This window comes from Gorilla gorilla, chromosome 3 (genome assembly GCF_029281585.2).
Source record: "Gorilla gorilla gorilla isolate KB3781 chromosome 3, NHGRI_mGorGor1-v2.1_pri, whole genome shotgun sequence".
Taxonomy (NCBI): Eukaryota; Metazoa; Chordata; class Mammalia; order Primates; family Hominidae; genus Gorilla; species Gorilla gorilla.
Window position 1 is genome coordinate 115,056,812 of NC_073227.2, and position 1,153,433 is coordinate 116,210,244.

Below are 1,153,433 nucleotides of genomic sequence, written 5' to 3' on the forward strand. Positions count from 1 at the left end.
CAAAGGCTGGCAGGTGGGGGGATTGGATAAATGTTTGTTGATGCGTACAAAATTTCAATTAGACAGAATAAATTATTTCAAGATATCTATTGTACAATATGGTGACCATAGTTAATAACAATGTATTGTATCTTTAAAAATTACTACTAGAGGCTGGGCGCGGTGGCTCACACCTATAATCCCAACACTTTGGGAGGCCGAGGCGGGCGGGTCATGAGGTCAGGAGATCGAGACCATCTTGGCCAACACGGTGAAACCCTGTCTCTATTAAAAATACAAAAATTAGCTGGGCATGGTGGCACGTGCCTGTACTCCCAACTACTTGGGAGGCTGAGGCAGAAGAATCGCTTGAACCTGGGAGGCTGAGGTTGCAGTGAGCCAAGATCGTGCCACTGCACTCCAGCCTGGTGACAGAGTGAAACTCTGTCTCAAAAAAAAAAAAAATTACTACTAAAATAGGTTGTTATTATTCTCACCACAAAAATAAGAGAAGGATGTGAGGTAATGCATACGCTAATTAGTTTGATTTAATTATTCCACAACGTATACTCATAGCAAAACATCATGTTGTACGCCATAAAAATATACAATTATTATTTTTCTATTTAAAAAATCTGCCCTCATTGTCATAAACTTTTTGGTTGATTGCTTTCTCTTCAAAAAAAGCACTGTAACTAGGGCAGAATAAGGCAGCAACTTTATTAATGAGTGTTCAAAGGCAAAAGTAGCTTTTCTCCAAGTGGATTTTTCAGTGTCCAGAGAATGTTCATCATGCTTGTTCAGTGTCCTTGGCTTATTAGCACCATTCAAAACACTGTCTCTAGTTTCTGTATCATGTGCACAGTAGACTATTGTCACTGGGCACCAGGCTTCTTGTCGGCTTTGAGAATTCTCTCTTGCAAAGTTAATACTGGAGGTGAGAAGGCTTATGTATTTCTATTTGAGAATTCATATTAAAGTATCAGCGTGGTTTTTTATTTATTCTTTAATTCTGACCTATATGTCCTCAATATAGATAGTATGATCTGTCTATTCACTGGGCATGTATGTAATGCTGGTAAATGTGCTACAGAGTGTGCTAAATGCTAGGAACAAACATGCAAAGATATAGTCCCAACCTCAAGAAGTTTAGCAACTAGTAGAGGAGAAAGGGACACGGAGAGAGGAACAACACACACTGGGGCCTTTTGGAAGGTGGAAGGTGGGAGGAGGGAGAGGTGCAGGAAAAATAACTAGTGGGTACTAGGCTTAATACCTGGGTGATGAAATAATCTGTACAACAAACCCCCATAACACAAGTTTACCTATGTAACAAACCTGCACTGTACCCCTGAATTTAAAATAAAAGTTAAAAAATAAATGACTGGGCATGGTGGCTCGTGTCTGTAATCCCAGCACTTTGGGAGGCTGAGGCAGGTGGATCACTTGAGGTCAGGAGTTTGAGACCAGCCTGGCCAGCATGGTGAAACCCCGTCTCTACTAAAAATACAAAAAACTAGCTGGGCATGGTGGCGTGCGCCTGTTTTCCCAGCTACTTGGGAAGTTGAGGCAGGAGAATTGCTTGAACCTGGGAGGTGGAAGTTGCAGTGAGCCGAGATTGTGCCACTGCACTCCAGCCTGGGCGACAGCGAGACTCTGTCTCACACACACACACACACACACACACACACTATATATATATATATATATACACACACATATGTGTGTGTGTGTGTGTGTGTAAAATAAAACTTAAGAGTAATTTAGCATGAAACAATTCAGTATAATTTCAATGCTTTAAAACCTTCGACAGAAGGAAAGACAGATGCCAAGTTGTGTTTCCTCACTTCTTCTTAATGTTGGAATTTCAACCTAGCATAAAAATTGTATCTTTAACATCAGATGATATTAAAAGTCCTCTATGATACCTGCATGATAGCTTTGTCATTAGCATTTTATGATCTGTGTGTGACATCATGTCCGCAGGTAAAAGCAGTGAAGTAACTGTAAGGCAATGAAACATTATAAAATACCTTCAAGCATTAATGGTTTATCTCTTTTGTTTCACAATAACACAATGTTTGAAGGTAAGTCCATAGTTCTAGAAACATCTATCACTAACAGGAAAAAGAACAAAATGATCCATTTAGAAGCACCTCAGTCCATCCATGGATTAGCTTGCACTTCAAACTATAGATAAGTGTGTGTCTATATTCAGAAAGTCTAAGGGGGTGTTCTAGTTAAGAATGTGAGATATACATCCTAAAAATCCTGGCTTTAAATATCTACTCCATCACATACTGCTCTGAGACCTTGGAAAGTTACTTAGTTTATCAAAACCTCATTTTCTTCATCTGTAAAATGATGGTATTAGTAATATCCGTGATTAAATGAGATAACAAAAGAAGTGCTACAGTACCTGGCACATAGTAAGCAATGAACAAATAATGGCCATTCTTTTAACTGTATTATTATTGTTCTTGTTATTTCGGTTCACTCCAAATTTTATTTGGTCAGTAATAGGACTGTGTGTGTAAGAAGAATCAATTCTGTCCTTATTCTGCTATAATAGCATTTGGTGGGTGAAATAGTAATGCCAGAAATTGATGTACATTGTTATGTTATTCATCCAGTCTTCATATGTTTATGAAATCTGTAATATATGCTAGGTGTCAGATTACTAATTCTGTGTTTCTGTACTCAAGGGGCTTTCATTTGCATCAAACAACATCTTGGGATACTCTCTGTTCAGGTAAGAATGCTCGGAATGTAAGAATGCTCACACATGCTCAGCAATGTGATTTTTTTGTTTGTTTGAGAGGTTTGCTCTGTCGCACAGGCTGGAGTGCAGTGGCGCGATCTTGGCTCACTGCAACCTCTACCTCCCAGGTCAAGTGATTCTCCTGCCTCAGCCTCCCAATTAGCTGGGACTACAGGTGCAAGCAACCACACCCGGTTAGTTTTTGTATTTTCACCATGTTGGCTAGACAGTCTTGAACTCCTGACCTCAAGTGATCCACCTGCCTTGGCCTCCCAAAGTGCTGGGATTACAGGTGTGAGCCACCATGCCTGGCCAGCAATATGATGATGATTTGATGTCTGTTTTCTACCTGTTGAAGATGATAGTCTTTGAATTCCTCAGCCAGGAATAAAGAAATTTTACCATCATGCCCACCTCGCCCCCAGATAGCAACTCCCATGATTAACTAGACTTCCATCATCTGGGCCCTTCCCATCTCATACCTCATTCAAATTTCTACTCAGGTCACACTGGTGCCATTTTGCACCACTCTACTGCTTGCCCTAGCCTTGCAGTAAATAAACTTGTGTAGGTTTTTATCCTGTGTTTAAAAAAATTAATTTAAAATATTTATAAACTGGAAACAAAACCCTATATACTTGCTGCCTACACAGCCCATTTATAGGATGCTAATCTTTGTTTCAAAAGATCTTTTTTGGGGTGGCCAATATAGTTGGGAGTCTATAGATGTTCTAAGATTCGGCTTCACGGTTTTTTAAGTCAACTGTGAGGTTTTGTTGTCATTCAATAGCCAAGGTATGTTGAGCACCTATTATATGCCAGGAACACTACTGTGTGTTAAGAATGTGCTAAGAGGCCAGGCGCGGTGGCTCACGCCTGTAATCCCAGCACTTTGGGAGGCCAAGGCAGGCCGATCACCTGAGATCAGGAGTTCAAGACCAGCCTGGCCAACACAGTGAACCCCTGTCTCTACTTAAAGTACAAAAATTAGCCAGGTGTGGTGGTGGGCGCCTGTAATCCCAGCTACTCAGGAGGTTGAGGCAGGAGAATAGCTTGAACCCGGGAGGCAGAGGTTGCAGTGAGCTGAGATCATGCCACTGCACTCCAGCCTGGGCAACAAGGGCGAGACTCAGTCTCAAAAAAAAAAAAAAAAAAGAAATAAAAAGAATATGCAAAGGTATAAAATACACGACAGTGATAATGTAGAAGTGTGAGAAACAGTTAACAATACTCTTAGAGAAAGAAATATTTTATGAGTGAAAAGACACTTGACTAGGGTCTAGAAGGTGAAGGCCAGATGATGAAAAGGGTCTAGAAGGTGAAGGCCAGATGATGAAAAGGGCCAGACAGTGTAACAGGCAGGAGAAATGGTGGGAGGTGTAAAAATAGTTGGCAAGCAGTCTGTGGGGCTAGAATATTTGGGAGAAGACATGTCTGGAAAAAAAATGCTGAGACCAGATCAGTATGGGCTCTGAAAGTCCTTCCAGAATGTTATGGGTTTATTCTGTAGGCAAATGAGAACTTTTACAGTTTTTAAGCAGGTGAGTTACAATCAGATCTTCAATACTTCATGCTATTCTGACTTACTATGTAAATATCTAGCTTGTGTTAATGAATAGTGCTACTTAACAAAATCACAAGTTTGACCTTGTGTGTTAAAACAAAATTCTGCCACTAGAAAAAAAGATGTATTTTAGAATGTGATTTCCTCTTTGATCTTTTTTTCCTTCATTCCTATTTTTGTTGTTGTTGTTACTTAGAGGACTCATTTTCTCTCTTTTTTGTCTTTCCTCCTTTGACTTTGGTTCTGTCATTTTCCTTTCCATTAAAAGTAACATGAAACTTCCAAGTTTCCTTGAATATTGCCAAAGAGGTTGGGGCTTCATCCTGCAGTATGTCCTGGACATCATTGTCTTCGTGGTTTTGTAGGATGGAAATCTGTATAGCTTTCCATGAGTATCTTCACAGTCTATATTTCAATGCAGACATTAGTCTTACAATTAGGAATATCAAAAAGGAATTCCTACAATGTCTTATAGTTAATGTGGTAATATTCAATATTATTTCTGATATTAACACCATGTTAAAAGCTTTATGAATTTAAACAAGGCACAGTCTCTAAAATTATGGAATAGAATTTAAATTTCTTTTCTCTACTAGCCTTAAATAATTATATCAATTTAAGAGAGTCTGATGGAAAGAATAGGTTTTTAGTTAATAAGTTTTTAGTAAACTCATCCTTTTCAGGTAGTTTAATCAGAAAATTGCTCTTCATCTGTTTTTGTTACCTAACTTTTCTGTGTTTTTTTCTAGTACAGAAGGAAATAGTTGCTGTATATTTCTTCCTGAGGCACACACTGTAAATATACTGTGAGTCAGGGAAAACACTGAAAAGTTCCAAGGTTGGCAAATCATTTTAGAAGGAAAAAGTCATCAGGAACATGAGACTCTAAAGAAACAGATGTAGGAATTATTTTTATAAGTTTTGTTACAGAATTTTTTCCTTATTTTCTAGTTTTAGGAATCATGTAGCTGTATGGATTAGGATGGTTCAGAATAAAAGATGCTCTAGCTTTAGAAATGTTTGAAAATTCAAAAAAAATATTAATGTGACATTGTATTCAAATGTGACTTCAAAGAGATTAATTTATTATCAAGCTCTGCGTAATTTGGCAGCATATAAACATGTGGGTATGATATCCGCTTTTATTAAGAAAAGTTGGAACAATGTTGACAGCAAAAAAAAAGTAAAATCATTTTAACATTTCTACTTCAGTTTTTTTTTTTTTTTCTTTTTTGAGACGGAGTCTCTCTCTATCACCCAGGCTGGAGTGCAGTGGCACCATCTCAGCTCACTGCAAGCTCCGCCTCCTGGGTTCACACCATTCTCCTGCCTCAGCCTCCCAAGTAGCTGGGACTACAGGCACCCGCCACCATGCCAGGCTAATTTTTTGTAATTTGTTTAGTAGAGATGGGGTTTCACTATGTTAGCCAGGATGGTCTCGATCTCCTGACCTCGTGATCTGCCCATCTCGACCTCCCAAAGTGCTGGGATTATAGGTGTGAGCCACTGTGCCCAGCCTTCTTTTTTTTTTTTTTTTTTTTTAAGTGAGACATGTCTTGTTCTGTTGCCCAGGCAGTGGATTGATCATTGCTCAGTGCAGCCTCAAACTCCTGGTGTCAATCAGTCCTCCTTCCTCAGTCTTCTGAGTAGCTAGGACTACAAGCATGTGCCACCACACCCAACTGTTTTTAAAATTTTTTTTTAGAGACGGGATCTCCCTATGTTGCCCAGGCTGGTCTCAAACTCCTGGCCTCCAGGGATCCTCCCATCTTGGCCTACCAAAGATATTTTTTTCTTTTTAAAAACAGAACCAGTAGCTTAACTACTTCAGATGTTTTCATAGTTTATGGCTTGTTTCTGTTTCAATTGAGGAGTTCCGTTTTTCTTTAACTTACATATTAGACAAAATTAAATTGCTACAGAACTAGAATTTCTGTGTTATTTCTTCCCATATATAATCACAGTTGTTTTATATAAAACCAAATAAAATGATCAGCAGAAAATATAGTAGATATGAGAGTAATTTGATGTGTATTTTAATTGTGAGGTTATCACTGACATATTATATACCAGAATCAGAAAATATATTAATATATTTAGAAATATATTAATTCAGGCTGGGTACAGTGACTCACCCATGTAATCCCAGCACTTTGGGAGGCCAAGGTGAGTGGATCACTTGAGGTCAGTAGTTTGAGACCAGCCTGGCCAACATGATCAAACTCCGTCTCTACTAAAAATACAAAAATTATCTGGGCGTGGTGGCACATGCCTGTAATTCCAGCTACTTCAGAGACTGAGGCACAAGAATTGCTTGAACCCAGGAGGTGGAGGTTGCTGTGAGCTGACATCTTGCCACTGCACTCCAGCCTCGGTGACAGAGTGAGGCTCTGTCTCAAACAAACAAACAAGAAATATATTAATTCATATTAAATAATTCACAATAAATAATATGTATTAATGTGAATTAATATCCATATTCACATGACTAACAGTATTTATATAAATTATATAAAATTATATTTGTATTGATATTTGTGTTAATATTGAAATTATTCATAATATGTTAAACACAGAATCATAAAGTAGAAAGGAGTCTTAGAGAATTTTAGAGCTTGTCCTTCAACCCATTGTAGGCACGATCTCCTTCCACAATATCCCATCTCTACCTGTGCTAAATGCTTCTGTGAGGGAAGTCTTGCTACCTTATGATGCAATCCACAGCACAACATGCAAAAATCTGCTTTTGAGCTAAAAGCACCCATTTCTAGCTAGGAAAAGCGGGGGAGAGTAGTAAAAGACAGGGAAAAGATCCTAAAGAAGCTTACAACTTGGCAAAAGGCCTAGGCAAGGTGATTAAGCACTGACCCAGAGAGGAGAGTTTTAAAAGCCACAGACCTCATTGCTTCCCAGGTCTCTGCTATCACCAGCTTCTTCCCCCAGCAGCTAGCTTTCAGAACCGCAGAAATGCATTTAATGAAATATGGAGGACTCAAGTACCCTGCTTTTCCATATGTTCTAAGATCAAACGCACACATTATCTTAGATTCAAGATCTTCACGTATTTTTGTACAGTGTCTGTTCAATGTCTACTTAAAAAATTCTCGGCTGGGTGCAGCGGCTCATGCCTGTAATCCCAGAATTTTGGGAGGCCGAGGTGGGCAGATGGCCTGAGGTCAGGAGTTCGAGACCAGCCTGGCCAAAAGTGGTGAAACTTTGTCTCTACTTAAAATACAAAAATGAACTGGGTGTGGTGGTGCACACCTGTAATCCCAGTTACTTGGGAGGCTGAGGCAGGAGAATTGCTTGAAACTTGGGAGGCAAAGATTGCAATGAGCCGAGATCACACCACTGCACTCCAGTCTGGGCAACAGAGTGAGACTCCATCTCAAAAAACAAAAACCAAAAAACATTCTCAGTGCTATAGAAGCAGTTTAGTGCACTGGTTAAGACTGAGATGCTGCAGCCAGACAATTCATGTTTAAATCCTGCCTCTTCCAATTTCTAGCATGGCCGTGGGAATGTTATCTAACTTCTCTGTGCCTTGCTTTCCTCAGTTGTAAAATGGAAATAAAATAATACCTTATTATGAGGCCTCAGGTTGATAATAAATGTGAGCTACTTAGTAGTGTGCCTGTATCATGGTAACCACTCCATAAATGTGGCTTTTATTATGGAAGGTACACATTTCACCAAGTTATTATATTAACAAGCAAAAATTTAAATACTCTGTTGAGAGGCTTAACCACTTATTTTGTATATGTAGAGTCAACATGTAGCAGTGGACAATAAGACAACCACAGCAGTAGGAACAGAAGAGCAAGAAAAAGATCTCTTTCTTACACTGAAAAATATTTCCTTCACCTGATTCTTAAAATACCATACCTCAAAAGAGGCAGACTTTTATTCCACAATTAGAGAGAAATAGTTTAAAAGCACATGTTCTAGAATGTTACTTAGCATTGTATGCCTTGATTTATGACAATATATTAATGGTGGTCAAATCCTTTACCTTCAGTTTTGAGAGAAGAGGGGGGTGGAAAAGGAAAGTGGTAGGAGTGAGGATATCCATGAAGAGGAAGGAGAAGGGGAGGCTGACAGCATAGAAGCAAGCTGTGTCCCCAGGTCTGTCCTATTTCTCTACTTATAAATTCCCCAAATAGTTCAATTCCAGTGGGCCTGGGCAAATGTCTTTCTTGATGGGAAATATGCCTGCAAGTGTTTGAAAGTCCTATATACACTGCCCTGGTTTCCTTATCTAGAAGCAGAGGGGAAAAAAATCTTGCTTTTGCTAAAATTTGTCATGCACCCAATGAAGCCCCTCCTTTCTATTCTTCTCCCCCCAGTGGTCTCTATTTACTTACTTATTTATTTAGAGATGGTGTGGGCATGTGGGGTCTCACTATGTTGCTCAGGCTGGTCTTGAACTCAAGGGATCCTCCCACCTCTGCCTCTGAGTATCTGTGACTACATGCATATGCCACCACATCTGGCTCCTATGGCCTTTAAAGGCACCAAAATCCAAGGCTACAGTTAGCAATATATGAAGTGTCTTTCGAGTCTGCTGTCTTGGTAGTTACACCATTGTCTTGGTTCAAGTTTTCCTTCTTTCAATGACAGACTCTTAATTAGTTTTGTGCTTTCATTTCTCCCTCTCCAGGTACCTCTAAATGATCTCCTGAAAATCCCAGTCCACCATTTGACTCCGTGGCTTACAAATCTCCAGTGCTTCTCCATTGACTAATAAGGAAAAAATCAATTTCATTAGTATGTTTGAGAAGGTTATTTCTGAACCCTGCTTAGCCTAAGAGAGTCATCTGCTGCACCTTCTCCTCATCACTTGGATAGCAGCACTGAGATACCAGCTGTTCCCTAAACATGCCATGCTTTTTCATAGGGTTCTCCTTGCTTAGGATGTTTATTCTCTTTCTAGCCCCGCTTTGATCTCTAAAGATCCTTCAGGACCCTTATGAAATGTGACTACTCTAGGAAGGTTTTCCTGAGATTTCTAGGCAGAATAGTTCATTTTTCTATGCTCCAATAATTGTGTGTTCATGCATTAATGTACTTCTCATAGAAAGTTCTATATATTTTTTAAGTATCTTGTTTCTTCTGTATTATGAGTTTCAAGAAGGAATGGACAGAGTTTGCCTCTCAAATACCAGGACTTGGTTTGTCATAGGCACTCAAAAATGTTGATTTTTGAATAGCTTCTTTCCAAGGCTCCCCATTCCTGCTTACAGAAATGTTACCATCTAAGGCCCACCTCAAACACAATCTCCCCTGTACCCCATTTTCTCCCACCTGGAGTGCTTTTTTTTTTTCATCCCAAAGACCTACAGGAATTTCCTTTGTTCTCTGATTTGGAATTTTAAAAAATATATTTAAACAAGGTATTTAAAAAAATCTATCTCCTTGTCTGTAAGTTGATTGAAGTGGAATCTGTGTCTTCTCTATCCAGAGATGCCTGTAATCCCTGAATCAGTATCTTATACCCAGCAGATTCTCTGAAGGGTATTTGCTGAATGGAGGAGTTAAGCCAAGGAAAGATAATCCTTAGTGCAACTTCTGAAAAGATACAGGTGACAATACCACTAGCTCCAAAACATTCTGCATAATGTCTGCTTTATTTCACCGCAGTTTATGAGTGCTCCAATTCTAAGGGAGATTAAACAGCTGTCAAATACAAATTATCAGTAATTCACATAGTAGAAAGGATAGATTCAATCAGGTTTCTTTCCTCTTTAAACTTGCTTAATGTTGATGAGAATATTGACAATGATCAACACATTACATTTTTAGTTCTATGGATTTCCAGTAAATTCTCTAAGCTTTTCTATGTATACAATCATAAGCTCTGTAATGAATTATAATTTGGTATCTTATTTTCAATGTTTAAAACTCATATTTCTAAACTCACATTTCATTTTCGATAATTTATTATTTTTAGTTAATTACATAATAGCTCATAATTCCTTGCTTTGTCTTTTATTTTAATGGTGTAGAAGTTATAATTTCAGTGTCTTCAAGCCCCCTTCTCCCCCCAAAACACTTAGTTAATATGAGGATGGAGATGATGAAAAATTGGATTCAGGACCAGGTAGAAGGTAATTTAGGTAGTCATATGCTTTATTGTTTTGAAAGAAAGGAGGTGGAAAAGGGAAGGGGTGGGAGTGAGGGTATCGGAGAAGAATTGGGATGAGAGTAAAATGAATGGATTCTATCTTGGAATTCTTGGGGCAAGAGGATGAGTACTGGTACTGGGGACTGGAACAGTGGTTGAATAAGGAAGGTCAGATGATGCCAATGACTAATTTCACCTGTTTTGGAAATTTTCTTTCAGATACCTTTCTTCTTCCAGTTTGGCATTAGAAATCACAATGCAGATATATCATGGGGCAAAAAGACCTTTGTGGAGACTCTAACATTGCTTTTATAGAAAAAACATGAGCACATTTTCATACACTCAATAAACACTGGGGGCACCGCCTGCTTTAAGTGCAAGCTGCATAAAATAAATTGATACACAAATGAATTTTTTATTGATAAGTGCAAAAAGATTACATTTAATGTTTAAAAAAGATTTAATAGAAACAATTTAAGAAAAGGGAGGAGTTGAAAGAAAATAGTAGGCTAAGAATTGAATATAGAAATAGATATGAAGAAAATTGGAAGAAAGTTACTTCAGGGTGAAAAAGTGTTAAAAAAAAATGACTTAGATCACACACTTGGTGGTGACCAGAGACGGTTTGTCAATATTTTGGAAGAAAAAAATTTTACAGAAGGAGAAAATAAGTAATGCTGGAGAGTGGGAAGCTGAAAGGTATTGAAAGGAAAAGAGTATTTGGAAGTCACGAGATATCTCCTTGGGAAATAGAGTTGGCAAAATGGCTGATTTTAAAGAGGTTAACTATTCTCCCCAAATCTTCTGACTGTGAACTAGCTTACTTTGTATTTACCCACTTAGAAAGTGTTTCAACACTTAAAGACTTAGCAAGGAGACCACAAAGTATAAGACGTTACATACTTTTCCAAAAGAAACACGACTAACTGTAAACTGTCATCAAATACAAATGGAATGGGTTTTCTCTTTTGGGTTTTATTTTTTTATTTTTAATTTTTTGGTTGTTGTTTTCGTTTAACGGTTTCAAAAAATATATAGAAGGGAAATATTTCATTTCCCTTGGACGCTCAACTGTATATATTTCAAGATTCTTAAAACCCCCACCTCAAACTGCAGGCTTAATTTTAATGTGTTCATTTTTTACGAGGTGTGTCAACGTTTTATCAATTTCTGAAAAGTGTCTATGGCCCCGAAAAGTTGAAATCCACGACCTTATATCATCTCTTCGAGCCCTTTCCAGCTCTCAAGGTACAATAATTCCACGAATCTTTGTTCTTCAAACCAGGAGGTTTTCTGGAAACCTTCTTAAACAACCAAGACAGGACCCATGAGGGAAATCTTGGGGATGCTCTGAGCAGCGGACGGGGCTTGGGAAGCGCACCCCTGTACCCGGGCTGCCTCCGGCCCGCACCCCGCCGCTCCCCCAGTCGGCTCCGCACTCCGCACACAGGCGGCGGCGCTGGGGCCGCTCCAAGTGCGTTGAGAAGTGTAATCCCTCCGCTAAGTACTTGGCTCTCAGTCTCCAATCACTAGTGGGAGCTGGAGAGGGCAAGTGAAAAAAAAAAATTCCAGAGGCAGCCGAGGAGCGAGAGGGGGAAAAAAAAAAAAAAAGTCCCGCGGTGGCGGCGGCGGCGGCGAAGCGGCCACGGCGGCCAGAAGTTGACGGCGCGGCCGGGCGCGGGGCGCGGAGTCGGCGGGGCCTCGCGGGACGCCGGGCAGTGCGGAGACCGCGGCGCTGAGGACGCGGGAGACGGGAGCGCAGCCGCGGGTAAGGCGCGCGCGGCGGGGCCCCGTCCCCTGCGGGTGGCCGAGTTCCCGAGCGCGCGGGAGGCGGCCGAGTCGGCGAGAGCCGGGCAGAGCGAGGGGCGGCGCGGGACGGGCAGCGGCTGGGTGCGGAGCTGGGCGGCGGTCGCCCTGGGCAGGACGGAGCGCGCGAGGGAGAGGGCGAGAGCGAGGGCGGGCTGCGCGGCCGTGGGGCGGTGGCGGCGGCGGCGGCGGGGAGGGGGTCAGGCGGTGGCCGCCTCGGCTTTGTGCGCGGGCGGCTCTGCCGGGACCCCGAGGCCTCGTGCCTGCGCAGGCGAGGAGTCGGGGCAGCGGCGGCGGCGGGCGGGACACGTGCTTCGGGCTGGAGGGACGCCCCAAGGCAGGGAGTCAGACCTGCGAGCGGAGGGATGGGGCGGGAGGGCGAGCTGAGGGCAGTCGCGGAATCCGGGAAATGGGAGGGAGCCCGGCTGGGCGGCGGGGCGGGGGCCCAGGGCCAGCCCAGGCGGGACCCGCAGGCACCCACCTGCCCGGGACGCATCCCGAGACCCAGCCTTGCCGTGGGGGAAAGTGCGCAGCGGGCTGGTCCCGGCGCCTTGGACTGGGCTCCGTCTCTGCTTCAGTTGCCTGTCTCTTCTCCTCTCTCTCCTGCTTCTCTCTCTCTCTCTCTCTCTCTCTCTCTCTCTCTGTGCCTCTCTCTCAAGTTCTGGGTCTTTCATTCTCTCCCTCTTCTTCCTTTCTCCCTTCCTCTCCTTGTTGCTATCCTTTGCCTCTCCCCCCCGGTCTCTCTTCCGTGCGTCTGTCTCCCTCTCCCCACCGCCTGCTCTGGCTCTCCCAGTGTGTCCCTCCTCTGTGCCTTCATCCTCTTCGCTCTGTCACTCTCGCACAATCTTTTGGTCTCTCTCTTTCTTAAGAGGCTTTCGCTCCCGGTCTTCCTGGCTCCCCTGTCTCTTGCTCTCTGCGCCCATCTCTCTGCTCGTCCCTCTTTCTGTCCAGGCTCCGCGTTTCCGCCTGTGTTTGGCGGTGTTGAAGAAGAGCCTCTGGAAGTTGTCCGCTGCGGTGCGGGTCTTACTTCTTCAGAGCTGCACCCCTCCAGCTGGGTCCTGCTGTTTGTTCTGAATGGAAACGCTGCAGTTCCCTTGAGTTATTAGGAACTGCTCTTTTCTTAGCCACTTTTCCACCAAGGTGAGGTCAGTGACTACGAGCGGCCACAAAGGTGCCAGGAAGAGAGCCGTTTCACTACCTCCAACAGATAAAGAGAATGTGTTAATACCAAACTTACCTGCAGCAAAGCAGAGCCACCTGAGAAAAGGTTCTTGAGTTCTGCAAAGAAACATAAAAGGCTCCACTGGAAATGAGAGGGTTCAGCTAAAAAGTGTTTGCAAATAATTTGAAAAAGCACTTAATGGAAATCTCTTGCTGTGCTAAATTGATGCCAACGAATCTCTGTTTTCTTACCTATATTTTTAGGATTCCAGTGACAACTCTCCTAATTATTGTTTTGGGCAAGTTATGGGAAATGTCCTGTGTCAACTGGGACGTTAGTATTTAAGAAAATATTCAGTCTTTGTACTTTATACCCCTTTACACTCTAGTGATCAAGAAGAATTATTTCTAACTGTAAAGAAAATAGTAAAGGATTCGTCAGTAATTTTAAAACATGAGACATTCCGGTGATCAATAATGTTTTTGGAAAACTTTCATTATAAGGATGTTTTGAAGGATATTACATCTTAGTGAAATATGTAAGTTATTACACACTTAGATCATTGTGCAATGCAAAAAAGTTTGTGTTATAAGCGGATCATAGTAGTGATGTCTTTTTATGGGAAACATAGCTGGGAAATTAATTGCTCTGATTTTCACTGTTTTCTTTAGTCATGCATAATGTACCTTTGTGTTTAGCAAAATATGGCCTAGAGCTACAAAACTTGATACAGTGTGTTATTTGTCCAATCTGAATTACCATTTAGAAAACCACCTTTTCCTTTTAGTTACATGATATAAGTTGATATGATCTCATTACTCATGTGGTAGAGGCAGCTGATGAATTTTAATGGCACTGATTTGTGTTTTTAAATCAAAATGTTAGTTTTTGGTGAGTTAAAATCTTGATTTATGTCATGTTAGTGAATCATCACTATTTATAGGGGCTTTGCCACCTTGTCTGCCAGGTGCTGCCCAGCATTTAGTCTAGGCTAGGTTGTCTGAAATTCCCTGTTAGATTATTGTCCCTGAGTGACGTGCTGCCACGGCCTGCTTATGTATGTTTCTCAAAATGTTCCAGTCGTTAAATAATATTTATTAAAAGGAAATTGACTTAAATTTTTCCTCATAAGCTTTGGGAACTGTGTGAGATGGCCTGATAAAGTATTATTACAGTAAATGCTGATTTATTATTATTTGTTTAAAAGTATAAGGCAGTTTAAAATGTGCTTATCTTTTGCCACATATAGCACCTCCTACAGCTCTTTCTGAGCACTCAACTCGTATTTATCATCAAAATCTAAAGTCAGTTGTCACCTACTCCAATCTAGCAGAGCCTTCCTGATTTTCAGAAGCTCCCTCACCACTGCCTCTGCCTCTCAGGCTTCTGAGTGCCCCTCTTTCAGTGTCCACCTCTGTGCTATATGGTTACTTGCTTGGCGCTTCCTTGTTGGACTGTTATCTCATTGAGGTGAGATAGTGTCCCTTGTTTCTTTTTCTCTGAATTTCAGATGCCCAGCACAGTACCTGGTATGTGATAGATAAGAAATCCTTGTAGGACGATTGGTTCTTTTCCAAATTACCTCTAACTTGTGATACTGATTCTTTGTGGATGCAGTAGCTCAAGAAAAATACTTAAGAATAGTGTAATAGCAGATCATAGACTTAGGATTGAAAGAGTCTTAGCATGTCATCACACACATTAATAATATTAAAGATGAAGAGGATGAGGCCCAGAGAGTTTGAAAAACCATGCTCAGAAATAGAAAGTGAGGCTAGGATGGCTATGGCTATGGAATTGAGACTTTACTTTTTTCACGGTGCCACAGTTTTCACTGGACTCATGTTTGACTTCTTTCACTAGAAGCGGATAAATATGTCTATAATTAGAAGCTGTAAGTTTTACTCTAAACTCTGAAGATTTCATGTCATCCAGTAAAAGCCATGCATGAAATGTATCGCTTTGCAATAACTGATAATCATTTCTGATGCATGTAAGCATGGAAGTAACACCGATCTTTAAGAACCTTGACTCCTAAATTGTTTCTATGTGGTAGGCATTGTTCTGGGTGATAACTGTGTTGGGCAGAATTACTATTTCTTACCTGCAAAGAAGATTTAAGCTCTCTGGACTTACATTTTCCGCTGTATAATTCTGTGTGTGTGTGTGTGTGTATGTGTGTGTGTTGAAGGGGGTTAGGGAGAAGAAAAAGGAAGTTTGGACCAGATTAGTGGTTCTTTTTGAAGTTTTCTTCAGAGACTACCAGTTTAACTCCCAGAACAACTGCAAATTCATCTGTTTTACATATCAGACTTTCTGGTAAGCTTTTGTTTTAAAAAAGGCTAACACAGCTTTAAAAAAACTTGAAGACCACTTTACTTGTTGTCCTCCAGTCCCTCTTCCAGTTCTTGAATTTCATAATCAAGATCATTTCTAGCTTTTAAATATGGGTATTCAGAGGATGGTTGGTAAAAGTATTAAAGACAGAAGGAAAAACTGATTTTGCCTTAGAGATACTATTAATAATTTGAGGTTTCCATGTGCTGAATTTTATATGATGGCAGAAACTGAAGTAGAATTGTTGAGATATGTATAGGCAGGCCAGAATTCAGGGAAAGGAGGGGTTGCGGCTAGAAAGGTAGATTAAAAAGTCGCTTATATGACTTAATAACTTAAATTGAGTGAAAATAAAATTTTTTAGGGATAGAGTACAGAGAGAAGCCAAGATTTAGGAGTAGACAAAAAGGCCATTTTGTTATGTTATTTCTGGGTATTTTTAAAGCCCATCACAGTAGTAAGAAGGGATAATGTATAATTTACATCAGGCAATAATTTGTTTTCATGATGTTCAGGACATCCAGTTACATGCCAATATTCTAATTATATTCATTTTTACTTAAATGTTTGAATGCCTACTCTGTGTGTGGCACTGTTATACACTGTGGGGACACTGTGACTATGAGAGACACAGGATCCTTGCTGTCATTGAACTTGTAGAGAGTGAAAACACAATCAGCTATCAACAAACACATGAATAAGATTATTTCCAATAGTGAAATTTGCCATTAGGAAAACAAGACAGGGTGATAAGACAGCATGTGACTGGGCTATTTTATATGAGGTGGTCAAGGAAGGCCTCTGTAAGGATATTCTTGAGTAACAAGAAAGAGCCAACCCCTTGAAGATCTGAAAGAACTTCCTATCAGAGGACGCACTAGGGTTGTCTCTAAAAGTAGCAAGCTAGGCACTCACTGGCCAGGGAGGCTGGACTCAGGCAATTAGAGGAAGTGATAGGAATGAGGTCAGAGAGGTGGCGAGGTTCATAGTATAAAGTATGTATTTTATTCAAAGTACATTCTGTTGAACACCGTGGAGGATTTTAAACAGAGAAGTGAACAAATATGATTTAGCATGTCTGTATATAGTGTGAGCAAGAGTGCCTGAATAAGGCCATGTGGGTGGCTATGAAAATGATGTAGCTGAGAGTTTGTTGGCTTGGCCAAGGGTGGAACCTTGAGAGATTGATCAGACATTGTTCTTATCGTGGAATAGAAGAATCATGGAGTTGAATCATCAGTTTTTGTTTTTTGTTTTTTTTTTTTTTTTTGCGGGGATGGGGGCTGGGGGTGTGCCAGGATCTACATTGCAGCAATTCACTGGTTCAAGAGTTACTTTTACTTTTGAATTTCACACCTCAGCACCTTCTTAGAGTTCCCAGGTACCACTTCTTTACTTCACCTCAAATATCTCATGGGCTGCAAGCTTCTTCCACGTGAGAGCCTATAGTATGTCCTAGGAAGTGTTGCAGTAAGGTTCTTAGTGCTAGAGATGTTTCCTGGACTACACTGAGACGCTTGGTTCTTTCTGAAAAGCAGAGTGGTGAGCATCCTTGAATGAGCATCTCTTCACTTCATTTTCAGTAAAGTGTGTCAGTATAAAAAAAGGGAAGTGAGGCAGAATTCCTCTAATCAGGTCTGAGTGTCATTTTCCTCTAACCCTCAGCTTTGGAAACTTTGGATGCTTCTTGAAAGAATTCATTGTAAAGTCTGCATTGTTAGATCTGGATGTTACACATCATTGTACTCCAGCCCCTTGCAAAGTGCTAGGACATAGTAGGCATTCAGTAAATAGTTGTGCAGTGCTGTTGGATGCACTCTTTTAGAGGCCAGTAGTTTTGATTCAGCTAATTTTATTTTTTCCTGTCTTTCAACAAGGATATGGCTGCATGTGGCGTCAGCTTTGGAAGATATTAAGTAGCACGTTTGGAAATGAATTTTCTGGAGATTGTATTTACTTATCGGCTAAAGGAAAAAAAAGATACAATCCAGTATATCTGTTTATAACGTTTCTTGCCTGGCTGTCTTGAGATAAACATTTTAGTCATTTTTATAGCAGTTAGATAGATATGAACTTAAACAAGTACAGACACATCTGTCACTAGTTAATTTGATGATTTACGAATGTAAAATGTTTCCAAGGAAGTCTGTAATGATGTTGCCTTTGTCTAAATTAATCTCTTGATAGAAATCAGTGAATTTTATCTAACTAGTACACTTTACGACCATCTATAAAATGTATTAAATTATCATCAATTCTTTTTTCTGAAACAAGCTACTTTTCTGTTTTCCAATACACATTTAGCCATGATAGTCCGCATAATGGAGGATTATCCTGAAATCCTTCCCTTTATTATGGAACGTGGTGCAGTGCTCAGATGGGCTTGCAGACAGTTGTGGCATCATTTCATTTTTATGTATCTAGTAATTTTCTTCCACTGTTTCTTTTGATCTTCTTCAATTTGTCAAGAGTTTCTTCTGTATCTGAATATTCTGTTTTGCCCCATTTTGCCAAAACTGTTCTTATTACCATTGGCTTCTATGTCAGATATATTTTGGTTGCCACTCCAGAACCACTCTCAGCCCTTCTGCCTCACGCTGTCTGCGGGGAAAATAATCTGGATGAACAACTTTGACTTCCAAAAAACGTAGGTCACTGGGGAGCCACAGCAGAGAGTAGATGGAGGGTGTGGAGTGAGGGTATTTATTTCCTTGGCTCCCTTTTTGTGAGATCAGTTTGGGCTGCCTGTATTCCTGCGCTGAAAGTCATTGCTTTTCCCAAGGTATTCTCTATATAACTCTCTCTTTCCAGATTCTGGTAATCTCGAATAACTTCCCTGCTTTTGCTAACCTGGATTTACTGCAATACCCTTGGGGTTCTTTTCCACTACTGCCCACACCCTGTTACATTGTCTGTTTATAAATAAATTCCCTCAGCTTATCAGGAGCTGTGTCGATTAAAGTCCTATTTTCTGTTGATTCAGCTTCTGAAAGCCTCCTCTTTGGAGTCTTCTTGGATTGATAAGAACAGTCGTACTCCCTTACCTGTTTTGGACATCTGCTTTCCACCCCAAATTATATGCTTCTGTCCATGAAACCTAAATTCTTATATAAATACTGTCATTCAGTTTATTGGAACATCTCGTGACTTGATAGTCTGTATACCTTCTATCCATGTGCTTTGTTTCCTTCACTCTTTCACAAATGCAGTGCATCTTTATAGATTCACTGTTTAGGACCAGGCACTGTACTAGGCATTGTGGATACAAAAAGGTGGATGTTTGCCACTATTTGGGAGGACTGGGAAAGGGGCAGGAAATAAACAACTATACATAATAGTTACAATTTAGGTTTGTGATTAGGTTTATTTAAAAAAATAAACGGTACAGCAGTAGAGAGTAATGGGGGGACTATAATTTACTGAAGATCACAAGCAACTGAAAGGCAGGGCATGTCTAAGTGGCTCTTGTTAACCTGCATATATTATTCAGGCTCTTAATATTTGAATATTAAAAGCTTTTCCCAATGATGACACAAACAATAAATCTTGGCAGGAAAATTAGAAATTTCATATAAACCTTAAGAAAATAAAGTGCTTTATACTATTACCTAAAATTAATAGTTTTGTATATATGTGTGTGTGTGTGTATCCCTTAAGAATTTTCTTATGCATTACTATGTATTTTTAAATGAAAATAAGATCATCTATATCATTTTGTGACTTTCGTTTTGAATTTAATCATGCATCAGTAACCCCATCTACATCAATGTATGCATTCTGAAACATATTTAATGTGTAATCTGATAGTTAAAGATCACAGAGTTCCTCATCTCCCTGCTCGTTATATTTCTTAGACTATTTTAAAAGTTTGATAGACATGAAGAAGAAAAGTGGGCCACACAAAATCTTGCCACACAAAAACCTCTAGAAATTAAGAGGCACTTGAGAATATATCTGTTTGAATTGTGATGCCTAATAAAATTAAATGACAACAGAGAGGGGACATAATTTAATCAAATCTCTCATTTAATAATTACATTCTAGAATTTTTTTGAGGTCTAACACCGTTATTTCTACTTTGTCACATAGTAAATGAAAAATTGGGGTTTGAGGTAATATGAGCTATTCGACTAATCCAGATAAGGAATTTGCATATAACAGTATGTTTTACCTGATTGCATTTGTTTTCCCAGTGTGTTTCATGGAACAGTGGTTTCGTGGAATGTTAGGTGTGCAGCCCAAGAGGGATCTTATGGATGGCAGCATAGCCTCCTGGTTAACTGTGGGAGTTTGTCTAGGTTTGAATCGTGGCTGTATCATTTCCTAGTTGTGAGACCTTGGGCAAGTTCCTGCACCTTCTGTGTTTTTGTTTCATCATCTGTAAAATGTCAATGACAATAATAGTATTTACATCATAGGGATGTTTGAGAATTAGAATTTTGATTTTTAAAGTGTTTAGAACAGTGATAGGTACATAGTAAACACAAGTGTTTGATAAGCAAGTAAATAATGAGATCTGGCAATTTCTGATGTTTTTAAGTTGCAACCCTTTCTGAGCCTTTGTTGTATTAACATGCATTAATATTGACAGTCCCCAAAAGTGGTATTTGATCATGGGACTTGTATTTTTCCCTGTGTGTATCATTGGATTTATGTTCCTCAGAACTATGGGAAAAAAATTGATACAAACAATTGGCTGAACATTTTCATCAGTTTATTATCTCCTGAAATGAAGGGATCATTCTTACTGCCAGGAGTTGTTCCTACAATTATCTCACCCATCATAGAACAGGAAACCGGCTCCTGTCTTTTTTTTTTTTTTTAAACTCTTTTTCTTTTTAAAGATAAAAATGAATGCTTTCCTTCACTACCCAGAAAACGACTTCCAGCCCTATACCTGTGAGTATATACTGGGCCTCTGCAGGTCACTGAGCATGAGATTTACAGTGTATAATGTTTTCTAAAAAGTTACTTATTGTTATTTTTCTAATTGTAAAGAATGTTCATTGAAGTGAACTTGGGAAACATAGGGAACTCAAACAAATAAAATCAGTCACTCTTTTTTAAATTTTATTATTATTATTATTTTTTACCACACAGAAGTAGCCACCATTAGCATTTTGGGTCTTTTTTTCTTTACTGAATTGAGAGCATAATATACTGTGGTTTTGTGTCCTTCCTTTCTTTTTCACTTGACTTTATTTATATAATATTCTCAATCCAAGACATGCAGTGATTTCTGGCCTTCAGATGATTGGTAATCTACATTTCAAAAGAGCTTCCTTCCTTACCAAGTTCTGTGGCCAGAGACAATATGAAAATAAAATGGTGTATCTAGAATGAGTTTCTCCCTTATTTTAAGTATTCTCGGAAATTGGAACCACCTGGTAAGCAGTTGGCAATTCTGTTTAAAAGACCTGGAGTAGGTGACCTCAGGTTGCTTCATTTTTATGAGTCATTCCAGTCTTCTAGCCAGAAGCCAGATGGACTCAGAAGAACCCACGACCAGGCTGTTTTGGAGGCATTACTTACTCATCCTGAGTGACTGTGAATGAATTTATATAATGTTGAGATGAACGTGGAAAAATTGTCCAGGGAAACCTAAATTATTCCAAAATAAATTTAGCTTAACTACTATTTAAATTTTAAATTGTAAATCTTTTCCCACCATTGCATGTTTGAGGTAGGATTCTAATGATGTACTAATATGTAGGAGCAAACATTGTCTCTAAATATTTTATCTTGTCTTATAATTTTGAGTAGGAATTAATATTGAATTTATACGACAGGACATAGTGTAAACAAACATGCTGTTTGTTAGGAGCTTTACTTTGTGTACTTCATACATAATGGATGCTCTAGTGGTTAGAATAAATGTGTCAGTAAGTTGTTTTCATTCAAAAGTCCTTATTCAACAGCTTTGAATCTGCATCTCAAGATTAAATCAATCACTCCTTTAAATACTTATCGTTAACATCTGTAGCAAATGAAAATATTTAAACCCTCTCTGAAGAGAAAAACCATACTACACTGTTTAATTGAATTAAATTAGCTTTTCATGGTAACCTAGGAGCTATTTCTGGAACCAATTTGGAAAATGATCTTTGTATGCTGTGGCATTTATGTTTGATTATGTTTTTCTTAGTAATTCTCAGTGGACCCGATTCACTCCTTGCTTCAGTCATCAAACTTTTGTGATTTTTGTAGGCAAATTATGTATTTCCTGCTCCATAATTATGCATATTTATGGATACTATATTCTTCCTCCTCAAATATAGAAGTTGTAAAAAATTCGTAATTCGATAACATAATAAAATTATTTAAATTTTATCATTTCACCATTCTGTGAAGTATAAGACTGAGATAAACAGCCATATATAAATGAACTTCTTCCAAAAAATGTTTCATACGATTTGGCTTTTGACACTTACTAAAAAAAAACAGGTATTTATAAAAATGGCAGATAATCCAAAACTTCTTATAAATACATTGTCTTGAAATACAGAATATTTCAAGGCACATTAAAGATTTTGTGTACATTTTCTTCTAATTGCAGTCTCTTGATTTACAGAGCCATAAAGACATTGAAAATTGCTTTGAGTAACTCAATTTTCAAGTTTTTTGGCTGTTGAAGTTTATTCTTTGTGATCAGCATGGGATATATTTTATATGCTTGGTACAAGGACTGTAACTTAATGTCTTTATTTCTTGAATACCTCAGACTTAACAGTTTAAAGAGAAAACTTACCTTCTCCTTAAAAAACAACAACAACAAAAAACCTCTGCTTTATTTACCACAATCCGACTATCAGAATTGCAGCGATTTTCCCCCTAAATCCTAACAATATAGGAATGCTCATTTGCATTCTCTTTTACTCTTCACCTTCTCATTTTTCCCTCCCCTTTCATTTTTATCTTCCTCACTTTTGCACTTAATCAAAAAACACTATTTTATGTGACTGCTTTTTCTCTGAGCCAAAAAAATTAAAATACACTCATTTCTATTGTGAATATCAACAGTTTCTTTACTAACTCCATCATTCTCTGATTGGAAGTTACTAAGTTAGAGTAAGTGGAATGATGATTTGGTGTTTTGTAGGCATAGTCTTAATATATTTTAGTAATATTATAAACTAATAAGAGCAAGATACATTTCTATTTTGTTATGAAATCACTTATTTGATTATGTAGTTTCACTTAAAATGTTTTGTGAAATGTTTATATTTTGAACAAAGGAATGTATTTCCATAGCAAAAATAGCTAAAAATGGCACAGACATGTATTATATAAAATATATTGCAGATATAACTTAGATCTAGACTTTTTATTCCTTTATATAATCTCTTTGATATACAAAAATCTATAATTATACAGGTTTTCATCAACACCTTTCTAGCTTTTATTTGAAATTTCATGTGTTTATACTTGTGGTTTGAAAGCTGTTATGCATTCTTAAACATTTTTCTTCAAACATACTTGCATGCACCCTGACTTACTCTAATTCCTTTTCTAAATTCCTTTTCTGGCTCATCTGTCCTAAACCTGGAAGGTGTAATGTAGTTTAACAATAATATTTTACATCTGTAGTTTGTGAATAATGTCTTTCTTACAAATGGAATTATTAAATATTTATGCAACATGAATGATTTTGATGCCATATTGTAAAGTGTGTCAAAGAGATGATCTAGTCCTGCTCTAAAGAGAAAGATGTTTAAATTCACAGTTGAGGCCGGGCGCGGTGGCTCACGCCTGTAATCCTAGCACTTTGGGAGGCCGAGGTGGGTGGATCACTTGAGGTCAGGAGTTTGAGACCAGCCTGACCAACATGGTGAAACCCCGTCTCTACTAAAAATACAGAATTAGCCAGGCGTGGTGGCACATGCCTGTAATGCCAGCTACCTGGAGGGCTGAGGCAGGAGAATCACTTCAACCCAGGAGGCAGAGGTTGCAGTGAGCCAAGATTGCGCCACTGCACTCCAGCCTGGGCAACAAGAGTGAAACACCGTCTCAAAAAAAAAAAAAAAAAAATTGACAGATGATACACTACCAAAAAATAATTCAGAGCACAAATAGACTGAATGTGGGAAAGACAAAATGAGAAGTTGGTGGGAACATTTATGAAATGTGAAGTTGATTCAGTCTGTTATTCTGTCTTTAGGTGATGCCATCAGGGAATATCTTAGGGAAGACTAGAATTGGTGTTTTACGATTTTACTTTTAAAATTTGGTATCAAGTCCTCCAGATATCTTAGTTATCCTCAGTCTAAACCACAGTGCTCAGCCATTAGTGAAACTGCTATATTTGGAAAGTGATTAGATTTTAGCTTCTTTTCTTCACTTCATATTTCTCCTCAACCAAAGTGGGTATTCTAGCTGAAGTATGGCAGCATTTCCTTAGCACTCTGCTTTGTCCATGCTGTCCATCATTTATGGGGTATGTAGAGTCTTCACATCTATAATGTTTCCTTGCAGCCCTCACCTTTCTAGACAGAGAATGCTGATCTTTGTTGTTTTTCTTTATATGACCATCCTGTCGTTCAACTGATCATTTGTTTTTATTTGTTCGAATTGTCCTTAGTTTCTGTTTTTTTTGTTGTTTTTTTTTGTTTTTTTTTTGGCAAAAGCAAGGTTATAGATTTTTTATTCAGCAGCAGATATTTTTGGAGAGCTAGTCTAAGATAGACCAGAACTGCATGTAGTATTTCAAGTAAAGATGAACTCTGGTGTTAAATGAGATGAGAACCATATTTTCTATTCTCTAGTGATGTCTGTGCCATTGTTAGCTTTTTTGGCTGCAGGAACTTATTAATGCATTATCCCAGAGGTGACTTCTAGCTCCTTTTTATGATAACTAAGGCCCTTATCCTGAGAAGTATAGTAACCCTATAGTTTTCCAATTTGAATCTTATTTGATGTTTTTCCCCCTAGTAACTCATAAAGTTTTGGAAATCTTGTAGGTTAGCCCACTGACTTGGCATTTCACATGCTGGAAAAACTTAGTATCTTTTGCAGACCTGGAAAATTTAATCTATATTTCCTCTTTTACATCATTTGTAAAAATGTTAAGGCTACTTCCAGCACCTTCCCTGTTTATGGTTTTCCTGCCAAAATAATTCCTTTTTTCACTGTCTTTGTTTCTCCAGTAAAAATTCATCAAATCCTATGATGACTCAGTTCATTATAATAACTTTTGTGGTAGTACCTTGTCAAGGGCTTTTAAAAAAAATCCAGTGGATTATATTGACTGGTTTCTCCCTTGAGGCTCTACACAAGTTTTAACTTACCGAGACATGATTACCCCTGCAAAAAAAAAAAAAAAAAAAAAAAAAATGAAAAGCTAGACCCCCTCCCATGATTATATGTGTTAAATTCTTCCATGACCTTATACTTTAGCATACACAGACCTTAGAAATTTGTCAAATTGCTAAGAAGTAATTATAACACGAAATTAGGGAAACGTGAGGGGCTGTGGATAAAAGAGGTGACATTTAGACTTAATGTAGATGGTTGAAATGCAAGTACATACAAGTAGCAGCAGAAAGAAAAAGCAGATACACACACACACAAACCCCGAGAGGCTACAGTGGTTTTCTTTTATATGTTCTAGGCAGTGCGTAGGCCTGTCACATTGAAGATAGTAGTTACTGTCAACCCATTTTACAGATGAAGGATTTTAATGCACAGTGAGGTTCAGCCAGTGGTAGTGCTGGATTCTAGTGTAGGACCCTCAGCTTCTAAATCCATACTCAAATGTTGGAGGTCTGTTAGAACCAGATATTATACTGGTTATTGATGAAACAAAGATGACTGACAGTCAGCCCTGGTGGTTCATGAGCTTGAAAGACCCCTGAGACAAGGAGACATGTGTGACAACTGTATGAGATGATAATTGCATGTGGAAGGTGCTGTTAGAGCACAGAGAAAGGTTGATAATTAAAGAGCCTTCGAGATAAAGACTTGGGTTATCAATCATATCCTGAGGAGAGAGGTAGATAAAGAGAGACAGTGTTTAAAATATATGGAAAAATATATTTTGAACTTTAAATGATGTAATCTCTCTTATTCTACCCTTTCAGTTAATATAACATTTCTATACAGAGAGTACTGGCAGTGTATTTTAAGAGCAAAGTTACCACATATTTACTAATATTGACTTTTCTGTTTGATCCTTATATTGTCTAACTACAGTGACATTTTAGTGAATGTGAGGAACTAGATAGCCCAGGTAACTTGCTAACGGTAGAGGGATGCAAGATGAAGAAAAAGACTCATTTGAAATCAATTGATAATGTCTGAAATGATATTTTTAAACTTAAAAATTATTTTGAAGGAAGCACTGTGACATAACACTCATTGTATGGCTTGATGGAGGATTGATGTTAAATTATAGGGAGGACCAGAAAGTATGTACTAAAAACCACAGTAAAAACCTTCAAGAAGAGTTTCATCTTGTAACTCCTGTAATTAAATTTTCTCTAACATTTTAGTGACTCTAGGTCATCATCTGTAATAGAGATATTACCTATATTTTATCCTTCTGATTTGATTCATCAGAATGCACCAGAGTGGATGGCAATGAAATGACTGCAGCAGTTTTCCAGGCTGGTTTGCAGCCTGCCGATACTGTCATCGTCTGCCAGCCAGCCAGTGGGCTTCATATCTTCACACACTTTTTCCAGAAAGGACCTCCCCTTTGTCTTCAGCATGTTTTTGTTATTTTTTTTGGCATAGCAAAATGCAGAAGGGCCTATTGGCTGTGGCAGTGGAGTTCAGCTGAGGCAGAGTTACTGTAAAAAAAGAAATCTTTAGTTTCCAAAATAACCAGATTAAACACATATTTTACATAAAGCCAAGGAGTTATGAGGAAAGCAAGGTTTAAAATGATGTTAAAAGTAAAATAGCAAATTTGCTTTTTAAAATACTTAATATTTAAAATATCTGATATTAAAGGTACTATCTGTGTGTTAAATGAGCACATTTTTGCTAATCCAGTAGTCACCACTTGATTTTCCAAAGGAATATAAATATTGCAAAAATGTAATAAGATATAGTATAATTTGTAACAAATAGAAAGCTTCCTTAGTGACTCCTTAGATTCCAAAATATAATTTTTCCATTATGGAAAATTATATTTATGTTGAACATAAATAATCAGATGTTTGCTTCACTAATGATCCAGCTTATTTTAAAATTATGTTACTGGATTTAACGACGCGACCTCTGTTCTGCGACTTTGTGTATTCTGGAGGCTTGTTATGCATGTCAAGGGTATTTCCTTTTATTTGTTTTAATTTTACCTGCCATTTAAATCATTGAATGACCCTTCATAATTGTATTATGAAACCATATAATAAGGAAGGACTAGTTGATTATTTTTTACTTTAACTTTCTTAATCTCATATAATTCAAATCTTCTTTGTGTTCTCATTTCTCAGGTCAAATAATTTTTCGTTTGTAATTTTTCATCACAGTAATGGATGGGATAGAGTAATATGTTTCAATACATTTATTGTTCTTATTTTAGCATTTTACATCTGTTCTCTTTTTCGGGAGAGGAAGTCAAGTAGTATGTTGAAAAGAGCATACGATTGAGAGACAGGAAAGGTCATAATCTAGAATCTGGACTGATCACTTAAATTGGAATATTGGCCAAGTGGAATGGGAAAATCTTATCTTGGTTAATAATAGTAGCATATATCATTAGTTCCTTTAGAGCAAGGTACCATAACTGTTTCATCTTTGTATCTTTTTTCTTCTGGTGTTTTTGGAATTTCAGAGACAAAAGAGAATGTTTATGACTTAAGTCCCTTCTAAACCTTTCAGCTCTAAGATTTTATAATTCTTTATATGAGACTGATACGTACAAATCTAATAATTATACAGAGTACCATTTACACAATTTTATGAATAAACTCATTACTTGGGAGTTGCAAATTATTTAGGTTAGTAGAAAATAATTCTGCCACAATAAATACTGTATTCTTTTCTTAGAATTATTTGCTAAGAACTTTTAAGGCAGTTGTTGAAATGATTTTGTTCAGAAGTCAGATGCAGTTTCATGTTTGACTGTATTAGATTATAATGGCTAATTTTACCAGAGATAAAAAATACGCAGAGGTTGCCAGCAACATGATAAATTAGTTTCTGTGATTACAAATTTTCAGTAATCAATAAGGGATAATTGCCCTGTGTACCTCATTGGTTATCTTTGTTTCTTTGACTCCCACAGGAAGTCTCTTTTAAAAACTCTGTAATATGAAAACAAAAACTGAACCAGGTTGAAGTGTTATGCAGTTGAACTGGTTCCCTCTTTGAGAAGTTAATGCCTGTTGTATTCTTTTCCTAAAATATTATGTAGTCACACTGTTCTATGATTGTTTAAATGTTAAGATTTCTTGAAAATGTCTGGGAAACCTGATACGTGCTTATTATTTTCAGGTTGATTAGTAATTTCCTTTTAAGACACTATATTTTCATACAGCAGTCAACTCTATTATTTTTATATGTGTGGGGATTTCAGAGGTATTTTCTAGATAACCCATACCAAATTTTTAATCTCATCATGCTTCTGTGCAACCTCCCCTATGACACGTCAGTATTTGCTAACTGGAAAATTATATTTATCAAGCTAACTAAAATACAATTGAGAGGACAGATAATCAAAGCCCCTGGAAATTCATCCTGGAGCATTTGCTCTTAGTATAAAATAGGAAGCCTCCACTAAAAACTACAGAGTTGCTTGTTTTACATGAATTGTTTGCTCTTAAGGAAAAAATTTGAGGTTCTTAAGAAATAGAAAAAATGTTCTTGTCCATAGTGAATGGATTAGGGTTCATGATGATAAAATCTTTTAATCAGAAATGAGAAAGAATGTGAAACAGTGTAAGGCAAGTCCCCTTTATGTGGACTCTTTTCTTAGAAGTTGGATTAAAAATGAAAAAAAAATTGGATAACCTTTATACCCAACATGTATAAGTTTATTTATGAATTTTTTCTTCTTGTGCTTTTCTGTCTCTTTGGAACCTGATTCATAATTCACTTTGGGAAAATATTCTGTTAATCTCATTCCTGTTGACTCAGTCCCTCTCTTTCTCTGCCTGCACTATCTTCCATTCTTATGTACTCTGCACTGTATCAATTTGTAATTACTGATTTCCTGAATTGTTAGTGTACTTCTATCCTCACAGTTTTAACTGTATGAAATGTCAAAACCTGTCTTCTGTTTCTCTCTCTATATTTTACAATATGGAGTATAGAACCCAAAAGATGCTTGGTCAGTGTTGATTAACTGACTTTCTTTTGTATGGTTCTGATCTTTATTTTTTCATAATGGCGGAAATTTTCATTTTTAAAGTACATGAGGAACCTTAGAATTTTTTAAATGTATAATTTGTTGCATTTGTTTTAAAAATGCATTCTGGGACACGAAAAAGGAAAAAAATTCTCTATTTTGACTAAAACTAGTGTAGAAGGTTCTATACTGAACTTGCGAGGCAGATATCTGAGTTTGTATTCCAGCTTTCCCACTCACTGTCCTCATCTGTAGAATGAAGATAATAAGAATACCAGTTCAGTAAGGATCATGTGGGAATTACAAGAAATACCTGGCACATAATAGTTGTTCAATAAATGTTCACTCTTGTTCTTTATTTTTAGACGTCTTAAATGGCATTGGCACTCAGCCTACTTTACCAGGTTACTATATGAGATTCTCCTACTAAAACAGAATGAGGAAAATGTACAGTTAATTGATCAATTTTAAGGAGAAACTATTTTCTTGTAAAATGTTTCTAAGCCCAAAAATTATTTGATCGCAAAATGTTCGTATTGAAATATAAGTGCCTAATTTCAAAAAAGAAGCTCTTTAGCAACAAAGTTGTTTCCTTTTTTTCCAATTTAAGATATTTCCATCTCTATTTCAAATGCTTGCTTCTAAAAAAAAGTTTATGTAGTGAAATAAGAGGATAAATTTTATGTTTTTATTAATTTGAATGACATTTTCCCTTGGATGAATTATGAAATGTCTGGTTAACTTTAGCATCAGTGAAGCTTGAATAGATTTTAATATTAAGCAAGTGTTTAGTTGCTTGACATGATCAGTTTACACTATTGCAGAGACTTAATTAAAGTTTTATTAAACTGTGTAAACCGTGATCCAGTTTGGATTTGAAAGTAGATAGACATCTGTTTCAAATATTATTACTACGGTTAGAAATTAATAGCCTTTGGCCGGATGCAGTGGCTCACGCCTGTAATCCCAGCACGCTGGGAGGCCGAGGCGGGCAGATCGTGAGGACAGGAGATCGAGAGCGTCCTGGCTAACACGGTGAAACCCCGTCTCTACTAAAAGTATAAAAAATTAGCTGGGTGTGGTGGTGGTCGCCTGTAGTCCCAGCTACTCGGGAGACTGAGGCAGGAGAATGGCATGAACCTGGGAGGTGGGGCTTGCGGTGAGCTGAGATGGTGCCACTGCACTCTAGCCTGGGCGACGGAGCAAGACTCGTCTCAAAAAAAGAAAAAAAAAAAAAAGAAATTAATAGCCTTTTTTCTTGGAAAGTCTTAAGGTTTCTCTTTTGAAATTTTTGTCATTGTTTCCTCACTATTTCCTCTGTATTAAAATAATTTTGAGGTATAAGTTATTTTAAAAATCACTCTAATAATGTTTATATTATCTATACAAAAGAAAAGCAAGGAAATATTTGGGAGTATTTTATCAAAGAACAGTAAAACAAGACTGTTTTCTGTTGAAAGCAGATTTTATGGTGATGCATCATAAGCATTTAAGACAGCTTTCTTGATTGGCGACCATTGTGCCTTCCTTCCTCCCTGGCTTTTTTCTTTATGAAGTGAAGATTAATTCTAAGTAAATTTTGGTATCATTTTGCTCACTTACATAATAAACACGAAGTACTCTTATTCTCTTTTTTTCTTTCTTCACCTCAGTGGCATTAGAAAATTCTTCAGCAAATGCAATTATTTAGCTACTTGTATATGCGTTTTAGTTGTGGTAAGGAATCTTGATGTATTTCAAGCAGAATTATTTAATGCTGTCTAGAGAACAACATCAGAATTTAAACTTTCTATTAAACTGTGCTTATTAAAATGGTAGAAAACAAAACTTGTAATACCCCAGAGTCAGAATCCATTCAGTTACTACATTGCTATGTCTTGGTTCTGCAAGACTTGATTATTAAATGAATACGTGTTCAATGGAAACGTTATAACATACAGGAAAAGGCCAGAAAGGAAAAAGAAAATCACCTGAAACTGCACCACTTAGAGCCTGTTATTTGTTACCATTTTGATATATTTCCTTTATTCTTTCTCCTGAATTATTTTTAGATATGCTAACAAAAGTGTGAATTACCATCTTAATTTTGTATTTTATTTTTGCTTGAATGATTTATGAATTTTTCCTTATATCATTACATATTTTTCAAAATACTGTTTTAATGACTGGAAATATTCATTTGTATCTATTTTCCTTATTTTTATCATAAATAACAGTACAGTGAACATCTTTATGAATAGGTACTTTAATATTTATATGAAAGCTTTTATATGTATCACCAGTTGCTTTCCAGTCATCATTCTAATTTACAATTCTACCAGCAGAGTATCTATTTAATTTCTCTCATATTTTAAGAGAAGTGTGTTAATATTTCAGTTATCTCCATGAAATCTCCATAAGGCTCAGAAAAAGAAAACAAAATTTGAAGGACCCCAAAATGAAAGTAGTTTTGAATAGGTGAGAACCTGCTTCATGTTATTTTTATTTAAAAAAAGGAAAAGAAAGATAAACAGGAGTTTTTACTGCTTACAAATACTGGCCATTACCTTTGATATATAATTTTATTACATTATAAAAGAAATGCAAATTAACCCTAATCATTTTTCTGTTATTATGGTTCTGAGTTTTACTTAGTAACTATAGGAATGATTTAAAGGAAAAAAGCTATTAATTCATACAGAAATCCTTGTAGTCAATGGCAGAAGTGACCTTAAAAAATCTAATTGAAACCCTTTTTTGATATGCAAAGTGAGATTTAAGATGGTTCTGTGTTTTGTGAAAAGGCCCTTGTATTGTAGCAGAGATTGGGCCAGAAAACAGGTTGTCTGATTCCTGCTCTTTTCTTACTTTTAAAAAATATAGAAGTTTTGGCCGGGCATGGTGTCTCACGTCTGTAATCCCAGCACTTTGGGAGGCTGAGGTGGATGGATCACCTGAGGTCAGGAGTTCAAAACCAGCCTGGCCGACATGATGAAACCCCGTCTCTACTAACAATACAAAAATTAGCTGGGCGTGGTGGCAGGCGCCTGTAATCCCAGCTACTGGAGAGGCTGAGACAGGAGAATCACTTGAACCTGGGAGGCGGAGGTTGCAGTGAGTTGAGATTGCGGCATTGCACTCCAGCCTGGGCGACAAGAGCAAAACTCCATCTCAAAAAAAAAAAAAAGTGTATATATATACGTATATATATATATATGTATATGTACATGTGTATATATATGTGTATATGTTTTTAAATGAAATAATTCTTCTCTTAAAGGATATATAATAATAATAGAGTAAATGCTTGTACATCCAATAGTCAGCTTGTGAAACAAAGTAATACCAATAACTTGTAAGCCTCTTATGCATTCCTCAGTTGCATTTGGCATCTTTCCTTCCCATCTGAGTAAACACTAACCTGAGTTTTATGTTTATTATTCACTGCTTTTCAAAAAATAATTTTATCATATATGTGTGTATACCTAACCAGCATGTTTTTGAGCTTTATAAAAATACCACTCTTTAGGTAGTGTCCTGTGTTTTACTTTTCCCTTCAAATTTATGTTTTTGAAATTCATCCATTTTGCTTGAAGATGTATTTCACTTTCTTTCATTGCTTTGTGATATACTGTTGGGGGAATAGATCACAATTTATTTTTCCATTTACTTCCTGATAGGGTATTTCTATATATTTGCTATTATAAAGAATGATGTTATGGGCTTCTTGTATTAACTCTTGGTGCACCAGTAACAAGGTGCTCTTTTTTAAATGTATAAAATGGTGCTATATTGTTTTCCAAAGTAGTCCACATTCCCACCAGCAGCATGTGGATAATTCCTATTCGTACCTCATCCTAGTCCATACTTAATATTTTCAAATTTATTAAATACTTGCTAATATCCAGGTTTAAAATTTCTTAGTGGGGTCATAACTGATGTTTTCATGATTGTTAATGATGATGAGCCATATTTTCATGCATTTTGTCCATTTGTTCTTTTCCTCTGCCAACTTTGTGAAGTGCCTGTTCATATCTTTTGCTGATTTCGTATTAGATTGGCTGTTCTTTTCTTAGTGACTTTTAGGGATTTTTTTTTGTTTATTATGAATGCTAATTTTTAGTTAAATGCATTGCAGACATCTTTTTATGACTTAGGGTTTCTCTATTTTACCTTTTTATGTAGCTTTAGTGACAGAAGTTCTCAATTTTAATGTAGTCAAATTTTTCATTCTTTTAATTTATGGTTTATAATTTTTGTGCCTTGTTTAAATCATCTTTGTCCACCCCAACATCATAATGATATTCTCTTAATAGTCTTAATCTATCTGTAATTGAATTTTTTTCTTGAGGTGTGAGTTAAGGTCCAATTCTATTTTTTTCCATATAAATATGTGTAACCTATTTATGTATAACCTATTGTCCAAATGCAATTTATTGAATGTATCTATCCTTTCATTCTAGAGTAATTGTCCATTAATGTCAGCTCTGTTGTATATCAAATTTCTCTACACACATGTGAGGGCCTGTTTCTGAGCTTTTAAATTTTGCTCCATAGGTCTGGTTTTTATTCTTGTGGTAATATTACATTGCCTTAACTAGAATATAATATAGAATAGAAATAGTGATAATGATCATATTTTTCTTTTTCTTGTAGGGTCTAAATCTAACATCACTATTAAGAATGATAATTGATCTAGATTTTATACATACATTTATCATGTTGAGGTTGTTCTTGGACGGGTGCGGTGGCTCATGCCTGTAATCCCAGCACTTCGGGAGGCAAAGGCCAGTGGATCATCTGAGATAAGGAGTTCGAGATTAGCCTGGCCAACATGGTGAAACCCTGTCTTTACTAAAAATACAAGAAATTAGCCCGGTGTGGTGGCATGTGCCTGTAGTCTGAGCTACTCAGGAGGCTGAGGCAAGAGAATTGCTTGAATCTGGGAGGTGGAGGTTGCAGTGAGCCGAGATCGTGCCACCTCACTCCTGCCTGGGTGACAGAGTGAGACTCCATCTTAAAAAACATTAAAAAAAAAAAAAAAAAGGATGTTCTCTTATATTCCTAATATACTGTTTTATTTTATATTCATAGTAAGTGGATATTAAGCTGTATCAAATTATTCTGTATCTTTGAGATCGTAAAAGTTTCCCCCCTTCCCTTAATCTCTATGTTACATTTGTTGGGTTACATTTGTTGATTTCATAATGTTAAATTGCTCTTATTTTCTAGGATAGACTCAATTTGATCATGACATGTAATTAATAATCTTTTTAATTGACTGCTAGATTTGGTTTGCTAATGTCTCATTTAGGATTCTTGCATGTGTTCATTAATGAGATTACCTTTTTTTATGTCACTTTAATATTACTCCCAACCGCACTAGCCCTCTCAGTAGCCACTAATCTAGTTTCTGTCTCTATAAACTTGTCTATTTTAGACATTCCGTAAAATGGAATGATACAATATGAGATCTCTGGTGACTGGCTTTCTTCACTTAGCATATTATTTTCGAGGTTCATCCATATTGTAGCATGTGTCACTACTTAATTCATTTTCATTGCCAGATAATATCCCATTGCATAGATACACTACATATTTATACATTCATTAGTTGATGGACATTTGTGTTGTTTATACTTTTTGGTTAATATTAATAATATTGCTATAAACATGTATGCCCAAGGTTTTATGTGGACATATATTTCATTTTTCCTGGGTATATACCTAGGAGTGGAGTTGGTGGGTCATATGATAACTCTGTGTTTAACATTTTGAGGAACATCCAGGTTGTTTTCTAAAGTGCCTATAGCAGTATATATCCTAGTATATGAGGTGTCAGTTTCTCTACATCCTCATCAACATGTATTATTATCTTTTTTTTTTTTTTTTGAGACAGAGTCTCGCTCTGTCGCCCAGGCTGGAGTGCAGTGGTGCCATTTCAGCTCACTGCAAGCTCCGCCTCCTGGGTTCATGCCATTCTCCTGCCTCAGCCTCCTGAGTAGCTGGGACTATAGGTGCCCGCCACCATGTCCGGCTAATTTTTTGTATTTTTAGTAGAGATGGGGTTTCACCGTGTTAGCCAGGATGGTCTCGATCTCCTGACCTTGTGATCCGCCCACCTCGGCCTCCCAAAGTTCTGGGATAACAGGTGTGAGTCACCGTAGCCGGCCTATTATCTGTCTTTTTGATAATAGCTATTCTAGTCAGAATGAAGTACTGTGTCATTGTGGCATTGATTTGCATCTTTCTGATGGCTAATGATATCAAGCATGTTTTCATGTGCTTATTGGCCATTTGTATGTCTTATTTGGAGAAATGTATAGTCAGATTCTTAGTCCATTTCAAGAAATTGAGTTATTTACCTTTTTGTTATGGAGTTGTAAGTGTTCTTTAGGTTTTCTAAATATAAGTCTCATATCAGATATACGATTTGCAAATATTTCCTCTCATTCTTAAGATTGTCTTTTCACTTACCAGATGGTGTCCATGGAAACAAAAATATTTTCAACTTTTATAATGTCCAATTTATCTATTTTTTCTTTTGTTTTTACGCTTTGGTATCATATTAACCATTGCCTAATCTAAGATAATAATTTTTTATTTTTATTTTTTTGAGATGAAGTCTTGCTCTGTCACCCAGGCCAGAGTGCGGTGGCGCCATCTTGGCTGACTGCAACCTCCACCTCCCAGATTCTAGCGATTCTCCTGCCTCAGCCTCCCGAGTAGCTGGGATTACAGGTGCCCACCATGCACCTGGCTAGTTTTTGTATTTTTAGTAGAAATGGGGTTTCACCATCTTGGCCAGGCTGATCTCAAACTCCTGGCCTCGTGATCCACCCACCTCAGCCTCCCAAAGTGCTGGGGTTATAGGCGTGAGCCACTCTGCCCCGCCAATAACAAATATTTATACCTATATTTTCACCTTCATTTTCGAAAGATAGTTTTAGTGGACATAAGACTCATGGTTGATGGTTTTTTTCTTTTAGCACTTTGAACATTATTTTCCTGGTGCCTTTGAGCCTCCATTTTTTTCTGTGTTACCTGTTAACCTCATTGCAGTTTCCTTGTATGCAAAGAGTCATATTTATTTATATGCTCTCAAAATACTCTCTTTTTGTTTTGTAGTATTTTTACTATTATGCAACCCAGTGTGGATCTCTTTGTGTTTATTCTGCTTGGAATTTGTGGAGCTTCCCGGATTATTGTTTTTAATTAATGTTTCATTAAACTGGGAGTTTTCAGCTCTTCTTAAAATGAATTTGTTTTGCTGCTTTTTTTTTTCTCCTCTTTTTGGTAGCCCCCTTACATATATATGTGCTTAATGGTGTCCTACATTTCTCTGAGGTTCTGCTTATTTTTCTTCGTTTCTAAAAACCTGTTCTTCAGGTTGTGCTATCTCCATTGACCTATCTTCTTTGTTTATTCCTTCTTCTGGCAGTTGAAAGATACAGATACTTCCTTCTACTCAGTTTTGCGTATCAGTTATTATACTTTTAATTTTTTAATGTTAATTTTTTTTTGTCACCCAGGCTGGAGTGCAGTGGTGCAATCTTGGCTCACTGCAGCCTCAACCTCCCAGGCTCAAGTGATCATCCCACCTCAGCCTCCCTAGTAGCTGGACCATAGGTGCATGTGACCATACCTGGCTAATTTTTGTATTTGTTTGTAGAGCTGAGGTTTCGCCATGTTGCCCAGGCTGGTCTTGAACTCCTGAGCTCAAGTGATCTAATCACCTTGGCCTCCCAAAGTGCTGGGATTACAGGTGTGAACTGTCACACCTGGTCAGTTACTATACTTTTTATCTCCAGAATTCAATTTGAAAAATTTTTATCTCTTTATTGATATTTTCCATTTGATGAGACATTATCATCACATCATCTTTTATTTCTTTAAGCATGGTTTCCTTTATTTCTTTGAGCATATTTATAGTGGCTACTTTGAAAGCTTTGTTTGTCAGATCTAACATCTGGGCTCTCTCACAGGTAGTTTCTGGTGCCTGCTTTAATTCCCTGTATATTGGTCTCATTTCCGTGTTTCTTTGTATGTCTTGTAATTTTCTGTTGAGAACTGGACATTTTAGGCAATATATTGTAACACTGGAATCTGCTTCCCTCCACTCCTAATGCTTGTTTTTGTTATTTGCTTGTTTGTTTAGTGACCTGGCTGGACTATTTTACTGCTAGGGGAAGTCTTTGATATTACCTCTCTAATGGTGGGTGCAACCTTGGGCATGTCCACAGTTACCTTTGGATGAAAGGGTTTCTGTCTCTGACAGTCTCTTTCCCTTATATCTTTGTCAAGCTGCTCACCTCTGTTGTTATCACGCCAGCTATTAGGATCCACTGATTGCTGGCCGATTGTTCTATTGTTGTGACAGTGCTCCAGTCATAACTTGCTTCATAGTCTGATCTAATTAGTTTCAGGCCACTCTGCTGGGGTAGTTTTTGAGGCCAGTGTTTGAGGTTTGTTCTGATTCCAGGAGGACTCTTAACTCTTTTCCTAGTTCTCTATGGTAAACTATCTGGCTTATTATATAGTTTATGTCTCTCATGGATCTACTAGCTTCCTCTTAATTGCTTACCACCAAAATCTTTATTGTTTCTAGAGTACCCTTAGGCTTGAACTTCCCTTATACTCTGCTGTTTCAGTTAAAGTTAGTCCCTTTAAGTGAGAATTTTGAAGCTCTCTGTTCTTACGAAGTGTCTCTTCCTCTGGGCAAAATCTCTGAGCCATTGATCTGGAGCCAGTGATCTGGAGGGTGTAGTAGCCTGTTTCTCTTGGAGTGACACCATGATTTTTCTAGCAGGATGCTGGGCTGAGATGGTAGCCTCTGGTCTCCTTATCTTACCTCTCCTGGTATGGAAACTTTGCACTATGAATGTGCTAAGGTGAAGGCCTTTAGGGCACCAGTATTCTCTGCCTGCTGTTGCTGGGTGTAGAGCGTTTACCCTGTGAGTAGGGACTGGTGGAGGAAGGAAGCTCTGACCACTTGGCCATGCTCACCAGGAATGTAGCTGTTGTAGTTTAGAGCTGGGGGGATGAGAAGTGCTGGTGGCCCCTCCCTCCTGGTGAGAGAGTTTATCCTTTGACTTGGAGCCCCATTTTCTTGGCCATATCCACAGGGAGTGGAGTTTCTCTCGTATCGAGCTGGAGGTAGGGAAGGAGGGGATATGTTATGCTCAGAGATCATAGACTCTCAACCTTCTTACCAAGATTTAGTATGCTTCCTTGAATTAATGTTTCTTGATCTGCTTCTTGCTCTTAAGACAATTTCCAGAGACTTTAAGTGTTTTCTTAGTTTTTTAATTTAAAATTTTACTTATATGGTTGTTTTGGCTGGAGAGGGTAGGTCTGTGGAGCTCCTCATACTGCCATTCTAGAAGTGGATTATTGTGAGATTAGCTTTTAATTTTATTTCCTATTGTCAATAAGAGACTTAGGAATCAAGGTATAGTAACCTAATGGAATGAGGTTGGGAATGTAAGTAATTTTTCTGTTTTTTGGATGAACTTGTGTAATATTAGGTTTTGTTCCTTGAAAGTTTGATAGAACTTTGTAAAATTATCTGAACTTACGAGATTACTTTTAAACTACTTAGATTTCTTATTTGTTATGAGTTTTCAGGTCTCCTGTTTCTATTTGAATAGTTTTTCAAAATTATATTTACATTTTCTCTTTTGTGTAAACTTTTTAAAATTTTTTCTTTTTTTTGTTTGGTAGAGATGAGGTCTTGCTATGTGGAACAGACTAGTCTTATACTCCTGGCCTCAAGTGATCTTCCTGCCTTGGCCTCTCAAAGTGCTGGGATTACAGGTGTGAGCCACTGCACGCAGCCTAAATGTTAACATACATTGGCATAAAATTTATACTGGGCCCAGTTGATTTCTCTGCCCAGATTCATTTGGCTCCCTTCTCAAACCTCAGTTGCTTGTCCTACTTCCTTTTTAGAGTGGCCACAGTAGCAGCTCATGTCATTCTTGTGGTTGTAAAGCCCTGGCCATTTTCATTGTAACCTCATCTTTGGTACCATACAGGTCATCTTAGCCTCCTCTTTGGTACAGCCTTCCTGTGACCTTTAGGGTGAGAGTCATAACAAATTCAAGGCATGATGTGCTGCATCTGGACGTACAAAGCCTCAAGCTTCACCAGCAGCTGCTTGGAGGGGTCAGGCCTCAAAATATTAATACAAGAAAGTTATGCTATGGAGCAAACACTGACCCATGAGTGGTGGGAGATAGAAAGGAGCTGAGACAAATGGTCTCCATTTAGCCTCTGTGGAGATATGCCTGTGACTTGTAGCTTACCGTGATTTCTTGCAAGGCCATAGCCAGTTTGTTAATGTACCACCTTATAGTTGTTTTCCCTCCTGTCCTGCCTCATTTCCCCTTTTCCCCTACTCTTCCTTCCCTGTGCTCACCAAAGAATTATTGACATGTAAACTTGGCCTCAAACTCTGATTTCTAAAGAATTCAGGCAAAACTAATTATAATCAGTGGTGCTCCTAGCACATAGGTACTTAGGAGGGGTTAAATTAGATTGCTTCCCTCTTTGAAGGCCTTAAGGACTGCTAGTCATCAGGGAGCTGACAATGACCTTGGCATGCAGTGGCATCACAGTGACCACAGCTTTCAGTGATGATAATTTTGCATAAGATATGGGTGAAAAGAAAGACATGTAGCTGTTGCCTTTGATGGGCGTGGGGGTGGGGCATGGAGAACTGTAAGGATTTTGGTGTTTTGGCAGCATTAAAGACTTTAGAAAAGAAAAAGATGGGCCCCAGGTAGCTCACAGCCAGCTTAAGGCACACTATGAAAGCCAGAGAACTGCTATAATTTCTTTAAGAGAGATCTCATTCCACATTCACAGAGAATATTGTGTTGAAAATTAACCCCAAGATATAATTATAAGAGTGGCAAGGCTGCAGTATAAGACTGAACATACAGTGTTGACAGATCACCTGTCAAAGCCAGGGCTTTGATAGAGAAATAGTAGGATGCTGACACCTGGAAATGAGACCTCTGGGTATATGTGCTGAACAATATTGAATCCTTAATTTTTTCCAAGTCATTTTAGCCAGGAGAAAATAGCCCTACTTTCTCTGGATTCCATATAGTGACCTTTCCTGAAGTTAGTTCTATGTATGATTATGCTTATTCTCCTCAAGATCTGGCCACATCATCACTCACTACTTCTAGGCTGAATTGCTTGAGTAGCATCTTAGCATAGGCTAAGTGGGCAATTATGATCCCTGCTCTGTGAAGAATATAGTATATGTTAAAATAATGTGCCATAATAATTCGGGTATTGTGGAAACATTTGTGGAATAGATCTTGAGGACATGGAAAGATGAGAGGGCATGGAATGTAAGGTTCTGCTGGATGAAGATGTATTATCATGCGGGTACTTACCCCTGTGTGATTTGGAATTACATGTTCTAGCAAGGGCATATGGAAATGTCAGAGCTTCTTTGGCATGTTATTGAGAAAGGGGTGAAAATTCATAGTGGGCAGAAATATTAGAAATATACTTTGTAAGACTTGAGAATTCACCACCTTTTTTTTTTTTTTTTTTTAAAGAGAGTCTCATTCTGTCACCCAAGCTAGAGTGTGGTGGCATGACCTTGGCTTACTGCAGCTTCAAACCCTTGGGCTCAAGTGACCTTTCCACCTCCCAAATAGCTAGGATTATGGGCATGCGCCACCACACTTAGCTAATTTTTATTTATTTATTTATTTATTTATTTATTTATTTATTTTTTTGAGACGGAGTCTCGCTCTGTTGCCCAGGCTGGAATGCAGTGGTGCGATCTCAGCTCACTGCAAGCTCCGCCTCCTGGATTCACGCCATTCTCCTGCCTCAGCCTCCAAAGTAGCTGGGACTACAGGCACCCGCCACCATGCCTGGTTAATTTTTTGTATTTTTTTTTTAGTAGAGACGGGGTTTCACCGTGTTAGCCAGGATAGTCTCGATCTCCTGACCTCGTGATCCACCCGCCTTTGCCTCCCAAAGTGCTGGGATTACAGGCGTGAGCCATCATGCCCAGCCCACTTAGCTAATTTTTAATTTTTTTTGTAGAGGTAGGGTTATGCTGTGTTGCCTAGGCTGGTTTTGAACTCCTGGCCTCAAGTGATCCTCCTGCCTCAGTGTGCCTAAGTGCTGGGATTACAGGTGTGAGCCGCTGCATCTGGCCGTAAACGTAACCACTTTTATTCCCCAGGACATTTTTTGTTTTACCAGGGCGACAAGGAATGAATTATTGACCCTATGGCTGAATGCCCAACCCGGAATCAATACCAAGCCCTTGATATGTAGGAGACCAGCTGCCAGCTAGTCTGATGGCAGATGGGTCATCTTGGAGGTCTTGGACCTTAAAAGAAGTACTAAAGCATCCTTACCAGAATTGACATATACTCCACGTAGAGGTTTTTTATGCCCCTGCAGGCAGAGATCCTGCCAGTATCACCATGTGAATGTTCAGTCCATTGACTCAGGGCCTAATATGTTGATGGGGTTCAGGACAAGCTACTGAAACATGGCACCTTGGCTTATTAAATATTTTAAGCTAAAGGAATTTAAGAAATGGCATCTCCGGTTCTCCCCTGAAGCGGGTTATAAGGCCCTCATGTGACAGGTACCCTCCCTGTATCCAGAGGAAAGAAGTATTCTTATCTCTGAAGATTGGAAGGACAGTGAGAGGAGTCGAAGTGAACAGGCCTTGCTAAGTTTCCCCAGTTTATTACACTTAGCTCAGCCTCTTTGTCCTTTCATATATTTCCACAGCTCTTCATCAAATGAAACACGAAAACGCTCAGGTTTAACCACAAAAATGAAGGTTTAACCACGTCTTTGGTTCTTCATTTGCTTTAAGAATGGCTCCCATGTTATGTAAAACTTATATTAAATACATTTGTATGCTTTTCTTTTGATAACCTTTTGTTACAGGGGCTCTAGGTGAGAACTTAGATGGGTAGAAAGAAAAGATATTTTTTCTTTCTTGCAATATCAATGTGGTAACCCACACAGTATTTCCTTTGACCAAGGGACCTATTTTATACTGGAACTCATGATCACAAGATTCACTGGAGTTAGTATGTTTCTAATACCCAGAAGCATTTGGATAGGAGGTTTGAGTGGCCTGTGGAATGGAATAAATATTCAGTAAAAGCAGCAACTTGTGGACAACTCCGTGGGGTTCAATGTGGTATATATGGGGCTGAGTTGGTAATAGAAAAAGAGAGTCTGACAATCAAAGGGTGGAAGTTGGATTTACCTTCTGCCATCAGTTACAGTGACCCACTTGTAGATTTTGTGCTTCTTGTCCCTGCAGTCGTAAGCTCTCCCAGGTAAGAGGTCCTGATTCATGGAGGATGGGGTGAGGAACACTTTAGCCACAGGACACAGTAAGAATTCTCTTGACTGGAAGCTGCGACCACAATATATTCACTTTGAGCTTATGACAGGCACCAGCAGGCATAAAGAAGCATTGGTAGACCAATGAACTGTGAACACCAGGAGGAGTTAAGGTTATTGCTACATAGTGGGGACAGGGAGGAGTATCTCTGGCCCAGGGGATTCCCTGGGCTGTCTTCTGGTCTTTTGCTGCCTAGTGGCAACTGTGAATGGACATTTTGAACAGCCATAGCCTGACAAAAGCAAGGAAACTATAGGCCCAAGCCTTTTGGGAATAAAAGTCTGGGCCACCCCATAAGGCAAAAACCAGACCACCCAGAGCACTGGCTATGGGTGAAGGGAATCTGACGTAGGAGGTGCAGGAGGGAGATGATAAACACAGATTTACAGGACCAGCTGCAAAAGGCACAAATCATACCTTGGTTTACTAAATCTCTTTCTAGGCAAGTGCAAGTGCAATTCTTCACAACCATGAAGAACTGGACTTGTACCTCTTCTCTTGGAGAAGAGATGAGGGCATCTTTTAGATCTGCCTTTCATAAGAGAGTGCAAATTAATCTGAGCGACAGAAGGAGAGGATTGCACCAGATCCAGTTTATCTGCCTCTCAAATCTTGTGCATCACGCCTGCCCAAGCCTGAGCAACTTGCTCTTCTTCCTCTTCGGCATGGCCCCAGGATATTCCCTGGCATAACTGTGATTGTCTGCTTGCTTCTGCCATCACCTCACCTTCTATCACATCTATCCCAGCCTCCCCTGAGGTGATGAGGGCCTGGCCTTTGCCCATTCGCTATCACTTGCACTGGGACAGGAGTTTCAGTAGCTCCAGTGCCCAGGTACCCCTGGATGGATTGGCTGTGTCTTAGAAGCTTTGCAGAGTGGCAGGAAGCACAACCTGGAAGTAAGAGGAGGTTAACACATGCATATTAAAGTCCAATTTTCGTTGCACATCACAATCCGATTGAGAAATGGTTCAGTGTTCTTGCATAGAATAAGAGAAGATGACACTTCAGCTCATGAGGCACCCACTTACCGAGTTTTTTCACCTTTACAATTTGCTTTAAATGCTGAACGACTGTGGAATGGTCAACGTTGAGTGCTTTGTCAACTTCTAGTATAGTTTTAAGAGGATCAGCTTCAATGATTGCTCTCAGTTGGTCATTGTCAACTTCGAGTGGTTTGGCCACTATGCTCCTCATCTTCAAGGTTCTCATCTCCTTTGAAAAGTGTCTTGAACCACCACTGCACTGTACGTTCATTAGCAGTTCCTGGGCTAAAGGCGTTGTTGATGTTGTGAGTTGTCTCCACTGCTTTATGACCCATTTGAACTTGAATAAAAAAATCACTTGAGTTTACTTTTTGTCTAACATCATTTCCATAGTCTAAAATAAACATAAAATAAATAAGTAATAAGTCATTAGCAAAAAACCATAAAGCAAGAAATGCCCATTAAACTGATGTATAATATAACCACATTTATCTGAGAGTGTATGGCAGTATCAAACAGCAAATTCCAACAATGCAAAAACCACAATTTACTTTTGCACTCACCTAATATATATATCTTAGTACAGTAAATCATATATATAGCTTATAAAAAATATACATTTGACCCTGGAACAACATGAGTTTAAACTGGATGGGTTCACTGATATGTGGATTTTCTGCCTCTGTCACCCCTGAGACAGCAAATAGAGGATTTGCTCCTCTACCTCCTCCTCCTCAGCCTACTCAACATGAAGACGATGAGGATGAAGACCTTGATGATGATCCACTTCCACTTAATGAGTAGTAAATACATTTTCTCTTCCTTACGATTTTCTTAATAACATTTTCTTTTCTCTAGCTTACTTTGTTTTAAGAATACGGTATGTAATACATATACCATATAAAGTATGTGTCAGTTGACTGTATTGGTAAGGTTTCTGGTCAGCAGTAGGCTTTTAGTTGTTAAGATTTGAGAGATTCAAAAGTTACACATGGACTTTCAGCTGCACAGAGATTGGTGCCTCTAACCCCCGCATTGTTAAAGAGTCAGTTGTACATATATTAAGGGATATACTTAATAATTTTTGACTGAAGGAAAGGTATAATAAAATATTTGGTATAAGCTAAAGTTAACCAGTGTGAGTTATTACTGTTGTTGTTGTAACATGGTGGACTAACATGATCAGATTATCAGTTTTACAAAAATAAGTACTGAGTTTGGGGGATACCTTGCTGGGTGGGGTGTTGGGGTTCTGGAGGCAGGAAGGCCAATTAGGAGGTCTGTGATTTTTCAGTGCTGAGGATCCATTCTTGCTGCCTTCTCCCTTTTCCCTGGCGTTCTCAGCCCCGCCTAGATCTTTCTAACTTTCTGCAGAGGAGTTCATAAAGTAGATGTGTTACAATCTAGGGGACATCGATGGCTTTCCATTGTTTGCATTTAAGCTCTACAATTTCAGTTTGTTTAATCCAGAGTTCTTGCTATATCTTCCTACAGTTAATTGAGAAAGAAAGAATTTCTCTTTTATCTTGGTAACTTAAAAGAAAAACTTTATTTTTTAGAGCAGTTTTAGGTTTATTCTTGGTAACTTTTAAATGAAAAGACAGCACACATTTTAGTTTTTTACCTCTTGTTATTTTTATCACCATGAGTGGCTCCTTCGTAGTTTGCATGGCATCCTGTTTTATAGTTCTAAGTAGTGTTTCTTAATTGATATTCTTACGTTGCCTTTGGTAGCTTTTTTGATAGTTTTATTATGAAGTTGTCAAGAATAATTTTGAAATTAACCTTACCAAGTAGTTCTTTTTGTTTGTTTGTTTTTCTGAGTTGGAGTCTTGCTCTGTTACCTAGGCTAGAGTGCAGTGGTGTGATCTCAGCCCACTGCAACCTCTGCCTCCCGGGTCCAACAAGCGATTCTCCTGCCTTAGTCTCCCAAGTTGCTGGGATTACAGGCGTACCACCACGCCCACCTAATTTTTGTATTTTTAGTAAAGATGGGGTTTCACCGTGTTGGCCAGGCTGGTCTCGAACTCCTGATCTCAAGTGATCCACCTGCCTTGGCCTCCCAAAGTGCTGGGATTACAGGTGTGAGCCAACCCGCCTAGCCACCAAGTAGGTCTTTTATTATTCAATATCATCATGATGATTCTATTTGGGGTAGAGCTAGGATTTTTATTTCCATGGAGCCTGGAGATGGTCACTGTTCCATGTTCTTTTAATAGTGTTTTAACTTTCTAGAAATAGCTGAAAAGTATTTATAGAATATTTAAATACATAAGGAAAAGTTATGTCTCAGTTATGCTCTTGGGAAATTTTGAAATATTTTAATGACATTTAAAAATATTCTAATCACTTGCAAAGATACTTATCTAAATTAATTTTTATTTACTTGACTATTTTTTAAAATTTACTTAAAATATGGATTGATACACAGGCAAATAAGTGGACATAAAATGGATTTAATTCTGTACCCTCTTTTCTTAGTGGCCACTGGTTTAATATTGTAAAATATGTTTATCCCAAAGTAAATGTGTTAGGAAAAACTAACCAAAATCGACCAGAAAGAAATCTCTTGTTTAAATAGATAAATTCTTGAACATTTAACCTTTCCCTCTTTCTTCCTTACGCTCCCTCTCCTGCCACCCCCACCCCACCCTAATTCCTCCCACTCCCACGTCTCTACTCCCTATTCATTTTCTGAAATGAATAGAGCATTCTTTATTTCCTAACCGCATCTTTGCTGGTTGCTTTAAAAACTCTTCTTTCTTCCTTTGATCAGTGGCCTAAGTTTTTCATTACTTGGCACTGGTTGATTTCTAATATATTTTGAAAAGATGTATAAATGCTTAAGACACTAAGCTAAGTAGTTCCTCATTTATCTGGCATATTTGAATAATGCATTATTCAAATTAAGAGAAATTTTTCAGATAACTAAGTTTTACCTTTCTGACGATGAAAACATTTTAATTATCACTGATAAGCAACTTTAAAAATGCATGCTTTCTTGCCTTCTAAAAATAGATTATATTGAACATAATTTAATCTCTTGATTATTCTCATTATTAACATACTTTAAAAAACTCTTCTTTCTTAAGGATTACTGATTTTAATGGGGCTGTTTGTCCCTTCTCTAAGTGTTCTCAGGGCTGATTTCTTCAATCTGTTTTTGGCCTCTGATTTTTGTCAGTTATTAGATGGCTGCAGTATTTTTGTCTCTAGTGGGCTCATGCCAAGTCCCCTTCTCTCCTCCTTCTATTCCCTTTCTCATCACCCTTTTTTTCCAGATTACAACATAACACACACACATACACACACACACACTTTTTGCTTTTTTTAGTACTTTGATTGCTTGAAAAATGAGAATTATGCCCAAAATGCCACAAAATAGGGCTTTAATCTGAAGTCAAGAGACTACTTTGAGTAAAATATCTAAAACTAATTGTATTTATTGTCTGGTATCCTTGTTACTGGTCTGTGGTCTTGTTTTATTTGCTTTACTTGACGATGCTAGAGAGATGACTTTTTAAATTGTGACTTTATGTTAGTTGAGATGCTACTGTAAAATTATAACATTTAGATAGTTACATAAGAATTTTGAAGCAGAATTAATTATGGAGAAAATACAACTGTCTCCTTTACATAGTGTTCACCAAACACCCTTAGATATACAAAAGTTACCTGAAAAATTTCCAAAGCAACATAAAGGAATTCTGCTTTTACTTTTTAGAAAATTACTGTCTCAAAGTAACGGCAGTGTTTAGATAGTCAGAAAAGAGGAAAAATATGGTATAATGATTTCCCAATAGAAGGATCTATAGAAAACTTCTTTTTTTTTCTTTTTTTTATTATTATTATACTTTTAAGTTTTAGGGTACATGTGCACATTGTGCAGGTTAGTTACATATGTATACATGTGCCATGCTGGTGCGCTGCACCCACTAACTCGTCATCTAGCATTAGGTATATCTCCCAATGCTATCCCTCCCCCCTCCCCCCACCCCACAACAGTCCCCAGAGTGTGATGTTCCCCTTCCTGTGTCCATGTGATCTCATTGTTCAATTCCCACCTATGAGTGAGAATATGCGGTGTTTGGTTTTTTGTTCTTGCGATAGTTTACTGAGAATGATGATTTCCAATTTCATCCATGTCCCTACAAAGGACACGAACTCATCATTTTTTATGGCTGCATAGTATTCCATGGTGTATATGTGCCACATTTTCTTAATCCAGTCTATCATTGTTGCACATTTGGGTTGGTTCCAAATCTTTGCTATCGTGAATAATGCCGCAATAAACATACGTGTGCATGTGTCTTTATAGCAGCATGATTTATAGTCCTTTGGGTATATACCCAGTAATGGGATGGCTGGGTCAAATGATATTTCCAGTTCTAGATCCCTGATGAATCGCCACACTGACTTCCGCAATGGTTGAACTAGTTTACAGTCCCACCAACAGTGTAAAAGTGTTCCTATTTCTCCGCATCCTCTCCAGCACCTGTTGTTTCCTGACTTTTTAATGATTGCCATTCTAACTGGTGTGAGACGGTATCTCATTGTGGTTTTGATTTGCATTTCTCTGATGGCCAGTGATGATGAGCATTTTTTCATGTGTTTTTTGGCTGCATAAATGTCTTCTTTTGAGAAGTGTCTGTTCATGTCCTTGGCCCACTTTTCGATGGGGTTGTTTGTTTTTTTATTGTAAATTTGTTTGAGTTCATTGTAGATTCTGGATATTAGCCCTTTGTCAGATGAGTAGGTTGTGAAAATTTTCTCCCATTTTGTAGGTTGCCTGTTCACTCTGATGGTAGTTTCTTTTGCTGTGCAGAAGCTCTTTAGTTTAATGAGATCCCATTTGTCAATTTTGGCTTTTGTTGCCATTGCTTTTTGTGTTTTAGACATGAAGTCCTTGCCCATGCCTATGTCCTGAATGATACTGCCTAGGTTTTCTTCTAGGGTTTTTATGGTTTTAGGTCTAACATTTAAGTCTTTAATCCATCTTGAATTGATTTTTGCATAAGGTGTAAGGAAGGGATCCAGTTTAAGCTTTCTGCATATGGCTAGCCATTTTTCCCAGCACCATTTATTAAATAGGGAATCCTTTCCCCATTGCTTGTTTTTCTCAGGTTTGTCAAAGATCAGATAGGTGCAGATATGCGGCATTATTTCTGAGGGCTCTGTTCTGTTCCATTGATCTATATCTCTGTTTTGGTACCAGTACCATGCTGTTTTGGTTACTGTAGCCTTGTAGTGTAGTTTGAAGTCTGGTAATGTGATGCCTCCAGCTTTGTTCTTTTGGCTTAGGATTGACTTGGCGATGCGGGCTCTTTTTTGGTTCCATATGAACTTTAAAGTAGTTTTTTCCAATTCTGTGAAGAAAGTCATTGGTAGCTTGATGGGGATGGCACTGAATCTGTAAATTACCTTGGGCAGTATGGCCATTTTCACGATATTGATTCTTCCTACCCACGAGCATGGAATGTTCTTCCATTTGTTTGTATCCTCTTTTATTTCCTTGAGCAGTGGTTTGTAGTTCTCCTTGAAGAGGTCCTTCATATCCCTTGTAAGTTTGATTCCTAGGTATTTTATTCTCTTTGAAGCAATTGTGAATGGGAGTTCACTCATGATTTGGCTCTCTGTTTGTCTGTTGTTGGTGTATAAGAATGCTTGTGATTTTTGTACATTGATTTTGTATCCTGAGACTTTGCTGAAGTTGCTTATCAGCTTAAGGAGATTTTGGGCTGAGACAGTGGGGTTTTCTAGATATACAATCGTGTCGTCTGCAAAGAGGGACAATTTGACTTCCTCTTTTCCTAATTGAATATCCTTTATTTCCTTCTCCTGCCTAATTGCCCTGGCCAGAACTTCCAACACTATGTTGAATAGGAGTGGTGAGAGAGGGCATCCCTGTCTTGTGCCAGTTTTCAAAGGGAATGCTTCCAGTTTTTGCCCATTCAGTATGATATTGGCTGTGGGTTTGTCATAGATAGCTCTTATTATTTTGAAATACGTCCCATCAATACCTAATTTATTGAGAGTTTTTAGCATGAAGGGTTGTTGAATTTTGTCAAAGGCTTTTTCTGCATCTATTGAGATAATCATGTGGTTTTTGTCTTTGGCTCTGTTTATATGCTGGATTACATTTATTGATTTGCATATATTGAACCAGCCTTGCATCCCAGGGATGAAGCCCACTTGATCATGGTGGATAAGCTTTTTGATGTGCTGCTGGATTCAGAAAACTTCTTATTGAAACATTTTTTTTTTCAAAACTAGTTTGGCTCTGGATTATTATTATTTTTTGAGATGGAGTCTCACTCTGTTGCTCAGGTTGGAGTGCAGTGGCGTGATCTCGGCTCACTGCAACCTCTGCCTTCGGGTTCAAGCGATTCTCCTGCCTCAGCCTCCTGAGTGGCTGGGATTATAGGTGTGTACCACCACATGTGGCTAATTTTTGTATTTTTAGTAGAGACGGGGTTTCACCATATTGGCCAGGCTGGTCTCGAACTCCTGCCCTCAAGTGATCCACCCACCTTGGCCTCCCACAGTGCTGGGATTACAGGTGTGAGCCACCCGTCCAGCCTGGATTAATGTTTAAAAGAAGTAAATACAATACCACTCCTGAGTACACTAAAATGGAGAGTTAGATGACAACAAACAAGCAGCCTCGGACTTTACTGTTTGAATTCTATATTTGGTAGATTCATACTGCATTTGTAAAAGTGATATTTGGCATAGAGATGGTCAGCAAATTCAGTCAGGCCAAGTTTACGTAAGCTTTTTTTTAACTTTTTTTTTTTTTTTTTGAGATGGAGTCTCCCTCTGTCTCCCAGACTGGAGTGCAATGATGCAATCTCGGCTTACTGCAACCTCTACCTCCTGGGTTCAAGCGATTCTACTGCCTCAGCCTCCTGAGTAGCTGGGATTACAGGTATGCCGCACCACGCCCAGCTACTTTTTGTATTTTCACTAGAGATGGGGTTTCACCATGTTGGCCAGGCTGACCTCGGACTCCTGACCTCAAGTGATCTGTCCGCCTCAGCCTCCCAAAATGCTGGGATTACAAGTGTAAGTCACCATGCCTGGCCTAGGTTTACATAAGCTTTAAAAAATACTATCTGATTCTGCAGATGTGTCATGTACTTAGTAGTGTTTAGGTGAAGTCATATTTGTAGGTTTAGCTCCATCTATCAAATGGTAGACTTTGTAAAATCACAGAGTTGTGACAGATGTTTGTGGCATCAAGATGTTTCTGAATAGCGTGGACAATTAGTGTTAATATTGAACGAAATCTATTCTAAGCCTTTCTCAGATCATCTACAAAGAGGAAATTATTTAAACATTTGAAAAGAGGTTCTTAATTTTTTTTTTTAAGTTTGAGGTTGAGTCAGGATCAGGACTGAATGAATGGAATAAGAGAAATTATTTAAGTATTTCTTTTATTTTTTTAACCTCATTAAAGACAGAAATTTCCCCATGAGGTGTTTTGTGTGTGTGTGTATGTGTGTGCTTTCAGTTCTTGTATGTTGCCTGTGTGTCTTTGTTGAGCTTCCTCAAGTTTCTAGTGACTGTATATTTCCAAAGATTATTTTCCAATGTCATTCAAAATTGTTGTGGGTGCTAAGGAGGCAACAACAAAATAACCTCGAAGATAATTTTTGTGTATTTTTGGTTTATCTTTGATTTGTAATTATAGTCAGGTATAATAGAGTTTACTTGTTTATTTAAATATTAAATGTAATATGGCAGGGTATAGTTTGGCCTCTGTTGGAGTACTCAGAATTCAAGAGATACATATGTGTATTAGTCTGTTTTCATGCTGCTGATAAAGACATACCTAAGACTGGGAAGAAAAAGAGGTTTAATTGGACTTACAGTTCCACATGGCTGGGGAGACCTCAGAATCATGTAGAGGGTGAAGGGTACTTTTTACATGGCAGAAGCAAGACAGAATTAGGACGAAGCAAAAGGGGAAACCCCTGATAAACCCATCAAATCTCGTGAGACTTATTCACTATTATGAGAATAGCAGGGGAAAGACTGGCCCCCATGGTTCAATTACCTCTCCCTGGGTCCCTCCCACAATATGGGGGAATTCTGGGAGATAGAATTCAATTTGAGATTTGGGTGGGGACAGAGCCAAACCATATCAATGTGTAAGACTTGATAAATATAACTTAGTTCAAATAATTATTTCTTTATTTCCAGAATAGGGATTTATCTTAGATGTGCTAAGGGAATTTTAAAAGAAACATATATATTGCTGAAGTGTCTATTCTATAAACTGAGGTAATGTGATTGCGAAGGTGTTGTAGAAAAAACGATTTAACGAAATATTAAATATGACTTTGAAAAGTGCTGGGAATTTTTGAGGCAAATATTGTCTCAAAAATTTGGGCCTGGAGATTAAGAGTTCAGTATATTCACGTTGTCCTGGGTTGGACTATGTAGTGTTCCCCAAATTTACCTAAATAACAAGGCTGCCCTGAGTGGTGGAATTTGCGTGTGTGTTTATGATTGTGAAAACACATTTCGGACCTTTGCTGAAGAAATTCTTGTGGAGTAAGGTTGGGGTGGAGCCCATGAATTTGTATTTTTAGCAAGTACTCTAGATGATTCTTATTATTAAACACATTTGGGAAACACTCTCATGGGCTAAAGAATTAGATTGTCAAATAGCTTCAGACCCCAAAATTATTGACTGCAGCTGTCAGACAATACTCAGACTATTTGATGAGGACTGTTTGCCATAGTAGTTAGTGGATGAGTTTATAACATGGATCCTGGGAAATAGCTTACGGCATGTAATGCATTGTTTCTTCATCATAGTAGTATTTATTTAATATTTAAGATCTACCATTGTGTTTACCACTTACAGCATTTGTGATTATTATTTTGTTTGCCTCATCTAATTTTAATCTTATTTATAGATGAAGTTGTGACTCAACTAGGATCAAATTTAATGAGTGGTAGAGGTAAGATTTAAACCCAGAGAGTCTGTTGTCAGAATAAGCATTCTTAACCAAAATATTGATATATTATGCGCTTGGATTCTCACTTCCTTTGATAAGCATTTGCAGTCCTAAGGTCCTCAACTCCAGCATCTCTGTAATCGGAAAGCAATTCTGGTAAAAGTTGGTGCTGACTGTTGGAATTTGTATGAAGGGACTGCTACCACTCCCAGTATTAAATGTGTCCCACAGCTCTCAAAGAATTCATCAGCATGAAGAGAAACATAAAGTAGCCTGATGTGGTGCTAGTGTATCCCTTACTCTCAGTTACAGTTCTCCAGTTAACTGAGTTTCACTTAAGACCACCACATCATCACCACCCAAAGAAATCTGATCACATCCAGCCTCTTACAACCATTTCCTTGCTCCCACGGACGTTTACTCAGAAGCCAGGCAGCATCGTCCTTCATATGTGTTTTTACTACTGACAGACCTTCAGCAGGTTGAGCTGCCTTAGTCTTAGGTGATAACATTTATGGTGACATCTGCCAGTTAGGCAGAGGTGCAGAAAGGAGAGTTTAATCAGGGCACTGATAAACTGAGGTGTTGACAGTGGGAGAGATTGAGAGTTGCGGAATGTTATTTACCCCTTGAGTCTTCAGGATTATAAATCCTGAAGGCTTCTTTTCTCTTCTTCTTTACTCTCCCCTCCCTGCAGTGTTTTAAAGCAGGTTCATTAGTCTTAGTCTTGAGAATCTGTTTACCTGTGTTGCTCTTTCAGAAAGCAGCATCCAGAGAACAAAATAGAAGACAGGCAGTCTCCTCAGCAAGATACTTGGCTAAATATGAGTCAGCGTGGTTGCTAACCCAAACCTTCCTGTTGAGAATCCCAGGAGTGCGTTAGTGTGTGTTTCTTGGATGACCCCCATAAAGGTTTTCTCTCTAACCCAGTGAAGCAAATGAAAAACAATGGCTAGCCCTCATAGTATACTTCTGGAATGTAATTTTTCAATGCAGCCTCCCCCTCACTCATACTAGATGAGAACTTATTCTCTGTGTTGCTCTCTTGATGCAGAAAAGACCTTATCTTTGAGATGCCGGGCTGCGTAGAATTCACAGTGACTTCATTGGATAGTAGCACTGACTTGTCCTTCTGTCTGTCTGTGGGTGACTGTTTTTTTTTTTTTTTTCCTGGAGACACAGTCTTGCTGTGTCGCCCAGTCTGCAGTGCAGTGGTGCAATCTCGGCTCACTGCAACCTCCGCCTCCCGGGTTCAAGCGATTCCTCTGTCTCAGCCTCCCAAGTAGCTGAGACTACAGGCGCGCACCACCATGCCCAGCTAAGTTTTTGTATTTTAGTAGAGACAGGGTTTCACCATGTTGGCCAGGATGGTCTCGATCTCCTGACCTCATGATCTGCCCATCTCAGCCTCTCAAAGTGCTGGGATTACAGGCATGAGCCACTGCGCCCAGCCAACTGTGTTTTTAATTCATGATTTTTTTCCCTCTTTTGTTTTGAGTGCATGTGATTCAATGGGTGTCACTTTTTAGTTGTTTTGTTTTTGTTTTTGTTTTTGTTCTGAGACAGAGTCTCACTCTGTCACCCAGGCTGGAGTGCAGTGGCGCAATTTCGGCTCACTGCAACCTGTGCCTCCTGGGTTCAAGTGATTCTCCTGCCTCAGCCTCCCGAGTAGCTGGGATTACAGGTGTGTACCACCACACCCGGCTAATTTTTGTGTTTTTAGTAGAGATGGAGTTTCACCATGTTGGCCAGGCTGGTCTCAAACTCATGGCCTCAAGTGATAACTTGCCCCAGCCTCCCAAAGTGGTGAGGTTACAGGCATGAGCCACTGTGCCCAGCTTCAATGGGTGTCACTTTTAAAAATTATGATTCAATCAGAATAGTGTAGTATTTTTGATTGGGGCAAGCTTTCTCTATTTATGTAGAACTACAGGGTGATCCCCAGTTTTTCTTGTCATTTGCCTCTGTCTTTTTCAGCAAAAGACATTCTTTCATTACTGTGTCTACAGAAAGAAATTCTGTTTTCAGTGCCTCATTGGCTAAATTAAGCCAAGATTTACTGTTTTAGAAAGATTTACGAATACATAAGTCAAGATCATTTGTGCAGGAAGAGCTTTTGGATTCAGATGTGAGATTTCGTATTTGTTTAGAGTTTATAGTTGAATGTGTAGGGGATGATTTATGCCATTTCAAGGATTGGTAAAACAGGGATTGGTAAATTGCCAAGTGTAGAAATTTGTGTAAGAATTATTTAGATATTTACTTATGGTAGGAAGCAAAATATTTTAGGGTCTTTACTATTTTTTTTTTTTTTTTTTGGTCAGCAAGTGGCCTTTTAGTGAAAAAGACAAGGACTGTTAAGCACCTAATATGAGTCCAGCACTCTTGTGGACTAGGTGGGCAGCTGTGAAGGATGAGGTTGGCATGCCTGCCTTGTCTGGCTTGCCCCTGCATTTCTTTATCTGTGTGACCTCAGGCCAGTCTTTTGCCATCTTTGGACTTTGGTGTCCTCAGCAGTAAAATGGAATCCATTATGTCATGAACACTTTGCCTTCCTCTTTGGATTGTTTGGAGGGTCAAGAGAACCTGTATCTTTTAAAACTATAAAACAATTATCTAAAAATTATTTGGTGATATTATTACTCATGATTTTTGATTTAGCCACTGTCCTCAAGGAACTTTTGATTTGTGTGACCAAGGTTTATGTAAAAACAAATGTTTAGAAAGCAATGTAAAATAGGATACAACCCATTGTGGTCCTTTCTTAAGAGTTATGCATTTTATAGGAAATCAGGAAAAGAATAGATGGGTATAGGTAGATTAGTCAGAGGAGGATTACAGGATAAGGTGGGATTTGAGCTAAATTTTTAAGCATGCTTAGGACAGAGGGTGTGAACAGAGACCTAGACTTAGAGCAGAGAATGATTTCACCCAAGTGCCGTGGAATTGAAAATTGTCTGCCTTCATATGTCCTGTGGTTCCTGGGACTCACCACCCCTTCCTGCCTTCTTGCCCTTTGCACATAATAGTTCTTCTTCATGGAATTCTCCCCGACTCCCACTTCTCTTTCCAATCCAGTGTCATATGCCTTATGACAGATCATCACCCTGGTGGTAAGAAACTACTACAACTAAATACAAAACAGTTCTTGTCCCCAGGGAAACTATTCCTCTCAGCTAAAAATAAACAAAATAACCCTACCCATTTGATCAATGCCTTAGTATACATTCAACCCCTTACTGGGCAGGGTTGTGGCCATGCCAGTTAGAGCCGACAACCAAAGAGAAATCACCCTCACTGCACAATTAAGCCTGCCCTCCTCTATCTTCCCTACCATATCTTCTGGAAGATTCCATCACTTATCACACTTAACATTAGCTGCTGTTAGATAAGGTGCTAGTGGTTTAAATGTGTCATTTCATTTTGTCGTAACAACTTCATGACTACTATCTATAGGACTATTATTCCTATTTTGTAAATAATAATAAAACCCCTGACACTTTGGAAATTTAATTTGTCCAGGGTTCTGCAACTAATAACAGTTACTGGAGCTTGAACTAACCCTTAAACTAAAACTAAGTTTTTTTGCATACAAATATAAAAAAGTAAGACAAACGTGGGCTTAGGAAACTTTCCTCATTCTTTCTTCCCTGGATTTTGCTGAGCGATAGATAAAATGAAGTTTACGATTAAATAAATAAAGAGTAAATAATTTGAGAGAGTTAACAGTTAATTAACAGTTAATTGCCTCAAGTTTTCAAGAATATATTTTCTCTTTCCACTGTGTTTATACTGTGTAAACAAAAGAATTATTTATTCAAAGGATTCTGTTATTTCACTTTATATTTTATAAATGAGTTGAATGTATATTAAGGTGTTGATTAGGGTTATTTTGTTTATTTTTAGCTGAGAGGAATAGTTTCCCTGGGGCCAAGAAGTGTTTTGTATTTAGTTGTAGTAGTTTCTTACCACCGTTGTGGTGAAAGACAAGTGCTGTAGACATGGCATTTACTGGGTGTTTGACTGCTTGCTTTCTCCAGGTCATGGGTTCTAGCTGAAATCTAAGCACTTGTGTTGAGAGGAGTCTGGCGTAGGGCTGTGACAGCAGCACTGTTCCCATTGACAGCAGGGCTTCCGAGAGGCCTGGGTAGGCTCCAAGAGCTTCCACATCCACCGGGAGCTAAGCAAACTGCTCTGCCTCTGGGAAACTCCTCAATGTTTGTTTTGTTTTTTAGGGATCTTTGTCATCCCAGGAGTCCAGGCTAGCTTAAAATTATCTTTGTCCAGGGAGGTCAATGAAGAGGAGATGAATAAGGTAAAAATAGAAAAGGCGTTGTGGTGAATGTGGCATTTCTGCTGAACTTTAAGGGATGGTAGGATTTACTTAAGTACATTGCATGGAGGACATAAGCAAAGACTTAGAAGTGATACCATATGGAGGATCTTAGTGGAAGTTTTGATAGAATTAGAGGAAAATGTTTCATGGGGTCACAAAATTCACTTAGGTTACAATTTAGATGCACAGAGAAAAGTGTATTATTTTGTGTATAAGTGATCTGGACTTTCTAATAAGGCTCATTTATTCATTGCTTCCTAGGGATAAAAAGTCGCTGTTAAATCAGTCTGGATTAAAAGTAGACTGAGTCTATAATTTAAATAATCTCTTCAGGTAATAATTCTTCTCTCTAGGGAATGTTGCTCATCTCTCAGTTATCTCATGCTTTTTTGTAGCTCTTCTCCAAAATGGGGAGGTATGTGGGATAGTGGGCAGGACAGAGGTGTGGAGTGCAGAGTATTGACCTTGTGCTCACTGTTCCTCACCCTTCTCTCTGGGGCATCGTTTCTTGTTCTCCTAGTTGCTGCATGCCGTATTGACCTCCAGTGCTCATGGTTGCAAGTGATGAACTCATGGTCAATTCTTCTTCATTTCTCTCATTGAGTACCCCCTGGCTGATTCCAAGCCTGTCTTTGGCTGTTGCGCGACCATAGAAACCTTGAACATCTGGCTGTGACTCCCATTTGGTATTGGCCTGAACATTCCACCTTGCAAACCTTATTCTAAAGCTACCTCAATTTATGGCAGTGATTTCCCTCTGAGAAGCTTCCTGGCAAGATTTTTAGTTAGATCTGGGTTGGTTCTACCCTGCACAGTAATCTGGCACTGTTCAGGAATGCTAAAACTCTGTATCTCCTCTGCCTGACCACATTGTGGTTTACATTGATGTGACTCCACCCCCGGTGTTAGTGGTAGCCTAAGACTCTCCAATGGAAAATGGAGCTCCGGTGAGTAGGGTGGGACTGTTGAGAAGTGGAGAGTTGACACGTGTCTATTTATGTTTCTTTCCTTTCTTCTCTTTTATTTTCCTCACAACTATTCTAATATGAAAAATGGGCAGAATGCTCTTCTTCTTTCTCCTAGGTCGTCTTTATGTATAACTAATAAAATTTAGCTCGGCAGAGATGGGAAAGAGAGGATAAAGGGGTAAAAGTTTTATGCAATCTGTTCTCAACATAATTTGATTTGCAGAGCTCTTGTTTTGATGCAGTATCTTATTTTCCAAATGTCAGAAGTTGAATATTTCTTCTTTCTTGGTCTTTGCATATGCATTTCTTCTAGATAAATCTTAATCTCCCCAAAGTAGAAGCTTGGGCCATATTTGGGGAAAGGTCATGTGCTCAAAAAGTAAAAAGAAAAAAAAACACATTATTTTATTTATTTATGTATTTTTTTTGAGATAGAGTCTCGCTCTGTTGCCTAGGCTGGAGTGCAGTGGCGGGATCTTGGCTCACAGCAAGATCCGCCTCCTGGGTTCACACCATTCTCCTGCCTCAGCCTCCCGAGTGGCTGGGACTACAGGCACCCGCCACCACGCCCGGCTAATTTTTTGCATTTTTAGTAGAGATGGGGTTTCTCTCTGTTAGCCAGGATGGTCTCAATCTCCTGACCTTGTGATCCACCTGCCTCGGCCTCCCAAAGTGCTGGGATTACAGGCGTGAGCCACCACACCTAGCTAGCACATTAACATTTTATAATATATTACAAGTAATAAAGAAGTGACAGATAACATTGACCCAGTTCCTTTGAACCATACTTTTCAAACTGTATCTCGTAGGATTGATGAATAGGAAATTTAAAATTATTCATTTTAAAATGGGATATCTGCCTCTTGGAGAATCACAACAAATACTTGTTTATTAAAGATTCTGAGAAATTGTGCGGTAGGAAAAGAGGATCTGTTAAATCTTGACTGTGAAGCTTGTAAAAAAATGGTTAAATATCTATTGATTTCTAATAGAAAATAGTTTTTAACTATGGCTGTACCTATCTTACTGGGCAGAGTTGTGGCCATGCCAGTTAGAGCCTACAACCAAAGAGAAATCAGACAGATATTTGAATAACTTTTCATATAACTTTCTTTGTAATACTTTTTTTTTTTTTTTTTGCCAAGGACCATTACCAGGCTGTAATGAAGGTATTTTTCAAAGTAAGTGTGTAGTTCAAACCTGTTCATCCAGTATTTACTTTGAACTGAACACCAGGTAAAAATCATTTTCTTTGGGAACTATTTTTTGGTAAAGTAGTTTATGTGATGTGGAAACTATTTTGTAACACGTATGCCTAAGCAGTCGGCCTTTTGTTAGATCCAATTAGAGTTTTCTCTTCTGATTAAATGTGAGACTGAAATGTTTCGCTTGGCTGCAGGCAGACTAAATCACTTGGGACCTCTTCTGCGTCAGCTTTCTGCAGATGGAGAGTATAATATTAATACTATTTATGTTTACATAATTCTGGAATTCATTATAGACAGAAATAGCCAGGATGTACACTTTTCTGGAGTAATGTAATAACTAATAGAACTTATTTTAGAGTTCTTCTATGATCTACAAAATGAAGAAATAGCCATCTTGTGCCTGTAAGTATAGTAAGACTTAGAATTATGTAATTGAAGAAGCACAGAATTTTGGAGCTTGGAGAAGCTCAGCCAGTGTCTATATATACCATATTTAGAAGCAGAGGAGGCCAGAGAAGTTAAATAACAGTTTTAGGATCACGTAGTGAGCGCTAGAATATAATTTTATCTTTATTGGTAAACTGAACAATAAGAGCTAATTAACTTTGTTTTTGGTCAAAAGATTACACTGACACTGAGGGAATCTGATTCCTTTTAAGATCTTAAACCAAATGCTCATTATAGATGTTAAATTCCATTGTCTTTATAAAATTTCATTTGCTGAAAGGAAGTGTATTTGCAAAATTTATAAATATGTGAAGAAACACCCTTGACTTTTCCTTTGTAATGAAAATAAGAGTGTTTTGTGACTAAAGATAAAAGAGAGCTGCAGCTTTGTTTCAGAAGACTTTTTCCCCTAATCAAACTGGTGTGTGTTTATGAGCTACAATGAAATGAATTTATAACGCATTTATAAGCTACACTTACATTATTATTCCCAAAAGTTCAAATGGGCTTTAAATAGAAAAGTCACAGCATAATTATATTTTTCTGATGGGGATAGGGGAATTACTAGGGGGTATAGTGTAAAAGGAGGGAAAGCAGTGTGAATGTAGATGGAGATTCTGGCAAAATCCTGGCTTTTAACCTACAAAGACTGGGAATGAATAAATCTGTTATATTTTGTCCTAGACTTTTTATTCTTTATGTTGAAATTTCAATATCCTAACACATAGTAGCAGCTGAAAAGTTATATATAGAATGAAGAAAATGAATGAATGAATAAATATGGATCTAGAAAATTGTAGCCAGTAATAACAGTATTACAGGAGAAGATTTTCCATACAATCTAGAAACTCCCAATTTCCTTAAAATACATTTGTCTGATATTTTCATTACCTGGATATTAGCAGCAAACCATATATATTGGAATCCAGTGCAATATCAACAAATATTTTTCCAAGTTAAGACATTTTGTGGGAGAACTTGTAAGTGTGGTTCGATTTAGCTTTAATTCAAGACAGCTAGTCTCTTATTATCTAAATGGGATACTGTACTCATGGTGTGAAGTTGATTGTAATGGGGTATATGAAAAGCTCATCTCAGGCTGAGTCTACAGTATTTAGTGAATTCAGTTTTGACAGTAAGTTTTCTACATGTCAGGCCCAGAATTCCCATGCTTTTCCACCAAAACTGGGAGTTTGAAGAGAATTATATACATACTTGGCCCAGTGATTCACTTTAACTGCCTCATTGTTTTAGCAGATTATTAAACTAAACAGTCTGCTATTTAAACAAGTTTAAAGTTCAGCTTTAAATTTTTTGAAGATAGCTTTTTGAAGACTATTTCCTCAATGAGTTAAATGAGAGCAATACCTATCTCAGAGGGTTTTGGTGAGGATGAAATAGATCATTTGGTATGTCAGCTGCTGAGCGCAGTTCCTGAGGAGGCTGTTGCACCAGTAACTAGTAATTCCTTCCCTACTTTCCCTTTTATTGTGTTACTGTGTTATAGGTCAAAATGTAAATAACTGCGTCAATTCTGCTCTCAGTGCTTTAATACTCCCTTCATTATGTTCATTGCTTCCAGATAAAATACTGGCCATCCGGTTAAATTTAATCTCAGATAAATAGCAAATCATTTTTAGTGTAGCGTTGTCCCAAATATTGTATGGGACATACTTATTTTAAATAATTATATGCTGTTTATTTGAAATTCAAATTTAACTGAGCTTCTTGTGTTTTTTTGGCAAATCTGGGGACCGAATTACTATATGCTATATTTTACATTATTAGCAGTTGATTTCTTTTTCTTATTAAAGATATTTTATTAAATAAGTTCATAATAGATAATAAATAGTAGATTGTTGCCAGTTATTTGTGCATTAAAATAATTATATTTTATAATGAAAGACATCTGTATTAAAATAATCAGATTTGATATAAAAAATTGGTATAATTTTTATTATAAATGCTTGTGTCCCAGTTATTCTTTTTTAGAGACAGAGTCTCACTCTGTCACTCATGTTGGAGTGCAGTGGTGTGATCTCTGCTCACTGCAGTCTCTGCCTCCCAGGCTCAAGCGATCCTCCCACCTCAGCCTCCCTGGTAGCTGGGACCACAGATGCCCACTACCATGCCCAACTAATTTTTGCAGTTTTTAGTACAGATGGGATTTCACCATGTTGTCCAGGCTGCCAAACTCCTGAGCTCAAGCAATCTGCCCACCTTGGCTTCCTAAATTGCTGGGATTGCAGGTGTGAGCCAAAGAACCAGCTGTGTGTCCTAATTCTTGAATGAAAAAACTGGGGTTTGGGGGAGAGGTGTGTGAGAAAGATGGTGAATGTACTTTTTGCTGTAAATCAATTTACTGATAAATAATGTTTAGTAATTAATAATAATTTTAACTTTAAGTAGTGAAATGTGGTTATAGCAAATCACTTGAATGTTTCAGCCACACCCGAAACATTGTAACTGGAGAGAATATAAGTTTTGTAAACTGTGGAGAATAGAAAGTTAATTCAATCTAGGTCCAGCAATATGTTTAATTGAGCTTTGTTTTATATTGCTTCAGCATCTATTTACTTTTTATTGAGACAGAGTCTCATTCTGTCACCCAGGCTGGAGTGCAGTGGCACAGTGTTGGCTCACTGCAACCTCTTCCTCCTGGGTTTAAGAGATTTTTGTGCCTCAGCCTCCCAAGTAGCTGGGATTACAGGTGCCTGCCACCATGCCTGGCCAATTTTTGTTCTTTTAGTAGAGGCGAGGTTTTTCCATGTTGGCCAGGCTGGTGGTCTCAGACTCCTAGCCTCAAGTGATCCACCTGCCTGGACCTCACAAAGTTCTGGGATTACAGGGGTGAGCCACCATACTGGCCTGCTTCAGCATTTAAAATAATAATGAAAACTTTTTTTTTTTCCAGTGCGACATTGTACTTAAAATATTTATAAATTGTAAATCTCTATTTTGCTATTATGTGTACTTGTTACTTTGTAGCCTTTTAAAGCTTAAATGGATACCGGATTTGTTTTGAATGCTATTTTAAATGTTTTTGCATTTTCTTTCATATACTTAATACTTTTTTCTAATTAACAGATGTTAGATACTCAATATAGAAAATGTGGGATTTATGGAAAATTAGACAGAAGAAAAATTACCCATGGCCCCATTACCTAAAGAAAACAACTGGTAGTTTTTAGGTATTTTAGTCTATACCTTTTTCTCTATACATATTTTAGATTGGTCATAATTATTATATTACTATTTTATAATATAGCAACATTACATAATTTTAATTTTAATGGCTACTTAATGTTAGATCCTGCTTAATACAATAAATTACTCAGCCACTCCCACACTGTGAGATGTTTAATTTGGTTGCAGTTTTTTATTTGAAGTAATACTGAAATGAGCAATTTTGGACATACAGCTTTTTGTATGGTTATGGTTTTGCTTTAGGCTAGTTGCCAGAAGTGAATTTTAATGGTTCAAAGAAGTATCTACATTATGAGATTCCAGATATGCACTTTCAAAACTAGAATCTGAAAGGATTATGCTTATTTTTGTCAACACTAGCTTGGTATAAGTTTCTGTTTTATTTCGCCATTGGCCTTTCTTACATTTCCAAAAGTTTTTGTTAATATACTAATAATTAAGAAAGTTTTACAGGCTGGGCGCAGTGGCTCACACCTGTAATCTCAGCACTTTGGGAGGACAAGGCGGGTGGATCATAAAGTCAGGAGTTCGAGACCAGCTCGGCCAACATGGTGAAACTCCATCTCTACTAAAAATACAAAAATTAGCCAGGTGTGGTGGGGGGTGCCTGTAGTTCCAGCTACTTGGGAGGCTGAGGCGGGAGAATTGCTTGTACCTGGAAGCTGGAGGTTGCAGTGAGCCAAGATTGCACCACTGCACTCCAGCCTGGGCGATAGAGCAAGACTCTGTATCAAGAAAAAGATAATAATAATTGTACAGTTCTTTGATTATTATTACGGTTGGACCTTTATAAATGTGTTTGGTCACTGACATGTTTGTGGTCACTTTTACGGTATTTTAATCAAAATTTTAGAGTCACGCTGGGCTGTAGGCACATGAAGAGGGCATGATAGATACTTGTTGCTTGAGTATTTGAATGTAGGTAGAACATGTAAAATTGTTATCATTGAACAGTTTCTTGTTTCATCCCCTTTATACTACAATTTTAAAATACTTTTAATCATCAAACTATGCTGTACTTAGAATACTCCGTTATTTCTTACATTTAAACAAAATTGTTTAGCCACAATAAAATGAACACAAGGTCAGTTAGAAACAAGGTTACTATTACTCTGCGAAATGTGAAGCCAATTCCTTTTTCCATGTATAAGCTTCAGATTATATCACTTTCAGATATCTGAGGATTATGCCAACTGTTGATCAGAGAGTACACACAACAAATACTCACTACAGCTGCTTTCTTCTTTAGTACTAAATATTCTCGTTAAGTGTTTTTTTCCTATTCACTTATCTCCCTCTTTCTTTTGTGTACATTGTACTGCTCCACCCCACCAAAGTGTAGAAAAGAGAAACAATCCTTTTTCTAAAACACATTTGTTTCACTCTTCAGAAACAATGGACAAGAATTTGAAGGATTCAGCATACCAGTTAGCTTTCTACAGCTTGCTCCCATAGGGAACAAATTTTTGCACAAAGCAAAACATCTATCTGGCCTCGGCCAGTATCCCAAGTTTTGAGGCAAAAGTAGTAGAGTCCAGCATTTACCCTGAGGAGAGGCCTTAGATGGCAGTTGTGATTTCACTCTAGAATCTGAATTCTTAGAAAAAAGAAAGTATACAGTTCAGTGTCACCTCTTAGTTGTTGCATAGTTGTCTAAAACTATAGTGCAGTAGATGAATTTACAGTTTTTTTGACCCTAAATGGGTTGGCAATTGACAAAGATCCAAATGGCACAGTCCTTTTTGTTTCATATTTACTCTCAAGGAGCAAGGAGAGAGAATTATGTAGGCTGTTGCTATCTATCCACTCTCAAGAAATACAGCTTTTTGAGCATATTCCCTTAGCATTCCACATATTGGCATTATTTGCTTTCAAGCCTGTCAAAGTATTTTTACTGTTTTTTGTTAGAGACGTGCTACAATTGGTTTAACATTTATTGGCTATATCCTGTCTTTGGTGAGTGCCATATTAATCTACTCAAAATACTAAGCAATATGTGGAAATTTGAAAACAACTTACAACACTATAAATATGTATGTAACCACATATTACCAATGGTTGAATAGATCATTTTTGTTTCTATTTCTTGGGGGAGTATATAATGATTTTCTGGAATTAAAAAATCGGTGCATGGGGAGAAAGTGTAAATTTGATGTGGGAATGGAAACTTACAGTAACTTGTGTTGTTGCCCAGAGGACAAGAATACAGCAAGATTGGGATGTGAGCTTACATGAAACATTTCATCACACAGACAAAGCAAATGCAATTTGATTTATATTTTATGTGGCAGGTAGAGCCAAGTTAAATGAAAAAGTATGGTCTCAAAACATCCAAAATACACTTCATATTTAAGTCTTTTCTGCTATAAAGACAAACTAAATGGTGTTTCTTGAAGCAAGAGAAGAAATAAGCCAAGTATAAAATCATGCTGTGGTGCATTGTGTCCTTTTCACCCTTTGGTGTTGAGTGGCTACCTCAGTGTCAGGCACATATTAGAGAGTTAGTTAATACTGATTAGATTAGTTTGGCATGATTCTTTAAAGAAGGGATCAAGCGTCTTCATCAGTTGTGTGTGCGTGTGTGCATGTTTATGTGTGTAGTGCACAACACAGTGTTAGACTGGGTAGAAAATGTACTGGTTATAAGTTATGATGTTTATATGATTCCCTGTGAAATGGAACTGAGAAAAACATAGCACAATAAAGAATGATGAATTAGTGTTCTCATGTTAATTTTCTGATTCAGTGACTATATTTGGTCATGATAACAAGAATATCATGTTGCATAGCAGGTATATCTCAAAATGTGTAGTGCTCAATTAACCGTTAGGAGAAATAGAAGTTTATTTCTCATTGACATAAAGTCCAAAACAGGTTTTCTGACCAATAGCTGGCTGGCTGATTAGCAATTCAAGGACCCAGGCTAATTTCATTTTATGGTTCCACCATCTTTCATGTATGGCTTCCATTGTACTTATGTGCATGAAACCTACTGAAGGCAAAGAAAGAGCAGGGAATTTGCGCTTTGGAGGCTCTCATGGGCCAGGCCTGGAGGAGTTGCATGTATTTTTGCCCACATCTCGTTAGGTAGAGCTGAGGCATAGGTCATCACCTAACTGCAAAAGACTAAGAATGTAGTCCTGCTGTTTGCTCGAATAGCTGTAATCAGCTGCAGTTCAGTCTTCTTAAATCACTATTTCTTTGCATTTGTGAATAAAATGACTTCAATATAATTATTATACTCTGATCTAGGATGATTATTAAGAGAATTGATGGCCCTTTAAAAAATCAGGCTTCTACAAATGCTTGAGTACAAAATTCCGGAGTTTAAGTTCTAAGTTTTAAAGAACTGCTAAGCTTCGATACCTTGGTCATGACAACTTTCTCAAATGCCAGGGAGGGAACCTTTGAATCCAAATATTTTCTCTGTATGAAAGGCCCACCCACAATGACATTCATTTGCAGAAGGAAATGATTTATTGCTCCCTGTGAGTGAGTGCCAAAAAAAGTTTTCTCCTGAAATATCGTGCCAGTACTTCCATATAAACATAATTTTACCATATTCTGAGATGTGGAAATTTATTTTTCATAGAATTTATAGGTTTTGAGATGTAAAGGGTCCCCATAAAGTTGTTTTGCAGCTTGAAAACGTGAAAATATTTAACTTTTATAGTTCAAAAATTTTATGTTGTAGAAATGATAGAAACAATATCTAGAGAATGTTTGAAGACTTTTTCTTCCAGGTTATGTGGTCTGCCTGCCAGAGGACATTGTTTTATATTCTTATTCATTAAACAAGCACTTATTGAGCATTAACTATGTGCTATGTGATTAATTCACTTAGTACCTAGTCCTCCAAAATTTAAAGTCAGTTAGAGGAGAAGCTTCATACTGTTATAGAAGAAGCAGGGAAGGAGCAACAGCCTAGTATGTTTTAAGAGGCTTTGTGAAGTTTTAAGAGAAAATATAACATATCCACTTGGCCTTGAAAAAATCAATGGGTATTTGCCTGGAATGGAAAGGGGTTAGAGTATTCAAGACAAAGAACAGCATGAGCAGAGCAGTGAAAGCTTTGAAAGCTCATGACTTGGTTTGGATGCTGGAATTCCAAAAAGGTAGACATTTTGTGATTTATGGAGGAATTATGGGATGTGCACCTGTCCCAGTTGATCAGACTAGCGTGACAGACCATACTGAGACCCTTTTGCTTTTTTCTGTAGGCACTGGGAAGCTATTCAAGGTTTTATATCTCATTATATCAATGAGATAATCAGATCTCTAATTTTAGAAAGATAACCCTGTTAGCCCTGCAAATGATGTGTAAATGTTGAAAAGGCTAGAGACGGAGGAAAGAGGGTGAGGGCAGTCCCTGGGAGGGGGAGCACGGAATGGACAGGAGAGAGAGTTCACAGGTGGAATTGCTAGAATTGGGGGGTTAGTTGGTTTTTGAAAGTGATTTTTTTGGTTTGTCATTAGAAATTCAAAGGATAACAGCGTATACAATTGAGTAGCATATTTGACCAAAACTTTAATAAATTTATTTTAAATACAGTTTATAGACCGCATCATTTACCAAATCTAGGACAACATATAAAAGTTAAAATGCACACAAAATTAAGACAATCTTTATTTTCTTATTGTGACAACATAAGGTGTTTGATAGTTTAAGCTTTTTTTTTTCTGGCTTCATCTTCCATAGGGTTTTTAACCATTGTTCTAATTTTATTAACCAATTGGTTTATTAATTAAGCAGATATTTACAGAGCACCTATTTATGCTCAGAAATGATCTAGGTCATGAAGACAAATTACAAAACCACTGGCCACATGGAGTTTATATTTGATTAAGGGAAACAGACAATGTATGAAATAAATTAGAAAATATATATAGCGGCAGGTGGTGATAAAAGAGCTGTGGGAAAAAAAAGGCAGGGTGAAAGATATGTGACACTTGAGGGTTCTTCTGTTTTAAAGAAGGTGATAAAAAAATCGAGAAGGGCCACTCGGATTAAGTGATGCGATGAGAGATCTGAAGATAGTGAGGAAACCAGCTGTGTGGATTCCTAGGGGAAGGAAGTAGAGGAACAGCAGGTGCCAGGACTTAGGTGGAAACCTGACTGGCCTGACATGTGAGGAGCAGCAGGAATGGTGACATGGCTGGGAGAATTTGGTGAGGGGAGCCTGGAAAGAGATGAGGTCTGAGAGGGAGATGGAGGGCCTATCACTGGAATCGTGCAGGCTGTTGTCAGGATCGATCTTGGCATTTTCTCTGAATTAAACAAGATGAAGAGTTTTGAGTAGAAATGTGACATCATCTAAGTTGTAAAAGGTTAGGTTGAGCCGCTGTGTTGAGAGTAGTCTGCAGTGGTCCCAGGTTAGAGGCAGTGAAAAGGCTATCTCAGTAGTCCAGTTGAGAGAGAAATGATGGCTTAGACTGGGGTGATAGTGGTGGGGGTGCTGAGAAGTGGTCACATTCAGACTGTGTGTCCTGATGGATTGGTGGATATGTGGCATGAAAAGGAGGAGTCATAGGTGACACTAGGATTTTTGGTCTGTACAGCTGGAAGAAGGAAACAGTATCAAAGCAAGGGAAAACAAGAATGTGAGATGGAAATATCAGGAGTTCAGTTTTGAGCATCTTAAGTTGCTATGCCTATGAGATATGCAGGTGGGACTGCCAAGTAGGCAGCTGTATATACAAGTCCGAATCAGATCAGGGGAGATGTTTGAATATGTTGTGATTATATTTGAGAAAAATAGGATTAATTTAAAACGGGTTGCAAATGACTCAAATCCGATCGGTTCAGGATTAAATACTTAAAAAGATTATAACACTTTAGCATGAAAAAGGAATTGTTTTCATAAAAATGTGTTTCTCTATGACCACTTTGTTTTATTCATATTATCTCAAGATTATTTTTTAACAGATTCTCATTTTTATAAATTCAGAACTTGGAAAGGAAAACTTAAAAGATGTTTAACTTGAGGTTCAGAAACTAAGGTTTCCTAAATGCGTGACATGTTACTGCCTGACATAAACATTATGCTTACTAATTGTTGACCTATCCTCCTTCTGCTTTTCAGTAATAAGTTTCTGACAGGCTCATACAGTGAGTGCCAAAGAGAATACTTGCTTGGTGGTTAGAGTGTGGGTTGTGGAACACATCCTGGTTCTGCAATCATTGGTTGGCTGAACTTAGGCACATTACTTACCATTCTTGTGCCTCATTTTCCTTATTAGTTAACTAGAGATAAGTATTGTAATACAATACCCTTATTTAATTGTTGTGAGAATTAAATAAGTTAATGCATAAAGAGTGCTTAAAACTGTGCTGGACGCATAGCTAATGCATAAATGTTGGTGTATTTTTATCTGCCATTAAACGTTTGCTATGTGTCAAAACATACTGGGTACTTCGTATATATTATTGTACTGTATAATTTCAAACTATGTTTTTTCCACAGGATATATTTACCACACAAAATAACAGGATTAATAGGAAACTAAATTTTAAAAAAGGTATTTGAACTCTACCACCTCAAATTAATGAGGCGTTTTCATTTATTTCTTTTCCTTTTTTTTTTTTTTTTGAGAAGGAATTTCGCTCTTGTTGCCTAGGCTGGAGTGCAATGGCGCCATCTTGGCTCACTGCAACCCCCACCTCCTAGGTTCAAGCCATTCTCCTACCTCAGCCTCCTGAGTAGCTGGGATTACAGGCACCTGCCACCATGCCCGGCTAATTTTTTGTATTTTTAGTAGAGATGGGGTTTCACCATGTTGGTCAGGCTGGTCTCAAACTCGTAACCTCAGGTGATCCACCCGCCTCGGCCTCCCAGTGTGCTGGTATTACAGGAGTGAGCTACTATGCCTGGCCTTATTTCTTTTATAGTCCTTAGACCTGTTCACTTGCACATTGTATGTCTTTTTGTCATTTTTCCATGTTGCAATATAGTTGTAATGATTATACATTTTAATGTAACCAAAATTTTTTGGTCGTATCCTTGTTGATGGATATTTAGACTGTTATAAACAGTGCTTTTGTATACTATTATGAATTATGTATTTTCCAGCAAATAACTCTCCTTTAATTTTACTTATTTCTTGAAGTTAAAGTTTTAAAAGTGGAATTACTAGGAAAAGGATATGCTTTTTGTTCTGGAAACATCTTACCAAATTTCTTTCACAACGTGCCACATATGTTCTTATTAGTGATGTACAGTCAATATTGGCAATATTGTTTTTTATTTTGCTAATTTGAGTAGACATTGTGGTAAATAACATGGTGCTGGAATTAGACTGACTGGATTCAGATTCCAGAATCACACGTGGCTAGATGTGTTAGCTTGGAAAAGTTACTTTTACCTACTCTAAGCATTGGATTCCTGATCTGCAAAGTGTGATTTATGCCATAGCCTATGTACTTTGGTTATTATAAGGACTAAATAAGATGATACATTTAAAAATGGCATAGCATCTGACATTTTATAAGGTTATTACTGTTATACCCAATTTTTCTCTTTCTGCACTTTTGGCAATTAGTGTGATCTGTTCTATCAGTTTTGATGCTTGTTTACATTTTTATTACTTTTGTGTGAATTTTCGTTTCAGAGATCTTATATATTATCCTAAAAAATGAATATGTTTTTCATAGACTGTAGTCTATGTGATGTTGACATTTTATCTGTTATCTTGGCTTTGTGTAGTTTCCCTGGTTTGTTGTTTTCTCTTTTACTTATATTTTATTTTAAAAGTATATGATTCATTACAATCCCTTTTCATATATCTGAAAATGGTTCTGTTTTATGCTAGTGTTTTTATTTATTTATTTTTGAGATGGAGTCTTGCTCTGTCAACTAGGCTGGAGTGCAGTGGCACGATCTCAGCTGACTGCAACCTCTGCCTTCCAGGTTCAAGTGATTCTCCTGCCTCAGCCTCCCGAGTACCTGGGACTGCAGGTGCACGCCACCAGGCCCGGCTAGTTTTCTTTTCTTTTCTTTTCTTTTTTGTATTTTTAGTAGAGATGGAGTTTCACTATGTTGGCCAGGCTGGTCTCGAACTCCTGACCTCGTGATCCCCCCTTGGGCCTTGCAAAGTGCTAGGATTACAGGCATGAGCCACTGCACCCGGCCTTATGCTAGTATTTATATGATTTAAACTGTTTTAATGTAACTCTTCACTCTGTTTGGAATTTGGCACAAAATGTGAAGTACGGATCTAAATTAGTATTTCTGCATTATTGACCATTCTTCATTTTGCCATCATTTTTCAATAGCTAAGGCCATTTTTCTATAGAAATTAATACAAAATGAATATGTGAAATACTTCTTAATTAAAAAAATCTAGCTACTGCATTGTTTACTACTTGGTTTATCTTCTAAAAAGTGAATTTTACAGAAGCTACAGTAACATAACTTAGAAGGCAGTACTATGGAAGAAAACGAAATGGTCCAGGTTCATCCAGTTCTTATTCGTAAAACCTTATTTGGAAAAGAAAGGCACAAGTAATTTTCTTTCCTTATATGTCTGTTTGTGTAAAGATAGGTAATGCCATGGTCTGAATGTGGCCCCCAAAATTCATGTGTTCAAACTCAATTAATGTGATTATATTAAGATGTGGGGCCTTTAGGAGGTGATTAAGTCATGAAGGAAGAATCCTCATGAATGGGATTAGGGCCCTTAGAAAAAGACTTGAGAGACTTGATTCACTTTCTTCTGATATTCTGCCACGTGCGGGACACATCGTTCCTCCCCTCCAGAGGATGCAGAAACAAGGCTCCATCTTGAAGCCAAGAGCAGCTCTCATCAGCCCTTGACCCTGCCAGCTCCTTGATCTTAGACTTCCCAGCTTCCGGAACTGTGAGAAATAAATTTCTGTTTACAAATTATCCAGTCTCAGGTATTTTGTTATAGCAGCATAAATGGACTGAGGCAAATAGTAATTTCATACCTGTAAAGTCCTTTGAGAATTCTTGGCTGGTATAGAAGACAGCAGTTTAATTCTGAGAAGAATATGCCATAAAATCTCTAGAAAATTTGTTTTGGGGAACTGAACTTTTAAATAATACGTTATATCAGTTTTATAGTTTCAGAAATTTCTACTTTTCCTGCTTTGATGAGTTCAAATTCTGGCTCTGCTGTTTTCTAGGTACATGGCCTTTGGCGTATTAGCCTTAGAGCCTCCTTTTTTTTTTCTTGGTCTGCGAAATGGGAATTTTCCTAATGTCTCCCTCGTAGGTGGGACTGATAATTAGCCATATGCTTCTGTTGTTCTATTGCATTCAGCTGGTGTCATTGATGGACCTGTGCCTGTGTCAAATTGGTTGCTAAGTATATTTAAAACTTTTCCTGCTCCCATGATTATTGTGAGGGTGAGAGAGAGTGTCTGCCCTATGCTTCAGGGTCAGGGTGTGGGAAGGGCGATGGTTTCCCCTAAGAAAAGGTATCAGGATCTTCAGAGAAAGATAACCTTTTCTGATGGCACCACACTTTTCTCCTTTTCCAACTACTTTCATGGGAGTTTCTTATTCTGATGGAATGTTTTATGTGCCTCAAACTCATGTTGAGGTGGCAAAAACCAGAAACCATCACTCTAAGGAGGTGGTTCTTAACTAGTGCCTCACAGTAGGATCACCTGGGGAACTTTCAAAATTAAATCAATTAAATCAGAAACTCTGAAGGTGGGGTCAAGGCATTAGTTTTTCAGAAGCTCTGCAGAGGATTCCATTGTTAACCCAGGTTTGAGGGCCAGTATTCTGGATTATTTTTTCAGTAATAAAAAAGCACTGCTGTTCTTTGTATTCTGTCTCTTTTTTATTACTTTTTTAAAGGACTATTTTATACAAGCCTCTGTGGTTAAATTGTGCTTTTAGTTATACTTTTATTATTTTAGTTTAGTATTCTAGGATGTTATTTATTCAACAAATAATACTTAGAGTTATATACTGCTAAATTTGTGTCAGGGGCTCTTCTAAGTATCTTATATATCTAATTCATCTAAGTTTAATGACAACTATTTAGAATAGGTACTATTATCATCCCATTTTATACAGAAGGAAGCTGAGGTACAAAGAGGCTAAGTATCTTTCTGAGGGTTACACAACTGGTTTGAGGCAGAGCTGCATCTTGCTGGTATAGTTTTAGCTGTTAGATTCTATGCTATGCTGTCTCTATTCAAGCTCCTACTATGTGCCAGAGAGTATTGTAGGTGCTTAGATTAAAGCAGTGACCAGAACAGCCAGAAATCCTCCTCTTGTGGAGCACACAGTCTGGTAGAAATTCTACAGATTTTATTTTAAAATGCTCCTGAATTGTAGTCAAGATTTAGTATCTCAGCAAATATTCTACTATGAAGCGATTTCCTCATCCCATGTAATTACTTATAATTGTGCATGATTGAACCTGCATAGTATCCTCACTTGAAGAAATGTTTTATTAGTCTAGACTGATTTTGGGGGAGGGGAGATGAATTAGTGGATGTATAGAAAAGAATATCAAGCCTGTTTAATTTTCTCTTATAGGCTAGGTGTGATGGCTCATGCCTGTAATCTCAGCACTTTGGGAGGCTGAGGTGGGAGGATTGCTTGAGTCTAGGAGTCTGAGACTAGCCTGAGCAATATGGCAAGATCCCAACTCTAGAAAAAAAAAATTTTAAAATTAATTGGGTGTGGTGGCATGCACCTGTAGTCCCAGCTACTCAGGAGGCTGGGGTGGGAGGATCACTTAAGTCCAGGAAATCAAGGCTGCAGTGAGCCACGTTTGTGCTACTGCACTCCAGCCAGGGTGACAGAGTGAGACCCTATCTCAAAAAAAAAAAATTTTTTTTTCTCTTACAGGCTGAGCTTTGGGTCAGAGCATACAGATTTATAGTTAGAACTTTCTCAGTCCTCTCAGAGTCAAGGGCCATAATATATTTCTCCCTCTTTTTTCCTAAAGCGAGAGAGCTCCAAGTTTTGGGGTTTTATTAACTCTTATCGCTACAACTTCTCTTTGTGGCATCCGATTCTCTCAAAGTGCTGTTATACCAATATAAGCAGCTCATGAACTGAACTAATTTGAGCTAAAATGTTACTGGTTGGTAATAGTTTAGGGAGCTGCCCTTTCTGATACCGGGTGCATTTTCACAGGAGTTTTGATGGGAGTGTCCAGGAAGGAGCTGTGTGGGAATTCAGACACTGTGGCACAGCCAGTGGAAGTATTTTTAGCCTGGGGTTCTTTCATCAGCCCTCTAGTCACACCACTTAAACAGCTGTTTACTCTGTGTGTGTGTAAACAAGTTCTTCTCCCTTCTCCCCGAGGACCTAGATTTGAGACCCTTATTCAGTCCTTCACACATATAACATTGGTTGTGACCTTGTACTCTAATCTGAACACTCTTGAGATTTTCAAGTACATGCTGACAGGGATTTTGTGAGAATATGTAAGTATCTGCTTAATGGTAAGAAATGAACCTTTTAACAAGGAGCTCACCCAGTACTGTACATTTGAACAAAGTTGGTAGTACCTTCGTAGTGGAACAAAATTCACCTAATGAAATATTTTTTTGAAACGTTGGCTTGAAAACATTTAATTCAGTTGTAGTTACAGGACTGCTTTCCTGCCAAAATGAACAGCTCCTAAAACAGTCTGTCATCCTGAGATTTCTCCCCTGCTTTTTCTTCTTAGCCCTATCCAGCTTGCGTCATAATTAATGAGTAGCTGAATGAATTGAATTTGCCTGAATTTATTATCAGTCTCAACTACAAAACTAAGATTCTTGAAGCCTGGGAGTGCATAATGTTCAGTGTATTATTCCTGTACCTCACACAGTGAGGCCCATCAAGACCCCCATTATGTACCTGTGGAAGGGAAGAGAGAAAGAATTTTCTAGGGTGCCAGACCTTGAATGTATGGAGCAGAAATTTTAATTCAGATGGTCTGATGCCAAAGTTCATGGTTTATCTTCCCCCCAGAATCAGTTATTATTAAATGAACTAAAAAGCCATTGGCGTAAAAGTCACCCACAAAAAACATTTGTTTCTTTGGAGAACCTTATATAACTCAAGATTCCTGAGCAATTTGCCAGTTGAAGTAACCGGACTGCTTGCCTGTCTTCCCAGTGGGACTGTAAACTCTGGGAGGGCAGGGAGTGTGCTTTGTTCATTGTTTATTCCCAGGTCTATGCAGAGTGTTCCATGAATAAGTATTTTAAACTACATAATACTGTATGATTAAAACATGTTTTTCTCATAAAGATATGGTAATGATTTGCAGCAACAGAAGCCTTTTCTCTGAGGACTTGAAAGAGATCAGAACTTTGAAGGATACGAATTTATTCAAAGAGCAGTTAGTTGTACGTAGTCTCAGATTGTAAAATAAAAATAACAAAGTCAGAAATGTAGATATATTTTCAATTCTTACAGGTGTTCACAAAATCATGTAGACACTTTATACTAAAAACTTCATGAATTAGAAGACATGTAAATTTTAAACTGGTTAGAAAGGAGAACCAATTCATTCTCTACTTTTGGCGCTAACTTCAACCATATAACATATGTTGCTAAAATTAGAGTTTTCAGAAATATGGTATTCATAATAATTAGAATAATGGATTCTAAGAGAGATCATTAGAGTGCATAGTGTGCTTTAACTCTTACCAGCTGTGACAGGGCATGCCATTGCTGTTCCTTAGATTTTGCCTAGAAGCTTTAAAAGAATCTGTTTATAAACTGGAACCAGTACTTAAGTGTCACTGGATTAACACTTCAGAATTTCATGTTTACACATATATTTCACAACTCTCTTTAATATGCTTTAAAGCTGGCTGAGACTTATTTATGTGTTACACAGCTATACTTGGTTCCATAATCTATAGCTACTTTCTTTTGAAATTAAATTTATTGCCACAGAAAATTGTGGTGAAAATAAAGCCAAAAGGTGTTGCAGCCTACTAATTGAAAACATGTATTTGGTAACTAGTAAGCATTAGTAAGCACTTAAGGGGTAAGTTTTATTTAATTTCTTGAAGTTTAATACTAACAAAAAGTGTTTAATAATCTTAGCGAAGTTTTCTCAGAAAATAATTTTTGCTAGAATTTAGCTAGAGCATATATAGATATGATATATGCATATATTCTATAAATATTTTTTAAAATTTTAATTTTTTTACTTAAACTCTAATCTCAAAATTCATACAAAAGAGTTAGGTTTGGCTTAAGATAGTGTTGGAAATGGTTCCTGCCTCTAAGGATCTTAAACCAATCAATTAAGAGTTCAGTAAAACAGCAGTACACATAAAACATTGAATTAAATTCGATAAAATATTTATTGAATACCTCCTATTTGCTAGGCATTGTATTAGGTAATGGGGATATGGGAGCGAATGAGACACAAATGTTAAATTCGATGGATTTAATTATACATGTAATAAGGATAAGGCTTATAAATGCTTTCTTGTTGAAGTCTGGATGGTACTGTGTGCCAATAGCTAGTATTTAAAAAAGTTGGCTTGATTTCAGTAAATTCATGTCTTGTGTGTCTGTTCACCTCACAGGTAAGTGAAGTGAATCTTCAACTCCTCTTTCTCCCCAGTTAATGAAACACCCCTTTCTGTGTGCTATGCATAGCTCTGTGGTAACACTCATTGACTTATTCTGTTTTGGTGATTGTTTATATTCTTAGTCTGTTTTGCTCTGCTATAACAGAATACCTGAGACTGGGTAATTTATAATGAGAAGATACTTATTTCTCACAGTTCTGGAGGCAGAGAGAAGTCTGAGATCAAAATGCTGGGATTTGGCAAGGGCCATCTTGCTGTGTCATCTCATGGTGGAAGGTGGATGGGCAAAGAGACAAAAGGAGGCCAGATAAGCTCTTCTGTAAAGACATTAATCCCACCAATGAATATGGAGCCTTTATGGCCCCATCACCTCCTAAAGGTCCCACCTCCCAACACCACCACAATGGCAACCAAATTTCAACATGAATTTTGGAGGAGATAGACATTCAGACCATGACATTTATTATATCTGAGTTTTTACTTAGACCATGAGCCCCTAGAAGGCAGAGACCACTTGAATGTTTACAGTCCAGAGCTTCTCGACACATTGGACATATTTCGTGATGGTTGGGTAGATGGGTAAATTAATAAATTGAAAGGAAAGGGGGATATTGCAAAATAGAGAATAAAGAATGAGGAGCAAAATGGATACGGTAGAAGAGGAAGAGAGGAGGAAATACAGGAGATGGATGGCCAACTCCCTTCTCCCTTCTCTTAAGATGAGACTTGATGTGCTCTCAAGTCCCTGGACTGGGTGCTCCCTATCAGTGATACTAGGGGGCTGTAATGGATGTGGCTTCAAGAGAGTCTCTAGCATGGCTTATTCAAAGTCACTGCCATAGACTTAGCACCCAGTTGACTACTTTGGGTGCATTCCAGGAATGCACTCTGACTTAGGCATCTGAGCGATCTGTTTGCCCCTACTTAGTCTCTGAAATAGCAAGGTTACCTCATATCTGCCAAGCCAATGGGAAGGATACAAAGGCTTTTTTGGGGTAATAATGTTTTTCCACACTGCATTGGTGACTTTTTTGTCAGCTAAGCTTTGAGTCTTGATTGCATTTGAATGGGAAATGATATTCCTAAAATGTGTGCCTTAGATATTGTTATATTTTTGACTCCTGGTTAAAAAGTATTAATGTCAAAAAATAAATTTTTTCAAGTTAACTTTTGGTATCTATGCTTGGCAAACATTTCCACAGGCAGCCACTGTATCCTACACTATAAGCTTTCCTGTTAACCAGGAACTCTTTTAATTGCTTAGTTGAAATATATTGAAATCATTTGTTAATGAGCTTGAGGTGCTCTTTCTCACCTCATATTCTAAATTAAACCCACCAAAGAGCAACAGAAGGTGTAAAAGAGTTCTGAGATAAAACTGCTTTCCAAAATTTTGGTTAAAGCTAGAATAGAGTGGGCAGAGAAGGGCTCCTTTGCTTTTGAGGGGTCAGTGGGAGAACGGATGTGGTAGAAAGTTAGCTTGGTTCACTACCATGCTTCTCTCCTGGTGGGCTGCCACATTTCTGTGGGTGGATATGTATGAGTTATGAGAAAAGGCTGGGGGCAAAGCTGGTGTTCAGATCTATGTTTTGGGGAGCTGTGCCCTCATTTTGGAGGAGCCAGTGTCTGGAAAGTGATTCTGAGAGACAACTAGCAGAGGAGAAGGAATTAATGGTCACAGTTTATGAAGAAAAATAACCAGGATTGCATACTGAGCCCTCTAGTGCACACACAGACTAACGTCTCTATAAGGCAAAGATGTAACCATATATATATTTACCAGGGCTGTTTTCTGACTGAGATATGGAATAGAGAAAAGGTTAGATATGCCTGTCTGAGCAGCCTACAGATCGAAGAGTAGTTTTTAGTATCCTTTTGGTTTTTTTTTTTTTATTTGAGACGGAGTCTCGCTCTGTCGCCCAGGCTGGAGTGCAGTGGCACGATTTCGGCTCACTGCAAGCTCCGTCTCCTTGGTTCACACCACTCTCCTGCCTCAGCCTCCCAAGTAGCTGGGACTACAGGTGCCTGCCACCATGCCCGGCTAATTTTTGTATTTTTAGTAGAGACGGGGTTTCACTGTGTTAGCCAGGATGGTCTCAATCTCCTGACCTTGCGATCCACCTGCCTTGGCCTCCCAAAGTGCTGGGATTACAGGCATGAGCCACCGTGCCCAGCCACTATCCTTTTAGTTTTTAGAGTTTAAAGCCTTATTTGGTGTATAAATTTCTTTCAGAATTATAATGAAGTAAAATGAAATGTTTAATTGATCTAATTCAAGCATTTAAAGATACTAACATTTTTGTCTGAGTTTTGATGCATGAATTTACCGCTTAATTCTAATTAGCCTGATCATTGCCAGCACTTTCCCATGCATCTATTCAGGAGGAAGCTAAGGAAACCTTCCCCACCGTAACTTTTTCCTTCTCCATGAATTCACCTGTTAATCAGATGCTTCTTTCTTTGTGCTGGTACACAGTTCTGTGGTAGCACTTATTATATGGTTCTTGTCTCTTCAGTGTCTCATTTATTTACTGCACTGTGAGCATGTGAACAGAGCAAGTATCTTAATCACTTATGGAGCTTCCAAACTTGAACCACTTCATGGTTTAGCCCCAAATGCAGACACTAAGGTAGTGATTTGAACTGATCTGTTTTTAAACATTCTGGTTATTTTCTAAAAAGCTCATTTGAATAAAGAAATTATAAAATGAGAACTCATTTTTACTGTCTATATGACATTTAGAGAATTAATTTTGTCTGAGAGAATGAAAACATTTACTTGTGAAATAAGGCAAATAAGAATTTTATTTAAAAGATTTGATTCACACAGAAAAATTTCTGTTTAATTGATCTTGGGGAAAAATGGGGAAAATTTGGTATGCTTTTGAGTAAAAACTTTTATATTGGGTAAATTTTTATTTTATAAAAAAAGTAATAAAAGTTATATATAGTGTTCAAATTATTGTCTAGTTTCTGTGTTTTACAAAATTTTAGTTACTGAAATTTGTAACATGGACTCCTTGATCAGTTAACTAATTTAAATGGACATTTTGTTACATTGGTGCATTAAGTAGAACAATGTTGGATGCAAACAGAAAATTTCAATACGAGCTTACTTGAAAAAAAAGGACGTTTAGAATCTCTTTTAAGTGGATGTTCATGTAGTTTTGATGCCAGAGGTGATTGATACAGACTAGAGGCTCAATAATGTCATTCCAGACTCATGTTAACTGTTCTTTTTGTGGACGGGAGTTCCTCGCTAGTCTCTGACATTCTGTGGTGGCCCCATCCTCTGGCTGTTAGCAGCAGATACCACTTTCAGCTATAAGGATAGTACTACTGGGTGTGGTAGCTCATGCCTGTAATCCCAGCTACTCAGGAGGCTGAGGCAGGAGGATCTATTGAGCCCAGGAGTTTGAGACCAGCCTGGGCAAGAAAGTGAGAGGTCATCTTTATGAAAAATTTTTAAAAATTAGCTGAGCAGTGTGGCATATACCTGTAGTCCCAGCTACTCAGGAGGCAGAGGTGAGAGGATCCCTTGAGCCCAGGAATTCAAGGCTGCAGTGAGCTATGATCATGCCACTGCACTGCAGTCTGGGTGATAGAGTGAGACCCTGTCTCAAAAGTAAAAACAAAACAAAACAAAACAAAATAGTACCATCTTTTTTTTAAGATGGGAAAAAACCTTTCCCAGAAATCTTGTAGCAGACTTGTCTTCTCATTGGCAAGAATTGGGACACTTTGATTTTCCTAAACCACCATTGACAAAATACATGGGTGACAGTGCCTGGTTGCAATAGTTTTGGGGAGTAAAGCAGAGTACTATTGTAATGGGTAAATCCAGACTGCCTTTATACAAATATCAAAATGCTTTGCAGAATGTGGAAAGAAAATGGATTGCATTGCAGTCTATTTTTCTGAATGGAAATAGTTTTATTAATATAAGAAAATAAAAACAAATTTTATAAGTACACATTACATTTGTAGAGAATTAAAATACCACAACAAAGGATATTTTTTCTGTTTTTCTAAACTTTGGAGCCAGGCATATGGTAACATTTCTTTTTTATTTTAGGCTTTTGCATTACAGATATTACTTTTTCCCCAGTGCCATTGGTTATTGGAACAGGATCTAAAGGTTTATTTTTATTTGTGGAAAAAAATAATTTGAAAATCATTTCCTCACAAATATTAATTCATATTTTTATTTGTTTATTTGATAAGGGCCAGTCAATAGATAGATAAACTGACAGAATGGTACTTAATGTAGAATTAGATTTTCAAAGATAATGTGAAGCATAAGTGAAACATTAGTTCCTTAAATAGGGACTGCCTAGAGATCTTACCTGAGCCTTCAGCTGTGGTCTGTTGGTGGTAGAGTTGATAACTGGTGAAGAATATTAAGGTTTAGAAAAGGTCTCGGGGATATTGCAGATGTTATTTCTCTGTCAAATGTAGTCATTTGCACACCTGCAGCACTGGGGTCTTCTTTCACCATGTTTTAAAGCTCACTCGGGCTGGACTGCTTCCAGGTTCACTTCCTGCTCCCTTTGTTCTCTTTTGCACTGTGCTTTTCTGCTGTGTCCCTGCTCTCACTTGTTTAAGTCATTTTCAGAGGAGAATTTGTTCTTGCAGATTTTAGATTCTCTTATAAAAAATGTGGAATCGTTGAAATTCCTTTTAAAAGACTTTTTTTTTTTTTTTCAATTACTTTACCATTTTTAAGGTAGGGAGAATCTCAGGAATACCAAGCAAGGAGGAACATCTGGAATGTTCTATACATTAATAAAAATGGAAACAGATGCATAATTGCTACCCTGCTGAAGTCTCTGTTATTAGTAATTTAGGAAACATTTTATTCTGCTTACCCAAAAGGAAAGGTAAATATATGCTTATAATATTAAATTGTTGAAACTGAAATCAATAGTTTTATATTAGTCATATAGATTTCAGTGAAAAACCCTACCTTTCCAAGAGAAACAGTTTTGCCAATAAAATATAGGAATTAAAATATAGTAACTTTGCCAAACAGATGTAAATTCTTTAATTAAAATAATTTATTTGAGTAAAACTTGCAGCATAATACTACTTTCAAATGATATAATTACAAAAATAAGCCCAAAATACTGAATTCTAAAAAATCTGTAGGTTTTTAAGGAAGTAATTTTCCTAATATGAAATATAATCTAATTTGGCTCATTAGGGGAATACTGTTTCCAAAATGGCATTTTATGTAATAAGCGTTCCCTTTTCCTCATTCCTCATCCCCTTCTGTGTCTCTCTGGTTGAGTTAGTTGAGGCTTCAATAGCAAAAGCACTTCCTTTTGCAAGTTTAGAGTTTTAAGCAGTAGTTCCTCTGTCTTTGGCTTGAGACAGTATGATTATGTTATATAAAGTTCATAATGCCTTTTGAAAATCTATTTAATAAATAACCCTTTAAAAATAAAGTGTGTATACACTTTATGTTTATAAAAAGTGTATATAAACTTTATATGTTTCTCAAATATATGTTTCTCAAATATATGTATATAAAGTGTATATAAACTTTATATGTTTCTCAAATATATTATTTATGGTTTTGTGCTGTTTGCAAATTACTGCCTCTTGATACAGGTTCAACAAATAAGTGTGGAATATCTCTAGTTTGCCAGACACTGAGTTAGGCATGTGAGCAGACAAAAATGTCTTTCCTTAGAGAGCTTACTTTAAAAAATTCCATTAAATATTCACCGATGCCTTTGTTCAGCATTTTTCCCTTCTTTTTCTTCTCCTAATGATTCATTCTTGCTGTTTTTGTGGCAGCCAGCAGTGCCTAGCTTCCCATGTAGCAGTATTTGAAAGTATCTGTCTATCCTATGATGTGAAAGATTTTAAATATGCATTTATTTTCACATGCAGTTTTTGTGATTAAAAGGGAGGAGAAAGAGAAAAGTAGTCAGATAAAATCAACGGGATGAGTATAAAAGTTTTCATTGAAGCCGCACAGTGTCATGGAGAGATGACTGGAATGTGAGTCAAAAGACATGTCATCACCTAGTTCCATAATTGGTGACTCACTTGCTTTTCCTTTTCTCAGTTAACCAACTCATGCTAACACAGAGAGAAAAATGCCTGCCATATCAGTTTCACACAAGGTGTTTGTAAACAGCAGATAAGATCATGTGTGAGAAAATGTTTTCACTTGAATATACGTAAGGTGTTTCATTCAATGCCTTACACATTTTATTCGTAAATGTGAACAAATAAAGGTGAATTTGTGGCTTTCATTAATTCAAATTTAAAATAGTGTTAAATTGTACCTAGTTTCTAATTATAATAGGATTAATAACTAAAACATTGTGTGATCTTGATATTTACCTCACACCGAGAACTATAAAAAGTAGCACTGCAAGAAATGAGATACATGATTGAGTGAACAGTGCCTGATCTGAAGTTGAGATGCTTTTATTTTATTTGGACAGGAATCATACATGGTAATAATTTGGGTTATTTCCAATAACAGAATTTTTTCTGCTGAAATATATTTTAAAGAAAACACTTTTAAAGAGTCCAATGTAGATTTTTCCACAGTGTATTCTACAGAGCATATTAAGATGTTAATTACTGCTCTTTGATTACAGGATTCCAGGGTCAAATAATTTTGTTTGATAAACAGTATAAAACATATTAATTTACTGCAGAACTTTCAGAGCTTTCAGTATGTGAATGTGTATACTGAAATGTTAAGAGGGCATATAGAATATGCAGCATTTTCCAGAATTATTTGAGAATGGATATTTTTTTTTCCCTTAGAGAACATCTATTAACAAGCACCCTTGGATTCTTATCCTCAAAGTGAGGTCCCAGCACTATGAGCATCACCATCATCTGGACCCCCACCCCAAACCTATTGAATTAGATCCGATGGTGGGGCCTAGATGTCTGTGTTTTAACAAGCCTTCCAGATGATTCTGATACATGTGAGAACCACTGCACTAGGGTTTCCTGGAACATAGTTTAAAAAATAAAGAGCTAATCATTTAAAAATATGTATGCTTTTAAAAGAAGGCCCTTCTATTCTGAGTAGTGATATTTAGGTGTCAAGTTTTTATGCTTAGGGTGTGTGTGTGAGAGAAGTCATTAAAAAAAAAAAAAGATAATGCATTCTTGCCAAGTAGAAAATAGGTGTGGTAGAATGAAAAAGGTGTTGAAAGTTTATGATTCAGGATTTAGTAAAAGTAGAGTTGGATTAACTGTAGATTAAATATCTGACCTCACATACCACACCCTGACTGTACCTTAAGTTTATGCTTCTGTAAGTTGAAGAAGTGCAAGTAGAATTCCTGAGGAATTTAGTTTTCACAGGGAGGCATGCTTTTATCCTTTTCTTTAAGCTTTCTCTCTCAATTTATTCCAATAGGGCATAATTTCTTTATGATGTTGCTCTTAGGAAATTCTTTCAACAATTATTTTATTTTACTTTTTTTTTTTTGAGACACTGCAGCTTCGACCTCCTGAGCTAACAGATCCTCCCACCTCAGCCTCCTGAGTAGCTGGGATTACAGGCACACGCCACTATGCCTGGATGATTTTTGTAGAAACAGGGTTTTGCTACATTGCCCTGACTGGTCTTGAACTCCTGGGCTCAAGCGATCTTGTCACCTCAGCCTCCCAAGGTGCCAAGATTATAGGCATGAGCCATGGCACCTGGCCTTCAACAGTTATTTATTGGGTCCTTAGTAGGGGCTTCATGGGCACTGTGCTAGGTGCTGGATGCACACCGGTAGATAAAAGGAGCACAGTGCTGATCCTCACAGAATTTAGAGTGCATAGAAACGGAGAGGAAAGGAAACAGCCTTTCCTAAAGAATGAAGTGCTCTGGTAAGGAAGTCCAAGGTGCTAAGGGAAAAGGAGGGATGATACCTGTTATAATCCCCAAGGTCAGGATTATGTGACATGAGAGATGTAGTTTATTATGTTTTCCAGTGATTGGCTTGAAAAATAGTGCAGAAAATTTGTAACACATTTCTAAATTTGGGAAGGATAAACAGTAGCTTGGAAGCATCTCTTTGAGCAGTGGGCAGTTTTATGTAGATAAAATTCAGTGCATCTATCTTTTGTAGGAAGAGTTTGAGAAAAAATAATTATTCCGAATTTAAAAATATTAGAAATGAGACATTATGTAAGTATATGACATGGAGTTTTCATGATAGTTATCAGCTAGTTCTGATAAGTAATATATTTAGGTCATCATAGGAAGTATGTTTATATTAAATAACTCTTGCATATGTTTGTTACAGTAAATTTTCTTAGAGATGAATAATAAACTATTTTTTGGACAGCTTCAAAAGGGAAAATTCAAAATTTAGAAAAAACATTAGAAATGTTAATATGGGATATTTTTGACTTAAGACATTCAGAAAAGTTAATGTTTTAACAAGATACGTGATTATAGAATTCTATTCATATATGTGTTCACATTTATACATTTTGCTATACTTTGTATTTATAAATATAATTCTGTTAGATAAATAAGTGATTCATATTTTGTCAAAACTATTAATTTTAAAATTTCAATGTTTAAAATATTTTTGAATCACTGGTTTTCGTTAAGTGGCATCATAGATGAGATTTGATTCCATGTAGCATATAATTTTAGATTGTTCCTCTCTCACCCCTTTTAAACTCCTTCAAGCATTGCTATTACTGGGGTTGCCTTTGGGAAAACTTACTTCTAGATACTGCCATATATCTGAAATAGTAGAGGTGGATGTTAATAAAATTCATAAAATAATCATGTATTACTTTTTTTTGATTTACCACTGGAAGGAAATACAGTCATGTGCAATATAATGACGTTTTGGTCATTGAGACCCACATGTGTGACAGTGGTCCCATAAGGATGTTGCTGAAAAATTCCTGTTGCTGCCTAGTGACATTGTAGCCATCGTAACGCCATAGCACAACACGTTACTCACCTGTTCATGGTGATGCTGGTGTAAACAAACCTGTGCTGCCAGTCATACAAAAGTATAGCACAATGACAATTATGTAGTTTATCATAATTCTTGATAATAAATGACTATGTTACAGGTTTATGTATTGATTCCACTTTTTGTCATTATTTTAGAATGTACTCCTACTAATTATAAAAAAGAAAAGGTTAACTGTAAAACAGCCTCAGGCAGGTCCTTTAGGAGGCATTCCAGAAGAAGACATTGTTATCATAGGAGATGACAGCTCTATGTGTGTTATTGCCCCTGAAGACCTTCTAGTGGGACAGGATATGGAGGTGAAAGACAGTGACATTGGTGATCCTGACCCTGTGTAGGCCTAGGCTAATGTGTGTGTGTCCTCGTTTTTAACAAGAAAGTTTAAAAAGTAAAAAAAAAAAAAAAAAAAAAAAAAAAAAAATAGAAGAAAGCTTATAGAATAAGGATATAATGAAAAAATATTTTTGTATAGCTGTACAATGTGTTTGTGTTTTAAGCTAAATGTTCCTGCAAAAGTGTCAGAAAGTTACAAAATTATGAAGTAAAAAAGTTATAGTGAGCTAAGGTTAATTATTAAAGAAAAATATTTATAAAATAGATTAGTTAAACCTAAGTATACAATGTTTATAAAGTCTGCATTAGTGTACAGTAATGTCCTAGGATTCCTCATTCACGTACCACTCACCCAGAGAAACTTTCAGTCCTGTAAGCTCCATTCATGGTAAGTGCCCTGTACAAGTGTACCATTTTTTATGGTACAGTTTTTGCCTTTATATTTATTTTTACTGTACCTTTTGTATGTTTGGATATGTTAAAATACACAAATACGATTATGTTATAGTTGCCTACAGCAGGGATCCCCAGCCCCCAGTCTGGGGCCTGTAAGGAACGGGGCCACACAGCAGGAGATGAGCAGCAGGGAAGCTAGCTAAGCTTCACCTGTATTTATAGCCACTTCCCATCACTCACATTACTGCCTGAGCTCTGTCTTCTGTCAGATAAGCTGTGGCAATTGATTCTCATAGGATTGCGAACCCTATTGTGAACAGCACATATGAGGGATCTAGGTTGTGAGCTTCTTATGAGAATATACTACCTGATAATCTGTCACTGTCTCCCATCACTCCCGGGTGGGATTGTCTAGTTGCAGGAAAACAAGCTCAGGGCTCCCACTGATTCTACATTATGGTGAGTTGTACAATTATTTCATTATGTATTACAATGTAATATTAATAATAATAAAGTGCACAATAAATGTAATACACTTGAATCATCCCCAAACCATCCCCCTACACTCCCACCCTGGTCTATGGGAAAACTGTCTTCCATGAAACTGGTCCCTAGTGTCAAAAAGGTTGGGAACCGCTGGCCTACAGTATTTAGTACAGAGAAATGGTGTACAGGTTTGTAGCCTAGGAGCAATAGGCTATACCATTTAAGTTTGTGTAAGTACACTCTATGGTGTTCATGTAAGGAAATAATGACACATTTCTCAAAACATGTTTCTGTCATTAAGTGATGTATTACTGTTTATTATTTACTCCTGACACTATTATTACTGAAGTTAACTAGAGTCCCCAGTGGTTAATAGAGGAAAGTTTATTTGTACCATGGGGCAGCTGATTTTACATGTTTGATCAGATTGGTCTCATGTAGAAAGGTAGTGTAGCAGCCGAGCATGGTCGCTCATGCCTGTAATCCCAGGACTTTGGGAGGCTGAGGTGGGTGGATCACTTGAGGTCAGGAATTCAAGACCAGCTTGGCCAAACATGGTAAAACGCCATCTCTACTAAAAATACAAAAATCAGCCAGACCTGGTGGTGTACGCCTGTAATCCCAGCTACTCAGGAGGCTGAGGCAGGAGAATTCCTTGAACCCAGGAAGCAGAGGTTGCAGTGAGCTGATATCGTGCCACTGCACTACAGCCTGGGCAACAGAGTAATGCTCCGTCTCAAAAAAAAAAAATAAAAATAAAAATAAGGAAAGGTAGTGTAGTGTATTGGGAACATAAATGCTAAAGTCACGCTGCGTGGGTCAAAGAAATCCCAACTCTGCACTTGAGCAGGTCATGTCTGTGAGTTGTTTCCTTATCTTTAAAATGCAGGGATAGGCCGGGAGCGGTGGCCCATGAGGCTGGGGCGGGGGGATCCCTTGAGGTCAGGAGTTCGAGACCAGCCTGGGCAACATAGTGAGACTGTCTCTACAAAATATTAAAACAAAAATTAGCCATGCCTGGTGGCACATGCCTGTATTCTCATTTACTCGGGAGGCTGAGGTGGAAGGATCACTTGAACCCACAAGTTCGAGTCTACAGTGAGCTGTGATAGTGCCACTGTACTCCATCCTGGATGAGAGAGGCAGAGACTCTTTCTCAAAAAAAAAAAAAAAAATGCAGGTATAAATAAGTACCTACTTCATAGGGTTGTTAGTATTAAAAAGATTAATTAATACAAAGTGCCTACCATAGTCACTGGCACATAGTAGATAATCAGTAAATATTAGCAGTTATCATTTTTCATTTGACCTTCAATAGCCTTTCATTATTCTTAGGGTAAAGACCTATATCCTTAACAAGACCCATAAAGTAACCCCATTATCTGGCCACTACTTGTTTTCCACACTTTTTTCTTTTCCTGATTCATTAAGCTCCTTTTATTTTATTATCTCTCATGAAATGCTTATTATTAGATCTCAGTGCTCTCTTACTCATCTTCCCTTGGCCAACTGATTGTTTTCTCATGCTTCAGATTTGACTTCAGAGGTAACATTCTTAGCCAAATCTTTCCTGATGTTCCCATCAGCCCCCAACACCTCCTTCCCCTGCCTAAGTTCAATGCTGTTGTTGGCTGTGTTCCTTATAGAATTTTAAAAGGATGATAATACAACTGGGTTATTTGTTTTCTTTCCACACCAGAGCATATTATAGACCCAGAATTGTTCTTAGCACATAGTAGGCAAAGGATAAATATTTCGTGGGTGTGTGAGGTAGTGAGTGAATTAGGAATGAATGAACTGATCTATGCACACTTGGGTATTACACATATTAGGGTATTATAAGTACAGGTACCAGGTAATCCTGATACATGAGATTAGGCATTTTTTGTTGTTCTTGAAACTTGAGAAAATAAATGCTTCATTGTATGCAGGTGTACTTGAGAGCTACCCATACGTAGTGTGATGTTTGGTTTTGTTGATTAATTGTAGTTTTAAAATATGTTTAAATTATCTTAAACAGATTAGATGTATTATTCTGCTTGAAATATGCAAATGTCTGAACATTGCCAGTCATTTCCCATTATACCTGAGGACTTACATATTGTTGGCTTGAGCTGCTTTCCAAGGCTGTAGAAGGCACAGTTCTGCCTGTCTGCGGTGAGTATCAGCAGGTGATCATCCTGAGGCAGTTGCCTGTAGGAAGCCACTGAGATTTAGGACAAGTTGGAAGCCAAGGCTTCTGTAAGAGCTTTACAAGTGTAGAGTTGTTTGAGGGTACAGATCACTTCCATTAGTTCTTTCATGATATGCTTATCTTCCTTATCTTCCTGCCATCTCTTACACTGTCCCATTTTCTTCCCTATCCTTTGAGTGTTTTGTCTTACTTTTTCCCTCCTCCTCCAGCTTTGCATACTTGAAAACCCTTCTTTTTTCCTCTCCACCTCCCCTTAATTTTGAAAAGCCAAGGAAGGATTTTTTTTTTCCTTCCAAACTCTTCAAGATTTTTTCTGGGAAGCCTTCTCTACAACTTTGACATAGGCAGTGAATAAACTGATTGATATTAAACCCATTGAAAGACATTAAACTCCTGTTTCTCTAGGAGATTGAGGATTGGTGTAGAAAATGAAATTCTGTAGTTTAGAACCTTATGAACTGGAACCAATAAAACGGTTCACCAGAATGGGAGTGTTTTACACTTTCTGGATCACTGATTATCCAGTACAGAAAGTTCAGCATCACCAGCACTCAACAGTAGCAGCTCTTCCATATCTTACTCTGAAATGGAAATGGCAGTGCCTACTTTAGGTATTTTAATAACAATAAATAAATATATTTAATAAGTTATTTCCTACTTCTTGAACCAAATAGTTCTTAAGAATGAGGTTGTCATTAAAACTTCAGAGATATCTGCAGTTTGTTTCTTTGTTTTTTTTTTTTTTTTAATTTTGAAAATATCCTTCAAAGATAGGGAGTAGTCTTTTCACTTTGACGGGGCATTTGACAACCATTAATTTCTGCAGCTTCTGGGCTCTTTTAGGAAGAAATGCAGATTTTATTGGTTATAGGAGTTATCTTTGGTTGTACAGAAAGGTGTAAAGATCTTTCTATAAGGTGTTAAAATTTTCCAAAGAATAGTGTGGGTTATCTTTACAGCAATTTAAAATAAGTTAATATTTACTGATTTATTTTTAATTAAAAAACATTTTCAAAGGTGGGGTTAAGTAGCCCAGGCTGGCTTGAACTCTCGAGCTCAAGGGATCCTCCTGTCTCAGCCTTCCGAATAGCTGGGATTACAAGCATGTACCACCATGCCTGGCTTTAAGAGAATTTTTTAAAATATAAGATATGATGATTTGTTGACTGTTTTCTGGCAGCAGTGTGCACACAGTCTTCAGCTACAAAGTAGTTCTCTATATATGCTAGCATTTTGTCTGAAATTTTCTTAAAGGAATCCATTTTTAAAATTGAGTGACCCTGTAATAAGCTTAACAAGTGTTCAGGATCGCAATAAATTATATCAGTTGGCAAAACTTTCTACACTGCAGTGACAGTCTCTTTGGTAACAACCAAATGTGGTGTGAAAGATACAATAATATATTTTTAGATTCAAATTTAAATAGAAAATATTTATTAAGTATAAGTTTTGTAAAACTCTACAATTTAAAGATTCTGTTTTCTAAGACCGCACTAATTTGTATTCAAATGTAAGATCTCCAGCCATTTAGGAGTTATCTAAATAAATTTTCTCTTTTTTTTTTTCTTTTATTATTATACTTTAAGTTCTAGGGTACATGTGCACATTGTGCAGGTTAGTTACATATGTATACATGTGCCATGCTGGTGCGCTGCACCCACTAACTTGTCATCTAGCATTAGGTGTATCTCCCAATGCTATCCCTCCCCTCCCCCCACCCCACAACAGTCCCCAGAGTGTGATGTTCCCCTTCCTGTGTCCATGTGATCTCATTGTTCAATTCCCACCTATGAGTGAGAATATACGGCGTTTGGTTTTTTGTTCTTGAGATAGTTTACTGAGAATGATGATTTCCAATTTCATCCATGTCCCTAAAAAGGACATGAAGTCATCATTTTTTATGGCTGCATAGTATTCCATGGTGTATATGTGCCACAGTTTCTTAATCCAGTCTATCATTGTTGGACATTTGGGTTGGTTCCAAGTCTTTGCTATTGTGAATAGTGCCGCAATAAACATACGTGTGCATGTGTCTTTATAGCAGCATGATTTATAGTCCTTTGGGTATATACCCAGTAATGGGATGGCTGGGTCAAATGGTATTTCCAGTTCTAGATCCCTGAGGAATCACCACACTGACTTCCACAATGGTTGAACTAGTTTACAGTCCCACCAACAGTGTCAAAGTGTTCCTATTTCTCCACATCCTCTCCAGCACCTGTTGTTTCCTGACTTTTGAATGATTGCCATTCTAACTGGTGTGAGATGGTATCTCATTGTGGTTTTGATTTGCATTTCTCTGATGGCCAGTGATGATGAGCATTTTTTCATGTGTTTTTGGCTGCATAAATGTCTTCTTTTGAGAAGTGTCTGTTCATGTCCTTTGCCCACTTTTTGATGGGGTTGTTTGCTTTTTCTTGTAAATTTGTTTGAGTTCATTGTAGATTCTGGATATTAGCCCTTTGTCAGATGAGTAGGTTGTGAAAATTTTCTCCCATTTTGTAGTTTGCCTGTTCACTCTGATGGTAGTTTCTTTTGCTGTGCAGAAGCTCTTTAGTTTAATTAGATCCCATTTGTCAATTTTGTCTTCTGTTGCCATTGCTTTTGGTGTTTTAGACATGAGGTCCTTGCCCATGCCTATGTCCTGAATGGTATTGCCTAGGTTTTCTTCTAGGGTTTTTATGGTTTTAGATCTGACGTTTAAGTCTTTAATCCATCTTGAATTGATTTTTGCATAAGGTGTAAGGAAGGCATCCAGTTTCAGCTTTCTGCATATGGCTAGCCAGTTTTCCCAGCACCATTTATTAAATAGGGAATCCTTTCCCCATTGCTTGTTTTTCTCAGGTTTGTCAAAGATCAGATAGTTGTAGATATGCGGCGTTATTTCTGAGGGCTCTGTTCTGTTCCATTGATCTATATCTCTGTTTTGGTACCAGTACCATGCTGTTTTGGTTACTGTGGCCTTGTAGTATAGTTTGAAGTCAGGTAGTGTGATGCCTCCAGCTTTGTTCTTTTGGCTTAGGATTGACTTGGCGATGCGGGCTGTTTTTTGGTTCCATATGAACTTTAAAGTAGTTTTTTCCAATTGTGTGAAGAAAGTCATTGGTAGCTTGATGGGGATGGCACTGAATCTGTAAATTACCTTGGGCAGTATGGCCATTTTCACGATATTGATTCTTCCTACCCACGAGCATGGAATGTTCTTCCATTTGTTTGTATCCTCTTTTATTTCCTTGAGCAGTGGTTTGTAGTTCTCCTTGAAGAGGTCCTTCACATCCCTTGTAAGTTGGATTCCTGGGTATTTTATTCTCTTTGAAGCAATTGTGAATGGGAGTTCACTCATGATTTGGCTCTCTGTTTGTCTGTTGTTGGTCTATAAGAATGCTTGTGATTTTTGTACATTGATTTTGTATCCTGAGACTTCGCTGAAGTTGCATATCAGCTTAAGGAGATTTTGGGCTGAGAGAATGGGGTTTTCTAGATATACAATCATGTAGTCTGCAAAGAGGGACAATTTCACTTCCTCTTTTCCTACTTGAATACCCTTTATTTCCTTCTGCCTAATTGCCCTGGCCAGAACTTCCAACACTATGTTGAATAGGAGTGGTGAGAGAGGGCATCCCTGTCTTGTGCCAGTTTTCAAAGGGAATGCTTCCAGTTTTTGCTCATTGAGTATGATATTGGCTGTGGGTTTGTCATAGATAGCTCTTATTATTTTGAAATATGTACCATCAATACCTAATTTATTGAGAGTTTTTAGCATGAAGGGTTGTTGAATTTTGTCAAAGGCCTTTTCTGCATCTATTGAGATAATCATGTGGTTTTTGTCTTTGGCTCTGTTTATATGCTGGATTACATTTATTGATTTGCGTATATTGAACCAGCCTTGCATCCCAGGGATGAAGCCCACTTGATCATGGTGGATAAGCTTTTTGATGTGCTGCTGGATTCGTTTTGCCAGTATTTTATTGAGGATTTTTGCATCAATGTTCATCAAAGATATTGGTGTAAAATTCTCTTTTTTTGGTTGTGTCTCTGCCAGGCTTTGGTATCAGGATGATGCTGGCCTCATAAAATGAGTTAGGGAGGATTGCCTCTTTTTCTATTGATTGGAATAGTTTCAGAAGGAATGGTACCAGTTCCTCCTTGTACCTCTGGTAGAATTCAGCTGTGAGTCCATCTGGTCCTGGACTCTTTTTGGTTGGTAAGCTATTGATTATTGCCACAATTTCAGCTCCTGTTATTGGTCTATTCAGAGATTCAACTTCTTCCTGGTTTAGTCTTGGGAGAGTGTATGTGTCGAGGAATTTATCCATTTCTTCTAGATTTTCTAGTTTATTTGCGTAGAGGTGTTTGTAGTATTCTCTGATGGTAGTTTGTATTTCTGTGGGATCGGTGGTGATATTCCCTTTATTATTTTTTATTGCATCTATTTGATTCTTCTCTCTTTTTTTCTTTATTAGTCTTGCTAGTGGTCTATCAATTTTGTTGATCCTTTCAAAAAACCAGCTCCTGGATTCATTAATTTTTTGAAGGGTTTTTTTGTGTCTCTATTTCCTTCAGTTCTGCTCTGATTTTAGTTATTTCTTGCCTTCTGCTAGCTTTTGAATGTGTTTGCTCTTGCTTTTCTAGTTCTTTTAATTGTGATGTTAGGGTGTCAATTTTGGATCTTTCCTGCTTTCTCTTGTGGGCATTTAGTGCTATCAGTTTCCCTCTACACACTGCTTTGAATGTGTCCCAGAGATTCTGGTATGTTGTGTCTTTGTTCTCGTTGGTTTCAAAGAACATCTTTATTTCTGCCTTCATTTCGTTATGTACCCAGTAGTCATTCAGGAGCAGGTTGTTCAGTTTCCATGTAGTTGAGCAGTTTTGAGTGAGATTCTTAATCCTGAGTTCTAGTTTGATTGCACTGTGGTCTGAGAGATAGTTTGTTATAATTTCTGTTCTTTTACATTTGCTGAGGAGAGCTTTACTTCCAAGTATGTGGTCAGTTTTGGAATAGGTGTGGTGTGGTGCTGAAAAAAATGTATATTCTGTTGATTTGGGGTGGAGAGTTCTATAGATGTCTATTAGGTCCACTTGGTGCAGAGCTGAGTTCAATTCCTGGGTATCCTTGTTGACTTTCTGTCTCGTGGATCTGTCTAATGTTGACAGTGGGGTGTTAAAGTCTCCCATTATTAATGTGTGGGAGTCTAAGTCTCTTTGTAGGTCACTCAGGACTTGCTTTATGAATCTGGGTGCTCCTGTATTGGGTGCATATATATTTAGGATAGTTAGCTCTTCTTGCTGAATTGATCCCTTTACCATTATGTAATGGCCTTCTTTGTCTCTTTTGATCTTTGTTGGTTTAAAGTCTGTTTTATCAGAGACTAGGATTGCAACCCCTGCCTTTTTTTGTTTTCCATTTGCTTGGTAGATCTTCCTCTATCCTTTTATTTTGAGCCTATGTGTGTCTCTGCACGTGAGATGGGTTTCCTGAATACAGCACACTGATGGGTCTTGACTCTTTATCCAATTTGCCAGTCTGTGTCTTTTAATTGGAGCATTTAGTCCATTTACATTTAAAGTTAATATTGTTATGTGTGAATTTGATCCTGTCGTTGATGTTAGCTGGTGATTTTGCTCGTTAGTTGATGCAGTTTCTTCCTAGTCTCGATGGTCTTTACATTTTGGTATGATTTTGCAGCGGCTGGTACAGGTTGTTCCTTTCCATGTTTAGCGCTTCCTTCAGGAGCTCTTTTAGGGCAGGCCTGGTGGTGACAAAATCTCTCAGCATTTGCTTGTCTGTAAAGGATTTTATTTCTCCTTCAGTTATGAAGCTTAGTTTGGCTGGATATGAAATTCTGGGTTGAAAATTCTTTTCTTTAAGAATGTTGAATATCAGCCCCCACTCTCTTCTGGCTTGTAGGGTTTCTGCCGAGAGATCCGCTGTTAGTCTGATGGGCTTCCCTTTGTGGGTAACCCGACCTTTCTCTCTGGCTGCCCTTAACATTTTTTCCTTCATTTCAACTTTGGTGAATCTGACAGTTAATGTGTCTTGGAGTTGCTCTTCTCGAGGAGTAGCTTTGTGGCGTTCTCTGTATTTCCTGAATGTGAATGTTGGCCTGCCTTGCTAGATTGGGGAAGTTCTCCTGGACAATATCCTGCAGAGTGTTTTCCAACTTGGTTCCATTCTCCCCATCACTTTCAGGTACACCAATCAGACGTAGATTCGGTCTTTTCACATAGTCCCATATTTCTTGGAGGCTTTGCTGATTTCTTTTTATTCTTTTTTCTCTAAACTTCCCTTCTCGCTTCATTTCATTCATTTCATCTTCCATTGCTGATACCCTTTCTTCCAGTTGATCTCATCGGCTCCTGAGGCTTCTGCATTCTTCACGTAGTTCTCGAGCCTTGGTTTTCAGCTCCATCAGCTCCTTTAAGCACTTCTCTGTATTGGTTATTGTAGTTATACATTCTTCTAAATTTTTTTCAAAGTTTTCAACTTCTTTGCCTTTGGTTTGAATGTCCTCCTGTAGCTCAGAGTAATTTGATCGTCTGAAGCCTTCCTCTCTCAGCTCGTCAAAGTCGTTCTCCGTCCAGCTTTGTTCCGTTGCTGGTGAGGAACTGCGTTCCTTTGGAGGAGGAGAGGCGCTCTGCTTTTTAGAGTTTCCAGTTTTTCTGTTCTGTTTTTCCCCATCTTTCTGGTTTTATCTGCTTTTGGTCTTTGATGATGGTGATGTACAGATGGGTGTTTGGTGTGGATGTCCTTTCTGTTTGTTAGTTTTCCTTCTAACAGGCAGGACCCTCAGCTGCAGGTCTGTTGGAGTACCCTGCCCTGTGAGTTGTCAGTGTGCCCCTGCTGGGGGGTGCCTCCCAGTTAGGCTGCTCGGGGGTCAGGGGTCAGGGACCCACTTGAGGAGGCAGTCTGCCTGTTCTCAGATCTCCAGCTGCGTACTGGGAGAGCCACTGCTCTCTTCAAAGCTGTCTGACAGGGACATTTAAGTCTGCAGAGGTTACTGCTGTCTTTTTGTTTGTCTGTGCCTTGCCCCCAGAGGTGGAGCCTACAGAGGCAGGCAGGCCTCCTTGAGCTGTGGTGGGCTCCACCCAGTTCGAGCTTCCTGGCTGCTTTGTTTACCTAAGCAAGCCTGGGCAATGGCGGGCGCCCCTCCCCCAGCCTCGCTGCTGCCTTGCAGTTTGATCTCAGACTGCTGTGCTAGCAATCAGCGAGACTCCGTGGGCGTAGGACCCTCTGAACCAGGTGCTGGATATAATCTTGTGCTGCGCCGTTTTTTAAGCCCGTCGGAAAAGCGCAGTATTCGGGTGGGAGTGACCCGATTTTCCAGGTGCCGTCCGTCACCCCTTTCTTTGAATAGGAAAGGGAACTCCCTGACCCCTTGCGCTTCCCGAGTGAGGCAATGCCTCACCCTGCTTCGGCTCGTGCACAGTGCGCGCACCCACTGACCTGCGCCCACTGTCTGGCATTCCCTAGTGAGATGAACCCGGTACCTCAGATGGAAATGCAGAAATCACCCGTCTTCTGCGTCGCTCATGCTGGGAGCTGTAGACCGGAGCTGTTCCTATTCGGCCATCTTGGCTCCTCCCCCAATAAATTTTTTCTATTGATAGTTAGTCTGGTAATAATGAAAATGAAAATATCTGTGAATAAAGTGGTTTTCAGTAATATTTCTTTGTGTGCATTCTAATCTTACTTTAGGAGAAATCTTCCTTAGGGAACTACTTAAACAGACTGACTGCTGGACAAGTGGAAGGACATTATGACAATAATAACGCGGATCCCCAGTGGAAACCAGGGCTGGTTAGGAAGTGAGAGGACAGAGATGCTGATGATACACTCAGGAGTTCCGTCACAGTACAGATGGGAAGGGAGAGTGAACACACACCCCAGGGTGCTTGGACAAGTAGCCTGAAGCACAAATTATTTTTTACATGTTTTGTTTTATTTGTAATATTAATTATAACTTTATATTTCCTAATATACTTTAGTATGAAGCAAGAATTTCTTTTAAATCTTTGGAGTAAAATGAATGATCCAAAGCTTGTTTAAACGGTGACTTCAAACACCTCTTTATACCAGGAGATAAGTATAAACAAGTCTTAAAAAAATCTTAACCTACTGGGGTTTTTATGAAAACTAACACATATGTGATCTATAAAATAGGTAGAACACTGAAAACTATTTGTTAAATACCACATCCTAGATAGATTTTCTAGAAAACCATGGTTTTCATAAAATATTTTCCACTTTAAAGGTAAGTTATCCCTGATTCACTTTTATTTACAAGTACATACAGTCTTTGGGATTAACCAGTTCTTGGATATTGATAATCATAGTAAAAACATCTGAGGATACTTTTTTTTTTCCTGAGACAGAGTCTCACTCTATTGCCCAGGCTGGAGTGCAGTGGCCCAATCTCAGCTCACTGCAACCTCCAGAGGATACTTATTTTTTAACATGCTTTGTACCCAAGGCCATTACTTTTAGTCTGTGAATGTGTTTATTAGCTGTAATTGAGCTGCAGGACAATTTGAAAACTAGAATTGAACTCTTAACCTCAGGTTTCCTCTGTGATAATTATAGGATGAAAAATAGCCAAGAGAAAACAAATATATTTATGTTCATTAATGAAAATGCTTCACAGTACTGTTTATTACTTTTAAAATATGATATTTTCATTTTGCATATACCTACACATACACACTGTGTGTATGCATGTATGTATGTATGCATGTTTTGTTGAAATTGAATTAGCTGTTTAATACCCAGATTTCATGAAACAGGGATCATAAAAACTCTTAGTTATTTTCAAGTCATAATAGGACATACTCTCTGCCAGGCACTGTTTTAATGTTTAAAACATATAATTGCATTTAATACTTACATTAACTCTGAAAAAAATCAAGATCCAGCATGATTAAATAACTTGCCCCAAATCACATAGTTAGTAAATACTCAAGCTGGTGAACCCAGGCAGCCTGACTCTGACATCCATGATCTTAACTACACATGGTATGGATGCCTACTTATTTTTATTAATAAAAAGGAAGCCTTTGCCAGGTAAATTTGTGGAAGTTTATTATCAAAACAATTTGTGGTGATACTGTTCATAGATTCTCCTGGTTTGAAAGTGAACAGCCAGCCCTATGTTTGAGCTCTGGCATGGGAGCAGGCTGCTTCCCAGAACCTCACATCTGTGCTGTACCTTTTGAAGTCATGCTTCACTGGGTCTTTGATGTGTTTCTTCTGTCTTGGTTCCTTTCAGGTGTCTAACTTCAAATGAATGGTAATGGTTCCATTCTTCAGTGATAATAGAACTGGAGTTCTTTTATTCTTGTTATATTGGTCATAATATGCTGCATTTTTAGAGACGTTTATTTTAATTAATCAAGGTATTGAGTTTCAAGATTGATCTTTTGGTTATTATTGTATGTGTTTAGTCTATTCAATGACAAATTAAATTTGAAACTTTAAAAGGTTTTGGAAATACTGCTCTATTCAAAAGAGGTGTGGTAAATGAATTTTATTTTTATTTTGATAAGCAATAATGGGGTGAAAAGCCTTACGAGCCGTTTCCTCTGTTCTCATTGAGGTGCAGCTTACCTTTGCCTCCTTGATTTTGGGTACTCACCTCCTGCTCTGGTCAGTTTCCTAGTGCACTTCCAGTTTTGTAGGAATAATGAAGGATGACCTGGGGCTGCAGCTCTAAACCAGAAACTTCTAAGACATATGAAATGTAAGCATAACCTTTCTAAGTTTAGAGAAACAAAGAGTAGAATGGTGGGCCCCAGGGGCTGGGGTATGGGGGGAAATGGGGAGATGTTGGTTAAAGGGTACGAGCTTTCAGTTAGAAGATGAGTAAGTTCTAGAGATCTCATGTGCAGCATGGGGACCATAGCTGATAATAATGTATTGCATACTTGAAATTTGCTAAAAGAATTGATCTTAATTGTTTTCATCACAAAAAAAGGTTAAAAAAGAAACTAATATAGCCATTCTATTCTGAATCATCTTTGTGTGTGTGTGTGTGTGTGTGTGAATCTTCTAGTTCGACTCTTCTTCCTCTGTGGCTTGCTCTTTCTGTGCGCAGCTCCCTCTGTTACAGATACAAGAAACAGAAACTAATCTTAAGGAAAGTGAATTAGTTGAGAGGATTCAGAGTGGCTCAAAGGAAGAGTTAAACAATGAGGCCTTAGGATTAGAGCCAGTTGCCTGTTTACCTGAGTGTCTAGAGATCCTACAAGTGAATGACTTACCTCTGGTCAGCTTCTCTGCTCAAGATTACATTATCTAGGAGAAAGTGTGGGAGGATCCAAGTCATTCCCCACCTGCCCTATTACCATGCCAGAGGGATGGGTACTATGTAGAGGAGCTTGAAGCAGAAGACTGGAGAGAGGATACTGGCCAGGTCTCTTGCTCTCTGCTGTCTTCTTTATGTCTGCCTGACTTCCCCCGCTGCCCCGCTCCCCGCCCCAGATTGTTTCACATACAATATGGGCCATAGGCAGTTTAGTTTCACTGGCTTTTGCTCTGGGAAAGAAAGACTTGCTGAAAAAAGAAATAAGTAGTGGCTCTGGATTTCGAATCAATTTCATATTGATCACTGGATAATTGTCAGTGAATCATGTTTTTCACTAATCAGGAGTGCAAATTGATGAGATTAATGAATGTGACTGAGAAGATAATAGTGGGCCAGGCCCTAGCAGCCAAATATTTTCACCTGGGTCCTTCTTCAAGGAAAATCCAGAGAGTAAAGAGGAAAAATTAAATTAGTAATACTGCTGGTTCTTCTGGTTTAGCTTCTTGTAAGCATTTCTCTGCTGTTATCCAATATGAAGGGAGCAAAATAGAGTATCAACACTAAAAGATGAAAAAAATCACAAAATGATGATTAGAATTTTATAAAATAAATATAGATGAAATATTTCATAGAGGTTTTAATTATATAATTTAAAGAGTAAATAATAGGGTAGAAAGTTACATAAGGGACTATTTTTAAAACTACATTTGTACTTTTAAAAATTTCAGTTCAATATCAGGCAGTTGTTGAACTTTAAGGCAGTTCAGAATAAATGGTTAGGTTAGAAAAGATGAGACTGACAATAACCAAGGAAATTCTTTTTTTTTTTTTTTTTTTTTTTTTTTAAGATGGAGTCTCACTCTGTCGCCCAGGCTGGAGTGCAGTGGCGCGATCTTGGCTCACTGCAAGCTCCGTCTCCCGGGTTCACGCCATTCTCTTGCCTCAGCCTCCCGAGTAGCTGGGACTACAGGTGCCCGCCACCATGCCTGGCTAATTTTTTGTATTTTTAGTAGAGATGGGGTTTCACCGTGTTAGCCAGGATGGTCTCGATCTCCTGACCTTGTGAGCCACTTGCCTGGGCCTCCCAAAGTGCTGGGATTACAGGCGTGAGCCATGGTGCCTGGCCAACCAAGGAAATTCTTAAGTTAAGAATGGTCACTTTCAAAACTTGTAAAGAAATATCTATTTCTTTCAGTCACAAGCTAAAGTTTTTATCTCTTATTTATATCTTTTGTTTAAAGTTTGCACAACCAGTTTTTAATTGAAATTCTAAATATAAGCAAAATATTAGTATCTAGTCTATTTATATGTATCCTTTAAGAAGAAATAGCCAGAAAGTGTTATTATTTTGGCATAATAGAGGATCAGCCTATTTAGGGAAGGAATTTGGAAGAATTATTTCTTCCCTAGTAATCTGTGTTAATATTTGTTACCTCATACCTTTTTGTATATTAAAAGGTGTTTAGAAAATTTCAGTGGAACAGAATAGTCAAAACCATCCTGAGCAAAAAGAACAAAACTGGAGGAATCACATTACCTGACTTCAAGTTATGCTGCAGAGCTATAGTAATCAAAACAGCATGGCACTGGCATAAAAACAGATACATGTTACCAGTCAAACAGAATAGAGAACCCAGAAGTAAATCCATACATCTACAGTGAACTCGTTTTTGACAGGGGTGCCAAGAACACACATTGGGGAAAAGCCAGTCTCTTCAAGAAATGGTGCTGGGAAAACTGGATATCTCTATGCAGAAGAATGAAACAAGATTCCTATCTCTCATCATATATATGATGGTTAGTTAATACTGAGTGTCAACTTGATTGGATTGAAGGATACAAGGTATTGATCCTGGGTGTGTCTGTGAGGGTATTGCTAAAGGAGATTAACATTTGAGTCAATGGGCTGGGAAAGGCAGACCCACCCTTAATCTGGGTGGGCACAATCTAATCAACTGCCAGTGCAGCTAGAATGTAAGCAGGCAGAAAAATGTGAAAAGGGAGACTGGCCTAGCCTCCTAGCCTGTATCTTTCTCCCATGCTGGATGCTTCCTGCCCTTGAACATCGGACTCCAAGTTCTTCAGTTTTGGGACTCAGACTGGCTCTCCTTGCACCTCAGCCTGCAGACAACCTATTGTGGGACCTTGTGATCATGTGAGTTAATACTTAATGAACTCCCCTTTATATGTATATGTATATGTATATCTATATCTATATATCCATTCCATTAGTTCTGTCCTTCTAGGGAACCCTAATACAGTATACGAACATCAAATCAAAATAGATTTAAAGACAAATCTGACACCCCAAACTGTGAAACTACTCAAAAAAAACATTGGGGAAACTCTCTAGGACATAGGACTAGGCAAAAATTTCTTGAGTAATACTCCACAGGCACAGGCAACCAAAGCAAAAATTGACAAATGGCATTATATCAAGTTACAAAGCTTCTGTACGGTAAAAGAAAGTCAACAAAGTGAAGAGACAAACCACAGAATGGGAGAAAATACTTGTAACTACCCATCTGACAAGGAATAAATAACCAGAAAATATAAGGGGCTCAAACATTGAATGGGAAAAAATCTGATCAAAATGGGCAGAAAATATGAAGAAACATTTCTCAAAAGACATACAAATGGCAAACAGGTATATAAAAAGGTGCTAGACATCACTGATCAACAGAGCAATGCAAATTAAAACTACAATGAGATATAATCTCACTCCAGTTAAAATGGCTTTTATCCAAAAAACAGGCAGTAACAAATGCTGTTGAGGATGTAGAGATAGGGGAATCCTTGTACACTGTTCGTGTATGTGTAAATTAGCACAGCCACTATGGAAAACAGTGTGAAGATTCCTGACAAAAGTAAAAACAGGACTACCATATGATCCAGCCATTCCACTGCTAGGTATTTACCCAAAAGAAAGGAAATCAGTGTATCAAATAGATACTTGCACTCCCATGTTTATTGCAGCACTGTTCACAATAATCAAGATTTGGAAGCAACCAGAGGTGTCCATTACCAGATGAATGGATAAGGAAAATATGGTACACATACACAATGGAGTACTATTCAGCCATAAAAAACAATGAGACTGTGTCGTTTGCAGCAACATAGGTGGAACTGGAGGACATTATGTTAAATGAAATGAGCCAGGCAGAGAAAGACAAACTTTGCATGTTCTTGTTCATTTGTGGGAGCTAAAATTTAAACAACTGAACTTGTGGAGATAGAGAGTAGAATGATGTTTACTAGTGGCTGACAAGGGTAGTGGGGTGGGATTGGGAGTGGCAAGTAAGGATGGGTAAAGGCTACAAAAATATACAGAATGAATAAGATCTATTTGATAGCAGCCAACAATGATTTATTGTACATTAAAAAAACTAAAAGAGTATAATTGGATTTTTTGTAACACGAAGAAGTGATAAATGCTTAAGGTATTGGTTACCTCATTTACCCTGATGTGATTATTATGTATTGAGTGCCTGCATCAAAATATTTCATGTACTCCATAAATGTATACACCTAATATGTGCCTACAAAAATTAAAAATTAAAAAAATTCAAGGAAGTAAGCATAAGAAATATCCAGTTTAATACAGGTGTAGTATTGGTAAGTAAATGCAATTCTAGCCTATTATAATCTTAGGATTTTATTAGGAATTAGAAGAAAAGGGAAGCTAGATATCAGTTAAGCTCTTTCAATGTGTGAAAGCCATTTGTAGAGAATTAAAATTCATTGAACTGCTCTATGTAATAGTTCTTCATCATTAAACCCCCAACATGCCCAATTTACAGAACTGCAAATGGGGGATAAATGGTTATTTTAAGGAATTAATCACTGCTTTGACTTTAATGAATTAGGAGTGAGGTACAATTCGTTTTATATTGGGGGAAGACAATCCTGGTGAACAGCAAGTGCGGATGACCCAAGGCAGCAATGTGCCCAATGCGCTTGAAGACCAGCAACGAGGCCAGCATACTTGGAGTGGAACGATCTAAGAGGAAACTAGTAAGAGGGAGATCAGAGAGGTAACAGGCACCAAGATCATGATTGGTCTTATAGACAGTCTTAAGAACTTTAGTTTTTATTTTTAGTGACATGGAAAGTCATTGGAATGTTTTGATCAAATGGATAATATGAACTATCATTGATGATTCTGGCTGCTGCATGGATAGGAATGTTAGGACAAAGGGTGGGAGTGAGAGGACCTGCTAGAGGCTACTGAAGCGGTTCCAGGTGGGCCAGAGTGGCAGGGGTGGAGCTGATGAGAAAAGGTAAAATTCAGGGTGTATTTAAAGGACAAATAGAAAGGATTTTATTTAGATGTAGTAGATAAATGAGAGGGAGGCATCAAGAACAATTCCAAGGATTTTTCCAGATGACATGATGGAGTTCCCATTCATAAGGCTGAGAGGGACTGAGAGGTGAAGACATGGGTGAAACCAGAAATTCATTTTTAGATACACTGAGATGTCAATTAAAATGGATATGCAAGGCTGGAGTTCAGGCTGGCTCCAGATAAAAGTTTGAGTTTTGTTAGTATATAGGTTTTACCTAAAGCCACTAAGTGGTACAAGACCATGTAGGGAGTGAATGTAGATAGAAAGCAGTATGAGGACTGAGCCCAGAGCACTCCAAGGTTTGGAAGTTGGGGAAATAAATGAGCAAAGGAGAATGAGAAAAAGCAAGGTGTAGGGAAATCAGGAGTGCATATGTGTCCTGGCAGCCATGTGATGAAAGTATTTGAAAGAGAAGGAATTGATAACCTCAGTTAAGTCCTGTTTAAAGTTTAGCAACTTGGAGAGTCAACGGGTGCCCTTGACAAAAGCAAGTTGGAGTGTTGAGGGACGCCTGATTGGGTTGGTTTCAGTAGAGGTCAAGGCGGGGAAACGAAGTATAGGCAGCAGATTTAGACCGTTCTCTTTAGGAAAAAGGGAGCTGAGAAATGAGTGGCAGCTGGAATAGGAAATGAGGTCAAGAGAGTTTTCTTTGTTGTTGTTTTTGATTTTGTTTTTTAAAATGAAAGTAAATACATCATGGGAATGATGTAGTAGAGAGAGAAAAGAGAGAAGGGGGAACTGCTGTAGTGCTGTGCTTGAGTTGGCCAGAGAAGATGGGATCTCATGCAAAAACAGGGACATGGGGATGGGCTCAGGTAGGTACACAGCCTGTTTATCCAGTTAGGGGGAAAGCAGAGAGTGCATCTGGCCACAGATGCAGGTTGGTAATTAGATGTGATGGGGCATAATAAGGTAGGAGGGGTTTTTTGGTGTGTGTGTGTATGTGTGTGTGTGTGTGTTTTAGTTTCTGTGGGAACAAGAAGTAAGGAAGGGCTAGGAGAGAAGGTGCGCTTAGAAACCAAGTGCAAGGCTAGTGCTCAGTGATTTTCGTAGACCAGCTGTTGCCTGTGCTAGGATCTACTGTATTCTCTCTCCATTTGTTCCAGCCCTTTATTAGAAACCTACAGTGCTTACAGGATTGCCTCAGACTTGCTTTTTTCCCTTCCTCCCAGTTCTTGTTGATGCCATTCCTTCAGCCTCCCACAGCACCATGGACATGGGGCTCTTGTGTGCAGTGGGCTTTGACTAAAGAGTTGAGACAATGGAGGGAGATTACAACATAATCCTTCCTGACTTTATTTTTTTAATCCTTTTCCTCATGCTTCAGAGCAGGGGCTCTTCCTTTTTTGTGCCATGGATCCCTTTGGCAGTCTAGGGAAACCTAGGACTGCCTCTTCAAGGTAATTTTTAAATGAAAAAAAAAAAATGTATAGCATTGCAAAGGAAATTAATGAATAGAATACAGTTTTCAAAAATATAAAAAGCACAATTGTGCTATAATGCATGTGTCTTTATGATGTGTGAAACAAACTCTAGTGGCAGGTAGCGTGACTGCCTTATTTTCAAAGTAGTAATGTAAACAATCTTTCAAGATATCTGTAACAGCTGAGATATGGTGTGAAAATGTTTGTGATTTCTACCAGTGGCAAGGTCACAGGTATTGGTAATCGTACTGTGATTTGTTGCCTATGTTCATAAAGAAATGCTAGATCTTAGTTAAAAGTCCATAAAAATAGAAAATCTTTTTCCCATTGAATTTCTATCCTTCATCCTGTGCGTGAATCTTTTGGGCATCTGTGGTCTTCAGGTTAATGACCCCTGCCTCAGTGGTACCTCTGAGCGTACCGCTCTTGTCCAAGGCTGGATCCTACTACCTGTGGTCTAGCCTCCTATGCCCTCCTCACCAGCCCCATTTTCTTCGAAACTTACTCCAAACAGATATCCCAGATTGTTCTTGTATCTTAAATCTCTCTCTCCATGGGTTCTTTTCGTTTCTTCTTGGAATATGCTTGCATTTATGTTCTTTCTTCCATTTCCCATGAGGGCAATAAATAGACTTACTTGTGTGGCTGTGGCTAGTGCAATGACTGGCATGTGCCCTGTAAATGTTTACTACTTGTATAAGGTAATCACTAAACGTTTATTAGATAAATAAACAGATACTTCTATTTCCACTGGGAATTCTCAGGTTTTTTTTTCTTCCAAATTAGAGAATGTTACAAATGTCTTCCTACTGGAAAGGGGAAAATGCTTATAAGAATTATTTAGCATCATGCAAGCCCCTTTGGTAAACACAGTAGAGTCTGCAAATTTCATCAGTCAGACCAAAAAAGTTAACGTCCTTGTAGAGGGGTATGCTGGATTTCCAAATGTAAGTAATTTTGATAGGAAAACTGAGAGTGACTCTTTGTCAAACCAGTTCATTGGTTTCTATGAAAGTCTGGTGACAAAAATAATTTTGAGTGAGTTATAACTTGCTGGACTTTGGAATTAAAAATATAGTTAATCTCTATTTAAGTGACATGTTAAGAAATACAGTTCTGATTTGAATTTTGCAGTAGATACTAAGTAGACACATGTATCTTAGAGTAAAAGGATAGGATTCAGTGACCTATTCCTAACTTCCAAGAAGTTAGTTTTGGAGAAGTGTTGGCTATTAGCATTAGAACATGTTTTTATCCTTGATATGAATTTACTTTTAGTCTATAATAATTTTAAAAATTATTTACTTTCCTCATACTCCAGTAACTGATATTCTTTGAACACATACCTCTAATTTATACAGCTGTTAATCATATTTTATCTTATAATATTTATTATTTTCTGTTCTTTATTGAATGATCACTTGAAATTTTATATTTATATATTTATGTAAACATAAAGGAGTCAGTTGAGATCATTATAAAGCGTATAGGTTAATGCTTGGCAGATAGTAAACACTATGCAAATAAAATAAGGAACCACAAGCATACATATACACAAATTTTTATTCTTTCCAACTAGATTTAAACCTGTCTGTAAACTCTACGAGTATGAAGACCTTGTTTGTCCTGTACATCTTCGTACACTCAGTGCCTGGCATAATGTAGGCTCATAGTGTGTTATCAGTAAGTGTTTGTTGCATGAATGTAAGCCACTGCTCTTACATTGTGTAGATTGGAAATAAAGATGGTGAAAGGCAAACGCATTTTCCCTTACCTGTTTGTATTCATTGCAGTTATTATTTCTTACAAATACAAAATGAGTGTAGTTACTACAAGTGGATTAGGTGTAAGGAGGTACAGTATTCAGCTGGGATACACTAGCATGGCTCTCTTGGTTCTTTATGGCCAGCCTCCATTCTTCTTAGATGTGTACAGGCCATATCCATTAAACAACATTTTGAATATAATCTGTGATTTTAAGTGAATATTTGGAAGAAAAGTTATTTAAACTGCATAGATAGGAAAAAATATATGTATACACACATATGGACATTACTGTGTCTAATTTTGAGGAATGATAGAAATTTTAGCATATAATTAACCAGTCATTTATAGATTAAAGAATCTAAATTGATAAGCTATATTTTAATATTACTAAAATATGATACTTTTACAATTAAGATGTTGCTTTTTCTAGTTCCAAATGGTTGTCATGGTAACAAAAGTACATTATTGGTTTTCTTACATTTATGTCCTTGCCCATTCATTATGGGATTTAGCTGTTTTACAGGGTCATGAAAATTGATCAGTAGCATTTTCTTCTTGTAATGGCGAGCACCCACATTAAAATTATTGCGTTCCATGTAACTTATCTTTTGATATCACTGTCTTATTTCTCCTCCTTAAAAAAAAGCCAGAGCAACTACTAGACTATATATAAAGTAATTTTATACTTGCCAATTGATCTTCCCTTGGGAGCTACTGTAGTTTTTATAAATAGCTTGCTGACTTCGAAGAAACATATTTCTGTTCTTAGGAACTCATCTGGAAAGAACATTTCTTTGGGGGATATGGAGACCATGTGTGGAATTCCAGCTACAAGAAAAATTCTGGGATTTAGACAAAGAAATATTAGGTGGTTTAAAATTGAAAGTCTTATTGTGAAAAATTGGTTTGCTCTTAATAGCCATATTTTATGTTCTTAGAACCTAATATATTGTGGATTCGTGGTCCCCAGCCTGGAGTTTCCAGACTCCGGGGACCTGCAAACCCAGATTGGTATCACTGATTACATTATCTTGGTCAGAGTACTAATTTGAAATTGTATGTGTTTATTAAAAATGAGCAAATGTTTATTACTTAAAAAAGCAACTTGTTTATTTACTAAATTTTTCATAGCATGGAGTTCATGAAGTAAAAATGAAAAGTTTCTTTGGGAAAGACTCATGTCAGTTTGAAGCTTGACCTTTATGTGTGATTGCTACCTCTAGAGATTTTAATTTATTGAAATACTGTGTCCAATTGTAAAGCTAAGAATAGAAACCACTTAAGTGAATTTTACTTTACAGTGAATATCAAAGATTGAACTACTTTTTATCCCAAATTAAAATTTTTGATCAAAGATGCAGGTGGTTTTATGGTAGTTCATAAAATATATTCTCTCCATGAGGATAATATGTATGGAGGCTGTATCTTATAGATAGTATTATCTTTAATGTAATGAATGATACTGAATTCATAAGTAAGGTAACTTTTATTGTTTTTGGTTTAAGAGATATTCAAAATAAGCTTTGTTGTTTTCAAGGCTAGCGTTATTTTTGTTTCTTTTTAAAAGTTATTTAGGGGGAGGGGAGGAAGAGGAGGTCATGGTCAGACTAGCAGCACATGCCGCCATCAGACTTCAGACACTCTCTGAAGGTGTTTCACACCTCACCCTCCATTTCTCCAAATCACTGCAAAAGCGCTAAACCTGAAGATTGAATTCTGTATGAATTCAACATTTGGAAATTTAAAAATAAACAAATGAATAATTATAGAATTGCTCCAATTTTCAGTCCAGTTTGATTTTTAAGAAAACTTTACTTATCTCATTCTTAAATGGCTTAGAAATGTTGATCAGAAATTTCTCAGTCATTCCAGTGATTTTACAGCCTTTTTCTTCAGGATGGTAATCAGAGTACTTAACCTACATTCCTCTTATTGCAAATTTAACTTATTTCCTGTTCAATCTGTAGTTGAAGGAAAGTAACTGTTTGAATTATTTGCATTTCCCCTGGGCTATCTTCATATATTTGAGGACTACTGTGAAGCTCTCTATTCCTTCTAGCAAGCCCCAAGATGCCTCATCTATTGAATAAGTCCTTTCGTATCCTGAAATGATAAAAAATGGACATGATGCTCTACTGTAATTGTACCCTAATATAAAGGAGAAATTATATGAAAATAATTTTATAAAAACATTTAAGAGGTGCATTTTCAAAAATAATGAATTTGAATATGGAAATATGTGGACATGACTATAATAAGAATAATGAAGTAGATAGATTCTTGTACTTATATGTAGCATCACTATGAACACCACATTTACAAATGAAGGCTGAAAAAGTTTTGTTGTATCAGTGACTCAGAAAAAACAAGGGGTATTGAGATTGTGGATGCAAGTTTTTGATAACGGTGACAAGGCTCTGAACAACACAAATCTCTTGATTTACGTAGTTGTTGCCTTCTTGGAATTCAGTATGTATTTAAAATCTTTGATAAATACTATGCATTTATATGTAAAATGCAGTAAGGTTCTAGACTGAGATAATTAAACATATTTTTCACTCTCATGAGTCTCCAGCCATTCATTCAAGAGTCTTGAGGGACCCATGAAAACTCTTTGGGACAGTCTCCTGTATTGCAGTAAACCTAGCAAGCCTATTCTTGGCCCATGAAAAGAAAGACATGCTCCCTAGTCATTGTGCAAGCCAAAAATGTGATAACTTATTTTCCAAAAAGCTACTCTTTACGTGATCCCCTTGAGAACCTCTGCTCTAGGGTAGTAAGCTTTTAAACTTGAGGGCTATTTTCTAAAGCATCAGTATTTTTCTTTTTTCCTTCTTTGTAGTCTTATTCAATTATCATCTCTTATACTGAAATATAATCAATAAGGACAAAGGATTCACATTCCTTTATTCCAGAATATGCCTAACATATATTGGATGGCACCAACCATAATAATCTAGGTGCAAAAAAATTGTAAAAAATTATCGGTTGCTAACAAACCACTGTGGATGATTATTAAAAAGATCCTTTAGTCTTCTTTAAAGGATCCTTCTTTAAAGGAATTCTGGTTCATATTGAGATTATTTTATTTTATAATATGTGGGGGGATAAGAACACCAAACATTTATAGAGCACTTATCTGACAGTTATTATGTTACTTGCCTTCTGTCTCATTTTAAGTCTCATAACCATCTGATGAAGCAAGCATTATTAATATCTTCATTTGATAGAAAAGAAATCAGAGCCATAGAGAGGTTAATTATCTTGCTCAAGGTCACACAGCTATTAAATAGTAGAGCCTGGATTTAAACTCAGGTTTCTCAGACTCTACAGCATTTGCTCTAAATTGCACTGGTGTGCCGATGACTCTTTTCAGATGTTTTTCATCACTATGAAAATGCGTCTAACATAGACCTTCAGAAAAGCTCTTCCTATCTCTTTTAAAATAACATAACATGTACGTAACAAAAATACGGGATAATTAAAACTCTGAAGACAGAGGATAGTGCTTATTTTTTGTTAATCACCTTCAACTTCAACTAAAGGGAAAGCCTGTTTCTAAGTCTTCTGGTTCCAGTTACCACTGAAGAAAAGGAATGTGCATTGCTGCCACTGGCGATATTTGTGACTTCTAGATAAACAGTGCCTTCTAGTCTCCTGTGTATTATTCTTTTCAGCATTAATAAATTTATTTAAAATTAAGTTATTTGAGTTAATCAAATTAGTTCTTGTGCTTGGAAGTGAAATAATCAGATTTTAACTTACATTTAAATTTTAGAGAGGTCTGAATTGATTATTTAAATCTCAAAAATTTATTGAAACATCACTGTGTGCCCCATAAATGTGTACAGTTAGTATTTGTCAAATGAAAATAAAATAAAACTTAGAATAACTTTGCAGTTGTTAACACAGCCTCTTCCAGTTTTCTGCTAAAAGACCAGTGAAGGCCCAGGGGGAAAACAACAACAAAAAAGACTGACAATTGCTAGAAATTTTGATGCATTTCTTTCACCTATAAGGAGCTGGCCTGGGGAAAAAAACAGATTGTCTCATGAAAAAGAAAACCCAGCTATCCAAAGTAAGAAATGTAGAGGTAGTTTTTGTTGTTGTTGTTTTTGATAACATCTGCTGCTTGCTCAGAGACCCATGATCTTTTAACAGCTAGAAAACTGGGCAGCCCTCCATCTGCTGCAGGGGTGCCGTTTTTCTGAGGATGCTGTAGCATTACCATCACTCATGCCGCCTCCTGACCTCCTGTTCCATATGTCTCCATTCTCTTCTTATGTCTTTCTCCAGCCAGCTAGCAGCGTAAGTCACAGAAAACAGCAAGAACCTGGGAGAGGGGGAGCAGCTGACTACTGCATCCTGAAATGAGGGGGTTTCCTCCTGTAAAGGGCTCAAGGTGGGGACAGAGAACTCAATGGTAGGCATTTTAGTTTTCAAGTGCTCCTTTTGCTGATTAACAATATGTAACAAGAAGGTCCTGCTGCAGTCCAGAAGACCAGCTTTAAATGAATGTTTCACAGTCACTGAGAACTGGGCTTCTAACTCTTCATATCTTTCTACGTTCTTGCTATAGCATTGGAAAGGGATGTCTATAATCAACTAAGGGCATAATGGACAGGCCAAACTGTTTCGTGGTAGATGCTGTCATCATTACAGAAAGGCAGTAGAAAGGTGGCAAACAACTTGGGACCTAATTTAGAAAACTATGCCAGGTGAGGGCCTATCATCCTGAAGATGCAAGAGGAAAGCACATTTTTTGAAATATTTGTAATGACTAGAACACTTAGAAAACAGTTTAGCATAACAGAAGGTAGAAGATATGATATTTATGAAACTTCCGCAAAGAGCTCTAAGGAGAACAGACTGCTTCTCTAAAGGTTTGGGAAGATTGCAAGGAACACTAAAACAGGGTTGGACACACATCTGCAGAGGGGGCAAGAAAGAATTCATGATTTTAAAAACTGAAGTAAAGAGTATGCTTCAGGAACTCTTTCGGATTTCAAGAGAAGGATCAAGAAATGAAAAGAATGAAATCAAAAAGTATGGAGGAGAGAGAACTGAAATCCAGTCTGAGAAAGATAAATGCAAATGTCTGATAAAATATGAAAAAAAGGCCTTACTCTTATGCAAATAAATGCAAATTAAAATAAATTAACAAATATTTAAGAACATGTGCCAAATTAACAAATATTTAAGCAAATGACAACATACTTTTGATACAAGTTCAGTGAAAATGTGCTATGTGAAATATGTAGCCGTTTAGGCAGTTTTGTACCATTTTCTGTAGAAGGTTAGCACTTTATCTTCAATGAATAGTTACACACATATAGTAAGATCTATATAAAATGACAACAGAATTTGGAAAAAATCTAGTGGACTATAAGATATTTAGATGTAATAATTTATGGCCTTAAAATCATGGTTTAAAAAATTTTAGTTTAAAAAATTTTATATAAGAATATCCTTCCAATATAATGTACTTTATACATTTCCCAAGCTAGAAGCTAACAGATGAACAAGGAAAATAAATATATTAAGTAGGAAATAAATTAGGGAAGCTGCTTGCTACCCAGATTTATTATGACTTACTTCCCAGGTCATTTATTATTACTTGAAAAAGCCTAATAAGTGTTAGCTCATTATAGGCTCTGAGATGTCCTCAAAAAGACATTTGTTAAATTTGCTTAAACCTATTTTAAACAATAGAACACTTTTTTTAGTGGAATAGATACTAATATCTCCCAGAATGTTCTTTAAATATCAGTTTAGAAAACAATGTGTTAATGAAAAAAATATATTTTTGAAAAACATATGTTTATGTAAAATGGAAGTAAATACACCAAATTATTTACTTTTTATTTTTATTTTTTATTTTTTTGAGACGGAGTCTCGCTCTGTCGCCCAGGCTGGAGTGCAGTGGCGCGATCTTGGCTCACTGCAAGGTCTGCCTGCAGGGTTCACGCCATTCTCCTGCCTCAGTCTCCTGAGTAGCTGGGAGTACAGGTGCCTGCCACCACGCCTGGCTAATTTTTTTTTTTGTATTTTTAGTAGAGACAGGGTTTCACCATGTTAGCCAGGATGGTCTCGATCTCCTGACCTCGTGATCTGCCCTCTTCGGCCTCCCAAAATGCTGGGATTACAGGCGTGAGCCACCGTGCCTGGCCAATACACCAAATAATTTAAAATGATCAATGAATAGAATTGTTTTATGCTTGTATGTAACTCCTGAATTTTTCTCAACAAGAATTTCAATAGAAATGCAATGCTTTTATTATAAAAATATATAGCAAGTAAAAAATATAGAAAATAAATTCGGCTATAAAACTTAGTCATTAGAAGACATAAAATGGAACCATCCTTCTGATGGAATTCATGCCATAATTTTTTTCTATTACAGAATTTTGGTTTAGGCATTTATTTTAAGATGTGGCAAGAGATATTTTGACCAAATTTTTAGTGATATACGTGAGTTAGTTTCTCCTGAACTGTAAATTAGTTCAAATAGACCAAAAAATGGAAAGACTTTTCTTGAGTCAAAGAAGAGTGAAAATAGTTGTTTTCTGTTCATTTTGTTTTAATTAAAGTTTGAATACAACTCTTGTTATTTGTATTAACTCCAATCAAATGAAAAATGGGGCAAGTAGGCTAGTTGCTGTTGATGGTTGAAGGGTATGGGTGTGTGCATGTGTATGTGTGTTTAAACTTTGTAACTTCTACTTCATTTTTAATACATCAAAGTGAAAGACACTGTAATCCTATCTCCTCAGTCTTTCTCCACCCCTTCCAAATCCACTTAAATTCTTCTAATTATTCACAGATGAGATTAAGTCCAAAAGAATTTTTGTTTACATTGTTGTTCTATTTTCTCTTTTTCTTTAGAGATGACTACCTTTGTTTTTGCAATTATGTTAATAGATAAGCATGTCAACATAATTTACAATTGCCATAATTATTTTATTAATGCAAGACTTTTACACTATCAGAGGCAGATCTGGAAGTGATTTAGATGCTTGCCTTTTTTGAAGAATTTGAACTGTTGTCCCATCAGACTGTCTAGAGCCAATTAAATTGGGAGATGAGAGAATTGAGCTTCAAGAGGCCACTCTTTATGTTAGAATGGGTAGTATTCACTGTAAGTTGTAAAGTGAAGTTGAAAGAAATGCACGTTCTAGTTAATAATTTTTTAAAAAAAGAATTACTTTTTAACAGGATTTTAAAAAAACTTCCGTCTTTTAAATTTTAAAACGCTTTCCATCTTTTCAATTATCCAAGTTAATTTTTCATGACTTAAACTGAAGATTACAGCACGCAATACCCTTCTCACGAGGGAGGCTTTTAATAGTGGAGTCAAGAAACCAGTTTTATTTTGTTTACTATAGTGTGTATAACGGGAATATAGTATTCCCCCAATCCCCACATTAATTTACTAGTTAAGACATTATTTCAGAAGATCTTGTGCATATGTATTTTTAGAATAAAGATAGAAAGCACTGGAATCCTTATATGGTCAACTGCTGCATTTTTGATTTGTTGAAGACTTTGATCAGTGTAGGGTGGCGGTTTTGTGGCCAGATCTTAAACCAGGTAGCATAAAGATGATGAATCTTAAAATACTCTGTGACAAGACTTAAGAAAAAAGAGTTACTATGCAGTGATAATGAAGTATTTAATATTTGAGAAATCCATGAAAATAGCAAAATATTTTTGTAATATTTTGGCTCAGACCATGAGATTACTTAATTGCATATAAATTACTAAAGGGTGGCATGGTTAAAATTTCAAAAGTAAAATATTTTCATTTTATCCAGTTAAAAAAAATCTTCCTTTTCCTGGGTCTCCAGGAGCCCAGTTAAGGATTTGCATTGTCATCAGCATCGTTTTGGAGATTTTCATCAGTGACTTATTAAAACTTGTCGATTTGATTAGAAATTCTCTTTCCTCAGTGAAACTCTCCTACTGGAGTAAGAGAAGCAAAATTTGCTGCCCCCATTCTCTCTTCACAGATTATTCCTTAACACTTCCCTAAACTGGGTGGAATTACTACAGATGATGTGAGGGATTGTAGGTTGAAAGAATTTAACAAATTAATGATACTGTTATTTTATTTTATATAGAGATTCTTTCACTAATGGGAAAACCTTTGGTCCTCCTTTAGGTAGGTCTGAAAATTGGATGATATATGCTACAAACTTGAAGAGCAAAAACCGACTATTTAGAAGCACTTAGAGATCCAGAAACATCAGTAAGATGTTGAGTAAATACTGTTTTCAAAATAGTCATCAGGTGTTACAGAATCATGTATATGTAATCTTACAGAAGACATTTCTTGATGATAAGGATTGCTTCTTACTGAATTTTTTATTCCTACATCTAGAAAAGCAGTTTTTATGTAATAAGGTTGCTTAAATATCCATCAAGAAAATTTTTAAAAACTGAGGCCGAAGGATTCAATTTATGGACTTTGATTGAACCTGTTTGTAACTATTGGTCTCTATAGCCAGGCATATTCCTTTTTTTAAGATTGTCTATTTATAAAAAACTTTTATTTTTTAGTTTTTGTAGGAGTTTGCTTCCCCTGTCAATAAGCATTGAGATTGTAGTATAGTAAATACTGTTTTATAATGTTAAAACCTGTTTTGGAGCTTGGCAGAGCTGAGTCTTCTTATGTAGGCATTTCTGGTGCCAGTGCATCCTACAAGAGGTTCTTGGACAAAGTCCATGTAAAAGTTAGCTTTTATATGTCTTTCTCTTTCACGAGATCCCATCCCATTCCATTTTCTTTCATTTTATTCTGTATTCCTTCATATATGTGTATATCTCTTTTGCCTGGGTCTTGAGAGTTATAGTCTTGAGGTAGTATAGTGCTGTGATTAAGATAAAGGATGCTGCTGCTAAGGTGGCTTCAAATCCCAGTCCTGCTGCTTGCTAGCTGGGTGACTGAGGGTAAGTTATTTAATCCCTCTGTGTCTCAGTTTTCTGATGTGCAAAATTGGGGTAATAATATCACTTGCTTACCTCTCACAGGTGTTATGAGGATTAAATTGATAATACATGTAAAGTACTTAGGACAACGTGTGGTGCATATCTACATTCATTGTCAAGTATTTGAAGGCTGATTAGAATTTGCTATTACTGGTTTCATCAGAGAGTATTTTCTGACTCAGTATGATGTTTGTATTTGGCCAAGAATGGAGTCTTCCTTTGGTGTATTCCATCCATCCTCTGCAAGATTCTAGAATACCTGTGCTCAGACCCTGTGCTCAGCTACCTAAATACTATTAGCGAAGATTCAGGTCAAGCCTCCTATGTTATCTTTCTCTTATGGTGAGAGCAAAGACATGGTCCCTGAACACACAAAACATATACATATATGACCAAACTAGATTGCGAACTTCTTGAGGTTAGAGAAATTAGGCTTTATGATATTTTTTATCATAGAACTGAGAAAAAAGAGATTACCCAATAAACACATGGTGATTTTAAAATTATGGTTATAGCTAATCCATTTTCCAAAAGAGAAATTTAGAAATGATGATATAGGTCAGAGTAGATTGATGGTATTTTCAGTTTCAGTTGTGCATTTAGTTAATAGAATGGAAGTAATCAGAGATTGTTTTACATTGTGTATTCTCTGAACTTTGTTTGAATGAAATATTACCATCCCAAGTCTGAGTTTTATTCAGGTGGTGAATAATTTGTATTTACTGCTTATTTGACTTTAGTTGTAAGGAAACTATAGATTTCAGTAGAAATAATAATAGTAGCAGCTAACATTACATAGTGCTTACTATACGCCACACAGTACCTGTCAACCAACACCTAATCTTGACTTTGAAAAGCCTTTAAAAAAAAAAAAAGACACAGTGACTTGGGAGATTCCAAATTATTACTGTTTTTTTTTTGTTTGTTTTTTTGAAATGGAGTCTTACTGTGTCACCCAGGCTGGAGTACAGTGGCACGATCTTGGCTCACTGCAGTCGCATCTCCCAGGTTCAAGCAATTCTCCTGCCTCAGCCTCCTGAGTAGCTGGCACTACAGGCATGCGCCACCATGCCCGGCTAATTTTTTGTATTTTTAGCAGAGGCGGGGTTTCACCATGTTGGCCAGGCTTGTCTCGAACTCCTGACCTCAGGTGAGCCACCTGCTTCCACCTCCCAAAGTGCTGGGATTACAGGCATGAGCCACTGCACCCAGCCCCAAATTTAAGTATAAATTTTGGAAACATATTAATGAAAAATTTTCAGTTTAAAAGGTTTGTGTTTAGGCCAGGCATGGTGGCTCATGCCTGTAATCCTAGCACTTTGGGAGGCCAGAGGAGATGGATCACCTGAGGTCAGGAGTTTGAGACCAGCCTGGCCAACATGATAAAACACCGTCTCCAATAAAAATATAAGAAAATTAGCTGGGCCGGGCGTGGTGGCTCACGCCTGTAATCCTAGCACTTTGGGAGGCCGAGACGGGTGGATCATGAGGTCAGGAGATCGAGACCATCCTGGCTAACACGGTGAAACCCCGTCTCTACTAAAAATACAAAAAATTAGCCGGGCGTGGTTGTCGGCACCTGTAGTCCCAGCTACGCGGGAGGCTGAGGCAGGAGAATGGCGTCAACCCGGGAGGTGGAGCTTGCAGTGAGCCGAGATCGCGCCACTGCACTCCAGCCTGGGGGACAGAGCGAGACTCCGTCTCAAAAAAAAAAAAAAAAAAAAAAATATTAGCTGGGCATGGTGGTGGGCGCCTGTAATCCCAGGTACTTGAGAGGCTGAGGCGGAAGAATCGCTTGACCTGGAGGCAGAGGTTGCAGTGAGCCGAGATCGCGCCACTGCACTCCAGCCTGGGCAACAAGAGTGAGACTTGTCTCAAAAAAACGGTTTGTGTTTAATTGAATGCTCATGGACATAAGGAAGGGAACAAGAGACACCGGGGCCTACTTGATGGTGGAGGGCAGGAGGAGTGTGAGGGTCAAAAAACTACCTATGCTTATTACCTGGGTGATGAAATAAAATGTACACCAAACCCTACGACAAACAATTTATCTATAGAACAAACCTGCACGTGTACCCCTGAAACTAAAATAAAAGTTAAAAGGAAGTTTGTGTTTAATAGAAATAGTGCTTCTAGCCATTTCACCAGCCTGGAAATGGTTCTTGAGTATATCAGTCGAGGGTAGTCACCACCAGAGGTAAAGTGGGATAGTGAACACTGCTCTTGGCAACAGAGTGGTGAATAACAGTGCTAGGATTTTCTTTTCTACCAGGCTGTTCAAAGTGAAAGGTGAAGAAAATAGCCCTCTGTATTTAGTTTGCAGTTGCTATTTGGTTTCTAATTTAGGTTGTGTATTTTCCTTTAATGTTTCATTTTGACATAATATATTTTAAAATGGACTTTTCTTGTGGACACAATTTTATGATATGATTTTTCTTAAGTTCTAGGCGGCAATGTGGCTGCGTTTTATTTACTTGAATCGTATGTGATGGGAACCAGACTCAAACTTATTTCAGAAATAGTGTTAATTATACAAATGAAAGAGGCAGATATCTTTTGGTTCATCTACACATTTCAGAGTTGCTCCTGTGGTGCATTCCTGAAACCGTATCTGAATAAGCACAACATCTTCTAATGCCAGTAGATATTTTATACTTGCCTGTTGGAAGTTACAGTTCATTAAATGATTACACAATAATGTGTGATTGTCAGAACAGCATTCAGTACACAGGTAGCTAGTATCTGGTAATGGGGTTAAAAGTAATGGAAGATTCCAATAGACATGATGAATTTTAAATTGTTCCTTTATTATACATTTTAGCTGATATACTATTATTTATAAAACAAAAGAAAACAAAAAGTGGTCTATTAGGTTATGTCTCCAGATAGCAGAGTTTTGAGTGGGAAAAATCAAGGGATATATATTGTAAAGAAACAGTGGTCTCTGGCTTGAGCTTCGACCAGTATAATTACTGGGATTCAGTCTTCAGAAGACCCTTCGTCTGTGCCAGAACCCCAGAATGGATTTTAACTTGTCCCGTTTGAGATTGTCTTCATGGTGGGTGGGAGATAATGGTAGCAGGAGAGAGATGTCAGCATAAAGATTAGGATTAAAAAAACCCCAAACTCCAATTACTAAAAAGTTGACATCAAGACAGTATTTAGAAGATTCTTTAAGGAGGGAAAGGTGGAGGTAGAACAAGGAAGGATTGGGAAGTCATTTTGGATATTAGAGTGACCTGAATTCCATATGAAGGAAATGTTTGTTAGCTGCTGTTTCTAAGCCATATAGTTCTGTATTTTTTTATGAATAGATCTTTTGATAAGGGCCAAGTACTTATTAAAAAACAAATTGTAAGTTGATAACTTCTTAGAATTTCTTGTCTGTAGATTAGGGATTCAACTTGGTGATATGAGGTCATTGCAGTTGAAAAAGAGGCACAAGCTTAAGGTAAAAACTTTTAATACCCAATACAATGCAAATGTTATGTAAATAGTTATACTATATTGCTTAGGGAATAATGACAAGGGAAAAAAGTCTGTACATGTTCAGCGCAGACACAGCCATCCCTTTAAAAAAAATTTTCAATCTGTTGTTGGTAAAACCCATAGATAGAGAGGGCTAACAGTATGTATTTTTGCATTACACATGAAAAAACATTTTAATAGTTTAGTGGTTAAATGAGGTTTGCTTTATAATTTAGAAATGATACACCTGAATGCAATGATATATAGATTTTTAATAATCTTCAAGTTTTTCTCTCTTTTTTTTTTTTCTGAGATGGAGTCTCACTCTGTCACCCAGGCTGAAGTGCCATGGTGTGATCTCGGCTCACTGCAACCTCTGCCTCCTGGGTTCAAGCAATTCTCCTGCCTCAGCCTCCCGAGTAGCTGGGACTACAGGCATGTGCCACCGTGCCTGACTAATTTTGTATTTTTAGTAGAGATGGAGTTACACTGTGTTGGCCAGGCTGGTCTCGAACTGCCGACCTTGTGGTCTGCCCACTTTGGCCTCCCAAATAATCTTCAAGTTTTATGGATATATTTTAGATTAATTCAGAAAAAATAAATGTATACTTTAATCTATTAAATATAAGAATATAGAACATAGTTCTAAACACAAACCTGTTCATGCTGGTTTTTTTTTTTTTTTAATTTTTTTGAAAAGGAGTCTCGCTTTGTCACCCGGGCTGGAGTACAGTGGTTCCATATCAGCTCACTGCAACCTCCACCTCCCAGGTTCAAGCGATTGTCCTGCCTCAGCCTCCCGAGTAGCTGGAATTACAGGCGCTCGCCGCCACCCCTGGCTAATTTTTTTTAATTTTTAGTAGAGATGGGGTTTCACTATATTGGCCAGGCTGGTCTTGAACTCCTGATCTCGTGATCCACCTGCCTCAACCTCCCAAAGTGCTGGGATTACAGGCGTGAGCCACTGCTCCCAGCTGCTGTTTTCTACTTTAAAAATCCTTCAATGGTTCCCATTGCCTCTGGGTGAAATCCAACATTTCTAGCAACGAATCCTCATTTTCAGTTTTTATTTGCTAAGAGGAAAGAACAACAACATGCATTACATAACAGACTCATTGAAAAACACTTTTTTTTCGAGATGATGGTGGCATAGGATAATGGTCTTATCAAATATGTTAAGTGGATTTTTCTGATTTGTGTCAGGAGTTTTCAGATGCATAGCATAATTTTAGAATATACTACTTACTGAGTACCCCCCAAGACAAACAAACAAGTACATGTCATAAAGTCTGTGCTTATGCCTAAACCTTTGGCATAGAGGTGAATGCATGGATTGTTTGACAACTTTGTGTATTGGTGACGCTATAAATTCATAGTCCCTAGCTTTCTAGGTGCTGATTGTTGCTGAGTAAAAATTCTGTTTATCCCATATGTTATCTTTCTCATTCCTACTTAGGAGTTATGTCACCATCCATCTTCTCAAGCTCTCTCCATCAATATATTCCAATCCTTTTTCAGAGGATTAACTTTTTTCTTCTCCGACCAAGGAAATAGAGGTCATCGGAGACATGCACCAGTTTCTGCCTTGTGTCAACATCCACTTGTATTTCCGTATATTGATACTGCCTTTCTTCCTTTCACAGTGTAAGGATCTTCCCCCCTCCACCCTGAAACAAGACTCTTTTCCAGTCATATTATCTGTCTTCTCTCTTTCTTCTCTTTTTCATCCCTGCTAAACTCCTCCTTTAGCATCTCTTTTCCTGTCCAAAATCCTTCCCTGGTCCAGTGTCAGCCTCTACCTGCTGCCGTAACTCCCTTTGGAAAAAGGCTGTCTGTGTTCCTTACCACCAATTCTTTGCTTTTTTGTTTTTGTTTGTATGTTTGTATTTGAGTCGGAGTCTCGCTGTGTCGCCAGGCTGGAGTGCAGTGGCATGATCTCGGCTTACTGCAACCTCTGACTCCCTGGTTCAAGTGATTCTCCTGCTTCAGCCTCCCAAGTAGCTGGATTACAGGCATGCGCCACCATGCCTGGCTAATTTTTGTGTTTTTAGTAGAGATGGGGTTTCACCATGTTGGCCAGGATGGTCTCGATCTCCTCACCTCATGATCCACCCACTTGGGCCTCCCAAAGTGCTGGGATTACAGGCGTGAGCCACTGTGTCCGGCCTCATTCATTGTTTATTTCACTATAGTCTGTAGCTGGAAATGCTTTCACCAAGTCATTGATGACCAGTGATTTCTCAGATCCATGGACACTTGTTTCAGGCCCTGGCCTGTCTCCTGTATCCAGTAGGGCCCCATATTGAGCACACAATAATATTAGTTAAATGAATAACATTTTTCACTTATCTTCTCCTCTTATTTATATGACTTTCCCTTCTCTGGGGTCTTTTACTGGCTCTTACCTGCCTCTTAAACATTTGTGTTCTAAAGGTTCCAAGAAACCACTGTCTCTCATTCTAGCATGGTTAACTTTTCTCTGGATAGACACCCCATTCTCAAGCATGCCTCCAGAAGATGCATATATAGCAAGTCTTTCACCTTAAGTCTTGACCCTTATTAAAAGGGGTCAACATGTTTGTGTGTTCCATAGACACCTCAAACTCAATATATCCAATTTTACACTCATTTTCAATCTCATCAAGCTTGGTTCTTTCAGTTTATTACCGATAAGAGGCATCTTTCTGAGTGATGTCACCAGATACACAGATGCTTAAACTAGAAATCTAGCAATAGATCATTAATTCTTGTTACATCTACTGTCTTAATTCTGAGTTCTTCTACTCCTCTTTATTCCTCCTACATCTTAGGGCCTCAGTTAATACCATCTCAGTTTTCACCTTGGAATAGCCTTAGTTTAGTTTCCCTGCCTGTCTCTTTAATTTTGATTCTCTCTGTTTTGTGAGCTTTCTTCTCTTTTTCACTTCATTTCACCTAAAGAAAACATTTTAGAGTTTCCCTGGGATGTATGGAACTTTTTACAATTTCTGGAGCAAATTGAAAATACTGGTCTTTGAACCCTTGGGAAAACATAAGTTTTCATAACCTTCAAAATGTGATTGACACATTGCCCAATAAATGTTTATTCTTGTGTAATTACTGTATTAAGATTAGTTTTAGTTGCATATTAAGATCACCGTTTCTTTTTTTTTTGGAGACAGAGTCTCACTTCCATCACCCACCCAGGCTGGAATGCAGTGGTGCAGTCACAATTCACTCAGCCCCCTGGGCCCCAGGTGATTCTCCTGCCTCAGCCTCCCAAGTACATGGGACTATAGGCGTGTGCCACCGTGCCTGTGCCCCGCTAATTTTTTTTTTTTTTTGTATTTTCAGTAGAGATGGGGTTTCACCATGTTGCCCAGTCTAATCTAGAAGTTTTGGGCTCAAGCAGTTCTCTTGCCTCAGCCTCCCAAAGTGCTGGGATTACAGGTGTGAGCCACCATACCCAGCCTTACTTCTTCTTTTTTTTTCTTTTGAGACAGGGTCTCACTCAGTCACCCAGACTGGAGTGCAGTGGGGTGATCTTAGTTCACCTCTACCTCTGCCTCCCAGGCTCAAGTGATTCTCCTGCCTCAGCCTCCCAGGTAGCTGAGATTACAGGTGTGCACCAGTACCACCCAGCTAATTTTTGTATTTTTTTAGTAGAGACGGGATTTCACCATATCGACAGGCTGGTCTTGAACTCCTGACCTCAAATGATCCACCCACCTCGCCCTCCCAAAGTGCTGAGATTACAGACATGAACCTGTTACAGAGGTATTACGTGTCTGAATGCCTTACTTTTTTATTCAGCAAAAAAGGGGACTCCCCACTGTCATTGGAGTTGAGTGTGGGGAGACCAAATGAAATCCTATTTCCTTGGAAGGGACCAATAAGTGTCCTTTGTTTCCAGTGTTGAATGATGAGCAGGTTTGGACAGTTGGATCTGAGGGAAGGGCCATCCCAGGCAAAGGGAAGGCAAATGCCAGTGCTTGAGGCTGTGAACAACAGAGTGAAAATATTCCTAGATCATGAAAATAAGTGTTTGAATTTAGCATAACGCATTTGACTTATTATTAGTCAAAGGTGTTGCACAGGATGAGTATTTATGTTCACCTAATCACTTTATAACATATATTTCATCTCAGGTATTCCCAGTTTGGTAGACTACAGCATGAAGGCTTGAATGTTGTAGCTTAATTTCTTCTGTAACTGCTAGTTTCTTCTATGGCACTGCTTATTTGCATGGTAGTGTGTGTCTCCATAGAGTCCTCATTCAACAGTTAAATGTTAGAGTGCTCTGAGGACAGGGCTTAAACAGTCAAAAACTATTTCTTAAATTTCTCTAGAACCTCTTTTTTAAAATTAAACTCCATGATTTGTTTGAATTAAATTTTACTATCACACACACACACACACACACACACACACACACTTTGCTTTAAAGGAAGAATAACAATTTGTATTTCTACTTGTCAGATAATTTCTGATTTTTGTTTTACTCTTTCTGAAATGTCAAAGATAAAACTTCCAAGAGGTTTTTAGAATCTAGAATCATCATTCATATATTGTATGAAAACAATTTTACACTTCTTTTTCTTTAAACCTTTTTCCGTTATTTTACTAAGCACCAGAAGAAAGTCAGATATTTCCTGTGATGCTAAAATTTCTTCCAGATCACATGCTGAAATACCTTTTTTCTTTTTTCTTTGAGGGTTCTCTTAAATGATCAAATGTAGTCTCTTAAGTGTATATGGCCAGCTCTTTCATCTGAGCTACTTTGTCTAAATATTTATGCTATTCAGATAACATGTATCTTCAATATTCAGCTTTGCATATGGGCTATACTTCAACCCAATAGTATTTCTTTTTCTTCTTTTAGGTTTGAATGAATTAGAGGTATGTTCCATCCATGTTAAATGGGTTCAAAAGGCCTACTTGAATTTGAAATACTCCTGTTCATTATAAAATAAAATGTGACTGTGTTTCTAAGTATGCATAGTTTTTATAATCTATAACATTTTAATTTGTTATTTTTCCTGAGATCATGTAAGCATTTCTTTTAAAAATTTAGTTTTTATAAAATGGCTCATGTTTTATGTAAGTTTGACCCTTATTTTTTCTAAAGATGCAAAGCATAATGGTTGTAAGGAACAGAGGCACCACTTTCCCCCTTGAGGCCTGGTCGATATTTGAATACTTGTGTACAGCATAACAAGTATCTTTTAGACTGAATACATTATTAGTAGTACTTTCAAGGGATATTTAGCAAACTTTATGGGTAATAGGGTTGAAAATCTATGTAGTCAGTAGATTTACAAAGTTATATTAGAGAAGAAGTTGCAAAGAAAGGTTTTAAGGAAAATTTATCTTTATGTTCTAAATGGCCTTTTAAAATTCTATTTTTATAAACTCTGATCAGTCTTAACTAAATTTTGCGTTTAAACTTTTGGATAAAAGTCATGTTACAGGGGTTCTTGCAATGTGAACTTCATGCCGTATTTGGGCTTGTTTTTATGGTTTTCTTGCACTAAACTTGGAATGCACTCTTGAGGAATAGGTTTTTGGCTCTCAAGGACCTTCGTAGTCATACACTAGCTCTAATTCACTGTGTCTGTGGAGTGTCTTGCTGGTTGGAGCTCTCAGTGGATTGACTTCCCTTTCTCTCTACTTCCTGCCAAGATTTTTTGAAATGTTTTAATGAAAGAGAGAGAAAGAGAGAGAGAAAGAGAGAGAGGAGAGAGAGAGAGAGAGAGAGTTTTACCACTTGTGGTAGAGAACATCTTTACTTGGTTATGCTATTTGCCATGTGATGGTTATGAAGTTACTGCTATAAAAGAAACTGTCAGCTCTAAGTTATCAGTGCAAGTTTTGGATTAATAGCATCCTTAGCTTTTATTTCCCTCAGTCCTCTTGCTCATTTCATTATGCCTTAGAGAATGGAGAATTGGGAATAATAATAAATGATTTAGTGTTCTACTGTTTAATTTGACTTTTCTTGAGTATGTTAGACTTAACCTGAAAGTTTTGGTTGTGATGGGTTTACATTCTCTGTGGGTTTGGTAGTCTTCAGCAAAAATTAGCCTCTATTAGCACAATGAATTGATAATTGCCCAGCATTTCATCTTGCGTTGGATTCTGACTTCACTCTGGAAGCAAAGATGTTACAAAGAAGGGTACCCTGCCTCAGAGTTTGGAGTTTCCCACATTAACGTTGGAAGGTGTCTTTTGGTAGGCTCTTAAACAATTATGGAACTGTGGAAATAGCCTTAGGTGAGGAGCTGAACATCCCAAGTTCTCAAGTGCAGTCTGTTTATTGAATTACAGACACTTATCTGTAAATGATGATGATTTTTTCGGCGGGGGGGGGGTGGGGCGGGTAAGAGGTACTTTGTTAAATGCTTTGTGTGCATTATGTTATTTAATTCATGTAGTAAATTGGAGGCAGGCATTATCCCAGTTTTACAGATGAGAAAACCAGGGGTTAGAGAAGTTAAGCAGCTTGCCCGATGTCACACAGCCAGTAAACATAAAGCTAGGATTCATACCCAAGGACTGCCTGACTCCAAGACCTGTTTCTTTGCTGCTCTGCTTTCTGCTATATGTAAAGTACTGTGTGCTTATTATGAGGATTAAATAAGCTAATGAGTACATCCTTTGTAAAGTAAGATATTAGTCTTGGTATGGTAAAAATATGGACATGTTTGGAACATAGAACTGTTACTAATCTTTTCTGCTATTTTAAGGCTTCACATGCATTTCATAATTTTATATATAAGTATTTTACACCTTCAAGATTGTTAATATGTTGTGAATGTCATGTTTCTTGATTTATGAAGTACTCATGTTATTCTTTAAAAACCCTTTCTAAGAAGGAAGGAAATCTATATCCCCTCCCCCCACATATTCCATGGATTTTTGTTTTGAAAAGAAAAAACTTAATTTTATATCAGAATCTTTAGAATTTTTTGGACTCCAGAATTTAATAATTAGTTATATTGTTCACTTACAATTTCATACTAGAGAATAAGATCTTCGATATTACATTATTTTAAAAGATAATACAAGGTAAACACATACAGAAAAGTTTTGATTGCTCCAGTAAGGATACTGAATAGTCAAACAATTTTCAACAACTTAGTTTACTACCTGTATATACAAGCTATTTTGAGTGTTGATGCATTACTGAAATACTTTAAGGCCTTCCTTAGTCTGTATGCATTGCTGAAATACCCCAAGGTTTGATTCTAGAATGCTTGAAAAATTTTAAATTGCAAAAGGAAAACAAATGGATGCTTACTCATGTTGTAACACTTTTCTGTAATTTACCTCAATTTCTAAGGTTGTACCTTTTATTCAGGTTAGGAATAGGTTTTAAGTACTCTTGATTCCAAGTAATTTGTTTAATTGTCTTAATGCTATCTTTATAATCATTTTAAGCTGTGGTGCTCTTGTGAGCGAGTGCCCAGGAGCTGGAAAATTGACATCCAGGCAGTGAGGTCTGCTTTCTCTTACCGGCACCCTGGCATTCTCTGTGACCTCACAAGGCACTTTTAAAATCTTTTAGCTTCTATAGCTTTGAAGGCAAAGCCCTAGAGTATGGCTTGGAAATTCAGAAAAAAATGATAATTTAAATAAAGATAAATGTAAATATTTGTAGACAAAGCTTTCAAGTGCAAACTGGTTTTAAATACCCTCTAAACATATAAAAATATTTTCAAAGTCACTTTTTAAACCCAGAAGCAATAGAGTATAAAAGCCCCTATCAATAGCACGTTTAGTGATGATTGCAAGTATTTGTTTGAAATATAAATTTTGAAATTCTAACTTTTGATTAAAGTAGAAGTATGAATTTTTAAACCTTTTCAGATGAGAAATTAGAAATTTTGTCTTCATATTTTATAAGAATTGATGAATCTGCTGGGTTTTTGTGATATTTAAGATTTTTCTTTTATTATCAAAGAAAAATGCTGGATGCCAGTGGAGCATGCCTGTAGTCCCAGCTACTTTGGAGGCTGAGGTGGCAGGATCACTTGAGCCTGTGCCACTGCACGCCAGCCTGGGTGACTGAGCTAGTCCCTGTCTCAAAAATAAACAATAACCAATTTCAAGTGTTTAATATATCCCCATGTAAATATTCAGCAGTAAAAGATGATTATCTGTTTTGCAATTACTTACATAATGCTTTCTGTGAGTATAAAACTGAACTTTAGATGTGAAAGTTGTACGAGGCAGTTTCTGCACCTAAGAAGTTTTAGAGTGAAGAAATTTCAGTATGATACAATTTAAAGGTAATGTAATCATACTGGGTTTGAAGGTTTTCTAGGATATGTCTTTATGGGAAACCCAACTGATTCAGCTGCCTGTAGGGCCCCCAAGTACAACTTCACATTTACCTGATGTGCCGTACTATATCTAGAAATAATCTATATGATTTTTTTTTTTTTTGGCCATAAGCCAGACTTCCTGGGTCAGCATTGAGCAAAACTTGTAACAGGTGTCTGACTACTTCCTCTCACCTCCGGTCCATATGATCAGAGCTTTACTTGTTCTGTCACTTCGGATACTCTCCCTTAAGTACCGACCACCTTACTGAACGACCCTCAATTTGCCTTTCTAGTTTTATTTGAGTTACTCTTCTATTAGGTGGTTGTTTACCTGAATTTTTGCTTTTTTTCCTTCATCGTTTGGAGATGACTTTTTGCAGATTGAATCTTGTACCAGGATTTTCCATCTCTATTTCTGCTTTGACAAATCTTACCCATACTTCAAGGCTATGAATTCTTTTTTTTTTTTTTTGAGACGGAGTTTCGCTCTGTCACCAGGCTGGAATGCAGTGGCGTGATCTCGGCTCACTGCAACTTCTGTCTCCTGGGTTCAAGCGATTCCCCTGCCACAGCCTCCCAAGTAGCTGGGACTACAGGCGTGTGCCACCATGCCCAGCTAATATTTTGTATTTCTTTAGTAGAGATGGGGTTTCACCATGTTGGCCAAGATGGTCTCGATCTCCTGACCTTGTGATCTGCCCACCTCGTCCTCCCAAAGTGCTGGGATTACAGGCGTGAGCTGCCGTGCCCGGCCCGACCATGAATTCTTACTTCTATCTTCCTGTGTGTTATGTGTCTTATTGCGTTTAAAAAATTAATGTAAAATACATGTAACATAAAATTTACTATCTTAACCATTTTTAAGTGCAGTTCAGCTGTGTTAAGTATATTCACGTTACTGTGCAACAGATTTCCAGAACTTTTTCATCTTGCAGACCTGAAACTCTGGATTAAGCCACAAGCCCCATTTTCTTTTCTTCACGTCTCTGGCAGCCACCATTCTACCTTCTTTCTGTTTGTTTGAGCTTGAGTACTTTAGATACCTCATGTAAGTGGAATCATACAGTGTTTGTCTTGTAGTGACTGGCTTATTTTACTTAGCATGATGTCTTCAAGGTTCATCCATCTTGTAGCATGTGACAGGATTTCCTTCTTAAGGCTAAATATTTTATATATATATGTGTGTATATATATGTGTATGTGTGTATATATATATACATACCACATTTTGTTTTATCCATTCATCTTTCAGTGGACATTTGGGTTGTTTTCAGCTTTTGACTATTGTGAATAATACTGCAGTGAACATGGGTGTGCAAATATCTCTTTGAGATTCTGCTTTCAATTCTTTGGATTATATATCCAACAGTGGAATTGCTGGGTCATATAGTAATTCTATTTTTAGAATGGAAAGTGTTGCTATAGTCTAACTTTTGACCTTAATTTGACTACCACAGCCATACTGCTCTCAGTCTTCTCCTTTAAACTTGTGTCTCTTTTTGTTTATGTTTTGGAAAATATGGAAATCATGGAGCATATGTAAATATAGAAAACTATATTTTATATCTAATTAAAATCTAATTGTGATTTATACATTTTAGTAGAAGAGGGTATTGGTGATGTGAATACTAACAAAAGGCTATAGAAATCTGATTATCTTTTGCTTTCTATTTTTTAGTAAGTAAACTTCATTAGAAAAATGTTATAGATCAAAGTCAGTTTATATATTTACTCTTAAAATCTGTGGCTATTGGCCAGGTGCGGTGGCTCCTGCCTGTCTGTAATCCCAGGACTTTGGGAGGCCGAGGCGGGTAGATCACTTGAGGTCAGGAGTTCGAGACCAGCCTGACCAATATGGTGAAATGCCGTCTCTACTAAAAATACAAAAAATTAGCTGGGCGTGGTGGCGGGTGTCTGTAGTCCCAGCTACTCTGGAGGCTGAGGCAGGAGAATGGCGTGAACCCGGGAGGCAGAGCTTGCAGTGAGCCGAGATCGCGCCACTGCAGTCCAGCCTGGGCAACAGAGCGAGACGCCATCTCAAATAAATAAATAAATAAATAAATAAATAAATAAATAAATCTGTGGCTAGCATTTAAGTATCAAAATCCTTGCACTAAGTAACATCCCAAAACTGTAAGTCTAGTAAGACTTAGTATTTGCTTCTTTTTGGAAAGATACCAGAGAAACATCATATGGTGTCTGTAATTCTATTATATGGAATATTATGTTTTCTCTTATTCATAAGCTAGGAGCTCAAACATTAGAACTTTGAGGTGCTATAGTAAAAAGTTAGAACTTTGTTAAAAATTACACCAAAAGTTAGAACTTTGAGGTGTTCTTGATCCCTACTACAGTGCTATAGTGAAAACCTGTAATACTGTTTTAACAATTTGAACTGGTTCACAATAATCATGGGAAGATGTGCTTTATTTTTAGTACATCTTTTCTATTAATAATAACAAATGAGGCTGGACGTGGTGGCTCACGCTTGTAATCCCAGCACTTTGGGAGGCCGAGGTGGGCGGATCACGAGGTCAGGAGATCGAGACCATCCTGGCTAACACGGTGAAACCCCGTCTCTACTAAAAATACAAAAAATTAGCCATGCGTAGTGGCGTGCACCTGCAGTCCCAGCTACTTGGGAGGCTGAGGCAGGAGAATGACGTGAACCCGGGAGGCGGAGCTTGCAGTGAGCCAAGATCGCGCCACTGCACTCCAGCCTGGGCGATGGAGCGAGACTCCACCTCAAAAGAAAAAAACGGAAGAACTGTACTTCCCCCCCCATCCCCCAATTCCATTACGTATTACCATGATTCTGCATTTGAACTGGTAAATAATAATAAACCTTTCTCAAGCCACAAATAGCAATTCAGTTTTTGTCTCTTTGTTGGCAGGGTGGAGTTCAGCCTACTCTTTCTTAGATGTGAAAGGAAAGGAAGGTCATTTCATGCCTTGTTGATAAAGGTAAGTTCATAGTAATTATTAAATAATTTGAGATGTTTGGTAGGCATCGTTACTGCTTTTTGACATTCCGACTTTGTGGTATGCTGAAGTTAACAGAAAGATAATACATTTTATAAGATGAATGGAATATACATTGTTCCTTTAGTTATCAGTAAAAACACATAAGATAGGGAAACTGATGTAAATCAACATGACAAGGTGGTTGTGGATTTGTTCTATAATGAGAAAGTAACTTGTGCTTTTCATTTGAAATGTTGGCCTACACACTTAGTCTGTTCCTCAAACATTTACACACTTGGTAATAACCTTTTACCAACCATTGCTGATATCATCACGATAACATGTTTCAGGTTAATACAAACTAGATTACAACATTATGCCATTTTAAAGCAAATCCATCCATTATACTTTTCATGCTGATAGTTCTAGTTGGTGTCACTCATTTTAGAGGGCAAATGTGAAACAGGTGGTGTGGACTTCAGAGGCCCTACCTCTGACCCATGTATGTTAGTGAACGTTAACTTGGAGACTCTTTTCTAAGCATTTGCTCCTATTATAGCTATTTTTATAGTGTGCTACAGTGTTCAAATGCTATTACGAATGCTTTAAATGAATTCAATTTGTTCTTCACAAGTCTGTGAAAACTGTTCTGTTAATATTCCCATTTTATAGATGTTAAAACTGAAGCATTGGAAAATTAAGAAAATTGCCCAGGATTATGTAGATAGTTAAGTGGTAGAGTTGGAATTACATTGAGACCTCCTGATCTTTACTTCAGTGCTATACTGAAAACCTATAATACTATTTGAACAATTTGAACTGGCTCATAATAATGATGGGAGGATGTGCTTTACTTTTGATATATCTTTTCTAATAGCACATGAACAAATGTAGGATGAATACATGTTACACTTCTTAATGGGTTTGACTTTACTCCAGTGAACTATATCAGAAATTTTTTATGCTTTAAATCCTTATAAATCTACTCGGTAAAGTTTTCAGAAACTTACTTTTGCATATTTATAAAATATTTCATTGCTTGCTTAAAAATAACCATATTAAAAGATGGTAGCATAATTTTAATTAAGAAAGCAGAAATAATGTACTTTACAAGTATTGGTATTACTCCTTTCGGGGCTATAAACACAATATATATGTTTTTCCCCTGGCTAAGTGTTGTGAGGTTAAATTTTCAGCATAGTAAGTTTCAGTTGGGCCACATATTATGCCACTGTGCATAAAAACTCACATTGATTCAAGTATCAGAATCATAGAATTTTCTTCATGGAGAGAGATGGTTGGGGAGTAAGCCAGAAATAATTGGTCTTGATTTGGGTTGCTGTCTCTTTCCAAAGGTTAGCATCTGAAGTGTGGGGCTGGGCATCAGGAACCTTCCTACCAGGGTGAGGGGTTTGGAAAAGGTTTTGTTCATTTTTGAGTCATGCTTCCAGTTGTTGATGGGATCAGAAATTAACCCCAGAGGAAAGGGGCCTTTTACCAGGAGTTGGGATGGGGTTAGAGAACCAATCAGATGGATTGGCCTTAGGGTTGGCATTTCCTGTTAGTGAACTGAAGTAAATCGGTAAGCAGAGAAAACCACTGCCTGTGCACTAGGCTCTGCAAAGAGAGAACGAGCGGGTGCCTATAGGCACCTTTCTCTAGAAATACGTTTTAGGATTAATTTAGATTAATCTAGATCCTACATCCCCTACCCCCAGTAGGAATTATAATGTCTGTTTTTTTGAAGATTTGCCAGAACAGTGGGAATGGCTCAGTAGGTAAATTAAGTTTTTAAACTATAAGAAAGTGAGGCCAAGGAAAGTAGAAACTGAAATGCAAACATATTTTTCCAGAGATATCAACTATCAAATACATTGAGATACATTTTATATATGTATAGAAGTGTAATATTTATTAATAATAGAATAATTAAAACAGTATTTTTATTAGTGAAAATAATCTATGCTTATTAGACAAATTTGGTAGCAAAAGGTAAATTACACCACTTCAATATCAGCACTTTTATATTTCCTGTGTTTGTGTGCATGCACATGTATGCGTGTGTGTGTGTGTATGCATTTACATTGGAATGATTTCGCCTATATTGATGAATGGTCTTATAAAAAAAATTTTAATGGCTCTACCATCTTGTATCATCTTATATTTTATTATTTCAGGTTTTATTTCTAGGATATATTCCTGACAGTGGAATAATTAGATCAAGGAATGAGAACATTTTTAAAGGCTCTTTAAGCATATTGCAAAGTTGCTTTCAGGAATGCTGTATGACTAATATTTGTTTCAGGAGCATAGAGGGGACTGGTTTCCACTGTTTTAATATGCTATTTTTTAATTCCTTCTAAGGTTTGTTAAAAACCAAAATTGCAACAAATTTAGTTTAAAGATACTAGGTTTTTATTAGCAATTCATGAATCAGTAGCATCTCATCTAAACATTTAGAAAAGGTGCTCCCATGAGCTGAGCAGAGGACGTTATTTTTATAGCCCAGAAAGGGCTGAAGAAAGCAGAAACAGGAAATGAAAAGTGAATTGGTCATTTCAAAGTAACTTTCCTTATAGAATTAAAACAGAGAGGACTTTCTTGTTACACTGGCCCAGGTAAACTAGGCTCCTCCTCATTGGCTGCTGTGCGTCTCCTAATTTTTTTACTGAAAACAGGCCCATTTCAAAGTTCAGTTTGATTATGTGGCTCCCAGCCAGATAATAACTGCATTCTGAGTGACTCCATTTTGGTCTTGTCTGGTATATAGGGCCTAGTGCAGAAGCTCAGTCCAAACCAGTGGCCTCCCATACATTTCATTTAACAGGTTCTGCTTTTTTTTTTTTTTTTTTTTTTACTTCTGATATGCTTGGTAGGCATTTGTATTTCATCTTCTGTGAGTTCCCAGTTCATGTGTTTTCTAGTTTGTCTATTACAGTTTTAGTTTATTACTAATTTGTGTGACCTCCTTATGTAATTAAGATGATCAGCTCTTTGACTGTCATTTATATCAAATATTTCTACCATTTATTTACCCTCTATTTTAATGAATTTATTGAAGTATAGCAGTTTCACATTGCATATTCAGGCAGGTTTAATAGATTTTTTATTTTTTTATTATTATACTTTAAGTTTTAGGGTACATGTGCACAATGTGCAGGTTTGTTACATATGTATACATGTGCCATGTTGGTGTGCTGCACCCATTAACTCGTCATTTAGCATTAGGTATATCTCCTATTATAATTTCTTCTCATTTCCAGATTTAGAAAAATGACAATTTAAATAGCAAAAATAGATGAATTATGTGGTATGTTTCTGGATCTATTTTGTCATTCACTCTTCCTAACAGTCTTAGGTAGTGATTGTAAATGAGGAATCTAAGGCAAGGCAAGATTGAGTGACCTATGTAAGATAATCCAGCAAGTAAATGGTAGAGCTGGTATTTGAACTGGTCATATGATTGTAAATCCTATGCTCTTTAGCAGTACCTTATACTTCCTGGTAGAATAGAAAAGAACAAGGGACTCTTAAAATGTTTAAGGTGTTAATGAAAAGTGTCAAGTAAAACATTTGGATTTATTTGAGTGTTTACATTTGATTCTTTGGGAGGTCAAGGCAGGAGGATTGCTAGAGCCCACAAGTTTGAAACCAGCCTAGGCAACATGGCTAGACCTGGTGTCTATAAAAAATTTTTTAAAAATTAGCCAGGTGTGCTAGGGTGTGCCTGTTGTCCCAGCTACTCCAGGAGGCTGAGGCAGGAGGATCACTTGAGCTCAGAGGTTGAGGCTACGGTGAGCTGTGTTAGCACCACTGTACTCCAGCTTGGATGACAGAGCGAGACCCTGTCTCAAAAGTAAATAAAAATAAAAATAAATAAAATACATTTGGTTCTTATTTTTCTAGTATCCAGTGATTTTTCTTTTCCTGTTGTTTCGTCCAGGAGATCTTTAAATTTTTTTCCCCATTATTATAGAACTAGAAGTAGAAAAATATTTTGTTTAATAACTATATCTCATGATATATTTCTGTCATTAAATTGGTGTGCATATGGGCAAGACTATACTACACAGTGAAAATCAGTTTTTAATACAAAGTTTGATACTTTAAAAGAAAAAAAAATGTATATTGAAAATACTGTGGTTAAACCAACCATATGGATCGTTTGGAATTCCTAGACTAAATTTGAATTTAATTAGTTATAGATTTGTTATTTGTGGTATTCATCCGGTATCTAAGAGAAATGATTATCATAACAAAATATTTTTATGGAACATCTTATATAAAATGACAATACAAATTATTATTATTTTATTCATAATTTTTGACTTTTTAAAAAACATGCAACATGCTGTTAAGTATATGTGTGTTTCTCGTTTACTAAAAAATAGAATTTTCCTAGCAGGATGGCCCTAGAGCTGAAGCATTATATGTCTTTGGTTGGTTCTCATTCAAGAATTGGCAGAGTTTCAGAGTACTGTACTTCTAACTTGTCTCCATAAATTCAAGGCAGAACAGCAAATATGCCCTAAAAACAATGCATTAAAATGATATATTTTTATTTTTACTTTTTATTTACTTAATTTGAGACAAAGTCTCCCTTTGATGCCAAGGCTGGAGTACAATGGCACGATCATAGCTCACTGCAGCCTCAACCTCCTGGGCAGCAATCCTCCCACCTCAGCCTCCTGAGTAGCAGGGACTACAAGCACACACCACCACCTTGGAGTAATTTTGTTTTGTTTTTCTGTAGAGATGGGATTGTACGGTGTTGCCCAGGCTGGTCTCGAACTTCTCAGCTCAAGCAGTCCTCCTGCCTTGGCCTCCTGAAGTATTGGGATTAGAGGCGTGAATCACTGCGCCTGACCATTAAAATGAATTTTTTTTTTTTTTTTTTTTTTTTGAGACAGAGTTTCACTCTGTCACCCAGGCTGGAGTGCAGTGATGCAATCATGGCTCACTACAACTTCCACCTCCCAGGTTCAAGCGATTCTATGCCTCAGCCTCCCAAGTAGCTGAGATTACAGGCGTGCCACCACGCCCAGCTAATTTTTATATTTTTAGTAGAGATGGGGTTTCACCATTTTAGCCAGACTGGTCTTGAGCTTCTGATCTCAAGTGATTGGCCCTCCTTGGCCTCCCAAAGTGCTGAGATTATAGGACTGAGCCACTGGGTCCAGCCCTAAAATATTTTAATCAACTTTTAAAGTCAGAAAATTCTTGTGTGTGGAAAAGATGCAACATCATAATTCTGAAGTTTTACCTTGCATAATATTGCCATTTTTTATTGTGGCAAAATGTGTATACCATAAAATGGACAATTTTAACCATTTTCAAGTATGTGGTTCTGTGGCATTCAGTATGTTTACATTCTTGTACCATTACCATCATCCATCTCCAGAACATTTTCATCTTTTGCAACTGAAACTGTACCTTCTAACTCTGTTTTCCAGCCCTCAGTCCCTGGCAACCCCCATTATGCTTACTGTCTCTGTGAATTTGGCTGTAACGTTACTATTGTTGAAGGATATAAGGCCTCTCCCCCGCAAACACATGCGTATTTAGAAGAATGTTTCTTGGTTTTGGTTTTGGTGTTTCCTCATGAATAGATTCAGGTCATGTGTCCTCGGCAAGTTACTGCATAGGTGATCTTCAGCAGAAGAATTTGGCAATGAGAGGAGCTGGGTTCAAGTTCTAGGCTGGGGCAAGTGTAATATTTCAACTTTTTTTTTTTTTGCAATCCACTCTGTCACCCAGGCTGGATTGCAGTGGTGTGATTTCAGCTCACTGCAACCTTCACCTCCCAGGTTCAAGCGATTCTCCTGCCTCAGCCTCCTGAGTAGCTGGGAGTACAGGTGTGCACCACCACACCCAGCTAATTTTTGTATTTTTAGTAGAGACAGGATTTCATCACATTGGCCAGGCTGGTCTTGGACTCCTGACCTTGGTGATTCTCCCGCCTTGGTCTCTCTAAGTGCTGGGATTACAGGCATGAGCCACTGCACCTGGCCTAATATTTCGACCTTTCTAGGCCTTTTTTTCTTCAGCATAAAATGAGGCTATTGGTTTCACCTCATCTGATGGCTAAGCTGCCTTTTAGCTCTAAAAATAATCTTTGTTAAATAGGCTGAGATATCCTATAGTGGTTTATAAGTGAAAGGAAAGACTTAGGGATAAGACAGTGTCTCAACCCTGGCTATGCACCTGACTAAATTAATGAGGCTTTGGAAAATACCCGATTCTCATCTCTAAAAGATTGTGATTCTGGATTTCCAACTCAAGAATGTGTGAAAAGCTGTGTAGGGAATCTAATGGACAGCCAGTTTGGAAATACTGGCATGAAAAAGGTTCCTATGCTACTGTCCCCCTCACTCTTTTTTTTTTTTTTTCCATGGAAGGATAGAGGAGGATGACATCTTTCCATGGATTTTTTAATTAAAAAAGTTATTTCCCCTTCCATAGAGGAATATTTTCTTCATAGCATGCAGAGGGAATATGATAGTCTTTTGTGTTTTTTCTCTTCTAGGATGCAAGAACAATTCTTTCACTAAATATATTTTATGTTTTCATATGGGAACAAGTATAGCTTTGCCTTAATCTTGGAAACAAGAAACTTTTTCTCTTCATCAAAGTTTAGCTTGAGAGTGGGGAACAGGAGTAGAAATAACATAAATATTTAGCTGAAAATTGTGATTTTGCCTTTCACCTTTGGTGGTGGTGTTTGGTATAGCTGCCTTCTACTGTGCTAAGCACTCAGCATATGTTGTTTCATCTTATCTTGTCAATAACTCTTTAAAGCAGAGGAGATTTTATAATCCTCTTTTTGCAGATGAAGAAAATCAGAATCAGAGACTTTACTTACCTGAGAACAGGTTAACCCAGCTAGAATTGGTAGGGTGGAGATTTGAATTTAAGTCAGTCTGACTTACAGTACTTTTGAAAGATACAGTGTTTGTGATTTTCATAGGGAGGGTCTTCAGATCTCCTTCTGCACCATGGGATAGAAGTAGAATTAATTGTTTTTTGTAAAGATTGTTTATCAGTTTTCATGGTTTCAAATGTGGGAATTCATGGTTTACAACATTATCATTGCTCTGATTTGGTTGGCAGTGCAAACTGAATCACCTTCAGAATGCTTAGAGGTAGGATCAGAGCTAGCCCCAGGCTGAATTATCAAAAAGGGTGACCTTTTCTTTCCTGTGTGTGTGTGCGTGTGTGTGTATGTGTGTGTGTGTGTGTGTGTGTTTCCTTCCCTGAATTCCCTTGTGTTTTTAGCCTGCACCCAATTCTCAGTGCAGGGTTCTTTCTACTCATCTGCCTTTGCAGGCGTCATCCCAGAGAGCCTTGAAAATAGACTTCGAAAAGTGACTGAGCTCACCTCCCTTCTTCCACTGATGAGAGAACTGTATCAGCTGGATTCTAGTCCAGAGCTGTTTGTTTATTATAAAGTGATGTGCATCTGAGGGAGAGAGTGTCTTGAACTCTCTGAAACTACATGCCAGATTTCTGTGTGTGTACATTTTCTAGCCCATAGCTTTATCAGAGTCTCAAAGGAGTCTCTTTTCAAACAAGACAAAGCAGTTTTTGCATCCTATCATGTTAACATTATAGATGGCCTTATCTTATATTCTCTCTCTGCTACTAATCAGATACTACTGTGATAGCTTATTCTCCAAGGATCTCATATTCATTACTCATCCACATGCTCATTTCTTTGTTGTTTACACCCTTTCTCTATTTTACAAAATATTTGAGATTGTTTATGTAAAAAAACAAGCAGCTCATTAATAACTTAATTTGTTTTTTATCTAAAGAGAATGTATTTTATAATTATATATATTAAGGAATATATTATAAATGTATTAAGGAATATATTCTGTAATACATATTAATGTGCTAATAATTATTTAGTCCCTTTGAAGTATTAAAGATATGTCAATAAATTGGATCAATTTGCAGTTAAGCTATTGTTAGACTAAGGGTAAAGCAGATGATTTTTCAGTAATCCTTTGAGGAACATGTGATTTTTTTGATTCATGTCTCTATTCTTCATTAAGCTCAAAGTTTCACAAGTAGATGGACTGTTGATTCCCTAGAACCTACCAGAGTATTTGGCACTTAGTAATTGTGTTGAATACCCATTTAACAGAATACTCACTTCCACCCCTAGCTAGCCCTCAAATTTTGTCAACTTTTAGTCATTTTTACTGTCAGTACCTTGATCCTAGGGCACTATCATCTTTTGCTTTAAACTACTGTATAACTTACAGCCTGCTAAAAGAATATTTTTCTGACTCTAATCTGCTTCATGCCAATCTAAGGTCCCCCTTGAAGTCAGAGTGGTCTTCCAAGGTTTCAAAAGTAATGATCTAACTTCCTCAATTGAAAGCCTTTAATAGATTTTCAGTGCCCTTTGGAGTAAACGTCTTAACTAACTGCCTATTGTTCCAGTTTCATATAAAAAACTGACCTCGGCTGGGCGCGGTGGCTCATGCCTGTAATCCCAGCACTTTGGGAGGCTGAGATGAGTGGATCACTTGAGGTTAGGAGTTCGAAACCAGCCTGGCCAACATGGTGAAACCCCATCTGTCCTTAAAATACAAAAATTAGCTGGGTGTGGTGGCAGGAGCCTGTAATTCCAGCTGCTTGGGAGGCTGAGGCAGGAGAGTCACTTGAACTCAGGAGGCTGAGGTTGCAGTGAGCCAAGATGGTGCCATTGCACTCCAGCCTGGGAGACAGAGCGAGACTCTGTCTCAAAAAAAACAAAAAGCTGACCTCAAGTCAGTTAAATGAAGGATACTTTCAAATTGGATAGGAGTTATAACCACCCTAGGGAGGTTCTTGAGTTTCTCATAACCTTATTTAGGTGTTAATAAAATTTTCAGACATGAATAAGATGGCATCTTATGAAATATCAACTGCAAACATACATTTTATACTTACAGATTATGATTGAGTAAATGCAGCAATGCCCCCAAACTTCCCTTCTCCATGTGTCTAACACTCTTTGCAGTAAGACTTCGTAGTTGTTCCTATTAAGAAGTGAAGTCTGTTTTCCCAGCTCTTGAATGTGGGCTGGTCTTGTGATTTGCTTTAGCCAATAGAGCACAGCAGAAGTAATGGTGTACCAATTCCCAGCCTGGGCCTTAAGAGGTCTTGCTTGCTTCTGTTCCCTTTAGAACTCTGTCACTGCTGTGAGCACACAAACAGGCTCACTTGGTGGAAGGGGAGCAGCTAAATGGAGCAGAGCCAAGTCATTTTACTTGAGTCTGGCCCTCTCAGACCAGCCGTCAGCCAGCTGACCAAAAATGTGTTAAGACAGAACAGCCAACATCAGCAGAGCCACCTACCTAACCTGTACCTGACCACACATGCTTGAGGGAACCCAGCTGAGACCTGAAGATCCTTCCATCTTGATCCGTAGACTCATGAGCAATTAATGTTTGGAGCCACTGAGTTTTAGGGTAGCTTATTTTTGCAGCAGTAGTAAACAGATAAACAGATATTAGTGCCTTTTCCACCTAGTCACTGAGAAGATGACTAAGTAAAAAGGAGCAAGCTGAAGATGTTGCTTCTTTATTTAGCACATCATTATTATTGCGGTTTAGAAAGATTTGACAAATGCATTTGCCTGTTTCTAAGAATTTGCATAGAATGGTAGAGTTTGGACATTTTCCTATTCTGATTTGTTTTAAAAACCATTATAAGAGAATACAAAATATCTTTGTTTTTTAACTGCAGCCATTGGTGCTAACATATTTATCACCAGGGAAGAAACTTTATTTTTCAAACTTCAGGGAAGAAAAGACATTTTGCCAAAATGCCTGACCACTTTGTGGTTTTTGAAGGAAATGTTAAGTTTATATAGAAAAAGGACATGACTTCCATTTCTGGCATTATGGCAGAACAAATATTTGGAAAAAAATCATCTAGGATTTAAAAATATATGTAATCTAAAGAGCTCAATCTAATTATTTAATATAATTGTAAAACATATTGCTGACCTGGAAAGATACTAAGCTAAATCTTCAGAAGAAGAAATAAGAAAACATGAATCCAGAAAAATACTGGATCTGACCAAGCCCTGGTCACACAATCCTGGAAATGTGGCATTCACAGTGAAAGGATGTACTTGGAACAAAACTTTCCCTTCAGAAGGAAGGTTAGTAAATGTGGAAAAAATGAAGAACACAAAGTAAGATGATAGAAATAAATTCAAATATATCTTTAGTTACAATAAATGTAAAGGTACTGCACTTTTTAGTTCCAAGACAAAGATTGTTAACACTGCATTTCCAAAAATCCAGGTATATGCAGTTTGTAAGTGCTATGCCTAAGTTACAAATTTAAAAATGGTTAAAAATAACAAGTGAAAAATAATATATCAGCCAAGTAATAATCAAAAGTAAGCTTGGATAGATATAGTAAGAAATAACACTTTAAGAATGAAAAGCATTGCTACAGATTAAAAAGACTATTACAATTTGATAAAAGATTAAAATATTCTGAAAGATACAGTTTCTAATTTATATCTGAAGTCTGGTTTAAATTTTTTTATAAAGCTAAAATTAACTGAATTATAAGGGGCAGTTAACAAATTTTCAGTAGGAGATTTGAGCATAATGTTCTCTGTTAATGATTGACCAAGCAGGTCTTAAATCTGTAAGCATGTTGGAAAGTTGAGCTCTAGAAATACTGCACTTGATATAACGGCTTTATGTTGTATATTATGCTACAAAATTGTTGAATACACATTCTTTTAAAAGTCATGGGACATGTTTTAAAAAATGACCACCTACCTTCCAGATAACTGAAGACAGTGGAGAGTTGGTAATACAGTAACCTCTTCAAATCTCCTCCCCAATGGATATGAAATTAATTTACCACTAATAAATTTCTATGCAAAAATATACACTCAACATCACTTGAAGGCAGAGAATGACATGACTGCAAAATAACTGTAAGTTCTGCAGTCCTTCATACTCCTGCCCCTTTCCTGTCATGCTGCAGTGCTTTGTGGTATACACACAGAAACTGGGAATCACTTAGGGAGGAAGAAGAGGGACACTGGCAAGGGAACTTAAGGAACAGTTGGAGAGACCACTGTATAGGTCAGATATACCTCAAATCTGAAAATACTGAAAAAGAAACTGGGAAGATGGGATGAAGATTGTGGGAAAAGGTTTCAAAGTATGTGCTATTTAAAGGGTCAAATTAACAATTTTATGGGACAGTCCTCCAATTGCATTGCTTTTCAGGGAGGGGATAAAAGGTAAAAAGGAACGAAGAGCGATTCTTTGGCAATGAATGGGAAAGGAGAAAAGAAGGAAAAGGGTTAAATTAGGGTTCTGTAAAACAAAGGAGAACCACAAACTTGGAGGACTCATAACTCTTCTCCCCTACTACTAAAACAAATAAACGTATAAAAGAAATAATTTTGCTGACACCTGGAATTTGCCAGATTGACAAAAAAAAAAGGTGCCTTTAAACTAGGAATTGTGTAAAATATCCTCACATCACAAAATAAAAAAAGGAAAATAAAAAATCATACAAATCTATTGAAAAAGATCAGATAGTGAATTTTCATACAAATCAATGGAGGGAAATACCACCTCCACCCCCACCCCCCGCCAAAAAAAAAAAAAAAAACAAAAAACAACAAGCGGGAAGCAGAAGAAAACTGTGTCTACATTCTAAACATTTAAATATACTCAGACATTTAGGTGTAAGAAAAATACCTTTAATCAGAAATTTAAAAATTAAAAACATAGAAAAAGCAGGGAGAGATGAAAAACTACTGTATTGAACTTGGTAAATAAATACAAGAAAATGACAAAATTATCTCAAAAATGAAGATAAATTACAGAACACCCAAGAGAGAATAGATTCAAATGAAAATTAATAAGCGGCATCAAAGAAAAACAGGAAAAAGACCAAGAGGATACAAATGACACGAAGCAAAATGGGTCATAGAGAAAGTGGTGGAAATGGAAGACTGGCAATAAAGGGATAATACTTGTATTACTTGACTTTCTGAAGAAGAAAAACAATAATTCACAAAACCATTATTTAAAACTATAATCCAAGAAAATTTTTCAGAAATAGAAAAAAAATCGGAATCCCTATATATTGAAAGAGCTTACATGGGCAAATTAACCCCAAACAATAAACTTGGAGATTTAGCCTGTTTCAACAATGATCATAAAATCCTAAGGGCTAACAGGCAAAAAGAGTGTGTCATCTACCAAAGGAAAATAATTAGACTAGCATTAGCTATTGAAAACCAATATTCAATACAAGGAAACAATGGAACAGTTTTGTTACTGTTATTATTTTTTATTTTACTCAGTGAAATAAAGTGGCAATCAAGAATTTTGTATCCAAAATATTTTTCAATTTACAAGGCTTTAGAAAAGTAGTTTTCAACACGTAAGAGTTTATGGAATTTTCTATCAATTCTTCCTGAGGAATCTATTAGAGTGTGAGCTGTATCCATCCAAATCATGACTAGGAAAACAGTAAAATGACTGATGGTGAGTATTTAAAAATAAATAAATATGCATTATAAGACTAAAAAGTAGAGCTGAGATATGCCAATTAAATCAGAGAAGAGGGGAAAAGAAATGAAAATAGAAAAAGATCTTTGTTGTGTAGGCAATATTCTACTGTAGGCAGATGTTAAAGGACCATATGATTTTTCATAATAGCATGAATAATAACAATGATAATAATGATACAAAGCACTTACTATGCACCAGGCACTGTTTTAAACACCTTCTAAACATTATTTAATTTTTTCACAATTATAAGAGGTGGGTGCTGATATTGATCATTTTACAGATAAGGAAACTAAAGCAGAGAGAGATTAAATAGTACCTTGGTCCAAAGCTGGTAAGTGATGAAGCTGGGATTGAGGCAAAGGAAGGCTGACTGTAAATTTTTGCTTGCACCCATAAACTAAGTGACCCAGTAACCTGACTTTTCTAGGCTAGTCCCAATTTCAGATATTTTGTTGTATGATTATTTACATGGTAGGAAATTATTTTATCAATTTTATTGTTAGAAATGCTATTAATGATATATTTCTAATATATCATGATATATCATAATGATATATCTCCAAGGAAATCATATCTCTAAGGAAACCATTGTTTCTTACACTGGAAAAGCAAGACACTATAAAACATTCTAAAATTTGTAATACATAATATAAAATTTCAATAGTTTTTATAAATGAAATACAGGTTTTAAGAGTCTTATTTTTTCTTATTTTAAATGTATACTGGAGCCTCAAAGAACCAGAAAGAAATTTATAATAAAGAGGAATAGGATGTCAGTACCAGGAGCCTCTTGCTGGGGATCCAAGAGAGGCCTCCTAATTAATTTTTATTGTAAATTTTAACAATGGTGATGTTTCAAATGTGTTATCTAAAAGGGAACTTAATAGAGTTTTAATAGTGATATATTTTTTGTCTTCCTATATTTTTATCGTAATTTGCCTGTGATTAACATTTTTTCCAGTAATAATACTGTAAAATAAAATATCTAGAACTAATCTTGTATATGATAAGCATTTTCTGAGCCAAACATTTCTAGGCCCTGCGTCAACTCTGTAGTATCTCTATTTTTCAGATAAAGAAACGGATGCTCTAATTGACAAAGTGAAAACAAGTTAAGATTGAAATTGGGGTTTGTACAACTCCAGAGCTCATGCATGTTCTCTCTGTACTGCTGTAGTTTTAATTCTTTCTCAAAAGGTGTTTATCAAAAACAAATAAAAGGTGTTGTGCTTTGTTTTGTTATGAGCGGAAGGGCTCATTAGTTCTGTGCCTCCTTCCTTTTTTCATTGCTCCTGCTGTCCTGCAGAGAACTTTCCCATGCAGAATAGCCATAATGTACCACAGCCTTCATGTTCCAAAAAGGGAAACCTGAGAAGGAGCCACAGTCTTCCTGTAGGCAACAGATGGTTACTGTTTAAATGAGGGTAAACTCTGGATCTCATCTGTGAAGTGACTCTAGGTTTTTTGGGTGGGTGGTTTGGGGAGTTAGGTCAAAGGAACAAGCTAGTAACAAGATTTAGGAGGAGGAGGAAGAAGAAGTAAACACACCAAATTTGTCTGTAGCTTTTTTTGCCCTTATATACTCTTTAATCATAGTCACATGGCAGGTTGTATTTTTCTGACCCCTCCTCTACCCCAAATAGAGGGAGAGGAATGAAGGGAGGGCATGTGGCAGGCTGTTGAAATTTGTAGTGTGTTGGCATCTAGCAAGTGCGTTTTGCTGTGGGGTAAGTTCTGTGGCTTGTTTTCCGTCTTCGTGAATAGAGCCTTTCCAACTTTGCCAAGCCTACAGTTAATGTGGTCAAGGGATTTATTATGAAATGTACTAAATCTTGGCATGGAGCTAATTGCATATAACAAGAAGCCTGCTAGAGGCTTGGACCTGAGAAGTGACACATGCAAAAAGCATTCTCTTTCTGATGCTGCTGAAAGAGGTTTTGTGTAGGGGAATGTCTGCATGTCTGCACTTATTGCTAATGAGGTAACCCCCTCTCCCCCAAAGCTTATTTCTGAGTTACTTGTTAAATAAATGTAAAATTCTCTCTCTCTTTCCTTCTTCCCACTTTTATGAACAATTGGCAATTGAAGAATTGATATTTATTTACTAACTCCACTTCTAAACCTCTTAATATTATAAAAATACATTTGTGGCAGTAAATTACATGAGTGTAATTATGACCTAGAGTAATTCTAATGTAAAAGTATAAAAGTCAATCAGAGAAGTTGTACTAGTCTTCTTGGGCTGCCGTAACAAAATACTTTAGAGTGGGTGGCTTAAACAACAGAAGTTTATTTTTTTCCACAGTTCTGGAAGCTGAACGTTTAAAATCAGGATGCCAACATGGTTGGATTCTGGTGAGGTCTCTCTTTCTAGCTTACAGACTGCCACCCTCTTACAGCGTCCTTACGTGGTGAAGAGAGACAGTGCATGCTCTCTGGTGTCTCTTCTTGTAAGGGCACTAATCCCATCATGAGGGCCCCATCCTCATGATCTCATGTAAACCTAGTTACCTCCCAAAGGCTCCGTTTCTGAGTACCGTCACATTGGGGGTTAGGACTTTGGAATATGAATTGGGGATGACACAATTCAGTCCATAGCAGAAGTGGTTAAAGGAAAGGACCAATATTGCATTTTTTTTAGTTCAGCATGTGCCCCTAAAACTTAATTTATTTTAAAATGTAGTTGGAAAATAGTAATTGAAAAACAGTTTTTTAACCTTTTCTATTGTTGCAGTTTTGTTGTCTGTATCTTCTCATAGCTTTATTGAGATATTATCTTTATATTTCTCACAATATCCTAATATGTGCATTGTACATAGTAAGTGGCTAATATTTGTGTGGTACATTAAACACTTAATAGCTTGTTTGGTAACTTAAACACTTTCCCACTATACATTCCACTTATATCTTATTGCTGAAATGTACAGAGATAAAGCAATAAAACTTGGTTCTATGAAACAATCACATCCTCTTTTGAATATTATGAGAAATAATTTTTTTTTTTTTTTTTTTTGAGACGGAGTCTTGCTTTGTCGCCCAGGCTGGAGTGCAGTGGCACGATCTCGGCTCACTGCAAGCTCCACCTCCCGGGTTCACGCCATTCTCCTGCCTCAGCCTCCCGAGTAGCTGGGACTACAGGCGCCCACTACCACGCCCGGCTAATTTTTTGTATTTTTAGTAGAGACAGGGTTTCACCGTGTTAGCCAGGATGGTCTCGATCTCCTGACCTCGTGATCCGCCCACCTCGGCCTCCCAAAGTGCTGGGATTACAGGCGTGAGCCACCGCGCCCGGCCGAGAAATAATTTTCTGCAGATAAATACTCTTGGATTCTGATAACAAAAGCCTATTAACAGATACATATATGAAAAATAAATGTGAAGTTTTATTCGTATCTTCTAGTAGTTTTTGTACATGTAAAATTAAGACTTTGAAACTTAAAAGGTAAATGATACTTAAAAGTAAAAACTTAAGAAGTATTATAGTGACTTTCATCATACGGTTAACAGTGATCTTTTCGGTACTAGTGGTTTTTGAAGTGGCAGTAATCCTGAGCTTAAAACAGTAGTGGCCACACATTTTAATCCTGGCACAGCAAAAAGGAAATGTTGGAATGGCAGTGTATGTAGAATTAGGAAAAACTAAACAAAAGGTAACATTCAAAAATGGAATAGCATAGGGATTGTATGACTCCTAGAACATTGCAGATTTATTAATATCTAGGGCTTACCAGATCAGTTAAAATTTTGATCAAGTGCCTCAAATTGGCATTGATGAGGATAAAAACTTCATGCTTTACAGAGAAAGAATGGTTTGCCTGTTTGTTTATTCATTCATTCAGCATTTATATATTGAGGCTCTCTTGTGTTTGAGGCACCATGCCAAGCCCTGTGCCAAAGAGACAAATCAGTGATAGTTTTTACCCTCAAGTACTTAATTTTTTAATTTACTTTAATATTAAATTGAGTCCCTCTGACATATAAAGCACTGTCTTGGGGCTGTACTTGCAAACTTCATTAAGAGTGGTCCTTTTCAAAAAAACTCATGTCTCATTTAGGGAAATTCACATAAACTCGTAATTGCTCGTAGTTTTTAAGTTTAATAAGTTGAGGTTTGGTGCCAGGTCTAAATGGAGGTTAACATCCCAGAGGAACATACGGCTTTCTAAACAATTCACCAAGTCTGGAATGTGTTGTCCCAGTAGATTACGTTCTTGCTACCCACAGGGTGGTTGGTCTGGGAACCAACAGCAGTGCCACCAGCTGCGAGCTTACTGGAAATGCGCGTTTCACCCCAGACCCACTGAATCTGAATCTACCTTTTAATAAGATCTCCACGCGATTTATATACGTGTTAAAGTTAGAGGAGCTTTAATACAAGATTTAACTTGTAGTTATAATTATGTGAGATGAGATTTTATCTGATCTCATAGTTGAGCTGTTGTTTGTTCATGTATACTTTTAACAAGCATTTATTGAACACAAGGATTTATTTAACAAGTATGATGTACTGTACCGGGAGCTGAAGACCAAAAAAAGGGTAATATTTAGTCATGTTTAATCATTAAATAAATTCTGTAACCCAGTAAAGAAGTAATTCTATTGGTATGGAGAGTAAGGAGACTTTACAGAAGATGTGATACTTGAACTGGACCCTTAAAGACCCACAAGCATTTGTTTAGTGAGAGATGGAGAAATATCCCAGATCATTTTCTCAGGTTTCATTTAACTATCAGCTTTTGAGTAGGTGAATTAGTAGAGGTGTAGTTTGTTGAAAATCTTTTACAATTTATTAGGTAAGCTTCCAACTCAAGTTTTGTATATTTTAATGCATTTTGTCAATGGTAGGTGAATGTACTATTTCCTGAGGAAATGTGGGATAACGAACTTTGGAGTTCAGTTTGGGTAATTTTATATTCTGAGCTTCAGTTTGTTCATCTGTAAAGTGGGGATATCAGTCCTGCAGGGTTTTCATGAAGATTACAGGAGCAAAAAATCTAGCATTATGAAGTTCAGTACATTTAAATTGTTATTAATGATTATAAGAACAATTTTAGGTTTTTTTTGGTATAATGTCACTAATTTGTATTAGCAAAAGGAAAATATAATGTGAAATATGCTTAAAATAAAAATCTTCCTTTATAATATAAATGAATATAAAACATGAAAAGATTAAAAAATGAAAAATAATGAGTCATAACATCTGAAATAATATTTTCTCCTTCTGGAAGAGGCAAACTTGCAAACCTAACATTCTCCTTTGGCTCTAGACTTTGCACTTAGTGTTTATAGTCCATCCCAGGAAAGGCCTTCTCTGTCTGTAGTAAGGGACCATTTCCGTCTTTCTTAATGAGGCTTTACCTCAATGCCTTTTAAATATTAGAAAGCAAATTTGTGTGAAGTGGACTCTTCCCCATGTTGTGTATGGGCTTCCCAAGAAGAAATACGTGCTTATGTTCTTAGAGAAAATATGACTTCTCTTGTTCTTTTTTTTAAAAATTTCACAAATTTGGGACACACATTTTAGTACCATGCTAATAAAGACTGGCTGGTTCTTTCTCATATAAAGAGAAATTGAAATTGGCTTTCTCTAATCAGTGAGAAAGAAATGTTCCTTATTCAACACTCAGGAACTGGGTTTGTGCGTTCTATAGCTGCAGTCTCACATGACTTGAGGTGAAATTTCTTGGTGCCTTTCCATTCCTATAAAATGGTGTTCTGAGAACCACCAGTAGAAGGCAAAATGTAAATGGATGGTATTAAACAAACAAACAAAAAAGGTGGAAATGGTGGAGAGAACCCACTGCTGCGTGGCAGTGTTTGAAATGGATAACAACATAAAGTGGGCTGTGGTATAAAATTTGAGTCCCACAGTGAAATGTGCTACTCAAGGTAAACAGTTCAGTTTTGTTGTCCTTGGCAGTTCTTGAGAACCTTGTCATGTTAATGTAATTATTGAAATTGAATTTGGAAATTGTAATGTTGCTCTCGTGTTTCACTTAAAAACACTGCTGCTAACGCCCACCTTGAAAGGGATCACACATATCTCATAAGCAGGGCACTGCTAATATTTTAGTTACCCCATAGGAAGGATAGTGAAATGAAATACTGTAAAAGCACAACCAGTCTGCATTTTCTTTTCCCTGCTTTTTTTCCAACGAGATGCATAATGCAAAAATAACCCACTACCCAAGTGCTCTTTACAAATACACAAATGGTACTTATTGTGTGTTGGAGATCACCCTGGGTCTCTGTGACCTTGGCAACATTTCAGGGGTTACATTTTCACATAGATCAACTGTTCTTGAATAGTTTCTCCAATATATTGGCACAGACCAGCTTTTCTTAAACAGTAAGCATTTATACCTTCTTTCCCCACCTTTTTTCCCCTCAACAAACATAGCCATTATTGCCTTTAAAAGAGATAGAGAGAGAGAGAGAGAGAGAGAGAGAAAGCGAGAAATCCCTAATTACCATTTACATAGGAGTTTGCATATAGTCTCAGGGCGATGTTGTGATATCTGATCTTGGTCCACATTTTTTCCTTATTTTATTTTAAAGGATTGACTTTTTAAGGATTTCCTTTTGAGAATACTCTGTTTTGCATATTGTTCTCAATAGAACAGTTTAAAAGATATTTGTAAAACTAGGCATTTATTTTCCCTGAGATATCTTTTGATCATTTTTCTAAAAGGGAATTGTTGATTTGATTTTCTGTTAGTTTGGAATTATTTGAGGAAAGTAAACTTGTTGTATTTCTTCAGACTTGGTTTTCTTGGGCGCTGAATACTGAGAGAAGCAGCTCTGTATGCTAGTTTGTTTTTTTTTTCTTTCACATCTTAACATACTTCTTTAAATGGCTGTATAAATAACATAAGTTCCTTTGATCACTATTTGATTTTTAAAGTTGTTTTAAATTCATGATGAAACTACTAATTTCCTCCTTTGGGTTCTCTGAGTATTAGGCAGAAAAGTTATTCTGCAAGTACCATGATACAGAAGAATAACAGTAGAGAAGAAAATAGTTAATATTAATGTCTCTTAAGTTCTTTAATGCATCTTCACGTTGGAGAGACTTGATAGTACCATGTTCAACTTTTAATGTAAACAAGTATCACAAAATTCTTTTTTCTGCTTGATTTTACAGTTGTATGGCTAGTCCAAAGTTGAAAATGTGTTTGTTCTTGAAAGAAAAATGTCCCTCATTGCTTGGATTAATGGTGCTTTAAGACGTGTTTATTCAAAGATGGCAGCACAGAGGTGAATAGGCTAAATGCTCTACATTAGACATCATTGTGTCTTTCACAACAGATGCAGTCAGTGAACTGTTTATATAGCTGCCTTAAATTTTTCTTTGATTTATAATCTATGAGAAAATGGAAATGTTTGTCTTTTTTTTAACAAAACCTTGGAGATTTTAGACAAACGTATCTAGTATTCTAAAAACCAATTCATGAAGAAGTCTCAGCCTGCTGCATTTCAGCTCTGTTGTTAAATTACATATTCAGGTTCTTTTAAGAATTGTTCTAATAGGCAGTTGAATGAAGAAAAATTATTTTGATTTTGGTATGTTAGAGGCAATTCATTTGTTAAATGTGAACTTATGACACTTCAAAATAATTATTAAGAAATATCTTGGTATTTATGAGGTGTGTGACATCTTTTTTTTTTTAAATAGGCTCTATATAGCATATAATTATTAAATAAAACAATTAGAATTTTTTTCTAAACTCATGTTTCTTTTTGTTTGGTTATTAGAATCATCTTGTTAGTATTCTAAAATAGATGGAAGTGATCAGACTAGATGCTTTAGTTAATGCTAAAACTGTGATACAAACACACAAGTGATAAAAGGAAAGGAAACTAACTAATGTATGGCTATCTTTAGGATGTCTTGAGAGAGCTTCTGTTAGCATTTGAGTTAAATTCTTCTGGCGACACAAATATACATATATATTTAATACACTTTTTGTGAACTTTCTCACCAGTATGACTTTTTAGGTGTAACTAGCAATCTTTTAGCAAGGATAGCAGTAAAACTTTCTACTTCTACAGATTTATTTTTCATTCAATGACGTACTCCTAGTTAAAAGCTCTTTTGGGATTTGTAAAAAATATATCTTTGCTAATACTAACTCAAAGGGTAAAAATGAATAATATCTTTCTTTAGGAGTTTGAAAAAAGTTTATCCTCTTGTTGCTTTGTTGAAGTTGATGTAACTTCTCAAATTAGTCATATATAAGTCTGTGCATATATACGTAGCCCAAGAGTACATTATTTTTGACAGTTAAATCTAGGCTTGATGATCAAAGTATCTGTTTCAGTACAGAAAAAAATTTGAGAGTGAAGATTTTTATTAACATTTGAGAGATGACTTTATGTGATTAATGTTTTAATACCCTGAGTTTGCTGAATTAAATCTGAAAGTTGAAAATTAGCTTGAATTTGACTATGATCCTTTTTTCACCAGTTAATTATGTAATTTCTTTGATTATATGTTAATGCTGGGAACTTCTCAAGCTCAAAACAGTGTAAAAAAAATAGAGCTCCCTAGAGCATATGTATAAATATAAAATACCTGTGAATTGGTTCTATAATCCTGAATGAAAATGTAAACATTTTGAAAGAAACCCAATTTGTAATTATAACTTTTTTTGCATGTTTTTAGGTAGACTTTTGCAGGAGTAATTTTTTCATTTGTTCCTAAAAGTGAAAATACAGGTATAAGCAAGCATTTGTAGAAAATTATTAGCTCTTAGAATATGTGACTATTTTAGAAAATGATTAAGTGCCAAAGTAAGAACCTATTGTAAGGAGAGGCTTGGATCAATAAGTTAATATAAACTATATCCTGAATCAAAAATAAGTGAAATGAATAGAGGGTACTGCTTTGAAAGATTTAGTATCTCCATAGTATTTATGATTACTGTATGTTTAGTAGGCAACATTTATGAAAGTATTATTTATTTATACTTTGGCTTGTTCATGAATCTGAAAGGATCCTAGGAAAGCCTGAGACATTTTTCCTCACAGGCTTTGCATAGGTAAATATCCGCCAGTCAGAGTGGGTTTGAGGCCTTGACCTTGTTTTTCTGAAGCTCTCTGATAAGAAGAGCTGCCTGCTCTCCATGCAAGGTCTGGCCCTGCTGCTGCACCATCACCTTGGAAAGGGGGATTAAAGCCCTAGTCTGGAATGACATGACTTGGCTTCTGTCCCAGCTCTTCCTGCTTATATAGGATGACCCTGCATGGACTCCGAAACCTTTTGTGCCTTGGGTGCTCCCAATGTAAATAAGCGATAGTGTTATCTATTCCTGCGTGACTCATGGATATTCAAAATCATTATAGATAATGCGATGCATTGGAAGGCATTTGGGAATTTTGGCTGTTAAGGTACTGTTCTTCTGTCTTTCATTCACCCAGAAAATTGGAGCATTTGCATCTGCCAATTACCCTTTTGTAGTCCTCGCTTACCACCGAGTATCTGGTGTAACTTAGTAAACTGTTAAAAGAATTGAAATAAAGAAAAAGTTAGCTATAATCTTACGTATTTCTTTTTTTCTATGAATTTTAAATGAGAAAGGCAATAATGTACATGTTCTTTTGTATGTTGCTTTGTACATGTAATAGTATAACATAAGGGTTTTTTTGTTTTGGTCCAGATTTTTTGTAAACATTATTTTTGATAGATGTATAAGATGTTCAGCCAAGAAGACATACTGTGGCTTACTTAGCTCTTCTATACTTGGATGTTTAGATTGTTTCTAGTTTTTGATATTATGAGGTGTGTGTTATGAGAGGAACATCTTAATTTATAAAATTTGATCTGATTTGGGTATATATTCTTAGTATTGGTTCTTAGCAACAAAATTACTGAGTCCAAGGGTAGGAGTACTTTAATGCTCTTGATAATTACTGACAAATTATTTTCCTTTTTTTTTTTTTTTTTTTTTTTGAGACTGGGTCTTTCTCTGTTGCCCAGGCTGAGTGCAGTGGCACAGTCATGGCTCACTGCAACCTCAAACTCCTAGGCTCAAGGGACCCTCCTACCTCAGCCTCCTGAATAGCTGGGACTACATGTGCATGCTACCATACTTGGATTGTTTTTTTAAAATTTTTTTCTAGAGATAGGAGTCTCACTATGTTACCCAGGCTGGTCTTTAACTCCTGGCCTCAAGCTGTCCTCCTTCCTCAGCCTCCCAAGGGGCTGAGATTGCAGGCATGAGCTACCAAGTGCAGTCCTGACAAGTTATTTTCTGAAAGATTTTAAGTGTAGTTTAAATTTGCTCCTTAGACTAGATATTCTCTTCTTGGCTCTGACACTTTGATATGGTTTGGCTTGCCCCCATCCAAATCTCATCTTGAATTGTAGTTCCCATAATCATCACTTGTCACGGGAGGCACCTCATGGGACGTGATTAGACTATGGGGGCAGTTCCCCCATGCTGTTCTTGGGGATAGCGAGAGACTTCTCATGAGATCTGATGGTTTTACAAGGGGCTTTCCTCTCCTTTGCTCAGCGTTTCTTTTTCCTGCCACCATGTGAAGAAGAACGTGTTTGCTTCCTCTTCCACCATGATTGTTAGCTTTCTGAGGCCTCCCAGCAATGTGGAACTGTGAGTCAATTAAACTCTTTTCTTTATAAATTACCCAGTCTCAGATATTTCTTCATAGCAGTATGAGAACAGACTAATATACACTTTAAACACTCTTCATTTTTCTAGGCCTGGTTCTTTCAAAAACACTTCTCAGACTCTCCAGCACACTAAAATAGGATCATTCATTTCTCTCAAGTGGTTGTGGGTCCCTCTCTCTCAAATTTATTAATGTAATCAGAAAGTTCAGTACATTATCCTGAGATAATAGCTTGTATAGTTGTATTAATTTCTTGAAGCTGCTGTAACAAATTACACAAATTTAATGGATTTAAACAACTGAAATGTATTCTCTCATAGTTCTGGAAGACCAAAGTCCAAAATCGTTGTCCCTGAGTTGGAATCAAGGTGTCAGCAGGGCTGTGCAACCCCTGGATGTTCTAGGAGGTAACTCATTCCTTGCCTTATCCAGCCTCTGGTGGCTGCTGGCATTCCTTGGCTTGTGGTTTGCATCAGTCTAGTCTCTTCCTCTCTGGTCACATTACCTTCTCTTCTTCTGTGTGTGCAATTTCCCTCTGCCTCCCTCTCATGAGGACATGTGGTGGCATTTAGGGCCTATGTGGATAATCCAGGATAGTCTTCCCTCCACAAAATCCTTAATCTAATCACATCTCCACAAACTCTTTTTTAAAATAACACTTACAGGTACCAGCCATTAGGACCTGACTTTTCAGGCCACTACAACTTTTACAAAGATGAGTAAGATAGTTTGACTAATGCTTTGGATATTCTTTAAATCATAGATGTATATATATACACACACACACACACACACATATATATTTAAATCATATATATTATATATAAATCATATATATATGATTTATATGACACTTCTGGGAAATTATATGGTTGAATATGAAGTGCAAATATGAATATAAAGATGTGAAGACTTCCGATAGTATTATCTCTTCCTAGTATTATATGACCTCCTGTTAAATGTGGTATGTTTCTATTTTTTGAGATGCAGCAAAAGAAGCGTTGATGTTTTATAACTGGTGTTTAAGAAAGTTTTCATTAGAAACGTGAAATTTCCTAATTCAAATTCATGAAAATTTGAGAAAATTTATTATAGCCACTGTCAAAGTTAAGGAGGAAATTAAAACTTTTCCTTTTGAAATGGGAATGTCTGTACTGGAATTAAACTGAGCATGTTTTCTCCCTATAAATACTGTTGATGTCAACTAAGTTTCCCTGTTCGCCCACACATGGTACAATTATAGTTTCAGGTATATATTTCTGACAATCTATACCAGGCACAGAGCTTGCTATTCGAATTACCACCGTACAGTTCTAGAAAATAGCAGGTTGTCACTTCTAGATTTGCAGCAAGAGAGAGGAACTTAAAGAAGGTGGGAGAAAAGGCAAGGGTTAGAAATAACCTGCCAGTTCTAATCTTCAGAACCTTTGCATAAACAAGATTGGAATGAAAACAGGATTTTTTTTTTTTAATTTGGAAACCTGTAACTTATCCAGTCATAACATTCCATGCTGAGTGCATGCACATTTTAGAAAGACACCACAGTGTAATGCGCTAGGTTCCCAAATCTGCTTCAGTGCTGGCTTTGTGTATAACTTGAACCTAAGACGTCAATTAGCTGGATGGTGTATTTTTACATAGCATCCGGTAACATGGAAATAGAGGATAAAGTGGCCAGAAAAAAAAAAATAGCCTAACAGAAATAAGTTTTAAGAACATTTTACATGTTAATCAGAGAGTTAAGTTCTGTATTTGTAAATGCAGAATTGTAAAGGCACAATTTAAGTTTTAATTTGTACATACAAATATGATGATGACTTCAGAAATTTTCAATGCCTAGTCTCAGCTAAATACAATGCAAGTATATTAAAAACAAGGGCAGAGTTTCAGAATAAGGAAAGTTAACAAAAGCAATTTAAAATAAGTCCTAAACCTGATTATTTTGTTCAAGAGTACAGATATATATGTTATTTGAGGCAGAAGTTGGGACAGCATAGAAGCTGTCTGTATTATTTGAATAGTCAGAATATCAAGTAGTAAGCTATTTGATTACTTTTTAGGGGTGTGGAAACAATTTTGTTAATTTTGTTATGGCAAATCTTGGGAACCCAAATAACTTACCAAAAAAGGGTATACTTGTAGATGTTTTCAAAATACATGGTCCTCACCCATATCTCTGGAATCTTTGAGACAGTTTACCAAACAGTAAAGCAAAAACCAACCTAAAAACAAAAAGCACCAAATAAAGTTGCCCAAAAAATATGCCCCAAGAGTGTCAGACCTCCCGTGATGCTAAGCTTTGCACATCCATTTGAAAAGTAGACTAAGGTCTTGTAACACTGATGGTTCCAACCCTGGAACCCCTTGGGCAGAGGGCCAGTTAGGTGTCCTTTTCTGTTAATACTTTGTGCAGGGTTGGTAGGGGCCCTCAGCTCATAGGTTGAAACTCAAACAAGTATTCTCTGCTTCCTGGGTACATTGGTCATTGAAGAGATTTAATGTTTCCAAATTGAGTGTTGTGACCTATTAATGGGGTCATGACATCAATTTAGTGGGTTTCAACTAGCAAAAACATAGATTAAAATACAGTAAAATCGAAAATATCAGAATGCCTCACCTGTAAGGATAAGCATTGTTTTGTGAAAATTTTGTTTAAATGGTGCAACATGATGTAAAATCTTCTAATAGGCTATTCTTAGATCTCAGTCAGAATAAGACTCCTTCCTTGTGGAGAAGGAGTGCCTAAAATATTGTTAGATCTTTGTTTTCAGATCTTGAGAGGGCCCGAGAGACCGGATGGCAGTTTATTACTGCTGGCAGTTGAGTGTGGTGAGAACATACAGAGAACGACCTTGAAGATTTAGACTATATTTAACATGACTGAGAGATTGAGAAATTTTTCCCTATATTCTTGACCATGTATTCACTTCCCTGAAATTGACTTAATCAGTTCAAAAGCTTGTCTATAACCTAGGAAATACAAATTAAAACAACAATGAAATATCACTTTAAACCCGTCAAATTGGCAAAAAATAGTTGATATCTGATATCTCCAAAGTTGGCCTGAATATGGCAGAAGAGGAATTCTTTTCTTTCTCTTGGGAAAGCAATTCGACAGTTCCCTGTAAAGCAGAAAATGTGTGTATCCTCTGACCCAACACTTCCATAACTACGCATCTGCCCTGGAGGGACTCTTCTCCTGAACATGGGCAAGAATACTTGCACCAGAGTGTTCATTGTACCACTTGTATATGTGTGTACAAAATGGAGTATAGCAAAGATTAGACATATAGTCACATAGGTATATATTCATATGAAGATATATCTGATCTCTGCTATACATACTCTGGTTCATTTCAACAATAGACTGGTTAAGAGGGCTCTGCAGACTGCATGGTGTGTGTGTGTGTGTGTGTGTGTGTGTGTGGTGTATTTAAAGGAAACAACTTGACTATCCCTCTCTTGAGTAATTAATAACACACAAGTTTATGCTGCGAATATAGCAGTTGAAGTGAATGAATTATATTTCTACCTGTATCAATGGAAATTCAGTTCACACACACACACACACACACACACACACACACACACACACACACACACACACACACACACACAGAGAGAGAGAGAGAAGATGGGGAAAAAAACAAACTGCAAATAATTCATGTAATATAATGCCATTTATGTAAAAGTTTGGCCCACAGAACACAATTGTGTCTGTTATATCTAGGCATTCACACATATTAAAACAAAAAACCTGAATGAAATTATATTCTGAAAATTATTTATCTCTAGAGAGGAAGAGAGTGAGAAGGATGATGGCAGTACTTAGTGATAGTGTTTTAGCTATTATCTAGAACATTTTCTTTCTGACAAAAGTAAACATTCTGAAGCCTAAATAGCAAAATGTTAATATTTAGTAAATATTTCTGAATTTTTCTGTTTTTTTCTGAAGTATTAAACAGCTTAAGATATAGTCTGTTCTAGACAAAGTAGAATCATTTAATCTTTGAGTTATTGCTTAATACATATGTTGGGAATTTCATATCTTTTTGAATATATTAAATTTAAAATTAACTTACTATTTTGAAGAAAGGACAAATTTTAAACCCTTGCGGTCTCCTTTGCTAATCTCTGCTGTACTCATCTTCACTTTAATGATGCAATGGATGAGAGTGTAACCGGAAATGTTTTCTTTGTTTTGCTTATTCTCAATTCAGTCTCTGCAGACTACTGAATTCAATTTTGATGTTCTCCAAGTATGCTCTGTTCACTAGAACAGAAGCTCTGTGAGGGCTAGGTTTTGATCTCTGCTTCACCAGTGTGTAATGCTTGGCACATAGCAGGGTGTGGTAATATTTGTTGAATGAAGAAATAAATGGATAAAGAATGAGTGCTTTTTCATAGCCTGTTAGTTTATGTATGTAGCATGACTAAGTGCATATTATATGCAAAATAAAGTTATGGCATAGAAATTAATTAGATGCTTCTATATTAATCTGTTCCTTACTTGCCTTCTAGAACTTAGGGCAAAGTGTATTTTTCTGAACAAATTTGTCAGCTACCTTTGTTTGAAAAGTAAGAATTCAATTTAACCACTTACCCCCTTTTTTATCCCCGAGTCCCAGTTAGTTTAGTTTAGTTTAGTATTCGATCAGACAGAAAAGAATGAACTTATTATACTCCTATCTCTATAGTGTCTATAGTTTCTGATTTCTGTGTTTGCTTTTGTTCTTGTTGCTGCTCTGTTTAATTCTTAATCATGTAAATTGCCTCGAAAGTCTTTTTGAAAAAATAAGGACAAATTACTTCCATAAAAATTTATATTCTTGTAAAGTTGTATATTACTTACTTTTTTTTTTTAAAAAAGACAATCTTTTAAGATGTTTCTGTGGTCCAGTATTTTTAAAAGAATTCGGTTATGAATTTTATACAGCAGATGCTTAGTGTTACGGGCTGAATTATATCCCTCATAATTTATACATTGAAATTAAAATGTGATTGTATTTGGACATAGTGTCTTTAAGGAGGTGATTGGGTTTAAATGAAGTCATTGGGGGTAGGCCTTAATCCGGTATGACTGGTGTCCTTATAAGAAGAAGGTATTAGGACACAGTAGAGAGGAAGGACCAGGTGAAAACACACAGAAAGGACAGCCATCTGCAATGCAAGGAGGGAGGCCTCAGAAGAAAGCAGCCCTGTGGACACCTTGATCCCAGACTCCCAGCCTCCAGAATAGTGAGCAAATAAATTGCTGTTCTTTAAGCCATCCAATTTGTGGTATTTGTCACAGCAGCCCTAGCAAACTAATACACTTAGTGAAGTGAATAAATATGTACACATCCCTCTTTTATTTTATAAACCTACATTTTAATAGACAGTAACATCTCCTTTATATCTTATGATGATATGGAATTCTTATTTTCAGGAAGTTAAAAAATTTCAAATGTGTATTCCATACAATAATACTTCATGTTTGTGTCATTCTTTATATTTTAAACAATTGGTACACATCATATCATTAGATAGCAATCTGACATCAATGATTTGCTGTAGAAATGCGTTCCATTGCATAAGAACATTTCAATGTCTGTGTAGTCATATGACTTACAGATGCACTATAATAATAATAATTAATGCCTATAATAGTGACTTTGAAGTACTAATACCATTCAGGCACTTTGCCCTTTCAGCTAGGTTTAATGTTAATGTTAGTCTGTTATTCTAAGAAGTGGTAAACAATATATATTAATGTGATAGCAGATAGGGATTCAGAATATTAAATTTGCTGAAATTCCTTATCCCTTACTTAAGTTATTGGTGAATATTATTTATGGCATTCCTTTTGCAGTAATGAGCTGTGTTAGTTTTAATTCAGCCACCTCAGGTGATTTGTGAATTACCTGTAAGAGAAATCAAAGACTGTAAACCTTTGTTCAGTTGTGAAACATTCTTTTGCTTATTCTAAAATGAAAGATGTGCTAATCAATGATGAGCAACATAATTTTCTGTGGTAGCAATTGTGGAGGTAAGTTCTCTGAGGTTTTAAAATATATTAAATTGTAAAAAACTTATATATGAAAAAGATTGGTTTTGAACCTACTCACTCTTTAGCATTGCTTGCTTTATTCCACAACATAGTAAATGTCGAGAAAAACGAACTTGGAATATTGCACTCCTATCATTTGTTTTTCTTCATCATCCCTCAGCATTCTATGTGTATACTTTAAATGCCACAAGAAAATAAAAGCAGTATTTTATGAAATGGTCTGCCCTAAATTTTAAGGATTCTCTTTTCAATAACTCTGAGCTTTAAAAGTCTTGGAAGCTTTAAATAATTTCTATTTTTGGCAAACACCATGAGAATTGTTTTGGATAAATTATTTGAAAATAGATGTCTTCATTTAAGTCATATTCTGTTTGTGAATTCCTTTACAGATATTGTCCAAAGATGGGGAAAATTTTCTTTTAGTTTAAGATGATCAAGATGGTTAGAAAGGCATGATGAATTTCTTACCTGGCCTAATAGCATGAGTTAATTTAAATGAATTTTCTTGCTTTTATTCAAAAAATAGCAAATTATGTTTTATTTTTCACTGGACTGCTTTAGACAGGCATAGCAAATATCCCAATTTAAATTTTATCTAGAACATGTAGACCTTATTGCCGTTTGGTATTGCTTCTGTAGTGAAGACAACTGATTACTAATGCAAACAGTAATGGCTAACAATTTGAAAACTATAGTTTTTATAATTAGTTTATAGTTTAAAAACAGCTCTTAATAACTGAATATTCTTTACAGCTTAATCAGTGAAAAATAATCTATATTTTCTGTCAAGTTGAGTTTTATGAAAATAAGGCTTTTTAAGGCTTTTTTTGACTACTCAGATCTTACATTTACATAATGTTCTTTAAACATTTTCCCTTTTAATAAATTTCATTATGTATTGTACCCCAAAGACACCGGCTGTCATTGGGATTTTGTTGCACGTTCTGCATTCTTTTGCATAGCCTGGCAGCTGTGATACTCAGGACGTCTCACACAGGATGCCTGCCTACCTCTGGCTTCTATGGCTTAACTAGAGGCTAACTTTATCACTGCTGGGCTTGTGGTGGGCAGGACAGTATCCCTCTCTCTCTTTCTGATTTTCTTTGCATTTACTTCTTTATCTTGATGGAAAATTTGGAACTTTTACTAAGAGAACAGTGATGTATTTTAACATTTAAATAGTGGAATTCTTCTTTTGTTTATTCTGTTTTTTTTTTTTTTGTCACGAATAGACATTTATTTTCCTTTAGGAAAATATCAAGCTACAAAGGAGTAATTAATGGATAATAAGATGAACAAAGTAATGATGATTTTAAAGAAGTATTTCTAAGGTTTGTTCTGTTTTTGTCAAGGAGACTCCTAGTTCCTGCTCAGCCAAGATTTTTCTTCTGTGAATAGTGTTTGGATATAATTCACATTATCTCCAATGACTCTACTTTTTCCTGGCTGCTAAAGATAAATAGCTCCTTAGATTGATATTTTCTTTCTGTTGATATATTGGGTAAGTCAGCCAGTTTAGAGTTAAGTCTAGTTGATTTGAAAATCTGTATGGGTACATGCCTTGAAAATGCCCTTGGAGACCAAATTAAAATTAAAACTATTTTTTGTTTTGCATGGTATTTATTACTTTTGTTATGTCAAAAGCGCAGTCTGAATACTGATGCATTTCAGACCACACATTTATTCGTGTCTTATATGGGGAAAAAACAAACACATAAAGTATTCACTCTTAAGGGGCAACAGCCCTAAAGTAAAAACATTTTATGACTGGCCAGTAGTCTTCCTGACTGTTCATTTATGAAAGATGTATCCTTTCCAAATACCTAATGCATGTGGGGCTTAAAACCTAGATGATGGGTTGATGGGTGCAGCAAACCACCATGGCACATATATACCTGTGTAACAAACCAGCACGTTCTGCACATGTATCCCAGACCTTAAAGTATAATAATAATAGAAAAAGAAAGATGCATCCTTTCATTTTATATCTCCTTGGCCTGATAGATTGTTGAAGTAAACACTTGAAGACAATCATGTATTTAGGGTAGTGAAGACTACTGATTACTAATGCAAAAAGTAATTAGCTAACAGTTTGAAAACTATAGTTTTTATAATTAGCTTATAGTTTAAAAACAGTTCCTAATGACTATGAATAACTCATAATTTTGGCTCCTTAACACAAACAAGATCATTTATATTATACCTATTATAATTGAGTTAATTTATGGGTTTTGTAGAGCAACTCTTGGATTATCTCTCTGTAGGGATTATTCTTCCTGTCTCCATATAGATATCTCAGAATGTTTCATTGCTATCACTTTTGAGTACTTCTCAGCATAAATGTGTACATCACAGTTCTCAGCTTCAGATCAGTAACTCTGGGATGTGCAATAGAATCAATCAGAATGCACATGCCTATGCTTTATCCTAGATGTGTTACTTTAGAATTTTGGAGGTGGTAGCTGGATAAGTGCATCGTGGAAAAGCTTCTCAGTGTATTCTGACACACTCCTTTCATGAAGAGGCATTGACTATACCATAAACCCTAGAAATACGTCATTGGCAATGCTACTGTTTTAAAGGAGAGAAAGGCATCTTTTTGTTTTCGACCCAGAATGGCATTGCCTATAACAGGTGAAAGGGAATCATGCTATGTTAACAGGAATCAACATTATCCATTTTTGAAGAGTTCATTAAACAGGCAATATTTATTTGGTTGTCTGTTCTATGTTAGGAGCTTTCAGTTCAGCACTCAGGCAGCAAATAAGGTAATGCCTGTGCATATGCTCGGTCCTTTCTGTCTGTCCAAAGCTCCTCTCTTCTCCATTCCCCTTTTGCCTCAGTAATTTGTCTATTAAGATGTAAATCAAGAAATGCCTTCTGTCTCAGGGAAGCCCTTACCAGAACCTCTAGGTAGAGTTAGAGGCTAACTCCACGGCACCCTAGAGTCCATAGCATGTTGTTATCATGTGTGTATCGTTGCATGTAAAAATATTCCTATTTGTTACAGTTTGTTTGTATGTGTTTGTCATTAATCTATTAATTCATTCAGTGAAGAGATGCCGACTTGTATACTAGCCTGGGAAACCTCTGTATCCTCAGTGCCTAATTTAATACTCCTTTTTCTGTCTAGTAGTAAAATGAATATGAATGTACATGTCTGAGGTCTCTATAAATTAAAAGGTAAAAAGTCTTAAGCCAGGTGTGGTGGCATGCACCTGTATTTGCAGATATTTGGGAGGTTGAGGTGGGAGCGTTGCTTGAGGCCAGAAGTTTGAGGCTGTAGTGTGCAATGCTCTTACCTGTGAATAGCCATGGCCCTCCAACATGGGCAATGCAGTGAGACCCTGTCTTTAAAAAAAAAAAAAAAAGAAAAGAAAGAAAAAGAAAACAAAAAAAAGTAAAAGGTCTTGGGGAAGGGTCCACAGCAAATAAGTAGAGGAAATTTGAGCTGTTGCCCTGTAACAGGAGACAAGAAGATATTTTTCATAAGAATTGCACTTTCTACACTGAATTAGAAGGTTCGATAGTATGTCAGAATTATGGAATTTTGTAAGGGTAAATTTAACATATTAGTGTGTATGTGTCTGATATTTTATACATCACATTTGAAATTGTTTTTTTTTGGTTCCTATTAATTCATTCAGTAAGCATTGTTTAAACCTGTCCTTCTTAAACTTTATTTTTGCATGATCTCTGTGATGCTCTTCTCTCCTGGTTATCTTTCTTCTCTCAGCGGCCCCGTCTCTTGTGCTTGCTTTTCATCCTAAACTTCTAAGCAGTAGAGCTTCTTAAGGTTTTATTCCTATCAACATCTCTTCTTTTTCTACATCAATGATCTGTAATATCACCCTTTCTTAAGGGTCTCTGTACCATCTTTATATTAATGATTCCCCAGTTTTTAATCAGCTTCAATCCTTTTATTATAGAGAGTAATTAATTTCAAATACTCGGTCATGAAGAAAGGGTAGACTGATAGGTATCTGCAGCTGAAGACAGGACTTTTCATCAAATCCAATGGTGGCTCATTAAAGCATTCACTGAAGTCAGATATCTTCTCTTTAAAAACATTATAAAAACCCCTATCTTTTGCTTTAATAATGTCTCCGTGTTCATAGTTCTTATCGACTCTTCATGACCTTACTCTGTGTCGCTGTCCTAGGACTGCCGTAAGAAATTACTACAAACTTGGTGTCTTAAAACAGCAGAAAATAATTTTCCTCACCATTCTGAAGACCAGAAGTCTGAAATGAAGGTGTTGGCAGGGCCATACTCCCTCTAAAAGTGCTAGGAAAGAATCCTTTCTTGCCTTTTCCCAGCTTCTGGTAGCTTCTGGTGATCACTGGTGGTGTTTGGTTTGTGGCTACATCACTCCAGTCGCTGCTTTCACATGCCTTTCTTTATGTATATTTCTGTGTGTCCTCTCCTCTTAAGGACAGCAGTCATTGAATGTAGGGCCCATTCTAATCCAATATGACCTCATCTTAATGAATTAAGTCTGGGAATATAATTATGTCTGGGAATATAATAGAGAAGACTCTATTTCCTGTGTTCTGGGTGAGTATGAACTTTTGAGGGTTACTAACTTACTATATACTCACTAGGTTAGTCTATGCTAAATACCCAACAGGAGAGGCAGCTGTAGGGAAAAGCAAGAGTATGAAACCTGGAAAAACAATTGCCAGACTCTGCTGCTTGTGGGTATGTGGCTGTGGGTAAGGTAGTTGCTCTGTGCTTTCAGCTTCCTCATGTACAAAATTGAGATAATAATGATGCCCACTTTGTGGAATTCTTGTAAAGATGAAAAGATTCCAAATATGTAAAGTGCATAGAACAATCCCCAGCAAAAAGTGGAACATGTTAGTGATAATTGCTGTCATAGTCGGTCTTCTTGCTTAGTAGGCCTGAGATAAAACTTTCTCCTATTTCATCCCTCCTCCTCCCTCTTCCTGATTTTACATGTTATTTAGTTGTTTCTCCTTCTCACTATAATTATTTGTGAGAAGTTACAAGAGTTATACTATGGTAGAGCAGACAGGCTTTGCACACCTTCAGGGTCAGTTCTGGACCAAACCACTCAGAAACCACTGCACGGATGAATGGCTGGAGATTGTGGGGCCTATTGTGTCTCCAGGTGGCTGTGGTTACATGGGATCCCTGGAATGTTAATTAATTTTCATATTTCCCTTTAAGGTACTTCTGTGGCTCAAACAATGAATTTCTGAGTTAGGTCCCAAAGTGGCATTTTTGTTTGCCAACACCCTCATAGGAAACTGTATTAGAAGCTTTCTTGTAATATTTAAGAGCCTTTAAAAGAGCGAGACTCCGTCTCCAAAAAAAAAAAAAAATAACAAAAAAAAGAGCCTTTAAAAGACTTTCTAGATACGTAAAGTTAGTTTAAAATCTGTTCTGAAGGCTATCACTGGAGCCTTTGCTGACATCTTCACACTAAAGATTCTGAGATTACTTTTAGGTTGTGTGCCTTGCAACACTAAGGTAGATTTATTGCAACTAAGGGGCCCTGAGGTAAGCCAACATATTCTCATCTTTCTTCTGAGAACCTTTCGGCCTCATTAGAAGTATTTGGCTTTAAAGTTTGCCTCATTTTATATTATCCCCTGCAATATTTTTTCCTCTCAGAATTAGAGAAAAAAATACACCGGTGTCTCAGGTGATAGTAGTGCTTGGCACTTACCTAGGGACTCCAGATGTATTCATTGAAGTAGATTGAAGTCTTTTGAATTCTTTCCTGCTATTAGAGAGCAATGGCAAAAAGCAAGATTCAGTCTAGCTAAGTAATTTATAAGATAAGCTAAGTAACATAAGTTTGGATGTTCAGTATAATTTGTCAATGTGTGCTTTTTAGGCACAGTTGCTTATTTCTATTATACTGTGAAATTAAACTACAGTATTAAAAATTTCAGGCCAGGTATGGTGGCTTATGCCTGTAATCCCAGTACTTTGAGAGGCCCAGGCAGGAGAATCACTTGAGGCCAGAAGTTTGAGACCAGCCTAGGCAACATAGCGAGACCCCCATCTCTAAAAAAATAAAAATAAAATAATTAGCCAGGCATAGTGGCACACCTGTAGTCTCAGCTGCTCAGGAGGCGAAGGCAGGAGGATTGCTTGAGCCCAGGAGTTTGAGGTTATAGAGAGCTGTGATGGTGCCACTGAACTCTAGTCTGGGCAACAGAAAGAGACCCTGTCTTTTCCCACTCCCCCCAAAATTGAGACAATTCAGTTTAAAAATCCTTATGAATAAAAAAGGACTTATTAAATTGACTCACCCAGTACTTACGTGAACCACATATACTGTACTATGCTTTCACTTCTTTGACCTATTTTTTTGGATATTTGATACCTACTAATGTATTCATAAAAACTATTCTAGTTTCTTCTCTTTGTACAGTGGGATGAGCTGAGGAAAACTACTCATTCATTCATTGATTCACAAAAGTTTAAAGTGTAAATATTACTGGCTTTGTGCCAGACTGAGGATACAGAAATGAGTGAAACTCAATCTTAGTGAATCTGGAAGAGGGAATTGATGTATAAACCATTAAATTAAAACATAGTGTGAAAAGGGCAAGACATAGCAATGATTAACTTTATCTAGAAGTGAATGTGGGGAGAAGTGTGCTGCCAGGTGGTAATGCCTCAGCTGTGTTTTAAAACATAGAAGAAGCTTGTTGGCTGATAGTAACAGAGGGGAAGAAAGCCAGCAAGATCTTCTCAGGTACCATGGCTTCACAAGATACAGTGTATTTAAGAACTACAAGCAACTTGATTTTCCCAGAGTTTGCAGTACATGGGTTTTATGTTTCTGGGAGTCCTCTAGTAGCTGTGGTCTTCAGTGTGGTTTCTGGAAATTCAGAAAATTTTACTGACCTCATGATATTTTCCAAATCATTTGAAGAGATAATATAATATACTATGAAGTTAATGAACATTTGCACAAGTGAATGTAAATTAAGCCCTGATAACTGATATCTCAAAATTGGAGATATTACAATCATAGTATTTTCAATCTTCTTTCTGCTTCAGTACATCTAAGGTATATAAAGCACTCTTGTTAGTAATGGTGGCTCCCCATGGCAATAACTCTTGATCATGGGCAGTGGTATAGGAGTAGGCCCAATTTGTGTATTTGCTAAGGTCAATCTAGTTTCTATAGCAGATATATCTCCACATATAAGTGGATTAACACACTGTATTAGCCCTTTTTCATGCTGCTAATAAAGATATACCCGAGACTGGGCAATTTAGAAAAGAAAGAGGTTTAGTTGGACTTACAGTTCCATGTGGCTAGGGGAGCCTCACAATCATGGCAGAAGGCAAGGAAGAGCACATCCTGTCTTACATGGATGGCAGCAGACAAAGAGGGAATGAGGAAGGTGCAAAAGTGGAAACTGTTAGATCTCATGAGACTTATTCACTATCATGAGAACAGTATGGGGGAAAGCACCCCCATGATTGAATTATCTCCCACCGGGTCCCTCCCACAGCATATGGGAATTATGGGAGTACAATTCAAGATGAGATTTGGGTGGGGACACAGAGCCAAACCATATCACACAATAAATATCTGTTTTCTCATTTAAGTAAAGTACAAAGTGGAAGCTTTTTACTGATAAGAGGGTATGAGGTGGGTGGAGGTTAGATTGGAGGGGAGTGGGCCTGGCTCCATGTTTTGCTCAGAGATTCAAGCTGATAGACACTCCACTTTCTTCATCAAGTAGCTTTAAAAGTTGCCTTGGGTGTTCCCAGCAAAGTGGGATATGGGGAAAGAGAGAATGGAGAAGGTCCATCTGCTTTTTACCTAAGTTTAGAAGTGACATACATAACCTTTGCTCATGTCTCCTTGGTGAGAATCAGCCAGGAGGTCCCACCTAAATGCAAAGGAAGATGGGAAATGTGGTCTTTCTGAACAACAGTTCAGCCCTATAGAAGGTGACCACAACACAGCCAGCTGCCTCTGTAGCCAAGGCTTTTTAGACTCTCCAGAGGGAGTGAGGGATATGGGAATAATAGGTAGCTGAGAAAGCCTCACAGGTGATTCTGGTATGTGCTCTTAGGGAGGGCACTTTTCTCTCTTCAGCTGATTTGAGTGTTGTTACAACTAGCCGTATCTCTTCCTGTGTAGATACAGATCAGAAAATTTAGGGAGGGTAAGTTGGAGGCAGAATTAAATGTAAAACTTGGATTCATTCTTTCATGTACACCATTCTGATTTTCCTTCATTTCTAGCTGTCATGGTGTGCTGCTTTTTTTTTTCCAGCCAATTTTCAGTGTCAGTTTTTGTTAAAATTGTTTAAAATTCTTAAAACTCCCAGGAAATTATAACTTTTAAATACATTTTAAGCTTTATATTGCTTTTGGAAGAGGTGACACAATCCTCAGATTGATGAATATTTGATGTAATTTTTTATTTGAGTAAAATTTTAGTGAAGAGTCTATTAAATAATTTTCAAGTGGGCAACATATATGTATAGTGTAGCTCATAGGTGGAGATTAAGCATATTTTCTGCTTTTTATCTCTTTCAACAACAAATGCTGTGAGGTTTACATTATTAGCTTATAACCTTATGTAAGTGGTGTTAACGAGACTTAAGATTAACAGCAACAACAGCAAAAACTCTTGGAAAGAGATTAAGAATTTCTGCCACTGCTGATAGTTTTTTGATTTTGAAAAAGTCACTTCCTTTTGTTAATCATTGTAAAGATTGAAACTGTTGCGGTAAACAGGATGCTTAGTGTGACAGTTTGAACCACAAATTTTCAGTCCTCTTTGTCATTTGATTTAAATATCTAAACTTTGCTTTGCTTTCTCCAGAGGCTCTGTTAAAGAATGGCAAGTGATATACCAAGCACTGTGTGGAGTCTCAGAAGGTGATTTCTGGTCATTATTCCATTGTATTTATGCTTATTCTTACTAATTAATTATCTCTCTATGTGTGTGTAGCCTACAATGTTTCAGGCTCTGTGATAAGCCAGGTGGTGGATGAGGGGTACAAAAGGACATTAATCCCTATTCTCACAAAGTTTATGTTTCAGTGAAGCATCATTCAATTGAACTTTTGTGATGATGGAAATGTGTGTCTATCTGTACTGTTCATCATCATAGCCACTAGCCATGTGTGGCCATTGAGCTTTTGAAATCTAGCTAATGCTGCTAAGGAACTGAATTCTTATTTAATTTGAATTCATTTAAATGTAAATAGCTACACTTGGCTGGTGGCTATCTTATTGGATAGGGTAGGTCCCATGGAAATACAGACATTATTCAAATAATCATGGTAAAAATGTAAAATTTCAAGTCTAACAAGTGATAGGAAGGAGGTAGATAAAATGCTTTGAGCACCTATAGAGGTTTATTTCACTAATACAGGCAGGTCATTAAAAGCTTAAGTTTGAGTGGTAGAGATGGGGAGAAGTGGACAAATTTGAAGGATAGAGTAGAAAATGGACAGGATCTGGCAATTGTTTTGAAAAAATGTTGTGCAGCTGGGTGGTTTCAAAGATGCCTTCTAGATTTCTTGCTTGTAAAACTGAAGAGATGAGGCCTACCCACTAAGAGAGAGAACATTGATAAAGGACCAGATTTACAGGTGAAGCAAATGAGTTTGGTTTTGTAATATTGGGTTGGAATATATAGGCCTTGAAGAGAGATTTGGGCTGGACATAGACAGCTAGTAATTGAAGCTATAAACAAGGATGAAAGAATATTAATTGAGTGATCAGAGTCACTCTGAAAGTGAGTCACTTAGAAAGAGTATTAATTGAGTGATCAGAGGGCCAGTAATAAGCTGAGGAACTGCAGTGCTTAATGGTGAGTATGCATGCAAAGGAAGGATAAGAATTACGGATTCTGAGGGAGTTGAGGAATCACTGAACTTAAGGTTCTAATGAAGTCAAAGAATGGTTTTAGTGGATACAGTTGAATGAGGAGGCTGAGAGGAGAAAGGGTGGTGGTTTCTTTATGATAGTTGGATAAGTAAATTTTGAGATGAAATATTTGGCGGTGATCATAATATTCAGGAGTCAATTAGGGAAATGAGTGACCGACATAAAGGTGGTCACTGGAGATTAGGGGACTGTGAGACCATATAGATTAATAAAGTGAAAACATTTCATCTCATTTTGACTAAGTAGTCAAAAACTCTCTCTCCTGTTAGAATTGTAAGCTATTAATATGAATGCTATAATATGCATATATTTAAGTAGTAATACCTTATATGAAACTCACTTGTTATGGTACATAATAAAGCTGATGATCATGCAATACCTCAGGAAAATTTTGATCATTCAGAATTTGCAGGTTTGCTATAGAAGATCATTTGAAAATGATTAAAGATGATTTATCCCATTATTTAAAAGATGTATATGACCTCCTCAACCTTGACAGATACCAATAATAAATGCCTTGAATTTTGCATGTGTGACATTAAAGGTATTATCACAGATTAAATCACCTTTCCATGCTTTGAAATCTTTCAAGCTGAATATTTGATCACTCATCTTTCATTACCATTGATTATTTCTAGCTGCCTTTACATTTTTTTCTTCTTTGTTTTTTATAATTAACTAAAACCACAACCTGGAAAGAACATGAGTTATTTGAAGCTTGTTTTGAAAAAGCCATTGAAGTTTTAATACCTGCAGGGAAACAGATAGTTATCAAAACCATTTGGAATCACTCTCTCTGAACCAATTCTCACCCCTCCTCCCATGCTTACGTAACAGCACACATAAATTGACTTTTCTAGTTTGGGCCAAGTAGTTAAATATAATTCTCAAATTATTTTAAACATAGTTTGAACAAAAGTGTTCAATTGGACAGATGTTTCATCTTTTCCGTAATACTTCCTCTTTAAAAATATTTTTGAAATCGACACATTTAATTAACATGAAGATATTACTATAAAGGAATGATATACATGAAAATACCAATTTTTAGGTATGATTTATTTGATTATTGCTAGCCCTTCATAGTTGCCACTTGTTTGTGTATGTGTACAATCACGTTTGGTCATCCTACCAATAATTCCACAAATAATCACAAAAGCTTTAATATAGTTTGGATATTTGTTTCTGCCCAAATCTCATGTTGAATTGTAATCCCCAATGCTGGAGGCTGGGCCTAGTGGGAGGTGTTTCAGTCATGGGGTCAGATCCCTCATGGCTTGATGTCGTCTTCACAATAGTGAGTGCTTGGGAGATCTGGTCATTTAAAAGTGTGTGGCACCTCCTTTCTCAGCCTCTTCCTACTTTTGCCATGTGACATGCTTGCTCCCATTTTGCCTTTTGCCATCAGTAAAAGCTCCCTGAGGCCTCCCAAGAAGTCAAGCAAATGCCAGACCCACACTTTCTGTATAGCCTGCAGGACCATGAGCTGGTTAAACCTCTTTTCTTTGTAAATTACCCAGTCTTAAGTATTTCTTTATTGCAATACAGGAACAACCCAATACAGAGAATTTGTACTGAGGAGTTAGGCATTACTAAAAGATAACTGAAAATGTGGAAGCAGCTTTGGAACTGGGTAAGGGGCAGAGGTTGGAAGAATTTGGAGGACTCAGAAGAAGATAGGAAAATGAAGGAAAATTTGGGATTTCTTAGAGGTTAGTTAAATGATGGTGACCAAAATGCTGATAGTGATATGTACAGTGAAGGCCAGGCTGCCGAGGTCTCAAATGGAAATGAGGAACTTACTGGGAACTGGACCAAAGGTCATGTGTGTTATGCCTTAGCAAAGAACTTGGCTGCATTCTATTCATGCCCTAGGGAACTGTGGACGTTTGAACTTAGGAGTGATGACCTAGGGTATCTGAAGGTAGAAATTTCTAAGCAGCAAAGTGTTCACCATGTGGCCTGGCTGCTTCTAACAACCTACACTCAGATGCAGGAGCAAAGAAATGACTTAAAATTGGAATTTATATTTCAACAGGAAGCAGAGCATAAAAGTTTGGAAAATTTGTAGCTTAGCCATGTAGCAGAGAAAGTAAAAGCTTATTTGGAAGAAGAATTCAAGCAGGCTGCATAGCAACCACTTGGGAGAGAACTTTGCATAACAAAAAAGCCAAGTGCCCATATCCAAGACAGTGGGGAAAAGGCCTCTAAGGCATTTCAGAGACCTTAGCCCCAGCCCTGGCCATCACAGGCTCAGAGGCCTGGGAGGGAAGAATGGTTTTGTGGGACAGGCCCAGGGACCTGCTGCCCTATGCAGCCTTGGGACATTGCTCCCTATATCCTGGCTGGTCTGGCAGCCATGTCTCAAAGGGGCCTAGGTACAGCTTGGGCTGCCACTTTGGAGAATGCAAGCCGTAAGCCTTGGCTGCTTCCATGTGGTGTTAAGCCTGTAGGTGCCCAGAACAAAAGAGTGAAGAATGCTTGGCAGCCTCTGCTTATATTTCAGAGGATATATGAGAAAGCCTGGATATCCAGGCAGAGGCCTGCTACAGGGGTGGAGCCCTTACAGAGAATCACTGTTAGGATGGTGCTGAGGGGAAATCTGAGGCTGGAGCCCCCACACAGCATTCCCAGTGGGGCACTGTCTAGTGAGACTGTAAGAAGGGGGCTGCTCTCCTCCAGACCACAGAATGGTAGATCCACTGGCAGCTTGCACGCTGTGCCTGGAAAAGCCAGAGGCATTTAACTTCAACCTGTGAGAGCAGCCATGAGGGCCGAATGCTGCAAAGCCACAGGGGTGGAGCTTCCCAAGGCCTTGAGAGCACACCTCTTGCAGCAGTGTGCCCTGGATGTGAGAAATGGAGTCAAAGGAGATTATTTTGGAGCTTTAAGATTTAACGACTGCCCTGCTGGGTTTCTGACTTCAGTGGGGTCTGTAGCCTCTTTCTTTTGGCCAGTTTCTCCCCTTTAGAATGGTAGTGTTTACTCAATGCCTGTATCCCCATATTATCTTGGAAGTAAATAACTTGTTTTTGATTTTACAGGCTCGTAGGCAGAAGGGCTTTGGCTTATCTCAGATGAGACTTCAGATTGTGGATTTTTGAGTTAGTGCTGGAATGAGTTAAGACTGTTGGGAAGGCATGATTATATTTTGCAGTGTGAGGAGGACATGAAATTTGGGAAGGGCCAGGGCGGAATAATACAGTTTGGATATTTGTCCTCACCTAACTCTCATTAGTGCTGGAGGTGAGACCTGGTGGGAGGAGTTTGGATCATGGGGGCTGACCCCTCATGACTTGATGCTGTCTTCCTGATAGTGAGTTCTTGTGGGATCTGGTCATTTAAAAGTGTGTGGCACTTCCCTCCTCACTCTCTTTCTCCTGCTTGCACCATGTGACATGCCTGCTCCTGCTTCACCTTCTGCCATGAGTAAAAGTTCCCTGAGGCCTCCCTAGAAGCCTGTCAGATGCCAGAGCATGGGTCTTGTACAGCTGGCAGAACTATGAGCCAGTTAAATCTCTTTTTTTAATATTATCTAGTCTCTAGTATTTCTTTATAGCAAGAAATGCAAGTTTTTTTTCAATTAAATTATGATGGAATGAAGGTTTTTATTCTCTAATTTTTATCAGACTTAAGTCTTGAGGCAGTTCTATTAAAATCACACAAGTATACATACATCACACTGCATTAATACATTTTCATTATTCTCAGGTGTATCTTCATTTTAAATGGCAAATGTAGCAATAGAATCGTTTTATTCATTGTTATAAAGAAATGCAACTTCTGGATGGGTGCAGTGACTCATGCCTGTAGTCTCAGCACTTTTGGAGGCTGAAGTGTGAAGATCACTTGAGTCTAGAAGTTTGAGACCAGCCTGGACAACATAGAAAGGCCCTATCTCTGCAAAAATTAAAAAATTAGCCAGGCAGTGTGGCACATGCCTGTAGTCCTAGCTACACAGGAGACTGAGGCAGGAGGATCCCTTGAGCCCAGGAGTTTGAGGCTGCAGTGAGCTGTGATTACATAACTGCACTCTAGTTTTCCAGCCTGGGCAACAGAGTAAGACACTGTTTTAAAAAAAAAAAAATGAAGCTTCTATCTTTAAACTTCCTTTCCTTTTGAACTCAATCTGCTGAGTAAGCTATTTTTGGTTAGTTAATTCTCCTTAGTGTAACTATTTCATCTTTATTTTTGATTAACCCTGCCTATATTACTCTTGTTATATGGCATTGGTACCTGTCACAGGGAACTTACTTCTCCTGTGTCAGTGGGTCCGTTCAGTGTTCTCTCCGTTATTTTATTTATTTATTTATTTTTTGCTGTTGGGAACCTGGCTTTATACAAAGTTTAAACATGTGTCTGCTGAGGAGTGATGGGTTCTTCCTAGTCATTTGGGTCACATGTAGGTATTTATATTGAAGCCCACAATCCCAGCTGTTTGCCTTTAATGTTGAAGATCTTATAACGTGATGCATCATGTTATTTCTTCTTCCTGTTTCGAGGCCTCTGCTACCCCACCAACTCTTTCAACATGGCTGTACCTTTCAGTGTTATGTTCTGAATCTCTTGCAAGCCACACCCAAGTCATCCATACGCAGAAGTGCACTGCCTTAAGTACATTTAACTGTCACCAGCCTTTTCCACGATGCATTATATTCCCTTGTCATATAGGATATGGATTTGAGCTGAGAGTTGGCCTTCTCTTAGAGCAATTGCTCTCAAACTTTTATGACTAGTAATTATGGTAAGAAGTACATTTAAAATTATAATCCAGCATGGATGCTCTTGTATATACACCTAACAAACAAATGCTTCACAAACCAATACTTACCCTTGCTACTTGGAATACAATGTGATATTTTCTACACTAGTAGTAAATTTAAAAAACTGGACGTTTTGACAGAGACATCTCATTACTACCCCCTTTATCCACCCCCTCAACCCACCCAAGAAATGGTTTAAGCCAGGCTGTAGAGTTTGAGAAGTCACTAAAACTTGATCTCCTTGCTGTGCATCTGTCTTTTCTTCTCATATTCTCCCGTGGCCACAAGGAGCAGGCCTTCTTTCTTCCTGCATGCCAGGGCTTCCCTTTTCATCATAGGCTGAGCCTTTTCTATATTATGGGTAAAGTCTATGATCCAGCTCTTGATATGGGATTGGGGAACTACCAAGAAAAATACATTTTCTAAAAATGTTATACCCAAGATGATGATTTAAGGTCATGTTTTTCTATTAGGAGATTCTCCTAAATCATTTTGTTTCTACTCTGGAAAATACTGATGAATAAAAGTGGGGACAGTGTCGTCACTTTTCTATCATATTCTTTATTCTGTTGTTTGAAAGTAATTGTCTTTCAATTGTTCGTGAATATTAATAATTCTCCTTTTTATTGGATTATGGTGCCTCTAGTGTTAAAAGTATTTTCTTGCAAGTTTTCATTGTCTGGGTTCATAATTTTGAGGAGATTCTTCAAACAGTGCTTTATATGATATTTAAAAATGGATATGGTAGGTATTGAATAAAAAAGAAGGGATGTTAATTGTGCTTTTTATACTGGTTATGTGGCATTTTGACAAATTCTTTTAAATTAAAACTACAAACAAAACTACTTTTCCCATATGCAAGGAAATCTCTCTTCATACAGAACAGTTATTTCAACTTCTTTTACAAAGAAAATATTGCCTAGAATTTTTATTTTTTTATTACTTTCTGATTCTTTTTATTGAAATGCTTATTGTCTCTTGTTAATTAATTATATTAATTATACAGCTAGTGCTCAGTTTCTCAACCTTTTCCAAAAGAAGTCCCCAGTTTCCATTAAAGAGTTTTATGGGGGCTCCCCACATGTCAAATTTCACACAGCTGGCTACATTGGCTTTTTGCAAAGGTCTTTGAATGCAATGCCAAGGCCTCCCACTAATTGTTTTATGGGCTCAGTGTGGGATCTGCATCCCTGACTGGGGAAGCCCCATGTTAAAGGACTGTGGGAGTGAGGAGTTGTCAAACACACCAAGAGCGAGTACTAAAAAAAGTCCTGGTTAGCTGTAATGTTGCTGCCAAGGAGCATAAGCAGAACCACAAAACATGCCACATGCTGGCTGATTTTAAACAGTGACCCCTATTTCAGAGAATACTCACTTCATTACAGTTTTGGGAGAAATTCAAATCACAAATAGCTCCATAATTAATTTGAGTGCTCACTTCAAGCTTTGGCATTGGTAAGTTATTGTTTTCCAAGTGGCTAAAAAGATACAACTAACTAAATATTTTTATGTGTTCTTTCAAGGAGACCAAACTCATCCTGGTTATCTGTGAACATTTAGTCCTGGAATAGTATGTTCAAAGTTGTATGCTTATCTTTTTTCCTCCGAGAAGATTAAGGAAGTATGTTTTTACCCATTTTAACCATTGAATTGCATGTACCCACACTAATAAAAGTAACTTTTTCTGAACTTTAGCAAAGAGCTGTAGTTAGTGGTAGCATTAAGACTCCTACACCCTCACTAGGCCTTGACATTGATTTTTCTCAGCCTCACGGAATCTGCTTGGGGTTTTGAACCTGTCTTTCCTCTAGATATTGAAACAGGATATTTTTGAGATACAATATGACCTCAGAGTGCACTGTTAGCTTGGCTAATATTGATATGTGAACAGAATTATTACAGCCACACTTCAAGAGGCCTAGAATAGTAATACTGTGTTCTATAGGAAGACAAGTGCATTACTCAGTTCTTGCATTGCTAGAAAGAAATGCCTGAGACTGGGTAATTTATAAATAAGAGGTTTAATTGGCTCACAGTTCTGCAGGATCTACAGGAAACGTGGCTCCAGCATCTGCTTGGCTTTTGGAGAGGCCTCAGGGAGCTTTTATCTGTGGTGGAAGGCAAAGTGTGAGAAGGCCAGTCACATGGTGAAAGCAGGACCAAGACAGAGGAATGGGGGGAGATACTCCACACTTTTAAACAACCGCATCTCATGAGAACTCACCCACATTCGTGAGGACAGCACCAAGAAGATGGTGCTAAACCATTCAAGAGAAACCTGCCCCCTTGATCCACTCACCTCCCACCAGGCCCCATCTCCAATATTAGGCATTATAATTCAAAATGAGATTTGGTGGGGGCACAGATCCAATTATATCAATAAATACAACCTATTTCACTGCAGGATTGTAGCATTAAAATGAAATGACATTGATATTTTTGTGAATTTTGAAGTATCTTTTTAGAAGTTGATGGAGAAAAAGAGAGTCCTTTTTTTGTAATCTAAATACGTTCATCTTTAAAAGAAGATTCTAATATTTTAGATAAATAATCTTGGATTAGCAATTTTTCTGAAAAAAAATTCTCATTTTGTTAGCATGTTTTCTTTCCTTTTCTGTTGGCTGGGGAGGGGCAGAGCCTTGCTCTGTCACCCAGGCTGGAGTGCAGCAACACAATTACTGCAGCCTCGACCTTCTGGGTTCAATCTGTCCTTCCACCTCAGCCTCCCAAGTAGCTGGGATTACGGGCATGCAGCCCCATACCCTCTTAATTTCTTTTTTCTTATGTAGAGAAGGGGGTCTTCCAGTGTTGCCCCATCTGGTATTGAACTCCTGGGCTCAAGCAGTCCTCCTACCTTGGCCTCCCAAAATGCTGGGATTACAGGCATGAGCCATTGTGCCTGGCCTAGCACTTTTCTTATATGTGTGTGTAACGTGGATATCTCTTGTGGGACGTGTGTGTGTGTGTGTGTGAGAGAGAGAGAGAGAGAGAGTGAGAGATGCCTGTATGTCATTCTCATTCTATTGTGCTGTCAACACAATAGCAATGTTTAATGGATAAAGCAAACCACAAATAAAACATTATGTATATAAAGTGCAAAATTAGTTTCCTTTTGCAGACTACAGAAATTAATTTCAATAGTCTGTTGATAATGTTTTAGCACTATTATTTTTGTTCTTTCTAAGTTGGTTATAAGATTGCAAAATCTAAAGCATGCGGGAACCTTTGATGGTAATTTCTTCATCAGTGTGACTTCTAGAAACTTTATCTCAATTATGATACATATTACAATTATCTTATATAAAATAATATTAGTAAGCATGCACTGACTTACTGTGTGGAAAATTACTCCTGAAAGCCATATTTTATCTCTGGGTAACCACTTGCTGTGTCTTTATTCTGAATAAGAATCAACAGTATGATCCATAAAGCCAACCTAATACTCTTTATTTAGATAAATGTTAAAATACCTTTACACCCTCTATAAGGTTAAATTGATCATTTGCTATCCAGACCCCAAATTATGCAATCTTTTAACAATTGTCAACATTTCTTCTCTAGGTTGTACTAAAATTTTCTCTTTGAGTTCCGAAGAGCCAAATTGGATAGAGTGCTCACCATTGCTTCTATGCTGCCATTAGGTTAATATATCCCAAAGGAACTCACATCAAAAGTGCTATTTCATTGACCTATTTTCCACCATGGGTCTCTAAAATGCTGTAAACATGCAACATACAATTATGTATAATTAATTTATCTTATAGACTTTGTTTTTCTTTGTCAGACATTTTGCTTTGTAACTGTTCTATAGATTGTCCTTCTCTTCATTTTTTATGTACATGATGGTGAAGTTTTTAAAATGAAAACATTTTAACATGCTACCTCCTTTAGAGGTAGCATAATGTTATTCCTATTTGCCAATGAGAAAATAGTTTTACAGGAGTTTAGTACCTATCCCACAGTCACATACCGCCTAGAGTTGGGATGTGAATGCAACAGGCTTATGTACTCTGAAATTTTGGATTTATGAAAGGAAATAAAGGAAATATTGAAATTGAAGGGACTATTTAGATATTCTGATTTACTTGTTGGTGAGGTGTATCTGGTTTAGAGACTACTCAAGGTAACGACTAGCAGTAGATATGCCATTCTTACTGAATGAATTTGAGAGCCCTGGTTTAAGTTTTGGCACTTCCACTTGATAAATGAGTGAACCTTCTTGGACTTAAGTTTCTCAGATTGAATAATAATAAGTTTAGATTAGCTATTCTTTTTAGCCCCAAAGCTTTTTATTCAAATGAATTTATTTCCAGAAGCTGTTTTTGTAGAATAGATAAAATCAGATGTGTTCTTGTTGGAGGTGAAATAGTAGGAAGACAGGGGTGGTTATAAAGCCTTCTCTGCCCTGTTTGCCCCTACCTCTAGGCACAGTTTGAGATGTTCTAGATTAGATGATCTTTCGGCTCAAAGATAATTTGGGTTCTAGATCTCTTTGACTGTGATTTCCGGAAAGGTCCTGCTCACACTTGGACTGGGTCTTAGGAAAATCTATAGTGTGACACTAAATAACATTCATAAACCACTCTTGATGGGTTGTCTTTGACACTGGGTTGCTTCCAGTTATTATAGCATCCAACTTAAGGATGCTATGTCTTGACTAGCATATGCTGTTTGGGGGACTGTGATGTTCTCTTTCATTTTTGGAAGAAATCCTTGACCCTTCCGAGGAATATTTTTTCCCTGCTACTTGACACATCTGTATTACCTGTATATGGCAACTATAGTTAGTTTTCTTCACTTTTTCTAGGACAAGCAAGATAAAGTTGGAGCTTCAGAATTACTGAAACTATTCTATTGGCTGAATTATTTTATTGTTTATGTGATTTTCTTGTATAATTATTTCCTTGCCCTTACATTTCTAAGCAAAACTTACTGTACTCTTTAAGTTGGAGAAGATACTAACTTTTTTGCATTACATTTTGCTTTCTCAACATTATAAAACTTGGAGTAGTTGGAGAACCTATTAGGATACCTAGTCTACTACTCCCTGAATTAGGAATAAGGATACTTGGGGGCATTTTTCATCTTTTGACAATAAATACATCCTTGTTTACCCCATCATTGCGCTCAAAACAAGGACTATGATAAAGGGTGGGGACAAAAGCCTCAGGTGTAGGATCAGAATGTGTCCCAGACATGCATGTTAAGGTGGACTCTTTTACTGACCTCCAACATTCATTTGCCACTTCTCTCCAACAAGACAGTCCATGGTTTCCTTCTGAGTATTCATAAATTTTCAGGGAAGCTGACTTCACATCATGTGTGCAACTTAGATCAAGACAATCAGTGTATTTAACATTTCTTGCTATAGTGATGTGTGTCATACAGTGACACACATACTGTATGACACATATCACTGAGGATGTGAGTCTTTGGTTATTCGTTGAACCACTGAATCAGGCCTTACCTGAGGCTCATACTACTTAACTTTTCAGTGATGTGAGCCAAAAAATCTTTATGTTTATGTTAATTTGAATAATTTATTGCCACTGAATTGAATGAATTTTGGCTGCTACATCAAAGCTTTTGGTATCCTTCCAATTTAACTTACTTTCCTAGAAGTAAAATCTCCTGGCCACTTAGACTGTAGTTTCCTCACCTATTAAGTGAAGAGTTTGTTTTGAGCTATACAAAATACATTTTAGATCATGCTTGTCCTCTCTGCCTTCAAGAACTGGAACTTATGTCTGTGAAATCAGAAATTGGTCAATTTCCCTCTTCCTATTTAGAATCACCTGCCTTGTAGCCACCCAGACTCCAAGCATGACATTAAGAATATGGATTCCTCCCATACCAGCAGCATAAATGTCTTACACTTTTAGTCAGTTTCACAATTTATTTTGACCTCTCTCCTTTCTTCACTCTAGAAATATAATTTTTAACTGTGCAAATTTTTAAAAAAAGGGATGGACATAGGAATGATGAAAAGTGGTCATTTTTCTATTAATCTGTAATTCTGAGGCAATACACAGGACTATAGGGAGGCTAAGAATTAATGATGTCAAAGATAAGTAGTCTGTTTTGATATAAGTCAGTGAATTTTACTGTTGTGTTTCTTAATCACATACTGGCTTCCAAACCTCAGCCAGTCATATCCTAAGTGTTATCAGAAGTTAAAATTTGTGACTTTCACAAACTCACTATTTGTGAATTTCACAGATCAGCCCAAGTCTTTCACCCAGTGTTAGCAAAACAACCAAGAGCACATGCCTTAAAAATTCTAAGTCCATATCAAATTCACATGTAAAGAAAAGCACTGAAGAGCTTTGAAACCTGGACATGGTACCGGAGAGATTTTAATGGGAATTTGGATATTTGTAAGGACTTTAACCAACTATTCAAAAAATAAGGCAAAGAACCAAGTAAATTTTTAAAGCTGAATGAGTTGTGATAGTTGGTGAGGTGTTAGTGGAAAATAACTTTTCTTAGCTTGTGCCAAATGGTGATAGGCAGCAATCAGGGCTTTATAAGAATTCAATGAATGGTAGTTTTCAGCAATCCAATTTCACGCAGCAAAGATTACCTGCAAGGCACACATTTCTCCTTCCTTCCTCCCCTCCTCCCTTCCTCCCTCCCCTTTCCTCCTCTTTCCTCCCCTTCCCTTCCCTTTCGTCCTTTCCTTCCCCTCCTTCCTACCCTCCCTCCCCCGTCCCTCTCCCCCTCCCTCCCAATCCCTCCCATCTCCCTCCCCTTCTCTCCCTTCCTTTCCTTCCCCTCCCTTCCTCCCTCCCTGCCTCCCTCCTTTTCTTCCTTTCTTTGAAAATGACAGCTCTAATATGTGTGACTCAGTGATGAATGCCCAGGAAAGAATATTTATGAAAAATAGGTATGCTCTTTCACTTTGCACTGCAGGATATTTGGTGCTTTTCCTTCTGAATAGATGTTTTATAGGTTTCGCAAATTTTGTATCAGACTCTTCTTGGTCTTATCCGTAAAAACCAATTACATGATTATATTTAGGCCTTAGATGGCTCTAATACGCTTGATAGCCTGACTTTTGCAGTGTTTTCCTACATTCTGAATTATTATTTAAATTCAAGATGTTTAGATTTTACAATTTTTATTTAAGGCCAAGCACAATATTGGCTTAGAGGAGTTTGCCCCAGAGTTCAGATGCATCTGTCATTTTGAATGGATACTCTGGGGACCTTTCTTAATTTGTTTCTCTCACGAACACCTTGTTAAATTTGGTGATCATGTCCAAAGTCAGCAGTGCATGCTGAGTTTCATGAGTTATTTGGCTATACATTAGGTTGCATTTTTTAAAACTGTCACTATTTTCTTGAATCTTACAGTGTTATAATGATTTATAGGTGTGTGTGTGTGTTTGTGTAAATGGCTACCTTTGCTTTTTGTGGTTTAAAAAATAGTTAAAAATAATACCTTCAATGGTATTCATAGGTGAAAATCTAGTAGATAATGTTTAGAAAACAGAGGACCTCAAATTAACTTATGTGTTGACCTTTACAAAAATGTGTAATTTAAACTATCTCATTTTATTTTGAAAACTTATTAAATGCATGTTTTTTCTTTGGTAGAATCAAAAGAGTTATTTTTAAAAAGATATTTCCTTTCTCAAAATTGACCTAATATTTACTTTCTTTGAAAGTTATTTGTGTATAATCCATTTACCCACAATTCTTAAGTTTTGCTAACAATAACTGGTGAACTCAGATGATCTGGACACAACTAGTGCAAGTCACAGGCTTGGTGCACAAGAAAGGGACAATAAAAGCTCTAGTGGACAGACTGGTTTGTTCATTCCTTGCGAGTCACTGATGAATTGATTTGGCTTCAAACTCGTGCTAACATATTAACATTTTCAATTAAATTCAGCAAATAATGACAGTGTTACTATGATCAGATCATTAGGCTCCTCTAGATGAGAAATAATTGTAGTGCATTTCCTGCCCTCATGGAGCCAGTGGATTGCTAATGGCATTTAAGGCAAAAGCAAAAATAAACAATATTCAAAATGAAACATAGGAACTATACAAGGCACAGACATTCTGTGAGGGCTCCTAAAAGGGCAGGATCAGAGATGAATGGGGAAAGTAAAATCATCATGAAGAAATTGATGTTTGAGTTTATGAAGAAACAGATGTTTGAGATTATTATTGAAGGATCAAGTAGTCTTTTGGTGAGAGAAGATGGGAGAAAAGGACATTCAGTTGGCAGAAATAGCATATGTTAGGCAGGTCAGAAACTGGGAAATGCAGTTCCAGAATAGCAAGCCTGAAATAGTTGTGCATGAAGGAAACTGCCATGTTATGGATCTTAAATCCCGGGCCAAGGAGTATTCACTTAATTTGCCAGGCAGGGGAGAACCATTCAAAGCTGAAAAGCAGTAACTTGGAACTGGACTTTATGGAGAGCAGTTGGGACTCTGCTTAGGAAGAACTGGAATGCATTCAGAAAGTTGCACAGATAGAGATAGTAAAGGGCCTAATTGCATTGTGGCAGAGGTAATGTAAAGAAAGAGACCATTGCCTGGCACATTGAGTATGTGGAATCCATTGTATTTGGCAGCTAATTGGATATGGAGGATGATAACACCAAAGTTTTGAGGCTGAGTATCTCTGGAATGTTGGTTATTTTTGTTAACAGAAACTGGGCAGTCAGAAGAGGAGCTGTTTGTGGAGAGTAAATGTAGGAATTTGGTAAAAGTGCTTTTTCCTATATCGCTCTAGTAGGCGAAAGTCTCATCAAATGATTAAATATGTGTATGTGGTTATTTTTTATTTTATTTTCTGTTTTATTGTATTTTTTTTTTAAGAAAGAGAAATAAAGCTATGTTGCCCAGGCTGGAGGGCAGTGGTATGATCATAGCTCACTGTAACCTCAAGCTCTTGGATTCAAGAGATACTTCTGCTTCCACCTCCCAAGTAGCTAGGACTACAGGCATGCACCACTGTTTATTTTTAAAAATGTTTGTAGCTGCAAATCTTCCGAATGGGTATGTGTAGTTCTTTTATAAATTTCCTCGAGATAAGGTGTAGGCAGAAACTGGTATTATTGTGCATGAAGGCAGATCAGTTATATCTTCATCTTGCTAAACTAAAAATATTTTTAAGAGTTGAAATCTCATTCTAATTTCTGGTTGATTCTTTTGAGACAGCATTGGGCGGGTCCTCCTCCTGTGTTATCATGCAAATTAAGTGGAAGGCTGAGTTTTTTTTTTTTTTTTTTTTGGCAAATCCCTTAGTAATATAAGAAAAAATATTATTGTTTGGCTAGATGCTAATGTGAATAAACAGATGGCTGGCACTATAGCTGTTTTGCCTGAGATATGAAAACATGTAAAGATATAAAACAGGCCCCTTATTTTTGCTCATTGGTCTTTGGTTCATATAAGATATTTTACCTGTTTATATCTTTTATGTGGTTGAATAATAATCAACTGAGCAATTAATTGGGGTAACATTACTAAGTCATTTATGTCATACAGAATCTATGGCATAATCTATTTTGATGTTATATTTGTATTTTATGAGTTTTAGGGATAAATTAATTTTACTATTCTCATAAAACTCATTTATTTTTACTTTTATGCCCCCAGACCATAAGATTCATTTAAAAGAACAAATAACATGATTTGTGACACAACTCTATGAATAGTTTTCACGATACATGCACTGAAAACCACCAAAGCCAATGCCTCCCAACAATTCCAGCTTCCTTAGATTGTGGAGCATGAAACTTGGCTACTACGATGGCTTAAGAGATTCCTAGATGCTTTAATCCAGTAAGTGTCCCACAGCACTTCTCTTAATTTCCACTGAGATTTTGGTTACAGTCAAAGCTGTCGTTAAACATTTGTTTGGTATTGCCTTGGGGGATAGTGGCATGTCTTAAAAACTTGGGCAGAGTGACTTGCAGTGGAGAAACTAAACTAGAATCACTTGGAGCATTTAATATGTGCTATGAGCTATGCTAGAACCACTCTCTGTATGTTCTCACATCATATTTGCTCATCTGTAACTTTTGTATCACTTCTGTTATCATCTCTCTGCTAAAACTTTTTTGCAAATGTCATGAATTACTTCTTTGCAAAATTTACGGGACTTCTTTAAGTCCTTTTGGTATATCTCAGGATCATTTAACACTCAGGAGTCCCTTCTCAAAACTCTGTTTTCTGGACTCTCCTCACCCACTTCTGACCACTTGTGCTGCTGCTGCTTTGGTTCCTTTGCAAGTTTCTCTATTTCCTCTGCGTCCCTTCTTGGTGCTCTCAGATCAATTTGAAGCTTTCTTCTCTTAGCCCTATTCTGGCTCATTCTTTCCGCTTTTCATAACTTCATTTAATTGCACTGTAGCTGATGCCTCTCATATCTTACATCCCAGCACAGGTCTCTCTCTTATGCACCAGATCCTCATGTCGTATGATTTCTGCACGTCTCCACTTGGAATGATAAACAAGAACTTCAAGCTTGACACGTCCCATGTCCCAAGCTAACCTCGTCTTCCCTTCCCCCACCAGATTTGCTTTTCCTCCTGTGTTCCCTAATTAGTAAACTGCATTTCTGTTCTCCTTGTGGCCAAAAGCAGAAACCTAGGAATTGTCCCTGATTCCTTGACTTCTCTGTGTCTTCAACTCAGTTTTTAAGGCTTGCTTGTTCTGTCTCCTTAATACTTCTCAGGTATGTCCACCATTCTCTACTTTAAACTAAGACTGTTTAGGATTACATCGTTTTTCACCGGAATCACCGTAACTATCTCTGAACTGGTTTCCCTGCAGCCAGTTTTGCACCTTCTAGTCTGTTTTATATACACTCTGTTTTATATACAAAGTGACTTTTCCAAAATTCCTAAATGGATTCTCAGAATAAAGTGAAGAAACTTCAGTATAACATATGAGACCCTTGAATATATGGCACTGCTTAGATCTTCTGGTTGCATATGTCACCACACATTCCATGATTAGCTCCCAGTGGTCTTCAGAACCTAGCTGAAGCTTCCACTGTGGTTCAGATTGGTTGTTCCCTGGTATTTCAGGTGAGCTCTCTGTCACTTCTTTGTGCTCCTGTGACACAGTGTTGGACTCTAAGACACTGTATTGCAATCATTTGCTTTCTTATTCACTACACTTTTAGAATTTATGGGTAGGAACTGTGACTTTTTTCTATGTATACTTACTACTGATAAGGATTTAGTATAGGGCTAGTAGGTATACAATGGGAATGTTGAATGGATTAATGAATAACCAAACTAGGATGAATAAAACCTACAACCTACTTTCAAGGAACTCACTGCCTAGTGAGAAGTTTACAAGTACCAATACTTTTAAAAAGCCATCAACAGACAATTACAATATAGTGTGGAATGAGCTATTAAAACTCTTGTTTTCAAGTAGGAAGTAATTAAATGTTTATCTCAAGTGACTATCTCTTGAAGATATATCATAGAAATATGCAAAAATTTTCAAGGCATCCAACCATGTTTCTTTGAAATGAGGCCTTATTGTGACACTAAAAATATCCAGAGCACTTTACAAAACATTTTTATTGACTATTTAAAACTTTACCCCATCTTTTGTTTTGTCAGTTTTATGAGGACTAAGAAAAAAATAAGGCAGGATATATTAAGTTTCTGGACATCTCTTTGGCTGGCTAAGTGGCATGAGGACCATTGCTTATTTTTCTTTTCCTTTCTGAAACTACTATAACAGTTTCTACTATTGAATAGGGTTTTGCGTGATTCTGGCCTCTGACTTTATGCTTGGTAGCTAATTCACTTACAGCTAGCTATAAAAAATACAGTTTTCTCCTCCACTATTGAAAATAATTTAGGAGGACAAATGCATTTTTAAAAACTTGGGCCTGTTATTTTTATGAACCCCTAGGATTTTTAAATCCTATTGTGACACAATTTTACTCATAATAATAGAGCAAAATATTGTCAAAAAATTTAGTGACTCCTTTAGACTTTTAAAGATACAAATGTTATACACATCGTGGACTTTTATATTGCTGGAAATAATCAACATTGTGAATATTAACTCTGTGATTGAAAGGACAGGATCTTTTTAAGTGGTTTTCAAGTCATGTTCCTCAGGGCCCTAGAATTTCAGGGGTCATAGGGAGCTTTGGGGGAAGCTGAAGAGTAGGTGGGCAGGCTCTCAGTGAAACTCTGCAGCCTCTGCTTGCAGCTTCTACTCTTCAATTATATCAGCTGCTTTTATCTGTTACCTACTGGAGTGTGTTTTGTTTTGTTTTCTTTTCCTTTTTTAGGATGTCATTTTTAGAGTGAAAATACTTTGAAAAAATTAAGAAAACCCGTGAAAATAGAAAGTGTTCAGATTTCGTTCCCTAACTGTCTTCACGTGTCACCTACAGTGATATCCTCAAAGACAGCAAGGGAGGGCTGCATGCATAAAAATGCTGGGCAAGCAGAGTATCCTGTCTCATCTGTTTTCCATCGGAGCCGTTCAGTCACCATGTGGCGTTTCCATTGTCTGGTCAATAGAACCTGTGAACCAGGGCCTGACTAGAGTTGGTGGGGGAGTGTGAGGTGGAAATTTGGGGGATGGCGAGAAGCAGAAGTTTAATGATTCTTAAGAGCAAGGGAAAAGGTTGATGTTCTTTCCAGTGTCATGGTGTTTGCATCACAATACTAAGGACTTTCATGCCAGGAAGCCAAAAAGTCAGGTCAGAATTTTATAGATTTTGGCCAAAGGCTGTTCCAAATAAAAAGTAAGTGTTTAAAGGTGCTGACCATTGCCCTAACTTCTTCTTCCATTCTTTTGGTTCCTTACTTTTCTCCCCTGCCCCAAATAGGGTTATCCCAAGTGCAAAATTCAAGTGACTGCCATAGTAACTACACAAATAGATCACAGAGGAGTTCCATTTACTTTAATGTCATGACAGTTGAAGAAAAACTACACATGGGGATACCTTTGGGTGACATAGATGATGATATAAAAAGGTATCTGTAAGTGATAGGCTGGAATGGACTTTGCCCATAAAATAATTTGGATCTTAAGAAACAGATATCACTATTCTCAGTTTAGGGAGTAACTGCATCTTTTGAAACACTTTTAAAAAGTTGGCAATGTTGATTCAAAATGGTATTTTAAAAAACTTGCAAAATGATATTTTTTTGGAGAAACTATAACTGTCAATTTGAAGGATGAGATTCTCTTCAGCAGAGCTTTTAAAAATATCCATTGCCATATGTGAAACAGGTTTAGGGCAGTTTGTCATAAATAAATGAGTTTGTCAAATACATACACACATACACCCCTTTTTTGGCCTTAGAGGATGAATTCCAGAGCCATAAAAAAATTGGCATTTTACAACACATCACACAGATAAATAGACATTACATTAATATACATAATAATAAGAAATAGTAATTTAATAACGGATTAATTATGCCTGGAGGAAAGATAGTGTTGGAGGGTATCAGGATTTGCTGGACTTGGCTAGGTCTGAGGGTTATATCAAGTGTTTGAGGAGAATATCATTCAGAAAGTTCTGATTCATCCTGTATTCTGTCAGGATCATCATCTTTGTTAATGACCTTACTTGAGTCAAACTGCTGTAGTAGCTACAATAGCTTCATTTCTAATTGTAAAAGTAATATGTGTGTATAGTAAGAATCGTGTTTTGTTCCACTACCCAAAGATAACCTCTGTCAGCATCTGGTGTATCTTTCTTTTTCTTTATATGAGTGTGCATATTATATATAAAAGATGTATATGTAATGCTTTTTATATAATATTCATATGTATTAAAATTAGAATTAAGCTATTCATAAAGTTGTAAGCTGCATTTTTATTTCATTCATTTAACAATTCTTCATTGTTGCCTGCCATAATCTAGGGATTTTATGTCCTATTAACTGTTCCTTGAAAACATGGCACTTAACGACTTCTTCTTATTCCATTATATCATAGTTTATTAAACTTTTTCCTTATTGTTGTACATTTTCATTGTTTCAGTTTTTACTATTATACATAATATTAAATCATTATCTTTTGACCTCCTTAATACTTTAATATCTCAGTATTTCCGATTATTTCCTGAAGAAAAATTCTAAGAAATGTAGTTATGTTTGCATAATCCTCAATTTAATGGCATTGAGTCTGGGGGAAATGAGACAAACTCAAGCTTTTATAGAGCCCAAACAATAGGATTGTCTGGAGAAACTATAAGACATATCTACTGCAGTTGCTTTTTCAGTAATCCAGCATGCTGGATGGATTCTAAATGGCCTGGTGTTTAACATCACTTTAGTAAAGGTGTATCAGGGTTCTAACATAGTATGGTTGACCAATATGTAACAGATATTTGTTATGACAGACTGTCATTGTAAACTGAGTTACTATTTATCCTGTTATTCATTTCTCATTACTGTTCTCAGAGATATCTGAGACAATCTCAACACCCAATTATTATGTGTAAAACAGTTATTAGAGCCTAATCCCTTGCACACTTCTGGGTCAGTGATGCTGTAAAAGCATTTCACTGTACCATGACCTCACTGAACAAAAGAAAACGAAAAGTTTAAGAGAAAAGGAAATGCCTACACAGTACATAGGTATTCCGTTGCGTTGTATGACAGTCAACAAACTTGGCTCTGTTGTATTTCCAACTATGTATGGTATGTGGTTGTTTTAGATACACCCTGCAGTAGCTGATGGCTCAAGGTGAACAATAACTGATAGTCTCTTTCTCTTTCTCTATGCGTATGTGCATGAGTGCGCATGTGTTTGTTTTTGGAAACATGTGATTTGGTTCATTTCAGTTATTTGTAGCATCCACGAATATTTAGTCAAGTGTTCAATCTTCCCATGAAATGCTTCAGAGATTCATCATATGAAATCATGGGGTTCTCTTTAGTGCTAAGTCATAGCAAATTATCATCTTTTTAAGGTTGATTTTGTAGAGTGTTAAATGCTATTTAAATTTCCCTTAGATATGAAGCCATTTATTTTTCTCCTAATCACTTGAAATAGCAAGAACTAATCAACTGGAGTTTTTCTCCTTTTTATGTATACACCAATCTACCGCTGACTCACGTGCATGTTTCTGCCTTTAGGTCAGTGGGAACTTTTCCCAGCCATGGTTTTTTTTTTTTTTTTTTTTCTCCTCCTTCATTCCTAATTTCTCTCAGGAACAAATGGCAGCATAGTTAAGCGTTAGAAACTTGTTGCCGAAGGTGCTAACCTAAACATCAGTGCCAGGATACGACTGAGACTTAATAGACTAATTAATTTGTCTACTGCACCCCTGACCTGGGAATTACATACAATGGACTATACTTATGGAACTGAGAGTCTGAGATCCAAAGTAGAGAAAATGCAACTTTTGTGTGCTTTCTGTATCAACATGGAATTAATAGTTTTTTCCCCCCGCAAAATAGGTTTTAAAAGTGGAACTTTATTCCATCATGTTTTTGGAAGCATGGTACTTCAAGATTCTGTGTGCCTTTTTATTTTTTTGTTTTAGTTTTCTTTTTTCATATTTTATAGTAGTACCAAATGAAACTTTCACATTATTTAATCCAAATATGAATATGCTGCTCACCTCCAGAGGATCCCAATTATTACAGAATACAACAGTTTCTACTTTGTATATTTTAATATAATAGTGTGTAGTGTGTTTTCATAACTACACTAAGTCATAGAAAAAAATATGAACTTGAAACTTGAATGACATTTTGAAACTGTTTGCATTATGAATTCCTAACTATGGTATTCATACTTCTTTCAGCAAGTAAATTAATTTTGTTGCCTCTTGTGTTCCTTTTCTTGCTTCTCCATTTTAAAGACAGCTTAAATATGCTTCAAGGGCAGTTTGCATTTGACTTCCACTGAATTTATGGCACTAGATAGAAACTAAATTGAGTAAATCTCTTTCTATTAGCCTGTCAATTTATGGAATATATATGTCTCTGGATCTTGTGAACTCATGGAGGTACCAAATAAACCCCTATTACAATTTCATTTAAAACAAAGTTTTAATATTTTGGTAATTTGTGAACTTGGAAGCACTCATTAGACCACCAAATATGTGTTGTGCACATGCCAGGCACCCTTCTAGGCACGGTTGATAAAGTGGTGAACAAGACGGGCATTTTCCATCCCTGCTACAGCTTGCCTTTCAGTAGTGGAAGTCACACTTAAAGTAAACACACAGAGTAATAAAAGAAAATCAAGACAAGGCTGATGGTTCTACAAAAAAATGAAACAGAGTAAAAGGACAGAGAGTGACTTGTATGTGTGTGAGGTGGTGTATTAGCAGAAATATTTAGGGCATGGCTTTCAGAGAGGTAATCTTAGAGCTGAGAACTAAATGGTGATATGGTAGCCTTTGGGTAGATGCTGATTTCATTCAGTTATTGCCAGCCACTTTACCTGAAAGAATATGCAAGATTCATATTCATCTCAGTATAGGCAGAATGCCTGGGACATCATAGATGCTCAGAAAATGTTAGCAGGGAGAACAAAATAAAATAAATACGGGCATATGATTTCAGGGGAAAATGCCTTATCTTTCTAAAGTTATGTTGCCTCTAACAGAGGAGTGAAAAGTTTAGATTTTGTGTGCATTTTTTTGTTGTTAGACTATAATGTAAGCCTTGGATTAATTTTTTTCCTGTATTATTATTATTTTTGTATTTTATAGGTTTCACAGTGGTAAAGTCAGTGGGTGTACTTGAAGTGATGTGCCTTGTATAAACGATAAAGTCAGAAAAGAGTGCTTCCATTGGAACATTTTATGCTACAAATAGCAGCAGCATGTTTATCTGACCGTGGTATTCATGCTGTGGAGCTCTAAATCAAGTTGAATTTGCTATGATAGTATACCTCACAGAAATTAAATCATTAATGTTAAAGGAAAAATCATAAAATGATTTTTTATGCCAAGTTATACAGAGGCACTTTGCCATATGTCTAACCAAAGGTGTAAGAGCAGTAATTTGAATTTCGTGGGACAGACAGGAGCAGCTAGAGAAGGGAAGAAGTCAAATGGTGTAGTGGCCAAATAGGATGAGTGACTGTAGACTTTATTTACTGCTTTCAAATGAATTTTTGTACCCATTGTTGAAAGAAAGCCTGATGAACAGGTATGTTTGCAGCTTCTTTGCTTTGACAGGTTTTTTGTTGTTGTTGTTGTTGTGGGGGGAGGGGAGTGGAATTTATTTATTGGAATTTATTTATTTTTGAACACGTAGTGTTTGAAAGACACTGGAAGATTATTGGATAGATAAAGAGTTTCCAGTGTAGGCTTTAAAATATTCATCTTGATCTGTTTCTTCTTGTTTATACTTTGAGAACTACAGTTTTAAAGATAGAAAAAAATATTTAGTTTATTTCCAAACTAAGAATGGATTTGCCTTTCAATAGAGCTTTATGTTAAATGTTGATGTTGCTCAGTCCTTCCCTTGGCTCTCTTCTCTTCTCACTCCATTTGTTTTCATCTGTACTTAGGCTTGAAATTAGCACAGTTCTCTTCTCTGTGTCCCTTAGCGCAGATCCTCATCGTTTCTCAGACTCTAAAATAGTTTGTTAACATCTGTTCATTTTTTTCCCCTTCCAAACTGTCTACCATTTCATCAGCAGAATGGATATCCGAGCCTATCACTGTCTCTGCAGTGACCCCCAGCGCCTCCAGGACTGGAGGAATGTGTCTTGTGGCATGTAGCGTCCTCCAGCTTCATTAAGTCCTTGCTGCCATTCTAGCCTTGTTACTTGTCACTATCCTTTCTATACCTGTACTTACAGCCTATGCATTTTTTATAGTCCCTCGTTGTACTGGCCTGCTCACTCATTCATCATTTTGTTTGCACTTGCTGTTCTCTGTTAGTTGAGTGCCATTCCTACCTCTTCTCTTGGTTGGGAATTTTTTATCCTTCACGATTCTATTTAAATGACCTGTATCTTTTTCTATGATGTTTTCCCTGGCAGAGTTAGGCACTTCCTCTGTCTTCCCGTATTAATGCCTTGAATACATCTCCATTTTGATTCTCAGTATACCCCTTAAAATGTTTGTTTACATGGCTTTCTCACATCCTCAAACCCTTTATGGAGAGACACTGCCTTCTGTTTTTCTCTTAATCCTCATCCCTCAGCACGTTAACAGGTAGGGATTTAATTGTCATGCATTGAATAAATAAACTGACTCCTGCTCTATGTGTTTAGCACCCTGCTATTCATAGTGGAAAAAAATTAAAAGAATATGATTTTGTTCCTTATTCTGTTTAGGGATGAGATTTTATCTGATGGGCAAGACTTAAATACATGAAATAATGACAGACTACAACATATTGCAGAATATACAATGGATTCTTGTTTTTTAAATTTTATGTATATGTATAAATACACCACACCACACACACACACACACACACATATCCATACACACTGCGGGAGAGGGAAGGGCAATTCTTAAGTTTCAGTTATCGGATAGCAATCATAAACTAGGTAAGAGCTTAGTTGGGATAGTGAGGGAGTGAGATTGGAAGTGGCACTATGGTTTGAGCCATGGCAAAGTAGTGGCTATGGGATAAATCAGTCCTCATATGCTTATTTTACCTATCTTATTTTCAGTAAATCCTAGATATTTCATATAGGTTTAGTGTAAAGGCAGATGTTGATCATTTTAATTTGTAAAGCACCAAAAATAAAATCAAGGAAAATAGAACACTGAATGAAAGTTGAGGTATGCATTGTGCTGATTCTATCTGGGGTACATGAGACAGAAAGAAAATTTAGGGAACTCATGGCCATGTTGTTCCCTGGGGTTCTGAGATCTCTAGCTAGTCATCTCCTCTCCACTCTTCATAGTCCTCTTATGTGTGTTTTGTATATGGTGTCCATGGTTTTTAACTGTACTAGTGGGAGAAATAAGAAGTGCTTGGGAGGCTGAGGTGGGCGGATAACAAGGTGAGGAGCTTGAGACCAGCCTGGCCAGTATGGTGAAGCCCTGTCTCCACTAAAAATACAAAAATTAGCTGGGTGTGGTGGTGCACACCTGTAATCCCAGCTACTTGGGAGGCTGAGGCAGGAGGATCACTTGAGCCCAGGAGGCAGAGGTTGCAGTGAGCTGAGGTTGTACCACTGCACTCCCCACTGGGTCACAGAGCAAGACTGTGTCTAAAAAAAAAAGGGTGCTTATACTCCGTTTTTGGTCCAGAATCACTTAGATGTTTAAAAGTTCCTATCTGGTCCTTGGATTTTGTTGTTGAAGCATGTTGAATTGATAGCTTTTCAGAAGTAGAGAATTAGAGGCCTCAAGATGCTTTGGATTGTCAGACCACAGAAAACTGTAATAATAGCTTACATCTACTATATACCAAATCCTTTAAAAAGCACATTATAGTTTCTGCTATACTCTATTTCTTCAACAACCCTATATGGAAGAGAAACTAGGGCAAAAAGAGATTTGGGAGCCTTCCTTAAGATCCCAGATATCAGCCTGGGCAACACTGCCAGACCCTGTGTCTACAATTTATTTATTTTTTTAATTAGCCATGTGTGGGGGCACATGCCTGTAGTCCTAGCTACTTGAGAGGCTGAGGCAGGAGGATAACTTGAGCCCAGGAGTTCAAGGTTGCAGTGAGCTGTGATGCAGCCACTGTATGCCAGCCTGGGCAACAGAATGAGACCCTGTCTCTTTAAAAAATAAACAAATAAAAAAGATCCCAGATACTCTGATTCCATGATCTGAACTCCGAGCCTCTATGTCCCTTCTGCCATTTAACAAATAAAAATGTTTTTAGGGCTCTGACATCCTAAATGGGAATCACCAACTTTCAGCAAAGGATGAAGGAAACTGATGATAGAACCAAGTACTTAAATTGATACATTCCTATGGAGATTCTGTATGTAATTAAAAAAAAAGCTACACCTGCAAATTTAAATTTTCTCCACATTTCTTCTTTGCTCTAGAATTAATTTTAAAGCTTCTGTAGTTAAGCAGTAATCCAACACTCTAAGTTAAAATCAGGATAATTAAAGTCTTCAATAATCTTTAATATAAATTTAATAGTTCTTAACACTATGGGGTCTGTGATAATATTAGTTTTTCATGAAAATTTAAAGACTATAACTTGAAAGTAAGCTTGAGGGTCCATTGTATTTGCATATTTGGATATTTTCCTAGACTAATGTAGTGTACTAGTTTGTGCTTGATTTTGTCAGGTTTGTAAAATTTATAAACTTTGCTACTTTAAGTAAGGTTCAGAGCAAACTGATAACTAACCTTTGATGTGTTACTGTAGCGTTCTTAGGTTCTTTTAAATCCTGTATAGAGACAGGCAGCTAGAGGTAGTATATTACCAACAAAATTTAGTAATAGCTAGTAGGAAACCTCATTTGTTCTTTTGCATTTTTTAGGGATAGTGATTATATTTTCCAATTTTTATGATTTGATTATGATTCAGATATTATCTAGGAAAAATGTCCTGTTTTTTATTTGACACCTTTTTAAAGCCAAAGCCATTTTAGGACATCTTTGCCAAAATTGAAGGAAGTCAAGACTCATTAAATTATTTGGTGAACTCCACCAGTTATTTTAGTTAGTCACTGTGATCAGTGCTTTAACTTGAATTGTTTGTTTTGAATCAGATACTGTTACAAAGTAATCTGATACTACTCCTTCCCTCACCCACTTCCTTTGTTTTTGTCTAGGAGTTAGGCCAGCAACACTAATGCATTTGGGAGGTATTATTATATTGTAAAAAATAAACATTTGTGAATTAATAAAACAAGAATTGTCAGAATACAGTTAGAGTTTGGGTGTGTTAATCATTTCTTCATCTGACTTCTTGTAAATTGAGGCATTTTCAATATGGCTTATGGCAAGCTTATCCAACCCGTGGCCCACAGGCAGCGTGCAGCCCAGGACAGCTTTGAATGCGGCCCAACACAAATTCATAAACTTTCTTAAAACATTATGAGATATTTTTGCAATTTTTCATTTTTTTTAAGCTCACCACAGCTGTTGTTAGTGTTAGTATATTTTATGTGTGGCCCAAGACAATGCATCCAGTGTGGCCTAGGGAAGCCAAAAGATTGGATACTCCTGGCTTATGGGATTCTCAGTATGACACAGTCCTTGGGGATTAAAATTTCTATAGCCTTGCTAGAGCTTTAAGTTCTTAAAATTTTTTTTTGTGTCTTTATCACAATTGACCATTGTGAACACGTAGTGTTTACTGAGTTGTATAATACGTGTAAGCTGTGTTCATTTGAGGCTGTTGGATTGCTAATTAAAACTTAAATTTATCTATTATTCAACTCAGTGTTTCTTTGCCATGTCACTAGCTATACAGAAGGGCCATCTCAACAGCACTGGATTTGTTCTTCTCCTTTGTACTGAATTGAATGTATTACCAAGCTCTATTACTTCTTCCTCTGTTGGTCTCCAGAATAGAGCCCCGAAGTTCCTGCTTGCTCTCGCAGTCCTCTTCAAGGCTTTCATCCTTGAATTACTGGATTTTGGCACAGACTTTTAACTGGTTTCTCTGCTTCTGGTTTTCTAATCCCCTGCAGAAAAGTTGTTCTGAATTTGTCGGTTCGTGGTACTAGGTACATTATAAGGTTGAAGGACATTCTTCTTGGTGGGACGTTAGATACTTTATTTGAATATTTATTGGGAATTTCAATGAGGAAGCAATATTTTATTGTTTGGTGAAACAGCCTGTGAAATTCAACTAGTTTCTTTCTCCATGTGCCTTCTACAATTTAGTTGTAAAACCTGCCTCCTGGTCCTCCTTTAGGTGATAAAAGAAAATATGAAGGACGGGTGCGCAGTGGCTCACGCCTGTAATCCCAGCACTTTGGGAGGCCAAGGCAGGCAGATCACTTGAGTTCAGGAGTTTGAGGCCAGCCTGGCCAGCATAGCGAAACCCCTTCTCTACTAAAAATACAAAAAAATTAGTGGGGCGTGGTGGTGCACGCCTGTAATCCCAGCTACCCGGGAGGCTGAGGCTGGAGAACCGCTTGAACCCAGGAGGCAGAGGTTGCAGTGAGCCGAGATTGCACCCCTGCACTCCAGCCTGGGTGACAAGAGTGAAAACTGTCTCAAAAAAAAAAAATGAAAAAGTATTGGTTACTTTCTTTGAATGAATAAATATTTAGCAGTTGAAAATAGTACAGTTAAAATCAATATTTTCTTTATAGATTTTTAAAATTTTTATTTGCAAAATAAAGTTAGACATTTAAAAAGAGACTAAAATTATGAAAGGTTAGCAGGTGGTGTTGGCAACTTAAAAGAAAGAAAATTATCATTTTACAGGACTTTTTTCACGTATCTGTAGGATTGTTTGATAATGGTAATGATTCATTTTTTTTCTGGGTGTATTTTCAGTGAATTGCTCTGTGTTTTCCAGAAGAATAAAACAGTAATCTAATTCTAATTTGTTGCTTTTTCATCAAAACCTCTCAGAAAACTTAAAATTATTGATGCTGAGAAGTGTGCAGTGAAAGTTATGTGCAAATTCCCTTGCTTCTGTTGTTTTACGTCTCAAACATCACTCATCCGTCTCCAACAGGTGTTCTGCCAGCTGTGCCCAAACATTTCAAATGATTTAGAATGTTTCCACACTTACCTTGTATGGTGGCTATTTACTATAAAAGGAATTATCTGGTTACATAGCTCTTTGGCACAGGCAAAAGACCAGAAGACAGAAGAGTCTAATTTGAGGCTTACCTGCATATTGTAAAGTAGGTAGAAGTGGCAGGTCTCAGATTGTTTTGCATGTAGCACTGGTACTGATAAGTGGGATTTTCCTTTAACCATGTATTTTTGGATGTGTAGATTGTGGCAAGAAATAATTTAAATGGAGTCAGAATAATTTTATTTGCCCAGCTGCATGAGGATTCAATGAAAGACAGAATTCTCTGAAATTTTAAAGCTATTTGGTCAATTAAAGTCGAGGAAAATACCTCTTATGCTTTACCTCCTTAATAAAGAAGTAAACAACATGTCTTTATATAATTTCTTTTGTATCTTTAAAATTATTTGGTTAGTGATCATAAATGACTGAGAACATGTATGACTATATTACACTTTTGTCAAGATAATAAAACAAACTTTAGAACCTCTGGAAATTTTATTATTCATGCTACTTAGAAAAAACTATTCTTTACTTGTTATTAATCAACCAAATAAACAAGTCTTAATAGGCAGCAAATTAAATAAGAGTTTCCCATGCTGATAAGGAGGGTTTGCCTTGAGTTATAAATAATCATTGTTGAAATATATCATTTTCAAATTGTAGTTATATGTAACAGATACTATGTTTAAATGTCATCTTATAGCTGATACCAAATTTAACTATTGCTGTCACTTTATGACATGCCATTATTGAACTGAATTCTGGCCTCAGAGTACAACTCCAAAAACCAGCAGGTGTTAAGAAATGTTGCCTTAGAGTTGTAGGCATAGGATAGAATATGTTCATGCAGATAAATATGATTTTCTTTGTAGCACTGTATATGTTTGCATTTTGTGGGCAGAATAAAACTGATTAGGATCTAGGGAACTATCTAACACTTTCTCCGCATATACATGATACTGTATTGTAGAGTTGCTTATTCATGGCAGTGTTCTTAAGGCACTGCAGTATCTTCAGTCGTCAACCTTCCACAATTAAATTTTGACCCTTTCCCTTTAACTAGAAAATTATAACAATTAGTCCTCTTCATTCTGAGAATATCCCAGTATATGCAGAGTAGTATGGAGGTGAAAAGAGATGGCTCTGGAAATCAGTCGGCCTGGATACATCCATTCACTATTTTTTTTTTTTTGAGATGGAGTTCACTCTTGTTGCCCAGGCTGGAGTGCAATGGCACGATCTCGGCTCACCGCAACCTCCGCTCCCGGGTTCAAGCGCTTCTCCTGCCTCAGCCTCCTGAGTAGCTGGGATTACAGGCATGCGCCACCATGCCCAGCTAATTTTGTATTTTTAGTAGAGACAGGGTTTCTCCATATTGGTCAGGCTGGTCTCGTACTCCTGCCCGTCTCGGCCTCCCAAAGTGCTGGGATTACAGGCGTGAGCCACCATGCCCGGCCTCCACTCACTATTTATGTGACATTTGATAATCTACTCAGCATATCTGTTCCTCTGTGTCTTCAGGTCTAAATAAGGATAATAATAGTACCTACTACATAGGTTTGTTTGAAAGTTAAAGGAATTAGTATGTGTATCATGCTTAGGATAGTGCCCTGTACCAAGCAAGTAAGGCTTAGTTATTATTTTGATTCTTGGTTTTCCCATACCTAGTAAGTACAAGTTGAGAAATATTATTGTAGGAAAGTGGAACTTTATAGCATTGTTTTTCATGCTCTTCGTGTTAAAGAAATGGAAATGGAATGCTGTAAATAATTTGCTCAAGATTAAACAACTAGTTAATGGCAGATGGCTTTTTAATTGTCCTGAATTCGTTCTGTTTTTATCTCAAGAACATTCCAATAATTTTAATAGTTGTAAATTACATAGTTGATTTCAAAATTTCTCTTCTCTAATTTGGAATTTAAGGTAATTTAAATGTTGCATATGTATATATAGGTTGAGAATCCCTTATCTGAAAATCCTAAATCCAAAATGCTCCAAAACCCTAACCCTTTTGAGTACCGACATGATACCACAAAGTGGAAAATTTCACACATAAGTACTTACCACAAAATTTTCTTTCATGCACAAAATTATTTAAAATATTATATAAAATTACCTCAGGCAATATGTATAAGGTATGTATGAAACATAAATGAATTTCATGTTTAGACTTGGGTCCAACCCCAAGATTTCTCATATTTGCAAATTTTCCAAAATCCAAAAAATTCCAAAACCTGAAACACTTCTGGTCTCAAGTGTTTGGGATAAGGGATATTCAACCTACAGTAGGAAATATTTAATATTTACATATTCTTAAGTCATTAAGAAATTCTCACTTGGAAATTGTTTATATGTTTTATTATTTAAAAAATACTAAAATTAGGAAACTGGACTCCTCTTCTATATCTGCTTCTGATCCAGGATGAAACTACTTAACATTACATGCCATAGTTAGTGGTAGCAGATTTTAAATACATAGCTGTAAGATCTTAAAATCAATAATGCATTATTGCTTTGCATTTCCCTGGAGAACATGATTCAATTCATGCTTACTGTGTAGACATGTATGTGATAACTAAAGAGAAATTAGACGGCCATGTGCAGTTTTCCTTCAAGGGAATTATATGTAATTTTTGCAAAGCTCTGTGGTTCATATAGGGTGTTAGACGGCGAAATGAAGATGATGTTTATACTTTTTGGTTAGTTCTAGTGGTAGGTGAAGCTTACTGAAAGCAGAACTATGGAGAGGACCTAATTACCTACCTGTAGTGATTTTTTTAAAAATGAACTTATTGCCTTACTGTAATGCTACCATAATGTTTATGGTGCAACCTGTATACCTACATTGACTGGAGAGATTGAATGGCCTGACTGTATGGGACACATAATAGATTCCAGCTTTTTCCGTGACATCATTATTATAACAGACTTCTTTAAGAATATGAACAGCAGCTGTGCACTTTTGTGAGCTTTACATTATAAACCATAACAGCCTGTTCAGCTCTATACAAGTGATGGGGCAGCTTGATTCTTAACAAATGAAGCCAAACTCAGCTGTGAAACTGTTAACAGATCTAGTAATGACGTGGGCCCCATGTATGGAACATTTCATAACACAACAGGGGAAAACAGGGGCAATGGCCATTTAGCACATTGGCTAAGAAGGTTTTCTTTACCTCTTGCTCAGTATAACTTCATAGAATTAATATAGAATTGCAGTTTATGTCAATAGATGTGGCATATCCAAAGTTGAATTGTATTTTGAAACTTTGACTAGATTTCCCAGTTTATAAGTGTTCACTTTACCATCCTTAAAGTAGAAAAACAAGAACTATTGGTCCTTGAAGGTAAAAAATAAAAATGCTTATTCTTTCCATAGAGTTAATAATCTAATATGATGATGGGAAAAACATCTCTTGGTTCAGTATCCATGGATTATTTAGGTGTCAGAGAAGAAATATATCTACTTCTTTTTTGTTGTTGTTGTTTAGACAGGGTCTTGCTCTGTTGTCCAGTCTAGAGTGCAGTGGTGTAATAGCTCACTGCAACCTCGAACTCCTGGCTCAAGGGATCTTCCTTCCTGTCTTCTTCCCCAGTAGCCGGGACTACAAGTACATGCCATCATGCTCAGCTAATTTTTTTACTTTTTGCGGAGATGAGGTCTCACCGTGTTGCCCAGACTGGTCTCAAAATCCTAGGCTCAAGCAATCCTCCTGCCCTGGCCTTCCAAAGTTCTAGGATTACAAGAATGAGCCACCACACCTCACTGAGTTATATTTATGACATATAAGTTATAAATATAAGTTTATAAGTTATAAATATAACTTTATAAGTTATATTTTTGTGTAATAATAAAGCAAAAATCAAGCATTTAGCAGAGAAATTGATGTAACTATTATGGATCTACCTGCATAGTTTTTTACATAATATATTGACCTCATCATACTTTTTTAAAAAATTAATACTATGATGTGCAGAACAAACTATATACCTTCCACGTGTCTGTTTTATCTAGTAGAATAGCTAAGTGATAACTTTGAAATAATGTCTTTTCAGGGATATTTAAAATTTTGCAGAGTATTCTAAACAGATCAGAATTCCTGAGACGGGAAAATTTTTAGATAAATATCTTTTATAATTCTCTAATTATAAATCTAAACTCTTAGAATAACAATAATATTACAAATATTAATGTACTATCCTTGTCAAAAGTAGTAAGTACTGCCATGGAATGTTAGTGAGTATATTTGTGTTATCTCTTACGAATCTTTTGGCAGTTAACTCTAGTTTTTCAGATCTTTGTAGTTTTTTGTTGAATGGAGATTAGTTGATTCTTGTTTGGTAACATTCAGGAATATAAAGTATTCGTTTTTCTTTCTTAATTTCTCATTAAATAAGGAAAATTATTTGTAGCTTTACAAAAATATCAAATCTTGTTTGTTAAGGAATAGTGGCTCTAAGCTTCTATCAATTTTACCAGTTTTTATATATCACTTAACTAGAAGTGAGGATTTTATGGGTGAAACATCTAATACATAGAGTAAAAAACTGCTTTGGGGAAGGTCTTATAATACAGCTTCTTACGGAAGGCACAGGATCAGATTTGAAATAAGCTACATACAACTGATTTTTCTGTGGCAAGAATTGAACCTTAATACCTGTTTGCCAAGAATAGCTGAAAATTATTATTTCACTTTTAGAGTTTTTGGCCTTAATCGCTAAATTAGTTCATCCAGTCAAGCAAAAAATAAACCAACATTAGGTAAATATTCTATTCCCTTTCAGTTGCTGTATTTGGAGGTAAAACTTGTAGTTTATGCCATGATATTCAAAAGGGCAAATTTGGTCAGGTGTGGTGGCTCACATCTGTAATCCCAGCACTTTGGGAGGCCGAGGCGGTTGGATTACCTGAGCTCAGGAGTTTGAGACCAGCCTGGGCAACATGGTGAAACCCCATCTCTACCAAAAATACAAAAAATTAGCCAGGTGTGGTGGCGAGCACCTGTGGCCCCTGCTACCCGGGAGACTGAAGTGGGGAAATCGCCTGAACCGGGGAGGCAGAGGTTGCAGCGAGCCGAGATCACTCTGCTGCACTCCAACCTGGGTGACAGAGTGAGACCCCGTCTCAAAACATACAAACAAACCCCCCAAAAACAAACAAACAAAAAAACCAAAAGGGTAAATAAAGGGGAATGACCTAATTTTAGTAAAACGGATGTGAGGTCGTGATCTGTGTGTTTTTGTGGTTCACTTTAGATTATTGCCACTCAAAAATGAGAGAATTGATGTATGAATACTAACTCCAGAAGGAAATTCCAAGGACAACCATTCGTGAACTCTTTTAACAAGTGAAATTTTTAGTCAAGAAAATTTTAGGTGTAACTATTAGATTGGCTTAACACCCTTTACATGTGCTTATCTTGTGGAGAAGGTGATTTTAAGAAACTGGATAAAGCAAAAGACTGGATAGTGTGAGTTTGTTTGGGAATATTGGCAAGGAATAGCCCATCTTAAAAAATAGTCAGAATTCTTTCCAGATGCCCACACCTTTGAGCTAATTGGTGACTGTTGTTCATTTATGTTAATTTATGTTTGCTTTAGATAGTAAGATCCTTGAAAGCTGGAGTACTTCTTTGCTTGTATACCTGTGTGATTGGAGCGGAGGAGATGTTTAATACAAATGTGTTTGTTAATTGAAGTAAAGCGTTTGCTAGACAGACAGGATTTTGGAGTCATGTCACATACCTTTGTGTGACAGTCCCTGCTGGGCATGTAGCCAGTGATGGCGAGGTAAGATTTACTTAGGTATTGTCTGGTCTGTCTTATCTCCTGTAGCGCCAGCCCTCCTTACAATTTTACTCCATTCCTGAAAGGAATGTCTTTCCTGAAAGGAGGCCTCCTTCCACCTGCACCACCTGTGGCTGTTCACGCCCTTACATTTACCTAGCAAGTTTCACTTTTCTTCCATTACTCATAGATTCAGACCATATTATGACTACTGCTGCTGGTACTGTGCTAAACTACTACCACTAGCTACAATTCATTGACTGCTATTATGTGTTAAGTTCTTTATGTATGCTAGCTCATGTAATTCTCAAGATCCTGTGATGTGCTTTACATGTGGGAACAAGTTACATTCCAGTGACACACATCAGACAGGGTGGAGACAAGATATTCACTCAGGATATTCTGACTCCAAACCTCTGTCCTTAGCTTCTTCCTGGTCATAGCTTAATTCACCATCATGACAGGTACTTGCCTTTCTCTAACTTTAGTTGTGTGCTACAGTTCAAACTCTTCTAAAGAGCCTTTATCCATACCAGGTGGTAAATTCTACAGTAATGCACCAGAATCACTTTGAGAAGCCCTAGATCAAACATGTTCAGAAGCATGAAGAGATACCTGAAATGAGGAATGTAGAAGAAAGGCCAGAGTAGTACCAGAGAGAGCAAGGAGGCATTCATAGTTCTTTGAGTCTGTGACCAGAAATTCTCGGGTTTCCAAGCCAAATATATGAAAGTCAAGCACAAAACCAGTATTTTTGCTGGAAAACAAATGAGTAAGTAATGCTTTTGAGGTATCTAATCCACCTCATTTGTATAAAGGCTAAAAACAAGGAAAAAGTAAAAACAAGGAACATAAAGGATGCAGCATTGTAGCTCCTGTTTTTGAGGAGGTCAGGTCCTTTTTTTAAAGAAGGACCTGCAGTTTCTCTTATTGAACTGTACAACCTTGGGCAACTTCGATAACTGTTTGGGCTGAAATTCCCTCATTTATAAATCAGAGCTTTTAATTCCAGAATCTGGGCAGACAACAGAATCGCCTGGGTTATTTCTCTTTTTCTTTCATTTTAAACTACAGAGATTTGCTAAATCACAATCTCTGCCTGGCTTTGCATATAGATAGAGAGATGAGTCTGGGGACGAGAGGTTGTGAGGCATACCTTGCCAAGGAGTGTGGGTGTTGCTTTCTAGCTAGTGGGGAGGTAGTGAACATTTTAAGCAGTTTATTAATATTCTTTTGTCTGCAAATGAAAAGTTATTCACTCATTTTTTAAAATTCTACTTTAAGTTCTGGGATACATGTGCAGAACATGCAGGTTTGTTACATAGATATATGTGTGCCATGGTGATATGCTGCACCCATCAACCCGCCATCTACATTAGGTATTTCTTCTAATGCTATTCCTTCCCTTGCCCCCCCACCCACTGAGAGGCCCTGGTATGTGAGGTTCCCCTCCCTGTGCCCATATGTTCTCATTGTTCAATTCCCATTTATGAGTGAGAACACATGGTGTTTGGTTTTCTGTCCGTGTGTTAGTTTGCTGAGAGTGATGGTTTCTAGCTTCATCCATGTCCCTGCAAAGGACATGAACTCATTCTTTTTTATGGCTGCATAGTATTTCATATGTATATGTGCCACATTTTCTTTATTCAATCTATCATTGATGGGCATTTGGGTTGGTTCCAAGTCTTTACTATTGTGAATAGTGCTGCAATAAACATATGTGTGCATGTGTCTTTAAAGTAGAATGATGTATAATCCTTTGGGTATATACTCAGTAATGGGATTACTGGGTCAAATGGTATTTCTAGTTTTAGATCCTTGAGGAATTGCCACATTGTCTTCCATAATGGTTGAACTAATTTACACTCCTACTAACAGTGTAAAAGCGTTCCTATTACTCCACGTCCTCTCCAGCATCTGTTGTTTCCTGACTTTTTAATGATCGCCATTTTAACTGGCGTGAGATGATATCTCATTGTGGTTTTGATTTGCATTTCTCTAATGACCAGTGATGATGAGCTTTTTTTCATGTGTTTGTTGGCCACATAAGTGTCTTCTTTTGAAAAGTGTCTGTTCATATCCTTCGCCCACTTTTTGATGGGGTTGTTTTTTTCTTGTAAATTTGTTTAAGTTCCTTGTAGATTCTGGATATTAGCCGTTTGTCAGATGGATAGATTGCAAAAATTTTCTCCCATTCTGTAGGTTGCCTGTTCACTCTGATGATGTTTCCTTCGCTGTGCAGAAGCTCTTTAGTTTAATTAGATCCCATTTGTCAATGTTGGCTTTTTTTTGCAATTGTTTTTGGTGTTTTAGTCATGAAGTCTTTGCCCATGCCTACGTCCTGAATGGTATTGCCTAGGTTTTCTTCTGGGGTTTTTATGGTTTTAGGTCTTACATTTAAATCTTTAATCCATCTTGAGTTAATTTTTGTTTAAGGTGTAAGGAAGGGGTCCAGTTTCAGTTTTCTGCAGATGGCTAGCCAGTTTTCCCAACACCATTTATTAAATAGGGAATCCTTTCCCCATTTCTTGTTTTTGTCAGGTTTGTCACAGATCAGATGGTTGTAGATGTGTGGTGTTATTTCTGAGGCCTCTGTTTCTGTTCCTTTGGTCTATATATCTGTTTTGGCACCAGTACCATGCTGTTTTGATTACTACAGCCCTGTAGTATAGTTTGAAGTCAGGTAGCATGATGCCTCCAGTTTTGTTCTTTTTGCTCAGGATTGTCTTGGCTATATGGCCTTTTTTTGGTTCCATATGAAATTTAAAGTAGTTTTCTCTAATTCTGTGAAGAAAGTCAATAGTAGCTTGATGGGAATAGAATTGAATCTATAAATTGGTATGGCCATTTTCACGATATTGATTCTTCCTGTCCATGAGCATGGAATGTTTTTCCATTTGTTTGTGTCCTCTCTTATTTCCTTGAGCAGTGTTTTGTAGTTCTCCTTGAAGGGTTCCTTCCCATCCCTTGTAAGTTGTATTCCTAGGTATTTTATTCCCTTTGTAGCAATTGTGAATGGGAGTTTGCCCATGATTTGGCTCTCTATTATTGGTTTATAGGAATGCTTGTGATTATTGCATATTAATTTTGTATCCTGAGACTTCACTGAAGTTGCTTATCAGCTTAAGGAGATTTGGGCTCAGATGATGGGGTTTTCTAAATATACAATCATGTCATCTGCAAACAGAGATAAATTGCCTTCCTCTCTTCCTATTTGAATACCCTTTATTTCTTTCTCTTGCTTGATTGCCCTGGCCAGAACTTCCAATACGATGTTGAATAGGAATGGTGAGAGAGGGCATCCTTGTCTTGTGCTGGTTTTCAAAAGGAATGCTTCCAGCTTTTGCCCATTCAGTATGATATTGGCTGTGAGGGTGTCATAAATAGCTCTTATTATTTTGAGATTTGTTCCATCAGTATCTAGTGTATTGAGTGTTTCTAGCATGAAGCGCTGTTGAATTTAATCGAAGGCCTTTTCTGCATCTGTTGAGATAATTATGTGCTTTTTGTCGTTGGTTCTGTTTATGTGATGGATTAAGTTTATTGATTTGCCTTGCGTCCCAGGGATGAAGCCGACTTGATCGTGGTGGATAAGGTTTTTGATGTGCTGCTGGATTCGTTTTGCCAGTATCTTATTGAGGATTTTTGCATCAATATTCATCAGGGATACTGGCCTGAAATTTTCTTTTTTTGTTGTGTCTCTACCAGGTTTTGGTATCAGGAAGATGCTGACCTCATAAAATGAGTTAGGGAGGAGTCCTTCTTTTTCTTTGTTTGGAATAGTTTCAGAAGGAATGGTACCAGCTTTTCTTTTTACCTCTGGAAGAATTTGGCTGTGAATTCGTCTGGTCCTGGGCTTTTTTTGGTTGGTAGGGTATCAATTACTACCACAATTTCAGAACTTGTTATTGGTCTATTCAGGGATTCGACTTCTTCCTGGTTTAGTCTCGAGAGGGTGTGTGTGTCTAGGAATGTATCCATTTCTTCCTGATTTTCTAGTTTATTTGCATAGAGGTGTTTATATTATTCTCTGATGGTAGTTTGTATTTCTTTGGGATCAGAGATGATCTCCCCTTTATCATTTTTTTATTGTGTCTATTTGATTCTTCTCTCTTTTCTTCTTCATTAGTCTGGCTAGCAGTCTATCTATTTTGTTAATCTTTTCAAAACACCAGCTCCTGGATTCATTGATTTTTTTGAAGGGTTTTTTGTGTCTCTATCTCCTTCAGTTCTGCTCTGATCTTAGTTATTTCTTGTCTTCTGCTAGCTTTTGAATTTGTTTGCTGTTGCTTCTCTAATTCTTTTAATTGTGATGTTAGGGTTTTGATTTTAGATCTTTCCCGATTTCTCCTGTGGGCATTTAGTGCTATAAATTTCCCTCTAAACACTTCTTTAGCTGCGTCCCAGGGATTCTGGTACATTGTATCTTCGTTCTCATTGGTTTCAAATAACTTATTTATTTCTGCCTTAATTTCATTAGTTACCTAGTAGTCATTCAGGAGCAGGTTGTTCAGTTTCCATGTAGTTGTGCGGTTTTGAGTGAGTTTCTTAATTCTGAGTTCTAATTTTATCGCAGTGTGGTCTGAGAGACTGTTTGTTATGATTTCTGTTCTTTTGCATTTGCTGAGGAGTGTTGTACTTCCAATTATGTGGTTGGTTTTAGAGTAAGTGCTGTGTGGTGCTGAGAAGGGTGTATATTCTGTTGATTTGAAGTGGAGAGTCTGTAGATGTCTGTTAGGTCTGCTTGGTCCAGAGCTGAGTTCAAGTCCTGAATATCCTTGTTAATTTTCTGTCTCACTGATCTATTGAATATTGACAGTGTGGTGTTAAACTCTGCCACTATTATAGTGTGGGAACCTAAGTCTCTTTGTAGGTCTCTAAAAACTTGCTTTATGAATCTGGGTGCTCCTGTATTGGGTGCATATATATTTAAGATAGATAGTGCTTCCTGTTGCATTGATCCTTTTACCATTATGTAATGGCCTTCTTTGTCTCTTTTGATCTTTGTTGGTTTAAAGTCTGTTTTATCAGAGACTAGGATTGCAACCCTGGGTTTTTTTGCTTACCATTTGCTTGGTAAATCCTCCTCCATTCCTTTATTGTGAGCCTATGTGTGTCTTTGCATGTGAGATTGGTCTCCTGAATACAGTACACTGATGGGTCTTGACTCTTTATCCAATTTGCCAATGTGTGCCTTTTAATTAGGGCATTTAGCCCATTTACATTTAAGGTTAATATTGTTATGTGTGATTTTGATCCTGTCATTATGAGGCTAACTGGTTATTTTGCCCATTAGTTGATGCAGTTTCTTCCTAGTCTCGATGGTCTTTACATTTTGTTTTTTTTTACAGTGGCTGGTACCGGTTTTTCCTTTCCATATTTACTGCTTCCTTCAGGAGCTCTTGTAAGGCAGGCCTGGTGGTGACAAAATCCTTCAGCATTTGCTTGTGTATAAAGGATTTTATTTCTCCTTCACTTATAAAGCTTAGTTTGGCTGAATATGAATTCTGGGTTGAAAATTCTTTAAGAATGTTGAATATTGGCCCCCACTCTCTTCTGGCTTGTAGGGTTTCTACAGAGAGATCCGCTGTTAGCGTGATGCGCTTTCGTTTGTGGGTAACCTGATCTTTCTATCTGGCTGCCTTTAACATTTTTTTCTTCATTTCAACCGTGATGAATCTGACGATTATGTGTCTTCGTGTTGCCGTTCTCGAGGAGTATCTCTGTGGTGTTCTCTGTATTTCCTAAATTTGAATGTTGGCCTGTCTTGCTAGGTTGGGGAAGTTCTCCTGGATAATATCCTGAAGTGTGTTTTCCAACTTGGTTCCATTCTCCACATCACTTTCAGGTATACCAGTGGAACATAGGTTTGGTCTTTTCACATAGTCTCATATTTCTTGGAGGTTGGAGGCTTTGTTCATTCCTTTTCATTTTTTTTCCCTAATCTTGTCTTCACACTTTATTTCATTAGTTGATCTTCAATCTCTGATATCTTTTCTTCCAGTTGATCGATTTGGCTATTGATACTTGTGTATGCTTCACAAAGTTCTTGTGCTATGTTTTTCAGCTCTATCAGGTCTTTTATGTTCTTCTCTAAACTGGTTAGAGAGCATGTTGTCAGATGGGAGATGAAGTGCATGTTTTCATCCTATTCTCTCTCTGACCAAACCAGAGACTGGTTTATTCCTTGGAGCCCAGAACAGTTCTCGCTCATTACTATGCCTTAGCTTTCCTGATTCTTTTCTCTCTGTCTAACATGTTCTCAACATTTATTTTCTACTCATATACTTCATGGCTGAATGAAAAGAGTGAGACTGACTGCATTTCAGATCTTGACTATACAAACTCTGCAGCTTTGGCTAGATTATTAAACTTTCTACCTATGCAATGCATATCATTAAGGCTGCCACATATGGCTGCTCAGATTGTGCAATGCACATGCCAAAGACTCTGTTTACATAGATTTCAGTATGTGGAATGCACAACCACCTTTGCAGAATTGTGATGAGAATTAGATGAGCCCATAAAGAGACTAGTTAAACATAGTGATAATGAGTGGGACTTGAGAGCCTGCGGTCCTGGTTTTATAACTCAGTCTTTCTATTTATGAGCTGAGTGATCTTGGGCAAATAAGCTGTATGATCATATTTAACTTTTCTGTGTCTCCCTTTTAGTTTTCTTTTTTAAATGATGGAGACCACAATGTGTATCTCAAAAGGGATATTCTGAAGATCAAAAGTGTTAATATTTATAAAGCACTTAGAATAGTTCATGATACATACTGAACACCCAATATGTATTAGCTGTTTTGCTTATTGTATGAAAATTACTTAACATGATGCTAAATGCTCTTTTACTGGTAGTTCTTACTACTGTTATTATTATTATATAAGATTTACCCTTCACATTCACAGTCTGTCTCCATTAGGTCTTTCCTAACCCCCTTATACTTTTAATCTTTCCATCATTAGACTTCCAAACAGCAAGAATTGTGGTGGGTGTATGATTTAGCTTAGAATTTATGTTGCTTTATAGTATGCATATTTCTATCTCTGTAGTTCAACTGGAAGGCACCTGAAAAGTGGGAACGTGATCAGTACCGTTATGGTGTTTAGCATCTTCTACCTTGCCTATAACTAATGTTAGCTGAAGATGATTCAATTTCTGTCAACTGCTCTGAAGAGAGTTGCTTCCTTCAGGGCTTGAGGCTTGAGAACTGGAGAAGACAGCAGAAACTGTGTTTCATGATCTCCTTTTTTAAGGACTTTATATCCATGTGATTACTTAAGCTTAATATACACAGCAGTGAAAATTGAAAATTAATTAAAATCTAGGATGTATAGTCAGACTAGCAGAAAGCAGTAGGAGTTTGGAAGATAGTCATATGTGTAAGAGCTGAGTTACAGAGAAGAGTCTTCCTGTGGGACATGCCTTAAATAGATTTGTATGTGTCTAGATAGAGGTGGACTGGACCTTCAGTCAGTGCTAATAATGTTAATACTAATAGTCAATACTGATACTAATCCTAAGAGCAAACACTAGCAGGTGCATGCTATGCTAGGCATTGTTCCTCATGCTTTACATGTATTAGCACATTTAATTCTTTTTTTTTTTTAAAGACAGAATCTCACTCTGTCACCGAGGCTGGAGTGCAGTGGCGCAATCTTGGCTCACTGAAAGCTCTGCCTCCTGGGTTCAAGTGATTCTCCTGTCTTAGCCTCCTGAGTAGCTGGGGTTACAGGTGCACACCACCACACCCGGCTAATTTTTGTATTTTTAGTGGAGACAGGGTTTCACCATGTTGGTCAGGCTGGTCTCGAACTCCTGGCCTCAGGTGATCTGCCTGCCTTGACCTCCCAAAGTGCTGGGATTACTACAGGCTTTAGCCACCGTGCCTGGCCAACACATTTAATTCTTACAATAGGTCTCTGAGGCAGCAAATACTCTTTCCTCATTTTATAAATGAGGAATCAGATGTTGCCAATAGATTTTATTTAGTTGTGTTTGTGATTACAAGTTATACTTTATTTTTTAAGTTCGCAATAAAATGAAAACCTTTACAAATTCTTGGTATCTAACATTTTGAAATTATAGTTCATCAGTAGTTTTAAAACCAAACATGCCTTGTAATTTCTTTCTACGTATTTAAAGACCTTTTTTTAGAAGAGAGTTTTAGGTTCACCTATTTGTTTCTTTTTTTTAATTTTTAATTATCTTTTTGTAGAGATGAGGTCTTGCTGTGTTTCCCAGGCTGATCTCAAATTCCTGGCTTCAAGTGATCCTCCCACCTCGGTCTCCCAAAGCGCATGTTTCTTTTTAAATAAAAATTGTTTTTATGATAACCCCCTCCCCATAAAGACATAATATAATTATTAACAATAACACAAAAAGATAAGAGGCTTTTATGTTTTGGAATGTGGGGTAGCTTATTTTAACCTTCTTTTTAAATTGAGGTCAGCACATCAGATTTTAATGGTTTCTTGTTTGTATGATGAAAAATAACTGGTAAACCTCATCTCCAGAAAGAAAAAAGAACAGAGTACTGAGTTTGTGGAACATTTATAGAATAGAGTTCTGCATTTAATTTCTAGATACTTGGGTGACAATAACAGACCAGAATTTTCTTTTTAACAACTTTAACAGATTTAGTGTGCTCTTATCATACTTTATAATATGAATTATGGATCATTGGCAAATCCCATCAATAGTATTTTTGGCAGCCCTTTGATGGAAGTAGAGTTTGATTTTTACTGTGTTGTTTAAAGAAAGAATTTAATTTTTTTTTTTTTTTTTTTTTTTTACTCTTCAAAAAGGCTCAGTTTCAGTGTAATTGTAACTACATCTTTTTCTAATGGGCTTTAGGTTGTATTACTTGTGACATCAAAGAAAACCATATTTTCAAGTAGAAATATAAATTAAGAGGTAACTAAAGATGAACACAGGCATCACTGTGGTAAAAATTGTAAAGCAGTCTTTTAAATTGTAGATTACTATGTTGATACACACAGCATTCAATGACTGTTACTGGTTTATTCATTTGGCAAAATAACAGATAATCAATAGGGCAAGTGTTGTGAGTCCTCTAATTGGGGCCATATTTCGCAGGCTATTTACCTATCTTTCTTTCTTCTCATTCACAGATCTTGCTGGGGATTAGTGTTAACAATCCTGTGTCTGAGCATGCCTGTGAAACTCGATGCCTCACCTAGGAGGCCTGCCTTCCATGGCGGTATATGAGGTGTGACTATAAAGTGTGAGACTGGTTTCCACTTTATGGACACACTGTGTACAGAGAGTCTACCTCCTGTTTCGTGTTTTTTTTTTTTTCCTTTTGCAACATGTGTGTGGGAGAATGTATGTAAGAATTTTTTGTGGCTTTTTCTTTTTGTCTTTTCATTTTCTTATAAGACTTTAGGATGTTTAAAATGAGCTCTATTACTTGTAGTGCTGTTTGCAATTTCATGTGCCCTTTTTTCTTTTTCTTTTCTTTCTTTGTTTCCCTCTTCTTTCCTCATTGTTTGCACTGCAACTTTAGGTGAGAAATATTTTTCTTTGACTGGCCCACCTTTCTACTGTTCCTTTAGCTCCTCACAGGAATGCATCAGATGGTCTTGTGATCATTCATTTTTATGTAAGTCTCAGAGACAACATATAACTTCAGTTAATGAATTACAGTATTTCATCAACTCTGAGATCTAAGATACGTTTTGCTTTGCTTATGGTGATGATAAATGTTACTGATTGTAAGATGTATCTTTTTCAAATATGTTAAAAATGTAAAAAATACAGGTTTTTGCATCGGTGAAATATGGTAACCTTTTTATTAGGTTGTATGCAGTGGGTTATCACTCATATTTGATATGAAATAAGCATAATATAGATGGAATCAAGATCAACATATGTGTGTTGATTTGTAGGCCATTATTAACTTTGGAAACTGACTACTATATATATTCTTAAAAATGTATGGAATAAAAGGTAAAAAAAATGTTTTCTAATTCTCAGTCCATCCATCATTTATCAGCATTCTACTGAGAAAGCAGAATAAGCAATAATATTGTTCTATTTGGATCATTCACATATGATTAATACAACATGGTGGATAATATCATGACCTTTAAAATAAAGCAGACTTAGGCTCTAGCATGTATCTGTGAGACCTTGAGCAGATTACTTCATTTCTTTCCGTTTCCTTGGATAACAAGCACACCTTCCATACAGAGCTGTGTTGATGAGTAAAGTATTACATAAGTAAGACATTGTATATACTGTCTGGGCATATGGCAGGTGTATTACCTTGCTAGGGTTACCCTAACAAAATACTGCAGACTGGGTGGCTGAAACAACAGATTAACTTTCTCACAGTTCTGGAGGCTGGAAGTCCAAGATCAAGATGTCCATAGGGTTGGGTTCTTGTGGGACCTCTCTCCTTGGCTTTCATTTGGCTACCCTTTGCTGCTTCTTTCTCATCATTGTCCCTCTATGAGTGTCATCTCTCTGGTGTCTCCTTCTGTCTCCTAATCTCTTCTTATAAGAACGCCAGTCATGTTGGGTTAGGGACCACCCTAACAGCCTTGTTTTAATGTAATTACCTCTTTAAAGGCTTTGTCTACAGATACTGTCATATTCTGAGACTTCATCGTATGAATTTTGGGGAGCACAATTCAGCTCATAACAGTAGGTCCACAGTGTTAGTCGTTGTTTGGAAATGTGTATTTCTTATGAGGATGCTCTCATGGTGTCTGGTGTCATAATTAGTAGTGTGTGTAACCTGTATCTCTGTACTCTGAAATAAGAGGACTCAGGCTGGAGTGGTCAGGGGCTCATGTGAGTACATTAGGGCTTTAGGGAATGAGGATGGTAATGCAAGTATAAGCAAAATGATTACAGGTCAGGAGTTATAAACAATGATTAAAATCTTGATTTGGAATGAGCATGGTATAGTTGGAAACACGAGGAAGCTGATTTGGCTGGAAAAGAGCCTGAAGTGTGGAAGTCTTGAGAAGGTAGGTGTCAGTAGGATAAGGGAGACCAGATTTTAGGGTTGCTTGAAAGCCACGAAAAGGTGTTTTAACTCTATGATCCTAGTGATGGGGAGTCCATATTAAAGATTACAGAACTGGAGAGGGATGCAGAAAGAATTTTGGGATTTTTAGTCTATAAATTTCTTTATATTTTTAGTATAAAAAGCATTCACTTACACATGACTTGTGGAATGAAATACCTTTTCCAAAGCATTTTAAATGATCCTGTTAGTAATCCATGATAATGTTAAGGTAGTTGAAGTATTACAGTCTTATGAGACATGTAGAACACCTTGAAACAATGTGTTCAAATTATTCCCACCTCACCTCTGCCTTTGCCTTCTGCCTGATAACATTGTAAAGTAACCCTTCCCCGACCCAGTCAGGATGGACTCATTGGTAATCCATGAGTCAGTAAGCATTTTGCAGAGATGCCTCAAAGTTGAATATTACTTTGGGTTTATTAAAATATTTCTTACTTCTCACATTTCTTTTACATATTTTTGCCATTATTATTGTCTGAGCCACATTGGCTATCTTTATAAGGACAGCATTTTTTCTTGAAATGTAATATAAAATTTCATTACAAAATATGTAGTTGGGTTCCATTTCATAAAGTTAATTTACTTCACAGAGCTTTGGAAATACTTTGGCCAGTGAAGTTTTTGATCTTTGATTAAAATGTCAGGTAATAAAAATATTATGTGAGTTGAGATATATCTGAAATAAGATCTAGGGTAGAGAGTATGATTTTAGTTGCAATTTGGTAAGTTTTGTGCATTATTTATTATTTTTGAAATCTCCTTAAAAGTAAAAAATTAAAAGGTCAATGTGAGAGGCCACTTAAAAATTAGTGTTCAAAGATTTAAATGTTAATCGAATTATCTGCATGTTTTCAGTGTCAAAGTAAAGGCATAAAATCCTTTGAATTATTGTTTAAATTGAGAGTTAGTGTCAACACATACTGAATTACTGCATGGTCCTAAAGACCAACCGCTTTATCTAATTAGAACTATCCGGGATGCTTTTGTCTCTTTTTACCAATATGAAGGTCCAAAAATGTAGTAAATCTTCATGTTTTAAGATGGCAGCTTTCGTCATAAGTTATCTTTTAAGGAAAGTCAAATTATTTCAATAAAAGAAAATGTCCTATCTGTATAACCAGTGCTCTGTGAAACATCTCCTTGGTACAGCTGTAGTATTAAGACTCTTGTTTATCATAAGCATAATTTCACAGCATAAATCTCCTGTATACTTGACCCTTTAAGAGATATTTATCTTCAGACATTCTTGTTTTTTCCTATTCTTTATATCAATGAGCCATTTTCAGGGACTACCCAGAGATGGTACCATCGGTTTCTTATATAGTCATAAGTCATGTGTTTTTGGAATAGGTGATAGTAATGTTAGAGCATAACAGAAGAGAAAAATATTTGGCATTCTGAGGTAAATTAGGTCTAAGGGTCTGCTTTAATTTTAAAAACAAAAGCTCTACTGTTTCTAGCCAGAAAACCAAATATCTTGGAGTTTAACATGGAAAATGTTTATAGTGTTGTATAGTTTTATTACTACAGACAGAAGGAAAACAGTTTATTGAGTAGCTTTCAGCCAATAAGGAATTTTATACAGGCTAACAATCCAGAGGTGTATGAAAAATATATATATATTTTTTAGTTTAGAGAGAATTAATGATAAAAGCTCAAGATATTGAGCCACTTACTTTGAAACAAGTGTGATCCTTTTTGGCATTTATATGACAGTAGACAACTAGCCAAGCAGAAATGTTTTGTGAATTACAGATTTGTCCTTAAGATGAAGGGGCATGCCCTTTTGTACCCTTCTTCATTCCTGCTTGCTGGAATGCTCATTTCATGGCTCAAACTCAAGTTCATACCTTGAACCAAGTGCTAGAAGTCACATGTTAAGGCTGGTGAAATAATGGTATAGAAGGAGCTTGAGTCTTTCAGAATTGTGGAGTTGCCTTAACAGACCTGTCTGTTATCTGTGGATTTTGTTTAGAGTGAGAGCGAGCCAAACTTTTGTTTAGCACTGCTTTTTTAGGTTTTCAGTTACTCATGGTGGAACATACCAGTGACTGATCCACTGTCTCTCCCCAGCTGTATCTGGTTCAGGAGTCAGTAAATGATGGTCTACAGGCCAAATCTAGCCCACCACCTATTATATATACAGGAAGTTCTATTGAAATTCAGCCACCCTCATTTGCTTATGTGTTGTCTAGGACAATGGCTGCTTTTCTGCTACAGTGAAGAGTTGAGTAGCTTTATCAGAGACCACATGGCCGGCAAAACCCGATTCTTTATAGAAAATGTTTGCTGATCTCTGAGATAGTCTATTCACTGATTTCATTTGTCTTTCTTTGAAAATGTCTCTTTTATCATTCTTTTTTTCTGTATTCATGCTGATTCCTTATCAGGGTACATATTTTTGCCTCATATTTAAACTACTTTCACTGCTTTATTAAAAGCTTCCTTAAATCATTTGAAATTCCATTATTTATCTATCAGTCATACTATAACATGGCAAGCTTTCCTAAACAAAGTTTATGCTGTGTCACTCCTGTAATCAAAAACTTGCAGTGACTGTTTCCTGGAGCATTAGGTCATAACATTTTTGCTTGCCGTTTATGATTCTCTATGTTCTTTCCATACTCAAGCGTGCTAACATTATTTCCTATTCATTTATAAATTAGTTTATTTAACATACTTTAAAACTTTTTATTTTTAATTTTTATGAATGCATAATAGTTGTAAATATTTATGGGAGTGCATGTGATAAAGCATATGATGGGTAATAACCAAATTAGTGTAATTGGGATATCCATCACCTTAAACATTGATCATTTCTTTGTGTTAGAAACATTTCAATTTTACTTGTCTAGTTATTTTGAAATATATAATAAATTGTTCTTAACTATAGTCACCTTATTGTGCTATGGAAACATAGAAACTAGATTTTATTCTTTCTTTCTTTTCTTTCTTTCCTTCCTTCTTTCTCCTTCCTTCCTTCTTTTCTTTTCTTTTTTTTTTTTTGACAGTCTTGCTCTGTCGCCCAGGCTGGAGTGCGGTAGTGTAATCTTGGCTGACTGAATCCTCCACTTCCCAGGTTCATGTGATTCTCTTGCCTCAGCCTCTTGTGTAGTGGGGACTACAGGCGTGTGCCACCATGCTCAGCTAATTTTTGTATTTTTAGTAGAGACAGGGTTTTGTCATGTTGGCCAGGCTGTTCTTGAACCCATGACCTCAAGTGATGCTCTTGGCTCAGCCTCCCAAAGTGCTAGGATTACAGGCTAGATCTTATTCTTTCTAGCAGTATGTTTGTACCCATTAATCAACATCTCTTAATTTTTTCTCTCCACTACCCTTGCTAGCTTCTGGTAACCATCATCCTGCTCTGTAACTCCATGAGATCAGTTTTTTTTTTACCTCCCACATATGAATGAGAACATACCATATTTAACTTTCTGTGCCTGGCTTATTTCACTTAACTTAATGTCCTCCAGTTCCATCCATGTTATTGGAAATGACAGGTTTCATTCTTTTGTATGGCTGAATAATATTCCATTGTGTATATGTACCACATTTTCTTTATCCAGTCATTGTTGATGGACACTTAGGTTGATCTTGGCTAATATGAATGGTGCTGCAATAAACATGGGAATGTAGCTATCTCTTCTGTATACTAATTTCTTTTATTTTGGATATATACCCAGCAGTAGGATTGCTGGATCTTGTGGTAGTTCTAGTTTAAGTTATTTGAGGAACCTTCATACTGTTCTCCATAATGGCTGTACTAATTCACATTCTCACCAGCAGTGTACTAGCATTCTCCTTGCTCCACATTCTCACCAGCATCCATTATTGCCTGTCTGTTTTATATAAGCCATTTTAACTGGGGTAGAGATGATATCTCATTGTGGTTTTGATTTGCATTTTTCTGGTGATTAGTGATATGGAGCTTTTTAAAATATATCTGTTGGACATTTGTATATCTTCTTTGGAGAAATGTCTGTTCAGGCTTTTTGCCCATTTTAAATTGGATTATTATCATTATCATTATTCTTAATATTTGTTGTTTTGCTTATTGAGTTTGAATTCCTTGTATCTTCTGGTTATTAATCCCTTGTCAGATGAATAGTTTATAAATTTTTTTTTGCATTCTGTAGGATAGCTCTCCACTTTGTTAATTGTTTATTTTGTTATGCAGGAGCTTTTCAGCTTGGTGTGATCCCACTTACCTATTTAGCTTTGGTTGCCTATGCTTTTGAGGTCTTACACAAAAAAATATTTGCCCCGACCAACATCCTGGAGCATTTCCCCAATGTTTTCTGATAGTTATTCATGGTTTCAGGTCTTACATTTAAGTTTTAAATCCACTTTTATTTGATTTTTGTGTATGGCACAAGATGGGATCTTGTTTCATTATTCTGCATATGAATAACCAGTTTTTTCCAGCATCATTTATTGAAGAGACTGTCCTTTCCCCATTGTATATTCATGGTACTTTTGTAGAAAATGAGTTGACTATAAATTGTGGAATTATTTATGGGTTCTCTGTTCTTTTCCACTGATCTGTGTGTTTTTATGCCAGTACTATGCTTTTTTCATTACTATAGTGTTGTAATATAATTTGAAATCAGGTAATGCGAAGCCCATAGCTTTGTTCTTTTTGGATTTTTTTCGCTATTCTAGGTCTTTTGTGGTTCCATGTAAATTTTAGGATTGTTTTCTCTATTTCTGTGAAGAAAGTCATTGATATTTTGATAGGAATTTCATTAAATCTGTAGGTCGCTTTGGGTAGTATGTACATTTTAATGATACTGATTCTTCTAATCCATGAACATGGAATATTTTTCAATTTTTTGTATTATCTTCAGTTTTTTCATAAATGTTTTACAGTTTTCACTGTAGAGAACTTTCACTTCTTTGGTTAAGTTTATTCCTTGGTATTTTATCTGTAGCTATTGTAAATGGAATTCCTTTCTTGGTTTCTTTTTTAGATTGTTAGCTTTTAGCATATATAAATGCTACTGATTTTGGTATGTTAATTTTGTATCCTGCAACTTTACTGAATTTGCTTTTTCAGTTCTAATAGTTTTTTGGTAGAATTTTCAGGTTTTTCTAAATATATCACTTACAAACAAAGATAATTTGACTTCCTCCTTCACAATTTGTATGTCCTTTCTTTCTTTCTTTCTCTTGTCTAATTGCTCTGGCCAAGACTTCCAGTGCTACGTTGAATAAGAATGGTAAAAGTGGATATCCTTGTCTTGTTTCTGATCTTAGAGGAAAGGCTTTCAGTTTCTCCCTTTTCAATATGATACTAGCTATAGGTTTGGCAAAGACTTTTTTCTTCTATGGCTCTGTCTGTGTCCCATAGCACATAACTCAACAATGTTGATTAATCACTGATGAGGACTTGAAGAGTGCTTTGTTAACACGGAAAGAATCTTTCTTCAAATAAATCTCATCAGAAGTATAATATATAAAATGGATTAAAGCGGAGATGCCATTTCTCCTTCTAAGTCTCCACTAGGATTTGTTGAATCCCTAGGGCCTCATGGGAAACCACTGTTAGAATGGAAATAACATTGGCTTTTACAACAGGTTAGCAGTGTTTTTCATCAGGCCCTGCCTGTAGCTGTGGGAAAACCATTTAACCACTTGGAGATTTGGTTTTCTTATCTTTGAAATGAGAGTTTTGTCTTAAATGCTTTCAGTGTTCACTTCTAGCTATATTAGTATATTTAAAAGTTTCAGGTATATTCCAACCCTTGGTCTTCACACAAATGGTATTCTCCTACTGGAGTACCCTTGCCCCTGCCTATTCTAATGCTGAATTTCTTTCAAGACCATGCTGACTTCTAACTTATCTAAGAAATCTTCTGCTATACCTCTGTGTTTTGCATCTATCACTTTATTGTCCACAGCACATAAACTAGAACTTGATGTGCAGAGCTTCCCAGTATCACTCAGATTCATATATTTTAGCAAGTGGATTAGTCAGACATTAACCCCTACCTATTTTGCTTACCTTAAATATCCTAATAATTAAAATAATAAGGCACATTCTTGCCGTATGTACGTTATTTACCTTATGAAAGTTATATATTCTATTGGAACACTGTACATAGTATCTTTTATTGTCACCTTAGTTAGCTTTATCTGCTTATCTACAGAGTTCTCATCTCATATTTCTTGTGTATATCGTCGTATTAGTTGAGCTAACGTATATCAAAAGCCTGGCACATAGCAGACATTCCACCAAGCTTAACTCTTCTTATGGCATTTCTTATAACTGGACAAATCTAAGGGGAGCTCCCCATCCTCCCCACTCCAAAAAAGATGTAGGTATTCCAAAGACTCCATGCAAATCCATTTGTTTTCTGGCCTGGGTTATATAAGATATTCCAAATTGAAGTTACAAAGTTATAAGCTATTTTTTGCTTTGTCTACAAATTTATTTTCTCCCAGTTTAACACATTGAAAGAGATTGGAGAAAACATAGAAAATTAATAACTTTTGTTAAAGGTTTTCAAATTTGAGGCCCTGAATTTATCTGGCAGTACACTGAAGAAGTGTTCTTCCTGGTGAATGTGTTTCAAATAAAATATATTTTGATTTAGACTGAAAGAGTAAATTGTGTGTGTGAGAGAGTGTGTGTGTGTGTGTGTGTATGTGTTCTCATGTTTACACATATGCACAGGAGTACTGATATGATAAACACATCTTAAGGCACTCAACAGCTCTGATCAGTATTTAAAGCAACAACACTGTGTTCCAACAGTGAAACATTTGTGGAATTGGAAAAGACAAAGAAACATTGGAAAGCAAGTTCATTTGCACATAGGGAAAGCATTAGCCAGGAGAGCACTTAGAGAGAATGGACATGCCACCATACAGTTGTAAAAAAAAAGATTTTGAATCTTGCAACACAGAGCTGTGGCTTTGCATACCCTTAGTTTAAATATTGACTTTTGAAATGGGATGAAAGTTGATATATGCCATGTTGTATCTTTCTCACCACATGTTAAGTGGCAATAACACAACTTTGTTGGATACTTAGTACTGTGTTGTTTCTGATTTACAGCCCTGGTAATTTTTCTTGTTCTGGGAATACATTGCATGAGAACACATGTTGGAGCTAAAATTAGCTTTAAACCTACCTAAGTGAAAGTGAGAATTCTTCTCATATAACCTACTTATAAATATTTAAATTGTAAAATGTTTTAATTGCTTTTCTCTAAAAATTATCAGAAGAATAAAAAATATAATGTTAGGAACAAAAATAGCATCAGGAATAATTGCAGTGAATGATAGTTCAGTTTTAGAAGAAAGTAGAACATTTAAGTACCCATGGAAAAACTAATGTAAAATTTTTGCTATAAGAAAAAGACATATGACTGCTTATTCAAAGTGCAAAGAATAAAGAAAAAAATGCAGATTTAAAAATTGGTCATAATACTTTTTTCAATGAGAAATCCATTATGAAGTGGACGTTCTTTAAACAATGAACTCTATACTCAACTCTGTGGAAAATCTTCCAGTAACTGGGGAATTGCATAGCCTTCACTTGCCTATGTCTATATTTGTAAATATTCTCAAGAGAGTTTAGGACTTAACTTTCATGCCTGCAATTTTTTTTTCATTTTACTGGCTTTAATTTAAACTACATCAGAGTTGAAAACCTAAGTTTGATGACTAATATTAGGTTATTTGAAATTGTTGACAAGTGCTTGATATGGTAGATTTATACAGGAAAATTTTCATTAACACAACTAGCTGTTCCCTAAGAGGTGATATGGAGCAGTTAGGGAGCAAATTCTGGAAGTTCTATGAAGAGAGAGACGGTCCTTGGGGAAATATTAGCCTGTAATGGAACAATTATTTTACCTTGGAGTTCACAAGGGGAAGCAAGACAACCAAGTGTTTGAGCTATTTTTATATAATACTCATATGTAGGAAGGAGATAGGAATTTATGACAAAATATATCCAAAGTTGTTGTATATTCAAGTTTTCTAAGTTTATGGAAAAATAAAACTATGGAATTAAGGGATAGTTTCCTCATATATTTTTATATAAGAAAGCCTTTGTAAACCTTTTGTGCACTCTCCAACTCTGCTAAGTAGAAGTAGAAACACCTTTAACATCTTCTTAGGGTAATGATTGATGGTATTTGAATTGAGAAGGCTGCATACAACCATAGCCGTTCAGAAAGTAGGGATTGTCACAAATACGACCCTGTTGTTAGAGATTATTATGCACACCAACCACATTTATTGTAAAGTAACTTTCTGTAACTGTATTCTCTTTTCTTCTATTATAGATTTCCCTTTCCTTGCTTCTCCTCCCCTCCCCTCCCCTCCCCTCTCCTCTCCTCTCTCCTTGTCTTTCTTTCTTTTTTTTCTTGAGATGGAGTCTTGCTCTGTCACCCAGGCTGGAGTACAGTGGTATGATTGCAGCCTCTACCTCCTCGGTTCAAGCGATTCTCCTGCCTCAGCCTCCTGAGTAGCTGGGATTACAGGTGCACGCCACCATGCCCGGCTAATTTTTTGTATTTTTAGTAGAGATGGGGTTTCACCGTGTTGACCAGGCTGGTCTCGAACTCCCGACCTCAAGTGATCGCCTGCCTCAGCCTCCCAAGGTGCTGGAATTACAAGCATGAGCCACTGCGCTTGGCCTAGAATAGATAACTTTGATTTACAAGTGTTTTTGGCCACGTGAAAGAGTTTTTTTTCTTCACTTAATAAAACAGTAAGAATACTCTATTCATGTCATAGAACTATAATAGCTTAAAATAAATAATATCCAGAAAGTTATTAGAGAACATGAGATATGGCACATTCTGTAAGAATGACCATTTTCTTTATCTCACTTTGAGGTTATCTTCTTGAAGGCAGTGATAATAACATTTTGGTAGTTTGATTACTTTTCCCGTTAGTTACACAATATAAACTATGCTTGTAACTTTACATTCAGGGACTTTTTCTTTCTTTTTCTTTCTGTCATCTTTGGACTTCCCTAGCATCTCTCCAGACATCATTAACAATACTTTCCTTGGTATGTATGCTTTATTTGCTCAGAGATGAAAAGGTAGCCAAAGACTAAAGTGATTAAAGCTTGCTAGTAATGGTGGCTGCATCCTGCCTCCTGTCTTCCTCACTCTTTATGGCAAGATCTCAGTGAGGCTGCACCCGGAGGAACATTGCTCAGCTCTGGGACGTGATAAGTAAATAGTGTTTTTTTGTTTTTTTTGTTTTTTTTTTTTTTAATCATGGAGCAAGCTTAAGAAAGCTATTTTTATGTGTTGTAGTTTAAACATTTTTAAATGAAAATGGTATATTGAATTCTGGGGAAAATATGTTTATTTAACAATTAGATAGTCTATCAGACAGCCGAATGTCAATGAGAAAATTTGCACTGCTTGTTAACCACTTAAATGTGTTTATGGGGGAATATTGGAGAAGCAGCAAACCCAAAGTGAGTTTATACTTCTTAATTTAGTTTTGACGTTGACCCTTATGCTAAGGCAGGTGGCAGGAACACAGCCTCTGCACCTCCGATGTTTGAGATAGCTCCAGGCTCTATTCTCTGTTACTCTGTAACATACTGACTCAATGAGAATTTCAGGTCGTGGTGAGTGAGTTTTACCATTGGTAGCATTATGTTATTACACTCTTATTTTGTGTTCCCAAGGAATGTGGTCTTTTTGTATAATACTCATATGTAGGAAAAAGATAGGGATTTGCCTACATATTCTCATGTAGGAGGAAGGTCTTTGCCATATTCCCTGGGATCCAACTCTACCCTGTTTCTGCTGCCAGATTTCCGTGATTTTCTATTCACAATTCCCAGCTTTACCCTGTTCCTTTTTTGGTGGATTTTCCAGAAGTTAGATAGGCATAGTTTGTCTATATATCCTGAGTTTACTTTTGTGTTGTTTTTTTTTGAGACGGAGTCTTACTTTGTCACCAGGCTGGAGTGCGGTGGTGTGATCTCGGCTCACTGCAACCTCCACCTCCTGGGTTCAAGCGATTCTTCTGCCTCAGCCTCCCAAGAAGCTGGGACTACATGCGCCCGCCACCACACCTGGCTAATTTTTTTGTATTTTTAGTAGAGACGGGGTTTCACCATTTTGGCCAGGATGGTCTCGATCTCTTGACCTCGTGATCTGCCCGACCCGGCCTCCCAAAGTGTTGGGATCACAGCTGTGAGCCACCATGCCCGTCCATATCCTGAGTTTTCTAAATGGTCCGCTGCCTTCCACCCATCACTGCGATCGCAGTCTGTCATCAAGATGCTTGTTTAGAAGCCTGCAATGGCTGGGCTAGTAGATTGGACTGTTTGTTCTGTTCGGAACCTGAAGCCTTTATTTTAACATTGGGTAGTATTCTCAGAAAATGTGTACCTATTAAAATGCTTTTTCTTCTCTTTTTTTTTAGCCTGACAAAGTCCTGATTATTTTAAAAATATTTTAAGGATTTGAGGATTAAGAATTTATGTTGTTGGTGGAATGGCGGAGTCAGTATAGCAGAAATCTTCCTTCTCTGCTTTATTTTTCTCCTTAACATTTATCACTAATACATACATATTTCACTTGTGAGTGTTTTCTATTATTTGTCTTCCCCAGTAGAAGGTAGGCTTCATTTGGGAAGGGGATTTTGTCTATTTTGTTCTCCTCTGTATCTTTAGTTCTGATAGCAGTGTCTGGCAGATGGTATTTGCCTAAGAAGTATTTGTAGATGGAAATATTCTAACTTTGTCCAATAATTATATCTTTAAGTTTAAAAATCTAACAAAGAATTAATGATCATAGTGTTCTGGTTGTCTTATGTTTCCTTACATGTAAAAAGGGTGATACTTTAAAGAATTTTTAAATGTTTCTTATACTTTTAAATGGTTTAGTATTTACTATTCTTCAGAGTTATAATTAAAGATTAACTTCTTAGTTACTTATAAGCCAAGGTTATTTTTTGTTATATATCTTGTTTTATTTTAAAAAGCTTTTTAAAGAATGTTTAGTAGTTTACTCTGACAATAATTCAGCATCTTAAAGTGCAAGGATATTCTATTGAATATTAATTGCTGATTTATCTGTAGTTAAGCCAATTACAAGATCTTACTTCAGCTGTTTTCTCTTCTCTTCTTTTCTCTTCTCTTCTCTTCTCTTCTCTTCTCTTCTCTTCTCTTCTCTTCTCTTCTCTTCTCTTCTCTTCTCTTCTCTTCTTTCTCTCTCTCTCTCTCTCTTTCTCTTTCTCTCTTTTTCTCTTTCGGAGTTTCACTCTGTGTCACCCAGGCTGGAGTGCGGTGGCACGATCTCGGCTCACTGCAACCTCCGCCTCCTGGGTTGAAGCTATTCTCCTGCCTCAGCCTCCGGAATAGCTGGGACTACAGGCGCGCCACCACGCCCTGCTACTTTTTGTATTTTTAGTAGAGACAGGGTTTCGCCCTGTTGGTCAGACTGGTCAAGAACTCCTGACCTCAGGCAATCTGCCTGCCTCAGCCTCCCAAAGTACTGGGATTACAGGCGTGAACCACCACACCTGGCCTGTTCATTTCTGTTTTAAAGTTTTTTTTATTTTTAATTTTTATGGGTACATAAAAGTTGTACATATTTATGGGGTATATGTGATATTTTGATAGAATCATACAATGTGTAATGATTAAATCTCAGTAATTGGGATATATATCACCTGAAATACCTATCATTTCTTTGTTTTGGGAACATTCCAAATCTTCTCTTCCAGCTATTATGAAATATGCAATGATTGTTAACTATAGTTGCTTCATCCTGCTACTGAACACTATTTTTTTATAGCCCTTTAAGTTACATTTTTTTGGATGAACTCTTTAAATTCATTAAAATCAACTATCCACTATTTAATTGCTCCTAAGACACACAGTCTTAATACATTTTACAGTCACTGAATTTGGGATTTGTCCTAATGACATCATACAACAATTGAAGCTTTTTTCCCTTTCAGTGCTACCTAAAATGGTGGTGCAGCAATATAAATAATGATTTTTACATTTGATGAATTACTTATGTTTCAAAGTTTTGGAAACTGGCACTCAGTTTTAGTACTTGTGAAATAAGAGAACTGGACCATGAAATATGATAAACAAAAACAACTTTTTTCCCTCTAGTAATGGATGTGTTTTAGATGAGTTAAGTTTCACTTGAGTGGAAAAAAATATGAGTAGGTCTATTGCTTGGAAAAGAGTGTATCCCATTGGCATTTGACAACATATGTATTAATTGAATTAATCACTGCTAAAAATAAAACCTACTAAGGGTAGGTTATTATTTTACTTGTCACTTTAAGGAAAAATAGTTCGGTCTCATCATCTGTCACCCATGTCAGTTAATTGTAGTGCTAAGTTTCATATTACAATAAAAGTGTGATGGTTAAACATACAATATTTTAATTTAATTCAGAGATGCCTCAATTGCAGGCAGTGCTCACTGTCTACTTCTCTTCCTGATCTTAGCCTATCATCATAAAGATCAAATCTAATAACTCTTTTTCCTCTTACTGCTTATTTATTGATAGACTTACTCCTTTAAATATTTAATATTACTAGAATATTTAAGATTTTTTAAATAAAATATGAGCTTTTTAAGCATCTAGTATCTTCATCTATACATTTCAAGATTAATCTAAATTTTATTAGCAATAAAATATCTCATTAAATGCATTTATGACCATGAAATTGGAAGTTTGGACAGTTTATTTCTTATATACTCCTATAATTTTAAACTAATATAGGTAGTTTCTCTCCTTAAATTTTTCATGTTCAAGAAAAAGATGCTATAAATAAAAGTTGTAGAAGTATAGTATCTTATTTAAAAGTAATGATGAGCCTCTTAAATGATTCCAAGGTCATTTAATTTTGACATTACATTGTATTTATGTTGATGGTTTGAGTGATCATTTGATATAAATTTGTTCTGAGAATCAATAAAGGAAATAGAGGAACTAATTATTCAAACTTAATAGTATCATTGCAAATTATAGTATGTACAAAGTTCTTATTTACCTCTTAATAGTCTGCTTATTTTTCCTACAATAAATGATGCGGTAAAGGAAAACTATAATCAATTCACTGGATAACATGAACTCTTCTCTTCTTTACAGAGTATTTTGGGGAGAATAAAATCTACTTAAAATATATAATTTGTGTTCAATTTCTTCTCTTGCTAGCTGTAACATTAGCTAACTTGTTTATTTGCTCTTTAAAAAGATAACTTTATTATGACTTTTAAATAAATGTATACTCATTTTAATACATTTGAAAAATATAGACACTATAAGGGAAAAATGAAATATTCGTTAGTTCTATTACTTGATACAACCACAGATAACATTTTGGTTCATTTTTTTTCATAACTTTTCCTAGGTGTACATACCCATACATGTTCATAATATTATATTGTATGTGTTTCTGTAATTTGATTTTGTAATATTCTTATGTTTTACCTTGAACTTATCTCAGGTTTCTAAATTTTACTTTAAACATTTGCATAATATTTCATCATTGGTCACTTAGGTTTCTTCCATTTTTTTTTGGTCTTATAAGTGGATATAGTTATCAGTGAGCATGACAGTGGAAAGAGTACAAACTTTAGAGTCAGACCTATGCAAGTTTCAGCTCTGGATATAACTTTTTCTGGATTTGTAACTTTATGCTATTCAGTTTCTCCATTCATAAAATAGAGATAATGCTGGCCCTAAATTATTTAAATATTAGAATTATTATGGTAATGAAGCAGGGTATTTTCTTGACACCTTCAAGGGACTCAGGACAGGGGTGCCTCATTTATTCAGCCTACCCCTGTCTACCCCTTGTGGGAGGGAGTGTGTGAGCAAACGAGTGCTGGAACCAGAGCGAGTGCTTTTGGGTGCTGGCAGGAACAAACTCCATTTACTTGGCTCACCATGCTCAGCCCCTTGTGGGAGGGAGCAGGTAGGCAAGCAAATAATGGGATCCAGTCAGCTGCTTTTGGGCACCAGCAATAGCAAACTCCATGTGGGTCTTGTGGCAGCATCTAGGTGGGGGTGCCTATGACCCCCTGAAACCCCAGAGGGTGTGTTTCAGTGCTCTTTCAGCTCTGCCATCTGTGGATGGCTCAAATCTTAACAGCTCAGTGGGCCCTTCACCCTTTTGCATGAGGTGGCTGCCCTCTGCCAGCAAGGGCAAAGGACCAGTGTGACAGCCTTTTGTATCCACACTCATGGCTCCTGAGCTCTGGTCTGGTGTCCAGGAAAAATGAAGTCACATGAATGAATTAAAGGATGGTAACTGTGGGGAATTCTATTGTCAATGAAAGTGGCTGTCAGTGGGAAGAGAAGCTGAAAAGGGCACAGGGCGGATAGTCATCTTCCCATGAAGTCTGACCATCTCCTGCCAGATTTTTCTCCGAAGTTACACTGTCAAGCTGTCCCTCTGAAGTCAAGCTGCTTCTCTTTGATGTCCTACCATAGTCCCATCTACTGGCTGAGTCTGGAGTTTTTATAAACACAGGATAGGGCAGGGCGGGGCCGTGGGTTGTTTAGGAAAAGGCAACATTTGAGCAGGTAAACAGGGATAGAAGTTCTCACTTTGGGCCGCAGTTTCAGGCTTTGTGACTGAGGGTGGGGTTTCGCTGCCCTTTCTGCCTAGAATTTCTCTGCCTCCGTCCCTATCAGTAACAGCATTTTCATAGAACCCAGTTGATAGCAGGTACTAAATCACTATCAGTATCATGATGGTAAATGGTAGTGATTACTCTTTGATTATGCAGAATTCATCTACTGAATTCAGAATTCAGTCTTGAAATTTATGGTCCTTGCTTTGGATAAATTTTTACAAAATAGATTACTAAGAAAAAAGTGGTTATGATGTCGACATTTTAAAGACTCCAGTCATATATCCAGATTGCTTTCCAGAATGTTTATGTCAATTCATGCTTCCAACAGCAGTGTAAGAATGTGCTTTTTGCTGCATACTCTTGAGCACTGAATATTATTAAAAATTATACTGATTTACTTAACAGAAACTCTTGTTTTAATTTTCATTTATTTGATCACCAGTGAAGTTAGTGATTATTTTTATGGCTGTGGTTGTCTTCTGTGTATTGTATGATCTTGTCCATTATTTAATATTTTTCTTTCTAATTTATATGTGCTCTTTGTATTTTAAGGCCATTAACACTTTCTTCTATTTCTAAAAATATATTATTTTTAGCTTGGTATTTAATTTGACTTATAACATTTTTAATCATTCATTTTTTATAGAAGAGTCATTTCAAATATCATTTTTTTCATGCTGAATCTTGTCAGCTGCCTTTACTGACTCCCTGCAGCCCTTGTCAGACTAGCTTTCAGGACTCCTCATGTATCCCTCATTGCCTTCCCAACTCTGTCCTGAAATCACTGATGCAGGCTGACTTACCTGTTGTTTACCTTTTGTAGACTCCTTTTATGTTCTTAACATGATCTCCTTGCTGTATTTCTTACCTTTTCCTTTGCTTCACATCTCTGTGAAGCCTGAGTAAAGCTGTAATACCTGATTAAGGCACAGTTTAGCGCTTAATTGTTTTATTTTATAATTCTTTTTTTTCGCTAATTAGATTAGTCTTCCCAGCTGCATTGAAACTTGCTTCAGAGCAGCGTTTATAGTTTGTACCTTTGTATGTCCCCAAATCTCCTAGCACAGGCAGGGAACATAATAAGCATTTAGTGAGTTAATTTTTGTAACTGCAGATAATTGCCTGATTCCCACCACTCTCCCAAACACACAAATAGACACACATTTATTTTTACCTAGCAGCAGAGAAGTTAAGAGAAATGAACCGTAAAGGGTTTGGAACAAATATTTTGGAGTTTATTGCATTCTGTTTTCTCAGTTGTGCTCTGAGTCAGACAGATTACACATAGCCCAAGATATAGCCAGGAGACCACTTCACTAACTGTAAAGAGCCAACAGACTTCACAAGGACAAAACTTCCAGTTTGTTATTTAAGGTGCCACAAAAGGTATTGGGCTACTTCAGGCTCCAAGGTCTCCTCAGGATGTGGGCTTTGGTGGTGGAGCAGGTGAGTAGGAGGGGCATGTGTCCTCAGCCAGAATATAGATAGGACCCAGAATATTGATTGGGTGTCAAGGAGGACAGAACCATTAACTCTGTCCAGGAAATTGCCTTGAGCGTTCTCAGAGATTGAGGTTTTTGTTTGGAGACTTGGATAATTTAGTGATCAAATCTGAACTGTTTTCATTTTAGTAAATAAAATCTTAATTTCCTTTTGTTTTTTTTTTTTTTTGAGATGGGGTCTCATCCCGTCACCCAGGCTGAAGTACAGTGGTGCAGTCACGATTCACTGCAGCCTCCCTTCCTGGGCTCAGATGATCCTCCCACCTCAGCCTCCCAAATAGCTGGGACTACAGGCATGCGCCACCATGCCTGGCTAAATTTTTTTTTTTGGTATTTTTTGTAGAGGTGGGATTTCACCATGTTGCCATTCACCATGTTGCCAAGGCTGGTTTTGGACTCCTGGGCTCAAGCAATCCACCCACCTCCCAAAGTGCTAGGATTACAGGCATGAGCCAATTTGTTTTTTAAAATATCATGGTATTAAAAAAAAAAAGATGATATTATAATACCTAACCTGTTTTGGTTTTATTTCATGATTTCTCCTAAAGATTTATAGACAATGTCATTGAAAGAAAATGTTTTACCTTTCTTTCTAAATTTTTTACCAGGTATCTATTGCTGTTTTCAGTTGTTTCTGTGACATTTCCCACATATAATCAAAATGAGGTTTAGTAATTGGTGCTTTTTGTTTCTATTAATTCTATCTGTGTAACAGGTCATTGAAATCCATAGTGGCTTAAAAACACAGTAACAATTTTATGATCTTTTCCAGTTTCTGGGGTCAGGAATTTGTGTAGGGTTTGGCTATTTGCTTCTGGGTTAGGGTATCTCCTGCATTTGCAGTCAGACAGTGACTAGAGTTGGAATAGCAAGTGGCTGAAGTAGCTGGGGCTAGTCAGACACTTCTCACTTTTCATATAACCTCAGGGTCTGGCCGTGTGGTCCCTTCACATGGGCTAATTTGGGCTTCCTCATAGCACGGCAGCCCCAAGGCAGTCAGACTGCTAATATATATGGCAGCTGAATATTTAAAGAGAGAATACTTTATTACAGTGAGCAAGGTGAGAGCTGCATTGACTTTTATGATCCAGTCTCTGAAATCAGATAGCTTCATTTATGCCATGGTCAGAAATTCAAGGTGAGGTAATATAGACTCCAAGGCTTGAGTGTCAGAGTTATATGTAAGAAACAACATGTGGAATGGGAAAAATCATTGGGGTCATCTTAGGAAAATATAATCTGCCACAGTCCATCCTCTAACCACAACCACTTATATAGCTCTCCTACATGCAAAATACACTCATTTCTGCCCTCAAACCCCCCAAGTCTTATTCCATTACTGCATTAGTTTCAAGTTCAGCGTTTTGTCTTCCAAATCAATTCCAGACGCAGATAAGGCTCCTTGGCTAAGGCTTCTTGAATATTGAAAGCCTTTGAATTAAGGTTCTTTGGAAAACCTTTGAACTAAAAAGATAAGTCATCTGCCTTTCACACACTAAACATTCAATGGTGGGGTAAGCATAGGAAAATTCTATAGTTCTTTCTGTTCAAAAGGGGGAAAATGAGAGGCTGTTATATTCCATACTGACTCTGAAACCCAGTTGGTCATGTTGCCATTTGCTGAATGAGTAATCAGTCCATCTCCTGGGAATTGTTCTCTGTGGTGCTTGGCTCCTCCTGTTTGTTCTCTGGTTTCCATCTTCTGATTCATCATTCTTTTTCCAAAAAACATGACCTGTATTTGTAGCTGATAATTTCCTCTGCCTTTTACTTGGGAATGGAAATTTGGGTGTCCAGAGGTCACTTTTAATTTTGTATTGTCTTTGTTTCCTTTCAGTTCCAGGTGTTACAGTTTTAAAATTTTGAGGGTGTCTTATGCATCAATTTATAATCTACCCCATTAGCAAAAGCCATGCCCTTACATTTTTGAAATAATCACTTCTTTACCAGAGATTCCCTGTGAGGCTGTGATGGGATAACACCCTGATGGTTCTGGTAGTTAGGTTGTTGAGCAGAAAAAGTCAGCTACATATGCCCTTAATATCTTTAGAAGGCTTTTATCTGTCTTAAAGGATGTATAAGGTGCCATAATATTGGTGTTAAAGGGTTTTGGTAGTCACACCCTTATTTTTATTTGTAAACCAAGTCTTTCTGACTATACCTGGTATTTTATTTTTCCCTTGAAGCTCTTTCTTATTTTGAGACTGTTTTGTTCTCTGGAGTGACAGGGAATGCAAAATAGTTTTATTTTCAAACCCAGCAAGATGCCTTTTTTTTTTTTTTAGTTCCTCTAAATTTTGCTGAATTTGAAGTTTCTTTGTAAACTCATCTAACTCTGTCCATGTGTTATAAGAAGCAAAAATGGCCAGGCGCAGTGGCTCACGCTTGTAATCCCAGCACTTTGGGAGGCTGAGGCGGGCAGATCATGAGGTCAGGAGTTTGAGACCAGCCTGGCCAACATAGTGAAACCTTGTCTCTACTAAAAATACAAAAATTAGCTGGGCATGGTGGCGCGTGCCTGCAGTCCCAGCTAGTCAGAAGGCTGAGGCAGGAGAATCGCCTGAACCCAGGAGGCGGAGGTTGTGGTGAGCGGAGATTGCACCACTGCATTCCAGCCTGGGCAACAGAAGAAAAACAAAAGAAGCAAAAGGAAGCCAGGTGCTCCTTTCAGTATTCTACTTGGAAATATTCTTAGCTAGGTAGTTGGAGTTTTATTAGGTATATTTTCTATTTTCAACATCACTATGGGCAATGGTATTGCTATTTTTTTTCTAGTACATAACAAGAATCTCTACCTTCCAATAACTTAATCCTCATTTCTCTGAAGCCCACACAGTCATATTTCTTGAGGCCCATTGGCTTTCACTAACAATCTCTTGCAGGCCCTTCTGTCTTCCATATGCTGTCCAGTTCCAAGGCCAATGCCACATGTTTTGAGTATTTTTTTTATTATAGCACTCACTTCTGCTATCAAATTATGTTCCAGTTATCTACTGCTTTTTAACAAATAACCATAAAACTTAGTAGATTAAAACAACAAAACAATTTTATCACCTTTTAAGGTTTCTGTGGGTCAGGATTTTTGGCAGGCATCAACTGGGCGATTCTAGTTTAGGGTCTCTCATGCATTTGCAGTCAGATGGTGTCTGCATTTGGAACAGTGACAGGCTGAATCAGCTAGGTGCTGTCCAGGCATCTCTTTATTCGTGTAGTTTCAAGGTCTCTCTAGTTTTTCCACATTGGATGGTTTGGCCTTTCTGCCAGCATAGTGTACTCTGGATAAGCAGACTGCTAAAGTGGTAGTGAAAGACTTCAAAAACACATTCTGGTGAGTAAGGTGGCGTTGAATGAAATTTTATGACCTGCCTTTCACACACCAAACATTTCTTGGTGGTACGAGCATGGGAAATCATATAATATCACATTTGTCATAGACATAAGCTTATCAGGATCTAAGTAGAAAGAACTTAGAACCCACCTCTCAATGTGAGGAGTCTCAAAGACAACAGAAGAATAACATTTCGAATGGGAGAGATTGTAGTGGCCATCTGTATTGGTCTGTTCTCATGCTGCTAATAAAGACATACCTGAGACTGGGTAATTTATAAAGAAAAAGAGGTTTAATGAACTCACAGTTCCACATGGCTGGGGAGGCCTCACAATCATGGCAGAAGGGGAAGGAGGAGCAAAGGCACATCTTACATGGTGGCAGAGCAAGACACTATCACACATACATACACACACACACACACACACACACACGAAAGGTAAGAGTAGAAGTTGTCATCATTTTAGCTCATATGCAGTGAATTCCATGACCAATAGATTGTGCAGAAAATCTGTCTACTTCTTTGTCTTACTCACTATCATGAGAACAACACAGGAAAACCCACCCCTATGATTCAGTTACCTCCCACGGGGTCCCTCCATGACACGTGGGGATTATGAGAGCTACAGTTCAAGATGAGATTTGGTTTGGGAAACAGCCAAACCATATCACCATCTTTGCAAAAATAAAAAAATTAAAAAGAAATCATCCATACTTCTTTGTATCCAATCTTTACAGGTCAACTCCAAAGTTAATAGACTGTAGGTATAGATGTTGACAGAGAATCTTTTATGTTAAAAAAAAAACTTACACATATTTTTGTTTTCATCCTCAAATTTTACTATATAAACATCTAGTGAACTTCTGTAGTATTTAGTGAATCAAATTTGAAGTTCTCTGGCAAAGCCAAAATTATGACTGTGGGTGGTGCATGTTTTAAGTTATATCAAGTTCTCAGACATGCAGAATTTTTAAGTGGCAATAGTTTTAACTGGCCAGGTATAGAAACCTTGTGTTTTTGTAAGAAAAGAGGAAAAATATCCCTTTAAAGTGAAGAAAAATTACATCTCTTTCTGAAATCTAGCTTTGCATAAGTATTGACAGATTGTCCCAGTGATTCTCAAAATTCATCTTTTCAAATATCAAGAACCATATGGTTAAACTTCATAAAAATGAATAGTGAAAACTTCATTTAAGGCGACGAATGTGCAGCTGCCAGCATCTCCTTTCTTCTTGGCCACACCAGCTTGGCTAATCTTCTGTCACTACATATGTGGGCCACGTGTGCTTTGGAAAATGTTGGACTGTTTCGGATGTTTAGTCTGCATAGGCTGGATCCTGCTCACTGCATCTTATTACTCCGGTTTCCCCTTTGCTTTCAGCAGCAACACTATCCAGCTAGTTTTTGTGGGGGTACCAGGTATGCAGCAACTTGTGAAAACCAAGGAGCAGAAAACTGCTACCTGCATGAAACACAAATGTATCTTCACAGGGCTGTCAGGAGACCATCTTCCCTGTAGCTCTCTTAAAAGGATTAAAGGTGATATAAAATGAATGGAAAATACCAGAATAAGTCATCACAGTTCACTGCAATTATTACTGTACCTAAGAAAGCACACCACTTTTTGGCTGTTGAACTGGCCACTGATAAGATTTATTCATCACAAAATTGAAGGCAGTGTTTCTTTGTGAATTAACTATAGTTTGAATGATTTTCTAAAATATAGGCAAAGCATGGTTATAGTAGAATAAGTTAAGTTCCAAATAGGATTACTTATTTCATGTTGTAGCCCTAATTTTGCCTCAACCACTCACCCTCTGGTAAATTCCTCTGTAATATACAACAGGTCCTCAAGTAATGTCGTGTTCAGCATTGTTTTCTTCAGTAACATTGATGAGAAAAAAAATTGATTCCCAGCCAAGGCCCCTCTTTGTATGGAGTCTGGCTTTCTCCCCATGTCCGTGTGGGTTTCCTTTAGGTACTTCAATTTTCTCCCACATCCTAAAGATGTGTGCATTAGGTGAATTGGCTTATCTGCATTGTCCCAGTCAGAATGAGTGTGGGTGTGTGCGTGCATTCTGTGAGGTAATGGTGTCCTGTCCAGAGTTATTTCCCGCCTTGCACCCTGAGCTGCTGAGATAGGTTCTGGCCACCCAAAACCCTGAATTGGAATAGGTGGGTTGGAAAAATTAGTGAATGAATGAATACAAATCATTGTCAAATCAAAGTTTGTAACAATATAGTCTACTAGACAAGGGAAGACAGGTACTTAAAACAAGTTGAGAATACTTGGGTATTAGCCGGGCGTGGTGGTGCGGTCCTGTAATCCCAGCCACTCAGGAGGCTGAGGCAGGAAAATCGCTTGAACCCAGGAGGCAGAGGTTGCAGTGAGCTGAGATTGCATTACTACCCTCCAGCCTAGGTGGCAGAGGAAGACTCCATCACACACACACACACACATGCACGCGCACACACACACACACACAAAGAGTAGAAGTTGTCATTTTAACTCATACACAGTGAATTCCATGACCAATAGATTGTGCAGAAAATTTGTCTACTACCTTGAAATTCCCTTAGATAAAAAATTGGTAGTGTAATACTTATATATGCAGTTAGGTAAAATATTGCTTTGGGTAGGTAAATAATGGAATTTCATAAATTTATCCTTTCTTTTTTTTTTTTGAGATGAGGGTTTGCTCTTTTGCCCAGTTTGGAGTGCAGTGGCGCAATCACAGCTCACTGCAGCCTTGAACTCCTGGGCTCAAGCAATCATCCTTCCACCTCAGCCTCCCAAAGCACTGGGATTACAGGCATGAGCCACCATGCCCAGCAAATTTATCTTCTATTGAATGGTTGAATTTTTAATTAAATTTCTTCAAGTAGTTAGCATATTTTAATATTCTAATAGAAACACGAGGAGAAGCTCTACCAGTGGAACTCTTAGGACTCTCGCACCACATGATAGTTAAATCAGTTTTTAACTGATTAGCTTGCCTTTCTGAAATGTGACCAGTACTTCATTGCTTTTTATTTTCTTACAATTTAATTTAGCCTGCTTAGTTTATGGATGATTTCAGCTGTTAAAAAATAAGAACCTAAATTGACACTAAGACTTGGAAAATGTAACCTATGATTAGGGGACTTTATTTTCCACTAAATACACTCCAAGGAAAGATATCCTATGTGTTTAATTGAACAATAGAAATGGCAACTGTGCCTGATAAATGTATCTAAATGTTTAAAATCATCATGTAAACCCATGATGATTCTTAGGTTCCAATAGTTTTAGTAAATCAGCTTCACTTTTCAGATTATTTCCCAGTTGAATTATACAGCTGTAGCTGGTGAACTCTTATCAGAATTACATGCTTCAAAATGATATGCCCTTTCAGCAGATGGGCTCAAGAACACAGAGAACACACACTAGTGGAATCCTGGTGGTCAGTCTTAGGAGGAATCAGAAAGAATAATGTAAGCAAAATGTAGATACTGTGTTACATTTTGAGTATCTTTTCCTCCTAACAGATTCAAAGTTACTCACAAATTATAAGCAAATGTATTCCAGAATGCACAGGGAGAATACATAAAAAACAATGAATCTGAGATGGATTTAATTGTGTTGGGTATTTCTAGAAGAACTCATTTTCACCTAAATTATTTGAATTCTTAGAGGCAAGCATTTCAAGAATTGCTTTCATTTTTGTTATTCTTAAAGAGAATTTACTTTAGAAAGAAATGTATCCAAAGGTGTATTGCCTTTTTTAAAAAAAACAAAACAAACCAAATATTCAGATAGGAATTAAACAATCAGATGCATGATGGAAGTTTCAGATGAAATCTTTATCTTCCAAAGGCTGCTTATATAATTAGACTAAAATTTAAATTTCTTACTGTGGCCTAAATTAGTCCTTCTCAACCTTGGCTGCATTATCAGAATTACATGGAGAACTTTAAAGAATACTGGCGTCTGCCTTTTACTCCAGCAATTCTGATTTCATTGGTTTGGGATATGTCCTGGGTATCTGGATTTTTAAAAACGTCCTCGTTGATATTAATGTGCAGCACGATTTAAGAACCACTGGCCAAAAACAACCATGCCTTTTGGCCACCATCTCCTTATTTGACATCATCATGTGTCCTCTTTACCATTAAAAAAAATTTGTCAGCCAGATGTGGTGGCTCACGCCTGTAATCCCAGCACTTTGGGAGGCTGAGGCGGGCGGATCAGGAGATCAAGACCATCCTGGCTAACACGGTGAAACCCCGTCTCTACTAAAAAATGCAAAAAATTAGCCGGGTGTGGTGGTGGGCGCCTGTAGTCCCAGCTACTCGGGAAGCTGAGGCAGGAGAATGGCATGAACCCGGGAGGCGGAGATTGTCGTGAGAGGAGATCGTGCCACTGCACTCCAGCCTGGGCGACAGAGCCAGACTCCATCTCAAAAAAGAAGAAAAAAAAAAAAAACGAAAAAAAAATTGTCACCTGAATACTAAAGATTGTTCTTAACCAAGGAACTTTCCATTAGCAGTTTCTTCTGCTTGGAATGCTCTTCCTACAGGTCTTTACGTGGCTGGCTCTTTCTCACCATTCAGGTGTCAGCTCCAAGGGCTCTGCTTTAAGCAGACATTTCTGAATTTCCCTGTCTAAAGCTTTGTTTTCCCAAATATTATCACATTATTCTGTTTAAATTTTATTATTGCTTTTTTTCTATTTGTTATTATCACATTCGTTAGTGTTTGTTTTCCCACTAGTATGTGAAGTCCATGAGAGAAGATACCTGACACGCTGCTTCATCATATATATCCAACGCTTAAAACTAAGCCTACCACACAGCAGTTGCTCAATAAATGTTTTTTAAACAAATGAATAAAAATGCTAATTGAAAATGATTTTGGTAATATTCATAATTACATCTTATTTTTGCCAAAAAGTTACATGAAATCACATTTAAAAAATTTGAGTAGGGACCTAGAATGAAATGAATGTCAACAGGCAGAGAGGAAGTACACTTAGAAAATGTGATAGTCTCAATATGGAAAATTTAAGGGCAGTGATATTAAGCCTGTTACCACCACTTGAGGCCCTAACTCCAAAGCCATATTTTGGTCTTACCACAGTGTCCCATATTAGAAATCGTCATATACTTTCTGGTTAACGTCTCCTATTTGAAGAACCCAAGTATCACCTCCCCCTCCACAAAGCCTTCTCTGAGCTCAGTCTCCAGGAAGTTTTATTTTCTATGTTGCATGTTTATCTCATGGCCTTTGCCGTATTATAATTGTAGCGATGTAGCCACCAGTCTGTCTCCCTCACTAGCTTTTAGCCTCACTGGGAACAGGGATTGTGTCTAGAGTGCCAGGCCCATAATAGGTACTAAGCAAGTGTTTATTGAATGAAAGCATAAGATAAATAAGAAATGTTCCATGAGAAGGATTAGAACTGCTAATTAAAATTATCAATGGATTTGTCAGGAATGTAAGTGAGTTGAAGTAATTTTTAATAGAATAAAGCAATAAAAAACGATGTACTAAGCCAATTGGAGGGGGAGGGCATGATGTTATGCACACTTAGGAAATTAAGAAAACATTGTTGGTGCCAATAAGTCTGTGCACTGACTTCCAACTGATATGTGGCTTGTCATCTGAATAAGGTTTTCATCACTCACTTGGGACTTTTTATACATTATTTACTCTTTTTGATAAACTTCTCAATAGCTGCTATTCAGATAGATGCATTTTCCAGTAACACCTGATATGCATTTTAAAATGTAGCTTTTAAATGATATTGATTGCCAGTAAACTCAATGAAAACTTTCATCAGTGTACTTTGAACTTCATTATTCTACCCAAAAGAAATTGTAGCAGTCCTTGGGCAAATAAATATTTAAAAATCCCTATGTAGAGGCCCTATTAGCTCCATGTGTACTTTTGTCATAATTTTAGCACTTAAATGCTACTTAGGATTGCCCCTTCAGATTGTATCCTTCTTCAAAATCTCTACAGTACTACTATGCATAATTTTACCTAATAGCTAGATGACTAGGTTTTTCAAAAGGACAGTCATACAGTTGAAATGGACATATTTTTATCGTGTTTTTAAAAATTACACAGGTAATTAAACAGAGAAAGAAAAATTGGTGTTCAGGACAGAAATTCTGTTCAGGTTCCCAAAGTCCTTGTGAAATACACCACAGTATTGTCATAGCTTTGCTGCTGTAAGCCTGGAAACTGGTGTGCGCTTTTCCCTTCTGCTTTTAGGAGGAAACGCTACCAGTGTCACATTTCTAAGAAGGAGACAGCAAGCAATGAAAGCAGACTCTTGATACCAGAGTTACAGCATCCAAAGTAGTTTTCCTTCTTTTAATTTGAATCTGCATTCTCACACATTTGGATATAGTTCTGTTCTGGCTTAAATGTTACTGTATAGAAATAAAGGTTTACAGAAGGTCATTCTGTGAACAGAGGTATGGAAAGTCTACACGTGGCACTTCCTGTGAACAGATGGCATGGTACGTTAAGAGAGCATAAGGTGGGATTTGTGTTATGGGCAAAGGGGAAAATGAATCTGAAAGGACAGGGCAAGGTCAAGGTGATGGAAAGGCCTTTATTCTATGCTGAGAAGTTTGAACCCTCTGTTGCCAGAGGAGGTCTTGATTAAAAAAATGAGCCTACTAGCAATATAGAAGATTGATGGAGGAGAAAGGAAAGTGGTGCCAGGGAGACTAGATTGTGATCATTTCAGTATTTAAAGTTAGATAAAAGCTAAGTCTGAATTTCAGTAGGAACAGAGGAAAGAAAAGGAGACAAGCTCCAGAGATACAAAATATACTCAAGAATCTTGACTAGATAGTAACTAATTGGAAATAGGGGAGAGCAGAAGTGAGACACTGAAATTTTTAGCGTGGTTGACTAAGTAATGATACTGCCATTAACCAACACCAGAGAAACCAAAATAAGAGGTGTGTGTGTGTGTGTGTGTGTGTGTGTGTGTGTGTGTGTGTGTGTTGGCCATTGTCAACAAAAATATATATGCCCTAAATTGGAAGACTTCGTTCTGTTCCATGGTAATTATTGTGTTTTCCTATAGGAAAATAATTTTGCTGAGATTTGTTCCTGTGGTGTTACTGAAAGATATAGTAGTAGGGGCCCAAGATTTAAGGTGAGATGACCTGAATTCAGTTTCTATCTATATTTCTTTTGAACATTCACACATTGGGCTATTCCCTTACCTGCTTTGAAGTTCACTTTCCTCATATGAAAAGTAGGGATACTTTCTTATTGCCTATCCCGATGAACAAATGAAAGAGCACTTATAAAAATATAAAGTGCCACATAAATGTGAGTCGTTAGATTTCTACAGACTGTTAGGAGTTGGACCGTAAGAGAGGTTTTACCCAAGCACCATGGATCCCTTAGTCCTTGGACATGTTTTTGAGGTTCCTGGACTGTATTCTTTCATTTTCTCTACTGGTGTTAAGTTATCAATTATAAGGGGGCAGTTTGTATATATTTTTCCAAACATAAGTATTTATATAAAACAATTATTTTGATTCATTGGTTTATACCAGTTACCTTTAAAACACAACAAAAACATAAGTAGTTTAATTACTATATTGACATGCTATTTGTTAACATTTCGTCTCTTTATTGGGTCATGAAAAAAGTTTAAGGATTTTCTTTATTCTTACGTTTTCTACTTTTACTATATTTCCTCAGCTCAATTGCACCTCTGTTCTTGCTCAATCTAGGACTCATACCAGATTGAAGTAAATTAGAGGATGGAAAACAAAACAAAACAAAACTCAGAGTACATTCCTGTCAGTTTTCACCCACTTTAAAGTAATCTCATGAACGTAAAGTTTTCAACAACCAAAAGAATTGCTTCCATCCATCTTAAAGTCTAATTTAATCAGGTCTTGACAATGTATTTTACGTGACAATATTCAGATCTACCAAAGTATAGAAGTGAGATTTTTCATTTTTAGTCCTTTTTTTTTCATTACTCTTTAGTTATTTTTGACACCACGTTTCAAGAAAATTTCAGGCCTTGTCAGTCAGAATGGCAAGTAGAAACAACCACATTTTATATGTGAACCAAACAAGATTAATGGATGTTTCATTCATTTTTTACAAAGATTAGTTTGTTTTATTTCTTACTATTTCCTCTTTTTAAAAAATATATTTTGATTAAAAATATAAAATGGTCCGGGTGCAGTGGCTCACACCTGTAACCCCAGCACTTTGGGAGGCCGAGGTGGGTGGATCATGAGGTCAGGGGATCAAGACCATCCTGGCTAACATGGTGAAACCCCGTCTCTACTAAAAATGCAAAAAATTAGCCGGGCGTGGTGGCGGGTGCCTGTAGTCCCAGCTACTCGGGAGGCTGAGGCAGGAGAATGGCGTCAACCCAGGAGGCGGAGCTTGCAGTGAGCCGAGATCGCGCCACTGCACTCCAGCCTGGGCGACAGAGCCAGACTCTGTCTCAAAAAAATATATATATATAATATTTATATTATATATGTATTATATATACTATATGTGTATATATAATATGTATATATGTGTATATATAATATAATATATAATGTATATATACATATACATATATGTAATATACTATATATAATATATCATTATATATAATATATGTAATATAATATATAATATAATACATAATATATAATATAATATATACATATATAAAATGAATAATGATATTCCTGAGCTTTGCAATTTAAATCTTCCATATGAAAGTGTATTTATCATGGAGCTGTAAAATAGACCAGTGTTTTTGTTTTTTTAATGAATTTTCAGACTTAATCCACATTCCTGTTTTCACTGCCTAAATTTAATCTTTCAGTGATATTTTCTGAGCTACTGCCATATAATTAATGAACAGTGAAAGTCAGTTTAAACTTGGTAGACAAATATTCTCCTCTCCCATTGAGACCATTGAGTTGGTTTTTGCTGAGTCCCTCCTTCCTGGGATTTTCCCCTTTCCATTCTAATGTATGACTTTAGCTTGTCTTAGGGAATCCACCAATCTTTGCTTCTTTCCTTTTAGCTGACATAAATCTCTCTGGCATGGATGGTTTCAGGACCACTTTTTTGACCCCCCCTCGAAAGATGCTTCTTATTCTTAAGATTCTGGTTGCACTGCCTAATCAAATATACGGCAGTTTTTTTTTTCTAGAAATAACTATTTCATAAAATTAATAGCATATTGTTAATTATGGGTATCTGTATGAATGAAAATATCCTTTAATGAGTCATTTCTAAAAAAGAAACATTGAGAATTCAGCTACACCTTTATAATGAAAGAAAACAGTTGTTTAAAATGTCAGATAATGATTTATCATCTGGATATTAGAATCATCCAGAGATTAATGGAATTAAATGTTCTTATCCACTCTCTTGTCACATAGACCTAATCTAATTTCCATTTGGAGTAATTGTAGAAATTTTTGATTTAGTGAGGATTAATTCCTTACCTGTAAGAAATCTCTACTTACAGGTATATGATGATTTTAAGAACTACAGCCTTTTTAAAAAGTAGAAAATGCTTGAAATTACATTGCGAATATTTATTATGTTAAATAACACTTTTGATATTGTCCTTCATGTCATATAAATACACATTTAGCTCTAGGAGAAAAAGAAATTGAAATACTGATAATACAGCTGGAAACCCAGCTATTATTATTAAACATGATGAGAAATCAGTGAAGTTTTAATTTTTAATATAGGTTCAATTAACAACAACTATAACAAAAATAACTTGATATTCTGGATGCTTTTCATTTTTCATTATTACCTTATTTTATTAAACATAGTTGTTTTATTATTGGTTATGGTTGTGTGTATTTTATGCACTATGAATTTAAGAACAATTTCTATTGATAAATGATAAAGTGCTTTAGTTTAGTTTGCCATTTGGTTTATGTGATGTCATATAAAAGTTTAAAAAGACGCATTCTTTGCTATGGTTTCCGGATTTAGTTTATTCCATGTTTACAACTTACATACAACATTATTTCAGTTGAAAAGAACAAATGACCTATTTATTAATTGAGCAGCCAATACTTCTCATACTAATAATGGGTATGTATTACAATAAAGTGGCAGCAGTAAGGTTGGTAGACTTATGTATGATTTTCCTGTGGGGTCCTGGGAGCCCAAATTATTTATTACTTGAGAACAAAGAATCTTAGAGTTAAAGGTAAGTGAGTCTGTATGTGATATGCCTAATGGTAGGTCCCTAAAGTATGAAAAAAGCCCCTTTTTTTTGGGAAAAAAAAAGGATAAAAACAGTTCGTAGTTTACTTCTAACGAGGCACATCCTAGAGTCAATTTTCTTTCTCCTCATTCATTTACACTGAGCGTCACCTGTTCCCTCAGGTGAAAAATGAGGACTAGCTTGGATTATTAATATTTTGCTTGTACCCATTTTCCCCTGAAGAATGTCTCATTACATAAATTTGTAGTATTCACAACTAAGTTTTTGTCAACAACATATTTTAAAATCATTCACGGCCGGGTGCGATGGCTCACGCCTATAATCCCAGCACTTTGGGAGGCCGAGGCTGGTGGATCACGAGGTGAAGAGATCGAGACCATCCTGGCCAACATGGTGAAACCCCATCTCTACTAAAAATACAAAAATTAGCTGGGCATGGTGGTGCGTGCCTATAGTACCAGCTCCTCGGGAGGCTGAGGCAAGAGACTCACTTGAATCCAGGCGGTGGAGGTTGCAGTGAGCTGAGATTGTGCTTCTGCACTCCAGCCTGGTGACAGAGCGAGATTTCGTCTAAAAAAAGAAACAAACAAAAAAAATCATTGACTACTTAGCTTCTTGCTTTCTTAACACCTAATTTCAAGGAAGCATTAAATTAAAGCATTAATGTAACAGGATTACAATTTCAGTTACCTAACATTGATCTGATAGAGTATTTTATTATTACCAAGCTAAAAGTACCAATATAGGTATTTATCATAATAATGAACAGAGGATTAGCACATTTTCTTTGCAATTGTATTTTTTTCCCAAAGCTGCTTCTCCTTACTAAAAGTTCTATTGAAATTGTATGGGAATTCAAATTCATCTTAAAAGCTGAAACAATATACTAATAAATAAAATATTTCTTATTCCTTAATCATTCATTTATTTATTAGTTTATTTATTCAGTTAACAAGTAAGTGGCTCTGTTTATGCCAGGTACAACTTTCTTGGGCCCTCAAAAACATATTTTAAGCTTTATTTGGTCATAGAGTTTTCTGAAATTATATTTACTAAAAGTCAAAAGTAAATAGCCAAATGGCTAATAAGCACATGAAAAGATGCTCAACATTATTTATCACTAGGAAAATGCAGATTAAAGTCACAGTGAAATTCTACTTTGGGAAACAGTTGGACAGTTCTTTACTATGTTAAACATAAAATTAGCATATTAGCAGTTTTACTACTTGGTATTTACTCAAGAGTAACGAAAATATAAGTTGAGGCCGGGCATGGTGGCTCACACCTATAATCCCAGCACTTTGGGAGGCCAAGGTGGGTGGATCACTAGGTCAGGAGTTTGAGACCAGCCTGGCCAATGTGGTGAAACCTCATCTCTACTAAAAATGTGAAAATTAGCCAGGCATAGTGGCAGGCGCCTGTATCCCAGCTACTTGGGAGGCTGAGGCAGGAGAATCGCTTGAACCTGGGAGGTGGAGGCTGCAGTGAGCCGAAATCATGCCACTGCACTCCAGCCTGGGCAACAGAGTGAGACTGTCCGTCCCAAAAAAGAAAAAGAAAATATAAGTTGAAGCAAAAACTTGTTTTATAGCAGCATTATTCATAATGGCCCAAAAGTGGAAACCAACCCAAATGTTCATTAGCTGATGAATGCATAAATAAAACCTGGCATACCCATACAATGAAATACTATTCAACAATAAAATGAATTATTGATTCCCAGTGATGCAGGTACTAACATTAAATCCATTTCTTTGATGAGGAAACTAAGGCACATATGTAACTTACAGTGTAACTGGAGAAAGAAGAAAACACAGGGCTGCTTGACTTCAGAGTACTCAACCTCTATGCTGGAATGAGGTTTTGTTGTTGTTGTTGTTGTTGTTTTTATACTTTAAGTTTTAGGGTACATGTGCACAACGTGCAGGTTAGTTACATATGTATACATGTGCCATGATGGTGTGCTGTACCCATCAACTCGTCATTTAACATTAGGTATTGTTTGTTGTTTTAAAGCATTACCCCATCCTTTTTCTTTTCTTCGTGGCCAAACTTTTTGAAAGAGTGACTTGATTCCTGTCTCACTTTCCTTGCTTACCTCCCACCTTCAGTGAAAACAGCTCAGCTGCCAGTGCTTTTTCTTTTGTAATAACTGCTTTTTTGAAATAGAATTTATATACCATAAAATTTGTCCTTTTAAATTGTGCATTTCAGTGGTTTTTAGTATCACAATACTTTCTGAATGTTGTATGTAGTGGCCTTTTTCAGTCTCTTTCATATTTAATCTTTCCATGCCATTCGACATTGTTGACCCCTCAGTCCCTGACTCTGTCCTCATTCAGCCCTTTTTCATTCTCCTTCTACTGACCTCATAATTGTTTTTCAGTCTTTATGCCCTTGTCTTCCTTGACCTACTTTGTAAATGTTGATTTTTGTTTACTTCTCATTATACATGCTACTTCTGAGAGATCTCATGACCTTGGGTGCCACCTTTATTGGCGTGTTGCTCATAAATGTTTATTTTAGTAATTTATCTAACAAATATTTATTGTGTATTCATTATGTAGAAGGCTCAGTTTAGGGACTTGAAGTCTATGCTATTATTGAACCTATATTCTATGGGGAAGACACAAGCAATAACAAATAACAAGGAAGTCTGCAATTTTAAATAGTATGAGAGTGGTAGGCTTTGCTGAGAAGGTGCACTTTGAACAGGGACTTGAACGTGAACAGTTAGCCATGCAGCTCTCTGCAAGAACATATAGCAAACAGAAGGATACCAAGGGTAAACTGGTCAGGGACATTTAAGGAATGGTAGGAGGACAAGTGGGTTGGAGCTGAGAAACTGAGGGGGTCCCTAGTCCATGCTGTCAGAGACAAGATGAAAGAATAAAGTGGGGCTAGGCTATATGGACCATTAAAAGGACTTTAGCTTTTACTCTGAGTAAAATGGGGAAGCAGTACAGGGCTTTGATTAGAAGATGAAAGTAATCTGAGTGAGGTTTTTAAGTGACTTCTGTTACTTCCGTGCTGAGAATAGACTATATGGTGACAAGGTTCGAACTAGGAAACCAAGAATACAAAACTACTTACTGAATTGATGCAGTCTTCATCTCTGCAGGATTCTAGACTAGTATATTTAAACGCCCATTGAACATACTTCAGTACAACGCAGATATCTAAAGTTCATCATGTCCCAAACTAAATCCATCTGCTCTTCCCAGCTCCATGTTCCAGAGTTGCCCCCTCCTCCCAAAACCTTGCCTTGGCAGAGACCCAGCCGCTCAGAGAAGAGCCCCGCTTGACTCTTCATGTATTCCTTGCCCATCAGTCAAATTGAGGATTAAAAAAACCCTTAAGTTCTCTTTAGCAAGGTGTATCAGTTGCTTTAATTTAACCCACTGCTTAATTTGTTAGTCCTATCTTTCTGCTACCCCTCAGTACTCAATATTAAAATTCAAGCAGTTCCTTGAGAGAAATGCAGGATACAGCAAATCCGTCCTGAGTTTGTGAGTGCACTGTTTAATCCACTACCTTGCCTGGGCATGGGCCTATACATCTTCAGTGACTGATATAAAGCCTTTATGTGGTACTGTAGTCCAGCCAGACGGATTTGGGCTGAATCTCAGTTCTAGAATTTATTAGACACATGACTTCAGACAAGCCACTTAGTAACACTAAGCCTCATTTTCTTTATTTAAAAAAAGGTAAAAACATAACCATCTGCCAGTGTTGTTTTTAGTGTTAGAGATAATATTTCCAAAGCCCCTTTTGGACAGTCCTTGATAAATAATACCTCTACTCCCTCTAGACCACATGCCTCAAGAAGACAGAGGAAGAGACTTTTCACATTAAGCCTCCCTCTTTGTGTTTTACAGTTCTGTGGGCTTTGTCAAATGCATAATATCATTCATCTGCAATTACAGCATCATACAGAGTAGTTTCACTGCCCTAAAAATCCCATGTTTCACTGTCATCTCCTTACAACCACCAATCTTTACACTGTCTATTGTGTTGCCTTTTCCAGAATGCCATATAGTTAGAATCATATAGTATGTAGTCTTTTTTTCCCCCCCCTAAAGAGATGGGATCTTGTTCTGCCATCCAGGCTGGAGTCCAGGGGCACAGTCATAGCTCACTGTAGCCTCGAATCCCTGAGCTCAAGGGATCCTCTCACCTCAGCTGGGACTACTGGTGTGTGCCACCACACCTGCCTAATTTAAGTTTTTTATTTTATTTTTTAAATTTTTTGTAGAGACAAGGTCTTGCTATGTTTCCCAGGCTGGTCTCGAACTTCTGGCCTCAAGAAATCCTTCTGCCTTGGCTTCCCAAAGTGCTGGGTTTACAGATGATGTGAGCCACTTGTGCCCAGCCCAGTATATAGCCTTTTCAGACTGGTTTCTTTCCCTTGGCAGTTGAATGGGTAATTTTAATGGAATCAGTGTCTAGATTCTCCACTTCTACATAAACTCTTTATTAATATTGATCTGGCTAAGAATAGTGCTTTATTCACAACATTCTTTCTCTTACCTTACAAGAGAAAAGCACACCCTTATCCATCCCAAATGTTATTACGGTGCATTATCCTGGAGTCATAGAAAATTTAACATTAAAAATTCAACTAATGCATTAAATTTGTATTGCAGTATGACAGGGTGGCCGGGTGCAGTGGCTCACGCCTGTAATCCCAGCACTTTGGGAGGCCGAGGTGAGCAGATTACCTAAAGTCAGGAGTTTGAGACCAGCCTGGCCAACATGGCAAAACACCCATCTCTACTAAAAATACAAAAATTAGTCAGGTATGGTGGCACACGCCTGTAGTCCTAGCTACTTGGGAGGCCTAGGTAGGAGAATTGCCTGAATCCAGGAGGTGGAGGTCGTAGTGAGCCAAGTTAGTGTCACTGCGCTCCAGCCTGGGCGACAGAGCAAGACTCCATCTCAAAAAAAAAAAGTATGACAGGGTGAACAACTGAGGACTTAATTATTAAAATATGTAAAAATTCTGTGAGGCAGCGAGATGGAAATAAAGGTCAAGAAAATAAATAGCAATGTAAATTTCAGCTGCCAAAATAAGTATCACTGTGTGTTACTTAAATAGATAGTGATTATATTAAATTATTGTAGATTTAGATGCTATTGAGTATATTTAAAATAGCTGATGTGTTTTGTTTTAAAATGTCAATATTTCCAATAGGGTAGAAATTAAATTCTTTGCAAGTACATATTTTACCACAGGTGAAAATTTGTATATGTCAATTTGGTAATGTGTAAATGGTTACATAATTTTTCGAAATTCTTTTAGGAGTCTGTGAATAAAGGCAGTTAAAACCTGGTAGCCTATCCTACTCTATAAAACCCAAGTTTGTCAACCTGGCTTATAAAATCCTTCATCACCTTATTCCTTCTAGTTGGTTTTGTTTTGCTTTTAACTACTTTCTGTCTTACACTCTAAGCTCCGGCAAGAAAGATCTATTTGAAGTTCTAAGTATGTGTTGTGCTCTTTCCTGCCTTTGTCTTGATTGTGTTATTCTTCCCTTCTTTGCCTCACTACCTTCTGCCCGTTCTTTAGGATCCAGAAGTCTGGAGTGAGGAATTACCTCTTGGCTCAGATGCTCATTTTCCCTTCTCCCACGGTTTCCTCCTCTAGTCTTTTTGCTACGTTGTTTTACAGTTAACTTCTATTTTGTTTTTCTGGAATTAGACCTGGAAGGTCTTTAAGAGTAGGAACTATGTTTTATCTTTGCCTGTTCAGCACCTATATACCTGTGTCGACAATAAGTTAATTCATTAGATGAATATTAATTTTTGCATTAAGCAAGGAAAGGTGGATTTCAAATAGTTTGAAAGTTAATTCTTATGTGTAACTTTATTTTTTTTTGGTCAGTTACACTGTAGAAAGTTATTTTTCTTCTATGCTGGTTATTTTTCTGGCTGTAATATTTGCATTTACTGGTAAGATTTTAGTAAGCTTTCATATGAAGATGAGCCTAAAGATGATTTTGAGAACCACCATTCTAACAGAAGGAACACATTACTGTAAGTAATCAGGCAAGGTTTCTAGTTTTGGCTCTGTCACAAAGTTGCCATGTGACCCTGGGCAAAGTAACCAGCCTGGGGGTTGATTTTCTTATCCGTAAGATGAGTAAGTGACCAGAGTCTCCCAAAAGTTTCCTTTACCTCTGATTTAATCAAGAGAAAATTTTAGTAAAGCAAACAAATGATTATCTTTGACAAGAAGTAAAAAATATGGGCTGATTTATTTTCTACTTATTTATACTGTGGACCTTATAGGTGGTATATGGAGATACTGTGTACCTTGTTTATGTCACCTGCAAACCATGGACTGTAGTGTCATGGCTTGGAATCTATCCTTAATCTAAAAATTAAATTTTTAGCTTGTTATAATTATAAATATAGAAGTTTATATTTAAACTGTAAATATGATGTTGAGTTATAATTTTAGGTTATATTTTAGCATCTTTCACTAAATATATGATGTATCTGATTGATATTATACTTTCCTATACATTTCTATCATTCTCTAAATGAACTTACGTTGACATATTTTTTGTGACCAATTACTTAGTCACTGCAGCCTTTCTCATTGAGAAGCAATATTAAAAAAAATTACAAAACTGCTTTTCTGTGTCATTTGGATTCATAATATGTCATAATTAAGTTTTATAAAGCTTGATTGACTGACATTTAGATATGACTTTTATAAAGGGTTTGAGATTGTGTTGTTTGGCCGAAACAAAGGCAGTATTTCCTTTCTTGTCTTTGACTCCACCTAGCCCCACTTTTCTCCACCTGCCTGAGGAAAGCTGTATTTCTTCAGACAAACTTAATAATTGCCCTTCTGTGCCTGATTTGGGCCTCAGGAAAGGCCCATAGCATCTGTAAAGCTGGCAGCAGAATGGTATTTCCAGGCAAGCACAGGGTTGCTGGGTAGTGAGCCAATCCACAGCTTTGTCTGAGCAGCTGAGAACTTTGCCGGAGTATTACCACGGTGTTCAGTAACACAGACCTGTGCCATGAGCAAGTAAAGCACTGAGCAAGTGTCAGGGTCAATATTTATAGACCACTACGTAGCTGCCTTGCATAGAGAGAAAACGGGAGAGTAACATGCACACAGAGGGCAAGGAAAGAAAGACTGCAGTGGAGGGAATGTTAATTTCCAGTTTTTTCTGAAAATGTATTCTTTCTAACTGTCAGGTTCAGACTTCTGCTGATTCATAACCATTTGGCTCTGAGCTATGACAAGAGAGGAAACAAAAAGTTAAACAAGCAAGCCTGCCATAAGTGAGAAGGTAAGTAATTAGCCAGTTCGGTCTCACTGTTACTCGTAAACTCTCTCCCTGTTGGCTGCACTGCATCAGTAAGCAAAGGGCTGTGTGGCATGTCAAAGCTAATGAGGAGGGCTGCCTGCTGAGTAAGAATGTTGTTGGTGGCAGAGCCGTTTTGTGTACTGCTGTCGAGAATGCCGGGTACATTCACAAGACGTTTCCTGCGTGTGGTAGGAACAGCTCTCAAGCACCAATTTCATATTGTGTCCTATCAGTAAGTTTCTGTCTCTTCATTCTGTCAAATTCGAGGTCTTCCAGTTGGTAAAGTCCTATTTACTTTTATGTCAGTATTAAAACATTAGTGTCAGTTAAGTTTATCGTAGTGAGTGGTCTAGACATGGATTATAAGGGAAACATTCAGATGAACGTATAAAGGTGCAGTAGTCAGTGTCAGAATGTGGAAGCTGGGAATTGGGGTAACATGGGATCTTTTTATAAAAGAAGCCAACCTCCATTTGCCAGTGCACTGAAGTGAAATAGTACCTTTGGGATTAGAGAGAACCTGGGGCGGTGAGAAGTGAGAACAGTCTTCCTAATCCACGGTGCCAAAGGCAAGCACTGAGGAGAAGTTCTCTGCTTGTCCAGGTCACTTGCTATTGGATTCTTAAAAACTGCGACTCCCTACTCAATCTCAAACTAAAATTAACATCTCCTCCTATGCATTAATAGTTCTTTTTTTCCTGTCATCACAGGTAGCACTTTAAATATGTTTCTGTGTATGTTCACGGTGCTGTAGCATGTTCATCTTCATTATGGTTTTTCATATTCCGGATTATCATTAAAAGCATTGGCACTGAAGGAGACAGAAAGAATTGTTTTCTATGTATTTTCTGGTTCTAGCTCGTGAAATATATATACTTGTATGTTTATATGTACTACACATGGACTAGAAAGTAAATTATGTTGTTTCACTAGAACTGTAGCCTTAACTAGAGGAGAGTTATCTACTGACATAATGAAAATTTCCTTGATTGCTTTTCAGAATGTAGAACTATCAGTATTAGCATGATATTTAGAACTGTTAAGTTACATTATAGATGGTGATTATAGGTCCAAAGGGTTTTCTGTACTACATATTTAAGTTAAAAACAAAAATGAGATTGATGCTGCTGTAGAGCTGAAACTGGACACCATTAGAGATATGAGGAAAAGCTAATACTCTGGCACAGATTTTGTGTTAGGGCTGAAATCAGCCCATTCTAAAATAGGATAAGCCAGATCTAAAACAACAGGTAGAATATGTTTAAATGTAAAGTAAGAATCTTAAAATGAGACCAATGGCTGTGCAGTATCACTTTTGTTGAATGCGTATATAACTTTTCAAATGATGCAAAATGTTTCAAAATTAATTTTATTACTTCAGAAATACCTTAAGGCTAATCTAATTGATATCTTAAACTGTATTTTAACATTCATTTAATGCTTGTTTTATCATCTGAATCTTTGTACTTCTTCCAATTCTGCCTACCATTTCTATTTTATTAGTGGGTTTGATTTAGATTTTTGACAATATCTTTATTTTTAAAATACAACCATGATTGATCTAGAATGGGCATTTCCCAGTTATAGAATCTAACTGGCTAAGTTCATCAATCAATTTTTATTTGCTTTTGCCTTTGAGTAATATCTCATGATCAAGATTGTAATTTCAGATTTTTATTCAGTATCTTTTATTTTTTGCTTTATGTTTTGCATAAATACTAGCATGATAATTGCTTTCTTACCCCTTTTTATTGGTTTTGTTTTTATTCCTTCTGGTGTCTTGTTTCTGAAGTACCTTGTTGAAATTTGGGCAGAAAACAAGGCAAGCAAATCAAGAACTACAATAAGAAGAAACTAAAGAAAGTTTTCCTTTCAATCAAGAAGAAATACAAAATTGTGACACTGGTTGATAATGTCTACATTAGGATGTATTTTGTTTGAAGACTGGTTGAGTGTTTTAAAACTTGAAATGCCTTGTCAGTATTATTTTTGGCTCTGTTGTCCATCCTGACATTGGTTATCATATTTATAAATAATATTTTATATGCAGGTATATTATACAAAATGAAAATGGCACCTTTTGTATTATGTGTTAAGTATCTATTGAAGCAATGTGAATGAATTTAGCTTGAAATATTAATATTAGCCTCCTCATGGATCTCACTGCCCTAGAGTCATATTTGTTCTACTAGTAGTCCATCTGCTACACTACTCCTTTTTTTTTTTTTTTTGAGATGGAATTTCAATCTTGTTGCCCAGGCTGGAGTGCAATGGCACGATCTCAGCTCACCGCAACCTCCGTCTCCTGGGTTCAAGCGATTCTCCTGCCTTAGCCTCCCGAGTAGCTGGGATTACAGACGTGCGCCACCATTCCCAGCTAATTTTGTATTTTTAGTAAATATAGGGTTTCTCCATGTTGGTCAGGCTGGTCTCAAACTCCTGACCTCAGGTGATCCGCCTGCCTCAGCCTCCCAAAGTGCTGGGATTACAGGTGTGAGCCACCACGCCCAGCCTGCTGCATTACTTTTAGAAGGGTCAGTCTTCCACCTGATGAACCCATTGCTTTTAATCTAAAACCCTCCCATCCCTGTCTTTCTACTGCTTACAGATAAAGACTGGGCTTTACTATGAGTCTCTTGTTCATATACCTTCTACTTTTGTTCTGTATTAATCTTCTGCTGTTTTCTTTGGGCTGCTGTCTGTATCTCTCTTGCCCATCCATGAGAATATTCCCCTTTCTCTCCATTTTATTTGCTGGCAGTATTCAACATCTTCTATTTCTCAAAACAATCCACATTGCATTGCTTTTTTCTTGTATCATTTATGCTGTTCTGTCTTGAAAACCCTTTTCCCAATCTTTGCCTTCTAGCCTGAGTGGAGAAAGTCCTGCTGGTCTAATCTCAGACTCTGTGACTTGGCCTCCTGTATAAATCTCTGTCCCAGTACTTTGCAAAGCTTGGTAATATAGTGTTTTATGTTTTTGTTTCTGCCTGAGACTGTAATCTATTTATGGCCAGATTTTTAAATTTAATTCTTTTATGCTTCCCCAAGACCTAGCATATAACAAGTGTCCCAGAATTTGAAGTAAACACAAACTTTATCATACTTATTTTAAACATAATTTTCTTTATACCCCTTTCACTTTAAAATATTTTACAATTTTGATTAATTAGATTGAAGGAAAGCCTCTCAAGTAGATGGTACATATTTTGGTGATAATAATTAAAAAACTATTTTGTTTCTTTTTCTAGGACCAATCACAGTGTTTTGCATGTGTGTGTGTGTGTGTGTGTGTATCCATGCAAATAGATATTTGCTGAACTCATAAGTTTATTTGAGTAACAAGAGTCAAAATGATATTGGTTAGCAAATAAAAATTCAGGATACATATTCCAAAAATGCTGTTTATGTAATTAATTTGGTGAAGTCTGTCAAAAAAACCAGCTAGTTGCTGTGGCCATGTTGACTGCTGTGGTAAATTAAGTGATGCCCTAGCAAACTAAAGACAGTGTCATGCCTTCCAAAAGGCCCAGAGAGAGCTTCAGGAGAGAATAGGTCCATCCTCATGTAGCCGGGAGAATTGCAGAATGAAATTGCTCCCAATATTACTAGTAAGCCTTCAAATTTCATTTACTGGGGCAGAGATAGTTCGGGTTTTAAGGAAATAATAGAAAATCATGGTCTGAAAATTCTCACACCTGAAAGGTGATATTCCATTTCAGGCAGAAGAAGAATTTGCTCCTCAAAATAGAAATGTTGAAAGAGAAGGAAGTTGACGTTTAAAAAAAGTAGTTGTAAATAGCAGCTGTTTCTTTTAGCTCTGATATTCAATAAAAATAAAATTTATTTTGCCTTTAATTGTATTTTATTTGCCCATCATACATAAAAGTACTTACATTATATATGAAATATTGTATATATCAGGAACAAGTGTAAAGCTTCGTGAACAATTTGGAGTGACTTATAGTTTCCTTAATTTAATTATTTTTACTTTAGTGTGCTCTACCAGCAGTTTCCACTGCTATTTAAACCTTATAAACATCTTCCAGACATTGAATATGACTCTTCTGTTTGTTTAACCTTGAATTGTATCTGTCTTAGGAATGAAAACAAGATTGGTATTTTCATAGGAAAATTTGGTAATCTTAATTGCTTGGAATGGACCATAATTCAATTTGGAACTTTTTTTCAGTTATAGTTTGCCCATATAACTATCCTGTGTTAAAAAATATGTGGAGTGGGGAGGCTGAGCAGGAGAATTGCTTGAATCCGGGAGGCGGAGTTTGCAGTGAGCCAAGATCACCCCACTGCACTCCAGCCTGGCGACAGAGCAAGACTCCATATCAAAAGAAAGAGAGAGAGAGAGAGAGAGAGAGAGAGAGAGAAAGAGAGAAAGAAAGAAGTGGAGAAAGTGCCTTAGCAAAGAGTTTTAGATGTGGATTTTATAGATCTCACTGGCGTATCAAATAATATAAATATTATATGATTGGGATGGTGGAAGTTTCTTTGGTATGGACATAGAAATATACCAAGTTCCTGTTAGCCAGTGAGGAGGGAAACCCAAGCTTGCCTCAGTATGGAAAGATTATAACAACAACAAACATAAGCAAAAACACTACCAGCAGCACCAAGAAAAGCTCAAAGAACTTTGTGGTTGGAATGAGGCATAAAGGATTTTACCAGAACAATCAAGTCTTATTTTATTATTGTTAGAAGTTTTTTGCCAACCAAAATTTTTCTGTAACAGTGAAGGGCATATAATTCATAGAGCCTGAGAAGAGAAGAGTAAATTAATTATGGAAGTGGGACTTGAAAGCTTTTCTTCAGTACTTCCATTTTATCAATGGGCAGTTGTGGCATCCACAGGTAATGTAACCCGCCAAACATCAGCTTTTCAAGTAGCTAGTTAAGATTTGGATAAAAATTAGTATTAGGTAATTATAAGGCCAGTATTTTTTTTTATACTTTAAGCTCTAGAGTACATGTGCACAATCTGCAGGTTTGTTACATATGTTATACATGTGCCATGTTGGTGTGCTGCACCCATTAACTCGTCATTTACATAAGGCCAGTATTTTATTAATGCAGCTTTTCTTGTCTGAGTGTAATTGCTCTGTTTTTGTTCTTCATACTGCATTTAAAGTTTAATTTGTTGTGTCTCTGTGTCTTGTCTTGTATTAGACTCCTTTGCATTATTTCTTAATTCCTGAAAGTTAAAGGTAGTAATTTACCATCAAGTGAGATGGAGTACTCTCCCACTTCAAGTAATTTTTTTTTCTAATGACAGATACCCTTTCTGGCTCTCCTGAATTGCCCTATTCTGTCTCATGGTACAATCACATTCTGCCACACAAACATTCATTCAATAGAACATGGCACATAGTCCTGGAGCAAAAGATAGAAGCTAAAAAACAAGTTTCATGCTTAGATTATGTCTAAGATTAGAATATAGAATATCTGTATTTCAGTAGGATATATATGGCTATATTTTGTTTTATAATTTTGTTTAAAGATGATTATTTTTTCTAATTTACACCTAGAAAAACTTTGTTTAAAACAAAAATGAAAGAATCCAATTGGCTTTTCCATGTTATATTTGCTTTCATCTGGGATTCTTTTAAAAATTTAAATACTCGAAAATGTAGAGGGGGGCAAAACAAGTTTGTTTTGTACCTGTTATATTCTAGTAAGTTTTTGCTTCTCTATTTCTATTCCCACCACTCCCAAAGAAATTGGGGCTCTTTGGCTCCATCCATTCTTATTAATATTAAGGTCTCTGGTAAAATTTGCTTGTATACTTAGATGAAAGAGGTTTTTATTGTTGTTGTTGTTTTATAATTTCAACTTCTCTTTTAAATTCAGTGAGTGCATGTACAGGTCTGTTACATAGGTATATTGCATGATGCTGAGGTTTGGAATACAAATGATCCCATCACCCAAGTAGTGAGCATAGTACCCACTAGGTAGTTTTTCGCTCTTCCTGCCTTCCCTCCCTCCACCTCTGGTAGTCTCCAGTTTCTGTTGTTGCCATCTGGATGTCCATGAGTTCCCAATGTTTAGCTGCTACTTCGTAAGTGAGAATACACAGTATTTGGTTTTGTGTTCCTATATTAATTCACTTAGGATAATGGCTTCCAGCTGCATCTAAGTTGCTGCAAACGATGATTTCATTCTTTTTTACGGCAGTGTAGTACCATGGTGCATATGTACCACATTTTCTTTATCCATCCACTGTTGATTGTCACCTAGGTCGACCCCATGTCTTTGCTATTGTGAATAGTGCTGTGATGAACATATGAGTGCATGTGTCTTTTGGGTTAGAGCTATTTCTTTTAGATCTATGCCCAGCAATGGGAGTCACTGGGTCGAATGGTAGTTCTGTTTTACATTCTTTGAGAAATCTCCAAACTGCTTCCACAGTAGCTGAACTAATTTACATTCCTACTAACAGTGTATAAGCAATGAAAGAATTTTTGAACATATAGCAGCCTCAGCCTGTGATTTCTGTACCTTCCTGTTTCCTCCTCCCTCATATCAGAATCAAAGTGATCTTCATGGTTCTCCATCAATAAAAAAGCCTGGTTATCCCTTTGTGATAATTTTCGATTGGATTAATACCTTTCACTTTAAATAAGTATTACCCACTTTTTAAATGTCTTGCCTGCAAAGAAATGTATAATTTTTACATCTTTGCTAATATGATAGAGGAAAGTGATATTTAATTTACTTATTTTTAATTACTAGTGAATTTGAGTTATTACCTTTTCTGTTGTTTATAATTCATTTATATACTTATTCTTTTTTTTCAGCAGCTCTATTCTCTTTTCTGGTTTAGAATGTTCCTTTATTTTAAAAAAAATTAAAGGATCTTGATTTTTTAAATATCTATTAGTTGCAACTGCTTTCCTAAGATTTTGGTTACTTTTTAATTTTGTTTTATGTGTTTTGAAACATAAGTATGTTTTGAAATGTTTTTATTAAAGCTAACCGATATTTTCTCAATATCTTTTGAAACTTAGAAAGTCTTTTTAAGACCTAGAAATAGGAAAAAATATTTTTCTGTATTTTTATGTCTTAATTTAACTAATACTGTAGTCCACAAGGATTTTTCTGACCAATACTTCAGCACGTTTATTGAATCGTTCTCCCCCTTTCTCACTTTTTTTGTGAACTCATTTTTATCTTGTATTCTTGTGCCACGAATTTAAATCTTTAGGTTACCTTTCAGGTTGTTTGCATTAACATTTTTATCTCTGTGGAATAAAGTTGATGTTTCTTGTTTAATGAGATTTAAGCATTGGAACATGTTAGGGTGGGTGGTGTTGGATTTAACTTGGCATGATTCTAGAAATTACTGTAGACAAGAGGCTGTGTATGTTACTTATGTTAAGCCAGACCTAATAATATAATCTGTGTGATTGAGAAATGATGCATGAATAACCACCTCCATTTACAAGGGGTGCCTGTATGTGTGTATATATGTATATGTATATTTTATTAATCCTTCTAATAGACCATTGGATGACTTATTTTTATTTCCTCTTTTCATGATAAAGAAACGGAGACCCCAAAATATAAAGTAACATGATAACCTCACATAGCTAATGAGTGATAAGGTCATGATTTAAACTCGGATCTGACCAAAGTCCATCTTTTTTTTTTTTTTTTTTGAGATGGAGTCTTGCTCTGTCGCCCAGGCTGGAGTGCAGTGGCACAATCTCAGCTCAATACAACCTCCTTCTCCCAGGTTCAAGCGATTCTTCTGCTTCAGCCTCATGAGTAGCTGGGACTACAGGTGTGTGCCACCATGCCCAGCTGATTTTTGTATTTTTAGTAGAGATAGGGTTTCACTATATTGGCCAGGCTGGTCTCAAACTCAATATTTATATACTAATTGGTTACCTGGAATGATTTAAGAGGGTAGTTTAATCTGCTCTGAAGAGATACACTTCATAAACATAGTTTGTGTTTGTGTACGTGTGGGGGAGTTCACATGTGAAAGTTTATAAAAAGACATCATTTGAAATTTTAATTTTTGTTATGCATTTGCCCACCATGAAATATTTTGTTCTGTTTTCCTCTTTAACTCAAGGCAAACAATTTTGCTTCAGTATAATATAGGACTTTTTCCTCCTTGAATCACTCTGCCCTTTGTTGATACATTGGTATGTCTTTGGTAACAATTCTGCTGTACTTCATTTTGTTTTATAGCCCTGCCCTAGAACATTTAAAATTAAATTACACCTTATAGTTGATAAGCAGGTTGTTCTTCTATTATTTGTAATATTATGCATCAGTATTTGTATTGTCTTAAAAGTCTTAAATAGGTTATTTATATTCCTCATTTTCCAGTCATATTTATTTTCCTGCTTTAGTGTAAAGATGATTATTACTGCACATTATATGGTTGAAACATAATTCAGTTATGGTTTTATATATTCCTCAGGTGAATATTTGCTTTTTCTCCATGTAAAATACATTTTTCTTAAGAGCTCTGTCTTTCTACTTCTCTCTATACCAATTTTAACTTCATCAGTAAATTAATGTATCATTATTCCCAGTAGTAGTTTAGCTTAGTAACCTTGAAATTTATATCTGTGTTTATTGTCAGAGGCTTTTTGGCAAATTGATCTTGACAATAATAGAGAAAGAAAGCATGGTGACCTAGGACACAACGTTCTACTGAAGTAATTCGCAGTTCTTTGAATGTGTAGAGTTTTTTTGTTGTTGTTTATTTGTTTTAAATGAGCCAAGATACAATGCATATAGTCTTCTGAGTTATTCATTAATACCTCACATGTAATTATTTTAAATTATTATTGGTAGAAACAGACAATTTAGAATGCTTTTTTTTCTTTAGCCATTGCAATATAAAGTTGATTGGTACAGCTTGCAAAGCACAATGTGAGTTTAAAATATGTCTCCTGAAACCATGTGTTCTTAACTTGGGGAGCTGGTTTTGTGGTCAGTTTGAAGCTGTTCCCATAGTGTATGTTCCTTCTAGTTAAAAGGAAATGTGATATTTGTGCTAACATGATTTCATTGTTAATAGTCCAAACTAGTACTATAAATTGTAGAGGTAGAGAATCAATTTTAAAATTTTGGTTATATTTTAATAAAATATTTTTTGTGACACATATGTTTCTGTTTATTAGCTGTGTATTGCCAGTGGTATTAATTGATGGTATTAGAGCATACCTGAGATCAATTACTGGTTTAGAAATACCATAAGGCATGTAGAACACGCAGATGGCCAGTTGTACATTGGCCTCCTGTAAGGCCGCTCATTTCTTACATTTAGGGCAGTTCAACAAACAGGCTGACGTAGGATGATCTTTCAGACAGCCCACCCACCCAGCCAGGAGCCATGCATGTTATCACTCCCCTCTGTGTTTCCCTCCTCCCCTCCCACTTCCCTTCCGGGTTACACTCTTCCTTTCTTGATCTGTCTTCTTCCCGGCTCCCTCCTTTCTTTCCTAGTTTTTGTTTCACTTTTTTATCTTGTTCATAAATGTCAGTTGCATCTCAGCAAGTTTCTGTTATACCAAGTTGTTAACTGATTTTTTTTTTAATTTCAACTTTTCCTTATCTTCTGTCTTCTGTCTATTGCCCAATTATGTTAGAAAACTCTTTTTTTGTGTGTGCATTTTGAAGAAAATCTTTCCAGTTGTAACAGAAACAGTAAATGCCTGGAAGCAAGAAAAACATGTGTTATAAAATGTAAAACTGCAATTAGCATCTTTCACAATTTCCCTAAAGTCATTTACCCTCTCATTTTATAATTAATGGTAACGTCGTCAACATGTCACGGATATTTGTATATATGATAATAGTTTCCGCTGGGTACAGTGGCTCATGCCTCTAATCTCAACACTTTGGGAGGCTGAGGCGGGCGGATCACGAAGTCAGGAGTTCGAGACCAGCCTGGCCAACATGGTGAAACCTCGTCTCTACTAAAAATACAAAAACTAGCTGGGCGTGGTGGTAGGCGCCTGTAATCCCAGCTACTGGGGAGGCTGAGGCGGGAGTATCCTTTGAACCCAGGAGGAGGAGGTTGCAGTGAGCTGAGATTGCACCATTGCACCAAAGTTTTAATAGTCAGAAGGTAGGGCTGGGCGCGATGGCTCACACCTGTAATCCTAGCATTTTGGGAGGCTGAGGTGGGTGGATCATGAGATCAGGAGTACGAGACCAGCCTGGGCAACAGGGCGAGACTCCATCTCAAAAAAAAAAAAAAAAAAAAAGTTTTATTTAATCCTTATAATAATTCTATGTGATGGCTATTATTATCCCTATTTTAAAGGTAAGGAAATGGAAGTTCAGGAAGGTTAAATGACAATACTTAACGATTATGTAGGTTGGAAAGAAAGGGAGATAAGAAATCAAATACCTTCTGATTTTTTTTTTTGAGATGGAGTCTTGCCCTGTCCCCCAGGCTGGAGTGCAATGGTGCGATCTTGGCTCACTGCAACCTCTGTCTCCCAGGTTCAAGAGATTCTCCTGCCTCAGCCTCCCGAGTAGCTGGGATTACAGGCGCACCACCACACCTGGCTAATTTTTTGTGTCTTTAGTAGAGATTGGGTTTCACCATGTTGGCCAGGCTGGTCTCATACTCCTGACTTCGTGATCCACCCGCCTCAGCCTCCCAAAGTGCTAGCATTACAGGCATGAGCCACCACGCCCAGCCCTAGCTTCTGATTCTTAAAACCTTACAGTATAATATATGACTCTCTTTTAAAATAAGTAATTTTGCTTTCCTACTCCTATACATATCTAAAAGTTTGAGAAGTAGTGCAGCAATTCATAAGGCTTTCACATTTACCAGGTGTCCAAATCAGAGAGCAGCAACTCTATTCCTACAAGGAAGACAAGAGTCTGTTGATATTTACAAACATTAATACATTAATTAATTTTAATATATTATTCTCATGTCATTTTATATTTTTCTCACTTTTGTAACTCTGCCAGGGTTTCTTTATACAACAACAGCAACAATACTTATGAAAACATGTTCTTCCAAATAAATCCATGCTATACTCTGGAATGTTTTTTGAGGCAGGTCAGATTTTCAAGCTTTCTGATTTCAGTTAACCTCTAATAGACTTTTTCATTAGTGATATCACACTATGATGTCATGAATTTTTAGAACACATCATTATAAAAATAGATGTTTTAAGTTATTTGTATATAGTTATTCTGTTAGCTTTTTACCTTTGCCTTGCTCTGCTTTTCAGGAACTCTGTTAGGAATTACATGAGACAGAAAATGATATTCAAAACAAATTCTATTTTTAATCTAGTTAGAAGAACGTTTTTTCAAGATTTGGCATAGGAGAAATAAAAGCTATGGAAAAAATAACCTTTAGAAATTATCTGTTGACTTTTTCATGACTGTTCTAGCCCCATTATTTGTAAGATATAATTTAAGGTTCTTATAAATTATAACTCCTGTTGTAAAATGTTTTGCATTTTAAAAGCATTTTAAGACCTATTGCTTCTTTTCACCTTGCTCCTTCAAATGCTTTGAAACAAGAATATGCATTTTATACACAGAAAAATCAAGATGAAGTTAAGGGTGGGTGAAGATCCCAGAGTGAAAAGCTAAGTGTTTTGGGCTTGCCAGAATAGTTCTAAAGCTTGGTTATCTTAATTGCAATATATGAAAATGTAAAGAAATAAATACCTAATGTGTTAACCCATACCAAACTCTATAGAAATAATCAGTGGTAGGTACAAGTCATTTAAGAAAAAAGTTATGAGAATGTTATTTAATATTAAGAAAATTTTATAAATTTAATTTAGTTGTTTTTGAAAACTGAGAAAAGAATTTAATATGATTATAGTGGCAGAACACCTGTGTTGAGCTTGTGCAACTATGTGGGAGTTTAGTTTGAGAGCCACTGAATTATCACATAAAAATTATTAATCAGTATATAGGGTGGCAGTAATATTTTCCTGACTATTTTAATAAGCTGTGTTGGTATGTCAGTAAAGAGTTTATAAGGAATACAGGCCAGCTTAAGTAAACTATTGAATATCTGTCTCATACTGTACGGGGAAAAGTGATGACAGCGTGACTATGTAGAGTTATATAAACTATGTAAAAAGTCGTAAAAATGTGAGTGGAGTGAATTTGTCACCTCGATTTTCTTTTCCCTTAACCACTCTACTTTCCTTCTCTCTCTGTCTGTAATGCTATGCAGTAACTTCAGTTTTATGCTTCCATCCATGGCAGATATCATCAAGCAATCTAACACTTATTCTTGTTGAGGTTCCAGTAAGCCTTGAGTCCAAGCTGCCACTACTACAGGGGGTTATCCACATGGAAAGTGCAGATTGGTACTACTCTCCTCATTCCGTATGCAGAAGCAAATTCTGTATAGATGAAGGACTTAACTATGACAGCCAATACTTTAAAATATTTAGAAAATAAATATTTTTATTATCAGCTAAGAATTTCTTTACCAAGACCAGAAATAGAGCAAATAATAAAGAAAAAAATTAATTAATTCAGCAACATTAAAATGAAAAATCGAAACTGTGTTCATCAAAGGACACTAAAAAAGAATAAGAAAGACCCAAAATTGGTTTAGTATATAGAATTTATTAAAGATACCATGAATCAGTAAGAAAAGTAAATTTGGTAAATATAAAAATAGGAATTTCAAAAAGAGAAAACCCAAATAGTCAATAAACATATGAAACATGCTGAATCTCATTAATAATTAAAGAACAAAATTAAAGCTAGATTGATGAGGGTTGGGCACAGTGGCTCATGCTTATAATCCCAGTGCTTTGGAAAGCTGAGACAGAAGGATCCCTTGAGCCCCGGAGTTGATGATTGCAGTGAACTATGATCACTCCACTGCACTGTAGCCTAATTGACAGAATGAGACTCTCTGTCTCTCTTAGAAAAAAAAAGAGTGATGTATCATTTCATTTCATACCTACCATGTTGGTAAAAATATAAAAGTCTGAAAATAACAAATCTTGGTGTGGATGTGAAGCAACAGGAACTCTCATTCACTGCTAATGGCGATGCAAATTGGTACAGCTGTATTGATAAATTGAAACCGAACATAAACATATTTTTCCACAGCAATTCTACCCCTAGGTATATATCCTATAGAAATTTTTGCTTGTATGCCTCAGGAAATAGGTATGCAATTTTTTAATAGTAGTAGTATACATAGTAGGGAAACAAACAAATGAAAGAAATCTGGAAACAACCCAACAGAGAACAGAACTGATAAGTTGGAAAATATTTTATACAGTGGAATTAACATAATAATAAAAATGAATGCTCCTCAGCTACATTCATGAGCCTGCAGAATCCCCAAAACACAATTTTGGATGAAAAAAGCAAGTCACAAAAAATACATACAACATGATTCTCATTAAAATGATGTAGAGTTTCTTCTTCCTATCTTAGCAAGTTGAAGTTGGCTTCATGGAATTGAGAAAATATGATATTTAAGACACAGTTAAGGAGTATGTGGCAGGTTCAAACACCAGTTTTCAGGATACCCTTATTTTCTTCTTTAATGGTTTATCTGAGGGGCGCTTCATAGTTTGGTAAGTGGTTAAAATGGTGGGCTCTGAATTTAGAGATCTGGAGTTCTGAGCCTGCCTCCACCATCTAGTAACTGTGTGAACTGTAACAAATTAGTTAACTTCTCTGGGCCTCAGTGTCCTCATTTGTAAAGAAGGATCTTTCACTGAAGAGGAGTTCCTCTTTCCGTGTGGAGAATGATGAACTGAAGTTGAGAATCTAGCCAAAAGATGGCATAGTACAACCGAGTGAGACCAAATGAGAACATGAACTTAAGACAGAGGTAGAGGATTGCAAGACAAAGGAAACTTGAAAGATGTAAAAAGAGCATAAACCAAACAGATTTGGGGGACACAGAGAAGGAATAGCAACAGAACATCCCATGTTGTCTGACCTGGCTAATTGGCTAAATGCTGGTATGATTTATAAAAATAGAAGACATAGGAGGGGCCCGTTTCAGGGTAAAGATGGGTACTTTACATTTCCTTGTGTAAGTACAATAATCTCAGACCCCCCAAATTAATCTCATCTTTCATATTGCTGTTATTCTGTACCTGCCACTGTGTCGTTCCTAGAAGCTATTTCCATCCATTCCAGTGCATGGTTGTTAATTGATGTGTGTTTTCTTATTACTGCTGGAATAGGTCCTTGCTCACCCTGAAGTGACACCCTTCTGGTTTAGTGAAACTTCCATCCTCAGTTATCCACTATTTTGGAACCATATCTCTCTAACAGCTTCATCATCTAGAGCCTGATTTTGGTTCTCCATTCCCTCCTTTTGGTGTTCGGTGTCTTTTGCTCTCATAGTTGTCCCACTTCATTAAAAGAGAAATTTCAGTAGTATTGCATTTCAAAGGAAATGGAGCTGGGAGTCTCTGCTCCTTAGAAATTGCTTGGCCATATGAAAATTGGTTAGTTCTTCCCTTAGACTAGCTCTTTAGAACCAGGGTATTGGAAGATCCTTGCTAGGCAACCAAGAAATCTGTTACCCCTTAATCCAGAGCAATGTTGTATCTTTACTTTATGTCTTATGATAAGAAAACCACTCAGGTGTTCAGTAATAGCTAAGAAAGATTTGTTTCAGGGTGAGTTTTGGTGTCCAAAAGGATCAAAATGGGTTGACAGATTCTCTCTCCTACTAGAAAGTGTTAGGGTCACTCTCATGAGGCATCGGACCATGGATATCAGCTTAATTTTTCATATGCTGGATATGTGCCTTATATTATTTAGGAATTGCATTTGGATGGAAGTAAAGAAACTGTAAATAATTGTAGAAAAAACTAAAAGTTTATTTCTCTCTTTTTTTTGTGAAAAACCTTTAATTTATGTCAGTTGCTTTTTAATCTGTACCTGATTTTGTTAAATTTGTTTTTTGTTTGCGTGTTTTATTAAACTGTTATTTTAGATTCAGGAGTACACGTGAAGGTTGGTTACATAGGTAAACTTGTGTCATGGTGGTTTGTTGTACAGATTATTTCATCCCCCAGAGATTAAGCCCAGTACCCAATAGTTATTTTTTCTGCTCCTCTCCCTCCTCCCACCCTCCACCCTCAGGTAGACCCCACTGTCTGTTGTTTCTCTCTTATCATTTAGCTCACCCCGCTTATAAGTGAGAACATACAGTATTTGGTTTTCTGTCCCTGCGTTAGTTTGCTAAGAATAGTAGCCAGAGGTAGGCAATCAGGGATTATGAGACTGTTCCACAGAGCTCAGGGACCTAGTATCTCTCTCTTTTTCTGCTCCGCCAGCCTAGCCTGTGGCTTCCATCTTCGGTGACACATATGGTTCATTGTGGCTGCTATCGCTCTAGCTGTCATGTCTAATTTCTAGGCAGCAGGAAAGAAGTGGATGTGAGTGACAGACATATCCATATACCTCCTAGGCAAGTACCTTCCTTAAGCAGCAATTCAAAATGTCCGCCCTCTGGTTACATTTTATTAGCCAGCTTTTAATTAAATGTCTACCTCATGATCTTTTAGCTGGCTATATTACTACTGTGAAAAACCAGGAATCTGTTGCCAAGGAAAAAGAAAAGATGGGGTTGAGTGCAGTGGCTCATGGCTGTAATCCCAGTACTTTGAGAAGCTGAGGTGGGTGGATCATCTGAGGTTGGGAGTTCAAGACCAGTCTGGCCAACATGGTGAAACCCTATCTCTATTAAAAATACAAAAATTAGCTGGGCATGGTGGCACACACCTGTCTTCTGAACTACTTGGGAAACTAGGGAAGGAGAATCTCTTGAACCCAGGAGGCTGAGGTTGCAGTGAGCCAAGATCCCACCACTGCACTCCAGCCTGGGCAACAGAGCAAGACTCTGTGTCAAAAAAAAAAAAAAAGAAATAAAAAGAAAAGATGGATGTTAGGTGATAACTAGCCTGTCTTGCCTCATTTGTTCTACTTAGGATATTGATGGAACTATTTTATAGATAAGTAGGAAAAATGGGCATTGCTCTTTAATCATAAATACAATGTGCAGATTCCCTATTTTGAGATGTCCCCTTTGAAATTCATTAGCCATTTAAAAATAATTTTTGCTCTTTTTTTCCTTAACACATTAAGTTAAAATGCAGAGTTTCATACAAAGGTTTCAATACCTATTTCCCTATTAGACAATTAAGGAACTGAGGGATCAACTAAGCAGGTTTCTGTCTAGATGTACACACATGTTTAGAACCTTACGTCTGTCAGAAGGAAGGTGTATTTTTTAGTCAGAACCAGAAAGTGAGGCAGTATACAGTTTGTGAATTATTATTTCAATATGTTGCAATGTAATTAATTAAAGAGAAATTGATTCTTGATATATTTGAATGATTCATTTCTAATCTTAAGCATTTGTACTTAACCTTTGTGTACTTTGATATAAGTGTACCTATGCTGCTTCTTATTAATACTGATTTTGAATTAGTATTGGCATAGAGACAGTTATTTTTGATGCTTTTCCAGCTGTGTAAATATACGTATTACATAAACAAACTAAAATTAATCACAGAATTTACTGTGCTAGCAGCATTTACAGCTTCATTGTGGACCCATGTTTTAAACATCTGTCCTTCGTTTACTATATCTTAAATAGGCTTTTATAACACAAGCAGAATTAGAAGTATTTACACAAAGATGATAAAATACAATAGTACTGAGAAGAAGAAACAAAATTTTGGAGAAGAATTTCTTCATAATTAACACAGTTTGGGTTAGTAATTCTCGCTGTCATAGAAACAAATAGGTGCCTATCCAAAATAAGGAAGAAATCATTTTTAAGAGAGTTCCTGAGAGACTAAACTTTTTAATACTTTAAAAAATGTTGAAAGCAAAATTTTTAAAGGGGCAATTTATGTTTTTTTAATGTTTTGTCTTATGTTAAAAATTATATAACTTTCTGATTAAATAACTAGTTTTTCAAATGAAAAAAGAAAGTTATGTGCCCTTTAGTTAGGAGGCTGTACAAAGTAGAGACACAGATTTAGTAAATATGACTTTCAAAAGTCCCACAAACAATGACTATATATCTGTCTAATTTGATTATGTAAAAGTTCTAGAATTTTATTTTTATGGTTAATTTTTTAGTTTGAGCCCTGCAAGGCTAGTTCCTGATGTATTTTCTTCAACTGATGTTATTTTAGATAAAATTATTTTTATCTGATTTTCCATTGAGAAATCATGGACATTTGCTTCCTTGGCTGACTTACAGGTACAGGTCAGTACTAAAGGACCCACATGAATAGGCCTTACATATGAGACAGCTCACCCCATGCAGAGATGCCTCCCCAGGCTAGCTATTTGTACTCTGGAAAAGGCATGAGAAAACAGGTTCTAAGACTGCCCAGTTTCTCAGGATTTATACAGTCATTGTTTTCTGTATATATGGGAGCAAACAGTGTCCTTAAAGATGATTTAAAAAATTAGAAAACGTAAACTTTCGGAATAGCACTACTGATACATGGAATAGAAGAAAACAGCAACGGTAAAGAAGTGATGAATTAGAAAAGATATAATTGTTTGAAGTCATCAACCTGCATTGAAGTCTAGATGTCTGTTTCACTTGTTATGTTATAAAGTTGATATTTTATTATACTACTTATTATATGTTTGCTTTATGTATATATGTATGTATCACTTTACCTAATTAGATTGTAGTGGTTTTGTGGAAACTACTGTCTTTTACTTTCAGGTTTTCCTGTAGCATCTAACATCACATGAGACACTTTGTCATCTTAAAATAAAGATGTTTATTACCCTAAAACTAGATCCAAGTGGCACATTTGCTTAGTAGTGGTTTCTTGATACAATGTTTTAAGGATTTGGGGCTAGGTCTGTGTCATTAGGGAAAATACAGCTTTACATTTAGTCAGGGAGTCTGTTTTGTTTATTACTGTTTATCTGGTGCTTAGAGTGGTTGTCTGACAGGTTTAAGTCCTAAATAATTGTTAAAAGAATGAATAAATGATTCTATAATAGTTGAGACAGCTAATAAGTACTAAACATATTTGCTGTCTTGTTAACTAAATCAACTGTAAAATCTTTTCTAATTCTAAATTCTGCCGTTAATATAAATATTTGTTGATTCAGCAAATATCTCAGCATCCAAACTCAGAAGTTAGACTATCTTATAATTCATAGAATCCACTGAAGAATTGTAGATTCAAAGATATTAAGAATAATTAAGTTAATAAAAGCAATCTTTTCTAGGGTTTAACTACCATTATTTAGAAACAATGAAAAAAGCCTGACCTGTTTAATTTGATGAATCAATTTCAATTTTGTTATGTCAAACTCCAACTAATATTAAATTAATTAATTGTGTAGAATTTTTCTTTGGTTTATATTGTAGCTTATACAGAGTGAAAGGCCACTAACCTGGCTCTGAAATAAGGCTTGGGCATGATTGCATTCTCTATTTTATGTAGGGTAAGATGATGCAGAGACCCTTTATCTGACTTTATCATTATAATATCAGAATTCTAAAAGGGAACCTAATCTTCCTTTAATATCATCTTTTATACGTAAAGTGGATCCTTAGAAATTAAGTGATTAGATTTGTAGATTTTTACTACGAGGGTTAGTTTACTACCAAGGTCCTGATTTCAAGATTCGGACCTTTTTGAGATGTCGTTATTTCCCAGTGACTAGTGGTTTAAAACACTCTGCTAAGAGCGAAATGGTTCTGTACTTCACAGAATGTCATCTAGCAGGGTTATTGGGTGGAGTGGGAGTGTGGCTGTCCCTCCGTCCCAGAGGGTTCTGTGATGCATGGGAAGAGGCAGCCGGAGCAGTGGCTTGCAGGTGTGGTCCATGGACCCTTGGGAGGGGGTGTCTCTAAGAACCTTTAGGGCCTTTGTGAATTCAAAGCTATTTTCACAAGAACACTAACATGGTATTTGCCTTTTGCTCAGTGCTGACATTTGCTTCTGTGGTTTAGAAGCAGAGGCAGGTAAAATTGCTGCCACCTCAGCACCCATAAACATACAGGGTGTGCTGTATGCTGTGGTGATCTTCACTGACACACACGAAAGAAAGAAAAGAAAAACGATCATTTAACTGAAAAATGTTCTTGACAAAGTAGTAAAAATTTTCAATCGTGTGAAATCTCATGCCTTTTTAATGTTCTTTGTGATGAAATAGAAATACCCTTGGTCCTGCTGCATACTGAAGGACAATGGTTTTACTCAAGGAGTTGTTGCAGAACTAGTTCCTTTATTTAACAGAACTTCTTTTTCTGATTGTTGTTGCCCAGTCTGGACTGCAGTGGTGCTGTCATAGCTCGCTATAGCTCCAACTCCTGGTCTCAAAGGATCTTCCTGCCTCAGTCTCCGAAGTATCTGTGACTACAGGTGCACACCACCACACCAGACTCATTTTTAAATTTTTTTGTAGAGATAGGGTCTCACTGTGTTGCCCAGGCTGGTCTCCAGCTCCTGACCTCAGGTGATCCTTTCACCTCTGCCTTCCAAAAGTGCTGGAATTACAGGCGTGAATCACCATGCCTAGCCTGGAACATCATTTTTTTTTTTTTTTTTTTGAGACGGAGTCTCACTCTGTCACCAGACTGGAGTGCAGTGGCACGGTCTCAGCTCACTGCAACCTCTGCCTCCCAGGTTCAAGCGATTCTCCTGCCTCAGCCTCCCGAATAGCTGGGATTACAGGAACATGCCACCACGCCCAGCTCATTTTTGTATTTTTAGTGGAGACGGGGTTTCACCATGTTGGCCAGTATGGTCTTGATCTCTTGACCTTATGATCTGCCCGCCTTGGCTTCCCAAAGTGTTGGGATTACAGGCGTGAGCCACCGCGCCGGCTGGAACATCATTTTAAATTGAAAATATGACAGACAAACTAACAACTCAGACTTAGTTATTGAGTAGATGTTTTTGTCAAAATGAGTGAAGTGAACATATTACTTCAAGGCAGATAATTGATAGTGTTTGTGATGGTGATAAAATTTGAACTTTCAAGTAAAAACTGCAATTTTGAAAAACTTTGTAACTGCCACAGTGACCTTGAGAGCGTCCAAATATTTAAAATCCTTTTTGATGACATTGGTCCAGATATTACAGGTGTGATTTTTTTTGTTGTTGTTATTTCATTAGGAAATGTGTTACCATTTGAAAGTTCTGCGTAACTCAGTGGGCTGATATTTTTCAAATGATCAGTGATCAACACATGATGTTACAAAATTATGCATGGATGAGAGATTCATTCAAAGTAGAAGATAATAGAATAGATTGTAATGTCATCGTACAGATGTTTTATTCGTATGATTCAAATCTACGTTGCAACTAAACTTTTGAGAAACGACCACTTCTTGAATTTGGGAGTAGTATTAAGGAAGAATATTCATAATATCTAAAAAGGATGTTAAAATATTGCAGGTATTTTGAATGTATGCAATTATTTGTAGATTGTAGAGATAAGAGAAAAGAATGGCAAGAGAAGGAGAAAGATGGAAGGCTTTAACAAAGTATTTGCGAAGTGTTTTCCACATCTACTCCTGACTTTTGCGGGGTCCAGGGCAAGAGTACAAATGGATAACTGCAGACCATATGTCAAGATATTTAAAAGTTATAAATTTAGCTAACATGCTGTTAAATAAAAATATATTTATCCCCTTTCCCTGACAGGTATACCATCTTACCCACAATATATGTAACTATATAAAGCAACAGTTTATACCAAGTAACTGTGGGTAGTGCAACTTCAGTGTGATTGTCATTTTTCATTAAGGACTATGATTTATTATAGGGAGACACAGCAGCTTTGGTCAGACAAGAGAAGAGTAGGGAGAAAAGATTTATAGTTATTTTATTTGCTCCTTCAGTTTCTTTTTCCATAGGGAAAACATTCACTTTGTTTTTCCTTCTATGAGTGGGGGTCTTTCCTCCCCACAAAGACTCAGCTGTTTATCCACTGTGTACTCTTTCCTTAACCCCACTCTTCAGATTTCTCAGAAGATGCCCAAGTGAGGAATTTGCAAGGTTTCTTTTCACTCTTCAGCAAGCCATGCAAGCAGCTCTCTTTCCTGTCAATATTGTTCTTTTCAATTTCTCAAACGAACTGAAGTTGGAAGGCCAGGTTCCAGTGTATAATTCCTGTATTTGTGTGAATTCTGTGCTGAACTACTGCTGCCTTGGGAAAGGTTATCTGACTTTGATCCCATAGCCACTACCCTGTTCTTTCCACCTGTCTTCTTACTGCATCACGAGGGACTTTTTTGCATGTATGTGGCCTCTGCATGTTCATATCTAAAGGCAATGTTAGTGTGGGCCATATGGGGCCTGTGTTAGAATCACCATGTGTGTTTCTTAAACATTCAGTTCTTGGGCTTCACCCCAGTGTGCCACAAAGTTAGATGTTAAGAGTGTTGTCAGTCACAGATAATGTTTGAGGTGTTTCCTAGACAGATGAATCTTGGCACTTAGCATCAGTATTTCAGTATTTCATCAGTATTTCAGTGTTGCCCTAAAAACTTTCCTTTAAACCTGTTATCTGGTTTAATTCTCTCAGCAACTCTGAGATTGTTATTCCCATTTTTCAATGTGTGTACTGTACTGCCACTGGGAAATTTGGATCTTGAAATGGCCTTGGTATATATCTTTTTCTAATGCAAAGAGTCTACATTTTATTCTTCAGGATTTGTGGATAGTGTTGTTAGAGAACACCTGCTCTATAGTTGTGGAGACTTTAGAGAGATAAGATGCTTTTATGTCAACATCAAAAAGAAAACACTGTTGTGAAATGGGTAAACAAATTCGGAAGGTTTCTGTGGGCAAAATTCCTCTCTAAAGTTTGAGGAAAATACTATCTTTTCAGGCTTGATCCTAGCCAAAAGGCTGAGAAGCGATAATACTATCTTTTTAATAAAGTCAGTTCACATTAAGTAAAGCAAATTTTAATGTATAGGTTAAACTGAAATATTTAGTGATGAAATATAAAATAATTATCAAAGAATGCATGCTAATCATTTTATGTACATGCAACAGTGTTATAAAATTCACATTTTAATTTGCTGATAATTTGCATTTTATAATACTGTTCTTAAAGGAAGTAATTTTAGGTATCCAGAATAATGTTGCTGTCAACAGAGAAGTTTTGGATTGAGTTGGGAATTGTATGGAAATACCTATATTGTTTTTGGAAAGTTTGTTTTAAGAATGAATAAATTGAAAGCTGATTAATAATATTTCCAGAAAACAAATAATGAAGCCATTTTCTCTACTTGCTTTTTAGAAAGTTAATATTGCTCTAGCCCGTAAAGTGCTATTTAGTAGCTAGGGGGATGTTAGTTACCCTTAACCACACAGTACTCTCTAGTTGTTTCCCTGAGTTAATATTAACTACCACATATCTGTAATTTATAATGTGAAAGCATTTTAGTCACTGGATTACCTGGATTTTTAAGTATTTTGCATCCCTGTGAAATACTGAGTGTCCACTTGTTTATGGAATTATATGAGCTGTTTGTGCAGTTATTTTTGGAATTATTATTTCACACAACTGAAATGTCTTCCTAATGATAAATAACTACTATTTTTCAAAACTGACAAACAAACCAGCCTAGGATTCAATTTTGGGTTGCATAAACAAATCAACCTAGTGTGGTTAAGAAATGGAACCTGAACTGGAAGAGTTAATCTTCAAGTTCAGCTTGAGCTGTGTTTACTGATCCTTTTCTGCTGCTTCTTGCTAATTGGCACCTTGGACTTCATACTAATTAATGGGATAGCAAGGGGCAGGTGGCGCCAATCTATTTTGATAATCCTTGTCAGCAATGTCTGTGTAATCTTTTTGTTTAATTATAATGAATGTGCAATTGGGGTGCATGAACTTTCAACAGTTTTTTTTCACTGAAAGTTCACTGGTCAAGGGAAGTTTTGCAACTGTCGAATACTGCTTCATATTGCATACAAAGCCACTTGTTTTACCACTGTAGTTGTAGTAATTCACACGAATGGAAGTCGCTAATGGAAATAACCTATGCTTCTTTAAAACTAGACAAATATAACTTTATCCAGAGAACTGAAAAACATTTGCCTCCTTTAATTGTGCCCAGCATCCTCATTTTTGGAGTGAGGGTAACAAATTTTGTTTAAATAGGGGCATTTAATTTTAAGAGTACTTAATGGATGAAAATATTAGAATAATGTTTTCTCTGGAAGGAAGAGGCTAGGCAGGAAGTCAAAATAAATGGAACTGCTTTACTTAAGAATTTGCAAGGTTTAGCTGTGAAATGACTAGATAAATGATATTGTTGGAAAGTAAAGTTACCTACTAGAGAATGCATATTTTGTTCATTTCCATTATAGAGAAACTGTTATGTTTTTAAATATAAAGGTGGGTTTATGTAAAATCAGTTCACCATATTAGTAGTTTTGAAGTTTGGGGACTGGTCTTAAAATTGTGATCCATGCAATGCATTATTTATTTGTGGAAAGTGGGAGAAAGGGAGGGAGGAAGAAGTCGAAAAACACCTCCTTGGCTGTTAATACCTTGAAACTTAGTGGAAAGGAAATAACACTCAATTTATAAGGACTCCAATGTAAACAAACAGGAGCTATGATAGGAAATAGCACTAGGGCCAATTTATAAGACTTGGTCCATGTTCATTTTTCAGATAAAACTTCCTGTACTTACTCCTAGCTGTTTAAGCTAGACCAAAATCAAAATAAATCTTCCTCAAGTGGTGAAAGGAAACATTTTAATTGGGGTATATTTTTGGAAAATCAGAAATAGTTACTGCTAATATTGGTACCTTGATAAAATTGAAAATTATTATTGAAGAGAATAGTGTAAATTTATACAAGCTTGGGTGTTATGCACCTTATATTTTATTATATAATAATAAAGTTTGATTATATTTGTACCTTGCCAGAGAATCCTGATTTATCTTAATTTAAATTTGCAATTAAAATGAAAACCCATTGCCTTAAATCTGCAGTTCTCAACCCAGAGACAATTTTGTCTCCCAGGGGGACATTTGGCAATGTCTGGAGACATTTTTTATTTTTACTGCTAGGTAGGGATGCCACCGGGATCTAATGAGTAGAAGTCAAGGATGCTGCTAAACATCTTACACTACAAGGACAGTCTCCTACAAAAAAGAATTATCAACTGGGCGCAGTGGCTTACGCCTGTAACCCCAGCACTTTGGGAGGCCGAGGCGGGCAGATCACGAGGTCAAAAGATCGAGACCATCGTGGCCAACATGGTGAAAGCCGGTCTCTACTAAAAATACAAAAAATTAGCTGGGTGTGGTGGTGCATCCCTGTAGTCCCAAGTACTCAGGAGGCTGAGGCAGGAGAATTGCTTGAACCTGGGAGGCAGAGGTTGCAGTGACCCGAGATTGCGCCACTGCGCTCCAGACTGGTGGCAGAACAAGACTCCATCTCAAAAAAAAAAAAAAAAAAAAAAAAAGAGTTATCTAGCCCAAAATGTTAATGTTAATATTGCTGGGATTGAGAAACTTGCCCTATGTAAATGGTGCCGTCTACTGGTGAAACACTATCTAATTTATTTTTATTTTGTTATTAGTTTTGAGACACGGTATTGCCTGTTGCCTAGGCTAGAGTACAGTGGCACGATCGTTACTCACTGCAGCCTCCAACTCCAGCCTTGAACTGCAGCCTGGGCTCAGGCAATCCTCCTGCCTCAGCCTGCTGAGTAGCTAGGATTACAGGCACACACCACCATAACCATCTAATGTTTTTAATTTTATTTTTGTAGAGATGAGGTCTTGCTTTGTTGCCCAAACTGATCTCAAAATCCTGGCCTCAAGTGATCCTCCTGCCTTGCCTCCCAAAGTGCTGAGATTACAGGCATAAGCCACCGTGTCTGGCTGACTATCTTATTTATGATCACTGGATTGCAAAGATGCTTGAGACTTTATGAAGAAAATACGCTGAAAGAAATAGTCATATATGGGCATGCAAGTATTGAGTTGTATGGGATTAAGTAACAAATAGCGTATTCCTAATTTTTAATTTTTTCCCTAGGTCTAAAATATAATGGGAAATAGCAGTTACAAATTCTTTGTAGCTTTTTCTTTCAGTTCCTACCATATTTATATTCAACATGGAAGAAAGTACAGTACTTACTTGGCCTAGAAAGAATGCAGTGCAAATGCAGTGATTGTCTTATTGCATACTTTTGTGTTTATGAATTCTTGCATCATTTGCATGGTATGGAGTAGCTATAAGTTAGAGATTTTAAAGAAGATTTTTAACCTAGCAGATTATTCAGGCTTTGGTTCATCTGATTTAATAAAATTTAAACCTGGTGTTAATGTATTATGAAATCAATAGCATTATACCAAATTAAACACTTTAGCTGCTTATTATTTTTCTTTCATGATGTTAATACAGCTAAATAAATGCTGATTAGGATATTCCTTTCTTTTTTTGGCATTTTGATATTTCCCATTGGTCTACCAAAATTCACTAAGTCAGTTCTTATTGGCTTCCTTATGTAATAGGGCAGAAATGCTGTGCAAAATGTTAAGTTGTGTAATATTTTATACATATAAAATATGCATATATTTATAAGTCATATGTGAGATATGGAGCATAAAAATGTTTCTGAACCCACTGCTGTATTTCAGAAATTTAAAATGAACACTATTAATGCTGCTTGGAGATTGGCGGAAATAGTTACAGACATACGTTTGTTCTTTTGAACTGGTCTATTCTCATGTATTGGCAAACCATGTTCTATCTAAAGAGCTTAGCTCAAAATTAATAGGAACTTATGTGAGCAGTGGGAAAGGTTTCTCTTACATATGTGTTACCTCAAAATAGCTTGCTAAATAGATGAAAAAAACTTGTTTAAAAAACAATTCCATTTTGTTTACAATTTCTTTTGGGAGAGAAGAAATAGGACAGGCGCAGTGGCTAGCAGAGCTGCAGAAGACTCATTAGATGGCGAGAGGCTTTGTCCGCAGAAACAAGAAGGCTCCTTCAGCTTTGTGACTGTGGTATATTTTATAAGGAAACCTGTGTCTAAAAATAGATGCTGAATGAAACTTCTTTTTACACCACCATATGGTTTTTAAAGGCCCACTTTGTTTTATTGGAAAGAAAATATGAAAACTCCCCATTTAGAAACAAGTTTTAGCAGTGGCTGTTCGAAAATATCTTTTTGTGCACTGTTGCTAGGTAAGTGTTCCAAATCAGATATGTTTTCTGACCACATTGAATAATTCAAGTAACTACCCTAAACAATCAACATTTCTCAAATTCTGTTAGTGTGTGCTTCTTTTTGAATGATAGTAGAAATCATTTATAATCATTTGGCATGGTCAGCTTTTTTTCTTTGAATTTTGGCAGATGTTTGATATTTGAAACAAAATATGAAATGGAAGGAAATTTTATTGATGTTCTAGGTGTGACCTTTGCTATTTATATTTATATATTCTTTTACAATTTCATGTGCTATGCCTATTTCTGAGCTTTAATGTTATGTTCTATGGCAGGAAAATATTTTTATTTTTATTATGTTTAGAAGTGTGTTTACCCATAGAGTTCATTTCTGTGGCATCAATGCAATTTCTGAAATTTGAGCTTATAAAAAGACTATGGGAATTGAGTTTTTAAATGAGGTATTATAAAATGATATTAAAATATTATATGCCATGTAACTACTACTGCTAATTTAAATGAATGATAAAGATTTAATATAAAATATATTTTCCTTCTGGCAGAGGAAAAGAGACCAACCTGTTCTATTGTAAGAAAGACTGTGCTGTGGATCACCAATAATGCCTTGGTGTTCAGGTTAGATGTAAATGAAAGCCACCCTGTTAGCAGGGCCATACTCTAAAGTTATAACAGAGGGAAAACTTCAGATGGTGTCTTTATTTCCAGAAATACAGTACGTCTTTTTTTACAGTGAAATTGCCACTACCTTTATTTTCCTTAATGGGAGAATATTTCCCATTTCCAATGTAAAGCCTATAAGGCTCAAAATGAATGTAACCCAACATATTTCCAGTTTAAACACATATCCACCCAAAGCTTTTCTCCATACCTTTCTCCTCTTTCCTCAGAGACTGTTGCCTTCTCCTATACAACACATGCCTGCCAAGAAAACTTCCAGTATGGTGAAATGTTTTAAATGTATATGTTCTTTCCAACTCTTACGTCAGACCTTTGAAGTTATTTCAGATCTAGCAGCAATGATGGCAAACCTTTAAGACTAATTTCTTTTATTTTTATTTGTTTACATTTATGAGACAGAGTCTTGCTCTGTCATCCAGCCTAGAGTGCAGTAGCTCGTTCATGGGTCACTGCAGCCTGAAACTCCTAGACCCAAGAAAGCCTTCTGTCTCGGCATCCCAAATAACTGGGACCACAAGCATGTGCCACCATGCCTGGCTAATTTTTTTTTTTTTTTAATTTATAGAAATGAAGTCTTGTCATGTTGCCCAGGCTGGTCTTGAACTCCTGGGCTCAAGCAATCCTCCTGACTTAGCCTCCTAAAGTGCTGAGATTACAGGCATGAGCCACCACATGCAGCCTCACTTCCTTTAAAATGTGTTTATATGCATTTGTGTAACAGATTTTTGGGTTCCCCAGCTTTGAAATATAAACCCACAAATGAAACAACAGACCTCTCATACCAAATGTATGTTAATATATGCAAGTTTATACATATGACTAATGTGAGGACATTGATTTTGTACAGTATCTTATAGGTTACAAGCTTTCACATAATATGTCATTTGTTCAATGTGACAATATTGGGAGGCATAAGGGGATTTCCATTTTATAGCAAGAACGGATGCTTGGAGGGATTAGGTGACCTACTCAGAACTGCAGTAGAGCTGAGATCCTGTGATCCTTAGTTCAAGGCACTTCCCATTAGTCCACTCCAAAAATATATTTTAAAATCCAGCAAGATGACCCTGTTTATTAATAGCACTGCTGAATTCAAAATTGCTAAATGTGTAAGTTAGCCCACAAGGCCAAAACTCTTAGCTGCTTGAATAAGGGTGATTCTATTAGCTAATATATTGGAATCTCCATTTGCACACTGCACGTTCTTTGTAATTAAAGAAGTGACTTTAACTTATCTTTATTTTAGAAACTTCCCTTTCTTTGATGATGAGAAATTATTGATCTTGACAATTGAAGTTATTTCATGTATTTCAGGTTAAAATTTTATCTGCCAGTTTAGGCTATCAGCTTTTTAGGATTTTCCCCACTTTCTAGAATTCTCCTATGTCCTCCTACCTAGGTCAGTTCTTAAGAAAAGGGTAATAAGCCTTATTATATTGGGAGAGGGAAGTCAGGTCCTGATATCTTCATCTGTAACCCATGGCATCTGTTGCTGTGAGAGTTACCTGACAAGGGCTTATTGTCACATCATAAATACAACATGAACGTGGATAATTCGGTTTACTTCACCAGTTTCCTAAATATCAATTGTGCCAGTCACAGTTATAGATGCTTGCGACATTGTTGTGAACATGACAAAGTACCCATCCCTGGAGTGTTGATATATAGAAGACAGACAATAAATACAAAAACAAAGACCATTAAGCCAGATCAAGATTAATGCTCTGAGGAAAGTAAAATGAGGAAAAAAGTTGGTAGTTACTTTTACTTAGGATTGTCATGGAACTGAAACCCAAAAAATGAAAATAAAAGGCTGGGTACATTGGCTCACACCTGTAATCCCAGCACTTTGGGAGGCCGAGGCGGGCAGATCATGAGATCAAGAGATGGAGGCCATCCTGGCCAATATGGTGAAACCCTGTCTCTACTAAAAATACAAAAGCTAGCTGGGCATGGTGGTGCGTGCCTGTAGTCTCAGCTACTCAGGAAGCTGAGGCATGAGAATCACTTGAACCTGGGAGGCGGAGGTTACAGTGAGCTGAGATTCCAGCCTGGTGACAGAGTAAGACTCCATCTCAAAAAAAAAAAAAAAAAAAAAAAAGAAATGAGAAAGAGGAAGAAGTAAGTATAGGGACCGTGGAAGGAAATTAGTTTTGGGTGTGTGGGGAAGAGTGATAGAAAGAAAACCAGCATTCGTGGAGTATTTTCGCAAAGGGGAAAGTGATAAGAAATGAGGTCAAAGAATCAGATCGAGGCCAAACCATGTCATTCACAGTAGTGAGTGTGGTTTTGTTCGAAATTGGGAGATGTTAGGCAGTGAAGTCATGTGTGATTTCAACTTTGTGGTCAGGTCATCTCTTTAGTTGCTTAGTGGAGAACTGTGTCCATGGCAGGATACAGTGGAGTTAATAGACTAACAAGAGGCTGTTACAGTAGTTTCTGCAAGACAGATGATGGTGACTCAGGCTGGGGTTTTTGTAGTGGACATGAAGACAAGGGGTTCAATTTGGGATATATTTTGAATATAGTGCTACTAGTTACCACACTTGTGGTAGTGTAAAGTATGATGATTGACATGGCATTTTGCACATGAATTGTTTCATAGTCTTCTTGATCTGGTTATGTTCTCAGAAGTTGCCACTTCAGTAGCTTTGAACACTTTGTTAGAAGAAGGAGGTGAGTGGGACAAATTTTGGAGTTGATCTTTAGATTTGAAAGTGATTTTCAGAAACATCATCTTTATTAGATGAATTTTGAATTTTTTCAATATATGTTATAGAACTTTGACCAAAGTCTTAGTTCACTAGAATGGTTTTTTAATATCTGTTTACTGTAGGATAGTTTATCAAGATAAAGAACATTGTCCAAATTTGTGCTATGACTTGATACAATCTTAATAGCATTGCTTTAAGACAGCACATGTAATTGTCAATGAAACATTTGTTTAATTTTTATTAGCACTGGCATAGATTTACAATTGCATGTTTATGTGTCACAAGTACACCTGAGATAGGTATGTCAGGGCCTCCTGTCTAATCAGTGTGTACAGTATACTTTTGCTCATTTTATACCACCATGCTTGGCTGGCTGGCTTGCTTGCTTTCTTTCTTTCTTTCTTTCTTTCTTTCTTTCTTTCTTTCTTTCTTTCTTTCTTTCTTTCTTTCTTTCTTTCTTTCCCTTTCTTTCTCTTTTTCTTTCTCTTTCTGTAGATCGAAGAACATAAATATTAAGTGGAGACTTATTATCTGAGTCTTTTAATTTATAACATTTTAATCATTTATGTGACTTACTTGATTCTGAAGTCTTAGAAATTTAACCTCAAATTATAGCATTAGGGTTAATCCTAAAATCACAGAAAGGTATAGCCTTTATAGCACAATTGTAAAGCTGAACCTCCTGCAAAATAACTTTCTGTCCATATTGGCTGTCCATATTAAGCTTGGTTTTCCACCATTTGTTATTCCAACTATTTTATATTATACATTCTCTGTATAATTACTAGTACTTTTTATTTTCCTGAAAAAAAAGTGCTTTAATATTCGTTTAATTTTTAGAGGCCATTAGAAGATTTCCCTTAATGTTTAAATTATTTTAGATAAAAATGGTAATTATGAGGATTAGCCCTAATCTTACTTTTCTAAAATATAGGTAAGGGTGCTATAGTTGTTTGTTTTTAAGTCTGTACTTTTAAAGAAATGAAAGGAAGATTTTTCCCCTCCCCTCCCCTCCCCTCCCCTGTCCTGCCCTGCCCTGCCCTCCCCTCCCTTCTCCCTCCCTGCCTCCCTCTCTCCCTTCCATTCTTATTTATTAGAGGTAGTGTCTCACTCTTATCCAGGATGGAGTGCAGTGACATGATCTAGCTCACTGCAGCCTCAAAATTCTGGGTTCAAGAGATTGTCTTCCCTCAGCCTCCCAAGTAGCTGGGACTAAAGGCATGCCACAACCAGTGGCTAATTTAAAAAAAAAAAACTTTTGTAGAGATGGAGTCTTGCTGTGTTGCCCAAGGTGGTCCCAAACTCCTGGGCTCAAGTGATTCTCCTGCCTCAGCCTCCCAGGGTGCTGGGATTAAAGGTGAGAGCCACTATGCTCAGCCAAGATTTTTCTTAACTAAATTTTTCACGTTATCAATAGTACAGATTATTTCTTCTTTCTCTAAGGCCCACTTAAAAAGAAATAGTACTATTTAAGGGTCAGAAAACCAGCTAGCTTTGTTTGTAAACCATGATGAAATGAAATACTTGTTTCCAAATCTAAAAGAACTTGTTTCCCAATTAGCTTAATTTTTTCTTTTGTATTTTATTTAAAAATAAAGTTAGAGGTCAAAGTACTGATTATTTCATAATTTGTTGGAGTCTAAAACGCTAAATCAGTTATCTGAAGTCATCTGATTAAAAGATGTAGGAGAAAACCAAAATTTCTCCACTTTTTATCAACATATCCTGTTTACATGTGATTCTGAGGGGGAAACTCAAGTTGCATTATTATTCATCTTTCCTTTTGAACTGGATGATAAATGCCGAGCCATCATGTCAAGCCTATTCTGAAGATGTCCAGAGTAACAATAAACCTTTTGTGATGAAAATGGTGTAGGATAGCTATTTACCAACTTAAGAATCATAAACTTACTTGTTACCTATATTTCAATGTACTTTCCACATAGGCAGTCTTCAGTTTGACTGGGAAAATATGAGTTAAAATAAACTATCTTAAATATAATAGAACTGTTTCTACTTTTCGTGTTGTGCTTTATTCCCCAGAACATTCAGATAATTAAATGAGTAGATGAAATGCCTGCTTTTATATGCATATACACATGTATTTTTCAATATGTTCCATACTTTTTATTGGCAGTGCTAATAATGACCTTTTATCTGTGTATTACTGTCTACTTGATCATTCTGTGTCAGAGATCACCTTGTAGAGGTAAGCTTTCCACTATAGAAGAGTCACCAAAGTAAAGGAAAGCACACTCTTACTCAATTGATTTAACTTAATGAATATCATCTCTTCAGTGCAGAGGCAATAGAAAGGCAGGGCCAAAAGCACTTACCCCAGGAGGTTATATATAGGATGATTGGAGACATTCCTAAAGACAATGAGGCACTAGCATTGTGTAAGAGGGAGGCTATTTCACTCTGAGGGCTCATGCTGGAATTAACTGGTGTCATTTTGAAGGAGGGTTTTGCTAATTGGCGTCTCCCAGTTGTATATAATGCCAACACCTTTTTCTATTAATTATTTCCCATAAGTATAGCTCAGTAAAGCAAAACTCCCTCCAAATGTATAAAGGTTTAAAAGAAACTGTTGGAATTTAATTAGTTTCCAAAAGCCCTATGTGAACTGTAACAGTTGGTTGGTATTATTTGTGTAATGTTTTGTTGTTTGACTTTGGAAGCATTATGTTCATGTATTGTGGTGATGGCCTGCTGAGTAATTGCAAGGTTCATTATACTACCAAGACTGTCAAGGGGTATTTATGGATATTCATGTGCAGTGAACCCTTGAACTTGAACTGGTCATTCTTGTCTCCCATGGCTGGAATTGTGTTTACTCTAAATGGCAGGAGAAACTTTAATTATGAAACTAGAAAAGAGGCAAAATTACCTTACTTTAAAACAGTAAATAAACTATTAAGAAATGTACCTGTATTTGGCATATTACTATAAAATTGCTATCTCTTCTAAGGAAACACTTAATAACTATAAGCTTTAAATTTTTAAAATATGCCTTGTTTGTGGTAGATGTATGCCTCTAAAATTATGTGTTTCCATGTAAAAAGATACTAGAAATCTACCGTTTCTAATGCAGGAATTCTGTATATCAACAAAATATTAAAGTTGATTAAACACAATTAAATAATAGTTAAAAATATTAATATAAAGTTTAAAATATGATCCAAGCATTGTACATTAATTAGAAAATGTTTAAAATTGAGGAAGAAATTTAAAAGTAAAATGGAAGTATTTATATACAGATTTATCAACAAGTAATTATTTGTTAGAGGTAAAGTTTATGTCACGATAATTGAAATGATCTCTTATCTATGTCTCGCCACTAGCCTTTCAAGTTCTTGAGAACAGAAACATATTTTCTTTTTATTTATTTATTTATTTTTTATTTCTTATTTATTATTATTATTATACTTTAAGTTTTAGGGTACATATGCACAATGTGCAGGTTAGTTACATATGTATACATGTGCCATGCTGGTGTGCTGCACCCATTAACTCGTCATTTAGCATTAGGTATATCCCCTAATGCTATCCCTTCCCCCTCCCCCCACCCCACAACAGTCCCCAGAGTGTGATGTTCTCCTTCCTGTGTCCAAGTGTTCTCATTGTTCAGTTCCCACCTATGAGTGAGAACATGCGGTGTTTGGTTTTTTGTCCTTGCGATAGTTTACTGAGAATAATGATTTCCAATTTCATCCATGTCCCTACAAAGGACATGAACACATGATTTTTTATGGCTGCATAGTATCCCATGGTGTATATGTGCTACATTTTCTTAATCCAGTCTATCATTGTTGGACATTTGGGTTGGTTCCAAGTCTTTCCTATTGTGAATAATGCCGCAATAAACATATGTGTGCATGTGTCTTTATAGCAGCTTGATTTATAATCCTTTGGGTATATACCCAGTAATGGGATGGCTGGGTCAAATGGTATTTCTAGTTCTAGATCCCTGAGGAATCGCCACACTGACTTCCATAATGGTTGAACTAGTTTACAGTCCCACCAATAGTGTAAAAGTGTTCCTATTTCTGCACATCCTCTCCAGCACCTGTTGTGTCCTGACTTTTTAATGATTGCCATTCTAACTGGTGTGAGATGGTATGCAAATCATTGTGGTTTTGATTTGCATTTCTCTGATGGCTAGTGATGATGAGCATTTTTTCATGTGTCTTTTGGCTGCATAAATGTCTTCTTTTGAGAAGTGTCTGTTCATGTCCTTCGCCCACTTTTTGATGGGGTTGTTTTTTTCTTGTAAATTTGTTGGAGTTCTTTGTAGATTCTGGATATTAGCCCTTTGTCAGATGAGTAGATTGCAAAAATTTTCTCCCATTCTGTAGATTGCCTGTTCACTCTGATGGTAGTTTCTTTGCTGTGCAGAAGCTCTTTAGTTTAATTAGATCCCATTTGTCAATTTTGGCTTTTGTTGCCATTGCTTTTGGTGTTTTAGACATAAAGTCCTTGCCCATGCCTATGTCCTGAATGATAATGCCTAGGTTTTCTTCTGTGGTTTTTATGGTTTTAGGTCTAATGTTTAAGTCTTTAATCCATCTTGAATTAATTTTTGTATAAGGTGTAAGGAAGGGATCCAGTTTCAGCTTTCTCCGTATGGCTAGCCAGTTGTCCCAGCCCCATTTATTAAATAGGGAATCCTTTCCCCATTACTTGTTTTTCTCAGGTTTGTCAAAGATCAGATAGTTGTAGGTATGTGGCGTTATTTCTGAGGGCTTTGTTCTGTTCAGGAATGCCCTCTCTCACCACTCCTATTCAACATAGTGTTGGAAGTTCTGGCCAGGGCAATTAGGCAGGAGAAGGAAATAAAGGGTATTCAATTAGGAAGAGAGGAAGTCAAATTGTCCCTGTTTACAGACGACATGATTGTATATCTAGAAAACCCCATTGTCTCAGCCCAAAATCTCCTTAAGCTGATAAGCAACTTCAGCAAAGTCTCCAGATACAAAATCAATGTACAAAAATCACAAGCATTCTTATACACCAATAACAGACAAACAGAGAGCCAAATCATGAGTGAACTCCCATTCACAGTTGCTTCAAAGAGAATAAAATACTTACGAATCCAACTTAAAAGGGACGTGAAGGACCTCTTCAAGGAGAACTACAAACCACTGCTCAATGAAATAAAAGAGGATACAAACAAATGGAAGAACATTCCATGCTCATGGGTAGGAAGAATCAATATCGTGAAAATGGCCATACTGCCCAAGGTAATTTATAGATTCAATGCCATCCCCATCAAGCTACCAATGACTTTCTTCACAGAATTGGAAAAAACTACTTTCAAGTTCATGTGGAACCAAAAAAAAGCCCGCATCGCGAAGTCAATCCTAAGCCAAAAGAACAAAGCTGGAGGCATCACACTACCTGACTTCAAACTATACTACAAGGCTACAGTAACCAAAACAGCATGGTACTGGTACCAAAACAGAGATAGAGAACAGAAACATTTTCTTAATCTATATATCTTCTAGTTAATCTACATGTCTTCTCCTAGTTCTCAATGCAGAGAGCATATTTGATGAAATTATGTGGAATTGAATTGAGAGCTGAGAGAGAATATGGCACATTAGAGAGGAATGTGATCAGGAGTGTAATGACATGACTGGACCCTGAGGTACATGTGAGGTGGAACTTGAGAATTAGGCAGCACAGATGCTTCTGTTTTCAGATACTTGGATCACATACAGAGAATATTATGGATGAATTGCAGATATTTTTTTTTGAGACAGGGTCTTGCTGAGTTGCCCAGGCTGGAGTGCAATGGTTATTCACAGATGCAATCATAGTGTACTATAGCCTTGAACTCCTAGACTCAAGCAATTCTCCCACCTCAGCTTTTCAAGTAGCTGGGACTACAGGGACACAATACCATGCCTAGCTATCATTGCAGGATTTTAAGAAGCTACTGTGACTGCAACGTGGATCGTGGGGATAGGAGTAGAAAAACAACTCTTTGATTCACCAGTATGGGTTATGGTATCCTGGAAATCCAGGTCCAACAAAGGGGTTTACAAAAATACTCTTAAAAATTGTTTTGACTGGACAGGGTCGCTCACTCCTGTAATCTCAGCACTTTAGGAGACTGAGGTGGGAGGATTGCTTGAGCCCAGGAGTTCAAGGCTCCAGTGAGTATGGTCGTGCCACTGTACTCCAGTCTGGGTGGCAGAGCAGGACTAATGTCTCAAAGAAAAATGGTAAAATACTGTAACATAACAATTCTCATCTTAATCATTTATGTTACAGTAGTATTCAGTATATTCACATTGTTGTGCAGCCAGTCTCTGGAACTCTTTTCATTTGGAGAAGCTAAAACTCTTAGTCTACTCAGGTTGCTATCACAAGATACCACAGACTGGATAGCTTAGACAACAGACATTTATTTTTCACGGTTCTGGGGACTGGGAAATGCAAGATCAAGGGGCTTGAAGCTTCTGTTCCTGGTCCTGGTGAGCTCCTGCCTCCTGGTTTGCAGCTGGCTACCATTTTGCTGTGTCCTCACATGACTGGGGGAGAGAGAGAGAGAGTGAGAGCGAGCGAGCATGCACAGGTGTGAGCAAGTGTATGTGCAAGCAATACCTGGTTTCTCTTCCACTTCTTATAAGGACACTAATTCTGTGATAGGGTCCTCACTTTCATGATGACATCTAAACCAAATTGCTTTCCAAAGGCCCCACCTCTAAATACTGTAACACGGGAAGTAGGGAGGCTTCAACATATGAATTTTGAAGGGACACAAACATTCAGTCCATAACATTCTTTATATCTATTAAACAACTACTTCCTATTTTGCCTCTCCTAGCTCCTGGCAACACCCATTCTACTTTCTGTCTCTATGAATTTGACTCTATATAGTTCATTTAAGTAGAAGCATACAGTCTTTAATGTTTTTGCTACTAGCTTATTTCACTTGGCCTAATATCCTTAAAGTTTATCCATGTTGTAGTATGTGTCAGAATTTTCTTCCTTTTTAAGGCTGAATAATATTCTGTTGTAGTGTAGACCACATTTCATTTATCTTTTCATCCGTTGATGGACACTGATGATCCATTGGGTTGGTTCCACCTTTTGGCTATTGTGAATAATGCAGCTGTGAACATGGGCATACAAATAGGTCTTTGAGACACAGCTTTCAAGTCTTAATTTTTGAGAAACTGCCATACTATTTCCATAGCTGCCACACTATTTTACATTTCCTCCAACAGTGCACAAAGGCTCCAGTTTCTCCACATTCTTACCAACACTTGTTATTTTGTGTTTTTGATAGTACCCATTCATGTGAGGTAGTATCTCATTGTGGTTTTGATTTGCATTTACCTAGTTATTAGTGACTTTCGTGAGCATATTGGCAGTTCTTATATCTTCCTAAGAGAAATGTCCACTTTTTAACTGGGTTGTTCATATGTTGTTGTTGAGTTGTAGAAGATTTTTATATATTCTCAATATGAACCCTTCATCAAATGTATGACTTACATATTTTCTTCCATCCCTTAGGTTGCCTTTTCACTGTGTTGATTGCATCCTTTGCATAGAAGTTTTTAATTTTAAAGTAGTCCGGTTTATCTTTTTTTTTTTTCCTGTTGTTACCTGTGTTTTTGGTGTTATATCCAAGAAATCATTGTCAAGTGCAATGTCATGAAGCTTTGCCCTTGTGTTTTCTTCTAAGATTTCTTCTAAGAGTTTTATAGTTTTAGCTCTTATGTTTAGGTCTTTAATCCACTTTGAGGTAATTTTTCCATTATGGTATAAGATAAGTCTCCAACTTCCTTCTTTTACAGGTGGATATCCAGTTTTTCCAATACCATTTGTTGGAAAGACTCTCTTTTCCCTTTTGAATGGTCTTGGCATACTTACTCTACATACAATGCCAGAGCAAAAGCGTTTTAGTGTGGAAATGAGGGAATGGCCTAAGTTAAGGCAGAATCTTGGAGACATACTAAGTAAGTTAGACATGGAGGCATTTCCAGGAACAGAATGGTGAAACTTAGAGGAGGAGCTTAGACCAGTTTCCTGAGCTAGAAAGAAGATACCTGCAATGTTTTGTTTATCTTTTAAGGATATCAAAGATAGATAAAGAGGTAAGTGTTAAAAGCATGGACAAAGATGAAAGACAGTCACTCCCTCCCACCCCTGGAAATGTAACATATAGTGAGGAAGATGGCGTGCATAATTATAATACAAGGAAAAATAAGTATTATGGAAGTTCAGAAGAGGAAGCAATTATTTCTGCTGAGATTACCAATGGAATCTTCCTGAATGTATCCATCAGATCCATCAAATTTTTCAGCTGAAAGCAACAGACATCAACCATGATTAATTTACACAGGAAATAAAGTTATTAAGAGGATGTTTGCTAGCTCATAGACTCTCTGGAAAGATAGGAGAACCAGTTAGAAGAGACACAACCAAGAACAGTATTTAAAATTTCACCTCAGAATTTATCCTGGCACCATTGTCACCAAGCTTAGCATATATACACACTTAGTTTTTTATTTTCAATTTTTAATTTTTGTGGGTACATAATAGGTATATATGTTTATTGGATACATGAGATATTTATTATTATTTCAGTAGTTTTAGGGGAACAGGTGGTTTTTGCTTGCATAGAAAAGTTCTTTAGTGGTGATTTCTGAGATTTTGGTGCACCCGTTACCTGAGCAGTGTACACTGTACCCGGTGTGTAGTCTTTTATCCCTCACCCCTTCCCACCCATCCCACAGAGTCCCCAAAGTCCATTATATCATTCTTCTGCCTTTGCATCCTTGTAGCTTAGTTCCTGCTTATAAGTGGGAAATACAATGTTTGGTTGTCCATTCCTGAATTATTTCACTTAGAATAACCGCCTCCAGCTCCATCCAGATTACTGTGAATGCCATTGTTTCATTTTTTTATGGCTTAGTAGTATTCCATGTTTATATATATATATATATATATATATATATATATATATATATATATATATATATATGCTCCATGTTTTCTTTGGTTGATGGGCATTTGGGCTGGTTTTGTATTTTTGCAACTGTGAATTGTGCTGCTATAAACAGGTGTGTACATGTGGCTTTCTCATATAATAACTTTTTTTTTCCTCTGGGTAGATACACAGGAGTGGTATTGCTGGATCAAATGGTAGTTCTACTTTTAGTTCTTTAAGGAATTTCCATAGTGTCTTCTATGGTGGTTGTACTAGTTTACATTCTCACCAGCAGTATACTAGTTGTTCCCTTTTCACCACATCCATGCCAACATCTCTTACTTTTAAATTTTTTAATCATGATCATTTTTGCAGGAGTAAGGTTGTATCTCATTGTGTGGTTTTAATTTGCATTTCCCTGGTAATTAGTGATGTTGAACATTTTTTCATATGTTAGTTGGCTATTTGTTTATCTTCTTTTGAGAATTGTCTATTCATGCCCTTTGCCCACTTTTCAATGGGATTATTTGTTTTTTTCTTGCTGATTCGAGTTTCATGTAGATTCTGGATGTTAGTCCTTTGTCAGATGCATAGTTTACGAATATTTTCTCCCACTCTGTGGGATGTCTGTTTACTCTACTGATTATTTCTTTTGCTTTGCAGAAGCTTTTTAGTTTAATTAGGTCCCATGTATTTATCTTTGTTTTTGTTGCATTTGCTTTCGGATTCTTGGTCATGAACTCTTTGCCTAAGCCAATGTCTAGGAGAGTTTTTCCAGTGTTATATTCTAGAATTTTTATGGTTTCAGGCTTAGATTTAAGTTTTTGATCCATCTCGAGTTGATTTTTGTGTACGATGAGAGGTGAGGATCCAGCTTCATTCTTCTACATGTGGTTTGCCAATTATCTCAGCACCATTTGTTGCATAGGGTGTTCTTTCCCCCCACTTTATGCTTTTATTTGCTTTGTTGAAGATCAGTTGGCTTTAAATATTTGGCTTTATTTGTGGGTTCTCTATTCTGTTCCATTGGTCAATGTGCCTGTTTTTATATCAGTACTACACTGTTTTGGTAACTGTAGCTTTGCAGTATAGTTTGAAGTCAGGTAATGTGATCCCTCCAGATTTGTTCTTATTTCTTAGCCTTGCTTTGTCTGTACAGACTCTTTTGTGGTTCCATGTGAATTTTAGGATTGTTTTTTCTAGTTCTGTGAAGAACGATGATGATATTTGGATGGGAATTACATTGAATTTGTAGATTGCTTTTGGCAATATGGTCATTTTCACAATATTGATTCTAGCCATTCACCAGCATGGGATGTGTTTCCATTTGTCTGTGTCATCTATGATTTTTTCAGCAGAGTTTTGTGGTTTTCCTTGTAGAGATCTTACACCTCCCAGTTTAGGTATATTCCTAAGTATTTTATTTTATTTTTTACAGCTATCATAAAAGGAGTTGAGTTCTTGATTTGATTCTCAGCTTGGTCATTGTTGGTGTATAGTAGTGCTACTAATTTGTGTTCATTGATTTTGGGGATATATGAGATATTTTGATATAGGCATACAATGTGTAATAATCGTATCAGGGCAAATGGGGTATTCATCACCTCAAGCATTTATCCTTAGTTTTACTCTTTTCATTATTTTAAAATGTATAATTAAATTATTATTGACTGTAGTCACCGTGTTGTGCTATTTTAAATTAATTTCTCTCTAACTGTTTTTTTGGTACTCATTAACCATCTTCACTCTTCCCACCCCCAAAACCCTTCCTAGTCTCTGGTAACAAACATCCTATACCCTTTTTGTCCACAAAGTTCATCGTTTTAGTTTTTAGCTTTCACAAATATGTGAGAACATGCAAAGTTTGTCTTTCTGTGGCTGGCTTATTTCACTTAACATAATGATCTCCAGTTCCATCTACGTTGGATGTAAATGACAGGATCTCATTCTTTTTCATGGCTGAATGGTATTCTACTGTGTGTATGTACCACATTTTCTTTATCCATTCATTTGTTGATGGACAATTAGGTTTCTTCCAAATCTTGGCTATCGTGGCTGTAATAAACATGGGCGTGCAGATATCTCTTCAATATACAATTTCCTTTTTTTTTTTTTTTTTTTTTTTGGTATTTACCTAGTAGTGAGATTGTTGGATTTTATGGTAGCTCTAGTTTTAGTTTTTTGAGGAATATCTGAACTGTTTTCTGTAGTGGTTGTAGTAATTTACATTCCCACCAACAGTGTACGAGGGTTCCCTTTTCTCTACATCCTCGCCGGCATTTGTTATTGCCTTAGACACCCCAGTTTTGCTGTCCACGTTGTCAACCCTAGATCTGGATGCTGCCACTAAAACTGGTGCTGCTGTTGCCTTTCGAAAATCAATGTAGCTGCTGCTACTCCCACCACCAGCAGTTAGCATGAATGACCTGAGGTTTTTTCTTGTTAGTTTCCTGTAAAGTCTGGGACGGGTACATATGATTTGGAGAATTTCAGTCCTGTACTCATGTCCTAGCTACAGAAGCTATGAAAGTGAGTATCTGACTTTTTCAGCTTCCGTGTTAGTGGAGTGCTACCTCCCAGCATTAGAAAATGCCCAACAAATAGGATGGGGGCAGGGCTTAAAGCTAAGTGGTTGCAAAGAATGGCTATATCCATGGAGCTGGGGGGAGGTATTTGAACAGCTGTAGGAGAAATAGCAATATTTAGATTTGCATTGCCAGAGAGAAATATAAGGTGGTCATTCAGGAAAGTATTTTCCCTGGTAGATGAAATGATGTAAACCGAAGCCCTGATATTACTAGGGAACATGTTTGAGAAAAGAGGTTATTGGAAAGAATCATTATCACCTACTTGTGTGAATGGAAAAGGAAAAACACATGGATAGATAGTCCCTCATCATGAAAACCAAAGGATGAGCTTCTAGCAGATGACTAGTACGTCGTATTTGTTCAATATTCTTTTAAATGAGTGAGGCTCTCAAGAAGGGAAGTACTCTTAAGAAAGGAAGCCCAGAGCTACGTAGGGATGAAAAGGATAAAGACTAAGAAAAGTACATTTGTTGACCTTTGAAAGAAGAAATTCATAAATATGGTAGATATAGAAACCAGAGGGCAAGCCAGGATTTGGAAGAAAAAAGTAATTGGTATGAGAATAATTGATGACATGAGGGGTCATATACTTTAGAAAGAGAGAGATAGGGCTTTACAAAGGAGAGAGTTTGAAAAAAGACTTCTTGAATGCATATTACATAGTCGCTGTTTCAAGTGTTGGGGGAACATAAGTGGACAAAGTGGAAAAAGAGCTATGCCCTGAGGGTTTTGTACTCAAGTGGGGCTGAGGGGGAGACAGTTAACAATAAACATAGTAAGCAAATTATGTAGTAGTTAGAAGGTGTTAAGTGCTATGGAGAAGAAAAGATAAAGCAGTGTAAGGAGGATTGAGAGTTTGGGAATGGGGTGGTTGTAGTAGTAAATAGAGTACTAGGGTACCTTTCAGTGAGAAGGCAAGAATTGAGCCAAGATTTGAAGGAGTCAATGGAGGGACCTTTTAGATATTGAAAGAGAAGAGCATTTTAGGCAGAAGAATCAGGAGACACAAAGCTCTGAGCTGGATCATGCCTTGTATGTTTGAGGAACAGGATGAAGAAGGGGGAGAAAAAGAGCCCAGTGAGGTAGCAATTGGAAGCCAGATCTTGTGGAGCATTGCCAGCTATCGAAAGGATTTTGCAAGGACATCATAAGCATCCGGTCTAGGATTGGCAACTCTCTTATATTTTCTGTAGCCCAGCCTGAGTTTGGTCTAAAGCTTCTCGCACAATTCAGAAAGACATCAAGCTTTATTTCCATAGGCTATTTCTATTTGTACTCCCAGAAAGTGATCATCTAAAAACCAACACAAAGAGATAATGTTATGCAACCAATGTAGAGTGAGGCCAAATCCTCTATTGAAAAGGCAGAGGAAAAATTATGATGAATAATTTATGGTTCTTTGCCTAACTTCATAAATATTTTCGGTTCAATTTGTCAATTTCTGATTATACACATACCATTTTAATAAAAAATTAAAAATACGTTTAAAGAAAATGTTTCTAAAATAGCAGTTACTCGTTTTGAATGTCCTTGCTTCTCTTTTTTCTTCACACATCCTTTGTTAGAGGTGCTAGTGAGATGTAGTGAGGATTCTGAAGTGCTTCCACTGTAAACTTTCGGGAGACCTCAGAGAGGAAATTATGGTGACAATTTAAATCACATTGGTGGTCTTAATGGATCTTAAATCATCTGGGTAAATAAAGGCTTTACTCATTTTGGTTAAGGTTGAATTTGAATGTTTCATTTGGCATAAACCTTAGGATAACTCACTGCTTGACTAAATTTTTCACTTTTCAGCTGGGTGTTTGGCAGTACAGACATAACCACATAGAGTTCTGACTAACCGTAATAAGATGTGTAGAACAAGGTGATCGGATAAAGGAATGCCTCTGTAACTAAGGCTCTTATATTGACAAAAATAGTAATAGAATTTTATATTTTTCCATTTTTATTAGTAGAGAATTGTCTTTGTGTCAGATGCGTCACTGGTTTTATCTGATATCGTGATCACTAAAGTTCGTCCTCTTTACCTCCATAACTTGAGTTTCTTACTTCTCTTATTTCGTGCACATTAAATATCTTGTGCTTTTGCTGTAATGCTCTAGACAAGGCAGAGAATGTAGTATCTCCATCTTAAAGTTTAGGTTTCACTAAAGCTAAAGTCTGGTGTCTCTGTGCTGTGAAATTTTCTGATTAAATGAAGTTTGTACATGGGGTTCATTTTACTTCTTCTTCTTCTTCTTCTTTTTTTTTTTTTTTTAGCACAATCTACTTGTTTAAGCATCCAAACCAATCCCCAGTGTTCTGAAAGTTTTCCATGTGTAGAATCTGTTAGAAAGGCTTTAATGAGATTATGAAGAGCTGCTGTTTCTCATAAAAAACAAATAAAGGCAGTAAGCAGGTGTGCCATGTTTCTAAGAGCAGGTAAGGGAAGATACGGAAATATGTGTGTGAGAGAGATGAAAAGGTTTAGCACAACCTTGTTGTCCAGCCCACGGCCTGTGCACCACATGCAGCCCACGCTGGCCATGAGGCTCAGCACAAATTTGTAAACTTTCTTAAAACATTATGAGATTTTTTTTGCAATTTTTTTTAGCTCATCAGTGTAGTGTGTAGTGTAGTGTATTTTCTATTTGGCCCAAGACAGTTCCTCCAGTATGGCCCTGGAAAACCAAAAGATTGGACACCCCTGGTGGCATGTCATGACTCTGAACCAAAAATCATGGCATCATTGTTTCTTTTATTTGAAAATACTTTTATATGCACATAGATTTAAAATGCCACCTTAAATAAAAATTAACTTCCTGAAACCTTTATATTTCCTCTAGCATTAATTTTTGAAGGTTAGTAACAGCTAAGTCTACTACTAAATGTGTAGATCCATAGGACTGATATTTCGTAGCACTGTTGAGGTTTCTATGGAAAAACTGGTATGTGGTATACAAGAACAAAATTTTTCTCTACTATTAGTATCTTCTCTTCTAAGACACTTTTTTCTTATGTAATTCTTATATTTAGATATTTTCCAAATAGTTGAAAACAGATTTTCTAGTAGCTATTTTCATATGGTGTATGGAGAAACAGCTTAAGCAAACATTCTTTAAGGGTTTAGATAAGAGCGATACTTTAAATCCTTTTCTGTTAAGTATAGTTTGTGTTGATATTATTATCAACACAAATGAAAATTTCATTTTCAATTGACTTATTTTATATCAGTTCAAGTTGGATTTACATAAATTTTATGCACAATTGACTTTAGGATGAAATAAGAGTTATAGTAATCCTTTTTAAGAAATTAGTTTTGATAGGAAACTGTTCAGCTTTTTATAAATGGCAAGTGGGTAATAGAGATTTTGATTTTCTGCTTAGGGATGCTTTAGCACTAATTTGATAAAGAAGAAAATGTCCTTAGAATCTCTTTAAAATAGAGCTTCTGGCAAGTCAGGTTATTAGCTCAATGGTTCATGGTTTTTATAGTGTATAACTTTAACTTGTGGACTCCAGGAGTCGAAGTGTTAATAATTACAATGTCAGTGTGTATCTGTTGTTATCTAAAAATCAAACACAAACCCTTTATAAGTAGTTCCTTATAAGTGGGACAAAGGAAATCTTCTAGAAAGTTCTCTTGGTGTGAAGAAAACAGCTTGTTTTGTTAAAACAAACTCAGACTCTTCCAGTGAGTGAAGGACTACATTACATGGCTCTGGTAACTTTATTCATCCACTCGTGTGCCTTCTAAGCCTGCAGTGCTGCCTCGCTGTACCTCCTAAAGTACAGGCCTATGCAAGGAAGAAAAAACCCTTTCCTCAATTCCGTGGCACCTCACTCTCCTTAGTTGATTAGAAAGGTCTTTGAGAAAGTTATTAAGAATGTACATAAAATACTGCTTTATGTTAATGACAATATATGTATTTGATGTACATTGGCATGATCACGGCTCCCTGCAGCCTTAACCTCCTGGGCCCAAGTGATCCTCCCACCTCAGCCTCCTGAGTAAATAGGAATACAGTCGTGCACCACCACACCTGGCTAATTTTTTTTTGTTTTTAGTAGAGATAAGGTCTTCCTATGTTGCCCAGGTTGGTCTTGAACTTCCGGGCTCAAGCGATCCTCCTACTTCGGCCTCCCAAAGTGCTGGAATTACAGGTGTGAGCCACCACACGTGGTCTATAATTGTTTTTTTATAATAAACACTTTACACGCTTTAGAGGAGAGTTCCACCCCGCCATGGGTTGGAAACTCCGGACCTCTGAAGGCACTGCTGTTGCATGACACAGTGCTTATTGTTACCTCCTCTGAATCTACAGATTTGGAATTTAGAATATCTGACCCTCCTTTTTTGCTCCAGCCCTCAGAATTTCTGGTAGTCATGTTTGCTGAGTGAATCTTACCAGCCTCCCAGATTCTTGGAGTCCTCCATCCACTGAATGGACTTTTTTTTTTTTTTGGCCCTAGATATTTCTTCTAGAACAAAAATACCTGGGTCCCTACCTAGGGAAGTATTGGTGTCTGATCCAATGAATTCTTAACCAGTTCTCAGGGCTTTTATCTTAGGCATACACAGTATTCTTATCTAAATTGGGAATGATATTTCCTCCCGCACAGGGTGGCAGTGAGGATTAAATGAAATAATCAGAGTGAGCATCCCTAATCCAAAATCTGAAATACTCCAAAATCCAAAACTTTTTTTTTTTTTGAGACGGAGTCTTGCTCTGTCGTCCGGGCTGTAGTGCAGTGGCGCAATCTCAATTCATTGCAAGCTCCACCTCCCAGAGCTTCATCCCATTCTACTGCCTCAGCCTCCTGAGTAGCTGGGACCATAGGCGCCGGCCACCACACCCGGCTAATTTTTTATATTTTTAGTAGAGACGGGGTTTCACTGTGTTAGCCAGGATGGTCTCGATCTCCTGACCTCGTGATCTGCCCGCCTCGGCCTCTCAAAGTGCTGGGATTACAGGCGTGAGCCACCATGTCCAGCCAATCCAAAACTTTTTGAGTACCCCCCTAATACCGTAAGTGGAAAATTCTACACCTGACACATTTTTATTGTATTAACGGTATGTCATAATTTTTACTGTTAGGTACCTACGTGTGAATAAGTGGGAGAAAATGATTGCTTATTGATAATGTACAAATTGAGAGAGTTAATGGTGATGCCAAACAAACAGATTGTAAGAGTTGCTGACACAGTGACACCTTTCTCTTATGGCTTGATGTATACGAACTTCATTTCACGCCAAAAAAATTTAAAATATTGTATAAAATTACCTTCAGACTATGTCTATAAGGTGCATGTGAAACATAAATGAATTTCATGTTTACCCTTGGGTCCCATCCCCAAGATATCTTATGTTTATGTAAAAATTCCAAAATGCAAAAATCTTTGAAATCCAAAGCAGTTCTGGCCCCAAGCATTTTAAATAAGGGATGCTTAAACCTGTATGTTAAGTACACACATAGTGCCTCACAAACAGTAAAAGATGGCCAAATAGTATGTATCATGATCATTATCATTGTTGTCATCATGGTCCTAGCTGTCATCATTCTATGTTCTATCTGGAAATAACTACACTAGCCTTGCCTGGGTTTCTTGCTTTCCATCTCCTGCCAAGACATCTTCCTCTCATTCTGGTTCAGTTTCTTGCCTGAGATAGTCATATCTTCCAGGTGATGGTTTACTCTGTAATGATTAACATAAAGAATTACCTCACAGTTTATCTATCACCTAGTTCCCTGTTGCTAGGGTGCAAGTCTGACCTCATGGTCTTTTAGTAGCATACCGCTAAAACCAAATAATAAACTAAAGATCCATGCAAGAGTCATGCATATATAGAAGCAATCTGGAGGGTTTGTTGCTGTTGTTTTAATTAGCAAATTTACTAAGTTAATTTTCTTTGGTAGTTTAATCATGTAAGTTACCTTGAATTCTCTTCCTACTCTTTTAATGTTCATTGCCTTGTTGTCTCATGAATTGTTTTGTAAACCTTTGTGTCTAATCTTCTTATTTTGTGCACAGGCCATGCATATAATTATTATATTCATAACATGACATTAGCTTTTAAAAAGAATTTTGTGATCTCTAGGCAAATGATATTGTAGTAGATTTAAGGTATCATTCTATCATCAAATTCCATGAAGCATCTTTGTCTGATGGATATGATTGTGCTGATGCTGAAATGATGCCCTCCAAGTATGGAGTGTTGCAATATTTTAAGAGAACACAGTTTGGGGCTTATTTTTTCTTTTTCAGAAGCTACCTCAAATTCCTGGAATGAGCTGTGGGGAGGGGCAACAATAAAACACAAACATTAGAAGCCTGTATCAGAAGATATCGTCATATCTACACTATAATATTGGGGCTCTTGCTAGTAATGACAGTATTTGTATTAGGTGAAAAATGGTTTGTGTTGTTGACTTGTCTTCAGTTTATTTAGCTATGCTCAATTTTGTAACAAATGTATGTCCTCTGTTTTATAAATGACTTAAAATATGTTTTGAGTATGATTGTTATAAAAGAAAATTTATATTTTTGGTTTTTGAAATATATACTTAATAAAATGTCTTCAGGAAAGAAAATAGGAATCTGCTAAAGCCATTGAGACCTGGTTTATAACAAAAGTTTTGAAATTTTAAAGCTGGAATGAAATCTGGTTGTCTGTTTATATTTGTATGCGAATTGTTTTTGTTGCCAGTGGTAACTATAGAGAATTTTTTGAAACAGCACCCTTTTAATAACAATGGTCTCCCCAAATATATTGTGGCATAGCTTTAAACTTTATTAAGTCTGTCTTGGACTCCCCCTTCCTCTCCCTGAGTAAATGGAAGAAAAGTTTGGCAGGCTCCATGCTGTGCACTTGATTGATGCCCAGAACATCTGAAGGACTTTTGTGTCCTGCCTGCTCTCCATGAGTGCATAATGTGTGAATACTTAAAGAAGGTCAGCCCTTATCACATGTAATCTAGGCCTGAAAGCAGATCAACAGTGACAGTCATATCCCGTAAGTAAGAACACAAATCATCCTCTACATGCTTTAGACAAGTTGTGGGATATTTTTTCTCTCTTTTTACCCCTTCCCACTCATGGAGGACCTTGGCAGAGCAATGAAAGCAGAGAGAAGACGTGCTCAGAATAATGTGTCGCTCGTTCAAGGGAGAAAGGGATTGTTTATTTGCAATAATGTGATGGTCTTTCACTCTGCAGCTGAAGGGAGCTTTGGGTTGTTAATGACTAGTGATGTGGAATGCTGCAAATTAGAACGGGGTTGGGAGGCAGGAGGCAGCCTGAAAGAGGGCTGAAGTTGTGGTCTTTATAAACTCCAAAGTCAGGAAAAAAGTTTTTGTACTGTGGGCTCTATTGTTAATTTTTTTTCTCATAGTGGAGCAGTTTTTTATGATAGTATGTAAGTGTTTAGTTAAAAGCCAGAATAATAAAACCAAATACCAGTGCAGTTCTGAGGGCACTTTTGTTTTTGGTACAACATGTGTGAAAGTTTGAAAAACATTTTAGTGCAAAGCTCTTGGTAGGACCTAAAAGGCTGTGGCTTCCAATCGGAAGAAGGCAATAGCTGTTGTTATTAATGTGCCTGTGTGTTGGAACAGAAGTTTAATTAAAAAGTAAATTTTATTCCAAACAGTATTAGCAGGGATGTTCACATGGTAAAGAAAATAACACTCACTTTATTGTTCTCATTAAGAATAACAAATATATTATTATGTTTTCTTAGATACAAAGGAAAATATTTTTCATCTTATCTCCAAAACTTTATTAGTTTCCCTTGAAATATAATCAGCTGCAAGAAGTAGTAGCTGTCAGTTTGCACAATGGAAAGTAACCTGTGCTTACCTCCAGAAATGAAGACATTGCTTCCCATGTGTGTAGGATAAAATCAAAACTTCTAATTATGGGCTACAAGGCTCTTCCTAACCTCCCCAGTCTACTTTTCCAGCCTAATTCCCCTGCTCTCTAGGCATATCGAGCTTCTCGTGTTCTCTGCAAGCACTACTTTTTTTCTTACTCATAAATGTACTGTACTGCCTGTTCTCTTTGCTTAGGATTCCTTTGCCTTCCCTTCACCCAGTGAATTCCTACTTATCTTTGAAGACCCAGTTCAAATGCCTCCCCGACTCAAGTCCAACCCTCACCCTCAGGCAGAATTAATCTTTGTTTATTCACTGTTTTTTCCATGTTTCCTCAGCATAGCAGGCAGTTACTGTACTGCATTGTCATTATTGGATTGTATGTTTGTCTTCACCCACTAGAGGATAAGCTTTGTCCTGAAGGCAGGTGCTGTCTCTTTTTAATGTTCTCACATCCATTCAGTAGACATGATCCCCCCAAATGTAGCAAATAGTGAATGTTTTTTAGATAAAAACTGTATATAAACATAAGATCAGGAGATTTGGGGAGTTTCTGTGTGAAAATGAATCACAAATTGAAACTGGTAGCAAGGTAGTCTCAATTTAAAATTCTTCAGTATACTTCTACTTCAAATGCATGAATATTTAATGAATTAAATGAAAATCAATTGATTTGAATAAATATTTAGTTTTTCAGGTATAATTTGACTTTTTTTTTTGAGGTGAGGTCTTGCTGTATTGCCCAGGCTAGTCTCGAACCCCTGGGCTCAAGCAGCCCTCTTGCCTCACCCTCCCTAATAGCTGGGACTATAGTCAAGTACAAACCACTGTGTCCAGCTTTAATTGAATTTTTAAAATCTTGACTTAAGAGATATTTTGTATCCTTGTTTTAATGATCACACTGTTTGTGACAGGAACAACTTGATAAATGTTACACTGTAGCCTGTTATATTAAAGAACATTATTTTTATTAGCAAAGCTTTTCATGTGAGTGGCAGGAGAGAGATTAGTGAGAGTTGTCAGGAAATTACTGACATTTTCTGATATTTTCCCGTATTCTGGGCACTGTATTCAGTAGTCTATATTCCTTCATTTATTTAGTGAATATAACAATTTAACAGTTAGGTAATGAGCAAACAGAGAGTTTAAATAATCTGCCCCAGATTATACACATAGCACAAATAGGCCCTTTCTACTGTACAGCAAAGACTTCGTAAATCTAGAATGTGTGAATGTCATTAGTAAGAACTCTACAAATGACATACAGTGATGACATATCCTACACATATTAGTAGTACTCTCCATAGTGCTCCTTTTTCCTTCCTCTGCACTTCTGTCAGGTGTACATTTTCAAATGGAGACCTTTCTTTTAATCTTCTCTCGGAGCTTTCTTTGAAGACTCCTTTGGTATATAAATTAACTTGCAAAATTAAGTTGGCTATCTCAGTAGAAGAAGAACGCCTCAGACATAAACCATTGTTATTCTCCTTTCTGATATTTCTTCTTGTAGGTAAAGGTGTAATTGGAATAGAATCTATTGGAGCAGTTAAGTGAACCTGTGATGAAAGCTGCACAAGTAGGTGTATAACCATTTGGCACATTGGTTCCTTCTCTGCAGTCAACTCTGTAGTTAGGAGATTTGGGAGTGAATGTTTAACTGCTATGAAACTCATTTTTTAAAATAAACTTTTTATTTTATAATTCATTTAGAAAATTTCCAAAGGTAATATAGAGTCCTCATATACCCTTCACCCAGTTTCCCCTGCTATTAACATTTGACCTTACTTTGGGGCTGTATATGTGTCACAGCTAAGAAAGGAACAATGGTATATTACCAGCAACCAAGCTCCAAACTTTATTCAGATTTGTTTCCTCTCTCCCTTTCCATAATGCCATTTTTTTCTGTTCAAGGATCCCATCTAGAAAACCACTTTGCACTTAGTCATCATGTCATCTTAGTCTCTGTTGGTTTTTAACTCTTTTTTTACACTTTCCTTGATAGTTTTAAGCAGTGATGATCAGATATTTTATTGAATATTTCTGAAATGGAGCTGGCCTGATGTATTTCTCATAGACTAGGGTGGTTGGTGTTGAGGAGGTAGACCATAGAGGTGAAGTGCCATTCTCATCATATCAGGGGTACCTGCTATCAGCATGGCTTGTCTTCAGTCATGTTAACCTCAATCACCTGCCCAAGGGAGTGTTTGCCAGTTATTCCAGTGTAAAGTTATATTCCTTTTCATACTGTACTCCTTGGAAGCAAGTCACTAAGCACAGCTTAGAGTCAAGGGTGGGGTTGATTAAGCTCTGCTTCATGGAGCGAGACTATCTAAATATATAAATTTTTTGAATTCTTCTGAAAGGGAGATTTTTCCCATTCTACCATTGATTTACTTGGTTATCCAGTTACTAAATCTTTATTTTAAAAATAATTTCAACTTTTATTTTAGATTCAGAGGGCACACATGCAGGTTTGTTACATGGGCATATTGTGTGTTGCTGAGGTTTGGGGTACAATTGATCCAGTCACCCCGGTAGTGAGCATAGTACCCAGTAGTTTTTCAACCCTTGGGAGCCTGTGTGTCTCCTTCCCCACTCCAGTAGGCCCCAGTGTCTGTTGTTGCCATCTTTATGTCCATGTGTACCTAATGTTAAGTTCCCACTTTTAAGTGAGAACATGCAATAATAGGGATACATCTGTTCCTGTGTTAATCTGCTTAGGATAATGCCCTCCAGCTGCATCAATGTTGCTATGGTTTCATTCTTTTTTATTACACTGTAGTATTCCATGGTGTATATGTACCATATTTTCTTTATCCAGTCTACTGCTGATGTGTACCTCAGTTGATTTCATATCTTTTCTACTGTCAGTAGTGCTGCGATGAACATATAAGTGCCCATGTCTTTTTGGTAGAATGATTTATTTTCTTTTGGATATATACCCAGTAATGGCTTTACTGGGTAGAATGGTAGTTGGTAGTACTGTTTTAACTTGTTTGAGAAATCTCCAAACTGCTTTCCACAGTGGCTGAACTAATTTATATTCCCACAAGCAATGTATAAGCATTCCCTTTTCTCCACAGCCTTGCCAGCATTTGTGGATTTTTGACTTTTTGGTAATAGCCTTTCTGACTGGTGTAAGATGGTATTTCACTATGGTTTTGATTTGCATTTCTCTGATAGTGATGTTGAACATTCTTTTCATGTGTTTCTCGGCCTTTTGTATGTCTTCTTTTGAGAAGTGTCTGTTCCTGTTGTTTGCCCACTTTTTAATGTGATTATTTGTGTTTGCTTGTGGAATTGTGAAACCAGTTCTTGACCTGGTACAGATAGAGGCTTAATTAGATTGGATATTGGAAATTAAAATGTAAACTGTAGATAAAAATATGTACATTAGGGTGAGAGGGTTAAATCATAGGCAAATCTGGGTGGTTCTGCTAAATTAGACTTTTGATCTACATAGTAAGTTTCATGAGATTTTTTGAACCAAGTAGTCAGGGGCCTAATATGCCATTTCTAGAAGATCCCCTTCATTGTTGGCACCTAGCATATGTTAATAATTAAATTTAAAATGGAGGAAATTAATAGGGATACATCTTGATTTTTTAAAATATTGCTAAATGAAAGAAATAGGTATTAGCAAGAAGTTTGACTAAGTGGAAACCTCTCCTCACATGTTTAATCTTGTTTTCACTCTCCCTCACCTAGTTGGAAGGTGAGGTTCAGAGATTCATCCTACAAGCTGAAGTCCAAAAGTCTTTTTGGAGATGGGGTCTTGCTCTGTCACCCAGGCATGATTGCAGTGGTGTGATCATAGCCCACTGCAGGCTGGAACTCCTGGCCTAAAAAAATCCTCCTGTCTTAGCTTCCCCAATAATTGGGAGTACAGGTGTGAACCACCATACCCAGCTAATTAAAAAAAAATTATTTTAGAGACAGGGTCTTGCTATGTTGCTCAGGCTGGATTGAACTCCTGGCCTTAGGCGATCCTCCTGCCTCAGCCTGCCAAGTAGCTGGGATTACAGGTACGAGCCAATGTGCCCAGCATAAAAGTTTTTTTTTGTTTTTTTGTTTTTTTTGCAGTTCATATATTCCAAACGCTGTAACCTATATTCAGAGTCCTGCACAATTTGGTTCCACTCTGTCTAGCTTTCTTTCCAACCACTTACTAATAGGAGCTGTCTGTTCCAGTAAGATTGTCCTCATGCTGTTGCACAAATTGAAAATTCATTTCTACCTGTAAGCCTTGCTCATATAATTTCTTTCCTCTCAACTTCTGTATTGCTGTATAAGTTCAATTCGTCTTTCAGCATCCAGCTCTCCCTGCAATCTGGGCCCAGTCTGTTCCATCGTCTGCTTGGAATTTCCATGTTTATTCTGTTGGGGCCACTTCATCTTAAAATGTCTTACGTTTTTTCTTAATTATTTCTTACATACTTATTCTGTGGTGTTATAACCTTCTTGAGGAACCAGATCAGCTTGCACATAGTTCAAAATCAGAAATGGTTGCTGATATGAGTTCTTTTGAACTGAATTAGGATTCTGGGGAGAGAGCAGAGATTCTGTCTTTAACTTTCAGCCATTTATAGAAGCCCATATTGGGGAAATGTGAGCAGTGGGAGCTGTCCCACATTTCAGCTATTCACTTCTTGCCCCAAAGCTCAAGGCTGGATTCCAAATTGGCAGTGGAACCATGTTGTGAATGTGGCTCTGAGCCCAACATAGAAGGTTTAAAAAGCAGATTCTATTGCTTGATTTTTGTCTGTTTTTCCCACATAACCCTCTGCTCCTGATGATCCTTACTCATTTTACTATATACCAATCTCTTTTCCTAACTAAAAGGGATATGGATAAATATTACTCAAAGACAGTTCTTTTTAATTACCACCAACCTCCATGTTTCTGACAAGTAAGATGCATGGCTTCTGTGAAATGCAGAATGTGTAGTTTAGTAAACTTAGAGTAGTTTAAGGTTTCCTACATGGTTAAAATTCTGTATTTTGCTTAAGTTTCATGAAAGTACTTAGGAAAGTATAAATTGAGGGTGTTGATTGATTGTAGTATGTGTAAAATTATCAAAACAAAAAAAACATTGTTGGGTTTCCTAAGCTAGAGGGTAGATTTGAATGGTACCTAGTGGAATAGTGCTGGGAGGTGCAGGATGGGGTCAGGAGTAGGGGCAAATCAGGGATGTCTTTTGAAAGTGAGAAGAAAGAAGAGATTCTTTTTCCAAGAAAGGATTTTTTAAAATATCAAGTAAACATATGATGATGATATCTTAGATATAAACGTTGTAATACATTTGCTACTCTACTCATAAATCCTTTATCAGACAAACTGATGGGATTTAATAATGACCTCTTTTTGTATTTGTCTATGGTAACATTGTAGTTTCTACATATACTGACAATTCATTTATCTTTCTTGGTGTTCTTTTATTATTAACAGTTCTCAGAGTAAAACAAAAACAATTTTGAAAAAATTTCTTTATCTCATTCAATATCATGGCAAATGAAACATCACAAAAATGGTCATAATTTACATTGAGAAACAATTGCAGTTAAAATCTAAAAAGTGGAAAAACTTGCAATGGTTTTATTTATATAATAGTCAGTTAGGTTAACAGCTCTTAAAACTATAGTCATAACTGAAATATCTTAACTTGCAATATTCATTAGAGATTTCTTTTATATGTGACCCTTTTCATATCTGTGCACTTGATTCAAGGGTATTCACTTCATTATTTATCTGTTGACGTAGTGTGAGTAAACTACTGTAACACAATACTTTGATCTGTTGCACTATTTTTGGCATTTCACTAAGTAAAAACATTATTTCTTGTTTTCTTTTTACATTTCTCAGTTAAAATTCTTAGCAGAGATAAAAATGTTGGTAAAAGAAACAAACTATTTTATGACAGCAGCGTTTTAAATGAGGTTTGCTATGGATTCCCTTCATAGCTGCCCGAGAGATTTGAGGGACATGGGTGTTGCCAGCGCAGAGTGAAGCCCCGGCGTGTGCTAGCCCTTGTGTGGGCAGCTGGGTCAGGCTCCTTTCTTAAGAAAACAATCCGGATCAGGGTCCTCACCGCCCTTTGTTGTCCTCCCCACGAGGTGATCAGTTGAAGTCTCTGTGGTGACAGAACCAGTTTGTAACAGGCTTGTCTTTCACGGTCCTGTCTCAGGGTTGCTGGCAGGCTTGCGAGAAGATCTGACAAGAGTGGCAGCAGAGGCGTCTCAGTGAAAGACGGAAAGGCAAGAAACAGGAGGCTTAAACAGGCAGGGCACATTGACTGCTCTGCTGCTGCAATGGGTTGGCTGGAAGAACTAAACTGGCAGCTTCACATTTTCTTGCTCATTCTTCTCTCTATGCACACAAGGGGTAAGAAGATCAGTGCCCTCCACTACAGTGCTGATGGGGCTGAGTTAGAGTCTGATTTCGTGGCTTTTATCGCAGAAGGGAAAGTTCAGGCCAGAAGTTCAATGTCTATAAAGTTCCATCCCCCATTCTCCAACTGCCCTGTAATTTTACTACTTTCTCTATTATGGCAAGGCTTTCTAAGTACTCTGTTAGAATAATTTTAAAGAGACTTAACATTTCTATTTTCTCTAACAATTGAGAATTAAATACAATTAAACTTGGAACTTTAGGAAATTTATTCTCAATATACTGTGACAGTTTATATGTGAAGAATTTAAGAAAACAGCAATTCTAACAAACTTTTTTCTCATTATTTTAGTTTGAATACTGTTAGATTTTTATAGGTTAGCTAGTTTTCTTTGAAGTTCATCATCATTTTTATATGGATGCATTGAGTAAATCTGTAATTTTGCAATGGAAATAATTATAGTTTGTGACTATGTCAAATGTTTATTCACCTTTAAGAACAGGGGCTTGCTTTGTGATAATTTTGTTCAGAAGAATTATTATTTTATCAAGTTGACTAAAATATAGAAAATGTTAAAGCTTATTTAAAATTTTTGAATTAAACAGTAATTTTAAGAGTGGTTGAGCTATTTTCAAATGAGAAAAAAGCTAATGAACTGAATATAACTGGCCGTGGCAGTGATTGCAAAGAGGGAGTTATAGAGTTGGAAATAAGGAAATAATGGCTTTATAAAATTAAGCCAAATGATAAAGGGAATATGTATGAGATTGAAATGTATTTAAAGTTCAGCTTTATGTACTTGTGGATGCATATTATAGAACTAACTTGGCTGTACTGTTTATCAGAAGAGTGCGTAATTTTGATTGGGATTTACTGAATTCAGATTTTCATAATTTCAAAGTATTCTGTGACACTATTAAGATACTATGTTCTGTGGCTTGGCCCTATGGAAAAAGTTTTTAATTTCTGTATATATAAATGTATTTTTACTTATACCGTATACATAAGTTTAATTTTTGTGTATTGATATGAAGGAATGATAGGTATTTCATCAACCTAGTTTGCTAGTTTAGTCTCTAAAAATTGTTGTAGGGAGAATAGAAAAACTTCAGGGAAACTGTGTCTTAAGAATGTTCCAGGAAGCTCGAAGCATGATATATGTGAGGTAAAATTCTCATTCCTCTATTCTAGCTACTACTGCTTCTTCATTGCCTGAGGGTCATTTTTTATTCTCTTTTAGCATTTTCTTTGAAATACATGAATACTTGGCTTTAGTATTGAGTTATGCCAATAAAAAGCAAAGAGGCCATATGCTACAGACAGAATCTTTGAATCATAAAATGCTAACCTTAGAATGTACCTTAACATAATGTGGTATAAAATAATGTCTTAATGTCTTATTTCTGCCAGTGAGGAAGTTGACGTCCAGAGACATTCTTTGTCTTCCTCTAGGTCATATAGGTGTAGGGAACCTTTTTAAAAAGCTCCCTTTGCAGGGCACTTGTGTGTGTGTGTGTGTGTGTGTGTGTGTGTGTGTGTGAGATGTGTCTGTACTTAATTTATCTTATATCATAGTATCATAGTGGCTAAGAGTACAAATTCTGGACCCAGAATGCCTGGTTTTTAAACTCAGCTCTGCCACTCACTAGTTGTATGAACTCAAATGAATTATCTTATTGTTGTCTCAATTTTCACAACTGTAAAATAGGGATAATAATTATATTTACTATCAATTTGACTATTAAATGACTAAGTATACATAAGCACTTAGAATAGTGTCTGGCACATAATATTACCTGAAAGTTTGCTGTTGTTAGTATCATTATTAATAATTAATTTATGCAAAAATAGGAGGCAGCCAAGCGAGAAATGTACATTGAGATAGGACTGTGAACATCCAACAGGTCATCTTAGTGTGATGAACATGTTGAATCCCAATTGATTTTCCCAGCTTTGTCATCAATTGAGTTTTTTTGTTGAGGAATTACTCTCCGTAACTTTCTGTAAAGTACACTTGAGGTTGTTTATTTTATTGTATTTTTGCCCTGATAAATACAGAATGTGCTATAAACAGAGAAGGACTATGAGATTAACAGAAATTAAGCCACTTAGACTATTAAGTTAAATATTCCTTGACAACATCTAACATGCTTTACAATTATTAATTCTGCGTCTACTTCAGTGAGAATAATGATCACAGAAAAGGAAAATACGAAACACTGATAAATGATGTGTTCATGACTTTTAAGTGAGTGACAAAGCCAAGATTAATATTCTGAGATCTTACATCCATATTTAAAATAAATGTCTTTCAAAATGACAACTTGAGACATTTGGAGAATGTGAGCTTCAGGTGCATAAAAATATTTTGTTAAATATATGGAAACCTAAAAGATTTATATGAAGGAATACGTGTAATATTGCAGTTCCACCTCAAGTGGTACAAAGCTCTGCAAAGTCACAATAAGTGGAAAGAACTCTTCCTACTTTGGATAGAAGCAAGGGTGGCCTATGTATATGGTGACTCATCAACCGAAATCTTACCACTGCCTAGCTATTACCTTAAATGTTTTACTCGAAAGAGATACAGGCTTTGAAAAAGGAGGCATGAGTACATCTTGGTAGAGGTCTTGAACTTCAAGTTTTTTAAATACTGGAGTATTGTGATTGCTTCAGAAACATATTTTTAAATCTAGGGAAATGGGGAATTGCCTTCCTGATAGTGAAAATGTGTCCTGTAATGGTCAAAATCTGTAGTGTTAATTTCTACTTGAAATGGATTATGTTTAGATTGAGCTACTTGTACTACCCTACCCCTTTATTCTCCAAACATAGTAGAGACTCACAGGCAGTCATAATGAATATAGTGCAATGTGTAAACAGTACTAAAACATTGAATATAGTGCAGTGTATAAACAGTATTAAAGCATCATTTTGTTCACTACCATTCTTCTTAAATTCTGTTAAGAGAATTTAGTAAAGTTATAAAGATGGTAGACTGACAGACCTAAAAACTAAAGGACTCTGGGTTTGTTGTTCTAACACAATGGTGGCAACAATGTACCCGTCCTGACGAGGATAGGCCTCATGTTCCCACATTTAAGATGGTGAAATTTTCATTGGTTCCCTGTTAAATGTACATGTGAAAATGTCTACAATTTTTCCCCTATAAAATAATGCTAATAGGCTATTAAAGCAATCAGATTAAATAAAACTTGGCAGCCACATTTATTTTAGGAGCAATTCTACATCAATAAAGATACTTACAGGAAAACAAGGTGAGATAGGAAGTAGAAATCCACTCTCTTGTGAATACAGGAAAATCCTCAAACCCAGTGATCAAAACCAGACACAAGTCTCCATGGTCCCTACAGTTTTATATAACCTGGATTTTATATACTACCTCTCCGTTGCCAGGCCATATTCCATAGGTTTCCTATTGTCATATTTATGTCTGGTCTAGTTGACACTAATTTAAAATTCAAAAAATATGTTATACATTTTTTTTAGTATAATCAGGGCACATAGGGAATCCAATAAGAGGAGGATAACAAACATGGCTGTGAATAGGTAGTTTCACAATTAGAATGATAATATTGCTATGCGGCATCAGTTTTTGGTAATATTTTAAGTGAAAAATGATCCTTATTACCATATGGCAAAATATACTGAAAATCTGAACTGTTAGACCAACACAGCTGTTAAATGCATAAATGTTGTTATGTGTTTAAAATGTTTTCTACTACAGCTATTTTGTGGCATTTCTTAATCTCAGGCTATTAATTGGCAGTAACTGCAAGTTGTGGTGAGCATCTCAGATGTAAGAAATTTGATCTCTGGTAATTTACCTAGGAAGAAAATGGCTAAACTATAGTTTTCAGCTTAAGTTCTGCTCATTAGATTGGATAATAATTTCACGTAATTGCCAAGTACAGACTGAAATTATTTGGTTTCACCTTTTTTTAATATTTTCAAAATGCTAGCAACCATATGCAAGTCTTATCTGTGTATAAATGTCTGTACATAGTATAATTCAAACTTGTAAATTACAAATATATGAAGGCTTTTGAAAAAACATTGGAACAGCAAAATAACTCAAATTAGTTTCTTTTTTCTCTGTAAGCCAACTGAATCTGAAATAACATTGTACAGATATTTTATTGATTTAGAACATTGTACAAATCTTTTATTGATTTAGAATTGCCAGGAATAAATCTATGAATTCTTCCCCCAACTTTTCAAATGCATATCTATTTTTAGAATTCATATAAGAATTTGAACAAATCCTCAAATAAGAGAAAATATTGACAACTAATTATAGAACAATTATCTTAATCAGCTAAGTTTTCTGTCAAGCTTTCTTATGCTGCATTTTAGGTCCAGATGGCCTCTTTTGGTCTTGATTATTATACTTGTTATCTGTAAAATAGAGACTTTGTCTATATTAATATATATTTGTTGGTTTGGAAAAGTGAATAGTAAAATACATAAGGATGATCTTGTGACTTTGCACTCTACTTTTACTCTAGACCTCTCCATGTTTCTTTTAACTTGGAAAATATCTTCCCGGATTAACTGATTACTCTGCTTGATACTATCTCTGTTACATTCTTTTGATGATTACTTAACTATATAAAATCATAGTATTGATATTTTGGTTATAAAGAACAGAATCTTAAGTAGAGAAAGAAGTTTAATGGAGACATAAAGAAAAACTAAAGGAAACATAGGCCTCATGGGACCCAGCAGGCCAGGAGGACCGGAACGTCTCCTTGTCTATGTCTCTCTCTGAGGGCCTTGTGCACATTCCACTCTCGCTGTGTGTGTCTGCTCCCTTCTTTTCTTTTTGTTTAAAATTCTTTAATGGACACTCCTTGTATTTAGGATAAAATCCAGATCTTTCTATGTCCTGCAAAGGTCTGATATCAGCTGGCTCCTGACTCATCTTGCAGCTCATCTCACTGCTTACTGAGCATCAGCCATATAGGCCTGAAAACAAACAAAACAAAACAAAACAAGACAAAAATGATCCAACCTTTTTCTCACTCAGGTACTTCACATATACTGTTTTCACAGTCTGGAAAGTTCTTTGCCTTTCTACTCTGTTTATCCATGCATTTGCATAAGTGCCATTTAGTTAAGTTTTCCTTAACAATCTAAATTAAATGAAACCCCTTTGATATAATCCCTCATCGTGTTTTATTTTTCCTTTATGGTACATATCATAATTTATCATTATACATGTCACTCTCCTGCTGGAAGCTAAGCTTCTCAGAAGAACAAACTCTGTCCATTTTATTTATTGCTGTGTCTTGAGTGTATAGCACAGGCTTGGTGTATAGAGGAATCTATGTCCCTGGACATACTTATAGTTTCTTGCTTGACTCAAAATGGTGGCTGCAGTCCCTAATGTTCCAAGACCATTTTGCTTAGCTCTACAGAGTTAACTGATAGATGTTTCACTTTTTTTTTTGAGACAGAGTCTCACTCTGTCACCAGGCTGGAGTGCAGTGGTGCGATCTTGGCTCACTGCAACCTCCGCCTCCCGAGTTCAAGTGATTCTCCTGCCTCAGCCTCCCGAGTCGCTGGGAATACAGACACACGCTACCACGCCCAGCTATTTTTGTTGTATTTTTAGTAGAGACGGGGTTTCACCATGTTTGCCAGGTTGGTCTCAATCTCTTGACCTTGTGATCCACCCGCCTTGGCCTCCCAAAGTGCTGCACTTTTATTTTTAATTTCTTTGGAGGGAGAATTTGATTGGCTGCGGACCCTTAGAATAATCAAAGGTAACCTACTAGCCATGTTAAAGGTTTTTGATTGCCAGTGTAATCCAAACCCTTTTCTAGAAAAACTGCACCTGCTCACAGTGTCTATTATTGTCTAGTTTTTCTAGAAGAGGGTTTGAATTATATTGACAATCAAAAACCTTTAACATGGCTACTCTTGTCACTTATGATAGCAATATAAATACTTCCAGGACTCTTTTGTTTGTAGTGAATTGATATTGGGTAGCAAATGAGTTATTTATCAACTAAATGTTTTGAAAATTATTTTAAAAAACACTTTAATATTTCTCACTTGAACTTCAGAATTCAGCAAATGTTACTACCGAAAATAATGATGATGTATTTCTATAGGTCCTACAGAATTATCTTAAGACTAAATGAAGGTAGATCTGACTATCTTTTACTCTGTAAAAAAAGATGCTATAGAAATTCGGGATATCAACGTGGTGGCAGAAATAATGTGTGAAACAAGTAGTGTAGTGACTTGACAGACTTTAGTTCTAGGACATTGTTATATGTAAGTTTCGCTCCTTTATTGAAATGGTAGTTGCAAACTGTATGTCTCATAAAGAACATCTCATAAATTTTGCATTTATGATTTCTGAACAGGACATGAGTTTGAGGCTAGTGTTATACATCGTTCATTCAATCAGATTCTGGGAACTTAATGTCTGAAACTATGTTTCTGGTTTCTTCTGGAGTCCAGAGGAAAATTAATGTACATTTCAAATTTACTTTTGAAAACCTCATGAGTACCTGGTGAAAATTGTCTTTGGTTCATAGTTTTTTACTGCCGTACAGTGTTCAGTGTTGCATAATGTCCCCATAGTCATATTGGTGTCTTCACAGTTTTAATGGGAGTTTTACATATAAGGAAATAGTGACTCACACTACTTAAAAAAATCAATTGTGTCACTTCCATGATGTAGAAACTGCACTGATGAGATAACAGCCAGGTGTGAGTCAATTTAATATAACAGGGCATCTTAAAATTTTTTCTGGCCATCTCTGTCTACCTTCAATACAAGCTATGCCAAGGCCAATAGCACGGAGCTTCAGAAAATCCAAGCCAAGGTTTGTTTTGGAAACGCCACATGAAATTATCTTTCTGTTATTACATTTATAGAAATATTCATTATCAAACTAACTCTTTGCTAAAGTGTTTACCTTTATTTTATCTCTAAAAGAAAACTACATTTTTTCAAATCTGAAAAATTCAAATCAGTATTTCAAATCACTATTTTTTTCAAATCTGAAGAAATTACTAAAAACTTGTTGCTTGCAGTTGTGTATAATTTAATGATTATGCACTTTTTTATGGCGCTGAATCTCAACTGAATATTTGTCTTGGTTAGAGTTGATATGCTCAAATATGTGTTGTTTTCAAATTGCATTATAAAACAAGTCTTTTTCTGTTCCTACTTTATAAAAAAGTTAATGTTGTAAGAATGACATGCTGTATTTATCCATGAAATAATGGCTGATTTGAGTGAGGAAATGTGCACCAGCTCTTTGGGGGAATAGTTGAGTGGCTTTTCTGAATTTAACTTAGCCTCTGAATTCAGCTGAAGTTATTGAGAACTGTGCAGTGACCCGGAAAACAACAACAACAACAATCACAAAAGAGTTCCATTGTGACATGTTAACAGAAGAAGGGTAGATGCCACTTAAGTTGCCTTTTTCTTCACACACTTGCTTAGACACATTATACATATCCACACACGTATGTTTCTTATATATATGTGTGTGTTTTCATAGGATTATTACAATTTATTGAAATCAGACAGTATCACTAAATATTTCCTACTTAATTTCCTGTGCCCCGAGTGAAAAGATGTTCAAATTGGGGGAAGAGTCTAAAGGAGAAAGAGCCTTGTGATTTTATAGGCACATGACATTCTTTCAGTGGGGGAATTTCTGGGGGATCGTTTTTGGGCTGATTTTATGCATATATACCAAACAGTTTATTCATAACATAAGAATATTAGTAGCTATTATGAATATTATTAATCTACTCTACTTAATCTATTATGGTAAAAAACAATTTTCTATCTTTTTTTGTTAAATAAACTTAATGACAAACATCTTGCAAATTAGATTTTCATATATTTCATCTCTTTCTTATGCTCAATTTAATCTATCAAAGCCACACATTGTAGAAGACATCTGGTATTGAGCTTAAGCAGCTGGGTTTCATTTGTAAGGGTTTTGAGCAAATTTCGGTGCTTGCCAACAATAATATAACAGTTGGCCAATGTGTTTTCCTTGTGGCAGATTTGTGCAGTGTGGCAAAATAGACCTGAGTTCAGGATCAGGTGCTGTTCTGCCTCTTTTTGGCCTGTCTGGTGGGACTTGAGGTTTTATGCAGATGTTCATTGAGCACTGGCTGAGCACTTGCTGCAATGGCCATTGAGTACAAATTAGCTGGTGAGCAGTATTCGACCAACACCCCTCAATTTCAGAAACACGGAGTCTGCAGTTTTCCCAGCATGGTTCTATGTATTTCCTGTATCAGAATCACTGCAGGTCGTTTTTAACATACAGGTCCCAATACCCCATTTTGAAACCACTAAACCAAATATTTGGGAGTTGAGATGAGAAGGCTTAAATTTAATAAGCTATCCCAAGAGAGTTTGTATACATTGAATTCAAGATAATAAAGTTCAGTTTATTCTTTCCCTACAGATAGAACCTCTAACCCCACTTTCAGAAAAAGAGAAGAAACTGTGTGTATTTAAAAGGGATTTTCAGACTTTGTTTCAAAAGTAACTTAGCCATATACCCAATTTAGACATTCTTTTATAAAATATTTTATCAGCATGATGTGTTGTTTAATAAAACAGTTGTCCTAGCACTACACAAATATTGCCCCCAATGATGAAGAAGGGATAAGGAATCTTAATTTACTATGAACAATCCAAGTATGAGCTGAAAGATTTCTGAAAGAGTGAAATGAAGTAGGAATCCCAAATTTCCCGTCTCTTCCTCAGATACATTTAACTAAGTGATTTCTGTCTCCAAATAGTCATGAGATACCTATGAAGTGCCTGGAAATCTGTTCAGAGTTTGGCTCTGTGATTGCTCCTTCAAAAAGCTCTGTGTTGCAGTTTGCATGCTCCTGGGCCCTCTGCTCATCCCCAGTTATATTAAACAGGTTATTCCTAATGGAAAGAGTTATGTCTTTGTGGCTATCTAGGCAGTTTTGGGGACTGTTCTGAAAAGAAACTAAGTCATAACTCTTTCCTGCTTCTGCTGGAAAAGATCTATGCCAGAATTCTTACTACCTTAGTTTAATATTATTTTGTGGATTCTGAGTCCAGAATTGAGTTTTCCAGATAAACACTTTTGAGTTCCCGGGCAATATGGAAACATACCCAGGGAATGACTGTGTGGTTGATGTGAGGTTTGCCTCTTCGGAAGTAAATAGGTAGTCTGATTGTTGTTAAAATGTCATTAACTGGAAATGTACTTTTTACCCTATCTTGCTTTGAAAATTAGCACTCAAGATAGCTATTTCAGAGAGCTCCTGTGTTCACTCAGGAATTTTTGACTTGATTTAGAATAAACACACACACACACACACACACACACACCACACCCCTCCATTGAATATACATAGGGAATACCCCAGAATATATAAAATTAAAAGAGAGTAAGAAAAGAGGCATTCCAAATGCTTGGGATTGCCCCATTCCATAATCCATGTCATGCATGGGCTACATCTGCAGCTTTTTTAAGTTTCTGGAGGAAGCTCAGCAATGCAGCTGTCTCTAATGTACTGTGAACCTTGAAAAGGAATTTCCTTTCAAGTAAGAACGGAAGTAGTTTGTGTGTGGGATGATGGAGCTGGAGGTTTCCTTTAACAGAAAATAAAGTGCTGTTATGTAAACAAACATCTGTACAACCTAAAACAAAAAGGCACCTACATTTGAAAAAAAGACCTGGTTAATTTTTATTATCTACTTTTGTTTTCTCATTTTTGAAAGCGAAGAAAATGAAGCAGAAAGTTGTTAGGTGAATTGTTTAAAGTCTCACTATTAGTACTAGAGTCCCAGGACAGAACTTGGGATCCTAGAATTTTTAGTTCTAGTTCTTTAGGAATTACTTTAGATTTGGCCTTAGGATTGTTGTTTAGGCTGTATGTTTAGAAAGCCAAAACAAGGTCTTTGCCACATGATATGTTTGGATTTGTGTCCCCACCTAAATCTCATGATGAATTGTAATTCCCAATGTTGGGGGAGGGACCTGGTGGGAGGTGATTGGATCTTGGCGGTGGTTTTCTCCCTTGCTGTTCTTGTGACAGTGAGTGAGTTCTCATGAGATCTGATGGTTTAAAAGTGTGTGGCACTTCCCCATTCACTGACTGTCTCTCCTGCCGTCACGTGAAGATGTGCTTGCTTCCCCTTTGCCCTTCCACCATAATTGTGAGTTTCCTGAGGCCTCACCAGCCATGCCTCCTGTACAGCCTGTGGAACTGTGAGTCAATTCAACCTCTTTTCTTCATAGATCATGCATTCTCAGGTAGTTTTTTTTTATAGCAGTGTAAGAACAGACTAATATACCACAGGAGCATTTTATTTAAGAAACAGGTTACAAAACATTCCCTACCATCACCACCACCTCCAAGAATAAATGTCAGTGTATGAAAAAAGCTCAGAACTGATAACTTCTGCTTTGATTTCCTATTTATTCTAATATATGCATTCTAATATTCTAATATAGTTTGCAAAAAGTACTGTATATTCAACCACATTTAGACTTTCATAATTTAGTGATTCTGGGAATGCAGCTTATGCATAGTTTGTTCTGACCTAAAATATCTCATTATCTGAGGTGAGAAGGGGACAAAGTAGAGGAACACATTTGAGTTCTAGGACAAAAAATTTGCACCCCAGATTGAAGAATGGAGCATCTTTTTTTTTTTCCTCTTCCCAAAATGTTAATCTAAAGAGATTACATGCAAAATACCTTAACTAGCTATGACTGCAAATAAGAAACGTGATCTGCAGCTGTACACCTTGGAAATGAGTGTGAACATCTCTACAGATTTATTTCTTAATGCTAAAATTGCATGGTTAATGTTCCTTTCCATTGTAGGATATCACTTGTACTTGGATCCTCTAGATTTACACATTTGATTTTATGGCTTTGGGCAATTGCTGTAGAATGTTTTAGAATAATCAGTGAACCTTCTTTAGCAGGTAAAATTGCTGTAGTATTTATCCTGATTTTTCAAACTCTCCATTAATTATTTCTTCAGTAACTGTAAATACTGACTTTGGTTTTGCAAGCCGAATGAGAATGCTTTGTTTCCTCCTGTGGCTTTGTTTTGCTGCTTATATTTGCTACTTAAGGGCTTTTAAAAATCTGCTAAAGATGTCATATTATCTGTTGACATTTTATAAGATACTCTGGCAAAATTACTCCCCCGAGAAGTTCTAGAATGGTTTACTTTTTAGTCTGGATTGTTTTTATTATTTCTCTGCTTTTAATGAATCACCTTATTATCTTCAAAATAATAAAAAAAATCTAGGGGTAAAAAAGAAAGTGGCATTCTTATAGTTACAATAGCTATTAATAAACTAATAGACAATAACTAACATATTCCATTTGTGGTTTTACAATTTAGAAATCCAAGCATACAAATATCAGCATTCATTTTAGATTTTAATATGTGCATGTTTCCATTTATAGATGTTAAGCACAGGGCAAGTTAAGGATAGTTGCTCTTTCAGATATAAAAATACTTATGGTTTTACAGTTTTTTTAGCTATAGTGATTAAAATAATATGATTATAGCCTAGGGTAGATCATAGGTGCAGGAGCTTTTATTATTCCATTTGTATAAATGTAGAAACAGTTTGGAGAAGATAACTTGCTCGAGGTCACAGAGTTAATACATGGTACATTTTAGATTGAAATCAACACTCTGGCGGTTGTATCCTTTCTTCTAGCAGCTATACCAAATAACATTTCTTAGAGGAGAATATTTATATGACTTGATATTCAAAAATATGCAAAACCACAAAACATAAAACATTTTAGAATTTGTTAATAGTAAAATCAGTAGTAGTAAATAAAACAAACTACAGACAGGCAAAAGGACACCCCATACTCTTGGAAAACATGCTGTATGACATATAACTGGAAAGTATCTATTATTAATTGCATATAAAAAAATCTTCAAGAAGGAGAAAATGAAAATAAACAATAAAAGTAGCAGAAGACACGAACAGGGCATTCATAGAGGAGTAATATGGAAATATAGGAAAAGAAGCTAAATAAATAGAGAATTGCAAGTTAAAATAATATGACATATCACATTATAGTCAGCAGATTGGCAAAATAATTAGCAGTTTTAGATTACCAAGGTTTGGCAAGGATGTGGAGAAATGGGAACCCTTAACTACTGTTAGTTGGAGTATAATAGTTTCAACCATTTTTGAGTGATATATATCATTTATAGGTATAGATAAATAATTATGGAAATATTCATAAGATTAAGAAACTGTCATAGATATGACACCAAAAGCAAAAGCAATAATAGAAAAAAATAATGAAACAGTCTTTATCAATTAAAAAATTATGTGCTTTTAGAACAGGGGTTCCCAACCCCTGGGCCATGGACTGGTAGTCATCCCTGACCTGTTAGGAACTGGCCACACAGCAGGAAGTGAGCAGTTGGCAAGTGAGCATTATCGCCTGAGTTGTGCCTCCTGTCAGATCAGTGGGAGCGTTAGATGCTCATAGGAGAGCAAACGCTGTTGTGAACTGTGCATGCAAGGGTTCATGCACAGTTGCGGGCTCCTTATGAGAATCTAATGCCTGATGATCTGAGGTGGAGCAAACCATCCCCCACCACCCCTCCCACCCCTGTGCATACAAAAATTGTCTTCCACAAAACTGGTCTTTGGTGCCACAAAGGTTGAGGACTGCTGTTGTAGAGCACATCACCAAGAAAGTGAAAAGACAGTCCACATAATGGAAGAATATATTTGCAAATCATGTATCTTATAACACACATGAATCTAGCCTATGTAAAGAACCGTTACAAATTAATAATAAAAAGAAAAATAACCCAGTTTGAAAATGGACGAGGATCTCAACAGACATTTCTCCAAAGAATGTATACAAGTGGCTGACAATCACATGAAAAAATGCTCAGCATCCTGTTATCAGAGAAATTCAATCAAAAACACAATATACCACTTCACATGTACTAGGATGGCTGTAATAAAAGATATAATAACAAATGATCCTAAAGATGTGGAGAAATTGGAATCCTCATCTGTGGCTCCTGGGAATATAAAATGGTACCACCACTTTGGTAAACAGTCTGGCAGTTTCTCAAAGTGATAATCGTGTAGTTGTCATATGATCCAGCAATTTGACTCCTAGGTATATACCGAAGAGAGATGAGAAAATGTGTCCACAAAAAACTTGCACCCAGATGTTCATAGCAGCATTATAGGTAATATAAATGTTAAATATATTAATAATACAAACTGTTGTATATCTATATAATAGAATGTTATTTGGCAATAAAAAGAATGAAGTACTGATACATGCTACAACATGGATAAATCTTGAAAACTATGCTAAGTGAAAGAAACCAAATACAAAGACCATAGATTGTATTTTCTATTTACATGAAAATTCCAGAGAAGCTTGGGGGCATAGAGAGTGACTGCCTGTATATGGTTTTGTTTTTGAGGGGGTTGAAAATGTTCTAAAATTATGTCATTTGATGGTTGCATACCTCTATGCCTATATTAAAAAGCAATGATTTGTACATGTTAAATGAGTGAATTTTATAGTATGTTAATTATATCCCAATAAAGCTCCTAAAAATATTCATAGGCGTGATAATCAAATTTAGGATAGTGCAGAATAAGGGAGGTGAAGGAACTGGTACTCGTTTGACTTCATTCTCTAATATTTTATTCCTTAGAAGTAAAATATCTGTTAAGATTTTATAAAAATGAGTTGTAAGAATCTTGTTTTCTCTTATCCATTTTTAAATATATTTGTAGCATTTTATATAACAGAAGAGACAGCCAGAAATGAAATTAAGTACATTATCCCTCCTCCCTTTCAGCTTGAAACATGAATTTTTTCCTAATAATTGAAGACGGTTCAAGAAAATATCTTCTACAAGAAAATATGCAACTAGGAGTCCTGCAATGAACGTTGTTTGCTTTCTTCAATATCAATTATAATATTTTATCTTTAAAATCAGAATTTTACCGAAACAGTTTTGTCATTTTATTATTTAACTGATGAGAAAAACTATATGTGATTTAGAGTTGCCATGAGTCCTGATTCAAATCAGATTACTTTTCTTTTGCTAAAAACTTAGCAGAGTAGCCCACCTGCAATCCTGCTTGCTTAAGGGGAAATGATACCTTCTTGGGACACCTGCTGTTCATAATTCTCAGTCTAGCCTTGTGAGTAGCTGTTAATTTGCCTATGAACCTTTATCATGGCCTCTCCCCTCACAGAATAAAAGATTCTCTTGGCAGACAAAGCGCAGGCCCTAGGCCAGAAAGGCTCATTCCTGAATCAGAGGTGTCTATTACTTTTCTACTTGTTAATATAACAGAAATGCCTTTCCTGTCACAGGGGAGAGTGGTTGGGAAATTGCCTGTACTGACAAGCCCTTCTCAGATAGGAGGAGCACATAGACATAACATAAGCATATTTTCCTAGAATATTGTTTCATGCTTTTCCCACTCAGGGCCGTGGCCATTACTGGGGAGGGAAAACGACCTCAGGGCCTTGAGGTTTGTTTGTTGTGGTATTAATAACATATGATGGCAAAGATGAATATAGTTATGCTAGCATTCAAATACAGTTGGAAATGCAGTTATTCTGTAGCATACAGGTTAGGTAAAGTTTCTTTCTTCTGTTTCTAGAGCTTATAAACATAGGAGCGATTGGAATAGTTTAAGCAAAATCGAAGTGAGAAAATATGCAGTGCCAGAAGCTTGTGTGAGGGAGTGGAAATTTTTGCACAAAAGCCAGAATTTGACTAGATAATACTTTTCAAATTGTGGTCCCTGCAGTGGCATTACATGGGAACCTAATATAAAAGCAAATTATTGGGTCTCAACTAAAATCCACTGAATCAAAAACCTTAGGGGGTTTTTGAGCCCAGAGATCCATGTTTTAACAAGCCCCTCGGTGATTTTGTTATGCATTAAACTTTGAGAACCACTGGACTAAATTATGTTGGTTTTTCAATGGCAGGTGAATAACAGGCAATGGAAATGCATTTGTGAGCACAGTTTTGGAACGATTAAAGCATTTTATTTAGGTAATAGAGTCTTCTGTCTTATTTTTCTAGTAAAGGAATTTTAGTTTATGCTACAATATCAAGATATCTGATTTAATCCATGCATCTCTGAAGGATGTATTGGTTTCTTATTTCTTTTAATTGAGAGAGTTGTTGAATGATTTAATAGAACTTTGGAAGTTTCAAACTGAAGTGATATTTTTATTTGCTATAAATTATAGGTGCTTTCTTTGTATGCCATTTTATTCCCTAAACTTGTAGCATTTTACATATTTAATAGGACCTAGATCTACTCTTAAGTCCTGAAGGTATTATCCAAATAATTTAGAAAATTGCTAAGGGCATTCCCCAGGTCACTTTACTGTGTAATTTTTTCCCAAGTATGTTTTGCATTTTAAATGTTTTCATTTTTCCTCTTAATCTTGTTATATATCAGTAACACATGATGTGTTGGCATCTTCTGGAATAACACATTTGTTCCAAGTGAAAAGGACTAGGTTCAGAAAACCTAGTCGGCCAAGAAGTTTACCCGACAGAAACCTATGTTGAATCTAAAATTAATGTGCTCACATTTTCCATCAAAATGAAAATGGAATGAAGCCAAGAAAGCACTATGAGAAGAAGTTTGTTGGTCTCTGCCCTGCATGAACAGCATTAACAAAATGTGTCATTTAGTCTTGTAGATAATAGACGTGTTGAAAACAATATTTTACCTGTAAGTCTGAGATGAGACACTAACTCTGATTGTGTTACTCCTCCCCTTAAGAGTCATTTTATTACATCTTTAAGCATATAATGACTTGAAGAAACCATTTTTTCCTTTGGTTTATCAAACCTTTATTAAATGCTTAGTGTCTTCAAACGTTGTGCAATGCCCTGTGGATTTAAGGAAAATATTCCCAGATGGAGGTCGCGGGGGCAAACAAATACAAAGAATACTTTGGGAACGGATAGGTGTGCATCTGACTTAAAGGGAGGTCTGAATCAAGCTGAGAACTAAAGGATGATAAGGCATTTAGAGGCAAAGAAAGGAAGTAAACAAGTTCCACATAGAGGGACCAACATGCGCAAAACACCCAGAAAGATCTAAAAGAGCTTGGCACTGCTGGAGAACTGCACAGGGTTTAGTGTCACTGCAGAGTTGGGGGTGAGGGGTAGTGAGCAGCTAAGTTGAGATTTTAAACAGGGGAACGATGATGAAGGTTTGTGTAGACACAGGCTAGAAACCACATGTTTTTTTCCTGTGGATGTGTAGATCCATGGCTGGCTCTTGAGAAGAAAAGTAACATAATCGTATTTCCCGTTTTCTTTATCACTTAATGGCAGTTCCATCCTTATAGTTAATTAAGACAAAACCATATTATGCTTAGCTTTTCCTTGTCTCTCACATAATACACATGGCCCATTGGAAAATTAGTCAGTACTGTCTACATTGGGCATCTGTGTGTACGACTTCCAAATCGTCTTTGACCTACCCGTGACTGCTGTCAGGGCTACGGCAACCAGTTCCATGAAGACATTGCCCAGCTTTGTGAAGGTGGAACTGAACACTGTCTCATCTCCTGGCCTCCTGTCATGGACACTCTTTGATGTAGCACATGGGATGCTAGGAGCAACCATTCTATACTCATATATAACCTGCAATGAGGGCCGGATAATGGCCCATGAAAGCAGACCTTACCAGTGGGGGATAGGAACTGAGAGGTAATCACTTCTCCTTTTATTCCATGGGTTGACTATACTTGGACTTGTTTCCTGTAGTGAGATTGAACTAGATAACTTATCCTTGAATTGCCATTGTTTTCTTTGTTATTTCACAACCCCAGTCACAAACTTCAACTTCCTGGGATGTCATTCCCAAATAAACTCACTCTATGCAAGCAGTTGTCTCAGGCTTTACTTTCCTGAGGAACCAAAATTATGAAGTACCTTCAAAGTACAGCAAGTCCTCACTTAATGTTGTTGATAGGCTTTTGGAAACTGGCACTTTAAGCAAAATGACATATAATGAAACCAATTTTTTTCATCAGTGTTATAATGGAAATATATTTTCTCACTTCGCTATAGTGACGTGTATTTTGAAGCTTAGGTTTTTACCAATAGGAAATGACATTATTTTGCTGAAGGAAATGACATTATTTAAGGACTTGCTACACATTGTTTTGCTTAAAGTTGCAATTTCTAGGAACCTATCGACACCATTAAGTGAGGACTTATTATATATCTTGAATCTGACCACTTCTCATCACCTCCACCACTACTACCCATGTCCAAACCACAGTCAGTGTTTGCCTTCATTATAACAACAATCTCCTGACTGGCTCTCTGCTTTGGTTTTTGCTCTCTATAGTCTATTCTTAGCATAGCAATCAGAGTAGAAGTTTTCAGAAAGGCCCATGAAGATCTGTTCCCCATTTCTTGTCTGACCTCACCACGTACTTACTGTTACTCTTGCTGGACAAACTGGCACCTGTTACTCTTCAAGAATGCCAGGTGCACTTCTCCTTCAAGGCTCTTGCTCGATAATCCTTCTGTCTAGAACACATTTCCCCTTTTCTTTACAACTCACTCTCTTCATCCTTCCCTTCTCAAAACTGACTTTTACATGGAGGAATTCTAGCTATCCTTTTTAAATCATGACTACTCCCGATAAATCTGTCCTGTTTCCTACTTTATTTCTCTCCAAAGTGCTTAGTATAATTTAGATATCTTTATGTTGTTTTATTTACTGTTTCTTTTTCTCCATTGACTGTGAGCTGTGAGGGCATGGAATCGTGTCTGTTTCTTTCTACTGCTATGTCCTTGGGCCTAGAACAGAGCCTGGTACCTGGAAGGTGCTCATTAAGTAATTGTTAAGTAGATGAATGAATGGATATTTTAGAAACTGTAATTTTGGCCAGGCGTGACGGCTCACGCCTGTAATCCCAACACTTTGGGAGGCCGAGGTGGGTGGATCACCTGAGGTTGGGAGTTCGTGACCAGCCTGACCAACATGGAGAAACCCTGTCTCTACTAAAAATACAAAATTAGCCGGGCATGGTGGCACATGCCTGTAATCCCAGCTACTTGGGAGGCTGAAGCAGGAGAATCGCTTGAACCCGGAAAGTGGAGGTTGCCACGAGCCAAGATTGCGCCATTGCACTCCAGCCTGGGGAACAAGAGAGAAACTGGGAAACTCTGTCACAAAACAAAACAAACAAACAAACAAAAACTGTAATCTTAGCTGTGGTGTAAAGAAGGCTAAAGGAAGGTAGGGATAGAGAATAGAAATTAGGAGGCTGTGCCGTCAATCAGGTAAGAAATGATGAGGGCCTCCTTTTGGCATCTTTTTAACGTCATCAATGGTGAGAGGAGGAAGGACTACAGAAAAATATGGAAGATTAAAATGATTGAGTTGTTGATGGATTGGGCATAGCAAATACAAGAGCAGAAGAGATATAAGAAGACTCAGGTTTTTCACTTTGGCAGCTGGGTGGATGGCGGTGATGTTCATCAGAGAGAATGCTGAAGAAAGAGCAGATTTTGGAAAGAAAGGGATAGGGTGGAAAGGCTTCTTGAAAAAGAAGAGTAACTTCAGAGTTTGTTGAGTTTGACATAAAAACAAGACTTCTTAGTGTCACTAAGATGCTTGGTAGTCAGTTGAGTGTGTTGGCCTAGGGCTCAGGAAAGGATACTGTAGGGTAAACTAGTGCCTAGTGAGGAAGTTTTGCCTTGAGTTAGTCTAGTGGCCTTACAAAAAAACAAACAAGGAAAACCCACATGTAACTCACTATGTTCCTGCAGGAGCATAGAAGTTCTTAATCATTGCCACTATTTCTTTTCTAGATTATTTAAAAAATAGAAAAAGAAAACTTTAAGAAATAAAAAAATGTATTGTACATTTTGAAAGAAAGATAAAGGCATTTATCTTAAGACAAAATGCCTGAGTATCTCTAGAGTACAAGGAATTTACCTTTAGTTTGTCCTGGCTAGCCTCAAACTCTTTATTTTGCTTTCATAGCCATTTCCTTTTATTGAAAACATGTTGAAGTACTTTTTCTTCTTCCTTTAGTTACCAGAAATGAGTATGTTCTATACTAAAACACTCAGAATCCATGTAATGAAAAATGTCTAAATGTTTCAAGTAAGATTTTTGGTATGTATGTATCTGTTTCATAATATAAAAATTTTAATTGTTCTATTCTTCACCAACACGTTTTTCATGTATTTTGAAGCTTAGGTTTTTGCCAGTAGCTTTCATACCTCTGGTGATTTTATTACCTTATTTAATAGAGGAGAGTCAAGCATCTTGAACTGGTCTTCAATTTAGAAATTTATTAAACAATTTGATTTCTCAAGGGAGCAATTACTGTTGGAAAACATTATTATATACAAATCTCTGGGCCAATAGAGGATAGAGATGAGAAAGATACTGCCCAAGGAAATTTATAGAAACTAAATTAAAACAAAAATCACTCTGTCTGATCAGTAATCATCTCTTAGTTGGTGAATATACCTTAGCTGTGGATGAAATCTTTGACTTATTTGAATGGAATCTTTGCTGTTTAATCTCATACTGATACTTTGAAGTACACGAAGAAGATGTTAATGGTTTGCCAGTCTGAGCTTACATTGGATACTCAGTGGGTCACAGAGTTATGAAGGGCTATGTTGCCAAAATTGCAATCAGTAAAGCATAGATTATGAATATATATGTGTGTTTGTGTGGTGTGTATATATATATATGAACTCTATATTGCTGACAATGAAATTACAGTTCTTGCTTTCTTGAATGGAAGAAATCATGAAAACCATAATTCAAGGGCCTGAGATACTTCAGATTTAGTTAAATAGCCCTTTGTATTTGTTTTTTAAAATGCCTGGTTATTTAGTGACACTTTGTTAACTGTTAGTTGGGGTTCTCCAGAGAAAAAGAGCCAATAAGGTGATAAGGCGTGTGTGTCTGTGTGTGTGTGTGCATGTGTGTAAAGAGATTTATTATAAGGAATTGGCTCACATGATTCTGGAGGCTAACAAGTCCCAAGATCTGCACTTGGCAAGCTCAGGACCTAGGAAATTGGATGGCATGGTTTGAGGCAGAAGGCCAGCAAAGTCAAGACTTAGGCAGAGGGGAGGTTTCAGTTCAAGTGCAAAGAAAGGAAAAAAAGCCCATGTCCTAGTATGAAGGCAGTCAGGCAGGACTCTCTTACTTTGAGAAAGGGTCAGCCTTTTTGTTCAATTCAGGCTTTCAATTGATTGGATGAGGCCCACCCACAGTAGGGAGAGCAATCTGCTTTACCCAGTCTATAGATTTCAATGTTAATCTCATCCAAAGACACCCTCACTTACATAAACACTCAGAATTATGTTTGAGCAAATATCTGGGCACCTTATGTCCCAGTCAAGTTGATGCACATAATTAACCATCACAATAACCAATTTTAAGTTCATTCACATTTATTCAATCAGGAAGCATCTTAGGCTTAGCTCTATGGATTGAGCAAGAAGGTCAGACATTTTGGTTATTCTAATGAAGTGGAAGACAGGTGTCAGGTAACACTTAATAGAGACCAGAATAAAGATTAATAAAATGAGGAAAACTACAAGTCTTAAATAGTTGTATTCTTCACCATGGTATTTTTCATGTATATTGAAACTAACTATATGGGATTAAAATTCCGTTTCTTACTCTGAACTTTAAATTATTAAACAGCCATTAAGAAAACTATATACTTACGTTTTAGTTTTATCCTTTTGACATTTTGTTTATATCACCATACATATTCATTTGGAAGGTGGTAGAATAATGATAAAGTAATAAACACAGTGAAGAAGCAAAACAAATTATTTCATTAATCATTTTTAATTAAAAATTTTAAAAAATTAAAATGATTTAAGTATTCTGAATTTGGTTCATATTGGAAATTACAGAAAGAGTCTATTAAATAAGCATAATCATTTTCTTGAGTTAATATTCATCTTCTATTTTCTTCAAATTTGACCAATATGATATAGCTCTTGCTTTTGGTTGCATGATAGTGACAAGGAAGCTACTTCACAGTTGAGTCTTTTATGAAGGTAGCTTTCTAAAAATCTATCTGTTATGCTTCTTGGCTGGGGAAACAAAAGTTCTAAGAGATAAGGGGGGAAAATCATTGCTAGAAATAGCAAACATAGTTTTCCCTCTTTTACGGATTTCTTTTTCAGCAGTGAATTAGAAGTGGCGGGCTTTGGAGAGATTTGTTCTTAGTAAGTTAATATTTGACTTGCCAAGCCATTTGGGAACACGGAATTGCCATGATATCTTCTGGGCATCTCCCCGGTTTTGGCAACTAGGAGACGTTCAAGGCTGTGACTTCATGAAGAGAAGTTTGTCTGTGTGATATTATCCTGACTGCTATGCAACATTTTGGTGAATGTTTTCTTTGTAGACACAAATCCAGTGTGAAAACCCTTTTTTTATGAAAAAGGTTTATGGCACTTTCATAGTAGCAGGGCTTGTCTTGTTGATTTAGATCAAAATCATTTCCTCCCAACATCATAACCATTTTACTGTTCAGTGGTGCAGAAGGCATTATAAAGAGTTAGTGAATTGTTTTGGATCCTTCAGAATTGGATGAGGGACTGAAAAGAAGAAAATATCACCAACAGAGATGATACTCTGGATAACTTCTTATTAAGGAAAAAAAAATATTTTCACACTGAGAATTTAAGTGTTATAATGATTTGAGCCTTTCAATAAACATCTAATACAAAACCAAATGTTTACAGTTCCACTTAGTCTTTCTTCATGCCTATGCCACTTTAAAGTCTTACTGTTTTCTCTCTCAGCTTTTAGGAATGGGAAACAGGACTTCTGTTAATGTCTAATGAATATTTATGAAGTCCTTTGACAATTAAGGGCTCATTAGAATTCACTTTAAAAGAAAGATAAAAACACTTTTAAGACCAAAGCAGAATGTGGTGGCATAGAAACTTGCATCTCTCTTTCCTCGTTGTGAATTGTCAAGATAAACACTCTACAAATGAACAAAGTGTCTCTTAAAAGTGATTCTAGGTAGGAGTTTGAGTAATATAGACATACTTGATTATTATATGATGACTTTAATTTTGCATTGACTTTTGTCTTGGTAAGTGGTTTTTTTTTTACTGAAGATACTTGGAAATCCTGTTTTCATATGGCATATCATAATGCTTAGATCAGGCTTTGGAGTCACTTTTTGTATTTAAATCTCAGTTTCAGCTCTTTCTTAGCTCTGTGACTTTGAGCAAGTTCTTAGTGCCTCAGTTTCTGTATTGCAATATGGAAAATACAATACTACTCTTTCCACAGCTTCTTGGAACAAGCAACTTAGTTAATACATGAAAAATACTTAGAATAGTGCCTGGAACGCTGGTTTTGTTTGCCTTGAGAAATCTTTCCTTTCAGTTCACATGCTTTGGCCCTACTAGAGGCGCTTGGAAAGGCCTTTGTTTTCTCCTTACTCGGGGTGGAGGGGTGCACAGGAATAGTTAATGAATCCTCACTCCTGATGGGTGGCATTTTAGTTTTCTTCTTCATTTTCATTTTTCGTCATTGTTTTTTTTCTGAAGACCCCAAGGCCCTATCCTACCACTTCCAGCTACCTTGGACTGCAGCTGTTCTCTTGGTTCTAATATGATACAAATAATACAAGGATGCCAAATATATATTCAATCACTTTCAAAAGCACAGTCTTTTATGAATGAAAAATTGCTAAAGTAAACAAAGTACTTTGAAGCTAGAGTAGTTATGCTGTTTTTGCTGCTACTCTAGCTAAATCACTGTTATTTAGTAATGGAAATTAAAAAAAAACCTGGACCTGAGTTTGGTAATGGAAATTAAAAAATACCTGAACCTGAAATCAGATAGAAAAGTCAGAAAAGTTACATGCCTGCTCATGATTATTTTAAATATGAAATAGAGGTATGTTTTGGGATGAGCAAAGAAGTAAAGCATCCATCTGCGTATTTCTTTTTTTCATGAGGCTTAACATTTGCAGAAGTAGGCACTGACCTGGAAACCAAAAATTTGTAGTCTTGTTGATAAATGTATTCCTCTAAAGAACATCCCACTTACTCTTAAGTAATTTACCATCCTGCTTTACACACTGTAGGTCTTAAGATTAAATGTGTCTTTCTAAAGTGCTGATAGCTGTTATTTAACTCAAACCTTATCTTTAAGACAAGCCTCATAAATTTAATAATAATTAGGCATAGTTTCCACTGGAATTTTTACCGTTTTCACCATCTGTTCTTCTCAGAGTCTGTATAAAAGGTATTGGATCTGTTTCACAGTAACTTAGTAAATATTCACTTCTAATAATTATTTTCTATTGGAAAGTGACTGCTATACTTATGATTTTTAGGCAGTTAATAGTGAATCTATTGTTAGTCTGTTTTTTAGATGCATGATAGTGGTACTTTATTTTCACATGTTGTATGTAGACGATATATTAATAGTATTAGTAGTATGATGCTAATGAAAGATAAGAATATAATCCTGTATCATTTAATAGCCATTGTGTACTTGAGTGTTTATGCCCAGTTTTGATTGTTGTTTCGTTTGCCTTTATAATTCTTACCCATATAGTCCTCAGTTTGGAGTAGAAAGACTTTATAGAACACAGTCAATTATTTCCATGTTTCCAAGTAGGCACTCAGATACAGTGGTACTAGTTGGCCTGCCTTTTGGTTTATATTACTGTAAGGCTTCTGTCTCCCATATTTTTTGAGAGAATTTTCATATCCTGTCTCTCATACTTTATAGAACACAGTCAGTTATTTCCATGTTTCCAAGTAGGCACTCAGATACAGTGGTACTAGTTGGCCTGCCGTTTGGTTTATATTACTGTAAGGCTTCTGTCTCTCATATTTTTTGTGAGAATTTTCATATTCTGTCTCTCATACTTTATAGAACACAGTCAATTATTTCCATGTTTCCAAGTAGGCACTCAGATACAGTGGTACTAGTTGGCCTGCCTTTTGGTTTATATTACTGTAAGGCTTCTGTCCATAGCTTTCTTTCCCCTTCCATCCAGCCACTCTCACAAGCCTGATGTCCATTCTTTTTTTTTTCTAGTTGGGCTGAAGGATCAGACTTGTTAATTTGTCTAGTGCAAAGAGAGAAAGAAGAGAAGACCCAGGTATTGAACTATGAATATCCTGTAACTATAAAACAAGGCATATTTTTGTGTAAATACTAAAATGTACAGAAGACATTCAAAAATAGTTTCTAAATTGTATGCAGAAATGGAAGTGTTCAGTGAATAGGCTTATTTCTTCCCAAGAGTCCTAACTTGACTTACAACCTTCATTTCACTGTATGTATAGTAAAATTTTAGGATGAACTGATGCTTTGATGGGAGGGATGAGCTTAATTTGTACTCTGCAGGAATCCATTCCAACTTTACTAGTATTATACTTGAGATTGGTCTTATGCTATAGTTAGCTTGTCTTTTTTAGTTCATTATAATAATGTATGTATTTGCTAATGTAAAACTACCATGAAAAGTTATAATCTAGTCTTTAAAAATACTTTATACTTAGAAATTTAAATGTCTTTCTTCAAAAATTTGCAAGACTGAAAATCAGAGCTGGATGCATATGTGAGCCAGTTAACATGAAACAATGAAGTTTTTGAAGATTGTAGCTAATAGTAGTATATAAATTGCTCACACTTATATGAGGCAAACTGTTCTAGGTACTAAAAGCATTTTACATATATAAGTATTATTATCATCTTCATTTTACAGATGAGGAAATGAAAGTTCATGGAGGTTAAGTAAATTGTCTGAGGTCACACAGCTAATTATCCAAGTAATCAGTGGAGTGACTCATATGTAAATAAATTATGCTACTTGGAATAAGAGGGAGATAGTTGGTAGGCCAGAACATGTGTGTGCAACTAAGGTAGAGTAAAATATATAACACAGTAAAGTTCTGTGGAAACGTTGAAAAAGAAACACAATCAGAATTATAAGCAAAAACATGGGAATACAAAAACATGGTACATCTAATTAGAATAAGGTATGGATAGGGAGCAGACTATAGTAGAAGATGAAGCTGGAATGGAAGATTGAATCAGTTCATGAAGAACATTGAATGCCTTCCTAAGAACCTTAGAACTGTAGAGATTTTTATTTGCTTTACTTTATTCGCTTTACAAGCATATGCACGTGTGTTGTCTTTAGAAGGCAGCAGTGCAAACACTAGATGATAGAAATGGGAAGGAGATCAGAGAGTATTACAGTAACATTGGTTAGGGACAGGTATAATGGTAGGAGAAAGGAAAGACTCCAGCCAATAGCTTGTATTTTGTAGTAAGGGAACACGGAAGACGTAGGAAAACCTATCCTTCCTACTGGGAAAGAGAGAAATCAAATGTACATACACCGGCTGATGGTGATGTAGTATTATTACTATTATGGAGTGATTTGGTAAAGCAGTAATGTGCAGTAGTGAGCATCTTAGCTCCACCTTAAGACCCTGTATTATATAGGCCTCAGTCATTTAGACAAACGGGAATACTTGTGTCTATTTTGCCAGGCTCCGTTAAGAGTTATATGAAAACATGTGAAAGCTGTTAGGACAGTTTTCACCTGATGTGGGCACTCAGTAGTTTTCCTTCATTCATTGATGGATTATTTCATGAATTATTATTTGCTTGTTTGAGGCATACCAGCACAAAGCGCACAAGCACTTTGCTAATGGTTTGTTGATAAGCCACTTTCTACATAGAATTTTTAGATTGTCTTCATAAATTTTAAAGTGAATGTGATATTTCCTATATATGCTGTTCCTATTAAAAGATGGTAAATTAGAATTTAGTAAAGTTATTTAACTGGCTTTTCGTGATTATATATCATGGAAGAACTGAGGTAAATTATTAAATGTATGCCAGTTTTAAAACCTAGTTAACACTCCATGAAGATGTTATAGAATGTGTGTGTGTCTGAATCTGTTTAACATACACATATATATTCATGTATCTTGCAAAATACAAGATGTAATGCAAATATAGAATATTGTTTATAGCTAATATCATCTAACTTTGGGAATAGCTTACAAAGTGAATTGAATATGGCACACACAGCATACCATTTTAAAATGCATCTATGTAGCACTTGGAAAGCCAAGCTGATGTTGTGCACTAAGCAGCTGTAAATATGAGTCAGTAACATGGGTATGCTTCACATAGTGTGTACTGTTCTCCACGTTGGTTCTTTATGCAGTGATACAGATACTTATCAGTACCAGCAGGAACCATGACTATGGAATTTCCACATTATTGTCTTCTAAGTAGTGAAATGATGCAACAAAGTAGAAAGTGACTTCAATTAGCTAAAATTTTAAAATATGAATTAGTACCAGTAGGTATTACCAGTGATAAATACTTGGAGGTCATCTGTCACACTCTAGGAAGTAGTCTTGTATGTGCGTATTTTTAACTGGTATATATTTTTAAATTGGTTCTAAATTCTGGTAGTGGCTTTATCTATATGCAGTTGCAGTGAAACTTACATTCTTTTTATTGACAAGTTTTAAGTCATGGATTTCTGATAAATGAATAGAACTAACATTTATTGGTCATTTACTGTATCTCAGGCACTGGGCTCTGTACTAAGTGCGTTATATCATACTTCCTTTAATTTTAACAACAGCCATGTGAGAAGTAAACATTATTACCCCTGTTTTCAAGATGAAGAAGTTGAAGTCTAGAGAAACTAATGAATTTAGTCAAAGCCATACAGCTAATTAGTCTAGCCCATGCACTTTCTTCTGTAACGTGCTGTCAAGGTTACATTGGTACTAGAGACTGTGTTCAGAACCCTCTCACACGCATGTTCCCATGTTTCACTCCTTATTTATCTAAAACATAATTTAAATGAAATGTCTCTGTCAAAATCTGTATTTCTTTCTTTTTTTCCTTACTATTTTTGAGACAGAGTCTTGCTCTGCTACCCAGGCTGGAGTGCAGTGGCGCAATCACAGCTCGCTGCAGCCTCAACCTCCTGGGCTCCAGCCATCTTTCCATTTCAGCCTCCAGGATAGCTGGGACCATAGGCGCACACCACCACACCTGGCTAATTTTTGTATTTTTTTGTAGAGACAGGGATTCACCATGTTGCCCAGGCTGATCTAGAGCCCCTGAACTCAAGTAATCCACCTGCCTTGGCGTCCCAAAGTGCTGGGATTACAGGCCTGAGCCACTGCGCCTAACCAAAATCTCTATTTCTTGAGTTTGAAAACTGTATGTCAGAAGGAAGGGGAAATGTGAGAAAAACCCAGCTGCATTTTCCCCTTTCATTTTCAATTTTAGAAAGCAGAGATTTTACCAAATGGCAATCGCAATAGAAAATACACACAACTGAGATAGGACAGAATCATAAATGTATGTGAGGTAATGGTGTTTGTTCCTTTTGTCTTAATAGATGATCCATGAGGCCTTCACAATAGGGAAGTTGTTCTACGTACCTCAAGAAAACTTTATCACGTGCCTGCCAGGTGCCTGACATGATTCTAGATGCTGAGGATGTAGCAGTTAGCCAAAGGGATATAACTCTTGCTCTCATGCAGTTTATATTCTAATTTGGATATTCTAAATATTTCATGTAGAATGTGAAATAATACCACAATTAAGATATCACATAAGAAAGATACTTTTAGAGCTTCTCTATTTAATAATTTCATGTAGGAAAAGAAGGTCTCCTTAGTGTATCTTATCTTTCAGACCTTTATATGTAATAACATGATTTTTCCTAATGTAGAATTAACAGTTTCCTCTAGCATGTAAGAAAAACTGACTTGTGTTTGGAAATCAAGACCTAAGTTCAAATCAAGACATAAACAAACATAAAGTTAGGGAAAAGTTTGTCTCTCTCTATATACAATCAGTTCTTCAGTGTTCAGGTGTGAAATGAAAAAAAAAAACATGCAGAAGAAACAAAATTCTGCCTATGATAACTTACAACCCAAAACAAAAGCTATCAAATAGGCAAACAAAAAGCAAAAATCAACCAAGACTGATTCGTTCCACATTTGAGAAACTTTTTCTTTTTTAAATTACTTTTCTGAGAATGTGAACTTTCTGTATATGCTTGTTTACTCTCATATTAATGATTCATTTCTTCCTTTCCCAAGTATTTGCCAATACTTCATAACTGGCTGAATCTAAGAGGTGCTAGGTTAAAAAATGAAGACTCAGGAGCTTAATTGTGCCATTTACAAATAAAAGCATTTAAAGTACAAATGAAAAGCTCTGTTTAGATCTCAAGAGGTTCAAAAATTACGTTTTCTTAATTCTTTTTAAAACAAATCATCTCTTATACTCACTCCGTTCTCTTCCATCACAGTAAAAATGCCTTAGCTTATCTTAAAATATTTTATGTATGTATGTATGTATGTATGTACGTATGTATGTATGTATGTATATAAAGTCTTGCTCTGTCGCCCAGGATGGAGTGCAGTGGTACGATCTCGGCTCACTGCAACCTCCACCTCCTGGGTTCAAGTGATTTACCTCCCTCAACCTCCTGAGTAGCTGGGATTACAGGTGCCCACAACCACGTCGGCTAATTTTTGTATTTTTAGTGGAGATGGGGTTTCACCATGTTAGCCAGGCTGGTCTCAAACTCCTGACCTTAAGTGATCCACTCACCTTGGCCTCCTAAAGTGCTGGGATTACAGGCATGAGCCACCACACCTGGCTTAAAATATTTACAAATTTTATATCTCTAATGCTAATGACTGGTTATTGGTCATCTATTGTGTCAGTTTTCAAAGTATGATTTGCCAACATAGTAATATTAACATGTTTTACTGACATTTGCACTGATAATAAACACCCGAGCTTTAGCACAAATCGAAGCAGGAACCAAACTATATGTGTATTCTTCACTCCAGTGTGCTCACAGTGAAAACAACCAACCAAACCAACCAACCAAAGAAATAAAAGGAAGCTTCATTTAAGAATACCCTTAATGAAGCAATAAAATGATTAATTTTATTAAATCTCAACCTCTCTGTAAATGTCTTTTTAATATTCTGTGTGACAAAATGTAAAGTGTGTATAATAAAATTTTTCAGCAACTGAGAATCAATGGTTGTTGATATGGTTTGGCTATGTCTCCACCCAAATCTCATCTTGAAATGTACTTCCCATAATCCCCACATATGTCATGAGAGGGACCCAGTAGGAGGTAATTGAATAATGGGTGTGGTGATGTTCATGCTGTTCTTGTGATAGTGAGTTCTCATGAGATCTGATGATTTTATAAGGGGCTTTTCTGTCTTTTGCTTGGCACTTCTCCTTGCTGCCACCATGTGAAGAAAGATGTGTTTGCTTCCCTTTCCACCTTGATTGTAAGTTTTCTGAGGCCTCCTCAGCCATGCTCAACTGTGAGTCAGTTAAACCTCTTTCCTTTATAAATTACCCAGTCTCTGGTATGTCATTATTAGCAGCGTGAGAACGGACTACTACAGGTGTCTTGAGACTTCATTAAACAAAATTTTTACTAGAAAGAATGACGGACAGAAAAACTGGTTATTCAGACTTGGGTATTTGCAGCTATATTCTCAGAAATGAGTGAATGGAGCCTGCCAGTTCAAGGAAAACAGTTGACAGTATTTATTGCCAATGATGAAACTCAAACTTTCAAGCAAAAGTTAGGATTTTGTGAAGCTTTTATCCACATAACTGATCTGCATAACCGAGTGGACCAAACATTTTTTTTTTCCAGATGGCCAGTGCCTGTTGTTTCATATTTATGCATAGGTAAAAGATCAGTTTAAAATACAAGATGGACAGTAGGTTTTAATTTATCAGAATATGAAAATTTCATTGATAGGGTTTTAGAACCTATATTGTAACTTTTAAGAAACTCCGTGATGTCCAATTTTAGTGTATATTAAAGAATAACCACTCATATGAAAAGGCTATTAAAATAGCCTCCTAACTACATGTCTGTGTGAGACCAGTTATTCTTAATATGTCAATCACAACAACATGCTGTAACAGATTGAGTGCAGAAGCAAACATCCAGTTTCTTCTATTAAATTAGACGTTAAAGAGATTTGCAAAAACATAGAGCAATGCCACTGTTTTCTTGAAAATATGTTAAAATATAATGGGTTTATTATTTTTTAAAAATGAATTATACTTTTTTTATTATTATTATACTTTAAGTTTAGGGTACATGTGCACAATGTGCAGGTTAGTTACATATGTATATATGTGCCATGCTGGTGTGTTGCACCCATTAACTCTTCATTTAGCATTAGGTATATCTCCTAATGCTATCCCTCCCCCCTCCCCCCACCCCACAACAGTCCCCAGAGTGTGATGTTCCCCTTCCTGTGTCCATTGAATTATACATTTTTTAACTGTTCAGTTTTTTTTTTAACATAGTAAATATCGAAAACTGTATCCAGACACACAGAAAATTTGGTATCCTCAGTCATTTTTAACAACGTAAAAGGGTCCCAAGAACAAAACATTTGAGAACTGCTGTCTAGAGGAATCACTGGTTTTAAAAGTCGCAGAGCACAGAGCTTTACTTCCACCTTGTCTGCTGCTCAGTAGTTTGCGCTAAGGCAAATAACCTCTTCCAGCTCTAGTCCCCTCATCATTTGTAAAATGAGAGTAGTAACCCTTACATGGCAGAGTATTTTGAGGACTACATTAAATAAGATTTATAAACCTGTAATAGGGGATAAATGATTACATCTCATTTAATCTCCCAAACTCCATGAAATGTAAGTATTGTTGCTGTGAAGTGTTTGAGACCAATGGAAATTAAGAACTTGCTTAAGGTCCCAAATAGTAAATGGCAGACCTGGAATCCTTGTTTTATTAACGTAATATTCAGTACCCTTTTTTCATGCTGTAGATTTTGAAAAAAGAGTACATGTAAGTGAAGTAGAAGTTACATAGAATCATGGGTGTGGTGGCTCACGCCTGTAATCCCAGCACTTTGGGAGGCCGAGGCGGGCGGATCACGAGGTCAGGAGATCGAGACCATCCTGGCTAACACGGTGAAGCCCCGTCTCTACTAAAAATACAAAAAATTAGCCGGGTGTGGTGGCGGGCGCCTGTAGTCCCAGCTACTCAAGAGGCTGAGGCAGGAGAATGGCGTGAACCCGGGAGGCGGAGCTTGCAGTGAGCCGAGATCGCGCCACTGCACTCCATCCTGGGTGACAGAGCAAGACTCTGTCTCAAAAAAAAAAAAAAAAAAAAGAATCATAATATGTTTGAAGTACAAGAGAGGTTAGAGAATTTATCTTCCTACAACCTCATTTTATTGATAAGGTAACTCAGGGCATTCAGGTACAACAATGTGACCCCTAACTTGCTTTGAAGCTGGCAGTATTTTTAACATAATCATCTCATTCCTACTAAGCATTCTTTTTTATTTTTTGCTTGACCACACCAAAAGAGTTCAAGACTCTTTGGCAAGAACTGTCCTTATCTGTTCCACAAAGATGCCAATGATAACAAAAACAGATTATAAAAACACAGAAAGATCATGGTAAGTATCATAATCATGGTAAATAACTATAATCTATGGCTACAGGCTGATTTTTGTTGTAGAAGCAAAAAAAATTTACAGTGTTTTTCAAACCTTAGAAGCTCAAGAGTTAGAAGTTTAGCTGAAGTGATTTAAAAAGGGAGTGTGTGTGTTAGAGGGGAAAAGGAGAGAGTTACTACTGTAATAAAAAAGCGAAAGGAACTGGAAATATTTGGAACAGGAAAGTGCTTATGATATTCAGGGTCAGATAACTCATCTCCTCAGACCAGCCTAATAAGATTTCAGGATAACACACTATTTTTTGGTGTTTCTTAGTATTATACTATGCATGCAGATGCTTCACCTTCAACCCAAAGATACCTTATGGAGGATGGAATTAAGGGTTTGGTTTACCACTCTATAACCACTCCATAATGCTTATCTCTTTTTTTGTGTGTTTCTTCGTAATTTCTTCCCATTTTACTAAGTAGAATGAACAACATAATCACTTGAGTTAATGGTGCAGTATTAAACTATATTTTTATGTAATTAAATATATTTTGTAGATAATAAGCTCAAAGGAAATGCAGGTTATTTTCAGATTACTCTGTGATTAGTTTAATTTTGGAAATTCACAACTATTCACTTTTGGCTGTATGTCCTGACATTTTCCCCTTTCTCTAATATAATAAAGTCTTGTTTCAGTCCTTTCAAATCCCTTCCTCAGTAAAGTCACTAACGTAAACTCAAATAATTTTATATGTATGTAATATTCCCTAAATATGTAAAAGTGGATGTCAGCCTTAAAATCTACCTGAAATTAGGTTAAATCAGTGACATTCATACATATATCTAACTTATGATATATATCTTTATATACACATGTATAGATTTATATATAAAAAATATTTTATATATTTTATATATTCAGTACTCTATGTATGTACATGATCTATACATATCTATAAATTTATATTTACACTTGTGCGTGTATATATATGTATGTGTAGGCGTGTGTATATATATGTGTATATGTGTATATATACATTTTTTTCATGTAAATGATTTTCTAGTTTGTGGCCAGGGCAGGTTCAGATTTATTTTTATCCCTCTATAATCTTAGGCAATGGGAGGTTAGATGCCCTTTTCTCAAATTTTGTTTTAGGTAAAGGTAGAGTCGGAAGCAGTTAGAGGTGTAGCATGTTGTAGTGTTTTGGAATATTTTGAAGTTACCAGAGTAGCCACTACTTTGTGTGCATGATTCCTTTCTTTAGAAACATCTATTACCCTCTTTGTTACCCATCCAGGGAGTGTGGTCATGGGAAAAGCAATCCCCATGCGGCATTACTACATTACAGTGTTGACACAGGGACACTTCCCTTGCACTAAATTCCTAATCTAGGCAGGTATGTTTGTCTAAGTCTTTTCCATAATCTAATTCATTCACTCAGTATTACCTTAACAGATGTATCGTGAGAACCTGTGTTTACAACCTGAGTCTTATTTGGTGAATCATCACTGTGCTGGTTTTCTAACCAAGACATTCTGGAGATTTCTGAGACAGTAGCATAGCTAGAGCTAGAAATCATGATTCCTACACCTGCTTGGAATCTAGTTATCCTGTTACACGTGTGACTTGGCCTATTGAAAGAGCTGGTGCCCGGTTACATGTTTTGTATGTAAGTTTTTACATTTTGACATGAAGGCCTAAGCACAGGCATCTCAGGTTTTCCTCTCAGAGTTCTCATCCCCTTTCTTCCCCATACACTCATTTTCTCTTTGTTGTAAAACCCTTCTTTAGCCAGGCTGGTCTAGGTTGGGAAAATGACTCTTTGATCATAACCCAAGAAGGAATGTATCAAAGCAAACCATCCTCTGTGAGAGGGACTGTGGCCATGGCTGTACATCTGGGTGTGTGAGAAGAGATGGGATCCAGCAGACCAATGGCAGGTCACTCCCCTGAGACAGCAAGCAAGGATGAAAGACAGTTCGCAAACAGGAGTTGCTTGTGAAGTCGAGAGAGGCAAACAGAAACATTTCACACCTGCTGTTTCCTGTCCTCTCAGTGTGTGCAGGAGAGAAGAAAGGAGACATCTGGGTCTCAAAGAATACCAAAGTTTTTGAGAAACCACTGGAAAACAAGAAATCAAGAAGGAGGCAGAAAAGGATCTCAGATCAAAAAGACATTCTGCACATACACTCAAGTAGAGAGACACTTGGACCACTCCCGGCCCCTCAACTTGCTTTCTCCATGCATTGTGGAATGTTAGTAATGAAGGTCTCTGGGTTCGCTGCTTGTGAGGAGGAAAGTAATGCTGGGAAACTTGATATGTGTAAATAGAAAATATATAAGCAAAGTTATCAGCTAGTCTTGATGTTGCAGCGGAAGTTGAGAGTGCCGTGGTATATCCTGTTTTGTGCATTAGCTTTTTCTGGGGCATGAGCATTCAGGCATTTTATGAAGAACTTAGAAAAAGTGAAAAATATTTTGAAGTTTTATATTTTTGATCATTAGCTGGAAGGTTTGTCCAGTAGTGAGTTACTTGTGAGGTTTATAAAATATTAGGAACATTTGGCAAGAAGAGACAGGTTTTGTGGGAATAATTTGTTACCTGTTGACCCTCACTGTGGACATATTTGTGTGTGTGTGTGTGTGTGTGTGTGTGTGTGTGTGTGTAAAAAGGAGGGTTTATAAAAATACAAAATCTTTTGAATGAATGTTAATATGATTGACAGTTAATTTTAAAGGTATAAACTGATATGATTATTCTGGATCATTAATAAACATTCATAAAGCTATGACTATTAGGTCATTTTATTGGTGGAAAGATTTTTCTAATCTTGATTGGAGTCATTTGATAGCAAGAATCCTTTCTTGTCCCTATTTTTTAAAAATTAAGAACATGTCATATTCGTTGCTGTTTGTGTTTAATAGAGGTTTTGAATGACAAATACAATTTTTAGCTTGAACACTGGTAATTTCAGATATGAAAGTACTGTTGCCATCTTTCTGTGCCAGGCTTGTTACACAGCAGTCAAAATATGTAATGGTTTTCTTAAGACCCATAGCCATTAATACGAACCAGTATTCTTAAGCATTTGTTACTGATAACCTAACATTTAATTGTTTGTGGGCTGTCATAGTTTTCATGACATGACAAAAACTTACATGTGTTGATATTGAATATTTTATTGTTGTTCAACCTGTTGTATTGTCAGTGAAACAGAACAGAGGAGGTGATACTGGAGAAAACATTAAAGGTTTACTAAGAAGTGGCAGTGAGTTTGATGTTAGTAGAGGTCATGCCTTTGAACAATACTGCTAAGGAATAGATCTAATGAGATTTGGGATGTTTTAAAAAATTAGTCAGCATTAGTGTAATATTCCTTCAGGGAGCATTTGTAATGCCCACAAGAATGTGTCGGTAGAGAGATCAGATTCCAGGCTAACCTTTATTTGCTTTCAGTAGTTGACATAACACACACCTGTGTGTTCTCTTTGCTAACCTCAAAATTGTTTTGAAAAGCTTCTGACATTTGGAAATATGAAAGAGAGAAGATTTTGATTTGTTTTCTGGCAAGTAGGAAAAATAAATTCTAAATGTTATGTTTTACCTACATGTGGTCCTTGGAGTAAAGGCCTTGGTGTGTCTCATATCCTTCTTTTTTTTTTTTTTTTTTTGACAGAGTCTCACCTGTCACCCAGGCTGGAGTGCAGTGGCACAATTTCCACTCACTTCAGCGGCACAATTTCCACTCACTTCAGCCTCCGCCTGCAGGCTCAAGTGATTCTCCTGCCTCAGCCTCTCTAGTAGCTGGGATTACAGGTGTGTGCCACCACACCTGGCTAATTTTTGTATTTTTAGTGGAGACAGGGTTTGGCCATGTTGGCCAGGCTGGTCACGAACTTTGTCTCATATCCTTCTAATCAATTGTGGAATAAAGCCTCTATGGTTCCATGATAAATTATATTTAATTTTATAGTGTTTTCCTTGAAGCATTTTAACATGCTAGAGATAGATGTGTGTGTGTGTGTGTTTACAGTTAGATGTAAAATAGCACTCGTGTTTTCTTCTTGAAGGGAGTCATTTAGAAATTATCTCTCAGCCAGGTGCAGTGGCTCACACCCATAATCCCAGAACTTTGGGAGGCCAAGGCAGGTGAACTGCTTGAGTCCAGGAGTTCAAGACCCACCTGGACAACATGGCGAAATGCCGTCTCTACAAAAAATAGAAAAATTAGCCAGGCTTGGTGGTGCATGCCTGTGGTCCCAGCTGCTAAGGGAAGCTGAGGTGGGAGGATCACTTAAGCACAGGAGATTGAGACTGCAGTTAGCTGTGATTGTGTCACTGTACTCTAACCTGGGCAACAGAGTGGGACCCTGTCTCAAAAAAATAAATAAATAAAAGAAAGAAAAGAAAGAAAAGAAATGATCTCTCCTCATAGTTTGTGTGTAGGAAAAGAAGTGATAAAACTGACCTAATTGAACTTCACCTTTTGCTCAGTGACAGATAAAGCTTTCCTTGATAGCATACATTGGCTCAGTGCCAGTAGTACCATAAATGTTGTTTCTTAAGAGAATGTCTGTCAAGTTTCAGTAAATTTACTTTGAACTTCAAAGTAGTGTGCAATAACTTTGATAAATAAGCCGATCTTATAAAATTTGAAAGTTATGTTTATAATTATATTATAAAATAAAATGTTGAATTTTCTGTTTTAACTTCCCTGATGTCCCATATTGATTTTTATTACATTCACAGATTTTTCTTTTCAAAAGTAAGCTTCACTTGGTTTGACATCAGCAGCTTATTTCTTGCAGTCTATTTAATTGAGACTTTTCTGCTGTTTATCCTAAAATGCAGATAAATGGCTTTCAGCACAATGTTTATAGTATAATAGCTCCTGAAGTGAGTCAGCATTATCAGCTAGAGTCTCCATGTCATAACTAATGGTCTCTCTGCTTATACTTTCCTGCTAGTGAGGAGCCACTGAACTCCACAGAGACAGGAGCCTGGCATAGTTGGGGGTGGGTAGATTATTTTGATGGTGCCTATAGGACAAGGCTTTTTTCCTCCTTTATTGGTGTGAAATGAGAAGAGAAATATGTCCTTATCATGATTTTAGCATGCTCAAAAGTGCCATGTTCTAAGACTGGGGCAAAGAACTTTTAGGATATAATGATCCTAGAGGGATCTGTTTTATTCCAGATTATCTGCTATGTCATAATAGCACAATTTTAATACTTTTCTCTTGAGGCTGTTTGACTTGCTGCTAGAAAATGGGAGCCACTAGGAAATATTTGTATTACTACCAAATAGTTATTACGGGCTTAATAATAAAAGTGAGTATTTTTTGTTTCCCAAGAAAGAAAGAAACTAAAAAACTTCAATTGTTAACTAATCATTTATTATAAATCGGGCCTATTCATTTTGAAAGGTCATTAAGTTTTTTCTTTAGAGGAAAGAAGAAAAAAAAAGCTATGAGACTCCTAGTGAAGATCAACAGACTTGACCATGAGAGTTAAAACTGACAAGTTTTGCCAACCTTTAATTCTTTGCTGAGTTTTTACATAGAAGATAGAGGATTCTGTAGGTAAATACAGGGAATAGTTTTCATAACTGAAGTACCAATGAATACAATTTGGTAAAATATTTTGTTTGATCTCATTTGTTCTTTTAGAATGTGGAAAATTTTGACTGAAGTGGCCATTAAGATAGCCATGGTCCTTTGCCCCCATATTAGTATTGTGATTGTTTGGGATCACTTTGGTCATTTAAATACAATGTGTTTATTTCTTAACTCACTCTGATACTGAAGTTTAAGATAATATATCCAACTTCTTAAAAATATTTCAAGGTGGAAAAACATAACACACACAAATGCATCTACCTTATGTTGGTGTGGCTTAAAATACAGAAATATCTGAAGATAGGGTTTGTGAAGGGTAATTATTTCTCACATAGCATCCCAGATACAGGCTTTTTGTTGTTCTTTTTTTGGTGGTGGTTTGTTTATTGGGAGAGCCCATATTGACAGTTATTTAAAAGAGGAGGAAGGAAACATTTTGACCTTAGGGTAGAGTTTATGGGTGAGAACATTACTGGCATAAATGAGAAGATATGAATTCGATAAAAGAATATAAAGAAAGAAAATTTACAGGTAAAATTAACAAGGCTTTTAAAGACTGGGACCACTGAGGTGTACTGGGTGTTATACAATTTAAAAAATAAGAATATAAAAGTGCTTTAGGAGAATGTTTTGAAAACTGAAGCCATTTATTTATCCAAAGAGGGAGAGCTTGAGCAGCATCAGGCCAGAATGTTCCTGTGTGTGCCATGCCCAGATTGAAGATAACACAATTATTATAATAACATAGTTTCAATTCAGATCTCTCCTTAGTGTTTCTGCCCAGAATTCAACAAGATTGTCCTTTGGCAGTCTTCTTCCTACAAATCAAAGCAAAGTAGATGGTGCTTCAGTATTTCAGCCTATTAAGTATAATTTCAAGAAAAAAGATTTATCATAAATTATCAAAACTCTATGAACTCTAGACTTAACATATATCCAGGTTCCAATTCAACTGTCTTATTTTACTTTGGATATAGACTAATGGTAGAGTTAGGGGAATACTAGTAAAACATCTTACAGCACACTTCTTGAATACCATTATTCTTTCATTCGGCCTCAGGGTGTTACTCGGAAATTGAAATGCAGTATTCTAACCCAGGTGTTTGAATACAAGGGAAAACTATAAGATTTGTCAAATTCTGTTGAGAGAGAATGTTCTCATGTACACAGGAATTTTTTTTGACCCTATTGATTTTAATACATATCCTATGCATATTTTTTTCTAACAAAATTTTTAATATACTTTTTGGCTAGTAGGGAATTAGTATATAAACAGCAATAACAAAAATAACTTAAAATGTTTAACATGTTCTTTAATATATATATTTAAATTATAGTTACATTTTATAAAAATTATATTTACATTTTGAATTGATATATTTTCTTTATTTCAGCTCTTTTTGTAAAGGAATTTTTTGGTTTGTTTTTAACCATCTGCTGTTAGGCAAAGGTATCTGTTTTTTGGATAAGATTTCAGGTCATTTGTTTAAAGTGGCACAGATACTAGCTTGGAGGACACATGATTTTATGTTTATCTATAGTATAAAAGGAAATAGAGTGAACCTTTGGTGTGAGTGAACAATCAGCAGACCTTTTATGACAAAAGAACAACAACAAAATTGACAACTTTTATGCCACACTCTCCAAATAGATTTTAAGGTTCATGAACGTAGTGGCCATTTCTTCTTCAACTCTTTGAGCCCAAAGTGCTTACAGCACTTTGAAATATTTGTGTATGGTAAATATTTCTTAATATTTGTGTATGACAAATATCTCTTAAATCAATATGGACTAGTTAGAGGCTTTAAGTTGACTCTAATAAATATTTCATTCTGTTTTAACCATATATAATGAATAGGATAGCTGTGTCTCAAATATAAATTTTATATCAAATTTTTAATGAATCAAGTCAAATGATATGGTAGATTTAATAAAAATATAGAAATAATGGTATTCATTTGGTCTTCAGTTTTCCAAACATTTTGAAATTTTCCAAATTTTAAAAGGAATTTGACATTTAGTAAAGGTAAACCTCTTTAATGAAAGATTTCTAAATGTGTAGTTGATTGGTTTGTGAAATTGAGATTCTCTTAAGATAAACTTAAGACATTGCATATTGAAATAGCATTCTGAATGTCAAAGGATATTATAAAGATAGATTTCTAGATATTTAAATGATGAATTCTAGATATTTTTCTGCCTTGCATAGACGCAGAGGTAGCTTTTAACCATCTGGAAATGTTGCATAACACACTGTGGTCAGTGACATTTTTTTCATTCTTTTTCCTTTTTCTTTTCTTTCTTTTTTTCTTTTCTTTTTTTTTTTTTTGTTTTGTTTTGTTATGTTTTGGTTTGTTTTTGACTCCTAGGTTTCTTTTCTTTTTTACCTTTCCACTGTCATATGCCATGGGTCCTGAACATAGCTCATTGCTTGACCGGAATAATCTCTCTTACCAGCTTATAATCAAAGGGACTACTGAGAAAAACAGCTGAGCTGTATTAGGCAACCACAGTCTGGGCTGCATTTCTTAACTGCTGAATAACATATCACAGGTGCAGGATTAGTGCTGCCTACGGTGCTGGGCTTTTTAGTGGAAACCCCTAGCAATTCTGTGCCTCCTCGTCATGTCTCTCATCCTAGGGAGCCTGGCAACCATATATCAAGCGTACAGAAATCAAAAGTGAGTAGTGGGAGAAGCTTTATATCTCACAGAGACTGTTTTTTTTTTCCCTCCAAAAAATGTAAGCAAGATGAGTAAAGCCAATTCTGGCACAATAAAAGCTGTTAGAACTTAGCCTTTTTTGGCATAGATGGTGAAATAGACTAATTCAAGGGGATCAAAAATTTTGTCTAAAAAAATTACATGGCAAGAAAATACCATGTAGCCGAACTCTTCTGGTAGTGTATAATTTAGCTTACTTTTAAATTAATGATGTTCTTATATATATTATTTTAACTTTTGTGTTATGTGTGTTGGAGTGAGTGCGTGTTTGCCCCTCCCTACACATTTTCAACACTGTCAAGGTTAAAATCAAGTGTTGTGGTTGTATAAAGGTCTTGTGGTTAAATTTTTTATAGTTTTTGATGTTGTGAATTCTTTTACTATTAATGTATCAACTATACACTTCTAAATTCATAGGTTATAAAGGTCTAGGTTTCTTTCTTGCAAGTATGAGTTTTAAAAAATGCAAAATGATTCTTTAAAGTATAAATGTAATGATTTAGATGTTAGATCAAATGAATGTTTCAAAAATATAGTTGCTAAGATATTTATTTTTTACCAGGAAGGATATAAATTGTTTTGGCATGATAAAGTATACATTTGGAGAAGTGAGGGCAAGTATATTTTAGTAATTCATATCATTTTTGGTAGCTATCTTAGAAAATTTTTCTGTGACGCACAGCAGATAAGTGTAAAAGCACATGGGTGGCACTGCAGATTTTAAACAGTTTTCTTTGGTTTACAGTTTGTTCTCTTAAAACTATGATGGCTTTCTAATGTTTACATTGCATTCTTATTCGTTTTATTCCTGGTGATCATTATTCCATATTGTTTCACCAGAGATAGACCTTTAAACTCATTGGTGATGATAATAGTTGATAATAGTGTTTAGCTTGAAATATATATACTATATTTTATGCCTCAAATATTTAAATATTTGAACTAGCAATATATTTGAATATTTTAAAGTCAGTAATAGCTAAGGTTACCTTTAACAGTTTTCCTATTAGAGGGTATGGTAAGGATTAGAAGCAGAGAGGTTCTAAATGCTTTCCAGGTTTTTTCTTTGGGGAAAAAGAATAGCACAAACACGGTGATTTGGTTTCTGGTTTGTCTGACTTCATTGTCACTTCCCTTTTTTACATATATGCATCTATAAAATAGTTTTATACACTAGGCTGTCTTGGGAGTGCTTTGCAAAGCTGCAGAGTAATTTTTGGTGTGGAGGCAAGTTGAACATCTACTTTGATTAGCTTCGGAACTCTGTGAAGCAGAGCATTCATAGAAACTGCTGAATAAAACCATAGCTCCTGGCTTGGAAATCTGCCAAGTTCTAGTTAACTGACATTATTGTCAAAGAGACCACGGTTCAGTTTCTTTTCTAACAATGTGGAGCTGAATTGACACATTAAGTATTATAAAATACAAAGGCATTTTTAATTTTTAATCATTCTATCAGCTGAGATTATGCTATTTTATGACAGTGGCTTCAGCTTGATGTTGCATATTTTTAAATCATGGTTACTTGCTTGTCAAGTTAATTTTGTTCTTATATTGTTGCTTTTATTAAAAATACTTATAAACAAGTTGTGTTTTAGAGATTTTTCAAAGGTTTTTAATTTATATAAACATTTTGATTGAGTTTCTCTAAATTCAAAAGCAGAGTAAAACCTAAGGGAAAGGCTAGCTATTGTTTTAAATTTAAAGAGTGTAATTATGATGTCCAAAGAATTTTTATTACTATCATAATTACTATTCCTGCTGAGGTTTATAATTCTATGTCAATTACCTGGAAAACAAATGAATATAAAATGTTTATGTTGTCTGTTGACTTGTATGTCATATTTACTCTTATAATTTTTTTATGTCATAGTCTGGTATCACATAAAATGTTTGAGTGATTGAAGCTTTTATAGGTCTCTTGGCAGGGTTTTTCTGATGTGAAAATGTTGAAAACATGATTATTCATCATAACCCGGGTGATGTGTAATGTCGATGTGTGAGTATGGTGAAAAGAGAAACAATGCCAGTGAATAGAAACACTCACAAATATTTTATGAAGCCCTGGTTTCTAGAAAGAGCCAGCACTTATATTTAAAATTAGTGTGTCTCTTAACCTACTCATTAGTGTTGACCATGAGTGGCTGAAATTAAAAACTGGCAATATCCCTGGTTTTGGTGGTTATAGTTTCCATAAAAGATACTGGTTGATTACTGCCACACAAAGTAATCTTCCCTCTTATGCACTCCTGTCTAGGACTTAATTTGGCAATTATGTGGCATTGTGACATCTCTTTTATTGTTTTCCTATATGTATTTCGGCTTTCCATATGTAGTTGATTTGTCTCACAGTGTTCCACGTGTAGCTGATTTGTCTTACAAGCAAGATTGTTATTTTATTGAGGACACCGTCAAGTACTCTGGGTCATTGTGTTATGTAAATGGATTTAATGATTATTTGCTAAATGAATCAATGTGCCAAGAGATGAAAGAAAATAAGAATATTTTAGTCATCCTTGAACAAACTTTCAGTATGTTTCTTAAGCTGAAAACCTTATATTTTTATAGACTCTTTGCTCACCGTGATTAATCTAGAAAGGAAGGAAAAGTAAAAGGCAGTAAAATGAAGCAAAAGAAAGAGGAATTGAGGAAGAGGAGAGCCAGGAAGGGGAAAAGATAATAGGGGAGAAAAGGAAAGGAAGACAAATAGAAACGGGAGATAAAGGAGTAGGGAAAAGGAAGAGAAAACTGAATAATGGTAAGAGTCAGCAGCACATAAAACAACAATTTATTATTATTGACAATTACTATGTGCAAAGAACCATAGTTGATGCTTTATGTGGATTTCTCCTCCACCCCACTGCAACCAGTGAGTACTGCTACTCTCCACGTTTTCTATAAGGAAGTTAGTTAAGTCACTTGCTAAGCCATTTAAGTAGCTGAGCTCGAGTTTGAACCCATTTGTCTATTTTACCCTACATCGTCATCAAGTCTAGCTCCACTGCTCAGTGACCATACCTGATATTGCTTTGTCATCTGACATTTCACTCCTGCATAGCATGTCCGGGAATTTAGCACCAACATCTTCCCTTATCTTTTATCTGATTTCTGTCTGTTGAAGGAGAAAGATTCCTGTGTAGGTAACATCACAGTTAATATTAGAAAATCTGTTCTTTCCCTACATATGATTTTGCTCTGGTATTTTTTAATAAAAATTGTATTTATATTTTGTTACTTTCCAGAAAAGTTTAGGCATATGTCCCAACTTTTTATTAATTATTTAGTGTATATATATATATATTTTTTTTCCTAAATTTTTTGCTGCGAAGAGCATAGAAAATGATTTATTCGAAAGTACTTTAGTATAAGGAAAAATGGTTAGGTGATGAAAATGAAACTCAGGCCTTTAGAGTTGAAAAATTTAGACAGTAAATTGAGTTAAATGATTCAGGGTTTAAGTGTTGAAAATAAAAATTAGTGATTAAACTATCTGATGTCACAAAAAGTTATTTTAAAAATTAATATTGTTTTAAAGCTCTAATCAGAGTTTTATTCCTGTGTGAAATAGACTCTTAAAAAAACTGTGAGTATTTAAACTAGTTTTGGTTAAGAAAGAAAATGGGCATTGATTTGCATTATTTGTTATCATAACGGTACAAATAGCTGTAGGATGGGTCATTCCCAAAGTTGTTGCTAGCCAGTTCAGTACTTTAAAATTTTTCTTCCACTAACCTCTTTACCCTGGACATTTAAAGTGCAAACTTGTGTAATATGAATTTCAATTTCTCTTCTTGCCCCTGCCTGCCCTCTGGTGTAGAAGGTGAAGAACAGTGATGAGAATCAACATTTGGTTAAGTTTTGTGATATTCAAAGAATTTAAAAATGAAAAAGATAAAGGAAGATAGATTATTAGTAGACCTTGTATGACACAAAATGATTATATGTCACTTTTTAATGAATTTTAAAGTCTCATATCCATTTCTAAGTGTATTACATATTGAATTTAATATTACTTGAATTATCTCTACTGTTCATACAGATTTTTCTCTCTGCATTTAAATGTGACAGTGGATTTTGATACCCTTTTGACTATGACATAAAACAGTCCTTTATATCACAAATTAAAAATTTTTTATTTATGATATTTTTGAACTCATAAGAATGTTACTAAAACTAAATATGGTTAAAACACACTTTAGGATGTAATGGATTAATATTGAAGATAAAATTTAATTTTTGTAACATTGTACCCTTGATATGTAATAGTATGAAATTTTTTTTACATTTTACTTTTGTTCTGCATTTTCTGTTTTTTTCTGCAAAAATCACGTATATGAGTATATAATAATATAAAATAATATAGAAATATTTTTAAAATAAGGAACTGATTAAGTTATATACATTAAAGAAGTTATTTTATAGTGTTTATATGAGGCTTCCAGCTCATTATTGTCCACTGTTTTCAATTAAATACTTTAAAGAAATTATAACTCTACCTTATTTCCTACTACAAGAGATTCCATAGAAAACATGTACATAGCTAAAAACATGTATATAACTGCAATATATTTTCCAGAAAAGATATTCAGGATATTCAAGAAAAATAACTTCCTTTTTAGTCCTTGTAATTGAATGGAAGTCACAATATTGCATTCTGATAGTTAGGTAATTTCATGAAATTTCATTGATTTGCCTGAAAAATCTGTAAATCTATTTCTAAAGAAATATTCTTAATATTCTATTTTTGTATTATTCCTTATAAGAATCGTAAGGAATATAATTTAGTCGTGATTCAGTAACACACAAACATCCTATGAAAATAATTCTGTTGTTTATTTGCACGCCAAAAATCCAACGATCCTCTGAAAAATGAGAACCAATTTTAGAGTGGCTTCCAAAAGCCTTACTTTTTATTATCATGATAATTTAGTTAGTAAACTAAACTATATATATAACTATATAATTATATAGAGACATATATAAATATATATAGTTATATATAAATATATAGGTATATAAATATATAACTATAGTTATATATATAGGTATATAAATATATAACTAGTTATATATATTTAATTTAAACATATATATTTAATTAAATTTCAATATTAAAACAAATTAAATATATGTAACTAAAGTTATATATAACTTTATTATATATAGTTATATAGCTTAATATATAGTATATGATATAAATTATATATTATATATAGTTTATATAATATAGTTATATACATAACTGTATATAGTTATATATTTACATATAGTTATATATATTTACATATAGTTATATATATAAAACTATATATAATATTTATATATTAATTTATATATAACTATATAATATATATGTAACTATACGTAACAAGCTAAGTGAACCACACATGTGTAGTGTCTGGATTTACACTGTTTTAAAGATCAGTTATTAAAGAGAGAAAGAGGGAAGAAGAGAGAAGAGAGGGGAGGGAGGGACGAAGGAATAAAAGAAAAAAATGGCAAAATGGAATGGGCTCTTAATGAGTGACTTATTTGATATAGTATTTATTCCTGAGAAATTTCCTGAAAGGGTAATTTTTCTCAGTTTTTTCTTTATATTTTCTGTCAGGTTTATTCATGATTCTGTTTTTAAATATTTATTGAAAGCCTATAATTATTTAAAATGCATTTGGGAAGAAATAATCAATTTTGTTGACATTTGCTTTACAATTAACTAGAAACTATTCACTATTTGACTTTCTTTCTTTCTTTCTTTTTTATGTTGAGACAGAGTCTCGATCTGTCGCCAGGCTGGAGTGCAGTGGTGTGATCTCAGCTCACTGCAACCTCCACCTCCTGGGTTCAAGTGATTCTCCTGCCTCAGCCTCCCAAGTAGCTGGGACTACAGGCATGTGCCACCATGCCCAGCTAATTTTTGTATTTTTGGTAGAGACAGGGTCTCACCATGTTGGCCAGGATGGTCTCCATCTCGACCTCATGATCCACCCTCCTCAACCTCCTAAAGTGCTGGGATTACAAGTGTAAGCCACGGCACCCAGCCTGACTTTCTTTGGTGAAAAACTTTTTTGTAGATTTTATTCTATTGATTTAGTAAACAGAATGTACTAAATTACATTTAATTTTTTTAATGGTTAGATACCTTCCAGTTGTTTTCAAGGGTTATCATTTTTTATAAAACTAAAACAAAATCAAGTAAAATGAGGATTTAATTAATAAATATTTATATGAGTCAACTAAATGTATCTTTTATCTCTTTTGATGGCTGCCTAGTATATTAGGATACTAATATAATAAAATGTGAGAAAGTACATTCTTATATGTTATTTTAATCAGATATCTGATATTTGGGATATATCTTCATTATTGCTAATCCACTGGATGTTTGTTAGTCATCTTGATATTTACATTTATTATGAATACATGCCATTTGTCTTTTCTTCTATTTATTATTTCAGCATCATAATTATCAGGCAAATTCATGTTTTCATAAAATGATTATTTATATATATGCGTGTAATTACCTTTTTAATGTCATAGCTGATAAGTTCTGTCTTGTTTATGATCCAAAATGCCTGACTTGTGTCCGTGAGGCTGGATTTTTGTACAACTTCAGTATGACTTGATATTAAAATGATCCTTTTATAAATACCTTTGCATAATTATAAAGTTAGATAAAACAGTGCAGTTTCTCGTTGGCCCTTTTCTCAAATGTGGAGTACACATGAAGATCTTTTTTTTTTGTGGCTTTTATTTTTATTTATTTATTTTTATTATACTTTAAGTTTTAGGGTACATGTGCATCTTACCATCTTTCTTTTTCATGGTTTTCTTAGCGTTTAAGGTGAGTCTCACCAGGTTCATTCTGCTGCTGCTTCTCTTCCGCCTTGCCTTATATCTGTTAACCTACACATTATCAAGTATTTATTTATTTATTTTTGGGACAGAGTCTCATTCTGTCACCCAGGCTGGAGTGCAGTGGCGCGATCTGGGCTCACTGCAAGCTCTACCTCCCAGGTTCACACCATTCTCCTGCCTCAGACTCCCGAGTAGCTGGGACTACAGGTGCCCCTACCATGCCCGACTAATTTTTTGTATTTTTAGTAGAGACGTGGTTTCACCGTGTTAGCCAGGATGGTCTGCATCCCCTGACCTCGTGATCTGCCTGCCTCAGCCTCCCAAAGTGCTGGGATTATGGGCATGAGCCACCGCACCCGGCCATCAATTATTTTAAAGTTATCAGGTGATTGGAAATATTGTGACTTGTGCAGATTGTAGACTGTAGAATGTAGATTTACCAACAATTTAAGCACACGTGTAAACATAACACATGAAAACATGATGAGCCATCAGTGGATTTAGTGTTAACTACCAAGCCGTAGTCATTGATCCAGAGGGGAATCCCATTGTGAAGATTAGCTAGAGAAGTTCCTTCTTGGCTCGATTCTCTTTTGATGTCCCATTCCTTCATTGTTCATTGATGTGCTTTATTCCACATCAGGATATGTGACTAATTACTTCCTTATATTGAATGGACAAGGAATTTGTAAATGCATTTAAATAGCTCCAACTATTATCTGTCCTAATTTGCTACTCCATAGATCCATGCAGATATAGAAACAGGAATGTAGAAAGAGGAATTATGGCCCCTTTGAAAGTAGATTGTAAAAATTTGATAATATAAAATTCAGTATTCCCTGACAGAGATAATCACATTTTTCTAAAAGATGCAGGATTTTCATGTATTTCATCAGTGCTTATATGGTGATGTGAATCCTTCTATACATCTCTCTCTGTTTCACGCACGCACACGCACACACACGCACACACACGTTACAGTAGGTTTGCTTTTACATAGTTGAAAGAGATTTATTTATTATTTTTTAACAAACATCCTCCCAAGTTCTCCTTTCCGCGTGGCAACTACCCCTGTACCTGTTTTCATTGTTTTGGCATTTTCGTCTGTATCTCTAAATAAATAACTGTACTACTCTTTCTGTATTATTAAATCTTAGGCATTACCTTTGACTTTCCACTATCAAAGATGAGGATTTAGTTATTTTTTCTCATCCCTGCTCCCACTATATACGTACATATTCCCATCTCCCGTCTGTATAAGAGTTTAAATATTTGGTTCCTTAGTCCCCTGTGTTCTCATTACAAATGCGTTTCCAAACTCCCAGTTTAAATTTAATATACATAAGTCGTTTTATTAATTTCAACATCTTAGAGTTCTCTCTTCCAACATCTTTTGACCTGCCTTCAATGAGGCCTGCTTGCTCCTGAAGTCCTATGCAATGTCTCATCTTATTATCCACATTTACCATTATCTTGGAGGTAAGCTTCGTCTTCTCTTGGGATGGATCTACCATTAGCAGGTACCTATTCCATCTTTTTTCTTGTTTATACCTTCATTTGGAGGGAATATCTCCTCCAGTAACTTTCTGAGAAAGATACATGGGAGGTAAATTTTTGAGACTCAGAAAATATTAAAATGCTTTTTTTCCCCTGCCCTCACTCTTAATTTGCCCAGGTATTTATTTCTGATTTGGAAAAATTTTCCCTCAGACTTTTGAAGGCATTGTTCTATTTTATTCTAGTTTCTAGTTTTTCTCAACAAAGTTCAATGCCATACTTATTTTTTATCTCTTTTCTCTTTCTCTCCCTCACTTTTCCTCTCTATAAAAAAAATTAGGGTGTCTCTTTGTCTACAGCGTTACAAAATTTTACAGTAACGTGGTGTGGATCTATTCACATGGGCTATATGGGTTCTTTCAAATTAGGAACTCATGAGTTTTCATTATGAAAATCGTGCATGATTATTTGATGATTTTCTTTCCTCTGTTTTCTCAAGTCTCTCTTTCTAGAGCTAATATTATTCAGATGTTAAATCTGGATTCATGCTCTAAGTTACTTAACTTTTCCATCTTTGTATTTTATACTGTGTTGTAGATTTCCTAATCTTCATCTTTCAGCTCACCTGCTGGGATTTTCATTTATGCAATTATATTTTTAAAGTTCTTGTTATTCTCTTTTTGTAGCAACGTGTTCTTGTTTCATGATGTAATGTATTTTTGTAAGATGAGAGTATTAATAATAATTTTTTAAAGTCTTTACTTTCTTTAATATAATCTACTTCTTCCAAATAGTGTTTGTTTTATTCTGTCTTTGAGGTTTTTTCAAATATCTATTTACCCTAAATTAGTGGCTCATGTGTATGAGAATGGATCACAGAAGAACTGACTGCAAGCTCTGTTGTCACCAGTGGGCCTCATGTAGGATAACATTGCAGAGCTGTTTCACTGAGAAACTCACAAGATTACTATCTTTATGCTGTTTATTCTTGACCTGGTCAAATTACCCAGTAAAGAAGGAGCGTACCAGGCTGCATTGAGTTCTGGAAGCCATGTGGGGAAGGTGAACTGGAGGAGGCAACATCCAGTGTGAATGTTCACTGAATGTTTGCAGTAAGATGGTACTCCTGCCCTCTTCTGTGCTTGGTGTCCTACAGTCCTTGGCCTTGATGGTAAAATCGAAAAATAAAGAAGGCATCTCAGTGATATGTGTATTGCTTTTGCCCTTCTAATCTCCTGCAGGGGTAGGAAAGAATACTGCTAGCGTGTAGGGAATAGAAAAGGATATCTGAAGTTCTAATTACTGTACTTATATTTTCAGCCTCATGCTATTTTAATATCCCCTTCCCCCTTTTAGAAGTACTTTTAGAAGTACCTTTGATACCATTTCTGGAGCCTTTTTGGTGTTAAGCAGTAAAGCTTTGCTTCTTAGCTTTCCCCCACATTTGGCTTAAAAATCAGCTTTTGTAGCTTTATTATCAATTCAATATATCAGAATTTACTCTCTAATTATTAACTCTAATATTTCATTAGATTATTCAAAATTTATACAAGATGTGCATCTAACTTTCTCCTACAGTTTCCTGTAAATTTTGTCCAGAAAAAAAAATGTTGATTGCAGTGGGCACCTGTGGCATATGAGAAGATTGTCATATGCAGAATCTGACCCTGAGCCACAGCAATTTTGATCCTGTAGACAAGTGACTGCCTGTCTTTCTGCTTTTCAGGTTTTTATTGTTAGTGTCTCCTCCCTTGATCTCATATTGTAGGCTCATTTTCTTAGCCCCTTTTTCTCTTATTATAGTGGGATTTAATAACTAGAATACCCTGTAAGTAAAACCAAAAATTATACTATAACATTTTTTCTTGTCAGTAAATATATTTCTGCATCAGCATTTTAATGGCTATATAGGAATCCCATTTTACAAATATACCTAATCCTCTAGTGTTGCAAATATGAGTTGTTATAAGCAATATTGTGAAGAACCAAATTTTATACCACTTCTTCTAGCCAAATTTTATACCACTCTTTAAATAAATTCACAATGTGACAAAATCATGAATTGTCTCTTAAAATGTTTCTTAGAAAATAGCATCTTACTTCTAATCACATGAGGATATTTTCTTTTCTACTTTAGACCATTTGGTGTCACTGTTCCATTTAACAGCTTTTCCCACCAGCTGGTAAATTCTGTGTGTGTTTAATTCATCCTAGTTAAACAGGCTGTGCCTGGAAAATGGGAGGGCACCCAATACATATTTGGTAGTAGACATTTGCATCATAAGTGAATTTTTATTATTGTGTTTTAAAGCATCAAAAATAAAGGGTCTGGTATGAAAGGAAGCAGGAAGTAATAAATTTTAAATACTCTATTTTTATTACTTGGTCTACTGAGGTGACTCAGGTCATAAAGGCAGTAACATTGAGAACCAGGTTTAGAAAGAAGGAGCTTACCATGACAGGGTGAGATATAGGTACACCTACACACTCTACCCTGGCATAGCAAGCAGTGCTGCACTCCCATGTGGACAAACTTGGAACAAATGGCTTTCAAGATAAGGCAGTGACGTGAACTATTTAACCTCACTTTATTTGGGAATTTAACCTAAGGATGAGCATACTATATAGAAATAATACATGTATTGGGAGTAATTGTGTGGTTGGATTACATATTATTTGCTTAATCTAGGGTTTTTCTAAGTGGAGTCTACAAGTAATTTGTTTCAGAGTTACATGAGATCTTGTTGAATATGCACATTTCCTGGCTTGCCTGTGACCTACAGAATCAAAATCGCTGTGGCTGGGGTGGGATTCTGCATACGACAGTCTTCTCATATGCCACAGGTGCCCACTGCAATCAACATTTTTTTTTCTGGACAAAATTTACAGGAAACTGTTTGAGAAACTTAGATGCACATCTTTTATAAATTTGAATAATCTAATGAAATATTATAGTTAATAGAGAGAAAATTCTGATATATTGACAAATTTTATTGCTTTTTCTTTCAACTATTTTTTTCTGTAAGAATCTGAATAATTCGTTTAACATGCAGAAGGTCAGGAAAAATTATCACAGATTAAAAAAATAGACTTGTAATTCTCTGATGGAACCATTACCTGCAGGCATTCATTTTTGGTTTAAAAATATAACAAATATGTGGCATATCTTATACTTCTGACCTAAAATTTCAGTTTTTTAACCCAGCAATTTTTAAATATTTTTGTTGATCTTGGATTTCACTATAGATAAGCTAAATGTGTTATGAGAGAGATTTTAAATTGAAAACTGCTCACGGTGACAATTTATGCAGTTACATGGCATGTATAAGAGCTCTTACCACAACGCCTGAAACAAAATAGGTAATAATTAATGCATGCCCTCTTCTGTGTAACATAAACATTCTAAGCTCTTGACATGAGTTTTGGTGTCTATAATTATCTCCATTTTAAGGATAAGAACATGAGTCACAAGATTATTTATAAAGTTATCTAAGGACAACTAACTTGGTAAATAGTAAAGCCTAATGTTGAACCCAGAACATCTCTTTCTAAGAGATCATGTCTACCATGGTGCCTTCTATCAAAGATGGTAGGAATATCACTACAGTAATAGGTAGGCATTTTGCATTTCCCCATGCTGATGGGGAGGATGTATCTTTTGAAATGTGTCTTGATATTAACTAAGTTTTTGTCTTCTTACCCAATTTTACAGATTAAATATTTCTCATAATTTTTTTAAAAAGAAGTACATAATATACATAATATACCTAAAGTAGAGAGACTCTGTGATATGGTAGATAGACAGTTTTAAAGCTGAAACAATTTGAGTTTAAATGCTGGCTCCATAGTCTATCCATTATCTGTGTGCAGATCTCTTAAACTTTGAGTCTTATTTTCTCATCTGAAAAATGAGGATGTGATAGTGTTTACCAATGGAATTACCAGATATAGTAGAGGTTGTCTATATAATGTCTCATTGAGCTCCTTGCACTCGATTAAATATAGCTGTTACAATTTAATACATAAAATATCATCCTGAAAGGATTATGGGTCTTTCTTTATTCTGTATGAGGTGTATACTAGGTAAAAGACATGATTTTAATCAAAATACCAAAATGTCTGTTTTTCTGTTTAAATCTTTAAGTATCTTGAATACTTCATTTTAAAATGTAATCTCATGTTTTCGTTTGAACAGAAGACTGGGGTAGTCTTCCCCACAGATGCCTAACTCTCACTATTTCTTCTTTCAGCAAACTTCCTTGATAACATGCTTTTGCGAAGTGCAGGAAAATTAAATGTGGGCACCAAGAAAGAGGATGGTGAGAGTACAGCCCCCACCCCCCGTCCAAAGGTCTTGCGTTGTAAATGCCACCACCATTGTCCAGAAGACTCAGTCAACAATATTTGCAGGTTGGTGATATAAATGATTTAAAGCTAGCTTTAACAAAAAGTCACACTTTTTCAACTATGCAACTGTAGGCTAGTGTTTCAAAGAACACATTTTAGAGAACAATGCCTAACACTATCATAAACTCTTAGAGCTGTGCTTGTATTAGAGAAATATTGAATTGTGTTTCACCCTGAAACAATGTTCTAAGATTCTTTTTGATCCCTCCAGACAGCTCACATACACATGAACACAGACCTCAGATCCCAGGCTCCTGGTAAAGGTGCAAATGCCAATTATTTTCTTTCAAAAGACCTGGTCCCCACAATTAGTTAAACATCAGAGGCTGTCAAATGCGTGTGATTTTGTTTGTTTGTTTGTTTGTTTGTTTCAAGCATTCATCATGCTGATGTTAGTATTTTGGAAAGAACACCTAAGCTGCTGGGAATATTCATAAACTGACTCTGGGAAGCAGTGCAGTGGTAGAGCTCATGCGATTCCCCAAGTTGCTAAGAAAGACATTGTCCAAATACTAGAAAATACTCTTTAATAGGTAATCATGTTCTTATAGATACTTTATAACATTTGAAACTGAACTATTTTGCCTTTTTCTTCCTTAAATGCCTTTATGCAGCTCCATCCATTCCTCTGATCACTGTTGCTGCATTTACTCCTTACGGTAAGGTCAACAGTGGATAAAGAGCTATAGCCTAATGAGGCCAGTGTGTGCCAAGAGAGAAGTGGGTCAGCTATCTAGAAGAGCACAGCCCTCAAGAGTTAAAATGTCAGAGAAGCAGAGTGTGCCTTAAGCTTCAAGAGAGGGCGTGAACTTAAATAGAAAGGTGGACTGCTAGGTTTAGAGCCCAGGTAGAATATCTGAGCAACCATTTGAGGCTTCATTAGCCAGAAGGTACGCAAAGCTGAGTTGAATGCTTTTTTTTTTCCTTTCTGAGAGCTTTTTAAAAAAGGTTTTTAAGTTTCCCATGAAGCAAAATCTAATATAAGCTTACCAGGGTATTCCAAGAACCGTGTATATTTAGCACAAGAAACATGACTGAGTAACACAGGGAGGGAAACCTGGGTGTATTCATAAATATATATCTCATTTAATCAGCAAAACAACTTATTCTCACCTTTAGACAAATGAAATTTGGGATCCAGAGAGGTCTAGTAACTTGACTCTTGTACTACAAAGTTGTGACCACTGAATTTTTTGCCAAGGTAAAATGATTCCAAAGCTCAATTTTTTCCAGGGAAACACTGCCTCTTTATAGTAAATAGAAAAAGTATCAGGAGAGTTTAAAAATGTTTGAAAGAAAGGAAAATTAGCAGGAGCAAACAAAGTAGCATGGGGTATTTTACTATTGTGTCTTAAGTCTGTGGTAGTCAGAATACGCCTGTGTGTGTCATTTGAGCTATTGTCCTGGTGATCAGGATTTTCCAAATATTTTGTCCTGTTTTCCTGATAAGCCATTTGGATGTCCTAAGTTGGTTTGATAGAAAGTGTTCAGTCAGGGTATCTGCAGTGGAAATTCTGTTGTGGGAAGAAGCTTGGCATGTTCAAAAGAAACTGTTTTTTCTAGAGTACAGGGAGTAGGATCAGGGAGTAGGAACAGTAGAGCATAGTGGTAGGAGCTGAGACAGGAGGTATAGTGACTGTGACCTGGTGGGCTATATTAAGAACGTGATCTTATTCCTAAGGGTGTTGGGAAGCAAGTGAAGGGAGTTTTGCAGCAGGAGTGGTGGTAGGGTTGACATGATCTGATTTGTTTCTTTGCTGCAGAATATTGGATGTATTAGAAGGAGACAGAAGTGAATTCAAGAACAGTTAGGTCAGGGAAATTGAACAGTGGATTCAGTAAAATCAGTTCATGTGCTCAAATGATCTTGAGCTAGGGTGGTGCTGGTGTAGGAGTGAGTGAGATCTATTTGAGAAATATTTAGAAGATAGAGCTGTATGATGATGGATTAGATATCTTCTAGGAGGACAACCAGAGAGGCTTTATAAGTTTCCAGATGTAGATTTAAATGCGTAAGGTAGACTTTTAATGAAAGAGGACAGATGAAAAGAACCAAGTTCCAATCTGGACATGATACATTTGAGGATTTTTATATCTCTGAGTAGAGGTATCAGTATGCAGTTGGATATGGATCTGGGGCTCAGAGAAGAGGTTGAGGAGAGAGGTCAAAATGCGCAGAGCATTAGTCACTGTTTGCGGTGAAACAGATAACCTCAGAACCACAGTGGCTTATAATTAAAAACGCTTATTTTTCATTCAGGGGTTTATAAGGAGGCTGTATCCGTGCTGCACTCTGCTGGGATTAGGTGGGCTTCACTTCATGCTGCTGTTTGAGTTTAGGCCTGCTGCACATTTCTTCATTTTTTTTTTATTTTGGATCAGCAGCTACCCAAGGCATATTGTTTCTCACAGGAGTGTAAAGGAGTAATCTTTTAAAACTTCTGCTCATATTGTGTCCTCTGACATTGAATTTTCCAAATCAAGTGACAAAATCAAGGTCACAGTCAAGGGGAAGCATTGTCCCTGGTAAAGTATGAAGAATTGGGATTAATAATAGAACAATCGACCAGTGTATGACTTGGCCATGAGACATTTAATGCTTGGGTAAAGGGGATGTCTGCAAGATACTAAAGAATTCACAGTAAAGCAGTGAGTATGGTGTCACTGAAGCCAGGTTTACTTAGAGAGGTAGTAAGGTCAGCTATGTTGGATCTATTAGAGAGTAGAATAAGAACTGAAAAATGGCAATCAGATTTATAGACACTGATAACTGCAGTTTAGAGATATTTAATGTAGTAGAGATGGAAGTCAGATTAAAATGGGTTATGTGTTATATGGTTGTCAAACTTTGATTTATGACAGCAAAGAAAAAGTAAACAAAAATACAGAAGAAAGAAAAACAGCCACAGTAAAAATGGAATCCCTCAAAAGAACATAGATATACCATTGCCGTCAACATCAATGGATTAACTTGTAGAAGTTAACAGAAAACTAATATTTATTGAATTTTTAATAAATATTAGCATGTTTACTTTTACCTTTCTTTATTCATTGTAACATTCCTATAAAGAATGTAGCACTATCTATGTTTGCTAGGTGAGAATTCCGAGGCTCTAAAAAGTTAAGTAATTTTCCATAGTTATGATGATATGATAGAAAAATTGTGGCCGGGACTCCAAAGTCCTGAATTCTTGGCCAGCGGCCAGTTCTGACATTGGTTCTCAAAGGAGCAAACATTCACTCTTGAGTAAAAGGCACATGTATTTTCCTAATGAAGTATTGATTTCAGTTGAATCTTCCTGTGAGCTGAGATCAGTCATATGTGAATCACAGGGGCCACATTTGTTTCTTTGTCCTAAGACCTATATAAATCCAGGACTTTCTACTTCCATTCCTGTAAGCACACTCTACTCTCTACCCTCCAAATCGGTACTTCTCAGGCTATCTCTAGTGAGAGATAATTTTCTCTCCACAATAAATTGTATACTGATACTTTGCTAAATTATAATAAAAAACAAATTTTTAGAAAAATTAATTTTTAAAATACTTACAAAATACATGCTCCATTTTTATTGCCTAATATTTACCTTCAACAGACATAAATTTGTTCCTTTAGATTGCTATACAAGTTTTCATTTTTAAATTCACCCCTTCCCAGATCAGTAGCAAGCAGTTTGCTGACCTGCAGGGGAACACACCTTGAGTAATGCTACACTAAGTATTACCCTTCTAGGTAAAACAGTTTAAAGGATAAGGTTGTATTTTCTAATGTGTACCTTAGAAAAGGGCTGGTCTAAATTGTCTGGCCTGAGGCCTTGTACCACCCAGATCTTAGTCAAACTGAGTGTTATGGTAGGTTTCATGTTCATTATCACTTCCACCTCCCTGGAGAGAATAATCCAAAAGGAGGCAAGAGTGAATAGTACTTAAAAGAGAACCTGAAATCCCACATGCTAATTTAGAGGACATGTGCAAGGTTTTAGAGGCTTGTAAACTCCTTTTCAGTACCATTAATTACTCTGTCAGCCTTCGCCAAGGCCAGAGTCATTCTTGGCTTGATCTCTGTCAGGTGCAGATACAGCTGCTTCCAAAATCCATGCCATTTCCATTGCTCATGATATTCGCATTAAAGGATGTAGTACAAACATAGTGTGACTGAATACAGTAATAGAGCCTTTTTTATATTTATATTTCAAAGTAAGGGGTAAAGCCATTGTCCTCTCTCCCTCGAGATAGCGTCTGTTTTCTAAATATCCTTCCATGTGTCAATTTGCGTTGTAATCCATCGAGTTCCATTTCCAGATTCTACTCCTAGGATGACAGACCATCACTGCATACCTTGAGTGCTATAGTTTCCTTGAGTAACTCTCCTTATGTGGCTTTCAACATGCCAGTGTTCTGTTTCAGTTTCCTGTCCTAGCAAGTGTTATCTCAGCCTTGTTTATGTATTTTTTCTCTATATAATCAGATCTGGCTTTGCATATCATTCCTTGTTTTACTTGATGTGGTCTGTAATCACATTTTTGTTTCTATCTTACCACCTCTCTCAAGTCCCTCCACTTCCTCACGCATGTTATGCATTTAAAAAATTATTTTTGACTATTTTCTTCAAAGACAATCTTTAATACTTCTTTACTTATCTTATTGGTTTCTTACCAAGAATTCTCCTGCCTGGGCAGTTTTCAGGGTTTACAGATGTAATAAATCAAATTGAATGTTTGCACAAAGGATGTGCAAATGACACCAGGCTGCTTAAATGAGGAATTAGATAAGCCTCCAGCTCTGTATCCTGAAGAGTCACAGGTGGAAGAAAGAAAAGCTTAGGGGCTGGAGCCTTTTTACAAAGTTTGTGTTAACTCAGGCTTTTTAAACCTCTTGCTGAGTGTGGTGGTATGTTTTCAAACAGGTGCTCCTGACCGTAGGTCTCAGAGGATTTAAGCGTGCATTGTTCCAGTTTGTTTGCACGTTTTACCTTGCATACTGAATGTCATTATAAACCATCCAGGGTTTTATTTTTTCCACGGTTGCCCAGGCCATTTAAATATTGATCTATTTAATTATTTTTTTTTCCAGTAGAAGATGTTGATTTCAAACCATTGCACCTAAGAGAATGGTGGGTTCTTCATTAGAACTTCTTTTTATTATTATTATTATTATACTTTAAGTTTTAGGGGACGTGTGCACAATGTGCAGCTTTGTTACATATGTGTACAACATGCGCCATGTTGGTGTGCTGCACCCATTAACTCGTCATTTAGCATTAGGTGTATCTCCTAATGCTATCCCTCCCCCGATCCCCCACCCCACAACAGTCCCCGGTGTGTGATGTTCCCCTTCCTGTGTCCATGTGTTCTCATTGTTCAGTTCCCACCTATGAGTGAGAACATTCAGTTATAAGAGGCTGTGATTTTAAATTCACATATGGAGGCTTTTATAAGGAATAACTCTCCTCTTGTACCTCTCATTAGTCATCAGTGAGAATTTTAGATGGTCCCAGTTTGTTGCTGGAGTTAATAGAAAGTGATAGTGCAGGGCACTTTAAAATTATACAGAGAGAACTCTTGAAGATTTTTGAGCAGAGACAAAAAATGTAGGATTTATCAGGCTTGCTATATGGAATGGATTAGAGTCAGGAGAGGAGAGAGGAAGTCCTGCAGGAAGGCTCTCAGAGCTGTCAAGGTGAGATGTGGTGAGGGTACGCATTGGGTGAAATTATACTAATGCTGGTTGAATGTAAAAACTGAGACAATTTCAAAAAATCTTGTACCTCATAGAAAAAATAAACAAAATGCTAAATCATTTGGCAAGGGTACCAGGGAAGGATGTCTGACAGTTACATGATCTTGAGGATAAATAAAAGGGGCATCTCTCACATTGGTACTTTGTCGTTAATGTTGTAACTTCACCTTCTCCCAATACTGTGACCCCTCAGAAGGAAAGCCAGGGAAGGGGAAAGTAGACTCATATGTATTTCACGCTATATTCCGTCCACTGCTATGGGAATCCATCATCTAAGATGATAGGGGAAAAGAAGTAGGATTCTATTACTTTAATAATTACCACACTCAGCATTCTTCTTTGGTTACTTCACAATCAGTAGAAAACACTTAGGCAGCTTATGATGTCTGTCCCTATTCCTGGAAGTTAAATGACTTTTCTCTTTTCGAGGATTGGTGGCCTTCATAGATTATGAGTTCCTCAAAATGCACCCTTGCATACTCAGCACCCAGCTCTGCTGGAGTCATAGTATGCTTGATAAGTGTAAAACATACCACTGTTAACAAAGCTGTGAGCAGCTTTCAGCTGTTTTAGTTAATGGACTAAAAAGCTGCACCCTTTAAATGGTAATTCTAAAAGTTATGTGTATCTTTGCGTTTACCTGTGACAAAAACTGAAAACTGACTTTACTCCCTTGAGTGAGAAATAGATATTTTAGAAGACAAGATGTTCTTAAGAACTTGTTTACAGATGACCTAAAATCAGTTAACCTTTAAAAATCAATTCTGACTAAAATGTAAAGGAAATTCAAAAGAAATTTAAGAGTTGTTGTAGGAAAACTGTTAATCTTTCCAGCCAGATGCAACTGAGCAGATACCCATCATATAAATATAATGCTTTCAAATTTCCTATCACTTGATTGAACAGAGCAGATAAACTCTTTTTAACTAATACTTTAAATAATTGTTTTACAGTTAAATGAATCTTTATGAAGATCTAAACTGTTAGAGAAAAAGTTCTACAATAGTCTCTTCTCAACTGTGGTGGCTATATGAACAACCCTGGGGTTTACAATAAAGAAACATAAGATCTTAGTGGAATAATAGAATTAAAGGGACCAAAGTTTGGGTAAACCTTGTAAACACTATATTCATGTGAAATAAAGATGCTATCAGTGCAGTTTTAGACATCTTCTAAAATTGGTTTCTAACCATTCTACAACAACTAATGAATGAGTTGGGTTCCAGAAGGCTATATTATAAATCTGTTTTGACCATAATAAATGAAATAAATTTTTGACCATAATAAATGCATCTGTTCTCTGAATGCGCATCTACCTGAAAAGAGTATCGCTTGGTCCCTTGAAGTTTTAAAACAGGTAGACACCTTTTTTGCAAGTGTATGTTCACCTGGGCACACTGAAAATCTCTTGAGGTGGTTAAATGCCTGATGATTTTTCTAGATGTTCCTTCTAGACAGTCCTTTGCTTTTGGAATATTTGGGGAACTTAAGGAGCCTAGAACCTGTATAATCATCCAAGAATTGTAACAAAATTGTTTCTGTTTTGTTTTTCTTTCTTTTTCATATTCTTTTTCTTCTCTCCCTGAATCCTCTTCAAGAAAAACAAGACTTGTATTATCACTGCTTTGACTTCATGCAGTCTTTAAATTCTCAAGTGCTTTGCTTTTTCATGAGTTAACATTATGTCAGGAGGCAGTTAGCACTGGTGACTGAATATCTTGTGCACTCAACTACTGTTTCATTTTGCTATCACTTTTCTTTGTCTATAACACAGGGACAGCATTTTTGAAATGTTACATCAATTGTCTTTTTATTTCATTCATAATCATTACTACAGTTCCCTGATTCATCCTATGTTCATGTATATATCTCACTTACTTTCAATTTTGTTTAAAATTATTTCCACTTTTATTTCCTTCATGATTCTTCATCTCATCTTTTTAGCACTTCCGACACTCTGGGAACGAGGGTAACAATCTCTATACAAAACTAAGCTTAAACATGGCAACCAGGCAGCAGAATGTTCACATAGGCCAATGGTAAGAGTTAATTGTGACAGCCTGTAGCCATCTCTTAGAGGTGGGCAAAATTGATTAGCTTTGACTGCGGAACATAGCTTTGTTTCCATTTGTACTTGCTTTAGGGTTGAAAGTTTTCAAGTAATTCTTGAACTTCTGTAATTGTAGTGCTAGTTTCCAGTTGATGTTCCTTGCTGGAGAGCAATGTCAGTGAGAAGCATATAAATTAATTTGCTTTGTGGCAGCTAATATGCCATTGAAATGGCTGTCTCGCCTCCTTTCTTGTCTTCCAACTAAATATTTGATTCCTTTATGAATTTATGGCTTGTAGGGGAAGGGACTATTTTCTCAGGGTCTCCCCTCTTTATATTTTTAGCTCCTCTCTCTTTGCAGACAAGGGGTGTGTATTTTTAAAGCTTGAATTTACTGTCTCTGATGTTTCTTTAAATTTCCTAGGACATCATAGCAGTAACTTGACAATAGCTTTAGCAGCTTTTTCTTTGCCTTTTCTTTTTTATTCTTAACAGTTGCCTAGAAGTGCATTTCTATTTACTCCTATTTTGAGTAAGAAGAACCCATGATAAGGAGAAATTAGTCTTTAGATTTAATTTAGGGTACTTCTCTAGCCCCTATACCTTCCTGATATCATAAAATTAGGATGACCATATTTTCCGATAATTTTTGAATTTTGATTTAGATGAGAAATGTAAGTTATACATGTAGTCTAAATATGAAAGAAAAGAATAAAAAAGTCACAGGTGTTACTTGTTCATATTGTTTAAAGTAAATTTCTAAGGAACAGATATTTTAATTATTCCCTTCGGTGTTTACATGTTTTACATTTTTATAGCAATTTCAGTAAATTGGTTAAAAAGGCCTGAAGAGTTCAAGGCATGGGCTGTTCAGAGACAGTCTTTCTTCCACAACAATATTCATGCTTTTTGACCTTGGTATAAGAGAGGGATTTATCATTGGCCCTTTTTAGCCATTCATTAGTATGTTTGAATTTTGTTGTGCTGGCTCTTATAAAGTGAAGTATTTTGGACCACTTGAGGCTTATAAGACAAGTAAACAATTCTGAGGGTGTTGATAATAACTGAAGGGCTAACATATAGCAGCATGCTGCTACCACTAAGGCAGAATAGACAAACCCACAAATCATGGCTAATATCGTTCTCAGAGCTTTATTCCCATGACCTTTCAAGATTACATTGCCATATCTGTCTTGGACGCTGAGCATGCATATATATGAGAAAAGGATAGAGATATAGTTTAGTACTTTATTTCTTAAGAGATTCAGTGCTGGTTTATGACTTATATTGAGAGTCTGCTGGCATTCATCACCCAAAGTTGTGAAGATATCAATGTCTGTTTACAAACAGTTCTATATATAACAGATGTGTTTTTTATTTTAGTCCCAAAGGGCATAGCAGAAAACACATGGTGAAGTGAGAGGCCCTTGATTCAAGGCCCAGTTCCGTAACTGTTTGTTCCTTGATCTTGTACAAGTTTGCTACCCTTTTATAATTTTAATTTCCTCATCTGTAAGATAGGAATAATAATACTTTCTTTTTCTTATTGTTTTGAGAATTAAATGATGTAGAATAAGTGAAAGTTATTTTTAATCTGGAAAACCATACAGAAGTTAAAATTTTATTTCCTCTCCACTGTATTATCAAGAACCCTTCTTTCTGTTGCCCATCTTTACCCCACCCCCAAATGAAGCCTATACTTCTTACAACAAAGCTTAATTTCTTCATATGACAGGACAGCCCAGAAGCAGAGGTACTAAATGTCAGAATCTCAGTTATGCCATGCTGATCCCAAATCCTACCTGTCTTTAGTTTTTGTGCTTTAATAAGAAATAAGTGTATTTCACTATCTCAGAGCAAGAACAGTATAAACAGTCACCTGCCTGGATTCACACCCTTGCACTCCTTCTCACTAACTGTAAGACTTTTGAAAGTTACTCAAGCCCCCTGAGCCTCAGTTTCCTCATATAGAAAGCAACAGTAGTGCTACCTTCCTCACAGAGTTTGTCTGGATTTGTCTGGAAAAGTAGTATCTGTGAAGGGCCAAAATAAGTGTTCAGTAATTGGTGTCTATGGTTTTTCATGGTAATTAATGATGTATATTATATGGAAATGTTAGATCCTTCTTATTCACAAGTTTCTGGACAAAGATATTACAAAATGTTTTTATGTTTATTAAATCCATTTTCATAAAAGGAAGTTTTTGGATTCTCTTAACAGATCATTGACATTCTCCTTGTTGCAATAAAACAAATGATACACATCACTTATTTCCTTTTCCCCTAGACACACACACACACACTGACTCACACACACGCATTCTGTTTCTCACTTTGCTTGTTTGATCTTCAGCACAGACGGATATTGTTTCACGATGATAGAAGAGGATGACTCTGGGATGCCTGTGGTCACTTCTGGATGCCTAGGACTAGAAGGCTCAGATTTTCAGTGTCGGGTAAGGTAGATAACTTGATTCTGTAACCTTTCATTGGCTAGATTTCCAACAAGTTTCAAGCAAGATAAAACCATTCTTTTTCTTGGCCAGCCCATTTTTAGTATAGTCATGTGCTGCACAAAAACATTTAGGTCAGCAACAGATGGTATGTATGATGACAGTGGATCGTGGTCCCATGATATTATAGCACCATATTTTGACTGTACCTTTTCTATGTTTAGATACACAAATGGATACTATTGTGCCTTAATTGCCTACAGTATTAAGTTCAGTGACATGCTGTATGGATTTTTACCCTAGGAACAATAGGCTTTATCTTTTAGCCTATGTGTGTAGTAGGCTACACCATCTAGGTTTGTGCAAGTGTACTCTGTGATCTTCTCACAATGACAGAATCACCTCATAACACATTTCTCACAACATATCCCTGTCTTTAAGTGACACATGATTGTAATTTAGAAAACTGAAATTTTCCATTGGACCAATTCTTCCTTCATTTTGAAATCAAATATTATTTTTATTTTTGCTGTTAACGTCTTGTTTAGTGTCCCATTAGAGCATCTTCCTCAAAATCCAATTTAGCTTGTTGCATTAATCCAAGCCTTCTTCCTCAGTTTATACAATGCACACTAGTTATTAGAAATGTAGTAGTAATTTTGTTGAAATGCAAAAGTTGCAATAAGATAATACATGGTAACTTGAAGTAAATTACCTTATAGAGGAGAACATATTTAAGATGTTTGAGTGAAATTGTCAGAATTTTAAATTAGTTCTCTAAGTAGTGACTATTTTTAAAGTTTTAGATGATTTGACTTTGAAATTTGGAAGAAACTCACTAATAGCTGTTTGGGTTCAATTATAGGACACTCCCATTCCTCATCAAAGAAGATCAATTGAATGCTGCACAGAAAGGAATGAATGTAATAAAGACCTACACCCTACACTGCCTCCATTGAAAAACAGAGGTAAGCGAGGAAGGCTTCCAGCCTGGAAAATCACTAGGTATCATGAAAATAAAAACTAAAAACTAAAAACTATAATCGTTCTCTCTCAATCTACCTGTACCACTTTCCACTGCTGGAGCAGAGCACTGAGGCCAGATGACATGGAACCATCATTCGAAGACATGTGCAAGTAGTTTGTGGGAAAACAGTCATACGTGACTTCACTTTTATGATTTTTATTTTTTCCCACTTCTGTTCAGAAAATTGTTATTCCTAGAGTTTGTAGTGTATTTCAGGGTGGAGGCGGGAGCTAGCACTCTGCTTCTCCCTGAAAGTTATTCAGAAGTACACCCAAAAACTACCATTTGTCTATATTTATTTTAAAAGTAAAGACCATATAAAGGACTAAATTAAACATTATTTGCTATATGGCATTTCCTTTTTTTTATGCTAGAGTAACACCTTTTAGTCAAATCGTATCAATATATTGATAAAACGGGGAAGGTATCTAAAAGTTTTAATTTCAAAACTTACCCATTTAAGTGTTGTTCCTTTAAAATGACAAATATTGCCTCCCAAGAGACCTTTTGTTTGCAACAGGTCTCATGTTCCCTTTCTCCTCCTCCATGCTTTCAACACACACACACACACACACACACACACACACGGTTTTTTGTTGTTGCAGAGTTTTAAGTCCTAAATCTTATCTAAGTGATTTAAAGTGATTTTTCATGATTGATTTTATTTCTTGAGAAGAGAAAAATCTTTCCAACAAAACATAATGGAATTTCATGACTTTGTTTTGCTTTCTCTCTCTCTCTCTCTCTTTTTTTTTTTGAGACAGGGTCTTGCTGTGTTGCCCAGGCTGGAGTGCATGATGTGATCATAGTTCATTGCAACCTCCACCTCCTGGGCTCAGGCAGTCCTCCCACCTCAGCCTCCCCAGTAGCTGGGAAACAGGTGCACACCACCACACCCGGCTAGAATTTTGTGACAAATTTTTTAACATTTGTTCCTGTTCTAGCCTAGAAAGCTATACAAGATTGATTAATAATGATTCACATCAAAGCCTCACCAGCATTTTTTTTAATTGTGGCAGGCAACATGCTAGGTATTAGGAATACAGAAATTAATGAAGAAAATTATTCCTCCCAAGAAGTATACATTAGAATGTAAGAGAGCACCGTGTCAATAACTATATTTGTTCAGGAATATCTCATTAGTAGAGTTAGATTATAAAGTGGATTAAGAACATAATAGAGTGAGTGGCTGGCTCTACCTGGGGGAGGAAGTTGTCAGAATAGCTTCCTAGAAGTGATACTTGAACAAGACTTGAAGGAGGAACAGGAGTGTGCTAAGTGGATAAGGCAGGATAGGCTAAGTATATAGAAAGTTTAAAATTTAAATGGCTAACTTTAGCCACATATTCTGCTAAAAAGTACATTAATTAATCCATTTTAGCCTCACAGCAGCCCTGTGAAGTACATAGAATTGTTCTTCCAACTTTAAAGATAAGGAAAACGCAGCACCGGAAAAGTTTATTAACTTTGAGTTTGCATAGCCTATGAGTAGCAGTGACTCTAAACAGATTCAGTAGTTAAGTGCAGAGGTCTGGTTTGTAATATTGGAGAACTATTTGCTAACTACAGGAGTATGAAACAGCATGACTGGTTGGAGAAAAATCCCATAATTAAGAGAGATGAGGGCTGGGCACAGTGGCTCACACCTGTAATCTCAGCAGTTTGGAAGACCAAAGTGGGAGGATCGCCTGGGCCCAGAAGTTCAAGACCAGCCTGGGCAACATAGCAAGGCTCTATCTCTACAAAAAAAATTTTTTAATGATCTGGGCATGGTGGTATACATCTGTAGTTGCAGCTACTAGGGAGGCTAAGGTGGGAGGATCACTTGAGCCTGGAAGTTCGACGTTACATTGAGCTACAGTCCTGCCACTGCACTGCAGCCTGGGTGGCAGAATGAGACACTCTTTCTAAAAAAATCTTTTTAAATAAATAAGAAAAGAGAGATGGGGCCAGATTTCAGTCCAGTTAGGAGTGTGAAGGTGAGAGAGCATTATCTGAGGAGGATGTAGGAATTTAGAAAAATAGTAGAATAAAACTCCAAAGGACAGAGTAAAAAGGCTTAGAAAAGAAGGGTAGGAACAATGAGAAGACAAATTCCTGGTCCAGGGCAGTGTGGAGATGAGGATGCAGGAGTGGCTGGTGGACTCTACTGAGCATTGCGTAAGGTGGCTGGCTTTGGTGGGGCTTAGCATTAGAATGCACTGCTTTGAGCTCTGAGGATCTCAGGTGGTACTTAGGCAAGGTCTTTCCAGATTCCACTGCTTTGCCAGTGCGTAGGCAAGGTCTCTGCAGAGTCTACTCAGGTAGTGTCTAGTTCCAAAGTCTATGCAGATTCTTACCTTTTTGGCCTAGCTGTTTTGGGGTCAAGTAAATGTCACTGCAGATTGTAGTCTGAGAGCACTGATGTTTTTACATAGCTATACTGCAGAGCTGCTGCTTTTTTTTTTGACTCTACCATATACACATGTACAGTTTTTATTGAAATTGTACTAGATATTTTACTTTCTAGCTATATGATTTTTTCCTTCTATTTCTTATTGCAATTGTGAACCATCTTCTAGTCTTATAAAAACAGTCCTGGCATTTTAAGCAGTTACAAACTAATTATCGGAGAGGTGATAGTAGTGACAGAATGCAGTTTTGTTGTGAAACCACTGGTGATTCTTAACTTGCCTCTCAGAGTGAACCAGACTTCCCCCGGGAGTTCTCAGTTCTACTTCCCAGAGCAGTTGGAGTGACAGCGCAGGTAGAAATCTGCTGTCCTGGAGACAGCTGAAAGCTGTGGGCTCTGCTCTTTTCCTGATAGGTATCTGGAACGGTTCACTTTCTGAGACTCTGGCTGTGGCTTGAATGTTTACATTGTTAGTGCTCCGAGCACAGGTAATGGCAGATTAAAACATGACCAGCGTGACCAGCAGAAACAAAAGGTTTATTGATAAGGATCACCTATTCATGAGAGAAGACAAGGAGGCTGCCGGGGATAGGGTTATGGGGCAAATAAAAGGCAAATGGGAAGGTAAAGCTAGCCTTAAATAAAGTGCTTGATGGTAAGGAAAGAATCCCTTGATTCTTCTGGTCTCATTGCTCTCATAAATCAGAAATAGAATAAGATAAGTAATACACAGTGTTCTTGCAGCTCAGGGTGTATCCTGTATCTTGCATTTACGTGGAAAGTAAAAGGCAGTGAAGCTTGGAGTTTTAGTAAAATTATATCATTGGGATGGAAAAGTATTATGTGTTCATATACTGATAATATATTGACATTATAATTATGTGGATAGTTCTAGTTTTGGTTGAGTATCTAGCATTCTCCTAAAATCTAAAATTTTTGCAAAATCTTTCGTTATCTTTAAAATTGGAAATGCATTTAAGCTAAGTTTCCAGTCGCAGTCTTAACATATTTGTGTGTTACAGTGTTTGGATGCCTCTATCTGTATAAAAATATTGTGAGTTGTGCTTTCACTGGTTGAGGTATTATGACACCTTGAATTTATTTTTAACTCTTTATATAACCTAAGAGAGGGAGGAATGGAGGAAAAAATTTACTAAGACAATTTATTGTGTTAAATTTTAGCCTGCATAACATTAAGAGCTTACAGATTATTTTCAAGATTTACTAAGCAGCATGTTTAGACAATGAATGCTCAAATTATATATAATTCCTGTTTGTCTTGAATGGCTCCTTGAATGGCTCCTGTTGAGCCCTGAGTGACTTTTTACAAGTGCTATAATATGTCAAGTTCCTGAGCTCCCTTTTCCTGGATTATTGGTAACATTTCTTAATTTATTCATATAATAACTGCTTTAGTAGCCTCTCATTTAGTGTTTTCAGATGCAGATTACTTTCATTAATATTTTGCAACTATTACAAATCATAAATAGCTGTTAAACATATATATTTTAGACTGATGAGTAAATCATAACACTGACCATCATGAAGTTTGGATAAGAAATTCATAGTGGATTTTAGTTTGTAATAGATAATCCAAAGATTTTCTGAAATATTTTGAAGATGTTTTTCTTTTTTTAAATTTCAGATTTTATTTTTACTTACAAGGGGTACATGTGAAGACTGTTACATGAGTTTATTGGACCCAGGTAGTGAGCATAGTACCCAATAGGCAGTTTTTCAACCCATCTCCCCTCACCCCTGTTAATCCACAGTGTCTGTTCTTGCCATGTTTATGTCCATGTGTGCTCAGTGTTTAGTTCCCACTTATAAGTGAGAACATACAGTATTTAGTTTTCTGTTCCTTCATTAATTCGCTTAGGACTATGGCCTCCAGCTCCATCCATGTTGCTTCAAAGGATGTCATTTTATTGTCTTTTATGGCTGCGTAGTATTCCATGGTGTATATGTACCACATTTTGTTTATCCAACACACCATTGATGAGCAACTACGTTGATTCTGTGTCTTTGCTATTGTGAATAGTGTGGCAATGAACATACAAATGCATGTGTCTTTTTGCCATATTCCTTTGGATATGTATACAGCATCACTCCTATTCAGCATAGCACTGGAAGTCCTAGTCAGAGCAATCAGACCAGAGAAAGAAATAAAAGGCATCCTTATGAAAAGAAGAAGTTAAAGTATCTTCACTGATGGTATGATCCTATACTTAGAAAAACCTAAAGACTCCATCAAAAGACTACTAGAACTGATAAACGAGTTCAGCAAGGTTTAAGGATACAAAATGAATATACAAAAACTCAGCCAGTAGCCTGCCTTTCCTTCCTTCCTTCCTTCCTTCCTTTTCTTTTCTTTCTTTCTTTCTCTCTTTCTCTCTGTCTCTTTCTCTCTGTCTCTCTCTTTCTCTCTCTCTCTCCCTCCCTTCCTCCCTTCCTCCCTTCCTCCCTTCCCTCCCCTCCCTCCCCTCCCCTCGCTCCCCTCCCTCCCTTCCTTACTTCCTTTTCAAGATGGAGTCTCTCTCAGTCACCCAGGCTGGAGTGCAGTGACACGATTTCTGCTCAATGCAACCTCCACCTCCCGGGTTCAAGCAATTCTCCCGACTCAGCCTCCTCAGTAGCTGGGATTACAGGCGTGTGCCATCATGCCCAGCTAATTTTTGTATTTTTGTAGAGACGGGGTTTTGCCATGTTGGCCAGGCTGGTCTTGAACTCCTGAACTCAGGTGATCCGCCCACCTTGGCTTCCCAAACTGCTGGGATTACAGGCATGAGCCACTGTGCCCAGCCAGTCAGTAGCATTTCTATACACCAATAACATCCAGGCTGAGAGTCAAATCAAGAACACACTCCCATTTACAATAGCCACAAAGAATATGAAATAGATAGGAATACAGCTAACCAATGAGGTAAAAGACCTCTACAAGGAGAACTACAAAACACGGCTGAAAGAAATCAGAGACAACACAGATGGAAAAACATCCTATGCTCATGGATTGGAAGAGTTATGTTCAGTTTATGTGTTCATGATAATTTCCTAGATGTTTTGATCTGGGCATGCAGTGTGAAATAAGCACATCACGGGGCTGTGCATTAATCCTTTGAGCACATTATTGTTTAGTAAGATAGTGTCCTTGTTCTTAGGAAGTACCCTCTGAAGTATTTATAATTGGATAGTGGCATTATGTCTACAACTTTAAATGATCCAAAAATAATACAGATGCACAAATAAGTAAACAAATAAAAAATTTGAATACAAATGTATGTATACATATTATACATAAATATTGAGAGAGAGAGGCATTGAGAAGGCAAGATAATTATTTTTAAAATGATGAAATGTTAACAATGAGAAATCTAGATGAAGGGCACATTGGAATTCTTTTTTCTTATGTTTTTTTCTGTAAGGGTGAAATTATTTCAAAATAATTAAAATCTTTGTTCACATTGATGGTAAAATAGAAATTACTGTTACCTTTTAAAAAGAATATTTGACAATATGTATGAAAAGACTTAAAATATATATCTTATGAACTAACACACCTACTCCTGGGAATCTTATTAAGGAAATAATCATTAGCATGTGCAAAGATGTATGTGTAAGAGTGTTTATTACAGAATTGTGTATAACAAAGAAGCCTTGTGGCAGAATCTTTAGAATCTCCTGAATGTATGACAGAAGATTCACTTTCTAATTAGGATGATTTTATGTATAATACAATTTAGTCTTTAAAAGTCAGGTTGTAGCTGGGCACAGTGGTTCACGCCTGTAATCCCAGCACTTTGGGAGACCGAGGATCACTTGAGGCCAGGAGTTTGAGACCAGCCCGGCCAACATGGCAAAAAGCCGTCTCTGCTAAGCATACAAAAATAAGTGGGGCGTGGTGGCTCGTACCTGTAATCTCAACTACTCAGGGTGCTGAGGCACAGAATCGCTTGAACCCAGAAGGCAGAGGTTGCAGTGAGCTGAGATTGTGCCACTGCACTCCAGCCTCGGCCACAGAGGAAGATCCTGTATCAAAAAAAAAAAAGTCATGTTGCAATAATAAATAATTTCAAATAGGTGGGAGGACACTGAATGTTCCCAACACAAAGAAATGATAAGTGTTTGAGATGATGGTATGCTATCTGATCACTGTTCATTATGTATGTATTAAAATATTATAATTATGTGTCAATATAAAAATCCTGTTGCAGAAAAAAATATTTGTTGTTCTGGAAAATGTTCACAGTATTATAAATGAGAACAACCTAGTTATAAATCAGTATATATTATATTTTGTTCATGAACATTTTTATTGAAATGATACTGTTAGCGGTAATTTTTCCTGAGTATTGAAGAGGTAGTGATTTTATTTTATTTTGGTTAGTTGATCCTGTTCAGTTTTTCTTCATGTAACATATAATACTTCTGAATTAAAAAGTTACATTGAGTGGAAGAACGTTCCCAGCCAAAATATTTAGGTGGCCATATAGTTAAAGGTATATAGTACAGTTGGAAAATGTCTTGTCCATAGCATCCAAAGTCATAAATTACAATACTACCTTTTAAAATTAAACGACAGTAATCACTCTCTCAAAGGTAAATGGTGCCTTTAATAAGAATGGTACTAATGGTATTACTATATAAGTGCACCTGGTTTTAAGTCAGTTTCCTCAAAATATGTCCCAGAAATCACCCGTGTAAAATTTACCTGGGATGATTATTAAAAATAAAGTACTTTGAATGGAAATCTTTGGGGTTAAAGTCAGTGAATATACACTGTATAAAGCTAAGTCATTCTTATTTATATAAAATTTGAGGAATCTGATTTGTCAAGAACTAGAGTTAAAATGAGTAGTGTTTAATAATTTGTTGTATAAAAGTATCATACATTCTTTGGCTGGAACATATACATTCTTTTAAAATATGATTCAGTTTAAGAAAAAGTACGGATTTTGAACACATTTTTGTTTAAAACAACGCACAACCATATATTCTCTATTTGGCAACATTTGAGGGGTCCACTTCCTTTTTATCCACTATAAGATGACTTTATGTACAACGAGTTATGTTTTATGTCCCATGAATTATATAGATGCTTTTTTATTCAAATTCATGGTATAGAGTACTCCAGAGACCACATGAGAAGAGCCTATGAACCCATGAGCTGCGTCTGTAATAAAGATGAACTATCTGTTTCTATTGTGGGTGCACAGACCCACTTAGCTTTGTTGATGTTCTTTCTGTAGTTTTATCCTGTGTCGAGCCTGTTCCTTCCAGACAGGAAGAAATGTGTGCTCTTAATTAAGTGCCTAGATGAAGGATGATTCACGCTAGTCAAACTTATTTAATTTTGAGTATATATGGGTTTTTAAAAAATTAATTGGTATGTGAAAAGGATCTTTCACATTTTGTGCGTGATACTTAGCAAGTACCTTTAGGAAAGAGTTGCTTTCTTATTTTTAAGTAAAAATATTCTCTAGATTATGGCTCTTTTTCTTTTTAATTTCAGATTTTGTTGATGGACCTATACACCACAAGGCTTTACTTATATCTGTGACTGTCTGTAGTTTGCTCTTGTTCCTTATCATATTATTTTGTTACTTCCGGTAAGTTTCTAACATGTAGATGCAAAATTTTTAATTTATAGTATCTTCTTTTTACTAATATTCTGCTTTTGCCTGTTAGTGTTTCTCACCACAGCTTTATTTATCTTAATTAGATCTTATATTTAACTGAAAATATCTGTTACTGTTGATAAATATTTGTCCTAATGAAGTTACAAATAGATACCTATCTCATTTCTGCTTCAGACTTCAAAACTACCCATGTAAATATTTCATCCCTAGGGAAACTAGGGTAGAGACTTCAGAGACTGGTTGTTACTTAGGTTTGATTCCAAGCAGAGAAATGGCCATGTTGAACTTAAGAGTTGCTCAAATTCCTTATTTTCTAAGCTATAACGTTTCTGATTATTAAAAGATTTTAAACATAATTTATAGATTAATCATTAAAATAAGGTCCTTTATTATATTAAATTCGGTAATTCCTAATTATTTTTAATGGCATATGAACTTATTTTCTAGATTGTGAAATATTAAGGACCTTGATATTTATGTCATTTGCCTTTTGATTAATTTATTACTCATTTGAGACACTCTGCAAATGATCAGATTAATTGATTGAAATAAATTCATTTCTAATTGAAAACTTAAGTATTGACAAAAAGTTTTTAAATATTAAATTTATATTATTTCTTTAGATATGACCTTATATAAGAGAGTTAGCTATAATGATTTTCGTACACCCAAAATTTACATCTTTAATTAATTAGGGACCTTAGAAAAGATTTTAAGGAATAATATTGGAGCTATTTAGAAACACTAGTAGAATGTAGTCTGCTTGGATATATGCAATTTGAAATAAAAGAAGAAAAATTGTAGATGCTTGAGACTGAGTAAAAATACGTAGTTTATTTAGTTTATTTTAAAAAATAGGTTAGCCAAACAGTAATGAGTTTTACTTGGGAAACCATAACTAAGAGTAAAAAATATGAAGCATTTAATGTATTATATTTAGGTGCTAAAATAAAACTGCTGTGATTACCATTTTAGTTGCAATATTTTACTCCATCATTGCATTTCATTATGTAAAATTATCTTCATCTATCCATCTTTAGGTATAAAAGACAAGAAACCAGACCTCGATACAGCATTGGGTTAGAACAGGATGAAACTTACATTCCTCCTGGAGAATCCCTGAGAGACTTAATTGAGCAGTCTCAGAGCTCAGGAAGTGGATCAGGCCTCCCTCTGCTGGTATGAGAAGAACACATCTTGAATTTAAAGGAAATGTTTTCTGAAAGAACTGTCAATGAATATGGGGTTTCACTTAACTGAAATAGGGCACTGGACAAGGAGAAAGCTCTATGCAGTCTGTTGGACATCTGATCTCAGCTGCAGGGCTTCCTGATAACATTTTGACATATTGAGAGTAAGGTGATTGTTTTTTAATGTAGGTGTATGGTTACAATCCAGACCCTCAGACATTCTGATAAAGAGCAGATTAGAAAACATTAAACACGGGACCATCTTCCCTGTGTTTTCCATAAGGATAGCATTACCGCACTTTGGCCTGGCTTTTGAAGGCTAAAGTATTACAACCAACTGGCTTCTCAGTATTTCTACAAAGAAAGAGGGTTGCTTTTCAGCTGTGGGGTTTATGTTTCAGGGTAAAGTTCTGGCTTTTCCATTCAGGAGAAGCTTCATTTTCTGATGGTCAGCACTGCCAACCTTGAAGAGAATATATGAGCAAATACAATTTGAAAATCAATAGTATTACACTTATTTTTTTCTAAAAGAGATGTACAAATAGTAAAATCCCTTTTGGTATTAATGAATTAGATGCTCTTGGAATTTAAACTGAGTTCTTCCAGTGTTTCTTGCCTTCAAACTCATCTTTCCCATTACCGTGGAGTTCTTTCTCCAAAACCATTGATCTTGCACTGTTATGTCCTGGGTAAAATATCCTAATACCCAATACTGCTTGCAGGTCTTCTTTCCCAGCTTGGTATGTGTGGCACATAAACTCAACCTGCCTTCCTGACGTCTCCTCCCACCTCTTCCCAGTATGCTGCCTGGGCTCTAGCATCACCTTTGAGTAATTGTTTCTCAAATACAACATATATCCATGTCATTGCAAATGTAATCTCTTTACTGGACATCACTCCAACTCATGGCTCAAGGCCTACCTCATGTTTTACCTCTGTGACAACTTCTCAGTTACCCCAGACTAAGCCAGTCTATTTATCTTCTGTGATAACATTTTATTTTTAGCACTAATAATGGCCATTTAAAATAATGTTATAATTAGTGGTAATGTTCTTGTGTCTTTTGGTGGAGTCTGTCCTCTTTGGGGTAGAGGTTACATTTTGCTCACTTTCTATCCCCAGTAGAGTGGCTGATTTATTAAAGGTGCTGTACAATAATTTGTTTTTAAAAAGCTTTCAGCTCCTACTTTTAATAGCTATAAAAATACTGTCTTGTTTCTATAATCCAGATACCAAAAAATAATATTTGGCTCACATCATATAATGATTAAAAGCATATATTCTCAAGCCAAATTGTCTGGGTTCCAATCCTGGCCAGACATTGGCCTTTAAAACTAAATCAAATTCTCATTTAGTCCTCATAGCAACCCTATAAGGTAGTACCAGAAATATCAGTATAATCCTGTATTACACATCAGGGGATACAGGCCCAGATAGGTCAGCTAGCTAGTATGTGGAGAAGCCAGGATTCAAACCCAGATGATCTGTGCTCTTAACATTAGTGAGATGTGAACTAAATGTTGGTTAAATAAAACAAGAAAGTGCATTTGATGGGGGTAGGATGGGAAGGAGGGTTCTATAAAACTCAGTTCAATAAAGAAAAAGTCTCTATTACAGATTTATTTTCTGGTTTTAAGATTTGGTTATTAAGATAAACAATGCAGAGATATACAGTTCTCTCTCCATATATTGGTATGTGAGTGAATACCTCATCTTAACATTGATTTGTTATTAATTTTAATAACATAATGGGCAAATTAGTGCCTTATATATAACCACATACTTGGACCTTGTGTTTACCAAATGACTTTATATGTGCCCTTTAATTTTGCATCTTTTCTTTTTCATAAAATGTCAATTTTTTCCTACTTTAAAGGGAAATAATATCGTAGGGCTGTTGTAAGAATTAAGACTGTGTGTGTGTGTGCTGTGTGTGTCTTCTCACAGTCCTGGAATAGTGATAATTCTTTATAGCTCCTTATACATTCAGTTATTCTCAGAGTACATGAAATATAGTGATCTTTTTGAAAGTACAGTTACAGTCATTGTATCTTACAGGCATTTTATTTATACAATCAATCTAAAAAGTTGGTATCTAAGAATGTAATATAGAATTAAAGTTTAGATATAGAAGGACCAGAAACATTTGCTAAATCAAATAAAAACTAAAATAAATCAGTTAAAAATTTTTGAAGTTATATTTTTAGGTCCTTACATGTTATAATAGCTTACTTTCTATCTTTGGGATAAGTTGTTCCTATTCTATCAAGTATCGCCAATTCTGTCAAAACTTATAATTAAATTATAAAATGTATTATTGTTAGAAAAAAAAGCAGATGCAAAACTGCTTATGTTAGGAAATTCTCCATAGACTTACATGAGCAATGCTTTGTAAGATCTGTAAATTAAATATTTTTCTTTAATAAATGTGAGAAGTTTCCTCTCAAATGAGTGATTTCCCTGTGTATGAATTTGGCTCGCAACTGGTGCCCACGTTGCTCCTGTTTCCTTGTTTGGGAATGGAGTACAGTGGACTCAACATGATGTCTCATGGCGCATGGGGCTCCTAAAGGGAGGACGGCTGCATTACACATAAACTTGCTTGCTTATTTCCATCAAGCTTCAGTGGCTTCATGGTACATCAGCAGTTCTTTTTTAATAAATTATGAAATTTATAATCTTCATTATAAATAATATATAATATATAATGTCCCCCCAAAATGTTCATGCCCTAATCCCCAGGATTTTTTTTTTTTTTAAGACAAGGTCTTACTCTGTCATTTAGGCTGGAGTGTTGTGGTGCAATCTTGTCTCATTACAGCCTTGACCTCCCAGGCTTAAGCGATCCTCCCACCTCATCCTCCCACGTAGCTTGTCACTACAGGTGTGTGCTACCACACCTGGCTAATTTTCATATTATTTGTAGAGATGAGTTTTTGCCATGTTGCCCAGGCTGGTCTTGAACTCCTGGCCTCAAGGGATCCTCCCTCCACAGCCTCCCAAAGTGCTGGGATTACAGGCATGAGCCACCGTGCCCAGACCTAATCCCTAGAATTTTATGTTCTATGACAAAGGTGAGCAAAGGTTGCTGACGATAAGATGAGATCATTCTGGATTATCTGGGGTGGCCCAATGTAATTGCATGGCTCTTAAAAGTACAAAAAGAGAAACTTTAAGTTTTTAATTGGTGTAAAGTATATCTCTACAAAGAATACATTCCAGTTTGCTGATCAGGTGTTATAAGAGTTATACGCTAGATTCCTTATGTCCTCTAAATTATATAAATTGTAATAGATGCTTAGCCCTTTCAGTCTTGGAACCATAGATATCAGAGTTCTTCAAATATTTTACTGTAAGTACAGATGTGATGAAGATCATATATAAAGAGACATTTAAATTTAATGCCACTTAACTCATATTTTCATTCTCTTTGTCTGTACTCCACTCTTTATAATATTGTTCAGAGCTCTCTTAGAGCTTGGTAAATAATATTATCTCCAACTTGTTACTTTCTCTTATTAACTTTTCTCTCTAATATGCTGGTTTGTCTACCTGTTTCGCATTTTTTATTGTGACAATTAACTGTCTCATTACAAAAATGTAATTTCCATTAATCTTTTCTTGCTTATTTTTTATTCAATTTTCATTTCATTTAGAGTTACTTGGCATTCTATATCTCAGAATTCCAGTATGTAATCTGAAGAGGTTAAATCTATTTGGATTGTTTCTGTTGACTCTCATTTATAGTGACTGTTTCTTTGTTCTAAAGAATTCATTCTCTATAATCTTCTCTCATTCTCTTCCTTTCTTCTCTCCCTCCATTTTTTTTTGTTCTCCTTTTTCCTCCCCATTCTTGGATATTTCCTTTATTTCCCTGTGAGCCCAGGAGTGCATTACAGTTTATTTCTTATGTTATACCCATGATCAAGTTGTATGGTGGCAAGAGTTCCTTCAAAGTACTATTATCCCGCCATAGTCACGGCATGGAAAGTATTCTGCAAATGGTTTCCTCAAGAGAGCATTTGTAATGAGGAGCCTTGGCATGCTACCAACCCATAGCAAATTTAGTACCATTCGATGCTCTCTGCTTAATGCTGAAGCCCTAGGTTCAGTTCCTCTGGTTTTAAAGGAGTCAGAGTTTAAACTCTGGATTCCAGTTCTGGTATTATTCTTTGCCCAGACGGCAGCTTGGTTTATCGTTCCCTGCTCTGGTCTCAACTCCTTCCTTCCCTCCCTCCTCCCTCCCTCCCTCCCTTTTTTCTTCCTCCCTGCATATAGATTTCCTTTATTTCTGTATGTGCCTAACAATGCATTACAATTTTGTTTTGTTATATTTATACATGATTAGGTGTATGGTGACAAGTCTCTTCAGAGTATGTAGTAGTCCATTATAACGGGGAAGTGCAAGTATTCTACTCTGCTGATTACTATGAACCTACTCAGGTTTTTTCTCTGAGAAAATAATAATACTAAAATAAAATATTTCATAATTTGGAAGCAGTGTTTTGAACATTCAGAATCCACACTCAATCTCAAATATGTTTAAAAGAGTGTAACATAAATTAATAAATAAATACAAATAAGTTGTCTATATAGAGAAAAATACTAGCTAAATATATTTTACATGCAGTAATCGTTTCTTCTCTGGAGAAAAAAAGATTAAACAAATCTGTAGCGCTGTGAATACACTAACAGTGTGTTTTGGGATTTCACAGGTCCAAAGGACTATAGCTAAGCAGATTCAGATGGTGAAACAGATTGGAAAAGGTCGCTATGGGGAAGTTTGGATGGGAAAGTGGCGTGGCGAAAAGGTAGCTGTGAAAGTGTTCTTCACCACAGAGGAAGCCAGCTGGTTCAGAGAGACAGAAATATATCAGACAGTGTTGATGAGGCATGAAAACATTTTGGGTGAGTAAAAGTCTGCATAGCTATGTTCAGGGTTTCCTAGCTTTCCTCTGTCTTTCTGTTAACATCTGCATGTTAACTCATCTGTCTAGACCCGTTGCGAAATGTATTGAAGTTTTCTTCTTGGCATGGGCCCAAGAACATCATAAGTTTCTAATGGGAGACCTCACAGGAGGAATGACTAAGGCACTTCTGTGAGTAAGTGGTAGGCTGGAAATGGAATACTCTCAAATATTTTTTCTTCAGAAACAGGAAATGCAAGTGTAAAACCAGAATTTCTTAGGGTTTCTTAGGAATTTGAAGGAACTTATTTTTGTTTAAATGTTGAGAAAAGTTGTAGGAATCTTATCTGCAGGGTTTATTTATATCAATAGTTTATATTGAGAATTGATTTTGTTTTCGCAAGTTAGAAATGATCTGTCTGGATCGTTCAAGTAGAAAGAGAGTAAGCTAATCAGTGGGGTATATTCCTTAATTCAAGAATTCAAGACCCTGTTTTGCAATGTCTTATGTGTAACTATAATACCATAAAGTAGTTTATATACCATAGTAGTTTGTAATACCATAAAGTAGTTTAAACATCAACTACTGATTAGGAAGGGACCATATTTTCAGATGTAAACTCTTAATCTTTCTCTACTCCTACAGGTTTTTTTCTTTTTCTTTTCTTTTCTTTTTTTTTTTTTTGAGATAAAGTCTCGCTCTGTCACCCAGGCTGGAGTGCAATGGTGTGATATCCGCTCACGGTAATCTCTGCTTCCCAGGTTAAAGCAATTCTCCTGCTTAGCCTCCCGAGTAGTTGGGATCACAGGCACATGCCACCATGCCCAGCTAATTTTTGTATTTTTAGTAAAGATGGAGTTTCACCATGTTGACCAGAGTGGTCTTGAACTCCTGACCTCAAGTGATCCACCCGCCATGGCCTCCCAATGTGCTTGGATTACAGGTGTGAGCCACTGTGCCTAGCCTTACTCGTACAATTTTGATTGCTTCTTATTGGTATTAGTCATTTAATACCATCATAGGCATAGTCAGGAATTTGAATGAAATGCTAAACAAAAATTATCTATGACAAAGAATGATGTTTGAGAATATGAATTATTCCTGATACTATTTGGAAAACACTACACCTTTTCATCTTTTTTCCTTTTAGGTTTCATTGCTGCAGATATCAAAGGGACAGGGTCCTGGACCCAGTTGTACCTAATCACAGACTATCATGAAAATGGTTCCCTTTATGATTATCTGAAGTCCACCACCCTAGACACTAAATCAATGCTGAAGTTAGCCTACTCTTCTGTCAGTGGCTTATGTCATTTACACACAGAAATCTTTAGTACTCAAGGCAAACCAGCAATTGCCCATCGAGATCTGAAAAGTAAAAACATTCTGGTGAAGAAAAATGGAACTTGCTGTATTGCTGACCTGGGCCTGGCTGTTAAATTTATTAGGTTAGTATCAAAGTGAACAAATACATGTTTTATGACTCTTTTCTGTTACTTTTTATTTTGTAGCGCAGTGCTTCTAGGATATTTAGTAGAAGAGGAATATCATTAATTTTGACATTTGACGGGGAGAACCACCAAACATTTTATTAGCAACACAGCATATTTGGGTCTGTTCTATTGTTTCTATGCTCATCAGAGACATTGCTTAGAGACTGTTCACATTAGGTTTGCAGCTGTCATTAAGTTATATAGAAAAGAAGTAGCTAATTCCTGGGAATATGTAGTCAGAATTCTGCATAACATTTGCAAGTAGGAAAAAGTTTTGGGGAAAATTTACAGATTATATATGGATAAAGACAATTTTTATATGGTATAGGAAAGATAACTTGCATAGATGTTTTGTGAGAAATGTTAGAAACTAATAAACAAAACCCAGCTGTTATTCAGTACTGTTATCCTGTACCTGAAACAGTGATTTTAACATCTGTGCACATAAACCAGAGCATGTTGTAAAACAGTGGTTTTCAGACCCTTAGGGCTGCTTGGGTTACATCAGTAGCTTCTGCACAGTAGGGAGGGGAAATGATAGTTGGGACTCTATTTTGCTTACTCTTACTTTAATCAGAGAGGCTCCTTCCGTCTCACAGATGATTTAATTCAAATAAATGGTTTCTCTGTTTGGAAAACAAAACAAAATGAGCTTGCAAACCACTGGTGTAGAGAAATCATCGTATAACTACCTTTTAAAGAACTCAGTTTAGGCTTAGTCATTAATAAATGTTGGATCATCTTGTGGATTTTTCTAAGTAAGACTCTGTAATACATGGAGAGGAGCACAAAGAAAAAGTCATGGAGATTATTAAAAGTTTGGAAAGTAAAATTCACAAAAAAAGACTGATTGATTGGTATTTTCGGCCAGAACTGAAGGCTGAGGTGTGATTTAATAACATACCCCAAATATATGAAGGTCTTCACCATGTAAAGGATGGGAAATTGAAGTTCTTGATCTTTAAAAACAAAGCAAGAGGAAATGATTTGGGCTATAGATTTAAGTTAGAAATATGAACCTCCTGCCAATAAAGATTATTAAATCCTTTCTCCCTTCTGATTTTTTTCCTCTGACCTACAACCCTTTTCAAGTCTTCCTATAAAAAAAAATCCCACAATGCTTCTTAAATTACCAGCCTCTCTCTCCTTCTCTCACCCTGTTAAATTTCTCGCAAGAGTTCCAAAAGATCATTTGCTTCGAAAACCCAGCAATTTGTTAATAGTCTTGTAATTTGGCTTCTGTTCCATTCTCTTTGGACACTGCTGTATTCAGAGACACCACTGGGCTTGGTCACCAGAGGCCTTCTCTATTGCCATCACCCTATCCACAGTGTCCAAACCTTTCTTTCTCCTGTTTTCTTGGTGTATCTCTGTACTCCAACTTCTCCTTTCTCTCTCTCCACTGGCTCTGCTCTCTTTTTACCTCTTACATATTTTCCGACTGCTAGATTTCCTGCTGTATCTGCATTTCCTTCCTAGTTCCCAGTTTTGGCTGATCCATTCTTAATATTAGGTATCTGACATCATCTTTCGTTCCCTAACTTTTGGTTTGCTCAAGTGAATGAATTTTCTTTCCACAATATTCCCATTTATACTGGGCCAGTGTGGGCCTTCTATACCATTTTTCTAGATTCTGGGGTGAAGCATTTTGAGTTACTTTCTCTTTGTCTCTCCTATTTCCAGTCTTTTGTACATGCTGCCACTGAATTTATTTTCTTGAAGCCTAATTTTGGGCATCAAAATAATTTCATAGTTTCCTGTGGCTTCGTATTAAAATGTAGTTAGAGTCCCTTGGTGCAGTGGACTCTCTTCTTTTCCGACCCTGGGCTATGCTTCTGCCCTATTTCCACCACACTTCTTACCTTTGGCAAGATTTATTCTGAAGACTTCACACTTGTCATACCATCAAGTGTTTATAACATGCTTTTATCATTACCCAAACACCCATATCCCCTTCTGTATCTAGATCACAACTACTGATCTTCACAGTTTCTTCCTTTGAGACACCTTCTTTTTTTATTTTTATTTTTTAGACAAAGAGTGGCTCTGTCACCCAGACTGGAGTGCAGTGGCACCATCACAACTCACTGCAGCCTTGACCTTCGAGGCCCAAGCAGTCCTCCCACCTCAGCCTCCTGAGTAATTGGAACTTCAGGCATGTGCCACCATGCCTGGCTAATTTTTTTTTTTTTTTTTAATAGATGGGATCTCACTATGTTGCCAGGCTGGCCTCAAACTCCTGGACTCAAGTGATCTTCCTGCATCAGCCTCCCAAAACGCTGGGATTATAGGCATGAGCCACCATGCCTGGCCCACCTGCTGTTTTTTTTTTTTTTCATTAGACTTTTAAGTTCTAGGGTACACGTGCACAACGTGCAGGTTTGTTACATATGTATACGTGTGCCGTGTTGGTGTGATGCACCCATTAACTTGTCATTTACATTAGGTATATCTCCTAATGCTATCCCTCCCCCCTCCACCCCACGACAGGCCTGGTGTGTGATGTTCCCCACCCTGTGTTCAAGTGTTCTCATTGTTCAATTCCCGCCTATGAGTGAGAACATGTGGTGTTTGGTTTTCTGTCCTTGCGATAGTTTGCTCAGAATGATGGTTTCCAGTTTCATCCATGTCCCTACAAAGAATATGAACTCATCCTTTTTCATGGCTGCGTAGTATTCCATGGTGTATATGTGCCACATTTTCTTAATCCAGTCTATCATTGATGTACATTTGGGTTGGTTCCCAGTCTTTGCTATTGTGAATAGTGCCACAGTAAACGTGTGCATGTGTCTTTATAGCAGCATGATTTATAATCCTTTGGGTATATACCAGTAATGGGATGGCTGGGTCAAATGTATTTCTAGTTCTAGATCCTTGAGGAATCACCACACTGTCTTCCACAATGGTTGAACTAGTTTACAGCCCCACCAACAGTGTAAAAGTGTTCCTATTTCTCCACATCCTCTCCAGCACCTGTTGTTTCCTGACTTTTTAATGATCACCATTCTGACTGGTGTGAGATGGTATCTCATTGTGGTTTTGATTTTCATTTCTCTGATGGCCAGTGACGATGAGCATTTTTTCATGTGTCTTTTGGCTGCATAAATGTCTTCTTTTGAGAGGTGTCTGTTCATGTCCTTTGCCCACTTTTTGATGGGGTTGTTTGTTTTTTCTTGTAAATGTGTTTGAGTTCATTGTAGATTCTGGATATTAGCCCTTTGTCAGATGAGTAGGTTGCGAAAATTTTCTCCCATTCTGTAGATTGCCTGTTCACTCTGATGGTAGTTTCTTTGCTGTGCAGAAGCTCTTTAGTTTAATGAGATCCCATTTGTCAATTTTGGCTTTTGTTGCCATTGCTTTTGGTGTTTTAGACATAAAGTCCTTGCCCATGCCTATGTCCTGAATGGTAATGCCTAGGTTTTCTTCTAGGGTTTTTATGGTTTTAGGTCTCACATTTAAATCTTTAATCTATCTTGAATTAATTTTTGTATAGGGTGTAAGGAAGAGATCCAGTTTCAGCTTTCTACATATGGCTAGCCAGTTGTCCCAGCCCCATTTATTAAATAGGGAATCCTTTCCCCATTTCTTGTTTTTCTCAGGTTTGTCAAAGATCAGATAGTTGTAGATGTGTGGTATTATTTCTGAGGGCTCTGTTCTGTTCCATTGGTCTATATCTCTGTTTTGGTACCAGTACCATGCTGTTTTGGTTACTGTAGCCTTGTAGTATAGTTTGAAGTCAGGGAGTGTGATGCCTCCAGCTTTGTTCTTTTGGCATAGGATTGACTTAGCAATGCAGGCTCTTTTTTGGTTCCATATAAACTTTAAAGTAGTTTTTTCCAATTCTGTGAAGAAAGTCATTGGTAGCTTGATGGGGATGGCATTGAATCTATAAATTACCTTGGGCAGTATGGCCATTTTCACGATATTGATTCTTCCTATCCATGAGCATGGAATGTTCTTCTATTAGTTTGTGTCCTCTTTTATTTCGTTGAGCAGTGGTTTGTAGTTCTCCTTGAAGAGGTCCTTCGCATCCCTTGTAAATTGGATTCCTAGGTATTTTATTCTCTTTGAAGCAATTGTGAATGGGAGTTCACTCATGATTTGGCTCTCTGTCTGTTATTTGTGTATAAGAATGCTTGTGATTTTTGCACATTGATTTTGTATCCTGAGACTTTACTGAAGTTGCTTATCAGCTTAAGGAGATTTTGGGCTGAGATGATGGGGTTTTCTAGATATACAATCATGTCATCTGCAAACAGGGACAATTTGACTTCCTCTTTTCCTAATTGAATACCCTTTATTTCTTTCTCCTGCTGGATTGCTTTGGCCAGAACTTCCAACAGTATGTTGAATAGGAGTGCTGAGAGAGGGCATCCCTGTCTTGTGCCAGTTTTCAAAGGGAGAGCTTCCAGTTTTTGCCCATTCAGTATGATATTGGCCGTGGGTTTGTCATAAATAGCTCTTATTATTTTGAGGTAAGTCCCATCAATACCTAGTTTTTTGAGAGTTTTTAGCATGAAGGGCTGTTAAATTTTGTTGAAGGCCTTTTCTGCATCTATTGAGATGATGATGTGGTTTTTGTCTTTGCTAGGCAATAATTAATAGCCTATCAACCAAAAAAAGTCCAGGACCAGACAGACTACGTTTATTGATTATGTTTATTGATTTGTGTATGTTGAACCAGCCTTGCATCCCAGGGATGAAGCCCACTTGATCACGGTGGATAAGCTTTTTGATGTGCTGCTGGATTGGGTTTGCCAGTATTTTATTGAGGATTTTTGCTTTGATGTTCATCGGGGATATTGGGTCTAAAATTCTCTTTTTTTGTTGTGTCTCTGCCAGGCTTTGGTATCAGGATGATGCTGGCCTCATAAAATGGGTTAGGGAGGATTCCCTCTTTTTCTGTTGATTGGAATAGTTTCAGAAGGCATGGTACCAGCTCCTCTTTGTACCTCTGGTAGAATTCAACCATGAATCCATGTGGTCCTGGACTTTTTTTCGTTGGTAGGCTATTAATTATTGCCTCAACTTCAGAGCCTGTTATTAGTCTATTCAGGGATTCAGCTTCTTCCTGGTTTAGTCTTGGGAGGGTGTATGTTTCGAGGAATTTATCCATTTCTTCTATTTTCTAGTTTATTTGCGTAGAGGTGTTTATAGTATTCTCTGATGTTAGTTTGTATTTCTGTGGGATCGGTGGTGATATCCCCTTTATCATTTTTTATTGCATCTATTTGATTCTTCTCTCTTTTCTTCTTTATTAGTCTTTCTAGCAGTCTTATCAATTTTGTTGATCTTTTCAAAACACCAGCTCCTGGATTCATTGATTTTTTGAAGGGTTTTTTGTGTCTCTATCTCCTTCAGTTCTGCTCTGATCTTAGTTATTTCTTGCCTTCTGCTAGCTTTTGAATGTGTTTGCTCTTGCTTCTCTTGTTCTTTTAATTGTGATGTTAGGGTATCAGTTTTAGATCTTTCCTGCTTTCTCTTGTGGGCATTTAGTGCTATGAATTTCCTTCTACACACTGCTTTAAATGTGTCCCAGAGATTCTGGTATGTTTGTGTCTTTGTTCTTATTGGTTTCAAAGAACATCTTTATTTCTGCCTTCATTTTGTTATGTACCCAGTAGTCATTCAGGAGCAGGTTGTTCAGTTGCCATGTAGTTGAGCGGTTTTGAGTAAGTTTCTTAATCCTGAGTTCTAGTTTGATTGCACTGTGGTCTGAGAGACAGTTTGTTATAATTTCTGTTCATTTACATTTGCTGAAGAGTGCGTTACTTCCAACTATGTGGTCAATTTTGGAATAAGTGCTATGTGGTGCTGAGAAGAATGTATATTCTGTTGATTTGGGGTGGAGAGTTCTGTAGATGTCTGTTAGGTCTGCTTGATGCAGAGCTGAGTTCAATTCCTGGATATCCTTCTTAACTTGCTGTCTCATTGATCTGTCTAATGTTGACAGTGGGGTGTTAAAGTCTCCCATTATTATTGTGTGGGAGTCTAAGTCTCTTTGTAGGTCTCTAAGGACTTGCTTTATGAATCTGGGTTCTCCTGTATTGGGTGCATATATATTTAGGATAGTTAGCTCTTGTTGAATTGATCCCTTTACCATTATGTAATGGCCTTCTTTGTCTCTTTTGATCTTTGTTGGTTTAAAGTCTGTTTTATCAAAAACTAGTATTGCAACCCCTGCTTTTTTCTGTTTTCCATTTGCTTGGGAGATCTTCCTCCATCCCTGTATTTTGAGCCTATGTGTGTCTCTGCACATGAGATGGGTCTCCTGAATACAGCACACTGGTGGGTCTTGACTGTTTATCCAATTTGCCAGTCTGTATCTTTTAATTGGAGCATTCAGCCCATTTACATTTAAGGTTAATACTGTTATGTGTGAGTTTGATCCTGTCATTATGATGTTAGCTGCATATTTTTTCTCGTTAGTTGATGCAGTTTCTTCCTAGCATCGATGGTCTTTACAATTTGGCATGTTTTTGCAGTGGCTGGTACCAGTTGTTCCTTTCCATGTTTAGTGCTTCCTTCAGGAGCTCTTGTAAGGCAGGCCTGATGGTGACAAAATCTCTCAGCATTTGCTTGTCTGTAAAGTATTTTATTTCTCTTTCACTTATGAAGCTTAGTTTGGCTGGATATGAAATTCTGGGTTGAACATGGTTTTCTTTAAGAATGTTGAATATTGGCCCCCACTGTCTTCTGGCTTGTAGAGTTTCTGCTGAGAGATCAGCTGTTAGTCTGATGGGCTTCCCTTTGTGAGTAACCCGACCTTTCTCTCTGGCTGCCCTTAACATTTTTTCCTTCATTTCAACTTTGGTGAATTTCACAATTCTGTGTCTTGGAGTTGCTCTTCTTGAGGAGTATCTTTGTGGTGTTTTCTGTATTTCCTGAATTTGAATGTTGGCTTGCCTTGCTAGGTTGGGGAAGTTCTCCTGGATAATATCCTGAAGAGTGTCTTCCACCTTGGTTCCATTCTCCCCATCACTTTCAGGTACACCAATCAGACGTAGATTTGATCTTCTCACATAGTCCCATATTTCTTGGAGTGTTTGTTCGTTACTTTTTACTCTTTTTTCTTTACACTTCTCTTCTCACTTCATTTCATTCATTTGATCTTCCATCACTGATACCCTTTCTTTCACTTGATCGAATCGACCACTGAAGCTTGTGCATGCGTCACGTAGTTCTTGTGCCATGGTTTTCAGCTCCATCAAGTCATTTAAGATCTTCTCTATGCTGTTTATTCTAGTTAGTCATTCATCTAATATTTTTTCAAGGTTTTTAGCTTCTTTGCAATGAGTTTGGCCATCCTCCTTTAGCTCGGAGAAGTTTGTTAATGCCGATTGTCTGAAGCCTTCTTCTCTCAACTCGTCAAAGTCATTCTCCGTCCAGCTTTGTTCCGTTGCTGGTGAGGAGCTGCCTTCCTTTGGAGGAGAAGAGGCGCTCGATTTTTAGAATTTTCAGCTTTCTTGCTCTGGTTTCTCCCCATCTTTGTGGTTTTATCTGCCTTTGGTCTTTGATGATGGTGATGTACAGATGGGGTTTTGGTGTGGATGTCCTTTCTGTTTGTTAGTTTTCCTTCTAACAGTCAGGACCCTCACTGCAGGTCTGTTGGAGTTTGCTGGAGGTCCACTCCAGACCCTGTTTGCCTGGGTATCACCAGCGGAGGCTGCAGAACAGCAAATATTGCAGACCGGCAAATGTTGCTGCCTGATCCTTCCTCTGGAAGCTTCGTCTGAGAGGGGCACCTGGCTGTATGAGGTGTCAGTCGGCCCCTAGTAGGAGGTGCCTCCCAGTTAGGCTACTCGGGGGTCAGGGACCCACTGGAGGAGGCAGTCTGTCCGTTCTCAGATCTCAAACTCCGTGCTGGGAGAACCACTACTCTCTTCAAAGCTGTCAGACAGGGATGTTTAAGTCTGCAGAAGTTTCTGCTGCCTTTTGTTCATCTGTACTCTGCCCCCAGAGGTGGAGTCTACAGAAGCAGGCAGGCCTCCTTGAGCTGCAGTGGGCTCCACCCGGTTTGAGCTTCCTGGCTGCTTTGTTTACCTACTCAAGCTCAGCAATGGCAGACCCCCCTCCCTCAGCCTCGCTGCTGCCTTGCAGTTCAATCTCAGACTGCTGTGCTAGCAATGAGCGAGGCTCCGTGGGCATCGGACCCTCCGAGCCATGCGCGGGATATAATCTCCTGGTGTGCCGTTTGCTAAGACTGTTGGAAAAGTGCAGTATTAGGGTGGGAGTGTCCCAATTTTCCAGGTACCGTGTGTCATGGCTTCCCTTGGCTAGGAAAGGGAATTCCCTGACCCCTTGCGCTTGCCGGGTGAGGCGATATGCCCCACCCTGCTTTGGCTTACACTGTGTGGGCTGCACCCACTGTCCGACAGGCCCCAGTGAGATGAACCCAGTACCTAAGTTGGAAATGCAGAAATCACTCATCTTCTGTGTCACTCGTGGTGGGAGCTATAGACTGGAGCTGTTCCTATTCGGCCATCTTGTAACTTCCCCACCTGCTGTTTTTAGTCTCCGTTCTTATGTCTTCTAATGTAACTCTGTGCTTATTACCATGAAATGTCTTGCCTGTTATGTAGTTATCATTGACTACTTATTTGTCATTCCCAATGGAAAGTAAGCCCCTTGAAAGTAGATAACATGCATTTTTCAGATTTGCGTTTCTAGTGCCTTTCACTGGTGCTCATTACTTAACTTTTAATGGATAAATGATTCCATATGGAACACAGGATGAAGGAAAAAGAACTTTTTTCCTAACACCAGAGGTCCGACACATTCTGGATGAAATCCACCTTTCTAATCTTACATTCTACAAACTCTCCAATTTGTGTGCTTTCTTTTGCGAAACTGAGCTGCTTGAATTTTCTCCTTATGTATTCCATGCTTGCTGTTGCCTTGCTTTTGATTGCACAGTCCCTAGCTTGGAAAGTCCCTGATTTTCCATGTATCTTAATCCAGTCTCAGAATCACCTCTAAGTCACTTGATTCATCCCCCAGCTGAGAATAATGACAGCATCTTCTGTACTACTCTTTAATTTCCCGGTCTTTGTCTGCTTGGTATTATAATTATTTTGGGACATGCTTCATCTCTCCTACCAGTGGTGGTGCATTCTGAGAGCAGGATACATGCCACAACTTAATTAATATATTTCCCATTTAACATGACATAGTGAGTTACCCATTATAGATATTCTAACATTGTTGTGAATCAATAAATGTAGGCAATAGCAAAGTAACTGAGACTCATCTCCTTTATAGACCTTAAAACAAAAAAGGAAAGTGAGTATCTATTATATTATAGAAACTTAGTTCTGCTTAATGGAAGGAGAATGAACTGAATGACCTCTCAAATTTCATACAAACCCTGATTCTAGGAAGTGGAGGGACTATTTTAAGGGATAATTCAGACATTTACTTGGCATATATTAACTACTTCATCAAGAGATGAAGAGATGAAGATGATGGCTCAGATGTTGGCTGTGCAGACTCCTATGGCCATAGCCTAGCTGTGTGAGGCCATCTACCTTTCTGGGCCTCAGCATCATCTTCCATTACATGCAGGTTACATTTGATCATTTCAGAGGTGCTTTTTCTAGTTTTATTTTCTATGTTTCAAAGTTTGCTCTTCTCAGTTTTTAAGCCTAATTTTTAAAACTTGCTTTATGTGTTTCTTTAGTTTATACTCTTTTTTTTCACTGTTTTATATTGTATTTGTGCACATATGCATGGATATTTAGACTTTAATTACAAGTGGAGTCACAGCTTACTCTGTGCTGAATTCTCTGACTTCATATGAGAACTTCCTGTGAGACAGTCTCTGTGTAATGGTAAGTGTTCTCTTAGGCTTTTCAGTCATTTCTGAAAGGCTCCCAGGGAAGTTGAGAGCCACAGAGAGGGAGCAGACTGTGCCTTAGAGATTTCCTGCTCATATAAATTTTAAAATGCTGTATTGGTTTCTTCATGCATTCTCTTGACAGTGACGTAAGTGCCAATGCATTTCCTGCTCAGCAGAAATGTAATCCAGGTGATGTGCTGGCGGACATCACCATTACCCTCAATCTCTACTGGGAGGAGAAAACAATGACACATGAAATGCCTTGAAGAAACTTACAAAGCTTTTTCACTCTTCACTCTGAAGAATTCAGCAACCCCTCTGAGACTTCAGAGTCAGAACAAAATATTTTCATATGGGAAAAATAAATCCTGGCTTAGGGCTCTCAGGTATTAAATTAAAATAGAAAACCTGCAATAAAGACTAGGCTGTCACACTGATGTCCAGTGGATGATTGTGAAATTATCCAAGTACAAAAGAGATAGGGTAGCTTAGTTCGGAGGGTACTGAATTTCTTGAGTCTTGCTGATATGATTCTTTTTAGCACTGCTTTTGGTTTGCATTTTAAAATGTGATTTGGCTAAATTACCCACCAAAGTCATAAAACTAAGCTCATTCGTGGCATATTGAACACTCCCAGTCAAGGTTTCTGCAACCATACCCACCTTATGTTGAAGACTTTTTATTTCTAAAGTTCTGTTTCTAAGATACCCTGAGATTTCTTGGGATTTTATCCTAGCAGCATTGAATGTTGAAAGTTGCTGCAGAAAACTCCCCTTATTGGTGAACATCTGCCAGGCAGAGTTCAATTCTGCAAGTCAGTTCCTCAGCTATCTCCAGAATGCCACAGGAAACCCACAGGGATGTGCACAGCCCTTTCTTCCATAGACTCTTGAGAATTTTTTATACTTTTGGGGAATCCAAATCATCTTGCTGAGAGAGGATTTAACATCCTGTAGTATATGTAATGGGTAGTTAATTTCAGACATCACTTACAAGCCACAGGCAAACCCATGGCCTCCTTCACATGTCTTCTCATGCCTCCTTTTTTTTCCACACACTCTTTAAAGTACAGTTCTTATTTCATAAGAAGCTTTTTAGATTTTTTAAGGGGTGCAATGTTTGCTTCTCTTTTCTTTCTCCTGTCTGTTACGTTTTTTTTACCTTCCTACTTCCTCTCTTTCCCTTTCCTCTCTCTCTTTTAGGCATCAACAACATCCAGCAGGAGGACCACCCGCATGTGCCCAAAGGCTCAATGAGGTAGAGCCACCTTGTTGGACCTAGCAACTCTTTCCCTGCGCTCGCCTCTCATTGCCACAGCGGGCTGTGCTTAGGACTTTCATGAGACTCTTACTTCAGTTTATGGTACAGTGGGGAAGGTGCCCTGTGCTCAGTCAAGCAGTGGGGGCGCTTTTTTTTTTTCAACATAACACTTTTAGCCAGAATTTCTGGGTTTAGGTTTATAACTAAAAGCCTTAATTAACATGAAAAACATTTAATATATTATGAGGCGGAAGAGATATTGTATTTTTAAAAAACTCCCCCTTACTCCTTGCCACCAAAACAAAAATCTTTTGCCTGCCCTCATTTAATGCATGATAGTCAAGAGCTTAAGGCATGCACTGTTCCCTGAGTCCACTGGGGTGTTCATGTTTCATTCTCCAACCTGCTCAGGATCCCAGCTGAAGGCTCCACTTTCAGCCTTTCTGCACACACAAGCAGCCCCGTGACTTTCCTCCCACAGTTACACTAACACCTGCAGTGCACACATGCCATACCAGGCAGCAGTGCTGTGCTAAGGGGCATGCCAGGGGCGGTACACCAGGCACAGGCAGGAAGGGAGTACACTGTCAATAATAAAACTGATTAAAATCCTACTTTTATTGTCACCATGTGCCGCAATTCTAAACAATGTCAGTGGCTAAAATATGTCTCCTGGCAGAGTGAGTGGCTCCCATCACCCCCTCCTTGGTATGTCCTTCCCTGGCACCTTCAGAGGAGAAGAGGAAAATCATAATTTCGTGTGTCTTTTAATTTTCTTGTCTCTCTCTCTCTCAAAGTCTTTCCCTTTGCTCCCCTTCCCTACCCTCAAAACCATAACCTACAGAACTGTCACTTTGTTAGTGTCTTCCCTGGGGTAGAAGAGCCACTTGGAGTGTCCATAGACTTATGAAGCCCTTTGATTATCAATGTAGACCTCATACTCCACCATGCTGGCATTTTCTATATCATACCACTGTCATTCAAGTGACTTTGGTCAGAAATATGAACTTGGTTTTCTGGCCTCTTTAAATAATCCTAGGTGAGAGCAGCCCTGCATTTTGAGATCCAGATGAATGCAGACATTAACCTCATTCGTACCTGGTACAGTAGGGAACTCAGCATTATTCACTGCTTGTCTGGGAATTCAAAGGAGTTGTGTTCCCCTTTGCATTATCAGCCGATAGCTCCCATATATGTTGTGCCTTTTCCACATTATATAGTTGCTGGTTCCTGGCTTCCAAAATACAAACAGCTCAGGTTTGAAGATGTTTTTACTGGAGATTGTGATGGAAGATAGTACATAAAATGTCCACCTGGACATTTCTCCCATTTTTTTTTTTTTTTTTTTTTACCCCTACAGGGCTTAGTATCTTATGACGCTAGGCTAGAAGAACAGAACCCTTTTTCTTCCTCACTGAGTTCCCCTTTACCCCCAGGCTCTCATTAATTTCTTACTCAGAAAATTGTAGACATTTTCATTTTATCCTGTTCTATCCCCACTGTCCCTAAATGTTTATTGATTTTTTGAGATGAGGTCTCCCTCTGTTGCCCAGGCTAGAGTGCAGTGGTGTGATCTTGGCTCACTGCAACCTCTGCCTCCTGGGCTCAAGTGATCCTCCTGCTTCAGCCTCGCAAGTAGCTGGGACTACAGGCATGTGCCACCACACCCAGCAAATTTTTGTATTTTTAGTAGAGACGGGGTTTCACCATGTTGCCCAGGCTGGTCTTGAACTCCTGGACTCAAGCAATCCACCTGCCTCGGCCTCCCAAAATGCTGAGATTACAGGCATGAACCACCACACCAGGCCTTTTTTTTTTTTTTTAAATACTCGTTGAAGTATGATTTGAAAACTAAGAAAGCTTTTTTCCTGGAGAGGAATTTATCTGGCATCTCTTTATTTTATTTTCCTCAAATTGTATTTCCTTCTAATTCTACTTAAGTCTGAATCTCTTTAGTACTCACATTAACAGGGACAAAAGCCATGTTGGATCTAGTGGCAGCATTGATTATTGAAGTATAAAAGGGCAAAATTGTCTACTCTTATAATTCTCTGAACCCTACTCTTAATAATGACCCCTTTGTGCACACATTTCCAACCATTCTCCATGGGAAAGAAGAAGAGAGATAACATTTCTTCTGTAGTGAATGCAACACTTTTGTTTTTAATGGGATATTTTCAGTTCTCCTTCATAGCAGCTCATTTTCTCTGTAATTTTATCCAGTTTATTTATATCACTTTTGTTCTTCCCGTCCTTATGCCTATAACCTGTCCTGTAATCCTTGAAATGTACATTTTTCTAGTTCTGGATCCTGCTGGGTTCTTTTAACTTATACTATACTTAGAAATATATATACTTATATTTGTGATATAAACATACACAAAAGTATAAAAATGAGACACCCATGTAATATGATCAGATGTTAGCAATTTACCTTGTTTTTCTCTGGTTTTTCTTTTTAAAAGAAATAAAATGTTGAAGATAGCCCTGTTGCAGTCCCATTCCTTTTTCATTTCCTGCTATCCTTCCCAGAAGTAACCAGTATCCTATTTATGTCTCCTCTGTATGATTTTATAATCTGACTTCATATTTATGTAGCTACTGCAGTTCATAGGATTATTGCGTGGGGTTGGAATTATTGTCTCTGAGTCTACAGCCCTTGTGCAGTATCTATCTTTTCTTGTCAACCTTGTTTCTCCGCTCCATGGCCCTCTGTGGACAAGGAGGCTAGAGGAAGCTAGTGCAGAAGGCACCCTGCCCTTTTCTGCCTCCTTCTTTCTCCTAGAACTTTCCGTCTGTTGTACTGTCTGTTCTCACGTGTACCACACCATCTGACTCTACTTCCATTCTCTTTTTCTTTCTTTATTCTTGGCACCCCAGTGTTAAATCACATATATTTCTATTTTTGGCTTTAGGATTAACACAAGCTTGATTTTTCTCTGCCATTATTTTGGAACAGGTAAAATGATGTTACTGAAAATCTAAGAAAGAAATGTAGTCTAATGACTTTCAATTATAGAAACATGCCTGAGGGAAGAAGGGGCAGAGCTAAATGTTTTGGAGGATCTGACACTTTACAGTATCAGATATGGATTACCTATAATTCTCATGTTTGTTGTTTAAGTGTAGTGCTAAAGGCACTTGCCAATAGGTTGATAGTGATCTTTCACAAAATTAGTTTGCTCAACAAAATTGTATTTATCCTTCTAGAAATTGGTAAGATCTCATTTTTATGGCCCATGCAGTCCAGAGATTTTTACATTTCCCTTTAAATTATCCATAGCAAAGTTTAGTGTAAACAAACCTTTTCCTTCTTTCATTTAAAGTACATTGTTTTCCTGTCATGTGCAAGACACACTGCGAATGGAGAAGGATTGGGGCTATGCTCTTTGGGGATATACCAAATGACTATGACAAGTATTTGGGGGCTCAGAGGAGTTGATAGTCTTCAGTTGGAAAACAGATTACTTACTCAAATGTTACTAGGGAGAAGATTTATTCAGCTACTACTAGGGCAAACGTCTAGGGTGGGAGAGGAAGGGGAGGAGAGAGATGGCTTATTGCTGAACATGCATATGTATTTAAGGGACTATGTAAAGGACTGATTTTTGGCATTTGGTGGACATTCAGAATCCTTGAGTGTATGTTTTTGCAGTGTTTGAGAAAAAGAATTTAGAGATGAACTATGTATAGTCCAGCTGTCACAAATTTTAATTCTATTATTAGGTCACAATTACCTTTCATTTTTCTAATAGATATCTCTACATCACACATTCCATTATCTTTTCCTGACCTCCCAAATCCAAATAAACATTAAGGAGCTACGAGTAAGAATGGAATGAAATTGCCTAAAATCTTTATCAACTGTGGTCAGATTACAGCTTTGGCCTTTCTAAATGCCCTTCTGTGTGGATTGTCTTAAGATTCTTCTTGTTCTGGAATACAGTGGAGGTCTTTAACCATCTTCTTTTCATCTGCAAACCCTCATGTTTGTTTTCTCTGCATGGGACCCAGGACTTCTTACCTGGGGTCACCACTATCTTCCTCTTAAAATTAGGACATGCTGGCACCACATTAGTGAAATCCCTACTCTGCTCCCATGAGAGGTGTCAGCAGGTGGAGTAGGAGGAGAGCGTGCTTTATGAATGGAAATGGAGCTTTTGTAGCATCTATTCAATCTGACATGTTTCCAGTTTACCATTAAGTCTCTTCTCAGCATACTTTCCTCCCCTGTCATTTATCATTTACACATACAAATGATAATTTTCTATTATACCAGTAAGTGCTGAGAATTAACATTTTAACCTCTTTCTCCAGTTTTAGAAAAGAGCCCAGAACACTGGGACCTATGTTTGCATATGGTAAAGAATACCATCTGTTTTGTTTTTTAATTACACTTTAACTTTTTCTTTTAACGTCTTAACTTTTATTTAGGAAAACAGGCTAGTTATTATTGCACCTAGAAAACCACGAGGGGCATAATGAGTACACTGATGACATATCTGTTGATATGTCATCTTATCTAAAACATAAAATTTTAGATTAAGAATTCTAGCCGGAAGTGACTTTAAAATGTTCTAAAATGAAGTTTTATATTTTATGTTTTAGTAAATGTAAAAATTTTGAGATACTCAGAGACACTCAGAGACACTTAAAATGTTCTCAAATGACAAAAAATGACACCACGTATTTCATGTTGTAGAAGTGGTCAAGGCAATGAGATCAAACCCAGAGGTTTTTGATTTTTGTTTTTTTTCCTGAAGCCACTAGTGTTTTGGTATTGACTATCTATGACAGCAGGATAAGTGTGATATTCGATAAATGAATCTGTTTTCCAGGCTGAGGAGAAATAACATGTAAATTCTTGAGAGTCAATAGAGTGTAATGAAAAGCAAAAGCAAAAAAAAAAAATTCTTGGGAATCAGGAGGTAGAAAGGTTTATTCAAGATTTTCCACAGAGTTCAGCTTAATAATGAGTTTCTGTACCTTTTTGGTTTTATAGTATACCTTATTTGGTTATAGTCTGTTCATCTGTCATATCTAGGGTTTGTTACTTTTCTACCTAGTTCCTTTACTTTCTGATGAGGTACAGTACTTAAGTATCTAATATGTGCCTAGTACCATGTTGGCAGGGCTTGTACATGTCATCTCATTTAATCATCAGCCTAGTCATTCAGCACCCTTAGAACAGGGGCTGGAACTGTGGCTCCAGCTCATCGCACTGAAGCAATGGTTCCCAAGTGCCAGTGTGCAGGTTGTTGTCCCTCCGTCATTACTCTTTTCCCAGTCTTTGGGAAGGAATAGTAAATGGGCCATGTTGTAAAATTTTCAGAAAGTTAAAGATGTTATATTCCATTATTGTTTTCTTCCTTTAAAAAAAAAAGTTAAATGCTATTTGGTTCATAAAACAATAGTGATAGTAGAAAGCTTTTTTATATGTCCCACCTTGTCAGAGTAAAACAATTGCATGTCTTTGTTGGTTCTCTCCTTCTCCCCTTTTGAAACTTGTTTGTAGATCTAAGAGCTTTACAACAGCTGGCTTAAAAAATACTGTTTCACACGAAATTGTCATGTGTGCATGCCCATTTTAAGAGTAAAGTTTTTAAAATAGGGGAAGGAAGAGGGTTTTTTTAGACATTTAATATATATTTAGCAGTTGTTTAGGGTATAAATTTGATCTATTGGTAATGCAATTTTAAATGCTGCAGCTTCATTCTGACTGAGTTTTATCTTCATTGTTTTTTTTCCTAACTTTTTTTAAGAGATGGCATCTCACTATGTTGCCCAGTCAGGCCTTGAACCTCTAGGCTCAAGCTATCCTCCCACCTCAGCCTCCAGAATAGCTGGGCCTACAGGCATGCACCACAGTACCAGCTTGCCTTTCATTGGCTTTTAACCTGTAAATATTTAATATACCTTTTGGCAAGAAATATTCTTTAAGAAATTGTTTTTATTCCCTGGAAAGTTTTTCTTTTCTGCCTTTCACTAACTAAAGCCATTGTTTCAGAATCACCTTGATTCGTTTTTGTTGGTCCTCTTCAATGCTGTAATGCTTTGCTTTACTTTTTCCTTAGTGATACAAATGAAGTTGACATACCACCTAACACTCGAGTTGGCACCAAACGCTATATGCCTCCAGAAGTGTTGGACGAGAGCTTGAACAGAAATCACTTCCAGTCTTACATCATGGCTGACATGTATAGTTTTGGCCTCATCCTTTGGGAGGTTGCTAGGAGATGTGTATCAGGAGGTAAGAAACAGTGCTGTCTTTGGAAAGCTACTATTGGAGCTACTATAAATCCTTTCTTTCTGATCAGAAATCAAAGTTATCATACTGTCTATAAGATCTGGTTTTATTTTCCCCTTTATTTCTGTTGATGCAGTCATAGTGCTTCCAGGAAATTATATTCGACATCCTAGAATAATCTTTGACTGCTTCCTTCCTCCAGCTGCCACTAGACACACTGTCAGCTTCCCCTGCTTTTTCAAGCATCACTGTTTTCTGCTCTGTGTATTGTCTCATTTCTGTCTTGAGTTCTTCCTCCAGCAGTTGCTCGATGAAATCAAACCCCCTTTTCTGTCCCTGCCAGTTTATTCTCACCTAGCTGCTGGGCCCCATCCCCAACTCCATTCCCTGGGATTTCCTCTGCAGAGATGACAGTAGGACATAAATGTGGGGTCGGACACCCATTTCTTACCTTCTGTATTTTTTATAAAACTTCCCCATAAAGCAATTTGAAAACATCAGTTTTTTATCAAAAGGAAATTAAAGTATCAGAGTATTTTTTTATATTGTTTTTTCTACACATATGCGGATTCCCTAGTAAAAACAATTATAATGAACAAGAAGACATATTTAAATATTCAGAAGTATTATTACTTGTACTATTTTGATTGCTCTACAGTCTGTCTTCGAGTAAATTCTGACACCTTTTAGGCAAGGAGCTGAATCTTTGGCTTTTCTGTATCAACTCTTCTGTATATTATTCCATGGTTGTGCTCATTAAAAAACCTTGATGCTGCTGCTGTTCCTCATAATGGCCAATTTAAGTCTATCTTCATGAAAACATGAGCTTGCTGAATACTCTGAAAGTGCAGCATGCACTTAACTAGTACTGAGATTTGTTCTTGTTCCTGCTATTTATCTGTGATGCCTTGGACAGGTTATAAACTTTTCTTTGTTTCAGAGTCCTCTTAAAGATGAATTGAATTATTGTATCCGCTTCTGTGGTTGTATGGTATCAATGTAAAGATAATGAGAACTGCCTGGCACATAAATAGCACTCAATACATGTTAGCTATTATTACTATTAATACTTTTCATTTTGGTTGGTAGAGCCATAGCATCTTTAGGTTCATATTTAAATACAAAGAAGAAACAGTTAATCAACCTGCATTCACACTTCGATAGAAAGATCATTATCAGTGGCACAGTGCCTTCTATAATCACTTTGGGAATTCTGAACCTGTTTTAAGAAATTTGAAATAGAACACATTCTCTCTGAAGTGAGAGAACTATTTTGTCCAAAAGGAAAGTTAATGCAGGAAATTTTCTCTAACCAGATATTGAATAAATTTCTCATTCTAAGTGTAAAGAAGAAGTAACCAAAAAATTTAACAAATTGTCTATGCCTTGATTTCACGCATTATAAAGAGTAGATAAGCCTCACGTTTGCATTCCCAGCATTTTGGGAGGCCAAGCGGGGAGGATCACTTGAAGCCAGGAGTTGAGGACTAGTCTGGGCAATAGATTGGGACCCAGTCTGTATTTAAAAAGAAAAAAATAAAACAAGTAGACGAGCCTTTTAAAAAAATAATATGCTTATACTTAATTAAGATAGCTTTATGGAAGTTGAAGGTGTAGAGAACAAGGTTATTTTTCTAATTATGTTTTCTTGAACATCTAAAACAAACAGGGCTACAGGAAGCCTATATTTGAAAGCCTGTGGGCCAAATACAGGAGAAATTATTCTCAGCTTAAAAACAAAGTAGCTTTATATAAACAGCAGGGTATTAATTGCTGTGCTAGGGTATTAATTTGCTTTGCTAGGGCTGTCTTTGGATATGGAGATTTGCTATAATGTTGCCTTATTGTTAGAGATGTTGGAGTCCCTGCTCTGTCCCATGCCAACTGAATGGACTTGGGCAAGTTACTTAACCCCTAAGAGCCAAGTTTCCTCATCTGAGTAGTGTGGAGAATAATGTCATCTCAGAAACGCATTTGTGAGAATTTAATAAGATAATTTATATAGCATGCCTGTTTCCACAACTGGGATAGAGGAAGCTCTCAATAAGCGATTTTATTTTTCCAGAGAGGCAAAGCACACAAAATTCTATTTTCTAACACTTTATGAAGATATTGGAAGTTTTTTGGGCTTATCTTTCTAGTCCAGGCCCTTCTGGGTGAAAGAGACACATCCGGATGTAGGCCTTTCCATCTTTTACAGGAGAAGAAAGATAGAAAGGTTTGAGGTTTCAAACAGAGTTAAATGGCAGCTAACAGGAAATTTTGAAAACTTGATTACATGACATGGAGAAAAGAATAAGGCCTGTTATTCAACAGTTAGATTTGATTAATTCATAATTTTAAGTGGTGAGCTCTGCCTTCGTCTGTTGTAGTAGATACACCTACCCCACCCCATCCATCAGTCCATCCACCAGCGGAAAATAGGAGATGGGTTAAAGAGATGTGGGCTTTGCCTTCAGGCTGTTTCCAGGGCCATGGTCCTGAGAATGAGAAAGGGAGAAAGAACTGAAATGAAGCAGAGCACATCCTGAGTGTTAGGCCCTGTGCTTTTCTTATCTCATATGGAGGTAAAACACAGTGAAAGGAAATATTAACATGGATAATACATATAATTAGCTCTGCGGTTACAGCAGGGCACAGGACAAATGGTGAGTTGGAATGGTCTGAAAAAACTTCTGAACCTTCTGGTCCTTGATGATTTTATAACAGATCTGAGTTTACAAGAAAGAACATAACACAGACCCCAGATTTTGGCAGAGTAAGCCCCCGGTGAATTTAACGATGTGATATATAACCTGCCAACTTGACGGCATCATCTTTTTCAGATGAAAAGCAATGATATTTCTATAAAAGAAGATTTAGGATAGGGAGGAGGGGTGCTCCCAAAAGATTGTTCAGAGCAGCAGCCTCTAATGTAATTATTATGAGGAGTTAATCTGAGAACGTGAAAAAGAAGATACTATAGAAGCCTGCATTTTTAAAGGAGAAGAGGAAGAAGGTAGAAATTAAATACTAGGAACAATAAAATGAAAGTTTAGTGTGCATTTTTATGAAGATGCTATAGATTTATATTTCTTTTCTTTTAACAATACATATTTTTTTCTAATAGTAATGTATTCCTTACTGAAAATTTGGAAAAATATAGGAAAAAAATCAGATAATCCTTGAACCTAAAAAATTCATGGTTAATATTTTTGGGTGTCTGTAATTTTCTAAATTTTTAATGTGCAAAACCACATTCCTACAATTAAGCAGAAAAAATGTAAATCTGACATTTTGTTCAAGTAGGATACACTTCTGAATTTATTATGATATTCATAGTTTCATACTATAGTAATAGAAACAGTCACATGTAGTATGAGTTCAGGATATGTCTTGCAGATTTGCATTAAGATTTAATATAGATTTGTCTTTTAATTTGTTCTTTATAAAAATGGAAATAAATTTAAGATGCTTGTTTTACTTAGCGTTTGGAAATTAGGAAAGAAAGGCTTGAAGACCTATGACAATATTTTTCATTGGGCTTTGTATTCATTTTTTCTAAATTAGATTGAGTACCATTTGGGTAAATATTTTTCAAGATTTATTTTGCTATTTTTCTGCCTGAACTTGTCTGTAATACTGATAGCACTTTTCCTTTGAGAACTGTGTTAGACTTTTATTTCTACTTCACGGAAAATAATAATAATAATAATAGTAACAACATATTTTTAGGTATAGTGGAAGAATACCAGCTTCCTTATCATGACCTAGTGCCCAGTGACCCCTCTTATGAGGACATGAGGGAGATTGTGTGCATCAAGAAGTTACGCCCCTCATTCCCAAACCGGTGGAGCAGTGATGAGGTAAGGCTTGAGGTAACCATGTGGCTGTGACTGACTTCTAAATAGACTTTTCTTTTTTAGCTAAAATTCCACATATTCATTGTAGGAATTCTTCTTTTTTTGATGGTGATGGTGATGGCGCCTCATTGCAGTAATTTATATGAAGATAAGTGTAGTATGTTAAATTACTTGTTCTACTTTTCCAATTTTATTTTGCCACTTCCAGAATATATTGAGCGAGTTGGTCAGTGTTTAGCCTGCATAACAAATAACATTATTTTCTTTATTTATAATGTCTTGACATTTGCATAAAACCTATTATTTCTCTGTGTGTGTTTTTAAAGGATCATAATTTTTCTCTGTGACAAACCCATGTACAGCATTCTCCCATTTTGATTAGAGAAGAAAAGTAGGCATGTTAAAGTGATACAGGTTGACCTAGTTAAGATGCCTGACTGTGCTGGGTGTCTTTGTTAATAAGGATGACGAGATGTGATTTGAACAAATCCACCTTCAGCTTGGCTCTAAGGCTGTAGTGGTGAAACCTACATAGGTCTGGAAAGGAGCGGCTAGTAAGGAAGAAATGAGTCTTGCCTTTCCTGACTCCTCCTCCTGTTCCACATTCCTCTCCTTCCACCCTCGCAGCCTTCAAACTCACCATGTTCTAGAGTTCTCTGGCAGACTGGAATGTCCAAGATGAGTTTGAAGCACCGCTGGAAAAACAACAGGCTGTTTTCAAATGTACCAAAGCACTGCAAAGGAGGGACAGAGCACTATTTCTGAAGTGTAAAAGCCGTTTAAATATAATCTCTGGGCCGGGCACTGTGGCTCACATCTGTAATCCCGGCACTTTGGCAGGCCGAGGCGGGTGGATCACTTGAGTCCAGAAGTTCGAGACCAGCCTGGCCAATATAGTGAAAACCCAACTCTATTAAAAAATACAAACAATAGCCTAGTGTGTTGGTGCACACCTGTATTCCCACCTACTCAGGAGATTGATGCACGAGAATTGCTTGAACCCGGAAGGCGGAGGTTGCAATGAGCCAGGATCATGCCACTGCACTCGACAGACCGAGACCCTGTCTTAAAACAAACAAACAAACAACAACAACAACAAAAACAAAAACACCTTTGGCTCATTGGTTTTGTGTCTGGTTACTAAAATGCTAAATAATATATATGTTTTTCAGCAAGCTGTGCAGAAAGCTTTATGAGATGCTGGAGCTCTGTTATTGTGGGCTTTTGGTGTTACTTGATATCTCTTCACTGAGGATTTCTTATGAAGTGAAATTGTACTTTTCAATAGGAAGACCAATAATTGATGTACCACAGGAGAAAGTTTTAGTGATGCTGTGCACAGGTCATTAATCTTGTTAAATGGTACAGTGTGATGCTATTACTGCAGCAGACAGCTATGATTTAGGAATAACTGTGTTTGTTTGCATAGTATGGAATTAGATAAAAGATTTAAACTTATCAAGTGTTATAAACAATCTGGGAGTATTGAGTGGAATACAGACTCCCTGGGTATTTTTATATTTGCTTAACACTAATTTCAAAGACACCTTTCTACAATCAGCAGAACCACCTGCTTGTTTCTATCACAAAGAAGACATGAACATCTGTTTTAGTCATATATAATTTTGCATGAAAAAAGCTTACAGAATTTTACTTCTACATGGTTTTAAGGGTACCTTTTAAAAATATATTCAAACTTAATGAACCTAAAACTAAAAAGCTACACTGTAACAGGTGCCAGCCTTGCAGATGATACATTTTTCTAACATTTCTCTTCCTCAGTGTCTAAGGCAGATGGGGAAACTCATGACAGAATGCTGGGCTCACAATCCTGCATCAAGGCTGACAGCCCTGCGGGTTAAGAAAACACTTGCCAAAATGTCAGAGTCCCAGGACATTAAACTCTGATATGAGAGGAAAAGTAAGCATCTCTGCAGAAAGCCAACAGGTACTCTTCTGTTTGTGGGCAGAGCAAAAGACATCAAATAAGCATCCACAGTACAAGCCTTGAACATCGTCCTGCTTCCCAGTGGGTTCAGACCTCACCTCTCAGGGAGCGACCTGGGCAAAGACAGAGAAGCTCCCAGAAGCAGAGATTGATCCGTGTCTGTTTGTAGGAGGGAGAAACCGCTTGGGTAACTTGTTCAAGATATGATGCATGTTGCTTTCTAAGAAAGCCCTGTATTTTGGGATTGCCTTTTTTTTTTTTTTTAAGATGCTTTCATTTTGCCAAAATAAAACAGATAATGTGGATGGTTTAAGGGTTATAGTATTATAGTTTAAATAATAACAACAAAATTCTTCCCAGGAACTCTGCTGGAAGGTAAATTAAAATACTTGTCTTTCCATTGGTAAAATATTGTTGCACTCTGTGAACCAAAAGACAGTCTAAGTTGGAGGACATAGAACGGAACTCATCTTAAACATACTCCGCACCCCGTCTTAGCCTCCTCAGACCACTTTGGCCTTCCCTGCATTTGGGGCCGCTACGGCAATGTGAATGCACTGGGTACAAACACCGCCTGTCTAGGACCACATTTGGAATTCCTGCAGGTGGCCTTTTGCAGCTTCAGGCAATATGGAACAAATGAAGGTTTATGTGACTCTAATAGAAGTAATTGTTGATAGGTGTTCTTCAGAACCACTTCTGTTTCTGATTGAGTTAGGCATCTCTTTCATGGTAAAACCCTTTTCATTAAACACAAAGAAAGCTTTTTTTTTTTTTTTTTAATGTGCAGAGGATTGACCTGTGCATGCTTTTGATCTCTCATTCAAAGGATCAATATTAAATAAAATTGTCATGAGCTGTGTAGAAGACAGGGTGCTTTAAAATAGAGGTAATTTGCTCTTGTGTTGTAAGAGGAACATGTCAACAAAGATAGGGAATGAGGGTGATCGTGCAGATGGCTTGTATCTTATATATGCAAAGGAGCCAATCTCAGAAGCACAAAGAAAAAAGTGTGCATACCTTATTTTGTATAGATAAAGATGATGTCTTTTTGTTATTGTCTGTCTGTTTTGTATGTGTCTGAGATAAGGGATAGAGAGGAAACATCCGTCAGGCTAATTTAACTACATTTTATTTTAAAAATAGAGAAACATAACCTCTAGATGAGACAGCAGAGGACAGTTAGTAGAGGCCACAAAATGTTATGGGCTGCTGTGTTTTGTTCTAAAATCAATATGGATGGAGCATGTATATCTTAGGTGATCATTTCACATCTTAGGAATGCCTACTCATTTTATTTTATTCTAGTGATGCTCAATTCACTATTTAATTTATTATATTTTCTCTTCTGTGGCACTTATACAAAATATCTCTTCACCTACTTAGTTCTACAGGGTTTTAACTTTGGAGCAACATGAATAAAATCATCGAGAAGGCCAATATTGTTTAGCAACATGAATACAATACAGTTGAAAGTTGTACACATCCTGCTCAACTTTATTCATGTACATTTCCTTTCTGTGGTTTTCTTTTGCTTCTTAGAAATTCTGTTAGTGGTTAGTAAAGAATTTGAAAGTACTTTCTCCTTGCTGGTTTTTTTTTTTTTTAAGACATTCCTCCCAGAATACTCCAGGGGGCAGTGTTTCATAACACATTTTCCCCACTGGGTGATTGAAGGATGGAGGATTTTTGAAAATTTGACAGCTACATGAAACATGAGAAAACATTTTCCTCACTTCTGAAGTCGGTTTGCAGCTGGTAACTTGTTCATCCAGAAAACGTTCTAAAGCAATGACAGTTTGTGAGCTGTGCTTACAGTTTGGGAGAATCATGAAGATTCTTTCTATATTTTGCATTTACTTCCCAGTGCTTCATAGCTGCATTTTGTTTGTAACTAAGACAGAAGAATTTTGTAATCCTTGAATTTGAAAAAAAAAAAATTGTGTTTTTAAAGAGTGAAAACAGTTGGTTCCAAGTAGAACTGTAATCATAACGCTGCTTCAATTGATATTAAAAATAACCTCAATAATAATGTAAAGGTTCCTTTCTCTTGTGTCAGTTATATTCTTAGGGATAGCCTAGAAGGAATATATGGTTAGAACTAAGTGTGACTAATCATCTGAGCCTTGAAGAGAAACTTCAGTGCCTCTAAACAGATCATCTACAAAACAACAGGTAAACATTTATGCCAGTTAAGTGGGACATGTTTTTGTTTCTTGGGTTTTTCCTAAATTTAAGTGAGGTTGGGCTTACCTTGTAGATAAAATTATGTTTTCTTTTTGGTAAATACTTGAAAGTGGATAACTTCAAATCAGAATATTTTGTGAGAAGGTGATGATTTGAAATTAAGCTAGATTTCTAGGGAGGTGTTGGTTCCAATGAAGGATGGGAAGAAATTAAAATAGTCTTCAAACTTCTTCCTTATTATATTTGGTTGCTTTGGAAAAGATTGGTCCTAATCCTCAATCTAATTTATTCACTATTAATATTTTAAAAACATTCCTGAGATACTTAAAAAGACCCACTTAGCGATTATAGTCGCTCAATGAAACAAGAATTTATTTATGCATAGATTTTTCTCTGTATCTTACCAAAATCCACTTTACTTAGATAACACTAAATTGTTCTTAAAGACTACTCATTTCCCAATAATCCTTTATGATTTCAAAATTTCTAGCGGCTCAGAAGTGAATTTTATTTTATTTGTCTTTCACTTGAATAAATGAGAACCCAGAAATTAATAATGTTGTTTATTGCTTACTGTCAGGACTATTTCAAAGACTAAGAAGAGTTTCTTCTAACCCCTCCCTCTCAAAGGAATCCTAAATTATTAGTTGTTAGATAAGTTTTGTATGCTAAGATATTCAGGTTTATAGTTTATGTATGTGTGTATATATATAAATATATATGTATATATAAATATTATGTTCAGTTTGGAGTCTGGCACAACTCCATTATGTGGATTAGAGAGTAAGATATTATGGATGATAAAGTACTAAATGAAACATAATATTTATTTATAAAAGTGTGTAGATTGTTAAATCACAAAAGGAGTGCTATGAACATTATGTATGAGGAAACAGGCCTTTGACCTCCTGGAAAGCACTGCTCAAAAGTCATTAGTGCCCATTTTTGAATTCCCCAAACAGAAAGCTTCTTAGAAAACATGCTGAGATTTTATTTACAGGGAATTCTTTGACACATTTCAATTGGTGTGTAGTCAAGTATAGCAAGTACTTAATAATGACTGAATTTCATGTTCATACATATTCATTAGAAGTTTTATGTTGTTGGTCTGATCTGATTCTTCTTTGTTTGTGGGTGGAACGGCACTGAGAGAAGTATAGTTTTTTAAACTTGAACATGTTCAGTAGTTATATTGCCTTAGAAAACCCAGACACATAGCAGTGGAAATGAAAGAAATGACATCAGAAGTGACTTAATTTAGCAATTGTGATTCCTCTTGTAAAACAAAACAAAAAAACAATGCCATATTTTTTGGAGAAAAGTTGGCAATATAGGGGTTTCGTTGTCTGTTTCACAAGAAGACTCATTTGTTCTTTTGGGGGAACCAGTGCCTTACAGATTTTGTATATACTGTAATTATTCAGGACTAGGGAACAAACAATTGTATTTGTTACAGATTGTATATGGCTTTGTTTTAACATTCCCCTAAATAAAATGGCTTCATTCTCCCCTTGGAAAAAAAATGACTGTTATGTTATAGTCGTGCTTATTTATTTATTTATTTATTGTCTTTGAAAATATCACATTGTAGCGGGTGGGAAGGCACCATGAAGGAGGCAGATGCAGGTAAGTTTTTCACATTTCATGGCAGGAGGACAAGAGAAATGGTCTGATGGCTTCTACTTTCTTTGTGAAGGAAACACAGTCATCTACTGAGAGTGAGGGGAAAGGCAGGGAAGTCAGTGGTTTAAGAGAAGTGAAGAAGGTTTAAAATTGCACTGGAAAATTACAGCTTGCTGGGGAAAGAGCCAGATGGTTACGGGCAACTCTGAGGGCCAGGTTAGGCTTCATGAAGCTGACTGTGGCACAATGGCCAAGCGTAGACTTGGGACTGCCAGGTGGCCTGTTGGTGTGAATCCAGCTTCCCTCACTGCCTCAGTTGTGTGACTGGGCACGTTTTGACCTCTTTATCATGCAAATGCAGCAACAGGTCATGGAAAGTAAGAATTATTACTATCAAGGGGCTGATGGGCCAGAGGAGGGAAGGAATTAATTAGAGGAGCTAACAGACCAAAAAACAAACAAACAAACAAACAAAAAACCCAGGTCCCAGGACAGGGAATCCTGATGGGGCGGAGGTGGTATCTCCGCAGTTACTGAGAGAGGGGCTGTGGTCGGTTTCTTCCCCTTGAAGATGTTTCTTCCCCTTGAAGATGAGAATGATGTTAATATCCACTATCTGAAGTTGTTCTGAAGATGAAATGACATAATCCATGCACCAAGCATGTGGTAAGTGCTCAACTATAGTATTAACAGAAATTCATAGTGCCACTTTTCTTGTGGTTTATGATTTTTTTTATCTTTCTGTCAGCAACCCAAATACAGGTATAGAGACAACGAAGATAGGATTCATTCAGGGTACTGGTTTATCATGCAAACGCAGCAACAGGCCATGGAAGGTAAGAATTATTACTGTCAAGGGGCTGATGGACCAGAGGAGGGAAGGAATTAATTAGAGGAGCTAACAGACCAAAAAAAAAAAAAAACAAAAAACAAAACAAAACAAAACAAAAACCCAGGTCCCAGGACAGGGAATCCTGATGGGGCGGGGGTGGAGGTGGTATCTCCACAGTTACTGAGAGAGGGGCTGTTGTGGTCAGATTTCAGAGGGGGAACAGCTGAGAGTGTGATCACAGGAGTGGGTGAATTTAGTTCATAGGCAACATTGTTGGTGATGAAAGAGGAACCCAAATCCTGGCCTTTAGATTTGTTGTCTTTGTGGATTTTGAAGGTGGCAGTCTTGGGAGAGGAAGGTTGTGAGGCAAAATTCTCCAGCGCCACAGGAGAATGGGAAGGGGCGCAGGCAGTGAGAGGCAGAGAGAGAGGCTGGCCGGCTGAGCCAGGAGGCCTGACATGCAAAGCATTGGGTTTTAATGCAATAATCTGGAATCAGCAGTGTTGTATGAGAAAGACCCCACCTGCCTCCTAGCTGTGGAGTATTTGAGGTATGGAAGGATGAGGCTATTGCTGCTGCCCCTGAATTGTCACCTCTGCGAAAGGGGAGGGAATGTGTTAGGGCTATTGTTCCAAGCATTGTGGACCCTGGAGGGCAGAATGAGAAGTTTGGTTTGTGAGGGGATCCATTGGAGATTGGATCAGGACCAGGGAAGCCCAAAATTGTCTGGGGAGTGGAGAGTGCAGGAAGGTTTGCATCTGACACAGAGAGAATGAAGAGTTTGGGTGAGATTGGTGGTGGTTAGCCAGCTGCACTTGTGTCAAAAGAGTGCATCCTGATGCTGGGATTCAGACTGACCTGCTTAAATTCCACCATTTTCCACTTTTTTCATTCTTTGGAAGTACATAATCTGAGCCCAGTCTTCCCACCTGTAAATTCCCACCTCTTCGCGCTCTTGTGAGGAACCAATAAGTGTCTGAATTATGTGAGGGCCCATGCCAGGTACATCACAGGTGCTCAGAAATACTGCTCTTTCTCCTTTCTTTCTTTCCTTCCTCTGTTTTCTTTTCTTTCTTTCTTTCTTTCTTTCTTTCTTTCTTTCTTTCTTTCTTTCTTTCTTTTCTTTTCTTTTCTTTCTTTCTTTCCCTCCCTCCCTTCCTCCCTCCTTCCTCCCTTCCTTCCTTCCCTCCCTCCCTCCCTCCCTTCCCTTCTTTCTTTCTTTCTTCTTTTTCTTTTTTTCTTTCTTTCTTTCTTTTTTTTTTTTTGACAAGGTCTCACTCTGTCTTGCCCAGGCTGGAGTGCAGTGGCGTGATCATAGCTCACTGCAGCCTCGATCTCCTGGGCTCAAGTGACTCCCATCTCAGCCTCCCAAGTAGCTGGGACTACAAGCATGCACCACCATGGCTGGCTAATTTTATGTTTAGTAGGGACAAGGCCTCACTATGTTTCCTAGGCTGGTCCCAAACTCCAGGGCTCAAGTGATCTCCCCATCTTAGCCTTCCAAAGTCCTGGGATTACAGGCATGAGCCACTGTGCCTGGCCAATGCTGCTTTTTCTTCCTGCCATTAGTTTAGCAGGATCTACAATTAGCAACATTTAAAACCGCTGAGATTTGCTATTGGTACATCTCTCCCACCTTCTGTACACCCCACTTCTGTGTGTCATGGGCTCAAATTAAACTTTTCGCAGAACTCACAGGCATACTGACAGTAAATCTCAGCTGAGGAAAAAAGGTTATTTTCTTGGCATTGGTCATTTTGTAAGTTGCAAGCTTGTTGTCTCCATCTGGTCACAGCAGCAAAGTACAGATGACCGCACTCTCAGAAGTTTTGTCTCTGCAAAGTAATTTCTAATTTCTACCCTAGGTTCTGATCTGAGCTTAGCTGTGGGGATCTCTGGGGCTGCTGAAGGTTCTTTGCTTGGCACCTGTATGCTGGTACTGAGAGACAGGAGCAGAGAGAGGCCAAGCTTCAGAACTCTCCAGGGACCTCCACTGAGAGACAGGGGCTTAGGTTGGGCCCTCAGTGAATAGTCTTTGAAAATGCTTGCATGCCATCCTAGGTAAGGCCTTCTCAGCAGGAATCTCAGCTACCAAAGCTTCTAATTAGGGGTTAGCGGTCTGGTAACAGGGCTGAGCCTTTGGCACCATGGGTTTTCTATGTAAAGTACAGTTTTTGTTTGTGTTTTATTGTTTTCATTGTATTTTCATTCTTTTATATGGAATTTGAATTCTCTGGCTCAGCTGCAGCCCTTACGTCTCCCTTTGATTTTACCCAGGTTCCAGTTCATGTATTTCCATTACTTCCTTAGCCTTGGAGAAACATTTGAATTCGTGATCCCAGCATGGATTGTTTTAAGTCACTTTCTTCCAGCCCATGGCATGGACCAGCTTCTCAGTGCTGGGCAATTGCTTACACCCTTCAGCCACCGAGGCTGAGGGGAGGGGTGGGGGCAGGTGGCAGTCCATGTAAGGAAGTGTCTCCAGGTCATTCTCTCGTGGAGGACAGGGCTGTCTTTGATTCTAGTCCTCAGCCTCACAGCTGCTTCGCACCTCACAGCTGGAGTCCTTGGCTTGCTCGCCCTAAGGCAGTGGCCAGCAGTCCTGTACCAAGCTGAACTCCTCTGCTGGTAGTTGCTTACCTTTCATTTCCTACCTATTAGTATAGTTGTTTGCAAACTTCATTTAAAATCAGATCTCTGGGGGCAGGGCTTGACACTCTATTTAGAAGCTCCCGCCCCAGAGAATTCTGCAGAAGTTCTAAGACATTGGTTCTCACCCTTAACCGCTCATTAGTACCACCCGGGAGCTTTTAACACCCAAGACTCAGGCTACCCCTAGACCACTTCCATCAGAATCTCTGGAGGTGTGACCCTGGCATTAGTTCTTAAGGCCTCTCTGGTGATTCCAATGTGCAGCTGATTTTTTAGTAGCACCATGTTAAAACCTCATCCTGTGCCTGCAGGAGGTTGTGATCACCATCCACGCAGGACCCAAAGCCTTTCTGTCCCACCGAAGAAACACGTGGCAGCTCTGAACACGCAAGAGAACCTTGTTATTAAGTGAAGGAGGCAGCACTTTGTTGCTTATAAATATAATTTATTACCTGTTTAAAAATTCTTTCTTACATTTTGTACATGTTGGCTGACAGAATAAATGCAGGCAATTTACAAACCAGGGGGACTGCAGGGAAAATCAGGATTGGCAGCCAGGGAGAGAAAAGAGGCACACCCGGAGCTGGTATCCCTCACCTCCGCCACTCAGCAAGGCGCCGGACGGATATCCGGAGGGCACTCTGCCTCTGCCGGGGGGTTTTTTTAGAAAAGGAATTGCATAGAAGATACAGCAAGAGGGAACTCCACAACAACAAAAGTGTTCCATATCGGAAAAGCCAAGGTTGTCATGTTTTGTTTAAAAAAGAAAAACGACAAAGCACAAAACCTCAATCTGACCTTTCTGCAGTTGAACTGTTCCAAAGGGGACAGCAGGTGGATGACACTGCCTCTTCAACACGACTGCTGGGGATTTTTCTCTGACAAACATTGGTGTCTTCTTTACAAAGAGCAAAGAGGAAGGTCACCAACTTGCTTCAGCTCAACATTAAACTCAACACATATAACACCATGACATCACACACACACAGTGATGTTCCCTGCAACTGGGCTTGATGCATTATGTCTGGAGGGCGAGGGCTGCGCTACCAATAGCAGATCTAGGAAAGCATGAAGAAGAGAATGCAAATCACTTGTTCCACTGTTCTGACTGCTGTACTTTTTCTTGTCCATGGCCTGGAGGAGTAGACATCTGAGTTTTTACCCCTACATGTACAGATGCCATTCGTTACTTTCAGGATAGAAAAGGCAAAGGTATTTTACACCAGCTGTAGATTTCTTACTCTTATATGTCACGCTGAACAGGGTTGTTTTAACATTGAGAACCTATGTAGCTCAGGTCCCCATTCTCTGATGCTGCCTCCATAGTGCTCAGGATCAGAGGCCAAAAGAGAGCCCATCAATCCTTAGGCTGCTGATCAGCAAAACCTGCCTACAATTCATCTTCTACACACCAGTACTGAGGGTTATTCCACCAGCGCCATCAGGTACTACAGCTGGTCTGATAGTACTTAGTCCAGTAGACCTTTGGAACTTAAAAATGACACACAATTTAGACATATTTGTAAAAGACCCTTAAATGGTATGACTTGCAATTTATATTTTTGTTGAAGGACAAATCTGAAATGGTATGTTAAAAGGCTGGCATTCAGTAGCAAATACTATGGCAGGTGGGCAGCTGACTATATCTCAGGGTAGCTTCCTTGTTTCTACTCAGAAGCTAGTTGGGCCACAACTGTCATGACATTCTGCAGAGATTCCCAACCTGGGATTCCAGAAGATCTCTGGACAGGTCCCTTCAGTAGGCAAGCGTCTGAGTAGACAGCAGGCTGATGAAGAGCTGCTAATAATTGCTGGGCTTGCTGTGCCAGTACACTTGTGGAGTACCTGTTGATTTGTCCTGCTGATGCCCCCCAACCATGCTAAATAGGTCTGAGGCACACATTACATTTGGTTGAATGAGCCCGTTAGTATCCTACCACAGATGAATACAATGAGGTGACAGGAAAACCTAGGAACCATGACTTATGAAGACTGGCTGTTAAAGTAGCATTTATGAAAATGGGGTAAGCACAAGGCTGATAAAACTAAAGGATCTGGAAGCTCATGGCTAGACTTAGTCTGCAGAGAAAACCCACCCAGTGCTATACAAAGCCATCTCCCCACTTTTCAAAAATAGGTTTTTCACACTAGAATTCTGGAAATGACTTCATTTGGCTTTCCTGGCCTGTATGGATATGGGTTTCCATAACATTGGTTACAATATATTTATTCCCCGTTATGCCTTATTCCATTAAAAAGAAATAATTAGAGATGCAAAGGAAATCTTCCAAAGTGATCATTACAGCCAGAGATTATACAAATAGATATCTTAGGGTAGAGAAACATTACTTCATTGCCCAGAGGCAAAGTTCTAAAGATTTCAGTCAATACTAGCTCAGCAAGGTTAAAGAATATATAAAAATAATACAAAAAGAAAAATAAAAACCAAAGAGTAATAGTTGGTCCTATGAGGCACTCGAGAGGTAAAAAAATGTTTTGTTAACTTGAGATAATAAAATATTTTTGTTATTAGATCTATAAAATCTAATGCTTATCAACCATTATCTTGAGCAATGATGTACTGCTTCACAAAAGCTCTTCCATTCTCAGAGAAGATGGATAAAGTCCCATTTCATTTCAGCTGTGTTTCCATGGGACCCCTCTCATTCATTAGCCTTGGGCTTACACTGAGTTCTCCACATGAAACTGATGACTTGTCCAGAACAACTGCCCAGCAAAAGCTAAGACTCATCCAACTTGAAGGCTTGAAAACCCAACAAGTAAACCTTTTCTACCTTCTTTATGCTCTCTTGCAGGTCCTTATATATGTTTATATTTTCCTGGCCCCATAGGGGCAGACCTTATAGAGGCAAAGACCTTTGAATTCTGGGGAGATGGTGATCACCTTATTAACTCCCTTCTGCGTACGTGGATTACAGAGGAGTAAGCAGACCAAGAGCACAGCTGCTGTGATCCTGACAGAGACACACAGAAGGACACGAGACAAGAGCCTTGTTGCTCTTTGCCAGGAGAAGTGAAAAGTCTTGATTCCACTCTCAAAACGTTGACTTTTCAGATGCCTTACTTGTAGGAAAAAATACCTTAAAAAAATTACTGGTCGCACAGTTTCAGGGTGTCCTGAACTCAGTCCCCATGACTTTTTTCTCCTAAAAATCGCTCTACTTTTTGATAGTTGAGAGACTTAAATCTATAAAATAGTATATATGAAAATGGCTAATGATTATGCAGTTTGATATTGAACACCTCACCCAAAAAGTTGTCCAGTTCTTGAAGAGCCTAACTTGCTCACAGCAGGATGGGGGTTTTCTGCATAGCAGAGGTGACTATTCATTTGGAAGATGCCGTTTGTGAAACAGCTGTTAGCTGTGAGAACCTTGGTGTTACACAGGTTTGTCATCACCATGCCAGTTATCAATTCTGAATCCAACTTCTGTTCCTTCCAGATACATTAAGGAAACTTGAAAGAGTGTGATAAGAAGAAAATAAAAACAGGATGAAACCTCTGCTTTTGGATTCCCAAATTCAGCAGAAAAGAAGCTGCTTTCTTCCCTTTGATTAACAACCCCAATTGTCTCTTCCCCAGACATAGTATTCCATTTGCATATATAAGACTTATTTCTTTCTAAGCAGATACTTCTTACATTTCCAAAGATAAATATTAAGGAACTAAAAGGAGATTTAAAGTATACAAACCCCAATGAAAACCATAAGTGTTAAAAATGACAACTCTTCAAAGACTGTTTTATATAGATTTTACATAGTTCTGTTAACAAGAAGCAACTGAAGATATGTTGTGTATAAATGAGTTGATGTACTAGGCTCACAATGACCTAGTATTGAGATGGGTGATGCAAATGAAAAAAAAGTGAGAATAAGAAAATTATAAATTTGAAGTGAAAGTTTCCCTACATCTGTTTGTCATAAAGGTCCTTGAACTCTACAGGTTTTCATTCCCTTCGTCAAACATTCTAGTGAATATTAAACTCAGGTTAGATTGTGTTGTGCACCACTAGATGGCAGCATGCACAAATGATAGTTTTTTCTATCCAAATGAAACCAGCCAAACTGCCTCTCCAGCGGTGTAGAAAGAAGCAGGATGTATCACATAGAATGGTTGATGAAGTGGCTTCCTATGAAATGAACTGTTATATATCTGGACCTTCTAAGTTTGAAAGCAATCTAACAGCTATTACTTTACTCCAAAGGAGAAGGAAATCAGAATTTGTAGTGAAAATTATTTGGTATAAATAGTGTATGTATGGAAGTTGTCATTCACTTAATAGGAAACATTAAGAGTTCTGACAGATGAGTACCTCACACACGAAATCAATCACTTTTCTCTTTTCTGGTGGTGGGAAGTTGAACCAAAAAAGCATCTGAAGTGAACCCCAAGGGTGCTCAATGACTTCAGTAAAACAAACAATTCCTGTTTGTGTTCAATATTTCTGTGTTGGTGACTTTTTAGTCAAAGTAAGTTTTTAGTAACAGTTATGGAATTGATTCATCTTCATAGCTACATAGTTGCTCCCCTCTAGTTTTCACTAGGCATAGAAGTTTCTTTGACCATTCAGTTAAGATTCTAGTTCTTGATTTCCATAGATGATTCCACAACCCCGGTACTGATGCGTAATCTTGACAAGTTTATTTCAAAATGTAGGAATGGACAATAGCTCTCTTTCCTCCTCCTCCTTTTAAAAAATGTATAACTGCGTGTATATATATTTGATTTTTAATTTAGAATACAGTTTTACTCATTGCTACAAACATCCACTGAACTTGTTTATAGTGCAATCTCTCCCTTCCCCAGTCAGTGTACAAATATTTTAAATATGGAAATCCTAATGCAGGGGGTGGGCTGAGAGAGATTTTATAGAATATATGTATGTCCAAAACAGAAGATAAGGAATAAAAAGCATGAAAGAAAGAAAGAAGAGGTTCCATAGCAAGGTATCAGCAGTTCCTCAGGGATGAGGATGGCGGAGGCATCAAGTAATCTCAAGACGCTACCAAAATAGGAGCGGAAACACGGAAAGATGGAAGCACATGTATGATTCAAGTCTGTTCAGCAAGTTGTGTGCCTCCAGCCTAAAAGTAAACCACAGTCATGTTCTAAAGGTGCCAATTCATACACATGTCTGCTTGTTCTTCAGTTTTGGTTTTGCTATTGGGCTTTGATTCTTTAATCCCCACCTGCTGAATGAATTGAGTCCTTGTGTTAAAGAGCTTGTGATGGTCCCAAGGAAACATAATAGTTTACACAAAGAAGTAGTGTGTTGTTGACTAACATTTTGCAGGACAACAGTTTTTAAAGAGCTAACTAGACAGCCTTTATAAATGCTACTGAATATTATGACAGCAAAGAAAGATTAAGGGTGGGGCGGGGGGCGTAGAAAAAAATGCACCAAGTTCCTACTGCCAGATAAACTTGTAGGAGTGGTCTAGATATCAAGATGCCAAGACAATAATAAAAAACAGAATTTGCAACCAGTCAGGAAGGCTGGGGGCAGGGGCATCCCAAGAGAGGCTAAGAAAATGATAATAAAGGGATGTCATCTCTCAGTGAACAGCATAATGCAATGATGCAGAGCGACTCAGGCCAAACAAACAGCATCATAATGCTGGTTAGAATAATCATCTTCCATATCAGAACTACTTGAAAGGCATAACATAGCCTGGGCAAAAGACCAGCTGATGATTTTAAATGATGATCTAGGTCAGAGTCCATTGTGGTCTTCAGACTGATGAATGAGACCGGAGGCATCACGGTGGAAGCTGAGCATTTTGGAACATGGAGATGATCTAATCCCACCCTTTCACTTTCTAGTGAGGACACTGAGGTCCAGTGTGGTTAAATGACTTTCTCAAGTTGGCGCAACAAGACAGTGACAGACCCACAATGAGAACTGGTTTCCTGATCTCCAGTTTAGAGTCCATTCCTCCAACCACACTGCCTCTAGAGTAGAGCACCATAGGGAGTCGACGTGGGGCCACCCAACGGCAATATTAAGTGAACTTAATAGCGAACACGTCTCCTTAAGACTTCTCAGAGGAGAAAGACCCTGCCTGAGCAAGCTGAAGGAACAGACTGACAAAGCCATTCAGCATTTATCACCTTTCTGGGGTGGAATAAGGGAAAGGTAAAAGGTCAAGGAAGCGATGCATGTTGAATTAAACTGATGACCACACCCACCTTGATTGATAGGTGAAAAGGTGGGACAGGTCTAGTCAATACCCAAATACTAACAAACAGCACTGCTAACAAAAATAGAAATTAAAAAAAATCATTTTACCAGAATACCTGTAAATAATTAATAATACCTTTAAAAAAAACCAAAACACTTCATATTGCATATTACAGACACATGTTGTGAAAAAAATGCTTGTTTGTGGGGTTAAACGTGAATCACTGTCTTCCCTGCAATGCTACAGCTTTATTCCCAAAGGGCACCAGAAGGGTCCCTCCAAGGAATAGGAGTCTTAGTTATTTCTTTTTTACACTTAGATTCTCCACTTCCCTGATACAAACAGTAATACTGGTTCTACAATTTCTAGAAACAGAACACTGATGGGAGGATTATCTGAGACACTTGATGCACACGATTTGTAGCAAAAGTCTGTGATTTCTCTGTAAATTACTAATCTGAAATAGACACAACAAACCGTCCACAGCTTCAACTTCAAATGATTTGAACAAAAATAGAACGAGCCATGGACAGTGTCTGCATCCCTGTCCAATTTGATGTAAACAACATTTGTAGAAATTGGGTTTGTTAAGAAAGTTTATCCATATATCTGGATAGCAATAAAAAGCGTTTCCTAGGAAACTGTAAGATCCTGTACCACAAAGCATACAGCCCAACTAAGAGGAAAATTAGGTTGATAGCTAAATTCAAGGTACAAATTTACACAATTTTTCTTAACTCCCGTGATGATGTCTGAGTAAAGTGGGCATGTACATTGGCAGTTGTATCTGTTTTCCTTCTGGCTCCTGCTGCAGTCTTGCCTGTGAAGCGCATTGGTCTCATCTGGATTTCCTCCTCAGCTGTGATTCACCTGGACGGCCACAGACTCCCTGTGCATTTTTGTCCTTCATTTCCCCTTCCAGCATGGTGGTTAATACTGCCCTTCTGCTGCTAAGGACACCACCGTTTCATGTCTTCCCATTTCTTCCAAGACAGCTGCCAGCATGCTCAGGTTTCCATCTGGGAAGTTCTGTGCTTCCCAAAGATCCAGGATTACGCCAGTTGGGCTGGATTTGGTGGCAAAGTAATTCAAGTACCTGTAATTGGGAAAGAGAAAATGTGCTCAACAGTGTGACTTACATATCTCTTTTTCCTCAGCTAAACCTTTCTGTCTCTCTACTTTAAGTTTCCTGGTCCCATTGTGGCTGACAGTGAGCCATCCTAAATAACTAGCCCATGCTTAATTAGATCAGCCCCAGACAGGGGATGTGATGTTTAACTTTGTGAACCTCAGCTCTGAGTGAGATAATTTAAGAGACAAGATGTCTATGGGTCATATTCTAAATAGGAAATCAAGAGACTTATGTTTTCTTTCTAGTCCAGGCTTGGATGATCTTTGACAGGTCATGCCACATGTTATGTTTGGTAGTGACGGTGACACTCCACAAAGTAGACGCTCCAGAGGTCTCTTTATAACTTAATATGAGTGCTGTGTTGGCATGCTAATTATTAATCAAACATTAGGTCCTGCTCAACTGCAGAGGAGGAGCAATAACTACGGTAGTGAATGGCTATATGATTTGGGGAATTTAGCCCATCAGCTTTGCAAAGTGCATCACAAAACTTGATACCTACCAATGCCAGATAAGCTCAGAATGTCTCTTAGCACTCTTTGCAAGCCCGTAGTGCAAGGTACAAGGACAGAGCTTAATGCATATTTGCAAAATGAAAAATTAAATAGATGTGTGGATGGAAAAAAAAATGAAGCTAACCCTACGTCTAATAGTTATCAGTCCTGGAGGGTGCTGACAGAAAGAAGCTAGTCTTGGGGCCAGACCATACCCACCTGTCCAGGTTCAGCTTATGGGCCAGCATCCTCCAGTCATGGCCTCTCGTCTGGGGGGCATCCAGGCTGCTACAGAGTTTCTGCCGGATAGGGAGAGGGATGCTGAAAGCACTGGGCCCCGTGACCGTGGTGATGGTGTTCGCAGGATCCAGCAGCGGCAAATCGATGCCAGTAGGTTCCTGTAGTTCAGGGACAGGAACAACACAGCATTATTTCTGAAGACAAAAGCAATCTCTATTGAACCAATCGACATAATGCCTTGCTTTGAGTGATAAGAAAAGAATGAGTGCTGTTATTCTTCTTAGGAAGAATGGCTTCTTCTTAGCCTGAAAGTTGTGCATCACTAGATGTAACCTGGCTCAGAGATAGAGGTACATACATTTTGAGCTAACTTTGCATAGCTTCAGATTTGTGAGTCTTTGGTGAGGACTGGGCTGGATGGAAAGCTCTGGTGTGATTCGATAACAGCTTTACTAATGGGATTCTCCAGGCTGAGAGAGAAGAGAGGGAATATCAGAGCTCCTAAAGGTTTAAATTTCAGGAGAGGAAAATGTTCAAAAGGGCAGTGCTTTGGGAATGAATAGATCTGAGATTCAAGGCTTCTGGAAACAGCCTGACCTTGAGGGGAAAGTCCTGGGCAAATGCTCCAGTAGTTCTCCTGCTAAACTCCACAGAAGATGTCTCAGTTCTGCTTTTGTTGAATGAAATGGAACATAGCTCTCCTCTAAATGATATCAACTTAAGGCTAATTTCTTAAAAAAGAAAATGGTAAACACAGTATATTATTGCCTTAGGGCAAGTTGTTAATGGCATCCTCCAATTGCTGTATATCCTTATTTTTTAAAAATCTAATTTTAGTAGAGAAAACCATAAATTGGCTCTTAAGATAGTCTCAGCTCATAAAACAGCACAAATGCAAAATCTGAATTTCATCTGCAGGAGAAATTCTAATCATTTTATGATCACTTCTGCTGGTTGGAAAAGCAAAAGCAAATGTTGCCTGGGAACTATTAAAGCAATAAAAGAAAACCTACTTAATCTACTATAAATGCCATCTCTATTTTTTTTTCTTTTTTATTTATTTATTTATTATTATTATACTTTAAGTTGTAGGGTACATGTGCACAATGTGCAGGTTAGTTACATATGTATACACGTGCCATGCTGGTGCGCTGCACCCACTAACTCATCATCTAGCATTAGGTATATCTCCCAATGCTATCCCTCCCCCCTCCCCCCTCCCTCTACCCCACAACAGTCCCCAGAGTGTGATGTTCCCCTTCCTGTGTCCATGTGTTCTCATTGTTCAATTCCCCCCTATGAGTGAGAATATGCAGTGTTTGGTTTTTTGTTCTTGTGATATTTTACTGAGAATGATGATTTCCAATTTCACCCATGTCCCTACAAAGGACATGAACTCATCCTTTTTTATGGCTGCATAGTATTCCATGGTGTATATGTGCACATTTTCTTAATCCAGTCTATCATTGTTGGACATTTGGGTTGGTTCCAAGTCTTCGCTATTGTGAATAGTGCCGCAGTAAACATACGTGTGCATGTGTCTTTATAGCAGCATGATTTATAGTCCTTTGGGTATATACCCAGTAATGGGATGGCTGGGTCAAATGGTATTTCTAGTTCTAGATCCCTGAAGAGTCGCCACACTGACTTCCACAATGGTTGAACTAGTTTACAGTCCCACCAACAGTGTAAAAGTGTTCCTATTTCTCCACATCCTCTCTAGCACCTGTTGTTTCCTGACTTTTTAATGATTGCCATTCTAACTGGTGTGAGATGGTATCTCATTGTGGTTTTGATTTGCATTTCTCTGATGGCCAGTGATGGTGAGCATTTTTTCATGTGTTTTTTGGCTGCATAAATGTCTTCTTTTGAGAAGTGTCTGTTCATCTCCTTCGCCCACTTTTTGATGGGGTTGTTTGTTTTTTTCTTGTAAATTTGTTTGAGTTCATTGTAGATTCTGGATATTAGCCCTTTGTCAGATGAGTAGGTTGAGAAAATTTTCTCCCATTTTGTAGGTTGCCTGTTCACTCTGATGGTAGTTTCTTTTGCTGTGCAGAAGCTCTTTAGTTTAATTAGATCCCATTTGTCAATTTTGGCTTTTGTTGCCATTGCTTTTGGTGTTTTAGACATGAAGTCCTTGCCCATGCCTGTGTCCTGAATGGTAATGCCTAGGTTTTCTTCTAGGGTTTTTATGGTTTTAGGTCTAACATTTAAGTCTTTAATCCATCTTGAATTGATTTTTGTATAAGGTGTAAGGAAGAGATCCAGTTTCAGCTTTCTACATATGGTTAGCCAGTTTCCTCAGCACCATTTATTAAATAGGGAATCCTTTCCCCGTTGCTTGTTTTTGTCAGGTTTGTCAAAGATCAGATAGTTGTAGATATGTGGCATTATTTCTGAGGGCTCTGTTCTGTTCCATTGATCTATATCTCTGTTTTGGTACCAGTACCATGCTGTTTTGGTTACTGTAGCCTTGTAGTATAGTTTGAAGTCAGGTAGTGTGATGCCTCCAGCTTTGTTCTTTTGGCTTAGGATTGACTTGGCGATGCGGGCTCTTTTTTGGTTCCATATGAACTTTAAAGTAGTTTTTTCCAATTCTGTGAAGAAAGGCATTGGTAGCTTGATGGGGATGGCATTGAATCTATAGATTACCTTGGGCAGTATGGCCATTTTCACGATATTGATTCTTCCTACCCATGAGCATGGAATGTTGTTCCATTTGTTTGTATCCTCTTTTATTTCCTTGAGCAGTGGTTTGTAGTTCTCCTTGAAGAGGTCCTTCACGCCCTCGTAAGTTGGATTCCTAAGTATTTTATTCTCCTTGAAGCAATTGTGAATGGGAGTTCACTCATGATTTGGCTCTCTGTTTGTCTGTTGTTGGTGTATAAGAATGCTTGTGATTTTTGTACATTGATTTTGTATCCTGAGACTTTGCTGAAGTTGCTTATCAGCTTAAGGAGATTTTGGGCTGAGACAGTGGCGTTTTCTAGATATACAATCATGTCGTCTGCAAACAGGGACAATTTGATTCCCTCTTTTCCTAACTGAATACCCTTTATTTCCTTCTCCTGCCTAATTGCCCTGGCCAGAACTTCCAACAGTATGTTGAATAGGAGTGGTGAGAGAGGGCATCCCTGTCTTGTGCCAGTTTTCAAAGGGAATGCTTCCAGTTTTTGCCCATTCAGTATGATATTGGCTGTGGGTTTGTCATAGATAGCTCTTATTATTTTGAGATACGTCCCATCAATACCTAATTTATTGAGAGTTTTCAGCATGAAGGGTTGTTGAATTTTGTCAAAGGCCTTTTCTGCATCTATTGAGATAATCATGTGGTTTTTGTCTTTGGTTCTGTTTATATGCTGGATTACATTTATTGATTTGCGTATATTGAACCAGCCTTGCATCCCAGGGATGAAGCCCACTTGATCATGGTGTATAAGCTTTTTGATGTGCTGCTGGATTGGGTTTGCCAGTATTTTATTGAGGATTTTTGCATCAATGTTCATCAAGGATATTGGTCTAAAATTCTTTTTGGTTGTGTCTCTGCCAGGCTTTGGTATCAGGATGATGCCAGGCTTTGGTATCAGGATGATGCCAGGCTTTGGTATCAGGATGATGCCAGCCTCATAAAATGAGTTAGGGAGGATTCCCTCTTTTTCTATTGATTGGAATAGTTTCAGAAGGAATGGCAGCAGCTCCTCCTTGTACCTCTGGTAGAATTCGGCTGTGAATCCATCTGGTCCTGGACTCTTTTTGGTTGGTAAACTATTGATTATTGCCACAATTTCAGCTCCTGTTATTGGTCTATTCAGAGATTCAACTTCTTCCTGGTTTAGTCTTGGGAGAGTGTATGTGTTGAGAAATTTATCCATTTCTTCTAGATTTTCTAGTTTATTTGCGTAGAGGTGTTTGTAGTATTCTCTGATGGTAGTTTGTATTTCTGTGGGATCATTGGTGATATCCCCTTTATCATTTTTTATTGTGTCTATTTGATTCTTCTCTCTTTTTTTCTTTATTAGTCTTTCTAGCAGTCTATCAATTTTATGGATCCTTTAAAAAAACCAGCTCCTGGATTCATTAATTTTTTGAAGGGTTTTTTGTGTCTCTATTTCCTTCAGTTCTGCTCTGATTTTAGTTATTTCTTGCCTTCTGCTAGCTTTTGAATGTGTTTGCTCTTGCTTTTCTAGTTCTTTTAATTGTGATGTTAGGGTGTCAATTTTGGATCTTTCCTGCTTTCTCTTGTGGGCATTTAGTGCTATAAATTTCCCTCTACACACTGCTTTGAATGCGTCCCAGAGATTCTGGTATGTTGTGTCTTTGTTCTCGTTGGTTTCAAAGAACATCTTTATTTCTGTCTTCATTTTGTTATGTACCCAGTAGTCATTCAGGAGCAGGTTGTTCAGTTTCCATGTAGTTGAGCAGTTTTGAGTGAGATTCTTAATCCTGAGTTCTAGTTTGATTGCACTGTGGTCTGAGAGATAGTTTGTTATAATTTCTGTTCTTTTACCTTTGCTGAGGAGAGCTTTACTTCCAAGTATGTGGTCAATTTTGGAATAGGTGTGGTGTGGTGCTGAAAAAAATGTATATTCTGTTGATTTGGGGTGGAGAGTTCTGTAGATGTCTGTTAGGTCTGCTTGGTGCAGAGCTGAGTTCAATTCCTGGGTATCCTTGTTGACTTTCTGTCTCGATCTGTCTAATGTTGACAGTGGGGTGTTAAAATCTCCCATTATTAATGTGTGGGAGTCTAAGTCTCTTTGTAGGTCACTCAGGACTTGCTTTATGAATCTGGGTGCTCCTGTATTGGGTGCATATATATTTAGGATAGTTAACTCTTCTTGTTGAATTGATCCCTTTACCATTATGTAATGGCCTTCTTTGTCTTTTTTGATCTTTGTTGGTTTAAAGTCTGTTTTATCAGAGACTAGGATTGCAACCCCTGCCTTTTTTTGTTTTCTATTTGCTTGGTAGATCTTCCTCCATCCTTTTATTTAGAGCCTATGTGTGTCTCTGCAGGTGAGATGGGTTTCCTGAATACAGCACACTGATGGGTCTTGACTCTTTATCCAGTTTGCCAGTCTGTGTCTTTTAATTGGAGCATTTAGTCCATTTACATTTAAAGTTAATATTGTTATGTGTGAATTTGATCCTGTCATTATGATGTTAGCTGGTGATTTTGCTCGTTAGTTGATGCAGTTTCTTCCTAGTCTCAATGGTCTTTACATTTTGGCATGATTTTGCAGTGGCTGGTACCAGTTGTTCCTTTCCATGTTTAGTGCTTCCTTCAGGAGCTCTTTTAGGGCAGGCCTGGTGGTGACAAAATCTCTCAGAATTTGCTTGTCTGTAAAGTATTTTATTTCTCCTTCACTTATGAAGCTTAGTTTGGCTGGATATGAAATTCTGGGTTGAAAATTCTTTTCTTTAAGAATGTTGAATATTGGCCCTCACTGTCTTCTGGCTTGTAGAGTTCCTGCTGAGAGATCAGCTGTTAGTCTGATGGGCTTCCCTTTGTGGGTAACCCGACCTTTCTCTCTGGCTGCCCTTAACATTTTTTCTGTCATTGCAACTTTGGTGAATCTGACAATTCTGTGTCTTGGAGTTGCTCTTCTTGAGGAGTATCTTTGTGGCATTCTCTGTATTTCCTGAATCTGAATGTTGGCCTGCCTTGCTGGATTGGGGAAGTTCTCCTGGATAATATCCTGCAGAGTGTTTTCCAACTTGGTTCCATTCTCCCCGTCACTTTCAGGTACACCAATCAGACGTAAATTTGGTCTTTTCACATAGTCCCATGTTTCTTGGAGGCTTTGCTCATTTCTTTTTATTCTTTTTTCTCTAAACTTCCTTCTCGCTTCATTTCATTCACTTCATCTTCCATTGCTGATACCCTTTCTTCCAGTTGATCTCATCGGCTCCTGAGGCTTCTGCATTCTTCACGTGGTTCTCGAGCCTTGGTTTTCAGCTCCATCAGCTCCTTTAAGCACTTCTCTGTATTGGTTATTCTAGTTATACATTCTTCTAAATTTTTTTCAAAGTTTTCAACTTCTTTGCCTTTGGTTTGAATTTCCTCCTGTAGCTCGGAGTAATTTGATCATCTGAAGCCTTCCTCTCTCAGCTCGTCAAGGTCATTCTCCGTCCAGCTTTGTTCCGTTGCTGGTGAGGAATTGCGTTCCTTTGGAGGAGGAGAGGCGCTCTGCTTTTTAGAGTTTCCAGTTTTTCTGTTCTGTTTTTTCCCCATCTTTGTGGTTTTATCTACTTTTGGTCTTTGATGATGGTGATGTACAGATGGGTTTTTGGTGTGGATGTCCTTTCTGTTTGTTAGTTTTCCTTCTAACAGACAGGACCCTCAGCTGCAGGTCTGTTGGAATACCTGGCCGTGTGAGGTGTCAGTCTGCCCCTGCTGGGGGGTGCCTCCCAGTTAGGCTGCTCAGGGGTTGGCGTCAGGGACCCACTTGAGGAGGCAGTCTGCCTGTTCTCAGATCTCCAGCTGCATGCTGGGAGAACCACTGCTCTCTTCAAAGCTGTCAGACAGGGACATTTAAGTCTGCAGAGGTTACTGCTGTCTTTTTGTCTGTGCCCTGCCCCCAGAGGTGGAGCCTACAGAGGCAGGCAGGCCTCCTTGAGCTGTGGTGGGCTCCACCCAGTTCGAGCTTCCAGGCTGCTTTGTTTACATAAGCCAGTCTGGGCAATGGCAGGCGCCCCTCCCCCAGCCTGGCTGCCGCCTTGCAGTTTGATCTCAGACTGCTGTGCTAGCAATCAGCGAGACTCTGTGGGTGTAGGACCCTCCGAGCCACGTGCAGGATATAATCTCCTGGTGCGCCGTTTTTTAAGCCCATCGGAAAAGCGCAATACTTGGGTGGGAGTGACCTGATTTTCCAGGTGCCATCTGTCACCCCTTTCTTTGACTAGGAAAGGGAACTCCCTGACCCCTTGCGCTTCCCGAGTGAGGCAATGCCTCGCCCTGCTTCGGCTCACGCATGGTGCGCGCAACCACTGACCTGTGCCCACTGTCTGGCACTCCCTAGTGAGATGAACCCGGTACCTCAGATGGAAATGCAGAAATCACCCATCTTCTGCGTCGCTCACGCTGGGAGCTGTAGACCGGAGCTGTTCCTATTCGGCCGTTTCTCTCTCTCTTTTTAAAGCACGTAACTTGTTGGTGTTCCTCACTAGTTGCCAGAGGATGAACTAACTGGCCACACCCAGTTTCAGCCATCATGAAGTGTTTGGTTCCTGCTGAGCGCTCAGCTCAGGGGCTCAACACCACCATCACCCAGAGCTCCCCCATATGCTGCCCTGCACCACTTCAGTGGCCTCCCCAGCCGTGAATGCACTGGCACTGCGGGCGGTGAGGTTGCAACTGCCTGTGTGCCAGTGTTGATTAGCAGTATGTTCCACATTCTGCGATCAGCAGCAAGTGCTCACTTCTAGGCTTATGCAATCCCATGGAACAGGGTCAATCCAGGGGTGTGGAGGGCATTTGAAATCTTTTGCCATGGTATGCACAGTGCTGTTGGCTTAGATCATGGTATTTGTCCTCAAATACATATATATATTTAGAGACAAGGTCTTCATGTGGTAGGAGGGGCATTTAACACTTCTCTGTCACCCAGGCTGGAGTGCCATGGTGTGATCATAGCTTGCTGCAGCCTTGAATTCTTGGGCTCAAGCGATCCTCCCACCTCAGTCTCCCAAATAGCTGAGACTATCGGTGTGCACAATCACACTGGGCTAATTTGCCTTTTTTTTTTTTTTTTTTTTAAGAGATGATGGGGTCTCACTGTGTTGTCCAGATTGGTCTCAAACTCCTGGGCTCAAGTGATCCTCCTAGCTCAGCCTCCCAAAGTCGTGGGATTACAGGTGTGAGCCACCACACCTGGCCCAGTGAGGGATCTTTATATGACCTTCCTGGTTGGCTGGTATGAGGCTGCAAGGTGACCATGTGAAGTGCAGAATGCAGTCAGACATGGAGTAGGGCTGTTCACCTGTGCTTCCACCACTTCACAATCTAATCTCAGGTTGCCTCGTCCTTGCTGTGACTTGACCTGACTCATAGGCTCCTTAGAGTCTGAGCACCACTCACTAGTTCTCATGCCATTTCTAAGGATGCACCTCTAATAGTTATTCTGCTCTTTCTTTTCTTTGATCTCTGTCAGTCAGGCAAAGTCCTCAAAGCCTGGTCCAAAAGTCCTGTGCCCTGGGGCCCCCCTGGGTGAGCATACCCTAGGCGTCAGGCCTGGAGGTCTCCTCGGTGCCTCCCAGCTCTTCTGTGCTCCTCACACTCTGCTCTGTTCACATTGGTTGTATTTGTAGGTTACTGCCTTTTATTTCTCACATTTCTTATTGGTGAGAGTAAATCAATCAATCAATCATCCTCAGACCTCTATGTCAATCATCCTCAGACCTCTATGATAACACTGTGCCCCCCACACAAGCGGCTACTCAATTAATGTTTGTTTGTTGAAATGAGAGAAAATATTTGTCCTTAGTACAGAAAGAAGATGAAGCCAACCTCTGATAGAAGCCCACCCATAGACTAGACTAGGATGTTGAGCTGCCTTCCAACTAAATGTGGAAGTTAAATCCTGAAATGAGAGGCCAGTTGAAGATAGATAGGCATGGATCTTGGGAAGGCATGCTCACATATTCATGTTGTCCCCATTTTCTTGTGGATAGAGAACTCTCCTCAGCATTTCATGTGGGCATTGAAGTCCTGAGCTCTCTATCCCTGGCTACTCACACAGCCTATTTATTTCTGTGTAGATGAAACAAGCTCAATAGGGCATCATTTCTTTGTTTCTCTTATCATCAAATGGTTGACAACAGCCTTGAAAGTTAAAGTAAAATACGTTTATACATTTACATTTCATCTAGTAATTTTAGTTGCTATTAGTTCTTCCTTTACTTCCAGGTAAAAGTAGAGTTTACTCTCACAGAATGCTTATTTCAATAATCATTTATAATATCAGTACCATTGGTCTTTGATGTTATGATTCCCTTATGTAAACATATGATTTTTCAACATTAGTCAAACAGCTGCTATGGGTGATGACACACATATTCAGGACTGCACAGTCCTGAAACAACTTTTTATTCTGATACTTGGACTTTTCCTAAAGTCACTTAGAAAAACTAGATTTTCCCAATGGTCATTTTGAGCAGGTTATGGAAAGCAGAAGATGTAAACAGATGAAATGGCTGTAGCAGAGTGATATTACTTTGTACATTTATTTTAAATAAATATTATTTGTGTATACAAAAGTGCTGTGCACCACAACTTAAGAGGTTATAAGATCTAGCAAATATAAAAATTAATTATAATTGCTTTTATTGCCTATAAATCTATTAATTATTAAAGTAGATGAGAACGGGCGCAGTGGCTCACGCCTATAATCCCAGCACTTTGGGAGGCTGAGGTGGGTGGATGACCTGAGGTCAGGAGTTCGAGACCAGCCTGGCCAACGTGGTGAAACCCTGTCTCTACTAACAAACAAACAATACAAAAATCAGCCGGGTGTGGTGGCGTATGCCTGTGATCCCAGCTACTCAGGAGGCTGAGGCAGGAGAATTGTTTGAACCCAGGAGGCAAAGGTTGCAGTGAGCTGAAATCGTGCCACTGCACTCCAGCCTGGGCCACAGAGCAAGACTCCTTCTCAAAAAAAAAAAAAAAAAAAAGAAGAAGATGACTAATAAATACTGCCCCCTAAAACTGCACCTTTTTTCAGGGTTCAGAGCTTTCAAGTAAAGCAATGTGATAAACCAACTTGGGGATACTACATGCTACCTTCTTTTCTCTGGGAGCTAATTTTTGTTTATATTTAGTTTTCATTTATTTATATAGGATCTGAGTTTTATTTTTGTGTTTATTTTGATTGATTGATAGAAAATCTGAAACCTCAATTGATGACAGACCCCACAGATTGAAGTAGCAAAGTTGACTCAAAAGCCCTGTTATCCTTATGGCATCAGTGGCACCAGTAAAAATGGTGAACATAGATTAAGCATGTGCTCTGGGCCAAGTTCTGTTTAGAACACTTACTAACAAACATTCTCCCATTTAATTCCCACACTGGCCCAAGATAATATTCTATACCAATTTACAATGGGGAAACTGAGGCAAGAAAGGATTAAGTAATTGGCCCTATCTCCATGGAACTGCCTACTTGGGAATTTCCCATGATGGATGTCTGCCTGTAACTGAAACAAAATAGAAGATGTGAAAAAACTGTAAATTTATCTGTCCTCTGCACCATGTTTTCTTTTGGAGATAATGAGTAGCTTCCTGGTTACTCTCTCTGCACTTGTCTATGAAACCAACCAACAAACAAAATCTTTTATCATCTTTTACATTTTGACATTCATTTGTGCCAATACAGTTAGTTAGTCTTCCAGACATTTTCCTTCTTAAACTTCATCTCTGTGAAATTAAAGCCTTTGTCTCTAGTTAAGGAATCCCTGGCTAAATCACCCAGAGACAACTGGCTGGCCCTTGAAATAATCAGAGTACATGTCACGCACAGCCTGGTCTCTGGGGTGGGCAACAGGTCCTCTGTCTGACAGGACAGGCCAAGGGCTGTGTAGCTTTATAAATGACGACTGGTGAGTGCGTCGGGTGGTGGGTGGCTGGAGGGAGGGGCAGCACATTTCTGGCAAGCCAGCTCATTCCTGGGAGATAGGACATTGGAACGGGAACCCCAGCCTCACTGCCATCTTGCCCTGTGACCCTAGGAAGGAGCCCTGTTCAGAAGAAAGAAACCACAAATGGAGCCTTTTCTCTACTTGTTTATGGCTTGTCAATCATCTTGTACCCTTTCTTGGAGGTTTTGTTGAGGATCTGGGTCCCAGAACTCTACAGAGTCCATTGTTCTTCAGCGCAGAGGCTTCCTCTCCAACGTCAGTACCCCCATCCACACTCCCTCCTCTGCGCACCCAGCACCCGCATTCAAATGCTAACCACAACAGTGGGATTCAGTGACCCAGAAGGAAAAGCCGCAGAGTGCCCCTTAATCCCCCAAAGTCATCTTGACTCCGCTCACTTCTTCCCCGCCCTCAAATATGCTTGTCTGTCACACAAGGGCAAATGCCTCCGACATGACTGAAGGCTGGTCTCTTTGAGCAGACTGACACCACGTTGCAAAAGAAGTAATCTTTCCTCTGTGTTGCCATAAGAAAGCAAAAGCCCTTAAATTGTGATCTCACTATGCAAAACTGTCCTTTTTCTGAAGGGAGGTGGCAGCCCTGGCGCGGGAGAGCACAGAGCAGCTCTCTTTCATTTGTGGCTGCATCTGATCCACCTTTTTAACACGCAGCCAATGTTCATGTGGAACAGAAAGCAAGCATCAAAGGACCAGACCCCCTCACCCCCCTCCAAAATTCCGCAGCCTTTGTTGTCACTGGAGCTGGGTGGTTATTGAACTTTGCAGACCTGCTGGGCCTGGAAAGTGAAAACACCCTCCCGAGCCAGCAGGGGTGGTGCTGTGTGCCTGGGAGATAGGGCTGCGCATCCGAAGGCCTGGCGGTTGCCATGGCACCCTGACACCGAGATCATTCCTTATGAATGTCACCGGGGGCTGTGACTAAAGTTGTTTATGAGTCAAAAGTCTCATGAAACTACAGGAGGAAATGATGACCGCACCTCGGCAGGCTGTGGGAAAGAAAGAAGGATGGAGTGTAGCGGAAGCTGATGTGCTTTTCTCCCCACTCGGTTTGCTAAGGAAGATGGTCTTTAAATATGACATGTGAAGCAAGACAAGCTGAACATGCTGACATTGCATTCGTCACTGTGCATGACACAACGAGGGAGAGGTAGTATTTTAAATCATATACTGGCCCGCTGTCATTTTCACATATGACAATCTTGTGCTTTGTGGCTTAGCACGCAGCACAGGGCTTAGCTCCATGAGGCCCCAAAGAGGCTGCCTTCTGCCCTTTTGGCTTCTTCTCTTCCCTTTGTTCCTCTGGTGTGAAGGGTTATCAATTTTCAAGGCTTTGGATCCAAGGTAACAGATAAGGAAGGTCATGGGCACTTCCTCTTTCCTTAAGGAGAAGTTTTAGATAGCAGTGATCACTATTATTTCTGTAATATGGACACAGGGAAATAGCCAACTGAAGTGTGTGAAGATCACAGCAAAGGAAGGCAAAGCTGATGGCCACAGGGGGGAAATATGGAGATTCTACTTCTATTTGTGGCATATTTCCCCCATCCCGGAGGAAAGTGTATCTCTCTCTTTGTATATTTAGAGAATGATAGAAAGGAGATCAAGAGATTTCTCCTTTCTTCCTCTGAATGGAGAAGAAGAAAAAGGGAGCAGAGAAGCCCCTCTCCTTTCTTCCACTCCACCCAGCAGCAGGTGATTAGGGGAAAGGGAGGAGAGTTGCTGAGAAAGAAGCAGAAAGGGAGGAGAGACAGATGGAGGATGGGGGAACATGGCACGCTAAGGGATGCATGGGGAGAAGTTACTCCATGTGCACGCTCCTTAAATTAAACCTTTACTTGAAATTCAGATCTGTTTTTAAAAGTTAGAACATAATTCTTAAAATTCATGTCATAAAAATTAAGACTTGTTTTTCAAAAAGGATCCCTTAATATATATATATATATTTTCTGCAGCTAGCTTCCCTTGCTCATTACAAATATTATTCTATTAACAAATAGGATCTATAGAAAGCTTTTGAGGACTTCCCATATGGACTATGTTGAGATACCCTTTTAGCCCACACACACTCTCTTCCCGAGTGTCGCACTCTCCCCTGATTTCAGACAGACAGGAGCCGCTTACCTCTGACACGGTGCAGTTATTAAGACTTGTTTTTCAAAAAGGATCCCTTAATATATTATATTTTTTTTTCTGCAGCTAACTTCCCTTGCTCATTACAAATATTATTCTATTAACAAATAGGATCTATAGAAAGCTTTTGAGGACTTCCCATTTGGGCTATGTTGAGATACCCTTTTAGCCCACACTCTCTCTCTTCCTGAGTGTCGGCCTCTCCCCTGATTTCAGACAGACAGGAGCCACTTACCTCTGACACGGTGCAGTTGAGCTGGAAGATCTGCCCTTCTCCTTCCACCTGCCGCACACAGAGTTTGCAAACCAGCTCCACTGTGTTCAGGCTAAATCTTTCCAGAGTGAAGGTGCAGTGCAGGTTTCTTTGAGATCCACTCCAAACATGGTAAAATGGAATTTCCTAAAGGATATAAAAGTGTTAACCACAATTGAAGGACTAATACCAAAAATAACTCTCAGATGGTCTGCTGCTAGGTACGCTCAGTATCACACCTGTGGCCTCATTTAATCCTCACAATAGCCCTATGTTTAAGTACATCCTGGCCCCTTATCACATGAAAAACTTGAGGGCCAGAGAGGTTCAATAACTTACCCCAAATCACACAGCAAGTAAGTAGCAGGGTTGAGATTTGAACCTAAGGAGTCAGCCTCCAGAATCCATGTACCTAACCAGTCTGCCACATGTCTCTAATTTACAACAGGAGCCATTGTAAATGATAAAAAAAAAAAAGTTTATACAATTCCCAAAATAAAACTTGCACACACCAGCCATTGCTCATTAATAGAATCCCTGTCGTGACATTCTGGAGAAAAGCAAAGAAAGTCTAAAGGATACTGCACTGATGCGGCTCCCTTTCATGCTTACATCCTCCTCTGCCCAGGACAGGGGAAGCCAAAACCCACTACAGTTGGAAACTTCAGACTCAATTAGCTGCCACAGAAAAGTTCTTGGCACCAAGCATCGAACAGGCTTTAATTTTCTAAAAGTCTAGACCACCTTACAGAGCCTATCCTAGAATCTGTTTTCAATAAAGGAAAGAAAAGGTTGCCACATAAAAAATGGGAGAGCATGGCTGTAAAAAGCAGTGGCTTCAGAGCCAAATCCAGTACAAGTAAGAACCCCTTATTTCGCTTACTTGATAACCTGGGGCAAATTACTTAATCTTTCCATTGCTCAGTTTTCCTATCTGCAAAAGAGTAAACAAAGAGCTTCTCATTCATAGGTCTGCTGGGGTGAAATGAGCTAAACCAATGTATGAAGAGAGTGTCCAGCAGATGGTAAGCATTCGGCCAGGCTTAGCTTTAACTAATATCATATTATCATTATCATTAAAATAGTATTTTCTTATAATTGTATAAAAGAAATTACTTCTAAAACAGGGAGATTTATAGTATTTTATGATGACAACTGCAACACAGAGGAAAGAAGAAAGCAAAGAAAGAGGTATACTGAGTAAGTCAGAAGCCTTCTGTCTCCATCAAGGACTGAGCTGTGCATAGAGAGTCTGGCATGCAACCTCCGTCAAAGCTCATGATTGTTAACAAACCAGTAGGCTTGTTTCCCATAATTTATGTGTAGGAACTTGACCAATGAGAGTGAGAATGGAGCCAGAATGTCTTCCCATCATCAGTCTTCCAGTATGTTCATTGGCTTACATCGGGAAATAGCTACCAGTTCAGCGGCAATGCTGGGGTTTGGGTTGAATTTGCATAAATATCAACATGGATTCACAGCTCTCTAAATATGTCTGCCGCTCCTAGGGCGGCATATGAGGCTTGCAATCCCATCAAAGTGGTTTTCTCAAGAGCTCAGGCTGACGGATGAAGGAGGGGAAAATTCCTTGAGGGTCATGTGATTTTCCCCCAGGTATACACAAATGACACTTGGGACCAGTATTTTCTTGTCTGTTGTTTAATAATATCCTGATTGGGTTTTACTTTTACATGCTATTTCAGTTCTCCAAAGTAGGGCTCCCTCTAATTTTTCAATGTAAGGGTACTGGCCTAGGAAGGCTGAAGCCTAATTTGTGTCCCATGGAATAAAAATGTCCTTCTGTTTGTTTCTGTGAATGCATTTGAAGCTGTTTTTACCCATTGATGTGAACATTTAGTATGAAAATTAATTGAAATGATGGATTTGGAAGCCTTTCATTTATTAAAAATAAAACTGATAGTACATTTATTTAAAGGAAGAATTTTTAAAAAGCATCCCCTCAAATATGTCTGTATTTCTCAAAAATCCTAAATAACCCCAAACTATTTTGGAGAAACAAGTAATGACATATGATTAATTTCAAGGAAGGGGATTTCCTATGTCTATATAATTTTAGACCTCTTTCTTAGAGATGTCTCCAGACCTTTTGTTCGGCTTGGGAACCTTACCTGATACTTAGCCAGCAATTTGCTCTTCCAGAGGGAATGGGCGATATCGTGAATTGACAGGCGCAGGTTGTGGGTGCTGCCTTTAAAATGAAGAGCCTTAGGTTCTTCTAGGAGCTGTCCTCCCATCTGTCTCTCAAGATGTAAAATTTCCTATAATGACATGCCCCAAACCCAAAGCACGTTATTGATTTGGATCACTTCTGTCAGCTCTCTCATTGAATAAGTTTCTTTACTGCCTCCTGAATGGCAGGCGGAACTTGTGCAACACCTTGAACACCCACTTTTGCAGCCTCGAGACCCTCTAACTAACTAAAACCCCTCCCATTTTGTATGGGACCAGACCCTAATAACAAACTATGTTTTGGCAGTCTACATCACACTGTTGTGGAGCAATTTCAGTACAGTTTGCCCTTTACCAACTGATGAGTGGAGTATTTATCAAATATGGGGGAATAACATCAGAACTCAAAGCCAGAGAGCCATAAATTAAAGAAAAAATAGGTAGAAATGTAGACAAACTGATAAGAAAGTAGATTTTCAATTAACTTTTACAAAAAGGGACAAATAACTAGAAGAGATACTCATTCCTTGGACTTGATAAAACCAAACAACAAATAAAAAATTAATTAGAACCTGTTTTAGACATTTAGTTCAATCTCTTATAGTTACTTCAAGTACAGAAATAAAAACAAAAATTTTGCTTAAAATTATTTATTGCATAATTCCCGATTATTAAAAAAATTAGAATACGCTAATTATATATTCTATTAAAGGAAAATATTCCGATACAGATTAGGAAGGTTTTTAAACACCAGATATTGAACTAAACAGTTACTCCAATTACATTTTCAAAAGACTACTTTTATTTCTCGAGAATTGTGGCTGATGAAAAAATTTGCTACATAATTTTCTTATACTATACAGATACAACATAAAGACAGATTCTATATATACTTCTTCCATTTCTCAGGCTAGTTAATGGGAGTTAATGAAGCATTTCCAACTGCAGCTGTAATTATCCAAACAGCAGCAAACCATTAGTTATCAATGAACAAACTATCTTGGGTCTCCTCTGCTGTCTGAACCATCCCTATGCACGTTACTTCTCTCATGCCTTAAAAGTTTTAATGGTACAAATACATAGGAAATTTGTGACCCATTTTAAAATAAGGGTCCAGGACTATATGGATTTTAGAAAAAAAATCAAAGCAAAATATAATTTTTTCTTTGGTGCTGTTTCAATAAAAAGCAGGGAATTCAAGAACACAGGTGTTCATTCAGACTGTAACATGCATGGATTGGGTACCCACCAGGGTACCAAGCACAGGTGGGTCGCAGTGGAGGATTTCAGGCATGGGAACCAGATTGCCTCATATTCAGAAAAATGCATCCACCTTGCATTTGTTGAATGAATTCTAACCCATGCACTTGTAGAGCAGTAAGTGTGGTGGCTACCACGATCATTGATTACATGCAAACAGCTCATTTCAAGATGCTGCGTTAGTGGTTCTTAATATCTGTCATCTTTGGGTGAGGCAACTATTCTGAACCATGCAAGCTGCTCAAAGGTCCTATAAGGTGTAAAAAAATATTAGGATAATGTGGAATGTGGTTTCAGACAGGGCGTCCTCTAATTAGTATCTAATGGAAGAGATGAGGCAATAGCACACTGACGTAGACAAGTGTGTGGTCCAGCTGCCTGAGAGTATTGACCTGCTACTTAATGTTGCTGGCTGATGAGTAGCTATGGCTTGTGACAGGAGCCCGAGCAGTCAGCCAGCCCCCAGCCACAGCCAGACACCTTGACACATATGTTTTGTCATTGTCCCCCTAGTCTGCTGTGCCTGAGCTTAGCAGGCTCCGAGGGTCTCCCGTAGGCCATACAGACCCATCCAGCCCTGAGTCACACACGCTCCTCACAGAACGTGGCACACCCCACTCCATGACACCCCACTCCACGACAAGAATAGAGACGTGGAAGTGGAGAAGAAGAAGAAAAGTGAGGGTTAATTGCAGTTTCTTCTGCTTCAGCAGGAAGGCATAATGAGCTTATGTTGATCATGTTTGGTGTCTAGTTAGCATAATAGAGAAAGCTGATGTTCCCAGTGAACCTGGCACCTGACAAATTCTAAAGCTAAAATGATGTTTGTTTATAAGCCATTAGAAGAAAAGAAACATAATTAGAAATCTTTGAGATTACAGTCATGCCAATCAATCAGTTCCAGCTTCTTTCTTTCCATATGCCCTAATTACCTCATCAAGACGTCTAAAGAGCAATCGATAGTAATTATCTGATTACTATAGATCTTCATCATGTCGAAATTATCTCCCTGGGATGTCTAAAAGAAGATGCATTGTATTCCGGGAGGTAATTGTACCCAACAATGTATAATCCACACCCCATTCCTACAATCAACATAGACTGCCAGAGGATATGAAGAGCATTATCAGTTTTCTTGGCAGGCAGGACATTGAAAAAAACCCAAACTGCCTATTGGCCATGACCTTGAAGTCAGGAAATCTAACACGGCATTTTGAGTGCAGAGTCTTCATGGGAGTCAGCCCAAGAATCAGGCTGTTTTTTGTTTCTTCAGCAATGATTTCAAAAGTCATGGTGAAGAATTCTCCCTAGTGAGGAAAAAGTCTAGACTGGCTTGGAGGAGCCCTTTTTTGGATAGAAAGTACCAAGTGCCATTTTAAAGACAGTGGGGCCACAGAACACACTCCTTCCATAGTCTTAAGCTCGCCATTTCTCCATCACCCAGGAGTGACACAAAGCTGCAGCACAGGGCTGGAAGGAACCTGACTTTTTTCTCCCTTCCAGTGGGACATAAACCCTGGGGAAAGACAAACTGCCCATCAGGACACACCCATGCTTAGAGCAGAGGCTATAAACATGTTTGCCAGAATAGTCTACCAGTCAAAACATTGAGCATGCATATTTATAAATTACATATCTCTATTATCAGTATGTTAATATATTACATTATAAAATATACATAAAATTTAAAAATACATAAGATCCTGTATTAATCTATCTTAGCATAAAGCTAAGTACTAATACTGTATTTTTTTTGGTCCCAGTGGTTCATTGGGCCTGGGGTGTGTAAACTCCATATTGGAGACTGCTGGCTCAGACAGCTTGTCCTTTCACTAGTACCTGGGGAAGAATTCAGCTCAGCAGTGAAGGATTCAGTAACCTTACCACACTTAAACTTAACACTCCTTCCCGCAAAGTGGCAACTGGTATCGTTGCACTAAAGATGTTTATGACATAGGAAAGCATAACAGAAAAAAGGAGAGGACAAAAACCATGGTGTGAGTTAAAGAGATCTCAATCGATCATCCAACAACTCCTGGGAAACGAGTATAATCTAAAACCACACAGGAACAGGAGCTGACTTGTCACATACGGCGAATCTCAAATAGAGTTTTGTGTCAGATGATAGAAGAAGCAAGCCCGCCTGAACGGCTAATCAGGCTTTGTCTTGTGTTACCATTTTAAGTGTTACAATTTGAGATTTACTCCAGCAGATTCCACTTAAAAATATGCTGCAACTTGTATTTCACACTGCTTGATTTTCTGAATTCTTTGCGCATGATCTCATTTTGGTTATTTATATGATACAGATATGTAAGAGGACAGAAAAATAACAAATATACAACTCAATAAGACATGGCTTTACAGTTCAATGTTTTCCTCTGCTTCCTCTTCCTGGGAACATTCATTCAACATCAGTGAGACACGTTAGGCTGCCAGAAACCATGTCAGGTCTGGAGCACACAGACAAGTAAGTCCCTGTCACTGCTTTAAACTGCTAATGGGCTAATGGTTCATGGGGGTTGGGGGGTGACCTGTAAACATGTAACCACAACACAGTGTGCTCAGCTCTAAAACCACTTCCAGACAGGCTGCTCTTGAATCACAAAGGTTAGGATATTTCACACACCTTAAAAAAGAATATGAACAAAATATATTTAATGTCAGAAGATTTAGGAAGACTTAAGAGAAATATCGTGACCCTGGAAAGAAATGCTATAGTAAGGATGCGGATCATCTGGCCTCTTTGTTCTCAGAAACCTGAATGTCAAGTTCCTTTGCAGAAGTTGTCCTTCCTACTGGGAGTTCCCCCACCTCAGTGGCCTAGTTTGGCTCTAGGTGAATCCACCTGTTGCTTTGATGAGCTGGCTTTGTTTCTGTGAGAAGGGAGACAGTTTCTGACTTCCTTTTACAGTTCTTTTTTTCAAAATATTTTTAGACACCTTCTTTCTTGCTCTGTAGCACAGGCTGGAGTGCAGTGGCTTGATCATAGCTCACTGCAGCCTCGACCTCTGTGCTCAGGCAGTCCTCCCACCTCAGCCTCCCAAGTAGCTGGAGCTACAGGCTCATGCCACTGCACCTGGCTACTTTTAAAGCAATGGCAACAAAAGCCAAAATTGACAAATGGGATCTAATTAAACTAAAGAGCTTCTGCACAGCAAAAGAAACTACCATCAGAGTGAACAGGCAACCTACAGAATGGGAGAAAATTTTTGCAATCTACTCATCTGACAAAGGGCTAATATCCAGAATCTACAAAGAACTCAAACAAATTTACAAGAAAGAAACAACCCCATCAAAAAGTGGGCAAAGGATATGAATAGACACTTCTCAAAAGAAGACATTTATGCAGCCAACAGACACATGAAAAAATGCTCATCATCACTGGCCATCAGAGAAATGCAAATCAAAACCACAATGAGATACCATCTCACACCAGTTAGAATGGTGATCATTAGAAAGTCAGGAAACAACAGGTGCTGGAGAGGATGTGGAGAAATAGGAACACTTTTACATTGTTGGTGGAGCAGTAAACTAGTTCAGCCATTGTGGAAGACAGTGTGGTGATTCCTCAAGGATCTAGAACTAGAAATACCATTTGACCCAGCCATCCCATTACTGGGTATATACCCAAAGGATTATAAATCATGCTGCTATAAAGACACATGCACATGTATGTTTATTGTGGCATTATTCACAATAGCAAAGACTTGGAACCAACCCAAATGCCCATCAATGATAGACTGAATAAAGAAAATGTGGCACATATACAGATGAAATACTATGCAGCCATAAAAAAGAATGAGTTCATGTCCTTTGTAGGGACATGGATGAAGCTGGAAACCATCATTCTCGGTAAACTATCACAAGAACAAAAAACCAAACACCGCATATTCTCACTTATAGGTGGGAATTGAACAATGAGAAAACATGGACACAGGAAGGGGAACATCACACACCGGGGACTGTTGTGGGGTAGGGGGAGGCGGGAGGGATAGCATTAGGAGATATACCTAATGTAAATGAGGAGTTAATGGGTGCAGCACACCAACATGACACATGTATACATATGTAACAAACCTGCACATTGTGCACATGTACCCGAGAACTTAAAGTAGAATAAAAAAAAATTTTTTTTGTAGGGACAAAGTCTTGCCTTGTTGCTCCTTGAACTCCTGCACTCAAGTAAACTTCCCACTTCAGCTTCCGGAAGTGCTGGGATTACAGGCATGAGCCACTGCGCCCAGCCCCCCTTGTACATTCTATCTGCACCCCTCTAACTTTTCCTTGCAAAGACACCCTCAAGAGTAGGTCATCAATAAATGTGTCTGTAGCCCATGCACATCTACACACGCAAACCATCAGTCACCAGAAGCAGGCCACCTGCCTCAGAGCCCAGCGTCCGCCAGGGATCTGAGCAATCCTGTGGGAGGGCCTCTTTCCCCACCGCGGGCGCTGCCTCCAAAGCAGACTGGCCGGCCCAGAGTGAGGGCTCTATTGATTCAGGGAGCCTGTGAGGGATTGCTCCAAAGGCAGGGACAAGAGATTCCAGATTCCACAGTAGAAACAAGCAGCTTTCACAATAACCAATTAAACCAAGACATTATCCATGCCAAGCCATTAGCCTGGGCCACTTAAGAGCCACAATAAATCCAGGCTGTTTTAAAGGCTTGTGTGCACAAAGGAGGCACCTCTGGCCTCTACCCAGAATGCTCCCAGGCTCTTAGATGAGAGGATCTCCCCTCGTTAAGGCCTGACAGAGAGGCAGGAGGGAGGATATATCTGGAGCCAAGCCACTCCTCCACTCTGGTCTGCCCAGCCCCCGAGTTTCCCACTCTGCATTATGTCCGGGTTAGATTTCATCTGCCTCATCTGCTTCTCTTGTTGTCTCTCTGCCTGTTCCTTCCATGCCTGGGCAAATTTCCATTAAGTATCAGGCTCACAGCTATTGCTCACTGGGAGCCCCCAGGCAACAAAGTGGCATATACTTGGATGCTTTGAAGTATATCTATAAGAGTATGACAAGTCTGCCCCCAGGGTCCAGGCTGAAGCTGGGTTACAGAGCCGTGCAAAGTGGTGATTTTGTGCCAAAAATTGTGAGGTGCTAGCGTCCCACAGCAGATCTGGCGGGCTAGTGCTCCGGACCCTGGCTTTGTTGCCTACACCCTCTGCTCACCCTCCCCACCAACCCCACTTTGTGCTCACCCTCCTCCTCTATTCACCTTTCTCCCCTGCTCTCCCTCCTTCCCTGCTCGCACTCCTCTCCTGCTCCCATGCTCACCTGCTCCTCTGTTCACCTCCTCCTCTGTTCACTTTCCTCCCCAATCACCTCCTCCCTTTCTCACATCCTCCTCTGCTTACCCTCCTCCCCTGCTCACCTCTTCTGCCCACCTTCCTCCCTTCTCACCTCCTCCCCCGCTCACCTCCTTCCTCCCCTCCTGCTCCCCCTCCTCCCCTGCTCACCTCTTCTGCTCACCTTCCTCCCCTGCTCACCTCCTCCCCCCTCTAATCCTCCTCTCCTGCTCACCTCTTCTGTTCACCTTCCTCCTCTGCTCACTTCCTCTGCTCACCCTCTTCCCCTGCTCACCTCCTCCTTTGCTCACCTTCCTCCCCTGCTCACTTTCTCCCCTCCTCCCCTGCTCATCCTCCTCCCATGCTCACCTCTTCTGCTCACCTTCTTCCCCTGCTCACCTCCTCCCTTTCTCATATCCTCCTCTACTCACCTCTTTTGCTCGCCCTCCTCTGCTCACCCTCCTCCCCTGTTCACCCTCCTTTCCTGCTCACCTCTTCTGCTCACCTTCCTCCCCTTCTCACCTCCTCCCCTGCTCACCTCCTCCCCTGCTCACCTTCTCCCCTGCTCATCCTCCTCTCCTGCTCACCTCTTCTGCCCACTACCTCCCCTTCTCACCTCCTCCCCTGTTCACCTCCTCCCCTTCTCATCTCCTTCCCTGTTCACCTCTCCCCTGCTCACCTCCTCCCCTGCTCACCTTCTCCCCTGCTCACTCCTCCCCTGCTCATCCTCCTCTCCTGCTCACCTCTTCTGCTCACTTCCTCCCCTTCTCACCTCCTCCCCTGTTCACCTCCTCCCCTGTTCACCTCTCCTCCCCTGCTCACCTCCTCCCCTGCTCATCCTCCTCTCCTGGTCACCTCTTCTGCTTACTTCTTCCCCTGCTCACTTCCTCCCCTTCTCACCTCCTCCCCTGCTCACCTCCTCACCTTCTCACCTCCTTCCCTGCTCACCTTCTCCCCTGCTCACCCTCCTCTCCTGCTCACCTCTTCTGCTCACCTCCTCCCCTGCTCACCTCCTCTGTTCACCCTCCTCCCCTGCTCACTTCCTCCCCTGCTCACCTACTTCTCTGCTCACCTCTTCCTCTGCTCACCCTTGCCCTGCATAACAACTTGCCCCTCTCTCACTCCAGTGCCCCAAAATTGCACCACCTTCTTCCTCAAGGCATGTGTTATGCCTTCCAGTTTTTCAAGGGGCAATTATGCTATTTGTGGATTATATGATCCATAGCTTCTTTCTCTCCCTCTCTGCGTCTCTCTTGTTTTCTCCCCAACTACTTTTCTTTCTTTTCTTTCCCTTTTTAGAAACCATACAGGCTAAAGAAAGGATGAAAGAAATGATTAAAGTCAAGTCTCATATAACCCACTGAAATCTCTCTTGAAGGGAAGACTGGAAGGCGATGAAATCCAGGATGTGTTTCACTCTGCTAGCTTCTTTCTTTATATTGTTTCTGGATGTTATTTCTCCAGGCAGTCTTCATGTTTGAGAGAAACACAGAACCATGCATTGGCTGGATTTACTGCTGCCACGAGGCCAGGCATCAGCAGCAGAAGCATGAGCAGGTGGAGGTAGCTACTGAGGGAAAGTCGCTGAGATCGCTACATGGAGAGGACAGCACAGAAGGCAGGAAGCGAAGCAGTGGCCAGCCTGGCACTCTGGCTGTCTTTTGGTTTGGTTTGGCTTTCTGGCTCCTGGAGATAGAACTGCTCTCCGTGCTGGAGCCGGCACAGGAGGCTGAGTTGTACTGCAGCGGTGCCCCACCTTCACCTTGATTCTGGGACACAGACACAAAGAACAGACCAGCAAATGTGCAGCATGCCACTCATATGAAACTTCAAAAGGCCAGCCCTCAATGACTGTGCTGGCTGGTGTTTTAAAAAAATCACATCTGCCATCAGATTTCATGGAACCTGCCTTTCTTCTGTTCATTCTTTAATCCTGTGTCGAAAACCTGCCCTTGTCATTTGGGGCTGAGAAATCTGTGTCTTTGCGATGGTGGCTGTCACTGCTGTCTCTGTCACAGCTGTGGGGGCCTGCACTCCACCGAAACAGAGGCCAAAAAGAGCGGCCGCCCTTCTCTCCTGTTCTCTGCCAGCTTTTCAGCGATGCTGCTCTCAGCGCCCCATGCTCTGTCCCCTCCTCTCCAGCTTGCAGGCCTCAGACTGCTGAGCCAGGCAGTGGAGAACATCTGACTGTCAGCCCGGCCTCTCCCACCTGCTCGGGTCGCCATCCCTGGCGCCCGGCCTGGCTTTGCTCCTTTCCCTTCCTGTGTTCACGCCAGGGTGCTCTGCTCTCCCCCTGAGTTTGTCTGCCTTACTTCTTCCCTAATAATAACAAGGCTGGACTCTGGTGCCCATCTGCAAACATCTCCCCGTCAAGTTGCTTCATTTCTAGGGCTTTGCCTGCTGTTCCCACAGCTGCTGTGGCCACGGATGCTTGATCTGAGCTGCCACTTCCAGCCTGCACAGTCAGGGCAGTTTGTGACACTTTTAAAGCCAAATGCCAAGGGGTGGTGCTCAGGCAAGCAGCATGTCACTTGTCTACCTCTGGGCATGCTCTTAGGACAACAGTTCTCTCTCACATCTATGTATTAGGAACAGGACTTTGTAGGTTTTTCTAGGACTTTTGAAGTCATCTTGTGTTTCTTGTCTCCTGTTAACACATTATTTCTAAACTTCTATATTAGTTTTCTACTGTTGCCATAAGAAATCACCACTAACATAGTGACTTAAAAAAGAACACAAACTGATTATCTTACAGTTCTGGAGGGTGGGAGTCTAACACAGTTCTCGTTGAGTTAAAATCAAGGTGTGTCAGTGGGGCTGCCCTCCTCTCCAAAGCCCCAAGAGGAGAATCTGTACTGGGTCTTCTCCACCTTCCAGAGGTTTCTCACATTCTTTGGCTCACGGTCCCCTTCCGCTGTCTTCAAATCCAACAATGACAGATTTCTCTGAGCCTTTTTCTGCAGTCATATCCCTTTCTGACGATCGCTGGAAAAAGTTCTCCACCTTCAAAACCATGTAATTAGACTGGACTCACCCAGACGGTCCAGGATAATCTCCTCAAATCACACAATCATATCTGCAAAGACTGTTTTGCCATGTAGGGTAAAATACTCACAGGTTTTGAATATTAACGTGTAAACATCCTTGGGTGGGTGCAGGGTTGTTATTCTGCATACCACAACTTCTGTTTTCTTTCTGTTCTCTCTCTTTCAAAAAGTAAGTTCAACATGGCAAGTCATTTCTAAGATAGATGATAGACCCAGGGCCAGATTTCATCAGAAGATGATAAACATGGGGTAAATTTAGAGGCACCAAAAAGATCCCTGTGACTAAATGTCTAATCAGCCAGACGGCTACCAAACCTGAAACTCACCCCACAGTTAGATTCCAGTTAGATTTAATATCTTCCTTAAGCCATTATCTTCAAAATGCCACTGAAGTTTAAATGCCCACATATGCATGGCGAACAGTGTCTGGTGTCTATTTTGTGCCAGGAGATTTAATAACTTTGATCTCCTTAGAACTTCAAAGAGTCCTTGATGCAGACCAAATTACTGTCCTAAGAGGTCAAATTCAGTGACCAGGGCCACCAAGCTGATAAGTGGCACAGCCAGTCACGGCAGCCAGCCTGACTCGACCTTTGCTGCTGTACCATGCTACCTCCTATACACACAGCAGCAATGATGCACTAGGAACCTTTAACACACGTTTTGTTGTTGGTCTCTAATACACATGTTGCACATGTGAATATACTAGTTTAACTCCAGAGGCCAGGATCCTGAAAGTATACAGGTAAGGCTATTTTTGAGGTTGTTTGTGGGAACTATAAGAGTAGGTATGGATACTAGGATAATTCCAGGGAAGATCAGCCTTAGAAGACCTAGAAGAAGCAAGCGTGAGGAGTTCAGAGTTCGGTAAGGTCACAGCTTGCCGAGGAAACGCCAGGAGGACATCAGTGAGGAAGGTGACAGGTAGCAGGATAAAAATATAACCACCTTCTCCCTGTAACAAGCCACGTCTGACTGTCCATGACTGTGGCCCAAGAACGTGAGCATCACACAATTCTCAACTAGACTTCCGCCAACCTCCTTTCTCTCTCTTCACCTTCCAGTGTTTCTTTCATTCTTCTCTTCTCTTTTCACATAATACAATCTTTCACAGAGTTACTCTATTACATTTGGGATTAGGGCACATGAAATTTATCCAAGGAAGGTGTTCTCCATGCCCAATGAGTCCGTCAAAAAAAAAAAAAAGCCAGGTTATGTTAATACACATTATTTGGTTTATATCACATATACATTTGTCAGAAATTCAGTGAATATCATACACTGCCCATAATGTATGAAAATAACTCCTTTTTTAGGTTCTGAATCTCAGAGTTTAATATAAAACCCTTTATTCCAAAAAGAGACTCTCATGTATTGTACCCTTTGGATACTGGGACAGAAATGACTTATTTCCACATAGAAGTATGTTTCTCCCTAGGTGTTTTTAAACTTACTCCAAATATAACCTTGCTCTTGGTTAATTTCTGGTCTATTTATACTAGGATTTAAGCCTTTGCAAATAATGAAAGGAAAACACCTTTTTCATTAATCACCTGAAGACGGGGGAAAAAGAAAAGCTCTGATATACCAAACTCAACCTTTTCAATAGACTTGACCTCTCTATTTGAATTGATTCCAAACTATTCTCACAATTCTTAGCATCTTTATCCTCTTATGTGAACACAACTAGAGCATTGTTCCCAGTGGTCCTTCAAGCACATGCACAGGAAAAAGCCCTCCTGAAAGGTATAAAATAATTCCACTGTTGCCCATCAGCCTTGACTTTTGCTCTGGTAGTCACTGCCAACATGCTAATTCTGTATCAGTGCTTTCAAATTGCTAAACGCAGCTTTTAAGTTTCAGGTGACCATTTTTGCCCCAAGGCTTAACAAAACCCTGGAAAATTGTTACAAAAGCTGCCAAGCTCAAAGAGGTGAGTAGGGAGAAGAAAAAATGCATCACAGTTGCTTAAGACTGAGTGTATTATCCATCCATATGGATAATATAAATAAATGTACAAATATATATTTATGTAATATATAATATATATTTATATATTATATATGTAATTATATATCTATATAATATATACATATATATTATATATTATATAAATAAATGTATTATCTATCCACATGGATAATATAACCACATATAATAATAATAAAAAGTGATAATTCACATTCTTGAAATACACAGCTCCAGACATTGGGGCAGTCTTTTTGCAACAGCTCTCCTGGACTCATTCCCTGAGAATAAGTACTCCACTGGGCTTCTATCTCTGCCCTAGTCCAGCATTTCTGTGGATTTTTCTGCAATTTGTAAAGAATCCCCAGCACATAGCAGTTACTATACGAAAATATCAAATGCTGGTAAATGCAGCCTCAGGCATCATTTGCTATGCTGAAGATGGAGGTGGTCAGGAACTGGATTAAAGCACAAACAAGAAAGCAGAGATCCTTTTCATCAGAGTCAGATGAAGTGAGAAGAGGCTGAAGTAAAAGGTTTGGAGGGTAGAGGACCGCAGCTGGGGGAGCTTTCGTTGAGTGGTTAGGTCACTGCTAGGCAAGATGCGGGATTTAAAACAGCCAGGGACTTCCTGAGAGCAGAAGATACGTGGAAGAACTGCCGTGGGAATCGGGTAAGTCAAGAAGAGCTAAATAAAAGGATTACGGAGAAGCAGGGAAGGCATCCCTTAGAACAGGTATCTTGAGAGTATAATAGACCCAATCGGAAATGTATGATTTTTCATAGCAACTTATCAACCTGGAAGTAGAAGTAGTGGGCTTGTTCAGTGGAGGGTATCCTTGGTTATAAATTAGAAAAGGCTGCAGCAGCTCATAATGACGAGAGAGTTCAGTGTGGAAGCGAGTTTGCTGCCCATACGGGTAAGACCAGGGGAGGGTTTTTGGACTGGGAAACTGCAGCAGGTTGAGGGAGCCTCTCCTTTTTTTTTTTTTTTTTTTAGAGATGGGGTCTCGCTCTGCCACCCAGGCTGGAGTGCCGTGGTGCGATCTCTGCCCACTGCAGCCTCCGCCTCCCAGGTTCAAGCAACTCTCCCACCTCAGCCTCCTCAGTAGCTGGGATTTACAGGGGCACACCACCACGCCCGGCTAATTTTTACATTTTCAGTAGAGACGGGGTTTCACCATGTTGGCCAGGCTGGTCTTGAACTCCTGACCTCAGGTGATCCACCCGCCTTGGTCTCCCAAAGTGCTGGGATTACAGGCGTGAGTCACCGTGCCCAGTGAGGGAGCCTCTCCTTAAGAACAAAGGGTAGCTTCCACGCATCTTGTGGGAGAGAGAGATGGAAGGTCAGATGGTTGTAGTCAGAAAGGGGGAGTTTGACAGGTGGAGATCTTGGCAGTGGAGCAATTGCTAATGAAGATGAAATCCAGAGCACATCTATGCCAGTGAATAGATAATGTAAGATGATGTGAATGCTACTAGAATAAGTTTGGGCAGAGAGACTGTGATTTAAGTCATGACACTGAATTTGAGAGAATGATAGGAATAAAATGGATGGAAAGACAGACCACAAGGCAAGTACTGGTAGGGCAGGATCCACAGAGCTCTGTGCAAAGGAACTGAAGTGGGCATGAGTAGCAGTAGAACCATCCAGCCTGGGCAGTGAAGAGATGCCCCAGAAAGGGTCATGGGGTATGAGAAGTACTGGCACATTTCCTCTTGGCCTTGGGGTTTGTTAGGGGTACTGTCTTCGCTGGAGGCATTGTGAGGTGTTACCAGGAAGATCCATTGGCAGTTAATGAGAGCAGGTGGAGCAATGGGGAAGGGAATGACGTGAGGTTGTAGGAAAGTTTGTTCTTAGTAGAATTAAAGTTCCAAAAAGATTTGGGAAAGTGTTTAGGATAATAGCTCTTAACTTTGGTGGCACAATAGAATAACCCAGGGAGTATTAAGAAAATAAAATGCCCCAATACCTAGACCAATTAGATCAGAACCTGTGGGAGTGAGACCCTGGAGTGGGTTTTTATAAAAGCTTCCACATGCTTCCTCTGTGTGCTGAGAATTCCTGATTTTGGAAGAGCATGAGCGTGAGTCAAGATGGGGGCAGGCCTGAAGGAGAAGGAGGCCTTTAGGAGGTGTGTTGCAAGAGGAAGTATTTCTGGGCAACAGTGGTTAGAGAAGTAGCGAGATGGGAGAGAGTATGTTGGGAACATTAGCAGGGCGCCAAGAAGGCAGAGTTTTAGTAATAAAGGGCTTTTTGAGCTAATCAGCCCCAAATTTCCAATTCAAGCGTGGGTGTGAGGAAGAGATGGCGTGACTGAAATAATTGTCTCTTCGGTATGTTGGAGAGGCCATTTACCTATAACTAGGATTTTGGTATTTCTGCATTATTAAAAGGCCAGGAGGTGCAAGAAAGCCTCATCCATTATTCATGTTTGTTTCAGGCTAAGTGCTAGATCCCCAGATGCTGAGAATTTATAAATGTCTATTTAGAAAGCATTGACCATGATACAAACTGCTCTTGAGTTGTTTTTGCTGCTTAAACCTGTTCATCACTCTTTCTCACTATTGACCATTTGCGTCTTGTGTTCACTAATTATAATAATCAGAATTATTTTTATAAAATATTCTATTTTTGCATGTATTTGTGTGTGTTTATTGGGAAAACAAGGTGCCTGAGGAGAGAACTATGTGTGTGAATATAAAATATGTAAATCAAACACTTCAGATGTGATGTAGGTCTTCTATGGTATGCTTTTGCAATGATTTTCTTGGAACTGTTGAAAAGATTTGCCTTAATCAGACCCCATGGCTCCCCTACAGATACCATTTTCCCTAATTCAAACCCAGCATGATTCCTATCCTGACAGTGCTTTGGATGTATCACATTTGCAAGGAATATAAAAGAAATAACCTTAAGCTTTACATTAGAGCTGTGTGTTCACAACTTTTATTCAACATCAGAAAATCTTACAGGCTTGACTATCAAAATTATATGCACTGACCCAAGAGGTCTCATCCCTTCCCCAAGACCATGCTGGTCAAATCTACCATGGTGAACAGATGATGGCAACAGGCTTCTAGCTCACCTTCCTGTTTCCACTCGTGCCCTCTACAGTCTTTTCCCCTGGAGCCTGCTTCCCAGTGGACTTCTCCTGGAACGCTCAGTGTTCATAACCAAGTACTACTCTCTGAACGGAAGCTCCAGATGGAAATACCCTGATATTCAGAAAAACTTTCTTTCCTTGGCTTCCTTGATTCATTTTTCTTCCATTTCTATTCCTAATCTGGCTGCTTATCCTTCTTTAGCTCCTTTGCTGGCTGCCCTTCCTCCTCCCTTGCAAAGCCAGGGCTTTCCCTGGTCCCCAGGCTCTAGGGTATAGGTCTTCAAGCAACTTTGCTTAGGGGCAGCGCAGCCAGGCTGCAGCCAGTTGCCTGGGCATGAAGCCTGCTTTCTCCTCTTAACAGCTGTGTGACCTAGGGCAACTTACTTAAACTTTCTGTGCCTTGGATGATACATCTATAAAGTGGAGATAATGGTGCCTTATAGATAAAATGAAGATTAAATGAGTTAATATAAAATATTTAGAATTTTGCCAAACATATAGAAGCTCTCGGTCGTGTTGATTATTTTTATGATTATCTTCTCCCTCTACTCTCTCTTGATATTCTTCCTGACCACTGTGGATAACAATTATCAACATAACGTAGTTGGTTTCTGAATCTCTGTTTCAAAATCTGCTCTCTGTTCAGAGAACCATATCCGTATTTCTAACTGTGCCTTGGGCATCTTTTATACCTCTAATTCAGTATTCCAAAAGAAAAGGCACTGTCACTGTTATGGAGTGATACCTGTGCCCCCCCAAATTCATACATTGTAATCCTAACCCCCAGTGTGATAGTATTAGGAGGTGAGGCCTTTCGGAGGTGATTAGGTCATAAAGGTGGTGCCCTTAGGAATGGGATTAGTAGCCTTGTAAGAGAGATCCCAGAGAGCTCTCTCCCCAGCTCTCCACCACGTGAGGACACAGCAAAATGTCAGCAGTTCCTCACCAGAGCCCACCCATGCTGGCACCTTGAGCTCAGATTTTCAGCCTCCACACTGGAAGTCTGGGTTGGAACTGTGAGAAATAAATGTTTGTTGTTTAAGCCACCCAGTCCGTGGTACTTTGTCAGAGCTGCCCAAACTGTCTAAGACAGGCACAATCTCTACACCCCAAGGCCTCCTGATCCCTGAGTTTGCTTCTATGACTTAGAGGCAGGAACTTGACCTTCCGCCTCATCCATTGAATGCTCGTCATGGGATTCTCGAAAGGCCACTTGAACAGGACTTTTTAGGCTTGTTCTCTCCGTCTCACTCCCCTGTCATCATTCAGCTCCATCACACGTTCCTGCATACTTTGACTCACCTTTTCACTGAAGTCAGGCTGATATTTCTAATATGTATTTTCAATCATGCCTTTTTTCTGTTTAAACCTCTCCAATCTCCATTAACTCAAGAACTGAATCTCAACTCCTCTCTCTGGCCGTAAAGGTCCATCTAGACAAAATTCCTATCTATTATTCTAGGCTTACCAGAAATAATATGCCTGCAGAGAGTCTTCTTTTTTTTTTTTTAGACAGAGTTCCACTCTGTCGCCTAGGCTGGAATGCAGTGAGGCAATTTCGGCTCACTGCAACCTCTGCCTCCCCGGTTCATGCCATTCTCCCGCCTCAGCCTCCTGAGTAGCTGGGACTACAGATGCCTGCCATCATGCCCGGCTAATTTTTCTGTATTTTTAGTAGAGACGGGGTTTCACCATGTTAGCCAGGATGGTCTTGATCTCCTGACCTCGTGATCCACCCGCCTTAGCCTCCCAAAGTGCTAGGATTACAGGCGTGAGCCACCACGCCCGGCCGAGGGTCTTTATTTATTGTTTGCTTCTGTGTTTATTCACGCTGTTCCCTCCACCTAGAAATCTTGTATTTTTCCCTCTACTATTGCTGGTCAAAACCCAATCCTCCATTAGGGCCAATCATCAAATATTAGCTCCTTTTCAGATTTCCTCAAAGTAATGATGCCTCCATCTCCTGAGCTCCCATATAGCACTTTGCATGTCAGCCACTGTGGCATTTCTCACCCTCTGACTTACCTCCTCAACCTTGGCATACTTCTTTTATTCCTCCTCCTATATCATAAGTTCTTCAAAGGCACTTACTATATCCCTTAAAGCTTCGAATGGGATAAAATGAATGGCAATAATCACACCAGGAATTAAGCTCATTTATTCTGCAAAGCAGCAGCCTGTTGTCAAATGCTAACCCGCTCCCTCACAGCCCTCATAAAAAGAATGGGAAAGCATATAAATGAAGCAGCACACCAGAGGAACATACAGTGTGAGCAATTATGCCAATTCCTTTTATAGGAAGAACGCAGCTGAGATAAACATGGAAGCAGATTATTTACCATCCACGGGTCTCGTTGCCAAATTCTTCTAAATTTTTCATTAAAAGAAATCAAGGAAGGTAAACAAAGTAGCCCTTGGGAGGAATCAGTGTAAACAGCTCATATATCAGCATGGCCTCAGAGAAATGTCTATCTTTTTTAAGTGCATCCTTTGGGGCCAAACACATGTGTCCACACACTTGGGTGCACATACACGGCCACATCTCCAAGTGTGCACAGCTGTGCAAAACCTTGGCTTCCAGGTGGAGGTGAAGAGGGCAGGCTAGGTGGGAGGCACTTACCTTCAGGGCATCTTGGGTGTCATCCAGACAGTAGACTCGGATGCTGTACTCCAGCGAGGAGCAGCACAGGGGCCCAAAGATGGCCAGCTTGAGGCGCTTCGCAGCCGCTTTGGTGGTGGAATGTCCTACCAGGGCGTAGGTGCTGAGGTTCTCTGTGAGGATGTGGCAGGCCTCTGCATCCAGCTGAATGTAGCAGGGGGTGGTGAAGTTTTCCTCCCCGACCACCACCACATCCTGGGGGACAAGAGGGAAGGGCCATGGCTAAGTCACCCAGGACGCATGCCAGCCACCAGGGATGGTGGTGAATGGTGAGTAGAGCAGGACCTATCTTTACTTGGTCTTTTTTCTCTCTCAGAGTTTATAATCTGTCTACTTGAGTTCATCATTCTGTCTCTTTCTACCATTGTCTTTACACTGAGAATATTCTTTATTTAGATGTCTTTCAGTTTGCATTTTTTAACCTTCTAAGAATCTACATTTTCCCTAAAAATCTGTACGTGTGAAAAGAATTAGATAAATTAAGGAACTGGGCAACAATATATTAATATGCAATTCTACTATGTTCTTTCAAAACTCACCTGACAGTTTCTTCCTAAAGAAATACACTGCTTTTTCTAAGTAATCTTGGCTGTCAGATTCTAAGAAAAGCAAGACCTGACAAATTCCATGACACGTAAGATACATTTCTCTGTTACTTTTTTTGTTGTTGTTGGGTCAGTATACTTCTTTTATTTATTTATTTATTTAATTTATTAATTGAAACAGGGTCTCACTCTACTGCCCAGGCTGGAGTTCAGTGGCAAGATCTCAGCCCACTGCAACCTCCGTCCCCCAGGCCCAGGTGATCCCCCAACCTCAGCCTCCCAAGTGGCTGGGACCACAGGTGTGTGCAACCACACCTGGCTAATTTTTTTTGATAGAGATGGGGTTTCAGTATGTTGCCAGGCTGGCCTCAAACTCCTGAGCTCAAGCGACCCACTTGCCTTGGCCTCCCAAAGTGCTGGGATTACAGGTGTGAGCCACCACGCCCAGCCACAACTTTTTAACATGTTTTATATATTTAGGATTTCATATTGTGTGTGTGTGTGTGTATGTGAAAGCAGGATTTTGCTGCAAAAAGGTTTAAACGGAAAACACTCAACCTAGATCATGTGAGCAGTTGTACCTGAGTCGTCATCTGATGACTGATGGCTGAGCAGAGGATTGGCCAAGCAGGCAGCTGTCCCAAGTCCTAGATGACCAGGGGCCAAGGACATGGTACTTGGTGTCAGGGAGCTGAGATGAGGGCAGGGTGGGCTGGGATGGTGTGTGAGCTCACAAGGAGGAGCTCAGGGAAATTCTAAAGGCAGCAGCTGGCAGTAAAGCTGGAAGCTAAATTGAAGGAGACAAGTCAGTGAAATTTTCAGTCTAAAGAGATGGGTTTTTATGTGTCATTAAACAGTCTACTCTTTCAGACACTGAAAACATTTAGCAAGAAATAAAAATAAATGGAAGTGATGATTTTTATTTTAAAAAATAGTTACTAATTCAACCAAGTTTTGATTCATCTATATGGTTCAGGCCACAGAATATATCAGCTGGAAGACCATGTATGGGATGCAAAAACCAAGGGTTGGGATTCCGAATGCATCCTGGGGCAACCAGGTAACAGAGGCATGTGAAGTAGGCAGGGCCACAGATAAGGAGGAATGATGGAGACTGTGGCGAACCAGAGTGCATGCCTGTCTAAAGAGCTCAGCCTCTGCTGGGCTTCGGCCTACGGTTGCTATGCAGGAATGCAGGCCAAGTATGGACAAAGCCTCACATGTTCCAAGACAGGCTGGAAGTTCAGATTTTAATGTGAAATCTTCCAACTTTTAATTAACTCGAATTTAAAAGAAAATTTCAGGCAGGAGAAATCCACGCGTGAGCATGAGTCAGTCTCTGCATTGTCAGAGACAAGAGTCAGTCAGTCTCTCTGCAGGGGCAGGAATCATGTCGACTTTGCTTCCCAGTGTATTCCAGTGGGCCTGGCTCAGGGTGAGTGTCCCACAACCATTTGCTGAAACAGTGAATGAACACTTAGTTATACATTTAGTTCAGAGGGCTACACAAAGATGTGAAAGGTTGCCACCTAGGTTATTATTTATTAGGCCTTGCAACATGATCTGAGCTATAATAAGAGCTGTGTTTTAATAGCATCAGTGAAATAATTTCTTCTACTGAACCTATGCCCCCAGAGGAAGCCCCTAAAAAGGAAAAGAGAGAAGCTCAGAACCTCCAGGTTTATTCCAGTCCCAAAAGGACACCTGGAAAGCAGCTGCTTTCTCCAGGACAAAGGAAAGCCTCCGGTATCCCCTAGTGGTGACATGGTACAGAAAGCTTCCTAGAAGACATGGCCAAAGAGTAATGATGCCCATGTGCCAGTCACTCACAAGTACAAGGGGGCTTTCATGAGGACTGTCCTCTTCTACTTTCCTCATCTGCTCAGTTTATTGTTAATGTCGTTGTTATTGTTACTACTCAAACCCAGAAATGGATAGGGTAATAGGAAGAGAATCATGCAAATAATTTAGGATCACTTCGGATTAAGACGGGATGTTTTCCAGATACATCATTTAAAACTTAAATAGAATGAAAGTTAGATCTGGTTAAATCTGGTCGTAACTCAACATAAAGTGTATTTATTTATTTATTATGTACGCTTCGGCAAGCAGTGATCCCCTGATATGGTCAAGAGCAGAACATGCCCATAGGAAGGAAATCCCAGTGAATCCCAGGGATACTCTGGTATTCTTCTACATCTAATACTATATTTTCTTAAAATATTAGGAGCTGGAATCTTCATGTGTATTTTTTCTAAGAATTTTTTCCTAAAAAATTATCATAAGTAATCACAAAGCATATAATATATACTTTGCATATTATAACTTCCTATTTTATATGTTTTACATTTTATACAAGTATAAATGTGTAGTATAGTTTTAAAATTATTGAGTATTTTTGGATAAACATATTACTGAAATATAGGTGCTAAGTGGAGGGTTCTAATATAAAGAACTAGGCTTGTTTAAAGCATTGTCCTTAAGAAGTTCTGATGACAGCAGCCGCAGACAGCCAGAATGCTGCAGATTTTATTCCTTCTAGTGGACCTTTGGAGACACACCCTTTCTGTTTTCCAAGGTTAAGTTCACAAGAACTATATCCCAGGTACATGTCTGCAAGTAAGCGCCTAACATTTTCTGATCCAGTTGCAACGTTTCTGACCTGCAAATTATATATGTATATATACATATAATTTTTTTTTTTTGAGATGGAATCTCACTCTGTTGCCCAGGCTGGAGTGCAGTGGTGCGATCTCGGCTCACTGCAACCTCCGCCTCCTGGGTTCAAGCGGTTCTCCTGCCTCAGCCTCCCGAGTACCTGGGATTATAGGCACATGCCACTGCACCCGGCTAATTTTTCTATTTTTAGTAGAGACGGGATTTCTCCATGTTGGCCAGGCTCGTCTCAAACTCCTGACCTCATGATCCGCCTGCATTGGCCTCCCAAAGTGCTGGGATCACAGGCATGAGCCACCTCATATACATATATATGTATATATTATATATACACACATATACACAATATATATACATAGACATATATATAATCTATATTCCAAAAGGAACATGTCTACAACTCTTACGTGCACCTTTCCTATGAGTTATCTAATGAGTGACCATCATTTTCTGTGTGCCTGTCAATCAGAAGATATAACACTCAGGAACTAGTCTGCCTGCCTGTTTCTCTCTCATTTTGAGGGTGAGCTAAAATTCCACTCATGTTTTGCTTTATAAATAAAAGGCCTCCCATAATTGCTCCTGCTTATCTGCATGGATTATTCTTGCATAGCATCTTTATCCCGACAGCAGCTCACCTCCCACTGTCCCTGTGCTGCCTGGTTCTTGAGCAGTATTTTCCAGTCCTCGGTATTGGGGTCTGCGCAGTGATGCATAGTGAGGACGACGGGGCGGGTGAGCAGAGCTCCTGGGGGCCCACAGCTCACCACAGGGGTCAAAAGTGTCTGAGAGTCATCCATGGGTGGCCTAGGGGGAGAGCAGAGAATGGCTTCAGTGACATTTCCATTGTATTCATGAACTATGCACTTAGGTTCTGAAGGCAAACAGGTCAAGTAATTTTCTCCTGGAATTCTTTTTTTTTTTTTTTCTGGGGGGTTGGGGAGAGGAAATAGGTGATACAGAATTAAATGCTGTCTATACCAAGACCTTGATCTTGCAGGACTGGAAGTCTTTATGATAACAATAAACTTGCCAGCATCTCTTTGATCCCCTTCCCTCCGACACTGGTCTTTCTATGGTAGCTTCCTCCAAATTTATGTACAGACACTTTCAAGATGGAATGAGAATGAACAGAGTCCCTATGAAGTTACATAAGCAGATTTTCTGATAATTCTTGCCACTGGTCTCATAGGGTTTTAAATACTTTTGTGGTTTCAGGACCTGACTTGAAAAATAGTTTTAAAAAATCATTTCAGAATGAGGACACTCTAGAACTAAACTTAGTCCAAATGACTTTCAGGAATAATTTAGGCTAGTACAGCAGATTCATTCTTTCAAATATGACTAGAAATAATATAGAACTGTATTTATACAGCAACTTAAAATGAGATCTCTTGTATAGTTCATGCTCAGAGAATCTGGGCAGAAAGAACCTAAAATATGCAGATTCTTTATTCTTATATATAAAAATTGCCTTTAACCTTTTCCCTAACAGGACTGTAATCAACAAGCAAATGGATAAATTAACCTAGCCTATCAGTAAATTTGTGAAGATATAGTTCCAAAGGTGTTGAGTGGATTGCCCCAAGTCTCACAACTAAGTGCTAGTTAGTGCTGAGATGAAAATAAATGCCCTCTCAACGACAATAGTCAAACTACTCAATCAGAAGAGCATAGCTTTTGAAATCATGGACTCACAGAATTTTAGAAGGGCCCTTGGAAGTCATTCGGCAGCACCTTCCATCCAGCCAGAACCCCTCTAAAACATGGCTGACATATAGTTAGTGCTATAGACACATCCAGAATTGTTCCATTACTGCTAAAAGGTCACCTCGTTTACTACAAACTCAAATTTACAAAATATTCTTACTTAGAATGAGCACAACCTGACTTCCTGAAATTTCTCTGTATGTATCCTTGATTTGCTTTTGATGCTACACTGTTTCATATATTTGGAGATCATTATGATATCTCTACAGTCTTCTTTATTACAGACCAAACAACCTCAATGTTTCCACCCTCAGCTGGAATAGCATGGTTTCCAGATCTCTCCTTGGGTTTCTATCTTCATTTTCATATGGATGCTTGTCATTGTTTTCCAGGTCCTCGTTAAAGTGGTGGCACCTTGAACTCAACACTCAAATAGTATGAGAGAGTATTTTCTTTGATTTGCCATCTGTGTTTATATTCATGCCTCACAAAATTGTTGCTGTTGATTATTCCCAATCAAGGAATTACTTACAAATATTATTTAGCAGGCTCCAGTTACATGGGAAGATAGAGATAGTATGGCTAAGCATTTCCTTTATAAAATGAAGCAGTGAAGCTCCAAGGAAGTTAAGAAATTTGTTAAGCTAACCACTCTAAGTATTCCTAACATGAAAGGCTCTTAGACTAAGTCTAAGGATGTGGTTCTTAGGCTAAGTCTGGTTCCATGATTGTAATGATGGCTTTTAAACCTATGTACAGAAATTTATATTTAGCTTTTCATTTGAACTTAATAGTTTCAAGGTAAATTTTGGGTCATCTATTTCTTCATGCTCTATCTTCCCTCCAAACACTGGCTATCTCTTCTGGTCTTTTCTCCTCCCTAAATCTGATATGCTTGCCATTTATGTTCTCATTCTAACCATTGATAACTTTGCAACACAAGAATAGGGCAAAGCAGAGACCTTTTCAAGGACACCATTTGGAACCTCTTTCCAGTCTGATATCAGTACTTTGAGCTATTTAGTTCCACCAAATATAAACCCATTAAAATGGACATTGTTCGGTTCACATCTTTTGATGGAATTCACATATATATGACAAGGGACACATCAAATTCCTTTATAATTGCAATGGTCACTTGAAATGGATTTTTCTCTAGTTTTTGTCTATGGTTTACGTATTATTTATTACATATTCCAGAAGTTAGCTTTTATCTGTGGGTACCCTCGTTGAACACTCAATGAATGGTAGCAGTTGTTATTATTGTTAATATTGTTGGAAGACAATTATCCATGGATTTCTCATGTTTATGCATGGATGTTTGTATAGCAATTACCTTGAAAGATAAAGACAATGTCTACTTCTGGAGCAAATGGCAGGCATGTCTACTCCTCATTATAAAAGACTCAGGTTCCCTAACTCATAGATCCTTTTCTGGAATGCAACCATTGAGTGTGTAGACTTCATCTGAACATTTTTGCATCACCATTTCTAAAACGGGGCTCACAAAATTGGCACAAAAATGATGGTACTCTGTATAATGCTATCGCTGTGGGTAATAAGCTGTCTGTTGTCTTTGATCCACAAGTCTTGTGTGTTTTATCAGCACGCATAAAACTGTAGCAGCTAACTTGGTAGCTCACAAGTAATTTTGTATCTTAGAGCTTCCACAGTTGACTATTAGTTCTAAGAACACAATTAAAATTTGGTATATGTTCCCCTTAATAACTCTTGGCTATCACTGCTTCCTCACTTATTCTAAAATTGCACTAGGATCTCACCAACCTATGGCTTTTCTTTCTTCCTATTTAGAAAACCAACACAAATTTTACCTACGTTTAGTCTTTTAATAGCATTTCCGTTCTCTTTAAATAACAATACCCTTTCCTTCATTATAGCTAAAGTTATTTAGGTACTTGGGAATGTACTTAAATTTGGAACTATAAGGTTATTGGGAGCAACTTGAGACCTCATTACTATCCCCATTACCACCTTGGTTTTCATTTTCTCTTAACCCAATTTGTCCTTCTTCCAGTCTGAAATTCATTCTCTTAGAACACAAGTCAAGTTCTGCTTTCACCGTGTCACAGTTAATACTATACTATCTGCCTTAAGGAGTGACTTTATTATTGCTTAATTCTATTTTTTCCTCTCCTGGAGGGGGAAAAAACCAATGATTGCATTTTTTCTGAGCACAACTCTTACCTTCTAGTTACAAGTGTACCTTGAGAAGTGAACATTAAACTTTTAAGGAAGGAGACTAGAGTGGAATGTATTTCAAGTGGTCTTTGCAATATAGTTGGGGATTGGAGACATCTATCTCTCAGTCTGGTGTTAGCAGCCGGTGCTTGAGGCAGGAAGGAGGAGGGGTCCTTCTCATCACTGACTTGGAACAGAAGGGAGAAGGCTCCCTGCTGGGCTGGGGAGCTGTCAGACCTGTACTCTCCAAGTACACCCCTGGCATGCAATATTGATGGGCACCATTCTTGGAGGAGGGATAGCAAGGGAAGGAGGGAGGAAGGAGGGGCAGTAGGTGTCAAAAGAATTTATTAACCCAGTGAGGTGCAAGAATGTAATGAATAGGGAAGTGGTGAAGTGGAATTCTTAACAGGGAATGAAAAACAAAGAAGAAATAATGATAAGATTCTCTTATAGGCTTTCAAGATGACATAAATAGCATTGAAATTGCAAATATCTGAGCATATATGTAAGGAGTTACGCAGGATAAGATTGAACTATGTGAAAACTAAGGTCAGAGTGTGTAACACATTTCCTTTATACAAAGGAAGCTATTAAATTACATAGAAGAAAATAGCAGAAAATAAATATCTCAGATTCATGTTTTTGCAGAGAAGGACTTCTCTATGTCTCATGTGTTTTCTAAGCAATTCAAGCAGTCTGTAAATATTAATTGCAGATGATATGGAAATGAACATAGAGCAAAAATTAGCTTCAGAAGCGTCAATTAAGTAGAAATTTCAGCAAAGAACAATGATTAAAATTTTAAATGTTTTCCAAAGTCCAACAAGGATAATATTCCAGTAAATGCTGGATGGGTGCTGAGTCCTCTAGGACAAAGCCCACAGAGAGAAATTTCAGTTTCCTGTCAGAAATATTTTCTCATCCTTTGCTTGTCATTATCAGTGAGGAGAACTTCTAATCAAGAGTGCATAATTTACAAAACTTTCACATAAGCCATTGCATTTGCTGCTCATGGTACACCTGTAAGGCAGTGTATGTCTATTACCTCTTTTCCAGAAGAGGAAACTGAAATCTACAGATATTAACACACTTGCCTAAGGATGCAAAGCTAGGTAGGTTTCAAACACAAATCATTTAATTTCTTTCACACGATGCTGTATTTTGGGTTGCTTAGAGTGGGTTTGAGTCCTTGCGAAACTATTCTTGTCTGTTTCCTAGAGCAGGCTCAAGGAAAGAATCTGTCTCCATCCACCTCTGTGGGAACAGGAGATGCCTTCTAGTAATGGACATGTCTTTTATCTGGTCCCTCAGGATGATAATCCCACCCTAGTCTCTCTCAGCTGCCTTTTAAAGCACAGGCCTTCACACATAACTGGCAACTTGAAATATTTGCACTCTAGGTACCTGACAGGGAATATCTAACTCACTTGCTATCAAAAGCTCAATTGTGCAAAAATAATATTTATGAAAGCCACTCAGAAGGGCGTGCCACCATTTCCCTAGACAGGCCAAAATCTATCCCTGGATTAAGCCAGAACTGATAAGCATTATGCTTATCTACCTCCATTGAGGGACACTGATAGAAGCAGCCCTTGAAACTCATTGCTGTTTTTCTTTTAAGGATGCTGTTCACTGCATTAGCAAAATGTCTTCTTTATGAGGAACCAAAGGAAAAACAATTGAGTTTCTTCTGAGCATATTTTTTTCCTCATGGACATGCGGATCTTCTAACTTAACACATTCCCTTCTTGAAAGGCTTAGAAATAGTAAATTCATGACCTGGTACTAGCAAATGTGCTGGGAATTACACCAACTATTTTATATTCTAACTGCTCGCCTGCTTTATCTTATCTTTTATAACTTTATTTTCCCCATTTTCTTACCTTTTTTATCCACTTATTTAAATTTATTTCTCTTATTGAGAAGTGTTTTCATAAACTATCTTGAAGCATTTCTTTCTAAGTAGGATTTCAATAAATGAACATTGTCAAGAACAGTATGAGGATAAGATTTCAATATACCTGGACTCACTAACTCCCACTGTTAGCCTTTTTATAGCTCTTCCTTCAAACTGAGGAACTTGAGGCTCATGAATGAGAAAGGACTCCACTAAAAGGAGAAAGATCATTGTGTTTCCTTGAGACAGAATAATGTCAACTACTATTTTACAAAGTTCCAGAAAGTAACATGATAAGCAAATCTATCTCTATACAATTACCTACATAGGGAATTTTGGACCTTTATCCTCACACATTACTTTATTATTTATATTTAATAGATATATATGATAGTGTCAGTTGCCACACTACTATCTCACATCTTAAACCATTGCTAAGGGGATTTCACCAATTAAAAAAAAAGTTCTGAACACCACTAATGTCCCACAGTTGACAAATCTAATAATCTTTTTGTTGTTCTTCCTCTTTCTTTACATTTTTACTTTAATGACACCTCATGTTGAGGCTCCATCTTGGAGCTCTCTTTACCTTTGATTTTTGAGATCCTATTTATACTACGGTTTGTCTGTCTACCCTTACAAACCTTCGTACTTTCATTAGGAAATATTCATTGAGGAGCCACTACTCCTAACACAGTAATATGTTAAGTACTGTGCTAGATGCAAACTCTTCATTTGCCTTATCCTTACATGTTCTATCTAGTTTCTCTCATCACACCCAAACCTTCACAGGACTATTTCTTAAAGTTCTTTCCCCAGTTCTTTCTGCTTCTGCATTTTCTTGGCTGGAAGTTCCTTCCTTGCCGTGACTTCACTTCCACGTCCCTAGCAGGAATCCACATCCCCACTCACACTGAACGCATCCAGACTGGAATCTGTCCTCTCCCCTGGAGCCACTGCTGCTTCTCACCTTTCTCACAATTCTCACAGTGCCCCAGGCTTGATTCTTGAATCTATTCTGTGTGTTCTGCCCCTCCTTTGCAACACTTCTAGCCAGCTGTGAAATACTTTCTCTTCTGAAATAGATTCTCTCGATACCCTCTCCATTCTCTCAGACTGGGACCTGGCTCACCCTCGATTCTCTCGATACCCTCTCCATTCTCTCACACTGGGACCTGGCTCACCCTCCGGCCCGGTTCCTCCTCCTCCTCTCTCCTCACACCTGCATTACTGCCAGGGCCCACCCAGGCACCAAGCCTTCTGGGCGAGTCCTTCTGTTCCCTCCACTGATGCATTCCATGCACTGTCACCGGATCAATCTTTAAAAAGCGCTGCTATTCCTGTGTCACTCAGCTGCTCAGAAACTTTCCATGGCTCCCCGCAGTTTACAAAAAAGGTGTTCTATTTACCTTTGTATTTGGAATTTCTAAAGTGATTTCTTCACCCTTTGATAAAACGGCTAGGTGAGTACAGAATGCAGAGAAAAGGGAAAATCAACTTTCATATCTTCAATTCCAATTGTTTTCCAACAAGAATCAATAAAGAACAAAATTTCAGTCTAGGTCGGGTTCATTTGTGCAAACTGCTACTAGAAACAAGGCAAAAAGGCCCACGTTAGCAGCATTAATTGTGGAAGTTGTATCCACCAGGAAAACAAAGGCGGCGGTGCCGCCTTTCCAGAGATCTGTAAAGCAGGAGAGGTAGAAATCCTGAGCACAGCCTTGCAGCTCTGCACCCTCTTTGGTCAGAGACTGCTTGTCCCATCTCTGTGGCTCATTCAGGCTGTTCAGCTGCCAGCCTGCACTTCTTTCACTTAGAGCATATTCAGTAATGATAAGACCCCTCTTGTCACGTTCACTATGCCACATGTAATTAAGTTCACGCCTCCCTTCAGACAATTCACATCCGCAGATGACCAGCTGGATACCATCCAGCTGGAAACATACCCAGTTTGGGATGCAATAAAAGGAATCAGAGAGAAGGAAAATGGAGAAAAACGCTCAGAATTTTCCTACGAATGCAGAGTAACATCACAGCTCCTGATGTCCTCACAGTCTTCTTCCAAAGAAGTTCTGTCTTGTATCATGTGTGGATAGAAAGGATCTTTAGTGAGCAATAGAAAGTGTATCCAAAAATGCACCGTAATACATAGGCAGAGGTTTGGTTTGTGCATTGGTGCAATGGAGGAGGATGGCACATTAGGAAGCAGAAAGCGCTTTGTGATCAGAAAAGCCTGAGTCTGAATTCTGCCTTGCTAAGGTACTAACTGTGAAACCTTGGCTATGGAACCCAATTCCCCTGTGCCTCAGTTTCTTCATCTTTAAAGTGGAGCTCATCACAGCTTGCAGAACGTAGTGAGAAGTAAATGAAATTAAGAGTTTGCTGGATGAAGGGCAGGGATGCTTTGTATTATGACTATATCCTAAAGCACATTCTTGCCACTGTGTTTTACAATAAAAATGCATCTGGTTCATAACAGAAAACTAGTGAAGAGAAGACTTCTCATTTATCTGAAACTGTTATCCTCCTGTGTTTGTTTCTTGGTTCATGGTCTGTAGTGCATATTTTCTTCTGAGATCTTGAGGTTTTCCTAGCTTCATTTTTATAAACAGAACTTCTTCTATGCACACCAAATTCAACAGAGTAATTCCCTCTGCACCTAACTTCAGATGGTAGGCATAGCAAGGAGTGATTTATAGTTTCCTTTTCATTATAGTCAAAGGCAGAGAACCCTAAAAGCAGAAAAGTGTCTAGCTTTATCAATTTTCTGTTTTCTCTTTCTTTCATCTAAAATGTACAATTATCCTGGTTCGGCTGCCAAGGAAAGTATGGGGGGAGCAGGCACGTGAGTGCACACCTCTTTCAGCTTCAGCCCGTGCCTGCAGCAGCCCCTTAAGGCTTGATCTTCAGCTGCAGATAATGATAATCTGATGGAAAATAGGAGAGCTCAGGCATCTTACTGTTTCTCACCATAAAGCACAAGCCAATACTTATTTCTATTTAAACAAAATGTCCACGCTGACAAAGGCCTTGATGGATAGATGTGCTTAATGCTAACCTTGACTCTGGATGAGAGAAAGAAAAATAAAATAAAATTAAGAGATCTTGGAGTTTGCTGATCTTCTTTTCTCCTGATGCAAAAGAAGGGAGCTTTGAGGGCCTGTGAATGTTGCTTTGCATTGGGAATGAAAAAAATGAATATTTGATGTGGGTTAATACAAGCCTTTTAGTGATTTTTCTGTTGCTCAAATTTAAGGCATGAATAATGCTCAAGAATTGTATTATTTTCTTAGACAGGCTAGTATTTATGTAGGTGGAAGTACACCACCCGAGGAAAAAAATGTTCTGGGTCACACCAATTACAAATGCCAATATCTCCACCTGAGAGCATAATACAAAAGCTTTATGGCTAGTGAAGAACAAGACTAAAAATGGACGTTTTTCTGAGGATGAGAGCTGGGAAAAGAAAAGGTATAATGCGTTATAATGATAACCTAGTTCTGCATTGTCACTCATGCTTTATATTCAGAGCTCAGGGCTGAGGAGCCGATGCTCTTCCCCTTGGGAAAAACAATGATAATTACATGATGAGGATCTCCATTTTAACAACATCTTTCATTTTAAGATCTTGGTGTACTTCAGAAGCATTAAGCAGGCTTCTAAAGCACTATTTAACACACGCATTTTACATGGAAACTAATCAAGAAATACCCAATACGATTTGTTAGAGGCCAAACTGAAAACTGAATTTGGGACTTCTCAATGCCTCTTGTTATTTTTACTTAAAATAACTTCTTCTTTATGATTATGAAACATTCTAAACAAAACCTTTTAATTCAATCTAGTTTTAATCAATGCTAGACCCATTCTGAACAGCCTAATGTGGAATTTGTAAGTGCTAAACATAAGAAGGAAATTAGTAATACTTAAGCTAGAAGACAGTCACAAAAGGAAGAATCGTGGGTCAGAATTAAGGGCTAGGCTGAGTGGGAGTGGTAGGGATTGGAGGAGTTGTCCAATCCTTTGTGACCTTTGACTCTGTAATGGGAACAGGCTGGATTCCTGAGCCAGATCCCATGAAGTCGACGTCTCTGTGTCTACCCACTTGTCTCTCTGGACAATCTAGGGATCACATTTCTGGACATTTTTCCAGGAAATATGGCAACGTGTCTACTTGGGAAAAGATCTCTAGCCTTCTACCCATATTCAAGATCTGCAAAAGCATCTGGAGCCTCAAAGACAAAGAGAAGTAAAACCTGACCTTTTGTAGGTCAAGGGAAAAAAAATGTATGCCAGAAGCAAGGCACTTGAGACAAAAATATGTTGGGTTTATTGTGTCTATTGTACAATTCTCCTCCAAGTTAGACATTGGTAAAGTCAGTGCACCAGAAAAAGCATATTTACCTCATAGTTTCTTTCCTGTGTACAGTCACATACATTTCGTAGACTCTCCCTTGGGGAATGGCCCCAGCGGGAATCAGCAAGCTGACTCCTGAATAGCAAAAGAGAAAAGCAGTCATATAAGACCTAGGAATCAAAGCTTTTGCAGCACGTAAAAGGGAATGAGGAGATTTTATGACCGCACAGCCATAAGCCTGCTTCATTTTCTCTAAAGATATGTAAATATTCCGAGTTGCTCCATTTTCCTTCCTCATTGGCCTCCTTACCACGGCTCCCTCTGAACTCTTATGGAATTACTTAAAGGAATGATGTAACTTTTTAAACTCTTGTTTTATTTGAGGAACAGACAGATGGTTCCACTGTTGTTTTCCTTGTAAGACAAGGAGAAAACCAACAACTGCTCAAAATTTCAAACAGCTGTAATGATGCATCATTTCCATTTTTTTGAAAATCTCCACAAGATTCAAAGTCAGGGAAATGCCAACTTCAACATAAAAAAAAAAACAACATGTATTTTTTAAATATCCGGTTAGCATCAATGTAATTCCACAATGGTATGAGAATTGGTGAAGACCTTTTATTATACATAACTCTAGAAAGTGAACACTAACTCCTAGTTTAGTCACAGCAGGTCAAAGCGTTTCTAGTTAGTTGCTAATCGGTGCCCTTTTGCAGAACTATTAGATTGGCCTGTGTTCTAAGCTAACTGTGTCTGCTGTGGCAGTGGCTTGCAAATTTGAGCTCACGTCAGAACCACCTGGAAAGCTTGTTAAACCACAGATTACTGGTCCCTACCCCAAGTTTCTGATTCAGAGATATGGGGTGTGGGGTAGATTTTTTAGTTCAACCGGTTGCTAGGTGATGCCCATGGTGATGTTCTGGGGCCCACACCACTGCTCATCATCACAAAGAGTGATTCAGTGTGGACAGCACTCCAAAGATGTTTGGCTCCATCATTTGATTCCCCTAAAATTCAGCTTCCTTCAGCTCCATACAAATTTATGAAGCATCCTTGTGAGTACAGTGTTTGGCACTGTTGTGAATTTCAAAAAGGAAAAGATAGTCTTCCTGTCTTTGAGTAATTCATAATTTAATTAGTGAGGAAATGGAATATGCCAAATGAGCGTGGGGCAATATGAAAACTTGCCTGACCACACTGGAAAGTCTCAAGAAAAAAGAATGGAGAGTTAAGAGGTAGTAGGCCTTCATGTAACTGGTTGAAGATGTTGAGCCACAGACCTCTTGAGAAGGAGAGTAATGTGAGAGCCCTGGTGTTGTAGGAAGTGGACTGTCAACGTACAGAATGATTTGTGGAGGACACAGCAGGAAGATCACACATGAGGCTACCAAGCCTCAGTGCTTTTATTTTTTTCATTGAAAACATAAAACATACCTTAACCTTTGTTATAGGGATGAAACAGCATTATGAATATAAAGTAATAGGTAACTATTATTTGTCCATTAAATAAAATATCATATGTTGATCACCATTGCCTAACACATAGGAATAATTTAAAAACATGCTAGCTCACTCCCTTCCACTTAAGAGGCCTTTATAATAATGCACATATGAAAAAGTGGTAGGTAGAAATGGGAAGAAAAGGCAGAATCCAATACATATCAGAGGGAAAAGAACTATTTTGAGAACAATTGTAATGTTTAAACAATGGAAGAACCTTAAAGTATGTTTTGATTCATTCAATAATGGACTGTTATAAAGATATTTAAAATCATGATTTTAAAGAGCATGCAATAGCATGAGGATTAATGAGAAAAGGGTGGAAAACATTATATAATACATGATCTCAGCTATGTAAACTGTGAAGAAAAAAATGATATTTTATTAAATGTTTTGATTTTGTTAAAATATACTTTTAAAGGTTTAGGGTAAAAGTTGCCAAGGCATTGAAATGAAAGAGTGAATGACAGGAAGAATCAAATAAAATTTCATATTCAGGCCTGAAGACTCTTTGGTCTGTATATTCCTTGAGTATACACATATTATGTTTTTTCAATGTGACAACACTTTAGGTATTTACATTTTAGGTATTACTGTATTTACAAAATACTCACAGCCTTGTCCAAAAGAATTAGATAGATGTAGAGAGGAAGCCATTAACCCTTTTATGACCCATGGTTCCAAGCTCATTACTAATATTGATTAATGAATATCGATTTTTAATCCAACAGTATCAGGCATTAACTTTCATTCACCATGAAAGACCTTTATGAGGCTTATTGTCTAGATGCAGAGAAACTACATAATAAACTGAAACTAAGTAATAGTACAAAAGCACACCTGATGAATCTGGTGATTCTGGATACAAATATCAGAGGTAGGAGTGAGTACAGTGTACACTATCAATACTGTGAGGTGAAAGACTGTGTGATCAAGTTAGGTTAATAAATGAAGATTTGATGTCTATTATGATACCTCTGATGATCAGAAAATTTGTTTTCTGTAGTATTGCTTCATGTAGTAAATTGGAACTTAACCAAATGATATATTTAATAATTAGTTCGTCCTTTTAAAGTATAATGACAACATTAGGACTTGTGGCTTGATGTTTCCTTCTGAAGTTCTAGCAAAAAGGAGGTCAATGATGGTTCTAAATTACACCTCAGCAGAAAGTTGTGAGTATAAAATTTCTAGAGGAAGTGTTTTCAGAATTGGTTGGAGGAAGAGAAATGGTTTTGCTGATTTGTCTGAAGTAATGTTCTGTTTACATTGAAAGTAGATTTGGGCTGGATAGGTCACGTTTAACATTTCAGGCCTAATGAAAACATCCCACGAACAAAAAAGATTTTGGTATGGAAAAATATGTTTCAAGCTGCCTCTTTGCAATTTAAACCTCTAGGAATTACCTGAATTGGGAACAATAAGGTGACCTCCCAGTGAGTTGAAGCTGCCAAATGCGGTACAGGATGGATCAGTCTGCCTTGCTAGACTCTGGTTCTTCAGGCTGAGGGCTTCATTCTCCAACAACGACTGGGTCATCTGAGGGGACAGCTTGGACGTAAACTCAGAGAGGTCATCTTGGGGGGTGACAGCACCTGAGGTGTTGTACACTTTGATTTTCAGGTTGGGCAGTGGATCCAGAATTGGAGAGTTGGTCATTGGGATTTTGTCTGAGACGTCATGCAGGGCATAGACAGGTCCTCTGTACATGGCTGCAGCTGACGTGAGGTCTGGGGGTACAGCCAGCAGATCTGAGTCAGAAAGAGAAAATAATCCCATTGGCATTCTCCATTCAGGCCAACCTACATTAGTCAGACTCCCCCTCACACTTTCTGAGCCAAAAGTAAAGAAGCTCAGCTAATACCGGAGATGGATAGACAGGCTCTATTGAAAACAGGGCAATCAGATAACTACCAGCTCTTTTATTATTGGCTATAAGTAAGTGGTCAAGCTCATTCTATAATTTGCTTTGACGTCTACTCATTATGCCCAAGGTATTTAGCTATTTCAACAGATTGGATTGAACAACGAGCCTCACTGGGTGACGATTAACTATGGTTTCCCTGGTCTATACTGGATTTGGGTTCATTGGTAAATCATTCTATTCATAGCAATACAAGATATCTTGTCAAAGGAAGGAAAAAAAGAGACTCAAGAAATCAGTCAACCAATCAGGATACTCTTTTCGATTAGAAGTTAAAAAGTGACAGAGCAATCTGTCAGAAAAGAAAAAAAGAGGATTTATCTTGTTAACTCTAATTTGTTATGTAAATGACATCAATACACTAATGAACAAAATTAACTCAAATTGCTGTCTTCATGGAGCTTACATTCTAGCTGAATGAGATAACTCTAAAGTCATTGATTTTGAAACTGCTTACATGCATAAGCAACAGGGTGTGAAGTGGAATGTCAACTGACCTTGTCTTGCTGCCTTGATGTTCACAGGCTGAAAGCCCCCATTGAGTGCCGAAGAGTCAATAATATCTGACTCAAAGTCACGATGATTCTTCCGATACACAAACAAGGCCACAACTACAGAGATCGCCAGGCAAACGATCACTGCTATCACAATCCCGACATAGAGAGCAACATCATCTGCATCAGGAGCAGCTAGAGAGAAGAGTGAAACACTGAACCAGCTGCTTATAGAAATTTTCCACAGTACACATATGTATTGCTATAATTTTTTCAGACATTTACTGCCTTTTTTATAGGTTAATTTCAAATCTATTTCAAAAGCTATATAAAATGGCTGTGGCCTTTCAGTGGCAAATTGTCTCTGATTTCTTTTCCTTTCTCACTCTGCATCTATCCACCCACTAATCTATCTTATAATTGGGCAGCATAACAGACTGTTTATTACTAGGCATATAAAGAAACTGGAACTAAAACCATCCCAACCCACAGGAAAAAAAAAAGTTCATTACTCATTTCAGGTGGAAAAGTTTGGAAAGGTTTTTGAATTCACTGATAGTTCTTTAAAAACATAAACACAAACACTGTTAGAAATATCTGGCATGTTGTAAATCTGCATATTTATTGAACCAGAATATTTTCCTGAGTATCACTCCAAGTCATAAAATGACTTTCCATAGCACTCTTCTCACTTTCCCCTAAATCAATGGAGAGGTGGGTGGGAATGGTGTAACTGAGCAAAGCAAATATTAGGAGCAAACATATTAGATTGGAAAGGTGTGCTTTCAGAGGGCCCAGATCTGGGGGACAGAGGTTAATGCTGATAACCTTCTCTAAGTCCAGGCTTTGATACAGATGCAGTATTATCTCTGAGAACCCTGAGCTTCTCACGGTCCCCTGTCAGAGATTTACATTTGAGCTACTCATTACTAGCATAAAATATAGCTCTCTTGTGCACTAAGGAAGATAAAGGCCTGGTTCAGTGATCAGAAAGGTCAGACTACCCCAGAAGGCAAATAAGCATTTGACCAACACAGTGTGTCAGTCAAATGAGGCCTTTTTTCTGGAACAGAATTCCTATAAATGTTGCATGTTGCCTTGGTGGCATAGAACATGCTTTCATCTAACTGGAAAAGGTGATAGAAGCTGATAATTAAAACAAACAAATGAAATGAAACCTTTGTGGACCCCTTTGACATTTTTAAGTCTCTGTTTTTAGTTTTCTGTGATGCACAAAAACATGTTCAGCAAAATTAATCAAAGCTGCTCCACTCACTGTAAAAGAGGTTGTTAAATTGGTACTTCAGGTAGTCGAGAACAACCTAGAATTTTATGGTCAATTTTATATACATGTACATTTTTCAGGGAGAGAGAACTTTCCAATTTGTAGGTCCCATGACCTCCTAAAATGTGAGGAACCACGGCCCTCTCCTAACACTCACAGCCACATGGTTTACATGGTGAAATAACTCATCATTTCATTTGCCAGTGGCTCATGAGATAACCCACACTCTAATGTCATGGAATCTTTCACATATTAGCAGTGTAAATGAATTCTTTATTGGAAATTGCTCTACCTCTTTTGGCATTTTGTGTTTAAATGTAATGTATCCAAAAGGATTTTGCTTTCTTTTAAAAATAATTTTCTTCCCAACATTTCCAGAATATTCACTTTCCCATCAATCAAGTCAATATTAGCAAATTTTCTTCAGAAAACCAGTGATATCACAAATACTCTTGATTGGGTGAGTGCTGCTTTCAAAGTACTTACTTCACTTTTCTGTTGGGTTTTATTTGAGGCACTGCTGCAGGATTCTGAACTCTGGTCAGAATATTATATCTAAATTCTTATTGTTTTACTTTACCAGGTCATAGTTACTTATTCAACATTCATGATTTCTAGCTCAACCGATCTGTCTTTTTTCAACCCTTTCCGTTTTGGTATTTGAACCCTGCCCTTTACTTATATCAGCACATTTCATGATATGTTTTGTCAGCTACCGGGACTCAAGCTTTGAATGGTAGACTGATAGATTTTAAAGTTGGCAGAGTCTTGAAATGACCCTTTCTTCTCTTCAGCAGCAAAAATCTAATTTATTTTTCATGTTAGAATATATTAGGCTCCTATTTCCTGTGTGCACATCTGTAATCCGAAGAAAGGTAAACTTGAACTAGGGGCAATAACGTTAAATGATTATTCAGCAACATAAAATCCAAACATCAAACTTACAAGAAAATCCATATTCATTCTGGGTTCTCTGTTCAGTTGAAATGGGATAAATGAAACCTTGAAAAGAAAAAACAATGAAACAAAAATGGGAACAAAATCAAATTAATGAGGGAAAGAAAATAGGAAGCATGAAAAATGGTTTAATTAAAAGGAAAAGAAACCTGTGGTCTTTTAAAATTCTGATTCAGTACAAAATTATGATTTTGCATCTCCTGTCTGCTCTGGAGCCTCACTAAGAATTAATAAGCAGGCAGATTGAATTTTAGAGCAAAAACTGGTCTCGAGTCACTAACTTTGGAGTGCTTAAAGTCTTTCTTTTATTGAGCATAAACTCTAATGGATCTAATTTATTTCAGACATCAAGGGTCATTAGCATAAGGAAAATCTTTTTTCCTTATCCCTGCCATATGCTTTAATTCCCAGGACATATTCAGTAAGGCTCTAAACAGTTTTTTTTTCTTTTTTATTTAATCATAACAGCTTGTGCTTGGTCTAAGAGAGCTAAAGAAGACCTGTCATCATTGGTCAAAGGTTAAGTACCCATTTACTGAGCTAAGCTGAGACCACCTCTCCTCCGCTCCATCTCAAATCTACTTTTTGGATTTTCTGTTGTTTCTTGCCCCCTTCATTTAATAGGAGTTCGATAGGTTTTGCCTAGGGACTGAACAGTTTGTCAATGCAATGGAAACTGGATGCTTTTTATTTGAAATCATTAGAAAATCAATAGGGCCTAGAGGTTATAAGGTTATTTATTTTAGGGCTTCAGAGAAATGGTGTATATTGGGAAAAATAAAACCTTCATCTCAATAGAAAAATGCAGAAATAGCACTAGCATTTTATTTCTCTTCCTTTTTAGTGTATTCTGAAGGTGGAAACTAACAATAATAATGCAATATGGATAATGATAATAATGTGAAGTGGAATAAGATAGGGAAAAGTCACTTAAAATATGTGCAACACAAACTTTTTGAAATGAAGAACCTATGGAAAGTTTTAAAGTATATCTTATACTGGTAACCACAGTTCTCCAAGATTTACTATTCTGCTACATATGAATTAATCAAATGATACAGCACCATTTGGATTAATAAAATGAAGATGACTAAGAAGCCTGTGAATTAAACCTTCCTAGTAATACTCAAGGGCAAAAAACAGAGGAAAACAAGTTTCACAATTAACTGGTTCAAAACGAAAGGTCTATAAAGCTGTAATACTAAAAGCAACTCTAAATCGTGCCTCAGGTAGCACTTCCGTAGTTTGCCGAACACTCAGTTCTTACAAGCTATTTACCTATTTGGGGGAACTAATTCTGGAGAAACATGCAGTGCTACCTTAATGAAAGAGAGCTTTGCTGTAGCACAGATAGGTTTGCTCTGAATTCATTTTTAATGCCTTATTTTAGAGCAATGATTGCAACCTCCTACTCAGTTTTATAAATATTATATTCCTTATTCTAGTTGTCTGAGTCCATGTATTAGGTTTGATTTTCATTTTTAAACACCACTGCCTGGTAATAAAATTTTTCCATTTGTATTCTGTGAACTCAATAAAAGGACATCTGGGACATACACAGGCTCTATTTTCAAAACCCAAAGACTTAACACAAAACAAGTTCACTGCTAGTAGAGGAGACCAGATCACAATGCCATCTTCCTGGAAGTGATGATGTTAAGTAGAAGAATGTCAAAAGACTTATTTTTGCAGGTAAGAGGGCAAGGAAATGAGTATAAAAGGCATGTTTACAAATGCTATGATGCTCATCCTGAAACTTTTGGTAAGAATCAGCCTGGCAGCCGGGCATGGTGGCTCCCGTCTGTAATCCCAGAACTTTAAGAGGCTGAGGCAGGTGGATCGCCTGAGCTCATGAGTATGAGACAATCTGGGCAACATGGTGAAAGCCCATCTCTACCCAAAATACAAAAAATTAGCGAGGCATGGTGGCGCGTGCCTGTGATCCCGGCTACTCAGGAGGCTGAGGTGGGAGAATCACTTGAGACTGGGAGGCGGAGATTGCAGTGAGCAGAGATTGCGCCACTGCACTCCAGCCTGGGTGATAGAGCGAGACTCTGTCTCAAAAAATAAAAAGAAAAGAATCAGCGTGGTCCTGCTTGAATAAGCAGAAGAGCTGCGTCTTGCAAAAGGAAAGCCTATCGCCAGCTAGATATCACGTGGTCTGAAATTTCTCCCTGTAAAGAGGTTCTGAGTTTTTTTCCCTGCTTCCCACCAGAGTTCCTGTTCTTGATAGGCAGACCAAGAATAGAGAATATAACTTTGTAACTTCGATTTGAATGTCAACTTTCACAAATGTTATGTAGATTTAAACTACTTAATAAATGTTTTGTGCCTTATGGTATTTATCTGAAACTTCAATCTCATTCCAGGCACAGAATTGGAATTCATTCATTCATTCATTCATCATCCGTTTAGCAAATACTCTTGAACCTTATTATATTCTGGGTTCTGTTGTAGACATGGGGATACTTTCCTGTTTTTACTGAAGTTTAACAGAAAATAAGCAAGTAAACAAAATAATAAGATCATTTCAAATAGTAAAAAAAGTTCTTTTAAAAATAAACCAAAAGAACGTAATGTGTTTGGAGATATCAGGATGGCCAACTTAGGGAATTAAGGAAGAATTTTTTTTTTTTTAATTGAGATGAAATTTGACCTGGAGCTTGAAAAAAAGAAAGAATCTGCCAAGTTAAGATCAGGAGGCAAGTGCTTGATGAGAAACGACAATAAATACGAAAGTCCTGACAGAAAGACAGAATGGTTAGAGGGTGGGGAGCAAGCAAGAAAGGAAAGGGAGGAGGTGGGGTCAGAGGACAGGCAGCACCAGGTCACGTCCTGGTGGGCCAGGATGAGGAGTCTTGCTCTGTCACCCAGGCTGGAGTGCAATGGCACGATCTCGGCTCACTGCAACCTCCGCCTCCTGGGTTCAAGCGATTCTCCTGTCTCAGCCTCCCGAGTGGCTGGGATTACAGGTGTGCACCACCATGTCCAGCTAATTTTGGTATTTTTACTAGACACGGGGTTTCACCATGTTGGCTAGACTGGTCTCGAAATCCTGGGCTCAAGCTATCTGCCCACCTTAGCCTCCCAAAATGCTGGGATTACAGGCCTGAGTCACTGCACCTGCCCTCCACAGTGAGTTTTGATTTTATTCTAAGTGAAATGCATATCCTGTGATCGAATGTCATTTTGAAAAAAATCACTTTGGTTTCTATAGATATGGATTGTCAAATGGAGCAAAGTGATAGGGTTTTACAGATGGCTTCTGTAACACATGGCTTTGGAGATGTCTGTCAATAGGTGTATAATATAACTGATGAAGCGTTTGCATTTGAGGTTGTTCTGAATGAAAATAAAATATTAAAAAATTAAATATAGCTTCACTCTAAAATATTAAAATATTTAATATTTAAAAAATTTTAAAAATATTTTACAAAGTCTCACTTACTTTAGTTATTCCTCACAGGCAATTAGGACCAATCTAGCCAAACTCTTATTTTCCTACATGGGAAAATTTAAAACAGACCAGTATTAAGTGTACTTACCAAAGGTTTGACACTCCAATTTACTCTGTTATGGAAACACTGATAAAAAGTTATGTAACGCATCCCTGTAAAACTTTTTCCATCATTTTCAAAACACTTCTGCAACTACAGAAGTAAAACATCACTTAGCAGGCTGGGAATCAGAGAAGAAGGGGATTACTGTTCCATCCCCTAAATGAGGGGAACACAGAATCACTTTCTGGAGTTTGTTTTTATGCTTCTCCATCTGATCCGTCTCTCACGGAACAACAGGGAACATTTTCTTCAGCTAATGAGGTGACCCTGCTGAGAGTAGTCCTAGCAATAATGAAAAATAACATCTCCGGCAGAACACAGTGCAAAATAATTGTTTTTCGGTTGCTACCGACAGCCTGGTTCAAAAGTTAGGGATTTCAGTTAACTTTCCTGCTACTTCAAAGTAAGGTGGTCTAAGAAAAGCACCAGGCCATGGGCCAGTACACTGCTTTTCAGTGTCATGAACATCAGCTTGAATCCTAGCTCTGCCACTTAGCTGGGAGAGCTTTGACGAACTACTTCACTTTTCCAAGTATCAGTTTTCTAATCTGTGTAAGGGGATATGAATACTTACATCTAGAGCTGTGGAAAGGATAAATGAGATTTGTAAGGTGCTGGTACATTGCCAGTAATCAAGAAATGACCAACAATGACATTGATATAATTATGATGCACGTTACTAACGTATACTAAGATGCTGGGTCCTTAAGGGATTTTATCTGTAGAGTCAACATAGCCTATTATCTAATGAGTGATCTTAGGAAACTCGTTTGAATTTGTTTCCCCAGTTATTACAGACAGGGAGCCCAGTTTTTCAGAGAAGCCGTATGCAATGCTCTCTTCTAAGGACTCTTGCACTCTCTTCATGTAAAAAGGCTTATGCCTGTCCTTTGTGGCTTCTGGCAAAAGATATGGTGGTATGTTTCCAAAGCACATTTTCAAGGCCAGAGTGCAAATTGATGGTAAAAAGGTATCTCAACCAAGAGTGATGCAATTTCTCAAGAGGGTGTTTGGAAATGGGGTAGGGGTGGTGTTTTTTTTTTGGTTGTCATAAGGATTAGGTGGTTGTTTTTTGGCATTTGGTGAGTGGAGGTGAAGGATATTGAATGTCCTGCAATGAAAGAAACAATCTTGCCATGAAAGGATGGCCCAGAACAAAATCCACCTCCCTTGATAACAACTTTCAAAATCACCTCTTTTTGACTGAGAAGGCAAGAACAGGCATGGCGTTCAGGGAAAGGTATGAGGCTTGTTATCCCTGGGTACAGTGTGGCCTCAGCAACTGCTTTTTCAAGAGCAGTGCTTTTTCAAGGGTAACTGCTTATAACCTATATCCACTTTAAAACAATGTTTTTTTTTTTTTAAATATTTATTTCGAGATAGGGTCTTGCTCTGTCATGCTGGCTGGAGCGCAGTGGTGTGGTCATAGCTCACTGCAGCCTCCACCTCTTGGGATCAAGCAATCCTCCCATCTCAGCCTCTCAAGTAGCTGGGACCACATATCTGCACCACCACACCCAGGCTATTTAAAAAATTTTTTTGTAGAGATGGGGTCTCGCTATGTTGCCCAGGCTGGTTTTGAACTCCTGGGCTTAAGCAATCCTCCCACCTTGGCTTCCCAAAGTGCTGGGATTACAGGTGTGAGCCATCGCACCCAGCTGTAACTTATATTTTTAAAGAAAATTTATTTTTTAAAGCATAGATTTTCCTGACCTGCAGGAATACAGACTAAAGGAGATTCGATATGGAGAAAACCTTTAAGTGAAGGAAAAGTATTTGAAAACTGGAGCAAGAGCAGGCTATGTCTTAAACAGTCCATGCAATGCTCCTTTTACTTGAAGACCATCTCATAATTGCTCAAAACATTATCTCAAGAGATTGTCTCATTCAATCTTTTTCATATGAGGAGACGGAGTCTCAAAGGTGAGAAAGGATGTTTGCAAAGTTACCCAAAGTGTTGATATTCTACCAACTAAAATTTGGGTCAATAAAACTGACAATGTATAATTTTGCATTGTCCAGCTCTGGGTGGCAGCATTCATATTTGTGTTTACTGTAGATTTGGATTAATCATAGAACCATTTTCTGGCTGCTGGTAGTAAAGTGACTTAGGGAACGAATGACTTTTTTCTAATTTGCACAAGGTCATCATTTAGACTAGAGGTGAGGTTGCCCGAACTTTTTAGTGATGTCCAACCATTGTAAAAGATCAGAGCCCATGTCCAAGTATTGCAAAAAAAGAAAGAGAGCAAGAGAGCTTTCCTTGGTGTTTACACTGAAGGAAGTAATATCAAATTATCCCTAAGTACACAGCCAAGACCCAGTAAGTGAGCAACAATATACCTAAATGTAGCCTGTCTGGTGGGTTTATATTTGAGAGTCTCAAGAATAATGCCAGAAACCAAATGTAAATCTTCATTTCCCCAATAAACAGCAACTACTTTTATTTTTCTAGCCTTTTCAAATTTTTTCTTTCCAAGCCATATGGATAGATAGCAAAAAATGATCATGGTTTTATTATTACTTTTTTAAAAAATAATTCAAACTGTTTTTATGCCATAATACATACTTTCATATAAATAATTATCAAGCAAATATTCTGATGTGAGAAATGTCATAACTTCTGAACATCATTAGCCAGGTTTAAATCCTCAAAACCAAGTCTACGTTCTCACAAACTTGCAAACCCCCAGGATGTTGGAGTGAAAATAGATCATTGATTGGAACTCCCTAATTTAACCCTTTGAGCATAGAGTGGTAAAGGGATTTGTCTAACATTATAAAGCTGGTGAAACAGCAGAGCCAGGGTTGGATCCCAGCCCTCAGGCTACACCTCCACCATCCTTCTTAAGTACTATGTGAGCAATAATTAGTAGATTCGAATGAGGAGAGACAAGGAAATAACAGAAGAGGGCTTGGTAGGCACCTGGCTTAATTTGTAATTTGGTGATTGCATGAGATAACCCTGCTGATTTGGACTGTAAAATATCTCTCCATTTGAAATATTATCATTTATAGTCATGACACTTATAAAGCCAAAAATAGCATAGACAGGTTGTCTTCTTTAAATGAAAAAAATTTCCAAACAGTGTCTTCTGTTTCAAGTGTGGGGCAAGCAAAGAGGTGTACCAAACCTCGGCATTTCCACTCTAATGTGACTGGGGAGCCTTGCTAGAGTGATGTAGTTGTTAATGCATGATAATCACATTGCATTTGGCACAAAACCCTATAAGTAAATATTTAAAGGAGAAACATCATTTCCCTCAAAAATGATGCCATGTGGAAAAAAGGAATAAACATCAATAATTGGAGGAGCCCTACACATCAGAAGAAAATCCCATTTTTTTTTTAATTATACTTTAAGTTCTGAGATACATGTGCAGAATGTGCAGGTTTGTTACATAGGTATACACATGCCATGGTGGTTTGCTGCACCCATCAACCTGTCATCTACATTAGGTTTTCTCCTAATGCTATCCCTCCCCTAGCCCCCCACCCCCTGACAGGCCCCAATGTTCGATGTTCCCCTCCCTGTGTTGGTGTGTTCTCATTGTTCAACTCCCACTTATGAGTGAGAACATGCAGTGTTTGGTTTTCTGTTCCTGAGTTAGTTTGCTGAGAATGATGGTTTCCGGCTTCATTCATGTCCCTGCAAAAAAAACATGAGCTCATCCTTTTTTATGGCTGCATAGTATTTCATGGTGTATATGTGCCACATTTTCTTTATGCAGTCTATCATTGATGGGCATTTGGGTTGGTTCCAAGTCTTTGTTATTGTGAACAGTGCTGCAATAAACATGTGCACATGTGTCTTTATAGTAGAATGATTTATAATCCTTTGTGTATACACCAAGTAATGGGATTGCTGGGTCAAATGGTATTTCTGGTTCTAGATCCTTGAGGAATCACCACACTGTCTTCCACAATGGTTGAACTAATTTACACTCCCACCAACAGTCTAAAAGCATTCCTATTTCTCCATATCCTCCCCAGAATCTGTTGTTTCCTTTTTTTTTTTTTTTTTTTTTTTGAGACGGAGTTTCACTCTCATTGCCCAGGCTGGAGTGCAGTGGCATGATCTTGGCTCACTGCAACCTCCACCTCCTGGGTTCAAGCGATTCTCCTGCCTCAGCCTCCTGAGTAGCTGGGATTACAGTCATCTGCCACCATGCCCAGCTAATTTTTTGTATTTTTAGTAGAGGTGGATTTCACCATGTTGGCCAGGCTGGTCTCGAACTCCTGACCTCAGGTGATCCACCTGCCTCAGCCTCCCAAAGTGCTGGGATTACAGATGTGAGCCACTATGCCCAGCCTGTTTACTGACTTTTTAATTATCACCATTCTAACTGGTGTGAGATGGTATCTCATTGTGGTTTTGATTTGCATTTCTCTAATGACCAGTGATGATGAGCTTTTTTTCATGTTTGTTGGCTGCATAAATGTCTTCTTTTGAGAAATGTCTGTTCTTACCCTTTGCCCACTTTTTGATGGGGTTGTTTTTTTCTTATAAATTTGTTTAAGTTCCTTGTTGATTGTGGATATTAGCCCTTTGTCAGATGGATAGATTGTAAAAATTTTCTCCCATTCTGTAGGTTGCCTGTTCACTCTGATGATAGTTTCTTTTGCTGTGCAGAAGCTCTTTAGTTTAATTAGATCCCATTTGTCAATTTTGGCTTTTGTTGCCATTGCTTTTGATGTTTTAGTCATGAAGTCTTTGCCCATGCCTATGTCCTGAATGGTATTGCCTAGGTTTTCTTCCAGGGTTTTTATGGTTTTATGTCTTACATTTAAGTCTTTAATCCATCTTGAGTTAATTTTTGTATAAGGTGTAAGGAAGGGGTCCAGTTTTAGTTTTCTGCATATGGCCAGTTTTCCCAACACCATTCATTAAATAGGGCATCCTTTGCCCATTTTAAAGCAATAAAAGCTGACAACCACTTGCTTCTGGCATCCAAGATCCTGCATGAGAACAGGCTTAAAAATGAGACAGATCTGCCTTCACACATTGGCTCCAGCACTCATCTGTGGATGTTGGGAGGGCTGTTTCAATTCTATGCCTCAGTTTCTTCCTTTGTAAAAGAGAACTATTATTAGGGGATTAACAAAAGTTCTGTTTGTAAGGTTTTTTTTTCTACCTTTTGAGTATTAATTAAATTGAGCTCAATTCAATTTTTTCTTAACTTGGTCATGTCTGACGCAGTAGACTGGGGTCAGAAGCAACTAATGCCAGGGCCTAAAATCAATGTATTAGGTGGACAGCAAACAGAATTAAAATGAAATCTGAAATATCTTTAAACTACCATATAAGATATGGTACTTTTTGTGCCCTCTAAAGTCTATATGTAGGTGTCTGGGCATTAAAACCCTGTCTTTACATTAGTATCAGATACTTGGCCAAAAAAGAGATAGGTAGAGTTTTAGGAGGTGTCCTGCTTGCCTTTGAGGTTTACTCATTACATTTCAATATGGAGCTGCTTCTATGACCTTAATACCTGTAAATAGATTTTAGGATACTGTGGGGATTAAGCACAATAGATGATAGATTCATATCTTATGGGGGGTGGCTAGAATGCAAGTTATGCATATGACATAATGTCATTTATAAAAGCATTAAACATATTCTATAAAAGTAGCTATTTTTAGGTCACAAAGGTCTTGGTTAGTTTTAGTAATATTTATCTACTCTAAGTCCACTAGGCTACTTGATAAGATTGTTCCTCATTTTCTGATCCTATCGTTAGAAGAATCCCCTCTCCTTGACCTGGCCGCTTGGTCTTCTTTTTTGCCAGTTACTTTACACTAAGCCAAAACATGGGCAATTTTTTCACCCCAATTACATTTGTTCTGATGCAAATGTTCTTATTAAAACCTCAAGGGCCATTCAAAATAAACATGTCCAGATTTTCTTTTATCCTTTAAGGTCAGCTCTTATCTAGCAAACCCATCAGGGCTGCACTAATGATGTCAAAGGTCAGGTCTGTCAAAGACACCCAGGGTCATTTATTATAATTTACCACTCTTTTGAGGGTTTATTTATTGATAGGGCTTAAGGAACTCCAAATAAATGAATACATAAATCCTAGGACATGACAACAACAATTAAAAAAAACATTTGCTTATCACTGATGTCAGTTATCTAAATTGCCATGGTAATTTACTGCTCCAGCCTGCTGAGGACAATGGCCACGCCTCACTAAGCTGGTTCATAGCCCTGTTCCTTACAGTGACCAGCCACACCCTTCTGAAAATGAATAGTAGATAATTAACATCCCAGGATGTAAATGTCTTATCTCATGATTCACAGTAGGTGAAGCATAAATGCCTGAAATTTAAACTAAGTTCATTAATATCAAACTCATAGATCAGCTACTCAAGTGTTTTTATGTAAGTGTTATATAAACTATATTATGTTTTATATAAGTGTTATATAAACTATAATATATTACATAAACTATATTATGTAAACTATATTATAAAACATATTATATATGTTTTATATAAGTGTTATATTATATAATGGACTCTATGCCCGTCAATGCTTCTTAGAAAAGAAAAATAAATTATAAATCCAAAAGCAATGATACCAGAATCCCTCCATGGTAGTAAAGACACCTGATAGAAAAAGTAAAATGATGAAGAGTCCTGATGTATAAGGTGACTGACTTCTAGAATACATGAACCTATCTGCTAGATTTCTAGCAAGAAGAAAATTGAGCTTGCAGCCCTGGACCTGCACCCCCGTGATCTCGAAGGAGCCCATGCTTTGCTGTAGTTGCTGGCTTGGTGGCACCTTTCTTGATCCCCTCAGAGTTCCCTTTCCACCTAGAATCTAAAGACCTTGCATTTGTTTTCTAACCTGTTTGGTGCTCCATAGGTGTTCATTAGGCTTCTGTGGGCTAAAGTTTCTAACCACATCCCTGCTTTCAAAACCAGGAAAATGTTTTACCAGAAAGGAAAAAAGCAAAAGCAAACCACACTTATTATACCGGACACTGTGTAGTATTGTGTTGGGCAGGCAGGCCATGTACAGAATATTTATTTGCCAGCTGGGACGCTACACATATCAAGAACTACAGAAACACAGCTATGACATCAACTTCTTCCAACTATAGATAAAAGCTCTCACTGTCTACCACTCGCAATTATGCTTTCCTATCAAACTGCTGTGTTGACAAGAATTTCACTGGGAAATGACTAGCACCTTCTCAAATGCCTACCACAGGCGGTTATAAACGTATCATTCTAAAGTCAAGAAATGAGTATTTGTAAGGTAAATTACTTCCCCACATTAAATCCACCTGGGCTTCTGGGGGCCCTGGTATGCAGTGTGTCCACACCACAGTTTACACATGGAGAGCTCTGCCACTTCCTCTGTACTTCTGAGAATTAATAGAAGAGCTGTGTGACGTGTAATTTTTTTAATGAGTTGAAAGTGCTAACTTTGCAGAATGCCTAACATTTTAATTTCCCAAAGTCAGGAAGTTCACTGATGCAGACACAATTCCAAGCAGTTCTTGTTAGTAAATTGCAATTTTAAATTTGTCTACTGTGGCATGAACCGTCTTCAGCAAGGAGTAATTCTAAGTTCAGATTTGAACTGTTAAAAATCCCTAAGAGAAACTCCAAACTTACAAAGAGAATAAAAACTAAAATCTGTAGGAATGGTTGCAGTAACTTAATAATCCAATCTACTGTATTGATAAATATATATATAAATCCGCATTTCTGGACTAGGCCATATATACAGTATTTGAATTGCTATTTTCAAAAGGAAGAAGTAAGCAGTGATTAAACTATTCATATTATATGCTATCCATGACAAATAGATCTTACTAAAAATTCATTATAAAGATTATAAAAGTTAGGCCCCATGTGGTGGCTCAGGCCTGTAATCTCAGCACTTTGGGAGGCTGAGGTGGGCAGATCATTTGAGGCCAGGAGTTCGAGACCAGCCTGGCCAAATGGTGAAACCCCATCTCTATTAAAAATACAAAAATTAGCTGGGTAGGGTGGTGGATGCCTGTAATCCCAACTACTCAGGAGGCTGAGGCAGGAGAATTGCTTAAACCCAGGAGGCAGAAGGTTGCAGTGAGCCAGAATCGCGCCACTGCACTCCAGCCTGGGCAACAGAATGAGACTCCATCACATTTAAAAAAAAAAAGAAAAAAAAATTATAAAAGTTAAAAGTTATCAGGTCTCAGTAATACAATTGTATTTCAACTTAAAAGGTAAATATGCTTATTGTCTTAGCATTTTTTGAGATTTCTTAAGTGTTTTCTGCTTCTTCTGTATCTTTCTATGTGTCCTGTTCTCTGTCTCTCTCTCTTGTCATAACCATTTAATGTAAAGCCTATTTCAAAAATATATTGTAAAATGTGGGGGGTGGCTGCTTTCACATCAGTTTAGGGATGATATAAAGAAACCTAAGTATTTTAATGTGTACACAGTACAACTGGTCTTCCAATACTGATTCTGTAGTATTATTAAGTAAAAACTGATAGTTGTTATTAATGTTAAGTTTTTTTAGATCAGACATATATTTTCAATTATTTTCAATAGCGACAAACACGCCAAATCGCTTACCTTTTTTTTTTTTTTATTATACTTTAAGTTTTAGGGTACATGTGCACAACGTGCAGGTTAGTTACATATGTATACATGTGCCACGTTCGTGTGCTGCACCCATTAACTCGTCATTTAACTTACCTTTCTTATTCAATGCAATCCATGTCATTTAGTGTACCACAGAACTCCACTTTTTAAAATGTAGTTTTGAAAACAATGAAGTATGTGCTTATGAACCCAAAATGTCCAAGTTATTTCTGGCACCTTAAGTGATTCTGATGGCTTCTAATTACTCCTTAGTAACGCATTCTGGTGAAATAACATCAATTTTGTAAAGGTCTTAATTTGAAGGCACCAAGGCACTGATTATCTCCAGCGTAGGAACTACTTTTTCAGGCCAGTGAGACTTTATCCAGTGTAATACATACATATTATATGTTACACAGTACTTACAATATGAACTACTATGTATGAGTGGTATAAAAATGTAATAGAGCTTCTGAAATTGTTTAAGACCACGATTATATTTCACAAATGAAATTACACAGTATCACATAATGAATCCAAGTTATCACACAGTATAAGAATTTAAATTATGATTGCAAGGACAGATATGTGTCTATATATCTGTATGTGATAGGCAACTGGGAAATAACGTAAAACTATAATTCAGTTCCAAATCCCCATGTCTTCAAAATACTTGTGTTACTGGCTATAAGTAAGTCTTGCACCCTAGGGTTTCATACAACTAGGGTTTTATACAAGTATTTTATGCAAATACTTTTTTGGTAATCTAATTTGAATCAATGTGACCAAAGTCAGTGACATTGCTAGTTCTTAAATTCAGAGAGCCATGCTTCCAAGACCATGCTGTGGCCTATCCTCAACAGTTCTTTTTAAAAAATGTCATTTATTATTATAAACATAATGGAATACTAAGCATAAATAATGTATAGAATAGAAAGCATATAGGGTTGTTTGTTTTTTTCTTGTAAATTTGTTTGAGTTCATTGTAGATTCTGGATATTAGCCCTTTGTCAGATGAGTGGATTGCAAAAATTTTCTCCCATTCTGTAGGTTACCTGTTCACTCTGATGGTAGTTTCTTTTGCTGTGCAGAAGCTCTTTAGTTTAATTAGATCCCATTTGTCAATTTTGGCTTTTGTTGCCATTGCTTTTGGTGTTTTAGTCATGAAGTCCTTGCCCATGCCTATGTCCTGAATGGTATTGCCTAGGTTTTCTTCTAGGGTTTTTTATGGTTTTAGGTCTAACATTGAAGTCTTTAATCCATCTTGAATTAATTTTTGTATAAGGTGTAAGGAAGGGATCCAGTTTCAGCTTTCTACATATGGCTAGCCAGTTTTCCCAGCACCATTTGTTAAATAGGGAATCCTTTCCCCGTTTCTTGTTTTTGAGTGGGCAAAGGATATGAACAGACACTTCTCAAAAGAAGACATTTATGCAGCCAAAAGACACATGAAAAAATGATCATCACTGGCCATCAGAGAAATGCAAATCAAAACCACAATGAGATATCATCTCACACCAGTTAGAATGGTGATCATTAACAAGTCAGGAAACAACAGGTGCTGGAGAGGATGTGGGGAAATAGGAACACTTTTACAGTGTTGGTAGGACTGTAAACTGGTTCAACCATTGTGGAAGACAGTGTGGCGATTCCTCAGGGATCTAGAACTGGAAATACCATTTGACCCAGCCATCCCATTACTGGGTATATACCCAAAGGATTATAAATCATGCTGCTATAAAGACACATGCACACATATGTTTATTGCGGCACTATTCACAACAGCAAAGAACTGGAACCAACTGAAATGTCCAACAATGATAAACTGGATTAAGAAAATGTGGTACATATACACCATGGAATACTATGCAGCCATAAAAAAGGATGAGTTCATGTCCTTTGTAGGGACATGGATGAAGGTGGAAACCATCACTCTCAGCAAACTATCGCAAGGACAAAAAAACCAAACATCGCATGTTCTCACTCACAGGTGGGAATTGAACAATGAGAACACTTGGACACAGGAAGGGGGACATCACACACCGGGGCCTGTTGAGCAGTGGGGAGAGGGGGGAGGGATAGCATTAGGATATATACCTAATGTAAATGACGAGTTAATGGGTGCAGCACACGAACGTGGCACATGTATACATATGTAACAAACCTGCAGGTTGTGCACATGTACCCTAGAACTTAAAGTATAATAATAAAAAATAAATAAATAAAAGAAAAAAAAGAATAGAAAGCATATAGAAAAAGAAAAAAAATACTTGTAATCTCATTAGCCCAGAAAATTCATAAGTTTCATTCATCTTTTACTAAGCATACCTTTACACGCTTATCACTAAATACATATATAAATCCATATTCTGCTTTTCCATGTTAAAACCTCATAAATATTTTAGCGGACATCATAAATGATGTTCCACTTAATGGAAGTACTGTGTGTTACTTAACCATCATCCTAATATTAGACTTTTGGGTTTTACATTTTTTACAATAACAAAGAATATAGACATATTTGGCATACAGCTGCTCCTCAGTATCCAAGGAGGATTGATTCCAGAACCACCCCCCACCATCAACACCAAAATCAGAGATTGCTCAAGTCCCTTATGTAAAATGGCATAGTATTTGCATGTAACCTATGCACATCCTCATGTATACTTTAAACCATCTCTAGATTGGTTATAATACCTAATACAATTTAAATGTTAAATAAATTGTTATACTGTATTTTAAAATTTGTTTTATTTTTAATTGTTGTATTTTTTTATTGTTTTTAAAAATATTTTTGACCTGCACTTGGTTGAATCCATAGATGTGCAACTCACTGATACAGAGGGCTGACTGTATATATTTTTAGATATTCATACTAATTACTTAAAACTTATTCATTCAAGTAGAATTATTGGGTCAAAGGGTATGATAACTTTAAAACTCTTGACTTATATTGTCAAATTGCTTCCCCATAAAAATTTTTATTCCCATTAGCAAAGTACAAAAGTTTCCACTTAACTACACATTTGTTTAACATTTAGCATTATTATATCTTTAAAGCATTCATTAGTTTTATAAGTAACCTTCAAAGCCTTTTTATGAAAAATTTCAGTTGGTGTCGAATTTGAGGAAAGAAATAGATTTCTAACATGTCTTATCCAAACACTATCAAATGGTAAACAATTTAGAAAACTTATGATTAATTTTTCAGTTGAAATTAAGCATTCTAAAAACTATAAAGCCCATAATAAAACTCTATATTCAAACTATGAGTCAAAAATGATCTCTAATATATATTACTTAGGCATAATGGGAAATGGAATTGAATAAAGAATAGCCCAATCAGATAGTAAAAGCCATTAATTGGACATGTTAAAATAAATACTGAACAGACCCGGCGCAGTGGCTCACGCCTGTAATCCTGCTTTGGGAAGCCGAGGCGGCAGATCACGAGATCAGGAGATCTAGATCATCCTGGCCAACATGGTAAAACCCTGTCTCTACTAAAAATACAAAAATTAGCTGAGTGTGGTGGTGCGTGCCTGTAATCCCAGCTACTCAGGAGGCTGAGGCAGGAGAATCGCTTGAACCAGGGAGTCAGAGGTTGCAGTGAGCCGAGATCACGCAACTGCACTCCAGCCTGGCGACAGAGCAAGACTCCGTCTCTAAATAAATACATACATACATACATACCTACATACTCAACAATACTGTAAGTTCCATTTCTTAACTTTCAATCTTTTCCTATAATTATGATTTAAGTATGTGACTCATAAACAGAATAAAACTGAATTTTTTTCTACAATTTTGGATTTCCTTTTACAGGTGAGTTTAATTCATTTACATTATGATCCCTGATATATGTAGCTTTATTTCCACCATCTCATTTATTGTTTTCATTTACTAGTTTTCCTTTTGCCAATTTCCTGCCCTTAAAATTTTTATTTTGAATTTATGCATTCAATTTTTATGTGTGTACTAAAGTCCTAACATTTTAAATCATGAAGTCTAATGTAAATACTGTTACTATTCTTTTCCTGAGCAATATACAGAAAATGGAAATTTTTAACTTAGTTTGCACCTTCCCATATTCCATGTTAATGTTGTCTACCATTTAGCTCCATCTTATTTTCAGCTGCTCCTCAATTGGTCTCATCTTATTTTAAGGAACCAACTGTTGTTTTTCATTTTCAGTAGTTTACTCAGTAAGGTTTATGAGTAATAAATCCTCTCTATCTTGATTACCTGAAAATCTTTTAAATTTGGTTCTTTTATTCAGTAAATGTTGGATTTTCTCATTCTATCCCCCATTAGTTTTATTCTCTCTTTTACATATTCACTTATGTATTAACAAAACTTCCCTGTATTGTGGGAAGTTTCATAAGATCTACATTCCAGTTTATAAATTTTCTCTTCAGCTTTATCTAAAGCTGTATCTGATTTTTCATCTTCCAATGAGTTTTAAATTTCAATCATTATTCCTTCCTCTCTAGACATTCCATTTGTTTTTTTCTCCAAATCTGTCTTTTTAACAATATTCTGTTATTTGTGCTTATGTTCCTTTTAAAAATATGGTTTTTCTTTTTACATTTACTTTACTCTATAGTTTCCTTCAGATTGCTCTATGAGTTCACGTTAGTAGACTGCTAACTCATTTATTATTGCTGACTCTCCCTTACAGTGGACAATTTTCCTGGGTGATTGGGAACTTTGTATTGTAAGCTTATTGACAGGTGTGGCCTATTTTTGTCTTAGACTAATGAACTTACCTTATGAAAGGAAACTTAGATAGTGGCTTGCTGTTTGCTCTGCTGGTGTCCTAGAAGCTTAATTATACATCTTTTGTGTTTTGCTTCTAGCACTGTATCTTAGATTCCATACCAGAGCTAGGGTGAGGTTATGGTTTTACTATGGGTTTTATTTAAATGAAGTCTTCATTTCCCTTTTCCTACCACTTTTTCCTATGTCTTCCCTTGGCTGGTGGGCAAAAATGTTACAGTTGTTTCTTGTGGTGTAGGTCAGGCATTTGTGAGTTTCAGCTTTCTTTAGGGTTCTTATTTCCAAGTCTGGGTCTCACAAAGCCAGGACTTCTTCTCTGTGCCAAAACTGAAACCCTGATTTCCAGTCCTTGGGACCCATGTCCATATCCAGCTCCCCACTCCTGGTTATACTGGTGTCCACTCACACCGTTACCTCTCTAGCTTGGAGTTGCAGCTTCATTTTTGGCATTTGAAGATTTCTCTAATTTCTTTCTTTTGGACCACGTATTTTCTCTCTCTCTCTTTCTGCATGCACATGTATGTCTCTACTAAGTTTGCAATATTTTATCCAACATTTTAATATATTTTCAGTCAAAGGTGTTTGTATTAAGTGCTTAACAAGGAAATATATCTGAATTTGTTTTGAACAAATAAATAAATATCAACAGTAATATTTTCTATATATTTCACGTTGTATTCCTCTTAAGTACCAAGTTAGCTTTTGAAAAAATATTATGCTACATTATCTAGGTAACTCTGAATCCTACTAACATCCATTATGAACTCTGAATTTCTCCTATCTAGCAGTACACCTACATTTATATCAGAATTATTTGTATACAATTTTGAATAGATTCAGAGGTTGTAGTTCTTACCTGGTTCACTGAAAGTAGACTAGCTTTATTTTGAGATAACATTGTGATATCATTGAAGGACTATTTATTAATGCATTCCAGACACTAATTCTCCCAAAGGAAATAAACATTAAATCATAATTCCTAGTTGCTGATTGCAACTTTCTGGCTATCTTTTCTACCCCCATTCTTTTTCTTTATACTGACCTTGTCCCTCTTGCAAACTTTGCACTTTCACTGTTAGAAGCCTTTGTTTTCCAAAATAATGGCCAAACAATATTATTTTTTTACAAGACTTTGGCAGTAATACTGTCCCAGATACACTAAGCTAACTGGTAAACAGAAACTATAGCTTTCACTGTAAAATACTGTAATTACACAGTGCAGAATATCTCTGTGGTTTTATCACTGAGGAAATCAATAGTGATATAGACTACAATTCTCTGTTGGACTGGAGTGGATACAGGAGGGCAGATGAAAGAGTTTATTGACTTAGTAGGGATTGTTACTATAGCAAATCAGAGCTGCAGAAATAAATAGCTTTAAATGGAATGATTTTAACCCAAACAGCAAAATGTTTCCATCAAACAAGAGACGTGATAAAAATACAAACAAAAACAAACACAAACACAAACAAACAAACAACTAAAAAATCTCCTCCTATAGCCTCATTCCTCTTCCCTGTCAATAGACACACACTTCATGCCATCATTACTGGCAAATATCCAATCATAAGGAAAAAATTCTATGAATGCCTAAGAAATGATTTAGAAGCTAAGGGGTTGCTATGTCATGAAAGTCTTAGTTTGAATATATCATGTTTGTATTTGTCATAATTTAAAATGTGACATTTTCTACGACTAATAAAAGGTTCTGTCTTGTGGCATTGTATTTCTTGTTAAAGAGGTTGTTCTGAGGATTTGTAAATATGCACAATAGAAGTAGTAGGTATTAAACCACCCAAGATTGAAATAGTATATTGAGAGAGAAAGAATGTGAAAGGCAGAAAGATAGAAAAAGTCCAACTATTTCTACTTTGCAATCACATGAATCAGTTTGTTCTAGAGTAAAGGAAAAATACTAAGTGATGAAAATGTTAAAAAGACTAACTTGTATGTGGTATGTTGCTATTTTAATCCTCAACCCAAACAAACTCTGTACCTCTAGATAAATGGTTAGCAAAACCGATTTTCATTTATGCATTTCTGGTACAAACTTGTGAGGTTCACAGTGGCAGGCCCCACATCATTACCAGAAGCTGTGCTTTATACACTCAGCAGCAGCCCGTTCTGGGGGAATGCAGTGTACCCTGAACATAAAAATAAGAGGCCTATTGGATTTTTATTCTGTGTGAGCAACATATTTATTTATTTGTATTTTAAGTAAGATATCTTTCTAAAGGTTCCTGTGTGTATAGACTCTGAAAAGTAAACAGGATTTCATAAGTGTGGTAAAAACAAAATATTTTATTCTTAAATGACAAATACAAATACCTTTGCAAAAACACCTTCAGCTGCTTGTATTCTGCTAGCAATGTGTAATGTATTATGAGAAATGTCAACACTAGACCACCATTAGTTCAGATCCAAAGACAGCACATTGTTTGATCCATTAATCTGAATAGGTATGATTTCAGAATAATTCTTAATACTTCAATTTATGGTCATGAAAAGAGATAGTAAACTGTGTACATCTGAGGGCTCCTCAATAAAGGGGTCAGAGTTTGCAAGTATGAAATCAAACTACCACTTAATTAAGAAAATCTAAAGAACAAAGACATGAAAAAATGGAGAATATCTAGCTTATAGCACCCATTACATTCCTGAGCCAATCTTCGGCACTCATTTTAAAAATGTATGCTTTATCAATATTTATTTCCTTTAAATAAACTAAATCATACCCGCATTATAATTTCTAATACAAACCCAGAAGTTTCAAGAGGTTGCAGAGATGTTCTCACTAAACATTTGTTCTAAGGTAAATCTACCTACAGAAATGTTTGTCATCTTTACATATATTTTACACTCCATGGACATTTTGGTTAGGTAGCTGCCATGAATTAAGAATAAACGGCTTACATTTTAGAAGTCTTGTTTTGACTCTGTGAGGAGTTTAGAGTGCTCTTTTGTGCTTTCTGATAAAACTAAGTAATGGTTCCCTTCTATATAAGTGATTGAATCACCCCTTGCTCATGAAAAAGCAATATTGCATGCCATTTGTTAGCCGGACATAGTTACTTTTTATTCTGGTTCCTGGAAAATTCGCTTTTTCCAATTTTGAGAGCAAGCTAGAATATTGCTATGTTATTGCATTTTATTGTTGTTCAAAGAATTCTTTATTTCTAATGTTTCCTTAAAAAACTCCAAATGGTTCAATCTCCAGCCCCCTCAATGTCTGCAGTTTGCTTAAATTGACTTACTCTGCATGCAAAGCCCATCAGTGCAGTTCTTGGATTGCAAGACGAGGCCGTCGCAGTCCTTGCCTCCATTCTTGGGGGCTGGTGCCGTGCACTCCCTCCTGCGCCAGTGGGTGCACTCAGTTCCACAAGTAGACCACTTGCTCCATGGCGTCCACCTGCCATCCACTGCCATGGAAAAAATGCAGCAGGAGGTCAGAGGGAGAGGCAGCTGTTTAAGGGATGGAGCAGAGCTCAAGTATAATACAACAAAACAAAACAAGAACAAAGATGCCCTACTGAGAAGCACTGTATTCATTTCAATTGCTGGGAACTGCATGTTCTACATCATTTGGGTTTGGTGAGCTTTTCCTATAGAGTGTGTGAGTGCTTTCCCATTGACCAAGCCAAGGGAGGCTGACTGAGACATACAAAATGCAAAGTTGTCACCAGGAGCTATGTAAAAGTAGGCCATGATGGTTTCCCTTTTCCTATTAATGGGGGAGCTTCTGGGTTTTGTATTGAAAATTAGGAGGGTTCTCTTTGGATCCAGGATTCCTTCATTCCTAGGGCCATGTGGACAGTGAAAGTAAGCTCATGTGAGAATTCAGAGAAGAGGTTGGTACCGTGGAGAAGAAATCTATCCAACCTTCCATTCATTCATCCAGTTGGTATGTATCTATTTATCTCTTCTCTTTCATCTACATTTTATATAGTCTTTTTATTTTACTTTTTTCATCTGGCCTGCTTGATTCTGCTGAAACCTGTAATGTTTTCATGAAAACACTATTATTTTTCATTTATTATTTGATGATGTTTCTGTTTCTATTTTTATTTAAAAAATTTAGGTAAGTCCCTGATATTTGTTGTGATTCAGTCATTTAGAACTGACTTACTTTCTTCCTAATTTTGGTGGCTGGCTTGTCAGCAACTTCAAAGATAATGAACTTAGATATCTCTATTTTAAAAGCACACAACTTAAGTCTCAGTTTGAAAAAAGATATGGTAAATTTCAGTCACACTTTAAAATGCAGCTTAAGCTTCTCACAAAAATAGGATAAAAATGTTGAAATAAGGTTTTAAAATATTAATTTTCCCTGAAATATATAATTATGATGATCAAGGATTCAATGTAAAACAATGCTAAACATCATTTATTGAACACCTTAACCTTTTATATCTACATATTAGTAAAAATTATATCATTTTAATAGTCTACATAGTTTGAGAAATCTAAGTGATTTCATATTCAAATTATTATGTAAATATATTATGTATAATGTGGATATGGTTATAAACATACCCACATGAAAAATGAGAAAAGCATTAATATTTCAGTCATACAGAACTGGCTGTATAAGCAAGTCCCAACTACTTAGAGCAAAAACATTGCTTTGACCTGCACCAATCCAGTGTACCAAAACACTGACACACACACACACACACACACACACACACACACACATTTCTATTTCAACTCTAATTGATCAGTGCATTTTTAATTGTGGGAGTCAGCTCCTATAAAACAAAATCTGAAATTTTAAGCTAGCTAAGTGTCAAAATTTGTTTCATAAATAAAAGCTCTCAAAGGGCTCACTGTGGGAGACTGTTTTGACATTTGGAAATCAACACTTGGGAATGTAAAGTGTAGATTATGTATATCTCTCCAGTTCATTTGTCCAGCCCATCTCTGAGAAAGGTTAAAAGATAAAGGTTAAAGGATAAACACGACAAAATTAGGCAAAAAGGAGAAGTAAGGAGGCTGTGTATCTGAACAATAAAATTGAAAACACAATAGCTACTCCAACGAGTGCAGTAAATTTATGGATTATTTCAAAATTTTAGCTTAGCTTTGGAATATATTGTATAACGAGGCATTTTAAAGGGTTTTCTTTTTGCTTTTGGCAAATATTATCTTCGATTTACCTAGGGATAAGAGCTGGTAGCAATATGAGATAATACAGAAAGATGCTAAGAGGTGGAGAGATGCATGCAATCTTGCTGTAGGTACTACAGCAAATAACTCAAAAAAATAGATGACCAACATTTACAGATAACAAAGAACTGACTGCATTGTAGTTTCAGAATCCATTATCCCAAGTACCAAAAAACTTTGCCTTCCTTATAATTCATTTCAAATGTTGTATTTGCCCTTCACCAGAAACTGACACCAAATATAAAATATTTCCGTCTAAAACATTTTCTAAATTTCAGTTCCAATTAATTTCTACGGTTTTCCGAAGATCAAGGATTGTTATTCCTAAAATGTGTGGCTTCCAGTGCCATTCAAATCCTTTGAATTATAAAATCTGCAATCTTGGCCCCAGCAGTTTTGTTGAATAATATAAAGGGATTATATCCAGTAGTGTTTAATCTCCTGTTTTATACAATTTTGCGTGTTTTGGTAACAAAGTTAAGTATTCTTTTGGAGGAAAATACTTGATTTCCCAGCAATGTAAACAGTGAGTAGGATGGATTTAAATAATGTTCATCACACATTCAGATCAAGAATAAAGTCTGTGTATCTATTCTCTAAAAGCATGTTTCTTGAATAATAGGAGATACTTGGAATGAGAGGACTGGTTTATTTACCTGGGCATAACGTAGTACAGGCTATTTTCTGCACACTCTGCCCTTCACAGAAGGCACCCCCATTGAGTGGTGCCGGGTTGGTACAAGTCCTTGTACGTTTCTGATACCCTCGTCCACAGCGGCTGTTACACACAGACCACTCCGTCCAGGTGGACCAGCCACCGTTGACTGAAAGGAGGCAAACAGTAAAAAGTGGATTAAACATGTGTGCATGCACAACACACATGGACACACAAAACAGACACAATATGTAAACAAAGAGTTATTTTCCAAGCGACCATTATAAAAATCCAAAATTTCAAAGCCAGAAGAGACCATGGACCTCATTTTATCCAAAGTTTTATTGTATAGACAGAGAAAAAAAAAGTTTGTCAAGATTTACTCACCTACTCAGAAAAATAAATAGGACTGTATGTGTTCTCTTTTCTTTGGCCAGTGTTCTTAAAAAATACACCTATCTCCTTACCTAGTCAAGCTCCAAAATTACTTTTGACAGCTCATCTCAAATAATAAATGTTTACATCTCTACGACAAGCCTGCAAGTGAATCTATAGCATGGGAACAGAATAAAATAATTTAGCCTTAAAAAAAGATTGATTTTTAAGCATATGTAAACTTTACAACCTTTTACGGATTTTTATTCACTTGCACAAACCAGTGAACCTGGTTAAAAAATAAAATCTTACAGTACTGGGGTTATAAACAAATTGACTGGCTATTTGAGTTACTTGGCGATTAGTTGATATTGAAATAAACACTTACTTTGTGTATAAAGGCCAATTATGATGTCTGATGGAGCTGTCCGCATATGTGATTGTAAAACCTACACCGTTAACACTGCACACTATTCAATTCTGCAGACCTCTCTTTAGAAAATACTTTGATATATATTTTTAATACTTCAATAATGTGAGTCTGTACAATATTGTAATTAAACAATTTCTAACAAAATTATTTCCTTGTAGCTAAAATACAATACAACTAGTATATGCATCTGTTTCCTGATACTAAAGAAGTGTATTAGCCATTCAAGTAACACAAACCTTATATGTGCACAGCATCTGCCCAACATTTTGTTTTCTAGAAACCTATACAATAGGGAATAATCATGAATGTTATATTTACAGACAAACATTTTTTACAGCAACTTTATTTAATATAAAGATGAATAATTGGAAACAACTGTAATGTTCAAAAACAAGACAATGGCAAAGCCAGCCATATATGTTCATGTAATGGACTCCTGGACAGCCATTAAAAGTGATACTGTAGAAGGCTATTTAATAATTCATGAGGCTGGGTGCAATGGCTCTTGCTTGTAACCCAAGCACTTTGGGAGGCCAAGGAGAGAGGATTGCTTGAGACCAAGAGTTCAAGACCAGCCTGGGCAACATAGCAACACCCTAGCTCCACAAAAATTAAAAAAAAAATTAGCAGGTCATGTCAGCATGTGTATATAGACCCAGTTACTCAGGAGGCTGGGGCAGAAGGATCCCTTGAGCCCAGGAGTAGAGGCTGCAGTGAGCTATGATCACATCACTACACTCCAGCCTGGGCAATAGAGTGAGACCCTGTCTCCAAATAAATAAGTAATACATGAATGTTTCAGTATGTTTTAAATAAAAGTAATGTTTATGGATACATTATGCATAATAATGTATATGTATATAATTTTTATATAATATGTATACAATACTTAATATGTATTTATACATTTTAAATTATAAAAGATGTATAATATAACAATGTATAATGCTTATTTTTAAACCTTATGTATACATATAAAGTACTAGTAGTATATGCCATGTGCAGTGGCTCATGCCTATAATCCCAGTACTTTGGGAGGCCAAGATGGGCAGATTGCTTGAGTCTAGGAGTTTGAGACTAGCCTTCATCTCTACAAAAAATACAAAAATTAACCAGGTGTGTTGGCACATGCCTGTAGTCCCAGGTACTTGGGAGGCTGAGGAGGGAGGATCATTTGAACTCAGGAGACAGAGGTTACAGGAGCCAAGATTGTGCCACTGCACCCCAGCCTGGGCAACAGTGAAACCCTGTCTCAAATAAAAAAATAAAAAAAAAAGAAAGAAGGAAAATTCAAGTAGTATACATATAATTTTTGTTTAAATGCTATCTCTGGGTGGCAGAATTAGAGGTATAGGTATTTTCTTCTTCGACCTTTTCTGTATTCCAAATTTTCTCTAATGGATGTATATTTGCAATCTAAAAATTACATTAACAAAAAATATATAAAACAGTTGCTAAATATGAAATACTGGTTAGATATATATGTTTTCTATGGAGTTCTGGTGAGTCCAACCTGTGAGGCTTGGACAAGTTATTTTAGGAGCTAATGTAAAGGACGAGCAGATGGTGGATAGGTAGGGTTTCAGTTAGTGTTCCAAAAAGCAACTTAACCTGCTCAAGTTTACAAAATTCCCTGCCATGGAATTGTCTGTATAAACTGCTTACTAGCATACTGGCAAGCTGATATTTGGGGTTTAGGATATATGTACTGTTCTGCTGGGATTTTAATGAGAAATGAATAATCAGAAATTTTCAGAGATGAAAAAGTCTTTGAAGATTGTAGGTTTATCCCTTCATTTACAGAGAAGGAGGCAAGGGCTCAGAGAATCCTGGTTAAAAGACCCTCTGAAGATCAGTTAGTGACAGAAATACTCCTATGACCCAATATTCCTGACCCTAGTCCAAAGCTATTTCCTTAATTCTAAATACTAAGTTACTTGCGTTTGATCCTTCCTAAAGACAACACACTCATTGTATTTATGGATATTGAAAGCATAATATACATAGGAAGAGATTTGCAGATTTGCATGTGCATTAAACATCTATATAATACAACTATATATAGTCTGCCTTCATTAGTTATTTATGACTGGCACATGCTGTGATTGTGCCCCATTTCTTTCTTGCATTTCAAATGTTGTTAATCAAGTCTTTCAGGCAGTTTAAAAAGAGATAAGAAGAAGAAAACATTTTATTGTGATTTAAGAAAGGCAATTGCATACAATTCAACACAGCCATTATCTGGACTAGGAAATTAAACCTCAGGGTAATCAGAGGATCAAAAAATTTGTGTGCCATTTTTCCTGTAATTAAAATGACATTTTTAAAGCAGCACTACGTTCATCCTTTGGAACAGCATAGTGGTTTCTCTTCTCATAAACACACATCCATCTGAATGGTACTGTGGGGTAGGCAATATTTTACTTCCACTCTTTTAGGATTTTTTTTTGGCTGGGCCTAAGAATTAAATTGGTGTAACACAAATCAACAGGAGAAAAACATGTAAATTTACTTAATATAACTTTTACATGGCCTAAGAAAATGAAGACCCAAAGATGCAGTTATAGTTGAATGCTTATATATTGAATTGGACAAAGAGTAGTAAGTTATGAAAAAGTCAATTATGTGTTAAGGCTAAAAGAAGATTAAGAGTTATTTTAATAAGATCGATACAGAATTATCTGGATCTTAACTTGCCCCTGGTCTCAACTTCCTGTCCTTGAGGATAAGAATGTTACTTTCCTTCTAGTATAGGGAAGCCATCTTTCAGCTGAAAATCTCCTCTCCTGCTTTTAAGAGTCAGAAGGACTATCAGAGTGATCTTGAGCCTGCTGTTTCTCAAGGACCTTTAATGCAGAAAATAGTCAATATGCCAAGTGGCATATTTTGGGGTGACAAATTCTTAACTCCTTCAGTCCTATCATGTACCCCATAACATTTCAGTCAAGGACAGACTTCATATACCATAATGGTCTGTTCCATAAGGTTATAACAAAGCTGAGAAATTCCTATCACCTAATAACCTCATAGCTGTTATAACATTGTGGTGTATTACTTTACTTTTTCTACAAATGTGCTATAGCCTAAGTGTAGTGTTCATAAGTCTACAGCAGTGTAGAGTAATGTCCTCGGTCTTCCCATTCACTCACTACTCACTCATTGACTCACCCAGAGCAACTTCCAGGCCTGCAAGCTTCATTCACAGTAAGTGCCCTATGTATCTTTTTTTTTTTTTATCTTTGATATCTTATTTTTATAGCACCTTTTCTATGTTTAGATATATCAATGCTTACCATTTTGTTACAATTCCCTACAGTATTCTGTACAGTAACATAGTATACAGGTTTGTAGCCTAGGAGTAATAGGCTATACCATCTATCCTATGTGTGCAGTAGGCTATACCATCTAGGTTTGTGTGAATACACTCTATGATGTTTGCCCAATGATGAAATCACCTAACGATGCAATTCTCCGAATGTGTCCCCATCATTAAGTGACACATGACTGACTGTACCATGAGCCACATACTTGCCAGTGGCTCTCCCTCCTTCAGTCAATAAGACTCCAAGGCCCATGGAGTTTGACACTAAAACAGTGATAAAAATCTTCATTATGTTCTAAGAGGTGGTGAGGCATGGGGACATCATTCTGGAGGTAGCATAACCTCTAAATAGTTCCCAGGTTGTTCAGTTTCCTCTGAGACAGTAAAACATCAATAATATGAGGAACTATTAGAGGTCTAACATTGTGAGAAATATGTAAATATACAGACCAGTCTCTCAGTCTACCAAGGAGCTTAACTTTAGCTGGGGAGATGAATCTACTCATGAAATGACTAGAAAATAACTGAGTGCTAAACCACACAGGGAGATAAAAGCATATGTGCCACATCAGAATGGGGTATGAAATTGCTTAGTACTTCCAGAGAATTGAGAGATGAGCTGGCTTAGAAAGGACCAGGGTGTGGGAGGAAGCTTCCTAAGAAGTTGCTTCGTTGGACTTTAGCATATCGTTAGGATTAGGGCCACTTGGCCAGATAAGGCATCCCTTATCTTCACTCTGCACACCTCTGATGGAGTGAGTAGAATGAGTTATAAGAAGCTAAAATTGCTCTAATGTATTTTGGGAATAGGTCAGCTCCCACTTTCTGAGGGTTTGCAATGATAAGACTGAGGTTGTTAGGTCCACAGAAACATCAGCAGGCTGGTAGAAGCATATTCATCTTTAGAACTCAATCTAGATCTTGGTGGTGCAGGTTCTGGAGAGAAGAGGGCTTACAGAAGCAGCAGGCACTCAGGTAGGCTTCCTTCGCTTTCCTAGAAGCTGACTGAGAAAGGGCTGAGGCTGTCCGAGCCTATCCTTTCATATCAGTACCAGGAAAGCAATTAAACCTCATTGCCCCTGTGAAAAGCAGCAAGCAAGCAGCGATGGAGATTGAAAAGGAGCTTCTAGAACCGGGCATGGTGGTGCATGCCTGTAATACCAGCTACTCCAGAGGATGCTGAGGTGGGAGTATCCCTTGAGCCCAGGAGGTCGAGGCTACAGTGAGCTATGGTCATGCCATTGCATGCCAGCCTGGGTGACAGAGCAAGACCCTGTCTCAAATAATATGAAATTTTAAAAAAACGGCTTCTAGCTTTACCGATGCCAACGAGAAACTGCAGTTAGACATGAACTAGATTGAGACCCTGAAGGGCCACTCACCATAGACTATGACAGTGGCAGTTGTACTTTTCCTCTTGGCAACAATGTTTTTGGCAACACAGGTGTAATTTGCAGTATCAGAGAGTCGGGCCTGCTTTATGATGAGGTTGTGATCAATAGTAATATAAAAATTCCGATCTTCAACGGGATCAATTATGTCTTCATTTTTCAACCATTCCACCTAAAGATAAATGAGAAAAGTAGATAAATCCTCAGCATGGATCCCTTGATGGCTGTCTGTCCTAACCTGCATTTTGTACACTTGATCTTAGCCAAAAGGCCGAGAAGCGATACCTGTGTTTTGTAATATGTACGATGTTGTTCCAGGCCATGAACTTCTGCAAACTGGTGGGAAGTAACTTTCCAAGGTCATGTTAAGTATCACTCACCTGCCAAACATGCTGATTCTGTCTGTACTACATTATTCTCAAATGTCAATGAACCAGTTGGGAAATACAGTGTTCAAATTGTTTTCACTTTGCCCTGCAGGCACGAATGGGGAATGTGTGCTGCCAAGTTCAGAACCCAATAAAAAATAATAGGATAAGCGTTTCAAACTGAACTCAAACCTTTGGCTATTTGATTTGTTTACTCTTGGCAACTTACCTGCTGCTTTTCAGAAAAGAATAGAAAGACTATTTTTAAAAGCACAAAAGGCATTTTAGACATCACATAGCTGTAATAAAATAACATTTGGATGATTTACGTGTAGCCTCCCTGAAACGTATGGATTAAATATCCCTGAAAATACCTTTCAAAATGTAGCAAAACACATATTTGGAGATGTATCTAAGCCAAATTTTTTTTTTAAGTTTTTCTACCAATTCTTAATACAATATGAATAGCTTACAAATCATACTCAAATCCCTCTTTTTGTATAATGCTAATATTCAAATCTTTGGCTCAGGGTGTGCTTTTGGGGAACCTGACCTTAAGACATGACCATTTAAAACTACTGAACTATTTTTCTATGTGAATAATATTAATGTAGTAATAGTGATGTTATACTTGCTGAATAAAAAGAGGAAACATACCTGTATAAGCTGTTCTTCTGGAGGTAAACTATTTCTTATTCTGGCAGTTGCCTTTTTTTTTTCTATGCACAGCTTTTTCCGTAAAGCAAAACAACAAACAACGTTGATATTTACCACACTTAAACTCTCCTTTTGCATTAGGGTGAATGTGGATACAGGTAACCTTTAGCGGTAGGGAGTCAATATTGTTGCCATTTTCAAAACCTTAAGGAGCTACTCTAGCACCACAAGACGTCTAGAAATTAATCTCTAAATCTGTCAGTGGGTTTGACATTGCACAACTCTAAATTACACTTAAGGCAGGGACTCTCAAATAATGCTCCTCTAATCCTTAGAAGAGAAGCCAACATTTATAGAGAAAAATAAAAATCAACAACAATCCTGAAATATAGAAACATATGAGGTTGTAGAGTAGAGAAACTATTTGTAATGATGTAAATGCTGAAAAAGCTAAACATTCTTGATATTTGCACTCAGGGTAGTGAGAAAAAGAATAGAATCTATTTACAACAGTGGGTGTTTTAAATATGTATTTTGTTTCCAAATACAGACTCTACATTCAGTCAGGGCTATGCCTGGGTATCTCTGAGATATATACTCATATTCACTTGACCTGGATTTTCTCAACGTTTCACCCTATGTGTGGAAATACTATCCTGCTGGAAGTGCACGGGAGAAGGTGGCACAATTTATACTGTTAAAAATCTCTTTGATGATAATTAAAAGTTGAAATTAATAGTTTTTGAGTGGAATCTTTACCTAGGTTATCTATGCCCTTCTAAAGAAAGCCTCCTATCACACAAAGCATGGACAGGCTCCCTTAGTCTCAGTTGTTCTTGCATCCCTTCTACAATTTTTGTGCTCGGTGTGCTTCTCTTTCGAGTACTCATACCTGGCCCTCTTCTCTGAAGAGCAGCCCTCAGGCTCATGGATTGTTTTTGCCAAGATTTTTTTATAACTTCCCCATTAGCCATTGACTAATGGGTGCAGAAATATGGCTTCTGTCTCATTGGGTCAGAATCTGAGCTGTAACTTTCCAGAAGTCCCTTGCAGGGATGAGGCTGCAGCTACATCCTTGAGACTGGACCTGAATTGACACTATTATAAATGGAGCATACCTAATCCAAAAATCTGGAATCTGAAATGCTCCAAAATCTGAAACTTTTTGAGCACCAACATGACACCACAAGTAGAAAATCCCACACATGACCTCATGACTGGTTGCAGTCAAAATGCAGGTGCGTAACACACAGTTTATTCAGCTTCCCCAAGAGAATGATGGTGACACCAAACAACCATAGATTGTCCACATGAGTGACTCACATAGTGATCCCTTTGCTTTCTGATGGTTCAGTATGCACAAACTTTGTTTCAGGCACAAAATTGTTTAACATATTATATAAAGTTACCTTCAGGCTATGTGCATAACATGCATATGAAACAAATGAATTTTATGTTTGAACTTGGGTCCCATTCCCAACATATCTCATTATGTATATGCCAGTACTCCAAAACCTGAAGTCCAAAACAATTCTGGTCTCACACATTCTGTATAAGGAACATTCAACCTGTACTAGGCTTCTTTCCTCTCCTGCTTGCTCACCCACTTACAGGGTTCTCCTGGAAGTGCTTTCTTAAAAAACTACTCACATTCATACCTTTGGTTCATGGTTTGCCTCTGGAGAACCCATAGCTATTCAAAACTACGGTTCCTCCTACGTAAATGATGTCAGTTTAACAGTGATGTTATCCTAATCATAAGCAACATAAAGAAGTCCCAAGGGATATTAGAAACCACTTGTTTGCATGAAGAGTTTATTACATGGAAGAAAGTGTTCAATCTGCATGGTTGACAAAAGATTTGAAGAGACATGATTGTTGGGTATATGATCTTTACTCGATTATACATAATTACACATTTTCCTTGGGTGTCTCTTGCCTATGTTGGAGCAGTGGTTCTGACCTGAACCTCAGGACCCCTGAGAAGCCCCAGAAGTGTTTGATGGCCCCTGTGGGGGACACTGCTCTCCTCCCTTAACTCCCACTTGAATCACAGAAACTCTGCTTTTATCTGTTTTCCACACTGGATTTGCTTTCACGCCTTTGTTTCAAGAAGCAAAGTGTTCTACAGCTAGAAAATAGCTGCGGGAATGAAGAGGGGGGGCCCAGGACTCCTCCAGCTTCTGACAAGACCCCACAGTCCCCAACACCCCAGGGCTGCCAGCCATATCACAGCACTCTGCTTTGAGACAATCATCTCCATGAGAGGCTCAGTGAGGACTGCAGGCCGCCCCTCACCTCCTGTGCTGTAACACCAGGGGCTACACATCACCAACTCCAGAAGTCCTGACACTCTTCCATACTGCCTGGAAGACAGCATGAAAATCTTCTAACATTTTGATCTCTTTTTAGATTGTTTCCTTTACGTTTTTCTCATACTAAAGTCTAGGTCTTTCTGATGCCATTGTTTCTTCTGAAGTCCTCTGAAGGGGTGGATGTTGATTTCCCAAATCCAATGTGCCACTGGGTCTGGGGATGGGTAAGTGCTGTCCTTGTTCAGCACTGTGTCTTTCAGACTGTTCTCTCTAAACATCTTTGCCTTGAATCTCATGTCACCAGATTATATCACCCAATTTTGACTCTTTTTTTTTTGTAGTTATTTACAGACCTCTGGGCTTATAGTCACTTTATCTAAAGCATAATTTCTGAAGAGTTTAATAACCACAAAGGTGACGCTTCCAACATCTTGGCCCTTCAGTTCCATGACCCTCCATCCTGCAATGACCTTATCCTCTAAGGTCACACATTCTAGGCCAAAGGTTTTCAACTCCGCTTCACAATAGAATAATGTGGAAAACATTTGTAATATATTAATTCTAAATTCAACCCAGAGAAGCTAAATCCAACCCACAAAAACTCAAATTCACTGGTCTAGCATCAGTGTGTTTTAAGCTCCCCAAGGGTTGTAATTTACTGTTAGGGTTGAGAAATACCAGTCTAGATCATTGCCCTTAAAAATGCAATCCCTGGATCAATAGCATCAGTGTCACTGGGAGCTTGATAGACATATAGAATCTAAGGCTCTGCCCACCTATTACCAAATCAAAATATGCATCCTAGTAAGAACTTCAGGTGGTTATATCCACACTAAAGTTTGAGAAGCATGATTTAGCTCTTGTCCTTATCATCAATCACAACTCCTCCATAAACTTAGTTCCAATTATCCTTTCCTTTACCCTTTTCTGTCTTTCCTATTCACTCTAAGATACTGAATTCAATAATCCTTCACCAGCACCTACTATCTATTGAATTTACCAATTTGTTTCTCAGACTTTCAAGTATAAATTCCAATGTCTAACTTTATATATGATTCTTGCATTATCCTGTCAGTGCTCTCATCCCTTTGTCACTTCAAGATATTCACTTGGCCACTGTTTGCCTACACCACTACTGTGGTTTTTTAAGACAAAGTCTCACTGTGTGCAGTGGTGCGATCTCAGCTCACTGCAGCCTCCACCTCCTGAGTTCAAGTGATTCCTGTGCCTTAGCCTCCCGAGTAGCTGGGATTACAGGCGCCCACGACCAAGCCCGGCTAATTTTTGTATTTTTAGTAGAGATGGGGTTTCACCGTGTTGGCCAGGCTAGTTTCGAACTCCTGACCTCGTGATCTGCCTGCCTTGGCCTCCCAAAGTGCTGGGATTACAGGTGTGAGCCACCGTGCCCGGCACCTCGCTCTGTGTTCTTGAGGTGGAGCATGGGTGTAAATAGACATGGAGAGTGGGCTCCTCTTAAAATTCATAACAGATCACAAGTGGGCCTTTATTTCTGCCAAGAAAGCATACTGTATTTTCAGTGTTCACTCTCTCCTTCTCCTAGATAACTATTTCACACTCCTCTCCACTACCTCCCCTTCTAGCCTCACTTTCAGCTGATGACCAAGATTTCCATGTCACTGGGAAAACTGACAATCACAAGACATCTTCCAGGGCTCCCATTATCCGTGTCCCCACCCACATCTGCACCTTCTGTCTTATCACTGGGGGAGCTCTCTGTGTTCCTATCTGTCACCTCGGATTTGTACTCCGTATCTGTCTCGCTCTTCTATTCAAGGGCAAGTCCCAGCAATTCTCTTTTTTCTCTCCTAAATTATTCAATTTCCCTTGATACTGAATCATTTCCACCAGCCTGCAGATGTGCTGTTGGTTTTCAAAACTTAGAACAAAAACCCTTTTCACCCGTTTCTGCCTCTACTCACCCCCTGCCCACCGCCTATATTTCTCTGCTTGCCCTGCCTTACAAAACTCGTTGGAATAGTTGTTTAGATTTGCTGTCTTCAATTCCCCACTGAACTCGCTCTAATCTGTGTTCACTTCCACTTCTTCACCATAGCTGCTCTTTCCTCTTTGCTAAATGTGCTGCTGAGGTCTTAGTGCTCATCTTACTTGACTCACAGCAGCATGTGATCCGGTTACTCCCTTCCTCCTCCTGACTTGCTTTCTCTGGACAGCACACTTTCCTGGGTTTTGTCCTACATTGCTTCATGCCTCACAGCTTCCTCAGGCTAACATTTGTGTCCCTGTGGCTTGGTCCTTGGAATTCTGCTGCTTTCTATTTTCTATCCATATTCACTTCCTTGGTGAGCTCATCCAGTCTCACACAGATGACTTCTAAATTTATCTCCAGCCCAGACCCCATCCCTGAACTCCAGACTCGTATATCCAACTGTCTTCATGCAACTCCGCTTGGTTGTCTGATAATGACCTCCTGAACCGCCTTTCCAAACCTGCTCCTCTCACAGTCTTATGCACCTCACTTAATGCCAACTGTAGCCTTCCAGTTACTTAGACAAAAGCCTGACTTAGTGTTGATCACTTTTTTCCTCTTTCTTAGCCCATTCAATGTTAGAGCAGCACACATTAGGAATTGGACCACTTCTCATTCCCTCACTCCCACCTCTTCCTGGTCCAAGTCACTATCGTTTCCTTCCTGAATTATTGCAAACATTGTCTGTCTTTATCTTCTGCTTTTCCCCTGAAAACTCAACTGTCTATTTTCAAGACTGTAGTTAGAGTGATCCATAAACTGTAAGTCAGAGCATACTATATGTATGAATCAGAGTTCTCCAGAGGGACAGAACTAAATATATATATATATTTATATGAGTTTATTATATATATGAGTATATTATATATATAATATATATGAGTTTATTAAGTATTAACTCACATGATTACAAAGTCCCACAACAGGCCTTCTGCAAGCTAAGGAGCAAGGAGAGCCAATCCAAGTCCCAAAACTAAAGACTTTGGAGTCTGATATTTGAGGTCAGGAAGGGTCCAGCACGGGACCCTTGCTAAATGTGCTGCTGAGGGAGAAAGATGTAGGCTGGGAGGCTAGGCCAGTCTAGACTTTTTATGTTTCTGTGCCTGCTTTATCCTGGCTGTGCTGGCAGCTGATTAGATAGATGGTGCTCACCCAGATTAAGAGTGGGTCTGCCTTTCCCAGCCCACTGACTCAAATGTTAATCTCCTTTGGCAACACCCTTGCAGACACACCCAGGATCAATACTTTGTATCCTTCCATCCAATCAAGTTGACACTCAGTATCAACCATCACACTATACCTCATCTCAAACCCTCCTAATGGCTCCTTCTCTTACTCAGTGTCAGCGCTGAAGTCCTTACAACCAGCCTGGACAACATAGTGAGACCACACCTCTATAAGAAACATGCAAAAATTAGTAGGGCATGGGGCATGTGCTTGTATTTGCAACTACTTGGGAGGCTAAGGCAGGAGGATGGCTTTAGCCTGGGAGGTCAAGGATATAGAGAGCTATGAGTGCACCACTGCACTCCAGCCTGGGTGACACAGCAAGACACTGTCTCCAAAAAAACAGAAAAGAAAAAAGTGGCATAGGGATAGGAGACAGGGAGAAAAAAAAAAAAAATGGATTCAGACAATAATTGGAAGGGGCAGAGGACAGGACAAAGGAGTTGATGGTATGTGGAAAGGGGGGTGCAAGGGGCACTCATCTTCCGTTTCTGGCTTAAGGACCCATTTACGGAGCAGGGATACAGGAGGCAGAAAGTAATTGAGGGTAGAAAGGATAATGATTCAGATTTGGCTGATCTCACAAGGAATCCAGCTAGCACAGCATGATTTTGACAACAGGTAAGTTGCTAAAAATTCCCATTATTTCCATGAACAAAGTGAGTTTTTCTCTTAAAGTTTTGAAATAATTTTAAAAAATAACCCTGAGGACTTCTGCTTCTTTTGGATCAGCTTTATCTTAGCATTAAGAACTGAACATGGATATTGATAAAAAGGATATTTGCAGGGCCAGCGTGGCTGCAACAACATTTATTACCATTGTGGCTTAGATAAAAATGATAAAGTATTTATAAAACTTAGAAGACGAATGGAAAGGAAAACAGTGTGTGAGAATAATTCTGTTTATCATGTAAAGGATTGTCTGAATCAGCAAATCAATATAAGAGCCATAACATACAATTTAAAATAGATAACCTTTTCATGCAATATTTCCAGAACACACACTACTAAACTAACATTCTTCCATGTGAAACAATTCCACAATGAGTCTCCTTATATACACTGTATATAAAATTCCAAGAAACAATACAGAATCTTTTGTTGTGTTAGAAATTTATTGCATCGAATAGTATGTAGTTAATTATATTGTTGCAAAGCTATTTATTTGTAAGCTAATCTTGGTTAACCAGGAGTCAGTACTCTGGTCTGGCCACTGAATTCTGTTCATATTTTGGTCATTTCAATGCTTTTTGTTGATTTCAACCTGAGGCTTCTCTTTTCTCTACTCCTTCCATTGAACAAACTGATTTATACAAGAAAGAAGTCTTTCTGAGTTAGAAATTATTTTTAGTTACATACAAAATATTCCAAGAGAAAGAAAAATAGGTTGGAGTTCAGAAAACAATAAAAGACTTCAACCATAAACCATGACTTGTTGTCATGGTTGCAATGATGCAAAATAATGTTCAAACAATTTCTGTCCTTGTGGTTTAGTAACTATAGTCCTTTCAATGATTTGGGGCATATTTGAACTAATTTACTCAAGTGTTTATAAAGGCATGGGATTTTATTAACAGGTACTAAAAACAGTTACACGGCAATATTAGAATGACCTGTTTGCCTATTCTGCTGTTGTTTGGTGTTGTTAGTCCCACTATATGTAATTGAGCATCTTATTCTAAGGAGCAGTTCCTAAAGTACCAGCTAAGAGGGCTGCTTTCAACTGCTTGGGCTCAAAACTGAACTCTGCGATTTTGGAGCTAATGTTTATGTCTCCCGTGGGCAAGTGTCTTATCTTCTGTATGCCTTAGAGTCCTCATTTACAAAATGAGGATAATTCTAGAACCCATTATAAGGTTCTTAAAAACTAAATGAATTAATACACAAGACACCTACTGTCCGGCATACAGTTAAGTATGTGAAAATAATTATTAACATTTAGTTAAGGATATACTAAAAGCGGTGAGACAAACCCCAAACAACCCTAAAAAATAAAAGAGAAATGGTGTTAATCTAAAAACTAGAAGAAAAATGTTTAACACCCGAGTCCTTTCAGCCTTCGCTGGCATTTCTGTGGGGCAAAGTCCACTCAATATTAGGTTATAACTCTTCAAGATTGCACTACAAATATGTAAGTAATTGAGTATTAAATTGGCCAATATTGTTTGTATGCTAACCCTAAATACATATTTTCCTTTAAACTCTGAGTTTATAATTCTAGAGATGTCATTAGCATGCATTTGCTTTACAGGTATTAACATCTTAATTAATCTTCATAAAAATTACTTTCTAATTCTAAAGTATAAGAAAACATTATCAGTTTTAAAAAAATAAGTAGAAAAGATTTTTGATGAAACACAAGTTATTAAAATAAAATATTCACTATCATACTTGGTAATGAGGCATAAATGATAAGCAATTTATATTACTATTATTTTTACCTAGACCATCTATATTTTTATAATTTTTAATTTACTTTTGTGGGTTTTCCATGTCTTTTCTCCTAGTACTCCAAGCCAGTCTACTTGTTCTTTTAATGACATCAGTCTCTCAGCCCTATACCTTGGCATACACATCATTAGCTTCAACACCCTTATCCATGTCCCTAAGAGATGGAATTTTCTTCCAGCCACCTCTGCTTTCCCTACTACCCTGAAAGTACACCTATGTTGGTCCTATGACTGCATTGGTCCCCAAAAAGGGACTGTCCCCCATCTTTTTCCTCATTAAACTTTGTTTTCATGGGACTCAAAATTCTGTGACAGATTTTTGGTCAAGTTGTTTCCATTAAAAACTATAGATTTTAAAAACGAATAATTGCCACATGCAAAACGAAACAAAAAAACCCCAAAGCGGTCCACAAAACATCCTCCTTTCCTTCTGAAGGTTTTATGATGCATTGTTATCATTAACCAGTCTTTTACCATTAAACTTAAACAGCTAATTGAAACAAACAGTTCTGAGCCCATTCTTCCACCGCTGATTAAGACTGGGGTGGCAGGTATTAGGGATGACATTCATTTAGCCTTCTGAGCTTTCTGGGCAGACTTGGTGACCTTGCCACCTCCAGCAGCCTTCTATCTATGGCTTTGATGACATGCATGGAGTAGTTGAGCTCTCTTCTTTGCTTTTCTCTCTCCCCACAGAAAGGATTCTGGGGCAGATGGGCTGGTCTAATGGGAAAGGAGAAGTGAAAATTATGGGACACATTCTGTGTTAAGGAATAATGACCATTCTTTAGGGTGGGAAAAGTAGGGGATGTGACCTGGAGGGGAAGAGGCCACCTTGTACTCCCTAATGCAAATCATGAGAATCCTGACCTGGCTTTAGGGAGCAGAGAGAGTTCAAAAGAAGAACATTTTCCTTGTGCTGAAATTGGGACGACAGAGAAGCAGTTGGGAGGAATGGAGAGAAGTTGCCCAAGGGTAAAAAAGGAGAAAAACAAGAAGCTTGTATGGTGCATTCCAGGTCCCCAGTGAGGTACTTTGTACTTAGTGATTCCTCCTCACAGCAGCCTGTGAAAGAAGTAGTTGCATTCCCAATTTTCAGAAGAGAAGAATGATGCTCACAGAGAAGAGCTTGCACAGGTTTATAAGCTCAGAAAGGAGCCGAGATCCAAATTCAGGACCGCCTGAGCTTTGGACTCTTTTATGTCCATAAAACCAAGAACCAGGAGGAGCCAACCACAGTGCTACAGACTTCAGCCTTGACAGAGTGGGCTGCAGATTACGAGATGGGGGCTGGAAAAAGCTGGGACGCCAAGACACATACATTTTAGCTACTCCAGGACTTGGGTTGAGGCTGTCCTCAGGCTGGTGTCCCCAGGGAAGCAGAGAGGTCCTTAGAAAAGAAGCATTGGACACACTTTCTGTTATCAACATGACCCTGTCACTCATAGGACCAATACAGGTTTACTTTCAGAACTAGCAATAGAATTGGGTGTGCTTTGATTTTAGGGGCATCAGGAAAGCCTCCTTACCCTCCAAAATTGCTCCCCCAAATTTTTGACAATGACTTGAAATGTCTTTAAGAAAGACCAATTTTAAATTCCACTATTAGAAGGATCTCTTCACATGTAAATGACCTGGAGAAATAACAAACTAAATCATATAAAGTTTCCTAAAACATGGCATATAAATAACTAAGGGAACACTGCAGATAAAGAGGAGTTCAGGGTACTAGGATTTCAAGGCAGGGCTGGATTCAAGTATCCAGCACTATGCAAAAATTTCTAAGAGATATACAAACAAAAATATTTTTAAGGGAATCACAGTATATCTTTAACTTCCATATGAATTCCTTTTTTTTTTTTTTTGAAACGGTGTCTCGCTCTGTAGCCCAGGCTGGAGTGCAGTGGCGCGATCTCAGCTCACTGCAACAACTGCTTCCTGGGTTCAAGCAATTCTCCTACTTCAGCCTCCTGAGTAGCTGAGACTACAGGGGCATGCCACGATGCCCAGCTAATTTCTTCTATTTTTACTAGAGATGAGGTTTCACCATGTTAGCCAGGATGGTCTCGATTGCCTGACTTCATGATCTGCTGGCCTCGGCCTCCCAAAGTGCTGGATTACAGGCATGAGCCACTGCGCCCAGTCTGCATTACTTCTTATAACTAATATCTCTAAGAACTTGCCCTCTGCTTTTCAGAAGAAAGACATCTCTTGCATGAAAATCTTATCATCATACATTACATGAGAGTGTAAAAACCTCTAGGGCACCAGATAAGGGAATAATTGGGAATATTAGTGTGGTAGTTGAGAAAATAAGGGACTGTAATAACTGGGCGACAAATCCTTTTTGCAAATCAGGTGGTTTAAATTCTTTGCTTTCATCAAAACTGAAGGAGGGCCTAATATGTCAAATGATGGGTCACTGAACATAAATTTTGATGACAGATCGCTATGTAATTTTTGACCTGTAACTTGGAAGATGTGCAGAGTTGAGGGACACTGTTACAACATAAGTCCACATATTCCTACTTACTTATGTATGAGAAGGTTCTCAGTATTTGAATTCATTATAAATGACAGATAGAAACGTAATTGATTTCATCCTGTTTCATTTCAGCAGTAGCATTCAAACTCGGCTAAATGAGCTACCTGGACAGGGGAGCAGGGATGAAAACCTCATTTCTCCTATTAAAAGCTGTATTTCCAATAAAAATTCAGTCTTTATGCCAAGTAATTATTGATCAAAACTTGTAGTACATTCGGGTTTTTTAAAAAAAAATTAACAATTTGATCCCTATGGTCAAAGGAAATAAAGTTTATATGCAAATTTTTATTACAGAGAAATATGAAGACCAATGGAAATTTTTATGCCTAAAATTTATTCTATTAGAGTAAAAACCTATGGGGGAAATGGCATAGGAATATAAGTTAAAATATAAAAAGGAATACTGTAAGTTTTCCTATTATTTTTTTTTTTTTGAGACAGAGTTTCACTCTGTCGCCCAGGCTGGAGTGCAATGGCATGATCTTGGCCCACCGCAACCTCCGCTTCCCGGGTTCAAGCAATTCTCCTGCCTCAGCCTCCCAAGTAGCTGGGATTACAGGCATGTGCCATCATTCCTGGCTAATTTTGTATTTTTAGTAGAGAAGGGGTTCCTCCATGTTGGTCAGGCTGGTCTCGAACTCCTGACCTCAGGTGATCCGCCTGCCTCGGCCTCCCAAAGTGCTGGGATTACAGGCGTGAGCCATTGTGCCTGGCAAGTTTTCCTACTATTAAAGAAGAGTTTGTTCTTACATTTTCTTAACTGGTAATGTTGAGTAAGACATCATTATGGTGTCTGTATTCCAATGGATAACTTTAAGTCAACAATTCTTTTTAAAGATGTCAAATGTTTATAATATACACAGACATGGTATCTTTTCCCACTATTTAATTTTTTGATAATATTTTTTAGATACCAACATAAAATGTGCATGGAGATATGTATTTTTTAAGTCTTTTAGGGATATGCTAGCAAAAATTTTAAAGAGCACTTCACAAAGGCATGAGAGGATAGTGGGTTCTGTTACCAAGCAAGAAATTCTACCAGGGGAGACTGAGGAAGGCTGAGAACTGGGAAGACTAAAGAACAGGGTAATACGAGTGGGAATTGGAGGTCAGTGAATGGAACTCTCCAAATATTTCTCCTGGATGCCTCTGCAGTAGTGTTTATGCTGCACTTTCACAGAAGGCCAGTGAGATTTTGCCAAAAGACACTCAAGTCTCAAGGCCGAAAGCCTAGAGATAGGACCCAGCTGTGCCATTCACTGAGTCTATGCTCTTCAGCAAGTCACATAAAATCACTCAACCTTATTTTTCTACTTCTACAACAAAAAAAGTAGTATCTGTCCTAACTTCCTCATAAGGTTCTTGTGAGGTTTGAAAAGGATACTATATGTGAAAGCACTTTTGATGACTTCTGTATAACTCTGAGCTGGTGTTATGGTGATTTCTTCACATAGTAAATAATTTATTCTACAATATGTCCTTATTACTTTAAATAACTTACAAACTAAGATAAAAGTTTAGTAAACAGGGAATAATGATATCTAGCATAAAGTAAGAGATACTTAAAAATATTTTCAATGGATACATTTTCCATTAAATTCTGTCCTAAAGACACCATCTATTTATACATTTCCAGATGCTAGAACTCACAGTGTTCAGCATAAGTGAACACTGTGGTTTGTTTCTTTCTCAGGCAACATGCTCTGGGGTGAGGATGCTGAGCAACAGTGTGATATAATTCTGTAAGGAACAATCTTCACATTGTGAGTCTTTATTCAACAATCAATGAAAGACCAACAAAAATAGGGTCATCCTACTTCAGCTGCAACGTGTTGGCAACTAGGAAAAAGGAGAAAGTTTATTCAAAAGACATGAACTTGAAGGTTTACATGCCACTCTGAAGACCATGCCCGATTGAAATCTTGCACTCAGAAATTCACTCACTGGTAACTTTCTAATATTTGTCCTCGTAGGCTTGTTGAGACCCTGGGTCACCAACAAAGTACTCAATATTTTTGTAATTTTCCTTAATCTGAGCAGATTGCATATGTCTGTTTCAACAAACTGAATAGTCCGAAAGATATCAACTCCCCCAATGCTCTTTCTTTGAGTCTCAAGTAATCCAGAAACATGCCCGCATCTCTTCTAACCTAAAAACAAACCAACAACAAAATTAAGCCTGACACACCCACCCTCCCCAGCTACACTTCAGACTTCTCTTTCCCTTAGTGGCTAAACTCCTTGAAAGAGTGAAATATTCCCAATCCCTCTCTATGCACCTGCTCATTCACTCTTCCTTTTAGCCATGTCTGGATTCCTGATCCCCACTCTACTCAAACTTCACTTTCAAAGGTGATCAGTAGCCTTTCTCGTTGCTAAATCCAAAGGCATCTTCTCTTCTCTATGGCAAACAGCTCCACTGTCCCTCTGAAAAGCCTCCATCTGCTGTCTTTCCTGCCACTTGATTATCTGTTCTTTTGCAAACCTCTTTCACTGGTCCTTTTATAACATCCAGCATTTTCATATAGTCCTTCTCAAGGATCTCCCTCTCTCTCATTTTCTCCTCCTTCTACTTTATATCATGGTTCTTTGTCCTGCATCAGAATCACCTGGGGAGCGCTTAAGCCATCCTGATGCCTGGGGCCCCACCTTCAAAGGTTCTTATTTAATTGAACAGACAAAGGGCCCAAGAATCAGTGTAAAAACTCCTCAGGTGACCTCAATGTGCAGCCAGGTTTGAGAATGAGATATGCACTGGCTGAGTGACTTTATTCACTCTCAAGGCTGACAACTCACAAATCATTATCTTCAGTCCCAACTTTTCTTAAGCTCTATTCATACTTCCAATTACTTTTTAGATAATTCCATCTGGATGCTCAACAAATACAAAAAAAATAATAAGTGCTGAATATGATGTGATCGATTCACACCGCAATAGGTGTGAATCCATCACAATATCTCCTCACATTGGCCTTCTCTCTATAAACTTTGTCCTCTAGTCTTATTCTTCCTCAATAATAAAGTCATTAATGGATGCTGGAGTTGAATTTCTCTTTTCCATTCAAAAATTTCTAAAAATTTTCATTATTTATGAAGTGTGTATAAATAATAACACACAACACAATGAAATGTGCTTTCTCTACTTTTAGAAAATTGATGAGATGGATGTGACACTTTTTAAATGAATGACTTCTCCCGAAATACATTTTTGCCTGGGGTTTATCTGATTAGCTTATGAAAATTATCAAATGAGATCACACAGACAATTTGTGTCATTTTAATGAACCAAATTTTGAAAACATACAGTCAAAAAAACTTTTTTTTGTTATAAGGAAAACAGTGCTTTGGAATCAGGCAGAGTTGGCTTTGAATCCCAGCCCTCCCACTAATTGAGCTTGCAGCCTTGCGCAGGCTATAAGCTCCCAGAATCATAATCTTCACGTGTACAAATGGAGGGTACATCCCTCCTGGGGTTGTAGGGGGATTTAAATGAGATATAAAAAGAAAGCACCTGCAATTAGGAGACAGTCAATAAGTGTAATTTAATTGCCTCTTCCCTTGAACTAACTTGACCCTACACAAAGCTATACCTACCTAAATGTATTTTAAACAATGATGATTCAGTGCCCCTTAGTGTCTCTATTAAGAAGTACATATACATATCTTCAAATTCGTAATACCAAATTAATAATATCTTCCAAAAAAACACCCGAAAGAAATCTGACTTTCAATTTACCGCTGCACAGGACTATAGGTAGTGGTTTATGAGTCTTCATACATAAAACACTCCCAGTGAGGAAAGTGTCATCTTATTTACAGCCTCAATCCCTGCTAGTGTATGTACAGAAGAGATGTCATATCTCTAGCCTTTCTACATGGGGACCAATTCCAGCTCTTGCAGTAGAAGGAGAAAGTGTTTAGAAATCCCTCCAACAGTGAGGTCATTCAATTCTACTGATGCCTTCAGTCTGGTACAATGTTCTCAAAATAACATGATTTTATTAACGAATATGAATGATTCATAATTTGATTACAATTTTTAGGACTAGAGCATATTGACAGTATATGGTATGTTCCCAGAAAAGGTGTATAAAACTGTCATCCCTACTTGTGTGCAGTGTGATTTAAGGAGCAACTTTTTATAGCTCCTAGACTCATGGTTTTATAGTTTCGCTGTTACTGCTATTTTATAATAGTCAGAACCATTGGCTGCCTAAGTCCTGTCAGGGAAAGAGAAGTTTTGTAGCAAAACATGGAGATCATTTTTCAATGGCTCAGGCTTCCATAATTTCTTTTGAGTAGCAACTCCAGCATTCAACAACCCTCATATTTCAAAAATGCTCTGTTACCTCTTTCCTAAATACTTTATTCTTCAGTTTAAATTTTTATTTATTTACAGTATCAGCAAAGACAGAGAAATATGGATTAAATTTTCCAGTGGAATATCCATTTATAGCTGGTCACTAAATATGGGATAAGTTATAATCTAGTTTTATCTTGACTTTCCGTAGTCATTTTCTCACTTCCATTCACTCCCCTCTCATCTTTATTATTAAACATGATAAAAATGAAGCTACCAAAGACAGATTCCAATGTTCTTGTATTTAGAGTGTATATAATGGGACCCCATTTAGATAAGACAGTTATTTTCCAAAGAATATTTATTTCCAATAATTTTTCTCATGGTTTGCTATCAAAAGTTTTAGAATTATAACTATGCTCATGTTTTACTATTAATAAACAGAAGACAAATATCTGGGGCAAAGTGATATAATTTTAAAAAAGGACAACTATGGTCTCTCCCTCAGTGCTGCATTCTTCACAATGCCCTGGGCAGAAGGAATGTGTCCCAGGGTGATTCATATATTTGGGGGTTTCCTGGAATGTCTGACACTAGGAGTAGTAATCATAACTATTTTCCAATATATTTAATGTATTTTCTGAGTTGTTCCTTTTTAAAATAAGCAAATTAGTGTCACAGTAAGAAAAAAATTTATAATCTGACATTCAAGTCTTATTTTCTGTTTCTAACAAGAGGGACAATATATTTGTAATCACAATAATATAGACATTATGATAACAAAGGATGATGTTGCACCTTTAGATGATACAAATACATAGCTGAATATCATTAAGCATTTAGGAATGTGAGCCATAGTCGGCAGAAAGTATAGACTTTTAATTCCAAATGAAACAAAAAGCTTTATCTTCTGACACACTTTGACTACCTTCAAGAAGACTAATGTGTTGATTTTATAAGTGTCTTCCTTATACTTTTAGAATCAATACAAGCAGGCACTGCTTATATTATGAAATAATTGGACTATAACCCCATCTCTTTCTAAAGCCTTGCCAAGTATGGGATGCAAATGCCAGTAAATAACAATACAAAAAAAATCATTTTTCCCCATCAATCAGAATGCTCCAAAGTTCATATATCATGGAAACATATAAGTAGAAATTATAACAAATTATAATCTGATTCTGATTTACGTGTTTATAACACCTTCAATATGATCCTGTAGGCTGAATTTTGTGATTTCTTTTTTTCTTTTTTTTTTTTTTTGAGACGGAGTTCTGCTCTGTAACCCAGGCTGGAGTGCCGTGGCGCGATTTCGGCTCACTGCAAGCTCCGCCTCCCAGGTTCACGCCATTCTTCTGCCTCAGCCTCCGGAGTAGCTGGGACTACAGGCGCCCGCCACCGCGCCCGGCTAATTTTTTGTATTTTTTTTTTTTAGTAGAGACGGGGTTTCACCGTGGTCTCGATCTCCTGACCTCGTGATCCACCCGCTCGGCCTCCCAAAGTGCTGGGATTACAGGCGTGAGCCACCTCGCCCAGCCTGTGATTTCTTTTAATGTAACCTTTTACATAAAGTTGACTTTTTGAGGGTTTCAAATACTTAAGAACTTGTTTATTTCTTTAGTTCAGGATAAATAAACAACATCCCTGCATTTTACCAAAAGGGCAATGTAATTTTTTGGTGTTGTTAAAAAGGAAGGAAAGACCAATTAAATTCTTTGCAGAGATACTTCAGAGATAGTTGGACTTTGGTCAGGACCATGCTAACAATGAGAGGTTCTCAGCTCCAAAAACCACTTTTGGCATCCTTTGCCCTTCTGATATACAAACTTGTTAACCCTATGATTGGTTAAGGAATTGTCTAATCATATATGTCAATAATAGAGAGCAAAACATCTTGCAGTTTTCTTATTATACTCTCCTGTGAAAGACAGATGTGTTGTGTCTAATTATTCACTGATTGGTATCGGGAGAAACATTAACATAATTGGCACATTTGTTCTAATTAACAGAGGGAAACTGCCACATGCCACCCAACATGAAAAGTGAGTCCAGCAACCATTAGCTAGAAAACTCCACGCCTATCAGAAAGGTTACTCTGTTAAACTCATACTGAGGCCCATCAAGTCAGAGCACAGGTTGAAAATGATATAACAGAGTTGAGAACTGTGTGCACACCTAAAAGAATGGAGATTTAGCCTAGAATCCTTGTCTATAGGTACATTAATCAAACAAATGGGAAAAGCAATTATGGGGCTATTATCAAATGTACACTCAGCCAAGCCAAGCTTCTCCAAGGAGCATTAGCTAGTAGCTGGGAATCTGCCAAGTTTTACTGACTGGTTTGGAAGTGACAAATCTGACGTTTTTGTGTATTTGTTTGTTTTAACTTTGTCCTTTACACCAGAGCTTTTCAAACTGCATTTTAGAATCACATGGAGAACTTTAAAAAATCTCGATAACCTGGCTAAATATCATGTCTATTAAATCAGAATCTCTGGGTGGGATATAAGCATTGGTAGATTCTAACAATTCCCAGGTGATTCCACTGTGCCTCCACTTCTGAGAACCAGTACTGCAGAGTGGGTTTTTTTGTTTGTTTGTTTGTTTGTTTGTTTTCTGAGACAGGGTCTTGCTCTGTTACCCCAGATAGAGTGCAGTGGTGTGATGACAGCTCACTGCAGCTGTGGCTTCAACCTCCCAGGCTCGAGTCATCCTCCCACCTCAGTTCCTGGAGTAGCACACACCACCATGCCTGGCTAATTTTTTTTTATTTTTTGTAAAGATGGGGTTCTCTTACATTGCCCAGGCTGGTCTTGAACTCCTAGGCTCAAGTGATCCTACTGCCTTGGCCTCCCAAACTGCTGAGATTACAGTTATGAGCCACTGTGCCTGGTGAAGACTGGTTTGATGATCTTGCTAAGATTTTCATTAAGAGTCCTGGGTCTGAGATTCTAAGCTCCCAGATCGTGTTGATGTAGATAATCTATGTACCACAGTTAGAATAGCAAGGCCTTGAAAATTTTTTTGTTTTTTTAATGAGACCGAGTTTCACTCTTGTTGCCCAGGCTGGAGTACAATGGTGCAATCTCAGCTCACTGCAACCTCCGTCTCCTGGGTTCAAGCGATTCTCCTGCCTCAGCCTCCCGAGTAGCTAGGATTACAGGCATGCACCACCACGCCCGGCTAATTTTGTATTTTTTTTAGTAGAGATGAGATTTTACCATGTTGGTCAGGCTGGTCTCAAACTTTTGATCTCAGGTGATCCACCTGCCTCAGGCTCCCAAAGTGCTGGGATTACAGGTGTGAGCCCCCGTACCTGGTCAAGGCCTTGACAATTCTAAAAGATACTGATAGCTAATACTCTTCTGTAGACTTTCACAGGTAGGTTTGGCTCTAATTGCTCCGGAGTTTGAAATCCTAGTATTATTTTCTTATTTCTCCCACTGGTGAAAGGTATCTCACCTTCCCTTGTAGGTGCTTTAAACAATCAAAAAAGTTCTCTACCGTGGATAATTATGCTGGATGTTCTCTCTTGCTAAAAACCAGAGGCTACTTTGTAGATTTTTGCTTCTCAGTTTTGGAAAAAAACAAGTATCCATTCACTTCTGTGTTGACCACTATGAAATATACTTTGCACCTTTCAGTAGGTTTGTGGAAGTCTGGGTATTTTTGTGCTTTAAAAAAAATGTTGGTCTTTAAGCAAGCTGAAATTATATCTTTAGACAATGGTAAAAAAATATAGCCAAAGGATAAAAAATAGTAAGTGGAAACTAGTGGCATTTTGCTCAGTTGTTGTTACTTCTGTAAAGGAAAGGCATTTGCCAAGAAAGGGAATTTGTTTTCCTGCTGGGGAAACACTCTCTTAATTGCACATATGTCTAGCTTATTGCTTTTGAGGGTTGAACATACATAGGCCATATTGTAGAGGTGAACTTGTCTTGAAATCTGAAAACTTCTAAAACCTAAGTTCAACTATGAGGAGATAAAAGCATGTTGACAAATGAACTAATACCAACAACAACCAAATAAAATAAAATAACCAAAACCTAAAGTAAAATGACTATATATAATAACACCATCCAAGGGAACAAAATGTCATTGAAGTGTCAGTAAAAGGCTAACTTTTCCAGGGCAAAAGGGCAACAAATTGACTAATTTGTAGCTAGTTCCTAACCAGTTTTTACTATAAACTTGCCTTTCAGGATAAGTAACTCTCAGCCTTTCTTCTTATTTACCAGTTAAAGGTGTTCAGGTCTATAGCTAAGTCTGACCATCTTTAGAAAAATACATGCTTTTTGCTCTCTCTGACTGCATAATAAGTTTATGATAGTGTGTGTAGGCATATAAAAATTATTGGAAGAAATCCCAAAGCAAGGGAACTTATTGAAGAAAAACCTTTTTTGAACAAATGAAGGCCAACAAAAATTTTTGAAAACCCTCCTGCTCTGTGACTATGGGCACAGGTTAGGTCTTTGCCTGCTGCTGAATCTCTACTGAGATAGAGACCCTGCTCGAACACAGCTGAGGTTTATTAACCATTGATCTTAGGTCATCTGAAAAAAGCTCATTCTAGTGGGTCTGCTGAACTTCCACATGGAACATTTCAGTTTCTTCTGAAAGACTAAATATTTTCTAGATTTTCATCATTAAATAAACCCATAAAGGTGTCCCTAAATCCATTCTTGCACTTCTAAAATCTATTTTCCATGCAGCAACCAGAATGATCTTTTAAAGGTGAATGTCAGGTCTCGACAATTCCTTAATGTCTCTGTTGGCTTTTCAGGCATTTAAAGAAAACTCCAAATCACTTACTGTCTCTGCAAGTCTGCGCCCTCGTTCCCTCTTTCCTGACTGAATGTCGTCCTGCCTTCCTCCTTGCTCACTGGGTCTCAGACACACTGGCCTCCTTTATAACCCTGTAACAAATCACCTCCTCCTGAGGGTACTTGTCCTTGTTCCTCCCATCACCTGGAGCTTTCTTACTCGGATCTTCTCAAGGCTAGCTCCTTCCTTAGCTTCAGATCTCAGCTCCATTACTGTCTCTTCAGATAGACTTTCCTTGAATTCTAAAGTCATCCTCAATCCCCAACAACAATCACCCTCTCTCATATGACCTTGTCTTGTTTCCTTTAACTTGGAATTATCTGAAAATATCTCACTCATTTTTCTTACATTCTTGCTTATTGTTTTTCTCCTCGAGGGACTTAACTGACTCGTATTTCCTGCAACCAGAAAAATGTCTGGCACACCATGCATCTGCAGTAAATCTTTCTTATATAAGTGAATTGATGATTTTTAGAAATCTGCATTTTATACTATAGGCTTAAAGCAACCACTAAGTACATGCAAAAATCAAGCCACAGATGTATAATAAGTCAGATAAAATCTGTTATTTCTTTTGCTTTAAAATGGATGTTTATGTTGCTTAAACTTATTGCAATTTTAATTTGGCTTACAGTGTTTCTGGGCTTGTGGTGATCTCTGTGTATAACTATTAGAGGCAGATATCAGAAAAAAATATAGGATTTTTCCCATACTTTTTCACCCCAAAAAGTATGGGATGATCATAATAAGGAGGTGACTTTGGCGAATGTTGATTGGACCAAAGCAAAGCTTGAAGGCTGACTGCTAGTAAGGGAACCTAATACTTTTGAAAACCTGTCTTCAAGGCTGAGAATCATATCATAATCAAAACTCTGTCTTGTAGCTACACACGTGGTAGGAGAAAATTCCAATGGGTAATGACTGGGCACTGAAAGCAACATCTCCCTCCAAACCAGTATTCAGATTCTTCTTTCCTCTCTAAACTCTTTTGCCTGAAAAGAGTGTAAAGCACCACTCTGGAGACAATATAGCTGCATGGAAATTCGTCAATATGAAGTTCCTATTATGGAAGAATGGCAAGGAAACGTGAAGGACTCATGAAACAAAGTGTTCAGCAGCCATATTAATAATCAATTAGATGGAGAGCCACCTGATGCTGCACATTTGGCGGCGCCTCCAGCTGCCACCAGTTTTCTGCCCTGTCAGTATCAGCTTAAAAAAATCTGTTCCCTGTTTATCACGACTATACTCAGTAAAACAATCTATTCTTTTGCACCTTACCCCATATTTTCCCACTTGCTAATTAGAGATGCAAATGTTGATAAATAAGATGACAGTTTCTAAGCACAACTGGGTCAATACGTTGAACATTGTGCCCTGTTCCTCCAATTAAACTCCTATGAGAAATAGCTCAATTATAATTAGAGAAGCAATTATCCCCTTGTTAAAGGTGAAACAAATCACAGGTTTTAGAGAAAAATTCAGCTTTGCTCCTTCTGCCATGCCAACAAATCTTGTATCCATTGATGTTTTGATCCTAGTACTCTCCAAAAGAGATAATCTGATAAAGCATCTCCGAATATATTTCTGGCTCTCCGTGTGACAGTAACATTTTCTAGGCATAAAATAAAATGAGCAAAGAGGATTAATTTCATAGAGTGCTGCGTGGAATAACCCAGCACCAGTTTCATGGGTGTATTAATTTTCTTGCTTCTTCAGGGAGATGGGGGGAAGGTTTATCTGTTGAAAGAAAGGCAAATGCCTCACCAGAAATGGAAGCAAACAATCACATTTTTGGCTTGATCCTAACAAAAGTGTTATTAAAGGAAACACTGAGCTATATCATTTTAGAGTATTCCTGGGATTTGTTTTTCTTTCTTTCACCTGGTTTACTTGAAAATTTTAATATTATTATTGACACCTCCCTTATAGTCCTGGAACTCAAGTGTCTCCCACTCCCAGTGGCCTTGGTTCCTGGTCCTAGTGGTTTGGAACCCTGCGCTCAGGGTTCAGACTGATGGAGTCTGTCATCCCACACCAAGATCTCTCAATAGGATTGCATCTTCAGGGACGAGAAACACCCTTTTTCTAGAGCTTTCCATCTCCTGAGGTGCTGCCTCCATGTCACATCCAGCAGGGCCTCTTTCTGTCATTTAGTTAAATATACTTAGAGAATCTGCTAAGTGACTTATAACCTGCTGGCATTAGAGATAAAACATGAACAAAACACTTTTTGCTTCTTATTTCATCATGAACTTGTCAGGCAAGAAGAAGAGTAAACAGATAAATTTCAATACAATCAGTAGGCAGAGCTATATAAAATTGTGGCATGTGGGGGCTGCCATTTAGCCAGGTACACTGGCTCATCCATGCCAGGTATTCGATGTGGAGACAGTTCTGTATCTGTTGCTAAATTACTGAGTGTCCCTCACCCGCAGGCCCTGGCTGGCTCCCTGGGATTTCTGGATACCCTGTGACCCAGTGGCTAAAGGGTTATATCTGATATAGCGCTAGGCCCCAAAGAGTCTGCTCTAGTGCTAAGGAAGCCATGCAGTTATTAAATATTTGGAATAAAATCCCCAGATATAAAGAAAGGACTTTAGGGAGAACAGAGGAAGGAGCAGCCAAGTCTAGAGTTCTGAAACTCTTGTGCTTCATCCCTAGGGTCCCCTGTTTTCTTATTGGAAAGGGCTTAAAGAAGTATAAGGAGTCCTCGGTTGGCCTCTTCCTCCTCTGAGACTTACTTTGTCACACTCTTTCCCTGGGCTCTGAAAAGAAGACCTACAAAGAGTAGCCTCAGGCTAAATTTCCTCTTTGGGAGAAAATATAAGGGCTGGTCTAGTGTCCTGAGTCGATAAGGACTGAATGAACAATAGTAGCTTTAAAGATCAGGGTAAGGGGCCAGGCGTGGTAGCTCACACCTGTAATCCCAGCACTTTGAGAGGCTGAGGCAAGCAGATCACTTAAGGCATGGAGTTTGAGATTGGCCTGGCCAACATAGTGAAACCCTGTCTCTACTAAAAATACAAAAACTAGCCATGCGTGGTGATGTGCGCCTGTAATTCCAGCTACCCAGAAGGCTGAGGCATGAGAATTGCTTGAACCTGGGAGGTGGAGGTTGCAGTGAGCCAAGATCACGCCACTGCACTCCAGCCTGGATGACAGAGCAAGACTCCGTGTCAAACAAAACAAAACAAAACAAAACAAAACAAAACAAAACAAAACAAAACATCAGGGTAAGGGCAGCAGTACACCATGACTTGCTATAAATAGTTTCATTAACCAATTATTTGGTAGTGTTGTTGAAAGAGCATTTCCTTATTTTAAAGCTCACAATATTGTCTTCATTTGTAGCGTGTGTGGACTCCAGCCGAAGCAACTGACTAGAGAACATAGGAGAGAATCTTGGTGACAGAAGCTTCCCCTCTGCATACCCCACAGTGCCAAGAAGAGGGACAAGGTACTCAGTAAGAATTTTGAATTTAAGAGGTTGAGTTTGGTCTTGTGTGAATTAAAAAATTATAATATAACAATAGTACCAATGTTTCTTGAGTGCTTTTGACATGTTCTAAGTGATTTGCATATATTATCTCATTTAAACCTCACAACCACATTCTGCAAAGACACTATTATTATCTCCCCTTTATAGTTGAGGATACTTTGGTTCACAGTATTTAAATACTTTGGCCAAAGTAAAAAATGGTGATGTTTGGGTTTGAACCTGGAATTCTGTAAGAAAATTAGAAAACATTCTATGGTGGAGACTATAGGATGCCAAAATAGGGAAGAAGTAAAATATTATTACCTTAGAAATGCCTATGCCATTATTTGTACCCAAAGTGGTATATCAAAACTAAGACTAGAGTTCTTGAAAAACTTATTGATTTGGAGAGAAAAGGAATTACTGCTTCCTGACATTCTGCAAAGAATGTACCTGACTACTTCCTCAATAGAACTAGCCATATGCTTATACAACAAAGATCAATTGAAACAATCAGCCATATGTTCATTGAACATATTTTGCCTGACTCTTTCTTGGAATCATTTGCCTTGGAGACAAAAGGAGCACAAATCCAGTCTGGCCTCATCTCCCAACGACTGATCTAATTATTACAAAACACATGAGTTTTACCTGCTGGTTTTCCTTTAAGATCAATATTTCACTTTATCCTATTTTTATGCTTGAAGATTCTTTAAACAAATAAATGAAATATTAAATAATGAATGCATTTATATTAGAAGGAAAATGGTCGTATAATCCTTTAACTCACTAAGTTACCTTTCATCCCTTTCTTTTTTAATGTATCTGCTCCTCTTGAGCAAATGGCAGTTGTAATATGTCATGTTAAGGTATTCATTAGTTTTCTGATCTTGGTGATTTTAATAGTGTTGAAAAGAATCTACACAGGAATTTATTAGCCTGCTCTTGAGCATGTATGTTTGATCTCTCTTCTGACTTTAAAAAGTGAAAAAGAAATGCATATTAAATATAGTTCTTTGAATGTCAAATGGGTATATGATTTTTGAGCTTGCCAAGTTTTAATTGGTCTCTTCCCTAGTGATGATACAAATAGAATTCACAGCCAATTAGTTTGCAGTCATGAATCTTTACTCCTTGACAAAGGGAACTACTTTGTCAAGGAGACTGAAAAAAATGAAGAAATTACTAAGATCTCCCCCCACCTAAAGTCTTTGCAAGGATCAGTTACCTTTTAGAAGCCCTGAGCAAAAATGATGCCATGGATACCCATGTTGCTCATGATCTGTTTTGGGTTTTAAGGTGGTTTCATGGAGGAGGTGTGCATTAAAATTTTAGAAATACCATTAAGAAGACATATGCACTATTGTCATTATCAAAATGAAATATTGAATAGAGAAGAGTTTTCTCCTTCCTAGTCGTATTAAATCATACTGTGTCTTAGTGCTGTGAGATAAGGTTTTGATGCTGTTGAATGAAATAGCTACTATCAAGCAAAATCTCTGATACAATTGGCATGAGATGCCAAATTAAGGCAAAAAAATAACTCTCTTTCAAAGTAAAAAGAAAGGAATTTCATTAAAATTTCCTTTGAGTTCTTTGCATTGACTCATAGAGATATGAATGGCTGTGATAGAAAAATGGGGTTATTTCATAAGGACTCTGCCTAAATTTTCAATTAATTAATTATTATTACTATTAAAAGAACAATCAGATGTTTGAGTTTGTTGTCAGGGGACCAGCTAACTACCTGACCCCATCTTTACTTCTTGAAAAAAATGGAAAACTATGAGAAATAAAATAGTAAGTACATTATTAATTATTAATTGCTTTATGGACTATGTTGAAAGTCTCATTAGTATTATTTTTCCGTTTCAGAGATAGGCACAACTTCAGGGCTTAATTTTTAAAAATTCATATACATTGAACCCATATATAAGTCCCAATTGCAACAACTGAAATATGCCTCTTTCAACACATGCAATAGAGAGTAAAACTTTCAAATGACTCAGTGTAGTTTGGAGGCCAACAAGGACCACCACCAAACTGGCAGCTATGCCACTTGTCAAATTAATGTGTGCTTGGACTTGTAGGACACGGGGTCAGTTAGGGCAATAGTGTCAGATTCATATAAGGATGTCTCCTAATAATCATTTAAAGGGTAACCTGTTTTTAGAGTTTAGGATTTATTTGTTAACAAATGAAAGACACAGTATTAGTTTTCCTCAACACTGTGATCTAAGATGATGGTGAGTGCTTGCAATCTCTTCTGGGTCACAGAGTCCTCTTCCCCAAAGAGAGATATTTTCAAAGGACGTGGTATTGTGTGTTGCTAATGAAAAGTCATGGTATGCATCTGATTTGTAATACTTCATTAGCAACCAATAGGCGTTGTTCTAGCAGAAACAAAAAGTGGAAAATGTAGGACTTGATGGAAAGTTTATAGGATGAAACCAACTGACACCTGTTACTCCTAAAACGTGTTTTTATGCAAGGTGTGTGGGCATGGCTTTTAGGTATGTCTATGACTTCATCATGGAATGGAAAATACATATGTAAGGGGCACAGGCTCACAGACACAGAAAAACACACTCTCTTCTTACACTCACATTTTTCGCATATCAGCAAGAACAATAATAAAATTGATGGCACATTGTTAAGTCATACCATCTCTCTCTATGATAAGTGCCAGACAAAATAAAGCAGTATTTCTGATTTCTTGAAAGAGAATGACAAAACTAAACCAAGCTGCCTGTGGCTTTGTCCAATGGGGCATTCTAATTGACTCCCAAGTCATTAATCAGTTCCCAATCAATCTATTTTGCCAGCAGCAGGCAGTTAGGACTCTATTACCAACCATTCATCATGCCATACCCTAATTCACTGCACCATTAGCCATGGATTAGGCCTCTGTTAGAATAACTTAGTGCCAATTGCTAAATGCAAAGAATTGTTGTTATTCACCTCAGCCACTGGGATCCCTTCAGGTGGTCGACACTGGAGTAAGACTTCCTGTTCCAAAGACACTTCCTTTCCTAGCGGTTCCTGCTCAAATGTCTTCCGTAGATCTGGAACGTAAAAGTGACAAAATACATGTCAAAATTAAACAACATTTTCTCATTTACAGAGAGTACAAAAAATTTTCTGGCTTAGTATTTTATCTGTGCTTTTTTTTCTTTCTTTTTTCTTTTTTTTTTTGAGACAGGGTCTCACTCCGTGTCCCAGGCTGGAGTGCAGTGGTGTGATCACAGCTCACTGTAGTTTTGAACTCCTGGGCTCAAGCGATCCTCCTGCCTCAGCCTTCTGAGTGGCTGGTACTACAGGTGCATGCTAGCATGCTTGGCTATTTTTTTAAAAAATTTTTTTGTAGAGATAGAGTCTCACTATGTTTCCCAGGCTGGTCTCAAACTCCTGACTTCAAGTGATCCTCCCACCTCAGCCTCCCAAAGTGCTGGGTCTACAGGTGTGAGCCATGGTGCCTGGACTTGCATTTTTGTTTAACCACATGTTGTTAGCACTTTACTATAATCTGGTGACTATATTATGTGGAATAAATTGTGAAATTCAGAGGTTATGAACTGTTCCTACTTTAAACTTCAATGGAAGCCTTTGGCAGTCCTTATTTTAACAATTAATAAAGTTCATTAATTGCTTTTTGTTAGGATTTTTTGATCACCAATTATGATGATCACAGTTTTAAATCAAAAGAACCCCATTCTCTTGATTCTTATGCGTACAGATTCCCTTATGTATATACATATTTTCCTCTTTTCTCACAATGGATACTACTGAAGCTCCAGTAACTCTGGAATCTTTTGATTAATACTCTAAGTGAGTTTCCATTTCAAAGTGGAAAACAGAATGCTGGAATCTATAAGGAAGAAACATAACTTCTTCAGGTGTCTCAAGTACAAGGCAGAGAAAAGAGAATTGAGAACAGTCCCAAGATATCACTACATTTAATCATATGGCCATTCTTTAATTAGAAGACTAGTCATTTGTGCTCAAATATCCCAGGCATCTAATTATGTATTTATATAGATATAGTTGATACAGGAGTATGCAGCTGAGTTTTACAAATTGTTGTTGGATGGGCACAAAAATGTTAGAAGCCAGTTTGTCATTTTAAACACATCAGAGGCACATACTTCAAGAGATAGGTTTAACTAAATCATCCCTGAATACCATATAATTATTTTGTTTTAATGGTTTGGCTTTAAACTCTATATACATTTAGTCTAATTTCTGAAGTTAGAAAATTAATTTAGTCATAGAACTTTGAAGCAGCATTTTTTTAAAACGCCTACAAAAATTTTATTTCATGCACGTACAGCTCAGTTCCTTCCATTAAAGAGTTATTAGAATTTTACCCAGTGAATTTTAATAAAAAATTAATGCCTCTGTTCTGTTATCCCAGGTCCCTGATAAAGACATAAGAATCTGAAAGCAGCATTGCAGTGGATTGAACTAGCGAGTGGAAACCTGAAGACTCTAGAGCAGTGGTCCCTAACCTTTTTGACACTAGGGACTGGTTTCATGGCAGATAATTTTTCCACTGACTGCTGGGGTGCGGCATGGGGGGGATGGCTTTGGGATGAAACTGTTCCACCTCAGATCATCAGACATTAGTTTGATTCTCATAAGAAGTGTGCAACCTAGATCCTTCGCATCTGTAGTTCACATAGGGTTCATGCTCCCGTGAGAATCTAATGCCGCCACTGATCTGACAGGAGGCAGAGCTCAGGTGTTAATGCTCACTAGCCTGCTCACCTCCTGCTGTGCGACCAGCTCCTAACAGACCACGGACCAGTACCAGTTCTCAGCCCAGGGGTTGTGACCCCTGCTCGCAAGGTATATCCCTAATAGAGCTCTACCAGAAAGCACCTGGAAAAAAATGCACTGAGAAAGGACTGCATTGTTAACACATTTGCCATATTGTTGAATTTCTCAGCAGAAGAAAACCGTCAAGATTATAAAGGTTGTGAGAAAATTATAGATCTATGAGGGTCTGAGGCAAGACAAGAGACCTCCAAATGTGATAGAATTTCTATCAGAAAAATGCTTCTAATTTGATTGTCAAGACATTGAATATATTGTAGAAATGAACATTTGGGGCCAGGCACAGTGGCTTATGCCTGTAATCCCAGTACTTTGGGAGGCCAAAGCAGGTGAATCACCTGAGGTCAGGAGTTTGAGACCAGCCTGGCCAACATGGTGAAACCCAGTCTCTACTAAAAATACAAAAATTAGCTTGGCATGGTGGCGTGGGCCTGTAGTCCTAGCTACTCGGGAAGCTGAGGCATAAGAATTGCTTGAACCCAGGAGGCGGAGGTTGCAGCGAGCCAAGATTGTACCACTGTACTCCAGCCTGGGTGAAAGAGTGAGACCCCATCTCAACAACAACAACAACAACAACAACAACAACAACAACAACAACAACAACAACAAGAAATGAACATTTGGAATCCACAGAGTTATCGTAACTTTAAAGTTATCTAAACCATGTCATTATCTTACTTCCAAAAAACATGTTGACCAAATTACCTGGAGCCTCACAGCATGATAATCAATGGCAGCCTTAGAACCTGCTGATATGGATTTTCTACACTTTGCCACCCCACACATCCCCCTGACATCTCTTTTGGTTAATTTGTACTCTTCCAATGGAAACATTAAGAATTTTCTCTTCTGATGTGGTGGCTTCTCTTGTTTTTTTGATCTGCACTGAGATAAAATTTGATGAAACACCAGATACCAATAAAAAGAGCAGCAGTGAATATCATTTATGAGCTTCAATGTTCTTGACAAGGTATATCTTGTTTGTAAAAAATGATTCTGAGAAACTTCTGCCTGATGTGGGGTTGGGCAAAGACATAATAACTGGAATGAGTTCTCAAATTAAATAACATAGTGACTCACTCTGATTTAAATTAACCAAGATATCACAAAATGAGGGCTAAGAACAAGAAAAAGTAAGGCATATATGTATTTAAATAGAGCAATTTCATTTAACATTTATTCATTGTCTCCATATGGTAGACATTTTATTAGGTACTTAGGATGAAGATGTACAAGACACAGAAAGAAGACTAGAAAGGTAAGCTGAGGTGTGCTTATGAAAAGCCTTTCTGTCATGCTATGGAATGGCAAACCCTCAAAGGAGCAAGATCAGAGAACAAGGGTGTCCATCAGAGTGACTGATGGAGTGAGGCGGTGGTGAGGAGCCTGAAGTTAGTTAGGGACTCATTTGAATAAACCATGAGGGATGATGGGGTCCTGAACTCAGCTAGTGATAGAGGACAGGAAGAGGAGGAAGCAATTCTAGAAATAAATAGATCATACCTTGAAGAAGATGTAGGTATTTGGAGAGCGCCAGAAGGCAAGGATAATGTTATATTCTCAGCTACTGCATTGTTAACTTGGTACAAACACTGAGTGGCATAGTATCAAGATGGGCAGGGAAGCAGAGAGAAAGATAAATTCATTTTGGTACATGTTAGGTTTGGCATATCTATGAAACATTCAAACTGAAAAGTATAGTAGTCTAGATCATGGTTCCTAAACCTCAACCCTATTAATTTTGGGGACTGGGTAATTCTTTGCGGTACAGTTGTTCTTTGCATAGCAGGATACTTAGCAACATCTCTGGACTCTACCTGCTAGATGCCATTAGAACCTCTTCCCAACCTTAACAAAATAAATGCCTTCAGACAATGCCAAATATCCCCTAAGGGGAAAAGGCACCCCCAGTTGAGAACCACAGGTCTAGGGCTTGGAAAAGAAGGCCTGGTAGGATTTCTTGTGCTTCACCAACTAGGCAATCGCTGAAGCACTGGAAACAGATGGCATCACCAGGGAGAGACTGCAGCATAAAAAAAAGAGGACAGTGACATTCAAGAGGAAAAGCTGTCATCCAATGATATAGAGTGAACAAAGCGGTAGGAGAAAACCCAAGGAAGTTAGTGTCAGAGCAGCCAGGAGGAAAATAAAATTTTAAAAAGTGGGGAGGTCGATAGGAGAAATGCAGTGAAGGACTCAGAAGTACTCATAGGAGAGAAGTCATTGGTCTGGGAAGTTTAGGAGTGACGGGGAGCAGAAACCAAGCTGTTATGAGGAGTGGCCAGGAAGTAGGGAAATGACCATTCTGGGTACTGTAGGGGCGGAGGGAAAAGTTCTCCTTCGCCCTCTGAAGGTTCACTGGAAAATCAACTAAGTCACAAAAGGCAGATTAATTGGAGAGAAGACAGACAAATTTTATTTAACATGTACACATGGGAGCCTTTGGAATGAAGACATAAAGATCCAGGGATAATTGTCCATTTTTATGCTTCCGTTCAACAAAGTCTGGACAGCCATGTAGAAATATGACTGGACAAAAAGAATCTGACCTAATGTTAACAGACCAAGTGGAGAGGCCCAGCAAGACTGTGGGTCTAGATTCTTCCTGGCCTCTCTGAGCATTCATTCCTTCCTTCATCTGGGTGTCAGGCAGGACCCTCTCTGGAATGGGGGTCTTATGACCTATGATCACACAAGGTAGGTTAGATAAATTTTTTATGGTCACTTTTTACACAAAATGGAGGATGGAAATTTAGAATAATATTTTTCAGTTTTGCGGCTGGTTTTGGACTAAGGGGGTTTCTATGACTCGCCTCGGGGGAAGAGGGATTGTCTTTTCCATGGCTGGTCTTGGGGAAGAATGGACTGAGAGACAGGAGGGCAGGAGAAGGTCAGAGAAAACTTTTGCTTCTGAGGCCGTCATTTTGGGGTATTGTTTTCTAAGTCCCAACGGTATCTACTACTCTTTTCCAAAATTTTAAGGTGACAGAAGTTAGTAGCACCATTAACGGGCAATGGGTTTGAGTGCAGCATGCTGTAATTCTTCTTAGAATATGGTGCAATTTTTGGCACAGTTTTGTAATTCTTGCCATATAAAGGCACATTTTATGTAGACCTTTGTTTCCTAATTGAGAATGGCGACAGCTACAGGCATCTACTTCCAGAGACAGGTTTAACTAAACCATCACTGAATACCACAAAATTATTTTAAGGGTTTGGCTTTAAGCTCTATGTAAATTTTATCTAATTTCTAGAATGATCTCACATTTAACCCCCTACAAGGCAATACTTCTTCCTGAAAAACGCTTTTAATTCCTGCCGTAAAACCTCCTCTCTGGCTTTCAGATTGTGTAATGAGCATAGGATATATCGCGGCCGTGCAGCACAGAAGCCGCTCATTTCAGCATGCTGCCTCGCTACTCTGCGAAGGGAGGGTAGATAAGATTTTAAGCATATCTTTTATCATTTGCAGAGATGTGATAGAAGGCAGGCCAGTTGCCTTGCAGGCAGAGTGAACACAAGGGTGACGAATGAATAAGAATGAAAAACGGACACTTGTCAGCTGGGAATTAGATGTAAAACAGAATGGTTCAGAATAATGTGGCCATTCCTGTCAGAAAAAAAAGACGAATTTCTGCCCTTGGAAGACCTTTAGGATTCTACATTCTGCTTTCTTTCCATTAGTTATAAGACTGCTACTAAAATTAAGTATGAAGTCCTTTCATTAATAACCTAGATTACTTTCGCAAAGTCAACTTGGCATGCATCTAATTTAGTCATTGATTCTGCCAATTAAAAGCTATCGTCATATGTATGCTTTCAGAGAGATGTTTACTTAAGAACATGAATATTGGCTTAATAAATCCATACACTGAAATCCAATTAGCAGATGTAGAATCAGACCTGAAACAATATAGATTTCTATTTTCCATTTATACATAACCAAAGAAAGTCCCTTTGGACACACACATGTGCACACGAAGTCTCATTTTTTGGGGGGTAGAATTTTGATGCTTTCAATGATTTTTTTTTTTTGCACAATATACTGTGGTTACAAATTAGCTGTGATGCAGAATACACGAATTCATGGCACTCTGCAAACATTAGCTCTGCTTTTTGACAATGCAGTTAGCAGAAAAGAAGACTCACTGGGAGACAGATTTTCTGGCCTTCAGTTTCCATATTTACGAAATGAAAATGAATTACTAGATAATTCTGAAGGATGCTTTTGCTGTAACGACCTATTACTGAACAGACTGAGATTTTAAATATACATTTTAGGGGGGAAAACTTATCCTTTGTGGAGTAAGGTACTTCTTGGTTGCCATTATGTGTCCAAGAGAAATAATAGAAGAAATTGTTTCAAAAGTCAAGGAGTTGACGCATCTTTGAAGACAACAGCTTATAATATTCTCCTCAGAACAACTTTCACAGAACTTTTTGGACACTTGGATCTACAGGTGTGTGTAAGAGTTAGAAACTAGGGAGAGAAGTGGGTTACAGAAATTTGATATTTAAAAAAAATAGCAAATTCTTTGTATAAATCCTGGAGAGTAATGTAATATAATCCACAAAAGCAGATGAAAATTCAGGCCCTGATGATTGTAAATGCACTAAGAATTATTTTGACAAAACTAATTGTCTGTCTCCACGGGACAGAGAGGATAGGGGAGGAAAATGCCTATCCAAAACAGTGTGGAAGAAAGCCCGTCATGCCAATGTGCATATTTACAAAAGGGGCAGAACATCCTGCCTCTTCCCAGTGCCATCTCTTGAGCAACTTTGCCTGTCACTGTCTGAAAAGGGTGAGTGTGACCTATAATAGGAAAGTGGAGGCTCTATTGTCATGGGTCATACTAACATCTCTCCACCTTTGAGCCCTGCTGATTTTAGAAGACTAGGAGAAAATATCAGCAAAAGCATCTCCCTGTGGTAGCTAAGCAGGCAAGTTGTGGATACTATTGCCTTGAAGAAGATAAGCATGTTTTTATTCTAATTTAAAAATGATTTACATTCATTAAAAATATTTATTATCTCACCAAAGGTACTTCATTATGCAGAAAGATTTATTTATTAGAATAAAATATTTTTTTCTATCCATCGTTAAGCACAGAATAACTTTTTTTAAGAAAACAAAATATTGGTGATGTGATAGACTGATATTATGAAGCAAGTAATTCTTCAATGGGTATACTTCAATAGACTATTCTAGTGGAAATCTAAATCCTTAAATTCCACAGAATGATAAGACATAAATGATATGTTACATTATTACTGTTGTTCTTTTTTTAGACTTCATCAGGTTTTGTGAATATTAAAATAGATATTGAATCTGAAAAGTTTGGAAAATTATAAAGCACAACATATGTAATAAATTATTATAATTACATTTATTATTACTCAGAGATCTCTGAAATGAAAGGTGATTACTCATCTGCACAAATTTTGTACACATCGTTCTCACACACACTTTGGCCATAAGGTCCATAAACTATAGTATCTAATATTCCTTATTGTTCTTATGGAATTTCAGGTTTATTGCTGTTTTTCAAACTGAGTGTTATGACCCTTGAGAGGGTTATAACATCTATTCAGTGGATTAAAACCTAGCATTAAAAAGTATGAAACTGAATGAACAGAAGTTATCAAGATATACATAGTCTTATAGATGTGTTTGTGTATATACACTCATATGTTTCTGTGTGTATGGATGTGGGTATGTGTCTAGTGGATCATGATATCAACCTATTTTTTATTGTAAGTCAAAAAGGTCTGAAAACCACTGGGTAGGCTAACACTGTGGCTGAGAACAAGGTTTTGGCATACACAACCCTGGGTTTAGGTCCTGACTCTACCACTTGACTATCCATTTGACCTTGAGCACATTGCTTAACCTCTTCCTGCCTCAGTTTCATCAGCTTATAAATGGGTATAATTTCACAGGGTTATATAGGAAGGGTCACCTATAAAATTCTAAGCACATGCCTAGCATATAGTAAGTGCCCAAAAGATAATAATCCCCCACTCTACTTTTTCCCCGAAGTATTAATAAATTTTATTAGGCTATACATTTACTGTTATCACTACTAATCAAAATAAACATAACCAAGTGAGACAAAGCAATTGGGAGGGCTAATAATTGAAGGTGATATTTCATAAAGAGATATGCAGGTATTACCCTGCTGTGCTTGATTAAACTGCAGATTCCACACTCAGGTTGGGCCCTGGGAATCTACAGTTTTAACAAACTCCACAGGTGTGTTTTCTGCATAACACTAAAATCTGAGAAGCACTGGTTGATGAATTGATTCATTGATTATGGAACACCAAGTTACGCATGGCACTGTGTGCACTGTAGGAGGCTGTGGGGAGCCATGCAGATCTGCTTCTGCATCGTGGCTCTAAATGCCTGGTTTACTGGGTCCCTGTTGGTGTTTCCACAGTGTCCCAGAGCTCACTTTTGTACCACTGATGGCTGACATTGTCTAGCACAGGACTTGAGTTTCATATGTCTCCAGGGGCCATTCAGGTAACAAATGGGAGAAAGCTAAGCATAAGATTTTTTTTCTTGAAACATGACACCTACCTGGGTTGTCTTTTGTTTTCTAAGTTTTAATGGAGATGTGGGTACAAAACCAATCAATCAGCTTCCTCTTTACTCTCGTTACTTAGCTCTGGCTGCATGGTGCCAGTAGGAATGCAGGCTCAATGGGCCACAGACCCCAAATTTGATGACTAACAGAAGTTGGTAATGTGGATTTTTATGAGATTTTTTTTTCTAACTGTATATGTTGTCAGCTACTTAAAACTTTATCAAAATACTTGTGTGGGCCAACATTTTGAGGACTAAACCAAAAAAGTGGGATGCCATATTGCGCCTGTGGATTGCTACTTTGAGACCAATGGTCCAGATAATTCAATGCTGAAAGTGTCAAGTTACCTTAATGTTTCTTGTGGCCTCTCTCTCAACTCAAGAGAAAATCCCCAGAGCCTTTTGCTTCTGACTTTCAGACACTTAACCAAGAAAGCCAACAAGAGATGTTGGTGAGTAAAGCTGTTTTTGTTAGTAGGATTGCATACATAACATTTCATAAATTCATATTTTATAATTATTCACTTATATTCCTTTACCTACTTTCAGAAGGAATGTTAGGCAATAAATGTGGGCACTTCAGAAGATTAGCTGACATTTTTAATAAGTGTAAACCAATAGCACCTGAGTTAGGAAAAGAAAAAGCTTCTTGATGGCTGAAAAAACACTTTGCAGTCATTTCTGTAATTCTTGATGATTACTTAGAATAAAAATGTCTCTACATTCTTTTCGGAACCAATGTTGTCATTTCTACAATTGCTTTGAGGAAAAACCTGAAGCTCTTTCAGGTATAGCAGGAAACAGTTAAGAGTGGTTATGATCTTTATTATTGTTCTTTAGAGTAGGAATGGCAAATATTTGGAACCACTGCATTCCCTTCCAGCTCGTGTGTCTATACCTAACTGACCATGATATTCTTTTCTCCAGAGTCTGAATTTAGCTTCAGGATCTGCTCCAACACAGGACTCTGGGAGGCCACAGCGGAGCAGGGATTAACAGGCAAGATGCAATGAATCTGCATCCTCAGCCTAGAGTTCACTGCACAGAAACTCCTGATATACAATGTGTCTGCACAGTTATGGCCATGTTTTTATTAGATATCATGTCACTGCTTAGTTTTACTTCAAAAAACAAACTTAATCCCAGCCTTGAATGCTACATTTTAAAATTTAAAAAAATACTTTGAGATTAAATAAATCTTGGTGCTTGGTGCTGGGTACATAGTAGTGCCTTAGTAAATGCTGAGTTAAATTCAGTTCCCAAAATAATCTGGCAATTCCCTTTACTGAAGGCCTGGAAACAATTTCCCTTATGATATATAACTATAAAATGTCTTACAAGTCACACAGTCCAGCCCCCTCACTTTACAGATTATTTATTTATTTAATTATTTAGTTATTTTTTGAGAGGGAGTCTCGCTCTGTCACCCAGGCTGGAGTGCAGTGGCGTGACCTCTGCTCACTGAAAACTCTGCCTCCTGGTTTCACACCATTCTCCTGCCTCAGCCTCCTGAGTAGCTGGGACTACAGGCACCCGCCACCATGCCCAGCTAATTTTTTTGTATTTTTAGTAGAGACGGGGTTTCACCGTGCCAGCCAGGATGGTCTTGATCTCCTGACCTTGTGATCCGCCCGCCTCAGCCTCCCAAACTGCTGGGATTACAGGCGTGAGTCACCGTGCCCGGCACTTTACAGATTATATAACTAGAACTGTGAGAGGCTAACTCACTTATTCAAGCTCACCAGCTGTTTAGAAGTGGGTTACTCCATGATGTGAATTTGCTGGAAAATGGATGCCGCGTAGCAGCTGTATTTGTTTCCAGTGGAAATTTCCACAAACTTCCTGGCTTAAAACAACAGAAATATATTCACTTGTAGTTCTAAAGGCCAAATAATTGAAATCAGTTTCACTGAGCCATAATCAAAGGGACAGCAGGATTATGCGCTCCCTCTGGAGGTTCTTAGGGAGAGACCATGACTTGCGTCTCCCAGATTCCAGTGGCTGATGGCATTCCTTGGCTTGTGGCTACATCCCTCTAATCTCTACCTCTGTGGTTACACTGCATTCTCTTCTTCAATCTGTGTCAATCTCCCTTTGTCTTTCTCTTACAAGGCATTTGTGATGACCTTTAAAGCCCACCTGGGCAACGTAGGAAAATCTCTCCATCTCGAGATTCTTAACCAAATCTGCAAAGATCCTTTTTCCACATAAGGTAATATTTACAAATTCCAGAGATTAGGACCTGATGCCTTTGGGGGTCATTATCTATCCTACTGTGGTGGTTACAAGCATGGAGCCTGGATCTGCTCTGCCATAGTTTAATCCTAGTTCTGTACTTACTGAGGTTGCTATGTTTTCATTTCTTCATCCATAAAATGAAGATAATTCTATTACATATTGTATAGGATTACTGTGACGATTTTAAAAGGTAATATAAATAGCACACTTAGGACAGTGCAGTTACATAGAGTCCTCTGTCAACGTACTCATTTACATACCCACTTCCTCCAGCCCCTAAATCAGCATTGCTGTCAAGTGTTCACAGAGTTGATGGTTGTACTGATATTTATTTCTTTAAATTTTACTAAGAAGCCAAACTCCAAATATCAGAAATAAGCTTCTTGCTTCCCAAATTGAACTGGTCTTGACAAAATGGCCCTCGATCTGTGGAAATTCTGTACTTAGAAGAGCTTCATGTTGTTATCTGCTGCTGGCCAACTTACTCACTTTCTGACCTAGGCCTGACCCTGCATTAAGCAAATACAGCTGCTGTACTATGATTCACATTTTCATATTTTCAGGTGCTTTTCAGTTAATTCTTTTTACACATTCACTGAACAATGGTGTTGAACACATTCTAATATTTTTTTTAAAAAAGCTGTTTTAATATATTTTCAAAGTGCTCCTCTAGCAAATAATTTCATGGTCATTCAAAGTAATAATACTGTGTTCTTAAAGGGAAAAAAATGTATCTTTCTCCCAATAATGATGGAAAGTGCTAATTATGTTGTCATAGCAGAGTAGAATTTATGCTTAAATCACCAAATCTGGCTGTTAACAGGAAATAACTGCTGTGAACCAACCAGTGAAGCATATTTTGGAAGAACTAGGTTGGCCTTCAGAGCTTTGGGCATTTATTAAAAGTGAAAAATGCCTGACTTAATGCCATAGAGCCCTGAAATGTTAGCTATGGTTTTCTTTTCCAGGAATAGTGTATCTGATTTTTGCTGGAATTTTTAAAAATAAAGAGAAATATTATTATGCTAAGCAACTCTTATTGTGGTTTGTAAATATAAAGGTTATAGAATATTTTAAAAATTGAAGCTCGGTGCAGTGGCTCATACCTATAATCCCAGAACTTTGAGAGGCCAAGGTTGGGGATCGCTTGAGGCCAGGGAGTTTGGAATCAACCTGAGCAACAAAGTGAGAACCCCCATCTCTACAAAAAATAGAAAAACTAGCAGAGTATGGTAGTAGGTATCTGTAGTCCCAGATACTAGGGAGGCTGAGGTGGGAGGATCGCTTGAGCCCAAGAAATTTAAGGGTACAGTGAACTATGCTCATGCCACTGCAGTCCAGTTTGGATGACAAGCAAGACCCTGTCTCTGAAAAAACAAATTAAAGAAATAAAAAGGTTGGTGGTGTTTTTTTTTTTTTAACTTATCTTTCCTTCTCAAATATTGTAAACAGTAAAACAAACAAAAATCAACTATATGCAGTTCCCTCTATAGTTTGAAAAGTCAAGAATGGTTGTATGTTTTTTGCAACTGTGTGCAATGAATGGACTGCAAAGAGAAAAGTTTGTTTAAAATTCAGATTCAGTGTTTCCTAAACAGGTGACATGGTCAAGTTAGCTAATATTTCCATGATTCTGTTTTGTTATTTACAAAATGAAGATAACAGAACTTACTTCATAGGATGTTATATGAAGATTACGATAGTTAACATGAACAAGGGTCTTATAACAGAGTTAGGCATACAGTAAGCATATAATAAATGTTGGCTACTAGGACAGAGACTAAAGAAGAAAGAATAAAGACAATCGACTTTGATTTTTTTCCTGTTGTTTTATAACCGCATTTTGCTTTTGTAAGGGGTAAAGTTTTCATTCTCTCTTAGGAATTTACCACAAACACTTTCATAATATCATAACTCATAACCAGGAAGAGAGGTTAGAATGATCTGCAGCAAGTCAGCAGAAAGGTAAGCTTGGTAATTTCTTCAGTCGTGCCAAGCGCTGGCTATCACTTACTGCACTGAGATCATTTAAATGAGAGAAATTCCAGGGAACAAAGACTCTTTAGAAGGAAGGACAATTTCAGCCATTCTTCGTTATTTCTTGACTTTTGGGCATTTATAGGACAAACACATTTGTATTCAGATAGTCTTGTTAAAGAGTTTTTTTAAAAAATAAATATTTCAGCTAGCACTCCAAATGACATCCACTACAGAAAAGAGGAAGAAAAAAGATCCATACAAGCCACTCTTTTATATTCACAATGCATCTTTAGTTTCAGAAAAAAAATGATTATATGTCATCACAGTATTTTTTAAGGTATGCCTTAGGGATAAATAATAAGAAATATGCCAACTTTATGGATGAGGAACCTGACATACCAAAAAGCTAAGGCTCTTTTCTCAGAGTACAAAAAAAAGAATGCAATGATTGCAGACAAGCTGTTTTCTTGCAAATAAGCATTTTAGCCATAAACTTCACTTTTCATACAGCATAAAACATACTTTAATAACACATTTTTGTCCAGTGTGTTACCAGCCCTGCCTATAACATACGTATAGATGATTTCCCCCAAAATATGACTTATGAGACTGTGTTCTATGAATTTGTTGTCTACCTCTCAGAATAAATATGAGCTATAAATGCCTAAGAATTTGTGGGGCATCCATGAAACTTGGGAACTTCTGACCATCTACAAAAGCAAATATGTTTGAAAAAATATAGACTGACACAATCAGGTATACATTATAATATTTAATCTTGAAATAGGAATAACCTGATAAATTAATACAACTGTCAAGATTTATATAAAACAAGAGTATTAATTAATTTATTGTTTAAACATTTTTCCCTTATCTAAAAATGTCTAAAGTATGTATTTAATCTTATCTAATTCAAAATATGGCCTCTGTTACTTATAATTGGATTAATGTGGGCTTTAATGGTTGTTATACAAGGTATCATACTACAACTCAGAAATGTACCTTAGTAAAAATGCCATTTATTCTGGTGTACAGGGGAGCCTGCTGAATCCTGCCAATACATTTGGCGTTAGGCTACTAGAACTGTTTATAGTATGACCTTCATCTTTCAGGATGCTTGTTTAAAGAAATGCATTATTTTTGTTAAATTGTATAATTAATTTTGTTTTATGCCAAGTAGAGTAGACAGGTAGAAAATAAAAAAGTAACACATAAGGCCACAAATCAGGACTTCTGTACATGTGAACCAATATAATAATTCATGAGATTACATATATATATACACATATATATACACACATATATATACATGTATATACACACACACACACACACACACATATATATATATATACATAAATTTTTTTTGTTTTTTTTTGAGATGGAGTCTTGCTCTGTCGCCCAGGCTGGAGTGCAGTAGCGCGATCTCAGCTCACTGCAAGCTCTGCCTCCCAGGTTCAAGCCATTCTCCTGCTTCAGCCTCCCGGAGATTACATATATATTTAACTGGAGATACTTAAATATAGAAATGTCAATTCATTCATTCCTTTATGATATTTCTTGAGTCCCTACATTGTGACAGGAATCACCCTAGGTGTTTTGAATTAATCAGTGAAAAAACCAAACCCAAATCTTTGCCTATGTGGACCTTACTTTCTAAGGGGGTGAGGGGGGACAGAATACAAACCATTAACTAATAAATAAGTAAATGTATGATGGTTTAGAAGGTGAGAAGTGCTATGCAGAAACGTAATAAGTACAAGAGTGTAGAGGCAATCACATCCAGCTACCTGATGTTCTTGAATTCCTTGGGGAAAAAAAGCATTTTTATTAAATGAACAAATGATTCACATTGAATAGTATCTTCGCTTTTCCCCATCATGTACTTTCAATTTAATTCAATTTTATTTCATTTATTTATGTTTTAATTTATTTATCAGCAGCCACAAGCAAGGGACGTCTTTTAGGCACTGGAGACAACAAGGAAGAAAAGAAAGTCTCTGTCCTTGTGAAGCTTACATTCTGGTATGGCAGATGGTTAACTCAAAAGAAAACAAATAATGATGAAGAAAAATGTTATGGAGAACAATAAAGCAGGATTAGGATTAGGCAAGTGACGGGGTTGAGGCCCGGATAGACAGACCCCTCTATAGGAGTGACATCTCAGTATAAATCTGAATGAAAGAAGAAAGTAAGCCAGTTTTAGACTTAGGGTAAGAATGTTCCAAGTGAGAAGAAACAGTTCTTGCAAGCAGCCTATATGTGGAATGAATCTATTGCATTCTGGAAACAAGGAAATGGATGTGGTTAGAGCAGACAAAGCAATAAGAAGAGAGGCAGGAAGCCAAGGTCTGTTTATGTTTCGGTATTATAAATAATAGTGAGCTTTTTTTTTTTTGAGACAGGATCTCACTGTCACCCAGGCTGGAGTACAGTGGTGTGATCATGGCTCACTGCAGCCTTGACCTCCTGAGCTCAAGGGATCCTCCTGCCTCAGCCTTCTGGGCTGAGAGTAGTATCCCAGCTGGGATCACAGGTGCACACCACCACACTTGGTTAATTTTTTTTGGCTTTTATTAGAGACGAGGTCTTGCTATGTTGCCCAGGCTGGTCTCAAACCCCTATGTGCAAGTGATCCTCCCACCTTGGCCTCCCAAGGTGCTGGGATTACAACGTGAGACATTGCACCAGTTATAAACATTATGCATGTAGAGAATAAGATGTTTTTGTGAATTGCCAGCTGATCTACAAATCCTTGTCTCCTCCTCCCTTCTTTGTACCCAGTGTACTGGTTAAACACATGGACTTGGATGCTGGCCTGACTCACTGCTCCATATACCACCTGTATAACCTCAGGCGATTTTTAATCTCCCGTTGCTCTCAATTTCCTCGTCTATAAAATGGGAATAATAATAACACTCATCACATAGAGTCCTTGCAAAGACTGAATGATCTAATACATAATACATGATTGAAACAGCACTTCCATTATTATCAGTATTATTATTCTGGAGCCTATCTGTCCAATGCAAACCACATGAGGCTTTCAAGCACTTGACCTGTAGCTGGTCATAACTGAAGCTATTGTAAGGGTACACACACTAGCTCTGAAAAACCAGTATGACAAAAAGAAAGAAAAGTATTTCATAAATACTTGTTGATATTGGTAATACTGTTGAAATGATAGTTTAGACATACTAGACTCAGTGAAATACATGATCGAAATAATTTTATCTGTTTCTTTTTAAATCGTGGCTACTAGAAAAGTGTAAACAGTATTTGTGGCTGGCATATTTCTATTGGACGCTACTGTTTTAGACAGTGTGCTGGATACTATAGACTCACGAATATGAACAAGACTTGATCCAAATCCACAGGTGGGTCACAAATGTAGTTATACTCTCAGTGAAAATGATGAGTGAGCTGTGAGAGGAAGCCAGGAGGGGCCACCTTGATCATCCTTAATTCTTTCTAGGAACTACCTTATTCCTCTTTGTGGCCAGCAGGCTTTGTGATGCTGGCTGTGATTTGTTGGTTTGCACACATGATCGAGAGGAAATCTGGAGGAGCCATCCTGCTGTTCCCCGGAAGATGAATCTTGGGTGCACGTAAATCCCATTATAGCTCATGACTGTAGGATAAGGGTGACCACATGGCGTGTTCTTCCATCCTCAGGCATGGGTAGAAGGGGTTGGAAATTACAGTCAAATTTTATGTGAATCAGCAGAGAATTTCAACCTCTAGGATTGACAGTCTAGCTCTGGGACATGAAATGGTAAAGGAAAGACAGACTTTTCAGTTTTCAAAATTTGCTCAGTATTGATGTTTCAAAATAAACATATAAAGTTGTTTAAAATGGTTATATCCATTTTTATGAACACCTATTATCATTCACTGAGCATTTGCACTGTGTCTGGCACTATGTCATATGTTTTACAAGTTTATCTCATTTAATCTTAAAATAACTCTTTTTCATGCTATGGTTGATGAAACTAAGGCTCACAGAGGTCAAGTAACTTGACTAAGGTCACAGTAGGAAGTCATGGCACTAGGATTTGAACATGAGTCAATCTGTCCTTCAGCTTGTGCTATTAACCACTCTCCTATGCTACTTTTTCCATCATATCTTTACCCCCGCAACACAACCACAACATTGTCAACAATGGTAACAGCAAGAGCGGCACTATTGAAACCCAAATTGTTCCTGAGGAAAGACCTTGTATGTTAATATTTTGCCTGAACCTTATGCTTTGGGATTCACTCATCAGCCTATAACAAGAGACACTGGAAGAAACAACCCCATGATGACACTGGGAGCTGTATTACAGTAAGGGTTCTGCACAGGACACCATTGTAGTGGCAACTTGAATTCTCTCGGAATAAACTTTTCTCTGAATGAAAACTACCAGACCCACCTAGGAAATTTGGCACTGCTGTCTTGTTAATGTGCAGGATTTTAAAGCAGATGTGTTATGTTCTCAGCACAGCCTGGCTGAATCCTAACTTTCATATTTCCATTTTTTCCTCTGCCTTGATTGTCTCACAAACCTATTTTTATATTTTACACGGTTTGAATGTGTGAAATATTGTAAGCAAGCTTAAATACATAAATTAATAGTCAATATTCATTTATGGTTTATAAACTGAAAATAGAGCTTTTTCATGAAAGAACTATGGGCCTCTCCACAGTACATCAAATGAGCATAAATCTAATTAGGCAAGAGGTAATCATACTTATTTAAGTTTAGCATCGTGGTGATCTTCACCTCTGATGAGTTTAAACTTAAGTTGCCATTTATGTGATGGCCCTCGGTCAAGTATTACTGGGCAGAGCACCACAGTTCACTTGATACAGGACAGAGTAGAAAACCCTTAAGTGGCTGGGCACAGTGGCTCACGCCTATAATCCCAGCACTTTGGGAGGCTGAGACAGGCAGATTGCTGGAGTTCACCAGTTCGAGACCAGCCTGGGCAACATGGAGGGACCCCTATTTCTACTAAAAATACAAAAATTAGCCACGGGTGGTGGTGCATGCCAGTAATCCCAGCTACATGGGGGGAGGCTGAGGCAGGAAAATCACCTGAACCCAGGAGACAGAGGTTGCAATGAGCCGAGATTGTGCTATTGCACTCCAGTCTGGGACAGGGCAAGACTTTCTCTCAAAAAATAACAAAAACCAAAAACTAAAAACCCCACAAACTTCTGCAACATTAGCAAGGGGCTGCTAATGATAAGGATCAGCCTGTACAGAGAGAATTTGAAAATTCAACCTTTTTTGTTCTCATTATGATGCATATCTTTATGAGTCAATCTTTACAAGTTAGGTGGGGTTCCTTCGGTACACACATATGAGTTCAGTTAGCTACAGAATTATAGGTGAACTGCTCTTGAATATTATTACATGAGGGTGAAAAGGTACCTTGGATAAACAATATTGACCTAGAATAAGAGTTTGTTTTTTTATTTGAAAATAGATTGAAAAGCCATGAAGTAAATAGCAAAGTTTATAGAACATACTGCAAAGAAAGGGGTCTTATACCTAGATGTACTTAATGTTTGTGTGCTGAAAAAGAATATATCTACTCAAACACATATAATTATATATATATGAAATTGGCACAACAATGATCTCTGCAAATTACTGAAAATTGAAGGCTTATTAACTAAAAATTCATTATTTGAAACTATGCAGCTCTTAAAGTTCAGCTTTAGCAAGTCAATGTAGTGTGGAATGTAGACTGGCAATTTTAAGTATATATTGTGCTTGCTATTAATGAATACATAGAAATGAAAGACAAAATAATAGCTTTCTATCCTTGTGCCTCCTTTGATTACAGTTTGAAACTGATTTTGAATTCAATTAAATCTTTGACTGAAATATTTGCTTTTTGTTCTTTTTAAACATGATTAAAAGTATTTTTCTTTATAATTAATAAAAAATCAATTCTTCAGAATTTGTGGCAGTGGATGTTGTGGTATGCTACCGGGATCCCCTTTCAGGCCTGGTCCCACCTGTTGGAAGTGTTGACGGTGAAAGTCTCAGCTTCTCTCTCCTGGAATCACCCTCAGTGGTGCAGAGCTGACTTGGCCCTGGTTACACATGCTGGTGGGGTAGGGAGTAAAGGAGGGTCTTCATCCACTGACTAGTCTATGTAAGGGAATCCAGGTCTGCTCACCCCTTCAGCCTCAGGGTGCTATAACTCTGAAGGGCCATGTGAGCTTCAGATTCCTATGGAGTCATCATGTGTTGTATTTGCTCTGCAGATCAATTTCTCCCTCTGCCCAACCATTGCCTTTATTCCTCCACCTGATATCCTAGTACCCTTAGCATATTGTTCCTAAGGGCACCCCTCAATACACTGGCTGCATGTATGACTCCATTTCACAGTATTTCATGGAGATTCCACTTAAGACAAAGAGAAAATCTATTTAGACATTCTCAGAGAGGAAAGATTAATGTCGAGCATTTGAACAAACTTCACTGGGAATTCTTTATAACAGTTTTAATTCAAAAAAATTGTTAAACATCTGTGATACTCTAGGTATTGTGCTAAGCAGGAGAGATATAAAATTAAGTACAATAGAATTCTTGATCTCATGGAACTCACTGGCATGAAACACAAATTTTACGAGTGAATATAATTGAAATGAGACAAGCACTATATTAGGAGTACGGACAAACTGCTCTGAAAGTATTGAGAAAGGAATGCCCAACCTCCTCCCTCTGTAAGGCAGGAATGGCTTCACTAAAGACATTTGAAAGAAATCCTTGATAAGGCTTAGCCCTTTCAAATCATCCTTTCTCTTCTTTCTCTCACATCACACATCCAAGGTCTCAACAAAAGCTGTTATCTCTACTTTTAAATATATCTGAAATCCTGGCCTCACCACCTCCACTGCTTCCAATCTACAGTAGCTTAACATCTCTCATAGCTGCAGTCTCATCACTGGTCCTCCTGTTTCTCCCCTTGCCCAGCATGGTCCATTCTCAACACAGCAGCCAGATGACTCTGCTAATGGATGTCAGATCATGAGTTCCTCTGCTGAAAAGATTCCAAAGTGTTCCCAACTTATCCTCAAAACCAAATATGGGCCGAGTGTGGTGGCTCACGCCTGTAATCCCAATATTTTGGGAGGCTGAAGTGGGCGAAATCGCTTGTGCCCAGGAGTTTGAGACCAGCCTCGGTGACATGGTGAAACTATATCACTACAAAAAAATGCAAAAAAGTAGCTGGGCATGGCGGCACATGCCTGTAGTCCCAGCTACCTGGGAGGCTGGGGTGGTAGAATCACCTGAGCCTGGGAGATTGAGGCTGCAATGAGCTGTGATTGCGCCACTGCACTCCAGCCTGGTGACAGAATGAGACCCCCATCTCAAAAATCAAACAAACAAACAAACAAAACCAAAGATAATTTCAACACCTAAAGAACCCTATGCCAACTGCACACACCCCTCCCATCTTTAGCCCAGGCCTTACCTTTCTGGCTGCATCTGTGAATATCCTCTCACTCACTCTTCTAGCCACTCTGGCCTCACTGCTGTCTTTGGGACCCACCAGCACACTCCTGCCTGAGGGTTTTTGTGCCAGCCGCTGTCCCCTCTGCCTGATTCCCTCTTGCCCCTCCTTCAGGTCTTTGCAACTGTCAACTTCCTCAGCAAAGCTTCCTGACCACTCCCTCCCAGCCCTACAAATTCCCTTTTCCTGCTGTATTTTTTCTTCGTGGCACTTACCATCTGCTCTAGACCTGATGATCATTCATTTTATTTAGAGTTTGCCTTTCCTCACCACAACATGAGCTCCATGAGGGCAAGGATGGTTGCATGTTTTGTTTCTAGTACCAACCCCAATACCCACAATTGTCCCAAGAACAGAGTGAATCTTCACTTAGTATTTGTCTAAGTGAACAATTACTAAGTGAACAAATACATACAAACATATACATATATATGTTGTGAAAGGTAGTAAGATAAGGGTGCAATGCTTCAGCATGAAACATAGCTGAAAGGCATGGAAATCAAAGTAGTTTTAACCTCGTGTGATTACAATGTAGAAATCCTTACCCTTCCGAGCTAGAAACATACGTTGGATATGTAAACCACAAAATGTGGTTGTTATTGGCTGAACTACCTCCCACTCCCCCAAATTCTGATGGGGAAGCCCTAACCCTCAGTACCTCAGGATGTGACTATATTGGGATATAAGACTTTTAAAGAGGTGATCAGGTTAAAATGAAGCCGTTAGGGTGGGCCCCAACCCAATCTGACTGGTGTCCTTATAAGAAGAAGAAATTTGGACACACAAAGAGACACCAGGGATGCGCGCACACACAAAGTAAAGACTATGTGAAGACACAGTGAGAAAGAGGCCACCAGCAAGCCAATAAGAGTGGCCTCAGGAGAAACCAAACCTGCTGACACCTTGAGGTTGCACTTTCAGCCTTCAGAACTGTGAGAAAATAAATTTCTATTGTTTAAGCCATCCAATCCATGGTGTTTTATTATGGGAGCCCTAGAAAACGAATTCAATGATATATGCCATTATAAGGAATTTTGCCTATCTCACATGTCACTATAAAATGTGAAGCAGGAATGGAGGCAAGATGAGAGGTGTATTCATCTGCTCTCATGCTGCTAATAAAGACATGCCCCAGATTGGGTAATTTATAAAGGAAAGAGGCTTAATGGACTCACAGTTCCACAGGGCTGGGGAGGCCTCATAATCATGGTGGAAGATGAAGGAAGAGCAAGGAACATCTTACATGGTGGCAGGCAAGAGGGCATGTACAAGGGAACTCCCCTTTATCAAAGCATCAGATCTCCTGAGACTTATTCACTATCATAGAACAGCATAGGGAAAATCCACCCCCGTGATTCAGTTAACTCCCACCAGTTCACTCCCACAACACATGGGGATGATTACAATTCAAGGTGAGATTTGGGTGGGACACAGAACCAAACCTTATCAAGAGGAGACCTAAGTTTTAGAAAGACTGTGTTTGTGGTAACAGGGAGGAAGGGCTGGAATAGAGAACAGACTTGAGCCATGGAGACTAACTGGAAGATCTGCAATGGTCCACATCTAAATGAAGAAGCAAGGGAGTCAGAGACAAGTATAGAATTGGGGAAGGCTTTAGAAGCAGGATTGATGGGACTTAGAGCTAAGTGATATTGGCATCCAACACAAAATAGAATTAGTAAAATGCAAAGATGTAAAGCGTTCAGAAAAGAAAATATATGGATTTCAGCACTTTCTCATGTATGAGAACATTTCTCAATATGAAACCTTGAGACAGGTTACATGGCATCCATGTTGCTTAAGACAGACAGAATATTTACTGAGGAAAGGGCTCTGCAAGCTGCAGCCTCCTTCTCCCTCGTGGTGATAACATGCATATTAGTGTATTAAATCATCTGAGAAGTTTTGCAATGAAGAAGCTTCTATAACTTTGTCAAAAAATATATTTCTTACATTTATTTGATTATGGAAGCCTTTTTTGCAAGGTACCTTTTAACCTCTTCCTGAACATGTATGCTCTAGAAATTAACACAATTTGGAAAACAGTGCTGTGTGTGGTCCAATGTACTAGAATGGTTCCAAAATAAATAGAGAAGCTTTATCTTGGTAATCTCTATTTTGAATAGGAAAACGACTCAACTTTGTCTTAAAGTGGTAGAATGAACTCATTCAAGGAATGATATATGGCATTGTAAGGATTGATTTTCCTATAGTCTAATTCCTACTAGATTTTTTAAAAAATCAAAATCTTTGGAAAGTAGCACAGTTCTTTCACATCCCTAAAGAAAAATTACTCAGTACCTTAAAACAAAAAATAAAAGGAAGAAAATTGAACTCACGGACATAGAGAATAAAAGATAGTTACTAGAGTCTGGGAAGGGTAGTGGCGGGGTTTTGCGGGGAGGTGGGGATGATTAATGAGTACAAAAAAATAGAAGGAATGAATAAGACCTACTATTTGATAGTACAACAGGGTGACTATGGTCAATAATAACTTAATTGTTCATTTTAAAATAACTAAAAGAGTATAATTGAATTGTTTGTAACACAAAAGGATAAATGCCAGAGGGGTGGATACCTCATTCCCCATGATGTGATTATTAGGCATTGCATGCCTATATCAAAACATCTCACGTACCATGTAAATATATACACCTACTATGTACCCACAAAAATTAAAAACTAAAAAAGAAAATTAAAAATAAAATGAAATCCTGGTGACCTAAGAGGAATATGTGGCTCAAATGCAGAAATCTGGGAGCAGTCTTTTTCCAGGATTTTTCTTTTTTTTTTTTTTGAGACAGAGTCTTGCTCTGTAGCCCAGGCTGGAGTGCAGTGGCATAATCTCGGCTCACTGCAAGCTCTGCCTCCTGGGTTCAAGCCATTCTCCTGCCTCAGCCTCCCGAGTAACTGGGACTACAGGCGCCTGTCACCATGCCCGGCTAATTTTTTGTATTTTTAGTAGAAACGGGGTTTCACCGTGTTAGCCAGGATGGTCTCGATCTCCTGACCTTGTGATCCGCCCACCTCGGCCTCCCAAAGTGCTGGGATTACAGGCGTGAGTCACCGCGCCTGGCCTTTCCAGGATTTTTGACCAGTTTTCTTTGGTGCTGGAGTAGTCACAGTGTAAACTTTCCCTTATGTGTATCAACTTCTGAGACCCAAGGTGCTTATTGCACAATGACTCACATGCAATGCGCACATACGCCTTCCGGCTCTTTGTGGTACCCGCCGAGCTCCAGGCCACGCACTGGCACCAGTAATCTTCAGGTCCAAAGAGTTCTTCCACTTGCTGGCGCGAAATCTCAATGCTCACTTCCCGGACAATGAGACCTGACAAGAGAAAAAGAAAGGTTTAAGTCAACACAAGATTCATACTAAAGAAATATAAACCATCACATCATATTTTTCCCCCAGTCATCCCTTTTGATGCCATAGATCAACAACCCAGATATTGTCTCTCATCTCTTTTGACTTTCTTCTCATTCCAGTTATTTTACTCAACAACTTTTTCATTCTCTTATTTGCTATTTCACATCTTCTGGATTATTCTGAGGATGAAAGTAGAAGGGCTCTATCACTCCACAAAGTAATTCCTTTCCCAATACAGCTTGCTATTTTTTAACCTTCCTCTCTATATTGAAATATAAACTTGAGTTTCACATATTCTAGGGTTTTTACCTCAATTATATAGTTGTGGGTAAAATAAACGTATGTGCACAGATTTACAAAGCTAAAACCAACAGTCATTGTGATTATTTAATAACTAAATTACTTTAGCAGTTGTGTTTCAATTAAATGGCACATCGTTTTTCTTGAAAGAGATACTAGCCTTTGTTAACAAGCTTCTGGTATCGTATCCAAAGAATATATAACTTTAAAGTTTTCATGCATAATAGTTTGAAAGCCCAAAATGTTTCTCTGTAATTGTAATATACTAAAACCCTGTTAAAGGTAAAGTAGCCTCCTGCTAAAATGCTCAAATAATTGGAATTTATTTCACAGCATTATGTAATCTTGAATAACAAAAAATTGAACTAAGCATCGGGATTATCATTTTATAGGTATTTATCTTGAATTATCAAGGCTGTTTCGGACATTCATTCTTCAATGTGCCTCTTTGCCCTGAGCAAGAGGGGTTATCTGAACAACATATGTGGGCAACTGTCAGTTCTCCCAGAGCTTGAACTCACACACTTCCAGCATGGAGTGTCCATTGAGGGAACCAGCAGAACACCCCTAGGGAGGAGGAGAATTTGCTTTGGGTCAAGTATAGGTATAGTAAGAATGACTAAATATATTGCTTTGCACTCTTCATATGTCCATCTATTCATTTATTCTTTGAATAAATATTTATTTAGTATCAATTATGTAAAAGATACTGTATCAGCACTTGTGAAAGTAATCAGTAAGATAGTCCTTCCCCTCAATGAACTTATGTTATTGTGAAGAGGTATCATGTTAACAATGCATTATACAACTTATTATTTAGGTTCAATTGCATTCAATGCTGCAAAGGTGGGCATACGAATGAGTGTGAGTAATCAGGGAACCTAATCTATTGTGAAGGATCCAGTATGAGTTAGCTTGGTTCAATCATATGGTGAGCAGGTGGGACAGGACATATGGGAAAGAGCAGGAAAGGGAATTAGGAGTTTGAGAATTTAGGAGAAGACAACTGAGCACCACCCACAGAGAATAGTGGCATGAGATGAAGCTAGAGACAAGAAAGGGTCTAGTTTACATAGCTGTGCACACCAGTGTTTCTGAAAGTGTGGCCCCCAGAGCAGCTTCATCAGTATCACCTGGGAACCTGCTGCAAATGCACATTCTCAGGCTCCATGCCAAACTCACTGAATAGGAATCTCTGGAGGTGGGGTCCAGCAGTCTGTGTTTTGACCAGCCTGCCAAGTAATCCCAATGCATGCTGAGTTTCAGAACTACTCACATCTACAATGTTTACAATTCTCAGTTTCCCCCAGGCACTGTGGCTCACGCCTGTAATCCCAGCACTTTGGGAGGCCAAGGCAGGTGGATCACTTGAGGTAAGGAGTTCGAGACTAGTCTTGCCAACATGGTGAAACCCTGTCTCTACTAAAAATACAAAAATTAGCTGGGCATGGTGGCGCACGCCTGTAATCCCAGCTACTCGGGAGTCTGAGGCAGGAGAATTGCTTGAACCTTGGAGATGGAGGCTGCAGTGAGCCGAGATCGCACCACTGCACTCCAGCCTGGGCAATGAGCGAGACTTTGTCTCAAAGATTTTCAGTTTCTTCCTAAAAGCCGTGGATATTACTAAAGTGTTTTAAGCAAGTAGATGATATGCTCAGATGAGAATTAAATATACACATATATGATATATAAAAGAGATATAGATATGTGTGTATGTGTATGTGTGCCTGTGTATATCTGTGTGTATGTGTATGTGTATTCAATTCTTTATAGTTTAATAAGTTCATAAAAGTTATAATTTCTCAAATTGTTTGATTATAGGTGACAGGAGAGGGTATATTTTCTGGAACTCCTTAAAAACTGTATTTTAGAACTTTCCTTAACACCTAGAAAATATTCAAATGACTAAACACACTCAGGGAAATTAACAACTACCCAATGGGAGTAGGAACTGTCCCACTGGGGGAACAAACAATATTTCCTATCAAGAGCTGATGAGGCTTGTGTCATAGAAACTACTAAGCTCATAGGCCCGTTAATGACTAGCTAAATGGTAATGAAGCCCAAGAAAGTGGGTTTTGTAATCCCAAGGCATGACAGGATCCTAAGGGGCAACTCTGTTGTCAAAAGCTTATGAAGTACATTCAAAATTATTTCAATGTTTTGAAAATTAGCAATCCTTGTATGTTTATATATTAACCAGTTTAAAAAGAATTTCCAAGTAAGTGGCATATTCCAATCCATCACACTTCTATGGAAAGAAGATTAGTATATTATTTTAGCCAATGTCTAACTAATGTAACAATCCTCTCAGCAACAATCCCAGGCCATTAACAAATAACACCACTTTGCCTCCTCTTTCCTGGTCCCTACTCAGGCCTCTCATTTTCTTATCTTATTGTATTTTTTCACGTTATTCCAATTCTGAAAATCTATGGGAAGATGGAATCACAACCTCTTTCCCCAGTCCCCATATCTTTCTCTCTCTCTTTTTTTTCCCCCTACTCTCTGATGTTTGATGGTTTTTCCCTGCTTTACTTATTTATACATTCCCTCTTCATGGGGAAATTCGGTTACTGGAAACAAACCTCTTCCTTTAAGATTACTGTAGTAACTTACAGTCACCAAAGGGCTGATAAATTTGCAATATGTGTTTCCTGAGAACTATAATGGTTCTTTATATGATGCAGAGCAGCAACTAATACGCTCAGGATATTAAAACCACATCCAAATATTTGGTGTCCCAAGATGATAACTTCAGATCTCATTCTCCCCCACTTTTACCTAAAGCAATTACAGGAAGCCTAATTAAATGCTGGAGGAATTCAGTAGGTCCACTGTATCCTTTAGCTCAAATAGGCTCATGGATGGTTCTACTGACCACAAATCTGAAGCCTTTTAAAAAGCCACAGACCAACCCTCCTGCTACAGGAGTTATTCATAGTCTGAATGCTTTGAATTGTTTGGCTCAGGCTCCCTGTGGGCACTGGAGTCAAGCACACACTGATTTTTGTATTCAGCTTCACAGATGTCCCATTCAGGAGGAGCTGAGTTGTGTACAGTTGTCCTATTACATAGCCCAAAGTTTACATTCCAACTTTTGGTCAACAACACAAGAATAAGAAAGAACTGAAGCATGAAGTACCTAAATACTTATGACTCAGAAGAATTCCGTAGAATTGACTGCATTATTCAGACTCTGAGCTACTTGGTTACATGCCATGTTTTCATAACCATAGGTAAGTTTATTACCTATGAGAGTTTGTTCATCAGACCAGAGCCTAGTGGTTTGGGTAAAAGTAGATAATATTTTTTCTCTTTGAACCTATAATTTCAAATCTGCTTGAAGTCTGGAGATGGAAAAAGCAAACTACCTTGAATTTGAAATGCCATCAGCATTACTTCTAAGGTGGGTTGCTTTGAAGAGCATTTGGGAACCTGAAATTGGTTTCAGGTTATTTAAGGGTGGGGGAAATGCTTTGGTCTACAGGACTTACTCAAATACAAATGTGTAGTTTCCATCACATCTGATAACATCAAAGATTTCCCATCATGCTGCTTCCTTTAATAGTGGCATCTCAAGGATGCATGCTGTTTGAAGTTTGCAGTGATTTGCTTTTATAATAGGATTTGTTGTAGTTTGGGAGCCAGAGTGCAGGAAAGTAATTAGCATGTTATTCCAAGAAGTCTTATGATGAGTATGAGTGTGCACTTGTTAATAATACATTTCAAATGAATATATAAATTCAGATTCAAATGCAACCCTCTGATTGGCTCTTTGTGAGGTCATACATGAATATGGCAATAAGACCTGATAATGACATGACATTTATTTCTTATTTTTAGCATACGTTTAATTTCATAATAGTGGTAAGGCACCACAAATACTGTTTTTCTAGGATACTACCATAAAGTGAGCACAAATACATGCTTAATCCAATTAAATGATTACTTAAAATAATATCTGTATTTCCCCAAAATGTAATCTACAGTGCTATCAAACAAAGTAAGTATTAAAGTCCATTAATAACAGATATTATGCTAAGTTGCAGAAATGTAAGGATGAATCAAACATTACTCAGCCTTAAGCTCTTCATATATTTTATTTATTTTTATTTTTATTTATTTATTTTTTTGAGACGGAGTCTTGCTCTGTCACCCGGGCTGGAATGCAGTGGCACCATCTTGGCTCACTGCAAGCTCTGCCTCCCGGGATCACGCCATTCTCCTGCCTCAGCCTCCTGAGTAGCTGGGACTACAGGTGCCTGCCACCATGCCTGGCTAATTTGTTGTATTTTTAGTAGAGACGGGGTTTCACCATGTTAGCCAGGATGGTCTTGATTTCCTGACCTCCTGATCTCCTGACTTTGCGGCCTCGCAAAGTGCTGGGATTACAGGCATGAGCCACCACGCCCGCCTCTTCATGTATTTTATGAACATATCTTGTTTATTAGGTGATACTGAAAAAAAATCACACATCATCTTAAAACACATTTTCATGATCATGAATTTGAGCCTTCTGATACTCCATGTATGTTTCTTTCAAAAGTATCCTAACTCAACTTTAGACTTAGGTATTATGTATGCCTGAGTTGATTCCTCCCCATGACTTTATCTTTCTTATGGAAAAAGGAAGTTTTAAGATATCATGTTGTGCAGGCCTGGCAATTTGACTTTCTCCAGCAATCTCTCTAATTAGAGAAGAACTGCAGAGCTCCCTCCACCAAATTTCATTATAGTACATTCACAGTTAGGACACAGGTTAGTAAGAAATATACAAAGCTGCAGGTTAGGATGTTCTGGAATATATTACAAAGTTTTATTGAATTAGTGTGATCTTTTCATACTTTCTTCCAGTGCCTCATTCTATTATAAGCTTTTACTAGTATTATTTAAAATATGAAACATATCAGTTCTAGATGTCTTAATATTAATTAAATCACAAAACACCCTGTCATTATTTAGAAGGATGTCATACCATAAAAACTGATTATTATTTTAGCATCTTATAACTCTCGTTAAAGTAATTAAAGTGTGATAACTTAAAAGGCAGAATTTCAGAATCAAGACTTCATGTGTTACAATGCAGTCACTTAACAATCTTCAACTACTATAGCAGGAAGACATTGTATACACAAAATTTACCTACTCTTTGAAATGTTTTAATTAAATTTTTAATATAATGTTTAATATATAAGCAAACTATATAATTTAACTAAAATTATTCTGTGCAAGTGGGAATTGCAACTTACTGGTGTATTAGCTTTATTATGAGTATAATTTTGTTAAAGTTACAGCTACTATCTTTGTGATTAAGATGAATGTAAGAAACGCAACACTTACAGAGACTGAATCATGAAGGAATAGAAAACCTGAACAGACCAATGATCAGTAAGATGATTAAATCAGAAATAAAAAGTTTCCCATCAAATAAAGGCCCAGGACCTGCACTTTTATTTAAGAAGAACTAACCTTAACCTTTCTCAAACTCTTCCAAAATATTAAAGAAAAGAGACTACTTCCAAATTCATGTTACAAAGCCAGCATTATCCTCTTACCAAAACCTGCTGAGGACACTACAAGAAAAGAAAAGTACAGGCCAATAACCCTGATAAACAAAGATGCAAAAATCATCAACAAAATACTAACAAACCAAATGCAACAGCACATTAAAAGGATCATGCACCCTTATCAAGTGGGATATATCCCTGGGATGCAAGGATGTTTCAACATTTACAAATCAATCAATGTAATACATCACATCAACAAAATGAAGGATAAAAATCATACGATCATCTTAATAGCTGTAGAAAGAACATTTTACAAAGTTCAACATCCTTTAACGAGAAAAACTCTCAACAAATTGGATAGAAAATGAATGTATCTCAACACAATAAAGCTATATATGACAAGCCCAGACCTGGCATTACGTTCAACAGTGAAAAGTTGAAAGTTTTTCCTCTAAGATCAGGAACAAGACAAGGATGCCCACTCTTGCCATTTCTATTCAACATAGTACTGTCTTAGATGGATCAATTATGCAAGAGGAAAAAAATTCTAAATCACAAAGGAAGAAGGAAATTGTCTCTGCTTGCAGATGATGTGCTGTTACATTTGGAGAATCCTATAGACTAAACAAAACTGTTAAAATTAATAAATGAATTCAGTACAGTTGCAGGACACAAAATCAACATATAAATATCAGTAATGATTCTATACATGAATAATAAACTTTCCCAAAAAGAAACAAAGAAAATAATCCCATGTATAATAGCTATAAAAATAATAAAATACATAGAAATAAATTTAACCAAAGAGATGAAAGAGCTGTACACTGCAATCAATAAAACATTAATGAAATAAATTGAAGAAGAAAAACATTAATGGAAGGCCAGGCGCAGTGGCTCACGCCTGTAATCCCAGCACTTCGGGAGTCTGAGGCGGGCAGATCATTTGAGGTCAGGAGTTTGAAACCAGACTGGCCAAGATGGTGAAACTCTGTCTCTACTAAAAACACAAAAATAAGCTGGGCATGGTGGCAGGCCCCTGTAATCCCAGCTACTTGGGAGGCTGAGGCAGAGAATTGCTTGAACCTGAGAGGCGGAGGTTTCAGTGATTCGAGATTGTGCCACTGCACTCCAGCCTGGCTGACAGAGTGAGACTCTGTCTCAAAAAAAAAAAAAAAAAAAAAAAAAGAACAAGAAAAACATGAATGGAAAGATATATTCATGGATTAGAAAAACTAATATTGTTAAAATGTTCATATTACCCAAAGTGGTCTACAAATTTAATGCAATCCATATCAAAACTCCAATGACAATTTTCACAGGATTAGAAAAACAATCTTAAAATTCATATAGAATCACAAAAGACCCTGAATAGCTAATGCAATCTTGAGCAAAAAGAACAAAACTGGAGGCATCACACTACTTGATCTCCATATCTACTATAAAGTTACAGTATCAAAATAGCATAATGCTAGCATGAAAACAGACACACAGACCAATGGAACAAAATAGCTAGCCCAGAAATAAATCCATATGTTTATGGTCAATTGATTTTTGACAGAGATGCCAAGAATACACAATGGGGAAAGGACGGTCTCTTCAATAAATAGTGTTGGGACAACTGGATATCCCTATGCAGAAGAATGAAATTAGACCCTTAATTCATACCATATACAAAAAACAACTCAAAATAGATTAAAAATTTAAATATAAACCTTGAAACTGTAAAACCACTAGAAAAAAACATAGAGGAAAAGCTCCTTGACATTAGTTTAGGCAATGATTTTTTTAATATGAGCCCAAAAACACAGGCAGCAAAAGCAAAAATAGACAAATAGGAATACATCAAACTAAAAAGCTTCTGCACAGCAAGGAAATAATCAACAAAGTGAAGAGACAACTTATGGAATGAGAGAAAACATTTGTAAACCGTACATCTGATAAAGGGTCAATAGATAAAACATATAAGGAACTCAGTCAACTCAAGAGCAGGAAAAAGAACCCAATTAAAAAACTGGGCAGAGGGTCCCAAAAGACATGTTTCAAAAGAAGACATACAAATGGCCAAGGGTATATTAAAATATGTTCAACATCACTAATCCTCAGGGAAATACAAATTAAAACAATGAGATATCACCTCACACCTGGAAGAATGGCGACTATCAAAAAGACAAAAGATAACAAGTGTTGGCAAAGAATATGGGGCAAAGGGAACCCTTGCACTCTGTTGGTGGGAATGTAAATTAATACAGCCTTATGAAAAACTGTATGAAGTTTCCTTAAAACAAAACAAAACAGAAATAAAACTACCATATGATCCAGCAGTTCCACTAATAGGTGTATACCCAAAGTAAATGAATCAGTATTTGAAAGGGATATCTGCTCCCCTACATTGGCTGCAGCACTTGGCTATTCACAATAGCCAAGACATGGGATTAACCTAAGTGTCCATCAATAGATGAGTGGTGGTAGAAAATGTGGTACATATACACAGGGGAAAACGTTCAACCTTAAAAACAAAGGAAATATTTTGATTTGCCACAACTTGGATGAGCCTGGAGAACATTATGTTAAATGAAATGAGCCAGGCACAGGAAGACAAATACTGCATGATCACACTTATATGTGGATTCTAAAAAAGGTGAAACCATAGAAGCAGAGCAAAAATGGTGGTTCACAGAGGGTAGGGGGTCCCAAGATGGGTGACTGGGAAAATGTTGGTCAAAGGATATTAAATTTCAGTTAGACAGGGAGAGTAAGTTCAAGAGATGTGCAACATGATGAACACAGTTAATGGTAATGTGTTGTGTACTTGAAATTTGCCAAGACAGTAGATTTTAAGTGTTCTCATTACAAAAAAAAATGAGAAATATATGAGGTGATGTATATGTTAATTAGCTTGATTTAGCCATTCCATGATATATATATTTCAAAACATCATGTTATTCACCATAAATATATACAATTCTGTTAATAAATTTAGAAGGCTAAATTTATTCAAAGGTTAAATAATTTATATGACTGAAACTGAGTGGTTCAAGGGATTTGCTTGGAAGTATTTCCAGGTCATTGACTCAATTCCTTTTTATGGCCATAGTTTTTAGTAACTTGGCTCTGTGTGGCAGCCTGTGTCAAATGAGGATGTGTGCTTTGTTATATTTTTGTTTTGTCTAGAACTGAGAAGAATATTCACTGGATTGTGTATCTGGGTTGGGGGGGATTTCTAGTGCTTCTAGAAAGCTCTATGACAACTATAGATCAACGCATGGTTTTCTGCCTTAAAACTTGAAATTCTAATTATAAGACAATATTACATAGAATGAAAAATAAAACTTACTCTGGCAATCATAACACAGTTTTCCTCTTTCCTTTGTGCGAGCATCAGGTTTTGAGTTTTACAGGAGAACTAGGCCTTCTATTTTTGATTTGACTTTCCAACTAACATCAAACTTAGAGTCCATATCTGAGGGATAACTTGAATGGTGGGTGTGCAAAATATTTCTGTTTTACATTTAAAGTTGCAACGAATTGCTAGAAATCAACTTTACAAGCACTAGCTGTCATTTAATTCTTTTTAACTTTGGTGATTAAAAAAAATCTTTCAAATGTGTGCAAAGAAGACTTTCTGATACTAAAAGGGCAGCTAAAATGCTTTCTGTAATTAACTTATGCCTTGTGTGTCAATATTCTTTGGAATATAAAAAAAACAATTTTGTGAATACATGACAGCAATTTGTTTAATTTGGAAGGGCACAAAGCATGTTCCACTGAATCAGCAAATGTAACATTCTTCTAAATATTTGTCCTAAAACACCGAATATATTATACATATTTGAATGTATATTCCAACATTTTTCTTGGAAAATATAATTCCTAATTATGACCTAAATCTTACTACATGCATGTCTTTGCTTCCTTGTTTCAGGCATTCATGAGTAGTTTTAATACAATTTTAATAAAATTTAACAAAATGATGCCTGCTAACGAAAGTGGGGCATAGTAATGTGTTCTTGGAAATCTAGTTAACTACGAACTTGTGAATTATAGACCTCACTATTAGTCTTGTCCAGTCATTCATTCAATAGATATTTCTTGAGACTTTACTATGTGACAAGAACTTTTCTTTTCCATGTGCTGGGGATACAGTGCTAAAGAAAGAAGATATCACCTTGGCACACTGGTTCATGCCTATAATTCCAGAGCTTTGGGAGGCCTAGGCAAGAGGATTGCTTGAGGCCAAGAATTCAAGACCAGCCTGGGCAACATAAAGAGACCCTGTCTCTACAAATAAAAATCAGAAAATTAGCTAGGCACAGTGGTGTATGCCTATAGTACTAGCTGTTCAGGAGGCTGAGGCAGGAGTACTGCTTGAGCCTAGGAGTTTGACCTTATGGTGAGCTATGATTGTACCGCTGCACTCTAGCTTGGGTGACAGAGTGAAATCCAATCTCAAAAAACAAACAAACAAAAACAACAACAACAAAAAAACAAAAAAAAACCCAAAAACCAGAAAAGAAAGCACGTAAGGAGATAAGGTCGCTGTTCTCCTGTGGGTGACATTCCAGTATGAAGATAATTCTTAAGCACATATTTCATTCATTATGATAGTTTCTTAGGTGGCCACACTGATGAAATGCTTATGAATCCTCCCTTCAGAAGATACTAAGACTAGAGATAAAATAGTTGTTCATTGAGCATAGGCCCTGTCCTATGCATTCTGTATCCAACAGTACAGTAACTGGCACTAATATTTGTCCAGTTAATATATGTTAAATAAGTGAATGATCTGTACATATATATAGTTACAACAGAAAATAAAGTGTTTAATCCCAGGCATAGAATAAATTTAATTGTAGTTTAGACGAGTAAAGGTAACTAGTATTTTTTGAACAGCTACTGTGCATCTCAGTTAATCTGCATAACAATCCTTGGGGATTCACACTGTCAAATCTATAATAAATATGTAAAGAGCACAGATCAGAATCTAAACAATTGTTCATATAGCCAATAAGTACCAAAATAAAGATTTATATCCACATTTGTCTGAATCCAATGTTCCTATTCCTTTCACTACACCAATATTCCTGAAACTATGTCTCAGAAAAGAGTTCCATGGTCAAACAAGCTTGGGAATTTCTGTTCAATACACCCTCCTCTACAAAACTCAGAATGCCCATCCATATATTGAAGGCATTGGTCAGAAGTTCTGTAGTAAAGAAGTCTGTTTAGTACAGATTAGCATCATTTTCCCTCAATTTGTTAAACCACACAGCCCTACAGTCAACGTAGCCACAGAAACTCATCTCATCATGGCTCTCAGTATGGTTTTGTTTAGCATTCTCTACATTGATCTACTGAATAAAAATAATCCAAAACTTGGAAAATTCTGGAAATCCCATGACAAAAGGTATAGTGAAATATTTCAGATGGAGAGATTGCAGGACCATGGCAAAGTGGAATATTTGAGATTGACACTGAAACAAGGTTTGGGTTTAAAGATTTAGAGAAAGGAATCAAAGACACTTCAGGAAGAGAGAATAGCACGAAGCCAAAGAGCAGAGATGAAAATGCATGGAGCACTCCAGGGGAGAGTAGTTTACATTCATTGAGTAAAGGAATAAGTGTTGAATTAGATAGAAGAGAAGATTCATGAAGAGCTGTGAATGGCAGCTAGGGAAGTTGGTTCTTTGGAGCAGTGAGATTGTGAAAATTGTAAATTGGTAAAATGACAGTTTTGAAAATGACATGCTTCAGGAAGATTAATTTGTCTCTATTAGTAAACAAGGATACACTGACTTACTTTAAAGGAATTTTAATAATTTTAATTTTAATTATTATTACAAAATGGTTTTCAGATCTTTGATCTTATATCAAGTCATTAATCATAAGTGTTAAGAGCAATATCCTTGGTGACCCTCTAAAAACACTGTCTGACAGTGGAAACCAGGTATATGTATCCAGAATAATAATTACTCATCCTCATGGGCTTTCATTTTGCATTTATTCCAAATGATTTGAAAACAAGCATTAAGACCAATCACTTCTGAGTGACTACCACTTAACAACAGTTCACACATAGTATGTTCTATTGAGGATTGCTATTTGTTTATCTTAAAAGCAATATGTTTCATAGTCTTAATGCAACTTTAAAAAGCGTACTATAAAGATTCGTGTGTTTAAAAATTCCACTCACCCAGGACAATTATTATTGCAACTAGATGACTGAAAACATATTCATCCAACACAAAACAACCTAGTGATTTACTGAGATAAGAAAGTAAATTCTGCTCTGTACGTATTGGCTGACTTTTGGCAAATCTTAAATTCATCAAACCTTGGTCTCCCATCTCGTGAAATAAGACTAAAAATGTGTTTGTCTTGCTGCATTGTGAGAAAAGGAACGAAATAACAGTTATGAAAGTACTTGAAATCCATAAAATGTCTTTAAAATGTACTGCATCATAATTATCTTGCAAATAAAGCTGTATTCTATTCACAAAATTATCATTTGAGGTACTATAAAGACTTAGGAGGGGAGAAGAGCACCACTAATTGAAATTATATTAGTCACATACCCAGATGAGAAAGACATGACTGATTTGGGGAATTTTCAGTGGAGTTGGGCAAGTCAAGTCTGAGTGAAGATTTCAGTTGTTCAGGGCAATGCAGATGAGGCTAGGTTCTTTAGAAATGGATTCTGAACACTAGAAATGAGTTCAGGGGAGTTGCCTTTAAGTTTCCTGTCCTTCGGCCAAGCCACCTGGAATTTTACTAATCCTCCAGAACCCCACCATCCTGAAGTGTAGATATAGTGGAGCTACCCTGACATGAAGAATCAAAGTGCATAAGGTCTACTTATTTTGACAACCACAATGCTTGCATAGCTCCTCTATCAGGCATTCCCTATATCCCTATTCAATAACACAGGTGAGGCAGAGACATTAAGCAATTGAACAGAAATTACTAAGTAGGTTAGTTCTGACTAATTTTGGACAGAATAAGTTAACATCCATAACTTAAAAAAGATATAAAATTCATGAGTATAATCATGTCTTCTGGAGGCTTCCTTCACTTTCCAACTAGTATGCGAGCCCCCTCAGGGAGCTCTCTAGCTGCTATTCAAGGCTCTTCACAAATCAGATGTCACTTTTCTGTGGTTTCAGTTTTATCTCCTGCAAAAACATCAAAACATGATTGACTGTAAAGAAAATGATAATGATACTTAAACACTATGACCTAGTATTTCACGTCAATTTGTTCAACATTTATACTGGAAAATACATTTTGAAAAATATTGCAAACATGAAATTGTGAAAATAATATTTTGTTACATAGTAAATTCCTCTGCATTTTGAGGCAGTTGGGCATAATATTAAAATCAAATATTCAGATATTTGAAAACCCTCAGAATTAATGGAAATCCGTCTTTGTGTATCTAACAAAATGTCAAATTAAAAATAAATTTTAATTGTTTGGAGGTAAGCATTGGATCATGGTAAAAAAGCAACAAAGTTTCATGGACTTCATAAGTATTTTTTTCATTCATTTATTCAATAGGTATTTACTGAAAACCTACTGTGTGCCAAGCATATCATATTCCATATCATTTAAGTCTGTGTTATGGTAAGCTGCTGTAACATTTAGACACCCCCTACTCCCAAGATGGAATGGCTGAAACATGTTAGAATGGTACATTCATTGTCATAACAATCTTAGGAAGGTGACCTTGTTCAGGGCAGCTCTTCTTGCCTTAGTCAGGAGTGAACCCAGATTCTGAGTATTTTTGGAACTTGTAATGTCTTTATGTCTATTCTACACTAGCATTACAAAGAAAAAAAAGAAAAATGATTGTTTCCCACTATGAACTCCAATTCCCTGAGACATTTATGTAACTGTATAATATTGACAATCGAACAAACAGCTTCAATCATGTCTATTCATATCTCCAGGCAAAGTTTTGTTCTTCTTCCTTTCTTTTACAAATGTATTGCTTCAAAGGACACATACTTTTGTGGATAAACAATTTCCACTAGAAGAAGAACAGGAAAGGTAGCTATTTAATATATGCAGTTAGAGCCATGAGGTATGGATCATAGTAAATAATATTTTGCAATGATACTAGCACTAATAAAGATGATGACATTTTCATGATTAGCTATGTTTTTAGTAAAGGAAAATTAATGGATAGGAATATTTAGCTTGAAGGATACGTACAACATGCTGACAAACAAAACTGAGTTTCAGCATAAAAATGGATATATTACACAGAGAGTATACATAGGCTCCTAATGTCTCTGTGTGTATTTGCATGCATATTATTCATCTAGTATTTTCTTTTTACTTCCAAGTTGGAGTGCATTTACTTCATATCTTATTATAAGCCCATTTGGTAACACTTCTGCAGATTTTACTTGCATATTCACTGTTGAATAAATCAGTGGTTAATAAATGTCCTTGGAAATGTGTTTAGAGATAAATAATGAACTGCTGTATCTGATCATTAAGTGTACATCAAGCTCACATTTTTACTCTCAGAATCCTAAAAGGAAGATAGCATGACCTACTATATATATACCTGGAAAAAAGGGAAATAATTATAGAGAAAACATGTAAAAGGAGCCTGGTTTATTACTCTTAAACGGGTACATGACAGATCAAAATAAATGTTATTACAACTGATCAAAAAATCCTACTGCAAAGGAAATAATAAATAAAGATGGAGAGTCAACCTGTCCATCATAAGTGCTTTTTGTTACAAAGCCAAGGACTTGGAGTGTGGACCCAACCCCACAGCATGCAAAACCGTGGGGCTCTCAGGATTCCAAGCCTAGCATCCCCACCCTCTCATAGGCGCTTCAGAGCTGACCGCAGGCACACTTTTAATTTGTGGCAAGATGGTCTGACAAACAGCTTGGGAGGACAGCAGAGGTGAAAATACAGATCAAGTGCAGATAAAAATATGTTCACCTTGAAAAATACAAACAAGACTTTTAGGTAATAATGTACAGGGAAATACCTATCAAAAATGAGAAGAATAGAACCACTGCTTTTTCATTAACAGTTTTCACAATCCCTTTTAGCTTGTATTCCAACTTCTGTCCATAATCCAATATCTGCATACTCCTTACATCTATACTTAAATAATATAGATTTTTGTCCCCTGTACATATCTTATAAATGTCAATCCATCCCACCTCAAAGTTTCTTGGTATTCAGCAAGTTTTTTAAAAAGTCAATCATGTAGGAGATTCTTTAGCAATACTTCAAGGTATCATCCCTATTAAAAGTGAAGAGGGATCTGAGGTCCTAAAAAGAAAAATAATGACAGAGAATGGCTGTAATTTCATATGTTCCTGATGGAAATCTCACTGCTTAGAAAAAAAAAAAAAGAACACATATGCCAAAATAAAAGAAAAAAAAAGCAAAAATAAAAGGGAACGGGACCACATAAAACCTTGCCAAAGGTTCATGTTTTACATAAAGCAGCAGTTGGGACTTCACAAAGGAAATCTCTGCACTTTTTATTTCTGGTTCAGAGGATTTACATGCTCTTTCTAATGATCTGGGCCTTCAGCACTGGGTAATGTCTCCCAGTCCCCAGCTTAGCGCTCATGCAAAATTGAAGCACTTTGGAGGCAGTTTAGTAGTTGCAGATGAATCTCAATGTGCAGGAAAAGGCATAATGGCTGTTTAGCACTTGCTAGGAGAAGCTGAGGAAATCAGGGGGAAAAATCTATTGAACTCAAGCCATCTGGGAAGCCAACTGAGAGCGGCTGCATTAACAACGTGTTTACATTCCCATTGTGTTGCTAGGCCAAGCAAAAATAAGTGTGTGCGTGTGTGTGCACGTGTATATGTGCGTGTGTAAAGGAAATTATAAAGTGAAGCTCTCTTGATTGTATTGGCTATTTTGGTTTGGCTTTGGCAACAATGTGGAGAAAGAACTTGTATGAGAAACGTGGCAGTGAGAATGAGACGGAATGGCTGTCACAGTGCAGGGGCTGGCAAGGATGCTGTGAGCAGGAGGAAAATGAGCGCTATGCAGAGCCAGGCTGAGCAGTTCTCTTCCTGTCTCTGGCCCCGAGTAGAAGGCAGCAGACTGGGGGAGGCCTCAGAAAGCTGATAAAGAACACTAGGGAATGCTTTCATTGCCTGTTCCATTTATAGTTACCTTAGAAATACCGACCAAATGAGGAAAAACAGCCAGGTAAGTAAGTGCCTTTACTTTCAACCCCCACCACTCCTACTCGGTCTCTCCACCATCACTTCCCTCCTGCACTGTCATATTGAGTGATTTTTTTTCTTGACAAATGCTTGGTGGCTGTAGTGGGCTGAATGCTGAATGGTGTCCCACAAAAGATATGTCTATGTCTGAATCCCTGGGACCTGTGAATCTTACTTTGACAAAAAGGTCTTTGCAGAAGTCATTAGTTAAAGATCTTGAGATAAGGAGATGAACAGCCTGGGAGGACAGCAGAGGGGAAAATACAGATCAAGTGCAGATAAAAATATGTTCACCTTGAAAAATATAAACAAGACTTTTAGGTAATCCAGGATAATATCCTGGATTATCCAGGTGAGCCCAGAATCCAACGACAAGAGTACTTGGAAGAGACACACAGAGAGGAAGACAGATGTGGAGGAGAAGGTGATGCGAAGATGGAGGCTGAGATTGCAGTGATGGAGCTGGAAGCCCAGGAGTGCCAGGGCAGCCACCATAAACTGGAAGAGAAAAGAAACAGATTTTCCCCTGGAGCTCCCCGAGGAGGGCAGCTCTGCTGGATTTCAGACTTCTAGCCTCCAAAACCATGAGAAAATATATTTCTGTTGTTTTAAGCCTAGGAGACAAATGCAGTGACTAAGGGCATTTACTGTCCATTCAAAGCCTGGATGCAGAAATCTGACAGAGCAAAAAGGTGAGAAAAAACTGTCTGCCATGCAGTGTTTTTCTGGTTTCACAAATGCCCCCAGAATGGGTGTGGAGAGGCAGCCTCTTAGTCACTGAGGTCGCTTCATACAGAGGGCATCATTGTCCAGGGTCATCCAGGGTGTAGCTATAAAAAGAGGCATGCCATTCACTGCCTGCCATTCCTGGACTTGCCTTGTACAGAACATTCCCCTGGGTTTTGCCAGTGAAATTTTAATTCACTTAAGCCTGAGAGTTCCCCCCACTTCTCTCAGAAGGCTGCTATCCTTCTGCTTTAGCAGTTTAATAGGCAGAGACAGGGGAAAGGATATTGAAGAAAGCAGGAGCTCTATCCATGTAACTCTATACCATAGGACTACCAAGGGGTTTCATGAATTTATTCTCAGAATGAGAGGAAAACCTGAGCAAATCGTAAAGCATACTGGTTTCACCCCATCTCTCTTTTCCCTCCTCTCTTTCGCTCCCTCCAGACTGGAATATCCTTAAGTGCAGTAATCAAGTCTTGGTTATGTCTCTACTTACAGCACCAAGTAAAGTATCTACGTCATGGATTTTGAACAGAACATCTATGTACTCCCTCTCTGCCACACTTTTACAATAAATAACATCTCTCTTGTGCCCTGGTTTTCAAGCCTGGTTGTACATTAGCATTACTAGAGAGCTTAAAACAAACAGACAGAGGAAAAGCTATGACCTGTTCCCAATTAAATTATTATCTCTGGGGCTGGGGCCAGGACCTAGGTGTTTTCAAAAGTCCCCCCTGGTAACTATCAAGTGCAGCCAGGGTTGACAGTTCCTGCCCTAATAGTTCCTTGCGGCTCTTGCCTTCATGTTCTGGAAACTTTCTTCCAGAACACAATTTTTATAATCAGGTTAAGCCTTTGATGAAATTAGAAATGAGTCCAAGGCTCCCTCATCTGAATTGCTTTTCATTGCAAGATACTGTATTTCCTACATGCTGTGCTTACTTTTTTGCCAGACCCTGATAGTTGGCAAATGGTAGCGCTCATGTTACATGGGCTGGTTTTTATATCTCCAGAAGGTACTATTTAGAGGATCTGGCAAGAATGGATATTTCAACAGGCTTCCCCAGGACTGGTCTGAGAATCACTAGCTAAGGGAAGACTCAGGACTGATGGTAAACATGGGGGAAGACAACATGATCCAGAGCTATTTAGCAATGTCCTCCCAACCCAAGGGTTCACATTTGATTGTTCATCGATTGTGGAAATTTTTAACTAAAAAGTTCTCTGTTGTGTTTTCAAAGATGCCAAAAAATGATAGGGTGGGGAGAGAGAAATAGCATCAAGATTTTGACCAAATTATTGAGAGAATAATGGGTACTAAGATTTAGTGGTACAGAAACAAATAGAATGGAACAACAGCCTGGATCATTATCTCATAATTACCAACCAGTTTACTTATATTTAGCACAATAGGTTCAGACACCCAACAATAATATTTAAATTTTAGGAGAAAAGCTATGCTCTTTTGGAAGCGGACCCTCTCTTTTAACCATACATTGTTTCTTAAACTTCCTTTAAAATGATGCTTAATCTGTTTTGTATGACAACCTCAAACTTTTAAAAACATGTTTCTTCCACAAAAATAAAGTACAAGATGGCTCTCGCCTGTGTATCCCAGCACTTTGGGAGGCCAAGGTGGGCAGGTCGCCTGAGGTCAGGAGTTCGAGACCAGCCTGGCCAACATGGTAAAAACTCGTCTCTACTAAAAATACAAAAATTAGCCCAGTGTGGTGGTGGGCACCTATAATCCCAGCTACTGGGGAGGCTGAGGCAGGAGGATTGCTTGAACCCAGGAGGTGGAGGTTGCAGTGAGCGGAGATCATGCCATTGTACTCCAGCCTGGGTGACAAGAGAGAAATTCCATCTCAAAAAAAAAAAAAAAAGAAAAGAAAAGAAAGTAAAAGAGACTCTTCTTAAACCCTTCACATACTTTAGCCAAAGGATAGATTAAAAAGTACAATATGGCTTTTAACAATTGTTCTATTCTCACTTTGAAGTGGTCATATTAAAACTCAGGCCACAGCATATGCACGGTTGCTGAGCATGTGGCAAAATTGCTATAGCAACACTATCACTAATTTTGCTCCTGAAATGTCCGTTTCAGTAGCATGTTATCTGGATGAAGAACAGTCCTTGGACTCCTGCTTCTTATTGTAGCCTCTGCGTGGGCCTGAGGGTGGACACGATTTGATTTTTTCTCTTCTGAATTTGGAAAAACACACACACGTGTGTCTGTACTTACATATCTACTTATATGCATATTCTTGATTAAATTGTATTAATCAGTGCTTTCATCTTCACTGTGGAAAGGAAGAGGAGTTATGTGTTACAAGTAACCTTGCCCTAAGTGTTAATTGGCAGGGGAGAATTCCTTTATGTTTCTTACACTAAAAACTCTCACTGTATATAATTTTAGAAAATTTCTCTTTTCCCCTAGTGAAACACAACTTGCTAAAATTGCATTGAAAGGTGTAATGTTTTCTCACCTTTACTTTGCAATCATGTTCTAGACCATATGTGTGCAATAAATATATGCTAGTAAAATTTTCTGTACAGTATGAAATTCAAACATTAAAAATCTTCCCCATGGGATATAATTAAATTAAAATTACATAGTTCTGCAAATAGGATATAGTCGGGGTGCTCTGGAGTACATACAGGGTCTATAATACTGATATTTGCAAATATCAGAATTACCAAAAATGAACAAATAACAATAAAAATAAAAACTTCATGACAACAATAGATTAGAAACAAAAAGAATCTAAATGTGTAGCCTCAAAATTTTCAATTTTCTCTTCTTTTTGTAAGTTAGAAAAAGAATGAAAACAAAAACGTTTATATGCAGAAGGTGAGCCCAAATAAGTCAGCTAGCAGAGATTCATCTGCGTGATATAATGGAAGCAACTGCAACAAATACATAAGTTCTAGAACTCTGATCTAACTATGTTTTTGTAATTGCAGCTGAGTTTATGTTGGCCATGTTAGCCCAGGTGTTTAAAGACAAAGTCAATGTGAAATAAGGATGAATCAATTGTGAACACTAATAAATGAAAAATAAGCTGAACTATATAGTTCAGTATCCCATGGGGAAGATTTTTAATGTTTGAATCTTCATACTGTATAGAAAATTTTAATAGCATATATTTATTGCACAGATATGGCCTAGAATATGATTGCAAAGTAAAGGTGAGAAAACATTACACCTTTCAATCCGGGACAATTGATATTCTGTTATGACTAACTAGCAACTACCATCTTGTGACGTTATCAGATTAACTCAGTGAAACAGCCTTCATGTACTACATGGGTCCTTATCAATTTTCTTTTTTTATTTACTCAGCCCTGGGGCCAGCCTCATACTGAAAAGAAAAATTGTTAGTTTCTGGTATTGAAATAAGTACCTCTGAGAAAGCAATCAAATAAATAATTGATTTAAATTCCAGAATCATTTATCTTCATTGGCAGACAACTGTATTACAGATATAAAGCTCCATTCTTGCCAAGGCAATACTCCCACTGACTTAAATAAAAAATTATGGAATGAGGTTCAAGTAGAGTTTTCAAATTTTATGCATCATTTACTAAAATTTAAGCAAAACCCACATAACTTCCTTTTGAAATTGTTCACTCTGTTGAGAACTGAATTTAAAATGATTACATGGAGAATAACAATTGGTGTGATAGGTATATTTATTGTATAAAGTAACTCTTCTTACAGAAGATTAAGCTATCTTTATGTATTCCTCAAATTACCTATTCATGAAATATTCCAAATACACACTGTTGGTTTGTCTCACTAAATTTCAGTTACACAAATTTAGTAGGATGAGTAGCTATAATCTCAGAAAATAAACTGTCATTGATCATTGCCTGTGCTTAGCACCTTGTTATAAACTACAGAAAAGAAAAAGCTTTACAAACTATAAACTATACCATACCATTCCAATCTAGTTGAAGAGACAGAGATTACGTATATTATATATACATGCACATCTATTAATATATGTATACATAAATATAACTTTAATAAATAACACATGATATTGAATATAAGACTGTGATTTTTGCACTTCAAAAATGGTTGAATATTGGCCAGGCACGGTGGCTCACACCTATAATCCCAGCACTTTGGGAGTCTGAGGCAGGTGGATCACCTGAGGTCAGGAGTTTGAGACCAGCCTGGTCAACACAGTGAAATGCCGTCCCTACCAAAAATACAAAAATTAGCTAGGCATGCCAGCAGCATCTGTAGTCCCAGCTACTTGTTAGGCTGAGGCAGGAGAATCTCTTGAACCCAGGAGGTAGAGATTGCAGTGAGCCGAGATCATGCCACTGCACTTCAGCCTAGGTGACAGAGCGAGATTCCGTCTCAAAAAAAAAAAAAAAGAAAAGAAAAAGCCAAAGGTCAAATATTGATAATTTCATATGAATTATCAAAATATTTCCACAATCACCATGAATGTAATGAAAATGGAAGTACAAATAACAGAAACGAGGACATATTTACCTATGACTTGGGTTTATATATAGAAAGATTCATTCACAGTATTGCATTTGAGAGACTTCTTTAAGAATGAGTAAGATGCTGACAGAGGTGGAGTGAAGAAAAGTATGGTATAAGGGATAGTTAATTCATTCAAAATGTATTTGTTGAGCCCCTATTAAGTACCCAACACCATGTTAAGCAGGAGCAGGAACAGTAAAAAACACAGACACGACCCCGGATTTCATGGAGCTTTCTCTTCAGCTATAATGTTTAGACTGAAGAGGGGAGAGATGTGATAATTGTCTTTTTCAAGTTATCTAAGACTAATAATAAGAGGATAGGATGTGAACAAACTTATTTTCTGAAGTTCCATCTGACGTAAGTAGGTCCACAAAGTCAAGATAATAAAAAATTAGTTTCACTCAATTTAATGAAGAGCATGCCAATAATTAATTAAGCTGAACTAAAGGACTGCCATAGTTCTCAAAACTTCATGTTTCTATGATTATAATGCTCAAAAGTGTAAAGAAAAGAGTAGGCATCACTTGATAGAATTTATACAGATCTCCCGTAGTTCCCCTTTGAAAATGTGTGAGCAGCATTTCCTAGATCATCTGCTGGTGTGACATTAAGATCTCATGATATTTCATTAGAGATTCTGTGAAAAAGATTACAGTCGACAAGTAGTAAATAAGGTTTTCGGGTCAGGTGCGGTGGCTCATGCCTGTAATCCCAGCACTTTGGGAGGCCAAGGCAGGTGGATCACGAAGTCAGGAGTTCAAGACCAGCCTGGCCAACATGGTGAAATCCCGTCTCTACTAAAAATACAAAAGTTAGCTGGGCATGGTGGCACACATCTGTAGTCCCAGCTGCTGGGGAGGCTGAGGCAGGAGAATCGCTTGAACCCGGGAGGCGGAGGTTGCAGTGAGCCGAGATCATGCCACTGCACTCCAGCCTGGGCAACAGAGTGAGACTCCATCTCAAAAAATAAATAAATAAATAAGTAAATAAATAAATAAGGTTTTCCCACTACAGACCTTTCCTAAGACTTTCACATGCTAATACAGAGGTCCCCAACCCCCAGGCCAGGGACCAGTACTGGAACCGGGCCACACGGCAGGAGGTGTGCAGCAGGTGAGGGAGCATTACATCCTGAGCTCTGCCTCCTGTCAGATCAGCAGCAGCATTAGATTCTCATAGGAGCACAAACCATATTGTGAACTGCACATGCAAGGGATATAGGTTGTGTGCGCCTTATGAGAATCTAATGTCTGATGATCTGTCACTGTCTCCTATCACCCCCAGATAGGACTGTTGCAGAAAAATAAGCTCAGGGCTCCCATTGATTCTACATTATGGCGAGTTGTATAATCATGTCATTATATATTACAACGTAAAAATAATAGAAATAAAGTGCACAATAAATGTAATGCACTTGAATCACCCCTAAATCATCCCCCTCCCACTTTGTGGAAAAATTGTTTTCCATGAAAACGGTCCCTCCTGCCAAAAAGGTTGGGGACTGTTGTGCTAATATACATTTGCTATGGTCTCATTCATATCCCCTCAAATTCGTATGTTGAAATACTAACTCCCTAGGTGATGGTATTAGGAGGTGGGGCCTCTGGAAGGTGACTAGGCCATGGGGGCAATTGTCATGAAGAATGAGTTACTGCTTTTATAAAAGAGGCAAGAGAGGCACCCTTTGCCCGTTCTGCCATGTAAGGACACAGCAAGAAGGCACCATCTAGAAGGAAGCAGGCCCTCATCACCCAACGAATCTGCTGGATCTTGGCTTTCGCAGCCTCCAAATCTGTGAGACATAAATTTCTGTTCTTTATAAACTACCCAGGCTGTGGTATTTTGCCACAGCAGCCTAAATGGATTAAGATGACTTAACACTTTCTCCAAAACCGGAATATAATTACTACAGTGTTTCCTAAATTGGCTGCAAAGCTTTTGTTTTCTTGTTTTCCAAAATAACATCTATTAAGAACTTATAAGACACTGGTGGTTTGTTGAACACAGTTTAAGAGGAAAAACCATATCGGCTTACTATATAAGGCATGTGGTAAAGGTGAAACTATGGGACAAAGCTAGAAAGTATGATTAGGAGCCAATTATACTGAAGACTGAAGATAAGATCAAGCAGGATGTGCTTTATTTCATGGACAAAGGGAAACCATTATATATTTTTAAGAGGGGGAATGACAACCACTTGGAAAAACCATTTGAACACTTGTTTTTTAGGCCTATAACTACTTGGAGAATAAACTGCTGGAAAAAGAAAAAGGCCAAAATAAAGAAGATGTAGGTGGCGGCCGGGCGCGGTGGCTCACGCCTGTAATCCCAGCACTTTGGGAGGCCGAGGCGGGTGGATCACGAGGTCAGGAGATCGAGACCATCCTGGCTAACACGGTGAAACCCCGTCTCTACTAAAAATACTAAAAATTAGCCGGGTGTGGTGGTGGGCGCCTGTAGTTCCAGCTACTCGGGAGGCTGAGGCAGGAGAATGGCGTGAACCCAGAAGGCGGAGCTTGCAGTGAGCCGAGATCGCGCCACTGCACTCCAGCCTGGGTGACAGAGCGAGACTCCATCTCAAAAAAAAAAAAAAAAAAAAAAAAAAAAGAAGATGTAGGTGGCTATTTAGATAATCAAAGAGCTATATATTAAAGAGTAGAAGGGGAGTAGAAGCAAGACTTAAAACAGAAGGATAATTTGAAAATAAATTGGCAATACTTGATGATCATTTTGCTTGTTGGAGTGAAGGATGAAGTTGAGATTTTAATTTTTGGTGCCTGGATGGAGAGAAGAGGTATCTGAAACAGGAATACAAAAGGAGGAAGATTTTCAGTGTTCCCACTCCTGCAACAAATGGGGACTTGAGTAAGCACAGTATACCTAAGTCTAGGTTTTTATTAGAAGCAATTCACTTAAATTTATGCCCAATTATAGCTTCTCTTCATCAATTCCTTTTTTCCATTAAGGCTGACTGTTTGCTAATTGGCCAAAGAGCAAAGGCCTTCAAGAATGGAAAACCAGACCCTAAGCACTAGCTTATGTGATTATGTTAAAGAATCACAAAGGTCTGCATGTGGAAAACCTGACACAAGGCAAGGAAGGCAAATAAAACATGAAAAATGCACATACAGCTGACACTCTGAAGCAGCCCTTCTCTTCCTGGGAAAACAAATAATTGTATTGCATAGCTCTTTTTTAGACTAACTGTTCTGTGTTCAGTAGTTATCGTAAAATTTAGGGAGACACCAGGCGCAGGGCCAAGAGCAAAGGTTTTGGAAGCAGAGAGCTCTGGGTTCATATCCTGGCTGTGTCACTTCCTCATTAAGTGATTTGAGGCAAGTTTGTTTCTTCATCCTGCTGAGCCTCAGATTCCTAATTTGCCAAAGGAGAATCTTAGAAATTATCTCATAAGACACTTGTGATGACTAAAGAACAGAATACACGTAAGGTGTTCGGTATAAGGCCTGGAACTTTTATTTTTGTTGTGTTGACCTTATTGATATTTTCTGCTAACTTGAGAATAATTAAAGATGAAAAAGGAAAATCTCAGGGATTATTACAATTTCAACATAACCATGGTTTTCTAAACTCCTTTGCTTCTTCACAGAGAAAAAAATATTTGCTTTTAGATGGTAGATCTTAGGTACCATGGAAACAAGAGTTGAAAAGGCTTCAAGTAAATAGAAAGTGAACAGCTGAGCCTGACTTTTTCTTAAAAATGTAACCACAAAATATTGAGTAGATCATGATTTCTATGGAATTTTGAAGGCAACATAGGTATGTATTACTATATTACCAAATCAAGAACTTTCAAATATTGAAAATTTCTAAATGATTTATTATAAGCTGCTTTCCACTTTTCTGTTTCTTATATTGCATACATGTAAGAAATGCAACTGTGGTTTAAATGATGGAAAGGCAAAGAGTAATGGTAATGAATGATCTTCAATCAGTATATTTTGTTATGATCAATGGATAGATATACTCAGTGAGTATAAATAATTATTTGCTTCCTATTTAATGATTTCATAATTTAAAATAAAATTTTATGAGTTGGAGAATAAATTTTTGTTTAAGTTTTATTGTCTTGCAGGTTTTTAATATGAAGTTACCTTTGATAGATATTTTATTGAATGTAGTCAATTTTTCTTAGTCTCAAGGTAATGTAGCTTGTCACTAAATATCCTTCTAAATATGATTATAAGGCAGAGGTATGTATAAAAGCAACTTGTTTGCAATGTCTTTTCTCTGTCTTATCATAGGATAACCAGGTTTGATTTTTTCAAATACTAAGAAAATTTACCTGATTTGAAATACGTTTCAAGACTTAATGTATTCTAACATTTCTTGCTATTAAGAACCACTAAGTCCCCAACAATACTACAGACTCCAGTTGAGAACCAAAGTTGCAGGGTGAATCTAGCTTCAGGGAAAACCCCCAACCTCCACCCCTAAAAAAACAAATGCCTTTATTTCAATTGCATTCACAATATTTCTGATCTCACAGGAAAGCAAAAAGCTTTAACATAAAAAGCCTACAAATTTCTCCACCAATATTTGTCCATATTGGGGATTTATGATAGCAGGCAAAGAGAGGCAATAAAGTGGTATGGGCTTTTTTTCAGGTTTCATTATTTATTATGAAAATAACACATTCACAGGATTGAAAAAAACTCAAACAATAAAAGTCCCTTTATCACCCCAGACTCTGAGCTGTCAACTGCTTGTTATATGTTTCTCCAGAAAAATTCCAATGCACATACAAATATACATGCATCCTCTTTCTTTATACATGGAAGCATATCACACACAGTGTTCTCTATTTTGGCTTTCATTCTAAATTTTATCTCAGAGAGTTTTCTATAGCTTCATATCTGGAGCAACCTCATTGTTTTAAAATGTATTATGGCCAGGCATGGTGGGCCTCTTCCCCTGTAGCCCCAGTGATATGGACAGGAGGCAGGGAAATACTGAGTAGAAGGCAGTTCCCCAGCAAAGGCCCCGCCCTCAAGCCTGGAAACTGCAGCCCCCTGTTTTCCTGCCCAAGTTACCTTTTTGGGCTGCCCTGCCCCCCCATCCTGTCCTCGCATAAGCCCCAGACCTTAGCTGGCAGAGAGACAAGCAGCTGAATGTCGAGAGAAGCAACTGAGCATCGGGGACTACAGATAGATGCAGTATAACTTCTGACTGCATGACTTTGGAGAGGAGCCTGGCCGCAGATGGCCGGGCTTCACAGAAAGATCACCTTCTTCCCATACCATCCTCTTTCCAGCTCCCCTTCTGCTGAGAGCCACTTCCGCCGCTTAATAAAATCCTCTACATTCATAAACTGTTCCTGTGACCTGATTCTTCCTTAATGATGAAAAAGAATTCAGGACACACTGGGTGCAGGAACCCAAAAAGGCTGTCACACTGACTCTTCACGGAGCTGTTAACATTTAAGCCATCCGTGGAGGCAAAGCTAAAAGAGCATTGTTTATAACACGTGCCCTCTGGGGCTCCAGAGCTCTGTCACAGGCAACTTCTACTCACTGCTGCAGGCTGGCAAAGGGTTCCTTCCTGCTGGAGCCCAAAGGCACTCGCCCCAGCTCCTGCACCCCCTCACCTGCATGCTCCCCCTCTCAAAAGGTGTTTGAGTGTAGCTTAAAGAGTAAATGAGCCATACCCCTGTTCCATGTCCCAGAAGGGGTGGAGGGAACTCTCCTGTCTCACCAGTGCATTGGGAGGCTAAGGCAGCAGGATCACTTGAGCACAGGAGTTTGGAGACCAGCCTGGGCAACACAGCAAGACCCCATCTCTACAAAAAATGAAAAATTAGTCAGGCATGGTGGTGTGCCTGTAGTTGTAGCTATTTGGGAGGCTGAGGTGGGAGGATCACTTGAGCCCAGGAGTTTGAAGCTTGCAGTGAGCTATGATCATGCCACTGCATTCCAGCCTGGAAGACAGAGGAAGACACTGTTTCCAGAAAAATAAAAAATAAATTTAAAAGTATCACAGTAGGGATAAACAGTCCCTGCTATGCAACAGCAATGAAGGGTCAATGGACAAGCTTTGTGCACATTTGGAATTATATTTTCAGATAGTTCCTAGGTTTGTAACTAATCAGTGAAATCTATATACCTTTCAATATTGATGGTATTTTCAAATGGGCCTTCAAAAAGATTGTATCAATTGAAACGCCCATCGAAAAATTATGCCTTTAATCAACACTATATATTAACAAATGTTTTGATCCTGATGACATCTCCTTAGATACTTAATTACCATTTACATTGCTGTTCCTGTATCTTGTTATATCAACAACTCTGCTCGATTTTCTATTCGGTTGCTGATCTTTTCCTTAAATATAGTTTAGGAGCTATTTATGTATTTATAAAATTAGCGCTTTGGCTAATATATAGCCACAGATACTGTAACTAGTTTTCAAATCTGTCTCTTGGTTTTGTTTGTGGTTTTCTTGCTTTGGATATACAAATTTAATAATGCCTTCCTGTAAGACTTATAGATGGTGTGTCTTAATTTAAAAGACTATGCCCACCACTGAAACCAACCAACCAACTGCCAAATTTTCTCCTAATGATGATGGTGATGGTGGCGATGATGATGATGATTTTAAGCCCCAACATCTAGCATTTATTTTATTCTAAAGAATGAGATAGATTCAAGTTTTCTTTATTATTTTTCTATTTCCAACTTCCTATCTTGTTGTATCAACTCATGTATTGAATAAACTATTTTCCTCACTGGTTGAAAAACTGATCTTTATTACATTCTAGGTAATGTAATAGGTACAAATGCCTTAGGTCTTTGAGTGTTTCTTGATCTCTATTTTAATCTATTAATCTGTACGTTTTGTCCTCTGCTAAGATCAAACTCTTTTAACTTCTTTAGCATTATATTTATAATGAGTTGGGTTTTCCTCATTACTCTACTATTTAAGAATTATCTCAGCTATTTTCCCAAATTATTTTTAATAAAATGATGGTGACATTACAGATTCATTTGTAAGTATTAGACGTTTAAACATATTCAACCTTTCCATTCAAGAATATGTCTTTCCTTAATGTAAGTCATGATATCTTTTTTGCCTCTAAGTAGGATTTTTAAATTTCCTTTATAAAATTCTGCAAAATTTTTGATAAGTATATACCTACATGTTTTCTTTTACATAGCTATTCTAAATGACATCTTTTACTGCATTTTAATTTGAATTGGCTGTCTGTACATAGGAAAGTTGGTTGGTGATAAAAATTTTGTATCACCTATTTTCTCTATTCTCTTGATTTAAAGATTTTTTTTTCTTTTAAAATGCATACATTTTCCAGGAGTACAAAATCACATAATTTGTCATAAATGATAATTTTCTACTTTCTTCACTATTTTTGTACCTCTTCATTACTTGTGTTGTCTAATGGCACTGGCTAGTAGATTAGAATAATACCAATTAATAATGGTATCTGTGGGCATCTTTGTCTTTTTCCTAACTTCATTCTTTTTATTTGTAGTAATTTATGGGATATAAGTATAATTTGTTGCATGAATAGATTGTATAGTGGTAAAGTCAGGGCTTTTGGGGTATCCATCACCTGAATAACATACACTGTACCTATTAAGTAATTTCTCATCACCAACCCCCCTCACCCACCTGCATCCTTCTGAGTCTCTGTTGTCTATCATTTCACACTCAGCTTCCACATGTACACATTATTTAGCACTCACAAGTGAGAATATGTGGCATTTATTAATATATTTCTGGGTCTGAGTTACTTCACTTAAGATAATGGCTTCCAGTTCCATCCATGTTGCTGCAAAAGACATGGTTTCAGTCTTTTTTATGGATGAATAGTATTCTATTGTTTGTATATATCACATTTTCCTTATCTGATTATCCACTGATGGGCACTTGGGTTGATTCCCTATCTTTGCTATTGTGAATAGAGCTATGAAAAACATATGAGTGCAGGTATCTTTTTGATGTAATGATTTCTTTTCCTTTGGGTAGATGCCAAGTAGTGGTATTGCTGGATTAAATGGTGTTCTATTTTTAGTTCTCTGAGAAATCTCCACACTGTTTTCCATAGAGGTTGTACTAATGTACTTTCCCACCAAGTTTTTCAGAACTTTAAAGGTAATACCTACATGAGTCTAGTATGTCAGTCTTTGGCTGGATGCTGGCCTTTTCTGTAAAGTTCTGGATGAAAATGAAAGCTCCTAATAAAGCTATGTTGTATATTACTCCATTCCTGAATCTCAGGAGAACTGAGAAAGTACTGAATTTCCTAAATCTTCTCTTAGTTCTCATCTATCTCTCCTGAATTTAAATGAAAACATGCAAACTATTTTAGTTTACAGTTAATTTATAAGGTAGTCTTAATCATTGATGTATGTAATATTAATTTTTATGTACAATTATAAAAAATAAAGATTTCACAGAAAGGAAATCTCTCTCAATATATGTGTATATGTGTGTGTGGGTGTGTTAGCAACATAGCATGAAATTGTTAGAAGCATTAGATATTAGAATAGTTTTGTTTCTCAAAGTCTCAGGATACAAAATCAATGTACAAAAATCACAGGCATTCTTATACACCAAAAACAGACAAACAGAGAGCCAAATCATGAGTAAACTCCTATTCACAATTGCTTCAAAGAGAATAAAATACCTAGGAATCCAACTTACAAGGGATGTGAAGGACCTCTCCAAGGAGAACTACAAACCACTGCTCAATGAAATAAAAGAGGATACAAATAAATGGAAGAACATTCCATGCTCATGGGTAGGAAGAATCAATATCATGAAAATGGCCATACTGCCCAAGGTAATTTATAGATTCAGTGCCATCCCCATCAAGCTACCAACCAATGACTTTCTTCACAGAATTGGAAAAAACTACTTTAAAGTTCATATGGAACCAAAAAAGAGCCTGCATTGCCAAGTCAATCCTAAGCCAAAAGAACAAAGCTGGAGGCATCACACTACCTGACTTCAAACTATACTACAAGGCTACAGTAACCAAAACAGCATGGTACTGCTACCAAAACAGAGATACAGATCAATGGAACAGAACAGAGCCCTCAGAAATAATGCCGCATATTTACAACTATCTGATCTTTGACAAACCTGAGAAAAACAACCAATGGGGAAAGGATTCCCTATTTAATAAATGGTGCTGGGAAAACTGGCTAGTCATATGTAGGAAGCTGAAACTGGATCCTTTCCTTACACCTTATACAAAAATTAATTCAAGATGGATTAAAGACTTAAATGTTAGACCTAAAACCATAAAAACCCTAGAAGAAAACCTAGGCATTACCATTCAGGACATAGGCATGGGCAAGGACTTCATGTCTAAAACACCAAAAGCAATGGCAACAAAAGCCAAAATTGACAAATGGGATCTAATTAAACTAAAGAGCTTCTGCACAGCAAAAGAAACTACTATCAGAGTGAACAGGCAACCTACAAAATGGGAGAAAATTTTCGCAATCTACTCATCTGACAAAGGGCTAATATCCAGAATCTCAATGAACTCAAACACATTTACAAGAAAAAAACAAACAACCCCATCAAAAAGTGGGCAAAGGACATGAACAGACACCTCTCAAAAGAAGACATTTATGCAGCCAAAAAACACATGAAAAAATGCTCACCATCACTGGCCATCAGAGAAATGCAAATCAAAACCACCATGAGATACCATCTCACACCAGTTAGAATGGTGATCATTAAAAAGTCAGGAAGCAATAGGTGCTAGAGAGGATGTGGAGAAATAGGAACACTTTTACACTGTTGGTAGGACTGTAAACTATAGTGTTCAACCATTGTGGAAGTCAGTGTGGTGATTCCTCAGGGATCTAGAACTAGAAATACCATTTGACCCAGCCATCCCATTACTGGGTATATACCCAAAGGACTATAAATCATGCTGCTATAAAGACACATGCACACGTATGTTTATTGAGGCATTATTCACAACAGCAAAGACTTGGAACCAACCTAAATGTCCAACAATGATAGACTGGATTAAGAAAATGTGGCACATATACACCATGGAATACTATGCAGTCATAAAAAATGATGAGTTCATGTCCTTTGTAGGGACATGGATGAAATTGGAAATCATCATTCTCAGTAAACTATCACAAGGACAAAAAACCAAACACAGCATGTTCTCACTCATAGGTGGGAATTGAACAATGAGAACACATGGACACAGGAAGGGGAACATCACACTCTGGGGACTGTTGTGGGGTGGGGGGAGTGGGAAGGGATAGCATTAGGAGATATACCTAATGCTAAATGACCAGTTAATGGGTGCAGCACACCAGCATGGCACATATATACATATGTAACTAACCTGCACATTGTGCACATGTACCCTAAAACTTAAAGTATAATAATAAAAAAAGAATAGTTTTGTTTCTATTTATAATCTTCCTATATAGGCATGTCATTATTTTAGTAAAGATAAGCCTGAATATGTTGTAACATATTTGAGTTTTTGTTATTTCTTTCTCTTTCCTTTTATCATTAAAGCTTATTTGTTTGAAATCTATACAAATACATGAGCTGAAACAAATAAAACTCAATCCACTTGAGATTTTGAAGACATCTGGTGGAGTTATTTTCTGAGTAATTAGACCAAGAGGTGGGACAATTCCCTGAAGTAAGCTACCCTATAATTGGATACCCAGTTATATCTGCAGTCATCAGCTTGCATTCAGTGAGCATATTGATTCACAAATTGACAAGCAATTATGTAGAGTTGCCACCTGATTTTCCAAAGACCATTTATGTTATAAAGAATATGTCCTACATGCTTTTTAAAAAGTTGCCTCTTCTCAGTCCTCTCATAGTCTGTTCTATTTCTTTATGTTCTGTCACCTCAATATGCTATTTATCTTGTCGGAGATCTTGCAAGTAGAAAGTAGAGCCCTCAAGTGCTGGTCTCTACTTGTCTCTGGTTAATCCAACACTTGGGCACAAATATGAATTATTTACAATTTGGATTTTGAACATGTGTATCCATTTTGGTTCAGAGAGATATCTATTAAAGGTAACAAAGATATTTAAATGCTTCAATTTTTGTCATGCTTGATATTCTTTGGCTTGAAAATGTTGAATAATAAAGTATTAATACTTAAATATATGTCAACATTACAAAATCATAAGTCTGGAAGAGATCTGAAAGTTCAAAGAGTTATTCTGTCTGCTGGAGAGCAAAAACACGTACACTACCATGGAAAGATATATATGTTTCCAATTTAAAAGAACTCCAGGAGATTCCACAACTACCCTAACTTATACATTGTGTAGCAGAAAATTGCTATCCTTTATATCTAATTGAAATCCCACAGGTTATTAGAATCTACTTCATCCTTTCTTTGCCTTTAGTATTTTATCTTTAAGGATGGTATTTACAGAGCAGCAAAGTCAGGAGTTTTAACCATGCCAGGGGCAAAGATAATCAGATCAAGACCCTCTGAGAAAGGGCTACAATTACCATTTCTTCTGTTCATGGATCCTACACTATCACTGTTCTGAATCACCCTCAATTTAATTTTAGATAAGAGTTAGGAAGTTAGGATTCACTTTTGGATGTAAGTTATGAGTATAAGATACTTTGAATCTATGACATTTACAAATCCTTAACAAATATAAGGGCAAACTATGCACATGGATTAACATTAGACAGTAACGTAAACACGTTCAATTTATCCTAGTTAAAAATGCTCCCCAGATCTCGGGATATTTAGATCTGACTACCACGCAGGTGCAATTCAAGAATATTATTTGCTTGGGCATTTAACGTTGTCAGTCTATTCATTCGCATTATTTATCTTCTTAAGTATGAACCATGTTTTAATTTCATGTAGTCCAACAGGAAGCAAGTCAAGATTTATTCACACCATTTTACTTTTCAACACATGAAACAAGATCACCAAACCTTAACCAAACCAATTCAAAACTTTTTGTCAGAGAATAACTCCATTTTCCATTCCACTAATTGAAATAACAGTATGTCCACAGGCTAGAGTAGTGAGTAAGTGAATCTTGAACTGCAATGCAAATGCAATGGAAAACTCACCGGAAGTTTCATCTACTCTTTCATCTACTATGTGGTCCTTCTGATGAACCCATTCACTATTACACTTGAAATAGATCTGGGTAGCAGGGCTTGCTTTACAGTACAGGTTCACAGGCTTATTCTTCACAATATAAGCTTCTTCAGGCTCAATAAGGAAATGTGGCAGAGGCTCAGGTGGATCCGAAGGAAAAGTTTCTGGGAGTTCATGAAAAAAGTCATCATCTGAGAAACAAGAAGAAAGTGGAAAATGGTTAATACATTGTAACAACTTGCCTTCTACTTGCTAGTCATGTAAAAATAATGACTTATAAATGCAGTAATTAAGTGATTTGAATGCCTGCTGTGTGCCAGGCAGTATGTTAGATCTATTGACTGGTCATTTAAGGATATGGATTATTATTCCCATTTCTATACACAGCAAAACTCAACATCAGGGAGGATAAATAAGTTGCTCTGAGCACATAGGTAGTAAATAGCAGAGCTGAAACTGGAATTCATGTGTATCTCAATTAAAAACCATGATCTTCCCAATGTATCACTACATTTCCCATTATAGAGTGTCACCCTTGAGAGCAGACAAAAGCAAGAGCAACTTCATTAGAAACATGTATTTGAAAATCATAAGGCTCATAGATAAAGCTTACACACTTTGCAAGGAGCTGAGCAGAAATATTAGAAACTTTAATTAAGGATATTTACGTTCAAATTCAAATCTGTTGTTATTTTCAAAAGATGTCATTGTGTGAAATATTCATTCAACCCAAAATTTAAAAACCACTTTAGATAATTTGCACACTTTGAGATACATTTTAAACCTGGATTCTGCATGATTCAAAATAAAAAATTAATAGTAAATGTGCTTTTTATAATAAAACCTATTATTGTGTTTTACAAAAGTCGAGGTAAAAACAGTCTTTCCAACACACCATAAGTAAGTTCAGCCTAATAATAATCTTCCAGTTGGGACAGAGGAGAACAAAGCTATTACTAATTCCCCAAATTGGTTACAAATATGTAATTGAAAACTCTGATGTCAAAATTAAATTTTTTTTACAAGTTCTTTAAATGTACGTATATTCAGTAGTAAATATAGAGCATGGTATTGGTACCTAAAGTTTGGTTGCTCACATATTGTCTTGAAAGTCATTTTATTTCTCCTTCAGTTGTTGCCCTGTGTTGGAAGATAGCCATTGGTATAGTGGACATCTGTCCACTAAGAAAACTGGCTTGGAACTTTTTTCATTCAAGTCATAAGATAGCTGTCAAATAGTAATGATGTCCTGTCTCTGCTACTCTGTTTTGCAGTAAAAATTGACTTCACTTGCATCACTGACAAAACTAGCATTCCAAGCTGCCCACAGTAGTAAGTTTTTGACACTGAAATGTAAATGTTGTTTCCTATACCTAGATATTTCTTCTCACTTTACCTCCTTAATTTGCTTTCTTTTGGCAGGGCATCATTTCTAGTTTTTCCATTGTTGAACATCAAGGACCAAAATTGTCAGCTTACTAAAGAATAACCTTGTTTCCATCAATTGCAGCTCCTTTAGTCAATATGCAAGAACATTCAAGACTGCTTAAATAAACATAGCTCAGAAAGGCAAACGGATGAGGAACTGAAATATTGACAAATCCATCAGCATGAAACTGATGTCTTGAAGGTCTTAACCAATTTTTTTTTCTTCTAAAGCACTTACTGTTATATGTGATGATGGACAGTGCTGATAATCAATAAAGCTCCACAAAACATGACTCAAATTCTATAGAAGTTAGCTGTTGGTTTTAATTATTACTATTTATGAAGGTGGAAGGTCAACTAGACTTTATTTTTTAACTATGTTTGTACACATAAAACATGTGACTGTATTTAATAACTATTTATTTAAGCATGCAAAGTATAATAAATCTTTCAGCCATTGTTTCAGAAGGTAAAACTTGAAAAGGAATGATTGCAAGATATAGATGATTGTATACTGCCTTACCTTATTCAATAATATAGCAAAAGTATTTAAATGTTCACATGCTATAGAAAAACTTCATAGGCACTAAAAATTGATTACTCTGCCTTGCCAAAGCATGTATCTCTTTCTTCTGATTATTTTATTGTAAACTACTGAAAAGACAAATGGAAGCAAAAAAGTCACACATTTTCAAGTCAAAAGCAGCTCTGTTAAATGCTGGGAAAAAAGTAATAATTTAACAATATATTTAGAAAATGTATGGGCAAACTAACTTTGTATTTCCTTAATTTTGACTTTTAAGACAACATGATCACCACAAGTAAAGAGAAATGAACCTATATCTTGGTTTGAGGTTTCACACAGTTATCGATTTTTCAAGATGTTTGTTAACACTTGAAAATGCAACTTATTAAGGAAGATTTCTATCATTAGAAATGTTTTAATTTAATAAATCCAGTTTTTCTTTGCATATCATTATAGTTTCCGCAGAATCAATTGTTAAAAGTTTATCTAGAGAGATGCCTTAGCCAACCACAGCATATTAGTTTATTAAGATTTCCTATAATATTCACAAAGTAAATTCAAGCCTATGCCCTGGATGAATTCCTGTTATAGGCAATATGGCATATCACTTCTATTACTCAACTCAGTTGTTGAGAATGATATTAATATAGAAAATTCAAGACCTTGATTTAGTAGATATGTACAGTGGGACAGATATGATAAAATGCAAATAAGCTGATTATCAGTGGGCTTACCCCTGTTGTGAAATCCTTGCCTTCTCCACATACAAAAGATGACCTGGGTACCTTACTCAACCATGGAAGTTGGTCCCACCATCAAGTTAAACATACTAAAAGAACACTTTCTGATTCTTGCTCCATACAAAACTGTCAAGTTTCAGCATTAATTCTCAGATACAGTGTTATTTTAGAAATCATCTTTTTATGAAATTGTATCCTAACTTTTTTCTATTCTAGAGAAAGTTTTGAAAATGAAACAAGCAAGCCAATTCTCTTCAACTAAAATAATAGATGAAAACTTTAATTTAAATATCCAGCATGACTATAGCTACATGTATTTAAAGATAAAGTGATCAGCTACAAAGATTGTGTATCCTACATGAATATTTAGCTCCTCTGTGCAACGCATTTGCCAGTCATACAAGTGGAGGAATCTACTTTTCAGTTTTGCAATTGGTTTTATAAGACTATTACCAATTTTCAAAAAACTAGAAATATACAATAAATGCTTAACACTAGAGATGAAACTCTTTGAAAGCAGGGACTATATTGATTTCATTTTCATTTTCCATAAGTCTAGCACATTATATGGGGTCAATAAAAATCTTACAAATGCATGAATATTATACTAATGGCAACTTTGATCATTCCTAAGAGATTCACAAGGAATTTTAGAGTTTATAGTGCCTCAGATTCATTTACAATTATAAGATGTTTTAACAATAGAAATATCTACAAACAGGACTGGCTACAAAATTTGTGTGGCCCGATGCAGAATGAAAGTTCAAGATCCCTGATTAAAAATTTATTAAGAATTCTGAGATGGTGACAGCAGAACATTAAATCAAACACTGGTCCTGTGTGACAGCAGAGGTCACACACCCGTGAAGCCAGCCCTGTCTACAAATGTCAGGTAAATGAGCATCTCACTTCATGGAAAGTCTGAAAAATGAAATTGCATCTTTATTACTGGATATTCATTTTGGAACTTAGTTTGTTTTTCCCAGCTTCTTGTGGTAATTAGCTATTTTCTAAAGGAAAACACAATTGTTCAGACTGAGAAACTCAGGCTCATATGAATTCTCTAAGCAAGCGTATTTGCAATGGTGTGCAAGGGAAGGTGTGTGACTTTATGTGTTTGTGGCCTTCCTTTGGATGTTCCCTAGGGCCCATCAAAGGGCCTCTGATCCAAAATAAGTAAAATCCCTGCCATGCTAAAATTTTTACTTTTTCAGGGCATTAAAGGACTGCTGAACCCATGGGGATAAGAAAGTCTGTGATTCCACCCTGAAGTGGTAGACTGTTTACTGAGATCAGTACCTTTCATTCAATTAATATTACCATACTACAAAAAAACCCCACAAAACAAAATAAAAAAAACAGCTTTATGATACTATTAAGGTCATGCTGCAAAACTTGGAGCTATAAAAAAATTGATTTTTTTTTCTTCAAGGACATCAGTGAGTACATCCTCTTACCACTTTATTTTTTAATATAAATATCTGAAGGAGTGACATTAGGGTGATAATAGGAATCCAGTTTGTGAACAGCAACTTCAGACTGTGAACTTATTTCTGGCAACATGCCACAGGTATCCCAAATTATTACCTTTTCTATAAATGCACACCCCAGCTGCTGGTATTGACTGCATTGTGCTATCTGGGCAAAATGACTTGATTAATTAAATTGTGAAACACGTTTTGTACATGTAGTTCATTCAAATTAACAAGGTAAAATTTCCAGAGTTGCTTTTGTTCTGTACATTGAATTCAGTATTAACTTAACACATTTTTGATTTAGATGTAACGCTATTATTCATTTTACCCTCCTCTGATATTTGACTTAATTTTCCACTTTCTACTATTACTCAATACTGACATTCCAACAGTAGTACCATTTTTATCTTGATATCAATAAATCTCAGTATTTCATTTTTTCTGTTATCTCACATAGGCTTTTGCTGTTTCGTTTATACCCAAGAAGAGAAAGCTTTTCACCATGTATTATTTTTATAGACTTTCATTCCACCTAATTCTTCACAGGAATATATTATGCTGTGAACATCAATCTAGGGAGCTTTAGGTTGCTGATTTTATTGCTATATATCAAGCCTTAATTTTCATCAACTTAATACATAAGTTTCTATATTTCTGAATCATAAGACTTAAACTATTATTGCTTATATCATAAAATATAGGACCATTATCTCTTTGTCTGAGACTTGAAGCATATTCCTCTGAAATGGAATTTACTTCCAAGTGATTCAAGAGCAATTTAAAATGAATGACTGCAAAGCTAATGTTATCTGCATTTGGCTACCCATCCATCAGAGAGATAATTCATGATATATTACAACAAAAGGCAGCTGGAATTAACTAGTTGAATGAGACTCCAGCTTATTTTTAATATTTTGATTAAAATATCCTCAGGAAGACAAAGACTATGGTCTATATTTCAAGCAATATATTAATGGATTCATCATTTAAATTCAAGTCGTTGAATACATAATGCCTTAAATGTATTGCACAACTTGGAAGTACTGAATGATTTCTAACTTCAAAACAAACTTTTTTTTGCTTTTAAAGAAATACTTGCCAAATCATGCCCATATATTATTAATAATATACAGCTAATATGCTAGTTGATATCCACTTAACTCTGAAAAGGGGGCACCATCTTCTGCCCGCTTAAGCCTTCATGAACTCTGACTTTTATTAATTAATCTATCCTCCTAAGTGTTTTCCAGCCTATCATCTCTACCTCTGCCATGTAGTCTACAGTGTATTCTTAGAAGACATTTTCACACAAACACATTTACCCCCTTTTGCAAATAATTTAATAAATGTAATGTGATGTTTTTTGCAAAAGAAAATTTTTGCTTGCCAGATTAACTAAAAAATACTCAATGACTGATGAGGAGGTGAAGAAATGTGCAATTGCATATATGGTTGGAGTGTAAATGGGTATCACAGAAGATAGAATTTGACAATATAAGTAAAAATTACATCTCTGCATATCTCCAGATAAGCTATCCCACTTGTTGGAATCCATATTACAGACAGAATGACATGAAAGTGTAAATACATATGTACGAAGATGTCCACTGCAGCATTATTTGTCTAAAGAATACATGATATATTACAACAAAAGGCAGCTGGAATTACTTATTTGAATAAGGCTGAGAACAACTGACCACCAACCGAGGAATGGTTAAATAATTTCTGAAACATCCAAGCAAAAGTACACTGGCTGGCCAATAGAAATAAGAAAGTGGATTTGTATGTATTGACCTAGAAGGGCGAGCAAATAAAACAAGTTTTTGGCCAGTTTGTGAATAATTATACCATTTTTTTAATAAGAAAGAGAGAAAGAAAGAAGAAAGAGAGAGAAAGAAAGAAGAAAGAGAGAGAAAGAAAGAAAGAAAGAAAAAAAGGAAAGAAAAAAGAAAAAGAAAGAAAGGAGGGAGGGAGAGAGGGAGGAAGGGAGGGGAGGAAGCAGAGCAAGATAGTCAAATGGAAGCCTTCACTGATTGTCCTCCCTGCAGGAACATCAAATTGACTATATACACCATAAAGCACCTTCATGAGAACCAAAACTCAGGTGAGTGATCACAGTACCTGGTTTTAACTTCATATCACTGAAAAATGTAGGAAAGACAGTCTTGGATTGTTAATGTCACCACTCTCCCAACTCCCAGCAGTAGCTGTGAGGTGTGGAGAGAGAATCTGTGTCCTTGGGGGAGGAAGAGGGCAGTGATCGTGCGACTTTGCATTGGAACAGAGTGCTACCCTGTCACAGCAGAAAGCGAAATGGGGCAGAATTCAGCTGGGGCCCACAGAGGGAGCATTTATACTGCCCTAGCCAGTGGGGACTCACCCATCCTTACCGTCAGAACCTGCGTTCTATTAAGCCTTGCCACCATGGGCTAAGGGCTGTAAGATCCTAAATAAACTCGAAAGGCAGTCTAGGCCACAAAGACTACAATTCTTGGGCAAATAATGGTTCTATGCCAGGCTCGGAACCACTGGACTTGGAGAACATGCTACCTAGTGAGATACCAGCCAGGCTGGCTAAGGGAGTGCTTGTGCCACCCCTCCCCTAACCATGGGCAGCACGGCTGACAGCTTATAGGAGACATTCCTTCCCTCTGCTTGAGGAGAGGAGAGGGAAGAGTAAAGAGGACTTTCTTTTGCCACTTAGCTACCAGCTCAGCCACAGTAGGATAGGGTACTGGGCAGTCCTGAGGCCCATATTCTAGGCCATAGCTCCCAGGCTACATTTCTAGAGCCGCTTTGGGCCAGAAGCAAAACTACTACCTTGAAGGGAAGGACCAAGTCCTGGCAGAATTAATCACCTGCTGAGTAAAGAGAACTTAGGCCCTGAATAATCAGCAGCAATATCCAGGCGGTACATGCTGTGGTTCTGGGGTGAGACTCAGAGACGTGCTGGCTTCAGATGGCTTCAGACTGAGCACATTCCCAGCTGTAGTGAGAATGGACTGGGATGAGACTCCTGCTTGAGAAAAAGGGAGGGAAGAGTAAAAGGGAGTTTGTCTTGCACCTTAAGTACCAACTCAGCCACAGTGGGACAGAGCACCACATGAATCCCTTGAGGTTCCAAATTCCAGGCCTTGGCTCTTGGATGGCATTTCTGAAACTGCCCTGGGCCAAAAGGGGGCCCACTGCCCTGAAGGAAGAGTCACCACAAGCTGACTGAAGAGCCCTTGGGCCTTAAGTGAACATTGGTGGTAGTCAAGCAGTACTTGCTGTGGGCCTGGGGTGGCAGTGGCAGTGGCCATGGAAAAAGACTCGTCTGATGGTGGAAAGGAGAGGGAAGAGCGGGAGCAACTTTGTCTTGTGGCATGGGTGCCAGTTTAGCCACAGTAGAATAAAGTTCCAGGTAGATTCCTAAGGTTTCTGACTCCAGGCCTTGGCTCCTAGATGCTACCTCTGGATCCGCACAGGGCGGGCGGCAACTTGCTTCTCTGGAGGGAAGAACAAAGGCCTGGCTAGTTTTGCTGCCAGAGCCCTAGGGCCTTGAGAGAACATAGATGATAGCCAGGCAGTGGCTACCATGGGCCTTGGGTGAGACTCAGTACTGTGCTGGATTCAGGTCTGACCCAGCATTGTCCCAGTGTTGGGTAGAGACAGGGATGCTTATGTCACCCCTCTTCAAGCTCTAGGCAGCTCAGTAGACAGAGAAGGAGACTCTGCTTGTTTGTTTGGGAGAAAGTAAGGGAAGAGACCAAAATTCTCTGCCTAGTAATCCAGAGAAGTCTTCCAGATCTTATCCAAGACCACAAGACCTCTATGAGTCTGCAAAAGTCACAGTGTTACTGGGCTTGGGATGCCACCTAATGCACACATAGCTGGAGTGACCAAAAACTTAGATTACAACTCTTCAATGCACAGACACCAATAAACATCCATAAGTATCAAGGCCATCCAAGAAAACATGACCACGCCAAGAAAATTAAATAAGACACCACTGGCCAATGCTGGAGAGAGAGAGATATGTGACCTTTCAGAGAATTCAAAATAACTGCTTTGAGGAAGTTCAGTGAAATCTAAGATAACATAGAGAAGGAATTCAGAATTATATCAGATACATTTAGCAGAGAAATGGAAATAATTAAAAGCAAGCAGAAATTCTGGAGCTGAAAGATGCAACAGACATACTGAAGAGTACATCAGAGTCTCTTAAAAGCAGAATTAATGAAGCAGAAGAAAGAACTAGTAAGCTTGAAGTCGGGTTATTTGAAAATACACAGTCAGAAGAGACAAATTAGAAAAGAATGAGAAAAAAATGAAGCACATCTACCACAACTAGCAAATAGCCTCAAAGGGACAAATCTAAGAGTTATTGGCCTTAAAGAGGAGGTAGAGAGAGATATAAAGGTAGAAAGTTTATTCAAAGGGATAATAACAGAGAACTTCCTACACCTAGAGAAAGATATCAACATTCAAGCACAAGAAGGCTACAAAACATCAAGCAGGTTTAACCCAAATAAGACTACTTCAAGACATTTAATAATCAAACTCCCAAAGACTCAAGGATAAAAAAAGGATCCTAAACGCAGCAAGAGAAAAAAAACAACATACAATGGAGCTCCAGTACACCTGGCAGCAGACTTCTCAGTGTAAACTCTACAGGCCAGGATAGAGTGGCTTGCCATATTTAAAGTGCTGAAGGAAAAAAAATCTTCTTTTCCTAGAATAGTATATCAAGAGAAAATATACTTCAAACATGAAGGAGAAATAAAGACTTTCCAGACAAACAAAAGCTTAGAGATGTTATCAACACCAGACCTGCCCTACATGAGATGCAAAAAGGAGTTCTTCAATTGGAGAGAAAATGTTAATGAGCAATAAGAAATTATCTGAAGGTGCAAAACTGACTGGTAATAGCAAGTATACAAAAAACTCACAATATTATAACGTTATAATTCTGGTATGTAATCTACTCATATTTTGAGTAGAAAGACCAAAAGATGAACTGATCAAAAATAATAACAATAACTTTTCAAGACATAGACAGTACAATAAAGAATAAATAGAAACAACAAAAAGTTAAAAAGTGGGGGGACAAAGTTAAAGTGTAGAGTTTTTATTAGTTTTCTGTTTGCTTGTTTATACAAGTCAGTGTTAAGTTGTCATCTGTTTAAAATAATGGATGACAAGATATCGTTTACAAGCCTCATGATAACCTCAAATCAGAAAACATACACAAAATAAAATAAAAAACAAAGAAATTTAAAAATGCCAACTGAGGAAAAAACCTTCACTAAAAGGAAGACAGGGAGAATGGAAAGAAGGAAGAGAAGATGACTGCAAAACAAACAGAAAACAAATCACAAAATGTCAGGAATAAGTCCTTATTTGTGAATAATAATATTGACTATGAATTGATTAAACTCTTCAATCAAAAGACACAGAGTAACTGAATGGATTATAAAACAAAACAAAAAAAATAAGACCCAATGATCTGTTGCCTACAAGAAACACATTTCACCTATAAAGGAACACATAGACTGAAAATAAAGGAACAGATAAAGATATTCCATGCAAATGGAAACCAAAAAAGAGCAGGAATAACTGTACAAAATAGATTTTTCAATACAAAAACTATGTAAAGAGAGAGAGAAAGAAGGTCATTATAAAATGATAAACAGGTCAATTCAGCAAGAGGGCATAACAATTGTAAATATATATGCATCCAACACTGGAGCACCCAAATATAATATAGAAATCAAATATTAGAGCTAAAGAGAGAGATAGACCCCAATACAGTTAAAGCTGGAAACTGCAACACCCTACTTTCAATATTGCACAGATCATCCAGATGGAAAAACCAACAAAGAAACATCAGACTTAATCTAAACTATGGACCAAATGGACCTGATAGATATCTACAGAAAATTTCACTCAGCAGTTACAGAATGCACATTCTTCCCTTCAGCACACAGATCATTCTCAAGGATAGACCATGTGTTATGCCACAAAATAAGTCTTAAAAAATTAAAAAATTGAAATTATATCAAGTATCTTCTCTGACTATAATGGAATAACCTAGAAATAAATAACAAGAGGAATCTTGGAAACTGTACAAACACATGGAAATTAAACAACATGCTCCTGAACAACCAGTGGGTCAATGAAGAAATTAAAAAGTAAATTTAAAAATTTATTGAAACAAATGATAATGGAAACACAACATACCAAAACCTATGGGATATGGCAAAAGCAGTACTAAGAGGAAATTATAGCTTTAAGTGCCTACATCTGAAAAGTAGAAAAACTTCAAACAAACAACCTAAACATTCATCTTAATGAACTGGAGAAGCTATAGCAAACTAAACCCAAAAGTAGTAGAAGAAAAGAAATAATAAAGATCGGAGCAGAAATAAAGGATATTGAAATGAAGAAAACAATAAAAAAGATCAATGAAACACAAGTTGGTTTCATTTTCAAAAGTTTTTTGAAAAAGGAGACATTACACCTGATACTATAGAAATTCAAAGGATCATTGGGGTCTACTGTGAGCAACTATATTCTAATAAATTGGAAAATGGAGAAGAAATGGATAAATTTCTAGACACATACATCCTACCAAGATTGAAACATGAAGAAATCCAAGACTCGAACAGACCATTAACAAGTAAGGGGATCACAGAAGTAATAAAAAGTCTCCCAGCAAAGAAAAGCCAGGACCCAATGGCTTCACAGCTGATTTCTACCAAACATTTAAAGAAGAACTAATACCAATCCTCTCAAACTATTTCAAAAAAATGAAGGAGCAGGGAATACTTCAAAACTCATTCTATGAGGTGAGTATTACCCTTATACCCAAACCAGAAGGACATACGGAAGAAATCAAACTACAGGTCAATATCCCTGATATTGAACATTGGCACAAAAATCATCAACAAACTAGTAGCAAACTGAATTTAACAACACATTAAAAAGATAATTCATCATTGCCCAGTGGGATTTATCTCAGGCATTCAAGGATAGTTCAACATACACAAATCAGTGTGATACATCCTATTGAGAGAATGAAAATCAACAACATATGATGATGAAAACCTATTTGATAAAATTCAACATCCTTTCATGATAGAAAGACTAAAACAAACTGAGTATAGAGGAAATATACCTCACCACACTAAAAGTAATATACAACAAACCCACAGCTGGTATCATACTAAATGGGACAAATCTGAAAGCTTTATCTCCAAGATATAGAAAACAACTAGGATGCCCACTTTCATCACTGTTAGTCAACATAGTACTAGAAGTCCTAGCTAGAGCAATCAGACAAAAGAAAAAAAATAAAGGGCATCTAAACTGGAAAGAAAGAAGTCAAATTATCCTTGTTTGCAGATGAGATGATCATATAGTTGGAAAAACCTAGACTTCATCAAAAAACTATTGGAACTAATAAACAAATTCAGTAAAGTTGCAGGATACAGGGTCAACATACAAAAATCGGTAGCATTTCTATATGCCAACAGCAAACAATCTGAAAAAGAAATCAAGTAAATAATCCCATTTACAGTGGCTACAAATAAAATAAAATCCCTAGGAATTAATTAAAGAAGTGAAATATCTCTAAAATGAAAACTGTAAAACATTGACAGAAGAAATTGAAGAGGACACACAAAAATGGAAAGATAGTCCATGTTCGTGGGTTGGAAGAACCAATATTGTTAAAATGTCCATACTACCCAAAGCAATCTAGATTCAATGGAATCCTTATCAAAATACCAATGACATTCTTCACAGAAATAGAAAAAAAACGCTAAAATTTATGTGGAACCACAACAGACCCAGAATAGCCAAAACTCTCTTGAGCAAAAAGAACAAAACTGAAGGAATCACATTACCTGATTTCAAATTATACTATAGAGCTATAGTAACCAAAACAGCATGGTACTGACATAAAAACAGACACACAGACTAATGGAACAGAATAACAAACCCAGAAACAAATTCATACACCTACAGTGAATTCATTTTTGACAAGGGTGCCAGACATATACACTGGAAAAAGGACAGTCTCATTTAAGAGACTGAGACTCTTTCTCTTGCTGAGAAAACTGGGTATCTGTAGGCAGAAGAAGGAAACTAGACCCCTATCTCTCACCATGTACAGAAATTGAATAAAAAATGGAATAAAGAATTGAATCTAAGACCTCAAACCATGGAACCACTAAAAATAAAGATTGGGGAAACTCTGCAGGACATTGGGCTGGGCAAAGATTTCTTGAATAATACCTTACAAGCACAGGCAACCAAAGCAAAAATGGACAAATGGGTTCACATCAGGTTGAAAAGCTTCTGCACAGCAAAGGAAACAATCAGCAAAGTGAAGAGACAACCTACAGAATGATAGAAAACATTTGCACACTACCCATCTGACAAGAGATTAGTAACTAGAAGAGATAGGGAGCTCAAACTGTACAGGAAAAAATCTAATAATCTCATTAAATAATCAGCAAAAGATTTGAAAAGACATTTTTCAAAAGAAGACACACAAATGGCAAGCAGGTATATGCAAAGGTGCTCAACATCATTGATCATTATAGAAACGCAAATCAAAATTACAATGAAATTTAATGACCAGTAAAGCCAGTTAAAATGAGTTTTATTCAAAAGACAGGCAGTAACAAATGCTGGAAAGGATGTGGAGATAAGAGAACACTCATACACTGTTGGGGGGAATGTAAATTAGTACAACCACTATGGAGAATGGTTTGGAGGTTCCCAAAAAAACTAAAAATAGAACTACCATGCAATCCAGCAATCCCACTGCTAAGTATACCCAAAAGAAAGGAAATCAGTATATCGAAGAGATATTTGCACTCCCATGTTCATTGTAGCACTAGTCACAATTGCCAAGATTTGAAAGCAACCTGTGTCCATCCACAGATGAATGGATAAAGAAAATGTGGTAGATATGCACAATGTGGTAGATATACACAATGGAGTACTACTCAGTCATTAAAAGTATTTTTTAATGACTGAATAGTACTCCATTGTGTATATCTACCACATTTTCAAAGTACCCATTTGTAAACTACCTGCAAGCAGGTATATGAAAAGGTGCTCAACACCATTGATCATTACAGAAATCCAATGAAAACTACAATCTATAAAAAAGATTTTTTATGACTGAATGGTATTTAGTTATAAAAAAAGACTGTTTCTGTCATTTGCAAAAACATGGGTGGAACTGGAGGACATTACATTAAGTGTAACAAGCCAGGTACAGAAAGACAAACTTCACAGGTTCACACATATTTGTGGGAGCTAAAAAGTAAAACAATCAAACTCATGGAGAAAGAGAATAGAATGATGGTTACCAGAAGCTGGGAAGGGTAGTGAGAGAGAGGGCAGGAGGGGGTAGAGTTAATGGGTATAAAAACATAGTTAGATAAAATGTATAAGATCTAGTATTTGATAGCAGAACAGGGTGACCACAGTCAAGAAAAATTTATTATACATTTCAACATAACCAAAAGAATATAATTGGATTGCTTGTAACACAAATAGAGGATGAATGCTTGAGGTAAGGAATACTCCATTTACCTTGATGTAATTATTTTGCGTTGTTTTCCTGAATCAATACATCTCACGTACCCCATAACTGTATACACCTACTCTGAACCCACAAAAATTACAAATTTTTTAAATGCAGACAAAAATAAAAAGAATGAGAGAGAAAGGGTGTGGGTATGTGTGGGTGGGTGGCTGTATCTCCTTCATACACACACACACCCACACAAACACACACACACACATTACAAGAAATATAAGGTAAAACCTAGAAGCTGATGCACACAAATATTGATGGTCATTACTTCTGGGGAAAAGGACTGGAGGGCTTTATGGGGGATTTTAACCTTTATTTGAAACAGATTTTTCAAATCCTAGATTATCGGTGATTCCTATTTTTTCTGCTTTTTGAGCTTTTATTCAAATCAAGAGATAGAGAAATAAAATATTCCCACATGCAACCTATTACTTCAGCTTAGAATAACCACAAGACTCTTCATTAAATTCAACCCTCCCAAATCAGTGATACTGACTCTATTAAAAAAATCACTTGATGTCTCCATTAAAACCTGTGTTTACAGACCATGGTACTTGTAAGTATAATGTGTAACATTTCTTTAATTCTTCCTGCCTTTATCTCATTTTTCTCTATTTTCCAATGCCCTAACGTCCTCATGTCTGTGACCTCTGACTTTAAACTAACATAGTTTAGTAGCTTTCTCAAATTTGGCTTAGAAATCAATATTGGTTGATCACCTTCTATTTGCTGAGACTGTCTTAGCTACTATAGTGGAAGCCACACTTTATATTTCAATGAAGTCTTTTTACTTATAAAAAGAAATCATGAAATAGAAGATAGTAAATTTAAGATAATCTGACTTTATGATAGAAATTGGTCTATTAGTCTAGTTCTATAAATATTATGTTTATAACTAATTTGTAACTCATTAGTACTTGACATTCATTTTAACATGCTTAATTTTAGGATATCAGAAAAGTTTGTTAATATGTGGAGGGTCTTACATAGGGAATTAAGAAAAAGTTCCAGCTGGGCGCGATGGTTCATGCCTGTAATTCCAGCACTTTGGGAGGCCGAAGTGGGCAGATCATGAAGTCAAGAGGTCAAAACCATCCTGGCCAAACATGGTGAAACCCCGTCTCTACTAAAAATACAAAAATTAGCTGGGCATGGTGGCACATGCCTGTAGTCTCAGCTACTCAGGAGGCTGAGGCAGGAGTATCACTTGAACCCTTGAGGCGGAGGTTGTAGTGAGCTGAGATCGTGCCACTACATTCCAGCCTGGTAACAGAGCAAGACTCCGTCTCAAAAAAAAAAACAGTTCTACCATTTCCTTACTCCCTATTAATGATTAGAGCTACATACCCTGTACTAGTATTATGAACCTCATGAATTTGAAGAATAAAAAAAGATTACCCACAGGAATATTGTAAAAATTCAATAATTATTGACAGACAAATAGGACAACTTAAACATAGGGTTAAGCCTTACTAGCTAACTAATAAGAATGATTTATAATATAGAATAATCTAATAAAGATTGAAAATTCATTATTACAATATATTTGCATGACACATGCTCTCTTCTCTGGAAGAATCTCTGTGATGGTCAATTATATGGGTCAACTTGGCCAGGCTAGAGTTCCCCATTATTCAATCAAACATCAACTTAGGTGTTTCTGTGAAGGTATTTTGTAGATGTGATTGAGACCACAATTAGTGACCTTAAGTGAGGGAGCTTATTCTAGATAATCTGGATGTGTCTGATTCAATCAGTTGAAAGGCCTTAAACTCAGAGCTGAAGCTTCTCAGAGCAACATCTAGATTATTGTTTGATTGAATAACTGGGGACTAGAGCCTGGCCAGGCAGACACTGTCAGATTCTCCTCCCCACAATTTCATCCCCACCATTTCTCATAACTCTTACACATTTCTCAGATATTAGTTTAAATGCCCCTTCACCTGAAGGCCTCCCCACTCCTGGACATTAGCCCTTGCTAACCTCTCCCTTTGCTCCTTGCTGTTTTCCTAGTTCACTTTTCTTCCCCACGAGATGGCATGTTCAGAGGGTGAAGGGCAGTGCCTATCTTACTCATTGCTGCATAACCAATGTCTACTTCAGGGTCAGGCAGTAAACCTGACTTTAGGGTTAGGCTTTTTTTTTTTTTTAAATTTGCATTGTGGTTCTTAAAGAGGTTCTGTAAGATAAGACAGAAGTTTATAGGAATTACTCTATTAATCAAAATCATGAAACTTTGGAAGAAATCCTTGTACAAAATAAAACAGAAATGTGCATATTTAAAAACTGTTCCTTTAGTGTTTATAAGTACAGATCCAGTTCCCTCATTTAAAAAATTCTATGTGGCCAGGTGCAGTGGTTCATGCCTGTAATCCTGGGGCTTTGGGAGGCAGAGGAGGGAGGATTGCTTGAGCCCAGGGGTTTGAGACTACAGTGAGCTATGACCATGCCACTGAACTCCTACTGGGTTGACAGAGTGAGATTGTGTCTTTAAAAAAAATTAAAAATTTAAAAATATATGTATCTTCTATGCAAGTGCTAATGCCATCCACCATGAGATGTGTAGAGCCTTGGACTAAATATATTCCTTCGCTGAATAATTCAAGTTGACTCTAATATGTGTTGTGAATGAGAAATAAGATGACACCTCTGAATACAGTGCCCCTTCAACCTCTCGGCCTCATCTGACATTTGACCCCACTGCACCAACTCTCTCCTTTTGCAAACTTCCTACTCTTTGGGGGACTGTTCATTAGCACTCTGTTGCTTCCTGTCCTATGTCTTCGACCTTTCCCTTTCTTCCTTGCTGCCTGAATACAGTCAGATACTTACCAAGCTTTCTCCTTTAGTCTCTCCCCAAGGCATCTCATCCCAACTGTGGCTTCAGTTAGCAGATCATGTCACATACACAACCTTCCACTCCACTCTGCTGCTTCTTAAAACCCTTCAATGCCTTTGCACTGACCGAGTATGAAATCAGACTCCTTACTAAGGCCGAAAAGAACTCCCCTGATCTGATTGCTGCCAGCCTCTATGTCTCATTTTCAAGGCTCCGATCTGTTGTCACCATGCTCCAGAAAGACAGACTGGTGTTTGTATCTTTGAACACACCAAACTCATTTCCACCCTAGGGTATTCACACTTGCCCTTCGCTTCTCTAGGAAGGATATTTCCTCTTCTCACTGCCATTTAGGTTTCAGCTCAGGATGTACCCTGGACAAAGAGATTCTTGACCATTGTATCTCAAGTCTATTTCTCCCTCCAAGAACGCTTCCTTCTATCTGATTATTTCTTACTACCTATCATTTTCTCAAATTTGCTTGTTTACTAAGTTAGTTGTTTATTTCCTTTCCCTTCCAGTAAAACTCCAAGCTTTATGGGATCAGAAACTTTGTCCATTTTGTTCAACACTTGACATCAGATGAACTTATCTTCCTTCTAAAACTACCTTCCCCTGTTGACACAGCTCCCCAATCCAGACTACAAGATCGTTCAAAAGCTTGGAATTCCTTCTCCCTGTCAGGCCTAATCCATTGACAATTACAGTGCATACCAGCTCTTCATTATCTCACTCACCCTCAACTCCTATTCTCCTTTTCATCACCAGGACTCAAGTTGAGGTCCTTATCATTTTTATTTGAATTGTTACAAGAGCCTCAATACTGATTTGCCTTGCTCTAGATTTTCTTCTCTCAACTCCATTTATGCCACATCATTACATTAGCATTCCCAAATGAATGTGGAATTATAACAGCTTCTGCTGGAAACTTTCAGCATTCCACACAACATGGCCCAAAGCTTATTTAATTTCCATTTCACTTAATACTGTTCCACCAAAGCCAAATTTGGTGATTCTATTTTCCATAAATATAGCCTTTAAAATTTTTTCCACTTTCACTTATTTATTCTGCACTTAATGCCTTATTCCTTAATGACTTTGAGTTCATTCAAAAATCTATTAATGATCTTCCCAGATAAAACCATTACTTGCTCTTCAACTGTAAAAATCCTTTAATGCAATTTGGGGGTCTCAATCGTTTTTACTGCAGTCAGCTCTACCACACACCTAAGCGGGTTCTAAAACTTTTCAGTTTAAGTGAACACATCTAAAAGTGATGACTTGTTTCAAGAACTATGAAGAAAATTAATGTCATCCACATGGATAGATTATATATTATAAATTAAATTACCTGAATATAATCTAACCATATCTATCTATATCAAAAATATGCATGCATTATATATTTCATAATTATAAAAATTAAGTATACGCAAAATTAAAGAACCTCAAGTACCTATAATCCATCTTCAAGAAATTTCAACACTGTGCCAATTTTGTTTCAAAGAAAAAACTGTTTTATAAATATTTAGAAGTCACAAGCATGGAAAATTATATCAGAGTGTTAGGCTAAGATAGTGAAGGAGACTAACATCACCAAACTGAAAACAAGAATTAAATTTATAATATTGGAAACTATGAAAAGAAAATAGAAATATGTTGAAAATAAGAATATTTGGTTTATATAAAAAAAGAAAACTTGGTTGATGTTGTACAGTGTTTATCATTAAAATTATTGTGACACTAAAAATAGTTATAACCAATGATAAGACCATATGGTTTAAAGTATATTTTAACTAAATAACCATTTAAAAACTCTAATTTAAGATTTTCTTTAAAAATTAAAAAACTATTTTAGTGACTATAGAATGTAGAAGTTATTACTTCAATTCAGTGAAATGATTTGTTAATAATACACTTGAAAAGTACAGAAGTCCATAAGTCCTAATGAAGTTCATGAGCACAGAAAACCTTCAAAATTATAGGATTGCCCCAAGCTAGAAATCTAAGAATTATCTTTGACTCTTTCCTCTCCCTCATTTCCAACATAAAAACAACGAAGTTCTACTCATTGTATGACCTACATACTTTTTGAATCTGTTTCTTTCTGTTTCTGATTCCACTATTATCATCATTTTTTGCCTAAACATTTTCAAATCTTCATAACCGCTGTTGTGTGCCTGCTGTCTAAAGGTAAGATCTGACTAAGTCCCTCTGTGGTTTAAATTCCTGTAGCTCCTCGTTTCCTATAAGATGAATCCAAGCTTGCCCACATGGTCTATAGGGCCTCCATAGCTTGCTGACCACTCCAACCTCATCTTTCACCACTCCCTGCCTTGCCCTCCACATTCCAAAAATACAGACCCTGTATCATCCTATGCACACAACACGCAGTTTCTACACCTTCTGTCTTCAATGACTTTTCTATCGTATTTTACCTAACTCTTCCATATATATATGTATATATATATATATATATATTTTTTTTTTTTTTTTTTTTTTTTTTTTTTAAGAGACAGGGTCTTGTCCTGTCACCCAGGCTGGAGTGCAGTGGTGCAATAATGGCTCACTGTAACCTCAAATGCCTGGGCTCAAGCCATCCTCCCACCTCAGCCTCATTTCAGTACTTGGAACTACAGGCATGCACCACTATGCCTGGCTAATGTTTACATTTTTTTGTAGAGATGGGGTCATGCTATGTTGCCCAGGGTGGTCTCAAACTCCTGGGCTCAAGTGATCCTTCCACCTTGGCTTCCCAAAGTGCTGTCTGGGATTACAGGTGTGAGTCACCATGCCCAGCCAGCATCATTTCTTTTAGGAAGTTTTCTCTGACTCTCTTCACCTGTGCCAGCTTAGAACCATTTTCTATCTCTCTCCCACCCCTATCTTCAACTTGTTAGGGGCTTATATCTATTTCTAACACTACCTTTTATAATTAGCTCTGTAGCTAACTAGCTGGCTGTTATGCATCTTTGCATACTTGGTGCTTATTATGCTCAGGGAGTTGAATTTGTATTTTTTGAATAAATGATTGCAGAGCTGTCTGTATCTAGGAAAGAATATAGATTTTGTTCTCATAGATTAAGAATTATGTAATTGCTATAAAAATAGGCTTTGAGATTCCACAGACCTAGTTTTAAATATGAGTACTGCTGCTTATTAGGTATGTGACTTCTGACATTTCACCAAATCTCAGTTTCTGTGGCTATAAAATCTGTAGATATGGCAATGTGGTGACAGTGTGTGGGTTACATGAAATAAGGGAATGTAAATGACCTAGCTTAGAGATGACCACAAGATAAGATATTCACATATAAAAATATTCTACTTGCCCTATTTTCTTGTTAAATGTCTATTTTGGTATCAAGCTTCTCTCATTTTCCTAAATACACTTGAGCTCTAGTACTCTTTAATCCCTCCACCAGTAATGTCTTTCCTCTCCTGTGCCTGGTGAACTCCTAGTCTTCTAAGTTCACCTTAAGCTTTATTTCCTCCAGCAAGTCATTCTGGGCCCTTCCAGCATGGGGTTGTTTCCATCTCCCCCTGCTACCACTGCACAATGGGCATCATTGCACCGTTGTGCCTATCACACAGTAATATATTACATTGTTCTTTTCTGCGCCCCACCCCCCAGCATGAAACAGAGTTTATCTGAACAAGTTTCTGTGCATTTCATTTATGAATCTGGAGTACCCAGCCATGGTGGAAGTACAGACTCCTAGAGTGCTAAGCGACTCTTGGTACATAGCAAAACCAAAGATAAATAAAAGACAAGGTTTGCTGAATAAATGGATGAATACATAGAGATTCCTAAAACTATGTTTCCCCCAATTTTTAAAAATATAAAAGTCAATACTCTTCATTTTACTACTTTTAATAAACAATACGTTAGTTTTTGTGTTAATGCCTTGTTAAGACTCCTTATTACTGGTTGGGTGCACACTTGTTATTCCAGTAGTTTGGAGGACTGAGGTGGGAAGATCATTTGAGTCCAGGAATTTGAGACCAGCATGGGCAACACAGTGAGACCCTGTATTACAAAAAATTTAAAAATTAGTTGGGTGTGGTGGCACCCACCTGTAGTTACAGCTACTCAGGAGGCTGAGGTTGGAGGATCATTTGAGCCCAGGAGTTAGAAGCTGCAGTAAGCTGTGATTGCACCACTGCACTTCATTCAGCCTGGGTGACAGAGGAAGACCCTGTAGCAAAAAAAAAAAAAAAAAAAAAAAGATTCCTCGTTCTTCCTCATTCTTTCCTATGGTATACAAAATTGTTTTTGTCTTATCTTAGTTCTCTCCCTATTAAAATTTAGGATATAACTTATAATCAAAATTTCAGAATTTGCTGATTAAAAATCTCCCTATATAGAAATTCCAGTTACCATATCACTTACCAAAATATGTTTATTTTCAAGTACTGCTTGGGAGGCATCAGCAAGTGGTGAAAGGAACATTGAACCATGAGTTCGAGGACTTGGTATTGGTTCCAGCCACATTCGTAATGATCTTTTGCCTTTTCTAAGTGTGTTTAAGTGAGCTGATGGGTTGATTCATATTCTATAAACAAAAATCCAAGTTGTAAAGACATCATACACACAAATGGCAGTTTCCAGAAAGTGAATATAGTCTAGAAGTCCCTTAGCACTCTAGGAGTCTGTGCTTCCACCGTGGCTGTGTATCAGGACTGTGTGAGAGAGAGGCCTGGGTAACAAGGGGAGAGAAAGAGGTCCAGAGAAATGTCTCCTTTCTTTGTGGCCATTCTCACTGGCTAACTGGCAGTCACAAAACTGTAGGGTGGGAAAACATGAGTGAGTATTGCTTGAGGTTATAGAGAAGTAATCTGTTGCATAAGTAAATATCTACAGTGAATTTTAGAGTTGGTAAAACTGTCTCGTTTTATATAAGAGGAAACTGGGCACAACTGGTCTGAGTGACTTTTCTGAGATTGCATAGGTATTAAGGGGCAGACCTTCCAGGCCACTATCAAAATTTCATGGCTCTGCTATGTATTTTCTGACTTTGTAAGGTCTGTGACAACGTTTCCAACCCATTTCTAATTCATCTGAGGTTTATTTTCTCTTCTTAATTTTGAGCTACCCCTATGGACTATTGGTTTCTTGTTTTTCCTTTTTTTGTTTTTTTTTTATTTAAAGACATGGTCTTACTCTGTGACCTAGAAGGCTGTAGTGCAGTGGCACAATGATAGCTCACTGCAGCCTCCAACTCCTGGACTCAAGTGATTCTCCCACCTCAGCCTCCTGAGTAGCTGGGACAACAGGCATGTGCCACTGCACCCAGATAATTTTTTAAATTATATTTTTGTAGAGATGGGATCTTGCTATGCTGCCCAGGCTGGTCTCAAACTCTTGGCCTCAAGCCACCCTCCTCAGCCTCCCAAAGTGCTGGGATTACAGGCGTGCACCATTGCACCTCGCCTTGCATTTTTTTTTATGCTGTTACATGTTCCTTATTAAAAAACTATTATTAAAAAACTAAAATACTGTCCAGGCGTGTTGTCTCATGCCTGTAATCCCAGCACTTTGGGAGGCTGAGGCCAGAGGATCGCTTGAGCCCAGGAGTTCGAGGTCAGCCTGGTCAACATAGCAAGACCTCTGTCTCTACAGAAAATTAAAAAAAGGAAGAAATAGCCAGGTTTGGTGGTGCATGCCTGTGGTCTCAGCTACTGGGAAGCCTGAGATGAAGGGATCACTTGAGCCCAGGAGGTTGAGGCTGTGGTAAGCATGATCAAGCCACTGTACTCCATCCTGGGTGACAGAGCAGGGCCCTGTCTCAAAACAAAAGCAAAAACAAAAATGACAACCACAAAAAACACTTAATAGTAACATATGTTAGTAGCTAAAATTTTACAGTAAAGAATGAATGTGTGTGTGTGTATGAATCACATACAGTGTTCAAAAACAGATAAATGGGATAATGCTATACATGTTCTGTGTCTTGACTACTGCTTTTTAAATAAATACTCTGCCTCACTTGATCCATCCCTTACAAACTTGGTGCTATCATAAACCAATTATGTGCCAACTGCTGACCTACTATGTTTAGTATAAGCTACCATCATACAATATTTACAAAAAAACAAGAAACAAAAAAAAACACCACTGCACATTTATGGCTTTGGTAATGTTTACATTGTACCAAAATTTTGGCAGGTGTTTTATAACAAAAACAAAAAAGCATCACAATCCTTATTAATGTAGTTTCTACCTTTAGCTTAAAGTAGATGAATTCTAGATCCATGTGTGTCCTTTTTTAAAATCATAGTTTCCTTGTGGCATGTGATAGAATTCATTTTTTTGTGGCTTTGCAAGAAGAGTGTTAACTCTGTTGAGAGAAAATGTTCATTATAAACCACATTTATTTCATCCTTTTTGATGGAGCAAATGACATTCTTCCAAAATTTATTATTTTGAAGGATAATATACCCAATATACTGAAGAAGATGGTAAGGGTATGAGTCACCTCTAGCAATGAACAGTGCTGGTTAATATTTCAGATTTTTACCTCTCCTGCCCTTAGAAATCACAATACTTGACACCAGGTCACAAAATTATTAAACCTTCAAGTGGCTACACTTCCTTCTCCACGTGAGCCCTCACTTCTCCTTAACATTTTACTCTGGCAATCCCTTCAGGCTTCTGGCCTTTTCTCCCTCCCTTTGACCCTCATAACTAATTAAATCTGGACAAGTCTTTGGTGAAAATAGTTTCCTTTAAAGTTATTCATTCAAAGTTCCCCTTAAGGCATTCTTTGTCACTTTGGCCCACCCTGCAATCTTTACATGAAGTTGAAAGAAGTGAGCTATTTTTATAAGATAAAAAAATCTTGCAAGACTTAAATCTACTTTAGGGCCACAGATAAAGACTAGATTTTGAAATATGACAAATGTTTCAACAGCCATGAAACTGTTATTCTGTAGAAGTCTGCAGATAAATAAAAAGTTCCAAGGACTCTGGCTATGCTTAAAGGCAGTTAAAGTTTTAAGATTTAATATTATATTTGGAGGTAGTTATATTTGAGGTCTGTAATTAAATTCGACATCAAAAGTAAAAGATTAACCAACCAGTATAGTTGAAGTCATGCCCAATAAGTTTGTTTTGGAAATCATATTGGATTTAAGAATTAAGTAGCTAGTATCCATTTATCAGAAGACAAAAGTGAAGATTGAATGAAATAACAAATTAAGTCTGGGACTATGCCATGGCTTAAGTATTTTCACTGTTGAGATAAAATAAAAACTTGCCAAGTTGCCAATTACTTTAGACCTACTTCTACATTGTACAAATAAACAGAAAATAATGTTTTATTTGTTTACAAATTTAAGAATCAGGCATGTAACTTCTTTTGTTGGCCAAAGGTGTTCAGCTCTAGGGCAAAAAAAAATTGGATGAGATTTAACGACAAGCTTCAGCATCATTTGTTAAACTAGAGAAGTGATTTCTCAGTTTAATAATTGCTACCTATACTGTTTCTAAAAAAAAAAAGGTGAGGGAAGTTTTCTTTATGAAGCCATTTTCTACATTATTTAATAATATTACCCTCACATTTTTCAGCTACCCTCTGGGATGCAACTTTTTAAAGCTCCCTGTGTTTTTCCTAGATGAAAACTTGGGTTTTGAAACTTTGAGTGTGTCCCAAGACTATCCATCTGTTTAATAGAAGAGCTAGGAAAGGAATCTAGGTACCTCTGGCTTTGTAAGCCTGACTGCTGTAAACATGACACTGCCTCCCAAAATGTGAAAGCTTGGTTTTGAAAATAATTCTCTAACAGTATTATGGTTAGTAACAATATTGAAAAAAATATTTTAAAGAATAACAAATACTTAAGAAGCACTTACAATATGCCAGGTATTCTACTAAGGACTTGGATATTTTCCCTCATTTAATTCTCACAATAGCACTGTGGGTAATATCATTACTGCCATTCTGAAGATTAAAAAACAGGCACAGAGAAGTCCATTAACTTGCCCAATGTTTATAAAGCTAGTAAGTAGCAAACATTCCCTTTTTGCTTGACAAATACTCAATACATAGACTTAGAGAACCATCTGATGAATAATAAACTCTGTGGAGTTTCCCACGGAGATACCAACATCTATTTATTAGTTATAGGTCTAAACGAGAAACACACAGATGTTACCTTTTCAACAATACGTTTATACATGCTATATATACTGGTCTCTTCAGAGATTACAATGACATGTTCTTATTATTCTTTCATTTGCATTACTTTCTAATTTATTTAACCAATATATTTATAAAAATGTTTTAAAAGTTATCTGTGAATTTAAAATTACTGGTAATCTGTAAGTTAAAGGAAAAAGACTTAGCAAATCATTGTCCACAATATGAAGAGGAGCAGTAAGACACGAATGGCACAGGATATGTATAACCAGTCGGAGAATTGTTAACCGCTCCACAGAGTAAGAGATTAGCACTGTTAAAACTATTGTGAAATAAATAAACAAACAGAAAATTTGCAAAAAACATACAGGGAAAGGATTCCAAGTTAAGTAGTGCAATGCAAGTATAATGTTTAGCCACCTTTCACTGTTCCTTATGAGCCAGAAATCTTAAATTGCATTTTATCCATTGATTGCATTTTATCCATGCTTCTTCAGAATATCTACAATACAAAACAATGATTATGAGCTAATGTAAGCTGAAACAGAGGAGAGTGATTTGTAGAAAGACGGAAGCACCAAAGATCTAACTCTGGCCTCCTGTGTTTCAGGAGGTGGATTTCTTTGAACGGTATCCATTTCCTTTCTCCAAGGCCTCTGTTTTATTAAACCTCCAAAAAAGAAATTAGAATTGGCCATCTTTGGAAATATAAAGGAGGCAAATGATTTGTGAAAGAAAGTAATTACAAGGTTTTCTCATGTTAAGGAGGCATTTTAATAGAAATGTACTCATGTCTAGAAAATATAGGTCTGTGAGTATATGCGGTTATTTTTTAGGAAGGCATCCTTTCTGTCTTCCACTTCAGTAAACTCAGAAAGTAAAACCACATTCTGTGACTGCAGCTAGTTCATTGACATTTCCAGCATATCATTTTCCCAAAGTTTGAGAGACTAATGGATTGATTTCAGGGTTCACAGTGGGGCAGGATAAGACAGCACGGCTCACATGTCTTTCGGAAACAATATAAATTCATAGAGCTATTTCAAGGTTTCATGAAGATGTGATAAAGTACTGGATTTGGTTACACATTTCCTCCTGCAGGGACTATTTTATCCACTCTTCTTAGATAAGTCAGGCTGATTTGTTGTTTTCATGCTCTGTTTTGCTTCAAATCTACTTAAATAAGCAGGTTGATTTCAGGGCAGTCCCTTTAACCCTCTCTTCCTCTGCATGAATTCAACTCAAGTTCTTGTGAAATCATTATCCTTTTCATACCTTCAAGATGAACTGCCACAAAAAGTGAATTAAAAAGCAAACAAAACTAAGTTAAAATAAAATGTGGTCACCAAGGATGTGCTGCTCTGTGCAGATGTGGACACGGAATCATGCAGCATTTATGAAAGTGTCTCCTGTGAGTGTGGGCTGCAGATCGAATGTCTGTGACTCTCTAAAATACACAGTCCTTCAGGCCAAAGTGCCACTTCACTCTCACCAAAACTAGAACCACATCCAAATCAAAGCAAACAAAACATTTCAGTAGTCAAGAGTGCAAAGAAATAAGACAGCCATTTGCATTGGATTGTTCTTTGTTGAAATCACTGCCAGTAATTCCGAAAAAGCTTCTACCTACTTGTATGATCCGTCAAAAAAATCAAACTGCCTTTTTTCACAAATTAGGAAATCAAGCTGAATCATACTGAACCAAAGGCTCAAAAAATATTCTCACGATTCTAATGATCAATCAACCCATTCACTCCTTCTTGTTCTTCAGTGTTCTCAGAGCACCATGCTACTTGACGTATATATATATAAAACAGATTATCTATTATCTATTTTATATATATATATATATATATATATATATATATATATATATCTTACTTCTAATCACTTACAAACTGAAACAGCCCAACAATGAATGAAAGATAAGGTAAAAAACACACTGGACTCAGTGTCAGAAGACTTACGTTGTCAAGTCACATGTCTTCTCTGAGCCCTAGTTTCACCACCTGTTAAATGAGGAATGATGTCAGGAAAACATCTTGTTTTTCCTTTTTCTATCATCTATTTCTTCTTGTTTTGAAAAAGAAACCTCTTCCACCCTCTTAGGCCATGTGGTTCAGTGTCCCACTCGCATCCCCTCCTGCCCGTCGGAGCGTTCCAATCCTCTGACCACAATTATTGGTTCAGGATGAGCACATGACCCAAGGCAGTGTAATTACAAGGAAATCTGGGATTTTGCTGTGATGGGAAGAAAATGATTGCTGAAAGACTGGCTGTTAGTATGACGCTGTTCATGGCCATCTTGATGTGGGATGGAAACAGCGAGGTTGCATGGAGCAACACAAAGAAAGGCACAGCTGAGAGATGGGGCAAGAATGTGGTCAGGTCATCATTTAGAGCAATGGATTTGACTGTGATGGAGCCAGATGGGTCTAATTCTGGGATTTTCTGTTCATGAACCAATAAATGTGTTTTTTATCTTTTTGACTTCAACCTGCTTGATTTGGGCTTCTTTCACTTGCACCCGCAAGATTCCTCACTGTTATATCATGTGACAACTGAGCTGACATACCAATATGAATGGTATTTTTGGAAAGTTCTTACTTGTTAAAACACAAAAGCTAAAATCCTTGGCTTTGAAAAATATATTTGCACTTTTATTTCATTCATTGAATAACTTTAAATGAAAACCCCTTTTTTATGCCATAGGCACTCTAGGGCCTGGGAATATGAAGATCAAGAAAATGAAACAAGTTATGAAGGAGTTTATAGGCAAGAGGAAATACAAAGGTGTTAAATAATAGGATACCATGGAAAAGGTAAAAAGTGTAGACTACAAAATGCAGGGATATCATATTACACAGCTCTAGGGGGCGCCGTTCATATTGTAGTTTATGTAAACATCACCCCCTGGAGTTACACACACTCAGAAACCCTAGCTACACCTCTGCCAGCTGGTGGACTGGGCCATGGAAACACTTGCACCAGCAAGTGTTTTCAATCACCATAATGGTTCTTCTTGGCTGTTTCATTTTTTAATGAGCTGATTATTGCTCACTATATCTGAATTTTTAGGGGGAGTCTCTGGCAGACAGCTGGCACCACCGGCTTACCATTACACAAATCAGACACAAATCTCACTGATCTCACTTGGCTGTGCTATCATTTGTTAGTGATCATTTGGCAGAGGCACCACTAAATCAAGAGTCTGCAAACAAAATGTCGCATCCCAGGATTACAGAGGTCTTCGGGCAGTGGGAGATTCATTGAACATCAGATTAAGTTTTTGGCAAAACAAGTGGAGATTTTATGACTCAGAGGTCGTTTACAACAGCATACTTTCACATTGTTGCCTCAGTGATAATACTTCATTTTAAGTGGCAAAATCAAACTATAAGTAAATTAGTAGCCAAATTAAAGCAACAGCTGTGTGTTTTGATAGTGATTAATTGCACTCTATAAAAGAGGCTTTGCTTGTCTCTTGTTGTCATTCACAAAAGAGAGTGAAAGAATGTTCTTTGATATAATGCCCCTTCTGAAACAGTGCCAAGTTAGTTCATTGTTTAGCTACAAAACAAAAAAGAAACAAAAACAAAAAACCTCTGAGAGTTTCATGCAGATGCCGCTTTTCATTGGTGAAACAACAGCCACAGTACCCCTTGACACCTTGGAGAGCCACCCTGAGGCCTCACTCCAGGAGTCAAATTTAGACCTAATCACCTCTTTCCTTGCACAGCAAGGTAGCATCAGCCCTAGGCTTGGGGCAATTGGCCTACCATACGTAGATGCTGAATCTCACACTTCTGGGGGAAGCAATTGAAAACCTCATTTGAAGTATACTGGGCAAAGCGTTTGCATAAAGTGTGGGGGTGACATATTGATATACTTTTACATCTGTGTTTACCAACATATGAAGATGTGCCACTTGACTGCATGTTCAAAATGGCCCATCTCAATGACTCCTGGTCCCACTTTCTGCTGCCACTCTCACCCATGCCGTGAAACTTTCTGGAGCACTTCCTGGACTGCATTTCAAAAATACCAAAGGTCTGAAGGCTGACAGGTTTGACTGTAGCTGAGCTGGCAAAATACAACACTGCCTTCCTGGCACAGAACATGTGACTCCACCAACAACTGCACAAACTACATCATTGTGTCTGGAGATACTGAAAAGGAAACCTCTTTTTGATACACCAAAATGCTACTAAAATGTTGATGTTAGGAGGTGTGGTTACTTTCAAGAACTATATCCCATTATTGATATGGGGACAATTTGACACAGCATTCAATATTTGGTGGAGGTAGTTTCAAGTAAATCTGTAAAGCATTCCACTTTATCTTCAAAATGACTGATATTTTATCCTATTGACACTATGATTGCTTTTGCAGCTTTGATTTAGCTGCTAAGTCTTAGAACCAAATGTGTGGCACCCTGTAAAATGTATATGTAATTTTACCTGCTGGTTTTACAGAGAAGGCAGGGGAGCTCAGTGACCCAGAGCCCAGGCTCAAAGGCCGGGTGACAGATTTCAAATGAGTGCCTTTTTAACTCTGTGACTTGGAATATGTACCTTAATTTCTTTTTCATCCTAAGATATTTCTAAGGTTATTGTGAGGATTACATGAGTATGTACATCAAAAGTGTCTACAGCAGTGCTTAGCATTGATGCCACACTGAACAACCACTTCATCGTCATCAAATCATTATCATCATTGCCTTATTTTTCTGCCCTACTAACTTTCTCAAGGATTTATCTTATTCATTGCAGTTTATGTATTTTTGTAAGCACTGTCAAATTCTTTATCAAGAAAGGACACCATAAGCAAAACAAAACAATATAACTAATGTAGATATACTTATATTTAAGTATATATTTATTTATATGTAAAAAATAAATATTTAGGTCAGGTGCAGTGGCTCACACCTGTAATCCCAGCACTTTGGGAGTCCGAGAAAGGCGGATCACCTGAGGTCAAGAGTTCGAGACTACCCTGGCCAACATGGTGAAACCCTGTCTCTACTAAAAATACAAGAAATTAACTGGGGATGGTGGCATGTCCCTGTAGTCCCAGCTACTCAGGAGGCTGAGGCAACAGAATCTCTTGAACCTGGGAGGTGGAGGTTGCAGTGAGCTGAGATTGTGCCACTGCACTCCAGCCTGGGCAACAGAACAAGAATCTGTTTCAAAAAAAAAAAAAAAAAAAAGAAATAAAGAAAATACAATACAACATAATACAATAAAAAATTATATAACATTTAAAAATATATAATATGAAAATTTAATATAATATATATTTTATTTTCTATATTTTTCATATAAATATAATAATGTAAAAATATAACAATATATAATGTAAAATATAAATATATATTTTCAAAATTAAAATATATCACTAAAAGTACTACTCCATTTTGCTATTACAATAATACCCTCACTGAAAATTTTATAATTCTGTTTAAATATTATATTTCATAATGTTATTTCTAATGGCTCAAATCTATTTTAAAATATTCTTTTCAATGCTCAAACGCGTCGAAGTGCCAATTGATCTTTATCTTTTCAAATGCAGATCAATTTCTAACATACATAGAGTTAAAATGAGACATGTTCTAAATATCAATGCACATGAAAAATTACTGAGAATAAACAACATAAAAGTAAGTACAATGGCAAGACCCAGTTGTCTGGGATGACTGATGATTTCTAGAGATCTGAGCTCAGGCACTCATCTACCAGGTGTTATTTTCCTTTTTATCTAGGGTTTAGCTGCTTGTAAAAAGTGATGTGATTTTTTCCCCCAGGATTTCTCTGCTCTAAAGAATTTTCTGAGAAGTTTTTTTTAAAATCAAAATTATAAGCTGTAATATGCTATGTTTTCTTCCATGCGAAGAGAAATTAAATTTGGTTCAGTGGAATATCCTACAGCAAAGTACTGTCAACCCACTATCTGGTCCTGTCACAAGGGGCCTGGAGTTACCTACTTTTCAAAAGAGAAAGGTACAATTTTATGATGTTTTAGGAAGTGAAGTCAAGGTAAGCATTATTTTGTATAAATAAAATATATGTGATGGGCTGAGTGCACTGGTGTGCACCTGTAGTCCCAGCTACTCAGGAGTCTGAGGTGGGAGAATCACTTTAGCCCAGCAGTTCGAGACAAGCCTGGGCAATGTAGTGAGACCTCCATCTCAAGAATAAAATAAAGTAAATAAAATAAAATATGTGATCCTGAAAACACTGATCAACTTACAAATTATATTTCATCCAAGATTTATTGTAAGAGATGAGTCACTGTATTCTTTTATCCTAAACTTCTTGAGGAACTCTAACTGCCTGGAGCATCCAACAATAATGAAGGCAACACAATTAAAATCCCAATCTCTTTCCTGGATGGCTCTATGTTTTGAGAAATTGCTTCACATTCCAAAATCTTCTATTTGAATAAAACGATCAAATACCAACCTAGTCATGAAGTTGACTGTAAAATGTAACAAGAAGCAATTATTGGTAGGACCTTTGTCAGCATAAAATTGCAAGTTGCAAACCTAAGTGCAAAATGATTTTCAAAGGCTGTAGCTCCAGATGGCAACCCTAAGAGGTCTTCTGATTAAGTCCAGTCAAACCTAACTTTGGTTTTATTTCTTTTTTAATTGTTAAGTGAATTTTTGTCACATTAAAACAGCAGAGCTAAACATTGAGGCTGTTATTTCAAAAGAAAAATAACTTTTCTTTGTGAGGCAATTTATACCAAAACTTTTCTGTTTTCGCCCAAGTATAATTTGCAATGCTATCAGGCTTGCTGGCAGCAGAGGGATATTGTAAGCCATCACAGGAATTTAGGAAGTTACATTTATAATAATATCTTGCATTTGACTAGTCATTTGAAGTTCAGCAAAACCCTTCACAAACCTGTATCATTTCATCTTCACTAAGACCCCGTCGATTAGGTAGGGCAGAGTTTATTAATCCCCATTTAACATATTATATAAAGGCTCAAAAAACTTAACATATCCCCAAATCATACCACTGCTCACTGGTACGTCAGACCTAGAATTTGAGTCTTCTTACTTCTCCCATGCTTTTTTTTTTCAAAGAAAAACCCAGGAGTGCAGTGGCAAATCATGGCTCACTGCAGCCTCCACTTCCTGGGCTCGGGTGATTCTCCCACCTTAGCCTCACAAGTAGTTGGGATTATGGGCGTACACCACCATGCCCAGCTAATTTTTTTGTATTTTATTTTTTTCCGTAGAGACTGGGTTTCGCCATGTTGCCCAGGCTGGTTTCAAACTCCTGGTCTCGAGTGATCCTCTCACCTTGGCCTCCCAAAGTGCTGGGATTACAGGCGTGAGCCACTGCACTGGCCTTTTCCTGTCCTTCTTAACACTATGCTTTGTTGCCACTTTATTTGAATGTAGATGTTAAATATTTTAAATATTCTATATATTAAATATTTTATACTTACCCTCTAAAAATGTGATCACCTCTTCTCTAAAATCTTATTGGTAACTCTTAGACAACTGGACTATAAGAATATTAATTATGTTACCTTGATGATAATCAAACTTTGAACATACTATTTATCCTAATAATATTAACTAATCTTTCTTTACTCTGATGTTTAAACTTTTCACATAGGCTAATTTCAGTGACTCATGCAAATTTTAGTTGTTTCAAGAAGATCAATTATATTACCTACCATACTTAGCCCATTGTAGGTGCTTAAGAAATTCTTTTTGAATTGATCAGCTTCTATCTAAGGACATTATGGATCATGTTAGCAATGAAATACAAATAAGACATATGGAAAATTATTTTACATTATCTTCCCTAGAAATGGCTGACAAATTCATTCTGATGAAAGACAGATATGGTGCAGTGAATAGATGCTTTCACAGATGCAGTAGAGGTCATGAAAGTAACCCAGACACAGTCTAAATCAGTCTCTGGTGTGCTGACAGCCTGTTAGCATAGCGTATGAATACCCCTTTCATGATTTAAAAACATTTTGACGTCTAAAATAACACTGTCTAGTTATCTGTGATGTATGAAATTATATCATAAATGAGTAGTTCAATTCAATACTGAGATAGTTAGAAAAGCAAATTCAATAAGCTAATAAGTCTATGTGCTTTTCCTGTCTACAGAAACTAAGTAAAATAACGTGTTTTTATAACGTCTTTTTTGGAAAAAAAAAAAACTATCAATTTCAAAATGCTTTACAAATTATAGGCTTACTACTACATTTCACATCCCATTATGGCATTGGTAAGAATTATCAATTCATTTAAAAATGTAAATAAATGAAAAAAGAAAAACAAATAATTCTAGAAACAAAAAAAAGCAAAATTATTTCAAAGAGCAATAAATTGAAAGGTAGGCTGTCTCTGATGACAGCTAATGTATATTTATGATGCACTTCATTAAACCCTGTGACTTTTTCAAGAGGCCACCTGTAAGCCAGTTATGACTTACAGGTTTTAGGAATGCATTATATTCTTGGCCATTACTCTCCAAATCAAGTGTTTGAGATGTTCTCAAAGTCCAGGTGAGACCTAAGCCAGCACTGTCCAATGCAAATATAATGCAAATCGCATATGTAATTTAAAATTTTCAAGTCATCACTTTAAAAAAGTAAAAAGTAACAAGGGAATTTTAATGATATATTTTATCTAACCCAAAATGTCCAAAATATTGTTATTGCAAAATATATTCAACATTAAATTTTATTGAGGATATATTTTACATTTTTTTCCTTCTACCAAGTTTATAAAATCCTGTGTGTGTGTGTGTATGTGTGTGTGTGTGTGTCTGTGTTTTGAGACAAAGTCTTGCTCTGCCACCCAGGCTGGAGTGCAGTGGCACAATTACAGCTCACTGCATCCTCGACATCCACTATATCTAGCTAAATTTTGAATTTGTTTGTAGAGATGGAGTCTCACTATGTTGATCAAACTAGTCCCTAACTCCTGGCCTCAAGGGATCCTCCCACCTCAGCCTCCCAAAATGCTGGGATTACAGGCATGAGCCACTGCGCCCAGCCCAGTGTGTATTTTTATGTATACTTTCTGCACTCTCAATTTGGGTGCTAAATTTTTACCAGAAATACTTGACTTTAATTTGGTTTTCATAAAATTTATAGTTCAAAAAGTAAGGCCGGGTGTGGTGGCTCACACCTGTAATCCCAGCCCTTTGGGAGGCTGAGGTGAGCAGATCACTTGAGGTCAGGAGTTTGAGACCAGCCTGGGAAACATAATGAAACCCCAACTCTACAAAAAAATATAAAAATTAGCTGGGAGTGGTGGTGCATGCCTGTAGTCCCAGCTACTTGGGAGGCTGAGGTGGGAGGATGGCTTGAGCCCAGGAGGCAGAGATTGCAGTGAGCTGAGATTGCTTGCGCCACTGCACTCCAAGTTGAACGACAAAGTGAGATCGCATCTCAAGAAAAAGGAGATTAACCTATCCAAATATTCCAAGTGTACTAAAAAGTTTCTTAATAACTGCATCCAGTAGCAGTTTTCAATTTAAATTAACAAAAACTTAATAAAATTAAAAATTTCTCAGTCACATTAGCAATACAATTGATACCGTTATCAATGGTCCAATGTGACTGGGGCTGCTATATTGGATAGCACAGATAGAAACAAAATTAAGCAACAAAGAAAGTTTCGACTACAGTGGTAGGTAAAATATGAATAAATAGGAAGGACGGCATTCCAGAGGAAGAAAACAAGTTGAAATGACAAGTATGGATAAAACTGCTTTTTGTAGCCCCCCTTTTTTTTTCAAAACTGTTTCCAAAATTATTCTGTCATATTGTGTTCCCAGAATAACTTTACCATCTGTTTATTCACTGTCCACAAGAATACACAGGATATAGTTTTAGAGGTAGAAAAAAACTAATGAACATACATTTCAAATTCTTTCAAAGAATGAGAAAGGCTTGGTCTAGAGCTGCGCTCTCCATCACATTAGCCAGTAGCCATATGTGGCTATTGAGCCTTGGAAGATGGCTTATCCAAACTGAGATGTGGCTTAAATGTAAATATGATTAAATTTCAAAGACTTAGGCCATAAAAGAAGGTAATATATCTCATTAATAAGATTTTACTATGGAATACATGTTAAATGATATTTTAGATATAGTGGGTTATATAATTATATTACTAAGATTAATTTCACTTCTTTTTTTTAATGCAGCTACTGGAAAATTTTAAATTTCATATGTGGTCATATTATATTTATATTATATAGCATCATCTAGAGAGAAAGTTTACTTTTGCTTATGTCACAGCATTGCCTGTACATGCGATTTCTGATATTCACCAATATGCTAGCAGGAAAAGGCTGCATATTCCTGGCCACAGTTGGGCCTTAGGACCTGGTTTCCTGTCATTGGCTTTTGCAAGCAAAATTGGGTACACTCATGAAAAGTAGAGCCTACATGAAAAGAAAGGTTTATTTGTACTCGTTTTCAGCTAATTGTTGTTTTGTTTTGTTAACCTTCTTTTGCTCACTTATATTTGGCAGCTTGATTTGTGTTTTTCATTCTTCTGAAGTTGCAAAAGTAGCAAACTGCACCACCCATTGTGGGTGACTCCATGTAATTACCGCGTACAGGTTTATACTTTATCACAGTAAGACAACAGCATCATAAGAAAAGCACTACATGATTTCCAATGATTATATGAATAAAATAATCACTGGGTTGTACAAAAGAGTATGTCATTCAAAAGAATATGTAGTTCAAAGTGGTCATTCGTTTTTCTAATAAGTAAGCGGTCTGTAGAGGGAAAGCTATAGGTTTAAGCTTGTCTTGACGTGGTTTATCTAGTGATCACAATACATAGCAGGGTCCTGGGGCCATCAGGAAGTTGAAAGAGTGTTGGACTACTCCTGTGGCCTGCTCTGTGGTACCCTTGTTGGGCAGGCAGAAGGAAAAAACAGCATCCATAGTGCTGTACCAACGCTAAGTAATTACTTGAATCTGGATTGCATGTGTTGTTTGTGCATATAGTAAAGTGGCATCTGGAAACTTCAGTGTGGAGAACTTAAAAAGTGGTATTATCACACCAGGTTTTTGGAGACCATCTCTGCCTAAGGGACCCGATCATATCCGGCCTCAGCACTGTCTCAGCACATAGCACTGTCACCAATTCCTCAGTGCAAAGCAGCACAGAGGGCGCTTGCTCATTCTGCTGAGGTGCTAGCAACACATCTGATGCTTACTGTCCTCTGTGAAGTTTCCTAGCACCCATCAGGGACATAAAAAGTTTGCTCTCATACCACATACTCTCTGTGTTTGGCTCTTGAAAGGAATTTTGCCTGTAGCTCTGGGGCTGTAATACAACACACTCTTGCATGGCCCAGATAACGAGGAGCAGATTTTTAGCCTGCCTTGTAATGCCGTGGTAATGCGCCTCTAAGGATCCCACAAAGGGAGCCCTTAGAATACAAAATAGTGAAATCTCATTAAAAATACACCATTTTAATAACACCATTTACAAGCACTGACTTTCAACAGGAAACATAAAAGGACAGAGTTATACAGAATGATTGCCTACGAGAGGTCCATCAACTCCAGTACTTTCTTTTAAAGGGTTGATAACGTTGCCTGAATGACTGCAACGGAAAATAGCTAATATAATTCACCTTTTGAAAGGTTAATCTTGCTGAAAGACAAGAAGGTGAATGGCAGCTTATGTAAACACTGACTTTAGCACCCCATGTGGGGATCTATGTGTATTTCAAACGCATATAATGACACACTCTCTAGTTTTAGGAAATAATTGTTTTTCTAATACTAACTAAAGTGAATTTCTAAAAGAGTCAAGCTGGGATATTAATTACAGAATATCTGCCTTTTATTCTCAGGATTATTTACCTAAAATCTCAATGATAAATAGAAGCAGCACATCCTTGGGAACACAATGTTCAAAGGGATGGGATTTGGATACATTTTTTTTTAATAAAAATGTAAGAAGTGTTGGAAGAGATGGACACGAAAAGAAATAATACATCTAGGGGTTTATCCCTAATGATTGTCTATTAATTTATGGCTTGAGTAACACAGAGCTGACAGCATGAAATAGCTTATCTGATATTCTTTCTTTGTTAGCATGGCCAATATCTATCATCTTCCATTCATTTAATTCAACTCCTTTCACTAAAAGAATTTATGTATTTATTGAGAGCCTACTGTGTGCAAGCACATTATCTGACACTTTTGTACATAGTCTTCTAGGTCCGTATAACAATCAGCTCAGTATAGACCTCATGTATAGACAAGAAAACCAAGGGTAAGTGAAGGCAGTTTCCCTAAGGTCACGTGACTTCTCCATGGCTGTGCAGAAAACCGAATATGTCTGTCTTGACTATAGAGCTTGGGACTTTCCATTAAGGTATCCTTCTACCATGGAAAGAGTTGTGCAATGACAAATATAAAATTTTAGGTATGTGCTTCTACTTGTTCCTGGTGGGCAGAGTATTAATCTAGAAATTCTGCCTGCAGAAGACCCCAGGCAATTGTCTCCTGGTAATAGAAAATACTGCCAAACTTCCCTTGGTAATAGACAAAGGTATATTTCTCAGTCTTCTTTTCCAGAGTCCACAGAGGAAGAATCACAGATAGGATTCCAAGATTGATCTAAGCTTTTAATGTCCTTACTTCTATAACTACACTTATATTTCTCAATTCCCTTTTTAAATTTTAATTTAATTTTATTTTTTATTATACTTTAAGTGAACATTTCTCAATTTCTATCACTCAGTTTTACCGAGCTAAAAGACAATGATATAGTTTGGCTCTGTGTCCCCACCCAAATCTCATGTAGACTTGTAATTCCCAATGTTGGGGGAGGAACCTGGTGGGAGGTGATTATATCATGGGGGCGGATTTCCCCTTTGCCGTTCTCATGATAGTGAGTGAGTTCTCACAAGATCTGGTTGTTTGAAAATGTGTAGCGTCTCCCCTTCTCTTTCTTCTCTCTCTCTCTCTCCTGCTGGTTATGTGAAAATGTGCCTGCTTGCCCTTGGCCTTCAGCCATGATTGTAAGTTTCCTGAGGCCTCCCCAGAAACAGAAGCCTGTACAGCTCACGGAACCATGAGCCAATTAAACTTCTTTTCTTTTTAAATTACCCAGTCCCAGGTAGTTCTTTATAGCAGAGTGGGAACTGACTAATACAGACAGGCTGTCTTTATGTTGAAAAAGATGCATGTGAGGTAGGGATGGATGACTGTTACCAGCCAGTATTACTGTAGCAATAATTCTCAAGTGAGTGCTCAGGCTGGTTTTTCAAGCTTGATGATATGATTTTTTTTTAATTGCTTGAAGTAGCATGTTGATTAAGTTTAGGATTGTTTTTTTGTTTTTAAATTTAGTAATCTAAAAGTTTTGGACTAAACAATGTTTAAAGTAACTTTATCAATAAACAGCTAGAAGTTTCTAATTTCTAAGTAATTGGCATTACTCTTTGCTTAAATAATGTACTAAATATGAATAGATAAACAAACCTATAAAGAAACTACCATGTGTTTTTAGTCACATATAGAGCACAATGGATCTATGTTTTAGTAACCTTTAATAAAGCCACAGAATGTTTACTCCTAAACCACTCTCTAACTGTTAACATTAATTTTAAGCAATTTACAAGTGGGTTATCCTTACTATGCAATAGAGCAATCTTTGAATCCGTCAGACGAGAAACAGCACATGGCTGACATTAACCTTGTGATCTCTTCAGTCTTCTGTCTGTTAACAAATTGTAAGACTATTTGGTGATTACATTCCATCTAAATTTTGAACTGTCCAAGTATATAGTCCTCTAATGGAAAACCAAAACTCCTAGTAATTCATGATTCTATATGTATATGCCTCTCTGTATATATACATTTTTCTGTTATGCTCTTCAGGTAACACGAGAAGGCATTAAAGAAAAAAAGCAGGTGCTGTTCAAAATCAGTACGTTAAAGAAAAGCAAAGAGTGACATTTTGTGGTTTTTCTCTCTGACTCAATAGAGTCAGATTGGTTTCAACCAATCTTAAATGAGCTGGAAAAAAAGAAATCAGTAGAATAAGAATGTTTCATAATGAAAGAATGTTAAATGCTCAGAACTGCGAGAGATACTAGGTGAATCATTTACGATTACATATATATATATGATAGCGCGGTATAGGCTATAATTTATAGAGTTATCAAGAAGAACTGTTGAAAATGTTGGAAGGAAAAGGCTATTTCTTTAATTAAATCAAAGTCTTGATGCTTGAGTTAGCATTTCAATTCCTGCGATTATTTGAAAATAATTTGGTTCCTTAAAGTTGACTTATTTTACCTTTCTTTCCCAGTGTGCTCTAATTTCCTTCCCTGATGTAGGTTCCATAATTCATAAATCTGTATCTCTAGACTTGTATGGGTCAAGAGCAAGCTGCCATCTTGTTGAACACTACATGCGAATAGCACTTGCATTCAGCCTGCACTCAGTGGGGAGAAGGGAGAGTGTAAAAGAAAGTTGATATTTGTATGCACCCTCCAACATGCAAAGTAATTTATATTCACACAAGTTATTATCAGATGATCACCATTCTGATTCTCTTCCTGTGTTCCTTAGTCTAACTATAGTTAATTCTATACACCTTTTTTCCCAAGTCAACAAATTTAGAAACCTAGGAATCAAGTTTCATTGTTCCCTCTTCCTTACCCATCACAACCATTCCATTTTCAAGTTATGGCAATTGTATCTCTAAAATTTTCTAAACGCCATCTCCTGTTTTCTTTTCCCATCTGCTTTTGTTTAGTTGGATCTTCATTAGCGTTACCTGAATTACTAGAAGAATCACCTCCCTGCTCTGACCTGGAATGAAATACCACACTGTTCGTGTTTTTTCTTTGTTTCACGAAAATCCAGTCTAATCATATTACTGACTTTCTCCAAAATCTTTTCATGTTTCCTCTTGATTTCTGGCATTAAAATCAGTCATCCTTTATTTGTATTCCAAGTCCTTTATAATATGACTCACGTCCACTTTTTCAGCCTAATCTGATATCTCTCCAACGTACTCTGATCATATAGTACTTTAGTTCTTGGCCTTAATGTAATTGTTGGCCTTAATCCTTAATTACTGGCATTTATTCTTTCTTTAATTTTCATTCAATTTATTAAAATTGCAACCCTCCCTTCCCCATCCAGCACTCACAATTCTTACACTGCTCTATATTTTTCCCATATCTGTCAGCTTCTAACCTACCAACAATTTACTCATTTCTCTATTATTTTCTGTCAGTTTTAATGTATTACAATTCAGTCTCCACCAGATTAGGGATCTTCATCTGTTTTCTTCTTTGATGTATTTATCATTACAAATGACTAGAACAGTTCCTAAAACATACCAAGCATTCAATAACTATCTGTTGAATGAATGAATGAATGGATAAAATTCTTGAATGAATTTGTTCCTTGTTTCTTCTGATTCTGAGGCATCCTCATCCCTTGCCTAATTACACGTCTTCTAGGTCAACAGTCCCTAACCTTTTTGGCATCAGGGACCAGTTTTGTGGAAGACAATTTTTCCTGATGGTTTCAGGATGATTCAAGTGCATTACATTTATTGTGCACTTTATTTCTACTATTATTACAATGTAATATACAATGAAATAATTTTACAGCTCACCAAAATGAAGAATCAATCAGTGGTAGCCTGAGTTTGTTTTCCTGCAACTAGATGGCCCCATTTGGGGGCAAGGAGAGACAGTGACAGATCATCAGGCATTAGATTCTCATAAGGAGTGTGTGCATCCTCAATCCCTTGCATGTGCAATTCACAATAGGGTTCCTGTTTCTATAAGAACCTAATGCCACCACTGATCTGACAGGAAGTTGGAGCTCAGGTGGTAACGCAAGTGATGAGGAGTGGCTGGAAATACAGACGAAGCTTCATTCACTTGCCTGCATCTCACCTCCTGCTGTGTGGCCCGGTTCCTAACAGGCCATGGACAGGTACCAGTCTATGGTCCAGGGGTTGGGAATGTCTGTTCTAGGTGGCAAAATCTCTCCTATCCTTAAACTCACAGATCTAATGTTGCCTTCTTTTTGAGATTTTTCTTGATTCCTTAGGTGTAATTAATCCTTACTCATTCCATGCCTCCGTAACCCAGTCTAACTTGGGTTATGGTTTGTTGTTTCAATTATCAATACATTGAAAACAGTATATCTTCTTACCTCTCCAGCCTTGAATGTTCAGTAAATTGCCTAAACAGAGCTGCAAAATGAGATGTACACTGAGGAATATAAGACATTGGTTTATCAAATGGGATCATGATAAGACTACTATTGTAGCTGAAAAACACTGAGGGCAAAGGGAGACAAGTATAATTTCCTAAACCTGTACCAACTCTTGATGTAGAAAGGACTAAGTAAGACTGAATGACCTGTGTTAAGCCAATAACAGGAATTTTGGAGAGTGATTATCGCCTAATACTTTTAGAACAGCTGACATTAATTTTGGATATACTTAAATGGACAAATGCCATCTTCGAAATCAAGACTCCTGAACCATTAAAATAGCCCTTGGTGAGCCCTTACAACTCCCTTTTTCCATCACAATTTAGCTTAAAAGATCTAACAAAAATCGTAGCAGTGGAATTTGCTTCAGGCCACATTAGTGAATTCTTTGTGCTCTAAGACACTACATGCTATGTCAAATGTTAATTAGACAATGAAATAAACCAAAGTTGGCATTAGAAAATAGGCAAGCATGGATTTTCTTTTCACTTTCTATTTATTAAAATGCTATGGAGGAAACAGATAAACTTTCTTGGCTCAATATTTATGACCAATTTCCTTTTTTTAACTGGGAAAGAGAAGTGCCTTTAAACATGGATTGAAAGCCTGTCTGTTTTCAGTAACACTTCAGTGAGGCAGCCTTCCCCTAGCTGTGATAGTCTCCTCAGTGTAATGCTGTTTCATAACGTTTCTCCATAGGTTATATCTTGACAGAAAAAGGGACATGAAATAAAAAGAAATGTAAAAGATGAGAAAAATCCATACTGCTTTTTAAAATGTTGCAAACCCCACTGTACATAAGGCAGACCTGTCACTATTCTTCAACATTTGCTGAACCTACAGCTATGATAAGAAAGAAATAAAAACACATTATATTTGGGGGGGTATCAAATGTGATTGAGGTTAGAGTTGGAAAAGATGAAAACTGATAGGGAGATGCAGCATAATCTGATGGTTCAGAGGCAAGTTCTGCATCTACATACATTGTCTGATTTCACTATTTAGTACCTGTGTGAATTTGGATGAGTTACTTAACCTCTCTGTGTCTTGTTTTTTTCACTTGAGAAACAGGGATAACTGAATCACCAGCTTCAAAGTATTGTTATGTAAATAAATAAGTTAACATGTGCAAAGCACTGGAAACACCAGGGCTACGTAAGTGTTTGTTCAATAAATAGTTTTTCACAGCTCAAAACCTCACAGTAGCATAAAGAACACTTGAGAAGCTGGAAATCAAATGGGTATTTAACCCAAATTTTCACCCAATAAAACATCTGTTCTCTTCCAAATCATGACATTAAAATGCAATAACCCTTACTAACTTTGGCAATTTATTTATAAAAACCATGTTCTGCATTTCTTAGTATAGATTTTCAAGCTATGTGTCTTTCTGATTTCTACATTGTAATGCAGCCAGCACCAGAGCCAGGACAATTGCACTGTTTCCTATCAATTGCCTCTTCAGTGCAATGCCTCCTGAAACCATTTCCTGAAACATGTAACAATCCTATCACATAATTGTGTAAAACCCTAGACACCCATGCCTGTTGTTTAATGCTAATTTCCTTGAGCTTCCTAAGAGGAATTGCTATTGACTACTTTCATTAGGAAACTATTGACCCTTCTCCAGTGGAGCATCCTGAGAAGAAATTCACTAAATATGCCCATATTTCATCTTTTGAATATCAAGGTGCAGTAGGCATGCTGCAGGATATGGCTTATTTAATCCAAAATTAAAATTTTATAGGCTACATTACCTAAAGTAAATTGCTTAATACATTTAGAAGAACAGCTGCTTTCTAAGTGTTTGGCATCCATGTATTTGAGACCTAAATTAGGCAAACCCACTGACACAAATGCAGACATAATGGTCTCCATGATATTTTGGATGACATCCCCTACCACATACAGAAAAGCGATTTCCAAACAGGAAAGTTTGCTCTATTAGGTATTATTGATTTCAGAGAGATTTCTTAATTCTTCCTCTTATTGTTATTCTATAAAATTGAGAAATAGTCAAAAACATTTTATGGGATTTAACATCCTGATTTTTAGTTTCTTTGGCCCTGTTTGGGTACTATTACATTTTTATTAAAAATGAGTATTCTTTCCACATTCAAAATTAGATCTAAGGCATATTACAATAGAAACAGATATAAAATATAGCACTTAAAGGCAGAACGAATGTGTGGTAGGTGGTTTGTTAACACAGGAGAGATTTTCTTGCTCTGCTTCTATGCAAGGTACTGAGACATCATTCTATAGTGCTCAGAGGATGCACAAATATAACAAAAGAGTTCAGTTTAGATTTCTGAAAAGTTGGGTGTAAGAAGTAGCACCAGACCCTAGGTCCTGATCAGGAAGAATCCTCAAGCAGCTACAACATCACAGGAGAGTAAAAACAATACAAGGTTGTAGCAGATTCTGCCAGCACTCCTTGAAGCTAGGATTAAGTTCTGATTTCCTAAAGACCAAATATACCCCAGATTCAACTCCTACAACGTCTTCTGCTACCAACAGAGTCAAAACCACCATCATCTCACTATCTCTTGTCTTGTACTATAGTAATGGCCTCCTTGCAGGTTTCCTTGTTTTGACCCCTAAACGCAACTATCCCGCAACAGCCAGAGTGATCTTTTAAAAACATAAGTAAACACATGCCACAACACTACTTAACTGTTCCCCCGGTTTTCCATGGTTTCATTTTACCATGGCCTAGAATGCCCTACATCTGTATGAGCTGACCCTCTTCTTATTCTATTTCCTAACATTTTCTCCCTCCCATAATGTGTGCCAGTCACTCAGACTTTCTTGGTGTTCCTCTAATACTTACTAAATAATATCCTTCTAGGTATCCACATATCCTGCTCCCTCCACGCATCCAGGAGCACTCTCTACTGTTGCTTTGCCAAAGAATACTTCCCTGACTGTGATCCGTCTCCTTACGCACCACTTCATTCTTCTTGGTGACTTTTATCCCTGCCCAATACTGTGGCAATTGTTGATGTGTTGATATGATGTTTATCTGATTCTTCCTCCCAAATGTCCTAACAATTTGTTTGTTTCGCTGCTGTATCCTCAGCACTAGCACAGCAACTGGCACAAGGTAGACACTCAGGAAATAGCTGCTGAATAAGTGAATGAGCCCTGAGTTTACGGGACATAAATAGCTTAGCTGTTGAATATGGGATGGAAAGACACTGATTCATTTTACAAATGTGGGAAGGAGGTGGCAAGCTTCCATTAATGTCCCTCTGATGTTGAACTATGTTACGCTTCAAAATAAGAAAGCAGGAGTAAAAATTATTTCATCTTAGTTTGTTAAGCCATTCTAAACATGATGAAGTTATTTTGATGACAATCTCTAATAGAATCACTACACATGAGATCTGATCTCCAGTTGGCCTCCAACTGTGATCTTTTCCTGCATTTGAAGAATGGGTCTGAATTAGCCCTTAAATTATACTATAAGCAAGTTGACATACCAACAAAAAACTCGGGGAGCACATACTCTGATGTTAAGAAAACAGGAAGGAGATGTCAAAGCAACATCCCTCAGGACTCCTCTTAATGAATTATGAAAATAATTCAAGAAAACAAAGGAGAATAATATTTCAATGCAGACTTGCCCTCAACATTTGCAGGGCTCAGGATAAGAGTGCAAATGGAGGTTTGCATACCATATGCCTAGATACTTCAAGGTTATATATCAAGGCAACAAAGTATTAAGTAAAATATTTATTATCCTCTAATCTTGACAAATATATCTTCTAGAGATTTATTATAAAGCTAAGTTCCAAATTATCATTCTTTAAGTGCTTTGAGTGTCACGGGTTTTCAATGACCAGATTCCTTAGTTGCCATAAGCAGCCTTGCATATGCCTCTATGGCCATCCCGGTCCACTGCACATGCTCTGTCCACACCCATTACAAGCAGTCGCTCCTTGGCCTCCCCTCAGAACCAGGGATTTACGCACTGACAGCAAGGCTTCTACTTGAGAGGACAGGCCCAAGCAAATGATCCATGCAGACTCTGGAAAGCAAGCTAGAGCCATTTGAGCAGAAAATTCTGGAATCCTGACTACCGAAGGCATAATCTAGAAGAGAAGGTAGGTGAGGAGGAGCATAGTTGGGGAAAGGCTCAAAATGGGGACCCTCTGGAGAGGGAGGCCCAGGGTGGCAGGCCGTCTAACCCAGTCTAAGTGAGGCATGGTCTGGCGCAGTCAGACTCCTTCTCAAGAGGACACGAAAGAAGCAGAAAAGTATGGAAATCAAGTATAACATATATGTCATATAAAGTAAATACAAAGTTTAGAAAAATTTACAGTACTGACTCTCAGGAAGTTAAAAATGTCATGGTTGCTAAATTATAATAACATCACAGGTTGAACTATAATGCTGAATATTTAAATCAGCACTTCAAGCATAAAATAGTTGAATTGATGTAGAAAAGAATATAGGTTAGAGTAACATGTAGTAAAAATTCTTAACAGAGACTGGAAAGTGGATATTTTATTGTATTTATCTTTCCTTCATCCTTCTTGCCTAGTAATTTGTCACGTAGTAGACTCACAATAAACATTTGGATAAGAAGGAGATGAACAAACAAAAGCTAAATTAAGAAATGATGAGAGAAAATGACAGACACAGAGATATATAATAGGAGTTCAGAATCACCATAAAAATGAATTAGAATTGGTTATGAAGAACATAATTGAAGAAAGCATTTTAAAACTTAGGTAAAAATAAGAAGAAACCAATATCAAAGTAGTTTCTCTTAAGATTCTTTCATGTCATAGAAAAATACATTATCCATACTTCCAAACAGGGTAAAAAAATGACAATGGATTATTTTAAAGGAGACCATTTTCAAGAAATATGTCAGTATTCCTTTTACAATGAAGAAACAGGATAAAAGTTGGAATATAAAGATGATTGTTATAAAGAAACATGTTAATATAAAATGCTAATCTGAAAACCCACAAAAGCATCATACAATTAATTTGAGGCAAAAAGTTTTTGATGACATTTAACACTCATTCTTAATAAAACCATTGAAAATAAGATTAGAAGAACAATTTTCTAATAGCAAAGTACCTATCTTAAGGTGAAACACAATATTCTTTATGGGAAAGTTCTTCAGAAATTTCCTTTAAATCCAGGAATAAAATAAGCATGCTCATTATTTAGTATTATTGTGGAAGTTATTTCTCATCCAAGAATAGTTTTAAAATATACAGAATAGGCCGGGCGTGGTGGCTCACGCCTGTAATCCCAGCACTTTGGGAGGCCAAGGCAGGTAGATCACGAGGTCAGGAGATTGAGACCATCCCGGCTAACACGGTAAAACCCAGTCTCTACTAAAAATACTAATACCTGTAGTCCCAGCTACTCAGAAGGCTGAGGCAGGAGAATGGTGTGAACCTGGGAGGCGGAGCTTGCAGTGAGCTGAGATCATGCCACTGCACTCCAGCCTGGGCGACATAGCAAGACTCCGTCTCAAAAAACAAACAAACAAACAAACAAACAAATATATATATATATACAGAATAAACAGAATCAATGTTTGATTCATTAACTCATTTTAAAAATTTCCCTTGAGATATCTGTTCCTTTCTATATATACTTACACATACGTCTCATATATGTATGAATACATACATATATATCTTATATGTGTGTGTATGTATATATATATGCATACACACAAATATATATTTGTTTTCAGTAAATTATTTTGTTCTCAATTCTGTACTTCTGAACTATACAGTAATCCAGTTTCTACTCTAAGAAGCAGGTTATGTGATATTAGAGACTAAAAGAAAATAGATTCCTTTTAAACATTAAAATTGTTTTCATATTCTATATGAACAAGTATATATAAATGCTATGCTGATTTATGAATATTTATGTTGGCTAAAAACAGGGTCAGCTTGAGAACCAGGAATCAATTTATACCTTTAGAAGCTCCTATTTTGAAAAATCGGTTTAAATAATTCTTTCCAAGTTATAAGAACCTCTTGAAATGTTCAAGTGATCCTATAAAATATTTTTATTATGATGACAACTGATTTATGAGTACATGATTTTGAACCAAAATACAGTCGTTTGACATAAGGGTTAAAGTTACTTTGAAATAAGAATAGGCTGCAATTGTATCAAATTTTTTCTAAGTATTTTCAAATTACTTTTAAGATAAACCACTATTGTTGTGTATAATGAATGCACTCTACATCCATCCAATATTTTATTGTTAAAAATTCACACTTGACCACTTAATATGCAAGTATTTTTACTGAAAATATGGTTTCTTCTTACAAATTGAGTGGAAACTCAGCTGAGCCCAAGAGCCCCTCCAGTGCTCCCTTTACAACAGTTCTGGTTGTCTGCCTTTTTGCTGTTGTTTTAAGCCAGCGAAGTGCTAATATCATTCTCCACTTGCAGGCCTCACTCTGCAGAATTATTTAACACTAGACACACTGGTATAGGGAAGTCACTGTTCAGTAATAGCCAGGGAACATAATCAGTTGCTTGATTTTTACTTTGGAATGTAATAGCACTGAGGGAAAAGAAAACCAAACAACAATGACAAAAAGAGTAGGCAGGAGGGCTTTATTTGGTGGGGGTTGTATTTAATATTATTTCAAAATCACACTTTTCAATTTTCTGCTTTGTAATGAACTACAGCCAATTACTTCCCATCAACACTGATAAAAAGAGCTGTCCAACTGTTCAACATTTGCTTTGCTAATTGAATGATCAATTATTCAAATAAATGATTTTCCCTATCAAGCTCCAGGAAAACCTTGGTCGTTGTTCCAGCCCCAGCTATAACATACTGTGGAGCAACAAAGAGACTATATCCAGATAGAATCCTGAAATGTTAAGATAAAAATCCCTCTAATTGGGTGAAGATTTATGGCAAGTGAAACCGCTTTGGCATCTCATGGATTCTGATCTTTTCTGAGACTGCTAATCCCACCTTCTCCTAGCCTATTTTGCTGATTAATTCATTGGCAAGTATCACTGTGTTCCCTAAGAACATGCACTTTGTTAGGTAATGGGTTTTAATGATTAGTCTAAATGCACTCCTTCTTTGCCAGCAAAGAAAGACCTCTCTCTAAGTCATCTTAGCCCCAAGAGGACTTTGTGAGGAGTGGGAGTCTGGGTGGTGCCAGGGGAATTCTCAGCTGACAGATGGCAGATGTGTTCTGTGTTCACGCCCTACAGTTAGGTAGATTAATAGTAGCTCAAGGTCATTCTGTGGATTTGGTCTTTTAAAGTCAAAATAAATTTTAAAAGAGTTAGACAATATGTATAAGCAGCTAGTTTCCATATGTTCACGGTATTCTGAAGGATTCCTTCTCGATAACTGACTTGCTTTAAATATACAGCAAGAAGAACTCACGTGAACGGGCACAGGTTCCTTCCCCACCCTCCTTCCAATAATTATTTTCAAAGACAGAGTCTGGTCTTATTAGATGGAAGCTCACATTATTTTCTTTCACTACATTTGCCTATGTCTAAAAGCCACATAGTTAATAGAAACCCAAGATTCAGTAGTTTATATATAGAGAGAGTATCCTTTCATGGACAGGTTATGTTCTTTCCCAAAGGAATATGCTGATGGAAATGAGAATTATAGTTTTAACAATTCATGTTAGTTTGCAACTGAATTGGCCACATCAAAAGTGTACAGTAAATGCAAAATGTAACTCACTTTCAAAGTAGGAATTAAAAATCAGATCCTTAGATATATAATATATTAATAAGAAGAACATTTACTAAATTCAACAGAATTTTATCTCAAATCAGGCTAGATTGAAGTACTGAAGAAAGCCTACGTAACTATCATAATTTTTATATCTTAAGGGTATTGTGGCTGATGATCATTTCAGAAGCTAAGAGTCGGACTTTTTGCATTTACTTAAACAAACACAATTTTTGCAAATTCTAATTAGTAATAGCTTCCACAGAGTAATAGCTTTTGATGGATCACCAGAATAAAAGCATTATAAGGGCTGAGGACTTTGTCCCAGTACATGGCATACCATAGATCTCCAATAGATATTTATTTAATGAATGAATAATTCCAGGTAGGTAGAACTACTTCAAACTGTATTTGATTGTTCTTTCATAGTAAATTTGAGAGTAGAGCAAGCATGTGGTTTTAAAATCTTGACAAAATCAGATTAAAAACTACAATTTCTAAAATTTTACACTAGTGACTTCCTATAGCTACTAAGCACAATAATTTAGGGTTATTTAAAGTTGCTTAGAAGTAGTTGATTTACTACTGTCTTTGTGAAATGTGTCTAGAAAAAACACTAAGTCTTCTTTGCAAAGCTTGGAAACTTGAGCTAACATTTTACTAGTATTTTTATTCTAAGACTTAAATTGACTGGCTACATGATTATGTTCTGGGTAGGAAAAATTACATATTATTCCTTACTTTGGAAGTAGGAACTAAACCCTCATACTAAGGATAACTTATTGGTTCTGATACACATAATTTAAAAACTATTGGTGCAGGGGAGGAAGGATAACTGGGGCGAGGAGTAGAGAGACAATAAAGAAATAGTCTGATCAATAATAAATAGGATACTAAGAAACACCCCAGAGACTCCATGCCTCCAAGTTCACTTAAGTCTTAACGTACTTTACATTTCAAATCATATCTCACAAAACAAGTGATAGGATTACACTGCTAAATCCATAAGCATTGATTTTTGTCTCAGTCACAGATGCATGCTGTGCACTATCGGAAAATTTGCTAAAATAGGTTTATGCCATACAATGACTATCATGTAGCAAGCACTCTATAAACTTGCTGGAGTCTTTAACAAGCAATTATCTAAGCTTTAGAAAATACAAACAACATTAAATTATGCGAAAACCTCTCTGGACATGTTCATGAATCTTTCCCATTTCTACCATTTTTCATTGTTACAGAGGCCTTCCTATTCCCCAAGCGGAGTATCCTGCTTTCTAAAAATCACAGTACACATGTGTGAGCTTTCAAAGTGTTTTTAGGAAATATCCCCAATGGACTCTGGAGAGCTTGCCTTCCGGTCAGAGAAAGAAGAAGCGCTCAAATGGGCTATTATTTTCACTGATAGATCGACCTCATTCCTTGTGGAATTTTGGATTTAGTTTCACATGACTTAGTTTCACATGGTGGTAGATCAGCTCTCCGCAGCCATCAGAATAAGAACGGCTTGGTACTTCTTAGGCCCGATAAGGAGTCCGAGAGGGCAGAGGCGCTAAGATACGGAGGTGACAAGATGGCTGCGCTGCTTCAGGCTTTCGTTAGTTCTGTCAGCTACTCTTAGAGAAGGGTTGTTAGTTTGGGCTTGTAGGTGTGTTAAGACATAAATGGTGGCTGAAAGACGTGTGGCTGCATGACGTAAAATGATACCTATTATTGCAGCATTTGTTTCATTGATTACTTTGCTCCTACTCCATTAGAAACTTTCTGAAACATCTTCTTTAAGGTTTCCACTTCCAAAATTCTCTTTGGTCCGTACTTTATTTTAATGCCCTCTCTGTTGTCTTGATTCGCTGCTTCTTTGTCCACGTTGTTGGGAATCAATCATATTTTGTCCCATTTTCTCATGCTTTTACTTTTGTTTTAGCTATATTCCCATATCTAGCTCCTTTGTGTACTTTATATGTATCTAAAAATATTTTGGTTTTAATGTTTAAAATAATATAGAACAGTTCAATTTATTTTAAAAAGTCAAGGTGATCAGTTTACATTTTGTCTCATTAACATGGTCAAATTTAGAGAGATAGAAATCATACATTATAAAGAATCTTGAGATCACTAATACAATTATTACTACAAATTGCTATTTTTCCTCATGTCTAATACTTAAGAAACTTTTTTTTTTTCTTTTGGAGAGACTAGGTCTCACTATGTTGCCCAGGCTGGTCTCGAACTCCTGGCCTCAAGCCATCCTGCCTCAGCCTCCCAAATCACCAGATTACAGGCATAAGCCACCACGCTTGGCCTACAAACTATTTTTAACATAACTTCTTAAGATCACCATTTACCCAGAAAAGACAAAAAACAAAACAAAACAAAAACCCTGCAAACTAAATCCCAGATTATCTATAATGACATTTTTCTTACCTTTCTGTGTGTAACAAACAATCCCCTTTTGCAAACATGCTGGACTAAAACCTTACATTTATTCAGAATTCATTAAATAATCATCTCTAATTTCTATGATTAAGCATTTACCTTCAGTTTTGCATGCAGCTAATAGCATTGAGCCCACTTTAATTAACTTAACCTCATTACAGAAAGGATGGCTCTCCCAGGGACCATGTGACAACTGCAGTGTGAAAGTTCATATTTTGTGCAATTTTACCATACCAATTTAAAACCTTTGTTGCAATGAATATTTGTTAAGTATGTAATTTATATTAAAGATGATTTTACTCATTACATAGGAGAAGAAAACAACGTATTTAGGATTTAATATTCTTAATTCAAATACCTAAGATAATTACTTTGTATAACTACATTCTTAAGGAGCTTTTTGTTTTAGAAACATATACTTAAAGAAAGTTTATTGCACTATCATCAAACAAGAAAAAAATTTCTTATAGGTACAGAGTGAGATGTATGCTTGCTTCTGAGTATGAACACTCATGATCACTGAACATCATAGTGCATCCACGAGAGGCACTTTGAAGAGCTATACCATGGAGCTGGATGTGTTGATTGTGTATTTCTGTGACATTATTTATGAATGTACGGAATGGCCTGAAGTTCACAGCAGATCTGGTATGAAAGGAAAACGTGTGTATGTGTGGGGATGCCACGTTTCTAGAAGAAAACTGGAGTGAAGGGGCAACAACTCCTATTTGTGTGTCTTTTAATTTTATCTTTTCAAACAAACATGCCTTTTCTAGCTTTATTACCAGAAAGAAGAACTACCAGTCCTCCTTCTCTACCACCATATATCACTGTCCGTGAGACAGTAAGCTTGAGTGGTATTAAATTTAACAAAAAAATTAAATTTGGAATATGTCTAAACTCAGATATTAGAATGTCACATCAAATAGTACAACTTAATTATTTGATAGTTTATGTCTAAATTTTGAGTGCTTTACTGTCAACAATGAATATCTGAAATAATTGCATGATGTATTGCATATACATTGATTAAATGGCAATGTAAGTGCTTAGATTAAAAAAAAACCTGCTAAAATGTTAAATCAGAACTATAGATCTTTGTGGCTATTGGGATATTGAGACAGCAGAGGACTTTCATATTGGTATGATGCCAGTTTAATAGTGATTGGTTATTGATCACAACCCTGGAATGCAGGTATAGGTGTGTGTATGGGGCAGTTGGTGGGTAACAGTCTCTTAGAAGAAAAGAGCAAATCCCAAACTGTAGGGTTGCTAAGGCATCCACTCTCAAGCTCAGGAGTCCCAGACGAAGTAAGAAGCTTGTCTCCAAGCTTCCCAGTCAATCCGCCATTGGTGCTAATGAGTTTGCTCAGGTCAAGTGTAGCAGGTTTCAATTACTGTTTGTCCTTTATACCAGGATCATTACCGTGGCCCTTCAGGAACATATTTAAGTTTTGTGGGACTTGAAGCTTAAAAACTTTCAGGCCAGGTGGTGCAGCTCACACCTGTAATCCCAACACTTTGGGAGGCCAAGGAGGGAGGATTGCTTGAGTCCAGGAGTTTGAGACCAGCTTGGGCAACATAGTGAAACCCTGTCTCTACAAAAAATAAAAAAATTAGCCAGGCATAGTGGCATGCGCATGTACTCCCCGCTGCTCGGGAAGCTGAGGGAAGAAGATCACTTGTGGCTGCAGTGAGCTGAGACTGTACCACTGCACTCCAGCCTGGGTGACAGAGTGAGACCGTCTGTCAAAAAAAAAAAAAAAGAGTGTTTTCATTAAGATGAATAATCCAAAATCATTTTGCATAAATCCATCTTTTGAGAATAGACAATAGCTTAGCTTTTAATCATGCTTATATTAATATATGAGAAATATTAATATATGAGAAAACTGGCACTCAAAAGGAATTGAGAAGGCATAATTGACCCATCCCCTCATTTGGGTAAGGACAGTATAGAGTTCTCAGGTGGAATAATCTACTCTCTGTCTCTGTCCTCTTTTGGCAATGGGATAAATAGCCTTGCTATCATTTGATTTTAAATTGATTCTCCTACTTAGCCACTGCTTTATCAATGCTTGGCTGAATGTAAAGCCAGAAGTGAGCAACTTCCTCAGGGTGCACTGCTTTTGATGGGTTAGCTGTCAAACGCTCCATTGTCCAAATTACACTGCTACTGTAGATTTCCTGCTAAGAAACAATTTACTGCAGCATTGGGCTATCAGTCTTGTGGACTGTGTTGGTTTTGGGGTATCAAAATCTGATTAACTTACCGCAGATACACAGCAGTTCCTACTGTTGCTTTCCCTAAATTTCCATTTACTGTATTGTTAGCAGGATATGATAACAGAGGCCCCATAAAAGAAGCATCCCTAGAATAAACAGTAAGCAAACCTGCCAAAGTTTAACCCAATATCAAAACTAAAGATAAGCACAAAAATAACAAATACAAAGACAGAAGAAGAAAAAGTATATCACCAACATTTTCTCATAGTTTTCTTCTTCCAGCAAAGGACACATCAGTTATCTGAGATATATAAATATGTGTGTGTTTACACACACACACACACACACATATTTATTTTTATACCTCTTTTCCAAACTAATGAACAAGCACTCTCAATTATATGTGCATGGGTTTTATTTATTGTTATTGTTAAACACATAAAATATACTGGGAAGTTAAAAGCAAATCTCTTCTACTGATTTTATGTTTTCCCCTTTTACAAAACTAGTCCCATAATAGCCATTCTTGAGATTTCTGTTTTGGTATGTTAAGATTCAATTATCACTTTACTGATTCAATACAACAACTTAATGATGAATCTGCTTACCTTTTGCTAGCTGCATGTATGTATAAATACCCAACAACAGCAAACCAGGGAGATTTCCGTGATATGGAAAACACCAGGCTGTTTACTTTTTATTCAATATGAGAGAGTTGAGTACTAGATTGAATTTAATCATTGCATTCAAGACAAGATCAAACATCAGTTTTAATATTGCATTTGTGATAAAATTGACATCCATATTTGCTAACTTAATTGAAGCATGACAATCAGCTTTAATATAAACTTCCCAATTTTTAATAAATGGAGACATGGACATTCTCATTACATTAGCAAATAACTGCACATGTAACCTTTCCATCTTAATTTTTGATAAGACCAAATGGTTTCCTCTTCACGTCAGGAAACTCAAACTTGTCTCTTTGGTTAAAAAATGGGAACTAGATTGTCTCAGAATGTTATTTTACTTCAATACTAAACACATTTGTAAATAGTATTAACTAATTTAACTCATAAAGAGCCATTAGTTAGTAGTACAGTGTTCAAAAATGATTTACTGTAAGATAAAGTAAAAACTAGGATGCTATGTTCCAAGCCCAAATATTTTATTATATACAGATATAAGGGCCCAATGTGAAGCCCATCTGTACCTACTTTTTTAGTTTCATGAGAGAAATATTTATTGAATAACTATTACATGCTAGGTTCTGTACCTGGTCTTGGAAACAGAATGCTTACGGATAGCCTCTATCCTTAAAAAGCACACGGTGTCATGGAGAGAGAGGTTGAAAATGATTACAAATACAGGAGTAATAGAATAAGTGTGAAGCAAAGGGAACAGATGGGCATGCAGGGGAAAAGGTTAGATGAGATCATGTTTTGCGGAACCTTGAACGATGAGCCACTTAGGTGGGAGTGTGTGTCCAGGGCACTCTAAACACTCACCACGTTCCAGGAGGAGGCTGAGCAGAGCAGGTATGAAGAATGTCCAGGAGTGTGGTAAAGCTGGACCACAGTCAACACTGCATGAGTGTAAATAAAGGCTGGAGAGTGGGTAAGAACCTAATGGGTCAAATCAAGAAGCTTGAATGACATCCTGGCAGGAGGTCATTAAATAATTTTTCAGGGAGAAAATGACAAGTCCAGATTTCCATTTGAAAATGACTATGCTGTAGGATATGTGGAAGAGGGATTGGAGGGATAGAAGACAGAAAGCAGGTGAGTAGGCAGGGGGATATTGCAGAGCTGGGGAGAGACCAGGAGAGCCTCTACCAAAATAGCATCTTTGGAGAAGAGGGAACAAAATTTAAGATTCTTAAAGGCTAAATTGAGATTAGATCTCTGATTGCATGTGGTTACTAGAGGGGAGGGACAAGTTAGGAATGAAGTGTCTCCTTGGAAGACTGGTGCTACTAACAAATTAGGTGGAGAATGTACAGATAGGACAGGGTTAAAAAGGAGAAGAGAAAGGAGTGCTTCATGTTGTATTTGTGCCCAGGGGGAGGTCTGGAGCTGATTTGGAAGTGGGAATGAGAAATCCTCCAGACTGAGGTGAAATGTTCTCAACCGTTAGAACGATTATGGGCACCCTGTTCATATTATCCATTCACAGTGCTTTGTAGACTTGCAGTCAAAGAAAAAAAAAACTTTTCATGCTCATAAAGACTTCATTTTATTTCAAACATGTTCTAAGAACATAACTGTGCTGTTTATGATTTTGTTCCTATTGTGTCGATGTGCGGAAGTGCTCGTAACCTATAAAAATGGTAGATGACTACTTGCAGAAAGATGGATAAACCCGTACTGCTGTACTGCTCAATTTTGTTCTTGTATAAAATTTGTGTTTTCATTCAAATTCATTTTTGTCATCACTAAATAAGTAACAACTAAAGCCAAATGATTTTCCATTTCATAGAACTATAGAAAGTAGAAGAGCAATTTTAATAGCACAGTGTATTATTCCAAGATTCTACAATTAAAAGCATCAGAAGTGTCCACTGCTATCAAGTAGATGGTTCTTCTGTTAGAGAGAGGAAATAAAAAAAAAAGTGCTTATACACGGCCATGAGAGGACTCCTGTAAATCTAACCTATTCTTACAGCAAAATTACTATGTTTACTGATGGCTATCCATACTTTATCTCTAGTGCTTGCCAGTGGTTGAAGGTCCAGTCCCATGATGATTCTTCCAGTAGACAGACTACATGGAGGTCTGCTTGTAACCTGCAAACATCTTACACATGTTTAAGAAATATATTCCCCAGTCTTGTTTTTCTATTTAATATCTTTTTGAATTCTAATATATCCAGAATTCTTCTCTTTGGTGATATTTTAGTAATGACCTGAGAAAAATCAAGCTCTGTTATAGCATGAAAATTGTTACATAAAATAAAACCTAAAAGTTACTCTGTTTTATACCAAGTTAAAACACCAAAAAGCCTCAGTCCTCCCCAACCAGTATCTCCTGACATTCGCTCCCCTCAAAGTGTCTGTTAATGGTACCACTACTACTGCTGGTACCCATTTGGAAACTTGTCTTGACCCACTTCTGACCAGCCATTGTAACCTGCAGTCAGTGTTTCTCCCTGTAATTTTTCTATTGTTTCTCCCATCTCTTTGTTCCTTCTGTCCTAGCTCACCACTGTATTATTACAACCAATTTCTAACTGAGTTCTTTGACACAACTTTTTTTTCTTTTATTATTATACTTTAAGTTTTAGGGTACATGTGCACATTGTGCAGGTTAGTTACTTATGTATACATGTGCCATGCTGGTGCGCTGCACCCACTAACTCATCATCTAGCATTAGGTGTATCTCCCAATGCTATCCCTCCCCCCTCCCCCAACCCCACAACAACTTTTGAGCCCAGATAATACTTTCTGCATGTATTATGGGCTGAGTATTCACTTCTCCACATTTTTTCAATCTTATCTCTTTCTTTACTGCAACACTGATCTTTTGATCTGCTCACATATTTCCTCCTTCTGAGCTCTCAACACAGTTGTAAAGTTAAGACATGAATGGCTTTGATCACACACCACTGTCTCTACCTGAAGCCTTCTGTTCCTCTCTATCCAATGCTTGTTTAATCCTTTGAGATGCAGATGATCTCTCATTCTCTCTGATGGTCTCTAACCAATTCCGACTTGCTAGTCTCTCTCAGGGGCAAAAATGTTGATAGCAGGAGACACCATGGCCATATGTTCACCTTTGCTGGGAAGAACGAATGCTGGAGCTGTTCTCACTTCCCCCCCAAAAAAAACCCGAGTCTTGTGCTCCTCTTATGCTTAATTTAATGTGTGAAGCTGTGTTTTTTTTCTCCATGAAGATCTTTTTGTGGTCCTCAGTGGACATTCATATGGGTTATAATATAAGATTAGAAACCTATACAAGATGCCAACGAAATATGGGGTATATGCCAAGGCTTGGACATTTGCTGCAATGTTTATTCTAAAGTCTGGTCTTCTACAGACACATGTCTTTCATTTCTGGAAGAAAAAATATCCATTCTAAATCATAAAGAAGTAATATTTAAAAAATGCTTTTATGTTTTCTTTGAAATGGTGCCCTATTTCTCTTTCTGTCTCTCTCTCTCACTCTCTCTCTTTTTTTATTTTTATTTTTATTTTTTTGAGACAAGGTCTCACTCTCTCACCCAGGCTGGAGTACAGTGGTGTGGTCACAGCTCACTGCAGCCTTGGCCTTCCTGGCTCAAGCCATCCTCCCACCTCAGCCTCTCAAGTAGCTGGGACTATAGGCACCCACCCTTATGCCAGGCTAGTTTTAATTGGTTTTGTAGAGATGGGGGCCTCACTATGTTGCCCAGGCTGGTCTCGAAGACCTGAGCTCAAGCTAGCTTCTCTCCTAGGCCTCCCAGTGTGCTGGGATTACAGGTGTGAGCCACCTCAGCTGACTCCTTTTTGTTTGAATGCAGTATCTTTAAGAATAAATGGCCATACCTCAAAATTGAAGATCCTGACATTTCTAATTTTGAGTCACTTTCTGCCCTAGCTTCACTTTTAAAATGTAATAAGGGCTCTGAAATTCTATCCACATGGAGGGCTAACAACTCAATCCTAAAGGTTTTTAAAATAATGCATAATTCATCCTAAAACTCTGTGTTTCTATGACTGCTGTCCCATGAACTTTTGTAATCTGCCAGTGCAAAAACAAAGTAAGATTTTTTTCTTTTTGCCTGTAATAATACATCTTAAACATCAGTTCAGTGTGGGTTTTCATGTTAGCTGGCATAGATACCCATCCTAAAATATTTTTACTTGTAATAACCTGATTATTTTAAGCTGTTCAGTGGAAACTGCCTAAATGACTGCCTGCTCCCCAAAAGTATGGGAATGATTTCCAAGCTGTTTTCAAGGCAGTTAGGCAGATAAGTAAAACCCCGTAAGAATTCTGTTCAAGAGATGGATGGTTCTACATTTGTTCCAGAGGGATATTTTTCATATTCAATGAGTAAGCACATTTGCTTTAACATTGAAAACTACCTACCAGAGATGAACTATTTTTATGGAAATACTATAAACATTAAACATGCCACATTAATAATAATACAGAAAAGGGTTCTGAGAAATAGGAGTCTAGGAACATGAAGGATGATGTAAATTAAAAAACAACCACCACCAACAATAATAGGACAGCAAAAAAGTACAGTAATTTACCAATCTGGCACTACATAAAACTAGCAAATGTACTTCACAATGTTTATCTTTGCTATAATTTGCAGAACATAAAATAATACCTTGATTAAAAGTCTGATCTATTACTCATAGAATGGTTTTAGAGAATTTTTTTATAAGTTATTGTTTCACAGTATAATCAAACTAGCCATCTTGGAACAGGTAAAGACAAGCGAAAATCACATAGTGAAATTGATGAACAATTCCTTTTGCTTCTTGATGTAAAGATTTTGCACACTAATTAAAAACAACAACAAATAAACAAACCGGGGATGAGGCCACTGGTATGCCACTCTTTAGGGTTTATGCTGCTTGAATTAACTTCACAATGGTCATATACAGTATTTGCTTTCCTTCTTCTTAACTCCTGGTGATGAGTTTCAAGTGTAATGATGCCTGTGGTTCCACTAGTCTTGTAGAGTAAGAGTTCATATTCTGAGCACTTACTCTGTGACAGGTACAAAGTCAAGGACATATTATCATTTAATTCTCCAATAACTTCATTGAGTAGGTCCTAATCTTATCTCCATTCTAGAATGAGGAAACTAAGGCTTGAAAAGGTAAAGTAACTTCAGACAAATTCATATCATTTCTAAATGGTTCTGACTCCAGAATCATGCTTTTAAGTTCTTTGCTATACTGTCTCTCTACATGGGCCTAAAGTACTAATTTTTTTTTAAAAAGTAATGGCAACTAGTAAGCCTATATATTATATATAAAAGTGTTCCCTAGAGTCTGCCAGTTAAGAATCCATTGTGCTATTTGACATTTTTTTCAAAAATTCTTTGCCAGGTACAGGAAATGCTGCAAAAAGCTGCCCTAAGCATATTCTATGGATTTCCCAATTGGCAATTTGATAGGCCTGCTGTTATTCAAAAACACTTGTCTTTAACCATACTAGAGCAATCAAGTGAAACACAGCAGGTTAAACTGAAAGTATTTATAAAGCAGGGCACATGGTTATACAAACCCACAAAACATGCAAAGCTGTTGGAAAGAAAATCGGGTCAATTCCAGTACTAACAATCACAGTTAAGGCAATTTCCCAAGGTTTATCTTCCCATCAGTGCTTATAATGGATGTTTTACTATTCAATATTGAAAGGAAAATCTAAGTATTAATTACAGAAGGTATGTAGGTAATGTTTGCATTGCAAAATAAAGCACTAGTCAATAAAATAAAATACATGGACAGATGAACTTTTTATCTCTCTTCTACAGAAATAATCCTGGTGACAGCACTGAATATCTAGAACTGTTATTCTGTCTGGTAGCCACTAGCTATATGTGGCTATCCAGCATTTGAAATGTGGCTAATATAACTTATTAACTGAATTTTTAATTTTAATTTATAATAATTGATTTAAAATTTAAATCAATGACTGATGCTGATTTCTGTTATTGGAATAATTTTAAGTATCTTTGGAATAACTTGGGTATGTAAATTTACTTTTTTCAAATGTAAATTTTATGAAATCAAATATAGATCATGTATTTCTGATGAAAATTTAAAATCCAAATTTGATGTGCTGTAAGTATAAAATAGACACCGAATTTTAGACAGTATTAAAAAAAGGAATGCAAAATCTATCATTAATAGTTTAAAAATATTAGTTACATGTTGAAATATTTTGGACATATTGAATTAAAATAATATTATTAAGATAATTTTAGCTGCTTCTTTTCACTTTTTTAGTGTGAGTACAAGAAAACTTAAAATTAAGTATGTAGTGCCCATTATGGTTCTATTGGACAGCATTATGCTAGAAAGTATGACTGTAAGTTCATTAATTGTCTTGAAAATAGTGTAATAGTATGCCCCAAAACTCACTGAAATGACATTATTTTTCGATCATAATCTCCATTCTAGTTGCTACAGTAAAAAGTATCATACTAATTCATTATGAAGGAGACTCAGTAAGTGCTAAATCACCTGAAATAAAAGGGAAAACTGAGAGACATGGAGTGTCTAACTCATTCCATGACTTCAGATAGGACTGGTAGGTTAAAGCCAGGATTTGTTAAGATGCTTAGCCTGAAACTAGCTAGACAACTTTTGCAAGGGATGTTTCCATTTATTCAAAGACAGGCACATTCCCAAGAAGTTCTAAACAGAGGAGGATGCAACTGAAGAAATCTCTACAGCATTTTCATTCTTGGCTTCCACATTTCCAAAAAAAAAGACACAACAATACACTTCTTAATGATCCCAATGGTGTTCTATTTCAGACTACATTCCAACAGTAAATATACAAAAATAAATAAACACACAAACAAACAAATGAAATGTGTCCAGAGGTCTGAATTGAGGTCCAAGTCCTGCAATTGTCCCCACCTCCCTGGGCCTATTTCCTTATTTCCATAATGGAGTCAGAGAGGCTTGGGGTCTCTAAAAACTTTTAGTTCTAAAGTTGGTGATTCTACACGAATTCTAAGAAGGTGACACTTAAATAATGCTTTACTTTTTCATAGCACCACTTCCACTTATTTAACTCAGAGCAACTTGGTGACAGGCTTTTTCTTGACACAGGGTCTTGCTCTGTTTCCCAGGCTGGAGTGCAGTGGAACAATCTTGGCTGGCTGCAAGCTCAAACATCTGGGCTCGAGAGATTCTCCCATCTCAGCCTCCAGAGTAGCTAGGACTACAGGCTTGAGACACCACCATGCCCAGTGAGATGGTTTGGCTGTGTCCCCACTCAAATCTCATCTTAAATTGTAGCTCCCATAATCCCCACATGTTGTGGGAGGGACCAGGTGGGAGGTAATTGAATCATGAAGGTGGATTTTTCCTGTGCTGTTTTAGGATAGTGAATAAGTCTCAGGAGATCTGATGGTTTTATAAATGGGAGTTCCCCTGCACACGCTCTCCTGCCTGCTGCCATGCAAGATGTGCCTTTGCTCCTTCTTCACCTTCTGCCATGATTGTGAGGCCTCCCCAGTCATGTGGAACTGTGAGTCCATTAAACCTTTTCTTCTTTATAAATTACCCAGTCTCAGGTATTTCTTCATAGCAGTATGAAAATGGACTAATAGAACCCAGCTAACTTATTTTTAATTTTTGTAGAGACAAAGTCTCACTATGTTGCCCAGGCTGGTCTCCAACTCCTGAACTCAAGTGATCCTTCTGCCTCTGCCTCCTAATGTGCTGGGATAAACTGACACATTTTTAGAAAGTGAAGAGCCTAGGACTACAACTAATCTAAATCATTTTTCAGTATATTATACTGATTGTCATTTTCTGACAATCACAGAAATTATGCTGAATAATTTTCATGTATTAAATCATTTATAAGAGATGAGCTAGAAAATCAGATATCTGTCATTTCTTTCCAATATATCTTGCATTCTTTCCTTTTCTTCCAGTGTCAACACCACATTTTATATGTGAACTTCTATAATTCTGTATTGATGTATTAAATATAGATACAAATGATTTAGTAGACAGTGTCATAACTATTTTAATGATGACCAATCCCTTAACTTTGTTCAAATACCATGCTCTTCAAAATATAAAGTGAGATTTGTCCTTTCATGGTAAAAAAAAAAAAAAAAAGCATTTTTAAAGACAGGCCAAAGCACTGTGGCTCACACCTGTAATCTCAGCACTTTGGGAGGCTGAGATAGGTGGATCACTTGAGACCATGAGTTTGAGACCAGCCTGGGCCATGTAGAGAAACCCCAGCTCTAGCTGACCCCTGGCACACCCCTGTGGTCCCAGCTACTCTGAAGACTGAGGTGGGAGGATCACTTGAGCCCCAGACGTCGAGGCTGCAGCGAGCTGTGTTCGTGCCATTGCACTCCAGCCTGGGTGACAGAGTGAGACTCCATCTCAAAATAAAAAAGAGGTAATCATAATATTCTTTTAATGTAGGTTGAAAAACAAATGAGTATTTTTTAGAGAAATGTATCTTTAAGCCCTAGAAAAGCTAACCTTAAAAACTGGGTAAGTTTATAAAATTACCCAATTTTTAAGCAAGGACAGCTCCCTTCACTCCCTAGAAACTTAGCTCATTATTGAGTAATTATATAGTTATTTCTAGCATCTTCTGTGAGTCAATAGAAAATAATTATATAACAGATAACATTTTTAGGCTAAGATAAAGTATTCTAGTTAAAATGCTTACTCAGTTTTAAAATGGCACAAATTTTGGGCATAATTTATATACTTAACAAAGGAATTTTTAAGAGTTTGAAGTATCAAAACTTTTTTTTTTTTTTTTTAAAAAAAACAGGTTTCACTCTGTCACCTGGGCCAGAGTGCAGTGCACAGGATCATAGCTTACTGCAGCCTTGAACTTCTGGACTCAAGCGAAACTCCTGCCTCAGCCTCTCAAGTAGCTGGGACTACAGGCATGCACCACCAGGCCCAGATAAGTTTTTTAAAACTTTTTTTTTTAGAGATGAGAGAGTCTCATTTTGTTGCTCAGGCTGGTCTCGAACTGCTGACTTCAAGTGATCCTCCCTCCTCGGCCTCCTAAAGTGGTGGGATTACAGGTATGAGCCACGGAGCCTGGCTGAAATGCTTTTTCGATAGACTATTCCACTACAGAAATCGTATCACTACAAAGTACTAAAAAGCATCTTAAGAAATAAAATAAGATAATTTTAATTTATAATATGTTTTATAATCCAATTCAGTAAACATATATTATTGATTCAGAGGGACTAAAACCATATTGATTTACCTGTGATTATCTAAAAGTAAAAGTCTCCCATAGGACTATAAAAAAGACATATACATCTCACATTCCCCCAGGGAAATTCCTTCAGATCAGCATGCATGGTATTAGATGTCTGCAAATGCACCCTTTAACCTGGAAACAAAAGAGAAAAGAAACAGAGGGGATTTCTACCCTTGGGGAAAGTAGTAAGTCACTGGCTTAAATTTATTATACTGCTCTTCTGCTATGTGTCACTTCATGATAAAATGCAAGGTGGGAGTAGGGCAGATGGGGGACTTAGATGGTTCAGAAGGAATCTAAAAGCCATGACTGTTGACTGTAATGTCACTTCCTCCTCCCCAAGATATTAGGAGTTATTATTTTAAAGTCAAGGGATTAAACACAAAATGTTGAGTGAATGTAAGTAATTTGAATTTTCCAAGATGGAACTTTCATGACCCAGTCATACTAGTTGATGGTGGAACACTGTTGGAGGAATCAAGGGGGGAATATCAAGGAAAGAGGCAAAAGACTGTCACTTGGAGATGATTATGACACACATACTATGTGTGATAAGCCCACAGGACATTTTCTATATTTTAAGCTGCTCCTGAAGTATTTTCTAGGTTAGAGTAATTCCACTTGGCACTCAGGACTTGATTAGGAAGTTCCACTGAATACCATTGACATTTCCAAATATTTAATTTTTTGTTGTGTCTAAGTATTGACTGTAGATGTCATTTCTATGGTCCAATTATCCATCTCAACCCTGAATTACAGATATGAGTGTTATTTTACCAGCTTTAGAGAATATTCGGTATGCTGATACATTCCTCCCGTGATCGCTTATTCATTTGAAATTAAAAGCCTACTGATGTTTTAGTATAGTGAGCTGTTCCAAAAATTACAGAGTTGCTTTCTTTAGAAATATAGAATCCAAATAGTAATTTTTATACAATCTACTGTTTTTATTTTTTTTTTTAAAAAAAACAGATTACTATAAATCTCTCCTTTAGACACAAACCCTAGAGGACAGTTTTGAATTTAAACAAGATTAAAGTCATGATAATGACACTCAGTTTTGTAAACCTATTCTCTGATCGTTTTATTAAGAAATGGAAAAACAAATGAAGATGTATGGCTGGGTAGCTAAGGACATCTTATCTGCAAATCTGTACTGACTATTGTTAGTGCATTGCCTTTAGTTGTGCTTTTAATGTACTAAAGCTCATACTGTGAAATAAATCTACTCTTTTCTGCAGCATTGCTTCTCCATTTGATTTATTTTAAAAGTTAGCTCAGCTTGACTTCTGTACCCAGCTGCTTTCTAAATAACAGATTTCTATCCACTTCTGAAACTTTAATAGTAATTTACAAAAAAAAAAAAAACCCTCCAATCCCACTAACGCAAGTTTTGAAAGGAGGTGATGAAATCTCACAAACGGGGGGTGCTAACTGTGTAGTCAGATCCTCCTTATTCTAGAAATAAAGTGCATCTAATTGGAAAACTCCTCTTGGGAGAACAGGGATCGACTTTTACCCACCCTTACTGCCAAAGGGCGAAAACTGGAGTAACTAAACAGAGTTCACTTTACCAGCAAAAAATTTAAAGTAGTACTTTTACATTGATTTTAAGAGATAAGATATGAATTGGGTGAGAAATATTCAATTTCGGGGCAAATACTTCCCAACAGATATTGTTACATAAAGCAAGAGAGGTGACAAAATTATATAATTACAATTCTGGCATCTGCTATGAAAAGGTATTTGGTGTGTGTGTGTGTGTGTGTGTGTGTGTGTGTGTGTGTGTGTATGCTTTTCTCATTTGTCATTGCCTGGTATTATTTTTATCCTTTGTTAGTGTTCTTGCACTGTTTGCTAGAAAGTATGCTTTGCTGCAAGACACTGGTTAAATGCAATTCAGCAGCATAAGCGGCACTAGGATTGATGAGAAAAATGGAATAAGAATAAAAAAAAATAACTTCACTCTCCTCTATCTCTGACACCAAAAACAACAGGCTGTGAAAATAGTTTCATTAAAAAATAACAAGCCCATGCTCACCAGGGGATAGATCAGGGCAAACTGAATCAAAAATTCCTCAATCATTGCTCAAGTAGGTCAACTAGAATTAACTCAAAGGGCAAAGATTCAGAGTGAGCTGCCCATTTCTCACCAGTCTGCTTCTTCAGCCCTCCTGTCTGCCCAGGAGGTAAATGATATGGTGGAGCTCTCCATGGTGGGCATGTCATTTTGCCAAGCCTCTCTCAATACCAGTGTATAAAGGTGGGCCCATATTATGGATAGTATTAGTTTGAGCTCCTCCAGTTGTCTAGAATAAAATGCTAATCGGATGCAAAGTTATTTGCTTTTTGGGAATGTACTTCTGTGATTTTGAATTTACTACCTTACTTTTCAACAAAGCCATTAGTCTAGTTGTATGGTCAAAATGCTGGTGAATGTCTCAGTAAAGCTATTTTTGTTTTGCACAGGTTTTATCAAAGCATTATTCACTTTATTCTTATATGTCAAATTATGTTCTTTATTTTTTAAAAAAATTAGAACAAAGTCCCTTTAAATAGTGCTTGAGAGGAATTTGTCCAGGTTAAATCCATAGAGTTCTCTTAGTGTCCTCCTCCCAGACACTAAGGGTATAGCTGCCTGAGAGCAGGTCTTTTCTCTTCCTCTGTCATATCAAAGTTAAAAAGTCCTGTTAGAAAAAATATATGCTGCTCTAATGAAAATAAAGTTTTCATCTATATTACTCATGGGGGAGTTTCTAGTCCTGACTTTTGTTATTAAAAAAGCATAGCAGTTTCTCCCATACAACAGTAGTTCCCTGAGTGCCCAGGGATTTATCACAAAGATCCACTACTTCTTCAGCAGACAGGCCAAAAAAGTTGTAGGGCAGAGAGAAACATGACAATGTGGAATTTCATTCAAAGAACGTGAAGAATTTTAAGATAGCCACAGCAGAGCATTAGACCAAGCATGGGGCCCTTCTAAGGTCCAGTAGCCTTCAAGTCACAAGCCCATGAAGACTGGCCTGTTGGCCTGTCTCTGGGTCTCATAGAGTTGGAGTACACAGATGGGCAGCTTTCAGAGCAGCACAGCTTCTCTGGCTTCATCATAAGGAAACTTCTATGTTTCTATGTATCAGCCTTTGCAGTAAGAGCCTTAGGAACCATCCGGCAGGCTATCATTAACAGACAACCAATAACGAGGGCAAAGGTTTCAACCTAGAATAAACCCAGAGGATATTAATAGGAGGGTTTGTCTTTAGCAACTTCAGAAGCTACAGGGGAAGAGAGAGATTCTGCTGTGTAGAAAACATGTGCTGACCCATAGATATCAGAACACATGAATTCAGACCCATAGATATCAGAACACATGAATTCAGGATATGTTGCTCATTAATTAGCTCTATCATCTTGGGTAAGATATTCCAACCCCCTGGATTTCCTGCTTTTCACTTTAAAGTAAAAGTGTTAGAGACATGATTCAAGGGTCCTTGGAAAATTTACTAAGTCTGTGAGATAAGAAGAGAGAGAAATGATATACATTTTCTTTTCTCAGGGAAATATCTCTACTTGTAATGAGTATTTAATTTTATCTAAAGGCAATGATGATGATGATGTTGATGATGATGATAGCAGCAGGAGACAGACAAATTTCTAGGCAGACAGGGATGGCTTGAACCCGACCTTCAAGCCAAAGGACAGTTTAAAGCCTGAAAACCGAGCTGGCAGTTCCAGATGGAGTCCACCACTGGAGTGAAAACTTCTATCCCTGTCTTACCCACTCTCTCTCGACTGGTTCCTTCTGAATGATGCCTTTCAACCAATCGAATGGTGCTTTTCCAAGCCCACCCATGGACCCATCAGCACGCATTTCCCCATTCTAAGCCCATAAAAACTCCCATTACTGAATTACTGAATCTACTTTTCATTTTAACAAAGTTGCAACCAAGAAACCATTATCCCTGATTGTGACCCTATGTTAACAACTGAACTAATTTAGTTTGCATTTAGCTTATTTAATCTTCATGAATGCTTTATGAAGTAGGTACTGTCATTATAACAAGTTTACAGGTAGGGGAATCAAAGCCCAAAAAGCTTAAGCATATCAACATTTACAAAGCCCCTCTCATGTGCTAGGCTCTATGGCAAAGTCATGGGTTTGATGCATTCAGGGTCGAGGAAGCCAGGAAGCTGAGTGCCAGAGAAGGGGCAGGGAAAGAAGGAAGGGTGGGCAGTCTTGTGTGTATTGTCTGGGTGCCAAAGGAAGAGTCTACAGCAGGGAAATGCAGCCTTTTGACAAGTGGGAATTAAAAGGAATTTCTTAAAGAACGTAACAGAAGTTCCACTCATGTTTCTGAAAAATGTAAGTGCTTTATACAAAACAAAAATGTTTCTGAAAAATATAAGTGCTTTACACAAAACAAAAATGTCTAACAAATTCCAAGGTTAATAAACTGGTGCATTTAAATCTGCACCACCCTTATATTTTCAACTAAACAAATATGGATGTGATAATTCACATTTGATATTTGGCTAATCCCATTCTACCAAGGAGTTTTAAATAGTAACATTAAAGAAAAGTTAGTAAGAAAACACTCAGGCATCTAAAGGATTTAGTTAATTCTCCCCTAGACAAAGAACCTGGTGTCTTTATAGCCCTCCTAATTTCCCATTAAATATTACACTAATAATTAATTTTTACATACATCCTAAATATATTCTTCCAAAGCAGAAAAAGCACATTGAACAGGATAAATTGCAAATAGAAACTTACATAACTCTTTTTATATGTTTTGCATATTTGTGTCATTCAATACATAGGACATGAATGTACATGATGTGGCCAATACCATCCTTAAAATTCAATCCTTTGGACAAATGTCCATATACTGAAAAAATAGCATCTAAGTTTTGATTGCCCTTCAGACTATTTGACATAGACTTTACAGAACAAAGAACATTTAAATTAACTGTGCAAAGCAAAGAGTAGAAATCATCTTATTATACAACATCAAGACAACTATCACAACATTTCTTTAAAACTCATCTATATTTTACAGCAGTAGCATTATTAATTGTCTGCATTCTGCTCCATCTTCATAATTCAATGTGTCCAGTCCTACATCTGTTGCATAAAATTGGCATATTTATTGCACCCTTGGGACACAATTTCCCAATGAGAAGTAGCCAAATGTAGCTTTTTTTTTTTTTTTTTTTTTTTTGCTTATGTAAAATGCTACAGTGGATAACATACATCCTTGCTCCCAAAGTACAGGAAGAAAATTTATATCACTAAACACATGCAAATGAAAACACAGGATTCCATGCTTATCATCCAAACCACTTACCTGATTCATCAAAACTACTTGGGTAGTAGAACAAACTATTATATCTTCCCAGAATATTATGGAAAGGTATCCTCTATTGCTGAACGATTGAGTCTACTTTTCATTTTACCAAAGTTGCAACCAAGAAACCATCATCCCTTGATCCTGACCCCAGTGCTCCCCAACTTTGGTGGACAGATTCTGCAAACTGTCTACCAAACTAGTGAGATAACAGATACAATGCACTAATCTAACTTCATTCATTCATTCATTCATTCATTCATTCAACAATTGTGTATTTGCTAAGCACAAGGTAATAAGGAAAGTTCTACTGTAGCAGATAATTCTCCATGTAGTGTTTGTATCATTCTAAGCCATTGTTGACTTGCTAATACTGTCCATTTGAAAATAAAAACCCTCATTTTAATTACTAGTTTAGACAAAACAATGAAGATATATCTCCTGTTTCTTGTTTCTGTTGCAAATTATGTATGCCTAGAAGACAATAGGGCATTGATTCTCAACCACAAGTAAATAAAGCATGTAGACTTTGTCTTAATGAGATAAGGTTTAGTCTGTGCTTTCTCAGTGGGATGGTTTTTGCTATTTTGCTTTTTAATTGGTAGCAAAAAACTTCAACAGTGTGTCCTTTTTCTGCCTACAGTGAATTCTACATGGTAATGGAGTTGCTGTAGAGAGCTTTTAGATATAAATGCTGCTTTAGAGCTAATTAGATAAAAATCACAGAAAAAAAGTATTGTTTCTTACTGGAGAGGAAATTTGAAATATTTTACTCCATGAATTCTCTGAATAATACAGGAAAACTGTAGAATCTAGTTTCTTTAATTCTCTACTGAAATCATCAAAAATAAGGTCAGTTTACTTTAAACTTGCTATTTATATCACATAGGTCTTCCTAATGCCTTAGACAAAATTGGGATAACAAATATGAACAGAAGTATGCCACCTGCAATGTTTTTAAGTCCCTAAAATAAAAATGCAATCACTAGTTTTAAAAAGGAAAAAAAATGACATAGGAAGAAGTATCATACTAAAAGCAGTATTCTAAAAATGTTAACTAAGACATGATTAAATACCAATTACTTTAATTTCGGCAGTGTCTTCCCTAGAGACTACCTGGGAAATACTGTCAACAACTCCACAAAAAAGCATCACACTACATACAAGAGGCAAGAACCCTTTCAAGTTAATGAGGATTTTTAAAAATGCAAAAGATTGTTTCTCCTTTAGTGATTTTCAAATTGGATTATGTCAGTCCCTTGCATAAAACTCTTCAATGGATTCCCATGCAGTTAGGATAAATGTAAAATCCTCATGATGGCCTGAATCCCCTTCCTATCTCCCCACTTTTATCTATCCACAGGGCATATTCTCTATTTACACTGGTATTTTTCCATTTTCTCCGAAAGACTTAATTGTTCCTGCCTCAGGGCCTTTGCTCTTGTGTTCACTCTACCTCAAGTTTTCTTCCTCTTGAATAACTTCTAGGCATTCTTTAGGTAGTCAAATGACATTTCTTTAGGGAAGCATGCCCTGATCACCAACTTCAAAGTACTTTTTCTTATTCTCTTTTATAGCACCAGAGTGGATTTTCCTCATTAGTAATTTTCTTAGAACTCTGCTCCTTTCCTCCTCAGTACTTATTAGAAACTAATTATGTATGGGAGTAGGATTTTTGTTTGTTTGTCTTTCATGTTAGTCTTCCCCATTAGATTATGCTTTACAGCTATAGGGACTGCATCTCCGCTGTTTACCCCCAACTGAGCACAATGCCTTCATATATTCACAGGAATATATCTTGAAATAATGGTCAACTTCCCAGTCATTAGACTTTGTTTCTGACATTGTTATAGATAAAGGTAGCCAATCTTTTGCATATATATAGACTGTAGTGGACAACATTGTCACGGTGAACACATTCTAAGCAGATAATAAGGAGTTACATAATCCCCTCTCTTTGCGTGCAGAAGGAACCTGTGACTTGCTTCTAACTAACAGAATCTGGCAAAGGTGACAGAATATCTTTCCCATGATTAGGTTACATTATACCTTGCTGGCTTTGAAGAAGTAAGCTGCTATATTCTGAGAGAGGAGAAATGTCAAGGAGCCTGTGGGAGCTCAGAGCAGACCTTGATCACAGCCAGCGAGAAGATGTGGCCCTTAGTTCCACAGCCACAGTGAGAGGAATTCTTTTTTTTTTTTTTTTTTTTTTTTTTCTGAGACGGAGTCTCGCTCTGTCACCCAGGCTGAGTGCAGTGGCACGATCTCGGCTCACTGCAAGCTCTGCCTCCCAGTTTCATGCCATTTTCCTGCCTCAGCCTGCCGAGTAGCGGGGACTACAGGTGCCCGCCACCACGCCCAGCTAATTTTTTGTATTTTTAGTAGAGACGGGGTTTCACCGTGTTAGCCAGGATGGTCTCAATCTCCTGACCTCAGGATCCACCCGCCTCGGTCTCCCAAACTGCTGGGATTACAGGCGTGAGCCACCGCGCCCGGCCCACAATGAGATGAATTCTGCAAACAACCTGAGGTAGCCTAGAAGTGGATCAACCTTCCAGTCCCCAACCCCACCTTGGGTTGAGCCTCGAATGAGAATGTGCCCCTGACCAACAGCTGCATTGCAGCCGTGAGACCCAGGTAAGCCCTGCCTGGTCACGTAATTCACAGGAACTGTGAGATAATAAATGGATGTTTTAAGCTGCTAATTTTGTGGTAAATATTACAGGGGAGTAGGAAACTAATACAGCTGCCAAATCACATATGGAGCCAAATTGCCAGCAAACGGATTCTTTCTTCATTGATATTCTCATTTTCTTTTATTTTGACGACTGAGTTTTTGGATGTTAAGGTATTCTCTTTTTATTTTTATATTTGAGATGATTTTCTCACTAAAAGAAATACTTTTTGTCCTTGAGATATAACATTTGAGGTATTTTTCTTTTTTATTCAATATATTTTGTTAATTTGGAAGCTTCAATTTGTTCTTAATAGAGTGCCTACCATGTGCAATTCAGCAGGCATAAATTAGGGGAACTTCAGGGGGGTATTAAAGCTGTGAGCAAAACATAGGAGCTAATAATGTATTTATTCCTATTTTTATTATTTTTATTTTTTTATTTTTTTTGAGACAGAGTCTCACTTTGTCACCCAGGCTGCAGTGCAGTGCTGTGATGATGGCTCACTGCAGCAGCCTTGAACTCGTAGGCTCAAGTGATTCTCCCAATTTAGCCTCCTGAGTAGCTGGGACTACAGGAGTGCACCACTGTGCCAGGCTAAGGTTTTTTTGTAGCTTTTTGCAGTGATGAGGGCTTAATATGTCGCCCAGGTTGGTCTTGAACTGCTGGGCAAGTAATCCTCCCACTTTGGTCTCCCAACGTGCTGGCATTAAAGGAGTGAGCCACTGTGCCTCACCCCAGTAATTTAATACAGATTGGGTAATAATCCTAAGAACTCAACATATATGTTCAGTGCCTCTTCGTGATATTTTGAGTCTAAACCTGAGAAGCTGAGTCAGAGCCCCTACTTGGGGCATAACAAGTAGCCCAGAGCCCGAAGGAGGTGAGACTCAGTGGATCCGAGCAGAGTTGTGTGATATACTTCCGTCTGGAAGGAGGCCAGGGATAATATTTTATTCACCTTTGTAATCCCCAGATGCATAGTTGACAATCAAACAATACAGATTTTTAATTGAAAGCTCGAGAGATATTACAGTACAATGGAATGTGGAATGTGTCAAGGATGCCTTTTCGAAAGTGGTATCTTACTGTGGTTCTTGAAGATGTGGACAGTGGTTATTACTAGAAAGATTGGCAAAATGCTGCTTCTCCTGTCTTCATGCAATTTCACATACCAATTATCTAGTTTTTGTCTAAAAGCTGTTTCTAAAGATGTATCATTTGTAGTTTTATTCATTTTGTGAAATGTAATACTACTAATACAATATCTTCATTTAAATCCACTTCTACCTACTTGTAATTTTTTTCAGAATGCCTTCTAATTGATGCCGTTATACATCTTAGATATCATCTGTTTTACTCCATTGGTTCTAATTTTTAAATGGCTGCTACCCTATTTATAATATTCATCAGATGTACATTTTCAGATTTCTCTCTTCTGCCTAGGCCTGCTGTCCTAGCATGCTAGAAGCACTGGACAGACAAGGAAGCCTTATGTTTAAGTGTGGGCTCTGTGATCAAGCACACTTCTCTCAGGGACTTATTTTGTATAATCAGCACAATCATTCTCCATTTGTTTATTTATTTAAAAAGTGCTTAGCCTTGAGGGGAATAAAAGTGCATAATAATGGTTCCCTCTGTTTCTGATCACACAGATAAATAGGAGAGAAGAATAAACAGATAATCCCAGAAGGCCTTAAAACATTATGGCACCTTAGTGTTACAGGGTAGTATTTGAGGACACATATAATATAAAGAAAAATATTTTGCAAGCTATAGCAACCCTCTATCACTATATAAATATGCTATAACACACATTTAGCAACTATGTCTCTTGATTGCAGCCTATACTTTCCTCCTCTACACTTTAGCCCACGCCATTTCTCTAGATTATTATCTGCAATTAGCTAAACCTTTCTAAATCTATTTTAAATCCTAGTTCCTTGGCAGTAATTTCTTTAGAGTCCCCTAGTCTAAAGAGATTGCTCCCTTTATTCTAAATTAAGAAACTAATAAGTCTCTTTGAGACACTTCTATGGTCCTAACAGTGATCTGAATTTTCAGTGATTCACTTTTTCATGTATGAGATACTATTTCTTTAAAAATACATTGTAAGGTGTTTAAGATATCTTTTCAATTTGATGAGTATAAATTACTGCTATGTTCCATAGGATGTGAAGAACTTCACAGTCTTGGGGGAAGAAAGAGAAAATTAGACACGTGGGCCAGTAATTACTAAGTAGAACAAGGAATAAGTGTGGTAGGCAATAAAAATAAAAAAAGAGAAAAAGATTGCATCTACTTGAGATAATCAGGACAGGCTTTTCAGAGTAAGGCCATGAAATAAGCCTTTGAGTATTATTGAAATCCCAAAAGCAGAAACTGGAATCTGCTGGGAGAAGAACATTTGAAGAAACAGCCTGAGCAAACTCATGTTGGTAGAGCAATCTCGGGCATGTTCTTGAACAGGACAGGTGGGCTGGAACCCAGCTGCTGCTCAGTAGCTGGGAGTCACACTTGGGAACCAGCTCAGTGTGGAGATGACAAGAAGGCTTTTCATTTGATAGACAGCAGGAGGCCACTGAAAGTTTCATTTCAGGGAAGTCAATAGTACTCAATAAATACCTGCTAATACTTTCACTTTATTTCTGCTACGTTTCAAAACCTTGCCCTGCTTTGGGAGCCATTGTAAATATTTTAAATATAATACCTTTATTATTGAAATAAAATAAATAGATGTTTTCCATATTTGTAGCAGCTACAGATGGATTACCATTTCCAAAGTGCATCTCCTCTGGTCTTTGTCCATCTCTATCTGGCTTACTCATCCACTGCACAGTTCTTCGGTGCTCTGTGGATCTTGTTCAATCCTTGTTTCAAGAATTTGCTTTAGGTCATAATTAAAGTAACACTGATACGTTTCCTCAGTAGTGTCTCTTGAATAATCTTTTACAATTCTCTCTTGTAATCAATAGGAGGGTATTTCCGAAGAGGCCAGTGTGGCTCACAGATGGATCGTTTTCCAGCCATTGAAAGCTACCTTGGGGGAAGGAAACTACTTAGCCTCCTGTGTGGTGAGTACATTAGACATACATAACACAATAATTAAATTGATGAACAGTCAATAGACTCTAAAGGCCTGGGAGGGAAGAACCAAAAAGCATGTAAACTTTCTTCTCTTCCATTTTTTTGGAAAAGAATCGCTTTTATTTTATATCACCAAATGGACAAAAAACATAAATTAATAATGCAACTGTATACAATTCTTAAGCCATTTATAATTGCTGCTTATTTTCACAACGTTCTTGGGGAGAGGTCCAGGTATATCCCACATTTCAGTTAGATCTAACCATCAAAGGGAAATAGAATATTTTTGGACAAAACTACCCAAAGTATGTCAGAAACAAAAGTTGTCCTGAGTTATTTTGATTAGCTGCTGGTATTGATGAAACTCATTTCATTTCTGAAAGTACTGGATTAAAAAAAAATCAGCACCCAGGTATCGCTCTCCCTTTTTAAAAGCATTATAAGGTCAGGAAAATCATATTCCAAGGCCATAATAATATGCAATGAAGAGAACCAAAGTGGAGTCAGGGTTCTAGGCCAAAGCCCATGGATATAAATAGTTTTTTGCCTGTTACTATTCAACTGTATAATAATGGGCCACATACGTTCTCTGGAACACTTGTTTTCTCATTTATTAAATGAGTGTTGGCAGGGAGAATTCATCTCAATGATCTCTAAGTGTGCTACTGATGTGGACAGGACACAGGGAAATACAGATACAAGAGGGTGGTTCTCTGGCAAAGGCTTCACCCTCAAGCCTGTATATCTGCGGCCCTAAATGAGAACAGGAATTTCTGGTTTTGTACCCAAAAAGTTGCCATTTGGCCCACCATGCCCTCTATCCTGCACCCATATAAACCCTGAACCCCAAACTTCAGAGCAGAGCAGCAAGCCAGCAGATCAGCAGATGGATGGTGGAACAACGTGGCAGAGAAAGGGAGAAAAGGAGGAAGATCTGAACGCCGAGAGGAGTCTGGCTGGGGGCAGTTGAAGAGGAGTTTAGCCAGTGGGAGGCCCGACTCCTGTGGGGGATCACTTTCCCACTCCATGCCCCCCTTCCAGCTTCCCATCCATCCTGCTGAAATCTACCTCCACTGCTCAATAAAACCTTGCATTCATTCTTCGAGTGTGTGACCCGAATCTTCCGGGATGCTGGACAAGAGCTTGGGGTACAGAAAGCATCATATTGGCCATCTGCTCTTGCAAAAAGGCAGAGGGTCCATTGAGCAGGTTAACATTCAAGCCATCTGAGGACAGCAAAGCTGAAAGAGCTTTGTAACTCTCGGGTTGCAGGCACCCACCCCTAGACACTACTGCAGAGCTGGAGCCCAAAGTACTCGCCCCGGCCTCTATACGTGCCCATCTGCATACTCCCCGTCACGGAAGGGGTTTGAGTGGTAGGAGCACTGAACAGGTGAGCCACACCTCTGTCACACGTCTTGTGGCCCTGTGAGGGGAATCAAAGAGCGATTCCTTTTCACTATAAGCTCTAAAGCTCTATGAGACAGTTAGTCTGTTATTCTATCATTCCAGTGATCATCAGGGGGATGACCTGGGTGGTTATCATCAGCTGCTTCATGATCTTTTCCTCCTTGCTAGTTGCTGCGAACCCAAAACAACCTGTGCCTATATTAAGTGCAAAGAAAATCCTTGAAATCTCAACATTTAAGAAATATAAGGGGTTTATTAAGAGATCTGAGCTGACTCCTCATTTTAGATGAGGAAGTAGAAGCAAATAAAAGTTAAATGAACTGCCCAGGTCATATATTTGCCATGGACAGAACCGAAGTCCAGGTCTCCTGTTTTATTGCTGCGTGCCTGAACTTCCCACACGTTAGCTGTGTGTGCACCAGGCTCACAATTTCTGATATATTTTCTCACTGCCTTTACTATTATTTGTGAATATTTTCTTTGAAATGTATTAATGTTTTTACCGAGCACATTTATTATAAGAGGAAACTGTATGTCATCACAGTAAATGGAAACCAGTATCAACTGTCATCAATAGGTTACCATAATGTGAAATGAACATACAACTCTGTTTCATCATTTACTTAGATTCTTTTGCTTGCCAGAGGCCAGGGGTCCAAGGCGGCTCTGTTTGTTAAAAATGAAGATTAACAAATGTTAGGAGTTTTCCGTGGCACTAGCAAAAAATTGAGATCACTGCTTTAATTTCACGAGGACTGAAAAAAACAGGAACAAATCGACTTTTATGCTAGGTAAAGGTATGATTTCAATATTTCTTGACTCCTCAATACCATGACTTCTCACTTCACCCCGACATGAAAAACCAAATTACTGGTCCTGTTTCCCATGTCCCTGCTTTTCAGTGTTCTGCTTCCCATCTGTAGGAGTGCTTCATCTGCACTAATGTTGGGTTGGGTGAGCAGTGCCCTCCCCTCCAGTTAACGTTCTGCATTATACAGCATGGGCTTCCTGGAGATGGTGCCATGATCCACAGGTACCGTGGCAGGATTTTCAAAGACCTTGACATCATCTGAAAAGTTATTGTTTGATTCCATTAGGGCCATCCCTGATTTCATTTCTCCAAAATGAAACCTGACAACTGTAGTTTAGGCAGGGCTTATATGTGATGCAACTAGGGCAGACTTGATTCATGGTCCAAATTTATCAGTACATGGCAAAAAAATAGGTTGTATAACAAAACTAGGTCAAAACCCCTGATTTCTTTCACCGTCAGTCCCTTAAGCCACTCTACTTCATTAACAACGTTTACTCATTCTTTATTTCCAAGTTTAAATTTCTGAGTATAATTTATAGAGCAAATCAAAGACTGAGAAATAAAGTGCATTATATGCTTCTGGAGAATTAAATTCAGATTCAAATCTTAAGGTTTCAAAATGTTAAGAAAAAGCAATTTATATATTTTTCAAAAGCTAGTTCACTTCAAACTATATTTTCAACAATTTCATGATTTAAAAATACGCTCACTCAAAAATGCAAACATTTGCTTTTAAAATCAAAATAATTCAGTGGTTATAGATGGCAAACTTAACAGACGTAATGTTAAATGGACATTTTTAGGGGCCTCAAGAAGGAGGTATAAGTTATTGATTATACAGAAATGATTGTACTTTGCTCCTGAAATCCCCAATTCCAGTGAAGAAATAGAAAAGCTACAAACACTAGAACAAAGAGAATGGGAGAGTAGACAATAGCAAATTAAGGTTATCAAAAACACTGAATATGAAAATAAAATGAATTATTAAAAGCTAAAGTTTTAGATTATAAAGCTCTTATCTAGAATTTTATATGCAGCACAGTATCAATTGACTATATGAAGAGAATAAAGGTGTTTTTTGGGATACGAGGGCACTAAAATTTTACCTGCCTTACTTACTCATTTTGAGGAAGATGCTAAAGGGTATGTTTCACCAGCTGTGGGGAGTAAAACATACAATGGGATGTGAGGAATTTCAAGTGGGAGGGTGTACAGTAAAAGTGAGAGGGTAGAGGCAGGGCAGTGGGCAGAGAAATCGCAGGTGGACACCTCACTTGTTCAACATTCCTGAAGCTAAAACCAATCATGCTCAGCTGAGACAAAGGGCAGGGGTCTCCAGAAGGATTGCATCCAAAAAGAAACAGACAAATTACATGATGAGTGTAGTTTTTCTGGAATTTTATGGAAGCACTTAGGAATACATTAATGTTAGTATGTAGAAATCTAAGGATGAGGAGAGAGAGGCACAAAGAGACAAGTTATTAACTTCAATTGAAACAAGAAGTCATACAAGAAAGTAAATAAATTTATATGATGATTCACCTTCAAATAACATTTGTACAACCAAGAGGCTGTAAACACTTAATGCTAATTTAACCAAAAGGCGTTATATTACTGTATTGGGCAGCTAGGAGAGGGGAGCATGTGGAATGGAAAAAGGGCTCATAACAGGGTGAAATTGCAATTTGCAATAGTTGAAAGTCAATCACAGATGGCTAAAAATGTTAAGAATAATAGAATAAACACTTTACTTAGGAATACCTGGGTAAAAACCAGAAGAAATGATTAGAGTCAAAAGTAAGTGGGTTGCTCAGCAGTTAGTAAGGAATTATTTGGCTTTTTAAAATGTCAAGTTTTACTATTATGGTAAAAATATATTACACATTTACTTAATCTATAAATTAAAGTGATTCCATTATGTTGTTAATGTATTGTTAAATACATTCATTTTAAAATAAATTGTTAAACAATTCAATAAAGACTTCAAAGCAGATTTTTATAAAAATTGAATACAAAATGCAGCAAGCATATTTCATTGTCATAGAATATTCAGATGCTTCTGAAATATCTAATCTACTATGTGCTTTAAATGGCTGGAAGTATTTTTGAGACTTCTGTGAAATGAAAATACTTCTGATTGTCTAGCTAAAATTCTCTGTCTATAAGATACCAAAATTTTTCACCTGCAACTTTCCTTTTCTGTTCTGTATCACATAAATGCATTCAGTCTGTTTTCATTAGTGCTTTTGTCTTTGGAGTCAATCATTCTAAATATAAAATATTAAAACATGATGAACTATAGAATCTTTTTGAATTGCTCATCTTCTGTATGTTAGATTTCTAAGGGAAATCTTCCTCTCTCAATAGTAAAGCATTTGTTACCAAGTATTCAAAAGCAGCACAGTCAGTATTATTCGATATATACTAACTGAACACTGAACCATTTAATAAGAAAGAGAATCAAGTTTGGCCTTTCAATACACTGAAATATTTCTAATATAAAAATGTGTCAAAATTTATTTCTGGGTTTACATTATACACAAGCGAGCAGAAAATATATACAAGAGAGATTTTTAAAGAGAGAAAGACATTTCTCTTCAAATATAAATTAAGGGTGATCTACAGCATGTAAGTATAACCTTAAGTATAACATGGAATAACCTTCCTGAAGATTAGAGGGTTGAGAATAATACCCCCTTTCACTTGGGAGCCTATGATTTGACTCACACTCACATCATTTAGAGAAATGAACAGACTGAGATAGCCAATGCTAGCAGAGCTACCCATGATCCGAATTTACAAAGAGGCAGGTGAAGTACTCAGTTTGACAAGTTAGTTTTTTTAAATAACACTTGACTTATATTCTAGATTATTTGATTCTCTTATTTCAAGCCACTGTCAATGCTTTATCCTCACATAGTTCAAAACGCTTTGCAAGAACTTTCCTGTCTATCAGATTAGTTCCACCTCACACAATCATTAGGAGGTTAAATAACAAGCATTACTATTCTCATTCCAATGACAAAAAAGACTCAAAGGAGGTAAATGACTTCTTTGCTCTTTGTTTAGCTTTAGGAAAAAAAATGAAAATATGACTCAGGACTCTTGTATTTCCTGTCTAATCTTTGCACTCTCATCCATCACTCCCAACCTGCAGACATCAAACAATTCAAGGGACTCAGGATAAGGTTAAAATGTCCACATTCTTAAATCCAAATTCAAATCCAGCATTATCTTCAGAAGGAATCAAGAATATATCCTACACATATGTATAACTCTATTTTTCAAATGTGCATCAATGTTGCTCTGATGAATAAAATACACACTTGTGTAAAAGCTTTCTATTGCATTCACAACTGCCTTTTATCTTTATGTATCCTCAAATCAATGGATATTAAAAGTACAACTACTTAGCGAAGGTGGGCACAATTTTTTGGTACTGAAAAAAAATATCCTCTATGAGTCCAGTTGGGGGATATGTCTCTTGGACAGGCCCTCATTGACCAGGCAAACTAAATCAAGCACCCACTCCGCCCACCATTCCCTATCTCAGTCCTTTCTCCTCTTCATTGCATTCACAAGCATTCTATTTATTTCTTGACTTGTTTGAGGATCTGCTCTGCTCCATTCCTCACCTGTCACAAGAGGCTAAGGTCTGTCAGGGCATAAGCAGTGCTGCTCTTGTGTGCCTCTATGTGCGCCTAGGGCTGGCCTGACACCAATGAGGGGCTTTGTGTAGCTCAGCTGACTTAACATTAAACCAATGTTTCCACACCCAATCTCCCAGTGGGCTGATGGCTCTACCCTCTTACAGTAGATGATCACAGTGTAAGCAGAAAAACAACCATGGCAATGAAAATAGTGACTGCTAGTGATTTTGGGGTGTTTAGCATGCCACGTTAGTACCTTACTATGTATTATATAATACTTGTACCCCAGCCTGTAAGGAGGGTATTACTGCTTCTTCTTTGCAGATGACACCGCTGATTTTCAGAGAAGTTAGGCACTGTTGTCCTGGACTGATGCATCTCTTAATTATATCTGCATGTTCCTAAAACCAGCCCTAATCCACTGGGTTGTAATGTCCCTGTACCACTCTAAATGCATGATACCTCCTACTAGGTCCCAGTCTCATTAATAAAAAGAAAAAAAGGAAAAAAGACAAGTGGATTTCACCCAAGGGGTTACCTGCCTTCTCTTACTTATGCACATTTATTAAAGACTCCACCTCTTCTTTAAAATTCAACAGATGTTTCAGCGTTCACTAAAATATCCCATTATTTTTCAGTGAGGAGGAGAAGAGGGTGGAGTCAGAGATGCTCACAAAGGGAAGTTTGTGATGCTGAATCAGACTCAGAGCTGAAGTGCAGGCAAAAGATGCTGCTACCGCCCAGAGCAGAATGAAAGAGCCACTTTGTTAGTACTAGGGGAGAGTGTTAGGGGATGCAGCGTTTAGCTAGAAGAAAGTCAAGCCTCAGGCAGAAATCAGGGCAATTATTGAACAGATCTGGGGGCATCACATTCACTCTGAACACTAGAGATGATGGCCTTCTGCTCAGAAGCAAATGACAGCATTCAAATGTGGATCCTACCCCAATCAAGCCCCCACCCTGCTCACCCAGTATACAGAATCAAAGGGAGTTGGACTCTCAGCCTAGCTCTGCCTCAGGGTTGACAAATGTGAGATCAGCCCCTCCTCACCACCACCTGGTTCCCTCTGGACCTTCTAATGGTTTGGAGGGCAGAGGAATAATGTAATTTGTCAGGAAAGGGACAAATGCTGCAATAACAATGTCCACCTAAACTGGCAAATGCTTGGTTTAATTGTCTCTACAAGTCAACCTAGCAGGAGTTCAGCAGGGGAAGCTGATGATCCAAAAGAAATTATTTTCTTATCTGTTATTGAAAATTTCAAAGAAAACACATGCCACAGCCCCTCGGGACAAACGAGAGAATGACCAGGACAGGGAAGATGGATGTCTTCCAATGTCTTGGCATATCTAACTTTAAGATATTGAGTATACTATCATAACTTTCTGCCTGAAATGTCTTTATTAGAGGAACAAGATTTATGTTTTTGGTCTAGGGCGCAAAAAAAACCCTCAGATGTCCATAAAGGGTCCTCTGTAAGTCACTCGGCCTATCTGATTAGGGGTACATAGTGCAGAATTTTAAAGAGAAAGTTATCTTCTTTTGGGTGGCCACATTTCCCTACCTTGCAATTTACTTTATCCATTCCCTTGAGCTTTCTGGCACATTATATTACTTTTTTGGTTTCTTTTAGAAGTTCCTGCAGGAAATAGTAACTCTCTGGTTTCCTGATTTTCAAAAATGAATGTTCACATATGTTTAGCATCAGGCTGTTTTGTATCCAACCGTAAATCTGCACACTACAGGAAAAGTGCATATATTTTAAATAATTCACATATTGCAGTACAAACTTGCATTTCACTGGAGGAAATTAGGCAGATTAGAAATTCATAAATTGGATCGCAATCTCTTTTCTTTGTAAACTTAAAATTGTACTAGTTGGCTAAGTGATATTTAGGAGAATACAGTTAATTATTAACTTGAAACTTTTCTGATGGATTTCAGCAGGGGTAACTGGATCTCAGACTAGTCATTATGTTCCCTCCAACTGGCCCTCTCCTGCCTGTATCCACTGCTACTGTCTTCATTAAGGACCTTCCCATTTCTTGCCTAACAACTGCCAGAGTCTCCTAAGTGGCCTTCCCTGGCCTCTTGTCATCACTCTCTCCCACCACTTCTCCATAATGCTGTGGAATGTTTTTTTTTTTTTTCCCTAAAACCTAATTCTAGTCATGTCAGTGTCTGCTTTAAATCTGACCTATTTCTTTACAATATAAATGCCCACTTCCTGGTTGGCATAGTGTCCTGCGTGAGCTTCTTCATCTCATCTCTGGTCATTACTCCTCTCTTCCTCAACACTCACATTCAAGTCATGCCAACTGACTCGTAATTCTCCAGAGTGTGCTGCTTTAAGCCTTTTAATGTTCATACCTGTTTCTCCATCTTCTCCAAACTACCCTTCTCAATCCTCTTCACCACGTTAATATCGCTCCACACAAAATTCCAATCTCATATTAATATTGTATTTTCCATGAAGAATGTGTCCCCTGAACACCTTCTGTGTGGCACAGCTGTGCCAGGGGAGGTTTCCACGGACCCTGCTTTTCTTTTCTCACACTTGATGGCAATCTCTTGTTAGGTCCCCTCCAATCCTAGACTGGAAGCTCCTTGAAGGAACTGACCTTTATCTTGAGGTTGTTTTTCAAGTATTGAGAGCTGTGCCTCACACAGAATCATGGACACTTGATAGATGTTTGTTGGATAAATGAATATATTAAGAATACACTGAGAAGTCACCAGATTTGGTATGATATGAGAAACAGTGTGAAGTCAATTGTCTCCCCCACAAAAAAATTACTGATGCCTGAAAATCTACCATTTACAATTTATTTCATACATGATTTATTGCCTTATTCGTGTAAGACAATTAATATGTAAATATTCTTGTGAGAGTTAACACAATGAGTCACCAACTGACCCTGAAGTAGTTTTTGGGTTCCCGCTGTCAACAGAAAGAATGGGAGAGCATAGACTGCAAGAAATAGGTGGTAAGAGAAAGGCCAGGTAGCAAAAGGGTGAGGCTGGCATGGACAGGAAACAGTAGAGAAGGATTAAAGCAACTTTATCAGCTTCCTAGTTTTCCCTGGCATGAGTACTTACTTTCCATCTACATACCCAGGAGTCTCTCTCGACTTCCTTCACTTCTGCGAATTGAACAAAAGTCAAGAGGGAAATTTTTTATTTCACAGGTACAAAACATATTGGTAAGCAAAGAATGAATCCCATGTGACCCTCTGATAAACTCACCTTCCCTCTTTACCACACTCAGTTCCCCAAACTCATATGCCAAAGCCCTTGCCACATTCCAACCTCCTGATTTACAGCTTTCCTTGATTTGTTGGAGTTATAATTTGCTTTCATAATCCTGAGGCAAACCCTGGTCAGTTTTCTGCAGTGGCCTCTCCTCCTCTGCTTCCAGTATCTCTCATAGCACTGTAAATGCAACGCAAGCAGGATTTTCCTAGCTCTCTGGAAATGCCCACAAGAGTGCTGACCTATATTTCCCTGCTGCCTCCTCAGCCTTGCTTTCTCAAGGCCCACCCATGGTGGGGCCTGGCTGCCAGCAATCTCCTAAAGAAGGCCAAACTCCCTTTCAGAATTGCCATTCATCAAGCTCATCATCCAGGCATCATCTAACATCTAATTATTCTGATTATGCCACATTTGTGTGGAGGGTCTTATTACCTTTGCACTTTATTGAATATAATACGATTCAGAATAATCAACTGAACTCATCTTCCCAGTGGTGGAAATGAAGGTTTGAAAGCTACACAGACTGGGGAAAGTGTTTTCTGGGACTGTGTTCTACCTCATTTTTGTTCCTTTCCAAATAATAACACTTTTGCATTAAAAACATGTTTCTCTCAACTAGTTGAAAACATTTCCGCGTAGCCTATTTGCAAGTCCCTGCAACAGCCAAGAAAGCAGAAGAACATAAATATTCTATAGCAGCTACCTGGGTCATCTGGCTACACAGCTCCCTACTGCACACCCTGCAAATGTACAGGTGTCAAATTAGCTGCAGAACGGCTCCCTGTTTGTCCTTTTCCATGCAAGAGACAGCCGGCAAATGGGAAGGTTGTGTCTTTACCGTCAAAGAAAAGCTGTTCCCTAATTTGCACTCAGATCCAAATGGAGAGCCAAATATGTCAGTATCTTATTAAATAGTGGAGGCACATGGGCAACTACCAATTTCTCTTTGATCAGATCTATGTGTTACCCCCAAATATCACACCAGGTTAATTTATTCAATAGCTCAAATGGTTGGTAAGTAAATCTGAAATTAAGGAGAGGTTCTTTTATCAGATGTTTAGAATCCCCTTAAATTTCCTGTTGCAGTTTCTGCCCTTTCCTCCCCCTTTTCCCCACCTTCCCCTCCAAAAAAATAGGTCTGGTAGAGAGAGAAAGTTACCAAAAAAGAGCAGATAAGAAAAAAGAAGATGGAGGGTCATACTGACGAAGAAATTAAGCAAGTGTCCAAGGGTCTACACTTCCTACAAAGGCCACTCTATGCTGCCGACACCTCCCGGGTGGCTTGCCAGTGTCCCCAGACACAAGCTGAGTGGGCCACTCGGTTGGCTTTCCTGTGAAGCCTGTCAGCAGTGATTTAAATTCTGTTAGGCAATGGGAGGTCTTACCTGAATTTATTGGCAGATGATGGCAAAAGCAGAGTATAAAGAAAATACCTAGCAACGAAGGTCCTTAGACCAAGCTGTTTTTGTATTTAACATGAACACAGAGCTTATTACTGTGTGGCCACAGGGATGTGAACACTTCGTGATGTCAGCTTTCTCTAACCCTTAGTCCACATTCTATTCTAATAAAATATACACGTACATTTAAAGTAAATTCCCCTCTATATGAGAATATTAATGCCTATAACCTTATCCACATGATGTTAATGAGAGGCAGAAACCCATAACCTACTATTTTGAGGTAATTTATTCAGGTTCAGGAAAATGCCTTTGAACTTAAACACATTTTCTTCAAGGAGGTTATACAGTGCAGTGAAGGAGAGAAAATGATCTGGATAATTATGCTGAAAAGATGAAGAAAAGAATTTTGGAGATTATTGTGACCTTTCTTTTACAAGTGGGAAATAAGATAAAATCCAAATCTTCAGTACAATAATATTTACTCATCATATTAAATTCATATAACTGTAAGCCTCTCCCTTGATTATAAATCCATTTGAGCCTGGGCCATCACAGCCAAGGATTTCTTTCTTTTCTTGTCTTCTGGATACTTTAGCCAGAGCTGTCACAGACTCCTTTAACTCTTAAAGGGATCACCAGAAGCATGCATGTAAAAGAACCAAGTAAATAATTTTCTAAAATTCTAGGCATGCAAAAGTTTCACTTGCCATTAATATTTGTCTCAACATAGTCTACATTTATTGGCGCCCTCCTACTTTCTTCTTTTAGTCACAGCTTTCTACTTCAAAGTTCCCAAATACAAGAGGGCAGTGATCCTCAAGTAGCTCAGCAAAAGATATCATTAAAATTGTTAAAAAACAAAACAAAACCCTACAGCTTCCTATCCCTAACGTGGCTTTCTGAAACCAAATCTTAGAGGAGGGATCAGATGATTCATAGCAAACTCTTGGAGTTGTCCTTAAGAAAACCAACCAAAGAAGCAAACAAAAAAGGCAAGTAGATGAAAATCATTTATTGATTGAGTTGATATTTATTGAGGGTTATTTATGTGCCACTTTTCTTGTCTCTGGGCACTATTTACACACTATTCATAAGGTCAACTGTCTGGTTTTAGTAAGTTTGATGACTCATTTTTGTGAAGTTTGATTTTTAAAATAGGGTTATTATATGCATCAGAACTCATTTCCAAAACAACTTGATGGTTAGCAACCTTCGTGGATTGCTATAATTTACTCATCCATGATGAGTAAATTAGAAAGTATGGAATAACTAGAGTAGGTTTATTGCTTAAATTCAGAAAGTACAGGTGTTAAATGGCAACCCTAAGAATGATCCTATCATTCTAAACAAAGATCTTTACTTTGAGACCACATTTCAAGTGCTTTGAAAGTCACTTTTTAAAATTGTTTTTTTTTTCACTCTGGCAATAACTGAAAGACAATTATGTCTCCTTTCATCCCCCAATCCCCAACTTCAAACCTAATCAGATCATATAAAACATGATGGAAATGGGCATGTTAAGATAAAATTGAAAAAATAAGCAAGGGAAGGGAGTCTTTGGAATACACTTATTTGTGAATGTTCGGAGGGCAGACAAATAGCTGGAGAATGGAAAGTAGAAAGATTTAAGTCCATGTGAGGAAGAACCTTTAAGTGCTTATTTTATAGAATGGGCTGGCTGGTCAGCAGAGACCAAGGAAACATCTGTCAGTATTACTTTAGGGACTAGACTAAGAGTTTGGAAAGAATACAGGCTAAATAAGAATTTTTAGAGTGAGGAAGTGCTTACATCGTGATGTGCACTGTAGCTTCCCTAAAGAACTAGAAAGTTTAGTTTAAGACAGGTTCATTCCTCAGTTCATCCTTGAACAGTATTTGCCTGTAGGAACCGAGTGGAACACTAGGGAGTATCTTGGGGACAGTGACTAGCATAAAGTCTCAAAGAAAAAAGTGAGGGGAGAAGGGTGCAGGTATGATGGCACTCCTCTGCTGTCATATTAAGTGCGACATGAATTCTCTGGCTAGGGGGTAGAAAGAAAAATAATATGTGAAAGTGAAAAACAGGTATTATTTGATTCAGGTTAAATGGAGACATTCGGACAATTAGGACAGTTAGATCCAGTTCACAGAAATATGCTTTTATCAACATTGCAAAAATATGCTTTCACTTTCAAAACTTCTATGGTATCATTATCAAAATGTCCACATGCCATGTCCAAATCACAGAGCAGCAGAACCAAATACCTGATATAATTAAATAGCTTGTACTTCTTGAAAAAGTCAGAATTTAATAGCGTGTGCAATGTAAAGCTGTTTGAAAGGACCCTACAGCTAGCAGAGTGCCCATCCTGTCACCAGGTAAACACTCAACAAAGATTTACTGAATGCATATATTAGAGCTACTGAATGCTTATGATAGCTCACTTCTGGTCCAGAAATTTAAAGAGTGACAAGTCTGTAGTCTCAGTTAATTCTTGGAATAGCCTTATAAGGTAGATTCTATGACAATTCTCTTAACTGGGGAGAAAAGGGGGCCAAGGAACATGCCCAAGGTAAGTGTGAGAAACAAGATTTAAATCCAAGTTCGTTGAACAAAAAACTGGGCTGAATGAACTCCATATGCTTTTCTTGCTCTTACATATATTTTTAATACATTTCAAAATGAGTGCCATCGGGATCTCTGCAGTATGAAGACCTAGAGCTTCAATGGCACACCGGAAAATGAACTGCACATGGAAATGATTTTGCCAGGTGGAGATTTAATAAATCTTTTTACAGATATTAGCCCCGTAAGTCCTGAATGTGCATTAAGTTTAATCATTTGTTTTAAATATGTCTCCACACACACAGAGCTCTTTGACCTATATTGTTATTATCATTATTAATAAACTTCTAGTATTTGACATCATGCACTTGTTGCATAGTGATTTTCACATTTAGTGAGTAGGAAAAATCTTCCTGATGACCATTTTGTAATTCTCTTTCAAAATGTTTCCTTGGGATGCTGTTCAGATTGATTAAAAACCAATTTAGGGAAAAAAGGAGGCAAGCATCTTCAGTTCCTAAGCTAATTAGCAATACATAAAATCTCTATAATTGACATAACATTTCATAGTTGTATTTCCTTATTCATAAGATGATTATGTATGAGGCAGAGCCAAGGCAGGAAGGAACGGGGGCAGGCACAAAGGGAATGAGTAGGTGAGTAGGTGAGTGTGCACACATAGGACTGCGTGTATGCTTCTGACATTGTGCCAAGTCCAACTAAAAATGTGGTTGCTGCTGTTTATCACCACCACATCAATCCTTTCTTCTTTGATCTGTTCTCAAACACAATTAAAACAACTATATATGAACACAGATAATACAAAGCAATTGACATTCATTTTCCTGTGGTTCCTTTCCTGCACCTTTACTCCTGTCCCTCCGAGCATCAGTTAGACTCTTGCTGTATTTTGTTCCAAAGAAAATGACTTACTGATATATTAAGGCAATTAATGGTCTCAAGAAGTGATTAGAAACTTTATGATGACTCCTTCTTCCATGTGGTGTGACAGTAGGTTAGCGAATGAGCAAAAAGTCATTGGGGAACTGTTTTTAGAATGGGTTGCTTCTTCCAAATTCATCTTAGGGACAATTCCTCCACTTAGGTGAAGGAGCAGTGAGGACCCAACCTCCAAGACTTTCGACTCTTATATTTTCACAGCCTTAGTCTTGCTATAGTGAATAATTCACATTTCAAAGAAATTGCATTTTCTTTGAAATATCAGTCTGTGATTATTGTTCTCTTTCAATATTCAATCCTAAAATTATACAAGTTTCATTAGAAACGCCATGACAAGAGGTTCTTCACTTTGATTCATTGACAATTTTTGTAAACCAGGAGAAGTTTTACGTTATCTTTTAAGCAATTTTTAGAGTAAATGTGGTTAGGAATTTTAAGAAACAAAATTAAGAAAGAAATGATGAAAACAAAATGCATTACAAGTAATCATGCTGTGATCTAAAATGTATATTTGAATAGGGATGCCGTTCTGGGGTTGAGAAGTATAATATTTATAGTAACTTGAGGCCTACTTTTTACTATAATAACATGAATATCATTTACTGAGTAAGCACCAGCTGTCCATGCCTCTCTGACTCCTGACCATCTATTTAAAAACTAGAAAAAGAAAAATAGAAAACGTGTTATCAAATACCTCTAGCCATTACATAGAACACTTGAAGCTTTCAGTGGCAATGAAAAAAATCTAACTTTCTTTAGAAAGATGATAAACAATTACAGAGAAGTCCCTGTTCTTCATCACAATCAGGGGCCAATACCAATTTCTCACAGCACATGTGCCGCCCAAAGTCTAGGACGAACTCCATTCCTCCTCCTCTGTTCTGCCCTTCCCCTGCCTCCTGCCCCGACTTCAGAATGTTTTCCTGGTGCTCACTTTCTGTATATCCGCCTTTAGTCTGATTCTGGAAGATCCACCTCGTTAGATGAGACATGATGATCTTCAATATTTAAGCATCTCTTATTTTTTCCCATAAAGAGATATTTGGAATTGAGATAATATAAACAAAAATATAGGCTTCCTTAGATAAGTCAGTATTCGAACAGCTGAAACACTGATATCAAATTGGTGTTAAATGATGGGTGGAGATGGAGAAAGATTATCCCCAGGTGGTTCTTTTGTTGGTCTCTAAGTATACCACCAAGCTTCCTCAGTTTTGTATCAGGGAAGTTAAGATGATAAGGTAACCCCATAATGTCAACATACATGGAAAAAAGTAATTCTTAATGTTTAAAATAGATAAAAACCCTTAAGAATTCTCTAATAACTGTCATAAAACCTAGCATTTTACTCCATTTGCCTTTTTGCCCATGGGTTCTTTATGACAATGTGAAATTTACTTTGTTAAACCATTTTACCTGTGAACATAAAGAAATCATAATTGATCTTCTGGCTTTTTGAGCAAAGGTGAACACTGAAAAGAGACTGTGTTCCCTCCAACTTCAGAGAGGATATGCTATGGCTGTCAGCAGTCAAATGCAGCTGGCTGCCAGCAAAGGATTTCTGGTGAATGCTATTTATGCCTACTCAATTAAAGTAAACAGATATTTATTGAGTGCTACTGCACATAAACCAGAAACGTTGCAGTAATATAGTAATGCAGTATTACTGCACCCCAGTATCCCCAAACACTCAAACTTTTCTTCTATCAGAGCTCTGGGCCCAAGGAATCCATTTATAGACTGATGCTTTTCTGGTCCATGTTGAACATTTATAAAATAGCAACTACTCTTAAACCTGTACTGGATATACTAGATAATATTCAATACCCCAAACAAAGGATCATTGCCCTCTAGAACTTAACTTCTAAAATGTAAGCTCGGAATAGCTCAGATGTTCTTACAGAAATAGACAGGACGGATATTTTTTACAACGGCTTTTTATGTTTAAAAATGTCTTACAACACAATACTTCCACAATTTTGATGGTCTGTCTTTTTACAAAGAAATGACGTTATCAGCATTTCTTCGAGACGTCTTAAGTATGAATACCTATGATCAGATGCGAAAACAAAGCATCCATAAGCGATTAGTATGTGTTAATTTATTCTACACTTACTGTGTGTTTGAAGAACGATGGATCAGGTTAAATAATGTTTTATTGGAAAATATTATCCACCGATTCCCTCCAAAATATGATGAAAGCTCATTGAACAAGTACCAAGACAGTAACTTTAGGTTCTAATTCTTGTTACTTTTTGTTGTTACATTCATGTCTAATATAAAATCCAGGAAGGTTTAGTCTACTGTGTAAGCAATTTCATTGAGAATGCTAGACATATTTGTGTCAATGGGGACACATAATAAAATAATCAATATTTTCGTAAGTCTAGAGATTTAACAAATCTAGTTTGTTCTAGTTATTAGCCCTTACACGCTTTTATTTTTAAAAGGGAATTTATAAATATGTCCCAATAAAACCTTATGCAACTATGTTTTATTGATGTATATGCTAAAATATATAAAATATTTTTTAGAGTTCTAAATTGGCCTAAACTCATTTGTCCATTTGTTTCCCTTCTTTTAAATGGAATTGCCTTTTAGATTTTACAACAATGACCTATAAGAGTAAACAATTCCAATGAAACACTGGTTTCAATAAAAAGGTAGAAAACATTATCTTATCTTTCACAGGGGGCATCTGTGGCTGAATACACCATCATTGTGGGTGACATGGAAAAGATACATGAGACTCAAAGAAGGACTAGAAAAGGGAAATATAAATAATCCAGGTTACATTTTAAAAGAGGCATAACTTTATAATGAAGAAGTTTCCACTAAATAAGGACAAAAGCTGCTTTGATCAAATTCTATAAAATCATGGGATTAGCACTTAAGATTATGAAGCCTAAAACCAAGGCCTTCCTGACATTTAATTCCAGATCTGCTACCTATTAGAATTTAAAATTTGGGACCTGTTCTCTAAGAATCCTATCTTCAATCTCTAGAATGTTCTTGTTCAGCTTTTTCACTCCATCTGGGCAAATAGGACCAAGACTTCTCCCCTTCTCAATTATTAGACATGTATTTTCAACCTAAAATCCCCTCTCCAGTCATTTCTATCCAAACAAATTATACTGGATCCTCAAAATTTTACATCAGAATCACTTCCATGTGATCTTTTTGGAACAGATTTTTATGACTCTAGTTCCTCTAAAAGTTTCTTTACTATAGAATAGCTGTAGTATAACTGTAGTTTATTCTTCATAAAGGTTGGCCATGCAGACAGACAGCATAAGAGAGAACAGGGGAGACCCCAATAAGCCCACTGTTCTCTGGCCTACATTGCCACCCTTCATTTCTAGGATACATCTATTTTTCAACAAAGTTGGAAAAGTAAAAATAAATTATATCCAACATATTTATCGAACATCTATTTGAATGCTTGTTGTTCTTTCAGGTACTATGGTAGATTTTTTTTTTCAAAGATTTGTTTTGGTTTCTGCTCTTAAGGAGATATCTATTATTTGATATTTGATTCAAAACAAGAATCAGAATGTTAAAACCAAGAGTGCTTCATACTCCTACTATACACTCTCTTTTACACACTCACACACACGCACACACACACTGCTAATTGTTAACACAATAGTTCTCATCAGATTATGAAATATAATCATGTTTGACAAACACACGTTTATGAATAATTTACTATAACTATTTCAGGCCCTCAAAGTAACACTCCTCTTACTGTGTTTTTGAGAGCACTCAGTCTGCTAATTATGTTGCATGGAAAAGTCCCCATCATATCTCCTATTATGGATTTTATGGTTCATTTTACTGACATATTTTTTCCTCTTTATTATCGAAGACTTAGCTGCTTTTCTTTCTCTAATACTTTACTACTAAGACAGGAAATCAAGTTGATAATGTCCTATGGATTATAACAACTTCATTTATTTGCACTAGTAAAAGATCTGTGGTAACAGCAAGGGCCAACAGAGCACATGTCAGATGTGCTGACTGGTCCCAAGATAGCAGGCAACATGAAACAAAAAAGAGAAGTTCAAGACCTCACTGACGACAACAAGCTGCAGCAACAGCTTCCCAGCTGAGTGACACCAAGCCCATAATGGAAACGTTACTCGTTTAGGTAGGCACACATGAAATATTAATTTCCTGGATTGCCTGCATTTGCATAGTAATATTAAGTTCATCTTCTTGGCGTGTTATGGTCTCAATTAGCAATTCTATTGTCATACCTGAGATTTGGGGAAGGAAGGAAAAGAGTAGGCTGTAGACAATTTCCCTCTGGAAACAGCAACACTAATGGAGCTTATCACTTCCATCATTAATTTAATCAAAAACCTTAAGGCAGAGGGCTAAAGCAATCTGTTAAGAAAACATTTTCTAAAATGAGAATGCTTCCCATTTCAATTAGGGTCTTGCTCTTTTTTTCTCTTTGAGACATGTTTTTTTCCCTCTATGCTCTCTTCCGCACCTCCCATACCCGCCACTGATTAGATTTGCAACCGGGGGCTGTATTTTTTTTCCAAAGAATGTTTTCTTGCAAACTGACAATTCTGCAGCAACATCCGTAGCCTCAACCTTCTTAACTGACTTGTTTTTTTTAAGACATCTCAATTAGTTCAGACCCGCTGTGCAAAGATAAAGTCCTTGAATCTCAGTGAGAGAATGCTCTAGAGAGAATGGAGTTTGCTTTATGGTGTGCATGTTAATACGCTATTCTCTTTAATTAGTTTGGCAAATATGGCTGCCAGTGGATAATTCTGCTGCATTTATATGTGTGTTTGCACACACATGTGTGGTTATATGTGTTTCCTCTTCCAGATGCAGAAAAAAACTAAACAAACCAAAACATGAATACTACTATGAGGAAGGTCGCTGGGAATAGGCATAGCACATATAATACAAAAATATTAATAGCAGTCTACAATTTCAGAATTTTAAATTTGTTGATTTTTGAAAGCTCGGGAACAGCATTATTATTAAATATACATAAAGTGGTGATGGTCTGTGCTCAACAATGAGACGTTTTCCCACTACCCCAGGGAATACCTTTACTAATGCAGACAAATCCCTTGACAAGCTCCATTGCAACCATAACACTTACTATATGAAAGGATTGTATCTTTTGCTAGAGAGAATTTCCTGAGCCTAAAAATCATGTGAGTAGACTGACAGGAATTTCTCTCTGGGAATTGGAGGACACAAAACTGTATTTTGGACCTCTGTGGCATTAAAGACAACAGTGTTTTGGCCATACTGCCCAGAAAGCACAGGAATTATCCACCTGTGTTCACTGGCAGCTGAGCCCACTGGCTGTTTCTGTATGGCAGGAGAAAGTAAGTTGCCTGCTCTCAGCTCACCTTTCTCAATGCAGTTATACTTTAAAAATGTAAGTAACGCCATGGAATTACGAGGTCATGGAACTGTATGTGAGGGATTCTATCCATGGATCACTACAAGATCTGAAAAAGCTGTCACAATAAAATACATTCAAAAAGATAGAAAAAGTTCCCATGGTATTCTTTAACATTCAAATAAATACATTTTGAGATTTTTGTCTTTCAGTATTTAGAATGTTTGGAAATTGGGGAGATAAATCACAAACAGAAGACATTTAAAGAAGACTTAGGAGAGATGTCTTTTAAAATGAAGAGTACATTTCCAGAGGCATAAGTCATCTAAGCCTTTTTCTGTAAAAGCTGCAGACTCTATCTGTGCCCATTCCTGCACGCATGACAGAAAAGTTCATGTACATGTTAGCATTTCTATTGGTGTGATTAAGAGCCAGGCTATAGTAACACTGGGGTAAACGTTCTCGAACATCTTTTTAATCTTCTAAAGTTAAGGATACACACAAAAGGGAAACAAACATTTTAGTATAGTGATTATTGTTTCTAAAATGAATAGAAATATGCTTATGGCCCAATCTAGATGGTCTTAAGGTGGAAAACTATATAACAAAATTGATCAGTTTCCACAAACTAAATTAAATATTATTAAACACTAAATAAAAAGGTCAGCATTAATTCACATGTAAAAATGTGTCACATTTTAAATGGGGGAAATTATAAGGGGTTCTATTTTTTCTCACTGATTCATGGAATTTTTAGTAAATCATATTGAATGTTGAAGACCCTGATGAGTGACTTCTGAAGGTACTAAGATAACATGAAAATAAAAAAAAAAAACGGAATAATCTTTGACATCCCTCCCTACCCCCACCCCTCATTCCAAGTGTATGTGTGTGTGTACACACGGAAGCCAAAATTGAAATACCAAAATTACCATATATACGTGTCTGTGTATATAGACACAGTGTATGAAGAGTAGGAAATACCGATTTCTCACATATTTCGCGTACTGGCTGACGGCTTCATATATATTGAAGTGCTCAATTTTCTCAGCAACATTGTAAGTACGGTTAAGTTTTTACAAATGATATTTTTCTATGTAACAGGGCTTCAGAATTTTTTTTTCTTTTTTCTTTTTTTTTTTTTTTTTTGAGACAGCGTCTCGCTCTGTGGCCCCGGCTGGAGTGCAGTGGCGCAATCTCGGCTCACTGCAAGCTCCACCTCCCGGGTTCATGCCATTCTCCTGCCTCAGCCTCCCGAGTAGCTGGGACTACAGGCGCCCCTCACCACGCCCAGCTAATTTTTTTTGTATTTTTTAGTAGAGACCAGGTTTCACTGTGTTAGCCAGGATGGTCTGGATCTCCTGACCTCCTGATCCGCCCTCCTTGGCCTCCCAAAGTGCTGGGATTACAGGCGTGAGCCACCGCACCCGACCCAGATTTTTTATAGATGAGGAAACTGAGGCACAGGGAAGTCTAGAAACAGGAGGTGCTCCTAACTTAAATTCAAACCCAGACACTTTTACCCACCAAACTATTCTGTCTCTACCGGAAGGGAAAGGACCGGACTAGGCTTCAGGAAATTTGAGTCTGCTGTATTCTTGATCATTTTAAGTCTCTGGACTTACATTTTTTTTCATTTCAAAAATGTCTAAAGTTGAAATTGGGCATTTCAATGTTACTTGTCACTTTTCCACTCCAATCTGCAAAATGTTTCAAATTGTAAATTGCCTTTCCCCTCTAGAAGGTCAGTATTGAAGAGGCATTTGAGATCACCAAATACAGGATCCCTTCCTACCATAGGAAATCTATTCTATATTATCTCAGATTTACAGTGATTTTCTACACAAATTCTTCTAATGAAGGAGACAGCCCATCGGCCATAAGACATTGTTAAAAGTATAATTGTTAGAAATATCTTATTTTTGTTAACTTTATTTTATTTTATTTTTTGAGACGGAGTCTCGCTTTGTCACCCAGGCTGGAGTGCAGTGGCGGGATCTCGGCTCACTGCAAGCTCCGCCTCCCGGGCTCCCGCCATTCTCCTGCTTCAGCGTCGCGAGTAACTGGGACTACAGGCACCCGCCACCACGCCCAGCTAATTTTTTTGTATTTTCAGTAGAGACGGGGTTTCACTGTGTTAGCCAGGATGGTCTGGATCTCCTGACATCGTGATCCGCCCAAAGTGCTGGGATTACAGGCGTGAGCCACCGCGCTCGGCCTTGTTAACTTTATTTACTCAGAAAGTCTAAAGAATTGACTCACTTGTTTTTTTATATTCATTACTTTATATACCTTTCTGAAAACATAAAGCGTATAATTTGAATACCCAAAGAAATTGATTAAAAATGATTTCTTAGTAGTTATTTAAATACATATATTTCAACTTTAAAAATTAAAGTTTGATCTAGAGATCTTTTAGTCAACATTATATTGTGCACATTTATTCATACCATTAAGTACTGTTAAATGTAATTTTAATAATTTCTTCAGCTTCATGTTTTAAATTTTTATTATAACTTCAAAGAATTTTTTAATAATTCAGATATTCCTAATCATAACTAGCAGCACTTCCTTTTATATTTTTTCATTCGGTATCATCCATACCACCTCCAAAAGAAGTTAGAAATAGGCATACTTGATTTTATTGCACTTTTCTTTATTGTATTTGCAGATATTGCATTTCTTACAAATTGAAGGTTTCTGGCAACCCTATGTCGGACAAGTTTTTCTGTGCCATTTTTCCAATTGCATGTGCTCACTTCATATCTCTATGTCACATTTTGCTAATTCTTGCCGTATTTCAAAGTTTTCATTATAATTAAATATGCCATGGTGATCTTTGATCAGTGATCTTTGAGGTTACTATTGTAATTGTTTTGATGTGCCATGAACCACACTCATATAAGACAGTAAAGTCAATCAACCAATGTTATGTGTTTTCTGATTGCTTCAGCAATGAGCCATTCTCTCATCTCTCTCTCTCTTCAGGCCTTCCTATTCCCTAAGACACAATTTTGAAATTAAGCCAATTAATAACCCTATAATGACCTCTAAGTGTTCAAGTGAAAGGAAGATTTGCACATCTCTTACTTGAAATCAAAAGCTAGAAATAATTAAGCTAGGTGAGAAAGGCATGCCAAAATTCAAGAGAGGCTGAAAGCTAGGCCTCTTGTGCCAAACAGTTAACTGAGTTGTGAATGCAAAAGAAAACTTCATGAAGCCAATTAAAAGTGCTACTCCAGTGAACACATGAATGAAAAGAAAGTGAAACAGCCTCATTGTTGATACAGAGAACGTTTTAGTGGTCTGGATAGAAGATCAAACCAGTCATAACATTCTCTTAAGCAAAAGCCTAATCTAAAATAAGACCCTAACTCTCTCCAATTGTTGGAATGCTGAGAGAACTGAGGAAGCTAAGAACTTAGAAACTAGCAGACATTCATTCATGAGGTTCACGGAAAGAAGTCATCTTCATAACGTAAAAGTGCAAGGTGAAACAGCAAGTGCTGATGTAGAAACTGTAGCAAGTTATCCAGAAGATCTGGCTAAGATTATTGATGAAGGTAGCAACACTAAACAACAGATTTTTAATGTAGACAAAATCGTCATATATTGGAAGAAGATGCCATGTAGGACTTTCATAGCTAGAGAGGAGAAGTGATCCTTATGAATGACTTTGAGGGGGTTCAAGACTTCACTGGAGGAAGTAATTGCAGATGTGGTGGAACTAGCAAGAGAATTAGAATTAAAAGTGAAACATGAAGATGTGACTGAATTGCTGCAATCTCATGGTCAAACTTGAATGGATGAGGAGTTGCTTCTTATGGATGAGCAAGGAAAGTAGTTTCCAGTGGAATCTATTCCTGGTCAAGATGCTGTGAATATTGTTGAAATGACAACAAAGGATTTAGAATATGATATAAACTTAGTTGCTAAAGCAGCAGCAGAGTATGAGAGGATTGACTCCAATTTTGAAAGAAGTTCTACTATGGGTAAAATACTATGAAACTGCATTGTATGCTATAGAGATATCGCCCATGAAAAGAAGAGTCAGTTGTTGTGGCAAACTTCACTGTTCTCTTATTTTTAAGAAATTGCCACAGTCAACCCGGTCTTCAACAACCTCCATCCTGATTAGTCAGCAGCCATCAACATCAAGGCAAGACCCTCAACAAGCAAAAATATGATAACTTGCTAAAGAACATTTTTCTAGCAATAAAGTTTTTTTAAAAAATTAAGGTATGTACATTGTTTTTCGGATAGAATGCTACTGCACACATAATAGACTCAGGATAGTGTAAACATTACTTTTATATGCACTGGGAAACCAAAAAATTCACGTGACTCACTTGATTGTAATATCTGCTTTATTGTGGTGGTCTGGAACCAAACCCACAATATCTTTGAGGTATGTTTGTATTTGCTTCTATTTTCTTCTGCAGTTTTTATGGTTTCTTTATATTTTCCCACATCTGTCTCTTTAATCCATCTGTTATTTATTCTTATGTGTGGTTTGAAGAACTATAAATTTTCCGAAAACTCACAAATGATATTTTTCTATATAATAGGCCTTCAGCTATTTGAAATTTGTATTCATGACTACCATTTATCTTCCATCCAAATCGCTAGATTTTCTTCTCTATGTTAACTGTGATCAATTCCTTTAAAGGGCTTAGGGTTTTGGTTTTTTTTCCAGAGTTTTCAGTCTCCTCTGTATATTCTCAAGCTTGCCAATTTTATCCAGGAGTGTGATGTTCATAACTGGACATAATTTTTAAAACGTGCAATCAGTGTCCATGCATCCTAGGGCAGAAAATTGTAATTCTATACATGCAACTATTACGAGATTAAATTGGGTTGCTGGCCACCACATCGTAACCTTGGCACATATTCAACTTGTACTTAACTAAAATCTCCCAGATCTTTTTCACATGAACTGCTACTGTCAAGCCCTATTTTCTGAAAATGCTGCCAATTAATCTGCAAGCCTTTCATCTACATAGCAGTATATATGCATTTGATACACATTTTGCCTTCAAATGGTGATTGCGTTTCTTATTTAAATAAGATTATGCAATTATCCAGAAACATGGAAGGGGGCTCAATGAATGCCTTTGATAGCAGTGATAATGTGGAGTGTACAGATGCTGGAGTCCCTGTTCAGTAATCCTTTCCCATAAACAGTTAGTTTCACTGCTGCACAGGACATGTGATGGCCATATAGTGAGCAATGCCTTCATTTAAAACACATACCTATGGAATGACAATAGGGATTTCACAGAATCCCTTTAAGAATACCAAGAAACAAACTTAAAACTCCCCAGAATTAAAAAGGAGTTTCAGGCACCAAAAGAACTGAGCAGACTACTTTTTTGCAAAGTCCTTTGTGATCTTCTTAAGCCCATCTATTCAGAGTAAAGGTCAAGTGGGCAAACCCAGCAATTCTATTTTCCCACAAAGCTGCTACAGTTTTCTATCTCCTGACAGCCCCGTCACTAGGAGTCTATTATCTACCATTCTGTTTCCAGCACCACCCAGATCCTTAACTGGAAACCCACTAAACAGCTCCTTTCTTTCATGGGCTGACTTTCAGCTTCTTGTAAGGCTTCATGTTATACATCTAAAAGCTTTCTGCTCTTGCTCTGTTTGTTTAAGGAGGGCAACTGGAGAAAGCAGAACCCACCGTAAACAAGCCTTTCACTACTCAGTAGACCAAATGCAGGCAAATTTGCTAATCAAGGCCTCTTCTAGTTCATTAGGTAGCACTTTAAAACTAGCATTTAGATGACGTGTCTGAAACTCTCTTTAAAAACTATCTTAAGGATTTGATTTTTACTTGCTGGAGCATTTTAGATCTTCCCTTTAAATAATACTTAGTGATTCTTAAAAAAAACAAAACAAAACAAAAAAAAAACAAGCCAACAAATTGGAATTTTACCATCCAATCATACAGAGCACAGATTGTGTCTGTACTATATTAAGTACACTTTTTCTTGCCCGAATAGGTGTTTACAGTGGTAGTTGTTTTCTTGCTCAGAACTTGATCCAGATCAAGAAATTAACTATAAGAAAATAAAATCTAGTTGTTTTAAGTTGACAGCTACTTGGCAATCAAAAAATCAAATCCTCCCACTTTCAAAGTTAAATGGAGAAAAAAAAGAAGAAAAAAAATTCTTCCTGGCAGGCTGTAAGCTTTCCATTTTGAGGTGTTTGTATACTGACACGAATCAGATCGGGGCCAAAGAAGCCTCATTCACAACAGTGGAGTCAACACATCCAATTTAAGCTCAAGTTAGCAATTTTCTTACATTTCTAACATATATTCTTGTCATTCCTGACTGGCAGTTATTGACACATAAGCACATATTGAAATACACACATATCCTTAACCAGGAAGAGAAAACAAGTAGGGGTAGCATTGAAAAACTCAGAGCAAATGAGCTATCAAGCCTTGTAAAGACATGGAGGAAACTTACATGCATACCACTAAGTGAAAGAAGCCAATCTGAAAAGGCTACATACTGTATGATTCCAATTATATGTCATTCTAGAAAAGGCCAAACTATGGAGACAGTAAAAAGATTAGTGGTTGCTGGGGGTTAGTGGGGAGGGAGAGATGAACTGGTAGAAGACAGAGGAGTTTTAGGGCAAGGAAAATACTTTGTATGATACTATAATGATGGATACATGTTGTTATACATTGGCCAAAACCCACAGAATGTACAACAGTAAGAGTGAACCCTAATGTAAACTGTGGACTCTGGTCAATAATGATGTGTCAATGTAGGTTCATCAACTGTAAGAAATGTACCACTCTGGTACAGGATGTTAATAATGAGGGAGGCTATGCATATGTGGGAGGGAGTGCCATCTGTGGGATAGCTCTGTACCGCTCTCTCAAATTTGCTGTGAACTTCAAAAAGTCTTTAAAATAATTTTCAGTCTGAAGGTTAACATGTATTCAAACATTAATTTGTGGAATAGGATGAGGATGATTATTTATTTAAATGTCATGATTAAATGTACCCAAAATCAATGATAAAAATGCCTGGTTTACCTTCAATTATCTATTAGAAAAGAAATGCACTTCAAAATACACACCACAAAACACAAATGGTGGAATCTTCGACCATTTGTTTTCCTTTTAATCTTTGTCAATGACATTGTCTCACCACAGTTCTAGTGTTCTCTTCCTAATATTTATGGTTCAAAGTCAATGAAGTAAGCTGTTTGAATTATTAAGTACCAATTATCTTCAAATAAAATATATTCACAAAGCCATTCCTCTTGCATGTTACTTCATGACCTGTTTTTCTCTGTAGGGTCTCACCCTTGGAAGGTGCAGTGGAAATGAAAATTACATTGAAAGCAGTTTTCCTTTTATGATGATGATAGACCCAAGACTATATGCAGCCTAAGAACGTGAAAGAACCCATGAATGGTGGCGAGCTCCACAGCTTAACAGAAGTCCTGGTGGTGTTTAGCAGGATGTTTTCCTAAATCTTGAACATGGCTTTGAGGACTTCACAGTCTGATCTCCACTCACTTCTTCAAGCTCATCTTTTTTTTTTTTTTTTTTTTTTTTTTTTTTGAGACGGAGTCTCGCTCTGTCACCCAGCCTGGAGTGCAGTGGCGCGATCTCCGCTCACTGCAAGCTCCGCCTCCCGGGTTCACGCCATTCTCCTGCCTCAGCCTCCCGAGTAGCTGGGACTACAGGCGCCCGCCACCACGCCCTGCTAATTTTTTTGTATTTTTAGTAGAGACGGGGTTTCACCATGTTAGCCAGGATGGTCTCGATCTCCTGACCTCGTGATCCGCCCACCTCGGCCTCCCAAAGTGCTGGGATTACAGGTGTGAGCCACCGCGCCCAGCCTTCAAGCTCATCTTTACATCCCACCTCCTTAGCCACTCACACATCATTCTTCATCCAGATTTATACACTTGTGGACCCTAAAAGTACCATTTTCTCTCTAGCCCCTATGTCTTTTTACTCAAGTAAGCTTGAGTTTAAAATGTCTTCACCCTCTCATACCCCATGCACTTCCAACTGCCTTTAGGTAACTCCCATGCAACCTTCAGCTCTCAGCTCGAATCTCAGTGCTACCATCTTTTAATTTAGGTTCCCTTCCTGTGCAGTTTCCTAGCACCCCTTACACTCACCCCCATACCACTCTATAGTGATGGTAGAAAGCAGAGTTCAAAAATGTGTCCAAGTACCACAGGTATCAGAATCATCTCAAAAGCCCGTTAAAACTCAGATTTCTAGGTTCCATCTTGGTCTTACTGAATTGAAATCTCTGGTAATGGGGCTGAGAGATGTGTACTTTAAATAATTTTCCCAGCTAATACCTATGTGTTCTAACTTCAGAAACACTAGAGTGGGAAATATATTCTTAGGAAGGATAAAAACACAGATTGAGGCTACTTTTCCTTTCTTAAAATATCAATAAAATAAGGGGTAAAGACTAAAAAAAATGTTTTAAAAGTGTACTATTGACTTTACATGGGAGTAGAACCGTCGACATGTCTGAAGGTCACAACTCTCTAGGTGGTTTTCCTTTTCTAGTCTAAAAAATGAAATCATGTCCTACACATGTCATTCCATTCCTCCCTACAAGAAATAGAGTAATGGCTCCGCTAAAAAAGACCAGAGTTAAAGTGTGTGTGTGTATTCAAGAGAAGTACCTTTAGAAGAGACATTTTAATTAACCCCAATTTAATAGACAATGCGGAAACACAGGGGACTTAAGACATTCCTGACCTATAGCTTTTCAGTGATAATGATGATGATAAATGAGGCTACATTCTCCAGTCTAGAAATACTTGCCACAGGCATGATTTCTGAACAAATTGCTTCCCTCATTTGTCACTGCCCCGTATCAAGTAATAATGATCTCAAGCACAAGAACAGAAAGCCTAGGGAAACAAATGTAAGAGATGTAAAAGGAAATGAATAGAAGTGAGGTTATGCCGCTTTGGAGACATTTTTTAAAAAGTTAAATTCCAATGAAGATAGTTTAGAAATTGGAATGACCCTCAAGGTTGGTTCTCCAATCAGTATTTGTGTTTCCTGAACAATCTTGGTGTTGATTCTTAGATTTTAATTAGCAATGGTGCTACGGTAAAAGGATCCTCAGCAATTTCTCACAGACTCCGGGCCATTTGCTCTCATTATAAAAGTCTACTTTCATCGTTCCTGCAGTATCATTGATCTTAACACAGTTGCTAAGGCCAACACTCATGTAATTATTTTTGATGTAACATGAAGAATAAAAATAAGTTCCTCTGTAAAAACCTAAGACATATTTTATTTTTTAAATGTCTGATGGCCTGTCAGAAAAAGAGGGATAATCATACAGTTTTCTAAATGCTAAACTATTTCTTTATGTGAGTCAAAAACATTGATTTTGGCATTTTGCCTACACCAAGAAAACCAGTGCTTTGAAGGCAATGAGCAAGTGACAATTTACACAGAGCCTGTTATAATCCCTCACCCCCTACCTTCCTGGAAAAGCAGAATTCACAGTGGTTGGTCAGAACCCTGTTTGGGGCTGGAATAGGCCAAAACCACTCAGAAGTTTCTAGAGCCAATTAAATACCCCTGATTTACTGACTTAATAAAGAAACTCTGTCTTCTGACCTCAAAGGGTCAATAAGAACAAACATCAATAAAAGGGAAATGTTTTCATTGAAAACATGGGGAGATCAAGCACAAGGCTTCTAACATTGTGTGATGCACTAATTTATCAGCAAAATGCTCATAGTGGGTAGCAACTCATCAAGGAAAAGAGCAATCTGCTCCACAGCCTTCACACTATGCTACTTACATTTTTACAGAAACAAGTTAGAATCTAAACTACTGAATACACTGAGACTCTTGGGTACCCTTAGCTACTTTCAAAGAAACAATTGTTCTTTCTTTTACGTCAGTTAAGTCAACCACAAATCTTAAAAAACTTTAAAAGTAGAATCTTCTGCTGAGAACTGATTACACTAATAGACTCCAGTGTGTTCACCTCCTTTCTGCCACACTGACAGGTACTGGATGGACAGTTGAGGACTGATGCATTCTAGTCTAAGAGATTTGTCTTTATACTTAGTCAAAGAAATACCTCATCAAAGATTTGATAGTTTAAGTAATGTAAAATGATGCAAATAATTTAAAATGATTTCTTTAAAGTGATGAGATATGCTTATTATTTTAAAATGCAGGTATCAATTCCATAAAAATAAAAAATCACAGAGCAAGAATCAAATGGTAATATCCTAGAATAATCCTTCTTTTTGGGTTTTGGGATTTTGTATGATTATTATATATCTCCTTATTTTCATTTTGGAGCATTTATTTTTTCCAAAACTGTTACGAATATTTTCAAACATACAGCAAAGTTGAAGAAATTTTGCAGTGAATATCTGTATATCTACCACTTCAGTTTATTAGTAACTTACTTTACTAGTTTCAGCATACTTCTATATATTTATCCACTCCTCTATCAATTTTATCTTTTTGATGCATTTCAATGTAAATTACAAACCCAAGAACCGTCCCAGTAAATATTTAAACATGTATATCATTAACCAGAGTTCAATATTTGTTTAGATTTTTTCCATGCAATATTTACACAAAATAGAATTCACAAATATTAAGTTTACATTCACTGAGTTTTGACAAATGCATCCAAACTCATCGCAGTTAAAATCCAAACCTTCTACCAAGTATGATCTGGCTCCAGCCTGTTTCTCTACTCACGACGCCAGCCCAGCATGCCTACCCAGCTCACTCATCTTCAGCCTTCTCTCTTTTTCTCACACAGCTGAGCTCTTGATGCCTTCACAGCCTGTGCACAAGTTAATCCTTCCTTTTGTCCCTCCTCATCTTCGATCATCACTTTTAAATATCACTTCCTTAAAAATGCCTTCCCTGCCTGCCCATATAGATTATGTCTTCCCAGTTATGCTCTATAATTATTATCAAAATGTGAATTATACATGTTTATGTTTTCTTTGTTTAATGTCTGTGTGCTTTGTTAGTTTACATGTTCCATGATTGTAGGGACTATATATTTCTAATCCACTAGTTCATCTAACACAGGGAAACAGGATGCAGATAGCAGTTGACTGAATGAATTATAGCCCTCTTTGATCTCTTCTTTCTTGGACATTACTTGTTCATTCTACAATAATGCATCACATTATCTCATAATCAATTTATAAATTTATCTTTTATCTCTTCCTCTTCACAGTAAGGTCTGAGATCCAATGCTTATTCATTCATTCATACATGTTTACTAAGCACCTACTCTGTACCCGACAATGAAACAGATACATATAATACAGTCTGAAAAGTGTTCTGGAAACGCAAGAAGGGGCACCTTACTTGAATCGGAGGGAAAGGAAAAGACGGACTTGCCATTGAAGGTGGCCTCCAAGCTGAGGCTTGGAATAGATCTTAGCTTTATTATACTTCCTTTACACACTAAATTCAGACCACCTTCTCTCTCATGTGTGAACTCCCTTTCACTTTTATTGACATGGACTGTGGAGCACTTTTCCCTACATGGAGAAAGAGAGCTAGTAATAATAAGGTGTCAGAGTGACTCTCGCTTGGTTTCTGGCAAGTAAAATCTAGGAAAAGTTCAAAGCCATGACTATATTATCTTTCTCCGCATTGGTCTCCTTCTTGAATATCCCACAGTGACTATGAAGTTTCAGCTCAAAGAACTTATTATTTTTCTACTCTGTACACTGGAGTCTAGCTCCAGAATATGAAAGCACAGCACTGCAAGGGCCACAGAGGCACTGCTGTCTGTCAAAGCCCATTCCCTACCAATATTTGTTAACTTCTCTCAGAGTACAGCAACACATCACAGAAGAGTTTTGCTCTTGCAGAAAAACGTACAACAGGAAATGGATAGTTGAATACATTTTGCATGTCCCACACTTTCATTTGCTCCCTTAAATATATTCATTCATTAAATGAATACAGTGCCATGGTTGCTTGTACTGACTGGTTGGGAATCACAAATTCCAGAGATAGAGTACAAGGAAGCAGACAAACAAAAGGTTTTGAAATGTTGCATGATTACTAAGTGGCCCTCCCAATTCTGATATCCCTTTCAAGTAAGGTGTTACTTCTCAGTGCAAAACCCAGTGTGAATGAATGAATCAAGTTGGACAGGGAGGTTGATGTTCAGTTTTTCATAATGGTACACAGAAGAATCAAAATGTTGTCATTTAATTATGTTTATGTTAGTGACATTATTAAATAGCCACCTCTTTTTTTTTTTTTTTACCACAGCTTTCACCATCTTCAATTAGAAAGTTAGAGTGCCTATCTCTCAGATGTTTAGTCTTCTGTCATAACTCTTATTTTAAAAACATGAATTACTAACAGGGAAAAATTTGGGCATGACACAAATTTCCCATCTAATTACACATTACTTTACTTGTGAGGAACAATGTGTGACTATAGAAAACTGCATCCAATGAATCGAGCTACATAGCAATATATAAAATACAAACATATAACCCTTCAAACATCTACCAGCTATCTCAGTTTGCCATGTGTGTTAGGGACCATACCCATCCACATCTGGTGTTACAATTTTCTGTCTGATTTCAGATAACCCTCCTTCCACCTCTTCACAGTAACTTCCAAGGCTGCAACTCTTCCAGCATCCTCTTCCATAAGCAAACTTAGGTATCTTTCAAGGTGAAGTCCATATTTATTGTGGTGTTTATATTTCTTAACCATTTGCATGTGTAGAAATATTCTATCAGTTTTATTAGGTTTCTATATTTGTGTGTATTTAATTCAAATTTTGCATGTTATGCTCCAATCCTATTTCCCCCACAAACTCTTGTGATTTTTATTTCCAATTTTGCATAGTGAGATAAATTTAAGGAACATTTATGTCATGTATAGCAGAACTGATTGGACAATTTCCTGTTGTTATTTATGTGATTTTTATGAAGCTTTTCTCCACAATTTAAAAGTGTCCTATAATAGAGATGCAAATTTATATTAAAATAATTTTTATTCCAATAATATCCACAGATTACCCATTTTCAGAGTTGGTAATAACTGCAGAGATGAGAAATTATAATTTATCTGATGAAAAAAAGTCCAAAGAGAAAATTCATAGGATCAATCATTAACAGCCAGATAAAAAGTAATAACCCATAGTATATTTTTCTGAAATGGAGGAAGTACCCCTCTATTAAATAATATATAATATTTTCAAAAACTGCAAGAATTATTTTCTTGGAGGTGGACTCTGAAATATTTTTGAAGCTAGAAAAGATTCCTCCATAGGAAAAAGAGTAAAAACAAAACTCATAATTACTAAATTAAAGACAAATTGTAACCAGAGTGATTGTCCAAATATTACACTGTGAGCTGTGCAGATATATAACTAATTACAGAAACTGCTATGGATGGATGGTCTAATCCTTGTTTGGGCATTTTTTTTGAGGCAGTCTTCTTGCTAAAAATGTAAAGACTGGTCACTCAACAAAAAGCCCCAGGTTGTTTCTCTTAATTAACTCTAGGAGTAACTCAGGGAAAAATGAACACGTTCAAGCTGCTGAAATATCAGAATATTTTGCTAATATATATAAGAATAATGCTAGTCAATCTATAACCAATAGAAATACAGAATAAGCTAATAAAACAATTGAGGAAGGGTGTGAGAAAGATGCCCTCATGACATTATGCTCTATTTTTCTAGAACGCAGCCAATATTATAATCTTAGAAATAATGATCTTTAATGGAATTTTCTAGCATCTAATTTCTATGACAGATATACTATGGGATTTTCATAATGCTTCAGTGAAGGCAGGAGACATTTTTTTGAAGTGCTCATAAACTCAGAATAAACTGCCTTTAATCGAACATAGATTTTTGCTTGCCTTTTTCTTTCTTGAAAAAAAAAAAACAACAGAGACATATAAAACAGCAGGTCTGCAACTTTCTCACTAAGGAAATAAAGGGAAAAAACCTGACAGAGCAAATCCAAACCAATTAAGCAAAACAGAAACCATTTTAAAGTCAGTAAAAGCATAGCTGAACATCAAATATAGGTCTATTATTGATGTGAATCAATTATGCAGTTCTAATTGTGAGATTTACATTAGTGTATCATGTCAATTCTTATATATTAAATGTATTTTATTTAAAATATTACAAAAAAATCATATTTAGATAGTCCTGAATATTGAATTTGCATTTCTATACTATCATAGTTATTTTTCTACAACCTAAAATTCTCAAGGATTCAAAAAGTACACAAGATTTTAAATTATTAAGACCAATAATTCCATTTACTGAATATCTACAAATCATAGTATCGTGTAAATGAGAAAAAAAGCTTTTCTTTATTTCTGTGGCATATTGTAAAAGGAACTTGTAGCACTTGGGAAAAAATGCAGAATTTTATAAGAGATGCTGAATAACCTTTAGGAAATAAAGGAGATAGCCCTTCTTTCATGCATATACATGATAAAATAAGAAACTATAAAATAAACTACAGAAAATTTTTGACTATCAGAGATCACCCATATTTTGTAGGTACCTACTACAACTGTAATTAGCTTTCTTGCAACTCTGCAAATTTGCAAGTAAGTTGAATTACCTGGGCCCTATTATTGAAATGAAGGTCTGCCATTGACGCTGATAGAGCATCAGTGGTAAGGTCTCATGTAATGGCACATGATTGTGTAAGAAAAGCAATAGCCCTACTAAGAAAACTTTGCTAAATTGTTTTGCAGCATCCAAAGAAATAAAATAGAGTGGTAGGATCCTTATCAGAGCCCAGGACTTCAGTGTGATTAATTAGCTGTGGTTTATTTGGATGGTAAAGATAAAGGCAGAGCTGCAGGTAAACTTTGCACATTCATGCTTCTAAATTCATTAATACTATGTGTGAATTTTCTTTTCCATCACTATAACAAAACTCATGGTAAAAGAAACTTTGCCTTACAGGATCTCCATTTACAGATACTGGCACCATTCTACCAGATCAGGATTTTAGGTAAGTCAATCAACATAACTAAAAATTTGTTGTTTGTTGTTGCTGTTGTTATTGCTTTTGCCAGGGACCACTCTAGTTTTAATAAGATATTTCTCAGAAAGATGGTGAGGACCCTGGACCTGAACTCGGAGGTTCCATGACCATGTCAAAGTACTACAAGTGAAAATTAAAAACCTTCTTCTCCCATTAAAACAAAGCTCCCAAATTACCACATATCAAGATTTATCAGTGCAGATTAGAAGAATGAATTCTGGTGGCTCTGGAGCCAAGATAACTTTCTGGGAACAGATATCCTCTTATTTAATAATTCAACTATAGGAACGTCTCTTTTTGAAAATATCGTATAAATAAAATGAACACAAAAAGACATGAAAAGTATAGCATAATGCAAAAGTATATGTCTCAAAACAGAAAAATTTGATTTGCAAAAAATGTTTTTAGCTTTTTGCTGATACATAGAGATAGCAATAATATAGTTATCACTCAAAAATCCTTAAGAGCTAGGCATACAGTGTACATAGGGTTTGGTACTATCCATCATTTCAGTCAACTACAGGGGTTCTTGGAACATAGTTCCTGCAGATAAGGAAGGACTGCTATATGATTATTTCCATTCTGCATCTGATGAATCTAAGCACACATTCTATGAAATGTACCAGAATATAAAATGCTGTGTGTGCATTCCTAAACAGCTGATTTTATTAATTGATTTATTTGTAAACTTTGCAGAGAGCATTGCTGCTTTCTGTAGATATTTAGTTTTCCAGAAATGAGCCTCTAGATCCCTATCTTCTCCTTTTCCAGTTATCCATAATCATTGAGGAAACCCATCAATAAACGGAGGATAGGACAAGGTCTTCCCTAAATGCTAAGGGTCTTTCCTTCTCCCCAAGTGAAGATGATACAAGGTAGCTTTGTTTTCAATCCTTAAATCTCCCAAAACTCTATCAGTGATTTCAGTCTCTTTCTACCCTGCCATGTAGCAGGAAAAATTATATCCTGGTGCATATCCAAGTTCACAGGCCACATTGAGCTTATTTTTCTTTTACAGGCCCTTGCAATAAGCAGTTCCATTATAAACAATCTGCTTTATCAAGGCTGGCCCCAACAAATACAGATAAATAATAAAACATCTCAAGCTTCTAGAACGGAAAAGATTTATAAGCACGGCTGGCATGGATGATGTAAAGAAGGGTTCAGAGGCTGTTTGAACCATAAACTCAAGAGGAAAAATCTGAATCATTTAGCAAAAAGAAGTGTTACATGAGGTTTTGTTTTGTTTTTTTTTTCCTCTTCTCCTTCTTATGTTTTAAGGGAAAGTTTATTTAACACAAAGCACAAGCATCCCCTTTGTTATTGGATATGGTTAGAGTAACAGATATGCTTTTGATAGATGAAAGAGAAATACTTCTGGAAACAAAATATTTTATTTGAAGGAAACCTTCCAAAAACATGTCACATACTTCCGTGTTAATGTGATAAGTTGAATATGTAATTGAAACTTTTTTGATTGTATAAAAAGCATCATTTCCCGAAGTGCATTCTAGAAGCAGGATGTTAATGGTGTTTTGGGAAAAAAGGTGTTCTGAGGTCAAATAAATTTGGGAGATGCTGATGTCAATTTGGATTTGCTTAGAACAATGAATATTCCCATTTAGACTGGCTAATTGGGTGGGAAACGTAAACCCATATGTCAGGGCGTGTATTGACCCCACAGGCACTAAGAAATTGAATGTCAGTCTTTTTCTTCTAATTTCATGGCACCACTCTGTCACCAACTCCTTCCTAGAGGTTGAAATGTTAGAAAAGGAGAGAAGAAAAAGAGAGAATACAGGAAGAGAGGACAAGCTAAGAGCTGACCTACTCAATCATGCTGTTTGTTTATTTTCCCTTATGTACTAGGAGACATTTCTCTCCTGCATTTTGTGCAAAATCGGCCACCTGTTGCTGCTTCTGCTTTCCATTGGTGGTTCTGCCTCTGCTGTTCTCTGGCAATGCAGCGACCCTCAGATACCTTTGTTGGTTTTCCTGAAGAGATTATAGAATCACAGAGAGGCTATTGTTCTGCATGGATAGGAAAGCCAGAAGTACACGTAATGGAGAAAGGGAGACAGTAGATTGTTTTCAGTAGGAGGTGGCTTACCTGTGTTTGCTGCCTTTGTTCTGTTTGTTTCCCTATGTGCTAGTATTAGAGAAGGGAATAAATGTGGAAAAGAGACAACCCAGATGAATTTAGTCACATCTTAAAAAATATTTTGCTCTCCAAATGTAAGAAATTCAAACAAAACAGACCAATTTTTTCAACCTTCATTAACAGCAATTTAGTATCATTTACCATTAAGAGAGGATGTTAGGCTCTCTCCAGTTATTCAGTACTTTCATGATTATTTCAAATATTGGTATGACTTTTAATTAAAGTATGAGTAGAAGACTCTACTTATTTCTTTCCCCTCAAAAATACTGCGTATACAGCTAATTTCACTTGTATATAATTTTAAGGCATTCTAGGTTTTTAGATAGCAGTAATGGTGATAATTAGTAAGAGAAAATTAAGATTCCCAAGACCTGACACTGAAAAAAAGAGTAGTAAGTCCCAAAAGGAGGGAAGATTCCTGGAGTGCTTGAATAACATTTGGCCATGCCTCAGTGAACTTGAAAGAAACTCAGTGAAATTTAAAAAGTACTTATCAGCAAACATAGCTCTAACATGCTTTTCTTTAATAAATAATACTTAACACTTACTGCTTACATCACAATTTTCATCTTCAATGTACTTTACAAACATTAAGTAATTTTTATAATACTCTTGGGAATTAACAATGCTATTTCTGCATTTATATAGAGTTGCTCATTTGAAGAATCTGAAAGGACTTCACAAATATTAAATATAAGCCACATTCAATTTTAAAAAAGAGAAATAAAAACGAAACTGGACAGGTCATTGGAAATAGAGTCTATATACTGTTGGAATTAAGAATTTCTGATTTCTAAATTTGGTTTTGACCACATAAAAGCATTCCTTTATGGAGGCTGCTTAAATTCAAGGGTGTCTTAAAAACTGCTTAAAAAATTAATATACAAGGACAATTTCAATGTCAGGCCACCAGACTTCTGCTTTTGTGTCATGTTTCTATTCATTCCTGAACAAATATGGCTATGTCCTCATTTCCCAGCTCAACAAAAGGAAGCAATGGAACTGCTAATACAGAAATCCTTCCAAATGAACTTCAAATGAATGTATTATGCTCTTTGCGTAAATTTAACTTTCAAAATTGTATGTTTCAAAAGATAATATTAAAATTATTTAATGAATAACGAAGGAGGACTCTGTGATTATCAGTGAAAAATATGCCCAGGTTGTTTTATTTTTCAATCAATATTTGACTAATAAAGAAATTGCTAAATTACTTTGGCCTAATGTTATTTGTTTAAGTTAGCACTCAATTTTTCTTTGTTCTAAGTAACTCTGCAAATCAATGTTTTGAAAATCTTGCAAAAAATAGGTATAATTACACTGTTCTGTATACGAATATGTAATACATATATATATACATAGATACATAATATATGTAATGTAACTAATTACATAAATTATTTTATTTAATTATCACAGCAAAAGACCGGTATCATTATCACTGTTTTACAGATGAATTAAGTGAGGCACAGTGATGTGACTTACCTAAGGCAATATATCTAGTGAATGGTACAGTCAGAATTCAAACCCAAACAGTCTGTTTCAGGAGGCTGGACTCTTGAGCACTGTTCAGAATAAGTTGCTCTCATGAAGCTAAATAGTATAGTAAACTAGTAAGATTAACACGCTAAGCAGGTCAGTTGGTGGATCACCCAGCACAGAGCAAAGAAAGGCAACCTGGTTAGTGTAAAGAATTTATGACTTCCATTCAGGAGCCCAATTTGGTGAATTGCTTGTATAGTCTACTAGACATGTGACTCTGTGAACCCTTTCAACTTTTTGAGTCTTAACTCTCTTAACAGTAGTAGCACAGGGGTAGAGAGAAAGAGATTGAATTATCTTTGAAGACTTCAAGACTTTCAAAGTCTTGAAGGACCCTACTGTTTTTTGATTGTTTGTTTGTTTGTTTTGAAACAGGGTTTGGTCTGTGGCCCAGGCTGGAGTGCAGTGGTGTGATCATAGATCACTGTAGCCTTGAATTCCTGGGCTCAAGTGATCCTCTCACATTACCCTCCTGTGTAGCTGGGACTACGGGCATGTGCCACCATGCCCAGCTAATTTTTTTTTTTTTTTTGTAGAGACAGGGTATCTCTATGTTGCCCAGGCTGGTCTTAAGTTCCTGGTCTCAAGTGATCTTCCCTCCTTGGCCTCCCAAAGTGCTGGGATTACATGTGTGACCCATCAAGCCCGCCTGTTTTTTAGAGATGGGGTCTTGCTATGTTGCCCAGGCTGGCCTCCAACTCCTGGGCTCAAGCAATCCTCTCACCCCAGCCCCCAAGTAGCTGAGACTATAGGCACACTTATCATTTTTAACAATATATATTCTCTTCTGCTTCTATTATTCACAGCTGGAAGAATTTTGGTGAGGTAAAATAATAGCTGTCTTATATAGAATCAATCACAAATGTAGCCTAATATAATAATACGCCAAATAATTAGTAATGTATGCAGATATGTCCTTAATTTTTTTCCTAAAAGTCCATGCATGAGTGTGTGCGCCAATACACGCACACACACACATACACACACAAACATATTCATGCAAATATATGCTATGTATGTATAGCTTCTTCTTGTATTATTTATCATAATGGTAACGCTGGCAGATATTTCCTAGGTTTGGAGGACATGATAATGAAGACAGTCCTTGCCTTCAAAGAGCTCGCATTCCAGTTGGGGAGCATGAGGAGATAAGCTAATTCCAAAAAAAGAAAGAGTGAGAAGCTGGGGATATTTTAGCCAGATTGATTAAGGGAGGACTAGATGATATTAATAAGGAAATAATACAAAATCTGCTATAAGAACATCCCAAGGAGAGGAAACAGCTAATGTAGGAGGCTGGATATGGCAAGCAGGTTGGATAGTCTAAACAACTAGACAGCAAGAAAGTCAGTGTGACACAGGGAAAAGAATACTATGTGATTAGACCAGAAAGGACACAGCCAGGCAAGGGACATCTTAGAGATCAGGGAGGGCCTCAGAGGTCTTTGTGTATTTTTGTGTTGTTATTTTTCAAGTATAATTAGAAACTACCAGAGAGTAACAGTGTACCTATTTTTGCTACTCACAGTATGTATTAGTATGTTAAATACTATTTCTTTACCATTTCTTAACTTTCAAAAGATTTCTTCAAATGACTGAGGGTCTCTGTTACTCTAAATGCACACTGATATTATATGAACAATCAAAGCAATTTGCCAATCATTTGCTGCAAGGATGCAGAGGAATCTAGGACCTTTGAGAATGTAATAAATAATTCTTTTATTTGGAACTCACTGAAAATTTGACATTTATAAATGTTTTCCTTTTATTATTTAACCATCTTTTATTTTCAGTTTGTGCTTTTTTTATAGATACAACATGAAAATGATGTTCCTATACAGAATTCTATCAATATTAAGGGGTATAGAAAAGTTTATTTGAACTATATATTTATTGTTTCTTTTTATTATTATTCTTTATTGAATTTCTGTGAGATTACAGAATTTTCAATCAAAGTACTGGTAGGATTTGATCTACTCTCTCTTGAATAATACAAACACCCTATTTTTTCACTAAGATAAAATCAAGATAATTTACAAACACTTTAATTAAACCATGAATGTTTTATTTTATATACATAAACATATATTAATCCATTAGGACTCCATCACCATTTTTGAATACTGTCAGAGTGAATTCCTTAGTCTTGTACCATGGAGATGGCTATTAATATAGCGCATCTCCATATATGCTAATGGTCTCCTGAATATCCTTTGAGAGCATGAAACTAACTCCATAGATTATACTGGGAATGGACAGACGGACAACAGACTTGAGCTCATCTCTGCTAATGTGGGGTTCTACAGTGAAAACTGCACTGGCAGATAAAGACCTGCTCATTGACCTCTTTCTCCTTTATTCACCATGGGGTCTTGGAAGTTCACTGTGGGCCTCAGCAGTCCCACTTATAAAGTGGGGATACTTGCTTATCTGACAGCAAGTAAATAGGCAGCTGGAGTGCATTGCCTTTTTTTTTTTTTTTTTTGAGACGGAGTCTCGCTCTGTCGCCCAGGCTGGAGTGCAGTGGCGCGATCTCGGCTCACTGCAGGATCCGCGCCCTCGGGGTTCACGCCATTCTCCTGCCTCAGCCTCCCGAGTAGCTGGGACTACAGGGGCCCGCCACCTTGCCCGGCTAATTTTTTGTATTTTTAGTAGAGACGGGGTTTCACCATGTTAGCCAGGATGGTCTCGATCTCCTGACCTCGTGATCCGCCCACCTCAGCCTCCCAAAGTGCTGGGATTACAGGCGTGAGGCACCGCGCCGGGCCTGCATTGCCTTTTAAAGCACTTTAGGAACCTGTATGATTGGCCAAGGGGACAAAGTACCGTAGGTACAACACAGTAAAACAGTCCTCAGAACTGGAGGAGCAAATCAATAACTCTTTCCTCCATTGACTCCCTGTATTCAGAGCTCTTGGGCTAGCTCTGAAAGTCCTGTATCTGCAGGGGATTATCACCACTCTGCAACTCCGCGATTTTGCTTCCATTAAAAAAAATTAACTGAAATATCATACTGAAACAGTTTTCAATTATATTTAGAAATGTACAGAGAAACATATGAAGAGCCACTTTTGGTAGATTTATTCCAATGGAAGCTTCACTGCAGGGTTTAATAATGTCTGAGGGAACTAAACTGACAGCTGTGGAGGCAGAGTCTTGAGTGCGTCATTTCAGAAGGGAAGGAGAGCGCGAATCCAATTAAAAAAATGACAAAGCTGTCACCTCACCCAACTTATTTTCATTATTAGTTGCCTTTTGCTTTTCTATTTTTGTAATGGAGAGGGCATAGAGACAATTCATATATCAAATATATATCAATTTTCAGGGGATGATTTGTAAATTAAATTACTAAGGTTTATTTTGTCCTTCCCTACTTGCAACTATACATCATTTCCATTCTTAGTTTTTTCTCCTTAATTTCATCTGCCCCCCAACCCTTTTTTCCTAGATGAATTAATTACAGAAATGAATCTTTTTTTTTTCTTTTAGATAAATTGCAGTGAAAAAGGGAGGGAATGCAGCTGAATGCAGTTTAGGTTTCTGTTCCATTCGGATTCAGCTGGCATGTTTTCCAATTCCCCTCTTGATAACAACAGTCCTGTAGAATTGGCTTTTTAAAAATAGTACACCCTGTGATAGAATCAGTAACATAAAGTAAACAAATTCAGTAAGATAAGGATACTCTTGTTTATGTTGCTTTATACCAGCGAATCAAGCAATAAATCGGTAAATATTTATTGGTTTGGCAATAATATGTCTAGTATGAAGGAAAGCATTTAGAGGAGAAAGTACAAGTTCTTGACAATTTTGTTGCCAAGAGAAGCCTCAAGTTACTGCGAAACAAATGAGTATGCAAAAAAGCAATAAATGAATTTTCTGAGCAATGTGAGAGAAATGTAGATCGAGTGGAGTCATCAAGACACATTTTTGAAGAGGTGGAAGAAGTAAGTCTTCAGCTGCTCAGTGAAACACAGGTGTTCAGTGCTGGAGCGGAGGAGAGGGAAAGCTTGCGATGTGACTCCCTGTTATTATTAAGATAGCACCACCAGAAGTTACTTACTAAGAATATCACGTTTCTGGAAGATAACAAAGAGCCTGCAAAAGAAAAAAAAAAAAAAAAAAAGTGGGGGGGGGGCGGAGTGGTTTTTATAAAGGTAGATTTTGTAAAGTACCTAGAATAAAGGAAGGACACACTTTGTCTCAAGAGAGTGCCTGAAGAGACCGGCCTCATTCAGAACTCATCTGTTCTTAAGTAACCAACGATTCAACAAGTTATTTAATCTGATTTACTATGATACAAATAAGTAGCAAATAAGAAGAGGAGAGCACAGCAAGATGTAGCCAGAGGGCAAACTGAAGGCAAGCTGTAAAGACAGAGGGAAAGGCTGTAGGAATAAAAAAAAATCTACAAAATGGAAGACAAGAATTCAAAAATAGTTATCTGACTCGATCCACGGAAAATGAGCATTCCATATGGTGATAGACTCTGAGGGACTACTTAATATTACAATACAAATTCTTACATACAGTAATTGTGCAATACTCAATAAGCTCATAATGATGACTATTTAGATTACATTTATATGACATTCTGGGAAAGAAAGAAACTTCAGGGTGAGGAAACAAGTAAGTGTGACCAGACAATGGGAGCAAGGGTAGGGACTGACAGAAAGTAGACATGAGGGTATATTTTGGAGGTGAGGAAAATGTTCAATGACGAGCATCTAATGAAAGTGGCAGATCACAGATTTAAATTTAAACCTGCCTGATTTCAGGTTCACTGGCACACAACAGTAAATACCCTACATCTTGATTGTGTTGGCTACACAACTAGAGTGGTTACACACTGCGTTTCAAAACTCATAGAACTGTACACTAAAATGGGTGAATTTTACTCAATATATATTTCTTTAAAAAAATCAGTTCATTTTCTGCGATTATCTGGTTTTTCAATAATGGAGCATTAAATACGTCTGTTGATTGTGCATGACTAGTATACCACTGTTTTATCTTGGCTATCCATGTACAAGGTGGTCTCCACAGCATTTCTCTATCATTCCCTGTGCACAGCTTAGTAGACTGGCAGAATCTTACCATTATCTATTCTTAAGTTTCTTTCTCTGTTTGACCTAATCAGGAATTGACTGCATACAAAAATTATTCATATTCATAATACTTGGAGTTATAGAATCAAGATGTGTTCCTCTGTAGCATGATCATAATGTTGTATTTTATCTAGATACATCTTCTTAGATCTGAATCTATTTTGTCTAGTAAAAAATTGAAGAGCTAGAGATTAGAAATACATATATATGTATTGTTATAAAATTCTATATTCAATTACTATTCTAGATTCATAGGAAAATGAATATCTGAATTAAACTCCAGAGTGATACAAAATCCAAAAATAATAACAGGTCCCATTTATTGAGCACTTTATATGTATCACACATTTTGCTTAACTATTTACATGTTTTAAGCTTCAAGACTTCACTGAGACAAGGGCCCTAATTTATAGACAAGGAAAGTTATATTACAAAATGTAACAACTAGCCCAGTGTCACACAGCTAGTTAAAGTGACAGTTCTGAAAATAAAAGTCAGGCCTGCCTAATTTTATTATTTTATTATTTTTTTATTTATTTGAGATGAAGTCTCACTCTGTCACCCAGGCTGGAGTGCAGTGGTGCAATCCCGGCTTACTGCAACCTCTTTCTCCCAGGTTCAAGCGATTCCCCTGCCTCAGCCTGCCGAGTAGCTGGGATTACAGGTGCCTGTCACCACGCCCAGCTAACTTTTGTATTTTTAGTAGAGACGGGGTTTCACCATGTTGGCCAGGCTGGTCTCAAACTCGTGATCTCAGGCAATCTGCCTGCCACGGCTTCCAAAGTGCTGGGATTATGGGCATGACCCACCGTGCCTAGCCTGTGCCTAATTTTAGATTCATTAAGACGCAATGATAGGAAAAAAATAGTCTACCGTAAGGCAGACTGTAAAGAATATAATAACAGAGGAAACCTGTAGGAAAGGGGATATTCTTCCAGGAAGAAGCAGCTTGGGCTGGCACCACAGGATAGATAGAATTTTGACAGATTAATAGGAAAGGGCTTTCATCAGTAGAGCAAACAATCTCTTTCCTGCTGACACTTTCCAGCTAATGTCCAGTTGAGAAAAGCAACACTTGTAACGTGCTAACATGCATCGCCGCCATTTTCTCTCAGCTCCACTCTGATAGTCTCACCCTGATATGTCAGGGCGGGGCTGAGAGAAAATGGTGGTGATGTTAGCATGTCACAAGTATTCAAGTTTTGCTAATGTGTGTGTGTGTGTGTGTGTGTGTGTGTGAGAGAGAGAGAGAGAGATGGAGAGAGAGAGAGAGAGAGAGAGAGAGAGAGAGAGAAAGCCTGATTTGTGGACACTGTCTTCTGTGGGAGTAACAATGAAGCAGCGTTGTAGCCACACATGCAACATTTGAAAAGCGAAAACCTCATCACCAGAGGCAACCCGTACAACCCCTCTGGGCCTTACTTTCCTCATCTGAGAAAGAAGTTCACTAACAATACAATACACTCTGTCTACCTCTTGGGATTATTGTGAGGATCAAATTAATTTAAATGGATATGAAATCAATTTTAAATTCTAGTGATGGCACATAGTGGATCGAGTTAAGGAAGGATAAGCAAAATGTCTCCAAATCCTGGGAAAAGCAGCTTTAACTCAGGGTGGAGTTGAGAGAAAATGGTGGCAGGTGTAACATATGGTGGTGTGAGAAAGAACAGAGCAATAACATTTTCCACGTATGTTCCTTTAATAAGTTGAATTACAACTACCAAGCCTGCAGAATTTTAACATGAAAGTATATGCTAATGTCATTACACCTGGGAAATACATTTTTACACAGAAAAGCTCTAAGTAATGGATACACTCTCTTTTGAGATAAACATTTTATATCACTTAATGATTCATTGTATTTGGATGCTAAAATTGTTTTCATGTGTTTTCTGGCCAGTTTAACTTGAAAACAGAAGTAGTTATTAATCTGTTCTAGGTGCCCCTTTTCTTTGGGGACTCTAAGTAGACTCTTCTAATGTCATGGGGCCATTTGATCCAAAGCTACACCAGGTAAGACCCCATATCCATTGCCTTCCCCTTACTCCCCACACATCCCCACATACTGATTATGCAAACTTGCTCCTACTGGAAAAAAAAAAAAAACCAAATTATGTTAACAAAAAAGACACTTGAAATATTGCTACTTTGTTCTAGACCTGGCAGGACCCAGAGGGAACATCCATACCTGGTAACAAAAAGAAAGACCACTGTTATCTGGCCCTTCTCAAAACAGCAAACCAGTTAAGCCCTCAACTTGATGAAGTTTTTATCTCTGGAATTCTATTTATGTACATGCTTGGTACGCAAAAGCAATGAGAGGGCCATTGCCTGCCATGACCAGCAAAATTCCAGGCCTTTCCTGAAACCAGCCCCTTTAAAAATAATCATGGACACTTATGGATTGAACACTTAATTTTTAATATGAGATTCATCAATGAAAAATAATTCTAAATTTGTTATAATGAATATTTACTTCCTGTAACGTGTATGGTGGTATGCAGCAACCACATCTCACATAGCTAATTTTCTCATGCTCATAAAATAACAAAAATCTTTTTCTCTCATGAAAAATGTTTCCCCAGAAGAATGCCAATTCTTCAAGCCATTGACAGGAATGAGGAAAACATAAAGACATCTAAGAAAGTGGTGGCAGTTCTTAGTCAGAAAATAGAAGCTTGTATAAAGAGTTGAATGTGAAATTCTGCAACGTTTCAAACTTGTAACTGAACAAATCTACATATAAACCCTGTACAGAACTCTTCTAGTAAATGTGCCAACTAAGATATCTGTTAGTGACTTTATTAAGAACTTTAGTCTTATATTTATTGAAACAATAAAGTCATTTAAGTTTTAGTCTTACATTTTATCGTTTGTATGGGAAAGTTCTAGGTTCTAGTAGTGTTTAAATATTGGAGCATTTGTCAAATTTTGGTGACATGCATTTCAGGAAATCAAAGTTCTTCAGACTGCAGTGGAAAATCTGGCCCGTACCCAAGTTTCTTGTTACTGTCAGCAGGGACGAACAATCCCTGAACTATTCAAGATTTATTTACTTATGTCAATTTAATTTTAGTCAGCAACTCACCAAGGAGAATTCTATTTTATAAGAATCTCTCTGTTTCTATCTATACATCATTTCCCTTTGAGAGAACAGATAACAGATCTGCCGTTTCCACCATGTCATCACTGCATCTAGGCATTATAGGTAATTAGCAGGATGTAAATTGTAAGGTGGTGCTTCTTCCCCCCACCCCCTTGGAGATGGGATCTTGCTCTGTCACCTAGGCTAGAGTGCAGTAGCACAATCATAGGTTCATAGCTCACTGAGGCCTCAAGCTCCTGGGCTCAAGTGATCCTCACATATCAGCCTCCTGAGTAGCTGGCACTAAAGGTGCATGCCAGCACACCAGGCTAATTAAAAATTTTTTTTTTGTAGAGAGTGTGTGTCACTATGAAACTCCTGTCTCAAGCAATCCTTCTGGCATGGCTTCCCAAAGTGTCAGCATTACAGGCATAAGCCACTGCACCTGGCCTTGGTGGTGCTTCTTACATCAAAGATCTAATGTTGTTGAACTGCACTGTGAAAAACTATTTGAGTGGTATCATTCTTTCAGCTTCCTTTCTCCGTCTTATTTCCCTGAGAAATTTATTTCTTCATTATCTATTATTAGTAACGCTGCTTAAATAACAGTAATGTGTTTCCACAAACTGCAGTGCATGACATGGAGTAAACTAAAAAAGTCATCCATTTAATACATATTTTCCAAGTTGCTTATTTGAAAAAGGTAAATTAAAATGTTTACATAGATATCCTTGTCATCATGGCTTAAGTAATGTCTTAAATCATTCAACAAATATTTATTGAGGTCCTATCAATTTCCAGGAATTAAACTAGGTCTGGGGTGAACGAAGACCAAGACAATCACCTTTTCCCTCATAAGCATGCCCCAAAAGACTAATGTAGCATACTAATGTAGCATACGTAAAAGTGCCTATAATTTTGTTAGCACATAAATCTTCAATAAATGTTAGTGATTAAAGTAAAGGTATTCATATTGATTCCATACAATGTAAAAACTATATTTGTTTCATAAAAATATGAAAAATCTATGGCTTACGTAGCAATTAGTTGAGCATCACTAGTAGAGTGTTTGTAGCATTTAGAAGTCACTTTAAATCTTGACGTGGAAGTCTTGTTAATCTGATCTTGTCAGTGGCATCTGAATCACATTACACATCTAAATAAACTGATCTACAGGGACCTTATTCAAAATGGCAGGCAATGCTGATTTAAATTAGGTTTGAAGCCCACCACAGCAGCTTGAAACTTTTCCTGCTTACAGCTTAGTAAAGTGATATTCATTTCCAGAAAGGAAACTTCGACAGAAACATATAAGAAAAAGTAGGCTGTCATTTCTGAAATGTTACTGAAAAACCTCACCAGGTTTATCCCTTCATCTCCAAATGCTTCAAAATGTAAAATCTAGATATTTTAACCATAAGTCAATAGTGATATAGTAATAACACTAATAGTTACTATTTGGTAAAGTAGAGAAATTGGAAATTCTCATCATAAATATACATTAAGGAAATAAAAAACATATCCTAACATTTGCTAAATTTCAAGTCGTTTAATCTTTTATTAGTAAGAAAGAATATTGTCTTACTACTTTTGTCTGAGATCAGATTGATGAAAAGTAGTAAAATTCTTCTACAGACACTGTATTGTTTCACATCTTAGTCAAAACAGAAAGCAACTATATTTTTCAAGAAAGAATTCTTTTGATAAACACCTCTCTTTAGTGAAATGATAAACATTATAACAAATGAGATAAATGTTAAATTATCAATATAACTATTTCAGAAACTGTATTTGTTTTCTATCTTATACTATATGTCTTAAACACTAAAATATCTGACACAAAATTTCCGTTTCCAAAATCAACATGACCGTGATAGCTCTTGAAACATTGTCCTGTCTGTAAGTCAGAAAAGAATATGTTAGGTGGAAAGTAACAAAAAGCAATCAAACAATTTAAAGATAACCTTTTAAAGCAAATATTTATGACTCTATAGACATAACATATTTGTTAAAACAAAGTGGTAATGTATATGGTACATTATTTTAAATTTGCTTCAATGCTGATACATTTTGCTTCCATATATTAATTTTTCACACAAAAGTATTTTTCCCTAGTGAAAAGTACTGGTTAACAAGAAATGAATATGGTGTAACAATTTCTTTGAAATCCTGCAGTCAACTCTTTGCATATAACTTTCTGATAAAAAAAAAATCCCACATACTTCATTTTCCCTAAAGAGCAGCATGAGATTTCCAATCCTTTGCTTGAACACATAAAATATTAAGAGCCAATTTTCAGCTGCACCTCTGTCACTTCCATTATCATTCTACACGTCCAGAGGTGATAATGGACTCTGTAAATTGCAGTCTTTCTCCATCCCAGACCACTGAGGGTTTCACCAGGGGACAGTTCCACACAAAGGGTGGCCCAGATGTATGTTAATGGCACTGAGAAGCAAACAGCAGACACTACCATACAAGATAATGTGACGTGTTATCCAGAGGAAAGATGAAATGAGCAGAAAACAATTTCCTTAGAAATTCTGTAAAATCAACAAGGACCCATTCTTCTCCACCAATCAAATAGGTAGCACTATCTTCACAGAACCTTGGAAACAAGATTAAAATACATTCCTAATGCCTCATCTATGAAGGAATTGTTTGTTCAAGCCAACAGAGAATGAAGGCACATGAGCATTGAAGTTTAAAGAATTATAGGGAAGGCTTTTGTTTACCATTTGCTTTTTTCAGACATACAACACAGATCTACCAGCATTCATTATCTTCAAACATGAAGTGAAAAAAGAGGGTAAGGTAAAAGAAAGTGCTTATCTTATCCATTGCTGAAATGATACTCACTACTCTTTGTGGTGGGCAATCTGCCCATTAAAAGGAAGCTGTGTTATAGGAAATTGAATGTGGTTGACACTGGGTTTTCATATGATCATATTTCCTACTATTCCATGCAAAATAATCAGATTTTGCGGAAAATATACAGGAAGGAACGGATTTGAAACTAGTTTTTCTCCCTTTTCCATAGGCCGTCATCTAACTAGTTGTCTCACTCTAACACTGGGTGAGTGTTCATTGACTGAACCTACCAGACTAAGCACCAATGCTTTGGGCAAGGTGCTGGGGGTGGGCTGAGAGACAAGTGTTGTGCAAGAGGAAAGAAAGCCTAGTGAAAGAAAACAGACAGATCAAAATCAGATTGCATTACCCAGATAATTAAACATAGCTCTTTACCAATTAGATAATAATACATGACACATAATCATTGCTTATATGCTAATAAAGCCAAATGTTGGATAAGACAAGGTAAGGTCAATTTTAATACAATAAATATATTCTGGAGCCAATTCCATAGTCTTCAAACTAATTTCAGGAAAATCAGACATCGGGGGGAAAAGAAGAAGAAAAAGAAAAAAGAGAAAAGGAAGAAAAAAAGAAAGAAAAAACAAAAAGGAAACAGAACCCAGTAAAATCATTTCTTCATTTATTCATCTAGGGTCAAAACATCACCAATGAGCTCCACCTCTTCTCTTCCTGTTCCCCTTCATTTCCTTCAGCAAACAACAAGGACTGAAGCATATAAAGGCATTGTGCTAAGCATTATAGTTAGAAAAAAAGCCCACCAGTGATTACTGTCTTGAAGAGAATACAGACAAATAAGCAGATCATTACAGTAGAGGGTGATACTTGTTCTGGGAGAGAGATCAGAAGGCTGCTTATGGTGAGACTTTACCATCTTGTCAGAGTTTCCAGGAATTATTACTAGGATTTCACATCCTAGTCCTCCATGTCTCATTCCTCAAGAAAAATGAGGCATACAATCAATGCATAAGCAGAATTTGTAATTTGTACATATTTAAAATTAAAACAATTGAAATCCAGAATAGGCAAATCCATAGAGACAGAAAGCACATTAGTGGTTGCCAGAAGAAGGGAAGAGGGACAAGTATGGAGTTACTACTTAAAGGGTAGAGGATGTTCTGCGGGGTTAAAAAGTTTCAAAACTAGATGGGGTGGTAGTTGCACAATATTGTGAGTGCACAAAAAAACCAGTCAATTTCACCCTTTAAAATGGTTATTATGTGTTATGTGAATTTCACCTCAATTAAAAAAACAACTGACACTCTTCATTTGATACTTTGTGGCTGTTTGAAATAGGCATTCTGACATGTCGCAAAAATTTAGAGTCAATCAGACTCTTCACTCTGATTTTCTGTTTCTTATTCTCCATATGCAGAAAAAGGTGGAAGAATTTTCTGCATGGAGAATATGCAGAATATTTGAGAAAGAAAAATCAGCAAGAAACTTTTGATTTAACTAGATACCTAGAGCAAGTTTAATGTCTTTGAGATAGTTTTTAAAGTTCAGAAGATTGTAATAGTATAGTAGCATAGCAGGAGGTACTGTGATTACATATGAGTATTCTCCAAAACGTTATTTTCTATGAATTTTTAATGATGCAAGTAATTTTTCAAGGTCACTGAGACAGCAATCAGTCATTCAGACAGTAAATTTGTTCACAGTTTCTCGGCAGCTTTGCAAGAAAACAAGCAAGTGGGATTTGTGGAGGAGGGGAAACGATACACTGAGGAAGAGGTGAATTAGGAGTACTATAAAATTAGCTACAGGTATACTTGATTCACTCTTTAACCTACCAGGTTCTTCACTAAGTGTTCTAGAAGGTAGAATGAGACTTTATGACTCAATGATTTTCTGGTTGTCATTGTGGTTAATAGCATAAACTGTTTACACCTATAAAACTCATTTTCTAATGATTTGATCATATCAGTATCCAAAGATCGCTGAACATTTCTAATTTAAATTTAAATTTAAAAATTAAGTTAGATTATAAAAATTAAGTGCATGGGAAAGACATTAACAGATATATACTTCTCAGTATTTACAGCCCAGAATGAGTTATTTCTCAAAAACTTGAAAATAATAAGAAATTATACTGCTCTCTTAATGTTACATTATAAGACTGAAACAGAACGGAACAAGAGAGAAATGTGAAAAATGTATAGAGTACATGTATTAAAAATAGTGTCCCAATCCCTGGGAAGGCAGAAGACTATTAATCATCCATGAGATCATATTGAAAGAGGCATCACAGAGGTCAATATTCAAAGTATCTTTCAAACATTGTAGAAAAGTATGAGGTTTGGGCAATAAACTTCAGGAATTCTTTCCCATTGGCAAAGTGATGTCTAAGCTGGAGATAGAGGCAAGGGGTTATGTTGTTCCCTCCCCATTAACAAAACCTCGATTGCATTTGGTGTCCATCTGTAATGGCCCAAAACCATTAAGCATGCAATTTAGGCCAAGTGTGGTGGAACACACATACAATCCCAACACTTTGGGAGGTTGAGGCAGGAGCATTGCTTGCATGAGTTTGAGACCAGCCTGGGCAACATAGCAAGACTCCATCTCTACAAAAAATTAAACCACTTGAGAGGTTAGGCTGGAGGATTGCTTGAGTCCAGGAGTTTGAGGTGGCTGCAGTGAGTTATAATTGCACCACTGAACTCCAGCCTGGGAGACAGGGCAAGACTCTGTCTCAAATAAATAAATAAATATATAAATAAAGTGGCTTATCTAATTATACTTATTCTGATTCTGAGCAACCTTTATTACTTATTTTTCCATGCGCATCTGCATACAGAGAGAAAATGCTTTCATCATACAGACCTTGATATTCTTGTCCTTGAGATATTAGTTCAAGTTATTAATAACTTGACGTTCTACATAATTTGACTTCTCATGTATTTAGACTATGTCCACCATGTCCATAGGAGTATTCCACTCAGGTAACAAGTATGTTTTTCATTTTAAATTGCAATTCTGGTTTGATACATCAGTATTCCTATGAAATGAGATTAAATTCACCAGTCTCTGAAACCACAAGTTTGAAAGCCAGCTGGATAGATGGTAGTTGATATGCCAAAGAAATGACTGCTACCCAGTGAGGCCTGTGAGTGACATCTAGGGACTTTGTTCCATGTGAAAAACACACAGCTCATTATATTGCTAAGTGGCTGCACGTAAAGGTACTCCCCTCAGTTGTATCTTTCATGTGTATAATGGTAATAATTATAAGGCAATGAAAGCCTTAATATGGAGGAACACACCACCGACTAAGAAAGTACAATAAAAAAATGAAAAGAGAAAATGTGTTCAAGTAAAATAAAATTACAGTATAAGTTGATTTCATATTTAAATCCTCTAGGTATAAGGAAAGTATACAAGTTGGCTATTAAGACTGCAGGAAAGTCAGTTGTGGGAATGGGGAATTCATTGAGTTAAAGGAACTTAATCATAGGGGTGATGGAAATAGACTAACTTGCTTTGGTAAACTCAACTGTAATAATTCTGTACATTTTCACTGACTGTGTCGTTAGAACCTTCTTAATTTTGGAGTGCAAGAGATTAATTTGGTTCTAGTGTTCAATATAAATCCTGAAAATGAAGCGAATGGCTGCCTTTACACTTGATTTTCAGATAACAGATATTGTTTAATTTAAAAGAAGAAAATTCCTGAAGCCAGACATATTAAGGAAATAACAAAAATTCAAGGACGTAACCAAAATTCGGACATTGGAAATGTCTGGGAAGTTGAAGAAGGTGAAGTTATGTACCAATGTGTAAAAATGAAAGTTTTTCTTTTTAAAAATATAATTAGATATTCCATCATACTTCATGCACAGAACACATTCATTGATGAGACTTATACAAATACTATTAAAAGATTCAGTTCCCTATGCAAATATGAGGTTGAGATTTATTTGTTTAGAAAATTAAAAGCAAATGAGAACATTTTCTATGACTACAATTATTTTCACTGAAGAAATGACTGACTTTTAATATTTTAAGTAACATGAGCAATAAGATATTAATACTATGTTCATTTCTAACTTCAATGTTCCCAGAAAATTCTGTGCATTTGCAGAACTTATTAGATACTCTTAAGTGAATCAACTGACATAATGTTTCAATGACCAAGTTAAAAGCTAATCAGAAATTTCCCACAATACCTTTACCTATGTTTACACACACATTAATATTTTATGTCAATATAATATATTATTCAATGTTGTTTTCTGAATTCATTTCAATCTGAATTGAGAAACATTAGCAATATCCCTATTTCCTGTTATTTTCCTTTTTTCAGACCTGTTATATGTACTGATTGCAAACAAATATACTTTAAAAAATGAAGAAGGGAACCATTTCTCATATAGGGTACAGATTTGTCTAGGGTGTTTTACACCATATTAAAAACATGTTTCTTGAAAAAAAGAAAACAAATATGAACATTAACCCCTTCCCTATCTTCTCTATCCATCTGCCAAATTTTGCTTTCAGAGAATTGTGGTAACAATATCAAATATTTCTAACACCTTTGTCACTTTTCATCTGTCTGGGAAAAGCACAAGAGATTCTACTCTCAGGAACCAACAAAACAAGAGCACACGGCTGAACGGCTTCTGGTCTACACTCATGTTTCCCATTTGCCTGCATTTAATGCTGTTAATATTTCAGCAGCTGGAGTACTAGGGTCAAACTGAAGTTTTTAACTATTTAATTCTGAATCCTCAGTCACAAATCTTGGAGAGAGAGAAAGAGAGAGAGAGAGAGGGAGAAGTGACAGAGATTGAGATAAAGGTAGACACAGAAATAGAAAAAGAAATAGAAAGACTGATGGTCTTTTTAAGGACTGACAGCAAGAAAACAGCGAATTCTGCTTTACAACACAAGAAACTGAATTCTGTCTACAACCACAACGAACGCATGTGGACAAGGATATGAACGTCGGATGAGATGGCAGCCCCAGCTAACAACTTAATTTTAGCCTGAGGAGACTGGACAGAGAACTCTGCTAACCCATTCTGTTCTATAGAACTCTGAGAATGTGAACAGCTTTTTGTGTGGTGCTAACCTAGGAGAATCTATCCTTAGAAAAGAGTCCACAATTTCCAATCTAAGATCAGTTTGTGTAGTGTGTGTGTACATTTTCTCCGTCACTTAAATTTTTTGTTACATAATTTCAATGCAAGTTTACAAGGAAATGAGGCTCCAAGCTGCTCATTATTAATATAGGGCCAGAATATTTTTAGGGGTTTAGAAGTTTCAAATGAACCAAAATGGAGCTTAGCATTGGAAAGAGTGAGTCTGTCCCATTGTAGTATGATATTTTTACTTCTGTTTTGACTAGAAAATAGGGGGTAACTGAGATAAAAACAGGGTTTGGAAGATGTCTGTATCATATCTATTAATAGAATTTTGCTGAATATGATTGTTCTGTCAAGTAAAAAAATTGTTGAAAAATACATACAGTAGAATTTTCTGCTTTTCCTGTTAGATATCGTTTCTTTTTTCATGGAGCTGACAAATATGTAGTTTCAGTTTGTCTTTTCCATCTCTTTTTTCTTTCAAAAATTTTAAAATTTGTTTTTCATTTCTTTCCTTTGAACCACAAAAATTGATAGCCTTCCTTACCAGAGCTAATTGAAGAATGGAAAAGACTTCAGTGAGACCTCTTCTAAGGTCTTTTAAGATTAAAACTCATTTTCAGGGTAGTTTGATTATTAAAATATATTTTCTCTGTCACACAGGTAATAGGTACTTATGAAATTTTGGTGTAAAGGAATAAATGAATATAATAATCATATTGGAATTGAGTACTTCCTATAGCTTTGCATATGCCTACTCTTTTAATCCCCATAATGATCCAATGAGTAAGTGCTGTTATTACTATTATTTAATAGAATATTGAACTTCATAGTAATCCCATATTTTAAATGGTATGATGGGAATTTATATTTATCACTTTAACTTACCCCAAGCTTTATCCCTTAATATATAAATAAATGAAGTATAGAATTATAATTTATTGGTGATTGCTCTAAAAAGATTTCTAGTTACTCTTATCTTGAAATTCTGAACTAGGTATGTGGATATTACTAGTATCTTTTGATTTACACCCCTGTTATCCTTTTAGGAAATTTCCTGGGTTATTTGTCCACTACATCTATTTTTAGAAAGAACATAAAGCTACAAGGAACTCTGAATCCCACTTTATATTTTCTTTGATTAGAGGTAAAAGTACTACAGTGCTTCCAAATATAAGCAACTCTTAAATTTCTTTTGAAATTCCTCATCCCTTCCTATGTGGAGCATAGTCAAGTACATCTGGAATTCAAGTCTTTTCATATGGCATTGTGATTGTTACTCTTAATATTCCTTCCTCTAAGAACTTTCTTTTGTACCTCAAGAGTTTAAAAAAATCAAAATATACAAAGTCATTCAGTAGATTGACTATTATTCCAGTAGTCAGTGTATTAAAAGTCTCTAAAGGCCTATTAAGGTATCAGACTAGACTGGCTCCAGACCTGCCATTGTCTATTTTGGTTCAATAATGATTATACACGTGTAATTGACTGAGACTATATCAGACTCATAAGTCACATTGTAGATGGAAAAAATGCAATCGGTGTATACAATAGACTGTAATTACAAGCCAATTCAATGCAGTGGATTTGATAAACTTTTTTGTAAGTTATAAATATTTGAACAATGGGGCAAAAGACTGTTTTATCAAGGACAACATAGTTAGAGGAAGAGCAGTTAGTATAGGTTCCAACTTCTTCAAAATGGGGAGACTTGAATGTCATTCTAAAGGTGGTTCACCACATGATCCCAGAATGGCCTAAAAGAATTTCCCTAAAAGGCTCTCATTATAGAATAGCACTCATTTATTATGATAATATCATTACCATAAGTTTGAAACAAGTATTCTTCATAACTTTATAAATATATAGCATATTTGTCACTCATTCATGGATTAAGAATGTGCATGAAATATAATTCTTATAATATTAAGCACTTATGCATTATTTTAAATGGTAACAGATTATTATTGATAATAGTGAGAATCAAAATATACTGACAGGTACTTAATTCAGATTCCAGTTATTTCTTGTGGAAATAAATTTTTCTTTGAATCAAATAGAAGAAAATAGCACTTTTAAAAAGGAGTAGGAGTCACAAGTTACCAGCAAGTACCTCCACTGGGATTGTCTGTGGGTAACTGCATTTTATGCTCTTGTTGGTGGATGGAACTGTCCATGTGGTGTTTTTTTTTTTTTTGGTGTTTTTCATATTTCTTTATAACTTGAATTTTCAAGAAGTCTATCCATGTATATGTATGAATTCATAATACTAAATTTTAAATAGCCATTCTAATAATAACTTTTCTCTAAGCAATAACTTAAATAGTTAGCAACGTGCTTATCTTCCTTTTGTCCAACACAGTGATGTGGTTTGGCTGTGTCCACACTGAAATGTCATCTTGAATTGTAGCTCCCATAATTCTTACATGCTGTGGGATGGACCTGGTGGGAGATAACTGAATACTGGGGGCGGTTTCCCCCATACTGTTCTCATAGTAGTGAGTAAGTCCCACGAGATCTGACGGTTTTATCAGGGGAAACCCCTTTCACTTGGCTCTCATTCTTTCTTGCCTGCCACCATGTAAGTCATGCCTTTTGTCTTCTGCCACGATTGTGAGGCCTCCCTAGCCACGTGGAACTGTAAGTCCATTAAACGTCTTTTTCTTTATAAATTACCCAGTCTCAGGTATGTCTTTATCAGCAATGTGAAAACAGACTAATACACACAGTGTCAACTGTTTATGAACCTTAATTATGTCTACAAAATCTCTTTTGACAAACAATGTAACATAACCATGGGAGTGATACTTCATCACATTCCTGGGTCCACCCACTATTACTGGGATAGGATTACGCAGAGTGTGTATATCAGGAGGAAGCGATCATGTGGTCCATCCTAGAGTTCTAACTGCCACATAGGTATATGAAAGATGCTTATTATTCACAAAAATTATAAATAGCATATTTTCCATGTAGGCACAATGGATGGTTTAAAATATTTTCTGGTATTTTGGCATATTAAATTCTACAAACATTTTATTATTGTAGAACATGCTCATAAATCATAATTTTAAATTATTGACAATGATAGTTATTCTGCTTAGTTAAGTACTCTGAAGATATAAATAGATCCTCCATTTACTTTTTCAGAAAGACTTGAAGGGAAGACTTCTTAATGCAAAGTATCTTTTTCCTCCAAGGATAGTGCAAGGCATGCAATGTATAATAATTCACTTAATGTTTGATTGATTCTTCCCATGAAGTTAAGATGTAATACAGTCCTTTTCCAACATGAAGCACAAGGCAAGAGCAAGTTGAATAGATGACAAAGGAGAGAAATCAAAAAAAGAAGATGTTATGCTCTGTGACTAAAATACTGTATTGTGAACATATTATAATCAAATATAATTAGAAAAATATTCCCAAAGTCAAATGATAAATTATTGTTGGCTTGTCTAAAATACAATTACAATCCAAACAAGAGAATCAAGTATTTACACTAATCTAAATACCATTTCAATTTTACCTTACAAATATCTCAAGCTGATTAATAGAATTAACTGTTAACAATGACACATTTTCCTATATTTTCTGGCCATTTGAATTGTTCCTGTTACATTATCCTTAGTCTTTTTCTATGAAAATAACAACAACAATGACAACTCTGGGCTTGGGGCTTTAATTTGGCAAGCCCACCTGCAACATGCTGTTGCACTGCTCAAACTGTGTTTTCTAATCCGGCACCAACGGAACCTGGTAGCAAGGAGGAAGTCAATCAGAGGTGATGCGTGGTGATGATAGTGACCATGCTTGCAAAGCTGCTGGTAAAGTCAGATCGCTTTCCCTGCTAACCCAAGATATTCTTTCATATGTGGAAATTTACCCAAATAAAATGAAACATGTATTTGCCTGTTTTGATTTTCTTTTTTTATCTTGTGGTTATATGATTGGCAGTTGGAACTATTTATTGACTTTTTATCTTTTTAGTGATTCCCACAATCCTTTCCTCAATCAAGTTGATAGAGCCTTGGGTGTTTTTTTAGGTGAGTGAATAGAGAAAAGGCTATATGCTGAAATACCATAAAATATAACCACGTTCAAGAAAATCCATTGCTGTTTTTTAACCATTACCACATGGGCAAAACATTTCCTCAATGCTCACTTTCCCTCCCTTTCTCTTTCTAAATATCTTCTGTTTGACATATGTATGTGTACACATATTATACCAAAGTAGATATACAGTAAATAATTATAAATGTAGACAACAAAAAAATGGGACATTCAAACTAGTCACAGGACAAGAGCACAATGTACGTTAGGAATTTATACTAACAAATTCAAGAAATACTTACTGAGTGATAAACTTGCTTCAGGTGCTATATTAGATATTAGGGGTAAAAATTATAAATAAGATCCATCCTCTGCTCATAAAGGACCTTATCAGCCTAAAATCACTCTAGTGCAGAATATAGTCAAGTTAACCCTGACTATAAAAATGAAAATTTCAGGAGAAATGCCTAGTTCTAGGGTAACTTCTTGTAATATGGCAACATACAGGAGGTAATTCGGTTTTAAGGGAAAGTCAGATAAAGCTTTCTGAATGAAATAAGACTTAACTGCTGTAATGTTTTAGACATTTCCTAAAAATAAAATATAGAAACTACAACCATCACTAGCATGTATCCTGGGTTTATGTAGCAAATTTAAAAACAACATATGCAGATTACTTTCTTCCAATGTATTCAAATAACTAACAAATGGCCCTATTCTTGTTGATATTCAAGACAGAATACTAAGTGTACTAGTATTTGATTCTCTAGATCCTTTGATTAAGGTAGACAGGCAAATCACATAGTGCAAAGTCACCACAAACAGTGAACAGTTAGGGGTCATGAGGGGGTGACAGCCTTGAGGCTGCTCTGCTAGTCTTCAAATCTTTGAGGGTGACAGTGTCTTTGATCTGTCTGCCTTTTAAACAAGGAAACCTGGAAATATCTCAAATGACCATTTGATCTGTTTCTGGTGGGGAAGGTAGTCTTCCAGCTGCCGCCCTCCAACATGCTGTGCTCTCTCCACTAACTAAACACTGGGCTTTCCTGTTGGAGGAAAACCAGGCTTCTAGCCACATAGAGCACTAAAGAAAGGGCTGATGAATATGGCCAGTGATTGGAGTGTCAGCCAGGCTGCAGTGCCTAACTGTGACCTACACCCACAGACGGGTGGCTGCAGGGACTGCAGAGCCACTGAATATGTGGACACATTCCTAACAGGGAGAACAAGAAGGCTCTGCCGCTAAGAGGAAGGGCGCTCAGGAAGAAGTCGTGGTAAGAGCAGTCTCAGCTTAGGAAGATGCCCGGCTCTCCTGATTTAAAGGGTAAGAAGCCCAACCATGCCATGAATGGTGAACACTGAATGAAGCACAAGCAGAGACTGAGGCTCAGAGTCCAAACCATGAGGCAGAAAATGAACCCATCCTAATGGAAAGCAGAGCACAGAGCAGATGCCAGAGGAGGAAACGTGGGGGTTTCAGGTCTGAAACATCTTCCTAGTAAAAATCTATGAGTAACCTGCTTTAGTTAACATGACTTGTGAGACAAAAGAGAAAAAAGAAGAAAAGAGAAGGTATCAAAATAGTAGGGTATTTTACTTTTCAGATTATTGTAAATGTAAATCTCAGAACACTGCAAATCTCAGCATATGACTTTTAGCAACATTTATATCCATTTAACCATCAATTCATTTATTCAATAGAACTGTTGACTCCTTATTTTCAACCTACTGTATTGGGTACTCCATATACAAAGATGAATAAGAAACAGGTCTTGCCCCCTAGGAACAGTCTAGAGAGGGCAAAAGATATGTGAACACAAAGAGGTTTCTGTCCTTAGTATTTTTAAACTCTCCAACTATTATTAAGTCACCAGTATTCACCTTAAATAATGAAGCATTTTAATAAAATAACTGCGAATCTTTACTGTAAACCAGTCTTCTCAGGAAGTGCAAAATGAAATACAACGGTATAAATACTTTTGGTAAGCTGAAAATATGACATAAGGAACAATATTATTATTCACAAGGTACCATTTCTATTACATAACAGAAAGGTGCTGGATATGTAGATGGAGGGAAACATCTCATTTTCTTGATCCAATAAAATCTATTTGGAAACTATTGATACTGACCCACACCACAATACTCACTCAAAAGCTCTGTATTGGTTTACTTTTAAAGGAAAAATATTTGGTGAAGGCTAAGTTGGCATGCTGGGAGGAGTTGGAACAAGAGCATCATTGGCAGGCTGCATAATAATGAATTGGTTCCTACAGAAATGAAATTGCTACTGTCTGTTTTTGTCATCTACAGTTAAAAATGACAAGTATTGAGAACAGCGTCATTAAGAAGAGTCTGATTAGAGAAGTTTCCAAGCTTTAGGAATTGTTATTGGATGGTATCCTGGTTGGTATACGAAAGGCTTTTTTTAAGCCAGAAAAGTAGGAGCATCTAAAATAGAGCTATTTTAAATTCCTTAACTTAAGAACATAATCACAGGGATTTATGCATTATCAACAAGAATGCATAATTAAACAGAGGATAACATTTTACCTATGATAATTTCCGAACATCATAGATTGCTTAATTATAAATAATTTCATATCTATTTGTAACCAAAATGGTTTTTGAGAATTATTTGTATGATTTTTGTAAACAAATCACTGTCTTATTTTCTTATCATGAGTATGAAAAAAGTTTCTAATAGGCTTTTGTTTCAACCTGAGGGTGTATTCCCACCTATACCTCATGTAAGTTTTGAAACTTTATGAAAAATCATAATTCTTTCCCATTTTCAGAACTTAGAACTTTTACTAGTTTTTAGAACGGTATTAGGTGCTACATTTTCACTTTGGGCTAAATAAGTGAACCTGAAGATCAAATGTTCAAATAAAATACGACAAGTGGGTGTTAAATAATGAAAAAGATATTCTTGTGGAGCTTTTCACAGAGAGATGATCCAGGCTGAACGTGTGTCCCCAGTGATGGTGAGAACCGTGGGACTGCTGCCTAACATCTGCAGGGTGTCATAAAAAGCCTCACTAAGGCGCATCGTTCCAAATGAATACCGTATGGGTCACTTGCAGGCTATGTTAAGTAAACAATAAAAAATTTAAAACAAACAGCCACAAAGACAGAGGAATGCTGAGGAAGGGAAGCAGATGAGTTATTTTGAAGAGACTCCTAACATGACTAATCCCTGCCAGGGGATAGCCTCTCAAGGTATATTGCAGCCAGTCCCTCCCATCTCTAAAGTAGGAACAAAAGAAGTGCAATCATCAAAACCATCGTGTTGACATACTTGAAGTGGAAAATTATCCAAAGTATCTAATGTTGTAAGGGGAGATTAGAATATGTAGTCTCTAAAGTCACTTTGAACTTGACAAGTATTTGAATCATTGTGTTATGCTACAATATCGTGTAGGGTTCACAAAATGTCCTAGCTCCTCGGAGGTGTTTCTTTTCTTCCATGTAGGAAGAAAGCCAAATAGTCTTTCTCCCAGTGCCATCCTTTCTGAACAGATTTGGTGGTTCCTTAAGGTAGATTTGCCCATCATTTTGGGTAACATATGGGGTGCGTAAAAATGAATAGAGAATATTCAGTAGCTTATTTTAGGATCTACAGCAATTTGTATCCCAGAAATTAGAAAAGCTAATGATGACAAAATACACAGATGGATCCAAAGCAGTCAGGTTAAAAAAAAGTTTGGATTTGCACATGCTATTTCATTTCTAATTTCAGGACTGGTATTACAAACAAGCAATTTCCCCAGTGACCTTTCTCCTTTCTGCACTCCTGCCCGGGCCTTGGAACATGTTTTCTATCTTCACCAATATTCAGAGCTTTTCTTTGCCATACTTTGACTGTAGAGATTTTCTGCCCATTATCTTACCCTATGCTTTCCAAGGTATATAGCGACAAGCTAGTCAAGTAAACCTGGTCATTCTGATGAGCCTGTATACTGGCAACAGCAATAAGTATGTGTTTCAATCATATGTTTTTAATACTGAAGTCTTCAGCCCAGAGAAAAAGGAGAGGGATTTTGAAGATCTCCAAGTAAGTATGACAATGTATAATTGTCTAAGCAAAATCCCTGCAAATGACAAGGTTCTGACATCCTTAGCTTAGCGAAAATTTTAATTAATTCATTTAATAAACATTCATAGAGTACCTACTCATAGAGTCACACAATGTCATAGTTTGGGGATACTGCCTTACCCAAAATAGGCAAAAATCCTGGCCTTTGCGGAGCTTAAAATCTAGTGAAGGTAACAGACAATAAACAAGACTTCTAAAAGCAGATAATCAACATATATGAAACTACATATAAACTTCACATACATTTGGACAGTAATTAAGAGATAAATTATGATGCTTGTAACTTTTTAAATCAACCTTTAATTAAAGGAATAAATACCCTTAATTCCATTTTCCCCTGTTTAACATTATTAGAAGCAGAGCAAGAGGAGCAAATGTTGGTAGTAAAACTCCAAGTGTTTAGAAAACATATCCCAGCATTTGAAGACATTAATTAATTAATTAATGCTATAGTTGTTCAGTACCAGCTACTATCTGCCAGGTTCTATGCTTGAGTTGAGCTATGGACATAGGGTGAATATGAGAAAAAAAATCCCAGGCCTCAAAGGAGATACTCATTGTTTTACTTTCAAAAGCCATTCATAAATCACATTATAGTGTTATTGAAGTGACCAGAGATATTTTCTTTCTTAAGAAAGATGGTGATTTTAAGGTGTGTCCATATTTCTTTGATACGACGTCATTTAGCCATTCAAGAGGTGGAGTCTAACTTCATTCCCATTGGGTGTGGCCTGGATCTAGTGACTCACTACTAATGGTGTGCAACTTTAGAGAGTGGGTAATAAAGGGTACTGTGGCTTCCTGCTTGCACCTTGCTCTGTGTTAGATCATTTGCTCCATGGAAGCCAGCTGTCATGTAATGATAACACTCGAGCCATGATGAGAAACTGAGGCCTCCTGCCAACAGCCACAGGACTGACACAACTTGGGAGCAGATCCTCCAGCCCTGGTCAAGCTTTCAGATGGCTCTGGCCCCTGCTGACAGGTTAACTGCTCTCTAATGAGAGATTCTGAGCTAGAGCCAACCATCTAAGCTACTCCTAGATTCCCCACCCTCAGAACCAGTGTTAACATGACCAATGTTTTTGTTTTAAGCTGCTAAATGTTGGGGTAATTTGTTACGCAGCAATAGATAATGAATGCAATCACTTTTTTTGGAAGATAGAGAAGGAATAGAACAACAGGAAATGCAATCAGTGTGTGTGTGCAGAGGGAGAGAGAGAAACATATAAAGATCAACCCACAGATAAAAACAGAGAGAGAGAATGGGGCTGGGAGAAGCAGGCACAACCCTTGCAGCATGCATATATTTTCTTTTCACATTATCACTGGAATTTACAATCATCATTATGTGGCAATATTTTCTGTAGTTAATGAAAATTACTACATGGATTCCAAAGATAAGAAAGAAGAGCGTGAAATTATTTGAAAGGTAAATGATGCCCTGTGTCTGCATAGTCACTGCATAAAAGTATTGATTCCAGGAAAGTCTCTTAGGAAGGGTCAATACAGTTAGCCCTTGAACAATGCTGGGCTTAGGGGGCACCAAACCTTCACATAGCCAAAAATCTGAGAATAAATTTTCATTCTCCAAAAACTTAACTACTAATAGCCTACTGGTGACTGGAAGCCTTACCAATAACATAAACAGTCAATTAACACATATATTGTATGTTATATATACTTTATACTGTATTTTTATGATAAAGAAAGCTAGAGAAAAGAAAATATTATTAACAGCATCATAAGGAAGAGAAAATATATTTACTACTCATTAATAGGTAGTGGATCATCATAAAGGTCTTCATTCTCATTTTCTTCATGTGGCTGAGGAGCAGGAGGATGAGGAGGGGTTGGTCTTGTAGTCTCTCAAGGGTGGTGGCAGAGGTGGAGGAAGTGAAAGGGAGGCAGGAGAGGAAGGCATACTTGGCGGACTTTACTGAAATACATCATAATATCTGTTTTTTGGGTTTTTTTTTTTCTTTTTCATTTCTTTACAAATTTTCTATAAAGTACCAATCTTCCTTCCACCATTTGCTTTAGTTTCATATCACATAAAGATCCATGTTGTAAAAGAAGTGAAAAGCAGCCTTGAATAATCAGAACCCTTCTGCTAGATTGTCTAATATCAACTTATTTTCTGGTACTGCTTCTTCTCTGTCTTTTTTTATTATCTGGCACTGGTTTGGAAGTGCTCATCTCCATCAAGTCCTCTTCTGTTAGTTTCTCTGGCGTGGTGGCTATTAGCTATTGAATTTCTCCAAGATCTATATCTTGAAATGCTTTACCCTCCATCTTTTTTGCTATATCCATAATATCTTTCATCATTTCCTTGATTAGCTCTGTCATAAATTCCGTGAAGTCATGTACAACATCTGGGCACAGTTTTCTCCAGCAGGAATTTACTGTTTGAGGCTTGATGGCTCTCAGGATTTTTTCTATAACAACGATGGCATATTCAATGGTGTAATTCTTCCAAACCTTTATAATGTTCTCTCTATGGAGGTTCTCTTCCATATCATTGACAATCTTTACCATAGAGGACTATGTTTAATGAGCCTTAAAGGTCTTAATGACACCTGATCTAGAGACTGAATTACAGATGTTGTGTTTGGGGGCAAGTTGACCACTTTGACACCTTCGGTGTTGAACGTATGGGGTTCTGGGTGGCCAGCAACATTGTTCAATAAAAAAAGAACTTTAAAAGGCAGTCCCTTTTTGGCAAGGTACTTCCTGACTTTAGGGACAAAGCATCAATGAAACCAATTCACAAAAGGGGTTCTCTTTGCTCAGGCATTATTGTTTACAAACAAAAGACTGTCAGCTGATGTTTTTCTTTTTCCTTCAAGGCTCAGGGGTTAACTGCTTCATAGATAAGGGCAGTTCCAGTCATAACCCTGACTGCATTTGCTTGAAAAACTGGAGTTAGCCTATTCCTCCCTCCCTTAATTGCTGGAGCTCACTTCTCTTCCTCACCAATAAATTTCCTTTGTGGCATTTCTTCGTTCCCAGACTAGGTCACTTTTGTCTGCATTAAAAACTTGTTCAGGCAGATATTGTTTCCTCTCAATGATTTTCTTAATGGCGTCTGGACACTGTTGCCACCTGGTCAACTGAAGATGCTTCTCCTGTTATCTTGACATTTAAAATCTTTCTAAAATTATCGAACCATCCTTTGCTGGTATTAAATTCTTCAGCTTCAGATCTTTCACCTTCCTTTTGGTTTAGGTTGTCGTACAATGACTTCATTTTTTTCTCAAATCATATGTGAGTCAAAAGTATGCCTTTCTTATAATAACCCTGCACCCACATAAAGGCTGCATTTTCAATACAAGATAAAAAAGTATTTTGCAAAAAGTACAAGGTTTTCATGCCTGCTAGCATAACTGCAGTGAGGGTTTCACATATTTCCTTTTCTTTTTTTTACAATCGTCTTTAAACTGTATTCATTTATCTTGAAATGATGGGAAATTGCAGCTGCAGGCCTCAAGCTATGGTACATATCATGCAAGTCAACTTTTCCTTGTAATGTCATGACTTTTTTTCTGCTTCTTGGGAGCACTTTCAGCATTACTAGTGGCACTTCACGTAGGTCCCATGGTGTTAATCAAAGTTTACTGTATTGCACTAAACAAGAAAATAAACATGTGGGAACCCAGAGACATCACTTTTACTGTGGTACACAATTTACTGGAGAGACAAATTGCTCATGCAGAGATAAATAGCATCAAAGAGTGTTTTTAGTGGATCTTTTAACACTGGAGCTCACTGCAATAGCAACAGGAGGTGGCTACACCATTATTACAGTATGTACTAAGGTGAATTTTATGCAGTTATTATTTAATACTGCATCTTTATGTTCATTTACATTTCTTTGGATTGCAAATAGTACTATGCACAGACTGTATTTGTGCACATAAGTTTTGATATATTTTATGTTTTTCGAATGGGTTTGTGTATATTTTATGATAGTAAATGATAAAATAGACTAGTATCTATGTATACTTTTTACATTCATTACATACCTAACTGCATCTTAATTTTTTCTACATTTCTAGGCTACTCGAGTTCACCTGCAATGTTTTCCAAATTGCTACAATCTCCAAAAATGTTTTTCCATATATTTATTTTTTAAAAATCCATGTATAAATTAACCCACTTAGTTCAAACGCATGTTGTTCAAGGGTCAAATGTATTTTAAAGAGAAGAATAAATGAACAAATTAACATGGTTCTGTTGATCAGTTTACCTTGAGTTACCTGGTCGACAGAGAATGGACCGCACCATGAGTATACAACATCTGGGAAGGAGAAAGGGACTGTGCCTGTGAATGAGATATAGCCTTGGAAGGGGTAGCCCACCTTGAGTAGCTCTAGTGTTGGGGGAGAGGGGCAGGTGGTGGATAATAAAGGGCAGAGTGAAGAGTCAGAAAAAAAATAGCAGTATGTGATGGCAATAAACTTAAGCATGAACAAAGTGCGCACTCAAAAGGCTATTGCAAAATGCTTTTGAAATAAGTCAGATGCATATCAAAGTCTATACTTAACAAGCATTTATAACTAGAGGTGGAAAAGAAGCAACATTCTGATTTGATAAATATTTTTAAACGATAAAGAAAAGCCATTTCTCACGAGCCTGAATTACTCTCATGGTCTATTTGCTTAGCTAAGCAGAAACTACTAATTATTCATTTTAACTTGTAAGGGTTTCCTTGATAAAAACAAAAAATAAGTATGAAATATTTAATTTTTCAACAAGATTAATGGTACTGAAAAAGTTCTAGCCATCATGAGTGTCAGGATATACTTTTAAAGTTTTTTATCCTTATGAAAGAAAAAAAATCCAAGGATGGAAACCACTATCCAAGTAAAATGAGCCTAAATTAGGAACTTTGGAAATATCCTTCATGCAACTTCTTAAATTTAAATATAGGAAGATTGGCTGGAACTTAAAATTCCTTATTTCTATGAGGGCGGGGTGGGGGTGGTAAGCCGTTACTGAGAAGGCTGGAATTAAAAGTAGAAAAAATGATTTTCCTTGGAAATGGTGATTTTTGTTTGAAATTGGATGAATAAAAATAACCTAAATATATTATGCTATAAGCATAACAATGTGTGGATAAGTTTTCATGGATGATATACTTCATGTAAGTATACCAACATGTAATTTACAAGACATTCAAAAATGTACTAGGAATAGAAAGATGACACCACTCAAAAAGGTCATTAGAAATTACGCAGTGTTTAAATAAAGGGATTTCCTGGGTAAAAGAATATCACAGCAGAGAAAATTAGCCACTGAACACAGCATTTCAGAGATAAACAAGAAAGCATTCCTGGGAACCTGTAGTTTACATGAGTACTTGGACCCCCCTGACATGCAGTTTACCATACCCTGACCCAAGAGTCACTGCCTGTCAACATGGCCCTCAAATTCATTGATATCATGACATCTTATTGGAAGAGTAATTTTTTTCTTAACACAGTTTGCTTTTCTATATTTTTATGTCAAATTTCCATTCATGCATAGGCATATAGGCACATACATAACTTTAACAGTTTTGAGGGGATGCCCCTGTTAATTTCTTTATGAATCTTAACAGCACATGATGTAAGGATGAGTTCCATAAATGCACTGTCAAAAAACTTTACACCTGTATGCATTTTGTCTTTGTTTTTTTAAGTCTGATTTCTTTTCTCTTTTTAAATTCCAAATAGCCTTAAAACATAGAGTAAGACCAGCTAGGTTAGAGGTATTTTAGGCCTCAAGTGTCTCTGTTAAGTCTGAAAATAAGTCTAGCTGTGCAGAAAGTAAGAATCACATTAAGATGATGTTTTCTGTTTATCTTGTAAGGATAAGGGCGTGAACTTTTATTTACAGGCTTATTCAAAATTTCCAATGCCCTTGAAATTCAAAAGGATAGATATGCGTTAAAATACCCAGTGAAGAAATATCAAACAAGATATTAAAGAGACAAACTAGAAAATATTTCATAACTTCCATTTGATGGCTTTGCTGTATTAATCTGTATTATTTTAAAAAATAAGTTTTCCATTTTAAAGTATTTTAATTAATTTGCAGAAGTGTAAATTAAATTCTTCTCATGAAGGAGAAGCCTTTCATTTCACATTTCCATCATGAGTTTCAAATTAAAGTGTCCAAAATATTCTTATATGAGATAGATTCAAAGGTATTTAATTGATATGCCCTTTTTGCCACTATCTCCCAGGTATGAGGATCATGAGGGGGAGAGGAATGCTCACCTTTCAACTACATAACTTTTAATCCATTAATGCAATGCAAAGTTGTGTTTTTTAAGTAATAGTTTTGTCTCATTCTTTTTCATATATTTAAATATCATCTGTCTTTAAAGTGAGCACATGAAAACCGAGGTAAAAAATGAATGGTTCATTTTATCCTTTGCAGCCTCATTTCACTGAAGCCTGTTCCCTGTGCTGAGCCCCATGGTACACATATAAATTCACCTTTCAATCATTTGTGTGGGTTAATGACACTGAGTAATAGCACATTAGCAAAGTGCCATTCCAGACACCAGCCAGGCATGCCAAACAGATAATCTGACAATCGTTTCAGATTCATTTTCCTCAAACAGAAACACTGTTCAGGCTTATTAACTGGCAAATTTGCATAAGGCATAATATAGAGCACAGAGCCTCCATTAAAAGTAGCAATCTATCTCATTAATGTAATTTACAAGGATATTTGGCCCGTTCTATTGTTGTAAAATCTAAAAAAAAAATGTGTTCCTGTTCAACAAAGCTGTCGTTTATTTGTAGCAAATTTTTATCATATCCCTTATGCTCCACTGAAATAAAAAGATCACAAATTAGTTAATAATGAAACTGTTACTCAAATATCTTATACCTTGCTCCCAACAGTACAGGGCATTTGGAATTTAACTCCTAATGTGTTCCTCAAAATCTAACCTCATGATACACTCACCCAAGGGTAATTCATGCCAACTCTTCTTTTGTGTTTTGAATTTCTACTCAAAAGTTTCATTACAACTTCCTCTTGGAATGTGTGATTAGGGACAATTATACTGAAAATATCTGCAACCTGATTTTAATCAATTGCTTGGATTTTGATTACAAAACCAAAGATACAATAGCTTAAGATTTCTGCCATATCTTCATCCATGGTAACCTGGGGTCCTGTTTTATTTTTACATCTGTGAATGGAAAGCTTAAGTTCCCACTTTGTAGTTAAGCAATCTGTTCTCTTTTTGTCTCTTGAGGGCTTGCTGCTTCTTTGTATTTTATGAACAATGTGTTGTATCCTTTTCTCTTTTTGCTGAGAAATTTGCCTGCGTTTATCTTTAGACTTGTGATAAGAGCAAATTCCACTTAAAATTGATCTGTCCTTTACAATGGTTAAATTTTCTTTCATGTTGTCCTGATACAGGTATAATCCACGGTAAATTGAAGTGTATTATTCTTAAGTATCTTATTTGCAAAAAGGCTATCATAAGATGAAGTTTTATTAGAGATGGTCACACACAGGCAGATTTTCAGTCAGTGACCTATGAGGAATTTACTCAAGAAACATTAAGATCTCCACTCCTCTGTGCCATGTTCCAAGTCTAACACCACTTGCACTAAAAACTTCTACAGAGGGGAGATAGTAGCTATAAATGACTTAATTATGAGAGACCAGCACAGTTTCAGAAGGATGGAATTTTGGAAGAGAAGCGTTTGTTAGGATAACAGTTTCCACCTGATTTCAAGGTCCAAATCCCTGAGATAGATCACAGGGCCTTCTAACATTGGTAAGCTATAATCACAAAACATGTTTTTCTTCAGCCTTCAATTTTCTCTGTGTTGGAGACAGTGATATTTCATATAATCAAGTTCCTTGCTTATATCACCTAAACTTTCAATAATAAATTCTTCCTTCAATGATTCTATACTTGATATTTTCCTTTCATTCAGAAACCATTAGTATTATTTTTTCCCATTTTGTCTATATTGCACAAAAATGTGATTGCATTTCTCAGAGCCAATTTGCCTTCTGTGACTGTCCCACTGCCACAAAGTTGAGATGGAATCAAACCAGGCTTGAGACATACACACACACGTGTGTGGGTTTTATTATACATTGTCATACATGTAATTTTTCTTATTTTTTGAGGCGAAGTCTCACTCTGTCACACAGGCTGGAGTACCGTGGTGCAATCTCTGCTCACTGCAACCTCCACCTCCTGGGTTCAAGTGATTCTCCTGCCTCAGCCTCCCAAGTAGCTAGGATTACAGGCGCCTGCCAGCACCCCTGTCTAATTTTGTATTTTTAGTAGAGATGGGGTTTCACCATATTGTCCAGGCTGGTCTCGAACTCCTGACCTCAGGTGATCTACGCCTTGGCCTCCCAAAGTGCTAGGATTACAGGTGTGAGCCACCGTGCCTCGCCTATGGTACATATAATTTTAAAAGACACTGACCAACTTGTTAAAAACTAATACCTTTGGGACCAGATAATGTGGAAACAGAAATACAATTATATGCAAACAAAGAATAAAATAAACATAACGGAGAATAATAAAAACTTAGACATGCATGCATTATAATGTAGAGCTCTTTGAATTTTACAAATTGTATCCATTATTCATCCAGCACATAGATCAAGAAAGAGATTTTACCAGAATTCCAGAAGCCTGTCTTGTGCTGTCTTCCAGTCACTACTCACCACCCTATGCATAACCACTCTTCTGACTTCTAACACCACAGATGACTCTTTCCACAGTTTTAAGACTTTTTATGTTCACTTTACAGTGCCTTGGTATGAAATAAATATCAATCACCCTATACTATCAAGCACATTTATATTAATCTTCTCCCCTTGCTTGCACCACTTCATCCCAGAGAGCCCACTTGCCAGAGCCTGCTAACAAGCAGCTCCATCTATGAGTGGTCCTAGGGTTCTACCTCCTGCTTCATTCACTTTTAGCTTAGGTCAAATGCCTCAACTTTCCCAATGATGAAGGGATAATCTAGTCTTAAATTAAGGGGTGTCTTTATACTCTCTCCTCTTGACTAAGATGATGAAAACCACTGGGGACCCCATGAAAGATCCACATTATTGAAGGAAACATGTGAGAACATGGAATCTGAATCCAAGACCCATTTTGGGTCTTACTTAATTCATTACTTGGGAAATTGGGAAATTGAAGTTGCTTCAATTTCCCAATTTATAAAGGGAGGGTAATAATAACACCCAATTTTTAAAGGGTTGCTGAGAGAATTCAATGATGGCGTATATTAAAAACAACCAGTGCTAATGACTCTTCAGTTGATGGATCCTCTCTCTTTGCTTCTGTCCTGTGACAGTCAGGAGAGAAAGACAGACAGACAGACAGATAGATAGATAGATATTTGAAATAGATATATATTCAAAATATAAAGTCAGAAGACATCTAGAATAAAAGATATTTTGCATGACCAGAACAATTAAGTCCATTGCCTCTTTAAACTCACAAAAAAGGGTTTTAAAAATAAGTTCTCCCATACTAAAACAAACAGCTACCCACCTGGGAGAACTTACTGCTAAACATCACACGTCAGTTTTTCCTATCTTTTTAGCAAAATAATTTAAAAATAAATCTGTTTCTGGCATAAGCCTGAATAAAAACTATTACCAAATCATTCATTACCTAAATACACAAGCTGTCTAATGATAATCAGCAGGTCCTCGCTACATCTTATGACAATAAAGTGTTTTCAAAAGCTCACATAATTATGTCAGGCACCCATTATGCTTACCTGCATTATTATAAAATATCAAGTACTGGTCAACATTCCCAGTTAGATAAGTAAATATTTTGGAATGAAGACCATATGATGAACTGTAATAACTTAACGGGCCCATTTTGTTCACTATGATTAATATTCACTCAAGTCAGTTTGTTCAACTCCTTACTTCAAATATATCATTTGATCTAACTCCATTTCTTGGCCTTTCCTTTTAAACACATCCTTTCTAGAATGAGAGAACTTCCCTCTGGGCTCATTGCAGATTGCTCCATTAATGAGCCCTATTTTCAGCGGTTAGTCATGCTCTCTCTCTTCAGATCTCTGATACATGGATTAGCTTCTCGGTAAATATTTCTGTTTGAAAGCAGTTGGCCTCCAGTCTTTGTAAAGTCTTAAAAAGCCTGGCATCTACCATCTCCACAGGGTACTTTGCAGTCATAAAAGGAATGTCACAGTTTGGGGATGACAGACTGAGCTATTTTTTTCTCCCCAGAAGGTGACAGTAGATTATAGATGAAATATTGCACAAATTACATAACCAAATAAAATATAACTTTTTAGAACTGGGGTGTCCTTTAGTTTTTTTCGGAGAACACTTCCTTTGTCCCTATTACCTTTGCTAAATTTAAAAACACGAATTCATATTTTGCAATAGTTTCCAAAATATTGTTCGTTCTGTTCTGACACAGAATTTCGAATATTTCTGAAAAAACAATGCTGCTTTGAAGAAAGGCATGCAACTACTTCAAATAATAAAATTTATAGTTGTTTAGTATTAAATAATACATATTATTGCAGTAAGAATTTGTCCATTTTTTTGCTTGTTTAAACTTCTTAACTCTATTAGGTATATACTATTCTTACTCCCAGTTTACAGATAAGAAAACCAAGGCTAGCAGAGATTAAGTAATTCGTCAGTCACTCATGATTTTTAGCTCAGGTCTGAATGCCTCCAGGGTCTGTGCTCTTTTCCACAACCTTGTATGGGGAGAAAGAATCTCACACCAAATTCATTCATTTGGACATATCCAGAATCTGAATTATGATTGTTTGTGACTATGTGCATGTGTGTGCACGCTTACACACAAAAGACACAAATATGCGAGAGAGACAGCAAGAGAAATGGAATGTTCATTTTAATGTAAATAAAAATGTCTAAAGATAACCATTAGGATGATTAAATTAGACTGCTTATATATATTGGGAAGGAGAAGATTTTGCCTACTGGCTATGACATATATTAGGTTCCCTCTTGAGGTCCTATTTAGCCAAGTGATTTTCTTATTCCTTTTGTATCATATATATGGGCAGGCCACATTTTTGGAAATAAGATTACACGGTGAGGGTTAAACTATATGAAATGATCACAAAATAGATCAGAGGAAAGAAATTGCAACATTGAAGAGATTTCTGATTTCCAGGCCAAAGGCTCAAGTAATAATAACATATCTAAGAAAAAATGTCAGTCTAATGGGGCATTAATGTGGACTGGAGAAAGGGCCAGGTCTGTGAAACTGAAGTTGGTGGAGCCGTTCTAAGCACTGTCTAAAGGGGAGGGGCACCATTGCCTCCCAGACAGAATTTTTCCTACATGAGATGGAGAGACAAAGTTGTTAGAGCTCAGCAGCTCTGGAACCTAAATTACTCTGATGTGCTCATCCTTGTCCATGTTCATTCACCCAGCAGCCTTATAAAAGGGTTGCCTAGTAGACAACATATTAGCCTTTGTTCAGCAAATTCCTGTTACATTTAAACTTTCCTACATCCACAATAATGATGTGTGTGTAAAAAGCAGGATTTTCATGAAGAGCCATCTAGACACAGATGCCTTTCGTTGTTGTCATACTTCAGAGCACAAACTTAAGTATAATAAGCACATACCTATACTTAGGAGGACAGGCTTTGGAGTTGGCTCACTTGGGTTGGAATTTCATCTCTAGTGTCACCCTAACCAAATGAGGTAGCCTGTCTCTGCGACCAATTAATAGTACCTACTTTACAGGTTGACATGCAAATTAAATAAGTTCATATATGTAAAGTGCTTAGAACAGTGCATGGTGCATAATAAGTACTCAACAAAATGTTATGAATATTGTTATTATCAATATTATTACTAGGTTTTTTAGCTCACTCCTAGCACTCCGAAAACCCAATACCAAATTTGAACACTTTATTAGTCCTTACACCCACTCTTAATTGACAATCTCCTCTTCATTTTTATTTTTGCTCCTCAAGCTCCTACCACCACCCTATCCATTATGGATAGCATCAGTTTTTTTCTCTAGTAATCCTCGCCAGTAAAGGCTGAAACTTCTGTGTGCTCGGTTGTCTCTAAGCTCCATGATTGACAGGACAAGAATAAGGACAAGGATTGGGGTTTTTCGTTTTTCTTGTTTTCAACTACCACTTTCCCCAAGATTACTCAACAATCTCTCAATCTCTACCTGACATTTGCTTTGCATTATCAGCTAATGAGATTCTAAACGTTCTTCCACCTATTTCAATGGTTCAGGGCTGCTTCAAATTCACCATATATCTCTCTTGTTATCTTTAGGAACAGTAGTATGATGTTGATGCCCCTTTCAATATCTGGGTGGTTATTTCTATTCCACACCCTTGTTGTAAATGACACTGATGTGTATGTATCCCCACAAGCAATTCAGTTAGCCTAGAGTGACTCTTCTTTAATCAATCTGCATTTTATTATTTTGTTTTTTAACTCTGTCAATAGTAGACACAATTGACTCTAATGTCCAAAATCCAGGTTATAGTTTATTTGAACAGTGATATAGTTTGAATATCTATCCCTTTCAAATCTCATATGAAAATTTGATCCCCAGTGTTGGAGGTGGTCCCTAGTGGCAGGTATATGGGTCATGGGAGTGGATCTCTCATTAATGGCTTGATGCCTTTATCATGGTAATCAGCAAGTTCTTGCTCCATTAGTTCGTGCGAGAACTGATTGTTAAAAGGAACCTGGCACCTTCCTGCTTTCTCTCCTATTCCCCCTCTCACCATGTGACACACTGGCTCTCCTCGCCTTCCGCTACTAGTAAAAGCTTCCTGAAGCCTCACCAGAAGCTGAGAAGATGTACGATCTCCAGAACCATAAGCCAAATAAATCTCTTTTCTTATAAATTACCCAGCCTCAGGTACTCCTTTATGGCAAAACAACACAAGCATCTACCTTTAGAAATTGCATGCCTACCTGCTCTATTCTTATGTTGACTTGTATAAAGAGTTATATGAATTTTCATTGTCCAGATTTGTCTTGATTTCAAATATTATATTCCATTAACTTTATATGTACATTCTTCCTCACTGTGTGTCTCTATTTTTGATTAAAAACTGTGATCACTGTTTCTATGTGGGCTTAGGTGATGTGGAATTTTAGACTATTGGATAGATCCCTGGGCATGTGATTAAAAATCATGCCAGAAGCAAGAGATATGTTTCCCTAGATGATACTACTATGCACCCAGGATTGAGATCTTGTAGTATAAACCACAACAGGGGGTAGAAATTGGGTTATTATTTGAGTAGACAGTTTATTCCTCTCAGTTAACTAAATGAATATCTGAAACATACAAAGGTTCTGAAACTAACAACTACAGTACCCAGTGGAAGATCCAAAAATGGCGAATGAACCATCTTTCGCAGAAAGAAAATCCTCATAATCATAAGGAATAGCTTAGTTTATAAGATACCCAAGATAGTGAACATATTTTTTTAACCAGAAAACCAACCCCCATAAAAAAAAGGAATTTATTTTTCATGAATACAATAGTTAATTTTATGTGTCAACGTGACTGGACCATGGAGTGCCCAGATATTTCATTAAATGTTATTACTGACATATCTGTAAGGGTGTTCTGGATGAGACTGACATTTGAATCAATGGACTGAGTAAACTATATTGTCTTTTCCATAGAGAAGGGGCCTCATCGAATCTGTTGAAGGAATGAATAGAACAAAAAGGCTGAGTAACAGAAAATTCTGTCTCTTTCCTGGAATGTCTTTGAGCTGGGACATTAGTTCTGCCACTGGATTCTGACATGGACTTAGACTGGAAATTACACCTCGGGCCTGTGTCTTGGAACCTAGACTGGAACTATGCCATCAGCACTTCCAGGTCTTCAACTTGCTTACTGGAAATTTTGGGACTTCTCAGTCTCTACAACTGTCTGAGCCAATTCCTTATAATAAATAAATAAATAAATGTGTGTATGTATGTACATATATATGTATACACAAATATACATGTATATATACATTTATAATGTATATAATGCATATATACTTATAATCATATACATATATGTGTTTGTGTGTATATATAGATAGCCTATTGGCTCTGGTTCTCTGGAGAAAGATGACCAATAGAGCTTCAGTTTATGACTTCTGCAATACTTAATAGTTTAGGAAAGAGTTGTCTAAAAATACTAGTTGTCATGTCCTCAGAAATGAGCAATAAATGCTACCATTTTCATGTATACATAATAGAATCTTGTGAAGAATTTTCTCAAAGACCACCCCATGTCATTTTCTACCATTATAGACAGCTTACTTATTATGCCTCAGATAAAAATAAAAAAGGAGCATATTAAGATGGTCACAATGGAATTTGCTGGAATAGAAGCAGCTCTCACAAGTTAGCCATTGATAAGAATCCAGCAGCACATCAAAAAGCTTATCCACCATGATCAAGTGGGCTTCATCCCTGGGATGCAAGGCTGGTTCAATGTACGCAAATCAATAAATGTAATCCAGCATATAAACAGAACAAGAGAAAAAAACCACATGATTATCTCAATAGATGCAGAGAAGACCTTTGACAAAATTCAACAACCCTTCATGCTAAAAACTCTCAATAAATTAGGTATTGATGGGACATATCTCAAAATAATAAGAGCTATCTATGACACACCCACAGCCAATATCACACTGAATGGGCAAAAACTGGAAGCATTCCCTTTGAAAACTGGCACAAGACAGGGATGCCCTCTCTCACCACTCCTATTCAACATAGTGTTGGAAGTTCTGGCCAGGGCAATTAGGCAGGAGAAGGAAATAAAGGGTATCCAATTAGGAAAAGAGGAAGTCAAATTGTCCCTGTTTGCAGATGACATGATTGTATATCTAGAAAACCCCATTGTCTCAGCCAAAAATCTCCTTAAGCTGATAAGAAACTTCAGCAAAGTCTCAGGATACAAAATCAATGTACAAAAATCACAAGCATTCTTAAACACCAATAACAGACAAACAGAGAGCCAAATCATGAGTGAACTCCCATTCACAATTGCTTCAAAGAGAATAAAATACCTAGGAATCCAACTTACAAGGGACATGAAGGACCTCTTCAAGGAGAACTACAAACCACTGCTCAATGAAATAAAATAGGATACAAACAAATGGAAGAACATTCCATGCTCATGGGTAGGAAGAATCAATATTGTGAAAATGGCCATACTGCCCAAGGTAATCTATAGACTCAATGCCATCCCCATCAAGCTACCAATGACTTTCTTCACAGAATTGGAAAAAACTACTTTAAAGTTCATATGGAACCAAAAAAGAGCCCACATCACCAAGTCAATCCTAAGCCAAAAGAACAAAGCTGGAGGCATCACTCTAGCTGACTTCAAACTATCTACAAGGCTACAGTAACCAAAACAGCATGGTACTGGTACCAAAACAGAGATATAGACCAATGGAACAGAACAGAGCCCTCAGAAATAATGCAGCATATCTACAACTATCTGATCTTTGACAAACCTGAGAAAAACAAGCAATGGGGAAAGGATTCCCTAGTTAATAAATAGTGCTGGGAAAACTGGCTAGCCATATGTAGAAAGCTGAAACTGGATCCCTTCCTCACACCTTATACAAAAATTAATTCAAGATGGATTAAAGACTTCAATGTTAGACCTAAAACCATAAAAACCCTAGAAGAAAACCTAGGCATTACCATTCAGGACATAGGCATGGGCAAGGACTTCATGTCTAAAACACCAAAAGCAATGGCAACAAAAGCCAAAATTAACAAATGGGATCTAATTAAACTAAAGAGCTTCTGCACAGCAAAAGAAACTACCATCAGAGTGAACAGGCAACCTACAAAATGGGAGAAAATTTTCGCAACCTACTCATCTGACAAAGGGCTAATATCCAGAATCTACAATGAACTCAAACAAATTTACAAGAAAAAAACAAACAACCCCATCAAAAAGTGGGCAAAGGACGTGAACAGACACCTCTCAAAAGAAGACATTTATGCAGCCAAAAGACACATGAAAAAATGCTCATCATCACTGGCCATCAGAGAAATGCAAATCAAAACCACAATGAGATACAATCTCACACCAGTTAGAATGGCAATCATTAAAAAGTCAGGAAGCAATAGGTGCTAGAGAGGATGTGGAGAAATAGGAACACTTTTACACTGTTGGTGGAACTGTAAACTAGTTCAACCATTGTGGAAGTCAGTGTGGCGATTCCTCAGGGATCTAGAACTGGAAATACCATTTGACCCAGCCATCCCATTACTGGGTATATACCCAAAGGACTATAAATCATGCTGCTATAAAGACACATGCACACGTATGTTTATTGCGGCACTATTCACAATAGCAAAGACTTGGAACCAACCTAAATGTCCAACAATGATAGACTGGATTAAGAAAATGTGGCACATATACACCATGGAATACTATGCAGCCATAAAAATGATGAGTTCATGTCCTTTGTAGGGACATGGATGAAATTGGAAATCATCATTCTCAGTAAACTATTGCAAGGACAAAAAACCAAACACCGCATGTTCTCACTCATAGATGGGAATTGAACAATGAGAACACATGGACACAGAAAGGGTAACATCACACTCTGGGGACTGTTATGGGGTAGGGGGTGAGGGGAGGGGGGAGGGATAGCATTAGGAGATATACCTAATGCTAAATGACGAGTTAATGGGTGCAGCACACCAGCATGGCACATGTATACATATGTAACTAACCTGCACATTGTGCACATGTACCCTAAAACTTAAAGTATAATAATAATAATAATAAAACATATGCAGTAATAAAAAAAAAAAGTACCAGCCCATGACTACCTTGTTTTCAAGACCTCCCGCTAATCGTATATGCCTGGGTTTTGGCTCTGGTATATTAGACTGCCCACTGGCAAGGAACTCAAGTTCCATTCAGGCATAAAAATCCTCAGTCTCACACCAGCAAATAATTCACCCAGACTCCCTTCTGTCTTTCCTTCTTTGACAGTTCACCTCCTGTCAAGTGAACTTAAAAGGGTATTAATATTCTTCCTTTTGTGACTATTAAAGTCAAATCAGCACTTTTTATGTTATCTTTAACTCTTTCTCTTTATTTTGTAAATATTCACCCCTTTACCAATAGAAATGTGTACATATATAATAATGTATATATATTTTCATCTGCTTTTCATGTTAATAATGAGTCTGCCCACTAGAAATCTTAAATGTACTACAATTTTTGTATATAAAATGGCATTCTGGTAAGCTTTTCTCACTTCAAAAATCAAATACAATCCCATCCTAAGAATGAATTTAGTAAGGCTGAGAAACAGACCCTTTTATGGTTCTATATTGTATTCTCATTAATTCAATTTGACTCAGAAGCCATCCTTACAATCACCCCAAATCAGGCCTCTGCTGACCTGAAGGGTTCCCTCTCCTTGATAAAATCTCTTAATAGAGTAGCTGTTCCCCATGTTTGGCTGTAATCTCTTATTTTTACTGTTTTCAACCTGGATCCCATTAAGCAGGACAAGTCCCTCTATGACTAATTTTTGTGATAGCCTCAAGAAACAAGGGAAAAAAGAAAGTAAGTTCCTCCAGTTCTTGAGGAATACGATAGGACAAACAAGTTAACTACACAGAGGAAATGGGATTCACAATACAGTTTTTAGGGCATTTCATTCATTCATTCATATTCTAATATGTCAGGCACCATTCTAGGCATTAGGGTTTAAATGGCGAATTTAAGAGTCCTTGCACTTTTGAGGTCACATTCTAGTAGGAAGAGACAAACAATCAACAAAAATATTTAAAAAACCATATTGGTTAGAATATCAGAGTAGTGAGTGCTATGGAGAGAAATAAAATGGGTAATGAGGAAGGGCTTCTCTATTAAGCAGACCTACAGGAAGTCAGGGAATGAGCCACATGGGTGGGTGTATATTTGACTTTGTGCTTCATAATAAGGACACTGGTTTTTCCTCTGAGTGAAAAATGCATCCATTCAAAGATTTTGAGCAAAGGAGTGATATGACCTAACACATTAAAATGACCATTTTTGGCTGCCCCATTGAGACTTTCTTGTAGCAACGAAGGAATTTGGATTTTCCAAACCAGTGTGAGAGATATTATGAATGCCCAGTAGCATCCTGTTCCCATTTCTGCCTGGGCTCACGAGCAGGTATGCTTCCCAACCACTGTGTAGATGGGGTTGAGGCAACATGACTGGTGTTGGGTGACAACCTGTGGGCATTAGTGACATGTGTCACTTCTATACTGAGGCTACAAGATTCTCTGGTCTCTTTCTTCCCTGCTGCTTCAACTGGTGACCTTATACATGGTTCAGCCTCTGTCAGACTGGATCCCTGAGTGACAATAAGAAGCTCCTCTAGTATCCTTACCCATGCAAACATAAAGTAGACATTTGTGAAGAAGATGCATAGTATTTTAGTGTTAAGCCACTGAGGTTTGGAGAGTTCAGAGTTACTGCTGCTAAAGCCTAGCCTGTTCCGAAGAAATCAACTAAATGGGAAGCTAGTAGAGTAACTCAGTTCTGAGATGACAGTGGCTTGGACCAAGGTTAAAGTAGTGAAGGTGAGATTCTGGATAAGTTTTGAAGGTAAAGTCAAACCATTTGACCTATCATGTTATTTTTATAGGAAATTATTTTTGAACCTGTAAACACTTCATACATTTGTATCCTTGGTTAAAAAAATGCTTAAAATGACAAATATAATCTATCCAAGCATATATAAACTCTTTGGGCTTATGTAACATAATTACTATAAGTGGTCTCAAAAACAAATGCAGTGATGAATATCTGCCATTTATATTCTGCCTTTCTTTCTTTAGTATGATAATATCTTCTGAAAAAATATAAATTTCCATATAGTGGAAATTGGTATCATATTCATTATATGTTCTGGCAACAATTTCTAATAAGAAGACATGTAATTTTTTAAACTCACTGAACTAAACTGCCTTGGGAATTACCAGATATCTTATGCTAAGACAGAATATGACAGTCTGTACTATTTTAATGATACTAATTGAGTTGTGCTTCAAGTTGTCCCAAACGTTAAAGATGTGCCTAAATTGAAATATCACAAGTTATTTATTTAGGAAACATGTAGTAAAGAGAAAATGATCTGTAAGAACTTGTTGTAGGCACTTGAATCATCATCAAAGGAAGAAATTCTTCATCTTTCTAAGGTCAAATCTTTATGTAAACCACTTTATAGTGTTTTTAAGACCATGATATATAAGAACCTTCATGTGGCACCAAAGGAAACTAACATTAACACCACAAATTAGTCGAACACCTTATATTTGCTCTGTGCATTTAACAATATAAGCACTTGAAAACTGAATGATGATCATATGTCCCTAAATTAATACAGTCAGATATAAATTATATCTTGATATTAGTTATCATTCTTAAAGGTGAAAAGAGAAAGATAAGTTGTTTTGATCAAAGTTTGTCATTTTTTCCTAGAATTTATTTTATCATTAGATCCAGCTATAGTTTTAAAATGGTCAAGCCTATCAGGTAGGGTTCTATAAACTACATTTATGCTCTACTCAGATCGTCACTTTTATGAGTATTAATAGTAACACAGTATCCACAGGTCCAACCACACATTTAATTATACAACTTTCCAATATCTTTTCCATTAAGAATTAAGAACCCTGTGATCACTAAAAAAAGTTGCGTGACAAAAAATGATTTTATAAATTTATGTTGGAAATGAACCACAAAAATATTTTTCTGAAAAATATTAGGTTACTTAAGAGGCAACCTTTGGCTCAAATAATTTATATGATTTAATCAGCTTTGATTAAAAAATCAGGCTTATCTTTTTAGTTTCTTATTTGTTCAAGGTCAAAAGTCAAATATACATAAAATAGAACATATATTTTTAGAATTTATGACCATTACAGAAATTATTATTATATTAATCTTAAGGCACAAAACATTTCTGAAGTTACTGCATGCTAATCACTGAGAATATTGAAGTCATAATATCCCCTTTGACTAAGACTTAGATTATATGTATGCATCGCTTTCTGGGCTATTGTTTCCTAATGTATAAATATAGGCCTTCACCATCCACAATCCCTTCACTCTCTAAAATTCCTTGACTCCAAATCATTGCTGTGTTGATACTCTGGCATCTCTTCTTGACATTTCTACTGTCACTGACATAGTTCAGGTTCTCATTATCCTACACTTGACACACTGGTTTCCCAAGTATATGGTGTCCATATTTATACTATCCATTATCCTACACTTAACACGCTGATCTCCCAAGAATGGGTGTCCATATCTCCAGTCTGGCCTTATTCCCAACAGCCTCCAAACTGCTACCAGAGTTATTATTCCAAAATGCAAATCTGATGGCTTGAGTTACCCGCTGATGAAAATGTTTTAAATGTATTTCTTCTTCCAGAAAAACATCCTGAATCCCATCATTTGATTTTGATCCTTCTCCACCAAGACCCTGGCACCCAGAGCATTTCTCTTTTATAGAACTTATCACAATGTACTATGAAAATTGATATACTGCTACATGCTATGGTTTGAATGTGTCCCACCAAAAAACCATTTGCTGGAAACTTAATCTCCAATGCAATGGTTGGGAGGTGAAGCCTAATGGGAGGTATTTAGGTCATCAGGGCTCCATTCTCATGAATGGATCAAGGCCAATTATAAAAGGGCTTGAGACCACACATTCATATCTTGCTCTTTCTCGCTCACTCTTTGGCCTTTTCCCATGGAATGATGCAGCAAGAAGGCCCTCATCAGATGCTGGCCCCTGGATCTTGGACTTCCCAACCTCCAGAACCATGAGGCCATAAATTCATGTTCACTATAAATTACCCATTCTGTGGTATTCTGTTATAGCAGCATAGACTAAAACACCATCTTTCCCTCTAGTCTCGAGGATAAATAGAACATTTGATTTGGGATCCTTGGTGTCTAGCACATTGCTTTGTAGCTCACAATGAACAGTACATGCTTGTTGAATAAACAAAGGAGTGCATAAATAGTTATCTCTAATACCTGAATGTGAGGTTATTAAAGGATGGAGGTAGCATATTCTCTAAGACTCTATAAATATTTATGCCCATTTGAAAATATGCCCATAAATTTCTAGCACCTATTTTGTCACAAGAGATACAGAAGGGAAATAAACATTAACTCTATGGTATACTTTTTAATACTCATACTATAAAATCATCAATCAAAATAAAACTGCTTTTTGCCTAATTCATTTTATTTAGACTGTTTTGATTTATGATCTGGTTAAATGTGCTGTGTATTGACTTACACTACTATAAATACTTATGTGCCACCAAAAAGTTTTTCATTTTGAGCAAGAAACTACAAATGTGAAGTTATTAGAGAACTCTCTCCTACCACATCCTAGTTATTATAAATAGAATCTAAATTTGGGGTCTAAATTAAGAAAATACATGTAAGTTTCATACAGCATAATTTAGAACAGGAAGTTACCCTGGTAACCATATAGATAAGTTGGCAAGCAGCAAGTCAAACTATAGCCTTAGTTTCTTATAAGGAAACAGAAAGTATACTTTATGACCTTGCATTCCTTATCGATTAACTCCTTCCTCCTGGGCTATAGTATCATAATTTTAGGCTCGTCTTTTTAATTTAAGTTAACTGTTTACAAGAAGGTTGAAGAGAATTTTAGTAAATCCCATCCCATTGTCTTCAAAACTTTTCAGATGTTTTGTATAGGACTAACAATAGTGATAACCTTTCACCTTTCTTTGGTTAACACACTGGTCCAATCAACAAAGCAATTTAGCCCCATTCAGTCAAACTACAGTAAGCCCAAATGACATTTTAAACAGTCTCTATCCTGGAAATGTTCTGAAAATAACCACTGAGTCAATAGCAGGAATACTGATATTAAGGTTATTTATTTTATGTAAATTCTTTGAATATAAGTAGATACATAAAATCTGAAAGTGCTATGTACACAATATACTAACAATATTATTCATAACAACAATTAAACAGAAATATTTTCTAAGAAGGATTTGCATGAATTTACTTGATATAAATGCAAAAGAAAAAGAAAAACGAATTACACTTTATATCCTCCTTGACAGCAATAGTCCAGCTCTCTGTAGCTTTTTAAAGCAGATTTTCAACTAAAATTTCCTTAAGATAAAACAAAGCAGTAACAAAGCAGTACTTCCATAGCTTCTGAGAACTGGTTCTTTAACAGGCACACTTAACATGTTCTAAGTATTTTAATATCAGTTCTTTGGTATCTGTAATTTCTTAAGAACCAATACTCTATTATATATGATTTAAGGAGAAAAATGCACACTCAGGCAAATTCTACCATTAACAACAGGAACTGGTAATACAGATTAATGGTAGCACATGCCCCTTAGTGGTTAATATAACATTTCCAAAAGCTTTATGTTAACTGCAGTAATGTGCTGAAACTTTGGGACCATCTGAGAATAATTCTATTCGCAGCCTAAGGAAGAGGCAAAAATTGTTAGCATAGAATATTTCAAATATTTAGACAACTTTAGATAAAGATAATGTTAGATAAAGTAGCAGCTCACTCTCACACAACTATGCGTGCTCTCTAGCTTTGGGCTGTATCCTCAGAAAACATAAGATCAGTTCAAAAAATAAGAATTTGACTAAACCATACAATTTGGCAGATATTTATTCTCTGCTATGTTAAATTGTGTTATGCACCAAGGGGATGAGGGTATCATGACTTAATAAAAATGAGTATATTCCAAAAGAAGACAGGAATAAAGGAAGGGAAGAGGCGAGGCAGGGAGAGAGGGAGGCAGGAAAGGGGGAGGGGGAGAGGAGGAGGGAGGGAGGAGGGAAGGAAGGAAGGAAGGAAAGAAAGAAGGAAGGAAGGAAGGAAGGAAAAATAAGAATACATGTTATAAGATTTCAGACATGATGATAGGGTGACACAAAACAAATGCCTGTAAGAAAGGGCACGTTGTTCAATTTCTGATGATGGGACACCGCAAACAGGAACCAAAGGCCCTAAGGTGGAAAGCACATGGGGATTTTTAAGGAACAGAATTAAGGCCAGTGGAACTCAGTGATAGTGATTGTGGCAGAAGATGTGACCTGGGAGGCAGAGAGAAGTGGGATGATACAAGGCATTGCAGGCCACGATGAAGAGTAATTTTTTAATTTTATTCTGAGGATAGAGATGAGGTATTAGAAGATCACATGGTAGAAAGTCACTGACCTACTATAGATGTTAAAAGCCCATCCTCACTGTCTGGGGCAGAATGTGTTTTGGATGGGCAAGAGTTGAAGCAAGAAACAGTTAGATTACTGCCATATTATAGATGTGAGAGTCCTGCCCTGGAAGGGAGCAGAGAGATGGAGAGATGTATGTGTGGGAGACTGTTAGTAGATGGATTCTACATATGCTGTGAAATCAGTCTCAGGACATGTTGATAACTGGAGTACACAGTGAGAAGCTGAGGAATGGAATGGGATACAGAGGAGGAATTTTGGGGTAACGGAAGAAGGGGGAGAAAAAACTTTTGTTTTATGGACAGGTTGTATGTGAGAAGCCTGTTCCAAGTGGAGACATCAACTATGCAGATGAGTGTATGATTCTGGATTTCAAGTGGAAAGTTAGGGCTGGAATTGTGAATTTAGGAATCATTAGCATATAAGTCAAATTTCAGTCCATGGAACTTAATGAGATTGCCTAAGAAGGATAATCAGAACCATGGCACACAACTGGGGAAAATACATGTGTACACAGAGAAGAGAAGTGGACCCCAGATGGAGTCCTGAGGCCTGGACACTTAACAGTTGTGGAGAAGAGGAAGAGCCAGGAAAGGAGAAAGAGACGGACAGATCTGAGAGGAAGAGAGGCAAAAGGGAAGCGGAACATGATTTCATGGCAATCAAGAGATGCGCTTCCAGAAGATGGAAGGGGTCACATTGGCCAAAATCAAATATAGCAAGTTATCACAAGTCCTTAGAGAAATCACTGAAAGAAAAAAAGGCATTAAAAAGTGACAACTCTAAAAAGTCTGAACTTTTCAAGACAGTCCTGCCAATAAACCTAAAGTTCATAGTAAAATAAGTATTCAATCACATTTTATTGCTTAGCTGCTCCCATTGTGAACTTTTAATTAATATATAAAAAACCCCTATGTTAATTTATTCTAATCATTATAAAATAATTAACGTCTTGACTATGTCTCAGATTCTGCATATATATATCTATGAAATAAGGCATAATTAACACACATAATAGATTCATCTGCATTTTAGTGAGTGACCTTATTGCTTCAGTAAAATATTACTAAAAGATCAGCATAACCACAAATATAAATGGAAAAAAATTATCATTCAGTAGTTATCTCTCAATAATCCTCCTGCTAAGAATAAAATTTTGTTTCTGAATACATTTAACTCTTTAGTCATACTGATTAAAAGAACATCTAAAGATAGGACATTAACTCTGAAGTTTTTCACTTGTGCTAAAGGACAAACAGTAAAGTACTTTAAAAGGTATCATATGGTGTAACAAATGATTTAAAAATTGGACAATTTATCAAATAATTTATCAAGTTATTATATAGCCAGGCAGGTCTCATTTCATTATACTAGGTCAAGTTTAGAATATAATTGATTTCTTTAATTCTATATAGTTCCTGTTTTCTGCTAGATAGAGAGAACTTCTGGTAGGGAATGTTTTTATCTAGTGTAATGCCTTGCACATGGAACAGAGTGGGCGCTTAATACATGTCTGTTGAATGAACAAATCAATGGGAAGGTGGTAGCAGAAAAGTAAGATGGGGGGATACACAAAATTGCCCCCTTCTAAAATAAAATATTTGCAAACAAAACTTTTTCAATGACGGGCCAAAAAAGTGGGTATATATGAGAACTTTGCATGACACAAGTAAGAAAATGTGAACATAGTAAATTGTTTAACTAGAGGCTGAAAAAATAATTACAGGCACAAATGGAAAATCGCCTCAATATAGTGCTGTATTGCTATTTTAAAGATAGAAAAGAAACAATATTTTGTAAAAGTGATCATATTCACTTATTGATAGAAAGAAATGTAGAATTTAGGATAAGAAACATTTGGTGTTAGGCAAAGAGACTAAACAAAAGTTATTTTAATGAACATTTTAAAGACTTACATATGGAAAAACTGCCCATCTATATATAGACAAGTCAGTAAAAGAGCCATTCAGTTTTCTTGGATAATTCATTCTGCTTACTGTGCAGTTGTTACTTGGAGAGGAATCCACTGGACGGTCACAAGGAACAGATATCCAAATCCTGATTCCTTCACTCGCTAGAGAACCCACTTAGGGTTACAAATGATAGTAATTACCACATCAGATAGTTCCAGAAATCAGATGAGACAATGTATTTGAAAATTATAAAGCAATAGTAAAATTATAACTATCAATTATAAAGCAATAGTAAAATATGTTGTGTTCCAAATAAAATGATTTTATTTCTGCATTGTGTTTATTTATTTTTTACTAAGGCATTCTTGAGACATTTACTGATTTGTTCTATTCTCAAACAGAAAATTCCATTTAAATATCAATATGTGTCCAAACTCTATAATGTCACTGTCACTGACATTGTTTGGGAGCATCAAGGACAGCCAGACCATTTTGGCTTATATCAAAATGTATGTGTAAAACATGGGAAATATACTGAAATTCTTGAAGTGTGGTGTGTTAGTTATCTAATTACTATTTATTGTGCAAAATGTTACAAGAAAGCTTGCTTTGTGTGTGTGAGGGGGTGTGTGTAGTGAGGAAAAGAAATAGGGAGATGGATGATAAAAATAAATCTCTAATATAAAATAGGCTATATTTCCTATGCTATTTAAATAGCAATGTATAGTTTGGGGAAGGAATTATAGGTTTATTTTATGAATAGCTACACTATCTTAATTAATTTATTGTTTCCTTGCCCTGAGTAGCCAAGATTATGATAGTTCACAACTCTTTATATGTGTTTGCTTCTATCATGCTACTTCTGCCATTTATTGTTAATTTTTTTAAAAATTAGAACGTGCATAGCATTTTGTCCTATCAATTTTTGAATGTGTTTCTGCTTCCTGTTAAAATTAACATGGAATAATCTTAGCAGAAAGCATCCAGTTACTAAGCTGCTCTCTTGCAGCCTTAGAAGCCTGAATTATTATCTGTCCTTTGTTTTTATGATAACCACTCATAAAATATATACTAGATAGCTTAAAGGTTTATCTTTATGTTACCTTCTGCATTAATGCTTTTAGCTGTGTTTAAGATTTAAAAGTATATTTTATTCAAGGTCCAAAAGGAAAATGTAATAATTCCACACAAAAATTCATGTTATCACACATACACACAAATCTTGACTTCACCTTTAATGGAGATTAAGTTACTAATGGAGAGGCCTGCTGTGATGAACTTTACTCTTACTCTGAGAGAAATCCATTATCTAATGAGATCAGAAGAGCAAATTTTTTCAAATGCAGTGTTTAACTAAACAGAAAAAAACTTTTGAAATAATTGTGATTTTTTGCTTTATTTGATGTCATTTTCATCTAGGTATTAATCAGAGGAGTTATCCAAAGATTCCTATTTGTTAATATTTGGATAGCTAGGCATATATTGAGTAGTAAATAACAACATTTCTTTAAAATTTATAGACAATTCTGATTTTGACTGATTCAGACTACCCTTTTAAACTACAGAAAAGCTAAAAAATATTTATTAAACACCGATTATATGTCGGGATTCATGTTGTAGAGCACTCAACATATGACATATTTAGAGGCAGCTTTAACGGTAACCAACATTACTATAAAGTAACGTAAGCTTATTCCAAATTAAAATAAAGATAATGAATGCAATAATAAATTCAAGTAAATGTGAAATGACCATGGGCTGCAGCTATTAGGGATGAGATGTTCCGGGAGCTAGAATCTGAAGTCATAATGGAATGGAAAGGAGTTATAAGGAATTCCAGGCCAGAAATAAGGATATAGCTTTGAATTAGGAAGTCAAGAGACCTCTCTGGAAAACTGGGAGCACAACAATCCAATTACAATGCGGAATTCATGGTTGGAAAGATGGCAGGAAATATGGTCAGGAACAGACTTTTAAACACTGAATTGCGAACCGAAGTTTTATTGTGGACACTCTATTTTTAAAGAGAGTTTTCTGAATATTTTTATCCAACAATACACTTTTTAGTCAGTGGATGGAAACACTACATGGTGAGCTTTATTAAACTTTAACAATTTTTTTTTAATCTGGGAAAAAATGGTACTACAAAACACACACTAAGTTTTAAAAAAATATTTCTTTCAAATTTTCTTTCCTTCAAATTTAAGTGTGCTTAAGTACTCATTTCTAACTATGTACTGTGGGGCAAAAGTTGTCTAGGTTTTTAATGGCATCCAGTAACTGGGCTAGGAATTTGAGAAATACTGACAAAAGCTGGCTGTATATTCCTGCTTGTTTCAGCAGGCTTTGCAAATCATTAAGTCAAAAGACAGCTGGCTGATCAACAATATTCCAACCTAAAGGCCAATTCTGCTATATTAATAAACAATCTGAAGGCAAATGATAGATAGGAAATCTCCACTACTATGTACAGTTAATATTCTCTATCAATTACAATGCCATTTTTTTAGCTTTTAAAAATTGTATCTGCCAAAGATGTCAACTATATGATACATTTCATGATTAAATTTAAACTATGATATCAAAATTCAAAAAGGAGATATTAAAACTGCAGGAATCAGTTATTTCAGCTCACTCCAAGGTTCTTAAAAATGTTCCCCAGGTTGAAAAGGACAAGAAAGAAAAATCATTCAAATGATCAATGAGTAAAAAGCGAAAGATGTTCAGCTGATACTGCTTAACTCAGTGGAAAGGCTTGAAGAGTGGTGCTATTTGGCAAATGTAAAGTGTGAATCAAATGATATTTAAATCAGTTTACATTTTATAGGAAAGCAAGCCATTTAAAATACAATAACAATGTCCAGTGGGTTTGATATGTCCAGATATTCAACTGGCTTATTAGTAATGGCAACTTGTTATTCATTCAAAAGATTTCAGAACCTTTAAAAAAGTTAGTGCTGATGAAATTTTTCAGCTGTTGGAAAATTAGACCAAGAGGCCCCATAATTTGCACTGGAGATATTTTTCAGATCTTGTTGTCCTCCCCACCCCTTAAGTATAGCCAACAGAATTCAATGCTTTTATAGAAAGAAAGTGCACAAATGCCTCTCAAGGACATATCTTTGTTTAAAAGGCCTTCCCATATTAAACACAATTCTCAAAATTGGAGAAGTAAAGTTCACATAAGAAAAAGCAAATCTGGTCAATGGAGGACAGAGGTCTTCTGTTTCTAAGAGGCAATGCTAAGCTTAAAACTTATTAAACTAAATCTTAGCTAAAATTAAAACATTTAAATATACAATTTAAATGATGTTCATGTAACATATTTACATGCCTTTAAAGAGCAGAACTGATACAAATTTTTAAAGTCACAACTTCTTATGAAATTTTCACTATTGTAAGTAGCCAGAAGTAACTCACTATTGCCTTTAATTGAAAACATTAATTGGGGAAAAACTGATTTCATGATAAATTTTAATAACATTTAATATTTTATATGAATATATATGGCCACCATATATAGAGAAGATTTGGAAGTAGGATTTATTTCTCCAAATGTAACCAAAGTGATACAGTTATATACAGTTGTGCATGTGAATCAATATAGGCATTTCTAATTATTTTAATGAAGTCAGCTAGTATTTAAGCTGGAAAGAATTTTTATATGTTTCCCTAGTGCCTCATATCTACATTAATTTTTCTTATTTCAAAGGGCAAATTATTGTTCTCTATTTTTTTCTTTCTAAGTAATCACTTATTTTCTAAAACTAACTGAAAAGAAGATTCTAACACACTCCCCACTCCCTTCTCTTGGGAATGTTCTCAACAGCACTATATTCCTTTCATCACCTGTAACTCTGTCAGTTTTAAGACAAATTGTACCCAGTATAGAGGTCAGGATCTATTGGTCTATAAAAGCTGCCCCTGAAATTGATAAAACCATTGCCTCTAACACCAGAGGGAAAGAGATTGTCAGTTTCAAAACAAAATTAAGCACAGTATCTTTCTGTGGCACTGATGAAACCCCTGAGGATAGCAGATGTTATTTGGAATTGAGTTGCACATATTATAATAAAAAGATAATAATTGATATGTACTTAACATCATAAAGATCACATTAACTCCACATAGATGATTTCTCTGAATCTTCACAACAATCTCAGTGAATAAATTAGGACATGGGTTAAAATCCATATTTTATGGATAAGGAGCCAAGGCTTCAGCAAGTTAAATAACTGTCCAAGTTCAAATGGCTGTTAAATGGCAGATCTAGGATTTAAAATCCCATGTTTTGACTCCAGAGCTCATCTTCTTTTAGAGGCCAACTCTATCATCCTCATTTTAAAATTACGAAATTAGTGGAAAACTCTGTCGACTACAGAAGCAACAACAATTTGAAGGGCCAAAAAGGAGAAGAAAATTCAAAGATTTACTAAAGTTCAAATGAGTAACAAAGTACCCAGATTTTAAGCAATATTCAATTCATATGGAGAAACAGAAATTATTCAGAGACATAAATTAATAGCAACACTTTTCATATGTATAGCACTTTGCAATTTTTAAGGTGTTTTACATACTTTATCCTATTTACATGGCACATAGAAACAATTCAATAAGTGCTAGTTAAATATGTTTTGTTAATGTCAAAATTTCTACAACTAACTGAAAAATCTGAGGACTAGAAGATTACACTACTCTGAAGAAAAACAGTATTATTGCATAAATCCTTACTCATTAACTTAGCAACAAGAAGAGTGGCATCCTGTTCTGAGTGTATATAGTATTTACATATTTTAGCTCTTTCCTGACTTTCAAAAGAAACATTTACTGAGCCTCAGAAATTAGGATTTAACCAAAAATGGCTAATAACTTTTTTCTTTTAAACAAGTGAATGACCTAGATTGGTCAAGAAGACTATATTAGTATCCAATGGAAAATTAAGAGTACTGAGTATGTATTTCAAATTACACTATCCCTAAATTTGTGGTGTATAATGTATTTTAAACATATAGAAGGGAAAACAATTATAGATTGTCATTTTAACTAGGAAATTATGAACTACCCATCCTCAGTCATTTGTAAGCTTTAACCTTAAAATATTTTAGTATGTGCCACTAACAAAAGAATCACTTTTAGTTCATCCTAGGTTTTAAAACAGACATTCTTTGTATCCAAGAGAACCCTAATTTGATCAAGTAACATAAATATTGGGTACTAAATGACAGTAGCATTGAGAACAAATATAACAAGAAATAGATATTTGTACTTTTTTAATTTTTATTTTTATTTCAATAGTTTTTGAGGTACAGGTGGTTCTTGGTTACATGGATAAGTTCTTTAATGGTGATTTCTGAGATTTTGGTGCACCTACCACCCAAGAAATGTACACCATACCCAATATGTAGTTTTTATCCCTCACCCTCTCCCAATCTTCCCCTCCCACCCACCAAATCCCTGAAGTCCATGCCTTCGCATCCTCATAGCTTAGCTCCCACTTAGAAGTGAGAAAATATAACATTTGGCTTACCATTCCTGAGTTACTTCATTTAGAATAACAACCTCCAGCTCCATCCAAGTTGCTGCAAAAGACATTATTTCATTCCTTTTTATGTCCGAGTAGTATTCCATGGTATATACATACCACGTTTTCTTTATCCGCTCGTTGGTTGATGAGCACTTAGGTTGGTTCCATATCTTTGCAATTGCGAATTGTGCTGCTATAAACATGCGTGTGCATGTGTCTATATAATGACTTATTTTCATTTCGGTAGATACCCAATAGTGGGATTGCTGGATTGAATGGTAGTTCCACTTTAAGTTCTTTAAGGAATCTCCATAGTGTTTTCCATAGTGGTTGTACTAGTTTACATTCCCACCAGCAGTGTAAAAGTGTCCGCTTTTAACCACAGCTTGCACTTACTTTAAAATATAAATCCATATTGATATATGCTATATAAGCCATTTAAGAGCAGTTAAACTTATTAATTCTATTCTACACTTACTTCACAAACTCTTTATTATTAATAAGTTTTAAGAAAGATCCCTGTTTATTCAATGATCATTCACCTGGGATTTATTTAGCAGACACTATAGGGCAATCACTGTGCTGGTCTTCACGCTGTGTAGATAAGACATGGGCTATACTCATGTGGAAATCACTAATGGTCTTTCAGTGGTGTAAACAAATAATAAGACTTAATGTAATAAATTTAATACACTACAAAATGCACACAGATAAAATAATAGTATTTTCCACATACTCATTTACTACTTGACCATTTGATCCATTTATTATTTAAAAATAGATGTTTTTGAGCAATATAATTATAATGGTATTAGAGAAAGTTAAGAAATTGTAGCAAAGGTGAAAAGCATAAGAAAACCATTTTTATCTTGTGTTTTTCCCAGTCTTTTAAAAAATACTCATTTTATTGAGACCAAAATTTTAATTTATTCCTCCCAAGTATTTTCATATAATCCTACATAATTCTTTAATAAGCTTTTAAATAGCTACATGATGTTCAACTTAGTGAGCAGATATATCATAGTCATGGCGTAATGCACAAGCTGCACAGCTTCCAAATCTCAGAGACTTGGGTTTAGAGTTAGGTAATTGCTCTACCACTTCACATTCTGTTTTCTTATCTGTAAAATGGGGATAATAATAAGTAGCTTTAAGGCTTTTCAAGCATCAGAGACTATTATTTACCAAACATCTATCATAGACCCCGAAAGTCAGTAGAGAACAAGGAAATAGCAACTACTGCTTATAATTCCCTTAATGTTGCAGAATTAGGTAACAACATTTTGAATAATCATTCTTTTTGAGTTGTTTTATTCAGCCCCATGCACAACTTTGCTTACCACTTGTAATGATCTTTTAGTTTCCTATTTTCTAGCCTCAAATCAGAATTATATAGTATTAATTATTTTAGCAAAAGGAAAGATCATTCAGTAAGCCATAAGCAAAGGAAAGCAAGTGTAGCTGTACTTAAAATTAAACATTTTCCTTTCACTAGTTGAAAAGTGTTACATAAAAAAGGAAAACATTCCATCTTTTCTAAAAACACCGAATGAGATACTCCTTACCAAAGTACTCTAAAAAGTAAAAAGTGTATACAAATGTTAGCTGATGCTAACATATAATGGTACGATTTTTTCTTCACTGATTTGTTGTATCCCAAACTTTAAGCCAATCTCTACATATTTATAAAATTTTAAAAACAGTGAAAACTCCCTTCTGTTTTATTGTTTTATTCCTTCCAAAAATGTTTTCAGATTGGAACATACAGTGTTTTTTTTTCCTTAGGATCATATATCACTATAACTGAATTCAAATTTTGCCTTTAAAATTTATTTTGGAGTTGATTTGTATGAAATGACATGTAAAACTTCATAAGGATTCTAAGTTTGGTCAAGACACATATAATCGCTATTTCAACTACTGATACATTGCTATCTTTTGCTGCAACAAATCTACTGTCTTATTAAAATAAAAATGTACTTCTCCAAACGTACTTGTGCTTAATTTTTTCCAATGCAAGTTTAAAATATTCACTATTAGAAGAGTCTTGATAATGAAACCTCTTTTTCCTCATGGACATGGAAGAAAACTAAAGCTTTACAGGAGACCTGATGAAATGCAGACTCAAGTAAGAAAAATATTTTAAGGTATAAAGTTTTAAAATATACTTCTTATTCTAGGACAGCTATCATTCATTATGTAACTTCCAACTTGAGAAAAAAGTTGGAATCTGGTTATTCTTCGAGTCCAAGTTAGAAGGAATACTCTGGATATAAGTTGGCTTAACACCCTTAGGCAACTGCAGATCTGGTCACTGTCCCATCAGGAATGTTTTGAAGGCCAATAAACCACTCAACCCCTGCCCTGTCTTTATAAATAATTCTCACCGGCTGTGGAGCAATGCTGGATGTGGCTTTCAGCTTCACCATGGTTACCTGAGAGCATTCTCAGGTATTGCTTCTATCCAAGCAGCCTTTGCCTCTGTGGGAAACCCCAGTGATATTCTGGGAGAAGTGGCAAGGGCAGGTAGCATGACCATTCTCTTCTCTGGAAATCTCACTCCCATGCACTTTTCATGCAATCAATCATGAAGAAAAGGTCAACACACAGCTTTCAACTAATGGATTCACTTACCTACTGACACTGATCTGGCCAGAGAAGTGAAGTTGTGGGGGGAAAAAGGGAGGAGCACAGGAGTCAATTACAGGAAACCTAAACCCCTTCAGTCTTCCAGGGAGACCAAACACACTCCAGTAAGCTCCCTCCCCTTGATCACAGATATCTGCCAAAGCTATTAAGGTAAGTTTGCCTTGATGTCCGGTTAGAAGTTGGAGGTATGTATGTGCACATATATAAGATGGGAGCATTGGGGAGGAAAAGATAGATATTAAAGAACTGTCATTCACTGTGGAAATTAACAAAAAAGGATAGGCTGTGTTTCAGGGAGGTTAACTGTCTATACATCCTAGGCCATTCAGTGCAGATTTAAATTTCAGGAAACAGTAGGCACATGAGGATAAATCCCTCCATCCTTGGAAGACTTAATACACCTTTAGTGTCTGACTCAATAGTAGATGAACTAAAGGTAGTTTGACCAGTAAAACCAATTGATGTGGAAACTTAATATAAATGATAAAAACTTAGGAGTTTTGTTTTGGGATCAGCCAGTCCTATAACACCCAGTTCACAGAAGTGCTGCAGGATTTTCTTTTTAATATTAATAGAACATAAATCTTATTTCCATTTTGGTTTCATTCTTAGCACCTTATCATGCCACAACGAACAAATAGTTAGATGGTCTCCAGTTTTGAAGGAGTTTAAAGTCCTACAAACCTTATTCTACCCATTTGGTTTCTTGCCAGACAATAAATTCCATGAGAACAGGGACTATAGCAGTGTTTTGCTCAATATGATGGCCTTTGTGCTTATACAACAATGTCTGGCCCATATTAAGTTCTAAAAAAAACAAACTAGTTATAAAAAATGGATGAGTTCCCAAAAAACTCTGCCTGCTAGAGCCACATTAATAAGTTTTTTCCTAACCTTTCTAAACATTGGTCATGTTTATATGGATTACTTTTGATTTGGCATTGAAATAATAAAATCAGCACCCTTGATCCAAGGTTCCTCAGCTGCATAAACAACAACTTGCTCTTATTTTGATTAAGGAGAGCTATTATATGTTCTTCCTCAAGCTATTAGTCTACTAGGAACATGCTGTAATTTATAAGGCCTATCAAAACTTTCCTTTTACTAAAATGAATAGAAAATTAATGCAGCCAGGCAGAAAGCTCTGTTAGCTAATAGTTTTTAGCACTTTCTCCTTTGAGATGCTAGAGAGCAATTTTCATTTACTGGTTATTTAAGGAAGAAAAATTCAGTCCCACTGATATCACCTTGATTGGGTTTATGTACAAATACTGTATATTTTTTCCCTTGGGCATATCATGTGCTATTACATGGAAAAGAAATGTTACAACTTTCTAACATCAATAGCTATTTTAGATACTACTGCATGATCATTAGTCGAAAAACTCTTAGAATAATACTACTCCCTGTGTGTTAATAAATATTTGTAGAATTTAGGTAATTTGGGGTGGAATTAAAACACCAAACTCATAAGCACTGAAAGAGATGGAATTCTACTTCTGCATTAAAATACAGGTACAAATTAATGTTCTTACTTAAGTTCTTGGAAGGTGCTTTATAGACGCAATAAATACATGATAGTACAATTAGGTTTGCTTTTTAATGACATATAGGCAGCTAGCCCTCTGTTCAGTGTGGGCTTGTGTTCTTTAAAAGAACTAGCTAGAGGCATTTTTTTAATTGGCTCAGAATTCTGAAAACTATAATTTAGGGCTTTTTTGGTCAGCAACAAGTATCAATCATTCCACAAATACAGTATTTACACATAATTTTGCTATTTAATTAAGAGAAATTAAAAGAAGTTCGCTTTTTAAGGAGGCTAACAATGTCCATTTGCAACATATTTTTTGTTACTAATTAGCTTAACAAAACTTTTCATAGGGCAAAGGTCATTTTCAACCTAACAAATATGAATATTGTTACATGCTAATGAGTGCAGAAATCTCCATCACTATTGTTAAATTAATAAATTATTTGGCTCCTCTTATTACATGTGTATGGATTAGATGCTGAAATACAATAATTTTGAAGTAAAGTGGTTTTAAAAATAATAAACTATAGCTTGTAAAAGTATTATAAAGGCAAATCAGAGAATCCAGAAACACATATAAACCCAAGGATTCTTTTGTCTGTTATAGTTCTTTTTTCAGGATTCAGTTTTGAGGGAGTTTTGAATTTCACGTCTGATGCTACCTTTGAAAATATTCTTACAGTGATGAATGACCTCTTTCATGTAAAACAGTTTTTGAAAAATATATACATATATTTACCAAAGCTTCCTTCCTCTTATGTTGGAAATATTTATTTTTTGATTGGAAGCCTGTGGTGATTCAGCCACAGCAGAAGAAGAGAGGAGATTTCTTTTCCCTTAGTGTTATGTTGACAAATCAGCCTCTGAAGAAGTGACCACTGTTTTATTTCTTCTAAAAGTATGGCCCATTAGTTGAGGAACGTTTAAAATTCTTATCATGGTGCTGTGTTCTTACTTCATTACTAGTTTTGACAAAAGTAAAGGAGCATTTACAGTTGGTCTTTTAATGACGAACATGTTACTTCCAGTGTGATTGGTTGCAACAATGGATTATGACTGGCCCCCAATCACCTTGTAAAAACTGGATTAGAAACTTTATTAGAAATGTAACAGAAAATAATTATCATATAAACTTTTTTTAAAGAGGCAGGGTCTTGCTCTGTTGCCCAGGCTGCCTGCAGTAGTGCAATCATAGCTCTCTGCAGCCTTGAACTCCTGGGTTCAGTCGATCCTCCCCTTTCGGCCTCCCAAGCAGCTGGGACAACAGTTGCACACCACCATGCCCAGCTTATTTTTAAAATTCTTTTTGTAGAGATGTGGTCTTGCTTTGTTGCCCAGACTGGTCTTTAAACTCCTGGCTTCAAGGCAGCCTCCAGCCTCAGCCTCCCAAAGTGTTGAGATTATAGGGGTGTGCTCGGCCAACATTTTTTGACTTATACGGACAAACATTTTGTGCTAGACTTACATTTAATCTGAGCAGTTACACGACAATGCATATAATGCTCAGCACAGGCTTGACACACACGTGGAAAGCACTCAGTACATGTCAGTTACCATTTTCATTATTACTAAAAACGAAAATAGACAGTTTTATTGTATGAAAATCTTAATAAAATTGTTCCCTGTAACTTCCTCTTAGGGAAAAGCACAGATTTAAGTTCAGGTTATATTGAATATTATAGTGGTATTAACTATTACCATAATCTTTAAAATTTCTCTCCCGCAAAGAATCGCACAGATATCACATCCAAGATTATTCAAATGATGTTATCCTGGACTCTGACTAACCTTACATTTGCTCTTCGTTCATTACAAAATTTACTCTTTTAACTTTTACTTATATTCACTAAATGTATTCCATATCTTAACTTCCTATTCAGTGAAAAAGTTTGGTTCATATGTGCTATGGCTTGAACTTGTCTCCCAAAATTCATGTGTTGGAAACTTGATCCCCTATATAACAGTATTGACAGGTGGTCTTTTAAGAGGTGATTAGATCATGTAGGCTCAGCCTTCATCAATGAATTATTGTTGTTACTCTAGAGTGGGTTTGTTACAAAAGAGAGACCCCTTCTTGGTTTCTCTCTCATGCCCTTTCTCACCCTCTCCCCTCTCACCATGGAATAACAGCAAGAAGGCCCTAGAAAGTTGCCAGTACCTTGATATTGAACTTCCCACCCTTCAGAACTGTGAACTTTTTTTCTTTTTAAATTGGCCAGTCTGTGGTATTCTGTTATAGCAACACAAAATGAACTAAGACAATATGTCACCCATTTTCTTCAAGTTTGTAATTATTGGACAATACATCTCTTCTTTTGCAACATTAATAAGTTGGCTTTTATTTTGATTTGTAATTGTAATTTATTGTCTATTAGAGAGTCATTTGACATAACTTTCTAATGCAACAAATCCAGTTCCTTTTTTCTAATATCATCTGGCTGCCATCAGGACACAAACCTTCTGAAAGAATAGATGCCAAATAAAATAAACACTTTAGCAACTTTATTAAAAGATGCTAAAATAATAGAATAATTAACATGATTTATGTATTTTTTATTATATTTCTGTCCTTTTACTTGAAGAATATTCAAAACCATTTAACCAACTCTTTAGAAAAGCATAAAGTAGCATGGCCCCTAATCACTCCTCCAAATTCCTCATTGTTGGCTGTCAGTTAAGACCGCTTCCATCTGCTCCCACACCATTTCACTTAGATTCAGTGAAAATTTTTCACTTGTATCCTTGATATAACAAAACAAATTCTAGTTTCAGAATTCTATGGCATTTTCTTCTCTTTCACCACAGTCCCTAATTATCAGTTCACATCAGTCCAAGAGGAATTTCAAATTTATGTCATTAATCAATCACCACTATGTAATATCACGAAGAATCCTAAACACTTATTTCCTACAGTTTTGTAATGCATGATTTTATCTTAACTCCACATATGTTAGCAGTAAAACACGACTCCTATTCTTGAAGTCCCACCGACATTTTCTATGAAATGATGAACATTCAGTGGATGGTAATATAAGATGGCACTTCCTGGTCCTCCAGTTTTTGGCAAATGTATTTCATTTTTCTTTGTCATTGAACACTTAGGGCTTCTGCCTCTTACTTACTGCAAACAGCACTCCCCTCTGAACAAGCTTACCCACGGCTCAGTTCTAAATATAGCAAAAAAACAAACAGCACTTTTAGCATTTCTTTAACTTTCTGTCTTCAAATTCCTAGTTGTCCATTTGGGGCAACTATCATTTCCTCTTGACCCAAGTCTGTGGCAGATACATGTAAAGAATATATATATTTGTTATATGAATCACATCTTTGTAAACTAAACTTCTCAATAGCACTCTTGAAAAAGATAGCATAAATTATAATCATGATCAAGGTACTGAATAATTCAGGGGGTATTTCATTACGGATTTTGTCTATTATTTAAAGGCAAGGAGAAAATTCTTTTAAATTGTAGAAAAACACACATCACTTCAGGTCTACAAATATAGTAACAAAATTGAGCTGTGGTTTCAAAAAAATGCTGACACATTATAACAAGGCACGAAAAATTAACCTTTGTGCCAAAATCAAATTAACAGCTCTTTAAAAAGCTTTTGCAAAGATATTACATATGCATATATGTGTGCATACCCTCATTAATATGAATCATCAACTAATGTCTTTGCCCTATGATGTCATTCATTGCAGTTTAAATTTGGGGGTGGTCTGTTTTATAGTTTTTATGATCTTATGATATTAATTTTTATTTTTTATACAATTGCTTTCATTAAAGAACTTCTATATTTTTAAGGTGTTCAAATGCAACCCATCTAAAATAAGAGGCTTAAGCTTATTTACCCAAGTATTCCAATAATCTCTTACTAAATAAAAATGACAATGCTATATATGACAGGGGCTCAAAGAGAAAAATCAACAAATATTCACTTCTTAATTTCAGAATTTTGCTCCCTGCTTTAACTGGTCCGTTATCAGTATTTGATTCTAATTATTCATTGGCAAGGAACAATTTATTGATTAAGAACAGTAGCAAATGAACAACTTACGGCCTCCAAAGTGTAACCACCCTGGTACAGGTCAATAGAGCTAGGCAAACAAGAGGCCAATTCAAAAGTTCCTGTCCAATTTCCTTCCACAGCCAGGTCTTTATGAGTGAGCAGTCATGGAAAAGATCCTAGAAAAATAAACTGTGGAAACATTTCAGCAACTTAATTGAGATTTTGCAAGGCTCTCAAAGCCTGCATTGTTATAACCCACTCTCATCAAAGACCATGATTCAGCTTTAGAAATGGAGCTATTCAAACCCTGCTGTATTAGCCATATATCTTAGGAATTTACTTCCTAATTGTGCAGTATGCCTTATAAACACTTTTTTTGGTTCTGTCTTTGGGTGACATAATATTTTAAGCAACTAAAGCGAATTGGTCTGATCATTATTTTGAAAAGTTCTTCCTCAACACTTGTCAGATTTAGATTATGAAGCACATTGCATTTTTGTTCTAGAAACTTTCATGCTCTCCATAAGAATTTATCACTTGCTTCACTACTGGGGGAAACTATGTGTCAATATAGCCTTATATCTAACTGTAAAACTGCTGGGACTGTCAATTTTTAAATACAGGAGATGTTAAAAAGGCAAACACCATAGTTTCTGAAAGAAATGAGAATCTGTCTTCTAGAAAGAGTAGGAGTAAGGTCACAACTCTGATTTATTTTGTCTTTGAGGAAGACCAAGAGTAGATACAAAGAATACAAGAGTGAACTCATTTCAAGGGTAAAGAATAACTCTAAAGGGTTTTTTTTGTTGAAAGTGCTACCAGAAGACTAGAATATATGCTGACATGTGCCTTTTCTCTTAGTATCTGGAAAAAAGAAAAGGATGAGAAAACATGTTTTTTAAAATTTACATCATCCATCTGATTTTTATTTTCATTGTGAAATCTCAATTTTCATCTTAATCTTAACAGGTGGGGCCATTTATTTTTATTACTTTCTCAGGAAATGTAGACAAAAGTAGACAAGATTCTATATATTATATAAAAATAATCAAAAGTAAATTGGAAGTAAAATCACAAAGTTGTTGCAGAATATTCAACTCTGCGGCAACCAGTTCAGGGCAATAGTGCTATGACAGTATTTGTATTTAGGATGTTGCTTTCTTATCTGCCTCAGATGAGTAATTATCATAAATTACCACATCTGACTGATGCCCAATAGTACAGCACATTCCAGTCAAAATATGTCACCAAACCACCAACACTGCATGATGGTTTTTGGCTCTAGGTGATAGTGATGTTAAGCATAATACTCGGTAGTAATTTATCCTGTCACTCACATATTTAAAAGTTGCTATTTTGAATGGTCTTTGATGTAATAATATATGACGTGTTACTTTACATTTTTAAAAAAGTCATCATGTTGAGTAAGGCTAATTGCTACAGAGGGGGGGAAAAAACCCTAGCAAAATGGCTATGTAGTCAGCCCAGACAGATGGTAAATCTGGAAAAAATTAATCAGTAACAACCTTAGCAATCTGGGGTTGTTAAATAGCTGTACTGCATTAAGAAAACTAATAAAATACTTTCATATATATACATATAATATGGTGATAATAATATATATATTATATGTCAATGATAATATCCAGGATACATCTGATTTTCTTTCACTATTACTCTCTTCTAATGCCTTCACTTTTTGATGTTGAGGGTACATTTGATTTTAAGGGTTATTTATATTAATAAATGTAAGTAAGATATTAATAAATATTATACATGCAAGGTATAATACAAATAACAAATAATAAATAGTATGTGCATATACACAAAAACACACATATACAATAAATGACTAGAAATTGCACTTAAATTACCTGAAAATCAATACAATTTTAGAAGCAGAGTAGGAAGTCAACAAACGTCCAGGAATTTGATAAATGTGTTGCATTCTTCAGTTTTCCAAGTTTTTACTCTCATGAATTTGAGACTATCAAACATACTTTTTTAAATGATGGGAGAATAATCATTTTCAATTCTTCTCCAATATAATATCATACCAAGTAAATTAATCAGCAGATACAAAGGAAAGTGTTTATCTATTTAAACTGACCAGAAAAAATGAGCTAATGATGCACCATTAGATAATTAGGATAGATAAACGACAGCTGCTAACTCTGGAATGACTCACTGAACTCTTTTTAACAACATCTAAACAGTCCAAACCAATGAGATGGTTTAACTGCCACCCCTCTTCCTGGTTCTCTTTTTTGTCCTTTTTTACAGTGTTGCATGTCATCATTTTAAGGATATTTGTCTACATGGCTCTGCAACATTACAATTTCCTTTTTAAAATATTAGTTTCCTCTCTGATTTTTCTTCCTCTACACACTTGTAGCACTTAGCGGATCCCAAGACCCATTCTCTAGCCTCAGCTCTTATTTATTCCTCTCGATATAGAGTCACATAATTCTAGTATGCTGACATCATTTCCAACTAAAGATCTTTAAAACTCAGACTCATCGTCTTCCCCTATGACTGTTTCTTCTGTATGAGTTCCTTAGTTTTGTCAGTGGTTATCATAATTTCTCTATCATCTTGTTAATGCTACCATCAGCTAAAACGCATACAGGGAACTCCACTTCCCTGGATCAATGCGAAGCCATGAATTAAGTTAAATGTTTAGTATCAATGTTACCTTCTTTGAATCTCTAAACCTCACCCTTTTCTTTCCATTCCTCTTGGCATCCCATTAAACACTTTAGGATCTCACACTTGGTTTATTGGAAAAGCCTCCTGACCAACCAATTTTTCTTCCAGTCTTCTGCTTCTTGGATCCATCCTTCATATGGTTCCAGATTAATCTCCCTATACAGGATACTCTTTATACCATAGAATAGGGTTTAAGGGCAACAATTCTGGAATCACACTGCTTAGGGATCTACACATGCCAGCTCCAACATCCACTAGGCTATAGACCCTGGAAAAGTTAATTGACATTTTGTTCCGTTATTCTCTACCTACACCAAAGGACTGTTGAGAGAAATAAATGAGTTAATACAGGGAAAGCACTTAGAAAAGCTCTAAGACAAGTGCTTAATAAATGATGGACACTGTTATTATTACCATTATCATCTGTTTTATTAAAAACTTGTAATGGCTTCTTCTACATTATATGATAAAGCCTAAATCCCTTAACCTGGCAATTAGACTCTGTACAATCTGATCTTGTTATTGGCTCAAATTCAATAAATAGTATTTGTCAATATGAATTCTCTGCTCCAGACAGGGTGAACTAAAAAAAATACCCTTTGAAATTATGTTTTTATTCATGCTGTGACTCATTATGTCCCTCTTTCTTTGATGTGTTTTCGTTTCTCTCCATTTTTACTGTTACTCATTTTTCAGTGACTTACTCAAGTCTAGTTTGTTCCCAAAAGGAAAAAACCAGATCAGCATTTGGTATTGGTCAAAGTTTCTAGAAAAAGGAATCCTCAAATAACTTGAGAATGAGCTGTATGTTATAACTCATCTTGGAGATTAATATTACACATTAATTTTAATGGGTCTTGAGATGTCCTACAGTAAAGAATATTTTTAATATAGTATCCCAAATTTATTGGAGGAGTAAACATCTTCTTTCTTCCAGAAACTATTAGAAATCTAGACATGAATATTCTAGATTCAGGAAGAGAACTGAAAATCATTTTAATTTTGAAACTGGTGTTACAGTCACAATTTCCTGTGGAAATGATATGTAGCATTCCTACATAATGCTAAATTTCAAAAATGAGTTTAAGTAAATCTGGGAGAATTGAGAGAGTGAAAAGCTTAATTTTCTAACAAGTAGGAATTTTGACATATTATATAAGTGGAATACCAAAAATAAAAAATATTTAATAACATCTGATTAAGTTTATTCTCGATTAATATCACAATTAAAAACTTTGAAGCCCAGAGAAAATTTTTTTGTAGTTTTTTCTAGTAACCATACATTTTTTTGTAGTCTGTACCTATACTTTTCAATATAACTATTAATGTTATATCTGATGATAGTAAGTCAGAGTATAGTGCAATACAGACTAAAGTTTTGATTCCTCACAGAATCTTAGTCTATAATTCTATGCTCCTTTGTACATATTTCAGCCTTCAACTCCTAATTTTTAGGCCCTGAATTGTAGCTAGAAAAATTCCACCTTTATTTCTATTATATAAATCATAAACTAAAACAAAGAAAGATGCTAAAATCAACAAATAAGATGAAGAAATTTAATAAAAAATCTGAAGCTTGACATCCATTCTTTTACATAACTGATTAAATGCCTGTTGCTTAAAATATTATTTAAAATGTGTGTACCCTGTTATTAATTCATTTAAAAATAACTGCAACTACCTAGACTGAACACAATTACTAGATAATTAGTGAATTCTTGAGAGAAAAATACATTTCGTGAAATGCGTTTATGTATGTTCATTTAATTGTATTCTCAGTATATTATTATATTTGATGTTAGAGTAGCAGGCCATTTTAATTCAAATAATTATTTGCATAATAGTAATCAAATATAAACAATATAAATAATGTGAAAAGGTAAGTATTAATCAGCCACACTAGTATATAAATTGTCAGTAGTTTCCTAAGTAGCCATAATTAGAACATTCCAAAAGAAGAGTGTGTTTGCATTTCACGTCAATAATTACAATATTGTTAGATAGATTCTGTTTTCCATCTGTGAAACACTTGACATGTAATAGAAGACAGGAAAAACAATTTAAAGTCCTCTCCGTATTTTACGTAAGGCACAGAAATTGGAAGTATAACTAAAAAACAATAATATATGGCTTAAAATATCAATGTTATATATTAAATATTTTCATTTTTCTAAAAGGTAAAGTCCTTTTATTTCTAGTTTTCCAAATTCTCTTTGATGTTTCACTATAAAATTTTAAAATGCACAAAAGAAAGCTTTATTAGACATATGTTTATTAAAAATGAAAATTATTTTACCATCCATTTGTAAATATTTTACTATAAATACTTTACTATTATCAAGTAAATATTTATCTTTCAAAGGCCAGGATTAAAGTTCGCTAAAACAGACCACTAGAGGGCAAGCCACACTCTGATCTCAGTTACAAATAAGTGAATGACTATAGCTGCCTTAAAAACACTAGCTATATCTAATAATCATTCTTTTTTTCCTTAATTTTTATTCAAAACTATTTTTTCAGTGCCCACTGTGTACCAGCCACTGTGAATACAGAATTAAAGCAAGTCATATATATATATCTCTGTACTAGTTCTCTCTCCATATACACATAGGCATATAGATTTGAAAATGGTTTTAATACATTCCTTTAATGTTATTTATTCCTTCAGAATTTATTATCTTTAAATTTTTATCTTAAGGGTAGTGTGCTGTAGAAAAATCAAATAACCAGACTTTCCCAGGCAAATTGTCATACGGTAACTTGGACATCTCTGACACTGAAAATCAAAGAACATCTTTTGGTATAAAGTACATTAACGAATGTTATATAATCTCCATAGAATGGGAGTTTAATAAAAGCCTGTGGAATATTCTTCAACACTGTCCGAAATTTGCCTCGGCATTTTCCTAACTTGGTTTGTCCCTTCTTTTACTGGGCAGAACAGGATCCACATATGAAGAAAAAAGTGGTTGAGTTGTTGTCAGAGACAATTAAAGTCTTCTTCAGGTCCCCATTAGCTAGTGCCCTGAGAAACGGGTGGAATGATTTCATAATTTCTGTTGAATATAAAAGGACACTGATACCCTGGGGATATTGATTCAGAAAGACAGAAAGAATAGCTGGGAAGCTCTTTCAGTGATAGAGAAGTTAATGATTTTGTGATTCATCCAAGAGAAACGCCTTACAACCTTTGATAATGGCAAGGCAGATAGTGTCACTGCTGACCTTGTCAAATTAGCAGAAGCTAATAATATCAGGGCAGAAGACAAACCTAAGCACCACAAAGGAGAGTTTAGCAACACTTGCATATTTTTAATTGTATTTGTCGGGGGGTTCTTTAACAAAAGATTGCTTTTGTTAATATCAGGGTTAATATCAGGATCAAAGTCTTAATATCAGGATCAGTGTTTTCTGACGTCAACATTTTTATGGCAGGCTAGACATAATAGAAATGCTCTGCTGAATTATTAGGAAAAATGGAAGCTGCCTCTCCTCCACATGCCATTAGTATTAAAAGTGTTAAATGTCCAACATAATTAAATTACATGGAGGAAAACAATGAACACCAAGATACAGAAATTGATAGAGAAATGTTGAACCACCAGAACACAATCCACATCTCTTCACTTAGTAGGTACACTGATTCATTCCTTCAGCAGATACTTGCATAACCTCTATTTAGGTTCCATGGATACAACAGTAACCAGATCTGCTCTCAACGCAGCTTTCATTTTAGCTAGGGTCCCCTGCTAGACGCATAGGAGATAAAGCTGATCAACACTCCCTTCCCTTGAAGGGTTTTCTCGTACATGTGGGAGAAAGATGTTGACATTCAGACCAATGCAATGGAAAAAAAAAATCAATACAAATTTAAATATGTACCAATTACTGTGGAAATGAAGAGGTAGAAGTTTTCTTCTGAGGAAGTTGGGGAAGGGGCTACATTCTGGGTATTGTCTGGAAGAAGATTCAAGGGAAGAAGGTTGCTTTGTTCAGATCATCTTGTTTTGGCAGAAACTTGAAGGGTATGTGACTACTTGTTAGATGTGAAGGAAGTAGCACATCAGACACTGGGCACCAAGTGCTGGGAGAACATGGCACTGTAAGTGGAATATGGAAACGAAAATGGGTCTGGAGAAGGAGGCAGGAGGCAGGAGCGAGAAGGTGGAGGACCTGGCATGCCCCATTCCTACAGGGAACTGTGATTTCCTTTAAGTTGGCGATAGGAAACATTTAAAGGTTCAAGCCGGAACTTGATGAGGGAACACATGAAAATTGTGCAAAAATAAAGTAAAAAATCATTACTTTTGTATTTTATATACATATTCATACACACAGGCACACCACTCTGATGAAGGTATGAGAAGTGGATTGGAGTAAAGCAATTATTCTTAGGCTTACAGATCATCGGGATTTTTACAAAGAAACTGGATGGACTATTTTCAACCAAACAATAAGAATTCCTCACTCACAGCTAATAATTGTTTAACCCTCTTCTCCCAGAACAATGTGTTATGGGAAACCAGGCATGGTTCTGAAAAGAGAGTTCATGTATAAAATAAAGCAATGAGAGGCCTTCACCTTTCATTCTGCCAATCTTTGGGCATTCAGGTTACCCCAGGGAGGAGAGTTTCATATGAATAACTAAATGACTTAAGTGCATTTAAATTGATATGAATTTTACACAACAAAATCTCCTAAAATTTACCATCTCTGACATTTCAATGGGGCTCAAAGATTTATTATATGCAATTATATGTTTTGTTAATAGCTGTGATAAATTAGATTTTCAACATTTTTATGCCAGGTTTATGGAGACAAGTTTATATGTTTGTTACTACTAAGCAAAAGTAATTTTTTTTATTTTTAAAAGTTTGTTTAATTGATAAGAAACTAAAACAAAAATTAATTTCCAGGTAATGAAAATTACTAATCAGAAGTATTAATCCAATAATGTAGTAAATATTTTTAAGGACATAAAAATACTTGATAAATTAATTAATTTACATTACAGATGCTCTGCATCTACGTGCATTACCGCCTGCAAAGATGTCCTTCAACAACAACAACAACAATTTTCTTGGTAGCAGTTAGCATCACAACCTCCACAAGTGGTTTGACAAATCTAGGTCTCGTCATGGTTGCTAAATATGTAAATCATACTGAATGACCGAGGCTAAAAGCAAAGTGACAGTTGACTGTGACTGCCATTAACCATGGATCACATCCCGGCATGTAATGCAATTATATGGCAGGAAACAACTAATGTGGGCTGCTCTGGTGGGAGAAGGGAGAAAATATTGAATTTTTCTTTGTAATCTATTTACATCTTGCAATGGGGGCATTAGTCAGATTAAGGTTCAGAATGCCAGGCGCACACCAGCCCAGTGTGCTAAGTGGTGCCTTCATTCCTAATGTGATAAGAAGGTAATGGTTGGATAAACAAATACATTCTAATATACATTGCTTCCACTGATGTAGACTGAAATCTTTTAGAAACATAAAGATCTTCCAGCATTATTAAGTATGACCTCTACTTTTCCTTTCCCCTCATTAATAGACAAATTTTGCTGAAATTTTCTTAGTAAATCATATTAATTTCCTCACAAAATTCAAGCTTAATATATATTATCAAGACACATGAAGACACATTAAAATGTAAATTTCAATTATTTTATTTGTATTGCTGAATATATAGACATACATAGATAGATCACATCAAATTTAAGAGAGAAACAGGTGAAGGAGGGGCAGGCATTAATGCAACAGCTTTAGAGCAGCCTGGCAAAAGCCTTTTGAATATTCTGGGAGTTTGAAGTATTCAAACTTCGGTATATTTTTCTTGGACGCTCATGTATTGTCAACCATCATGACAAGTCTCTTAAATGTATGTCTAACTTATTTGGGAAATTCATTTGTTTTGCGAATACATAGATTTTAATTTTAGAGCTCATAAATTGCTTTACCTAACTTTCTTTTAAACTTTAAAGCCCATCACTTGAACAATTTGGGGTTATATAAAATATGTGCTACCCCATGATCTGGGCAGATGGTATACTTCAGAATCAATATCAAATTCGCTAAATTAGCCATAAATAAACTCCCTGTTTCTCAAAGAAGCTTTCTGAGAATAACCAGTGTTGTCATTCCCACAGTAACATTTTCCTCATTTTTCCATCGTCTCATTCCACAGAACATGTTCATACAAGATAATTGTTCAAAAATTGTCAATAGTAAATAATAACCCAGTATCAAATCTGTTATAGATAAGCTTGACTGGTTAAGGAATACTAACAAAATTTGTATTTATATTTAAATGCCTATATTCAGTTTGTGCATATAAATTAAGGGAAGACCAGAAATAATCTAGGCTCCTTAATTAGGTATAAATATAAAGTAAGTTCAGATATTTCAGAGATGTGTGTGAACTTGGTATGCTTTGACCAATTTACAAAATTTTATAGTTCTATTGGCCTTAATTCTTTGAAATCTTTTAGAGGTTAAATCATCTCTGAGACGCCTTCTTTGGCAATCTCCACCAGTTATTATATACTTCTATAATTTACTGTATCTTTCCTTCAAGGTACTTATCACAATTACAATTAAATTCCTTTCTATATATCTCTTTAGTGTTTATCTCTTACATTAGCCTGTGTGTTCTATAAGAGCAGCAATATAAATATATTTATTTATTATATATATATACATATATACACATATATATATACATATATACACATATATATATACATATATACACATATATATATATACATATATACACATATATATATTTTTTTTCTTTGAGATGGAGTCTTGCTCTGTCATCCAGGCTGGTGTGCAATGGCGAGATCTTGGCTCACTGCAACCTCTGCCTCCTGGGTTCAAGTCATTCTCCTGCCTCAGCCTCCCAAGTAGCTGGGATTATAGGTGGGTGCCACCATGCCTGGCTAATTTTTTGTATTTTTAGTAGAGACAGGGTTTCACCATGTTGGCCGGACTGGTCTTGAACTCCTTGTGATCCACCTGCCTCAGCCTCCCAAAGTGCTGGGATTACAGGCATGAGCCACCATGCCTGGCCCTAAATGAGGAGATATTTAAATGGTGATATATTCCTTGATATTTCTCCATCTCCATAATGAAAGATCTTAAATATATCTAATTTGCAAAGGACTAGATTATTTATAACACTTAAATGACAGGAAATCAATCAACTGTTTTACACATGCTTTATATATGTAACATGGAAAGCTAACAATGATTAGAAATAGCATCAAGAATATCTCACTTCTTATACAATATATGCTTCTAGTAGTATATATGTAATTAATTTAATAATTGTAATTTATTTCTTAATTATAGTACATGCTGCTTTCACAGGTATCTTCTCAATAAATAATTGCTAGAGTCTTTGGGTAAGGTGTTACTGCCTCTGTTTCACAGATGGACAAACTGAGGCTCAGAATGTTAAGGGTTTGCCCAAATTTAAACACTTAGTAGGTAATACTGAAAGAATTGAATCTGCACAGCCCTATAGTCTGAATGAAATCCCAATGGCAGAATTCTTAATTAGTATTTTAATAGCTTGAACTTTAAGGTATTTCTGCTTAACGTATTAGGTTTTCCTTAGTGAGCCTCAGTTTTTGTTAGCTGAGTAAAATGGATAATTGAAAGCATGTAAAATTTTCCCTTATGTTAGAGAGTGAATGTTAAGCATGGATAATGCAGCTAAATAGCTGTAATCATCCACTATGCATAGCCAATAGTCAACAGATGTTCAACACAGATCCAACAGATCTAAGGGGAAAAAACACCTACCACATCTAACCTAACACAGGACTTTATTTGCAATAATGCATCCTAAAACGAAGGTCAATTTTGGCACACAAACAACAATTTTGGCAATTCTTACTTTTTGACATCATATTTTCCTATTTTAGGGCTGTATGCTGGCTTCATCCAAAGAAAAACTTGGCAGTCTAAACAGTGTATATAGATGTCATGAAATTTGTGTAAACATTAACCAAACAATCCCTAATGATGTGGTATTTTGTATGTATGCATGTATTAATGCTGTATGTGCATGTATGTATGAATATATTAAATTTCATATAAAAACGTTAAAGTGAACTGAAATAGGACAAATCAAGTAAAAAATTAACTGTAACTGTACATGCTTTTGGACTGGATCATCTGTGTAGGAAACAAATATTTATTGTCATTTTTTCTCAATAATATGGTAGTAATGTTTACCTATGTTTTCAGATTGAATCCTTAAAAATAATTCAGTTATAGTTAATTATATTGCTTGAATAAAAATAAAATGTGATTTAAATTAGCACATATTTAACTAAAATATGATATCTTCATTTGTCCCAGTATATGGCTCCTCACAGACAATTCTTCAATGTGAACCTTGTGGACTGGAGGTTCTAAATATCAAGCAAATGAAAACAGTATTGACTGGGACAGAAGATTCTTTGGTTTGGAATATCCTCCATTCCTTCAACCAAAATATGCTGAGCACTGAGTGTCCAACGAAGAGTGAAAGCACACATGATCTCCAATTTTGGTGAAACTGCTCGAAGCTGGGCTGACTTTTCAGATTACGAAGACCAAATTCCCTGTTTTCGGAGACATTTGATTGGTGTATGGTGAAAGCTGGGGGCGGAGTGCGTGTAAATGCCAGTGGCAGTCGGCCACCCTCTTCATAGTGGACGCAGGAGCCTTTAGAGTGGAGGGAGTAATGGATTTGCAAAATTTCCTGCTGCTCCCGAAGCTTTCCCAAGCCCTGCTTCTAAGTCCTTGGCTCTTGTAATCAAAGTAACATGCTCATCAGCCTGGATAATCATTGTTACATCAATGTCTGCATCTGGTGTTTATCATCTTGGAGAGCCAAGCAACAGAAGGCCTCATTTCGACCAGGCATTTTAAAATCTCTTCTTGGAATGACACTTCCTGTGTGCCCTAAACGACCTACAGCGAGTGCCAAGTTACCGTGTTTCCTGTTGTACATACACATGGACAGCACTATGAAAAGGGAACTGAAGTCCCCAGGATAGAGGCTTCCGGGGAGCATGATGTCATGCAACAGCACAGACTGGGAAGGATGTGTTCATGGCTCAGTCACTCACTGATCAGTTTCCTTTCTGTAAACTAGGGATAACATCAATTTTGTTTCTTTTTCTCAAAAACTAACTGTGAAGGCCAAATGTCATAGCATATGAACCGTGCTTTAAAAATTGTAAAGCGAGATACAAACAACGATTAATGATAATAATGATAAAAATATTAAACTGTTATTTAAATGCAAGATACTGTTATCTTATTCCTCAAATCCAACTCAGAAAATCCCTGCTTCCTCCAAATACAATTCTTACTTCTTGAAATTTGCATCTTCTTCATCTGTTGTTCAATTATGTTTTAATCCATGAATTAGGGGATTTCTAACTCCCAGTGACCTTATACTGGAGTCAGGCTGACTATGCATAAATATCAGACTACCTGAGGTAGGGTGTCTAGCACACACAATGAAAGGAAAAAGAGGGAGTCCCATCTGTATCATAAACACATATACACAAAACTAAAGACTGAACCAATGCATGCAGAAACTTAAACGAAAAAGGATAATCTTATTGAAATGCTCCTAAAAAATCAGGATAAAGATAACAATTTTGAAAATTAAACTTGTAACCCAATACTGCAAAGATACACTCTTCCACGTTGGGATTACAGCATTTCCAACCCTGTACTGAAATAAAGGAAAATATTTTATGGCCATGAAAAGTTGGAATGGAGGCACAGTACCAAAAAACGGGATACCATTAAGAAGAGACATCTGGTCATTTTGGCATGATCGCATTTCTGTTACAAAGTGCAAATACATTCTTTATGAGAATGTGCCACTGATTACATACTCTGCATTTTAGCACTGTTTCTAAACACGCTGTAAATTGTGTTAAGTAACTCATTGAGTCTCTGATTTAGATTTTTTTTTCTCAAGCAGAAAGATAATGTTTGCTACAAAAAGGAATAAACCAGTAGACAAATCACATTTATAAACTCTGCAAGTGACGTGAGTGACGTTAAAACATCTGGGAGACGTTAGAGACTGCATTAACTCTAATCATGGATCACATTATGGCAGATTTCTTTTTTCCTTAATGAGGAGAAAAGACTGAGATAGTGAACGTGTTATTCAACATAACCCTGCAGTCCTTGTCCAAGAACTAATAAAGCACCAGAGAGAAGGCCTTGCTCCATCAGAATTCCAGAACTAAGGGTAGGCAATCTCCTTTATGTTTGGCCTATGTGTCACTGTGGATAGTGTCTGAGAAAACAAGGCCCATTTTCTCACTCCAAATAAATCATGGACTATCTAGCACCCAATATTTACATTGAACAAAAAGATGATCCTTGTTCCCTTTCTTCTAGCAACACCTCATTTATCTGTTAATTGCGTAACCTAAAGAAGAGGTCACTAAAGACTCATATACAATGAGAAGATGTAAACTCTGTAAAACTATAATATAAATGGAAAAATCTGATTTCATAATTATGCTGCAAAATATAGTCAAAATATTTTTTAAATTGACTTTAAATATGCATATTTATACAGAAAACTATCTGAAGTCCCAATGTTACATAGATAAATACGGAGAAAGGCCTAGGAAATTAACTGCGACTCCAGTAGTTCACCTTGGAAGAGACTTATACATCATTTTCAATATGCAGAATAACAATCATTTCACTTTAAAAATGCTTTTCAGGCATTTATCTTTAAGATACATATTTTCATTTCATTTGTAAAGAAGCAATCAAACAAGATCTACTTTGTGTGAGGTTTACTTGATTTCAAAGTATAATTAAATAAAACATTAACATCTCTTTGATGAAGAGGTTGCTCTCCAAAGATTTAAGTCCTTATAAGTAAGCTTATACAATATTTTTTAAAGGAGGATCTAGTGAGAAATACGTTGACTTGGATACCTTGGTACTACAGAACTAGAGAGACTGGAATAAAGTTAAAGTATTACTTCCCAAAGTGTCTTATTTGAATTTCATTTTGAAGCTCAGAGTTGGGGTTGGGGGGGACTTGACTAGAGAAAGTCTCTATTTTCTATGGATTATTAGGTATTACACCCTTCAGGACTAGTGCTCCATGGACCATACTTTGGGAAACTTGCTTCATGGTTAAATCAACATTTGGGAAATGTTGCTTCAAGACATAGAGTATAGAGAGTTAAAGAGAATTTTATTTTGATGCTTGAGTAGTCTGCTAAACTGCAAGCATGGGTTAAGAAAAAAAATTCTAGGGGAGTACTAATTGACACCTGAGGCCCATTCAGCAGTAGGACCTGGTATCTTGCTATTACAATAAGGTCAGCATGACCTTGAAGACCTCAGAGGAATAAGAATCCATCTGGAGGGGAAACCAGAGACCTCTTTAGAGGCCATCACACCACTTTGATCATTCCAGAATGATTAAATGATGTTCCCCCTTAACAGACCCATAGAATGAACCCAAGTTTATTTCATCATCACGGCCAACACCATTATTTATGACCAACGGCCCAAAACACTGCATTGTTAACTCAAAAAACTTCAACAGAAAAGCTAACATAAGCACACATTAGCACATTTAAAAAAAAAAAAAACTCTTCCTACTTCAGCTGCTGATTGGGCAACATTTTGACTGGAACTCATTGGACTAAAGTAAATTCAACTTACCTGCTTAACTGCCTCACAGCAAACACTTTCTTTTGTCAATACTAGTGATGGAATTAATTGGAAGAGTAATCATTAAATGTGTTTTAATTGCCCAGTGTGCATAAGGGAACAGAAAGGGAAGACTTTTTATGGATTTCCCATTTCTCCCACTGTCTGCCCTACTTTCCTTCAAACCTAAACTGCAAACATAGCTGAAGGTATTTTTGTCTTGCATAACTGCAAATGCCTGCATCTTTAATAGAGATGATTTATAAAGACATTTTGGAACATGCTGACTTCATAATGAAGAAGCTGTACTCCCAAAAGAGTCAATAACCCAGACATTCAGTGCCTGAACCACTGGGAATTATACAAAACCATTCAATGAGCAATACAAGATGGATTCTTATGCTTTCCGCTAAGAGGAAGTAGGTAGGAATCTCTCGCAACACTCCAAACACTTTGAGATCAATGAAGAAATTGAAGCTCCAAAAAGGTAAAATGACTTTCCCAAGGTCACAGAGCTTATCAAGTCTCTAAATACTCAACCTAGGAAGAGATCTCTAGATCTTCCTACAGATCATATCACCTCTAAAAATAGAATATAAAATATATTTGTAAGTATATTGATATTTGGTTGTGTCATTCTTTCAAGATAATACAATTAATTTTAAAAGATAAGGATTATCTAATGTAAGATTCAAATATAAGTCAAGAGTAAAATTCAACACTTAAACATTTTTCATTTTTTAACACTGATTGACTCATTGTACTTGTCAGGTTATATTAGTTGGTGTGACAAGCTCCAAAATGCATAATGGTGAAAATATGATGGAAGTTTATATCTGAACTCTGATATAAATACTTTCGCCTAAGGAGATAGTCATTATCTCTTTGGATAAATGACTGAAATGGAACAAAGAAGCTGCAATTTCTTGAGCCATCAAGAAAGCCACACTTAAAAACCATTTTTCAGAAAAACTATCCAGTATTTTTTTTTTTTTTTTTTTTTTGAGACGGAGTCTCCCTCTGTCGCCCAGGCTGGAGTGCAGTGGTGCCCTCTCGGCTCACTGCAAGCTCTGCCTCCCAGGTTCACGCCATTCTCCTGCCTCAGCCTCCTGAGTAGCTGGAACTACAGGTGCCCACCACCACGCCCAGCTAATTTTTTGTATTTTTTCAGTAGAGACGGGGTTTCACTGTGTTAGCCAGGATGGTCTCTGTCTCCTGACCTCGTGATCCACCCGCCTCGGCCCCCAAAGTGCTGGGATTACAAGCGTGAGCCACCGCGCCCGGCCAAGTATATCCTCTTTATTGTGACCTGGGTACCTGTTGTTCCTATGTAGCCTGGGAAAATAATGATGCCCCTCTCTGTCTTAGTACCCCTCCAAGAAACATTGTCTTAAATGGGTTCAGGCTGCTATAACAAATGAGCATAATCAAGGCAGCTTAAAACAACATTTATTTTTTATGGTTCTGGAGACCGAGACCAGGGTGCCTGCATGATTAGATTCTTGGTGAGGGCTCTTTCTGGTTATATCCTCACATTGCTTTTCCTTGGTACATACAGAAAGAGAGATCTAGTGTCTCTTCTTCTTCTTTTTTTTTCTTTTCTTTTTTTTTTTTTTTTGAGGTGGAGTTTCGCTCTTGTTGCCCAGGCTGGAGTGCAATGGTGCGAATCTCAGCTCACTGCAACCTCTGCCTCCTGGGTTCAAGCAATTCTCCTGCCTTAGCCTTCCGAGTAGCTGGGATTACAAGCATGTGCCACCATGCCTGGCTAATTTTGTATTTTTAGTAGAGACGGGGTTGCACCATGTTGGCCAGGCTGGTCTTGAACTCCTGACCTCAGGTGATCCACCTGGCTCGGCCTCCCAAAGTGCTGGGATTACAGGCATGAGCCACCACGCCTGGCCTCTTCTTCTTTTTATAAGGGCATTGATTCCCATCATCAGGGGTCCATCCTTATGACCTCACCTAGTCCTAATTACCTCTCAAAAACCCCACATCCAAATACCAACACATTGGGGACTTAGGATTTCAACATATACATTGTGGAGAGACACAAACATTCAGTCCATAGCAAACATCCATTGGAAAAATGTGAGAAAGCTATGTAGATATTCATAAACCTTCCAAAATACTTGCCAAAAATGTGAACTGTAAAAAGAAATGATTGTATATTTTTTAAAGTTCCTCTCCATTTTTATATATCACAGAATGCAAGGGATAACACTAAATGAGTGCAATTATGAAAAAGTAAACATAATTTTCTATTTAATTTTATCATTCAATTTGGTCTTGGCTTGGTGAATGAGAAAACTGGCAGTTACAAATTGTGTAATTCAACTTAATGAATATCAAACTGAAAATAAATGTCAGAAATGTGCATTTCTTTTTTCTGAAAAAAATATGACCATATTTCTTCCACTAAGTTATTTCTAGTTTAATATAATTGTATATAGTAAATCATATTCAATTTTCCAAGATCATCTACAAATAAGTTCCTGGCCGAACAGCTGCATGTGAAAAAAGACATTATTTAAACATTGTATAAAGGTATAGTTTATATTATTTATTTCTATGTATTAAGTAATACTCTAATACTCTATATTTTAAAAGCTTGGAAAATACCCTTCCTATAAAATAGTTTAAAATACAAAATCCTCAATTGTTCATACATTGGTACCCTCCAAATGGGCAGGAGCTTTAAACAATCGATTTTAAAGTGCAATGCTAATATTTCTTTCAGTAAAAATAGATTAGGCTGGATGAAAGCTATTCTGAATGAAGGTATAAAAGTAAAAGCATACACAGGTGTGCATGAGAGAGAGACATGAGGGAGAGAGAGAAGAGGTTTGGGAGGAAGAGAGGGAGAGAAATTACAGAATGAGAGGTTATAGTAAAATTTTAACAATTTCATCTTTATGAAGAAGTTAACATGAAAAGCAACCTACACACACAAAAAAGCTTAAAAAAATCAATGGTGAAAAGAAAGTATCCTGACTTTTTAATTAGTCTTTAAAAGTTCAGAGTTGAGAGTCAACCTCTAAAATCACAGTAGATTCTCTTATCACCATTAACCTTCAATACAAAGGGCTTTATAGTCCCCAGAATAAGTTTTGAAATCATTACAATATTTTAATCTTAACCTCTTCTTTCTTTTTCTCCTAATAGTGAGTTTTTATCTGTGTTTGGAACTGCTGGGGAGACTATCCCGTATTCTATGTCACATGTTCTCATAATTGTTCTATTCAAACACTCCAAGATCTGTGGTTTCTGGTCTTCTGCAATGCCAGGGACCAGAGCAAAGCACAAGAAACGGAAGTGCCCCACAGTTGCAGGCACATTTTCTAGAAAATTACAGTGTGTTTCATCAACACTGATGGGTATCTTGTCTTATCTTTGCCTGGATTCCCTAAAAGAAGAGCTCCACAGAGGGAGTCTGTGAATGTGACTCACCTAGGGACACCCACAGGAAAGGGGGAGAGTGAGATGGTCAGGACAGGGCAGAGGAGGGGCTGAGCAAGAATGTGGTCTCCACCAGAGGCAAGCTTCAGCCTCACCAAGCCTCTGGACCCTCTGGAGCATGAACTGCCCAACAGAATTGTTCTCACCTTGAGGAAACCTACCAGGCAAAGCAGCTCTTGCTTCAGTCAAAGGAGATTCCTTGGAAAAGGGAGAAGGGGGCAGCTGTGAGCCTTTAGCCGCCAACAGGACAGCAGCTGGGGGATGTGTGCACTGGGCCAGTAAAGGAGATAGGACAGGAAAGCAACAGCATCCACTGTGTGTCCATTCCTTAGAGATTTCCCATCACCTTTCTTTTGACATAACTGATCATCTCTGCATGTAGCAGAAACGGGCACAAGGATAGATGAAAAGTTATGACTGTAGTTGGAATGAAACGTGTCTATGCAACTGATTAGGGGTATAGTTTGTGAAAGAATGCATGGCTGTACTAGAGGGAGAGAGAGAAAAAATAATAAAAATATTAGAAATCAATTTTCAAAAAATTATTCTGCTAGTTTCACCAAAGTGACAAGGATGTTGCTATATTGGAAGTTGAAAGAACAAGATAAGTAATAACAAAATAATTTTTACAATTGCTGTTAAAACCATGTACTACAAAAAAACACATGTAAACGTAGTCACTTAGCATTCCAATTACCAAATGCATAATAAATCAAATTCAAACAATGTTACCTGTAGAAATAAATGTCAAAAGTATCAATCCCCTAATAAAAATTTTAAAAGCTTTAATTCCATTTCTATAAAAGGTTCACAAATAATTTATTGATTTTTTTTCCTGGAAGAAAAATAAGAAGAAATAGATGTCAGCCCAAGTAGAAGCCAACAAAATGAGCAGTTGGAAGTTTAATGCACGAGAGGAGTGATTTAAATTCTAGAAATTATCTTGGTCCTCTTCAGAGCACACAATCCTTTTTGCATAGTGATGATTCAATACACGTTTAAAAACATGTTAGAAAAGTTGAATTGAAATGGACTTTGAAAAACTCTATAGATTTTTGGTAGCTTTAATTCAACCAGCAATGGATGAAGCATCAGGAAGGCTAAGGGTGTTAGTGTAAGATTGAAAGCTGTGGGATCAGACAGATCTATGTTTCAATCCTAACCCTGCATTTAGCTAAGTTTGAGTTTGGTACATTACTTCAAACTGGTAGAGCCTCAGTGCCTCATCTTCAACACTTCTCTGGGTTATTGTGAGGATTAAAAGAGATAAGACATAAATGATGCCTTGCATGTTTTATGCAACAGGGGCAATTATTATTGCTGCTGTTAGGGAGATAAGAAACATGCACTTAAGTGGAGGCTGCAATCTGTCAGGCAGCTGGCAAATATCCACCTGCATGTATGTTCTTTGGCCTGTCCTGAATAAGACATTTAAAATAAAAATTGAGATCTGGGTTTTCTTGGAAAACTGGAAGCTGCCACCATATTGGGCCCCTATTCCTGCAGTGAGAACCTGGAGTCTTTTGTTTTAGACAGGACATGTGCTCTCCAGTTCACCACACTTTCCAGCAGAATCTGTTGTACTACATTCAGCCCACTTACTCACGTAACCTCATTGGTCCCAGTAGGCACTGGAGGTTGCGACTGCCTGGTTTGCCAAGGAAGCATAAGACTCAGAGGCATGCAATATAAATCTGCATGGGGGCAGCTGAAGATGCAGTGCTGTGTGGTAGAAAGCAGCTGGAACCGGGAGCCGAGGAACATGAGTTGTAGCCCGAGTTCTACATTAACACCTGTGTGAACTCTGAGCTCTATGGGGGTCTGTTTCCTCATCTGTAAAATATATGTTCTGGGTAGGTCAAGTTTCTGAACACAAGGCAAGTCAGTTCCCCATCTGGGTTTCAGTTTCTCATTTGTTCTTTTTTAAAAATGATGCCAAATTAATGGGTCACCGAAGCCTGGTTGAATTAGAGAAAGCCCTCCCTCCAAATGCTCCTGTCAAAAAAAGAAACACTGCACACAGAGTTGATGGGATACATTTGGAAGCTCAAATGCCAAAAGGAAGTTTAACATACATAAGAGCAGCAATTTTGAGAATGCACTCCCCTGTGTTGCTGGCCTAATGCATTAGTTCTAACTGAGTAAATAGAACTAATTGTTTCCCTCAAGTTTATTCTTCTGCCTAAAATACCTAGGAATGCTCAAGTACTAAAATAAATTATATCTGCTTTATAATTCTCTTTGAGCAAAATTCCAGCCATATACTCTTATAACTTTGCAGAACTACGTTTTGAAACTCATGACTCCAGGCACTTATCATTATGCGCTCTTTCTATTCAGTCAAGATTTATTCTGGTGTTTTTCATTCTAGAAATTTTTAATCAAATGATTTTTGTAAATCCCATAAGATAAAAAGATGTGAAATACATATAACTCGAAATGTGATACTCAAGTTCTCACCTAAGACAGTACATTAAAAAACCCATATTCAATTTTCATAGCAGTGTGCAAAGCCTATTTCTTAAAAAAAAAAAAAAGACATACACCGCTAATATATCTTGCCAAAGTCCGAGATACTGGATGTGGAAGTGTCAAGCAAATAAACTTTACGGAAAGTTACTGTCAAGGTTTTCTCTGTTTTGTGTTCTGTTGTTGTATAGAGTAGCTACTCTACTCAAAGGTGACAGTCAATTAGTGACAATTCCCAGTGGTGGAATAAGAGCTAACAAGAATGGGAGGTAAGGGGGCTATACCAACTCTGGCAAAATAGATTCTAGGTTTTTGTTGTTCCCGGTTTAACAAATCTTAATTTCTAGGCTTTTTGAAAAATCATCTGTCATAAGAAGCCAACTGTGTTACTTTCTAAAACACATTTAATTTTAAAAATTCGAATAGGCTTAATGAAAGACTAAAGGTGCACAGGTAAAGCATACTCTGTTATTTGACATGGGCAAGAAGATAACTGTTCTGACTAATCAATTATTTTCTTCAAATTCATGAAAGGGCAACGACTTTTCAAAGACACAGAATATAGTACATTTAATTCTAAATCCACTGTGAGCATGATCTAACTTTTCCCCTAGTGATTAAGAAGGTATTACATGATCTTGCAGTGTCCTGGTAGGGTGATTATCCATCTTGTTTACCCAGGACAATCTCAGTTTATACTTGTAAAGGAACAATTATTAATAACTTTCCCTTTCCTGCACAAAAATGACCCAATTTAGGCAATAAATTATGTGGTCTCCCTACCTCTGAGTCACTATAATGCACCCAATCTTTCATGCAGCACTGTAGATAGACAGACATGTAGGTTTAATAAGATTGAACCTGTTGAAGAAAATGCTCTAAAAGGAAGATTTACAATACAAAGTGTAAATAAATATTCTTCCAAACTAATTTTAGTCAAGCTATACTTTAAATTTAAGTCTACTAAGCAATAACAAAAAATGGTCAGAAATAGGTTAAAATTACCAAATTAGTAAGTAATACAAATGTCTCATTTCCATTATCTATCAAGTTTTTAATTTGTGTCTTCAAAGGCAAACTAAATCCCAGAGTATTTAAATAATCACCACAAAAAACTATATTCTAAACATTGTATAATGAATTAAAGTTAAAAAAAAAGTTGAATATGGGGCCTAAATGGTCTTCTCATTTCCCAAATTTAAAATATGTTTCACAATGTGAATTTTGTTCTGTATTTCTATGAAACTACTCATGCGGATTGAAAAAAAATGATTTTAACATGGTTGTGTTACCAATAGTACAAAGTAACAATAAAAACACAAAAGAATAATTATTTCTACTAAGTCCTTAATAAATAAAATTAGCTGAAAGTTGAATTTTATTAAAAGAATATGTAGCACTAAAAGAAACCAATAATACAAAGCAAAACATGTCTTTAATACAGGCATAGTATGATAGCTTTTTAGGATAAAGTTTCAAGTTAAGTGACAATATTTTAAAAATCAAATGCAAAACTCTGTATTTAAATTATTTAATATACCCATGCATTTACCCTATTCACAAACTTCCTAAAAATGAAGATCCCCAAACAAGTTACTTTTACAATCCAATGACAAAAATTAACTGAACTCAAGAGATGCTGTCAATTTCAATTCCCAATGTATTAGTAACAACAAAAACGCATCACACACGTTAATAGTATTTTCCTAATTTTACTTCACTTAGGATTTTGAAACATTTTTTCCTGCCTTTGACATTGTTTTATACTTCATGCTTAATAAATTGCATTTATTGGGAAATAATAAATTAACTCACTTTAAATCACAAAGATATACAACTGCAAATCAGGACTTCTGATCAGTGTGACCAAACTGATTTGATAAATTAAAGAAAGACTCCTGATACTTAATTGGTAAGCTGTGCAAACTTGAGTTTTTTGAAATATTGGAGTATTTCTCAGCCTCCGTCTTTCCTCATGGTCTTTATGTTGCTATCATATAGCTGTCAATTCAATACATAGTTGTGTGCATATATATTTAACATAGTAAAGATTTATAATTGCTTTTGTAATTACTTTTTACCTATTTAAAGAAAAATGAAATTTATTTTTATGGACATATAATTTCCATGCCACATGAAAAGAATGCAATTTGATAAGAATTATGCAAACTTTATTTGAGAGAAAGTGGGGTGATTTTCTTATTAATCTAGAATATGAAGTTTCTTTACTTTTTTAATGCAATTGATGGATAAATTTTTAATAAAAGCCTACCACAGGCATGGCTCTGACACTATATTGCAAAATCACTTCACACTATTCCCCTATATTCCTCCCACATTTTTGTTTTTAACATTCCTATTCCTAAAACTAGAAAATACCAGAGCTTCAGAAATATTCATGGGCATCCTATACACTGTTTACTCTAAAAATACTCTTAGTTTTTCCAAATGACAAAGACATAAGAAAAAGTTCAAAAAGCTTTTACTAGTGGGAGGATTACAGAGTAAGGAAATTGCAGTTCTAAAAATTATTACATGATCAGATTTAAAATTAATATACATCTCTTAACTATCTGTTTATGTTTTGAAACTTATTTGTGAAAGCTGTTAGGCAAAAACACTCTTATGTTTTGAATTTAAAATCTAATTTTCAGAGTCCTTCATACAAAGCCCTCTAGCCCCTTTGATTTGAACTTACCTGAAGAATTCTAGTTAATTATAGAAATTTCTAAAACTGACTTTGAAGTAGTTCTACAGGCTGCTTGTGCTTAACTCTATCAATTTTCGCACCCATGGAGATTCATGCACCGGGGTCTCCCTCCCTTCATATGGCCTTCAAGGAAAAGGAGAAATATCTAACGTTGCCACCATTTACCTTCAAGCACTGACATCATTTTGTAAACATCAGAGGACCAAGGAGACCATTACTCAAAATCCAAACAAGTTTTAAAAGATGTAAAACTGTATTTTAAAGGAGACAACAAACGTGCACAACTTGACAAACTCAAACTCTGTTGCTGAGAGATGTGGTAATGTCTGGCCTAAAGTGGCTTAGCTACTGAGTATGTAATAAAACAGCTAAATTTGGATTGGAGACTCATTTTGCACTGCAGAAATGTAGTATAACCCTGGGAGAGCCAAGTAGAGAGCGACTCAAGAAATTAGAGACAGGGACTCTGTGCAGCTCCCCACTTCAAGGTAAAGACAAGAGCTCTTAAAAGGAGAGGCCCCAGGGAAGATATGCTCTCAAGTTGAAAGGTGAAGAAAATGGAAAGAGGCGATGAGAGGATATAACTGTACATGGCTGTAACAAAACACTTCCAGTAGCCTCTCTAAGTTAAGAACAGTTCTTATTAAAGGCAATGAAAGTTGTTACTTGACTTTTTTTTCTGAAAATTAAGTAATAGTTCATTCCAGGAGAAAGTTAACAAAGCACATTTATCTCTCCTTTAATCTCTTCCAAAATATTTTTATTCATTTTTTTCATATCCGTTTACCAGCTTACGATTTTATATATTTTATCTGTAATATTTTATCATCCTAACAAGATTTTAAGTTTCTTAAAGGCAGGTACCATATGTTATGCTATTCTGTCTCATTTATCTCTATGGGATATACTAATTAATACTTCCAGAATTGGATTCATCTCAGCTGTACTGATTTTTTTCCTCCATTAAAAAAACTAAACTGAATTGTGATTTGAGAGAATACACTACATGTATGTATTTATTTATATGTATATATGTATATATATTTATATGTATATATGTGTATATATATTATATATATTTTTATATATATAAAATATATATATATATATACAAAGTTCCACATCTATACTTCTAGTCACATTTATCCTCATATAAATTTTAGAATACCAGCCACGTGCAGTGGCTCATGCTTGTAATCTCAGCACTTTGGGAGCCCAGGCAGGTACACTGCTTGAGACCAGGAGCTCAAGACCAACCTGGGAAACATGGCAAAACCCCATCTCTACAAAAAACTAAAAAATCAGCTAGGCAGGGTGGTGCATCCCTGTAGGTCCCAGCTACTCAGGAGGCTCAGGCAGGAGGGTTGCTTGAGCCCAGGAGGTTGAAGCTTCAGTGAGCTGTGACCGCACCACTGCATTTCGGCCTGAGTAACAGAGTGAGACCCTGTCTCAAAAAAAAAAAAATGGTAAGAATAAATTAATTTAAAAATTCCCTAGTGAGAATTCAATTACTTTGATGCTTTGTTACAACTACATAAACTGTGTGTCTAATGTCAGGCTTAGTTTAATTTACTTGACAATGTAAGAAAAAAGAATTCCAAATAAGTCAAAATATGCAGACAAATTACAAATCATAAAAACTTTACACTCCTTTTTTAATCCACCGAAGTTTAGGTAATTCTTGAATCTGTCTTCCATATTTGGTGTCCACTTTGAACAACAACTGAAACGCTCTGCAACTTGCATATGTATTTTTAGATGGGGCTATCTTAAGTGTAATGCATCAAGTGTGACTTAAGTTTATTTTTATTTAGCTACGGAGATCTTTTCCTTTACATTTTTGAGGGTTGGTCTCTCCTGGTAAATTTCCAGAATAAATTTTCTGTCTTGCTTTTAAGTGGGGCAAGATTCTGACATATAACTATTGTGGGAGCTGAAGGCATTTCTGGCAAGTGCAGTGAATGATTGACTTTTCCACTTGTTTTCATAATGATAAATATATAGTTAGCATTAGGCAGGAAAATAAGTATTTCCAAAAATATATGCTAAGCACATCTGGTAATGAATGGGGTCATACATATATATCATGACTCCCCTCTCCATTAGGAGGTGTTCAGTTCCACAAAGTTCATTCACTCCCACAACAGAAAAACAACCACAAAACTGTATTCTTACTTGGAAAAGAAAGAAAAATAAAATTCTCCATTTAAAAATGCAAAACACTACCAAGGCAATTATGTTTTGTTGGCTTTCTTTAGTCTATGCCTCATACAATAGAATTTCCTGTAAGTTAATACTAACCACAGTAGTGCATAGCTTGAGAGAAATATTGAAGTATATTGCACTATCGAAATAACAACGCTAAGTGCATTTCTAAAAGTGGTGCTGGCATCATCAATTGACATTTAACATTTCCTTTATAACATGATTACAAGTTTCTATTGAATATACAGCATCTTATCATATGGCTTATTATTCTTCATAAGTTGTATTTAGAAAGGACTTTTCAGAAAAAAAAGTGAAAATTGAAAACTGTTGCTGAAAGGTGTATTTTTGTGCAGCACTTGACAAGTAAATACATTTGATCATACATGAATATGAAATCAAGATTTGATGACCTTTGAAACCATCAAAATTAATTTAAAAAAGGAAGTGTGTCATTCATCCAATATATTCATGTGATTCTTACTAAAATAAAGAACAAAGCTTTTGTTTACATCATAAATAAACCTTTTAATACCCGGAAAGTCTAATGTTGTTAAATCATCCCTTTTCTGAAAGTGGAGTCCAGCCTTGTTTTAGACTTCATAATTTAATAGTATTTAGGTGTATGGAAGAAAGACTAAGTTAACTTGCATTAATGGGATTCTTAAACTTTTCTTTGTTTCCAGAGAAGTATTCTTTTAAGACTGTTTTCAAGCCAGTTTTTCCTTAAATGCTTTTTGGTCTAAATTGACAGTCTCGAAGTCTTTCCTAAAGTAATGTTTAAACATCTCTCTGGCATTCCATTATGGGCACCTGCTGCTGATAATTACAGGTCTGTCTCCTAACCACTTCCTCTGCTTTATGTCAAAGCAAGATTCAGACTGCTTGATTACAAACAACTACCAGTTAAAGACCAGTGCACAGCTCTCTGCGGTAATTATTCAGGGCAAGTTGGGTCTGTGTTTACTGAAGTCTTAGGAAACAAGAAGCAGTTACTTGTTATAATTTCCTCTTTGCTAGCAGTGTAGCATAATCCACAACATATTTTAGTTACCTTAAAAGTGCTTATGAAAATATTTTATTCAATAACACCTTATAATGATACATTTCGCTATACTATTTCCTTGTCAAAAATCAAAATATCCTGCCCAAAAATAACAGGCTGTGGTCCTACCAAAAGAATTTTCAGACAATAGTCAATTACAGGGAAACACTGGGTTTAATATGTACTCCAAAACATATTTATTTTTCTTTATTTTACTACTCTACCCCTGTTCCTATAGGCATCCTTTCCCACCACCTCACACTCACACCATTGTGCCCTGCACGAGACTTGTTGACCTTATAGTGGAGAAAAATGAAAAATACACCATAGGGTGATTTTTGGCACAACAATAACCCCAATATAGAACAAAATTTCATCACTCAACTTGAAAGTCAATGTATTTTGTCAATATTCCATAAGATAGAATTCTACAGTTGAATAAAAGGAAAGATTCCCTGGCAGTACTGCAGTGCTGTTTGACTTGTACACCTCTTTAATTCCCAATTCTGTCTTTAGGTAAATTGACCAAATCAAAATTGACCAAACCAGTTAGAGCCCAACCATGCTCTTAATGCTTACACATCAATTGTCTGGGGTTTATTTGCTCAACTACAACAGAATCCAAGTTCTTCATTAGTTAATAGTCCCAAATCACAGGGTAGAAAGTCTGAAGTTAGAGATGGATCTCTGAGGGTGAGGAGATTGGCCTTTTAGCTAGAATCTAAGAGATGGGAAGCACTCACTCCTGAGATAGTCTTGATTTCCACCTACAACTTCACATTCACCTTGCTCTGTCTAGTAACTCTCAAAGTGGGTGATGAAGAGAACCTGGGAAGTTTCAATGAACTTTACCACCCTGAGTCCTCAAAGTCCTTCCAAGATGCGTTATTTATGCATCAACAAAATATGCATTCACCCAACATCATTAAAAAAAAAAAAATCCCGATTACATCCTGGCTGTGTGCCAAAAGCTGTATCACATGCTGGAGACACCAGAATCAACTCATCAATTCCTGTACTCATCATGCTTGCCTACCAACTGGGGACACAGGGAAAAGAAGAGTGCTCCTGTGAGATGGGAAAGGTTGCTGCAAGAAGGGGTGAAGATCTAAACTAGGGAATCTGAGGAATTAACACTTGTTCATAGCAAATGAAAGAGCTTAAGCGAAAGCTGATAGTAAGTGAGCAAGGTGGCTTGTGAGAAAACCCTAAAGGATGTCACCTACTGGGGCTGCACTGGAACAGCCTGTGCCAAATTTGGGAGGGTTCATGGTCCGGGAGATTGTAATGACAGGGAATAGAGTCAGAGGGTAGCACAAATACTCCTGTCAGTCACGGTAAGATGTTCAGATCATATTCTAAAGGTAATTGTTTAGTAAAGCTAAAAAAAAAAAAAAAAAAAAAGGTTTTAAGAAAAAAAGTTCTACTGATGGTGTCTCTTAGAATTTTCCTGACTTCAGTGTGGAGGTTTGAGGAGAGTGAGAAAGGACAGGAAGCAGGAAGAACCTTCTTCAGTGAACCAGTTGAGAGAAATGGACATATTTTTAAAAATATTTAGGTAACATCATTTAATCATTAAGTAACAACTTTATTTTGAAAAATAATGTGATAGCTCACGCCTGTAATCCTAGCAATTTGGGAGACCAAGGTGGGTGGATCACGAGATCAGCAGTTCGAGACCAGCCTGACCAACATGGTAAAACCCCGTCTCTACTAAAAATACAAAAAAAAATTAGCTGGGCATGGTGGGGGGCGTCTGTAATGCCAGCGACTTAGGAGGCTGAGGCAGACTTGCTTGAAACCGGAAGGCACAGGTTGCAGTGAGCCGAGATTGCACCACTGCACTCTAGCCAGGGCAATAAGAGCAAAACTCCGTCTCAAAAAAAGAAAAAAAAAAGAAAAATAATATGAATAATATTATTATTTAATATTTTAAAAGATAAAATAATTTTTATCATTTAATGTGATATCATTAAATAATACATCATTAAATATAACATCGTCAAATGTTTGAATATGTTTACATTTTTTGTGAACATGTAACTATGTGGGACTCCAGGAAATAATTTAATTCTTTATTTGTTTGAATAACTTGGCTCTCTGAATTGCTCTCCTACATCCTCGATGAAGTAATAGCAAATAAATAATATATTATGGCACAAAATAAGCATCGTTCTTGTTAGTTTGAAAACAAAAACAAAAAAGGCAGTAATCATTCAATAGAACTTCCTAAGACAGTTTAATATTCAGAAAATTAGTTTTTGAGAAGCATGTTTTTATTTCAGAAAACAACACAGATATAGCCTGAAAGAAGGGATTCTAAATAGTCTCATATTTTTTGTTGTTTTGTTTTTTCCTCCCTGGAAATCTTCAAATAAAAAATTCCTACAAATTCAATGTTCTAGGTAGCATAAAACCCCACATAAGCAGTTTAATCAATCATTAAAAGCATTCTAGTTGCTTCTGTTGGACTCTTTAGAGGGGAATAATATCCTATAAAGATAAAACATTTTTATAATTATGTAGGGACTAAACCATACTGTTGACTGCAGAGTTTTAAACGTGGAACATTCCCTACAGCACAGCACTTGAGGAAGTTGGGGAGGAGGGTTGGGCTAAAAAAATAAAAGAGTGTTAACCTGATTTTCGGACAAAGAAAATTACAAGTGAATCAGTTTTATAGACCTACTTAAAGTGTTTCCTGTGGGGGTATCATCCTGAAGTGGTGACTGAGTTGTCCTTGTTTATTTAGTTAGTTAATGCATCTATTACATTATGTTTGCTAAAGAACCACCATTGCATTAATTTGGGTTATAAATATATTGGGTTATGTTCTTCCTATCAAGTTGACACATTTTGAAGATAAGAATTTTTTATGTTTTGTCTTGTTTTAATTTTACAATGACACATTTTAAAGAATATAAAAGAAATGTCACAGTGAACCAAAACAAATAATAATGAGTATTCTTTGTAGCTGAAAGGTTTTTTCTTTATTCATATTATTTTTCAAAATAAAGTTGTTACTTAAGCAACTGTACACTTTCATTTTACAAATACACACTAGAAAACATTTTCAAGTAGAACTATGATCTTTGGATATTTTTTCCATTCCCTTCTCCTTAATTACATCATGATTAACACATATATGTTTGTTAGAAACTATAGAGTTTAGCTAGTCTGTTCATTAGTCCATTTTAGGAATATTTTATTAAATGCAATATGTGTCAGTCAAAACATATATATTTAACAGTAGGGTACCTAATTAATTTCTTTTTTGCTTACACTATAATGTGTCCCCTTGCAAATGTAGAACTTTGACCTTGCTTGGAAATTTCAGTTTAATTAATTTTTGCTTTTATACTAGTATCAGTAAAGACTTCATTGTGTTAAAATTTCTGATATAGTGAGGAAGGTTAATTGTTTCTGTTCCTTTATAAAGAGTTTAAATGTTAGCAAAGGGTAAAAAGTTTGCTAACTACTCTTCCTGCTTTCTAATTATATTTGTCTTTACGAATACAGCAAATGTATAGTGGAGAAAAGCCCAAACTTATTTTTTTTCATTAAAATTTATGAAGTAGTAGTTTTATAGAAATATATTCTAGATTCAGAACCTGGCACAGGAAAAAAGAAATCACCTAAACTTGCTTATTCATAAAACTGGAACAAAAGTGTGTTGACTTTCCAAAGAGTTTTATTGTAAAATCAGAATCTCATAACCTAACTGGGTACAAAAAAAATGTGATTTTAAAACATACCAATTTATTTTAAGAATTTTACCTTTGACAACATGCTTTTATTGGTCCATATGACATTCTTTCACCTGATGGTAACCCTAATGGAATGCAATTTTGTCATTCTTATATCTAATTATTTTCATAGTAACGTCAAGTGAAAAATCATTGTATAGCATAGACTTACATGATAAGAATAAAACGGCACAGCAACAACAATTGCTAATGTGCATTAAGTGTTATTTGGTGCCAGGAGCTATTCTCAGTTCTTCACTTTTGATGACCCTGTTAATTACAATTCTATGATGTAAATACTACTATTATTGGAAACTTCGCCTTGAAAATATGAAGTGAAACTAAGATTTTAACTTGTATGCAATTTGCAAAGGACATATTTTAGCACAATTTATTCATCTTTACCAAGAGACTTAGATAAAGGCTGCCATTAGTATTTGGCCAGCACAGGTGTCAGATGAATGTATTTGGTTGTACATCTTAATATTTTTTTCAAAGTAATTTGATTCATTTCCTATATCAGGAAATTATCAGATCCAAACACGCACACACGGGCGCACACATACATACAAATATATGCACACATCCAGTACATTTTTAATTCTCTAGCAATTAAAGAAAGATTGAGCTGGAAAAAAAGAGATTTAAAGCATTCACTCAAGGAAACACAGCCATGATATACTTTAAAAAATGAAAATTATTAAAGACTATTTTAATAAAAGTTTTATAAGCATAAATAATAAATAATCAAGTAAGGATCAATCCATACTCTAATGTGTTGGCAGTCTATATACATATATATATATATATATATATATTTTTTTTTTTTTTTTTTTTTTTTTTTGAGATGGAGTCTCGCTCTTGTCACCCAGGCTGGAGTGCAATAGCATGATCTCGGCTCACTGCAACCTCTGCATCCTGTTCAAGTGATTCTCCTGCCTCAGCTTCCCAAGTAGCTGGGACTACAGGCGCATGCCACCATGCCCAGCTAATTTTTGTATTTTTAGTAGAGATGGGATTTCGCCAGGTTGGCTAGGCTGGTCTTGAACTCCTGACTTCAGGCAATCCACTGGCCTTGGCCTCCCAAAGTGCTAGGATTACAGGCATGAGCCATTGCGCCCAGCCACTCAATATATTTTTTTTTAGTGTCATTCATACAGAAAAAAAGAACACACTTTTAAAGTTATCCATGGAAGTAACAGTGCATTAACAGTGCAGGGTAATTTTTTTCTAAAACCTATTCCAAAGTCTAATGTAATAATTGTCCTATTTCAATCAGTCTGGCATCATCTTGTTATTTTCAACATAATTCAGTTTCATAATACTAGTTCATAGATGTGTGTAAATTTATTGTGTGGCCAAATACAATGACGTTCTTTATTCATTTCACAATAGAATTAAGTTTTATGCAATACAAAAGGAAAAACATATGGAAAATAGTCACTTTTAATAGATATTTGAGTCTGAAAAAAATAAAATGGGTTTAGAATTAAAAATCAAAGCCCATGGCTTGAACTGAGGCATATTTCCTTCTGTTATTAATGTTTGAGTTATATGCTAAAGACGAGATTATTCATCAAGTCCCTCACGCAATATGTTAGTAAATGGGATTTTGGTTAGTAATTTAATTGCTTAAACCCTGACCATGTAAGCTCCCAAATCACTCAAAATAAGCTTTTACAATGGCCTGAACTGAATTAAAACAGTTAACAACACCAAAGAGTACCTCTTCATTTTATTAAGAAATGCATGTATGAAAATCTATTAACATAGGGGGAAATCTCTGCCACCCCACTACGGTTAAGAGTAAGCTTTTCCTTTTCCTTTCTTTGCTTTCTCTTTTTCCAACAAATGATGGGTTATGTGAGAGTTTTTTTTTTTAAAACCCATATAAGGAAATGTGGACTTAATTTTAAAATATAAATAAATAAAAGATGTGATGCCTCTGGTTAGAATATTGAATAAATAATTCTGACTACTAGAAAGTATAATGAGTATTCAAGTGACCATTGTGAAAATGCTCACAAAGCTTATCCACAAGCTATTGGGGTCATATGCTTAAGCAGGGCTCCACTGTTGTTACTTGTACAGAGCTTCACTAATGGTCTGATAATAGGGGAGGGGAAGGTCGGCGTGGAGGTTCTCGTAATACTTTATAGTGGTGTAAGCATGACAGCCACTGATTAATTACTGCCCTGTTCTCAACACACATTAGATTACTAAGCAATCTCGTTTGTCTCCACAATGCCTTCATAGTTGCAGAACACTGTCCTAGAGAACATGTTAAGATGACTTACTAATGAACTTTGGATACTAGTGTAAATTTGCGGTAAAACTTCTTGTCTTTCAGATGATTGAAATAAAGATTAGAAAATATTCAAAAGATGAAAAAATGTATACATAAGCAACTCTTTTGGGGGAGATAATATGGGTGTGTCAAACTTCAATTTCATTTCAGACAGCAATAATGCATCATACTACTTTCAAAAGGATTATTATAGTGATCACCTTAAAAATATTAGGACACATTCCTCTGTTTTTACTTGCTCTCTTTTCTAATTTCCTCACTCTCTCTCCCATTTACACACATAACAGTGTTTGGGGTGGGGGGAGTGTCATACAGTTTCAAAATACACTGAAAAACCAGACACTCAGCTAAGAGCAAAAAAAATCACTTCACTTTAAATGAATTTCTCAAAGTAGCTCATGTTAATATGTGCTTCTATGGAAACAACTCTTTCTGAATGTCAGCTTAAGCTTCTCCATATGATTTTTCTCAAAGGCTCCCTTTAAAAACCATCACTACTATTTATTATCTTCTTGTTATATAGACTGTTACTTTTGTTTCATCACAAATCTCTGCCTGTTTATTAGCAGCCCTGCCACTACTATCAGATGACATTTGTTTTACTTAATGTATGTAGTTTTAGGGAAAAAAATTATAGAACTGCTATTACTGCATTATATGAAAAAATTCCAATGTACATTTAGCTGACACTGCATCAGCTGCTATTGAAACTGGGCTTAGCTAATGGACTTTTAATGTCAGCAGGGTTATGTGCAGTTACTGGCTATTAGCAGAAATGGCTCCTTTCTATAAAAATCACTTTTCCTCAAGTGTGTTGTTTGAACATTCCTTTCCCTAATTTAGTGACTGTCACTGAATGCAAACAAACTCAAGGACTCTGGAGTCCGCTGTTATCTTTAAGACCCTCTTTTTAAACTTGCATTCAGCATTAAACAGGCAACCTCCCTCATTAGCATTTAGACTTGTAATCTGAAAACTTTGTAATGCATTATTATTTATTTTGCTGTTCTTAGCAGTGCACTACATATTTCACTATGAAAACCCCACATCATCAATGAATGGTATATGTATGAAAGAAAACATTCAAAACAGTTTGCTTAATCCTAGAATTTACTTACACACTTTAAAAATCCTAGTTCAAAAATGCCAAGTGATATGGGAATGTATGACAATAATAATCAATATATGTTTATATATTGATGTATTATGTAAATATTTATATGTTAACCTGTATTTAATACAGTAGTGAATATAAGTAAGGAAGCGTATTATCACTATATCCTGAATAAAATTCTGTTTATTCTTTCTTTAGTAACAACCTTTCCTTCCTCGCAATTGACTTTATCTTCATCCATTTAAATAAAGCTTTAAATGGAAGTAATGGATAAACCTGGAAATAAAGCCACCAATATGGCATATGAGGGTGTCCAAGAAAATCAAACATAACTCCGTTTGATTAAGAGCTTGAAACAAACCATCACTTTATTCTGGTCAGAGAAGAACAGTACAACTGACCTCTTCTTCAATCAGCCCACATGAGAGGTCACCTCATGTAGGGTGCTTACCAGGGACATGCTGACTCTTCCAGAGAGCACCCAGAGAGGGGTTCATAAATGTGAAGAAAGGATTTTACTCCTGCGTGCACTGCATGCATAAAAGTCGACAGTCTCCTTTGGTCAACAAATTATAGTCCACCGTGTAGGAAAACAACAGCAGTTCTCCTCCACGGCTTTGAAACAAGTCAGTGAAAGTGGAGATCCCCTAGTCTCTGTCACTTGGATGACAGGAGAGAACTTGTTTCCATCAGATAAGCCACTGCACTAATGAGACAGAAACATCTCTTTGGAAACTGGGGAAATGACTTCGCAATTTGCCAAGAGCGAGGCAACTTTTCTCAGAAAAGTAAGATATAATTCTTCATTCAGAAATCAGTGATTAAATCCGAGTTTCTAGTCCTTGACTATCTTTATGAATTTGTTTTATAAGTTAAAAAGATTTTTTCATTTGTTTGATAGACTCCATTGGTTTTTTGAGGATATTGCCAAGTCTGTTTGAAAATGAACTCTTGCTCCTAAAACATAAAAAGGTACACAAACACACACACTCACATACAATTTGTGTAAGCACATATATGCTCACAGGGAATTAGTGAACTATATTTGTCTTCTCCTTGTCATTCTTCATTTCGTTAAGAATCGGCCTGGAAACACCCTCCCAGGAAATATTTCCATATTTATTTAATTCAATAAAAAATGGCATGTGTATCTTTCATGTGATCACCACGTCTAATAAATCCAATAAAACGATCTCCTATCCCTTGCTACCGGGAAAACATACTTACTGCCAAAACTTATCCTAGCCATCCTTCTACTTTTTTTTTTTTTTTTTTTACCATGTAATAGTAAATAAACTATAATATTTTTCACTGTGGTCATTTTAATTCTATACAGATTTATATATGTGTGTATAAATATAAACAAAAATAAAAATGACAACAATTCTTAACGGAGTAGCTTAGGAAGTAGCATTTTATAAAACCCCTGGAGGATACTAGTATAGCATTGATTTAAATCTAGGTTTCTCAAACAAGCACATCCTGCCCAAATAGTTCCAATAAAATTCAAACTTCTTACAAGTTTATACCTTTTAAATACTTCCCAAATTCTTTTGCTATGTTAATTGAAATAAGTGCAAATCAAGACTCTATTTAGGTAAAAGTTTCAAGTCAGAGGGCCTGTTGAATAATATTATGATGAAATACTGATCTAGGGTCTCTATTCCGGATAGCACAAATAAATCATTTGAACATGTCTGTTTTTCCTCAGCTTCTGAGAGCAGTTACTCAAATGGGCTTCTGTTTTCCACCACCCTGCATGCTCTGTGGGTGATGGCTGTGGGAGGCAGGGCGGGGAATGTCTGAGCCTCCTTCAATCCTTGAATTTGATCCCTAACACATTTTTAAGCTTTATTCTTTCATCATCTTACAGAGGAGATCCAGAAGGAAAAAGGAAAGTTGCTAAATAAAATGACAGGCACCATAATCAATGTTTCATTTAGAATGACTTCAAGATTGCTGCTTGCTAAACTTGAGCACTTCCACTCGGCGGCTACAATGTGTATATTTGCCAAACACTTTATTCAATGAGATAAAATATATCATTTTCCCTTAATCAAAAATGAAGTTCGAATATCAATGTATTTCACATAGACATACAGTTCAAAGTGAAATTACCATTATTTACTTTGTATTTCCAATCATAAAGTTTTTGTTGTGGTAATAATTTGGTTACTTGTTTGATTTTGATTAGTAATAATACAGATCTCCAAAAATCATGTATAATAACATAGTGCTCTTTTCACTGACTATCATTTTTAGTTTCTATAAAAGTTATGGAATACCACTGGCTAAAATATAATCTTTGATCTAGTTCTTCAAAGGGTTTTTAAGGCCATATGAAATTCCAAAAAGATATTAGAATTATTTAAAATATTGAATTTGAATACAAGTAACAAATATGCAAATTCATAGAAAATAGAAGAGTCCCAAATTGCTCCTTTTACCTTCAGTAAAGGTAAAGTAGTCCCCCTGCTTCTCTGCGGTTCACTTTCTGCAGTTTCAATGACTGAGGTCAACTGTGGTCCAAAAACATTAAATGGAAAATTTCAGAAATAAACAATTCATAAGTTTTAAACTGCATGGAACTCTGAGGAGCGTGACAAAATCTCTCAGACATGAATCACTCCTTCATCCAATGTACCTATGCTGTATAGACTCCCCACCTGGTAGTCACTTAGTAGTTATCTCGGTTATCAGATGAAAAAAAAGCAGTGTAGATGGGAGTTCCATACCATCTGTAGTTTCAGGCATCCATTGGGGGTCTTGGAAAGTATCTCCTGCATTTAAGGGAGGACTGCTGCACATGAATTTCTTTTGCTTGTAATTATAAGTGGATACTTTTATATCACGTACCCCATTAGATTGCACTAAACTTCTATTATCTAAGAGAATGTATTTTATGAATTAATTTAAAATGATCACTTTTATCTACAAATGCTGTGCTTTACTTCTGTACTACATGTTTATATTTTATATTGTTATATACTCTAAGTTTAATTTTGAGAAAACCTGCATTTCTATTTATGGATATATTTCTATTTATGGATATATCCCTTACAACTGGACTGTAGATGCATTTTAATAAACAAGCACTATTCTGTTTTTATTGGAAAGAAATATCCACATATAAGGTGGTTCTTCTGAACAGAAATAAAAAGAGAGAAAACACTAAATAAGAATAGAGTTCAGGCAGTCCATGATTAAATAATCAATTAAGAGATTGACTAAAACTGAGAAATACTAGCATGCATCAATGAACTTGTTAAGTGTGCTGAGGGAGTTTCTGTTGTTTCACATCGTCAGTTAGAAGAGGATATAATCCATGGTCATCTACATGAGGCATTCTTATAGCTCTCTTAATTGCTGAGAAATGAAACTAGCCACAGGATCCACATGACAACGTGATTAATGAAGATAAAACCCCCTATCCTCACAACATTTTAAAATAAGTAAGACTGGTAACTCTGGTGTTAAATCTGAGTAATCAATATCATCTGTTAATATGATTATTGTGAACCCTGGTATTTAAAATAAGAACTCTAACAGGCATATCTATATAATGAAGTTTCACCTGGCTCCCCTCACGCTCACATTCCACTACCAGGTTGGCAATAAGATGTGTTTAGTTATTTAACTAAAAGAGGGTATTCCCCAAACATGGGGGTTTTCAGATGTTATATTTCACTTTTGCCACACAAGGCACTTTTGAATCACTGCTCATTGCTAATAAAAGCTATACTGACCTAAGGACAAATATCTGCATATTTGGCACTTTCAAAGCTAGAGCTCACTTTCTAAATTATAACTTCAACTTAATTAATGTCATGGCAACTTTAAAACTATGTACTCCATGTAGAAGGGGAGGTATGTTTTAAGTACTTATAAAATCTGGAAACATTCTTCTGTGTATTTCAAAATCTCATTATATATGAGCAACATTTTGGGGAGCAGCAATGCTCAAAACAAAAAACCACAGTACAACTTCAACACAAAACTATTTTTTTAATTCTGAAATTTCAGCTCAATATTTTCAAACACATTGTTCATAAAGAGTCCAAATATCTGCAACATGATATATGTTTTGGGTTTTCATGAAAAGGCAGAAATTCTTCTGGTGGCTCCATACAGGTAGACAGGATAAAAAAAAAAGTTTTCTATTTCTGATCTTGTTAGCTCATAAAAGTATTACTATAAAATGTTTTTATTAAAATCTCTGTAAGTTTGAAAATAACAAATATTTAAAATAAGAGAAACCATAAATTATCCCATTACTGAGTTTCTGTTTTTAAAACTAGAAAAAAGGGAAACACTAGTGTTTGAATTATCGCTCAAGGCAAACTTACTCTACTTCAAAGTAGCATTAAAAAACAGCACCAAGTTTCTGTGAGTAAAACATCCTTGAGCTAAGAGATACTGGAATAATACCAAAGGTCTCATATTCATGTAGCCCTCCTCCACAAATACATAAGCAATAACAAATCCAAGTAAGAAATGAAACCAAAGAAGCATCCATACATAGGTTTAAGAAATCAGGTTAAAAAAGAAAGAGTGCAGAACCAGAACCAATAATAGAAGCAGAATGACAATTTTGTAGGAGAAAAATCTAAACCGTAAGTAATATAAAATGCCCTACAAATCTCTTATTTTATCTCAAAAGTCTGACAGAAAACATTTGCTCCAAACATGCAAAGAATGGCAATAACCATTAAACAATAAGAGTTAGATGCAAATATTTCACCAAAATATATGTCATCTAGATTATCTATGCTGTTTTAAATTAGGATAACAAAACTTCCTATTGCAAATATAGTTTGAATAAATGAAAGTTCTGGTGAATTTTCTTTGTCTTCATGTTGACCTATTTTTATGTTTATTTTGTTCGAACAGAAAACCAATTATGTTCTTTAGAGTATATACTTGTGTCTATTTTCTTTTAAAGAAAAACTGTCCACATTCACATAAAGGTCTGATTTTCCCCAAACCCTTATCAGAAATCCTGGGGTGTACCTTTTTTCTGTAATAGTGTTCATGGATTTATGAAAAGTTATCTTTCAGTATTCCTTGAGAAAATAGAAAGTCAAGGACGAGCTTCTTGCAAGGACTTAACTGGCAGTGACTTAACATGTCTTTTTTAGAACTAATATTAGGTTAATTTTCCCAGAGAGAACAGAAGGGAAGAAAAGAGACTGTGGAAGGGAATGAGATTCCCACAGGCTGTTCAGAGAACTGTACTCTGTCCAGGAGTTTACAATGATCTACTCTGCAGCATCTCTTCAGACAGCTCCATTTCTTGCTTTTGGGGAAGCAGTGTCAGCAGCTATCATCACTCTGAGTTCAAAATCATTGACCTTTAGTTTCTTTTACATCTAGATTTCTTTGCCAACGGTTTGTAGAATTGAAAGTCAAGGAATAATACTTATTTTCTATGAGCTAAAAGCTGCTCTAATTGTAACCTGTAGTATATATTATCCTCATTTTTACATATGAGGAAACTAAGGCACGGAAACGTTAAATATCTTGCTCATAGTCACACAGCTGGAGGTGCTGGAAGCAGTATTATGAAACATTGGTAATCACTATGTTAACTGACAGAATGGGCATACACCATTAACAGCCCTTAGCCTGTGCCTCCCCAAAGCCAGATGAAACTTGCATTAAATCTAAGTAAAATGCTATTGCAATGCAAACTTAGCTTCAAGAACATACAACTTCCAGCCAAATCACTGCTCCCACGTTCTTCTGTGTAGAAATTTTAGAACCCCCCACCCACCACTCACATTAGAATCCTAGCTTCACCTATGTTTATTATCTTCGGATGTCTGAATCCAGAAAGTACTATACCTGTGTCCGCTTTCATACTTAAGAAAGTGAATTATAATTCCATGGTTCTACTTCTGTCTTCCTGTAGGGCTGAAACTGCCTGGTTACATTCCGTTTCTAGCAAATAGCATTCAGTCTAGGATGCAATATGAGTGCACAATAATTGTTTTAAGAACTTTACTTCTAATACCATACTCTATCCATAGAAGCCATTGTTTCTAATTTGTGAGGAAATGTGAACAGGTTTGTTTTTAACTGCCACAAATATAAAAGTCAAACTAAAAAAATATGTAGGCTAAAACTTCAAGGCAATAGCACTGGCTCAATCTCAACCCCCACAATTTTCCCCATTATCTTCCTAAAGTGGTTGCAGCCTGTAATTTTAATGTTTCTTCTGAGAGTGACTCCCTCTGCTGCTTCTGCAAAGCCATGACCTAAATCAGAAAAGTGCTAAACGCAGTTAAGGCCTAATAGAGCACACTTGCTGTTTGCACTAATTGGAGAACCTAGCATACATTAGAGAACAGTTATGTTTAAGTCTCAACAATAATTCTAAATAAGCTAACAGGGTTTGCTTAGCAGAGCTCATGCCTTGTTCATGTCCTTAGGGGGGGTTGCTTAAAATAGATCCATACGAATTCTGACTAGGACAACCAGCTCCAAACTACAATAGGAGGCGTTCGAGGACCCTGTCTTATTTAACTCTTTACCCTCACTATCCAGAATACAGGAGTCCAGGGAGTCAATAAATGTCAGTTATAATCTAATGATTCCTAATTCTTTGCAAGTGTTTGAAAAGTTTATTCTTTGAAGCTTTTAAGCATTCTCTAAGCTAGAATACACAAAATTATTTTTCTAAACAGAAGTAAACTAGCCTACTTTTCCTTATTGCATATTCCTAATGTGAATTCATAAACTTTCTGTACTCCTACAATGAAAAAGTATACGATAGAATTGTAATGAACTTTAGTTGTCTTCACTGTTGACTGTCTATTTGTACCACACCAATATGCAAACATGCATAAAGGAATTTTTACTCTTTTGTAGGAAGACATATGTTATTTTTTTTAAAAAAAAACTATGAATTAAGAAAATAGGGAATTATCCCAATCTAATTAGAGACTTCAGTAATTTTTTGTCCTGAGTTTGGTGGTGTTAACACTCATAACACTAGTTGGTGCTAGATAAGCAGCATATCAATGCTGTGTAGCCCAGATAAAATGCATTTATAAACCAGAAGGGTCCTAATTCAGAAGCACACTGATCTGACACACACGCGCGCGCACACACACACACACTGCCTTTTACTAGTAAAATCTTTCATTCTTGGAAGTCACAAACACTACAAATTCCCTGGAGCTAGGAGTTCCCAGTAGTCCTGAATGAAACAATTAGGGCATAGCCAGAAAGGAGAAAGTTGTTGCCTACAGCCTAGAGAATTTCCCAAGGACCTATTGAAAATGACTGCTGCCTAAACCACAGTTACAAAACTCAGTACACTCACAAATAATGCCTATTCTGTGTGTTATCTTAAATATCTGTTGTTTCCTTGATTATCTCTGAAGATATATACATACTTCTAATTTTTGCAGTACTTCAGCAGCAGAATAAAAACCTCATCCACATTGTAAAGTGCTTAAAGTAACTTTCCCATGTTAATTGCTCTTGGACTTTCATTCATAAGAAATAGTTCATTTGGATCTTTAAGTCATCACCACAAGGAAATCATACCTTGAGGGTATGGGCTAGTGTTATAGTCCAAGGAAAGGAGAAAGAAGAAGAATAAGAAGGAAAAGGAGGTCTGACTATCAGACCATTTATAAAATGTGTGATTCTGCAAGGAAAGTGTTAATAGTGGCTCAAGATAAACAGGCTGGGGTACTGTACTGCAGTGATGAAGGTAGTAGCTGATAGTGGAGTTTGGTGCTTTATCCTTCGTTTGATAACTAACAGACAACACAGGAAGAGCTGCTATCCCTGGAACATGGAGGATAACAAAGATAAAAGCGGTGGAATAGTGCATTTTACAGACCATAAGATTCAAACAAAAATTTTACTAATCAAAAACTGAAGGAACTAAATAAACGAAATGGACAAGAACTACAGTGAAATGCATACACCCAACGGAGTACATTTTATTTTTCCATTTAAGATGATAATCAGTCCCCAATCTTTAACTTGCCTACTCTACAAAAAGTGCAAGAGAAAAAGTCTATCCTAAGCATCTTTTCTTTTTAATCTCTTCTCCCTTCTTCTTTCAATATTAATCCATTTACAATCTGCTGTTTGATTATCTTTATTGATCCTTTTTCTACCCAGTCTTTTTAATTTGGTTATTGTAAGCTCTTAGCAGGAATCCTATCTCTTGTTTGGCATCTTTGGGGACTTTAACTTGTCTTTTTCCCAAACAGTTCTCTCACGGTGCCCCGTCCCCCTCTCCCGCCACCCACCCCCATGGCTCAGTCCTTTGTGTGCCCAATAACAGCAGGCGAATTCCACAGGGAGTCGCGCGGTTGATTCCACGACTATTCATCAGGTTGTTCACTTAAGCTTCCAAACACCCCCCTCTAAGGACCCTTGGCTAGCGCCCTGAGAACTTCTTATCAATTTTAGGAAATCCACAAGCTATGATTCTCGGTGGAGATTCCTTTTTAAATAGACAGACAGATGAACTCTGGAGGTGTGCATAAGAAAACCAGAGCAGAACCTCAGGGATGGGAGGCATCTGGCGAGAAGGGAAGGAAGGATTTATGAGCAGGGCCACTTAGCAGGGCAGCAGGAAAATTTACTCCCGAAGAAGCTATCGCTAATTCACAAAGCCTTGCTAATCACTTACCTCTCCACCCAGACCACACTCCTATGCTAGGCGCTCTCCTCCACTTCCAACGCCCCCACCCCCACCCCCACCCCCAGCGCCTCTCTAAGATCAGAGGGAATGCTGTCCGGAAACCCTAGGGTGTCTGAACATCACCTGGGGAGTTGGGGCTATCGTAAAGCCTCCCTTTACTCTCCAAATTGGGAAGGAAGAGTAACCGAGAGTGAAGGGAGAATCCCTGAATTGCCTCTGAATGCTGCATAAGCTTCCTTCATCCTCTCCTCTTCCAGGAAAAGCTGAGCTGCCTCGCCTGAGCCGGCTATCACCACTGAAGTGGGCTAAGAGACCCAAGTTGGAGCTGGGCTTGGCCAGAAGTTTTGGGGCCCAGGTGACCTGAAAGAGACCCCGGAGGGGACAGCCTTGGCTCTTTCTTCTCCGCTCCCTTCCAGTCAGCTTTCCCGGCTTTGAAGGCTGGGAGCTGCTGCTAACACTTCAAACTAGGCGGACAAGAAGGGAGCCGGGCGATCAGCTCCGGAGCCTCCCCTCCTCCCTTACCCATCCCCAACTCCCGGCCACACTCTTCCCAACCCGGCTTCGCCCAGGGCCCCGGTCACTTATGTTAAAGTTCACAGGCGTCAAATTAAAATGTCAGAGTTATAAACTGGTCGACTACCCCGGGGAGTTTCGGATTTGGTTTGAACAAGCAGCCGGTTCCCCCAGAGCTCCGGGATTTTCATTTCTACATCCCCTGGTGGGAGGCAGGCATGAAGCGGGGTATGTATGAGTGCAGAGGCATGCACATCCCGGGCCTGCCTCCAGCCGGGTACGCGGATTCGGGTGAGCTGTGTATTTCCACAGCACCTGAAGCAGCAGGCGAGGGGGACGGGTGCTTTTGAGTCCTTGACAGTAATGGACACATTTCCTTAGCTGAGCGCCCTTCGGGGTCTAGTGTGCTCAGAGACTCAGTGAAGATCCTGCTACCCCAGTCTTGGCACAGCGCGGGGAGCTTCTGCGCATCATGCACTTCGGGGTGCATCTATGGTATGTCACACAGCGACCCGCACCGAGAGTCTTTCCAAACCTGTGTGTGTGCAATATGCAACAACGTGCGCGTGCGGAGCTGAAAGGGCACAAGACACTCCAGGCTCCCACACGTGTGGAGACGGATCGGCTGCGTGTCCACACCCCGTTCGTCCCTGGTCCATTCGTGCCCATCTCGGAAGATAGATTAAACATAATAACAATAATAATAATAATAATAATAATAATAATAATCAAAGCTTCTTGACTAGTTGGGAAAGTGGAATTTAGAGTGGTTTCCAGTTGAAAGCAACGAGGCAAATTGAGGAAGTCAAGAGAACTGGGGAGGAGGAGAGGAAGGAGGGAAGGAAGAAGCTAAGGGAGGTGGCCGCGGAGCCTGGCGGACCCCCTTACCTTGGGCGGCGGAGCCGGTGCCGCTGGCGCTGAGCAGGGCCAGGGCAGGTAGCACGAGCATTTGCAGCAAGTATCCCAGTCCCAGTCCGCAGCGGGCCGCTGTCGCCCGCAGACCTTTCCTCATCGTAGACAGAGGTGTGCCGGGGGAGGGGGGGTGGAACAGAGAGACGCGCAAACAGCTGAAAGCCCCACTGGGCAGAAGCTGAATCCGTGCACCGCGAAGCAGTCCGAAGAAATAACGACAACCAAGCGCCACACTCCACTTTCTCCAAGGGCAGGGGCCAAAAGGGGGAGGAGAGGAGACGCCGAGGAGGAGTTTGAAGGTCCCTCTTTCCCAATGCCTTCTAACTGACGTCTCCCGCGAGCGACTGCTCTGCCCCCACTTGGGAAGTCCAGGGAGGCGCAAGGCGGCCACCTCCGCCGCTCCCCCCCAGCAGCAGGAGCAGCCGCAGCTCCGCCGCACGCCGAAGTCTGGACTGCTCTCCGGGTCCCCTCGCCTGTGAGGAACACACACAGACACCGGGGGTGGGGGTGGGGGTGCGGGTTGAAGTGGGGGGAGTTGGAGGAGGAGGGAACGGAGGGAGGAAGCTTGGGCACCGTCAGGCGCTCTGGTCTCCAATCTCAGTGTTCTCACGCCGGCGGAGAGATGTCCCGGCTGTCGCTGCTCGGTGGCCAAGGAGGTTCACATCCTAGAGTAGGGCGCACCGGTGCGCGAAGGCGCTCGCCAAGGAGGCGTAGAGGGCGCAGCACAACTCCTCTGGGGGGTAACCGGGGGCGGGAGCACGCCCGCCCGCCTTATGTAAGCAAGGATTGCAGGGAGATCAGCGCCCAGGAGACCAGCTGTGGGTTTGCCCGCTGAAGCCGAGGCGAGACAGACCGGGGGACGAAGTGGCTGCGGAGAGTGGCAGCGCGCCTGCCTCCCGCGGTGCGCCAGGCCCGGACGCCGGGAGTGCAGCGGGCGCGCCCCGGGCCACTAGGCTGTGTCCAGTGGAGCTCAGCCTGCCGCCTGCCACCTTCTTCGCCGCGCCGGCAAAGCCTGAGCCGGATTCCCTAGGACTGGACTCGGTCTACGACTTCGGGTCTCGCGGTTGACGAAGCCGGTGCGGGCTCGAACTGAAGTCCTTCTTGGTTGGGGAAGAAGGCATGAAGCTTTCGCAGTGCCCCAGCCGGCTGCTGTCCTGGGGTTGTCAGCGCCAGTCAGACTGCTTTATGTTCTGAGCGCGTATGACCCCTTTGCAGTGGAACAGAAACTAAAAGCTCGACGAAAACTCATTCTGCAACAGTGCTTTCTTTGCGTGCATGTTGGTGGCTGACAAGGGTGGTGAGGCGATACCGGGAGAAACTCTCTTAGAAAAAAAAAATGCAAAGCAAAATTTGTAGATGCTCGAAGTGGTGGTGGAGCCTATAACATGTTTTTCAAATTTCTAATAGTGTGTGTAAGGACTCGAGCTGCTATGAATTTGTTTACCTTTCTACAGGAAATAATTGTCTGCGTAGCTGGGTTGTGAATCCCTGTGGTCATGATGGAGAGATGCAAGATTGGGTGGGTAAAATAAGGAAAGACTAGACAAAAGGAAAGTGAATTTATTAAAAGGTCAACACACAGACACAGACAGCATTTTGGGAAAAAGAAAATCACTTCCCAAGATTAGCATGTCTTTAAACTAATAATACATCAGGGAATTTTATGCTCTTGGTGCCAAGGGGGCCATGTGTAAACACGCATGCACACACACACGCAGGAAACATGAGGTCTAATTTTGGCTGTGGTCATAACTACTCTGTTACCCTGGGTAAGTCAGGTAACCTGTGAATGTCTCGGTTTCTTCATTTGTGAAATATTTTGATAGTTTCAAAGTTCTCTTAAGTTCTAACATTCTATGATTCTGCCTGCACAGCCCCATCTAGGCAATAAGACCTATCTTGGATGAATCAGGGAGATCCGAAAAGGTAGTATTTGCCAAAGACATTGACAAAACTGGCCACTTCTTATTTCTGCGGAGACTCTGTCCACCACACAAAACCCTTCTTCACTCTCTTCATCTTCTCCATACCAAGACATCAAGATATTTGACAATAGGGTAGGTGCTGGCACCAGACTGTCTGCCTTCAGTTCTTAGCATTTCTTATTACTTGACTGATATTGAACATTAAAGCTAGGTGCCTCTCTTCCCTAATTTGTAAGATGGGTCTAGTAACAGGAACTATCTCGTAGGGTTATTTGAGAATTATGTAAGTTAAACATATGTAAAATGCCTGACGCCAAAATTGTAAACTGCTGTTCTTACCATTGATGAAAAATTCCCATTAGCCTCATGCTATCTAGACCAGTGCTGTTCAGCAGAAATTTCTGCAATGAAGAACATGTTCATATCTGTGCTTTCTGAGGTCGTAGTTATGAGATACATGTGGCTACTTGCATGTAATGTGGCTAGTGTGAATTGGAAATTTTTATTTAATTTTAATTTAAATAGTCACATGTGGCCAGCAGCTACCGTATTTTATGGTGTATCGAGGCCACTAATAACTTGTCAAATATTTTGAAAATGACTTCACAAGGGATTATTATTATACTTTATATTTATATGTACAATTTTACTAAGAAGGACAACAGCTTAAGTACTAAGAAATCTCCACACATACTCACTATCACATCAACGACATCCAAGTTATTTGTTTATTTATTTACAATTTTATTGCCTGTCTTCTTAAATTAGAATTTAACTCTTTTAAGACAGAGATTTTGCCTTTGTTCATTATTTCAACCACAGCTCCTAAACTGAGCCTGATATATAGTTGGTACTCAATCAATATTGACTGATTTCCTGCCAAAAAAGCTCAATGGGGAAGACTCCTCAAAGTCTAGGACAGCTAAAGAAGGTTGAAATTGTCACCTACTCCTGTTTGGGGTATTGAGGTACTCAGTGACAGATACCACATGCAATTAGTTCCTTAAAATAAAGAATAAGAGATTAAAAGAGGAAATGTAGTTAAATACTGAAATTCAGCCTAAAAATGGCAGGAGAATGGTTTGAGAAGTGGTATAGAGTAATGAGGTGGAAAAGGGGGAAGAGAGTGAGAGCACCACACAAAGGACAGGAAAAACACCAGCAATACATCAGCTTTACACAGCAGGCAAGTTTCCTGCTCTCTACAAGTACAGATGGAACTTGTCTTGTGAATTAACATCCTGACTACTTTTGTTGATCATCACATTTTTTCCTCATGAGAGAAATAATAGTGTTTTATAGGCTCCTGAGAATAGGTTTACTAAAGTCACCGAGATCTGGGTTCAAATGACACTGCTTAGGGAGGCATTCACTGACCAAGTTACCTAAAATAGCAACAATCTATCATCCAAAATATCATTTGCCGGCTTTGATTTTGCATATAACACTTACTTTATATATGTACATGTATGTGTATATATATTTGTGTGTGTGTGTGTGTGTATACATGTATATATATATATATATACAGTCTGCAATAAAATGTATGCTTCTCAGGGGAGGAATTTTTTTCTAATACATTCAGTGCTCTATACCCAGAACCTGGAACAATACCTTGTACATAATAGGTGATCAATAAATACTTACTGAATATTGAATGGATTGAATCAGAACCAATGGATTTAAAATTGAGCTAAGTCCTTCATTAAACCTTCTTCCCCTCCTCTTCAGCCTCCCAAGTTATCAAATTATGAGTAGGCTTTTCTAGTTGTTGAATAAAATCAAGTTTTGACAAATTTTCACCAAAAATTTATTGGAATTTGACTTTTTAGGGTTGGAATACTGCAGGTGTTTAAGGAACAGACAGGAAATTCATCTCATCTTGAAAAATGAAAAGCTTCATTTAAATCCATATACAAGGGCTTTCTTTTTCTTGGCTGCAGTGAGTGGAGAATTAACTCTGGGATAATAAATCCCAGTGACAGGTGCTAATGGGAATTAAGCATGCAAATCCCCTGCATATCCCTCCAGAAATCGACACCAAGAAAAGTATGCTATTTAGCATGTAGGCTGCTTAGTAATAATATCATTTACTCGGAACTAGTACTGAAAAAGTTTCCAGTTTAAAGCTTAAATCAAAAACAATTGATCATATATTTTAATTATGGAAATATTTTCTTTCATTTTATCTCTCTCCTTATATGTTTGATTCCTCACTTTTTATATTTTTTGTGTAGTTTTAAAAATAAATCTTCATACCAGGGATATTATTAACTGCATTAACTGGCAACATAGGAGAAAGAGGATTTTAGTGAATAAATAGGATGGTGATGAGGAAAACTCCTTTCCTACAAGTTGGGAGTTCAGAGACCTCACATAATGTTACTGATAGACATCAACGAAGGAGAGCCAGATGGTCTAGATTCAGTTGATTCAATCCTCCTTCCCTGCCTTAGCCCAGAGAAAGAGATTTAACTTGTCATAAACCAAAACTCTCTAGGGCTTTCTGCTTTTTATTAATTGTATTAGATAAGACCCATTTGGTTGCAAGTGAAAGAAACCCAACTTGAACCAGCTTAAGCAAAAAGATAATTTATCACTGTGCATAACTCAAAAACTATGGATAAGAAATATCTATTTAATAATAGATACCATTTACTGTCACTCACTGTGTGTCAGGCACTTTCTAAGCTCTTTACATGTGCTATCTCATTTAATCATCATAACTGAATGAAAGTGCCATTATTATCTCTGTTTCATAAATGAGGAAACAGAGTGGTTATGTAACTTTGCCCAAGGTCACACACAGTTAGTATTTACTAGTGACAGTCTGATTTGAGGGATCATGTCCTAGACCCATGAATTTAAATATCACTCATGGGACTTAGTACTTCCCCCACCCTCAATATCTTGGTTATGCTCTCCTCTGTTTTGGTTTCATTCACAGACTTATGATCTCCATCCTGGGATTCCCAGCAGCTCCAGGTTTACATTGTCTTTATCATTGTCAATCTCAACACAAAGCACACTCGTTTCCAAATGACAAAAAATAAATACAGAATTATGGCCCTGGCCTATCTTGGGCCACGTACTCACAACTGAGGCAATTACCATGGCCAGATGTTTGGCATATACTGAATGGCAAGGCCTGGGTCATGTGCCAATATTTGCCAACTGGAAACTTGGATTGAAAATGGGGATAAGGGGTTCTCCAAAAGGATACAATAGGAAATGATTAATACAAAAAAAAAAGATGCCAAAGAGATTGGATGTAGGGCAGACAAAACAACAAATCCCTATTCTGTGGTATATGAGGCAAGATGAGTTCTCCAGGCTTTTGTGCAACAATACATCACTGTAGCAAAAGAAGAGCACTAGTTAAGAAGGGCTGAAGAGCAGCCAGCCCCCTGTAGATTGCTTTTCCCATTAACTGACTGGAAGAATTAAGTCCAATTCAATTCAGAAAACTTTCACTTCCCCCCTGTTATATTGTGGTTCCATTCTAGGATCCCTAGGGAAAAATATGCATGAGGTATAGTCCTTGTGTAGCAATGGCTCAGAATCTTACAGGCAATATAAATGAATAAACAAAAGGATTTTAAATAAACACAAAAATGTTGTGGGAATATAAGGATATGGGAGCCTGGGAAGAAGATTTACCTAAAAGTAAGACACACACTTTTGTATCAGCAATACTGTTCTTCACACAATGGGTGTATTTATCTCTAACGATAAGGAACCTGGGAGTAGACAGTACATGGCCACTGTGGAAGCTCAGTTATGCTCTTTTCATGGCTTGGCTCCATGAGAATGTACAGCTTTCATTCTCACAGTTGCTTGATAGCTTTTCCACCTCCAGGAGTCATGTTTCACTTTTCAGGCAGAAGAAGTTGAAACAGTCCTGAGGGGCTGCATCTAGCCTAGATGCCTTCCAAATAACTTTTCTGGAAGCCCTCAGCCCAAGTAGTTTCCGTTTCCTTGACGGTCTGTCAAATAGCCCCTAAGATCAATCACAAATGGTGGATAAGGAGAAGGGTGTTGTGCATGTTGGCCAGATCATCTGAGTTGGACACAACTCTGTTGGAGAGGAGCAACAAGGGGAAGGCACAGAAAGACATTAAGACAGGGCATTTGAGGGTGTATTTGAAGAATTACATGTAAATGAAAAATAGTTCTATAGTCGGTTGAGAAAAAAAGGAGAAAAGGGAGGAAAGTGTTTTCTTTATTCTCTTTTCTTTTTTTAGAGATGGAGTCTTGCTATGTTGCCCAGGCTGGAGTTCACAGGCTATTCACAGGTGCAATTATAGGGCACAACAGGCTTGAACTCCTGGCCTCAAGTGATCCTCTTGCCTCAGTCTCTGGAGTCTCCAAAACAGGGGAAGGTTGAGTGTGTTTTCTATCACATTGGGAAATAGAAAGATGGAAAGGACTCCATTATTCAGTTCACTAAAGTGTATTTACTGAACTTTTGGAAATTGTGTAGCATTGAGGTAGAGTTTCATGGAGTTTATAGTTGGACTGTAGAAATAATATTTATAAAAAAGAAGCAAAGCAAAAAATAAAGAAAGATAACAGGAAAGATGGAGAAAAAAGAAAGAACAGGGAGAAAAGAAGAAAGGATGCAGGGGACAAAGGAAGAAAGGGAAAGAAGAAAGACAAAAAGAAGAAATAAAGGAAGAGATAAATAAAACCCAGTGTGATTTCTGCATTGGTGTAGCATGTTGTAACTGCTATTAGAGGGAGCAAACAATGAAAAGGTCAATAAAAACTTAAGGAAAATAATAGAATATCTAATTTAGAAGAGTATTACTGGGGATAGAGATTATAATTATTGCTTACCAGAGCTTTTCTAATATCTCATTTTATTTTAAATTTATCTGCCAAGTTAGACCATAGTCGTTTTTCTCATTTTACAGATGGAAGAAATAAAATACATAATGGAATGGTGGGAAGACTCTGGATCAGGAAACATGAATTTAAGTCTCCATTTATCTAAGGTATTTGCTCAGAAATCCTTGTAAGTTCCTTGCACTTTATTTGTTATAAGAAATGGTAACAATATGAATGCACAAAGTTCCTGTGACTATAAGATCTGTGTGAAAGTGCTTTGTAATGTGTCTATACTGAAGATGTCATTATGGTAAGATATGCTTTACATTGTCTATTGTACTTAATTTACATAATCATCTGAAGAATAGTATTAGTGATGTGGCTTTCTATACATGAATGATACCACCCTGGTATAACCTCTGGAGCTACTCTCAGTATCTCCCTCCTTTGCCCACATCACCTATTCAATTACTATTTTATAAGTCCATCCAATTTCACTACTTAAAGGACTATGGGATCTATCCCATTATCACCAGCCCTACAGACTCACAATATATTTGCTTGTTACCGAGAGGTCTTGTAATTATTTCCTTAGTAGCTAGTTTGCCTTTACATTCTAATGCATGCTCTCCACACCTCCCAGAAAGACCTTCTAAAATGTAAAACCTGTCATTTTACTGTCCTAAAATCTTATTCAATGACTCCTCACTGCCCCAGACCTGCTTTTCCAAAGACCATTACAGGGAACTCCTGTCCTTAAAAAAGCAGTTCTAGAATGAACAGAAGATGATAGGTTGCAGCATTCTTTATTCTTTACTCCTTTCCAGTTAATAGAATTACCCGATTATTTCCTTTGCACTATGCCTTACAGGACCACCCACTGCACTGTGGGTCGTACTGGCTTCCTCTCTCACTGATGGTAGCTTAGCCATGGGACTTGCTTTGGCCAGTGATCTTGGGCAGGTGCTACAGTGTGCCAGTTGCTCCCATTGCATACCTCTACTCATTTTCATGTGTTCTCACCATTAGTCCTAAGACATTAGAACATTTTCCAGGTAACCACCAAACCAAGGTGGATAAGAGACACATGGAGAGATGGGCAGCCTGGAGCCTTGTGCTTGCTGTATGGAGCCCAGAGCCTGAGTTGCATCAGACCAAATGACTCATGAGCAAGAAAAGAAAGGTGCTTCTGTTCAGCTACCGAGTTCAGGGTTAATTTTTTATGCAGCACTGTTGCAGCAAGAGGTGTCTAATGTGCCTAGTGTGAGAAATCGTGTCCTCAGATTAAACTCAAGATAAATAAAATGACAATCTCCCTGATAGTACTACTAAGCTAACAGAAAATAAGACAGACTATAGAACTAAATAGGCTGACTCTGAAAAGTGCAGTGAGAGAGTTATGGAAACATCACTATGGGAGATGAGAGGAAAGGACACTTACTTCACATTGAGGAATCAGTGAGATCTTAAGTGAAAGCACATTAGACCCAGGTCTTGAAGGATAAATAGAATTTGCTTTTGCTGAGTTGGGGAGAAGAAAGAACTGGAGCCACGGCAGGCAAAAGGAGCACAGGAATAGCAAATACTGAGTGACTTAGGTTGGAGGCCAGAAAGCATCATGCTTAATGTTCTTATCATTATCATTATATAAATTATAATTGTTAACATTTTTGAACACTCATTAATCAAACACGTTGTTTTGTATAAAGAGAGATATTCATTTAATACACACAACAATACTACATATGAAGTGGTATCATTATTATCCTCATTTTAAGCATGAGGAAATTGAGGTTTATTTGGGTTAACTCGCCTACGCTAAATTAGTGTCAGCTTAGGATCTGAAGTTGAATTTATCTGGATGCAGGCAAATACTGGCAGGAAAATTTGGAAATGAAGATAGAGCTATTTTTTCAAAGGTGTTTTGTGGTTTGCTAGGAAGTCTGTCCCACATTATGCATAGAATAGGAAGTGACCAAAGGTCTTTGGGTAATGAGGTAATAACATGACCATTCCTTGCAGCAATGTGCAAGCTGGACTAAAGTGGGAAGAAAAATCATGGAGTATCCATTTAGGAGTATATTCCAACAATCAAGATGAGAAGCAGTGAGAGCCTGGATGTAAGTAGTAGTAAGCAGAAAATGAGTGAAGGGGATATATACAAGATGCCCAATTGGGAAGGTGGTTACTACTGCCAGAACACAGGCTGAGAAATTTATGTTATTAAATATTCATGATATAATTAAGAATAAACTATGTAACCCTGAAAAACTACTTGTAACAGTAAGCCACCCTCAACTTAATTAAAAGGCATTAAAGAATTAAAAATAAGATTTAAAGGAAAGTGGGGCACATTAATTTCTTAGGATTACTGGTGTTCATTGGGCCTTTAAATCATTTATTCAAGAAATACTGTAATGACTCACCAACATTTTGGATATATAGCCATATTATTTGTTTCTCAAAGTCCCTAAAACTCTACCTGGCACAGAGAAAGTAATCAATAAATCTTTTAAAAATAAATAAATAACTTAAAGTAAAATAATAAATAAATAAGAATATTTTATGGTATATAATCTAAATCAGTCATTATAATTAGAAATCTTTTACTTTCTTTTTTTTCTAAATTTACTTATAACTTTATTGTTAGAAGTGTGTTGTGCTTTATCCTGCAGAAACATGCCATAAATTATGGTTTGGAATTCAGCCCACACAATCTTGTTAATCATCTGTCATTATGTGGAAAACAATGCTATTACAGCATATATAATCCAATCCAAATATAACTTATAGTTAAATGAAACCAAAAGCAAAACATTTGATCTTTGTACTTGTAGAAAAAATAAAGAAGAATGAGGAGGAAAGTGTAAAGTTTTTAAGGAGATTTCTAAGTTCATTTCATGTTATTTCCAACAATTCCAAACGTGAAGCCCCTCTTCTTGTTTCGTGTCTAATTTCAATTGGAAATAGAAGAATTTTTTTTTTTAACATAGGTGTTGCACTAGTGCTAACTAGCCTTATGTTGATCATAGTTGTTTTTTGTTTGTTTACGGTATGTTAAGAAATTAAATTAAAAGAACAAAGAAGGTAAAAACAGAAATAAATTTTTGTCATCACATGAAGAAAAAAATATAAAATACAGAGAAAGAAAGAAGGAGTAAAACAATTCAAGGGAGAATTTTCTAGAGGTATTTTAAACAGAACTGTGTGAAATACAAGTCCCCAAAGAATGAGATGAAGTTAAATAGTAAGGAAGCAATAGTTCAGATAATCACCCACAAGGGCCACTACCCCACTAGCCAAGAACAGCCAGGTATTATGGAGCAGGATTCAGTGGGCGATCCAACACTATAATTTATGAAAATATTACAAGTTAGATATTTTTAAGAATAAATGCCTTGCAATGATTTGCTTGTTTATATATATTACTATTCTAGACTTTTAGCTAGCTTCTCAAGAAGGATTTTATTGTGTTATAGTAATATTTAAATCATCATCACCTACTCCAATGCAAAGTAGCATAGTACTTTGCTCCAAAGAGCAAAGAAGTCAAGTCTTTGTTTCTATTGCTCTCCATGGGGTGTATTTAATAGGGAAGGAATTATAGAAACTTCTAGTTAAGTTAAGAGGGGGAGATCACCTTATATCAACATGATGTGCCCTGGAAAAAAATTTTTTAAAAGGAAGCTATTCTGCACTCTGAGCATCGAAGGCAATTTTGCATCAGAGACATCCTGAATGCCCTTAGTGAAAAAGGACACAGGAGGTAACACTAGTTAAAAAACCATAGTAACTTTCTTGATCTCCACACTGGTAGAAGCCAAGGGCATGGGTAGTAATCATGTGCTGCAGGGCTAGCAAGACTCAACACAAGGATGAGCCACGGGGCACCAGCGCACCTCTACAGTGGTCAAGTGTTTCAGAGCATGAACTCTGAAGCAAAAACGCCTCCTAACTTCTAATTCCTGCTGTGTCCTTTACTAACTTTGTCACCACAGAAAATTTCATGAGCTGCTTATAAGTTATCTGTCCCTGTCTATAAATTGGGATAGTAATAGCCACTTTATAGTAGTACTTACCTTGTAATATTGTTGTATAGGTCAAACAAATTCATTCACATACTTCACTAATAATCACGCTTGGATAGAGTAAACATTAATAAATATAAGCTTTTAAAAATTATTATTATAATTCACTAAATAAGTACCTATTTGTAAAAGATGGTTCAGAAATCTTTTAGTCATGTCACTGATATAAATGGCTTGTTATATTAAATAGTCATGTACTGCATAACAATGTTTCAGTCAACAAGAGTCAGCACATACAACAGTGGTCCCGTAAGATTATACCAATTGTATTTTTTTACTGTACCTTTTCTGTGTTTAGTTATGTTTAGATACACAAATACCATTGTGTTACATTTGCCTATAGTATTCAGTACAGTAACATGCTGTACAGGCTTGTAGCCTAGGAGCAATAGGCTTATGCCATATAGCCTAGGTGTGTAGTAGGCTATTTCATTTGGGTTTGTCTAAGGACACCCTATGATGTTTGCACAATGGCAAAATCACCTAGGGATGCATTTCTCAGAGTGTATCCCTGATGTTAAGTGACACATGACTATATATTTGTAACATTTTAAGTATTTTTATTTCATAAATGATCTAATGCTACATCCATTCATACAAATATTTTTACTCTTCAAAATGAAATAGTTTATGAATACTTAGTTTCAAAACCTCAACATATTCCATATTCCAAATAAATTGGCAAAAGCATGATAGAAGAAAATGATTCAATTATGTGATTATAACATAAAAATGTGAGCTGCGTGTTTTTGTTTTTACCTTATGTTCACAAACTCAAGATAACACTTGCAGCAAAGGAAACCCAGAAGGTCAGTTCTGTGCAGAATAGAACAATATCTACAAATGTTCACAATATTTCTTAAAGAGGGAAACCATTCAAGAGAATGTGACATGTTGGTCATAGGAATTCACCCAATGGGAAATGTGTGTATAATAAGAATGGCTTTTCATATTCCTTATGATGGAAAGTTGATGTTACTCACCCACCATGCTTTTCTAATAGCACTAGTTGATTTGAGCTGAGATTGCCACACTCTGTTACTTAATTCTACAAATGCTTGCATTTATGAAAATTTCCAAGAATGAAGCCTGAACTTATGGAAAACTTGCAGAATGAAGCTTACTGACCTATGTGTGTATTTAAAATAGCAATTTCCATCTCATTAGCATAAAGGCTAACCAATTGAATATATCACTCAGAAAATATTATAGACATATCCATCTTTTAACATGGCAGCATTCAGTTGGGAGATTATGTTACTGATGTATGTTTCAGGGTTTCCCCTCCCTGCCTTCTATACATGTTAGAGGCTCATGTGCAGAAACCTGCCCTTTTAGAGATAAAAATGCCTCTTTGTAAGTGAACAGATGGTGTTGCTCAAGTTCAGAGACACATCTAGGCAGAATCTCAGGGGGAGGAGGGACTGCAGGGAGAGGAGGACTGGTGTAGTTTGAAAAGGCTTCCTGGGTGATTCTGATAGTCTCCCACCTCGCCCCCACTGTGAAGCTCTGATTTAGAGCTTATAAATACATGAATGTCATGGAGATGTTGATTTGAGCTGCAAAGTAAAAAATGAACGCTTTTCCTGGTAGCAACTTGTCTGATTGCTCTTCTTTGCATTTTATGTCATAATTTTCAAAACCTGAGCATCTTAATAATATCTTTCAATTGGCTCATTTAAAAACTTCGGAATAGTTCAAATCCTACATTATTTCCATTTGTATGGGTGACACTGAATTGCAGGTCCCACAATGTCATTCAAAGATAATTTTTATTTTGGTTGTATTTTCATGTTTTAGGCCACAAAATAAATGAATTGTACATATGTGACATAATTAAAGCAACACACAAATATTATTAGTAAAACCATTGAATTTAGGTTTGAGATTTAAAATAATTATAGTCAAAATTATGTTTGAACTCCTTTAAACCAACCATGAAAAATAGTATATGTACTATGTGTTTATAAACTTTCCTATCCACTTGTTAAACTAAAGAAAGAGGGGAAAGTCTATATGCAGATGTCTGAGCATTCAAACAATTATACATTTCAGGTAGTTTTATTTTGATTTAACTTTTATTTTTAAGTTTGAGGGTATGTACGCAGGTTTGTTATGTAGGTAAGCTTGTATCATGGGTGGTTGTTGTACAGATTATTTCATCACTCAGGTATTAAGAAGCCCATCAATAGTACACTGAATAAAGAAAATGTGGTACATATACACCGTGGAATACTATGCAGCCATAAAAACAACTAGATTTATGCCCTTTGTGGGTACATGGATGGGGCTGGAGGCCATTATCCTTAGCAAATTAATGCAGGAACAGAAAACCAAATATTACATGTTCTCACTTATAAGCAGGAGCTAAATGCTGAGAATTTCAGGTAGTTTTTTAATGCCAAACAAGTAAGGGATGCCAGAGAGAAGTTCCAGACAGTTAACTGGGTTTCCCGGAGCATAAACAACCTTTGTCACACCCAAAGGGTGTTTCTTGTGTTCCTCTGAAGGTACTGAAGGTTCCTATTCTTGAGAGGTTGGGAGTATAATGTCATTTCCTTTGTTTTGACAGTGTTTTAAATAGATGAATTTGGACTATATAAAGAGAAGACGTTGTCAGAATTGGATTAATTTTCCATACACTAAAGAAAAGATTGTGTTTTAAGTTTTGCTTTGATAAGTAGATGCAGAAGCCTTTCTAGCCCAGCTGTGAGTTTCCTGGAAGGGAATTTATAGAGTCGTCCCTGGGTATTCACGGGAATTAGTTCTAGGACCCCTGAGAATACCAAAATCCACAGATGCTCAAGTCCCTGATGTAAAATGGCATAGTATTTGCATATAACCTATGCACATCCTTCCGTACACCTTAAATCATCTCTACTTACAATACCTAATACAATGTGAATGCTCTGTAAATAGTTGTTATACTGTACTGTGTTTAATTTGTATTTTTTGTTATACTGCTTTGCTTTTTTTTTTCAAATATTTTCCATCTGTGGTTGGTTGAATCTGTGGATGCAGAACTTGTGGATACATAAGGCTGACTTAACAGAAGAGAGAAACGGACTGAGGCAAATGAGGGTTGTGCTGGAAGCCATGTGAGTCCTGGGGGTGGAAAAGCTAGCTTAGCCCTGAATGCATGCCTGGCCACCAGATCAAATGCCACTTGGCTAACAGTAGCCTCTGCATTTTATGTTTTCCTTGTGAGGCAACCTGCCCAGATTTTCAAGATTAGTAATTGCTATGTGGGAGATGTGGAGTGTGTGTGTGTGTGTGTGTGTGTGAACCAGTTCTTTCTTCTGGGGTTCAGACCAGTACTTGTCTGTCATTAGTTTTCCAGCATTTCCAAGTGATACTAACGTACGTGACACACACACACACCCCTACTCACACACACACACACCCCTACACAGAGTATACACTTAAAATTTTACCCTTCTTGCAACTTATAATTCCCAATCCTCTTCTAACATTTTAACCTCTTACTCTGTATCCTTCTACCGCCCATTCTTCCTACGACTTCAGCCTTTTCTACATTTGCCCTTTTTCTCTCCACCTATGTTCTGTAAAGAACCAAAGCATGATCAATTTTTCAATCACAATTAAGATGAGACCCAAGGGAACACAATTTTATAGATAAGGAAACTGAGGTCCCAAAAGCCAAATTTACTTGTCCAAAGAAAGATAGAGACAGATTCAACACCAAATGATGATCTCTTCTGATTTCTGCTCATATTGGAAAAACTCTGGAACAGAATATATGTGATATCAGTTTCACTTCTGATCTTTACTAGCTGTATGATTTTCTGCAAGTTACTTAAACCAACTAAATAAACTTTAGTTTACCTATCTTTAAATAGGGAATGATAAAATCGGAATAGAGTTGTTTTGAAGCATCGCCCTACGAATGGATATAAAATGACCTAATATCATTCATGGTATACAGTAAGTGCAAAATAGGATTTTCCTACCAAGTCCAATTTTTTTCTTTTATGCCACCTCACCTTGCAATCTTCCCTTTAGTTTACTCTTTTCTCTTGTGCAAAATTACTTCTGTTTTTTTCTAATTTTACTATATATATTTACCATTCATGTTCATACTCAGGCTTCAGTGGCTGAAGAAATCTTTTCCAAACCTGTTAATAACATTTTGAGTGACAGAGCAGTTTCCTGTCTGCCCTGGTTTGTCTGAAGGTTAGCATATGGTGGGTCATACACCTACAGGCCTTGCAGAATTCTGCATGTCTGAATGCTGAACTAACCCAGAGCTGCAGCGGCTCCCTCTCCTGCAAGCAGTGGGAGTCTCTGAACTCCCTGCAAGACTTGAGCTTTCCCTGCACCACATCAGAGCAGCTCTGCCTTTCTCTGGCCATTGGCACAAAGCACAAAGTTTAGGAGGTGGCCAGTGAATATTTATAAAATGCTTAAAGGAATAAATGATTGCATAAACATATAAGTCCTTGCTTCCCTTTTTGAACAGAGCAGAGAGCAACCGTTTCTGTGTTGGAATCAGTGTTGTATTTCTCGCCATCCACTTGCTGGGCCTGTCTGTGTAGGCCTTTGAAACAGTAGGCTCTCCTGGTGAGCAACGTAAAGCCAGCTCCTTTCTGATTCTGTTTACCTCATAGAAGGGTCAATATATCAAGGTTTAATCAGTCCTCTACAGGGGCACTCTCATTGAAAGGCATAGGGCAAGATGTTTTGAGGACATTTCTGAACACCTACTCCATCCTAAACTTTCTATTCCCCACTGCAGCCCCCGTGTATTGTTAGGGTTCACTTCCTCTTGAAGGTTTTTCTTTGTAAGGCTATCCGTACCCTCTCCCATTCTTACTGAAGTGTGGATAGCAGCCTGTTTCCCTCAAAACAGTTGAGATAATACGACATTTTCAAAAGTAGCCGTATTACATTAGAAAGAGGTACAAAACAGAATACAAAGAGGATATAAATAGTCATGTTTCAAAATTATAGAATTTCACCCCTTCTGGGGTAGATTTGCTGCTTTGACTTTGTAGATACCTCATTTGGCTTCATGCGCTCCTGGGTCTCTGATGGTCTCCTTTGATGTCATATTTTCTCCTCGCATGCATGGGGGGCACACAGGGCATCTCTTTCCCTTCAAAGTCAATTGCAGAAAAGTGCATCCAACTTCCTACTCTATAAATCTCTACAAACCTCCAGTTGCAAAACTATGCCTTCCATAGTCAATGGCCAGAATGTGGGGATGGAAGCCATGTATGATCTCATTTACCTTCTTTGGATTATCTGTTTATCCCAGCCCTAGATAATTTCCTTCTTTTTTTTAACGTTTATCCACATTTATTATTTTTCCTTCTATTTTTAGTTAACATATGATAATTGTGCATATGTATGGGATACAGTGATCTTTTAATACATGTATACAATAGGTAATGATCAAATTAGGATAATTAGCATATCCATCATCTCAAACATTTACCATTTCCTTGTGTTGTAAACTTTTACAATTCTCCCTTCTAGCTTTTTGAAAATATACACTAAATTATTGTTAACCATAGTCACCCTTCAGTGCTACAGAACACTAGTATTCTTCCAGTCTAGCTGTAACTTTATTAACTAACATCTCCCTAAACTTTCCTCCCCGCAACCCTTCCCACCCTCTAATAACCACAATTCCACTCTCGACCTCTATAAGAAAAATTTTTATAAGCTCCCTGATATAATTTGGATGTTTGTCTCTGACCAAATCTCATGTTGAATTATAATCCCCCATGTTGGAGGTGAGGCCTGGTGGGAGGTGTTTGGGTCATGGCTTGATGCTGTCCTTGCAATAATGAATGAGTTCTCACCAGATCTGGTTGTTGTAAATTGTTACACCTCCCCACAACCACCCAGTCTTGTTCTTGCTTTTGTCATGTGATATGCCTGCTCCCCCTTCACCTCCCACCATGATTGTAAGCTTCCTGAGCCCCCTATCAGAAGCCAACCAAATGTTGGTGCCATGCTTGTACAGCCTGCAGAACCATGAACCAGTTAAACCTCTTCCTTATAAGTTACCCGGTCTCAGGTATTTCTTTACAGCAATGCAAGAATGCCCTAACACACTCCTACACATAAGGGAGAATAATTTGCCTTTTTTCTACCTGACTTAACATCATGTCCTCCAGGTAATTAATGTCGCCCCAAATGATAGGATTTCATTGTTTATAGCTGAATAGTATTCCATTGTGCATATATTCATTTTCTTTGTCCATTCGCCTGCAATGGACATTTAGGTTGAGGCCATGTCTTGGTTAAACTAAAACTAAGAACTAAAAATAGAACTAAAAATTGAACTTTATTCAATAAAGCTACGACAAACATGGAAGTCCTGGTATCTCTTTGGTATTCCTATTTTTCATCCCTTAGATAAATACTCAGTATTGGGATTGCTGAATTGTACAATAGTTCTATTTTTAGTTTTTTTGAGAAACCTGCATACTGTTTTTCAAAATGGCTATACTAACTTACATTCCCATCAACAGTGTATGAGAGTTCCCTTTCCATGGCATCCTTACCAGCATTTGTTATTTTTTGTGTTTTTGATGATAGATATGCTAACTGAGATGAGATGATATCTCATTGTGGTTTTGATTTGTACTTCTCTTATGATTAATGATGTTAAGCATTTTTTCATATACTTGATCATTTATGTATTCTTTTGAAAAATGTCTGTTTAGAATCTTTGCCTATTTTTTAATTGGATTATTTAATTTTTGCTGCTGAGTGGTTTGAGTTCCTTGTGCATTCTGGATATTAGTTGCTTGTTTGATAATGAATTTGCAATATTTTATTTCTTTTTACATGTTCTCTCTTCACTCTTGATTGTTTCTTTTGCTGTGCAGGAGCTTTTTAGTTTTATATGTTCCTATTTCTCTATGTTTGCTTTGTTGCCTGTGTTTTGGGGTCATACAAAAATCATTTCTTAAACCAATGTCATGAAGTTAAAACATAAGTTGCTATTAGTTTTCTTTTACATGTTTGTTTGTTTATGCAATAAGTGTAAAGTCATCATCAATTTAAAATAATGGGCAACAAGATAGTATTTGCAAGCCTCATAGTAACCTCAAATTACAAAACATACAAAGGATATGCAAAAAATAAAAAGCAAGAAATTAAATCATAGCACCAAGTAAATCGCTTTCACTAAGAGGAAGACAGGAAGGAAGAAAAGAGAAGACCCCGAAACAACCAGAAAACTAATAACAAAATGGTAGGAGTAAGTTCCTACTTATCGATAATACATGTTTTGGGCACCTTTGTTGACGAGTTTGTTGTTGGTATGCAGATTTGCTTCTCGATTCTCTATTCTGTTTCATTGGTCTATGTGTCTGTTTTTATGACAGTATCATGCTGTTTTGTTTTCTAGAGCTCGTAGTATAACTTGAAGTCAGGCAATGTGATTCCACCAGTATTGTTCTTTTTGCTCAATATACCTTTGGCTCTTCTGGGTCTTTTTTGATTTCATATAAATTTTAGAATTTTTTTTCTGTTTCTTGAAGAATATTATGGTATTTTGATAGGGATTGCATTGAATCTGTAGATTGCTTTGAGTAGCATGGACATTTTAATGATATTGATTGTTCCAATCAACAGACTTGGAATACATTTCCTTTTTTTGTGTGTCCTGTTCAATTTCTTGCATGAGTGTTTTATAATTTTTATGTAGAGATCTTTCACTTCTTTGGTGAAATTAATTCCTAGGTATTTAGTTTTATTTATGGCTATTGTAAGAGGGATTCCTTTTTTGATTTCTTTTTTAGATTGTTCGCTGCTGGCATATAGAAATGCTACTGATTTTTGTATGTTGATCTTGTATACTGCAACTTTATTGAATTTATCAGTTCTAGTAGTTTTTTGTGGAGTCTTTAGTTTTTTTTCAAATGTAAGATTGTATCATATACACATAATGAAAATTTGACTTCTTCCTTTCCAATTTGGATGCACTTTATTTTTTTTCCTCTTGTCTGACTGCTTTAGCTAGGACTTCCAGTACTACGCTGAATAAGCCTGGTGAAAGTTGGCATCTTGTCATGTTCCAGATCTTAGAGGAAAGGCTTATAGTTTTTCCCCCATTCGGTGAGTCTGTCACACGTGGCTTTTATTATGCTGTGGTATGTTCCTTTTATTCCCAGTTTTTTTTAATTGTTTTTATTATGAAGGGATGTTGAATTTTATTAAATGATTTTTCAGCATCAGTTGAAATAATCACATGATTTCTGTGCTTCATTCTGTTGATATATCAAATTGATTGATTTGTGAATGCTGAACCATCCTTGCATACCTAGAGTAAATCTCACTTGCCCATGATCAATTATCCTTTTGAATTTGGTTTGGTAGTATTTGGTTGAGGATTTTGCATCAATATTCATCAGAGATGTTAGCCTATAGATTTCTTTTTTTGATGTGCTTTTGTCTGGTTTTGGTATCAGAATAATACTGGCCTTGTAGAATGAGTTTGGAAGTATTCCCTCCTCATCTATTTTTCAGAATAGTTTGAGTAGAAGAGTAGAATTGGTATTAGTTCTTTAAATATATTGGGTTTCAGGGTTTTTGTTTTTACTGGGAGACATTTTACTCATTACTTGTTTATGGTCTGTTTAGGTTTTGGATTTCTTCATGGTTCAATCTTGGTAAGTGTGTATGTCTAGTAATTTATGCACTTCGTCTAGATTTTCCAATTCATTGGCATATAGTTGCTTACAGTAGCCACTAATAATCCTTTGAATTTCTGTGATATCAGTTGTAATGTCTCTTTTTCATCTCTGGATGTATTTATTTGGGTCTTCTCCCTTTTTGTCTTTGTTAATCCAGCTAAAAGTTTGTCAATTTTATCTGTCCAAAAAAAAAAACCATTTTTTTTGTTTTATTGATCTTTTGTATTGTTTTCTTCATTTCAAATTCATGTATTTCTACTATGATCTTTATTATTTCTTTTCTACTACCAATTTTGGGTTCAGTTTGCTCTTGTTTTTCTAGTTGTTTAAGATACATTGTTAGGTTACGTATTTGAAATTTTTCTTCTTTATCAATGTGCACACTTATAACTATAAACTTCTCTCTTATTACTGCTTTTGCTGTATCCCATAAGTTTTATTATGTTGTGTTTTCATTATCAATTGTTTTGAGAAATTTTAAAACTTCCTTCTTGATTTCTTCATTGACCTGCTGGTCATTTAGGAGCATATTGCTTAATTTCCACTTGTTTGTATCATTTCCAAAATTCCTCATTTAATTTCTAGTTTTATTCCATTGTGGTCAGAGAAGATGCTTGATTTTATCTCAGTTTTTTTTAATGTTTTAAGACTTGTTTTGTGACCGAAGATATTGTCTGTCCTTGACATTGACCATGTGCTGTGAAGAATGTGTATTCTTCAGCCTTTGGATGAAATATTGTGTGAATATTTATTAGGTCCATTTCTTCTGTAATGCAGATTAAGTCCAATGTTGGCTGAGATTCTGTCCAGGAGGTCTGTCCAATGCTGAAAGTGGGCTTTTGAAGCCTCCAGCTATTATTGTATGGAAGTCTATCCTGTTCTTTAGGTCTAATAATATTTGCTTTATGAATCTATGTGCTTGAGTGTTGGGTGCATATATGTTTAAAATCAATATATCCTGGTGCTGAATTAACTCCTTTTTCATTAGATAATGACTTTCTTTGTCTTATGGTTTTTGTCTTTAAATCTATTTTGTCTGTCGTAAGTATAACTACCACTGCTCATTTTGGTTTCCATTGACATGGAATATCTTTTTCCACGCCTTTATTTTCAGTCTTTATAAGTGAAGTGTGTTTCTTGCTGGGACCAGATCAATGGGTCTTGTTTTTTCATCCATTCAGCCACTCTATATCTTTTGATTGGAGAGCTTAGTCCGTTTATAATCAATGCTATTATTGATAAGCAGGGACTTATTCCTGCTATTTTGTCATTTGTTTTGTGGTTGTTCTGTGGTCTTCTTTCTTTCTTTCCCATCTTCCTATTAGTGAAGGTGATTTTATCTGGTGGTATGATTTAATTTCTTGCTTTTTATTTGCTGGTGTATCCATTGTATGTTTTTCAATTTGATGTTACTGTGAGGCTTGCTAATACTATCTTATAACCTATTATTTTAAATTGATAATGACTTTACACTTATTGCATAAACAAACAAACATCCAAACAGAAAACTAGTAGCAACTCTACACTTTAATTTCATAGCCCACTTTTTAACTTTTTGTTGTTTTTCTTTATGTCTTATTACACTATGTCTTGAAAAGCTGTTGTAGCTATAATAATAATGATACTAATTATCATTATTTTGACACAAGGTCTCTCTCTCGTCACTCAAACTGAAGTTCACTGGCACAATCACAGCTCACTGCAGTCTCAACTTCTTGGGCTCAAGTGATTCTTCCATTTCAGCCACTCAAGTAGCTGGGACTACAGGCACACACCACCACACCCAGCTAAATGTATTTTCAGTAGGGACAGGGTTTTGCCATATCGCCCAGGCTTTTCTTTAACTCCTGGGCTCAGGGGATTCTCTCATCTCAGCCTCTCAAGTAGTGGGGACTACGGGCACAAGCCACGACACCCAGCAAACTTACTGTGTTTTTAGTAGAGACAGGGTTTTGCTGTCTTGTCCAGGCTGTTCTTTAACTTCTGGACTCAAGCAATCCACCCACCTCAGCCTCCCAAAGTGCTAGGATTACAGGTGTGAGTCACTGCACCCAGCCTAGTTATTATTTTTGATTGGCTCATCATTTAGTCTTTCTGATTAATATAGGAGTAGTTTATACACCACAATTACAGTGTTATAATATTCTGTGTTTTTATAGGTGTTTTTCTGTATTCTGTTTTTCCATGTGCTCACTATTAACAGTGAGTTTTGTTCCTTTAGGTGATTTCTTCTTGCTCATTAATATCTTTCTTTCAGATTGAAGAACTCCCTTTAGCATTTCTTGTAGGACAGGTCTGGTGTTGATGAAATCCCTCAACTTTTGTTTGTCTTGGAAAGTCTTTATTTCTCCTCACTTGAAAGATATTTTCACTTCATATGCTATTCTAGGATAAAAGTTTTTCCTTCAGCATTTAAAATATTTTAGGCCACTTTCTCCCAGCCTGTAAGGTTTGAACTCAGAAGTCTGCTGCCAGATGTGTTGGAGCTCTTTTGTATGTTATCTGTTTTCTGCTCTCGATGCTTTTAGAATCCTTTCTTTATCCTTGACTTTGGGAGTTTGATTATTAAATGCCTTGCGATAGTCTTCTTTTAGTTAAATCTGCTTGGTGTTTTATAACCGTCTTGTACTTGTATCTTGATATCTTTCTCTAGATTTGGGAAGTTCTCTGATATTATATCTTTCAATAAACTTTCTCCCCTATCTCTTTCTCTGTCTCCTGTTTAAAGCCAATAGCTCTTAGATTTGCCCTTTTGAGGCTATTTTCTATATCTTATTGGTGTGTTTTATTGTTTTTATTCTTTTTTCTTCTTTATCTTCTGAACATGTATTTTCACATAGCCTGTCTTCAAGCTCACTAATTCTTCCTCTGCTGAATCAATTCTGCTATTAAGTTTCTCTGATGCATTTTTCAGTATGTCAATTGCATTTTTCAACTCTTGAATTTCTGCTTGATTCTTTTCAATTATTTCAATCCCTTTGTTAAGTTTATTTGCTAAAATACTGAATACTTTCTCTGTTTTAGCTTGAATTTCTTTGAGTTTCCTTAAAACAGGTATTTTGAATTATCTGTCTGAAAGGGCATATGTCTCTGTTTTTCTAGGATTGGTCCCTGATACCTTATTTAGTTCATTTGGTGAGGTTATGTTTTCCTGGATGATTGTGATGATTGTAGACATTTGTCGGTGTTTGGGAATTGAATAATTATGTTTAAATTGTAGTCTTCATAGTCTGAGCTTGTGTTTTCCCCCCCTTTTTGAGAAGGCCTTCCAGGTATTCAAAGGGACTTGGGCCCCCAGCCCAGTAGTGCTATGCTTTTTGCAGACTTGTAGAGGAACTGCCTTGGTGGTTTTGAATAAGATCCAGAAAAGTTGTCTGGATTACCAAACAGAGAACTTTTCCCTTACTTTTTTCCCTTTTCCCTTACTTTCTACCAAACAAAAAAGGTCTCTTTGTGCTGAGCCACCTGGAACAGGGGGTGTGGTGATACAACCACCCCTGTGGTGACCAACACTGGGACTGCGTTGGGTGACACCTGAAGCCAGCATAGCACTGAGTCTCGCCCAAGGTCCACTGTAACCACTACCTTGCTACCACCTATGTTCTCTCAAGGCCCTAGGGCTCTAAAATCAGCAGGTGGCAAAGCCAGTCATGTTGTGTCCTTCTCCTTAGGGTGCCAGGCTCCACCTGGCCCTAGGCAGGTCCAGCAATGCTGTCTGTGAGCCAGGGTTTGGAGTCAAAAGCATTAGAATTTTGCCTGATGTTCTATTCTACTGTGGCTAAGCTGGCTCTCAGACCACAATATAAAATCCTTCCTGTTTTCTCTCCTCTTTTTCAAGGCAGGGGAGCCTCTTCCTATAGGCACCACCTCTACTGGCCCACATGGGGGTTCCACCAGGCCACCAGCAGTGTTCCCTTAAAGCCCAAGGGCTCTTCAGTCAGGCTCTTACAGTAAATTCTGCCAGGCTTGGAACTCACCTTCAGGGCAGTGGGCTCTCCTCTGGCCCAGCGCTGGTCCAGAAATGCTGTTCAAGAGCTAAGTCCTGGAATTGGAGACCCCAAGAGCCTGATTGTTGCTCTACCCCAGTGTGGCTGAGCTGGTACCTAAGGTAAAAGACAATGTCCTCTTTACGTTTCTCTCTGCTTTTATGAAACAGAAGGAGTCTTCCACCATAGCCACCACAGCTGGAAATATTCTGAGTGACACCTGTAGTCAACACGACTCAGAGCCCAAGACCCACGGTATACAACCTGAATATCACTCCCGTTATTCAGGGCCCCAGGGCTCTTGAGTCAGCAGATAATGAATCCTGCAAGGACTGGGTCCTTCTTTTCAAGAAAGCAGGTTTCCTTTTGGTTGCAGGGTGCTAGGGACTGGATTGGGGACCTCAGGACTCTGCCTGGTGCCCTTTCCTACTGTGGCTGAGCTGGTATCCAAGATGCAAAAGAAAGTCCTCTTTATTCTTCACTCTCCTGCCCTTCACCAGAAGGAAGGAGACAATGTCATTGCTGTGAGCTACACTGACCGGGGTTGGGGGAGGAGTGGTGAAAGCACTTCCTTAGCAACCCTAGCTCATGTTTCCCTAGGTCACATGCCATTCTAGTTCCCTGGCTCTGAGCCAGCCCAGTAGTTGCCAAGGAATTGCAGTTCTTGTGTCGTTGGTTATCTTTCAAGTTTACCTAGGTTTTGGCCCATGGTGGTGCGGCTTGCTGAGAAACTCAAGTTCTGGCCAATTGGATGCTGATTCCCCTCTGGCTAGGTCTGGTCCAAATGCTCCCTCCATGAGCGGGCACTGGCTGAGCCCAGCATGTCTTTGCTCTCAGCTATAACAGGGAAGCACTGAGTTCAATGTAAAGTCCTCCAGTCACTGCACTTTCCTTTCCCCAAGTGTACAGGTTCTCTGTGCTGCATGGCCATTGCTGGGGGTGGAGGGATGGTGTCTCTGATTCAAGACTGTCTCTCTGACCCTCTTCAATGCCTGTTTCAATGACATGAATTTAAAACTAGGTACTGGGATTGCTTACCTGATTTTTGATTCTTGTGATGGTGCTTTCCTGTGTGCAGATAGTTAATATTTGGTGTTTTTGCAGGGGCTACAAATGATGTCGTCTTCTGTTCTGCCATATCACTCCACCCCGCTTTCTTGATTTCTTTTTCAGGTAATTCATTATTGATGCATAGAAATGCTACTGATTTTTATATGGTGATTTTGTATCCTGAAACTTTACTGAATTCACTTATCAGTTCTAAGAGTTTTTTGGTGGAGTATCAGGTTTTTCTACATGTGAGATCATGTTATTCGTGAAGAGGCACTATTTGACTTCCTTTATTCCAATTTGGATGCCCTTTATTTCTTCCTCTTGCCTTTGACTAGGGTTTCCAATACTATGTTGAATAAGAGTGGTGAAAGTGGCCTTTTTTTCTCTGTTTCAGTTCTTAGAGGAAAAGCTTTCAGCTTTCCCCATTCAGTATCATATTAGCTGTGGGTTTGTCATATATAGCCTTTATTGTGTTGAGGTATATTCCTGCTGTACCTAATTTGTTGAGAGGTTTTATCATGAAGAATGCTGAATTTTATCAAATACTTTTTCTGCATCAATTGTGATGATCATATAGCTTTTGTCCTTCATACTGTTGATGTGATTTATCAATTTTTTTTTGCATATGTTGAACTATCCTTGTATTCCTGGGATAGGTGCCACATGATCATGATGTGTTATCTTTTTGATATGTTGCTGGATTTGGTTTGATAGTATTTTGTTGAGGATTTTTGCGTCATAATCATAAGAATATTGCCTATAGTTTTAATTTGTGTTGTGTCCTTCTCTGGTTTTGATACCAGGGTAATGCTGGTCTTATAGAATGAGTTAGGAAGAATTTCTTCCTCTTTAATTTTTTGTAATATTTTGAGAAGAATTTATATTAGTTCTTCTCTGAAAGTTTGGTAGAATACAGGAAGAAGGCCGTCTTGTCTTGGACATTTCTTTTTTGGGGGACTTTTTATTACTATTTCAACCTTGTGACCTCTATTGGTCTGTTCAGGTTTTCTATTTCTTGCTTGTTCAATCTTGGTGGTTTATATGGATTCAGAAATTTATCCATTTCCTTTACGATTTCTAATTTGCTTGCATATAGTTGTTCAAAATAGTCTCTAATGATCCTTTGCATGTCTGTGGTATCAGTTGCACTGTCTCCCTTTTTGTTTCTGATTTTATTTGTGTCCTCTCTCTTTTGTTCTTAATCTAGCTTATAATTTGTGGATTTTTGTATCATTTCAGAAAACCAAATTCACTTTTTCTTAATAATCATTTGTATTGTTTTGGTCTCTTTTGCTTTAGTTTTGCTCTGATCTTTATTATTTCTTTCCTTCTACAAATTTGTGGTTTGGTTGGTTCTTGCTTTTCTAGTTCCTTGGGGTGCATTGTCAGATTGCTTACTTGAAATCTTTCTACTTTTTAAATGTAGGAACTTATTGCTACAAATTTTCCACTTAGATTTTGCTATATCCCATAGATTTTTTTCATTTTGTGTTTCAATTTTCATTTGTTTCAAAAAATTTTTCGATTAATTTTGTCTTAATTTGTTCATTAATTCAATGGTTGTTCAGGTGAATGTTATTTAATTTTGTTTTTTATTATACTTCAAGTTCTAGGGTATGTATGCACAACGTGCAGGTTTGTTACATATGTATACATGTGTCTATGTTGGGTTGCTGCACCCATCAACTCTGTTGGATTGCTGCACCCATCAACTCTTCATTTACATTAGGTATTTCTCCTAATGCTATCCCTCCCCTAGCCCCCCAGCCCCCACCCCTGACAGGTCCTGGTGTGTGATGATCCCCATCCTGTGTCCAAGTGTTCTCATTGTTCAACTCCCACCTATAAGTGAGAACATGCGGTGTTTGGTTTTCTGTCCTTGTGACGGTTTGCTGAGGATGATGGTTTCCAGCTTTATCCATGTCCCTGCAAATGACATGAACTCATCCTTTTTTATGGCTGCATAGTGTTCCATGATGTATATGTGCCTCATTTTCTTAATCCAGTCTATCATTGATGGTCATTTGGGTTTGTTCCAAGTCTTTGCTATTGAGAATAGTGCTGCAATAAACATATGGGTGCATGTGTCTTTATAGTAAAATGATTTATAATCTTTTGGGTATATACCCAGTAATGGGATCGCTGGGTCAAATGGTATTTCTAGTTCTAGATCCCTGAGGAATCGCCACACTGTCTTCCACAATGGTTGAACTAATTTACACTCCCACCAACAGTGTAAAAGCGTTCCTATTTCTCCACATCCTCTCCAGCATCTGTTGTTTCCTGACTTTTTAATGATCACCATTCTAACTGCCATGAGATGGTATCGCATCGTGGTTTTGATTTGCATTTCTCTGATGACCAGTGGTGATGAGCATTTTTTCATGTGTCTGTTGGCTGCATAAATGTCTTCTTTTGAGAAGTGTCTGTTCATATCCTTCACCCACTTTCTGATGGGGTTGGTTTTTTTTTTTTTTTTGTAAATTTGTTTAAGTTCTTCATAGATTCTGGATATTAGCCCTTTGTCAGACGGGTAGATTGCAAAGATTTTCTTCCATTCTGTAGATTACCTGTTCACTCTGATAATAGTTTTTTTTTTTTTTTTCGCTGTGCAGAAGCTCTTTAATTAGATCCCATTTGTATATTCTTGCTTTTGTTGCCATTGCCTTTGGTGATTTAGTCATGAAGCTTTGCCCATGCCTATGTCCTGGATGGTATTCCCTAGGTTTTCTTCTAGGGTTTTTATGGTGTTAGGTCTTACGTTTAAGTCTTTAATCCATCTTGAGTTAATTTTTGTACACGGTGTAAGGAAGTGATCTAGTTTCAGCTTTCTACATTTGGGTAGGCAGTTTTCCCAGTGCTATTTATTAAATAGGCAATCCTTTCTCCATTGCTCGTTCTCTGTTTTGGTACCAGTACCATGCTGTTTTGGTTACTGTAGCCTTGTAGTATAGTTTGAAGTCAGGTAGCATAATGCCTCCAGCTTTGTTCTTTTTGCTTAGTGTTGTGTTGGCTATGTGGGTTCTTTTTTGGTTCCATATGAACTTTAAAGTAGTTTTTTCCAATTCTGTGAAGAGAGTCAGTGGTAGCTTGATGGAGACAGCATTGAGTCTATAAATTACCTTGGGCAGTATAGCCATTGTCTCAATATTGATTCTTCCTATCCATGAACATGGAATATTCTTCCATTTGTTTGTTTCCTCTTTTATTTTGTTGAGCAGTGGTTTGTAGTTCTCCTTGAAGAGGTCCTTCACATCCCTTGTAAGTTGGATTCCTAGGTGTTTTATTCTCATTTTAGTAATTGTGAATGGGAGTTCACTCGTGATTTGGCTCTCTGCTTTTCTATTATTGGTGTGTAGGAATGCTTGTGATTTTTGCACATTGATTTTGTATTCTGAGACTTTGCTGAATTTGCTTAGAAGCTTAAGGAGATTTTGGGCTGGGATGGTGGGGTTTTCTAAATATACAATCATGTCATCTGCAAACAGGGACAATTTGACTTCCTCTTTTCCTAACTGAATACCCTTTATTTCTTTCTCTTGCCTGATTGCCCTAGCCAGAACTTCCACCACTATGTTGAATAGGAGTGGTGAGAGAGGGCATCCTTGTGTTGTGCTGGTTTTGAAAGGGAATGCTTCCAATTTTTGCCCATTCAGAAATGGTATTGGCTGCAGGTTGTTCATAAATAGCTCTTATTATTTTGAGATACATTCCATCAATACCTAGTTTACTGAGAGTTTTTAGCATGAAGGGATGTTGAATTTTATTGAAGGCCTTTTCTGCATTTATTCAGATAATTATGTGGTTTTTGTCTTTGGTTCTGTTTATGTGATGGATTATGTTTATTGATTTGTCTATGTTGAACCAGCCTTGCATCCCAGGGATGAAGCCCACTTGATCATGGTGGATAAGCTTTTTGATGTGCTGCTGGATTCAGTTTGCCAGTGTTTTATTGGAGATTTTCTTATCAATGTTCATCAGGGATATCAGCCTAAAATTCTCTTTTTTTGTTGTTGTGTCTCTACTAGGCTTTGATATCAGGATGATGCTAGCCTCATAAAATTAGGCTAGGGAGGATTCCCTCTTTTTCTATTGATTGAAATAGTTTCAGAAGGAATGGTACCAGCTCCTTTTTGTAGCTCTGGTGGAATTAGCCTGAGAATCCATCTGGTCCTGGACTTTTTTTGGTTGGCAGGCTGTTAATTATTGCCTCAATTTCAGAACCTGTTATTGGTCTATTCAGAGATTGAACTTCTTCCTGGTTTAGTCTTGGGAGGGTCTATGTGTCCAGGAATTTATCCATTTCTTGTAGAATTTCTAGTCTATTTGCATAGTATTCTCTGATGGTTAGTTTGTATTTCTGTGGGATAAGTGGTGATATCCTCTTGATCATTTTTTATTGCATCTATTTGATGTGTCTCTCTTTTCTTATTCGTCCTTCTAGCGGCCTATCAATTTTGTTGATCTTTTCAAACAACCAGCTCCTGGATTCATTGATTTTTTGAAGAGTTTTTTGTGTCTCATCCCTTCAGTTCTGCTCTGATCTTATTTATTGCCTTCTGCTAGCTTTTGAATTTGTTTGCTCTTGTTTCTCTAGTTCTTTTAATTGTGATGTTAGGGTGTCAATTTTAGATCTTTCCTGCTTTCTCTTGTGGGCATTTAGTGCTATAAATTTCCTTCTACACACTGCTTTGAATGTGTCCCAGAGATTCTGGTATATTGTGTCTTTGTTCTCATTGGTTTCAAAGAACATCTTTATTTCTGCCTTCATTTCGTTATGAACCCAGTAGTCATTCAGGAGCAGGTTGTTCAGTTTCCGTGTAGTAGTGCGGTTTTGAGTGAGTTTAATCCTGAGTTCTAATTTGATTGCACTGTGGTCTGAGAGACAGTTTGTTGTGATCTCTGTTCTTTTACATTTGCTGAGGAGTGTTTTACTACCAATTATGTGGTCAATTTTAGAATAAGTGTGATGTGGTGCTGAGAAGAATGTATATTCTGTTGATTAGGGGTGGAGAGTTCTGTAGATGTCCATTAGTTCCACTTGGTGCAGAGCTGAGTTCAAGCCCTGGATATCCTCATTAACCTTCTGTCTTGTTGATCTGTCTAACATTGACAGCGGGGTTTTAAATTCTTCCATTGTTATTGTGTGGGAGTGTAAGTCTCTTTGTAGTCTCTAAGGACTTGCTTTATGAATCTGGGTGCTCCTGTATTGGTGCATATATATTTAGAATAGTTAGCTCTTCTTGGTGAATTGATCCCTTTACCATTATGTAGTGGCCTTCTTTGTCTCTTTTGATCTTTTTGGTTTAAAGTCTGTTTTATCAGAGACTAGGATTGCAACACCTGCTTTTTTTTGCTTTCCATTTGCTTGGTAGATCTTCCTCCATCCCTTTATTTTGAGCCTATGTGCGTCTGTGCACTTGAGATGGAGCTCCTGAATACAGCACACTGATGGGTCTTGATTCTTTATCCAATTTGCCAGTGTGTCTTTTAATTGGAGCATTTAACCCATTTACATTTAAGGGTAATATTATTATGTTTGAATTTAATCCTGTTATTATGATGTTAGCTGGTTATTTTGCCCGTTAGTCAATGCATTTTCTTCATAGCGTCAATGGTCTTTACCATTTGGCATGTTTTTGCAGTGGCTGGTACCAGCTGTTCCTTTCCATGTTTAGTGTTTCTTTCAGGAGCTCTTGTAAGGCAGGCCTGGTGGTGACAAAGTCTCTCAGCCTTTGCTTGTCTGTAAAGGATTTTATTTCTCCTTCACTTATGAAGCTTAGTTTGGCTGGGTATGAAATTCTGGGTTGAAAATTATTTTCTTTAAGTATGTTGAATATTGGCCCCCCACTCTCTTCTGGCTTGTAGGGTTTCTGCCAAGAGATCCACTATTAGGCTGATGGGCTTCCCTTTCTTGGTAACCCCACCTTTCTCTCTGGCTGCACTTAACATTTTTTCCCTTCATTTCAACCTTGGTGAATCTGACAATTATGTGTCTTGGGGTTGCACTTGGGGTCAAGGAGTATCTTTATGGTGTTCTCTGTGTTTCCTGAATTTGAATGTTGGCCTGCCTTGCTAGGTTAGGGAAGTTCTCCTGGATAATATCCTGAAGAGTGTTTTCTAACTTGGTTCCATTCTCCCCATCAGTTTCAGGTACACAAATCAAATGTATATTTGGTCTTTTCACATAGTCCCATGTTTCTTGGAGGCTTTGTTCATTTCTCTTCACTCTTTTTTATCTAATCTTGTCTTCTCACTTTATTTCATTAATTTGATCTTCAATCACTGTATCCTTTCTTCCACTTGATCGAATTGGCTATTGAAGCTTGTGCATGCATCACAAAGTTTTCGTGCCATGGTTTTCAGCTCCATCAGGTCATTTAAGAGCTTTTCTATACTGTTTATTCTAGTTAGCCTTTCGTCTAACCTTTTTGAAAGGTTTTTAGCTTCCTTGCAATGGGTTAGAACATACTCCTTTAGCTCGGAGAAGTTTGTTATTACCAAACTTCTGAAGCCTACTTCTGTCAACTTGTCAAACTCATCATCTGTCCAGTTTTACTCTGTTGCTGGTGAGGAGCTGTGATCCTATGGGAGAGAAGAGGTGCTCTGTTTTTTGGAATTTTCAGCTTTTCTGCTCGGGTTTCTCCCCATCTTTGTGGTTTTATCTACCTTTGGTCTTTGATGTTGGTGACCTACAGATAGGGTTTTGTTGTCGATGTCCTTTTTGTTGATGTTGATGCTATTCCTTTCTGTTTGTTAGTTTTCCTTCTAACAGACCTTTCAGCTGCAGGTCTGTTGGAGTTTGCTGGAGGTCCACTCCAGGCCCTGTTTGCCTAGGTATCACCGGCAGAGGCTGCAGAACAGCAAATATTGCTGCCTGATCCTTCCTCTGGAAGCTTCATCCCGGAGGGGCACTCGCCTGTTTGAGGTGTCTGTCGGACCCTACTGGGAGGTGTTTCCCAGTCAGGCTACACAGGAGTCAGGGATTCGCTTTAGGAGGCAGTCTGTCCGTTCTCGGAGCTTGAATGCCATGCTGAGAACCACTGCTCTCTTCACAGCTGTCAGACAGGGATGTTTAAGTCTGCAGAAGCTGTCTGCTGCCTTTTAATCTACTATGACCTGTCCCCAGAGGTGGAATCTATAGAGGCAGGCGGCCTTGCTGAGCTGCAGTGGGCTCTGCCCAATTCGTGCTTCCTGGCCTCTTTGTTTACACTGTGAGCTACTCAAGCCCCATCAATGGCAGGCACCCCTTCCCCCTTCAAACTGTAGCATCACAGGTTGATCTCAGACTGCTGTGCTAGCAGTGAGCGAAGCTCCCTGGGTGTGGGACCCACCGAGCCAGGCACGGGAGGGTATCTCCTGGTCTGCTGGTTGCTAAGACTGTGGGAAAAGCTCAGTATTTGGTCAGGAGTGTACCATTTCTCCAGGTACAGTCTGTTGCAGCTTCCCTTGGCTAGGAAAGGGAAATCCCCCAACCCCTTGTGCTTCCTGGGTGAGGCAATGCCCCGCCCTGCTTCAGCTTGCCCTCCGTGGGCTGCACCCACTGTCCAACCAGTCCCAATGATATGAACCAGGTGCCTCAGTTGGAAATGCAGAAATCACCTGTCTTCTGTGTTGATCTTGCTGGGAGCTGCAGACCGGAGCTATTCCTATTCGGCCGTCTTGGAAGTGACCACCTATTTAATTTCCATGTATTAATATTTGTAGAGTTTCCAGAGTTTCTCCTGTTATTGAATTTTAGTTTTATTCCATTGTTGTTTAAGAAGATATTTTATATAATTTCCATTTGAAAATATTTATTGAAATTTGGCCGGGCGTGGTGGCTCATGCCTGTAATCCCAGCACTTTGGGAGGCCGAGGCAGGTGGATCATGAAGTCAGGAGATTGAGACCATCCTGGCTAACATGGTGAAACCCTGTCTCTACGAAAAATACAAAAAATTAGCCGGGTCTGGTGGCAGGCACCTGTAGTCCCAGCTACTCGGGAGGCTGAGGCAGGAAAATGGTGTGAACCTGGGAGGCGGAGCTTGCAGTGAGCCGAGATCGTGCCACTGCACTCCAGCATGGGGGACAGAGTGAGACTCTGTCTCAAAAAAAAAAAAGAAAATATTTGCTGAAGTTCCTGTTGTGGCCTAATATGTGTTCTATCCTGGAGAATGTTCCATATGCTAATTAGAAGAATATGTATTCTGCAGCTGTTGGATGAAATATTGTATAAATGTCTTTGAAGTTTATTTGGTCTCTAGTGCAATTTAAGTCTTTTGTTTCTTTGTTGAATTTAAGTCTAAATGATCTGTCCTATGCTGAAAGTGAGGTATTTAAGTTCTCAACTATTATTGTACTAGAGTCTATGTCTGTCTTTAACTCCAATAATATTTGCTTTACATATCTGTGTTCTTTGTTGGTAGGTGCAAATACTTTGAAAGGTATTTTGTCTTCTTGCTGAATTGACCCCTTTATCATTATATAATAAACTTAATCTTTTTTCTTGTTTTTTGACATAAAGTCTATTTTGTCTGATATAAGTACAGCTATTCCTGCATATTTTTTATTTCTATTGGCATGGAATATCTTTTTTTTCCATCACTTTAATTTCAATCTATGTGTGACTTAATAGGGATGTAAGGGTTTGGTAAGCAGTGTATAGTTGTTTTTTTTTTATATTTTTAATCTGCTTTATCAGTGTTTATCTTTTAATTGGGAAATTTAAACCATTTACATTCAAGGTTTTTAATTGATAGATGAGGACTTACTCTTGTCATTTTCAATAAATTGTTTTCTGATTGTCTTCTATATCCTTTGTTCCTTTCTTCGCCTCTTATTGTTTATCTTTGCAATCTGTTGTTTATCTTTAGTAATATTTTATTTCTTGTTCTTTCTCACTTGCATATCTGCTCTACCAATGAGTTTTATACTTTCATATATTCTCATGATGGTAGATGTTATCCTTTAGTTCCAGATGTAGGTCTCTGCTAAACATTTCTTATAGGGTCAATATAGTTGTGATGAATTCCCTTGGTTTTTGCTTGTCTTGGAAATACTTTATTTCATCTTTGTTTCTGAAAGATAACTTTGCTGGGTAAAGTATTTTTAAGTAGCATTTTTTTCTTTTGATGTGACTATATAATCCCATTTTCTCCTGGCCTATAAGGCTTCTGGTGAGAAATCTGCTGTTAATATGTTGGGAATTCCCTTATATGTGATTTTATGCTTTTCTCCTGCTTTTTTAAAAATATAATTCTCTCTCTTTTCCTTTGACTTGACAGTTTGACTATAATGTGCCTTGGAAAGGATCCGTTTGGGTTGAGTCTTTTGGGAACTTTTAGCTTCTTGAATATTGATGTCTATATGTCTTCCAAGAATTAAGAAATTTTCCCCTATTTCATTATTTCATTCGTTTTTTAAAAAAATTATTTTAGGTTCAGGAGTACATGTGCAGGTTTGTTACATGGGGGAAATTGCATGTTGCTAAGGTTTGGTGTACAAGTGATCCCATCACCCAGGTAGTGCACATAGTACCTCATAGTTTTTCAACTCTTGCCTCCATTCCTATCCTCTACCCTCTAGTAGTCCTAGCGTCTGTTGTTCTCATCTTTATGCCCCTGTGTACTCAATGTTTAGCTCCCACTTACAAGTGAAAACATTTAGTATTTGGTTTTCTGTTCCTGTGTTAATTCACTTAGGCTAATGGTCTCCAGTTGCATCCATGTTGCTGAAAATAACATGATTTCATCATTTTTTATGACTGCACAGTATTCCATGGCATATATGTACAAATACTTTCCCTATCTAGTTCATATTTATGGGCATCTGGGTTGACACAATGTGTTTGCTATTGTGCATATTGCTGCAATAAACATATGAGTGCCTGTGTCTTTTTGGTAGAATGTTTTATTTTCCTTTCAATATATACCCAGTAATGGGATTGCTGACTTGAATGGTATACCTAAATTCCAGGATAACTGGCTCACCATATGCAGAAGAATGAAACTGGACCCCTACCTTTCATCCTATATGAAAATTAGCTGAAGATGGATTAAAACTTAAATGTAAGACCTAAAACTATAAGAATCCTAGTGAAAACCTAGGAAATACCATTCGGGGTATCAGCCTTGGGAAAGAATCTATGACTAAGTCCCCAAAAGCAATTGCAACAAAAACAAAAATTGACAAGGTAGAATTAAATAAATTATCAATAGAGTAAACAGATAACCTAGAGAATAGGAGAAAATATTCACAAACTCTGCATCTGCCAAAGATTTAATATTCAGAATCTATAAGGAACTTAAACAAATCAACAAGCGAAAAGCAACCCCATTAAAATGAGCAAAGGATATGAAGACACCTTCTCATAAGAAGGCATAGTTGTGGCCAACAAATATGTGAAAAAAAATGCTCAACATCAGTAATCATTAGAGAAATGCAAATCAAAACCCCAGTGAGGTACCATTTCACAGCAGTCAAAATGGCCATTATTAAAGATAAAAAATAACATATGTTGGTAAGATTGCAGAGAAAGGGGAACACTTATACCCTGTTGGTGGAAATGTAAATTAGTTCAACCACTGTGAAAAGCAGTTTGGAGATTTATCATAAAATAGATTTTTAATGCCTTTTCTCATCTCTTTTCTGAAATTCCAAAAATTGTATTATTTGTTCACTTGATGGTGTCCCATATGTCATGTAGACATTCTTCATTCTTTTTTATTCTTTTTTTGTTTTGTCTGATTGTGCTATTTCAAAAGACCTCTCTTCAAGTTCTGAAATTATTTCACCTGCTTGATCTAGTCTCTTGTTAACATCTTGATGGTATTTTTATTTTATAGAATTCTTTAGTTCCACTATTTTTGTTTAGTTGTTTCTTACAATATCCCTTTGTTGAATTTCTTATTCAGACCATGAATTGTTTTCCTGATTATATGTTCTGTATTCCCTTGTGTCTCATTGAGTTTCCTTAATGTCATTCTTTTGAATTCCTTTTCAGTTCAGACATTTCATAGATTTCCTTTTATTTGGGGTATGTTACGGGAAAATTATTATTTTCCTTCAAAAGTGTTAGGTTCCTTACTTTTTTATGTTTCCTGTGTTTTTAAGTTAATATTTGTGCATCTAGCTTAACAGTAATTTCTTCCAAATTTATGATATAGCTTTCCTATTAAATTATTTTCATAGAAAAATACTTTTTTCTGTAGATGGATCTATAATGTTGGTTGGGTAGTGTACTTTGGTTTGGTTCGGGGTGAGCACCGTAGTATAGTCTCCATATGATTTCTTTGGCTGTGATCAACATCAGTATTGTCCTTGAGTTCCTCAGTGGCTTAGGCTGTGGATGTTTGCGGAGGCTGTGGTGAGGCTTTGCTGAAGACTAGTACACTGGGTGGGCTGGTCCTGAGGTCCCCCGGCAGCATTCACATGTGTCAGTGGTGGCAGGAATGGGCCCTGGTCTCTTCTTATGACAACTTTTTATCTCATATGAGCAGAAGAGAACTTAATATTCACTAGCTATGTGTCTTCCTGTTAAATGAGTATTCATCTACCAAGGTGGCCTAGTTGTTATCTATGAAATAGTCACCGACCTCTCCCAGAGAGGAAGATAACTCCCTTCCCTGAGCAATTCTTTGTTTCTTTCTTTCTTTCTTTTTTTTTTTGAGATGGTGTCTCGCTCTGTCACTAGGCTAGGGTGCAGTGGCATGATCTCGGCTCACTGCAACCTCCGCCTCCCGGGTTCAAGCAATTCTCCTGCCTCAGCCTCCTCAGTAGCTGAGACTATAGGTGTGTGCTAACACGTCCAGCTAATTTTTGTATTTTTAGTAGAGACAGGGTTTTACCATGTTGGCCAGGATGGTCTCAATTTCTTGACCTCGTGATTCATCCCCCTCAGCCTCCCAGAGTGCTAGGATTACAGGCATGAGCCATCGTGCCCTGGGCACATTATTTATTGGCATATCTGTGCTCATTTCTTTAGTGTGATGACATGGAGAAATGCTTTTATGGCTAAGAAGTTTGTATCTCTAGGTGCTATTATGGCTCCTGTAAGAGTAAAGTCCTCAAAAAATGCTACAGGACTTGATTAGAATAATAACTTAGAAATATTCCAATCCTGACATCCATCCATTTGAGACTCATATGAAAATGGAAGGCTCATGTACTCCAATTTACCCTGCCTGTTTGTGTATTTCTGCTTTTTAAGTTTACCTGGACCTGGTGTTAACTTTGGCATTTCATCTCTTATGCACCTAGTTATGACTAAGTTGTGACTAGTTATGACTAAGTTAATGTGTTGTCACTTTTTAAGACTGGGAAATTTTCCAGTTCACTCTTAGATAGTCTATCCTGAATTATTAAATATTTGGAATTATTAAATATCAGAATATTGAAAATAATTTGATATTTCTAGTTAATACAAATTATTAGAGATGAGTAATATTTATTTTGTGAAGACTATATAAAAGATCTCATTCAGAGAAAAATTTTAAGGTTGTAGCTTGAGTCTTGAGAACAGATATCAATATTACCACATGAAAAAATCCTAATGTTTTTATGCTAAGGACAATATTAGAGTGTAAAAACTACCCTAAGGGAAATTAAGTCCTCAGACAATAACCACCTCAGTGGAATACATTTAGCAGAATATATACCAGTGATTTAAATGCTTATGGAAATGGAGTAGTTCACACATTAAGCATCTATGCTTGCATGTCTGCTTAAGTAGATGATATCCAATATTTAAAATGCTGCATTCAAAAATATAAATACATTGTTGTTCTAATTGATGAAAACAGAAAGCATTCTAACATTGTAATTAGTATAGAAACAGCACATTATGATTAATTTAATAAAATTAATATTTTGCTTCCTCATCTTTCTGTTTCCTCTCCTCTCCTCTCTCCTCTTTATTTTATTTTTTCCTTCCTTCCCTCTCCTCGCCTCTCCTGTTCTTTTCTTTTCTTTCTTTTTCTTTTTCCTTCTTTTCTTTTCTTTCTTCTTTCCAGGATCTTGCAGTGTCTCTTAGCCTGGAGTAGAGTGGTGTGACTGTAGTCTTGAATTCCTGGGCTCAAGCAATCCTCCCACCTCAGCCTCCCGAGTAACTGGGACTACACATGTGTGCCACCAAAACCAGCTGTTTTTTTTTTAAATAGAGATGGGAGTCTCGCTATCTTGCTCAAGCTGGTCTCAGATTCCTGGCCTCAAGTGATCCTCCCACCTTGGTGCTTCCTTATTTTTCTGTCAAGAAAATATTCTCAAAATGCAGAGAGTAAAATAGTTACTCATTTTAAGAGAAATTAAAAATCAATTTAGATGTCTTATATTAGCAGTGTCTATGTAAATGCAAATTAAATCCTAGGGCAGAGAATAATGCATATATGCATATAGATATATAAAGATTTTGATATTTGGTAAATGAATGTAAATAGTAGAGACGACTTAAGGCTGGAAAACTGGCAAATGTTCAAGTACTTTTCAAAAAAGGGAAATGGGCAAATCCTACATATTTCATTTTGGTACGCTTATATCAATTCATGGAAAAACTCTAGGTCAGATGATTAGTGAGCTTTAATATAAGTTAAGTTTCACTAGTAGGAGCATGAGTCTTTGAGAAAACTTTATATCCATGTAACACCATTTTCTTTCTGGACAATTGTTTGCCTATATTAACTCAAGGGAATGCCATAGAGGGTTAGTTTTTCTCTGATATAAGTATGGACAAGATGTTAAAATGTGACCTATATAATGAAGTAAAACAACTATGATCAGTGTTACTAGTAAAACAAAGTTAATTCAGCCAATGAAGTTGAATCCTCAGTAGTTGCAGAAATGGATCCTTCCGACTCTGAATGGTAAGTGCCTGTGTTTGGGGATGGGAGGGATGACACCATGCCTTAAAAGTATATCGTTCTCCAGAATGATGATTTTGGTTAAGATCACCAGAGGAAGAGAGGTCTCAAGATGGTTTGGTACATATTATCATTATTCTCAGTCTCACTGCTGTCCAGAACAATTAAGATAAATGGGAAATTCAGAAGAAGTGGGTGGAATTTTTGGATATTAGTGAGGGACAAAAGAATCCCTCCTCCACAGCCCTGCATCTTTTCCAAAATGAGAATATCTCAGACACTGAAACTTGGATTGAGCTAATGTGGACCTGGAGGGCTAGGAATATTTGTTAATACCTCTCAAGGTTGTTTCAGAATGGATTGTTTTGCTAGTGGAATGCTGAAATAGATCAGAGGTCTTCTAATTTTCATAAGTACTAAAAATAATATGGATCAGCCTGAAAAAGCACAACTGAGAAATTAAGCCTGATTTCTTTTCCCACTTCCTTCTACGATTGCCCTTCTCTTACTTCACAAAAAAGGGGCACCCTTTTCTTCTATCTTGTGTTGCAACCATTGTTGAATTATCTTAGTGTAGAAACCCTACTCTCAGTATTAAATAAAATGACAATTACAAATGTGAGTGTTTGCTTTGAGGAAGTAAATAAGTCTAATAACAATACCAAATCCATTTGCATGTCATGATTTCGAATTTTTTGCTTTCAACAAAATTGGAGCAGTATCTAATTGATTCGGTATTTGGTAGTGGATCAAATAGAACAGAATTGATAGTGAACCACTATTTTGTCTGGCAATAAGTAATCTTCATCCTCAGATATATAAATTAATCAGGGGAATAGAACTGCTTCCATCTCATTAAGAAATGAGTTTCCAATAAAATTTTGCTCTTTATGTATAAAATTTATTAAAAACATAATATATTTATGTTGTTTTACTCATTTTTACAACTAATTATTGCAATTATGTCTTTATCAAAAGAAATTTTTAGCACTTCAGCACCTTATAGTCAGATAAACTTTTCAAAAATTAAATTTAAATTTACATACATATTATAAAGCAGAGAAGTATGATGGGGAACAATAAAAGACTAAAACCTAATAATTCATTAAATTTTAACAAAATTGTCAGCGTAAGTGAAATAGATATTTAAATTCAAGTAGAAGAGTCATGACATTACATTTCTGACAGTTGAAAAGATGTGTTAATGTATTTTTATATGAATAAAATGACAAGTATAAAATTGCCATGATATGTAGACACCATTGGCTACATTTTAAATGACATAAAATTTTTATTTTAAAAGTCAATAATTACAACATGTTAAAAAATTATATAATTTGCGACGACTAGAATTTTATGAAAAATTAAACAACTAAATATTTTGTGAAGGGCTTTCAAAATGTGTTTAGGTGACATCAAAATAGAGGTTTGAAAAATGCTGGACTAGTTCTGGTATATTTGTAGAATGCTTCTCATCTGCAGTAAGAGGAAATTTATTCAACAAATGAAAATTACAATGCAGAAATGAAGATTAATGTAAATAAATGGAACCTCAGGTGATTACCTGGTCTAGTTTTTAGGTTACTGTCCAGATGATATTTTTTTCTTGAATTTTATGAGCTGAGACTTATTTATTGTACTCACTAATAATTGTTGTTCTAGCACATAGACTTGCTATGTGTAAAGAGCCTGCTGTGAATCTGAATCGGAATTTAATTACCTTCAATATTTAATCTATTGAAAAACTAATGACTACTCTGCTTATAGAAAAATGAATACATATAATTATCTAAGTGTGTTCCAGTTTAAAATTATATACACATATGAAAACATGCATATATTATACATAGTGTTTATATATTTAAAAAGTAGTATATGTATATTATTCAACATTATTATTTAAAATTATATAACACAAGTAAAACAGATTCTAACCTAAATTTCTTAGAGATTGCATAATACTACCTTACATATCAGGTACTCAGTAAAAAAAATGTTGATTGTAAAATAAATGTTAGCTGTGTGTATGATACACTATGACATGTATTTTTGCCATGCAGATTCAGTCTTTCTGTGTTTGTCCATATCAGTGTGTTTTAAAAATTCATACAAGTACTATTTTATCTGTTATTAGAAGATCCAATAAGACAAGGTACAATTTAATACATTTTAAAATTAGACATTTCTTAATATTTTCTCAAATCACCTATATTGATTTATTAAGCCAATGATAACATTTATAGGAATAATTGTCATTTAATAATAGATATTATAGTTTATAATGGATTCTGTTTCAGTTACATCCCACAATTAACAACCAACTTAATTATCCTATAGTAACTGGACTTCAGTATATCAGATACAACATCTAAAACAAATTATATCTGGTTTGAAAACTGCAAGCAGATTAAAATAGCAACTACCCTTCATAATTAGACATGATTTTGTTTTATGTGTTTTAAATACATTTTTAGATCTTTATTGAAGAGCTTATTAGATGAGTGAAAATAACTAAACTAGTGTGGTTTGTATTATTATCCTAATTAATACTGACAAGGTTCTCAATTTGAATTTCTTTTTCAGAAAACAGATGTGCATTCCCTGGGTAAGGTATATTTCATATAAAGAGAACTTTAGTTATAACGACAACATTATCTATGTGCCTATATGAAAACCAGACTAATTTATTAAAAAATATTTGCACTTAAGTGCTTTGAGATCTTGTCTGGAAATTAGATGGGCAATAGTAATTGTATATTTTTAGCAATGGAAGTATATTATGGTAAAGATCACTTATTCTTTTGATCATCATCTTTTTATTGTAAACATCCAGAAGTACATCTAATTATGCAGGTAGAAAGCATGGACTAAGAATCAGCACATCCCAACTTAGGCATGTGACTTCTCCTCAGTCAGTTTTAGTTTTTTAAATGGTTTGTGAAGGATGCTAAGATCATGGGAAGCAACAAACCCATTGCACACAATGCTGATCAAACCACAGTTGCAGCATGGTGTTGACCCTTTGTCTCATAAACTTTAAAAATACATGTCTGTATATTTATACAATATGGTGCTTTCCAAATGTAGCTATACGTTTTAGAAGCATTGGCAAACTAAAATGCATCTAAAGAAAGGCATTTGGAAAAAAGCATCACAATTTTCAGAAGTCTAGGATGGTAAGTCTAGAAAGCATGTCAAATAAAAGCAGCTGAAATTATTGAGACTTGAAAGAGTAGACTCTGCAGAGCCATCTTTAAATATTTAAATAACTTTGAAATAATAAAAGCATTAGAATTTTTGTATGTTGGTCCAGACTTCAGAACTAGAATTAACAGTGAAAGTGAAAAGAATAAATATTTTGTCATATTGTAAGAATTACTCTTAAAACCCAGTTATTTGCCAATGCAATAAATTACATCATAAGATAGTGGGCTACTCATGGTGGAGCTACCTAAACCATCCAGCTTTCAGAAACTCTGTGAGACATACTAAACTCTAGGATTCCTATATATTTTATGGTTTTTTATATACTTTAAAATTTCTTTTAAAGTTCTAAAATTAAGCGTTTTGGACACAGAACGTTTAGCAAAACTCTCTTTACTTTTATGTACTGTGATAACACAATTTTAATTTTGAATATAATTCCATTCAGGTAATCAACAAATCTTTATGGAGCAGTTACTGTGTGCCAGGTATTCAGCACTGGGGTAGAATGGACAGCCAAATTAGACCTAGTGTCAGCTTGATGGAGGGCAGAGATCAGTAGTGGTAGACATCACTCTATAGTCATAGAAACAAATGGGCAATTGCAAAGTTTGATAAATGGCATGGAGGTGATACACAGTACTTTGTGACTTTACATCAAAGCTGTAAACTTTTTTCTATAGTCACCATTATTGTCTAGTGCAACCCACATCATCTGCCACTGGTAGTACCAGACAGCCTCCTAACTGGGCTCCTTGCCTCCACTCATGCTGCCCCTGCAACCTTTCTCAGTTTTACAACTGTAATTTTCCTCAAATACAAATCAGCTTATGCCACTACCCTGCCTAAAATTCCACACCACTTCTCATTGCTTTAAAGATAAAGACCGCATTCTTAACATGACCTGAAAAGATTTTTATAATATGGCCCGTTTATGTCTCCGAGGCTATCTTAAACCACTTTCCCCCAGTTTCTGTATTCTAGCCACGTGGGATTTTCAGTTCTCAAACATTACTCATTATCTTCCGCACAGGGCTTTTGCACACATGGTGTTCCCTGCAAAACCCTTTATCCTGTCTCCTTCACTTAGATAACTCCATGAAATGTAAACTCACATACTTTCTTTTGTACACAATAAGAAGCCATTTACTCAACAAATATTTATTGAGTTCCTATTAAGCACCATGCACTGTTTTGGGTGTTTGGATTACACAAACAAACAAAACAGTCAGAGACTTGCTGTCCAGGGGGAATAAACAAAGATTCCAGCCAGTTTATATTTTACCCAGAAAGTTAAGCGATTATCTAGATGATTAGATAAAACAATCGATTTCATTGGATATACAACTGCATTCTTAGAGACTTTTAATGCTAAGATTTGGAATAACTCTTAGGAATGTGAGATTAGATAGACTATAAATATTTTCCTTTGATAAAAACACACACTATTCTGTATTTACAATTTAAAGAGGACTTGGTTCATTTCATGCCACATGATTTCACAACTTAGTTGATAGTATTGTGATATATTTGTATACCTATATTTCATATGTATAGTGTATATATGTGTTATAAATGATAACTGAGTATAATATATATTATCTACCACAGAAAAATGCAAACAATTTTTATTTATTTATTATTATTATTATACATTTAAGTTTTAGGGTACATGTGCACATTGTGCAGGTTACTTACGTATGTATACATGTGCCATGCTGGTGCACTGCACCCACTAACTCGTCATCTAGCATTAGGTATATCTCCCAATGCTATCCCTCCCCCCTCTCCCCAGCCCACAACAGTCCCCAGAGTGTGATATTCCCCTTCCTGTGTCCATGTGATCTCATTGTTCAATTCCCACCTATGAGTGAGAATATGCGGTGTTTGGTTTTTCGTTCTTGCGATAGTTTACCGAGAATGATGATTTCCAATTTCATCCATGTCCCTACAAAGGACATGAACTCATCATTTTTTATGGCTGCATAGTATTCCATGGTGTATATGTGCCACATTTTCTTAATCCAGTCTATCATTGTTGGACATTTGGGTTGGTTCCAAGTCTTTGCTATCGTGAATAATGCCGCAATAAACATACGTGTGCATGTGTCTTTATAGCAGCATGATTTATAGTCCTTTGGGTATATACCCAGTAATGGGATGGCTGGGTCAAATGATATTTCCAGTTCTAGATCCCTGAGGAATCGCCACACTGACTTCCACAATGGTTGAACTAGTTTACAGTCCCACCAACAGTGTAAAAGTGTTCCTATTTCTCCACATCCTCTCCAGCACCTGTTGTTTCCTGACTTTTTAATGATTGCCATTCTAACTGGTGTGAGATGGTATCTCATTGTGGTTTTGATTTGCATTTCTCTGATGGCCAGTGATGATGAGCATTTTTTCATGTGTTTTTTGGCTGCATAAATGTCTTCTTTTGAGAAGTGTCTGTTCATGTCCTTCGCCCACTTTTTGATGGGGTTGTTTGTTTTTTTCTTGTAAATTTGTTTGAGTTCATTGTAGATTCTGGATATTAGCCCTTTGTCAGATGAGTAGGTTGTGAAAATTTTCTCCCATTCTGTAGGTTGCCTATTCACTCTGATGGTAGTTTCTTTTTCTGTGCAGAAGCTCTTTAGTTTAATTAGATCCCATTTATCAATTTTGGCTTTTGTTGCCATTGCTTTTGGTGTTTTAGACATGAAGTTCTTGCCCATGCCTATGTCCTGAATGGTACTGCCTAGGTTTTCTTCTAGGGTTGTTATGGTTTTAGGTCTAACATTTACGTCTTTAATCCATCTTGAATTGATTTTTGTATAAGGTGTAAGGAAGAGATCCAGTTTCAGCTTTCTACATATGGCTAGCCAGTTTTCCCAGCACCATTTATTAAATAGGGAATCCTTTCCCCATTGCTTGTTTTTCTCAGGTTTGTCAAAGATCAGATAGTTGTAGATATGCGGCGTTATTTCTGAGGGCTCTGTTCTGTTCCATTGATCTATATCTCTGTTTTGGTACCAGTACCATGCTGTTTTGGTTACTGTAGCCTTGTAGTATAGTTTGAAGTCAGGTAGTGTGATGCCTCCAGCTTTGTTCTTTTGGCTTAGGATTGACTTGGCGATGCAGGCTCTTTTTTGGTTCCATATGAACTTTAAAGTAGTTTTTTCCAATTCTGTGAAGAAAGTCATTGGTAGCTTGATGGGGATGGCATTGAATCTGTAAATTACCTTGGGCAGTATGGTCATTTTCACGATATTGATTCTTCCTACCCATGAGCATGGAATGTTCTTCCATTTGTTTGTATCCTCTTTTATTTTTTTACCTTACAAATATTAATGAATTTGTTCAAAATTAATTTTGATGCTTTGGAAATAAAATGCTTGATTTTATGAATAATTGTTATAGAATTTGTTTCTTTCAAAGCAAATGGTCATTTAATTAACCAATTAGTTATTTCAGAAAGGCTTTACTTATTACATTTTATTCAGTGTCGGACATGAAAAGAGGCTTTTACAAATTATAAAATCTCTTCACTGGTCTGAGGGATTTATAGTCCACCTAGAGAGACAATATAAATGAAACAATACAGGGTGGTATATTCATAAATTACAACAAAGTATAAGAACAAGTGTACATAAAAGAAAAAAACAAGGAAACTTTTCCTTACTCCAACAGCGAGACAATATAATGAAACAATACAAGGCAGTATATTCATAAATTACAGCAAAGTATAAGAACACATGAACATAAAAGAAGAAAACAATGAAACTTTTCCTCACTCCAATTATTTTCAATATGTCCTTATTCAGCAAGACAAAAACAGCACAGTCATGAATTTATGCTATGTCAGATAAAATTCACTAGCTAGACTGATTTCTGATTTGAAACAACTGCTAACCAGTGTTTTGTACTACTTTAAAAAGAAAAAAAAAAGCAGCAAAAGCAGTAACCTAGAATCCCCAGGAAGCTTCTGGGGTAATAGATTGTGATTGTATGCTCCTAAGATCAGGATATCTCAGTGTGAAGGCTTTACAAGTTATGGATCTGAGGAGAAAAATAACAGCTCAGGGAGAGTTTCTTCTTCTTAGCTCACCGAGATGAGGAAGAGGTCAAAGACAGTCTAAGGCGCTATAGCAGTTTGGAAAGTAGTGTGTCAGATAGGATCTCACAGTGGTAATTGCAGCTCTGCTTTCTTCCATCATCCTGATTGTGGTGAGAGCCAAGCACTTAGAGCAATGGACTGAGAAAATACTATGAAATAAGAGGCCCATTGGTCTGGATAAAACTACAGTAAGTAAAAATGGAAAATAAACTTCCATACGTTTGGCCTTTAGCAGCCTCAGAGACTTCAACTAACACTTTACAAAATTGCTTTAGAGTCCTTCATAGTCGTAATGCTTTGTTTTGGCGGGGGGTGGGGGGGTCACTTAAGTTTAAAATCTTAAGTTTAAACTTAAGCTTAAAATCTTAAGTTTAAACTTAAGCTTAAAATCTTAAGTTTAAACTTAAGCTTAAAATCTTAAGTTTAAACTTAAGCTTAACATGCTTAAGTTTAAAATCTGTTAGCAGTAGTGAAATAGTGTGAAAGGAACATAGAATGTATTTTTCTTCTTAAATGCCACTTAATCCAATAAAATTTAAGCCAAAGGTACACATGAATTTTAAAAGTTACTGTTGGTTTCCACTGCTGTAGATTTGGACAATGTTTCTACTCTAGAAAGTTTTTTATTGGGGTCAGGATTGTCCAAAACAAACTTATTTTCACTGGCCTACATATTGTTTTCATAGGGCTCAATTCTATTAGTTGAAGAATTTAACGTTACTCTGGGTTTCAGATATTATTTATGCTAGATGGTTTTGTATGTAGGGCACACAGTTTAAAAGGGTGCACTCTATAATATTAAATGATATGACAAATGAATGCTGAGAAGAGAATTTAAATTTGAAAAAACTAACATGCTGACAATTGACAAATGATCCAATTAACATTACAGATGTTTTACCGAGTTGAAAAATTAGAAGCAAACAAACTAAAATGTACTTGTATTAGAAGCAAAGTTTAGAAGTTTATAAAAATCATTTTTTTCCTATTTCAGGAAAATGACTTAGAATTATTTTTCTCAATTGCTTACTTATGGTGCTCTGAAGAAAGAGCAGTAATGTATGATTAAGTGCCTAATGATTTACATGTTATTGAAAAGGTTTTGTACAAAATGGATATTTATGGTTTGGATCACTGTGCTATTGAATCAGCCCCTTAAGTATCTGAAAGCAAGGGTTCCTGGGTCATTGCTGTAACCCCTTGGGCTAGACAAGTGTGGGCACATAACAGACTGAGACACTCAAGAAATTTTTGTTGAGTGTGTGGATGAGGGCCCTAAAAGATAGCGAATGCGGAATGTCAAAATATAACTCATAATATGGAAGCAATCTGGAGGAAATATTAGTGAAATCAGTTCAGGATGATGAAAGTGATTTTGCCAAACTGACATGAATACATTTAACAATGAAACATGAATAGAAGATAATTTTCCCCAATAATTTTCTACTTTCAGCTCTTTAAAGGAAAGAAAGTAATAAAAAATAAAACATGCTCTAAAGATGAACTTGAAATCACCTGTCTCCTAAATCATCAGAATAAACAGAAATACTTAACATAAAAGGAAGGATACCACTGCTTTTTGTTATGATTTTTTTTGAAAATTGCTCCTTGATAAGTGACCAAGAGAAAACAGAAATAAAAAGCAGCAAAATTGCACAAATAACCTCATTAAAAAGTGGGAAGGATATGAACAGACATTTCTCAAAAGAAGGCAAGCATCCAACAGAAATTAAAGAATGCTCTTCATCACTAATCACCAGAGAAATGCAAATCAAAAGCACAATGAGATAGCATCTCATACCAGTCAGAATGGCTTTTCTTAAAAAGTCAAAAACTAACAGATGTTGATGAGGCTGTGGAGAAAAGGGGACACTTATACACTATTGATGGGAATGTAAATTAGTCCAGCTGCTGTGAAGAGCAGTTTGGAGATTTCTCAAAGAACTAAGAGTTGAACTACCATTCAACCCAACAATCCCATGACTGGGTATATATCCAAAGGAAAATAAATCCTTCTCCCAAAAGGACACATGTACCTGTATGTCTGTTGCAGCACTATTCACAATAGCAAAAACATGGAATCAACACAGGTGCTCATCAATGGTGGATTGGATAAGGAAAATGTGGTACATATACACCATGGATTGGATAAGGAAAATGTGGTATGTATATACCACGTATACACAGCCATAATAAAAATGAGATTATGTCCTTTGCAGCAACATGGATGCAGCTGGAGGCCACTATTCTAAGTGAACTAACACAGTAACAGAAAACCAAATACCGCATGTTTTTACTTATAAATTGGAGCTAAACGTGGGGTACACATGGACGTAAAGACAGGTCAATAGACACTAGGAAATACAAAATGGAGGAGGAAAGAAGGGGACACAGGCAGAAAAACTAACGAGTGGGTACGGTGCTTGCTATCTGGGTGACAGTTTCTGTTATACCGCAGACCTCAGCATTACACCATATCCCTCTGTAACAATCCTGCACGTGTACCCCTTGATCCTAAAATAAAAGCTGAGAAAGAAAAAGAAAAAAAAAAACTATGTTGTAATATAGTTGGTGGTTCTATTTCTTTCATCAAAGTTTCTCATTAAAGACCAGTTTGTTTATCCTTTTATTTGTTCATTCATTTTTTCCTTCCTTCTTTCTTTTCTCTGTCCTTCCTTCCCTCCCTTCGTGTTGAACCTTAGGAAAATGAAAGCTATATAAAAAGATTCCCACAGCTGTTTTGAAATTTTGACAGGTCTAAGGGACCTTTTAGGAAGCTACTCACTTTAACGCATGCCAGGGATGTGGACCAGGAAAGTATAGAGATTTGAAAATGAAGGAGACCCTGAGAGATAACATGCCCTTATTTTCCTTCAATTGTTCGTTCCCTTCACAGCCTGTCTTTGCTATCACATGTTTGCATGAATCCTGAGGCATCTACCATGCACGATAAATACTTTACTTGATTTTCCACATGTTGTTGGTCCTTCAGTTACGTTCAGTGAAGACAGACTGCCTTCATTGTTTTATTAGTTTATCCAACTTTCTAAGGGATCTCATAAAGTCATCAAAAAACTTGTATTAACAAGTCTCATGTGAAGGCATGAAATAGTGCTTGCTGTTTGTCACATGTTGCAGAGCTACGTGCGCCAGTCATTCCTTCATGCTTAAGGAACACTTTCTTCTTGAAAGTAATATCAGACAATGTAGAAAACATCACACTGTGGCTTGACTTGTTGGTGCTGCCTAGCTCTCCTGGCAGTGTGGCCCTTGAGAGCCTGATTCCTTGAAATGACCTTAAGGCACGAGAGGATTAGGATCAATTCTCCTTCTCTCGCTAAGAGTCTGCTGGGGATTACACCTGAGTACAGAAGTGCCACACTCTTTAAAAAAACTCAAAGGTTACCATGGTTAAATACTATTGGGCTGCTGGGTGCCAGAATTTTCAAAGCAGATTCATCTAAAAAATCAATATGGACACAAGACATTTATTGCATTATTCCATTATACATCCATACCTCAAACATTTAACATGTTGTCAAGAATAATACTTTGAGCTCTTAAACCTTAACTAAATGTAAAAGCAGGGATCCACAGAAAATTAAATCTCCAGTGAACCAATACATCAAATTTATTATTTTTGTTCCTAGTTATTCCAATGACTCCATGAAAACGAGCCTATTCAAAACACATGCCCAATAATAGAAGCATTTTTAGAAGAGTCACTAAAAGTACAAAAGCATCAATTAAAAGGGAGATCCTAGTTGATTTAACAGCAACAACTAAAAGGAGGTAAAGGACTTATAGAAGATTGCTTTAGGGAATATATTGATTTTAAATATGATAGTTCATTCCTGACAATTTCTGCCTTTCATGAAATAGGTCACAGGATGTTGGTATGATTTAGAATAAGGTAATGAAGTGACAGTAATAAAAAAAGTTCGATGTTCTAAAGGTAGCGTGAGTTGTGAAATCTGACTACTAGTAATATTGTTTTATAAGGAATTAAAGTAGGTGAGTACCTAAAGCGAATGCTGTGTAGGAACCCATATACTAGATAAGTGCATATTTTGCCTGCATTGGTCATTAAATTCATGTTTAAATAATACCAAAATGCATAGATAAAGAATAAAACATTCTCTTATCTAGAGTTTAGGCTTTTAAAGCCTCTCTATTCAAAACAGATACTTTTCTGGTATCTAATGTTTAATATAGGCATGGACTATGTTAGAAGAGCAATGCAAACATAAAAGAAAAAAATATTAAGATATAAAAGTGTTCACTGAATCATGCTTTATATTAACTATCCACTAGGCTATATTTAATTATTAAAGTTCACTCTATAGATTTATCTAAATATTTGAGCTGCACAGAACTTTTTGCCAATATTTTCTTCTTTAAATAATATTGAAAAATATGTCCTGTCAACTAGATAGAATTTTTAAGACATTTTCATGGCCCATTTTCACTGTATAATTAAATATTTTTATTTAAGAAAAACATTATTAGATTCTCCTCCCTCATCCTAAAGACCTAAATTCAAATATTTAAAATTATTTGATATTATTTAGGCACTCATATATGTCAGGCACTCTACTAGAAGTAAACGTGTGACATTTGTTAAATAGGTACATGCATACATATATATGCAAGAATATGCAAAAATATATTCAATAAAAAAATATACTCAGTTGATAAGATTGCTATCTTCATTGAATTTTTAAGAAGAAAATTGCAGGAAAATTAGTAGATATCAGAAAATTGGATTTTTCAGCATCTCTATTTTAAGTTGAAAATGACCTTGTAAATAGAAGATCCAGTATCAATATATTATATTCAGCCTGATTTTCTACAACTTTTACTTGTACACATTTATTTTAATTAAATTTGACACCTGCACTAAACTTTTAGAATATTGAAAGCTATCAAAATACTCTTTTTCTGAATATGGCAACTAAGAGAGAGACACTGTAGTCCTATAAGTCTTATCCACATGAAAAAATATATTGCAGTATGATGAAAGGAGATAAGAATATTATATTACAAATTTGAGCACAATCTTTAAGAATAGCAGTATTGCTACAGAGGGTTGAAAAAAATAAAAAGAAATTTCCCTTTGTGGGCAATAAGACCATGTTTATTCCGTGAAGCAGTATTAATATTTGGATAAGGGCAAGATTTAATATTAAACTTTAGATGACCAAGAACTTGTATCAAGCATTATGCTATTTTGAGCAGCATATTACTCTTGCCAGAGGTAATTTCGTTTTTGATTTGGGGATGCTCAGGACTCTTGAGAAAGTGAAGATACATGGAACTGATGACACAAGTCTGTGAGGCCAAAGCTCTCTATTGTGAAAGATAGCTAATTAATAACCTTGCTATTGATTGAAATAAAACATGTCAAAATTATCTCTATCAGTTTACTGTGATCATCATTTGTATATAAAGTACTCTTCATGGCATACATGCAGAAGCCCACTTGCCCGATCGCCTGGGAAGGCACTAGAAGGTGCATCCTTTTGGTCACCTACTCATGCCGTCCCTTCTCCGGTGTAGACTGTATACAGTAACAATTAGGAGATGAAATGGGAGTCTGACAGGGAAAGATTATGAGATTATGTGACTTTGAAATTTGTTTTCCACTATTTTACCACATTAATGACTCATAGCGTTAGAAAGAATTCAGTTTTTAAAAAAGTCGTTTGAGGATATTCAGAAGTAGGTTTATAAATATAAGAGGGACTCAGAATTTCTTTGCTTTCTCATGATTTTTAATTTGTTGTTTTGGTTTCCTTTCTTCAGTATGAGCCGTCATACTGAAACCCAAGCTTGATCATCTGTACTTCCAGGAGGTGGGAGGAGATCTTTTGGTTTGAATTGTGAAACTGGTTGCCTTTCAGAGACAAGCTATCTGTGTATATGGAGAGGAAGAATATATAAATAAGTAAGATAAACAAAATAGAGTATTTCCATGACAACTCTACAGAATCAAAACTGTATAATGAATCCTTAGATTTCCTTACACTTTACATACTTGAGAAAATTGAAACAAATGATAAACCATGTTAATTTTTAAATATAAAGGCAGAACTAGGTTTATGCAATAAAGACTTAATTACGTCAAATTCGCTCACACCCCCTACCCTCCATGTCATCCCACTTCTGCTCCTCCAGATACTTCTGATGTTTGTTTTGTTTTTCATCTCAAACATCAGTCCACCTTTAAGTGTTCCATGGAATTTTTTTCCACACTTGCGTTGAGTTGTTTTAAAGAGTTAAGCTATGTGCTTTGCATGGTTTTGTCCATTTGATTCCTAACAAATGTTTTGAGGTTGATAGTATCCTGTTTTATCAATGAGGAAACCAAGTCTTAGAGGGATTAGATTACTTGCCTAAGCTCATGCCATCAGGAATTGTTGCAGCCAAGTATTGACCATAAGTCAGTCAGACTTTAAAACTTATACTCCTGTAAGTACAGAAACTTTTAAAATTTAATTCTCTGGACTTGTCTAAGAGAAGATCATGTTACTTCATGACAGCATTCAGATTAGTCACTTCTTTTCTCTATAAGTGCTTTCTAAGTACTGTAGGTAAACTCGCTGTAGGAGAGAAAATTATTAAGAGCCTGGAAAGCTCAGATTTAAGTCCTGCCTGAGCAAATTATGTAGTCTCAAGGTTTCAGTTTGCTCATCAATGTGGGGGTAATAATATTCACCTCATGGGTCATTGTGAGGATTAAGCATAATGTCCCATGTAATTGTACCTGGCACATAATAAGGAAGAGTTTTAAAAATGAATTAGTATGCTATTGCTACAGTCCTGGACTAGATAGGAAAAATGAGCGGATAGAGAGTTTAAAATCTAACTGAGGAGATGAGCAACCAGTATGTGGGTAATTTTAGGACAGTTGTAATACTTGTTTAAAATTATGCCAATGAATTATATATGTATGTGTACGTATATGTGATGTACACACACACACACACACACATGCACGCGTGCGCATGCACCTGCCTGAATTAGGACTAAGAATAACAAAGTAATAGGAGGGATATTGGATATGTATAGAAATATTTCCTGGAGCAGGTACATTTCAGTATGTTAAAGTGATGAATAGTGCTTGAGTTTAAGGGGTGAGAGAGGATAGGCAGGAAACTACACATGAGAAGAAACCACTAAAGAGGAACTGGAGTGCCCAACTGAAAAAGAATCTTGAGACGTTTCCAATTTATTTATCCTTCAAATAAAATAATGGAAAATATTCTTGGTGCTTTTCAGATTCCAGGCATCGTTCTAAGAACTTTCTGCTAACTCAGTTCTCACAACTGTATGAAAGAAGTGCTATCCGTGCTTCCTTTTTTACAGGTAGGAACCTGGGGCCCAGAGATGCCGATCACTTTGCCTAGGTTCACAAATCTAGTGAGCAGCATATCCAGGATTGCAAATTCAGGATGCTAAACCCAGAATCTAAGAGGCTTGTAGAGAAGAACTTAGCACATATTGGGAGGGGTGCATGGGGAGGGAAATAACCCCTGGAGGAATGCACTAGGGAGCATGGCTTAACATTAAAGAGCTGAGACTGGTGCCACTTCTTACGTCAATTGAGGGTCAAGCCCAAATGCTTCCCGTTCAGTTCCTAAGAATCAGAGGACCTAAAATTTATCTTTGAGGTATAAACCATGCAGAGGTTGACTAGAAATTTTGCTTCCAGGAAGGGGTAAGTGAGTTGGATTAAAGGACTAAGTTCCATCTTTGTAACAAGCACTCACATAGAATAAGGCAGTGACAAGGGGATGTGCACTAAATGTAAGTCATAGTATAGAAGTCCAAACAACTGGGGTTAGGATGAAGCTTGGGAAGGAATTTAGAGAGGAAGGAGAATATTTTACCTAATATTTAGTAATGATATACAGATGAAAGTTTGGGGGAAATAGAAAGGAAAGAAGGGAGAATAGAGAAACAAGACACCATTCTGCAATCCCTGAAGTTTTCAGCCTGAGTAGCAGGTGTAGTGGAAGTGCTATCAATATTAAACAAAATTAGGAAGGTATAGAAACTAATGTGAAACAGAGGAAATTCAGTTTTCATAACGTTGAGATGGGGGAAATTTCATCTCGTCTATGAAATACATTTCCCTCTGAACAATTTTAATATGAGTTAAATATTTCCAAATACAAATTATTAAGTTACTTATTAACAAAATATAATTAATGAAAATTCTTGAAAGAGTATGAGAAAAAGACATTGGGTTTATTTTATGTGGGGAAAAAAGGTTCAGGAGTGATACAATGTTTATACACAAGTTGTGTGTGTGTGTGTGTGTGTGTGTGATTAATTGTGTCATCTCCAAAAAATAAAAATTAGAGGGAAAAGAGATATTAAATACTAGATCTGGCTTTTATGACAAGTGGCCTTTCTATATGTACATCACTGAAAATGGAATTTGTATCAGGCTGGAGTATTTGAATAAATTTCAATCAGTGTGACCTGTCATATTCTCTTTTTAAGTTTTGTGGCTCGATTTCATTGAGTTCACTGTTGTCATCAGCTCATATCCACAACATAAAGCATCTGCGTCACAAAGTTTGAGTTTGGAGAGCCCAGAGGCTTCCAAAATTCATGCAAATAAGTTCCAGAAGGCTTTGACCTTTGGGAAGTCCCAGGCTGTCTTATCTCCACTCCACGTGGAGTGGCCTTTCATTGAAGGAGGCAACAAGTGGTAGTAAGACTCTGAAACTTGCAAAATCAATGGAGAAAGCTACAAGAAATGACATCTTCAGATTTACTTGTGATTGGCACCTGATCCCTTTTTGAGAATCAAAAGGTTGTCATAAAGTCCATGTTTTATTACTTTCTTCTTTTATATCAGGCAACCCCCAAATGGTTATCATAAAGCCCCATCTTTGCTCTCAGTAGTAACCAAGGCAGACAGGCAGGCAGCTACAGGATTGACCTATATAGGTTTGGTGGAAAGTAGGGCCCTTGGGTCCCACCTCTCTGGCCAACAATCTATAACTGATTTTCACTGAGTTTTATTTAGTTATCTAAAGGAAAATCCAGTTTATATCTTGGTTGGAGAATTGGATTTCCTTGTTCGATGGCTGTATTTTTATGGATATAATCTTAAGTGGCCAAATCTTGAAGGGTGACAGCTGTGGTTAGGTTAGTAGTGAGCCGCCTGAGGGTATTAGAGTTCAACTTGTACATAGAGCCAAAATCAACTCTTAAAAATATTCAGCTTTCTCATAAGATTTGCTGGAGGCTGTTCTCCCCAGAACTCTTAAACTTGGATATCACCAATGATCTACAGATTATTATAGCTCGGAGCCGTGCTGAATTTTATCATAGACTGATGTTTAGTTGTTCTGATATTAGATGATCCTCATATGTCTTAATATTTATGCAGTTATACTCCCCAACTTAAAATGAGTGGACTATAGTACAACTACATGATTTTTAAAGGTGCTTCTTAATTATATTTTCTCTTCTACTTCTATTTACCATTCACAATTTGGAAGATGAACATTGACCCAAACTGGAGAATAAAAACTGCAACAGAATTTTAGTTTAATAGGGGCAGGGATTTTAAGCCTGCTTGTACATGGCTGTATCACCAGTAGAACAGTTAAGTGCCTGGGAATTCACAGGAAAGCAATACAATTTGTTAAATAGTTCTTTTTGATTCAAATGCAAACTTTTGAATAAAAACACTGGAAATTATGTACATACCAGAAAATCCATACACAAATGCACATGGCTCTTTTGATACATTCAACATGTTCTAAATGACTGCAATGATTATATAACCATTGCTATTTACTACAGAAATATAATTACTGTGTTACTACCTTTAATGCCCCATATATCACCGCTTTTCTAGAGGAGTTTCACAGAAGTCTGGATTCTTGGTTTTATATTGGTTCATGTTTCGTATCCCTGAGAACAACAAGAATGTCCTGCCCTTTTTCTTGCTCTTTTACTAACTCCAAATATAGTTTCAAATGCCTTTCTAAACTACCTGGTTTAATTTAAGAAAGGATACTACAGGACAGTAAAATTAGAGTGTAGGTGAAATGAAATCTGGGCATGGCTGGCCTCTTTGGATATAATTTACTGGTGATTAGATGAGATTATACAGAACTATTTGGCTGCAATGGTAGACAGGAAAAAGAAATGGAAAATTCTTTAAGGTGATGAACTTGTGTTGACATTTACAAATGACCTGTGCATAGCTCTGTACTTTCTTTTTTTTTTAAGACGGAGTCTAGCTCTTTCACCCAGGCTGGAGTGCAGTGGTGCAATCTCGGCTCACTGCAACCTCCACCTCCCGGGTTCAAGTGATTCTCCTGCCTCAGCCTCCCGAGTAGCTGGGGTTATAGGCATGCACCACCATGCCCGGTTAATTTCTGTATTTTTAGTAAAGATGGGGTTTCATTATGTTGGCCAGGCTGCTCTCGAACTCCTGACCTCAGATGATCCACCTGCCTCAGCCTTCCAAAGTGCTGGGATTATAGGTGTGAGCCAACGCACCTGGCTTGTATTTTCTTTTTTTAGTATTGCTCCAGTATGATTGGTTGATTAAAGCATTAGACACACACACACACACACACACACACACACACACACCTGTATGTGTATGTATATATAAGTTATCCTGCTAAATTTAACATTTTAGTGCTAGAAGCTGATTCCCAGACCTTGTGTTTAACTTACAGCACTGTCCAGAGTTTTAGGTGTCATCCATTTATACCATAAAGGAGCATTTCTTGTGCATTAGTTGGCCTCTTATTGACTTCCAAGGATTAATATGATTTATAAATAAAATGTATGAGGAGAGCCTTTATGGGAATTGAGGCTCTACTTACACATTTGAATGTGGTGAAAATGATTTTCTGCTTTTTTTTTTCTTTTTCGTTCTTTCCTCCATCTGGAAAGTGGCCTAGAAGAGTGCAGGTCTTCATGGCCTCTCTGTCAGCTTTACTGGAGTCCACTTCCAGCTACCTGAAAAGAGAAAGAAATTCCTAACCTCGTCCCCAACCATAAGGAGTCAAGGCTCCAGAATGACAACAGAGCCCTACTTTTTGAACTTGATGGAGTTAGGGCTGTCCGTTCTCCTTCTTCTTTGTCATAGATAGCTTGAGAAGTGCATATTTCTCCATTTTGAAAATCATGTGTCTTTTAGCATCATTGTGAGACTATTCCTTCCCCTTCTTTTTCCTGGTAACATCCTTTGAATTTTTCCTTTGGTTTTGCCTGTATCTTTTTTCCTGAATAATATAAAAGTTTGTTTGGCTCTAGTCATGCAAATAAAAGTTTCCTACCCATGTCTAAACATAAAATGTTAATAGCGAAAGCAGTTCCCAAAACTTTGTTTCATACAAAATTAAACTAATTTTGCCAGGTGAGTGACAAAGGTATCCGAGCTATTGACGTTTCTCCCATTTCAATGTGCACCTCATCTAAATCGCTTAGAGTCACTTAGAGGGCAAAACTGAAATCATACTAAGAATTTCTGGGGAAAAATGTGTCCAGGATTAGAACATAAAAACTCTCATCCAGAAAATTCACATGAAACAATTTCCATATAAGCCTTTAAATGTCACCTAGTTCTACAAAAATCAAATTGCCAAAGTCTTAATTACACTGTACATTTGCATTACAAAATCATAATCCCCTTATGAGGAACCAAGGTTCTTATAATTTTTTCCTTCCTCCTTTCCTCCCTTCCTTCGTTTTTGATAGATGTTCAGAGTGAATAGCATGAGGGCAAGCATTACATGTTTTAGTACAAGCATCCAAAATTGTATTTTTCATGGAAATTAAAAGCCTCTTATTCCCTTGGATTTTGTGTTGAGTCTTAGTTACACGTTACCACATAGCTGAATCACATCCACACCTCAGAAAAGTTTACTTTGGGCGGGATCACCAGACAAGAAACGCTGAACTAAAGAGTGATAGATTTATCAGTTTTTTATGCCATCCATTTTTGCAACCTTTAAGAATATAATAAATTTAAAAATTACTTTATGTTTGGCATTCTCTAAAAAAAAGGAAAATTAATTGTTTCCTTTCTCTTTTCTTTCAGAGTAAAAGACAATGCCCTCAGGGTGGGGGTAGGGGAAACTCAAGGGCTTAAATCTCTTACCTAATAAGTCATTGAAAGCAAATGGCCTTTTAAATATATTTGCCTTTTTATATGTGGCTAACAACCCACCTCACTGGGTCACTACCCACTAGCTCCTGGTTTTTATGCTAACAGCCTTCTTCCATGAAATGGAAAAAGGTAGAAAAAGCAAAAACAAACAAACAAACAAAACACACCAAAATAATACAGGTAACTTTTTTTTTTTTTTTTTTTGAGACTGAGTCTTGCTCTGTCGCCCAGGCTGGAGTGCAGTGGCGCATTCTTGGCTCACTGTAAGCTCCGCCTCCGGGGTTCATGCCATTCTCCTGCCTCAGCCTCCCGAGTAGCTGGGACTACAGGCACCCGCCACCGCGCCCGGCTAATTTTTTTGTTATTTTTAGTAGAGACGGGGTTTCACCATGTTAGCCAGGATGGTCTCGATCTCCTGACCTCGTGATCTGCCGGCCTCGGCCTCCCAAAGTGCTGGGATTATAAGCGTGAGCCACCGCGCCCAGCCACATGTTTTTTTTTTTAACTGCTATGTTAAAAGAAATACCTTCTCTCACTCTTCACAAAAGGGAGCACACGCATAAGTTAAAAAAAAAAAAATGCTCTTTTAAAATGGGAGGAATTATACCTAAAATAGAAACAGAAAATAACTAAGCATTGTGGGCTAGCAAACTGGTTTTGTTATTCAAAGACCAGATATTTCTCTGCAGATTTGAACACCAAGAATTCTTTAGTTGTGTGATTTTTATGGCATATGTAATATTTATATGCCAATGTACGTCCTGGGCCCATGGGAAAGGAGGAAATGGAGAATGCACATGTTCACACAAACGTGGGTGAGCACCCCGACGGCCAGCCAGGCCACATGGTGGTTAGGAACCACAGGCTCACAGGAGAGTGGCTTTCACAATGTGAGCAATGGAACTCTGTTTCCAAATAGAAACTTCTTTTATTTTTTAACTCTGTAGTTTCTGAGTACTGAATGGTCTCTTATTAACTTTTTCAAGTAAACTATAGACACTCTAAGTGAGAATTCATATTATCCCGAAGGAAGAGATTAAATACGTGCACTTTTACATAACATGGTTTAGAAACAAAATTTTAGCTTGACACTGATGTAGGTGCCTAGAGTACAAGCATAAAGAACAGAAGCCCAGGTATCTTTTTGCCCCTGAAAGGTGCTTCTGGTTGCATGAGACAAATGTTCTATATTGGCATTTACTCATCTGTGTTGAATATTATTGATTTCCTATTGTTTTTCTCACTGTTTCCCCCCCTGGTTCTAGTAATTGTTTGTATGTATGTGTTTCTGTGCAAGTGATGTTTCCTACTTTGGTCTTTCATTCGCTAATTCGAATATTTCCAATCACAAATTGGTATGATTTGGCTCTGTGTCCTCACCCAAAATCTCATCCCGAATTGTAATCCCCACATGTTGAGGGATGGACCTGGTGAGAGGTGATCGAATTATGGGGGTAGTTTCTCCCATGCTGTTCTCATGATAGTGAGTGAGTTCGTATGAGATCTGATGGTTTAAAAGTGTGGTACTTCCTCTGCAATCTTTCTCTCTCTACTGCTGCCCTGAGAAGGTGTGCCTTGCTTCCATTTTACCTTCTGCCATGATTTTAAGTTAATTTCCTGAGGCCTCCCCAGCCATGTGGAACTGTGAGTCAATTAAACCTCTTTCCTTTAAAAATTACTCAGTCCCTGGTTATTCTTTACAGCAGTGTGAAAATGGACTAATACACAAATGAAGTCCAAAGTCGATCTTGAAGATTGGTTGTGAAAAATCTAATAGTAGAAACTAAATACTTTGCTTTTGCATTTGGAATATAAAGGACCATTTCTCTCGGGGGAGTGGAGAATGGGGAGTTATTGTATAATGAGTAAAGAGTTTCATTTTGAAATAGTGAAAAAGTTGAAAAAGTTCTAGAGATGGAAATTGGTAATGATTGTACAACAATGTTAATGTTTATAATGCCACTAGGCTGTACACTTAAAAATTGATAAAATGGGTGGGGCGCGGTGACTCACACCTGTAATCCCAGCACTTTGGGAGGCCGAGGCTGGAGGATCACGAGGTCAGGAGATCGAGACCATCCTGGCTAACATGGTGAAACCCCATCTCTACTAAAAGTACAAAAAATTAGCCGGGTGTGGTGGCGGGCACCTGTAGTCCCAGCTACTTGGGAGGCTGAGGCAGGAGAGTGGTGTGAACCCGGGAGGCAGAGCTTGTAGTGAGCTGAGATCATGCCACTGCACTCCAGCCTGGGCAACAGAGCAAGACTCTGTCTCAAAAAAAAAAAAAAATTGATAAAACAGTAAATTTTATATTATGCATATTTTATCACAATTTTAAAATAGCCCATTTCTAAAGTCTCTTTCTATATTTGAAATAATTTTTGGTATAGAATAAATTTAAGTATAAATATTCTGCCAGGATAATAGAAAGGAAAATTGTATTAATAAATTTGACTAGCACTATGTTTTGTTAGAGATATTCTCATGCTCTCAAAATGATGATCACCACTTTCCAGAAATACCACCCAATAAACATAGTTAATCATCAAGAACCTTTGTTTTTTCCCCTGTTCAATTTACCAACATCATGAATATCATTCTCTTCATTTTCTAACAGGCAGTCCAGAGTTACATTTGTTAGTTGTGAATCATGGATTTGATATGGATAGTTCTCTTTTATATTTCTGTTGCTTTAATTACTAATTATAACATACATTAAATAATATGTCTTATTTCATCTCATCAATTTAAGTTGATAAATGATATTTGTACTGTTTTATGTTTTTATTAGTAACTAAAGCATCATTATTTTTAATATCTCACTTGTGTATTTTGCATGTCATCTATTCACTTTTATTGTTAGCTTTCTACACCTTTTTTTTTTTTTTTAAGGTGAGTATCACTATGTTGCCCAGGCTGGCTACCAACCCCTGGGCTCAAGTGAACATCCTACTTTGGCCTCTCGAGTAGCTGGCATTACTTGTTAGCATATGTAAAGCATAAGAAGATCAACTCTTTGCAGATTTTCTGATTTTTTTTTTCTTTTCTTTTTAGGATCTTTTGTTGAGCTCCATTCAAACATATTTTATTTCTAGAATGAAATTATGATTATGCAATCAACATAATCTAAGGTTTTATGAAATAAAGTGTAATTACAATTAAAGAGTTCAAAATGGAATATATTTTCATCAAAAATGTATACTAAACATAATATGTCAAAAATTAAAATTATATTTCATCTATGTGTTGGTAAATTAAGGTGTTTTCCCAATAATACTCAATTACACTAGTTGGGAGACAGTACCCTGAAACAATATAGTTTATGCTTGAATCAGTGACCAATTCATTGTGTAATTTCTGGGCTTCAGGGGTAGACATGGGAATGGCTCTTCTCACTAATACATTTAATAACTCACTCACAGGATTATTTTTTTTGCTTCCAGTCCTTGCAACTTAAGAGTTACATTGCTTTAGAGCATTAATATTCAAAGGAGTAATGCATGACAGTGGTCATGAGAAGAATTCCGCTGAATTGGACTGCTACATGTATATTGGAATTTTTATGCTATTGAACCAATAGGCAAGAAAGGCTTGGTAAAGGCTCTCTAATGGCTGTGGTAATTATCAAGAAGAAATTGAGATCGTCCTTCATAATGAGGCTGTGGTGGACTATGGCTAGGACCTAGTGGTTTCCCTGGGGTCCCTTTTAATATTTCCATATCTGATAGTAAAATTTAATGAACAGCTACAGCAAGGTAAACAAACAGGTAGAAGCACTAGGGTTTCAGACTCTTTAGGAATGAAGTTTTGGTTCCTCCTGTAAGATAAAGAACCCCAACCAGCCAAGGTTCTCGTTGAGGGCAAAGGTAACATAAAATGGATAATGTAAGAAAAGTAATTAGGGACTCCTGGCCAATTGTATTATAGGCATGAGGGATTCAAACTCTGGGCATCTTTTCCCTTGCTTGTGACATATGCATGCCACTTTATTGCTTTCTTCAAGGATTGTTGTTGTTTAATCTTGCAGTTTAGTCTTTAGGTTACTGAAGATTTACACAGAAATTTCTTTGATTAATTTTTAAGGAGGAAAGACAGTAGAAAGAAGGGCTTGTTTCCCTATGAATTTACTTCCCATTCTTGTTAGAGTCCCTTTGGCAATGTTTCTTTATCCTGACAATGGTTGTTGCTTTCAGTTTCCTGTTTTTGTTTGTTTGGTTTCATATTTCAGAACCAGCCTCATTATGTCCCCAAAGAGATACCAGTATCAGAAAGTTGGCATAGCTTCCTTAGCTACTAGTTCCAGCTGTGTAAGGATGTTTTTCCAGGCCCCTGAGGTACCAGCACTGTCTGGTTAGTATTATTCTTTAAAAGGTTTGGGTCTCAGCTCTGTAGGGTTACACATAAACTTCTAGGTTCTAAAAACCGAATCTTTTCCTTTTGTTCACCCCACTCAAAGAGTGGTAGCTTCTTTCAGCAGTTGCTAACTTTATATTACTCAGTGTTATATTTTTCCCCTTTCAGTCCTCTAAAACCTATTTAACAAATTTCTCATATTAAATTCCTTTTGTAAAGATAACTGGTGTGGATTCTGTTTTCCTGACTGGACCCTGAGTACTGTGCTATTAAATTTAATACAAATAAAAACATATTCTTTGAAAATATTCAAATCATATATTAAAATTAAAAGAAAATACAAATTAAAATTAGTAAATATATTTAAACTGAAAATTATATAAGTAAATGTAATAATTTTATATTTAAAAAATAAAATCTGATTTTAAAAAATTATAATGTTTGAATGTTTGAATTCTAACACTCAAGCCCATCTGGTTATATGTAGACCTAAGCATATGCATAGTTAAGAGGAATCTGAATTGTCTAATGTTACAAAATGTTTTTCAGCCATCATGTGCAACTATTGTAAATACCACTCAAACTCAAGAGTACCTCTAGGGGCATTATTGGGAACACAAAGCAAAACAATAAAAATCAATGCTTGGCACTAATGAGACTGATACTTTGTTACACTGGAATTCATTTCTTCATGCTACCTGGGAGAAAAAGTTTGACAAGAAAATTAATTTGTCATTTTTATTCCTGGAGCAATTTCACACACTCAAATCCCTCTCACTAGGAACCATGCTCTTCTCTTACATTTGCAGCAGCACAACCTGCAAGCCTTCATGGCTTTCCTACTCAGTGACCTACTTGAACTCATAGGACCAGAAATGTGGAGAAGCATTTTCTGTGGTGTCTTAATGGTCATATTCTGTTAGTGCTGAGTGTAAGATCAAAGTAAGGAGTTGCCTATGTGTGTTTGAATCCATTTGTGCAAGCACACACATGCACGCATGTGTATATGATAATGTGGGACCCTATAAAGCATAAGAAACAGAGCAGAAGCCCCTCTTGTCTGCGGCCTGAGGATACTACCTGTTACCCTTAGCATATTGAGGTACTGCAGTGTTTCCTAGGTTTTATGTTTAAGGCTCTATAACTTATGTAATTATTTTCCTGGACTTTGTTTGGTTTGCTTCCTAAGCATTAATCTCTCTTTCCCAAACTCTTCTTTTTTCATGTTTTATTCTTTCTCCCAGAAGGTTTTATTTCTTTACATTTCCATGATGTAAACAAGGCTAGAAAACTGGTCTTCCAGCTGTCTTTCATTGACCCATTTTTCAAAGCAGCATCACACATTTGCAGTTTTCACAAAGTTTTTGCTTTGTAATCCACTCAGTATGTATTTCCTGGGATTTATATCTTCCTCAAGGGCTTCCATTGCAATTGATCAGTATGCTCCAGGAATCAAAGCCTCTGAAAACCTCTGATACAGTTATATTCCCATTGGCCCTGGCCTTCAGTAGAGCAGATAATTTTAAAGGTTCACTAGGAACCCCAAGGTCCTTCTTACTATGGAAAAAGAGTTAAAAATCTACCCCTAAAATTATGAAAACTTGAGTTCACTGTTGTCACCTCAATCACATATGCACATCCTGGAAACCCAGTGGATCTGCCCTGTTCAAATTAAGCTCGTGGGCCTCATCAATACGGAGGTCTTCTATTCTCTTTATTTCCACATCATGGAGGCAGCAGGAAGTTAAATAGGATTCCCTGATTCTCAAATATCCAGTTTTAGAAAGTGGACAAAATAGAGTCTTTGAGTTTTTCTGTAAAGCTGAATCTCTTCATCCCACAGACAAGAAGTCCTGGCAGGGAGTGTGGCCTGATCACCAAAAGCTTGTCATGTTATGGTGCCCTTTCCTTCTGCCTTCAACAATCCCAAACATTTATCTTAAAGTCTCACTTCATGTCAGAACTCGGTGGTCCCTACACTCTTCTAGTCCCAGAATTATTTTACATGCATACATTCATTTTATATAAATATACATGGATACATTTTAAAGGATTTAAAATAATTTTTATTTTCAAACTTTATATTTTATTCCCTTTTTAATTATATACTGAACTTCGAGACTAATAACCTATTCATTATTAATCCTTTAATATATCAACATTTTATATGGTAGGTTAGTCAAATAGAATTAAAATATATTAATTAATAAAAAGACTACAAGAGATTAAGTCCATTAGGAAACAGTAACATGAAACTGGGCATACACACTATGCTAGAGCAAACATACATAAATACTTTCCAGGCATTTTACCAAAGTAATTATTTTTTCTGTATAATATCTACTTTAATGAAATATAATCCAAAGGAAATTTAAACATCTTTATTAATATAATAGGCCACTGATACAGAATAAACCAACTTCCTTTTAGAGCTTTTTTTTTTTTTTCTTTGAGATGGAGTCTTGCTCTGTCACCCAGGCTGGAGTGCAGTGGCGCGATCTCGGCTCACTGCAAGCTCCGCCTCCCGGGTTCACACCATTCTCTTGCCTCAGCCTCCCGAGTAGCTGGGACTACAGGCGCCCGCCACCATGCCCAGCTAATTTTTTTTTTTTGTATTTTTAGTAGAGACGGGGTTTCACCGTGTTAGCCAGGATGGTCTCGATCTCCTGACCTCGTGATCCGCCCACCTCGGCCTCCCAAAGTGCTGGGATTACAGGCTTGAGCCACCGCGCCCAGCCGAGAGCTTTTTTAAATTTTAAAATACAATATTAGAACTTTAGTATAGTCATATATTTTCTTTACCATTTGATTACGTCAGAATGATTAAATAAGCTTGATGATTATGAAGCCAACATAAAAAATTCACAGAATAATTGCAAAGCGTAAGTTTCAATCTTTTGTTGATAAACACTATTTATACATCGAATAGACCACAATATAGCCTTTATTCTCAAGATGGATGGGAGCAGTCAGGTTCCTAGTAGAGGCATGAAAGAACTTAAGTGGAGACAGAGCATGTGTCATTTGCAAACATAAGTTCCCTCCTTCAGCAACACCCCCAAATACAGCAGAAAATTGCGGATGTTGTTGCACTTCTGTTGGTGTGCTTCACAAATTTTTTTAACAAGTAATGATTGACAGTGCTATTTAAATTCTAAACATGGAAATTTGACTTGCCAGGTTAGAGCTTGATATTCAGCAATGCGATAAGGGCTAACACTGACCCTCTCTTAGAAGGGATAGGTATTGCATTCTTTCATTTTGATACTAACCCTAAGGAGTATCCAAATATTCTATCTGACTCACCTATATATCAAAAAGTATGTTTGCCTGGCTCACAATCAAACAAATTAAAAGAAAAATAGGTGTTTTACAAATTCTGTCACTTATGCAGTCCCTTGAATGACACTGGTGGTCTGAACGCAATGGATTCATCTTATATTGGAAGCCTATCACCTATCTTTTTACCGAGTTCCCTACCCTATATTCCAGTTCATGACATTTCTTTGAAAACAATAATTAAGCTCCAACTTAAAATAAATAAATTTCATTCCCAAACTGAGACATTTATTTATTCCAGGCATTGGAGATTATACTGATATAAATGAAATTTAGGAATTTCATCTGTTAAGAAAGACATATAAAATTATAAATCTAGGAACTAAACTCATCAGTTTCAGGAAATGAATGTGGGGAGTGTTCTCTTTAGTGTGTAAATCATTTGCTAATGTCAGGAAAATAGGAGACAAAATCCTAAAGTACTAATTTTTGTATTATTGTTATGTATTGTCAGTTACATGCATTTAATGTATTTTCATAGAAATTATAAAACTTTTCTTATGCCCTCTTAACTGTGGTCAGTGTTTTGGCATTAAATTCTAGCCAGAAAATATGCTGGTTGAAAATGTTGATCTGATACCACACAAGCCTGGGCTTTGGAATGACATTTTTATCAGTCTAACTTTATAATCTTAGGTAAGTAAACGTTTCTCTATGTTTTCATTTTCTCACTTGTAAAATCAGGATATCAGTACCTACAACACAGAGTTAGTTGTTTAAGGATTAAATGACATAATGAGAGTATTGCTCATTATGTCATTTGACTGTATTCTTGCTGACAGTGGATTTAATGAGTGGCAGGTTACTTTTGTGGATTATTTTCATTATCTCCACAGAGTTTTTCTAGAGAAGAAAATTAAAGAAATAGACAACAACAAAGCATGGCTCAGTTGAAAGATGTGGGTGCTAGTTCTGCCACCAACAAGAATTTACAGTTTTATTCAATGACTCTGTACTTATCAACTCAACTGGACTTTTTTCTTTTTCTCATTTAAAAAATGGAATGATGATTTTTTTTTTTTAAATGAGACGGGGTTCCGCTTCATTGGCCAGGCTGGTGTGCATGATCACAACTCATTGTAACCTCAAACTCTTGGACTCAAGCAGTCCTCTCACCTTGGTCTCCCACAGTGCTGGGATTTTAAGTGTGAGCCATCATGCCTGGCCAGAATGATGATATTTGGTTTCCTGATTCAGTTATTTGTGAGGGTAAAGTGAGATAATATATGTGAATTCGTGTTGAAAACTAGTAGTATCTACAATATTTAGACTTTTGATGAGAGGACAAATGATTAGAATTGATATGAAACCAGTTATCAGTGTTTTTAAATTATGAAATAATGTATACAGATGAAAGAACATAATGTAACATGTAAAATTTTAAAGTATAACAATACAATTATGGAGGTATCTAATCAGAAAAATAGAGCATACTGTGGTAGCAGCCAGGGATAAGAAACAGCATGGTTTTGACTTTGCACTTATCATTATCGTGTACATATGTTTATTGCCATGAATGCCATATTTTAAAATATGTATTATAAAATTTTTCTTATGCCCTTTTAATTGCAGTGAGTAGTATCTACACTCTGGACAGTTTTCTGTGACATTATAAAAAATGCTTTATTGAGACATTCACATACCATAAAATTTACCCATTTGAAGTATACAATTCAGTGGTTTTTAGTATATTCACAGATCATGCAACCATCAACACAATCTAATTTTAGAACATTTTAATTGTCCTTTAAGAAAACTGTGTCCGTTAGCAGTCACTTCCTATTCCTCCTGGTAGCCCTCAACCTTATACCATCATTAATCTACATTCTGTGTGATTTGCTGGTTACTCACCATTGTGCTTCTGAAATTCATCCATCTTGAGGCAAGTAACTTTATTTTCATTGTTGTTGTTGGTTTTGTCTCTTTAATCTATCAGCTACTGGGAGAGATGTATTAAAAATCTCCACCTATAACAGTTGATTTTTCAATTTTGAAGCTATGTTACTAAGAACATACATGTTTAAAGTGGCTAGCTTCCTGGTAATTTGTAATGTTTATTTTCACATAGTGATCAGTATCTCTTGAAGTTCCTTTTGCTTTGAAGCCTTTTCAATTTGATATTAATAGAGCTATATAAACTATTTTTTCTAACTACTGTTTGTTGATATCTTTCTTTTAAATACATTCACTAATGATTTAAGTTTGTCTTGTAAGGGGCATATTGGATAGTATTTATCAAATTTTGAAAAATATATTCTTCTTAGAGAATTTAAGAGTAGAAATTTAATCAACTTATAGGTATATACATGTGATGTGTAGGTTTACATATATATGTATCTTCAGTATGCTATCCTGCCTTATTTTGGCTTAAGAGGTTAATAGCTAACATAATAAAAAAGGGGTTCTTTCGGGTGGTTGATGCACTTGCTTTGGTTGACAATATTTTTATAACTCAGCAAAGCAGGTGTCTAATCAAGGGAGAGCTAATTGTATTAGTTTAGTTAATTCATTTCCGAATTTAATTTCAAAATGGAAGCCCAGAATACAAATGTTTTACAAACTGAAAGCAACACAATTTCTAGTACTTTTCTTGTATACCCAGGAACCCTTTAACAAAACAAATTAAAGCTGTCTAGGCAACATTTTAGAGGCAAAATGTCTGGGGACTAGAGGCCAAGTGTGGGCATTAATAATTAATTAATTAATTGATGATACCCACACTTATGTTTGATAATTAATGCTATTTTAAGCCACTGCTTCCAGATTTCTGAGCAAAACCAAATTTGTGTAGCAAAAAAAAAAATTTCAGAAAGCAAGCAGAAATATACACTCTTGAATAGGTGTTAACTATAAATCATTTTCCAAGGAATTTCAGTACAAATTGCCTCACCAAAGACCAATTATTACCAGTTAAGAACATATTCTAGAGTCAGACAGAGCCTGGAGCACTCTTACGGCTCTTTGAGAAAGGTACTTAACATCTCTGGCCTCTTTTTCAGATCTGTAAAATGGCAACAATACTAACACCTCATCAATTTCACTTTTTTTTTGAGAAAAAAGTTACTTTATTCTTATTATTAACACAATTTATTGAATAGTAAGTGTACCAAACATGCTACCAAATATTTGTCTCATACTATTGGATTTACTGTAGTGTATCTAATTTCTTAAATGATATGCAATACTATCTCACAATACTCTATGATACCCTGATTTTCTTTCTACTCCAGTGAGCTCTTTAATTACATCTCTTCAAATAGCCTTTCTTCCACTTTATCAATCTAGGCATTTTTTTAAATCAATGCCTTTAGTACTCTTTATTTTTATCTTTTGATCTCACCTGCATTTGTGTCTTCAGTATTCAACTTTATTGGTTCTTAAATTTGTATCTCCAGAACTGAGGACCCTCTGTGTTTCAGATTTTTTTTTCAACCCTCTACTGAATATGACCATCTTGATGTCCTCACAGTTCAAAGTCACTATATGAGAACCTAAACTCATCATTTTTCCTCACAGAAACATATTTTACTTGTTGTTGTTGTTTTTGTTGTTGTTGTTTAGAGATGGGGTCTCACTCTGTCACCCAGGCTGAAATGCAGTGGCATGATCATAGCTCACTACAGCCTCAAACTCCTAGGGTCAAGTGATCCTCCCACCTCAGCCTCCTAAGTAGCTGTGACTATAGGCACTTGCCACCACACTCACCTACTTGTTCTCTTTTGGGTTTAATGTTTAGATGTCTACAACAAGAATTACAGAACAATACTGAACGAAATCGGAGACAACACAAACAAATGGAAAGACGTTCCATGCTCATGGATAGGAAGAATCAATATTGTTAAAAAGGCCATACTGCCCAAAGCAACTTAGAGATTCAATGCCATTCCTATCAAACTACCAACACCGTTCTTCACAGAATTAGAAAAAACTGTTACAAAATTCATATAGAACTAAAAAAAGAGCCAAGTAGCCAAAGCAGTCCTAAGCAAAAAGAACAAAGCCAGAGGCATCACACTACCTGACTTCAAACTATACTTACAAGGCTACAGTCACCAAAACAGCATGATACAAAAGTAGACACATACACCAATGGAACAGATTAGAGAACTCAGAAATAAAGGCACACACCTACAACCACCTGATCCTCAACAAAATCAATAATAACAAGCAATGGGGAAGGATTCCCTATTCAAAAAATAGTACTGGGGTAACTGGCTAACCATATACAGAAGATTGAAACTGGACCCCTTTCTTATACCTTAGACAAAAATTAAATCAAGATGAATTAAAGACTTAAATGTAAAACCTACAACTATAAGAAACCCAGAAGAAAACTTAGCAAATACCATTCTGGAAACAGGCCTTGGCAAAGATTTCATAACAGAGACTTCGAAAGCAATTGCAAAAAAAAAAAAAAAAAAAAAAATTGACAAGTAGGACCTAATTAAACTAAAGAGCTTCTGCACAGAAAAAGAAACTATCAACAGAATAAACAGAAAACCTACAGAATGGGAGAAAATATTTGCAAACTATGCATCTGACAAAGATCTAATACCCAGAAACTATAAGGAACTTAAATAGCAAAAAAAAAACAACCTCATTAAAAGGTGAACAAAGGGCCTAGGCGTGGTGGCTCATGCCTGTAATCCCAGGACTTTGGGAGGCCAAGATAGGAGGATCATGAGGTCAGGAATTTGAGGCCAGCCTGACCAACATGATGAAACCCCATCTCTATGAAAGATACAAAAATTAGCCAGGTGTGGTGGCAGGTGCCTGTAATCCTAGCTACTCAGGAGGCTGAGGCAGAAGACTTGCTTGAACCTGGGAGGCAGAGGTTGCAATGCCACTGTACTCCAGTCGGGGTGACATTGCAAGACTGTGTCTCAAAAAAAAAAAAAAAGAAAAGAAAAGGACAAAGGACATGAACAATGAATAAATGAACAGAAACTTCTCAAAAGAAGACATACACATGATGTGGCCAAGAAACACATGAAAACATGCTCAACATTACTAATCATTAGAAAAATGCAAATAAAAAAATGAGATACAATCTAACACCAGTCAGAATGGCTGTTATTAAAAAGTCAAAAAAGAAAAAATAACAGAGGTTGGCAAGATTGTGGAGAAAAAGGAGTGCTTATGTACTGCTGGTGGGAATGTAAATTAGTTCAGCCACTGTGGAAAGCATCTTAGAAAGTTCTTAAAGAACTTATGATAGAACTACTATTTGACCCAGCAATTTCATTACTGGGTATATACTCAAAGGAATATAAGTCATTCTACCATAAAGACACATGCTCACATATGTTCATTGTAGCACAATTCACGATAGCAAAGATATGGAATCCAATCTAGATGCCTATCTATGGTGGACTGGATAAAGAAAAGATGGTACATATTCACCAAGGAATACTATGCAGCTGTAAAAAAGAATGAGATCATGTCTTTTGCAGCAACGTGGATATAGCTGGAGGCCATAATTGTAAGTGAATTAAAGCAGAAAGAGAGAACCAAATGCCACATGGTCTCAGTATACTTGGATACAAAGAGGGAAATAATATACACAGGGCTTACTTGAGGATAGAGGGTGGGAGGAGGGTGAGGATAGAAAGACTACCTATCAGGTACTATGCTCACTTGCATGACAAAATCATTTGTACATCAAACCCCAGCAACACAAAAATGTAACAAACCTGTACATATACCCCCTGAACCTAAAAGAAAAGTTGGAAGGAAAAAAAGCATTAAAAATACTTCTTTGACATCTCTGAAAGAAACCAGCATAATGTCAGACTGACAGAAGAATGATTATTAAATATTCACTGGAATATGATTGAAAATGAAACAAACGAACAAATTCAAACAAATTTGACCACCCTTACAGCCGTCACTGACTCGTCTCTCACATTTCTCTGCTCCTTTCTGGTTCTTCTGCATCCACCACGGTTCATATCATCATCACTAGGGCTGCCCTCAGCAGCTCCTGGCTGATCTCCCCCTCAAGAGCTGCTTTTCTAATTCAATCTATACACAACCTGCAAATGGGTTTTTCCTAAAACCTGTCTCTAGGCATTTGGATAAAAATAAAACAAAAAAATAGCAACTCATTGAAACTAAAGCTTCCTATTACCTATCGACTTGAAGTCAAAATTTTTAGAGGGCTCTTCCAAGCTGTCAACATCATCTATAACTTGGTACAGACTCACTTTTCCAGACTTATCTCCTATAAGATCTTTTGAAAAGTGACTTAGTCTGCTGGAAAACTATTACTTCCTTTCATTAAACATATCTTGTTCTCTTTAAAACATGTCACACAGTATTAAAATTCTTCTCTCTCACCCCCTACTTTTTCCCCATTACCCATTACTGCCCAAATTTAATATTTGACGTGACTACCTCCCTTCTAACAGGAATTTATACTTTTTAAAACGAAATGTTGTATCATCTGCCTAATTTGTTTTGTCTGGATATGTCTTATCTCCTTTACTAGGCTGTGATGAAGAAAAGATCTAACGTTTAATGAGGTCTCTTAGGAAGAAGGCACAATATCTTCTCAAGAGCTGTAGTTAATGGCACTATTTTCATTTTACAGATAAGAAGGCCCAGACAAGTCTAATAACTATTCATGTTTGGAATGGAGCTTTGACAAAATTCTGGTAAATTTTAGTCTCAAGGCCTATTTTCCATGTATTAAAGGAAGAATGATTTCTTAGGTCTTGCCATGACACACTTGTTTCCTATTTGACTTTCCACAACAGAGACATTTGAAACTGTGAGGGTGAACCGTGACTGAAAAGTTACTTATTTTACTTTGTTCTAATTTTCCTCAGCACTACTAAGGAGTGACTTCTTGCCCTTACATATGACAGTTCCAAATTAAATGAGGAAGATATTTACAGTTCTGTAAATATCACTTTGGCATTTTACATTTTGTAGGAAAGGGCTTTTACGTTGCAGTTCATAGCATAGTTTATGGTTTTTAAATGCCAACTTGAGAAGTTGAAAAGAGACCTTTCCTGGAGAAAAGACCAAGCTTCAGATTCAACGTTGAAAAATGAGCAGAATTTTTAGGGATTGCTGTGAAGAGTGAAGACGTTACTTGATGAAAAGAACATAAGGCTCTGGCTCATTTGTTTATTGGCTCACAGCAGAAGGGGTGGGACATTAGAATCAGAGAGAAGACGATGGTTCTGTGCTTTACTTCCTTTATATTCTATTTACGTGACCACTTGGAAGAGTAGTAGACAGCGGGCAGGAATCAAATAGGTACCCCGGGAAACAGCAATGTCTGTATATCTTGGTAAATTGTGAAGAATGGAAGTATCCAACTGCAGATGTAAACATTTTAAAAGTGGGTCACTTATCAATTGAAAGATAAGACTGGGATGTTGCTATTATAGAGTACATTGTTTTAGGCGGGGAAGAGAGTGCTATTGCAGCCCATACTGCTCTTAAGTGAGTTGAAAATTAGCAATTAAGGTCTGGAAGAAAAGGTGGAATTTGTTGAGCCCAAAGACACTTTCTCCTTCCTAACATTTTGTTTTTTGAACTTATAGAGCAAGTGTACATAAGAAGAAAAAAAAAATGGCCTGTTAGTATTTCCATATGGGTATACCTAATATACACATAACCTAATGTATAGTTATACACATATGGAATTATATACATATGTATGTGTGTGTGTGCATATATATTTTTTAGTTAAAAACCATTGGTGTTTGCAACCAGCGTGGGCAACATAGTGAGTCCCCATGTTGACAAATACTTTTTTAAAATTAACTGGGTGTGGTGGCAAGTGCCCATAGTCCCAGCTGTTGGGAAAGCTGAGGCAGGAGGATCCCACAAGTTTGAGGCTGCAGCGAGCTATGATCGTGCCAGTACCCTCTAGCCTGGGTGACAGAGTGAGACCCTGTCCCTAAAAAAAAAAAAAAAAAAAAAAAGTCATTGACTCTTTTGGTGATTTTATATAAATATATCAATTTATATAGTGTATGTGTTGGCCATGTCACTACTCAGGGTCCCAGCAGAAAATAGATGATACACGATACACCCAAATGAAATAATTGAGAGGAATTTAATGAAGGGACTTTAACATCCTATGCTGAAAAGGAGAAGAGGGGTGAGGGAAGGAAGTGACACCTGAAGTAAGTTGAAGCTCTAGGAAAAATGCCTTTGGTAGAGAATACCAGGAACTACCTGTTGCCACCAGCCAAAGCCTGTGGTCTGATAGGAAAGGACCCAGAGAAATAGATACCTTGACTTCTATTTGTTCTAGCCCTCCGATTTCCTACCAATGTCTGCCACAGGCCAAACCCAAACAGGGGTAGAAGACAAGAGGGTCTGGTTTATGCAGCCCATCAATGTCATTCTCTTTGGACACAGAGCAGAATGAAGAATCATCGAGGGTTGATGTGAAGAGGCAAACTGAGGAAATCAGCACACCAGTGTGGAATTGATGAGGAAGTAAAGGAAGATCCAATAGGAAAGATCTATGGAAATTATAGGATATTTCTTCGGGGATGATTGGTCTCTGAGCAATCTTTTGTGCATTGTCCTTCATCTTTACTTCCTGGTCAAAAGCATACCCAAAATTATAGAAAAAAGAAGAAATAATAACTGCTGGGTTTTGTCTTAGGTTAGACTTTTTACTAAGCTCCAGGTTTTGTAAAATTATATAATCTATGCCTCCATTTCATTCAAAGGAATAGTACCCCCTATTTTTTACCATAAAGGTTACTTTTTAAAATTTATTGTCTGCAATTTCTGACTGTTATACTTAGCTGCCTTTTGTAATCTCAATCATTTTCTCAATTTTTCCATTATAGCAATCTGTTTTATAATATGGAAAAAAAGAAGCCCAGGAAATTTAAGTTTTGTAGCAAACATTTGGACCTCAGCAAGGCCAAAGAGTTTTCTCAAACTATTGTTGCAATATAACCAGTTTTGTTGCTATAAAAATGTAAATAAATTATATGAGTAGCTTATATCTTTCACATAGAGATGGTTTCTACCATATTTTTGGAATTTAAATGTCCACAGGTGTGACAGAACATAAGCCAGCAGGGGCTGCTGACACTGGCATGAAAATGTTGATGATTAAAATATCACCATAGTATGAGGTTTACTATTCCTACCATCATTTAGGAAAAAAGTTAAATTACTTAATTTTAGCTGCAATTAATTTTTCCAATTATTCTTTATTGTTTTCCCCAAATAGCATAATGCATGATCCAAAAATACAAAATGAAATGAACCAAGAGAAAAACCTAATTTAACTGGTTGTTGCTGACATTTTGCCTTTTCTCAGAAAGCAGCCTCAGTTAAAAATAACTCAAAGGCATTTTTGGTGAACACTCTGACCTAGAATAAAAATATCTCAGTAAGCTAGCAATTTTCTATTTTATAGTTGGTCCTGAGAAGAAGCAGCCAGAGTGATATTTGTGTTCATTACGCTATATAAAACAGTATAATCTCAAGCTTAAAAAGAGTCACTAATTATGTGACGTTGACATGCTTTTGAATATTTATTTATCACTGTGTATGAAATGAATTTGTTTCAAAACAAAAAAAAATCCTACAGAAAGACAAGGAGATTATTTTTTGAGGTTGTGAGCAGGTAAGCTAGCCTGCTTAACATGGAGACTTCGCTCACTGGTCCTCTTTCCACTCATTAAAGAGTTTCTCTGAATTATCTGATTCTTAACCATGACTTCAACATCCCTACACAATGATTTCCCTAAAATTCCACCTCAGACTCCAAATCAGGCTCTACCCTGAGTTCCAAACTGCTCTATTCAATTACTGTATTGTATTAGTTATCTATTGTTGTGTAACAAATTATCCCAAAACCTAATAGCTTAAAACAACAGACAGTCTCTCATAATAATTTCTGTGGATCAGGAATCAGGGCCCTACTTCGCTGGTCCTCTAGCACAGGGTCTCTCACGAGGTTGCAATCCAGGTGTTGCTTTGATTGTAGTGGATTTAAAGGCTCAGCTGGAGGAGAATCTGCTTCCAAGATCACTCTCATGATTGTTGGAAGGATTGAGCTCTTGCCAGGGGTTAGCCTGAGGCCTCTCTTAAATTTCTTTCCTGTACAGCCCACTCCACTGGGCAGATAATCAGGCAGAGGGCTTCCCTAGGAGTGAGAGCATAAGAGAATGGCAAGCAAGAAGGACATCACAATCTTATTATAACTTAATCTTGGAAGTGTCAACCCATCCCGTTTGCTGTATTCTGTTCATCAGAAATGAGTCATTTGGTCCACTCTTCCTCAGGATGAAGGGATTATACAAGAGCCTGAATGCCAGGACCTGGAACAGTAGGGACCCCCTCAGAGGGAGCCCACGACAGGTGCCAACCAAACATTTCCTCCCAGGCTGTCACAGGCACCTGAAAGTCAACATGTCTAAAATTAACTCTATCAATGCTGCTCCTAAACCAACTTCTCCTTCTATATTCTCTCGCTTGAATATGGGTCACAGAATGTGATCTATACAGTGCCTACGTGTGTGTATGTGTGTGTATGTGTGCACGCGCATGTGCGTATTTGGTGTGTTTGTTTATTGAAGTTTTTTTTTTTCTTGTTTTGCTTTTGTCTGAAGGGCCAGCTTGTGTCAGCTTATGTGACAAGTGCAGAGATCCTGGAGTCAAAGTACAGTGGGAAGAGGGCATAGACTGAATATGAAATTCCAGGAGACTTCATGTTTACTGAATTTTTTGTCTGAAAAATCAAGTATATCTACTATTTATTTTCTGCTTGGCCTTTTTTAGCTTTTATTTTTTTACAAATGTATGTTTATGATACTCTCTGGCCTTCTTACTGCTGCTACCCTCACTTTCACACCCTCATGTCAGGTGGAAGCCCTGCCATCCTTCCACTTGCTGAGACTGTGTGGAACACTTCTGTGCAGCTGTGGAATTCTAATGGGGAAAGTAAACCATGAGGAGTGTATCCAGTTTGGACTATGGCCTTCTTTCAACTCCAGCTCTCATATTTTCAAGTTAAAGGGATCAAATCTCCTCTACTTGCTCCCTTGCTTGCCTTCTTAAGCAAAGGAGACAAAAGACATCTTTTGGACCCAATTGCACTGCAGTATGGTAATTATTTCTCATGACATTTTTTCGGAATGTGAATAGCACCTATTGATGTTTTTATGTACAGATTCTTACTTTTATGTTATATTGATAATTTCCTTTGGACTCTGGAAAGGGTGGGAAGTGAGGTGGGTTAGAAGACAAGGTTCAACTGGCTATTTTACAAAGACCTTAAAAAATCATTTCTTACCTTGTCAACATAATGTGATTCTATTATAGAGGCTTAATAACATCTTGAAAATTTCTCCTGTCAGAAACAATTATCCACCAGTTCCTCCTTGTCCATCCATTTATGTGTCCTTCCCAAATAACTCTAGTAGATAACTGAGAACTAATGTTGCCTTGATCTCAATAGATTACATTTCTGAAAATAGGATTATGCCTATAACTTTACTGCCATGGAAGTAAGGCTAATTTAATTGCATGTGTTCTATTGCTTTTTCTGGAAACTTTGTGAAAGTTGGGGCCCATCTTGGCAAGCCTCTGGTTCCCTGAAAGTTGCTATTTGTACTATTATGGCCACATACATTAATCATGATTTATTTAATTTATACTCATGGTTTTCTTGAAATTTTGGCTGGAGATTCAGTTTTTATGTTTTACTTATATCTAGTTCATCAACTAATGTAAAAGAACCCATGTCTCTATTTGCTTTTACTTCTCACTTGTCTGTTAAGATTATTTGGAATTGGTTTCATAATATCTTATCAATAAGCACCAAAACAATGTTTACAGAATCTTTGCTATTTCCTTGTTATTCTAGAGCATGGATTTGGTACCATAGAGATAAAATGGCCCTAGTGATTCCAGCTTTAGATTATTGAAAGAAACCTTTTCACAAATTATATCCACATGGTAAGTAGTTCCTAGGTGGGCCTAAATGCTCACTCTTACCTCGCAATACTTTATTATTTGTAAAAATCGTCAGATGGTTGGAGCCACTCTTCATCTTTCTCCTAGCAAATGCTTAGGATTTTCTGGCATTCTCTTTCCTGAAATTGAGTAAATATCTCATGGACATCAATTACATCAGGATCTTCACTTGCTGCCAACCATTTTCAAACACTGATTTTGTCTTTATGCCTCTAGTATATGTCCAGAAAATGCCTCTGGATTATATTTTCTGGCTTTGTTTTTCTGCCACTTTCTGTACTTGTCAGTTGTCTGAGCCATTTAATGGATTACTTTCTGGTTCCATTTTTTTCAAGCACATCATCAATTTGCAATAGGGTACCTTCAGAAGACTAGCGTCAACCTAAGTGTTTTTGCTCTTCTGCACCCATTCTTCACCCCTTTATTATATTTAAAAAAACCAAAAAATCACTTTTATCAAAATTTTTTACTTTAGTGCCACAGCTTGGTTGCATTTTTATTCATATTCTCTCTTTTTTGTCAATGATTCCTTCCAATTATTATAGGGATATTTTTGTTGGTTAGGTTAAACTTTGAGTGTGTATTCAGCACTTCCAGGCAATATCCACTATATTTCCCAGTGAATTCACTCTCACAATCTCAAAATGGACTGATCTGGTGGCTCTGCTTTTATTTTACTAAAACTATTCAAGCAATGAGAAGAAAACTTATTTATCTTGCTGGCACCACATTTACCAAATACATACATGTGTCCCTATATAATATATCTTCCCTCCTGCTACATGCATCCAATACTACTGCTCTTATAGAAGATGCTATTCTTATGTATTTGATTCCACTCATTTTCTTCAAGGAATTTTGCTCTGCAAATATATCACCTCTTTTCTGCATTATCAGATTTTTTCTATTAATCTATTATTCCTATTAGCATGCAAACATAACGTAATGTTTTCCATGTGTAACAAACAACATACACAATGAATGAGGAATGATTGCTGTCATTTTTCAATCATCCAAAATTTATTTCAGTAAGATACATTAAAATTAAACATATAACCAATATACATTAACAATATCACTTAATATAATCTCTTGGCACCAACTTTTCCCTATGCATTACATACAAAAATAGGCCCTATTCTGTTAGATTCTGTGGACAAAAGATTGACTCAGAATATACTTTAATTCTTAGATTATCATCAAAAGGAAAATATTTTTTTAAATTTGGAGAATTCCTAGATTGCTGAAGATAAATACTAGAGTTTGAGAGACTTTTTTTTAAGGATGAGGAATTAACTTAAAAGCTCAAGTCAGCAATAAAACTACATTTATTGCCTTAAATGTCTTTTGAACGCATTTTGTCATGAATATAGAGAAAGGATGACTCACGGATTTGGGTCTTCAAACATAGCCTAAGGTTCTTGCATATTTTCATGATCAGTGTTCAGCATCAATATTATTCTTTTGTACATCTTTAGTTGGAGATTATTACTAATAAATACAACATAATCCCTTAAATAGACTCAGACTTTATGATCCCTCAGCTGAGTGAAGTGGCTGAGTAGCTGGTGTGGTGTAATACATAAAGCAAGAAAACAAAGTACTAGAGTCAGGAGACTCAGTGAGTTCAGGCTTCATGTCTTTTAGAAAATTGTTTTCCTTGTCTGCACAATGACAGTGTTGGATTAGATAATCCATATGGTCTCATTTGCTCTGAAACTCAAGGAATATATTTTTGGCCAATAATAATTAAAACTAGGCCTTTCTGAGCTTTTCTTAGTTACATTTCAAAGCACTGTTGTAAGTGCTTAATATGGATTATGTAATTTAATTCTCATAACAATCTTTTGAGTTTTGGTACAATTAATATCATGAATACACTGAAGCTTAGAAAGGCTAATGACAATGCCCAAAGCCTCTCAGCTGGTAAGCTGTGCAGCTGAGATTTAAATTGAGACCATGTGACACAAAAGCTGTGGACCTTTTAACTATCTCAAAGACTACCTCTCTTAAAGCATGGATAGATTTTCAAAAAGAGTGAACTATAATATAAGCAGAGTGCATTATCTTTGGAAGACTTGTGGTGGAGTTAAGTTTTACAATTTTGTAAACCTCATCATTTCCTCATTTTCTATTTCCTTAATCCCAGGAGACACCCCTACTCCCTAGGAGCCAAGTATTAGTTTAGAAGAATGATGACACAGAACACAGGGAACAATGAGCCAAGTTTTGGGCTTTTGAATATCCAAATTGACTTTTTAAACCCATGAGGGAGGTAATTAGTCTTTTGAGCCAAGATTTGTGATGCGTTAGAGCCAGGATTTCTGAATTTCAAATAGTTAGGCTGGTAGGAGTATCGAAATGAAGTTCATGTTCTTAATGTATTTAAAAGGGCAGACAGGGAGGACAGGTGTACCCCTTACTCAGAAATTGGAGTAGCCTGGACTGGGAAGAAGAGTCAATGAGGAGGCAAGTGAATTAGAGCCTCAGAGCGGGGGTTCTAAAAACCTGGAGGGAGAGGGCAAGTGATAAAAGCCTCAGATAATCCTTCTAGGGATCTGGACAGTAGTGCAGATGTGGACAGAATATATATATATATTTTTTGGCTGGAAGACCAGGGGTTGGCAGTGTCTCAGAAGATCCCCATGGAATGGGAATGTCAATGAAATGGATGTCTAGGGTTTATGTGCCTCCAGGGAAGAATCAGAAAGCCCAAAACAATCCCAACACATTTTCTGAGCCTGTGTCAACATGAGAGAACACCACATTTTTCCTGTCATAGAGTGTGTGGAAGTAAAGTAAGAGAGACTTCCATCCTGGAGTGAACCTGAAGTAGGGAGAAGGAGGCTGCAGAGTGGAAGAACATATGAACTGGGGGACCAGGAAAGATGAGGGTGATGTCCAGATGCTGGAAAACATAAAGAGATATCAGTCAATGTGGAGAATGTTATTAGATAACAAGTAACCCACTCCCCAGTGCCTAAGTACCCAAGGAAATATAATGTATCTGTTTAGAGAAAAGAGGAAGCAGTGTGGGATCCTGAAATGACTGAAACAATCTTAAATGGACTGAAAATATTTTGGTGCTTGAGTTAAATTTATGTTTGAGAAACCACCTAGAAACACTGTAGCTGACTAAATTACATTGTTTTTGTTTTTGGTCATCAGAGAGAATAGGGGCTTCAAAAGAAAGGCAAGTTAAGTCTGGAAAATGTTTCCTGCATACCTAGGTAAGTAGACTGAGGACATCATACTGAGGAAGGAATAATAGAGAGGAATTAAGGAAAACAGAGGATTTGGAATTTGAATTGTGCCTTCCAATAGGCACTATTTTTAGGCTAAAAATATGGGCAAGAGGCAGGGGTAGAAACTGTATACCAGCTGCAGACAATATGAACAAAGAAGGCACCCAGTTGTGAAAATTACTGGTGTATTCAAGGACCAGTGTGACCAAGATTCAGGGCATTTGGAAGATGTAGCAGGATATGTAACTGAAAGAGTGGATTAATGCTTAATCATAAATGGAGTAGAATGCCATGCTTAGGAGTTTGAATGTTTTCATACCTGTAGACAATGAGAAGCATTGAAGGTTTTTGAGCAGGAAAGAGATACACGGGGCTCGCATTTTTTAAAGTCACATTTCAAAGCCCCCTGCTTGTTTATCCAATGTCCTTCTTGACATTCCCAGTTGGATGTCTTATGAGGAGGTAAAACTATTACCAGTTTAAAAGTAAATTTTTTATTTCCTTCCAAACATTTTTCTCTTCCAGGCTTCTGTATTCCAGGAATGGTACCTCCTTACTCCCAGGTGCTCATGCCATCATGCCTTTGTTCCAACTACCCCTCTATATTTAATCTTTTTAAATATTTTGTCAACTCAAGTAGAAAAATGGATTTCAAATATGCACACCTTTCCATCTCCCCTGCCATCACTTTTGGTCTAAGTTACCAGCTTCTCTCACCTGGATCCCTGTGTTTAACTCTGATCTTCTCTTCTCATCTTCCACTTTTGCACCCCTCCAATCCATTTTTCCCACTACAACAAGAATAATATTTCTAAAACAAAAATAAATTTATGCTGTTTGAATCACTTCCACATCTTCTCATTGCCCTTAGAACAAAATTTCAAATCAGCATTACCAACAGACTCTCGTTCCCGTGTCCTCTGCACGCCCTTCTAGAGGCATCTCTTGCCTCCCCTTTCATTACCTTATAACCTCCAGCCATGCTGACTCTACTGACTTTCCTCCAGTTTCCTACGTGAATTAAACTCTTAACTTGTTTTCATTATTTTGGCAGGCTATTCTCTTCTAAAATCTCTTCCAAGTGACTTTGTGCATCCTTTGGTTTCAGTTAATATCATTTCTAGAGAATCTTGCTTGGGACTTCAATCTAAATCAATATTTTGTTTTAACCTTCCTCACATTACTTCCGTTTTTACACCACAGTTTATAATTATACATTATTTGTTTGCTTCTTTGTTTAATGGTTTGCCCCATGCTATACCATAAGCTCCATAATTGTATCCATTATGTTTCTTGATCAACCATCAGCTGCTAGCCTAGCAACTGACATGCAGTAGGTTTTTTCTGAATATTTGTTGAATTAAGTGTACGAAAGAATGGTGGTCAATGAAAGCCAACTATCAAGTTGGAGGCAAGAAAATTGGTTTAAGAGATTTGCTGATAAAAATTAATAAAAATTGGAATTAGTTGCCTTTGTAAAGTATAGAAAAGCAAAAGATAGAAATTTATCATTTTAACATCCTGAGGTAGGTGGTCCTAGACTAGTGTAGAAGCTCCACACTCATCAGATTCCTAGGTTGCACGTATTTTACTGCCCTGCTGTCCCTAGAATGCCCCATATGAACCCACCATGATGGTGATGCCAATTCTCCCAGCAGGTCCATACCCCAGGCAACGGAGACATGGAATGGGAAGCAAAGGGCACACCCTTTAAGGAGATTTTCCAGAAGTCCCACAAATCATTTCTCTTTATGTTTTGCCAATCAAATATTAAGTGATCATATTTGGTTTTGAAGGGGCTGTGAGTATTTTTTCCTGGCTACAATGGGGTTTCTCTTACTAACAAAGTAGAAGAGAATGAGTGTGCATTTGGACAATTCACAGTATCTGCCATGTGATGATTATAGAAAACAGAGGGACTGGAACAAATAAGAGTCATTTTAGAAGTAATGAGAACTCAGTTTTTATTGGAGGAGCTCAACTATATCTTATTTTATGGGTGAGAAAAACTGAGGTCAGTTAGAATGAATATCTGTACCTACACACTTCCTCACTTCCCATCATCCCGATAACATAAGGCTCATTCTGGTCAACAAATGGTTTCATTCAAGCTGACATTTTCAACAAATTTCATTTGAACTAAAACTTTATGAGGAATTCACAAAATATCCTCAAAATGCTCTAGCAGTTTGCATGGTGTAAATATTTAAAGCAAATATATTCAAATAGATAAACACCGACTGTCTCATCTTTCTCGTAGATAAATCCAAATGCATCAGTGGGGCAGTGAAAAGTCGGCTATCTTTGTTCAGATGTTGTTTAGCATATCCCCAGATGCAGTGAAAAGTATTTTGGGGGTGTTCTTGCCTTTCTGCTAATCCTTTTTTTCATTGTATAATGTTTCAAAACATAGAGACATAATCCTGCTGATGGAAAATGTGTCCAATTAAAATATCATGCATATAAATGTGTTTTGCTCACAAACAAAATTTTTAAATATGTAAAAAATCTGAAACATCAATTACTTTTTTTGTGTTTATACTTTATTTCAATTAAATAATATTATGTTACAAAATATTATGTGCAACATATAGAGGTTTATTTTCTGATCATTTCCCTGATTTTGCTTCTGGCAAAACTTGGAACTTTGTTTATTAATAACTTCTCATATCAAATAAGAGCTTTTGTCAAAATTCTATCACGTGAAGTATAGTAATTTATTGATGGATTGGTAACCCACTATTAGTCATAGCACCACCATGACAACAATAACAATAAACCAAATAAGGACCAATGCTGGAGTATTTACAAAGGTGTCAACAATGTCCTCAGTGCTTGGCACACATTATCTCATTTAAGATGATTGGTGACCATTTCCACATTTTACTGATAAGCAAACTAGGTTCAAAGACATTAAGCACCATGTCCTAGAATATAAAGCTCACATAAATAAACCAGCTCTGTGTGACTCAGGTCATAGGTTGCCCCCTCTCTTAATTATGCACATTTTCTGACCACCCCCCATCTCCATTCCTTTAATCTCCTGATCGACACTGCATTCATTTGAAAATGCAGAAGATATAACCAAGGAAAGCTGGCTAATTTTTTTGCTTTTATGGGATGTGTGGGCCCACAACTGCAATAGTCCTTATCAAAAATTCTTAACTTGGAGGTCCATTGACCCCCATGAGTTCAAGAACATGTCTCAAAGTGCCTCCTGAAATTATATTCATATAGGGAGGCTGTTCATAATCTTCATCATATTCTTACAAGGATCCATGATTTCTAAAAACCCAAGACTAGAAAAATCAACAAATGTTCATGACTGATGAACATGACAAACTACTAAGAAATTTGTTCATACATTTCTTTGAAATATAGCACTGCTCATTTTAAGAAGGCTGAGTGGATGGTGGGTGACATTTGTTGAAATATGTCCACTCCCTTAAATTACTACTGCAGAAAGTGGATCAATATTTACTAGAAGCCTGTTGATCCAGTGGAAGATACTGGAGTGCGCAGTAAGAACACAGGAACAGAGGGTTGAAGAATGAATTCTACTTAAGACTTAGACCCTTCCTTCTCTGACTTTGGGGTAAGTTTCTTATAATTTTTTCCCCGAGTTTGCTCATCAGTTTAAAAAAAAAAAAAAACATGGGAGTAAGAAGAGGTAAGCCCTGTCTAGCCAATAGGGACAAATGGCAGAGGAGATTATGGATATAGAAAACAAACTCACAAACACAATTATTATTAACAGTGAATTGAGTATCTGAAGTTTTCTAGTTCATCCCAGATTTTATAATGACAAAAATAGGAAAGTCCCTTCACTGAGCTGGGACTTTAATTCCTCTTAGGGAAATGAGAATGCTCTCTTTCCTTCCTGCTTCCCTGAAGCAGTATTTGGAGTAACAATCACAGCCAAGTGATAATCAGTGTTATTTCTTCAGTGAGGCCTGCCTATCTGAAATAGCACTAGTTCATTAATTAATTCAACAATGAACTAGATACTTAAACTTGATGCTTGAACTACATGCATAACCTAGAACTGGAAGAATGAACTAGATGCATTAATTTAATAGTTCATTCTTTGCTGAATGTGATTCATCTTTCACTACTTGATGTTCTATTAGCTATCTGTCCATTTCTTCCTTTGCCTGTTATTTCTCTGCCCCATTGCAATGGAAAAATCTAGGATGCCTAGGGCTTTGTTTTGCTATCTGCAATTTCTAGAATAGTACCTGGATTATAGTAGGTACGGACAAATATTGAATGTATATTGGATAATTTATGTGTACAAAATGCATTGATAAGATTGAGGAAAAAGATACTGCTATATAAATGCAAAATACAGTTATAACTCATTGACTCTTACCTTATTTCTCTATTATTTTCTCCTGTGACCCCTTCCTCTCTTCCCAGTTGTTGATGGATTCTTCCTTAATTTCTTAATATTTCCACCACAACCCTCACCCTCTATCTATATTGGGCTCTGTCATGTTGTCACTGCAAACACGACACAGGGGACAATGGCTTAAGCTCTGCAGTCAGTTGTGTATGAGCATCCTGGCTTTGCCACTAAGTAAGTGTGTGTCCTGGGAAAACTTGACTAATCTTTTTAAGCATTAGCTTTTCCTAATCTGTAAAATAAAATTTTCAATTGAGAGCAAGAGAGAAAGAAAATAGGGAAAAGAGAATCTCAAATTTACCTTAACTAGAAAGTGGATACTAGAAAATCTTAAAAAGGAGTGTCCATAGCAGTAAATTTGATGACAATTAGCAAATGAAATGAATTTTAAAGTAGTGACATGGATTTTGGTCAGATTTAAGATTCAGCAGCAGCCTTTGTAACTCTTATATCCATCAGTAACTACACTAATAAGCCCTCCTGTGGTTGTTCCTACAATTTGGGCTTTAACAAATGCCCTAAATATGTGTGTTTTTCAGGGAACATCTGACTACATTCAGAAGCACATCAGGAGTTCCTATGTGGGCAGAGACACAGATTGTTGGGGCCATATGGGCCTGTGGACTTCAAGTATAGTAGCATACTTAGAAACTTTCTTAGATTATTTCTTCCATCCAAAAACTCCTACTTGGTGCATGTTCCTCCTTCAAATCATAGCCCTTAAGTCATTTCACACTGAGAGCTCTAAACTTTCTTAATAGGAAGGTGAAGTATGAAGACGTGGGATAATTCTGGACAAAAAATCAAGTTATTGCAGATGCTATAATAATAAGCTATTTTGATGAGGACAGAAAGTTCTAAAGTCAGTTGTGTGCCAAGGTGGAGCTAATTTCTCACTTTTGAATACTAACAAAATATATTTCATTGGGAAGATGGGTCCTAAAAATTGGTTGGAAGTATCTAATGTGGTAGGGTTATAAAGATCAAGAAAACCATTACTGGTATTGGACCAGTCTGGAATGTGATCTTCCTACAAGAGTTATGATGAGATGCCTCATTTTTCCCTACAGACTCCACAGATTTTAACAGAACTGATACCAAAGCAAATGATCCTTCTTTTTAAAATAACTGACCTTTTTTGATAGCTTGATATTTACATATGGGTCTTGATTGAGTTGGTTTTAATGGAAAAAAATAAGAAAGTTATGAATTAAGTTTTTGCTTATTGAGTTATACAGGATGCTGCCTCTACCTGCATGCATATTTGTACCTGTATAGGTAAATTGTCTTTAAATGCCAGTAAAAATGTAATTGGTTTAGACTGCCATAACTTAGTTCTATGTCATTTTTGTCATACAGAATAGTGGCAAAAACCTGCAAGGTCTATTGTTACATGGGATAGTACCAGTCACCATCCTGCTCATTTCTCCTCAGCACTCACTGTCTGTACACACCCATGGCTTCTGCCTGTAAGCTCCTGTGACTCTCTCTTTCTCAATGCTTTGTGTGGCAAGCTAGAAATGCCTGGCTATTAACATTTCCAGGAGCAGACTTCAACCATTGATGGACGGCATTTGACATATAAATAGCCAACCTCATTGCCCCTTGGGTGGGACCACTATACAGCCTACTTTATGGAGTCTTCCAGAAGTCCCCATCAGGACTGAGCCCTGGCTGTGCACTGTGCCATATTGATCTACTCATTGACATATTTTGTATAAACTTCCTTTTCTGTCACTTCCCCACTCCAGTACTTGTGTTTCTTGGGATCACTTCTCAAATAAGCTATAACGCTGAAATCATTATCTTCAGCTTTTCTCCTAGAGGGAACCTAACCTAAGACAAGGAGGCATAAAAGGATGCAGAAGCCTTGTGGTTAGGATGGTCAGAAAGAAAAATTTATGGATGAAGACAGACCGCATTCATTCATTCAGTTATTTATTCCTTTATTCCCTCATTCATCATTTACTTATTTCCAACTTGCAATGTGCCCATGACTAAGGCAGACACCTCATAATGATGGATAAGAATTGGCTCCTAGGCCGGGTGTGGTGGCTTATGCCTGCAATCCCAGCACTTTGGGAGGCTGAGGTGGGCGGATCATTTGAGGCCAGAAGTTTAAGACCAGCCTGGCCAACGTGATGAAACCTCCTCTCTAGTAAAAGTACAAAATTTAGCCAGACATTGTGGTGCATGCCTATGATCCCAGCTACTGGGGAGGCTGAGGCATGAGAATTGCTTGAACCTGGGAGGTGGAGGTTGTAGTCAGCTAAAATCACGTCACTGACTGCACTCTAGCCTAGGCAACAGAATGAGTGAGACCTTGTCTCACAAAAAAAAAAAAAAAAGAAAAAAAAAGAAAAATTGGCTCCCGTTCATGGGACACTCACTGTTAATGAAATATATTGGACCTTGTAAAGGCTGAGATTATTTCCTAGTTTTTTCTTGCTGTCTCAGGAAACAAATCATAAGTAGATAGGATGGAATAAGGAGGATTTGCTAGTTCTTCATTTGTAAATGATGGAGGTTTTAAAATCAAGCACAGGGCAGTGTGAAAACAGGAACTTGCCTGTGTGGACTACCATTTTTGTTTTATATGCAAAGGGAAATCATTGCCGTATGGTCTTTGTACACCCAGCTTATAAGGGTGTCATTAGTCAGTTCTTTATTTCTTGGATTCCTTGGGTTTAAGATGCTACACAAGTATGAGATGTTATGTTCTCAACTCTTACTATATTTTTTCTTTAAAAGTCACACAGTTTTTGTTTAAAGTGGTATGTAGGAGGGTTTTAGAAAACACACTTTATTCCCACTCTCTTGTTCTGTTCCCTCAGTACCATCTGGTATGAGGGAGAGCCTCCCTAATTGACACTAATGACGGGGAGATCCATTGCAAATTACTAAATTTTGCAGATTAGCAAACATGATTAGAAAAATCAAGGAGCCTGCATTGAACTAATGTATTTTGTTGAGAACTAAGAAAAAAAGTTAAGCACATTATTAGAGCTTAATATTTTAATATAAATAGATATTTTATAGAAGTTGACTATGCCATTAGGGAACACTAGAACATAATGTTCTGTGGAAGAAATTAGTTGCAATTTAAGAGGAAAATGTCCTCATGCTTTATGCATTTTCTGAACTCTACAAATATCTATATTGTACATGAACTAAGACTAAGGTAGTCGTTCCTTAAGAATTTTAGAGGTCATCTAGTGCCATTTGTTCTGATGCAGGAAATGTATAGAGATTATTTGTGTACGTGTGTCCCTTTATGTTGTGTCTTATTGCTTTATAATAACACAGCTTATGTTAATGGAAATTTTGTGGTTTGTAAACATTTAAAATGTCAGCTGTTGAGGCTCTTAACATTTATTATTCTCAATTCCCATTCCTCTGTTATCCCAGCTCTTTATCATTCAACAAAATCTCTCGCTTTCTCCTACACACCAGTGTAAACAGTTTAATACACACAATCCATATATGCATACAACTTTTTTAGGCCCAGCTGTGTGTGTCTTCTGTATCCTTCAGGAATTCAGTCATCAATAGGGGAGGGGGAGGGATGGAAGAGGAGAGAGAGTAAATGTAGAGGAAAAATTCATAGCATAGATTCAGAGACTTTTTTCCCTGACTTTGAGGATTGCGATATACAATATGGTATATTGTACTAACATAGTGGTATTCTCAGCCTCTTTTCAAATAAAAATGTCTTTGAATTTCAGTTGAAGTGTGAAATTTTGAGCTTGAGCGATTGTTGCTCTGACATAGCCACTTTTCTGAACACAAGGAAACTGGGATGAAAAAGATCACAGCCCCATTTACTTCACTGTGATACAGTCAAAAGCCGGTAGGAGGAGCATTCCCGGGAGAGGTAGCCAAGAAGTAACCCTATGTGTTCTTTCCAGCTGAGAACTGAAACATAAAACATCCTAGTTTGCTTCTGATGCAAAGTTAATGCTTCTGGAACTAGAAGCAAGAGGAGCAAAGAATGCACATCTGATTGTGTGATTGAATTAAGAGAAATAATGTCATCTGTTGCTTTAAGACAAAGAGGAAGCTATGTGAATCATTACCTAATACATATTTCTTAGGCTAGGTTTTCTCTAGTGGAAGCTCTTAATCTACATTTGGTTTTTAAAAACAAGTTATACTTCAAAATTAAAAATTTTAAAAATATAAAAGCAATTACAAAATTACTTCAATCTGGAATGTTTTTGATTCAATTATAAATATATTAAACATACTACAGGAAGGAGATGAAGATACAATGCAAAAACATGGCACAATTTTACCTTTTTTTCTTATTAAATCTTTTAAAATATAGTTTCACTGAACTTTCCCACTTCTCACTGACTAAGTTGGAAAAAAGTAAGAGAGATTATCCTAGTCTTAGATGTAAGTGTTTTTTTTTTTTTGAGATGGAGTCTTGCTCTGTGGCCCAGGCTGGAGAGCAGTGGGGCAATCTCGGCTCACTGCAAGCTCCGCCTCCCAGGTTCATGCCATTCTCCTGCCTCAGTCTCCCAAGTAGCTGGGACTACAGGCGCCTGCCACCATGCTAGGCTAATTTTTTGTATTTTTAGTAGAGATGGGGTTTCGCCGTGTTAGCCAGGATGGTCTCGATCTCCTGACCTCCTGATCCGCCCTTCTCGGCCTCCCAAAGTGCTGGAATTACAGGTGTGAGCCACCATGCCCAGCCTTAGATTTAAGTCTTATGTAAATTTAGCTTTTCCCTCTTTCATTGTAATTTCTTCAGAGTGCTTTTTCTAATGTTGTTTTCTCTTTTCTCTGTTTTAAACACTATGAATATTTTTGTTTGAAGACTCTTCTGTAGTGGGAATGTCCTGAAACTTCAGACCCCTAAAGGATTTTAGATTATAAAATGTAAGTGACTTAGTCACTGACTATATTATGCTTATAACAGCTAAGACCTCACAGATCTTTCAGGCACATGTGTATGCATAGATTTATTAAAATTCATCTGGAGAGAAACTTTGGCAAAAATGCATCATTCATTCCTGCTCCTTAAAAACAAACAAAATTAAAAAGAAAACCATTTGTTAAGCACTTACTATGTGCAAAGTTCTGCAACAGTGGGGGAAAAATAAATCTGCATATGAATGACTAGAATAATTAATTTTTTTCTATGGTTTTCTAGGACAATGTTTGTTCATTTCATAGTATCTGGCTTTTTTTTTTTAAGCTTATATTGGTTTACCCCCACTGAAAAAAAATTGAGAACACAATACAGAAGAGGGGTTAATTGCCTAAGCTTGCATCAGAAATGCTTGACAGCCCATGGCAGCATTGAATTGAATCAAAGAAAAACTAAGAGTTGGATGATACAGCTTTTAAAACTATGGTGGATAAGGATGTATAGCATATTTTCAGGAAAGAGAAGAATCAATGATGTACCACTCAATAAAAGGAAAAAAAGATGATAGTGAATAGAGATAAGCTGTAATATTTTTTGCTAAGGAAAGTGTTGTCTTGATATGAATAGATTCAATGTGAGGGACAGAAATGATGCTGCATTTTGTTTTGGTATTCCTCCCTGTCATTGCTGCAGTTGAAAAGCAGTCATTTCTAAGAACTTGAGAGGTATTTCTCAGCAGTCACTATAATGTTTACCCTCAGGGATTTGGGTCCAACAACTTCAGCAACCAAATTGGCTTAAAGACATTTCATCTCAAAAGGTCTCTGTCATGTTCAAAAAGAGCAAATCATCCTTAATCTACTGTTTAAATTGAAAGTGAAAGACAGTAGACATTAACCTGAGGTCTCCACTCCAGTCACATTGCACAATTGCATTAAAATGCCCTGGTTAGAATGACAGTCTATAACAATACTCTGGTGCTGCTGCTTTAAAATATTAATCATCCTCTTTGTAATCCTGGAAGACGGGATGCAAGAGAAGAAACATAATAACAAATGAAGGTAATAATGGGGACATTCCATTTGAGCCTTGAGAAATGTCTTACACAATAGGAGAAAATATTCAGACCATAAAAATACTGTGATTATTGCGTCACCAGACTGTGTGCTGAGCAGGACACGCTGTCTTTGTCCCTCTCAGACCCCGGAACGTAGGTATATGTTATCCCCATTTCAAAGATAAGAACACTAGGACACACATTTCTTTTTGCTACAACTTGACACATTCATATTCTCAGTAAAATAAAACCAAATGGAAGAGAAGATGAGAGAAATCTCCCAGGCAGACACAGTGGTTTATTTTTGAGCCAGTCTAATAACTTTGAGTGCTTCAGTCTCAGGTTTTTGCTTATTCTGCCAAGTCCTACTGCTTTTTTCTTTTAATCAGCCATCATTTTTTCTAAAGGACTGTGTTTCCATTCAAGATGTAAGCTAGAATGGTGTTTCTGAAACCATGTGGAAGTAAAATTGAGTCATGGCACACTGTGAGGAATATGACCCTGGGGTGCCCAGGGATAAAGGGCCCAGGCTGCTTGTGGGGTATTGAGAGGTTTGCTGGAATAATGGTCTGCATGCTGACCTTCTCAGCAGCTTCTAGCACTTGCAGTCTTAGCCACATAGACAGTATATATGTTCAGCATCATGTAAGACTCTGAAATAAATCTTTACCTACCTTTATCTACCTTTGTCTAAACCTTGGACAAAAGTAGAGTCTCAAGAAAGTAGGTACAAGTTTAACAGCTAGTTACCCTAGTTCATGGACTTCACTGGCCCTTGAACCCTAGTTCTTAATCACAGTCTCCGAACTGCCAGTCACTGTGGTACAGAGGCAAGAAGATAGGCTGTAGTTGCAGTTATCAAGTGGTTGTACTTGATAACGTTTTTAACCTCAATGAGACGTATTTGCTTCCTAGGTAAAAACACAGATTATAAAATTCAGTTTACGAGGTTGCTTTGAGGACTCAATACTAAAATGCTCCTGCCACAGTCCCTGATACAGTGGAGGCTCAATAAATATTTGATCTTAATTGCTTTCTCTTTTTAATTGCAATGACTATACCTGAGTCTGAAGGGGTATGCAGTGGTGGCAGAGACTGTGTTTTATTTGTGGCAATAACTTTAGCTTCCAGCCAAGTGCCTGGAGCACAGCAGGAGCTCAGGCGATGAGATGTCTAATCTCATAACAGACTCTCCTTGTTTACAATGCTTCAGACACAGTGGCCTTTTCTCTGTTCCTTGAATCTCCCTAGCTTCTGCTGTATCACTTTGGAATTGCTCTTCTTTTGGCTGGAGTGCTATTTCTTACAACTTTTTGTGTACTGACCTCCTTCTTGTTGTTTGAGTGCCAGCTTAATGGTGTGCTAGTGTGTCTTCTCAGTGAGGCGTTCCTTTTATACACACATACACACACATGGGCACACACACACACAGCTTTCTTCTAAGTGGGAGTCCTTTTCCAGGCCCAAATTCTACATGTGTTCTTTCAGGCACAATTATAGGCAATTACAAGGCTTTGCTGGGCAGGCCTTAGGGTGGGGAGCAGGAAGATGAGCACTGTCTCTACACCATAGCCATTGCATTGCAGTTTCTGATTCTTTTCTGGAGGTAGTTTGTAGTCAAGGACTTAGCATAGCATCCCCTCCCCCAGCCAGCAACAATGCTTATACTCTCAGAGGCATATCTGCATTCCTAGCCTAGGCCCCTGCATTTGAAGGCCTCTTTGTCTATCAGGGACCTTGGCTCAGCACATGTATTTTGACTAAGTACCTGTACACTCCTAGCCCTTCCCCCTCCTCCTCCAGCCCATAGATACATAAAGAGGCTCCTGCCCTTTGTTTGGGGCTTCTAGGCAGTGAGATGAATGATTCTCCCACCTGCACTTCATCCATCTGACCCCATGTTCTGTGCTGTTCTATGGAGGAAAATGGAACATTGGTAAGCCAGTGTTTATTTTGCCTCTTGTTTTCATTGCTGGCAGCAAGTGATTAAAGCCTTGGTTGTTGCTTTCTGTTTGGTTCATTATCCTAATTTACCACCTCTATACTGATTGCTAAGAACTTACCATATTGGAAATGATCTTGTTTACTCATGTTTTTTTCACTGTCTCCATTTCCTAACTTGAATGCATGCTACATGATTCCAGGGACCTTGTCTGATCTGTCTCCTACTATACCTACAATACCTAGAAGAATAGCTGGCACATGCTAAGTTTTCCATAAAATATGAACACCAAATAAATGGTAGCTACATATTTGGTCAACTGCTTCATCTGGGTTCTTCCCAGCAAGAAACTCTATGTGTGCCATGCTTTTCACAAGGATAGAAATAAAATTCAGGCCTTTAAGACCAGTCCTCAGGTCTTCCGCCTTTTTCCAACAGATGTATTTTACACCAGGTTTATATTTCACCTGCCTTGATATTCATCCACTGCCTCTTGTAAAACCACTTGAAATAACATTCCATGTAGCTTACTGTGGCCTACACTTAGAATTTCCACTTGTTCAACTGATTACTAGTTGGCTAGGACATTCTTCAGTGGCTTGTTAAGTTTTTGTTGTTGTTGTTGTTGTTGTTGTTTTTTGAGTTAGAGTCTTGTTCTGTCACCCAGGCTGGAGTGCGGTGGCAGGATCTTGGCTCACTGTAACCTCCGCCTCCCTGGTTCAAGTAATTCTCCTGCCTCAGCCTCCCGAGTAGCTGGGATTACAGCCATGCACCACCATGGCCTGGTACTTTTTGTATTTTTGGTAGAGATGGGGTTTTGCCATGTTGGCCAGGCGGGTCTGAAACTCCTGGCCTCAAGTGATCTGCATGCCTTGGCCTCCTGAATTTTTCTTCCCTTATTAACACCCCATCTCTATAGGTCTTTCTTCTCCTGGGTCCTGGAAATCTTACATTTGACCCATTTTACTTGTTATGACCCATTTTACTTGTTACAAAAAGAGGCTAAACTCTAAATCAGAGGTTAGCAAATTGTAGCCAATGGGCCAAATCCAGTATGTGACCTGTTTTTGTACGTCCCTGGAGCTGTAAGAATGGTTTTTACATTTTTTTAAAGAATTGTTAAAAGAAAAAGAGTATGTGACAGAGACAGTATGTGGCCAATAAGCCTAAAATATTTACTATCTGGCCCTTTGCAGGAAAAGATTGCTGATACCTGCTCCAAAATATATCCAGCCAGCCCCCATGGTGCCAACACCCACAGTTGCACTAGTTAGCAGCCAAAAGGCTGTACTGATATGTCTAGCTAACCTCCAATGAAGGCTATTCATCTAATTACAGGAGAAATAAGCTCTACTGTGCTTGGCTTCTATACCAGGGATTTAAGCTTTTCAAGGTGACTTGAATCTGGGAACAAAGTTTCACTTGACACTTCAAATAGTAAGCAGAATCCACTATGTAAAAATCTTCTAATCACAGCAGAGTTGAAGACCTCCTTTGGATTTAAGGGTATAGTGTTTGTTACTTTAGTTCTCTGCATCTTAGGTGCTGGAGGCAATTATTTGCAGCAATTTACTCTACAGGTCATTAATGAAATGGACAGTGCTAAGTTTCTAAATCCATGCTGACAGACATAAGAAGGGTGACCAAGGTGGGAAGGAAAGGGATTATAAAACCAAGGAGCACATTTGCCAAGACATGCATATTGGAAATAAAGAGCTACATGGAATTCCACCAAATTTTTGTTGTTTTGATTAAAATGTCTGAAGAAAGAGTTGGCTGCATTTAGCAAGCATAGAATTGTCCTTTTAGCTGTAATGGGTGACAACAGCATTCAACAAACATTTATTGAACAGCTATTGTTTACTGGGCACTGTTCTAGGTATTGGAGTTAAACCAATGCACCAAATAATGTTTCTTCCTTGACCCATCCTTCTAGTGTGGGAGGCTGGCATATGTCAGGTGGTGGTAAGTGCTATGGAGGTAAATATAGTATAATAAGGAGATAAAAAGAGTCAAAGATGGAGTGTTACCCTGTTATATGAGTTTAAGAAAAGCCTGTCTGATGAAACAAAGTAGATCAGAGATAGGAAGGAAGTCTGTGACAATATTTGGACAAGATCATTTTATGCAGAAGCAACTGCAACAGCCAAGGTACTGAGGTGACAAGGTTGGTCTTTTCATAGAATAGCAAGGAAATCATCGAAAGTCAGTAGAGAACAAAGGGGAGAGTGGAGAAGGTGAGGTCAAAGAAGCCTCAGGGAACCAGAACTAGAGGGCACTGAGGATTTTGCCTTTTATTCTGAATGAGACAGGAAGCAACTGAGGGCTCTCAGCATAGAATGGCAGTGATCTGACTTAGACTTTAAAAGGGTTGTTGTGACTTATCTCTGTGGAGAATAGATTTGAGAGAGCAAGGGTAAAAACAAGGATTTTAGTTAGAAAGCTGTTTCAATAATCTCAGAAATGATTATTATAGCATGATAGGTCCCCCACCAGACTACATAAGGGTGTATGTTCCCCTGCCTGAACCCTGAAGGCTGGGCAGTGAGCCAAGACCATGGTGCCTAGCCAAGGAGCAGGTGTCCCTGAGAACCCAAACATCCCAGACAGTATACGAGAACCCACTGAGAAAAAGAGTCTTATCAAAGCTCAACCACAAAAGGCAAGGAGCAAGAAAATTAGTTAAAAGCAGCTTAGTAATGGGAGGCTGCATGGATCTCCAGAGCGATCCTGCCACCAGCCAGGGGTGTGCTGTATGTAAGTCTTAATGCATTCATCTTGTCAAACTGGACTTGCCTGAGTCATTCTTTGGTCTCTCAGCTCCTTCCCAATTTGGAGGGGACATTAGCATCCCAAATTTTTCCTGTAACAGTGATAGTCAGGACTGAGGTGGTAGCAGTAAAGGTAGTAAGATGGTTATTTTAATAGGATGGTTATTTTAAGAAGAGTAAAGGTAGGAAGATGGTTATTTTAAAAACCTATAGCCTATAGGTTTTGTTGGTGGATTGGACACAATGTATGAGAAAAAGAGAGAGTCAAAGATGACTCCAAAGTTTTTGTCTAGAAAAAAATGGAGCCATGAAGTTGACATTTGCTGAGCTGGACAAAAATATGAGAGATACAGGGTTGGTGGGGGTAAATTGTAAGTTTGGTTTTTGATCTGGTAATATTGAGACAACCAGGTAGAGATGTGGAAGACACAGATGAATATATACATGTCAGAGGGACACGTCTAGGCTGCAAATATTTATTTGAGGGTTGCCATTTTTTTAGATTGTACTTAAAAGCATGAAATAGAATGAGGTCCCCCAGGGAGTTTGTGTGCTTAGAGATGAGAAGATGCCTGAGAACTAAACTCTGGGTTGCAGGTGGAGAGGATGTAGTGGAACAAGCAAAGAAGACTGAGAACAACCAGCCAGTAAAGTACAGGGGGAGCTGAGGGAGATGTGGGAGTCAGAAACCAAGTGAAGAGAATACGTTGAGGAGGGTATGAGCAATTCTGTCAAAAGCTGCTGATGTGGAGTAAAATTGATATTATATTTAACAATATAGTAGCTATCAGAAACTTTGGTGACAGGTTAGGGGATGGAAAGGGCTCAACAGACTATGAAAGAAGACAGTATGGAACGCTCTTGTAAATTATTTTTTAAAACAAACTTTGGTAAGTTTTATTAAAGAAAAATTTTGCATGGTTTACTTTTCACCCATCTGTTCTGGCATGCTTCTAAGGATATCAGCCACCTAGATCAGTGATAGCCAGTGTACATACTCTGCAGTATTTTCTCCACACTGACCAAATTCAATATTCTTAGTGATGGATGCCAATTTTGGCCAACATGCTGTAGTACTCTATTTGGGAATTCCTCAAAGCTGGGCAGGAAGAATGTTGGCAAGGAAGAGCAATTTCACTTTGTCTTGCATGATCAAATTCAGAGTTTTCTTGTACCCAAGCACATACTTTCCACTTTTAATAACAAGTTGAAGCCTAGAGTTGATGGACTTCAGTGACTTTTTAATCTCATGTTCTGCCACCGTCTTCTTGTTTTAAGGTGCAGGATGGCCCCCAGTCAGGAGCAGCTGTCAAGATGACCAGGGAGCGAGAAAGGAGAGCTGAAGGAATATGAAGGATGATTAAACAGACATAAGAGAAATTGGATGGTAACTCAAAAGCATATAGCTTCAAGGGAAACATTCTAAAGAGAGGTATTTTAGTATATTTGTATGTTGATAGGGATGAGTAGTGAAGAAAATATTTTAAAAAGTAGAAGAGGAAGGGAACAATGGCTGGAATGGTGTGTTTGAACGCATGGTATCCAGAAGATAAGAGGGATTGGCCTTTCATAGGTGCATGGAGAGTATATTCACAAAAAAGCAGAAGTAAAGCTAGACTAAGAAATATGGTGATAAGAATGGGGAGAAACTTCTCTTAGTGCTTGTATTTTCTCAGTGAAATGGGAACCAGAGTCATTAGCCATGAAACAGAAAATATTACAGGCTCAAAAAGTGTGGAATACAGGTGAGCTAGGCAACAACCAGCAGATCAGGAGTGAGGCCAACTGCAGCTGCTTATGAAGCTACAGCCCTGGAAGCAGTGTAGACAGAGCAGAAGCCCAAATGTGCTAAACGCGGGGCCTGACTATCATGGAGCTTCAGGTTCAGGTGAAGTTACAAGATGAACTAGGTGTAGGCTTGAAAACACTAACACTTATACGGCTACCTGTGTTTTTCTTTTAGAAGCAGAAAATAGCACGTATGCCAGTTTTGGAAGACCTCAGAATAGAGTGACACCCTGGCCTCTGGGATGGTTGTTCATTTTCTGACTCCACCAAGGCAAGGAAGTCATCAAAAGGGATGTGGGGAGTGTGGGGAGAAAATACATGAATCATGGGTAATTGGTTAAAATTCAAATCTGGCCGGGCACAGTGGCTCACGCCTGTAATCCCAGCACTTTGCGAGGCTGAGGCAGGTGGATCACCTGAGGTCAGGAGTTCGAGACCAGCCTGACCAATATGGTGAAACCCTGTCTCTACTAAAAATGCAAAAATTATTTGGGCATGGTGGCATGCGCCTGTAAATCCCAGCTACTTGGAAGGCTGAGGCAGGAGAATCACTTGAACCTAGGAGGTAGAGGTTGCAGTGAGCAGAGATAGATCTTGCCACTGCACTCTAGCCTGGGTGACAGAGCTAGACTCCGTCTCAAAAAAAAAAAAAGAAAAAGAAAAAGAAAAAAAATTCAAATCTTACTTGTTTTGTGCTATTTTAGTGCAGCAACAAATCTTGTAAACTAAAAAAATTTGGGGTGAAATAATAACATCTTAGCACTCCTATGAAGTTTAATTGGTTTTATAGTTAATTTGTCTGGACCCAGGTTAGTCATCTTTCTGGGACCCATATTATTAATTTGCCCAGGGTTTTGCAAAGTTATAACAAACATATAAAATGCTGCCTAGTTAACATCACCATTTCACCACTTATTTATTGGTAATCTTTTAAAGACACATATATAAATATTAAATGTGTGCTTAATTGTATCTACAAATATTTGTGGAGACTTATTTGTCATCACTGTGCTTTTTTATTTACAGTGTAACAAGTCTGAGAATTGGAATAGCATGGTGTTAAAACCACTCTTTCAAGTTTAATTTCATGAATAAAAGGAAATTTTTAAAATGCTAGTTTTTCTGTGTTATGGTTCAAATTTGTACTCTGAAATAACCTTTTTAAATTTCATTTACAACCTTGCTAAGATGAACTTTTTCCTCTTGTAACATTCTTAAGTATCAGAAAAACGTTTATATTCAGCTAGCTCTAAAGATCAATTTTAACATTTAATAGATGTATTGCAAGTACAAAAGGCATAATCTTATCAAACTCTTATTATGGAATTTCCCTGTATTTTATAGTTTCTAATTTTCTTTTCTCATTACCCATTTAGAATTTTGTTTAAGTTTAGACTTTGCTATTATTTAGTTCCATATGCAAAATATTGATATTTGGGTTAGAGAGGAGTGGTTGAATGGCTAGAAATACATAAGAACTAATCAGAGGGACCCATTAGTTCAGTTCACAACTGATTTTGGTGCATACCAAAATTAACCAAAACTTCATATTAAATTTTACCTTCACAAAAATTACAATGATACATTATAAACCTAGATGCTGCTGCTTACCAAAGAAACATGTCGTAGTAGGGGAACTCTTGGGTATGTTACATAACCAGCCTGAATCTCAGTTTCCTCCTCATATTGAGGGGACAAAGTGTGATGACCTTGAGGTCTAAGTTTTTCCAGCTCTAAGATGCCAGGAATTCATTTGATGTCATGTAAGTCTTTGCACATGTAAAAGACACTGCCTAATGTTTATCTATTCGGTAAGCAAGACCAACCTTGCTTATCCCTTAAATGTTTCTTAGACTCATTATTTTCTCTCCTCTTTTCACTACCACCATTTTAGTCATGCTAGTCAGCATCTGGATTTTTGCAGTGGCTTTCAAGCTGGGTTTTCTCTGATGTCTATTTTATATCCCGATAACCGGATGTTTATTAATTCATTCGACAAATATTTATTAAATGTCGTACTATGTTCCAGCACTATTTTGTCTCAGCTGTGAGCAAAGCAGACAAAAACATTTTATTTCATAGAGCTTAGTTTCCAGCAAAGATTGAAAGATAATAATAAACCTGTAAAATATATATATATATATATGTGTGTGTATGTGTGTGTGTGTGTCAAATGGTCATAAGAATAAGGAAAATAGACAGAGTTGAAAATTAGGGAAAATTGGTGTGGGGGGATGGGATAGATTTATAATTTTAAATATGATAGGAAAGACCCACTAATAAAAATGACTTTTAAATGGAGACTGTTTAAGCATTTATTGTGAGTGCCACATTTAGTGAGTTCCAGATAATGTGATTCGCAAAGGTATTTTCAAGAGGAGGAAAATGTATAAATACAATTTCAGAATTCAAGGAGATTAGGGTCTAGTGGAGGAAATAAGCAAATAAACCATCAAGTAAAAAAGAGTCATCTATGATATAATGCCAAAAAGCATAAATCCGGATTCAATCTCTACCATTTCCCAGCTGTATAGCCTGGGAAATTTATTTAACACTGCTAGCTTCAGTGTGTTCACCTAGAAAATAAAGAGTATAATAGTACCCAACCCTGTGTCCTAAAATAATTACAAAGCTTAAATATGCTAGCAGATTTTTGTTTTCCTTTTTTCTTATAGACTTAGTGCTGTAGCTAGCATAAGTTGCCACTTAATATATGTCCAATGGTTTAATAAAAGAACAATAAAATACTTTTTAAGAAGTGATTTTTGTTTTACAGTTTTACCCATTGTACACAGAGAGCTGTATAATTCTTTTTTGCTTTTGTGGTAAACCTTGGCTAAGCTTTTTAAATTTATGCTCATCTTTTGAATTATCTGAGCTATAAAAAACATCTAAGGACAACAGCGATTGTGAATTAAAAAAAAAATCTGAAAACTCCACTGATTAAAATGTTAAATTTAAAATGTTAAATCTTTAAATTAAAAGGTTAAATCTCTGTAAATATAATTTTCTATGAACAAAAATAAGTGTTAATATTAATTCTACAGTTATTATTGCTAAAACCTCAAGGCTTCCCAGGCAGAATGAAAGAGTATTATTTTACAAAATGAATCTATTTTCTTGTGCTATATAAAGGTTTTAATTTTGATGACAATGAAAGGCATCTCTAGTACCTAGCTAATAGCTATTTACATATGAGATTAGAGTTGGCCTTTAAAATTATTTTTAGATAGAGTAAAATAAACTTTGCCTCATTTTCTGATGAAATGGGCTTAATCAACTACATCAGTCAATTTCCTACTATAAAAGAGGTAATATGAAAAGAATACAATATATGTACTCTATATATTTGTTTTGCAACTCAGCCATATAATGCAACCAAAGAGACCCACTATATAGTATAAGTAAAGCAATGTTATTTTAATCCCACACTTTTCACATTTTTCAGTATGTTTAAATTAAGAGCCATGTTTAGGATTGCATGAAAAGTCACAGTCCTTCCATTAAATTCGTATACCTAGTACATTTCCAAAATGATAAACCTGATATAAATAAAACCAGGAAAATTGGTTTGATGCATTTTAGTTTCTGCATCAAAAAATATTGAAATAAGCATTAAAAGCAAATAGTTGTCTTTCAAAGCTGTAGTAGATTTTCCCCCTCATAGAATCCATCAGCTTTTGAAGAGGAACAAGTCATTCATTTGAAAACAGAGGTCATATTAGACAAAAAGCAATACATGCATGACTAACAAAATCTTCTCACTCCAGAGCAAAATTTTATTTAAATTTCAAATCAGTAGTGAACCCTATCCAAACACTTTTTGAACAAGAAGGATGAACTGTATTTCTATGGAGATAGTTTGTGAAGTATAACATATGATAGATCTTATTTTTCCTATGCCCTTGCTTACCAATGAAAGCACAGTAGGTCATGAAAAGGTACAGCTTAACTCATAAATAATGTTTAATTTGCTTTATTATTACTCACCATTCAGTTTGGAAGCAAATAAGTAATCTGTGAGTACAATTATAATAATTTCATTACTCATAAAACACTTATATTACATACCTGGAAATACTCTTTTGATGGTTAAAAATAAGCTTAAATATAAGTTGTTAGCAAATAAGTGTAAATAATAGTAAATCACAGAAATTAACTACTCTTTATTTTCAAACATAGGCCAGGGCTGATGTCACTTAAAATTTTTATATCCAGCATCTCTATTTGCAAGATTAGCTAGCTATCTTTGATTTTTTAAAATATATTATACAACTGGTTTGGGAAAATACTTGTATAAAATACACTACACCAAACTAAAGTTAGTAGGTCATTTGGGAAATAAAAAGAAACATGTTATTGAAAATGGAGGCTATTGAAATTTTCAGTGTAAAAGTGACTTTAAATTAAATCCGCAGACAAAAGTTGACACCGAAAAGCATATAAGAAAGGGTGTCATTTTGATATTTTCAAAGTTCTGGATATTAATCATTTTATAGATCAGATAATTGATTATATTTAAAACTTTTGGTCAAGTGTTTAGCACTGTATGCACACTGCCATCCTGGAAAAACATTTGAGGAAGCCACTGATTATGTAGTCTGGACAACGTATTCATGTATTCTACTTTGGATTAGTTCTAATGCACGTGACTACCAACACTCTGATAATAAGTACAATATGTCACTGGAGAATAATAAAATATGAGTTACTGGATGTATCTCGAAAGTGGGGAAGCATAACTAGAATGTATTTTCCACATACCAGTTCTAAACCAGAATCAAGGAAACAGAAACCAAAATGCCTCTTTTGTGGATACAAAGAATACTGGAGGCTTCCATTGGAAGGCAAAGTGAGCTTCTTCATGTTCAGCCCCAAACTGGGTGGGATTCTTCCCACAGTAACAGGGACTTCTTAGAGGATCAAAGTAGAAAAATAGCTTTGGTTTAAAACTGTTCTATAAAAAGAAACAGAAAGATAGAACTACAAGTGCTCAGTTTCTCCTTCCATGCTCACTAGTTAAAAAGCTATCCACCTGACATGGAGTCAGAATATGGATACAGAGGCCAAGGATCCTAGACAATGGGGTTCCCTCCATATCCAAGGAAACATAGGGAGTGGAGAAGCAGGCTAACACTTGCTTCACCTAGAACAACTCTTGGATATGAGATAATGATGCCAAATAAGAAATGGGGCTACACAGACAAAGAATCTATGACTAAAATTGCTGTTTAAGTCAATATTTATCAAGTAGTTACCATGTGCAAATGACAATGCTTTATACAGATATTTGCAAAGAGGTTGAACTCAATAAATATTTGTTGGATTAATGAAAATATGATATAAAAGCTCCAATGGAACTAAAAAAAATCAAAGCCAAAAGTTAATTCAGTTAATTGGCACTATAATTCCAATTGTCTTTGTTTAGGAGTTGAAAAAGAAAGAGAGAGAAGAGCAATCAATATTCAGAGCTCCCATGTGCTCAGCCACGTATTTAATATTTTTATTTCTGTTGTGGACGATAGCCAAAACAAACAAAAAAAAGGCCTTAAGTCTTCCCAGCTCCAGGTATTTGTGTCCTTTGTCATCTAACTTAGCAATGTTCTCAGATTGGCTGTGTGGCTTGCTTGGGTCAGCAGGATGCAGCAAAACACGACCAAGCAGAAGCTGGGAAAGTACTTGAATGATTGAGCTTGCTCTCTCTCGTACTGTTTCTATTACCATGAGGACATACCTGATCTAGCCTGCTAGACTGTAAGAGACATGTAGTACAGCCAATATATTCCTGTTGTCTCATCTGAGACCTGCAAGTGCAATAAAGTTCAGCAGATCTACCTAGAAAGTACCCCAGACAATTGGGCACTGAAAGCTGATTTTTGTATGCCACTGAGGTTTCATGGTTCTTTTTACACAGCATTATTGCAACACTAGATAAATGGTACAGCTTCCTTCCATTCTCCCTCCCTCCCTTCCTCTAGCTCTCTTTCCCTCAACCTCTCTCTTCCTTTTTAAAATGATAAATCAAAATTTATTTATTACTTACTGTATGCCAGGCACAATGGGAAAAAGTGGAGGTGCAAGGATAATAAGACACTAGCCCAATCACTTTATTTCCATGTACATCAAATCTCTCTACAATTCATGTTCTCTTAGACTGTCAAAGTCAATAAGCTATAAAATTAAGTGACTATTTTCAGCCAAAACTAGATTGGTTTATTGTTGAATTCAAATCAAAGCTTTGAGCATCTAACTAAAGGTAAATAACAGACAGTGCTTAGTCATTACTTTTATTGTTAGCTCTAGCCTCATGTCTTAGAGCCTGGGCATAAAGACATGTCCTAATCCATAAGGTTGCTGGTGTCTCATGTGCCAGAAACAAAACAGATCAAGGAGAAGCTACTTTAATCATAGGAATTGTCATGTATGAAACGTATACCATTGTAGGACTATACAAGATGTGGTGATACAACCATCAAAATTAAAAGTGCTTTTCATGGCCTTATAGCAAAAATCTAAAACACATATCCTTTATTTTTAATTAAAAATATATATTATAGGCCGGGCGCAGTGGCTCACGCCTGTAATCCCAGCACTTCGGGAGGCTGAGGCGGGCGGATCACGAGGTCAGGAGATCAAGACCATCCTGGCTAACACGGTGAAACCCCATCTCTACTAAAAATACAAAAAATTATCCATGTGTGGTGGCGGGCACCTGTAGTCCCAGCTACTCGGGAGGCTGAGGCAGGAGAATGGCGTGAACCCAAGAGGTGGAGCTTGCAGTGAGCCGAGATGGCACCACCATACTCCAGCCCGGGCGACAGAGCGAGACCCTGTCTCAAAAAAAAAAAAAAAGATGTATATATATACACACACATATATATTTTATATATATGTATATAAAAAATAAAAATTTCCAAATATATATAAAGGTATAGAGAATAATATAATTCAATGGCATATACCTATTAACTCAAACTCAACAATTACAACTCAGTGCCAATTTGTTTCATTTATAGCCACACTCACCTTCCTTGATTTTAATTTGAAGCAAATATCAGTCATATTTTTAATCTGTATTCAATACATATATCTAAATACTACAAGCTTTTAAAAATTTTTTGATATCCCTACTACACTAAAAATAATAACTTAATGGAAAATCTCATAGTCCATGTTCAAATATTGCCTGTTGTTTCACAAAAATGTTCAAGTGAGACCAAGAGACAAACAACTTTTTGGATTGTAATTGGTTTATATATGTAAGTCTTTTAATTTTAAAATACTAATACTTTTCTCTCTTTTATCTTGTAATTTACATTTTGAAGAAGCTGAGTCATTCGTCTTATAATTCATGACAGTCTGAATTTTCCTATGGAATTATATAATACGTTCCTCTGATTCATTTTTCCTGAAACTGGGAAGTTAGATCTATGGGCTTGATCGTCTTCAGGTTAGATTCTTTGGCATAAATACTTCAGAGGATGTTTTGTGTATTTCCAAAAGGAAGCATGGATGCCTCTTTTTCCAAATCTATCATTTATCTAAATTCATTAATTCACTAAGGACTGCAAAATGCTGATATTTATTATTATTTTGAAAATAATTTCAACTTTTATTTTAGATTCAGGGGGTACACATGCAGATTTGTTACCTGGGTATATTGTATGAGGTTGACGTTTGGGGTATGATTGATCCTGTCACCCAGGTACTGAGTATAATACCCAATAGTTTTTTAACCCTTGCCCCCTTCTCTTCATCCCTGCTCTACTAGTCCCCGGTGTCTACTGTTGCCATCTTTACGTACATGAGTACCCATTGTTTAGCTCCCACTTCTAAGTGAGTACTTGTGGTATTTGGTTTACTGCTTCTGTGTTAATTCACTTGGGATAATGTCCTCCTGTTGCATCTATGTTATTGCAAAGGACATGATTTTGTTCTTTCATATGGCTGCATAGTATCCATGATATATGTATGCCACATTTTCTTTATCCAGTCAACAATTGATGGGCACCTAGATTGATTCCATACCTTTGTTGTTGTGAATAGTGCTGCAATGAACATACAAGTAACTGTGTCTTTTTGGTACGACTATTTATTTTCTTTTAGATGGATACTCACTAATGGGATTGCTGGGTTGAATGGTAGTTCTAAGTTCTTTGAGAAATCTCTAAACTACTTTTCACAGTGGCTGAACTAATTTACATTCCCACCAATAGTACCTACACTTTCCCTTTTCTCTGCAGCTTTGCCTGCATTTGTTTATTGATGTTTTAATAATAACTATTCTGACTGATGTGAGATGGTATCTCATTCCAGTTTTGAGTTGCATTTATCTGATGATTAGTAACGTGGAACTTGTTTTGCATGTTTGATGGCTGCATTTCTATCGTATTATGAGAAATGCCTGTTGTGTCTTTTGCTCATTTTTAAATGGGATTATATGTTTTTTGCTTGTTGAATTGTTTAATTTCCTATACATTTGGATATTAGACCTTTCTCAGATGTATAGTTGTCAAATATTTTCTCCTATTCTGTAAATTCTCTGTTGATAGTTCTTTTCCTGTGCAGAAGTTCTTTAGTTTAATTAGGTCCCACTTATCAAGTTTTGTTGTTTTTGCCATTGCTTTTGAGGAATTAGTCATAAATTCCTTCCCAAGGCTGATGTCCCAAATGGTGTTTCCTGGGTTTTCTTCTAGAATTCTTATAGTTTGAGGTCTTACATTTAAATATTTAATCCATCTTGAGTTAATGTTTGTATATGGGGAAAGGTAGGGGTCTAATTTTATTCATTTGCACATGGCTAGCCATTTATTGAATAGGGAGGCCTTTCCGCATTGCTTATTTTTGTCAACTTTGTCATAAGTCAGAGGGTTGTAGGTGTGCAGTTTTATTTCTGGGTTCTCTATTCTGTTCCATTGGTGTATATGTCTGTTTTTGTACCAGTATTTTGCTGTTTTGGTTACTGTAGCATTCTAGTATAGTTTGAAATTGGGTAATGTAATGCCTCTGGGTCATTTTTTTTGCTTAGGAGTGCTTTGGCTATTCGGGCTATTTTGTGGTTCCGTATGAATTTTATAATAGTTTTTTTCTAGTTCTGTGAAAAATGATGGTGGTACCTTGATAGAAATAGAATTGAATCTGTACGTTGCTTTGGGCAGTATGGTCTTTTTAACAATATTCATTCTTCCTATCCATGAGCATAGAGTGTTTTTCTATTTGTTTGTGTCATCTCTGATTTCCTTCTGCAGTGTTTTATCATTCTCCTTGTAGAGATCTTTCACTTCATTGGTTAGGTGTGTTCCCAGGTATCTTATTTTTCACTGAAGCTACTGAAAATGGGAATGTGTTCTTGATAAGACTCTCAGTTTCAACCATATTGGTGCATAGAAATGTTACTGATTTTTGTATGTTGATTTTGTATCCTAAACTTTACTGAAGTCATTTATCAGTTTCAGGAGCCCTTTAGCAGAGGTTTTAGGATTGTTCTTGGTATACAATCATATCATTGGTACAGAGAGATAGTTTGACTTATTTTCCTCTTTGGATGTCTTTTATTTATTTCTTTTGCCTGATTGCTCAGGCAAAGCCTTTTTATATTGAATAGGAGTGATGAGACTACACCTCCTTGTCTTTTCCCAGTTCTCAAGGGGAATGCTTCCAGGCTTTGCTTGTTTGGTATGATGTTGGCTATGGGTTTGTCATAGATGGTTCTTATTATTTTGAGGTATGTTCCTTGGATACCTGGTTTCTTGAGGGTTCTTATCATGAGTAGCTGTTGGATTTTATTAACAGCTTTTTCTGCATCTTTTGAGATGATTATATGATTTTTGTTTTCAATTCTGTTTATGTGGTGAATCACATTTATTGATGTGCATATATGAACCATCCTTGCATTCCAGGAATGAAGCCTACTTGATCATGTAGAATTAACTTTTTTAATGAGGATTTTTACATCTGTGCTTATCAAAGATACAGGCATATAGTTTTTTTTTTTTTTTTTTCATTTTGTCTTTGCCAGGTTTCTGTATCAGGGTGATGTTGGCTTCATAGAATCAACTAGGGAAGAGTCCCTCCACCTCAATTTTATGGAATACTTTCAATAGGGCTTGTGCCAGTTCTTCTATGTACATCTGCTAGAATTCAGCTGTGTATCCTTCTGGTCTGGAGCTTTTTGTGGGTGAGTAGGTTTTTTATTACTGATTCAATTTCAGAACTCATGTTCGTCTGTTCAGGGTTTCAATTTTTTTTTTTTTTTTTTTTTTGAGACCAGTCTCATTCTATCACCTAGGCTGAAGTGCAGTGGTGCAATCTCGACTCACTGCAACCTCTGCCTCCTGGAATCAAGCAATTCTCTTGCCTCAGCCTGCTAAGTAGCTGGGATTACAGGCACTCGCAACCATGCCCGGCTAATTTTTTTTTGTTTTGTTTTGTTTTGTTTTGTATTTTTGGCAGAGACAGGGTTTCACCATGTTGACCAGGCTGGTCTTGAACTCTTGACCTCAAGTGATCCATCTGCCTCGGCCTCCCAAAGTTCTGGGATTACAGGTGTGAGCCACCATGCCCAGCCCCTCAATTTATTTCTGATTCAATCTTGGGATATTATGTGTTTTGAGGAATATATCTATATCCTCATAGATTTTCTAGTTTGTGTGTATACAGTTTCTGTTCGTAATAGTCTCTGAGGATCCTTTGTATTTCTGTAGGATTGGTTGTAATGTCACCATTGTCCTTTCTGATTGTACTTATTTGGATACTTGCTCTTTGTTAACCTTGATAGCAGTCTATCAATCTTGTGTATTATTTCAATAACCAACTTTTGGTTTCACTGGGTTTTTAAAGACGCAATTTTGGGTCTCAATTTTGTTCAGTTTTGTTCTGCTTTTAGTTATTTCTTTTCTTCTGCTAGCTTTGGGGTTAGTTTGATTTTGTTTTTCTAGTTCCTTTAGGTGTGATGTTACATTGTTAATTTGAGATCTTTCTAATTCTTTGAGGTGGGCATTTAGGTGCTATCAACTTTCCTCTTAACATTGATTTTGCTGCATCCCAGAGATTTTGGTACGTTGTGTCCCTGTATTCATTTATTTCAAATGATTTTTTATTTCTGCATTAATTTTGTTGTTTACTCAAAGTCATTCAGAAGCAAGTTATTTAATTTCCATGTAATTGTGTGGTTTTGAGAGATCTTCTTTATACTGATTTCTATTTGTATTCCACTGTGGTCTAAGATTATGGTTGGTATAATTTTGATTTTTTTGAATTTATTCAGACTTGCTTTATGGCCAAGCATGTGGTCTTGGAGTATGTTCCACATGTAAATGAGAGGAATGTATATTCTGTGGTTGATGGGTGGGTTATTCTGCAGGTATCTATTAGGTCCAATTGGTCAGGTGTTGAATTTAAGCCCAGAAATTCTTTGTTAGTTTCCTGCCTTGATGATCTAATACTGTAAGTGGGGTGAAGTCCCCCGTTATTATTGTGTGGCTGTCTAAGTCTTTTTGCAGGTCTAGACATATTTGTTTTATCAGTCTGGGTGCTCTAATATCAGTTGTTTATATATTTAGGAGAGTTGAGTCTTCTTGTTTGATCAAACTCTTTATTATTGTGTAATGCCCTTCTTTGTCCTTTTTTACTGTTGTTGGTTTACAGTCTGTTTTATCTGATATAAGAATAGTGGCCCCTGCTTTTGTTGTGTGTTGCATTTGCATGATAGATCTTTCTTTCACCCTTTACTTTAAGCCTATTTGTGCCATTACCTGTGAGATGGGTCCCTTGAAGACAGCAGATGGATGGATCTTGTTTTTTTAATCCAACTTGCAACTCTGTGCCTTTTAAGTGGGGCCTTTAGGCCATTTACTTTCAAGGTTAATATTTATATATGAAATTTTGATTCTCTCATAAAGTTGTTAGCCGTTGCTTTGTATTTTCTATTGTCTGGTTGCTTCATTGGGTCTGTGGACTGTGTTCATAAGTCTGTTTCTGTGGTAGGAGTTATGGTTTTTTTGTTTCCATGTTTAAAACTCCCTTAAGGATTTCTTGCATGATATGATATTCTTGGTTGTAATTTATTTTCTTTAAGAATGCTGGGAATAGACCCCAAATCTCTCCTGGTTCGTAAGGTATCTGCTGAGAAGCCTGCTGTTAGCCTGATGGGGCTCCCTTTGTACATGATCTGACCATTTTCTCTAGCTGCCTTTGAGTCCTTTTTCTTTAGCATTAAACTTGGACAGTTTGGTGACTATATGCCTTGGTGATGTTCATTTTTTTATAGTATCATACAGATGGTCTCTGTATTTCTTGCATCTGGCCATCTACTTCTCTAACAAGATTATGAAAATTTCCTTGAATTATTCCCTCAAATATATTTTCCAGGTTCTTTTGTCTTTCTCAGGAATGCAAATAATTCATAGGTTTGGTTGCCTTACATAATCCCATATTTCTTGAAGATTTTGTCCATTTAAAAACTTCTTTACTTTTTATTTTTGTCTGACTGGGTTAGTTTGAAAGACTGGTATTCAAACTCTGAAATTCTTTCTTTGGCTTGGTCCAGTTTATTGATAAAGATTCAATTGTAGTTTTAAATTTCTTAAGTGAGATTTGCAACCCAGAAGCTCTGATTGGTTTCTTTTTTAGGATGTTCATCCCTTCCTTCATTTCCTGGATTGCTTTACAAATTTCTTTGTGTGGATTTTCAACCTGGTCTTAGATCTTGTTAAGCTTCCTTTCAGTTTTTGTTTTTAATTATTTTTCTGTCATTTCTGTCATTTCCATTTTGGTTAGAGGCCTTTGCCAGAGAGCTAATGTGATCCTTTGGTGGTGTCACTACATTCAGATTTTTCATGGTGCCAAAATTCTTGCACTGTTTGGTTCTTTCTTATCACAGATTTTGGCACTTCTACTTTTTGTGATTATTTTTTGTGCATGTAGGATTTTTTTTATTTTCTCTTCATTTCCCCCTAATATATTTTTTTCTTCTTTCCCTTTCCCTTTAGCCCCCTCCCCAGAAGGTGTGACTGTATAGAATTTTAAGTAAGGTCTTTTGGTTTTGCTTTTATAACCCCATGCCCTTCTGTCAGCTGATACTATATTTATATCTCTTACACTTGCTAGCTAAACCTAATTATCAGGTGAAACTGCTCAAGACATACTTGGTTGCCCTGAGATACAGTTGATATAAAAAAAGTGAATAAATGCTTAATTCTTTTCTGTGTTAACCACTTTTCAAAATAATGAATAGCATCTTCCAAAGGTGAACAAAGAGTTTTCTTTCCTATTGTGTTTTAAAAGAATCTTAAGAGCCCATGGATTTAATGATGTTTGATTTATTTTAATTCATTTTCCAGTAGAGGATGCTTCAAGGTGGCTTCTGAGCCCTTTTGATTAAACCCTAGCAGTCTCTGCTAGATTCTTTTGCTTTCGGGTTGACAAAATGTTCCAGACTCATCTCATACATTTTTCCCCCAGCACTGGAATTAGTCACTCAAGGAGCTGCTGGCTCCCTTGTATAGAAAATGATATATACAGACTCTAATCTGAGCACTAGTGAAGTAATGCAACTAGGCTAATTTGTTGTTTCTAGGCCTTTTCAAAGGAAGAGCTAGTAGATGCATATGTAATACTTAATGAGTCGATGCAGAATCTTTGAATTCCAATGTAGAACTAATTGAATGGGAATTGTATATGACTTCATTGATATTATACCTGAAAATCTATGTCCTTGATGACACCAGTATAATTGCTAATTTGCTTTATTCTAAATATAATACACATATAACAGTTTCAAAAAAACACTACTGGAACTACCACCAACATGTTCACACACACACAAAAAAAAATTGAGATTATTTTTTCAGTTATTTTTGTGTTTTGTGTCTATCAAACAAGAGATGTATGGTCAAATTTTGTATCTATTTACTTTATTTCCTCACATTGATTATGCTAGCAAATCAATAGTCAATTAGAATACCTAAGTATTACAACTTTTCCTTCATAGTTTAAGACGCTGCTATGACAGAAATGTCTATTCTAATTTTAACATAATCTTTTAAGGTATTTTGATTATTTTAAAGTCAAATGCACAAACAAGTTGTAGTAGCCAGCTTCCAAATATTTTTAGTTTTTATGTTATTTTTATGCCCTCAAAGATCTTTCCCTCCTGCTGTTCATGTCTTTGTGCAATTCCCTCTTGCCTTGAATCAGGTTAAACTGTATAACCAATAATATAATGAGGAAGTGATGGTGTGCGATTTGTAAGGATAGGTCATAAAAGACATTGAGAATTCAATGTTGGTCTTCTGTATCACTCACTTTCAGGGAGCCTCCATGTTTAAAGTATTTCTCAATATTTTGTTGAAAGGGTTATTGTCTCCAAATACCACATAATAAATATACTTCCACATCCATGTCTTCCTAAACCTTCAGATCCCTTCTTCTACATTTTACTAAAATACTAGCATATTAACCTTACTGAATAAAGGCCACTTTCTAGTCCACATTTTAGTTAAAAATAAAAACTACTAGAGCTGCTACTAGCTGATGAAGCCATCACATTAAATTTAGTCTTTGTTAAGTGCATCCATATCAATCATTTGGCATGATCAAAAATTATATTTTGTTCTTGATGGTTTAACACTCTTAGAATTCATTCTCACATATATTTCCCAAGGTTTCTGATGATATAGATGAACAAAACATTAGAATTATTTTGAAATATAAACTTTTTCTTGGTTCACATTTGTTTCCTACAAACCTGCTGAGATCTGACACAAAATATAGGTCTGGAGCCAGTAAAGGGTAGTTTGGGTAGGTCTTGAGGTACATAATGTTTCCCTACCATACTGCTGCCTCAGGTACATTTATTATATGGTCTTCAAGCAAAGGAGAGCTAGTTTCCTTGGAGAAAGGAGGGGAAGCCTTTACTGGTAAAGACGACTTAGAAAACCCAGGAGTCTCTGGATGCTCAGCATTGTTTAAGTTCACCCATGTGTTTCCATTTCAAATCACAGGGTTCCAGCCTTCTCAAACAAAGCTCTTTCAGTTGGTAAATCTGTAAATTCAACTTACATTGCACTTCTTCAACCTGTACAATTAAATGGTAGTCTCATCTTCAGCAGGGTTGGCTCTGTGGCTGTAAGGAATAAGCGATTCCTTTAGATTTGTCATAGAATAGAAACTCTTTGTTTCTTTCACTATGACTTAAATGAAGAGTTTAAAGTCTCAAACTTGCCACCTTCTTTTTGTAAAACTCTCTAAGGCAAGAAGCAGCAGCCATTCTTCCCCATAAGTCTTATCATTCCCACTACTTTACAATTGTAAAGGGCAAGCACCATTTGATCTGCCAAGATATTTACTCCAATAGCCACATTGTCAGAAACAACAACAGCTTACAGTTTAATTGATATGATGCCACTGGATGTTGTGAATTACTCAGATTCTATTTCACAACTGCCATAAATCTAGCCTGCATTCAAAAACAGCACCAATCAACCAAAGAGCCTTCTCAGGGTCTCTACAGGAACACAACAACCAAACTAGATATTGTAATACAGGGAACTTAATACATAAATTGATTAAACAAGTGCTGAGTGTCTGATTGAATAAACAGAGAACACTATGGTAATATGGTGATTATAGCTGTGGACACAGCTATTACATTTAGGCCTGGAGAAGTGCAGGGAAGAAGTTGGGTTTATGAAAACATCCAAAGCTTAGATGAAGACCTCATGTAGATTAACTCAGATTATCTTATCAGGAGGCCTTTTCAACTGCCAAGAATTACAGTGAAGGGGAGAATAGAGCAGTTCTGGAGTGCTCAAGGCAGATAGAGACTTCAACAAACCACTGCTGCTATGGGCATTATTGTATGAACAGTATGAAAACAGGAAAGGAAGAAATCATTCTCCTTTTCTCTGCCTTTAAGTTCTGCTCGAGTATCTCCTACTATTGACAGAACCTAACAGGATGCCAATTAGCAATTAGTTTGCAGAGTACCAGCTCCCGATCACAGAGCAGAGTACAAAAGGATGAATTTGAAACTGAGTGTTAATACGTGCTTGGCTGGCACAACCACTTGTTTTTCTATTCTCTTAGTAGAGGAGGTATGGCTTAGGATATGTTTGCTAGCTTCATACCTTTAGGGATTCACCCTCTTTTATAAACACTAGATATTTAATAACATGCCTTGTGCACTCTGATATCTGTGTTGTCTGCCCCTCTCCCTACTTTCAAAAGAAAAGGAATTTCTTTTTTCTTTGCCCCAGTGCCCCCTTTCTCCTCAATTTAGCTGCTTTTCATTGATTTCTTTTCGGCATGAACTGAGTGCTGGAAACCAGCTAAGTAGGTTGACTTCTAGAGTTTACAGGGCCCAGACTACCATGTACTGACTACACTTTTCAATGTCTCCTTCGTTCACCTGTGAATTGGCACCTGCTTTGGCCTCTTCCAGTCTCTGTTGCTGTTCCCAATTGGCCCACTGAACTTTGCATGCAGATGGCAGAATTTCCTATTTGGGAATGAGTACTTGTTGATGATTCATTTCATGGAGTCTCTAACTCTCTGTGCCATTGGAAATCTCTTTGCTTCTCTTTATGTCCTCCCACATGGTTGCTGCTACCTCATGTGTCTTTCAGGAGTTGCACTTTGGCCTGTCCCTGTATTTTTGCATTTGAGGCATATTCTGTCACTTAGAAGTGGAAGTACTGGGCCATATGGTAATTTTTTTTTTGAGACAGGGTTTCACTTTGTCACTCAAGCTGAAATGCAATGGTGCAATCATAGCTCACTGTAACCTTAAACTCCTGGGCTCAAGCGACCCTCACACCCCAGCTTCCCTACTAGCTAGCACCACAGGCATGGATCACCATGCCTGGCTAATTTGGTTTTTTCAATTTTTTTTTTTTTTTTTTTTGTAGAGAGAGGTTCTCACTGTGTTGCTCAGGCTGGTCTCAAACTCCTGGCCTTAAACAATCCCCCTGTCTCGGCCTTCCAAAGTGCTGGGATTACAGACTTGAGCCACTGCACTTGGCGCATGTTTAACATTTTAAGAGATAGCCAACTGTTTCTAAAGAAACCACACAATTTCATATACAATTCCAGCAGTGGGTCAGGGCTTCAGTTTCTCCACATCTTTGCCAATACTTGTTATTGTTTGTCTCTTTGAGGATAGACATAATGATGTATGAAACAACATTTCATGTGGTTTTTATTCGAACTTTCCTAAAGGCTAATGATGTTGAACTTTTATTTATGTGTTACTGATCATTTATATGTCTTATATTGAGAAAAATCCATTCAATCCCTTTACCAATTGTTCAAATAAATTGCCTTTTTATTTCTGAGATACAAGATTTTAAAATATGTATTCTGAATACAGATCTCTTGTCATATGATTTTCAAATATCCCCTGCTATTCTGTGGGGGTATTTTTGCTCTCCTGATGGTGCCCTTTAAAGCACAAAAGTTTTTAATTTTGATGAAGTCCAATTGATTTATTTTTTTGTTCTATCACCTATGCTTTCAGCGTCATACCTACAGTTTAGCTTAATCCAAAGTAATCCAGACTTACTCTTGCGTTTCTTCCTAAGTTTTAGCTCTTACATTTAGGTGCATGACACATTTCTGAGTTAAAAACGTATTTGTATACATGTAAGGAAGACTTCCAGCTTAATTTTTGTGATACTCAATGTTTCCAGTATTACTTGTTAAAAAAATTTCTCCATTAAATTGTCGTCACACCCTTATCAAAAATCAATTTACCGGTAGGTCAAGCCAAGATGGCCGAATAGGAACAGCTCCAGTCTACAGCTCCCAGCATGAGCGACGCAGAAGATGGGTATTTTCTGCATTTCCATCTGAGGTACCGGGTTCATCTCACTAGGGAGTGCCAGACAGTGGGCGCAGGACAGTGGGTGCAGCGCACAGTGCGCGAGCCAAAGCAGGGCGAGGCACTGCCTCACTCAGGAAGCACAAGGGGACAGGGAGTTCCCTTTCCTAGTCAAAGAAAGGGGTAACAGACGGCACCTGGAAAATCGGGTCACTCCCACCCCAATACTGCGCTTTTCCGACGGACTTAAAAAGCGGCGCACCAGGAGATTATATCCCGCACCTGCCTCGGAGGGTCCTATGCCCACAGAATCTTGCTGATTGCTAGCACAGCAGTCTCAGATCAAACTGGAAGGCGGCGGCAGCGATGCTGGGGAAGGGGCGCCCGCCATTGCCCAGGCTTGCTTAGGTAAACAAAGCAGCCCAGAAGTTTGAACTGGGTGGAGCCCACCACAGCTCAAGGAGGCCTGCCTGTCTCTGTAGGCTCCACCTCTGGGGGCAGGGCACAGACAAACAAAAAGACAGCAGTAACCTCTGCAGATTTAAATGTCCCTGTCTGACAGCTTTGAAGAGAGCAGTGGTTCTCCCAGCACGCAGCTGGAGATCTGAGAACGGGCAGACTAGACTGCCTCCTCAAGTGGGTCCCTGACCCCTGACCCCTGAGCAGCCTAACTGGGAGGCATCCCCCAGTAGGGGCAGACTGAAACCTCACACGGCCGGGTACTCCTCTAAGACAAAACTTCCAGAGGAACGGTCAGACAGCAGCATTCGCGGTTCATGAAAATCCGCTGTTCTGCAGCCACTGCTGCTGCTACCCAGGCAAACTGGGTCTGGAGTGGACCTCTAGCAAACTCCAACGGACCTGCAGCTGAGGGTCCTGTCTGTTAGAAGGAAAACTAACAAACAGAAAGGACATCCACACCAAAAACCCATCTGTACATCACCAACATCAAAGACCAAGAGTAGATAAAACCACAAAGATGGGGAAAAAACAGAGCAGAAAAACTGGAAACTCTAAAAAGCAGAGCGCCTCTCCTCCTCCAAAGGAACGCAGCTCCTCACCAGCAACGGAACAAAGCTGGATGGAGAATGACTTTGACGAGCTGAGAGAGGAAGGCTTCGGACGATCAAACTACTCCGAGCTACAGGAGGAAATTCAAACCAAAGGCAAACAAGTTGAAAACTTTGAAAAAAATTTAGACGAATGTATAACCAGAATAACCAATACAGAGAAGTGCTTAAAGGAGCTGATGGAGCTGAAAGCCAAGGCTCGAGAACTACGTGAAGAATGCAGAAGCCTCAGGAGCTGATGCGATCAACTGGAAGAAAGGGTATCAGTGATGGAAGATGAAATGAATGAAATGAAGCGAGAGGGTAAGTTCAGAGAAAAAAGAATAAAAAGAAACAAACAAAGCCTCCAAGAAATATGGGACTATATGAAAAGACCAAATCTACGTCTGATTGGTGTACCTGAATGTGACAGGGAGAATGGAACCAAGTTGGAAGACACTCTGCAGGATATTATACAGGGGAACTTCCCCAATCTAGCAATGCAGGCCAACATTCAGATTCAGGAAATACAGAGAACGCCACAAAGATACTCCTCGAGAAGAGCAACTCCAAGACACATAATTGTCAGATTCACCAAAGTTGAAATGAAGGAAAAAATGTTAAGGGCAGCCAGAGAGAAAGGTCGGGTTACCCACAAAGGGAAGCCCATCAGACTAACAGCTGATCTCTTGGCAGAAACTACAAGCCAGAAAAGAGTGGGGGCCAATATTCAACATTCTTAAAGAAAAGAATTTTCAACCCAGAATTTCATATCCAGCCAAACTAAGCTTCATAAATGAAGGAGAAATAAAATACTTTACAGACAAGCAAATGCTGAGAGATTTTGTCACCACCAGGCTTGCCCTAAAAGAGCTCCTGAAGGAAGCATTAAACATGGAAAGGAACAACCAGTACCAGCCACTGCAAAATCATGCCAAATTGTAAAGACTGTCGAGGCTAGGAAGAAACTGCATCAACTAACAAGCAAAATAACCAGCTAACATCATAATGACAGGATCAAATTCACACATAACAATATTAACTTTAAATGTAAATGGACTAAATGCTCCAATTAAAAGACACAGACTGGCAAATTGGATAAAGAGTCAAGACCCATCAGTGTGCTGTATTCAGGAAATCCATCTCATGTGCAGAGACAGACATAGGCTCAAAATAAAAGGATGGTGGAAGATCTGCCAAGCAAATGGAAACCAAAAAAAGGCAGGGGTTGCAATCCTAGTCTCTGATAAAACAGACTTTAAACCAACAAAGATCAAAAGAGACAAAGAAGGCCATTACATAATGGTAAAGGGATCAATTCAACAAGAAGAGCTAACTATCCTAAATATATATGCACCCAATACAGGAGCACTCAGATTCATAAAGCAAGTCCTTAGAGACCTATGAAGAGACTTAGACTCCCACACAATAATAATGGGAGACTTTAACACCCCACTGTCAACATTAGACAGATCAACGAGACAGAAAGTTAACAAGGATACCCAGGAATTGAACTCAGCTCTGCACCAAGTGGACCTAATTGACATCAACAGAACTCTCCACCCCTAATCAACAGAATATACATTTTTTTCAGCACCACACCGCACCTATTCCAAAATTGACCACATAGTTGGAAGTAAAGCTCTCCTCAGCAAATGTAAAAGATGAGAAATTAGAACAAACTGTCTCTCAGACCACAGTGCAATCAAACTAGAACTCAGGATTAAGAAACTCACTCAAAACCGCTCAACTACATGGAAACTGAACAACCTGCTCCTGAATGACTACTGGGTACATAACGAAATGAAGGCAGAAATAAAGATGTTCTTTGAAACCAATGAGAACAAAGACACAACATACCAGAATCTCTGGGAAACATTTAAAGCAGTGTGTAGAGGGAAATTTATAGCACTAAATGCCCACAAGAGAAAGCAGGAAAGATCCAAAATTGACACCCTAACATCACAATTAAAAGAACTAGAAAAGCAAGAGCAAACACATTCAAAATCTAGCAGAAGGCAAGAAATAACTAAAATCAGAGCAGAACTGAAGGAAATAGAGACACAAAAAACCCTTCAAAAAAATTAATGAATCCAGGAGCTGGTTTTTTGAAAGGATCAACAAAATTGATAGACCGCTAGAGCAAGACTAATAAAGAAGAAAAGAGAGAAGAATCAAATAGACGCAATAAAAAATGATAAAGGGGATATCACCACTGATCCCACAGAAATACAAACTACATCAGAGAATACTAGAAACACCTCTACGCAAATAAACTAGAAAATCTAGAAGAAATGGATACATTCCTCGACACATACACCCTCCCAAGACTAAATCAGGAAGAAGTTGAATCTCTGAATAGACCAATAACAGGATCTGAAATTGTGTCAATAATCAATAGCTTACCAACCAAAAAAAGTCCAGGACCACATGGATCAACAGCCGAATTCTACCAGAGGTACAAGGAGGAACTGGTACCACTCCTTCTGAAACTATTCCAATCAATAGAAAAAGAGGCAATCCTCCCTAACACATTTTATGAGGCCAGCATCATCCTGATACCAAAGCCGGGCAGAGACACAACCAAAAAAGAGAATTTTAGACCAATATCTTTGATGAACATTGATGCAAAAATCCTCAATAAAATACTGGCAAACTGAATCCAACAGCACATCAAAAAGCTTATCCACCATGATCAAGTGGGCTTCATCCCTGAGATGCAAGGCTGGTTTAATATATGCAAATCAATAAATGTAATGCAGCATATAAACAGAACCAAAGACAAAAACCACGATTATCTCAATAGATGCAGAAAAGGCCTTTGAAAAAATTCAACAACCCTTCATGATAAAAACTCTCAATAAATTAGGTATTGATGGGACGTATCTCAAAATAATAAGAGCTATCTATGACAAACGCACGGCCAATATCATACTGAATGGGCAAAAACTGGAAGCATTCCCTTTGAAAACTGGCACAAGACAGGGATGCCCTCTCTCACCACTCCTATTCAACATAGTGTTGGAAGTTCTGGCCAGGGCAATTAGGCAGGAGAAGGAAATAAAGGGTATTCAATTAGGAAAAGAGGAAGTCAAATTGTCCCTGTTTGCAGATGACATGATTGTATATCTAGAAAACCCCATTGTCTCAGCCCAAAATCTCCTTAAGCTGATAAGCAACTTCAGCAAAGTCTCAGGATACAAAATCAATGTGCAAAAATCACAAGCATTCTTATACACCAATAACAGACAAACAGATAGCCAAATCATGAGTGAACTCCCATTCACAATTGCTTCAAAGAGAATAAAATACTTAGGAATCCAACTTACAAGGGATGTGAAGGACCTCTTCAAGAAGAACTACAAACCACTGCTCAATGAAATAAAAGAGGATACAAATAAATGGAAGAACATTCCATGCTCATGGGTAGGAAGAATCAATATCATGAAAATGGCCATACTGCCCAAGGTCATTTATAGATTCAAAGCCATCCCCATCAAGCTACCAATGACTTTCTTCACAGAATTGGAAAAAACTACTTTCAAGTTCATATGGAACCAAAAAAGAGCCCGCATGGCCAAGTGAATCCTAAGCCAAAAGAACCAAGCCAGAGGCATCATGCTACCTGACTTCAAACTATACTACAAGGCTACAGTAACCAGAACAGCATGGTACTGGTACCAAAACAGAGATATAGATCAATGGAACAGAACACAGCCCTCAGAAATAACGCCGCATATCTACAACTATCTGATCTTTGACAAACTTGAGAAAACAAGCAATAGGGAAAGGATTCCCTATTTAATAAATGGTGCTGGGAAAACTGGCTAGCCATATGTAGAAAGCTGAAACTGGATCCCTTCCTTACACCTTATACAAAAATTCATTTAAGATGGATTAAAGACTTAAATGTTAGACCTAAAACCATAAAAACCCTAGAAGAAAACCTAGGCATTACCATTCAGGACATAGGCATGGGCAAGGACTTCATGTCTAAAACACCAAAAGCAATGGCAACAAAAGCCAAAATTGACAAATGGGATCTAAGTAAACTAAAGAGCTTCTGCACAGCAAAAGAAACTACCATCAGAGTGAACAGGCAACCTACAACATGGGAGAAAATTTTCTCAACCTACTCATCTGACAAAGGGCTAATATCCAGAATCTACAATGAACTCAAACAAATTTACAAGAAAAAAACAAACAACCCCATCAAAAAGTGGGCGAAGGAGATGAACAGACACTTCTCAAAAGAAGACATTTATGCAGCCAAAAAACACATGAAAAAATGCTCACCATCACTGGCCATCAGAGAAATGCAAATCAAAACCACAATGAGATACCATCTTACACCAGTTAGAATGGCAATCATTAAAAAGTCAGGAAACAACAGGTGCTGGAGAAGATGTGGAGAAATGGGAACACTTTTACACTGTTGGTGGAACTGTAAACTAGTTCAACCACTGTAGAAGTCAGTGTGGCGATTCCTCAGGGATCTAGAACTAGAAATACCATTTGACCCAGCCATCGCATTACTGGGTATATACCCAAAGGACTATAAATCATGCTGCTATAAAGACACATGCACACGTATGTTTATTGCGGCACTATTCACAATAGCAAAGACTTGGAACCAACCTAAATGTCCAACAATGATAGACTGGATTAAGAAAATGTGGCCCATATACACCATGGAATACTATGCAGCCATAAAAAATGATGAGTTCATGTCCTTTGTAGGGACATGGATGAAATTGGAAATCATCATTCTCAGTAAACTATCGCAAGAACAAAAAACCAAACACTGCATATTGTCACTCATAGGTGGGAATTGAACAATGAGAACACATGGACACAGGAAGGGGAACATCACACTCTGGGGACTGTTGTGGGGTGGGGGGAGGGCGGAGGGATAGCTTTAGGAGATATACCTAATGCTAAATGATGAGTTAATGGGTGCAGCACAGCAGCATGGCACATGTATACATATGTAACTAACCTGCACATTGTGCACATGTACCCTAAAACGTAAAGTATAATAATAATAATAATAATAATAATAATAAAATCAATTTACCATCAGGGCAAGGGTTTATTTTTGGACTCTCAATTTTGCTATATTGACGTATGTCTGTCTACATGATCTATATGTTTATCTGTCTTGATTTCTGTGGCTTTGTAGAAAGATTTGAAGTTGGAATGTGTGAGTCCTTCAACTTGGTTGTATTTTTTAAAGACTGTTTTGGCTTTTATGCATTTTCATCGGTTTTAGGGTCAGCTTATCAACTTTTGTAAAAAGGTAAGCTGATAATTTGATATATGTATAGATCTAGTTGGGAAGTATTACCATCTTAACAATATTAAATCCTCTAGTCTGTCAAAATGCAATTTCTTATTCTTTTTTTAAATTTCTTTCAACCATGTTTGTAGTTCTGAATGTGCAAGTCTTGCATTTATTTTGTAAAACTTATTCTTAAGTATTTATTCAATTTGATGCTTTTGTGAATGGAATTGTTTCTTAATTTCATTTTTATATATTTACATTGCTTTTGGTATATTGATATTGCATCCTCTTGCAACATTGCTGAAGTCACTTATTTGTTCTAATGGTTTCTTTTAAAAAAGTAGATTCCTTAGGATTTTCTATGTACAAGACCATATCATCTACAAATAGAGATAATTTAACTTCTTCCTTTCTAATCTGTTATCTTTTAACTTTTACCTGCCTAATTTCCCTAGCTAGAACCTTCAGTACAACAATTGAATAGAAGTAGTGAGAGTAGTCATCTTTTTCCTAATCTTACAGGGAAAGTATTTAGTCATTCGCCATTAAGTATGATGTTCCCTTGTGGTTTTCATAGATCACTTTACCACATTGAGAAAATTTCCTTTTATTTCTAGTTTGTTGAGTGTTTTATCATGAAAGGGTGTGAGATTTTGTCAAATATATATCTTTTGTTTATAGAGATGATTATGTGTTTTTGCCCTGTTTTCTATTAATATATTAATTGATTTTTTAATGTTAAAACCACCTTGCATTTCTGAGATAAATCCCAGTTGGTCATGGTGTATAACATGTTTTAATGTTTCTGGATTTGGTTTCCTATTATTTTGTTGAGTATTTTTCTGTCTTATTCATAAAGGATACTGATCTGTAATTGTTTGTTTTCTTGTGATATCTGATTTTTCTATCATGAAAATACTGACCTCATAGAATGAGTAGGAAAGGTTCTACTCTCATCTATTTTTGGAAGAGTTTGTAAAGTATTGGTCACAGTTTTTATTTAAATGATTGATAAAATTAGCCAGTGAAGCTATCTATCTGGGCCTGGAATTTTCTTTGCAGTAAAATATATTTTATTATTAATTCATTCTCTTTACTTATATAGGTCTATTCATATATTCTGTTTCTTTTTGAGTCACTTTGGTAGTTTGTATCTTTCTAGTAATGTATCCATTTTGTGTTTTTGTCTAATTGTTAGCATATAATTGTTTATAGTATTCCTTGTAATTCTTTTTAGTTCTGTAATGTCAATTGTAATGTATACTTTTTCATTCCTAATTTTCTTAATATGAATTTTCTTTATTTTCCTTATTAGTCTACTTAAAGTCTGTCAATTTTATTGATCTTCTTGATAAGCAAACTTTGGTTTTACTGTTTTCTCTGTTATTTTTATATTTTATTAATTTCCACTTCAATTTTTATTTATTTTGCTAGTGGGCTTTTCTGGTTTTTGTTTGTTTGTTTATTCTATGTCTTGTTATCTTGGTTGCTTTGTTTTTAATGGGAGGGTTTGGGAAGATTAAAAAATTATTCTGAAGCCACAGCCACCTAGCCTGGTGCCAACATAAGACACTTTAAAACTACAAGGAAAAAGATGTTTCTTTATACAGATGCTTCTTGACTATGATGGTGTCATATCTGACAATCCTAAGTCACAAATATTATAAACTGATAATGTATTTATTACCCTGAAAAGCCCAGCAAAAAGAAAAAAAACTTAAACCATTGTAAGTCAGGGGCTCTGTATATTTTCTGAAAACGCTGTCAGTAATACATACTTCCTTGTGAAATTTCTTGAGTAAAGAAATGTGATGGTGCTAATCCATTATTTAAAACGTACAATTTTGCTGTTACTAAAAAAAAATTGAACGTCAGTCTGCACAGTTAAATTTTAACTGTAGACCTGAGTTGATCAATAGTTGAACCGAACTCTGTACATTTGTACAATAATTTGTATTATTACATGACTGCTATCCCTTTAATTAGATGTTGGGCTCTTGGAACCTTAATATTTTAGAATACCACATAAAGAAAGTACTCTGAAAAAGTATCAGTTTTACAAAAATAACAATAAACTTTTAAACTTAAAAAATATGGGATAAGTGCTCTGTATACATTATCTCACAGAATTCTCACTACTCTAAAAATTGAGTATTATCATCTTTATATTAAAGACACTGAGGCTTGGAAAAGTGAAGATCTTGTCCTTAGCTGTGTAGGTAGTAACTAGCGGAGCAAAGATTCAAACAAGATCTAAAGGACATGCTTTTTCCACATTGCCCTGCAGTCTCAATTCAGGATTAGACATGAAGTATTTTCAAGTGCATTTATTATCCCACAGGAAAAGCCCACATACTTCCATATTTAATGGGAGTAAATTGAGAAATATTTGAGGTGAACTGACTGGACTCATTGTGTCTCTGTAGAGAAAACTAGACATCTATGCAGTTGAAAAAAAAGTAGGGGAGAGGGATGAGTAAAACAGTTTAAGAAATAGAGAACTGACCTTGCATCCAGAGGTATCTCTATAGGTTTAAATATTAGGTATGTCTATACCTCTTTCTAATTACTAGGATGTGATTCTTTGGGCAAGAGTTGCCAAATTATTCCATTTCAAAATGGCTATATGGCTTTCCAAAGAACAAGTCATTGATGTTGACCTGCATAGCCTTAGAACAGGCATTAAGTTCCCATGGGCAATCATGATGGAAACATAAAGAACCCAGTGATGAGTGACTTCCCCATTGTTGATATGATTGATTATGAAAGATCGTAAGTGATGTAGGGAGTGATCACTAGATGGAATAGCCTCAAGGGGAGAAGTCCTTTGTCCAAGAAGATGAGTCTAGGAAAAGGGTGAAAAACTGAAAACATGAATTATGGTTTGGATTAGGGAGTGATAAATGAGATCCTTCTGTTGATATTCAGTGAAACCCAGAGGCTATTTGGGACAATTAGGAAATGTAACTACATCAGAAGATCAACAGCTGCATGGTAAAAAGGGTCTTAAAAATACTTTAATTGACATGACCTTTCTTTATCTCCTTAGCAGTAACACATGCACTGAAATTCCTTAAACTCCTAAGGTCATCTGCACATCACAATTGAGTTCTTTCAACTTTCCACCACCCATTCTTTTGGATTACATATTGGCCATCTCTGAAGAAGAGAAAATTACTAATATTCCAAATATAAGCTCTGTGAAACTGTGAAAGGTTAATTCACTCCTTTGTTTGTTGTAGTGTAAATGTAGCAGAATTTTATTAAGTACCAAAATTGGAGAAAAACAAAACAAAAAAAACCAGAGAGAGGAAAAAAAGTCTAACAAACCACGAGCTTCACTTAATGCAAAGATGTTCCATTTATAGGGTAATGACTAATTTTGATGTCTGCCTGTAAAATTTGTTGAATGTGCAAACTACTGTTTTGTCCTTCCCTTCTCCACACTCCCTGGCACAAAACTACTGTGCATGTTTCCCAAACCCTGGACCATAGCGTTTTGTTTCTGGTCTATTGCTTCTGCCTTCCTCTGATACAGGGGATTTGGCTGGCTGTCACGTTTAGTAGACTCTGAGGACCCTCCAGCCAAACTCTAGACACAAGGCAGCTCTCTTTGCTTCGCCTTGAGTTTCAAACTAAAATTGTTGGAATAACCTTGTATTACTTATTCAGGACACTCTGTTGACTTCTGACAGTGAGGAAAATTGTCAGAAGAGATCTTAGCTCTAAACTGCTACTACTATCATCCACTTTCCTTCAGTATTCTCTTCACTTTTCTTCCTGCAGCCCAACCGCTTCAATCACACACATCACCCACCTGAAATTTCATGCTGAATTTTTTGTTTGCTGCAGCTTTTCATCGAAGCATTAGGGCCTTAAAAAACAAATAAACAAGTATTTTCCTTTTCATTTTAATTCTTATATGGTGCTGAATGGGGTGTCTTTAGCTTTTTATCTGGGATAGGCCATTAAAATGAAATGAAGAATTAACTGGTTAGAATTGGTTGTGGATGTAAGGGGGGGGGGGCGCGGAGAACAGCATGCCAATCACTGAGCCGTGCATTTTATGCAAGCTTAAAGAAGACATTTAGCTTTGTGCACTAGCTGCATCATCTATTAGAATAAGCAAGAAGACAGGGAACCAAATCAGAATCTCTGGACCTTATTGGACTATCTATTGAGTTCTAGTCTTCATGGATGATGGAAAGGTAGATTATGGGAGAAGATGATGAATAAATGCAGTAATAGTTTGTGACTTTGTTATAGAAGCCCAAGTTGAGGCTTATGTACCTGATGTGCAGTTGACACCAAATACCGCCACACAGGTGGTTGGAGATGTGAAAGGTTCATTGGATTTGGCCAAAGTGAGAAGGCAGGAGGGCAAGAACTCTCAAATCCATCTTAACAACAATAACAACAAAAATCAGCAGGGAGTTTTTATGCAGCTAGAGAATAAGAGAGGGGGAGTTGCCAGGAACCAAGGGAAAAATCTGTGTTTCTTCAGTCTCAGATAACTTCTTGAACAACCAGACTTCTGGGCGTCAGCAGTTTGATTGCAATGTCCTTAAAGGCATAAAGACATTCATTCCTTCTGCAAAATTTTCTTGTGACCCTGAAGCTATCTCCTCCTGCTTGACAAAGAAATAGTGCATCAGCAGTTTGTAATTTTTTAGTTTGTGGGAACAAGGGATGTTGGCTTTTGTGCAGGCAAGCAAAGGCCTAGTCAGAATTTTCATGATTTCAGTGACAAAAAATGCTGGGGTGCTGAAATCTCAAGGGGCCTACTTAAAACCTCAAAAACTTAAAATTAACTGTGAGATTGACATGTTCTGAAGAGTCTCATTGTATTATCAGAGTTCTCCAGAGAAACAGAACCGACAGGATATAAAGAGATACATATAAGAGGATATTTGTTATGGAAATTGGTTCATGTGATTGTGGAGGCCAAGAGGTCCCAAGATATTCTGCAAGCTGGAGAAACAGGAAAACTTACAGCGCATTTAAGTTCAAGCCTAAAGGCCTACAAACCAGGATCTCAAGTGCAGGAGAAGATGGATGGCCCAGCTCAAAAAGAGGGAGAGAAGTTTCCCTTCCACTGACTTTTTGCTTTATTGGGTCTCTCACTGGTTGGATTATGCCCACTGAGGGAGGATCTTCTTTACTTTGTTTACTTAATCAAAGGCTAATGTCTTCCAGAAACATCCTTGCAGACACACCCAGAAATAATGTTTTACCAGCTATCACTTAGCCCAGTCGAGTTGACATATAAAACTGGGCATTACACTTGTAATTCAGTCATCAAGATAAAAATTTAGTAGAATAAAATTCAAGTTTTCAAAGCATACAATTTTCATTCTTACCATTATGCACACTCATAATAAGGAGGACATTAAAGAAGAGATTAATTTTTTAGTTGTTCTTTTTCTTATGAGCTTTAAGAGTCGACATGATTTCTGGCAGTATGTGTAAGTGTGACTTCACACTAATGTTTCATTTTCCTGTCCTTTAGTTACACTGATGTTAAAATGAGTATGGTAATATCACACTAAAATCAGTGAGAACATGAATAAGTTAATACCTGCCAAGTTCTTGTAGCTCCTTAGAGAAAGGTATTGTCATCTGATTCAAGCTCCCTTGTAAATGACTAACGATGTAAAGATCAAGAATTTACTAGACTTCCCTTAAATTATATTATAAAAGCTTTAAGTACATTGGCATCTTGTGTTCCCAGTATACATAAGACTCTGAACTCTACTCACGCTCAAACCTAAAACAAAGCATTTATTATACAACATTGGCAGGAGTTTCAGGATGAATAAGAATGTGAATATACAATAAAATTCTTCACATTTTAATATGTTACATGACTAAAAGAATAAAGGCACTTGGTAAAAACAAAAAGGAGATACTACTATTAATCTTTTCACCATAACTTGCCATTATGTCTCTACAGGCCCCTTTTAAAAGTTTTTCCCATTCAAAATTTAAAAACCCAACATAATTGGAGGAAAATAGTAACCATGATTTTCTCAAGAGAGTTGTTTTCCTTTAAATTTTAGCTCGAACCGTTTCCTTCCATCACTGATCTGTTCAGTATCTATTGGAAGTGATGAATCCTCTGACTATATGAGAGCAAAATGTCAGTCAAGGATCTTTATTGAAAACAACAGAAATCAACGCTAGCTAACTCAAGTGGAAATGTAATTGACTAAAGAATTCTAAGTAGCTCACAGAATCTTTGGGTGGATGGGGGAACGAGGCTCTGAACAATGCCCAAAATATACCACATAATGAGGTCATTCTTGCTCACTCAGGGATTGCATCACCAACACAGGATGCTCCGGCAGTAATCTTGACTTTTGCTGTTTTGGAAACTAGACTCAATTTTTTACCTCCACTATGAAATATTCTGTTTGCTGTTTATGTTCAGAATCAAAGTCTGTCTTGATTGCTTCTGACTTCAATAGGTCTTTATTAGCAAACAGGTGCCTTCCAATCGCCCTTTCTTAATGTGACCTTGTATCATTAGTATCTGATCCATGGCATTACTGAGAGCATGAAGATTTTTTTAAACCTCATAGTATTTAATCTCAGAATCATCTATGACTTTGACATGGTTATTGGTCCATTAATGTAAGAGCAAGATTGTAATTCAGAATACAAAACTGATTTAAGTCTATTATTCTTTGCCTTCTAACAATGTGTCTGCAAAGGCAGCTAATTGTATCTTCTGATCTGAGTTCCCAAGCTCTTGATAATGCCGAGAGCTCAAGACTTATTCCCCACATAGTTTAATTACCTTAGTTCCTGAGATTCCATCAGATTTTGAGCTACCATTAGTTTACTCAAGTACATTTCTTTTGATCTGGCTGGGATGCTCTATTTCATAGGCTTGTCATATAGAAATATATGCAATGCACAAATAAACTCAGGGATATGCTCTGAATACATGACCCTACAATAAGGATGGAGCAATTGTTTTAGAGACATGTGAGGTGTACCCCAGTAGGCAAGTCTCTGGGCAGTGTGGTTGTTACCATACCTTCCTTGTAAAATCTACTTATCTGAGAGCAATAAAAGTTGACTAAGTTATAATTATTGCAGTTACATTCAAGCAAAACCTTTCATATCATCCCTACTTCTATTCCACATTGCTAAATATTTTGAGATATATGCAAGCAGATCTTTCCTACCTTTGAGAAAGTCCTGTGCCTCTTGTCTTAAGAGTTATCACTGTACAAAGATTAAAGAGTTTCAAGCATTTGGGAAAGCTAAAGCTGGTGCTCCCAGTACTGCATTATTTTATCATGGCCCTTGTACTTATTGTTCCTGCCTATTCCTCCCCAAGATATTCTGTGGGGTGACCCCACTTCTTGAAGGTTTTGGCTCAAGTGTCACTTTATCAGAGAGGCCTTCCCTGATTTTTCTTTGCAAAGTAACACATCTCTCCCTGACCCCCAACCATCCTCCATGGCATATCATATACTCCTTGACCACAGGATTTACCACCATCAAATATTAAACTTTCTTGTTTATTTTGTTTCCTCAATGATAGTGTAAGCTCTGTGGAGAAAGAAACTATGATATGGTCACTGCTGTATCCCTATTTGGAGAGTAGGACTGTCCAATAGAAGTCTGCAATGATCATAATGTTCTATGTATGTGCTTTCCAATAAGGCAGCATTAGCTACATGTGCCAATTGAGCACTTGAAATGCAGTTAGTAATACTGAGAAACTGGATTTTTAATTTAATTTCAATAACCACACTTGGCTGATGGCTACCATACTGGACAACACAAGTCATGGCTACCATATTGAACAACACAACAGAAATTGGCATCTAAAAAGTACATGATAAATATTTGTTGGTTCAATAAGTGAGTGATGTTTTCTATTGCAGCTGGTGCTTCTCTCTCCATACTCATTATGTTGCAGATATATATGCGTAAGTGGAGCTGCCTCATTTTTTGCACAAACTCATGGCAGAACGTTGCATAACCAGAAATGGCTGTATACCTATGCAGTGACCTGATTAACTTTTCCCTGTTCTTATCTTCTGCTTTTTCATCCACAGAAGAAACCTGTATTCTCATGCATGACACTGTATTTTGACTCAATTGTGCCTTTTCTTTAACTTCATCTCTCCTTCTTTAATATCATAGGACATGTCATATTAGTTTCTGATTTCCTCTGCTCATGTACATGCTAGAAAGAGGTCATCATGTCATTAAAGTGATGTATTGTATTATATGGTTATATCCAAATGAATGTCTTCCTATAACAATGAAAGATTTCTGGATTCTCATTACCTAAATCCAACCAATCCAGAAGTTGAACACACACAGTGTTCCATTCGTGGGTTCATAACTTTTAAGCACCAACATCAGAAGCTGTGGTGGAAGGTCATATTTTTTGTGACAGCTGCTTGAAAGTTTTTATTGGTAATATTACCAGTAAACCATAGACTTCAAACTAGTGAAACAAATGAAACCACTTTATTAATAGAGAGAGAAGTAAGGAGTTTGCCCTTCACACTCTTAAACACTTAGAGTACTTCTGTGTTTCACTGAGTTCCTCATTCATCAATGAATGATAGCTGTATAGAAAAACAAAGCCAAGTATGTGCACACACACACACATTCACACACACAGAGTGATAGACACAATCACTTATAACAAGATCTTAGGTCTTAATTTGATATACTTGGCATTGGATCTGTACCGTTAAATGTGTCGATTTAGAGGTTTGTTAATATCTCTCCTAAAACTGGCCGACTGATTACTCTATGACTGGTAATATGGGAGAAGCGTGTTCCTAAGGTGTCTATAATCTTCTCCATAGCTGTACAAACTTTTGAAATCTTTGTCACTGTCTGCCGCATTTGCAGAAAGTGTTCTCAGACAACTTGGTGAATGGACATCTAATATGCAAGTATCCTACTAACAGATTTTTTAGATCTGAGTATGCAGTCTCTGGAGCCCTGCTGTAGGGATTTCTGTCCTAAACTCTGGCCAAAAAAACCTCTTGGTTCTTGGATAGCCGGTTAGTTCCACTGTCTCAAGCCACTATGCAAAGTCTCAAAGTCAACTCTTGAGGTCTCAAGGGGATGAGCATCATAAACAAGGCAAGTGTATGGTCAGAGTCAGGTAGACTCAGCCCATCATCTCAAGCACCTAAGCAGCAAAACAGGGGTGAAGAAGTATACACCTTTGCTACTCATTGATTTAGCAACTATCTTGTAAAGTCCTACTATACAAGAAATCACAGGGAGTAACACAAGCAAATAACCTGTGGATTTCAGAAAGTCTCTGAGTAGCCTAAACGGCATTGTGCCTGAGTCAAAGGGATTTTGTAAGAGGTTTCTCTGGAGATATTTGGCACTGTTGGCAAAAGATGTAGGTCTGCTTTGGGAAAATTAGATAAGGAAGAGTCACTCATACAGTTTTAAGAACATGAAATTGGAAATCCCAAGACATAGGTTATGAAAAAGCCCATACAAGGATGATATGAAAATAATATCCAAAGTGGAATTAAACAGTAATTTAACTGATAAAGAAAAATTGGAAACAGGCACATGTGTGTGTTTATGTGTGTGTGTGTGTGTGTGTGTGTGTGTGTGTGTGTGTGTGTGTGTTCTTAGTCTAAATAGCAAAGTAATGAGATGAAATAGATTAATTTCTTTCTGGGAAGGAAAATAGCATGTATGAGTTGCAACACTCTACTAGTCTGCTTGGGCTGCCGTAGCAAAACAACAGAAATTTATTTCTCACAGTTCTGGAGGCTAGAAGTTCCAGATCAAGTTTCAGCAGGGTTCAGTTTTGGTGAGGGCTGTCTTCATGGCTTTCAGATGGCCTCCTGCTTGCCGTGTCTTTGCATGGCTGTTCCTCTGAGTGTGCATGAAGAGTGAATGAGTGAGATCTCTGGTGTTTCTTCTTACAAGGACACTAATCCTATGGACAGAGCCCCACTTTTGTGACCTTATTTAACCTTAATTATATCCTTAAAGGCCCTATCTACAAATATGCTCACATTGGACCTCACATGTAAATTTAGCAGGGAGAGACATAATTCAGTCCACAGCAAACATTAAGCATATTTTATGTAATACTGTTGATATTTTTATGACAGAGATTTTAGGCTAACCATTTTTAATCCAATTATATGTCATTATGAGGTATATTAGAGCAATACTGTTATATACACGATCAGAATATAGTACATTTTGGTTTAAATTCCAAGCATTTACTGAACATTCATCCTGTACAATAACAACAAGCCAGGCATTCTTTTGTACACACTTTTCATTTACTGCACATTGTCAACTTGTGGCATTTGGTAATTCATAATAACTGAAGTGGGATTGAAAATTGTGTTTAGGAACTCTCTCCCACTTCTGGGAACACAATGAGAAGAGGTAAAGTAGAATAAGACTTCATTTTTATTTTATTTTTATTTTATTTTATGTTATTTTTGTCCCAGGGGTTTCTCGTGAACTCTAAACCACAGGAACTTGCCTGTAGTTGGGATGCCATTACATATGTTTGAGATTTACAGAGGACTCCAGTAAAACTCTAGATTTCTGGACAACTAAATTTCTTGGGAGCACTTCAAAGTGCTACTTGACTCAGAATTTTCCAACTATCTTAATTTTACAGAACTGTATATCTAGGTATATGCAGGAAATTCTGTATTATATTTTAATTAACTAGTTAAATAGTTCTTACTGTATATGTTTAATGTATACAACATGATGTTTTGATATTCTTTTCTTGATATATGTATGTATAGTCAAGCGATTGCCACTGTCAAGCAAATTAACATACCCATGATCTCACATAACTACTTTTGTTTTTCTTTCCTTTTTTTGTGTGGTAAGAGTACCTAAAAATCTGCTCTCTTGGCCAATTATCATTACAATCACAATATTATTAAGTATACTTCTCATGGTATTTGTTAGATCTCTAGACATTTCTTCTACAAAACTGCAACTTGGTACCTTTTGTCCTGCGTCTTGCTATTTCTCCTGATCCTAGTAGCCTCAGCTTGATTCTGTTTCCATGTATTCAATTTTTTTTTAAAGATTCCACGTTTGATTCTTTTTCTGTGCCTGGCTTATTTAACTTAGCATAATGCTTTCTAGGTTTATCCACGTTGCTGCAAACAGCAGACTCTCCTCTTTTAAGACTGAATAAAATTTCATTGTATGCATATACCACAATTTCTTTATCCATTCATCTGTAGACGGACACTGAAAATTTTTTCATATCTTGGCTATTGTGAAAAATGCTGCAATGAACATAGGAGTGAAGATCTGTTTATGAGGCAGTGATTTCACTTTATTTGGGAATATACTCAAAAGAAAGATTGCTTAGTCATATGATAGTTCCATTTTTAATTTCTTTAGGAACTGTCGTATTGTTGTCCACAATAGTTACACTAATCTACATTCCCAACATTACACGAGTGTTCCCTTTTCTCTGCACCCTTGCCAACTGTCTTTGGAGAAATGTCTATTCAGGTTCATTGCTCATTTTTAAATTGGGTTGTTTTATTTGCCATTGAGTTATGTGAGTTCCTACTATATTGTGTATATTAAACTCTTATTAGATAAATGGTTGCAATTATTTTCTCCCAATCCAGATTGCCTTTTCATTTTATTTCCTTTGCTGCACAGAAGCTTTATAGTTTGTTGTAGTCTCACTTGTTTATTTTTGTTTGATTGCCTGTGCTTTTTGCGTCCCATCCAAAAAAGCGTTGCCAATACCAGTGTCAAGGAGCTTTTCCCCTGTTTTCTTCTAGAGTTTTATGGTTTCTAGTCTTCCATTTAGTTTTTAATCCATTTTGAGTTGATTTTTGCATATGTTGTAAGACAAGGGTCGAATTTCATTCTTTTGCATGTGAATATCCCATTTTCCCTACACCATTTATTGAAAAAAAACTATCCTTTCCCCATGGTGTCTCCTTGGTGCTGTTATCAAAAATTAGTTGATTGTATATCCCTGAGTTTATTTCTGAGATCTCTATTCTGGTCCATTAATCTATGTTCTGTTTTAATGCCAGTATCATACTGTTTTGATTACTACAGCTTTCCAGTAGATTTTGAGATCCAGGTAGTATAGTGCCTCAAACTTTGTGCTTTTTGCTTTAGCTATTTGATATCTTTTCTGTTTCCACATGAATTTTAGTATCGCTTTTTCTATTTCTGTGAAAAATGTCATTGGAATTTTGATAGAAATTGCATTAAGTTTGTATATCATTTTGGGTCGTATGCACGTATTAAAAATTTTAATTATTGAAATACATGAACAAAGGATATATTTATTTGTCTTCAATTTATTTCATCAATGTTTCATAATTTTTATGTAAATATCTTTCATCTCTTTATTTAAATTTATTCCCATGTATTTTTATTTAAATTTATTCCTATATATTTTATTTTTGATGCTATTGCAAGTGGGATTGCTTTCCTGATTTCTTTTTCAGAAATGCGACTGATTTGTCTGTGTTGATTTTTTAGCAGGAGAATCTTGAAAGAATATTGCCCTTAACTTCACTGATAAATCCACCCACTCTAAAGTGGGAGCATCAGTAGGGATTCTTGCTTGCTGGTCTTGTCATCTTCAATACACTGTTCAAGCACAATAGTTGTTGAATATAAGAGGATCCTGTAGAGTAATTTCTCTGAGAACTGTAACACCACACCATTGTTTAATTTGGCCAGACTGTAGGTTTAAAGGGCCTTTGACACCGTCTCTTAAAGTATTTTCAAATCCCGAATTTGCATTATAAGGCATAATGCAGTATTTAGAATAAACAAAAAAGCAACTAACAAATAATGCAAACAAAAAATTGCCACATTCATCAGACTGTAAACTACAGCATTGATTACAGTGATCTCGTCAGTCTTAGTGTAACTATTTGTCCTCTTCTAAGCTAATAAGTGTATATTTTAAATTACAATCAATTTCATACCACCTCCCACCTAGTTTACAGTATACAATCTAAAGTAAATTTCATTTGTCTGATAATATTTCAAGTATTATATATTATTTACATAACCCCCACAGGTTGATACATATTTTTTTGTTTGCCTGTGGCTGAGAACACAAGGATTTGTTGAGCTGATTTTATGTATTTCTTTCCTTGAGGTAAAACTTTTCTTTGTTTAGAGCAAAAGGCTCCATAGTACAATTTGTTTTCACCAACGAATGTATTTGCTTATTTCATAAACATATTTATTATGAATCATTCTCTGAACGAGAGGAGCATTGCCCATGATATATGGTGAGCACAGTCAAATTGGTGAACAGAGACAGACAGACAAAATAAGTTTTCTAAGAGATCATGAGTCTGTAATTCAATAATACTAACTGAACAAGAATTTTCACCAGGCTCTGGAAAAAGTAGACTTATAGTTTTGTAATATAGTGAATATCATTAGTGGCATTTATAAGCAGAATTGACTTGTAGTTTTTTTAATTGGAATGGGTTTAAGGAATAATGAAGTGAGATCATACAGTTTATCCCTACTCTTTTTCTATAAATATTTTATCTTAACATATTTATATTAATATTATATTTGGATTTTCATTCAGAGAGCTAATCTTGCTATTTCATAACATTAATTTTCCACAAAATAAAAAGGAAGTTTTTAATATAACATGAATCTGCCAACATACCTGATTATCCTGGGTAATAAGGAGAGGCTTTTGGCTCTTTTACTAAAGTACACAATTAATTGGAAGTTAATAATGTCAAATAAATACTAGTTTAATATACTACTTTTGAATATATTTTATGTCTTTATTAAGGTGTGTATTAACATTTCTATTTATAATATTGGTTTAACTTATTTTGAAAAAAACCTTTACAATGTACAAGAAATGACATAGAAAGATATAAAGCACATTTAGCATTGTGTTTTAATAACTGCAAATGTTCTAAATGTGAATTAGAGCATATAATTAAGATTTTTTGAATAAACTCCTAAAATTGAAATGTTTGTGTTGTCTTTATATCATTACCCTAATGCCCATTTTTGGTTGAGGTATTTGACAGCCAGAATAATGGCTCCCCAAGGATGTCCATGGTTTTGGAATTTAAGAATATGTTACATTACATGGCAAATCTGTAGAAATTAAAGTAGCAGATGGATTTAAAGTTGCTAATCTGCTGACTTTAAGAGAGGTAGATTTTCTTGGATTATTCCATTGGGTCCAATATTATCACAATAATTTCTAAATGTGGAGGAAATTAGAAGAAGTGAATGCTTTGATACGAGAAGTACTTGAACCATACTTGCTGGGTGTGAAGATGGGGGAAGGGGCCACTAGCCAAAGAATGTAGGTGTCCTCTGGAAGCTGGAAACAGCTAGAAAACATGCTTTCTGTAGAGGCTGCAGAAAGGAGCTCAGCTCTGGGATCATTCTCAGTTCCTTAAGGCTGCCCTCTGGTCCTAGCCTTGGCTAGCCTAGGCCTTGGCCGTCTCGTAGCATCACAATTTATTTTTTAAAAAGTCATCAAGAGAATTAATCTCTCAAGCTTGCCATGATCATGTCTTATGTAATCTAATCAAGGAAATGGAATATCCCCTCATATCCATAAGCCCTGGCCACACTCAAGAGAAAAACATATACATGGCAAATATAGCAGAGAACAAGAAATTTGGAGGCCATCTTGGAATTCTGTCTACAACACTCCTGGTATTCCCTCTGTGTGTTTGTCTTTGTCTCTCTCCACATATATATACGTACATACACATCCATGCACATATGTATTTGTATTACTTTTTTCAATGTAGACATATCAGCTTCTTATATTTGATTTCTTTAATTGTTTTTCCACTAGTTCAGTCATATTTCGCTGTTTTAGCTACCAGATCCCATCTGATACATGAAAACAACGTGAAGAAGATAAAGAAAGTTTCTCTATGCATCTTTTCTCTCGTGACATTCAATTGCATACTCACCATCACCCAAACCGCAAAATTATTGACTGACACTTCAAATAATCTCTTGTAATACTTATTTACATTAAAAATATTTTTCTTTATGAGGGTGAAGTAGAAATTAATTCACAGCTCTGTACTCTGGAGAAAGACAAAACTGTAACAAAAAAATCTTCACACTGATCTAACACTTTATATTCTCATGAGGCAAGTGATTAAATTCCAATGCTCCTCTGAAGGAGGTTGGGCATTTCTATAAATTAAAAAATATCACCGGGCATGATGGCTCACGTCTGTAATCCCAGCACTTTGGGAGGCCAAGGCAGGCAGATCACGAGGTCAGGAGATCGAGACCATCCTGGCTTACACGGTGAAACCCTGTCTCTACTAAAAATACAAAAAAAAAAAAGTTAGGTGGGCGTGGTGGTGGGCACCTGTAGTCCCAGCTACTCGGGAGGCTGAGGCAGAAGAATGGCGTGAACCCAGGAGGCGGAGCTTGCAGTGAGCCAAGATCGTGCCACTGCACTCCAGCCTGGGTGACAGAGCGAGACTCCATCTCAAAAAAATAATAATAATAATAATAATAATAACTAAAGTTTTGAATTAAATCATTCTGATTGTCCAGGAATGCACGCCCTTAAATATATGTAATAAAAAATTAAAGATTTCTTATAGAAAAACTTATTGAAAAATCACTGAAAGATAACAAATGATATTATAAACTATGTATTTCTGTAGTAAATTTCCCAAAAATACATAATTTTATGAGCAAAAAGGTGTGGAATATATAAAATATTGTATGTACGTGTGTGTATATAAGCTTTTTAAGTGAAGTTAAGAAACATGAATGAGGACCTATGAAGCATTATTTCTGTGCACGTACCAATATCCTATTATCTCCAGTGCCCAACCCTAAGATCTCTGACTCTACCACATTAACTTCAGACTAAAAACTAACCCTTTTAAACACACCGTAAATGATTTTTTTTGTTAAATGCAACTTAAAAATTTCAAAATATATAATAGTAAAAATGATGTTTAATATATTGTGTTGAAATGTTAAAGAATAAACTGTAGTTTGAATGCATCTGAATATTTTGTAGGCATGCAACAGCTCTTGGTAAGAAACCATTCCATCTTTCTGAGAGAAAGTTATATATTAACTGAAGAGAGGCATTTTGTTTTGATCTGGAGGCACAAGAAATCTTAAAGTGTGAATCCCATTAGGTTATAAGATAAAAAAAATCCTATCAGAGAATAGGAAAATAAAAACCACTAGTAATCTCATTACTGCCTCTTCAAATACTACTGCTGTATAGGTGAACAGCTTCCCCTCTAGTCTTTCCTCTTTCTTCCCAATATAGCCGACGTGTGGATCAAGCATGTCTAGTGGGATATAAGCACAAAGTATGCTTATTCTTGTTTTCTCCTCTTTTTATTTGTTCTGATTATTAATTTTTCCCCTAGTCATAGTTCTTTTCTTGGATGAAATTTAGGGCAAGTGTTCAGGCTTACCTAGTTACTTCAGATGATGACATCTTCTCTAAACAGTAATTAATATTTTCAGTCCATGGTAATATTCAACATTTTAAGCTCATTTAAAATACTAACTATGCCCCCTGATATGGTTTGACTCTGTGTCTGCACCCAAATCTCATGTCAAATTGTAATCCCCACTTATTGAAGGTGGGGACTGGTGGGAGGTGATTGGATCATAGTGGGGGGTTCCAGTGGTTTAGCACCATCCTCCCTAGGGCTGTCTTGTGATAGATATCTCACCAGATCCGATGAGATCTGATGGTTTAAAAGTGTGTAGCAGCCTCAGTCTCTCTGTCTGTCTGTCTCTCTCTGTCTCTCAATCCCCTGCTCCACCATGGTAAGATGTGCTTACTTCCCCTTTACGTTCTGACACGATTGTAAGTTTCCTGAGGCCTCCCAGCCATGCTTCTGTACAGCCTGAGGAACTGTGAGTCAATTAAATGTCTTTTCTTCATAAATTACCCAGTCTCAGGTAGTTCTTTATAGCAGCATGAAAACAGACTAATACACCCCCTTCCTAGCCAATGCAAGCAGGAAAGAGGGGTGCTGTCTGCTGTTTCTCCAATTGGCATCTGTGCCCCTTCTTCATCTTGTCAGTTATAGTGTCTGACCCCTAAGTGGCATGGGAAAGGAGAGGACAAAAAGAAAGGAGTTAGACATTTGACTAATACTGTTCAGAGTTGAAATGCGCTCTTTGAGCAGGTAGGCATTTAAAGCTAACTTTTCCCTCATGGGATACACTTGTGGGTTCTTTGGAGACTGATCTGCGTGACCCCAATGGCTCAACGAGAATCTTCTCCTACAATTCCCTTGACTAGGTAATGCCCTCACTCTCCTGCTATCTTCTTCTCCCTTGTTCTCAGTGTTTCACTGCCACATAAACTCTCTCTCTCACTGTTGGGGTCCCATTGCCCCTCTGAGTGGAATTCCTGGGCAAAAGATTCAATGTGAGCTCACCAGGCTATCTCACATTGGGCCTACATCTGGTCTCCTGGAAATATGCCCATATCCTTTGTCTGGACAATCCTGAGACAGACCCAGTCCAATGCAGAAGTGCCTATTCTTCTCTCAGCAGCAGATTAACTTGTCTGGGAGTTACTCATCCTCAGACTTCTCAAGCTCATTCCGACACCTGTCCACCTAATGCAGCAACTGCACGTGACACAATAAACACTTAATGGAAGTCACAAATGGGAGCCACATATATAATATTATTAGTAGCCACGCTAGAAAAATGAGACAGAAACAGGTAAAGTTAATTTCAATTTCAGTAACATTTCATTTAATCTAATCTGTCAAAAATACTACTGTCTCAATATATAATCAACAAAACTGTTAATGAAATACATTACAGTTTTTTTGTATTAAGTCTTTGAAATGGAGTGTGTATTTTAGACTTAAAGTACATCTCTACTCAGGGTAGCTGCATTTCAAATGTTATATTGCCGCAAATCATAAGTGGCTTGTGTATTGGAAAGTGCAGCTTTAAATCTTTAACAGTCTTTAACTTTAAAGACTTAAAAACTCAAGATGAGAATACTCTCTTATATTTATTCCTATTTTTCCCATTCTAATATTATTTTTTCTCCTCTGATGTTCCAAGTTCCTTCTGTTATAATTTCCCTTCTAGCTGCAGATCTACTAACCATTTACATAGGTTGGGTTATCTGGCAAGAAATTATCTTAATTTTGTCGTCTGAAAATGTCTTTATTTTTCCTTCTTTCTTGGGGTATATAGAAATTTGTTCTGGATTGAAGTTCTTTCCTTTCAGCCCTTAAAGCAAGTTTTGCCACTTCCTTCTGGCTTCCATGGTTTCAGAGGAGATCTGCTGTCATTTCATTCATTGTTGCCTCATAGGCCATATTACTTTAGCAGTTTTCCAGATTTTTTCTTTTGTTTTCAGAAGTTTGAGTATAATGTGTCTTAATATGTATTTTGATGAGTTTATTCTTTCTGGGACTCATTAATCTTATTGAATACATAGAGTTTTTCTTCTTGCCAAGTTTGGTAAATTTTTAGCTATGACTTTATCAAATAGTTTTTCAGCCTGACCCTTTTTATCCTCTCCTTCTGGGACCTCCATGACATAAGTTTTAGATCTTCCGTATTGTCTACATGGTCCCAAAGCTCTGTTCATGTTTTGTTTTCAGTCTATTTTCTCTCTTTTGCTCAAATTGGGTAATTTTCTATTGATTAGTCTTCAGATTTATTGATTCTTTCCTCTGTTATCTCTATTCTATTATTGAGTACATCCAGTGAAATGTTTATGTTGGTTTTTGTGTTTTTCCATTTTGTAATTTTCATTCGGTTCTTTTAAAAAAAATCTTCTTTCATTGAAACTTTCTATTTCAAGAGTGTTTGTAATTGCTCACTGAAGTGTTTTTGGATAGTTGCATTGAAATTCCGTCAGATAATTTTGATAACTGTGTCCGTTTGGCCTTGGTATCTATGAATTGCTAATTCTAGTGTGATTGTTCTGGTTGTTATTACAATGATTTTCAAATGTATCCTAGAAATTTCTGGTATTATGTTATTAGACTCTAGATCCTATTTAAAACTTCTATTTTATTGGGCATTACCTTGTTTAGGATTAGCATACATGCTCTGGCCTACTTTTGCGGTTACAATAATTTTGTTTTCAGAGTCTTCGCAGTGCTGTTCTGCTTTTCTTTGTGTGGTACTCAAAGGCTAATCTGAAAACTTGTGTGATTTTCCACACAGCAGTTCAGCTCTCAAATCTTTTGCCATATTAAATCTGGTAGGTTTCTCATGTATGCATCTTAATAATTTGCTAAGGACTTTCTATATAAGTTTGAAGAATGCTTTTTACTAGCTCTATCCTCTGTTCTCTGAAATTCTGCCCAACACTCTATTTGGGAGGGGAAGGAGTTCCTCCTGCCAGTGCAGGGAGATGGTCCAATTTCTCCAGTGGCCCTCCTCTGGCACTAGCAGGATTGGAGTAATATAACACCACCTCTTAAAGCTGAGTGGGGTTGCAAGCCCAACCTCCCCACTGCACAGGAGAAGCAGAGCGCTGCTTACTGCCCGTCTGATGATGATGGAGGCCCAGGCTCTCCACGTGGACTCTGACACCACTGGAGAGGAAGAAGAGGTGATGGTGATGAGGTGGGAAGAACATGTTGTTTTTCCTGTGGTGTTGGTTGAGGTTTTCTATTCTTCTAAGCCACTCTTTTCCTGGTTCTTTGGCTAGACAGAACAGTCTTTTCTTGGACCAATTTTTGTCTGTGCCTGTTGGCATTTCTGAATTGCCAGCTTCTCCAGCCCCTAGTCAGGGATATGTGAGAAACAGAAAGACAACCTAGGAATTCACTACTCTGTTATTCCTCAAATCTCAAGATCTGCCTTCTTCTTTCTACCTTTCAAACTCTTCTTATTTTGCTTTATTATGTGGGGGGATTTTTACTTGTACTTAGCAGAAGGACTAAGGTAAAAGGAGACTATTTCATTATACTCAAAACTGAAACTCCTATTGCTTAAACAAAATTTACCTTTATTGATGTAACTAGTGGCTCTAATAACTCATTTTGAAACAATAATTAGTGAATATATTAATGTTCACAAATGCTGTATTTCCATTTAATATACGTTTATATTTTTAAAATGTGCAGCACTCGAACAGCTAATCAAATTAAAGAATCCTAGTTGACATAAAAACAATTATCCTTCACAGTCAAACTCTGTTTTATCAATTTGGTAACTGTCATTCCCAGATAAGGAGTGATTTTCACTTAGTTTTCCTTGCCAATAATACTTAAAGTCTTACTACTAAAAATAAGATTCAAAACTTGAAAATAATCCATTAGAATATTTAATCTTTCAAATGCTTAAACAATTTGAAAGAAATGACAAGAAGTATTATTTAGGGCTTATTCTTTTAAGAGGATCTAATTATATTTAGTCATGTTCTACTAGAGTTAGTATTACACAGTGACTGAGCTGATTTGTTTATCAGAAGAGTTTATTCCTGATCCTACAAGTGTTTTCACAATAATATTTGCAAAGATGTTTAAGGCCTTTCAATGATATGTTCACAAAGCGCTGAAATATTTCAATGATATTTGTATACCTTGAAAAATTGCACATATAGTGAAAGGAGTAATATGTTATCATATATTTAAGACCTAGACAAATATGTTATTATGCTTACTTTGGAAATATACTTTATATGTGAGCATTTGTCTCCTGGTAATATATATAACTATAGTTTTAAATTTATAGGCATATATTATGATGTTGCTAATAGAGCCATTCTAGGCTCTCATGTAAATATAGGATAAATATCAAAATGTATTTAAGTCATCAAAACTTTTATAATCATATTAGATATTAGAAGAAATATTTTGGTTAAATTTTGCTTGCATATACAATTTACCTGAGAAAAGCATATATATTATGTTTATTCTAGGTCACCTCAGAATTTGAATTTATGTGTTCAGTAAAGCACCTTTTGGTTATATAGTAATATTTATTGGCTATTGATTTTTATTTTTATTTTTTTATTTTATTTTTTTTTTTTTTTGAGACGGAGTCTCGCTCTGTCGCCCAGGCTGGAGTGCAGTGGTGCAATCTCGGCTCACTGCAAGCTCCGTGATTTTTATTTTTTAATGAGTATATGATGTAATACTTCAAATACATACATTTTGAATTAATATATTAGGTAAAATTAGTTAAAAAAAATTGCAGGTGTGATGCTTTTCAGCATTTTAAATATAGTACAGTTGATGAAATGTGTACTAGAAAAGGTGGTGTAGAATTGTGGTCAGCAATCTATGTTCTTTCCTCAGTTCCATGAGTGACTTTACAGACAAGTCATCAAGTTACCCTTTAGAGTTGTGTAAGAAGAACCTGAGTATGTGACCCCTCTTGTAGAGATAAGAGAAGTGGCCTCAAAAGCAATATGAATGCCTTAGAATTGGGTATTTTAAAATATAAGCAATTATTTTAAGTAACTTGGTGTCCTAAAGAAAAAGGAAATATATATTCTCACATCTAAAATACTCTTCAATGATCAAATTGCCATGTGTGGGGGCAGGAGGGTTATGATTCTATAGCCCTAGCAACAATGAGTGGGACATATATAAAACTGAAGCCATAATTAATACAGAAGTTGCAGTACAGAAAGCCTTCTGCTTCAACTTCCACTACATCAGTACATCAAAATGATTCTTAAAATCATGTTTAAGACAAAAATTATAACTGTTTATTGTCCAGTGATAACCCAGTTAACGTTTGGAGCCAATCACTGTGGACATTAGTTCATTGGTTTGGGAGTATGTAGTTACTCATATTTAGTAATGACTCTAGTGATACTGGGTGGGATATTTTAGTACCTAGAAGATATGACTCCCTATCTTCTCAACAAAGACTTCATTTATAGTTTTGCTTTCATGAATCCTGTGTTTGGAGATATTTTCTCTACTAAATCACCAGATTAATTTGCTTTCATTTATTTATTATACAAATACCATTGGTTGTCTACTGTAAATCAAGGACTATTCAAGGTCCTGAGGACATAGTTCTCCTCTTAGAGCTATAAATATTTTCTCATTTCATAGTAAAAAGACATAAGCAAATTTCTAACTGAGCTTATAATTATTACATAAAAACTAAGGCCATTATACTGGCTTGATATAACTTCAGGCAAAAGCAAAATATCTTGGTGATTTCCTTTACTTTAGCTGATATATCTTATGTTTCTAAATTTATAAAACAGCCCAAGGACCCTTCATTACTAGCTCCAGACACCTAAGGGTACAGTGAATCCCTTTGAAGAAACTGCCCTACAGTTTGAAAATCTGCTCATTTTAAACACTAAGATAATTTGCTAAAAGTTTATCTTGAAATATTCTCTATTTGGTTAATTATATAGTCATTGTAGTTGGCTGAATGCTTCTAGAAATGAAATGGGTCAAAGGCATTACAACTCTAAAATTGCTCATGCTAATTTCTCTTCCTATTTTTCATTGTATTTTCTCTTCCTATTTTTCATTGTATTCTGGATTTTTAAATATTATTTCTATTCTCAGAATATTTAATAAAATCTAGCATGCATGAGGTTTGCGGGCATAATGTTATGAGATTCTCAAACAAAACTCTGTGTGTGTGTGTGTGTGTGTGTGTGTGTGTGTGTGTGTGTTTTGGATATTTGAAAAAACTCTGTCTATTCTGGACATCTCCCAAATTAGTATTGTTTGCTTAAGTCTGAGATTTATGTTACTATCATGTAAAGTTGGTGATGTAATTTAAAAATTATATATAATTTCAAAAGTAGTAGTCTTCAAGATAATATAGTCTATCTTCTTCTGTCAAATCTTTTTTCAAAATCTTATCTCTTTATTCCTATTTCCTCTACCCTTTTTTTATTCTTTGCAATTACTTTAACGATCTCATTCTGATGAACCAGTTTTTCACGTATCATCTAAATGGTGTGTGGGACTTTGTTGGCTCTCCCTGATGCATGCCCCTTGATAGTCATGCCCATCTGAGTTCCCTCCATATCAACTCTAGGCTTGCTCATGTGGCTAGTTTTGGCCAATGCAACATTAAAATCAGGCATTAAACTGTCTTCTTGAAACATCTTCCTTGGATCCCAGACATACTATAATATGAGGTAGGCCAAATAGCTATATGGAATAATCTACATGGAGAACTGAAGTCCCTGCCTAACAGCCCCAGCATTCATCCACATGAGTGAGGCCATTTGGACCTTTAATTATACCTGGGGGCCTATATGATATCTCATGAAAAAAGGGAGCTTCATGATCAACCCAATCAAACCACAGAATCATGGAATAATAATTTCTGCTATTTTACCCACTAAAGTTCGAAGTAGTTTGTTACAAATAGATAATCAAAACATGGTTTTTCCCCCCACAGCTAGATTCTAGTCCCTCAGAGCATCTCCCTCATGGCTACCCAGTCCACAGCTATATTTCAAATCCAATGCGTGCATTAGAAAAAACAAAAATGAAACAGAAATGGTTTATCTCCTAAAAGAGCTTATAATCTAGTAGGCAAGCTATTACATATGTAACTAAATTTTAGGTTGAAAGTGATAAGTTTCTTGAGAGTTTCAGAGGTAACATTCTATGATGGTTGAGTAGAAGGATGGGTGAAACATCTTATAAGTTGCCATGCATGGAGGCCATGAAAATATACCACTCAGATTCCCTGCTCATGGGAAAGTAGTTAACTGCAAGTTCCAACAGGTGGCTCTCTGGATCTACTGCTGTCTTTGAGCTTAGGCCACCCTTTCTATAGGATCAAATGAGCTAATCACTGAGCATGTGTCTTAGTCCATGCGAGTTGCTATAACAAAATACCATGGACTTGGTGTTTACCATCAACAGACATTTATGTCTCATAGTTCTAGAGGCTGGTAGTTTCACAATGAAGGTGCCAGCATATTTGGTGTCTGGTGAGGGCCCACTTTCTGGTTCATAGACTATGCATTTTAGCTTTGCCTTCACATGTCAGGGGTATGAGGAATTTTTCTCCAGCCTCTTTTATAAGTTCATTAATCCCAATCATGAGGGCGGACTACCTAATCACCTCCCAATGTTCCTACCTCCACCTTGAAGATTAGGATTTCAACATATGAATTTGGTGGAGGGGACACAAATATTCAGTCATAGGAGTGGTGATTCTAATTCTGGCTCATTCCTTTGAGATGTGTAGCTTCTCTAATAGGAGACTCAGAATTGAAGATTTCACACTGGTCTGGCTGAAACTTTCACAAAAATCTGCTGAAGGATAATACACTTCCTCCATGATTGTCCTTCCTTTTACATTTTCCTCACATTTCAGACTTGTACGTCCTTGCCTTCTTCTCCCTCCTCTTTAGATTTTACAGGCCTTTTCTGAAAAAAATAATCTCTTACATATCTAATCCGATATTGACATTTGTTTCTTGGGAGAGCAGAACACACCAGGTGTATTGAGTCTTGAAGGACAAGATTTGAACACCGGAAGAGAAATGGAATTCAAGGAGACAGAAGCCATTTGAAAAGGGAATTGAAAGAGGAAAAGCTTGATGACTAATATGTGAAATAATATTTCACAGGAGCATAATGAATAGGAGGAAGGATCAAATGAATCACAGAAGAAAAAGTAACATGTGATCTTAAAGTCAAGACAAAAGAGTTTGGACATTGGAATAGATAAACAGGGAAGCATGGAAGAATTTTGCATGAAGGAATAACATAATCTGAGTTGTGCTTTAGGAAAAGTCATCTGCTACTAGGGTCTCCTAACTCTTCTAGCCAAGTAGGAAGTCAAGTAAAAGACTGATCTTATAAACCAATGGGGAAATTGACACAAGCTTGGCATGAGGAATAATGATGACAATGATAACCCCCTTACATGTATACAATGCTGTGGGCTTTACAAAAAGCTTTTCACACAAATTTAATTGTATTGTCATAAATTTAGGGAGTTAATTATTTTTATCTCTACTTTATAGATGAAGAAACAGAAGTTCAGAGACCCAGATAATGTCATTTAACTTCAGGGCAGTTTGTAGCTAACAAAGCTAGGATGTGATATCATATCTTCTGATTCCAAATCCAGGGCTCTTTATAATTACATCAAATTTTAAATCCGAAAGACACTGAGGTGAAGCATCAGTCAACTAATGGAGAAATTAGAACTTGTGAGAGTAGTTAGTGTTGGAGAAGTATCTTTTGGACCAATATCCAAAGAGAAGTTGGAGGAAGCCCTGAGTTGATGTATTAATGAAGAGAGTTTAGGGAGAGAAGAGCATTCTGAAAAGCATAATGAATACTTTAGCTCAATGCTTAAGCAACAAGAGAAGGACCTGCAACTAGAGAAAAGAACAACAAATGCTCATTCAACAAATATTTATTGAACACCTACTATTTACCAGCCTAGGGATAAAGAGTTTAAAAAATAACAGACAAGGCCAGGCATAGTGGCTCATGCCTGCAATCCCAGACCAAGACAGGATAATTGCTTGAGCCCAGGAATTCAAGACCAACTTGGGCAACACAGTGAGACCCCCATCTCTACAAACATAAAAAAACATTAGCCAGCCATGGTGGTGTACACCTGTGGTCCTAACTGCTCAGGAGGCTGAGGCAGGAGAACTGCTTGAGCCCAGGAGGTTGAGGCTGCAGTGAACTATGATCATGCCAATCCACCCTAGCCTGGGCAACAGTGCGAGGCTTCATCTCTAAAAAATTTTTCAAAAATGACAAAAACGTCTTCCAATGAAAATCTTATATTCTGGAGATGTCAAACAGGCTTAAAGATTTTTAACATTCACACATGAGCAAATGAAAGAGCTGGTTTGAATGTGCTTCTGACCTCACATTTACATTTGGTCTCAGGAAGTGAGATATGTCTTCACATCACTATAAAACGAAGTTGCATCTCTTATTTTTGCTGTTAGGCCAAATTCAATTTCCAGACATAAAACCACTGTTGTGTTCTTGAGTGGAAAATGTGAAAGCAATTTACCTTTGGTGAGTTAATGTACAGCCCCTGGTCTCTATATTCTTATAAATGTTTATAACTTTTTAGAGTTTACAAAGCACCATATCTATCTCTTAGGATATGTAAATTTTGTCTAGGTGTATTTTTGAAAAGTTGAAGACCTAGTTATCCTAAGGCAGATTTTTTTTATTAATATTACTAGAGGAGAATGGAGGTGGCTGCTGCATTTCAGAGGGCTGTTTCTTGTACCTGTGTTGCTATGTTCTTACTGCTTTCCATCTTACCAGACATTGTTAGACACAGCCAATGATCAACAACAGCATTTAAATCATCTTCATAATTGACTTAATTTATAAGAAATGATTTACTTAGATTTAGAAGATTATCCAAACTACTATCTTAAGTTTTTTTTAAAGCAAATACAGTTTTTGTTGCATTCTCTCAGTTCCCATGAATAAACTTAAGAAAGTATATCCTTTAAAATTACTGGATTTAAAAATATTGACGTTTATGCTTTCAGATATAAAAAGATGCACACTTCTGTAATACAGAAACATACAATCACACATGTACACACATGTGCCATGCATACAGTCTTATTCCACAATAAAGCTGAGTTTGCACTCAGCATTTACTATAAGTTAAAATAAATCTCTCTCACACACACATACAACCTATGTACCAATCTGAAATTATGGCCTCAAATAGTAAAATGCCATAAAAACCTTAATTGCAGGGGCATTAATGGGAACCTCTATAATACTGGGAAACTGCCCACTGAATAATGCCTCTCCAGAGAGACTTGCTGACTACACACCTGGCTCCGTAAATGAAAGCAGAGCCCGTGCCTCATTTCATCCCTTCAGCCTTGAAACTGCTTAGAGTCCTCACTCTGCTCATTTTGATATATCTCTCATGAGTGACAAGTATATCCACGAGATAATAAAATGTGTTAAGATAGTCAGCTTGGCAGTGTTTTTGCTGATGTATTAATTCATTTCTTTTCACGTGCTATATCACCACAATGTCTCACCAGATTTTATGAGAGGGTTCACTGAAGTGAAAATCAAGCCAATGAATCGTTTAATATGAACTAATGAAAACCAGATATAAAAGGCTTTAGTAACTGTTTTGGAGCTTTAATTGTCAAATGGGTGTAAATTCTGAGCACTTCTAAGTAAGAGAAAGGACTGTAATGATGAAATTGGGATTACTCTGTGATAATTGGTTTGATTAAAGTCATGTAAACAATGATGTCCTGAATGAAAACACTGAACTAGGAAGGAGGAAATGGTTTCTCCAAGGTAGGAGATGCACTTTAGACAAAAGGGTACCATTATGTGTATTTTCTTTGCCATGGTTTGAGAGAAATCATTGGTAGCATGTTATAACCATTTATACAAAGCTCACTTTGTTCAAAGACATTCATAAAGACATTTACAATATTTTGAAAAACAAAATACGTCAAAACTCCTGTTGTTTGTTAATGATATTGATGCAATAAATTGATGGATTTGCTACACAATTAACTGTTACAGTGCACAAAGAGGATCTAAAAAGAAGACAGCTATAAATACAGCACATAGGTTATTCTCAGATATGGAAAGTATTTTTATTGTGTTAAAATAGGCAGTGTCTATAATAACTGATTCAGGAAAAGATGACCAATAGGTGTTAAAACCATGGGGTAAAAAATTTTTAGGGAATAGGATATCGATAAGATGCCAGAGTATTATCCAACAGATTATTTGCAAAATACAAAGAAAAAAATTACAACTTTGAGTCAGAGCCTTAAATAAATGATCAAATTCAGCATCATCACTGATAATGCTTCTTGGTATGGTGCAGTAAAAAGTATGTAATATCCCTTATGTAATATGTTTGTGCCAAAATATTTAAACTGAATTTAATCTTGAGAAAATAAGCAGACAAATCCAGAATGTAGATAAATTCTATAAGACAACTGGCCTGAACAAAACACAATGCCATTTAAAACAAAACAGAAAAACCCTCAAAATATAAATGGAGGAAAGCATCATCCTAATTCCAAAAAATGTAAAGAGACAGAGCACCAAAGGTAAGGATTAATTCCTGGATAGGAAAAAAGAAAGATACTTCTTTTGAGGACAATTGAAATGTATAGTGTATTTTGGATATTATTGCATTAATATGGACTTTCTTAGTATAATAATGTAGGTGATTGTCTTATTCTTAGGATATGTATGCTGCAGTAGGGCATAAATACAACATGTGCAACTTCCTGTCAAATAGTTAATCACAAAAAAACAGAAGAAGAGGTAAGTGTGGCAAAATGTTTAGTTTGATGAAGACTATATGTGTACTTACCTTTCAATTTTTCTGTACTTTAAATATTTTCAAAACAAAAAATTAGAGAAAATCAGCATTATATATGTGGTGTTTTAAAGTCAGATAAATATATTTCAGGTTTGCTGAATAGATACACACTTTTACATCCCCTCATAACTAGCGTTATTAAACTCTGGTTTATGAACACTTATACACAGATAAATGTGATAAAGTGACAACTATTTTCCGAGAACTCATATCCCAAGTTTCTCATGAAATAAAAGACTCAAAGATGTCAATTGCTTTTTGCTCCATCTTACTTCTAGGAACTATATTTAGCCTTCTTATTATAGATGAAGAAATTTCAAAGGGATTAGTCAATGCAACTCTGTAATTTAGACCAATTTTATCTTGGCACATTTTAGACAATGCTGAAATAAAATGTTCATTCTTAAAAAGACATTCATATGCATTTTTGTTACATAAGCTTTTAAACAGCCTTGGAAAATGAAGAATTCAGTCATTTAGTAATTTTGTTCATATTATTTATTTGACTCACTCTATCCAATAATTTGATTTCCTTGATTGTTGCAAATAGCTACATTTAGATGTTTGCCAAAAATTATGCAGGAAAATGGTATGAAAAATGATACGAGAGCATATCTTCCTCTTTTTGTTTTTCGGTGACAGGTCTTTCCAATGTAATTGCAGAGTACATTTTTAACTTCTTGTGCTTACATTCCCAACATGGAAATAGTTAATACTCATGAACATAGAATTAACAATACTTCAATATACTGTTTTTCAAAATAGTGAATTGCCTAAATGTGGAAGTGGCTGTTAATATGAGTTTCATTACATGATCTTTATGCTTTGTTGACCTAGCTCATTATCATACGTGATCTGAGAGTATCCCAGAAATGCAAGGATGGTGTAATGTCAAGATATAGATTAATATGACATGTTGTGGTCTGAATGTTTGTGTTCCCCAAAATTTGTATGTTAAAATTCTACCCCCCAAGGTGGTGGTATTAGAATAGGAGGTGGGGACTTTAGGACATGATTAGATCATGACCGCAGAGCCATCATGATTATGATTAGTTTCCTTATAACACAGACCCCAGAAAGCTATTGCCTTTTTCTGCCATGTGAGGGCATAACAAAATATGCCTTCTATAAACCAGGAAGTGGGCACTCACCAGACACTGAATCTGCCAGTGCCTTGATCTTGGACTCTGCAGCCTCCAGAACTGTGAGAAATCAATTTCTGTTATTTGTTTAAAAGCCACTGGCTTATGTTGCTTGTTAGAGCAGCCTAAATGGGCTAACACATTACAAATTCCATCAATAGATCAAATATATTAAAACTATTCTTTTCAAGAGATGAGGAAAAGGCATTCAATAACATTTCAACCATTTCTATTTAAAAATCCCAATTATTCTATTAAAAATAAACCCAGAAATAGGATTCTATGCTAATATCATAAATAGTATTTGCTTTAAGTAAACAGCTAACATTATGTTTAGCAGTACAACTTTAAAGACATTCCCAATAAAATTAGAAACATATAATGATGACAATAACACCATTATATGTTAACCTATTTTTTGGACAAGTTTTGTAATATGCAGTTAAACTTGAGGTAGGAATGGAAACTATAATTTTGGAAATGACAAAAAATATCACTATTTGTAGACTATATTAATATATACTTATAAAAGTGTCCTAATTAAAGAAAATACACACAAAAGGAAAATTTAGTAAGTATTTTTTTTGAGATAGGGTCTTGCTTTGTTGTCCAGGCTGGATTACAGTGGCATGGTGATGGCTCACTGTAGCCTCCACTTCCTGGGCTCAAGCTATCCTCCCACGTCAGCTCACTAAGTAGCTGGGACTACAATGTAAGCTATCACATCTGCTAATTTTTAATTTTCTTTTAGAGATGGGGTTTCATTATGTTTCCCAGGCTGGTCTCAAACTCCTGGCCTTATGTGATTCTCCCACCTCTGCCTCTCAAAGTGCTGGTATTACAAGCATAAGCCACCACTGTGAACTAAATTTAACAGGAAATATGTAAGATATGTGTAAGGAAAGTTATAAAACCTTTTTGATTAATGAATAAAGATGAGAAAAAACAAAATTTCCAATAACAGAGAGATAGTTAATATGGTATATCCACTCAATGGAATATATCAAAGCTAAAATGTCAGTCTATATAAAAATAAATATCACCTTTATAACTGATAAAACATAGTTTGGCTTTATATGACAGCCAGAAAGGCTAGACTAGAAACTTCTTTCTCTTATGTGGAAGACTGAATCTGAAGGGCAGATGTACGAATTCAGATCACGATTTCTCAACAATCTGGATTGAGAGGTGTTATGGACTGAATGTTTATGTCCCTTGCAATTCATATATTGAATCCCTAACCTTCAGTATGGCTACATTTGGGCATTGAGCCTCTAAGGAAAAAATTAATGTTAAATGATGCCCTAAGGGTGGGGCCCTGATCTGATAGGATTAGTGTCCTTCTAAGAAGTGACTCCAGAGTGCTCTTCCATTGCTTGCACACAAATAAGAAGTCACATGAACACATGGTGAGATAGCAGGTGCCTAAAGGCCAGGAGGAAAGGTCTCAGAATGAAATTAACCTCACTAACACCTTGCTATTGGATTTCCAGTCTCTAGAACTATAAGAAATATATGTTTTGCGTTTAATTCATCTAGTCTGTGGTATTTGTTGTGGCAGCCTGAGCCGACTAAGACATGAGGGAAGAAGAAAAGGACCAAAACCTGCCCTCTGGATCTTCATTGATTACCTTTACCCACTTGAGAATGTGGGTAATGGCAGTCACCCAACAGCCATGCTCTTAGCAAAGGCCGATTCTTGAGCTTGTGTACTCAATGCCTTCTTCTCATCTACTCTAGGATGTCTCTTCAGCATCATCAATGCACCCATTTCTAATAGATTTTACTACCAGCACACATTCAGAATCTGATCACCCCTCACCAAATCCTCTGCTAATATTCTGGTTCCCTCACAATCATCTCTCACCTGGGCATTTTGCTATTACTTCCCAACTGGGTTCCTTTCATTACTCCTTGGACTATTCAATCTAATAGCAACATAGTGATTCTATTAGAAACTAAGTCGGATTGTGTTGTTCATCTGTGAATATGACTTTTTATCTATATGATGGTAAAAACTAAAGTTCTTACCATAGCCTAAAAGGCAGGCCATCTGGGCCCTTGTTAGTTCCTGACCCAGTGACCTACCACTCTCCTCCTTTCTTATTCTGCTTCAGTCATTCTAGCCTACATTGTTTTTTGCACATACCAGGAATACGTTTGCTTGAGGACTTTTGCATTTCCTATTTTCTCTGCCCGGAACATTCTTTCCCAACATATCCCCATGACTCATCCTCTCATGTTTGTTGGGGCTATTATTTAAAAGTTGGTTTTTTTCTTGAGAGCTCTCCTGGCAGCTGCTATGGGTTGAACTCTGCCCAAAAAAAGATACGTTGAAGTCGTAATCCTCAACAGCTCAGAATGTAATCTTATTTGGGAATAGGATAACTGCAGGTATAATTAGTTAAGATGAGGTTGTACTGGATTAGGGTGGGTCCCTATGTCAATATGACTGGCCCTTGTAAGAAACTGACCATGTGAATACAGACACACAGAGACAGCACCATGCATGGGACAATGAAGGTGAAATTATGCTACCGCAAGCCAAGGAATATGAAAGATTGCCAGCAAACCACCAGAAGCTAGGATGAGGTAAGGAAGAATTTTCTTAGAGCTTTTAGAGGAAACATGATCCTGCTGACACCTTGATTTCAGATTCTGGCCTCCAGAACTGTCGGACAATAAATTTCTGTTTTAAAACATGCAATTTGTGGCACTTTGTTATGGCAGCCCTAGGAAACTGATCTAAAAGCCCTATCTGAAACAGCAATTCCTGGGATTCACATCCCCCTAACCTGCTTTATTTGTCTCCTTAGAACTTGACATCATCCATCCTACCATATTTTACTTACCTATTTTGTATATTTCATCTTGCTACCCTAAACCCACCTCAAATGCCAGCAATGTGAGATTAAGATGTTTTTCTGTTTTCATTACGTTCTCCTCAGCTTTGAAACAGTTCTTGACTTGTTACAGGTCCTTAAAGTATACTTGTTGACTGAAAGAAGGAAGACATGAATGAATGAGGGAGCAAGCCTGGTAATTGGTTCCATCTCCATGGGGAAGAGTAAGGGGTGTTTCAAAATGACATGAGTGTTTTGGAAAATTGCTCCACTTACTGTATAAAATGCTGTAAGTGGAAAGAAGTGTTCCCTTTTATAAAATACTATGCAGAAATTAAGTGTAATTTTTTTGAAGAGTTTAAATGATATGAGAAATTCTTACGGTTTTATGAAAAAGGTGGTTTATGAAATAGTTTCTATAATAAACCCAAAACTACATAAAACAGGTATTTTTGAATAAAGAATACATAAAAGGAAACACTCCAAAATTTCAATAATAGTATTTTTACTTGGTGGCACTATTTGTGATAATTTTGTCTTTATTGTATATATTTTGAAGCTGAAAGAGTTTATTCTGGGATAAGAAAGAGATATTTTTGAAATATAGTAGACTTAACAGACTTTTATCTCAAGAAGGTTTTGTTCAATTTTTAAAATTAATTTGAGAAGGATTTGTATTTAATGTAATAAAAGTGCCCCTTTGCAAATGTGTTTTGCCTTAGAGTTTATTTCTCACTATATTTGTGCACTTTACTTATTTTTATATTTAAGGTATATGCTGTGATGTTTTGCTATATATTATTAAGAAATGATTATCAAAATCAAGCTAATTAACATATTCATCACCTTATAAAGTTACCTTTGATGAGAATATTTATAATCCACTGCCTTAGTAAACTTCAAGTATATAATATTATTAACTACAGTCACCATGCTGTATGTTAGTCCCCTTTGATGAACATCACTCCCATTCCCCCCACCCCTCAACATCTGTTAACCACCTTTCTATTCTTGGTTTCTCTGAGTTCAACTTTATGAATTCTACCCATAAGTGAGATCACATGGTATTTGTCACTCTATGGCTGACTTATTTTGCCTAGCATAATGTCCTCAGGTTTATCCATGTTGTCACAAATGGCAGGATTTCTTTCATTTTTAAGGCTTATATTGCATTGCATTTATGTATCTCATCTTTGTCCATTCACCTACTGATGGATACTTAAGTTGCTTCCATATCTTAGCTATGATGAATGATGCCACAATGAACATGTGAGTGCAGGTGTCTCTTCAAGATTGTGATTTCATTTCCTTTGGATTTATATCCTGTAGTGGGATTTCTGGATCATATGGTAGTTGTATTTTTAAGTTTTTGAGGAATCTCTATATAGTTTTCCATAATGGCTGTACTAATTTACAATCCCACCAACAATATATAATGGTTCCCTTTTCTCCACATCTTTAGTAACACTCTTTATCTTCTTACTTTTTGATAACACCTATCCCAACAGGTGTCAGGTGCTATCTCATTGTGGTTTTAATTTGCATTTCCCTGATTATTAGTGATGTTGAGCGTGTTTTCATACAACTCTTGGCCTTTTGTATGTCTTCTTTATAAAATCGTCTATTCACGTCTTTTGCTCATTTTTAATTGGACTGAGTTTTTGCTATTCAGTTGTACGAATTTCTTACATACATTGGATACTAACCTCTTATTGGATATATGGTTTCAAATATTTTCTCCCATTCCATAGGTTGCTTTTTGATTTGATGCACTTCTACTTATTTAATGATTCTTAAATTTCTGCATATAATGAAATTTCTTTAAAGATAATTGATTTTTTTAAATGCTTTTATTTACCTCAGTCAGCTTCATGGGTGCCTGTGACTTTACATAATATCAGGAAAGAACAGAGAAGTACAGCTGTGATAATTCCATGATCAACTTTCAAAAGCATATCACAGAATTAAGCCACCAAAGTTGTTATTGCTTCTGCCATGTTCAGGACATTTAGAAGCAGAAGTCTGTAACGGACCTGTCATCTCCAGGGCCTTGTTGCCTGAACTCTTTCATTCATTCAGCAAAAACCTGGTGAAATTGGAAGTTCCTTGTTGAATTAGGGAACAACCATTGATTCAAGAACCTCAAACTTCTAACCACAATCTATGCTAGCAAAGCAGGCACATCATATTCTGCCTCTATCTTCTTGTTAACTCAAATTAAAGTCTCATATATTTATCATAGGAATCTAATAGGCAGAACCAAAATTGCATTCACATTCCGATTCTTAAAGACAGGGATATGTAATTTTGAATACTATTACCTCTGCATATTAGAAGATATTTGGTGATGCATGGTGATTACCCATTACATGAAAATAATGTCACATGTTGGTGGTATTTATTGTACTCTCGTTTTTAACGTATATTCAGGGGGACTGGGATGTCCAATATGTGGAGAATGGTGGAATAGAATATAAGACATGTTTAGAAATTACCCTCAGGAACTTAAAAAAAAAACCAAACAGGCAGCGTGGTGGCTCATGCCTGTAATACCACCACTTTGGGAGGCTGAGGCAGGTGGATTGCCTAAGGTTAGGAGTTCAAGACCAGCCTGGCAAACATGGTGATACCCTGTCTCTACTAAAAATACAAAATATTAGCTGGGCATGGTGGTGGATGCCTGTAATCGAGCTACTCGGGAGGCTGAGGCAGGAGAATCGCTTGAACTCGGGAGGTGGAGGTTGCAGTGAGCTGAGATCGCGTCACTGCATTCCAGCCGTGGCAACAAGAGAGAAAATCCATCTCAAAAAAAAAAAAAAGAAAAGAAAAGAAAAGAAAAAAAAAGCTAATAAAAAAACAATCTTCACAGGCCTTTGGTTCATGGAAGTGAAGAATGTTTTCTCCACAGTCAGTGTTGTGAAAGAGATCCAAATTTCTATCGGAGAATTCAAAAGATTAAAATTAAATTAGAGAACACATTCTTGGCTAATTTTATTTCTACTTCCATTGGTTGTGGCCAAATTTTCAGACTTTCAATTTCATTCTATGCAAAATATTACTTTCCCTTTCATGAAGATAGAATTAAGCCACTCAAAAATGGATGCATCTGGTTAAACAGGGACTTAATTCAATCATTAGGTAGCTTTGTAAAAGAGAGCTTTTAGGCTACAATACAAAGGGAATGAAGCAATTAGATTAAAAGGAATTGTGATATGATAAAATGATTTAAGCCTGGATTATGGATGGAAGAGAAAACCAGGAATGATTGCTGCAGATAGGGTAGATTTGCCTTAAAATATTCTACCCATTGAAATGACAAGGAAACTGTAATTTTTGAATAAAGGTACAAAATGAAACTAGATATATTTTACTTCTTTTACTACTTTACTTCTTTCATCCTTAATATTCTTTTGTCTTGACAGACTGGCCAAGAAGGGGCCACATTTGTATGTTCAAAGAAAGTGGAACAATGGAATTTTAATTAATTCAGTTCTGTTTTTGCAATCTTTATTCATTAGTTGAATATTGGCTAGGTTCCCTAGACAGGCTATCAATGTAAAAGATCAGAAAATATTGCAATATATGGACAACAAACTTGATGCTAAATATAAATTTCCTTCATGCATCAGTGAGTGGTGGATTTTTGATATAAAGGACTGCCTTTATTTTAGGAAGACGCTCCCTTATTAAAGAAAGAATACAAGGGTTATAAGAAGTTTGAACTTTATGTTAAAGGGAGTGATATTAGTAGAGCCATATTTTAAAACTATGAGAGGCCAAGAACTTTGGCTTATGACTGTAATCCCATTACTGTGGAAGGCTGAGGTGGGAGGATTGCATGAGGCCAGGAGTTCAGGGTCAGCCTGTGCAACATAGTGAGACCTTATCTCTACAAAAATAAAAAATTGGCTGGGTGTGATGGTGCATGCCTATAGTCCTAGCTACTCAAGAGGCTGAGGCATGAGGACTCTTTGAGCCCAGGAGTTTGAGTTTGCAGTCAGCTATGATCAGGCCACTGCACTCCAGCCTAAAAAACAAAAACAAAAACAAAAACAAAAACTAGGAGAGGTGTGACTGCAGCCTGAGTAGCTAGTTAGACGACTATATAGTACATTTTGAGGCCATATCCTGACAGCTTTCCTAAAGCTTCACAGAGAATACAGTAGATGTTATAAAGAATAACAATCAACTAAATATCCGGAACCACTCCATGTTATCTGCCCAATACTCTGTCTATTCTTCTGTCTTGACTTTTACAATTCTTCACTTCACCCTTCCCCATATTTTATACTCTGCTTTCCATCTGCTTTATGTATCAGTATAATGAAAACACAAGACTGTCTTGGGCTTTTGTTCCGGGTCTCACTCCAGATTTGATTTTTAACATTCTCTCTTGCTATGGAAAATTCTTGAATTACCATCTATTTGGGAACAATTTTTCATGGATCTCTCATGTTTCTGCATGTCTAAGTGAATGAGGCACTGATTGCCCCTCATTTTGGACCATCTTTTCAAGTATGTTTTTACAGCAAAATAGCCTTGGAAACTATAGTATCTTCCTCCAGAGCAAAGCGCAGGTTTGCTTACAGTCTTGGGAGATAGAGATTATGTCTTTCACTGGAGCAAGGAACAAAGGAGGCAGGGTTAGTGCCCATTATAAAAAGTTCAGATTTCTGAAGCTTGGGATTCCATTCATGTAATGTAACCTACTATTTGCATATATCCACCCAGGCCCATTTGTGTCACCCCAGGAAACTCAGGAGCAAGGGGAATTGAGGCAAATGTGATGATGTTCATGGTGTTTGCTGTGCTATGAGTAACAAAGTCCTTTGTCTCTGACCCAGGAATGCTGTATCTTTTGCCATCATCCTTGAGTCTGTGGCAGGCTAACTGGTTTACTCGCAAGTAGTGTGAAATCTCAGACTACTTTTTTTTATCGCTTGGGTTTTATTTAATTAGCTTTATTGGGATATAATTCACCATTATAGAGGGTAAAATTAAAAGGATTTTAGTGTATTCACAGAGTTATGCAACCATCACCACAATCTAATTTTTGCACATTTTCATCACTTCAAAAATATGTCTTGTACCCATTAGCCATATTCACCTTATCTCCCTTTCCTCCCACCCCAATATAACTGTTTCTATATATATCTGCCTATTGGACATCTCATATAAATGGACAGAAACAGAAAATTTTAATAATTCGAGTAAGTGGATACAAATTAATTCCTTGGGAATACAGAGGGAAAAGCAGGGGCAAAATTTTAATTTTGGAAAGGTAGATTTTACAGAATTTTGTGATAGAAAACGAGAGGTAGAAAACCAAAGTTGACTTCTGTGTTCTAGCCAGGGTGAGTGAGAGATGAAATAATTGGAAAGAAAACAGTCTGAGAGGGAAGAACAGAAACCTAGTAACAATGTGAAGAGAGACAGTAAGCACTAGACTTTTTCAATGGAAGGGATGGCTTATAAACCTTGGAAACAGCAGCTATTATGCAGTTTTTAATGAATTTGTGTTTTTGTTTTATTTTCATTTTGTTATCCTCAAATCTTTGATAAAAGAGTTTTTAAAAACAACAGGATTATGCTTATTGTTACTTCACCAAAGCAACATTTTGTTCATTCTTTAAACAAAAGAGATTTAGAAGAATAGGCAGAAGCAAGATGAAAAGAGAACTGGATTGGGAAGTGGAATTCTAAGGAAGAAATGACTGCCCAGTGAGTATATGTACCTTTCTCACTCAGAAGACATTTTAAACATACCGAGGAGGGAATTCAGCTGTCTACCATTGTGCGGCATGTGGATTCAAATAACTTTCCTTGGATATTAAATACCAAACATAAACTTCAGAAGCCTAGAGGACTAGGGTACAAACATAATACGAGTGCATTTTTGGTTGGTTGTTCTTTTAATCTACTCAATTCGAAATATTAGTCTGGAATGGAGGCGAGTGGTCTGAGAGGTTTAAGCCACCAACTCACTGGGAAGGAGTCAACATTGATGAGAATTTCCAGAGAAAGGGAATGGGGCTCCAGAAGAGGTAAGAGTAGGCACTAAAACCAATCTTGCAATGATGGATAAACAAAGATGAATTAGAGGAATTATTTAGGAGAAGTGAGAACAAAAAAGAAATAGCTTTTATGAAAACAAGGATGTGTGTGTGTGTGTGTGTGTGTGTGTGTGTGTGTATTTTAGAAGTAGAAAAGTTTATTGAATGCTGATAGAATATTCTTTATGGTATGTGTTTCTTTTTGTGCAGCAGGTTGGGGAATGGATGTGGTGGGTATTGAATTATAGTTTTCTCTGGAAGATACCTTTGACTTTTATTTCTTTTCATAAGACTGAGTGCTTTCTGAAAGTATCAAGTGGGAATCCTGTCATTATTAATTAGTATTTATTGCATCCTTATTATGTCCACAAGCACTTTCTGTATATGACTAGTTCTCAACTGGGGAGACTTTGACCCCCAGGGGACATTTGGCAATATCTGAATCTTTTGGGGGTTGTCACACCTGTGTGGGGTTGTTGCTGGCATCTAGTAAGGGTCCAGGAATGTTGCTAAATATTTTGTGATGCGCAGGACAGCCCCCTGCAAAAAAGAATTTTCTAGCCCCCACTGCCAATAGCACTGGAGTTGAGAAATCCTGATGAGAAATGCAAGTTTTAATACTTCCAGAAACACTTTGAGATAGATAACTTTTATCACTTCCTTCTTCCAGAAGAGGAAACTGCAGCATGAGGATTTTGAGCAACAATTTTTAGTAAAGGAACCAAACACCGCATGTTCTCACTCATAGATGGGAATTGATCAATGACAACACATGGACACAGGAAGGGTAACATCACACTCTGGGGACTATTGTGGGGTGGGGGGAGGGGGGAGGGATAGCATTAGGAGATATACCTAATGCTAAATGACGAGTTAATGGGTGCAGCACACCAGCATGGCACATGTATACATATGTAACTAACCTGCACATTGTGCACATGTACCCTAAAACTTAAAGTATAATAATAATAATAAAAAAGAGTAAAAAATAAAAAAATTAAAAAACAAAACAATTTTTAGTAAAGGGTAGAGCCTAGATTTGGATGGCAGTAGTGTGACTCTTGAGCATGTGTTACACCCTATGCTCTATTATCTTTGTAAATTACCCCTATATGTGTGTAACCAACCCCTGCTACAGCAACACACCTTGTTTGCATTAACTCAATCAGAACAAACATATTTATTTAAATACATCCTTCCCCACCAAGACAATGTGCTTAGAAGGGTTTCCATTCTTCTTACTTTGCATAAAACAGGAAACATAGCAACTTAGAGTTGTTCACTGGTACTAGAAGCAATAGGAAGCCTTTATTTATGAGCTGTTATTTTATGGCATTTTAATTTATTTTTAAAGCTTATTGGTTTATCTTTTTCAAGTTTAGGATTCAATGAAGGGAGGATTTTCATATAAGCCAAGGCAATTTTTCTCTCCAGTATAGAAAACTTATATTTATACACATTAGAAACTCTACCAGCTCAGTCTTTTAAGGAACACATTTTTGTCATAGAGATGCAATTCATAATAGCTGAGGAAATGTCATTTTAGTTCTAAGTTACCATAAGCACCACTTGGACTGCTACAGAAGTACTCTCTGGAGCAAAATTTATTGTTTTACCTATACTAAGTACTTAGTGTTTTTAAGAGATCTATGATGCTTTCATTCCAGATTAATTTAAAGTAATGTTCGCAGTATACTCAATCTCTTTCTCTGTATGGTGGAATTTGAAGTTTGTCTTCCCCCAACCAAGAATATTTTATTTCCTCATGTAATTACCAGTTTTTGGCTGAACTTTTTGTATTATAGGCAGAAAGCAATGTATTACATGTCTTAAGTCCTTCTGCTTAAATATTATGGAAGAATAGGCCCTCACCATATGGCATATTGTGTGTATTTTAAAGTGTTCCTCAGAGTAAAAAGTTATATTTATTCTGATATATGCCTTCTACCTGTTTCTTTCTCCTTCCCTTCCTCCCTCTGTCCCTTTCTTCCTTCTTTCCTTCCTTCTTTTCTTTCTGTGTCTCCCTAACCTCCACTCATGTCCCCTTTCCTTCTCTTATAGACTTGAAAGTACTTGCTCTTTAAAAATCAACCTTGACATAGTCTGAATATGCTAGTGGAGGTCCTGGATTTTAAAAATTAGCTATTCACTTCAAAACATTTTATTTATCAGAAAAAAATAATTTACCTTTCCTAAAAGAAAATACAGCAAGTGAGAAATTACCAAATGATTGAAATTTTACTTCTGGCTATGCATAGTAAGTACTCTGATGTATATTGGGACATATTCTGAAGACAGCATGCTTATGAAATCATCTATGTCAAATTAGCATTGAGAATTTGTTTAAACAGAATAAAGACCTCTAAGGTGTTTTAGTGATTTCGCTATTCTTTACACAAAAGGCTTTTCTCCTTAGGTACAAACACACAACAGTAAAAACCTATAAAATCCTTCCCTATTCTAGTGACAATAAAAAAAGAACCATTGTGATAAATTTAATAACAAATAGAAAATACATTTTTATTTTAAATAAACCTGATGTTGTAGATGAATAAGAACTGTTTTTCTTTCCTGTTATACTAGATGATTTATGTGTCCATTTGCCCAAATTAGAACTCCAAAAATTATCTTCATTTCTAATTTTTATTTTTATTACACTTTGAGTTCTGGGATACATGTGCAGAATGTGCAGATTTGTTAAATAGGTATACATGTGCCATGGTAGTTTGCTGCACCCATCAACCCGTCATATACATTAGGTGTTTCTCCTAATGCTATCCCTCTCTTAGCCCCTCACCCCGCTGACAGGCCCTGGTGTGTGATGTTCCCATCCCTGTGTCCATGTGTTCTCATTGTTCAACTCCCACTTATGAGTGAGAATATGTGGTGTTTGGTTTTCTGTTCTTGTGTTAGTTTGCTGAGAATGATGGTTTCCAGCTTCATCCATGTCCCTGCAAAGGACATAAACTCATCCTTTTTTATGGCTGCATAGTATTCCATGGTGTATATGTGCCACATTTTCTTAATCCAGTCTATCATTGATGGACATTTGGGTTGATTCCAAGTCTTTGCTATTGTGAATAGTGCCACAATAAACATACGTGTGCATGTGTCTTCATAGAAGAATGATTTATAATCCTTTGGGTATATACCCAGTAATGGGATGGCTGGGTCAAATGACATTTCTGGTTCTAGATCCTTGAGGCATCGCCACACTGTCTTCCACAATGGTTGAACTAATTTACACTCCCACCAACAGTGAAAAAGTGTTCCTATTTTTCCACATCCTCTCCAGCATCTGTTGTTTCCTGACTTTTTAATGATCACCATTCTAACTGGTGTGAGATGGTATCTCATTGTGGTTTTGATTTGCATTTCTCTAATGACCAGTGATGATGAGCTTTTTTTCATGTTCGTTGGCTGCATAAATGTCTTCTGTTGAGAAGTGTCTGCTCATATCCTTCAACCACTTTTTGATGTGGTTGTTTTTTTCTTGTAAATTTATTTAAGTTCCTGATAGATTCTGGATATTAGCCCTTTGTCAGATGGACAGATTGCAAAAATTTTCTCCCATTTTGTAGGTTGCCTGTTCACTCTGATGGTAGTTTCTTTTGCTGTGCAGAAGATCTTTAGTTTAATTAGATCCCATTTGTCAGTTTTGGCTTTTGTTGCCATTGCTTTTGGTGTTTTAGACATGAAGTCTGTGCCCATGCCTATGTCCTGAATGGTATTGCCTAGGTTTTCTTCTAGGGTTTTTATGGTTTTAGGTCTTACGTTTAAGTCTTTAATTCATCTTGAGTTAATTTTGTATAAGTTATAAGGAAGGGGTCCAGTTTCAGTTTTCTGCATATGGCTAGGCAGTTTTCCCAACGTCGTTTATTAAATAGGGAATCCTTTCCCCATTGCTTGTTTTTGTCATGTTTGTCAAAGATCAGATGGTTGTAGATGTGTGGCATTATTTCTGGGGCCTCTGTTCTGTTCCATTGGCCTATATATCTGTTTTGGTCCCAGTACCATGCTGTTTTTGTTACTGTAGCCTTGTAGTATAGTTTGAAGTCAGGTAGCATGATGCCTCCAGCATTGTTCTTTTTGCTTAGGATTGTGTAGGCTATACGGGCTCTTTTTTGGTTCCATATGAAATTTAAAGTAGTTTTTTCTAACTCTGTGAAGAAAGTCAATGGTAGGTTGATGGGGAAAGCACTGAATCTATGAATTACTTTGGGCCCTATGGCCATTTTCACAATATTCATTCTTCCTATTCATGAGCATGGAACGTTTTTCCATTTGTTTGTGTCCTCTCTTATTTCCTCGAATGGTACTTTGTAGTTCTCCTTGAAGAGGCCCTTCACATCCCTTGTAAGTTTATTCCTAGGTATTTTATTCTCTTTGTAGTTAATGTGAATGGGAGTTCACTCATGATTTGGCTGTTTGTCTATTATTGGTGTATAGCAATGTTTGTGATTTTTGCACATTGATTTTGTATCCTGAGACTTTGCTGAAGTTGCTTATCAGTGTAAGATTTGGAGCTGAGACGATGGGGTTTTCTAAATATACAATCACGTCATCTGGAAACAGAGACAATTTGACTTCCTCTTTTCCTATTTGAATACCCTTTCTTTCTTTCTATTGCCTGATTGCCCTGGCCAGAGCTTCCAATACTATGTGGAATAAGAGTGGTGAGAGAGGGCATCCTTGTCTTGTGCCAGTTTTCAAAGGGAATGCTTCCAGCCTTTGCCTATTCAGTATGATATTGGCTGTGGGTTTGTGATAAATAGCTCTTATTATTTTGAGGTATGTTCCATCAATACCTAGTTTATTGAGAGTTTTTAGCATGAAGGGCTGTTGAATTTTATTGAAGGCATTTTCTGCATCCATTGAGATAATCATGTCCGTTTTGTCATTGTTTCTGTTTATGTGATGGATTATGTTTATTGATTTGCATATCTTGAACCAGCCTTGCATCCCAGGGATGAAGTCGGCTTGATCTTGGTAGATAAGCTTTTTGATGTGCTGCTGGATTTGGTTTGCCAGTATTTTATTCAGGATTTTTGCATCAATGTTCTTCAGGGATATTGGCCTGAAATTTTCTTTTTTTGTTGTGTCTCTGCCAGGTTTTCATATCAGGATGATGCTGGCCTCATAAAATGAGTTGGGGAGGAGTCTCTCTTTTTCTGTTGTTTGGAATAGTTTTAGAAGGAATGGTAGCAGCTCCTCTTCGTGCCTCTGGTAGAATTTGGCTGTGAATCTGTCTGGTCCTGGGCCTTTTTTGGTTGGCAGGCTATTAATTACTGCCTCAATTTCAGAACTTGTTATTAGTCTATTCAGGGATTCAACTTCTTCCTGGTTTAGGCTTGGGAGGATGTATGTGTCCAGGAATTTATCCATTTCTTCTAGATTTTCTAGAATTTTTATTTGTGTAGAGGTGTTTATAGTATTCTCTAATGGTACTTTGTGTTTCTGTGGTATCAGTGGTGATATCCCCTTTATCATTTTTTATTGTGTCTGTTTGATTCTTCTCTCTTTTCTTATTAGTCTGGCTAGTGGTCTATTTATTTTGTTAACCTTTTGAAAAAACCAGCTCCTGGATTCATTGATTTTTTTGAAGGGTTTTCATGTCTCCATCTCCCTCACTTCTGCTCTGATCTTAGTTATTTCTTGCCTTCTGCTAGCTTTTGAATTTGTTTGCTCTTGCTTCCCTAGGTCTTTTATGTATGATGTTAGGGTGTTGATTTTAGATCTTTCCTGCTTTCTCCTGTGGGCATTTAGTTCTCTAAATTTCCCTCTAAACACTGCTTTAGCTGTGTCCCAGACATTCTCGTACATTGTGTCTTTGTTCTCATTGGTTTCAAAGAACTTATTTATTTCTGCCTTAATTTCTTTATTTACCCAGTAGTTATTCAGGAGCAGGTTGTTTCAGTTTCCATGTAGTTGTGCGGTTTTGAGTGAGTTACTTAATTCTGAGTTCTAATTTGATTGCACTGTGTTCTGAGATACTGTTTGTTATGATTTCCATGCTTTTGCATTTGCTGAGGAGTGTTTTACTTCCAATTATGTGGTCAATTTTAGAATAAGTGCATAGTTGTGCTGAGAAGAGTATTTTCTTCCTTAATCCCACATGTATTCAGTCATCATAGCCTTCTCTTCTCTTCTCTTCTCTTTTCTGAGTTAGGATCTCTCTTTGTCTCCCAGGCTAGAGTGCAGTGGCATGATTGTGGCTCACAGTTGGGAATTTGGGCATAAGGATTTTGTGCAGGGAAGGAAAATCTATAACCACAGTAAGTGTCTATTTCAGTAAGAACAAAATATTGCCTTTCTATGACAGAAGAGACCCAATTTAATTAATTTGTCAGCAGTTAGCTGCCTGATCACCCACAAAAATCAGCCATACAAGGGACTCAGTGTTGTTCTCTGCTGCTGGATTAGACATTCATCAGTGTCAGCCTTGTTAAGTGAAAGTCCTTGTTGCTGAGCGCATGCATATCCTCCATCCCTTCCACCATGACTACTTTGTTCATGAACCCATTGAGCAATGGCAATGTGGCTAGAGAAAGAGGTTGACAGGTTTCCTCAGAAAGGGTCATTTTAATCACTTGATTATTAAACTTTTTCTCTGCTAAGATCACCCCTTGGTGAGCACTTATATGGCATAGAAATATATTCACATTTTTTGCCCATGTAACTCTTCCTCAAAAGTCCCCATTGCCAATTTTCCAATCATATTTCTTTCAAGTCCCTGGTCATTTAGCCAAACCATTGACTGCAGTTTATTGATCAGTATATGATAGAATATCTGGTTATTTCTCTTTTCAAGCAAAGTAAACAACCAGGTGCACCATTTGAATTTTTGCCCATTGGAAGGATTTCCCTTCTCTCCAGTCCATCAGGGATGTCCCGCATAGGGGCTACAGAGCTACAGTTGCCCACTTTTGAGTGGTAACTGCATATCATGCAGAACCATCTGTAAACCGGGCCAAAGTCTTCTATTCCTTACTCACCTGATGGTAGTGTACTCCCCATGAGGCCATAGGTACAGGCTGAGAAATAGAAAGTGTTGGAACCAGAGTGGAGACCATGGGCATTTAGGTCATTGCTGTAAGTTGGATGATTGTCCCCCAAAATCTCGTGGTGAAATTTGATCCCTAATATTGGAGGTGGGGCCTAATGGGAGGTATTTGGGTCATAGGAGCATATTGCTCATGAATGGCTTAGTGCTGTTCTCATGTTGATGAGTAAGTTTTCACTCTTAGTTCCTAAGAGATCAGGTTGTTAAAAAGACTCTGGCTTCCTCAATTTCACTCTCCTGCTTCCTCTCTTTTCATGTTATCTCTGCACTTGCTTGGCTCTCCTTCTCTTTCCACCATGAGTGGAAGCAGCCTGAAGCCCTCACTAGATGCAGACCCTGGCGCCATGTTTCTTGAATAATCTGCAGAACTGTGAGCTATATGAACCTCTTTTCTTCATAATTTACCCAACTTTAGGTATTCCTTTACAGCAACACAAATGCACTAAGATGGTCATTTCTATATGTAACTTTTGCCTTCAGGGCCTGCTTAGGCCTGATCACATATATATCACTTTTGTTTGAGGATGGAATGTGGCAGTGCATGTTCAACTTTATGGCTTGGTGAGTCAGATAATACACAGTTCATAAAGAGCAGCTCAGGTTGCATAACTTGGTGGCCCATGGTTAAGCATTTATTCTCTATTAAGGACTAGCAGGAGGTCAAGGACTGTTTCTCAAAAGAAGAGTAGTTATCTGGGGAGGGTGTCAGGGCTTTGCTTCAAATACTATCAGAGCCTTCCAAAGGCTCCAAATAGCATTCCTGTCTTTCACGGATACTTTAAGCATCACTGGATCTGCTGGATCATATGGCTCAAGTGACAGAGCAGCTTGCACAGCAGGCTGGACTTGTTATGGAGTCTTTTCCTATTCTGGGCCTTTACTCAAAACTAGAAGCTTGTCAGGTTACTCAGTAAATGGGCCAGAGTAACACACCTGAATGAAAAATATGTTGCCTCCAAAATCCAAATAGGCCCACTAGCCACTGTGCCTCTTTTTTGGTTGCAGGAGGGGCCAAATGCAACAACTTATTCTTTACCTTAGAATAAATATCTTGACATTTTCCACACCACTGGGCCTGTAGGAATTTCCCTGAAGTAGAAGGCCTCTGAATTTTTGTTACATATATTTCCCACTGTCTGATAAGCAAATCCCTTACCAGTAAGACTAGAATAGTTGTTACGTGTTGCTCAGTAAGTCCAATCAGCATAACGCCATCAATATAATGAGCTAGTATGATATCTTCTTGAAGGAAAAGGAGATCAAGATCCCTGCAAACTGAATTACGACTTAGGGCTGGAAAGTCAGTATACCTCAGAGGTAGGACAGTAGAAGTGTATTGCTGTCCTTGCCAACTGAAATCAAAATGCTTCTGGTGATCTTTACAAAGAGGTATCAAGAAAAATACATTCGCCAGGTCCATAGCTGCATACCAGACATGTGTTAATTTGTTTAAGCAAAGAAACCATACCTGACAGAACAGCTGCAATTATAGTCACTACCTGTTTTAGCCTTTCTTTTTTTTTTTTTTTTTTTCTTTTATTATACTTTAAGTTTTAGGGTACATGTGCACATTGTGCAGGTTAGTTACATATGCATACATGTGCCATGCTGGTGCGCTGCACCCACTAACTCGTCATCTAGCATTAGGTATATCTCCCAATGCTATCCCTCCCCCCTCCCCCCACCCCACAACAGTCCCCAGAGTGTGATATTCCCCTTCCTGTGTCCATGTGATCTCATTGTTCAATTCCCACCTATGAGTGAGAATATGCGGTGTTTGGTTTTTTGTTCTTGCGATAGTTTACTGAGAATGATGGTTTCCAATTTCATCCATGTCCCTACAAAGGACATGAACTCATCATTTTTTATGGCTGCATAGTATTCCATGGTGTATATGTGCCACATTTTCTTAATCCAGTCTATCATTGTTGGACATTTGGGTTGGTTCCAAGTCTTTGTCCTACTCATCTGACAAAGGGCTAATATCCAGAATCTACAATGAACTCAAACAAATTTACAAGAAAAAAACAAACAACCCCATCAAAAAGTGGTCGAAGGATATGAACAGACACTTCTCAAAAGAAGACATTTATGCAGCCAAAAAACACATGAAAAAATGCTCATCATCACTGGCCATCAGAGAAATGCAAATCAAAACCACTATGAGATATCATCTCACACCAGTTAGAATGGCAATCATTAAAAAGTCAGGAAACAACAGGTGCTGGAGAGGATGTGGAGAAATAGGAACACTTTTACACTGTTGGTGGGACTGTAAACTAGTTCAACCATTGTGGAAGTCAGTGTGGCGATTCCTCAGGGATCTAGAACTAGAAATACCATTTGACCCAGCCATCCCATTACTGGGTATATACCCAAAGGACTATAAATCATGCTGCTATAAAGACACATGCACACGTATGTTTATTGCGGCATTATTCACAATAGCCTATATTTTCATTCTCCAAGATCCATCTGGCTTTTGCACAGGCCAAATAGCAGAGTTGAATGGAGATGTGGTGAGGATCATCACCCCTGCATCTTTCAAGTAAATTTTGATGGCATTAATTTCTGTAATCCATTCAGGAATGTGGTATTGCTTTTTGTTTACTATTTTTCTAGATAGAGGGATTTTTTTATTGGTTTCCACTTGGCCTTTCCCACCATAATAGCCCTCACTCCACAGGCTAGGAAACCAATGTGGGGATACTGCCAGCTGCTGAATATATCTATTCCAATTATGCCTTCTGGAGCTGAAGAAATAAACACAGAATGGATTGACAGACCCACTGGGCCCACAGTGCAATGAACCTGAGCTAAAACTTCACTGACCACCTGACCTTCCTAAACTCCCATTCTGATTGATAGGCCACAGTGATGTTTTGGGTCTCCTGGAATTGGTGTCAGTTAAGAGCCAGTGTCTGGTATGTCCTGAAAGGTTTGATTATTTCCTCTTCTTCAGTACACAGTTACCTTTGTAAAATACCATAGGTGCCTGTGGAGAAGGGTAGGATAATGATTGACAGTATAAATTTTTGATACTGTATCAGAATCCTTCCTCATAGGTTCCTAGCCTCCCCTTCATTCAAGGGGTTCTGAGTCTGTATATAGGCCCAAGACCTCATTAAGGGGTCATGACATTTTTTTCTTTTCTGAAGTCTGTGGCCTGTCAGGTATGACTCTCTGTTTTCATGATTTGGGTTAGAATTTTGTTCACTTGACTTAGAACTTTTTTGCATATAGAGATCAAGTAAGACTTTAGAAGGCTTCCTATCTATCTGACTAACTGATTATTGTAGGAACACCATAATCAATAAATCAATGTCATAGGTCTGCACAAGTCAGACTATCCAATTGCTGCTTTGCCTTTGCTGTCCCTTACAGTAAGCGTGCCCACCTTGCCTTTGGCCATTGAGTGCCTGCCTCCACTTACATCCAATTACTTTTATTACTCCCAGAATAGAATTACTCCTATTGCATTTAGGTTTCCAAATTGAATATCTCCATTTCCTACTACAGTTGACCCTTGAACAACATGGGTTTGAACTGTATGGGTTCACTTATATGCAGATTTTTTTTTCATATATAGTTTGCCCTCCACTATCTACAGATTTGACATTAGCAACCAAATGCAATTGAAAATACAGTATTCATGGAATGTAAAACCCGTCGATTTAGATGGCCAACTTTTTATATCTTAGGGGCTCCACAGGGTTGAATGCAGGACATTAGTATATGCAGATTTTGGTATGTGCAGGAAGTCCTGGAACAAATCCCCTATGTATACCAAGGGACAACTGTATAAGGTCTGGCCTATGGAAAACAAAAAGCTCTTTAAGGATGCTGGGATTCCTTCCACAAATTTATTTCTCACAGTATCAGGGAAAAATGTTTTCTGGACCCTCCCTGTGTGGGTGAGTATGTTTTAGATGACAAATCCACTCTAACATAACAATCCTCCTAAGCCTTTGCATCTCTACATCAAATCAAGGCAGGTCAGGCATTTCTAATTTGCTGATGGTGGGCCATCTTTTGGTCCATGTTTCAGCCAATCAACTAAGAAAATTACAGCCCCTTCTAACTCCCTGAGCTGCAACATTAAATGCTGAATCTTTCCTTAGTGAGCCCATATCAACATTGAACTGATCCAACTTTATGCTCCTTCCACCATTGTTTTATACCCTTAGCATCCATCCCACACATATTCTCCAGGTTTATGTCTATGTAAATTAGAAAATTCAAGTAGTTCTTTTGGAGTGTAGTGCACCTCCTAATGGGCCATATTTTGTACCTCACCTTTGGGGTCTGCTGGGTTTGAGTCTAGTTACAGGTCTAGAAGCAAAGAGGGGTGTTAGGTGTGGGTTCTGAAGAGAATCAGCGTTGTCTTGCATAGAAACTACTTATGGTGAGGCCGTTAAAGTTTCCCCAGGCAATGCAGAATTAATCTTCTTAGATGAGGGTAGAAAGCCTGCTACTACTGGGGATGGGAAGGCTGTTTCCACTGGGGCTGTGGAGACTTCTTCCACTGGCAAAAATACTCATCAAATTTTAGGGGCTCAATGTCCCCAGCTTCATCGCATCTTCCTACATGTCTCCATTCCAATATATAGGATTCCATTCTTTCCCAATCAATATTTTCATTTTAACAGTAGATACCTTTAGGGCTGGGAGTTCAACTTGCATTGTAATTTAGCTAGTCACAAGATGAGACTGTACCTTTAATTTTCCATAATCTCAGCCCTGTGTTTACAAGAGATATGGGTCTCCTTAAAGGCACACATAGAAGCATACACATTTTTTGATCTATCAGATGGGAATGGCAATGCCTTCTCATAAAGTTGCTGTAAGGAATAAATGAGATAATCTGTGCATAGTAGTAATCACAAACTTGACATATGGTTGCTGTTCAATCGTGTTACAAATCATTATCATTATTGTACATACAGCACATTACCATTACACATACAGCACTTTTGCTGGGAATTTGAATTCCTGAGCTCATCTTTTTCTTTCATCACTTCGTCCAGCAACATTAGGAGCAAGCAATCAATCAACATCATTATATTAATTAGCTTTCCAAAAATGTTTAAAAGTACCACATGCACAATCAGCCAGCAATTTGCTTCATAAGTCATTGACTAGGAGTACCCAAGAGATATTTTCCACATCTGTACTACCGGTTCCAACCATGGACTATAAGTGCTCTCTTTACTACTAGAAATAAGGTCACTAGCAGATTTAAATCTAATAAGATTATAGAGACAATTCCAGAACTCCAAAACCAATTCAGAAAACTCATCCTTAAAATTCTATTCCTCTAGAACCAATCCTGTCACCAACATCTGTATTAGTCAGGGTTTTCCAGAGAAACAAAGCCAATAGAATAGATAGATAGATAGACAGATAGATCAAAAGAAATTTATTATAAGATGATGACTCACATAATTATGGAAGCTGAGAAGTCCCATGATCTGCCTTCTGTAAGCTGGATACCCAGGGAAGCCAGGGGTGTGTAGTTTAAAGGCCTCTGTACCAGAAAGCTGATTCTGTGGAATCCAGTCAGTGTCTGAAGGCCTGAGAATAAAGCATACAAAGCAAAAGTTTGATAGCTCAGCTCCAGCAGTTAGGCAGAGGGAGAATGAGTCTAACCTTCTGCTTTTTTGTTCTATTTGGGCCCTAAGTGGATTGGTTGATACCCACCCCCATTGGGGAGGGCCATCTGTTTTATTCAAATGCTATTCTCTTCTGGTTAACACCCTCACAGAAACACCCAGTTTGATTAGATATGTAGGCATCTCGTGGCTCAAACTGACACACAAAATTAACCATCGCAGTGTTTCTTCAGCAATTTATTTGCATGGTTTTCCCTCTTGGGTTGACATTTGATTTGTATTCTACAATTTTCTGTTGAAAATTGTATCATGGATAATAATTTCATTAGATTGGCGAGCTATGTTTAACCATGTTCCCATAGGATTTAAAGTACTTTTAAGAATAATAATGTTTTATATCCATTGCTAATATAATCTATGGATTTTATCATGTTAAGACATCTGCTACAAAGAGGTGATTCCATGAGTGTGTCATTTGCTATTTCTAAGCATATGGGAAGCAAAATCTTGTGATTGACTGGTTAATAGTTCGGTTACAGGTTGAGTTGCGCCCCCTCAAAAAAAATATGCTGGAGTCCTAACACGTAGCACCTCTGAATGTGACCTCATGTGAAACAGGGTCCTTAGAGAGGTAACTAAATCAAGGTGAGATCATTAGGATGAGCCCTAATCCAGTATGACTGGTGTCCTTATATAAAAAAGAATTTGGACACAGACACACACAGGTAGAACGTCACATAAAGAAGAAGACAGAGATTGGGGTGATGCATCTGTAAGCCAAAGAACACCAAAGATTGCCAGCCAACCACCAGAAGCTGGGAGAGAGGCTTGGAACAGATTCTCTCTCACAGCCCTCAGAAGGATCCAACCCTGCCAATACCTTCATCTGGGACTTCCAGCTTCCAAAACTGTGAGACAATACATTCTGATTATTTAAGCCACCAAGTATGTTGTATTTTGTTACAGCAGCCCTAGGAAATTAGAAACTAATAAATATATCCAGGTAACGAATGGCACATACTGTTTGTTAATAGATGGGCTCTGCAATACTGAGAAACAGTTGCCAATAAGGGACTATGTCAAGATTTATGTACAAATAAATAAATATCCTAGCATCTATATTAGGAGGAATACCTGCGTGAAAGCAAAGAGAGAAGGAGCCAGTTAAGCCTGGAGCAGCTGAATAAGTCTAGGAGAGCTATCAGATCACCGTGCAAGTTTAATACTGGATGAAGGGAAGGTAGAGATGACAATAGAGGGGACATATCCTAAACTGCCCTGCAGTCTAAGGAAGGTTCAGTTTGCCAAAGCCTTTGTGTTGTCTTTAAGCCAAAGTCAGCTGTCAGGGATAGCTCGGGTCCTCCAGGAACAGATTGGCCTTAGTATCCCTGCCATGCTCATTCACTGCTTGTGAGCAGCTGTAGCAGGCACATCCTCAGCTCAAATGAGGTGATGGATTTCCAAATGCAGTTTGGGACCCTTGGTTAAGTCCTCTCCCTGAAGTGGGAAGGTCTGCAAGGCACATTCTCACAGTCCCCAGAGATGCTCCTCAAGTGAGTGAAAAACTGATATGGAATTCAATCCTTGAAAAAAAATGAACCAAATGAAAATACTATCCAAGAATTGAAAAAAATTCACTCACCTAGAGTGTAGGTCACCTGGGCTGTGAAACTAAATCAGTTCTAACACATAAAGGGTGAACAAAATAAAACATTTTGTTACTCATGGGGCAGTTTAATGGCGGGAAAGTTGGAAGCGGGATTGAGGAAGTCGCTCTCCACTGCTCCACACAAACAATGAGAGATGCAGGTGATTGATAATACCTCCATCATCTTTAACAAGTGGTTTCCATGTTTGTTCTGCGGTAGGGGTTGTGGTCACCACCCTGGTTAGCTGAAAGGGGAAAATATGGAGTGCTGTATGTGGGAGACTTTTATGGTCAAGGTCTTAAAATGGCACACATTTGTTCTACTCACTTTCCATTAGCTGAAATTCAGTCATTTGCCCCTACCCAACTGCAAAGCAGGCTGGATAATATGCTTAAGCTTTGCGCCCAAGAAAAGAGGGAAAGGATCCTGGTGTACAACTGATTACTTCTACCACACCTGGATATGGCCAGTTATTAGTATTTGTGACCTCAATTAAAAAGAACTCCAAAATAGTGACTGAAATTCTCAGTTTTATCCAGCTGTTGGACATTATGCAAGTACAGAAAATAGTCATTAGCTAATGCTTTTAGGATTAACGGTATCTACAATATATGGCCACACATCACTATAAAGTTAAAAAGTAAATAAATTAAGCATATACTGAGGGGATTATTACAATTCCATGTTTCATAATTGAATAATGTACCCCCAAGTTTTATAATTGAAAAAAAATGCAATTAAGTATTCTAGAAATAGAATTACAGATGGCCCAAATGAAAATGTATGGAGGTGGATAAATCCGACATGTTGAATCAGTCCTATAAATAAGTTTCTTTTTGGTTTTGTTTTACAGGCTTCTGAGAGTGTATTTTCAGGCTCATCTTTTTTTAGATTATCTGTATTCTCAGTGTATGTATATTCATAGCCTTGTAATAAGAAAGTTATAGAAGACTAAAAGGGTACAAATTATATTTCTAGTAGCAAAACAATACAAAATAATTAGGAATAAACGAGGGCTAAATACCAATAATACTAATTTTTTTAAAGAATAAAACAATACTAATCAAATTGAGACAAGCATCAAAGTTCACCAGGTGCCTTGCGAACTACTTTTCTCTAGTTCCTACCTATCCTTGACTAATGTATACGATGAGTATACTGCCAACATAATAACCCACCTTTTCACAGGTTGTACTGAAGCCCAGTCTGAAATAAGGCCTAATGATTATCAGTGTGACCCACATCCTCAGTGCACCTAGATTGGAATGCCAACTGTGGTACTAATTATCTGTATGACCTTGGAAATATGCAATGTCTTTAAACTCAACCTCAATTTCTTGATCTACAAAATGGGAATGACAATGCCTTCTCATGAAGTTGCTGTAAGGAATAAATGAGATAATCTGTGCATAGTAGTTATGACAAACTTGACATACAGTTGCTGTTCAATCATGTTACAAATTATTACCATTATTGTTAATAATACAAAACATTTTTTTGGTAAAAGCTTCTACTCACCTAGTTAGAGAAAACGGTGTCCAGAAAACAGTTATTAGTTTCCACTGAAATGTTTGAAAATGTAATTGTTCTCTTAATTTAAGAGATTGGGCCCTCTGTTTAGATTTGGAGGAAGAAGGCTGAGATTTTGCGGGGGCCTACTGGGTTTTTCTCCTATGCCCTGTGAAAGCCAATTGGTGCCTGCTGTCCAGCTTCATGCTTTGAAAACTTCCTGGAAACCAGATTGAGTCCATGCCCTTCACTTACTTATTTTACCGCTGGTTCCAACAGTCAGCCCTACTCCCTCCTGTTAGACCAAACTTGCATCTTAGCAAGGGCTGCCAATTGACTGGAGTTACCAAGGCCCAGTTTTTGAAACTGCTCACTGAATGAAGATCCTCCTTGGGTTGTCTGCTCTGTCTTCAAGGTGATCTATATTATTATCCCAATGCTTTCCACATAAATTGATTTCCTTTTACCATTTTATGAGACATAACAGTTCCAAATTAAGTTATTTATATCTAAGTGATATTACTTTATTATCATAATTATTTTTTTTCTGGGGTAATTCCTTTCTGTATTTAGTTTCTTAAAAATATGAGAATAAATACATCCACAGGATAAATGATGATAAACCCATGTCTGTTTATCTGATATTGTAATGATTATAGTAAACAGTGAGACTACGTCCTAATTTTGATATATTTTTTGATGAAAAGTTTGAGTTGGAAAAACAAAATGACATTCAATTTTCAAGTCTCCCCCAAGTATGATACACATATTGTAAAATGAAAATACATCTCCCCCTTATATGGTACATTTATTTTAACATTATTCCACCTTAAAACTGCTCACATTTTCATTTGAGGAAAAAGAAATGCTACCTCATGCAAATATTTTTCTTTCTGCATCATATGAGTATTAATTCTTTCATCTGACCTTTCTCTTTTTTTTTTTTTTTCATTTCACTACCATGTGCCAGGATATTATATTAGGTATTGGTAATTCAGTAAAGAAGACAGAACCTGTCTGTGTTTTCAGAGAGTATACAATCTAGCAGTCCACAAAGCTAAAATAACTATCTTTAAGTGGAACATGTTTCATCTATGAGATCATTCATTCTTTTATCAAGTGATTATTGAGCATCTCTCTATGCCATCTGCCCTATTTCCTAAGTTAGTAGATTATAGTGGTCAATAAGGAAATGAATTAAATTTTTGAAACCGTTCTAGACAAACCCCAGTTGTTCACCTGCATGCAGTGGAATACAGAATATACAGGACCTCAGCCATCCAGAAGTAGGGGATTGGAGCTATGGAAGCAGGACCGTCTCTTCAACAGATTTTTCTGCTAAATGGTCCTGTACTGCACTCAACTGCGCTCTCCTTTCTCCCTATCACCATTCTTCTACTTGTGATTTAAGATGAAAATGTCAACATGAGGCTTTGTTCCCAACTCAGTGCCCCTGCAGCCATTTTGTTTTGTTTTGTTTTATGTTGTCTCTAGCCATTTTGGTGTGGGGAGTGAACTCTCTGATGCGAATGCCTGATTCTTTTTATCCCATAAATGTTGTTTAAATACCACACCAAAGGCCGGGTGTGGTGGCTCTCGCCTGTAATCCCAGCACTTTGGGAGGCCAAGTTAGGCAGATCTCCTGAGGTCAAGAGTTCAAGGCCAGCCTGGCCAACATGGTGAAAACACATCTCTACAAAAATCCAAAAATTAGCCAGGCATGGTGGTGTGCCCCTGTAATCCCAGCTACTCAGGAGGTTGAGGCAGGGGAATTGCTTGAACCCAGGAGGTGGAGGTTGCAGTGAGCTGAGATCTCGACATTGCACTAGAGCCTGGGTGACAGAGCAAGACTCTGTCCCCCACAACCCCACAAAAAACAAACAAACACAAAACCACACCAAAAATTTAAATGAGAAAGAGAGTCTCTCAATGTCTAGATAATAATCTTATCTCCTGGATTGTCACTTATGAACATGTGAGGTGACAAAACTATTTAATGGATAAGCATTTAGCAAATGAAAAGAAAATGTCTGTGATTATTATGTAATCCTAGATGACTCATTATACTTAAGTAAAGGGGAACATGAATCTCAAAGAATAATGAGAATTGTTGAGAGTGTCAACAAATTAAGAACTAGATGTTCTTAAAATGAACCTGGTCCTTATTGTTTTAAAAAGATCAGTGAGGAATCATGCAAATGGAGAATGCTATATTGCTAGTATTTAAAAATGATGTAAAGAACTCAATGACAGCTCTAACTACTTAAAAGCTTTCCATTACAACTTGAAGCATTTGTTCATATCATTTCAAAGCTATGAAAGTTTAGACTTTAGTTACCTGACAAATAACTTAGATTCTCAGCATATAACATCCATTTGACTATACATTTTCTGTAAAATTCACATTGAAGAAAACCAGCAAAAGCAGAATTCTGATATTCACTCATTTTTGTTTTGGGTAGATTGTACCTTTGGAAAAAAAAGATAATATTTTCAAGAAATGTTGAAATGATATCACATTAGTGATACTACATGTTAAATTTTGACACAGGAATACTATATTATTTTTCTAACTCTGGGCTTACAAATTTTTATACTAATGATAAGATTATTCTTATTATTGAATTCAATTCTTTGTTTCAATTTGACAGCAAATTGGTGCAGCAGATCCAATGAAACAAAATGATATAGGTTCTCCCCCATACTCTTTCTTTCTTTTTTCTTTTCAGAACTGGCGAACAACTGTGTCCATATACTATAATTGTTCTCTAATTGTTCATCTTTGTTTAAAAAAAAAAAAGAAGATTAAATAAGCACAACCTTTTGGTGTATAGTTTTTAATTTATAAGAATTGGGACTCATTGTTAGGTCCAAGATGAAAGGGTACCACAGTTGGCACTTTAAGCTGACACAGATCTGGGGAGCCAGTGACATTGCATCTCTGTTAATGATTTCACCTCTTGCACTGTGTTCCCACCAAAGGAAACATATCTTTCAGCTTGAAGTATGTGAAGGAGGGAGGAAAGGAACAATTCAACCTAAGCCCTAAAGAAAAGCTCTGTAGGTTGTGCTGAGCACTGAGCAGAGAAATGGCCCCATTAGCTTCTGCATGGGCTGCTCACTAGACTAGTTTGAAGTGGAGTTTCATTGACGCCTTGCCTCTAGGCATCCTTTCCTTCACCTCAGGATGAACTGCTACTATGATTTTTAAAGACTTTTTAAAGAGAAATTACAAAAAGTGCCATTTGTTTCTTTTTGTAATTGTTCAAAGAGAATTGTTCAAGAGAAACAAATGGAAGACACTAAGGACTTAAATTAGCTGTGCTGAACAGACCTTAGTGATGTTCGGGAAAATAGACAAGAAAAGAGATTAAATATCTGCTTTATTTAAATTCAGCAGGAAGAAAGAGCCCTACATTTACAAAATGTTTCCCCGGAAACACTATTCTCAAGAAAAAAAAAAATTCTTCCTTGGGTCATTAATTTTTAAATGGTAAAATGAGTTAATAGAAAATTGTAATACATAAACACTTACATATATACATGTTAACACATGTTATCTATATGTATATACATATGTTATTCATATACACATGCACACACTCTCATACATCTCTGAATTCATCACAATTTACTTCCGGTCTCATTATGGTGCCACACAAATTATACCGGCAGCAGCACCGTAGATCGTTATTAAGTCATCCAATACATTCCTTTGCTGAAGAGAAGTTGTTCTCTATAATGTATTTTTCAATCCTTTCCTCATTTCATGTTTAAATTACTCAGCCACAGGGGATTTGAAGATATCCCTTGGAAAAGTGTTCCACAGGCTGACATGATGGGGTTTACATAGGTGCTTTAAGATATTTAAACTACATTTTCTTTTACTCAATTTTATGTTACTGTTTCTAGTTAGGCCTTATTTCTACTATCTTAAAATCATTTTTACCATGATCATTACTTTTGCGTCTATCAAGACAGGCCAAGAGCAATCTACATGATCATTATTTTGCTTGTTATGCCTACCAAGTTCTTTGCATTGTTTCATTTTAAAACATCCTCTTAGCCTCTTAGTCATGCTTTCTGATTCGGGTAAACTATTCACTATTCTACAATTATTAGTCAAATATTTTATTCTCATAGCACTTTAAAAGCAAGACTTGTTTTAGAAATCTTTCAAGTCTTGACATTCAGAAATTCACATTTAAGTGATTCACTTAAATTACATTTAAGTGATTGTGGGTTCATAGGAGATAGAAGTTAAGTCACAGACCCTTGTTCTTTCTGTATCAAGTGTATAAACTAGGTACGTAGTGAGTTATTGAATTAAAACATTGTTCTCATATATTAAAGTTCTATTGCAAATATAGCATTTGCAGTCAGAATTTTAAAGATTAAACCTGTTCAGTCCTGAAAAACTGTCTTTTCTTTGATACTCCATTTAGATTGTCTCCCATATCAGGTATAATTTCCTTGCTCGCTGTGTTAGATATTACCTTAATAATTTCTGTTTATGTTCACTATTTCAGCGTTTTTCCCCCACATCAATGCTCATTGGAAGATTTTTAATATAGTCTTGAACAGTACCACTAAAAATGTGAACTAAGGATAAAACTGTAGGAAATACCAAGATTTAAAAAAGAACCTCCTGGGAAACAGAAAAAGGAGGAGCTACTGTAGCATCATATGGATTAGCTCCCTTTTTTTTTTCTTTTCTCAATTCTGAAGTGCAGAACTATGTTGAGCTTAGATATTTAGTTGAACTAAACATTATATTTAACAAGACTTTGATATGGTACCATGCCAGACCTTGAACAAAAAAAAAAAAAAACAAGTTTAATGGATAATACCTGCTTAATTATCTATTGCTACATAAAAAAATCACCCCAACACTTAGTGACTCAAAGCATCTACGATTTCACAACTGTGAAACTTCTGTGGTTTAGAAGTCTTGGCATGGTGTAGCTAGTTTATCCCACTCAGGGATTCTCACGGGGCCACCATAAGATGTTGGCCAAGTTCGTAGTTATCTTCAGGTTCAACTAGGGCAGGATATACTTCCAATCTCACTAAGTTTTTCTGGGTAGGATTTAGTTCCTTGTCAGCTATTGGACTGGAAGTCTGTCTCCCTAAGATCCTTGGCCAGAGACCACACTTTCAGTTCATTGCTATGGGAGCCTCTTCAAAAAGGCAGCTCACAGTATGGCAGCTGGTTTCATTGAAGTGAGTCAGACAAGGACAGAGAGGACCATAAAGATGTCACAGGTTTTGTTTGATTTTTGTTTTGTTTTGTTTGAGACAGAGTTTCACTCTGTTGCCAGGCTGGAGTGTAGTGGCACGATCTTGGCTCACTGCAACTTCTGCCTCCCGGGTTCAAGCAATTCTCCTACCTCTGCCTTCCAAATAGCTGGGACTACAGGCACGTGCCACTACGCCCGGCTAATTTTTTGTATTTTTAGTAGAGACGGGGTTTCACCATGTTAGCCAGGATGGTCTTGATCTCCTGACCTTGTGATCCGCCCGCCTCGACCTGCCATAGTGCTGGGACCACAGGTGTGAGCCACCGCCCCCGGCTGTCACAGGTTTTTATAACCTAATTGTAGAAATATCATTCCATCATTTTGCCATACCCTATTTGGTAGAAGCAAGTCCCTAGGTCCAGGCCAGATACAAGAGAGACAATTACACAAAGGCTTGAATACCAGCAAGCAGGGCTTTTTGGATGCCATTTTAGATGGCTATCTACCATCTTTAGTTGTACCTAGGATTGAGGAAATGATATCCAAAAAACTGGGATAAAACCTAAATTAACATTTATAGCAATTAATAAATTCAGCCAGTCATCTTCTCATTAGTATGTAGTACTTTCTGGATATTAAGTGTTGCTATTGCAGTGAATGCCGAAATTATTACTCCTGCCCCATGTTGAGGCCTGAAGCCCTCATTCCTCTAGATGCTAGGAGTGTTGGTAGATAACACCTCTCAACTGTGATTTTCCACTTGGAAATTGGCTTCAGCTGCATTGCCAAAGGTCCCTCCCTTCCTGGGCAATAGCCTACCTCTAATGACTAATCAATGTTGAGTTTTAAAAGCCCAGCTTCTTTGCCTCAGGGTTGGACAGCTCTGAGTGCTCATCCTAGCTCCAGGGCTTCTGGCAAGGTAGCTGAGATCTTTGTTGTGACTGCATAGCAGTCTAAGGCTTCTTTTCACCCAATCCAGCTCATTTCAGTGGGCTACAAGTGTGATCCTGAGAGCACTCCTCAGTAAACGTCCTGCATTCAAATCTAGGGCTTATGGTCTATTCTTAGGAAAGCCAACTAGCAATCGCTTCACTTTTGACTCTTTCTTTCTGTGTAAATGTAAAATAGCTAACATATAAATGATGAAATATTAACATAGAATACATAGACGTTTCATATACTTATGATACAGGATATTTCCCTGGACCCTTCACGGGACTCGCGACAGAGGTGCCTTGTTTACTCAGCCAGCTGCTCTCAATTCCTCACAGGAGGGAGCATGCAAATGAATGAGTACAGGAAATGGAGTGAGTGAATGCAGGAACCAGCCAACTGCTTTTGTAGGCTAGCAGGAGCAAATTTCACGCGGTACCCCCAGCAGCATCCCTGTGGGGTTACCTGCGACCCCCAAAACCCCAGGGGCAGGTTACCGTCTCTTTTACCTCTGACATTGCAGCTCAGTGGGCCCTTTGCCTTTTCGCCTGAGGTGGCTGCCTTCCACCAGCGAGGGCAAAGGGCCAGCTTGACAGCCTTTTGTATCTACACTCGTGGCTCCTGAGCTCTTGTCTGGCATCCAGGGAAAATGAGGTTGCACAAGCGAATTGAAAGATGGTGAACGCAGGGGATTTTATTGCTGATGAAAGTGGCTTTCAGCGGGAAGGGGAGCTGAAATGGGGAGGGACAGATAGGTAATCTTCCCCTGGAGTCTGGCTCTCTCCTGGGGGACTCTTCTCTGAAGGTATGCCATCAAGCTGTCCCTCTGAAGTCAAGCCACTTCTCTCTGATATCTAGCCACAGTCCATTCTACCACCTGTGTCTGGGATTTTTACAGGCACAGGATAGGGAGGGGCGGGGTCATGAGTTTAGAAAAAGGCAACATTTGAGTGGGTAAACAGGGATGTAAGTTCTCACTTTGGGCCGCAGTTTCAGGCTTTTTGATTTGAGGGCGGGGTTTTCACTGGGAACCTGCCCTTTTATGCCTAGAATTTCTCTGCATCCTGTCCCCATCACTTATAGACCTCTTAAAAGGGATACTGAAATGCATCTCTAAGTATGTCAAGCCAAAACATCAGAAATTCACAATATGGTCCCCTGTATAATTTAAGTAAAATTGAAGGGCATGCCCCTGATTTTCACCAGTGGTTGATTAACAAACAGCCATTCTCATTTACTACAAAGCTGTTATTGAAGACCTAGTTTATCACATTCTTTCTGTCACCTATAAATAAAACTTTGGTTGCAAAGTCTTCATCTAGTATCAGAGGTGAGTTCCTTTTGTCTTCTGATTTGCTTCTCACTTCTAACTTAGACCATGGGGCAAAGTTTTAGCTTTCTATGGGAAATCATTAATACAAATAAAAACAAAATAGAACACATCAAAAACCTTAATACTAAATATGGAGATTGGAAGCAAAGTCAAGGTTATCACATTATATATAAATCATGATAATCCTCAAAATATGATTACTATACATCAAAACTTCCCTACTTTACTAAGGTGGCATTCACACAAATCTTAACAGTGCAATGTGGCAATTAATAGGCTGAGAGATGTAAGAGTGGAGGAAGTATCCTCAAGCAAAATTGAAATGAAATACAGAAGAGTGAGATGTAAACCTTGATATCTGTTAGGATTTACAATTTTGTTATGATTTTCTCATGGACTTCTTGATCCCTGACCCTTTCTCCTCACTCTTCAGCTGCTTTGGTCGGATCTCTGGTGGGAGGACTGGCCTCCCACCAGATGGTTATGTTTTTCCATCTCCTGGGTCATGTTTTTCCGTCTCCTGTGTCAGCTGACTTCCGGAGAAAGACTGGAGGAGCCGGGAAGAAGGGAGAAACAGGGTATAACTTCCCCTCTCTCTCTGCATTGGGCAGTGACTTCAGAGCAGCTCTCTCCTTTGTGGCTCCCTGCCTTTGCCACCGTCTGACTCAGGCAGCACTGCTAACCTCCCATGTCCTTCCAGCCTAGCAGGGGTAGCTGCTTTGTGCTGTTATTAATCTTTAGTTTGCTTCATTGCCCTTTTTGGCTTCTTAGCTCTTTTCTGTTACCTGTGCAATGAAGTCTCTACTTAATTCTCACCCGGTTAAAACGCATAGAATGGTTTATGGTTGTACCTGGGTGGCTACAGGTACTGTAAGTATACTTCCATTCATTGCAACAACAACAAAAAAGTCCCTGACAAATAATGGTCTTTATACCATTAAATTAAAAAAAAAATCCTCAAGATTATTTGCATTTTATAGATAGGAAAGATTAGCTCAGCAAGAATAGGTAACTTGCTTGTAATCACGTATCTCATGCATAGCTTACATGAGGAGGGTGACTGCTAAAGCCAGACAACCTGGATTTGAATCCTGACTCCAGCTTTTATTATACAGGCAAGTTACTTAAACAACCTGTGCTCAATTTTCTCATTTATAGGATAGGGACTTTATATCTACCTCAGAAGGGTATTGTGAAGATTAAATAAATTATTGATTTATCGTAAACTTAACTGCTTAGAAAAGTTGCTGACACATAGTATATGCTCAATAAAAGCTAGCTATTATTAGCCATGTGGCTTCAGTAGAGTTATTAATTACTTTGAAATGAGAAAACACGCTACAAAAATTGCTTCTTGGATTTGTAGCCCAGTGTGTGTTTTGAAAAGAAACAGTTGCAAATGTATGACATAATATTGAACAATAACTTCTAATTTGGTTAAAAATCTGGTCTTCTACTGCTGATTATCAGAACAGTTTAGAAAAGCAAGATTGATTTCTTTTGTGGAATAGTCAAGAGAATACCACAATGGCCTAAGGCACCAAATGATTGCAAACCATCTTCCTGCAATTAAAATGGCCAGAGCTGACCTGCTCTTTATTAAACATTAATCTTTGGCTTCTTCTGAATGCATCAGTGAGTTCAAGGTCTGGATATGTATGACTCATGCAAGCTCTGTGCCATTAAGCTGTTTTATAGGAGAAAAGTATTCTTCATTGCATTGAGCCTGACACTTGAGTTTCTTTGTGTAATTTGAAATTTGGCAGCTCAGTGTATACTTAAATGAAAAATGCTTTTTTCTAACCATCATCTAGATGATAGAAACATTGTTTTCACCATTTAAATAATCGTACAGAAAACAATGTGGTCTGAAAATATCATGAATATATATATATTTTACTTATAATACCATTAGCACATTTCATTTTTTTAGTATTTCTTTGCTCAATATTTATATTTGGAAACATCTCAACAGATGCAAGTTATATGGATAAGTTAAATTATGCTATTTATTTGCAATCACGTGGAAGAAAAAGCAAATGCATATATTGTAAACAAAAATTTTCTATGAATTACATTTGTGTATTTTATAATGATTCTGAGGCACGAGTGTATCTCTATGCAATATAAAATAAAGTGGAGTGAAATAACTAATGAATAGCCAGGCAGATCATTATACCAAATATTTTGGCTTTTCTTATATATACACTCATATGTTTTTACCATCTGCAAAAATATGATTGTTTTCTATAGAAAATTTCCTCAATTTCTTCTATTCTGTAATCATGTTCTGTAACCTATTCTGTAACCTTTTTCATGACTACAAAAGCTAACATGTCAATTCTGGTTATTTTGACTATTAAATGAATAGGAGATTTTGAAACTAATTTTGTAGCTGGGTATCACATATCCCCAATGAATATTAATTTTAAACTTATGGCTAGAAGTATGGCTTTTGTTTTTAGCATTACAATGCTTTATTTTCTTAGCTGAATCTTTAATATAAATGAATACATGATTTTTTCTGTACTTTTGCGAATGATTACACACAGTCAAAAATCCATGTATAATTTTGATATCCCTAAAACTTAACTACTGCTAGCAAGAAGCCTGACCAATAACATAGTCAATTAACACGTATTTTGCGTATCTATTATATATTGTATTGTTACAATATATGCATTATATACTGTAAACTAAAGTAAATGTTATTACAAAATCATAAGGAAGAGAAAATGTATTTACTATTCATCAAGTTAAAGTGGATCACCATAAATGTCTTCATTCTTGTCATCTTCATGTTAAGTAGGCTGAGGAGGAGGAGGAGAAAGAGGAGAGTTTGTCTCCCTGTCTCAGGAGTGGCAAGAGTAAGATGGAGGAGGTAGAAGGGGAGGCAGAGGAGGCAGGCACAGTTGGGGCAACATTATGGAAATTCATCATAATATATGACTTTTTACTTTTTCATTTCTCTGAAAATATTTCTATACAGTACTAATCTTCCTTCCACCATTTGCTTTAGTTTTGTATCATACAAGGATCCATGTTGTAAAAGAAGTCAAAAACATCTTGAAAAATGAGAACCCCTCTGCTAGATTAACTTATAGCAACTTGTTTTCTGGCACTGCTTCTTCCATGTTTTTGTTTTTATCTTTTGGCACTACTTTGGAAGCACTCATTTCCAACAGGTCTTCTTCCATGAATTCCTCTGGTGTGGTGTCTATTAGCTCTTGAATTTCTCCAAAATTCATATGTTGCAACCGTTCACCCCTCACCTTTTTTATGGTTAAAATTTATTTTTATTTTATTTTTATTATACTTTAAGTTCTGGGATACATGTGCAGAACGTGCAGGTTTGTTACATAGGTATACATGTGCCATGGTGGTTTGCTGCACCCATCAACCTGTCATATACATGAGATATTTCTCCTAATGTTATCCCTCCCCTAGCCCCCCACCCCCCGACAGGCCCTGGTGTGTGATGTTCCCCTCCCTGTGTCCATGTGTTCTCATTGTTCAACTCCCACTTATGAGTAAGAACATGCAGTGTTTGGTTTTCTGTTCCTGTGTTAGTTTGCTAAGAATGATGGTTTCCAGCTTCATCCATGTCCCTGCAAAGGACATGAACTCATCTTTTTATGGCTGCATAGTATTCCATGGTGTATATATGACACATTTTCTTTATCCAGCCTATCATTGGTGGGCATTTGTGTTGGTTCCATGTCTTTGCTGTTGCAAATAGTGCTGCAATAAACATACATGTGCATGTGTCTTTATAGTAGAATGATTTATAATCCTTTGGGTATATACCTAGTAATGGGATTGCTGGGTCAAATGGTATTTCTGGCTCTAGATCCTTGAGGAATCACCACAATGTATTCCGCAATAGTTGAACTAATTTATACTTCCACCAACAGTGTAAAAGCTTTCTTATTTCTCCACATTCTCTCCAACATCTGTTGTTTCCTGACTTTTTAATGATTGCCATTCTACCTGGCATGAGATGGTATCTCACTGTGGTTTTGATTTGCATTTCTCTAATGACCAGTGATAATGAGTTTTTCGTATGTTTGTTGGCCGCATAAATGTCTTCTTCCGAGAAGTGTCTGTTCATATCCTTTGCCCACTTTTTGATGGTATTGTGTTTTTTTTCCTTGTAAATTTGTTTAAGTTCCTTGTAGATTCTGGATATTAGCCTTTTGTCAGATGGATAGATTTCAAAAATTTTCTCCCATTCTGTAGGTTGCCTTTTCACTCTGATGATAGTTTCTTTTGCTGTGCAGAAGCTCTTTAGTTTAATTAAATCTCATTTGTCAATTTTGCGTCAAAAGCAATGGCAACAAAAACCTTTTTTTTTTTTTTCATAGCCACAGTCTGTTCCATAATTTCCTGGATTGGCTCTGTCATAAATTCTGTGAAATCAGGCACAACATAGTCTTCTCCAGCAGGAATTTATTGTTTTGGATTTGATGGCTTTCATGGCCTTTTCTATGATGATGATAACATACCCAATGGTGTAATTCTTCTAGGCTTTTATGATGTTCTCTCTATTGGGGTTCTCTTCCATAGCATTGACAATCGTTTTTATAGAGTACCATGTGTGAAGAGTTAAAAGATCCTTATGACTTGTGATCTAGATGCAGAATTAGAGACATTGTGTTTGGGGGCACGTAGCCCACTTTGACATCTTCAATGTTGAACTGATGGGGTTCTGGGTGGCCTGGGGCATTGCACATTATCAAAAGAATTTTAAAAGGTAGTCCCTCACTGTAAAGGTGCTTCCTGACTTCAGGGACAAAGCACCAATAAAACTAATTCAGAAAAAGTGTTCTTATGCAGGCATTATTGTTTATAAACCAAAGACTGGCAGCCTGTGTTTATCTTTTTCCTTCAAGTCTCAGAGATTAACAGCTTTATAGATAAAGGCAGTACTGATCATATTCCTGACTGCATTTGCACAAAACAGTAGAGATAGCCCATCCCTTCCCGGCTAAATTCTAGTGCTAACTTACCTTCCTTATTAATAAATGTCCTCTATGGCATTTAATCCCCTAGAACAGGGCATTTTTGTCTGCATTAAAAATCTATTTAGGCAGGAGTCTTTTCTCCTCAGTAATTTTCTTAATGGCATCTTGGAACTCATCTACTGCCTCTTGGTCAACAAAAGCTACTTACCCTGTTACCTTGACATTTTTAAAACCAAACCTCTTCCTAAAATTATCAAGCCATCCTTTGCTGGCATTAAATTCTCCAGCTTTAGATCCTTCACCTTCCTTTTGCTTTACATTGTCATACATGTCACATAATGACTTAACTTTTTCTAGAATCATATTAGAGTCTATCTATAAAAAAGCCTTTCTTGTAGTAATCCTGCACCCACAATAAATACTGCAGTTTCAATACAAGATAAAAAGATATTTTGTAAAAAGGGCAGAGTTTTCACATCTCCTCATGTAGATGCAGCAAGGGCTTCTTGGATTTCCTTTACTTTTTTACCAAGAGCTCTAACGCTGTATTCATTTACCTTGAAATGGTGGGCAACTGCAGTTGCACACCTCAGTCTATGATACATGTCAAGCAATTCAACTCTTTCTTGTAATTTCATGACTTTTCTATGCTTCTTGGGAGCACTTTCAGCATCACTAGTGGCACTACATATAGGTCCCAGGATGTTTGTCAAGGTTTACAATATTGCACTAAACAAAATAAAAAATACACAAGAATCCTAAAGGATTACTTTTTACTGTAATACATAATTTACTGAGGAGACAAACTGCTCACGCAGAGAAAACTAGTGTCACAGGGTGTTTTAGGCAGACACTTGAAAAACTTGAGCTCACCATAATAGCAACAGGAGGTGGTTATGAAATTATTATAGTAGTATAGTATGTATTATAGTATACATTTAATGCAGGTATAATTTAATAGTATATCTTCACATTTGTTTACATCTCTCTCAGCTGCAAATGGTGCCTTGTATGGTCTTTAATATTTGTGTGTGTAAATTTTGATAAATATTAACTTTTTATGATAGATTTGTGCATATTTTATGGTAGTAAAATTTTAAAATAGACTATGTCTATATATATTTAATGAACACTCATGACATACCTAACTTTTTCCTAATTTTTTGGTATTTCTAGGTCACATGGTTCATCTGTGAGTTTTTCCAGATTGTTAAAAATCTCCAAAAACTTTTCTAATATAGTTATTGAAAAAATTTTCATGTAAGTGGACCCATGCAGTTTAAACCCATACTTTTCAAAGGTCAATGGTACACTACTCATGGACCAGAATTATCGTCCTTTATGCATGTTTTTGTTATGGGAGAACAGGACTATTTACTGTTGTCTCTTTAATCATGGAAGTTAATTAATGATAATGTCTTATAAAAATTAATATCCAGTCTTTATGAGGCAGATAGTCAAATAAATGTCCAAATTCAATGACAATTTAAAATTAAACCTAGATGTCAAAGTCAGTGTTTTTGAAAGGAAATGTAGCACACATCTACCCTTTACATATTCCAGGTTGGTAAACTGTATGTATTAGCAAACATGATTTATAATGCAATAGAAAGACATAGGCTGAGTTTACACTAAGTGTTTCTAAGAATGAAATTTATGAGGGCAACAAGGCTGAAAAAAACACTTTCAAAAATATCATTTTGTTTAAAATTTAAAACTAATAAAGATGTGAAATACTTTATAATTCAAAATAAAACAAATCTTTCTGCAAATATTTTCATTCATCATGAGCATGCATTAGCATAACTAACAACAGATTAACAAAAATGAGTAGAACATTATGACACACCTAAATACATTATGTGAGATAAACTAAAGGACATTTCCTACTACTTTTCTTATATCAGTTATGCCATTTGCTGAGGCAACTTGTCAATGATGACATCAATTTCATCCTAAAAGAAATTTCAATTGAATCTAACCTCTTTATTGAACAAATAAACAAACTGGAGTCTTGAGGGATTTAATGGCTCTCCCAAAAACATATCATAAACAGAACAAAAGTTTGATTTTTGTCAAATTATTATAAGACAAACTAAAGTGACAAATCCCCTATCATAAGTGAATTAATTTTTAAGATTATATGCAGACTCTCAAAGTGTCTTTTAGATCCATATAAAAAGTGAACATGTGTTCACTTTCAGGCTTTGCCCATCAGGCTATTAGATCTTAGTCAAGACCCCTAAGTTCCTGAGACTTCATATACTAAATACAATGTATTTATAATGAGGATCACTAGAGATGTGAGAATTAGGGATTATAAAGCAAAGTGCCAGCAGTATCTGCTACATAGCTATAGCTCAATAACTGGTCATCTTGGAAAATCTACTACTTAAAGTAAGGATAAAGAAGATCATAAAATGTAAGTTCTTGTTTTATTTTATATTTTCCCTGTCTTTTCTGTACTATCATCTAGTCATATGTTGTATTCCTTTCGTCTTATACATCTACTTCACAGGTCATGTTGTTATTTACATTCTTAATTCCATATTTCAGTGGCCTCTTCTCACTGCATTTTTATTTGATATTATTCATAAAATATGCAGAGTATATAAATAATATGGAGCTGTAATAATATGGAGCTGTATGTATTCTGAGTTTAAAGGTTTTTGTTAACAGCTGCTAAGACCCACATCTAATTTAGGATGATTCATACTGTTAGAACCATACACTCTATAAGAAGACTAAAATTCTCTTGGTTTTAAAATGATATTATTCTGTATTATTATTAATAGTATTAGTAACTCTTGGGCATGAAAGAATAAATGTGAGTGCTAACACATATTCTTGAGTTCTGTATAAATTTAATTTTATTAGTTCTGAAGATAAGATATTAAAAAAGATGCCATAAAGGAGATATGAGGATAATCACATCCTGACAGCTTCTTGCTGGGCTTGTTTCCTGCTCAAAAAGACCTAATCAAAGTTTATTAAGTAAAATTCACAGCAGTAGTGCAAGGATCCAATAACATGTATGCACCATGAAAATATATAACATATTATAGAACACTGCCCTTTCAATCAGAATTTAGAGAACAGTGCCTGGTACTTTGTCATCTACTTCCTCTGTGAAGACATGAGAAAGCTGCTACAGCTTCTTCTCAAACTTCTGTGGCTCATATCTTGGGGACTAATGGCTGGTGGACATCCTTGAGGGCTACGGCAGCAACTGTGTGTGGTCCTGGTGGCTATACCAGTTATCAGGGTCACATACAATTTTTAGCAAAAGCTTACTAATAATTATAACACTAGTAGTTTCTGTTTATTAAATTATTATGAATTAAGAATTGTGCCAAGCCATATAAATCATCTGATATAACCTCAGTACAAATATACAAAATAGGTCATATTATTATTACCATTTTACAAAAGTGAAAGGTGACTATGATTAACTTCATTAAAAGCTGAGAGCTAGTAGTGGCAAAAACAGGATAAGGGCTATTACAAAATCCTAAACCCTTGGCCACTGCACTGTACTGCTTCTGCCCAACTGGTCTTAACTTTATTATATTTTAATAAATATTTTTCTAAGCCAGGTGATAACTGGCTCAGGAATTATACATTGCACTTGAGGTTCAGTCTAGGATATCCCTCGTGAAATTGATTCCTGTCTGTTCTGCAGCCTTAGCTACTGAAAAGTTCAATTATTTAGAATACAATAGACTTATTTATTAATTTCTGTGTCTAAGGCTTCTGTCTAAAATCATTTTCAAACTTGGAAAAGTACTTTAAATTTTCCAAGATTTGGGGATATGATGAAATTTTTTTTTTGAGTAAAGACTACACTATAATTTTCTCCACATGCATGAAAGGCATAAAAGATGCAGACAGAACAGAAATCAAAGGAGCATCACAGTAGAAAAACTAGTGGCAAGCAAAAATTCAGCTTCAGTAAATGAATAGTTGATTCATCAGACTTTTTCTTTGAAGTTTGATCTAAAGGAATAACAACAAAATGAGGCGCAGAGGGGGAAAAAAACTTGCTTCAACAAGAGCAAAACTAAATCTAAATTAGGTAATTTTCTCTTTTTTAAATAACCCAAAAAAGCCAACTTCAGGATGGAGGTATAGTTATGCAAGAGGACCATTTCTAGGAGCTTAAATTAGAATAGAGGAAATCCCCATTTTTAAAATAGGCTGATATCAAAGGAAATGTCCCTTGATTCAGTCATGACACCAATGTGATCAGATGCTCTGATCACTAATGCACTCCAGGGCAAAGTCATTTGACATTTCCTTCAGAAATACAGAGAGATGTTTGGAATTATTTAGAAGAAACAGCCTCATTTGAAAATTGTAGGTCTGTCCTGGCTGTGTGAAGAATGTTAATCATGCCCATTTGGGGAAATTTACTAACATTTTGCATGTAAATGGAATTTAGTTAACTGAATTTTCTGAATACTTGGGACAGGAAAAAACTTCTAAACCACCTGGGGATTGGTTAGCTTGAACCTGAAAGCAAAGGAAAGCTGGTTGTATGTATTCCACTTCTTTATCAAATATTTACTGAGCTCCACAACTGACAATATGAGAGTGGCTTAAGGGAGTGACCTCAGAGTTTTAAAGGATAAATAAGAGTTTTCCAGAAATATGAAGGTGAATCAGAATCCTAGGAAGAAGTAAGAGCAGGTAAAGTGAGTGGAGAAATAATCAAGTGTCTAACTATTACCTGAGGTTCTTGAATCACCTACACTAAAATTACCTGAAGTGTTTGTTAAAAACGTGGTTACTATGCCTTTTCTCATGCCAAGTGAATCACAATCAATGATCGTAGGAAGCATTTATAATAGACATACCTCAGCTGCTTTTATAAACATTAAGATTTGAGAATTGTTGCTATTTGTAATAGAAGCATATGCATTCAAACAACAGAACTTCACAATTTGTTTTACATTTACAAAGGCTATGCTAGTGGCCTATGGATAGTTAAGAAAAAATTGCACATGACAAGAGACCCATTTCGAAGACAGATGCATGGATCCTTACTTTCTTTCTCTTTTCAACCTACTTCATTCTGGCTTTTGTTCCTAAGCTCTCGCTTGCCTAGGTTACCAAGGATCTTTAGGCTGCCAAATCATTCATTCTCAACCTGAATCTCAGCAGGACTTGAAAATATTGCCCTACTCTAAAACACTTAATTTTCTTGGCTCTCAAAAAAAGACTTAGTATTTATTTTTTTCAGCCTCCTCTTCTTTCACTTTACTGAATCCTTCAGAACCCTGAATTCTTTTCCTCCTATACTTAATTTTTGAAACGGTAGCTTTAAATGATCAGCCATATGATCAGACCTCCACATATCTATCTCTAAGTCCTCTCTTTCTCTTTTGCTTTACACTTGTACATTCAAAAATCTACTTGAAATCTCTACTTTAAAGTCTATTGGAGTCAGGCACAATGGCTCACACCTGTAATCCCAGCACTTTGGGAGGCTGAGGCAGGTGATCACTTGAGGCAAGGAGTTCGAGACCAGCCTGGCCAACACGGCAAAACCTTGTCTCTACAAAAAATATTAAAAAAAAAAAAATAGCCAGGCATGGTGGCATTTGCCTGTAATCCTAGTTACTCGGGAAGCTGAGGCATGAGAATCCCTTGAGCCCACGAGGTGGAGGTTGCAGTGAGTGGATATCATGCACTACAGCCTGGGTGACAGAGTGAGAACCTGTCTCAATAAATAAATACATACATAAATACAAATACATAAATAAAGCCTATTGGGAATCTCAAATGTTTTATGTTTAAAAGGGAATCCCCTAACCCAAACCTGTTCCTTCCCTAGTCCCACCCATCTTGGATAATGGCACTCACACTTCATCAGGTCAATGCAAAGTAATCATCCTTATTTCCTTTAACTCTTTTTTTTTTTTTTCATATTTCATGGCTAATCCATCAGTAAGCCCACTGGCACTTTACTTTCCTATATCCCAAACCTGACAACTTCTCACCAACTCCATGGCTACCATTCTAATTCAAGCTGCCGGCAATCCCTCTTGCCTAGATAATGGCAGTAGTCACCTAACTGATTTCCCTGCCTGTATACTTGCCCCATATGGCAAAGTTTCCATAGTTACTCTGAGTGATCTTTAAGGACATAGATCAGAAAATGTCGCTATCCTGCTCAAAATCTTTCAAAGTCTATCATCCTTACCAAGGCCCACATCTCTCTTAGCAACATTTCTCTATACTTAGACTTTGCTTATACTGTTTCAACTACAGTGGTCTTGCTGTTAAACACACTAAGCTTGCTTTCCTTTGGAGACTGGTATTTATGGTTACCTCTGGCTGGAATGCTCTTTTCCTAGATATCAGCATGTTTTTCTGCCTCATTTTATTATGATCTCTGCTCAAATAAAACTTCCTTTAAATGTTCTTTTATGACCACCTTACTTATACAATTCTCTCTCCTCCATATTACTCTATATTCCCTTGCCATGCTTTATTTTATTCATAGCATTATCTCCACTTAACACTGTATCTTGTAGATATTTACTTGCTTATATATTGTCTCTCTTTCATATAGAAATATAAACTCCATAGGAGTAAGTACATTATCTCACACACTTTTTTTTAATCCCCTGTGCCTGGAATAGCCTAGTACATAAAAGGCAGACAAAGAATATTTGTTAACTGAATGAATCTTTTGTATGTAAAATGTTGAAGCCTTTAACAATGGCATTGTGAGTAAGGGTGATGAGAAAAGAGAAAAGGACGATTCTGCTCTGTAAAATAAAAAGTCATTTTACTATATTTTACTATTATTATAGTATAATATGATAAGATGAAAAACTAGAAAATGTAAAAAATGTCAGCACATCTATTATAGAAATGACTATACAAAGGATAAAATGGTTAATCTACCCAAAAGAATGGGATATCAGCAGATTTGTGTTTGAAGCATTCTTGAAAGTGGAGTTTGTACAGAGGAACAGGAGGTGAAGGTGAAAACAAAAGGGGAAGAGATGAGTTCAACAGACATTCTGTGTATAGAGACTGACATTAAAAATCTTGGAGATTTGGGAAAGCTGAAAATAATTAATCATACTAAACCATGAGATAGAAAATTAGGAAAAATCGTAAAGTAAGCAATAAGGGTGGAAAATACTTCATATCCCAGGTTATTTGTACCCTTGAAGACCATATATAAGTTGCTGGATTAATCTAAAATAAGGATTGAGGGGTGTTGGAGAGTTTTAATCAGAGACAGGAATCCATACTGGATGTTTGTTGCTCTCGTCATTGTAGAACTGAATAGATTTGAGAAGTACCAAAGAGTTTGGACAGGTTCCCAACTCCAATTATTGTGGCTGGAAATGGAACAGATAATATATCTTCCTGCTCCTCAGTAGCCAAGGCAAGAATATATGGCTTAGATTCAGCCAACTGGCTGCTTGATTCTCAAGGGACAGAGTCTTTATGGTGATAGTAGAAGTGATATGGTTTGGCTGTGTCCCCACCCACATCACATCTTGGATTCCCATATGTTCCCATTCCCTCCCATCTCATTCAGTTACCTCTTTTTTTTTTTTCATCTTTCTCATGGGAGGGAATTGAATCATGGGGGCAGGTCTTTCCTGTGCTGTTCTCATGATAGCAAATAAGTCTCATGAGATCTGATGGTTTTAAAAAGAGGAGTGTTCCTGCACAAGCTCTCTCTCTTTTCCTGCTGCCATCCATGTAAAAGGTGACTTGCTTCTCCTTGCCCTCTACCATTATTGTGAGGACCCCCCAGCCACATGGAACTATAAGTTCATTAAACCTCTTTCTTTTGTAAATTGCTCAGTCTCAGGTATGTCTTTATCAGCAGCATGAAAATGGACTTATTCAGTAAACTGGTACCAGTAGAGTGGGGTGCTGCTGAAAAGATACCCAAAAACATGGAAGTGACTTTGGAACAGGGTAACAGGCAGAGGTTGGAACAGTTTGGAGGGCTCAGAAGAAGACAGGAAAATGTGGGAAAGTTTGGAACTTGCTAGAGACTTGTTGAATGGCTTTGACCAAAATGCTGATAATGATATGGACAATGAAAGCCAGGCTGAGGTGGTGTCAAATCAGATGTGGAACTTGTTGGGAACTGAAGCAAAGGTGACTCTTGTTATGGTTTAGCAAAGAGACTGACAGCATTTTGCCCCTGCCCTAGAGATTGTGTAACTTTGAACTTGAGACTCGCAATGATTTAGGGTATCTGGTGGAAGAAATTTCTAAGCAGCAAAGCATTCTAAAGAGGTGACCTGGGTGCTGCTAAAGGCATTCAGTTTCATAAGGGAAGCAGAGCATGAAAGTTTGGAAAATTTGCAGCCTCACAATGTGATAGAAAAGAAAATCCCATTTTCTAAGGAGAAATTTGAGCCTGCTGCAGAAATTTGCATAAGTAATGAGGAATCAAATGTTAATCCCCAAGACAATGGGAAATATGTCTCCAGGGCATGGCAGAGGTCTTCATGGCAGCCCCTCCCATCACAGGCCCAGAAGCCTAGGATGAAAAATGATTTCATGGGCCAGGCCCAGGGTCCCAGTGCTGTGTGCAGCCTAGGGACTTGGTGCCCTGCATCCCAGCTGCTCTAGCGTGGCTGAAAAGGGCCAATGTGGAGCTTGGGCGATGGCTTCAAAGGATGCAAGCCCCAAGCCTTGGCAACTTCCATGTGTTGTTGAGCCTGCAGGTGCATAGGAGTCAAGAATTGAGGTTTGGGAACTTCTGCATAAGTTTCAGATGTATGGAAACTCCTAGATGCCCAGGCAGAAGTTTGCTGCAGGGGCAGGTCCCGCTTGGAGAACCTCTGCTAGGGTAGTGTGGAAGGGAAATGTGGGGTTGGAGGCCCCACACAGAGTCTCTACTGGGGCACCACCTAGTGGACCTGTGAGAAGAGGGCCACTGTCCTCCAGACTCCAGAATGGTAGATCCACTGACAGCTTGCACCATACGCCTGGAAAAGCCACAGGCACTCAATGCCAGCCCATGAAATCAGCTGGGAGGGAAGCTGTACCCTGCAAAACCATAGAAGCGGAGCTGCCCAAGACCATGGGAACCCACCTCTTGCATCAGTGTGAACTAGATGTGAGACATGAAGTCATAGGAGATCATTTTGGAGCTTTCAACTGCCCTGCTGGATTTTGGACTTGCATGGGGACTGTAGCCCCTTTGTTTTGACCAATTTCTCCCATTCAGAACAGCTGTATTTACCTAAGGTCTGTAACCCCATTATATCTAGAAAGTAACTGACTTGCTTTTGATTTTACCATAGGTGGAAGAGACTTGCCTGCTCTCGGATGAGATTTTGGACTGTGGATTTATGAGTTAATACTGAAATGAGTTAAGACTTTGGGGGACTCTTGGGAAGGCATGATTGGTTTTGAGATGTGAGGACATGAGATTTGGGGCCGGGGGTAGAATGATATGGTTTGGCTGTGTCACCACCCATGTCTCATCTTGAATTCTCACATATTATGGGAAGGACCCAGTGGGAGGTAACTCAATCATTGGGGCAGGTGTTTCCTGTGCTGTTCTCATGATAGTGAATAAGTCTTATGAGATCTGATGGCTTTAAAAAGGGGAGTTTCCCTTTATAAGCTCTGTTTTTGCCTGCCACCATCCATGTAAGTTGTGACTTGCTCCTCCTTGCCTTCTGCCACGATTGTGAGTCCTCCCCAGGCATGTGAAACTGTAAGTCCATTAAACGTCTTTCTTTGTAAATTGCCCAGTCTTGGGTATATCTTTATTAGCAGCATGAAAATGAACTAATACAAGAAGTATCAAGAGTCCAAGGCTAAGGTGGCCCTGGACTGCATCTGTGCATCTGTATATTGCAGCAACACTCTGGGGTACTGGGCACAGTTTACTGGTGTACTGAGCACGGCATTCTCAGTCCTGGGACTTTAACAGGACTTTTGAGCTTTCTATAATACATTTTGTAATAAACTGGACTTTGCAACTCTCAGAAGCCACCCAAATCACAGGTAGATACACATTGGGGGAGAATTAGGGAAAGAAATCTATGATGTCTAATAAAGCTTAAAGGATAATTTTTGTGAAACTTTAAAGTTTTGTGAAACTTGATGATAGGGAAAGATGATATTAAACAATATCCTAGTGATTTTAATAATTGAACACCCTACATTTGGGAATTGACTTTCATTATATCTGTGGTGGTAGACCCACAGTTGAAAAATGTCTGACAGATTAGTAGTGAGTGTAGACTATTCAATAAGATGGCTCTTTCTACCATAAAAATCTAATTTTCTATATTGATCATATTAGATAGAACACTGTCATATTTCCACTTTGTCTTATATATACAGACACAACTTGATTTGCTACCTCATAGAAGTAAAGGGCTCACCTCTTCAAGGTTAATTAAGTTTTTCTGTTAACCTATAGTCCAATGGTTCACAAAGAGTTCTCAGAAAAAGTTAGATGCACTCAAATATAATCCATGCTACAACTAGACCCAGTAACAGTAATTTAAGTATCAAGTAATTTTCAAGGTGTCTCTCCATATAATTAGTTTCAATTGACACCATCATAGGACTGAATACTTTAATGTTGAACTCTTCTGTGGAACAATATTCTGTCTTTAATCATTACACTGCTAAAGCACAGAACTTTCATTCAAGTATTGTATATTAATAATAATTATTCCTTTTTGTGTTTATGATCACCCTAAATAACAACTTTTATTTATTTATTTTATTATACTTTAAGTTCTAGGGTACATGTGCACAACATTCAGGTTAACAACAACTTCTAATAGTCTGTATTTATTTGAAATTTGCTCTCATGTTTAAATATCATGGATGAGATCATTTGCCTAAAAACATTACAGTACACTGTATATTATCCCACCCTGCCCAATATTTTAGACATCTTCAATATCTATTGCATTGGAAAACGTAATTTAATAAGCATCAGTGGAACATTATTATTTGGCAAGAATAGATTATATGATGCTATTAATATCATACAAACTCTGTGAAAGCATGACATTTTGTATTATTTGATCATTTTAATGGATTGATTGTAGCTAAACAACTTTGTGTAATTCTTAGCAGTTTAGGATAAACTGATTCATTTAAAGAGACTAATAACATTTAGAAGTAAAATTCTAGAGGTAAAGAAAACAGATTTCTGTTTAATTGTTAAAAGAAATGGCACACATTCTTTTCATGCAAAAGGGACTGTGCAGAAAACAGTTTTCTTCTGAATAAACTGACCGTGTTAATGATTTAACAGAATCAGTTACTTTGCAATTGATTCTGACACAGCTAGTATTTGAACTTTAGGCACTCTAATCTCAGGATTTTACCTAATGGTACATATGAATCACTGAGAGCTACTACAAAACATGCACATTATGCTCAACAATGATTTTCTTTGCATTAAAGAAACATTCTTTAAGGAAGGCATTATGAAAGGGTTCAACCATGACCTTAAGAAATGACAGGATTTTTCATAAAATACAAGAACTGGGGGAAACTCAACACTTTGTAAGAAAGATCATTAACCAAATGGCTGATGTAGCATATAGCAATAGGACTGGCTAGGCACTCATAAGCTAAGGTGAAAGTTTGATAGTGGAACATGTTACACATAATTAAATATGGATCCTTCCTAATCAATAGTGAGGGCATAATTACTTTTCTCAAGGTTAGTTAGGCAGAGTTTTTGGAAGAGACAAAAGCCAGAATAAAGGGAATCAAGAAGACAAACTAAAGAGTACTGTATTTGAGAGCTGAGGGGGCTATTAGGAGTTTTGGCACACTTGAAAAACCAGACTGCAATTTTATCAGTAGTCTCATCAGGGAACTATTAGACAAGGTCAAGAAGGCCTCTGAGAATAGCTAGGTACATTTAAGCAATGCCTCCCTGCTCCACCAAGTTGCTCAATAATAGCTGCCAAATTTTCATGTCTTTGAACAAAAGCATCTTATATGAACATCTCGTTAAGCTGCCGTCTAATTCTGTCTTTTAAAGAATGCCATCGTTTCTCTATGGAAACTATAAATGACTGATCAATGCATGTTTCCAACAGTGATGGACCAAAACAGTTCAAATCACTGACTACAAATCATGAGGGAAAGAAGTATGCACTTAAGTATGTGTAGGTGTTTGGAAATATGTCTTCCCAAAACCAGATCCTTGCGAGGGAGGAAAAATGAAGAGGAAGAGTATATCAGCTCAGTCCCTTCAAGCATGTAGACCAGTTAGCTTTCTCATAAATGTTGCTAAATATTATATGTTGTGTACTTCCTTCCTTTTTCCCCTCAATTCCTAAATATATATTGTGTACCTTCTATGAGCCAAATATTAAATATAGGAGATCAAGAATTAATTTTAAAGATGTAAATGATAATGATGTTAGTAGGGCCAATTATGTGTCTGCCAGGTGGCATAAGATGACCAAGACGACTCCATGTTAAACAACAGTGTCTTAGTCACAGAAGACTATAAGAGTATCTGCATATCTGGCTTTTGATAGATCAAAGGACTATGAAGGACTTTTGAATTTATTCCAGGAACAAATAATGTGAGTTTGCATTATAGAAAGATAATATTTTCCTGAAACTTATTTTTCCAAACATATTTGATGAAATTTCTTACCTCAGAGAGACTTTTTCAAGAAACTTAGAGCATTCTAAAAATTATCTAAGATTCTAACAAACAAATCTCTTTAACTTCTTGCTTTTCTTTCTTTTATTTTCAAAACTTTAACCTGTTCCCTTAAGAGACATGGAAAAATAATTCATTATTTTTATAAAAATAAATATATTGAGCAAGTATGAAGTGGTCAAAATTTGATCTGAGATAATACATTTAAAAAGCCTTTGAAATTAAATAATGTCTAAAAAAAAAAGTTGCTCGGGTATTATTTATGCCGATTGGACCTGGGGATCAGAAATTACTAAGTACCTTAGATGCCTTAGAAAGACCCATGCATGCCAGAGGTTAAAAAATAAACTCTAAGAAAGTCTAAAGGTTATATCAGCCAGTAATCTCCAGAGAAAGAGAACCAATACGATACATATACAAAGAAAGAGATTTGTTTTTGAGGAACTGTCCATTTCTGTTGATTTTTCATAACTCTATCCCTTCAAATATTGCTTCATTGACATGTTTTCAATGAAACCATCTGAGTGGAAAGCTGTTTCCTGCAAGACTGACTGAGAAACTCTCAGGCCCAGAGAGTATATATTTGTATATCTTTGTCTCACCCAGGCCTAATACTGAGGCAGGTATTTGTAAGGTAGTTGTGATATTATGTTATAATAAGATATATATATATATAATTTTATATGGTTTCTGTTCCTTGTTCTTAAAAGAGAGCTCCTGAAAGTCCTTATTTCTGAGCAATGGGAGATGCTAGGTGCATCTTTTGTTCTAATACCTGGTTTTTGACCTCCATTCTTGACAAGGAGCTCCTAATTCTTTGGAATTTATTGGGTAATAGGAGCATCTTTTGTTCCAGTGAGGTGACTCTTGGTGGGCTCCTGGTTGGGGGCTAGTCATCGGAGAGACCTAGACATGGTTAGAAGCTTGAAACTTTTAAGCCTAACCCCAATCCTACAGGAAGAGGCAGGTGCTGGAGATTGAATTAATAATCAATCCAGCCTCCAATGATGAAACTTCCATAAAAATCCTGAACTGCAGGTTTTGGAATGCTTCCAGGATGCTGAGTACATGAGGTGCATGAAGTGTGGTGTGTCTGGAGAGGGCATGAGAGCTCCCAGTCCCTTGCCCCTACTGGGCCTATATATGTCTTCTATGTGGCTGTTTATCTGTATCCTCTGTAATATCCTTAGTAATACGTGGAAATAGTAAACAAAATATTTCCCCAAGTTCTGTGGACTGCTCTAGCAAATTAGTGGACCTTGGAGGAGGCAGTTGGGGAAACCATGGTTATAGATGGTTGTTCAGAAGCACAGGCTACAACCCAGGGCTTGTGACTGGCATTTGAAGTGGGATCAGTCTTGTGGAGTGAGGTCAGTCTTATAGGAATGAGCCCTTAACGTGTGGGATCTGACGCTACTTCCAGGTGGGTAGTATCAGAATTGAATTGAAATACAGGATCCCTTCTGGTGCTCCCTGGAGAACTGGTTATTGATGGAGAGAAATTTCCACATGTATTGATGACCAGAAGTTCATTTTTTTCCAGAAGACCCTAACCTACATTTCTAACAGGGTGGTAGATTAAATGACGTCCTAAAGGACATGAATGACACATTTATTTTGCTTAATCCTCATATTAACTCTGAAAGAGTTTGACAGATAAGAAAACAGAGACTGCAAGAGATTACTTCGGTAAAGTGAAACAACTAGTAAGCAGCAGCATAGAAATTTGGACCCAGATTTGTCTGTATTCCACCATGCATAATAAACAAACATTCATTCGTTTTTTTTTTATTTTGAGGTAGGTAAAAATAATTTTACTCTACTCTGTATGACATACTTGACATATATGCAAGAATCCCTAATTCACTGTCAGTCCTCCTTTTGCCCCCAACTTGCCACACATCATGCTATGTGGGTGATTCACAAGATTCAACAAATTGTCCCCAAATTAGCAGCACTAATTCACTGGGATTGAACAGGTAGTATTTGGAGCCACTTTACTGGTATAGTTGCCTCACAAAAGAAATATGTCCTTTTTTGGGGAGAAGTATGTTGTACCTATTTCTTTTTTTCCTTTTTTTTTTTTTTTTGAGGTGTAGTCTTGCTCTGTCACCAAGGCTGGAGTGCAGTGGCTCGATCTCAGCTCACTGCGACCTCCACCTCCCGGGTTTAAGCAATTCTCTGTCTTAGCTTCCCAAGTAGCTGGAATTACAGGCACCTGCCACCACACCTGGCTAATTTTTGTATTTTTAATAGAGACAGGGTTTCAGCATCTTGGCCAGGCTGGTCTCGAACTCCTGACCTCATGATCTACCCGCCTCGGCCTCCCAAAGTGCTGGGATTACAGGCATGAGCCACTGCAGCCAGCTATTGTTCCTATTTCTTTAGATGTCTCTTAGCCCTAAATCACTGAGAAAAATAAGCATGATAGTAAAATAGAATATGATGATATTAGAACTAATGTCACCTCTGAAAGTAGAAAAAGAGCCAATAAGATTTTTTAAACTTGGGAATCTTGTTGGTACCCCATTATCTGTCTCTAAAGTACCCGATCAAGAATGAAACCTGTATTTCTGGTTTAATGTGAGAAATCTAGTAGTATGACTCTAAAATATTTCCAGGCCCCTCTTATTTATTGTTATGTTTATTTGTACTACTGTAATAACTAAGTGTACAGAGCCTTAAAAACTATCCCATAGCTGCTACCTTGACACATGGCACATACAATAGATGGGCATGGGTAGAAACGGAATAAAATCATGCTGTTCACCAAACTGCTGTCTCATTTCCTAAGGGGCAACGTGACAGTAGTCTAGATTGGAGCCTTATCTTGTAGCTTCTTTTGACACCTGACCAAAGGGGGCCAAAAGTGTGGACTCACATTAAAATCTTCAATTTTTCCAGAAGGCCCTGATCCACATTTCTATCAGGGATGGTAAATTATGTCCTGAAGGACATGAAGGATATCCATGCAAGAAGCTGCCAAAGCAGTCAGTTTAAAGCTGAGTACCCCACAATCAGCAAGACTGTCTGATTAGAAGACCCACCAATAAGCCATTAGCCACGCTTTGCTTCATTTCTATGTATTCTAAATTCTACCTTTACCCCTTTCCATTTTATATAACTTGACACTGTTTTTTAAGAAAAAAGTCATACTTCCATGTTCATTTTCTTTATTCCCTGAGCAATTTTTTTATTATACTTTAAGTTTTAGGGTACATGTGCACAACGTGCAGGTTTGTTACATATGTATACATGTGTCATGTTGGTGTGCTGCACCCATTAACTCGTCATTTACATTAGGTATATCTCCTAATGCTATCCCTCCCCCTACCCCCCACTCCACAACAGTCCCCGGTGTGTGATGTTCCCCTTCCTGTGTCCATGTGTTCTCATGGTTCAATTCCCACCTATGAGTGAGAACATGCGGTGTTTGGTTTTTTGTCCTTGTGATAGTTTGCTGAGAATGACGGTTTCCAGCTTCATCCATGTCCCTACAATGGACATGAACTCATCATTTTTTATGGCTGCATAGTATTCCATGGTGTATATGTGCCACATTTTCTTCATCCAGTCTGTCATTGATGGACATTTGGGTTGGTTCCAAGTCTTTGCTATTGTGAATAGTGCCGCAATAAACATACATGTGCATGTGTCTTTATAGCAGCATGATTTATAAACCAGTAATGGGATGGCTGGGTAAAATGGTATTTCTAGTTCGAGATCCCTGAGGAATCGCCACACCGACTTCCACAATGGTTGAACTAGTTTACAGTCCCACCAACAGTGTAAAAGTGTTCCTGTTTCTCCACATCCTCTCCAGCACCTGTTGTTCTTGACTTTTGAATGATTGCCATTCTAACTGGTGTGAGATGGTATCTCATTGTGGTTTAGATTTGCATTTCTCTGATGGCCAGTGATGATGAGCATTTTTTCATGTGTCTGTTGGCGGCATAAATGTCTTCTTTTGAGAAGTGTCTGTTCATATCCTTCGCCCACTTGTTGATGGGTTTGCTTGTTTTTTTTTCTTGTAAATTTGTTTGAGTTCATTGTAGATTCTGGATATTAGCCCTTTGTCAGATAGGTAGATTGCAAAAATTTTCTCCCATTCTGTAGGTTGCCTGTTCACTCTGATGGTAGTTTCTTTTGCTGTGCAGAAGCTCTTTAGTTTAATTAGTTCCCATTTGTCAATTTTGGCTTTTGTTGCCATTGTTTTTGGTGTTTTAGACATGAAATCCTTGCCCATGCCTATGTCCTGAATGGTAATGCCTAGGTTTTCTTCTAGGGTTTTTATGGTTTTAGGGTCTAGCAGTGAAGTCTTTAATCCATCTTGAATTAATTTTTGTATAAGGTGTAAGGAAGGGATCCAGTTTCAGCTTTCTACATATGGCTAGCCAGTTTTCCCAGCACCATTTATTAAATAGGGAATCCTTCCCCATTTCTTGTTTTTGTCAGGTTTGTCAAAGATCAGATAGTTGTAGATACGTGGCATTATTTCTGAGGGCTCTGTTCTGTTCCATTGGTCTATATCTCTGTTTTGGTACCAGTACCATGCTGTTTTGGTTACTATAGCCTTGTAGCACTTATTCCAAAATTGACCACATAGTTGGAAGTAAAGCACTCCTCAGCAAATGTAAAAGAACAGAAATTATAACAAACTGTCTCTCAGACTACAGTGCAATCAAACTAGAACTCAGGATTAAGAAACTCACTCAAAAACCGCTCAACTACATACAAACTGAACAATCTGCTCCTGAATGACTACTGGGTATGTAACGAAATGAAGGCAGAAATAAAGATGTTCTTTGAAACCAACGAGAACAAAGACGCAACATACCAGAATCTCTGGGACACATTTAAAGCAGTGTGTAGAGGGAAATTTATAGCAGTAAATGCCCACAAGAGAATGCAGGAAAGATCTAAAATTGACACCCTAACATCACAATTAAAAGAACTAGAGAAGCAAGAGCAATCACATTCAAAAGCTAGCAGAAGGCAAGAAATAACTAAGATCAGAGCAGAACTGAAGGAGATAGAGACACAAAAAACCCTTCAGAAAATCAATGAATCCAGGAGCTGGTTTTCTGAAAAGATCAACAAAATTGATACACTGATAGCAAGACTAATGAAGAAGAAAAGAGAGAAGAATCAAATAGACACAATAAAAAATGATAAAGGGGATATCACCACTGATCCCACAGAAATACGAACTACCATCAGAGAATACTATAAACACCTCTACGCAAATAAACTTGAAAATTTAGAAGAAATGGATAAATTCCTTGACACATACACCCTCCCAAGACTAAACCAGGAAGAAGTTGAATCTCTGAATAGACCAATAACAGGTTCTGAAATTGAGGCAATAATTAATAGCTTACCAACCAAAAAAAGTCCAGGACCAGATGGATTCACAGCCGAATTCTACCAGAGGTACAAATAGGAGCTGGTACCATTCCCTCTGAAACTATTCCAATCAGCAGAAAAAGAGGGAATCCTCCCTAACTCATTTTATGAGGCCAGCATCATCCTGATACCAAAGCCTGGCAGAGACACAACAAAAAAAGAGAATTTTAGACCAATATCCCTGATGAACATCGATGCAAAAATCCTCAATAAAATACTGGGAAACTGAATCCAGCAGCACATCAAAAAGCTTATCCACCATGATCAAGTGGGCTTCATCCCTGGGATGCAAGGCTGGTTCAACATATGCAAATCAATAAACATAATCCCTGAGCAATTTTTGAAATGGATTTATCTTTTATTTTGATATTCACTACATTGTGATTTCCATTAATGGATAAATAAGAACTTAATTTAACCGATTAATGCCAATGCATGAAGGAGTAAAATGACTTGCTCAAGATTAGGGAACAACTCAGAAACAAAATCAGGAGGATTCTAGAAAATAAGAAAGTACTCAAAAAAAAAAAAAAAAAAAAACCAAAAGGTTGGTAGATGTGGAAGGGACACAGGAGACAATGTGGAAGAGCGCTTAATGGCCTAAGCTGGAACAATTCAAGCACTAAAATAAAAAGCAGATTATCGGATTAAAACCCAAAGTAAGAAATTAATACCCATTAAAAAATATCAAGGCTGATACAAATTAAATGGGGAAGAAGGGGAAAATCTCTTGTACGGAAGAGGTCCAGGTAATTTATGTGGATTGGTTATCTATTTCTCTCCAAGAGATGGAAATTGACACCTCCTGCCTCTTTTCCCCCACTAAAATGTGGGTATGCTTAATAAATTACTTCCAAAAATTGCATATAAAATCAGGTGGAAAACAAAGAATGATTTTACAGTGGAGTAAGCTGGCAAATACTACCTTGATCAGATGGTCAAGGTTAGCATCATGAGTGATAAGTAATGTGTCCTTGATATGATGTGACAAGAATGGCTCTTTACCTCAGTGGTCTTCTTCTCAAAAACCCATAATCCCAGTCTAAAAACGAGAAAAACATCAGGCAAACTCAAAACGAGAATATTCTACAAAATGCCTGACGAGTACTATTCGAAACTGTCAATGTCATCAAAAGTAGATAAAATATAACAAACTATCACACACCAAGAGACATAATGACTAAACATAATGTGCTATCCTGAATGGGGTCAAGGAATAAGAAAAAGACATGAGGGAAAAACTAGTAAATTCCAAATAATTTGTGGAGGTTAGATAATACTTATATGCCAGTGTTGGCTCCTTAGTTGAGGCGAATGTACCACAGTAGTATAAGATGTTAACAGTAGAAGTAACTAAGTAAGGGGTAGATGAAGTCTCTCTGTATTATCAGTGCAGCTTTCTTGTAATTACAAAAGTACTCTAAATTAAAAAGGTTATTTAAAAAAATCAGTAAAAAAATCATGGTGAATTCCACAGGTCTTTATAGTCCCAACCAGTTTTTCATATGGGATGTATTTTATTTGGTTGGTTGGTTGGTTTTTAAGTGTATTACTGAGTAAATTCTTTGCAGATTTCCATTGTTCAGCACATTCTAGTACTGGAGACAAATGTTTATAGAATGGAATAAGTGAAATAGCACTTAGTACATTGCCTGATACAAAGTAAACTCTCAATAAATATTTATCAATTGATTGAATAGGATTACAAATTATTTTCCACCATAGCTTAGGGTACTTATTACATTGTCTGGTTTCTGATGTAATAAGTAGATGGGCATAAGTGAGAGGGTTTTAAAATATGGACATATTAATCCCCGAGAACCATACTAGTAAGAATCAATAAGTAATGTAGTATATTAGTCATTCGATGAAGTACCTCATCCTGTGAAATGGTCTCTCGGTTTATCCTGGAGGAGATTTAAGAAAGGTCCACCTAATCAAGGTGATTGTTGGGGTGGCGGGGGTACAGTCAGGAGCACATAACAAGAATGGAATTGATATGAAATAAATATAGGTGGATCAATGATATTAATATTCCTGAAGATAGTTAGCCTGAGTGTAAAGAAATGGGAGTCTGAGAAGAAAAATTTGTCAACATTTCCCCAGCACTCTCCATGAATGCCTCAGGCCATCATAGTTTGATGTCATTAACTATCAGTTTCATTCAACTAACCACTCTCCTTGCTCTGATTAATTTTATTTCCTGTGTAGATTGTTTTAGTGGAAGACAGTACTCTTGGGTCACTTTGCTAGTTATAGTTCTCATGGCACATTTGTAAATTTGCATTCTAGTTCACCCACTAGTTTCTTGGACATCCAGTTAATCTAGTTTTTTATTCACCAAATATATATAATATTATTATGTATCTCATACAGAAGTCTTGAACTTAAAATTAGTGATAAAGTGCATATGTTGTGCTTATTAGAATGCCTTACATAGTACCCATTAATTCTTCAGATATATTATTGTTGATTTTTTTATTACAATTGATCTTTTGTTGCTGTTGTTTTTGTTGCTGCTATGAAATAACTTTCCACCTCCCTCCTGAATTTGAGCCATTCTGACAAAATTGAATCCCTTAACTTACAAATCGGAGAATTAGATTATCAGTCAACTACCCTGTGATAGAATGCAACTTTGATTGTTCTGCTAAAGTAGCCAGTTAATTTGCCCTTCATGCTGCTGTTTCTGTTTTCTCTTTTCAACCTCAGCATCTGAGGATCATATACTCTTGAAACCCTCATGAGAGATAGGAACAGGTAGATAAGGCTACTTTATAGGGACCTCTTAATTCATCACAAAAATGAGGTGCCTCTGGAGTGGAACATAAAAGTTATTTAACCAACAGGTTTAGCAGCTGTGATAAATGATGTGTGTGATTTAAATTTGAGTAGAATTGTGTTTAATTGAAAATTTGGCCACTGCATGAAATCTTCACTGCAAAGATTAGGATGACATTGAAGAACTGCCACGGGTGCTAAGAATGTGAAATAAAGAGCCACTTAAGTTAGTATTTCATAAAGCAGTCAGGGTTTTATAAAGCAGAGTTCTAGAAAATATGTTCCAGGGCCACTTTCATCAGAATCACCTGTGACATGTGTTAAACTGCAGCCCCTTGGCCTCACAGTACTACTGGGTCAGAATCTCCTTACGGGGGAATGCAGGAATCTGTGACTTTTTTGAGGTTTACTGGTAATTCTTATAAGCCCTACAGTTTGATAACCTGGTTTAGCTTTATAAATTGAGAGAGCACTTTGATACTAGTGTGCTAGCAGATTTTATTCACATTGGTTACACATTTCCAGGAAGTCTTGAATTTAAAACTTACTGGGCAAAAAGGGGGAACATATGGTGTTCAGGTACTATGCTTTGTTAACATTTAAAATAAAATATTTTTAGAGTATGTTTTGTAAACTAAAAATTATAGTCAGCATTTTAAATAACTATGTTTTAATTACAAAGGCTTTTTTGGTACAGAAAGTTTCCTCAATTTGCATATAAATAGCTAGGCAAAGTGTCTGTTGGAGATGCACAGTAATTTAACTAAGCCTGATTTCTCTGTTTTACAATTGTCAGAATCTTTCTATGTTTGAGGTTGCTTTTCTTTCAATAAACATTATATTGAACACATATCAAGTTTAACCTCATTGCTAGCTAACTTGATTTAATTAATTTTCCCAGGTATACACTTGACAACAGATTTGCTTTGTTCGTGATCCAATATTTGTAGTCTTTGAAATATTTCTGTGAATCCTAATATGTATTTGTGTTTTCAGCTTCTACAGACGCTATTCTAAAGAAAAATGCACCAGACTGGCTTATTTGCAATTAAATGTCTTCTCTAACACCAGTTCAGTGGAACCCATTGCAACAATAAGCTACTGAAAACTTAATCATAAAAATGATTTCCTTCTGGTCACACTAAAAGAGTGGAACTTTGAGTCTGAAAAACCTGTAATATATCATTTACTACCTGTATAACCTTGAATCCAGTCTGTGAGTTTTCTGAGCCTCAGATTGCATATGTATAAGATGGGTTGATGAAATAATATTTGCAAAATGCCTGGCACATTCCTAAAGAAAGAATGGCAGCTAAAAGGATAGAGGAAGGAGATGTGAAAATAGTGGAACACTGGTGGGAGAACAGGCTGTAACTTCTGAGCCTTCACTTCATATACACAATGCAGAACTCTTCATTTCTAATGTGGGACATCCAGACTCTTAGTGAGTGCGGAAACCATTACATTATGAAAAAGATAAAAGGAATAAAAGTCATTTCATGGCACAGCTAGAACTCCTTAGTAATTTCATGATTTTTGAATTGTAAAGTGAATAAGAATGTTAGTAATATTTACTTCAAGAAACATCTCCATTGTACCATGGTTGAATGAATTTAGAATTCTTAATAAAGGTACTATGCTGTAAGAAATAGCCCTTGATGCAGCTGACCTTATATTTCCTGTGTTACTTTTTTATTCTTTGACTCCATTTCCTGTCTCTTGCCTCACACATAATGAGTAAAAACTGCTTCTAAATTTTATATTGTGCACATTATTTCTTAACATTTTTATTTTCACCAAAAAAAGAACAAAATGCCATTTACCAAGCAGAAGAGGAAGAGCTAAGGATTTTTAAGCCCTACAAATTTTTATAGTTATTAGAATCATTACTGCACTTTCTCAAAAACTGCTATTTTAAGGAAAAGGGCCTCAAACCTTTTCCTGTTACACAGTAATATCAGTTGCCTATTAAACATGTTAACATAACTGAATTGGTGACTAGTTTTTACAAAATAAGGATAAGTGAAAGGTAATACTTTGTGACATTGAACTGGTGCTGTCTTAAGTAACAGTACTTTGTTCTTTTTACAGTATTTTTGAACAATCTGTGTACCCCACTTTAATTCAGAATCAAATAACAAGAGACGAGGGAACCCACTCAAAAGAGGTTTTCAGTATTTGGAATGAGTTTTAATGTATCAGAAGAAAGAGGAATACACTGATTTGATAATTAGCACAAACATAAATTAGAATGCAAGTGGTTTCCAATGTAGGAAAACTTGCTGACTCACACTGAAGTATGAACCCATAATTTTGGACAAAGTGAGAATAAAGCAAGGAACTAGACCTATAGCACTCTGAGAAGGAAGAAAAACATTTTGGGATAACTCCAGGAAAAGTTATAAGATTGGAGATTTGGAGTAGAATGTTTTGTTTTCCTGTTTTTCCATTTTGTTCTTGTTATATGTTTGTATGCAAACTTTGCTCCAATTTTATCAGAACACATTTCAGAACTAGAATTATTGCATTAATGGAAAATTTAGAATTGCTATATGCTGCACAGAAAAATGTTGCCAAAGTTCTTACCAACATAATGTCTGAGAATGCTGGTCTGACCAAAAAAATCATTAATATTTAGCATACTACCTAAAAGTTATTGCAAATTATGTAAATAAAAATTATCTCTTATTATGTGATTGCTAATGAGGTATCAAGTATGTATTAAGAATTTATAGTTCTATAAATTATTTCGGAGTAATGCTCGTTTTTCAACTTGAGAATTAGCATTTTTTTTGAATCTCTGAATTTTCTTTATGTATTAAAGGTGTTACTCTTTATGACTCACATAAAGAGTTGCAAATGTTTTCTCAAGTTTGTGGTTTGCCATTTAAAGTGATTTTCATAATATTTTATATATTTAACTTGTGTCTTTGAAAAATAAATAAAACTTCAGAATAAAAGTTATTTAAAGCATGAGTTTGCCTATCCTGCACTGTGCTGTATCTTTAGCCTCTAGCCCATGCCTAGCAACTAGGAGATTCTCAGTAAATATTTTCAGATGAGCCTTTGCAGGTATTACACCTTTGGTTATTAATAATTCTAGCAAAAATAGAATTCTATGGAAAATTAACCAGTAGTTGCCTTATCTTTTATCCCTTTAATTTCACTCTTAGAAGTCCTTAATTATAACATAAACATTTTGAAATAGATTACTGTGTTTTACTCATGTCTGTATACTTCAGAGAGCTTATTACAGTGGCTTTTCATACATATTTATGGAATTGAATTCAGTGCAAAGAAAAAAACCCAGCCAAATAGAAACATAATATTTTCTCCCCCAAATCATTATCTTTATCAAAGCTCTAATAATTATTTTTTGACTTCATATTCTGTGCTAATCACAGAATTTTCTCTGATTTATCGGTCAGGTTTTCTGGAGGCAGGCAACGCTAACAAACTTTGTCTGTCTAAGAGAAAAAGGAAATTTTCCGGAAATGCAGCAGGGGCACATAGAATAAACATCCTGGAAGTTGCAGTAGTGAGACTGAAAGATAATAAGATTAACCAAGCTTGCTTGAGAGCTAACATGTAAACAATAAGATTTTGGTCAGGATGATGTTGGAATGCGTGAGAAACATCATTGCTGAGGCTGTGAATTAGATTCTAACTCTCTGTTTCTGTGTCACTAAAGCAAAATTCAAAGATGAGAATACAAATGTCTAATTGGCCAAACCCAGGGCACATGTTTCACCATGGTTTTTGGAGGGCAGGAAGAGGGAGAATTTGCCCCAGCCTCTTTCAGTTTCCACAGGACTCTGTGTAAGATGGCACAGTGCATCATTCAATAAAGTAGGCAGGGGTTATTGGAAGCTGGACAGAAAAAATGATAAATATCTTATAGAAATAGGCATGTTGGATAAAACACACATTTTTCTCCTTGGAGCTTATCATTTGAGAGAAGAAAAAACTATCACAGATACAAATATAATATTAAAACTGTGATAAGGGAAATTAAAGAGAATAGTTTGTATTATTATATATACGTGTGTGTATATAATATATATAAAACAGATCAGGATTTTTTTAACTTGCAAGTGACAGAAATCTAGCCTTTACAGATCATGCTAGCTTGCAACATAAAGGAACTGATATGGTTTGTCTGTGTCCCCACCCAAATCTTATCGTGAATATCCACATGTTGTGAGAGGGACCCAGTGGGAGGTAATTGAATCATGAAGGTGGGTCTTTCCTATACTGTTCTCATGAAAGTGAATACGTCTCTTGAGATCTGATGGTTTTAAAAACAGGAGTTTCCCTGCATAAGCTCTCTTCTCTTATCTGCCACCATGTGAGATGTGTCTTTCACCTTCTGCCATGATTGTGAGGCTTCCCCAACCACATGGAACTGTAAGTCCATTAAACCTCTTTGTTTTGTAAATTGCTCAGTCATGGGTATGTCTTTATCAGCAGTGTGAAAACAGACTAATCCAGGAACCTATCAGCTAACTTATCTAAAATGTCCAGGGTTAGGTCTGGCTTTGCATATGACTGGATTTAGTCTCAAACAGTGTGCTACATCTTGGTTGCTCTGTATCTAACTAGAAACTGTAATTAGTTTATAATATTTCTAGTGTTGGCTTTATTTTCAGGCAGTCATTTCCCCATTTGTTGGGAAAGCTGCTTCTCCACAAGCCTCAATGAAACAAAATCTTTACACTTGAAATCCCAGAGGATCAAACGCCAGAGATCTGGGATAAAATATAAAGAAAGAATAAACAATCCAGAGGGATCTTTACATATATCTAGAAGCGATGATTATAAAGGTCAATGAGAAAACTGGGTGAAAAATTTTCCTCACTGCAGAGACATTGAGAAAAGATCAGCCTCTATGTTCAAAGAGTTTATTAAACGTAATATTTAGAGCTGGGAATTCCAGAATATCTGAATGAGGAACTCTGAAAATTCTTTTCCCCAAATACAATGACTAAATCTTAAAAAAAAAAAAAAAAAAAAAAAGACTAAATCTTCCCCAAAAGTTTGGAAGTTTAGATATTTGCCAAATGCATAAAAACAGGAAGAGAAGTATTTATTCAAGAAAAATGACTCATTGTAAGCACTGTAATAGAGTATGTGGCATTGTAGCCTGGGGCAACTCAAATTATCCCCAGATTTGTGGTATTCTAGTTCTACCAGGATAAGGTAGACTGTGAAGACAATGGTCCTATGCTGGAGAGATGACTTGATTTGGAGCATGAAAAAACTCACTGTTGAAAGTGCTATCAAAAACAATTTGACCTTGGTGGCAAAAATCAGGGAAGGCTAACATTGCAGTTACTCTGAGATTGTGATACACACGGGGAGTACACTAGATCTGCAGATCATCTAGAAACTTTACAGGAAGAGCTGGGGAATAAGTTAGTTATAGAAGAACTTGATATGTGCCATGTATACCTGGTAGTCAGAAAGGCTGCATACATGCTGGGGAGAGACCAGAGAGGATGACTACATAGACCGAACTTGTACTCACAGAAAGGCAATGCTTGAGAACACTTGAACGTCAGCTAAACACTGTATATCTAAACATTGTATGCATTCTCCAAACATTCATCAGCAAAGGTTAGAAGGTATAATAGCTCAAGGCATTCAAGCATAACTTCTGACCAATCACTGACTGAATAATTAGCTATATGGACCCAGATGTGACCCCAGGAAATCCAGGTTTAAAAATAAAAATGAGGGTGACAACGATAACAAAAACATGAATAGAGGTATCAGCAATACACTACAGAATTGACTCTACAGAATCAGTCCAAAATAGTCACTAAACAAACAAAAGAAAAAAAAGAACAATAACAATCCCTGAGGGGGATTCAGAATCCAGAGTTGATTGTACGTATAGCCTAAAATGACCAATTCTTAAGAAAATTTATTATTATTATTATTTGAGACAGAGTTTTGCTCTGTTGCCCAGGCTGGAGTGCAGTGGTGCGATCTCAGCTCACTGCAACCTCTGCCTGCCAGGTTCCTGCAACTCTCCTGCCTCAGCCTTCCAAGTAGCTGGGATTACAGGTTCACACCACCATGCCTGGCTAATTTTTTGTATTTTTGGTAGAGATAGGGTTTCACCACCTTGGCCAGGTTGGTCTTGAACTCCTGACCTCAAGTGATCCGCCCACCTTGGCCTCCCAAGTGCTGGGATTATAGGCATGAGCAACCATGCCAGGCCATTTAACAAAAATTATTAAACAGACAAAGATACTGGAAGGTGTGACCCATATACAGGAAAAAAAGGCAATCAAAAGCAATAGTTTCTTAAGAGATCTAGATTTTCCTGAGAGAAGACAAAAATTCAAACAACTGTTGTAAAAAATGTTCAGTGAACTAAAGGAAATCACATTGAAAGAATTAAAAAAATTGTTATAACAATTACTCAACTTGAGAATGGAAATTCTGGTGTTTAATAGCTTAAATTTTAAAAATCATTATAAAGACTCAACAGCAAACTGGAGCCAGCAAAAGAAAGAATTGGAAATCCAAAGATATACCAATAGAGATTATTAAATCTGAATAATAAAAAAGAATGCAAACAAGTTAATAGAACTTCAGAGACCTTGGAAAACCATTAAGTGTACCAATATATATGTAATGGGAGTTTAAAAATGAGAGGAGAAAAAGAAAAGGGCACAAAAATATTTGAAGAAATATTGGCTGAAATATCCCAAAATTGATAAAAATTAATCTACACATTCAAAAAGCTCAATAAACTCTACACAGGATAAACAAAAAGAGAACCAAACTTAGACATATCATAGTCAACCAGTAAAAGCCAAAGACAAAGATAAAATCTTGAAATCATCAAGAGAAAAATGACCTATTAGATATAAGGAAATCACAATTAGATAGCCAATGACTTCGTATCAGAAACAAGGGAGATGAGGGAGACAAAGGTGGAGCAAGATGTTGAAAAGAAACCTCCAATGATTGTCCCCCAACCCTGTATGAACATCAAATTGAACAAGTATCCACACAAAAAAAACACCCTCATAAGAACCAAAAATCAGGTGAGTGATCACAGTACCTGGTTTTAACATCATGATAAGGAAGGAGGCACTGAAGAGGTTATAAAAGACAGTCCTAAATGGCCTCCACCATGCCCTTCCACTCCCCAACAGTGGCCACATTTTGCAGAGAGAGAGAATCGGTGCACTCAAGGGAGGGAGAGTGCACTGATTGCGTGACTGCACTGGAACTTGGAGCTTCCCTGTCATGGTGGAAAGCAAAATGGGGCAGAACTCAGCCAGCATGCTTGGAGGGAACAGTTGGACCAGCCCTGGACAGAGGCCAGTCGTCCATCCCAGAGGTAGGAATCTGAGGTCTGGCAATCCTTGCCACTATGGGCTAAGGTGCCCTGGGGTTCTTAATAAACTTAAAAAGCAGTGAAGGCCACAATGACTGTAATTCCTGAGCAAGGACTGGTGCTGTGCTAGGCTTATAGTCAGTGGACTTGGGGTGCACATGAACTAGTGAGATACCAGCTGGGGTGTCCAAGGTAGTGCCTGCATCATCCCTCAGTCAAACCAAGGCAGCACAGCTCACAGCTACTGGAGAGATTCCTTCCTTCTGTTTTAGGAGACAGGAAAGGAGAATAAAGAGGACTCTGTCTTGCAACTTGGATACCAACTCAGCCACAGTAGAATAGGGCATCAGGGAGACTCCTGAAGTCCCCATTCCAGGCCCTAGCTACCAGATGTCATTTCTAAACACATCCTAGGCCAGGAGGGAACCCAGTGCCTTGAAGTGAAGAACCCAGTCCTGAGAGTATCGCCTGCTATCTAAAGAGCCCTTGAGGCCTGAATAATCAGCAGCGGTAGCCAGACAGTACTTGCTGCAAGCCTTGGGTGAGACAGAGCTGTACTGGCTTCAGGTGTGAGCCAGCACATTCCCAGCTGTGGTGGCTAGTGGACGAAAGAAGAGGGAAGAGTAAAGAGGAGTTTGTTTTACAGCTCGGGTACTAGTTCAGCCACAGCTGGGTAGAGCATTAAGTGGACTTCTGGGGTCCCCAATTTCAGGCTTTATTTCCTGGATGGCATTTCTGGACCTGCCCTGGGCCAAAGAGGAGCCCATTGTCCTGAAGGGACAAGCTCAGGAATGGCAGCATTTACCACAAGCTGACTGAAGAGCCCTTGGACCTTGAGTGAGCATCAGCGGTAGCAATGCAGTGGTCATTGTGGGCTTTGGGCAAGACGCAGTGCTGTGCTGATTTTGTATCTGACCCAGTGAAGTCCTAGTGGTGATGGCCACAAGGGTACTTGTAATCTGTCCTTCCAGCTCTAGGCAGCTCAGCAGAGAGAGATACTCCATTTGTTTGGGAGAAAGTAAGGGAAAATAACAAGAGTCTCTGCCTGGTAATCTAGGGAATTCTTCTAGATCTTGTTCATGATCACCAAGATGGTACCTCTATTAGTCTGCAAGAGTGACAGCATTACTGGGTTTAGGGTGCACCCTAACGCAGATATAGCTGCAGTGGCCAAAAACTTAAATCACAACACTCAAGTCCCTTTGAATACCTGGAAAGACTTCCCAAGAAGGACAGGAACAAACAAGCCCAGACTGAAAGGACTATAATAAATACCTAATTCCTTAATGCTGAGACACCAATGAACATCTACAAGCATTCAGACAATCCAAGAAAATCATCTTACCAAACGAACTTAATAAGGCACCAATGACAAATCCTGGAGAGATAGAGACATGTGACCTTTCAGATGGATAATTCAAAATAACTGTTTTGAGAAAGCTCAATGACACAGAGAAGGAATTCAGAGTCCTAGTGATAACAAATAGATTGAAATAATTAAGAAGAATTGAGCAAATTCTGGAGCTGAAAAATGCAATAGGTATACTGAAGAAAGCGTCAAAATCTTTCAATTACAGAATTGATCAAGTAGAAGAATCAGTGAACTTGAATGCAAGCTACTTGAAAACATACGGCCTGAGGAACCAAAAGTATAAAGAACAGAAAAGAATGAAGTGTGCCTACAAGGACTAGAAAATAGCCTCGAATCTAAGAGTTACTAAAAGGGAGGTAGAGAGAGAAAGAAAGATTGCAGTAGAAAGTTTATAAAAGGGATAATAACAGAAAACTTCCCAAACCTAGAGAAAGATATCAATATTCAAGTACAAGATTGTTATAGAAAACCAAGCAGATTTAACCCAAATAAGATTATCTTAAGACATTTAGGAATCTAATTTCTAAAGGTCAGGGATAAAGAAAGGATACTAAAAGCAGCAAGAAAAAAGAAACAAATAACATACAAAAAAGCTCCAATACATTTGGCAGAAGACTTTTCGTGGAAACCATACAGGACAGGAGAGAGTGGCATGACATATTTAAAGTGCTGAGGAAAAAAGAAAAACAAACATTTTTATTCCAGAATAGTGTATTTGGTGAAAATATCCTTGAAACATGAAGGAGAAATAAAAACTTTCCCAGACAAACAAAAGCTGGAGGATTTCATCAACATCACACCTGTCCAATGAAAAATGATAAAGGGAGTTCTTCAATCTGAAGGAAAAGGACATTGCTGAGCAATAAGAAATCATCTGAAGGTACAAAACTCACTAGCAACATTAAGTACATGGATAAACACAGAATACTGTAATACTGTAATGGTGATGTGTAAAGTACTCATATGTTGAGTATGATTAAAAGATGAACCTATTAAAGATATTATTACACAAAACTTTTCAAGACACACACAGGATAAACTTAGAGTTTTCATTAGTTTTCTCTTTGTTAGTTTGTTTCTTTACATAAGGTGTTATTTCTAAGCCTCATGGTAACCTCAAATAAAAAAATTACAACAGATACACAAAAATTAAAAGGTAAGAAATTAAAACACACCAGTTGAGAAAATCACCTTCACTCAAAGGAAGACAGGAATAAAGGAAATAAGGAAGAGAAGACCACACAACAACCAGAAATCAGGTAACAAAATGTCAAGAGTACATCCTTACTTCTCAATAATAACATTGAATGTAAATGAACTAAACTTTAACCAAAACACATAGAGATAGTGGCTGAATGGATAAAAAACAAGACCCAATGAATTGCTGCCTACAAGAAACATAGTTTACATATCAAGACACACATAGACTGACAATAAAGGAATGAAAAAGATATTCTCTGCATATGGAAACCAAAAAAGACAAGGAGTAGCTATACTTATATCAGACAAAATAGATTTCAAGACAAAAACTACAAAAAGATATAAAGAAGATTATTAAATAATGATAGAAAGGTCTATTTAGCAAGAGGATATAACAACTATAAATATATATGCACCCAACACTGGAGCATCTCGATATATAAAGCAAATATTATTAGAGCTAAAGAGAGAGATAGAGCCAAATATAATAATAGCTAGAGACTCAAATACCCACTTGCAGCACTGGACAGATTACTCAGACAGAAAATCAACGAATAAATATCAGGCTTTATCTGCACTGTAGACCAAATGGACCCAATAAATATTTACTGAACATTTCATCTGACAACTGTAGAATACATATTCTTCTCCTAAGCACATGGATGGTTCTCAAGAATAGACCATATGATAGGTGAAAACATAAGTCTTTAAAAATTTTAAAAATTGAAATTATATCAGGTATTTCTACTAAACACAAATGGAATAAAACTAGAAATCAATAACAAGAGGAATTGTGGAAGCTATACAAACATACGGAAATTCAAAAATATGCTCCTGAATGACCAATGACTAATGAAGAAACTAAGAAGAAAATTTAAAAATGTATTGAAACAAATGGTAATGGCACATAACATATCAAAACCTATGGGATACAGTGAAAGCAGTCCTAACAGGAAAGTTTATACCTATATGTGCCTACATCAAAAAAGTAGAAAAACTTCAAATAAGCAATCTGTTCATATATCTTAAAGAACTAGAAAAGAAAGAGCAAACCAAACCCAAACTTATTAGGAGAAAGGAATAAAGATCAGAGCAGAAATAGGTGAAATTGAAACAAAAAATAGAAAAATGAACAAAATGGAAAATTTTTTTTGTAAAAATTAACAAATTCAACAAAACTTTACCCCAAATAACTAAGAAAAAAAGAAAGGAGATACAAATAAGTAAAATCAGAGATGAAAAAGTAGATTCAACAACTGGTAACACGAAAATTCAAAGGATTGATAGAGGGTACTGTGAGCAATTATATGCAATAAATTGGAAAGTCTAGAAGAAATGGATAAATTCATAGACACATCCAGCCTATCAAGATTGAACTATGAAACTTTATTGTCAGGACTATATTAGGTGCTGAACCTTAATGTTATGTATTTGTTCTTATTAAAAATTGTTTCAATGAAAATTATATTAGCAGTATAAACTTCTGGTCTAGTTGAAAGTTATTCCATTTGAAAAACATAATATTTGCATAGACCTGTTTGAATATTTTTATTTTCTAGTCCTCCTCCCCTACACTGTACAGAATTGAAGCTAGAATTTTCTCTTTTGATAAAGGAACAAAAAATGAATATGTTATTTGTAAATTGATGTTTAATAACTTAGGAAAAACTTGAAATACTGAAATGTATTATAAGCCTTAATCCTAGGTAGTCTTAAAAAATAAATCTCTTAACTATCTTTTGAATCTGTATTCACACTATTTTCTAAGATATTTTAAGTTTTAATTTTTGCTTTTTTTGAATCTGCTTCTTATTTGAAGGCTACTTGTTTTTACTGAGGTATTATTAATAAATGACTGCATTGTAAAAATAAGGCTTCTTATAACTATGACTGGATGTGAATATGGAAAGCAAAAAAGCCTGAATAGACCCATAGCAAGTAACAAGATCAAATCTATAATAAAAAGTCTCCCAAACAAAGAAAAACCTGGAAACTAATGGCTTCACTGTTTAATTCTGCTAAACATTTAAAGAAGAACTAACACCAATCCCAGTCAAACTGTTCCAAAAATAGAGGAGAAATAAATGCTATGAGGCCAGTACTATCCTAATATCCAAACCAAACAAACAAACAGAAAACCCCTACACTACAATATTCTTAATGAATTGATAAAAAATCCTCAATGAAATACTAGCAAACAGAATTCAACAACACATTTAAAAAGATCGTTCATCATGACTAAGTGGGATTTAATTTAGTAATGTGAGGATTGCCCAACATATGAATATCAATTAATGTGATACATCATATCAACAGAATAAAGGACACAAACCATATAATCATTTTAATTGATGATGAAAAAGCATTTGATAAAATTAAACATCCCTTCATGATAACCACCCCTTAAAATAAAATATGGCTATAGAAGGAACACCTCAACACAACAAAAGTCATATACAACAGACTTACAGCTAGTATCATATTGAATACGGAAAAACTAAAACCCTTTCCTCTGAGATCTGGGACATGACAAGATGCCCACTTTCACCACTCTTATTCAACATAGTATTGGAAGTCTTAGCTAGAGCAATCAGAAAAGAAAGATTAATAAAGGGCATCTACATTGGAAAGAAAGAAGTCAAATTATCCTTGTTTGCAGATAATATAATCTTATATTGGGGAAAACCTAAAGACTCCATGAAAAAACTATTAGAACTAAAAAACAAATTCAGCAAAGTTGCAGGATGTAAAATCAACATACAACAATCAGTAGCATTTCTATATTTCAAAAGTGAACAATCTAAAAAAGAAATCAAGAAAGTGATTCCATTTACCATGGCTAAAAACAAAATTAAATACCTAGAAATAAGTTTAACCAAGGAAGTGAAAGATCTTTAAACTAAAAACAATAAAACATTGATGCAAGAAACTGAAGAGGACACAGAAAATGGAAAGATATTTCATGTAAATGGATTAGAAGAATCAATATTTTTAAAATTTCCATACTAACCAAAGCAATCTACAGATTCAATGCAATCCCTATCAAAATACCAATGACGTTTTTCACAGAAATAGAAGAAACAATACTAAAATGTATATGGGACCCCAACAATCTCAGAATATGCAAAGCTCTCTGTAGCAAAAATAATAAAACTGGATGAATCACACTATCTGATTTCAAATTACACTACAGACTTACAATAATTAAAAGAGCATGGTAATGGCATAAAAACAGACACATAGACCAGTGGAACTTAATAGAGAACTCACAAATAAATCCATACAGCTACAGTAAGCTTTTTTTTTTTTTTCTTTTTTTCTGTCACCCAGGCTGGGGCTGTGGCCTGATCTTAGCTCACTGCGACCTCCACCTCCCGGGCTCAAGCAATTCTCCCACCTCAGTCTCTCTAGTAACTGGGAAAACAGGTGCCTGCAACCATACCTGGCTAATTTTTTTTTTTTTTTTTTTTTTTTTTTTTTTTGGTAGAGACGGGTTTCACCATGTGGGCCAGGTGATCCACCTGCCTCAGCCTCCGGAAGTGCTGAGATCACAGATGTGAGCCACTGCGCCTCGCCTGGTAAACTGATTTTTGACAAAAGTGACAAGAATATAAACTAGAGAAAAGAGAGTTTCTTCAATAAATGGTGCTGGGAAAACTGGATATTCATATGCAGAAGAATGAAATTAGATCTGTATCTCTTGCCATTTATAAAAATCAAGTCAAAATGAATTAAAGACTTACACCCAAGACCTGAAACTATGAAACTACCGAAAGAAAACATTGGAGAAACTCTCCAGGCCATTAGATTGAGCAAAGATTTTAATAATAACTGCATTAATAATAATGCAGCCAAAGCAAAAATGGAAAAATGGGATCACGTCAAGTTAAAAAGTTTCTGCACAGCAAAGGAAACAACCAATGAACTGAAGAGACAACACACAGAATGGGAGAAAATATTTGCAAACTAGCCATCTGACAATGATCAATAATCAAAATATATAAGCTCAAACTACTCAATAGGAAAAAAATCTAATCCAATTTAAAAAATAGACAAGAGATCTGAAATGATATTTCTCAAAAGAAGTCATGCAAATGGCAAACAGGTATATGAAAAGCTCAACATCATTAATCATCAGATAAATGCAAATCAAAACTACAATGAGATATCATCTTACCCCAGTTAAAACGACTTTCATCCAAAAGACAGGCAGTAACAAATGCCACTGGGGATGTGGAGAAAAGGGAACTCTTTTCAACTTGTACACTGTTGGTAGGAGTATAAATCAGTACAGCCACTATGGAGAACAGTTCAGAAGCTGCACAAAGGACTAAAAATAGAGCTACCATATGATCCAGGAATCCCACTGCTAGGTATATACACAAAAGAAAGGAAATCAGTATATTGAAGACATATCTGCATTCCCACGTTTACTGTAACGCTATTCAGAATAACCAAGATTTGGAAGCAACCTAAGTGTCCGTCAACAGATGAATGGTTAAAAGAAAATGTGCTATGTTCACACAATGGAATGCCATTCAGAGATAAAAAAAAAAAAAAAAAAAAAACAGAGGAAAGAGATCCTGTCATTTGCAACAACACGGATGGACCTGGAGGTAACTATGTTAAGTGGAGTAAACCAGCCACAGAAAGAGAAACTTCACATCTTCTTATGTGTGGGAGCTAAAAAAATTAAAACAATTGAACTCATGGAGATAGAGAGTAGAATGATGGTTACCAGAGGCTGGGAGGGGTAGTGAGGGCTGGGTGGGTGATAAACAGGTACAAAAATATCATTAGAGTGAACAAGATCTAGTATTTGATGGCACAACAGGATGACTACAGTCAAAAATAATTTATTGTATATTTTAAAATTGAGAGATAGGACTAGCTGGATTTCCTAGGCTAAGAATTCCTAAACCTAGCTAGGGAAGGTGACCACACCCAACTTTAAGCACCGGACTTGTAATTCAGCTCACCCTCGACCAATCAAGTCGTAAAGAGACCTCACTAAAATACCAATTAGGCTGAAAGCAGGAGGTAAAGAAATAGTCAATCATCTATCACCTGAAAGCACAGGGGGAGGGACAATGATTGGGAAATAAACCCCCTCAGCATTCAAGCCGGCAGGGGCAACCCCCTTTGGGTCCCCTCCTGTTGTATGGGAGTTCTGTTTTCACTCTGTTAAATCTTGCAACTGCACACTCTTCTGGTCCGTGTTTGTTCTGGCTCGAGTTGAGCTTTCGCTCACCGTCCACTACTGCTGATTGTCACTGTCGCAGACCCACCACTAACTTCCACTCCTCCAGATCCAGCAGGGTGTCCACTGCGCTTCTGATCCAGCGAGACGACCACTGCTGCTCCCGATCAGGCTAGAAGCTCACCATTGTTCCTGCAGGCTAAATGCCCGGGTTCATGCTAACTGAGATGAACACTAGTGGTTGGGTTCCATGGTTCTCTTCCATGACCCATGGCTTCTAATAGAGCTATAACACTCACCACATGGCCCAAGATTCCATTCCTTGGAATCCAGGAGGCCAAGAACCCCAGGTCAAAGAACAAAAGTCTTCCCGCCATCTTGGAAGCGGCCTGCCACCATCTTGGGAGCTCTAAGAACAAAGACCCACCAGTAACAAAATAACTAAAAGAGTATAATTGAATTGATTGTAACACAAAGGAAGGATAAATACTTGAGTTGACGGATACCCCCATTTATGCTGTTGTAATCATTGTGCAATGTATACATCTACTGTGTGCTCTCAAAAATTAAAAAAAAATTAAGAAAACAAGAGAGGTTAGAAAGCAGTCAGATGATATATTCAAAAAGTTGTAAGATAAAAATAGCTATCAACCAGCAATTCGACATCCAGCACAGCAATCTTTCAAAAACTGAAGGTAAAATAAAGACACTTTCGATAAACAAAGACTGGGAGAATTGCTGCTAGCAAGCTGGCTCTACAAGAAATTCCAAACGAAGTCCTCAGATGAAAAGTAAATGACTCCATATGATAACTGCAATCCATGGCAATAAATAAACAGTGCTGCTCTAAGTTCTTATGTAGATAAATATGAAAGACAGTCTAATAATTATCCTTTCTTCTAAATTGATTTAAAAGAAAGCTGCATAAAACAATAACTATAAAACTATTGTTGGGTTTATAACACGTAAAGGTATAACATACACATATTTTTTTGTTTCTTCTGAAAAAAAAAAAGGGTTACATGTGCAGAACGTGCAGGTTTGTTACACAGGTATACATGTGCCATGGTGGTTTGCTGCACCTATTGACCCATCCTCTAAGTTCCCTCCCCTCAGTCCCCAACCCCCAACAGGCCCTGGCGTGTGTTGCTCCCCTCTCTGTGTGCATGTATTCTCAATGTTCAACTCCCAATTATGAGTGAGAACACGCAGTGTTTGGTTTTCTGTTCCTGTGTTATCTGCTGAGGATAATGGCTTCCAGTTTCACCCATGTCACTGCAAAAGATATGGCCTCATTGCTTTTTATGGCTGCATGGTATTCCATGGTGTATATGTACCACATTTTCTTTATCCAGTCTGTCATTGATGCACATTTGGGTTGCTTCCATGACTTTGCTATTGTAAACAGTGCTGCAATAAGCATACGTGTGCGTGTGTCTTTATAGTAGAATGATTTCTATTCCTTTGGGTATATACCCAGTAATGGGATCGCTTGTTCAGATGGTATTTCTGGTTCTAGATCCTCAAGGAATCGCCATACTGTCTCCACAATGGTTGAACTAATTTACATTCCCAGCAACAGTGTAAAAGTGTTCCTATTTTTCCATAGCCTTGCCAGCATCTATTGTTTCCTTTCAATAATCACCATTCTGACTGGTGTGAGATGGTATCTCCTTGTGGTTTTGATTTGCCTTTCTCTGTTGATCAGTGATGTTGAGCTTTTTTTCATGTTAGTTGGCTGTGTAAATGTCTTCTTTTGAGAAGTGTCTGTTCATCTCCTTTGCCCACTTTTTGATGTTTTTTTTTCTTGTAAATTAACATACAATTTTTATGAAGATATACATTTCCTTTCTCTTAAGTAGATACTTGTAAGTGGAATTCTGGGTAATATGGTAAATTTATGTTTTTTACTTTTTTGCTTCATTTATATTGAGGCTCTGTTTTTAGGTATGTGTTCATACCTAAACACAAAGGTATGAACTTGATATGTGTTCATACTTGATACATTCCTTGTAATCATTTTATCTCTAATAATATTTTTCCTTAAAGTCTATTTTTGTGATTAGTTCAATTAGTATATAAACATCTTGCATATGTTTACTGTTTCAAGGCTTATCATTTTCCATTCTTTTACTTTCAGCCTATTAGTGTCTATTAATCAAAATTATTTCTCTTATAGATTGCATATATTTTGATATTTTTAAAAAAATCCAGCCAGCTGGGTGCGGTGGCTCATGCCTGTAATCTCAGCACTTTGGGAGGCTGAGGTGGGTGGATCATGAGGTCAGGAGATCGAGACCATCCTGGCTAACACTGTGAAACCCCATCACTACTAAAAATACAAAAAATTAGCCGGGTGTGGTAGCGGACGCCTGTAGTCCCAGCTACTGGGAGGCTGAGGCAGAAGAATGGCATTAACCCAGGAGGTGGAGCTTGCAGTGATCTGAGATCGCGTCACTGCACTCCAGCCTGGGTGACAGAGCAAGACTCCATCTCAACAACAACAACAACAACAACAACAACAAAAAAATCCATACTGACAATCTCTGCCTTTTTATTGGAGCATTTAATCTGTTAATGATAATCATAGTGAAAAGAAAGAAGAAGATAGAGCTATGTTGGAGAGAAGTTTCTGTGTTTTACTATATTTTGTATATTTTGTTGAAATTTATTTTTAGTAATTTTAGATGGTACTAAAAGAAGAACAGAGGGATAGATCACATAAATATATAGAAATCAAATAGCAAAATGGGAGACGTATATCTAACCATTTCAATAAGCATGTTAAATGTAAACAGATTAAGTGGTCCAATAAAAGGATAGAGATTGCCAGTATGAATTAAAAAACAGGATCAAAATACTTGTTGTCTATAAGAGAAGTAATTTAGATTCATAGACACAAACAGGCTGAAAGTAAAAGGATGGAGAATGATAAGCCTTTGGAATAATAACCATATGCAAGTTACAGTTATTCTGCTAATATCACAAAAACAGGCTTTAAGGAAAAAATATTACTAAAGATAAAATAACCAGAGGAAACATATAACAAGTATGAACAATGTATATCTAAAAACAGAGCTTTTATATACATATAAAGCAAACAAGTAAAAACCATAAATTTACCATATGACCCAGCAATTCCACTTACAAGTGTCTACCCAAGAGAAAGGAAATATATATCCCCATGAATATAAATCCCCACTTGAATATTTATATTCAAATGTTCATAACAGCATTTTAAATTATAGCCCGAAGTGGAAAGAATCCAATGTCCATGAAATGGTGAATTGATAAACACATGTGGTATATACATAGAATGAAATACTATTCAGCAGTAAAAAGAAACTGACTACGGACACAAGCTACTACATGGGTGGATCTCAAATACATTATGCTAATTAAAAGAAGAGTCAAAAGTTAACATGTTGTATGAATACATTGACATGAACTGTTCAAAAAGCAGAGCCAACATTATACTGAATGGGGAATAGTTGAAAGAACTGGAATAAAACAAGGATGCCCACTTTTACTACTTTTCTTTTCTTTCTTTTTTTTTTTTTTGAGACGGCATCTTGCTCTGTTGCCCAGCCTGGAGTGCAGTGGCACGATCTCGGCTCACTGCAAGCTCTGCCTCCCAGGTTCATGCCATTCTCCTACCTCAGCCTCCCAAGTAGCTGGAACTACGGGCACCCAACACCATGCCCCGCTAATTTTTTGTTATTTTTAGTACAGAGAGGTTTCACCATGTTAGCCAGGATGGTCTCAATCTCGTGACCTCATGATCCACCCACCTCAGCCTCCCAAAGTGCTGGGATTACAGGCATGAGCCACTGCACCTGGCCCACTTTTACTACTCTTATTCAACGTAGTACTGGTAGTACTAGCCAGAGGAATCAAGAAAGAGAAGGAAATAAAAGGCATCCAAATTGGAAAGGAGGAAGTCAAATTACCACTGTTTGATGATGACAAAATCTTACATCTAGAAAAACCTAAAGACTCCATGAAAAATCTCTTAGATCTGATAAATGGACTTACTAAAGTTTCAGGATAAAAAATCAGCATATAAAAATCAGTAGCATTTCTATATACCAGTAATAATCTAGCTGAGACTATTCACAGTAGCAAAGACATGGAATCAACCCAAATGCCCACGAAGGGTAGACTGGATAAAGAAAATGTGGTACATATACACCATGGAATACTATGCAGCTATAAAAAAGAATGAGATCATGTCCTTTGTAGGGACATGGATGAAGGTGGAAGCCGTAATCCTCAGCAAACTAACACAGGAACAGAAAACCAAACACCTCATGTTCTCACTTACAAGTGGGAGCTGAACAATGAGAACACATGGAAACAGGACGGGGAGCAACACACACTGGGGCCTGTTGTGGGGTGAGGTGAGGGGTGGAAGAACATTAGGAAAAATGGCTAATGCATGCTGGGCTTAATCCCTAGGAGATGGGTTGATAGGTGTAGCAAACCACCATGGCACACATTTACCTATGTAACAAACTTGCACATCCTGCATATGTACCCCAGAACTTAAAATAAAAATTTTAAAAATAAGTTGGCTGATAATAAAATCAAGAAGATAATTTCATTTACAATAGGAACAACAATAACAGAAAAATACCTAGGACTAAGTTTAACCAAAGAGTTATAAAAAATCTCCAAAAGGGAAACTACAAAACACTGATGAAAGAAATTGCAGATGATACAAATGAATGGAAAAGCATCCCATGATTATAGATCAGAAGTATTAATATTTTTAAAATGACCATACTGCCTCAAGCAATCTACACATTTAATGCAATCCATATCAAAATACCATCATGAATTTTCACGAAATCCGAGAAAAGATCCTAAAATTCATATGGAACCAAAAAAGAGTCCAAATAGCCAAAGCAAACCTGAGCAAAAAGGAAAAAGCAGGAGGGATCACATTCCCTGACTTCAAACTATACTATACAGCTATAGTAACCATAACAGCATGGTACTAGTATAAAAATAGATGCACAGGTCAATAGAAGAGAATATAGAACACAGAAATGAAGCCACATTTTTATAGGCAACTGATCTTTGACAAAGTCAACAAGAACATCCGTTGGGAAAAGGGTACCCTTTTCAATCAATGGTGCTAGGAAAATTAGATTGCCATATGCAGAAGAATGAAATTTGACCTGTATCTCTCACCATATACAAAAATCAACTCAAGATGGATTAAGAGTTTTAATGTAACACCCAAAATTGCAAAAATACTAGAAGAAAACCTAAAGAAAACTCTTCCGAACATTGATCTAGACATAGAATTTATGACCAAAACCTCCAAATCACAGGTAACACAAACAAACATAGATAAATGGGACTTAATTAAACTCAAAAGCTTCCACCCAGTGAAAGAACTAATCAACAAAATGAACAGACAGTCTGCAGAATGGGAGAAAATATTTTCAAATTATTCATCTGACAGGGACTAATATCTAGAATGTGCAAAGAACTCAACAGTAACAACAAAAATACCTCACAAATAATCCCCTTACAAAGTAGAAAAAGGGCATGAATAGACATTTTTTCAAAAGAAGACATATAACCAGCCAACAGATATATGAAAAAATGCTCAACATCACTAATCATCAGAGAAATATAAATCAAAACCACAATTAGATATCATCTTACCCTTGTCAGAATGGCTATTATTAAAAAGACAAAAAATAACAGATGTTGGCATGGATGTAGAGAAAAGGGAACTCATACACTCTTGATGGGAATGTAAATTAGAATACCCTCTATGGAAAATGGTATGGAAATTTCTCAAAGAACTAAGAATAGAACTACCATTTGATCCAATAATCCCACTACTGGATATCTACCCAAAGGAAAAGAAATTAACATATCAAAGATAGCAGCACTTGTATATTTGTTGCAACAATATTCACAATAGCAAAGATATAGAATCAACTGAAGTGTCTAACATTGGATGACTGAATAAAGAAAATTGGGTATGTATCACAATGTTACACCATTTAGCTATGAAAAAAAATGAAATCATGTCTTTTACAGCAACATGAATGGAACAGGATGTCATTATTTTAAGTGAAAAGAGCCAGACACTGAAAGTCGAATATCCCATGTTCTCACTCATAAGTGGGTACTAAAAATTTGTACACATGGACATAGTGAGTGGAATGATAGACAATGGAGACTTGGAAGGGAGGATGGATGGAGCAGAGTAGATGATGAGAAATTACTTAATGGGTACAATGTGTTATTCTAGTAATGGATATTCTAATAGTCCTGACATGACCAGTACACAATCTATGTATGTAATATAGTTGTAATTCTACCCCATAAGTGAAACAAATAAAAAAAGACAAATGTAAACATGCTTTCTTTCCAAAAAAAAAAAAAAAAAACAAGGAAAATAAATAAATAAAGAGTGATGGTTGCCTGTGGTTGGAGTCGGAAATTGTATTAATTTTAAATGGGAAGTAAAAGACCTTGTTGGATTGATGGCAATTTAGGAAACTTAATTGTAGTGATGATAAAGGTTATGAAATTCCACATTTACAAAAAAGTCATTGCATTGTAAGCTTAAAATGGGTGAATTTTATTGTATGTAAATTACGCTTCAATTAAGTCATTAAGAATAAAGCCCAATTATTATACCTCTGATTGTCAGTATAAAGTCTTGGATGTCTATGCAATTCTAATATTCAGTAATTTTACTGTCGCTACATGTGGCGGCAACTGAATAGATTCTCTTTGTTTTCTTGTACACAAAGATAAACCATATTTCCCAGTTTTATAGTTCTTGTGTGATCAGTTCTGGCCAAAGAAATCTAGATAGAACTAGATACAGCATTTTCTGGCTTGGTCTTTTACACTGATTTCTCTCAACCTCATCCATAGGGGTGAAAGGAAATAACTTTGAGATATTGGAGACACACAATGGGAAAAGCACAAATCTGAGTGTGCCCACCTGCATCAAGATATATACATAAACAAGAAATTGTTATGATGTTAAGTGATTGATAGTTGCAGATTACTGTTACCACAGCTCAGCCTAGCTTGTCCTAATATGTTACATTTGGTATTCTATAAGACATCTGTGTTATCCAAATCCCTACTATGATCACTATTCATTGTTTATATTCTTTTCTCAAGATAATTTTTCATAACCACATTTATTTGGTATTCTTTGCACACATCAGCATTTTTGCATTGACTCACTTTTATATTGAAATATGCCAGAGTTGATGAGATATCATTCTTCATTTTCTAATCACAGTCACGTCTAAGGAAGTGATTTTTGTTGATTGTATTTATTTTCAGCAAATATGAATTGTGATACCTATGTGTGATTTTGAACTGCAATAGAAATTACCTTTAAAAATTAATTTTTAAAATGATGACACAACTGGAAGCAGAAGATTATGGGTAGGAAGACAAGTTATTATGTGTTTGTGAGAGAAGTCACCTAAAATGAAGCCAACCAAGAGGAGAACCTAGATAGCAAGGTTCAGAGAAGGGATTCCAAGTACATAGAGGCAGCATGATTTAATGAGAATGTGGAAGAGGTAATATGGAGAAATGGGAAAGAAAATACGAAGGGGTACTCATGATCAGTACGTCTGGCATAGGGAGCAGAGAGAGTATCAGACCAGAGACTTCTGGAGCACAGCCATATATAACCTGTCTACTTCATGGCCTGTGGGAATAGGGTGAATTTGAACAATGAGGGGTTTGTGAGTTAATTCAATGTTCCAAGTAACTGAATCTTCTTTCACTATATTAATCCTCCTAGATATATGTATATATTTTTATTTTGTGAGTTAATGAAGATTAGATCCTTTTGAATGATCCTTTCCTGGTCATAACTGAAGCCTGAGTCTTCTCTGGGAACACTGCTTCTCTCACTTTCCACCTACTTTAGAGGCAGGAAGAAATTTGGCAACAATCTTGCTCTCCATTGATTTTCTAAATGAATACTCCTCTATCTATGCATAACGTGTCATTTAATGCTCTGTTATCAGATTACATAGTTTACTTTTTTTCAGTGCTATTGTCTTCTTCCACTTTCCTGATCTTTTTCCTATAAACTTAGACTTGGCCCTTATGAGACAACTTCTCCATCATTATTCACATTCTGATCTTGAGTTATTTCAATATTCTTATTGATTCAATTAGCACAGTAGCCTCTCCTCCTTAAACTTTTCATCTCTAAAATCATCACTTCTGGTAGTGTTTTGAAGAAAGATTGATGGTCAAGACCAACAGATCCAGGTTTTATATTAATGGAAGGGATCCAGACACAAAAAGTACATACTCTATCATTCCATTTAAATAGAACACCAAAACATACAAAACTAGTCTTTGAGATTAGAAGTCAGAAAAGTTAATGGGGTGCTGGCGGGTATTTGGGGGCACTGCAATATTATGTTTCTTAACCTGGGTGCTTGTTATATGAGTGTGTTAATTTGCTGAAAAGTAATCAAGCAAAAAACCTACTGTATGTACACTTTAATATATGTATTGTATACTTCAATAAAATATTTCTAAAATAAAAAAGATCTAGATTTAAATTTTGGCTCTACCTAGTATTTGTTTTGGAATTATAAGCAAGTTAATTAAGCAGTCTGATCCTCAGTTTCTTATTCTGTAAAAGAGTCCCCAAACCCATTCTGGTGAACATTCCATTTTATGGGAAAATTAAAAACACAGAATAAATGGTTGTATTACCACTACGAATACTAGGAAATCTGTCAATGATCATTATTATAACAATTATTGATTTAAAATAACCTACTTCATCAAAACAACCTCTGTGACCAGAACATGAACTGTGTCTTATTTTCAAATATTTCAGCTTTGAAATTTTTAAGCCTCTAATATTTCATATGACAATAAACTTTTCTTCAACTCTTTTACTTTGATGCTCCCAGTGCTCCTGTGAGTACAGGCTTTACAGCCAGGCTTTATGAGCTCAAATCCAGGCTTCACTCCTGCATTTGCTTTTTTTGTTATGTGGCCTAGATTCTAGGATTCATTTTTCACTTTTAAATCTCTTGTTACTTGTCCCCAGCCACATCTATTCTAAAACATGGTAGAAATCCTATTTTATTTAACTATGTATCTCTGGAACCGAGCACTCTATAGATAGTCACAGAGAAAGATGAATTCTTAGAAGGTATTGGAAGGATTTTTTTTTTCATCAGAATCTAAAAAGGAAAAGATGTCAGTTTAAGGTACTATAATTGTTCCATATAAAATCTTACAAATAAGGGGAGGACCTGGGAAAGGGAAGGCCGCCAAATTCAAATTACGTAATATTTTACAAATCAAGAAGGGTCATTTTCATTACTAACAAAAAAAAAAAAAAAAAGGACACCACTGCTCCATTTGAATGGCATCAACAAAGTAGGGTAGGTTTAGAAATCAGGAACGGAGTTGCTACACTGGCTGGAAACTGTCACAGTTTTGATGGAATGTGTATTTTTGTACTTTGGTGAAACAAAAGAAAATTCTCTGATTGATGAGTTGCAGGAAGTAGAGGTTGGATGTCCTAAGCCAGACAACATAATAGCAACATAAAACTTGAGCTTGCTTCTATTTATCTCTCTTTGGACAGGTGTCCCTGGTCTTTTGTAAGTTGATCATCTCTAGAAAAAAAAGTAAGGAAACAACTAACATCCTTGAGATATTATAAACTTCTTATGGACAAAATACGATTTTACTTGATTCCTTATATGATCTAATGAAAGCAATAGAAAGTGCTTGATTAATATATGTTGATGTCATTTTGTCAGCGGAATGCAGAGCAAAGTGGGAAATTAGAATAAGCATGTGGCTCAGTCTCTCATCACCACGGCTTTTAGTCTTGGTAGGATAATTAGAATATAGAAGCATTTGTTGAGAACCTAAGGAGTCTAAGTTACACTAACAACTTTCTAAATGACCTTAAACTGTGAGCATAATGATCTTATATATGCATTTTGCTGTAGCATGTGGCTTATTTCTTCTTAAAAGCCATGATAAAATATTTATGACCTTTAATATTTATATATTAGTCCACAGGTTGAAAAATGAGACCAGAAGCCACCTGCAAGACTGATATTTTTCCATTATTAGAATTCTTAGTTCTGATCAATATGTATCCCTCTATGTTATCTCAGTATCCATTTGCCTTATTTTGTTTATTTAACATCATCTATAGTTTTAAAAGACATGTTGGGATGGTTTATCATTAATTTATCATTTAGCATCATAAAATGTTTGTTTCCTTTTAGAAAATATAAATCATTTTCTCTAAGAACATCAAGTGTGTGATTAATAAAGTATATGGTACAAAAAGGAGAGCTTATTTTATGAGTGGAATGAAATCAGCACTTTAACTTAATTTCTGTCATAAGATTCCATATGTGTATGTATTCTCCATGTAAGCTTAATAATGTTGAGGGAAACAGACTATTTATGTGTTATTTTGAAAATCTTGTGAACGTAATTTGTGTTTCATATCATATAAAGACAAATTGGCCATAGTTAGCTGTGAATAGATGAGTCAAATTGCAATCATCAAACCGAAAAAAGAAATTTCACCAACTTCCGTCTTTCTTCTCACTTCTCTGTGCCAGGTCTCCAGGCTCTCCAGTGAGTTCAAGAAGAACAGGACATTTCCAAGGCCTTGCAAAGGGGGTTGCTGTCATTGGATTTCTAAGAAAACTGGCCCAATTATATGTCTGGGCACTTCCCTAGACTGCAGAAGTCAGTAGAAAAGGAGGAGGGGAACAAAGGAAAGATCAAGAGAAACAGGCAAAGAAGGCCTTATTGCTTTGTGGTCATAAAGAGAGGTGGGAGGGAGAGACATGTTAGTTGGCTTCACGCTTCTCATTGGGTAAAGTGGTTGTGCAATTTGGCTTAATATCTACTCAGCTAACAAAAATATATCTATTGTGTTCTAAGACTGCAAAGCACTCTTTGTGAAATATATGATACTATAATAAGCTGTACTATTTTGCTGGCGATAAGCTTCAAAACAATTTACAAGCATTTCTTTCTTCGTTCAGAACCACCTAGTAGTGATGGAGGGAAAATTACGTAATTTCTCAAGAACCGTATTTCAAATCAAAAGGACTTATTTAGACAATGTCAACTTCTGTTTTATTTCTTTTTTAAACTAGCCTACTATATGAAAAAATCAAAGCTTTGGCAATGTTTCTTTGATAACTGATCTGTCATAAAATGGATAAAAATAAAAGAAATAGCCATTTGCAACTGATTGCAATCATGATATAGCTGTTTTCTTTTTACAAGTAAATAAATCAATGAACACATAGTAGTTAAGGCTATTGTGGAGCACAGTTCTAAGTGACTCTCCTACAGACAAGTTCAGCAATTTTTCAACATATTTCCATGGTCCATTCTTAGCTAAAAATCTCCACTTTTTTGCTCCTGCAAGCAGTCATTCAACTAATGAGTTTTATGAAGACCTGTCGTTCATTTGGCCTATACTAAAGAAGTAATTTAACATTGCATAAACAAAAAGAGGCTTTAAAAAACACTATAGGAAAAGAAAATTCATCCACCCATAAATTCAGTCCTTTACTCCTTACTAAATGAAATCTTCAGATGATATAATTTCTTTTCCAATGTAGAGGCTCTTATTTACTTTTGCGTTTAAAGGCTAGACATTTTCTGCTTCTACTATCTTTGAACATTGCTATAATGTTAAATATTTGAGGAGTTGCCTCCGAACTTGCTGATGATAGGAAATACTTCAAAGGGAGTCTGTTTTCTTCTGTAAAGGAAAATAAATCTTAGTTTATGCATTATATTTCACCCTGCTTGCTCCACAATAGACAGAACCTGATATCAAGTAAAAACATTTGGTATGCATATTTTTTGTAAATACTAAGATCTTTGAGTTGTATTTTGCATGCAAAGTTACTGATTCATCCATCCAAATTCACTCACACATTTGTAACAGACGTACATAATGTAAACAAGCTAAATTCAGAAACTGAAGCAGAGCCTATGGTATTATCTAAGACACATGTAGAAATGTGTCTAGCCCAAATTTGGGACTGGTAATTATAAACAAATTCCTCATAATCACAAAATATCCTGTGTACAAAGGTAACACATACCAACATGCTACAAGGGAATTTTGCCCTGCAAAAATATAACTTACAGAAATATGGGATTTGTGGTTGAAGAAATTGTTTTGAATCTTGGGAGAAGAAAAAGGTTTAGCTGTTATAAGGTCCAAATGTTTCATACAAAAAAATAACTTCTTCCAGCATTTTGGACAAGCCATTCCAAGATGTGATCAAGTAATTTAAAAAATAACTTTATAAGCAAACCAGGAAGTAGAAATGAAAGCAGTAGCAATAAGCTGCTAAAATCTGAGAAATGTTAAGGATCCTTATAAGGTCTAAAAGATAAGAATGCATAATGAATACAAAATTATTTGTTGATAGAGAAGATGATGTATGTAGTGACTGTATGAGTCTTCTGAGTTTACGAAAGTAGAAGCTAATCTAAGACACTTCAATTATACTTACCCATCTGTAATTGTAGTTAGTAATATTTGTAATTATGGTCTTTATGTCTGATGAGTTTCAGTAGTCATAAAATGTTTTATAAATTGATAAATATCATCTTCACATAAAAGATGAGAAATTTAGTGAGGAATTTAATATAAGGGCTATAGCCAAATTAAGCTAGATTAAGGCATGAAAAAGTAGTATAATATGGTATGATATCTGTCATATGCATAATGGAAAGTTTCTCTGGGCATAAAGTGATACTATATCCTGGAGAATGGTATTTATATTAGAAACACAAATATTCTGCCTGATCGACTTCTAGGCAGGTAATTTTTAACTAGCGTTATACTCATCCTGATAAAGTTGTTCTAATAGAGCCACATTTTAGAGACTTAGTGTTTTTCACTGTAATCCCATGGTTCTGTTGCCATGGCTTTGCCTTTGACTCTTGTTTCCACTCTTACAGAACATAATCATAATTACTATTTTATATTGATCAGTTTCTATGTACTAAAATTTTTGCTTAATTTTACTTAAGATTTCTTGGCCTAGGTAGGATTATAATCATTTCACAGATGAGAAAACAAGATCTAAAATGTAAGCAATTTGCTCAAGATCACAAAACTAGCATTTGAGAGTCAAGGCTTGAGTCTAGGTGTCTGACACCAAAGCCACAGGGACTCCCATTTACAAGTACTAAGAAATAGCATACACATATGTTGGAAAATAACTGAAGTGTTTTTTGTTTGTTTGTTTTTGAGACGGAGTCTCACTCTGTGGCCCAGGCTGGAGTGCAGTGGCGTGATCTTGGCTCACTGCAAGCTTCACCACCTGGGTTCATGCCATTCTTCTGCCTCAGCCTCCCAAGTAGCTGGGACTACAGGTGCCTGCCACCACGCCTGGCTAATTTTTTGTATTTTTCAGTAGAGACGGGGTTTCACCATGTTAGCCTGGATGGTCTTGATCTCCTGACTTTGTGATCCACCTACCTTGGCCTCCCAAAGTGCTGGGATAACAGGCATGAGCCACTGTGCCTGGCCGAACTGAACTGTTTTTCTGCATCCTATAAACAAAGCATGATTGAAATCTAAGCAATGAAACCTTTTTGTTTCTTATGCCCCTTTTACTTTTATTTTATCAATAAAAGATTTTGCTTAGAACTGAATTGGATAAATGGCATTTTGCTGCAAAAGAAAGACCAACTTTTCAGTTCCAAAGAATTTCACATACTCCATGCTGGTATCAGAAGGCTTTCTTTATGGAAAAGAACTATGGGGAAGCCACAGAGAAACAAAAATCTCATATTTGGAGCCCGCTGGAGGCTTCAGGAATATGAAACAATGACTTCAAGTATAAGATAATTCCTCCCATTGTTCAGTTGGATTTATTGGATTCATGTTCATATGTCTAATTGTATGAGCACCAATTCCTCACAAATAAGAATCTGCATGGACATTCAAAAACTGTATCTATGGAAGAAATATTATCACATGCTCATCCTAGCACTGAGCACAGACAGAGGCTTTTAGTAAAGGAAAACTTTTATCATACTGTACTACATCAGTATAAGAGCTATGCAACCCCAATAGAAAGGGATTCCAGTTTGGATTTAATAACAACATCTTAATTTTGCTTTGCAACTTGTAATTAACAAAATGTTCTTATATTTATTATCTCACTTGGATTTTTATAGGAGGTATCTTTTGTATTTTATTTTAAAAAAAAATTACAGTGTGCCTTAGTGTTGTTTCAAGCTTTGCCAGGATTTTTTCTGCAGTGGCAGAACTCATGAGTTTTAGAAGTGAGAAATTTAATCACTTTTTTTTTTAATTTGACCCCAGAGTTGTTTTTAATTTATACAGTAAGTTCTCACTTAATTGATAGATTCTTGGAAATAGTGACTTTAAGTGAAATGAAGTATAACAAAACCAATTTTACCATTGGCTAATTGATATTAAAACAAGAGTTAAATTCCCACAACATATTCCTGGTCACAAAGCATCACCAGACTCCTAAATAATGACCCAAAACATTTCTACTATGAAACATTGAAATATATGTGAGCCATACATAAAGAATGATTAACAAAAACAAGTAAGGTAATTGTTTACCTGCCTATTCTAGTTTTCAGGGTTATGGGTGGCCAGATCCTATCCTAGCAGCTCCTTGTATAAGGTGGGAACCAGACCTGGCTAGGATGCCATTCCACCTCAGGGTGTATTCACAAATACCCACAGTCATTCACACTGGGATTATTAGATATGCCAAGTCACCTGATGTCCATATCTTTGAGATACTTCCTTCTCTGGGTGGAAACCAGGGTACATGAAGAAAACCCATGCAGACATGGGGATACCATGTAAAGTCCACACAGACAGTAGTCCCAGCCAGGAATCTTTTCCTTTTTCTCATCAATGTTACAACAAAATGATGTTGAATGACATTATTCAAGGTCTTGCTGTAATTCTAAATCATTTTAGTGGTGGCAGGATTCTTACTGAGATTCCTCTGATAGTTGTTTTTTCAGTAGTATAAGTTAATATTCATTTATTCTTAGATTGAATTGTTTAATAAAATGTGTTGAGATTCTTATACGCCAGACACTGTGTTAAGCAGAGTAGGTATAACAGAGGAACATGTGAACAATTTAGGGAGAAATTAATGAATCAGTAGGAGATAAAAAAGTTTCTGTAGAGGAAACTACCCTTTGTAGCTGATGTGGATAAATGATTAGAAGTAAAAAAATAATACTTTATATGAGTCTATTTAGCACTTAGAACCTGAATCCTGTGAAAAAAATATTTCATATTATTTCCTAAAGGAAAATGAAGGCTTTTCCTCACAAAACCAAGAAGGACGTCTACATGCTAAAGCAGAATGGTTCTGCTTGAAAGGGTGGGAAATATCTTGCCTACTTGCCCTTTTCCTTTTTTCCAGAATTTCTCCTGTGCCATCTGTTAAGAGCTCTAGGGAAGACCTCTATTGGCTACCAACCCTGGATACCATATATGATATGTTTCTATATCCTGCCTTAATTCCCTTAATGGTGAAGATTTATGTTAGTCAGTGTTCAACACAATTTAGTAGCTATGAGAGGAGGAGAATAACTGGTCCAAGTTTTGACTCTTCTTGAACTTGCTGCAATTTTTCCATTCAATCAATATAAGGAAATCATGATTAATGCATAATGTTTCATTCAATATACATAAGTGGGAAAAATGTTGACCTCTGACGACTGGTTACAAATGACTCGAAGAAAACAAAAATCAATAAAGAAATTAGCTAAATCGATAAACAAATTAGCTAACCTTGAGTTTAGCTCCCAATATTTTACTTATTTGCTTTACTCTCAATCTTTTTGTTCTTGGCATATTTACTTATGATCTAAATAGCCAAGATCTTTTTTATTTTTTTTATTACTTGAGATGGAGTCTCGCTGCTCTGTCACCCAGGCTGGAGTGCAGTGGTGTGATCTCGGCTCACTGCAAGCTACACCTCTCAGGTTCATGCCATTCTCCTGCCTCAGCCTCTCGAGTAGCTGGGACTGCAGGCACCCACCACCACGCCTGGCTAATTTTTAGTATTTTTAGTAGAGATGGGGTTTCACTGTGTTAGCCAGGATGGTCTTGATCTCCTGACCTTGTGATCTGCCTGCCTTGGCTCCCAAAGTGCGGGGATTACAGGCATGAGCCACCATGCCCGGCCAGTAACCAAGATCTTTTCTACATGCATTTATCTCTCCAACTTAGCCTCTCAATCACAATTCCTGCCTGTAGGCATTCAATGAATATAAATCCTACCCAACTCAGAGTCCTCAATAGCACATTTCTTAGGTATTACTCTTTTTCTGTCTTTCCTCCCTCTCATTTATTGAGCAAATATTTTATCCTAAACAAAGGGCTAAACATTTAATATTCATTATCACATGCAATATGTTCAATATCTCTTTGAAGTAAGTCAGATCAGACAAAGATGAAGATCAGATGAAGCTTTTAGACCTTTGTGTGGCCTAATATTAGGCCTAATAGTTAATCCATCGCAGAACCAGAATTAAAGCTAAATCTACTTGAATCTAAAGTTATATGAGAGACAATTAATTGCTCCCCAATATCTGACCTTCCTTTCTCTATAATAATGAAAGTTTCATATAAACAACTGTATGAACTGCTTTCTTTGCTCCAAGAAGAGGCCACGTGACTAGGTTCCACTTGATGGACATGGTGGTACAACTTCTGGGCCAAGAGCATATTGAGAAAGAAAGTGCTTTCCCTTATTGCTTTCTCCTTTGCCACTAGCTGGAATACAGTCATAATGGAGGGAGCCATCAAAGGCCACTTGGACCTTGAGATCAAAGCTGAGTGTTCAGGATGGCAGAAGGGTAAGTCAGGAGATAAGCCATGTTCTCGGCTCTATCAGGTTGCCATATAAGTGATGGACTCCCTATCCAGAGTGAACACAGCATTTCTGGTTCACTTACAGCAACATAACATTTATCCTAACAAAGCAGACCATGCTCTAGGACTCAATTAGAAAGTAAGAAGAAGCAATATGAAACAGAAAACATGTAGTAGTCATCTTTAAGGGGGTCACTGAAATAGTTTGAGCTTGTTTGATAATTGTATGTAATGACAAGAAAGGGAGGGAGAAAAGGAACCCAAGTTGGGGAACATTCATGATTACCAAGAATAATGGTCTTCACAGCAGTATTGACAATTCCACTCTGGGTGAGTGAGTAAGGATTTAAAAAGCAATATGAAATGTCCAAAAGAATTTTCATTCAAGGAATGATGGTAATGTATAACATGTAATGAGACTAAGAGCAATCTTCCTAGAAAATAAGAAACAATGAGAATAGTCCAGAATGCAGGAATGAAATGAATTAGGTAGGAAAAATCTGAGAAAATATCCTATACAGCCCATTTTCTCAGAGCCTGTTACGTCGTTTCTGGGTCTGTTGCAAATACCTTTTATTTGTAAACTGTTTAGATGAAATCAATTTTAATGAACGTGTTCCTTATTTTCTCACCTATTAATAATTTGGTTAATGATTTCCTTTTTATATGAATATTAACAGTTGCCTTGTTTTTAATGCTTTAACATTTTTCAAAGAAGCTAACTCTTCAGCATTTGGCATTTTATTGACTTCAGAATGCAACTCTCTTCACTTAAATTATATTTTGGGGAGATTTATTATCATTTTGAAATATTGAGCAGGAAATTTTAAAAGTAGGACAACTATATTTGGTATCCAATACAACTAGTAACGATCAACTGAATTAATGTGTTTTCTAGTTAATGTGCTTTCTAGACTTATAGCAGATCTGATCTAACACCATTAAATTCACTCAAGAATCAAAAACATGGTTGGCATCTAAGCCATAGAATTATTTTAAATGGTGGGAAGTAAATCCAGTAAAGAGGGAAAAATGATTGACTTGTTATAATTAACCATCGATCATACTGGAGGGGTATGAGTAAATTGGGCATTCCCTTAGACGAAGGGTTTTCCTCCTTATTAGGAATTCAGACAATGAAATATTATTTCTCTGAGGTTTTTGCTAAGATGGCTTATGCTGTTTTCTTCTCAGATTAAATATCATATGAAACACAGTAATTCAATTATTTGGACTCTACAATAATTTTAAAGGGATGATGTTATTTGAAATACTATAATAATCTGGAGAGGGGAAAAGCATCAAATGCATCAGTTATTTAACTGAAATTACAGAGTCAAACTCTGTAAAATATTTGAAGAGATTTATTCTGAGCCAAATATGAGTGACCATGGCCTGTGACACAGCCCTCAGGAAGTACCCATGTGCCCAAGGTATTTGGGGAGAAGCTTGGTTTTATACATTTTAGGGAGGCATGAGACATCAATCAAATACATTTGAGAAATACATTGGTTTGGTCCAGAAAGGCGGGACAATTCGAAGTGGGGCAGGGGAGGTGAGATGGGGAGGTGTTTCCAGGCTATAGGTAAATTTCAACATTTTCTGATTTACAGTTGGTTCAATTGATGGAGTCTGTCTGAAGACCTGGGATTAATGGAAAGGAAAAGTTCAGGTTAAGATAAAAGATTGCGGAGACCAAGGTTCTTTGGAAGTCTCATAATGGCTGCCCTTAGAGACAATAGATGACACGTTTCCTATTCAGACCTTTAAAATGTGCTAGACTCTCAGTTAATCTCTTCAGGATTGAGAGGGCCTAGAAGAAAAAGATCTCACTATGTAAATAAAGATTCTTTACAGATGCAAAATCTTGCCCACAAAAGACAGCTTTGCAGGGCCATTTCAAAATATGGCAAAGAAACATGTAGTGGAGTAAAATATTTTGATTTTCTTTTTGTCATGTAATGTTATGCCAGAGTTAGGTTAGAAAGTAAGTCATGATATATAGGGTTAAATAAAACCCATCTAATGAGAATTTATGGTTTGCAGGGCATGACTCCCCAGACCCCTAAGATAGGAATTTGGGCAAGATAAAAAAAAAAAAAAAAAGAAAAAAAAAACATTGCTTAGTCCTCAGTTTCCTTGTTTTCTTTTGCCCTCAAGTTTTGGAAGTAATCAATTCCAATGAAAATTCTTTGAAAACTTCCCAACTCATCAAAAATAACAAGCTGTCTTTATAAAACATAGATGCTGAGGACAGTTTGACTATGGGGGAAAGATCCTTCAGGTATGGGGTCAAGAGACCATATTTTGTAGGGTGGCAAATTACATTTTCCCAAAATGAATTCATCAATATATATTCCATTCCACATTTTCTTCTTCCACTGTGACCAAAATGCTCCTCTGTTGAGAGATAGAATCTATGTTTCCCTACTTGAAACATAGTGGGAAAGACTTTTGTAACTTCTTCAGTCAATAGCATGCAGTAGAAATGATGCTGCATGACTTTCAGGGCCCAATCTTAAAAGGCAACACAACTCCCACCTGGCTTTCTCTCTCTCAGACACATGCCACCATGTTGCAAAGAAGCTCAGGCCAGATGGAGAGGCCACCTGTGGGTATTCTGGCTAATAGCACCAGGTAGGCCTGGAACCTAGAGTCAATACTAACTATCAGACATGCAGTGAATTCAAAAAATTAAATTCCAATGCCAAGACTTTAAGTCTTTCGGCTGATGGGGAGGCATAATTTCCTCCCCAACCTCTCAACTGACCCAAAGAAATTATGAGTGAAAATTGGCAGTTCCAAGATGGCCAAATAGGAACAGTTCCAATCTACAGTTCCCAGCACGAGCGACACAGAAGATGGGTGATTTCTGCATTTCCAACTGAGGTACTGGGTTCATCTCACTGGGGCTTGTCAGACAGTGGATGCAGTGCACCGAACATGAGCTGAAGCAGGGTGAGGCATTGCCTCACCCGGGAAGCACAAGGGGTCAGGGAATTCCCCTTCACAGCCAAGCAAAGCTGTGACAGATGGCAGCTGGAAAATCGGGTCACTCCCACCCTAATACTGTGATTTTCCAATGGTCTTAGCAAATGGCACACCAGGAGATTATATCCTGCACCTGGCTTGGATAGCCCCATCCCCATGGAGCCTTGCTCATTGCCAGGACAGCAGTCTGAGATCGAACTGCAAGGTGGCAGTGAGGCTGGGGGCGGGGCACCCACCATTGCTGAGGCTTGGGTAGGTAAACAAAGTGGCCAGGAAGCTCGAACTGGGTGGAGCCCACCGCAGCTCAAGGAGGCCTGCCTGCCTCTGTAGACTCCACCTCTGGGGGCAGAGCATAGCCAAACAAAAGGCAGCAGAAACGTCTGCAGACTTAAATGTCCCTGTCTGACAGCTTTGAAGACAGTAGTGGTTCTCCCAGCCCCCTTTGAGATCCGAGAATGGACAGACTGCCTCCTCAAGTGGGTCCCTGAACCCCGAGTAGCCTATCTGGGAGGCACCCCCCAGTAGTGGCAGACTGACACCTCACATGGCCGGGTACCCCTCTGAACAAAACCTCCAGAGGAACCATCAGATAGCAACATTTGCTGTTCAGCAATATCTGCTGTTCTGCAGCCTCTGCTGCTGCTACCCAGGCAAACAGGGTCTGGAGTGGACCTCCAGCAAACTCCAACAGACCTGCCACTGAGGGTCCTGACTGTTAAAAGGAAAACTAACAAACAGAAAGGACATCCACAGCAAAACCCCATCTGTACATCACTATCATCAAAGACGAAAGGTAGATAAAACCACAAAGATGCAGAAAAAACAACAGAAAAACTGAAAATCCTAAAAATCAGAGCACCTCTCCTCCTCCAAAGGAACGCAGCCCCTTGCCAGCAACGGAACAAAGCTGGACGGAGGATAACTTTGACGAGCTGAGAGAAGAAGGCTTCAGATGATCAAACTTCTCCGAGCTAAAGGAGGAAGTTCGAACCCATCGCAAAGAAGTTAAAACCTTGAAAAAAGATTAGACGAATGGCTAACTAGAATAACCAATGAAGAGAAGTCCTTAAAGGACCTGATGGAGCTGAAAACCATGGCATGAGAACTACAGGACAAATGCATAAGATTCAGTAGCTGATTCGATCAACTGGAAGAAAGGGTATCAGTGATGGAAGATCAAATGAATGAAATGAAATGAGAAGAGAAGCTTAGAGAAAAAAGAATAAAAAATGAACAAAGCCTCGAAGAAATATGGGACTATGTGAAAAGACCAAATCTACGTCTGATTGGTGTACCTGAAAGTGACGGGGAGAATGGAACCAAGTTGGAAAACACTCTGCAGGATATTATACAGGAGAACTTCCCCAATCTAGCAAGGCAGGCCAACATTCCGATTCAGGAAATACAGAGAACGCCACAGAGATAATCCTCGAGAAGAGTAACTCCAAGACACATAATTGTCAGATTCACCAAAGTTGAAATGAAGGAAAAAAATGTTAAGGACAGCCAGAGAGAAAGGTCGGGTTACTCACAAAGGGAAGCCCATCAGACTAAGAGCTGATCTTTTGGCAGAAACTCTACAAGCCAGAAGAGAGTGGGGGCCAATATTCAACATTCTTAAAGAAAAGAATTTTCAACCCAGAATTCCTTACCAGCCAAACTAAGCATCGTAAGTGAAGGAGAAATAAAATCCTTTGCAGACAAGCAAATGCTGAGAGATTTTGTCACCACCAGGCCTGCCCTACAAGAGCTCCTGAAGGAAACACTAAACATGGAAAGGAACAACTGGTCCAAGCCACTGCAAAAACATGCCAAACTGTAAAGACCATCGAGGCTAGGAAGAAACTGCATCAACTAATGAGCAAAATAACCAGCTAACATCATAACGACATGATCAAATTCACACATAACAATATTAACCTTAAATGTAAATGGGCTAAATGCTCCAATTAAAAGACACATATTGGCAAATTGGATAAGGAGTCAAGACTCATCAGTGTGCTGTATTCAGGAAACCCATCTCACATGCAGAGACACACACAGGCTCAAAATAAAGGGATGGAGGAAGATCTACCAAGCAAATGGAAAACAAAAAAAGGCAGGGGTTGCAATCCTAGTCTCTAATAAAACACACTTTAAACCAACAAATATCAAAAGAGACAAAGAAGGCCATTACATAAAGGTAAAGTGATCAATTCAACAAGAAGAGCTAACTGTCCTAAATATATATCCACCCAATATAGGAGCACCCAGATTCATAAAGCAAGTCCTTACAGACCTGTAAAAAGACTTAGACTCCCTCACAATAACAATGGGAGACTTTAACACCCCATTGTCAACATTAGACAGATCAACGAGACAGAAAGTTAACAAGGATATCCAGGAATTGAATTCAGCTCTGCACTGAGCAGACCTAACAGACATCAACAGAACTCCCCACCCCAAATCAACAGAATATACACTCTGCTCAGCACCACACCACACCTATTCCAAAATTGACCACATAGTTGGAAGTAAAGCTCTCCTCAGCAAATGTAAAAGAACAGAAATTATAACAAACTGTCTCTCAGACTACAGTGCAATCAAACTAGAACTCAGGATTAAGAAACTCACTCAAAACTGCTCAACTACATGGAAACTGAACAACCGGCTCCTGAATGACTACTGGGTACATAACAAAATGAAGGCAGAAATAAAGACGTTCTTTGAAACCAACAAGAACAAAGACACAACATACCAGAATCTCTGGGACACATTTAAATCAGTGTGTGAGGGAAATTTATAGCACTAAATGCCCACAAGAGAAAGCAGGAAAGATCTAAAATTGACACCCTAACATCAAAATTAGAAGAACTAGAGAAGCAAGAGCAAACACATTCAAAAGCTAGCAGAAGGCAGGAAATAACTAAGATCAGAGCAGAACTAAAGGAGATAGAGACACAAAAAACCCTTCAAAAAATCAATGAATCCAGGAGCTGGTTGTCTGAAAAGATCAACAAAATTGATAGACTGCTAGTAAGACTAATAAAGAAGAAAAGAGAGAAGAATCAAATAGATGCAATAAAAAATGATAAAGGGGATATCACCACTGATCCCACAGAAATACAAACTACCATCAGAGAATACTAGAAACACCTCTATGCAAATAAACTAGAAAATCTAGAAGTAATGGATAAATTCCTCGACATACACACCCTCCCAAGACTGAACCAAGAAGAAGTTGAATCTCTGAATAGACCAATAACAGGCTCTGAAATGGAAGCAATAATTAATAGCTTACCAACTAACAAAAGTCCAGGACCAGATGGATTCACAGCTGAATTCTACGAGAGGTACAAGGAGGAGCTGATACCATTCCTTCTGAAACTATTCCAATCAATAGAGAAAGAGGGAATCCTCCCTAACTCATTTTATGAGGCCAGCATCATGCTGATACCAAAGTCTGGCAGAGACACACACACAAAAAAGAATTTTAGACCAATATCCATGATGAACGTCGATGCAAAAATCCTCAATAAAATACTGGCAAACCGATTCCAGCAGCACATCAAAAAGCTTATCCACCATGATCAAGTGGGCTTCATCCCTGGGATGCAAGGCTGGTTCAATATATGCAAATCAATAAATGTAATCCAGCATATAAACAGAACCAAAGACAAAAACCACATGATTATCTCAATAGATGCAGAAAAGGCCTTTGACAAAATTCGACAGCCCTTCATGCTAAAAATTCTCAATAAATTTGGTGTTGATGGGACGTATCTCAAAATAATAAGAGCTATCTATGACAAACCCACAGCCAATATCATACTGAATGGGCAAAAAATGGATGCATTCCCTTTGAAAACTGGCACAAGACAGGGATGCCCTCTCTCACCACTCCTATTCAACATAGTGTTGGAAATCTGGCCAGGGCAATCAGGCAGGAGAAAGAAATAAAGGGTATTCAATTAGGAAAAGAGGAAGTCAAATTGTCCCTGTTTGCAGATGACATGATTGTATATCTAGAAAGCCCCATCGTCTCAGCCCAAATCTCATTCAGCTGATAAGCAACTTCAGCAAAGTCTCAGGACACAAAAACCAATGTGCAAAAATCACAAGCATTCTTATACACCAATAACAGACAAACAGACAGCCAAATCATGAGTGAACTCCCATTCACAATTGCTTCAAAGAGAATAAAATACTTAGGAATCCAACTTACAAGGGATGTGAAGGACCTCTTCAAGGAAAACTACAAACCACTGCTCAATGAGATAGAAGAGGACACAAACAAATGGAAGAACATTCCATGCTCATGGATAGGAAGAATCAATATCATGAAAATGGCCACACTGCCCAAGGTCATTTATAGATTCAATGCCATCCCCATCAAGCTACCAATGACTTTCTTCACAGAATTGGAAAAAACTACTTTAAAGTTCATATGGAACCAAAAAACAGCCCATATTGCCAAGTCAATCCTAAGCCAAAAGAACAAAGCTGGAGGCATCACACTACCTGACTTCAAACTATACTACAAGGCTACACTAAACAAAACAGCATGGTACTGGTACCAAAACAGATATATAGATCAATGGAACAGAACAGAGCCCTCAGAAATAATACCACACATCTACAACTATCTGATCTTTGACAAACCTGACAAAAACAAGAAATGGGGAAAAGATTTCCTATTTAATAAATGGTGCTGGGAAAACTGGCTAGCCATATGTAGAAAGCTGAAACTGGATCCTTTCCTTACACCTTATACAAGAATTAATTCAAGATGGATTAAAGACTTCAATGTTAGACCTAAAACCATAAAAACCCTAGAAGAAAACCTAGGCAATACCATTCAGGACATAGGCATGGGCAAGGACTTCATGTCTAAGACACCAAAAGCAATGGCAACAAAAGCCAAAATTGACAAATGGGATCTAATTAAACTAAAGAGCTTCTGCACAGCAAAAGAAACTACCATCAGAGTGAACAGGCAACCTACAGAATGGGAGAAAATTTTTGCAACCTACCCATCTGACAAAGGGCTAATATCCAGAATCTACAAAGAACTCAAACAAATTTACAAGAAAAAAACAGCCCCATCAAAAAGTGGGTGAAGGATATGAACAGATACTTTTCAAAAGAAGACATTTATCTAGCCAACAGACACAGGAAAAAATGCTCATCATCACTGACCATCAGAGAAATGCAAATCAAAACCACAAAGAGATATCATCTCACACCAGTTAGAATGGTGATCACTAAAAAGTCAGGAAACAACAGGTGCTGGAGAGGATGTGGAGAAACAGGAACACTTTTACACTGTTGGTGGGACTGTAAATTAGTTCAGCCATTGTGGAAGACAGTGTGGCAATTCCTCAAGGATCTAGAACTAGAAATACCATTTGACCCAGTCATCCCATTACTGGGTATATACCCAAAGGAATATAAATCATGCTGCTATAAAGACACATGCACACCTATGTTTATTGTGGCACTGCTCATAATAGCAAAGACTTGGAACCAACCCAAATGTCCAACAATGATAGACTGGATTAAGAAAATGTGGCACATACACACCATGGAATACTATGAAGCCATAAAAATGATGAGTTCATGTCCATTGTAGGGACATGGATGAAGCTGGAAACCGTCATTCTGAGCAAACTAATGCAAGGGCAAAAAACCAAACACCGCATGTTCTCACTTATAGGTGGGAATTAAACAATGACAACACTTGGACACAGGAAGGGGAACATCACACATGGGGGCCTGTTGTGGGGTGGGGGGAGGGGGGAGGGATAGCATTAGGAGATATACCTAATGTAAATGACGAGTTAATGGGTGCAGCACACCAACATGGCACATGTATACATATGTAACGAACCTGCACGTTGTGCACATGTACCATAGAACTTAAAATAAAAAAATATATAAAAAATAAAAATGAAATTATGAGTGAAAATAAGTAATTATTAATGTTTTAAGCCACCTAATATTTTAGCTAATTTGATATGTAGTAATAGCTAACTAATAGATGTGGTAATTAGGCACTTACGGCTACCAACCATGGCTAGTAATAAATTTAGAGGACACCTTGATTTATCTTCTGGTTTTAGAATGGCAATGATAACTCTTCTGGCAGTTCCCAAACAATCATTGTGTTTGTTTGTTTGATTGTTTTTTAAGTTTTAGCTTCTTGAATAAATTTTTAAAATCCAGACTAATATTTGTCCTTAAATTATTTGTAGTAGATACAAAAGTTACTGAACCAAAAGTAAATCTGAAACTATTATTAAGAAATTTATAGTGAGTGATTTGGCGAGAATGTCAGATATCATATTTTTAACACAAATTTTTGTTTTAAGTTCAATCATTTCACTGACCACATTATCTGATCTTTTAGTTTGATATACTTGTATGTATTAGCCTCCAAAATTATGTCTCAGAAAAATAAAATCACATTAAAGAAATGTTTTTCTCTAATTATTTTTAAATTGTTTCTATAACGTGAGCATGTACGCTTTATTTTGAAAGGAACTAAGCATTGTTGTGGGTGGCAGATGGACAGAAGTGGTAGGTGTGGTTCTGTTTTTAGGCTGAGAGCAGATGCAGCACTGGGGTGTGAATTGTTCTCCCCTTCACAGGCCTGGCTCTGAACATCCTGTGGAACTGTTCTGCCTCAGGGGATTCCCCCACTGTTGGCTTTCCACTGGGGCTTCCAAAAATAGACATTTATTTTAGCATTTAAAGACTTCTGATCCCCCAGGAATTGAAGTTAGACCCCCAATTAATACAGCTGTATGCTTAAAGGCTGAGAAGTCAGTGGCTACTTTCTCTGTATGCATTTTCTTTATCCAGTTGTGATGGGGAAATTTGAATTGAGGAGTCTTTTGTCTCCCTGAACTATTAAAAACCTCATTTCCTTTACAGTAGGGCATGACATCTAATGTGCCATGTTTTCTGACGAGGCATATATTTTCATTTCAGTAAATATTAACGACATTTTGAAAAAATAAAGAATATGTTTTCAGTGGCTTAGAGACATAACCTAGCCATGGTATGGCTGATTAGTCTTTTACTTTTATGGATTCAAATTCGAGTATTTAATCTATTTGTATCTCTAGTCTATGTTTTCATTAGGCCCCATAAGGCCTCTGTAGAGAAGCATTTAATGATTTAATGTCTCATCAGTATTTGGTGCCCTTTATTCTCTATTGGGCAGCATTCCTCAGCCTGTAGGCTTTCTTGTGCATCTACGGCCCACATCGTCTCTTGTTTGGCATGCTGAAAGTGCAGAGGAATTGATACCTCTGTCAGCAACCCTCAACCAATGACTGATAAGAGCTGATATACTATTACCCCATCTTCCTGGCTCCCTGGAGAGTTTTACTCTGATGTTATGTATTTTCCATTGGCTCTCAAGTGTCCCTTTGAAGATTAAGTTTAGTCACCTGCAGTGATGGCTGGCTAGATAATGTAGCCCTTTATTAATTATTTTCCCTTCCTTCTTTCACATCCCTTTATTCCTTTTTTCTTGTGGGTGTTCCCTTCGCCCCTCAAATGAACCACGTGCCCTGAATCCTTGTCTCAGGGTCGGCTGCTGGAAGAAAGCAAAATATGACATGGGTCATTCTATTATTTGGTTAATTTCAATTTCTTTAATTTCTGTACCTGATTTCTTTTTAAATATATATCTTGTTTTAATAGCTTCTTTATTTTTCTGGTCAACAAGCCCAGTAACATTTACGGGTGTTGTAAGAGACAAAAGGTAGTATCTTTCCTTACCCATTGCAAGGCTCATGGCTGAGGCATCAATAATTAAAAAACAGAGTAATAAAAGGAAAGCATACAAATTTATTTAATATAAGTTATATGACACGGGAGCCTTCAGCAATGAAGACCACCCAAAAAAGGGAAAATTGTGTATTTTTATGCTTAGGTTTCATGAAGAGCAGACAGCTGTGTACAAGTGATTGGACAAAATAGGGTATAATCTAATGGTAATAACTTGGAGAGGGGAGGACTTAGCAAGGTCTGTTTGTTCAGATTCTTCTCTGTGTTCCTGTGTCTTCATTCCTTTCCTCTGACTATAGGAATGGGCCCCTCTGGAAAAAGGTCTTGTGACCTATTTTATTTTATGTATTTATACTTTTTATTTTCCATTTGCAATACTGTTTATGACCTATTTTAGAGAAAGATCAGAGAATATTTTCATGACCTGCTTCAGGGGAAAATGGCAGTAAAGAGGTAAGAGAGGTTTTCTTGCTTCTGTTGTCTTCTCAAATGCCAAGCTGCCATATTTTGGGGTCAAATTTCCTGAACCTCACGGTGGCCATTCCTGTAGTTTGGATCCCAGAGCTGTATTAAAGAACTTGTCAAAGGCTAATTGCCCAGGGGACACTATAAATGGTGCCAAAAGAACATTTCATTGCAAAAATGAGGTAGTAAGAATTTGACTTACGGTAAACCAGATGAGTAGTGTATAGGTTTATAAGAAATAAGGTGTTTGGGGTTTGAAGGGAGTGAGATACTTAAGGAGGATTCTTAAGTGACAATAGATGGTAAACTCTTTTAAGATGTGTGGGACCAGTTAACCTCTAGTCTTGCTTTGCTAAACAGACAGCATGTGAATTTGGGCTTGAATGGAAGAATTAAGGATAACAATAGAGAGAAAAGGGAGGTAAGCATTGCAATCAACACCTTTTCCTCCACAAAGTACTCAGCCTTTTTTCTTAATGAATGTTTAATACAGATTTAAAGAAAGCCACTGTCAAGACATTGCCAAAATATTGGCCTTTCAAGTACCCATATCTCAGTCAGCTTCTATTGTCTTCAAACAATGTATTTTGTTGTTCCTTTTTTTTTTGAGACAGAGTCTTGCTCTGTCACCCAGGCTGGAGTGCAGTGGCACGATCTCAGCTCACTGCAAGCTCCGCCTCCCAGGATCACACCATTCTCCTGCCTCAGCCTCCCGAGTAGCTGGGACTACAGGCGCCCGCCACCGCGCCCGGCTAATTTTTTGTATTTTTAGTAGAGACGGAGGTTCACCGTGTTAGCCAGGATGGTCTCGATCTCCTGACCTCGTGATCCTCTCACCTTCACCTCCCAAAGTGCTGGGATTACAGGCATGAGCCACCATGCTCGGCCTATTTTGTTCTTACATATACCACTGACTCTACTTCTTGAAGTCATATTAAATTATTAATAGAAGTATGTGAGACATAAATTATAAATAGTATCATCAGTATTACTTTTTTCTTTACAGAAAATAGAATATTAAAATAAATCTGTTAACCCTTCTTTCATCAAGACCCATAAAAGCTCTTCATTAAATTAATATTTGAAATTACTGAAATAGAAGTATTAAGTTAAAAATCTCCAGAAAGTTTGATAACTCTTTACCTTTTCTGATGCATCTGGAACTTTCCTTAAAAGGCATAAATATTGTGAACCTTTAGCAGAAGTTTGATTTTTTTTTTTAATATTGGCTCTTGTTATGGGCTGAGATGAGGCACTGAATGCCCTTGAATTCTCGAACAGAACATGCTAGAAAGAGTAACTATTTTTGTGAGCTGAAGAGCTTTTGAGTTTGGAGTAGTAGCAAGAATGTGTGTAAAATACAAATAAAATTGTTAACCACTTGATTTCTGATGTGTGGGCTGAGAATTGGTAATCAGTCAAATGTCAACGAGCTGATGGTGATCTGGTCTATGAGGTTCATATCTGGGCCAATGATGGTTTGTGATCATTAAGAAAGAGTCTAAGATAAGAATCTATTAATGAAAGCAGTCACAAAGAAACCACTGTGCTAAATGTCTAATATTACACGTACTCTGCCAGTGTTTCTGGTAAAGTGTCTAAACGTGAGAGTGGTCACAGGATTTTTTTCATCATCTAACTAGGACTAGAGTCCTTGCTATTTTCATGTGAAATGACTGGTGAACCATTTTTGATACTTTTTCTTTTTTACTTTTGATCCCATTCTCTTCCATGTAATTTTATTTTTCATTAAAATTGGCTTGCAAAAAGACCATTAAGATACACTGTGTAGCTGTCAATCAGTGGGCCCAGGAAGTTCCTAAATGATAATAGTTGATTCAGCACACTAGCTTATTGGAGTGATCTGCATGGCAGAGATGTCAGTGTGTTGTTTCCAACCCCGACTTCTACACACAAGGAGTAGCAGAGCATGTCCCTGCCTCTTTTATCTTCCTCAGAAGAGCAACCAAGTGGCATAATCAATTCTTCCAGCCTTTGTATTTCACCTCATATTTACTTTATGCATTGCGTTGAGATTTGCCCTTATTTTACTTCTTTAAATTGTATTTGCCTTTTCTTTTTTATCTTATAAGAAAATAAAATTATCTTAGTGCAAGGTCATGGTGCATTTCATGAAACACTCATAGTATTTTTCTTTTCTCAGTATTCACAAACCAGTGAAAAGTTGTCCTAATTACTGAAAGATTGTCAGGCTCTGGATATACACAAAATAACCTTCTCTATACCAGGTGTTGAGGGAATTGGAGCTGTGCAGATGGCTTTGACGCAGTGACTTTACTGGTCACTGACATATATTATTGTACCTAAGAGAGATCAAGCATGAGCTTGACATCTTTTGTGTTATGAATATCAAAATCAAGGAAGTGTGGATTTTGTCTTTAATAGATGAAAATAACTCTGTGCTACTTTCGAGCACAGAGTTTTGTTTTCAGTTGACATGTAATAATTGTACATATTGTGGGGCATACAGTGATTTTATACATTTATACAATGTCTAATGATCAAATCAGGGGAATTACAATAGCTATCACCTCAAACATTTTTCATTTCTTTGTGTTGAGATCATTCAAAATCCTCTCTTCTAGCTTTCTGAACATATACAATAAATTATTAACTACATTCACCCTACAGTGCTATAGAACAAGAAAACATTATTCCTATCTAGCTGTGATTTTTTTTTTTTTTTATCAATTAACCAACTTCTCCCTGTCCTCTTCTCTCTTACCCTTCCCAGCCTCTAATTCTGGGATTTCTGCAAATGACCAACCTGGCTTTTTCCTTTGGGTTTGATGCATTTGTTTTGCAAGTCACTTAATTAACAAGATCAGGATACCATTTCTGGGTATTAAAGGCCCCATTAGGAAACTCCAGGTCTTTTCTTTTTTTATTATTTTATTTCATTTATTTTTTAAGTTCCGGGGTACATGTGCAGGATGTGCATGTTTGTTACACAGGTAAACATGTGCCATGGTGGTTTCCTGCACCTAACAATCCATCACTTAGGTATTAAGGTGATTTTTTTAGCAGTCAAATAGGTATGGCCACTACTAGGCCATGGCTTCTTTTGCAGTGACATGTGCTCAGTAAACTTTTTTCATGGCAATAACTGAAAAAAGTAAAGTAAAAAAAAGTGTGAAGAAGTAAATGTCATATTCCCACAATGCAATATAAATGGAATTCATAAAGGCTCAGTGACTTGTAAGACAGGTTAATTAAAGCCTCCCTGTGGCAAGTAGAAGTTAACACAAAATTTTCTTGGCCACATTATTTTCATGACTGCATAGAATGAAACCTTTGTTAGAATGTCTGGCAGAGACTGTGATCTAGTGTTAACTTGCTATTGCTACTTAATTTATTTTGGATTATTTTAATCCACTTCCCATTCCAGTAAGGAAAGTTTTAAGGGCTGATATTTAATAGGAAAAAGGAAAGTGTTGCAAAAAGGCAACACAGTCTCTGTCTCACAAAAGTTGCTCTATCAATACCCGGAATACCATCGGAGTTCTGTAGCCTAAATGAAGAAAAATCAGCTGGTGCAGGAAAGAAAAAACATTATAAATTTAGAAGTGTTTTAGGTATGACAATTGTTAATTTCTCTTCCCTACATGTTCCTACGGGGCCCAAAACATACCTTGCTATCTGGAGTTAACTTTTCTGTTTCCTTAGGACTAAGAAACCAATTGTAATAAATAGCTCCAAAACAGAAACGACATTTAAAAAAAGTTGGGGCCATCTTGCATCGAAGTTGGCGTTGGGGAGTAAAGCGACAGCTTATACTTCCTCAGTCTTCCCGCTAGCCCCTTCAGCCTGGAGGGTGCTACTAGCTTCCTCCAGGTGTTCTGGCCACAGCTCAAAGGAAGCAAGGACCGAATGGGGAGGTGGTGCTCCCTGTGAGCTTTCTCGATACCGGCTGTTTTTCTATATGCAGTGGGTCAGAACATTGCCTTTCCTTTATTATTCCCAAACAAGCAAATAAAATGAAAAACAACACAAAAAAGAAAGTAAAACAAGGAGACTTTTACTTGTTTCAAAGAAAAATTATTTTGAGTCTTGGTAAAGGAAAATAACCAAGCTTATTATTTCATTACAACCCTAACTGTGAAATGATGTCAAATTTTAAATCTTGGAATTGGATAACTTCCAGATTATCTTTTTATGTATCTATCTATCTACTCTTTTGGTATGTGTGTATCAGAGACTGCAGATTTCCTACCCCAGTGCCCTTTAATTTTTTAGCGTGGCACATGATCTTGCAAATCAAGATATCATGTTTCCATGCACAGGCGGAGTAATAAAGGAGAAAGGGCTGCTGCTTCTGGAACTGAAAGGATTAGCTGTTTCAGCCAGGGACTCTCTCGAGCAGAGCACCTTTCAGCAGAAAGATAAAGACACTCCATCTTGTTAAAGTCATTACTATTTTGCATTTTACTCCTAGCTGTGCACAACCATACTATTAGGGTTCTGGGATTATCATGAAGCAATTGAGAGGCCAGGCAGAGTTGAATAGTTTAGACCCATAGTCAGAAGAACATGTTTGAGTCTTGCCTCAGCTTCTCACCAAATATGTATCTTTGGGCAACTTAGTTGTTCTGTTTGTAAAAGGAGGTGGGTAGCAGTTTCTACCTGACTGAATAATGAATAAATAAGATAGTACAGTACTTGGTATCAGGCGATCTTTCCCCACAAAATGATCAAATGTCAGCTAGCATGTATGTGAACATCTGAGATATTTATCCATACATTTAATAAGAAAAACTAATGAACACAAACATCTCTTTTGCATTTTATCTGAAGATTTCAGGTAAATATATTTCAGTCATTTTTGTAAAATTAAGTAACGTGGCCGGGCGCGGTGGCTCATGCCTGTAATCCCAGCACTTTGGGAGGCTGAGGTGGGCGGATCACGAGGTCAGGAAACCGAAACCATCCTGGCTAACACGGTGAAACCCCGTCTCTACCAAAATTACGAAAATTAGCCGGGCGTGGTGGTGGGCGCCTGTAGTCCCAGCTACTCCGGAGGCTGAGGCGGGAGAACGGCGTGAACCCGGGAGGCGGAGATTGCAGTGAGTGGAGATCGCACCACTGCTCTCCGGCCTGGGTGACAGTGCGAGACTTCGTTCCAAAAAAAAAAAAAAAAAAAAGTAGATTTAAAATTACAATAGAATAGAGGCAAAATATTTGTTTTATCCCAGGCTTCACTTGGGAAATTACTACAAGTGCAGTAATTTCATTATGCATAATAAAATATAACAAATCTGAAACCACATTTAATAGAAACTTCAGAGTATTTGTTCAATAAATGTGCACATTTAGAATATGTTAAAATATGCAGATAATATAAATTTCCTTACAATATCAAAAAATAAAGTTTCATAAAGTTAAAAAAATACAAAATATGGGTTACAGATAAATTAAGGTGCTTATAAACACACCGACTTTCCCCCAATACTTAGACTCTAGTTCTAGATGCAGCATTCTGCAAGTTGGTAATAACATTTATGGTATATATGTATCACATATTGTTTCAATAAGGTTTATATGTTTAATAAATCTTTAAGAACAAAAAGCTTGTGTTTCTATTGCTTACTTAATTGATCATTTATTTCTAAGAAAAAAATAGAATAAGGACATCAGAAATGCTTCATCAGTGAAAAATTAAAAACCATCATAAAAATTACTTTCTACTGCATGGCAAATGTTAATTTGTGGGCATGATAAGAGATTTAATATTTGACAACTTTTTGTGTCATTGAATTTTAAAAATTCATATTACTCAAGTAATAAAATAAGAAAAATATCCTACAATAAATTATCTTACTGGAGTTGTGATTAATATTGAGGTGGTATTGGAAGAATTAGTAAGTTAATGTTTCTGAAATATTATTGGTCATAAAATAAAAGCTACATGGTAGCTACAATGTATTATTTCTCATTTATTATATTTACATGGTTTAGTATCAGTGGTCCTAAAGTATATTGAAAAGTCCCTTTTTAAATTGTAATTATTAATTATCACCAATTATTGATTTGTTATTTAAACAGAACAAAGCTTGAGACAAGTTAGGACAAAAATCTCTGATGAATTTAGATCACAATTTTTCTCTAGAAAGGACTTTTGCTGTTGTTAAATATTGTGAATCTGTTACCCAGGACTCTGTAAACATTTAGGAAAAGATATATTCATTTCAAAATATAGAGATTATTAGTTATTACAATCCCCACATAGAAACAAGCTTAGGAATCATCAGTCCTGAACATAAGATAATGTTAAATGAATCCTCTATTCGCTTAAGTAACTCTCCTTCTTTTCTTTTCTGCTAACCTCATCTAAATTTTGTCAGATTTTAATACCACCATATTTAACTCATTTAATCTTAATGTGAGCTTGCTTTTTCCTTGACTTTCTATTACATTCTTTTCTTTTAGAAATTATTCATCACTTCCTAGTGATCAAATCCAACTCCTCTTCTCACTTTTTATCTTCTTTATTCTGCTATATGCAGGATTGGAAGCTATCTCTTCTTAAAATAGTTCCTGGGACCAAGTATCCCTTCATTTGTTCCTTACGACATTCGGTCACTTCCTCAACATGTACTCCTCAGAAACGCTTCACCAGTGAAAAATTAAACTCATACAGGGTACTGTATGAGTTAGGCAGTACTCAGAGGGAGCAACGGCATTGGGGCATCAGGCAAGGCATGGGCTCCCCATTCACTCTGGATGTGTATCTGTTTCTATGACGATCATATTCCCATTTAGCTATTTGATAAATATTTATGGAATAACCATATGTGCCACAGGACTCAGTGCTAGAGAAACAGTGATGAACAGTTCAAAATATAGGACTCTCGAGAACTCAAGCAATCCTTCTTTCCTTTATTCATTCAAAAATGTAATTTATCAGAAACATATTATATATCAGGCACTAGTTTAGACAGTGGCAAAGGGGGGAAAAAGTTCCTGTACTCATAGGGTTCATGTTATGGTAGGGAATACAGACAATAAAATAAATGAGCAAGGTAGTATGACAGAAGGTTATAAATGCCATGAAGAATATTAAATTATGATAAGGTATAGAGAGTGAAAGAGATGGATGGTATTTTCACATAAGGTGGTTAATGAAAGCCTGCTTGAAAGAGGATTTTTTTTTTTTTTTTTGAGGAGAGTTTGATGGAAATTGGAAAGTGAAGCATGTAAATATATGGGAGAAGATCATTTCCAGCCAGGGGAATGTGATGTGTGCAGACTTGAGGTGGGGTTTTGTTTTGTGTGTTTCCCATATAGGAAGGCCAGTGATCCCAGAGAGGGGTGAGGCAGGAAAATGAGATTAGCGTTAGATAAACCAGCTCATCTGGGGCCTTTTAGGCTGCAGTTCGACTTTTATTCCTCCTATGGTGGAAAGCCTCTGGAGAGTTTTAAGGATTCCTTTAACTGTTGTGCAGAAAATAGATTGTGAGGTTGTAAGAAGGCATGCAAGGGGACCAGTTGGAACCAGCACCCTGCTCCAAGGGAGATAGGAAGGTGGCTTAGCTGGGGCAGTGACTATCAAAGTTGTAAGCAGTCTTACTGAGGAGGTATTTAAGAGGTAGATATTGCATAAATTGCTGATGGTTCGGGGGTGGGATTATGTAAGAACCATAGAACATAATTATGACTCCAGTGTTGTTTCTCACTCTAGGAGGTGGAAAAGACTGGAGAGGACCGGATTTGCTTACTCTACTTGCTGAAGTGTAAAAGGCTGAGGACAGCAGGCTTAGGGTGGGAAATCAAGAGTTTAGATTTGTTCATATTAAATGTGTGTGGCCAACTAGACATCTGAGTGTAGCTATCAATCAGGTTATTGGATACATTGATCTAGAGCTTGGTGGAGAGTTTGGGAATATAGATCTCTATTCTGGAGTTGTCAGCCATGGGCCTTGCTGAAATCACTGAGAGTGAATTTGATAAAAGAAAAATCCAAACTGAGTCCTGGGCACTCTGACATTTAGAGGTGAGCAGTAGGAGGAAGATTAAGCAACTTGAATGAGATCATTCGGGAATATGTGGTGTCCAGCAGCCCTCATGAAGAAATTATTTCAAGGAGAAATCTATTATCAGCTCTAGTACTATGGAAAAATTGAATAAAATATGTCTTGAGAATTGTCCATTGGGTTTGGCAACATGAGGTCACTGGTAATCTTATAAATGCTTTCAGAAAAGTGTGGATAACAGAATGAGTGAGGTGGATTTAAAAAGAATTAGAAACAAGGAAACAGAAACAGCTATTACAGATAACTCTAAGGTAGGGTGTTCTATAAAGAAGATCCTAGAAATGAGTTGCTAGCTGGAGAATGTTGGGACACAGGAAAAACTGTTTTGTTAATTTAAGTAGAAAAAGTGATAGGATAATTTTATGCTATGACAAATATGCTGGAGAGAAGGACAATATGAAGATTAAACAGAGCAGATATAACTATGTGAGAATGGTGGCACTGGCCATGGAAAAAACACAGTATTTGGAGTTCAGAATATGAACAGAAATCTATTTGTATATCTCTTCCAATGACCGTTCTGTCCCAGAGTAAGTCTTCATATTACTTATCTATTGCTGCATAAGGAAGCATCCTAAAACTTAATGACCTAAAAGTATAATGGTCATTTACTATCCCATAAGGTCAGGATATGTAGGCCAAAAATTTGTGAGGAGCTGAGTTGAGGTCTGGCTCAGTTTTTCATGAGGTGTAGTTAGAGGTCAGCTGGGCTGGCAGTCATCTGAAGGCTTGACTGGGGCTGCAGGATCCATTTCCCAGGGATCCCACCATATGGCTGGTAAGTTGGTGCTAACAAGGTGCATCCTCTCCATGTGAGCCTCTCCATAGGGCTTTTTGAGTGTCTTCACAAGATGGTGGCTGAATTTACCTGGAGCAAGTGATCAGAGACTAAGCCAAAAGCTCCAGTACCTTTATGAGCCAGAGTTGAACTTCATACATGGTCATATCTACCATAGTCTATTGACCACACAGCCAGCCTTGATTCAGTATGAGAAGGGATTGCTCAAGGGCATAATACCAGGAGATAAAGATCATTGATGGTTATTTTGGAGGTTGACTACCATAATCACTAACTTTCTTTGGACTTTCAACCTTTCAGTATCCTCAATTGTTGAATATGCAGATTTTGACATATGAGCCCCAATTCCCTTCTAACTCCACAATTTCATGATTTTCTTCTTTGGCTGGGCCTATGGCACTCAAAGGGAGCATAGTCAAAGAGTGGGGGTAGAGTCTGCTGGAATCTTGTGTTTCCCAGCCTCTTACTAATTTATATTCAGTTCAATGACTCTTTCTTGGAAAGCAGAGTATGTGATGTTTCTGCATATTCCAGTGCACAATAAGTAGCTTTTTGAATAATAAAATTACCATTAGCTGGCTCATAAACTAGTGTTTAAAACAAAACAACCACTCGGACCAAAACAAAAACAAAAACTCCCCTGCTGTTACTTAAGTTGACTTACTGAATCCTGATTAGGAAGTTCAGCCTAAAGAGTCCTCTAGGAACAATATTAGATGACTAAAAAAGAGTCAAAGTCCCAGGAAATCAACCATTGGTGCTCTAATGGAAGGGCCAAAGGCTTTGGATTAAGAACTCAGTTTGAATTCTGTCTCTTAACCAGTTTGCTAAATTTTAGCAATCACATAATCTCTAAAATGTCAGTTTCCTTATATTTAAACAGGGATGATAGTTACTCCTTCATAAGATTTTTTGGAAAGAATTAACTATGTTAACCACATAAAGTGATGTAACATGCCCACACTTGTTAGGTAAACACATAAGAGGTGTTTAATAATTGTTATTTTTTCTCTGGCCTATATGTTATATCCTAACCTCATTAAGTACCACCAGATGGCATAACCATTGAAAAAAGTATATTTAAAATATTTGAAAGAAAAGAATATTTTATAAAAGAAACTTAAAATAGCCACTCTACCTGGTGTGAAAGCCCCAAGACAGAATTGGTGAAATTTTCTTTCCTGGCTCATATCTGATCATTTGTCATTCTTTTATATAATCATTGACTGAACTACTGAATGCCTTCTCTCCAGTTTCTCCCCAAGGCTGGGATGCCTAGGGTGGTGTAATAGAATTTACCAATATCTAGTGTCCTCCCTGCAAGAGAATGATGCTTTTCTACCAGTTGAACTCAAGTGAGTCCATGTAACTTTCTTTAGCCAGATAAATAAGATCTAGCATATCCTGTAGTACGTTCCTCATTTCCTCCACCACTGAAGCTGTGAGTGTTTCATATAATGGGAGTAAAGGTGATGACAAGGCAGAGTAGGGCCCTCAGCCTAGGATCACAAACCAGGGTCAAAGTATACACCTTGTTTTCTTTTAACCACTGAGATGTTTGGGTTATTTTTATCTCTGCTGACTGACACATATGGCAAGTTTTATAAACAGTATTTAAGAAAGGGTCTCATTTATGATATCACCTCATTTATGACTATATTACCAATATGAGGGACCAATTGAAAGAGACAAAGTGACTCGTGCAGAATGTTAAAGAAATTAGCCAAAGCTTACTTCATGTTTAGAATCTTATATCCACTTGGAGAGTCTAAAAGATTATTTTGTTATTTATTTATATATTTGGTGTTTAGACATGGTCTCGCTATGTGGCCCAGACTGGTTTTGAACTGGTTTGGAGGTTGACTACCATAATCTGGGCTCAGGTGATCCTCCCAGATTAACTTCCCTAGTAACTGGGACTATAGGTGCCTGGCTAAAAGATCATTTTTAAAGAAGCATAATTTTGTGAAGTGATCAATGAAGAGATTTATTTGGAGATAGCAGTTGCCTTGCTGTGTTTTGCCGCCCCATCCCATACATTTTCAGGGGAGGGGGTGGATGTGTTACTACCTTCTGACACTAAGGCTAGCTAGAGAGCTTCAAGAAGGGATACTTGGAATGCCTTGAAATGTATTTGCTGAAGTTGAGAGACGCAAAGGATTGAGGCCTAAATCCTACCTGTGAAAGATGGAATGGATTGCTGATTGGGATCTGACTTATGTCTGGGAAATATAGAGAGCAAGAAAAATACTAATTGGTGGCTGAGTGAGGAGGGCAGTACTGCATCGGGATCTGCTGGTCTTAAGTCCTGCGGTTTGTCTGGACAAGAGATGCACTTGTATATTTGGAAATGTAAACCAAAAATAAAATTCTAAGGCCCCCCAATCATCTGAATGGACTTCCTTCCAGGCATGGCACTCTAAAATTTAACCTGAAAGGCTGGCTGAGACCATGACAGGAAGTGGGGGCCAAACATGCCTCATTATACCCTCTAGCATTAACATCAACACAGACCTTATGTCTGATAAGAAACATTTACATTCCTTTCTATTGATAATAACTCTTTTGGCCAGGTGCAGTGGCTCATGCCTGTTATCCCAGCACTTTGGGAGGCTGAGGTGGGCGGATCACCTGAGGTTGGGAGTTTGAAACCAGCCTGCCCAACGTGGAGAAAACCTGTCTCTACTAAAAATACAAAATTAGCCGGACGTGGTGGTGCAGGCCTGTAGTCCCAGCTACTCGGGAGGCGGAGGCAGGATAATCACTTGAACCCGGGAGGCAGAGGTTGTGGTGAGCCAAGATCAAGCCATTGTACTCCAGCCTGGGCAACAAGAGTGAGACTCTGTCTCAAAAAAACAAAACAAAACAAAAATAAAAAACTCTTTCAACCAATTGCCAATCAGAAAATTTTTAAATTTACCTATAACCTGGAAGTACCCCCTCCACCCTGCTTTGAGTTGTCCTGCCTTCCTGGACCAAACCAAATGTTTATCTTAAATGTATTTGATTGATGTCTCTTGTCTCCCTAAAATGTATGAAACCAGCTGCACCCGACCACCTTGGGCACATGTTCTCAGGATCTCCTGAAGGCTATGTCACAGGCCATGGTTACTCATATTTGGCTCAGAATAAATCTCTTCAAGTATTTTTCATTGTGATGCTTTTTGTCAACAGAACACTAGAGAGAGTCAGTAGGATGAAAGAAGTGTTGGGTGTACATTGTGTGTCCCACTAGATATGGCCTCATGGAAGGGCAAGGAGGTCTCAGCAGAAGGGGCTATAGTCCTGGGATGCCCTGGCACTAAAATGACCACACAGAAGAGAGGTTCATCTGTCAAGATGAAAGGAGCTTCAGGAGAAAGGGGCTCAGCAGAGAACCTAGGAAGATCCCTCAAAAGCAACTCACGAGATGAAATGGTCAGTTTTGAATTACCACCATGGTCAGGGTGTAGAGTTGCCCAGGTAATAAAGTACTGTATTATCTCTTACTTTTTTCCTCCCTCCACTCTTTTGACCTTGCTAGGTTAAACAACTGCTAGTTTCTTGGGGGAGGAGGTGATCAGGAAGAGAGTGAATGGCAAAGGGGCTGTGCCCCCACCTTCCCACTGTGGGAAAGGGGCAGGGATAATGGGTGTGTTTGCGTGGCTGTGTAGGGTGTGCCCTCAACATTGACTATAGTGTTCTCTGAATTCCCCTGAACTTTTGAGATGGGGCTGAAATTCAGCCAATGTTACATTGGCCAAGTCCTCTCACCTGGCTGGGGATTCTGGGTCTGCTCAGAGGAAAGGGCACTTTTTTCTAATTTGTGCAGAGACACCATATTGGCTTACAGAGACTCTGGAGAGAAGACTAATAGGAAATTAAGGTCAAATATTTTATTCATATCATAAAATGGACATTATAACTTCCAAACTGAGACTCTGTTCCTGACTATAGTGTCATCTGTAAGTAGGCAAAAAAAGTCATTTGACATGCTAGAATGATCACTGGAAGGAAGAGGAAGATTACTAAAATTGACTATATTTTAAAAGGACAGAGGAGGACAAAAGTAAAATGTACTTGATTATAATCTGTACTGCGTGCTTGGTCGATGTATTGTTTACATGTAAACACAGAGAAAGATGCAGAGGTACAGTGATGAGAAAAAGAAGAGAGAAAAGAGAGAGGGAGAAAGAGACTGAGCAAGACAGAGCCCTCTGTCCTATTCACTCTCTTTCCACCTCTTCTCCCCTTCCCCCACCAAGGTGGCCTTTTAGAATAATAAGTTACCAAGTTAGTGCAACATTATAGGAGGAAGGTGATCAATATAACCAAAAGAGAAGTTTTTTTGTTTTTGTTTTTGGTGGTACTTTGTGTTTTGTTGTTATTGTATTGACATAGTTTTCTTGTATTTGCTCCAATCTGAATAATGTAGGAACCCACTACTATTATGTCAGGATAAAACAACAAATTTATCACTCTAGCCTTGATTTCAAGGTATTACAGAAATATGGAATTATGACCCACAGGTCAGAGTAGAGGACTAGCCAAAGAAAGAGGAATGGAGACCAAGGTGGAAATTGCTCCTAGGCACTCATTCAAGTTGGGTTCCGTCCAGACTCTAAGGCAATCCATTGGGATCAGTAACTAATTACTTTGCACCATCCTCTGGATTCCGAATTTCGCTGTGATTATTGACTGTGAATACTGTTATTTCGGATAATGGACAATAACTACATATTCTTCTAGAAGTTTCTGATATAGATACATAGATTAAATAGATATAGAGTATGGAGATTTAGATACAGATACACAGATATTTTTAAGGCACTTATTAACATTTGCTTTATTTCTGTTTACCAAATAAAGCAGTGTTCTCTTCAATTCAGTTCACCATTGAGTTTGTGATACTGCTGCGTGAAAAATGAGCATACACGAGCAGAATTTAGTTAGGAGCATGGGTTGCAATCAGCTAAGGTGGGCAATCAGTTTCTCTGGACCCATACCTATTTGCGAAAGGCAAACTCCTCTATTCAAATTAGGATGCCTCAGTGGAAGGGACGGTTGAAAATGGGTACCAAAGAAGATTCTAGGTTTTATTATGTCTGTTGCTTTTAGAGTAGAAATTTGTGATAGGAGAGAAACAATATGTGTACTAAGCATGTGAAAAAGTAAAATCATTTCAGATTTGGGATGGAAGGAGAAGCTGAGAAATCCCCTGGCAGCTGAAATGAGGGAAGATGGAGATAGATTTGGAAGGGAAGATAATGACTTTACTGCTATATTGAAGTGCTCTGGAATCTTAAATTATGTATATTTCTATAAGTTTGACTTCAACCCATTGACAGAGTGTTCATATCTATGTGTCCTGTTAGTTTGCTCTTTTAGCTGGTTGTTTATCTTTTATTAAAATATCAGGTGGCTGACAGTGTCATAGTCAGGGAAGCCTCAGCCAAAAGCCTGAGTATATTTTCAACAGATGATATTTAGGAGATTAAACAGGAATGGGCATGGGTCAGTGATGAGGGGTCTACCTCACCTATAGGAATGGCGTCGGTGGGAGCAGGAATGCTACCAATTCAAGTGAGGGCTGACAAGGCAGCACAAACTTAGAATCTTCCAGGCTTATATTATTAATCATAGTATCTGATCTGGGGGCTGGGCCTTTGTGACAGGAATCTCCTGGCAACATACTTATACGTAAGAGTCAGGCAGCAAGCACTTTTTTTCTTCCAGGAATTCACTCTTGTTTGAAGCAAACCCGGTGGCATTGACTATGGGCATAATAAATACTCCCTACAGAAGAACTGAGATAGAATCTAGGTTGTGAAAGCCACAGCAAAAAGCCTCAGCTTCCTAGGAATTTTCTTGTCCTCGCAGGGGAATTGAAATACTAATCAGTGATTGGGAAGAAACCCACTTCTCTGGCAGGTCCTCATTACTGGAAGGATGGGAGAAAGAAGGGTGGGTAACAAATGCTTGTAGCTTTCTGGGTTTGGAGTAGCCTGGGCTTGTGAGATTAATTCCAAAATCCATCTACTCTCCAATGTTCCAAGTATGAATATGATTATCTCTGAAAATTCTGAATGACAAAGGCTGAAGTTTGGAGTTTGAGCACATGCATTTTTTTTTTTAATACCTGGAGTTGAGCAGGTCTAGGAAAACCAGGAAGATACAGGGTACATCAAGGATTGGGCTGAAAAATAATGTGGGTAGTATCCAAGGACATGTTTCCTATATTTTGTACTGGAAGATGCTGAAAAGAGCGCCAGTTCACACAAATGCAAGAGCCAAATTCTTAAACATTGAACTTTGAAATGCTCTGGGGGGAAAATCTCTAAAGATACTATTTTCTAATAAAGCACAGCCTTTCGATTTTTAACTTCGATCTAAGAAAGGGGCCCAATGGGTGAATAAGACTCCTTCTAGCCTTACTTACAGTTCCCAGTAGACAATTCCCCACCCCATCTTGTGAATTACAAAGCAGAACTTTCCCCCATCAATTACCAATTAGATTCAGCAACAGACTCGCCAGAATAGAAATGCACTTTCCCCTTTGTCCTTCACCAAGGAGCTGAGAGGTCCTGTACAGATAAATACCAGATGAGCTATTGAGGAGTACTAGGCATTTAAAGTCATACATGAGTGACTTAAAAGTTGCTGATATTCCACATTTTGGCTTTACATATTAAAAAACATTTTAAATTTATGTGCTCAGAAATTTTTCTTCCAGAAACACAGCTTATTTGGTTGGCCCTTTAAAAACTTTGAGCAAAAATATAACAACTCAATCAGTACAGCACCCATTTCAGTCTAATGTTCTGAATTGCCAAACTAGGAGAACTAAGTGTGCTTTTAAACTTGGAAAATGTGTTCTCCACTATTTAACCTAAATGCCACTATAATTATAACCATCTCAAACTTATGCTTATAATTCTTTCTGCAAGATATACAATTAAAATAAAGTGGTAATCTAAACAAGGAAAATAAAATGGAACCCTGCAATTACATAGTCAGACTTTTCTCATGTTAGCACGGAAAGAAAAAAGGCATTATTTAATTAAAATACCAAATGCCATGAGGAAAAACCAAGTATACCGTAAGTACAGAAGACAGAAGACAAAATCACACGTCTAATACTTGACATTATGTATAAATATGAATTATACCCCAAAGAAATACTCCTATTCTCCATGGTAACCATTAGTGAATGTATTCTATATACAGCATTTAAAAACCTTAGCATGGGGAAAAAAATGTTGCCTGCAGCTGAACGGTAGCTCCTTTGTCAGCTAGACATGACCTCCTTGGCACATTGGATCCACAGCCTGTTGTGTTAAGCCCAGCCTGAATCAGAAGATTCATTTGAGCATTTGAGATTACAAATTATGATTGCAATCCCATCTTAAAATGTCTTTTGTATTTCCATTACCCAAACAAGAGCAGCAATATTGAGAACAAAATAAGTCTGGAAGTAATATTAAATAGTCACTTTTAATCCTCTTAACAATAATTATCTGTAGGAATAAGCCATGTAAATTTAAATATTAATTTAAGAGTGCTAGTGAAGTTTTTGCTAGACTTATTAGCTAGCATTCTATTTGATATTAAGTTGTTATTATAAGTGAACTTGATGAATTATAACTTCCTGATTATCTGCAGGGGAGTCTGCCCAAACCATTGCCAATTTGTAGTTAATATTTATTTAGTAAGTAAGTAGAATATATTCCATTTCTAAAATTACCATATTTGTACCATAAAATGAAGAACCCATGTATATCTGAATATAAGGAGTAAATATGAAAAACCTTACTCAATGTATCAATAAGAATCATGACTAATAGGAACAACTTATTATTGAGATAAATGTAATGAGCCTGCCCAGCCATATAACCCATATATATTTACAGATTTAAAATATCTTAAAAATGTTAATGTATTTATGCCACATATACTTATACACACAAAAGTGATATCATTAATTAAGTCATTTAAAAACATTTACTTATAAAGATGCAGACTATCTTACACTTATCACGTTAAGCACTCGAATACAAACATAATACACTAGGCTTTCTGTAGGATAAAAGGAAGCTATAAAAACAAGATTCCTGGCTACCAGCAGAATTTTAGGCTTCAGTTGGAAATACAAGATTCTGATTTAAGAACAACTGCTTGTTTCCTGCCTACAGTATGTGACTGTGTTGATCCTCTTCTTCCCTATTGATATCTTCTTTGGTTTATAAAGCAATATATCCTTCTGCTATAGGATATTACCCCTGTCATGCATGGCTTTTTTTTTTTTTTTTTGCTTTCCTTCAGGATTTTTTCTTCTTTTCATGACCTTTTTATATTAGTTGTCCCAAGTTTCTGGCCCCAGTTTTCTTCTCTTTTTTATGGCACACACTCATGCAGTTTCCATGCCTAGGCTGTTAAACTCATGTCTATATTTTCAGCTCAAATCTTTCCGTTGAGACATGATGCCTACTGGAAAAGCTAACTGCTTCACAACACTTCAAACTTAATATGTGTAAAATCAAATCCTTAATTTTACTGACCTTTTAGCCAGACACTTTTCCTTCCCTTTTTATTTCCTATCTCAATTAATGAAACCACTATGCACCTAGCTGAATAAGCTGGAATCATGCAGCTTTGACATCACCTGCCCTCACCATTCATGCACCATCTCTCATCAGCTTTGCATCTTTGATGGTTCTCATTAGTGTCCATTACTTCCCATCCCCTTTACCAGACAGCCTTAATTAAAGTCTTTATAATGTCTTACTTGGCTGACTGAATATTTTCAGCCTTCTAGGCTGTTCACTCCAAGACATAATAATGCCAGAATGATCTTCCTAAAATGCAAATATTATCATGCCACTTCTTTGTTTTGCATATTGTATAGGTCATCAAATCTTTAAGGATAAGTCCAAAATTCATTAGTCTGTAATAGAAACCTCTTCATATCCAGTTTGCAACTCTACCTTAATTTCTGGCCACCCAGCATCTTCAACTCTACTTCCATAAATACAATGTTACAGTCCCATATATACTGGCCTCCATGTCTTTGCACACATTCCTCAGTCATCTAGTTCCCATTTCCTTTTCCACCCTCATTAACTTTCTCTCTTTCCACCTGTTTTCAATACACACATATATACACACCATTGAATAAATACATAGATAAATACAATTATTTCTTCAATTTCTTCAAAATTAGCTCAAAGTCTTGGAGAAGATTATCCAGTGACAAAACCACCCAAGACTGGAGAGTCTATTAAGCACTCACACAATCAGGTGCATACCTCCTCTAAAGCCATTTTCATAGTGAATATTAATAAACTGCTTTTATTTTTTTACTATACCTCCCTCTAAACTGCAAAGTTGTTAGAACAGTTCTTGATATGTAGAAAGAGTTCACATTGGTACTTCTAATTATTAAGCAGAAGATCTTGGTATAAAAAATTTTTAAAAAACAGTTCTATTTAAAATAGATGGCAGAGGTCAAGGCGATGATGTTTGTTAATTTTTATTGAAGAAAGAAATGATTTTGTTTTAGTTTCAAGAGTAACAAAGTAGTAGCTCTTTATCATATATTCAGCACAAACATGTAAGTACTAGAATAAATTCTTTTTTTCCTTTTTTTTTTTTTTTTTTTTTTTTTTTTTTGATGGAGTCTTGCTCTGTTGCCAGAGCTGGAGTGCAGTGGTATGATCTCAGTTCACTGCAACCTCTGCCCCCGGGTTCAAGTGATTTGATTCTCCTACTTCAGCCTCCTGAGTAGCTGGGACTACAGGCGCGTGCCACGATGCCCAGCTAATTTTTGTATTTTTAGTAGAGACAGAGTTTTACCATGTTGGCCAGGATGGTCTCGATCTCTTTACCTCATGATCTGACTGCCTCGGCCTCCCAAAGTGCTGGGTTTATGTGCTCGGTGAATAAATTCTTTTCAAATTGACATTAATTTATATTTTATATTTAAAGTATATTATAAGCAATAATTTATATATACTTCTTAAAACTTTAGTTGGTAGCTTTGCTCCTAAAACTTGTTAGTAGTTCCAACTTATTAAAACTAAAATCCAAAGTCTTTGCAGTGTTTAGTGCCAGCCCATTCCCTCTCTGATTATATCTCCTTCCACATAGTATCCTTTCAACACATGTTATAGAATGAATAAACTTTTGAATACATTTTTGGAATTCTCAGAAAGGCTACGTATGGAGTTGTATTGAGGCATTCCTCAGATAAAATAATTGCTCATGTTCTCCAAGGATCTCATTTGCTGCTGGTTTCAGGCATCTATTTAGCATGATGCTGTCTTAGGTATTTCCTTTGCAATATAAAAATCATCTCAAAACAAGAATTCCAAAATACATGTTTTGTAAATTTCCTGTGCACTATGTAATTACTATGGAGAAAGCATATGTTGGGAATGAAAATACTTTAAGTTTAGACCTTAAATTTACGGCATAATTATATGTTTGGTTTTCTAGAAACTGATAAAATGAATATTGAAGGCTATGTCAGGTATTTATTTGAAAATAGCATTGTACACTTTGGGAAATTCTTTATTTTAGGCTAATCACTTAGTAAAAGCATAAATTCTGAAACTCCAAAAGGAATATTGCAGACAATTAAGATAAATTTAGTTGGACGGAGGCAAAAAAAATTAACCGTGGTCTTGCTATGGTATACTAGATATATTGAAATTATAGTCTCTTGATTAAGCATAATGACTTTATTCTATGAGCTTCATTAACTAGGACTTTGCTATACATATTCTCTAAAGGTATACATTGTTACCTGGTTAATCACTGTCTCTTGTCTTAAAAATAAATTTTCCATCTCGATTAAATATTTAAACGAAGAAATGTACAATATCCAGTCTATTTCTTTATATTTCCTTTGGAGTCATCATATCACTTATGGTTTATTTTTCCCCTTTTTGTCAGCATCTATGTTCTTTTATGAGAAGGACCTGTTCTCAGGGTGGTAGTGTGGAAATGAACAATTAAAACAAGTCTTTCTTACTTTAGTATTTACTAATTAACTGAACACTTTCATCAGCAGATCTATGAAGCTTTCTTTCCTGAAGTTTTAAAGACCAGGCAATGTGAAAAAGAGACTCATGTGCAGTATGTTCTGTATGGAACAATTGGTTTTGTTTTCATCTTATATGCAATAACATGGTGTAGAAATCAATGAGGAGTGAAAGCATGGGTAATTAAAAGACGCTTCAGTTTCATTTTATATGAAATGTTCTTATTCTATTAAAAAATCCTGCCAATCTAACAAATGAGCAAAACACACACACACACACACACACACACACACACACACATCATGTGAATTAGAAAGGTGCTCATGTTAGTGCAAACAATGAATATCAATTCAAAATAAGCTTAATGCAAATAAGAATCATGCAATGAAATGATTCACTTTAAAACAAAAAATGTCAACATGCCATTCCCTTATTAAAGCACTTCAGCCTGGCATGGTGGCTTATGTCTGTAATCTCAGCACTTTGGGAGGCCAAGGCGGGTGGATCACGAGGTCAGGAGTTCGAGACCAGCCTGGCCAAGACACCAGCCTGGCCAATATGGTGAAAACCCCGTCTCTACTAAAAATACAAAAATTAGCTGGGTGTGGTGGCAGGAGCCTGTACTCTCAGCTACTAGGGAGGATGAGGCAGGAGAACCGTTTGAACCTGGGAGGTGGAGGTTGCAGTGAGCCGAGATCCCACCATCACACTACAGCCTGGGCGACAGAGCGAGATTCCAACTCAAAACAAACAAACAAACAACAATAAAAAACACCAAAAAACAAAAAAGCACTTCAGTCGTTTACACTCTCAACATCTGACTCACCAGCCTCCTCTGCCAGTACTTCTTCCACTGTCTGGGCTCTAGGCTCAAAGATGTTTTGTCAGTACTTTAATGGGCTATGCTCCTCCCCACCATCTAATATGTTTCCTCTGCTTGAGATACAATTTTTTCCCTCTTCGCTAATCCAATTTTTGCTCATATTTCAGAATTCCAAGTGAAGTATGAGAATTCTTTTGGATCACCTAGAATAGTGGTTAGCGACTGAGGAAACTGCCACCACTTAGAAAATGCCTAAGAACATGCAGAAATATTTTTTATTGTAAGAGTGACTCCAGGAAAGTGATACTGTCATTGAATGCTCAGCAACCAGGAATGCTAAATTATCCACAAAGGGAGGTTGATTTTGCACAAAAAATATTTTCTCTCAAAATGCAAATAATGATCCCCCTTGAGAAATAATGATCAAGAGAATAGATCAAGTCCTTTATCAAAAGTTCTAGTAGCTCCCTGATCTCTACCTTTATTGCAATCTTAAATAAATACTTTTATTAGTTATTTAATATTAGGACAAATAAAATTATTTATTTTGGCAGGGATCTTTATTCCTCATGTTTCCTTCCATAGGAAGAGAACTCAAATTTGTAACATTCTTCACCTACACCGTCCCTTTATTCATCCTCCCTCATAGGAGGGGAAGAACTTATTTGATTTGTAAATTTGGAAAATATAACCCAGGAATCCATTTAGCTTACTTCATCTCCTTTAATGGGCTGCCTGCCATTCCACTCTGCCTTGTGGGAAACTTTACAGTATTACTTGTGTCTTGGTGGGTAAATCTGCCTATTTGTGGGGTAAGATCAGCAAGTGAATTTGACTTTCTCCCTCAACTCCATCTTCTACCAGTAATAAATGTGATATTTGACTATCATCTAACATTCCTTTTTAAACTCTCAATTTGTTAGTCCCCCTAGGAAATCTCAACATTTTTTTAGGCTAGGCCACTTGTTAAAAAATAAATCACAGAGAGAAAAATGTCAGGGAGCAAAATAAAAACACCCCAACACTGGCCAACGGGCAGGCACAGGTAGCCTGGCAAGCAAAAATGAGAACACAGCGACCTCAGCAAAGGCACAGCCCTCAACAAAGGTAAGAAAATCAGGCAGACTATGGGCCTCAGCAAAACTGCTGGTTTTTAATGATGTAGATGTCTTCAAGGTTCACGATGTTGCAGGCAGAGCTTTTCCTAAACAGGCACAGGTGAAGCAAAGCTTCATGTGTGAGAGAAGACTTGGTAAGTTGCACTAGGTTGGTTCTCCAAAATTCCATTCTGAATTCAGGGCCAATAAAGAAGATCTGAATTGACAATTTTTAATTTAATGTAGCTTATCATTTGGCTCAGGAATTGAAACTAGTGAAATAATTGCTGGGTGTGGTTCAAAGTGATTCGGTTACTATAACTGGGCCTGCAAGTGCTGCTTCTGCTCTGTTGGAACATTCCCAAGAACTTTACGAAAATCAGAAATGGAGAAATGGCAAAGTCTGCAGAAGCATGGGCCTGTGCAACTGAAGCATCAACAGTAGCTTCAATACAGAAACCTTCAATTCAGCTCAGAAGGTGGCGTATATGCTATAACAAATACAAGTACAGAATAGAAAACAATTCTTTGGGCACAGCTTTCTTAGTCCTTAGGAATTCTTTAAAGAGAGTCAGTGGCAGAAACAACTGAACACAGGTCTATGGTGCTGATTCACAAGAAATGGTGGTGGCTATGTTACTAGACAACCCTCACTGCAAATTCTGGATCGGATACTGAGAGGAAATAGAAGTTAAAAGATTTGGAAATATGCTGATTTGAAAAGAAAAACACACATTTAAGACCACTTGACTGTGTCTATCACCATTTTTTTTTTTTTTTTTGAGACAGGTTCTTGCTCTGTAGCCCAGGCTGGTGTGCAGTGGCATGATGTTGGCTCACTACAGTTTCAAACTCCTGTGCTCAAACTATCTGCCCACCTCAGCCTCCAGTGTAGCTGGGACTATAGATGCACACCACCATACCTGGGTAATTTGTTTTTCTATTGTTTTGGTAGAAACAAGGTCTTGTTATGTTGCCCAGGCTGGTCTTGATCTTCCAGCCTCAAGTGACCCCTCCTGCCTCGGCCTCCCAAAGTGTTGGCATTACAGGTGTGAGCTACTGTGCTCAGCTTCTGTCACCATTTTTAAACTTTCTGAGATCTACTCTCTGAGAGAGAACATGGTAGGCATAGGCAACTCCCACCCGCCCCACCCCCAGCCCTGATATGTCAAATGTATAGTGTGAAAATTAAATAGCTAGAAGTTTCTGTCAAGTTAAATTTACAGGTTATGTATTCTGGAAAACTTAACTAGTATTCCGATGAGGCTAAGCCCCAATACTTCTCCCCATTTACCCTCCTGTTCAAAGAGACACTTGAGGTTCTTCTGCATTGTTTGGCCAAAATTGAGGGAAAGGTTTTTCACCTTATCCTCATTTGTTTCATATTTTATTATATCAGAGTTTCTGTCTTCTTTCAGTCACATTGCAAATCCTCTCATGTGCTGCATGAGAAAGATGACTGGACATAATTTGGGATGAGTGAAATTAGCCCTGGTAACAGAGCAGCCTTAGTGTTAATTTAATTTGTTCTGTGACAAACTGATAATCAGCTATACTAAAATTCATTCTCTTGTTATTCTGTAATAACTGAATTCCCTATTTTACTTATGTGCCTATTGGAAAGACTACACTTTCCAGCTTTCACACCTTTCATGAAGTGTGGCCTTGTTACGAATTAATTGGCAATGAAATGTAAGTAGAAAGAACATTGTGTGATTTCAAGGAAAACTCTGAATATGACTTTCATCTGTATTTTTTTTGTCCTTTCCTGTTCTCCTTCTGTCTTGCTCCCTGAGAAGCAGACGTGATGGCTGGAGATCTCACGACCACCTTTAGGTTTGAAAACAAGGGCTACGTGTGAAGGATAGAGGAGCAGAGACATGGAAGGAGCCTGGATTCCTGATGATGTGTTCTGTTTGAGAGAATGGAAGTTTTATTATACAAGCAACCACTTAAGTGAATTTTCTTTAGCTTGCAACAAACCTAGCTCTAATTGATAATATCTAAGTCACTTCAGAGCCTTTTAATGACAAAAGCCGAGTAAAACCCTGAATCGTGGCTGGGGAATGGTCTAATAAAGGTAAGATAAAAACTACTTTAATGAAGTTTTTTTTTTTTCTTAAAGGAAAAAGTCACTGTTGACCTGTTGATAATAGATTTGATGGTAAAGCCCGATGAGTTAGGCATTAAAGAAAAAAGAAAAACAAAGCAAAATGAAACAACCAAAGAAAACCCATGAGATGATTCCTCCCCACTGTAGCCACATCCTGCCCCTTGGTGGGCATTCAATAGTCATTCCTATCCTCTCTCTGCCCTTCTCCTCATTCCGTCCAGGGAAGCAAGGTACAAAATGAGCTTGCTTAGCTGAGCTCCCCACTTCTCTTTTCTTTCTCTTCAGAGAGTGCTACCTGTAGAAAACCAGAGTCTCTTCTGCTCCTCCAAGAAGAAAGCTATTCCATGACTGCATTTGAGAGCTGCCTAATTTGGGGGTTCAGTTAGCAGACCTATTTGACTTGTATATCCTGTAACTTAGCCATTGTCAGTAATATCGGTGATATTTGCTTTGTCTTCATTTTGTATTTATTTTCCATCTTTCTCAATTAGTTTAGAACTTAGGGAGGGAAAAACGTTGCTGTTATTTGGGTCTGCCTCAGAAGCAAATATCTGATACAAATTTAAAAGTTTTGAGAATTGAGGCCAGAAGTAAAATTTTAGAGAGTTGGCAGAATAAATAGTAAAGAACCCAGCCCAGTTCCTCTCCCACTCTGTAAGTACCTAGGCCCCAAACAATTCCAAGTGGGGTGTTTCAGAAACCTGGTAGGACACAGATGCCAACTAAATGGGGTAAGAAAAAGAGAGACTAATAGAGACACTAGGCTGGGTGCAGTGTCCTGATGTCAGTAACAGAGGGCAGTTACCACCCCTATTCTGCAGAGGCAAGGGAGGGAGTGGTTACAGGGACCTGCCATAGACAATGCTGTGTGGAGAGAACTGTATGATGGAATATGCCCTTTGCTCAAGAGAAGCTGCCAGCCTTTGGACACCCTGTAAGGAGGAACTTGGGATGTAAGCTCCCTGTGTCCACCTACCAGAGCTCATTATTGGCCAAACCCAAACAGAAGTCAGAAGGCACTGGAGCCTTCTGATATATGCATGTTAGTGGACGGGGGCCAGGACAGGATGGAGAAAAGGGTGGTGTGGAACTGGAGAGGCAGACAACCCCAAAGGAGAGAAGCTTTGAATTGGATACATTTTGCTATTATAACGATTGGACATTTTACATTTTGAAATGAGGCTGTCTTTTAAATACAAGAGATTCAAAAAACGATTAGACTAATTTGACAAGTTATCCGTGAGCAGGAAAAGAACCAGTCCACAGATTGTGCACAATGGAGAAAATGAATAAAGTTAAATATACGCACTTTATTGAATTCAGTTCATTCAATGAGATGGATACAAAGGTGTATATTGGGGTTGCTCAACTTTGGCACTGTTGATGGTTTGGATTGGATGATATTTTTTTTTTTGATAGGGAGGTTGTCTTGTACATTGTAGGATGCTTAGCAGTGTATCTGACCTCCACCCACTAGATGCCAATAGCACTCCTGAAGTTGGAATAAATAAGAATGTCTGCAGACATTACCAAATGTCCCTTGGGGGAGAGAATCACCCCGAGTTGAGAACCACTGAGTTTTACCCCTCTCCCTCTTCTTAGTAACAAAGATAACTGCTTCCTTTCTCCCTTTATATTGCTCCACTTCATTAAACATTCATTCCTTCAGCAACCAGTCAGAACTGGGAGGCAGATGATAGGGTTATTTGGCCCAGCATGGAGGTTTTATAGCATTTGTAGTGTCTCCTAATATAGGCTTCTTTTCTCTTTTCTTTCTTTTCTTTCCCTTGCTTTTTTCCCCATGAACCATTTCCCAAGCTAGCTTGAGAGAATTAAAAAATGACCTTCGTAGTAAAAAATTTGGCTTTCCAGCCCTACTCGGGTAGGTCTACAGTAGTGAAAGAGTCCGCATGTTTCTTTCTCTTTTTTGAGGTCCCTACCCCTCAGCTAGGATGCTTAGATTATGATTTAATTGCTCACTGAAAAGCCACCAAGGATTTTCTTGATCTACTGGGAACCGATCCAAAGATGCAAATTTTATTTTATTCCACTTGAGAATGAACAAAGTTTTAGAGACCCATTTTTTACATGTGTCTAAGGGGATACTTATGACTAACCTCCTAATTAAAATATTTCTGGTTACTAAAATGTACTCTTTATAATCCAAAATTAGCAAATCTCTTCCTGAAGTCTCTGAATCAGCATTCGAAGTGCACCTGGTGTTCAGTAGTTGATAGTCTTCCTTTCTATTACAAATTACTCTTGGTTTAGCACCATTCTCGGTTTAGTGTATTGTCTCTTGTTTTACTTTATTGTCAATTCTATGAAGCCATGTAATTTGCATATTTTTGGCCCCAAATCTTTTAAGATAAATATGTATTGCATTTCAAACACAAATTAATGATGCTGAATTACTAAACCAAATGTATATACAGTTCCCCTTCAACATTTGTCCCATATGCTTCCTCTTCATGCATAACTGCATGTTAATTCGCGCTCTTTTAATAACAGCAAATATTTGCAGTAAACTTTCTGCATAAGTGTTGAGCTTATAGGACATTGAATATAATGCAAAGTACTACTGATAAGTTGGTTGTCTTCTTTTGAAAAAATAAATGATTATTATTTCACATATTATCTTTCCTAATATTTATTATCTTTGGTTTATTTTTTATTATTTTACCAGGCAGTGCAATTTCATAGGGTAAATAAGAAAAGAGTCTTTTCCTCAACATATTTATTTTTTGAGCTGTTAAGTACCTGGATTTCATTATTTTGACCCCTTGAGAACATTTTTTAACAAATGTTCATTTATTTTTGTAACAGATCAATTATTCTCAATAGATCATATGTCTTTTTTAATGCTTCCCTGCCAACATTTTTTAGGACCTAATTTTTACTTTATGGGTGAGGACAATGATTCTCAGAAAAGTATACCCAATCATTTTTTCTAATACATGTTTACAGAATTTATAGAATTTTATAGAATAGTTAAAACACAATGTTTTAACTCATGAAGTATTACTGTGAACAAAGGAGACTGAGTCTTATATTTGCAAACTGGAATTTGTAGTCTAGTGAGAGAAAAAAATGATAAATAAAGCAAGAAAAAAAAACAATCAGTCAGATGATAAGTGCCAAAATCATTGAGAGCAGCTTCTTCTTCCATCTGCAGTAGCAAGAGTTCTGCTTCCTACACTTTAGATATTATTATTTTATTTAATTTTTGGAAAGTCTGAAGTTAAAATGATACCTCCTTGTCTTTGTTATGTTTTTAATAATAAATGAAGTTGAACTTTTTAAACTGTTTCTTGGCACTTTCTTTTTCTATGAACTATAATTCCTTTGCTACTTTTTCTTTTATTATATTTCTTTTTCTTTATTGGTTCTTTGCATTCTAAGGTAATTTACTCTTTGAATCTCATGTATTGCAAGTACTTTTCCTACTTTGTAAATTTTCTAAAATTTGGCTACTTAACTTACTATTTATACCAAAACCAACTATACAGTCATACAAATCTTAATTTTAAATAATAATATAAAAATTCTAGAAGAAATAGTGGGAAGTGGATAAGAAAATTAATATAAATTCTGAAAACAATGAAGAAGAAAGAAACTAATAATTTTTCCTAAGTTGCTAGCCATTTGTCCCAACAGCATCTGCCAGCATCCACATTTCTTCACTAACTTGGTATTATATATTTTTCATATACTAAATTCCCATATCTATCTACTTTTTGACTCTGAGTCTTTGGGCTCTCACTCCACAAAGCACTAACTCTTTAATTTATTGTTACTTTTGAAACATTTTAATATAGATTAGGAAGAAATCCCTCAATAATCTTTTTTGAAACATCTCTAGAAATTCTCCCTTGGTTCTTATACACCAATAACAGACAAACAGAGATCCAAATCATGAATGAACTCCCATTCACAATTACCACAAAGAGAATAAAATACCTAGGAATCCAACTTACAAGGGATGTGAAGGACCTCTTCAAGGAGAACTACAAACCACTGCTCAAGGAAATAAAAGAGGACACAAACAAATGGAAGAACATTCCATGCTCATGGATAGGAAGAATCAATATCATGAAAATGGCCATACTGCCCAAGGTCATTTATAGATTCAATGCCATCCCCATCAAGCTACCAATGACTTCACAGAATTGGAAAAAACTACTTTCAAGTTCATATGGAACCAAAAAAGAGCCTGCATTGCCAAGACAATCCTAAGCCAAAAGAACAAAGCTGGAGGCATCACACTACCTGACTTCAAACTATACTACAAGGCTACAGTAACCAAAACAGCATGGTACTGGTACCAAAACAGAGATATAGACCAACGGAATAGAACAGAGCCCTCAGAAATAACACCACACATCTACAAACATCTGATCTTTGACAAACCTGAGAAAAACAAGAAATGGGGAAAGGATTCCCTATTTAATAAATGGTGTTGGGAAAACTGGCTAGCCATATGTAGAAAGCTGAAACTGGATCCCTTCCTTACACCTTATACAAACAGTAATTCAAGATGGATTAGACTTAAATGTTAGACCTAAAACCATAAAAACTCTAGAAGAAAACCTAGGCAATACCATTCAGGACACAGGCATGGGCAAGGACTTCATGACTAAAACACCAAAAGCAATGGCAAGAAAAGCCAAAATTGACAAATGGGATCTAATTAAACTAAAGAGCTTCTGCACAGCAAAAGAAACTACCATCAGAGTGAACAGGCAACCTACAGAATGGGAGAAAATTTTTGCAGTCTACCCATCTGACAAAGGGCTAATATCCAGAATCTACAAAGAAACAAATTTACAAGAAAAAATCAACCCCATCAAAAAGTGGGTGAAGGATATGAACAGATACTTCTCAAAAGACATTTATTCAGCCAAGAGACACACAAAAAAACGCTCATCATCACTGGTCATTAGAGAAATGCAAATCAAAGCCACAATGAGATATCATCTCACACCAGTTAGAATGGCGATCATTAAAAAGTCAGGAAACAACAGGTGCTGGAGAGGATGTGGAGAAATTGGAACACTTTTACACTGTTGGTGGGACTGTAAACTAGTTCAACCATTGTGGAAGAGTGTGGCAATTCCTCAAGGATCTAGAACTAGAAACACAATTTGACCCAGCGATCTCATTACTGGGTATATACCCAAAGGATTATAAATCATGCTACTATAAAGACACATGCACACGTGTGTTTATTGCAGCACTATTCACAATAGCAAAGACTTGGAACCAACCCAAATGTCCATCAATGATAGACTGGATTAAGAAAATGTGGCACATATACACCACAAAATACTATGCAGCCATAAAAAATGATGAGTTCATGTCCTTTGTAGCGACGGGGATGAAGCTGGAAACCATCATTCTGAGCAAATTATCGCAGGACACAAAACCAAACACCACATGTTCTCACTCATAAGTGAGAACTAAACAATGAGAACACTTGGACACAGGGCGGGGAACATCACACACTGGGGCTTGTCATGGGGTGGGGGCTTGAGGGGAGGGATAGCATTAGGAGAAATACCTAATGTAAATGATGAGTTAATGGGTGCAGCAAACCAACATGGCACATGTATACATATGTAACAAACCTGCACGTTGTGCACGTGTACTCTAGAACTTAAAGTATAATTAAAAAAAAAAAAGGAAAAAAAAAAGAAATTCTCCCTTGGTTATTTTTTATAACAACTTTACTTCTATTTTTGTAATTATACCCCCCCATTCCTTCATCATTTTGTTTTAGATAACATTAATTTTAGAAGAACACAGCTAAAATAATGTTTTTGTACCTGTAAAACAGATGTGTCTTTCAATTTTTCATATTTTTTATGTTCCTTAGTTGGAATTCTATGTTTCTTCATATAAGAACATTTCTCACTAAATATTTTCTAAGCTATCTTATTATTTTTGTTAATATTATAAAATGAATCCTTTCTCCCTTTGTATTCTTACCTGAATATTTATATTTATGTATCTATTATGTTCTGTGTGCTCATTCCATGATTAACATTTAAATTTAGTTTTTGCAAAAATTGTTTAACGCTCATGTGTTTTCCAAGTGTAGCTTTTTAGAAGGATACGATTTCCAAGTATTAATGTGTTTCGTCTACTCCCAAACCAACAATTCACAGAACTCACCACCCACACTGTGAGAATTGAGTCACCCCTGGGCAACCAAACAAAAACTAGAAATAATGAGACAGAAGGAGCAACATACATAGTTTCCCAGTTGCAGTGAATAGATCAACAATAGGCTGGCCTGAAAAGAGTGGTTCACTGGGGGATGGGAGATGTTGGACATGTAAGTGAGAGAGAAAGGAGAAGGAGTTTATCAGTACTTGGGGTTGGACAGACCACTTCTGGGTTTTGTCCATCCTTTCAGCTGTTCCACCTAAAAGAGGCTAGTGCCTTATCTAGATGGCAAATTTAGAAAGTAAAAATGGAATGCTTGGCTCAGGTCCTCTCTCTTCCTCTTGAGAATGAGCTTCCCACGCATGGCAGGACTTTCTCTCTGCTCTCCCCACTGTTTCTACCCTCCTGGTCAAGCATTGCCTGTAACCAAGTAGGTATGTCCACTTAATCTTGGGTTAGCAAAAGGATTCTGCTTTCACACTAAGCTGTTCTTGAATGGAAACTACAGAACTCAGATGATATTTTATCTTTCACTTGTGAATCCTTTACCTTATATGTCAGTTTTCTAGAGCCTAGGCAAAAAGTGGAATCTGATTGGGCCTCTCATAGACCTGCACAAGAATTCAATGTTCCTGAGGGCAGAGAACCAGCCTCATTTAATACTCATTCTCCACACTACAACCATTAAGAGTGAGAACTCTGGACCCAAACTAAATTGATTCACAATCTGGCTACAGTATTTACAGCTCTGTCATGTGGGCTAAGTTAAATGTTTCAATAAACCACATTTTAACATAAAAGTGTGCTTGTGAGAATTAAATTAGATAACCGATGATAAAGTTTAGCACAGTATTATATGCTAAGCAATCAATAAAAGGTAGTGATTATTATTATGAAACATGAGACTATTGCTCCACAGTGCTATCAGGCCTTTCTCATAGAGTTCCTCTTTTGCCTCTAATTGATGCTGTGACATTGTGGTCTCCTTGGTTGGTCTTAAGCTGTGCCACAGGAGGGAAAATCATTCCTTACATGAATAGAAGTGTTCTCACTCTTTCCAAAGCCCTTCTAGCTAGTAGTGATAGGCAGAAGGCAGGAGTACAATCAACAAGGAAAGAAATCGCATCAAAAGAATGCTGATTATAGCCTAAACTTCTCAAAAGAAGACATAGTTGGAAAATGTGTTGTTCTAAACTTATGCCGCAGATACCATAAAGGTAAGTTGAATGTGGCCAGAAGTTGAATTATCAGTTATTTTTCCCTGCAGACTATGGATAAAACTTGCATCTGTGGTCATCATCAATAAAGCACAGTAACAACCTTTGAGAAGCTAGTGTTCATGAGTGACAGAATGTAGTGACAGCATCATGTGTAACAATGTAACCAGAATTAATAAATTAGGGCGCTACGGAGTCAAGACAATCTAAATGGCTTCAGTGTAAACAGAATATTGCTCCACAACGTCATCACCACTGCTTTGTGGTTAATAACAGGTACTACCTCTTTCTTGAGGAAGTAGATATGAAATGAGATAGAAATGGTGCATTGGCAATAAAAAACAGGAAGAGATGGTTCTTAGGCATGAACAGGAATGGACTGTTCCTGTTGATACTATCAAGAATCTTCACAAGCTCCAATTAGGCAACAAATGTGTTACCTCTTTTCTATTCATTATTCTAAATAATATTATTCTAAATAATCTACCTCTTTTCTATTCATTATTCTAAATAATAAATTCTAAATAATCTAAATTGCTATACCCTATATGGACTCAAGAGTTTTCTAATACAGCTTGAATCTCCACAAAAATATTTTTTTCCAGTGCCCCACACCCCTAGGGGTGGCCTTCAATGCCAACATATTAAGTCAAATAAAAAGATGTGATATGACTATTTTCATAATTCTTGAATATACATTTGGTGAGTTTTAACACATTTGCTTAAAATGTAGTAAAAAGTCAAAAGTAGAATATTTCATTGATGAAGAGTTTCAGTCTTAGAGCTAATTATTGATGAAACATTAGGAACTTAGATCTGAAGTCCAGTTTCTATCACTTGAGTCCAGTTTCTATCACTTGCTGGCTTTTGGTTCTTAAAAATACTGACTATTAAAGCATTTGTTTTCTTATCAGTAACAATAAGAAAGGCAATCTTATCCATGTCATCGGACTGTTGTGACGGTTAAGTAAAATATTGCTTGCAATACACTTAGCAAAGTGACTGAACATGGGAAGAAGTAAATAAATAATTGCCTATTAAAATCACCATCACCCAAGCTGAGAAACAGCTTAACAATATATAGTATTTTCATAAGGAAACCACACGATGTCAGTGTATATAATTCTGAGTAAGCTGAGAGATGCATATTCTTGGATAACAAAACTAAACATTGTAAAGACAGAATTCTCTCCATTTTATTTTACATGTTTAATTCTAATCCAAATTCCAAATTATTTTTTAATGTAATAAAATTACTCTGGTCTTCATAGGAAATATTGTACAGGCTATAAAATCTTGGAGGATTTTTAAAAAAGTGTAATGAGAAAGGGTTTGGACTATCAAATATTTAACTACACGATGCTATAATAATCAGAACTGAGAAGTGCTCCCATAAGAATCAACTGACAGATAATAAAACGAACTCAGAAACAAAAGTTTTAGCTTATGAAGATGTAGACCTAGATATAGATACAAAGTGAGCATTCGAAAACGATAAAGATATGGACTACTCAATACATGAAAGTGAGAAGAATTTAGCAGACAAAATAAAACTGTAGTGTTATCTCTCTATATTATCCAATAACTCCAGATGTCTCGAAGACTAAAATCTTTAAAAAGAAAACAATAAGTAGTTATTTATAAGTACATGATTGTGTGCAAATAAAAGCATAAAGGAGAAGAGGTGGTATATTGAACACATTCAATGTTTTGTGTTAAAATATTACAAAGTAAATCTTAAAAATCAGTACTTTCACTAACAGTGCCTGGTGCATGGTATAAATTCAGTAATAATACAAGGGTTCAGTTGTAGGGGGACATTTTAGAGAGTTATGGTAAACTCATGTAATAGAGATTTTTTGTAACCATTAAAATGATCTTTGAAATGGCTTTTGATAATTTTGAAAATAATTATAATATGATGCCAAGGAAAAAAACTCAAGAGTTATAAAACATATAACCTTGATTGTATTATAAATAAAAAGATAAAAATAAATCAAAACTTAATAGCAGATAACTTTTGGTGATTTAATTTTTCTGTCTTTATGCTTTTCTGTATTTACAATATAGAATTTTTAAAGACACTGTAGTCAAAATATATATATATATATATTTATTAAGTTTATAAACCAGAAATAGGTCTCTGATGATGAGAAACTTAAGATGAACAGATATTTTTATTTAAATGGGGAGAAGAGAGAAAACATTTCTTTTTGGAAATTTTCAAGTTTAAACAGCTACAGGGTTTTAACATACTTTTTCTGGTAGACTAGAGAGAATGAAGGAAGTTAATGTTGAAAATATAGTTGGCATCTCCTTACTGGTGAGAATTAAACCAATAAATCACATGAGTCCCTTTGGGTAATCATTTAAGCTGGCAAGAATAAAGCATATATCATTAAACTTTAGACCCCCACTTACTTTTTGGGTGGAGGTTGACATACAGGAAATGAAGTCTGGAGTACAAGCAGCATAAAAAAAATGATTTTAATTTTTAAGTTGGGATAAGGGAATATCCATGGAAAAACACTAATGTAGTGAAGAGTTTCGAAGAGTGATAACACTGAAATTGTCATTAAATTTAACCAAGTCCTTGATGTGAGAAATTTCAGTTCATTGTTGACAACACAGATTGCAGAAGCATATGGAAGCAATTAGAAGAAAGTAAATGGAGACTGTGGGTGCAGGCTGCATATTTGTGGAGCTTGACTAGATAAAAGGAATAATATAGGATGAGATCTAAAAGAGGCAGTGAGGAGTCTGATATCTTCTTTCAGAGCTGAGGAAATCTGAGCATGAAAGCAAGCCAAAGAAGAAGACAAAATTGATGATTCTTTGGTGGGGGTGTGGGAGTGGGGTGAATATGAGAACAGTATCTCATTATGAAGGAATAGCAAGTTCTGTAGCAAAGGCTGAGGAGTTAGATTTCCAGATAAGAATATGATTCCTCTTCTGCTGAGATTAGCAGGAAGGAAGTTCTGATAGATGTAAAAATTCTTCAGGAGACAGGCAGCTGGGGCAGGGGAGCAGTGTAGGGCATGCATGCAGGAAGCAATGGATCACAACAGAAGATTCTGGCTCTCCATGAATCAGATGCATGAGCTGAGAACATGCTCAGTGTTTACTGGGCTTACTACCCTTGCTGAGTCCGTTTCTGCTCTGATCAGTGTCAGGATCCAATGCAGTCCATATGACTTTTCATATAATATGGAAAAGTTCCATATTATATGAAATTCCCTGTTATACGAAATTTGGAAATTCCCTTGGAAAAGTTGTAATGCATTCTTATAAATACAGGTGATTTTTACCATGAAATGAACTGGGAAGAAAGCTAGATGAAAGTATAGAAAAGTTAAAAGCTTTTGGAGAAATACACCATAAATTTCAGTGGGATATTCAGGGTCCAGAAGATTGGAAGCAGCATGACCAGCTGGTAGCCCTGACAAGAGCTTGTTAAATTCCTAATGAACCCCAATAATATTGTTGCCTGATTATGTTTTGATGAGTGCTTAAGATGTTTAAGCTTAAAAGCTCTTCTTGGACACTATTTTCATTTACCATTGGGCCTCTAAATTGAAATTGTCTCTAAGGCTCCCCAATAATGGCCTTTTAGATTTTCAGTGTTGGGTAATATGGAAATATCTTAGAATCTAAATGCACAGCGGGTCCGTGGGAACAGAAAGATTCTCATGCATGAGAAGCTCCATAAAACATCTATAGCATTGTCTTAGGTTGCTTGGAGAAACTGCATTCATATTCATAACGTATTGTATAATTATGAGATCCTGATTTTCATATTTCCCAGTGTGCCTTTTCAGCTCTGCTGTATAACCAAATTAAAGGAGACTACACAACTTTACAAAATTAGAGTGTTCTGTTTTGTATATTGCTGTTTGACAGTACTTTATTTTTAATTTGTTCATCATTGATCCTAATAAAGACAAACTGTCATTTTAACCATTGCCTGGAATGTAATACATTAGTTTTATTGCATCTATAACAGCTGCTTATGTGTCTCTCCCTCTGTCTTTCAATGATGAGTTGTCCTTTTCTATAGGCAGTGCCAGGAAATCTGGAAGAGCTCACATCTCTATATAAACTGGATTAAATAGAGGAAAATTTAATTGTATGTTATTATTGTACTTCTACTACTTAATACAGAAAGGGGATATATAAAAGAAAGGCACTTCATGCATACATGATGAATAAACGAAGAATAAATATTTTACTTTTTTAAATTAGCTTTGTGTTTGCCTAATTCCTTGGCCTCAGTTTCCTCTTCCAGAAATTGGGAATGAGACACTAAACCATATGAGGGTCAAATGAGCAAACTGTATTTCCTGGAGATACAAACTTCCTTAACTTTGTATCTCTAGGAAAGAGATGCAAGTCTATTCTATCACATACCTGGGAAATATTTATGATGTTTTATATCTCAAATTAATGCATGTAATAATCGAAAAATTCATTCTCATTATTAAAAAAAATTATTTGCCAAGAAAAATGTGCTTATATGTCTGTACATATTCACAGGTATCTCCTATGAATCTATTTGGACAGAATCTATACAGGTCTAAGTTTGGGATGTAATAGATAACACTGTGCCCTAGCTTAGATGTAAGATAGGGCAAAGAAAACCGAAGATGTGGTCAACAGTAGGTTCTTAAAGTGAGGTGCATGATTAGCAATCTTCCTCAAAGTCTGTTTCTCTCAAGATTTGTGTTTGTCAAATGTGCTGCTCAAACTTCCTTCTAGGGGGCAGCAGTGCCCTGGATTTTTGCCAATATTCCTTCCTCTCTCTTTAAACATCCGTCAGTGACTTAGGTCTTCTTCAAAGAGGCAAAGTCAAAGGAAATAGTCATACTAATTTTGTTATTACATGGGCATACTGATATTAGAAACAGTTAATATTCCACCAAAAGTCATTAGAAGGGTTGTGGGAGGGCATATATAAAGAAAACATAATAACATGGTACAGTTAAGAGGAAACTAATATATTAAAACGACTGCACAGAGGAGAGAAGCCCTCATTGCAATATTGAATATATAGCATTCATTTTTACTAGCATATTTTGTGTATACTTTATTGCTAGTATAATAAAATCAAGGTTACTAGGGGTAAATGTATGTTTATTTACAGAATAAAAATTTGAGACATGGGGTTTTAAGTATGTGAGAATTAAAATCTGCTAAGTACAAGATTTGCCCAAGAAGTGTAAAGATTTTAGGAGAACAGGCAAATAGATTTAACTCTGACTTGGACTTTCTTGAAATTGCTGTGATTTGTCAGGAATGTTTATTGAATTAATGATTTTTCCTTTGAATGGGGATTGTGGTTTTACAAAACAACTCAAAATATTGAGCAGAAATCAGTTCAAAACTCTTGACTCATGTTCTAGTCCTCTACTGGTTGAGACACCAGACTGTAGTAAATCTTGACAACAGATTTTATACATAAAATTTTACTTCTTATGTCACTTGGCCATATTCAATTACAGCTCTAATTATAGAGAAGTTATTAAAATGTTCGCAAAGTTTTATTTTACAGTTTTGCTTCATGATCTTTTATCATATATGTTAGACCCTCATCCCAAACTCTTGAAATAGTGGATTTAGCACTAGGAGCATGATGACTCAGATGACTCCAGTCATCTATCAGGAGAAAGATGGTGGTCCATCTGTTACACTAAAAATTAACCCACAATGTCTTCCTTTTTCTCACACCACCATTATCTGGGTAGGATGAGAAGCACTTCTACTTTACCTCTCATTTCTAATTAAGTCTTCTCTTTGAATTAATCTATCCTGGATTTTTATTTTAATCATATTTCAAATATGGTAAGATCATACAAGAAAAAATATTGTTTGCCCAAGCCTCTGAAGTGTTCTGGAATAGCTTTGCTTATTGTAATATTAGAGAGAAACTTTGCTTGATTGTCATCATTTTTCAAAATATATGGTACTGACATTGCGTCTTTTCTTCAACGGAGAAATTCTTCTCAGAGTTTTAGATATGTAACTTGTAATTTTTGCACTAAGTTCTTACTCATCACTCTTAATTGCCAAATCTTAGAGCTATGAAAAAAATACACTGCCACTAATCATCTAATGAGATCTGATATTGCTTATCTAGAAAATATTCACTCTTTAACAGCTTTCTTCACTTAACATTTGGTGAAAAAGTGCAATAATTACTGAAGAAATGTAAATATCCTTCAAACATTCTCACTGCTCTTTTTCACATTTCCTTGTCTATTATTTAAAAAATATGTGTTATTGATGCCATGGGAGTGACACTTTTAAGATAAATTCAGAAATACCCCTGTAGGATCAACCATCAGACATGAAATGTGAAATTCTGTCACACTGCCATGAATGACTGCTACTATAATCACTGGCTCTTCTTTTATAGGGGTTTTTATTAATTAAATGTAAAGTCTGCCTTTGGCCTTATAATAGTGCTCATCTGTTTTCCTTTAATTTCAAGTAGATTAAAAGTGAGATTTGGTGTTAATTAAAAACTTAGAATTTATGGGGTTTCTAATTGCAAATAATATTTCTGTGGTGAGTACGTAGATGACTTCTTAGTTCTGTTTGGTAATCAACATAGTATTGAACAAGGACAGGACAAAAAATAAATCATTTGAAGAAAAGAACACCATCATTGGCTCTATTGTCCGTGCATACCTTGAATCCTATCTAGCTGGGGGGCATGTAAGAGGAGAAGCTCAACAGCTCAGGATAAACATTTTACCCTGATGTCTGGAAATTTCATTCTTTCTTTGAAAATGTAGATGGATTTGGAAGGACAGCAATAAAAGTCAAAAAGTCATTAACAAGATTAATCAGTTTAATTGAAATGCTTCAACATTGTTTGATTTCAGATGTCTATTTTTAAGTTGAATTTAGGATATATAGGGTAACTGATGACCAAGAGGTCTATGGGAGTTTCACATTTTATTATTTATTATCTTAACTAGAGCCTGTTGAGAATTTTTTTTTTTTTAAAAAGGACATCTTCTGTGGGAACCCGTAGTACAGATATTTTCCAATTAGCATCTTTGTATGTTCTCTTCTGGCATGAGTCGGGTTTAGGCTTGACACACTGGGCTTTTAAGGGGAGCTCTATCTTTGCAGTCCAGGCTACATGTGACAAGATTAAATTGGCACACTTTACTGTACAGCTCTTGTGTTCCTGGCAGCACTGGCCTGGCTGATACCTCTGAGAGAAGGCTCAGCTGTCACTCACTGACCCATTAACACTACTGTTCTATCCTGCAGTGTCATTTTTCTCATTCTTATGGAGATAATGCTCCCTGGAGATCTCCAATACCTGGAGGAATGAAAGAGAACAGCAGAGACAGGCTAACTATCAAAGAGGGAGCAAACAACACAGCAAGACCATGAATTCCAACAGTTGAATTTTCAATTGAGTGAAAAGATGAGGCCTATTATGATGGCTGGGTTCAGAAGGTGGGGAGACGATCAAGTTTTAAGAGGTATCTTAACTTTTTAACAAGCGATTTTCTCTTTTCTTCCTGAATATTAAAAGAAGTGCCCAAAATAACACCTGCAACTAGATATAGAGAAGGCAGCTGCTTTGAACATGTAATAGGGACATTTGGGTAACAATTTATCGTTTGCAAATAGGCAATGGATATAAAACAGAGCATGCACTAAGGTGAATGGCTTAATATTCTAAATAAAACAGGATCCCTAGTTAGGGTTGGTTTATTGGGGCACAAAATCGCCTTCCTGGTAAAAGCACAAAAAGAGAGAAATGATATGTGATCTTTGTATCCCTTGGTCTAAGGCTTCTCTTCTCTTGTGATTGAACGGTTTCCAGTGGCATAAGCAAACTCTGTTGCTCTCTTGTAGTCCAAACTGTGTATTGTTTGGTGGGTCACTTTATAAGAAGTTACACTTTCTAATGGTTACCACATAAAAAGGCACTATAAGAACACGTTTCTAGATTTCCTGGACTAAGGCTGGTCCAGTTTGATTGATATGAAAGCAAAATAAATAAATAAATAAATAAATACCTCCTGAAAGTCTGTGGAAACCTGCTGAAGACATCTTTATAGAAAACCAAAAAGAAAAAAAAGAGGAAATAAACAAAAGGAAGAACAAAAGTGAAGTAGTCAGAAAATAGGGATAAAACTAGGTAAAACAGGGATTCAGAATTATTAAACAGAGTAAGGAAAAGTAGAATGTCACAAACTACAAACTTTTTACCACAATCTGCACCTCAACCCTCTCTCCCTGCTTCCAATTTTCCCACACCAAGCAAAGTTTATTACTGGGTTTAAATTGTTATCCTCAGGCCGAGGTTTGTATACATTTTCCCTCCCCACTTCAAGTGTCACAGGTGCTAGACGCCATCAGGATAAATGTGGCATATTATTTGAGAGTACTGACTTTTCTTTAAAAGGGGTTTTTGTTAACGTGCATGTGCTTGTTCTGTTTTTAAAGTTAATTAAGCTACAAATAATTTACAGCTTTGTTGTTACCTTAAAATACATATGGCACATTATAGAGCAAGATATTCATACCTATTTTAAAGATCAAAAACAAGACATTAAAGAAATATTGGTAGGAAGAAATACCTTTGGACTAACTCTCAGAACTCTCAAGTGCCTTAGGGACTGAGTTTGTTCCTTTCTTCTATTTGATACGCTTGTGGGGAAAGCTTGAGATAAAGTGCTCCGGGGTTTAACAAGGAAAAGGGACTCAGATTATTGAGGTTCAGCAACGACGGCGATTAGGATGCCCTGTAGTTTGCCCAAGTCCTCCAGAAAAGGAAACCACTTTTAGTCTTCATTTTACAGCTGGCAGGCACTGTACAAATCAGTCAGCTCAGGCTGCGTGGCCCATGTCCCAGTGCTGTGCAGGACCTGCCTCTATCACCCGTGTGCACTGCCCGGATGGCACCACGTGCATTGGAGCACCGGAAGGAGAGGCGGAGCCGAGGCCAGGCCTTCCGGCGGTCGTTACGGGCCGCCGCCGCCATCTACAGCACTCCGTGAAGAATATGCTGCCGGCCTTCATCTCCCGCGTGATGAGGCGAGTTGCCCAGAAATCAGCTCGCAGAGTGCTGGTGGCATCCCATAACTCCTCAAATGACGCTACATTTGAAATTAAGAAATGTGATCTTTATCTGTTGGAAGAGGGTCCCCCTGTCACTACAGTGCTCACTAGGGCGGAGGGGCTTAAATACTACAGGATGATGCTGACTGTTCGCCACATGGAATTGAAGGCAGATCAGCTGTACAAACAGAAATTCATTCGCGGTTTCTGTCACCTGTGCGATGGTCAGGAAGCTTGTTGCGTGGGCCTTGAGGCCGGCATAAACCCCTCGGATCACGTCATTACATCCTATAGGGCTCATGGTGTGTGTTATACTCGGGGACTTTCTGTCCGATCCATTCTCGCAGAGCTGACGGGAAGAAGAGGAGGTTGTGCTAAAGGAAAAGGAGGATCGATGCATATGTATACCAAGAACTTCTATGGGGGCAATGGCATCGTCGGTGCACAGGGCCCCCTGGGCGCTGGCATTGCTCTGGCCTGTAAATATAAAGGAAACGATGAGATCTGTTTGACTTTATATGGGGATGGCGCTGCGAATCAGGGGCAGATAGCCGAAGCTTTCAATATGGCAGCTTTATGGAAATTACCTTGTGTTTTCATCTGTGAGAATAACCTATATGGAATGGGAACATCTACTGAGAGAGCAGCAGCCAGCCCTGATTACTACAAGAGGGGCAATTTTATCCCTGGGCTAAAGGTCGATGGAATGGATGTTCTGTGTGTTCGTGAGGCAACAAAATTTGCAGCTAACTACTGTAGATCTGGAAAGGGGCCCATACTGATGGAGCTGCAAACCTACCGTTATCATGGACACAGTATGAGTGATCCTGGAGTCAGTTATCGTACACGAGAAGAAATTCAGGAAGTAAGAAGTAAGAGGGATCCTATAATAATTCTCCAAGATAGAATGGTAAACAGCAAGCTCGCCACTGTGGAAGAATTAAAGGAAATTGGGGCTGAGGTGAGGAAAGAAATTGATGATGCTGCCCAGTTTGCTACCACTGATCCTGAGCCACATTTGGAAGAATTAGGCCATCACATCTACAGCAGTGATTCATCTTTTGAAGTTCGTGGTGCAAATCCATGGATCAAGTTTAAGTCCGTCAGTTAAAGGGAGGCTACGTGTGAATTTATCATCAGTCTCTCAATGGAATGTTCATGGTCAAATTTAAGAAACTGTGTTCTCAACTCAAGGAGGAATAAAACTCATAAAACAAAAGCCTTGTAAGCATTTATTAAAAGAGATTATTAAAAGAGATCGAAAGACATGCACTCAATAAAAGTGATATTATATTCAATTATACTGTATATTTTTGCATTAAAAGATACTATATAGGTAATAATTTAGTGTGAATATCTTAAAGATTATTTTGAACTTATACAAGTCTAAAATAGGAAAAGGAGATTATTTAACTTCCCAAACTGTTTGTCATAACAGTTCCATTTGATTTAGCTTTATACTATTTTAATGCATTCTCTTCTTTAAAAGAAAGTTGTTTCCTGCTTCCCCTGCCATGGGTTTCTATGTAGAATCACCATCCTGAGGTAAGGAGATTATTTCAAGCTACTCAGGACACCTATGGATATGTAACCATTTACTTGAATTATCTAATAACGAATACAGTTTAGTGTAACAGTGTGCGCATGTGCACTCATGCACATGCGCACACCCACACACGTGGTGCTGAAGTTTGTTAACACTGACCATTTTTCCAATAATATATGATATTTAACAGGGCAGGGGAGGAAGAACAAGGATTTTTTTTTCATATTATTGTATCTTGTTACAATATTTTTAGTCTTTTAACCCTTAAGGAAAAATATAGCAAAAATTAAAATCTAGGGGAAAAACTGCATTCCGCTTTAATCTTTAAGTTAAAGCTACTCTTATTTTGCAGTTCATTTATGCCCTTATATATTCTAAAATTTAATGGGCCATTCTGGTGAATTTCAGACTGAAAAATGAATAAACAGAGATGGTGATTCAAAGGAGTTAAGCAGAGGAGGTGACATTAATAAAAAGTTGAAAGTAAAATCTACCTTGCTTCTTACTAACTGTTAACCATGTGTTACTAATCACTACATGATCAACTATTTAGTATCTTTTACTGCAACAGAACATTCACAGATAACTTTTTCCAAAGGAACACACAACATGTCTTTTCTACAGTCCAGCACCGTGTCAATTATCAAGTCATGATTTGGTGAAAGCAGTTTTACATGGTTATATTCGACTACTTAAAATCCTACTGAGCTTGGTGTTTGGTGTATGTTATTTTTCTGAGAGAGACTAAAAGCAGAAATGATAATTTGCCTATGATTTAAGAATAGTAGGTGGAACATACCAAAACAGTCAAAGGTTAACCCTTTTTCTTTACTGTACAGCATCTACTTCTACAAATAGAACCTAGATTCTAAGAAATAAGAAAACCAAAAGCTCAGAGGCCTAGGAGAAGACGAACATATGTACATATATGTACAGGCTTAATCTCCGTATCTTCTCCCAAACAAGTTTAAACAGGTAAGATAACCTAACATTCCGAATTCAGAAAGCAAAGATAAACATTGTTTTGCTTATATATAAGTGATATTACTAGCTAACATGTTTTGATTAGAACACCGCAGCTGTTCAGAGGTGCTTGGATTGGATTCCTACAATTAAAAAAAAAAAGGATTTTTCATACGACATTCAGAATAATAAGTACATTCTTCTAATGATAAAGAATTCTTTTTATTTTTACATACTGATATTTTCACATATTTGCAAGTGGAAGATAAGCTGCTCAATTAAGGCTATTTTACATATGCAATATACAGAAATAATTTTTAAAGTTTTTCAATAGATTCTTTTGATGCCAGCAAAAATTAAGATACAAATAATTAATTAGAAATGAAACCACCCCTAAATCAAGATACATAGATATTGTACTTCACTTCAGGGAAATAATCCAAATTTTGTTGTTAGAGGAATAAAGCATGTTTGTGACAACACAATATATGTTATCAAATTCCATTAAAGAAGGAGGTTTTCAATGTTTTCTATATTAAACAATGTTCAGATTTCTTGCATACATTGAGTAATTATAATCATATCACTGGTTACGCACCATTCTGTAATCATGCAAAACAAAAAAAAGCAACCGAAAAATTCAAAAATGTTGTTTTCAATTAGGTCAAGATTTATTGCTTGACTAATAATAGCAATAATTTATCAAGCTATAAACCAGAGAGGTGTAGAAATCTAGCAATTGGATTCTATTTCTTGTCTATAGTACTGGGTTACTCAATCTGTTTTATCCTCACGTTAAAATACCTACTAAGTTATGATAGTCATAATAAGAATTTCACTGCTGCAGCAAAGCTAGACTATCTGTGAAAAGGAAGAGTTCCTAATTTCTTAATCTTTATGATATGTTATAAAGATAAAATATCATGTAGTGTGTGTGGAATGGAATAAGAAAGAAAGGAGGTTAAGAAAGATTTATAAAGGGTATACTAGATTAGAATTACATTTTTAAAAAAATAATGGACATGTCTTCCCATCTAGTATACAAAAACCAGAGCATATTGTTATGAAAATTTAACTTGAAATTTTGTAAGAGCTATGTTTTAAAAATTGAAATATAATTTTATAATTGAAATATAATTTCTACATATGCAATATACAGAAATAATTTTTAAAGTTTCACCCTTCTAAAAGTGCACAAGTCAATGATTTTAGTACATACACAAGACTACGCAATCACCACTGTCTAATTCTAGAATATTTTTATAATTCCCATTTTCAGTCAATCCTATTTCCCCTGGAAATTACTAATCTACTTTTTGTCTCTAGATTTGCCTATTCTGGACATTTCATATAAGCCACACAATATGTTGGTCCTATATGACTGGCTGCTATCCCTTAGCTTAATGTTTTCATGTTTCGTCCATGCTGTAGCATGTATCAGTACTTTAGTCTTTTTATGGCTGAATAACATTCCATTTTATTTATCCACAAATTATTGAAGATTTAGAATTTTTTTCTACTTTTTGACTATTATGAATAAAGTGTTGCTGAGAAAAAATGCAATCACAAAGACAATAACAATTTTCAATGTATTGGCTAACGCAAACAATATCCCTTACGATGCAATCCCTTTCGATTATAAACAAATAATGATGAAGAAAAGTGTTAAAATACCTTAAGCCTGATATTTATCAACTTACATAATCTATTGCTCCAGTTGGATTTAGAATTACAATTTTAGATTTGCTTAAAATTTGAGAACAGTATGCAGATGTACCACATGCCCTGCACCCAATTTCCCTTTTATTAACATTTTATATTAGTGTGTGGCAAGGAAAGAGTAAATTCAGCAGGCTTGAGTTACTCAAAGCCTGCACATTTAAGGAAAGACCTCTTTTCACACTCCTGGGAGATAATCTCTGAACCCTTGGAATATTCTACCTGATATGAATGTTTTTGTGAGCCTCAGGCCTTGGGCCATACTATGCCAATATGACCAGATTAGCTTATCTTAATGATGTGTCCCTCTTTTACTCCATTGAGAAGATATACCTGGAAACTTCTGCCTGCTTTCTCTTGAACTTCTCTTCATGTGTCTTTTCCCTTTCCTAATTTTAATTTGTATCCTTTCACTGTAATAAACCATAAGAAAAAACAATCCAGTTTTTTAAATTATACAGAATAAGAAGGTATATATAAAAGAGGAGGTCCAGAGATATTAACTGGCTAATTCAGGTTCACATAGTAAGTGATAGTGATAGCTATTGTTATCAGTCCATTCTCGTGCTGCTATAAGGACATACCTGAGACTGGGTAATTTATAAAGGAAAGTTTAGTTGACTCAGAGTTCAGCATGGCTGAGGAGGCCTTGGGAAACTTAACAATCATGGCGGAAGGGGAAGCAAACACATCCTTCTTCACAAGGCGGCAAGAAAAAGAATGGGAGCAGAGTGAAGGGGAAAGCCCCCTATAAAACCATCAGATCTCCTGAGAACTTACTTACTATCATGAGAATAGCATGGGGGAAGTCACCCCCATGATTCAATTACTTTCCACCAGGTCCATCCCATGACATATGGGGATTATGGGAACTACTACTGAAGATGAGATTTGGGTGGGGACAGAGCCAAACCATATCAGCTACTAATCATAGCCACTATTCTATTTTACTAGACTGCTTTTGTGTACAAGACACTATGTTTAGTATTTTGTATACATTATCCCACTTGATGTTTACAATATCCACATAATATAGGCATTATAATCTACATTTTACAAAAGAGGAAATTGAGGCACAAGTAAGTTGCTCAAGATTTTGCAGTTTACAAATGGAGGATGCAGGATTAAAAGCCAGGCAACAAAATCCATATTTTGAAAATTACTTTTTTGTACTGCTTTGTACAGTAATAACCAACCACAAAACCTGTTCTAAAAAGGTTCATTAATAAATGAATGAATACAATTAAACTAGAACTAAGAGATTTTATCAATTACTATAAACTGAGTCTAGATTGCAGGCCTAGAGTAGAAACACATAGACCAAGATTGGGAGGGAAACAGACATAGGAAATAGGAAGTAAGGCAGAGTAAATATAGCCACAAAAGTTGTGATACTCATCCCATTAAGAAATTGGATATATGTCCCTTCCTCTTGAATCTGAGTGAGCTTATGCCACTCTGACCAATAGACACCAGCAGAAATGACACTGAAATGCAGTTTCAGGGCCCAGGATATGAGAAACAGGCAGCTTTTGCTTCATATCTCTTGGGAACATTCTCTCTAGGAGCTGTGATTCTCCGCTTTAGAAGTTCAAATACACTGAGAACCTCTTGCTAGCGAGGGCATGAGCAGACACTCTGATCACCAGTCCTGGCTGATCTCTGCCTTGCAGCCAAAGCTACAAAGGCAACAGACTCTCAGTGAGGCTATCCTACACCCTCCAGACAGCCCATCTACTAGCTGAAAGCTAACGAGCGATGTCAGACAATGTCTGGCAAAACAGTAGAATCAAAACCAAACTTCTCCCAGATTCCCAATGTACAAAATCACAAGAAAAAATAAAAACGGTTGTTTTTAATATTCTAATTTTTGAGGTACTTTGTAGCGATAGATAGCCAGAATAAAAAGGGAGTTTTGACTCAGCAGAAATTAGAATTACATTGCTTATTCAAAGCCAGGGATCTCGGGAGAATAGGTGAAGTTTAGTAAACCAAGTCAGAATCAGAAAGCCCAAAAGATATTCCACTGCATAGGTTCATAATTTAGAAGTACCAAGGGAGAAGAGATGGGAATCCAGTAAAAAGAGGGTAGCCCAGGGAAAAAAATGACAACTGTTAAACATATAATTTTACACCATGTGGGGCTGGTTTCCAGATTAACTAGAATACCTACAACATGCGTTTTGAGGTTTTTAGAGTAAAATGTTGCCAACCATAGGTTTGGAAACACATTGCAGATTATATTTGCAATTTCAGCAACTTAGACTTGGCTGAGTCCAGGCAGAAGTTTTCTGATTAATGAGTATTAGGCCTTAATGGGTCAACTCCAGCACTTGAAATGCCAAGGAAGTGTATGAACACTTCGTTGGGAGTGCACAGCTCTTTGTGACTATTCTAGCTAAGTAGTAAAGAGGAATCCAGGTAGCCAAGGGCTCGAGAGCATAGAATCTGAGAAGCAAAGAGGGAATGAAGTCAGGAACTCAGCCAAGTTAATAGCCATTAGACAAAGAAACAGAAGACTAAATTGGAGGGTAGGGGAAAGAGTGGACTTGAATGATGAACAAGGGTAAGGGAACTAGAATTAGGAGTTGGCACTTGGTGAGCTTTGTGCTATCACAGGAGTCAATACCTACTAGATGGATTGAATCAGTGGTATCTCATGTCTTGATTGACTCTTTAGAACCTAATGCTTCCTATCCAGTTTCACTAAGTCTTAAAGCAACCCTTCCTTCATGTGGCATGGAAATAAATTAGAGTCTGAACTTTGGTGTCATTCAAATCTGGGTTCAAATCACAGCCCTGTCATCTATGAGAAATGATATCTTTGGAAAATGAACTAACTCTGTGTATCTTTGCTTTTTCATCTGTAAGAAGGTTAACCCATATGACTGTTGTAAAAGTTAAATGAAGAACTAAAGTGACATCTAGTCCAGGCATACCCAACGTGATCAATTTCTGTCCATAGGAAGAGAGAGCTTTTCACTTAGAAAAAGAAGAGCATTCAGAAGAGACTATCCCATGTCATCTGAAAGCAAGCAAAAATCGTAGGTGTTTTGTATCAGGATCGCAGTGGTCAGAAGAAAATGAGAGCAGTATATGGGATATATTTTCTGAAATTCAGCTACCCTTTGTTTTCTTGTGACCCTCTTTATCTTGACCTAAGTAATTCTCCTTCAGCTAGCTTTGGATACAGAAAATAGTACAGAAGGGCCAACAAGTATCGACAGTAAGATTAGATGTACAAGCACTGGAACTACCCGATTTGCCCCAAATTTTGTTCAGAACTGGGGTTAATTGATCTATCGACTACAGTAAAGTGTGTAGATATCATGCAGGCACTAAGTTTGTAAGATCAAGGATGTGGAATACTGCTTTTATTGTAATATAGATGACTATAGATAACCTAATACTAGCAATTCCCTTAAAATTTGCCCCACTCTTTCTATTGTAGATTCCTTTAAAGGAATGTTCTGAAATAATATTAATAAAAACAATGATCTGATCAGGCTTGGAACACAAATAAAACAAAAACTCTGCATTCAATCAGCATTATAATTCTTTTCCATTGACTTAATTTATGTCTATTTGATCTATGAGGCTGATCTATATAGCAAACAGCAAAGATGTACTGGAATTTGAGAAGAAGAAATGGAAATTTTCTGCTGGCGTTATGCGCAGAAAGGAACACAATCAAATTAGGAAACACTGAAGAGCAACAAAGACAGTTCATACAATACTTTCCTTTTGACAGGCCAATAAATACTCAAGCTGAATAATTTACCAAAAGAAAAAGGGCTCACTGGAACCTCATGACCTTTTGAACAATGAGCAGGAGTTCAATTATCCACAAACGTTCTATTAAAAGGCTGCTTTCCAGGACACAGTGTTATTTTAGCAGGCATACGTTAGAATTATTAAAGAGAGGGAAGCACTGCCTTTGTAGTTTCTGTTTCCTGCTATAGTTTGTTACCTTGTCTTTAAAAACTGACTGCCACATGAAGTAGTACTTTTCCCAAAAAAGGAAAAAAAAAGGTAGGAGGAAGCAATTATTTTAATAATGATTCTGGCAAGTACGAGCTATTAGATTTCACTGGAACACTTTATCTGCATGTTACTGGAATGATACTGTCACTTTAGAAAGTATATAATTTGCTTCCATTAGAGACAGAGTAACATGCCAACAGCGCTCAAAGAATTTTCTCCTTTGCTGTCCACATGGACCACAGTGTTGTGAGCTGCTAATCAATTTCTCGGGTGTATCTAGGCTTCAGGAACTGGAGAGCTTTCTTCTTACTCTATCTTGTGCAAACTTATATCTTCCCTAAGACAAAGGTCTGTAGAAGTCATGTGTGGAATATCACATATTTTGGAATTAAAGCACTGGAGTTTACTGCTATTATGAAAGAACATTATGAACTCAGATCTTATAGAGGCAACACAGTTCCTATGATTTAAATTTCTCTTCAATAATCCTTTATCATTTCTCTGCTTTTTGAATATTCTTCTGAATCCTTTATGTATCTTTCCATATTTTTCTGAATTGTTGAGATTAGAACTAAGAACTCCATACAGTTAAAACTCTGGTCTAAAGTTAGTGGAAAAACTGTTTCACTATTTTTACATTAATATTGGTTTACTCACCGAATTATGCTTACTGAGGAGAAAGAGTTGAATTCTTATGAGAGCACGATCAACTAAATTCTCAAATATACCTGCATTCAGACCCAACAGAGGTGGAAGCTTGTCATTTCCTGGATGAATTAACTTCCTTTGAGTCACTCTTTACTACTCTATAAAAAAAAGGAGTATCACACTGAACTTGTAGTGCTGTTATGAGGATTAGAAATTAGGTGTATAAAATCCTTTCAGCTTGACACACAGTGAATACTCCATACAGTAGGTATATTTTCCCTTCCCCTCCCCTTCTTTTTTTTCATCTCCTATCTTACGTTAAATGTTTGATTTTTCTCACATATCTTTACAGAAAAACATTTCATTTGCCTTTTACCTTTCACAAAAGTCATTTAGATTTTGACTCTGTCATTCCAAAAGCTTAGTCATGATTTTTTATTCATGGATTTCAGAAACTCATTAACTATCATTTTTCTTACATTACATAGATCATCAGTGGGAAATTTAGATGTCACATGGTCTATAAATTGAGTGTACCACACCTGTAGTATAGGCATGAGTTTCTAGGAGTGGCTTTGCTATTCTTATTATCCAGACTTATCTACTTTGAACTGACCATTTTCTAATAACTCTACTAAATTTTATTTTGCCAAGTGTTATTATGAAACATAGTACTTTCTAGAAAGATTTCATCAATATGACATCTTTCAAATCTCCAAAACGCTATGAACTTTACATATATTAATTTAGAAATCTGACATGTGTACATTAAGTTCACATGTGTACAAATGTTTCCTTTGAGAATAAATTTGCTATCTCTATTCCTTAATAAGGACTTTAGTTTTGTGTTAATCAAAGGTATTAAGGGGCAGGTGGTGACATGCTGTCAAGTTAGAGGAGCAGCAGTGCAAACATTCTATTTATTAATGTTATTCATAAAGTTTCTATTGTAAACAGCGTTAAACTACTTACTATTCACCAAAAGTGTATAAAAAGTGTATCAGAGCTTCAAAATCAAGCCAAAACAAACTAGTTCTCCCTGAGAGGCACCATGGGAATAAGTGTCCTCCCAACTTTAATAATTATCTGAGCAGAGTCTTTTTCCCACTCCTCTTTTCCTTCTGAATAGGGCTTGCTTACTAGGCCCTAGTTGTTCTCTACTCTTCTATTTGCATAATTCACAGAAGTCAACTTGCTGGCTCTATTCTGTCCCATAGAATTATAGTCTTTGTTTGATGAGTACATTGTTCTCTCTTTGTGGCTATAATTAGGGATACGCTATATAAAAATTTTAAAATGAAACAAATGTCAGCATTTAGATAGGTAGATATTTCCTAATCATACCCTGATTCAAGACTGCTTCCTTTACAAATTAACCTATGTGAATGACTTCAAAACAGTGTAGAAAATATTTATTTAAACATAGGCTAGCTCAAGAATATGTAAATAGCTGTTATTGCCATTTGATTCATTACATGCAATCTATAAAATCACATTACATTACTATAGGTAGGAAGTATATCATTATTTAGTTAACAGATCTTGAAATAAAAATTAGAAACTGTGGTTTTCTACCCATCTGCAATATTTTATTAATGATTTCATGGGTATTTAGGTAAAGTATTTTCTTCTTCATTTGATACTCTATGCAATTCAGCTTAATTCTTCAAATGTCAAATGTTTTTATTATTTTGATACTTTCTTAACCTAGATACCTAATAAGATATTTTTCTAAAGAAAGTGATACACAAGGCTATAGAACTACTATAAGTAAAAGAGACACTTACATATTCAAATCACACAAAATTTCAAAGACAACCAAATAAGATTGTGCTGTATAGACCTAGTAGCATTGGGGAATAACACTTCTGATCAGGAAATTAATATAAAATAGTATTTTCAAAAGCAAAATATTTGGGCTCAACAACGTGCAGTGAAATTTGATTTACAAATATTTTGCCCTAGTGGGATCTTTCTGGAGTTTTATTACACTTGAATTTTCAATTTGATCTACATTTGCTGCAGATTGGTTCACCCAATGGTTGATGGCTAATTTTTGAATAACATTGAAGTGCAGGAAATACTACATTTATTCATCTTCATAAAAACTGTGGTTGAATACTCTTGGAAGTATAAGTCTATATTAATAACCATATGTCACAGCATGATTTTGTACATTCTTAAATAGTAGTGAACATAAATTTTTAATATAGGACTTTTTTTTTTTTGGCCAAGAATCAGAAGACCCTTACCTCATTTTTTAAAAAGAAATTATTTGTTAACATATGGAGAATTTGAATTGAATTGCTATCTGAGAAAATAGAGGTCTCTGGTGGCAAACATATACGATCACTTATAGTTCCCTTTTTTTGTGAAGGCTGCAAATATATCCAAGATGCAAGCATATCTCAAAGGATTGCATTACCTTTCCCTTATTATACATGTCAGACTTTTACATGTGCAAATAATACTGAAGTCTGATTTCATACCACTGTATTATGATTGAGGAATATTGGAATATCTGTGCCTCACTAAGAAAATTCTCTAGATTTCTGTCCAGATGACTGTAACTGGCTAGTTATGATTTTCATGATCTTTTAGAGTCCAGAACTGAACATCCTATAGTCTTCTGGAAGATATGTAGTATTTGAACTAGGGTGCCTGACACAAATGTAAAAAGAAATGAGGAAAGTGAAGTACTTTCTAGTGGCCACATAATTAAAAACATGCAATAGATTTGACTATAATCTCTTCTTTCCTCAATTTATCTATGAATGAACCAAAGTTAGTCATAATAAATGTCATATGAGAACCAAACATAGCAAACTTACCTATTACACTCAGCACTGAACACATGTTAAAGGCTCCACAAATAAAGAGTAAATAAAGCAAATATATAGTTTTACTGAAAGGAGAAAAACTGAATATATTGGTCAAGAAGAGAGAAAATGAAGTGACACTTAGGTAAAATTGGCTTTCCCAACTGCCTTTTCTGAAAGATTTCCAAAAAGGAACTGAGGGTGGATTTTTTAATCTATTTCTTTTGCTGGTAAAGATACATATTGTTCAAAAATGAAAGGGAAAATCAACAGAAAAGGAGCCTAAGACTTTTTTAAAAATATAGTATGGCGTTAGTATGTAATAGTCCCATTCCTTGGTAAACCATATTCTAGAACTGAAAAATCATATTGCCTGTTGAAATGTAAGGAATTTTGAATGATCTGTCCTTTTAAAATAGTTATCATTGGTGCTAGATATTACTGATTTAAAATTAAACTTTCCTGCATACTAATATAAATAAATGATTAAATAAATACATAGAGAAGAATAGATATGTCTTCCATGCAAAAAAATTCCAAGGAATTTCTGTAAATACTCTGCCTGTAAGTAGGTGGAACATAACTCTCAACTCAAGTTTGGGCCACACATAGTGACTTCCTTTCACAGTATAAAATAAAATGGGGAAACACAGTAACTTTACAATGGAGAAAACTGACAAATACTACCTAAGCTAGGTAATCAAGGTCAATATCAACAATAATAAATCACATTGATATTATCTATCCTTGATATGATGTGATGGAAATGGCACTTTACTTTTGTGGTCTCCCCAAAACATGTAACTCTAGTCTAATCATGAGAAAAATATCAAACAGATACTTCTAGAGTAGCATTATGTAAAACACCTGATCAGTACTACCCAGACCAATCAAGGTCATACAAAACAAGGAATGTTTGATGTAGGAGCTAAAGGCTTGGCCCTCTGAAGTGTCACTGAAAATCACTGACATGAAGCAGATTAATAGGAGAAAAGGTATACAAATTTATTTAATGTGCATACATGGGAGCCTTCAGATTGAAGACCCAGAGATTCAGGGGAAATTGTCCATTTTTATGCTTAGGTTCAACAAAATATGGACAGCCATGTAGAAATATGACTAGACAAAAAATGGTATGATCTAACCCTAAGAGACTTAGTGGGGAACCCAGTAAGGCTGACTGTCTGGATTCTTCTTGGCCTGAGCATTCATTCCTTCCTTCTGGGTGATGGGCTGGACCCTCACTGGAAAAGGAGTCTTACGAACTACAGTCAAACAAGATAGTTTGATCTTAAAAAGATAACTTTTATATGGCCAGTTTTTAGACAAAAATGAGGAGGGATAATTGGAGTAGTATTTTTAGGTATTTTGGTTGACTCTGGGGATAAGAGGTTCTGGTTTCTAAGACCTGACTTGGTGAAGAGAGATTCTAGTTTCCATAGGTAGCCTTAGGGAGAATGGGGTTGAGAGACAAGAGGGAAGGAGGGCAGAGAAAAATTTTTGCTTCTGAGTTGATTCTGAGGCTTTCATTTTGGGGTATTGTTTTCTGAGCTCCAACGCTGCCCAGAGGAGTTAGGAAGTAAAGACAACTAGTAATATGGTATCCTGGAAGAGATCCTCGAGTGAAAAAAGAGCATTCAGTAAAAACTAAGGAAATCTGAAAAATAAAGGATGGACATGAGTTAATAATAAGGTTTCAGTGTTATTCATTGTGATCATACCAATGTAAGATATTAACAATAGAGGACTGGATGTGGGATATGTAGGAACTCTGTACTATCTTCACAATCTTTCTGTAAATCTAAAACTGTTCTAAATGACAAACTTTATTAGAATTTACAAAAGAATTCCAAAATAATTTAAAAAATAGATTTCTATACTAAAAATAGATTATTCTCATAGAACTTCAAACACAAAAAATGTATTTTTAGTATTTAGTCGTCAATCTAGTGTTTCATTTATGCCCAAATATTTATTTACAAAGCTGTTAATTCACTGTTTTGGGTGTCAAGATAGAGAAAATATCATCAGATTAATAAGGCCTGTCATAAAGTTGAAGAGGAAAATGCCAACTAACTAAAATTTTAAGACAGTAAATGGTTTTAAGCTATTAAAGGGTTAATTAAAACTTTTTATATATTAATGCTTATTAATGTCTAAATTATTGTATTCCATTTATTTTTGGAAGGAATTAATTTTGGATATAAGTATGTCAATATGAATTTTAATATAGGATAGTTGATTCAAGCTAATATGACTTATTGTGAATTTTGGTTTTGTGTTTGTATCTGATTGCGAAGGTATAAATTTTGAATACAACAAAATATTAAATATTCAAAATACTTAAACTTACATTTATTAAGCAAGATAAAATGTTACTGTTTCAGCCAAAGCATTAATACTGTATGAACATGCTCTCTTCTATTAAATGCAAGTTTAATTATCTTAATTATTCTGGCTCAGTTAGAATTTTATTATGTTGTATCTATGCTGCCACATTGATAAATACCTCTAGGTGCACAATCATAGCTACTATATTTTCATATGTGATGACTTTCCTAAATTGGGCATTTTATTTTTATAAAAATTTTATATTGATTACATGTAGTATGAAGCATTTAAAGTGAATTAAAGATTTTGAAAATAATCTTCTCAGTGAAAACTGAAATAGAACTAATCTATATTTTTAAAAAGCTGAATAAATTGTCAAAAAGTGAGCAGTATTAATAATCACAGACAATTTATTAATGATCAGGTCATGAACACGGAAGAACACTAAGCATGGAAATAGAACAGATTGAAAGAAATAATTACATGTTATTAATCAAATATTTGTAAAATACATATCATTTCTATCTAAAAAACCAGGTAAACCTCTAATTCCAGATCCTGGGTCAAAATGGATATCTCTGGCTTATATATTTTTGTATACCTCTCTTGATAAAGAAAATAATCTGAGTTGCAGTATTTTATTTCCAGTCATGATTTAGGATGAGAGCAGAGTAGCCTGACATTCACAATACTTCAGTGGCAATTACAGCACAGTTAATATATCAATTTAATTAAATTCTTATAGTGATTCATGATATAAAATATCAAAATAAGTTACCTTGCACAGAAATAGACAAAAGATCAATGTTGTGGGCAGAGATACAATGAATTAAATTAAAGTATAACTGTCATCTACTGAAAGGATTGTGTACATAAGTAGGGGTTTTTTTTGGTAAAGCAATCACTTAGAAAGACATCATTTAGGAAAATTAGCTAAGATAGATCTCAGAAGGTTCCAGAGACTCCTAAAATCAGCCTTAAAGCAAAATCTAAATTTTTTATCTTATTGTTAATGAAGAATCAAATAACTATCTTTGCATTAAATAAAAATAAATGAATTTTTTCCTTATGTTTTACTAAACATAATACAAAATTTTGCATTTTCAGATGTGATTTGCCATTAAATTTCAGCATTTTTAAGTAAACCGATATCATTACAATCCTCATGGAAAAGCTATACATCAAAGAAAACATCTGTGTGTCAAAGAGAGAAGAGAGAAAAAGTGGCATCAGTGAATGAGTTGATCAGGTTTGCTCATCTTACTACCACTTTGAACTAAGTCTGATCATGTAATTCTACAACATTTCAGAAGGAAACCTGCTGTTTTCTTCTGCTGATAAAGGCAGTAGGGGCTTGAGCAATGAAAAAAAAAAACCAAGATAAGATAGAAAAGAAGAAAGAAGGGAAGAAAGAAGGAAAGAAAGAAAAGAGAGAGAGAAAGAAAGAAAATGCCATCAGTATCGTGAGTCTTATTGCTTACAGTGTGCTAAAAAATTAATAATTGGTACTTTTACATGTCAATGGTTTATAAATAACTTGTGATCATGTGTTTCTCTCCTTTTAGCTCTAAGCATCTTCATCTGGAAAAAAGAATGAGTTGAGTTGTGTTTTACTCAGATACTTTTTTTTTTTTTTTTTTTGAGACTAAGTTTTACTCTTGTTGCCCAGGCTGGAGTGCAATGGCTCAATCTTGGCTTACTGCAACTTCTCCCTCCTGCATTCAAGTGATTCTCCTGCTTCAGCCTCCCAAGTAGCTGGGATTACAGGTGCCTGCCACCACAACCAGCTAATTTTTTGTATTTTTAGTAGAGATGGGATTTCACCACGTTGGCCAGGCTGGTCTCGAACTCCTGACCTCAGGTGATCCACCTGCCTTGGCTTCCCAAAGTGCTGGGATTACAGACGTGAGCTACCACACCCAGCCAGATATCTTCTAATGATGCATTTTATAGACTATTTGTGAACCTAAAATATCTGAGACAGGTCTCAACCAATTTAGGAAGTTTATTTTGCCAAGGTTAAGGACCCAGTCATGACACAGCCTCAGGAAGTCCTAAGGATGTGTGCCCAAGGTGGTCAGGGTACAGATTGCTTTTATACATTTTAGGGAGACATATTAATCAATACGTACAAGATGTACATTGGTTCAGTCCAGTAAGGCAGGCCAACTCAAAGGTGAGGAGGTGGTGTTTCAGGTCATAGGTAAATAAGAGATAAAAGAGGTTGCATTCTTTTGAGTCCTTGATCAGCCTTTCACTGAAGACACAATTTAGTCTGGCTCAGTGAATCTGCATTTTTAACATGAACAATAGGGCAGAGAAAGCAATCAGGTATGTATTTGTCTCAGGAGAGCAGAGGGATGACTTTCTGTCCTACACCTGTGAAGAGAGGCTATTAGTTTACATGGCCAGGATGAAATTCAATACAACTGTTTTAAGGTAAAGATCTTGAGGCCCATAAGGAATTTCCTTGCGAATAAATTGTGAGGGAGGTATGTAGCTCTTTTATCTTTTTAGCTATCTTATTTAGGAGTTAAAATGGGAGGCAGATTTGCCTGATGTAGTTCCCAGCTTGACTTTTCCCTTGGCTTAGTGATTTTGGGGTTCTGAGATTTATTTTTCTTTCACAGTTTTATGGTGAAGAAATCATACCTAGCTCAGTTCCTGTGCTGTAATTTTAGTTTAGTTACTGCTACAGTAATGAGTAATCATTAACTTATAAAGTATTTTGCTTTATTTAATCAAGCAAAATAAGTGTGTGTGTGTGTGTGTGTGTGTGTGTGTGTGTGTGAATTAGTTCTGAAATCTTCCAGCCAGTTAAAAAATATTAGGACATTTCTGGACATGTCCTTTAGAAATACAATTACCAAATATTCCCCCCAAAAATTGAGTTTTCACTCTCACCTTCAATAATAATTGTAGGGGAGAGAAAAACTTTCCTTCTACTCTCAGAAGGTTTGATAATTGAGTCTATGAAATAACCTGACAGTAAACAAATTAACCGGAGAAAAATCATTTTAATTATGTGCATATGCATAGGAGCACCACAACATTTGAGACTCAAAGAAGGGCCAGATAATTGAAGTTATATAATATCTCGAGGTACAGCAAGGAGTAGGAGTTTGGGGCCCCTGTGGTGGTGACAGTGACACAAGTTATGCAAGGGGGAGGGGAGAAAATGCATGGCGAACAAGATTGTCTTGTTATGCATAGAAAAGTCTTTCAGGTATCAGAGGAGCCCATGGAAAGAACAGGTGACAGCCTGTGACAACATCTGTCTGGGCATGGAGTTTCTTCTCCCTGGACTCACCCTTCCCTGGTTAATGAGATTCCTGGGGAGTGGGTTCATGAAAATTGAGGATCTATCTATTGACAGATAAGGGAACTTTAGAGAACCCCCCACCTTACACTTCAGGAAAGAAAGAGGAGCAAGAGACAGGCGCAAAGGAGATAATCAGACAGACCTTGGTTCTCCTTTGGTTCAAAGCACTCAGCATGCCAAAGCACCATACTTTGGGATATTTGCTGAATGCCAACATAATCTACTATGTTGGCAAACTCCCCTGGTTATGCTTGTAGTATGTAATAGCACTGACACTAGGAAAAGATAACAAATAAGCAAATAGAGTTCCATTTCTCTAACAAGACGGCTGAGTCACTTCTCACTTAAAATTAAGATTAGTCATAACAGAAAATCTCAAATTACGGTAGATAAGTTTCACATCATTTATGTATCAAGTCATTCATGGTAGATAAATTTCAAGTCAGAAGTTTATTTCCCTCTCACATAAATATTGGCAGACCATGATTAATGTGGTGGCTCTATTATCCTTAGGGACCCAAGCTCCTTTTATGTGCTACCATCTTTAACAAGTAGTTTCCACCTCATTTTGCAAGATAGCTACGTATCACATCCACATTCCAGATTTACAGAATTAATGCTACCATCTTGCTTACATTCTCGGGTCATATATAGCTCCAGAAATGGTTGACAAATAACATATTTTTAGCAGTCCATTTGCCCAGTTTGAGTTTATGGACTTTATTGTTGAGAAAGTAGGATATTGGGAGATACCTCACAGATACTAGAAGACAACTGGTAGCCTCTGCTCTCAGTCTATCCTTGGGCAAAATGTCCCTACCTGTTGAATATACTCATTCTTCTATCCTAAGGTATATTCTGGTTCTAGTCAACTATAAAACAAAAGACAAGATTATCTTCTCTTTGCACCCGGTGTAGACCTGTGGGGCAGGATTAAAATAACCACAGTAAAAGTTTCCACTGAGAAAAAGAAAAAATGTCAAATATTTACCAGTGTTACTAGTTCATTTTCAATTTTATGCACTCATCTGAGGTGATTTTTTTATTAGTAATTTTCTAACTCAGTAGTCCTTAATTAAAAAAAAAAAATCTCAGGACCCTTTTGCAGTTTTATAAATTCCTGAGTTACACGTTATTACATTCATCAGTTATTGAGAAGAGCAAGGAGCCTATTAAAATATAGGGTATGTCTATCAATATTTGCTGCTTTATAAAATTGAGACTTAAAAATTATTTATTGGCTAATTTATTTAAAATAACAACTGTGGCACATGTTAACACAGTCTTAGAAAAAAATGAGGAGTGGCATCATTTAAACATTGGAAAATCTTCTTAATGTTTGACTTAACAGAAGACAACTGAATCATAATATCTGCTTCTGCATTCAATGTATTGATGTTAGTGAAGTAGATGAAGAAAATCCAGCTTTGCATAGCTAGAAAGTTGGAAAGGAGAGATGCTTAAGCAGCCTTTTTGGAAAACTGTGGTTATTTTTCTTTGATGGTACACCAAAACTTGATGAAGGGAAGTTTCTTAAAGGTTAGTTGCAATGTGAAATCTGAAATCAAATTAATTTTTTATACTCAGTTACAATAAAATGCAGTTGTGTGTTTTGCATTTGAAATGGTCTTCTTACCAAATTCATGGGCATTTGGAAAATATTGGTTTCCCGGGTTAAGAAGGTTTTCTAAACGTTTACATGCTTCATTATATAATATGAAAAAAATTCATATTTATTAATATCACCACAGAAAAGCCTTTACAGGACTGGAAAGCTGTCATGCTCTTGGTCATAGATATAATTTTCCAAAATTCTAATTTTTGCTTGAAAGCTCAAATCTTATCATTGGCAACAAATAGCATCAGTTATTTTCCTTGAAGTGACAGGTTTGCTTTGTTCATTTTAGAAAAAGTATCTCTCCAATATTCATGTCAGCATAACCATAGTTTGTCTGTCAATCATTCTTTCTAGTAAAAATGATGTTGCATGAAATAAGGGGCTAGGCCAGTTAATATCAGTGCTTTTTTTTTTTTTCAAAACAACCATCATACTTCTGTAAGCAACAGAGGTGCTTAATGCATACCTCATATTTCATCACATAAAATATTACAACAAAGTACTCCAGAGTCAAGTTTTAATAAGATGATTTTTAGTGTTTCATCAAGGACATTATGAGTGAAACTGTCTGTATATGAAACTGTATGATGAAGAAAAATGACTATTAGTTTAATTTGTTGCCATTGCCTTCATTCCTTTTAAAAGTCACAGCCATTTTACCATCATTGCTTTAGAAATTTCAATGCAAATGTTTACAGAGAAAAAAAAATAACAGGCAAATGATGTCTTAGTATTATGAGGAGCACCTTAACCTCACAAATCCCTTGAAAGGATCTTGGGAATACCCAGCAGGACCTCAAATCACTGTGAGGTTACAGCATGAACATTTACATTACTTATGGATGCTGCCTCATTGCACAATTTTTATTTTCATCAAAATTTTTGGTGTGACTGGCTTTGACATTATAACCAACACTTGTTTTATTAAAAGTATAAATCTTTGTCTATCTGATAGAAAAATCTCAATGTTACCTTAATTTGCTTTTCTTTCACTATGAGTAAAGATGAAGATCTTTTCTGTTTACTATTCACTATGATGCTAGTGCTGGGATAAAGGAACAGTTCTATGGGACAAAATGAAGGATTTATAAAGTGACTTAAGTTCATGAGGGAACAGCATTTATGATCAAGGTTGTATTTTCTTAATGGTAATCACTTGGGAAGGAGGAAGAAACTTTAAATGATATTGGGATAACTGGCTAGCTACTCAAAAGCTAGATAGATCTCTAATTTACATATTGTATAAAACATTCTGAATGTATAAAAGATTAAAATGGTAAAAATTTCAATCCATAAAGTAGAAGAGGGTAATTAATTTTAATATTTTATATTTGAAACATCTGTTGAAATACAACACAGGACAATCAGAAGACTTAAGGAAAATAAATGATCCACCTGACCATACAAAATTACTTAAATTTCTAAATGGCAAACAAGCACAAAATAAATATTAACAATAATATGGGAAATATACATATTTAATATATACCACACATAATTATACAATTTAATATATTATGTACTACTATAAATCTGTAAAAAAAAAACCTCTTATAAAAACCTTATAAAAATAGGCACAGGAAATGTATGTAGGCAGTTGAAGTAGATTATAAAAACAATTTTAGGGCCATTGTATTCTAGGGATATTTGAAGTCAATCTCTCTCATTTATAGATGAGGAATCTAAAGTCCAGGGAGGCATATATAAAAGTTAAACTTTTTTACTCTCCATTAAGTACTTTAAACACTATAGGTTACTTATTTGTTTCTACTAAGTAATGAAGTTACCCAAATCAGATTTATAGTCATATATATGAATATATATCAAATATGTATATTTGACAAATATATATGAATACATGACAAACATATCTGACATATATTTATGTCAAAAACAAAATATGAATCTTTTATTTTTTTATTTTTTTTGAGACAGAGTCTCACTCTGTCGCCCAGGCTGGAGTGCAGTGGCGCGATCTCAGCTCACTGCAAGCTCCGCCTCCCAGGTTCACACCATTCTCCTGCCTCAGCCTCCTGAGTAGCTGGGACTACAGGCACCCACCACCATGCCCGGCTAATTTTTTTTGTTTTTAGTAGAGACAGGGTTTCACCGTGTTAGCCAGGATGGTCTCCATCTCCTGACCTCGTGATCCGCCCTCCTCAGCCTCCCAAAGTGCTGGAATTACAGGCGTGAGCCACCGTGCCAGGCCGAATCGTTTACATATAGATCTCATATATGAGATAAATGTATATATCATATATAAATATATATATCTCAAATATATTTGACATGTATTCATGTCAAATACATCACAAAATATGAATCTTTTATATATAGATTTCACATATATATGTAATATATATATCATATATATCTCACTCTGTGACCCTGTATAAAAATGCAAATGGCATAGGATGACCTTTAGCTGTTTGCAACTGGTAGGTTTTTAAAAACAGATTAACATTATCCAAAAATAGATTAACTTTATTGAAATTGAAACTATCTGCTCCCAATATATAGGGCTAGATATAGTGGTTGAGAACTTAGGCTCTCAAGACCAATGTCTCCTGTTGGAATCTTGCTTTCAAAACCTGAGTAACCTGAACAACTTACTGAAACCCTATATGTCTCAGCTTCCTAATGTGTCATCCTAGTTCCTAAAGTTGCTGTATTAACTTCTACTTAAAGAGCTTATGACAAGCTGTGACATACAGTAAATGCCCGGTAATTGTTGGCTATTATTATTTTCATCATTATTAATAGATGGGGGCAGTTCTGGTGACCATAAACAGCTTTCCCTTTTGTGCATGGTTCCACTGTGGATTAGAAGCATGTCTTATCTTATTGTGCACCACTACAGAAATGATCTGCATATAGAATTGATTTCTATAGAAAGTCTGTAACCTACTTATCTTCATAGCGTATCAAGTAACATGATGAATGAACCCCAGGTGTATATTATCAGTACAAGTTTGGAGAAAAGGTTTAGGGTCCTTTAGGATAATGAAAATGAAATGTATTTATTAATCTTTTATTTGAGGAAGAACTTACAGACTTAGTTCAAAAGTTGATGCAAAAGTGAGGTGAGAGAGCAAATGAGATAATCAGGGAATACAAATCAGTTGATTTTATACTCAGATTATATCTACACACCCTCCTATTTGTCCTGTTTGTATTTCTCACTATAAGGCTACTTTCAACTTGACCTTACTGTTCTTTGAAAAGTCTTCTGGAAACACTACAAAAGCTGATAAATTTTTCCAGGCTAGATTTGTAGCATTCTAATGTAGCCTGGAAATGAAATTGAACTGGAAATCATCTATGCATACTAAGGCCAATGCCCGCCCATTCTGAATGGATCGCCGGTGGCTTATCACAATTTCTAGACTCAATACTGAACTTAAATAGAAAATGATTCTCAGAAGCTAAAAGGCTTTCAGTTTTCAGGGTTTCTTTCCTTTGTCCTTTACGGTCCTGAACTCAGTCAAATTGTGAGAGGGCTCCCTCCCATCACAAGGATGATGGAAATGGAAATTTGCATCTATTTATTTTTGAAAAGAAAGCACCATGGGTATGAAAACTTCACCACTCAGCATTTTATCAACATGCAATACACCAAATCAATCAGAACTTTCTTGCATGAAATACTTTTCTAAAAATACCAAACAGCAAATAAACTTTCTCCTGAGGTCAAATCCTTACTGTAATTGACACTCTTTGTGACATGCTTTCTGTCTATTTTTCCCTATAAATACTTTAAGTGACATTGATGAATTAGACTAAGAGGAAACCATAGGATCTTTTATGCTGAAACAGAGTTTATTATTATAGTTTATTATTCATTCATTCCATTACAAAAAACATATTGAGGATTTAAAATTATTCCTCTGAGTTTTTGTATTGTATTTTTCTTCCATTTTTTGGAGGGGATGCTGGTGGTTATTTTTTTAAACATTGAGATATAATTCATATATTATAAAAGTAGCCAATTTAAAGTGTATAGCTTTGGTTTTTCATACATTCATGGAGTTGTACAACTACCAATAAAATTTTAGAATATTTTCTTCATGCCAAACCAAATTGCCCACTTTTTAGAGCCACTCCCCATTCCCATCCCCTCCTCCAACCACCAGCTCAGAAAACAACAAATCTACCCTCCTTATCCAAAGATTTGCTTATTCTGGACAGTTCACGTAAATAGAATCATATAAAAAGTGGCCTTTTGTGACTGGATTCTTTCAAGTATGATTATATTTTCAAGGCTTATCCATGCTGTAGCATGCATCAGTATTTCATTCCTTTTTATTGTTGACTAATATTCCATTGTATGGATGCACTGTATTTTTAAAATCTATTCCTTGATATTTATGTTATTTCCTCTTTTGTGCACTGGTTTTTATGTGAACATACGTTTTCATTTCTCTTGGGTATATGCCTGACAGTGGAATTGCAATGTTACATTGTAACTCATTGGTTAATACTGTGAGGAACTTCCCCATTGTTTTCTAAAACAGAACATTTTACAATCTCATCAGCAGTGTATGAAAGTTTTATTTCTCTAAATTCTCATCAACACTCATTATTTTCCATCTCTAATTACAGCCATCATAGTGGACATAAAATGGTATCTCACTGTGGTTTTCATTTGAATCTCTGGGAATGTTGGGGATCTTTTCATGTGTAATAGTATATCTGTATTTTTGTATATCTTCTTTAGGGAAATGTGTGTTCAAATATTTTTCTCATTTTTCAGTTAGGTTATCTATCTTTCATTATTGAGTTATCAAAGTTCTTATGTATTCTGGATATGGGTCCCTTGTCAGATATATGATTTGCAAATAATTTCTTCCATTCTGTGCATTTTCTCACTTTCTTAATGCTTCCCCTTGAAGCATACAAGTTTTAAATTTGATCAGGGCTGATTTATCTTTTGTCACTTGTGCATTGGGTGCCGTATCTAAGAATGCTTTATCTAAGCTAAGGTCAGAACAATTTTTTTTTCTAGCAGTTCTATAATTTTAGCTTACATTTACATCTATCACCAAGTTAGATTTAATTTTTGTGTGTAAGATAGGGGCCAAACCCATTATATTGCAATACGGGTATCCAGTTGACACAGAATCATTTGTTGAAATGAAAATTCCTCCCCACTGAATTGTCTTGTTGAAAATCAATTGATCAAAAATGTGAGGATTCATTTCTGAACTCTCATTTCTGTTTTATGTGCTTATCTTCATGCCAATACCACACTGCTTTGATAACTGTAGCTTGATAGCTGATAATTAAGTTTTTAAATTGAGAAGCATAAGCTCTCCAATTCTATTCTGTTTTTCTAAAGATAGTTTTGGCTGTCTTTGGGATCCCTGCATTTCCATGCAAGGAAATTTCCACTCCTATTCCAAAACCAGCCTATCACTTTCTGGGAACAATATAATGGCAACTCAGAGTTTAATATGGGTTGCATTTAATCTGTAGATCAATTTGGAAAGTATTTTCATATAAACAACATTAAACCTTCTAATCCATTAATGTGTGTTATCTTTCCATTTATATCTTTTATTTTTAAAATAATATTTTGTAGTTATCAGTGTACGTTTTGTTTTTGTTAAATGTATTATTTTGTCACATTATTTTTGATGCCTTATAGATGAAATTGCTTTCTTAATTTCATTCTTGTATTTTTTATTGCTGCTGTATAGAGATAGAATTAATTTTTGCATATTAATCTTATGATGTGCCAAATTGCTGAATTCATTTTAGTTTTAGTTTTCAGTGAATTCCTTAGAATTTTTTCTCTATATATGTGATCATGTAATTTGCAAATAGTTTTACTTTTTGTCTTTTTTTTTCCAATTGCACCACCTAAAACCTCCAGTACAAAGTTGAATAAATATGGCAACAACAGTGAACACCATTTTGTTGTTTATGATCTTAGAGAGAAAACACCCAGTTTTTCTCCATTAAGAACAATGTCACCTGTGCAGTTTCATGTATTCTCTTTATAAAGTGGAGAGGGTTTTTATGTATTCATACTGAGTGAATATTTTTATCATTAAAGAATATTAGATTTTGCCATATGTTGCAATTGCATCTATTGATATGAGCATTTTTGTCTTTTAGTCTAAAATATGTTGCAGTATATTGATTGATTTTCAGATGTTAATCCAACATTGCATTCCTGGGATAAATTACACTTGGCCATGGTGTATAATTATTTTTATCATCTTGTTGGTTTTGTTTGCTGATATTTTGTTGAGGGTTTGCATTTATATTCACAAGGGATATTTGTCTGAAGTTTTCTTGTGATGTCCCTGCCTGTATTTTTGGTTTTGTTTTCAATCAGGGTAATACTGACCTTATAGAATATGTTGGAAAATGTTCTGTCCTCTGCTAATTTTTGTAAGAACTTGTGAAGGGCTGGTATTATCTTTTTAACAGTTTCATAGGATTAATCAGAGAAGCCTTTTGGGCCAGGGCCTTACTTCATAGATCACAAAATTTTCTAATTCAATCTCTTATTTTTTATAGGTCTATTCAGATTTTCTATTTCCTCTTGTGTTAGTCTAATTAGTTTATTATTTCTAGGATTTTGTGCATTTTTATCTAACTTATCCTATATTTGCCATGTAATATTACCTTATAATTCTTTATTTCTATAAATCTAGTATTAATGTCCCTTTTTTAATTCCTGATTATAATTTAAGTCTTCTTTCTTCATTTTCTTGGTCAACTAGCTAAAGATGTGTCATTTTTGTTGATCTTTTCTGGGAAAAACTTCTGGTTTCATTGGCTTTCTCTACTGATTATCAATGTTTCTGCTATAATATCTGTTATCTCCTCCTTTTTCCTGTTTTTGATTTAGTTTAGTATAGAAATGGATTCTATACATTTTGGGATGTTGTGTTTTTGTTTTTATTCATTTCAAAATATTTTCTAATTTCTCTTTTGCTTTCATTGCCTCATTCTCTTTAGGAATGTTGTTTTATGACTAGAATATGATGTGTCCTGGATGATGTTCCATGTGTGCTTCAGAAGAATGTGTATTGCACAGTTGTTGGACTGAGTGTTCTGTAGATGTTTTTAGGTCTAGTTAGTTAATAGTGTTGTTAATGTCTTTTTTTGTTTTTTGCTTATCTTCTGCCTAGTTGGTATATCCATGATTGAAAGTGGGTTACTGAAGTCTAATTATTATTGCTTAATTGTCTGTTCCCCCATCTATTCTGTCAGTGTTTGCTTCATATATTTTAGGACCATGTTGCTAGGTACGTATGTACTTACAATTGCTGTATCTCCTTGATGAATTGATCTTATTATAGAATATGACTTTTTGTCTTTAGTAACACATTTTGTCTTAAAGTCTATTTATATTAGATATTAATATATCCAGCGCAGCTGTGGTTTGGTACTGTTTGCATGGCATGTCTTTCAATTCTTTTACTTTCAACCTATTTCTGTCTTTGAATCTAAAGCATGTCTCTTGCAGACTGCTTTAGTTGGATCACACATTTTTGTCCACTGCCAATCTTTGCCCTTTGAGTGGAGTATTTAAACAATTTATATTTAATGTAATTATTTATAAAGTAGAAGTTATAGGATTTACATCTGGCAGTTTCCTATTTGTATTCTATATATGCCTTATGTCTTTTTTGTCCATTTCTCAATTACTGCCTTTTTGATGTTAAACAGATACTTCCTAGTGTACTATTTTCACTGCTTTATTGTTTCCTATATTTTTTGAGTTATCATCTTAGTGATTTTCCTGGTGATTACAGTTAGCTCATAACTTTAAACAATCCAGTTCAAGTTACTACTAAACGTCAAACGTATACAAATCTTTGCTCCAATATGCTCTTATTTCTCTCTCCTTCTTTAAACTGTGATTGACCTACAAACTATCTTTATACATTATAAACCTATCAATGGTGTTTTATAATTATTGCTTTATGCAATTATTTTTATAAAACAGATAGGATAAGGAAAGGGTTATTGATATAATTTGGCTCTGTGTCACCACCCAAATCTCGTGATGAATTCTAATTCCCACTGTTGGAGGTGGGGCCTGGTGGTAGGTGATTGTATCATGGGAGTGGTTTCTAATGGTTTAGCACCATCCCCCTAGTGCTGCCTCATGATAGAGTTCTCATGAGATCTGATTATTTAAAAGTGTAGAGCACCTCCCCTTCACTCTCTCTTCCTCCTGCTCCAGCCATGTATGATGTGCCTGCTTCCTCTTCACCTTCTGCCATGATTGTAAGTTTCCTAAGGCCTCCCCTGCAATGTACAGCCTGTGGAACTGTGAGCCAATTAAGCCGCTTTTCTTTATAAAGTACCCAGTGGCAGGTAATTATAGCAATGTGAGAACAAACTAATACTGTGATAAACAAATATTTTTATACTGTGTTTTATATTTACTTATGTAGTATACTTTACTGGTGCTGTTTATTAAATTCATGTGGTTTCAAGTGTCCTTTCAGACTCAACGACTCTTTTTTAAAACCTTCTTGGTAAAGCAGATCTTCTAGCAACAAATAATCTCCATTCCTTTTTTTAAAAATCCTGGGAATGTCTTAATTTTATATTCATTTATGAAGGCAAGTTTAGCTGAATTCTCAATGAACAGTATTTTTATTTCAACATTTTGGACATGCTACCCACTGTCTTCTGACATCCATAGTTTTGCATGAGAAGTCAGCTGTTAATCTTATTGAAGATTCTAGATAATTGATGTAAATTTTCTCTTGAGGTTTTCAAGAAAAAAAAAAGGTGTTTGAATTACATCATTTGACTCTGACCATTCTAGCTGTGGGACTTTGAATCTGTTCTATGTGGAGTTTATTGATCTTGGATGTGTAGATTAATATGTTAAAAATTTTGAAATTTTCCAGTCTTTTTGCCTATGTGTCTCTCTCATCTCCTCTGAGACTTCTGTTTATTTTGGTACACTTAATGTTGTCCCATAATTCTCTGAGGTTCTGCTCATTTTCTTTTTTCATTTCCCATACTGCTTATAAGATTGGATTATCTCTATTGACCTATCTTCAAGTTTCTTGATTCACTCTTCTGCCAGCACAAATCTAGTGTTGAGACACTCATATTTTTGTTATTCATCTTTTTAAGTTCACAATTTATATCTGCATTTTTAAAGCAAATATAAATTTGATATACTTTATTGATATCTTTTTGGTGAGAGGTAAACATTTTTATTTAGTTCTTATATATACATAATTTCTATTTTTATTTTTAAAAATACATTTTTTGAAAAATATGGAATGCTTCATGAATTTGTGTTGCATCCTTTTGCAGGGGTGATGCTACTCTTCTCGGTATTATTCCAATGTTAGTATAAGTGTGATTACTGATTTTTTAATTTTGTGAGGCATTACTGTCTTTACATTTCTTGAGTGCTTTACACATGGTCTTGTTAATTCTTTGAACTTCTCTACAATAACTTAAGACATTGTCTTCTAAGATCAAAATCTGGGACTCCTCAGGGACATTTTCTGTCAGCTGTAAATGTGTCATGCTTTCCTTTTTCTTTGCATGTTTCATTTTTTAAAATTGAAAATATTATATATCGTAGCCATTCTGGTATCAGTCCTCAACCCTCAAGATTTGTTCTTGCTTAGACTTTGAAAATTTTTATTGTTGTTGTTTTTCTTGCTTCTGCTTATTTGTTTAGTGACCTTCCTGAACTAATCCTGTGGATTTTGTATTCCTTTTGGTGTGCAGCCACTAAGCACTGTACTATATAGGTTGAGTAGTCCTAATAAAAAAAATCTGAAATCTGAAATGCTCGCAAGTCTGAAACTTTTTGAGTGTGTTGACATTATGCAAAAAGAAAATGCTGATTGAAGTGTTTCCGATTTCTGGATTGGAAATGCCGAACTGGTATAGATAGTGCAAATATTTATAAATCATTCCAATTTCAAAATCCAAAACACATTTTGTCCCAAGCATTTCAGATACTAGATACACAACCTCTCTCTTTCCCTCTCTCTCTCTCTCTATATATAGATATACATAGAAATATCTATCTGTCTATCTATCTATCTATCTATCTATCTATCTATCTATCTATCTATCCATCCATATATGTTTGTTGTGGCACTAATCACAACAGCAAAAACTTGGAACCAACCCAAATGTCCATCAATGACAGACTGGATTAAGAAAATGTGGCACATATACACCATGGAATACTATGCAGCCATAAAAAAGGATGAGTTCATGGTAAATGATGAGTTAATGGGTGCAGCAAACCAACATGGCACATGTATACCTATGTAACAAACCTGCACATTGTGACATGTACCCTAGAACTTAAACTATAATTAGAAAATATAATTTTTTAATTATAAGTATTAATTATATTAATTAATTTAATTCTGTTCTGTCCCACAGAACAGTGTCCCACAGAACAGTGAATGTTTTGTCAGAAATCACAGCTGTAAAACCTCTATTCCCTGGGTGCTGTGGCCAGTTAATTTGATTCAGAGCTCAACTCAGTATGGAAAAAGAGGGGCCCCAACCCCATGGCATTACCAAAACAATAGCAATTTGCTGGCAACATCACAGCTACTGAAGGCTGTGGTTGAGTTGGAGCAAACAAGTTGGAGAGGGATTTAAAAAGAAATCCCAGAGAATCAGTTGACCACAGAAAATTCTGAAATGCTGCAACACATTCATGGGGATCTAACTGAAAGGCTATGCCTAAGTCCAGGGAAGACATGGGAAAGGAGGCATTAGTCATTTACATTTGACTGACCTTGCAGATGTGAACGAGCAGAACCCTGCAGAAGCAGGAAGTGAAAGCTAAAGAAGTGTTGAAAACTGCCTGAAGTTTGGATGTGCCTTATCACCCTTTGAAAGGTGGTAGATACTCAAGAAAGGCATTTAAGAAAATCTTCCGATGGACCATTGGCTGACCACTAAATTATACTGACCTAGATGTGACCCCTAGAAAGGCAAACTTAAAAACAAGAAAAAAATATATAGAGAGCTATATAGATATATTTAGATATATATCTAGATACAGAGATAGAGCTATATATATATAGATATCTAGATATAGAGATAGAGCTATATAGATATATATAGATATATCTCTAGATATAGAGATATATCTATATATCTCTGTATCTACTTGTTAATTACCTATCCTATTTATATCTGCATTTTCAAGTAAAATTTATATTTGTCATGCTCCTTCCATTTTAAAGTTGCTTAGTACCCCCTCTCTCTCTTCCAGGTAAAATATGCATTTGTAAAGGTAGAAGAGATATGAGTATTATTACATAGTTTTTATTTATATGCTCAAATTTCACATATAAGTTTTTTAGTTGATTTCTATTATTTATTACTTTTTGTTATTGCTTTTCTCAATGTTCTCATCTTTCAAATGTGACTTGCTTCTATATTTAGTTTATGAAAAATAATTAAATTCCATGAGATTATTCCCTAGCTAGTCTTAGTAATTCTGAATTCCAGATGGAATAAGAGTTACATCTATTACATTTTAACAAATACGTTTATATACGTTCTCTAATATAAGATAGGATATTTCAATTTTATTGCAGTAAATTTATGGCAATAAATTTACATTTATATCCTTTATTTACATTATATCCTTTGCATAAAATCAGTAGGTGAATCATGGCTTAAAAATACATCTTCAATTAGTTATGCAGCAATAACATCCCCAATATGTATTATCATTTACAATTATAATTTGCTAGATGATACAGATGAGATGTAGTAATGAGTAATATAATTGCCTTTTTAATGCTGTAGTAGGTATGCTGTGGTCATTAATTATCATCTTGACTAATAATTATTGGTAACAATTAATCTTTCCTGTAATAATTATTGCTGATGAATATACATGTTTTGCCCCCATTACCTTTTACCATGGCATGAAGATGATATATGTGATTATTAAACTACAGACTGTCTAAAACAGAGTTAAATAATTTGATATAGTAAAGGTATCCTTGAGCTCAGATAAATTTTCATTAAGCCATGGAACTGCAAAAGGCATTTGACCTAATGACATTTTTCAGATATTAAGGTTATCTCATTCCCCACTCTCCCTCGCAGATTTGTTTCTTTGTATTTCATATATGACGGTGCAAAGCTTCTGGCTGCCTTAAATAGAGGAGTTATTCAGAAGTGTGCTTCTGTAAATGAGAGGGTGTATGTAATCTTAGCACTGAGAAAAAGGAGTAGAAAAAAAGTCTTACAATGCTAACTCTTAAAAATTCTTCATAGTAATTACCAAATTTCATGCAGATGTTCTTCAACTTACGAGAGGGTTGTATCCTGATAAGCTCATTGTAAGTTGAAAATATCTCAAGTTGAAAAGACATTTAGTACACCTAACCCACCCAATGTCATAGTTTAGCCTAGTGTACCTTAAAAGTATGCAGAACACTTATATTAGCCTAGAGTGGGGAAAAAATAATCTAACACAGCGTATTTTATAATAACATGTTGAACATCTCATGTAATTTATTAAGTACTGTACTGAAAGTGAAAAACAGAATGGTTGAATGGATACTCCAAATACACTTTCTACTGAATGCATATAGCTTTTGTAACATCATAAAGTTAAAAAATTGTAAGTTGAACCATTGTAATTCATGGATCATCTGTGTTTACAAATACCTGTGACCAATAAAACATTTATAAGAAGAAGGGTAGATCTTGTATTTTTTGTGTTCCCAGCACAAGAATAGTGCCTGGCACCCAGTAGATGCCCAAGAAATATTTGCAGAATGTATAATTAAATAGTGAGGTGAGCTAAATATTCCGTAACAGTGAGAAGCTGATGTAAGCCAGTCATTGGTAATTGTTAATTTTCATCAAAGAGATCATTCAATAATCTTTCACAAAAATAACCTCTACTCTAACATTTACCATTGAAATACACCCTGAGAAACATATTGACACTCACTGAGGAAAAAAAATAAATGTGAGACTCATGATACTGATTTTGAACAAAATTTGCTGCATCTTGGAGCAACAGAGGCTTACACTTGCTATGAGTTTATCAGAAACATTGTCATCAGAACAAACCTAAATTAACTCCTATTTTAAGAAGTCTAAACCAGTCCAGCTTATGCAGAAATATATTATCATAGCAATTATATTAAATGATTCGTCTAAAGTATTTTTAAAAGCAGATATTTGTGTTATTTTACTCAATTATTTTGGGGGAACATTTAAAATATATTTTATGGCTCAAAATGGGTTTCCAATATTGTAATCTTAATATATGATGTTGTAATTGTGGGAAACAGGGTTTAACTTGAGGTTTACTGATTTATGACTACCATCCACGAAATAATAAAATAATTAGATAATATATTGGTTCCTTTGAAGAGAAAGTATGGGTGGTGAATGATGTATTCTTACAAACAATACAGGAGGAATTCATAGGCAGTGGTTTGTCTAAACAAATAATGGTTGTAGTAACCTGCAGTTTTTCTTATGATCAATATAAACCTGGGAAATGGCACTACTTAAACTAAATATAGGATAAGGTAGTGGAAAGCCCTGTGGTTAAGAGCAGGAATTCCGAGGTCAGGAGACCCTGGGTTGAGAGGCTCATCTCTCTATTTAGTATGAATTTTAACACAAGTTATTCAATTATTCTGAACCTAGTTTCATAATCTTTGAAACACTGGTTATGAAAATAAGATCATGTCATGGTATTATGGGAATTTCAAGTAGGTAATGCTTTTACTATGGTTGTATAATAGTGGCTGTATCAAAAGGTTGTTGATAGGATTAAGTACAGGAAAGTTATTTAGTGTACTTGGCAACATCTAAATAAATACTATGTATTATTTATTATTGCTATTACAAAATATGCACAATTCAAATACTACAGAAACATTTTTAAATTACATGTAAATACAGATATAACTTTTAGACAAAACTATTTTCAAAATCAACAGTATATTTATTAAATAATTTGTCTCAATCCATCAGTAAGTCTGTTGAAGAACATTTTTTTGTTTTCTGAAATATTCTCTTTAAGCCTAATTGATATTCTGTCCTCTAATGTGAGGAAGTATGTAAGCAGAAGGATGGTTCATAGCTAGTCACTTTATTCCTCCAGGTCATTCTAGAGAGAATTTTAATGTGGATTTCACATTGCATCACTGGTATGGGTGGCTAATTTTGTCTGACTCTCTAAATAGACTCATGCTGGAAACTTACTCCATTTGTGATGTCCTTCAACATTTGACCAAGCATACTTTCTCAGATTGATCTAAACTCTATAGTGGTAACAAAATTAAAACATTTTATAATCTAGTACAGCCCACTCAGACATCATGCTCTTCTTTTATCTCTACTGAATAAAAGCTCATAACTTGGCAAGTATTAAAGATTTATCTATTTATTAACATTTTACTCACAAGGATAAAACTCTTGAAATATTACAGCTCATTTTCAAGAATGTCCTTGGGATGGAAAGCAGATATATTTTTTGTCACATTACATTTTCAAACCATGTAGGTCACTGTCATAAAGCAGTCACTAGAAAAATTAAATGAAACCACATTATGCAATAGATTTTTTTCATATTTTAGATACATACACATTTATGTAATACTTGACTGTAAATTTTGATGGCAGGGCTAAGTACTCTGTGGAGAGATTGCTAAGCTCCTAAGAAGGTAAACAATTTTTGGAATGGAAAGAATTGTATTTTTCATTGAATGGTGGCAAAATTTTTATGTTTAAATTTATTAAGAAAATTTTATTTATTTTGGTTAAAAATTAAGTGAAAAATATGGTAGAGGGTCTTGCCTTGCTATTCCATTTTCTCTGTCTGACTCTTGAATGCTTTATGCATAGAATAGAATTATTGTGGGGGGTAAGGGGGTAGGATGCCAGTTTATCAGATAGGGCAAAATATCAGTTTTTCATCCCAGTTGGCTCCAGAATATTTGCTAGCAGTCCTCAATTGCTATTGTGAGGAGTGTATTAGGTGCTAGTGTGGATTTTAGCATGGTAGTTAAGACTGTAGGATTGGAATTGGCCAAGACTGGATTGTATCCAATTTCCATTACTTAATAATCTTTTTCTTTAGTTAGCTTATGTGTAAAAAGGGTGTAATAACAGTGTGTTACTGGATGGTTGTATGGGAAAAAAAGGATAGTTTAGTACAACACCTAGAAAATATAAGCACTTATAAAAATAAAAGCTATTATTTCCCCTCACATTATAACATTCCCTCAATAAACTATGATTCTCGAAAAAATTAATTTATCTATTTCTCTTTTTAAAAATTTATTTTTTCAGGCTGGGCCACTTATTACCTAGAAGAGTAAATTATGTGAGCATAATTCCCATTCCTGAATTAATGCTTTTTATTTGTTACACTTTAAATATGGTAGGTTTCTTTTCTTAGTTCACTATTCAGTCAGTCAGTTCACATTGAACACACCCTCTGTGCCAGTTGTTTCTTTACGCCAGTAGGAGCTGGGATAAAAAAACATAAAAGTTAAATAGGTACCCTGGCTTCAAAGAGCTTGCAGTTTAGTGATAAAGAGAGGCCTGCAAACAGGCAATTGCCTTCCCATGTGATAAGTGTTCTACAGGGAGCAGTGCATGGTGCCACAGGAGCCTATAGTTGGTGTTGGAGACATAATGTTTAAACACAGACCTGAAAGTTGAGTAGGAGGAAGCCAATCAAAATGTGAGGAGGAAAATAATCCACCCAGAAGAAACAGAATGTGCAAAAACCTGTAATGAAGAGTGAACATGGTATATTCAAGAATCTGAAATAAGGTATTTTTGGTTTTGGTAAGAATGCAGAGTGAAATTTCAAAGGTAACAAGTCATTAGGCAGGAGAAATAAAGGCAAGATCATGAATGGATTTTTACATTTTGATTAACTTTTCCTTTATTAAAAAAAAAAGAGAAGCCACTGAAAGATATCAAGTAGGGTAAGAAATGATGGCTACTTGTTTAGGAAGTATAATTTGGGGGCAGAGGAAACTAAGGGACAGAGGTCAAAACCAAAGACAAGAGAATAACATAGGAGGCTACTGTAGCAGTTGAGGTAGAAAAGCACGGATGTATAGCCTAAACTAATGCCAGAAAGAATTGCAAGAAGCAAATGGACTTGCTAGATGTCTAGAAAGCTGACTCATCAAAACTTTGCAAAAATTTGGATGATGTCTGTGGTAGCAATAACAACAGTTAATACTTACATGGCACTTACTATGTTCCCATACTCCTCTAAGTGTTTTGCTTATATTAAGCCATTTAATATGCCCAGAAAATGTCTCAGTTAGATAGTATTATAATTTCCGTTTTAGATGAGCAAACTGAGCAACAGAACATTTAAGTAACTTGTCCAAATTCACATAGCTAGTGGGTGGGAAAGCCAGGGTTTCAACCCAGGCATTCTGGCTCTGAAATGCAAGCTATTTAGTACGAGGCTACTCTGCTGATCCAAATGACAGTTACTGATTTAGTATTCATATTCAAAGTACTGTGTCAAGTGCACTATAGTCATTAGTTTGTTTAAATGGTGGCAATTGGTGAAGTTAAAGAAGACACAATTAGGTTTCTTGCTTAGTTACAAAGATAGGGAGCGCAGCATACGAGCACAAGTTGAAAATAATTAATTGAATTTTAGTCAAGCTTATTTTGGGTTGCCTTTGAGTCACCCAAACAGAGGTGTCCAGTAGGCAGTTTAATGTACATGACTAAAAGACTAGAGAGTTATTTGTCCTGGAGATAAGGGGGGAGGGATAGCATTAGGAGATATACCTAATGTAAATGACGAGTTAATGGGTGCAGCACACCAACACTGCACATATATACATATATAACAAACCTGCACGTTGTGCACATGTACTCTAGAACTTAAAGTATAAAAAAAAATTCTGAATTCACCAGCATGTGGATGTTAGCTAGAGACATATAAATGTTCAGATGGAGACTATTACAGAAAAGGAGGCTTGGAGAAGGACACAGAAAAAGATCAACTTCAATGTCAGGACAGAGAGAGATGACTAGAAAGCAGGATAAGGAATGGTCAAAGAGTTGGGGGGAAAATGGAAAATGTGAAGTTACACAAGATAAGAAAACTTTTCAAGAATGACAGAGTGGCCAAATTAACAATGTAAAATACTACAAAATGTCTAAAAAACTTAAGTCCTGAAAAATGCCTATTCAATATAATATAGAAGTCATTGGTGATCTTAGGGTAGGAAGTTTTAGTTGGTTAGTGGAGGCAGAAGCCAGATTTCAGTAAGTTAAGAAGTGAGTGCAAGGTGAGGAAGTGGTGATAGAAAATCTAGACAAGGGATTCAAGGACTTTAGCTGTAATTTGTAAAGGAAGAGTTAGGTGGTAATTGAATGGTGGGTGAGTACGTGTGAAGAGAATGTATAGATCGGTAGAACAGTAAATAGTCCAGAAATAAAGCCACACTTGTGTAGTCAATTGATTGTGCCAAAAAAGTTCAATGTGGAAAAGTAGCTTATTCAAGAAACAGTATTGAAAAAACTGCTAATGTGTGAAAAGAAATCTTGATTCCTGATTTAGACCACAAGTAGAAATTAACTAGAGATGGAAGATAGATCTGAAGAACAATTAAAGGATAAAGAGTCTAGAAAAAACATGATTTGGGATAGGAAAATATTTACTCAACAGGACACAAACTAATATTTAGAAAAGAAAAATATAGTACATAATTTATTAAAGTTCATGTGTTCTGCTCATCAAGACACTTAACTGAATGGGAGGCTAGCAGAAAATATATGCAAAATATATACATATTAATTATAAAGAACTTATACCAAGAATATATAATTACAAAACTCAATAATAAAATGACAACCCAAGAAAATGGGTAAAATTTTGAACAGACACTTTACAGTAGAAAATATATAAATGGCCAATAAACATACAAAACATTAGTCAAAATCATTAGTCATTAGAGAAATGCAAATTTAAACCATAATGAGATACCTCTACATACACAGTAAAATGACTAAAATTAAACAGATTGATAGCAAATGTTGAGGACATGAAGTAACCAGAAATCACATAAATTGCTGGTGGGTATATAAAATTCTCCATCATTGTACAAAAAATTTGTCAATTGCTTACAAAAATAAAAACATGCACCTAGCCTTTGGCTGAGTAATTTCACTTGTATGCGTTTACCTAAAAGACATGAAAAGACTTGTATAAGAATGTTAATAGTAGCTTTATTCATAATAGCTTGAATTTGGAAATAATCCAAATTTCCTTCAACATAAGAATGATTAAAGTAGTGTATTCACATGGTATAATAATTTTCAACAAAATAATAAAAATAAAGAAATATTGATAGCCACAAAAGTATGTATAAATCTCAGAGCCATCATGCTGTGCTAAAGAAGCTAGGCATAAAAGTTACCTATGTGTGATTTTATTGATATGAAATTCTATATTAGGTATAGTTAATTGATATTTTTGTAAAATTCGGAAAGTGGGTTGTCTTTGCGGTGGCAAGAATACCTGGGAAATGGGAATGCGTAACTTTTCTGGCTAATGGAAATGTTCTATATCTCGAAGTGTGAATCATAACAAGTGGATGCATACAATTATGAAATTGTGCACTTTTGATTTATACACACTTTGTTGTATATAAATTTTACTTTAAAAAATGCCCTTAATATTGAACCCTAGTTGGTAGGTTTACTTTTTCAGTAATAGAAGATGGCAATTCTGAAACCCCTTTCTGTGTATTCTAGGCTTGAACAAATGAGTAAATAGATTGAGGAATATGGAAACAAAGTCTTCCATTATGGAGGGGAGGAGATATTAATAAAGAATAAATTAAGAACATATTACAATCTTATATATGGAGTGGTATATGGAATTAGAGATTTATGAACTCAGTTTTAAATACATATAAAATAAATGTAGATATGAGCATATATAAATTTGATACATAAATGTAATACTTATACATAAATATGTATACAAATATTCATATTTTCCTAGCTCTGTTTGCTGAAAGGCCTGAGAAATCATGACGCAGCAGTAGCTATCAGCCCACTTAGTACTTGGATCTTGGTTTCTAAATATTACCATTCACCAAAAAGTACCAGGACCTCTTAAAGAAAAGCCTGCTTCCAAAGCTGGGGCAGGGAAAAGTACAAGATGAGCTAGGAATATCTCGTTGTGGGAGGAAAAAAAAGAAAGTTCTTGAAGAATGACATGAATACTCAAAAGGACACAAGATTTAACTTGAGAGGAATCTCTCTTAACCAAATCCAGGAAAATTTGACCTCCAAAATAATGATAGAAATTGATTATAGCCCATTGAATAAAGTAAAAATCTATAAGTTGATATTGGTATATATGAATGAATGCATGCATGAGTCACTGAACAGTAAATTAATAAATTAAAAAAGGGAAAACCTGTATTTATAGAATATCAACTAATAAAAGGAAAAGAGAAAACTTCCCACAACATTCTAAAAGAGCAATTGGTCTCACATAAAACGAGGAACACCACTTACATCCTACGAGTGGGAAAGAGAAAAGAGTATGCAGATATGGGAATGTTTTATATTTGTAGTTAAGAAAGAAAAATATTTCATTTTTCTTTTTGGTGGTGATGGTGCTTTCTCTCGTCAAGTATGATGTCTGAAATGGCTGTCCAGAAAATGGGCATGATATCAAATTAGAAAATATGGAAGGACCTTGAGGAGCCTATTGATGTTGGAAATAAAGAATTTGTAATGATCCAAACTGGCAATCAGTGTTACTCTTTCATTTTAATTTTATCAGCATTCTGTTCTACCCCTACCTATAATTTAAAATTGTATGGTGAGGAATAAATGTCATTTTTCTTTGAAAACTCATTTATAGAACATTCTTATCAGTTTTCACATGCTTATAAACTGCAATTTTCTCTTAGCAATATCCAAGTGAGACAGAGCTAAAAGTAGGGCCAGCATTAACTCCTTGCTGAATCTAAAATTAAATAGCTTTTACTCCTTCACTTTGGAGGGCAGAAGTCCCTTCTTTTGTTAATTAAAATTTTTATTGAGATAACTGTAGAAATTATCTACATGGAATTCTAAGAAATAATACAGAAAGATCCCCTGTATACTTTATCCAGTTTCAGTCAATAGTAACTTTTTGTAAAACTGTAATGTAGTATCAGAGGCAGGATAATGACATTAATGTAATCTACCAATCTTACTCATTTCCATCATTTTACGTATACTCATTTATGTTTGTGTATGTATATTTACTTTGACACAATGTTATTAGATATATATGTCTGTTTATGCACCAACACAGTTCAGGTACTGAAGGTTTCCAACTCCTCAAGTATCTCTTGCATTGTTCTTTTACAACCATTCTTATTCCTCTCCCACTGACCATACCTTCCATTTGTAATCCCTGGTTGCCACTAATCTGTCCTCAATCTTTTAAAATTGTTATTTCAAATATTTTATAAATGGAATTGTACAATATGTAACTTTTTGAGGTTGTTTTTTAAATTTAATTCAATCCCCTGAGGATTCATCCTAGTTATGTGAATCAAAAGTTTGCTCTTTTTTAATGCTAAGTATATTCTATGGTATGTATGTACCAGAGTTTATCTCTTGAAGGACAATTTGAACTGATTCCAGTTTTGGGCTTCTACAAATAAAGCTGCTATGAACATCCATACACAAGTTTTGGCAAAAACAATTTTCATTCCTCCGGGAAAAATGACCAAGAATAAATTTGCTGAGTATTAGTGTATTAGCTAGGGCTGCATAGCAAAATAACAAAGACTGGATGGCTTAAGCAACAGAAATTTGTTTTCTCATAGTTCTGGAGGAAAGAAATCCAAGATCACGGTGCTAGCAGGGTTGAATTCTTCTGAGGCCTCTTTCACTTGCAGATGATCAACCTTTTGCTGTGTCCGCATGAGGCCTTTTTCCTGTTCATACAAACCCCTGGTGTCTCTTATAGAAGGAGGCCAGTCATCTTGGATTAGGGTCCCACCCATATGAACTCATTTAACCTTAATTGACTTTTTAAGGTCCTGTCTCCAAATACAGTCACAGTGGGAGTTAGAACTTCAATATATGAATTTTGGGGGCATATAATTCCATCTATAACATATAATTATGAGGTATTTTATTTTATAAGAAACTGCCAAACTATTTTCCAGTATGGCTATGCCATTTTGCATTCTCACTAGTATTCTACAAGTGATTCAGTTTCTCTGCATCCAAACATCCTTGGTATTGTCACTATTTTTAATTTTACCCAATTTGTAGTCTCAAGTTGTATTTTCCTGATGGGAAATAAGTCTATGCTTAACATCTTTTCATGTGCTTATTTATCATCTGTATATCATCTTCAGTAAAATGTCCGTTCACTTCATTTGCCTATTTTCTAATTGGATTGTTGAATTTTTATTGCTCAGTTTTCAGGGTTCTTTATATATTCTAGATACCAGGCCTTTGTTCAATAAATATTTTCCAAATATTTTCCCCTAGTCTGTAGCTTATCTTTTGATCCTTTTAATAGGTTTTTTTGTACAAAGAAAAACTATTTAATTTTAATGTGGTCTAATTTGTCAGTTTTTTCCTTGTATAGGTTTTGGAATCAATTTAAAAACTCTGCTGAGAGCTAGATTCCAATGATTTTCTATTTTTTCTAAAAGTTTCATAGTTTTATATTTTACATTCAAGTCCATAACCTATTTTGAGTTAATTTTCATATGGTATAAGATTAGGTCAAAGCTTAATTTTTTTGCCTATGGATATTCAATTGCTCCAGTGCCATTTGTTGCAAAGGCTACTTTTGTTCTGCATTGAATCATTTTGTATCTTTGGCAAAATTCAGTTGGTATATCTGTGTGGGTCTATTTCTGAGTTCCACATTTTGTTTCGTTGGTCTATTATTGAAGCCCTCAATCATGCTACATATCTTGATAACTGGAGCTATATAGCAAGCTTTCCATTTCAGGTAGAGTAATTTTTCCCACTTTATTTTTCTTGGTCAAGATTGTTTTAGTTACTCTAGAGCCTGTGGCTTTCCATATAATTTAAAAAATAAGCTCATCTATATCTACAAAACTTCTTCCAGATTTTTTTTTACAGGAATTGCATTAAACTTACAGATCAATTTGGGAGAACTCATATTTTTACTGTGATGAATCATCATCCAATCCATGAGCATAGTATGTCTGTCAATTTAGATTTTTAAAATATATTTCATAACAATTTTGTAATTTTCAACATATGTAATGTACATAGTTTGATAAGTATATACCTAATTGATTTTTTGAGTAACTATTAATGTTATTGTTTTTAATTTTGTCATATCTTCATTGTATGTGATTTTCTTTTGTGTGTTGATCTTATATCTTATCTCCTTGATGAACTCACTTATCAGTTCTAGTACTACATTTTTATATTCCTTGCTATTTTCCATACATTTAAGGAAGTCATCAGTAAATAGAGATAGTTTTATTTCTTTGTTTCTGATCTGTATGTCTTTTTTCTCTTTATTGCCGTGGCTAGATTCCTTGGTATTTTCTATACATTTTAGGGTCTGTGGTATTTTTAGATTATTTAGTATTTTCTATGCATATACACAAGTCATCTGTAAATAGATATAGTTTTGTTTCCAATCTGATTTTTTTATTTATTTCAGTGGCTAGATTCCTTGGTATGTTCAATGCATTGTAGGTTCCTTTGTATTTTTACATTCCTTGTTATTTTCTATGCATATGAGCAAGTCATCTGTAAATAGAAACAGTTCTATTTTTGTTGTTTCTAATCTGTATATTTTTCTTTATTGGAGTGGCTAGAACTTCCAGCTACATATAGAATAAGAGTGGTGAGAGCAGACATCCTTGCTTTGCACCCTATCTTGGGGACAAAGCATCTAATCTTTCACCATTGGATATGATGTCATCTGTAGATATTTTGCAAATGGCTTTTACTAAACTCAGGTAATTCTCATCTATTCCTAACTTGCTGAGAGTGTTTTATTATGCATAGCTATTGGATTTTCTCAAATGCTTTTCTGCATCAAATGATATATGTTTTTCTTCCTTAGCTTGTTGATATGATGAATTACATTGATTTTTTTAAAGTTGTAACAGCCTGGCACAAGGGGAAAAAAACCACTTTGTTATGGTATGTAATTACTTTTATACATTAATGGATTAAATTTGCTAATATTTTGTTTCAGATTTTTGTACTTACATTCATGAGAGATGTTGGTCTGTATATTTCCCTGTTTTTGTTGTCCTTTCTGGTTTTGTCATCAGGATAACATTTGCCTCATGAAATGAGTTGGAAAACATTCTCTACCATTCTGTGTTCTTGAAGAGATTGTGTAGAATCAGTTTTAATTCATTTTGGATATTTGGTATAATTCTGCACTAAAACCATCTAGTTCTGAAGATTTCTTTAGTAGGAACTTTTAAATTACCAGTTTTAAATTACTTTAACAATTATACAGCTATTGACGTTATGCACTTCATTTTTGTTGAATTTTAATAGTTGATAGTTTTGAAGGAATTATTCCATTATTTTTAAATTGTTAAATTTATGAGCAAAAGTCATTGTAATATTTCCTCATTATCACTTTAATGGCTATAGGATCTGTAGTAATATCTATTTCATTATTGATATTGATTTGTGTCTTTTTTGTATATGTTGCTAGAGATTTATCAATTTAACTGATTTAAAAAAAACCTCAGTTTTTTCCTAATGATTTTTTCTATTTTTTTCTATTTTCAGTTTCACTGACTTTTGGCTCTTATCTTTGTTTCCTTCATTTCTTTGGGTTTATTTTTCTCTTTCTTTCTCTAGTTTCTTAAGATAGAAAATTGATTTGAGATCTTTCCTCATTCTAATGTAAGCTTTTGAGCTATAAATTTTCCTCTATGCACTGCATTAGCTACACCTCACATGTAGTCTGTGTTTTTGTTTTCATTTACCTGCATATATTTTTAATATCCATTGACACTCTTTATCCATGTATTTAGAAGTGACTTATTTAATTTTCATGTGTCTAAAGATTTTCCTGTTTTCCCTTTTTTGTTTTCTAATTTTATTCCATTATAGTCAGAGAATATACTATGTATGATTACACTTTAAAATTCTTTAAATTTGTTGAAGTTTGTTTTATGTTCCAGGATATGGTCTTGGTAACTTTTCCATGGGTGCATGAAAAAATATATATTGTGCTATTGTTAGGTGACATGTTTTACATTTGTGAATTAGATCCTGCTGACTGATGTTGTTCAGATCTTCTATTTTCTCACCGTAGGTAGTAATTTTATCCGTTGCTGAGAGGAAGATGTAGAAGTCCTTGACCATAATTGTGGATTTGTCTGTTTCTCCTTTCAGTTCTATCAGCTTGTGCTTCCTGTACTTTCAGGCTCTGTTGTTTGATGCATGCAGTGTTAGAATCACTATATCTTTCTAATATATTGATAACTATCATTATTTGTCTCTAATAATTTTCTTTGCTCTAAATTCTACTTTATCAGATACTAACATAGCCATTACTGTTTTTCTTTGATTAATGTTAGCATCACATATATTTTTCTATCTTCCTACTTTCAACCTACGTCTGTCAAATTTGAAGTGTTTCTATGGGCTATAGTTGGATTGTGTTTTCATACCCATATTGTCCATCTCTGTGTTTAGAATGGTATACTTAAGCAATTAACATTTAAGGTAACTATTAACATGACGTTGCTTAAAACTGCCATTTAATTTGCTTTCTATTTGTTTCCCCTGTTTCTCATTCCTCTTCCTGTTTCTCTTTTCTTGCCTTCTATTGGTTACCTGAATATTTTTTAAGATTTCATATTGCTTTATTTATTGCGTTATTTAGTGCATCTCTTTGTGGAGTATTCATAGAATTATTCTATAGATTATATCTCTCTAAAATCTGTTATCATTTGAATTTGTGTTTTTGTAGTGTCTCTTCCAGTTGCTTTCAAAATTTTTCTTTGTCTTTACTTTTTGAAAGTTTAATTATGATGTGTCTTGACATGGATTTCTTTGAGTTTATCTTGTTGGAATCATTCAGCTTCTTGGATCTGTAGGTTTGTATCTTTTGTAAAATTTGGAAAGTTTTCAGTTATTTTTTCAAACATTCCTTCAGACTCACTCTTTCTCTTCTGAGACTGATGATACAAATTTGGATCTTTCAGTATTGTTCTAGAGGCTCCTCAGTCTCTGCTGAACTTTTTCAGTCTATTTTCTCTGTTGTTTAGGTAAATTCTATGACCTGTCCTCAAACTCACTGTTTCTAATGTCTGTCATCTCCACTCCTATTATGTTCATGAAGTTTAACATTATGGGTTTTTTTCTATAATTTCCATTTAGTTATTTTTATAAGTATTCTTTCTTTGCTGAAATTTTCTGTGTTGTCACTTGTTTCAGGATAATTTGAAATTAAATATTGGAGCATAGTAATGATGACTTCATTAACTATGATGAAAATCCATATTAGATAATTGCAACATCTGATTCATCTTAGTGTTATATCAATTGTCTTTTGTCACTTAGGTTGTGGTTGTCTTGGTTCTTGGAATAATAGGTAACTTTTAATTGTATCCTGGCCATTTTGTCTATTATATTAGGAGATTCTGGATTCTATTTCATTTTTTTAAAGCAGTTACCCTATTTCTAGCCTACTTTTTAATCCTGTAATTCTAATGGCAATTTAAATGTTAGTACCTTGGTGGTGTTATTTTGATCTGATTGGTTTATGTGGTACTGTAGGAATTTCCACTTGCCTGTTGATGTTCCCTGAGTGTGTGGAAGGAGTTTTCTCAGTCTGGGTTGCTGTGTCTCTCACAGTGGCAGAAGAGTGGCAAGGGATCCACTACCCATGACCCCTACTTCACAGTTTCTCTGAGTAGGGAAGATAATTCTCAGGTCAGGAGTGTAAAAGAGATTTCCTAGGTCTGGCAGCTTGTTGTTACTGGGTCCCTATTGCTGATTCTGCCACCAGCACTAGTGCCCCTGGACAGAGAGGAGTTTTCCAGGCCTGGGTAATTACCATTGTTGAGTCCTCTTGCCTCTTTTGCCCATCTGACATAATTCTTCCTCAAAGGAAGTTGCGTAAAAGAGACTCCTCAGGCAGGAATTCTTGCTATGGCTTGATCCCTCTAGAAGGTTCTGCTGGCTTCTCTTGCCTACCCAGTGTTGCTGGGTAGAAAATGGGTGTCTCAGGACCAAAGAGGCATCCAAGACCAAGCCAATTGTTGTGACTGAGTCCCTCCTGCTGCTTCCACTCATTGTTTCCAGTATCTCTTGGAGGGGAAGAGAATCTCAATCAAGTGGGAAAGGGGAGTGCTTCATGGCTGATTTAAACTGATGAGATTACTTGTTGATTGATCCTTCTTTTATTTGTGTCAGACTTGTCCAGTGTTCTCAGAGGTACTCTTAATTGATCTCAGAAGAGAAATTAGAATATGTGGGCTGCCTTCTGTTGCTAGGTTGGGATCAGCAAATGCCTGGTCTGACTTCATTTTCTCCTCTTGGGTGGGGTAAATTTAAGACATTCCCCGCTACTCTGTTTTTCCTCCAATCCTGGGATCCCAAACGAGTCTGTTCTCTTATCACCTTCCAGAGTTCTTCTTTGGTTGTTGGTTGCATTATTTCCAGCTTACAGCTGTGCTTAGCAGGGAGGAGCAAGGAGAAGCAGGTCTATACCAGATATACTTGTCTGGAAAAGAAGTCCCACACCATTTAATTTTGACAGTGATTTGTTTTTAATAGCTGTGCAAGAACTACACTTAATGCTTAACATCCATACCCCAAATATTTGAATGTTTTATTTATCTTTTTCTCTTATATAAATTTTAAAGCAGTTTTGCAGCCCAATGATAATATATTATTCCTATAGAGGTAATTCACTAAGATTTATTTTTAAGATCTAAAATCCTTTGATGGTGACTTGATCTTTGCTATTGTAGCTTAAGTGTAAAGTTTTCTGATAGCTCATTCAACCAAGGCTTTGTACCATTTATTGTTCACTGGAACCTTCTCTTAGAATGAGATTGAGCAGCTTTGCATAAAATGAGGAGGTAAGAAAGGATAAAAAGAATATAAATTGGCTTAGTTCTTATATTTAAAAACATTTTGGAAGATAAATATCATCTTTGACAAGAACAATGATGGGAGCGTTGAAGTAATTGGAGATACTGTGAATATGTACTTTGAAATTTAGATGTAGATTGAGCACAAAGAAAATACCAATTTTATTTGAAAAGATATATTTCTAATTAATAACTTTTCAACAAAGCTTTTCTAAGTTCTATCATGGCAAATAGAATTGTTAATTAAATGTTTAATGTTATTTATAAGAAACATACAGTTTGGGGTTACTTGTTCAGTGTAGTCAAACTGTATATTTATGAGCTATTATCCAAACTCTAAATTAGAAACCATTGAAGAACATGTGCATATTGAACCTGTGTTCATTTTACAATATTTGCTGGCATAATTTTAGTGGGGAAAATTATTCAGACTTATATAATTCTAATAACTTTGGTTTTATGACATTGTTGGGTATATATATGATTTATTTGATGCCAAAACATTGGTTAGGAAGGCAATAGCTAATTATAACTTTTTCATGGTAAATCACTTTCATTTATATGGCATGGTTTCTACTAGCAAACTACGAAAAGTAGAAACTACTACTAATAAATGCTTCTGCGCATAAACACATTCACTGAGCAACTGAAACAAATTGCTCAGGATCAAAATTTGGTCAAATCATATGACTCTGGAATAATCACGTTATATATTACCAATTTTGAATCATTATCACTACCACTCTTTTTCCCAATTTACCACAGTAAGTATTTGGTCCAGAATCTCTTCATCATTGACTCTGATATATTTACTCTGTCAAGCAGATTTTGTCCTTTTTTTCCTTATGGTATCTAGTACTAAAAGAATTTTATTCCATACATTTTTCTGAGAAAATCTAATTTGCTTTTCCAATTGCTTAGAATTAGTCTATTGGCAGACATGGAGGCCCTTAAGGAGCCATTTGCTCTCTCAGTTTAGTGTGCAGAACAAATTAGTACTTCCCAAAATAATACCAATTAAGCTAACGTTAAAAAGTTAGTATCTATGTTAATCTCAGGAGACAAGTTATTGCATCCCTCCAAAAGGGCTGCCACTCAAGGGCAATGCTTTTCAGATTGCATAGTATGCTACTTTTATATTATTCTCCGAAGATCTGCTTTTGCTAGATGCTATCTACCATTACTATTTCTACTTCTGCTGCTGCTGCTGACACACTATTACACTTATATATAGACACCATATTTTTTCAAGCCACAAATTTTAGCATTCATTTTGACAATTGTACTGGGTAGGAGTTCAAAAGACCTGAATTCTTTTTCTAATTCTTTTAAAACTACTGTGTGACATTAGACAATCATTTTAATATTCTATCAGTCATTTCCTCATTTGAAAAATTAGCACACTGGACTAGATCAACAGGTGCACTAATGCTCTTGGACCAATTTTGGTAAATAGTGTTTTATTGCAACATAGCCATGTTCCTTCATGTATGTATGTGTGTAACTACTTTCATACTGCAACACTAGAGTTGAATATTTGCATCACAGACCCTATGACCTGTAAGCCTAAATATTTATTATGTGTACCTTTCAGAGAAAGTTTTTCAATCCTGGATCAAATGATCAAAGTTTTTTTTTCCAGTTGTACACATTTATCACTCAAGAAGATTGTGATGGAAAAAAAATCTTAGCCTGCCTACCAAATATGAAAATAGTTTTAAATTATTTAATTTTCTCTTGTGAAACTTCTCCAAATTACAAAGTCATCCCAGTTCATTTAAATACAGAGCTATCACAAGTGATAGTCCTATTGAGTGAAGCCAGAGTGATAAACCCAATGGTAGTCATATTTTTTAGCAGTTTGCCCATTTTTCTAATACTTCAATATTGTCTTCTCAATTATAAGAGATGTAGCTTAATCCTAAATCCATCTACATTTATTGGGAGATTTTTATTCAAAGTCCATTTTGAAAAACAGTCACATTTCTCAAATTATCAGAAATCAAATGGAAGAAAAAATATAAAGTGAAAATATAAATGACAAATTCCTAAACTTATAGGAAAAAATGTAGATATATATAGAGATTGGAAGTATATGTATGTTTACACTAATTGGTAGAAGATATTAACAGTGAAGGCCCTAGTTTTATTATACATCAGGGAGGATGATTGGCATTCATATTGGATTGATGCCTAATGTGTTTTATTTTTCTGTGACTTTGAAAGCACTAAAATGAAAATATGTCAATTATGTGGCCACTGGGAAGTGATGAACTGTCGATTTTCAAATTAGTAAAAGATCTTAAAACCTATGATCAGGAACTTAATTGCACATTAGAGGCAAATTGGGAATTACTGCAGCATTGTGAGAAGAGAGTGAAAACATCAATTTATTGTGAAACTTTTTGACTGAAGAATGGAAATAAATTACAGAGCACAACCAAAGTCACACCAGAGAAACCTAGGACAGTTATATAAATGAGATTTTCCTTCTCTCTTACTTCTTACAAGATCTTTATCAGCTGAGCTATCATATGTGTTTATCTTGTTTAATTTTAGTTCATATAAAATATTGTGGTAGAGTTTTGGCAAAAATGGTCACAACTATTCCCTCAATGGTATCCACATCTCTTGCAGTGTGGTTTTGGCGGTGCTGCCATTAAAATGTGGAGTCCATTTCCCTACAACTTAAATCTGGGCTGGCCTTATGACCTGGTTTGGCCAACTGAATTCAATAGAATTGTTTATATACTAGTTTTGAACAGACTTCATGAGATGTTTCTTTCTTCTACTCTTTCAAAGGAAGTCCCAGTAACCTTCACATCACAATATTTTAAAAGCCCTATATAGTCTCTGCAGCACTGAAATAGGGTTGGCTTTTGTATTCAGTGTAATGCAGCATCAGAGACAGTTTCTGATCTCTTAAACCAGGTGAGAAGTACATTATGTCTGGACTTCTGGAGTAGTAGCATGGGGAAGCCAGCTACCAGTTATAAGGACACACAAGCAGTCTCATGGAGAGAGTTTAACATGGAGAGAAACCTCCTTGTCAGTACCAGCTCGCCAGCCATATGGCTGAACTACCTTGGAGAGCGATCCTCACACCCTAGTCAGGCCTAAAGATGACTGGAGTTGCAGATGACATCTGACTACAGCCTCACAAGAAACCACAAGCCAGTATTGTCCAACTGAGCTGCTCCTGAATTCCAGCTCCACAAACCCTTCAATTGCTATCCTTTGACTGGTTTTTTTATATGTTATACAACTATTTCTAACAATAGAGGGTAACTGAACAGGGTACGGGGACTTTAGCTGCATTAGGAACTATGGCCTGTTGGTGGTGGCAGAGGTAGTATGGGCAAGTATGATGCATTTAAATTTCTCTGTCTTAATAATTTGTTTCCCTACAATGAGCAAATTCTGATTCAAAATGTTTGTCCTTTTCTATTCATTCTTCGATTTCATGAGATTGTATTAATTTTATTTGTGTGTGTGTGTATATATGCACACACACACACACTCACTCTTATTGTTTGATGTATCAGCTTTACATATCTTATATCTGGCTTGTTAAAGAGGAGGAGTTTGGCATAACTACATTACCACAAAAATTATTATAATCTTTGAGTTCTCAAATTTTGCTAGTTATACAAATGCTACATTAGATAGATAGATAGGTAGATAGATAGACAGACAGAGGTTGAGAGAGAGAAAGAAAAAGACAATGTCTCACTCTGTTGCCTAAGCTGGGCTGCAGTGATGTGATGATAGCTCACTGCAGCCTTGACTTCCTGGTCTCAAGCGATCCTCCTTCCTCAGCCTCCAGAAATAGCTGGGACTACATGCACATAACACCATGCCTGCCCATTTTTAAAAAAAATTTTGTAGAGATAAGGGCTTTGCTAAGTTGCCCAGGCTGGTCTCAAACTCCTGGCCTCAAGTGATCCTCCTGCCCTGGCCTCCACTGGGATTATAGGCATAAGCCACTGCACCAAGCCCATCATCACTATTTTTAATCATAGTATTAACTATATTCCTTACATTTATGTTAATTGTCGAATATTTCCTTTCTGCTAGTTTTTAACCATTCATCTCTTAGTTGGCAGAAGTTTGTTCCTTAGGAGATAGTTTCTTCAAGAAGACTCATGGGAACTGAATTGTATGGCCACAACAATTTATTCTTGTCTTTATACTTGAATGGCTGGAAATACAATCATTAAGTCAGATTTTCTTTAAGGATTTTAAAGACATTGCTCTAATACTTTTTAGTATTCAATGTATTATTTGGAAAATCTGAGGTTAGCCTGACTGATTTTATACCAAGACTGAATTTAATATTTTTGATAAGCTGCCAAGGGTTCTTCACTTTATTTTTTTTTAAAAATCTAACATTTACTAAGCGATTACCATATGTTATGAAATAACTATACAGGAGGTTTAATCCTTATCCCCATTTTTATAGATAGAAAAACTGAGGCACAGAAAGTTAAGTAAGTTTCCCAGTGCCATACAGGAACTAAGTGACTCAAATTTTTCCAAAATAGTGGCAAGGGTCCCAGAAAGACTGATTCTCCAATTCTAGGAATATTGAACTTGGGTTTTCTTTCTGTGTTGTCAATCCTGAACAACATGCATGTTGTATCTGCCTTCTCAGCATTCTTTGCTCATTTGCATAGATTCAATTTTGTAATGGTTTTTTTTTTCTTTCTGTTGAAGCACTCCCTTTAACACTTTTCATAGTACAGATCTGGTGGTGAGAAATTCTCTGATTTTTGTCTAAAACGTCTACATTTTTCTTTGACTTTTGAAAGCTATTATTGCTGGGTATAGAATGCTATTTGATTATTTGTTAGCACTCTAAAGATATCACTCCATTGTCTTCTGTTATGGAGTCATTCATATCTTGGTTCTTTCTGTGCATAATGTTATTTTAATCTCTTGTTGCCTTTAAAATTCTTTATTACTGGTATCAGCACATTCAGTTAAAATTTAGCTTGGTGTGGTTTTCTATGTGTTTATCTAGCTTAGAGTTCCTTGAGTTTCTTAGACCCCTTTAGAGCTTTCCTTAAATGACCAAAAATCCTGACCATTATTTTTTTAAGTCTACCTCTCTTTTTGTATTTTCCACTGGAGCTACCATTCTGTGTGTGTTAGACCACTTCAAATTATTGATTATTTATCCATTTCTTTTCAATCTTTGTTCCCTGTGTGAGTCACTTTAAATGATTTTCTGCCCTATATTTAAATTGTCTAATTTTTTCCCTGTGGGATTAAGTTGCAGTTAATTCTATCCATAATACATTCATTTATTTTTCATCATTACAAGTTCCATCTGGCATTTATTTTTTATCTCAAATTTCTTTTCTTGTTATATTTTCCCTTTCATCCATGAGCATATTGAATGTATTTATAATAGTTTAACATCTTAGTTTGTTATTGATAGTTTCACCATCTCTGTCATTTCTGGATATGTTTCTACTGACAGAGCTTTCTCCTGGTTATGGGTCAGTTCTACATCTGTCCTGACGAATAAAGAGCTTTTTATAATTAGTATTCACTGCTCAGAAATAAAGATTATATGCTGGGCTGAGAAAATACATTATTAAGGTGAAAAAATATACTCTATCAAAGCTCTTCAATCCTGTTTCCCATTTCCAGTTATAAAGAAATCACATAAAATCAAACATTTGAGAAAATTCAACAAATTCAAGGTGAATTGAAATCAAAACACAAACAAAATTAACATCCAAGGGAAAGTAACTAAACAGTAAAAAGGAAAAGTAAAATTTTAAACACATGAAATATTTGTACAAAGTTTCTTTAGAATAATTCAACTGAAGAAAACAAACTAAAATACAACCAAACACTTTTGATAAGAAACAACTTCCTTTTGAAAGTTAAAAGCAGCTGCATGAAGAACAATTTCTCGATAGGTAAAATAGCAGGGAGTGGGGGATACATGACAGAAGATTAAACAACTAACTTAAAAGATGGAACTGAGCATTTCTTCCAAAACATGAACTAAAAGAACAAAATGATGAAAAGCACGGAAAGATGAAGAACAGAGCCAGGAGTTCCAACATTTGTCTAAGATTTTCAACAGTTGTCTACTTGGAAAATACATACAGAAGGAATATAATATAAAATAATAGACAGAAAAAAATCTCTGAGCTGGAAAAACAACTAAACAAAATTGTTTCAGATTGAGAGACCAGCAGAAATACAAGAAAAGGCAAATATCTTAAATAGCCTAATAAAATATTATAAATCCAAGGAAAAGAAAATTCCAAAAACATCTTAGAATAAAAATAAAAACAAAACAAATAGATTTGCTAACAACAATTCCAAAGTTTTGTATTCATCTCTCCAGGAATATTTAAGAAATCTGAAGGCTCCCCCAGTTATTACTATTTTTAGTGTAAACAGGAATTAATCTAGGGACAAAATAGGTAAACAAAATTTTAATTGTGGGATTCCACTGTCCTTTTACCTTATTTTACCTTATTTTTTCCATGACACTTGGTAGCTTTTTACATACTGTATAATTTACATATTTATGAAGCTTAATGGTTATGTTTCCTTTAATGAGAATATACGCTCCATGAAGGTAGGTGTTTTTGTTTACTGATTGCC

At 36.9% G+C, this 1,153,433-nt stretch overlaps 3 protein-coding genes and 2 pseudogenes across 7 annotated transcripts; 2 read left to right on the top strand and 3 right to left on the bottom strand.

The window, feature by feature from the left end:
- Positions 1 to 12,059: 12,059 nt before the first annotated feature.
- On the top strand, positions 12,060 to 410,077 carry BMPR1B (bone morphogenetic protein receptor type 1B). 4 transcript variants are annotated; one of them, XM_055385715.2, is made up of 14 exons: positions 12,060 to 12,196; positions 129,945 to 130,014; positions 250,298 to 250,392; positions 329,941 to 330,004; positions 358,320 to 358,479; positions 368,618 to 368,720; positions 369,583 to 369,685; positions 377,646 to 377,742; positions 378,813 to 378,951; positions 383,678 to 383,870; positions 385,021 to 385,318; positions 402,536 to 402,711; positions 406,423 to 406,553; positions 408,333 to 410,077. In XM_055385715.2, the coding sequence occupies exons 5-14, from the start codon at positions 358,337 to 358,339 to the stop codon at positions 408,456 to 408,458; spliced, it is 1,509 nt and encodes a 502-aa protein (XP_055241690.1). In that variant the 5' UTR covers positions 12,060 to 12,196; positions 129,945 to 130,014; positions 250,298 to 250,392; positions 329,941 to 330,004; positions 358,320 to 358,336; the 3' UTR covers positions 408,459 to 410,077. The 4 variants fall into 4 exon arrangements, with proteins under 4 accessions (XP_055241690.1, XP_018880894.1, XP_055241691.1 ...); XM_019025349.4 differs by lacking the exon at positions 329,941 to 330,004; XM_055385716.2 differs by lacking the exons at positions 12,060 to 12,196; positions 129,945 to 130,014; positions 250,298 to 250,392; positions 329,941 to 330,004 and adding an exon at positions 250,529 to 250,642.
- A 6,082-nt stretch (positions 410,078 to 416,159) lies between these two features.
- UNC5C (unc-5 netrin receptor C) lies at positions 416,160 to 808,144 on the bottom strand. Of its 2 annotated transcripts, XM_055385717.2 has the most exons (17): positions 807,790 to 808,144; positions 588,320 to 588,541; positions 554,778 to 554,921; positions 531,386 to 531,489; positions 504,235 to 504,415; positions 498,724 to 498,891; positions 496,156 to 496,320; positions 475,959 to 476,015; positions 473,732 to 473,923; positions 472,717 to 473,061; positions 469,855 to 469,942; positions 460,280 to 460,448; positions 456,382 to 456,615; positions 439,027 to 439,176; positions 436,880 to 437,044; positions 423,842 to 424,020; positions 416,160 to 423,092 (listed from the first exon to the last, which is right to left on the bottom strand). In XM_055385717.2, the coding sequence occupies exons 1-17, from the start codon at positions 807,911 to 807,913 to the stop codon at positions 422,927 to 422,929; spliced, it is 2,853 nt and encodes a 950-aa protein (XP_055241692.2). In that variant the 5' UTR covers positions 807,914 to 808,144; the 3' UTR covers positions 416,160 to 422,926. The 2 variants fall into 2 exon arrangements, with proteins under 2 accessions (XP_055241692.2, XP_055241693.2); XM_055385718.2 differs by lacking the exon at positions 475,959 to 476,015.
- A 96,397-nt stretch (positions 808,145 to 904,541) lies between these two features.
- LOC101128684 (large ribosomal subunit protein eL30-like) lies at positions 904,542 to 976,396 on the bottom strand (annotated as a pseudogene).
- Positions 976,397 to 1,100,628: 124,232 nt separating this feature from the next.
- On the top strand, positions 1,100,629 to 1,102,041 carry PDHA2 (pyruvate dehydrogenase E1 subunit alpha 2). The gene has a single exon (XM_004039140.4). The coding sequence runs from the start codon at positions 1,100,688 to 1,100,690 to the stop codon at positions 1,101,852 to 1,101,854; it is 1,167 nt and encodes a 388-aa protein (XP_004039188.3). The 5' UTR covers positions 1,100,629 to 1,100,687; the 3' UTR covers positions 1,101,855 to 1,102,041.
- A 26,910-nt stretch (positions 1,102,042 to 1,128,951) lies between these two features.
- LOC115934410 (uncharacterized) lies at positions 1,128,952 to 1,129,049 on the bottom strand (annotated as a pseudogene).
- Positions 1,129,050 to 1,153,433: the final 24,384 nt, after the last annotated feature.

Bases quoted from the DNA above. Each gene is read 5' to 3' on its own strand.
- BMPR1B (XM_004039138.5), top strand. From the start codon at position 305,698: ATGGGTTGGCTGGAAGAACTAAACTGGCAGCTTCACATTTTCTTGCTC. The intron at 305,771-358,319 runs GTAAGAAGATCA...TTCTTCTTTCAG, and splicing joins TCTCTCTATGCACACAAGGG to CAAACTTCCTTGATAACATG. The intron at 377,743-378,812 runs GTAAGTTTCTAA...ATCCATCTTTAG, and splicing joins ATATTATTTTGTTACTTCCG to GTATAAAAGACAAGAAACCA.
- UNC5C (XM_055385717.2), bottom strand. From the start codon at position 807,913: ATGAGGAAAGGTCTGCGGGCGACAGCGGCCCGCTGCGGACTGGGACTG. The intron at 531,490-554,777 runs GTGAGTCATTGT...TTTACGTTCCAG, and splicing joins GGCGTATGTGCGCATTGCAT to ATCTACGGAAGACATTTGAG. The intron at 469,943-472,716 runs GTAATTCCTAGA...TTTGCTATTCAG, and splicing joins CCTTATTGTTCCCAATTCAG to GAGTCAGCTTGCTGATTCCC.
- PDHA2 (XM_004039140.4), top strand. From the start codon at position 1,100,688: ATGCTGCCGGCCTTCATCTCCCGCGTGATGAGGCGAGTTGCCCAGAAA.